The following is a 1,153,433-nucleotide window of genomic DNA, read 5'->3' on the forward strand; positions in this document are numbered from 1 at the left end:
AATAGTTTTTAAACTCTAGTAATGCCAACCTGGCTGCGGTGAGCTCATATGGGAAATTGACCTCTATTGATTTATATTTTCTGCTGAAGAACTAAGCATTATTTGTTTATAATGTTTTCTACCCAAATATGATAACATGCACTACCTGAATGCAAATCAACAATGAGATTGCAAACCATTAGCAAACCATTTAATGCATAGACTTCTTTCGGTGTGGAAGAGGGGAAGGGTGGTCTCTGAAATCACTTTTCTGATACTGGAAGGTATAACAGCTCGTGAGAACAACAGGGCACCAGCTCACACTCCAAGGGGATAGAATAGTCAAGGAAGTACTTCAGTTGGCCAATGGTATTTGACACTCAGCAATGACTATCCTCACTCAGTACAACGCACAAGTACCTGGCTTTGCTTTGGAAGCTACATGTGAACATGAACTTCTCTAGTTCCAACTCGCTGGGGCCAGACCAAGACATCTGATGGCCTTGACCCTCTCAAGTACCATCAGTTAGACTGCCCAGTCAGGACAGGGTCTGTGGTCAGGGGTACTCCCAGAATGGATGGGTTATGGCCTTGCTTATCACCATCACATGGTAACCATGGATTAGGAATACTCCTTGATATCAAGAACTCTTTCAAACACAGAAGAGATAAATTAGAACAGGAGTAGAGCTGGAAGTTGAATCTGAAGGGAAGCCCCAGAGATTTTATATTCTCCCTTATACACACCAACCACCCTGGATCCCTGCAGCAGCATTTGGTAGACTGATGTCTTGAGATTCAAAGGAAGTTCAGACCTGTAGCCTGGGACACAACTCCTCCTGTTGAGATCAGATGCTCAGAAGGTTGCGTCCACAGTCTCCATGATATGACAGCTCATGAACCCTGTCCCTTAAGCAAAATTGGGTTCTTTTTCTCTTGCACTTGTAGAGCTGTAGGTCTCTGTGCTTGGCTGTGATGCTGAGCAGGGAACAGCAATCCAGGACTGGAAAGCTTTGTGGAAGAGGTGGAGAGTGGTGGGACATGGGACATGAACTGGTGCTTTGTATGGATTCCCTCACGATGTATCAGGCAGCCCTTTTGCATGGAATGCTCTCTCCTTTGGCAGGTCGCCAGCTCTTGACCTCCAATACAAATAGCCTCCCTTTCACCTTCTAATTCTGACCAATCCTCCTGCTTTTCCATTCTAAGTGCTTCTCTGACTCACTTCAGCTTCTCAAAGCCCTGAAGGCATCTCTCCCAAAGGGAAATCCCAATGGCAGCCGGCCCATCTCTAGAAGCTGTGACCTCAGCAGAAGAACCAGAATGATTTGGCTCAATACCAGTGCCTTGTGAATGAGGACCTCAAGGAGCTGGCTGGGGAAACGCGGAGGCTCGAGCTTGTGTGCCTTGTACGGCAAACCACAGAGCAGGAGAAAAGGACTTCTTCCGTTTGGATTTCCGAAACAGCGGTAACAGACACTCAGGCCAGCAGGTCATTCAAGGGACGATCCTCGCATCTGGGCTCCTAGGGGTAGAGTCCGGGTCTCAGAAGCCCGAAGTATTTCAGAATGCTACCTGAAGACCTCGGTCACCGGCAGCTACTTGGACCTCCTCCTCGGGGAGGCAGAGGAGGAAGCAGAGGCAACATTCAAAGCTGCAGTATATACACAGGTCTCCAGAAGTTCTGCCAGGTGTGAGAAAATGAGGACAGAAGCCTTGCCAGGCCCTCAGGACTTGGAGGCACAGGGTGTGGGGGACAGTGTTCTGGAGAGGTGGGGCAGCCCTGGCTCCTCCTAATGCAAGGCCTTCCCATGTGCAATTCTGGCGTTTTCCAGCTTCTTCCCCCAAGTTCAGCTTTTGCATGCTTTCAATGAACTGGGCTCCTTCCCCTTGGATCTGTGGGCTCTTCTCTTTGTGAAAACATCCTCTTTAGTGGGTGCATGCTGCTTTCAGGTGGAAAATCTACTTCAAACTGAAAACTGTCGTGCTCAGATTCTGGAAGAACTCCAGAGGCCCATCCTGGGGAAAGGCAGAGACCCCGGGTAGAGGGGTGGGGCTGGGAACTGAATTAAACCTCAAGTTTATTAACTTTTCACATATCTATTATTTAGAGCCAGGCTCTGGCATCTGAAGACTTGGGTTCGCAGAATACCTCCAAAGCTTATTAGTTGTATGACCTCAAGCAAGTTACTTTGGTTCCCTAAGCCTCCCTTTCCCACTCTATAAAATGGGAATAGTAATAACTCAGGACCATTGTGATCAATAAATAAAAAGCTGCCCCTATATTTCATGGTACAGTGCCTCCTAAGCAGTCAACCTGCAACATGTTCATGGTTTGCTTTGCTTAATTGGCATCTTATTTGGGCCAGCACTGAACTGGACATTTGAGATGGTAATGGCAGTCTCTAGTCTGTTTTCTCTACTGATAAAAAATAAAACAAATAGTTTGGGAGGTGGAATGTGGAGTTTCCAGTGTGGGAGATACATCTCCATGAGGGGATGGGAAGGCCACCAGGCAGCATAGAAAGACAATGTAAAAGTTCAAAGAATATGTTTGGGGGCCTCCAAAAGGAGACTTTTTACATTGTGGGCATGAGGACAATGGTGGGGACTTGACATTCGAGACTACCTGAGCGTATCCTGCTTGATGGAGCCACTAACCAAACTTCTAGAGCTGAGCGTCTGAATTGGATCCCTATCGTCCCTCACCCACACAAGCCTGAGAAATGAGAGCAGTGGTTATGAATGCCCTGTGGTAAGGGGCCCAGCTGGGTCAAGGCCCCTTTCTCCTAAGGCCACAAAAGCTGGGCTCAGCAAAGCACTTCTTCCTGAGAGAGAATCACGTGATAGTAAGGTCTCTCTACCTGCAGGGCCAAAGTCCCATTATTTGAGTCCAAGCTCTTCTCATCATTGTGGACCCACTGGAAAAATAATTTTGTGTATAGAATTATGGTATTCATACAGACTCAGACACTATAACAGAGTCTGAAACATAGGAAATACTTGGCCTTAGCTCTTACCATCAAAGCCACAAACCCCTTGAATTCTTTCTTTCTTTTTTCTTTTTGTAGCGGGTGGTTTGCTGAGGATTCAACCCAGAGCCTCACACTTAGGAGGTCAGCTCTCTACCACTGAGCTTTCCCTCTAGCTTCCAGCCTTTTCTTCCCCGTAGCCTGGCATCTCTCACCACATCTACTCCACAGGAGGGAGTTTCTAAGAAGGAAACTGTCTTCTCTTTATCTCCAATTGAAGTCAATGACTTTATCTTTTATTTTTGAACTTTAATTGTGGCCTCCATTCAAATGGAGCATTTAGCCAGAGTAAAACTGAGTCCTCTGAGCTTTGATCCCAGTCCTGATACTACTCACACAGTGGGGATTCACAGAACAGATCCCTAAAACCTTACCCTAAGACACAGATGGGGGATTAAACAATGTGGGTGAGGATCATAACTTAGAGCAGTAGTTAATAGGGGTGGTGATTGTGTGTGTGTGTGTGTGTGTGTGTGTGTGTGAGAGAGAGAGAGAGAGGAGTGGGGAGGGAGAGAGATTTTGCGCCCTTGGGAGCATTTGACAATATTTAGAAACAGTTTTGATTGTCACAATATTGGTGATGGGGAGTGATGGTTTGCTACTGGCACCCAGGGGTGAAGGGCAAGGGTGATGCTCAACATCCTATTATGCACAGGATGGCTTCCCACAACAAACAGTGATCTGGCCCAAATGTCAATCACGCCAAGGTTGAGAAGGCTCAGTTTAGAGGGCCTTGAGCAGAAGTGGCATGTGCCATGCTGTGCTTCAGAGATCATCTGCGAGACCAAGGCAGGAGCCTATTAGAAAGTCATTGCAATTACGATTAACTAGGTGAATTCCAGAATTAGGGCAGCAGAAGTGGGAGTAAAGAGAAAATGTTAATTGAGAATTTCATTTTTATACAACTTCTCTACCACTCATCACCTCCTATTTCCCTAAACACATTATTTGTATTATGATATATAAATACCATTCATTTCTGAATCACATAGCATATTATAAATACACTTCCTTTTATGCACATCTTTTTACTTTTCAAGCTTAATAAACTCCTTGCTTTACATTTATTTAATTGCATTGCACAGGAAATACATAAACCAACTTCAGGTTGGCAATTACTTTAGGGAGGAACAAGGAAATACGATGGTGTAGTGTTGTTAAATAGTAATCATAACATTTTATTTCTTGGTGGAAAATGCCTTTGATTTTAATGCAGCATAAATATTTGTTGTGATATTTCAGATTTTTCTTATATGGTTGAAATTTTCATATTCATCCTTTCTATTAGAAAGGAGTTGTGAGATTAGACTTGAACAAGATGGGATTGGTCAACGTTTTCAATTTACTGTAGAGAGCTAGAAAAGAAGAGAGAAAAATTATATGCTAGTGTTCTGGACTTAATGTAGTAGGAGTATGGGCATGAAGGCAAAGTTAAGAATTGCAGAAAGTAGGAAAGATTGTGTATGCATTTGCTGTTGGGAGGAGGTATGGCCAGTGCATCTTTATGGTACTTTGTCCATGAGCAAGTGAGTGTAGGAATTCAGAATCAAGAGTCAGGACTAGTCTCATACTCTTGGGTAACATCTTCTTGTGGGTGGGAGTGAGTCCCTGGAGCCACAGGGTAGTGGTCTCCAAGGGAGAATGTCCAGTAAGGAGAGGCAAAGTCTGAAGATTGAGCCTTGGAACCTGTCAAATTTTAGGGGCTAAGGAGGAAAGACACACTAAAGGAAGCCCAAGAGAGATTCCAGGAGCTAGAAGAGTATGAGAAGCTTATGTTGCCATGGAAACCAAGGACAGGAAGTCTGAGAAGGAAGGGGTGGACAATGGTGTTAGAGGCTGTAGAAGAGGAAGAGCATCAGCTGAGAGAGAGCCACTGGATATGGTGATGAGCAGTGCAGTGGAGCATCTTATGAAAGCAGCTTCACTGGGCTCCTCTACTCATTCAAAGCTACTTGAGCACATGGCCATGTTATGGTCCAGTGTAAGGATCTGAGCAAATCAGCTCAGCCCTGCCTTCCAGGAGCTCATAGGCTGGCACTTAAAAGTGGGCAAGTCAACAGCTTATAACACAACAATTAAAAATTCTATGATAAAAGTAAGCACAAGGTGTGATGAGATCACACCAGGGAAGGCTTCCCAGTGGAGGTGAATTTATTATGAATTTATTTTCTTTTTTTAAATTGTAAATAGACACAATACCTCTATTTAATTTATTTTTATGTGATGCTGAGGTTCAAACCCAGTGCCTCACATGTGCTAGGCAAGTACTCTGCCACTTAGCTACTACTTTAGCCCACTTAATGAAATTTGAAAGGATGGAAGATGGATACGCATCAGCCATGTGAAGTGGAGTGAGAATTGGTGGAAAAGGAGACTGTTTTCCAGGCAGCAGGATCATCATGATCAAAATCTTAGATCCAGATAAATTGTGATGAGATTTTAAGGAGCTGGATTGTTCAGAAAGGCTGGGTGACATAGGTGACTCTGGGTGAGCTGTGCAGGGACCAGACCCAGAACGTTGTTGTGTTATAGTGTAGCCTCCGACTTTCTTCTGAAATGGACACAGTAGCAACTAAAGAAGCACACTGAAGAACTGGCTCTGGGTTCTCAGTTTACCTTTCTTTTTAAATATTTTTTAGATGTTGATAGACTTTTATTTCATTCACTTATTTTTATGTGGTGCTGAGGATTGAACCCGGTGCCTCACACATGCTAGGCCAACGCTCTACCCCTGAACCACACCCCCCAGCCCCTCAGTTTACTTTTTAATACAGTTGAACAAGCCACCCATATCTTAAAGTCACTCTGTTATTTAGCAAATGCTCAAAAATATTTGTTGAATTAGTGAAAAGATGTAAAATCAATGAATCCTAGCCATTTATTCAAGAAAGTGAACTTACGAAATAGAAGCGTAGAACAGGAAGAGAGGGGAAGTAGGAGAGTTAGGATTTGTGTCTGGTGCCCTTATTACAAAAACTACCCTTATTACAAAAACTACATTTTAGGATTATATAAATATATACTCCTGATAGCACGTGTTAGCTCTAAAAGGATAAGAAAATGCAAGTTAGCTACAACCCTTCCCCACTGGAATAACCACTGTCGCTTCTGGGGCCATTTTCCCACATGCAGAGGCGTTCACATATCTACAATCATGTGGGTGAGGGTCCAGCTCATCTGCTCTATAGTGGATATACTTGTATTGCTTTTGTTGGGGGTGGGATAGGTAAATATTGAACACAAGTATTTACCAAAAAAAGTGTAGGATGGAGGAGGAGAAATGAAAACTTCAGGAGAACAGACATAGAGATGTGATCAGCAGAATCCAGAATATGGAAATCGCTTTAGAATACAGGGCCAGTTTCTTCAATAAACCAAGTGCAAAGGAAACAAAAACTAACAGAAAAGGGGAGTGGGGAATAAAAACCTGTGGATTTTATAAGATTCAAAAGCACATCAGATGCATACATATGCTGACCTTGTTCAGATAGTGATTTGGATAAATAATTAAAAAAAAACTTTTAGAATCACAGGGAACATTTGCTCCTGGCAAGATATTTGATGTTAAAAAAATGTTAATTGTTAATTTTTTATGTGCTAATGATGCTGTAGTGTTTTTAATAGGAGTCCTTTATAAATACCCTGACACATCCATGGATGAAATAACCTCCAAATAACCGGGGGTTGGTGTGAGGATGTGTGAAGAGGGTTTACAGGTGAGAGGAAGTCAGCCAGGAATTGATCGTTGGAACATAGTGACAGGTGCAGGGGCGGTCATTGAACTATTCTCCTTATGTTTGCTTTTGTTAAAGTTTCCATTGTAAAAGTGTTAAAAAGGAAAGAATGAAGAAAGAAGAAAGAGAGAGGGGGAAGAGAGACAGAGAGAGAAAGTGGGAGAAAGAGAGAGAGAGAGAGAGAGAGAGGGAGAGAGAGAGAGAGAGAGAGAGAGAGAGAGGGAGGAAGGAAGGAAGGAAGGGAAAGAAAGAAAAAAGAAAGGAAAGTAAGGAAGGAAGAAAGAAAGAAAGAAGAAAGGAAGGAAGGAAGGAAGGAAAGAAAGACCAAGGAAGGAAGGAACAAAGGAAGAAAATAGGAAAAACAGAGAGAAAGGAACTTCCCAAGCTTAGGGTCAATGAGAAGGTGTTCAGCAGGCTCCACTTCTGAGAATGGGAATGAAACATGCTCCAGACAGGGGAGAAGGTAGACTCTGGGAACCTGAGAGGAGAAGAGGTGAAAGGATTTAGTCCTGCAGGGGTCAGGGTCACGGGCTGAGGTGCAGGGAGCAGTTCTTCCTGGGAGCTTCCTGTGAGGGCTGTGGCAGTTTTCAGTTATGACGAAGAAAAGGATCATGAAACAGCACTGGGGGCCTGGCTGGGGCAAGGGAGTATGGATTGGAGATACATATGAGCAGCACAGTTAGGACATTAGCATCAAGCCCTGGGGTCAGCAAAGGAGGATAGAGAAAATAGCAAGTGTTCCCAATTCTTTTTTTCCTGAAGAGCTTTTTCAGTTTCCCCAATGCCCCTAGTTTTTAGTCTGCACCACAAAATTTCTCACTAACACCTACAATACTATTCAAGAAATGGATGCAGCCCACTGCATCCTCACCATGAGCCAGGCTCTGTACTAAGTGGATTGGGAGCCTTAACTCATTCAATCCTCTCAACCATCTGAGGGAAGTGGTGCTGGCCTCTATTGTCCAGGACAGAGCCAAGACCCACTGTGTGCCGGCCACTGAGCACACTGAGTATGCCCTAGTGAATAAGGTATTTACCAGATTCTTGACCCTGCAGAATTTACCATTTAATGAAAATAACAAAGTAAAGAATTAATCACATGAACATATATATTTAATCATATTAGTGATGATTGTTATAAAAGTATACTAAAAAAGTGTAATGACAGTGCACAAAAAGTAGATAACTTTCTCAGAGTTTTCCTTGGAGAAAATATTAATAAAACACAGACCTGAAGCAGGAACTGCAGCGAATGACTGAAATGGCTTGGGGAAAGAACATTTTGGCAGGGAGAAATGAGACATCAGAGGCCTCAAAATCCTTGAGGTAAGATTGGTGAGGGTAGCAGGCCAGGTCAGGTGCTCTTCATAGTCTTTATTAAAGTTGTGGGATTTTAGCCTAAGAGCAAAAGAAAACTAAAGAAGAAAGTAATGCTATCATATTTATAGTGGACAATAACCCAGCAGCGAGAGGACAGAGTGGGTAGAGTCTAGAGACACTCAGGATGCAAGTACAACCTTCAGGAGTTGATGAGTGACAGGTTCAGGAGGAAAGGAGAGAGAGAAGAGAGAAGAGTGGAAGGGAGAGGTGGAAGGGGAGGAGAGAAGACAGAGGTGTGGGACATCAAGAAAGGCTCTTAAGTATGAAATGAAGTGAGGGGCTCAGAGTGTTCAGTCCCATGCTGAAGGTCATGTTTCTAGCTGGCCAGTGAGAGGCCCAGTCACTCAAGCATTGCTGACCATCAATGAACACTTGGTGAAACGCTTATGAGACCAGCATGCCACAGTGTTTTCAGCAAGCCTCCTTCCCCACCCAAGGGAACAGAGACAGCCAAGGTGTTTTAAGGGGATCAGTTCAGGACTCACAGATGACAGCAGGCAGGGGACAATGGACAGCCCTCACTTGTTCCTCATTGAGTTAGCCTGCAACAAATGAATCACGGTTCATGTTGAAAACGACCACCTCCACCCAGGTTGAACAGGAAGCCTGGTGAGTTTAAGAGGCCTAGTTTGAATCCTGAGTCCTCTTTCCATCAGGGAGACACAAGATGTGTTTCCATGGGAAGACACAAGATGTGGAGTGGAGTCAAAGACCTAGCTACAAAACAAGGCCAGCTCCAGTGAGGGGTGGCCTGAGATTCCTCAGTTGGTCCGTGCCTACAGCCAACCAATGAAACAAACCGGGGTTGACATTCAAATGATTTCTTAGTGTACCTTCTCTAAACCACAGACAGAAAATACTGGAAATTCCTAGAACATACCTCATCTCATTAAATCCATGCAACAAATCACCTTCCTGTGACATCAACCTTCACATCCTGCTACTCTTGAACTGAATGAGGCAGAAAATCATCCAATCTGATCCACTCCCATTACAGATAAGAAAACAGACATCTGCAGAGTTTGATTTGCCCAGAGATAAAAAGCAAGTTAATAAGAGAACAGGGACTATGTTCCCAGACTCCTATGGTACCATAATTTCTATCAGGTTGGCTGTCTGTTCTGTAGATAGTCTGGTGGTACACCCAAAGTGACATTCCTGAAAAGAATTTATTCACACAACAAATATACATTGAGCATCTCATTTATGCTAGACACTGTTTCACTAGTTGGAAAAACCAATTAACAAGAAAGGCACATTTTCCTGCCTTTGTGAAGCTTACATTCTAGTGATAAAGGTAATAAATAAGATAGATGGATATAGTCTAGAGTGTGTTAGATAGTCACAAAATTTAGGGATTAGAATGACCTCAGGGCAAGGGGTTATAAAATATTGGGAGCAGGGTGAATTTAGATAAGGTGCCCAAGAAGGCCTCACTGTGAAGCTGTCTTTGGAATAAAAGCGTAAAGAAGAGAGGGTACTAGGCACGAAGACCTCCAGGAGAGACTGCCCCAGGCAGGAGACAATGAGGGAAGGGCTCAGAGGCAGGAGTACCCCGAGTGTAGGCAATGGCAGGGAAGCTGGTGTGACCTCTAGGAGAAAACGAAGGGACTGAGATATGAGCTCAGGCGGAAGTGGGATCCTTGTATGGCCTCAAGAGTCAGGGTAAAGACTTGGTGTTTACTTAGATTAAAATGTGAAGTCATGGAGGAGGGAGGACCAAGTGGCACTGGTCAGGTTGGTATATTGTAAAATAGGTAAAAGGGGCAAGGACAGAAGCTCAGAGAATAATTAGGAAACTATTGCAATAAATAAAGCAAAAGCTGGTGGTGGGTTGGATCAGAATGGGAGCAGAGGGTTTGGTGAAAAGTAATTGAATTTTAGATTTATTTTGAATGTAGATCAAATAGGATTTTCAAAAAATACTGAAAGTAGGAAATGAGAGAGAGGAGTTACAGATTATATCGAGGCACCTAGAGAGATGGAATTGCCATTAATAAAGCATGTTTTGGGGGGTAGGGAGAATTTCATGAGCTCATTTTTAGACATATGCTTAATTTAAAATGCCTATTAAACATTCAGGTGGAAATGTCAAGTAGGAAGTTAACTATGTGAATCTAGAGTTGAGGAGAGGAAACCAGGCTAGGACTTCGTATTTGGTTACATATGGCTGGTATTTAAAGCAAGGAGACTGACAAAATCGACTAGGAAGTGAGCATAGGTATAACCCAGAAGCAGTTCAGGGACTGAGCCTGGAGCATTTCTACCTTCCGGTGTCAGCTAAAGAGGCCAGGGAAGCATCCAGAAATGTGGGAGAAAACCAGGGAGTGGGGCATCTGGAAGCCAGGGCTTCAGGAAGAGAATGGCGCCCTGTGTCTAATACTGCTGGAAGGACAAAACATTAAGATTGGGAGTGAGGAGTGTCCACTGGACCTAATGTGGAAGTCATTGTTCATTGTGATGAGGACAGTTTTTGCAAAATAAGAAGAAAAATATCCCCAACTGGTATGGGTTGAGGAGCAAGTGAGAGAAGAGACTGACTTAAGCTCACCTCTCAGGCAGGGTTGTTGTAAGAGAAGCAGAGGAAGGAGTCTCCAGTGGAGGGGAAGACGGAGTAAGAACAGTTCTTTGTAAGCTAATGGCAATGATCCAACGGAGGAAAGGGAAAGATGAGACAGGAAAGAGAAAATAAAAAGAGTAGCTGGAATAAAGCCCTGTGTTGGTGCGAAGGTCATGCTGTTCTTTTCCCAATACTTCGTGATCGTTAAATGGGAAGCAAGGTCAGAAGCAGATGTGGGAGAAAGTGTTGGGGATTTGAGAAAAAAATGAGAAACTATGAAATAATTACCTGGGGGAGTGGGAAGAATTGGACCAGAGAAATAGAGTATGATTGCTAGGTAGCACTAGGGACTTACTTATTGATCAGAAGTTTAAAGAGAAATCAGTAATCTGGTTGGGTCTATTTTCCAGGCTGTCTGGTTCAAGTTCTGACACTGAGTGGGTGGAGTTGGATCTGGCCAGGATTATAGTTTAGGCAAACAGATGCAATGCATTTATTTAGGAGTTCAGGATGTGGGGCAGGGAATTAAAGGTGTCAAAGAGAAGGCTTATCGTGGCTGATCATAGGATTTAAGAGGGATAAAGAGGGGACAGGCCACAGGGCAAGGGACAGGGGAGAGCATGTTGAGACAGAGGATCAGTGGTTTGGGAAAACAGAGAACTGCTGGACACATGGTGCCCAGGGAATGAGCTAGAAATACAGGAGGTGGGACATAGCTCAAAATGGGTATTTTTGATAATTTGAAGTTGACATGACCTAATGAAGGGTAGGTATGACGGTGAGAATGGATTCATGAGGAACAGCAGAGTCATTAGAGAAAGGAGTTACAAATCCAGGTGTCCAGGGTGCTGGAAAGACAATTTCCTTCAGTGTCTGGGCATGATTCAGAACCAGGGAGCCTGGAAACCTGGAATTGAAGTGCCATCCCTTACCAGGCAATCTGTACCTGCTGCAGATCCAGGACCATTTCTTGCTCCTCCCTCTTCTATTATTATTCAATTATTTACTCAAAACTGGGGCAGAATTGCTAGTGTTTACTGATAGCCATTTCCCCATTTTCCCTCTATTTCCATTTAAATGAAAAATGTATATATTTCATATGTTAAAATGACTGTCAGTAAACAAGTAAACAGTAGTAATGCTTAACTACATAGTTATATATATGTAATATGTATGCATGCACATATATATGGAGGGGGGAGTACTATATATGGAGAGAAAGAGAGAGACTTAAATTCTCGAAGTTAACGTGGTCTTATGAATTGCTTTGGCAAATGAAGTATGAGGGAGGGTGACAAGCGTCACCAGAAGGGAACGTTTATTTGCCAGGATTCCTCTTCCTCTGTCCCTTTGAGCTTGGAAGCGTGTGTTGACATAGAAGTAGTTGTCATGTATACCTGCCTTGGAGACCCAGCTACATCAGCAGTACCCTCTGTGTGAGCAAGCAGCAAACCAATGTCGAGATTGGGGTGTGATTTTCCAATACAGAGTAGCCTAAACTAATCTGGCTGGAATCTGCCTCACTCTTCGGTTGTCCCTGTGCCATCTGTCTTGAGGGTACAGAGATGAATGAAGTGCTGTATGTGTCCTCAAGGTGGCAGAGGAGAGGTCTGACACCAGGAGCAACGAAAAAGAAAGCAGTCACAAAGGAGGCCCCCGGAAGGCTTCAGGAACAGGAGACGGGCCTCGCGTCTTCTCACCTGTGCTTGGCATTTGAAGTCCTGCATGATTTGGTCTTATTCTCACTTTTACGAATCTCTATTTTAGTTCCCGGGCTCCATTCAACAAATACGTACTGAGTGTCAGGTACCATGCCAGAAGTCAAATGCAGCAGTAAATGAAGCAGACAGTTGCTGTCCTCATGGGACTAATAGTTTAGTGAAAAGGATGTTAAATAATTAATTTGCCATTGGAGTGAGTGCTGAGAAAGAGCAATGTACAACGGCAAACCTAACCTGGATTCACCCAGGAAATTAGCAGTGGAGGAGAAGGGAACTCTGTCGATGAGTGGACATCATATGCTCCGGTGTCCTTGTGTGAGAGACACCTGGTCTGCTCAGGAGTACGAAGGGATCTGTAGTGTGAGCATGGAGAAGGAGGAATTGAGTTGGGGAGGTGAGGCTGAAGAGGTGAGTGCGGGCACGAGTCAATCATCAAGGGCTTTTCAACCAAACCAAGCTACGGGGTTTGGATCTTAATCCCGAAGACAAGGGGAAGCAATTTAAAAGTCACATTCCAAGAAAGCAAATTTTCCAAAATTGCATTTTTAAGATTGCTCTAGCAATAACGTTCAGAACAGATTTCGAAGGGTGACTGTCAGTACAGGTAGCACTGGGAGGAAATCTCCTGCAATCAGCAGATAAGAGGAGGTGGTGGTTTGGAAAATGTGGTTTCTAGGAAGTGCTAAGCACCAAAATATGTTTTTAAAGCAAGATTCAATTTAATATGTGATTATGGTTGATAGAGAAGGCAGTGAAGAGGGGAACATTCCAAGATAATTCCAGTTATCCAAACTACCGAGGGAACAGTAGTCCATTGCCCATAAAGAAGCACATTCCTGGTGATTGTGGAAGAAGGAATTAAATTTAAACCACGAAAATCCTAAAATATTCAAGTGCACCCATTTCTCTTAGGATATAGCCCTCTGCATGTTGTGTTTGCATCTATATATGTTTCTTCCATTCAGTTGCTGAAGGTCTAAGAGCAGAAATCATGTCTGATTCATTCATCTGACTCATCAATCTCCTACTGCCAAGCACCAGGCTAGACTTTGCATCAAGTGAGAATAAGAACATGTTCCCTCGATGAGCAAAATGGGCCAGTCTAGTTCTTTAGGCACAGGCTGGAAGAGGCCACTCACTTGACTGTTCACCTGACCTCCAGTCCAGCGCTGATTCCCTGACTCAAGCCACTGTGGCTTCTTTGCAAGGTGCCTCAGATTTGGCTTACTTGAGGAGGGTGCACCAGTGGTACTTATTTCTTAGTCAAACTGAACTACTTGTGTTGCTCTGACTTGAGGGACTATCCTAAAAAATGCATTAAAATTATTTTTTTTCTGTTTTGTCTCCTTGGGAAATTTCTGATACATCCTGTTTCAATGAGCTGGAAGTATCTGGAGTGAGACCTCTTTCTGACAACTTTACTCAATACACCCTTCACCTCCTTTAGACCTTGGAGGTAAACAGAAAAAAAATATCTAGTGCAAAATAACTGCATTTATCATTACCTGTGCAATGTAGTTTATGGACCGATGTCCACTTTAAAACACATAGGTGCCAAAGGATGACTGAAATATCACCATTAGTACAGTGTTCTTCAGCTGAAGTCTTTGGTTCCTGCTAAAAGATAAATCCATCTCACTTCCCCTCCACTCTCCTCTCTCAAAAGTGCTGGGATCATGTCTCTGGCTATTTGCATTCATTTGTATTTGAGTTCAAATAAGATTTAGGTTCTTTCTTGAAAGCAGGATTGCTTTATGAAAACCATCTGCTGTCCTAGGAAGAACATAAGGTTAGGTCAAAATTTTGGGGGGCTTTGCACTTTATGCTTTTTGGGGAGATAAATGAACCATCAGGTTCAATTTCATGGTAGACTCTGATCAACACTCTCTACCTGATGAATCCCAACAAAGTCTTTAATAGAGAGTTTCAAAGTGTGGGTCCAAATCACCATCTCTTCTTTTCTATAAGGAACATCTTCCCATTTCCTCCAGCCAAGCAGTGAAGTCTCAAGCAGCGTGACTCATCAGTGACTCTCTCCCCCAGCCAAAGCTAAAAAGGTGGGGAAGGACCCCAAACCTCTGCTGGAGTTATCACGTGCTCTTTTCCAGGACACTGGAGTGGTGGTTGGAAGGTGACGGCTCACCTGTGCTTGTGAGTGTGGCTGGCCCTCGCAGCCTGGGAGCCACGGGCACCTTACTCTCTAATTGTGGAGTCCAAAAATATGATCTTTAGAGAGAGAGAGTGAAGCTGAGGCACCAAGAAAGGCATGGAATGGAGCCGTGCTCCCGCCAGCATGCCCACTCTTTATTCCAGGCTTTTCCTGCAATCTAGGAGTGACATTCCTGTCCCTGGGCTTTCTCAGGAAGGAACTCCCATATCATTATAATTTCCCTCTTTTTGTCTCAGCTAGTACAGGGTGATTTCTATTCCTTAAAAGTAAAATGTACTTTTGGATTAAGCACTAAAACAGGGGAACCACTAGGGCTGGGGAAAGAAGCCCCCATCCTCTGGGAGTGATTAGCAGAAACACAGTCCATTGGAAAGGCTGCTCACTGTGATGGATTTCTGTCCACTGATTTATTAGCGAAGTGCCTGTAAACATTCAAAGACAAGGGACATTTTCACACTGACCTCTTTTGAGCTGTCTGCAGTATTCAACATCATAACCAAACCTAACATTTTTTTCCTAGTACACCATTTTTATTTGTCACATTCTTTAATAATTTATACCTATATTAAGCTATAATTAATGTACAATGGACAGCACAGCTTTAAAGTATAAAACTTAATGAGTTAAATACTCACATATACCTGTAAATCATCACCACAGTCAAGATAATGAACATACCCACCACTCCTGATACCTTCCAGTTGCCCCTTGAAACCTATCCCTCTGTTATCCCCCAGCCTTTTCAGGTTCCCTGGAGAGCACAGATGTGCTTTCTTTCGGTCATCATAGACTAGTTTGAATCTTTTAGAATTTTATGTAAATAGAATCATAGAGAATGTACTCTTTTTAGAAACCAGTCCTTCGGTGAACGTTAGAGCACTTACGCTCTGGTGAGACAACCAGGAACTGGGCAGACACAGTTCCTGACATCAGGGAGCTTTACTCCCCCAAGGGGGAGACACTAAAGTAATAAATATAATAAAGCCTGCTGTGTGTATTGATGAGAGAGAAGTATCCATGGAGGTGCACACCAGGAGGGACCAACTCAGGAGCTTAGAAGGGTGCGAAGATCAAATAGGAGAAAGACTAAGAAAAAGTGCAGGGAAGGGGAGTTTCCAGGCAGAAGGCACAGAGTATGAGAAGGTCCAGAGGAGGAAACATGACCCATTTAAGGAAGAGTGAGAAGAACAGTATGGCTGGAGACCTCCAGGGGAGGAGCCAATCACGGCTGCCCTTAGACTCAGGTTCCTTTCTTCTTCACATCTGTGAAATTTCTGTCTCCTGATCCTCATACAATCTTTCCACTAAAGACGGTAGACTTGTCACCTGTCAAGGTCACAGGGCTGAAGGAAGTGCTCAGTGACACATAGATAGCCCCATGCCACTTAGCACTAGATTATCTATTGGCAGTGAAGCCTGTTTATGTCATCCTTACATTTTTCTTCAATTTAATGAAGTAATTAATGCTATAAAAAGCTATGGAAGCATAAATATAAGAAAGCATGTTGCATAATTAATAATATATGCATATGCATGGCAGGGTGTTTCTTTCTGGCATACATATGCATGTCATTAATTGAAACTTAATCACTTTGTTTCACTGCCAAGGTATTGGTACAAGTCACGCTGCCTACATGGCAGCTGCCAGCCTGACTCCAAGGATGTGATCACACAAGTGGACCTGCAGGGACTGGGACAAAGTGTGAGGCCAGAGAATTGCAAACGGACTGGCTTCCAGAGTCACCTCTGCACTAAGTCATTGTGTAACTTCAGTTATTTTCCTCTGTACCTCAGTTTCCTTATTTGCAAAATTGAGGATTGGGCTGCACTGGTAGTTTATTTAAATAAAAATAGCACATCTCTTTATTAAACGAAATTTTAAGTGGAAACTGATCCATAAAATAAAAAAGCAAAAACTCCAGTTGAGTTTTGGGCAAGAACTTCCCTCTAATTTAGTGTTCTAAGATTATTTTCTTTCTTGACAGATGAGAAGTACATGCCATGCAAGTTGAGTGGAGGTGGGTATCAGATCACACCTCCAGGACCCACTTCCTGCAACCACACCCACCTGCCTGCATTGACCACCCAGTGAGTCCCTACCGGGGGACTAATCCACTGATTGGGTTACAACTCTCATCAGGTTAATCATCTCACTGATGAATCTTCTTGCATTTTCTCACACATGAACTTTTGGGGGGACACTATACATTCAAACCATGGCAAGACCCACATCAGAGAATTCTGCAGATCACATGAGAGAAGATATTAATATTGCTACTAAAATGTTTTGAGAAGTGAATACATCTTTACAAATACTAAGCTTAACTGTACCTTCCAAAGACAGCCCTAAATGAAGTAACATGATTGGTTCTGGGGGTTAAATGGAAATTTAACAGGGCCTTCAAGTTTCCCATCTGAGTTTTGGTTGAAGCATGAAAAAAAACCAGATTCCATATTTTCAAGTAAGAATATTGTGCAGGATTTGCAAAAAGAAAATGGCAGAAAAATGGCTTACAATCCTGAGTTACCCACTCAGTTCGGCCTATAAAGTTGTACTGTCTGAGAAAGGGAGAACAGAGAGACTGAGAGAGAATTTGGGGAGAGAAATATCAGTGTGCTTTTAGTTTTCTGCTGTGGGGAGTAATGGACATGAGTCTGCCCCTCACCTAGGTGGAAGGCCCTTAAGACTATGTAGAAAGTGCATCTGTGTTTCTGCTGGGGTCAGAGAAATTGAGGAGTGGGGTAGGGGAGATTGCAGTAGACTGTTATCATTCCTCAGAAAAGTGTTGGTCACCTCCTCAAGGGGCAGAGCGAAGGGAAGGATATGGAGCTGGGGATGACACCATGTTCCCACAGTGATGTCCTCAGGGATTCTTTGTCCTGAGACCAAATTCCTGCGGACCAAATGTGGGCCATGCATGATCAACATGAGGCTGGGGTCACCTTCAGCATTTCCAAAAGGGCGTCCTGAAGAAATGAAGGGGACTTTTCCGAAAGAAGCCAGAGGGACTGATTCCCAGGGATTGAAAATGAGCTGAAGTAATGAGGAAAAACAGGAGTGCATTACCATCTTCCAGGGAATTGTAGATGCCAGATACACATTAATAAAAACTCTGGAATCTCACACACACACACACACACAAATCAAACAAAACAAACAAACAAACAAAACAAAAATACACCAGTCCCTGCAAACTGGTCCCAAGTCATGGGAATGCAGTGTCAGCACAGGATACCTTCCCAAACTCTCCTATTCTGCTCCCCCATCCCCACCCCAGTCTTGTAGAGATGAGGAATCAACTGGACAGAGGGTTTAAGCACAAGGTAGGGCAAGAGACCAGAAGTCATCCATGATCTGTTTTCCTGTTCATCGTTTACAACTTTCCATCTGTAAAGGTCTAGCTTGGGTATAGGGAGAACTTTTTCTTTTAAATTTAGGTTTTCATTATCATGTAAGACTACATATTTCACTCTCTGGGTTGAGAACATGCATAGGACTTCAGGAAAGCCATGAGGCTGCTGTGAGCAGGGAGGAGATAAAACCCCATGAAAAGGATGGAATAACACAAATATGGAGTTGCCTGATGATATCTCACCTCATGCATCACTTTTTTACCAGGTACTCAATGACATGTTGCTGAAGTCAGATCTCCTTTGGTGCACGTGGTTAGGGAAATTTCTTATTTTGTTTTTGATATAATGTGAGAAAGAATTTAAGAAATCAGTTTTGGCCCTTAAGCTGTGTAAATCATAAGGCAGCAGCCAAGATGTCTAAGGCTCAGAATTTGAGTTGTGAACTCTGGGTTATTCTGGGACAAGATGAGGCTTGCATATAGGTTGGAGAGTTCATAATCCACATTATATAATTTTAGAGGCATCTAAGGGTTTCACCATATCCCCTAACTCTGCTGAAAAATACATGTTCTTAATATTCCATTTGCTGACCACAATTATCCTTTTTGTTTAAACCTTTGGTTTCTGATGCAATTAACATCCCTATGACTGTGTCACATGATGTCATCCTCAGTCACATATGCCCCAGGCTAAATGGACAGGAAGGTTTTCTGAATATAGGCTTTGATGGAAGAGAAGAGGTAGATGGCCATGTGCTGGGGTGGCAAGATCTAAAAACCATCCTTAAAGGAGAAAATGCTATGACATCTACATCTGCCACAGACAAGCTCTGCCTCCTTGTCATGGACTCATATGAGCTCTGGTGTCCTGTGTTCCTCTACTATTCTTTGAATTTTTTTTAGCCATGATGAAGTGAAGCTGAATTTAACAATTACATTATAGCATCAGAATACCAGAAATGAACCCAAGGATCATTCCAAATTGGTAAGGTAACAGCATCTCACTTTGCCTGTCAATCCCACAATGGAACTGAGAGCCTGCAGAACAGGGTTGAAGAGGGCTGCAAGGTCCCACCCTTACTGAGGGAATCAGGATGAGATCTGTTGGGGAGAGGACTAAGTGGAACTCATCCCCTTTCCAGCCTGGATTTCCACTATCTGCATGCATCCAGTTCCTTCTGCTCTTGTCTATTTCTCTCCAAAGCTAGGGCTATTTGACTTCCAGTTTCTTCCTCTAAAAAATAGTGAGAATATCACTTGTATTATGGAATAATATGAGGTGCAAGTGAGCCAATATGTATAAAGTATCAACACACAAACCTAGCCTATACTAAATGCCCAGGGAATTGTATTTATTCAGTGTTTTAGTAGTTTTACAAGATGAGTTTTATTCCTACCTCCAGGTAATTTTAAGAGATTAAAAAGGGTTCTAACTGTGAAGCACAGCACCATAAAGCTCCGACTTTCCGAGCTAAAGGTTGAATCTATGTTTTTTCTGGTTCCAAAGCTGCTGCTTTTTTTACAGCAGCCCTTTTCCTCATGGGAGACATGTTCAAAGTTGGCCAAAACTGTGGATTTTACTGAACCATGTATACACTGGTTATTTTCCTATACATATATACTTAGGATAAACTTTCATCTTTCCACATATAGGAAGCACTTTTATGGCTTCTCTTTGCCTTGTCTAAAGTGCTAGTATCACTTCTATTACACTTTGGGGCCATTATCAAGTAAAATAAGGGTTATTTGAACGCTAACACTGTGATAGTGTGATAGTTGAGCAGATAACTGAGGTGGCTAGTAAGTGACTAAATGGCAGGTAGTGTATACAGCATGGAAACACTGGATAAAGGGATGAATCACATTCCTGGCAGGATAGAATGAAACATTTTGAGATTTCATCATGCTATTTAGAATTAGTGTGCAATTTAAAATTTATGATTTGTTTTTATCTGGAATTTTCCATGTAATATTATCAGACCACAGTTGACCACCTGTAACTGAAACCACATATGGCAAAACTCTGAATAAGGGTGTGGGGCACTGTATACCATTTTGCCTTCTAAGACCTGAAGATTACAGCCCTGGGACTGGCTTGCCTTTCATCTCTTGGATGATGGGAATCTACAGAAACTGACCTGTTCTGGAGCTCTCTTTACTATTGATACCCGTCATCCAATAACTAAGCCCTGAAGGTTGACTTCTTGCTTGGACTAGGATCTAGTATCTGTCTCTGTCCCCTCAGGTAGCCTGCAAAGGGAACTGTTCTATCTACTGGCTAGTGAGTTATACAGCTTACTCATTAAGTAGTTACTGATGGAGTCCAACAGTAAGCAAACAGTGACAGCCTGTGTCCAAATGGAGTTTATAATCCATTGGGAAGGCAGGCATTGGACAAGTCACACAAATATCTAAGTATGAGCTTTGATAATTGGTATGAAAGAAAAGCACAGGGCATAACAAGGACTCTGACCTAGTTTGGAGAGTGTTAGTTTTTGAGCCTTTTAAACCATATCTCTTTATTGATATTTTGGGGATGAGAAAAATTGTCACCTCATGCTGGTGTTACAAGTATTAAATGATATGATGGTTACAAAGCACTCAGCACAGTGTCTGGCACAAAGAGCATTCTCAAATGTTAGCAATGGCTGCCATTATCACCATGTTCAATATTCTTATTTTCTGTGGAAAAGGCATTTGTATTGAGACCTGTAGGAGGTGGAAACTTTAGTCAAGAATTTCTCTGTTCTAACCTGCCCCCTTTACTTCTCCTGCAAGAGTTTATGTATGGCTGAGTCTCAGTACACCAGGTATGATATGTTATGGTCCATTTCAAAGAGCCAAGATAGGTAAGATGTTCAAGGTCACTCAGAAGGTAGAGGCTGAGAGCAAACCCTGTCCACTAACTCCCCATCAATTCTATTACATGGCATGTCCTGTTATAATTCTTCATTTCAAGGTGATATCTCAATAAAGAATAAATTTTCAAAAGTTGACAAAATGGCATAACATGTAGCAATCTAAACTCTAGCTATGCAACACAGCTTTAGGAATTTCTGTTTTTGTTGCTTCTTTCTTTCTATTCCATAACCAAAGGTTTAAGCAGACTGGACTCTCATCAGCACCCTGTGATATCTTCGGTTTCATCAGTTGTTTGAACCTGAGGTCCTTTCACCTGAATTTTCTCAGTAGGAATCCTACTGGGAAAGTCAATGACAGATTGAGAAGACTGGGCTGTGCAGATCAAAAATACGATTTGATGCTTGTTTTTAATTCCTAGCTTCAAAACCAAGCAGAGCAGAAAACAAACGTGAAATGAGAAAGATGAAAGGATGCAGATTAAAAGGAGGGGGCAGGACAAGAGGAACTTGGAGTGGTAGCAATCGCCACCATTCGAAACCTTTGGCAGAGATCCCCTCTGTGTGGTGGGAGCAGCATTTCCCAGGTCTCTTGCAAAACTCCCAGATAAACCCACACGTGGGCCTCGCCTGCACTGACTGATCACGGACTGTCTAATAGTTACAGAAATGAAAGCTTTGAGTGAGACTTGTGTATTCAAGAAGAAGCAATAGCAATTTTTATTTCCTGCAGCGGCTTGAGATCCAACTCTCCTTTAGAGTTACTGTGCTTAACGAGGATGAGGAAGTCATGCAGCTGAACTCACACGGCTACACTGCACAGGAAAAAGGCCCCTCTCTGCTCCTAGTCTGTACCAGGGGCGAAAGTCCACAATCTACCTTTTTCCAAGTTTTGCTCCACAGTCCTCAACAGTTTCGTTCCCCAGGCAAAGCAAACGCGACTTCACCAGCAGATTCCATGCTCTTAGTCATGAACACGTTGGCTCATTCACTCATGTGTGTAGTCATTGAGCATCCACCCTTGCCTAGCCTGATTCCAAGGAGAGTGCAGAAGAATACAAGGGACAAAGACACTGCCCCACTATACTCTTTAATATCCTTGGATCACTCACCAGTCTTACATTTATTGAACACCTTTTATCTGTTAGGATTTATTCCACTTCTGGGAAAATAATTATGAGTAAGGACATGGACCCTGTCAAGAAGTCAAGTAGATATTTATATCACTAAGTGACAGGGGCAATACTGGAGACAGGTTTGAGAGAGGGTAAACCAATTTAGAAAACATAGGAAGAAATAGGAAATAAAATGTCTCCAAAGAATTTCATCTTTCTGTTTGGTAGTGATTTATTCATGCAATAAGTAGTTGAAACCATCAAAATGCTTTGAAGAGTACCTGGTACACATAAGCCCTAGATAAATGTTAGCTTTGGTTGTTATCCATATAATTTTCAGCCCATGGTATTGGGCTCATAGTAATGGTCGGAACCTAGAGGCCGCCAGAGTTATGAGAAAAAAGGAGATCAGAGAAATTAAGTGAATTTTCCAAGCTTGGAGTGGAATGCCAATAACCAGACACCTAGTCTGATTTCTCTCCAATACAGTGCTGTTGCACATACTACGAACATAGCGGTGGGACTCATTGCACAGTTCTCTATTTTTAAAAATGAATAATGAGTTTTTAACACGCTCTTTGCAGACAAGCCCAGAGAGCAAACGTATCTGAATTCATCCTTTCTCAGCTGTATCAGACCCAGAAAATTCTCCTGGAGTAATGCTCAGAGAGAGAAGGCTTGGGATTCTGTTACCATCTGTTCTAAGTAAATACCACCACGGGCCTTTATTTAGCATCTCTCTTCCCAGGAGTTCCATGTTGGGTTTAGGGGAGAAGGATATCAAGGCACAGGGCAGTCAGCCAAGGTCAACTGGCAAATAGATAAAGAATAAAACCAAGGCCAAGACCATTCACAGTCTCTGATAATACCACAGAGTCTGCTGAACACACCAGCACATGGGTTTGGAAAAAAACCTGCAGAATGCAATTCCTCAATCCTTACAGCAAAGCACATCCAAATACAGTGTGGGTATTTAAATCCAGGCATATCTTGCCTGTGGGCTATGTTTCCAAAGGCAAATATTGTCAAGCGAGTCATTTCGTCATGCTGTGCCGTGGGTGGCAGCAAGTTGAGGGGACAGGAAACAGAGCCAGGGCTGGGGGATATAGCACCAGGGAGACAGGGGGTGTTGAGGGAGTGAAGGGGTCAGAAGCTGGGAAGTCAGGTCACAAATGTTACTGGGTGGAGCAACGTAGGGGGGGTCAGAACTTCTGAAACTAAGAACCCACCAGAAACGAAGTCTTTAAGTTTGATGACTCAATACTCAGGTAAAACACCCGACATCGATTGAGCCCAGCTAGGCACACTGCCCCACATTGTCATCAGCAAGAAAGGGACCACAACCTGGAGATGGCTTCAGACCAGCCTCACCTCCCTGCCCTTCTGTGTTGTTCCATTGAGAGCCAATCACAGTAAACAAGCTGATCACAAGTCCCGAGGAGGTGACCTTTCATATGTTATTTGGTCAAGTTCTCATGCAAGTGTGAGGACAGATAAAGCTTTGACTGTGGCATTTTTATGGTGCTCAGTCTCAAAGAAAAATCTGCAAAAAGTGAGCTCTTAGTAAGAAGTGGAAAGAGAACATTTATTCATTCATTCAAATATTTATTCAGCACCTTCTATGTGCCAAGCACTGTGCTAAGTTACTGGAAATAGATCTGGCAGACAAAAGCAGCCATAGTCTCTGCCCTCATATAACTTAGAGACTGGTTGGGAAAATATGTAGGTAAAAGCCAAAGAATTACCAATGAAAAGAGGGAGACGGGAGAGAGGGGGAGAGAGAGAGAGAGAGAGAGAGAGAAAGAGAGAGAGAGAGAGAGAGAGAGAGAGAGAGAGAGAGAGAGAGAGAGAGAGAGAGAGAGAGAGAGACATGCCAGGTGTTGTCAAAAGGAGTAGAACTTGTCAAAGTGCTGAAGGAAAGGAAAGTCTTGGGAAGACAATCTGAAGTTTGAGGGAAAAGAAACTAGAATGGGATGAGGGAAAAGAAACTTTGAATTCTTCTGTTTATGGACTTTAGCAGGAGGGATGTAACAAGGATAATACCTAGTTTATTTCAAAGTTTAAGTTTTATGATTAACTAATTGACTCATAGAGCCATTAACACCTGGCAGAAGGACCCACCATTTGCTCATTCTGTGCAGAATCCAAGGTTAAAAGTTGCAAACCTTGTCCTGAAGAAGGTATATGGAAAAGAGCTCTGAATCTACCTAAAGTTTTATGGGATTCCTCCTGTGGTTCACATGCTTTGCATTTGCTTTTTAATACCAAGAGACAGTCACTATTATTTTCATTTACAGGTGGGGAAACTGATGCTCAGCTGGATAACAGGGTCACTGACAGCCTGCTAGGTTCATCTTTGCCTGCCTGCTGAGCCCACCCACTATTCACGTAGTAGTCTCTAATTGGAATTCTATAAGAAAACTTAGCAGAAAGATTTTGGAGCTCAGGCATCAAGACCTGACCTACAGACATGTGCATGTGCAACCATAAATATATATTGTTCAAAATTCCATCTTTTAGTAGTTGTGCTAAGAGTTCTATGTACATACATGGAGGTTACTAATATTTAAAAGACCTGTATATAAAATGCACCCAGATCTAAGACAAAAGAGAACATAAATTTAATCTATCTTTTTCTTTTTTTTTTCTTTTCTTTTTTCATTCAGACTGCTCTTCAGTATCTTAAAACTGTTCAGAATATCATATGGACATCAGTTATCACAGTATGGTAATGGGTTTGATGTGCTATTTAATGGAGTGTGACCAAGTCATAAAATTCCAATATTTAAAAACCACCAGGGTCTTTAATTACCATTTTTTTTCCTGGAGTTTGTCAAACCATGTTCCACAAGAAACTTAATTCTATGAACGTAGAAGATACAACCCAGATAAACCAGATGAATGAAACACACACACACACACACACACACACACACACACACACACACATTTATAAATAAATTCAACATTGCATTTCTTAAAATCATCATGGATCTTCTCAGGACCTACAATACAGCAATGGGAATGCAACCCTACAAAGGACAAAAGAATATACAGGTTTTTGTTAAGTTTATTTATCTATGGAATGGAACATAGAATCCTTTCCTGGAGTAGGTTTTCAAGACAAAAATAGAATTTCATAAGAGTGATTACTCCAAGATACTTGGTTCATACACACACACACACACACACACACACACACACACACACACACATTGATTAGGTTTCCTTTTACTAGAGGTTTCTGCCAGGTTTTGGCAAGAGTAGGCCCAGGATCTGGGATTTAAGTCCTCACTCCCAACATCTGCACACTTCCTACCCTGAACTGACATCCCATACTTTTCAGTGTGTTTGGGGGAGGGAAACATATCGTGTTTAAATCCAGCTTCTCTTTTGTTCTTCCCTTTTTTTTCCCCCTGTCTTTTCTAGGATCAGAAATTCAAATGGCAAGGCTCCATAAATAATAGCTCACTCAGGTTTAAGGAACATAAAGGGAATAAAGAGGTATGATTTTAAGATTATTCAAAGACATAAATAATTTTCTATTATTGCCTGAGTTTTTTGGGACATGAAAGTTCCCTGGGGCTTTTGTCTCCTGGTCTTTAAGGTCCTTGTTACTATCCATGGGCCTCCGAGTGGGCGGTGCATGAAAACTGGGCGGCACCATCAAAACTGCTGGTGATTTATGTGGAAACCCACTGTTCCTCCAGCTTTGCTACTACGGCATTTTTTGCTCCAGTCTCTGTGATTATGAAATGTCACCGTGGAAACAGTTCAATATTCTCTTAAAAATATAAAAGCAAATGAAAAACTACTCGGATTCTCAAGTCCAAGCTCTCAGTAGAAGCAAGAAGATTGATTTTGTTTAGGGCAATGAGCAAGCTTGTCCTCTAAAAATAATTTGCTTCTATGGCTTGATTAGGCCTCTGAAATTCCACCATTAAGAAGGCACGAGGACCCTATTGGAGGCACAAATACCAGCAAATGACTTAGTGGAAACTCTGCCACAGTCAAGGGATAATGCAGAATTAGAGAAACAGAGCAAGGTTCAAGAGCATGTCTAAAACTTTGCTTGGTAACAACCCACATATCTGTCCCTGGCTGGGCAGCATTCTATATGCATGAGAGTATTTTATTAGAGTTAAATTTAGATATCCAGAAGGATGAGCTTGGTGAAACGACACACACAGATCTAACTTACTAAATTGAACTATGCTTATTTGGTGACCCAGAAAGATGGCAAGTCCCAGATCAACTGGAGAATTAAAATGGCTGCCTTTTAACTCGTATTCTGGACTCACCCTCTACATGCCTGGGAGTCAGTAGGAGTCAGGAAATCTATATGATTTCCTAGAGTAGTTCTCAGCCCCCAGTGTTCTCCTGACGAGAACCTACTGATATATTAGACTATCATGGGTTAAAAAACACATATTTTTGTTTAGCATGTGAAAAAGCAGGTGAGAAAAAGCCCATACCCAATGGATAAATTGGAAGATTTTAAGGATAATTTTAACCATCTAACATTTTTGTCTACCACACTGATTTGATGCTTAACAGCACTGAAGATCAGATTCTACCAAACCAGCTTTGGTTTGTATAGCTATAGAACCTGAGGCCCCTAGTGGTTACTTGTAGGAAGACACACAGTTGAGGACAATCAAATTTCAGAGAACCTTCTTCTGAAAGACAATCCTGGTCTTCTGTAAGAGGCTGACATCAAAAGGGCACTCAGAAGGATGGTAGAGTCTTCCTTCACCCCACCTAATATCTATTTTCTTTCTTGGCAAGAGATACTCTCTTAGCTTTCTACTGTTGTGACTAAAACCCAAGAAAAACAACTTCAAGGAGGAAAGGATTCTTTTGTCTCATGGTTTCTAAGGTTTCAGTTCATGGTTAGCAGTCTCCATTGTTTCTGGGCATGCAATGAGGCAGAACATCATGGCCGAAGGGTGTGGCCAAGCAAAACTGTTCACCTAATGGCATCTAGGAAGGAAAGAGAGGAATGGGGATCCCCAAGGGCATGTCCCCAAGGATCCACAACAATTCAACTAAATTTTATCTCCTATGGGCTCCATGACCTCTTGGTATTCCATTCACTTATGAATCCATTTGTGAATTAATCCACTGATGAGGTTAGAGACCTCACAAATCAATCTCTTCCCCAAAGTCCCACCTCTGAACATTGCTGCACTGGGGACAAAACCTTCAACACGTGAGCCTTTGGGGGACACTCCAGATACAAACCAGGACACATACCTGTACAGTTGGGTGTGGCAATTTGCCTAGCTACAAATTTCTATTTCCCAATTTCTTGGCTATTGGTAGGGACTTGAAAAGAAGCAGACACACGAAGGGACTATGCTCTTGTCTGTTGCTTTTGTTGTTTCTTCCTTCCAGCTGCCTGGAACATTTGCTTAATAACTGGAGCTCCTTTCACCATTAATGGCCACAAGAACAACCTAGAGGAGAGTGGTCTTCAGTAAGGATGACAGAAGAGGGAGAAGCAGGGTTCTGAGTCCCTGATGACTGGGAGCCCACCTCTACATGTTTTTGAGAGGAGAAGAAAATGAACTCTTGGCATAAGACACTATTACTTTGAGGGTACCAGACAAAAAGACATTCTAGATGATATGCTATAGTTTCCATAAGCATTTCTATTATAGATCATTTAGTAATCAGAGAATTTTCGACACGTAAGAGACTAGTCTGGTCCAACTACCTTATTCTATAGACTGAATAATGGAAGTCAGATATTCATTCCTTTGAAAAACATGTATCAAGTGGATAGGATACATCAAATTCAGGGAAATTGATATAAAAAGAGACAGTTCTTTCCTACAAAGTACTCACTATATTGCTGAGGAGTTTTATGAAAGAACTTTAAAAAATTCAGTCAGAAGAGAGCTATAATGGAGGAATGTACTTTAGGAATATAGAAGTCAATTATCTAATCTTTAGAAGGGCAGGAGACATCAGGAAACACTTTTAAAAGAAGTGAGCCCAGGGACCAAGTCTCCAAGAAGGAGTAGAAGTGAACTGTGTACTGCCACAAAACAAACTTGTGACAAGGTCATGGCTTCGACCTTGGGCTCTTAAATTCTACTACCTGCTCTTACTGCGACACCAATTACGGAAAATATTTTTGTATAGCAATACTTCGACTTTATCCATTTTACTGAACATGAGATAATTCTTTTTGACAGTAAGCAGCCATACTGGTGAGTACCTGGGGCTTCAGGACAACCTGGGGGAAAATGGATAAGTATTTTAAAATATAAAATTAAATGAAACTTTGATTTTAAAAGGCAAACATGTTCATTATTAAAAATATAATAATTCAGAAAAGCATACAGAAGAATAAAATACCTGAAATACTACCACCACAGCAAAGCCCAGTTTAAAATAGCAAAATCTCCTAACTCATTTAGTAAATAAAGAAAGGAAGGATAGAAAGAAGGAAAGAAGAAAGGGAGGCAAAGAGGGAGGACAGCAGAACATATCTTGACATTAATTACCTCCTCTTGGAAGCAGGTAATAGCTTTCAGACTGTGCTCCAAGGACACCCTCCAACACCAGGGGAAATGTAAGACACAGGTCAGATTTCTCACCACCCCACAGCATAGTGTTCCTGCTTCAAGTTGAGTAATTCAGTGTTTATCTAATTTTATTTATCTACTTATAAATGAAGTCAAAGGCCATATCTTAAAACTGGACAGGCTAAATGCAAATTGAGGAACATGTAGATGAGTAGGCAGGTCAACAAACTGGGATGCCCTCCAAATGCTGACCAGTTGCTTCTGAGGCAGGACATTCTACTTTGCTTACAAATAGCATATGTTACTTAACCATTCTCTTTAGAAAGAAGTTTTTTGTGGCAGGATGCTTTTGGCCACAGGTTACAGAATGTCTACTTTAGGTTGTCTTAAATAATGAGGACGTTCATGTGCCTGAAAATCTAGAGGAAGGTGGGTTTCAGGCTTGGCTGAGTCCATGTGATCTGGCACCCATATTCTTTCTCTTCCTCAGCACTGTCATCCTCATTGTTGTCCCTGTATGGCACCTAAAGTGGGTTTTCATAGCAACTGAGTCACACCCTGCAAAGACCTGAAAAGGGAAAGTCATTCCATGTCAGGGGAGAAAAGTCCTTTCCTTGTGTCTAATTGGGTCAGCTCACCCTTGGTCCAAAAAAACTTCAAAAGAATGTTGAACTCTGATTGATTTAGACCAGGGATCAGCAAGCTTTTTCTATAGAAGGTCAGATGGTAAATAATTCATGCTCTGTAGGACATGTGGTCTCTGTCACAACAATTTAGTTGTGCCACAGAAGTGCAAACACAGTCATAGATAATATTATGTAAGTGAGTTTGCATGTATTCTAATGTACATATGAAATGTCCAGATCAGGCAAATCTATAGAGAGAAAAAAAAATTGAGTGTTGCCTTAAAGCCTGAGGGTGGAGAATTGAGGGGTGATGGCTTACGGGGCACAGGATTTCTTTTGGGGTTGATGAAATTGTTCTAAAATTTATTGTATTAATAGTTATAAAACCTGTGTGTGTAAAAAAATAAAGCCACTTTAAATGGGTGAATATTATTGTATATGAATTATCTCAATAATTTCAAGGTCAAAAAAATTTATGAACAATAAAATTTGAATTCCATACATTTCATCTGTCAAGAAGAATTATTCTTTTATTTTTTCCAGCCATTTAAAAATGTAAAAGCCATCTTTGCCTTCAGGCAGGCAGCAGTGGGTGGCTATATTTGGTCCATAGACTTCAATTTGCTGACCCCTGGCTTAGACTAATCAGAATGTCTCCTTCCTGGAGGAAAGGACATGGTGGGATGGAAGTTATGTGCACATATGTGTGCGTATGCGCGCGCGCACACACACACACACACACACACACACACACACAATCAGGAGTTTCTTAGGGAGGAAGATGGGGTAGTAGATGACTGGAAATCAAAAAGCTGTGCCTTTGAGGCAGTTTGGGAATCATCCCTTGTTGGCCAAGCATGATCCGTATGCATCATCCCTTAATCCTAAACCGCTTGGTCAATACTCTCCCCAATACATCCTACTCTCCTGAGAAGGGATTCTAACAGAGAAAGTTTCATCCACCTCATTACATTTCCAGTTACATGTGAGCTCCCTTGCAGGTGCTCCTTGGAGGCATGAGGGCCAGGGATAGCTTTCCTTCTAGAAGAAGACACAGGAGCTCCATCAGTGCAGACAGATAAGCTTCTCAGAGTGACTCCATGGTCCTCTCTGCCACCTTGGAGCTTCGGGGCTCAGGTCACTGCCTTTTGGCAGCTCCTTTGGTGACTGAGGTAAGGAAGAAAGGCTTTTCTCTTTCTGTTCTGGCTTCAGAATTCGCCCTCAGAGTTTGAGAGGAAATTTGATGCTGCACAAAGATCACAGGGCAGAGAGTTAGGAGACCTGGACTCCAGTTACTCCATGACCTTGGGGCAGTCCCTTAACTCTAACCTCTGAGATAGTGATAACTGCATCAAGAAGAATCCAGATAAATTGCTTTTCTGAGTCTGAAGAATGAGGAGATGATCCCCTTCTGTGTTGAAGGAGAGAAGAGGGTTTTTAAAGCAAGAGCATGTGAGATAAAACCTTAGGGAGAGGTGGTCATTAAGAAGGGGACTGAAGTGGCCAGAGTAGGACACTGACTTAGTTTAGAGACGGTGCTGAATGTGCTGGAATTCTGGAAGGGGAGGGGCGTGGAGACCAGGTTGGAAGGGGAGTTAGGTATGAATTCCAGAAAATTTTAGGGAGGGAGGGGTGATTCATGTGAGGAGCTCCTACCCCAGGTGGGAGGAGGTACTGAGGGTGGGAATGCAGCTGGCTCTTTGCCTGCTGCCCAGCCTGTTATCCCATGCTACTGCTCACCTGAGCACAAACCAGGGGGCGATTCCCAGCCACGAAACTCCCATCCCTGTCTCCTGGTTGCAATTTTGATCATGTTCTCATTTCCTCTAGGATGGACGGATTTGTCTGCTTCAGTGTGTCAAGTCAAATTTATTTCCCTTTAAAGTGAACGAAATCGAGTTCACTGAGTTGACGAGGGGCTCCTGGTGCACACTCTTTCTGCTTTTCATCACTTCCCCAGAAAGACCCTTCCTTTGCCATCTCTGCAACCAAGCTGGCAGCTCCTGGAAGGCTGCTCAGGAGGAGAACTTTCTGGGAGGTAATGAAGAGTTGGGGACGGTGGGTGGGGCAGAGCGTTCCCTTAGGGATAATCAGAGCAGCCTCTTTCTTTCTTTCTTTCTTTCTTTCTTTCTTTCTTTCTTTCTTTCTTTCTTTCTTTCTTTCTTTCTTTCTTTCTTTCTTTCTTTCTTTCAGGCCAGCAGGGAGCTGGGTCCTGAGGAGAGCGTGCTAACAACCTCTGGGAATTGCCTTCGCTTTACAGATTTTGCCTTGAAGTTCCCATTTCTGGTGAAGAAGCATGCCCTCTCTAATTGGAAAGCACTCTGGGCACAGTGGAAGGCCTGGGGAAAGGAGATGTGATCAAATGCTGGCCCACCTCATCACCTCACGTGAGCCAGGAGCGCTGAGAGTGAGCAGGCTGCCCTCCACCTCCAAGAGACTGGGAAGGACATTCTCTCCCTGCTCCTCAAAAGGCTGGAAAGGTCTACCCCACAGGTGACATTGACTGTGAGCTGACCTGGGGCTCAGCATGCTCAACTCCAGTGACCTCTTTCAAGACCCCTGTGCCCTTTGAGAAGCAGGAGAGAGGCCCTGTGAATAAAGGCCATGATTCACAGAGGCTCAGGGGTCATCAAGGTCTGGGCTCTGGGCTCACATTTTTACCTTTGCTCACCAGAGTGAACACTGTTGCAAAAGCTGCTTAATGTTTCTGAGCTCCAGTTTCCTCATCTATGAGAAGGGATATTCATGCTCTACTTCCCAGAACGGCTGTGGTGAAGTGGAGCTGTGGCATGCCTGCCTTACCTAATCCTCCCAACTGCCCACTACTGGTGTTCCCATTTTATAGATGAGGAGACTGAGGCACCCAGATACATGACAAAGTAGAGAGGTGAACCTTGGCTGCCTTTTTTTGTACTTGAGACCTGATGCTGTATACCTTGGTACACCGTCAGAACTCAACAAATGGAATCTAGGTAATATTAATGTGTATAATTTTGTAAGATCCTGTTGTGTTTAGATTGCTAGACTCTGGAAAACCCTGGGGGCAGAGGAAGAGTGAAGGAGAATAAAAGGTAAGAAGCAAGTGCTGCAAGGGCCTGCTGCTTCTCTGGAAATGGGCTGTAGACCAGCCCTAGGTGGTGGTGAGCAGTGCAGTTTAGGACTCACAGGGCTCCTCCTTCTTTATCTAGTTAGGAAATATGCTGTTATGGTTTAGATGTGAGATGTCACCCAAAAGCTCATGTATGACACAAGGCGAGAAAGTTTAGAGGTGCAACTTCTAAACTTAGATTAAATTAACCTAATCAGTGCATTAATACCCTAGTAGAGATTAACTGGCTTGCAACTGTAGGCAGGTAGGTGTGGCTGGAGGAGGTGGGTCCATGGGGGCATGTGTTTGGGGTACATATATTGTCCTTGTTGAGCAGAGCTCTCTCTGCTTCCTGGTGTGAGGACCTGAACTGCTTTCCTCTGTCATACCCTTCCACCATGATGTTCTGCCTTATCTCCAGCCCAGAGCAAAGTTGTTAGTCATCTATGGACTGAAACGTCTGAAAACATGAGCCCTAAATAAACTTTTCCTCCTCTGAAATTGTTCTTCTCAGGTCTTTCCAGAATGGTAGTTAAAAATGGACTAAAACACATGTCTTGTCCATGGGGTCATGATCAAATCCCAGAGGGCATGGACTGGGCAGCCAGCAGGCTTATTTGCCAGGCTCTGCTCTGATCTATCTTGGCATGGGGAATTTAGGAAAGCATGAAGACATTGTGAGCCTTCATTGCTCTGTTTGTGAACAGGGATAATCCTCTCTGCTTCCTCTCACTGTGATGTTCTGAATGTCCCGTGCTGATAAGGAGCTGGGATGCATTGTGTTAGGAAATCACAGCCTTCATTGGAGTAAAAGGACAACCAGGTGAGTTAGGTTCAAAACTCCTTTACCTATTTTTTCATTCATTAAAGAAATATGACCCAGTATCTGCTTTTTTCCAGTGCTTGTGTTAAGACCAGTGGTGACAGGAACAAGATAATATCCCTGTGTTTAGACATTTTATTCCAGAGGTGGCTATGCATACAGTGTGCAGACAGACAATAATGCACACCCAATATAGCCATGCCATAAAATTCTATGAGAAAAAAATACTCTGACAACTGGAGAGGTGCTGATAAGCTTGATTCTTAAAAATTCATCAATTTATTGTGCTGTGCGGAGAATGAACTGGTACTATTAATTAGAAACCATTTCCTCATTCTTTGGGCAAGAAGCAGCAAATTTGAGAAATCAAGAGGACACCGAATTTAGTCCAGTCTTCATGTATCATTTACTGGAAGGCAGCTTACCTCTTCCTACTTTCTCCATTACCACCTCAGTTTCTGGAAAATGAGCCTAGACCTATTAGATATTCAAAGGTGGACTAGTTCTTGGGGCTCCCTAAGATTAGCCTTCCAAATCTTATACCAAGGATGTGTCAGGAAAGAAGATTGTGTTTTATTTATTTTACAGAATGTTTCATCTGAGCAGTTTAGACAGTTTTTTAACAAGCAGAAAGGTTGGAGGGGTTTTGTTTTATTAACAAAAATAGCCAATTTAATCATGATCTCATCCTTCTAGCCATTCTGTCTAGTGAGTGGTTATGATGTGTATAAATTAGACAATAACCCTTGATGGCAGCAGATCTCATGACAAAGCCATCACTCTGAAAGGCCAACTGGGTCAACCTGAGGACGCCAAATTGTTAGAGTTTTCTACTTTCTTTTCAACCAATGATGCAGACTCAAGGGTCAAAATACTTCTACTCTTTACGAGAACAAGACCTAATGATGTGCCTTTCTTCCAAAAAGGCTGCCTGCATTCAGTCCTTCATCATCACCTTTATTGTTGAGTGAAAGGATTTGCAACAGTAAAATCCCAGTTTAAATTACTGCATTCAGCCAGAAGATATAATGAGTGCAACTCACTGGCTTAAACATATTTATTGGATTCCTTTTAGGTGGAGGATGTCTTTGGAGTATTGAGAACGTAGCAATAAACTAAAAAAGTCCTTGACCTAATAGAGCCTATTATGAGAAAGGTAGGTAAATGATAAAAAAAGAAATGTAAACTTTTTTCATTCGATGACAAATATTAACAAAATTAGAGTAGAAATAGACCAAAAGAGGGATGAGAGGCCTCTTCAAATAGGCTTTAGCAACAGCCTCTTTGAGGAATGGTCATTCGAATTGGATCTGAATGAGAGGAGAGGTAAGGAGAGTATTGGGGAAAAAAACATTCTAGGCAGAAGAAGTAGCAGGTGCAAGTCTCTTGAGGTGGTTGCATGCTGGGTTTAGGGTTTTGGCAAAGTAAAAAGTCCCTAGTGGCTGGAATAGAACAAACCGAAGGAAGAGAGGGAGGAAATGAAGTTGGAATGGTGGAAATAATTCAGACCATGCAGGACTTTGAAGATGGGAATAAGGACTTACAGAGGAGTGAGATGGGAAACCAGTAGTGGGCTCGCTCTGGGAAATGACATAATCAGAGATGCTCTTAAAGGATCACTTTAGCCTCTGTGGTGGGAGTAGACTGTACCAGGCTTGATGTGTGAGAGTCACTTTCTGAAGTCAGGGTGCTTGTATGCACAGGTCTTGCCTGCCATGGGTGGATAAATGGCACTGGATACAGGGAGGTAGGTGGCATCCATGCCAGTGCTTCACATTGGGAGGGAGTGCACACCTGGTAGATAGACCACTCCTTCCTAGATGTCCGATCATGTGCAAGTCACTGAACTTGGGTGTTGACTTCCTTGTTTGTCAAGATGAATGCTTCTCTTAAAGACTTTTAAGTGTCATGAAGCACCATGTTGTTGGGCATATAAATGTTCCATAGCTGTTTTATTTATCTCACTCTCACTTACTGAGAAGCAAACTGAGACCCCCAAGTAAGAGCAGGTTTTCCTCAACCACACAGGGCCATGACCAGACTCCATACTTCTGATTCTCTGTGGCAGGATGGAAAAGGTAGAGAGGGCTATGAGGTTAGCAGGTATGAGGAGGGACTCAGAGGCATTAGAAAGTGAATTAGATACTCTTTTCCCAGTCTTACTGTTTGGGAAAACCTGTGGGGATAAGGTAAGAATGGTTTCACCATGAAGCAGCTGCCGATTCCATATGCCTTTTCACTGGTACCCTCTGAAGATAGCACGTAGGCATGAAGCCTCTTTTGCTCAGGAGCTTCTCAGTTGGGCTTTCCCATCCATCTGCTTTCCAATGTTTCTTTCTGCTTATAGTAGGCTTCCATATCTGCCCCAAGTCAAAATGAGAAGGTACATGGCCTCTTCTGTACCAGGGTCTTGCCTCCTCCCAGTCTGTGTGTGTGTGTGAGGAATTGGGTGGTTCTAAATCACCCAGGTGCCTCATTGGTAATACTTTCTTCTGACATGATTGCACAAATACGCATCTTCTAATCCTAGCATACTATCCCAACCTGCTCAACATACAGATGAGGAAACTGAGGTGCAGGGACTCAGACAAGCAAATTGGACTAGATGTGTAGCAAATTGGAAATGACATAGTACCATCTCACAGGGTTTTAGTAAAGCTTCAGTTAGATTGAGAGTTCTAAAACTATTAGTCACAATTATCACTATTATTGTTATTATCCTTCATTCTTACTGTCCACATATATCTCATTCCATCACCTCATTCTGTTGCAGGATGGATGACCCAACCCTCTTTTCATCGTCTTCTGCAAAAACTGAACTGTTGAGATAGAGAAAAGGATTCAAGGAGTGATGATGTGGTAGCAGCAAATGGATAAGATGGGAGAGAAATCATCATAAAACCTGAAAGATGAAATTATTGTTCCACAGTGACCATGAGTCCTGCACTTTCTCTCTACCTCCCCCTTCAGTCACCTCTGTTGTTTTGTACTGAGGACACACAGTCCTGTGTTGCATCATCTTTCCCCAAGAGAGAAAACAGGAGGAAGTTATTGATCCTTCTTTCCACGTGTCACCAGGATCAGGTACAGATAAACAACCAAGAAGCATTACAAAGCAAGTTATCAACAGCCTAGTCAGGAAAAAGGAAGAGTGTAGAGTCTTAAGGGGCAGGACTATAATCTCAAGGGCTCCCCCTTCTACTCTTTGCCAAAGGGCAAGACATGTATACATTGTGAACCTCCAATGACTCCTCATAGGTCAAGCAGGTATAAAAAGTACTCGATGGCCTGAAACTGAATTCCTCCAGGCCCAGAGCTGAACCTGGGTGAACCTGCTGAAACAAAGGCAGTCAAGGAAAAGGGGGAGCATGCACCCTGAAGCCAGAGCATGTCTCCAAACCCAGTCTGCACTTGACCATACAGCGTTCCTGGGCAAGCCACTTAAGCTTTTGTGCTTCAGTTTCATCTGAAAACAGAAATTACATAGTACTACCTCATAGAGCTTTTATAAAGCTTCAGTTAGATTGAAAATTGTAAAACTATTAGTCGCAATTACTACCATTATTGTTATTATCCTTATTTTATTCTTAATACCCACGAACTCTTGGAATCATTCTTTCACATCAGATAAGAATAGTGGAAATCTGCTCATTCATTAGTGCTATCTTTAGGGTCTCCTTTCTGGTGATGTCTTCTTTCATTTTTTTACCTCCTGTAAATCAGAAAGAGAGGCATCCCTTCTGTGAGCTTTCCTAAGGCATTCCCAGTCCCAGATGATTGAACATACTGCATTAAATCATGTCTGAGTTGGCCATCTTTCTTTGTGCTCCTTGAGGACCAGGGCTCAACCTTTACATTTCAGTCCTAGATGATATGACAAGAGGCAACCAAGGCTGTGGACAATGGAGCCAGAATAATCAGGTTGTGCTTCTCTCTAGCTAAATGATCCTGTACAAATTACTGTCAAAGTATACTTTAAAAAAATCTTCCTCACCCCTAATGACCTCCATTCAAATATACAATGAGCACATGTCAGAGATTTATTTCATCAATGAAGAAACAAGAAGTATGATCAAGCTCAAAGAAGGAGCAGAGAGCTGGTGTATGTTCTCACAGGAGAAGGGGGAACTCTGAAATAAAACGGATGAGTTATATATCCTGATGTAAAGGAGTAGACTGTGGAGCTGAAATAGCTATGGGAATTCACAGCTACCAATTCTTGCAACCTGAAGGAAGGGTTTCAAAGGAGTCATACATAGTAGCAGATAAGAGTTTATTAAAAGGGAAAGGGAAAGGAATAAGATGCTCTTAAGGGAGAAATGAGGAGTGTGGGTCCTCTCACAGAGGAGAGGGATGATGGACTTTCCTTGCTCTCCAGTTTTACTGAGAGTCTCAGGGAAGTTTCCAGAGTCCACCCAGGTCTACCTCTCAACCTTGGATTGACAGCAGTATTGCATCAGACATCCAAGTCCTCACTGCTTATGGTCTTACCCACAGGCACCCATGTAATACCCATGGAGGATGGATTTTGCTATCATAATGACATGCTAAAGACCTGGTGGCAACTCTGGGTCACTTTGGCCTGTCCACTGTTGTTACAGATTTTATGATCAGTGGGATTTATTTCTAATTATCCTGTTTTCCTAAGTCCTGGAATCTTCCATCTGTATAAAGGTCACAAAAGTCTTTCTGTAGTCTTTGGACCGGCATTCCTCCCTCCAGAAGAAAATGGCCAAGGACTGCAATGTATTTCCACACAAAATGCTTCTTCAAAAGAAAGCATGGGGGAGTCAGCACAGCCCACCCAGTGGACGAATCCTCCCCAGTTCCTTACTCCTCCTGCTCACATCTGTCTGCTACCTGTCATACCCAGAAACAGTTAATGCAATACCACCAACTTGTGGGGTTATCATTTTTATCAAACAGAAATCATTTACTCTCTGCCAGCAAAGGACATTCACAATGCATTCATTTTCTACAAATTAACAACTTAACATGAAAAAGTCTGGATCTACATTAATCAGAAATTGAATAAAAGTGAATTCTCTTGGAAGGATCAAACCTTGGGTGAAACTGTTAGAATATGCTCCAGTATCAAAAGGATGTGTGGTTATCTTTTCCCTCATTTCCAAGTTTTGGATAATTTTAAATACTTTCTAACCTCTCCAAGCCTCAGTGTCTTTATCTGTAAACAGGGGATGACAATATTTCTGTCCCAGAGTTAGGTTTGTGATTTCATGAGACGAGATAAATGTGAGACGCAGCGCACAGCCTTCTGTGCTGTGCAGGCCCAGGTTAGCAAGGATTAAAGTCCAAGCTCTGTTGGGGAAATGGCAATGAGCATCTGCTATGTGTTAGACACCATGCTAGTGATTTTATACATGCTTATACATACACGTTTACCCTTAGAAAGACCTTCCTGGTGGGTATATCATTTCAATTTATGTGCTAGGAAATTCAGGTTACCAGGGGATAAATGACTTGCCTGAGATCTTCCTCAGAGTTAGGAAGTATAGAGGAGGTCTCTAGGACCAAAACTCTTTCCATAAATGTTGCTGCCTCTTTAAAAGAAAAAGAAAGAAAAAGAGAGAAAAATCACAAGGCAGGGATTTTCAAAAGCATTTGCATTGAACTCGAATTTGATTTAGCAGCATTTATTCATTTTCCTGTTATTCATCCAGATTTTCTTCCTTCCTTTCCACCCCTCTCCACCCTCCCCCACCCCTGGGCAAAAGAAAAAAAAAAAAAAAGCTTTTCTTTTTACCATTCACTTAGCACTTCAAAGCGGGAAGGATGTGCCTCTGAGTGAAACATTGTGCTGGCAAAATGACACTCCATTCTCCAGGAGCCCTAACAAAGCCTTTTGATTTGAATGTCAATGCTGAAAGTGTGATTAAATGTGAGATTCACTTTTACATTCCCCAGCTGCAAAATAAGTTGTACAGTTCCATTAGTTTGACATGTGGTTGAGGATACAGCCCCTCAAAGTTGCTATGGTGACGCAACTAATGAGAATGGCATGGGACCGGGTTGGAGCCCAGTGAATTTCCAGACGTGGAGACTGGAAGGGCTGCAACTAGGGAGGATGATGAGACTGCTCTTACAGTCCTCTGAAGACGGTGCCTCTACCCGGCTTCTCGGACGCCCGGGCTCTCCATGCTGATGCATGAAGATACATCTTTCCTTCTTTGAGGAAAGAATTAGCCATTGGCAGCACTTTTGGTTGGTCTCTTTCTCTCTCCCTCTAAAATCATTTGCTGTCCTGTGGCATGAATTTGGGAACTGGAAAAAATCATTTAGGAAAAATGTCAAGGTCTTGTAATTTATCTGTGATGACTGTACTCCCTTACCCTGTCTCTCCTTCCAGTACCTCTTGCTCCTGCTAAGTGGAATTGCCTTTGGTCTTTGCCAGAGCTCCATTTAGGCTGCATGATCCTCCTGGTTGTGTAGACATTTCGAGCAGACACTTGAGTGAATTCAGGGGCAAGACTTCCGAATATCTGCATCAGAAATATTCTCCCTGTTTGTTTCCTACAGGGCAGTTTTCTGAGTGTCCTAATTTGTTTTATTTATTTATTTATTTTTTTGTACTCTGTCCCCTTCCCTGAGCTCTAAGTCCATGATCGTGGGGACCATACTGTGCAGTTGATTGTTGTCATTCCCTGCATCTGGCAGAGTGTGGCATTACTAAGAATGAATGAACGACTGCATCTAAATAGGAGTCCTGACTCCTGCCAGGTCTTGGGGAGGGCCAGTTCACTTTACTAGGTACAATTTCCTCCTTTATAAACTGGGAGAAACCCCTTCCCTCCTCCTACTTCTAGGGTGTAGCAATAAAGAATTAGTAATGGATATTTAGGAGTTTTTAAATGGTAATATGATGCAGAAATAAAAGGGCTTTGTGGTTGAGATGGATGGGACCCTTTAGATGTGTGGTTACATGGAGTAACTGCAAAACCAAACAGGCTCCCCTCTTACATAAGAACTTGCTTGAAGATGTGCTTAGAAAGAGGTTATCAATATTCTCATTAAAACAGCCCCAGAGAGTCACACCAGTAAGACGTTCCCTTAATCTCTTTTTCAGGAGCCTCGTAAAAATTCATTAAGGTTGGTAGAATGATTTGATAACCCTGAATAATAGGTGTGACAGCACTGTAAACTTTTATTATTAAAACATGAATTGCACTATTTTCTGGATGACTTCAGCAATGGAGTGAAGGCAGTTTCAGAGAGTGCTTTGCAATACCAGTTGAAGGAAGGGTGCTGTATTTGGCTGTTGTTCATCTGCTTTTCTTTAAAGAAGGGTATTGTACCAGCAGTGCAGAGAGGCAGAGAGAAACCAAGTCAGGAAAAGTAGGTTCCTCTCTGACAAGGTATGTGCTGAGGAACTTCCGGCAAGACTCAGACCTCCCTGAGGTTTCATTTCCTCCTTGGACATGTGAAACATTTAAAAGTCTTTTCCACAAAGTCAGATTTACAAGCTATCAATTAGAATGACATGGTGAAGATGAAGGGAATTCTTTAGACCAATAAGATATATTTTGAGTTTAAAATTAAACAAGTTTGCCTTAGGACCATACTTCTGAAAGCTTTTAATAAGTTCCTGTCAATCAAGTGGGGGAAGAGAAGATGGAAGGGAGATATATTGTGTTTCTTTATTATTTTACTATAGATTTTTTTCTTGCAGAAAACATCACAGTGAATAGTATTCTTTGACTACTTTGGGAAATACTGGCCCCTCAAATGATGTCTGAGGTGACTCTCTGTGTTCAAGAATAACTCAGGGCAATGTTCTAAAACACAACTTTAATTCAGTGAGACATTTTTACACTTAGTAGATCAAGTGTTAAAAACAAGAAAGCAAGCAAAGGAACAAGCAAATGCAGAATCTATAGCTCCGAATTTGTGGACATCTCCTTTTCAATTTACCAAGGGCATTTAAAGTCAGCCTGCCCCAAGTCAAATTCAAGATTTCTCCCCTTCCCCCTACAATAAAACCTGTTCCAGACACTCCAGGACATTCACCATTAAAGTCAGCCAGATTTACCCATCAGAAATGGGTGGCCATCTGTAGTACTAATTTTTCCCTTGTTTCTTTCTCCAAATCCTCTTTAGTCTTAATTATCTCCTATGTAACTCTCAAAACCAATCACTTTTCTCCACTTCATGCAAGATGAATATTAGTAGGCGAGTCTGTTTTTTATAGCCTGGCACATAAATCACCTCATTTGATCCCATAGGTGAATATTTATTTCCAGTGAACAGATGAGGAAACTGAGGTTCAGGGGACCTAAGGAACTTGCCCAATTTCCTAACAGTTAAGACAAGAAACAGACCCAACTTTGAAGTCTCCTTCTGAGTATATCATTACTGCTTCCCTGAGACAACTGAAATCCAAGTTTCCCCCTTTTAAAATGTGATTAAAAAAAATCCTGCCTCACTTAGATTGTAGTATTAATATAAGTATAAAATTCAGGACAGACATGGATAGCACTCTAGAAATATAAAAATTGCTGTTCAAATACAAGGCCTTTTTACCCTACTAGGCTGCAAAATTCAAACAGACCAGGAGAATGCATCTCAATTTAGAATAATATCAGTGATAATAGTTGCAGACAGTAGATTAGAAAGAAGGTGCTGTCTGAGAGCTCTGTTCACCTTTTCCAATAAGAACTCTTTCAAAATTCATGAAAGGAAGGCAGCATTAAGCCATTTGAACCACATTTCTAATTTCCTAGTTGGGTCAATCCAGAAACCAAAACCCAATTATAGAGTTTTAATGCTATTATAATCATCCAGTTCACCTACCTCATTTGATGGATGTGGAAACTGAGGTGTGTAGCAACCTCAGTCAAGGTCAAACCCACAAGGCAAGTTCCAATTCTATTGCTCCCTCCTCTTGCCCCAACTGCTAACCTATGCTGCTTTTTGTGGAGGTTTCCTCTACCTATATAATATCTAAATTCCTAAAACTGAGTCTAAAGTCCTCTTTTGGTAAGTAGGAAGCCATTGGGAGTCTATAAGGGGTAGGGCTTATGGGCATTTGCTTGGTCAGAAGTAAACTTCTCATGGGATTGGTGGATACAGTCATAGACTGCAGGTTTTCTATGCAAAATATTTTATATGCACTCCCCAGGGTCCAAGACTAGGTGGCTGGGTTGAGAAGGAAATAGCATGATTCAGAGCTCTTACCAAGAACATCTCCTCTACTTGGGATGTGCCACCTACATCTCTGCCAACAAGTTTGCCTTAGGACCATACTTTTTTCTGAAAGCTTTTCTCCAGGTGTGGACATAATATTGCCTGAAGGTTCTATTTTTTCTTCCCTATTATTTATAATCTTGTGATCTTATAAAGCAATTTGGCCCTTCATGAGAGATGAGTGATTGTAAGCTTACCAAATGAACCATGAAAGCTGCTCACCAGAGTTCCAGTCCCTTCCTGCCACCCTCACAATTCACCTTCCCTCTATGGGGCGGGGGCAGTTCAGCAAGCATACTTCAAGTTCCTCCTGGGTCATTCCCAAGAATAATCAGGGAGGTGCACAACCAATATGCCTAGAAGGGCCAGGCACCAAGATCAAAGTGTGGAGCTGACCATATTTGAAAGCATATGCCTTGCCTGTAGGGGGCAGCCACAACCCTGCTCCAGCTGGTTGCTTCTGTCCTGGAAATACAGACCCAGTATTATCAGATGCTTGCATTTCTTCAGCTTAGCCCCAAATCCAGACTTTTTTTTCTTTTGGTGAAAGCATCTAACTTTAACATATTGGCATCAAGCTCTAAATTGTTAGAAATGCTGCATAGGCTAAATAAGATACCTGCAAGCTGTATACAACCCATCCACAGGTTTACAGTCCCTGAGTTATGAATAGAACTATATAAATGGGCATAGACTTTATGTGTGTTCTGAAAATTGCTTGTTTTTTCCAACTACATACTGTTAGTAGTGATATTTTTGTGTCAGCTCCTATAGATCATGTCATAAATTTTAATGCTTATATAGTGTTTCCTGATATGGATGCAATGTAGTTTGCCTTCAATTCATCCTATTGATAGGCATGTAAGTGTTGACATTTTTTCAATATCATAACAGGTTTCTCCTCTTTTACATGCATCCTGGAGAGTGTGTGTAAGGGTAAATTAGGACCTGATGAATCACTGATTATTTTCTGTCCTCACACTTGCCATTCTATCTTATTTCCCACTGTGGGTGTAGAGATTGTAACCATGTCTTATTTCCTTTATATACTCCTCTCAGAATTTAATCAAGTATGCATGAATGTCTAAATTAATGGGCTAAAAAAAGTCACAAGAATAAAACTTGTAATAGTTGAATTTTACCTCTGAATTTTCTAGAGGACTTTAGGTTAATTTCTTTCCTTGTTTGAGTCTCTTTTTCTCCATCTATAAAATGTGTCTCATTCATTTATTTAACAAATTTCAAATATTCATTGAGTATATTTTATGTGTTGGATATTGTGTTGTGAGGGATACAGCAATATCCAAAATCTGCTTTGTGTTCTCTTTCAGCTCTGGCAGTTTTGGATGCTATGATATTCTGCCATGCCTCTTAACCCTAAGACCTAAGCAGATTTGGAAAAGAAAATAATCTCACCCTGTCCCAGGAAAAAGCACTAAAAGCCTCCACTGAACATCCATACCATGGGGAATATTAAATAGTATGTACTGACAACTGCTAAGGGCAAAATATTCAGAAGCAGGTTTCCCTTCGAACCATGTTATGCTTTGGGTAATTCCCTCTGTCCTGTGGAAACTCATTATAGGCTATTTTTCAAAGAGCATGGCTTCCATTGGTTAAGGTAATGGTAATTGGGAGCCATCTTCTCTTTTTTTCTGTCAACTGGGGAAGGCTGGGTGTCTCAGCTTTGCTAAACTTTATTCCCCGAGGTCAGAAAGGAGTAAAAATAGGAAAAAAAATGAAACAAGTAGGACTTCATACATTAGGGAATAAGGCAATAAACTCATTAACCATCAAGAAAGCACAGAGAAGTCAAAATCTTGCAGCAGGAATAAAATCAAATTGAAACAAGAGGGAGTGTGGTTTCATGGCTTGTTTCTTGCTATGGAACCATGCAAACAGGCTGAATTCTGGCCTAACAATTAATGATTACTAAGCATGCAAATTTTAACCAGTAAAGTATCTCTTTTATATTCTGTAAAATGGTGACAATGCCACCATTAGTTGGACAATAGGGTGCTTTAAATGACAGTAAGTGTGTTGACCTATACCTGCTTGCTGCATATCCATCAGGTTTATATTATTACCACAGAAGATGCAGATGACCTCTCTCTAGTTTTATTTTTAACATGGTCTAGATTCATAACTTTGGGGAAGACATTTATTTTCTTCAAGGGGATTTCTGTTTTATTATCTTTAAAAGGGGGGACAAAACTTGCAATGGCAATTCGGAGGGCTCTAGTGAGGTTAAAAATGGAGAGGAGGGGTGAGTGTGATGGTATTGTATAGCCTCAAATAGGAGTGGACAGGCTAATGACTCAAGTTACACATTAAAGAAAATTACGAATTAGAATATTTCCCTAGGAGTTGATGTTGATGTCGTCCAACAATTTTGTTCAGGGAATGGAAATATAACAACTGGGAATGGAGCACTTGACAAAATTAATTCGATTCAGTATCATTTAAATATTTGAACATCTTCCATGTAGCATTTAGTTGCGTGAAGTAACACCAGTGAGCAACAGGGACTGAGGCTTGACCCTCACGGAGCTTTAAGTTGAATGAAAGATACAGCAACTGAGTCACTGATCACACTGTAATAGTCAGGGACTCAAATAAGTGCCCTGCTTCACAAACAACACAGAAGAGAGGCCTCATTTCAACTGAGAGTTCTGGGCATGTAGAAGGTCAGGGTGTTGAAACAAGGTAACACCAGCCTATAATGTGAGTATTAACTCACTACCAATGCAACCACAATCCTTCCTGATGCCAACTGTATTATGAATGAGATTTCCAGTTACTTGATATATAGAAAAGAGCTTTAATTTGGCATTAGATAATATATCATTTATTTCATCTTTATTATGTGCTGAGAAGTATTCTAAGCACCTTATAATAAGTATTAATCTCTACTTCTCAGAAAAATTCTATGTTTGCAATTTTCATTTGTCAGATAAGGAAATAGAGGTGCAGGAGGCCAGAGACCCAGGTTCGAGTCAACCTGCTAGAGAAGCTGGTTCTTAAGCAGTGACTCAGAGCCTTAGGGCTCTGCTCTGTTAGATAAGGTTAAGAGTCCCAGTCTGTATCTTAGGGCTCCTGCAAAGACCACATAAGAAATAAGGGTGTGTCTGTACACTGAAAATAAAATAAAGATACCAACATCCCATAAGGGATGACTGTTTTGGGTATCCAGGGCATAGTGTCACTGGTTCCCATTAGGTACAGGAAAATCATTGCATATCAGCACCACTCTATTGACTTTGCAGCAATATGTTTTGCTCACACCTTTTAACTGGTCAATTCTCTTCTATTGTGTATACATGTGCCATGGTATCCCTGGATCCCATTCCCCTTCTCTTCTGGGATATCTGAAACCACAGTGAGGGCACTTAGCATCATTGATTTTGTGTATGGGTGGGGGGACTTTATGGAAGGCTGTCTTATCTATACATTTGATGATTCAATTTCTTCTAAAATATCCCCTATATAATTTTGACCCATATAGTGTAATAGGACAAAAATCAAGGTGATGATCATGCACGGCGATGACCATGTGGCAAAACACTGGGACTAGGGCCTACATAACAGTCCCTCTCCTGATGACATAATGACAGCTGAACTCAATTCATCCCTCCTTACAAAAAAGAGCAGAATCAGCATTGATATGGTCACTAGTAATGTAATTCGTGTCATCGCCAGTGACTTTCCAGACACATTTCTTCTAACATGACATAAAGACCCTCAAGTTGACATGCCCCAAATCTCCCTAGTCTGAGCTAGAGGGTAGTATAGGAAAGACAGCATGAGCCAGAGGCTCCCAGCCTTAAATTTCCTGAGAGCGCAGATCGGGTGCTTTCTCTTGAGACATAGTGCTAGTGTCTTGGATTCTTCTAAAACATCAGGTGATATGGCAGAACAATGTTGGTGTTCTAATCCTGAGAATCTGAGAAAATGTAACCTTAGATAATGAAAGGGACTTGCAGACATGATTAAGTTAGGGATCTTGTGGTAGAGCCATTATTCTGGGTTATTTGAGGGAGGCAGGAGAGTCAGAGTGAGATAGGAGATGTGGCAGCATGTGTAGAATTTTGAGTGATGGGAACTTGCACCAAGTACTGTTGGCAGCCTCCAGAATCTGGGAAAAGAAAACAAGGAGTGAATTCTCCCCTAGAGCCTTCAGAGGGAATTGAGCTTTGCCAGCATCTTGATTTGAGCCCGGTGAGACTCATTTCAGACTTCTAACCTCCAGAGCAGTAACATAATTGATCTGTGTTTATTTTTTAAACTGCTAAATTTGTGGTAATTTGTTATAGCAGCAAGAGAAAACCAATGCTGGTGGTCTGCAGGTTCACACTCTGAAGCTCAGAGAATTAGGCAAGTGAGTGGGTGGCAGGCAAAGCTGGAATTCAGAGAGGTTAAAAAGACTGGCTTAACCTGAATGGTATTTACAGACTGCTGTGCTGCTGTCCCTGGGCCAGCAAGATCCAACAAGATGTCTGTGTGCCTCCGTGGCCTGCATTTCTGCAGAAGTGCACACAGCACTCTGCCTTGGATCTGCCAATCAGCTATTCTCTTTCTGTCCTAACTGCTGAACTCAGCAGGTTTTCTCTTATAAATGGCAGCATTTTATAAGCACTCAATTTCTCATTGAGACTGCTCCTTGAGTTTCCAGAAGCTGCAACTTTCTGTCTAAGCAGAAATCTCACTAAATCAGATTTAGGCAAAGGATGGGTATTTTCTTTAACCCTCTTCATCTTTTTTTTTCCTGTTGAAAGTTTTGATTGTTTTATTTACAGAAGGCATTTGTGTTCTTGAAGAAGTTTTAAATAACAGGAATATAAAATCAAACATGAAACACCCATTGTATTTCTTCACCAATTCTACTTTTCACACATATCCTCTCTCTTTTAAGTGTATATCTTCCTGCTTGCCTTTCCCCCTTAACCTTGCTGCAGAAGTAGATGCACCCTAATTTAATTAGTTCTTTATTGTGAACTTGCAAGTTGCTTTTGTTTTTCAACTATTTTTTTGTAGTTTTATTGTGTATTATGATCATCATAGTAGTGGGCTTCATCGCATATTCAGACGTACACATGTTGTGCCGATTTAATTCGGTCAATGTCATTGCCCAGTTTTCCTCTTTCCCTTCCCTCCTCCCACCCCCAGTCCCTCTTACTCTGCTGGTTTCTCTTCCATTTTCGTGAGACACCCCCAACCCGGACTTTCTTTTTTCCTTTTTTTCTTGCAAACTTCCACACATGAGAGAAAACCTGTGACCCTTGACTCTCTGAGTTTGGCTTATTTCATTTAACATAATAGTTTCAAGATCCATCCATTTTTCTGAAAATGATCATTCAATTCTTATGAATGACTGAATGAAACTTCATTGTGTATACATACTACGTTTGCTTTATCCATTTATCCATCGACAGACATTTAGGCTAGTTCCATAATTTGGCTATTGTGAACTGTGATTTTATAAAGATGCATATGCACATATCACTGTAGTATGGTGATGACTTCAATTCTTTAGGCTAAATACCTAAATGGTATTTATGTGAAGAAGTTTTTTAAATTTTTTAATTTGCTCTAATTTGTTGTTTATCACCGTATAATGCATTTATACATTTTGATAAATCATGAGTATAATTTCTCGTTTTTCTGATTATACATATTGTAGGATCACATGGGTCATGCAGTCATATATGTACATGAGGTAATAATGTCTGCTTCACTCTACTATCCTTCCTACCCCCATATTCCTCCCCCTCCCTTCACTCCCCTCTACCTAATATAAAGAAGAAGCTTTTTAATTTGATGAAATCCCATTTGTTGATTCTTGCTATTATTCCATATCTTCAGAAGTCCTGCTGAGGAAATTGTTGCTGGCACATGTATTTTGGAATGTTGACCCCATGTTTTCTTCTAGGAGTTGCAAAATCTCTGGTCTAATTCCTCGGTCTTTGATACAGTCTAAGTTAACCTTGGTGCAGGATGAGAAATAGTGTTCTGTCTCATTGTTCTACATATGGATAACCAGTTTTATCAGCAACATTTGTTAAAAACGTCTTTCTATAATGTATGGTTTTGGCACCTTTGCCAAGGGCCCAATAACTATATGTAAGTGGGTTTGTCTCTGTGTCTTCTATTCTGTTCTCTGGCCTATGTGTCTGTTTTTATATAAGTACCAGGAAGTTTTTGTTATTATAACTCTTCAGTATAATTTGATGTTGAGTATTGTGATGCCTCCAGCATTTTTGGTTTTGTTTGTTTGTTTGTGGTTTTGTTTAGAATTGCTTTGGCCATTCTGGTATTTTATTCTTTCAAGTGAAGTTTAGGACTAGTTCTTTGAATATTTTGGTGGGGATTTGCACACTGAATTTGTATATTACTCTTGGTAATATGACCATTTTAACAATATTAATTCTGCCTATCCATGAATATGGGATGTCTTTCCATCTTCTAATATCTTCTTTAATTTCTTTCTTCAGTGTTATATAGTTCTCATTGAAGAGGCCTCTTACCACTTGGTTGAATTTATTCCTAGGTACTTTATTTTATTTTTTGAAACTATTGTAAATAGGATTGATATGATTGTTTTCCTGATTTCTTTCTCAGTAGATTCATTATTTGTGTATAGAAAACTTACCAATTTTTTTTTTTATTTTTACAGACTGCATTTTGATTCACCATACACAAATGGGGTACAACTTTTCATTTCTATGGTTGTGCATGATAACCATTCGTGTAATCACACATATATATAGGGTAATGATATCTGTCTCATTCCACCATTTTTCATACCCCCTGTCATTTTCCTCTACATAAGCTAAAGTTCCTCCTTCTTCTCTTAGCCCACAATCCCCACCCCAACCCCATTATATATCATCATCCACTTATCAAAGAAAACATTTGGCCTTTGGGTTTTGGGGATTGATTTATTTCACTTAGCATGATATTCTCCAGTTCCATCCATTTATCTGCAAATGCCATAATTTTATTCTTTTTTATGACTGAATAAGATTCCATTGTGTGTGTGTGTGTGTGTGTGTGTGTGTGTGTGTGTGTGTGTGTGTATATCACAGTTTCTTTATCCACTCATCTGTTGAAGGGCATCTAGGTTGGTTCCACAATCTAGTTATTGTGAATTGAGCTGCTATAAACAGTAATGTGGCTGCATTACGTAGTATGGTGATTTCAAAATCTTTTTCATATGCACTTCAGATAGAGCACTAACCTCCAAAATTTATAAAGAACTTACAAAACTTTACACCAAAAATACAAAGAACCCAATCAATAAGTGGGTCAAGGAACTAGATAGACACTTTACAGAATAAGATATACAGGTAATTAAAAAATATATGAAAAAGTGTTCAACCTCTCTAGTAATTAGAGAAATGCAAATTAAAACAATTCTAAGATTTCATCTTACTCCAATTAGAATAGCTATTATCAAGAACACAAACAATAATAGATGTTGGCATGGATGTGGGGAAAAAGGCACACTTTTACATTGCTGGTGGAGTTGCAAATTGGTGCAGCCACTCTGGAAAGCAGTGTGGAGAATCCTCAGAATGCTTGAATGGACACATTTTTGATCCAGTTATCCCACTCCTTGGTTTATATCCTACCAATTTTTGTATGCTGACTTTTTAATCTGATATTTGCCACATTTGTTTATCAGATCTAGAAGTGTTCTAGGGGAGCCTTAAAGTCTTCTAAGAATAGGATCATATCACTTATAAAAAGATATAATTTGAATTCTTTTTTTCTATTTTTTCCCTTTTGTTTCCTTTTCTTGTCTAATTGCACTGACTAGCATTTCTAGAACTATATTGAAAAGGAGTGGTGAAAGTGTTCATCTTTGTCTTGTTCTAGATTTTAAAAAAAGACATTTCAGTGTTTCCCCATTCACTGTGATGTTGACTTTGGGTTTGTCATATACAGACTTCATGATACTGCGTTAAGTTCCTTCTGTTTCTAGTTTCTCCCACATTTTCATCATGGATGGGTTCTGAATTTTGATAAAGGTTTTCTCTGCATCTACAGAGATGACTCTATGATTTTTGTCCTTAATTATGTGTATGTGGTGAATTACATTTATTAATTTATGTATGTTAAGGCTGTCCTTGCAATGGTAGAAGAAAATCAACTTGGTCATGATGTACTATCTTCCTAATATGCCATTGAATACAATCTGCTAATATTTTAGTGAGAGTATTTTTTATATAAGTTCATCAGGGTTATTGGTTATAGTTTTCTTGATGTTTCCTTCTCTGGTTTTGTTATGAGTGTGATATTGGTTTCATAGAATGAGTCTGGAAGTGTTTCATCCCTTTCTAGTTCTTATTTAAAGGTCTAATAGAATTCAACTGACAATCTATCTGGTCCTGGATTTTTCTTTGTTGGAACACTTTCGATTACATCTTCTATTTTATTGCTTGTTATTGGTCTATTTTAGGTTTTCTATGTCCTCTTGATTCCACTTTGGCAGGTCATTTGCTTATAAAAATTTCTTTTAGGTTTTCCAGTTTATTCTAGTATTAGTTTTCAAAATAGTCTCTCCTGTTCCTCTGAATTTCTGTAATGCCTGGTGACTTTTTTCTTTTTCATTTCCAGTTTTATTAATCTGGGGTCTTCTCTCTTTTTTCTTTTGGTTAGTTTGACTAAGGGCCTATCAATCTTGTTTGCCTTTTCAAAAAATTAAATCTTCTTTTAATTGATTTTTGTATTATTCTTTTATTCTCTTTTATTGATTTCTTTTGATCTTTGCTTTGATCTTAATTATTTTATTCTTCGTACTGTTTTATGAATTTGTTTGTTTTTAATTTTCTAGGACCTTGAGATGCATCATTGGATATGTTTCTTTTTATTAGGGATCTTTCTGATTTTCTTCTGTAGGCACTCATACCAATAAATTTTCCTCTAGAACCATCTTTACAGTGTCACAGAAGATCTCGTATATTGTATTACTATTCTTATTTGATTCTAAGAAGTTTTAAATTTCTTCCCTGATTTATTCTATTATCCATTCATCATTCAAAAGTACATTATAAAATACTCATGTGTTTATATAGTTTCTATAGTTTTTTGTGTGTTGATTTCTAATTTTAGTTCATTATGATTTAGATAAAAAGGAATTATATACATTGTGACGTTCCAGTTACACATAATCTGCAATAATTAGCCTTATAAACATCTATGAACCCTGTAATAGGACAAAACCCGACAGTTGGAATTGTTAGGTCAGAGGTTTGCACATTTTAGATGACAGATTTTACTAATATATTTCCTGATTTACCTTCTTATAGACAGTGTAAGATAGCATCATTTCTCTAAACTCTGAAGATTATGCCCTGGGTATTATCCATGTTTTAAATATTTGCCATATGTGAAAAATACACTCTGGCTGTTGCTTTCATTTGCATTTTCCTGATTAGCAATGAGGTGTGCATTTCTATATAGATTCCTTGGCTATTTACTGTGTAACTAGGATCACACACACACACACACATGTGATTTCTATGATGGTTAATGACATATATGTATATTTATGAACACTTCCTGTGTAAATACAATTATTTTTAGTTTGTTTGACAATGAATAAATGGCAGAAAGAATCAACAGGCAGTTGCCGTTGTGGCTCAGTGGTAGAGCACTTGCCTAGCATGTGTGAGGCACTAGGTTCAGTCCTCACCAACACATAAAAATAAATAAATAAAATAAAGGTATTGTGTTCATTTACAACTAAAACAAACAAAAAATTAAGATAAAAAGAATCAACAGGCAGCATCTGAATTGTAAATCAAGGTTCTGCAGCCTAGAGCTCAACTCCCAACACTTTTCCGGGATGTTTGTCTCGCAGTTCAGAGTACTATGCATGCCTGAAAATTGTTGGATTTATTTTAAACCCTCAAGGGAGAGGGCTGTCAATTTCAGTGGCATTTTTATTCTTTTACCACTTTGTTACTTTGTGACCTTTGGCATATGCCTTCTCCTCTTTCATTTTCAGTTTCCTCTTCTAAATAATAAAAATTTTGTAGGAGGTAGCAGGGTTTTTTTTTTTTTTTCACCATAAACATATGAGGGAGAACAAACAATACTTGTCTTAATACAATGTTGTTCAAATTCATATATTTGCTGCAAATGACAGGATTTTGTTATTTTTATGGTTGAATAACCCTCCATTGTGCCTACATGACACATTTTCTTTTTTGGGGAAGGGTACCGGGGATTGAAATCAGGGACACTTGATCACTAAGCCACATCCCCAGTCCTATTTTGCATTTAATTTAGGGACAGGGTCTCACTGAGTTGCTTAATGCCTTGCTTTTGCTGAAGTTGGCTTTGAACTTTGGATCCTCCTACCGCAGCCTCCCAAGCCACTGATATTACAGCACCACTGCACCTGGCCCACAACACATTTTCTTTATCCCTTCATCTGTTGATGAGCACCAAAGTTGATTGCATATCTTAGTTATTGCAAAAAATTCATCAGTTAATGTGGGCATACAACATATTTTGGTGTACCAATTAAATTTCCTTTGGCTATATGTCCATAAGTAGGAATATTAATTATGTAGTAGATGTATTTTGGTTTCTGAGGAACTGCCACAATAATGTCTGTACTGCTTTATAGACATTAAAAAGTGAATAAGAATTCCTTTTCGTCTGCATCCTTACAAGTGAATAAGAAATCCTTTTTGTCTGCACCCTTACTAGCATTTGCTATTTTTTTTTTTTATTAATTAATCATTTTGGTACTGGGAATTGAATCAAAGGATACATCACCACTGATTTACGTCACAGGCCATTTTTATTTTATTTTATTTTCAACTTTGAGACAAGGTCTTATTAAGTTGCTTAGGACCCACTAAGTTGTGGAGGCTGGCCTTGAACATGCAATCCTCCACTCAGTCTCCTGAGTCACTGGGAACCACTATGCCCAGCTCATTTCTAAAGTTTGATGCTATTCCTTCTATATATAAGGGGAAGACATATAGTAACAAATTTGCATTTTTGCGATAGTTAATGATATTGAGCATTTTTAAACATATTTGTTGGCCATTTGCATTTCTTCTTCTGAGAAGTGTCCATGGAGTTAAAATGGGATTACAGGAAATTTTGTTAACTTTTTGAGTTCCTTATATTTTTTGAATATTAACTGTCAGATAAATAGCAGGTGGATGTTTTCTCCTATTCTATAGTTTGTCTCTTCATTCTTTTGAGCATTTCCTTTGCTATAGAGAGCTTTTTAGTTTGATGTAATCACATCTGTCCATTTTGCTTCTGTTTCCTGTGCTCTGGGGGGTTCCTATTCAGAAAATCAAATGACTTGAGGTGTTTTTAAATTTTTCTTCTAATAGTTTCAGAACTTATGTTTAGATCTTTGACCCCTTTTTTAAAAATACAGGTTGAGAAATAGGATTGAGGTTCAATTTGTTGCACGTGGATATTTAGTTTTCCCAACACCATTTACAGAAGAGGCTAGCCTTTCTCCATTACTTGTTTTTGACACCCTTGTCTGGAATCAGTGGGCTGAAGATGTGTGGATTTATTTCTGGAATCTATTCTGTTCATTCATCTATGTGTCTGTTTTTATGATGGTACCACATTGTTTTGTTAACTATGACTCTGTAGCGGCCTACAGAGTCTTGAAATGAGGTATTAAGATGCTTCTAGCTTTGTTCTTTGTGCTCAAGACTGCTTTGGCTTTTTAGGTTCCTTTATCTCTATATAAATTTTTAGGATTCTTTTTCTAGTTCTGTGAAAAGATTCATTGTTATTTTGATGGGGGATGCATAGATTCTATAGCCACTTTGGGTGGTATGGATGTTTTAACAATACTACTCTGAATCCATGAACATAAAAGATATTTTGATCTTTTAATGTCTTCAACTTCTTCCACCAGTGTTCTGTTTTTCTCATTATAAAGGTATTTTACTTCTTGGTTAAGTTTATTTCTAGGTTTTTTTCTTTTTTTGTAACCATTGTGAATGGGATTGTTTTCATGATTCCCTTCTTAGCAGTTTCATTATTAGTCTGTAAAAACGCTATTGACTTTTTGTCCTGCTAATTTATTGAATTTGCTTATTAATTCTAATATTCTTATGGTGGAGTGTCTATATTTTTCTTCATATAGAATTGCATCATCTGCAAACAGGGATAATTTGACTTTCTCCCTTTTTATTCATGTAGATTTTATTTCTATGTCTTACCGAATAGCTTTGGTTAAAATTTCTATTACTATACTGAATAAAAGCAATGAGAGTGAAACCCACTGTCTTGTTCTTGACCTTAGAGGTAAAGATTTTTTTCCTTTTTTCCATTAAGCATGATGTTGGTTTGGGTTTGTCATAGATATCCTTTATTATGTTGAGGTGTGATCTTTCTATACATAATTTGTTGAGGGCTTTTATCATGAAGAGATCTAGAATGTTTTCAAATGACTTTTCTGCATTTATTGAAATAATCAGAATTTTTGTCTTTCATTGTGTTGATGTGATATATTTCAATTATTTGTTTGCACGTATTGAACCATGCTTGCTTGCATCCATAGATGAAACCAGTTTTATCACTGTGAATGATCTTTAAGATGTGCTGCTGAATTGGTAACATTTTGTTGAGTTTTTTAAATCTGTGTTCTTTAGGGATATTGGTCTATATTTTTATTTTCTTTCTTGTGTCCTTGCTGGTTTTGGAATAGAAATGCTCTCCTCATAGAATGGGTTTGGAGGGGTTCTCTTTCAACACTTTGAAATAGTTTGAGAGAAATAGTTAATTCTTTTTTAATAGTTTGAAAAAATTCAGCAGTGAAACCATCTGGTCTTGGGCTTTATATTTTTTGTACTAGGGATCGAACACAGGAACACTTAACCTCTGAGCACATTTCCAGCCCTTTTATTATTTAAAAAATTTTTTTAATTATTATTTTTTTATTTTTACAGACTACATTTTGATTCATTGTACGCAAATGGGGTACATCATTTTGTTTCTATGGTTGTGCACCATGTAGATTCATACCATTCATGTAATCAGGGTGTTGTCTCATTCCACCATCTTTCATACCCTCCCTTTCCTAAATAGGATCTTGCTAAGATGTGTAGGGCCTCACTAAGTTTCTGAGACTGACTTTTAACTCCCTATCCTCCTGTCCCAGGTCACTGGGATTATAGATGTGTGTCACTAAGCCCAGCCTGGGATTTTTGTTGTTGTTTGGAGACATTTTCTTATTAACTCAGTGTTATTATTATTGTTGGTCTATTCAAACTTTTATGTCCATCTTCTAAGGTTTTCTTTAATATCTTTCTTTAGTGTTCTGTAGTTCTCATTGTAGAGGTCTTTCACCTCTTTTGTGAGATTGATTCCCAAGTATTTTATTTTTTTCGATGCTATGGTGAATGGGGTAGTTTTCATAATTTCTCTTTCTGAGGATTCATCACTTATGTATAAAAATGCATTGGATTTATGAGCATTGATCTTGTAACCTGCCACTTTACTGAATTCACTTATGAGTTCTAACAGTTTTCTGGTGGAATTTCCTGGTTCCTCTAAGTATATAATCATATCATCCGTAAATAGGTATAGTTTGAGTTCTTCTTTTCCTATTCATATTCCTTTAATTTCCTTGGTCCGTCTAATTGCTCTGGCTAGAGTCTCAAGAACGATATTGAATAGGAGTGGTGAAAGAGGGCATCCCTGTCTTGTTCCAGTTTTTAGGGGGAATGCTTTCAGTTTTTCACCGTTTAGAATGATATTAGCCATGGGCTTAGCATAGATGGCCTTTACAATGTTAAGGAATGTTCCCACTATCCCTATTTTTTCTAGTGTTTTGAGCATGAAGGGGGTGTTGTATTTTATCAAATGCTTTTTCTGCATCTATTGAAATAATCATGTGATTCTTGACTTTAAGTCTATTGATATGGTGAATTACATTTATTGATTTCCAGATGTTGAACCAACCTTGCATCCCTGGGATAAAACCCACTTGATCGTGGTGCACTATCTTTTTAATATATTTTTGTATGCGATTTGCTAAAATTTTATTGAGAATTTTTGCGTCAATGTTCATTAATGATATCGGTCTGAAATTTTCTTTCCTCGATTTGTCTCTGTCTGGCTTGGGTATCAGGGTAATATTGGTTTCATAGAATGAGTTTGGGAGGGTACCCTCCTCTTCTATTTCATGGAATACTTTGAGAAGTATTGGAATGAGCTCTTCTTTAAAGATTTTGTAGAACTCGGCTGAGAACCCATCTGGTCCTGAACTTTTCTTTGTTGGTAGGCTTTTGATGACCTCTTCTACTTCATTACTTGAAATTGTTCTATTTAAATTGTGTATGTCCTCCTCGTTCAATTTAGACAATTCATATATAGAGGGTAAAGAGGGGTGGGAGGGGTGGGGGGAAGGGAAAAAATAACAGAATGAATCAAACAACATTACTCTATGTAAATTTATGAATACACAAATGGTATGCCTTTACGCCATGTACAAACAGAGAAACAACATGTATTCCATTTGTTTAAAAAAAAAAAAAAAAAAAAACAAAAACTTTTATGTCCTCAGAGTTCCATTTTGGTAGGTCATATATGTTCAGAAATTTGTCTGTTTCTTTAGATTTTTCAACTTACTAACATGTAGTTTTTCATAATAATCCCTAATGACTCTTTGCATATCTGTTGTGTCAGTTGTATTTAGTTATTTCATTTTATCAATTTTATTTATTTGGATCTTCTGTCTTATTTTTCTTTGTTATTTATCTAAAAGTTTGTCAATTTTGTTTATCTTTTCAAAGAACTCTATTTCATTGCTCTTTTTTACTTGTCTCTATTTTATCTATTTTTGCTCTCATCTTTCTTATTTATTTTCTTCTACCTAATTTTGGGTTTTGGTTGTTCTTACTTTTCTAGGTTCTTAGATGCACCATCTTAAAGATATGAAATCTTTTCATTTAAAAAAATCTAGGTGCTTTTTGCTATAAAATTCTCTTTTATTTTGCTGTAACTCATAATAGCAAAAGTTACCATTTTCACATGTTCTGAGTAAATTTTTAAAATTTCCTTTTGATTTGTCTGATGATCCATCATTCTTTCAGAAGATTCCATGTATTTGTATAATTTCTAGACTTGCTTTTGTTGTTGACTTCCAGTTTGATTCCATCATGATCAGAAAAGCTACAAGATATGATTACAATTTTTGGACTTGTTTTGTGTCCTAATATATTCCAGAGAAAGTTACATGTCATGATGAAAAGAATGTGTATTCTGCAGTTGTTGGATGGAATATTTTCTAAATGGCTTTGATCTATAGTGTAGCCTAGCCATAATGCTTCTCCTTTCATTTTTTCTTCTGTATAATCTGTCCATTATTGAACGTAGGATGTTGCAGTCTTCCACACCATTTTATTGGAGTCTGTCTCTTCCTTTATGTCAAATAGTGTTTATTTAATAAAATTGGGTACTTGAATACTGTGTGCATCAGGATTTATAACTTGAATTGATTCCTTGGTCTCTATATAGTAACTTTTTTTTGTCTTTGCTTACAGTTTTTGTCTTAAAGTTTATCAGAAGTTTATTTTATCATGCTAGATTTTGCTTTCCATTGGCTTGGGACATCATTTTCCATCCATTCACTTTCTGCCTGTATGTGTCAATATCAGAGAAGTGAATTTCCTGGATGCAGCCACTTGTTGAGTCTTTTTTTTTTTTTTTTTTTTTAATAATAATTCAGCAAGTCTGTATCTTTTAATTGGAGAATTTAATTTTTTTTCTTCAAGGTTATTATTGACAGTAAGGACTGACTTTTGTTATTTTATTCATTTTCTTCTAGTTATTTTGAATATTCTCTGTTCTGTTCTTCCTCTCTCATTGGCTAGTTAGCTGTGTTGATATTTGATTCTTTTCTATTTTGTGTATTTACTCTTCTAGGGAATTTATACCTTCACATGTTCTCAAGATGGTATTTATCATTTTTTTCATTTTTAGATTTAGGACTCCCTTGAACATTTTTTGTAAGGCTCTCTGGTGGTCATGAATTAACTTAGTTTTTGCTTGTCTTGGAAGGTTTCTTTCCTTTACATATCTGAAGACAGTCTTGCTAAATGTTGTATTCTTGCTTGACAGTTATTTTCTTTCAGGAATTAGAATATGTCATTCCATTCTCTCTTTAAGTCTTCTGCTAGTAAATCTGCTGTTAGTCTAATTGGGAAACTCTTAAATGTGTTTTGGTGTTTTCTCTCATATATTTAAAATTTTTTTTCCTTGTCTTGTACTTTTGACAGTTTGACTATGATGGTTCTTGGAGAAGACTTTTCAAGTCATGTCTATTTGGTGTCCTATAAGCTTTGTGTACATGGATGTCCTTATCTCTTCACAAATTAGGGAAGTTTACTGCTATGATTTCATGGAATATATTTTCTTTGCCCTTGACATTTTCTCTTTACCTTTGGGTATTGTTCTGTGAGAATGTGGATGTGTATTGATTGAATGGTGCCCCAAAGTTCTTAAATGCTATCTTCATTTTTTTCCTTACATTTTCCTTTTTAATTTTCTTTTTTCTTTTTTGTCTGATAGAGATATTTCAAAAGATATTTCTTTGATTTAGATGTTTTTCTTCCATTTACTATAGCTGTTCTTGAGATCCCCACTACAATTTTAAATTTGATATATTGAATTATTCATTTCCAAGATTTCTGTTTGGTTCTTTTGTAAAATTCCTATCTGTTTGGTGAGTTTCTCATTCATATTCTGCATTGTCTTCCTAATTTCTTTTAGTTGTTCATCTGTATTTACTTAGATCTCATTGAACTTTTTGAGTAATTATACTTTTAAATTCTTTATCAAGCATTTAATTCATATTTCCTTTGAGATCTATTGCTAGAGACTCATTGTGTTCTCTTGGATATATAATTTTATGCGGAAAGCCGCACCTGCTTGCCGACAGGGCTGCTTCAAGTGGCTCACTGCGCGGCTTCTTTGTCTTTTTGCTTACCTAAAACCGCTTGCGGAAAACTACTGCTCCTCGCGCTTATGGCCTGACCAGCGGGACAAAAGACACGTACTCTTTAGAAGTTCATGAAGCAGCTTCCCCTTTATTCCAATAACACCCTCAATATATAAGCAGTCTCATGCATAAGCAATTGTAACCAGATATGTCCATCCAATCCTGTTAAAGGTCAAGCAGTCACTCGCTGGAGCATACATGTAAAGTATATCTGTCCACGCGCTAGGCAGCTGAACTGATTATAATACAGCCAATTGTAAAGGCGTTCTGCCTTTCTCCATGCATATTCAGAACGCCGTTTGCTCTCTGCCAGTCGCCATCTTCAGATGCATTTGGCGTAACCCTGGGCCCCGGGTTCCGCCTGCCACAATTTTACCTTATGGTTTTATATATTTTGTGCATCTATGTTGACAATATCACATCTGATGGATCAGTTATCACTAGTACTTTTATGATGGCTTCCTTAATAATCACATTTCTCCTGAAGATGTGTCTTGCATGTTAGTTTGTTATGCACTGTTGACTTTGTTTCCAGCTGGGCACCATAGTTTAGTTTCGCTATAGATTTTTGGCTGTGATTAATAACTTTGAGTACAATGTATATGTGTTAGTTGAATTTTCACCACTATCACCAAAATATCTGACAGGATCGACTTAGAGGAGGAAAAGTTTACTTTGGCTCATACTTTCAGAGGTTTAGTCCATGGCAAGTAGGCTCCATTACTCATCCAAGATGAGGCAGAACATCATGGTGGAAGGTTAGAGGAAGATCACTGCACAACTCATGGTGACCAGGAAGCAGATAGGGAGGAAGTGCCTGCAGGGATGCTAAACCCTTCCTGGGCATTTCCCCTGTGACTTCCTTCAGCTGCCTTCCATTACATTCAAACTAAGTTTATAACTTTTCAAATCTAATAATCTAATCATCTCACCTCAGTTCTTATTCGAGTATTAACACAGGAGTGTTTTGGGGACACTTCATATTAAAACCATAACATTCCATATCTGGCCCCCTAAAGTTCACATCCATCTCACAATAAAAAAAATGAATTTAGTTAATCTCCAATAGTCCTCAGGGTCTCAACAGTTCCAGAATTTCCCAAAAGTCCATATTCAGAGTCTCATCTGAGACTCAAGGCAAACTCTTGGCTGTGAGCCCAATTAAAAATAAAAAGCAAATTCCATATATTCAATATAAAATGGTGCAGAGTACACATTTCTAATCTCAAAGGAAAGAATAGGGGCATAGAAAGAAGGGATGGAACCAAAACAAGACCAAACTCAGCTAGGCAAATATTAGGTCCTATAGCTCCATATTCAGCATCTGGGGCACATGGAAATATGATGTTCCATCCAAAGGGCTTGTGCAGCCTCATCACTTTGACCTTGCCAGTTGCAGCATTTACCTGACTTTCTAAGCAGCCAGGAATTGTCCTTAGCAGATAGCCTATGTTACTAGCATCACTTAACTGAGAGGGAATCTCCACTACAAATTTAGCTTCCTTTACACAGCCTCATGCTTTGCCCTCTTAGAGTATGTTTACAGGGATTCCGAACCTGTCATTCTTTGCCTGGTATCACAGGCCTTCCTTTGACACCTCAGTGGAAGCTTTCATGATCCCATAATTACAGCATCCTGCATTCCTACCAAACCAGCACCATGTGAATGACACCAAAGTTTGCCACCAGCTTATGCAGTGGTTTGGTCCCCTTGCAGCTGACTGAGTGCCTGCGTGGCTGAGTACACCAAAGCAACCTCCTACTCTTCTCCCCGACTTGAGCAAGGTGCCCCCACATCTCTTCTCAAGAGAACTTTTACTTTTGATTTTTTGAGAAAAAGGAAACAGAAGTTTTATTTATTTGCTAGCAAATGAGAAGCATGGGGGATTCCTGTCCCAGAGTCCATGATTCTGCCCATTAGGGCAAAAGAAGAATCTTTAAAGAGGTGATTCAAAGACCACTTTCTAGGTGTGCCCTGACACAGTTTGCAATTTGGGAGATCGTCACAATGAGAAGGTTGGCTCTCATCGGGACATGGGAGCTTTCTCAGACCTTCCTCGGCTATTAGTAAGGGTCTCTGGCACTAGCAGTCCCAGCAGTTTGGAGGGCATGAACCACTTTTTCTCCTACCAATGTGTGGTGCAGATCCAGATATTGCACAGGGGGCAGTGGTAGCTGTAGCTATAGCAAGACCCCATGGTGCTCATATCCCTCTGTGGTGTTCACATCCAGTCCTGAGACTAGCCGATGGTCGAGAAGGCATGGGGTGGGGAGGTGGGGGGAATTGCACAGGTGTGGTGGCAGCAGGACCTTTGGCATTCCTCTTTGCCATTTTGGTGACAGAGCACAGCCAAGGGCAGGGCAGCAGCTAGAGATATGGCTTCTTTCCTGATTCCTCAACTGAGTTCATTCTCAGGAGCAGGACTGGCATGGGAGCTGGGCACATTTGCTCTCACACCCCTTTGGCCACCTGTGTTTGAGGGAAGGGTCAATGTTGGAGCCATGAAGTTGCTGCAGGCCCATTCAGAATGCCTCTGTGGGAAAATCAACAGAGGGGACAATTGTATGTTCCTCCTGCCGTTTCAGTAACAGGCAGTTGAGTGCAGTGCATTGCGATGCAATGGCAGGACCTATGTGTGCACTTTCTTTCAGCCCTTCCTCTCTTTGGTATGACTTTACCTGGTGTGGCCATGCCCTTGGTCTCAGAAGTCCAACAGCCTGATCTTCTTGCAGCTTGCTACATTTCACTCTTTTTTGCAACACCTGCTCCCTACAGCAACCTACCAGCATCAGTAGGTTATAGTCACTCTGCTAGGCTAAGCTGGATTTACAAGGAAGCTACCCACTGAGCCAGTGCAGTAGGTTTTCTGTGGAGTTCCAGAGATGGAAATATGCAGGGGTTTATAACCCTCTATAGTTGGATTATTATTATTTTTTTGCCACAGTCATCAAAATACTGGACAAGAACAATTTTAGAGTTTATTTGTTATTCATGGTTTCAGAGGTCTCAGTCCACAGATGGGTGACTCCATTACTAAGGATGCAAGGTAAGGCAGGACATCATAATGGTGGAAAAAAAAGAGACTCAGGGCATGAAACCAGAATGTGGAGAGGGAGCTCCTCACCAGACTCAAATATATACCCCAAACTCACACGCCCAATGACCCACTTCCTCCATCCACACCCTACCTGTCTTGAATTATCACCCAGTTACCTCCATCAGAGGACCAATGTGCTGATTGGGTTAAGCCTCTCATAACTCGATCATTTCACTTCTAAATTTTCCTGCACTGTCTCACGCATGAGATTTTGGGGGACCCCTCATATCTAAACCATAACAGACCTCTAGGACACCCCGTATTTAGACAACAGCTCACTTCTCAAGATGGTCCTGGATACTATACCCTGGGGGTTCACTAGGAGATTATGTGAAATATTTTTCCAAAATAAGTTGCTATGCAAACTTAGGTTACTCAGCCAAGTGCCTGGAAGTCTTTGAGAACTGTGAAACTTTCCAACAGCTGGGATTGCTAGCACATATACAGATTTTTTCTAGAAATGTCTTTTACCTTGTTCCTGCAAGTGATTTTCTTTTCCTCTCCCAATTGTACCAAAAGGGGGCAGATGCTAGAGAACTATGTTTCTCTTTCTCTGCTGTTATCCCAGGTGTCTGAATCATATAAGGTTCCAGTGTTTCTTATACTGATTTCCTGTGTCCTGCCAAGTTGACTTACCTCAAACATGCAGCTATAGAACTATTACTTTGGTTCTTCTTTGGGATGAGTTGAGTGCTGGGGATATCTATTTAGCCATCATGATTACATACCCAAAGTTATTTATTTATTATTAACCTATGAAGTGAGAGTTGTAACCTTCACCTCTTGGTCTATTAGGCCTTTATTCTCCTGGCATATTTTTGGATTTATATAATCAAAGATCAGAATGAGACTATTTCACCCTAGGGAAATGCTTTTCAAACAATCTCTGGAGAGGAAAAAAGCTCTAGAAGGATATATCTTCACATCTTGGTTTATTATGCTCTTCAAGTTTCCGGCTTCTAATGACCATGTATTAGACTGCATGCCTTGTAGATTACTATTCTTTTAGATATATCTCATAAAACCATGACCTAATTAGATAAGTAGTATTATTAGCCCCACTTTAATTTCTCAAATGGAGACTCAGAAAAGCTAAATGACATTCAAAATCGAACAAGTAATATGAGACGGAGCTATTTTTTGAATCCAGGTCTAACTGCAGAGCCCATTCTTCAAATGGCTGCACCATCTTCCTTCAGAATCAAGGTCAAGAGGATCTAGGAAGATGGAAATTATATGCACTGAGTCTAAGCTCTATATCTACTTATCTATTGTGTTTGGGTACTTTTTATTTCTTATCACAGTGGTAGGACATGTGTGTTTCCCACCAGATTTCAAGAGTCCTCCAAATGCTTCCTTCTCTGTTGAAGTTTACTATTAAGAGACAGCATAACATACTGGTCTATGGGGGAAATCTAATGCTAGTTATGCTATTCCCTGATCTGTGACTTCTTCAGACAAGTTATTTAGTATTTTAGTGTTTGAGTTTCAGTGCTTGCAAATTGGGCATAACAGTGAAACATGGCTCAAAAAATTACTGTGAAGAGGTAGGTCCCTGGAATGGTGTACCTGTTTAGTACATGTTAGATATTCTTAACTTTCCTCAGGCTATCTCAGTGGTTTCTGTCCCAAAAATATTTATTGCACATCTGTATGTTTGACATACAGGATGAGTACGCTAGGTGTTGGACAGAAGGGTGTCTACATTCTGTTACAGCATAAAAACTAGTCCTAAGACTAGTGCTTCAAGAAAACAAAATCTTATTCTATTTTCATGACTTTTTGATCAGAAATTTGGACAGGGCTTGGCTGGACAGTTTCTCTAATATTCAGTTGGTGGAGGGGTTGTTCTGAAAGATCCGAGAGTTGCATTCTCCTGCCTGGAGGCTGGTTAGGGGAGGCAAAGGGCTGGGTTGGGCTCAGTGCCGGCTGTTTTCCCTCTCCATGTGTTCTCAAAGCTCTCTCATGGTCTTTTTGAGAAAAGAATAATATAAGGCCACCTGAAGGTAGACCCAGGAATCAAACCTGACATGACAGTCTAGAAATTTCTGTTCTATGTCTGAAATTTAGTTCCAGCTCTTGTGAAGTAAAGGCACCTCTGGCAGCATTTCATGGGCTTAAATATGATCCTCACCACGGAAGTGTATTGTTGGGGTAGGAAGCCTGAATTCTGGACTCACCTCAGTTGTTTTAAGCTGTGAGTTCTACTTCCCATTGTCTTTATAAAATAAAAGCATCTTCTCCCCTTATGCATTTCTCAGACTCACTTGGAGGAATATATTTGTAGCAAAGAGATCACAATAAATAAGCAAACTCTATTCCTGGTCCTGATTCACCTCACTGACTATGCAATATTGGATAATTCTTTCTGCAACAAGGATTTTTCAGTTTGCAAAAATCCCTACAGATCTTTTCAACTCAGATTTCAAGGAGTATATTGGTAAAAACACCACAAACAAATGAAGTTGAAAGGGAGCACTATCATGAATACTATTACATAGGATGGAATCGTGTCTTTGCAAAGGATAGATTCATCTTCCCTGGTGCTAAGCATTCTATAACTGACCAGGGTCAGCATCTATCAGATTAGATGATAACAAAACCAGATTTCCCAGATGAACTGCACTGTTAACCTTAGCCTTGTAACATGATATGATCAGTCAACCTGTTAATCACTGAGTTTTTTCATGTATGATTGAAATCACAAAACTAAATTTTGAAAATCATTTTCTCAATGATTGGGATAACATACTGCATTAACTTTCTATTACTAAAACAAAAACTTACATAAACTAATTAAAAGAAGGAAACTTTCTTGTTTTTTCATTTACAGTTTCAGAAGTTTCAGGCCATGGTTAGTTGATTGCCCTCCTTTTGGACTTGTGCCAAAGCAACACATTGCAGCAGAGAGCAAAGTCACTCACCCAATGGCAGCTCAGAAGCAAAGTAAGAGAGAGGAGAATCTGGGATCCCAAAAACCTTTAAGGGCTCACCCCCAGTGACCTAATTTCCTTTCACCAGTCTCCAAATCTTCAAACTTCCACCACCTCCCAATAGCACCATGGTCTGAGCATCAGGGTTTCAATGCCTGGGCCTTCAGGGGAAACTTATTCAAACCATGGCACATGCATTTAGAATTAATTAGAGTAGTCTAAACCCAAGGCATAGATGATGAACAATGAAATGCATTTGAATCATTATTATCAATAAGGAATTTTTCTGTTTATGTTCTGTAGTGTTCTTTGTACCTAAAATAGGGTCTATCACGTGTGAACACTAAAGCATTTGTGACTGAATAAAAGGAGTGATGTATGTGTAATGGAAATGTAATTGAGTGCTATCCATTACCCACGTAATGGGCCTCTTTAACCCAGGCTAGTGGTAGCAGCCATCAATTACAAAAAGGCCCACTTCCAAGGGTCTTATTTTCTTAGTTGATTAGACTTAGTTGATCCTTAATTAAAGAGGTATCATATAAGAAAGAATTTGAAGTCTAGTCAAATGAAGGCCGTCCGTCAACAAGGATATGTGGAAGGTTTGTTGCCTGTGAGAGACAGCCCATGGTGATACCCGAGCGTCCTTGGATGAACTTCAACTTTTGAACCCTCAGATGCTGCATCCATAGAATTAGAATACATCTAAAATTTACCACAGCTTTAAAAGTCTATGAATTTGATAAAATTCTTATGTTGTTGACATTCAACATGGTATGACAAAGATTAAATGAGACTCCTCTGCTCAAGCTATAGTTTGACTCAAGAACAATGGAAAAACTTTGGGTTGTTGAACTTGACCATTGAGTCTTAGTTTTGGTGCTTCCACTTGTCTGTAATATCTCAGGCAAGTCACCGTTACCTGTCCAGGCTGTATTTGGCTCACGTGTTAAAGCACACAACTACCTATATGTTTCTGAAGAGAGAAGATTGAACTGACAGAAATGTGAGCCTTTTCTGTCTGGACCAGTTTCTTGCCTGTCTTTGTACGGCTCCTTAGAAACGATTTCGCTGCATCTTTTCAGATTCTGGATGAAGAAACAAAAAAACTACAGAGAAACTAAAACCCATCCAACAGTAAGCAGTTCATGAAGATCCGGGGCAGACTCTTAGCTGTTCATTACATCATGCTTTTGGTTCGACAAACATCTTTGTAGCAACAGCCTCGGAAGACTTGCAATGGTATACCCACTGTACCAAGACCTTCCCATGAACTAATGTGTGTTTTTTTAATGTTTTTTCAATCACGTGTGTCCTATTTTTATTTTTGTTTCATAGATGAAGAAACCTCAGTTTGGTCTCCAAAGCATTAAGATTTCTTCCGGACAACTAAAAATTAATACAGCCAGGAATTAAAAACAGGGAGTTAACTATCTTAATAAATAAGCTAGCCCCATCTCTAGGTGCCAGAGATGCATACCACAGAATTTGGCACATATCATAAGGGATCCTGCACAAGCCTCGGTTACAATACAGAAGTAAGATTGCTACAATAAGAGGGGCCCAGGGTGCCCTGGGATCCCAGCAGAGAGCAGGGTGAGGGAGGGAAGCCTTTGCCCACATCCTCTCCAGTTCTAACTAGATTGTGGCTTAAAAATCAGGGTAAGGGTGGGAGTAAGGGGAAAGGATGCCTTTGGTAGAAAAAACAGCAAAATCTAGAGAGGGAAAAATCAAGGTGTATTTGAGGACCTGCAGAAGTATGGTCAGGACAACAGAGAGGAGGTTGAAGGAGCTGTGCGAAGGCCTATGAGCCCCGACTCGGAATGGAGACCACCATCCTGGGGCAGGAAGAAAGTGTGCGCTGGTTTAGACAGGGCAGTGACACAATGCGACTCGTGCTTCCCAGTGACTCCTGAGACTACTGGGAGGAGAACGGAAGATGGGTGTGAGACTGGAGGATTGCTCAGGAGTGTTGCAACCACCATGTGCCCTTTTCCCAGTTTCCTAGGCAGAAGGGGCTTTAAGAACATAAGCAGCAGGCATGGCCTCAGTAGGTACTGATTCTGCATGAAATCTCTCGCTCGGCTCCGCTGCGATGGTAGATCCCTACCCAAATAGTTTCCACCAACAGAATGAGAGTCCCACTCTTTCCTGTGGCTCCCTCTTGGCTTCAAGATGAAAAACCTACCTGAGCCTATGCAATGATTTGCTGTACCGCCATTGGCAAGCTGGCAGAGCGTTTACCCGACACAGTGGCCTCCTTACTACAGACAAAAGGAAAACGTTAGGAAGAGCTGCTTTGAAAGCTGACAGATAGGAGAGCAGACCCTGTTTGGAGGCATTTAAAGTTATTTCACAGTTAATACAGCATCTGGGGCACATTTTCCTACTTTTATGCCAATTTTTATGTGTTTCTGCCACACAGTCGGAAGCCAGGATCATAAAAAAGAAGGAAAGCGGTACAAAAAATAAAAGTAAATAAGCGCGTTCTGCTTTAACACTCCCAGGAGCACTGAGTCCAGCAAGTTTATGAGTTAGAGAAAAAGAAAAAGAAAACCTATGCCGCTGTATATAAAGGGAAGGAAATGCTCTCCCTTTGTCTTTGAGGGAGACAAGCAAAGACGGAAGAGGAAGCTCCCAGCTGAGAGTAGGCAGACAGCTTTTAGTCCAGAATCCGTCGCTAAGTATTCAAGGAGTTTGGTGTCAATTGAACTTCTTCCCTGGGTCTGTTTCTCACTTACAGCATGCAAAGTTTGAACAAAATTCTCTCCACGAATCTCTACTTCTACGATTATGTTTATCATCCTTTATAATGAGCTAGACACCAGGGGATCCAAGCAGACATACAAGACCTGATTTATGATCTCAGGGAATTGAAGTCTATTGTCAAAGCAAGGCTAATTTCACCTTGTCACCTCCAGAGCATGAATTTCACTTAACTACTCTGAGGCTGTGAAACCAACTGATGCCTTTCTTAAATATGGAACAATGCAGTTTTAATTTGTAGGAAGAAAACAAATTGATGGGTAGCACTTTCAGTGTTGAAGACTCCCAGAATAGAGAGCTTCTGTTTTTATACATCTGCTTTCAATAAATAAACTAAAGTTATTTGCTTTTGCAGAAAGTGAAATATGGCTATTTTGGTTTAATATAATGTTTTTATAGTTTTCTATAAATAAACTTTTAAGTAAGCAAAGTTTAGAAGTTAAAATCATAAACTTTTATGCTATATTTGAATTTGGGTTAGACTTCTGCACACTAGCTTTGAGTCTTTAAGACAAGTTATACTCAGAAAAATATTCCCCTAACTACAAAAGGGTAATAAGAGTACCTTCCTCACCTACTTATGGTGGAGATTCAGTCAAATAAGAACATAAAGCATTTGTCACAGTGTTTAGTAAAATGAGAACTGCATAAATATTAGTGAGTTGAGTAGTGTGAAAAAGTAAGTCATGAGTTTGAACTGGGCCTTTAAGAAACAGGAGGATCTGAACAAAGAAAAATATGGAGCGTCGGCCCGCACTCCGTGGGTAGGTGCCCAGCGCGATCACGATCCAGCGTCTTGTTCTGGCACCGAGGAAGACAGACTGCCATCCTTGACCCGCTTGGCATTGGGTGGTGGCATCTCGGCACCCACATGAGCCAATGGCATCCTCTCCGCAGGGGCTGAGGCCGGGGACGCGACTTTTCTGGATGTCACTCAGCAAAGAGGAAGGGCGGAAACCGCATCCCGGATAGGTGGAAAGTCTATCTCCCAGTTGGACAGGATGGCTGAGACTTGATTGATTGCTTTTAAAGTCCCTTTGCAAAAGTGTCTTGGTGACCATCTCTGCCTGCCCTGTTCCAGAGCCAGCCTACCTCTGCTGAGAGTTTTGAAGTGAAACCTATAGAAGAAAACATTTTTCTCTGAAACTTTTTAAGAAAATTCAAGAACAAAATGAAGAGCTTGGATTGATTATTGATTTATTGAATACTCAGGACTGTTATGAGTCAGAGAGATCTGGAAAGAGAAGTGACAAGGCATATCATCCATGTGGGCCAGGCAGAACAGTACACCTCATCAACTCTGACTGTCCTCCTTGCCTGTAGTACGCCTCCAGTTTCTTCTACACTGGACACATATACAACAGGTGGATCCTTGCTATGTGGATGAAATCCTTTCTGGCGATATGAAGAAATCTCTAGTCCATGACAGGTTCTAAGTTGCTGAGGATCAATTCTCCTGTCATAGCCTCCCAGGTTACTGCGATTACAGGCATGGGCCCTGCACCTGACTCTTCTGGACTTCTCTTAGAAAAGCAACAAAACTATTGCTTATATATCTTTTTAAAAAAGCAACATAGGTTTATCAGAATTTGGGGCTTTCAAGAATCATTTTAGATAACAGCCGGTTAAGTCTACGATCTAGATATTTTCTAAAGAACAAGTCTCAAGTATAAAGACCTTTTGCTCTGAGTCTTTCTTTGTGCCTGCCTTCCTATAACACCCAGAACCAAGTCCTGTGTGCTCACTCCTGAAACTTGGGGGAGCACACAATAGTTATTGACTCTGGTACCATCATCTGATAGGAAAAGTGAGTGTGCACATCAACACTGGAGATAAAAGTGGTCTGTGTGGGATGAGTCTGAGAAGAGAAGAGCAGAGAACTCTTGGTGAGCATGGATAGTCACACCTGGTCCGTGAAGAAAGGTATGGTCATGTTAGGCCTTCTCAACAGCTGGCCCTAAACTCCTTTTCAAGTAAAAGCTGTTTACAACCATGAGGAGCACACTTAAAAGTAAGGATATGTCTTTCCAGCATTATAAACGAGAAATGATATACAAGTTTGTGAAGAGACCCATAATTTCTTTTTTGTTGTTGTTAAAAGATTTCTTATACATCATGATGACTACATAGTTCACTTTCTTTTCTCTTCTCCTCATTTTTGCATTTTTTATTATTTCATTTAAAACACTTTAATTGATATATAATTGTACATATTTATGGTATACAGTGGAATATTTCAATACATAGATGTACACAATGTGAAACAGGGTAATTGGCATATTACATCTCAAATGTATATATTTTTTTCTATTAGACAACATTCTAAATCCTATTTGTTTTTTTCTTTTTAAAGATTTCACTTTTATATATATATATATATATATAAATACATGTATATTTTTTGTTGTAAAAAAAAAAGAAAAATATGGAAACAAAAATTCCATTGGCAGTTATGGAACACTGATTGCAAAATTAACCCAGAGTGTCCCGCCTTTCTTGGGTCTATATTCTTTGCAATATGATTTTACAGTTCCTTGCAAGGGGATCTATAATCTTCTTCCCCACTTCTTGAGTCTAGCTTTGCTTTGGCAAATAGAATGTGGCAGAAATCACGTCATGCCAGTTTCATGAGCAAAATTCTCACAACCCATTCCTCCTCTACCACCCTGCCTCCACCATACAAACAAGTCTGAGCTGACCAGCTGAAGGACAGTAGCCGTGTCCTTCACGGAGCCACATCCCCACGGAGATGTTTCAGCCTAGTGGTCCAAGTTAAGGTCCCAGGCACCTAAGAGTCCCACCTGGAACCACCTTGTTGACCTTATCTGACTAGCTCAGATCTGAACTCAACCACCAGGAAACCCACAGGCTTCAGAGCAACAATAAATGATTGTTTTCTAAAGTCACACAGCATTAGGTTAATTTGTTACGCGGCACTAGCTGAAAGAGACTGTTGATGATGGTAGTGGTGAGGAGAAAAAGGAGTGGGAAAATGGTTTCAACTGTAGGAGAAGGTTAAATTGAAAAGAGTAGATGTCACATATCTGTGAGTTAGAAAATACTAGGCTTTGTATCAAATAAAAACAGGTTAGAGAGTCTATTAAAGTTCTCACGAAAAGAAATAAAGAGCCATTTAGTATAATGTGTATGAAAGCAAAAGACTTTCTGAGTGAAGACACCATAGATTAGAGCTTAAAGGAAAGGACAAATGATGTTTATAACAAATGACATTAAAGATGAATACCCTTGATATAGAGAGTTCTGAGATATCTATTAAGAAAAATGAACCCTAAAAAGCCTTTAAAACCAATAAACAGCCTTTCTCTTATCCTGTGCTGTGGTACATGTCATTACCAGTCTTCTCCTTTATTGAGCTGCATGTTATTCATCTCTTTGATCGCAGTCTCTTCCTCAGGGAAATCTTTCTTGAACGTCCAGATTTCAATAGGTCTCCTTGTCATACGCCACTAAAGCCTCTGCTCCTCTCGTTTCACTCATCGTTATTTGCTCAGGGTCTGTTATCTCCCCTGGATTGTAAATTCCACCAGGCATGATTGAAACTGTTTTGTTCACCAATATGAGCCCAGCACCTGGCAAAATACCTGAGGTAGGATAGACATTCAATAAGTATTTGAAAATAAATGATTCCCTGAGTGGCGGTCAGGAAATAAAAGGGCTTTACCAAAATCCAGATAAAAATAAAATGGGATCTGTGATTACAAAAGGCCAGGACCCATGAATAACAAGTCCAGTGGAGCTGCACACGTAATCAAGAAATGCAAATGAAGACAATTCTGTGGTCGAAAATGGGTGCTGATAACCATAAGGCTCAAGGCTGGGGAGGCTGGGGTAAGCATGGGAGCCTGAACTGATGACCAGTTGATGCATCTGTCACAGAAAGAAATTTACCAACATTAACTAGAACACTCACTCCTTCTATCCCAGAGATTTCACTTCCAAAGGAAAAAAACTAAGCATTCACATAGCTCAAGTTTTATGTGCCAAGATGGAAACAATGCTTATCATCAGTAATTTTGTTTTTAAGATGAGGGCTCTGGAATAACCAAAATAAGTTCTAAGTGATTAGTGATAACCTGATGAGTCCACCTCCCTGCCCCTTGTGGCTTCATCTGTCACAGTGATAGCCCATTAATCAATAAATGGCTGGGTTTTAGGAATTAGTCATTTGTCTCATTTTCCGCAAACACACCGATGGCTCTTTGAGGAACCAATGGGTCCCATTGACCTTTCCAATTCTCAGTTTTCTTTCCTCTGTTTTTGATGGCCCTAAGCAGGTGAGGGAGGTGACTTTGTTCTGTGCATGAATGTGTCTAAATGCAGCTTAGAACTACCACAGGCAGCTGTGAGGAAGGAAGGTGACAATTTCCTGTGATGGTGTGCCTGTGGTCTTTTGCTGCTATAGATCCCTCTGTCCTGAGGTACCTTAAATAAGTCTGCATTTGAGCACAGAGTATTCAGAGTATTCTTCCCTGAAACAAAAAAAAAAAAAAAAAAAAAGGAAAAAGCAAAGAAAAAACAAACAATGTGAGGCCTGTGATGAGGTAAGAAGAGCTAGTAGAATTCATGGGCTGTGTGGTGAGGCCAAGTCCCTGACAAAAGACAAACCCAAGCCACTAAACATGGATCCCCAAATGAGAATTTTCTCTGGATATGAGGAGTATAAGGCTAACAAACTAACTCCATCTTCTAAAAGCTGTATCTGGAACCCAGCTTTGGATAGAAATGAACTTGAGGTTAGAATCTAAGTTATCCAGGTATCACTGCTCCACATTTCTATAACACAGTTTGCAGTTTATTCCAGTGGAACTGCAGCAAGCAAGTGGTATTTAAGTCATGGTCAATAATCCTAAATGGTCTCAGTTTTGGCTTTTTTTTTGTTTGTTTTACCGTTTACTTTTAGCTTATCAGAGGTAAGCTTACAGGGTGAATATTTAGCAATATTATATACCAACTGAGGATTATCTGAACAGTTTAGTCTTTTTAAAATAAACTTTCATTTTGAAATAATTTTTAACTTACTGAAAAACTGCAAAGATAGGACAGAGAATCTCCACATACCCCTCGCTCACTTTCCTTTATTATTTTATGTCACCATGAGACATTTGTCAAAACCAAGAACAGGTCACTAACTATTAACTGCACGTCAGGCGTTGTGTCGAGTGTTCCCCCTGTGTCCCCTCTCTGTTCCAGGACCCATCCAGGGTACCTCAGCGCCCTCAGTGTCCCTGTCTCCCCTTCTCCTTTGGTTCATGATGGTTTCTTTTTTCCCTGGTTTGTGGTGTCTTGACAGTTATGCTGTACTGTCCCTCCATCTGGCTTGTCTCTTGTTTTCCTCAGGATGAGACAGAGGTTGTGGGTTTATGGAAAGAACAGCACAGGAACGCAAAGCCCTCTTTACCACATTTCAGGGGGACACAGCCGCACAGACCCTGACCTATGATGGAAATCTGCGCGACTTGTCTGAGGCAGGGTTTGTCAACTTTCTCCATCATAAAGTGCCTGGCTTCCGAGTCCCTGCTGTGTTCTATGGAAGCAAGTCGCTAGTGAGCGCCCCCCTCCAGGGGGAGCAGGAGTCCATGCTGGCCTCCCAAGGAGGACGTGGCTACCTGTGTTATTTGTAATTACTCCATAGAAGATTTGACCTTTTTCCCTTCATTTATTTATTTCTTTACTAACCTATTCCGTATAGATTCATGAATATTTATTTTATACCTTGGGTTGTAACCCAATCTTACACTATTTATTTCATTTAAGACAGTGTTTGGAGCATGCCTTTACTTTCTAGGACTATGAGCTGTTGGAAGCTCATCTTTTATTTTTGGTGCCCTGATTTTGGAGTCAAAGATTTTGGTTTTTTAAAGAAGTCTTCCTTGGGGCGTCTTGATTGCTGCCATTCATTCAGAGGAGCTGCTTGTTACCAGACTCTATCTTCCTTCCCTCCCTTCCTTCTTTCCTCCCTTCTTGGTGCTGGGGCTTGAGCCCAGGGCTTCATGTATGAAGTTCATGCATCTGTTTTGTTTCCATAACTCTATTCCTTGACGCTTAGGTAAGTCTCTATCCTGTGAATATCACATGCCAATTTAAATATGGGTCAATGACTGCAAAAGAAATAGGAAGTTGTAAGGAATCCAACATCACGTGGAGTATTAGGTGGCCCAATCATACAGCGCCTTCTCTGGAATGGGTCAATGCTGTCCAGTGGAAGGAGATGGAAAGCTGAATAGATGCCTGTTATCTTCCTCTTGGCCCCCTTGGGGCTCCCATTCCCATCTCATACCTTTTGGATTCCCTAAAGATCCAGGACGTTCCAACCCTGTGGCAAGCTAAGGGTGCTGTCATGCAGGCCTCCATCAGTGCCTCATTCTATCACCAAGTGCCATTTGAGGACAGTTTAGAGCCAGCCTGATCCCCGTGCAGTCTGTGATGCGTGCAAAGCTGTGTGTATGTGTGGGTGGTGGAGGGTCCTCAGCCTGTCCCAGGCTCCCCCGGCATAATTCAGAGCAGTCACGTTTAAGGCCTCCCCGTCCCATTTCTGTATATGTTGTCAAATACAAGGCAGTGTTGGAGCATTCTCATTAGAGATCTCACCGCAGCTGCAGTGTACCCTGAGAGACTGGCACCTGCTCTTCATTTTTAATCAAAAAGAAATGGCCTTAGTCCCTTGGTTGCCAGTTTAAAAAGAAAAAAAAAAATCCTGGCCTGGTGTCAAGAGACCTCAGACTATTCCAGAGTCAGCCCTGAGAATATGCGGCTTGCAGTAGTTTCCTCAGCTGTGAAGTAGAGAGAACTATGTTTGTCTTGTCAATCCTACAGCTTATGGGAAGAATAACGGAAAGATGAAAAAGTGCTTTTTTTGGGGAGATGAATGTTATTACATTGAAAAAAAATGTACCACTGGAATCCCAGAGATTCATTGGCTTAGACTGAACAGCTTCTGATCTTGAAGAGCAGTGAGTTTTTAACATACAGTATAGGTTATGGATTATGAGGAGGAGGCATAAGCCAGGGATGACAGTCCAGCTGTCCAGGTCAGGTCATGATCAACCTCGAGGGAAGCATTCTGGAATCCTTACCTTTGAGGACCATCACTGGTACCTCCAGTTCTTCCTCTGTTTCCTCCCATTCCTTGTTCACTCCACCACCAGAAAGATCTTCCTTAATAAATCCCCAAGGTCACTGCAACTTCACGTCTCACTCCTAAATCCTATGACATGTTTCTCATACTTCATGTGAATTTCTGGAATCCAGTGGGATGGAACTATTACTCTAAACAAGAACTGCAGGTGGGGTAGGCCATCTGAAGGCTTAGAACAAAGGAGGCCTGCAGGATGAAGGTCAGATTCCTCACCGGCCATCAAAGCTTCCAAATCTGATCCAGTCCACCTTGTTCGTCATGTTACCCGTTGTCCCAATTCTGTTGGCAGCTAAGGGGAATAAGGAATGCAGAGCTCTCTTAGTAGGAAGCATGCCCATGTCTGAGCATGTTCTTCCTGCCCATCCAGGATGCACTCAGACCTTGCCAGCACCTGGCAATGTGTCCCTCTGCTGAACTGGCATTATATGAGAATTACCAGATTAAAGTTTGGGGAGTGTAAAGGGAATGACAATGACAGAAGTTATTCTAGAAATGTGACAGTTGAGTTGGGATTATAGAGAAGGAAACCAGTTCTGACCAGGTGAGCTCACATGGAAATGAGAAGTATTTTAGATGTAAACCCCGCACAAGCACAGCAAGTTCTGTTTAAAAAACATGTGTATATATCATGCTACCTGAATATGCAAGTTGAAGGTTAAATCAAGGTCAGGCCAGAGAGAGGACTTAATAAAATGCCCTTCAAAACATCTTTGTTCCTGGCAAAGGAAATAGTTACAAATTTAGGGACTGTTCTGAAGCTGGGTTAAAAGCACTCATCTCTGAAAAATCAGGAAAGGCAACAGTACTTGCTTAGATTCTAATGTCAACCAGCCTGTCTCTTAGCTGCATGATATTAGATTAATTATTTCACTTCTTTGAACCTATCTTCTCATCTGGATTATGACAAAAATACTAGCTCTTATGGTACAGAGTTATTACATGTATATGGCAAGGGAAATAGTCCTTGATAATACATAATAAAAATATTTAATATCCAGATAGCCTATAAGAAGAGGGATTATCCTGTGTTAGTCAGCTTTCTGTCACTATAACAAAATCCCTGAGATAACTAATTTATAAAGAGAAAAGTTTTCTTTTAGTTCATGGTTTTAGAGGTTCCAGTACATGACTGCAGACCCATTGCTTTGTGCCTCTGGTGGGTATGCTGGAGGGGTACATGTAGTGAAGAAAATTGCTTACCTCAGGTCCAGGAATCAGAAAAGGGAGTGGGAGGGGCCAGAATCTTCACCATCCCTGTGAGCGTCAGTCCCAATCCCCACAACACAAGGACCTCCCATTAGGCTCTACCTCCTAGAGATTCCACCCTTCCCAATAGCAGGAACCTGGTTCCAAGCCTTTAACAGAGGAGTCTTTGGGAATAGTCAACATCCAAACTATACCATTCCCCTTTCCAAAAAGGAAAATATTCTCAGAACATAATACACCTGTATTAATATAGATAGTAAGAAAGTACTCGGGAAGTGTTTTGTTCTATACAATATGCTGAATGGGACTTTAGGAGCCATTATTTTCAGTGGCTTCATTTTATAGAAGATAAAACTGAGGATCAGAGTGATGAAGCTACTTGGGCAATGTCACACAGCAGGCACTATGAATATATCAGGGTGCTAGGTAGTAGGAGATATATAGATAAGCAAGACAGATCCTGCTTATAAGAACTTTAAGACTAACAGAGATATTAAGTCTGGTAAAAGCAAGTCCACACAGGAAGAATTCATAGGGGCTGGTGGTTAAGGGGAGATAGGTTTCACCTGGGCCTTGAAATTTGGGATCACCGATCCACTGTTTGTCTATTCTGCAGATGAAAGAGGCCTGGAGGTCCCACTCTGGTGTGTATTAGAAATGACTTACAGATCCTTCTCAACAACATGCAGCTTAGTTTCTGGAAGAAGGCAACATTGGAGCAGTCATAGCCCCTTAAAATTATTGTCTGTGATGAGTTTGCTCAGAAAAAAAAAAAAAAAAAAAAACAAAACCTAGAGCAAACTCTGTGATTAGTCCCCAACTTCTCCCCACCCCCACAGCAATGACAGCTGTCACTCCCCAAGCAGCTAAAGTCCTGAAGTGGCCTTGAAGCAGAGACTGCAGCCAGGGAGCTGCCCCCACGCCTGCCACCAGGGTGGGCTCACAGGATGTGCTGGCAGCGGCCTTTGAAGCCTGGCACAGAACCCAGAGGCACCATAGGCCTCAGCCGCTCGGCTCTGCCCCTGACAGGCAACTGCTGTGCTTCTGTTTGGGCCTTCTCCAAACTGACAGACTCTAAGACAAATCAGAGGGCTGGGATCCCTCTCCAGGGCCTTGTAGGGCCACCCACATGGCTAATGACTCCGTGGCTTCTTGGGAGAGCAAGTAGACTCAGGGGGCTGTCATTAAAAGGAGACCTTGCTGAGATCAGCCTTCTTGACTCACCCACCTTTGCTTGGTTCCTGAGAGCTGGTGATCCAATTGTGCTTTCCAAGGAGGACTTAATTTGAAAGAGACCAGCACAAACTTCATGCATAAATCAAAAGAGAAAACCCAAGTAATCCCATGGCAGGTAAGTTTCTGTTGACGAGAGCGATGAGTGAATCCCTTGCCTGAGATTCCACCTCGAGGGGCATAGCTCTCGATCCTTGGGGTCCTGAAAGGGAGGGTAGTCCTCAGGGCAAGCTTTGATTATCAACTAAAACCATAAAAGGGGATTTCCCTCCAATCCTGACCACTAGTGGAGAAAGAACTAGCCATACTGAACATCACTGGGACTTGGAGGTGGCATTAAGATCTGGAGGGGGCGATTGGCAGGTGCTTTGGTTACATTTTCTCATGACCATCAATGGATCCTGTGGTATTCTTACTGGAATTTCTGCCAACTTCCCCCTCTTGGGAGTCAGGAATATTTGACTCTGGCCCAGGCTTTATCTATCTCTTTTCCTGGCACACTTTGTTATTTCAGCAAGGTGGTTAATTATTATTCGCTCGTAACTACGAAGAACGCTCAGTGGCAGAGTGCTTGCCTAGCATGTGCGAGGAACTGGGTTCAATTCTTAGCACCACATAAAAATAAATAAATAAAATAAAGGTATTGTGTCCATTTACAACAACAAGAAATTTAAAAAAAAAAAAAACTACAAATAACAGCAAAATGTTCTAAACAGAACATTGTTCTGTTCAGAGAACTTGGTGACCTTTAATCCTACATGTCCTTTGGAGCCCTGCAGTCACGTCCCCTCTCCCAAAGAGTTTCCCATTTCTTTCAGTAGCTGTTGCAAGCTCTTTCTCTTCCAAAGCAATCTACCATTTTGTATCATTCCTAGAACTCTAATAAAATTTAGATACAAGAGAGAGGGATCCTCATTAGTTGACTATTATCCATATTATTTTTCTACCAATAGGAATTGATATGGAAACACAAATCATGCACTCAGACCTTGACTAACTGACCCCCGTAGAACCAGTGTCTGTGATGCATTTCTATTTGTTCAACTTTAACATCAGTTTAGGTCAGAGGTTGGTAAACAACTTCTGGAAAGAGCCAGACAGTAAACATTCCGGATTTGTTGGGTCTCAGGTCTCTGTCACTATGACTTAACTCTGCTGTTTTGGTACAAATGGAGTCATGGATGATATGTGTAAAAATGGGCATGGATGTGTGCCAATAAAACTTTACTTACACAGCAGACAGAAGAGGGCCAGATTTGCTCCATGGGTTGTAGTTTGCTGACTCTGATGTAGACTGTAATACCACCTCCGTTTGGTGATTTTCAATAGATTGTCAGAGTTTAATAGAGTTATGTCCTAAAACAATGTAAAGACCCTGCAATGTCAGTTTGCAAACTGCGAAAAATTCATGATATCTATGAAAGTATTACTGGAGAATGGCATGAACTATACTTAACCTGGGGACAATGACACACTGGCAGAATTCAACTAGTGAAGGAAGGGAAAATCAGTATTCTAACTCATAGAAGCTTTAATCAAGAAAGACTTGAATACCAAAAGATAAGACCCTTGAAAAAAATAATGTCCTATCAAATGTTTCTACAAAATGCATTTATTTATTTATTATTTTTTATTTGTTGTTTTTAGATATGCATCACAGTGGAGTGTATCTTAACATATTATACATACATGGAGTACAACCCATTCCAATTAGGTTCCCATCTTGTGGGTGTACATGATGTAGAATTTCACTGGTCATGAATTCATATATGAGCAAAGGGAAGATATGTCCAACTCATTCTACTGTCTTTCCTATTCCCATCCCCCCTCCCTTCCCTTCATTCCCCTTTGTCTAATCCAATGAACTTTTATTTATTTTATAACTGTGTTTAAGGATCCAACTCAAAGCAAGGGTAGTATATCTTGCCACTACAAAAACTTAAAGCAAAACCATGCCAACAGAGAATGAATTAGGACATTTTTGCCATTTTAAATTAAATGCTGATTAATGAAAAATAAACATGGTTTTAATTTTTAAATTTCATTTTTGAGATCTGTTTCTGGTCAAGTATTTTTCTTCATAAATTTACTATAAAAATTTTGAGGGCTCACTTGAAAGGGGCATTTATGGGGCTCTGGAGGCTGAGGCAGGAGGATCACAAGTTCAAAGTCAGCCTCAGCAACTTAGCAAGGCTCTAAGCAATTTAGTAAGACCAGTTTCTCAATATTTAAAAAAAAAAAATATTGGCTCAGTGGTTAAGCAGCAAACCCTGGTACAAAAAAAAAAAAAAAAAAAGAATAGGGTGGGTCATTTGTAATGTGAATTTTCCTTCTATACTGAAGACTTCCTTTACATAAAATCCTTATTTTAAAGGAAGCCTTGATATCTTGAGGGTAACAACCACATCTAATTCCCATTTCTTTCTCACTATTTCCCTTTTCCTATTTTATTTGCAGTAGATACAATATGAATATAAACTTCCTTTGTGACAAATGTCACCTTAATGCCGCTCACTGGAAGTGATGCGTTTTGCTATTAGTTATAAATATACAAAAAATTAAACATAATAAAACTAATATTTATTTGGTGTACTACAATTAGAGTTGTAAATATTGAGAATTAAAGTGTTTCTTTTCTTCTTAAAAATTTATCAAGAATAGTTTGAAAACTGCTCTTCTTATGTAATTTATTATATAGAACAAACATGTTTTTTATCTTTTTGTGAATTATTTTCCTTTCTAAGTTTCGATTGCCATTTAACATTTTATCATTTTCTCTTTACTGCCATGAAGTCTCCAAGAGTTCCTGTGTGTTTTTTACTGGAATTACTTTCTTGGAAATATCTCCATCCTTTTTGTCATACTTTTATAAACAATGTCAAAATTTTACTTTCACTTTGTTACTTTTGTAGGATATTTATTATTATTATTATTATTATTATTATTATTATTTTTAACTTTGCAGGATGGGAATTGTACCCTGGGCCAGGTGCTTGCTGAGCAAACTCTCTACCACTGAGCTTCACCCCCAGCCCCTAGATTCTTTTGAATGGTGGTTAGCCAACATTCCAATGGTCACCTATTTCTATTCTTAAATCCCTTACATCTGACACAAATTTCACCTCCATCTCTATTAGTTTTTGATTCTTCATTGTGTTTTCATCTTTGTTGGCCAATTTCCTGTTTTGATGATCCACCTTTACGACATGTCAATTGGGTTTATCACCAGAAGATAAGAAGCCAACACAACTGCATGGTTTGCTGTCTGTAAATGACCAATGCACAGTAAGCTCAATTACAGATATGCAGTGGCCAATTACCTATATCCTTTGGAAGAAGTGACATGATCACTTACTGATCATCATATGCATCTGTTATTGATGCAGTGATTGATAGATTGAAGAGGTAGCAGCAAAGTTTGCACTCTATTTAGTTATCCATAATTAACTGTACTTTGATAAAAGGACTGAAATATATGCTTCTGGCAGTATCTAACTAAACCATGACAACTAAAAAGTGTGTATGTCAGGACTATGCAAATGAGAACTTCCCTTATATAATATAAATTTCACTTTTGAGCCACATAAGCTACACACTCACATGGTTCTAAAGTTCATTAATTAATTAATTTTTTATACAGGGTATTGAACCAAGGGGTATTTTTACTACTGAGCTACATTTCCAACCCTTTTAAATTTTTTATTTTCAGACAGGATCTTACTAAGTTGCTTTGGGCCTCACTGAGTTGCTGAGGCTGGCCTCTCACTTGCAATCCTCCTGCTTCAGCCTCCTGAGTCTCTGAGATTACAGGCTTGTGCTACCATACCTGATTTCAATAAGTTATTAAGCACAATTACTTTCTATAGTGACACCCTAAATAACCTCCTGGTATTGTAAAGTTTCTATGCACTTTTTTCTTTTAATCCAGTGAAGTAAAATTTGCTTTTTTGGCCAATGATTCATTCTATGCCTCACAATGGAAAAAGCTATCCTTGTGCTTGAGCAGATGGCCCTGCCTCACCTTCTCGTGATCCAGAACACAGGGAACCTGCCTGCACCTCCTTCCTGGGCACGCACCCAGGTGAGATGTCAGATGAAGGGGTGCAGGAGATAGAGTGGTACTGCAGTACGGCAGGAGCTAACCCTGGGCTGGGAAGGGGAATAGGCTTAGTGGAAGGTCAGGCAGACTTTCTAGTGGCTCATAGGTTATGATCTGAAGCATGAGGAAGTCCTTTTGACCCCCTGCACCATTTGACTAATGATGGTACAACACAATCTCAAGGATTGTTTTATCTCTAGAAACCCCTGGTGAGGCTCACCCATCTCCTGACCCTGAAGAGTTTTCCAGTGTAAAGTCACCACTCTACCTTTTGCTTATAGAACTATAATGTTTACCACAGTCCAGAAAGAGAAAGCACATTTTGTTTTATCTTTTTCTTTCAGATGAGGGAGCAGAGATGCAGTGCAGAGGTGGGCTGTATGCCCAAAGTCCCTCTGAAGTCTCACAGTGGGCCTATCACAGGCACAGTGACAGATGCCCTGGAGATAAGCTCAAGGTAGGACTCTTGCTGGGATAGAGACTTTCCCATAACTTTATGAAGAGATTCAATGACAGAACTACCTGATAAGCTGGAAGCTACGTGGAAGAACGTGTCTTTGCATTGAATAGGAGTCCCCAAAAACATTCTTTGGGTCCTCAGTTAGTGGGGATGAGAGTTTTGGCAACACCTACAATTTCTATGGCATGATAGTTTGCAGCAATGATAGATGAAAATGAGGATATAGAACAGTAGGGTTGTAATTCCCTACTGTAGAAGGTTACTCATTTACTTACTTATGGATGAATTCTCATGCACAAATGATTCCTTCTTTTGATGAGTTTCTAAGAACAGACACAGCCCTGGGGAAATGCCAGTGCTGAGACCGGAAATTCCGAGGTTGGGGTACCTGCTACAAGATCTGATATAGGCACTGGTGAGAAGGCTAGTGTTCCAGCTTACGCCTGCAGTCAGGGAAAGGGAAAAAATATTGGTTTCATAAAGGGATAGAATCTTTCCAACTCTCAATCGTGTTTCATGGAGTCCTAATGACTTCTGAAGCCCTAGGGACAGCAGTAATTTAGCCACAACTAAATCAACCCATTGTCTTGACTACAGTAACTATTCAGGGACAGGCACACACAGGAAATGAAGTTTCAACTTAGGACATACAGTGGTATAGTGAAATGGGATATTTTCTCTCTCTGGCAGGATTGGACCAGGAAGAATGTATGCCTTTAGCTGCTCATTTCTACCACATAACAGAGCTCATCAGAGTAAAGGTAGAATCATGATGAGGGAATTGACAGAGTTCTAATATTATTATTCAAACCTCTGGATCCAGCTATGCCTGATGCCATTTTGTGAGCTTTTCAGTTAAATGCTCCAATAATATTCCAGTGTGTTTGAGGATGAGAGGATTAAATATAGCAAATGGAAGAAGCTTACTCAAAATCACAAGGCTGTATGACCAATGTGATCCTACAATATATATAATCAGAAAAATGAGAAATTACACTCCATTTATGTATGATCTATTAAAATGTATAAATGCATTCTACTGTCATGTGCAATGAATTAGAACAAATAAAAAAAATTAAAAATGGGAAAAAAAATCACAAGGCTGGTGAGTGGGACTTGAATAACAACCCATATCTTTGGACTCCGTGTGTGGAGTTCACGCTACTCTTCTTACACAGGGATGATGTTCTATAAAGAAAAAGCAGGAAATAAAGTTATCAGAGCCATAGCTTGAGGTGGGAGACATTGCAGTAGCAGGAACACACAGAAACTCAAACCCCTAACAATGTAACCATAGCACAAGCAGAAATCTTGCTCTGTAATTTTGGTCATTCAAACAAGCCCAAACAATGCACTTGATAAAGCATCTATTTCTGGTTTCAGGAAGCTGGAGCAAAGGTTTATGATTTATTCAAAAATCACTATGTATGGTAATGACGGATTTTAATGCAGGCATTTAGATTTTCCATTGTTCAATGCCGATGATAACAGAAGAAAAATATCCAAATTTACTGAATCTTGATTGTGTGGCCAATATTATGATGTTAAACATAGGCCTTGTCTGATGGATTGAAAAGCTGGCTGAAAGGACAAGACTGATTCAAGGAGCTCGCACAGCACCACCTTTCAGATTTGGCAATGACTTTTGATTGGTTCTCAAATCGTGTATGTTGCCTTTGTTCCCCAGTCTGTAAGAAATAGAGGAAAGCTTGTTGTATTTTTCCTTGGGTTATTACCTTGTGAAACTGAGTTCCAGCAAAATGCAAGCCAAGTTCCACAGAAATACAACAGAGTTAGGGACATCTTGAAGATGTCTCCTTGATAACAATATAGGATTCTACTGAGAAAGTCAGTTAAGCGTATCTTACTCTTTATGGACTTGTTGGTCTTCCCTCCAGAAGGAATGCACTTGATTTTGTCCTTATTGTTAGCTTGATTTTGTCCTTGTTATTCTCAGAACCATGTGTGTGTCTCAGCTACCATTTTGTTTTCAATATAATCCCGCATGATTATGATGACATTGAGAGTCAGTAAAACACTGGAATTTTTCTTTACTGGAAAAAATATCTAGGAAATGATTGCATGAGCTTAATGACAAAGAAAGCCAATTCCATCCACATTTTTCCCTTTGGTTTTCTGACAATGCTAATAATTCTTTTAAATCAAATGGTAGAATGGTCTTTGTTAATGGAGAATGGAGACTCAATTTATGAGAAAGGATGGTAAGAATTATTCTCTACTAGTTCAATTTTCCTGGCATGGAAGAAACACACTTAGAAAATTGTTAAATAAGATTCCTTGAATCTCTGACTAGGTTTTGGAGAACACTGCTAAAATAGGAAATGTCAAAGATGATCGAAGATAGGCAAGGGATTCAGTGAACCCCTGACCAATGATTGTAATGTCAATTTTGGAGAAAAATTTAGAATAAAGTATTTGAAAATGTGACTTGTGACTCCTTGAAACACTTGCAATAAACAGAGATAAAATACTTCCTTTTAATAATAAATGTTGTATAGAAAAGTAGAAGTTGATGACATAAGGATACAGGTTAGACACCACTGTTTTATGATATGTCTAGAGTAAATCACTCTCAGCTGGGGATAATCTAGTCTCTCCTGGTCCTGTCCCTCATCAAGGGACATTGAGCATTGTCTGGAGACATTTTTGGTTGTCACAGATTGTGTAAAGGAGAGCTATTTGACTCGAGTGGGTAGAGGCCAGGACGCAGTCCAACATCCTGCAGTGCAAAGGATAGCCTCCAAAACAAAGAATCACTGGCCCAAAATATCAATCAGTACTGCCGAAAGTGGAAGCTCTGGTCTGGAGATTGCATTCTCAACAGGAATAATATTGATTCCAGTGGTGCAAAAATTGGTTTTAAGGGAATGGAAATCTTAACTATTTTTATCTATAAATCACAGATTCACATATATTACATGAACATATATGTGGTTTATCTGTTGTTAGAACTTACCAGGGCAGAACTATTAAGGGGGGTGGAAAACGCTTTGGGAAAATAATGATGGAACAAAGAATTGGGAATACGGTCTAGATCAGGGAGTATCACACTTTTCTGTGCAGGGCCAGAGAGTAGTTTTGTTTCCTCTGTGGCTATGTAGTCTCTGTAGCAACTGCTCAACTCTACAATGTAGCACAAAAGCAGCCATAAACAGATAATATCTACCCAGATGGGGATGACTCTGTTCCAATAAAATTTTATTTAAAAAAAAAAAGTAAAGAAAGAAAATCATGAGAAGGACCCTGTTTGGCTCATGGGCCATAGTTTGAAGACCCTGGTTTGAAGGATTTAGATACAAACTAAATAACAAAACAAATACAAGACACATGCTTTATTTCACATGTAAATATATTAAAATGATGATGATGATGATGATGATGATGATGATGATGTGTATGTGTGTGTGTGTGTGTGTGTGAGAGAGAGAGAAAGAGAGTGTGAATATTCAGATTTATATGAATGAGATATTAAGGAGATTTTCCTCTGGGGTTCAATTGAACATTTGTATGTCAAATGTGTGGAATGGAGGGAGATCAAACTTCAAGGGAATCTCTGATGATACACCACAAGGCCACAAGGTGGTATATCTGACATTTCAGTAAAACACAAGGAGTAAATTCTCGAGGCATGCTGATCACCTAGCAAAAAGCTGAATGCTAAGACAGAGAAAAGCTGCCTGACCTGGCAGATTGAGCATCTCAGCAGAGAGAAATGGGGAACTGGATTTGGATGAAGAAACATGATGACGTTTCAATATCAAAATGTTGTCAACCCAGGAAGTTGATCAGTCTTCCGAAATTATCACCTGTGAAATAAGATGAACGCACAATGTTTTCATTTTCTCCATCTATGTCCTAAATGCTAAGTCAATGACATAAATTTTGAGTACTTTTTTGTATACTAAACTTCATCTTTGGTACCGTCTTTGGCTCTGTTAGAATAATTCTAGATGCATGTAAGTTCTAACTTAATAGTGGTTTATTAAAAAAAAAAACAAAAAAAAACCCACATGTTTCTCTATTAGTTATCTAAATGTGGGCAGCCCAATGCTGATAGGACATCTCTCCTCCTGAAGATATCCGAGGATCCAGAATCCTTAATGTGTTGTCCCATCATCGCTAAGACATGTCTTCTGATTGGCATGGTCTGCCTTATCATCAATACCAGTATTCCAGGCAGCAGACTGATAAGGGCCAGGGAGAACAGCTCCCTTGAGGATCTCGACTTAGAAGCCGTATTTTCATTCACACTTCATTGTCCAAAATGACCACATAGTTACCACTGACCAGAGGATGGCTGGGAAATGTAGTCTTTTGCTGGGGGACATGTCCCTACATTGTATTAGAAAAGGCATGTGGATGTAGAAAGTCACTGGACATTGCCCAGAATTTCCATATAAACAAACAAGCTGTTGAATAGCTCCATCAGGGTAATCAACGTGTTTAGGGGCCTGAAACCATATCACTGAAGGAAGGAAACCATATCGTATTATAAAGAGCAAGATGTAGGGGAATCGTGAGAAGAGCCTTCAAGTTATTGGAAAAGGTATAAAACCCCCCCACCTTCTTTTCTTTCTTTGTACTAGGTATTGAACCCAGGGGCTCTTAATCCCTGAGCCACATCCCCAGCCCCTTTTTATTTTTTATTTTGAGACAGGGTCTTGCTAAGTTGCTGAGTGCCTCACTAAGTTGCTGAGGCTGACCTCCAACTTGCAATTCTTCTGCCTCAGCCTCCAGAGTCACTGGGGTTATGGGTGGGCACCACTGTGCCTGGTAAATCCCCTCTTTTCAGAGCCTAAAAGGCCAGTCCTAGGACCAATGGTAGACATTTCAAGGAGGAGACTAAGGAAACAGAAAGATGGTATCTTGCCAGGCATGGTTCTTTGTGCTACAAAGTTGAAGGAAGCAATCACAACTTTTACCCTGCTAGAGTACAGGTGTATGTGTGTGTGAGTGTGTGTGTGCACGCACACACACAAGTTGGAGTAAACTGACAGAAATATTTGGAAATTTATGTGCAAATTAGGTTTCTCTGGTGCTGACACTTGTCTTCTCTATCAAGCAGATATGATGCTGTTAAGTGTGTTTCATTGTCAGGTCTTACCAGCCAGTTTCAGTAGCATCAAAAGCAAATACTTTAAGGGGCAGTGGCCTTAAGAAAAAACCAGATGTTTAAAATACAGCAATGCTTGTTTGTTTTAAGGACTCTAAATTAAATACAGTGTTGAGGGAGTTTAATTGGCGGTTGCATTTATTCCCAACTCTTGGCCCCTTTCATCTCTGTGGAAAACTATAATCCTCCTGTTGGAGTACTCTGCAATCTGTCACTGGGGGTTTCTGATGCCCAGTGGGGAGTAATTTAAATGCCTGGGTACCCCAGTGGAGCTATTCCATAACCACAAGCACGGTTCAGGTCCCTATATGAATATTTATGAATAATTTATTTTCAGTGCATGAAGAAATCAGAACCTATTTGTAGAAGTAAAAGCAAGTCTTCTGTCCAGTTAAGTAAACTAGATGCTTAAAATTTTGTTAAGTCATTTTTAAAAGATCATCTTGTGTGAAGCATTGCTGTTATCTACCTGCCGTTCAACCTGAGACTAATGAGTCCTCAACAATCAGCTTCCAGTACAGAGAACTGTACCAATCACACAGCACTTTCTAACTGCTCCTGGAGGGAAGAAGTAACCCTGGTGGGGCAGCCTTCTCCAGCTCCCAGGCAGAAATCTGTTATGGTTTTTCTTGTTTTGAGATAGGCTAAATAATGACTAAATCCCTTTTTAACCTATATCCATGTTGCCTATTTTATCATGAGCACTGTACAGTGCACACAGAGAAATTTCAATCCTTGAGAAATTACAACTTCCAAAAACATGCATACATCATCACTTGATTTACTCATCTGTCCTCTATCTTAAGTAGCCAAGCTTCATTATCCAACTCTAGAAAAGCCAGTGTTCTGTTAAGTCTCACTCTCCTACTTCAGGGATAGAAATTATCTTGCTGTCTGATGATTTCTTCTTTAGTGTGTTTTCCTGATTTAAGAGTCCTATAAAGTTTGCAACTCCAAAGTGATCTTTTGAAATAAGAGCCAGAGCTGCTGAAAGCCAGAGAAATATCCTAGTTTACTAGGGTACCCATATAAAGACAACCTCAAATCTCTTTTATCACTTGGTATATTTGATTCACAACTTATTTTATTTAAAATAAAAAATAAAAACCTCAGCAAATTCAATTCCAGTTGCATCTCAGAGCAGTTTAGAATACAATAGCTGTAAGTTGGTTAACCAGATGAAAGATTATATGTTTTATTATAGTGCTATAAACCTCAAAATGTCCCTAGCAAAATACATTAAAGTATCATTATGGGCAAAAAAAAGATCCTGTTAAAGTGGTATCCTGGTGTTTCATATTTATTCTTTTATTGTGTAGTATTTGAAACCAATTTTACTTCCTGAAATTTAAGCAGTTTTCTCCCTAATTGGTAATAGGGTGCATTATAGGACTTCAAGCACAGAGGGTAGAGTCTGGCAGGCACTCTGAGGTCACCCGACTCAACTCTGTGATTGTACAGGTGGGGAAAATGGAGCCTTGGTTTTAAAAGTTTTCTTTTTTTACAGGGCATGGTGAAAATGAGCATGTTCCCCAAGCCCCAGACAAGGAACTTTCCTCCCTCTCAAGTTTTCTCCAGTAGAAAGGGTTCAAGGTGCTGCTCATTCTCTTCTCTGTGTAACTGAATCCTCTTCACGTTTTGGTTGGTTTGTGCTTGGAATTTAACTAAAAGAGCATATTGCCAGTATCCTAAGCTAAAGCATGTTATTGCTGCTGGGCAGATTCTCATCATTCAATTACTATTCACTTAACTACCTACAGTTGTACACTTGCAATGTACGAATAAGCATGCAGGCCAACGGGATAAAGGAAGGCACAGGAACAACCTGGTTCCGATTCTCAGAAGCTCATTTTCTGCTGGAAGGAATAGATGCAATGAATAAAACAAGCATTATAATTCAGTAGTTCAATAATGGCCATGAATGAAATAAATCAGAGGTGATAAAGATGACTTGGAGCTAGGAGGGGGGTGGGGGTAAAAGGCAACAGAGTTCTTCCAGAAAAGGTGATCAGAGACATTCTGCTTGAGAAGATGATATCCGGGGTAAGGCCAGAAGGATATGAAATTTCTTCTGTCTGCAGGGGGTGGGACTTCAGATAGAGAGAATACCAGATGTAAGGGCTGTGATGAAGAGACAATTTTGGATGTTTGAGAAGCAAAAGTGAATCAAAGGAATGGTTTACAGCAAGTGAGGAAAAGCTGGATAAGAGAGGACTTTTAAGAAGAAGGCAGGAGGACAGATCATGCAAGACCCTATAAGCCATGTCAAAGACTTCTGATTCTGTAAACCTACTTATGTCATGAAAACTAAATAGAACAAATACAAAAATAATTTGTGACATCAGAGAAAAGAGTTGAATAAGGACCTCCGAAAGTTCTCTGGTCCATGACAGCAAGAAGAACATAGGAAAGAGCATTAAAATCTACTGTTATAGAACTTTGGAAACTAACCAAAGAGGTGTAGAAATCTAAACAACATTTGCTCAAGAAAAATGGCTGAACATTGGTAAGAATATCAAGCTTTGCAGCATTTTAATTTGTCTTCTTCCCACCCACACCCCCAGTCCTGTGTTGGCCTTGAAAAGAAACAGATTGCAATGGCAATAGAAAGCAGCAGCCTGGCAGTTGCTGAAGGGGGCAGTCAGACTTGAACTTTGTCAAAGCCCCATTCTAAGAGGATTGTGATCACTTTTCTTATCCGGTGGTTGTTTTTTTTTTTTTTTTTTTTAGAAGAATTTAGAAGAACTGACTTATAAGACTGCCTGTGCTAGACCCTGCTTGAAGCTTGCATTAGTCAGCTTTGCATCACTGTGACCAAAATACCTGAGAAGAACGACTTAGAGGAGGGAAAGTTTATTTTGGCTCATGGTTTCAGAGCGTGGTTCCTAGTCTGCCAACTTCATTACTTTGGGATCAGGTGAGACAGACTGTCATGGTGGAAGGGCACAGCAGAGGAAAGCTGCTCAGCTCATGATGGCTGGCCAGCAGAGAGAGAAAGGGGAAGGAACTGTAGGGAAGAAGCACCTTCTAGAGCATGCTCCCAGTGACCTACCTCTTTCAGCCATACCCCTCCTGCCTACAGCTACCACCTAGTCAGTCCATTCAAACTAGAATAGACTTATTTGGTTGCAGCTCTCACAATCCAATCAATTCATCTCTGAACATTCCTGCATTAACACAGGAACTTGAGGGGGAGCCTGTGTACCCAAACCATAACATAGCTGATCCAGTGTAAACAGTCTTTTCCAAGAAACTTTTTGTAAAAAATGATTAGAGGTATTTTTGCATCATAGAAGAAACTTGAGGTGGTGAATAACATTTGAGGCAAATGAAAGGCTAGCAGAAAATTTTGGCATGGTGGCACAGGCCTGTAATCCCAGTGTCTTGGGAGGCTGAGGCAGGAAGATCTCAAGTTCAAAGCCAGCCTCAGCAACTTCATGAGCCCTAAGTAACTTACTGAGACCCTGAATCAAAATAAAAAATAAAAAACAGGCTGGTTCAATGGTTAAATGCCTCTGAGTTTAATCAGTGGTGCAAACAAAAAAGAAAAAATTAAAAATAAAGCTAAATGTTCATAGAGGACTTTGAGTATCTTCAGCCTGTTTCTGAGAATTTGGTCTATGCACATGCCCAGGGCTGTGTACACAACCAGGAAGACTTGAGAAGGCCTCATCTTCATTTCCATTGATCTTGAATCTCTGTGCAAGCAGAAAGTAAAGTCTAAGATAGATTCGAAAGAAGCCTGTCTGGGTATTGAAAACATGTTCCAACTCACACAGAACACCTCCCCCAACCCCCAGAAAAGACTGGGAGGCCTGTGGATTTGATCCATTCAAGGAAATGCTGTCCACTTATCAGCTGACCTCTAAGATGACCTCAGACTTCAGGGTCACACAAACAAAGAACAGGACACAGGCTTTAGAGAAATAAGTTTAGAAAAGTCACTAAACAAACAGCATCAAGAATAGCAATGATAACAAACCCTGGGGAGGGGATTTCCATACTTACCGCTTCATATAATGTACAATGTCTGGATTTTACAAAAATATGAAGTGAATCTAGGAATAAGACTGTGTGCTGCATAAAAATATCAATGGTATGAGAGCCTGGACATTGGCATCATTGGACAAAACTTCATGATGTCTCAAATATATTCAAAGAACCAAGAAATATCAGGTCTAAACAATTAAAGGAAAATATAAGAACAGTGTCTCAGAAAACAGAATATCCACAAAGAAATAAAATGATAAAAAAGAACAAAATAGAAACTCTGAATTTGAAAGTACAATATCTGAAATAAAAATTTAACCAGAGGAGCTCAGTGGTCCAACTGATCAAGCAGGAAAAAATAAAATAAAATAAAAAACCTAGAATGTAGATAAACTGAGATTTTTCTAGTCTATGAAGGAACAAAAAATAAAGAGAGCTTCAGAGAACTGGGGAAACCATTTCATATTCCAAGATAGACAAAATAGGACTCCAAGAAGGAAAGGATGGAGGAAAGATTGTACACTTTTCTCTTTCTGTACAAAGGCTGAGGAAATAGCAACCCAAATTTTGTAAATTCGGTTTTAAAAATCCCATTATTCTTCGCACCCAAGTTGCTCAACCAACTCCAAAGAAGATAAAACCAACAAAATCCACACCTACAAAAATTATAATCAAATTCTTTAAAGTCAAAGATGGAAACTTAAAAGGAGCAAGAGACAAGTGACTTAACCCCTACCAGGTTCCTCAGTAAAATGAACAACGGATTTCTCATGCTAAACCATTGCAACCAAAAGGCAGTTAGGTGACAAATTCTAAATCCTGAAAGCAAAAGTCTGTCAACTAAAATTTTGTATTTACACAAAACTGTTCTTCAAAAATGAAGTTGAAATTAAGTCATTCTTATATAAACCAAAACAGAATCCATCACCAGTAGACCTTCCCCACAATAAATACTAAATGGAGACCTTCAGGCTGACATAAAGGGACACTAGACAGTGACTTAAATCCATATGTAACCTCAGAGAGAATAGATAACAGACCTCATGAGTACATTACGTGTAATGCCAAAATCAGACATAAAAAATAGAGATAACTCTATAAAGTAAAAGCTTTAACTCTATGTTGATGTGCATATAATTTCTATAATGTAATTATAGATGTAATTTCTATAATGACATTGGCATAAAACAGGGAAAAGGAAATGGAACTATACAGAAGCAAAATTTTTGTATACTACTGGATATATATATTTTGTATACTATTGAATACCAGTTGGTATTAAACTGATTGGACCAAAGACCAAAAAAAAAAAAAAAAAAAAAAAAAAAAATAGAAGAGCTAAAACTATAAAACTCTTAGATGAAAATATAGGGATTGATCTAAGTGACCTTGAATTAGACAATAGCTTCAAATGGATCAAAATAAGAAGCACCCAAAGAAAAATACTGACAAGTTGAACATCAAAGTTAAGACATTTTTGTGCATCAAGGACACACACAAAAGTGAAAAGCAAACCCACAAAGTTGAAGAGGGTATTTGTATATCCTATGTCTGAAAAGGGCCAAGTAGTCTTCAATAACATAAATCAATAAGAAAAGACCAATGACCTAATTTTTAAAATGAGCAAAGTATTTGAATACATAGACATACAGATGGCCAATGGACGTGTGAAAAGATGCTCAGCATATTAGTTATTGGATAAATGCAAATCAAAACCATGGTGAAATAACAGTCACACTCACTAAAATGGGCACGACTGTTTTAGTCCGCTTTTCTTCCCTGCTGTGTCTAAAAGGATCTGACCAGCACAACTACAGAGGAGGAAAGGTTTATTTGAGGGCTCACAGTTTCAGAGGTCTTAGTCCATAGAAGGCTGGCTCCATTCCTCAGGGCTCGAGGTGAGGCTGGACATCATGGTGAAAGAGCATGGCACAGGGAAAAAGCTCACATCATGATCAGAAAGCAAAGAGAGAGAGACTCCACTCTCCAGACACAAAATATATACCCCAAAGTCATACCCCAGTTCCAATCTCCTCAGTCACAACTTACCACTTCAGCTAATCCCATCAGGGATTAATTCACTAATTGGGTTAATACTCTAACAACCCAGTCATTTCTCCTCTGAACCTTCCTGCATTGTCTCACATGTGAGCTTTTGGGAGACACCTCACATCCAAACCTTAACAATGACCAAAAAGAGAGACAACCGCAAGTGTTGGTAAGGAGAGGGAAAAAAAAACCTTCATACATTGCTGGTGTGAATGTAAAATTGTACAATCACTTGGTAGAATGGTTTGGACATTTCTCAAGAGTTAAACATAGAGTTACTACATGTCTGAATAATTTCACTTCTAGACACATACCCAAAGGAATTGAAAACACAGGCCACATAAAAAGTTGTATGTGAATGTTTAAAGCAGTATTATCGATAAGACCCAAAACTCAAATGTCCATCAACTGTTGAATACACAGGTGAAATGTGCTATGCCATTACAAAGGAATATTATTCATTCAGAAGAAAGGAGGAAGTATTGATATGTGAAACAACTGGGATGGACTTTGGAAACATTATGAGAAGTGAAAGAAGCTAGACATACGAAGTCACATGTTGTATGATTGTACTTACATGAAATATCCAGAATGAGGAAATGCATGGAGACAGAAAATAGATTAGTGGCTCCAGGGAGCTGAGTGGGTGGGAGAGAGGGAGGAATAGGGGAGTCACTGCTATAGGTATGGGGTTACTTTGGGGGGTGATGAAAGCGTTCTCAAATTAGACAGTGGTCTAATTAGACAACTTTGTGAATAAATTAAAATCCACTGAATCGTATACTTTAAAAGTATGAATTGTATGGCATATGAATTATGCCTCATTATCAAAAGGTAATTTGCACAATGAGAGTCTATCACTGACCTGGTCTAGAAAAACATGTTCTCTAATGTATTCACAGAGATGAACAGATTCTTCATGGCATCATCATCAAAATAATATGGAGATGGACAAATATGGTTCAAATAATTTGTAAACAAGGAATTTGGATGATATGATCAGATGAAGATGGAAATTGGGTGTTCTGGGTTCTGTTTAACTAGCCACCATTAAGGCAGAGTAAACAGATTTCAGTTTTTATGCTAATTCTCATTCATTTGAAGTGCCTGCCTGGATCACTGTGGAAAAATTCTGAATGCTCAGTCTAGGCTTTATAGGGAAGTGATAATGTCTGCTCTGGGATGGTGGTTGAGTGTGTAGCAGTTACTGCTTCTGTAAGTCCTTCTGTGACGCGGGACAGAGATTTTCAAAATATTAAGTAAAAAGATAGCTAGGTGTACTAAGTGATCTTTAAGCATCATTTAGTTTTAAAAGCTCTGTGATTATCTGATGTAACGATCCAATTGCCACATCTTTCAAAAAGTGATTTGTACAGTTTTTTTTAAAGGATTTAAAAAATAAGCAATGTCGGTAGCAGGCATGCACAGTCTGAAATATTTGAGCTGGAGGAGTATATAAATAGCTGTGGTCGATGATCTTGCCTTGTTCTTTTCTAAATGCAGTGCTTCTCTGTGCTAGCATTTAATTATGCTCTGTACTCAGATAAAAATGGGCATTAGGGAAGATTAGCTTTTATGATGGATATGTTGGGACCTAAATATGGTTTATATCTTTGCCACTTCAATTGGAAAACCAACAACCCACAGATGCATGCTCATTTTTTTGTGGAAGTGCATTGGCATATATTTGCTGTGTATCATTTGAAGATAGATCCACATGCATTCAGTACAGACTTGAACACATGACAAGATAGATGTTACAATCTTCAGAGAAGTCTCTATTTTCAGCCAAATTGTCCCCAAATCATTCCAGCTAACTTGTATTGCCACTCTAGAGATTTTAATCAAGTCTACTGACAAATTCAAGACCAATGACAAATTCAAGTTATCTTCTTCCCCAACTTAGAGGGCAGATGATATTAAATCAATGACATTCCCATCAGGGACTATAGGGTGTGAACCCATTTTTCTGGAGATAGATTTAAATACAAACCTTGCATTTGGATTCAAGAAAATGATAGTAATAATAGTAATGATAATTGCTAACATGTATGTAGTACTTCTATGTAGATCCTGTTGGAAGCACTTTGTATATATTAATTCATTAAATTTGTGACATTCCTGTGCGATAGTATTGTCATCACTCACAATTCATGGTGAGGCACAATTGAGGCCTGGAGAGGTTAAACAACTTTCTCCAAATTATACATCTAAGAAGTAGAAAATTGAAGGCTCAAATCCAGGCAGTCTGCTCAGGTGATCATCTTTCCAACCACAAGACTACACTGCCTCTTGAGATGCATGCTGGTGAGGGGTTATTATGACAAGAATGAGTCTATAAATCCAGCTTGGTGCATAAAAAATGAAAATTTTCATAAAACATGGTTTTTTACCTACTGTTAGCAATGAACTGAGACGAACCCCTCAGACTTCCCTGTGCAACACCATGACCCTAGGGTGTCACAGCACTGTGTTTGGAAGCCATGGCCTTGAACCTGAGCTCCTACCTGCCTGTCCTGGAAGTCCAACCACTTACCTAAGCCACCTCTCTTCTCAAACCCCTACTGTCCTTCATATCACAAACCCTCTGACTTAACTCAGAGTGGACTTTCTTACTACCACGCCGTACTCTTGACTGTGACCTTTTGTTCCAGAGACCTTATCTCTTAATGCTTTTTGCATTCATTATATGAGATGCTCTGATCTGACTACCAGAAAGTGATCTCTGTCCATTCTACACTAGTCCAGATACAATGAGGACATCATATCTAACTAACATAGCTAAGGTTACTTGTTGTTTTCTTGGTGCAAAAGCCCATCTTCGTTTTAGAGTCACCTAGTCCCCCACAACTTTTACAAGCTTCCCTTCTGTGCCCCTAGCAGTCCACCTGGGCCTGCAAGAATGTTCTCCTCACAGTGGTCTAGGGATAAGAATGTGATTGGGCCAGACTGGTTGTAATTTTTCCCTGAGATTTTTAAAATTAGAATTGTCTGGAGAAAAGAAATAGCTTAACTTTTCTTTTCTCTCCTCTCCTCTCCTCTCCTCTCCTCTCCTCTCCTCTCCTCTCCTCTCCTCTCCTCTCCCCTCCCCTCTTATTTTCTTTCCCCCATGCAGCTACATAGTAGCTACATATGCATATACACAGTATATTCAGATACATAGTAGTGGGAAAGTTACATAAAACTGATGGTAACTTCCTGATAACAGCAGATTTGTAAAGGAAGTTGAAACCTAAGAGAGAGAGAGAGAGAGAGAGAGAGAGAGAGAGAGAGAGAGAGAGAGAGAGAATATGTCTGGTTTTAGCTATTTCTAAGGTCAGGTCCTCTCTTCCCTTCTGGAAATTCTATTATATGAAACAATGTATTCTCCCCTTTTATGCATAATCTGGCTGAATTTGGGTTCTGTCACTTTGAACAAAGAGATTTAATTAATGCAGACTGACACTAAAAAGGCTCTTGACATACAGTTCCCATGATGGAGCAAAAAGGTAGAAAACCAGGCCACACAAAAGCAGAAAGGAAGTAAAGTGGACTGTTTATTAGAACAGAAAATGGGGAGTAGCTGTATTTTAATACTAAAAAGGCTAAGTATTAGCTCTTTATGCAGTGTACTACATAGATCAGAAAATTTAGTGACTTAAAAGAATCAAGATGTGTTACCTTCTGCAGTTTCTGTGTCAGGAATCTGGAAGCGGCATGGTTGGCTGTTTCTGGCTCCAGGTCTCTCATGAAGTCTCAGTCAAAACGTTGGCTGCTGCTGAAGGCATCAGGAGTCTTGGCTGGCAGTGGAAGATCCACTTCCAACACGACTTACTCATGTGTCCATTAGCAGGAGGACTCAGTTCTTCATCCCATATACTTCTCCACGAGGCTGCTCAAGAGTCCTCATGACATGGCAGTTGATTTTCCCCAGAGTGCATCATCCAAGAAAAGATGGAAACAAAGACTTCTGGGATTCATTCTTTGAAGTCACATTCTGTCATTCCCAAAATATTCTATTGAATACATCATCAGCCTTACTCAGGGAGGGAGACTTCTCAAAGACCTTGAGAGCAGGATTTAGGGGTCATTAGTGGCTACCTAGAAACTGGCTACTACAGGCTATCATTTAGAAGAGACTTGAATATATTTTGAATAGATTCTAAAGAGAAGGTGACCACAAGTGGAAGGTACCAATAGATTCCGAGTTCATATAAATGAAGTTAGTAATGTACAGAGATGACTCTGAAGGAAGAAAAGCTATGTCTACATGTAATGTATCTCCTAACATTGAGGGGACTAGCAGAAATCACCCCTGTGAGTGACATTAAAGAGGGCTGTAAAAGAAGGGGTCGTAGTGTAAATGACTTCTGGAATTTCTTTGATTCATAAAATTTTATAACTCAACAATACTTTGGTCGACCGATATGTCTTCCTTCATTTAACTTCAAAAACACCTCTTAGCAAATGTTGTAAAACCCTGTTCTTACTCTGGAGGTCTTTGATAGACAATTGCCATCTATGATTTCTCTCTCTGTCTACCAGAGTTTCTTTTATGGCCAAGAAAATCCCTTAGTTTATGAGCAGTTAGAGCATAAGTGTCTTGCTCGTTTAGTGGAATATCTCTGAGCGGTAAGGTCCCCAGGATGACTTCCTATTTGCCCACACTACTTTCCCACGCACTAACACATTGATTGCTGACTTTTGCTTCTTTCTTGTCTCGTTCTCTCAGTCCCTCACAGTGACTTCTTGCATCACCAGCAAATTAGACAAATCGTTTCCAAATGCTTGTCTCAGGTCTTCTTTTGGTGAAACTCAACATACTCCTCTATTCCAAATTTTAGATAAAAACACACTCAATATAAAAACCTTTTCCTCTAGAAAAACATATTTTATGTGTCTTGTTTTCTTACACCCCAGTTATAGACTACAATTCAAACATAGCCAGGGAAGTCATTCCACTGTTGTAAATGACTTAGAAGCAGCTTGTTAGCACTGGCCTAGGAATCAGAAGACCTGAGGTGTAGGACTTCTGCTTCTCTCTTGGCCCTGTGATTGTATGGAGTCACATGACCTCCTGGGGTACCCGCACAATCACATATAAATATTGATTCACATCAATGGTTCTAAACATTGTAAGTCCTTTAAAAACATTGACGAATGTTTTCAATGCTCTAGAGAAAAACTAATGCAATCAGTGTTTACCCATGAACATAAATGAAGCTGTGCATAATCTCTGGTTATTAATGAAGCCACTGAGGCCTACCCATGGCCTCTCAGTAGAGCTCAATAGATCCCAGATATCATCTTGTAGTCTAGATGCTCTTTTACTTCCCTGTAAATTTCAACACTTTTTGATTCAGTGAGTAATTGATTAAAGAAATAATGATTTCTTCTAGACAAAGATTCTCAATAAAAAACCTTCCGGCTAAAATTCAGCTGCTTTATTAAACCTGACATTAGCTACAACATCTAATCTCTTGGAAATTCACACTTGTTCTCCCAGATAGTATAGCTTCCCTGGGGGAGAGGGTGGGGGGAACCTGACCACTGAGAGAGAATACAAGCCTGAGTATCTCTCAGGCCAAATTTCTGTCCACAGTTGGTATTTTCCTTAAACTGATGAACTAGTTCCATATATATATATATATATATATATATATATATATATATATGATTGCCTAAAATATACTCTTTCACCTTGCCAAACTGCTCATAATGACAGGAAATTCAATCCTAATTTTCAGGAGTAGGAATATCTATCTCTGGACCACTTTGATATAGTGTTGCACAAAAGAAAAGGATTTTAAATCAGGCCCTAGGATAGTATAGGAGGGAATACTCTTTCCGAGATCCCATTTCAAGCACCACATGGCTCTCTGAATCACTTTTTCCATAATCATTTTGTTGGCCATTGCAAATGAGCACATCTGAGTTGCAGGATTTATTGTAATTGGGTCCCTGGAAGAAGCCATAACAAAATCCACTGGACCACTTGAAATCTCAACTAAGAAAATACAAGTTGTTCTCTTTTTTGTCTTTAAATATTTTTGCAGAAGAACTATTAATCTAGATTCATATGGAACTAACCTATAGAGTTGCAGAAGATGAAAACCTGATTGCAGATGTTTAGAATGATACTTCCCAGCAGGACGACTGGACCTGAATTCTTAGTTTTTATCTGGTTAGAAGGCTACTCCACCTAAGCAGTGTATGTAAATAAATATAATAGTAATCTAGTTTGAAACAAAACAAAATCTGCTTGCACTTAGGCAAACACAGACGTGGTAACAATTATTACTAAACAATTGTTTTTTAGGGTCTGACTTATTTCTCTCAGGGAATGGGGATTTCAACATGCAGTTTTGGTTCAAACCTTCAAAGTAACCAAATACCAACTTGTTTACCCAAGCTGCTTCAATTGGTGACAATAAACATGGCATTAAAATAGAGTTGAGGTACTGAGCACAGCTTTAGCATCAAATAAAACTGAAATCAAGTGCTTCATTTTACATGCAACAGCTATGTGACCTTAAATCAGCTATTTAGCATCTATCTGTCTCTATTTTCTCACGTGGGAACACTTTTTACCTTGAAGTGTTGTGGCAGGATGCAACAAGATTTAAGCAAGTAATGTAAATAATGTCCTTAGCATTGTTCCTGGACAATGCACAATTCCTTAGCATTGTGAATGCACAGGAAGCATTCAAATAGCATATGTCATTATCTTGATTTAAAGCATGCAGTAAGTTTAATGTGTGTATGCATAGATAGATAGATAGATAGATAGATAGATGATAGATAGATAGGTTTCTAAGAAGGAGATGGGAAGTGTAGCAAAGTGCTTATTTTGAGTCTGGCAAAGTTCTGGCCTTGAATGGGTGATCCAGGGGCTCAGCTGCCCTAGACCATGTTTAAGCATGTTGTTTATAGAGCAGGGACAGCAGAAGACAAGAGCAGGTGTTAGCAACCACTCTATTAGAGAAAATAAATACTCAGCAACAGAATGTAAAATCAGAGTAACTTAAAAGGAAACTCTGAACAATAAAGACAGAACAGAACAATACTTGGCACAGACAATTGTGGACTAGAGAGCACTAAGCACAGAGAAACTTAGATTGAAATGTGCTATCAGCAGACACCATCCCCTAGGAGACTCCTGGGTGTGGGCTGGGGCTGGGGGAACCTAGCATATGCTACACCGTAATCATCTGTTTACAAGGTTCCAGAGAAGCTCCTCAGTTGAACCAAATACCCCGGTGTCTGTGAAATCTAAGGTCCTGCACCCCTCCACCCAGAGTTTCTCGCTTATCTGTCTCTACTCATTGTTTTTGACCTCTCCATTTGCCATTCATCCTAATGGATTTAAAAATCCATTTATTTAAAGGGTCAAAACAGTTGAAGTTCCCAACATTTTCTCCTTTATGGTGTGAATGGCAGGATCGGTGACTGGGCTTGTTTTCTTCACCACATTGATGAAGGAAGGGGGCCCACCCTCGGGTTGTGGGGATGGCCATGCACATGACACTGGCACTGGGCAGATGGGATCCCAAGGAGCTTATTAGTCACGAATGTTCTCAGCTCGGGAAGGACATTGCTTGCCTTACAGGGGTTGCACTTAGGAGCATAAGGAGTGACCTGGAACTGCAGGACTTTGGCTTTGTAAAATTAAGTAGTTAGGCTGGTTCCTTGGGAGGCTGTGATTGGCTGGTTTGAATAGTTCTGTGGACTTGCTGCAAACTGAAGCTTGTGCTCAGGGATGCCTTGAGCTATCATACAGGAGGACTGTTTGCCTGGGGGACCTTCTCCCTGGGAGCAGAGGGGGGAGGAAACTTCTGGTTAGGTCTCTTAAGGCTTTCGGATTTTATCAGGTATCAAGACAGCACTAATATTGAGCCTGAGCTTCTGAACTCACACCACACTTGTCCCTTTGGATCTCCAAAAGCTGAAATTCTGGCCAGACACAATAAACAAACATAGATGTATCCAGGTGCTCCTTGAACAATTGGTGATGATGATAATGATGATGATAGCAGCTGTGACATTATATCATTAATCACCGTGACCACTATTTGTAGAGAGAGCACTCTCCATGCACAGCCACTGGGCTTTCCTCTTAGCAGGCACTGTCCCATTTATTCCTTAAAACCCCTTCTCAGTGTAGGTATGGGCATTATTGACCTCTTTTTACAGGAAATTAAACTTGAATCTGGGAGAATAAAGGACTTCCCATGTTATATAGCTATTAAGTGGTAGAACTGGGTTCTGAATCTGGATCTTTGTGCTCCAAAGCCCATATTATTACATGTTTTTGCATAAAAATCATGATTATTCTCATGTAATGAGTAAATACTATGAGGGCAAGAGTTTATGATCACTTCATGAATAATGCACAGAATCATGATTTGAACTCAGGTTCTTAACAAAGAGCCCAGTGGCATCTTCTAAATAGCAGTTCTTCTGCCAACACCTGGGACAATATATAAATAACAATATATCATTACTCATCTGATGGCACTCAGGCATGGATAGTTGCAGGCAAGACTGAATATGGACAGAGAACAAAATAAAATAAAATAAAGCCATAGTTAACAAAAAGCCAGGAATGCAAATCTGGAGACTATTTTAGGAGAGAGGGGTCTCATGGTCAGTGATGAATCCTAGCCTGTGGAATCAGGTAGCAGAAGCCCTGGCTGAGGTAGTGGATAGGATCGTCAACAGGGAGGGGCAGCCCTAGGAGGTCTCTGTTTCATGAAAAACCTCATCCCCAACACCTACCTCAAAATTAACTGTGATACTGTTAGAGATTCAGAATCCTTCCCAGTGCCCCTACACATCCTGCTAAATTAGATTCTTTTGGAAGTAGTGCATGACGGGAATCCAGTTGCAAACATCAATATTTTGTTGAGCTTTCAAGGTTATTCTTTTGCACACTGAATTCTGAAGGTCATTGTCCTAGGCCTATCCTGGAGGCAGAGAATGGAGGTTGGTTGAACAGGTTCTTTTCTGGTTCTTTTCTATCTACTACCTTCTTGAAAAAGTTGAATTGACTTCCATGTCTCAATACTATGCCACCACTCACCAAGGTGGCTTTGCTGACATTTACAACCAGGTTCTCCTTATTCTTTCCTTTAGTCTACTCTTGACCTTCTCTTTTGTTCCTTCCCTCCTTTCTTCCTCTCTTCCTCTTTCTCTTTCTCTGTCATTTTCCTTTTGCGACAATCTCTCACTATATTCCTCCTTTTTTCTTTCCTTCCTTCTCTTTATTTCTCCAGGCATGTGTTTGTTTGTTCATTTATATATTTATTGTTTTGCTTTTGCAGTTCTAGGGCTAGAATTCAGGGTTTTGCACACACAAAGTGCTCTACCACTGAACTACATCTTCAGCCCTCTCTAGATGTGCGTTAACATCTGTGTGCAGGTGCTGTGCTAAGTAATATGGGAGAGGCAAAGATGTCACTTCTTGGTCTCTATATTCTAGGAACTTACAACCTACATTATAAGAGGATACAAAGGCATTAATATCTAGAAGTCAAGGTGAATTATTTCAGAGCCCCCAATGAAAGGCAGATGAAACATTTTGAGCAATTGGAGAGTAAAAGTCCCATCTGACTGGGACAAGATGAGGGTGGGGTCCAGAAAGGTCTTCTGGAAGGGGGCCCCTTGATTGCATCTACAATTACAGTCAGACTTTGGTTATGGGGAATGCAATGAGAGTAGGCAAAGCAACTTTAACAAAGGCAGGAGATTTGGAGAGCAAGGTCCTTGTGGGACCAATTGTGCTTAGTTTTTGTAAGACTAGTGAAGGGCAGTGGCAGGCCTAGGGTGGAGAGCGGAGCAGTTCCAGGTACTTGCTAGAATTCAAGGAGAATCTGTTTCACTTCCTGGCCTGAAATATCCTAAAGCTTTGTTCAATAATATTCTATGAAAAGCATAAAGAAATATGGAAAAGCTGTCCAATACTTATTAATCTGAGGTGGAAAGATTGTGATGTACTAGGTTTTAGCAAATTAAAAAAATGGTTTGAGAAAAGAGTAGCAATGACATTTACATTACTTGTAGCTAATGTACATTGATTGGATTAAAATATGACATTATGAATTAAAAAGGCCTCTGTTGGAAAATGAAATGCCATTGCTTTCAAAGAGGGGGTGGGAAATACACCAAGCAGCCTGGATTCTGTTTTGCCTGAATGCTCTGCGTTTAGTGGGAGTAGGGTCATTGATTTAAGCTCTTTCCTTGCAAATGCATTAATAAAACACAGTTTTAAAGTTAAATAGATCCCATCTGGGACTTTTGTCCCAAGGATGTATTATTTGTACATGCATAATGCATATATCTGCAAATGCCCACCTCAATTAATTTTAAAAGTACCGTTTCCATGCGAAACAATTTATCCATTGCACGGTACAATTGAAAAATGTCTGCTTGTTTGTACAAGGAACGGCATTCTGTGAATCAATGCAGGTAATAAATTATAATCACTGTCACCTTCAAAGCCACAAGCTGGGTCCCAACCTATGCCAGGGATGCAGTTGGACTGTCACCATCTTGGGGATGGTAGGTAGCAAGATAATGAACCCTAGGTTTTCCGGGGAACTGAGGAGGCCTGCTGTTGGACTCACAGTGCTGTGGGGCAGCTGTTAAATTCTGGGCTTAGAGTTTCAGATGAAAAAAGAAATCTTCTGTCATACGAATCCTGCCTTCAGGTGAAAAATACACATGCTTTCTACACTAGGTAAACATTTTCCTGAGCTACAGACTCAGATAAACATAAATGTTACAAAGGAAACCCGCTTGAATGTTTTTTTTACTTCTTCCTAATTATGTAAATATGTATTACTCTCTCTCTTTTTCTTCTTGGCTGCTGGCAGCTCATACACTTGAGAAGGAATGTTTTATTCAGGAGAACAAAACAGGCAGAGACCTGAGACTTTGGTGAATAATAAATTGATTTTGACTTGGCCTTTTAGCTCATTATGAATCTTTAAAATGGCAAAATGTGTCCCCCCGCCCCTGTCAAACTCCCCAGGTATTTGCTGGGATGGAACATTTGGAGCTTTAATAGCACAAGGGAAGGGTGAGATTGAAAGGAGATCTTGAGTTTGGATTCCAAGGATACAGACACTGTGTTTTTGACCACCATTTATTTTATCCATCCTTCTATCTGTCCCTTTGTTTTTCCTTTGCAATGGTTAAGATCCTGGGCTTTGGAGTCAGCTAGCCAGTCAAGTTCAAATCCTGACTCTGCCATTTAAGATTGCTGGGATGTTGGGTAGTCATTCAACCCTTTTTAAACTCAGTGTCTGCATCTGTAAAAGGAGTGAAATTCATATCTACCTTTCCAATTATGAGAAGTAAGCTAGATGTGTATGTAAAGAGCTCAAACTTTGTACAGTGTTTGTGACAGATAAATTTTCCATAAGTAGTAACCATCATTATTAACTCAATGGTGTTTGTAAATAGTCTGTTTTGTGCCACACTCTAGTGTGAATCTAATACATGCTTGAGTTTTCATTCAAGAGCTGTTACAATTTAAAGTGGGGAATGTGATCGGCTTGCATGGAACTTCAGAGTAGGGATGAAAATGAGGAACCATCAGATGCAAGCTCTGTCATTCAGAAGGGATAGATCTTACTTCCAAAAGTCGGGGTAGCTCCACAAATCTGTACTGGAGTTAAACTTAGAGGATATGGGGTCCTGGGTGTGGTGGCACATGCCTGTAATGCCAGACTCCGGAGGCGGAGGCAGGAGGATTGAGAATTCCAGGTTAGCCTCAGCAATTTAGGGACATCCTGTCTCAAAATAAAACAAATAAAGGACTGGGGATGTAGCTCAGCTATAAAGTGCCCCTGGGTTCCATCCCTAGTACCCACCCACACCCACATACCCACATGAAAGATAGAAGAGTTTAGCAGAGGAAGAAATCCAGCATGTACTTCTGACCTATTCGCGATCTGCTGCTCTAGTAGCACTCTCGTGCGTGAATTTCCCTTAATCTTACCATAGTTCGCGCCACAATTGTAAGTGCTGTGCTGATCGGTGGTAGGATGCTACCTTGCTATGGTTTAGGAAGATCGAGCAACACAGCCAAGCAAACACAAACAGGTTCAAACCTGGTTAACTCCTTGGTTATTTATGGCCAGTGAGAACGCCACCCGGAGAGAGGTCTGTGATGATTCAGTCAGGTCCTGCTTCAGAGCACACAGCAGGAAGTGAGCGCAGTGAAGAGCAGCGAGAGTCTCATTCTCCAGGTGGGGATGACAATGACCATCAGGAAACCACTGATGATAGAGTTGAGGTCACAAACCCAGTTCAATTTTGTCTCACTTTAACCCTGTGCTCTTCTGGTGGGCTTGGATAATTGAGAAAATGATGATGTGGTTGGTGGAGGAAATGGTTGCATAAAATGATGGAGGGCATATTTATTTCAGATGTGGCCTCCCATGACCGATGATGGGAAATGAGGTTTAGTCCTAGTCTCAGAAGAGATTTTTCACTGAGTCCCAAAAATCAGCAAGAGGAAATACCTCAGAGATGTCCGACGTTATCATATTCAGATAGAAACTTGACATTCCGAGGGGGCAGGCCACTTTTCTAAGGAGACACAGCTAGTTAGAAGCAGACCTTAATGGAGCACTGTGTCCTTGAAATCTAGACCTACAGAGCAGCTTCTTACAAATTGCAGATTCTCAAGGCAACGTAAAGTCGGAATCCTTCCTCCCAAGGGTTTCTCTAACAGCGGCGTCAGGTAGAAGTGCAGTCCACAAATGTCAGCTGGGTGGGTAATAAAATTTTTTTTTTCAGTAGCACACGTTAAAAAAAAGCAATAAGGAATAGGTGAAGTTAGTGTGAGTAACATGTTTTACTTAGCCCTAGTTGTCAAAAATACTTTCAAAATAAATTATCAATGAGCTGAATTAGATATTTGACAGTTACTTTTTTCTTTTTCATTTCTTTCTTTATTTTTTTTTTTTACATTTCTTACATCCAATTCTGATAGATATTTCATACTATACCTCAACATGGTCTAGCCATATTTCAAGTTCTCAGTGGCCACACGTGGCTGTTCAACTGGACAGAACAGTGCTAACCCAACCACAGGCATCCAGCGATCCCCATGACAGGACTTCCCATCTGAGCCCTGATTCACACATCTGACAAACTATTTCACTTCCCTTAGTTCCTTCAACCACTAATCAAGACAGGTTTTTGGGCCCCTTCTTTCTTCTATACTCTTCTCTGCATGCAGTAAGTTTCTTTTGTTTCCCAAGCACAAATAAACTGACACTCCAAGGAAACCTGGCCATATGGATGGATAGCTCTACCATCTTCTCGAAGTTAAATGTTCCATGACTTCTGAGATAAACAAGAGAATTAACTTTTCTGTTGTCCTCCTCATGTCATTTATATGGTATTCATTCTTATGAAATCTCCCCAAGAACATTCACATGAGCTGTTTCTAAGTTCCATGCTTCTTCACAATGTCTTTATGTCCATGGTGATTAGACCCCAGGGCAAGATTTTAATTTTATTTGCTTCATTTTATCTAACTCTATCTGGCTTACAATTCAGACTTATTAAGAGAAGAGAATGCATCAGGCATGGTGGCACATGCCTATAATCTCCGCGGCTCAGGAGGCTGAGGCAGGAGGATTACCAGTTCAAAGCCAGCCTCAGCAAGTGATGTGCTAAGCAACTCAGCGGGACTCTGTCTCTAAATAAAATACAAAATAGGGCTGGGGATGTGGCTCAGTGATTGAGTGTCCCTGAGTTCCATCCCCAGTACCCGTACCCCAGAAAAGAATGCTGCTTCTATCATTCTCTGAATTTACTGTCGTTTTCTTCTTGGTATTCTTAAGTGTGACAAGCGCGTCTTCTACAGAAAGCATCACCAAAGAATTAGCATGGTTTTTGGGGCAGGAAGAAGTTTCCTTCTGTGACTTACATCTTCATGTTCCTTTCCATTGCACCACTTCCTATCCATGGTTTCTCATCTACCTTCTACTGAGTGTCTCAGTTAAAGACCAAATGAGTTGGACCACAGCCGCGCATCAAAAGGCCACATGAATCATCCTGTTGCTCAGTTCTCAACGACTGAAAATTGAAAACCCTGGCCTCAGTTCCTGTACTCCTCCTACCCACTGAACTCTACCCTCCCTCCAGCTCAGCATGCACATCCTGGAATCTGCTCTTCTTCCATCTTTGATATTCTAAGTGCCAAAGAACTGCTTTCCAACCCAAAACTCTCATTCTTCTAACTCAGTGGGTCTCTCAGCAAATTCTGTCTGGATGTCTGGACTTGAGACAAGCTCTTTACAAAGCATATATGGAATATTATTCAGCCATAAAGAAGAAGAATATTATGATATTTGCAAATAAGTGCATATAAGTGGATGGGATTGGAGACTATCATGCTAAGAGAAATAAGCCAGTCCCAAAAAAAAACAAAGGCTGAATGTTTTCCCTGATAAGTGGAGTATGATATATAATGGAGGTGAGGGGTGGGGAATGAGAGAAGAGTGGAGGAACTTTAGATTATGTAGAAGGAAATGAGAGGGAGGTGGGGTATGAAAAATCATGGAATAAGACAGACATCATTACCCTGTGTACATGTATGATTGAAAGAATGGTGTGGTTCTACATCGTGTAAAACCATGGAAATGAGATGATGTGCCCCACTTGTGTACAATGAATCAAAATGCAGTCTGTAAAAAATTAAAAAAATAAATGAATAATTAAAAAAAAAAAAAACAAAAAAAAAAAAAAAAAAAAAAAAGAAAATCTAAAACACTTGTGAAAGTAGATGATAGTGTCCTGAAGCTTATAGCCCATACATCTACTCACAGGCAATCTTATTTCATGCCAACCCCCTTCCCCTCTTTTATTTTGAAGAAAATCCCAGACACTATATTATTTTATGCTTAACTATTTCTGAATGTATTTGTAAGTAATAAGAATTATGGTTCTATTCCAAGTTTTCTGAGGAATCTCCATACAGCTTTCCATAATGGTTGCACCATATTGCATTCCCACCAGCAATGTATGAGTGAACCTTTTCCCTACATCCTTGCCAACATGTATTGTTCCTTGTATTCTTGATGATTGACATTCTGATTGGAGTGAGATGAAATCTTAGGGTAGTTTTGATTTGTATTTCTCTAATTTCTAGAGATGTTGAACATTTTTTCATTTATTTGTTGATCAATTGTATATTTGTGAAGTGTCTGTTTAGTTCCTTAGTCCATTTATTGATTGGGTTTTTTTGTTTTTTGTTTTTTTTTTTTTTTTGGTGTTAACTTTTTTGAGTTCCTTATACATTCTGGAGATTAATGCTTTATCTCAGGTGCTTGTGGTAAAGATTTTTTCCCACTCAGTAGGCTCCCTTTTCACATTATTGATAGTTTCTTTTGACCCAGCTCCCAGCTATCCCACTCCTTGGTTTATACACAAAGGACTTAAAATCAGCATACATCAATGTTTGTAGCAGCTCAACTCAAAATAGCTAAAATATGGAACCAAACTAGGTGTTCTTCAACAGATGAATGGATAAAGAAAATGTGGTATATATATATATATATATATATATATATATATATATATGAGTAATATTCCATCATGTTTTATATATATATAAAACATGATGGAATATTACTCAGCTTTAAAGAGGCATAAAATGATGGCATTTGCTGGTAAATGGATGGAGTTGGAAAATATCATGCTAAGCGAAATAAGCCAAACCCAAAAAACCAAAGGCTGAATATTTTCTCTGATATGCAGATGCTAATGCCCAATAAGGAGCAGGGAGGCACAAGGGAAGAACAGTTACTCTAGATTAGGTAGAGGAGAGAGAAGGGAGGGAAAGAGATACGGGGGTAGGAAGGATAGCAGAGTGAAACAGACATTACCTCATGTACATATATGACTGCATGACCTATGTGATCCTACAATATGTACAATCATAAAAATGAGAAACTATGTTCTATTTATGTATGATTCATCAAAATGCATAAATGCATTCTACTGTCATGTAACTAGACTAAATTAAAAAATTGAAAAAAATTGGAAAAAAAAAAAAATCATAACCACAACACCACATCTGAAATGTTCCTAATAATTCCTATATTGTCAAACAAACTCCTTGCTTTTCACAGGTCCAGACAGACTTCTGGAAGTAAGATATGCCATGGAGAGTATGCCTCAGACCATGACCTTGCAGGATGAAATAAGGATTTTCAGTGCTTAAGTAAAACGGCATTATTCAAAAAGGTCTAGAAATCTATGTCTGTTTTAAAATGCATTGCCTTGGCCATTTATCGATGTAGCTTGAAAGCAGAAGAAAGAAAAGGGGAGTGGCAAGGGAAGGATATTCTAAAACTTCATTTGTTCCTTTGGGAGCACCCGGTTTGTTCCATTAGCCAAGTGTGTTATAGCCCTGGAAATACACAAGCTCTCCTTGGACCAGCTCCTGGAAGACGTACGTGTGAACTGATAGTTCTTTTTGTGAAATCTTTCCCAAGCATCTCATATTTTCCCAGCAGGAACAGAAATGTGTAGTTACTTACCAAGAAGAGCAGTTTGCCTCAGGCTGTCCAACAGCTGAATTAGTGAATCTGGAAATAAAAGAGTGAGGGGGCAAAGATCCATTTGAAAATAACTTTCTTGGGTAATTATACCCTACGTGACCATGAAGTTGAGTGCATTCACAGATGTTTCTTCAATTTTTTTTTTTTTAGAACTTTTCTCTGCAGTTCCCTTAGCAGGCAGCAAAGCGAATTGAATTTAGCTCCCCAGTACAGCTTTGCTACTATAGCCATTACAGCATTGGTTATGTGAAGTCACTTTTGCCAGGAATGAGATGAGTCAAAATATCCCTGAATTTGTGATGATTTTATGTTACTGAGTTCATAGTCTGTGGTGCCATCTGGAAGGGGCAGGGAGACTGCTTACAGCATCATTGCCACCACACAGGTAGATATGGGACATGCTTTCCAACCTGCTCAAATCTGTCACCTCCCCCATGAAGTCATCTTGTATAACCTCAGTTGTAATTTATTTCTCTTTTCTGCCATCACATGTGGTCCCTCTCTTATAAGAGTTTAAATAATAATCTACTTTGAAGTAAAAGCACTTTTATAATTTGTCTCTTCCACTTATGTCCCTGTAAAACAGAAACTCCGTCTTACTCATTCTTGTATCTGTGCCTGACCCAAAATAAGCATTAACAAGCATTTGTTAAAATAAAATCCTGAAGTGCAGATTTGATGACATTACAAGAAGTAAAATGAGCACAAAAGTCCCAAATACAGAGGTTTTGAAAACTCAGTTCAACAAGCATTTGTGATATCTGCTATAAAATATGAAAAAGTGCAATTTGTTAAGAGTTCACTAGGTGCTCAATAATTGATTAGAACTTGCACATTACATGTTACATGCATGTCTGTGAATGTCACACTTTCTTAAGCCTAGACAATCAACAAAAAAATCAACCAAGTCTGAATCTGCAGAGCTTGCTAGTTTTCAATTAAAAAAATACTCCCAATATGGCCAATTTCAAGCTATCAATGTGGAGTTACTGAATGTGAAGTAGGAAAAGATACGCAGTGCACATCATTACTTAGACCAGTGCACTATGCAAGCCATAACTCGGAGGGTCTGTATTACTCCCTGTCCTTCTCCCTCTCCTCCCTGTCTCTTCCTGGCTCACTCCATACCAGCTGCCTTAGTCCTCTTGAGTTTCTTAGACACGTTCTCTCAGATTCTTGACCTTGGACTTCTTTCTGCTTTCATGCACTTCGCCCCGTACCAGTGTCTGAGTCCTTACTTGTTCCAAGTTTTTCCGGTTTCATTCCTCTGAGTGCAACGTTCTCAACCCAGCACTCTGCTCCCCCTTATCCTACTCCAGTGACTTTTCATTTATTTATTTCCTGGTGTTCATTACCCCCTAACATTTGATATCATTTACTTTGTATCTGTTTTTGTTTTTTGGTGAGGGTTTCTTATGGACAACACATTTATAAGTTCAACAAAGGCAGGGTTTTTGTCAGTTTTTGCCTTTAATATATTTTCAGGTGCTGAGAAGAGTGTCAGGGTATTGAACAATAGCAGATGAATGAGTGGATGACCTCAAGAAGGTTGCAGAGCTAGTCAGAGCCAAGTATGACAGCCAGGTAGGAACGGCAACTGGGTAGGTTAGCCTACTGTCTTCCTCTCCACACTAAAGACTCAGGTGAGAGATGACTCAGCAGAGCACCATTCACAATAAAGCCAAAGGCTGAACTACTGGTAGCAGAAATCACTTAATTCCTCTACTGGTCTTTGAAGAGAAGAAGTTTGAGAACCTCATATATATCAGGGAAGGAGGGATGGAAATCCCAGGACAAAAGGCAACTGAAATTTTGTTGAGAACCAACTGTTAACAAGGGCTACAAAATGCCATTCACATTCGCCATCTTATTTATTCTTTTCCAAATATTTTCAAAGTTTTACAGATGAGAAAACTGAGGTCCAAATAGTTAGGTTCTCTTCTCTGGCCATGGTGCTAATATCCATATACAAATACAAGGATTTCTACTAAGATTCTCAAGCCTCTGACATTTCATTAATAGTGCTGCAGCTTTAACGCTCCAATCGTGGAAGGAGAGTTAAAGAAAATGTTTATCAGTTGAGGTGTAGTAAAAAATATTTACATCAGGTATGTGCAGAGACAGGTACGCATTCATCTTCATTTAACATGCAATAAATTTTCATGTTCACTTAACATGAGATGAATTTTTGAGTTTCTGCCACATTCAAAAAGCTTCCAGGAAGTCACATGTAAGTTTTTCATCAGTTAACTATTTTACTAGTATCTAGCATTAGACATTGATCTAGAAGTTGAAGATGCTAAAATTAAACACAACAGCAAAATCAAATCAAAATACAAAAACAAAAACATAGTGCTTACTTTCAAATAGTTCATAGAGTCAGCTTTTCAATGATAAAGGAAAGAAATGAAACCATTCTAAGGCTCTCTTGAGTTAAGGGAAGAATGGATTATTATTTCTATTCTATAGCTGAAGAAATAGACTTAGGTCAACAACTAGAACATATTTCTTTGTATTTCTGGTCCAGAATTTTTTTTACTATAGAAAACTCAGAAAACAGGTCATTGAGATAGTATAGCTGCAGAAACTGCTTAATTGCCCTTTGCCAAATTAGAGACTACCTACCCCTCCCCACCCCAACGCTGAGTCATTTCACAACATTCGTGATACTAAGGGAGGATCAGAAAAATGTTTAGGGGTTTTACTGAAATATGTATGTACTCTTGGAAAAAAATTCAAATAATCACGATGAGTCAACAAATCATATCTTGCAGTCTGCTCTAATCTACACCCTACCAAGTTTTAGTAAATTGCTTGCTTGCCCGAATCCTATTCAGTATTCAGGATCCAGCTCAAATTGCACCTCCATTTGTAAAACCTTCCCTGGCTCCTCTAAGGGTTGAATGGCTTGCCTTTCCATTTTGAAGGAAGTTGACTCATATATCCTGTAGAGCTTTTGTCACCTTGTTTTGTAATTCCTTGCACTTTCCCAGCCTGCCCATTCCATTTGGGAATGGACCCATACAGTTGCATTAACTGAAAAAAGAAAAAAAAAAAAAAAAAAAAAAAAAAGAATATGAACTCATTCCTCACCCTTGCTACTTTATATCTTTCAGCTCTTACAAAATTCTGCTTAGATCTTGGAGACCACACTGGGATAGTGCAAGTCCCTCGTGCTTGTGAATGAATCCAGGCGCATTTTTTCTGATAGGTGACATCTGATTCCTCTGTGACTCTGTCCCTCTTTGGTCCTCTTTCCTTGTCAGGTTCCCCATTGTCTGTGATACTGCAAGAATGTATTTTTCCCTTCACCTCTAGGGCTTTGCTGCAGGTTCAGTTGTCTGGGAAGCAGACTGATAAGATGATGTTGGAAGTATTAGACTTGTTGGGATTTATATACTATGAAAGGAAAGGACAGACCCAGGGGAGGGCAGAAGATAGATATCAGACTGTAATGCTGACTTGAACATTCTGTCAGTTTGAAGGGGCACTTGGGAGTAAAGATGACCTTTCAGAGTATTCCCGCATTGAGTAGAAATGAGTGACTTATACCATTATTACTCAGTCATTGGCTGGAGGCTACCTAGAGAAGAGAACTGACCTTGGGTTGAAAACTGAGGCAGACCCTCATGACTCTTAACAGACTACATTTTGAACAGAGAGCAGCAAGGCTTTTACTAAGGAGGTTCTGTGTGGCACATCTCCAGGTGTTCCGTATTAGTGGGTGCTGGAGTTGACTTGTGTTGGAGCCAATTGTTAAACTTCCAGGAATTTAGCAAACTGACTGTTAAGTAGAGCATTATTAAAAATAAAACAGTACAAACTCACAAATAGGTACATTACACACAAAGAGTCACATAGTTGAAAATTCATTATTGCCTAGTAGTTTCACTACATCGCCCTGTTCTGCACGCTCTTGGGGTCCTGTCTTCTGCATCAATGTGATGTGCACTGTGCTACATGATGGTGTGCACTGCACATCTGTCTGTTGCACATTCCACTATATCATATCGGCATCTTGAAATTGGCCACAGTGGAAGCATTTACACCATGAGAACTGGCAAGCTCTGTGAATCAGGGCTTGGTTTATTGTTCTGTTGATTATCTAGACTTAAGAAAATTATAGAGAAAATATCAATAATGTGGGTTCTATTTACATTTTTATCACATCTGTGGCCATTACATTGTGAATGGAACACAAACTGAGAAAGAAATATCCAGGACTCCAAAGCTATCATCCAGTTCATCAAAGAAGCCATGATTGACACATGAGTGAAGTTCTCACTCCTAAATAGTATCTTGCTTTCAGCTTACTCATTAAGGGAAATATTATCTAATATTCAGATCAAAACTACATCTATATGTCATAGATTTCTCATGAATACAGAATACAGAATTCCACAAATAAAATGCAAGTGTACTGTGAGGGTTAATTTGCTATATGACTTTTAAAATAAAGAATGTTGTTTATTTTGTTATGAATTGTAAATTGTACATGGTACTTTTAAAATACCAGTATAAGTTATATAAAACACATGTGTATGTAAATACACATACCTACTTTTTTTTTTTTTTTTTTTTTTTTGCCTCAAGAGCAGGAGTTAAATGTATCCCAGCACACCACTGCTTTCTCCTGGGACCAAGACACCAAGTCAGTGCTACAGCCTCTGCTGTGTGTTTTAGCCTAAGCACTCTGACTTTCTGGAGAGGCCAATGAACTATACTCTCTGATGCTCTCAGTGTGCTGAACCAAGCAATGGCCTGGGCAGTGGTGGCTTCATGATACTTTGGAGTCATGGGTAAAAAGATAGTAATGCCTTGTATCTCCATTGCTTGGAGAGTTCTAGCATATACTCTTCTTTCAATTTGCACTCTTAGGATCCTTCCTCCCTCTGTAGGGACTTGAGCTTGGTTCCATGGTAGGCTGGATGAAAAAAGGAAGTTGGAAGAGAACATACATCATGTTAAGAATTGCCCACTGCCCTCTGTAGCTAGCCAAAGTTTGCTGTTTGTTGTCTATCTGAATCTCTCTTTTCCAGGAGACTTTTCAGTATTTTACATTGAACTATACTTGTGATTTTAAAGAATTAATATGCTTGTTTTCTCAAGAGCTTCTTTGAATCCTGCTATGGCCTCATATGATAACCTAGGTGGGCTACCCTTATGTCCAATGTCTGATACTATGACCTTCCGGAAGGAAGTGTCTTCATCTTTCCATCTCTAGCATCCGCAGGTGGCTTAGGGATCAGTACCAAATTATAGTCTGATGAATGAATGGCACGTGGCAGATGAGGGGAAGAGAGTAGACATGAGCTTCCAGTCATGGAATGTCATTAGTCCATACCAAGGGGCATACTCCTTTGTCACCAAGTAGATCTTTTTGTCTGGGCTACATTTTGTTCATAAAGTGTTTGCGATTGAGTTGAAGGTCTAATGGGCTTCATCCTGATTGCAGATCCTGAGAGTAAGAGCAATACTAGCCTCCCATTAGCTCTCTCCTAGGTGATGTGTGGTCCCTGAGTTCCATTGAAAAGCTTTCCCTTCTCACGTTTTAGGCTGCTATGCTCTTTGCCTAGAAACAGTGATGTTCCCTTGATCTGACATTTGAAAATCTGCCTAGCCCTTCCTGTGAGAATAGGCCTTCATGCCTTGGCCTTGTTTTAATTGTTATCTTTTGTAATATCTTGTAAGATCTTGGTTATCAGTGGAGCCCTGTTATATCTCTTCCATTAGCATGGGCCACAGTTTGACCCAGCTGTCCTTAAATGGAGATGCAACATTTTGAAGCCCTTTGTGTCATCTCTGTTTCAGGTGATAGCAAGGGCTGGCCAGGTGGCCTTTAAAATGTCGGTGCTGTGGATACCAAACTCCCTAAAAGGAAATAGTTCTCAGGTCTTTCCTAAAGGTGGAAAAGAACAACACATGCCAGTGAAATCTCAATTCATTTTTTTTTTTCTGGCTTTCATAAAAATTACCATCTTCATCTTGATTTTCTTATAAATAAATGATATATTTAACTTCTATTCAGAGCCAGTGATTCTACAAACATCTTTTGATAAAATGATGAACAAAACAGATGTGATCCTTACCTTCCTGGGATTTATAATCCAAGACTGCATCTGGAGAGGGTCTTCATGTACATCATACCTTGATAGTAGGCAGGAGGCCAAGAAAACAGGCACTCGAGGGAGATAAGGGGGCTGAATTCCTCTTTTATCTGGAGTCCACTCCCAAATAACTAACCAGCTGCTGCGATAACAGTGCTAATCCCTTCAAGAGGGCAGAAGAATGGATTAAAGTCATGTAAGTACAATTAAATGGAAAACAGAGATCACAGAGTGGGGGCCCAGGGCTCAGAGAAGGCTTCTCTGTGGATAAACATCTACCCCCACATCCTGAACCTGGGTAGAAGTCAGCTGCAGTGATTATTACAAACCCCCAAGTGACCCTTTCTAGGCTGGTCTTCGATATTTACCTTCCTAAATGCTCATTCAATATTCAACCACACCAGACAGGTGCAATGACAATAAAATGGACACAAAATTTGAGTACCTTCTGCTCCTGCTTCTGCTCCTCTGCCCTTGTTGTTTCTGGCACCTGCAATGCTGTCTCCTCTTCCTATCTTTTTGAGCCCCTTCTTTTCCAATGATCTCTAAGGACTGCTATGGCAATTACTTCCATTTGTTTACATGAAGCTTATCTTTGCCATTTTAGAAATCTATTTTATCTCCCCAACTACCTGAATTTCTTGAGCATCAGGCAAGCTTCTGAGTCACATGTTTCTAGACAGCTGCACAGCTGCTTTCCCTCTGCTGTGTGTTGGGCAGAGGTGGTGTGGAATGGGGACGTGCTTCTGCCATGACACAGCCCTGGACCATGAGCTGGAAGTCCTACTCTCAGTAGTTGCATAAACAAATAGCACACTATCTTCATGCCTCTGTTTTCCCATTTGTGAAATGGATAAATTCCTCTACATGAAATACTTCCAAGAAGTTGAGGATTGTTCTGAGGTTTCATTAGCATGGGTCACAGGTTTCTTCCATTAGCATGGGTCACAGAATGCAGAAATACTTTAAAAAGGGCTTCACAACTTTGTGGGGTTATGAATTGTATAATTGTATAAATCAGAACCCTTAAGAGAAACCCAACTCAAAAGGGCTTAATAGTAGAGTGAAACAGACATTATTATCTCTTGTACATACATGACTGCATGACCAATGTGAGCCTAAAATATGCACAATCAGAAAAATGAGAAATTGCACTTCATTTATGTATGATGTATCAACATGTATAAATGCATTCTACTGTCATGCACGACTAATCAGAACAAATAAAAATTAATAAAAAAGGGATTAAAGAGAATATGGGCTGTGCAGTGTGGGTAGGATCTTGGTTTACCTCTTACAGTTCAAGGAATCAAGGCAGCTTTGTACCCTGAGAAGCTGGAGCCTGGGGCTTAAATCCTTCAGAATTCTATGTATTCTCTCTTACTCTCTCCTTTCTCTCCTCTCCCCTCTTTTACTCCCTTCCCTATCTCATGCTCTTTCTCTGTCTTCCTCTCTCTTTTTCTGTTTTGGTTGACAATTTCTGTATGATCTTTAGCCTCTCTTCTCTGCCCTTTAGTGTTGGCTATATGCTCAGAACTACAGATAGGTTCTTCTACCTGGAAAGAGATATGTTCACAGAAAATACTGGAGTCATCTCACTTCATTTTAAAGTGGTGAGAGGAGACAAGTCCCAAAATATTGGTCTGTCAGTGCCATAGGCCCATCCCGACTCTAGAATTGTGACCCATGAATTAGGGTTACTGGAGTAGAGTTCTCTTTCTATCTATATGTTCTTTCTTTCTTTTTTTTTCAGTGTAAGTCCAATTCATAATTTACAGTTAGAATCCCCCAAAGAAGAGGATTATTATTAACAGAATAAGAAGAAAGTAATATCAGGTGGACAAGACTGCTCATGCCCTCTATAATTCATAACAAGAAATGAGTAAGAAAAAACTACTTGGCATAATATAAAGGAAGCCAAAAGCTGTGTTCAACATGGGCAGCATACTGAAAAATCAAGTCACCTTGCACAGACGATATGCTCAGAATAAATGAGTGGAGATGACCTACAAATTTCATCTAAAGACACCTGAATTAATAGCAACTCACAACAAAAGATGGGATTTTGTAGAAGGGAATCAAGACAGATTGAACCATGTAAGATGATGAGGGGTGGCATGTTAGAAAATGACAAAAAGGCACAAATATATCAACACATGCAAGGTGCAAGACTATTAATGTCCTTCCCCTGATGGAGATGGATTCTAATTACAAGCAGAAGTCAGTTGAATGTGTGAAGATTTTATTTATGATCAGGTCTGATTAGACAAATGATGACAAATGAGAACTGGTGGTAAATTGCCCAGAGATGAGCTCTGTGTTGCTAGGTAACAAGACAACATGATTCCCAACAGAACCAAAGGAAAGAGAGGCCTTGAGGGAACAGAACATTTCCGGGACATCCTTTTCATTTTTTATCATTTTGAGGGACTTTTACAGTGTGCTAATTATGTAGGATCTCCACCTGGGTTCTCACATCTCATTCGAAGTGTAATATCAATTTAGTTTCTGTTCTACCACTAGAACTTTCTCAAAAGATCCTTGGACCAATAAATGGAAAGTGAACCCGCTTGAAAACAACATATTAGCTATCTTAGATTCACTGATTCCATTCATCAAACATTCCTCTGTGGAGGGCATAATTTTAGATTTTGTGAAGTGTTCCAGTATCCATAACAGTACCATTCTTGAGATACATGGTGGTTGAGACATGGACAAAACTGACGATGTGACAATACAATGCAGACCAGGGGAGAATGGTTATGTGAGAAATGATCGAGGGCCCTGTGAATGTTCAACTCTCAAAAGAGAAGGCTTTAGAGGTCTTGTATGGTCTAAACTTATTTAACATATGGGGACTACCTGTCTATGATGGAGGAAATTTGTTTTGCAAACCTCCACAAGAAACACTGTAATCAACAATTACAAGTTCTAATGAGGCTATCTCAGATTCCGAGAGAGGGGCTGGCAACTAGAAAAGTGTGAGAAGGCTCTCTTTTGAAATTAAATCTCCATCCAGTAGTGTTCACCTCTCCACAGGAACCCTTTCCTGCTATCCCAAATGTTCTCCTTTCCTCGTCCTTGCAATAGCAATAAATGGCATCATCGTCTATCACCAGGACAAGTGTAGTAAGCTCTCCATTCTTCCTCTTTATACCTTTTCCTGTGTAACCATTCTACATACAGAAGCCAAAATAATTTTTAATGTAAATAAGATCTTGGCAGTGTGCTACTTAATAGTCTCAGTGTTTTCCCCTGGCTTCTTATATTAATCAGTTGTTAGGCAATAATGTTGCATAACAAACCACCCCAAAGTTCTGAGAGTTAAAGTGATTCCCATTTCTCTCACACACAATTCTAGGGATTGTATGTTTAGCTCTGCAGATCTTAGTTGGATTTAGCTGAACTTCACACCAGGTTACAGCTTTGGTTCACATCCGCATGCATGACTCATTCTTTGGGGTCCAGCCAGACCAGGAATATATTGTTTTCATGGCAGTAGCAAAAACCCAAGAGCAAAAGCTAACTGCACAAACACATTTTAAACTCTGGCTGTGTCATACCTGCAACAGGCCATTGACCAAAACAAGTCTTTTGGCCAATTCCAAATTCAAGGGACAGGGAAGTATATTTCTCCCATCATAGAAATCTCTCTCAACCTACAGAAGATGATGTAGGGATCTGGGAATGTGGGTCATTGGTACAGAGCGTGCCTAACTTACACTGGCATAGGCTTCAATCCCCAGCACTTCAGGGGGTAGGGGTTGTGATGAGGTAGATCATCTCTATATTTCTCAAGGGTATCGATTTGTGGTATTTGTACATGGAGCAAAGAATCATGAACAATAATTCCATCTACCACACACCTTCAAAAACCTTACCACAGTCTCAAGGCTTAGTGCCACTTCTGTCTGTCTTATTGCATTCTTATCACACTGATCTTTATTTCCATCAAATATGCTAAGCTCATTCCTGCCCTAGGACCTTGAATCTGCTTTCCTTGCATATGGAATGGTCTTCTCTAGTCCAGATTTAAGTCCAGATTTACACAGGCTGTCTCTACTTAAATGTTACCTCCATGAAAGGACTGACCCTCAATTTAGAGAAGTCTCCCTTGCCTCATCTATTTCCTACTGCCTCAACTTGCTTTATTTTATTCAAAGCATCTATCTCTGCCTAATACATTCATGTTTATGCATTGGTTGGTTGGATAATTGTCGGCTTTTTGCTCTGGAAATAGTAAGTTCTGTGAAATAAGGCAACCTCTTTGCCTTGTTCAATTTTGTATCCTAAGCATCTAGAAGAGTGATCAGCACCTAATTATTGATGACTTAGAATATGCATACCCAGAAATTCTTCCCAGGAATGATCTCCCCCAAACAGGGTAAATAAGTACTCAACATGGTGACATTTCTGCTGCTTCTTTTTTTCTCATTTATTTACAATAGATATTATGCTTTCATTGTAGAAGGAAAGCAAGAGAATATGAGTGTACAAAATTGTCATTAAATCACTTAGAACTTACCACTAAAGGAGAGTTAGTGTCTATCTTTCCCAGCTCTTTCATGCAAACACATGCATATGCAATTATTTTTATATGTCCCCTATTGCTTTTATTTTTTGGCTGTTATCTCTTCATGTCAATAATCATGTGTCTGCATCATCTTTTATTGGTTGCATATTACTTCTTGCATAGCTGGGCATAAACATCTTTGTGGTTAGAGCTTGGCACACATCTCACCAGCTCCTTAAGATGTGGCAGAAACAGAACTGCCTCGTCAATTGGCATTTGCAACTTTTCAAGACTTCTGAAACACATAAGCAAATGACCAAGGCCTAACAGTTGATACACCTACTAGCTGTGTATGAGACTGCTATGACTACAACATTGACTATCACTTGCTTCTAGTTCAATTCAATTAGAAATAGTGAGCGTTGTCAATGTTCCTTGCATTTGATGGGCCCCAAAAGTCTGCAGAGCCTTGGGCTACCTTTGGGGAAGTGTTGCTCCAGGTCAAAATGTCTTAACCATGAGCCCCAAATTATTCCTTATATAGAATATAAGGGGCTCATAATGGGAAAACTAATACAGCTTTACTTTCAGTAAGTGAGAACTAAAATTTAGATTTCCTTCCATTGTGGTTATAAGCAAAAAGCCACAGTAGTATTGGCAATGCTTGTGACTTTTTTTTAAAATCACAGATATTTCCATGTAATATTACAGTTGTAGATACCACAAGGTCTTTTTTTATGCTCACTTTTACTTTGAAATCATGGTAGTTAGATCATGTCCCTTAGTGCATTTGTTAAGGAGCATGTTTATGACTATTTTCCAGGTTATTACTTTGAATATTTAAAACCTATATTTTAATAAATTTGTTTTCCTATTTTTTTAGTGTAAGTGTTAAAAACCACTTCATTATCTTGCCCACAGGATCCACAGCACAAAAGTTAAGGACATCGACAGGTAAGTGGGACTGGTGCTGTTTAGATTTCAGACTTGGTCCCTGGCCACACCTAAGGCTGTCTGGATATTGGGACAAGTACATTTCTGGGGGAATGATGGTTTCTGGTTATGGGAACCAGTCACAGAGGACAGCAGAACCAGGAGACCAGGGTCAGGAAAGCACAGCCAAAGTTGTGGCAAGGAGTCAATTTGTGGGCAGGGATTCAAATTGGTGATCCATAAGCAAAATTCAGCAAGTATATCTTCATGCACTTTTAAAGGTATGAATTTAAATACCATCAAATAGGGACAGTACTCTTGATTTCTCTGTAGTACCCAGTACCCTCTTTCATTTTCTGAACCTCCCTTGTTTATCTGTTGTGTCCCGCACCATAGGTGCTTGAACTTGAGCCTCTCAGAGAACTTGGTGCAGTTTGTTGGAGGTTGCAGCGAGAATCACAATGGTGAGAAGCCTGTGTACTTACTGACCGGAGCCCCTGCTAAAGAAAAGGGCTCTGTGAGGATAGTGATTTCATCTGGGTAGCAAACTGTTGTGCTGCCACTGTCTTGTATACCAAAAGTACTCCATAAATGTCAACAGCCTGGAGACAAATCTCCAATCTCCACAATGACAGGAGCACCCAGTAGCTGGGGTACTAAGGTCCCAGACGTAACAGGATCTAGAAAAGGGGTCTACTCTAAGTCTCCACTTCCAAAACTGTGGATCCTGAGCTGGAGGTGGCAGGTACAAGTTTAGCTAAGTAAAGGAACAAGAGCAAAGCAGAATTGGCCAACTACTTGCCTTTTTTTAAAGTTCCCCATTTGAAAAATCTTGATTCCAGAGCTTAGGACAGGACTAAATTTGCAAGTGGGGCCAAAAGCAGTGATAAAAGAGGGAAGCAGAGCTTACAGCCTACTTTAGGAGGGCCTTGCAGGCTTGGGGTGCACCACATTGAAAGCCTGGTTTAACTATCTGTATCTGTTGAATAAATGGATACATTGTGTTAAGTGTCATCCTGCCACTGCTCCTGTGGGTGGGCTTCTGCCATATCCGGAGCCACAAAAATCAAATGCCCACTGAGGCCAGTTAGGATGCATGGAGGAACGAAGGAGTATGTATAGAGGAGGTACTGGCAGTAGCACACACCATTCTCACCCTGTCCAAAAGGAGGGCAGCGGCCACTCAGCTCTAGCCAATTGGCCTATTGAACAAAAAGGAGTCTTCCATTTGTCATGATTATCTGCAACCTTTCAAACTGTTTAACCTCCCTGTCATAAAGTGAATCACGTCTCCAGGTTGTGTATGTCTTCGCTGCCATCCTGTTCAAATATTTGCCCCAGTGTGGCAAGCGGGGTGAGGTCCTTCCCTTGAGTGTAAAAGTGAAGGTACCACAAAAGAAGTCCCCCGTAATCCAGGGAAATAATATTTAAAAGCAGTATTTCAAAAAATCTTGAATCCTTTTCAAGAGAAAAGGAAAGATTAATGATCTTGATCAGTCTTTATTTAAAACTGACATTTTGTTCATCATAGATTTTTTGGCATTAATTTTGATTTATTTTTACTGCATTGAAATATTGTGTGTCCTGATCACTGGGATTTGGTGCACCACTAATTTTTAGTCCAGTGCCAAATGTCTCACTTTCTCTTCACCCCAGACTCTGTCCTGCTTGAGTGATTTCCTGCATTTATGAATTCAGGGGCTTCCTAAACCTAACTACCAGACTGGCCCAGGGAGCTTCATACAATTACAAATTCTTACATCTGACTACTGGAGAGTCTGACTCATTAGATCTGAGTGAGTTTTGGGAGAAAATTGTGTCTAAAGGGATCAGGTAATTTGGATAATTGATTCTGTTTGGGAACAACTAAGTGAGATTTTTTTTTGGCTTCTTGCAGTTTTAATGTCATAGGATTTTACCTTGTGTTCTTTTCCTGTTTTTATCATAAATACCCTGGGATTATAGTCCATTAAGTTGGTTACATCTTCATGTGAATTAATTTAATAGCTTGTTTTTCTCTTGACTGGAAGGATCCTGGACACAGGACCAGCGAAGGGGCTGAGTGGGAGGAGTAAGAACAGCTGGAAAAGAGCTCTCCCCTCAAAGAAGCTTTACTGAATCTGGGGGGCCAGGAATGCCCCTTGGTTCAACTGTGAACAACAGGAAATTGCTTTTAATCAAACCGAAAATAAATGAAAGAGCATGCCAGAGCATCCTCTCTTTGAAGAGATGTCAGGAACACTTTCAATCTTTTATCTTCCCGAAAACAGCGGGAGGAACGCCACTGGAATCAGCCCTGTAATTTCTACTCAGTAATTATACCTGTCACCACTTCCGACAGAGTGGATATAAATAGCCAGTTATCTTACTTTTTCTGCTTTTCTTTGTATTATTCTTTCTCCAACCATAGACTTGGGTGGCTGTTGCTAACACCCATACAGGACACAAAGCATTCACCGAAAGTGCACTGCTAGACATTAGTCTAGTGTTCCAAAAAGCCACATGCCGTAGACCGGGAGAATCTCATTTGCTTACAGAATTCTGGTCTCTAAGATTTATGACAGGTGACAGGGAGAGACAGGCTCCCAGGGAAGGGGTTTGCTTTCCATTTCTATTTTCATTTCGCTCCCGGTAGGGACATGCACGTGCGTTCATGCCTGCTGCTCTGTGTGTGTTATTACACCCACGTACCTGGTCTCCTCTGTGCTGGAGTGACTCACTGGGAGGAATTCAGGGCTTCTAGGAGGTGAATTAACCCTTTCAGATCTTCAAGGAGACTCTTCAGGATCTCTGTCCTCAGGACCAGGAAACATAGAAATATGCCCCAAAGCATTCCTTATGGTGACAGTTATTACTATTGCTATTAATAATATTGTCTCATAATCACACTGTGCTTTGCCTATGTTATAGTTTGGGTCTTAAATATTCCCATGTGTTAAGGGTTGAGTCACTAGCCTGTGGTGCTACTAGGAGGTGGTGGAACTTTCTGGAAGTGGAACCTAATGAAAAGATTTAGGTCACTGGGAGGTGTGGCCTATTGAAGGAGCTATTGGTACCCTGTCCGATTTCTCTCTCTGTTCGCTTCTCATCTGCTATTGAGGGAGCAGCTTCATTTCACTTTGTACTCCTGTTGTGATGTACAGTGCTGCCCCAGGCCCAAAGCAACATAGCCAAGTGACCATTGGCTGAAACTGCTGAAACCTTGCCTCAAAGAAACCTTTCTTCCTTTAAGTTGTTTATCTTACGCATTTTGTCACAGCAATAGAAAGCTGACTAACACAGACTTGCTCTTCAAAGGGATTTGACATTAATTATTTTGGAATCTCCCACCAGAAGAAATATACTATAACATAAAGGAGATGGGTTTTGAAATCAGGCATTTTAGAATTCAAATCCTGGTTTTTCTACTTGCTGACTATATTGACCTTGGGTGAAAGGATGATTCTGAGTCTCAGATTCCAAGTCTGTTAAGTGGGGATGATAATAATGCCGACCTTGAGAATTTCTCCTAGAGAATTATGTAGGATAGCATATATAGAGATCTTCCATCAACTTTTAAGATTGTTCTCATCTCTAGTGTCCAAAAGATCAACCAGAATGCTTATGAAAACCCAAGACCCTGGGTCCCACTCCCAGACTTTCTGATTTGGTAAGTCTAGGGAACAATTTGTGAATTTGTTTTCTTTTTTCAAATTTTTAAAAATCTGTTGTACATGACAGTAGAATACATTTATACATTTTGATAGATCATACATAAATGGAGTGTAATTTCTCATTTTTCTGATTATGCTTATTGTAGGATCACATCAGTCATGCAGTCATGTACATGAGGTACTAATGTAAAAATGTCTGTCTCACTCTACTATCATTCCTACCCCCATACCCCTTCCCTTCCCTTCATTCCCCTCTACCTAATATAAAGTAAATCTGTTCTTCTCTACCCTCTCTTCCCATGAATTAGCATCTGCATATATATTTGGCCTTTGATTTTTTGGGTTTGTCTTATTTCACTCAGCATGATAATCTCTAACTCCATCCATTTACCAGCAAATGATAATTCCATTCTTCTTTAAAGCTGAGTAATAGTCCATCATATATATGTACCACATTTTCCTTATCCATTCATCTGTTGAAGGACATCTAGATTGGTTCCATATTTTATCTATGATGAATTGAGCTGCTATAAACATCGATGTGGCTGTGTCACTTCATATGTTGATTTTAAGTCTTTTGGGTATAAACCGAGGAGTGGGATTCACAGAAGATACATACAATTAATTAATAAATATATAAAAAATGTTCAATATCTCTATCAATTAGAGAAATGCAAATCAAAACTAAGACTTCATCTAATTTTAATCAAAATGGTAATTATCAAGAATACAAGCAACAATAAATGTTGATGAGGATGTGGGGGAAACGGTACACTCATACATTGCTGGTGGGAATGCAAAATGATGCAATCATTATGGAAAGCAGTATGGAGAGTCCTCAGAAAACTTAGAATTTGCTTTCCTATCTAGTTCTGAGATACTGCTGATCTAGAGACCATACTCTGAAAGCCACTGGCTCGTAATCAATACATTTTAGTATTGACATTTAGTATTGATATGTCTTTTCCTTTATTCAACATACTATAGTGGAGAAGACAAATCTTTCCCTCTCCCCTTTCAGCATCACCAGAAGGAACAAACAAACAAAGCAAACAAAAACAACCATATTCCAGGAACTAAGGACAAGTCAGTAGGGCTGAGCAAGGAGCCAGTTGTGAGAAGGAGGCAAATGAAAGGCTGACACACACTACTCTTACAGTCTGTGCTATCGATGGCATGACCTGGTACGTGCGCCCTGAGATGAAGCCAGGTTTTGTGGGACTTACGTTGTATATATTTTGGAGATTCTCTTTAAGAAAATGGCAGTGACATGATGAGTAAAACATTAGGGGTGGCGCTGTGGAAGGGACCCATTCAAGAGAGGACTTGGGATCTTTAACTTCATCAACTTCTTGCAAATCCTCCTCCAGGTGTATCTTAAAATGCATGTATATTCAGGGTCCCTGTTATGGAGGAGTCCGTAGCATACCTGGAAACGCCACTCAAAAGTACCTGACCTATAGCTAAGAGCATCTACAGAGAATGAGAGCAGAGAAGTAGAAGGCAAGACAGGCGCTGGCCAGAGGGATCATGATTATCATGAGTGGATGGGTGCTACTGGAATCTAGTGGGTAGACATTGGAAATGCTGCCAAACATCTCGCAGTGCACACAGTGAGTGCCCACAACAATTATGGGGCTAATCTGCCATTGGTACCAAGATTGAGAAACCCTGTCACAAAGCAGGTTGGAGATCCAGGGAGAAGAGGCTGAAGCCCTACTGTTTGGAGGGTCTCCTCCCTAATTACCTTTGCTGCAGAAACCCAGGGTCCTCCCTGGTCTGTGTGGGAGGACGACTTCCTCACAGACACCTGCAGGGCTGGTTTCCTCATTGTAATCGCTTCTCTTCTCAGAGGTCACCTCTGAGTTTTCTTGCCTGGGTGCCCATCCAGTAAACCAGCCCCTTTCTTCGTCATGCTTCCGAATCAATCACTTTCTCTGCTTTAATTTTCTAAGCACACTATATATACTAGTAAACTCAAGTACATTATTCAATTGTCATTATTGTCTCTCTTATAAACATAAGTCTCACCAAGGCCAGGACTTTGTGTAAATTCTCTAACCTCAGAACCTGTAGCATGCTTGGCACACAAAGGATGCTTAATATGTATCTGTTGAATGGATGCAGAATAAAAGGTTTTATTGACGTGAGGGCTGCTGGATAAGTGCTTGAAGTGTACAGCATGTTGTTATTAACATAGGCATGTAGTCCGGGTCATCCTGGTGGCACGACACCAACCAAAGGATTCCTAGTATCTCAGCCTTGGGGAGGAGGTGGCTCATTCTCCCTGAGCTCTGTGGCCTGGCACCAGCCTCACGTTTTCCAGCATCTGCTTTGAGAATGAAGCTGATGGGCTCTGAAGGGAATGGCATCCATCACTCAGTCCTTCCATCACCCTCTCTGCAAATGACAACCTGCCTGTGACAGAAAAGTAGGGGGGTGATTTGGAATTAATGCCCTGCATCTGAAGGGAGGCAGGTTAAGACAGCAAATATTCAGGGAGCAAATTCAGACTGTCAGATGAACGTCAGAGAGACAAACTCAGATGCTCTGGTTGAGCTTGACTTTGCACCTGGACAACAGCTTTGGGAAAGGCCCTGAGTACGTGTAACTTGGATTTTTTTATTATTATTATTATTTAATTTAGAGGAGGGGACAGTTGATCCGGGAATGGAATATTTCCTCAGTGACCCTTTTAGATGTCTAAATCCTGAGCAATAGATAAAACTGAAGAGAGAATGGAATCAAGGTCATTTGTTCAAAAAACATTTACTGTCTGCTCATCAGATGCCACGGCCCATGAAGACAGGGTTATTGTCATCTCCAGGAGTATGAAAAATAAGGTCCAGAGAAATGAAATAACTTGCCTGAAGCAAAGCAAAGAGTGAGTGACTATTCCTGCCAAGTTCATACTCATCCTTCCTTTAGGGCCTTTGAATGTGCTCTTTCCTTGCTTGGTCCTACTTCTTGGTGATTGACAGCTTCCAGGATTCAGCTTAGCTGGCACCTCCTCACAGAGATCCCAAGCCACCTTTGATCATGTTATCCAAAGCCATGCTCTCTTCCCTCATGTGAAGTAGGCACATGACCTCCCTTAATTTTTTTAAAAAAAATTCTTATTGTACATGAAATGACCAGATCTCATCTAATCTAATCCTGTCTCTCTCTCTCATTTATCTTCTCTCAATAGAATGCCATCTTCAAGACTGCCTCAGTTTCATTCACAATTTCCAGCAACCAAACCAGGACTGTCATGGAGAAACTGCTCAATTAATAGTTACTGAATAAATAAGTTGGTAGAGAGGACACAGGAGAAACCAAAACCCACGTTCCTCATTGCTAAGCATCCTGCCTTCAGAACAGTCACAATGATGCTGTGATCCAGCTGGAAAGAGCCCTGGGAACTTGTGGAGTCTTTACTTCTGTGCACCTGCCTCAGGTCTTCATCTGTGGAACCAGGTCCACGGTTCACAGTCTCCACTATTCCAGACTCTGAACGTTTCTCCACAACATTCACAGGTTAATGCTTCTTTGATTCTTGGACTTTTAGTTAACACTATGCATTGTGAGGCTTCAGAGCATTCTCAGGAAAAGAATACAAGTGGGCTCAGGTAGTTCCAAGTTCAAATGCTGACTTCACCACTGATTTACACAATCTCTGGAAAGTTTCTGAACTGCTCTGATACTATGTTTCTTGTCTGTGAGATGGACATAAGGACGCTTTAAGAAGGTGTCTGTGGAAACAAGGTGATGCATCCTGGCAGAGAGAAATGTCTGCATACAAGAGACATTTGACAAAAGCGAGTTGCTTTTCTGCTTTAATATAATCAAATATCAAAGATGTGGTTGGTGTCAAAGCCCTGGGGACTCACAGATGGATATATAATGCCAGAAGCAAACATTGGGATAAAAGACCTAGGGGGAAGGGCATTTGAAAAGAGTCCAACAATAATCATTATGACACACTTACCTTGTGTGCAGTTTTATGATAAATAAGTCATGATCTCTAGTGAGACACACATGTCTGAGAGTGCCTCTTTTAACTCTTCTATGTTTTGTTATGATTTTCATTTTTCTTACTCTCTCCTCCTTTCATCATTCCTACTCTTTGTGATCTCACTTGGTTCCCATGAGTCTGAGATCAGGCAGATCTCAGATGTGTGGCTCTCATTCAGGTTTATTCAAGAGGCTGCAGTGGAGGTGCTGGTGTGGCTGAAATTGCTTCAGAATTGCTTCAAATCTTGACCTGGGTAAATCTGTTTCCAGGGCTATCCACAGAGTTGCCTAATGACTCGTCCACTGGCTTCTCCCAGAAGAGACAGCAAAAGAGACAACCAGAGAAGAAATCCACAGTGTCTCCGAAGTGACGTTCCATTCCTTCTGTGGTATTCTATCCATTAAAAGGTCAATAAGTTTTGCTCACACTGCAGATTATCAAAGAGCCTTTCACCTCTCATTTATAATTTCATCCAATCAAACAATGCCCCTGCTACAAACAAACATTAATTAAATTAAAATGTTTGAGGATAATTTCAGTACATTATGTCTATGAAAATCTTGCCTGAAATAGTGGTATTCAACCTTGGGAATATATTTTAGTCATTTGGATTCTCTTCTCTCTCTCTCTCTCTCTGACTGATAATGGGTCTTGTGTCTAGAGATTCTTGCTTCATTCCTTTGTGATACAGCTTGGGAATTGGATATTTTTTCAAAAGCCTTCCAGGTAATTCTAAATGTGGCCCAAATTAAAAGTTATTGGCTTAGAATATTTGCCCAGAAACTATCTCCCATCAACCAAAACTATCTAATACATAGCCAACGTCAATCAGAGTGATAAGAAAATGTTAATGATAGTGATTTTTTAAGATAATTATGCTCAAGACTCATTGTAACAAAAGTAATGCCCATGTTGGTTTCATGCATACCCCTTGTTGCCAGGAAAGGTATATAAGAAATAGACATAATCAGAAAGTGAGTGTTGTCTTTTTGGAATTGCTAGTTATTGAATATGGATTGCAAAAAGCACTATGGCAATTACTACCTCTAAACCAATGAGGCATTGTGTTACTATTTTACACCTTCTACAAGCATTCTCTGATTTAAATAGTGCAGAAACTCTTGTTAGTTATTAAGTCTACTATTTTACTCAGGAAAAAATTTAGTCATAGAGAGAAAATAACTTGATCAAAGTCATACAACTATATGTGGTGGGGCCAGGACTTCAGCCCAGGACTCTTGAGTTCCAGACATATGCACTATGGGTTATGTAAGATGTTGTAATGAGGGAAGTAAGCTGTGTTGTACAAGTTCAAGAAAAAATTATTCCTGAAGGTTGGTTTGAAGAAAACATTCTTCCCACTCCTTGAATTCTGAGTCACTGGGTCTATAGGTTCCAAATCTTCTAAAAGTCAAATTCTTCTGGCCTCTCAGTATATCACTTGGCTCTTAAGCACTGAATGAAAAGAAGAAACAAATAATGTATATGCTGTGTCTTATAGATTTCTTCACAAATTAAGGAAAGCAAAGCACATTAAATAATGAAATCATCCCGAATCTAAAACCAAGTTGTTGTGTGTGGAGAGTATTGACCTGAGGAGTCCAAAACACAATGCATTATGGAGGAAACTAAAATGCATTGTAAATGGACTTTGTTGTAGGCTGGCCTGCTTTCCAGGATTTAAGAATGACATGTGTGCTATAAATAGGTACAAGTCATATCCAATAAGAGACCAAAGGAAGGAAGGAGTAATTCTAAATGGGTTTGAGTAGGGATGAAAGGTAGAATCACAGGAGTCTTCTAGAAGATAGAGTCACTGAAACTGACCTTTAAAGCTGAGTAGAATTTCTAGGAGCAAAAAACAGAAGTACTGACATATTAGAGCTGGCTCCTAAGAGCCGAATGTGCACATCTCTTCCCAACTCAGTTCCGTGACATCCAATAGATAGCTTGAAATTGTCCATAGTGAAAATATTCACATCATGGAAAGTGGCAAACATTGCTAATAACTGTCAGTACACCCCTAAAAAGGAAGTTAGGAACCCGTTGCATTTGAAGATGCCCAGAAGATGCCCATTGGGAGAAGACTGTATATCTGCAGATGACTAAGGGTACTGTACCCATGAAAAATGATCTGCCGTGTTTCAGTCTGGTAATTCCAGTGAAAGGGACAAAATTATACTGAGTAAGCGAGGGATTAGAAGAGGGATACCAGTTAGGAGATCTTAGTAATAAATAGTGCAATAGAAAGCTTATAGATACCATAGATACCCAGACAGGACAGTAAGTTGTGCATGAGAAAATGGAATGGACAAAAGTCACATGGAGAAAGAATTTAGAAGCTTGATGTTTGATTGAGAGGGAGCAATTGGGGGGAAATTGGTGGGTGTTCAGTATTTCTAAAGTCACTTGCCTTGGAAACTGAAAGGTGACAATGTTTTTTTTTTTTTTAATAAGATTGGAAAGATGGATTAGAGCATGACTTAGTGGAGGTGATCCTCTGGGAAGCATGGAAAATTTAAAGATATTTTGGGAAATAAGAAATTCTAGTCCAGATTTGCAGAGAGAGGTTAGAGACAGATATGAATAAGTGATATAAGGGTCAAGTGCAAGACACAACACAGGATGAGGGCACAGAATAGGAAGACACAAAGGTAAAAATGGAATAGTTCAGCAAAACTTTCCATCTATTCATTTATTTACTAATTTATGTGATTAATAAACATCCATTTCCTGTTGGATAATTATGTGTTATACTTTGAAATACTACTCATTTTCTTTTCAGGTCTGAGGATTGGCATGCTAGGCAAGTGCTCTACCACTGAGCTACATTCCCAGTTCTGTTAATGCTTTTGATCCAGTCTAATTCTCACTAGTATCCCTTTCTACTCTCAATAGTGTTCCAGTTCAGATGATAAATGGTATCCTGAATTACGTGCCACAGATAATCAAGAATTAAGTAGTTAGCTCATATAGACCCTGGTCTTAAGGAGCTCAGTTGAATATTATGTTGTGGGTCATGGAAGTAAAGTAAAACTCTTCCTTCAAGTAATTTACCATCTGAGGATGTGATTGTCAAGATCCACTACACAATAATTCAGGTGCTAGGGAACAAGTTACAAGTGAGTGACAATACTTACTCTTCTGTAAGTGCTAAAGACTGGAGAACAAGACTGATCAGTTGGATGAATGGCTTCCTTTTGCCTTTCTAGCTCCCTTTTTCTGATGTTTCCACCATGCTTTCTTCTCAGAGAGGTTGAAATGTCTGAATTGCATCAGAAGGCTCTTGTGTTTACTAGCTTCCAGAGGCTTGGATAAATAGAAGTCACCAAGAGAAAATCCTAGGAGACTGAGATTATGGAATTTATTCCTTTGACTCTCTCTATGCTAGATCAGTGCATGCTGGGTTCAACTCTCTGCTAAAGCACATGGGGACACTCTTTAAGTTCAAGTATCCATTCCCTCCTTTTGCCCCTGCATGGGTAGAAATATCTACCTCAGACATGGATTTAGCATTGGACTTTGCTTGCACAGATCCCTTCCAAACTCTGGGAGGAATCCTAGCCAAATGTTCACACCGTAATTTGTTGCTTGGATACGTTATAATAATAACTCTTTATAATAGGATACTTCATAGTAAGATCTCATAGTAATCAGAATTTTTTAAATGGTTCCCAAGATCCCAAGCCCCAATTCCTGAATGTAAAAATGTGATATTATTTAGCATAGTTAGTTGACTTTAAGATAGGGGGATTACCTATGCAGCCCTGTGTCATTGTGCAAGCCCTTAGAAGTGAGAGTTTTCTCCAGCTGGTTGCAAAGGATGACAGAGAGGTTTGAAAAATGAGCAAGATTTGATTTTTTATGTTGACTTGAAGATGGAGGGAGTCACTTGGACAGGCATGCAGGTAATTTAATGAGGTGACTGGGGCTCCCAGTTGACAGCTGTGGAGGAAATGAAGATCTCAGTCCAATGGCTCCAAGGAACTGAATTATGCCAATAAGATTAATCAACTTAAAGCAGATTTCTCCCATAGTCTCCAAGTGAGGACACTGTAATTTCAATTTTGTGACATCCTGAGCAGAGAACAAAGCCACATGGTCGTTGGCTTCTGATTCTTAGAACTGTGAACTTATAAATGGGTGTTATTGCAAGTTTCTAAGTTTGTGGCAATTTTTCTGCAGCAATAGAAAATTAATGTAGACACTGTGTAATTCCTATTAAATAAAACTGCTGTCTCTATCCTGACTTTTCTTTGTGTCCAATGATGTGGCCTAGTCATGGTAACTGAAGAGATATGATTCAGGAGAATTTGAGTTGGATACATATTTTGTTGAGATTTAGTGGGATGCAATTTTCACATTGTTTACAGTGAATCCTTAAGGTATGGGTCTTCTTCCAGAAATGTTCCTGTTATACATGGTCCTGACTTACCTGATCTTACTGTATGGAAATGTATGGCCAAAGGCTGAATTGGGACAGGTCCTGCAGTGTCTGACACAGAAGTAACTGGGTCCTAGAGGAGAAATAATATTTAAAATATACAATGCAGAAGGTAGTATGTAAAACAAATTCTAAATCTTACAGATATAGGTAAAAGCAATATGGTAAAGGTTTTCCTAGATTCCAAAATAATCCTATACCTTTACATGATAGTAACTAAAACAAGTTTGGAACTAAAACCTAGAAGTTTTCTCAATTTGTATATAAATCATAAAGATATACATGGTACTACCAATAATTATTTATGAAGCCAACCATTGTTATTTGCTGAGGTAATCAAAGACTGTATCCAAAAATTTAGGGAAAATATAGTACTTCATCAGGCAATTCATATATTATTTTTCTGAGTTTTGTAGTCATTTTAGTAGTTTTGTTTAAGTTTGTAGATTGTTATAATTTATTTCCTCATTTGAGAACATTCATTTGTGTAAACATTGTATTTGTAAAATTTGTATTCCTTTTCTTAAGGAGAAAGGTAACAAATGAATAGGAGGAAATAAATAAATGTCAGATCCCACAAACCCTGGATTTGGTCCAGAAACCTCCTGCTTCTGGGATACTACATAATTTCTCATTAGTTACCCCAAATCTGGCCTGTAATTTGGTAAGAAGAGCTTTATTAAGTTCTCAAACTGCACAGTGGACGGTGCCAACTCTTTCTGCAGGGGTCTTGTGTGAAACTGAGAAATGGTGAGACATTTGTGTGAAGAAGGGAAATTTTCTGGTCAACAAAAGAGCAAGAGTGAAAAAGACGGGGAGTGAGGGACCGCAGGCTTGATGGAAACAGAAGTGGCTTTCACATTGGTGATTCCTACATACATATCAAAACCAATCATTTTAAAATTTCACACCTATAATCTAATACTTGACAAACTTGGGTATATATATATATATATATTTTTTTTTTTTTCCTGTAGTCTACATTGTCTTATGTTTTATTTCCATCTGTTGCTGTTCTTGGAGATAATAACCTTTAACAAATTTCAAAGCTGCTTTCTGCTAAATTGCTGAAAACCTAGAAGCTCATTAGGAAAATCAAGGTAACATTTTTCATTACATGTGTGTTGTGTATGCTAACACCTGTGTACCTTATACATGTACACATATTTGCACACACATACAAATTCCCAGGTAGAGACACCACACAGGGGCCATTTCACAGAATCCAAACTAGGTCCCTCAGTGGGTCACAGTGAGTGTTGTTTCTCCAAATATGGCTGACACTTCCAGGAACTTTGCAAAGGGCTAAAAAGGATGGCTGAATGTGGGTGGCCCAATTCTTAGAAGCACTCCTTATAGTGTTCCTAATGATGAAATGGTTTCTAATGGTGACATTTAACATTCCCTAGTTTGTTTGATTTTTTTTTAAACTTTAAAGAATTAACTCATAGTCAATACAGAAAACTTAAAAAATGTAAGAAAAAGAAAAATCTAATAAATTTAATTACTTATCAACATTGTATTACATGCTCTTTAAAAACTTTTTGGTTCCTATCTACCTTTTTTTTTCTTTAAATATTGGGTATTAAACACAGGGGTGCTTAATCACTGAGCCACAGCCCTATCCTTTTTTATGTATATTTTTTATTTAGAGACAGAGTCTTGCTAAGTTTCTTAGGGCCTCCCTAAGTTGCTGAGACTGACTTTAAACTCACAATCCTCCTGCCTCCTGAGCCACTGGGATTACAGGCATGTGCCCCCATGCCTGCTCATCTACCTTTTACTTGGCCTTGTCCAGTAAACACTCCTTTGTAGTCTCTTCTTTTATTTAACAATCTAGCATTGTTTTTACCATCACCACAAATTTTCTTCTCCACCTGCCCTTAATGATATTTATTACTTTGCTTGCTACAGAAGTTATGCATTGCCATTTTAGAAAACATAAAAATAGATCACCCAAAAATGAAAAAACAAGAAGAAAATAAACACTATCCAAAATTATCATCATAATAGTGCCTTTCAGCATTTTGGTGAATATAATTTTAGTGTTTACATTCTACTTCATCATATGGATACACTGTAATTCAATGAAAGAATTACACATATTAGGTACTAGGTTATTTTTAGTTTTTATTGTTGTACATAAACTCAAGATCCTGAGATGAATATCCCTGTTTGTTCACTTGCGTGTGTATGTGTGTGTGTGCATGTATACATATATTCATACACAAATTCTTAGGAGCAATTTCACTTTTAATGCTTGATATGTATTAAATGGTAGAAGTCTAAAAAGATAAATAGCAATTAATTAGCCAGATGCCCAGGGCTTTGCAAACTTCCTCAAAGAGAGCTCCCTGGGGCGGGAGTGTCATCTGTTGACTTGCTGGGAATGTGTCGGAACCAAAAGCCAGTGATATTCAAGGAGCATAAGTGAGCAACTCTTAAAGGCTAATTACATCTACTCCATTACCAAATGCATTGCTGATATTCTAAAATGTTTTCCTTTATATATTTAAAATGTGTACTTAGAGAAAATCTTATTTTCACTATAAGTTCCTCTTCTTTCCAGCTTGTCACTTGCTAACAGCTCCTCCTATATTTCAACATCTGGTTGAATGATCCATAATAATTGAAGGTTGGTATGGAGTATGCAGAGGAGACCCTAAGGGTTAGTGCTTCAACCAAAAGCACATGCATATTTATTGTCTCCAAGCTCAGAGTCCTGCAGAGAATCATGTTCCCCTTCACTCCCTTGCTAACATCAGGCGAACCCTATCCTTCATACATGTGAGCGCCTCTCTGGCGCTCTTTCAGAAATTTGACTGTTTGCCCTGGCTGCTGCTCATCTCTTACTTCTCTTGATTTCTCCATTAAAATTTTCTGAATTTCTGCATCAAACTTCTCTCGACTTCTCCATCAATTTCTTCTCATTACTTGAAAACATGTCTTCAGGGCTGGGCATAGTGACACACACCTGTAAATCCAGTGACTCAGGAGACTGAGACAAGAGCATCACAAGTTTGAGGCCAGCCTCAGTAATTTAGCAAGGTACTCAGCAACTCAGTGAGAACATGTCCCAAAATAAAAAAATAAAAAAAAATAAATGAAAAATGCTGGGTATGTAAATCAGTGGTAAAGCACCCCTGGGTTAAATCCCTAATAACAAAATAGATGCTTGACAGAGAGATAGAGAGATAGATAGATGATAGATAGATAGATAGATAGATAGATAGATAGATAAAAAGGACCGAAGAAGTAGCTCAGTGGTAGAGTCCCGGTTTCAATACCCAGCAACAACAGCAACAAAACATTTCTTCTGACTGCTACCACACTGCTCTATGTGGATCTAGGCAAGGACATATGCAAGTGCTAACGTCAGATTATAGTATTAACAAAACCTTTTGCAAAGCAAGGGGCAAGGGAATTATGTAATCCAGAGATGGGGGAGAAATGAAAACTGAATGCCGAAAATAATTGTTGTGAATTCTAATTACTGTAGCTCCCACTGAAGATTCCTGATGGTCACCTCTCTTCTGTGAGCCCCACTCCACAGCCATGCTGCAAGTCCAGTTGGCTGCATAGATGAGAGTCCTTATCCTGGGCTTCTCTGCTTTGGTTGTAGACTGAGTGTCCCTCTCTTTCTTAGGAGGTGGGTGAGGATTCGGGAAGTGAAGAATGTGGGACTCAGTAAAAATATTATACGATTTTCAGTGAAGCAATTTTTCCCCCTATGGATGACCACATTTTTAAATATTCAGAATGCTTTTCCTGAAGCACTTGGAATATATTACATTTCAGAGTTTTCTGAGAATAGTGAGTAGATATTTGCTTTATGTTTCGATAAGTTAATGACTTTCCAAAGTGATCTCTCCAAATGAAGGGGAGACCAGCCTGAAGAACAAATTCGAGATTCACCACAGAATGCAGAAGAGATGTTTGACATCTTTCCTTGTTCCATCATTTCTATAAGATTAGTGATATTTTGAATACCTCACCTACAACAGCTAAAATAAGTCACTGGTTGATTTAAATATCAATTTGTCTCAATCTCATAACCGCACCATTGGGATGAACATTTTAGAATGTTTTTGATTTGCCTCACCCTCAGACCCAGCCTCTGGCTTCATCTCAAGCACTTTTTTCTTTTTTTCTTTAATTTATACTGATATTTTAGGGTTGTGTTTTAGGAATTAGTCTAAAACATTGCTCTAGATATTGGCTTGAATGCAAACTCTCCAAACTCAGACATTTTGTTTGTGCTTTCAATTTTAGCAATGCCAGACATATCCAATAAATGCTGTACTGTGTTTTGTTACATTGAAGATGTTATTGATTGTGAAACTGCACCATTGATTTAATAAAAGCTCTTTAGGAAACAAGCAAAAATTAGCCTCACAGTATTAAATGTACATATTGATTGATAAACTCATCCTGATTTTAGAGACATTAATTGGAGGAAATCAAACGCAGATAGAGGAAATGTGTTATAGTGAGATATGAACTCTCACACCTCTGAAGAACTAAAAGGTCAACGATTTCAACCTTTTACCAAATGCATGAATTTTTCTAGAGCAGGTATGCTTGATCTAGGGTTAATGGGTAGGACTGAGAGGGAATACTCCCTAAAATTGTAAGCAAAATTGTGTTTGTCATATGTATATAGATTTCTTTTTTCTTAGAAAAGGATCAATGGACTTTATTAGTCTCTTAAAGTCATTACTGACATTAATGGTCAGTACCAGTTGTGGGCAATTTTTCCATTCAGGTCAGAATATCAGCAATGAAAGTTTATAAAATAATTCAACTCTTTTGCTTAACAAGTCTGTGCTAGCTTATGCTCCATGATCTTGGTCCACAAAATCCATAATTTTTTTGAGTTTTGTAAATAATAGTGATGACAGACATTGACTAGTATCTTAATTGATGTATGTTTGTTTACTAATATATGACAATGTGAAGACCAATAAATCTGATTAAGGTATTTTCTTTTCCAGTAAATTTAGGTTTTTCTTTCTTTTTCCAGTCTAAATTAGGAATTAAACAATTTAGAAATTAAGGTAATTTGGTGAAGGAATGTCACATAGCTAGAGCTCAATCAATGTTAACTAAGCTAATTTATTAAGTAAGAGAATGGAAGAGAAGATCTTTTGATCAACTGCTTTGACACTATGACCAAAAGACCTGACAAGAACAATTAGAGGAGGAAAAGTTGATTTTGAGACTCATGATTTCAGAGGTCACAGTTCATAGAAAGCTGACTCCATTGCTCTGGCCAGGGATGAGGCTGAACATCATGGTGGAAGAATGTGGTGGAAATAAGTCAATTCCTAAAAAACAAAAGCTGAATGTTTTCTCTGATATGTGAATGCTAATGCACAAGGGGAGTGACTGGGGAAGACTAGAGTTACTCCCAATTAGGTAGAGGGGAGTGAAGGGAGGGGAGGGGATAGGAAGGATTGTAGAATGAATCAGACATTATTAACCTGTGTACACATATGACTATACCACTGTTGGGATTCTGCATCATGTATAACCCAAAGAATGAGAAATTATACTCCATTTTATATGATGTATCAAAGTGCATTCTACTACCATGTATAACTAATGAAAACAAATTAAAATTTTTTTAAAGAAGAGTGTGGTGGAAGAAAGATGTTTAGGACATGGTTATCAGGAAACAGAGAGAGAAAACTCCCCTCACCAAGAGAAAGTATAAGCCTCAAGGGCACATCTTTATCAACCCAGTAGTCCCACCCTGCCTGCCTACAGCTAACACCCAGTTAATCCTTATCAGTCAGTTAATACACTGGTTGTACATTTTATAGCTAAATATTCTTGCACTATCTCACAGGTGATCTTTTAGGGCATCTTTTAGATATTAGATCTAATACATGTGATCTTTTAGATATTAGATCTAATATCTAAACCATAACATCCTGCCTCTGGGCCCCCAAAGCTCATGCTCTTCTTACACTACAAAATACATTTAGTTTATTTCCATGAGTCCTCATAGTCTCAAAAGTTCCAAGAATTCCAAGAAGTCCAAGACCAAAGTTTCCTCTGAGTCTCAAGGCAAATTCTCAATGTGAGATCCTATACAAAATCAAAAGCAAGTTCTATACATTCATTATGTAAAGATACAGAGTATGCATTTATTTCAAAAGGAAGAAATAGGGGCATAGAAAGAAGGTATGGGACTAAAGCAAGACCAAAATCCAGCTAGGAAAACAAGTCCAGTAGCTCCATGTCCAGCATCTGAGCCACATGGCACCATGATGTTCTCTCTAAAAGATTTGTGCATCTTCGCCCCTATGACCTGGTTACAGTTCATGTGGCCTCTATTTGGCTTGTCTCTGATTGATTCCTACAGCTTTCCTCAGCAGACATCCCACATTATTGGCATCTCTTAATCTCAGATGTCTCCAATGCAACTCTGGCTTCCTTTTCAATGTCTGTGCATCACCCTCTCCTGGCTGCCTGCAGGGACTCTGACCCTGCTGCACTTTGCTTGACCTTCCTTTGAAATCTTGGTGGAATCCCCCATGACCCCCTAACTCCTGCATTCATGCAGAACTAGCACGATGTGGTTACTGCCAAGGTCTGCAGTCATCTTGAGCAGTAGTCAAGCTGCCTGGGACCCTGGCTACAGTAGCCTCTGAGTGTTTGGGTGGCTGAGCATGGTGAAATGACTTCCTAGGTCCCCTTGGGCAAGCAGGGTGCTCCATGGTATCTTCTCAAAGAAATGTCTACTTTCGCACTTTTGAGCCTGAGATGGGTGTGGTCTTGACAATTCCAGAGATGCCCTCAGGTCATACTTTCTATCGTTTCTGATTAAAGTATTGAGCATTTCTTTAGTGGCTGTAATGTCTTTAACAACCACAGCTTTCTTAGCCTTAGTTTTACTTTCTGGCTGAACTCCAATTTTTTCAAGTTTTCTGCTTTGCCTTTTGCTCCTAATTATCACAATAAACTTGCCTAAAAGCTGCCAGCATTATCCATATCATCACCTTAATTCTATGCTGCCCAGAAATTTCTTTTACCAGATTAAGAAGTCCATCACCTTTAAATAGAGCCTCACAGAAAATCTCAGGATGTGGACAAAATGTAGAGAACTTCTTAGCCACAACATAACAACAGTGACCTTTGGTGCAGTTTCCAATAGAGTCCTCCTCCTGTGAACCTCCAGGAGCACAGTTTTTACTGTACATATTCCTATTGGCACTCTAGTCTTTTGAGTTCCTACCAGAGTTACCCATTAAGCTCTGCTTACAATATTCTAAAGCTTTTTCAGCTTTCATCTCTAAGCTTTTTGAAATTTCTTCCACAAATTCCAAAAAGTTCCAAAAACTTCTGAACCACACAGTCAGGTTAATTATAGAAAGTGCTCTACTTCTTGGCATCATTTACGATTTTGTAACCAAGACTGACAAGAACACTTACAGGAGGCAAAGCGATTTCAGATGTCTCAGTCCGTAGACAGCCAACTCCATCCCTCTGGGCCCAGAAGAGGCAGAACATCATGGGGGAAGAGTTTGGTGAAGGAGAGCAGCTCCACACATGGTTACCAGGAAACAGAGAGGAAAAAGGAGGTCCCCTCACCATGGACAAAATATAAAGCCTATTATATTTAATATTTGTAAATAATATTTATTATATATATGTATATATATATATATTTTTAAGGGCACACCCCCATCAACCCAACTTCTCCAGTCACACTATACCTGCCTACAGTTACCAGTTTGTTAATCCCAACTAGTGGACCAATGCACTGATTAGATTAAGTGTTCATAACCCAAGAATTTCACCTCTGAGCTTTTTTACATTGTCACACACATGATCTTTTCGGGGAAACTCTTGTGTAAACCATAAGAGAAGATGACTGAAATTTGTGGAATATAAATTAATAAATGAATTATATGCATAGAATATTACCATATAGGTCTAGGATCCTGGTATTTGAATCTATAAATTACTGAGATTTAAAAAAAATATTTTTAAATTTTTTAATACCTTTATTTTATGTTTTTATTTTTATGTGGTGCTGATGATCAAACCCAGTGCTTCACACATACTAGGCAAGCGCTCTACCACTGAGTTACAACCACAGCCCCAAATAACTGAGATTTTTCTGTTGAATATGCCAGTATTATTTGCAATCCCAATTTCAGTATGAGAAGTCAACCCTGTAATTGATTAATTCCATTCTCATTTTCTCATCTGTTTATTTATCCACCCAACAAACATTTACTGATAATTCTGTACATCTTAGATGAAGGAAATACATTGTGATAAAGTATGTTAGATTCTAAAAAACTAAAGTGGACAAAAAATAGTTCATGCCAGTAATTCATTACTATTCAAATTACTAGGACCACAGAATTCTCCATTTAGGACACATTAGTAATTAAATTTGTTCAACTTCCATCCTGATAAAAAAAATGAACCTAAAAAATGCATAACTAGTAGAATATCTACATTCAATAGATTTATGGTTAACTAAAATACAAGGAAATGCATGCTTAAGGTTAGGGAAATGTGCAGTGGATCATTTATGAACACATGTTCTCAAAAAACTTGACATAAATGGACATAGGCCCTGCCTAAGAACATGAATATTCACATCCATGCATATATTTCTTATATAGCTATTTTGCCCTGCCAATAAGAGCTAAGGAAGAAAGATATAAAGAAACATTGGGAAGAATTAGATCAGCATTCTGGTCTCAACTCTCCTCCTGACATGCTGGGTGATCTTGAGCAAGCAGCTATCTCTCTGTCTTTGGTGACTCATGTAAAGCTAAGACCAGGTGCAAGGTCTCTGGATTTCTTAGGTGGAAAACATTTTTTTCTTTTTCTCACAAAACAACATGTAAGCTCTACAGGTTTATGGGAAGGGATTTGTTCATTTACTGGAAACACTGCTTTCAAGACTGAGTAATGGCAGGTGCAAGCTCTGGAGGTAGTAATGTTTTTCAGCAGACCATGGAACTCTTACAATGACTATCATCATGATCTCTTATAGACATCACTGGATAGCCAAGGCATGAAACAGTGCACCAGATTCTACATTTCTTCCAAATACTTGATAGAAATATTTTAACTTTTACCTAAAGAAAATGCTTTCCTTCCTTTCTTCCCCATCCTACCAGCATAGAATGAGCCACCCACTTGACTATACCTCTTGGAGGAGAGAGGAGAATAAAGCTCAGGAATCCATTATAGATTTTTTGTAACACCATGGAAACTCCATAAGGCATTGATTGGCACCAAGGTAACTACTTGCTTCTGTAGCTGCTAATTGATGCTATTACTTTAAAAGGTGAGTGCAGACAGCAAAGCAATTCAAAGCAGGAAAGTGACAGTGATGAGTATTTAAAAAACTTAGAGGTTGGGTTTGTTAGGGAGATGGAGGCAGGACACAGAGCAAGAAATGTCCCCAGGGTCCTGGGACATGTTTAGTTGTTCTGAATATACCAGGAAGTAACTGAGAAGAGAGGGAATAGACAAAAGAGAGTGGCTGGACCCCTGAGATCTGTATAGCATTTGAATTTGTCAAATATCTTGGTGTAAATTCTTCATGAGCATCCGTAACTGAGGTCAAATTCACCTATTCACTGTTCACCAAATATTCACATAAAACCTGCTATGTGCCAGACTCTATGCTGAGTGCTGGATATTAAGTAGTGAACAATGGAGTCCAGGCTCCCCGGAGTCTAGTGGTGGAATACATAGCTTCCCTTTTTAGAATACGAGTTACTTACCTTCCAGCTCCTGACCCCACCTGGCTGAGGCTCCACCTGAGTGGTTCACCCTCTGGCCCTTTCAGCGTGCCCTGCACTCAGGTCAGGTGTGCTGCCTAACGAGGCAACAGTCGCTCGCAGGGAGATACAGGAAAGAGCAGGGGTATCCAGAACTGCCTGGTGAGATCTGAGAACACGTGGGCAGGGCCTCCAGTATTCACTACAGTGATCATGTCCACTTTTAAGGAAAGGAAACCAAGGCTTGAGAGGTGACTCCTTTCAGGTGTTATGCAAACCAGTCTCATTGTATCTCAGCCCTGAATCAGGATCTGACCTCTGAAACATATGTCCCTTCTTCCAGTCCCAGGGGGAAGACTCCAATCTCTCTAGAAGATTGCTTAGGATAGGTTGGATACCTGGACCAGAAAGCAGAGGGACCTCAAGAGAGACCTCACAGAGCTTCCGACCAAGTTCTTTTTCCATGAATTCTGAGCCAGTAGGCTTGGGCTCTGAGTGAGGCTGAGAGAAGAGAATTGGTAAACTTTCACTCTGAAGTCTATGAAGCCTAATTGGAAGCAGAAGTTAAAACATCTTAGAGACCTAGAAATTCACTAAGAACCGAGTGGCCAGGGTTAGCTTTGACTTGTTTGTACAGACCATTTCACTTCTGAGAGCAAGACTGATTTCCTGTTTATAAGAATGAGAGTGCATCTGTCTCATGGGATTCTGTTCAGATTGGTATGCTGATTAAATGGGATACTATGGTGTTTTAGCCTGGGTTCCAGGAACAGTACAGCCAAGGAAGAGTTTATGTGATAACTCAGACTTATCTGTTGGTCTCTTACTGAGGTTGGGGAAAACATGACTTGGAGCCTCAGACAGTCTGAGAAATGGAAAAAAAGTGAGCAAGGCATTTCCTGGCTTCCCATTGGCCTCCTAATTCTCCATGGTGGAAGGTAGAACCTTAGGACATTGCATTAGTCAGCTTTGCATCATTGTAACCAATATACCCAACAAGAGAAAGTTAGAGGAGAAAAAGTTTATTTTGGCTCAGCATTTCAGAGGTTCAGTACACAGTTGGCTGACTCCACAGCTCTGGGTCCAAGATGAGGCAGAACATCATGGCGGAAGGGTATAGTAGAGGAAATCAGCTCAGAACATGGCAACCAAGAAGCAGAGTGCAAAGAGCCAGGGAAAATATACTCCCCAAGGGCACACCCCAGTGACCTACTTCCTTCAGTCACACCCTACCTGTCTACAGTTACCATCCATTAATTTGTTCAAATTATTAATCCACCAAATGGCTGGATCTACTAATTAGGTTAAAACTCCCGTAATCTAGTAATTTTCATCTCTGAACATTCCTGCATTGGCTCACACATGAGGGGACACCTCCTATCCTTATCATAAGAGACAAGAGCTCCCACATACTTTGGGATTGTGTCACCTGCCCTTTTTAGCAGCTCCTGGCAAGGCACAGCCATCGTGTCGGGGTTGGAGAGTAGAAGGTATCACATGAGCCCTGTAGCTATGAGATCTGGTGGTATCAGAAATGAGGCAGTAGTGGAGGTGTCCAGGGATGTATGACTAGGACCATGGCACATGCTACCACTGCCTGCTCCCGGAAAGATCTGAGAGCTGGTAGGGGGGCAAAACTGAGGTGTGGTGAGAGCAGTATGAAACGTACCTGTGAACGTGGGAGGACGAGGCAGGGCTGTGTTATACTTCAGAGCTCTGGACCTCCTTCCTCCTGCCTCATTATGTTCTTCTTTCTTTCCTTTGTGGTCCTTGTGCGTGGGCTCTTTCTGTGTGCTGTCCTTAGAAAATATTTAGTGAATAAACATTGCCTAATTAAGCAGGCAGCTATCTATATAAAGGCATAAAGATGTCTCTCCTCTAAATAAATCAGATCAGATATATTTCAACTGATTCCATGTACTGGGTCAATCTCGTCTCATGGATGATGACCTAATTCTCACATGGCTGTACTATTATCTATAATAGCCCATATTAGAAGTTTAGGGAAGTTAAAGATATTGGTTAAAGTCACACAACTTTCTGGATGCAAGAAATATAAATTGTGTGCCTTCCATGTTTCACTCAATTACTTGGCTTTCTGTTAGGATTTTAGGGTTTTCCGGTTTGTATGACTGAGGTAGTGGGAGGGTGTCATTGGGCATTACCATCATATTTCTGTGATCTTGAAAATGGAGATGATCTTAAGTTCTCCATCACAAGTGACTGATTGCATAGATTTCTATGGGAATTTTGTTCTAGGAATCCATGTCTTTTTGACCTTGGTATTCTCCAGACTGCGAAGGACATTAGCATTATTTTTTCAGTACAGGGCATGGAACCCAGGACTTTGCACATGCTGGACAAGTTCTTTACCACTGTGCTTCATCCCATATGATGGCCCTTTATAGATAAAACTTGTCCACTCCTAAGGTATGCCTAGAGAAGGCCCAGGAGCTTTGATTAAAAAGTTTAAAGGAGCAGAAAAGGATTCAGATGATAAAATGACCCTCTTCCCACTCCTCCCTTCTTTCCAATGATAATAAAATATAGTTATCACCATGTCACATGAAATGTATAAAAATGGAACCAAGTTAAATGCTAACAAATGAGGGGTGATTAAATGCATTGCAGAATGCTGTACTGCCACTAAAAATTTCTGCCACAGATATAAAATTCATAAATAATAGGGAAGAATTAAAATACTAAATTCAGTTTAACTCTTGTGTCAAATGATGTATACATTTATAAAATTTAGACATGTAAAAGGAAACACTCCAATGTTACCAATGGTCAGGTAATAAAATAATGGTTCATTTTGATTTTCTGCTTAATGCTGACCTGCATTTTCTATTTTTCTGCAAGGCACAGAGTTTTTTGTTTAATAAAATGTTTGACTTAAAAAACACTTTTTTTTAAAAAAAGATAGACTGTTACTGGATATGGTAGTGCATGCCTATAATCCCAGCAACTCAGGAGGCTAAGGCAGGAGGATTGTAAATTCAAAACCAGCCTCAGCAACTTAGACAGAATCTATCTCAAAATAAAAGTTCTGGGGATGTGGTTAAGTGCCCCTGGGTTCAATCCCCAGTACTAATATATATATATATATATATTTTTTTTTTTTTTAATTTTTTTTCATAATGTGAGAATATAGTGCAGAGAACAATCTGTGTGAATATTGGTGGCTAGTTAAAGTGTCCAGGTCATTTCCCAAAATTTCTCCTTTTTCTAGAAGTTTCTTTCCTTTAGTTCATTGTGGCTGACACTACACTGAACTCTTAAAACCGGAAGCTCTGTTCTCCCTTAAAATCTGAAAATGCACCAATTGAAACAACTTGTTTCCCTTTGCTCAGCAGAGACAGGTTGACATTTTCAAAAGAACTTTAATAATGGGAGAACAAAAAGGCAATAATTACAGAAAATACAAAAGGCACAACAATTATCATGCGTAAAATACAAATTTCTCCTCCTCCAGAGGATTGACTGCTTCTTCGTGGAATCAGAAGCACATGTGACCCCTCTCCTGAAGCCTTACCTAATTCCCCTTAAGAGGGTATGACTGCATTTCTGCTACCTGGAATTGGTCCTTAGGCCAAACGGGCATCTGTTAGTCAAGGTTAAAATATCACTTGGCAGAATTCTATCCATCTGAATCTTTTCTACCTGGTTCTAGTTCATCCATCTGAATCTTTTCTACCTGGTTCTAGTTCATCCAGAGATGACAGACAAGATGAAAGCCTCACCCTTTGCTAATTTACCAGTGCCTCATACTGTATTCCCCCATGCACATATACAAATATGAATACAAATGTGTACATGTACATACACCTGTGTACATCTATACGTACTGTGTATGTGTGGTGTTCACTTGTAGAAAACATAATTCATTTTTAGGTACCTCTTGCCTTTCATGTGCACAGAAGTGGCCAAGTTAAAGTCCATCCATTGCTGGATCATAATATGAAAGTTCATGGTATGCCCCTATGTCAAAAACTGCAAATATGCAGAAGTGGAATGCTTTCAGAGTTCTCCGTCTTAGTGCATAAGCTGAAAGTTCAGGGACATCTAAATCTGTAGGCTCTTAATTTTGTTTTGGCTTCTTCCTGTACTACCAAATCCCCTGTGGTACTACTTCTTATTCCCTTGTCTTCAAGAAATCTCCCCACATATCCTAAAAAGAAGGAATTGTTCTTTTTTCTTTCTTTTTAAATTATACAAATTATTTTCTTCGGAGAGTTACATCTATTCATATAGAAAAAGATGCTTTTCATCTTTAAGCACATCCATACATTTCTGTCATTTTTCTTCTTAACTCCTAAACCTATTTTGTAGACTGCTATGGAGTGACAATAGCTATAAATTGAGATAATGAAATCTTGTTACGTCTGAGATCCTTGTAGCTTGTATCAAAAAACTGATTCATGTTGAAATTAACTGTATCCTTCTCTTTGGTTTCTGTAGGAAACTTGAGGGCAGGGACTTGTTTGCTTTCTTTGTTATTTCCCCTATACAGGTTTTAAAAGTGTATCTTATATGTGAAAGAAGCTCAATAAGTAGTTGTTGAATAATGGAATAAATGTACCTTAGTAATTACAGAAAAGGTCTGAAAAGATCAATCTAGGATTAACGAATGGAAGTTACAAGGAGATAATTTGATACTGTCTAAAAATTAACTTTCTCAATTCATATTGCATAATGTTGCAATAAACTGACTTGGAAAATACCACTGAGTATACTCTAGTCTAAATGAAAGACTACTTTGGGGGAATATCATAATGGGATCCATGTAAGAGATGAAAGATAGAATTAGGTTTCCTCTAAAATTCTTCCTACTTTATTTTTCTGGTATCTCTAAGTTCAATTGGAGGCAAGAAATCTCCCTGGATTTTCTTTTTCTTTTTGCTTAGTCTATGAACAAACTGGACTGTGTCGATGTTACACACATACTCATTAGCTATTTTTGTTTTTCCTACTTAGTCCTCCTCTTTTGACTATAGTTGTTAAGCTGTATTGTCATCCTGAGTTAAAAAGCATTAGCAGTCACTGAAGAGAAACTGATACCTCTTGAATATCTATGAAGTGCAAGTGTTTCATTGGAGGAAACTTAGGCTTAGAGTTGATACTTCTGCTAGGTCTCTGTCCCCGTTTTTCCCCTAAGAAGCTGGTTTCCTGAAACTTGGGTCTTAGTTTCTGAGAACTGCCTTCTTCTATTGCCTAACCTACCTGTGTTACTAAAATTCCATTTGCAGCATCCAAATTACTGTCTCTGAACCTAATTTATCCAGTGACAGATGGGAGAATCCAAAAGGGAATGTTTCCATTCATATCCAGCAAATCATCTTTATGGGAAGAATGTTAGAAGCAAACTCAGTGACATACACAAAATTTAAGTTCTGGAAACTCTCATCTTCCATATTTTAAATTATTTTTCTGGACCCAGAGTAAAGAGTTTACCAGAGCAAGTTCGTGTCATTCTTTTCAGACATTTGAAGTAACCATTAATGTATGATCATAAATTGACCTTACTAAGTAATATTAAAAAATTGGTTTGTGTTTTCTTCCTATCTCCCTCTTCAATGTTTTTTGTTTTTTTAAAATTCATTTCCTAAGTGTTACTTGATAGGGACACTACTCATTTCAAGTAGATAAAATGACCAAGTTCAGATTTTTTTTTTTCCATTTTCTCTTTCAAGAAAAAAAAAAAAAAAAACTTTACATAATGACATTGTTTCCAAACCATGGCACACATGGACTTTTTTAACCTAAATAATTTTTTATTAATTTAGCTTCCTTGTTTTTCAATACATCTTATTGTGTTTTGTTGTTGTTGTTGTTCTGAAAATCCAGAATGTTGTTTTGGCTCCTGTTTGACATGAACAGGGAAGGAACATCAAAATGCCAGAAGTTCCCTGAACAGTCTGACATAGGATGTGAAAATTCTGTGGGTTATTCACCCCTGGGAACCCAACAGAGTTCTTAAGGCATGGAAACCAAGGTCTACAGATGACACATGCTTTGCATAAAATCACAAAAGGAGCTGGAATTCAGTAATAACAATGATTGCAAACTTAATCATGTAACTATGATTTTCCAGGCATGCTGAGTGATCTACTCATATAATTGAATCACCCTTGTTTATGTGATTGTGGTCATTATCGATAACAGGTGGGAAGAAATAAGACAAAGGAAAGTTCAATATTTTGCATAAGATGACAAAGCTGATAAGCAATGGAGCCAAGATTTGAACTCAGGCAGAATGGTTCCCAAACTTTGCTCTTACACATTATGTTGCTTTTTGGGTCAGAAATATGTAGACACACTTGTTGCATTGTCTATAAATGTCTGCCTATACAAGGAAGGAGAGGAATACACACCCAGAGAGACATACATCCTGTATGGATATTGTTCTCTTTCATTTGTAAAACTCTGCCTCTCAACGGGAAAGATGACTAACAGTTCCTTCTGCTTGGTTGATTACCATAATACGCATTCCTACAAATGGAAAGCCTTGCCCTCGCTAATCTTAACATCCCTACATCAGCAGCTATTTCGAGAAGAAGCAATTCCCATCTGTTATGGAAACATAGTGACGGCATGCATCTCCTTATCCTAGTACCGTCCCATTGTGATGCCTGGTGAAAGCATGATTTTCTTTTTAATTCTGGAAAACTCTCTGTAAACCAGAATGTGTGAGGGGACTCAGGGCCTTGCTGGCTGTAATCTGTAAAGAAATGAGTATAACTTTCACTTCTGAATCCACCTGAATCATCAGAAGTATGGAGCATCAAGCATTTTTATTGTATGTGCTCTTAAGAGATTGTAATGAACATTTTTTTTTTTTTTTCTGTGTTTTGCATATTTTTCCTTTGGGGAAGTGTTCTACTCTCAGCTGCTAGAGCTGTTATTCATATGGTCCTATCTTGTTAGTAAGAGGGATAGACCCACGACTTGGGGTGTCCCATTAGTTGGGTCCCACTGGCTTGGATGTTGAAAGCCTTTCTGGATGAATGTCTGACAGTTTTCCCCTGGACTTTTGCATAAGCCATTGAGTGAGAGGATTTGTGCTCTCTTGAGTATTTTTAAATAGGAGGATAATGCAAGCCTGGGATTTCAGAGAGCCTTTGCTGGCATGTGAAATAAGTGCCTAAAATCTAAATTAAAAAATAATTACATATATATAAAACAAAAAGAAAAAAAAAAAGGGAAGAAAGAAGAAAGAAGGAAAAGATAAAGTTTCAAGATAGGGAGAGAAGAGCTAGAAAATCTTAAACTCTTGAATTGGGCCACATCCATCTAAAGTTAGGATCTAATTTTGGGTTTTCAATTGTGCCATTTTCAACACAAGCTTAAGTTCCTGTCACAACGAAAAGCTTTCCTATAAATGAACTCTTAGAATGTGAAATTGGAATGGATTTTAATGACATATTCTCTTCCCTGATAAGCAATGCCATGTATCACTCAGGTCAGTTAATGTAGGTGCGTTGTTGTATGAATAGACAGTTTGTGGTTGCTTACCTATGCTTTATATTCTTCCAGTGACAGAAAGTTTGTTATTACACTTGGCAATCCATTTCACCCGTGACCAAGTATGATTTCCAGACTATTTTTCCCAATATCAAGTTGTCTGCTTAAACCTTGCCTCCACTAATGTTTCTGATAGTCTCTAGAGCTTCATAGAAAATCAACTTGCTTCTTTAAAATAATTGAAGACAGTTATCTTGTCTCATTCCTTTCAAACATCCCTTCAACTTTATTCAAAAGTTGATAGGCTGCTCTGCTCTCCATCCACCCCCATCACTCACTTGTGGTTTGCAAATACTCTAGTTTCATGGATCCCCTGCAACTTCACTCAGCTCTCCCAGCAGCTGCCTGGGGGCAGGGATGGGGGAGGTCAAGGTGGGTGTTGCTCAGACCCACCACCATCAGCCATTTCTGTTTATTTATGTTTCTGCATGCTACTTTATTTTGAAGGGAGAACAAAAAAGATTGTATAGTCATTGGCTTCTGGTCTTCGTAAACTATTTCCCAATGGTACAAATGATCGGAGTTTGAAAAAACTTCTCTGAATGAGGGTTGATATCCTCAAAGTTCATAGAGTATCTGCGGTCACAGCATAGACTCTGTCTTTATGGGCTGAGCAACTCTGAAATAGCTTCTGGCTCTGGGAAGTTTGATGCTCACTGAAATTTCTAGATCTTTTGTGGTATAAACAGCTCCCAAACCTGAATATTTATGTTTCCCATTAAGCTACCTATAATAATGATAAAAAGAAGAAATGAATTAATCTTTGGATTTTAGGTTTTAGAGTACATTTTCTTGCCAATGTTAATATGCTTCATATAAAATTGAATTATAATGTTTTTCCAAAAAAAAAAAAAAAAAAAAAGTCACAGATGTAAGTCCTTTAAGAAGAATTCAATCAGTTCAGAGATGCTTCAGGAAAAACCTTAATAGCTCCCTCATTGCCTCTAATTCTACTTCCTTGAGGGAACCAATGTGAACAATCTCATTTATATTCTCTCACACTAATCCATGTATTTATAATACACATACCCACATTATCAACTGACTTTTGAGTCTTTAAAATAATACATTTATTCATGGATTCAATGCATACGTAGGGCGTGCTTTTCATGACCGAGGAGATTTTGTAGGCACTGGGAATGCAGAGTGAACAGTGTTCTAATGATGGTATAGGGGCAGAAACGTGTGGTCCCTATCCTCACCCATCATAAGAAGTATGGCCAACACTCTGATAGCAAAGTGTACATTAATAAGAGAAAAACATAACAAATTTGCTCAACATTTTGCATGACATGAGGTCCTTCAAAAATGAAAACTGAAAGACCCAGAGGAAACTATTTTTATGCTTATGTTTGACAAGGAAAGGACAACTGTGTAGAAATGTCACTGCGCCCAGGGCTGTGACCTAACAGTGTCAGATAAGAAGGAAACGCAGCCACGCCTGTCTGTGCAGATCCTTCTCGACATCTCTGTGTTCCATTCCTTCTTCCTGAATATGGGCAGGGCCCTTTCTGGAATGAAGGTCTTATGACCCGCTGTGAGATGAAGTAGAGAATTGCTTTGTGGCCAGTTCTTACACAGGAAGGCTGGCAAAGGTTGAAGTAATATTTCTAGTTTCTATGACCTGCCTCGGAAAGGAGGAATTTTGATTTCTGTGAATTGCTCTGGAGGGTCCGGGAAGATAGGGGAAGACAGGAGAGCAGGAGAAGGTCAGAGAGAGACTTTGCTTCTGAGGCTGCCTCTGAAGGCTTCCAGTCTCCTTTAGTTCAAAGCACTCAGCACACCAAAGTGCTATATTTTAAACTGTCATTTTTCTGAGCCCCGACAAAGGGAAGGGAGGCAATGGATGGTATAATTGAGCCAACTGCACAGTATTAGATAATGACATATAGAGAAGAAAAGTGAAGCAGGGAAGGGGATTAGATACATTAAGAAGTTGCACTTTAATTAATATAGCTGGTGGGATTTTAGTGCAAAGAATTAAACATATTTGGAGAATAGGAGAGTGAGTACCAGGTCGCTGAAGCAGGCGTGTCCTTGTGTGTTGAGGAAGAGCATGTTGACTGAAGGAGAGAGTAGGAACAGGCTAACTTCGGCACAATGACAGGGATCCATTTCCACAGCGTCCTAAAGTTCTTTGGATTTTACTTTAAAAGAGCTGAAGGGTATTGTTCCAAGGAATAATATAAGCTCACTTATATTCAACAGTATCATTCTGGCTGCCATGCAAAGAAAGGACTGAAGGGGGATAAAGGTATAAACAGGGAGTCCGGTTAGGTGACCATTGCATTAATCCAGGTGGAAGGTGATAGAGAAGGAAGGTGGAAGTGGGTGTCATTGGCAAGGATAAAATCCTGGATATATTTTCAAGGTTGAAGTCCTGGATTTGCTAAGGGACCAGATATGAGGTGTAGGACAAAAGGTGGGACCAAGGATGATACAAGGACCTTCCCACAAACTTGGAAGATTAGAGTTACCATAAATTCAGATGAGGCAGACTGAAAAAAGAGCCATGTTTTCAGGATGTGACCAAATGCAATGGTTTTGCCTCCCAGTTAGTGCAAAGCCATTAAGAACCACCAGGAGATAAGGAGTGGAGAAAGGTTTATTATTGGCAGCAAGTAAGGAGAACACCAGAGTTAGTTTGCAGAGCAATGTTTTTCCTAAGCAAAGAAAGCAGGGCCTTCTATTTGGGAAACTTACTATATTTATATAGGTTAAGACTCATCCTTATATGTAGAGGTGGGTGTATCCCTGAGCACACTCAGCTGAGGGCCAAAAATCACATGTTCACAAAGGAAGATGGTAGACATGAACACTTCTGGGCAGAGATTCATGAGTGAGGTTAACTCCACGTCACCTGAAAGACTGAGAGTGACTCAGTATGTTCAACTCTTTCCTTGTAAGTTTCTCTGAAATGTCTTAGCTGAAACAAAAAGCAAAAACAACTTTGAGAGCTCATCTACAGTCTTTTAAAGGGATAGCAGATACCTCCCCCACCGAGATAGGAATAGCCCCTAAAAATTCCTGCCTTCTTTAGCAGTTAACAAGGAGAGACTGAAGTTAAATTTTCTACTTAAGGTTGAGATGCCAATTGGATTCTGCCTCAATGGTCGTGCCATATTTCACAGTGTGAACAAAATGAATTTAAGTATTCCATTGTTGCTGAAATTCAGGCTGTCACTAGAGTTTGCAAGAATAAGCATACCTGCAATGTTTTCAAGGTTGGATTCTCATTGGTCATCTCTCAGGTTGAAAGTCACCCGCTGCCTGTCACCCATTCAAAAGTCACAAGTTACCGCATTGTTCTGGAGTCTCTATATAGCATTTATCTCTGCTTGATATTTATCTTTAAATATTTATTGCCCATCTTTCTCACTTAGAATGTAAATATTGCACGAACAAAGCCCTTATCTGTTTTTCAAGACTGGGACAGAGCAGGTGTTTAATAAATATTGAAACTTAGAACCCTGCATACAGATCTTTATGGACAGTGCTTTTGATTTCAATTTATAGGATAGATTTTCCAGATAGTCTTAAAGTGATATTGGTGTGTCAATTTTTTTTTTTTTTTTTTTTTTTTTTTTTGGTACTGAGGATTGAACCCAGAGGCACTTAACCATTAAGCCACATTCCCAGCCCTTTCTAAAAATTTTATTTAGAGACAGAGTCTTGCTGAATTGCTTAGGCTAAGTTGCTGAGGTTGACTTTGAACTCATGATCCTCCTGCCTCGGCCTCTTGAGCCACTGAGATTACAGGTGTGTGCCACCAGGCCCAGCCAAATTGAATTTTTAATTGTACTGATACTACTAGATTAATTTCCTAAAGGAGTAAAGCAATACGTTCTCCCTTCATAGATTTATAAAAGCAGTCATTTTCCTGTATAAGTTGAAGTATCAAGTGATTTTATCCTTTGATTTTTTTTTTTTTTTGCTTCAAAACTAAAGTTTTTTCTCCAGATAGCTTAAGTAATTCACATACAGTTAAAAAATGAACTCGTAAGTAAGGCAGCAAACAATTTGTTTAGCTCTCTTTGAGGCTGTCTTAAAAACTGTATTCACTTTCAGCTTCTAGGATCTTTTGATGTCGTGAGCATAAGTAGTTTATCAAAGATAGATGTAACTCTTCAGCCCATTTCCCTTTAGCGCCTGGAAACTTGAAACCACTAAGAGCATAACTTTTCCCATTAAAACACCTGATGCTTTTTTTTTTTTTTTTTTTTTTTTTTTCAGAGAGATTTATGAGATGAAGGTCTGTAAATCCATATTTTAAAATGCATGCATGTTGGATCATTCTAGGAAAGGGATGTGAAAAATGGCATAATTAGTGTAATAAATGTTGGATCCATGTGGAAAATAATTTACTTCTGAATAAAATCTATGGGGCTGTGCAGCTTCCTGCTGAAACATTATTTTCATCTCCATTCAGGAGAGGTAGACACTGATTTTTCACTTCTAATGTTCTTTTTAAGACTTTCACCCACATTACTCCCCTGTGAGGAAGCTGTCTTTGGTTCCTTGCCTGCCTTGGGCCTTCATTGTCTTATTTGAATCTCTTCTTGCCATCCAGCCCTGACATTTTCTTCCCACCCTAGGAGTCAGGATGTGTTGAAAGTAAAGCCACCTGGAGTCTAACCTTCAGAGTTCAGAGGCCTCTCTGCTTTGAACTTGTGTGATGTTAACTAAGTTCTGCAAGTCATAGGGTTCCACACCCTCCCTGCTCCCTAACCAGAGTGGCTGCAGGAGTGACTGACAGCTGGGCGGGAAGGCTTGTAGCATTGAAGTCCTGTCTTCCAAAAGTCCAACTCTCTGACTGGAATGGTAAAGTTACGTCAAAATCTCCCTGCTGATAAATCAGATCAGCATTTGCTGAACACCCTCTGAAAACCACTCACTGTGGAAAGTCCGTCCTCAGTTACTCATTCATAATTCCAAATTTTAAAACCTCCCAAACCAGCAAGACCTGATCTGAATGTACTTGGCGGTAAAACTGACCTGAACGGACTTGAGCTATTTAGAGTCCTTATTTATTCCATTTAAAATGAAGAGTCAGACATTTCTCTGCAGAGATATTAATGTCCATGATTACAAAGGGTGCCCAGACCTCACTGGAGGTGACACATTATACATAGTTTAAGGAACACATTACCTTCCAAATTAAAAAATAATTGGAAAGTGAAACCCAGGGGTAAGGGGCAGGAGCTTGCAGAACTGTGAGTAGATTCATATGAATAGCCACCTGCATAAGCAATATCTCATGGGTATGAAAATAGAGAGATGGGATATGTAACAACAATATCATATCAGTGGAAATGAATGGAATTAAAGTAGGCTGGAGTCATTGCATTGACTAGGAGTGAACACACCAGGCACGTCCACCGAAAAGACCCTTGCTATCATTAAGCTTCTCCAAAGACACTTCCCATAATGATGCTTCTGATCGCCAAGATTTTACAGAGCACCACCAAAATATCGGCAGGGTTTCTGCAGAGGGCATTATGGTAGGAAGCTTCCTCTTTCTTATAAGTGCCAGGTTTGCAGACAAAAGTGTGATAAAGTCTCCCTCAAAGAGAGCTTGTTGCTGTGCAAAAGATACTATCTCTGTCTTCTTGGTAAAAACTGGTAAAGCCTCTGTCTAGCCTAAGAATATGGGGCAAAGAGTTACTCTTAGGTACCCCCCCCCACACCCACTGACCACCCCTCTGAGTGTAAAGTTAAAGAATTTCCATATGTGGGGTCCAGAGATTTTTAGGCATTAGACACTCTGGACCACTGCAGCTGAAAATAAACCTGCTTGCTGACAATTCCAGCCTCATCCTTACCACATCAAGAGAAAAATCAAGAGTAGTATTCAGGATGAGGACAAATGAATAGGAAATGAGTGTATGTATAACCAGGCAGGAGCACCACACCTGCAACCCCAGGACGAAGCCTAAGGCAGCGAGTGTGTGCGCTCGAGGCCAGCCTAGGTAACATAGTGAGACCCTGACTCAAAATCTAAGCAAAGATATAAACAGACTGAAAAGAAAAGAAGTGTAAAAGTCTTACACTGAGGGAACGATTAAACATAGAGATCCCTAACAAGTCAAAAACAAGGAAAAAGGGGGAAAAAAAAGAATAAAATGAACATGAAACAAGCAAGGAAAATGTAAAATATAAGGAGTATATAATCATATTAAATTTAGCCAAAGTAAATGTTCCAGGTAGAAGAAAAATTATTAGAATAAATAAGAAAAGAACACAAACCCACCAAGAATTTCTACAACTCCAGAGACACATTATACACATGTAGACATAGTAAGGTTGAAAATAAAAGGTAAGCCAAAAAACGTGCAGTTTCTTTACCCATCAGTGTAATACAAATCAAAACTACAGTGAGATTCCATCTTACCCCCCCGTTAAATTACCAAATTAAAAAAATAATAAGAAATACTGGCAAGGATGCGTAGAAAGAAGAACCATTACGTGCTTTGGTGAGAATGTAATTTAGTACAGCCACTAGAGAAGACATTGTAAAGGCTCTACAGAAGACTAAAAATAGAATCCCCACGTGATCCAGCTATACTGTTTGAGTGCATCTCCAAAGGATATGAAGTTAGCATACAATAGTAAAACTTGCATACCACGTTCTTTGCATCACTTTTACAGTGGCAAAATGTGGACTCAGTCTAGGTGCCATTCAGTAGATGAATGGATAAATAAAATCTGCTATATGTACACAGTGGAATATTATGCAGCCATAAAGAAGAATGAAATCAAATTATCTGTTGGAAAATGGTTGAAACTAGAAGATATCATGGTAAAGAAAATAAGCCAGAAAAAGAAAGAAAAATATTAAGATTTCTTTCATATATACAAACTGAAAGAAAAAGAGAAGTAAGAAGGAAGAATGGAAGGTGAAAAGGAGATAACATGGAAGTAGAAGAGAGATCACTATGGAAGGGGAAGGTGATAATGGGATAAGGGAAACAGAGGTTAGATGGGATGATAAACATGATCAGAGTATGATATATTTATATAATATATACATTTATATATGTATCATAAATATCTGTGTACTTATATATACACATATATAGGAAAATTTTACATTGAAACCCTTCAATCTGTAAAGTAAATATGCAGTAATAATTTTAATACAAATTTTTTTAAATGGATAAGAAAAGATTTTGCATAAGAGCACTCACCAAAGGAATGCTGATATGACTAAATAATGTTATGGGTCAAACTATATGTGCCTTGACCAGACAAACTCCTTTTACCCGGAGATTCCATTTCCCATGAAAATGCATCTCCCATGAGAAAACCCTACCTCAACCACCTCCTGCTAAGCTCACGCTGTCTGGCAACACATGGCAGTTAAAAAATGTTTCTGTTATTCAATGTATTATTAGGAAATACATTTGTAAGATGTTCTCTATTAGTGCCCATTTTTCTTGGGCAGTGTACTGTACCCTGAACTGGGTCGTTCTGACCCACTTCCTTCGTTGCTATGGTTTTGACTTACTGGTAGCTTGCTGTTTTTGACTATAAAAGAGACACTCCACCTTCTTCAAGGGGTCGAGGTGTGCAGAGGTGACTTCGTTGCTGCCCCGTGGTCCACCAGTGAATAAAGTTTCATGTCCTACTTCAAGACTGACCCAGTGATTTATTTCAGTCTTGCCAAAACAATAACAGAAATAATTAAACCGAAGGCATACTTTACTAGAGACAAAGAAGTTCATTTCAGCATCCTGAAAGTTTTAATTCATCGTTTGAGAAATGACAATTCTAAATTTCTAATTTTGTACAAATTATAATTTTCTAGAAAATTTAAACAAAATCACAAAGCAAGTTGACCTAGTGAATATAAATAGAACACTAGGTATAAAAACAGCAGAATACATATTATTTTCAAGCACATGTAGACTATTTATAAAAAATGGCCATTTATTGGGTTATAAAGCAAAATTGAACAAATTCTCAATATTTAAAATTATAGAGTATTTTCATGACCCCTAATGAAATTATTCTAATAACCAATAATTCATATATTCAGACATCAAGAAATACATTTCTAAGTGGTCTTCAGGTTTAAGAAAGTATCATAATGAATATTGGAAGATATTTAACCAAGTAACAAGGAAAACACTAGACATCAAAAATTATGAAACACTGCTAAGTGACCGAGGGAAATTCATGGCTACATATGTGCATCATAGAATATAGAACCTAAAAGTTAATAAGCTAAGTATTCATATACTGAAGTTAAAGAAATAGTGAAAAGAGGTGAAATATTTCTACAATGAAAACTGCAGAATGCTAAAAAAGGAAATTGAAGAAGACCTTAGAAGATGGAAAGATCTCCCATGTTCTTGAATAGGCAGAATAAATATTGTCAAACTAGTCATACTTCCAAAAGCTCTATATAAATTGAATGCAATTCCTGTTAAAATTTCAATGACATTCTTCATAGAAAGAGAAAAGGCGGTCATGGAATTTATTTGGAAAAATAAGAGGAGCAGAATAGCCAAAGCCATCCTCAGAGAGAAAAGTAATGCAGAAGGCATCACAATACTAGACTTTAAATTATACTACAGAGCTATGGTAAACAAAAGCAGCATATTATTGACCCCAAAACAGACATGGAGACCAATGGAACAGAATAGAAGACACAGAGACATACCCATATAAACACAGTTATCTCATCTTAGACAAAAGCACAAGGAACATACATTGGAGAAAAGATAACCTCTTCAACAAATGGTGCTGGTGAAACTGGAAATCTATATATCACACAGTGAATTTGAATCTCTATCTCTCACCCTGCACAAAACTCAACTCAAAGTGGACCTAGTCATTAGACCACAGACCCTGAGCCTACTAGAAGAAAATGTAGACCCAAATCTCTGTCATGTTGGCTTAGGGACAGAATTCCTCAACAGACTCCTAAAGTGCAAGAAGTAAAATCAAGAATCAATAACTGGGATGGTATCAAAATAAAAAGCTTCTTCACAACCATGGAAATAATTGAGAATGTGAAGCGGAGAGCCTACAGAAAGGGAAAAGATCTTTGCCAACTGCACCTCAGATAGAGCATTAACCTCCAGGATATATAAGGAACTCAAAAAACTTAACCCAGTCAATAAAGAGGCAAAGGAACTGAATAGACACTTCACAGAAGTGAACAACAATTATGTGAAAAAATGTCCAACATCACTAGCAATTAGAGAAATGCAAATTAAAACTACAATGAGATTTCACTTCACTCCAGTCAGAATGGCAATTATCAAGAATACAAGTAACGGTAAGTGTTACTAGGGGAAAAAGGTACACTTCTACACTACTGGTGGGACTGCAATTGGTGCAATCACTCTGGAAAGCATAATGGAGAGTCCTCAAAACTTGGAATGGAACCATCATTTGACCCAGTTATATATACCCAAAGGACTTTAAATCAGCATACTGTAGTGATGTGGTTACATCTATGTTTATAGCAGTTCAATTCACAATAGGTATGTTATTGAACTAATAATGTAGGTGCCCTTCAAAAGATGAATGGGTAAAGAAAATATGGTGTATATATATATATATATATATATATAAATGGCATATACATATATAAAGGGTATATATATATATATAAAATGGAATATTATATATTCCATTGTGTATATGTAATGGACTATTATTCAGCCATAAAGAAGAATTAAATTATAACATTTGTTGAGCAAATGGATGGAACTGGAGAATATCCTGCTAACTGAAATAAGCCAGTCTCAAAAAGCAAAGATTGACTCTTCTCTCTGATATGTGGATGCTAACTTATAATAAGGGAGGGGGGCTGGAAGGGAAGAATAGAAGTTCATTGGATTAGACAAAGGGGAATGAAGGGAAGGAAGGAGAGAAGGAAATAGGAAAGATAGTAGAATGAATTGGATATAACTTTCCTATGTTCCTATGTGAATGTGAAACTCCACATCATGTACAACCACAAGAATGGGAAGTTATACTCCGTTTATGTATAATATGTCAAAATGCATTCTCCTGTCACATATATCCAAAAAGAACAAATAAAGAAAAAGAATAGCAAAGTAAACACAAAGAATGCAGGAAGAGAAAAGCAGCTGAATTTAATAAAAGAGATTTCAAATATTCAATAGGGAGAATCAAAGACCAGCACTGACTCTTTGAAGTGCTATTTTGCTGATAAACCCACTGGTGAGACTGATTCAGATAACAAGATTAGTCACAAGTAATACGAATCAAGAAAACGTTACTCTCAATTCTGAAAATATTAAAAAACAATGAGTTACTATAAATGATATAATTCTAATAAATTTAAAGGAAGAAATAAAATTTTAAAAGTTGAAACAAAAGAAAAAATTAAATTGAAAATTTCTGTTCTTAGTAATTAAGTCAATAGTTAAAAACTTTTTACAGATTAAATTTCAAACCTAAATGACTTTGCTGAAGAATTCTTCTTGACATTTCAGATGAAATATAACTTTAATCTTACACAGTGCACTCACCAACACATTCCATTACATTGGCAAGGACTTTATGAAGAATAAAACTTATAGATCGATCTCATTTAACAACATAGACTAAATCATTTTAGATGTTGTTAGCAAATGGGATTTAGTAATCTCATCATGACCAAGTTGCCTTTATTTTAGTGATGCCAGATTATTTGTTCTTAAAAATGAAAAAAAAAAAAAACCCATGTATTTTCATCATGTTAATATATTAGAGAAGAAAACTATGTGATCATTTCAACAGGTCAGAAGAAAATACTTGGTAGAATTTAATAATCAATCATGATAAAATCTCACAGTAAACTAGGAACAGTAAGCAATATTGTTAGTTTAATAAAAGGGATCTACAAAAAGACACTATGTCACTCTTACCGGAGCAATTCTCTACACCTTTCTCTGATTTGGAACAGTATAAGCCTTCCCAGGATGACCTCTCCTCCTTAACACCACACCTGACATCCCTGCCTGGGTATTAGGGCAGGAAAGAACAGTAGAAGACCCTAGGATGAGAAATAGACAATTTAAACAGTCCATATTGATGGATCACTTGATCACATACATTGACAAGCTATAGAAATGATCAGAAATAATAAACATCCCAAATTCAACTTTTCTTAATACAAAAATTAATAAATTAATACAAAAGTTATCATTCTATATACCAGCACTAAGTATTATGAACATAGTTTTAAAAAGACACTGTTTAGAACAACGTAGAGTCAAATTTATGCAGAGATATACGAACTCTCTACTAAATTGTGGAATATAATGAGAAAACTAATGAAGAACTAAATAAATAAAGAGATATACCATAAAAATGGTTTAAGAAATGAACATAGTATTTAAAACAATGTTATCTACAAAATGTTTTATAGATTCAGGAAAATCCTAATAATTTTATGTGTGCATGAATAAATTTGTAAATAGACAAGTTTAATTTAAAATTAAACTTTAAATGATCAAAGATTATCCAAGATAATTTTGGAGAATATTAAGATAGGAAAACTGCTATATCAGACATAGACTTCCTAAAATGTCACATTAACTAAGACAACTTTGAAACAATAATGGACAAAATATTCAGGGTAGACATGAGATACATGTATACATGGCTACTTGATTTATTGTGCAAAATGGGGGGTAAGAGTGGTATTTGCAAAAAACATTGCTAAGACAATTTTAGCCACTTGATTAAAAATGAAAAGCCAACTCAATCTCTATTTTTAACCATACAAAATGTCAATGTCAAATGCATTGCTGATCTCAATTTAAAAGAATTTAAAATGGAGAGGGAAATAGGTTCATGTTTTTATCATTGGTAAATTCTCATTTCTTAAAAGAGCACAGAATAAGTTCTACTCTAAAGAACACTGACATTTGACTATGTTGACCAAGAAATATCTATGTATTAGATGAGACCATTCAGAGAGGGAAAAATCAAATCATAGTTGGAAGACAATATTTTGAACACATTAACTGATAAAACTTTGCAAAGATCTAAAGGTTGCGTCTTACGTATCCTGCACAAAACAGCAGAAAATCCAAGCAGGACTGGCAACAGGCATTTCACAGAGAAGATCACAATGGCAAGAAGGACATAGGTCAAGTGCATAACCTCGTGAGTAATCTGGAAATGAAATTTAAATCATGATAAGATGCAAATGTTTTTGCTGTCTAAATGGAGAGATTCCGATGATAACACGTATTGGTGAGAATGAGAATCAACAATTAACACTTACCGACTGTTGGTCGGAATATTAACTCGAATAAATATCAGGAAATGATTTTGGAATTCTCCAGTAAAGTTGAAAATACACAGATCCCAGGACCCAGCAATCTTGTTAGTCATGAGGTGGAGTATCTTGCTGCAGTAGTAGACCCTTGAGATGTTCTATGCAAAAATTCATGAAACTCAAGGATTCACAGACCAAATTAGAGTGCGCATCATTTATTGACTTAGCTTAAAACAAATAATAAGAGGTAAAGGGAAATACAGAGCACAAGCAGGAAGAGAATACTCAAGTTCTCAATTCTGTGTTGTATAGTATTCCTTTGCTCATGTGTTGCGCTCTCTCTCTGTCCTCTCTCCTACATCAGCCTCCTGATAAGTGCTCAGGAACAGGAACCAGAGTACAGTTTGAACAAGAAGGACCAAGAAAGGAAGAGAGTGAATCCAAAGCACATTTTCTCTTTAAGGGAAATGTTGAGGCAACCACACCTCCAGAGAGCAAGAGATGAATCTCAAGAGCATGAGGGACCTCAGGTGACTCATGAATACGTAGCACCTGCTCAGTCCTCTATTTTTTTTCTAAATGATTAGCACACTTTTCTCTTAAGCTCACAAGCTACTCACTTCTTCACAAGCTACTCATTTCTAAACCTCTTATTTGCTCATCTTTTTTCTTAAAGCATGATTGAATGTTCTTGTTACAAAAATCTTAAAATTTAAGATAAATGAAAAACTAACCCTAACATAATATTGTGTGTTATGTTTCCATTTATAGCAAGTTCAAAAAGAAGTCAAAGTGAAACTCTAGGTAGAATTTGAGGATCCAACTTCGAGAATCTTGGCAGAGGTGCCCCATAGACCTGGTGAAACAACCACAATTGGTGAAGAGTGTGTGTGTGTGTGTGTGTGTGTGTGTGTGTGTGTGTATAAATATAGATAATTTACATTATATATATGATGACATATATAAATACACACATTTATACATACATATATAGATGTACATTTTGTACATACATGCATTTATATAGCAATAAAATGATATGAATGATATATGATGAGAGATACAGGTGTTTATTTATAAAACCATTTATACGCATTTATACAGTAAATGTTAAAAACATCTGTTCAAGAAAATCTGAACTCTAGTCAAAGAGAGTGAAGAGTTTGTGAGCCATGATCTGTTCCTTCCTCTTTCCTTCAATTTGGCAGGATAGAAGTGTCATTGGAGAAGGGGTATCTCCAGCAAAGGGTCCAAGGAGTTTCCAGAGAGAAGGAACTTGATTCAGGATCAGCGGGGTTCTTGGCATACGCGATGAAAAAGAATGTCAGCATGTGTCAGTCAAAAGCATAGACAGAGGTTCATTTAGGAAAGCAGAGACATGATCTAGGGAGACTAAGGGTGATTTGGAGAGAGACGCCTTTGGGGATAAAGCAAGGAATACACCTTCAAGCAAGAATGAAGTCCATCTGGAGGATGGGGCCTCTGCGGGCTCCCAGCTTTTCTTTTTATGTTTTTCTTTGTCTTTAGGCACCAGATATTGAACGCAGGGATGCTTAACCACTGAGCAACATCCCTGTCCTTTTTATTTTTTGAAACAGGGTGTCACTAAGTTGCTTAGGGCCTCACTCAGTTGCTGAGGCTGACTTTGAACTTGTCATCCTCCTGCTTCAGCTTTCGGAGTCACTGGGATTACAGGCATGTGGCCCCCTTGCCTGACCTCCCAGCCTTTCTTTTACAGGAACTTGGTGAGGGGTGGTATGCAAAGGGAAGTAGGAATGATATCGGTCCCCACCATTCTGGTGATCCAGTCTATTTCCAGATCCTAAGACTGACATGGTCTTCATTATCTGACCAATAGATAGTGCTAGCAAGTTCCCTTCATTATAGTACCTCAAAATATTGTTTCTCTATTTGCTTAATCTAATTATTGGTGGGTTAATTAACAGTGCCTAGGTAGCTTTATAGATTTCTCAGGAAGTTGGGAGTAACCAGGCTGAAGGAGAGACTGAATTGGAGAGTGGCAGACCTGGACATGCATGAGAAACTTCTGAATTAAGAACCTAATTGATGAGTGGATAAAGAAACTGTGGTATACATACACAATGGAATGTTACTCAGTCATAAAGAAGAATAAAATTATGGCATTTGCAGGAAAATGGATGAAGTTGGAAAATATCATGCTAAGTGAGATAAACCAATCCCAAACACCAAAGGCTGAATGATCTCTCTGATAAGAGTGGATGATGATACATAATGGAGGTGGGAGGGAGGCAAGAATGGATGAAGGATGGATTTTATAGAGGAAAAGAGGGGTGGGAGGGGTAGGGGAAGGAAAAATAACAGAATGAGACAAACATCATTACCCTATGTACACGTATGATTACACAAATGGTGTGACTCTACTTCATGTACAACCAGAGAAACAAGTTATACCCCATTTGTTTACAATAAATCAAAATAAATAAATTATAAAAAACCCTATTATATTGTCCTTCCTTTATGTCTCCTTTCTACCTATTTATTTTTCTTCCATCTGACTTTAGAAGTTCTACTCCAAGTAGGTTCTCTTTCTCCCCAGTTCCCTGCCAGCACTGCTGACCTGCATCACAACTCCATGCTATGGGGGCTCAATCCCACTTGAGTGTGGTCGAGAGGTCTACCTCTACCTAGCCTCTACAGGAAGGAGGCTCTGTTCCATGTGTGGTAGGGTCAGAACACTGGGTCCCAGTAGCCTTTACTCTAGCCTGCTTGTAGGGCAGAGTTTCATTCCAAGAGAGGCAAGTCTAGAACACCAGAGACTACTATCTCCATGCAATGCCCACCACCCTATTTGCAAAGAGTGAGAGGATCACTCTAAGAGAAGCAAGCCGCTATTCCTTCCCCTTCTGTGGAGCAGGGGTTTGGAGATTTCATCCAGGAGGAATGGAGAACTTTGAAGTTCTTTCCAAGGGAACTGGCTTTGACACAGAGTGTATGGAAGTTTAAGTGCAAGGTTGATGTCGGAAATAATAATCCTCAATTGAGAGGATGCTGGTAGATCTAAGAAAGCAACCAGTTAAACTGTGGACCAGTGAGCTGGCTTGAGAGAATCAGGAAAAGATACATAGACGAGCCCTTTGCAGAAGAAGTCTCAAATTTAATTATACTTGATTGTAGATTAATTTATGCCTCCAAACATTATCTGAAATAATAGAGCAATCAGTTAGAAATTAGTGGAACCTACACCTGGGAGTGAGTGATACAATAAGGACAGAAAACTTAACAGAGAGATCAAGAGGCCTGATAAAGCCACTGTCATGACAGGGTGACTCTGAATGACCAAAGCTGCAGTCTTTTAGGAATATCATCAGAAGCCATATGCTGTAAGAGATTTCACCGAAATATAGCCATCCAAGTCTCTAAAATATGAGCAAGAAAATCCAAGAACAGGAACCAGAGTAGGGGAGAAAAGACCAGGATCTAAGGTTGTTAGCAAATAGAAAAGTATCTAAAATTTCTGCTATTTAATAATAACAAAAATCTACGAAACATAAAACATAGGAACAAAATTACTCAAGAATAAGAATCTATATTGTGCACAACCATAGAAACGAAAAGTTGTACCCCATTTGTGTAGAGTGAATCAAAGCGTAGTCTGTAAAAATTAAAAAAAAAAAAGAATAACAAACAAAAGGCAACAGAAACTGAAAGAATATGCATGTCAGATTTAGCAGACAAATATATGAAGGCAGTTATTTAAAAATGTGTTAAAAGAACTAAGGGAATCATAATCAAAGAAATGAAGTCATGCATAATTATATTGTTCCATCATAGAATATCAGAGATAGAAATTATATATCAAAAAATGAATCAGATTGAAATTTTGGTGCTGTAAGTACAATGGCTGAAAGATTCAATTGAGGTGCTCATCAGTAGCTGTGCAGTGATTAAAAAATTGAAAATTATGGATTATGAACAAAGAATGAATAAAAGTGAAGTGACCTCAGAGAAATGTGGGACTCCCATAAGTGCATCAGCTTGTACACAGTGGGAGTACCTGGAGGAGAGGAGAGAGAAAAAGGAGAACATGTCTTTGAATTAAAAATGAATACAAATTTCCCAAATTTGATAAAAAAAATATTTGCACATCCAAGAAGTTCAACAAATCTCAAGTAGGATAAAGCCAAAGAGACTCAAAACTAGACTCACAGTTGTAAAAATGTTAAAGGTCAAAGATAGGTAAAAATCATGAAAGCAGCAACATTAATTCATCTTCTGCAGAAATAAAACTACAATAAAATGAACAAATTCTCATTTGGAACAATGGAAGTCAAGGGCAATGCATTAACTAAAAAGCAAAAAAAAAAAAAAAAAAAAATCAACTGAAAATCTTGTCTCCTACAAATTTTTCTTTTAGAAATATAGGCAAAATAAATACACTGCAGGATAAGCAAAAACAGAGAATTTATTGATACAAAGTATAGTAATCAACAAAGTGTCTAGCTGGCATAAGAACAGGCACATAGATCAAATTCTAGAAATAAACCCTCACATCTATAGTCAATCAACAAGAGTGCCAATATCATTCAGTGGAGGAAAATAGAATAGAGTTTTTTTTTTTTTTTTTTTTTTTTTTTTTTTGAGAATGATCTTTTCACCAAATGGCATAACGAAGTTTGACCTTTTCTTCAGAACATATACCAAAATTAACCAAAAATATAAAACTCCTTGAAAAGAAAGGGGATCAATTAAACAGTCAGAAATGCAGACAAGAACTCCAGAGGCACCACCAGGAATGCAGGGCTGAGTATTTTTATTTTTTAATTATTTTTTTATTTTTTACAGACTGCATTTTGATTCCTTGTACACAAATGGGGCACATCATTTCATTTCCATGGTTGTACACGATGTAGATTTATACCATTCGTGTAATCATATGTGTACATAGGGTCATGATGTCTGTCTCATTCCATCATTTTTCATACCCTGCTCCCTCTCGTTTCCTTCTACATAAAGTTCCCCCATTCTTCTCTCACTCTCCACACCTCCCAACCCCATTATATATCATTTTCCACTTATCAGGGAAAACATTCCACCTTTGGTTTTTTGATATTGGCTTATTTCACTTAACAAGCTATTCTCCAATTCCGTCCATTTATTTGCAAATGCCATAATAACATTCTTCTTTATGGTTGAATAATATTCCATTGTGTATATATACCAGAGTTTCTTTATCCATTCATCTGTTGAAGAGCATCTAGGTTGGTTCCACAATTTAGCTATTGAGAACTGAGCTGCTATAAACATTGATGTGGCTGTGTTTCTGTAGTATGCTGATTTTAAGTCCTTTGGGTATAAACTGAGGAGTGGGATAACTGTCCAATTAGAATGGTTATTATGAAGAACACAAACAATAATAGATGTTGGTGTGGATGTGGGGGAAAAGGCACACTTGTACATTGCTGGTGGAGTTGCAAATTGGTGAAGCCACTTTGGAAAGCAATGTGGAGAATTCCCAGAAAACTTGAAGGGCTGAGTTTTGACACCATCATCTGCCCTGCGGGCTCTGTGGAATAACACTTTGGCTCCTGGTTTGGGTGTGGCCAAATTCTCTGTCTCCCGAAGAGTTAGAAAAGTATATTATCTGAGATAAGGCATTAAGTACATATTTGTTGTCTTTCATGCTATTTTTTTTTTTTTTTTTTATATATACCCGGGATTGAACTCAGGGATACTCAGTCACTGAGCAATATCCCCAGGCCTCTTTTGTATTTTATTTAGAGTCAGGGTCTCACTGGCTTTCCACTCCCCATCCTCCTTCCTCAACCTCCCGAGCTACTGGGATTATAGGTGTCTTTTCACACTTTTTCTTATGAATTACTTTTTGAATTTTCTTATGTCTAGCAAGATCTAAATTAATAAGGATAAAGGGATGGTGATGATGTGAATAACATGTAGCATTTATTTTCATATACTCTGAAGCAGATGCTATACTTGAACTCATCTCATTTTGTTCTCAAAACAATGGCAAAATAAACCCCCAAATATTCTCTGCTTGATTAAACTTCAGTCAACTTCCTGAGCCACCTTCTAGGCCTGTTTGTGTAGTTTGTGAAGTTTGGGTTTAGCAAGAATCCTGCTAATTTGGTTTAACCAGAAACCCCCACACATCATTATCATATATGGAATTGGGTTTCTCAACCTCTCCCATACCCCGGGTGACATCCGAGCACTTTGACTTGTCTTTAGCAAGAATTCTGATAGGTCAATTTAGCTGACATCCCCTGTTCTTCCTGATGCTTCCCCTTAGTTGTTTTTTTTCCAACACCCTGACTTTTCCTATACTGAGTTCTATATGGTGGTCTCTTTCCCCCCAATTACAACAGTTCTCAATAAAATCAGTTTTTAAAACCATGTTAGGTAGCTAGCAAATTTTCCTTCAATTTTTCAGCTTAGAATACAGTGGGTGTGAAATTTCAAATGACTCCCGTAAGGTCTCCCATTTAGAAAATGGAGGTGCAGTGGTGGGAATCTAGGCCCTGTCCAGAATCTGTCCCTTGGGCAATAATTGAAAGTTTAATGTGACTTCATCATGTCATCTTCTACTGACCTCTGCTCCTTGTGCACCACTTGAGAGAGGTAGGAAAGGTGTTATTTATTTCAGGCTAAGAGAAGGAAAGACAGAAGATGCATTAAGTGACTTATGCTGCTCAGATCTGACAGGTGAAATTCAAGTATCTCTCTCTTGTCTTCAGATGTACACATTTCCCTGACATCTCAGAATGGTCTGTTGGTAATTAGAAGCCCAGGTTACATTTCAACCACTCTTCTGTTTTTGTTTGTTTGTTTGTTTGTTGTTTCTTGGGTTTTATTGTTGTTGTTGTTGGGATTATTGAAGAGAATCCAAACTCACACACGAAATTCTTCTTGACTCGCTTGAGAATGCTTTAATTAGCTTGGATGGCTCAGCCACATCTTATTTTAAACTAAATCTCTTGCACTGAAAACTGAAATGCTACCCTGCTCTTTTGAGGAGTCTGTTTCTCCCTATCTTCTGTAACCTGTTCAGAAAGTGCACAAGGTGGTCTAAATCCTTTGGAGATATTTTTTCCCTTATATCTTCCCTGCCCTCCCACACAAATGCTGGACCCCCATTAACATCCCTGTCAGAGCCCATTCACTTCTTCCCTTCTAACCACAGAGAACTCTGAAATCTTCGAATTCCTTACCCACCAAATAATAGAATACATTGGCAGTTGTTTCTTTGGCAGCTGATATAATTAGAGATATTTGCTTCTCTGATTGTTCACACTGCTCAAGAACAACTTAAGTTAATAACAGCAGAGGGTCCTGGTTTACCTGCTTCCCTTCAAAGAGTGTCAGAACTGAAAGAGGATTTAAAAAAAAAATTACATAGTTTTTAATGTTCTTTTTAGACATACATGACAGTAGAAGGTATTTTGACATATTATATGTATATGGAGTATAACTTATTCTAATTAGGATCCCATACTTGTGGACTTACTTTTAAGATCTCTTCTCTACTTCTACACTTGAGGAAATAGAGACTCAAAGGCAAATGACCTGCCTAGAGGGAGCTAAGGGCTAAAGAAAGGATCAGACCCCAAGTCCTGTGACTGTTAGGTCTGTGCTCGTTCTTCATGTCCATGGTGGATGAGTTTATTTCGTTATAAGATCAACTATACCTTGGTGCCTGTGTTTGCTAGGCAATAGAGGTTGCAGTTTCCAAAGGAGCACAGCGTTAGAGATACCTGCAGAATGAGCCTCTCAACTAAAAAATATCTCAGACTAGTAATTGGAGAAAATTTGAGAAATTCAAAGAAGCAGCCAATGTTAATGCCAGAAATGCCATTCCAAGAAAACAGCAAAGGAACAAGCCTGGGTTGGGAGGGGGGAATTCAGCATTATGACACAAGAGTACCTTAAGGGATAGCTAGTGGGAACAGGAGGTTAAGAGAATCGTTCTATAAAATGGGCTCTCCCTGCTGACCCCTACATGCTTTCTTTGCCAAAAAGCAATTTGACTGCCTGGTCTAAGTGGATAGGATGTGTCACATTCCTCAGCAAACCACCTGTTTTCTGCAAGGAAATGCAGGCAGGAAATAACATTGATAAGAGGAACCCAGGTTACTCTGAAGGGAGAGAATTTTGTGACCCTTTTCACAGACTGGATTCTGGAAGATGAGAGTAATTTCTCCTAGCCATAAAATCTGTAAGAATGTGAGGTTAAGAATCCAATTAGAACTGGTCAACGTGGACCCAGGTGACCTAGAGTTGCCAGGGCAGTGGGGACTTGAAAGTCTGATGTCACCCTGCTATCAGTCAGAAGTCAAGAGGTGGACCTGGACAGGACTTTCTAGAAAATTCTCTGGGATCCCCAATAAAACTGGAGTGCAGGAGAGACACATTGTCCCTCTCCTCTCTAAGAGGGTCCTTGTTTTCAAGAATCAGGGCTTGAAGGCAGGTCTTTTCACTGTCTCAGTTTCTCAGAAGGCCCTAGCCCTGTAACAAGAGTAGGGCTGATGTCTTAAACATACACATTGAATATCAGAGTATTATTAGTCATTAGAACAAACTGTATAAAAATTTGGGAGGTAGGAAGCAAGAGTGATCCTCAAAGCATACTTCCTAACTTAGAAGAGGAAAATGCTGTTTGTAGGGTTTCACCTTTGTAGTCTGATGGGTTGATCGGTTGATGGGAAAATAAAAGGCCTGGGCCTGAAGTGAGAAGCCACAGGTTGTAGGCTTGACTCCAAAAGTAGTTAGTACAGGTGATTCATCTGGATCTTACATACCCACTGATAAAATGAAGAATGCTGGCTAGATCTGTAGTTTCTCAAACGTCAGTGTGCCGAAAATCATTTAGGAATCTTAATAAATAGCAGATTCCACAGGACCATTCCCAGAGGTTCTGAGTCATTGATTTGGAGTAGAGTCCTTGTATCAACATTGTATCAAATTCTAAAGAAAATTCTAGTGGAACTGCTTTAAGTTCCATACCTGAAAAAAAAAAAAAATGAATTTATGCTGTGGAAAAACCCACTGAAGCTCAAATATTTTGTAACTTTTGCTTCTCACCTGCTTCAGCCTATCAGATGCTGAAATTCTTTGCCATTTGGGAGCATTTTCAGAGCATTACCTGTTTGCAGCTGTGGGTCATAATGCCATGCACTCAATCTACATATCAAACCATGGACTTTTGAGGAGGCCACTAAAGTCTAGTAGGAGGGAGCAAGAGGCTGAATTTCAGTGTAAAATGTTCACCTGTTTGTCCATGATTTCATTTCCTTTGAGTCCCCATGTAGGTGTTAAAGGTCTCTAGGTTCTTTCAGTATAGGTGAATAAGGAGAGCCCCTTCCAATTTTTTAATTAAGCAAGTTTTGACCTTCAAGACTTTAATTGCTCTTGACATCTAACTTATTGCTTAATTAAAATAGGATGAGATATGAGACCTCACTTCTGGAAAAGTAGAGTCATAACAATTTCTATTTTATTAAAGTCCCTCTTTTATCTGGAAGAAATGGACTGAGATTGTCATAGAATAATGTCTCATCTCAGGGAGGAAGGATTCAGCAGGCACCAGACCTGAAGTGAGTCATTATCTTTTTGAAAAACTAGAGTTTATGAAATTATCAGGCAGAGGGAGAAAAATAGAAATAAGTCATTTTGCTGAGTTATGTCAAAAGAAGAAACAATAAAAAATTAAGAATGATGGCATTTCAGTGAAGAACTGAATAGGAATAATTATTTTTCCCATTTAAAAACAAATACAAAATGATACCAATTTTCTTTCTTTATGTGCCTTTTTTCACAGCTTATTAAGTGCCTCTGCATCTGTGGGGAGAAATATTTGAAGAGGATTTTTTCTTGACAAAGTCATTGAGGGGTTTTCAATGATAATGTATAAAAAAGAAGACCAACATATTTTCTTTTCTCTAGTCTCTATTCTCTAGTCTTCATAAAAATGAAGGCGATAGAAAAAAGGAAATTGATTGTATGGAAGTAAGGCTAGTTCCTTGGGATCCTCCTGGTAATTTGGAAAGGGTCTAGAAGTCATTAGTATGCTGTGTCCTCTATGGGATCTTTGGTGGCTTAATAACTAGATAACTTCACGAAGCTCTGACAGCCTGAATCCTCTGCCTTCCAGGTCTTGTGGCTGGATGGCTCAGCATGAAGTTTGTGGTGATGAGCTCATGCACCATGACAGGTTAGGACGTCATCTTGGAGACCCCTTGACCGCTAACAGTTCTTTTCACAGATGCAGAAGCTGAGGCAGAGGAAAAGATGCTGCACGAACAGGAGGTAGGAGGCAGAAACAGAAGGTCAACTCAGTACTTCCCTGTTCCCCTGCCCCAGGCGAGGGCCACCCTTCTTCCATTTGAGGAACAAGATACAGTCTAAAAGGTCTCAGTTCTCAACCTCCCAAGATTTCTCTGTTGGAAAAAGAAACAGAGCTCATTTGTTCCTACAGGATTAGTGAACACCTCGAAGAGGGCTTTCTGACTTGATAGGGTCTGCGTGTGTCTGCAGGTGTGCTTACATTGTCATGACACCTTTCACTGTACATCCTACCATAAGAATCTGCCAACACAACTAAACGTTATTTGGAAAAAAAAATGATTTGTCAAAATGGTATCCTACTTCATCACATGAAGAGAGTGTCACTATTTATTGAATATTTAATTTTTTAAAATTTATTTTTATTGTAAACAAATGGAATACATCTTGTTTGAATATTTAATTTTTAATAGCATTTCAAACATCTCAATAGCGACATCTGTTTATAGACATTTTCAACTGCATTGTTGATTGTTTTCTTTGTATAGAATCCTTCCCAATATTTGGACGAAGAGGTAAACTGTTTTTTTTTTCTTTTAGACTTTGGACTATCTAACCTCTGGGGTCTTCAAAGGAAGCTAATAAATGAGATGTCCCTTTCCTGCCAGGATTCTTAACAAACAGAGGATTAAGACAAAGAATGAGGCAGATGGAAGCCAAATGCGACAATTGTTAGATTAGAATGGGGAGCATGTCTGAGCTTAGGGTCTCAATGGGCTTCCTAGTGGAATCCACGGTTATACTTGCAATATTGAGAAGCAGAGGGAACTGGCTGCTTCCTCTGGGAAGTTATACCTGAGAATAAAAAGGGATGGATGGGGAGAGCATGCATAATTTCTCTTTCCCCAAATTACTAATCTGCTAAATTACTCCACTTCCTCTGGGTGCAGTCAATAAATGAGCAGAATACATCATGGTGAGGGTTCCATGTACACTGAAATTCCTCTAAGTGGAAGGGCACATGAAGAGGGGAAGAAGCCTCTCCTTCCCCCAATATTTACTAAATTGCTTGCTCACACATCGTTTCTCAGCTGTAACATATGCCAGGTACTGTACTAAACACAACGGTAATTAGAAGAATTAAGACACAATCTCTGCCATCAGGTGACTTCAGGAGGTATTTCTCAAGGATCTTTCATGTCCTTAGTTGGATGGGTTTATTCTCTACAGCTCCCTGTGAACTATGAGAACATTCTGGTTCAGGGCTAGGCCTGCAGCAAAGTGGGGCAGCAGAGAAGCAGCAGCTGGGCCTATATGGATCACCTGTTCTCTCAAAGCAGGATGGGAACCTGAGAAATTGATCTTACTTCAAGACCAAGTGTGTTGTTCAGAGGATATTATTATTACTTGGTCTGTCCAAGTAGTAATGATAATGATAATAGTCCCAGTTATTAGGGTTGAACATTTACTATGTGTCAGTGTCTCTGCTAAGCATTTTATGAGAATTTCTCCTAGAACACTCTCTATGACTCTAGGAGTCAGGTGATACACTGAGGCTCAGAGAGGTTGTTAATAATGTCTAAAGGTTTCTAGCTACCACGTCGATGAAATGACGCTCAAATTCCAGTGTGTCTAACTATAGGGTTTGAACTTTTTTTGGGGGGTGGCACCCAGGATTGAACTCAGGGGCACTCAACCATGAACCACATCTGAGGCTGGCTTTGAACTCGCAATCCTGCTGCTTCAGCCTTCTCCCGAGCTTCTGGTATTGTCTTGTGCCACTGCACCCAGCCAGGGCTTAATCTTTTAATTACTGTATCAAATTTCAGCATAGAATAAAGGAGAAAGTAATTCTACAGTTAAGTAGAGTACAGTCATAGGAAAGCTTGGGAAAAGAGACAGTTCACATATTCAGGCAGATGGTTAAGTGAACATCCAGGAAATCTCTTAGCAGTTTCCGTGATGCATGTCAACGATCAATAGGATTACAATCCTAAGGCAGAATTTTCAGGAACAGTGACTATAATGAAGACTCTAAATGAAGCAGAGATTGGGATCTTTTTAGCAATTTGTTATAAATTTATTTTTATTTTTAAATTAACATATTAATCACACATATTAATGGAATCCGCTCTGATATTGACATCCATGCATATAACAGTGTTGCTCATATCCACCTACCCTTATTCCACACTTGCCCCCTCCCGAGACCCCAGAATCCTTCCTAATTCCTAGCTACCGCTATTTAATTTAATTTCTGATTTTCGTTTGTTTCCTTTTATGTTTGCATATGTGAGGAGAGCATCATGTTTGGCATCATGGTCCCCAGGTCCATTCACTTTCCTGCAAATGACAGTATTTCCCTAGGCCTGAATAATACTCCACTGTGTATACCTACCATATTTTCTGTATCCATTTATTTGTTGATGAATACTGGCTGGTTCCACATCTTTGCTATTATGAATAATGTTGTATTAACCATGACCATGCAGGTATCTCTTTTGAATACTGACTTCATTTCCTTTGGATACATACCCAAGAGTGGGATAGATGGATTATGTGGTAGTTTTATTTTTTATTTCTTGAGGATCCTCCATACTGTTTTCCATAGAGGCCATACCAGTTTAAAATAGGGGTCTGAGATAGAAAAATGTGCAATACTCCTCTTATGTCTGTATCCTAGTCTACTGAATATTTAAGATTAATACTTTATGATTGACAACTATGAAATGGGGTTATCAGTCAAGTTTTCCAAAGCAGAGGGTGTGTCTTTTGAAATGTTTTCTTAAATGGATAATTGACTGAGACAAGTATGTTAATCTGTACCCTCAATGAGGCAGACACCAAGATGGAATAAAATGTGTAAGGATTTTATTAGTAAAAATGCCTGTGTCAAGGAAAATAAGAAAGAAATCACAGAGATCTCAGAAGTTGTGTTACAATGAATCATTTCTAATTGCTCTCTACAGACTGTTCAGCAAAGTCATCAGATAGTCTCAAGACTTTCTATGTTGTCCATATCTCCCAGGATGGATCTGTCTTCAAACCCAGTTATTGGCTGGCAACTGGAGAAAGGCATGGTCTCAGGGCAAATGTGTGAATAGATTGCCAAGTGCACCAGCTGGGACACGCTCATGAATGAGATCATACTTCCTGTACCAGGAGGTTCGCTAGGTATAATTTCACTATGGCCATCACAAGTACACAACAAATATATATTGACCATGTTTTCAAAGTACAAAGGTGTTTTAGAGCTGAAAAACTGAGATGCAGGTCACATGCTAATTCTTTTACAGAGACTCAGGTTACCTGTGTGTGAATTGCCTATCTGTCAGGATATACTTACTTTTCTGCTAGAGAAGTTTTCTCAAACTTGAGTGTACCCACAGTCCTCTGGATGGCTTGTTAAGACAATGATTGCTGGGTACCACCCCCAGAGTTTCTGAAATTAGAGATGTGCAGTGAGGCCTGAGAATTTACATCAATAGATTCCCATGAGATGCTGATATTGCTGGTTGGGGACCAAACTATGAAATCTGCTGTTTTTTTATTGCTTTTCAATTTCCTATTCCTGTTTTTTTTTTTTTTTTTTTTGTGTGTGTGTGTGTTGTATCATATATATATATGATAGTAAAGGGAGAGAGAGCGGGGGAAATGTCTTATTTATCTGATAAACTCCCTTTCCCTTGCATACTCCCAAAACATTATGTCTGAATTGTAATAGGTACATAGTTTTTAAATTGAATTTCTTATACTTTGAGAAAATTTTATGAAATATTCAATCTATTGAAAATAGGACTGTCTTTTTCAAAAGTAAAACATTGGAACTGACTCATATTTCTGACAGAAAGGATTTTTTTTTTAGGAGAAACAGAAGTTGCCTTTGTCTTCCCCAGTCCTATGACATTTACCATCTCTTCTCTTTCAACCACAGTGGTGAAGCCAGGGAGTGGAAGGGGGTGGCAATTAGATGGGGGACTCAGTGTTTTTTCTAGTTTGTAGGTGCTTATATTATATATTTGTTTTTATTTTTGATGCATGCAACAACAAGCACAAGGGAAAATGTGCCAGCTGCTCGTTTTCACATTTGATGATAACCCCTCAAATCAGACTGTAGCATCTGTCATTTTGTGTAGTTGAATGATAAGCAAAGGGACCTGAAGAGACTTAATCTTTCTTGTAGCTGCTGCATGCTGGGGATAAAACCTGAAAAGTCCAGTCTGCAGTGACCATGAGTAACAATAACAGCATTATGTGCCTGGCATTGAACTAAGAGGTTTTGTGCATATTTTATTTTATCCTCACAAGAACCATTAACAATGTTGATTTATTCTAATTTGCATTTCACCAATTAAGAGAATTAGGAAGAGGGGATAAGTAACGTGGCTGATCTATTTAGGTGGTGAGCATTAGGACCAAGGTTTAAACACTAATCTGTTTGACCACAGTGTCTTTACGTAAAAACAAAACAAAATAAAACAAGAGTTTTGCATAGAGTGCATATAAGTGTATCCCATGGAACAAGATTGCTTAATCCACCTGATACGAACAACAAAAGGCAAGCTAAGAAAGAAGGTGAGTGATTTTCCCAATGTCATATACTGAATTAGCAATTTAACTAGAACTGAAAGGAAGGTTTTCATGTTCCCTATATCAATGTCAATGGCTTTCTTAGTTACCATGTTCTAGTACTTAAGCATTATTATTGCACTCTCTCTTTGTTCTTTTCCATGACAATTGGGTGTCTTTTAGTCATCTCTCATGATTCAATGCTGACATAATTTGTTCCTCCTCTATACCTCCTTATCCTACAAGTCCACTTACATTACCCCCATCTCCATCAGCCTGGTGAGTCCACGTATCTTCACGAGTTATTTTCATTTAATTTCTCTCCAAGCTATTCATCCTGGACATTAGGTCAGATTTTGCAGAGACATTATGGCAGAGGACAACAACTTCATCTTCTCTATCTCATTGCCAATGAAAGTCATGGATTATTGTCTGTTCACTTATCTTCATTGTAAATAACAATCAAGGAACCCAAAAATGAACTTAACAGGATATTTATCATGCCGTCAAATAAATGACAACTTCAGTCAGACAATGATTTCAGTCAGAACACTCACTAGTCTTTTTGTTCATGCCTGGAGCAAACCTGGACAAATTAGCTCCAGTGACTTTACAATTACACCTTCCAAGGCAAAGCAACTATGAAAAATTTTAAAAATTCCTCTCCCATTACTTCCTGGAAACATGATATCATTCCTTTACACTGATGTCCTGTGAAAGTGAGGACACCATTTTGTGTAATGAGAGGATGTGATACATTAATTGTGATGTTGATAAATAATAATACCTTGAATGTTTTAGTAAGTATAAAAAAAGAATATCAAGCAAGAACAATGACTTCATGTTCATTTCACTTCTCACCAAAGTCACATCAAAACAAAATGACTTCCATATTTTTTTAGATTATTTTATCTACACATTGGTTGGTTTGAATTATTCTAACCAATATTGATATTTTTATGTTCAAATTTATTATTTTTGATAGAAATTCCAGATTTTATTAACCATAGACTCTGAGAACTAGTCATGTCTTTTAAATATTGATTGAAGAATGTCTGTTTTTAAGTAACATTTTATTAGTCCATAATGAAATGAATAAATATATCTGAGAAATATATAAATTGCAGAAGTTGTCACTCCCTAATCTTGGTGGAATCTTCATTGAGATTTTTTTGCTTCCTCATAACAACATTATCATGTACAGGCTAAGGATTGTATGTTGGTCATGTAAACTTGCTTTTTATTTTATTTTATTTTTTAATACATTTTACATTTATTATACTACATATTTTTTTTTTATTGTAAACAAATGGGATACATGTTGTTTCTCTGTTTGTACATGGCGTAAAGGCATACCATTTGTGTAATCATAAATTTACATAGAGTAATGTTGTTTGATTCATTGTTATTTTTTCCCTTCCCCCCACCCCTCCCACCCCTCTTTACCCTCTATACAGTAGTTCTGTCCTCCATACTTGTCCCCCTCCCTAACCCTAACTCTAACCCTAACACTAACCCTTGCCTCCCCCCCATTATGTGTCATCCTCCACTTATTAGTGATATCATTCGTCCTTTGGCTTTTTGAGATTGGCTTATCTCACTCAGCATGATATTCTCCAATTTCATCCATTTGCCTGCAAATGCCATAATTTTATCATTCTTTATGGCTGAGTAATATTCCATTGTATATATATACCACAGTTTCTTTATCCACTCATCAATTGAAGGGCATCTAGGTTGGTTCCACAGTCTGGCTATTGTGAATTGAGCAGCTATGAACATTGATGTGGCGGTATCTCTGTAGTATGCAGATTTTAAGTCCTTTGGGTATAGGCCAAGGAGTGGGATAGCTGGGTCAAATGGAGGGTCCATTCCAAGTTTTATAAGGAATCTCCACACTGCTTTCCAGAGTAGCTGAACTAATTTGCAGCCCCACCAGCAGTGTATGAGTGTACCTTTCTCCCCACATCCTCGCCAACACCTGTTGTTGCTCGTATTCTTGATAATCGCCATTCTAATTGGAGTGAGATGGAATCTTAGGGTGGTTTTGATTTGCATTTCTCTTATTACTAGAGATGTTGAACATTTTTCCATATGTTTGTTGATTGCTTGTAGATCTTCTTCTGTGAAGTGTCTATTCATTTCCTTAGCCCATTTGTTGACTGGATTATTTGAATTCTTGGAGTAGAGTTTTTTGAGTTCTTTATAGATTCTGGAGATTAGTGCTCTATCTGAAGTATGATTGGCAAAGATATTCTCCCACTCTGTAGGCTCTTTCTTCGCATTGCTGATAGTTTCCTTTGCTAAGAGAAAGTTTTTTAGTTTGAATCTATCCCAGTGGTTGATTCTAGCTTTTATTTCTTGGGCTATGGGAGTCCTGTTAAGGAAGTCTGGTCCTAGACCAACAAGGTAAAGATTTGGACCTACTTTTTCTTCTATAATCTGCAGGGTCTCTGGTCTGATTCCAAGGTCCTTAATCCATTTTGAGTTTAGTTTCGTGCATGGTGAGAGATATGGGTTTAGTTTCATTCTGTTGCATATGGATTTCCAATTCTCCCAGCACCATTTGTTGAAGAGGCTATCTTTTCTCCATTGCATATTTTTGGCCCCTTTGTCTAGTATGAGAAAATTGTATTTATTTGGGTTTGTGTCCATGTCCTCTATTCTGTACCATTGATCTACCTTTCTATTTTGGTACCAAATACCATGCCGTTTTTGTTACTATTGCTTTGTAGTAGAGTTGAAGATCTGGTATTGCAATACCCCCTGTTTCACTCTTCCTGCTAAGGATTACGTTAGCTATTCTGAGTTTCTTATTCTTCCAGATGAATTTCATAATTGCTTGCTCTATTTCTGTAAGGTACGTCATTGGGATTTTAATTGGAATTGCATTGAATCTGTATAGCACTTTAGGTAGTATGGCCATTTTGACAATATTAATTCTTCCTATCCAAGAACATGGAAGATCTTTCCATCTTCTAAGGTGTTCTTTAATTTCTTTCTTTAGTGTTGTATAGTTCTCATTGTAGAGGTCTTTCACCTCTTTTGTGAGATTGATTCCCAAGTATTTTATTTTTTTCGAGGCTATTGTGTATGGGGTAGTTTTCCTAATTTCTCTTTCTGAAGATTCATCACTTATGTATAAAAATGCGTTGGATTTATGGGCATTGATCTTGTAACCTGCTACTTTACTGAAATCACTTATGAGTTCTAAGAGTTTTCTGGTGGAATTTCCAGGTTCCTCTAAATATATAATCATGTCATCAGCGAACAGGGATAGTTTGAGTTCTTCTTTTCCAATTCGTATCCCTTTAATTTCTTTGGTTTGTCTAATTGCTCTGGCCAGAGTCTCAAGAACGATGTTGAATAGAAGTGGTGAAAGAGGGCATCCCTGCCTTGTTCCAGTTTTTAGGGGGAATGCTTTCAGTTTTTCACCATTTAGAATGATATTAGCCATGGGCTTAGCATAAATGGCCTTTACAATGTTAAGGAATGTTCCCACTATCCCTATTTTTTCTAGTGTTTTGAGCATGAAGGGGTGCTGTATTTTATCAAATGCTTTTTCTGCATCTATTGAAATAATCATGTGATTCTTGACTTTAAGTCTATTAATATGGTGAATTACGTTTATTGATTTCCTGATGTTGAACCAACCTTGCATCCCTGGGATGAAACCCACTTGATCATGGTGCACTATCTTTTTAATATGTTTTTGTATGCGATTTGCTAAAATTTTGTTGAGAATTTTTGCGTCGATGTTCATTAAGGATATTGGTCTGAAATTTTCTTTCCTTGATGAGTCTCTGTCTGGTTTAGGTATCAGTGTGATATTGGCTTCATAGAATGAGTTTGGGAGGGTTCCCTCCTCTTCTATTTTATGGAATACTTTGAGAAGTATTGGAATGAGCTCTTCTTTAAAGGTTTTGTAGAACTCGGCTGAGAACCCATCTGGTCCCGGACTTTTCTTTGTTGGTAGGCTTTTGATGACTTCTTCTATTCCAGTCCTTGAAATTGGTCTATTTAAATTGTTTATGTCCTCCTTGTTCAGTTTAGGCAATTCATATGTCTCTAGAAACCTGTTGATGTCTTCGAAATTTTCTATTTTGTTGGAGTATAGATTTTCAAAATAGCTTCTAATTATGTTTTGTATTTCAATTCTGTCTGTTGTGATATTTCCTTGTTCATTCTGAATTTTAGTGATTTGGGTTTTCTCTCGTCTTCTCTTTGTTAGTGTGGCTAAAGGTTTATCAATTTTGTTTATTTTTTCGAAGAACCAACTATTTATTTTGTCAATTTTTTGTATTGTTTCTTTTGTTTCAATTTCATTGATTTCAGCTCTGAGTTTAACTATTTCCTGTCTTCTACTACTTTTGGTGCTGTTCTGTTCTTCTTTTTCTAGGGCTTTGAGCTGTAGTGTTAGGTTGTTTATTTGTTGAGTTTTACTTCTTTTATTAAATGCGCTCCATGAAATAAATTTCCCTCTAAGTACTGCTTTCATAGTGTCCCAGAGATTTTGATATGATGTTTCTTTGTTCTCATTTACCTCTAAGAATTGCTTCTTAAAATTTTACTTGATTGAGAATATGACAACATGAATTCACTGTGGTATTACAATTTTTAATCTTATAATTGGGTATTTCTTCCTGGAAAAAGGAAATTACTGGCCTAAGACTCCAGTGACTGGTTATTACCTCTTCCCCTATATTCCCTTTTCTTTTATAGAATTGTAATTGTAGGCAAATTGATTGTTTATTTATTGTGTTTTTGTGGGCTATTATGCATTCTGAAAAAATAATATCAGTTGTTTCAATGAATGGATTATGTGTAATGCAAACTATTTGGGATGCTCTTCTTGTTTCATAAAATAAAAGGAGACAGAGTAAGGACATCTGGGGGCTGGTATTATAACTCAGTAGGAGAGTGCTTGCCTAGCATGTCTGATACACTGGGTTTGATTCTCAGCACCACATAAAAATAAGTAAAATAAAGGTCCATGACAACTAAATTTTTTTTTTTTTTAAAGAAAAGACATCTGGGTTTGATAAGTAAACAAAGTAAACATAAGTTGTTTGTTCAGTTGCATGTAGAGAAAGAAATTGATTTATAACCAATCAATCACTTCATAAAGATGGAAAAACAGCAGTTTCACCTTGAATAGCATTTCTGAGACTAGGTTTGAGAAGGTGATTAATATACCCTGTACTCCCTCAAAAAAAAGAAAAAAGATAAGAAAAGACACTTTCTACATGTCAATGAACACATGATACTACAAGGTAGAGACACATTTCTAATATTTAAGTCAAAGAGGAAAGAAGTATATATAAACAATCAAATGAAATAAACTTTGATAATGACTCAACAATATTAGATCTAATAAGAAATATAATTTATTTTTGACTAGGCATTTTCTGTAGAAACCTTATAAGGAATAATAGACCTCTCTGTAAATATTCTATTGTATTTAGGAGCTTTCTACTTTTCTATCATTAGTTAGTTAGAAAAATCTAATTTTTAATTTGTTTGAAAGCTCTTTTCTACACTAATTTTTTCAGTGTACACTCTTACTAAAATTGATCTGATCTACTAAGGACTTTTCTTTTCCTGTCTGAATCTAACTCCAATTATGCTTTATTTTTGCTTCTAACTTCATTTGTCATTTCTTATATAAGTCTGCCTTGCTTCTTACAAGAAAAAGAGCACTTATTGTATCTTAATCAGTAGTGAAGTATGGAAATCTTCCCCTTTTTCCTCCACATTTTGAAATATTTTATGAGTTTATACACTTGCATGCATTAATTTTGCAACTTAAAAAATGCTTGGTAAAAATTAAATCAAATTAAGACATGATGTCATTAAAAAACATCCTTGTACATTTTGCCTGGTACAAAAAGTTTTTCAAGTCAAACAAACCAATTAATATGAATAAAAGTTAGGAAAATTCCTACTGTGATTTCTAGTTATTGATATACTTGGGGTATTTCGGGGAACAATTTTACCCTTAAATATTGTCATAAGGTAGATCATGATGAATGAGCCAAGAGAGCAAGTTAGTTTTGGCTGCAAAACATCCATACGCCAAAAGGGTGGAGGAGTAGGTAATTTGTGCATGGCATCTCTGAGGAGACATATTCAGTATCAATGTTCCAATCAAACACTTGGCTGTGAGCCTTTGGATGTCACTTGTCTTCCTCCTACTGCAGAATGTCAGCTAAGGAGAGCCTGTTCTTAATAAGGAGAAAAAGGAGATAATAGAGAAGGAAGCAATCGTTCTGAAATTGCTTTGATACCACTTGAGTTGCTCTCAGTGTAGTCAGAGCCTCGGGGGTGAATTCACCCCGGCAGGATGGGCCACAGTATCCCTCCCCAGGTCTGCTTACAGGGGATTATTAGCAATTGCTAGGAGAATGACAAAATTCTTGCGTACTCCCTAGCAATGGTCAAATGGGCTTGGCCCAGCCTACTCAGGTGCTTCATTTGCTTGTTCTTTGAGGATTTGTTTGGATTTATGGAAAGATTGTGAAGCAAGTAGCAAGTAGTGTGTGTGTGTGTGTGTGTGTGTGTGTGTGTGCGCGCGCGCGCGCGCGCGCGCGCGCTTGCTGATAAACATGGGGCGGATTTCTCAATGCCAGGACAAAAACAATTCTATCCGGGCTTTTTAAATCTGCTAAAATTTAGGAAAGGTCACATTTCAAGTTCTATCTACTATTGCGTTTATGAAGCACATTTTCATTACAAAGTGCTTTTACGTTACAGTCTCTAGTAGGACCCTAACAAGATGAAATTACTGAAAAAGAAATAATTATCCCTGTGCTTCAGAAGAAGATGCAACCAAGGTTGAGTGAGGTCACACTCTTTCCCTAAAGTCACACAGTTGCTAAGTGGCACAGCCACTCCTCCACCACAGGGCTCTTACCTGTGAGCAGAGTGTTCTCTCCCTGTTCCCAGATTTGGGGGCCAATAACCATATAGTAACTAATCTGTTGCCTTTATGTTTAAATTATTTAAATTTAATTACCTTAAATTCCAAATGCACCAAATAGCTGTGAAATCTGGTTTATCTTTTATATGCTGAGGATATTTTTTTTTCTGGAGTAAAAAGAAAATGTTCTTATAAAGTTGTGATAATAATACTGCTGACATTCAAATTGTCATCACACAGATGATCTCATTTGAATTGCAGAATAGCTCTTCAAGATGAATCGGCATGATAGAGTTCTTGCGACAGTTAGTTTAGTGTCCACAGTAGTTCATTTCTTACATATAAGAAGAGAATCATTAGCCCATCAAATGCAATTGCAGCCTCTGAGAATTTCTTCAGCTAATCTTGGGTCAAATTGTTTATTTTCCTTAATCCTGACTTTCTCCCTAGCTATTTATTTTCTGTTCTCCTTTTTCTCCATGTCTTACAGCCTGTAAATCCTATCCTGTCTGGCAGCCCTTAGCATCTAGTACGCTAAACCTGACAGAGAATTACCCATGCTTGTTTTGTTTGGGCAAGGAGACAGTTAAATCTGATTGGCAGGAAGAGATGCTGGGGCCCACAAGTTAAATGACTTACCCAGAGACTGCCTAGAACTCCTGAATGATGTAGGTATTGAATCAGCTACTCTGAAGTATAATGGTTTAGGTGTCCCTCAAAAGCTCATGTGTGCAACAATGCAAGAAAATTTAGAGGTGAAATGGTTGAGCTGTGAGCGTCTTCATGTAATGAGTGCATTAATCCACTTGAATGGATCAACTGTGTGTTAACTGTCGGCAGGTAGCTGTGGGGTGTGGCTGGAGGAGGTACTTCACTGGGGGATGCCTTTATATTTTGTCTTGGTGAGGAGAGCTCCCTTTTTCTCAGTTTCCTTGTTGCCATGTCCTGAACTGTTTTCCTCCACTACATTGTTCTGCCTCCTCTCAGGACAAGAGCAATGGTGTTGGCCAGTCATGAACTGAGACCTCTAAAACAGAGTCCCAAATATGCTTTCCCTCCTTTATGTTGTTCTTTCCAAGACTTTTGGTTACAGTGGCATAAAAAGCTAACTAAAACATGAGGTCTGTCTAGAGTATCAAACACCAGAGCTGTCCTTTGATGAAGCATATTAATTATACATTGTTGGTTTACTTTTTACATATCCACTCAAGAGGCAATCTCTTTGTTAAAATGATTTCAGGGTTTGTCACATTTCCTTAAATAGCTGCTGAAGTGGTTGAATTCCACCATGGGTAAGCATTCTATTTATTTCTTTCATTGTTTCCAGGTAATAGCATCAGGAGGGGAAGCATATTAAACCTCTTTAATCACCATCCTATTGACACAAACTCATTTTTAGCCACTTCTGCAATAGGAGGGAGAAATGGCTACATTATGCTTGTGTGTGTGAGTGTGTGTGTGTGTGTGTGTGTGTGTGTGTGTGTGTGTCTATGTGTTGGGAGAAGGACGCAATGGTAGTCACAACATTAGCTATTTTATATGTTCCAGGCACTGTTACACAACTTTACATACATTTTACCATCTAGTCTTCAAAACAATATAGCTCCATGATGCATAATGCAATCAGAAGAAGAAATTAACTTGCAGAGTTGGAACAGTTTTTCGAAGACCATGGTGGTTGAAACAGATTTTTGCTTGTTTGTTCTGAAATACCCAAGAACATGCCTTTACTACTATGTTCTTCTGCCTCATGAAAAATATTAGCAAGGAATCTATTTGCCTATTTCTTTTCGTAGGTCCTTCTCTGCTTCACAGCAGAATCCTGGGAACTGGACCTTCACTTACATATTTTCCTTTTCAACCATGCTGCGATGACCACAGACCTGCAGAATATGAAAGCCTACTCAGCCAGAAAGACTAAAAGGTATTGTTTTCCACCAAGTTGAGTTACTGAAGCACTGAATGCTGTCATTGAAGCCCAAAGCAATTAGTGCTGATAGCAATTCAGCTTATATCAGGGCAGGCCTTGGTCAGTGTGGGAAATCAGAAGTGAGTTTTGGACTCCTTGGGATCTCCAGCTTTCTCCTTTGACCATCTTGAACACAAGTTTTTCACTTTTCCTTGGTGACTCAAGGTACATAATTCATTATACTCTGCAGGGCATTTTTCTTCCCTATTCTACTTGTGCAAAAGAAGCTGAGATTTTTTGAGAAATGAATATCAGGCATTGCTCAGCACCTGGGGGAGGAATTTTGGGCTGCATATAAAGTAGAAGGCATTTCCTGCACCTTTGAGAGCTTATCCCAGAGAAGGCAGTGTGATGATGGGAAGAGCCCTGAACTGGGAATCAGGAGCACCTGGGGTCTGGGCTGAGCTCTAACATAGAGCTGCCCTGTGGTCATGAACGACCACATGGAGTCACTTCTCTTTTCGTTTAGCACTTCGGTGTGATGGTGGTTCTAAACACCAGTGCTCACTCCAGCTCCGTAGAAGGACAAGATTCACACAGGCATGCCTTCCCAAGGCCCTTGGCCTTTTAAAATGAGTAGACAAATTTGACACTGTCAAATTTAGAAGGATCATCCCTCAAGCTTCCACCAGGGACTAATTTTCATGGATTGTGAAATGAAGAGTGACTGCTAATGGGTACAGGGTTTCTTCATGGTGTGATGAAAATGTTCTCATATTGATTGTGGAACTGATTGTAAAGCCTTTCAAATATACTAAAAGCCATTGAATTGTACACTTTAAATTGGTGAAGTAAATGACATATGAATTATATAGCAATAAAGCTGTTATTTGTTTTTAGGTAAAAACCCCTAGAGAGTAAAACCTTGCCTTGCTTCAGTATCTCATTCCATCCTCTTGTCAGCCTTTGCCTTGATACATTTGTGTCTTTGGGGCCCAGGAACACTTTTTCCAAAATGAAGGTAGTGTATGTTTCCCACAAGATATTTAGGACTGGGGTAGGTACACCATGGATTTACTCTCAATGAAAATAACAGGTTAGAAAATTATTATTGCCTCTTTAATGTCATTAGTCACATTTTTCTGGATGTAAATTAGATATGAGATGAGGGAAGCTGAGAAGGTCTAGTTACTTCAAGTAGCTACATCTACGAAACAAAAAATGATTCCATCTTTGGAAATAAGCTTTGCTGACTCTGATTTCCTTTGCAAATACTAATCATATTTGGAAAGAATATCTTAGATTTTCACCTAGGATGAACTAGTTGACACCACCTGATCCCTGCGTGATGGGGAATGAGATAAGCTTAACAGTACCTCACTTTTTGCATGTGAAGAGGGTCTTGAAAAATGAGGTAGAGACTAGATGTAGAAGAAGACCTTTGATAAATTTGAGGACACTAAATAGAAGTTTTACTAAATTTAGTCTCTGAATTAAAGCTATGGCAATCACGATGAGAGACAGAAATCAGAGGAGGAATATGGCTTTGTTTCACTCACAAACAAGATGAAGGCTATCCAGAAAGAAAGGGCTTATTTGGCTAGAGTTCTTAGAAATAATTTACTTTTAGCTAAGTGTGCTTAGAAAAATGTGTTTGATTAGGTGAGGCAAAGAAGGGGAAGAAAATGTTCTAAAACAGAAGGTGGTGGTAACAGAGTGAAGAGCAGAACTTTTAAAGACCAAAAATGGGGTGGAAGGGGGTGGAGGACAGAAAGACAGTAGAATGAGACAGACAGCATTACCCTATGTATGATTATATGAATTGTGTGAATCTACATTGTGTACAACCATAGAAATGAAAAGTTGTACCCCTTTTGTGTACAATGAATCAAAATGCAGTCTGTAAAAATAAAAAAGATTTTAGTAATAAAAAAAATGGCCCTTTTTTCCAGGATTCCACCAACTCCAAGATACATAGTTCTCCCCTCTCAGCCAATTGGGTGACTAAGTACAAGATAAAGTGTAGGGGATAATTGAACAGAAGAATTACTATGTCCCAGCCTGCCAGCCCCTTGCAGCATGATTGACTTTGGGGGAATAGCTGCTTCACAAATTCCATTTGTGAGGTTCCTGTAGCAGCAGCCATGTTTTCACAAGATCCTGACTGGCCGAACTTTCTGGCTAGGAGTGAGCCTGTGCCCAGTCTACATAAAGAAGTTCCTGCCTTGGAATTTCTGGCATACATAGACAATTTTCTCAACAAATAATTAAGTCAAGTTCAATATAGGCCAAAAAAAATATTTTAACATCAAAATACCCAAAGAAAGCTTGGGACAGAATAATTTTAGTTGTTTTTTTCTGATAAAGGCCTATGTTATTTTTTCCATAGATTATTAAAACAACTCTAAGGCTAATGAGAAGTTATCGTTACTTGAATTGATTTATAATAGACCAAACCACACACAATAAACCAGTAATTGAATCTAACACATCATAAACATCCATTTTCACTTTACCTCCTGGCTGAGCAGATGATGTTGCCTTAAATTTTTAAATATAATGATAAAATGCTTACATCGGTTTAATATAATAATAGGGTATTAATGTCAGGAATCCCAGATCACTTCTTTGCTAATTGGTACTTTCTGAAAGGGTAGAGCATGTTGCTTTTATTAAAAAAGCATTTCAGGGTCAATATCTCAGCTATTCCCAGGCAAAGATTATTGACATATAAGGTGTTATGTGAAGTAAAGAAAAACCTGGGACCTTCTTTTGTCTGCAACTTTGCCATTCCTTGCTGTATGAACTAAGCTTAAATCTTGCCTTCTCTGAGTCTTGGCTTCCTTATTTATAAGATTAGTGTATATGATTAAATAAAATTTAAGTGTTGAACCTCAATATGATATGTTGCTGCATTAAACGGAATATATCCTGAGTGTCCATTCTGCACTATGAATGACTTCTAAAAATAATTCACAATTTGGGTTCAGAGGATTCAGTGTATAATTGTCAGATCTGCCGCCTTTTGTGTTTGATAACGTCACTTAGATGATCTAAGGCTGTTTCTCTCAAACTGAAACTGAGTATCAGTTGGTAAAAAAAAAGTACCCCATGTTGGAGAGACATTTAAACTTTGATGTTTTTCATGACAGAAAAACGTCAAACCTTAACAATAACTAGCAGAATTCAAGTCATTGTGATACCAGCTAATGTTTATCAAGCACTAACTATATCCCACAGAGTTCCTTGGGCACTGTTCCATTTCACAGTCCTTTGAGAAATGTACTTTAATTTTTTCATTTTACCTTTAAAATAACAGGCACAAAAAGGTCAAACTACTTGATCCACAATATCATTAATAAAAGTGGCACTCAGATTCAAACCTTTGGCAATCTGACTCCAGAGCATGATTTTTACTCCCTGTTATACTTTCTTAGATCTGCAGAATACAATAGGTTCAGATTTACATATGAAAATTTCTCCTTCCTGCAAGCATGTTGTTTGAAACCAAGTCATCTAAGAAATCTGTTTAAAGATATTGGAGTGTTGCTAAGGCAGTGATCATTCAAGGGGCTGAGATCCCAGAGAAAAGAACAACACAGAGATATGAAGATGAAAAGAGAAGCTGAAAAACCAAAACCCGGAGCAGAGCTTTTGGTAGTATCATGAACCGGGGGGACATAACTTGTAGTTCAAAGTCCAAGAAGAATAGGGTCCCTCGTAAATGTTCCAGGTTTTCAATTGTGACCTCACTTTCATAGTAAGGGTGAAATGGAAAGAGATTAGCCCTCAGAAAAGACTAAAGGCTCCAACAAATCAACTCAGTCCCTGATTGTATTAAGATGAACTGGCTCCACTCACACTGTGTGCTAGGAAAAAAGCCAAGTTTCTGAAGGCAGATGATATCATCCAGAGCCTTGAAGAGACTCCGTAATTTTTCACATACAACAAAATTTTTTTTAAAAAAACCATGGGCAAAGAACATTTTTTAAAAAACCAGGTATCTTCCCATGTAATATTTCATTTACACTGGATATAAAGAATTGACCAATGACCTGAGAATAATGGAGCTACAAGATTTCAGATAGTTGTAGATTTAGAGTAACTATTGCAATATGTCCAAGATGTTCAATAAGATGGAGAATTTCCATATAAAATCAATATCTATGGAAAAGAATAAAACAGAAATTGTAGAAGTAAAAACTGCAAAATCGCAAATTAAGTTTAACAGCATATTTGGTAGAGAAGTGGAAGAAGAATCAGGAGAAAACACCATCTCGAAATATAAACAAACGTAACAAAATGTAAGTAACATGGGACACCATGAAAAGATTTAGTAGAGACATGAGTGAAATCTCAGGAGGAGAACACAGAAATAATGGCACAGAAGCAATGGTGTAAGAGACGAGGAATTGGAATTTGCCCAGATAAGGAATTCTGTGTGTGGGTTTTTGTATTTTGATGCTAATTACTAATAAAGTCTGGTCGTTTGGAAGTACTGTCCTCTGCTTTTTTGCTAGGAGAGACCTTTGGGGTAATGGACATTCCAAACCATCCAGAGTTCACAGTTGGAGAAAGATGAATATTTAAGGATGTGGTATTGTGAGAACAGAAGGGACCGTTGGTGGTGAGGGCTTTGTTGATGTGAACAATAAATATGGCAAAATAGTAGTGGAGATGTGGAGACATTTAGGGGTTCAGAACCATTTCTCCTTCACACGAGGAGCAGCAGGAAGGTCGTGTCTCTAAGATCACAAGCATGTGGGCTCAGAACTCAGATCAGCCCTCTTCTTTATTGTGTCATTCAGTTTCATTGAGATTCAGTTTCTGCAACTGAAAATAAAAATGATAATACTTCTTCCTGGAGTTTTTAGAAGTTTTTTACAAACTGCATTTTGATTCATTGTATGCAAATGGGGTACAACTGCTTGTTTCTATGGTTGTACACGATGTAGATTCACACCATTCATGTAATCATACATGCATTGAGGGTAATGAAGTCTGTCTCATTCCACCATCTTTCATACCCCTGCCCCCTCTCCCGTCTCATTTCCCTCTTCGTAATCTAAATTTCCTCTGTTCTTCTCTCACCCTTCCACCCTGGAACCCCCATTATATATCATCATTCACTTACCAGGGAAAACATTCAGCCTTTGTTTTTTTGGGATTGACTTATTTCACTTAGCATGATATTCTCCAATTCCACCCGTTTACCTGCAAATACCATAATTTTATTCTTTATGCCTGAATAATATTCCATTGTGTATATGTACCACAGTTTCTTCATCCATTCATCTCTTGAAGAAAATCTAGGTTGGTTCCACAATCTAGCTATTGTGAATTGAGCTGCTATAAACTTTGATGTAGCTATGTTACTATAGTATGCTAATTTCAAGGCCTTTGGGTATAAACTGAGGAGTGGGATAACTGGGTCAAAAGGTAGGTCCATTACAAGTTTTCTGAGGAATCTCCACACTGCTTTCCAAAGTAGCTGCACAAATTTGCAACTCCACCAGCATTGTACAAGTGTGTCTTTTTCCACACATCCATGCAAACACCTATTATTGCTTGTGTTCTTAATAGAAGTCATTCTAATTGGAGAAAGATGAAATGTTAGAGTTGTTTTACTGGGCATTACTCTAATTACTAGAGATGTCGAACACTTTTTCAGATATTTATTAATTGCCTGTGTGTCTTCTTTTGTAAAGTGTCTGTTCAGTTCCTTGACCCATTTACTGATTGGGTCCTTTTTGGTGTAAAGTTTTGTAAGTTCTTTATAAATTTTGGAAATTAGTGTGCTCTATCTGAAGTGCGTGTGGAAAAGATTTTCTCCCACTCCATAGGCCCTCTTTTCATGTTATTAATTGTATCCTTTGCTGAGAAAAAGTTTTTTAGTTTGATCCCATCCCATTTATTGATTCTTACTTTGATTTCTTGTGCTTTGGGAGTCTTGATAAGGAAGTCTGGTCCTAAGCCTACATGATGAAGATTCAGGCCTACTTTTTCTTCTACTTGGTGCACGGTCTCTGATCTAATTCCTAGGTTCTTTATCCATTTTGAGTTGAGTTTATGGCAAGGCGAGAGACAGGGGTTTAATTTCATTTTACTACATATGGATTTCCAGTTTTCCCAGCACCATTTGTTGAACAGGCTATCTTTTCTCCATTGTATGTTTTTAGCACCTTTATCTAGTATGAGGTAAATGTATTTATGTGGTTTTCTCTTTGTCTTCTATTCTGTACCATTGGTCTGCCTGTCTACTTTGGTGCCAATATCATGCTGTTTTTATTACTATTGTTCTGAAGTATAGTTTAAAATCTGGTATTGTGATACCTCCTGCCTCACTCTTCTTGCTCAGGATTGCTTTGGTTATTTGAGGTCTCTTATTCTTCCAGATGAATTTCATGATTGCTTTTCTATTTCTATGAGGAACATCATTGGAATTTTAATTGGAATTGCATTGAGTCTGTATAGTACCTTTGGTAGTATATCCATTTTGACAATATTAATTCTGTCTATCAAAGAACATGGAAGACCTTTCCATCTTCTAAGGTTTTTGTTAATTTCTTTCTTTAGTGTGCTGTAGTTTTCATTGTAGAGGTTTTTCACCTCTTTTGTTAGGTTAATTCCCATGTATTTTATTTTTATTTTGAGGTTTTTATGAATGGAGTGATTTTCCTAATTTCTCTTTCAGGGAATTTGTCACTTATGAATAAAAATGCATTAGAGTTATGTGTATTGATTTTATATCTTGCTCCTTTGCTGAATTCATTTATTCTGGACGTTTTCTGGCAGAGTTTTTTGGATCCTCTAAATATAGAATCATTTCGTCAGCAAATAGTGATAGCTTGAGTCCTTCTTTTCCTATTAGTATCCCTTTAATTTATTTGGTCTGTCCAATTGCTCTGGCTCGAGTTTCAAGGACAATGTTGAATATAAACGATGAAAGAGGGCATCCTGCCTTGCTCCAGTTTTTAGGGGAATGCTTTCAGTTTATCTCCATTTAGAATGATGTTGGCCATGGCTTAGCATAAATAGTCTTTGCAATGTTGAGGTATGTTCCTGCTATCCCTATTTTTCCTAGTGTTTTGAGCATGAAGTGGTGCTGTATTTTATTAAATGCTTTCTTGGCATCTTTTAAAATAATCATATAACTCTTAACTTTAAGTCTATTGATGTAATGAATTATGTTTATTGATTTCTGGATGTTTAACCAACCTTGCATCCCTGGGATAAACCCACTGAATCATGGTGCACCATCTTTTAATATGATTTTGTATGTGATTTACCAGGAGTTTGTTAAGGACTTTTGCATCTATGTTCATCAGGGATATTGGTCTAAAGTTTTCTTTCCTTGATGTGTCTTTGGTTTTGGTATCAGAGTGATACTAGCTTCATTGAATGAGTTTGGAAGGGTTCCCTCCTTTTGTATTTCATGGAATACTTTGAGGAGTATTGGTATTAGTTGTTCTTTAAAGGTCTCGTAGACCTTGGCTGAGAATTCATCTGGTCCTGGGCTTTTCTTGATGGTTAGGCTTTTGGTGGCTTCTTCTATTTCAGCGCTTGAAATTGATCTGTTTAAATCAGAGTATGTCTTCCTGATTCAATTTGGGAGAACATCTGTCTCTAGAAATCTGTCAATGTCTTTGATACTTTCAATTTTGTTGGAGTATAGATTTTCAAAGTAGCTTCTAATTATGTTATGTATTTCAATGGTGTCTGTATGATCTTCCCTTTTTCATCAAAAATTCTAGTAATTTTTCCCCACATCCATGCCAATATCTATTATTGTTTGTGTTCTTGATAAAAGCCATTCTCAATTACACAAATGGTATGAATCTGCATTGTGTATAACCATAGAAATGAATTATGTACCCCATTTGTGTACAATGAATCAAAATTCAGTCTGTAAAAAATTAAAAGCTAAATAAAAATAATAAAAAATAAAGAAATCACAAAAAAAGAAAAAGAAGACAAATCACACAGCAAAAAAAAAAAAAAAAAAAGGAATGAAAAAGTCAACACATTCTCAGGAGAAGGAAATAAAGAATTTTTCTCTAGCAGATGTGTCTAAAAAAAATAGCTAAGTATATTCTCTACATATAAAGGAAACAACAAAAGAAGACAATTTGTAATATTAGGAAGGAAAAAAGAACACAGTATCCAAAATTATGGGCAAATAAAATAAACTTTCCTTCAAAAAAAAATTCTAGTAATTTGAGTTTTCTCTTTCCTTCTCTTTGTTAGTGTGACTAAGAGTTTATCAATTTTGTTTACTTTTCAACGAACCAACTTTTTGTTTTGTCAATATTTGAATTGTTTCTCATTTCAATTTCATTGATTTCAGCTCTGATTTTAATTCTTTCCTGTATTCTACTGCTTTTGGCATTAATTTGCTCTTCTTTTTCTAGGGCTTTGAGCTGTAATGTTAGGTCATTTAGTTGTTGACCTTTTATTCTTTTAATGTATGAGCTCAGTGCAATGAACATTACTCTCAGTACTGCTTTCAGAGTGTTCCAAGATTTTGATATGTTGTATTGTTGTTCTTGTTTACCTCTAAGAATTTTTTAATTTCCTCCCTGATATTTTCTGTTATCATTGCATCATTCAATAGCATATTATTTAGTCTCCAGGTGTTGGAGTAGTTTGTTTTTCATTTTATCATTGATTTCTAATTGCTTTCCATTATGATCTGATAGAATACAAGGTAGTATCTCAATTTTTTGTATTTACTAATGGCTGCTTTATGGCATAGCATGTGGTCTATTTTGGAGAAGGATCCATGAGCTGCTGAGAAGAAAGTGTATTCATTTGATGATCAATGAAATACTCTTTATATGTCCTTTAAGTCTAAATTATTGATTGTATTATTGATTGTATTATTGAGTTCTGTGGTTTCTTTGTTCAGTTTTTGTTTGGAGGATATTTCCAGTTGTGAGAGTGGTGCGTTAAAGTTACCCAGTATTATTGTGTTGTGGTCTATTTTTTCCCTGGAATTGAGAAGGATTTGTTTGACATACATGGATGTGCCTTTGTTTGGGACATAAATTTCATATATTGACAATTGTTATGTCTTTCTTATTTATGGTTCCCTTAAGCAATATGTCCTTCTTTATCCCTTCTAACTTAGTTTTGAAGTCCCCTTTATCTGATGTGAGGATGGAGACCTCTGCTTTTTTCACTAGGTTCATGTGCATGGTATATTTTTTTCTCATCCTTTCACCTTTATTCTGTGGATGTCTTTTACTATGAGATGAGTCTCTTGAAGGCAACATATTGTTGGGTCTTTGTTTTTAATCCAATCTGCTAATCTACGTCTTTTGAATAATGAGTTTAGGCCATTAAGATTCAGGGTTATTATTGAGATATGATTTGTATTCCTGGCCATTTGGCTTACTTTTGGTTTTTAACTTGACTTGGTTTCTCCTTTGATTGGCTTTTCCTTTAGGGTAGTTCCTCCCTTTGCTGAATTGCATTGTTGTTTTTCACTTTTTACTCACTGAATATTTTAATGAGAATGTCCTGTTGTGCAGACTCTCTATTTGTAAATTCTTTTAACTTTTGTTTATCATGGAAAGATTTTATTTCATCATCAAATTTAAAGGTTAATTTCGCTGGGTAGAAGATTTTTACTTGGCATTCATTTTCTTTCAGAGCTTGAAATATATCGTTCCAAGTCCTTCTAGCTTTTAGGGTCTGAGCTGAAAATTCTACTGACACCTATATTGGTTTTCCCTTATTTGTAATCTGATGCTTTTAAAATCCTACCTTTATTTTGTATGTGAAGTATTTTCCTTGAGATGTGCCTTCCTGTGGATCTGTTGTAATTTTGTGCACCTGGTGTCCTGTAAGCCTCTTGTATTTGATTTTCCATTTCATTCTTCAGGATTGGGAAATTTTCTGATATTATTTTGTTGAACAGTTTGCTCATTCCTTTGGTTTGTAACTCTGTGACTTTCTCAATCTCAATAATTCTTAAATTTGGTCTTTTCATGATATCCCTAGTTATTGGAGTTCTATTCATGATTTCTTACCATCTTTTCAGTTTGGTCAACTTTGTTTTCAAGATTAAATATTTTGTCTTCCTTGTCTGAGATTCTGCCTTCCATGTGTTTCTATTGAGTTTTTTATTTGGTTAATTTTTTTTTCATTTCAAGTATTGTTTGTTTTTTCCACCCAGAATCTCTGTCTCTTTATTGAAATGGTCTTTTGCTTCCTGCATTTGCTTTTTTAAGTTTATTGGAGTGATCATGCATTGCCTACATTTGCTCTCTTATCTCATCTTTTGCTTATGAATCATTTTAATTATGCAGATTCTAAACTCCTTTTCTGTCATTTCTACTGCCATGTTGTCATTGGATTCTTTCAAAGTAGCATCTTGGTTTGTTAGGGATATTTTACTCCTCTTTTTGAATCAAAATGTTTCTGTATCTTCCCCCGCAGCAGTGAAGATCTGAGGTCTGGCAGCTTCCTCCCTGTAGACTTATCGTGACCCTGCAGGTTTCCAATGCCTCTCCTTTGATGGGAAGATCAATATTATCAGCACCCAATACAAACAATATGTAGCTCTAAGCCAGATAGTCCCTAAAAAGACATTAAAAGTACTGTAATAAACAGGATGAGTTCTATTATCTAGTGTATAGCCAAAAGGCTTGCAATGAACTCTACAATTTCTAATGATGGATGAAGAGGATGGGAGGGGTGTCAGATGTAACCATTAATGGGATAAGAAGTGAGTATATAGAGGTACTGGGTCAAGGGAAGAGTGAGAGTGGGACCAAAGGAAGTTGGCCTGTAGCATGAGAAGAGGGAGAAAGAGACTCCAAGGAAACAGGTAAATAAAAGGAAAATAGAGTGAGAAAAAAAAGAAGACATAAAAATAAAAAAAATTAATTTAAAACAACTATGGTACACAGTCATCCACCACTCCAACCTCCCAGTCCTCAGTATCTCAGTGCAAGTGCATACCTGTCAATGGGCCTCCAGTCTCCTGCAGGTGTCTCAGGATGGAAGCAGCCCCATTCAAAGATGGTGGCCACACCCTCAGCGATAATTCAAGATGTCTGCACCAGCCTCCAAACACACTGGGGAGCCACAGTGCAGGCACCAAGTCAGGAAGTAGTAGATGGGAGGTCATAGTCTGGGATCCAGAAGTGATAGGCCTTCCTGGAATTTTAATGGTAGCTAACTTAGAATATTTACGACAATAATGTATGCAAAAAAAAAAGTCCCCTAGTTTTTGGCACATCCAGGATGTTCCATTTTTGTTAGTCTCCCACCCTTTCTCCTCCCCATATCAAATGTGAAATTTGTTTCCAACTTGAATGAGTGGTTTCTTGTTTCCCTGACACAGCAGCAAGTGTTTTCTGTTAAGCAGATCCAGACGACAAGGAATTACAAAGGGCTCAGGTGCAGAACAGGTTTTTTTTTTTTTTTTTTTTCCTTTTTACATCCCTGGGATAATTCAGTGCCCCACATGATTGGAGAAAGAGCTGGACAGATATTTAGAATTTGAAGGTGCTTCTTTAAAAGCTCATGTTCCAATCAATAGGGAAGGAACTGAGTAATAGAGAAATCTCCATCTTTAAGAACACTAAGTATTAGAAGGAATATTTTGGGAAGCCCTCTTGTGTGCCTACTTCTTGTGGGATGGTTTACCACTAGTGACTTATGGTTTCTTTCTGTTTCAGCACTAGAACTCTTCTTTACCTAATAACATAAGCTGATGTGTGTTATGTTCTGGTTTCTCGCTGGTAGAATAATCTCAAAATTAACTCCTTTGAAAGAGAGGGGAAGAAACAGGATTGGACAGAGAATTTGGGCCCTAAAGTGGATTCCGTGACATCTTTGACCAACCCAACAGGGAAGTTCATATTTATGTATCATCAATCTTCCCTAAATATATTTGATAACATGCACTGAGTGGTTTTTACCACACTTTGCAAAAGCAAAGTGTGAGTTGGGTAGACGTTTGCTAACATCTCTCCTGGGTTAGGGTTAGGGTAAAGGGAAGTCTTCCAGTTGCTCAAACCATATTTGTAAAGGCCCCAAACCATTCTAATATATGTTGTATTTCTACTGTATTTATTGCATGTTTATATTGCTCTGAGAACTAGATTAAGTAATACATGTGAAACCTTAGAATATAGACCTTTTTTTGTAACTATTGCTTATTATAATGATGAGGCTGATGGTAATGGTGGTTAATATTTCCAGCAGTAGTTGCAGTGTAATATAAATAAAGGAAGTGAATTACTTTCTATGGGGACATGTATAAAGCATGGTAGATTAAGAGGTACTGGTTGTGGGAAGATAAAACTAATTCACAGATGACTTCTAGATCTCCCATAAATGAGTTAGGGGAAGAGAATGCTCTGACTGTGACCATGGAGATGAGCCCTCCAGAATACCTACATAATTGACAGTCCCTACTCCTTGGGACAAAAACAAAAACAAAAAACAAACAAAGCAAGCAAAAATCACTCATTTTCTTACAAAATATAAACAAAGCAGGAAGCCTTGCCCCATGATAGTTGAAAGAGGGTATTTCTCTGTTTTCTTAAATGAAAGGTTTTCTTTAACTCTGACCACTTCAGGGGCATAGTGTAGAGTGACAGACGAGCCAAAATAATTTCAGTCCACCTTTCCTTGGTTTTCCTCATTACTTTGTGCTCCAGGGGCACACAATCCTACAGACGAGTTCCATGGTATTGGCAAAATGACAGGTCATCTTCGTAAGAAAGTATTAAAGGCCAGAAAAATGTAGATGGAACTAGGTGATCAATGATAAGTTTGAGGATGGAAGGGAAGGGTGATCTAATTTCCCTTCCAAGGGATACATGTGGCCCAGACTGCTGGGAATGTTGTTCGGCAAAGAGCCTCCAGTTGACAGCACCTGTAGGTATTACATCAGCTGGATCACCTCACCCAAAGTCACATGCTTTCCTGGTGGTCTGAATCTAATGACCATCTTGGGATAAAATAAAACCTGTTATTTGGGGGTAACGCAGCCCAATCCTGATGGCCCTCTTTAGTTCCTGTGTTCTACATGACTGGCAACGAGTATCACTGTATTGGCTCACAGTTTGCCCCCCTCGGTTCAAACCTGTTCTCTTCTCCTTCACAAATATGTTAATTCCAAGGGTACTCTCCAACAAATACCCTGCACTCTAAACTGTTCAGTCTGCTCCTCTAAAACCTGTGATGTATTTCTACTACATTGAATAATAGAAAAAACTTTGGATTTGAAGACTGAGAAAAAAAGAAACAGAAAATTCTAAATTCTACTGCTGTCTGTGCCACTTACTTATGCAACCATGGGTCAGTCATTTCACATTTTCAGTGATAGACCTTTGTGTATTTGTGTGTGTGTGTGTGTTTGTGTGTACATATATATATATCTTTAATTTATACATATAATTTATATATATGCATCCATACTTGATATATATTTATGTATATATATAAACTTATGTTTAAAGCATATATAGATATCCAAGCTTTATTTTGTTTATGTATAACATTGTACCATCTTTATAATATAATATAATGTGACACTATGAACCAGGTAATTTTATCCATAAAATATAATATATACATATAAATATATGTCTCCATACTTCATATATATCCATATTTTATATATATACTTTATATCCACATTATATATACTCTGTATCCTTACTTCATGTATAAAAGTATGGATAAAATTGCCTGGTTCATAATGTCATAATATATTAAATTATAAAGATTGTGTAATAATTTATAAATCACAAAGCATTATGATGATGATAATTATTGAAACCTAATTATGTATTTCTTTAATCTCTGAGCAAGACTTCTGCAGATTACTATTCTTATGTTTTGAATGCTTACATACAAATGCTAACACAATTCTCTTTGGTACTCTTGAAAAATATTGGGATGGAGCTCTGAAATACTCACTGAACTTGGAAAATACAGGAGTATGTGGGGTTTTTCCCCAAATGAATGGACACAAGTATAACAGGTAAAAATAATAGATGACTGGGCCTTTATTGTAATTATCCATATTTGTATTCAAGAAGCATGACTTCATACCCTTTCATCTCAAAATTGAAGTTTCTATGGAAAGAGAAAGGAATACAGAGAGTCTCTGTGTAATGTTAATTTTTAATTGTGTGGTGTTTTTTCTATTTTCATTTTCTTCCAGAAAGAAATTTTAATGTTTCATATTTTGAAGATGCCAAAAGGAACAAACCCAGACAAAATCTAAAGAACTGGGCAAACATGCACTTTTTGGTTGTATAAGAGAGTCAAGAATTACAAAGTCCAGTTCTATTGGAGAAAATCTGACATGTGAATCTGATTTAATGGAGCCTATGGCTATGTGCATGGATGATAAATGAAATCCTACCCATTCAGCAGATACCCAAGCATCAAATATTCCTTCACATTCCTTCCTTTGCCACAATAGTTTAATGTGAATGCAGAAAGCACACAGCTCTTAAAAAGCAACATTCACTTCCTTTTTTTTTTTTTTTTTGGTGGATCCTAGAATTTGGCACAATAGTTAGTTCAGAGTCAGAGCTCAAAAGTGTTTGTTAAACTAGTGCATGAATAAATGAACCTCCATATTGCTCCACATTCTCTAGTTGACAGCCAAATAAACCAGGCATACACAGACCTCAGTTTCTTGTCTCCTCCTATGCCAGCACAGAATATCTCTTCTGTTAAGAATGTGCATGATTTTCTGGATTTTCACTGGCTCTATATCCTCTACCTAGACATGTTCATCAAGTTCAATTGTTTTCTTTCTTTTTTATAAGATGGAAATATATATGCAGAACAGCACACAGATTCTTCCTTTCCTTTTGTGAATATGGCATCCTCATTGTTAATGTTACTTTATAATAAATCATGACACATACAGAGTGAATCTTCTGACTTCATGGATTAAATACACAGACCTTGTTCTTGTCCTTCTGAGTTTCCACATTGCATTATAGTCACTTCTCTCATCTCAAAATCATACATACTAAACCACCAACAAAGTGGGTCAACAATTTGAAAATTTATAAATGCATGTCATCACACTACTAGAAAAAGGGAACAATATAAATATTGTAGTCTTCATACATATATTTTGAATTTCATTGTACATTATTAATATTTTATTATTTCATTTAGTGATATTAGTAATATTTTTTTAATTTATTTTTTAATTATTTATTTTTAAATTTTTTACAGACTGCATTTTGATTCATTGATTCATTGTACACAAATGGGGTACCTCATTTATTTCTATGCTTGTGCAATGTAGATTCATACCATTCATGTAATCATACATGTACATAGGATAATGATGTCTGTCTCATTCCACCATTATTTTTAAATTTATTTTTATTGTAAACAAATCGGATACATCTTGTTTCTCTGTTTGTACATGAAGTAGAGGCGTACCATTTGTGTAATCATACATTTACATAGGGTAATGGTACTTGATTCATTGTTATTTTTTCCTTCCCCCCCCCTTCCCACCCCTCTTTTTCCTCTATACAGTCCCTCCTTCCTCCATTCTTGCCTTCCTCCCACCCCAATTATGTGTCATCATCCACTTATCAGCGAGATCATTCGTTCTTTGGTTTTTTGAGATTGGTTTATGTCACTTAGCATGATATTCTCCAATTTCATCCATTTGCCTGAAAATGCCATAATTTTATTTTTCTTTATGGCTGAGTAATATTCCATTGTATATATATACCACAGTTTTTTTATCCATTCATCAATTGAGGGGAATCTAGGTTGGTTCCACAATCTGGCTATTGTGAATTGAGCAGCTATGAACATTGTTGTGGCTGTATCTCTGTAGTATGCTGATTTTAAGAACTTGGGTATAGGCCAAGGAGTGGGATAGCTGGGTCAAATGGTGGTTCCATTCCAAGTTTCCTAAGGAATCTCCATACTGCTTTCCAGAGTGACTGCACTAATTTGCAACCTACCAGCAATGTATGAGTGTACCTTTTCCCCCACATCCTCACCAACACCTACTGTTGCTTATGTTCTTGATAATCGCCATTCTAATTGGGGTGAGATGGAATCTTAGGGTAGTTTTGATTTGCAATTCTCTTATTACTAGAGATGTTGAACATTTTTTCATATATCTGTTGATTGCTTGTAGATCTTCTTCTGTGAAGTGTCTGTTCATTTCCTTAGCCCATTTGTTGATTGGGTTATTTGTATTCTTGGTGTAGAGTTTTTTGAGTTCATTATATATTCTGGAAATTAGTGCTCTATCTGAAGTAAGAGTGGCAAAAATTTTCTCCCACTCTGTAGGCTGTCTCTTCACATTACTGATAGTTTCCTTTGCTGAGAGAAAGCTTTATAGTTTGAATCTACCAGTTGTTGATTCTCGCTTTTATTTCTTGTGCCATGGGAGTCCTGTTGAGGAAGTCTGATCCTAAGCTGACATGTTGAAGATTTGGACCTACTTTTTCTTCTATAAGATGCAGGGTCTCTGGTCTGATTCCAAGGTCCTTGATCCACTGTGAGTTGATTTTTGTGCAGGGTGAGAGATATGGGTTTAGTTTCATTCTGTTGCATATGGATTTCCAGTTTTCCCAGCACCATTTGTTGAAGAGGCTATCTTTTCTCCATTGCATATTTTTGGCACCTTTGTCTAGTATGAGAAAATTATATTTATTTGGGTTTGCGTCCATGTCCTCTATTCTGTACCATTGATCTACCTGTCTATTTTGGTACCAATACCATGCTGTTTTTGTTACTATTGCTTTGTAGTTGCTGGTGGAGTTGCAAATTTGTGCAGCCACTCTGGAAAGCCTGAAGTCTTGGAGGAACTTGATAGTGCGGTGCTCCACAAGGAAGCTGCCCCTCTAGGGGTGGTGGCCTTCAGAGGGGGTATATTTCCTGCTAGTGGGCAGAGTCACCTCCACTTGTTGACCAATGGTCAGTCAAAAGGCGGACTAGACTATGGGCTGGGACATGGCTGGTTTGGGCCTGTGTCTCTGGCTGTACTACCCTGGTGGGAAAGCCTCACCCAGCAGGGAAGACTCACCCTATGAGAAGTCTCGCTGGGCAGCTCTCCTCCAAGAAGTTTCCTTTGGTCCAGAACTACTGCCTGGGCTGGGGAGTCTCGCCCTTTTCCTAAGCCTCTAACTGGGGGGCCCCTCTTCTGAGAATCTGCCTATGCTCTGGTCCTGCTGCTGGTCCTGGGACCCTCTCCACCATTTTTCATACCCCCCTACCTCTCATTTCCTTCTACATAATCTAAAGTTCCCCCATTATTCTCTTACTCCCCACACCCCCACCCCCATTATATATCATTCTCCACTTATCAGGGAAAACATTTGGCCTTTGATTTTTTGGGGTTGGCTTATTTAGCAACCCCAACTTAGCAGGATATTCTCCAATTCCATCCATTTATTTTCAAATGCCATAATATTATTCTTCTTTATGGCTGAATAATATTCCATTGTGTATGTATACCAGAGTTTCTTTATCCATTCATCTGTTGAAGGGCATCTAGATTGGTTCTTATTGATACTGTCTATTTTAATTGATTATTGCTTTCCCATGCTTACATCTGGTATCATATTTTTTCTCCCTGAGGTATTTGTGTGTGTATACATCTATGTCTATCTTTCTCGATTCATATGTGCATACATATCCTTTTTTTCCCTTTGGTAATGGGGAGTGAACCCAGGGGTGCTCCACCACATCCCCAGTCCTTTTCATTTTTTATTTTAAGACAGGGTCTCGCTAAGTTTCCCAGGCTGACCTCAAACGTGTGATCCTCCTACCTCAGCCTCCTGAACCACAGGGATTACAGGTGTGTATCACTGGCACTAGCCATACATACATATTCTTATCAGTCTTGAATACTGGCATTTGTCCCCATTCATTGACCACTTTCATCCTGAATTTCTCCCTGCTTTGGTATCCATGTATCAACTCTTCTGGTTTTCTTCAGTTCTCACTGTCCCCCTTTTCTCTGTTCTTGCTAGGCTCATGTCACTCTGCCTGAACCTTGAACATGATGTTTCATGAGGTTCTGTTCTGCTTTCCTTCACTATGTAGTATCCAGGTCAGGCAGAGGAGCAGACAAGCCCCTTAGGTAAAACAGAGAGAAAAATCCTAGTGGAAGAGGATAGGTCATGGAGGTTATGTCTTTACCAAGAGGAGGACTATGTTGAAGTCAGTAACCCTACTTCATACCTCTTGCTGGTGATTGGGTGAAACTATCCACTCCTGTACTACAAATAATTAAAATGCTGACCCCTAAATCTTTAGATTTTCACAGACCTTTCACCTGAGCTTCAGAACAGCACATCTCAATATCAAATTGATGGTCACACCTAAATGTCCTATAAATACTACTCAAGAGGTCTCCAAACAAAACTATAATCCAGTCCTATCTTATCTTTCTGCATATTGTAGCTTTGAGAATGGTACCATCTCAGACTCAACTGTCCAAGCCAGAAATCAAGGAATTCTGTACATTCCTTCCTGTCAATACTCTGCTCAGATGTCATATTCTCCCAGCTGCCTTTCTGTGGGTTTTTAGCTGGTGTGATATATGGTCCACAACATACCTTATTACCATTTCCTTTTGGGACATCTATCCCTCTACCTGACTGAATTACTCGGTCGCAGACATTGTGTCTTAGTCACCTCCAAATCCCCAGTGTCTAGCCTGACTCACAACTTGTAAGTATTCTTTTTAACAGATTTGCACATTACAAAGTTAAATGGGATGGATCATGGAAGTAGAGAGATGAACTGCTGTGCTGGTCATGAGAAAGAAAGATTCTCAGGTCTGGAGACATCAAGAAAGATAATAGAATGAGACAAACATCATTACCCTATGTACATATAAGAAGATGCACATGTTATGACTCTACTTCATGTTCAATCAGAGAAATGATGGTTATACTCCATTTGTGTACAATGAATAAAAATTAAAAAAGAAAGGCTTCATTGAGCACATGTCAGGAAGTGCTGGACAACTGAACATGTCAGGGAAGGAACTCTAGTCTACTCCATATGACTGGTATTTTTTGGGACAAGCTGTGCACCATGCATAAACCTGAGTTTTCTCAAAGGTAAAGTGGAGATCCTTGCATTTTTTTATGGGCTTTTTGAGAACTAAGTGAGGTACCCAAATAAAGCTCTTAGAAACCTGCCTGGCACACAATAACCACATTGTGAAGGTTCAGTTGTTGCTATGGTTTGCATAGTGCTTTTAAAATCCATGTGTTAAAGGCTTGGACCTCATGTTTGCCCTATTGGGAGGTTGTGGAACCTAGCGGATGGGACCTCGTGGGGAGGTTCTTTGGTCATTGGGGGTGTGCATGGGCAGGGGTTGCAGGACCCTGGCCCTTTCCTTCCTCTCTTTGCTTTTTGGTTGTGAGGCAAACATCAGTTTGCTTTTCCACTGGCTCCACCATGATACGCTGCCTCATCAGAGATCCAGAGCAGTGGGGTCCCCTGATGTTGGAGATTTTTGATTCGGAACTTCCAGATTCATGAGTTAAAATAAATTCTCTCTCTCTCTCTCTCCGTCTCTCTCTCTCTCTCTCTCTTTTTAAACTAAGACATTTTTATATGAAGTTCAAAATATCCAAAATCAAACAAAAATTATGTAGGGACACATAGATACATGATACAAATGTGAAGAAAAAACAGGATTTTCCCAGAGATTAAGGTCATGCTTCCTTTGGAATAGCGAGAAATACTAGTGATTATGAAGGGGCATAGACAACTTCTAAAGGGCAGACAATTTTCGGTTTCTTAGCCTCGGTAGAGATTACATCAGTGTTCACCTAATTATAATTCATTAACGTGTACACAGCCATTGACATCACATTCTGCATTTTCACATATTACAATTTTAAATAATAAAAAAGGCAGGTTGCAGAGCAATATGATCTCATTTAATCTTCATATTTGTATATTTTAAGTGCCTATCAGTGGAAAAATTCTGGAACCTTACATAAACTTTTGTTTATGGTGTGCTACCCACAGGATTTTGAGCTCTTAAGTCTGTAAGCTATTCATGGTCTGTGTTATGAGAGTTTTTACAAAAAACACATTACTTTGTAATTCCTTGAAACAAGTAACACTTTTAAACAACCAGAAAAGTTATGCCAGGAAAAAATGCACTAGGTCTTCAGGTTAGCCAACTTCATCCAAGTGATTCAAATTAAACAACTCCATAAAGTTTCTTGTTCTTTGCTATCTTGCCTGGGTTGCTGAGAATCAGATTCAAAAGTCAGTTAAAGTTCTTAAGGAAAAGCTTCCATATAAGCACAGTCAAAACTTCTCTCTTTATAAAGTGATTTTATTAGGTATTTTGTTATAGCTTTGGAAAGCTGACTAATAAGTTCTTAATGAAAGAAGAACTAGAACCCTGGCACAGGAGAGTACAGGGTGCGTGCGGAAGATGATAGGTCTGTATGGTGAAAAAATGACGTGGAGGATACTGAAAATTTAGGTTGCAAAGTGAAGGGAGGTTTGTTTCATAGAAGACTCTGAATGCCCTCCTACATGGTCTGAGCCCTGAAATACATAAACATCTGCACAACAGGACTTAATTAACACAAGCAGGGCAAAGGGCACATGTATCCAGCATGAAGTCTTTACTGCGTCGATGTTGTGCCTATCACACAGCACTAAGTGGTACCACAACCAGGTGTGGTTCCCAAATTCTCATTAGATTGCTCCTGGCAGGGATTTTAATCAATTACAAACCTATTTACACTCTTTGGTTAGCAAGTATCTCTGGTTCCATTTAATTTTGTTTGTGTGGACATAACCAACTTACGGAAAGAAACTAGAAAATCACTAACCAAATGATATGAGAAAAAATTGAAAGAATAATTATCAACTCTAAAGCACATTTCCAGTCCACACCCTGAAAATCCCAGATTATTCTTTCTTCCCTGGCATTAGCATGAGCCTTCTGAGATTTCGAAATCCATACAAATGATCTTGCTTCACCCTCATAACAAGACTTGAGTCTCGAGTGTTTAGAAGTAAATTCACACTGAGGAAAACTAAGCTTGCACTGTGTGATGCTTTCATAATTTCCAGAGCAAATGACTGTTAGTGCCAAGTTTGAGAACCTGACCTTAGGCACCTATTCACCATTTAGAGAAACTTGGGGGCTGATTTTCCTGAATAGGTGTCGCCCTCTACCTCCATTTTCTAGTGTGGATCCAGTTTTCAATTAACTCACGATCATAAGCTTTATCATAAGCGCATTTTCCTTTCTCTCATTACAATTCCACTTTATTTTGTTCAGATACTGAGCTTCAAAAGTGATCTTTGAAAAGAATAGATGCTTAATTAATTGCAGGTTCCCTTCTATCTCTTGTCTAGGATGCCTGTGAAATATTGAATTAATTGATCTCAGAATCCCAGTAATAGGAGAATAATGACTTTTCGTCAACCACAGGCACACACCGACATCAGTTTGGAAGTTGGCAATTTATATCTTGTACTATCTTGGCTCTCTGTGGCTTGTTTTCTGGACTTTCATCAGGAGGCAGGCATGGAATTATTCTGTTGTTAATTACCATGTGCAGCGCAGCATCACCAGAAAGGCACAATCAAGTTGGAACAAATCATGTTCCAAGGAAAGAAATACAAATGGAAGTCTGTGCTTTCCCACACATGGAGAGCTCTACTTTACCCCTTTCTGCATTGCAGACCCTACAGTACACATTCTTCAGAGTGGAGGTCAGATCTCTTCATTCTCCAGCTAACTTCTTCCTTTCCAGACCTTTAACTTTCAATGGTAAGTTTTATCAGAAGCCATTTTATTTTCCTTTATTAGAATCCACATTTGGTTTATTTAGTTCAGCTACTCAGAATTGATCTTTGCAAAGAATTAAAGCTTAATTACTTGTAGGTTCCCTCCTGTCTTTTTTCAAGTGTGATGGTACCCAAGAAGGGGCTTTGAGGTCCTCATACCAGCTAAATTCAAATACTTGCCAAATACTTGGGGGAAACTCTAATTTGGACAAAGATCCACAGTTCTTCACTGCAGGACTCAGAACCTTTACGTCTCTAGGAGAGTGATACACTGTTCAGTGCCTCTTGTCTTTTCTGTTCCCTTTGATTTCTGCACACTTCACTTTGTACTTTATGTTGAAATTTACCAGATAAATTTTTCTTTATATGTAAAAAGCTTCTCTCTAAAATTAAATTCTAAGCTTCTTGATAGTAGATTTCTTTTGCAGATCATATAGTACTCAACATAGGAATGAGATTAGGTTATTAATTCCATGTTTGAAACATGGAAATTGAGGATAGAAAAAATGAGGTGAGTTTCTTAGGATTTATACCCTTCTGCCCAAGGACTCTTTGCCTATGCAGTATTGTCTCAATTTTCCTGTCTATAAAATGGATAAAATTGAGTTAAAATTGGTTAAGTTGAGGTAATTCATCTGAATTCCTCAGTAGAGTAACTAAGAGTAAATACTCAATAAAGATTATGTATATTATTATACACAGATTCATACTGAAAGAAAGTAGAATAAACTGTGACTACTCAGTAAATAACTATGAAAACTGACATCTCTCAGTAAAAGTTGTCTAAAGTACAGCAATTGCAATTTTGCCCCAAGTTTATTAGGAATAGGAACTTTTAAAAAAAAAAAAATCAATGATTTCCAAATAGTTCAGCCAACTACTAAGAGATAGAACAGCATGACTGTGGAAAACATTCTATTCCAAGGTATTGGGCTATAATGAGATTCAACCCTAGGCTCACTGTGTTCTAGCCTGGCAAGCTCCACTCCTGCTTTTTGGACTTTCCTCCAGAAAGAAAGTTTTCTAATTTAGTACACTGGAGTGGGAGAGGGAGAACCTGATCAATTTTAGTATGTCTCAGCTTTGCTATTTTTGTAGATGGGAATAATGAATAAATAAACAAATTATCAAGCAGAACCTTCAAAGAGGGTAATGGGGAAAATACCAAGTTGACACAAAAGTCATTATCACCATATTTGAATATTTGGGATTTGGCATGGTGAATGGTAATGTGGAATAAGAATAGGATTTGGAATCAGAGAACTAAGATTCCAGCTTTGTCTGCTGTCATGTGCGACAGTGTGAACTTGTTTTCTCATCTGAAAATAGGTGCAATAATAGCATCCATGCCATAGGATGGTGATGATGGTGAAATGAAATACCGTGTGGGGATTCTCCCAGTAAATACGCAGTGTTGTCCTAAGCAAGGAAGGACCAGTGTTATAGTCACTTAACCTCACAGAAAATGTGACACTCTCAGCATTGTTCTGGCTGACTGTATAGGTGAAACATAAAGCAACATGCTTAGTTTATAAAAACATAACTTAATGGCACAAAAAATTTAGGATCAATTGCTTGCACTGTGACCTGCCTCCAGGTCTTTTTTGTTATTGCTCTTTTAATTTTATGTTTCCCTTGAAAATAACTAACATTTCCATAGCACGGATCTTAGTCCTTCTCTTGCTTATAACACAATAGAGCAGCAGAATGGGGGCAGTTACAAAGAAAAGAGGTTTATTCTGACTGATGGTTGTGAAGGTATAAGGTTGAGGGACCGCATCTGGCGATGGCCTTCATACTGGCAGAATCTGGGAGAATACAACAAAAGACAGGGAGCATGTGTACATATGCTTCTCTCTTCTGGTCCCCCTGGGTCTTCTTAAGGCCACCAGGATTCAACCATAGGAGTTCCATCCTAATGACTTTATGTTATCCTAATCACTTCCAAGAGGCCCTAACCCTCCACATCACAGTAGGATTAAATTTCCACCCACTTAATACCTCATAAAGGGGATCAACTTGCAGCACACTTGAGCCATATCCAAGACACAGTAGTACATGAACAATTTTCTTATGTGTGATGAGAACAAATAGTATTGAAGAAATTTGAAACTGAACTTAAGTATTGTTTATTGAGGGTCAATCATAAATAATAATGAAATAACAATAAAGTTCTGATCACGCTTCGGAAAACAGTACTTCCTTTACCAGCATTAATCAGCTTCCTTAACTTTGTGGTACTGAATGGAGTCTGGGTGTAAAGTGATTAAGAACACAGACTTTGGCTGCACATGGGACCTGTCTTAGCCTCAATGTCCCTATCAGCAAAATAGGAATATTAATTTGTGGGTGGTATGATGAGAACTGAATGAGATCATACATCTGTTTTAGTACATTTTTTATTACTATAAAAATATTTGATGCAGATTAGCATTATTAAAAAAGAGGCTTTAATCTCATAGTGCTGGAGATTCAAGGGTTTGACACCAGTATCATTTTTTTTTCTTGTGAGGACCAGATGGTGATTAGAAGGAGGACATACAGGAAGAAGAGATTACATCACTAAATAGGACATTAAAGAAAAACTGGGGTCCTATAATTTCTCTGTACAACTCCAGTGACCTAAAGATAGCCCACTGAGCCTCAGCTCTTAAAGGTATCACTTCCTGACATCACCACATTAAAGATGGAGCTTCCAAAACAGGAACCATTGGGGACACTCTTAGACTATATCCAAGTCCTAGCAGTACATATAGATAATGCCCAGAACTAAAACATTCAACCTATTTTCAATCTTGTTTTTCTTTACTATGAAACCTAGAATATTGTCATATCTCACTGTATGATAACCTGGGAAGGTAGGTGTATAGAATCTTTTCTACATTCATTAAATCTGCTTGAACTCTAAAGATTTACAGAATGTAAGATCTGTCCAAGACATTATGCATCATCTGGTTCCAAACTATATGTCTTAGAACACTTTTTTCTTTGATATAATAGAATACTTGAGCTTGGATAAATTATAAATAAAAGGGGTTTGTTTAACTCACAATCTGGAGACAAGGAAGACTAGGATTAGGCATCCATATCTGGTATGGGACCTATGCTGCTTCTCAGCATGGTAGAAGTCAGAAGGAAATAACAGGCATTCGAATAAGACAGATCAAATTCCAATGCTAGCTAACCACTTCTTGTGAAATAGCATTAATCCACTTGTGGGGTTCTGTGCCCCCATGACCCAAACACCTTCCACTGGGCTCTCCCTTTCAACACTGCCACATGTTTCAACATATGAATTTTGGGGGAACACACTCAAAATACAGTATCATCTAAAAAGGACTCCTGATGCTCTGAACATCCAATCTAAATGTTCTGTCTGGAGTCACCTCACCCAATCAACCAAACTTTTTCATTTCCCGGAGGCATATCTACGAACATGATGGACAGAAATGGACCTAAAGACATGGAGAATTTAAAAGTAGATGAGAGGTTTTTCAAGATGGCGGCCTAGAGGGTGGCTGCATTACGTGTTGCTCCAGAACTCAGGATTCAAGAGAGGAGATATTGAGATGCTTGGGACCAACTCAAAGTAGCCGGGTGACTCTCACCCCCTGGGGGGGCATCCCGGATGGGACGGGGGTCCCGGAACGCAGGAAACTTTGTGAAGTAGAACTGCCGGCGAGACGCCCCTCCCCCCACTGGAGCGCCATAGAGGAGGCCGCTCGGCACAGCGCTGGGACGCGGAGCAGCCACTGGGGCTCCGGCGGCTGCCCGGGGGAGGAGTGGCGGGGAGAACTGTGTGGACTCAGGACACCGGGGCCTGCCCTGAGGAGGAGGAGAGGAGCGTGGCCACTTGGATTCGGAGAGACTGCACCAGAGCTGCAGGCGGTTGCCAGAGGAGAAGCCGCGCGGCGAGCTGTTTGGAATCAGAACGACGCTTCTGAACACCGGGGCCTGCCCTGAGGACAAGGAGGAAGAGGAGCGGCCGCTTGGATTCGGGTGACTACACGGGAACTACAGGCGGTTGCCAGAGAAGGGGCTGCGTGGCGAGCTGTTTGGACTCTGACCACTTCTGAACCCTGGGGCCTGCCCGGAGGAGTAGGAGAAGGAGGAGAAGGAGCGCGGCGGGTCCTTTGGACTCGCAGTGACTGCATTAGCACTCCAGGCGGCTGCTCAGAGGAGAAGGCGAGTGGTGAGTTGTTTGGTCTTAAAGTGACAGCTCCTGAACACAGGGGTGCTGCCTGGAGGAGAAGCGTGGTGGGACGCTTGGTCTTGAGGGGCCACACCAGAGCTCCGGGCGGTGCCCAGAGGACCCGTGCAGCGGGTCACGTGGATTCACAGCCACTCAGAGGGACTGCTCCTGAACACCTGGGGGGTTATCTGGAGAAGGAGGAGGAACGGGGAGGGTCACTTCGACTGGGAGTGATTGATTGCCCCGGGCTACGGGTGGTTGGTGAGAGGAGGAGGCACGAAGTGAGTTTCTTGGACTCCTAGTGACCGCACCGGAATACTGGGCGGCTGTCTGGAGGAAGAGGCCTGTGGCGGGTCTCTGGGACTCAGAGCGATTGTTCGGGGCCACAGGTGGCTGCTCAGAGGAGGGGCCACGCAGCCAGGTGATTAGGTGCAGAACAGGGTCCCAGGATCTAGGAGGCTTCTGGGTGGAAGAGCCGCACAGAGACAGGCTTAGGGCGGAGCGAAGGTTCCAGGCCTATGGGCAAATTCTCTGAGGAGGGGCAGCCTAAGGAGATTCATCTGCGAAGGGTGAGGCTCCCAGGCCCAGGAGGTAGGGCCGGGCCCCTGGAAACTTTGCAGAGGAAGGCAGCCCAGCCCAGGCAGTAGCTGTAAATTGAGGGGAACCTCTAGGAGGAAACTGACCAGCGAGACCTCCCCACTGGGTGAGTCTTCCCTGCCTGGTGAGGTTTCCCCACAAGGACGGTAAAACCAGAGACACAGGCCCAAACAGGCCTTGCCTCAGCCCACAGCCTAGGTCCCCTTTGGATGACCATTGGTCAACAAGTGGAGGCACCTCTGCCCACTAGCAGGGAATATACCTCACCTGAAGGCCACCACTCCTAGAGAGGCAGCTTCCTTGTGGAGCACCGCATTATCAACCTCCTCCAAGACTTCAGCCTACTGAAGGCTAAGAGGGGATATATATAGAAATCTTCAGGGTCATTGTAAATCAACAGAGGAAATCTGCAATATCTCAGCGGTCCACTGATATCTGAACAACATGAGAAAACAAGGAAAGAAAATGCTGCAAACAAATCTAGATGTTACATCAATAAAACCCAATGACAGCATGGCAGAAGAAATGACAGAAAAGGAGTTCAGAATGTACAGAATTAAAATGATCAGAGAAGCAAACGAGGAGATGAAAGAGCAAATGCAAGCATTGAATGATGAGATGAAAGAGCAAATGCAAGCATTGATTGATCGCACCAATCGACAGTTAAAAGAGCAAATACAGGAAGCAAAAGATCATTTCAATAAAGAGTTAGAGATATTGAAAAAAAACCAAACAGAAATCCTTGACATGAAGGAAACAATAAACCAAATTAAGAACTCCATAGAAAGCATATCCAATAGGATAGAACACCTGGAAGACAGAACCTCAGACATTGAAGACAAAATATTTAACCTTGAAAACAAAGCTGAACAAACAGAGAAGATGGTAAGAAATCATGAACAGAATCTACAAGAACTATGGGACATCATGAAAAGGCCAAATTTAAGAATTATTGGGATTGAGGAAGGCCTAGAGAAACAAGCCAAAGGAATGAACAACCTATTCAATGAAATAATATCAGAAAATTTCCCAAATCTGAAGAATGAAATGGAAAATCAAGTTCAAGAGGCTTACAGGACTCCAAATACACAAAATTACAACAGACCCACACCAAGGCACATTATAATGAAAATACCTAACATACAAAATAAAGGCAGAATTTTAAAGGCTGTGAGAGAAAAGAACCAAATTACATTCAGGGGGAAACCAATACGCATATCAGCAGATTTTTCAATCCAGACCCTAAAAGCTAGAAGGTCCTGGAACAACATTTTTCAAGCCCTGAAAGAAAATGGATGCCAACCAAGAATCTTATACCCAGCAAAACTTACCTTCAAATTTGACGATGAAATAAAATCCTTCCATGATAAACAAAAGCTAAAAGAATTTACAAAAAGAAAGCCAGCATTACAGAACATTCTCAACAAAATATTCCATGAGGAAGAGATGAAAAACAAAGAAGCAAATCAGCAAAGGGAGGAATTATCCTAAAGGAATTGTCAAATAAAGGAGAAAACAAGTTGTGTCAAACAAATAAATAAACAAAATTTTAAAAATGAACCAAATGACCGGGAAACCAAATCATTTCTCTATAATAACCCTGAATGTTAATGGCCTGAATACATCAATCAAAAGACATAGACTGGCAGACTGGATTAAAAAGAAAGATCCAACAATATGTTGCCTGCAAGAGACTCACCTCATAGAAAAAGATACCCATAGATTAAAGGTGAAAGGATGGGGAAAAACATACCATGCACATGGACTCAGCAAAAAAGCTGGAGTATCCATCCTCATTTCCGATAATGTGGACTTCAAGCCAAAGTTAGTCAGAAGGGATAAAGAAGGTCATTTCATACTGCTTAAGGGAAGCATAAATCAGCAAGATATAACAATCATAAACATCTATGCCCCAAACAGTGGCTCATCTATGTATGTCAAACAAATCCTTCTCAATTTCAGAAACCAAATAGACCACAACACAATAATACTAGGTGATTTTAACACGCCGCTCTCACCACTGGACAGATCTTCCAGACAAAAATTGAGCAAAGAAACCATAGATCTCAACAACACAATCAATAATTTAGACTTAACGGATATTTATAGAATATTCCATCCAACCAAGAGTGAATACACTTTCTTCTCAGCAGCACATGGATCCTTCTCTAAAATAGACCATATATTATGCCACAAAGCTAATGTTAGCAAATACAAGAAGATAGAGACACTACCATGTATTCTATCAGATCATAATGGATTGAAGTTAGAAATAAATGAAAGAGTAAAACACAGAAACTATTCCAACATCTGGAGATTAAACAATATGCTATTATATGATGAATGGATAACAGAAGATATTAGGAAGGAAATTAAAAAATTCTTAGAGGTAAATGAGAACAAAGAAACATCATATCAAAATCTCTGGGACACTATGAAAGCAGTACTTAGAGGGAAATTTATTTCATGGAGCGCATTTAATAAAAGAAGTAAAACTCAACAAATAAACAACCTAACACTACAGCTCAAAGCCTTAGAAAAAGAAGAACAGAACAGCACCAAAAGTAGTAGAAGACAGGAAATAGTTAAACTCAGAGCTGAAATCAATGAAATTGAAACAAAAGAAACAATACAAAAAATTGACAAAATAAATAGTTGGTTCTTCGAAAAAATAAACAAAATTGATAAACCTTTAGCCACACTAACAAAGAGAAGACGAGAGAAAACCCAAATCACTAAAATTCGGAATGAACAAGGAAATATCACAACAGACAGGATGGAAATACAAAACATAATTAGAAGCTATTTTGAAAATCTATACTCCAACAAAATAGAAAATTTCGAAGACATCAACAGGTTTCTAGAGACATATGAATTGCCTAAACTGAATGAGGAGGACATAAACAATTTAAATAGACCAATTTCAAGTACTGAAATAGAAGTAGTCATCAAAAGCCTACCAACAAAGAAAAGTCCGGGACCAGATGGGTTCTCAGCCGAGTTCTACAAAACCTTTAAGGAAGAGCTCATTCCAATACTTCTCAAAGTATTCCATAAAATAGAAGAGGAGGGAACCCTCCCAAACTCATTCTATGAAGCCAATATCACACTGATACCTAAACCAGACAGAGACTCATCAAGGAAAGAAAATTTCAGACCAATATCCTTAATGAACATCGACGCAAAAATTCTCAACAAAATTTTAGCAAATCGCATACAAAAACATATTAAAAAGATAGTGCACCATGATCAAGTGGGTTTCATCCCAGGGATGCAAGGTTGGTTCAACATCAGGAAATCAATAAACGTAATTCACCATATTAATAGACTTAAAGTCAAGAATCACATGATTATTTCAATAGATGCAGAAAAAGCATTTGATAAAATACAGCACCCCTTCATGCTCAAAACACTAGAAAAAATAGGGATAGTGGGAACATTCCTTAACATTGTAAAGGCCATTTATGCTAAGCCCATGGCTAATATCATTCTAAATGGTGAAAAACTGAAAGCATTCCCCCTAAAAACTGGAACAAGGCAGGGATGCCCTCTTTCACCACTTCTATTCAACATCGTTCTTGAGACTCTGGCCAGAGCAATTAGACAAACCAAAGAAATTAAAGGGATACGAATTGGAAAAGAGGAACTCAAACTATCCCTGTTCGCTGATGACATGATTATATAATTAGAGGAACCTGGAAATTCCACCAGAAAACTCTTAGAACTCATAAGTGATTTCAGTAAAGTAGCAGGTTACAAGATCAATGCCCATAAATCCAACGCATTTTTATACATAAGTGATGAATCTTCAGAAAGAGAAATTAGGAAAACTACCCCATTCACAATAGCCTCGAAAAAAATAAAATACTTGGGAATCAATCTCACAAAAGAGGTGAAAGACCTCTACAATGAGAACTATACAACACTAAAGAAAGAAATTAAAGAACACCTTAGAATATGGAAAGATCTTCCATGTTCTTGGATAGGAAGAATTAATATTGTCAAAATGGCCATACTACCTAAAGTGCTATACAAATTCAATGCAATTCCAATTAAAATCCCAATGACGTACCTTACAGAAATAGAGCAGGCAATTATGAAATTCATCTGGAAGAATAAGAAACCCAGAATAGCTAAAGCAATCCTTAGGAGGAAGAGTGAAACAGGGGGTATTGCAATACCAGATCTTCAACTCTACTACAAAGCAATAGTAACAAAAACGGCATGGTATTGGTACCAAAATAGAAAGGTAGATCAATGGTACAGAATAGAGGACACGGACACAAACCCAAATAAATACAATTTTCTCATACTAGACAAAGGGGCCAAAAATATGCAATGGAGAAAAGATAGCCTCTTCAACAAATGGTGCTGGGAGAATTGGAAATCCATATGCAACAGAATGAAACTAAACCCATATCTCTCACCATGTATGAAACTAAACTCAAAATGGATTAAGGACCTCGGAATCAGACCAGAGACCCTGCAGATTATAGAAGAAAAAGTAGGTCCAAATCTTTACCTTGTTGGTCTAGGACCAGACTTCCTTAACAGGACTCCCATAGCACAAGAAATAAAAGCTAGAATCAACCACTGGGATAGATTCAAACTAAAAAGCTTTCTCTCAGCAAAGGAAACTATCAGCAATGCGAAGAAAGAGCCTACAGAGTGGGAGAATATCTTTGCCAATCATACTTCAGATAGAGCACTAATCTCCAGAATCTATAAAGAACTCAAAAAACTCTACTCCAAGAATTCAAACAGTCCAGTCAACAAATGGGCTAAGGAAATGAATAGACACATCACAGAAGAAGATCTACAAGCAATCAACAAACATATGGAAAAATGTTCAACATCTCTAGTAATAAGAGAAATGCAAATCAAAACCACCCTAAGATTCCATCTCACCCCAATTAGAATGGCGATTATCAAGAATACGAGCAACAACAGGTGTTGGCGAGGATGTGGGGAGAAAGGTACACTCATACACTGCTGGTGGGGCTGCAAATTAGTGCAGCCACTCTGGAAAGCAGTGTGGAGATTCCTTAGAAAACTTGGAATGGAACCACCATTTGACCCAGCTATCCCACTCCTTGGCCTATACCCAAAGGACTTAAAATCTGCATACTACAGAAATACAGCCACATCAATGTTCATAGCTGCTCAATCCACAATAGCCAGACTGTGGAACCAACCTAGATGCCCTTCAATTGATGAGTGGATAAAGAAACTGTGGTATATATATACTATGGAATATTACTCAGCCATAAAGAATGATAGAATTATGACATTTGCAGGCAAATGGATGAAATTGGAGAATATCATGCTAAGTGAGATAAGCCAATCTGAAAAAGCCAAAGGACGAATGATATCGCTAATAAGTGGAGGTTGACACATAATGGGGGGGAGGGAAGGGTTAGAGTTAGGGTTAGGGAGGGGGGCAAGTATGAAGGAAGGAACTACTGTATAGAGGGTAAAGAGGGGTGGGAGGGGTGGGAGGAAGGGGGAAAAATAACAGAATGAATCAAACAACATTGCTCTATGTAAATGTATGATTACACAAATGGTATGCCTTTACGCCATGTACAAACAGAGAAACAACATGTATCCCATTTGTTTACAATAAAAAAAAAAAAATAAAAAAATAAAAGTAGATGAGAGGAAATTTCACCAGTCGGGAAGAAAACTTGGAGTAAGCTTGGACTTAAATCAGGAAGCAACATGCTCCTAAGCCCTTTTCAAATAAGCCCATAGCCAAAGACAATTCCTTGCAGCTCAAGGAAATACTGAGTTAAATGAATTAAAAGTGTGTGCCAAGATGTAGGTACACGGCTGACAGTGAGACACCCACTTAATGAATACACTGGCTAAGGCGTAGATTTATGCACAGTAAAAGTCTCCATTCGACAGATTTTTACTACGTTGCATTTCAGGTTTGTACAAAAAGCTAATATTTTTTCTTGATAGGCTATTCTTTCCAAATGCATTTAATCAGATGTGAGAACAACAAAAAGTCCTCATTTGGTGCCTTAGCTTTTTGGTTCTATGGTTTGCTTTATTTCTGTGTTTAAAATAATTCCAGTTTGGGGAAAGGATTTAACAGACCTGAAGAAATACTTTAAATATGGGTCAGTATTTGGGAACATTTGATCTGCAAGTGTCCTTTGGGATCACAGGACAGGTCATTTCCAACATGGTAAACCAGAGGACTTCAAGGCAATTTATAGCTGGAAATCAGGTTCTCCTCCAGAAATGCTTCGTAAGCTTCACATTTATATAGTCTTATGCTTGGAGGAGTAAAAGTAGATGTTCATCAATTTATTATGATTGAAGGATTTTATCCCTGTTGCCCTGAAACATGTGACTTTAATGTGTGAAACTCTAACAATCTTTGTGTCAGGCTTTACTTTGTCATGCACAGTGGCTTGTGATCATTAGCAACTAACATTATTGGCAGCAAACTTAGAAGTAATAAAGTGAGTACAATCTCTCGAACTCTCATTTCCTGAGACACAGGCCTAGAATAAAATGCCTGTGTTTAGCATTTTAAAAGAGAGAGGACAACACATATACCCTACATATTTATAGGGTAAATGAGGGAAAATGCTATTTTTTTTTTTTTTTTTTTGGTACTGAAAATTGAACCCAGAAGTTTACTGCCACTGAGCCATATCCCAGTCCTTTTTATTTTTTTTTTTTTGTTTTGAGACAGGGTCTCACTAAGTTGTTTTAAGGCCTCACTAAGTTGATGAGTGAGTCTGGCCTCAAACTTGCAGTCCTCCTGTCTCAGACTCCCGAGCCACTTGGTTACACACATGTGCCAACACACCCAATGGTTCATGCTATTTTAAGAGAATGCCAGAGCAGGCTTATACTATGTCATAGAAATGGATGTGCTCATCTCCTAACTATGCCTTCAGTAACTTTACATCATCAATTTGTTATGGATCCTGGTGAAGATTTACACCTCAGAAATTGGAGAATGCTGCAAATTGGGGATTTATTTTGAGGATTGGTTTATTAACACAGAACTGCAACCGTATAACAGTGGACATTTTCTGGTGAAGTTTCTCTGTTAGAAAGGGAAATATGTGGGAGCTAACCCAGAATGCTTGAGCTCAATCCTATAAAGCTACCAAAAGGGAGAAGGAAACAAATCTTACCAGGCCATCAGAATTGTCTCTTGTTAGTTCTTTTGTAAAAGACTCATCCTCCAATGAAGGAAGTGGTAATAACCCTCACAGTAACATTAAATAGCTCTTATTGAAAGGTATGGTGTCAGCAAGATGGCAGAAGAGTTACCAGGGCTCATTCCCTCACAGAAACATCAATTTGAAAAACCAGTCATGTAGAAAATTTCTCCACAAAAGCGAAGGAATGTCAATGAGAGATGATAGCCCCTGGTGGAGCAAAGAAATAAGAATAAAAGCCCTGAAGACAGTAGGAATAACAGTGTCACATTATTCACAAAGGACCCCAGGCTTCAGGTCAGCTCCTGCAAAGACAGGCTTGAGTAATACTCCTAGGGATTAGGGCCCAGCACACCCCCAGTGGACCAGGCATCAGACGCCTTACACAGACCAAAGTTCCATCTTGTCTTGGTGGACCCAAGCAATAGGCCTGCCTGCTGAGGACTTCAGCAGCAAGCCTGCCTGTGAAGCCCACTAGCTGGCCCACTCAGACCTCTGTACTTGCAAAAGCCAATCGGTAAAAACCAAATAAAGTACTTTTGTTTTCAAATCCACAGAAGATAAGGTAGGTCCACAAGGAATATGGATAAGCAGGTAAACATTAGATTACCAAAAAAAACAAAGCATTGATAACCAGCCAGAAAGCCATGACAATCAGGGCCCACCTGGGAACTATTCAAGATAACAATCTTAAAGAGGCTCAGTGAGCTACAAGGGACAGAGTGACGACTCAACTAGATGAGGAAAACGATAGGAGGAAAAAAATGAAAAGATCTGCAAAGGTGTACAAACCACAGAAGAGAGCAAAACAGAAATTCTGGAGGAGAAAATAAAATGACTGAACTGAACATTTCTAAAGAAGTCTTTGGAAGCAAATTTGATCCAGCAGGAAGAAGAATCAGAAAGCTCGAAAACAGGTGATTTGAAATTACTCAGTCAGAGGAATGAAAAGATAAAAGAATGAAAAAAAGTGATGAAAGCCCGTAGCACATCTGAGACACCATCGAACAGAACCCCATATGCATTATAGGTATCTTGGAAACAGGAAAGAGAAAGGCATGTTTATTTAAGGAGATACTGATAGAAAACTTCCTATATCTAGAGGAAAATGCATATCTAGATTCCAAAGAATCCCAGAGGGATGAAACATTAAGAGATCCTTAGTGAGACATATTACAATCAAATTTTTAAAAGTCAAAGACAAAGGGAATTTTGAAAACAGCAAGGTAAAAATTTGTTAAACTTTGCTGGCCAGAAGAGAAATGGACGACATATTCAAAGTGCTGAAAGAAAAATAACAGGAACAAATCTGCAACCAAAATTATTATGCTTGGCAAAGCTGTCTTTCAGAATTGAGGGAGAAATAAAGACATTCCCAGAGAAACCAAAGCTGAAGTCCATCCCTAGTGTGATGAACGCCCTCAGCTTTTAACCAGAAATGCTAGAGGAGATTCTCCTAGATGAAAGGCAATAGCCTTGATTAACCACACGAAAGTGTGTGAAGCATAGAACACTCTGGACAGGCAAGAATGGAGAGAAGCTCAGAACAGTCCAATGCTGTGATGGTAGTGTGTAAGTCAGTTTTGACTCCAGGATAATAAATGACAGAATTAAAAAAAACTAAAATCTCAATGGTTTATTCATGCAAATTGTGACCTCAATAACATAAAATACAAGGGTAGGAAAAGTTAAACTGTAGAGGATTTTTAATGTGGTCAAACTTATCAGCTTAATGGGATATTACAACAATAAAATGTTTCACATAAGCCTGCTACACTAATGCTTTCTTGTACAGAGCAAAAATCTCTAGTACATAAAAATGAAAGATAAAAAGACTCAGAGCATACCACCACTACCACTACTACTTCTACTACAAAGAGCTGCCGATTACAAAGGAAGAGAAAGGGGAAAAGGAAGAGGAAATAGATCTATGAAAAAACAGAGAAGAGTTACTAAGGCCACAAGATTAAGTCCATACCTACAAAGAATGACTTTAAGTTTAAATGGATTATCCAAAATTGAGTGGCTACATAGGGCTTTATAAACATAACAAGATCCAATTGTATGCTGCCACAGAAACTCACTGCAGCTTTAAGGACACAGACACAGTGAAGGTGAAGAGATGGAAAAAAAAAATGCATTCTGGGGGAATGATAACAGAAAGAAAGAATGGCTATACTTACATCAAACTCAACAGACTTTAACTTAAAAAGTCATGAGAAACAAAGAAGGTCACTCACTATATAATGATAAAGGGGTGGATCAGTAAAGAAAGAGGATGTAACAATTTGCACATGCATACACACACACACACACACACACACACACACACACACACACACACACATACACACACAGCACTGGAGCACCAGAGTGTGTAAAGCAAATACTAAGAGAACTGATGCGAGAAACAGGCAGTGAGATGATCATAGTAAAGGCTTCAATAACTCATTTTCAACACTGGATAAATCATTCAGACAGAAAATCCATAAGGATACAATGAATTTACCTGCATTTAAGACTGTATGGTCCTGACGGAGATGTGCAGAACACTCCAACCAACAGCAGCAGATTGCATGCTCTTTTCAAATGTGGATAAAACATTCTCCAGAATGCATCACATCTTAGGCTGTAAAACATCTTAATTTATTTAAGATTGAAATTACTCAAGTATCTTGTGATCACAATTGTATAAAACTAGAAATCAGGAACAGAAGAAAAACTGAAAAAAATCACAAATATGTGAAAATTAAAAACACTTTCCTGAACAACTAAAGAATCCCCCCCCAAAAAAAATTGAAGAATCCAAAAAAAAAAGGGAAATTAAAACTAACTTTTGACAAATCAAAATGGAAACACAAAACTTTTAGATGCAGCCAAAGTTCTAAGAAGGAGGTTTATAGTGATAAGTGCCTATATTAAGAAAAAAAATCTTAAAGAAATAACTTTGTACTTCAGTGAACTAAATAAAGAACAAACCAAATATACAGGAGGAAGAATATAATTCATATCAAAATAGAAATGAATAACACACAGTCCAGAAAAAAATAGAAAGATATCAACAACACTAGTAAATTTTTTTTGATTTTGAAAAGATAAAGTTAATGGACCTTTAAAGAATAAGAAAACAGAGAGAATACTCAAGAAATAAAGATAAAAAGTGAAATGGGAGATGTCACAACTGAGAGGACAGAAAAATAAAAGATCATAAGAGGCTTCTATGAACAACAAATTATGTAACCGCAAAGAAACTGATAAGTTCAAAAACACATACAACCTCTCAAAACTGAATCGTGAGGAAAGAGAATCCGAACAGATCAATGACAAGTAAGGAGATTGAATCAATCATCAAAAACTTCCAGTCAAATAAAAGCTCAGGAGCTGATGGCTTCACTGGAAAATTCTACTAAATATTTAAAGAAGCCTTAGTACCACTCTTGTTCAAGTTCTTCTAAAGAAATTGAAGAGGTGAGCACACATCTAACTCATTTTGTGAAACCAGCATTACCTTCACAACAAATCTAGTCAAGGGCAATAAGAGAAAAGAAAATTATAGTCCAATATCTTGATGAATATTGATAGAAAATCCTCAACAAAATACTAGAAAACCAAATTGAACAGCACATTAAAAAGATCATTCACCATGACCAAGTGGGGTTTGTCCCTGGGATGCAAGGATGGTTCAACATATGCAAATCCAAAAATGTGAATAAATATGAATAAATTACCATAATGAAGAATAAAACTTATAGGATCATTCCAATAGATGTAGCAAAAACATTTGATCAAATTCAACACCCATTCAACTTAAATAATCCCAACAGATTCGGCATGGAAGGAATGTATTTTAACAAAACAAAAGCAGAATCCCACAACTTAACATGGTACTCAATGGCAAAAAGTCAGACTTTTCTCTAAGATCAGGAACAAAAGCAGTGTGCCCACTCTGACCATCTCTATGCAAAGTCCTGTCCAGTGGCTGTAGGCAAGAAAAGGATATAAAAGTCATTCAAACTGGAAAGAAGAAAAGTAAAGTTAACTTCCTTTGAAAATGATAAGGTTTATGCAAGAAAAACCTGGAGACTAAACACACACACACACACACAACTCTTAGAACTAATAAATTCAATAAAGTTGCAGAATACAAAATGAACATAAAGTTAGTTGTGCTTTTATCCAATTGCAACTGACAATTTGGAAAAGATATTAAGAAAACAATCCATTTATAGGAGCATCAAAAGAATACTTGGGGAAAAATATATGACCAAGAAGAGAAATATCTATAAACAGTAAACTATAAAATACTGATGAAAGAAATTGAAGGTACAAATAAATAAAAATATACCCCACACTCATGGATTGGAAGAATTAATATTGTTAAAATGTCCATTTTACCCCAAACAACTGCAGGTTCAATGTAATCCTTCTCAAAATTCCAATGACATTTTTCACAGGAAAAAAAAAAAAAAACTCTAAAATTTGTGTGGAATTATGAATATGTAAATAGTCATGAAAATGTAAAGCAATCCTTAAAGCAAGAAAGTAAAAGTTGGAGACTTCATCCTGATATGTAAACATACTACAAAGTTATAGTAATAAAAGCAGTATACCTTTGGTATGAAGCAAGACATGTAGACCACTCAAAAAAGAATAGAGTCCAGAATTGTTAAATACATTTACAATCAACTGATCTTCAACAAAGGTGAGGAAAGATGGCCTCTTCAATCAATGGGGTAGGGAAAGCTCAATATACACATGTAGAAACATGAATTTGAATCTTCAGATTGGGATTAAAAAATCGATTTAAGATGTATCAGACATAAAGATAATATCTGAAACTGTCCAAGTACTAGAAAAGCATGTAGTCAGGAGACTCTTTGACATTGGCCTAAGCAATGATTGTCTTTGGATATGACTTTGAAAGCATAGGTGATAAAAGAAAAAATAGAAAAATGAGATTGTGCACAACTTAAAAGTTTTGGAGGGCAAAGGAAACAATCAACAGTGTGAGGAGACACTGAGGGGAGAGACATACTTGCAAACCACGCATCTGCTAAGATGTTGGTATTCAGAATATATAAGAAACTCAAACAAACTTAGAATTAAATCAAATAACCTCATCCCCAATTGGGCAAAGGATGCAGAAGCCTCAAGGGAGAACTTATAAATGGCTAACTTGTACATGAAAAAATGCTCAACATCAGTAATTATTAGAAAAATTCTAATCAAAATCATAATGAGATATGGCCTTACACCTTTTAGGAAGGTTATCATTGTAAAGTCAAAAGATAACAAGTGTTAAATCACAAGTGTTGGCAAGAATGTGGAGAAATTGAAATTCTCATACCTTGTTGGGAATGTAAATTAATGGAATTATTGTGGAAAATGATATGGAGATTCCTCAAAAACTTAAAAATCCACAAGATACAGGAATCCACATTTCTGTATATATCCAAAGGAAATAGTCACTGTCTTGAAAAAAAGACAGTCTCATGTTCACTACAGCATTACTCATAATTATTTACAATAGACAAAATAAGGAATCAAGCTAAATATCCATTATGATCCAAATCAATAAGTCATATGTGGCAGATATATACAATGGAAAATTATTTAGTCTTAAAATATAAGAAAAGCCTGTCAACATCTGTCAAATATAAGAAAAGCAACATCATCATGCTACATGGAAAGGCAGATACTTCATGATCTCACTTATATGTGGAATCTGAAAACATTCAACTTATATAAGTGGAGAGTCAAATGGTGGTTTCGGGGGATAGGGAAGAGATGGAAATGGGAAGATAATGGTTTGAAGTGAACAAAGTTACATTTTGTAGGTTGAATAAGTTCTGGAGTTCTAATATACTACATGTTCCCATAGGTAATGGCATTGTACTATACACTTGACATTTGCTAAGTGTGTACAGTTTAAATTTTGTCAGTACACACATACACAGACACACATACACAGTGTGAGGTGATATGTTAATGAGCTTATAATGGTAATCATTTCATAAGGTATATGCACATAAAAATATCATATTACATACCTCAAATAAATATAATTTTGTTAACTATAATTCCATTAAACTGTAAAGAATTAAATGGTAAACAGGCCCTATCATATGCCATCCATCTTGCTAAGTAAGCACTTTACATGAATCACCTTTAAGGCAATAGTTGATTGCCTTAATATTATTTTATAGGTGAGAAAACCAAGGCCTAGATATTTTGAGGAATTAACACTTTAAGAGGCAGATCATATTGAAACACTTGCCAGAGCAATTAGACAGATCAAATAAATTAAAGGGATACAAATAGGAAAAGAACTCAAACGATCGCTATTTTCTGATGACATGATCCTATATTTAGAAGATCCAAAAGACTCCACTTGAAAACTTCTAGAACTAATAAATGAATTCAGCAAAGTAGCAGGATATAAAATCAATATATGTAAATCTAATGCATTTCTACTCATGAGTGATGAATCCTCTGAAAAAGAAATTAGGAAAACCACTCCATACATAATAGCCTCAAAAAAAAAAAAAAAACAAAACAAAAAAAAACTTGGGAATTAATCTAACAAAAGAGGTGAAAGGCCTCTACTATAAAAACTACAGAACATTAAAGAAAGAAATTGAAGAAAACCTTTGAAGATGGAAAGATCTCCCATGTTCTTGGATAGGCAGAATTAACATTGTCAAAATAGTCATTCTACCAAAGGTGCTATACAGATTCAATGCAATTCCAATTAAAATCCCAATGACATGCCTCGTAGAAATAGAGAAAGCAATTATGAACTTCATCTGGAAGAAATAGAGAACTCAAATAGCCAAAACATTCCCAAGTAGAAAAAGTGAAACAGGAGGTATCACAATAAAACAATACTACAGAGAAATAGTAACAAAAACAGCATGGTATTGTCACCAAAATAGACAAGCAGACCAATGGTACAGAATAGAAGACACAGAGACAAAACCACATAAATACAGTTACCTCATACTAGACGAAGGAGCCAAAAACATACAATGGAGAAAAGATAGCCTGTTCAACCAATGGTGCTGGCAAAACTGGAAATCCATATGCAGTAAAATGAAATTAAACCTCTATCTCTCGCCCTGTACAAATTAAACTCAAAATGGATCAAAGACATAGGAATTAGACCAGAGACCCTGCACCTAATAGAAGACAAAGTAGGCCTGAATCTTCATCATGTTGGCTGAGGATCATACTTCCTCAACAAGACTCCCAAAGCACAAGAAATCAAAGCAAGAATCAATAAACGGGATGGACTCAAACTAAAAAGCTTTTTCTCAGCAAAGGATACAATCAAGAATGTGAAGCGAGAGCCTACAGAGTGGGAGAAAATCTTTTCCGCATGCACTTCGGATAGAGCACTTATCTCCAAAATTTATAAAGAACTTACAAAGAACCTAATCAATAAATGGGCCAAGGAACTGGGCAGACACTTCACAGAAGAAGACATACAGTCAGTTCATAAATATATGAAAAAGTGTTCAACATCTCTAGTAATTAGAGAAATGCAAATTAAAACAACTCTAAGATTTCATCTTACTCCAATTAGAACGGCTATTATCAAGAACACAAACAATAATAGAAGTTGGCATCGATGCGGGGGAAAAAGGCACACTCATGCATTGCTGGTGGAATTGCAAATTGGTGCAGCCACTCTGGAAAGCAGTGTGGAGAATCCTCAGAAAACCTGAAATGAACCCACCTTTAGACCCAATTATCTCACTCCTTGGTTTATACCCAAAGGACCTAAAATCAGCAAACTACACTAACACAGCCACATCAATGTTTATAGCAGCTCAGTTCACAATAGCTAGATTGTGGAACCAACCTAGATGCCCTTCAACAGATGAATGAATAAAGAAACTGGTATATATACACAATGGAATATTATTCAGCCATAAAGAAGATTAATATTATGGCATTTGCAAATAAATGGATGGAATTGGAGACTATCATGCTAAGAGAAATAAGCCAATCCCAAAAAACCAAAGGCCAAATGTTTTCCCTGATAAGTGGAGAATGATATATAATGGGGGTGGGGGTAGGGAGTGAGAGAAGAATGGGGGAACTTTAGATTATGCATAAGGAAATGAGAGGGTGGGGATATGAAAAATGGTGAAATGAGACAGACATCATACATGTACCATAAGTACATGTATGATTACACAAATGGTGCGAAACTACATCACGTACAACCGTAGAAACAAAACAATGTACCCCATTTGTGTACCATGAATCAAAATGCAGTCTGTAAAAAATTTTAAAAAGAGGCAGATCATAGACCTGAAATTCTTAAGCATAACTCTATTCTGTAAATTACTGACTTACAATGGTGGTTCCTAACTTGTGAACTGTGGGTCCTAGCGGGAGGAGGATGTCCGGAGGTGCAGCGTAATTTCAAGGGTTGCCTGAAGCCTTCGGCTCAATTGCTTGTAAGCCTAACAAAGATGGCACCTGTGTTCACAGTGATGTTTCCAACCTGCTGTGTTTCAGACGTGTTACCATGTAGTAGATGTGTAACTGTGAAACAGACGTGTATGTTCTTTGACTTTATTTTCTTATTCAGAATGTGATGCTATCACGTGGAGAGAACAAGATTTCTTGTACTGCAAAGAGCAACTTGCTTCAGAAATGCTGGGCAACTCCTGCTTCTGGAAGGGACACAGTGGCCTCCATGAACTTATTCCCAAAGTTCATTGTCAAATACCCTTCCTACCCCTGCCTGTCTTACCTCCTCATTTAGACTACTATTATAGCATCCTATTGTTCTACCATCCTCCATTTCCTTGAACCCTCATCTCCCCTGCATGAATTACCAACTTATTCTAATTCTTAGTTTTGATAAAAATAATTTTCTCCCTCTGAATAATGGTCTATTCTGATGAACAGAACACTGATCTAAGAATTCATTTTTATTCATCTCTCCAAATTCGGTGTGGGTCTGTGTAAGTGAGTCATATTCATGCTACTTTAGTGTTTAGCATTTAGTTGTTCTTCTTTTATCTTCCTCGAGATCAATCACATACACACATCAAAAGAAAACAATTCAACGCAAACTTCCCAGATGCCAAAAAGCATTTTTTTTCCCAAGCATTTTTAATGCTTTGGGTGAGCAAAGATTCCATCTAACCAAAAATTTAGGTGATGATGAAATTTCCAACTTCTTTCCTAGCAAGTTGTAATAATCTCCCACATCAAATCTCAAATCTGCATCATTTCTTAATCTACATGTGATTTTTCTTTTCATTTAAGTTATTTTCAAACATAATTGATAACTGAAAAATACCACAGATTAAGCATCATGCACTAGATCTAGATAAATGACTTGGTTCTCACTCCTCAGTTCATATGCTATTTAAAATCCATTGGTATTTAACCGGAGAAAACCACCGTTTACAATCTTAATCAGGAGCCTGTTCTGAGACTGTTAATTTGAAATGTGTATCTCATTTCCCCCAACAGTGTGAGTGTTGCTTTTTATGTGTATAGTCAGGACCTGCAAGGGGGTTTTCTTTACATTCGAGTTTTTTAGATGACTGTTCTTTGAAAAGAAAGCACACACTTTGGTTTTAGGAAAATGATCAATATACTTCTCCTTAGGGTGTAGAAAATGTCAAAGCAAATCAAGTATAATTTGGGGACTGATTTCTCATTCAGCTGGGCCAGGGTAGAAACTCCTAGGTGGCATGGCGATGATGTCCAAGGAAACCATGGCTGATCCTACAAGGCCCAGCCTCCCATTGTCCTGCTCCTCAGGGCTCCAACACCATCCTGGCTCTGGAAATGCTCCTGGCACTCGGTACATTCTGCGTGGCCTCCTGCTTGCAAACCACATGCTAACCCTCCACAACTTCATTAATGAAAGAAGGATAATTGGGAGAGCTCCAGTAGATTTCAAAGCAAACATCTGGTTTGGAAAATCTGGGGTATTTTTTCCTTATTTTTTTCTGGTTTCCAAGGAGAACCTCGCTTTCAAAATCAAGATGGGGGTATAATTGAGGCCTTTCCTGCTGACAGCCTAACTGCCTTTCATTGCCAAAGCACAAATAATTACTTATAAAACAACGAGGGGTCTGCTTAAAACATACAAATAAATGTCCTAGGTATTTTTAGACATGTTTTGCTGCAGGCCTTTCTCATTCTCTCCTAGATCAAGTGGCCACTGTGAAGACTTTCAGTTTCGTGATGAATATGCTGACAGCTATTTCTATAGATGCCTTCACCTTTGTGTTTCTCCTTTCTTCCTTTTCCTCAATCAGAGATTGATCTTGTTCCTATCCTAAGGCCAGCTACATCTGAAGTGTGTGGAGTTCTGCTTTTATTCATAGTTACTGCATGCAAGGACCCAAATTTGAACTTAGCACCTCATTGTGTTTGCTTGCTTTTTACCAACAAAGAGAGAGCAGAAAAGCTAAGAGATTTTTTTTTTTTTTTTTGGTTGTGAGCAAAGGATGAAGCTGAGAATTCTGCATATCAAGTTGGATTCAAGTGTGGTACCAAATTTCAACCATGTCTCAAATTGAATTTCCATTATATCTAAGTCATTCATTTTTCCATCCTGCCTTATCAAAAAGTTCCCACATTCTTGATTGTGTGGGATGCTACTGTTGTTAGTATGATGTCATAGATTATAAACAAGAGAAATCTAACCTGGAGAATTTTAACATTAAGAAATATTTTTAATGATAAATGGAAACATGGAGAAGCCAAAGGAAAGCTAGAAGACTAGTGATTCACAAGTAGAAGAACAAATTTATAGTCTGTCTTTTTTTCTTCCCAAGATTTAAGAGCCTTGGAGAAAGAAACCATTTGCCAATTGACCATGTGCCCACCACCAAGTTTTAATTTTGTGATAAGCCTGGATTTGGCAAAAATTACCCAAGGAAGTCCTTAACTATACTAATGTTTCTCAAATAAGGTTCAAAGAGCACAGAAAATAATCTACATGACAATTTTCTCGATTATTTTCTAAGAATGGTGCATAACTAGTAACATTCTATATAGAAAGAAGAGAATAAATTCATGCAATCGGATGCTGTAGGTTTTAAGGCTTAATTCTTTACTCCAACCTAGTTGATTCCATCTTGTAAATGAGCATCTTTGTTTGCTAGCCTGCTAAAGCTGCACTCAAGTGAGGACATGCAGTTCTTCAAAAGACAGTCAGAGTGTTACCAGAAAGTACAAGTTGAGTAACCAAAAGCAGCACATTTGTTCTTCACCACTAACACAATAAATTCTTGACATTCACAAAGTTGCATTTTCCAAAGTCTTCTACAGGAAATATTAATATCCCTCAAGCTACTGATAGTTTTTACTACACTTACTGCTATTAAAAAAAATTGGAAAACTGTATGCTATAGTCCTTTTCTAGGAAATTAGCATTTAGAAAGACTCCAAGAAATTCTAAAATAAACAGTGAGGAGATCTATTAATTGTATTTCTCAAACTTACATCCCACAGAATTTTCATAATGTCCGCAGAATGTTCATTGCAAAGAACACAATTTAGAAAATAGTCTTAAAAATATATTCTGATCATTACAGTAATTTGTGAATATGCTAATATCACTCTAGGCATTAACTTCACTAACTGAAGTGATAGTAACCAAAATGGAATACCTCAAAGTGATGACTAAGTTTTATTTTTGTCTTTCTGTAATTTATTTTCCCACATTCTTTCATGTGACCCTGTCCATGAAGATTGGGTGAATGACTTTATGTGTCATTCATTGTTTTCCATCTTGCCGTACAATGGGAATTACTAGGGATCTTTAAAAATGGTTGTCCCCTATGTTAAGCTATTAACTTTGCCTGAGATTTACACACAGAGAATAGCCTGTGATAGTGAGAAGCCAGCACAAATAGCAGAAATTTTAAAATTAAGCACATAGAGCATGAAAACATTCCAAAGCAGTGGTTCTGAAATTTCAGCATACCCAGAATCATCTGGATGTCTTGTTAAGAGACAACTGAATCTTGTCTCCAGAGTCTCTGTTCCAGTAGGTCCAGGGTGCAACCTGAGAATTTGCACTTTTGCCATTTTTCAGATGTTGATGCTGTGGATCCTATGAGAACACTCTTGACAATCACTGAAATAAAGCAGGAGGATACATTTAGAGTGTTTTTATTTATTTTATTGGTTCTATTTACACACAACCGTAGAGTCCATTTTGATGTAATTATGCAAGCATGGAATATTAATCTACTTAGGATCCCAGTCTTATGGATGTGCACCGTGGTGAGATTCACTCTGGTGAGCTCACATAGGATACCCACATATTCCTGTCTGCTTCCCAGGTTGTCAGGATAACTTTGCTTTTTTGAGAAAAAATTGTCTTTTATCAAATGTGGGACACACCTTTACAAACAAATACAAGGAATCTTAGACGGTATTGTGCTGTCCATACTTATGCCCCATACATGGAAGGAAAGTGATATAGTATAATAGTAGCATTAGAAAACATCTAGTTGTGTGTTCACTGGGGTTTGGAGGTTCCAGCACATGAAGAGGAACTGGTTGGTATTGGAAAGCAAGGGTGAATCTTGAAGAGGATTTTCTTGTTGTTGTTGTTCAGCACATTTTTAGTTAATTATTTTTAGTTATGTAAACCATTAGGATACATTTTGACATAATCACAAAAGTATGGAATAGAATTGGCTCTAATTGAGTTCCCAGCACTTCCCGCTTACTCCCTCTTCCCTCCCCGATTCTGCTCCCTCTACTCTACTTATCATTCTGTAATTATTGATAGTATTTTTAAAATCAGTGTCTTGTCGATTTATTTGATGTGGAGATGTATTGTGCTATAATCATGGATGTACATATGAAAGTTCATTCACTGTTCTTCACTTTTTCTCTCTCTCCTTCCTCCCACAAAGTCCCCTTCATCTACTCTACTGATTTATTCTCTATTTTGATGAAATTTTCCAAGAGGTTTTTTTATAATCATGTTTAGAGTTCTCTGTTTCTTGAAAATAAGAAATAAGCACACACTTATTTTAAAGACACCAGTTACACAATGGAATATCATTCAGCCATAAAGAAGAATAAAATTATGGTATTTGCCCGTAAATGGTTAGCATTGGAGAATATCATGCTAAGTGAAATAAGCCAATCCCAGAAAACCAAAGGCCAAATGTTTTCCCCGATAAGTGGATGATGATACATAATAGGGGTGGGGGGTGTGGGGTAAGAGAAGAATGGAGGAACTTTGGATCACGTAGAGAGAAATGAGGGTGGGGATGGGGCAGGGTATGAAAGATGGTGGAATGAGACAGATACCATTACCATATGTACACGTATGATTGCATGAATGGTGTGAATCTACATTGTGTGCAATCATAAAAATGAAAAGTGGCACCCCATTTGTGTACAATGAATCATAATGCAGTCTATAAAAATAAAAAAAAATTTAAAAAAGAAAAAAAATTGACACAAATTACAATAGTCCTTGATTGCACAGATAAACCAAAATAAAATCAAGTGGTATGATTCGAACTGTTTTCTCAATCACGTTAAGGGAGAATCATGTCTTTGTGAGGATCTTTATAGATATTAAATTTCTGTATATATCAAAACAGAAGCATAGAACTAAAATTCAAGATTTCAAAGTGATTGAACACAAATTGTCAGAACAATATTTTAAAGTAAGAACATAGCATTATTCTATCATATTTTATTCTAATAATAAAAAAATGCAAAACTAAATGTTGATCTAATCATTTATAGTCTTTGTTTTAATGCGTATTTTGTTCTTTTAAAACATTTATAAAAATTTTATGATACATTATATATTAAAATAGAAGTTTATATATATAATGCTTTGATAAGAACATTTTCTCCCTGATAATGGTATTCAAAAACATTTTGAAAACACTTTTCTAAGCGGCAGAAATGTCCTAGGGTGCTCTTTGAGACTGAAATTCTTTTGAGTCTATATACCAGTCCATTCAAAGTGTTTAACAGTCAACATGCCAGCCCTAGCATTCATCCATTAATACAACACATTTCTATATGTTGTCAACAAGTTAATCTGCAATTAAATAACTGCAAATCCTAAAATAGTTTACTGTTTTTAGTGAAGAGGACATTTATTTGAACCAGAGCTATTTTCTGGATTTCAACCTATGAAGCCAGAAATTTCATAACAGTTTATTACCACTTGTTAAAATTATAGTATGACATCAATGGCAAAAGATGAGAAGCCATCTCCAGTGCTAGTCACAATCAATGGTTGCTAAGCAAGGGTGTAGACATAGGATTCTGGCCATCACCTTCTGCTATTGCTAACCACCTCAGCATAATTGGCAGTAAAAGCTAAAGGGGAAACGTGGTATTGTTAATTCTATGGGATGAAGAAATCTCCAGAATCTATTTTTGCTGTATTTCCAAATTTTAAGATACCTGAATATTAGCGATGGAAAACTTTGAGATAATAACAATAGATATCTGTAAAGCCATTACTATCATCCAAGCAGCACCATTTTAAATATGTTTTATTTCTTTCATTCTTTAGAAAATATTCCTCCTTTAATTCTTTTTTTAAAAAATCCTGAAAGGTACGTGCCATTCTTATCTTCAGTTTTTATCTATAAGAACCTGAGACACAGAAAACGAAAATGACTTGCTCAAAATTAAACAACTGATAAGTAGCAAAAATAAGGTTCAAAATGACATAATCTGATTTTAGAAGTTGGGCTTTTAAACACTTCACTGTGTTCAGTGGTTCTGGACCAGAGTAAATATCAGAATCAGGGGAGAAAGTTCTTAAAAATTATACTCAAGTTTGACTGTAACTCTAGTGACTTGGATTCCATTGAGAATTCTAATATATAAACTTCTATTCTACCTCCATTCATGCTCATAAACCTTAAGAAGAATCTTCTTCATCCAATATCTTTTTTTATGACTACAGAAATAGAATCTCACCTGTGTAGTAAAGGGTTAACTCAGCAGTCCTATGTTTCCCAAACCCCACACATTCTAAAAATCTTCCAGCCTGGTCCTTGACTGGTTTGTAGAAGATAACCTCTAAGCCATTGGAATATTCTTCCCGATAAGAATTTTCCTATACCTGGGGACTTGGGCTATGCTAGATGTTTATGATAACACTGTGATTTATGGTGAAAGACTCCTTTTATTCATCTGAAAATTGGGGCCATGCTAATATTATTCTGACCTCTTAAGGAATGCTTCTAAAGAAGGAGTAGTTAAGGTCAGTCACTCCAGTGCCCATGCTTTTGTCACCTCCAATAAAAATCCTGGACACCAAGATTCAGGTTCCTGATTGACAATACCTTGTATGTCAATCATCATTTCTTGGAGAGTCGAGTGCCGTCTGTGAACCTCTAGGGAAGGAACAACCTGGAAGCTTGCATCTGGTTTCTTCTGAACTCTGTCCTGTGCACTTTCTATGTTTGCCAATTCTAACCTCTATTTATTTAGAGATAATAAACTATATTCATGAATGTGATAACTATTCTAAGTTCTGTGACCCATCCATTAACCCAAGAGTGATCTTGAGGACCTCTGATTTTACCGCCTAACCTATAATTGAATCTCCATCATTTTAGGAAGCATATATATTTTCTGCTTATTTTCTTTCTAGAGTGTGGTAGGTGCCCTATAAGTATTTAAATAGTTGTTGACAAAATTAATTGCTTCCATAATTAGGGAGGGAACCCTACCTGGCAGGCCATTGAGCCATCATATGGTCCTATCTTATCTCTATCCTTTCATGCTATGCCCTGGATTCATTGTTTTTTTCCACTCAAAAACCTAGAACTTTGCCACAAACATCTGGCCTCTGACCCCTTTCTCAAGGTCTAGGATAAATGTAAGTGGTCTTATATATAAAGTCTGTGACTCATAAAAATAGAATTTCTCCCTGAACCATGTGTCCCAGAAGTATGTAAACAGGAATATCTGAGAAGTCACTTCAGTCGAGATAATCATAAAAACATGAAAAGAAGATAGAATTTTCCCTGGTTCTCAAAGGTTATACTGAAACTCATTCTTTTTAAGTAGATAAAATGGCCTTCATTTCAAATGAAGAATATATGAATAATCATTAAATAGCCAAATAATCAAGGAAAAGGTTGGTTATAAATTAAGAATGCTAGGAATTTATTTGGGGTGAAATCTCAATAGAACTTTTAGTAGTGACCAAAAAAAAAAAAAAAAAAAAAAAAAAACTGAAATTAGGTCATCAATGGCCTTAAATGGCAAACTAAAAATTTGAATTACAGCCTTAAATCACAGATACTTAAGCTTCAGAAGTAGAAAATAAAATGGTAAAACTCTACTTTGAAAAGTTGTGAGCTAGACAGGCAGAAATGAGAATGAAACTACAGAAGGAGAAGTCAGGAGGCTGTGGCAATAGAAGCTGGGGGTGGGGAACAGCAAAATCTGGTTTTAGTCTTTCACTTAACACCAGTTTGCAGCAGAACTACGAGTTCCAGAATAATCAAAAGCCGCAGCATGTTCATTCTTTTGAAGCCTTGGAATTGGCTTCTTCCATCAAAGGAAGCATTTGAGCCCATTATAAAATCATGCTTCAGCTGGGAACCACAGAATTTCCCTGGCAATTTTCCAAGGTCATTAGAGGTAATAAGAGGGACTTAGGGAAAAAAATCAGCATGAAACTCTCAATCTTGATGTGTGACCAAATAAATGAGATTTCCTCTCAACCTTACAATCAATGTTGTTTCACAAAGTTTGTTAGTAGCCTATCTGATTTTTATTGAGTCTAAATTTGCAAAGTAGACAGAGGCCAACACTTATAATTATTAGGGAAATTCAAGCCATAGAACCATTAAAATTTAACAAATTTACTTTGGGATCAGATTTCCTAAGTTCAATTCATAATCCAAAAAACCCGGCAATATTTCTTATTTTCATTTTGTCTACCTTCATTTGATCACCTCCCCTCTTTTTTTTTTTTTTTTTTTTTTTTAGCTCACTGCCTCTTAAACTGACCCCGATGATTATCAAACTCGATCAGGTCCTCCAATCCATGGGTCCTTCCAAACCTGCTCTGTTCTTCCTCTTGTTACCTTCACCACCCTTATTCTTTATCAATTGCTATAGTCAATCCTGTCATTCTCTTCTCTCTTTATATGTCTTGGCAAAATACATCCTGGTTAAGTCCAAGTTTCTACCTCCCCCAGGACACAGCCCCCTCTGAGTTGTTGTAGGTATCTTGTGCTTATTCCTCCTCCTCTTCTAGTGGTAATGACCAGATGCTCATGCTACATACACTCAGCTCTTTATTCTTACACATGCTTCTTTGGTGACATCATTCCATTGGAAGTTTAATATCATCTATATTCTGGTGCATCCCTCATCTGAGACCTCTGTCCTGATTTGCGTATTCAGCAACCTATTTATTCAGCATCTCTACTTGGATATCATCCTGAGTATTTATTGAATGACTCTCTGTTTCAAATTTACTCTTTGCAAAGTTGCTCATTGATACAGGTTCTGAGACTCTGAACGCTATATTTCTCAGACTCCCTTGTCATGAACTTTCTCTGAGCTTCTGTCAGATGAAGTGTGAGAGGGTGAAAGGTGAATGAAGAGATCCTTTGTATGCCCTGCTTCCCCAGCTTTTGATTTATCATTTATTATAGCTATAGCAAGATAAACAGGGTCCTGCATGCTGACTGTGTCCTACTTGAGGAGTTGCCATTGTTTCTCAGCTTTTGAGCCTCCAGGCTGTCTCCCAAGCCACTTTAACTTGGAGAGAAACTTCTTGCATTGTTTCACATAGGAGCTTTTGGAGGACACCTCATGTCTAAACCATAACATTAAGAAAATAGCAGGAGAAAGGTTTTCCCTCCTATTCTCCCTTCCCTGATCCTCTCAGGTCATTCTACAGTGGTAGCAGTTGATTCAGAGTCTGCCTTCTTCCAGCAACCCCAGAAGCCCTTTTACCCGTTCTTTCCCTTTTTTTTTTTTTTTTTTAATAGCACTTACTCCTGTTCAACATGCTCTTTGGTATACTTATTTATTAAATTTGTTGTTTATGGTTTATCTGTTCCCACTCCAAGGTATATTATTTGAGGGTAGGAATCCTTGTTTATTTGCTGATCTATTTCAGGTAATGAAAAGGGTACCCGAGCACATAATGAATACTCAATAATTTTTGTCAAATGAAAGACTGCATGGCCTGACCCTTTAATTATCCAAATAGAGACATTTATTTCATATCCCAAAGTTTCAATTTCCTTGAAAATATAAAAAATATTTCTTCATAGAATTGTGTATAGATTAATCTGTGTCAGTAGAAGGTACCATGCCCAGGACATAGCACACATTTGTATTAATTTTTTTTTAGTATGTAAATACTACCTCCAGGAATAATTAAAATTGCATAATCGGATGCACAGTTCATGTCTTCTCAGACAAAATACAGCCTCTAGAAAGGTAAGTTACTTCATCACAGGCAATCAGCATGACTTAGGCAGATCCTACCCAACTCTGTCGCCTTCTGTTCCTCGAACTTGGCTCTCTCTTACTTAGGGAGACATACTACCGTCCCTTGGACTTCTGTTGAAAATTTATTACTAGGAATACTAAGGATTTTCATGATTAAAATTGAACCTTCGATTTACTTTACCTCCAGGAGAAATTGGTTTATAAAGGCTTTATGCCAAAGCAACCAGATAAGAAGTTAATTAACTGAATGTTCAGGTGTACTCTAGCCAGAAATTCATTGTTTTATAGATTTTTTTCCTCTTAATTCAAAAATTTGTTATGGTTTGGATGTGAGGTATCTCCCAAAAGCTCACATGTGAGACAATGTAGGAAGTTTTGAAGGAGAAATGATTGGATATAACCTTAAACCTATCAGTGGATTGATCCCCTGATGGGGATTAATTGAAGTGGTAGGGTGTGGCTGGAGGAGGTGGAAATTGGGTGTGGTGTTGGGGTATATATTTGTATCTGGGGAGTGGAGTCTTTCCCTGCTTCCTGATCATGAGGTGGGCTGATTCTCTCTGCCACACACTTCCACCATGATGTTAAGCCTCACCTGGATCCCCCAGGAATGGAACCAGCCTTCTATGATTTAAGACCTCTGAAACCATGAGCCCTCAAAATAAGCTTTTCCTCTATAACTGTGCTGGTCAGATACTTTTGTCACAGCAGTGGAATAGCTGACTGAAACAACATTTTTCTCCAAAACAGCCAAAGTCTGTTTCCTTTGTAAACTCATAATCACTGAGTATTCTAGGATGACCTTAGAGATGCTCTTTGTCAGCAATGTTAGGCACTGTGGTGGAGGGCGACATTGATGAATCAGAAATAAATCCAGTTCCCCCCAAAGACAAATGAAGTATAAAATAAGGAAATAAATTGGGAATGGTGGTATTCATGTATAATCCCAACTACTTTGGAGGCTGAGGCAGGAGTTTGAGCCCAGGAGTTTGAGATCAGTCTGGTCAAGAGTGAGACCCTGTCTCAAAAGACAAAATCAGAAACTGAGGCTACCAAAGGTAAATTGATCAAGATGTTACCAAGCAGCTCTGTGACAGCTCCAACTGATACTTGTTTACCTGACCCCTGATTAACAACACCAGTGTGCTTCCTCACTTTATGGAAATATCACAGACCACCCTGGAAAAATCAAAACCTTGCATAGAGGGGGAAAGCTGCTTTATCTTCCTTTAACAAGTCTTCTCAAATATTGCCGCTACTATTCAAGGAAGAAGAATAGGCTTCATCTTCCTCCTCCTTCTGCATTAGATTTGTTCCTTTTTACATTTTTGAAATGCTTCGTACAGAATTATAAATAATCCCCAAACAGACCACATGCTGACAAACTCCTAGTGCTGTCAAATGAAGCTGGAGCATTATGCTTCAAAATTTCCTGGATCAGAACCCTGCTGTTTACAATGATGCTTTCAATTTGGGGTACTAAACACTCCCTGGGGAAGAAGATGGGGTGCTGCACTGTCCAGATGGAATTAACCAAAACTCAAGAGCTCTGTTTTTAGTCAGTGATGCCTTTGCTAACTGGATGCTTAGATATCAGTCTCCAATTTACAAGTATTTTGGAGTATGTCACTCCCCGGCCCATCAAGAACAGAAAGATAAGTTTCCAAGACACATCAACAGATGGAATTAAGCTAGAACTGGCGTAACATTTACTGTTCCCATCTGATGGTGAATCTCTCTAAGCACTTATTACAAAAAGCATATCAAGCCTATAAGCTCTCAATTATGTACCTAAGTTGAATATTAAATTGTTTCATAATTTTCTTTTATTAGGTCCAGTCATGCTGTTTTTCAAATGCCTCCTGTAGACCACGCTCTCTCTTACCTCCATGTCTACATATATGAGGCTCTCTCTAGAGCACTGACCCTTTTCATCTATCCTCCTTCTTTTCTCTTATTATTAAGAGAACCTCTCCTATCTGCTTATCATTACTTCATGTTTGGAGACTTCCTCCCCTCTAGTTACTAAAAAACATGGAATAGATTATTGTGAACTATTATCACATGACTGTGTTATAAATGTGTACAATTATTACTGATGAATCAAAGCAATGTTAAACCAGGAGTAGTGGTATGCACCAGTAATCCCAGCATCTCAGGGACGGAGGCAGGAGGATCACAAATTCAGATGAGACTGGGCAAGCGAGAGAGCCAAAATAAAAAGGGCTGGAGATATTACAGTGCTTGTCTACCACGTACAAGGCCCTGGTACAAAAAAAAAAAAATGTTTAAGGAAATAAAAATGCTAACTACCCTTATTTGATTGTTGCACATTGCATATATGTATCAAATTATCACACCATAGTCCATAAATGTTTAGTTCAATTATAATAATAAAAAATTTTAAGAAAAGCATACCTTTCCTTAGTTCAAATCCTAGGTCTTACACAAAATAGCTATGGAAGACTAGGAGAAATCATTGAACCTCTCTCTGTTTCCTCATCCAGAAAATAGAGATGATAATATAACCTCACAAGATTGTCCTGAGAAATGTGAGGAATCAACCAATGTGGAAACAGGACCACAGCTGGCACAGGGCAAGAACTCCATCAGTATTAACCTTGTTATTATTATTATTACTGTCATAAAAGTCCTTGGATTTTTATGTCAGTTATACTTGAATAAAATTTAATTTGAATACTTAGTTGCCATGCAATCCTGAGCAAGTTAGTTAGGCCTCCTCATTTGTAAAATGAGCAACATCATCATCATTGCTTATCCATAATTATTATAAAAAGTAAATGAGTTAGCAGCATGCCTAGAACATGATACATACTCTATAATTGTTACTGTTATTTTTTCTTTTTCTTTTTGGTACTGGGGATTGAGCCAAGGGGCACTTAACCTCTGAGCCACATCCCCAGTCCATTTTCTTATTTTATTTAGAAACAGAGTCTTTCTGAGTTGCTTAAAGCCTCACCAAGCTGCTGAAGCAGGCTTTGAACTTTGATCCTCTGCCCCAGCCTCCCAAGCTGCTGGAGTTATAGGTATGCTCCACGTTGCCCGGCTAATGACCCTCATTCTTGAGTCTCAGCTGAGATGCTGCATTTTGAATTGACGTTTGTTCATTTTCATGGAGTACGTTATGGTAATTTGATACATGTATACATTGAGTAATAATCAAATTAAGGTAATAAGCATTTTCTTGTCTTTAAACATTGATAATTTTTCAACTTTAATTCCTGTTTTTGATAATTATTACTTTTAATTTTTACCATCTTTTAAAACTATTTGTATTGGTGCATTTTAATTGTGGCCTAATGGTGAGACCCATTATGTCATATCTGTACATAAACATAGCATAGTTTGGTCAGTTTCACTTTTTAGTACCGTCCCTTTCCTTCCATTGCTCTCCTTGGTCCCCTCCCTCTACTCTACTGGTCTGCCTGAGTTTTGCTTAAGATCTGTGCCCTACACATTTTCCCCCTTTTTACTATCTTCCTCATATGAGAGAAAACAAGATCCTTTACTATCTGAGTCTCTATTATTTTGCTAAACATAAAGCTCTCAAGTTCCGTCCATTTTCCACAAATGACATAATTTTGATCTTCTTGATGGCTTAATCCTTTTTAGGTGCTAGGAATTTCATACACTTCTTTTCTAGTTATTTGAAATACATAGTAGATTGTTTTAGCCAGCAGTTACCTTCTGTGCAGGACCAGAAGTGGTTCTTGCACGCTGGTGCTCTTTATTCAACTTCTTTCTTCTCACCTATCCTTCCTTCTCCAGTCTCTAGTCACCATTATTCCATTCTGTTCTTCTCCAGAGTGACACAGCTTCCAGAAATGAGTAAGGACATGTGATGTTAGTCGTTCTGAGTTTGGCTTATTTAACTTAACGTAATGACCTCTGGTTGATCCTTGACAGAATTTCATTCTTTTTATGACTGAATAACATTCCTTGTGTATATATACCACATTTTCTTCATTCATTCATTCACTGATGGGTTGATTCCACATTTTTGCTATTGTGAAAAGAGCTGCAATATACATGGGAGTGCAAATATCTTTTTGGTATAATAATTTAATTTCCTTTGCATATATTCCCAGCAGTGGGATTTTAAGGCATATGGTAGTTCTACTTTCAGTATTTTGTGGAGTCTTCGTATCATTTTCTATAATGGTTGTACTAATTCACATTCCATCAACAGTGTATGAATTTCCCTTTCTCTGCATACTCAGGAGCATGTATTTTTAAATTTTTTTTGTCTTTTATTAAATTCTTTTTAAAAATATTTTATTTAAATTGTAGGTGGACACAATACCTTTATTTTATTTTTATGTGGTTGCTGAGGATTGAACCCAGGGCCTCACACATGCTAGATGAGCACTGTACCACTGAGCCACAACCCCAGCCCTTTTTTTGTCTCTCTGATGATAGCCAGCCTAACACGGGTGAGGTGATATCACATTGTAGTTTTGATTAGCATTTATCTGATGATTAGTGAAACTAAGCATTTTTTTCATAAATTTGTTGGTTATTTCTATGCCTCTTTGAGAAATGTCCATTTGATTCTTACCCTATTTTTAATTGAATGATATATATATGTCATATATATCATATATATATGTATATGTATATATATATATATTTGGTGTTCAACTTTTTGAGTTCCTTATATGTTCTGGATTATAATTCTTTGCTATATGAACACTTTGCAAATATTTTCTCCCATTCTGTAGGTTGTCTTTAATTCTGTTTTTATGTTTGTTTCTTTGCAGAAGCTTTTAGTTTAATACAATTTCATTTTTGTATATTTATTTAGTTGCTTGTACTTTTGGGGTACTATCATCAAAAATACTTCACCTAATGCCAATGACTTGAAGTGATTCCCATGTTTTCTTGTAGTAAGCTCATAGTTCAGTTTAATATTTTAGGTCCTTGATCCATTTTGAATTGATTTTGTGTATGATGAGAGGAAGGAATCTATTTTGATTCATTTGTATGTGTGTGCATATATATATATATATATATATTTGTGTGCGTATGTATATATATATACATATATGTGTGTGTGTGTGTGTATATGTGTGTGTGTGTGTATATATATATATATATATATATATATGTATTCAATTTTGCCAGCACCATTTATTGAGGAGAGGTTTTTCTCCACTGTATGTTCTTGGTTCCTTTGTCAAAATTCAGTTGACTATATGAGTGTGGTTTAGTTTCTGGGTTCTCTATTCTGTTTAATTGGTCTGTGTGTCTGTTTTTGTTGTTTTGGTTACCACACTTTTGCAGTTTGTTTGAAGTCAGGTATTGTGGTACCTCCAGCATTTCTGTTTTGCTCAGAATTGCTTTGGTTTTTTTGAATCGTTTGTGGTTGTGTATGCATGTTCAGGATATTTGTTTTTGTTATGAAAGTCATTGGTATTTTGATGGGAATTATATTAAATCTATGGATTGCTTGGGTTATCAGGTTTTGTTAACAATTCAGATCTATAAACACAGGTTATCTATTTTTTTATTGCTTCTGTGTCCTTTAATTTTTTTTCATCAGTATTTTATAATTTTTATTGAAGGAATCTTTCATTCCTTGTTAAATTGTTTCCTAAATACCTTATTTTTTGTAGATGTGTGAATGGGTTGCATCTTTATTTTTCAGCAAGTTCGCTATCAGTGTACAGTGTATAAAAATGCTATGCCTTTGCATATTGATTTTACATCCTGAAATTTTCCTGAATTTTTTATAAATTTAATAGCTTCATGATGGAGTTACTTAGGTTTCTCTAGATGTAAAATTATGTCATTTGCAAACATGGACAATTTAAATTCTTCCTTTCCTATTTGAATGTGTTGTTTTTTTTTTCTTTCTCTTGCCTAATTACTCTTGCTAAGATTTTCAATGCTACATTAAATATCTTGATGTAACCTGTCACCTTATTTTGTTTAAATCTGAGAGAAAGAACTTTCTGCTTTTTCCCAAATTCAGTATCATATTGACTGTGGGTTTTCCATACCTAACCTTTAGTATTTTGAGGGTATGCTTATTCCATACTTAGTTTATTGAGAGTTTTGTCATGATGGGATGTTGAACATTATTGAATATCTTTTCAGCATCTACTGAACTGACCATGTGGTTTTTATCCTGTCTTCTCTTGATGTGTTGGAACACTCTTACTGATTTGCATAGGTTAAACCATTTTTAATCACTGAGTTGAACCCCACCTGATCATGGTGTAATGATATTTTCAATGTACACTTGAATTCAGTTTGCAACATATTAATTTAGAATTTTCACATCTCTGTTCATCAGGGATATGGTCCTATATTTTCTTTCTTTTACTGTTCTATTTTTGTCTGATTTGGGTGTTGGGGTAATACTGGTCTCATAAAGAGTTTGTTCCATTTCAATTTTTGGACTAGTGCAAGAAAAATTGTAATTAGTTCTCTGAATGTTTATAGAATATAGCAATAAGACTATCAGACTTGAATTTTTTTAGATGGGATATTTTAAAATTATTGCTTTAATCTCATTACTCATCATTTGTCTTTAGATTTTCCTTCTTCTTGATTCAATTTAGATAGATTGTGTGTGTTCTATAATAAATCCATGTCTTCAAGATTTTATAATTCTTAGCATAAAATTCTCCATAATGGTTTCCTTATCTTTTTGGGGGGGGGTGCTGGGGATTGACTCAGGGGCATGCAACCACTGAGCCAAATCCCCAACCCTATTTTGTATTATTTAGAGACAGGATCTCATGGAGTTGCTTAGCACCATCACCATTGCTGAGACTGGCTTTGAACTCAGGATCCTCTTGCCTCAGCTTCCAGAGCCACTGGGATTACAGGCATGCACCACTGCACCCAGCCAGTTTGCTTATCATTTTTTATATCTGTGATATTGATTATACTCTCTCCTTTTCACCTCTGAATTCTGACTTCTTTATTCCACAGTAGTCAGCTAAAGGTTTGCCAATGTTATTTAGCCTTCCAAAAGAACCACTCATTTGCTTCATTGATTTTTTCACTTCAACTTAAATTATTCATGTTCTCATCTTATTCTTACTTTCTATTAATTTTGGGTTGGCTTATTCTTTGACTTTCTAAAACCTTGAGGTACAACGTTAGACTATTTATTTGACATGTGCCTATTTTCGAGGTATGAATTTATTGCTATAAATGTCCCTCTCAGTAACTACTGCTTTCACATTTTCATTTGCTTCTAGAAACTTTTGATTTTCCTATTAATTTCTTTCCCAGTGGTCATTAGGGACATACCATCGACCTCCATGTTTTTGTATGATTTCCATTCTTCCTTTGTTGTTGGTTTGTAGTTTTATTCTCTTGTGGTATGAGAAGATACATGATTTTCAAATTTCTAAACTTCATTGAGATGTGATTTGTGGCCTAATGTCTTAGAGAAAGTTCCATGTTTCTGGTGAGAAGAATATGTATTCTGTTGCTGTTGGACAAATATTCTATTATGTCTGTTAGGGGCAATTTATTTATTGTGTGGTTTAACTGTATGTGTCTTGTTGATTTTCTGTCAAGATGGTTTTTTTTCAATGATGAATGTGAGCTTTTGAAGTCCACAACTATAATTACATTGAAGTCTATCTCTTCCTTTTCAATCTATTTTTTTATATATTTATGTATATTTACAATTGTTTCACCTGTTGCTGAATCAATCATTTTATCAATATTTAATGAAATCTGTATCTTCTTTGGTTTTTAATTGAAGTCTTCTTTTCCACTATGAGTACAACTACTCTGCTTGCTTTTGGTTTCTATTAATATGGTATATCTTTTTCCAATTCTTTTCTTTAAGCCTATTGTATCTTTACTAGTGAAGTGAGTTTCTTGTGTGTAGCACATATATTGAATCTTTTATATTATTAATCATTTGACCAATATATGTCTTTTCATTGATTAGTTGAATATATTTACATTCAGGTTATTATTGATAGGTGTGGACTTCCTTTTGAAATTTCATTCACTGTATTTTACTTGTTTTGCTTATTTTTTCCTTCCCATCTCTCTTATTATTTATTTTTGTAATTTGGTGGTTTTCTGTCATGCTAAGATTTGATTCTCTTCTTGTTCTCTTCAGCATAAATGTTCTTTTAGTGAGATATGTATAATCATGTGTTTTAATGATGTTAGTTATAATTCTTTTATTTCTAGTGTAAGATGCCCTTAATTTATTTCAGGCTAGTCTGATGGTGAAGAATCCCATCAGTTTCTTCATTCTTTGGAAAGACTATTTCTCCTTCATTTTGAAGGATACTTTTGCTGGGTATAGTATATGTGGTTGTTATTTTTATCCTATCAGTAATGTGTATAGATCAATCCATTCTCTTCTTGCCTTAAGATTTCTGCTGAGAAATCTGCTATATGTTTGGTTGTAGGTGAGCTCAAAAGCATAGTCCATGTAATTTCTTTGTCCTTGATTGATGTCAACAGTGCCTAGGTGTACCTTCGTAGCATAAGCAAGTACATGAAAGTTGCTGAATGAAGGCTTCCAATAATGTATGTTCTCAGACTTCACAGAGTTGAGAACTCAGGTCACTGGAGTATGTCCAGTCACTTCAGAGATGATAGTGCAGGATGTGGAGAGGACCTTCTCTAAGTTTCTTAGGGAAAGCATAGGAAATGCCAACTGTTGTGTCACTACAGTCACAGTATATGAAAGAGACCTTGTCTATGTCACTCAGGATGAATACAATACATGCCTAGGCCTGTGGCATACCAGCAGAAACAGTTCTGGGGCCAAAATATGGAAGGGGATCTTTCCAAGTGCCTACAGGCTAAACACAACTGATGCTAGGGTCTGACAACCATGAAATTAAGGTTTTGAAACACAGAGGAGACCTTCTCTAGGTCCTATTTGGAAATTGCAGTTGATGTTAAGAGACATTAATTGCTTTCATGAATCTATGAAATCTAGTTAGCACTTTCTCCAGGTCCCATGGGACAAGCACAAGTGGTACCAGGGTTTGTAACAACAGTAGTTAGGGTTCAAAGCCTGTAGTGTATGGAGAAGAAATTATCTTGTGCATTTTTTGACTTATGGTAATAGTATTCATGTTACTGCAAGTGTAGGACATGTGAAAAATCTAGGTCCTTCAGGTTGAGCGCAGTTGCTAGGGTTTGACTTTGGTATCTGTAGTGTTAGAGTTATAGAACATGCATGGGAATGTCCCTTGGTCACTTACTTTCAGCTCTGGTGGGAGAGGAAGCTTTTGGGATTCATAGACACAGTTCCAAGCTGTAGAGGAATCTTGGGACTTTCCCTATGGTTCCCAGAAGCAAAGTTCGGTGATTTTCATGATTTTTTCAACAAGGAGCTGAGACCCAAGATCACAGACTTTGATGGAGACTTTCTCTATTTCCTGTTTTGTAAATGCAGGTGGTGCAAAGCTTTGGAACTACTGGTAACCACGTTCCTGGAGCTCTGTGAAATGACTGGGATTTTTCCCTTTTCCCAAGGAATAGACAGAGGAGTAGCTAACGAGACTTTCACTAGTTCCTGTGGAGCAAGACCAAGTGGGTCTTGGGCTTGGGGTTCTGGTAGTATCTGCTTCTGAAGGTATAGGATGCTCAGGATGCTCTCCTCCTCCCTGTGAGGCAAGCATTCCAAGTGTTCTGGAAGTGTCAAGGAAAATGAAAATCAAATTGGTATCTAGCAGGGACTCTTAGAACTGTTTGAATTCTGGGAGATGGTGAAACCCGAAGTTGTTCCTTCTTTGGATTACTACAGTCTGTTTTAGAACAACCAGATTCACAAACTGGATTTAAAACTTGTAAGGACTTTGGAACTCTCCTGCAGTTGGGACTGCAGGTCTGCAGCTGTGATTGGATTTCCTGGCACTTTCCTGCATAACTTTTTCCTGGCAGCGTTAGATTCCACCAGTTGAAATTGCAAATTGCTTTGGTCTTTTCTCTAGGTTGCTTTGTGATTCTCAACTGAGTTGGTTTCTGTCACTTTCCAGAGTTCTCTTTCTCACTCCCTTTGAAATATACTTTTTCCTTTATTTCCTTGCTCTTCTTTGTGGGTAGAGTCACATGCATGAGACCCTCATTCAGCTATTTTGTCTCACATTTACAATGGAGTCTTTAAGAGAAAAAAAAATTATAGCCCATTTCTTTTCAGTTTCACAGATGTGGGCATCCAGCTATCAACAAAGTTGGGGGTATCCATTTCCTTTCCTATGAACAACTGGCTTAGGAGTAACACTCTCTTCATTCTCTCACTCCCGTGATGCTAATATTGAAAGCAAAGTTTTCATTGCTCATTAGAGCCATGTTTTATGCCTCTTGACTGGGCTTCTGCAGGCCTTAGCTTCCTCTTGCTGTGATTTTCCTCACCATGTTGTTGAGATGGGGCCAAAGAACAGTCAGTGTAGATAAGGAATGATTGAGTCAGGAAGATGGGGGCTGATTCAAAGGAAATAAGCACTTCTACAACACTCCCCATCTTTCTCACCTGTTGCCAAGGTCATCTGCCTCCAGGGAATTCTTCCTCCCAATAAGGGGTTTTTAATGAGTAACCCATGGGTGACTCCCTTCCTGTTTTCCTGGGCAGATATGGAAAATAATGAGAAGTGTATCCTGGGCAGCTTTTGGCTTTTGGTCACTGGTCAGGTAGGAAAGATAAGAGGAGGGGACATGAGAAGAAAGGAAACCTAAAATTTCTAGAAGGGACAAGATGCCCCCACTCCCTTGGGGACCAGTTCTGGACCCCTGCTCTCCGGAGGAGTCTCTCTTTCTATTCTATCCTTTAAATAAAACTTTTGCCCTTGCCTAGGTGTTTCTCAGGTGTTTAATCTTCAACACTGGGTGTGGGGGTTCAGACAGGGACTTGATCCTGTTCAAGACCATTTCATTGTTATTTCTGTTTACTTGTCTATAAATAAGAATATTGCCTCCCTCCACCCCGGCCGATTTCTATCAGCCAGCACAAAATCAGGTACCTAGTAAGTGCAATAAAGTCATGAAAACCTTTGGTATTACCGCCCTTTTTTCCATCCATGATTTTCTTTTCCCTTCTGTTAACCATAAAGACCTTCATGTATATTTTTTAAGGAACATGGCAAAACCTGTCAGGACAGGGGATTTCAGGGATATTTTATTAGACAACACAGAGATTAAACATTTTTTATTTAGATGTCAATCATCCAAAAGCTTGAGGATTTTATAAGCAATTCAGATCTGGTTTCTCATGAATTAAAAAAAAAAAAGAACTAGAATATTTGACAATATGAGGCACAGTAAGTTTCATTTTGTGACAATGGCTAGAACCAAATAGCAGCTGCTCCTTTGAGATGGTTTGTTAAAGTCCTCACTCAGCAGGTTTTCATTCCTTTGTTTCCATTCCATCCTTTATAAGTATTTGACTTTGAAACCCCCTGCTTTAAAGACTGTGCCTTTTGGCAAAGTTGAATAAACAAACTGACACTGGATAAAGAGAGAGTCAAAAATTGATGTGCTGTAGTAAAGTCTTGATGTGGTTGAGGGTTGTTTTTAATCTAAAAATTGCTTTCATGTTATTTAAATGAAAATTTGTTGAGCTAGTATACTGTAAGGATGGCAATTTTGTGCTAATTCTCTAAAAATCAGAATGCATGCAGTACTCACAGTACTCCATGATTTTGAGTGAATGACATCTACTGGATGGGCCAGAATCATTATCTGAAAGTGTAGCTAATGCCAAGTCATCACAAACATGCTTCTATCATTCAAGGCAAATAGCTTGGTATAATGTAAGCATTAAGAGAAAAAATTGTAGAGCCAGACAGAGTAGGATTCATACCACTATTAAGGAGCATGATCTTGGGAAAATTTGTATTTTTTATATTTTATCTTAATTAAATTAATTAATTAGTTAATTTATTGGTACTTTGGATTTAATCCGGGGCAATGAACCATAGAGTTACATCCCCAGTCCATTTTATCACTAAGTTTCTTCAACCTTTCCTAAGTTGCTGAGGCTGTCTTTGAACTTGAGATCTTCCTGCCTCAGCCTCCTGAGTCACTGGATTACAATAATGTGCCACCATGTCCAGTTTGGGCAAGTTTTTATATTCATTTCATTTCCTCTTTGTTAAATGATAACGTTTCCCTACCTTGATATGTTATTAAGTGGGATAATTTATCTTAGGAACTTAGATGTATGTTCAGAGATATAATGCATTTTCTAATAATAATTGTTAGCAGCAATTGTAACAGTATAAATGGTTTCAGTTCTGAAGAGTTTCTATGAAGTAATAAGCAAGAACTATTGAAAGGTAAGAGGTTTTCTGAAGCCATTTGCTTTGCAGAGGCAATGCTTTTTGAAGTAAGTGTAATGACCATTAGAAGACAAGTAATATTCCAGAAAACATTTCCTCTGTTCCCTGACTGACAGAGCTAAAGGAGAAGTGCTTATTTCATAATCAGAGGGCAAGAAGAGGGAGCATTGTAGCTTTAGTGGTTTATTTATAAATAACTATATGGAATAAAGCACTGAAGGCATTGTTCATACCTTTAAAGAGATACTATTCCAACAAAAATAGTCACATAATATTTAAAATCATGAGCTTTTGAATCTTATTACTTGTATTTACATTCTAGTTCTAGTCTTATCATTTGTGTAATCTTAGAAATGTTATTTAACTATTCTGTACCTCAGTTTCCTCATGTAAAACAGAACTGATTATTAAACTTCTGGAAGGTTACTGTGTGAAATAAATGAGTTAAATGTAGAAAATAATGAAAATGGGTAAAATATTGAAACTGTTTAGTAATTTGGGGTTCATATTATTATTGTTCTATGCTTAAGACAAATTCAATCAGAATTAACATACCTGTATCACTATACAGATTCAATGCAATTCCAATTAAAATCCAATGACATGCCTCGTAGAAATAGAGAAAGCAATTATGAACTTCATCTGGAAGAAATAGAGAACTCAAATAGCCAAAACATTCCCAAGTAGAAAAAGTGAAACAGGAGGTATACAATAAAACAATACTACAGAGAAATAGTAACAAAAACAGCATGGTATTGTCACCAAAATAGACAAGCAGACCAATGGTACAGAATAGAAGACACAGAGACAAAACCACATAAATACAGTTACCTCATACTAGACGAAGGAGCCAAAAACATACAATGGAGAAAAGATAGCCTGTTCAACCAATGGTGCTGGCAAAACTGGAAATCCATATGCAGTAAAATGAAATTAAACCTCTATCTCTCGCCCTGTACAAATTAAACTCAAAATGGTCAAGACATAGGAATTAGACCAGAGACCCTGCACCTAATAGAAAGACAAAGTAGGCCTGAATCTTCATCATGTTGGCTGAGGATCATACTTCCTCAACAAGACTCCCAAAGCACAAGAAATCAAAGCAAGAATCAATAAACGGATGGACTCAAACGAAAAAGCTTTTCTCAGCAAAGGATACAATCAAGAATGTGAAGCGAGAGCCTACAGAGTGGGAGAAAATCTTTTCCGCATGCACTTCGGATAGAGCACTTATCTCCAAAATTTATAAAGAACTTACAAAGAACCTAATCAATAAATGGGCCAAGGAACTGGGCAGAACACTTCACAGAAGAAGACATACCGTCAGTTCATAAATATATGAAAAAGTGTTCAACATCTCTAGTAATTAGAGAAATGCAAATTAAAACAACTCTAAGATTTCATCTTACTGCACAATTAGAACGGCTATTATCAAGAACACAAACAATAATAGAAGTGGCATCGATGCGGGGGAAAAAGGGCACACTCATGCATTGCTGGTGGGAATTGCAAATTGGTGCAGCCACTCTGGAAAGCAGTGTGGAGAATCCTCAGAAACCTGAAAGGAACCCACCTTTAGACCCAATTATCTCACTCCTTGGTTTATACCCAAAGGACCTAAAATCAGCAAACTACACTAACACAGCCACATCAATGTTTATAGCAGCTCAGTTCACAATAGCTAGATTGTGGAACCAACCTAGATGCCCTTCAACAGATGAATGAATAAAGAAACTGTGTATATATACACAATGGAATATTATTCAGCCATAAAGAAGATTAATATTATGGCATTTGCAAATAAATGGATGGAATTGGAGACTATCATGCTAAGAGAAATAAGCCAATCCCAAAAAACCAAAGGCCAAATGTTTTCCCTGATAAGTGGAGAATGATATATAATGGGGGTGGGGGTAGGGAGTGAGAGAAGAATGGGGGAACTTTAGATTATGCATAAGGAAATGAGAGGGTGGGGATATGAAAAATGGTGAAATGAGACAGACATCATACATGTACCATAAGTACATGTATGATTACACAAATGGTGCGAAACTACATCACGTACAACCGTAGAAACAAAACATGTACCCCATTTGTGTACCATGAATCAAAATGCAGTCTGTAAAAAATTTAAAAAGAGGCAGATCATAGACCTGAAATTCTTAAGCATAACTCTATTCTGTAATTACTGACTTAACAATGGTGGTTCCTAACTTGTGAACTGTGGGTCCTAGCGGGAGGAGGATGTCCGGAGGTGCAGCGTAATTTCAAGGGTTGCCTGAAGCCTTCGGCTCAATTGCTTGTAAGCCTAACAAAGATGGCACCTGTGTTCACAGTGATGTTTCCAACCTGCTGTGTTTCAGACGTGTTACCATGTAGTAGATGTGTAACTGTGAAACAGACGTGTATGTTCTTTGACTTTATTTTCTTATTCAGAATGTGATGCTATCACGTGGAGAGAACAAGATTTCTTGTACTGCAAAGAGCAACTTGCTTCAGAAATGTCTGGGCAACTCCTGCTTCTGGAAGGGACACAGTGGCCTCCATGAACTTATTCCCAAAGTTCATTGTCAAATACCCCTTCCTACCCCTGCCTGTCTTACCTCCTCATTTAGACTACTATTATAGCATCCTATTGTTCTACCATCCTCCATTTCCTTGAACCCTCATCTCCCCTGCATGAATTACCAACTTATTCTAATTCTTAGTTTTGATAAAAATAATTTTCTCCCTCTGAATAATGGTCTATTCTGATGAACAGAACACTGATCTAAGAATTCATTTTTATTCATCTCTCCAAATTCGGTGTGGGTCTGTGTAAGTGAGTCATATTCATGCTACTTTAGTGTTTAGCATTAGTTGTTCTTCTTTTATCTTCCTCGAGATCAATCACATACACACATCAAAAGAAAACAATTCAACGCAAACTTCCCAGATGCCAAAAGCATTTTTTTCCCAAGCATTTTAATGCTTTGGGTGAGCAAAGATTCCATCTAACCAAAAATTTAGGTGATGATGAAATTTCCAACTTCTTTCCTAGCAAGTTGTAATAATCTCCCACATCAAATCTCAAATCTGCATCATTTCTTAATCTACATGTGATTTTTCTTTTCATTTAAGTTATTTTCAAACATAATTGATAACTGAAAAATACCACAGATTAAGCATCATGCACTAGATCTAGATAAATGACTTGGTTCTCACTCCTCAGTTCATATGCTATTTAAAAATCCATTGGTATTTAACCGGAGAAACAACCACCGTTTACAATCTTAATCAGGAGCCTGTTCTGAGACTGTTAATTTGAAATGTGTATCTCATTTCCCCCAACAGTGTGAGTGTTGCTTTTTATGTGTATAGTCAGGACCTGCAAGGGGGTTTTCTTACATTCGAGTTTTTTAGATGACTGTTCTTTGAAAGAAAGCACACACTTTGGTTTTAGGAAAATGATCAATATACTTCTCCTTAGGGTGTAGAAAATGTCAAAGCAAATCAAGTATAATTTGGGGACTGATTTCTCATTCAGCTGGGCCAGGTAGAAACTCCTAGGTGGCATGGCGATGATGTCCAAGGAAACCATGGCTGATCCTACAAGGCCCAGCCTCCCATTGTCCTGCTCCTCAGGCTCCAACACCATCCTGGCTCTGGAAATGCTCCTGGCACTCGGTACATTCTGCGTGGCCTCCTGCTTTGCAAACCACATGCTAACCCTCCACAACTTCATTAATGAAAGAAGGATAATTGGGAGAGCTCCAGTAGATTTCAAAGCAAACATCTGGTTTGGAAAATCTGGGGTATTTTTTTCCTTATTTTTTTCTGGTTTCCAAGGAGAACCTCGCTTCAAAATCAGATGGGGGTATAATTGAGGCCTTTCCTGCTGACAGCCTAACTGCCTTTCATTGCCAAAGCACAAATAATTACTTATAAAACAACGAGGGGTCTGCTTAAAACATACAAATAAATGTCCTAGGTATTTTAGACATGTTTTGCTGCAGGCCTTTCTCATTCTCTCCTAGATCAAGTGGCCACTGTGAAGACTTTCAGTTTCGTGATGAATATGCTGACAGCTATTTCTAATAGATGCCTTCACCTTTGTGTTTCTCCTTTCTTCCTTTTCCTCAATCAGAGATTGATCTTGTTCCTATCCTAAGGCCAGCTACATCTGAAGTGTGGTGGAGTTCTGCTTTTATTCATAGTTACTGCATGCAAGGACCCAAATTTGAACTTAGCACCTCATTGTGTTTGCTTGCTTTTTACCAACAAAGAGAGAGCAGAAAAGCTAAGAGATTTTTTTTTTTTTTTTTGGTTGTGAGCAAAGGATGAAGCTGAGAATTCTGCATATCAAGTTGGATTCAAGTGTGGTACCAAATTTCAACCATGTCCTCAATTGAATTTCCATTATATCTAAGTCATTCATTTTCCATCCTGCCTTATCAAAAAGTTCCCACATTCTTGATTGTGTGGGATGCTACTGTTGTTAGTATGATGTCATAGATTATAACCAAGAGAAATCTAACCTGGAGAATTTTAACATTAAGAAATATTTTTAATGATAAATGGAAACATGGAGAAGCCAAAGGAAAGCTAGAAGACTAGTGATTCACAAGTAGAAGAACAAATTTATAGTCTGTCTTTTTTTCTTCCCAAGATTTAAGAGCCTTGGAGAAAGAAACCATTTGCCAATTGACCATGTGCCCACCACCAAGTTTTAATTTTGTGATAAGCCTGGATTTGGCAAAAATTACCCAAGGAAGTCCTTAACTATACTAATGTTTCTCAAATAAGGTTCAAGAGCACAGAAAATAATCTACATGACAATTTTCTCGATTATTTTCTAAGAATGGTGCATAACTAGTAACATTCTATATAGAAAGAAGAGAATAAATTCATGCAATCGGATGCTGTAGGTTTTAAGGCTTAATTCTTTACTCCAACCTAGTTGATTCCATCTTGTAAATGAGCATCTTTGTTTGCTAGCCTGCTAAAGCTGCACTCAAGTGAGGACATGCAGTTCTTCAAAAGACAGTCAGAGTGTTACCAGAAAGTACAAGTTGAGTAACCAAAAGCAGCACATTTGTTCTTCACCACTAACACAATAAATTCTTGACATTCACAAAGTTGCATTTTCCAAAGTCTTCTACAGGAAATATTAATATCCCTCAAGCTACTGATAGTTTTTACTACACTTACTGCTATTAAAAAAAATTGGAAAACTGTATGCTATAGTCCTTTTCTAGGAAATTAGCATTTAGAAGACTCCAAGAAATTCTAAAATAAACAGTGAGGAGATCTATTAATTGTATTTCTCAAACTTACATCCCACAGAATTTTCATAATGTCCGCAGAATGTTCATTGCAAAGAACACAATTTAGAAAATAGTCTTAAAAATATATTCTGATCATTACAGTAATTTGTGAATATGCTAATATCACTCTAGGCATTAACTTCACTAACTGAAGTGATAGTAACCAAAATGGAATACCTCAAAGTGATGACTAAGTTTTATTTTTGTCTTTCTGTAATTTATTTTCCCACATTCTTTCATGTGACCCTGTCCATGAAGATTGGGTGAATGACTTTATGTGTCATTCATTGTTTTCCATCTTGCCGTACAATGGGAATTACTAGGGATCTTTAAAAATGGTTGTCCCCTATGTTAAGCTATTAACTTTGCCTGAGATTTACACACAGAGAATAGCCTGTGATAGTGAGAAGCCAGCACAAATAGCAGAAATTTTAAAATTAAGCACATAGAGCATGAAAACATTCCAAAGCAGTGGTTCTGAAATTTCAGCATACCCAGAATCATCTGGATGTCTTGTTAAGAGACAACTGAATCTTGTCTCCAGAGTCTCTGTTCCAGTAGGTCCAGGGTGCAACCTGAGAATTTGCACTTTTGCCATTTTTCAGATGTTGATGCTGTGGATCCTATGAGAACACTCTTGACAATCACTGAAATAAAGCAGGAGGATACATTTAGAGTGTTTTTATTTATTTTATTGGTTCTATTTACACACAACCGTAGAGTCCATTTTGATGTAATTATGCAAGCATGGAATATTAATCTACTTAGGATCCCAGTCTTATGGATGTGCACCGTGGTGAGATTCACTCTGGTGAGCTCACATAGGATACCCACATATTCCTGTCTGCTTCCCAGGTTGTCAGGATAACTTTGCTTTTTTGAGAAAAAATTGTCTTTTATCAAATGTGGGACACACCTTTACAAACAAATACAAGGAATCTTAGACGGTATTGTGCTGTCCATACTTATGCCCCATACATGGAAGGAAAGTGATATAGTATAATAGTAGCATTAGAAAACATCTAGTTGTGTGTTCACTGGGGTTTGGAGGTTCCAGCACATGAAGAGGAACTGGTTGGTATTGGAAAGCAAGGGTGAATCTTGAAGAGGATTTTCTTGTTGTTGTTGTTCAGCACATTTTTAGTTAATTATTTTTAGTTATGTAAACCATTAGGATACATTTTGACATAATCACAAAAGTATGGAATAGAATTGGCTCTAATTGAGTTCCCAGCACTTCCCGCTTACTCCCTCTTCCCTCCCCGATTCTGCTCCCTCTACTCTACTTATCATTCTGTAATTATTGATAGTATTTTTAAAATCAGTGTCTTGTCGATTTATTTGATGTGGAGATGTATTGTGCTATAATCATGGATGTACATATGAAAGTTCATTCACTGTTCTTCACTTTTTCTCTCTCTCCTTCCTCCCACAAAGTCCCCTTCATCTACTCTACTGATTTATTCTCTATTTTGGATGAAATTTTCCAAGAGGTTTTTTTATAATCATGTTTAGAGTTCTCTGTTTCTTGAAAATAAGAAATAAGCACACACTTATTTTAAAGACACCAGTTTACACAATGGAATATCATTCAGCCATAAAGAAGAATAAAATTATGGTATTTGCCCGTAAATGGTTAGCATTGGAGAATATCATGCTAAGTGAAATAAGCCAATCCCAGAAAACCAAAGGCCAAATGTTTTCCCCGATAAGTGGATGATGATACATAATAGGGGTGGGGGGTGTGGGGTAAGAGAAGAATGGAGGAACTTTGGATCACGTAGAGAGAAATGAGGGTGGGGATGGGGCAGGGTATGAAAGATGGTGGAATGAGACAGATACCATTACCATATGTACACGTATGATTGCATGAATGGTGTGAATCTACATTGTGTGCAATCATAAAAATGAAAAGTGGCACCCCATTTGTGTACAATGAATCATAATGCAGTCTATAAAAATAAAAAAAAATTTAAAAAAGAAAAAAAATTGACACAAATTACAATAGTCCTTGATTGCACAGATAACCAAAATAAAATCAAGTGGTATGATTCGAACTGTTTTCTCAATCACGTTAAGGGAGAATCATGTCTTTGTGAGGATCTTTATAGATATTAAATTTCTGTATATATCAAAACAGAAGCATAGAACTAAAATTCAAGATTTCAAAGTGATTGAACACAAATTGTCAGAACAATATTTTAAAGTAAGAACATAGCATTATTCTATCATATTTTATTCTAATAATAAAAAAATGCAAAACTAAATGTTGATCTAATCATTTATAGTCTTTGTTTTAATGCGTATTTTGTTCTTTTAAAACATTTATAAAAATTTTATGATACATTATATATTAAAAATAGAAGTTTATATATATAATGCTTTGATAAGAACATTTTCTCCCTGATAATGGTATTCAAAACATTTTGAAAACACTTTTCTAAGCGGCAGAAATGTCCTAGGGTGCTCTTTGAGACTGAAATTCTTTTGAGTCTATATACCAGTCCATTCAAAGTGTTTAACAGTCAACATGCCAGCCCTAGCATTCATCCATTAATACAACACATTTCTATATGTTGTCAACAAGTTAATCTGCAATTAAATAACTGCAAATCCTAAAATAGTTTACTGTTTTTAGTGAAGAGGACATTTATTTGAACCAGAGCTATTTTCTGGATTTCACCTATGAAGCCAGAAATTTCATAACAGTTTATTACCACTTGTTAAAATTATAGTATGACATCAATGGCAAAAGATGAGAAGCCATCTCCAGTGCTAGTCACAATCAATGGTTGCTAAGCAAGGGTGTAGACATAGGATTCTGGCCATCACCTTCTGCTATTGCTAACCACCTCAGCATAATTGGCAGTAAAAGCTAAAGGGGAAACGTGGTATTGTTAATTCTATGGGATGAAGAAATCTCCAGAATCTATTTTTGCTGTATTTCCAAATTTTAAGATACCTGAATATTAGCGATGGAAAACTTTGAGATAATAACAATAGATATCTGTAAAGCCATTACTATCATCCAAGCAGCACCATTTAAATATGTTTTATTTCTTTCATTCTTTAGAAAATATTCCTCCTTTAATTCTTTTTTAAAAAATCCTGAAAGGTACGTGCCATTCTTATCTTCAGTTTTTATCTATAAGAACCTGAGACACAGAAAACGAAAATGACTTGCTCAAAATTAAACAACTGATAAGTAGCAAAAATAAGGTTCAAAATGACATAATCTGATTTAGAAGTTGGGCTTTTAAACACTTCACTGTGTTCAGTGGTTCTGGACCAGAGTAAATATCAGAATCAGGGGAGAAAGTTCTTAAAAATTATACTCAAGTTTGACTGTAACTCTAGTGACTTGGATTCCATTGAGAATTCTAATATATAAACTTCTATTCTACCTCCATTCATGCTCATAAACCTTAAGAAGAATCTTCTTCATCCAATATCTTTTTTATGACTACAGAAATAGAATCTCACCTGTGTAGTAAAGGGTTAACTCAGCAGTCCTATGTTTCCCAAACCCCACACATTCTAAAAATCTTCCAGCCTGGTCCTTGACTGGTTTGTAGAAGATAACCTCTAAGCCATTGGAATATTCTTCCCGATAAGAATTTTCCTATACCTGGGGACTTGGGCTATGCTAGATGTTTATGATAACACTGTGATTTATGGTGAAAGACTCCTTTATTCATCTGAAAATTGGGGCCATGCTAATATTATTCTGACCTCTTAAGGAATGCTTCTAAAGAAGGAGTAGTTAAGGTCAGTCACTCCAGTGCCCATGCTTTTGTCACCTCCAATAAAAATCCTGGACACCAAGATTCAGGTTCCTGATTGACAATACCTTGTATGTCAATCATCATTTCTTGGAGAGTCGAGTGCCGTCTGTGAACCTCTAGGGAAGGAACAACCTGGAAGCTTGCATCTGGTTTCTTCTGAACTCTGTCCTGTGCACTTTCTATGTTTGCCAATTCTAACCTCTATTTATTTAGAGATAATAAACTATATTCATGAATGTGATAACTATTCTAAGTTCTGTGACCCATCCATTAACCCAAGAGTGATCTTGAGGACCTCTGATTTTACCGCCTAACCTATAATTGAATCTCCATCATTTTAGGAAGCATATATATTTTCTGCTTATTTTCTTTCTAGAGTGTGGTAGGTGCCCTATAAGTATTTAAATAGTTGTTGACAAAATTAATTGCTTCCATAATTAGGGAGGGAACCCTACCTGGCAGGCCATTGAGCCATCATATGGTCCTATCTTATCTCTATCCTTTCATGCTATGCCCTGGATTCATTGTTTTTTCCACTCAAAAACCTAGAACTTTGCCACAAACATCTGGCCTCTGACCCCTTTCTCAAGGTCTAGGATAAATGTAAGTGGTCTTATATATAAAGTCTGTGACTCATAAAAATAGAATTTCTCCCTGAACCATGTGTCCCAGAAGTATGTAAACAGGAATATCTGAGAAGTCACTTCAGTCGAGATAATCATAAAAACATGAAAAGAAGATAGAATTTTCCCTGGTTCTCAAAGGTTATACTGAAACTCATTCTTTTTAAGTAGATAAAATGGCCTTCATTTCAAATGAAGAATATATGAATAATCATTAAATAGCCAAATAATCAAGGAAAAGGTTGGTTATAAATTAAGAATGCTAGGAATTTATTTGGGGTGAAATCTCAATAGAACTTTTAGTAGTGACCAAAAAAAAAAAAAAAAAAAAAAAAAAACTGAAATTAGGTCATCAATGGCCTTAAATGGCAAACTAAAAATTTGAATTACAGCCTTAAATCACAGATACTTAAGCTTCAGAAGTAGAAAATAAAATGGTAAAACTCTACTTTGAAAAGTTGTGAGCTAGACAGGCAGAAATGAGAATGAAACTACAGAAGGAGAAGTCAGGAGGCTGTGGCAATAGAAGCTGGGGGTGGGGAACAGCAAAATCTGGTTTTTAGTCTTTCACTTAACACCAGTTTGCAGCAGAACTACGAGTTCCAGAATAATCAAAAGCCGCAGCATGTTCATTCTTTTGAAGCCTTGGAATTGGCTTCTTCCATCAAAGGAAGCATTTTGAGCCCATTATAAAATCATGCTTCAGCTGGGAACCACAGAATTTCCCTGGCAATTTTCCAAGGTCATTAGAGGTAATAAGAGGGACTTAGGGAAAAAAATCAGCATGAAACTCTCAATCTTGATGTGTGACCAAATAAATGAGATTTCCTCTCAACCTTACAATCAAATGTTGTTTCACAAAGTTTGTTAGTAGCCTATCTGATTTTTATTGAGTCTAAATTTGCAAAGTAGACAGAGGCCAACACTTATAATTATTAGGGAAATTCAAGCCATAGAACCATTAAAATTTAACAAATTTACTTTGGGATCAGATTTCCTAAGTTCAATTCATAATCCAAAAAACCCGGCAATATTTCTTATTTTCATTTTGTCTACCTTCATTTGATCACCTCCCCTCTTTTTTTTTTTTTTTTTTTTTCTTTTAGCTCACTGCCTCTTAAACTGACCCCGATGATTATCAAACTCGATCAGGTCCTCCAATCCATGGGTCCTTCCAAACCTGCTCTGTTCTTCCTCTTGTTACCTTCACCACCCTTATTCTTTATCAATTGCTATAGTCAATCCTGTCATTCTCTTCTCTCTTTATATGTCTTGGCAAAATACATCCTGGTTAAGTCCAAGTTTCTACCTCCCCCAGGACACAGCCCCCTCTGAGTTGTTGTAGGTATCTTGTGCTTATTCCTCCTCCTCTTCTAGTGGTAATGACCAGATGCTCATGCTACATACACTCAGCTCTTTATTCTTACACATGCTTCTTTGGTGACATCATTCCATTGGAAGTTTAATATCATCTATATTCTGGTGCATCCCTCATCTGAGACCTCTGTCCTGATTTGCGTATTCAGCAACCTATTTATTCAGCATCTCTACTTGGATATCATCCTGAGTATTTATTGAATGACTCTCTGTTTCAAATTTACTCTTTGCAAAGTTGCTCATTGATACAGGTTCTGAGACTCTGAACGCTATATTTCTCAGACTCCCTTGTCATGAACTTTCTCTGAGCTTCTGTCAGATGAAGTGTGAGAGGGTGAAAGGTGAATGAAGAGATCCTTTGTATGCCCTGCTTCCCCAGCTTTTGATTTATCATTTATTATAGCTATAGCAAGATAAACAGGGTCCTGCATGCTGACTGTGTCCTACTTGAGGAGTTGCCATTGTTTCTCAGCTTTTGAGCCTCCAGGCTGTCTCCCAAGCCACTTTAACTTGGAGAGAAACTTCTTGCATTGTTTCACATAGGAGCTTTTGGAGGACACCTCATGTCTAAACCATAACATTAAGAAAATAGCAGGAGAAAGGTTTTCCCTCCTATTCTCCCTTCCCTGATCCTCTCAGGTCATTCTACAGTGGTAGCAGTTGATTCAGAGTCTGCCTTCTTCCAGCAACCCCAGAAGCCCTTTTACCCGTTCTTTCCCTTTTTTTTTTTTTTTTTTTTAATAGCACTTACTCCTGTTCAACATGCTCTTTGGTATACTTATTTATTAAATTTGTTGTTTATGGTTTATCTGTTCCCACTCCAAGGTATATTATTTGAGGGTAGGAATCCTTGTTTATTTGCTGATCTATTTCAGGTAATGAAAAGGGTACCCGAGCACATAATGAATACTCAATAATTTTTGTCAAATGAAAGACTGCATGGCCTGACCCTTTAATTATCCAAATAGAGACATTTATTTCATATCCCAAAGTTTCAATTTCCTTGAAAATATAAAAAATATTTCTTCATAGAATTGTGTATAGATTAATCTGTGTCAGTAGAAGGTACCATGCCCAGGACATAGCACACATTTGTATTAATTTTTTTTTAGTATGTAAATACTACCTCCAGGAATAATTAAAATTGCATAATCGGATGCACAGTTCATGTCTTCTCAGACAAAATACAGCCTCTAGAAAGGTAAGTTACTTCATCACAGGCAATCAGCATGACTTAGGCAGATCCTACCCAACTCTGTCGCCTTCTGTTCCTCGAACTTGGCTCTCTCTTACTTAGGGAGACATACTACCTCCCTTGGACTTCTGTTGAAAATTTATTACTAGGAATACTAAGGATTTTCATGATTAAAATTGAACCTTCGATTTACTTTACCTCCAGGAGAAATTGGTTTATAAAGGCTTTATGCCAAAGCACCAGATAAGAAGTTAATTAACTGAATGTTCAGGTGTACTCTAGCCAGAAATTCATTGTTTTATAGATTTTTTTTCCTCTTAATTCAAAAATTTGTTATGGTTTGGATGTGAGGTATCTCCCAAAAGCTCACATGTGAGACAATGTAGGAAGTTTTGAAGGAGAAATGATTGGATATAACCTTAAACCTATCAGTGGATTGATCCCCTGATGGGGATTAATTGAAGTGGTAGGGTGTGGCTGGAGGAGGTGGAAATTGGGTGTGGTGTTGGGGTATATATTTGTATCTGGGGAGTGGAGTCTTTCCCTGCTTCCTGATCATGAGGTGGGCTGATTCTCTCTGCCACACACTTCCACCATGATGTTAAGCCTCACCTGGATCCCCCAGGAATGGAACCAGCCTTCTATGATTTAAGACCTCTGAAACCATGAGCCCTCAAAATAAGCTTTTCCTCTATAACTGTGCTGGTCAGATACTTTTTGTCACAGCAGTGGAATAGCTGACTGAAACAACATTTTTCTCCAAACAGCCAAAGTCTGTTTCCTTTGTAAACTCATAATCACTGAGTATTCTAGGATGACCTTAGAGATGCTCTTTGTCAGCAATGTTAGGCACTGTGGTGGAGGGCGACATTGATGAATCAGAAATAAATCCAGTTCCCCCCAAAGACAAATGAAGTATAAAATAAGGAAATAAATTGGGAATGGTGGTATTCATGTATAATCCCAACTACTTTGGAGGCTGAGGCAGGAGTTTGAGCCCAGGAGTTTGAGATCAGTCTGGTCAAGAGTGAGACCCTGTCTCAAAAGACAAAATCAGAAAACTGAGGCTACCAAAGGTAAATTGATCAAGATGTTACCAAGCAGCTCTGTGACAGCTCCAACTGGATACTTGTTTACCTGACCCCTGATTAACAACACCAGTGTGCTTCCTCACTTTATGGAAATATCACAGACCACCCTGGAAAAATCAAAACCTTGCATAGAGGGGGAAAGCTGCTTTATCTTCCTTTAACAAGTCTTCTCAAATATTGCCGCTACTATTCAAGGAAGAAGAATAGGCTTCATCTTCCTCCTCCTTCTGCATTAGATTTGTTCCTTTTTACATTTTTGAAATGCTTCGTACAGAATTATAAATAATCCCCAAACAGACCACATGCTGACAAACTCCTAGTGCTGTCAAATGAAGCTGGAGCATTATGCTTCAAAATTTCCTGGATCAGAACCCTGCTGTTTACAATGATGCTTTCAATTTGGGGTACTAAACACTCCCTGGGGAAGAAGATGGGGTGCTGCACTGTCCAGATGGAATTAACCAAAACTCAAGAGCTCTGTTTTTAGTCAGTGATGCCTTTGCTAAACTGGATGCTTAGATATCAGTCTCCAATTTACAAGTATTTTGGAGTATGTCACTCCCCGGCCCATCAAGAACAGAAAGATAAGTTTCCAAGACACATCAACAGATGGAATTAAGCTAGAACTGGCGTAACATTTACTGTTCCCATCTGATGGTGAATCTCTCTAAGCACTTATTACAAAAAGCATATCAAGCCTATAAGCTCTCAATTATGTACCTAAGTTGAATATTAAATTGTTTCATAATTTTCTTTTATTAGGTCCAGTCATGCTGTTTTTCAAATGCCTCCTGTAGACCACGCTCTCTCTTACCTCCATGTCTACATATATGAGGCTCTCTCTAGAGCACTGACCCTTTTCATCTATCCTCCTTCTTTTCTCTTATTATTAAGAGAACCTCTCCTATCTGCTTATCATTACTTCATGTTTGGAGACTTCCTCCCCTCTAGTTACTAAAAAACATGGAATAGATTATTGTGAACTATTATCACATGACTGTGTTATAAATGTGTACAATTATTACTGATGAATCAAAGCAATGTTAAACCAGGAGTAGTGGTATGCACCAGTAATCCCAGCATCTCAGGGACGGAGGCAGGAGGATCACAAATTCAGATGAGACTGGGCAAGCGAGAGAGCCAAAATAAAAAGGGCTGGAGATATTACAGTGCTTGTCTACCACGTACAAGGCCCTGGTACAAAAAAAAAAAAAAATGTTTAAGGAAATAAAAATGCTAACTACCCTTATTTGATTGTTGCACATTGCATATATGTATCAAATTATCACACCATAGTCCATAAATGTTTAGTTCAATTATAATAATAAAAAATTTTAAGAAAAGCATACCTTCCTTAGTTCAAATCCTAGGTCTTACACAAAATAGCTATGGAAGACTAGGAGAAATCATTGAACCTCTCTCTGTTTCCTCATCCAGAAAATAGAGATGATAATATAACCTCACAAGATTGTCCTGAGAAATGTGAGGAATCAACCAATGTGGAAACAGGACCACAGCTGGCACAGGGCAAGAACTCCATCAGTATTAACCTTGTTATTATTATTATTACTGTCATAAAAGTCCTTGGATTTTATGTCAGTTATACTTGAATAAAATTTAATTTGAATACTTAGTTGCCATGCAATCCTGAGCAAGTTAGTTAGGCCTCCTCATTTGTAAAATGAGCAACATCATCATCATTGCTTATCCATAATTATTATAAAAAGTAAATGAGTTAGCAGCATGCCTAGAACATGATACATACTCTATAATTGTTACTGTTATTTTTTCTTTTTCTTTTTGGTACTGGGGATTGAGCCAAGGGGCACTTAACCTCTGAGCCACATCCCCAGTCCATTTCTTATTTTATTTAGAAACAGAGTCTTTCTGAGTTGCTTAAAGCCTCACCAAGCTGCTGAAGCAGGCTTTGAACTTTGATCCTCTGCCCCAGCCTCCCAAGCTGCTGGAGTTATAGGTATGCTCCACGTTGCCCGGCTAATGACCCTCATTCTTGAGTCTCAGCTGAGATGCTGCATTTTGAATTGACGTTTGTTCATTTTCATGGAGTACGTTATGGTAATTTGATACATGTATACATTGAGTAATAATCAAATTAAGGTAATAAGCATTTTCTTGTCTTTAAACATTGATAATTTTTCAACTTTAATTCCTGTTTTTGATAATTATTACTTTAATTTTTACCATCTTTTAAAACTATTTGTATTGGTGCATTTTAATTGTGCCTAATGGTGAGACCCATTATGTCATATCTGTACATAAACATAGCATAGTTTGGTCAGTTTCACTTTTTAGTACCGTCCCTTTCCTTCCATTGCTCTCCTTGGTCCCCTCCCTCTACTCTACTGGTCTGCCTGAGTTTTGCTTAAGATCTGTGCCCTACACATTTTCCCCCTTTTTACTATCTTCCTCATATGAGAGAAAACAAGATCCTTTACTATCTGAGTCTCTATTATTTTGCTAAACATAAAGCTCTCAAGTTCCGTCCATTTTCCACAAATGACATAATTTTGATCTTCTTGATGGCTTAATCCTTTTTAGGTGCTAGGAATTTCATACACTTCTTTTCTAGTTATTTTGAAATACATAGTAGATTGTTTTAGCCAGCAGTTACCTTCTGTGCAGGACCAGAAGTGGTTCTTGCACGCTGGTGCTCTTTATTCAACTTCTTTCTTCTCACCTATCCTTCCTTCTCCAGTCTCTAGTCACCATTATTCCATTCTGTTCTTCTCCAGAGTGACACAGCTTCCAGAAATGAGTAAGGACATGTGATGTTAGTCGTTCTGAGTTTGGCTTATTTAACTTAACGTAATGACCTCTGGTTGATCCTTGACAGAATTTCATTCTTTTTATGACTGAATAACATTCCTTGTGTATATATACCACATTTTCTTCATTCACTCATTCACTGATGGGTTGATTCCACATTTTTGCTATTGTGAAAAGAGCTGCAATATACATGGGAGTGCAAATATCTTTTTGGTATAATAATTTAATTTCCTTTGCATATATTCCCAGCAGTGGGATTTTAAGGCATATGGTAGTTCTACTTTCAGTATTTTGTGGAGTCTTCGTATCATTTTCTATAATGGTTGTACTAATTCACATTCCATCAACAGTGTATGAATTTCCCTTTCTCTGCATACTCAGGAGCATGTATTTTTAAATTTTTTTTGTCTTTTTATTAAATTCTTTTTAAAAATATTTTATTTTAATTGTAGGTGGACACAATACCTTTATTTTATTTTTATGTGGTGCTGAGGATTGAACCCAGGGCCTCACACATGCTAGATGAGCACTGTACCACTGAGCCACAACCCCAGCCCTTTTTTTGTCTCTCTGATGATAGCCAGCCTAACACGGGTGAGGTGATATCACATTGTAGTTTTGATTAGCATTTATCTGATGATTAGTGAAACTAAGCATTTTTTTCATAAATTTGTTGGTTATTTCTATGTCCTCTTTTGAGAAATGTCCATTTGATTCTTTACCCTATTTTTAATTGAATGATATATATATGTCATATATATCATATATATATGTATATGTATATATATATATATTTGGTGTTCAACTTTTTGAGTTCCTTATATGTTCTGGATTATAATTCTTTGCTATATGAACACTTTGCAAATATTTTCTCCCATTCTGTAGGTTGTCTTTAATTCTGTTTTTATGTTTGTTTCTTTTGCAGAAGCTTTTTAGTTTAATACAATTTCATTTTTGTATATTTATTTAGTTGCTTGTACTTTTGGGGTACTATCTCAAAAATACTTCACCTAATGCCAATGACTTGAAGTGATTCCCATGTTTTCTTGTAGTAAGCTCATAGTTCAGTTTAATATTTTAGGTCCTTGATCCATTTTGAATTGATTTTGTGTATGATGAGAGGAAGGAATCTATTTTGATTCATTTGTATGTGTGTGCATATATATATATATATATATATTTGTGTGCGTATGTATATATATATACATATATGTGTGTGTGTGTGTGTATATGTGTGTGTGTGTGTATATATATATATATATATATATATATATGTATTCAATTTTGCCAGCACCATTTATTGAGGAGAGGTTTTTCTCCACTGTATGTTCTTGGTTCCTTTGTCAAAATTCAGTTGACTATATGAGTGTGGTTTAGTTTCTGGGTTCTCTATTCTGTTTAATTGGTCTGTGTGTCTGTTTTTGTTGTTTTGGTTACCACACTTTTGCAGTTTGTTTGAAGTCAGGTATTGTGGTACCTCCAGCATTTCTGTTTTGCTCAGAATTGCTTTGGTTTTTCTGAATCGTTTGTGGTTGTGTATGCATGTTCAGGATATTTGTTTTTGTTATGAAAGTCATTGGTATTTTGATGGGAATTATATTAAATCTATGGATTGCTTGGGTTATCAGGTTTTGTTAACAATTCAGATCTATAAACACAGGTTATCTATTTTTTTATTGCTTCTGTGTCCTTTAATTTTTTTTCATCAGTATTTTATAATTTTTATTGAAGGAATCTTTCATTCCTTGTTAAATTGTTTCCTAAATACCTTATTTTTTTGTAGATGTGTGAATGGGTTGCATCTTTATTTTTCAGCAAGTTCGCTATCAGTGTACAGTGTATAAAAATGCTATGCCTTTGCATATTGATTTTACATCCTGAAATTTTCCTGAATTTTTTATAAATTTAATAGCTTCATGATGGAGTTACTTAGGTTTCTCTAGATGTAAAATTATGTCATTTGCAAACATGGACAATTTAAATTCTTCCTTTCCTATTTGAATGTGTTGTTTTTTTTTTCTTTCTCTTGCCTAATTACTCTTGCTAAGATTTTCAATGCTACATTAAATAATCTTGATGTAACCTGTCAACCTTATTTTGTTTTAAATCTGAGAGAAAGAACTTTCTGCTTTTCCCAAATTCAGTATCATATTGACTGTGGGTTTTCCATACCTAACCTTTAGTATTTTGAGGTATGCTTATTCCATACTTAGTTTATTGAGAGTTTTTGTCATGATGGGATGTTGAACATTATTGAATATCTTTTCAGCATCTACTGAACTGACCATGTGGTTTTTATCCTGTCTTCTCTTGATGTGTTGGAACACTCTTACTGATTTGCATAGGTTAAACCATTTTTAATCACTGAGTTGAACCCCACCTGATCATGGTGTATGATATTTTCAATGTACACTTGAATTCAGTTTGCAACATATTAATTTAGAATTTTCACATCTCTGTTCATCAGGGATATGGTCCTATATTTTCTTTCTTTTACTGTTCTATTTTTGTCTGATTTGGGTGTTGGGGTAATACTGGTCTCATAAAGAGTTTGTTCCATTTCAATTTTTGGACTAGTGCAAGAAAAATTGTAATTAGTTCTCTGAATGTTTATAGAATATAGCAATAAGACTATCAGACTTGAATTTTTTTTAGATGGGATATTTTAAAATTATTGCTTTAATCTCATTACTCATCATTTGTCTTTAGATTTTCCTTCTTCTTGATTCAATTTAGATAGATTGTGTGTGTTCTATAATAAATCCATGTCTTCAAGATTTTATAATTCTTAGCATAAAATTCTCCATAATGGTTTCTTATCTTTTTTGGGGGGGGGTGCTGGGGATTGAACTCAGGGGCATGCAACCACTGAGCCAAATCCCCAACCCTATTTTGTATTATTTAGAGACAGGATCTCATGGAGTTGCTTAGCACCTCACCATTGCTGAGACTGGCTTTGAACTCAGGATCCTCTTGCCTCAGCTTCCAGAGCCACTGGGATTACAGGCATGCACCACTGCACCCAGCCAGTTTCTTATCATTTTTTATATCTGTGATATTGATTATACTCTCTCCTTTTCACCTCTGAATTCTGACTTCTTTATTCCACAGTTAGTCAAGCTAAAGGTTTGCCAATTTTATTTAGCCTTCCAAAAGACCACTCATTTGCTTCATTGATTTTTTCACTTCAACTTAATTAATTCATGTTCTCATCTTTATTCTTTCTTTCTATTAATTTTGGGTTTGGCTTATTCTTTGACTTTCTAAAACCTTGAGGTACAACGTTAGACTATTTATTTGACATGTGCCTATTTTTCGAGGTATGAATTTATTGCTATAAATGTCCCTCTCAGTACTGCTTTCACATTTTCATTTGCTTCTAGAAACTTTTGATTTTCCTATTAATTTCTTTCCCCATTGGTCATTTAGGAACATACCATCGACCTCCATGTTTTTGTATGATTTCCATTCTTCCTTTGTTGTTGGTTTGTAGTTTTATTCTCTTGTGGTATGAGAAGATACATGATTTCAAATTTCTAAACTTCATTGAGATGTGATTTGTGGCCTAATGTCTTAGAGAAAGTTCCATGTTTCTGGTGAGAAGAATATGTATTCTGTTGCTGTTGGACAAATATTCTATTAATGTCTGTTAGGGCAATTTATTTTATTGTGTGGTTTAACTGTATGTGTCTTTGTTGATTTTCTGTCAAGATGGTTTTTTTTCAATGATGAATGTGAGCTTTTGAAGTCCACAACTATAATTACATTGAAGTCTATCTCTTCCTTTCAATCTATTTTTTTTATATATTTATGTATATTTACAATTGTTTCACCTTGTTGCTGAATCAATCATTTTATCAATATTTAATGAAATCTGTATCTTCTTTGGTTTTTAATTGAAGTCTTCTTTTTCCACTATGAGTACAACTACTCTGCTTGCTTTTGGTTTCTATTAATATGGTATATCTTTTTCCAATTCTTTTCTTTAAGCCTATTGTATCTTTACTAGTGAAGTGAGTTTCTTGTGTGTAGCACATATATTGAATCTTTTATATTATTAATCATTTGACCAATATATGTCTTTTCATTGATTAGTTGAATATATTTACATTCAGGTTATTATTGATAGGTGTGGACTTCCTTTTGAAATTTCATTCACTGTATTTTACTTGTTTTGCTTATTTTTTCCTTCCCATCTCTCTTATTATTTATTTTTGTAATTTGGTGGTTTTCTGTCATGCTAAGATTTGATTCTCTTCTTGTTCTCTTCAGCATAAATGTTCTTTTAGTGAGATATGTATAATCATGTGTTTTAATGATGTTAGTTATAATTCTTTTATTTCTAGTGTAAGATGCCCTTAATTTATTTCAGGCTAGTCTGATGGTGAAGAATCCCATCAGTTTCTTCATTCTTTGGAAAGACTATTTCTCCTTCATTTTGAAGGATACTTTTGCTGGGTATAGTATATGTGGTTGTTATTTTTATCCTATCAGTAATGTGTATAGATCAATCCATTCTCTTCTTGCCTTAAGATTTCTGCTGAGAAATCTGCTATATGTTTGGTTGTAGGTGAGCTCAAAAGCATAGTCCATGTAATTTCTTTGTCCTTGATTGATGTCAACAGTGCCTAGGTGTACCTTCGTAGCATAAGCAAGTACATGAAAGTTGCTGAATGAAGGCTTCCAATAATGTATGTTCTCAGACTTCACAGAGTTGAGAACTCAGGTCACTGGAGTATGTCCAGTCACTTCAGAGATGATAGTGCAGGATGTGGAGAGGACCTTCTCTAAGTTTCTTAGGGAAAGCATAGGAAATGCCAACTGTTGTGTCACTACAGTCACAGTATATGAAAGAGACCTTGTCTATGTCACTCAGGATGAATACAATACATGCCTAGGCCTGTGGCATACCAGCAGAAACAGTTCTGGGGCCAAAATATGGAAGGGGATCTTTCCAAGTGCCTACAGGCTAAACACAACTGATGCTAGGGTCTGACAACCATGAAATTAAGGTTTTGAAACACAGAGGAGACCTTCTCTAGGTCCTATTTGGAAATTGCAGTTGATGTTAAGAGACATTAATTGCTTTCATGAATCTATGAAATCTAGTTAGCACTTTCTCCAGGTCCCATGGGACAAGCACAAGTGGTACCAGGGTTTGTAACAACAGTAGTTAGGGTTCAAAGCCTGTAGTGTATGGAGAAGAAATTATCTTGTGCATTTTTTGACTTATGGTAATAGTATTCATGTTACTGCAAGTGTAGGACATGTGAAAAATCTAGGTCCTTCAGGTTGAGCGCAGTTGCTAGGGTTTGACTTTGGTATCTGTAGTGTTAGAGTTATAGAACATGCATGGGAATGTCCCTTGGTCACTTACTTTCAGCTCTGGTGGGAGAGGAAGCTTTTGGGATTCATAGACACAGTTCCAAGCTGTAGAGGAATCTTGGGACTTTCCCTATGGTTCCCAGAAGCAAAGTTCGGTGATTTTCATGATTTTTTCAACAAGGAGCTGAGACCCAAGATCACAGACTTTGATGGAGACTTTCTCTATTTCCTGTTTTGTAAATGCAGGTGGTGCAAAGCTTTGGAACTACTGGTAACCACGTTCCTGGAGCTCTGTGAAATGACTGGGATTTTTCCCTTTTCCCAAGGAATAGACAGAGGAGTAGCTAACGAGACTTTCACTAGTTCCTGTGGAGCAAGACCAAGTGGGTCTTGGGCTTGGGGTTCTGGTAGTATCTGCTTCTGAAGGTATAGGATGCTCAGGATGCTCTCCTCCTCCCTGTGAGGCAAGCATTCCAAGTGTTCTGGAAGTGTCAAGGAAAATGAAAATCAAATTGGTATCTAGCAGGGACTCTTAGAACTGTTTGAATTCTGGGAGATGGTGAAACCCGAAGTTGTTCCTTCTTTGGATTACTACAGTCTGTTTTAGAACAACCAGATTCACAAACTGGATTTAAAACTTGTAAGGACTTTGGAACTCTCCTGCAGTTGGGACTGCAGGTCTGCAGCTGTGATTGGATTTCCTGGCACTTTCCTGCATAACTTTTTCCTGGCAGCGTTAGATTCCACCAGTTGAAATTGCAAATTGCTTTGGTCTTTTCTCTAGGTTGCTTTTGTGATTCTCAACTGAGTTGGTTTCTGTCACTTTCCAGAGTTCTCTTTCTCACTCCCTTTGAAATATACTTTTTCCTTTATTTTCCTTGCTCTTCTTTGTGGTAGAGTCACATGCATGAGACCCTCATTCAGCTATTTTGTCTCACATTTACAATGGAGTCTTTAAGAGAAAAAAAAATTATAGCCCATTTCTTTTCAGTTTCACAGATGTGGGCATCCAGCTATCAACAAAGTTGGGGGTATCCATTTCCTTTCCTATGAACAACTGGCTTAGGAGTAACACTCTCTTCATTCTCTCACTCCCGTGATGCTAATATTGAAAGCAAAGTTTTCATTGCTCATTAGAGCCATGTTTTATGCCTCTTGACTGGGCTTCTGCAGGACCTTAGCTTCCTCTTGCTGTGATTTTCCTCACCATGTTGTTGAGATGGGGCCAAAGAACAGTCAGTGTAGATAAGGAATGATTGAGTCAGGAAGATGGGGGCTGATTCAAAGGAAATAAGCACTTCTACAACACTCCCCCATCTTTCTCACCTGTTGCCAAGGTCATCTGCCTCCAGGGAATTCTTCCTCCCAATAAGGGGTTTTTAATGAGTAACCCCTGGGTGACTCCCTTCCTGTTTTCCTGGGCAGATATGGAAAATAATGAGAAGTGTATCCTGGGCAGCTTTTGGCTTTTGGTCACTGGTCAGGTAGGAAAGATAAGAGGAGGGGACATGAGAAGAAAGGAAACCTAAAATTTCTAGAAGGGACAAGATGCCCCCACTCCCTTGGGGACCAGTTCTGGACCCCTGCTCTCCGGAGGAGTCTCTCTTTCTATTCTATCCTTTAAATAAAACTTTTGCCCTTGCCTAGGTGTTTCTCAGGTGTTTAATCTTCAACACTGGGTGTGGGGGTTCAGACAGGGACTTGATCCTGTTCAAGACCCATTTCATTGTTATTTCTGTTTACTTGTCTATAAATAAGAATATTGCCTCCCTCCACCCCGGCTCGATTTCTATCAGCCAGCACAAAATCAGGTACCTAGTAAGTGCAATAAAGTCATGAAAACCTTTGGTATTACCGCCTTTTTTCCATCCTGATTTTCTTTTCCCTTCTGTTAACCATAAAGACCTTCATGTATATTTGTTTAAGGAACATGGCAAAACCTGTCAGGACAGGGGATTTCAGGGATATTTTATTAGACAACACAGAGATTAAACATTTTTTATTTAGATGTCAATCATCCAAAAGCTTGAGGATTTTATAAGCAATTCAGATCTGGTTTCTCATGAATTAAAAAAAAAAAAAGAACTAGAATATTTGACAATATGAGGCACAGTAAGTTTCATTTTGTGACAATGGCTAGAACCAAATAGCAGCTGCTCCTTTGAGATGGTTTGTTAAAGTCCTCACTCAGCAGGTTTTCATTCCTTTGTTTCCATTCCATCCTTTATAAGTATTTGACTTTGAAACCCCCTGCTTTAAAGACTGTGCCTTTTGGCAAAGTTGAATAAACAAACTGACACTGGATAAAGAGAGAGTCAAAAATTGATGTGCTGTAGTAAAGTCTTGATGTGGTTGAGGGTTGTTTTTTAATCTAAAAATTGCTTTCATGTTATTTAAATGAAAATTTGTTGAGCTAGTATACTGTAAGGATGGCAATTTTGTGCTAATTCTCTAAAAATCAGAATGCATGCAGTACTCACAGTACTCCATGATTTTGAGTGAATGACATCTACTGGATGGGCCAGAATCATTATCTGAAAGTGTAGCTAATGCCAAGTCATCACAAACATGCTTCTATCATTCAAGGCAAATAGCTTGGTATAATGTAAGCATTAAGAGAAAAAATTGTAGAGCCAGACAGAGTAGGATTCATACCACTATTAAGGAGCATGATCTTGGGAAAATTTGTATTTTTTATATTTTATCTTAATTAAATTAATTAATTAGTTAATTTATTGGTACTTTGGATTTAATCCGGGGCAATGAACCATAGAGTTACATCCCCAGTCCATTTTATCACTAAGTTTCTTCAACCTTTCCTAAGTTGCTGAGGCTGTCTTTGAACTTGAGATCTTCCTGCCTCAGCCTCCTGAGTCACTGGATTACAATAATGTGCCACCATGTCCAGTTTGGGCAAGTTTTTATATTCATTTCATTTCCTCTTTGTTAAATGATAACGTTTCCCTACCTTGATATGTTATTAAGTGGGATAATTTATCTTAGGAACTTAGATGTATGTTCAGAGATATAATGCATTTTCTAATAATAATTGTTAGCAGCAATTGTAACAGTATAAATGGTTTCAGTTCTGAAGAGTTTCTATGAAGTAATAAGCAAGAACTATTGAAAGGTAAGAGGTTTTCTGAAGCCATTTGCTTTGCAGAGGCAATGCTTTTTGAAGTAAGTGTAATGACCATTAGAAGACAAGTAATATTCCAGAAAACATTTCCTCTGTTCCCTGACTGACAGAGCTAAAGGAGAAGTGCTTATTTCATAATCAGAGGGCAAGAAGAGGGAGCATTGTAGCTTTAGTGGTTTATTTATAAATAACTATATGGAATAAAGCACTGAAGGCATTGTTCATACCTTTAAAGAGATACTATTCCAACAAAAATAGTCACATAATATTTAAAATCATGAGCTTTTGAATCTTATTACTTGTATTTACATTCTAGTTCTAGTCTTATCATTTGTGTAATCTTAGAAATGTTATTTAACTATTCTGTACCTCAGTTTCCTCATGTAAAACAGAACTGATTATTAAACTTCTGGAAGGTTACTGTGTGAAATAAATGAGTTAAATGTAGAAAATAATGAAAATGGGTAAAATATTGAAACTGTTTAGTAATTTGGGGTTCATATTATTATTGTTCTATGCTTAAGACAAATTCAATCAGAATTAACATACCTGTATCAGCCAGAAAAATGAAATACAAATTAGTGCACATGAGAATTAAATTACTTATTTTGTCTTATACTCTTAATTGTTGCTTTGTTATTTATAATATACTTCCCTCAAGTGAAGGAGCCAGGAAAATATAGCTAGAATTATTCTGGAATACACAATAAGGACTTAAATTTAATTTCAACCTCAGAAGCCCCTTTTAATCAATACAAACCTTTTGCCAATAAAATGAACTTCCCAGAAGGCTGAAAAATCATTACATAGAAGCATTTGTAGGAGAATAAAATGTATAGGGATAACATTGCTCTTAAACTCTCACAACCCTAAGATTCTATATCAAGATTTTCTGCCAAAATTGACAAGAATGATCAGAAAATGTATTGCTAGACAGTTTTAAATGTACTAGAAAATTATATGGATTGCTTCTCCAAAGGACCCTATAACCAGAGCAACAAAGGTAGAAAAACTGAACATTCATCAACAATATCTTCAATAAACAAAAACAGCTATGCATCCCAAATCATTTTAAAATCTGTGTAGAAAGAAGCAGAAATAATGGGGTGTGGATGAAATTGAGAACAGAAAAGTTCAAAATCCCAAAGAGATTGCAAACCATAAAGTACTGCAAATAAATTGAGTTAAAGAAGACACCAGAAGCATATTTCTTGTACATTCTTATTCAGAAGTAAGCACATAGGGTTGTGATAAGGTGTGAGGGGACCAAAACATTATAGGCCCAAGAGTTCCCTAAATGACCAACTGAAGTGTCCTTCCAGAACTGAACATTCTACTACTGGACAGGAATAGAATCCAAATTCAGCCTTACACATATAATAGGAACATAAGCACAGAAGACCCAGAAGAGATCACAGGAGAAAAACAGAAGATCCTGGAAAGGGTAGGATTTTGTGTGTGAATGTATGCACATCCTTGTGTCTCTGTGTGTGTCTGTCTGTTGCAAGAACAGTAGAAAAGAGAACTTTAGATCAATAAAGTTAAAAAAGAAATCCTGATCTACTCTTTCCTTCCAAAACTTTAGGAAAATTATCTCATATAGAAGTTAGTTAGGGTTTTATCATAGTGACAAAAATACCCAGCAAGAACAATTCAGGGAAGAAAAAGTTTATTTTGACTCAGTCCAGGATCAGTCCCTAGTCATCCAACTATATAGCTCTGGACCCAAGGAGAGTCAGAATCCCGTGACAGAAGGGCATGGAGTGGAAATGTTCCTCCATTCATAACAGCCAAGAGGCAGAGAGAGGGCGATAGGACCATAGGGAAAATGAATCCTTTCAGGTCATGCCCCAGTGACCTACCTCCTCCAGCCATGCTTTACCTGCCTACAGTTACCACCTAATAGTGCATTTAAACTAGGATGGACTGGTAGGTTACAGCTCTCATAATATAATCCTTTCACCTCTGAATATTCCCGCATCAACAGGAGCCTTTGGGAGACATCTTATATTCAAACCATAACATTCTCCCTGACCCCCAAAAGCTCATGTCCATCTCATAATGTAAAATGTTCCAATGGTCTCAGCAGTTCCATAATTGCCCCAAAGTCCAAATCTAAAACTTCATCTGAGAGTCAAAGCAAACTCTTGACTGTGATCCCCATAAAAATGAAAAGCAAGCTCCATACATCCAACATTAAATGACATACAGTAAGTATTTTCATTCCAAGATGGAGGAGTATGGTCATAAAGGAAGTGGTGGGGCCAAAACAAGACCAAAACCCACCTAGTCAAACATTAGAAGAAACTAAAAGAAAAAAGAAGCAATTAAAAGCAGATTTTAGTTAGAAAATGGAGAAAGGTCAGAATCAATAAATAAGTCTAAAAGCTGACTTTTAAAAAACAAAATAAATATAGTCAAGCTACTAGATAACATTAAGACAAAAGGAAAACCCACAGACACTTAAAACTAGAAATGACAATGAGGGGATAGTCTTTAAAACAAAGGAGCAGTTAATGTTTTGCACAATTCTATGAAATTAACTTTGAAAATCTACATGAAATTGGTAACTGGAAAAAAATTGGTATTTTGACTTTGGTCAATATGGAATGTCTAAGAGGAACTGACATCCATGGAAGAAGCAGACAATATTGGTAACAAATTCACCCAGAAAGCATCATGCCCAGTTCACTCGACAGGTTAACTCTGCAAAGGACTGAAACCAAATCAAAGAGGCTCTCACTGGCCAAATATGGGACCACTTGAAAATCAACAGATACAATTACCACACAGAGGACAGAAACATATCAAAAATACCTAAATTCATCATGATACCAGAACCACAATCATGATACCAGTATCATGGGAGGATGCTAATCAGCCAACCCATTAGTATGAAAACTGGGACCTGGCAAGGAAGAATCATACAATTACTCTGACTTTCATATATAAAGCATAGTACTTTATAGGCAAATAGATAGGAAGGTAAATTTCTCCTAATGTTGTTATAACAGCTAAGAAATAAACATTGTTCTGCAATTTGTAATACATTAATCGATTGAGATGTGTATCATAAAAAGTCTTCTAGCATCATACAAGGGGCAACCAATCTTATAAGCTTCTTGATATAGGAATGTAATATCGCTAATGATTTTTTTTCCAAAATAAAATATTCCATCCTCCATCATATCAAGTTTTTAGATCTAGATATTTTTCAACTAACCCTGAAATACAAACCACAGAACCAGAATTCAGTATCCTCTGCAGGAGAAATGATCTGGTTTCTTTATTAAATAAAGTGGAAGGAAGAAAGAAAGAGTGATGAATGGAAAGGAACTTGTGTGGAACTTACTTGTATTCTCAAAGAAATGGTAAAAAAGAAAAAAAAAAAAGAAAATACAGAATAATTGGAAATTGGAACTCTGGATATGTGCCAACATTGAAGAATGACTGTTAACTTTTGATTTAGGTGTGATAATGATACAATACTTCTCTTAAAACAAAGACCTTGTCTTAGATAAATAATGAAATATCTACAGACGAAATGATATGATGTCTGGGATTTGCTTTAAATAAGTAAGAAGTAGGAGAAATAAGTTAAACAAGGTTGGCCATGAGTTGGTAATTATTAAAGTTGGCTGATGGAAATGTGGGAGTTCATTATACTATTCTATTTTGGTATATATTTGAAGCTTCTCATAACACAAAATTGATAAAAGTTACATAAGTACAATGAACACACAGCCCTGATAGGTACTGCATGATGGTTGTTAGCTGAATCTGGAGGAAGTGCTTCCCTCCTGTTTTAACATGTCGGGGGTCACCCCAGCTTTTATGGGAAAAAGTGCAATCACAGGGAGGGGCAAGGCCTTCTCTTTCTTTGCTCCTTTGATGTTTTCTGCCTTTCCAGACATTCATTCAGCTTGTAGTCATAGAGCTGCTGATATTGTAAAAATGTTGCTTAGCAACATGTTAATGGGGAAAAACACTCCTTGAAACATTAGGGATTTTGTCTTTTGAAATGTACTAGTTCAGCATATGATACCTCCCACTGCTCAATTTAACAGGAGGAAAAATATCAACTCTCTGAATATAGTTTTTTTTTTTTTTTCCTTCCATCTTCTTAGCTAGGTCTGAATTTAAGTAGAATATCTAAGAAATGAAGTATAGGGAGTACCCTTAACTTTGTGGGTCTCTGTGTGGTTAATTCTCTGCCCCAGCAAGTATCAGGGTACAGTGGGAGTAGGGAGGCAAGGCCAAGAGGGTATGCAAGGAAAGTGCACTGCTTTTTATCATGTATTCAGCATCATCCAAAGAATATGCAACAGATTTTGAGGATCTAGGGGTTGGGCCCAATGGGCCATTCATTAAGCCCTGATTTCTTTCCTAGGAAATTAGGGTATTTGGCCAAACACTCTTGAAAAGCATTTCTAGCTTTAATGATTTAATGTTTCCTTGCAGAAGATTTCATAGACCAATGTATCCCAAACTTAAAATGTGTTGCTTTGCCCTCATATAAAAATGCAGACTGGTTTTGTACACCTGGGATGGATGCTCGAATTTCTGTATTTCTTAACAAAAGCGACACTCATTCTGCTGGTTGGGAGGATCATGCCTTTACAGGAAGGCTCTTGACCAACTCGAATTAGCAGAGATTAGAAAAAGTGACAGGTCAGCCTTGGCACTGTACGTGGTTAAGAGGAAAGCTTGAGACATGAGCCCTGGGTTCTGATTTGGCTCTGTCCTGCACCTGTTGCACACCACTGCACGTGTCAGTGGCCCAGTCTGAGAGTCAGGTTCCTCCTCCCGTGAAACAGAAGCATGGGCACTCTTTGAGAAAATGGAAATAGATTACGGTATCACTGGTAAGGCTCTTAGTCTAGGCCTGGAACATGGTAAGTGCTCAATAAATATTAATTATTGTTGGTATAAAGGGAAACAACAAAAAGCATTTATGAAGGATCATGCTGTAGTAGGAGTCTTTGATTCCTCCCAAGGGTGTCTATTTACTGAATTCCTTCTAGAAGCAGTGTAAAAAATTGAAAAAATAAAAAAAAAAAACAAAACACTGGACCGACTCTGGCAGTAGGTTCTTATCTCTGCTGCAGATCTGGCAGTCGCACTGTTTACTGAGCCTCAGTGTACATTCTGGGCCTCAGTGTACATTCTGGGCCAATGAAAAACTTGGTCCTCTTCCTCCCTGGTCCAAACATCCTGGAGATGTACTTTGGCTCCCTTGGATGACTCAATGCTGTGAGCTGCACCCATGAGCTCTGAAGACTCAGCTCTGTTTTGATGAACAGTGAGAGACCGGGAGCAGTTGGGGGCCGAAAGCTTATCAGAATTGGATGAAAAGTCCAGACCCACAAGAATCTGCTAAGCAGGGGATCTATTTTAAAACTCAGTCCTTTTTAGCAACAGAGAGCCGGGGCAATGATTGAATTACTGATGGCTTACATCAGAGGCAAAATTAGAGCCTGCACACCCAATCAGGGCAGGGAGCTGGTTAGCCAGCAGGCCTGGGAGGTGCAATCTCCAAACCTTCCTGCCACCTCTCCTGTTGTTATATTTTCTTGGGTCGCTAATGTTCAGAGCTTTTGCTTTTTAAACAAACAGGCTTGGGGCTCTTTGTCCATTTTCTGAAGGACTTTTTAAGTATCTGTCAGCTTCTGTCTGAATCAGATAGAAGCGTGTGTGAGTCACTTCCCATTTCCCTCCTGTCCCCGGTTCTCCCTCGCACACACCCATGTCCCCACCACTGTTTGATTATCATAAGGGATCTAGATGTTTTAGATTATCATACTAAAAATGCCCCTATAAGATGCCACAAGTGCTTGGAATTGCTTAGAAAGACCTTCCCATGAGAGGGTTTCTAGGGGATCCCAAAACTGTAGGTCTGAGAATGCAGCTTTATCTGAAGAGGTTTTGACCCCTGATGTGACCACCATTCACTAGAGATGAACTTGAGGATCTGTGAGCTTTGATTCAATGATCAAAAAATCCTGGATTCCTGGGACAGAAGGCATCCTAACGATGAGACCTTACTGCTTTGGTAGAAGGTGCAGGCTTTTGAAGAGGATAACTGAGGCTCAGATTCCCAATTTATCATTAACAAAAGTGAGTCATTAAATGGGAGACCAGTAGTTGGACTGCTTGTCTAACCTCTTTCATGTTCTTTCCCCTATAATATAAAAAGTGTAATTATCTTTGTCTAGGGTTCTTATAAAAATAGAATGAGATCTCATGCTTAAAATACTTGATATGTGGCATGAAGCATCATTTTATCTAGGATAATAATGTTAATAATAACAAAAATAATAAAAAGCATTCTAAATATTCCCAAATGAGTGGCTTTTTCTGGCATTTTTTAAACTCCTTAGTGTTAAGATTTAGAGCAGAGCTGTCAAACACCCTATGGTCTAGATTCTAGCTACAGATTTATTTTGTTTATTCTTTATAGCAGTAGTTACAAATTTTTTAAAAAAAATTGTTTTGTTACTTGCCAGTGTTTTAAAAATGGAGAAATTTTTAACAATTTTGTCTCACAACTTACATTTCTTGAAACTTTTTGAAAAATCAGGTAGGGCAAAGAGCAAGCCCTTATTTTCATATGTCAATCATTGGCTCTAGTTGAGCATGAGCTGCCCTGCTTTTACAAGTTGTGCTTCTTCCTTGGCCACAGTCTCCACCACTATCTGCTCTGTCAATGTTGCTTTGCTACTTCATATGTAAAACGTTCTTATCTGAGTCAGCACTGGGGTCTGGCATCCCTGGAGGTGATGACTAACATATAACACCATACTTTACTGTGGTTGGACTGGCAATAGCAATCATGATTGTGATTTAGACACAGAAGCATCCACTAATGATTTGAGAGAAACCATATGACAGGCTCCAGTCATCCACCTGGGACACCTGCCAAGATCAGGTAAGTGATAGGCTTGGCCTACATCCATACTAAAATGGGATGAGTTTGCCCTGAGAGTGCATTCACCTTGGTCACAGAGGAGTGAACCAGAAGTCAACACCTGGTCTGTGGCAAGTCAATCAGATTGTCTTTCTGTGCTGGAATAAGAAGAAGCTGAGTAGGGGGCTGACAATGACAGGGTGCAACTAAGCACAGGGAACAGGTGGCAGGAAACAGAACCATAGGCCACGTGATTTTGGAGGAGCATGTGGTACACAGAAGAAGCAGAGGAAATCATTCTGCCAAAAGAAATACAGTGTAGACGAGACTTGCCAATGGGCAGTGGAAACAAGATAGACAGACCTTCTAGCCCTTCTAGCCCCTGGAGGTGGCAGACTGGGTGTTCGTGTCTCACTATCCTCCATTAATCATTCCTTGGCCATCTTTTTTATTTCTATGACATTCTCTTCTATTTTTCTCCTACTTCCTAGAATACTCCTCTCAACCTTCTTTCTTGACTTCTACATTTGATCCCAAAATATGGAGATCCTTGAACTCTGTAATAGATTTCCTTCTTTTTCCTAATCATGCTGTTAGGTACCTACTCAGCCATGAATGAGTGAGCAGAGAAAAGACAATGAAAGGTGACTGAATGTCAGAGCCTTATCCGACAGAGAAACCCCTGGAAGATAGAGGTTTAGTATGTTAAAACCTCTTCCATTCTCAAAAAATATCGAACCACCTTGTCGTTTTTCTTTTGTAACCAAGTCTCCAGGACCCTCTCTGATCATCAGAACTATGTCACATCTATCAATCCCCTGATAGTGGAAACATCAAGACCCCCAGGAAGAAAACATGATGGGGTAGGAAAGTGAGGCAAAAACAGAGACTCAATTTCCTTAAAAACTCTAACTCTGAGTATCACACCATCCTCTTCTCATGATGGTCCATGCAATGGCTATGCTGTCAGTCAGAAGTCAGACAGTGGCCTGTCAAGGTGATGCATAACTGTAATCCTAGCAGCTCCAGAGGCCAAGGCAAGAGGATCACTAGTTTAAGGCTAGCCTCAGCAATTTATCAAGGTCCTAAGGAACTTAGTGAGAAACTTTCTTAAGGAAAAAGGACTGGGGATGTAGCTCAGTGGTAAAGTGTCTCTGGATTCAATCACCAGTAACTCCCCTCTCCAAAACAAAGTCAAAAGGTGGACTTGGGCATGGCTCTGGAAGCTTCCCTGGGATTCCCAGTAAAACTAGAGGGCAAGAGGGGTGCACAGTCCCTCTCCTCTCTGAGAAGACCTACCCTCTGCCTCGAGAGTGTCCCCTTTCCTCTTTTCTCTCCCTTCTCATTCATGCCTGGATCTCTGTCTGAAATCTTTCTGGGCTGATCACAAGAATTGGAGTGTGAAGAGCAAATCTCCACACTGCCTCAGTTTCTCGGAAAGCCTCTGATCTGTAATAGCACTTCTTAGATAATCCTACTGTAATGTTAGTTATAGGCTGACAAAAGATGTTAGGTATATATCCATTTTTAAAAACAAAATGATTTCATTCCTTAGTAGAAAGAATCAGTTGTCTTGGGAAAACTTAATATGTCCAGCTTACACTGGTGCCTGACAGAAAGTGAGCACTCGGTAAACATGTGTGAAGGGTTTGAATGAATGAATGAATCACATTTGTGATTCTGGAGTAGTCCTAAGTCACCCCCATGCTCGGCCCCAAATCTGACACACTGCCTGCCCTTCGATTTCTCTGATTTGCAAGCTCTTTCCTGTCATAGAGCTTTGGAAATATAAAACCCCTCTGCTGATAAAGCTTTCCCAGGGCCCTTCCTTTAAGTGATGGGGAAACTTTTCTCCTCTGCATTTTGCTGCTATTTCCCAAGTGCTCTCTATAATTATATCCTATCATCCCAGGCAAAGATTAGAACACATGCTCGTATTTGTGTGCCACACATTAACTGTGCCCCACTCTGATCTTGCATTTTCTTTTCTCAACTATTCTGCTAACTTGACTTAAGCATTTGACTCACCTTGATATCCTCAGCACCCAGCAGTTTCTAGAACAGAATAATTGTTTAATAACTATATTTTCAATGAATGAATGGATACCCATGACAAACTTATTTTTTCTCTCCAAACACCTCATTTTTACATATGCATCTTGATTTGGTTTTGTTTACTTTTGGAATCAAAGGACTTTGATGATGACAATGATAACATCAGGCAGAAATTTACACTTTGTAGATACTTTTACAGTTAACTTATTGGTAGACTTGGAAAAAACAATGACCTTCAGCAATGAGTTTGTCACGACATTAAAATTTGGTACATTTTTGTAGTTTACAAAGTGCATTTATGTCTATCATTGCAGTTACTGCAACAACAATCTTGCAGAGCAAAGAAATGATAATGGAGAATAATAATAATAATAATGATAATGATAATAATAATAATAATAATAATAATAATAATGGATAATGGAGAAAAAGAGTTCTAATTAGATAATAGGAGCTGGGACAACAGGAAAAGTTTCCTGGTCTTACTTGTACCTTGCATTATAATATCCTGTGTAATTTCTACTAATGCTAGTTATGACTGACTGAGCATTTGCTGCAAACCAGGCAGTGAACTGTGTGCCTTCATTAGATAAATTAATCTTTCCAACAACCCTTCGGGTCTAGTACTTTTACTGTTCTCTTATGGCAGATGAAGAAACGGAGGTATAGAGATGTCAGAAAGTTAGTAAGTAGGTAATTTGAAATGTGATCCCAGATTTTTCTGATCCCTGAAATCAAATTATAAAATACTATACTACAGTCCCTCTTGCCAGGGGAAAAAAAAAAAAAAAACCTGAAAGAAGAACATCTGGAATTTTGGAATTCACTTATGTTAGAATAACCCAGGGCCATGTCTTGGGTAATAATCTCAAATCCTTTGAGGTTTGTTCCATGAAGAATTATACAAAACCTAATGTGAACAGGAAACTCAGAAAGATGTGACTGAATGCAACCACTTTACCAACATCCCCTCTGATACGGGACTTAATTAATGCACTTAATTGTTGAGAGAGATGTAATGAGATTATTCAGAGCCTTGGCTACACACTTCTCTCCTATTGTTAACTGTGTTAATTTGTAACAATGCTCAAGATGCCGGCTGAATGAAAACAGGCTAAATGAAAACTCTTTTTTTCCAGAGTGACAAGAAATGTAATCACAGTGGGTAATTTGATTTTGATGCACTGTGGTTTTTTTCTTCTCATTTTCAACACCCATACTCTTTATAAATAGGTGAAGGTGCATGGCCATCTAGTGAGCACAGAAGGACAGATTACCCCTGCACCCTTCCCGGCTCTGGGAATTGCTATTCTCCTCTGTGCTTCCTTGAGACCAGCTGTAACATCCACATTGATGTCTACATGTCTAGCCTTCTGTGCCTGACTCTTCCACTTAGTATAACGTCTTCCAGGTCCCTCCTTGCTGGAGGAAGAAGGGATATAGAGAGGGGAGTATAGGGACACAGTCGGATAGGAGGAATGACTTCTGATGTTCTGTAGCACAATAGGATAACTATGGTTGACAACGAATAATTGAATATTTCAAAATAGCTACTAGAGAGGACTTTGAATATCCCCAACATAAAGAAATGAGAAACATCTGGAGTGATAAATATGCTGGTCACTCAGATAGATCACTTCACATTGTATACATGGATTGAAATGTGACACTGTACCCTATAAAGAAACACAATTACCATGTGTCAAAATATCAAAAAACATAATCACAGAAAACATTTTGTCCTAAATAAATTAAAAGCCTGGTTAAACTACAAATGTGGCAAAGGAAACTTATTTTCTTCAAGCAGCACAATAGTGAATTATCTTCCATTCAGTTTTAAAAAAAGAAAGTGAGGGATAAAGGAATCATCCTCAATGAACATGATTCTCTGTAAGGCATTGTGAGGAAGATATCGCTCCCCTCCTAAGCCTATCCTCTGAAAATTCCTGGGTATTGCTATGTGCAACCCCGTTTTAAGCAAAGGAAAGCCTTGGCTTGGTTGGTTCTTTCTGAGACAAGAAATGAGACAATAGTTGAAATATACAGCTGTCAAATCCAGAGATCTTCCAAGGGTGTAGAAAAGAAGTAGAGGGTGTGGAAATGGGGCTCTGTTATATCAGGATCAAAAAACTCAAGTACCCTTATTGTCAAGCTAGATTGATAATGATGGAACAAGACCATAAGACAAACACATACATGATCTAAAATATACTTAAATGCTTAATTCAAACTTCCAGCAACTGTAGCCATGATGATAATGACAACTTGCATTTTCAAATTCAAACTCAAACTCTCCCTGACTGATCTCATCACATTGGAGAACTTACTTTGCCTTTCTTTCAACCTTCCCAATCTGAGAGTAGGTTTAAAAGTAAATTATAAAGAGCCCCACTTTCCTGTCTCTGGACGTCACAGGAAAGGACTTTTGAAATCATTTTTCACTCAGTTCATACTCTGAAAGATCAAAGAACTGTGCTGTGTGTCCATTCCAGCAGTCCCTCTGGGTTTAGCCCATCATGAATATAAATCATTGTGTTTGTTATGTTTCCAAAATATCCATTCATCATCCATCTTAGCATTGTTCAAAGAGACATGGGGTCAGTTCTGCTCTCACCTTCAGAAGGCTGCCTGCTTCTGTTGGTGGCCAAGTGAGCACGAGAGACAATTAACTGCTCACTGTTGTGGCTGCGGCCAAAGGTCTCCCCCACGGGGATGAGAAGAGGCATCCTCTGGAAGAAGCTCCATTCAGGGATCAAGTGTGACTCTTGCCAAGGAGGCAGCACCTCTTTCTTCCCTCCAACGCTGGTCCAGCTTTTATGTAGCAAGACAAAAGCAAACAATGGCCACCCTTTCTCTCCTGGAGGTGATAAGAAGAAGGAAAGATTACAGCTAGCTTTTGAAAACTGAGCTATTGAACTCTCTGCCACCCCAGGAGCCTGACCTGAATCCACTTTCTGACAATCTCCAGAGGCAATTGTCCTTTTCTTTAAGAAGCTGTCAGCCTGGAAAGAGACCACCAAGAGGGAAAGGAGTTGCCTTCCATACAGGTCTTAAAGAATGTTAAATCTGGAAGGTCCCTTAATGATGACTGACTGCAATCTCCTTAATTCTTAAATGAAATCTCAATGGCAGGAAGGCTTATCAAATCCTAAGACAGAGAGCCTATCGCTGGTTGTCTTAAATACTGTAAGAGCCATCTGTTAATAAGTCAGAGTTGAGTCTCAACATTTACTGTCATAAAACAGAACAAGACCAGACAGTCTCAATTGCAGAGGAGGAAGAGCAAACCCAGAGTATTTACTAAGATCTGACTTAAGGTGCATCTTTCAAGGGGTTAAGGAGGTCTTGATTATGATTGGGTAAGGATCATGATACAATATTTTATGAATATTAGATTCAATAAAATGAGGATTTCTGAAGGCCAGATGCTAAAAGGGCCTTGGGTATAAACAGCTGGTTAATATTTTCTACTGAAGATTTCATGGATCCTTTGGGAAAATTCTTGGAATGAACAAAAAATTATTTCCAACATTTTAATCTTCCTGAGCAAAATTTCCTGGAATAAGGAGATGATGCTTATGAAAACAAAACATTAGCAAAGTCATATCAGGTAGATTGTTAACTGTACAGGAGTAAGTAGTTCTGGTTATCAGTATGCAGTCTCCGAAATTATAAATGAAATCCTGCTCTAAGACACACAGCCCCTTTACTGAAGAAGATGAACTAGAAGCTTGATTTCAAGTTCCTGACCCATTAACATTTCATGGCCCAAGAATGTGTTGCTTAAACAAAATAATAAAAATCATCCTTGAACTTAAACTTTTTTGAAGAATTCATGGGAGTAAATCAGACAAAAGAACGTGTGTGTGGGAGGACCCTGGAGATCTGAGAGAGGAGTTTTGGAAAGGGTAAGGAGGTGACTTTGACATGTGGTGGTAATATGCAAAGAACCTAGGAAGGAGCTTTCTGAACTGAAGGAAAGCAATTACCGAACAAAGAGACAGCTTGGAGTTTGAGGGATAAAAATGTGTGCAGGGCTATGGGACTGAGAAGAGAGGCATGGGATGAGCTAAGGAGGGAAGGCAGGCCTGATTGCCGGGGTCTGTGCCTGCCTGGGGAATGCTGGCCCTGCTGCTGCATGTGCAAAAATGCTGCTGGTCAATCCCACAGAAACTCATAAGTGGAGCCAGCCTCAGTGGGTGGCGAAGAGGACCTGTGTCCAGATTCTCCAAAAGAAGGGGTTAGGAAATACTGAAATAATCAGTGACTCATTTTTCCCTGAGCAAAGTGAAAAATGCATCAACCAAGACAGCTGTGGAACTTCACAGAGCAGTAAATTATCTTTTTTTTTTCCTTTTGATTTGTTTGTAAGAAATGCCTATGATTCCACAATATTCTTCTTTTATTCTTAGCCATTATCACGCTTCAACATCCATTTTCAATTTCCAGTGTTGAGCTGGATGGTTTTTATGGCTTCTCAACTAAAGAAAAATGAAAATGAATGTATAAAATGAAAGATAAGATTTATTTATTTTTCAAGTGTTAAGAGTAGTCCTTGAAGTTCTTCCTTAACTAAAAAGAGAAACTTTTAGAAAAATTTAATTAGGCACATCATTTCTTTTAAAAATATGTACACAGGTACTAATTGAACAATTTCCAACATGCACACTAATATTATCTACAGGATGATGATTAAAATTTAAGAGCACTGTTTGATGCTTATATGAAACTACTCAGTCTGTATATGAGCTGGCTGAGTCTGTGAAACGGATCTGAAAAGTCAAGAATTTGGTGACTAATAGAAAACAGCTAGGTGTTCAATTCATCAACCACAGTGCTCATTCTTATTGTACTTGTGTGCTGATGTTTGGGTGTATGTGAGCTGTTTTAAATCTCATTCTATTTTCATTATTTTAGCTCAAGGAACGTACCACCCTTGCGGGTAAAATCACTGGGCAGAATCTGGGGAGATGAAAATACTGGCTTTTAGGATAGGCTTCCTCCTTTAGGGTAGGACAGGACATCTGATGTGATCCAGTGGTTGTGTTGCCAAACAGTCAAGGGTATGAACTTTCTGTTTGAATCTTATTTCTCTCCTGAATGACTAACTTTATAACCTTTGGAATTATTCAACCTCTTAGACTCAGTTTTCCAGTTTTTAATATAAGGACAATAATAGTTTTTAACCCACAGGGTATCACTCAGGATTAAATCAGACCGTGCAAAGCTTTTAACTTAGGACCTAACAGCTTTAAAATCCTAGTTTTTGTTGGTATGGAGACTGATTAGAGATATATTGCAGTCGATTCCAGAAGCAAAATGTGCTGCCTTTGTGTATGTGTGGTTGTGCATGGATTCATGGATAAAGCAAACAATCAAACAGTAGACAGCAAGTTACACTGAAAAACGACAGTCTCCTGCTTGCTTATTTCTATTTCTTATTGTGCTCCTTAGAGAAAATATCTTTTAACCACTTCTATTTTAATTTTTTCTAACTAACATATTTTAGGGGTTATTTTATTCTAACCCCACATATCTAAATAATACGCTGCACACCCTTTCTTGATTCAAAGTCTTTAGGTCATTTTTTCCCCGTTCTATGAGAATTAAATACTTATTGGTTCCATTATTCTTCTTCTTATTTCCTTTTTCATCAATGTTTGATGATCATATCAATATTTTTAGTTACTGCTGTTGCTTATATTTGCAACTTTTAAACAAGTCCACGTGTACCTTTTCTATTCATTTTAGACACTACCTGGACTTTCCCTGTAACTTGAAGATCTTTGCTTTCCACTACATTCCTCCTTAATTTCTGAATGCCATCTATGTATTTAGACATTATCTTTAGAATAGGGTCTCTAAAAGTAGAGCCTGAGGTGGGGTTCCCGGGCATGTGGTATGAACAGGGTGCCCTCTACGAGGGGATCTGGAAAGACGTGAGGAAGCATGGCAGGAAAAGGGAAGAAACCAAGCAAAGCTGTGGTTTGCAACTGAAGTCTATCTTCATTCTGCTCTCAGGGAACTCTGGAGTTTGAAATGCACCACAGGGGAAGTCAAGGGCTTTTCCTGTCAGGATGTCACTGGCTAAGGGTTTCCTGCAAGAGAAGCATGGGTTGAGTTCGAACCCATCAGCCAAGGACAATGCTCCAGAGAAGGGCACAGCTGTGAACTACTCCCAGCCAGCATCCTCAGCAGCTAGGGAAATGGATGCACAGGCAAGGGGATCTGGGTAGAGCACAACAGGTCCTTCCACGTAAGGTGATGAGGAGCAGGATATGATGGAGATAAGAACTCCCTTTCTATCTCTTCCATCTTCTCTTCTGCTTTCTCAGCATCCACTCTTAAGCATATTTCAGAAGCACTGCTTACAAAGTATTTTCACACTTGGTCCACAGACATACACACATACACACAGGACTAGAGAGATAATAGGTATACAGGTGGATAAGTCACTCAGTTTACTTCCTTTTTGTGTATAACTGGTTCATTTACTCTTAGTGAAAGAACCAGTTAATGAAGTTTTTTTTTTCCTTTTTCTTTTCTTTTTAAAAAATTTTAAAATTTATTTTAATTAGTTATACATGACAGGAGAATGCATTTATGCATTTGGATAAATCATACCTATATGAAGTATACTTTTTCATTTTTCTGATTGTACATATTGTAGGATCACATTGGTCATGAAACCATATAGGTACTTGAGGTAATAATGTCTGTTTCACCTACTGTCCTTCAAATTGTAACAGAGCACAAAGTGATCTGTCAGTAATTTTTTAGTTTTATGCAATGAAGCAGAGTACAAAATGTGATTCTGAAATCTGTCTTACCCTAACACACTGCCCAAATGTGGTTGGTGGGTTGACTTCTGTGGCAGATCTTGGGAAAGACACCATGAGTTACTGAGGTGGCATTGTCTAGATCATTTTTGGGGGGAACTAAGAGATGAACTTGTGTGCATATTTGGAGCAGAGTTATGGAGACACTGGGAATAATGGAAGGTGGACATTTGATTCTGAGAGGGTAAAATCTGGTACACATAATTCTGACACTCCTATGGACAAAAACACAATTCATTGACAGATGGAACAAGGGCTCAGTGTGCATTCCTCAGACATTGGTGGAAATCATTTCTGGTAGAAGAGATATTATTACACTATGTACATGTGTGATTGCACAAATGCTATGAATCTACATCGTGCACAAACATAGAAACAAAATGATGTACCCCATTTGTGTACTATGAATCAAAATGCAATCTGTAAAATTTTTAAAAAAATAAATAAATAATAAAAAAGATAAATTGACTTCTGGAGATCTATAGGTTGATGGCAAGTATGAAACCAGTAGTTGATTTTACCAAAACAACATTTATTGTCTCAGGTAAATAAGAACAGTGAGTATAACAGTATTCTTACAAACACCTTCAGGCTTTAGTATAGTTGATGACCCAAAAACTGTCATCAGACTTGGTAATCCTCCATCCTCCCTATACTGACACTCTTTGGAGATTTGTATTATGGCAGGATGGTGGCAGAATGTCTTTGGTCACATACTTTTATGTTCATTTTGGGTGGGGAGAAGGAACCTTTTTTTTTTTTTCCAACCTTCTTCAAAGGACCTGATATTTCCTCTGTTTGACCTAGAGAAGGAAATACTTTGACTAGCTAAAATCTGAATCACTTTAATATTAGTAATAGCATCTTACCCAAGTACTGTAGAGTGGAAATGATGTTGAGAACTACTTCCAGGAATTAATGTAAGAAGCAGAAAGGAAGAACATTGGACTTTAGAAGAACAGATATCAGCTACGGTGATTTGAAGGAACCAGTGACCAGTTCAGAATACTCAAGATCAGCTAGGTTATACTTCTGAGAGAAGGGATTTCACCAACAGAGGAAAAGGTCTCATGTGCAGGTTTGGCCAGATAGTTTTGTCCCCATGAGTATTGTAGCATGGGAATGCAATTAATTTTCATATTGCAGCTCACAAGACTTGAGAAAATGAATCCAAACTCCCTTAAATACAACCCACTTCTAGAATAAGCCATTAATAAAGTATAAACCACTCTTGTATGTGTTTCAAATTTGGAGTAGATGATAGGCAGTTTGGTGTTTCCCTCTGAAAACAGAACTCCTGGTACAAAGCAATGCCTATTAAATGGGTCAGCTCCCTGCTGACAGAATGGAGGCTGGACACAGGGTGCATTTGTCACCTTCCTGTTAGGGGCAGACATGAGGGATTTTAATCATGCTAAAATAGGGTTACAAGTTGAAAAAATCACATTTGATAAAGAAAAGGATGCCAGCATGATTCCTTTAAATCGGTTACTCTCTCCATGTTAGTAATTTGATGAGAGAAGTTAATATTCTTTGTTTACTTGATCCCTAAATATATCTAAAAATTCTAAATGGCCATCTCTTTTCAATATAACTTTTCATTCCATTCCTATAAATCAGTCCTTCAACATGCAGTTTCAAATGAACTGTCTCTCTTTACATAACTTCAGAGGCTCTTATTGCCCACAGATGAGCTGTGACTCAATTGCTGAGTATTTAAGGCCATGCAAAAGGAGATCTGGAATACTTTTCCAGACTTTGTTTCTACTCTCTTGGTATAAATCTGGAGAGGTTAGTTTATGCTGTGTGACCTAATTTTTTGATGTTATATTACAAATGACCATGAACGTAGCATCTTAAAGAAAAACAAATCTATTTATTATCTCAGTTTCTGTTCATCAAGACTGTGATTGTCTACTTTGCTCTTCTGCTCAAGGTGTCCCATCTATAATCTAGGGGTGGATTATGGCACTATCCTTTCTGGAGTTTTGAGTTATCTTCCAAGCTTGATGGTTGTTGTTGATAAAATTCAATTCCTTATATTTGTAGATGAGGAATGTCATGTCTTTCCTATGGCTATCAGGCTTGAGGTCAATTTTAGTTCCAAAGACTCCTATAATTTCTTGCCAAGTGAGTCTCTCTCAGGTCTTCTCATAACATGGAGGTATACTTCTTCAAAGTCAGCAAGAGAATCACTTACTTTAGTGTATGGATTCTTATATCACATAAGGCCACTGGTTAGCAGTCTAACTGCATTCTGTCAATTAGAAGAGGCAGGTCACTAGATAAGCAAAAGGGATTACACAAGGATGCAGACACCGGGGCAATGGGAATGGTGAGAACCATTTTAGAACTCTGCCTACATGCTGTGCTAAACAACAACTCCTACACTTCATACTTGAAAGCAATGGTGGCTTATATCTATTGTGGGTTGATGGGGCAGGGAACCAGTCTGAAGAAGACTCCAAGTACATACTCCACTATTACTAAGGTAAGGAAAATGAAATATAATAAATTTTACTTCTGCTCCCATTTTCATGATTAAAGCAAGTGACAATGTCTATCTCTAACTTTACGGGTTCAGGGAAGAACCATTCTACCTTATGTCTCAGTGGAGAACTAGGTGTTTCACTTAAAGAACACAAAAGAAGCTATATTCCTCTTCCATGAAATATCTTATCACTATATTCTGATGATAATTAACCTGTATTTATCCTGTATTCTGAACAAAGTTGATCTCTCTATATCATTGGTTCACTGTTTGCTCAATCTCAATGAAATTTGCTCTGTATCCCTGTTTTTAAATTACTCTTGTGCTGAAAGGTCCAACTCGAAAGACCTTTTGGCAGTATTTTCTGATCTTTCCCATCAAAATTAATTTTCTTGATTGAACTTGAGATAATGATGTTAAGTGAAATAAGCCAAACTCAGACAGTGAAGGCTCATATATTTTCTCCCTATGCGGAAGGCAGAAAGGAAAAAAAAAAGTGAAAAAGAAATGGAGTCACATGAAAACAGAAGGAAAATCAGTAAAGTAGAGGAAGAGGACAGGAGGAGGTAAGAGAGAAAGGAAAGGAGAGGTACTGGGGAATTAAGTCAACCAAATCATGCCACATGCATGTACCAATATGTAACAATGAATTCCATTATTACGTAAAATTAAAATATACCAATAAAAATTTTTTACAAACAAAATTAACTTTCCTTCTTATATTTCATATAATGTTCCCCAGTACTTTCTTCATCTATTTTGTATGGAATGTGTACTTTTCTAATTTTATCTTAGTTGACTGAGAAAGCTTATGTTCCACATTATTTTGCAGACATATCAAGGGCAGGAACTATGTCAGAGCCACAAGTTTTTCTCAAAAATATTCAATACTGGACTGTATGTTCAAGGTGGTTCTAATGTTTGTTAGTTGAATGAAATCAATCTTTTTCCCAGTATGTCTGCTTGCAAAGATAGCTTTTGGCAACCTTTGAATTATTTAAGGAGTAAGATGACTTAATTCACATATCCCATGAAAAGTTCTATGTTTTTCCCCCTGTTAAAGTCTTTTCTGAATATAACCTAAGTCCCTCTTGAAGCACTTTTATTTTTGGTCCATTTCCTCTTGTTTACCCATAATGAAGATCATAGAACACATATCACAGCTTGAAGAACTCCCAATTCCTTGCAGATTGTCTAGGTCAGTGATTTGGAAGTTTCCTTTATTTTAAGAAGCTGTCTCCTTTTTTCAAACTGAATCTGAAGCAGAATTCAAAACTGTTAACCATAATGACCCTAAAAAGCTGCTGTTTGCATTGAAGTGAGAATAATAAGTCAAGAATTCTGGTAACTCACATCTCATATCTAGTGTTCATTTCCTAGAATAGACCTCCATGCTCCTCTGTGAAATGCTAGACTTTTAGCTTGGAACTTCTTAATATTGATTTAAATTTTCACATTATTGTTGAGAAACCTAAAACTCAATTTAAAAGCCATGAAGATATACAATTGGGAATATATTTTAATAAATATTTATTTAAATTCTAACATATGGGAGTTTGACCTATAGCAAGACATAGCAAGCCTTTTAACATAGGTAACAATAGAGGTCACATTTAAACTCTCAGACTTGTGGTTTACATGATTACAATGGTAGGGGCTTCCATTTCTTTTGTGTCCATTTCTGTGTCTTAACAAAGTCAAGGTTAAAGAAGAAATGGTTAATTTTAAAGTCTCAATTTCTACAGTGGATCTGAGAGTGGAGTTCACACCGAGATCAAAGCCCAGTGAGGTCCTAGCTCACAGCCAGAGCCTCCTATGAAGGTGTGTGGCAGCCCTATTTGTGCACCTAGAATTCCTGGAACTCTCACTCTTCTCAAATACAGAAGAAAATGTCAGTCTCTTAGATGAGCTGGCTCTCTCACTCATGCTGGGAACTCATTTATATTTCATGCAGATTGGCACCCATGTGCATAAAAATGATCAGAAAGGATAAGTTGATCTTATCATCCAGCTGGCCTTGCACAGGGTGGTTTAGTGGCAATATAGCTAAAATCAAAAGTTCATTTTCCACACACAACCACTGACATCTACTCAGCATCTCTTTTTGCCCACCACAATGTGATACTGCCCCCAAATAATTTTGAAACTTATATACTATGAGGAGTTTAGCATAGAGAAAGCAAGTGAGAAATATACTTGATAAAATCCTAAATTATGTAATATGAGCTCCAAGTGCCACTCAAGTTTGGAAATGGCATTAATCAGCATTTATTAGACTAAATGGCAGAAGTCTTCAATGGGGAGGAAATATCAAAAGTCTTGAAAGAGAAGTAAAATTTGACTTGGACAGGTAGGTGGAGGCCCAAAGAAGTGGGTATCATGTAAGACCATGGTAGGTTATGGAAAACAATAGAAAAAATGGAGTAAATATTTTCATAATAACTAAAATTAAGTGAACACCTAAACATAATAAGTTTTGTGTTTACAACTTGATAGTGATAATATTCAGAATAATTTCATGGGGAGGAACTAATATTTCCCTTGTTTTACAAATGATTACCGTAAGTGATTAAGGACTTGTGTAAGGCCAATTAGTGAAGTATGGCATTAAGATTCAAGCCTACATTTCCATGACAAGAAAGCCAGCCTTGTTAAACAAACCTGTCTTCTGACACATATAAAAAATGATGAGGATATTGTGGTCTGGGTCTGGGAGTAACGTGGGGTAAGTGTGATGTGAGGTTGGAAAAATCAGGTACAGATAGCCTAGGTCCATGGTTGTCACCTGGGGGGATATTTTTTTTTTTTCCTTAGAGGACATTTGGTAGCACTGGGACTTTTGTAATTGTCACCACTTGGTAGGAGGCTGCTTCTGGCATTTACTGGACCCAGACCAAGAATGCTGCTAATAAATCTACAATGCACAGGACATATTCCCCACGGTAAAGAATTATTTGGTCTTAATGCAATGATGCCAAGAAACCTTAATTCAATAATGCTAAGAGACTGAACTTGTGACTTTTTAGACAGTGGGTCTGAAATTACAGGATTGAGAACACAGAGTGGTCTTTAGGTTTGACATCTACCATCATCACCTGGTTCCCCAAAGCAGACTCATCATCCCCTCAAAACTGATCCATTTCCAGTGTTTCCTTAAATATCTCTCCTGTTCCCATGCATCTCTAGACCTACCTACAGCACCCTGCCATGCTGCCTTCTTCTGCTCTGGTTAGGCCTGCCTTCTTCTACATTGAGTCTGCATTGAGAAACTCTCCAGAGAGCAGATGGAATAATTCTGACAGAAGGTAAATCTGATTAAGTTGCTTAAGGCATAAGACCCCTCAAAGGCTTCCCAGTGCCTGAACCAGAGGGCCCTGCACAATCTTTTTGCCTCTGATCTTTTTATCATTTTCTCTTTTCTGCATTTCAGTTTCTTAAAAGTGCCTGCTTTCTTTCCTGCTGGGCCTTAGAACATTTATTCCTTTGCCTGAAATGATAGCCCTTGCACTTACTGCACATTCCTCCTTCTTTTCTTCAGGAAAATGCCTCTCCATCCTTCAGACTTCAACCAGCCATCACTTCCTCAGAAAGGACCAAGTCTAGATGTACCACTCTGAATTTCCCCTTTTATAGTGCTTCTCCTACATTGATTAGTGGATGAATATTTATCTTCCCTGATTGACGGCGGTGAGTAGACTCAGTGTTATATACTCAGCATTTATTCGGGTTGAATATATATTTCTAGAATTAACCAATAAATGAGCACAGTTCTGGGCACTGAGTAGGAAAGAATAGATCTGCTTAATTCCCTACCCATTGCATGGTCCCACATTTCAAAATGTGTGTGGCATTGGCAGGCATGAAATGATTCCAAGGACAAGGATTATACTAGGCAAATGAGACTTCAGGTGAACCAGAATTTAGATAATTAATGACAAAAACCTTTGTAGAACCACCATAAAAGCTATAATTTCCTGAACAAAGCCTTTTATCCCCCTTCAGCCTGGTCACCATGGCTTGTTAAAATAAGGACTATTTGCTGACTAGGAACATTCCAACCATGTAGATTATAGACAGTATTATGCAATTATTTATACCTGAAGTTAAAATCACTGCTTTCCTCTCAACCTGAGGAGATACAGACAAGGAACAGAACATTCTTCTCAGAGCAGCAAGCCATTAAAATACCATTCTTACTAGGAGAACAAGCTCTTCCCACATTTTCTCTATGAGAATGTCAAATCTTATCTCCTTTATTTTTTTAACTGTTATTAATGTCTAACCTTCCTTCTGAAGGAGCTTCCCATTTCAAGACTAAATTTGCCATCACTTAACAAAAATACATCTGCAATGTTTTTACTTGAAACTTACTGACTCTGACATACCATTTCCCTTTTGTGGTATTTGAGAAATTTGTTTATTTATGGATTTATTAGTCTATTTATTATAATTCAAAGAAGTAGTCCACTAACTTTGATTTTCTTCATTGTATAATTGTCAATAATCTTTAATTTCACTGTTATAGTGAAAATTTAAGTCTCATTATGAGGAGCTTGATTAGCTGAACTTTAGCTCTAAATGACAAATTACATCAGGAAAATACCTTGTTTGAAGGCAACTTATGTTCTCTGTTCTATAAAAGATAATAAATAGCTCAATTATCTATTCTCTGTGTTTGAAGGTTGGGTGTACCTTTATGATTATGAATTTGACATTATAGGATTATTGTTCTTGTGGAATCAGGCATGGGGCCAGTTGTAAAGACATTTTACACAGGCAATTTCCTCCTTCCCTCCCTTCTTTTCTTCCTTCCCTCAAATACACATTGAATCTCCACTCTGAATCAATAATTGTTCTGTCTAAAGAATGAGGATTCAAGACAGAATTACATATAAATTCCCAAATCTCATAGAATTTAAATCCTAGAAAGAAAGAGAAAATAAAGATGTAATATAACAAGTAAATGAAATATAAAAACAGTGCAGTTGCAACAAAATAAGGGAAAGTCAGTGTGATTATAAATCACACAGTGTCATGTAAAGAATTGAGAGCATGGTGTTTTAGTCAAAGATCAGCAAAGCAAATATTCTCAGCTAGAACCAGCTTGGTAAGTTCATGGCCCCTGTGGCTGTAGTAGAGTGGACCTTGGTGACGATGGTTGGAATCTGGAAAGGGCAATTGAGGGGGGCCTGGAAGTAGAGAAAAGACCTGATCTTGTAGGGCCTTGAGGGTTATTATTAGGATTTAAAAATATCTAATATTGGAGAACCATTGGGAGGACTTTAAATAGAAACTTGACACAGACATTTTTAGGCAGAAATATAATACAAACATTTTTGCATTTTGAAAATTCATTCTAGATTATATATGGAGGATAAACTTAGAGGGTAGAAATACTGGAGCCAGGATATCTTCAATGGAGTATTGCAAAGTCTCCATCTAGTGATGGTGGTGGCATGGATCAGGTGATTAATAGTGGAGACAGGGAGACAGGGATGAACTTGGCATGCTAACGGGCTGCTCTGCTGCATGAATGGAAGAGTAGAACAGTTTCACCTTCAGTGTCTGTGAATGGTACCTTCTACAATCTAACTCAATTGTGCCTGAGGAGACCCATCCCTTTTAGAGTCAAACAGTAGTCATTCAAAGTTTGAAAGTTACTGAAGTATCAGCTAGTTCCCTATATAGAGAGTCTGTATTTATCCCAAATAAATTTTGACTTTAAAAATTTTCTTCATTTTTCCAACATATTGCAAACTTTTAGAATTCTAAAATGACATACAAAATCTTTATAACTTCTTTTCACAGCATCTGCAAAATTTGATCCTAATGCAATCAATGTTCTTATTTAATTCAGACATAAGGATACTTATTGCAACTCAGTTTAGGATAAATCCATGTGGCAAGACACTGTGAATACCCTCCTGTTTGACATCTGTGCATTACTCCACATGCTAATAAGTGATTTACCTGGTTAAAAAATGCACCTAAATGTATCATTGTTAGTTTTTCCAAATTATGGAAATTCAAAGCATTTCATGCAGTTAATAGGAGAGATATATTTGGTCAAGTAGGCTTTTTGTGCTCTTCATTTTATATCAATAAGGTTTCCCTTTCAATTGTATGCAACAATATCAAAAACTCCTTGCTTAGCTCATAACTTCTAGTCTACAGTCAGAGTGAGTCAAAAGGGAGTAAAAGGTTTGGGAAGGGAAGAGTTAAAACTAAGTAATACAAAAACAATTTTGTTGATCTGGTGGTTTCGTTCTATGGAAATTCTTTGACTACTAGGAAGGCAGAAACTATACTCATTTAGATTTTTTGAACTATAACTTTATGCACATGGCATTTAATAATTTTTCACTTTATGAATGTCTTTTTACTTTTATCTTTAATTGTAACCCATTTGGGAATATTTTAGACATATCTAAGAATTTATTATAATCCATTTGGGAATATTTTAGACATATCTAAGAATTGTAAGTAGGCTTCCAATTTGATAACCCTGATAGTTAAAATACATCTGTGAAAGTTAAACAATGTGCATGCATGATGTAAGTATGCTTTCCTTACCTAGAATTAAAACTGATGAAGCTTCAATCTTACTGTCAGTTTAGAGATGGTATAATCCCAGCATCTCTTTAATATCTTTAAATTTAATAGTCCTAATTCCCAGAAGATACAGGACAAGGTGGCTTCATGAATGACCAATGATAGAGGTGATTTCAAGTGCATATGTGTAAGGATACACCATGTGTTTGTAAGAAGCTTTACAACTATATTTTCTTGAAATGGTATTCACTGTAGAATAACTGCTAACTGGCATATCAAGTCTGGATTTGGCACTTGAAAACTGGCTTAGACCTGTGAATACATAAGTCTTAAAACTAGGAATTGTTGGAATGCTGAATTGATAAAAGACAAGAGCAAACTTGGAGTATGCATTAAAATATAGTCGGGATGGATGACAGTGCTTCAGACATAGAATTTCTCCTCTGAGTCTTCTCTACTCTAAACAGCTCCAGAATAGCAGAGAGGTTAACAGTTCCAGAGAGTCAAGAAGTTATACAACTCCAGGTTTCTCCCTCATATAGACATGATCCATTTAGAGTATTTCTGTGGTTATTCTAGTCTTTGAAAGTCCAGACTCTCTCGTATTGAGAGAATTTGATGAGGGATGCTTATGAGGATCTGGGTGAATGGCACTCACTGTGCTTAGTGTACCCTGGCTACCCGTGTTCTTAAGATACGCTTCTCCATTCTTCCTGTGTTTTCTTTTTGAGCATCTGTTTGACTGTTGGATTGGGTGCCTGCTGTGGACAACTTACATTCCCTGGCTTGCTTCCTATTCTATCCATGACTAACACAAACAATTCTGTGCAAACTTTGATTCACTTTCTGCACAAATAAATAGCAATAAATGGAAATTTTGAAGTTCGTACCCTGTCACCTAGATCCTGCTCTGGGGCTTCACTGAACTGTTGCAACATCAGGGCCCGGCTGGCTACTCACATGCACAATCCAGAGGTGTGGGCTGATAAGCACCTGGGGTCATCAGTGACCAGTGTGAATAGAGGACCAATGGATAAATATACATGCTCTTCATTTTATTTCTCTGTAAATATTCTGAAAACTACTCAGAATGTCTGATCTAATATCCAGTCATTTTACTGGTGGCTTGCTTGATAGAACTTCCTTTTACTGGACTTTCCTCTTTCCCTGGTCACTTCCCCATCTCTCAGTGAACAAACTGTCTCTCCATATCAGATGCTGGTTGCAGAAGAATTGGGGATCTTGTAACTATTTCTTCTTTCCATTCACTGAGTTTCTGGAAAAATATATTACAAATATGAAACAAATGTCAGATTTTACTTTCAGTCGCTTTATAAAATATCAAGTGCCAATGACTTAAGCCAGTGCTTTTTGACCTCTTTCATGCTGTGCCACATAAAATATGAACATATTTGTACACATACTGAGGTAACTGGATGAAGCTAATTGGCCCAGGGTTGAGGGATCAAGTCCCATGTTCAACAGCTGTGTTGAAATATCTGACTTGAGAAACAGATGATGAAAGTTAACACAGCCTGCAGGACATTTTAGGACAAAGTGGCTGTATCACAGTCCACAAATTTGAATGTGTGATCATCCAGTCTTAACCCATTTGACATTTACCTTCATATTAACATGTATCTAGTGATGGCTACATAATTGGAATGGAGAGAGACTAAAGATGGTGAGATCAAATTAGGAGAGTATTACGGGGAATTCAGATAAAGGGAATAAAATGAGATGGAACCTGGATAGCAGAACTGATTCAATATTTCTCTTAACACTTTCCATTTAGTTTCTTGATCAGTGACTGTTCAGAATATGAAGAGCAGAAATACATCAAAAAATGGATTTTCCACTGAAAGATAGATGATGATGATGATGATGATGATGATGATAAAATAGTTATAGTGACAATACTTTTTCACTGACCGATTTTTGATGATGAGCTACACCCTGAGTGCCAGAAGTGAGTCTGAGAGTGTTTGAAAGAATTACAAGTCACAGTGTTTCCACTATGTTAAATTCTAGGTGACTATACTTGTAGGGAAATGAGCAGTGTTGTATACTGTTGATAGGAGTGAAAATTGGCACAATCATCTGAAAACCAATTTGGTGTCTTTTTCCTCCAGGAATTTCATTTCTATATATCTGTATTAAATTTTCTAGGGTTGTCATAGCAAAGTATCATAAACTGAATGGCTTAAACAACATAAACTTATTTTCTCACAGTTCTGGAGTCTTGATGTACAAGATCAAGATGTCAGAGGGATGGCTCCTTCTGAGGTCTCATAGCTTGTATGTGGCTATCTTCTCCATGTCTGTGTAGATTTGCCTTCTAGTTACTCTTCTCATAATAAGAGCATTCATATTGGATTGGGTGTACCCTGATAAACTTTTAATTGCCTCTTTAAAGTCTTATCTCCAAATATAGTCACTTTCTGAGGTACTCAGCATTAGGGGTTCGACATGAATTTTGAGGCGGGAACATGATTTTGTTCATAATAGATTATCTTAAATGTTAAATGCTTAATTAAACTTATTATAGCACTATTTGTAATAGAAAAGGAAACAATCTCAAAATTCGCCAACAGGTGTTTGGTTAAACAGATCATGTTTCATTCATACTGTGGAATAATGAGCAACTATTTGAAAATACAGTCAAAACATTACATGGAAATACATCTAAACATACTACTGAATAGGAAAAGAGTAAGTAAATAATATGTAAAATTGTGTACTGTGTTTATAAGTAAAATTTATGTTTACATATACTTGCACATATGTGATAATGTATGGAAAGAATACTGGAAAGATCTATGTACAAAAAAGAGTTCATGGAGATTATCTGTGGAGAGGGGCATAAAGTGTAGAGGCAGGAGTGTGTCGGGTTATGTCTTTCTTGTTTTGATTTCTAGTATTTGAATACAGGGTGCTAAAAACTGAACTTGGGGTGGGTACTCAGGGGCACTCGACCTCTGAGCCACATCCCCTGCCCTATTTTGTATTTTATTTAGAGACAAGGTCTCACTGAGTTGCTTAGGGCCTCACAATTGCTGAGGCTAGCTTTGAACTCACAATCCTCCTGCCTCAACCTCCCCAACTCCTGGGATTACAGGCATGTGTCACTGTGCTTGACTAAAAATGAACATTTATTCAGAGACTAAAGTCTTTTTTAAACATCTCAGATGTATCAACTTATGAGTCTCACAACAACCGTGAACTTTATTCTATTATTATCCTGAAATTATAGGTGAACAATCCGAGGCGGGGAGGAGGATGATCCATCTCCCAAAGTCAGGCAGATGGTCCATGGCAGAGCTGTGACTAGAGTCCAGGCAGTCTGAATTCCTAGACTGAACCCTTAGCTATCAAATAGAGCATCTGTCAACATGCACTATCTCTTAAAGTACTACTTCAATAATATGTGTGCAAAAATTAATAAAATCATTTATGTAGGTAGTTCTTAATTTGAACTTTTGACTCAATCCACCCTTCTATGCACTTAGTCTGGAAAACAAGAAGGATATATCAGTTTTATTTTCCCCCTACATGTCAGTGTGATTTAATAGAAAGAGCTAGCCTAGGTATTTAGGTAGCAGGAATTCAGCTTCGAGTCTCAATTCTGCCATCATGTAGCATGTACATAGTATAAATATCTCTAGGAAATTATTTAGCTAATGGAACAATGGTGATTGCCTGATGTGTCTCTCCAGTACTACTGTGAGGATCAAATGAAATCTTGCATCTGGAACTCATTCATGGATAGGTGACTATATGTGCTCAGTCATTATCCTGAGGTGAATGCTTCTCAAATTTATTGGAAGAGTTACAGGATCCACTGCAAGAAAAAAAATGTGTGTTTTCATACAATACTAACATGTGGAGACTCATAGGTGAAAAAAATCTTGTGAAGCAACTTGATGAGTGCTGTAGAGCTTTGGACATGGTGGATAAGATCATTATCAAATGAAGTAACCTGCAGGGACTGTTTTGTTACCATATCTATATCACTACCTTATTCATTCCTATTGTTGTGCTTGTAATACAGAAAAGGAGGTTTCAAAAATTTTATCAAGTAAATGTGGAAGATAAAGAAATAAGAGATAATGTTCCTGCTCTGAAAATATTTCTTAATAAATGGGGGATCAATGTAAATAAGAAATGAATAGGTTGGTAAAGTTTTTGCCTCTTGAAAGATTAAGAAGAATGAGAAATGTAGAACAATATAATATTATCATGTAATCAAAATTTTGGAACTGGAAGGGACCCTAGCAATCATAAGGCCATGGGTTTCAATGATATACAAATCTTAGGTGTCTGTTAATCACTGTATAGTCAGGGAAGGGAATCTTGGTGGCATTTCATGTTCAAGCAGACAATCTATATATTCTTTTTTTCAAATACTGAACTTCCTGAAAATATTTTTTGAATAAAACTTCCTTGGATAAACAACACTTTGGAATTCACTTAATGATATTTTAAATATCTTTTCCTAAGAGAGGAGGCATATTAGTATGTTGTCACTGTTACAAAATACTTGACAAAATCAATTGAAAAAAGGAAAGGTTTATTTAACTCATAGTTAAAATAATAAATAAATAAATAAATAGAAAATAAATAAAATAATAGAGGTTTTAGTCCACATCTGTTTGGCCCTGTTGCTTTAGGTCTATGGTCGCAGAGCGTGACATGGTGAGAGCACATGCAAAAGAGACCTATTCAACTAATGATGGCCAGGAAGCAAAGAGAAAGAGGAAGCAGCTGTGGTCTCAATATCCTATTCAAGGACCTGCTCCAGTGTCCTAACTTCTTCCCACTTGGCTCCATCTCTTAGAGCTTCCATCACCTCCCAGTAGTGCCATAACTAGGGATTAAGCCTTTGGGGAATGTTTAAGATCCAACTATAGCAGAGGTTAACTTGGAAGAAAGTTATTGCATCTAAGGTTCTGCAGAGAGTCCATGTTTCCCACTGAAGGGGGCATGAGATGTGACAGGCAACCTGTAATAAAGCAAATAAAAAGAAACCATGAGCTAAATCATAACACATAAAATGCTTTGCATTTGTGTAAAGTAACTGAATGAGATAAGGGTGACCCAAAACACCTTCCCTTTTGTCATTCCTCTTATAATTCAATTCAATTTGGGAATCACTTTTTAACCACAATCCTTAATAGACAAGAGTTCATGGAGAAGGGTTGAGTTAGATCAAAGAGAGAAGGATTTAGATTACCAGAAAGAGGTGAGATGGTCTGCCCAGGAGCAACTCATTTTAATCTGTTTCTTGCCTCCTGATGAAGGGGATGTTATAATTACGGTAAAAGCTTCTTACATAGTTGTACTCTGTCTTGTTCATTTTCAACTTAGAGAGATTTTTTTCTCATTTTCAATACCTGTTAAAGAAATTGTAGAAATTTTTCTCTATGAGAATCTTTACCTAAATTTTCTTGAAACTCTTCCATCCTACTGTACTAAAATCCTTGCATATTTTGGGAAACTTAATAAAGATTAAAATGTTTATCTCGTGTATCTCTCAGCATTTTCCAAGTATCAGTTAGGTAAAATTTTGGACCAAAACAAAATAATCAACAGATTGCTTTTGGAATGGATTTTGCAATTTTACAGCATCACTTGCCAAGGAAAATGGCTGAGTAAATACCATGTCCCAGTGTAAATATAAACAGAGAACTGGTTTATCTCCTTTCAGGTCTTGGTCCATATGGCTGTAAGAGTGCCCAGAGGGCTCTCTAAATATTGAAAATGGAAATTGTCAGAAAGTGCTCATTATGTCCTTCCAAAACAATAAGCCAAAATGTTGAATATTATGTGTTATCTGTTAATTTCTAGTATGTAGAGGATGCTACATTGGGTGTCTATGGTCCCTGTTTCCTAGCCTCCATAAACAACCTTAGATTTATTTGGGAATTGCATCACACAAAGATATATTCATCTGCAAGAAAACAGAAAACCCTAGTCCAATGGATTGAAAAAATAGGAGTTTAATCATTTCATGCAGCAAGAGCTCAGTAGGTAGGCAATCCAGGGTTGCTATGGCAGCCCCATGACTCCTTGTTCTCATGCATGTTGCCACGTGGCTATAACATGGCCACTGTGCCTCCTGATCTCATTTTTATCATTAAGGCAGGAATAAATAATCACAGTGTCTACTTCTAATTAGGTGTATCATTATCACTGACAAAAGAAATGCTGTGTCCAAGGAGATTTTTTTCTAATTTTTGTCAATTCCTTCATAACTTATATGTGCAAGTGACAGTAGGAAATCAAGTATATTGTCTTCCCATGTTTGTAATGAAGAAAGGAAAAAGGAAAGTAGGCTGTAGATAAATGTGGGATAGGACACTCACCGTGCATTCCATAGGAAGCTCAACACGGAAACTAAAATCACAAGAAGCTTTATACACAGAGCCACCGAGGTACATGAATCTTAGCACCTCTCATTTCTGTGTTTAAATGTTAGCCTGGTTTCATCAACTCTTTCCTCAGAATTTACTTGTCTCAATAACTGAAAAATGATTGAATAATTTCTTTTTTTTATTTTATTGTAAACAAATGGGATACATGTTGTTTCTCTGTTTGTATATGGCATAAAGGCATACCATTTGTGTAATCATAAATTTACATAGAGTAATGTTTTTTGATTCATTCTGTTATTTTTTCCCTTCCCCCCACCCCTCCCACCCCTCTTTTCCCTCTATACAGAGCTTCCTTCCTTCATACTTGCCCCCCTCCCTAACCCTAACTCTAACCCTAACACTAACCCTTCCCTCCCCCCATTATGTGTCATCATCCACTTATTAGCGATATCATTCTTCCTTTGGCTTTTTGAGATTGGCTTATCTCACTTAGCATGATATTCTCCAATTTCATCCATTTGCCTGCAAATGCCATAATTTTATCATTCTTTATGGCTGAGTAATATTCCATTGTATATATATATATATATATACCACAGCTTCTTTATCCACTCATCAATTGAAGGGCATCTAGGTTGGTTCTACAGTCTGGCTATTGTGAATTGAGCAGCTATGAACATTGATGTGGCTGTATCTCTGTAGTATGCTGATTTTAAGTCCTTTGGGTATAGGCCAAGGAGTGGGATAGCTGGGTCAAATGGAGGGTCCATTCCAAGTTTTCAAGAAAGAAATTAAAGAACACCTTAGAAGATGGAAAGATCTTCCATGTTCTTGGATAGGAAGAATTAATATTGTCAAAATGGCCATACTACTTAAAGTGCTATACAAATTCAATACAATTCCAATTAAAATTCCAATGACGTACCTTACAGAAATAGAGCAAGCAATTATGAAATTCATCTGGAAGAATAAGAAACCCAGAATAGCTAAAGCAATCCTTAGCAGGAACAGTGAAACAGGGGGTATTGCAATACCAGATCTTCAACTGTACTACAAAGCAATAGTAACAAAAACGGCATGGTATTGGTACCAAAATAGAAAGGTAGATCAATGATACAGAATAGAGGACACGGACCCAAACAAAAATAAATACAATTTTCTCATACTAGACAAAGGGGCCAAAAATATGCAATGGAGAAAAGATAGCCTCTTCAACAAATGGTGCTGGGAGAATTGGAAATCCATATGCAACAGAATGAAACTAAACCCATATCTGTCACCATGCACGAAACTAAACTCAAAATGGATTAAGGACCTCAGAATCAGACCAGAGACCCTGCAGATTACAGAAGAAAAAGTAGGTCCAGATCTTCAACATGTCGGTTTAGGACCAGACTTCCTTAACAGGACTCCCATAGCACAAGAAATAAAAGCAAGAATCAATAACTGGGATAGATTCAAACTAAAAAGCTTTCTCTCAACAAAGGAAACTATCAGCAATGGGAAGAAAGAGCCTACAGAGTGGGAGAATATCTTTGAATAATTTCTTGTGGGATTATTTTATAACAAATAATTATTAACATAGACTTTTTGTTTTGTTTTGTTTTGTCCTTCCATAGTTAATATCTGTACATTTTGCTGCCAGGATCCATTCCTCCTCCCTCTGTCAACAGAAAACCCAGCATTCCATTTGGGTGGGATGGTGCACACCTGTAATCCCAGCAGCTCAGGTGGCTGAAGCAGGAGGATCATGAATTCAAAGACATCCTCAGCTATTTAGTGAGGTCCTACACAACTAAGTGAGACCCTGTCCCTGAGTAAAATATAAAAATGGGCTGTGAATGTGGCTCAGGGGTTAAGTGCTCCTGGGTTCAATCTCAGGAACAACAACAACACCAAACATATGAGAAAACCCTCAGCTCCCCGACTGGGAAGCCAAACTGCTCACACCTTGGTCCACAGGATTGGAGAGGGGCAGAGCTCTTCTCTACTAGGGACAGTGAGTCATGCAGATGGCAATCTGCTCATGACTTGCCTGTAGGTTGATTGAATCTAGGGACAAGTGGGGAGGGGCAGTAGATGAGTTATTCTGAGCTGACAGGAAATTAATCTAAGACTATGGTTGGTACTGTGGAGGAAGGGAGGCTTTTCTTTATGAGCTTATTTCTCTAAGGATCTGAATTTTAAAATATCAGGAGCAATGCATGGGGTACCAACATGGAGGACAGCAGGTCAAAGAGATGTGGAGAGAAAGAGTGCATCTTGGTGGTATAATATTTAATTCTTAGATCCAGCCATGTCTGACTCTAGCCTAACCCTGAACGTCCCAGGTGTGTTAACCAATAATCCTCCAACTTTTTTATTTTTAGGTCAGTTTGAGTGGGTATTCTATCTCCTGATACTAACAACACTCTGAATAATGTACCTTCTAAAGAAAATTTTCTTTTCCAAAATAGACCATATCCTCACTGAGAGAAATAAATTTCTATCAGTAAAAGTCTGAGCACAGGTCATACTGGTGTGGAAGGTATATTTCAGTTCTTTAAATCACATTACATATGTCACAAAATGTTCATGCATTGATAGATAGAAAGATAATAATATATTATGTTGTACTGGCTGGTAGAATAGATGGTCAGGAATCAGATTTCTTGTTCTGACCTTATAAACAGTTTGCTCTGTGACCTTATTCAAGTAGCTTGGGCTTTCTGAACCTTGGCACTTTCATTTGTAAAATTGGGTTCATGACATCTGATATATCTAACTGCCTATTGAGGCTCAAATGAGATGATATATGCCATGACCCAACGTAAAAATATAGCACCATGCAAGCAAATCACATTGTCCAGAACAGGGGTCATCAAACTGTAACCTACAGGACAGATCTTACCCTTCATCTGCTTTTCTACATAAAATTTTCTTGAAATAAAGTCATGTTCAATTGTTTAAATATTGTCTATAGCTGCTTCTGTGCTGAAATGAAGAATTTGAACAGAAATCATATGAAGTACAAAGTCTAAATACTTCCTATATGAACATTTATAATACAAATTTGCTGACCTTCCGTCTGGAATTAGGACACTGCTTTTAATAACACTAAGGAGAAAAACTCTCATACCTAATCAGTATCCCCTGAGAAATTAGTGAATATTCACTATGTTCCTTTCTTCTTCATTTCCACTTCTTTCAACTATGGTTTTAATAGCATCAACACTGAAAATCTGAATAGCATGGAAAAATGGAAATGGGGAATAATTTTTTAAAATGTTCTTTTAAAATATGCATTGCACACAGCTGCAGAACTAAAATTTGATTATTATTCTATTGGAACAAAGGCATTGTGGACATCTAGATTGGTGCTTTAAAATACATGCAAAAAATGTCTCAAGATAGAATCCAAAGAATAACTTCTGCTTCGTCAGCTGGTGTTTGTCATATCAGCTGTTAGAATGTGGCTGGACAAGTCGGATCCATTGCTTAAAGAATTTTGTTCTCAGGACTTTTAAGGAGGAACGGATGGAATTGTATTATCTGCCCTTTATAATGGATCATTTAGTGTAACTCTGAATCAGGTATTCATTTGCTGATGTAAGAGGTACTTTCTGAGGGTCTACTATGGATGTGGCACTGTGCCAGGCAGTGGAATTAAGACTTTTTACCAGACAGAATGATTGCTCAAGATTCATGAACTCATGGCACTTCAATTCCATGGAAGAATGCAGGTTTCACGTAGTCTCCAGTTAATGCTATTTTACCATTGCTCAGTTGGTGTTTAAATACAACAAATTATGGGGAACCTATTTCTTGGTTGGAGAGATATGATTATGAGAGAAGTTGTTGCTGTTGTTATCCCTATTATTGTTACAAGTCTACATAAACTTGCTTCCAATATGCCTCTCCTTGTCCTGGTGATGTAATCAGCCCCACAGTTCATAGCTTCTCCCTTTTCACCTAACAGACTTTCAGATAAGGAGTGTTTTTTTTTTTTTCCCCCTCTATTGCCACCTCCAAGCCCCAGATTCCATAATCATTCTTACTTTAGACTTCAGAAGTCTAGTTGATAATTCATTAAATATTAAACCATGTCATTTGCATTCTAAATTATGCTAAGTGTATGTAAAAGCTGAGACTTGTAGCCAAAGTACTGTGGGGGCTGAGATTACTTTATTGTACCTAAATACAATAGGAATAAAATATAAATATTTTTATTATCACCAATACTGATTCTTAGGAAATCATCTTGATATTCATATCAACTCTGAAAATTGGGGCAAGTTACCACCTTAAAAATTGAGTTGGGAGATAAAAGAAGTTTTGGTTTCCAGAAATTTTGAATTAATAAAATATCAGTTAGCATATTTTTAAAAACACTTTGGAGTTTAGCTTGAAAGTGTTTTCACTTTCTTTGTAAATGACCCTTTGTGACATCACAGGAATTCATTCTAGGTAACATTATCCTACAAGAATAAAAGGTATGAGCTCTCAATATTCCACATATATCTTGAAATTCTTCTAATCTGCTCAGCCTTTTCTTCATTTAAAATGATTTTTTGATTTTTAAAATAGCACACGTCTTTAGAAACTGTACCACTGTATCCAGTAGCAGATTAAATAACTCCTTTATTCTCAGTGTCTGCCAGGATTTCTTCCTCTTTTGTTTAATTTTTGCCTGACATGGTCAGAGGAGAATCATGGGTTTCTGTCATGCTTCGAAAGCACTTATGCTGCAATGATCTGGCCTTGTAACATGGTTAATGGATCATATGAGGTGCCACAATGATCATCCTATCATCCTGAGTATCACCCAAAGATCTTTGAGCTTGGCTTCAGCTGCCTCCCCAACCAAAAGCCTGGTGAGATAGAGTTCTATTTACCTAACACACACGCACACACACACACACACACACACAAAATATATTGGTTAGAAACAATATTCACTTATTCACCAATCAGAATTATGGGCAGGACTTACTGGAATCCACTGGAACAGCTCAGATTCTAGGAGGTGGGAGAAAGAGATCTCTCATTTAGATCTGATGCCTCATGTAAGAGGACACAGATTCCAGGAGCTGAAGGACTGAGGGCTCTTCTTACTGCACAGTCCTGTGTAATCTTTCCACATTACTTCTTGAGCATGGCAGCTTCAGGGTGGCAGACTTCTTCCCTTTTGTCTCATGTACCCAAAGTACATGTCCCAAGAGTATTAGCCAGGTGGAAACTACTATTTCTAGTAGCCTGGCCTCAGTAATCATTTCTGCTGTTATCCCATGCCCACCCAGGTTCAAGTGCAAGGAATAAACTCTGTCTCTTGATGGGGTATGTCAAGGTTTATTGTAAGAAGTGTATGTGCGTTGGTAAATATTAGTGTGGACTCCCTTGGAAATGCAACCTGTTATATTCAAAGACATGGACTCCATCCTAGCTTTTGCTACTGAGAACATTCTGCATTTTGGAAACTTATTTAAACTAAATGTAGAGTTGAAAGTAGTTTTAAGCATCACTTCTCACAATCACTTTCTCTCCCTGCATCTTGTCACTGGGGGGAAGCACATTGGTCTCCACCCCCACTCAGCATTCTGTACCCTTCTTCAGGTCCCTGTGCTTAACCTTCCCAGTGCTGTTCCTGAACTATATCTACTTAGACCAGGGCCCACCTTCATCTCCTGTATTCTTCTAAGTGCCACCTTTCCTGATTCTTCCTATCATCTCTATTCCCCCTTCAGCTTTGGGATCACTCAGCCACTCCACACTGCTCCCAGTAAGGCTCCACCATTACTCTTCCTCTAGCAGAACTTCAGCAATTGACCCACTTCATCCAAGTATCCCAACATTCCCTAGACTACTCACATTGACTAGTTTCTAGTATTGTTTTAATATCATTAGGACCATCAGCAGTAGTCTAGATCCACTCCCTTCCACCTGGCTCTGACATTTCTATTCTGCAACAGGGAGAAGGGTGAAAGGGCACATCTTTCTATGACTACGGTCCTTGCTTACCACATTTTTGCATTGTTTTGTCATTTTTATCAACCATTTTATTTATTTTTTGTATTCTAAAATGTTCCCCATTGCCATTTCCTAATGGGTGCATGAAATTTCACTTAACTAGTGATGGGTATTTAGTTTGCTTTCAGTTCAGTACAGATATAAGAAATGATCCAGTAAACAGTTTTGTATACAGTTCTTTGCATATATGCTTAACTTAGAGTCTGTTCCCGAGAAAAAACTCTAGAGATTTTCATTCAGGTGGCTTTTGGGGAGTGCATTTGGGAATAGCATCTGTCAAGGAGGTGAGGGGCTTCATGCGGTTGATATGGCGACATCAACCAATTTCACAGAATGTGTGAAAATGGGATGCCATAACTTTGTTCCCAGTATCCACTGGTCTCCAGTCATGAGACAGCCTTGAGGGAACAACATAAGCTGAGTGAAGCATCACCCTTAGGCTGAGGACAACTCCAGTGGAAGGCCACAGCATGATTCTCCAACAGACAGTACTACAGGCATCTGGGGAAATAAGGGTCATGAAAGACGGATATGAGTAACATAATATTCATTACCGTGTCATTTTTCTTAAGATAAGTTCAAAGAGATTTACTTTCTGGGTCAATTGACTAATTCATTTTAAAGCATAAGTTGGTCAAAAATATAATTTAAATAACTAATTTTTTGCAATTTATAGAGGCTTGCATTGTGGACAAAAATAGTGTACTTTAGTAAATATAGATGCACACTTGATAAAAATGGTACCTGGCTGATGTTGGGTGGAGCATCCTGGGACTGTTAGATGGAATTGCTTGGAAGTGTTCAGGAAGCTTATACTTTCACTGATGTTCTTTTGTCCTGTTGATCTACTCTGTATTTGGAGAAGAGAATAAAAATCTTCAACTATAAAAGTGAATTGTCTACTTGCCTCATTTCTTCAAGAATATTGAAGCTCTGTTACTGGTATATTGAGTTTCAGGATTGTTGTGACTCATGATGAATTCACCTGTTTATTACCATAAAATAACTTTTTTATCCTTGGAAATATTACATGCTCAGAAATTCACCTTGATATTACTACAGCTACTTCATTTCTCTTTTGATTGGTGTGAGAATGGTATATTTTTTTCATCTGTTTCCTTTTAATTTACTGTGTCTTTAATTTTTGTTATGGGCAACATTTATTTTTATCTTAAACTTTTATTAAATTTTGCAATACCTAATGTTTACTTGGGATGCTTAGAACATTTCTCTTTAATATATTTTTTGGTATGGTTAGTTAGATATTCATTGTCTGATATTTATTTTCTAGTAGTCCCATCTACTCTTTCCTTTTTTCACTCTTTGGACTTTAATTGAATGGGTGTGACTTTATTTCATCTCCCTCATTGATTTATAAACCATTACTCTTTAGTTATTTTCTTTAATTTGTTCCTTTAGGGTTTTAGTCAGCATTTCTAATTAGTCTTGGGGGTGAGGTCAGCAAGATGGTATAGTAGGAAATATAAACCTTCAGCCCACAATAGAAACAAATATTACTCAGCTATCCACCAACAAAGACAGACCAGGGGATTCTCAAGAATTCAGTTCAGAACCTACAGGAAAAATAAAATAAAATAATAAATACTTCACAGAAAGAACTGCTAGGAAGATTGGCATCCCTGAGACATTTGGAGGCAGCTGGGAACAAGGAAGAAGGGGGGGAATTAACCATATCAGCACTGGGTAGGTGTCACTATGGTCCCTGGTATCCTTATCTGCAAGGCTCCTAGCAGCCTTTGCCACTGAGAACCTTAATATTGGCAATACAATAATAGTAGGGGACTTCAGTAACCCACTTTCAACAATGAATACATCATCCAGAAAGAAAATCAATAAGAAAACACTGGACTTGAATTATATTTTAGGTCCAGTGGACCTCACAGACATGCACAGAATACTCCATCCCAAAGCAGCAGAACACATATTTTTCCCAAACACAAAGGGAACATTCACCAGAGTGATCATGTGTTAGACTTCCTCTCCATTTTTTTAAATTAAGGAGACTGAGATCATATTAAATATATTTTCTGGACACAATGGCATGAAATTAGAAGTTAATAAGATGAGAATAGAAAAATTCACAGTATGTAGAAATTAAACATTTATGAGCAACTAGTGAGTCAAGGAAGAAATACAAAAGGAAATTAATTTTTTTCTTAAATTCCTATGTATTTCAGGAACATACAACACTTGGATCTTGAATTTGTCTAGGGAAAAAATTTAAAAGCAAATGTATTTCCATTTTAGAGTTACACATCTGCAAACCTTTTTTTCCTTCAGTAGTACACAACTTATCTATGTTCTATTCTAATGATACTTTTTGTCTACTTATATCAGTGTTTTGGTTTGAAACCTCTGCAGTTTTCTTCAGACTACAATTGAAATTAAGTACTAATACTTACAAAATCTATGAAAGAAAATGTTAGTGAAGTTAAAGAATGAGGAAAAATGCGTGTTGAAGCATTCATTTTTAATTTTAGATTAAATTTATATTTACTTGATACAGAGAAATGAAAAATTTAAATATTATGGGGGTAATGTGATGCTTCAGTACATGTATACATAGAGCATGCTAACTCAGGTTAAATGTATCTATTTCCTCAAATATTTATGTTTTCCTTATGCTATAAACCTTCGAAATCCTTTCTTCTAGTTTTTTTGAAATGTTCAGTACAATATTGTTATTTATAATTGCCCTACTGTGCAAAAGCCTAGCAGAGCTACTACGAATTTACTACCTAATTTAGCACTCGCTAATCAACCTCTCCCCAAACCTCTCTCTTCCCCTGCTCTTCCCAGACTCTGGTAACTGTTCATGTACTTTCAACTTCAGTGAGATTTACTTTTTCAAATTCCATACATGAGTGAGTTCACTTGATACTTATCTTTGTCTGACTTATTTCATGTAACCCAGTGATCTTCTATCCATGTTCTTACAAATAAAGGGTTCTCATTTTTTATGGCTGAATAGGAGTGTTTCATTTCGTGTAGGTACCACATTTTCTTTATCCACATCAGTTGATGGACACTTAGGTGGCTTTCATTTCCTGGCTATTCTAAGTAGTGCTACAATGAATGTGGAAAAGTAGATGTCTCCTTGGCATGTAGATTTCATTTCCTTTGGATTTATGCCCAGGAGTAGGATCGATAGGTTATATAACAGTTCTATTTTTAATTTTTTGAGGAACCTCATTATTGTTTTCCATAATGGCTATCCTAATATACATTCCTACCAGTATCATGCAGATCCACAACTTTGCTATCATTTGCTGTTGTTTTTTTTTTTTTGATAGCCATTCTTATTGGATGAGGTGATATCTCATTGTGGTTTTGATTTGTATCTTATTGATGATTTCTAATATTGAGCTTTTGTTCAAATACTTAGGGGCTATTTGCATAGTATCTTCTCTTATATTTTGATATTGGGGAATCTAAACTAGGGGTGCTTTATCAAGGGGCCACATTCTCAGCACATTTTTTTTCTTCTGAGACAGAGTTTTACTAAGTTGCTGAGGCTGACCTTGAATTTAAATCCTCCTGTCTTAGCCTCCCGAGTTACTGGGATTATAGGCATGAGACACCATGCCTGGCTTTATATCTTCTTTTGAGAAATATCTATTAACATCTATTACCTGTTATTTAATGAATTTTTTTTAACTATTGAGTTTTTGTAGTTCCATATATGTTCTGGGTGTCAACCACTTGTCAGATGTAAAGTGACCACATATTTTTCCCCCACTGAAATTTTCTTTTTACTCTGTTGATGGTTTCCTTTACTGTGCAGAATATTTTTACTTTAGTGTAATTTCTTTTGTCTGTTTTTGCTTTTGTTTCACGTCTTATTATTATTATTATTATTTTTACTTTTGCCCATTCCAGTGTCTGGAAGCATCCCCATTCTGTTTTCTTCTAGTAGTTTCATAGTTTCAGGTCTTACATTTAATGCATTTTTGTAACTGGTGAGAGATAGGAATCTAGTTTTATTCTTTTACATTTGAATATCCCATTTTCCCAGAAGTATTTGTTGAAAAACCTGTTCTTTCTCCAGTGTGTGGTCTTAGCACCCTGTCAGAAGTCCAGTGTCAGTAGATGTATAGGTTTTCTTCTGGGCTCCCTATTCTGTTCTCTTGGTCTATGGATCTGTGATTTAAGGTGATCCCATGTTGTTTTGATCTGTAGAGTATTGTGAAGTCAGATAGTATAATATTTTCTGCTTTCATTCCTTTTGTTCAACACGGCTCTGGATGTTTGGGATTTTTCATGATTCCATATAAATTTTAACATTGATTTTTCTAGTTTTTTGAAAAACGCCATTGGTATTATGATAGTGATTTCACTGAATGCATGAATTTCTTTGTGTAGTATATATGTACGTTTTAACAATTTTAACTTTTCTAATACATCAACACAAACTATATTTCCCTGTTTTTGGATCCTCTTCAGTTTCTTTCATCAATGATTTATAATTTTTGTTATAGAGTTCTTTCATGCTTTCTGTTAAATTTATTTCTAAGTATTTTATTTTCATCTTTTTATAGGTATTATAATGGGATTCCTTCTTGATTTCTGTGCAAGATAATTCACTTAATGATGTTACAGATTTTTGGATGTTAATTTGTATCTACAAGTTTGCTGATTTTGTATCTACAAATTTGTTTATTTATTAATTCTAATAGCTTTTTGGTGGAGTCTTGGTGAGGGGGTTTCTATTTTATAAGATCATGATACTTGCAACCAGTGGAGAAATTGCTTTTCTTTTGTAGTTTGGGTGGTTTTATTTCTTTCACTTGATCGATTGCTATGGTTGGGACCTTGAATGCTCTGTTTAATGAAAATGATGAAGACCTGCATCCTTGTTTTGCTCTAGATCTTAGAAAACTTTCAGCTTCTTCCTCTTCAGTATAATATTTGCTGTTGGCTTACTACACAATGACCTTTATCATGTGGAGGTACATTCCTTCTGGATCTAGTTTGTTCAGCATTTTTATCATGAAGAGATACTGAATTTTGTCACATGCCTTTTCTATATCTATTGAGATGGTCACATGGTCCTTCCTTCTATTGTTATAGTGTATTCCATTTATTTATTTGATTGAATCATTCTTGCATACCTGAGCTTATTCATATTTACTTTATATATTAGGATGCTACAATTTTGAGTACACATATTTATACTATTCATGGTGATAACCTTTTTTGATGTGCAGTGGGTTCAGTTTGCTTGTATTATGAAGATTTTTACAACTATGCTCAGTAAGGATATTAGCCTGCAGTGTTCTGTGTATTTGTTTTGTTTTATTTAGTGTTATCTGGTTTTGGTATCAGAATAATGCTTGTCTCAGAGAATGGAAAAATTCCTTCGCCTTCTATATTTTGGAATAACTTAAAGAGAATTGGTATTAATTGTTTAAATGTTTGGTAGAAGTGGTCAGTGAGCCATCTGGTTGTGAGTTTTTCTTTAAGGGAGACTTTTTATTAGTAATCTTATTGTTCATTGTTCTGTTACCTGTTGTTCTGTTCTTCTATTTCTTCAGTCTTACTAGGGTACATTTAACCAAGAATTTTTATTTAGATTATCAATTTTTGGCATGTAATTGTTCATAACAATCTGAGTATCCTTTGCATTTCTGTAGTGTAGTTATGTCTCTATTTTCATCTCTAGTTTTGTTTATGTATAGAGTTGTTTCTCTTTATCTTAGTTGAACCAAGGTGTGTACTTTGTTTACCTTTGGGAAGACTTGGATCCTTGTTTCACTGATCCTTTGTATTTTTAGGTCTCTATTTAATGTGGTTCTGCTTTTATTTTTATTATTTCTTCTGCTAATTTCAAGTTTGGTTTGTTCTCTTATTGTCTAGTTTTTTGAGAGGCAGCAATAAATAGTTTACTTGTGATTTTTCTGTTGTTTTGATGTAGGCATCAATTAATATAAACTTCTCTTAGTGCTGTTTGGCTATATCTGATAGGTTTTGGTGTGTAGTATCTCCATTATTATTTGTTTCAATTTAAAAAAATATACATTTCTTCCTTAACCATTGGTCGTTCAAAAGTAGATTGTTTACTTTCCATGTATTTATATAGTTTCTGATACTTTTTTACTTATTGATTTCTAGGTTTTTGGTATTGAGGTCAGAAAATGTGCTAGTATGATTTCAATTTCTACAGGTTTGTCCAGACTTTCCTTGTGGTCCGTGCATGTGATCTGTCCTGGATAATGTTCCCTATGGTAAAGAAAATAATGTGAATTCCCTGTTATTGGATGAAATATACTGTAGCTGTCTGTTAAGTTCATTTGCTTTATGGTACATTTGATTCTGCTTATCTTTGTTGATTTTCTGTATGAATCATATGTCCAGTACTGAAAATTGTTTATTAAAGTGTCCAGCTGTTACTGTTTTTATGTATTGGAATTCATATCTTCCTTTAGGTTTTTTAATGTTGCTTTATATATTTGGGTGCTCCAATTTGGGCTCATATATATTTATTATTGTTTTTTTCGTCTTGTTAATTGATGCCTTAGGCATTATATAATGACCTTTCTTATCTATTCTTACTGATATGAGTAGGGCTACTTTTGCTTTCTTTTGAATTCCATTTGCAGGGATGATCTTATTCTGTCCCTTAATTTTCAGTCTATGTTTAGTGAGTTTCTTGTAAACAACATATATTAGTCTCATTGTTTGCATTCATTTAGCCCATCTATATCATTTTTTTGGATAATTTAATCCATTTATATTCAATGTAATTATTGATAGGTTTGGTCTTACTACAACTATTTTGTAGTTTGTTTTCTAATGTAATTGCAGTTACTCCCTCTTTTTTTTTTTAACTCTCTTAAAGTCTTAACTTATGCCTAATAGACTTATTATAGTACTAGGTTTTGATGCCTTGCTTATTACTTTTGGTTTGCCTATTATAGATAATTTTTGGTTTTCTTAGTGGTTATTATTAGGCTTCAATAAAATTTATTTTGGTTATAACAAGCTATTTTGAAATGATATCAACCTAACATGATCATGAAGATTAAAAATGTAACAAAAAGAAATGAATGAATAAGAAAATTCTATGTTTATACTTCATTTCTACTAATATTTTAATTTTTTGATATTTCATTTTACATTTTTGTGTATTTGCTCTCTCTGAACAGATGGATTATTATTTTTTAATGTTTCCATCTTTTAGTCATCATACTAAAGATATGGATTATTTATGATCTCTGTATCTAATATTAGAGAATTTTGTATTTGTCCATATAATTACTTTAACCAGTGAGTTTCATACCTTCCTACATTTTCTACTTAATCATTAATTTATCTTTCTTTCAGTCCAATGAACTTCTGTTAGCATTTCTTCCAGGACAGATCTGGTGGAGATATATTTTATCAGCTTCTTTTGGGGAACATTTGTATCTCTTCTTCATTTCTGAAGAATAGCTTTACTAGATATAATATTCTTTGTTGTCTTTTTTTCCCCATTTAGTATTGTTGAAATCTCAGGCCCTATCTCCTGGCCTATAAGGGTTTCTTCTGAGAAGTCTATTGTCTTGTGAATTGGGAAAGCTTCGTGTGCTATTATTTTTTTTCTCTTGAAGTCTTGAGAATCTTCTCTTTATCTTTCATCTTCGAGAATTTGATTGTAAGATTGTAAATCTGATGAATTACCTTTGACATCCCTGTATCTGCATATTGGTTGTTTCTCTAGTTTTGAGGAGTTTTTTGTTTTTATTTCATTTAATGAACTTTATACCCATTTGATATTCTTAAGTGCTTCCTGAATCCCCATAACCTATACAAGCATATACACTTTTAATACTGTTTCAGGATTTCCATAAACTTTCTTCATTTCTCTTTATTCTTTTTTCTTTCTTCTCCCTGGTGTATTGTTACAGCCAGTCTTCAAGCCCACTAATTCCTTTTTCGTTTGATCTATCCTGCTATTGATGTTATTTATTATATTTTAAATTTCACAGCGTATTTTTCAGTTAAAATATTTGAATTTTTAATTTGCTTCCAGGGTTTTGTTAATCTTCTTAGAATTTGAATCACTTTTCTTTGCTTTCTTCAAGCTTATTGAGTTTCTATGATACAGCTGTTTGTAGTTCTCTGTGAGTTCTCGCAGTAGTGATTACTATCTGCTCAATTTCTGGGGCCATATTTTGACTGTTTGCTGAAGTCATAGTTTTCTGAAAGTTCTTCATATCTGTCAGAATGTGATATCACGTGGACATTGAAGGATTGGGGATTTTTTTTGTTTACTTTTTTTTAAATTTCAATTGAAAATCATAAATTTACATAGGGCAATATTGTTTGATTCATTCTATTATTTTTCCCTTCTCCCCACCCCTCCCACCCCTCTTTTCCCTCTATACAGTCCTTCCTTTCTCCATTCTTAACACCCACCTTATTCCTAACCCTAAACCTAACCCTAAACCTAACGCTAACCCCTCCTACCCCCCCCTTATATGTCCTCATCCGCTTATCAGCGAGATCATTTGTCCTTTAGTTTTTTGAGATTGGCTTATCTCACTTAGCATGATATCCTACAATTTCATCCATTTGCCTGCAAATGCCATAATTTTATCATTCTTCATGGCAGAGTAATATTCCATTGTATATATGCCACAGTTTCTTTATCCATTTATCAACTGAAGGGCATCTAGGTTGGTTCCACAATCTGGCTATAGTGAATTGAGCAGCTATGAACATTGATGTGGCTGTATCTCTGTAGTATGCTGATTTTAAGTCCTTTGGGTATAGGCCAAGGAGTGGGATAGCTGGGTCAAATGGTGGTTCCATTCCAAGCTTTCTGAGGAATCTCCATACTGCTTTCCAGAGTGGCTGCACTAGTTTGCAACCCCACCAGCAATGTATGAGTGTACCTTTTTCCCCACATCCTCGCCAACACCTATTGTTGCTTGTGTTCTTGATAATCACCATTCTAATTGGGGTGAGATGGAATCTTAGGGTGGTTTTGATTTGCATTTCTCTTATTACTAGAGATGTTGAACATTTTTTCATATATCTGTTGATTGCTTGTACATCTTCTTCTGTGAAGTGTCTGTTCATTTTCTTAGCCCATTTGTTGATTGGATTGTTTGTATTCTTGGTGTAGAGTATTTTGAGTTCTTTATAGATTCTGGAAATTAGTGCTCTATTTGAAGTATGAGTGGGAAAGATATTCTCCCACTCTGTAGGCTCTCTGTTCACATTACTGATAGTTTCCCTTGCTGAGAGAAAGCTTTTTAGTTTGAATCTATCCCAGTGGTTGATTCTAGCTTTTATTTCTTGTGCTATGGGAGTCCTGTTAAGGAAGTCTGATCCTAAGCCAACAAGTTGAAGGTTTGAACCTACTTTTTCTTCTTTAAGATGCAGGGTCTCTGGTCTGATTCCGAGGTCCATGATCCATTTTGAGTTGAGTTTTGTGCACGGTGAGAGATAGGGATTTAGTTTCATTCTGTTGCATATGGATTTCCAGTTTTCCCAGCACCATTTGTTGAAGAGGCTATCTTTTCTCCATTGCATATTTTTGGCACCTTTGTCTAGTATGAGAAAATTGTAATTATTTGGGTTTGTGTCCATGTCCTCTATTCTGTGCCATTGATCTACCTGTCTATTTTGGTACCAATACCATGCCGTTTTTGTTACTATTGCTTTGTAATAGAGTTGAAGATCTGGTATTGCAATACCCCCTGCTTTGCTCTTTCTACTGAGGATTGCTTTAGCTATTCTGGGTTTCTTATTCTTCCAGATGAATTTCATGATTGCTTGCTGTATTTCTGTAAGGTACATCATTGGAATTTTAATTGGAATTGCATTGAATCTGTATAGAACTTTAGGTAGTATGGCCATTTTGACAATATTAATTCTTCCTATCCAAGAACATGGAAGATCTTTCCATCTTCTAAGGTGTTCTTTAATTTCTTTCTTTAGTGTTGTATAGTTCTCATTGTAGAGGTCTTTTGCCTCTTTTGTGAGATTGATTCCCAAGTATTTTATTTTTTTCGAGGCTATTGTGAATGGGGTAGTTTTCCTAATTTCTCTTTCTGAAGATTCATCACTTATGTATAAGAAAGCATTGGATTTATGAGCATTGATCTTGCAACCTGCTACTTTACTGAATTCACTTATGAGTTCTAAGAGTTTTCTGGTGGAATTTCCAGGTTCCTGTAAATATATAATCATGTCATCAGCGAACAGGGATAGTTTGAGTTCCTCTTTTCCAATTCGTATCCCTTTAATTTCTTCGGTTTGTCTAATTGCTCTGGCTAGAGTTTCAAGGACGATATTGAATAGAAGTGGGGAAAGAGGGCATCCCTGCCTTGTTCCAGGTTTTAGGGGGAATGCTTTCAGTTTTTCACCATTTAGAATGATATTGGCCATGGGCTTAGCGTAGATGGCCTTTACAATGTTAAGGAATGTTCCCACTACCCCAATTTTCTCTAGTGTTTTGAGCATGAAGGGATGCTGTATTTTATCGAATGCTTTTTCTGCATCTATTGAAATAATCATGTGATTCTTAACTTTTAGTCTGTTGATATGAAGAATGACATTGGTTGATTTCCGGATGTTGAACCAACCTTGCATCCCTGGGATAAAATCCACTTGATCGTGGTGCACTATCTTTTTAATATATTTTTGTATGCGATTTGCTAAAATTTTGTTGAGAATTTTTGCATCGATGTTCATTAAGGATATTGGTCTGAAATTTTCTTTACTTGATGTGTCTCTGTCTGGTTTAGGTATCAGGGTGATATTGGCTTCATAGAATGAGTTTGGGAGGGTTCCCTCCTCTTCTATTTTATGGAATATGAGAAGTATTGGAATGAGCTCTTCTTTAAAAGTTTTGTAGAACTCGGCTGAGAACCCATCTGGTCTCGGACTTTTCTTTGTTGGTAGGCTTTTGATGACCTCTTCTATTTCATTGCTTGAAATTGATTTATTTAAGTTGTGTATGTCCTTCTCCTTCAGTTTAGGTAATTCATATGTCTCTAGAAAGTTGTTGATGTCTTCAAGGTTTTCTGTTTTGTTAGAGTATAGATTTTCAAAATAGCTTCTAATTATGTTTTGTATTTCACTGGTGTCTGTTGTGATATTTCCTTGTTCATTCCGAATTTTAGTAATTTGAGTTTTCTCCCTCTTTCTCTTTGTTAGTGTGGCTAAGGGTTTATCAATTTTGTTTATTTTTTCGAAGAACCAACTATTTATTTTGTTATTTTTTCCGATTGTTTCTTTTGTTTCAATTTCGTTGATTTTGGCTCTAATTTTAACTATTTCCTGTCTTCTACTACTTTTGGTTAGTCTGCACTTCTTTTTCTAGGGCTTTGAGCTGTAGTGTTAAGTCGTTTATTTGTTGATTTCTACTTCTTTTGTTGTATGCGCACCATGAAATAAATCTTCCTCTAAGTACTGCTTTCATAGTGTCCCAGAGATTTTGATATGATGTGTCTTTGTTCTCGTTTACCTCTAAGAATTTTTTTATTTCCCTCCTGATGTCTTCTGTTATCCATTCATCATATAATGGTGTATTATTTAATCTCCAGGTATTGGAGAAGTTTCTGGTTTTTATTCTGTCATTTATTTCTAATTTTAATCTATTATGATATGATAGAGTACAAGGTAGTATCTCTATCTTTTTGTATTTGCTAGCAGTAGCTTTGTGGCATAAGACATGGTCTATTTTAGAGAAAGATCCATGTGCTGCTGAGAAGAAAATGTATTCGTTCTTTGTTGGATGGTATATTCTATATAAGTCGGTTAAGTCTATTTGTTGATTGTGTTATTGAGATCTATGGTTTCTTTATTCAATTTTTGTTTGGATGATCTATCCAGTGGTGAGAGAGGTGTGTTAAAATTGCCTAGTATTATTGTGTTGTGGTCTATTTGATTTCTGGAATTGAGAAGGATTTGTTTGATGTACATGGGTGAGTCAATGTTCGGGGCATAGATATTTATGATTGTTATGTCTTGCTGATTTATGCTTCCCTTAAGCAGTATGTAATGTCCTTCTTTATCCCTTCTGACTAGTTTTGGCTTGAAGTCCACATTATCTGAAATGAGGATGGATACTCCAGCTTTTTTGCTGTGTCCATGGGCATGGTATGTTTTTTCCCATCCTTTTACCTTTGGTCTATGAATACCTCTCTCTATAGGATGAGTCTCTTGCAGGCAGCAAATTGTTAGATTTTTCTTTTTAATCCATTCTGCCAGTCTTTGTCTTTTGATTGATGAGTTCAGGCCATTAACATTCAGGGTTATTATTGTGATATGATTTGTATTCCTAGTCATTGGACTCATTTTTGTTTTTTGACATGATTTGGTTTCCCCTTTATTTGGCTATTCCTTTAGGCTAGTTCCTCCTGTTGCTGATTTGCATTGTTGGTTTTCATCTCTTCCTCATGGAATATTTTGCTGAGAATGTTCTGCAGTGCTGGCTTTCTTTTTGTAAATTCCTTTAGCTTTTGTTTATCATGGAAGGATCTTATTTCATCGTCAAATCTGAAAGTAAGTTTTGCTGGGTATAAGATTCTTGGTTGGCATCCATTTTCTTTCAGGGCTTGGTAAATGTTGTTCCAGGCCCTTCTAGCTTTTACAGTCTGGATTGAAAAATCTGCTGATATTCTTATTGGTTTCCCCCTGAATGCAATTTGATTCTTTTCTCTCGCGGCCTTTAAAATTCTGTCTTTTTTTTGTATGTTAGGTATTTTCATAATAATGTGCCTTGGTGTGGGTCTGTTGTAATTTTGTGTATTTGGAGTCCTATAAGCCTCTTGTACTTGGTCTTCCATTTCATTCTTCAGATTTGGGAAATTTTCTGATATCATTTCATTGAATAGATTGTTCATTCCTTTGGTTTGTTTCTCTAAGCCTTCCTCAATCCCAATAATTCTTAAATTTGGCCTTTTCATGATATCCCATAATTCTTATAGATTCTGTTCATGATTTCTTACCATCTTTTCTGTTTGGTCAATTTTGTTTTCAAGGTTAAATATTTTGTCTTCAATATCTGAGGTTCTGTCTTCCAGGTGTTCTATCCTATTGGTTATGCTTTCTATGGAGTTTTTAACTTGGTTTATTGTTTCTTTCATTTCAAGGATTTCTGTTTGGTTTTTCTTCAATATCTCTAATCTTTATTGAAATGATCTCTTGGTTCCTGTATTTGCTCCTTTAACTGTTGATTGTTGTGATCATTTAATGCCTGCATTTGCTCTTTCATCTCATCGTTTGCTTCCCTGATTGTTTTAATTATGTACATTCTGAACTCCCTTTCTGACATTTCTTCTGCTGTGCTGTCATTGGATTTTATTGATATAGTATCTAGGTTTGTTTGGGACATTTTTTTCCCTTGTTTTCTCATATTGGTCAGATATCAGTGGGACTCTGTGATATTGCAGAATTCTTCTATTGGCTTATAGTGACCCTGTAGATTTCCAGTGTATCACCTTCCTGTCTTCAGTAGCCTGAAGTCTTGGAGTAACTTGATAATGCAGTGCTTCCAAGGAAAGCTGTCCCTAGCCTGCTACTGGTTCCAGGACTTAGAGCTGGCTCTGTGTGGAAAGGCTCTCACTGGGTTGTCTGCTCCGAGAAGCTAGCCTGGAAAGGAGCTTTCCACCGGAGGGGGCCAGGCTGTGGGCTGCTTGGGGAAGTCCCTGGCTGCCCTGTCCTGGTCCCTGAAGCAACCCGTGGGTAGGAACTTGCCGCCCTGGTTCAGGGACTTGAAGCTTAGTTCTGTGCAGAAAGGCTCTCACTGGGGGGCCTGCTCCGAGATGCTGGATAATCTGGCGCCTACCGTTGAAGTGCACAGAGCTGCCTGGGGAAGACTCTAGCTGCCCTGCCCTACTCTAATAAGCCACCCGAATCTGGGCCTGCCACCCGGGCAGCGTTTCACTGGGTAGGGGAGACTCACCCCTTGGCTCTGTTTTAGTCCAAGTCTCTCAGTGCCTCCCCTTCCTGAATCCTGGGTTCTGGAGCAACTGGAGATGCAGTCACCCTCTAGTCCCCATCTTGGATCATCCCGTGGAAAAAGCCTGTGGGGGGGGGGGGCAGGTCCTCCTGGAGAGGTCTCTGGCTGCCTTGCCCTGGTCCCAGGGGCTGCTTGCAGGCCGGAGGTCACCGTTGGCTTGGGGAATTGTGGCTGGCTCTGTGTAGAGAAGCTCTCACTGGGCGATCTGCTTGGGGAAGCTAGCCTGGAAAGGTGCTTCCCGCCGGAGGGGGCCGGGCTGCGGGCTACTTGGGGAGGGCCCTGGCTGCCGTGTCCTGGTCCCTGAGGCAACCCGTGGGCAGGATCTCACCACCCTGGTTCAGGGACTTGAAGCTTGGTTCTGTGCAGAAAGGCTCTCACTGGGGGGCCTGCTCCGAGATGCTGGAAAATCTGGCCCTGTGGGAGGAGCCCACCGCTGGAGTGCGCAGAGCTGCCTGGGGAGGACTCTAGCTGCCCTGCCCTACTCTAATAAGCCACCCGAATCCGGACCTGCCACCCGGGCAGCGCTTCACGGGTTGGGGGAGACTCACCCCGTGGCTCTGTTTTAGTCCAAGTCTCTCAATGCCTCCCCTTCTTGAATCTTGGGTTCTGGAGCGACTGGAGATGCAGTCACCCTCTAGTCTGCCATCTTGGATCGTGAGGATTAGGGATTTTGTTTTTCCAGTTTCCTAATTTGACTTTGTCACTATCCTTCCTGAAATTCTAGGCAGATTGTTTTTTTCTCTGAACCCACTATTGTAGCTCCCAGATAAGAGTTTTCTGAGTCTGCTATTGGTGTGTTATCAGCCCTAGTGGGTGATGTAAGTCCAGGCTTGTCCCACATCTGTAGTTGGTGTATTGTTGAGAATGAACCACAGGAATACCTAAGAGGAGTCCATCACCATAAACCTTTACCCGGGTCATGGTAGGCTTAAAGGCCTTGTCAACAGTTACTGAACTGTAGCAGGTACTGCCCAGAGTCAGGAAGAATCACCATGTATGGACAAGCAACAGGCATCTGTGCCACACCTGTGGCCTCCAGTGCTACCAAGCTGTATCACACCATGAGCTGACAGCCTTCCAAGAGCAGCACAGCATTAGGGAAGGACAAAAGCCCACGCGGCCGCTACAAACTGCCTCCTGCTGAGATGGACTGAGAGACTGAGACTGCTGTCACCAGTCACAGGGATTCTGGCTGGAATACAAGTGTCACAATCTGGGGTTCTGTGTCCTCCCCTGGCACTGGGGCTATTCCAGAAGCTCTGGATACAGGAAAATCTGGGGATGGAAGGTGTTAGGATCTGTCACTAGCCTGGTACTAAGTTCCAAGGCAATCCCTGAATTTACTACATCATGCTACCCACAACGAATGGAGTCCTGCTGGATATCATGCTGCCCAAGGTTAGAGTGGCACTGGTGAAGGAAGTCTCTTGGATACTTAGGCTGATATTAAACTGGGTCATGCCTGAATTTCACAGCCACAAGGAACTGTATAGTCTCAAGGGTACAGGAAGGCCCACAGCAAGGCCAGAAATGGTGCAGGTATAAAACACGAGTCTATCCAGCCAGGGTATAATTCTCAGTCTGGTGCCAGGGAAGTTTACACTCTGGCCTGGTAATAGCTGTGCTGCCCAAGGTGGAAGAATGAGTGGTGTAGACAGTCACTTGACCTTCAAGGCTGATGCTAATTTCAGGTCCACGTAAGTCACATAGCTTCAGGGAATGACACAGTCTTAAGAAGGAGGGCTGCGTACCCCTGGACCATTCCAAGGTTTTGTTTTGATATAGCCAAAACATGGGTGTGATTCACCAGTAGGCAGGTCTGTGACTGATGCTGTAGCAGATCTAGAAGCTCCATCCGTGAACTCTTGCCTATGTATGGAGCCTTTGGTTTCTACCTGGTGCTGGGGCTCATATGGCTTGTCTGGCACCAAACTCCAAGAGAAACCATTATGCTAACTTTTGTGCTCTGTTTCTAAGCAGGTGGAGTCTGGCTTCCTACTGTGCCACTCAAGGTTGGGGAAGGGGTGGTGGAGATAGTCCCTTTGTCATCTGGGTAATGCAGGCCTAGCAGTTCAGTCCTTGGTATTGGGCTGCTGATAGAGAGAGGTAATGGGCTCTGCCTGGCACTACACATGGCGACCCTGATACCAGGTTTCAAGTCTCAGGCCTGGACTTAATTGTTTCTCCTTCCCTCAAACAGCTGGCATCTCTTTCCACACTGCTGCTTGGAGTTGGGGCCAGGGGTCATGTGGGCAACTTCTTACTTTCTTCAGAGTTTATTGTTATACTAAAAGCAGGTATCATCTTCTCACCTCTAGTTTCCTCAGTTCTTGTGAAGGCAAATTGCTGCACACACTGATGCACACATGTGACACACAATGTGGGGAGTCTGTGGGGAGTGGATTACTTCCCAGAGGAGGAGGGATCTAACTCGGTTTTCATCTCACTTCACCTCAAAAAGTACATTTTAGAGTTTAATGAGATGAATGAAAAGAGAGAGACCACATGCTCACATTTGTGAGCAGCAACAAAAACAGTTCTAAGATGGAAGTTTATGCCAATGAACACCTACGGGAAAAACAATAAGAACAAAAGATCTTAATTCCATAATGCAACCTTACATCTGAAGAACCAGAACAAGAAGAACAAACTAAGCACAAAGTTAGTAGGAGGAAAAACTAACAGATCAGAGGAGAAATAAGTTAAACAGACAATAAAAACAATAGAAATGAACAATGGAACTAAGAATCCATTTTTTGAGAACGATAAAATCAACAAAACTTAAACTAGACGAAGACTAAAAGAAAGAATTAAATAAAATCAGAGATGCGTAAGGATATTTAAACTGATATCACAGAAGTATAAAGCATTATAAGGTACAACTCTGAATAACTTTATGCCAAAAAATGGAATAATCTGAATGAAATGGGTCAGTTTCTGGAAACATACAGACTGCCAAGATGAATTATGATGAAATATAAAATATGAACAAACCAATAATGAATAATGTGATAGAACCAGTTATGAGATATCTCCCAGACCACTTCCCTGCCCTCCATCCCAACCAACCCTGGAAAAAAACAAAAAACAAACAAACAAACAAACAAAAATAGAACCTGGTGGCTTTACTGCTGATTTCTACCAAACATTTAAAGAATAATTAGCACTAATTCTTCTTACAATTTTTCAAAAAATTGAAAAGGGAGAATGCTTCCAAACCCATTCTACCAGGCTGGCATTGCCTTGCACGAGAGCCAGACAAGGATACCACACATAAAGAAAATGAAAGGTCAATATCCCTAATGAACTTAGAAGCAAAATTCTCATCAAAACACTCCAAAACTTCATTCAAGAGTACACTAAAAGGGTTACACCTTGTTTTTTTTCCTTCAGTTGATGTATTATAGATATACATAAATTTGAAAATCATTGTGATATATTCATATATGTGCATGGCATTATTTGGTCACTTTCTTTCTGAAGTTTCTCCCTTTACCTTCCTGCTTTCAACCTTTTCTACTCCACTCTTCTCCCTTCTATTTTCATGGAATCCCTCCTTTTACAATTTCTTACTTTTCTCTAGCTTCCACATATGAGAGAAAACACTTGATTCTTGACTTTCTAAGTCAAGAATCTTTTCACTTAGCATGATTCCCTCCAATTCCACCCATTTAACAGCAAATGATATATTTGGAATCTTCATTATGGCTGTGTAAAACTCCATTTTTATATATACCACATTTCCTTTATCCACTAGTCTGTTGAGTGGAACCTGGGCTGTTTTCATGAATTGGCTGCTATAAACATTGGAGTGGCCTCATTGGGTCACAAGGTGTTTCCAGTTCTAGACTTTTGAAGAATACACATAGTGCTTTCCAAGTGGTTGTATTAATTTTCAGTCCCACCAAAAATGTATGAGTGTACATTTCCCCCATATTCTTACAAGCATTTATTGCTATTTGTATTCTTTTTGTTTGTTTGTTCTTATTTTATTTATTTATTTATTTACTTTTATTGTAAACAAATGGATAATTGTTATTGTAACTGGAGAAAGGTGAAATCTCAGTGTGGTTTTGATTTGTTTTCCCTCATTGCTAAGGATGTTGAACATTTTTTCATGCATTTTTGGCAATTTGCAGAAGCTTTGAGAACTGTCTGTTTAATTTGCTGACTCATTTATTGGTGGATTATTTGATTTTTGGTGGGTTCTTTTTACAGCTCTTTATATATTCTGGATGTTATTCTCCTGTCAGTAGAGTAGCTGGAAAAAATTTTCTGCCATTCTGTGGGCTCTCTTTTCATCTCTTAATTTTTTCCTTTGTCATACAGAAGCTTTTTAATTTGATGCTATACCACTTATGAATTTTGTTTTTTGAGCATTAAGGTTTTGTTAGGGAAGTCAGTGCCTGTGCCGATATGTTGAAGTGTTGACCCTGTGTTTTCTTCTACCAGTTTCAAATTTCCTCATCTCATTCCTAGGAAAAATAAATAAGTGGAAGGAAATCCAATGGAGAAAGGAGACCATGGGAGGGAGTTGAGGAGGGGAAGTATTTGGAATTGAAATGGAGAAAATTAAGTTATATGCATTCATAAATATGTCAAAATGAAGCCCATTATTATATACAATTGCAAATATTAATAAAAACATAAAAAGATAAGGACTCAATAAGATCAGATGATTTTTGAGACTGCTTATTCAATTTTGTCCCCCCAAAATTGAATTCTAGCAAGAAAAAAAGCAAAAACCACACATAATAATCAATTGAGATTTATTTCTGGGATATAAAGATTGCTGAGCATAAGAAAATCTATAAATGTGATATACAACATTAACAAGATGAAGAATACAAATCAATCATCTCAATAGATGCTGAAAAAGTACTTGACAAAAATCAGCATTCTTCCATTATAAGAATTCTCAATAAAGCCAGTAGAAGGAATGAACCTCGAGACAGGAAAGGCTAAATATGACAAGCCCAGAGCTAACACCCACCTACGATTGAAAGAATGCATGCTTTTCCTCCAGGATTCCCAATCTTGCTACTTCCCTTCAACATGGTATCATACTGGAAGTACTAGACATAACATTTAGGCATTAAACAACAACAACAACAACAACAAAAATAAAAATCCAAAAGCATGTAAATCAAAAAGAAAGAAGTATAGGCTTTTCTCTTTATAGATGGCATGATATACTTTCTTTTTTCTGGATTGCTTGGAATCAAATCCATGTCTTTGCACATACTAGGTAGTACTCTACCACTGAGCTACACCCAGAGTCCCTGATGACAACATTTTATATGTAGAGTACCATAAAGACTCCACCAAAACAAACAAACAAAAAACTGTTAGAGAGGAATGGAGGAACTTTAGATTATGCAGGTGGAAATGAGAGGGAGGGGGGTATGAGAAATGGTGGAATGAGACAGACATCATTACCCTATGTACATGTATGATTATGTGCATAGTATGAATCTACATCGTGTACAACCATAAAAATGAAATGATGTACCCCACTTGGGTAACATGAATCAAAATGCAGTCTGTAAAAATAAAAAAAGAAAAGAAAAACTCCACAGAGAGTGCTTCTTGAAATGAAAAAAAAAAAAAAAAAAAAAAAGACTGTTAGAACTAATAAATAAGCTGAGTACATTTCCAGTGTAGAAAATCTTTATTCAAATACCAGCTGCATTTCTATAAAATAACAAAGCAAAATTTTCTAAAAGAAACTTAGAAAACAATCAATAAACAATGTTCAAAACCAAAGAAATGTTGGTGAGAGAATATAACCAAGAGGGTGAGAGGTATTTATACCTGAAATAACAAAGCACTGATGACAAAAATTGAAGAAGATACAAATACATCAAAATGTGTGTAGCACCTAGTGTAATTCACAGATTCAATAAAATCCATATCAAAATTTCACTGATGTTTTTCCCTGAAATAGGAAAATTATCCCAAATATATGTTGAACCAGGAAAAAAAAATGCCAAATAGTTAGAGCTATCTTAAGCAAGAAGATCAAAGCTGGAAGCATCACATTTTCTAATTTCAGATTATTTTACGAAGTTCGTAGTTCAAATAGTGTGGTGTTGGCATAAAAACATAGAGCTAGATACCAGTGGAACAGAATAGAAATGCCTGAAATAAATCCACACATATATGGCCCACTAATCTTTAACAAATTTTTCAGTAATACAGAAAAGTAAGACTAATATAGTGTCTTTAATAAATGGTGCTGGGAAAATTGGACATCCTCTAAACAAAGAAGAGAGATAGGAAAAGAGCTGAATTGAATGAATTGGATCCTTATCTTACCCCCAGTACACGTTCAACTCAACATGTATTAACCGTGGAAGTAATGTCTGATAACATAAAACTCCTAAGGAGAAAAGAGAAAAGGAGGGGAGGGAAAAGCTTCCTGGCATTGGTCTTGGTAATGGTATTTTAAATTTGATTCCAACAGCACAGGCAGAAGAACAAAAATAAATAAAGGAGACAGTGTCAAACTAAAAAGCTTTTTTATAGCAAAGAGAATAAACAAAATGGAAAGGTAACCCATAGTGCGGGAGAAAATACTTACAAACCATATGTTTGGAAAAGGTTTAAGATCCAAAATATATAAGAAACTCATACAATTCCATAGTGGAAGGGCACATAATTCAATTTTAAAATGGAACTGAAGGAACTAAATACATATTTTCCCAAGTGAATCATACAATAAAGCAAAGATCTAACAAGTATAGGGAAAGGAGCTTAATGTCACTAACCATCAGGAAATTGAGAAATCAAACCCACAATGACTTGTATCCCCTATTTGTTGACCATTTACAAAAAGTCAAAAAAAAAAAATAAGTGTTGGTAAGAATGTGAAGAGAAGAACACCTGTGCATTATTGATGCGAAGGCAAACACTGAAGATGTTCCTCAAAAATTTAAAACTATCCTATGGTCCAACAATCTCACTTCTTGGTATCTATCTAAAGGAAATTAAATTGGCAATTCTGACTTACATTTTCATTGTGGAATTATTTATGGTAGATATAGGGAAAAAATCATCCATCAATAGATGGATTGATAAAGAAAATGTGGTGTACATATGTATATATATGTGTGTGTAGATATATTGATTACACATGTGCATATACATACACATGAACATTGTAGCAATATGCATATATGTGTTTTTCAACTTTAAGAAGGAAATACTTGCATGTTCAATAATGTAGATGAACATGGAGGACATTATGTCAAGCTGCTCCAGAACAATGTTGCCCTAGTGTATGAGAACCTGCCCCAAGATACTGTGAGACTTTAGAAGGCAAGACAGAGACATCCAGGATGGTACAGCATAAAGTTTACTGGAGGACTTACTGACAGAAGTGTGGTTCCAAGAAGCAGCAAGACCAGCTCGATCCCTGTAATCTGGTCAGAAGCAAGGGCATACATATGGGCTAAGCTGGAATGTACCTGGTTTATCTTAAACTCATATCAAAGAATCAGCACATTCCTAGTACCAGAATCCAGGTGCAAAACTCTATATATATTCTAATAGTTTTGTCTACTTGTACTTTTATGGGACACTGTCCAGGAAAAACCAGCTGGGATTATTCTGGGGCAATCATGGCCAATTATGACTCAAGATGACTACAGTCATGTCAAGATAAATAAATACATAAATGAAATAAGCCAGACTTGGGAATAAAAATTCTTCATCATCTCACTTTTAAATATATAGAATCTTTTAAAGTCTAATTAATAGAAACAAATAGTAAAAGGGTGAAAGGGTGGTTATCAGAGATCAAGCATTCGGGAATTTGGTATATATTGGTCAAAGGACAGAAAATATGAGTTATAAATTCTGGAAACCTACTGTATATCATTGATATGGTTTAGATATTAGGTGTTCCCCAAAAGCACATGCAAGATCATTCAGAGGTGAAATGAATGGGTTATGGGAGCCTTAAAGCTCTAAAGGGGATTAATCGAAGGCATGTAAGGAGTGACTGGAGGGGGGCACTGGGGCATGACTTTAGGGTATATATTTTGTTACCTGGCAAGTGAAGTCTCTCCCTGCTTCCTGGTCAAATGTGAGCTGTTTCTCTCATCCACACTCTTCTTCCATGATGTTTTGCTTCACCTCCAACCCTGAGGAACAAAGTTGGCTGTCTATGGACTGAGATGTCCAAAACCTTAAGCCCCAATAAAAAAATTTACCTCCTCTGAAATTGCTCTTGTTGTCTTTTAGTCACACCAGTGAAAAAGCTGACTAAAATAATCATGGTAACTATAATTAATAATGATGCATTATGTATTTGAAATTTACTAGATCTTAAGTATTCTCTATACACACACAAGGTAATTCTATGGGGTGGTAAATGTTAATTAGCTTGATTATGGTCAACATTTTATACACCTTAAATTTTGCTTGATTCTTATTTGTCAATTATACCTGAATAAAAGTGAAAAATATATCAGTTTGCCTTCAAGTGATATCACTCCACATATTGTATAGAATTTTTATAATAATATATTTCTATTTCATTCCTTGTGGATTTCGTGATCATAAAATTGACCTTTATAAATTTAATCACTTAAATGTATTGTATTATTGATTTATAGCTCTTTATACTTTAAATAGATTTAAGTAATAAGGATAAATCTTGCATATTTGCCCATGCAGTCATTGTATGGTTCTCTCTTTTAGTTTGTGTGAATTCATGTTTATATCTGATATGTTTTTCCTTCTACCTGAAGAACTCGATTAATATTTCTTGCAGTTTTTGAATCTTCTGTTGATGTGTTCTTATTTTTTTTTCTTTCTTTGTTTTTGAAATATATTTTCACATGGAATGGATTTATACACAAATGGATTCTTTTCTGGTACTTTAAATATCTTACTTCATTGTATTTTTATTTGAATTATTTCCAGCAAGAAATATGTTGTTATTCTGGTGCTTGTTTCTTTTAATATAATGTGTTTTGCTTCTTTTTGTAGCTGCCTTTCAGATTCTCTCATTGTCTCTGGTTTTGAGTGACTTAATTGTGATAGGCCTTTGTGTAGTGTTCCTCATGATTCTGGCATTTGATTTTTCTTGACCAATGGGCTAGAGTATTCATCAAATTTGGAAAACTGATCAGCCATTCTTTCTTAAAATATTTGTCCTCATCTTTACTATTTTTGTGGCTATTCCAATCATACATGTATGATATAATCACATAGTTCATTAATGTTCTTTTCTTTTTTGATTCTTTTTTCTTTTTATTTCATTTGGAGAAATTTATTTTTCTATGAACTCAAGTTCACCAGTCCCTTCTTCTGCATCGTATAAACAACCATGAGTCCCATCCAGTGTTTTGTGTTCCATTTTGGTTTTGTTCATTGTACGTTATCTTTTCACTCCCTACGAGTTTGATTTGGTTCTTTTTGCGTTTTGAGTGTTTCCACCTAGCTTTCTGATAATGTTAAATATAACAACTATCTTAATGTCCTTGTTTGCTAAATTTAATATCCATTAATTTTGCATTAATTTTGATCGATTACTCTCCTTGTTAAGAAACATGTTTCTTTACCTGTCTGGTGATCCTTGATTAGACGGTAGGCATTGCCAACTTTCCTTTGTTGAGAGATGGGTATTTCTCTATTTATGTAAATAGTTTTGATCTTTTTTAAGGTATACAGTTGACTTATTTGAAACCACTCTGAACTTTTGGATGAATGATTTGTTAGTGGGTTCAGAGCAATACTCAATCTAGGAGTAATTTTTCTCTACTAGGCAAGACCTTCCTTAATACTCAACCCAATACCCCATGAAAATTTCCTTTTCAGCATAGGACTAGCTCTAGAACCAGCTCAGTATGAGAGTAAGATGAGAGTCAGGTAATATTCTCTCTAATCCCATCAAAGGTATATTCTCTGGCTGCTATAGTTTGGATCTGGAGTGTTCTCAATGTCTCCTGTGTTGAAGGCTTGGTAACAAGCATGTGGTGTATTATTAAAAGTGAGTGGAACTTTTAGGAGATGGGACCTGGTAGAATGAAGTTAGATCATTTGAAACAACCCTTGGAGAAGATTTTGAGTCTCTCTCCCCTCCCTCTCTCCCTTTCCTTTCCACCCTTGCTTCCCAGCCACGATTAAGTGAATCACATTCTATTGCTATGATGTGCTATGCCATCACAGATCCAGAGCAATGGAACCAACTGATCATGAACTGGAACCTCTGAATCCACAAGCCAAAATAAATCTCGCCCCCATGTAAGTTACTTATCTAAGGCATTTTGTCCCAAGTATGGAAAAGTTAGTAATATGCAGGGCTTTGGTAGTTCACACACACACACACACACACACACACACACACATTATTACTAATATTCAAGAAAAACCTTCTATTTAAAATCTTCCTGTGTAGCTCTCCCTTCTCTGATTGTCAGTCCCAAGAACACTAACGTATTTGGTTTCCCCAAATTCTCAGTTATGTCACCTCATCTCAGGGGGTCTGCCAAACTCCACTTCAACTCCCCATTCCTGTGCCAGTGCCTGAAAACTTTCTCAATAAAATAATCTCAGATGATAATATGATTAACCTTGTGTATTGCCTTACTGCCTGATGTCCACAGCCTTAAAACCATTGTTCCATGATATTTTTATTTGCTTGTACTTGATGGTTTCATGCAGGAGGGTACATTTGTTCTCTGTTGAGTCTTGTTTTGGTCAGACATAGACATGTGAAATTCACTTTTAGAAGTCATGTCCATGGAAGTGTCTCTGAGTGGTCCTGCTCTATGCAAGGGAATGGATGAGAGGGACTTGCTCAAGTCTGTCTTCTATCAAGTCTGAGTCCTGCTTTCTACTAACTAGTTGTTTCTTCTGAAGGAGAGATTATTCCATCTGTTAGGTTTCCTCTTGGGGTCTGTCATTTTCTAATTCTGAATCTTATCAAGCCATAACCACAACTCTCTCTTGAGAAAGAATATCTAAAACTTGTCACTCTCTCTTCAGACGGCAGCCCTTCACAAGCCGGCATTGTCATTATTACCTTTATCTGATTCAGTGTCATAGAAACATGCGTCTTAGACAAATCACCAATACAGTGCTTAAAAAGGCTAACATCTGATAAATAATTCCCTTCCTCCCTCACCCACACACATTTTTATGAAGGCAAAATTGTTTCTGCAGTTTCCTGAAAAATGAAGGTAATATCAAGACTATTGTTAAAAAAGTAGTGAATATAGAATCAAAGTTTTACCTTCCTTTGTGTTTCATTTTTAATTTCTTTTCAGTACCAAGCTATGGTGCAGACCTCCACTTGGACAATTATGTCTTGATGGAAATATTGAATGGACTTCTGTGTTGGGGGCACAATTTGATTCTCAGTGCTAGTCTTATCCATGGAAGTCCATGACATTTCTTAACAGTGGTGGTTAACTGTAGTGTGCTCGCTCTCTCCCTCTCTCTCTCTCTCTCTCTCTCTCTCTCTCTCTCTCTCTCTCTCTCTCTCTCTCTCTCTTTCTGTCTCTTGGATCTCCTGGGATAATCAATCTAGGGCTCAGCTCCATGGGAAGGAAACACATTATACCATATCAACTCCCTGATCCAGTAATAGGACTTCTTACTTTTCACTCAGCTTTCAACCGTGAAACCTGGGATTCCAGTGTCAAAACCCTTATCCAGCTCTCTTTTTAAAGGGAAAAGTGGGGACTTAGCAAGAAGATGGGAAATTTCCAGATCCCCAAACAAGTTTATGACTAAACTAGTGATAGAACATAGCATACCCTACATCTAGCAAAGTTAAAGAACATGGTCACTAAGACAGACTCTTCATATAATGTCATAGATGATGGGGATTATCTGGGCCCCTACTTAATCTTCTCATAGGATTATAGTCTGCAAAAACATTTGTCTAATTGTCCTCATTGTAGGGTTAATCAAGACTCCAAGTCAATATCTTTTTAATTCTCACTTCAGACTTCTCTGTCAAAATGCTTGGTTCCAATAATTAAAAATGCCCTCCAATATCAGATGGACAATAATATTCTTTCTTGGTAAAGACAGTAAGAATACCTTCAAAAGCAGTAGTACATTTGGTTTCTTATTTGATTGTGTAATAGAGAATGGTCATTTGGGGGAATACAGCACCAATATCCATTCCTTCTTTCTAAATGCAGGTGTGTATGTGTGTGTGTGGCAGGTGTGTATGCTTGGTGTGAGAAGCAAACTCTCCCCTATAATGTGATGTCTCAGTGAGCCTACAAATCAAATCACTCTACCTTTTAAATACAGATCTTAGAGTGTTACAGACAGATTTCTTCCTTGAGATTCTTCCTTTTGCTGCCTTTGTATAGCCAAAGAAAAGTCATGTGACTCAAGCTTTTGCAATCAGACTCTCTCCCAGGACTATAAATCTTGAACATGTGGAAGATACATTTTGAAGAGGTCATTCATTAGGGTTGTATTAGATATAAAACTGGTATTGTGGCAAAGTGTAACATTGTAATCAGACGTTATTTGCATGTAATTAAAAGCTAACTCTCATCTTACTTTCCTTTGAGAATGTGGGTCCAGAGATGCACCAAGATAGAAGTAAAACATATTTCAATTTCCCCTTGCCTTCTTCAGTTTTCTCCATTAAGTGATCACAAATGTTAGCAGCTTGTTGGCAATGGAATGCCATCATATCTGAGGCCTCTTATATAAGGAATTCATCATAGAAGAGTCCTCTGGGCCTGACTGATGATTGCACTTATTAAATTGGACAGTATCTACTGCGATAGTATATATAGTCAGCAGACTATACCTGGAACATATTCAATCTATTGACATACTTGGATGCTTTCTCTTGTCAGCTTGAGAGCCCTAGTATTGCTTACTCATGATCCTCTGCTACATCAGCAGCATTCCCAGATAAGAAAGTCACATAATATAGGCTTATGTGGAAGATTCTTGTTTCTCTCACTTCCAAGTCTGCACATTTTCTGATAGTCTTTTATTCAGGATTCTTATATTGCTTATTAGCTAAAACAGGTTTCTGTTACTTATGAGCAAGGAATTATGGTGATACAGATCCTCATGCTACTTGGAGAAATTAGTCAAGGTTGAGACTGAGATGTCCATTTAATATATGATGAAATCAAAGCTTGGTAGTTTCAGTCACTCAGCATTCTAAGATTACATGGTAAGTTCACAATAAAGTTAGAGTTTCAATTTATTCCTTGACGTGTAATTCAGTACATTATATAGACTTAAGTATTGTGCACTTTGTAAAGTAAGGACTTAATAGATATGAGCTTACTGTATAAGTTTGGGATGTCACAGAGACTTTCCTTGAGGCAAAGAATTGAACGTATGTAGTTTATTTGAAATGTGATTCTTGGTAATCAGTGGGAAAGTGAAAACTCATTCTGAGAAGGGAAGACATTCAAAAGGTGCCCTCTCAGACTGTACATTATCCATATGCATACTTACAACTTAATTGCCTGGAAAATTACAATAGCCAGTGTTGTGGCTTGACTTGTGTTTCACCAGAATTCACATGTGGAAGATTTAACCCCCATTTGTGATAGGGCGTTTAAAGGGTAATTGACATTCAATGAGATCATAAGAGTAGACTGTAAACCAAAGTGATTCATGACCTTTTGAGAAGACAAAATTTGGACACAGGAGATACACTTGGAATAGCCATACATTAAAAAAGGCCAAGAGAGAACACAGCAAGAAAGGTGGGCTTCTTCAAGTCAACAGGAAAGAGTGGTGGCCAGAGTAACCAAACCTACCAGCACCTTGATCCTAGGCTTCTAGACTCTGGAGCTATAAGAAAATCAGCTTCTGCTATTTAAGCCACCAGTCTCCAGTGTTCTGTTATGGTAGCCCTAGCCACTAATACTGCCAGGGTAGAAGAGTTACCACCCGAGGAGGGAGGATGCAGGGTGCATGTATCCCTGTGGTTCTCAAGACATGTACCTAGACCATCAGCAGCCACTTTGCTTGAGAACTCATTAAGAATGCAAATCTTCAGGCACACCCAGACCTACTGAAATGGAAACTTGGAGTCATGATTTAGCAGGGATTCTCTAGGTGATTTGATGCACTCTAAAATTTAAAAACTGGTGCTGCTCAGTGCTCATCAGTGATTGGTTGAACGCTGTTCCTGTAGGCATGAATCCTTCTGTACTCCCAACATGCCAGGCAGGTGAGCAGAGTGGGCTCCAAAGGCTAGAGAAATCCTCAAAGAGATGCTGCCTTCCATTCAGAAAGCAAGCTGGTCATGCAATGAAATAAGCCCCAGGCAATACAGGTGAGGTAGCACCTGCTAAAGTAACTGACCATGATGAGGATAATCCACAAGAATGCCATCACTTGTAGCTGGCAGCACTGCTTTGCAATACCTTTGTTAAAATTTCCAAGTGACTGAAGTTTGTCCTTCTATGTAGTTGGTAATATCTTTTGAGTGCAGCAGAGCAAGAGAGAAATTTTTGACTATCATGTGTCAGGGTCTAAAAGCAGAACCATGAATGTGCTTAATCTCCACAATAATCCAGAAAAGTAAATACCGACTATCGTAACATTGCAATTTAGAAAGTGGAAATATAAAGGAATTTTCCCAGGAAGAGTAAGTGGTAAAGCTAGGGCCTGAAATGACCCACGTCTGACCAGATATACTTGCCCTATTCACTGCTGAAACCCCACAGGAGTTCATGGTAATTTCTCCACCATAATATATGTAGACATTTTGTTTTGAGAATGTCTGGAAGAATCAAAATGTTAGTCTTCAGTTGAAACTTTCACTTAATCAACATGAGTATTCGGGGAGGAATCTGAGATTAGACAGTAACTATCAGGACCACTGGGATTTTCTCAAAACGAAAAAAAAAGCCTTACTATTACAAATAACTGTTCCTAGGAGATACCTAGTCTTCCCTAATAAACTCTTGCTCAATACAGCTTTCTTAAGAAACCTGGGCACTAGGCCAACATCCTTAGCTGTGGTCTTGCATTGCTTATTTGTTGAGGTTAATTGCATATATAAAGTTTTTTTAAAAAAAGAAAGCAACTCAGTTGCCATTGCCCCAGCAATGTGCGGAGTTCTTAAAAAGATTTTTGTTTTGTCCAAACACATAGAAAAAAAATCAAACAAATACTCACTGATATAATATTTAGACAGGGAAGGAATTATACATTTTTTCAAACGAGGAGAGCTCTTCTAATGTCCACTGGACTCTCACTCAAGGATGAAATGCTGTCCCAGACTAATGGTAGATAATGACCTGCTGGGACACCCAAGCACATGAACTATGCAGTCTGTTGTAATTGGGAATCATGGAAGAAGCAAAAGGAAGATCCATGTTTAAAAGAATTGTGACCAGAATGTGGTCTTCAAAAGGATAAACAGAATGATTTGTTTGTGGTAGAGCATAATGCCATGGAGCTATGGTGCCCATGTTATTTTTACATTGGAAATAGAAGATATTCCAAAGGAGATACAATTATTCTATAGGACCCCATAGCTTCACCCTTTTGCTTTGCTTCCATTGTGGGACTGATCACACAGTCAGAATTCATATACCCCTGCCTTATCAATTGTATAGAACTAGCCACTCTCCAAACAGTAGTCTAGAGTTCTTTATAAATAAAACATTACCTGCCAAACTCTTTTTCTGGGTAGTTGTCCTTGTGAAAAACAGACCAAAGACAAATAAACTTCTGCAATCTGAGGTTTTATTTGAAACCGTGGTCTGTCTGTGGTATCTTAAAAGGGTTGGGAAAACTGGGGGTGGGGGTGGGGAGAGTCAGGACTCTCCTTTCTAGCTCCCCTTGAAGCATTGTCCTTCCTTTCCTGGAGTACTCCTTAGCATTTCACAGAGCCAACATTTTAAACTCAGACCCTCCTTTGTTGGGTACAAAGGTGGTATGCATCTATAGTTCCAGCTACCTGGGAGGCTTAGGAGGGAGGATTACTGGAGTCTGTGAGCTTGAGATCAACCTGCAACATAGCAAGATGCTCATCTCCAGCAAACAATGAGAAAGCTTCCCAAGACTGTCCCAATAAGTAGTGTTCTTTTAAACAGATTCTTAAAAATTAATGCATGTATTTTGAGCCCTATTGCATGATGTTGTACCATCCACAACAAAAATATTTATATAGCTATGAATATGCTTCATACCTATTTTCATCAATGATTGGGCCCTTTTGGCATATAATTCTAAAATCAATAATGTTCCTAGCTGGGGCTTCTTACAACTTTTTCTTCCTAAAGTTATTTTCTGGTACCCAATTTCTTGTCTTATTAAGCCTCAATGCCATCTTAGTGAATTTTGTGAATTATTGGGGGCTCATATCTATTTATTCATCTGACCATCCACCAACTATTAGAAACACAGAGTTAGTAACCCATGTAAACATATACCCATGCTGGTTATTCTCTCACATCTTGATCTTAACTTTGGCATAACACTGAAATATGTGTATATGCCATAATTTATATAGCTTATCTTCTAATTTTGAAGATTTACTTTATTTCCAATTCAATAAATATTATCATTCACAGTTTTCCTCATTCACATCTGTCATGTTTTCTTTGGAATAAACTTCTAGTGGCGGAATGACTGGGTCAAAGATTATCCTCATTTGAAGGCTTCTAATACATACTGCTGATGGCAAGGGACACTAAATTATATTCTCTGTAGCAGTGTATGGGAGGTTTTTTTTATTCCCTCTATCCTTGGTACTATCATTCTTTTTCCTCTTTCACTTCCTAGACAAAATTATACCCTTGTCCTGACTGAGCCTTTGGCACAAAATAGGGAGTCTAGAGAAGAAAAATAACTGAAAGAGAAAGAATAAATAAATGCACACACAGTTGTGTTTTTCTTCATTAGCCTTATAAATTACATTCTTCAGCATTGAAAATATATCCTCTTCTGTCCAACTCAATTTATCCTGTGAACCATTATCTCATTCTTCAGATGACCATTAGTCTCTTCTTGAATGTAAGTTGTAGCTCATATGGCACATGTAACATGCATTCTCAGTGAGATTTAGCAGTCATTCATCAAAACCATGCTGAGCAATGGGCTATGTCTGGCACTGGGCAGTGCTGAAGAAGGAATGGTTATGCGTGGCCCCTGTGCACCAGGGGACACCACTTAGTGAAAGCTTGTGGCTAGGGCCAAAGGCTCACTTGATGTGCCAAGGATATAACAGAAGGACAAAATTCAGTCACAAAACAGAAAATTAGCAGCACTAATAAAGTAACCAAAGTAGCAATATGACTAGGCCAATTTAGTAATAGGACCATGACTACTAAAACTAACCCTTTTAAATGTTCATGATATGCTACCGGGTGTATTCAGTGTTTTACATACCTTGTTTCATTCAATCCTCACTATGAAGGAGACAGTCCTATAGATGTGGGAATTGGGAAACAGATATTAAACAGATTGCCTGAAAATATTGAGGCTGTGTTGCCAGAGATTAATGGAAACACTGGGTAGAGTATTTGGAAAAGGCAGGGAATGCCATTTGGGAGAAGGACTAAGTCTTCAACATTCAGAGCCTGGTGTTAGGGATCATCCAGGCAGGGAGCAAAGCTGGAGCAAAAGTGTTACAGAGCAGAAGAGCAGATCATGTGTGAGGAGACAAGATAAAGGGGCCAAAGCAAGGATGTGGAGGAAGGAAAAGGAGTCTGGGTGTGTAATGGAAGCCTAGAATGCAGACACAGGTGTTTGGTTTTTATTCAGTTGGCACTGAAATGTATGCTTCTACTTATTTATTTATTGTCCTGGGGATTGAACCCAGGAGTGCTCTACCACTGAGCTACAACCCCAGCTCTTTTTATTTTTTATTTTTAAACAGGGTCTCACTAAGCTGCTCAGGCCAGGGCCAGCCTTGAACTTCAATCCTCCTGCCTCAGCCTCCTGAGTCTCTGGGATTTCATGCATGTGCTTGACACCACAACTGGCTTAAAAGGATACATGTTAAAGACCTCTCAGAAGTTGAGGGATATGATCAGATTATTAGAAGGTAAGTCTGGTAACATCCAATGGAAAGAGACTCTTGCAATAGTCAAGGAGATGCTTTTTACAGAAAGAAAGTTTTAAGATATATTTATGTGTCTAAGTTTCATACTTGGCATCATGTGGGTAGAGATGGGACCATAGAAGCAATAACAACTCAGGTTTCACTGGTGCTTGCTCTTGATATTGGATTGTCCCTAGGAAGTCCAAATACTTTTCCTTCTACCTTGTTGATCAAATTCATCGCTCCCCTGTTCTTAGGCCCTAATGTACATACTCATGCCCAATGCAGAAGAAAAATGGTAATTAAATATATACATAACTTTTATTTCCTTCCTCTTCTTGTTTTATTATATTTTATTTGTTCCTTTTAGATATACATGACAATGGAATGTATTTTGGCATATTATACATACATGGAGTATAACTTATTCTAACTAGGATCCTATTCTTGTGGTTGTACATGATGTAGAGTTACCCTGGTGGTGTATTCAAATACAAGGATAAGAAAGTTAAGTCCAATTAATTTCACTGTCCTTCCCCTCTTATCCACATGTATATTTTAATTTCTCACTAAGTAGATTTGCTGCCTTTTGAAGGCAGGATGTACTTTTATTTATGTATTTGTAGTACTAACTGTACAATATTTCACCAGTGCTTTTACATAGTCAGCGCTGCAGATGGAGCCGGGTCAGTGTCACACACGTTGATGCTTATGCCAGGATGCACATTTAGTACAACGTCTGGGTCTCTAGCAAACTTGAGCCAATGTCCATTAACAGGGATAACATTGAGCACATTTAGAAATGAGGAGCCTATTTACATTTATATTGGTGTCTATAATCATCTGTTGGGATTGAGCTCATCTTAATTTATTACGGCCTTTACCGCCTGCCAGGAAGCAATGATGTGCTTGAATTCCACTTGCATTTCTTAGCAGGAACCCAGCCTCAATCAATATTTGGATGGGGGGGGGGTGACAGTTCTTTAGAAAGCTAGAGATCAGATTCTAGCTAATATATTATGATCATTCATAATAGAACTATCATCAGGACTCTGATGAAGGAATAAACCAGCAGCTGTTCTCTGTAGTTAGACTTATTTTTGTGTGTCCTATACAGACAGAAGGCAGATAGCTCTGAGGACAGACCTTGGCCTCCAGAAGTCACTTATGCAAACAGCACTGGAGTGGAATCTGGAGCTCTCTTTTCTCTCCAGGGCGCAGATGCAGGTGAGCTGCACAAGATTCACAGTGTTTCTTTTGAAAGATGGAAATGAGAGTTCAGTATATGAGGACCATGAAATCACCTTAAGACTAGCTTGCTATGGGCAAGGCTAAGAAAGTCATCTCAGTCAACTGAGATACAAGTTAAAAGGACCTCCACCAGAGCAATCTAATTAGGGTTCAGTCTGATCAAGGGCTTTGGGGAGGAATGAACCTTCCAAACCATCACATTGAAATTTACCTATGTACTTTAAACCATCAGACTTTATAGCATTTCTATGAGGTCTTTTCTTTCTCTGTAGTCATTACTTTATAACTTTCTCCCTTGCTCCCCCATTTGTTTGGATTTTTAAAAACCTTTGCACCCCATAGAATAACATTTGGAGGTAAGGAAGTGGGGTTCCATATCAACAAATGGAAAAAGAGGTATGTTAGGCAGCTTTAGATTGCCATAAAGGCATACTTGAGGCAGTTAATTTATGGTGGGAGAGAATGAGGAAGAGCATTCACAGCCAGAGAGCAGAGAAGAAAAGGAAGAGGCCAGATCTCAAAATCACATTTAAGGGCACATCCCAGTGACCCCAATGGCTTCCCACTGGAACCAGTGGCTCAACCCCTAAAGGCTCAACCCCTCCCAAGAGGTCCTCTAGGGGCAAGTATTTATCACATGGACTTTTGGGGACACCCATCTAAACCATAGCAGAGGTTATCATTCTGCACTTGTTCTTTGCTTTTTTGTGTCTTAGCACATTCTCCGAAACCTTGAGTATGAATGGCGGGTAAAAGTGATCTCTGCATTAATAATACCTGGTGGTCATTATCTCTGTTTCATCTGTACATTCAACAAACATGATTTAAGAGTGTTGTCCAAAACCAAGAGAGAGAGAGAGAGAGAGAGAGAGAGAGAGAGAGAGAGAGAGAGAGAGAGAGATTGTCATTCATGCAGACCTCTACTCTAAAAATGTCTGAATAAACTTCAGCTTCCTTTCTCTTAGCTTCTAGTTGTTGTGTTCTCACATGTAAAATGATTCTACATGTAGATAATAGTATCTGTGTCACAGGGCTACTGGAAGATTAAATGAATGAGGCATTTAAAGTGCTCTGTGCAGGTCTGTTGAATAAAACAGAATCTATTATCATTAGAGAGAGTTGCACTACATAATATCGTTGAGCACACAGAAGAGAATTAGATGAGGCCATAGCCTACAGGAGGAGGTTCACGAACTAATTGAAGAAGGTAGAATTATGGAAATTCAGAGAATGCACATATATTCAATTGGAAAACTGAGAATCTGAAAATCATAGTGCTAATGGTAATGGATCTGAGTCTTGAAGAATGGTAAGAACACAAAAAAAGGTAGAGGGTAGGATGGCTGTAAATAAAATACTGTTTGCACGCAATGCAGACACTGCTCTCCTCCATCAGTCATCTACTCAACTTCCCCCCAAACGAATTATGCCATGCGTCTCTGGGACAGTGAATTGTGTTCCGCATTCGTAATATTTCACTCAGATAAACATATTTCAAGGCTCTTCATGTGACACCCTGAGACCTTCATCCCTTGCCACCCCCCACAAGCAGCCTGCTCTGGTTTTCTTTTTCATTCTTTGTCATTCCCTCCTCACCAATTTCTACACTGGATATATCTTTCTAGTAGGATTTATTTTGAGTCAACTAAAGAATGTAAGGGAATTACCTTCCATAGACCCGCATTTTATATCCCTGTCACTGGACCCTCATGCAGAGCCTTCCAGGTAGGTGTCATTGTATGTGTTCTAAAAGGACATGGAGACCAGGAAATGGAAGTGGATAGGATTGCTTTTTCTGTACAATCCAGAATGGATGATGAAAAACCCTGGAACAAAGAGAATCCCAGCAGCACTTATTGAAAATAACCAAGGTGTATTTCTTGCTCATTTTCCTTTGCATCCTGGTCTGTTTGGAAGCTTAATTTTACATTTCCCCCACACCCAGGTCAACAGAGAGGACAACATAAATCATTGTCAGTTGACAGGGTGAGGCAAGAAAAAGGCACCACTGATTGGCACTGACTCTTAAAATATTCACCCAGAACTGATGTGTTATTTCTTTACATCTATCAATAGATAAAGCAAGTCATAGGCCATATCTCCCTCCAAGGGACAGGAAGGCTGTAAACTCATGAAGAACTTAATGAATTTGGTGAACAGACAGTGATGACCATATTGCCCAAGGTCATCTAAAGATGCCTGGTTCTAGACAATTTCTAAGCTTGTATTCTTAGATACAGCACCTGTTGCCTCTTAGCTAGGAATCAGGTAACGTTCACTGAGGTATTAATCGATAATCCTTTCAATCATTTCCTCTATCAAGGGTGTTTACTTTAAAGGGATAAATATTTGATTTCTAATGGTAAAATTTCTGACCCTGCATGATGTGGAGATGAAGGATTTAAGCCAAGGTTGTTTCAGTAGCTCTTGGAATTATAAGAAGAGGGACCATTTGTGGGAGATAATGGATACTGAACTTTGAAATGACAAAGAATTATTCTGTGGCCTTTGAGCACTAATTTTTAAAAGTCTGTTCCAATTCCTGTTGAGTATGAGTCAGACTCTGTATTGGAAAACACGGAGGCAGACTGGCAAGTAACAAAAGCACGAGACATGGATCCAAGAACTAGGTCCTCCCCATAGCATTGCCACCCACAGATTGATTGAACTTGGGTGTGTCCATTTCTTTTTCTGTATCTCACTTTCCCCCTCTACCAGATAGAGCAGTTGTAGATGAAGTGCTTCTCAAACTTTAATGTTCGAAGAATGCCTCCAGGATTTCATTAAAATGCAGGTTCAGAATCGCTATGTGTAGCATAGTGGTTGAGAGTTTACATTTCCACTAAGTTTCTGAATGGTGCTAAAGTTATAGGTCCCCAGACCTTATTCACTGACTCCTAAGGTCAACTCCAAGACATCAACAGACTTTTACTTGGTACCTACTTTGTGGCAGACACTTGGGTAGGGCTTGATACTGAGATAAAGAAGACACAGTCTCTACCCACAATTTTAATAGGGAAGAGATACTAACAGGTCATCTCAAAATAACATAAAAGCACAACTGATGTTTGTGCAAGGAATAGAGATGCCACAGAACATGGGAACAGTGATTTATTTGTACAAGTGTACAGGAGTGCAGATATTAAATTATCACATATCACGTGAACAGCACAAAAACCATCAGATGTTACATGCATAAAGGGGATCTTTTATTCTTTGAAGACATTAGAGGATTCCTTTATCCAAGGGAGGTCAGCTGTAGGTAGGGGAAATAAATTATTTTTATCTGTAATCTTGAATACTTCATCTCACTACATGATTGCTTTCTTCCTGCCTTCCCATCTTGTGGATGCTGTTAGCAGCATGCTGATGAAAGATTTGCTCCCTTGGCTGAAATCAGCATCTATTTGGAAGCTCCAGCAAGCAGGGTGCTGGTGAAAGGAAGCCAAAGGCAGCTCCTTTGTCCCTGCTCAGTCCCCAACAGGCCAAAGGCAGTGAGTCAGGGAAGGAAAAGTAGGTGGGTGGAAAAAGAATACAATCTGCATCTGCAGTGGGCAGTGATTATGTTTTGAAAAGGAACACCTGAACACCGTGGCAGCCACCCTGCAGAAGGCAGGGGATGGTCCTTCATAATAGGAACTTAGGCAATTAAGTGGTCTGACTAAGGGAGGCGGGAGGGAAAGTGAACCAGGGAGCATCCAGGAATGCATTCTTCCAGTGGCTCCTTACAGGTTTTAACTTGAAACATGGTGTTACTGTGATGACTAAAGATGATTATATGAAAGAGTGCGCAGGTGTAAATGAGAGAGCTGGCTTCTGGCACCCCTTCACCCTGTGACGTGGACAAGTCAATCCTTCTCCGAGACTCGGTTTTTCTAGCTATACGGTAACAGGATTGAACACAATGTCTAGGATGATTTCTTAGGGTTCTTGGGGAGATGTCGGTCAAAGGATAAAAACTCATAGTTGTAAAATGAGTAAGTTCTGAAAATCTAATTTATAGCATTCTGACTACAGTTAATGACAATGTATTGAATGCTTGAAATTTGCTAAATTCAGTATTTTCATCACACACACACACACACACACACAAGGGCAGCTATGTGGAGTGATGGACATGTTAATAGGTTAGTTTGAGTGTGGCAATTATTTTGGAATATATATGTATGTCAAATCATCACCTTGTGTACCTTAAATATATGCAAATTTTATTTGTCACTATACCTATATAAAGCTGGGAGGGAAAAAGCATCAGTGATTAAATTTTCATATCCAATTGCAGTAATTTTTCACTTCCATTGTCTAACAAGGAATATACCTTCCATTTTTTGCCAGGTCCACCTGCCAGTTCTTGCATATCATTAGATTCAGGCAGCAAGCCTTCCTGTCCTTTCAGAGAGGAGACTCAGCTATCATTGTCCTCTGCATCAACTAAGCCATCATTGTTCCCTTCTTGGACTTTTTTGACTGTCTTCTGGCCATCTTAGAGTTGCTCTTCTACCTCCACACTTCCTAATTCAATTGCAGTCAGAGAGATCTTCTATGATGAGAATGAGGTAGAATGTTCACAATAGCCTCCTATGCGTACATAAAATCTAACCTCCCCCCCTAACTTACAAGATCCTTCACACTTTGTCCTCTGTTAACCTCTGCAATCCCCATTCCTATCATCATCCCTGTATTACTGTGTCCCAGCTGTACCAGCCAGTTCATGCCTTGAATATTCCAAGCTTGTTCCTGCCTCAGGGTCTTCCATCTTGCTGGTGGCATCTAGAATGTTCTTCTTATGGAACATTTCATTATCATTCAGTTGTTGGTTCAGATTAAACCTCATGAGCCAGAGCACCCTAGACCACACCATCCAAGGAACTTCCCCCACACCACCCCTCATCCTTAAATGTGGTTTGTTTTCTTTACAGCCTGAGTTGTCGTCAGGCATCACCTTAATTACCCTTTGCATTCTCTGTCCTGCCTTCTCCATTCACCACATTCTTGCACATCACTATTACCTATATGAAGTACCCCTTTCTTACTCCTTGTTTCAGTAAGTTTTTTCACCACACTGATCAAAAGACTTTATAAGAACCATTTTAGAGGAAAATTTATTTGGAGGCTCACAGTTTCAGAGATGTAAGTTCATAAATGGCTCTTTCCATTGTTCTGGGTCTGAGATAAACATCATTGTGGAAGACCATGGTGGAGAAAAGTAGCTCAGGAACTGGCCAACAAGGAGAGTGAGTGCTTCTCTCACCAGGGATAAAATATGAACCCCAAAGGCACATCCTCAGTTACCCACCTCCTCCAGCCACACCCTACCTGTCTACAGTTACCTCCAAGGTAATCTATCAAGGATTAATGCACTGATTAGGTTAATATTCTTACAACCCAATCATTCACCTCCAAACTTTCTTGCATTATCTAACACATAAACTTTTGGGAGACACCTCATATGTAAGACATAACACCCCTAATATGAATATCTAAGAGAAGTGCTCAGAGATAAGATGTTGAATAAATAGAATGAACAATGGAAGAAACTGAAGAAGAGAATAAAAGGGTGATGGAGAGGGAGAAAATGAGAGAAATATACATTATCAACAAAGCATAGTCCTAGAGTTATTCATTTTTACCCTTGTGATGTTACTTAATTATCACAACCAAGTAAAAGAAATGGAAAAGTCTCCTGTCTCTGATTTGCATGTGAAGATCTTCAGTCTTCAAAATTCAGGGCCGTTTGGACAGGTCTGAGCACTAGCAAATACAATGTAGTACCGCCCAAGAAGTCAATGTCAACCACCACAGGTGGAAGGAAAATTCCAAGAATGTTCAAGATGGTAGAAAGTGGTCACCTGCTCCACTGTGCCTCTCTTACTCATTGGAGGAGGACTTACTCGTCTCCATCACTGCCTTTAGCCTTAGACTTTGATCCCTATTTTTAAGGCAAGTCCATTTGATAGAAGTAAAGCTTGTAGGTCTTCTGTACCTCTCCTTTCAAATAACATTAGTATCATTCATAGACATAGATAGACTTAAATAACTATTGAAAAATGCTAAGTGTGGACAGAGGGGCAGATCCTGAAAGAGAACATAAGTGGGATTTTTCAACTCTGGCTGCATATTGGAGCCACTAAGATTTTAAAAATTATACATTCATGTCCAAGACCATACTGTGTTTCTGACTCAATTGGTCTCAGGGGAATCTAAATACAGATGTTTGTTATATTGATTAGTAAGAATTGTAGCAACAAAGCTAAAGGACTCCAGAAAGATGCAGCTTGTTCTGAGGATCCTCCCTCATCATATGGCATTTTGCAGTGGGATTGATCTGGCTATTGGCAATCCCTGAAATCCAGCTATACACAAGGTATGGGAATCAGAGCTATGGGAAACAGTGACAAAAATGTTTCTCAGGTCATGACACTAAGGACTTCACAAAACATGCACAGTATGGACTATAGGTTCTGATGAAGTAGCAAATAAATTAAGTCAGCTTATTGCAGAATTGCTCAACTTCAGCATAATTCTTGGTTAGTTAGGTGCTCTGTGGATCCTAAAATATGTAGCAGCATTCCTGTCCTTTACCTACTAGATAACAGTAACCTCCCCTCCAAGTAGTGACAATTGAAAATGTCCCCAGATATTATCTTATATCCTTTATGGGTAGCCCTCCCAATCCCTGCTCAAAAACTCTGTGGTCATAGAGGTCATACAAAGTTCCTGCGGACATCTTAACAAGATCTGGGGTTGATTGTCCCCCTTGGGATTATGTAAGGAGATGTGTTAAGCAGATTTCCATCACTGTATCAAAATACCTGAGATAACCAGATAATCAACTTAAAAGAAGGTAATGTTTATTTTGGCTCATGATTTAGGTCCCATGGTTTGTTGGTATCATTGCTTTTGGGCCTGTAGTGAGGTGGTACATCATGATAGGGAGCATGTGATGGAGCATAGCTGTTCACAGATTGGCAGTTGGGAAGCAGACCTTGGTTCCAGTATCTCCTTCAAGGCTCTACCCCAATGACCTAACTTCTTTTCATAGGCCCACTTTCTAATAGTTCCATGGAATAGGGACCAAGTCCTCATCACATGGGTCTTTAAGGAACATTCCAGATCTAAATCAGAGCAAAGACTTGTGTTTTTGTGGGTTTGTGGGACAGAACCTCACATGTTACAATGCAGAGTCCTTGAGATGGTAGACCTTCCAATGGGGGTAATACCTGAGTGGATTCTTACAGGGGTTGAACACTCATCACCTTGACCTTGGCAGCTAGATTATTTTCCAAGATTAGGGTGACTGAAAGTTCAAACTCAGTTCAAGATTGCCTTCAGTTCAATTTACCACTGAATCGCCTCCAAACATGTTACACAAAAAGCCCACCAGATAAGGATGCAAGTGAGTGCAAGAAGTCTTCAGGGTCATCATAGCCTGTATCTACTTCAAGTTTGAGGAGTTAAGAATCATATACTCCATGTATTTTGCCAATGTTCTGGGAGAAACACCTGATGCAGTAAAGGACCACTGACCACATTATGAATGCATTGTTTTCTGAACCTCAGTTACTCACCTTCTTGTCAACTGGACAAGTAGGACCCAGAAGGCCCCATCATGGATGTGCTTAAAAACACCTTTGCAAGGATGAGTGGAACTAACCACTTATTGTAACACTATACATCAGGAGGAGGGATGGGGGCAATACCAAGGTGCTGAGACCCATACAGGCCTTATCCCCATTTTTTTTCTTTTTGAAATGCATGAGGTCCTAAGCATTATAATTCAAGGGAATAATAAAGCAACATAGAGAATGATTAAATTCAAGCCAGTGGGAACTCGGGGCTTGATTTTATTTGATCTGAGAAATTAAAAATAACAGAAAAATAAATAACAGGATAATATAGAATAATTCATTCTTGTTATAATAATGTTTCTACTTTTAGAAATTTATTCTAATGAAGTAAACACAATTGAACAGGTTAGCTAAAAGGGTGTTCATTTAACCACTTCTATAGTGAAACATTGAAAAAGATGTAGGTATTAATAGAGTACTGGTTAAATACACTTTAGTTTATTTACACAAAGTGGTACATAAATTATACAGATGGTATTGTGAAACATCTTTTGTTTCTAAAGGATGTTACTCTATACTTTAAAAGGAAAAGTGATTTGAATTTAAAAAAAATAAAATGGAACTAGGCAGATATAGACATATTCATTAAGTCTGGAATACACAATCTAAGAGGTAATAGTAGAAATGATTTGGTGGTAGTATAATATGTTATTTCATTTTCATCTTTTCTTATTTGCATGTTTAAATTATGACTTCTCTGCAATAAATCTGTTGCTTGTAAAATGTGGTTTTAAAAATTATTTAAAAAGAGCAAAGTTATTAAACAGAAAATAAGAAATCTCATCCCCCTGTAGTGGACCTTATTGAAGAATTGTGGATTTGAAATGGATTTCATTCATCCTTGACAAATGTCGCCTCTCTCACCCTTGTTTCTTTGATGGAATGGCCATGTTGATAGATCAGTAAAGGGTTCTTAGACCCCTTCTAAAACCAGACTTCCCACCAAGGTCGGTCTTAGCTGACTAAGGCAAACTGTTTTTTTTTTTTTTTTTTTTTTTTTTTTTTTTAAATTGGGAAGGTTACCTCTGTAACTCTTAGAAAAAGAAAAGCAAGAAGCTCACCTCCCAAATTTCCAATCTCCATTGTTCTCTTTGAAACCCCAAGAGCATTTATTTTTGTACTCTGTAATTTAGTGCTGGATTTTAGAGCATTTTATATTATTCATTTATACTCTCTAAGTCTTTCCTCAAGCTAGACGGAACTTCAAATCCAGGATTCCTTTTCTACATCATTTTTGTGTTGTTATTCTTTTTCTTGTGATTATCAGTACTGTCATGAACATTATTGTTGGTGGGTTAAGGGAGAGTTTCCTGTAGATGCAGAGTTTGAATTTTGAGGAGGTTTGGTTTTGAAGAATTCATGATCCAACTGCATTTTATACACCTAAGGACAAACATAAAATATCACTTTCAGTTATTACAATAATACTAAAAGTATTAACATGTATGTGAACTTTATATGATTGTTGTATTTTTCCAAATAATTTTCACAAATATTGTCATATCTGTTCTTTTTTTTTAATAATGTTTTTTTTTATTGTAAACAAATGGGATAAATATTGTTTCTCTGTACATGGCGTAAAGTCATACCATTTGTGTAATCATAAATTTACATACAGTAATGTTGTTTGATTCATTCTGTTATTTTTTCCCTTCCCCCCCCCCTCCCACCCCTCTTTTCCCTCTATAGAGTACTTCCTTCCTCCATACTTGTCCCCCTCCCTAACCCTAACTCTAACCCTAACACTAACCCTACCCTCCCCCCATTATATGTCAGCATCCACTTATTAGCGATATCATTCGTCCTTTGGCTTTTTGAGATTGGCTTATCTCACTTAGCATGATATTCTCCAATTTCATCCATTTGCCTGCAAATGCCATAATTTTATCATTCTTTAGGGCTGAGTAATATTCCATTGTATATATATACCACAGTTTCTTTATCCGTTCATCAATTGAAGGACATCTAGGTTGGTTCCAGAGTCTGGTTATTGTGAATTGAACAGCTATGAACATTGATGTGACTGTATCTCTATAGTATGCTGATTTTAAGTCCTTTGGGTATAGGCCAAGGAGTGGGAGAGCTGGGTCAAATGGTGATTCCATTCCAAGTTTTCTAAGGAATCTCCACACTGCTTTCCAGAGTGGCTGCACTAATTTGCAGCCCCACCAGCAATGTATGAGTGTACCTTTCTCCCCACATCCTCGCCAACACCTGTTGTTGCTCATATTGTTGATAATCGCCATTCTAATTGGGGTGAGATGGAATCTTAGGGTGGTTTTGATTTGCATTTCTCTTATTACTAGAGATGTTGAACATTTTTCCATATGTTTGTTGATTGCTTGTAGATCTTCTTCTGTGAAGTGTCTATTCATTTCCTTAGCCCATTTGTCGGCTGGATTATTTGTATTCATAGAGTTTTTTGAGTTCTTTATAGATTCTGGAGATTAGTGCTCTATCTGAAGTATGATTGGCAAAGATATTCTCCCACTCTGTAGGCTCTTTCTTCGCATTGCTGATAGTTTCCATTGCTGAGAGAAAGCTTTTTAGTTTGAATCTATCCCAGTTATTGATTCTTGCTTTTATTTCTTGTGCTATGGGAGATTGTTAAGGAAGTCTGGTCCTAAGCCGATATGTTGAAGAACTGGACCTACTTTTTCTTCTATAATCTGCAGGGTCTCTGGTCTGATTCCAAGGTCCTTAATCCATTTTGAGTTTAGTTTCATGCATGGTGAGAGATATGGGTTTAGTTTCATTCTGTTGCATATGGATTTCCAATTCTCCCAGCACCATTTGTTGAAGAGGCTATCTTTTCTCCATTGCATATTTTTGGCACCATTGTCTAGTATGAGAAAATTGTATTCATTTGGGTTTGTGTCCGTGTTCTCTATTCTATACCATTGATCTACCTTTCTATTTTGGTACCAATACCATGCCGTTTTTGTTACTATTGCTTTGTAGTAGAGTTGAAGATCTGGTATTGCAATACCCCCTGTTTCACTGTTCCTGCTAAGGATTACGTTAGCTATTCTGGGTTTCTTATTCTTCCAGATGAATTTCATAATTGCTTGCTCTATTTCTGTAAGGTACGTCATTGGGATTTTAATTGGAATTGCATTGAATTTGTATAGCAATTTAGGTAGTATGGCCATTTTGACAATATTAATTCTTCCTATCCAAGAACATGGAAGATGTTTCCATCTTCTAAGGTGTTCTTTAATTTCTTTCTTTAGTGTTGTATAGTTCTCATTGTAGAGGTCTTTCACCTCTTTTGTGAGATTGATTCCCAAGTATTTTATTTTTTTCGAGGCTATTGTGAATGGGGTAGTTTTCCTAATTTCTCTTTCTGAAGATTCATCACTTATGTATAAAAATGTGTTGGATTTATGGGCAATGACCTTGTAACCTGCTACTTTACTGAATTCACTTATGAGTTCTAAGAGTTTTCTGGTGGAATTTCCAGGTTCCTCTAAATATAGAATCATGTCATCAGCGAACAGGGATAGTTTGAGTTCTTCCTTTCCAATTCGTATCTCTTTAATTTCTTTGGTTTGTCTAATTGCTCTGGCCAGAGTCTCAAGAACAATGTTGAATAGAAGTGGTGAAAGAGAGCATCCCTGACTTGTTCCAGTTTTTAGGGGGAATGCTTTCAGTTTTTCACCATTTAGAATGATATTAGCCATGGGCTTAGCCTAAATGGCCTTTAAAATGTTAAGGAATATTCCCACTATCCCTATTTTTTCTAGTGTTTTGAGCATGAAGGGGTGCTGTATTTTATCAAATGCTTTTTCTGCATCTATTGAAATAACCATGTGATTCTTGACTTTAAGTCTATTAATATGGTGAATTACGTTTATTGATTTCCTGATGTTGAACCAACCTTGCATCCCTGGGATGAAACCCAATTGATCATGGTGCACTATCTTTTTAATATGTTTTTGTATGCAATTTGCTAAAATTTTGTTGAGAATTTTTGTGTTGATGTTCATTAAGGATATTGGTCTGAAATTTTCTTTCCTTGATGAGTCTCTGTCTGGTTTAGGTTTCAGTGTGATATTGGCTTCATAGAATGAGTTTGGGAGGGTTCCCTCCTCTTCTATTTTGTGGAATACTTTGAGAAGTATTGGAATGAGCTCTTCTTTAAAGGTTTTGTAGAACTCGGCTGAGAACCCATCTGGTCCTGGACTTTTCTTTGTTGGTAGGCTTTTGATGACTTCTTCTATTCCAGTCCTTGAAATTGGTCTATTTAAATTGTGTATGTCCTCCTCATTCAGTTTAGGCAATTTGTATGTCTCTAGAAACCTGTTGATGTCTTCAAAATTTTCTATTTTGTTGGGAGTATAGATTTTCAAAATAGCTTCTAATTATGTTTTGTATTTCAATCCTGTCTGTTGTGATATTTCCTTGTTCATTCCGAATTTTAGTGATTTGGGTTTTCTCTCGTCTTCTCTTTGTTAGTGTGGCTAAAGGTTTATCAATTTTTTTTATTTTTTTCGAATAACCAACTATTTATTTTGTCAATTTTTTGTATTGTTTCTTTTGTTTCAATTTCATTGATTTCAGCTCTGAGTTTAACTATTTCCTGTCTTCTACTACTTTTGGTGCTGGTCTGTTCTTCTTTTTCTAGGGCTTTGAGCTGTAGTGTTAGGTCATGTATTTGTTGAGTTTTACTTCTTTTATTAAATGCGCTCCATGAAATAAATTTCCCTCTAAATGCTGCTTTCATAGTGTCCCAGAGATTTTGATATGATGTTTCATTGTTCTCATTTACCTCTAAGAATTTTTAAATTTCCTTCCTAATATCTTCTGTTATCCATTCATCATATAATAGCATATTGTTTAATCTCCAGATGTTGGAATAGTTTCTGTGTTTTACTGTTTTATTTATTTCTAACTTCAATCCATTATGATCTGATAGAATACAAGGCAGAGTTTCTATCTTCTTGTATTTGCTAACATTAGCTTTGTGGCATAATATATGGTCTATTTTAGAGAAGAACCCATGTGCTGCTGAGAAGAAAGTGTATTCACACTTGGTTGGGTGGTATATTCTATAAATGTCCGTTAAGTCTAAATTATTGATTGTGTTATTGAGATCTATGGTTTCTTTGTTCAATTTTTGTTTGGAAGATCTGTCGAGTGGTGAGAGAGGCGTGTTAAAATCAACTAGTATTATTGTGTTATGGTCTATTTGGTTTCTGAAATTGAGAAGGATTTGCTTGACATACATGGATGAGCCACTGTTTGGGGCATAGATGTTTATGATTGTTATATCTTGCTGATTTATGCTTCCCTTAAGCAGTATGAAATGACCTTCTTTATCCCTTCTGACTAACTTTGGCTTGAAGTCCATATTATCGGAAATGAGGATGGATACTCCAGCTTTTTTGCTGAGTCCATGTGCATGGTATGTTTTTCCCCATCCTTTCACCTTTAGTGTATGGGTATCTTTTTCTATGAGGTGAGTCTCGTAGGCAACATATTGTTGGATCCTTTTTTAATCCAATCTGCCAGTCTATGTCTTTTGATTGATGAATTCAGGCCATTAACATTCAGGGTTATTATAGAGATATGATTTGGTTTCCCGGTCATATGGTTCATTTTTAAATTTTATTTATTTATTTGTTTGACACAACTTGTTTCCTCCTTTATTTGACAATTCCTTTAGGATAATTCCTCCTTTTGCTGATTTGCTTCTTTGTTTTTCATCTCTTCCTCATGGAATATTTTGCTGAGAATGTTTTGTAATGCTGGCTTTCTTTTTGTAAACTCTTTTAGCTTTTGTTTATCATGGAAGGATTTTATTTCATCGTCAAATTTGAAGGTAAGTTTTGCTGGGTATAAGATTCTTGGTTGGCATCCATTTTCTTTCAGGGCTTGAAAAATGTTGTTCCAGGCCCTTGTAGCTTTTAGGGTCTGAATTGAAAAATCTGCTGATATCCGTATTGGTTTCCCCCTGAATGTAATTTGGTTCTTTTCTCTCACAGCCTTTAAAATTCTGTCTTTATTTTGTATGTTAGGTATTTTCATTATAATGTGCCTTGGTGTGGGTCTGTTGTAATTTTGTGTATTTCGAGTTCTATAAGCCTCTTGAACTTGATTTTCCATTTCATTCTTCAGACTTGGAAAATTTTCTGAAATTATTTCATCCCCTCTTAGCCTTCAGTAGGCTGAAGTCTTGGAGGAAGTTGATAATGTGGTGCACCACAAAGAAGCTGCCTCTCTAGGAGTGGTGGCCTTCAGGTGGGGTATATTCCCTGCTAGTGGGCAGAGGTGCCTCCACTTGTTGACCAATGGTCATCTAAAGGGTAACTAGGCTGCGGGCTGAGGCAAGGCCTGTTTGGGCCTGTGTCTCTGGTTTTACCATCCTTGTGGGGAAACCTCACCCGGCAGGGAAGACTCACCCGGTGGGGAGTTCTCGCTGGTCAGTTCCCTCCTAGAAGTTCCCCTCAATTTACAGCTACCGCCTGGGCTGGGCTGCCTTCCTCTGTAAAGTTCCCAGGGGCCCGGCCCTACCTCCTGGGCCTGGGAGCCTCACCCTTCGCAGATGAATCTCCTTAGGCTGCCCCTCCTCAGAGAATGTGCCCGCAGGCCTGGAACCTTCGCTCCGCCCTAAGTGTGTCTCTGTGCGGCTCTTCCACCAGGAAGCCTCCTAGATCCTGGGACCCTGCTCTGCACCTAATCTCCTGGCTATGCGGCCCCTCCTCTGAGCAGCCACCTGGGGACCCGTACAATCGCTCTGCCTCCCAGAGACCCGCCGCATGCCTCTTCTTCCAGACAGCCGCCCAGTATTCCGGTGCAGTCACTAGGAGTCCAAGCAACTTACTGTGTGCCTCCTCCTCCCACCAATCGCCCATAGCCCTGGGCAATCACTCCGAGTCGAAGTGACCCTCCCCGTTTCTCCTCCTCCTCCAGGTAAGCCCCCGGGTGTTCAGGAGCAGTCGCTCTGAGTGGCTCTGAATCCACGTGACCCTCTGCACGCCTCCTCTGCGCAGCCGCCTGGACCTCTGGTGCGGCCACTCGAGACCAAGCGACCCACCACGCTCCTCCTCCAGGCAGCCCCCCTGTGTTCAGGAGCGGTCGCTTTAAGTCCAAACAACTCACCACTCGCCTTCTCCTCTGAGCAGCTCCCTGGAGCTCTAATGCAGTCACTGCGAGTCCAAATGACCTGCCGCGCTCCTCCTTTTCCTCCTCCTACTCCTCCGGGCAGGCCCCGGTGTTCAGAAGTAGTCTGAGTCCAAACAGCTCACCACGCCGCTTCTCCTCTGGCAACCGCCTGTAGCTCCATTATAGTCACTCTGAATCCAAGCTGCCACACTCCTCCTCCTCCTCCTCAGGGCAGGAGTGTTCAGAAGTGGTCACTCTGAGTCCAAACAGCTCTCCTCGCCGCTCCTCCCCTGGGCAGCCGCCGGAGCCCCAGTGGTTGCTCCGAGTCCCAGCGCTGTGCTGAGCGGCTTCCTCTCCGATGCTCCCAGTTGTCCGAGTTCACTGCTCCAGCAGGGGGAGGAGCGTCTCGCCGGCAGCTCTACTTCACAAAGTTCCCTGCGTTCTGGGACTACCGTCCCATCCGGGACGCCTCCCCAATTGGAGAGACTCACCCGGCTGCTTTGAGTTGGTCCCAAGTCTCTCAATATCTCCTCTTTTGACTCCTGAGTCCTGGAGCAACATGAAATGCAGCCACCCTCTAGGCCGCCATCTTGAAAACTCCATATCTGTTCTTAAGAGGAACAATGAAATGAGTTGGGTAAATAAGCAAGACTTTCCCTATTTTTACAGCGAGGGAAATAAAGTACAGAGAAATTAAGTGATCATCCCAAAGACTGACAAAAATTCACCCTAGACAGTGGCTGGAATGTAGGTTTGCGATTTCATAATTGAAACTGCTTTCATATCATCACAAACCATGCTTGTGGCTCAACTTTGATATGGACTTGTTCATTTAGGTTTTATAAGTCTTACAAACAATATTTCTCTCATAATATTTTCTCTCATGTTTTAAACTGTAGATCTTTTGTAATGCTGACCAGGGAGTTTAAAGCCGGAATAGATATTTGAATTTATTCTTTCCTGTGACTCTAATCAATGAAGCACATACACAAGGGTCATTGCTGGTTCAGTGTAATAAAAAACCACTGCATTTTTAATTTTCACAAAAGTAACCCAATAATCCGTCAAGTGCAAAGCAGTCTAGAAAAATCAGCAGGGATAGTGAACTCCCACTTCATGCTCACGGGGTTCAACTTCATATTCCTCACCCATCCCCTCCACCAAGACTTTGAAAGAACTGGATTTGCAAAGCTGTCTCTGAGGTAAGCTGGGAGGACAGACTACCAGGCAGAAGGACCAGCTGCCACTTCAGGAGGAGACTTGCCAGGTGTGACCAAGTGCATGACCAAAGGAAGGAGCAAGCCAGTTTCAAAACTATTTCAAGTGCAAGAACCATTCCCATTTGTAAAACTACACCCAGGGATGCCAAACATGGGGAAATCAGTCCTACCTTCTTCTCTGTGCAGAGTAGGAGAGAGAGAGTGTGTTCATTCCAGTCTTCTTCAGTTTTAAGAAAACCTCAAAGCAATATAGGAGTTGATAGATGTTACTTCTTAGGGACTTATCGGAGTGTTAAACCCAGATCCTTAAAGGGGATCTGGGTTTAAACCCAGATCCTTAAAGGGGATCTGGGTTTAACTGTTCAGTACTGAGGCTGTTCAGTACTCACTCTCTCTTCTCTCTTTGACTTCATTTCTATTATTTTTTCCTCCCTCTGCTTCAGCCACAGTGATCTTTGGGTTGTTTCCCAAGCAGGCCTGATGTTCTCCTGTCTCCAGGCCTTTGCACTTGTTGTTACCTTTGCTTGAGGTCTCTTCACCCAGACATCCACATGATTCAACTCTCACTAGCTTCAGATTATCATTCAGGTATTATCTCCTCAGTGGAGCTTCCTAGTCCACTATTGCCCCTACCTAAGGCTGCCTTGCTGTATCTTACTGCACAGCGTTTATCACCATCTAATACACTATGGCTTGCATTATTTCGATCACCATCTTCTCCCCTCACTAATGTATACACTTTATGTGAGCAAAGATAATTGTCAGTTTGGGTCACTTCTGTGTTCACATGGCCTCCATGACTGGCATAGAACTGTCATTCAATGTATACTGATGAATGAGTGAAAGAATAAATCATTTATATGATATGTGGGCAGACAGAGGCCCAGAGAAATGAAGTGACATTTTCAAGGTCACTATGGAAGCTTCCTAGTAGAGAAGACTCATTATGCATTGGAACCTTGGTCTCTTGATTCCCGCTTTGGTTCACATCCCATTACCACCACATGCAGCATTTCCGAATAGGAAATCCTGGTGCTATTAAATGGCTGTGCATGCAAAGATTATAGAGGAGCATTTTACTTTAGCAAATTAGCATAGTCAGAGACAGAGGAAGAGGACAAAGTCAGTTCTCTAGCTAGAATAGGCAACCCCTGCTGATTGGAATTTTAAAATTTGAGTTTCTCATTCTACTCCTACAGAAAAACTGCTTTTGAATGAAGAAATCTGAAGTTTGCATGGTAATGAAAGAAATTCCAGGAACTTTCTCTCCTGGTACAGAATCTCAATAACTGTTTCATGAACAAAGTGAAACTCACAAACTAGTGCAGTGTTCTCTATTCTTATGGATGTTTGCTTCTTTTATTGATACTTTTTTCTCCTTGAAACCCTCTGCAATTTTATTAAACAATTAAATTATAGGAGCCTACCTCTTTAGAACTGGAAGGCCCCAGTGAGGTTGTATGCCATGCACAAGTGGTAGTGAGATACCCTTCAAGAAGCTGCTAGAGATCGATACAGACTATTCTAGCACCAAGCACCAATATCCATATATAATGGCTTCAGTTGGAAGTTAGAAAAGCACCCCCCACATAACACTCCCAAAAGGAAATGGACTATTTCTCAAACCAGAACATGATTTGACAATTTGACTGAGATAGGTTTTGGTCTGTGATGTCCATGTTTTTTCATTTCTGAGTCAGTTCTTCCTTATGAGATCTCAAAGCACCAAGTAAAGTCAGTTGTTCACTCTGTAAAACACTCCACTAGTTTTCCCCTGAAATATCTCTTTGACTTCATTTTCTTTCATGTTCTCTTTCTTGCTGGTCTAACCTGAGGACCTTCTTTTAGCTCCTTGGGCAGACCATACTCTCTCCCCCATCAAAGCCTACCCATTGGCTCTTTCCTTTCTGTGGACATCTCATACTAGTCTATCTGAATAAGTCATGCCAAATTTTCACATTCTGGGTGGGTCCCTCATGCAGAATCTCCTCCTCTGACCCTCAAATCAGACATTTAAGAGTTGCTGGGAGGAGCTTCATAGATACCTTCTCTATTTTCCTGGGTATTTTCAATTTGCCTCTGCAGAACAACTTCTACCCTCTCCCTTTTCCTGTGTATGACTGAAGCCTGATCTTTAGGGTCTACTTTAATGAGCATCTTGCACTGCAGATTTTAGTTTCTTTCCATGACAAGAGATGAGTAGGGTCAGGACCAGGTGTGGTGGCACACACCAGGAATCCTAGTGACTGATGAGGCTGAGGTAGGAGGATTGTAAGTTCTAATGCGATCTCTTAAGCAACTTAACCAGACCCTGTTTCAAAATTAAAAAGAGCTGGGAATGTAAACCTGTGGTAAAGTACCCCACTACCATAAGAGAGGGAGAGAGAGGCAGGGAGAGAGAGAAAGAGAGAGAGAGAGATAAATTGGAGTGAGGGAGAGGCTAATGCAGGTTGGCCCTGTCACTCAAGGTTGCAGATTCTGGCAGGCAGCTCTCTCCATACAACTTCCCCCAAGGGCAATCCTTCTTTCCTCTTGCTCTTTCAGACCTAGAGACTGTGAGAACTCTGAGCTCCTCCTAGCAGTAGAGCACTCCACTGTCTTTCACTGGGCTTCCACTATTCAGGCTTTTTGGAATAGTCTCTTTACTACTATTGCATTCTGAATGTTTGTGTCTCTCATAAATTCACATGTGGAACTTCTAACCACAAGGTAAAGAGCTGAGTAGGTAAGGCATCTGGGAAGTGGTCAGGTTGAGGACAGAGACCTCAAGCTGAGGATTAGCATTCTTAGAAAAGAGAACCCAGAGAACTAGCTCTTCACTTCCATCCTGTGAGGACACATGAGGGAGGTACCCTTTTGAATCAGTCAGCTTTCTGTCACTGTGACAAAATACTCCACGTAAACAATTTAAAAGGAAGAGGGATTTATTTGGGTTCATGGGTTGAGAGGTTTCAGTCAATGGCCATGTTGCCTGGTTGTTTGGGGCCTATGACAGTCCAATACATCATGGCAGCTGGAACATGTGGCAGAGAAGACTGCTCACCTCATGGCAGCCTGCAAGCTACGGGGGGGCGTGGGGGGCTGGGTCCCAATATATTCTTCAAGGTACCCCTCCCCATAAATAGTTAACTTCTTCTTCCACCAGGCCATGTTCTTAAGTTTCTATCAGTTCCCAATAGTGCCATCGGCTAGGGACCAAGTCTTCATTCAACTCACGAGCCTTCAGGGGACATTTAAGGTGTAGACCCTAACATTCTATGAGCCAGGAATCAGGCCCTCACCAGATTGCAAATCTGCCAGAGCCTTGACCTTGAACTTCTTCGCAGGTTCCAGCACTATAAGAAAACAATTTGTGTTGCTTATAAGCTGCTCAGTTTGTGGCGTTTACATATTTGTGTTGTAGTAGCCAGAATGGATGAAGAAAACTGCTCAGGAATACACATGCCACTTATTTCTCTTGGAACCCAAATTGATACATTTATGAATTACACTGTGATTCTCTGGTTTCTTGTTTGTATTTTCTCCCTCCTCCATCTCCCTAGTAGATAGTAAGTTTCATGGATAAAGGAACCATTCTTGTTCACTTTAATATCTAAGATGCTACTATAATACCTGACACTATGTATATGTTGGATGAAAAATTCTAAACCAATCTTATTTGAAACCAAGTCTAGTAGATTTATTTATATGCTTATATTTTCCCACAAATTAAAATCTTGGACCATGCCTAAAATCCCAGCTACTTGAGAGGAGGCTGAGGCAGGAGGATTGCGAGTTCAAAGGAAGTCTCAGCAATTTGATGAAACCCTGTTTCAAAGTTAAAAGTAAAAGGACTGGAGATGTGACTTGGTGGTTAAGTCCCATTGGGTTAAATCCCTGGTACCAAAAACTGTTTTTAAAAAAGCTTGAGATTTGAGTTTTGGTTTCATTTGAAGACTGCTTTTATTACAGTAAAGACTATAATAAAATTGTTCTATAAAAAAGAGCAAGAAGTAATGTGAAAGACACAAGCAATATTTTGCATAAGGGAAGAGAGTTTTGTTGTTTAAAGGTCAAATTGAGGAAGAATAGGAGAAATGACACCTGAAACAAAGGTCTTGCATCCCAGGCTACAAACTAGACTATCAGTTAAAGAAAGGTGTTAAAATTATTCCTGGATGCAAGATTATTCCTGGATGCAAGAATTATTCCTGGATGCAGGAAGATGAGCAAGTGAATTTTTTTTTCTTGATTCAATTCTTTCAAAGTCATTATTCAATAATGCATAGTCACACTTATTAACTCTGTCCACATATTTTTCCACAATAAAAGTCTTCAGGAGAGTCAAGTTAATATTTTCTTAAAGACTTCTAGTTGGCTAATAGAAAATATATTTCATTCAGGATTTTGGAAAAACAAGGGCAGTTTTACCTTCTTGTTTCCACCCAATCTTTTGTAAATTAACTTTTTTAATAACATTCACATTCAATAAAATACACTAGTAAGGAAACATATAAGTACTTATTCCTTTAACAAAGGCTATAATCAAGTAGTAATCTACTGCAATTATTCAAACTTTTCCAATTGAATTATTCACTTGTTCAAATAGAAAGTTGGGTGTTATTATGAAGGACAATGACCCATTACTCAGTTTCATAAATGATTGTTCACTCATTCATTCACTTGTTCTTTAAACCCACAAGTATTTATTTAGTGTGGTTTCTTTTCTTTTCTTTTCTTTTTTTGCCAGATGAACTACTAGGCTTTGCATATTCAGTGGTGACTCTTGTCCCCATGAACTCTGCAGTCTGAAGCAGTTTCATGCACACTCCAAGATTCACCTACTGAATCTCTGGATAGAAGCTTTGAAAATATATTTTCCTGAAGTTCCTCAGGATCTTTAATAACTAATAGACCTCTGTTTCTGGCAATTTGGTGGGCTAGAAAGCTGAGATGGGAACTCATACAACAAAACACCAACAACTCTAGATAAAATAAGAGCAGTGTTCCTTAAATATGCAGTTGACCTTGTCAGAACTTGAGGAAAATCTTCACGATCCAAAAACAAAGAGCAAAGCAGTAATCCTGATTATTAAACCTACAAATTCAGTCTGGAACAGGAGTTGTCCTCAGGGATACTCATGCCTCCCCTCTGGGTCCCCCTCCCCACAAGCAAGAGAGCAGACCCTGCATATGCAACTGGTAGCTATTTGGAATGAGATCCCAACCCAGTCGTTACCTGTTTAAATGAAGACCCAATGAGTAGGTGAGCCCTCAGCCTGGCTTGTCCAGGACAGTCCTGGTTTGTACCTATTGTCTCTGCATATTTCCTAATAGCACTTCTCAGAAACCCAGGTTTGACAATGAACCATCACATTATCACTCTCCTTGAGGGTGATTTTGTGAAAGGATGGGTAAAGAAACAAAAATAGCACCCAGCAGCTAAGAGAGGCCAAGGATGATATGGCCATCTTGACCTTGGATAATGGGTGAAAGAGATTTAAAAATGAATAGAAATGTATCCTCTAAAGCTGTGCCAGTATGGGGGTCGAAATGCTGTATAGACACATATAGATTTTATTTAAATTCTGGAAAACTTCAAAGATAAAATGAGTCACAGTTTCTTTAACCAAATAAAAACAGGATTAGTGCTATCTTTTTTTTCTATCCATACTTTTTTAGTCTAGTTTATTTTTTCTTCAGTTTTATATTAGAACATATTTTACAACTAATTTTATGTACTGAATTTCCACTAAACATAATGAAAAGTTTTGTCTCCATGTTGTAAACCTTGCAAATGATATTTACAATGTCTATTTTTATTCTATCTACTGTGTGCAATTAAACAAAATCCTGTGTTGAGCCCTTAAATTGTTACCAATGTTTGCAATTAGAATAAATATTATGATGAACATCTTTGAATATAAATCTTTCTTGACACTTAGGATACATTCTCTAAATTGAAATTACTTGGTCAAAGAATAAGGCCATTATGAAATTTTTTGACACACACGTTGCCAATTGCTTTCTAAAAGAGTGTATCAATTTCCATTCCTCTTCTCTTTGACAGAATTGGGCAGTTATTTATTAAAACAGATTCCTGCACAGGTTATGAATATACAGAGCTCTTTTGAATCATGCACTCTTCCTTCCATGGAAGGCCCTGCCCAGGAGTTACCCATAAATAACCAGCAGGCTTGAGGCCATGAATCTGAAATGGAGACGGGAAGAAGGAAAGAAATTGAATGAGCCACAGCCTGTCACTGTGAATCTTGGCAATAGGAATCTTATAACGTAGAGATCCCAGATATAAAAGAGATATGAAAACTGTAAATAATTTCCAATTAGTGCTATTATCCATCCTGGGCTGATTAACTCCCAGATTTCTCTAGGTAACAGAGGAATAGAGATATTACTTCCCCTTTGTGAAGAAATGGCCCCTGGTCCTCTCTGCCAGAAAAAGGGCTATGGCTTAGCTCAATGATACTCCTTGGGTTTTAAAGAACTATTTCATAAATGAAAAGCCCCCATCTTATGTGGAAGAATCCTGCTGCTTACATGCATTTCTGAAGATGGATTTTTCCATTATAGAAATGGAAAGAGCATTGGACATAATGAATACTAGTTTGGAGTTTAAATTCTGTATTTCTTCCAAAAGTAATCATCTGACCTTGAATGGATATGAAGAGGATGATAATGCTGGTGATGATTTATTCAACATATATTTCTTGTGTGTCTACAATGAATCAGATATTGTTGCTGAGTCTGGAGCTATATTAGTGTACAAAACAGATAACTCTGCCTCAGAAGAACTAGCTTATGTTCTAGAAGTGTGAGACAGTAAACATGATGAATAAGTTGATCACAGAGAGAGTTAGAAGGTGATATGATGGTTTATGCATCTACTTGGTTGGGGCACATGCCCAGGTATTGGGTCAACCATTATTGTGTATGTTTCTGTGAGAGTGTTCCTTGATGAGATTAACATTTAAATAGGTGGATTTGAGTAAAGCAGATTGCCCTCCATGATGTGGGTTGTTCTCATCCAGTAAACTGAAGGTCTTAATAGAATAAAGACTTGCCTCCCTCAAGTAAGAAGGAATTCTGACAGCAGACTGCATTTAGCTCTGAATGACAGCATTTTCTACCCTGGTTTTTGAGTCTATCAACTACTCTGTAAATTTTGGACTTGCTTGTTGCCATAATTGTGTAAACCACTCCCTTAAAACAACCCCTATCCCTTTTTTCTATCTCTATATACATATCCCACTGCCTGTTTCTCTAATGTTGGGGCAGGCCCCAAAATGGCTTCAGTTAGGCTCCCTCGCAGAGACTTCCGGTGGGCTGTGTTGCAAATTTAGTGTGTAACCAGGCCTGGGAACTAGCTATGTTATGATTAGTCAAGGCCAGAAACACTGTGATTCACCATATAGACTCAAGGTCATTAACTTGTGAGCATGCACCCCCAATTATATAACCTGTTAGCATTGTGCCTTCTTTGGTTGGCTTGCATATAATAAGGGCCTAAAGAAATGGGCAGAAGAAAGGACTAACATTGAACTGGAGGAAGCCTGAAGCTGAAGAAGCTGGGGGCTGGCAAATGGCTATGGTCACTGCTGAAGAAAGCATGTGTACTATCCTAACTACATCTGGCATCATCTTCCACCTGCCAAACTCTAAATCTGTTTCCTGAGTCAGAGCTCCCACAGGACATCTAGCAAATCCTGACAAATATGATTAGTAAGTCTTGTGAGAAAGAGGTCCTAGAAAAGGGGATTGAGGGTCTATCGCTTTTCCTCTTGAATTTATTCACCTTTTCCTTTTCCATTCAGATTTGGAGAAATCAGGTTTGACTTGAAAATCTGTTTGTTTGTTTTTTTTTTCATTTATTTATTTTTTATTGTAAACAAATGCGATACATGTTGTTTCTCTGTTTGTACATGGCGTAAAGGCATACCATTTGTGTAATCATAAATTTACATAGAGTAATGTTGTTTGATTCATTCTGTTATTTTTTCCCTTCCCCCCACCCCTCCCACCCCTCTTTTCCCTCTATAGAGTACTTCCTTCCTCCATACTTCCCCCCTCCCTAACCCTAACTCTAACCCTAACACTAACACTTCCCTCCCCCCCATTATGTGTCATCCTCCACTTATTAGCGATATCATTCGTCCTTTGGTTTTTTGAGATTGGCTTATCTCACTTAGCATGGTATTCTCCAATTTCATCCATTTGCCTGCAAATGCCATAATTTTATCATTCTTTATGGCTGAGTAATATTCCATTGTATATATATACCACAGTTTCTTTATCCACTCATCAATTGAGGGGCATCTAGATTGGTTCCACAATCTGGCTATTGTGAATTGAGCAGCTATGAACATTGATGTTGCTGTATCTCTGTAGTATGCTGATTTTAAGTCCTTTGGGTATAGGCCAAGGAGTGGGACAGCTGGGTCAAATGGAGGATCCATTCCAAGTTTTCTAAGGAATCTCCACACTGTTTCCAGAGTGGCTGCACTAATTTGCAGCCCCACCAGCAATGTATGAGTGTACCTTTCTCCCCACATCTTCGCCAACACCTATTGTTGCTCATGTTTTTGATAATCGCCATTCTATTGGGGTGAGATGGAATCTGAGGGTGGTTTTGATTTGCATTTCTCTTATTACTAGAGATGTTGAACATTTTTCCATATGTTTGTTCATTCCTTGTAGATCTTCTTCTGTGAAGTGTCTATTTATTTCTTTAGCCCATTTGTCAACTGGATTATTTGAATTCTTGGAGTAGAGTTTTTTGAGTTCTTTATAGATTCTGGAGATTAGTGCTCTGCCTGAAGTATGATTGGCAAAGATATTCTCCCACTCTGTAGGCTCTTTCTTCTCATTGCTGATAGTTTTCTTTGCTGAGAGAAAGCTTTTTAGTTTGATCTATCCCAGTGGTTGATTTTAGCTTTTATTTCTTGTGCTATGGGAGTCCTGTTAAGGAAGTCTGATCCTAGACCAACAAGGTGAAGATTTGGACCTACTTTTTCTTCTATAATCTGCAGGGTCTCTGGTCTGATTCCAAGGTCCTTAATCCATTTTGAGTTTAGTTTCGTGCATGGTGAGAGATATGGGTTTAGTTTCATTCTGTTGCATATGGATTTCCAATTCTCCCAGCACCATTTGTTGAAGAGGCTATCTTTTCTCCATTGCATATTTTGGAACCTTTGTCTAGTATGAGAAAATTGTATTTATTTGGGTTTGTGTCCGTGTCCTCTATTCTGTACCATTGATCTACCTTTCTATTTTGGTACCAATACCATGCCGTTTTTGTTACTATTGCTTTGTAGTAGAGTTGAAGATCTGGTATTGCAATACCCCCTGTTTCACTGTTCCTGCTAAGGATTGCTTTAGCTATTCTGGGTTTCTTATTCTTCCAGATGAATTTCATAATTGCTTGCTCTATTTCTGTAAGGTACGTCATTGGGATTTTAATTGGAATTGCATTGAATTTGTATAGCACTTTAGGTAGTATGGCCATTTTGACAATATTAATTCTTCCTATCCAAGAACATGGAAGATCTTTCCATCTTCTAAGGTCTTCCTTAATTTCTTTCTTTAGTGTTGTATAGTTCTCATTGTAGAGGTCTTTCACCTATTTTGTGAGATTGATTCCCAAGTATTTTATTTTTTACGAGGCTATTGTGAATGGGGTAGTTTTCCTAATTTCTCTTTCTGAAGATTCATCACTTATGTATAAAAATGCGTTGGATTTATGGGCATTGATCTTGTAACCTGCTACTTTACTGAATTCACTTATGAGTTCTAAGAGTTTTCTGGTGGAATTTCCAGGTTCCTCTAAATATAGAATCATGTCATCAGCGAACAGGGATAGTTTGAGTTCTTCTTTTCCAATTCGTATCCCTTTAATTTCTTTGGTTTGTCTAATTGCTCTGGCCAGAGTCTCAAGAACGATGTTGAATAGAAGTGGTGAAAGAGGGCATCCCTGCCTTGTTCCAGTTTTTAGGGGGAATGCTTTCAGTTTTTCACCATTTAGAATGATATTAGCCATGAGTTTAGCATAAATGGCTTTTACAATGTTAAGGAATGTTCCCACTATCCCTATTTTTTCTAGTGTTTTGAGCATGAAGGGGTGCTATATTTTATCAAATGCTTTTTCTGCATCTGTTGAAATAACCATGTGATTCTTGACTTTAAGTCTATTAATATGGTGAATTACGTTTATTGATTTCCTGATGTTGAACCAACCTTGCATCCCTGGGATGAAACCCACTTGATCATGGTGCACTATCTTTTAGTTTTTGTATGTGATTTGCTAAAATTTTGTTGAGAATTTTTGTGTCGATGTTCATTAAGGATATTGGTCTGAAATTTTCTTTCCTTGATGAGTCTCTGTCTGGTTTAGGTATCAGTGTGATATTGGCTTCATAGAATGAGTTTGGGAGGGTTCCCTCCTCTTCTATTTTATGGAATACTTTGAGAAGTATTGGAATGAGCTCTTCTTTAAAGGTTTGGTAGAACTCGGCTGAGAACCCATCTGGTCCTGGACTTTTCTTTGTTGGTAGGCTTTTGATGACTTCTTCTATTTCAGTACTTGATGTTGGTCTATTTAAATTGTGTATGTCCTCCTCGTTCAGTTTAGGCAATTCATATGTCTTTAGAAACATGTCGATGTCTTCGAAATTTTCTATTTTGTTGGAGTATAGATTTTCAAAATAGCTTCTAATTATGTTTTGTATTTCAATCCTGTCTGTTGTGATATTTCCTTGTTCATTCCGAATTTTAGTGATTTGGGTTTTCTCTCGTCTTCTCTTTGTTAGTGTGGCTAAAGGTTTATCAATTTTGTTTATTTTTTTCAAATAACCAACTATTTATTTTGTCAATTTTTTGTATTGTTTCTTTTGTTTCAATTTCATTGATTTCAGCTCTGAGTTTAACTATTTCCTGTCTTCTACTACTTTTGGTGCTGGTCTGTTCTTCTTTTTCTAGGGCTTTGAGCTGTAGTGTTAGGTCATGTATTTGTTGAGTTTTACTTCTTTTATTAAATGCGCTCCATGAAATAAATTTCCCTCTAAGTACTGCTTTCATAGTGTCCCAGAGATTTTGATATGATGTTTCTTTGTTCTCATTTATCTCTAAGAATTTTTTAAATTTCCTTCCTAATATCTTCTGTTATCCATTCATCATATAATAGCATATTGTTTAATCTCCAGATGTTGGAATAGTTTCAGTGTTTTACTCTTTCATTTATTTCTAACTTCAATCCATTATGATCTGATAGAATACATGGTAGTGTCTCTATCTTCTTGTATTTGCTAACATTAGCTTTGTGGCATAATATATGGTCTATTTTAGAGAAGGATCCATGTGCTGCTGAGAAGAAAGTGTATTCGCTCTTGGTTGGATGGTATATTCTATAAATGTCCATTAAGTCTAAATTATTGATTGTGTAATTGAGATCTATGGTTTCTTTGTTCAATTTTTGTCTGGAAGATCTGTCCAGTGGTGAGAGAGGCGTGTTAAAATCACCTAGTATTATTGTGTTATGGTCTATTTGGTTTCTGAAATTGAAAAGGATTTGTTTGACATACATGGAGGAGCCACTGTTGGGGGCATAGATGTTTATGATTGTTATATCTTGCTGATTTATGCTTCCCTTAAGCAGTATGAAATGACCTTCTTTATCCGTTCTGACTAACTTTGGCTTGAAGTCCACATTATCGGAAATGAGGATGGATACTCCAGCTTTTTTGCTGAGTCCATGTGCATGGTATGGTTTTCCCCATCCTTTCACCTTTAGTCTATAGGTAACTTTTTCTATGAGGTGAGTCTCTTGCAGGCAACATATTGTTGGATCTTTCTTTTTAATCCAATCTGCCAGTCTATGTCTTTTGATTGATGAATTCAGGCCATTAACGTTCAGGGTTATTAGAGAGATATGATTTGGTTTCCCGGTCATTTGGTTCATTTTTTAAATTTTATTTATTTATTTGTTTGACACAACTTGTTTCCTCCTTTATTTGACAATTCCTTTAGGATAATTCCTCCCTTTGCTGATTTGCTTCTTTGTTTTTCATCTCTTCCTCATGGAATATTTTGCTGAGAATGTTCTGTAATGCTGGCTTTCTTTTTGTAAATTCTTTTAGCTTTTTTTTATCATGGAAGGATTTTATTTCATCGTCAAGTTTGAAGGTAAGTTTTGCTGGGTATAAGATTCTTGGTTGGCATCCATTTTCTTTCAGAGCTTGAAAAATGTTGTTCCAGGCCCTTCTAGCTTTTAGGGTCTGGATTGAAAAATCTGCTGATATCCATATTGGTTTCCCCCTGAATGTAATTTGGTTCTTTTCTCTCACAGCCTTTAAAATTCTGTCTTTATTTTGTATGTTCGGTATTTTCATTATAATGTGCCTTGGTGTGGGTCTGTTGTAATTTTGTGTATTTGGAGTCCTGTAAGCCTCTTGAACTTGAGTTTCCATTTCATTCTTCAGATTTGGGAAATTTTCTGATATTATTTCATTGAATCAATTGTTCATTCCTTTGGCTTGTTTCTCTAGGCCTTCCTCAATCCCAATAATTCTTAAATTTGGCCTTTTCATGCTATCCCATAGTTCTTGTAGATTCTGTTCATGATTTCTTACCATCTTCTCTGTTTGTTCAACTTTGTTTTCAAGGTTAAATATTTTGTCTTCAATGTCTGAGGTTCAGTCTTCCAGGTGTTCTATCCTATTGGATATGCTTTCTATGGAGTTCTTAATTTGGTTTATTGTTTCCTTCATGTCAAGGATTTCTGTTTGTTTTTTTTTCAATATCTCTAACTCTTTATTGAAATGATCTTTTGCTTCCTGTATTTGCTCTTTTAATTGTCGATTGGTGTGATCATTCAATGCTTGCATTTGCTCTTTCATCTCATCATTCAGTGCGTGCATTTGCTCTTTCATCTCATCGTTTGCTTCTCTGATCATTTTAATTATGTACATTCTGAACTCCTTTTCTGTCATTTCTTCTGCCATGCTGTCATTGGGTTTTATTGATGTAACATCTAGATTTGTTTGCGGCATTTTCTTTCCTTGTTTTCTCATATTGTTCATTTATCAGTGGACCGCTGAGATGTTGCAGATTTCCTCTATTGACTTACAATGTCCCTGAAGATTTCTATATATATATCCCCCCTTAGCCTTCAGTAGGCTGAAGTCTTGGAGGAAGTTGATAATGCAGTGCTCCACAAGGAAGCTGCCTCTCTAGGAGTGGTGGCCTTCAGGTGGGGTATAATCCCTGCTAGTGGGCAGAGGTGCCTCCACTTGTTGACCAATGGTCATCCAAAGGGGACCTAGGCTGCGGCCTGAGGCAAGGCGTGTTTGGGCCTGTGTCTCTGGTTTTACCATCCTTGTGGGGAAACCTCACCCGGCAGGGAAGACTCACCCGGTGGGGAGGTCTCACTTGTCAGTTCCCTCCTAGAAGTTCCCCTCAATTTACAGCTACCGCCTGGGCTGGGCTGCCTTCCTCTGCAAAGTTCCTAGGGGCCTGGCCCTACCTCCTGGGCCTGGGAGCCTCACCCTTCGAAGATGAATCTCCTTAGGCTGCCCCTCCTCAGAGAATATGCCCGCAGGCCTGGAACCTTCGCTCCGCCCTAAGCCAGTCTCTGTGCGCCTCTTCCACCAAGAAGCCTCCTAGATCCTGGGACCCTGCTCTGCACCTAATCTCCTGGCTATGCGGCCCCTCCTCTGAGCAGCCACCTGGGGCCTGTAGAATCGCTCTGAGTCCCAGAGACCCGCCGCACGCCTCTTCCTCCAGACAGCCGCCCAGTATTCCGGTGCGGTCACTAGGAGTCCAAGAAACTCACTGGATGCCTCCTCCTCCCACCAACCACCCCTAGCCCTGGGCAATCAATCACTCCGAGTCGAAGTGACCCTCCCCGTTCCTCCTCCTTCTCCAGATAACCCCCAGGTTGTTCAGGAGCGGTCGCTCTGAGTGGCTCTGAATCCACGTGACTCGCTGCACGGGTCCTCTGGGCAACCGCCCGGAGCTCTGGTGCGGCCACTCAAGACCAAGTGACCCACCACGCTTCTCCTCCAGGCAGCCCCCCTGTGTTCAGGAGCTGTCACTGTAAGTCCAAACAACTCACCACTCGCCTTCTCCTCTGAGCAGCCGCCTGGAGCACTAATGCAGTCACTGCGAGTCCAAACGACCCACCGCGCTCCTCTTCCTCCTCCTCTTCATCCTCAGGGCAGGCCCCGGTGTTCAGAAGTAGTCGTTCTGAGTCCAAACAGCTCGCCACGCAGCCCCTCCTCTGGCAACCGCCTGTAGCTCTGGTGCAGGCACTCCAAATCCAAGCGGCCACGTTCCTCCTCCTCCTCCTCAGGGCAGGCCCTGGTGTTCTGAGTCCACACAGCTCTCCTCACCACTCCTCCCCTGGGCAGCCCCCGGAGCCCCAGTGGTTGCTCTGAGTCCCAGCGCTGTGCTGAGCGGCCTCCTTTACGGGGCTCCCAGTTGTCCGAGTTCATTGCTCCAGTGGGGGGAGGGGCATCTCGCCGGCAGCTCTACTTCACAAAGTTTCCTGCATTCCGGGACCACCGTCCCATCCGGGTCGCCTTCCCAGTGGGTGAGAGTCACCCGGCTGCTTTGAGTTGGTCCCAAGTGTCTCAATATCTCCTCTTTTGAATCCTGAGTCCTGGAGCATCATGAAATGCAGCCACCCTCTAGGCCGCCATCTTGAAACCTCTTTTTTTTTTTTTTTTTTAACCATGCAGGTGTATTTAATATGCAGTCACTCTCTTGGACTCATACTTTGAAGAGCATGGAGTTCAATCTCTAAGGTTTACTTACACATGGAAATGATGTCTCTTCAGGAGCAGAAACTGACATTTTTTTCTTTTGTTAGAGTTTCCAATGTCTTTGAGTTAATAGGACTACTAGAAATTTTCTAGATTGAAGATCTCCAATTTTAACAATAATGAGGCCCAGCACCAGTGATGGTTAGGGTTCGGATTCCTTGACGGGAGCCCCAGGTTGCTGGTATCTGGGTTTGAGCCCAGCCTTTGGAGTAACTTGCCTTCAAATGATCAAAGAAATGCCTGTGAGACGCACCAAGGGAGTTCAGGTATTTCAGCTGAAGCTCAGAAAGGAAAAGGAACCTATTTAAGTTGACAAAGGGCTCCTATGATACAACCCAAGTCTTGTTTTCTTCCTTTTGAACCTTGGCCTCTTACCCTACACCAGCTTCTTCCCTGAATTAAGCAAAGCAAATTCAGACCCACTGCATCAGAAATCCTAGGTCCAGAAATCTTTCGAATTCTCCAGGTGATTTTGATACAAACTAGAGTGAGCACTGTTGCCCAAACTCACATATCTTCCAGGCCTGCTGTCTTTGGCCTGATTCTGAGAATCAGAATGTGCCCATATATTCCTTGTTAAGGGATCTTGTTGATTAGATGGTGTGGCCTACCCTTCTATAGTCAGCTGCTGCCCCAAGCATTTCAGAGTTTTCAATGTGACTGAAGCTGTGATGGGCTCTGCTCTTCCAGTCATTTCTTTCTGGGGTCTCTAATGCCTGTTTATCGTCTTCACCCTGTGTCCTTTACGTGCTTCCACCTTTGGTGCCAACACCAGGTAAGTATCTTCTGGTTATTAGATGCAAAACTATGTCATTTGAAAAAGAGGATGAAGATTTGAGTTAGTACCGGGTCTAAGAAATTCAAAGCATTCAGAGGGAACAAGGTGTTGTGTCTGTTAATAAACCAGGGTTCAAAAAGTCAACTATCAAAATCTCCTCAACTGAATTTTCTGCTATCAGTGGACAGGGACCAATCTGGTCATTTTCCTTAGCAAGGAAGGAGGGGTTCAGAGACTGAACTTTGCTCATCCTAAACAGTTGCTTAACGATAATGATGGTTACATTTATAGGATGCCTTTCATCCAAATAACTCCACTGGCTGAATTTATACTCACCACTGCTTAAAACATAACTGCAGAATCCCAAGGGTATAGCCCTCAGCACAGTAACCCCTGCATTTGTTAAGTGTTCTGCAGTCTCTCTGCTTACATAGCCTGCAAAGAAAGAAGGATAATGAGCAGTGGTGGTGCTGTAATTAAGACTGCTGACTGACAGAAAGGAGATTTGATCTATTGCTGACTTTCTGGTGTGTCACTGATCCAATTCATTGATGTGTTCTTCCAATTTTACATCTTTGTCAGGGGTTCTGTAGGGAAGGATTGCATTAGAGGGTGGGAGATATGCAGTTGAACTACAAAAGAGGAAATCTGAATGCTTCAGACCGTTTGTAGAAGAGCAGTGCTCCATGAACTAGCCAAGCTCTGATGAGCTTTGTTTCTAGGAATTGACTTCCCAGCATGCAGCACTGGGTGAGAAAACTGAGTTGAAATGTATGAACTCAGAGAATTGGCAAATAGGGAGTCTGTGACTACTAAGTACTTCACTCTTCAAGTTTCTTATAATTGGAGGTCGTGGTGATTTGGGCTGTGATATACCTGGCTTTGTATTGAGTCGTGGGAAAGCTGTGTAGTTGGGAAAGCTATTGTGGTTGGTGGGGAAAACCCACCTTCAGTTAGCATCCTCACAAGAATAAGCTTTTAAATGAAGAACAAGCCAGGGTCAAAGATGAAGGCAAATGAGACTTCAATTTTACTTGTGGGGTTGTAGTTTCTTTTTTAAAAATAACTCCGGGAACCATCATTTAACCCAGCTTTCCAACTCCTCAGTTTATACTGAAAGAACTTAAAATCAGCATTGTATAGTGATGCAGCCACATCATGTCTATAGCAGTTCAACTCACAATACCTAAACTATGGAACCAACCTCATCTGTCCTTCAACAGATGAATGGATAAAGAAAATGTGGGGTGTGTGTGTGTATATATATATTTGTATGTATGATAGAATATTACTCAGCTTTAAAGAGGAATGGAATTATGGCATTTGCTGGTAAATGGATGGAGTTGCAGAATATCATATTAAGCAAAATAAGCCAAACCCAAAATACCAAAGGCCAAATGTTTGTCTGATATGCAGATGCTAATTCACAATAAGGGTGGGGTCACTAGGGAAGAATAGTTACTTTAGGTAGAGGGGACTGAAGGGAGGGGAAGCGGTATGGGCATAGGAAGGATAGTAAGGTGAAACAGACATTTTTACCGCATACATATGATTGATCCTACCATATGTATAATCAGAAAAATGAGACATTATACTTCATTTATGTATGGTTTATCAAAATGTATAAATGCTTTCTACTGTCAAGTTAACTAATTAGGATAAATAAAAAATAATTTTAAAAAATCCTGGAGATAAATATGAAGGTTGTTTCAGAGCTAGATAATAGGTACAGAAATTATTTTTGCAAACTTTGTGCTTATCTCTAACTGCTTAAATGGCTCAAAATTAAATACAGGTATCAGTGACTACACTTAGACCTACCCCTCAAGGTGTCCTTTTTTCTTCTTATATGGGACAGGGAATAATTAATAGCACCTCTGGTGCATCCGAGGGATGTTCCTGGGTAAGTCTGGCCTTCAGTTCATGGGAAATGTGTTTCCGAGCCTGCTACTAATTACAGCTCTGAGGCAGGATTTTTCTAGCAAGTATTCACTCTATATCCATTTTTGATTGGACTGTATCATGCACAATCTCTCAATCACTCACATCTGTTTGATTCCTGACTTAAGCCTATGAAAAGAATGATAAGGATATTGGCTTAATTTCCTGAGCATTTGCTTTGAAGCAGGGTCTAGTATGTGCTCATGTATTTTCACGTTTAATTCTTATAATCATACATGTTACACTTGAGGAAACAGTCTCAGAGCTTAAAATTGTTGCCCAGTTACATAGTTAGAAAGTAATGAAGTCAACAGTTGAACCCAGGTGAATTTGATACTAGAGCCTGCACTATGACATATCAAGATTCATTTACTTGAGATTTATGTTTTATTTTTATTTTTTTTTTTTACTTGAGATTTCTTAATTAACAGATGGAGAAACTAACTCTAGAGGAGCAGAATGAGTGTTCCAAGGTCAGCAATGTTCCTGTCAGTTAAGGAACATCTCTGACTCCTCTTCCTGGTCTGGACTCTTCTTTAGGGTGTTCGGCCTCTGTGCTTTTAAGGTGTTGGCTCACTGTGGTCTCCTCCATTTCCTACTCTTATTTTCTGTGGGAACCTGAGGGCTTCCTGTCCACAGTCTGTTGCCTCCATTCTCCATCCCAGCATGGAAGGGTGGTCTCTCTCTCCATTCCTCACCTCCAGTTCCTTCAGTAAGATGTTGTACTCCAGTTGTCTTGGCACAACCTTCTCTGCAAATAAATGATGAAGCTAGAAATTTGTGCGTTCTCAGACTTCACTATTCACAGCAGACAGTCTGACTGATGTAAGATTGATTGCTGGGTCATCGTTAAATGGAGAGAAGTATGACAAGGTATTCATGAGTCATTAGTAGTTGGTTTCCTGGAAAGTTTTTCTGTAACTGTTTTCCAAAGAGATAATCATGCCTAAGTGATAGCAGATATGTTTGACAAGATTCCAAGGTCTGTTCTATTGTGCTAGTAAGTGGATTTTCTTTAAACCGGGTGAAACCTTTCATTCCTTTGGGATATCCAAACAACAGTGTTATTGAAACCTGAAAACCCTGGGCAGACAGAAGGATAATACTGAGTTCATACAAGAATTAATGAAGGCAGAGTTTCCCAAAAGTGAAATCTATACTACTATTGAGTTGGGATAATTTGTGAATATTTTCCAAACTTTGTTATTCATTTTTACGGGAATCGGGGGGGGGGGAAGGGAATTAGAACATTCAGCTACATTATTGAGGCATAAATTTGAGTAAAAGTGAAATATTTTATAGGAAATGAATGGTAAAATTGAACAAATATAGAAAATTATTCATGGTTTGCAGATGGAACTATAGCTTCAACAACAAATTAAGTTGTAATAGGTGAACTTAAATTGGTAAATTAAGGTGAAAATAGGAAAAGTCTTCTAGGAGAGGGACCTCTGAAATGAACTGCCAGAGCCTCAGTTTGTAGAACAACAACTTTTCCTATTTTGACCGTAGGTCCACACTCTCTTCTCTCTCCCTGGAGTTCTTATCACTCTCTAGTATTACCTCTTAAGGGATTAGAAGAGTGCTTTAGTTGATATTTGCTGATTGAAATACCATCCTAATTGCTTAGGGCCAAAGAAATCTTAATTTTTTTTTCTTCTTGTGGGTGAGAGTTACATGGAGGGGAAGGGATTCCAGGAAATCTGAAGGAGAGTATTTTACTCAGTCATGAAACAGGGTGGGCTGAGAGACAGATATCATATGTGATAATTTCTTAGTTTTAGGCTATAGCAAGAAAGGTCACAGAAATCGTTTTGTGAAGTTCCATTTGACAGAATCTGAGTCTCGGAGATAAGCCGTGACTCTGGGAGGGTGCAGTGATGGGCAGAGTCCCTGCTGTACCAGCTAGGAGATGATGGTGGACTCCACACAGCCTGTCTCAGAGCAGCCCAGTTGCTTACTGAGCAAGGAGGAGGTGGAAAAGAGAGAGAAGTAGAATCTGAATAAATCTCATATTGACAGTTGAGGAAGTTGGACTGTATATTCTCTAAGCACCTTAAAAAATGTATTTTCTTTTTCAGCTCCTTCATTTACTAAAACAGTGATTAATTTTTTTAAATAAAGGATATTTTGGAAATATAATCAAAGCTACAAATCTTCTCCCCAGAAAAACATATTTAGTGTAAAGAGATATTACCTTCTCCTAAAACCCAAGCTAATAACCTTGTGTTCTGAAGGATGGCTCCCTGAAATATATATCCATATCTTAATCCCAGGAACCTGTATATAGGGGTCTGTTCAGTCTTCTATAACTATCATGAACTGGGTAGCTAATAAGCAACAACAATTTCTCACAGTTCTAGAGGTTGTAAAGCCCAAACCCAAGGATCTGACAGAATTGGTGTCTGGAGAAGTCCTTTTTTCTTGTCCATGGATGTTGCCTTCTTGCTGGGTTCTCACATGATGGAAGGGAAGATCTAGCTCTCTGGGGTCTCTCTCTTACAAGATTAATCCTGGACATAAGAATTTTTCCTGCAATATGATCACCTCCTCAAAATCCTATTTCTTAGTGCCACTATCTTTGGGTTCAAGCTTCAACATATGGATTTTGGAGGATCACATACATTCAGTTTATTATACTACATGGTGTACATTCTATGGTAAGAGTGAATACTACCTTATATGGCAATGACTAAAGTAAGGTTTTTAAGAGAAGGATCTGATCCTAGTTATGTTGCAATGAACCTGAAACCCAGTCACCAGCTCCTCATAAGTTAAACAAGGAGATTTGACAGAAGAGGCAGAAGCCATGTGGTGAGTGGACCATGAGTCAAAGAAAGTAAGTACCCACCAGAAGCTGGAAGAGCCGAGGAATGGATTCTCCATAGCCAATGGAGGATGTGTGGTCTACTGCTGCTTCGTTTTCAGACTTTTGACCTCCATTACTATGAAATAAGCAATTTCAATTTTCATATTAACCACAGGAAACAAATATATTTCCTTACCCTAGCAAGTAAACATGAGGCTCAAACATCCTCATTACCATGACTGAGAGACATGGCATTGGAAGGCCACTATAGAGGTCAAACCTACAGAAACTCCCTGGGTCCATGATATTAAATTTAAACTTTTCTACGTATCTAATTTCTCCTTCTCTTACCCAGACTTATTTTTTTCCTGATATTTTCTGACCCACATGAATGGAGGACTTTCTAAAGATTATGTCTTCTTTTCATTTGGAAGGGTAAATATGAGTTGTAAGGAATATGTTCTAGTTTAATGGTTATATGGAGACATTTAAGATTTTATATCATTCAATGAGACTTTGCTATGAAATAATATTCCTATATTAACATTACTTTTGGCATCCCTAACTAAGAGGTGAACTGTAAATTAGATCCTACTTCTATGAGAAAATTTTTAGAATAAAATCTTGCTATGCTTAATGGGGAAAGAAATCAAGAAGTGGAATCTGCTGTTTCTGGACAGAATTTGAGGAGAAACTCTGCACAAGATTGAGCCCCTGTCGGAAGATGAAATCACTTCTGGGTTGTATACTGAAACTTGTCTGATTGTTTAGGTCACTGGTTCCCTCATTCTAGTGTGTTGAGAAACAGCACTGGAGATTTGTTAAAGGACCTATTTCAAGACCTTTCATACCCATCCATTGAGTTGATACTACATGACTGGCCAGGGAATAGGCTTTTAACCAAGCTCTCAGAATATTTTTTGCAGACTGTCCATGTGTCATAATTTTAGACATTTTTTTCTAGAGCATTGTCTTGATGGGCCCCAGATAAGGAATGTTAGGTTTCATATAGAAGGCATTGATATTATACACTCTGCTATCCATGCCAACTAGGGAGAAGGACCACATCATGAGACTATCATGTACTGAGATCAAGGTGGTAGAAGAGCAGTGTAAAGTTGTGGTACCTTCTTTAGACCATCAAACCTCCTGTCTTTTTGGTGTTTAGGGTTCAGTGGTTCCATTAGGGGATATGCCATGTAGACTTAAGTCAAAGATGCTCCTCTTCCATTCTCCTAGCCAGGTATGAGGCCTCCAGGGGCTAATTCTTTTCTCTGTATCTTACCTTTGGTGTCTCTGTATGTGCAACATTCTTACTTCATTCAAGATTGTTAGTGATAGGCAGTAGGAACCATTTCTAGTAAGTTTAAGTAGAATGTTATGTTTATTAAAAGGATGTATGGTAGTTTATGGGGCCATTTAGGAGAGTGAGACAATTTTTGAAGATGGGAACAAGGCCCCAAATCATGTCTCCAATTGTCTCTAGTGAAGATAGTTTGCAGTTTGCCACTTAGCAAGCAGCCCCTCCAACTTCTGATAGTTTAGGTCTAAGCATTTGATGTGGCAAACTCAGGTCATGTGTCCATAATTAAACTCAATGGACAGATTAAAAATAGAGTGTATGACATTTTTAAACTGTATATTGGTAGTCCAATTCTGCCTCACAAGGTAGAGAATTCCTCAAACATTCAGAAGAAGTTCAAACATTAGGTTGTCAAGCTGAGTGTGGTGGTGCACCCCTATTTGCTTGTGACTCAGAAGGCTGAGACAGAAAGATCACATGTTCAAGGCCAGCCTCAGCAACTTAGTGATACCCTATCTCAAAATAAAGAATAAGAAGAGCTTGGGATGTGGTTCAGGGTAAATTGCCTCTGAGTTCAATCCCCAGTATGAAAATAAAATGAATGGTCTGAAAGAAATTAAAAATCCTAACTCCCCCCCATACAGTTATTACTCATTCTTCAAGAGCCAACACAAATTTAGCTGCCTTTGAAACTTTCCTATTGACTCAAATTGCATCGATCTCTCCATTTTCTGATCCATCACACTAATAGACCCAGTCACACAAAGCAAAATCTAATTATAAACCATTTTGGTTTGTTTGCCAATCACCTCATGTGCATACATCTGTTCTCACCAAATCAATGGTAAGCAACTCCAGAATAGACTCTGTATCGACTTAGACAGCTGGGTATCGGGGAGCATGTGCAGCCCCATTGGAGGTCATCAGCTAGTACTTACTGCTTGGCTTCAGTCAGTTCTATTTTTGTGTGTATAACCAACTGCCTGAGGTCTGTGAGATGAATGTAAGTGTAATAAGTACAATGAAAGTAGGAAACTAAGAAACAGAACAAAACCTCAGTCATTAAGGAAATATGGGCTGGAGAGAGACTTAGAAAAATGTCACATATTCTAAGAGATTACTTTCAAAGTGAGTCAAATATTCACATATGAAAAACATGCTTTTGTCCTAGCAATAGACCACTTCCCAAATTCCCCCCTATTAATTTTGTTCTATTCTGAGACAGAATTTAAGTGGATGTGTCATATAAAAGTTGTTTTTCTGATGTGCCCCTTGCATAATGTCAGCATCTGTCAGATTCAGTCATTAGTGAAATATTTAAGTAAATGTAATCCTATCTTCCATAGACTCATCATTATTTTTCCAAATGATTGATATCTCATTTCTCATTTAAATCTATCTTTAGTAAAGGACTTGATAACTCAGTAACTTTAGGTTCCTGGGTCATCTGACTGATAACAAAAATGAGGTCATAAACTCTTTTTTGACAAATTCAAATTTCATCCCAACTACTCTCCCTCTGGAAAAAAAAAATCCACCATCCTCCTCCTCTAATTGCTGTATCTGTTCCTCCTGTTTCACTTATGCAGAAGGTTTTCTCAAATCTCCAGTAATGTGTGCATGCGAACTTCACTGTATATTCAGTCCTGTGAAGCACCAAGCTGCAAGGAGAAAATTAGCCACTGTGCTGCCACATGGCACTGCAATGGTATATGTTGAAGTAGAGGCAAGTCTTCTGCTTTTGGCATTCTCCATTAGATGGTCCTCAAAGTAATGCTGCTTAGCTTCCAGTAAATGTCACATGATTCTTCTACCTTTCAAGGTTAATCTGGAATCTGCTGCTTGCCCTTCTTTTCCCCTCTTTTACTTCCTCCCTTGCCATATATAAAGTCAGGTCAGTTTAGATTGATAGCAGCTGTTATGGTGTATGCAAACTTCAGTCTTCTCCAGGGTTAATTTCCTCACTGAATTCAGATGGTTCTGCTTAGTATCTTTACCCCGTGGAACCTGCTTTACTGTAGTAGGACCTTCCTTCCTTCTCTGTCTCAGTGAAAGGAATTTCAGGCTACAGGAAGTGGATGGAGAAGCCTTGAACTGTAGGGGTGGGAAACAAAGTGGGGATGGGCTGGTGGACCATTCACAGTCAGCCTCTGAGTAAGGATATCCCTTTTCGATGATTTGCTTAGCCACATAGCTAATTTGCTTCAAAATCTGATCAAAGATAACTATAGGCAGAATAACTAGTTAATAAACAGCTGCTTTCATAGCTCTCCAACTTACTTTGCCATCTTGTAGTAATGGCCTAATGCTAAAATCTTTAATCCCAGGAGGCCGCCATGAAGATCTTTAATACCACAGCCACTGAGACAGCAAATCTCATCAGGAGAATGTCAAGTTTATCTGTCTCATTTCTCATGCCTGAGCCACCTGGTCATTTAGTATTGATTCTTTGGACTGAGGGCTTCAGTCATCTCTGGATTCTGGCTTTTTCAGTTATCTTTGCTCCAGGAATTCAATGGATTTAATATCATGGAAAGGCAAGGAAGCAGAAAGACTGACCCCTCAAAACTCAGCATGGCAGAGTGGGCTAAGGAGACAAAAATCTGATAGTTGGCCTTCACCACATTCTCACAGGACTGTAAGCAAAAAATAGAGGTGATCAAAGACAGGCTGGTATGTCACAAACTAAATTCAACAGCACTGGATATATCTAGTTCTCTGTGTGTGTGTGTATGTGTGTGTGTGTGTACATGTTTTAGCTTTTTAAAATAAGGATGGTTATGCTCTGTCCAAGACTATGAAATCAATTTCCCAATTTCTCTGGAGATAGAACTTGCAGATCTATGTGATAAAATAACCATAAAATTTTGTGATTAAAAATAACCACAAAAAATTCTGCACAGTTGATTCTATGCTCAAACCTACTTAACAGTTTTTCTACTATGGAGTTCAAGTGGATAATTCAGTGTCTATTCTTGGGGTGCCAGCAGAAACAACAGGAGAAGGTTAGGAATACTGCTCTGTGTACAGCACCTGCTTAGCATACACAAGGTGCTGGGTTTAATCCCAGCAACATAAAACAAAGGGGAGACCAGTATCTCAACAACTACAGCAGAGTGGTTGTCTTTAGAGGATTAGAAAGCACAAGAATAATGTGCTTATATTTTTTCAACATCTTTCTGCACACTTGTAAATAAGTAAATTCAGTTGTCACTTCTAAAATGTCCTTTTTCTGGTCCGGTATCAAACTAAACCAGCAACATAATTGGAATTTTTTTTCTTTCTGTCCTCTAAGCCTAATAAGATAAAAAAAAGTTATCTGCTCCTTGCTGATTGGTGTCATTTGGGATGAATTCTTTCTACTGAGGTGAAATTGAGTGAAGTATTTTTGAACATTGATCTTAAGTTGTTTTGGCTTTTTCTAATTTCCTACCGTTTAAAGTGATTTTAAAAATTGTTTCTCTATTCCATCGATCATTGTGTTTTCAGATTTCTTTGCCATTCAGAAAACAGACAGAAACTGAAAGGATATATTCCCATCTCCATTTATGTCCCCCTTATTTATTTTTTATTCTTTTTAGTTATACCTGGCAGTAGAATCTATTTTGATATGTTTATACAACCAAGGAATATATTCTCATGAGGATCCCAGTCTTACGGATGTACGTGATAGTGAGATTCATTGTGGTATATTCATCTATGTACCCAGGAAAGTTAAGTCAGATTCATTCCACTGTCCTTCCTGTTCCCCCTCCCTTCCCTTTTGTCTAATCCTCTGAACTTCTATCCTTCCCTTCTCTCCCTCCTTATTGGGGGTTAGCATTCACACAGCAGAGAGACCATTAAACCTTTGGTTTTGGTGATTAGTTTATTTTACTTAGTCCCTTCCCCCTCAACTAGTTTTACTTTCTCATTCCTTTTTCTCCCAATAATTCCTGCTAAAGCTTTGAGTACTTCCTAAAGATAATGCGTTTGGCTTTTCTTATCTTGTCTATCACATCATGTTTTCTGTAAGAATAATTTCTGGTCTTATTTAACATTTTTAAAGATCCTTCATCTCTCTCTCCTCCCTGCCTCAATTTGGCTTACTGTGCACTGCTTCAGTTTTTGAAATTGAATGTTTATCTCATTTCTTTTAAACTTTTCTTTATTAAAAAAAGATCAGTATAGCTATAATTCTGTCACTTTAGCTATTTTCTAGCTGTTGCAATGCATGATATTTTGATTGTCACTCAGTTCTAAGAATATCATTTCCAATTTGATTTATTTTGTATTACATAAATTAAATGCCAAACCATTTAAGAACCTCTTTTTGTTGGCTTCTAATTTAACTGTATTATCAATAATCTTTTGTGACTGAGAGTACCTAGCCATGGTTTAGGTATATTCCATAAATTTTGAAAGCATGTATATTGACTAGTTATTGGCTACAGGGATATGTATATTTAAGTGGGCTACCAAATTTTCTCAATTTTCTTTTAAAACTTATTAAAAGCATCATTTACTTATTAGACTAAAAATCTAGCACTTTTGTGTTTGGCTATATATGTTCAAGAGGATGCAAGTTATAACATTTTAGATGAAAATAAAACTTCCAAAAAATTCTAAGAATAAGAATAGCAAAAAGAATATTAATATGTGGCTTACCCATTTTCACCAATTACCAATATTTATTTATGTGCTTGCTCTATATATGTATGTACATATAAACACAACATTTTTCTAAACCATTTGAGAGTAAATGACTTCCATCATGGCCTCTCATAGCCAAATTTGTAAGTAAATATTCCCTAAGAATAGGAGTATTTTCTTAATAACAGGGTAGTTATCAACCTTCATAAGTACAACATTGATACAGCTCTTTAATACACTGTACATTTTCCATTTTTATCAGTTCATCCAATAACCTTACAGCATTTTTGCCCCTTTAGTACAGAATCCAGTACAAGTTCGTATATTGCATTTAGTTGTCTCCTTTAATTTCGAATATTCCTATAGCTTTTCTTAGTCTTTTATGACATTGACATTTTTGAAAAATAGAATTTGCACCCCCTCCTGTTTTTAATGGGATCTTTCCTCAGTTTGGATTTACCTTTTTTTTTTTCCCCTTGAAATTGGTTTTAAATTATGCATTGTCAATGGGAAAACGACAGAGGTGACATGTCATTCTTAGGATATTACCCTGCAGCTATAATAGTGATGTCAGTTTCCATCAGCCAGCCAAGGTGTTTTATTTCTCTACTGTGTAAGTATTATATTTTCCCATTTACAAAAATGGCTTGAAAAGGGGTAGGGAAAGGAGACTCTTTGGATATTTGATTGTGGTCAGGAGGTGGACAAGCACTTGATTGCTATTTCCTGCCAGAGCCAAAGAAGAGCATTCTGTATTTTATTAGTAGCTTACTTAGATTGGTGGCAGAAAGAAAGGGGCAAGAGGGGTGAGGCTTAAGTTTTGTCAGTAAACATCCAATTATGAAGTTAGGTTCTTTATTACAGAAATCATATGGTCTTGACTCTCAGTATAATGACCCCTATTTGTGATTCTTATGTGAATTAGTCTGAATTATGTTTGGAAAATGCTGGTTTTCCAAAGCTAGCACACTACATTTATCTGTCAGCCTTCTCCATTTCACCATAAGTAAGAGCCCTCTCTCTTGAGCCTGACCTTTCTTACAACTGAATAGTAATATACAACTATTTTAGAAAATAAAAATGTTAATTAAAGTAGACTATACATAGTCATTTATTGTAATTACCTAAAATTTTGCAGTATGTTTAAGTCAAGATTTGTGTTCACTATATTTCTTGGAAATTCTATGCTTTCCTGACTTTTTTTTTTACTTCCTTTAATAGACGTTTGGGTTTGGATAAATTATCTTAGTTTTTGTATGCCCAAGACTCTTTGTTGTGGGTTTTAAATGATTGGTTGGATAACATTTCTGAGTTGACTATTTTTACTCTGCATTACATGATTTGATATCCATTGCAGCTGATTTAAAAAGTCTGCTTTTAATTGAATTGTCATTCGTTTGAAGATAATTGGTCTTTGATCCATAGTAGTTTATGGATTTTGTTGTTACTGTTTTCCTTTTGTCTTTCTGGACAGTGATAATGAAATCTATCTGTGGACTTGATTTATTTGTCCTGTTTGACAGTTAGCTGTTTTCATCTAAAATCTGATTCTTTTCTGGAAAAGTTTTATTCAAATACTGTTTTTTCCTACCTTCCCCCTTTATTCCTTCAAAAGTTATATCCTAATGCATGTTAGGATCCTTAATCTGCCTTCTCTGTCTTTTAATTGTTCTTTAATTCATAATGAGGTGAAATCCTCCTTATCACTTGAGATTGTGTTCTGCATGGACAGTGTTAAGGGTAAAATAATAGAGTACCAAGAGATACATTGCCCTGTTTAACAATGGAAAAGCTTTTTTCTTGTTATTGTTGATGTTGATTTGGTTTTTTTCCTCAGGTAATGATCCGCTAAATATTTCATTTATATATTTTAACTTTTATTTATTTTCTTCATTAACTTCTTTTTGAAAGTGATAAATATTTTTTTAAAAATTTCTTTTCATACATGTATATAGGGTAATAAGGTCTGTCTCAATCTACTGTCCTTCCCATCCCCACCATCCCCACCCCTCCCCTCACTCCCCTCTGTACAATTCAGAGTTCCTTCATTCTTACCTACCCACCCCCGACTATGGATCAGCATCCCCTTATCAGAGAAAACATTCCACCTTTGGTTTTTTGGGATTAGCTTATTTCACTTAGTATGATATTCTCCAGTTCTATCCATCTCCCTGCAAATGTCATAATTATATTTTTAATTCTTAATTTTCATGTGTCTAGAGATTGAACCCAGGTCCTCATATGTTAGGTGAGGGCTGTACCACTGAGCTATATCACCAGCCTTTCATCCAAAGTTTCCAGGTTAGTAGACGACTCTAATAGTAGTTCTTTTAATGATTTTTTTCCCTATTATTTTGCCCTCATTATACTTGCTTCTCAAGCCTTCATATTTGCCTGGATTATTTTTTTAATATATACTTAACATGAATTTTTTTTCAGGGGGAGGGGAACTACATCATTGACACTCACTTTTGCCCTGAATATTTTAATTGTCTGATGTGAAAGCTGTATTCATAAAATTCTCATTGTTTTATGTTCATAAAAATGTCAAGTTCAATGATTTGTATGTCACCCACTTTGAGGTTTAGACTAATTAGAATTTCAAGCCCAGTACAAATAATGAATCCAGTTCTAAATTTAAGCCATTACTGATAACTGGCACTATGAAAGACATTCTTCATTTTAGCGACTACTTAGAAAAGTTACACAAAACCATGAATATGAATAAAGAAGCACAAAGAACTCTTCTACATATAATAAACCTGCATTAGGTGGCAGAAGGTAGTGTAGGTAATACTAATATCTACATATTTAGATTTTCTATAAATGTTGAACTCTTCTGATCTGAATGGCAATTTCAGTGACTGCCCAAACTTTCAAAGTGGTATATAAAGTCTCTCTATTCTTGTTTTCATCATTTTACTTAACTTTCTGTTTGTGTATAGGCCAAGTTAATGGTGTCACATCATGCAGGATCCATCTTTTTATCTCTGGAGTCACAACTCTAAATGACAAATATTTACCCAGTGTTTGTGGAAGGGCCACCAAATCTCCTGTTCCTGTTCTGCCAGGAATTTTTTTGAAGGAAGGAGAAATTTAATGATAGAAATGTAATACTAGCATAAAATAGAAATGCATTCCCTCCCTTTCCTCACCACCCCCTGTGCCCATTTTGAATCCAGCGATGGCTTCTTCTTGATTTGAATTTTAAGCTGCCTCTTATAAAACCACATCTTTAGTCTTTTCCCTTGAAAGGTATTCTTTTTTTAAACCTGCATTCAAGTTGCACCTGGCTTTGTTTACTCAGTTATTCTTGTCACTGTTTGGGCTGGTAGCACTTCTCAAAGTGGTGAAGATGGCTTTTACAGGGGCAGCAGAAGTCACAGTAGGGAAAGGGAGACCACAGAGCACTCTGAAAGCCAGCTCTGTGGCAGGTTGAAAATGCAATTCCGAGAGGTGTGATGGCAATTCTGAAGCATCTCCTACCCCCCAAGTGACCATGTGCACCTGCTCTCTCTCTCTCCAGATATTTACATTTTCTCAGAATATTGCTGTTAAGAAGGGGGGAAAAAAGGCAATACCATGTGTTCTGTCATATTGAATTGAATTTCAGAAGTGACTGGGGCAAGGATAACAATGGTGATAAATGTGCTGGGAAGAAAGCAAGCTGCTTTTTTTCAATATAGTCACAGGATATTCAGTGGGAAGGTGTTAAAGAGGTTCATTGCTTGCCCTAGGGAGCCCTAATATTCAAACAGAATCAGGTTGAATTGTGCAGAATCAGAGGCCTTTAGAATTTGACTTCCCCTGTAATCTTGGCTGACAAATTATCCTTTCTCAAGGGGCTAATAGTCTATATCAGATTCCTTTGTTTTCATTATTGCCCCTTCTAATATCACAGGAGGGGCCTATGGAAGCCTTTGTTTCCTTTATGCTGGAGACCCCTGACATACAGGTAAGGAAAAAAAAAAGTCTCAAGTATCTTTCCATAGTATAGTTACAATTATTAGTGGTCATTATTATAATGGTCTTGATAATAATGATTGTTGGCAATATAGCCAAGCTGTGTCTGATTTACACACACACTCATTTGAATCATCGATAAAAACTCATGAGCTTGTTGTCATTATCACTACTTTTCAACTAGGGGAGAGGACCCACTACCAGGTTAAGGAGCTGCCAAAGGTCATATTATCAGTCAATGGCTGTGCCTCCAAATCAGCCCATTGCCTCTGACTCCGGAGGTGGTCTTATTAGCATTCACTTGACATTCTTCCCATACTAGAGCAAATGTAAGGCTTTTGAAGCAGGGGCATCAAAAATTGTAGAACACACTTTAATTTACCAAAAGTCTGGGAACTGCCCGCAAGGCCTCTGAAATTGGGGGTTATGAGTCATAAGATATCAAGAGAAGCCAAGCTATCTAGCTGTAACACTAGGAGCCTGTTTTGAAGAGACTTGCAGGGGATTGGGGTTGTAGCTCAGTGGTACTGTGCTTACTTAGAACATGTGATGCACTGGGACTGATTCTCAGCACCATATATAAATATATAAATAAATAAAGGTATTGTGTCCAACTATAGCTAATAATATTTTTAAAAGAAACTTGTAGTTTAGTAAAGGGAACAGACACTGACCAAGCAATTCAACTACCATTGCTGGAAGTACACTGAAAGAATAGTCAGTGGTAAATGTTTTCACGAGGGAAATCTCAGTCTTGTATGTTTAACTTTTTGTTCTTAGTGGACTACCTCTAATTTTAGAGACCAAAAACATAATTCATTTCCTTCCTTGAAGTTACGAAAAGGACATGTGACCAATGCCAGTTCCTTAGAACTGAGGAATCGGAGGTTCTTCTAGGAAATGCTTTACATTGTAATAAAGCACGCAGGGGGTGTGTATCCATCTGTGATGCCTACCACTGCTGTAGCTATCTTGTTAACACAAGGGAGAAAAGAAAGATGGGAAGAAACCTGATGAGATTACTGAACACTGGAATTAACCTCAGACTCTATTTCCAGATGGTTGTTTGTGAGGAAATACACTTCTCATTGTTTAAGCTGTACAAAATTGTTTTCTCTTGCTCAGGTTGAAAATATCCTAGATAAGGAGCTTACCCTAAGGAAGAACTTCAGTGCCGTTACATAAAAGGTGGGAAGTAGTTAACTAGGTAAAGAAGGGGTAAAGAATTCTAAGCAGAGGACTTAGGAAAACAGAAGCCTACGATGTTGGATGGGTTTGTCCTGTGTAAGGTGGAAATTAGAACAGTGTGCCATAGGATTTAAATAAAATGAGAGGGAAATGGGTGCAAGTGGAAGCTGGTAAAGCAGATGCCAGACACTGCAAATATTGGAGGCTATTGCAAGGGGTTTTCACTTGATCCCAAGAGTGGGGCATTTTAAAAAATATTTTAAGTCGGGGAGCAATCTATTCAGATCTACACAACGGCTTGCATTAAATTGAATCATTGGTAATGAAGCAGTTGAGGAAGACTGAAGAGCAGAATATACATGGCATGTAGCTGCTGTCAAGAGGGAGATCAAGCAGGGACCTGGGTACCATGTCTAGGTTAAGAGCAGCTCTATCCATACTGAAGGGGCCTGGAGTCTATCATTCTGCAGGTGGACTTTCCCTTTATCCTCAACTTCAGCTCCAGGGCACAGCTCTGTGACTCTGTCATTATTCAGAATACTGATCTAGTCTAACTTTCCTATTCGTCCACTCTCCCAAGTTCTGCTTTGTTTTAGAAAATGAGGTTACTGTGGAAAGGGCACATGGCAAATATATGCCTGAAGACTCAAGTGATTTAGGCACTCATCTAGCCAGGAGCCCTGGTTGCTTGACTCCAGGTAAGTGATCTTTCCAGAAGTTCATATTTCCCAGGTATAGTTTAAGAAGATCCATAAGACTTGAGGGAGATCATCCAGTGTTTCTAGTTCATAAATATGTGGCATTACTATGTGGTTGTCTACTGCACAGTTGTGACCACAATTTTCTCCCTCTTGAGTTTGCTGTAGATGAGTAAGAACAAAATAAAAAGCAGAATCAGGAGCCCAAAAGTGATGAGAGAAGAAGTGTAGCTTTGGAGAAGAGAAGGTAACAATTCTCACCATGGGGTCTAGGCAAGTAGGGAGAATGTGAGCAGGTGGGGGGAAATGGAAAAATGCATATCCCTAATAGGACAGCTAATATTCATCAGCCAAGTGTGTTTAATTGGGAATATGGTACAAATATTGGGATATAAGGCCATGGTAATGTATGTGTTGGGTTTTCAGGCGTTCCCATTTTCTTCAAGAGAAAAAAAATTAGTAATATCATGTAAATCTCAAACCCACATAGCATCTCAAAGATTGACAGGCTATGTTAGTTTCTCGTGGTCGCTCTTACAAATTGCTGCATATTTAGTGGTTTAGAACAACAGAAATTTGTTCTTCCACAGTCCTAGGACCAAATATCAAATTGGTTTCAGAGTGCTAAACCAATGTGTTTTCAGGATCTGCTCCCTCCAGGGACTTGAAGGGAGAGTCTTCTCTTTCTTCCTTCCAGTTTCTCATAATGGTGGGGGTCTTTGGTTTGTGGGTGTCATACCTATCTTTAAAGTCAGCACATTCAATGTTCTTTCTGTTCCTCACCACCTCCTACACCTATCGGATCTCTTCCTTCCTCTTACAAAGATACATGTGATTGAATTTAGAGCCCAGTCTGATAATCCAGGATAATCTCCCCTTCTCAAGATCCTTAATTTAGTCACATTAGTGGAGAGATTCCATATATATGAAGTAATATTTATAGGTTCCATGGATTAGAACATGGATATTTGGGGGGGTCATTTTTCAGTCTATTACAGAGTATTTTGCATTCTTAAGATTTTATAACTTTAGTATATAATGTTTCAAGTCAGAACATACAATCAGCCCTTTGCATCCATAGACACATTCATAGGTTTAATTGCAGATCAAAAATATTCAAGAAAGATTGTGTCTGTATTGAACATGTTCAGTTATTGTCTTCATGTTCCTTAAACAATATATTAGCTATTTATAGAGCATTTCCCCTGTATTAGGTATTATAGGTAATCTAGAGATGATTTAAAGTAGATAGCAGGATTGCATAGGTTATATGCAAGTATTATGGCATTTTATATAAAATTCTTAAGCATCCTTAGATTTTGGCATCCATGAGGGGCCTGGAATCAATCTCCCATGAATATGAAGATATAACTGTATACACTTAGTTTGACATCAATGTTAGCTACTCAATGGGTATTGGTATAACTTCTTCTTTCAAAAAAATCTTTCTTAATTTCATTATTGACCTCTTATTAGATCCAGTTGGATCTTTACTGCTTCTATCTCTGTGGAAAATGAGTAATGCCATAGAAGAGCAGCTTTGTCATTTTCTTAATGTTTTCCTGTGCTTATATCATAAATATATCTTTAATCTGTGATTATTTTTTTTCCCCAGGGATCTCTTAAAGCCACTTGTTCCTTCTTCAAAGTTTAGTTCAGCCAAACCTAGATAAGGTCATCTATAAATCTGCTTAACCAGTTGAAATGTGACATTTTGCAATGCACTGATAGCAAATGCACTGATAGCAAAAAATGAAAGAGTCCACCCCTGTCAGTGCCCCGTCACAGAACCCCAGCTCTTTCTTTGGTTGCATGGATTCCACAGGTGACTCACTGCACCTGACATACAGAGCAGGGTGAGAATGTCAATGTCAATACAAGTATTAACAATCAGTAAACTTCAGTTGAAGTAAAACTAATGCTATATTTAGGTCTGAGATTGGATAACCTGGAAACAGAACCTATGATGGGGATTCTTGGCAAAGAACACACAGAGGGGATATTCTTTAAAAAAACAAAGAGAGAGAGAGAGAGAGAGAGAGAGAGAGAGAGAGAGAGAGAGAGAGAGAGAGAGAGAGAGAGAGAGAGAAAGAATGAAAGAGAGAAAGAAAGAAAGTGAGAAAGAAAGAAAGTGAGAAAGAAAGAGAGAAAGAGAGAAAGAGAAAAAAGCCTGTAAGGGAGTAAAGGGAAGTAGACTTGATTCCAGGGGAAGTCCAGTCTCTACCCAGTTTTATTGGGAGCTCATGATGGCTTCACACTGGTTGTCTACCTCAGAGGTAAGGAAGTGGGGGATGTCATACTCCAGCATCAGGTGTTCATTAGGATAGCCACCCCAAGGAAAAGCATAGCCTCATGGTCATCTTCTTGGCAAGGAAGCTCCTGTTAGGAGAAAAGTGCAGGTAGGAGCCATTGGCATCCATCTGCAGCAGCTGGGGGACAGACGCACCCAGAGATTAGAGAATCTGGATCGGTTACCACTAGTACGCATTTCAATCAATAGAAATATAGGGGTTTATGTGGTTAAGCCTTTTTAAAGACCATTGGCCTTGAACCTGGCTTTTCAACCATGGTACTGTTGACATTTGGGGCCAAACAATTCTTTGGAGATCGGCCTGTGGTCTGCAGGCCCACTAAATGTGCCCATATCCACCCATACCTCCAACTACAACAGAAAAAATGGCTCCTATATGGGGGAAGACAAGTGTCCACAATGACTGGTGGTCATTGTGATATGGAAAAAAAGAAAAATGTTTTGTTATGAGCACACAGTCTACATACATGTAGCTAGTCTTCAAAATACTATGAAGTCAATAAAATATATAGCAAAGCAGGTACAAAATTCTTTTGGGAATTAAGATGTCTGTTTATTGTCCTCCTTTGAAAAGATAATAAAGTGATTTACCTCCCCCAAAGATACCTTGAGTCCCTCTGAAAGACAGTTGCTTCTTGAGATGGGCTCCTATGTTAACTCTATAAATTTATTTATTTTTTTCCATCTTGAGAGGCTGAAGACCTGTGGAGATATTGGCACTGTAAACTGGGCTATTCTAGTCCGTGAAGACATCTATCTTCAGTTCAAGGGTTAGAAAAATCAGATCCTCTATGTCCTCAATGAGTCTTTGAACCAGAGGAGATGAGGCAGCTGCTTCTTTATAAACAAAATTTATGTTAAAAGCTTTCCCTGCATCTGATGTATGGTTGCCAAACAAAGCTAGGAAGGGAATGAGTAGACCCTGGTCAAGGACCACCAGCCTGATGTCAAGAGCACTGTTGAAATGAGGTGATGAGTTTAGCAATCAGGTGGTGACATGAAGTCAAACGAAATTTGGGAGAAAACCCTCGGCAGCAAAATGAGTTACTTATAACACTTTTCCGTTTTCTATTAAAATTGCTCTTGTGATTCTGGACTCATTTAGTTTCTATTACATCCTAATATTATCATAAAGGCCTAATAGTAATAGAACAGGAGTAAATCTCAATAAAAGAATAAAAGTTTTACACATCATCTCCTACATCCTCTTTTTCCAGTTAGGAAACAGACATCAGCGATGATTTCGTCCAGTCTGTTATAGGCTGAATGGTCTTTTATTAGTTATCTTTATTCTCTTTGTTTTCTTAGGAAATTGGTTTTGAAAATACTGCTAACCCTCCATTTTTTTTCTTCCTTCATTAATGCTATTTCACAGCTGCCTGATGGGGTCCTAGTTTGCTCCTTGTGATGTGTAACATATAAGAACACGTTCCCTTTATCTGATGAAGAATATGCACATCTTGGGTTTTTTGGGTTTTGTTTTTACAATAAATTGATTTGCATTTTACTGAAACAAATTTTTCCATTGATTAAGATTCAGTGAATAAAATGAACATTGTACATAGGTTTTGTGAGAACCTCTGTTCAGTTTGAAAGATTCTAGGAAACAATTTATCTGAAACTCAAGTTGTACAACTGTAACACATCTCCAAGAGTATTGGTCAAGAAAGTCAAGCCAAATCAATTCCTTGTTTGATAAATTAATTTTTATAGTATACTTGACTATTAACAATCAGATGATGATGATGATGATGATGATTGATACTGGGATTGAAATTGGGAGTGCTTTACCACTAAGTCACATCCCCAGCCGTGTGTGTGTGTGTGTGTGTGTGTGTGTGTGTGTGTGTGTGTATGTTGCAAGGCTGGCTTTGAACTCTCAATCCTCCGCCTCAGCCTCCTGAGCTGCTGGGAGTACAGGCATACACCACTCTGCCTGGTCATATTTTTACATTTTAAAGCACAACACATGTGCTTAAACATGACAGAATACTGGTAAATCTAGAATGACTTCCATGAATTGGGGGTGCTGTGTGTCGTGGGAGGTCAGATAAAGCCCACAAAGGCCAAACCAACCATTCCTTTACTTGAGCATTAGGGGACATGGATTATTGAGGCGATGGATGTGAAGTCAGGAGGGAGTGAGAAGAGAGTGAGGCTGGATATGAGTCTTATGTAAACTCTTCATGTATGTACCTTGCTAAAGATAGGTTTCATGACAGAATTGTCTCCTCTGATGTGACAATAAAATCTCCTGGGACACAAGTTTTCCTTCTCCACTTTTGTGACATTGAAATGTCATAGCCTTACTCCATGTGCATTTATGCTTCTTCAACTTTTATTTTACATAGCTTATAAAATCTGAACTCATTAATGAATGAGTTATGAAGTCTTTAACACATGCTCTTTTTTGCTTTGGTAGTGAGAATCGTGATGTAACCTTTTTCTTGAACAATGTCTTTTATACAAAAGATTGACCTCATTTGGGCTCTGGAGTGTTATATATAACTGTTCTCTAGTTCATCAAAACCAGGGTTAGGCTAGAGTCTGAATATCTATCATCTGGGAAGATAGAATCAGAAATTAGGTTTTGTTGTCTAAACCCCTCCACACTATTTAGGTATGTTCATTTGCCACAGCTCATGGAAAGCATTCCTCTTTGCTCTATCTACCTGTGTGGGCAGTTTGTTTCTTATGAAACTTTCTATAAACAGACAAATCATGAATTTTGTCCAATTGTTTTTGCATTTCAAGAGAAATTGGGACTTAAGATATTGTTTAGGGAAACTAGGTTTTTGTGAACTGATAACTGTTTCCTGGAATTACTTACCTCAGTTGTTTTCCTTTATATAGCACACATAGAACCAAAAACTAATAAATAATTAATTCATTGGCTTAGGTATTTGGCATAAAGGAAATATATAGGTAGCAATACTGAAATAAACAATTTAAATCTGATATTTCCTTAATTGACAGAGTCATTTATTCAAAATATGTCAGTGTCAATTCAATCTGTGAAAATCAGAAATGTCCTTCTAGTCACACTGCTTCTACCAAGATCTGCTTCACTAAAGAATCAAACCTAAATATATATCTATACACAGATATAGAGACATAGATGTTACATATATAGATATTACATATGGATAAAATCTTCTAGGTAGGGCCATTATCTTTCTTGATTAGATATGAGCATATTAGACTTAAGTCTCATGAAAAGCTAATGGTGATAAATTGAAAGAAAAAAAGATGAATTTACTTCAAAGTAACAAGATATGGCATCAGAGATGTGAAAGATCAATGGATATAATCTTTAGAACTTATTTTTAATATATAAAGATCACAAACACCTGGGAAATGTCTTGTGTTCAGAAGTGCAATATGTTTAGAAATATCTGGGGACCTGATTATATTTATTTTGCAGGGATGAGGACCTGTTAGGACAAACACTGGTGAATCAGGATGGTTTCACATATGAAACTTGTCCCAAATACTCAGATGCTCTTGTCTGGGTAATATTTTGTAATATTTGGTTTGGATTTTGTTTTAGTCAGCTTTTTCGGGGCTGTGACTAAATGATCTGACCAGAACAATTATAGAGGAGGAATAGTTTGAGGGCTCACGGTTTCAGAGGTCTCGGTCCATAGAAGGCCAGCTCCATTCCTTGGGGCTTGAAGTGAGGCTGAACATCATGGTGGAGTGTGTGGCAGAGGGAAGCAGCTCACATGAGATTGGGAAGCAGAAACCGCACTCACCAAAGTCATGCCCCAGTTCCCACCACCTCCTGCCACACCCTGCCTCTTCAGTTACCACTCAGTTAATCCCTAAATCACTGATTGGGTTAATACTCCTGCAACCCAATCATTTCTCCTCTGAAGCTCCTTGGATTGTCTCACATGTGAGCTTTTTGAGGAGACCTCATATCCAAACCATAACAAAATCCATACCTGACCTGGACTCAAAGTAAAATTTGATTCTTTTGGGTCAGAACATGAGTAGAACCTTCAATTATTTGGGGAACTCTTTCTGTTTCCAGCTTTCAAACTCTCATTATGTTTCCTTACCTAGTTATGAGTGTTACTTTGTCTGTTTGTGTAATGAGTTGATCCTGTGTCAAGGCTCTGGAATGATCTTGCTGCGCCACAGTATGCATACTGCTAGTTAAAGAAGGTTGGAAAAAAGCCAAAATGGAAGATGGCTGCTTGTTCATTTCACACCCCTTGAACTAAAAGGAATGACAGTGAGCAGGGAAAAACAGTGCCAGCCAACTCAATTCCCTGTTCCTCTATGACTTTGATGTATTTATTGAGCACCTTATATGAGAAACCCTGATAAAACTAAGGATTCATTGTTGAACCCTGAGTCAGTTCTTGTTTTCACAGAGTCTGAAGGTTAATGGGCAAGTCAAACATCAAGTCAACAGCTTATGCACAAATCACTATGTGTCTGCCTTTCTCCCATCAGTACAAACAGTCACTGAAAACCATCTTCTTAACTGATCATTTCAGGGTCCATCTCAAAAGTTATCTGCAGGAAGCCTGAGGTTATCCTACATGCATTTTGAATTTTCCCTTTCCATGGTTCTTTTCTCATAGAACCCTGGTGATTAGTGATGAAGATAGAAAGGTAGCCATTAGGAAGGGGGAGACGGAATAGTCAAGAGAATTTGGGGAGGGACTAATATCTGGAGGGAAAAGATTATCAGGAGATTGTCAAACTGCAGTGTTGTTTTTCTTGACTTTTGTTAAGAAATAGGATGCAGAGTTCTCAGTGCTGTTGGGATGCTTAGCAATAAAATCAGTAACGATTATACCATTATCTTAAAGTATTACCAATAAAGGGAAGAGAAGCATTTCTATTAAAAGGAATTACCACAGCCTTTAGGCTGTTCTTAGAAACTCAGGAGAATGAGTGAGATTTTTTTTTCTCTGACAACATTTGTGTCCTGTAGCAACAATAGGAGCTTAATTGCAGAAAAGGAACATGCAAGATAAACCTGAATTCTTGTGTGCTCTTTTTCCTTATTTTGCTGACCAATCAACCTGGTGGTACAGTGAAACAGAAGTTTCCTAAATTGGGGACATTGGCATCCATCCTTTTAGAAGGCCTGTTGGCAAGATAATGTTAAGTGCTCTTATATAGGTGTAATTCTAGAATAATTCTTCTCCTTTTAATATGGCCGTATAAATCAGTCTAAATGCCCCATTAAAATAAATGAACATGTGTTAATGACATCGTCTTAGGCCTGTCTCCTGAATGGCAATTGAGACTGGGAATATGGAGCTATTCTGTGTCCAGTGGAATGTGCCCATGGAGACTGGATTGCTCACTGTCATGGGCAAGCTAATCAAACACAGCTCAAACAGAAATCCAAATCAATCTCTTAATCAGTGACTCACTCCAGCAGTTCCCAGCCCCTGCAATCAACTTGGTAATTGCTTCACCTGGAAGTGCCTTGGCATGGAAAGTTAGTCTGGAGCATTTTACAAAACTTGATGAGTTTTAGAGAAAACTATTTTGCATCATTGACAAGAAATTTAACCCTCCGTATTGTTTTTGTGTGTGTATGTACGCGCGCACGCACACAGGTTGATTCAGCCTTGTGAGATGTGTTATTTTCTCAGAGGTTAGAAGTATTTTCTTCCAAATGGAGGAACTTTAGATTATGTAGAAGGAAATGGGGGGGGTATGAAAAATGGTGGAGTGAGACAGACATCATCACCCTATGTACATGTCTGATTACATAAATGGCATGAATCTACATCATGCACAACCATAGAAATGAAATGATGTACCCCATTTGGGTACAATGAATCAAAATGAAGTCTGTAAAAAAATTTTAAAAATTAAAGAAAAAAATGTATTTTCTTCCAGTCACACGGTCATTATGTATCATACCAAGAATTCAGAGCCAACCCTGTTAGCCCATAACCTGTGGTCTGTATTCATCATTCAGAGAGGTTCCTCGAGAATGAAGTTGAGATTGTTGGCATGTGTATAGGTTTGTTAGGCGATACCAACATCTGGGTTGAAAGAATTCCAAAAACTCAGATCTGTAGCTGATCATGATTATTCATTTATGTAATATGTTTGTACAGATTGATAATGAAAATTAATCACTTATTATGAGGCTGTCCTAGCACATTAATCTCCAAGGACTTCCACTTAGTTCTGGTGATTTGTTGTGCTTCCTAATCTTTTATATTTTCTGTGCTTTTCCCATGTTTCCAGAATTGACCTGTTAGGGTTTAGATATGAGGTGTCCCCCAAAAGCTCATGTGTGAGATAATGCAAGAATGTTCAGTGTAAAATGATTAGATTATGATAGGTGTAACCTAATTTTTGGACTAATCCACTGATGAGGGATAATGGGGGGGTAACTGTAGGCAAGTAAGGTAACTGGAGGGGATGAGTCACTGTGGGAGTACCTTTGTCGTTCATATTTTGTCCCAGGTTAGCAGGATCTCTCTCTCTCTCTCTTTGCTAGGTGGTTGCCATATGTTGAGCTGCTTTCCTCCTCCACAACCTTCTGCCATGAAGTTCTACCTTCCTTGTGCCTAAAACAATGGAGTCTGCTGTCTGTGGACTGAGACCTCTGAATCTGTGATCCGAAATAAACTTGCCCTCCTCTGTTATTCTTGTCAGCTTTCTTTGGTCACAGCAACGAACAAGCTGACTAAAACAATCCTGTGATTAGCATTCCTTTTTTGTTGAATTTTATTATTTTTTTTAATGTCTTTCTCACTCCCTGATCTGACAGGATGCTAGATCTCTTTTTTAAGCAAAAACAATTAAAATGATGTTGGTATTTGCAAATTTAATCTTTCCTTTTTCTAATGGAATCCAATCATCTGTTGAACATCACATCTCACCAAGTTTATAAAACCTGATGCCTATCTGGAGACCTAAAGTTTGAAGGGAAACAGCCTCACACAGAATAGTAAGTACATGCTGGACACATTCTTAAAAAGAAATTAGTGGACAATCATAAGCACCTGCTGCGTGTGAGATTATCTGTGGACTCTCAGGAGCTTCAGTGATGCAGAAGCAGTGTATCCTCACCTAGGACATGGTTTACCCTGGTCATATGTGCCTGTTACTGTCCTTACTTTCCCTTCATGATATTTGTCACAGATTACTTATTGGACTTTCCAATCAATTGTACTTCCCTGAGATGAATTGTGGTCAATCTGTTAGCTGCTGGATCCTTAGCACAGTGCCAGGCACAGAACTCTACTTTCTATTATATTTTTTTCCTTTGGATTGAGTTCATATTATCACAGTAGGTTCAAATATTAATTGACTGATCACCTTGTGCAGGATCTGATGCTCAATATTATTGGTTAAAAAGGTGCATTATAAATTCCTTTACTGTGAACTCATAATTTAGTGGGAGGACTGTCAAGACTCCCAGGATACTTAATATTTATTACATATTAAATCTATGATAGTAGCCTGCATGGGGTGATACGTGCTGTTTAGTTAGTGGTTATCATTACTGTACAAACCTAGCAAGTATGTAATGTGAATTAAGTGATGCCAGACATTACATCCTGCCTCAGGCTGTAACCATCTCAGATTTTATAGGTGCCAATTAGAACTCTTATAGACCACATGATCACTAAGTGGCCAATCTGAGGACTGAACCTAAGTTATCTGACTCCAAAACCAGTGCATTGGTTCCAGAAGCATGTGACTCTAGTAATCCCCACTTTAACTCGCTTCTAAGGGCTGGAGTCCAGCAAATTTTTTGGACACAGTAATGCCTCAGAAGTTTTAAAATGGTTAAAATTCAAGCAGGTAAATCTCTTAGGTACTGGGAACTGCTCATGAAAAGAAGAGTAAATACAACATTTCAGGAAGTATGTGGAAGAGGAGGCAAGATCAAATTACAAAAGGACTTGCTAGATGATGAAATTTATTTTCATCTTTCTACTCCAAGAGGAGTTTGGAAGGTTTCATATAGTCAGATTTGACTTGCAGCAAGGGCTTTGGGACTAGCTGAGGTTTGGTAGAGAGGTGTAGCAGAAATTTCATTCACATAGTATTCATTTAATAGGTATTGGTTGAGATTGCGTGTGCTTCCCAAACAAGCAAAGCTCACACTTTATGGGTATAGACAAGAAACAAGTGAAGACATAAGAGACTTGAAGGTCGTGTTACATACTGTGTCGAATGAATAAGAAGATGGAGACCATGATGGATAGCTATGGTGGTGACCTTCATGTAAAGAAAGTTGAGAGGTCTCCTGAGGAAATGCTATCAGAGGTGACATCCAAAGTATGGGAAAGGAGCCAGCACACTGTCTGGCACCAAGAGCAGCAAGAATAAAGAGACATGTTTGAACATGTGCAAGGAACTAAATGGAGGTGCCCAAAGGCATGGTGTGAAGGGAGATTGGGTGGAGATTAGAAAGAGATTCTTTAGAACTACATTAACCAAAGCAACTGGGTGAGAATCTGAAGATTTCCAAAGGTTAGTGAGTTGTTAGTTGGTGGATTTGCCTTTTAAAATCATTCCTTTGCATGCTTGCTCAAGGAATTTTGTTTTGTTTTGTTTTGTTTTTTTGGTATGGGATTATGAAGACAGTGATCCAAGAATATAAGTGTTCTTCCACAGGAAAAAGAAAAGATAAAGGACAGCCTGGGGCCAGCAAGGCAGCTCTACAGAATCATCAGGGACCTATATCTCTGTCTTTATTTGCTGAACCTTTAGCTTTGGCTTATATTCTCAAATGCCTAAGATGGCTGCTGAGACTCCAGCATCCCTCCTGTCATTCAGACAGGCACCAGGGGGGACAGGAGGAAGGCACATATGACAGCTGTCTATTCCTTGGTTTAATTTTGTGACTTCCAAATAATTAGCTACTTCTAACTGCAAAGAATCCTGAGAAACAGGGCCACTGTAGCTGAGCACATTGCTACCCAGAAGAAAATCAGGTTTGTTTCTAAATAAGAATACTTGGTGAGAAGGCAACCAGCAGTTCCTGCCACACATGCTGTGTGGAGAATGGATTGGAGAGGGCAGAGGACTAACAAGAAAGGAGCTCTTGGAAATATCTAGTTGAAATTACTGGCTCAAATTAGAAAGACAGGGTGTGTGGAGGTAAAGGGGTAAAAAGTTGGAGATAATGAATGATCCTGAGTGCTCTTTTGAAGCTAAAACTTGCATAATTCCCTTCTTCCTCAAACATGCAATGGAAGAATTGTGAATTCCTCAGTTTTCAGTTTCTTTCTTACTGGTGTTATAAAGTAAGAAAGAAAAGATGCAGAAAATGACCGGACAGTGTAGGGAGAAATATGAGATTAATTTGTAAATAGCACTTATTTTTCATAAAGGAAGCTAGCAAAGAACCAAGTTACCTGCAGATCTAAGTGCTTCCTCTGTGAAAGGGCTCTCAGGAGAGAAAAGGGACTCTTTTTAATCCTTTCCTCAAAGCCTGAGATTTGCACCATGCTGGGTTTTATGAATTTGACAGCTTCGCACTGGAGATAAACTCTGTAATTGCTTTGATAACAGACTCACCATAGTTAAAAAGGAAAAAGAAGCAGCAGCAGTGCTATGCAAATTTGGGGAGAGGGGGCCGTTTTAGCAGCTTTCAATCTATTTGACTAAATGTAATATAAAATTTCCTTATGTCAAATACAGCTCAGAAAATACTAAACAATATTGTCATGAAGCAGAGAAAATCAGGTTAAGCCAACTTATGAGTCTGGGTAGATTGACAGGCCTCGAAATTGGAATTCAAATATTTAGAAGCAATAAAGCACGTACTTCCAGATCATGATGGCTCTGAAGGGGTTTGCAATGTAGTAAACTGAAATATTAGCCAAGAAATTAATGCACATGCAATACAGCATAATTTGTTTTCAACACAACATTTGTCAAGCTTTCACCTAGGGACCTGCAAGACCAAATAGAGCCTTTTTCAAGAATGAAGATCGCACACAGAACCCTCCTAGATTTATGATCATTTAAGACAGGTAATTTCAGCAATACCCTAGGTATTTCTCGGTCATGAAAGAGCAATGAATAAGCATACAAGAGACTTGAGTTTGAGACCTGACTTGACTACTTCCAATCTTTCTGACGCTGGAAAACTCAGATTGACTCTTTAATCCTCAGTTTTCTCTTGTGAAAATTGAAAATAAGTTTTCCTTGCTTATCTCTAGGTCAGTAAGCTCATCTGGGATGTTTTGATCATGTGAGGCAATATTGAGCTATTGATGTTATTATTGACAAACAACTTAAGGCTAAGTGGAGAAAGGCCCTCTGAAATAACTAGTCTCCCCACCTCCGTTATTTAGTAAATGTTGTTGCTGCTTGTCTAATTGGTTAGAATGAGAATAATAGGCATCGTGATCAATGAAATTATCTACAGACACATGAACACACACACAAGTGTATGCATACATGTATCTTTGCAAATATATGTATAATACATATATACATAATAAATAAAAGCAGTGCATGCTTATAATATGTATACATAGACCAACTGAGCCATGCTTTCACACACATACATGTATGCACATGTATACAAATATATACATTTTCCCCATATGTGCTATTAATTTGTAATTTTTAAAAATTGAATCCATTGCTGATAATTTCATATGAATATTCAGACTCCTGTCTTGATTGGAAAAATCACATCTTCCTGAATGACGTTGGCATGAATAGCTCACTTTTTTTTTGGTGGACCTAAAGTTTGTAGTTTCCCTAGAGTTAGTACAACTCACTGGATTTGACTTTGCCTGCTGGATCCCTGATGATATTTAAGATCTTTGTTCTCCGGCTTGGCCTGGAGTTGTAGCTCAGTGGTAGAGCACTTGCCTAGCATGTATGAGGCACTGGGTTCGATCCTCAGCACCACATAAAAATAAATAAATAAAATAAAGATATTGTGACCATCTACAATAAAAAAAATTTTAAAAAAATCTTTGTTCTTTGGATACGGTATGATTTTTTTTCTTTTTTTAAATTTATTTTTATTGTAAACAAATGGGGTATATCTTGTTTCTCTGTTTGTACATGAAGTAAAGGCATTCCATTTGTGTAATCATACATTTACATAGGGTAATGTTATTTGATTCATTCTGCTATTTTTTCCCTTCTCCCCCACTCCTCCCACCCCTCTTCTCCCTCTGTACAGTCCCTTCTTCCTCCATTCTTGTCCCCTCCCCTCTTATTATGTGTCATCATCTGCTTATCAGCAAGATCATTCTTCCTTTGGTTTTTTGAGATTGGTTTATCTCAATTAGCATGATATCCTCCAATTTCATCCATTTGCCTGCAAATGCTATAATCTTATTATTCTTTATGGCTGAGTAATATTCCATTGTATAAATATACCACAGTTTCTTTATCCATTCATCAACTGAAGGGCATCTAGGTTGGTTCCATAATCTGGCTATGGTGAATTGAGCAGCTATGAACATTGATGTGGCTGTGTCTCTGTAGTATGCTGATTTTAAGTCCTTTGGTTATAGGCCAAGGAGTGGGATAGCTGGATCAAATGGTGGTTCCATTTCAAGCTTTCTGAAGAATATCCACACTGCTTTCCAGAGTGGCTGCACTAATTTGCAACCCCACCAGCAATGTATGAGTGTACCTTTTTCCCTACATCCTCGCCAACACCTATTGTTGCTTGTATTCTTGATAATCGCCATTCTAATTGGGGTGAGATGAAATCTTAGGGTATTTTTAATTTACATTTCTCTTATTACTAGAGAAGTTGAACATTTTTTCATAAGTCTGTTGATTGCTTGTACATCTTCTGTGATGTGTCTGTTCATATCCTTAGCTCATTTGTTGATTGGATTATTTGTATTCTTGGTGTAGAGTTTTTTGAGTTCTTTATAGATTCTGGAAATTAGTGCTCTATCTGAAGTATGAGTGGCAAAGATTTTCTCCCACTCTGTAGGCTCTCTCTTCACATTGCTGATAGTTTCCTTTGCTGAGAGAGAACTTTTTAGTTTGAATCTAACCCAGTTATTGATTCTTGCTTTTATTTCTTATGCTATGGGAGTCCTGTTAAGGAAGTCTGATCCTAAGCCAACAAGTCGAAGATTTGGACCTACTTTTTCTTCTATAAGATGAAGGGTCTCTGGTCTGATTCTGAGGTTCTTGATCCATTTTGCTTTGAGTTTTGTGCAGGGTGAGAGACAGGGGTTTAGTTTCATTCTGCTGTGTATGGATTTCCAGTTTTCCCAGCACCATTTGTTGAAGAGGCTATCTTTTCTCCATTGCATATTTTTGGCACCATTATCTAGTATGAGAAAATTTTATTTATTTGGATTTGTGTCCGTGTCCTCTATTCTGTACCATTGATCTACCTGTCTGTTTTGGTGCCAATACCATGCTGTTTTTGTTACTATTGCTTTGTAGTATAATTGAAGTATAATTGAAGTTCTGGTATTGCGATACCCCCTGCTTCACTCTAAGGATGGCTTTAGCTATTCTGGGTTTCTTATTCTTCCAGATTAATTTCATGATTGCTTGTTCTATTTCTGTAAGGTATGTCATTGGGATTTTAATTGGAATTGCACTGAATCTATATAGAACTTTTGGTAGTATGACCATTCTGACAATATTAATTCTGCCTAGCCAAGAACTGAAGTCAGTAAACATTATTCATCATATCAACAGACTTAAAGTCAAGAATCACATGATTATTTCGATAGTTGCAGAAAAAGCATTTGATAAAATACATCATGCCTTCATGCTCAAAACACTAGAAAAATTAGGGATAGTGGGAACATTCCTTAACATTGTAAAGGCTATCTATGCGAAGCCCATGACCAATATCATTCTAAATGGTGAAAAACTGAAAGCATTCCCCCTAAAACCTGGAACAAGGCAGGGATGCCCTCTTTCACCACTTCTATTCAACATTGTCCTCAAAACTCTAGCCAGAGCAATTAGACAGACCAAAGAAATTGAAGGGATACGAATAGGAAAAGAACTCAAACTATTCCTATTTGCTGATGACATGATTATATATTTAGAGGAACTGGAAGTTCCACCAGAAAACTTTTAGAACTCATAAGTGAATTCAGTAAAGTAGAAGAATATAAGATCAATGCTCATAAATCCAATGCATTTTTATAAATAAGATATGAATCTTCAGAAAGAGAAGTTAGGAAAACTACCCCATTCACAATAGCATCGAAAAAAATAAAATACTTAGGAATCAATCTAACAAAAGAGTTGAAAGACCTCTACAATGAGAACTACAGAACACTAAAGAAAGAAATTAAAGAAAACCTTAGAAGATGGAAAGATCTCCCATGTTCTTGGATAGGATATGGTATGATTTAATGTTGATAAGATGCATTGATTAGATCTGTTCTATTGATAACCAGTCTTGCCTGTCAATTTTGAAATATGTGCATTTATCAAAGGATGGGACATTCAAGACTCTATGGTTGAATAAGACCAATCATTTTACTCTAAAAAGTAATTATTTTTATAGTGTTAAAAAATAATTTGAAATGACCAAAATATATTTTTTCACCACTGTGAACTCATTTGCTCTGTAACCTTTTAGGACTGAACATTAAGGAAAGTAAGTTTCCTAAACTTCCTTGAAATAGGTATGGCTTTGCCTAGGGATGTGTTTTATCCTTATTAGGATAAAAGTTGGAATCTTCTGAAGCTAACATTCATGGTATTTTAATTAGTGACCTTGAGAACTGAGTCCTGTTTTTTAAGCTTTGACTCAAAGTTAAAATGATAGTTTTCTCCAGTGCAGTGAATTAATATTTGTGTAGGACAATATTTGATATAATCAAAGAACATAATCTAGGGATTTAAATGTATAAGCAATAGCATATAATTTCTTTTTCAACCTAAAGTGAGTTTATTCCAAAACAAAGCTAGTGCATACTTAGAATCATTTAAAACAGTGGTTTTCAATTGGAGGTGATTTTTTGCCACCCAGGGTATACATGGCATTATCTGGAGGCATATTTGATTGTCAAGACTTAGAGGTGCCATAGAATCTAGTTAGTAGAGATCAAAGATGCTGCTAAATACCCTACAGTGCAAAGAGCAGTTCTCATAACAAGTAACTGTCCAGTACAAAATGTCAGTAGTGTTGAGGTGGAGAAATTCTGATTTAAAAAAATGTATGCTTTGAAGAATTTTTAAATTTAAAGAGAAGGTTAGACTAGGGATGTTAGCATAAGTTTGCATTTCTGCTTAAGGCTGAAATGTAATTCTGTACTGCATAACATTCCCTATCTGAACTCCAAATTCTTAATTGCGATCTTTGTACTTGAACTATGCTTCCTGGAGTTCTTTCTCTTGCAGACCACAAGATCCATTTTGTGTCTTCTAGATTTAATTTATTTGATATCTCTTCTAGATGTATCTTGGTTCACAATGAAGGATGCACATATTTTCATTTCCTTTGGGTCTACCTGTAGGAACAGAATCAATTTATTCAGTATTCATACAGTACTGTTTAAATTGTTGAGCACTGGCCACACTGCTTTTCAAAAAAGTGGCTGTACATTCTTTATTCTCACTAGCAATGTCAAAGTTAGTCTCCGTAACCTCACCACTTGTTAACTGTCCATTTTTTTGATTATGGTAGTTGTAGTGGGTATAACATGACGCCTTACTGTGAATGCGCTTTACATTTCCCTGATGGCTGATGATGCTAAGCATCTTTTCATGTGCTCATCAACCATTTGTGTGTCATCTTTGGAGACAGATCTTTTCAGATACTTTGCCATTTAATTGAGCATTTATTTTTAAAATTGCGCAGCAATAGTTCTTCATGTATTTTTGGTGTGCTTTATCAGAAATATGATTTGAATTTTTCTCCAATTCAGTAAATTCATTTTCTTGATGAATGTTACAGTATAAAAGCTTTTAATCGGGGCTGGGTTTGTAGCTCAGTGATGGAGCACTTGCCTGGCACATGTGAGGCACTGGGTTTGATCCCCAGCACCATATAAAAATAAATAAACAAAAGTCTAAAAATATTTTTAATTTTGATGTTATTTTGTTGTTGTTGTGTTGTTGTTGCTGCTTATGGTTTTGGTGGCATGCCCAAGAAATTGCTTACTGCAAGGTTGAGAGGATCAACATCTTTCTCCATCTAAGCTTTTTTTAAATTTATTTAAAAAACATAAATTTACATAGGGCAATATTGTTTGATTCATTCTGTTATTTTTTTCCTTTCCCCCCACCCCTCCCACCCTTCTTTTCCCGCTATACAGTCCTTCCTTCCTCCATTCTTACCACCCTCCTTATCCCTAACCCTAAACCTAACCCTAACCCTAACGCTAACCTCTTCTACCCCCCCTTATATGTCCTCATCTGCTTATCAGTGAGATCCTTCGTCCTTTAGTTTTTTGAGATTGGCTTATCTCAATTAGCATGATATCCTACAATTTCATCCATTTGCCTGCATATGCCATAATTTTATCATTCTTCATGGCGGAGTAATATTCCATTATATATATATGCCACAGTTTCTTTATCCATTCATCAACTGAAGGGCATCTAGGTTGGTTCCACAATCTGGTTATGGTGAATTGAGCAGCTATGAACATTGATGTGGCTGTATCTCTGTAGTATGCTGATTTTAAGTCCTTGGGTATAGGCCAAGGAGTGGGATAGCTGGGTCAAATGGTGGTTCCATTCCAAGCTTTCTGAGGAATCTCCATACTGCTTTCCAGAGTGGCTGCACTAATTTGCAACCCCACCAGCAATGTATGAGTATACCTTTTTCCCCACATCCTCGCCAACACCTATTGTTGCTTGTATTCTTGATAATCGCCATTCTAATTGGGGTGAGATGAAATCTTAGGGTAGTTTTGATTTGCATTTCTCTTATTACTAGAGATGTTGAACATTTTTTCATATATCTGTTGATTGCTTGTACATCTTCTTCTGTGAAGTGTTTGTTCATTTCCTTAGCCCATTTGTTGATTGGATTATTTGTATTGTTGGTGTAGAGTTTTTTGAGTTCTTTATAGATTCTGGAAATTAGTGCTCTATCTGAAGTATGAGTGGCAAAGATATTCTCCCACTCTGTAGGCTCTCTCTTCACATTGCTGATAGTTTCCTTTGCTGAGAGAAATCTTTTTAGTTTGAATCTATCCCAGTGGTTGATTCTAGCCACAAGTGCCCAAGCAGTCCATATAAGTTTTATAGTTTCAGTTTTACATTTAGATCTTTGGCACTTTTCAAGTTGTTTTGTATGCACAGTAAGGCAGAGATTCACTGCACCATTTCACATGGAGATAATCCATTTGTCTCAGAAACAATTGTTGGAAAGACTGTTTTCCTTTGAATTGTCATAGTATCCATGTTGAAATTCAACTGTCGATAGACTTGAGGTTTTGTTTCTGTGCTCTATAAATTCTATTCCATTGATCTCTATCTATCCTTAGATTTGTCCTGATTATTATAGTTATGTAATAAGTTTTGAAGTTGGAAATTGTGAGGTATTCAGTTTTACTTTGTATTATTTTGTCTATCTGTATCACTCAAATTTCCATAGAAATTTTAAGATCATTTGTCAATATCTTAAAAAAACTGGTTTATAAGAAAAAGTCCCGGAGGTTTTGGATACTTCACTATGCAGCAATGAATAACTATTGCACAACAAATCCGTGGATCTTCAGGTTTAACCCTCTTTATGTATTTAAAATGAGATATTCAGCTAAACAACCCAATCAATGACATCTGCAAGATGTGAGGGCAAAAATTGTAGGGGTAATAAAAGTGCGAAACAAGGACGTGACCTCTGCCTTCTGTCTCTTGAACATTTCTTTTTTTGAATTTCTGAAACAAAAATGGTAAACATAGGGCTAGGACTGTAGCTCAGTGGTAGAGTCATTACCTAGCATGCATGAGTCACTGGGTTCAATCCTCAGCATCACATGAAAATTTTTAAAAAGGCATAAAAAATAGTAAACATAGAACACATAGCCCATCTACTTATGACTTTCGGACTTTAATTTATTGTGCATTTAGATAATAGATTGGAGGCTCTGGATCACAAGCTCCTGAGTATATCTGGTAATATATGAAAAGTGTCACAGGTCAATAAGAAGTCAGGAACTTGTTCTTCTAATCCCAAAGCCTTATATGTTTTCGGATATCTGATGAAAAATTTTTCTTAATCTTCATGAGGACATAGAATATTCATGTTGAAGTCTCAGGCTCTGAAGCGAGAACTGAAAATTGAATCAGTCCCATTTACCATTGACTAGATTTCTGATTTTATTCAAATCCATAGCTTCTCTAAACCTCAGCTTCTCCCCATGTAAAAGGGGACTCTAACACATATTGACTATCATTTATTTGAATCTTTAGAACCACAATGTTTCAGATTTGGGAGGTTTTAAAATATATATATATATATATATATTATATATAATTTTATATATGTTATTTATAATTTTTTATATATAATTTTTTATAATTATTTATATATATTTTTTTATAATTACATATATATACTTTTTTTGGCATAGATTTAACCCATTGAATATCCCTAGTCTCAAAATTTAAAATCTGAAAACTTTAGAACTGATGCTCAGAATGTTTCAGATTTCAGAACATAACAGGTTTCAAATTTTCAGATTAGGTATGTGCAACTTGAAGTAACAAAGTCAAAGAGATCTTTTTTTTTTAAATAATGAACATTGATGCAGATTATGTTTGTGAAGTACATGGCAGTTGTCTGATAAGTGAGTAATAGTGCCTATTCATAAATATTAGCAACTTATCATCAAACTGAGATAAGACAACTTAAACCAAAATGGAGTGGTCTGATCTTGTGAAAGAATTAGATTTGAAGATGGTAAAGAAACCATTAGGAGCCTTTATTTGGAATACCAATGGTATCTTACATCTTCTTTAATGAACACTAAGCTGTTATCTAGGTTCAATCTCCAAGCACAATGAGAGAGTCATTTAATGTCTTCTGGAACTCCTTTCTGTAATCATACACTGAGGGAGTAGGGTAGCAACCATTTCTTAAGGTCCTTTCAAGTTTTAGGGTGGATAATCTACTTTGGGCATGTAGTAGAAATAGGTGGAGATGCTGCCTAATGAATAGTAATCAAAAGCACAGATAAAGTGTCTTGGGAATTCTAAGGGAAGTCAACTTTTTTACACACATTTGTTTTACAAAATGAATCATACTGTAATGTTATGTAATTGCCTGCCACACACCTCATAGGAAATATGGTAAGTATCATTTTAATGTGATCTGACAACTTGAGTAAATGAAATGTTGATCACGTGGTTTTGCTACAATATGAATGAATGATTGATGGATAGACTTTTTCAGAGAGACAGAGACTGAGAGAATAGGGGCCCTGTCATCCCTGCTTTCTGCTACCTTAGTACATTTGACCTTCTCTGTGTTTGTTTAAAAAAAACAAAAAAACTTCTTGCTTATGAGGCTAGTTGTAGCCATGACAAATCAGAAGAACTTGGTGAGATAAATAACTATTGCACAACAAATTTGTGGATCTTCAGGTATAATCCTCTTTATGTATTGAAAATGAGACATTCAGCTAAACAATAATTTTAGTTGACTGACAATGCATTAGATTAGGGTTCTTGATTGTAAACTCCAACTGGTTTGAGCAATGCAGTAAAAGAAACTCATTCAGGTTTATTAACTTGTTTTTAAAATTCAAGGAACACATTACTTTAATCATAGCTAAACCAGGGTTACAGATGAATTATGTTAGGAGGATGTCTCATTTGCCACCCATAGTGTATTCTAGTTCTTCTTTTTCAGACTTCATTCTCAAGTTGACTCTCTCCACATAAAGCCCTTGTTTGCCTTTACTGAGTATTGTGTGGTCACTAAACCAATTCCTGTGACTGTCTCTCTCTCGGTCTAGCCTCAGCCTTCCCTGAAACTGGAGATACAAGGTTAAATGATCTTTCTTCCTCCAAGAATAGCAGAAATTACTTGAGAGTATATTCCGTTGGCGGGAGATATGAATGCTGAGTGATTAAAAACAAGGTGAAGAGAATGGCATTTGAAGCCCCCTTCCTCCTCCTTTGTTTTTTTAAAGTGTACTCGTGGATTTTCATATGCTTTTGTATGAGTTGAATTTACAAAGCCATGGCTACACTATGTTGGAAGAGATGGAAAGCAAACCACCAGTGACCTCTAATTTAAAGGTTTTTCTACCATACCTCATGTCTCCATCCAGACAACTAGAGAATTTTCTTTGTGTGTGTGTGTGTGTGTGTGTGTTCCTGAGGGCCTACTGAAAATTCAGAGCATGTGAGAGAAGAGTGATAAGGATCATGAGAAACCTGTATAACATCCTATGCAAGGAATAACAAAACCAACCGGAGGCATTTACTTGAAACAATACTAGAAGATGTGGGGCAGGTGTGAGAAGAAATTAGCTAGCTGAAGGTCGCTGTCATAAGGATATGCTAGAATCCAATGATTCCCAATTTATAGAAAGACAGATTGTGGCTGATCAGAATGAATTGCTTCCTTGCAGCCAGGGCTGGTGACAAACAAAATGGAATATTGAATATAGTGAATATTCAGTTGGTAGAGGTAATCAAGAAGAGGTGTGTGAACATTTATCAGGAATTCTATGGAATTGCATCGTCCAAAAGAAATAGAACACAAACCAATTATATAATTTTGAGTTTTCTAGTGGTCACATTAAAAACAAATATCATATTTCTCTAAATAATCATTGCAGACTTTATGCCAATATTTTTGGCAAAAAAAGTTATGTAAAGCTTTTTTAAAAGAAAATTATGCCAGTAGTAAAAATCATCTTTTACCAAACTGTCATTGATGCATGTATATTTATGTATATACTCATGAATATACATAAATATAGTGGTGACAATTATGCAGTGAAATGAATTTTTGGAATAGATTTAACCTACGATACCCAAGATATCATTACATCTTTGTATAATGAATATAAGATGTCCTAAGGATAATTCTACCTTTATTTTATTAGGACTAAATATTCAATATTTATTGTGTCTTTTTTATACTTTCAGGACATTTTAGTTTGAGCTAGTGGCATCTCAACAGTACGTGGTTATTGCATTGACTAGTGTAGCTGTGGAGGGCACTTTGTCATTGAAGCCTGAGGCACAAAAGAGGGAACTTTTCACTCAGCATTTGAATCTGTGGGAGAAACAGCTATGGTCATGTCTTTCACTTATTAAAAATCTGTGGCAATTTTCAACATTTAAAGAAAAAATTAGCAACTGTTTGAACCCTCTTGTTCAACATCTATTAGTCCATAAGACCCTGGGTATGTCTGTTGTTTTTTAAATATTTTTTTTTAGTTTTAGATGGGCACAATACCTTTATGTGGTGCAATTGAACCCAGTGCTAAGCAAGTGCTCTACCATGAGCCACAATCGCGAACACTCTGTCTTTTTTGTTCATCTTTGTTTTCCAGAACTAATCATAACACTTGATTAAACAAAATGATGAATGAATTTTTTTGTTTTTGAAGTCATGACCTGGACTTTGACTTGCTCTCTAGTTTATCTCCTTTTTTATATTTTTCCCATATGGATCCTATGTTATACCCAAAGGCACTTTCCATTATCTTATTCTTTCTAATGAGAAAGGCTCTCTTCAATTTCTTTCTTTAGGTGGAAGAAATAAATCAGTCTCTATATGCCTGCAAACTTTGATACATCAGCAAAAATCCAAATGTATTTAGAAACTCTAGCACAGAGGAGGTGGTAGAGAACTCTGAGCTTCCTGACTCCGAATGTTCTGGTTCTAGCTCTTGCTTGCACTGAAGCATATTGACCAAGCCTAGGTCTGACATGATAAGACCTCTCATTTCACCTAGAAACAGTGTTTTAGACTAGATGGCCTCTCAGAATATCATCTTCTCTCAAGTTGTGCTAAAGTGAGGAGCCTTGGTCAAGTGGAAAAATGAGTTCGATTTCAGACATCTTGGGGATTTTGACACTATTTTAACTTCAACAACACAGCAGACTGCACGACCTTGAAAGTAATCTTAACCTCTATGGATGTTATTTTCTGTCTTCAAATTGATCATAACAACTTTTCATACTTGAATAATAGGACCAGCTTATATTATCTTAACAGTGTGTTGCTGTAGTTGAATGCCAAATCTAGAGTCAAATCTTTCAGATTCAAATCTGTCTTTTTAGCCTAATGATTAATTTACAGTAAGTTACTCCACATTCCAGCCTCAGTTTCACTATTTTTTTAGAACAGGAAATCACAGGTTTGTTGCCAAAATAACTATGGGAATGCATATACACGCTTAGCCAATGTAAATGTCTCTTAAATATGTCCTATGCTTTGTTGTTCTCCTTGTGATTGAAAGAAAATGTCTTATGTGACTTTTAGTCAGTCCTTTTGGACTCTGAGAAACTCACTGCCTTCATTTAAAATGTGTTTCTATTGTTTGGGTCCTTTGCAGTGCTGGATCAAACCCACAGCCTTGCCTGTGCTAGGCAAGTATTCTACTACTGAGCTGTATCCCCAGACCCTCACTTCATTTATTTTTTTAAATCAGAATACCTTCATATTCCTGCTATCCTTAGTGTCATTAGGAGGATGACAAAAAGTGATACATGCAGAAGGACTTTGTAAAACATCAAGTGCCATAATACATACATTTTTAGAGCAAGCCAACATCTTTGGGATGGATAAGCTACACACGTATTCATGCAAGATGGTAGACTCCAGTAAGGTGGGCCCTTTCCACATAGGCTCTGTGCTTTGTCCCTTCAGTGCCCAGCACCGTACCTGCCACACAACCAGTTCTGACTGAATAAGCATGCGGCACAATTGCTCATTTTGCTATTTGGCAGCAAAGGTGGAAATTTCTCCCAATACAAGGAAAACAATCAGAATCTCCTGTTATTCTTTTCTCTGAAAGCACAATCCCATCATGGGAAGAGGTACCAAAATAGAAAATGAAATCATTTGAATAGAACACTTTCTATGTGATTAGAGACCTTTGTTTTCTGGTGAGCTGACACCTATTGAAACTTTAAGAGGGAACTATTTTAGAAACCAGGTGGCATTATGCAGTCTCTTTGCTTATCTTTTCATTTCCTCTCTTTTTTAATGTCTCAAGTTATTTGCATAATAACAGATTCTTTGTTTTCCTGGAGCTCAGGTTTCTGCCTTGGGCCCCCATGAGTTCAAAATTTTGGGATTGCGATATCAAAGTCATTTGTGTGGAAATGTCTTGATGGCTCTGAGCAGATTTGGGCCCAGTCTGACTCAGATACTGTCTTCATGGTAATATGCCTGGTGACTTATCATGCTCTTCAATTTCTTAAATGTAGATGAGGACCTGGCATTGGCCTTTGTAAGGCCGTTTGGAATAAAGGGAGAATGGATATAAGACAAATATATATGAGAATGAAAGACATAAGAAAATCATCAGGCAGAGTAAGACCAGGCTGTTGCAGACAGCAGTGTGTGTGCATGGGAGAATGAGTGGGAGACAGTTTCTACTTTTCTTCTAAATAACCATTATTTATGAATAGTTCTGGTTATGGGAAATATTATAAGCAAAGCTTTTAGTATAGGTCATGGCTGTAATTAAAATACATCCATAGTCATGTTGCTACCCCATCCGTTCTAGACATTTCCTCTATAGCATTTCTGAATGAAGTTTATTATAGTCAAGAAAAATGTTTGAGTCCTTTTTCACAGCATCTTTGACACTGTACTGTGGGGTGAGAAGCACAAGGAACAAAAGAGACACCTTGCTAGAGCTTACCATCTGGTGAGGCAGACAGGCATTAACCAAATCATCCTATGATGACATGCATAGCTACTCTAATGTCCTGGTATAAAACAGTGCAAGATGCAACTGCACAGAGGATTCGGAGCCTGGGGAGCGGAGGGCCAGAGGTAGGCAGGGACCAGCTGAGGCAAACCAAGGTGGAGGCTCCCCAAGCACTACGGGGAATCTCTGCAGGGTGTTAGGCGATAATGTAATCAAATATGGTTTGTAAAGACCTCAGGCTGGGTCCTCTTCAGTGAAATGACGACTCCTTGGAGAATTTCTGAATCTTCTCAGCAGCTTTTCCACTTTTAGAAAACTCAGTAGATGCCACACAGCGTATTCATTTGGCAGGGTCCTCCCTTCGTTGTATAGCAATCGTTCTCATTTCTTATGATTCAGAAAGAGCCCAGTCCTGGGGGCAGACAGACTCCAGATCTTCATTTTAATAAGGTGACTTTAAGTAGGTGCCTTATGCTTCCTGAGCTTCAGCTTCCTCACTGGTTAAACAAGTTGGTATGGATTTAAAACAGCTACGAATCCAAAGAGTTCAGTATATGTAAGAAGGATTCGGTGTCTTCTGACTATTAGGTTTGACCTGAAGGCTTAAAGAAGTCATCTCACGAATCAGCCTCTTGGCTGGTATCCAGTACAGAATACTTAAAACAGAATTCTAGAACGTCAGGGTGTTGTTGTTGAATTTCTTTATTTTGCACATTTGTATTGACTTTCCCTGCTTCCACTTTAGGTCTCCATGTGAAATTCTTTTTTCCTCTTTCCCTCCTTCTTAGGTATGATCATTTCTTCTTTTCATTTCTGTGTCTCTACCTCTTTCTCCCTTTTCTTCCCTTCCGACCCATTGAGAATTCTGGTCCCTGTTACAAGTCTATATCTATCACCCAGCTATATACAGGGGAAGTGGAACAGTACAAGATTCCAACAGAAACGCACTGTATACGCCTCTTGAATCCTTTGCTTTGATCCACACCACATCAAATTATGGCTTCTTTAAAACCAAAACAGATTTGTTTTCTTCCCAGCTTTTTAATAGGTGCCATACATTCTTGGAGAAAATAAACTTCATCAATGAACAAAAGGAAATTATTTTAGTTACTTAATTCCCCTTTCTTGGACTTAATTATAAATATTTCTTAAATAGAACCTTTTTTAGTTTTCAGAAAATACTGCTAGATGCTATAGATACAGAAGTTCATGAGACATATTTCTTGTAGGGATTTTGTATGTGTTTCTTTGTATTTTTGAGAGAGATTCTCACTAAATTGCCCAGGCTGACCTCCAACAAGAAATTCTCCTGCCTCAGCCTCTTGAGGAGCTGGGATTACAGAACCAAGCTAGTTTGCATTTTAATGCAGAGATGATGAAGGATATGCAAGGTAAAGGAATCTATGCCAAGCTTGGGAAGTCAGGAAATATCTACTTTGGGAAGTACCACTGAACATAAATTAAGAATGGGTATATGAGGGCTGGGAATGTAGCTCAGTGGTAGGGGGCTTGTCTAGCATGCCCAAGACCCTGGATTTGATCTCCAGTAACACACACACTCATGAACACACACATACACACTCACAAATACACACACACAGAATGAGTATGATAGGAATCTTAAAGGAACAACGCTAACAATGGCCTGAAGTGAGTAAGTCCTAAGGGAATAAGAAAGTGCAGGAGGTGTTAGATTTGGAGATGTGGAGAACCAGGGGAGGAAGTCATCCTTGGGATGCTGGGGCAGGAGGCAGATGCTGGACAATGGCTTTGTAAGATCTTTATGTATAGTCAGTGATGCATGGTAACCTGGTGATTGAGGACTAACCACCAAAGGGATTCTGAGAGGAGGACTGAATGTGAATCTGATTGATGATAAATTATTACCACAAAGCTTCTGTACTCCTTCCTGTCAGCCATGGAGCACAATTAAGAGACTGCAGAATGGAGAATGAGAGCTTAGTTCCTGGAGATTTTGTACTATTTAACCCAAGGCAGTAGAATTCCAAAAATTGATGGGGAAAAAATAATAATAATGTGTGCATTTAAAAATAAAAGAATAAGCTACATGAGCAGCTGGAGAAAGTTTGAGTTTCTATGGAAACCTCTCCTAAGATGTCTCCCTCAGGCAATGGAGCCAATTTCCCAAATGCCAAGAAGAAGTAAATATGGGCTGAAGAAATTGTTGGACTGTGGTTCTGAGCATGGCACGAGTAGCTGGAGGGAAGAGGGCTTTGAAATGGGCAAGGGTTTCTCACCTGGCATTTCTTTTTATAAATGATTGGGTGAGGGGTGGTGGAAGTGACCAGGTATTTTTCTATAAGGGGCTAAGGCAAGGTTGACTTGGAAGAAATCATGTTGCCAATAGAAAGGGAAACAAAACTATTTTTATAGTTCAGCCACCAGGAAGTGATACATGGTTTGATGATGAAAACAGGTATATAGTTAGAGCTCTTGCCAGCTTGAAGTTCTAGGAGGTATGGTCCCTGCCCACCTCTCCATTATTAACCTGGATCATTCTCCTCTTCACTGAGTGACTTGTTCTCCCTGCTGTTCACCAATGGCACAAAGTAGACTATTCCTTCAGAGTGTTTGAACATGGTTTTCCTGTTTTATTCACTTTGCCTGCATTACTTTCCCCATTCACCTCTGTATATAGCTAGCTGGTCCCTCATCCATCAGTCCTGGGTCATCCAAGAGCCATTCCTTGCCCCTCCATCCAACGCATCTCCTTATATTTCCCACACCAGACTATCTGTATCACATCACTTTGTTATTTCACTTCCACTGCTTCTTATGAGTTGTTATTTTTCGTTTATTTGTATACCTGTTGGTAGGCTGCCTTTTCTCAAAACATACGCTTCATGAGAGCAGGGGGAGCCAGCCTGCTCAAGTCCCCAGGTCCAGGTAAGTGTCCAGCCTAGTGACGGTATTTGGTAAACATTGAGTGATTCTCATTTTCACCCTCAAGAAACAGATAACTTAGGATACACACACTTTACACTAGACATCAACGGTACTGGAAGGTCAAAGGTTAACTGATCCCATGCCACGTGGGAGAGGTCTAGAAATCAACAATGATAGTAACAGAAAAATCATATTAAAACCAACAGTAATGGTTCCATCTTTTAGGCAATCTCTTTAAACAAGTCATTAATGGTATTTTATATTCCTTGTTTCCCTGTGAAACGGCCTCTGGAGTAAGTCATATGGTATCAATTTTCTGGTTAAGGAAATAGTATCAGAGAGAAGCTTAGCTTGTAGGACTGAATTTTAACAGAACAGTCTAATTCTTGACTCTAAGAAAATACAACTTTTTTAATAATAGTCTACAACTTTGGGAGATGAGACAAACCTTTCTGAGGAAAAAGGATTTAGTTAGAGAACAAATTTCAGACTAGATCTCAGAGTTAATGGGTGGCAGCATAGCTTATGTGGAATTTCTACAGGGTTGGAGGCAAAAATTAACATGGATCTGCATGATCAAAGTGCTCAGCTGATGGGCAGAATTCTAAGATCCAGGGTCTCCTGACTCTGGGGTGGATGTGCCAGGTTCCAGGTGTGGTTGGGGAGCAATAAGGTGAGGATCAGGTCACCTGAACATGGTTGGACCATGCAACTGAAGTTCTTTGAACTCCAAGTAAGGAATATTAATACAAAATATTCTGTATATACTTATAGATATGTATCATGTTAACCTACCTTGCCTGATATTCATGTTTGTGAAATGGTTGACAAGTTTTAGAGAGTGAGTTTGTGAGCACTTTTCTCCCTTTCAACACCCAGGTATTATTATATCCATTTTTAAAAAGAGATGAGAGAGGCTCAGAATACTGTTGCCTGGCTAAGCATGCACTGGTAGTCTGGAACCCACCATCCAGACTTTTGTTGTGAGATTCTTTTATTTATGTGAACAGTTGTTGATACTGCAGAATTCTTCATTTGATCTAAAACATTATCCTGTGCCTTTCTTTTTTTTGTTGTAGTTCTATGTTGAGAAAAATCTTGAGTCCTTTTTATGAAATAGATGTAGATGTCAGTATTCATTCTTCAAAGCATAAGCAAATTTCTCCAGAAACAAAAATCTTATTTCCTTCCCTCTAATCTACTGAAATTATTTTGTCAAAGTATTTTTAGAAGATAAAAAATCCATGAGTTTGTTGTTTTCTATAACTGACTTTTTTGTTGCATTAACTGATGAGTCACTGGTCCCTCTACTTCTTTTTATAATGACATTGGCAAGTGTATAACCCCTGAGCCATCATTCATATTTATTCATTCTGGTTCTCTCTCTCTCCCTTCTTCCCAACCCCCAATTCATGGTATTAATAATACTTTTCAGTCTACCTTTGGAATTTAATGTTGGTTTCAGTGACACAGGAGATGCTAAAAATGTCATGAAAACTAGAAGCCATCTTATAATTCTAAACAATAATTATTCTTTTATCACCAGCTCAGACCATAACAGACCAGTAGTTCTTGTCTTCAGACAAATTCCCCCAGTGAATACGATTTCAGGTCCCTTCCCTGTCCTTTCATCTTGCCCGTCAATATCTCCCTTAATTGCCAGCTTTAAAAAGAATTCTTTATCACTGCACCATGCATAGGAGAAGCAAAGGCTCAAATGCTCATCACAGTGGTTTCTAAGTGACTGGTCTCATCATGGTGTGAGTTTCAGAGAGATATAATGCTCAGTCACAAATGGGCAGTCCTTGGGGCTGAGGGGAATACAAGAATGTTTAATGTGGGTAATATATTTAATCTTTAACCTTTAATCAACTTCAAAAGCCTGAAAAATCCACTTAAGCATCCATCATTCTGGATTAACTTAGAAAATCGGAACATCTGACAATGCTGTATTTTTATGCCTATTCTTTATTGATATTCCTTATTGATACCTCCTTTCAGGTGGGGTATGAGTTCTGCCATCTTTCACACATCTCACCATGTCCAGTTGTCTCCTTGAAACCAAGATCCATTGTATCTGTCCTGTAGCAATTTGTCCTACCTGGAAATTCAAAGATAAATGGAAAAGGCTGCCAGAATTCCAAAAAGTGAAATATGGGTTGTGGAAGCAGATTTGTTTAAAATTTCAGCACAGTGTCTCTGCATCTTATATGTATCATAGATGGCTTCTTTGATTCCTTTACTGCAGTTTTTCTGCTTCCTGGAGGTGTTGGATTCCCTCACTCTGCTGTAATGTATATCTGTCTTGCTTGCAATTTTCCCTGGGGGTAGGGGATGCATCTAGTCTGCTATATTTGTTCTCCCACCCCAGAAGGTTACCCTTTTCACTCTGCCATGCCTCATTGCCTCCAGCTTCCCTTCCTGAGGGGCGTGTCTCTTTCCAGTCCACAGCTCTCGAACATTTATTCCACCTCATTTCATCCCGGCTTCCAACACAGAGAACGCAGGACTCTGTTCTCTCTGGATACTGGCAAAGAAACCTTTTCCTTCCCTGTGCTTCATCTTTAATTTTTGGGAATGTTCTCATAGAAAGGGCATCTCCTCTGCCTGGACCCCAGGTCTATAGAAGAATGTTTGCAACAAAATTCCTATATTCACGTTTCTCTATTCGTACATGGAGTAAAGGCATACCATTTGTGTAATCATAAATTTAAATAGGGTAATGTTGTTTGATTCATTCTGTTATTTCTTTTTCCTTCCCCCCAACCCCTCCCACCCCTCTTTTCCCTCTACACAGTCCTTCCTTCCTCCATTCTTGCCACCCTCCTTAACCCTAACCCTAAACCTAACCCTAACCCTAACGCTAACCCCTCCCACCCCCCCATTATATGTCATAATCCGCTTATCAGCGAGATCATTTGTCCTTTGGTTTTGTGAGATTGGCTTATCTAACTTAGCATGATATTCTCCAATTTCATCCATTTGCCTGCAAATGCCATAATTTTATCATTCTTTATGGCAGAGTAATATTCCATTTGTTTACAATAAAAAAAAAAAGAACCAGCCAGAGAAGGATGCATGTTAAAATGCAGATTCTCAGGCCCCACTCGTGACAGCTCAGACTTTCTGGGGTGTGGCCTGTGGATCTGTATTTTTAACACCATTTCTCACCTTTCTCATACAATAGACTATGCTAGTGTATGCCATGATTCTTGGAATTTAATGGCTGCTCCTTTTTGTCCATGGCACTCTCTCTACTCCATGCCTCACAGCCCTGGGTTGCTTCCTGCTTCTTCCTGGGAGATGGTTGTGTGCTGGGTGGCCTCTGGACTCCAATGGATAAGGGAATGGAAGTGCTCTTGGAAAAGCTTTTCCTTTTTTTAAATCTACAAATGTTTGTTATTGGACAAGGATAAATTACCATTATTTATTATGAAAAACACTCAGACAATAGAATTCCTAAAACAAATAATAATCTATTTTCATTATTCTAAAAAAAAAAAATCCTATATTCTTCCCTGGACACACAACCAGGAGAGAGCATTTTTATGTCCAATATGCTAAAATGGTCTGTATCTATGTTTTATAGGAGTTGAATACAGAAATGAAGCATATTACAAAAAAAAGTGCCTTTGTTTAAAACTTTATAATTTAAAATATTTCAAGAGAATCCAAAATACTAGATTTACCCCCAACAGTGATTTCTTTTTGGGCTCACAAATTGAATGGAATATATATTGTTTCTCTTTCTCTTGAACTTGATTTTCCAAATAAACAATAATATTTACATAATATTTTGTAATCAGAAAATAAAACTGATGGGGAAAAATTGAAAGTATTTTGCATATCTCATTTGAGTGCTATTTTTAAAAAGATTCCAGGTTAGCACATCAAGAGTAAAGCAAAAAGCTAAGGCAAGGAATTTTGATGATCTTTCTCCCTGGCCTATACCCTTCTTTTTAAACCCTGACCCATTGGCCAGAATTTTGACTTCTTAAATTTCTGGGTTTTGCTTTGGAATTTTGAAACTGTTAATCCAGAAGACTTTTCCATTGCTAAAACAATACAATATATAAACAGCATAAAATATAATTATTATTACTATTATTATTGATATTGACTTTCTTCATTCCCTGAAGGTCAAATAGTGCAGGTCAATGCCAGGTAGGTAACATGACTGGGTGAAGAGGGCAGAGCATGAGGTGATAGGGGTGCCAAGTGTTGTGGCAAGCTGGGCAAAGTAGCTCTGGCTAAAAATAGTAGTCAGTCTGGCACTAGAAGGTCACAGCAGGAATTCAGGGCTAGGCTAACCTTGACTTTGTGACTTTCCAAGTGCACATTTAGATCAGAAATAAGAGATTCCCTGATTTAATTTACAAGTTGCAATCACAAGCAGCAATGTGTACAGCCCATGGTATATGTGGCAAGGAGATGCTTTCTGGATTTAAGAACATCACTTAAATCCTCCAGGCTTCATTTCCAACCTGCATGAACAAGAAAAAAGTGGATGCTACCTCCCTGGCAAAATCAACATGGAGTAGGATAGGGTGGTATCAAAGAGAAAAATATATTCAAATACAGTCATCCTTCATGAGTTTCAGGGAATTGGATCAAGGACCCCTGTAAATAACAAAATCAAATGCTCAAGTACTTTATATAAAATGGCACAGTAGTTGCATGTAACCTATGCAAACCCTCCCATAGAGGTTAAATCATCTCTTGATTACTAATAATACCTAACGCATTGTAAATGCTGTGTAATTGATAGTTATATTACTTAGGAAATAATAAGAAATTCTCCACATGTTCAATACAGAAGCATTTTTAAAAAATATTTTTGATCTGTGGAACCAAAGAACATGGAGAGATAACTGTAAATATTTCTTGGATGGCTCCTCTGTTGGAGTTTAGATAGATGACTGAGATAAAGAAACTAAGTCTGAGTTCTTAATTGCAAATGGCAGAAAGAAACGATCTCACTGAACTGAAAGGAATTTAACAGTAAGACGTACATATCTAGGAAGGCTAAAGAAGCAGGCTCAGGGTGTGCAGTCAGGAGGACCATCTAAAATTATATGGCAGAATCATTCAGGATGCTACTGTCACTTGGTCCTAGATGCCTCACCTTCTGCTGTTAAAAGCAGTGATCTTGTATCCTGCTCCTTCAACCACAGTGACCATTTTGCCACCCACGGCAAAATGGTCCCATTGGTCACCATCACCAATGTGTACTTCAACATTTGGTGCTTATGAGTCCAAATGTCAGTGCCAGGACCTGCTACCCACACTGTAGCCTAGAAAGAGGCTAGAAGAGATAGCCTTTGTAGCTCCTAAGAAGGGAAGAACTCAAGTTGGGCTTCGTACAGTGCAGGATTCCTGAACGTAAGAATGTAAGAGGGAGGTTTAGACATTGAGTGCCCAAAAAAAAAAAAAAAAAAAAAAAGAACCCAAAATAAATAAACAAACAAAAACAAGGAATCTAAAAAATAATTTTAAAAAAGATGATTGTGTCTTAAATATGCTCTATGATGTAACCCATAACCATTACATATTAACAGACATTTAACTAGTTCACTATTCTCAGTTTGCCCATAAAGATTACCTGGTAGGGATGCTGTCACAAGAGTTTTCTACTTTATTCCTGGTGTCTCTGGATCTATATTCTCTTGTTACCTCTGGTCTTCCCTCACCTGGAAGTACTGAGCTGACCAGGAGGCAGTGATCATCTCTAAAAATAGAAAGATAAAAATACCCTGGGAGAAAGCAGACTCCCTCCTGGCTGTAGATGGATCTACAATCCATCTTCCCTGTCTACCCTGCACACTTTCGTCTTTCCCTGGAGCACCAGGGGTGGTGACACTGTTTTGAAAGTTTGTAAATTAATGGGAGAGTCCTCACATTGCTGTGGTTTATGGATCATACCCTTATTCTATGCTTCTGTGAAAAGTTGAGATTGAACTTTAGGTACTTCCTAAGTTTTTCTCCTACCTGCTGCAGTAATTTCATGACAACATCTGAAACATCCCAAGAGAGTAGGAACTCCCTGAAGTCAGGTACTATGTCTTTCTTATTCTTTTATCTCCAGTGACTTGTACCCTGCATGGCTCATTATTGGCAGTGAAATATTTGTGGGATGAATGATGATGTGTTAGTCAGTTTTTTTAAAACCACTTGCAGATGACTAGTAGGTGAAGTCAAAGGGAGTGGAATCTATAACTGGAATCTGAGTGTTTTCAGGCAATAGGTGGTTCCAGGAAGCTTTTATTCTCTCCCCTATCCCCTGAGTCTTCTCTCCAGAGATGTATTCTTTCTCAGATGTCCTTCCTCTAACTTTCCCAGCATCTCCAGGCTTCGCAACTTCAGGATAAAAGATTTTAATCCAGGTATTTCCTGGGCTGAAGTTAAATTGGATAGTAGGGGATGGAGGCAGACCCTAGTGGTGAGGTTCTTTGAATGGGCTGTTGATTGGTTTGGGCTGCAGGGCAGAGTTGCCCTTGCAGTACAGGATAGACTAACTCACAGTCTATAAATTGGGATTGGAGGAATTGGGATTCCCTAAACCAATATTGAGGTGTTATTACCAAGAGGGAAGAGAATAGATGGTTACTTTGGGCTTAATAGTGTACCCCACAAAAGATGGATCTACATAGAATCTGGGACTGATCTTATTTGGAAGAAGGGTCTTTGCTAATGTAATTCAGGATCTCAAAATGGTATGATTTTGAAGTAGGTGAAGCATGAAATTCAGTGATTTATTGTCCTTAGAATAGGAGAAAGAACACACCAAGAAGGCTGCGTAGAGATGGAGGCAGATTGGAGGGATGTGTCTACCAGCCAAGGGGTAAGGAGGCTTTCTAGCATCCTCCAAGAACCTGGGGCAAGGCAAGGAAGAAATTTTTGTTAGAATCTCCAAATGGAACCCACCTGTTGAAACCTTGAGTTTTAAATCTCTGGCTTCAGAAGTATGAGAGAATAAAAATTTCTATTGTTACCAGTTTGTAGTAACATCTCAAGTCAGCCCTAGAAGCTATGCTGGGTGAATAAAAACGAACTCATGTTCACTGTGGCAACAAAGTGTGGGCTGGCAGTTCTGGTTTTGAACATTAACTCATACATCAAACCACAGCCAAGACACTGGCCTAAGATTCGTATTTATTTTAGCCTGTATCTACTTGGCTTTCAAGCGAGTCCCAGGGGATTCCAGCTGTGCCATGAGCCTCTTTGTATAGACCTCCTTTAACAGACGACATTGAATTCAAGCTACCCATTCACCAATGCAAAACAGACAACAGAAAGGCCCAAAGGACTGTGCCGTTTGTGTGGCAACTGGCACGTGGCTAGGGACTGCTGAACGAGGCTGGTATCTCCTCTTTCCACCATAGCGTTTTTCATCTGTCACCTCACAACTCCAAAGACAGAGAAAGTTCACCTCCAAACAGCATCGACTGCAGATTCTGCAAGGTGGTTAGAGTTGGCAGTTTCTCCAAAGCCATGTGCTATGGTGGCTGGATTTGTGAAAAGAGGGAGAGAAAGGAACCCACATTGCTACTAGCTGTCCAGTGAATGTTTTGTGGGTGATGTAAGTTGCAATCTTTTTTTTTTTTTTCCACCTTGGTGGTGATTTTCTCTAGTTCTTTTTTCTTTCCTTATGAGTAGGAAATAGCTAATCTGAGCTGATTCTTACAAGTGTGTTATTTTTCCAGCTCATTAGCTACATTTGTTTTCCTTTTCTCATGGCCACAAGCAGCACTGCCAGAAGTGAGGATGCTGGCACCTCTTCTCAGAGACTGGCAGCCGCTGTGCAGACCAAAGCCCAGTGAGACCGGGGCTCAGATGGCCAATATGTGGCTGTCAGAGGGAGAAGGACACTAAGGTAACCCTGGTTTTTGTTTTGTCTTCTTTGGGGGAGCAGGGTAGAGGGACATACCAAAACATGAGCTTAAAGATTAAGCCCCTATCCCACCTTCATTATTCAGATGAAATATTTTCAATTTGTTTTATATCCCTCATAAGGTAGGAAAAAAGGGGAGACAGGGAAGGAGGGAGAGAAGGAAAGAATAAAAGGAGTGATCTTTTGTGGGGGTGAGGTGAGCAAAGCATATGCTACCACAAATGAAAATGAACTAACCTGCTTGTCAGTTAAACACAAATCACAACACCCTTTGCCAGTGGTGTGCATATGCACCAAACACAAAATAAGAACTGTCACTGAAAATAACCCCACAAGGAATATGATTAGTTTGTCCTATGATCAGAGCATCAGTTAAAAATTAAAACCAAATTTTAAAAAATTGCCTTTAGGTATGTCAAACAAGAAGCAAAGAGCACTCAATCAAATAACATTTAAGCCGCTGTGGTGGTGCTTACTTGTAATCCCAGCAACTTGGGAGCCTGAGACAGGAGGATGACAAGTTTGTGGCCAGCCTCAGCAATGTAGGGAGGCCCTAAACAACTTAGTGAGATCCTGCCTTAAAATTAAAAATTAACAAAGACTGGGGATGTGGCTTAGCGGTTAAGCACCTTGAGTTTCAACTTTAGTTTCTCCCAAAAAGAACATTTAATTTTTTTATCTTTAAATATAAAGTGATTTGGAGTGTGTATGTTGAGGAGGAGTTCTTATTGTACAAACGATATTCAAGTCAGCTGGTGCTGTCCATAGTATTTGGCCTTCAGCTGCCTGAGGCCCTCAAAATGCTATATTCCTCCTAAAGCCCTCTTGGGTGAATTACTCCTCTTCCTTCCTGACATTTTGTACTTGTTCTCATTTCTTCTATCAGTTACATTTACCTTCTTTAAAAGTATGTGTGTGAGTGTGTGTGAGAGAGAGAGAGGGAGATGGGGCAGGGAGAAAATTATTATACAAGGCAAAAAAGCTGAACAAAAGACCAATTGTACTTTGGGGGACCTGTGGAAGAAGAGATGATTCCAATAGTGTGTCTGAATTTGGTTTCCTTTTTATCTTTCCACATTCTGTCTTAAATCAGGTCTGTTCCTTTTACACGTTGTGCTATCTTAAACTCTTTTGCTTGTCAAGTGCTTCTAAGAAGAACCCTATATGGCTTTGATTTAATGAAGCCATTACGTCCTTTCTAATGATAGCTTCCTTTTGGTCATGAGGTGCTCATACCTGAGTCATGTGTGACATTTTCCAGCTGAATGACCTCAAGGAAATCACGGAACCTGTTGGGGCCCCTTTCATTTTCTGGAAAATGAGGTGTTGCATCTTGCAATTCCTAATGTCTCCGGGAGCTCAGGAATTCTTCTATGACTTGAGTTATTCCAATAGCTATTAATTTTAAAAAGGTTTCAAATTATTGAACATAAACCACTTTCTGGGAATTGTGCTCAGCCTTCACCATTCCCTGTTCAGTCTAATCATCACACTCTGCCTAATTGGGAAAGGATACTTACAATCCCCATTTTACATGTGAGAAGACTGAGTCTTCGGGAAGTTAATTGACAGATCATTCTTCCCAGAATGATCTTCTTCACAGCTGCAATATATTGTAAATTTCATTCCAGCTTATGTTCAACTTATCTAATGGGATTTAAATTAATGAGATTTTACTGAACTGGGGAACATTTCACTCAATGTCTTCCCACCCATCCTGCTAATTGATCTATAATTTTAGGCTCAGAGGGCTTTTATCCTTCTCCACTTAGAGGAATGAGGGGTGGCAAAAAAAAAAAAAAGAAAAAAAAAATAAAAAAAGACATGGTACCTGAAATGCTTATTTTGACCTTTCCCTTCAGGATCTTTATTCATAGTTCAATTTCTCCCTATAGGACAGGAAGGAACAGCAACCCCCTTAGACTCTGACTCACAGGGCTGTTCTCTTCTTCTAAATACTAACATGCCTGCCTCCAATTCCCCCAATACATTTATTAATGACCAAAAAAGCCTGGCATCTATTTTCATATCCTGATCAGAACTTGTAAGTAATGGCACTTCGGGGCATCTACTTAATGTGCTTTTCTTTTCCTGTAAAATAAAGAGGAGGATGCATTATCGGCACAGGTGATCCATTACCCACTTTCTTAGGGAAGAAAAATATCCTGCAGGTTAACCTATTTAGACAGCAGCAGAGGTATTCAACCTTCCATGCTCTCAGTTGCTACTCGCTTTATTTTTCTCACTCTCACATCTCTCCATCTTGGGTTCCCACCCACTCATGTTTTAAATGTTGGCATCCTCTGCTAACATCCTAGAGAGAGCCTTTTCATTTTTCATTCTGGCAGGCTCAAGAAATGTGCCACCTTTGGAGGGGCAAGGTGGTTTCTGCCAGGCTGATGAGGGCAATCAGGAGCTCCCTGGAGGTTTAATGCAAAGCAGTAGGTGTTGCCTTGTGGATTTCTCTGCCACCCTGGGCTCCTTGGGGTATTTTTTTTTTTTCAAAGATCCCCTATGATATGTTCTTTTTTTTATATAAAAAAAAAGGAAGGAAAAAAGAGCCCACACATTGTCCTGGAGCAAGAATGAAGCAGGACTCACTGTAACTCCTGTTAGTGCTGCTCAGACTCTTACCCATATTTTTATTTATTCTTTCCTGAAAACTCATTGCAATGACACTTTGTTGCTAGATTCTCACAACATGTACATTTTTGCACCTCCTGAACTATTGCTAAAGCACCTTGGGTTCTATAGCATGAAGGACAGCAGTTAGACAGGGGAGGGATCCTCACTGAGGGCTCCTTAGATGCTAGACATCCCAACAAACCCTGCATCATTGCCTCCAGTCCTAAAAGCAAGACTAACAGGTGATAGTAGTCGAATTCCCATTTTATATATGGGAGAAAGAAATTGCAGTAAGTATGTGTCCTGAGGTCGCACAGATAGTAAATGCAGGAAATGGCAGCAGACTGTCTCTGTAACTTTACCCCACCATACATGCTCCAGTCTGGAGCACTCCATCTCTTCATTAGACCGTCTAGGTCTAGGGGAAATCGCTGGGCTTTAGGTACAGAGGCAACACTGGTTGGAGCATTAACTCCTCCAATAAGAGGAATGAGCATTTTGGTGCAGCACATGGAAATGAGCATCATTCACTTTGAACAACTTGGCCATATCTAATGAAGATGAAAATGTGCCTGTGCTGTTCCTAGATATTGTACTCCTCAAGTTTGTATCCTAAAATGACTAGCATGCTGTACATGGAGACTTGTCTAAGAATGTCCATTGTAACATTATTGCCATGGTGAATACTGGAAATGAATGTCCATTAATTGGTGAATGGATTAATAAATCATATGACTTCATACAGTGCCATCTTTAATGCATTTATAAGACAACTCTGTCCTCATGCATGGATAAAACTCCAATCTGTTGCATTGAAAAAGCAAGTGGTGATATGTGTCCCATATGAAAAAAAAATCAATATCCCAAATATTCCTTTTAACATCTCTTAATTATTAGTACATATATGTATTTCACATAAGGACATGGGTGACATAAGTTTCAGGATTGTGGTTTCCTCCAGAGACAGAATAGAATGGGGATTGGTGGTGGTGGTAGAAGGCAGAGGGAGCCCCCTGCATTTTTACCATTTTCTTCCCTTGGTAGGAACTCTGGGGGAAAAATATGAGAAAATGTTAGTTTGTTAAATCTAGGTAATAGACAAGTAACTATTTCTCAGTAGTCTGATAGTGTGCACTTTCCTGTGTGCAAAGGTTTTTTTTTTTTTTTTTTTCCCTTTCCAAGTGCAAAGAGAAGAACAGGTGTGGTCAGGGTTTTCAAAGATGTGCTAAGTATGTTAGTAACGTCCCCAGGCCCCAGGGTGTTGCATGCTCCGGCCCGCTTGTGGGGACTCCAGGCAGATGACAAATGTGAAGTGTGGGTCGCTGGAGCGTTTTGGCTTCCCAGGTGATCTTCTAGCCTCGTCCTCTCGGTGCCAGCCAGGATGGCTCCCTACCATTGACCTGCTGATGCTTCCTCATTTAACTTGAAAAGCCAAAGGTTCTCATCACTCCTGTGGGACAGAAAATCAGCCAGGAGTTCATTTCTCTTGATGTCTGGACTAAATGTTGTGGCTCCTCTTCTGCCTGCTCTAATTCTGTCTGAAATGCTTGGGCGAGTCTGAGCTCTCTGGAGTAAGGATTTTCTGAAGCAAAATCAGGCAGGGCCTTTTGTGGTTCTGTCCACTAACCCCTAACATTCCCCTGACCATTAGCTTCTAGAATATGCTGGACCTAGTGGTGCAGCTCCCTTCTCCTAGGGTCTGATGCCTACCAGGCACTTCACTCCATGCTCACCTTCCTCTTCTGCAAATACATCTTCTGTGTATTCCAGGCAAGATTTTGCTTGGTTATTCTCGGCCATCTCTGTGCAACCTACCCTCCTTCCTCTCCTTCCTATCCCTCACCTGTGCCTTTCCCTTTCTCTGTCCCTGCCATTCCCTCCTCTCCCTACCTGTTTCCTTCTCTCCCATTCTTCTCTACCCTACTTAATCCCTCCTCTACTTCCCCCAGAGGCCAGACGAAAGGACTCCAGCAACTTGCCCTAGTTCCAGTCCACTTAGATGAGCTCATAAAATCCTTATCAATTAAACACTGCTATAGTGCTGTTCTTTTCAGTTGAAATAGTTCTAAATGTCACAGAAGCTTTGGCCGAAGTACTAAAAAATGTATATTCAGGGCTCTGCTCAGTCTTGAATTAATTATATGACCTTGGGCAAATCAGATGAGTTGATTAAGTAGGCATAGTACTCCTTGTCTCCTGCCAGGTATTATGAGAACCTGTGGTACTGTTTGTGAAACAACGGAGATTAACAGAGGGAGCTAAAAATGTCAGGTGCAGCTGTAACTTCATTGTCACTTCCTCAGGGCTAATGACCGGGAATCAGAGCTTCCCCTGCAAAGGGGGCTGGAGAAGTTTCAAGTCAGTCCCTTGCTTTTTCATAGCAGGTATCCTTTTCCTGTGAAACTATACTGGTGAAGAATTCCTAAGAGGGAATCTTTTAGTTATATTTATTGGAGCAACATTTCTTTCTCCTTTTTGACGTAAACGAGGGAGAATTTAGTTTATTCATAGGATATGAAGATTTTTAGATCAGTGCAAGAAAAACATGTCTCCCTAATAAGTCTTTAAGTGGTTCCTTTCTGCTCATTTTCAATTCACTAAGACTTATTCAAGTAATAATCTCTGCAACAGGGTGAAAAATGAGGCAATAAATGCATAATGCAATTGATTAAATGGAAAAGCTGAGCCATTTGCGGAGCATGAAGCATGGAGCTACAGAGGATGATTCTTCAAGAAGGTGAAGTATTTTTTCTTTGCTGTTCTCTGAGTCCCACTGGATTCGAGTGGGGAAGGTCAGTGTCTGTAGTCTTCCCTCCTCAGTTCTGCGGCAGTCTCCCAAGAATCCCTAGATAGGGACCCAACAGGCTTTCATCTCATAAATTCTGTCTCTAGTTCACTTGTTCAATGCAGTGTAAGCTTCTAGGCATCCCAAGGGCTGAGATGCAGGACTTAGGGGTTCCAATCACAAGGCTATGTGGTGTTAATCTGCTCTTTACCTTTACAGATCTTGGATTCTCCATTTGAAAAATAGTTACAGTAAAAAATATACTTTAAATTTTTTTTCTCTTAAACCTCAGAAAAATTGTGGACTGTAGCTCAATGACTATCTTGTCTAGTATATGCAAGCCTTGATTGTTAATGGACTGTTGCTGGGACTTCATGCCAGCCTTTACCAAGGGGAATATGGGCTGACTTTGTGAGAAGGGAATTTTAGAAAAGATAGTATGGTGGGTAGATAACAGGTAGATGGAGAATATCTCTAGAGAGATAGGAAATGGGCTGAAAAGAAAGGAGCACAGCTGATAGAAACACCCAGCTGTTTTGAGGATCATTTTCTGAGTGTGAGAGTTAGAGACTGAGTAGAATGTGACAGTTCTCAGAAGCTTTGAGGGTTATGTCATGTCAGAGAACTCCTTCCATAGTCTCTGTGGGACTCAGGCTAATACTGGGTTGCTTGCATGTTCAGCTGCAGGGATATATACCTTTAATTAACATTCTGACTCTCAGAAGGCCATATGCAGCCCTGGGACACACCAAGATTCCCCAGTGAAAACCCACCCTATTGTTGGGTCCTTCTAGATCTATAGGGTTTTGATTGCAAAGTGTGGTTTCCTTCTTTCACCTATTATGTCAGGAGGCAAGAAATTCAACTTTAGCACCTAGAGGGCAATGAAGTTAAAAGAAGGAAGTGTTCTTGATAAGGAATAAATCCAGATTAAAAATTGGGAATTTTGAGCCAATTTCCTCGGGACAGAGTCAAAGAAAGAGCAAGATAGATTTCTTTCAATGTTTCTAGCTGGTTTGGGGAAACTTTGCATTAATGTGATTCTGCATTATATGAATACATCAAATACTACATCCTTTCTTTGTTTTCAGTTGTGGTTCTTTTCATAGAAAGATGGCAAGATGAAATGGCGAAGGGCTCAGGCTTTTAATGGGTTAGGTCTGGGCTTATTTCTCAACTTTGCTAACTCCCTTATATAGCTGCTGGTCTAGGAAAAATTATTTTAATTCTCTGAATCTCAGGCTCCTCAACTCTAAAATGTGGATACTAATTTTATATCCACTACATAAGACACTGTGAAAACAAAGATAACAGAATTTGAGAAAGTGCCAAATTGCAAAGGGAAGTTGGCATATATAAGGATTCAGTATGTATTTGCTGATTTTATAATTTTCTATTCAAATTTAACCTTTAGGTATAGGTGTCTGTCTGTGTTTCACTGAAGTTCTTTTGAAATATGTGGTTCCTGTCTTGATCCAGCTAATGGAAAATATTTGCTAGCACTGCTGAGGTCAGGAGGGTGGCTCAGGTGTGTCAGTCATGGGAGTAACTTGGTAATATTCTTTTAGCCAATATTTATGATGAAGCCATGTTCCAGGTAATGTATTTAGGAGTCAAGAATCAATGATACATGACATACAGTCTATTCTAAAGGACCTTAAAATCTAGTTGATGGGGACCAGAATCAGATCCATGGCTTACTAAAGAGACCACATTTCCTTTGTTCATACTAGCACAGGCCTGGCACATAGTAGGAACACAACAATTATGTTCCAATTTAAAGAATGAGTATCTGGCCCTCAGCATGCACAGTTGATGGCATTGGGCTTTTAGAGTCCCTGATCATAACATTAAATAAAATGCCTCTCAAGTAAAAAATGCAGAGGGCAACAAATCCCAGTTTTACCCCAGATTCTGCTGCAGTTCAGTGCTTTTCTCAAGTGGGGACTTGGACTACATGACTTTTCATAATGATTATCTCTTATGAGGCTGGGGAGTTGGTGAAGCATTTACACAGTTGGTTATCTCAGGTATTGCTGGCTCTAATTTGTGGATAAAGGTTTCGAGACTCATGTAGGTCCAACTTTCCTGGAAAATGCAGCCGTGTGACTTTGATTATAGGATTCCTGTTTCCTAGGAAATGTTTCTACAATGATTTTTCTGGATCTGTATTCACTTTTCTCATCATCTTGAAAATGGCCTTTGTGCCAGGCACTCATTTAGGGAAACAAAAGTGAATGGCAGTTGATGGGGTAACTAGTCTTAGTCTGAAGATGACAATGTGTAATAAATTTTTTCTATACAAAGTGATGCATGTTACAAGGGAGTTAAGGTCAAGGTCTTAGAGACTCCAGAGGCTAAGGGAAGAGGCTTGAGTAGGATCCTGAGGGATTAGTAGGAGTCATCAAGGTAGATAGAATTTACATGAATAAAACTACATAGCATTCCACTGCCTTCGGAAGAACTTTTTGGTTGGATACTCTCATGGTCACTATGACTTTTTTGACAGTACAGACATCGACAGTAGTGGGAATATGGTACATGGAAAGAACTGTCTTCATTTAGTCTTTGATCAATTTCAGTTATTAAACCCTGGATTGACTTACTCCACCAATGTCGAAAGGAGGAAGTTCTTAGTCACTCTTAGGTCCTTGAGTACTTTGCCTGTCACCTGCAACCGGTATCAAAATGGCAGTAAACATGGGTTGTCTGGTCTGTGTCATCTCTAGAGTCTGAAGCAGGCAACAAAATCAACATTTCTATTTATTTATTATATTGTGGAACCAATGTAGATGCCCTTCAACAGATGAATGGATAAAGAAACTATAGTATATATACACAATGGAATATTTTTCAGCCATAAAGAAGAATGAAATTATGGCATTTGCAGATAAATGGATAGAATTGAAGAATATCATGCTAAATGAAATAAGTCATTCCCAAAACACCAAAGGCCAAATGTTTTCCCTGATAAATGAATGATGATATATAATGGGGGAGGGGAGGTGTGGGTGAGAAAAGAATGAAGGAACTTTAGATTACATAGAGGAAAATGAGGAAGTATGAAAAATGATGTGAGACTGATATCATTACCCTCTGTACACATATGATTACACGAATGGTATGAATCTACATCGTGCACAACCATAGAAATGAAAAGATGTACCCCATTTGTGTATAATGAATCAAAATGCAGTCTGTAAAAATAAAAAAAAATTTGAAAAACGAAATGAAAACATAAAATTAGAAAAAAGAAATAGAAAAAAATTAAAGATTGAGAGTTATTTCCAAAATACAGGTTAAATTACCAACTTTGATATAATGAAAATTCAAATTTTATCTTCGTGGTTAGTTTTGTTCAGCATTAACTTTTTCTTGGAAATGAATATGAAGAATACTTGAGGAATTAGAGAAGATTAAGTGTGCCTTTATTTGACCTTGTCACTCAGACAAGCCATGTGCACCCAAACTGGAAACAGTTGGTCACAACATTTTGGATTAAAAGAGAGGTGTTTGTTGGATAAAATTAGCATGGATGCCTTAGAATACTGACCACCTCTTTGTTCCAAATCCTCTCCTGCATAAGATAATTCCAGGTTTTCTGTTTGCCCAATTCTTCAGCCTCAGTTTCTCTCCCTTGAGAGGAATGAGTATCACGGGAACACTGAGTTCTATCACACACTGAGGTCTTGGGAAGCAAAGTACCTGTGAGATCCAGATATTATTAGAAGGTACAGTTTGCACAAGCAGGTACATTCTCACTTGTTTCACATGCACCCTGAGGTGATGAATGGCAGAGAAAGCCTGCTAACCCAGCATGACCCAAAGCAGGACTTTCCCTCCAGCCCTTTCTCCGCCTTCTTCCTCCCTCCTTCTGACCTCTTCCTCCCTATGCCACCCTCTCTTCTCATCAGAATTTCAGAATTTATATTGTCAGTGATTTTCTTGCCATATGCTTTGGATATCTGTCTCAATATCCTCCTTTGCTGGACTTTTCAGATGCATAACCTTAATTCACTCTTGCTCAAGTGGTTTAGAAGACAAACATGGTGGCCTAAGGGACATCTTTTTAACACAGGCTGAAGAAGGCTTCCTTGGGAAGAGGCTAAAGAAAGAGCAGGCAACTTAACATCCTACTTTGAATTGAACATAGTAATTTTTGTCTGCTCAGATTTTTTTTCCTTGGTAAAAACCATTCCTCTTTCCACCCTCAAGTCATATGGATCAGGAAAATTTTCCTTGCATTGCTAGTTCGAGAGATAAAAAGATGTTCTGGCCCATGAGTCTATCTCATTCCCTGGTCATAGTGGTGGCTTTGGAGGAGGTTATATGGTCATAGCAATAAAATGTGATATTGGGACTTGAGTTAAAAATAGAAAAGGTCATTCTGCTCTCGTTGTTAAGTTATGAAGATGTGAACCTGATCTTGAAGATGATCATCTTTTGTCATCATTTGGTGGGACACCTGCCTAACAATAAAGCCTTCATGGAGGAAAAGTTGACTTATTTGCTTCTCTCCTGCCAGAAAGGGGTGACATTTATTCCAACTCTCAAACTTATTTGTGGTTTCTTGGGGCTAGGTTGACTTCTCCCTATGTTCAGATATGTCAAGTTCAGCTTCCCTTGCCAGCTGATTTATTCACTGCCTACTTTATTCCACATAAAAAAGAGAGGAAATCCTATTGATTTTCTTGTCATCTTGAGCCAATCTGGATCATAGATTGCAACACAACAATGGATTAACAACTGTTGGGTCTAGTGTCAGGCTGTGCAGATAAGGTTCAGCAGTGTGTACTTTGCTAAACCCTCTAAATGATTATGATACATGCCAAAATTTTAGAATCACTATTCTAGGATGAAGATCATAAGGCCTGTTTTTCCAGCCCTAACTGATTTTTCAATGTTATTTTCTACAATTTTATATAATGAACCCCTTCTTTCAGAGTTATCAGCTTTTTCATTGTTTTACAAGCATGAATTTTTAAATAATAGTTTTAAGTCACAAAAGCATAAGTAATATGGACTGGAGCAAAAATGGAATTCTTTGTCTAGGGTATAGTCAGGAGTGGAATGGTAAGAGCCACTTCACCTAGTTTTAAGCCTGACTGGTTGTAGGAGTTTTTTTTTTTTTTTTTTTTTTTTTAAATATATATTTTGGTACAAGGGATTAAACCCCGGGACAGTCTACCACAGAGCTATATCTCTAGTCATTTTTTAAAATGTCATACTTTGAAACAAGGTCTCACTAAGTTGCACAGGTGGGCTTTGAACCTGCTAGTATTATAGGCATGAACCACCATATCCAGCTGGTTCTAGAATTCTGATCATCAGAAATCTGATTCTGATTCTCTGCTTGTTTTATCCCTGAGACAGTTCTCTGTAGGATGGCAGCTCTCACTATCTCCAGGTTCATGTTCCAGGTTTATGTTATGCTTTCCTAAACATTTGGAATTTTCTTTTTGGATTGAGTCAAATGGTCACATGAAGGGTATCCAGTATTTTATTTGTGACCAATGCCAGGGTCTAATCCTAGAACCAAGGGCATAATATCACCTGAGCATGAGTAAGAGAATGATTCCAGTACCTGCCACAAAGTAGGTACTATAGAAGTATTTATTAAATATGTGAATGATTCCAAACAAATTTAAATCGAAATGCACAGCACTCCAGGAACACTTAAGTCTGACTTAAGCCATGATGTCAGGTCAAGCAGGTTTCCCTCTGGCAATGTCCTTCGAAACCTCTTTTCTGACTTCTCAATGTCACCTTCCATCTTTTGTCTAGGACAAAAACTTCCTCCTTGGTCAGTGATTCTAGTCCCCATTTAATTTCATGTAAACTTTACACCGGATATCAATAAGTATAAAACTAAGTTAACATTGAAAGGATTTTAAGGTGTGATTTTGTTTTGCAAAAATTAGAAATGATTAAAAAGCTTATTACATCATTCAGTACCTACCACACCCCAGTTGGAAGGTTGAATTACTGATGCTGGAGAATGCTTTCAGTAATCCTTTACTCCTTTACAATTAAGCAGTATTTTGCAAATTACCTGTGGTTTACCTTTATATTTTAATCTCAAGATTCTTGTGAGGTAAATAGTCTTGGACTCATTTGACAGATGAGAAAAGAAATTGTGGGCTATAGGTGACTTATTCCCAGGTGCTACATCTTAGCACTTGTACCTGGTGTTACTGGGGATTTGTACTTCTGACCAGCATGTGAGAAGTCTGAGTCTTTTCATTTCCTGTTCAGAAGTAGACAATCAAGGCTCTTTAATACTGTGTGAAGCACTTTGGTGATCTTGATACTCCCTCTCTGGTGTATTTGGAAGTATGGAATCGAGGAGCTGAATTTTCATCAAATGCATACTTGGATACCATAAGCTTAGTAGAAACTGAGAAATCCTGTTACAACCAAAGGTCTTCAAAAATGTGGTTCTTAAAAATGAATTTCAGAGATACAACTTAAACCGTTGCAGTAACTTTTTTTTTTCTTTTGAGCACATTAATCATAAATATTGTATGTATCCTCACACAGCTCACCTTTTATCTGGACCTAAAATTCCATTATTATGAATCTCTCATTTCCACAATTGCATATTAGTGTTCTGCATGTGATGATCCAACTTCTTCAGAACTAAATGTTAATAAGGACTTTGCCTTCACACAGATGGAATATAAGTAATTTTCACTCTTCCTTCCATTAAGTACAATTGATATTCCTGGACATTATCTATAAAGCAAACAAGATCTTCAAGGTGAAAAGGGGATAGAAGACCTACTGGACAACTTTCTAGACAAATGGTACTGAAGCAAATATGCAGCCACAGGAAAAAAAAAATTGAAACATCAGCTTATGTCACAGTTTAAATATTCAAAATGAATCATGAACTTAATATGTAAAACTACACAGCTGTTTTCTTTAACTGGTCCTTTTTGGGTATATATGACAGTAGAACCCATTTTGATATAATTATGTAAGTATTGAATGTATCTTATTCTAATTAGAATCCCAGTCTTGCGGAGGAGGTACACAATGGTGAGATTCACAGTTGTGTATTCATGTATGTACACAGGAACGCTATGTCAGATTCATTCCACTGTATTTCCTTTTCCTATTCACCCTCCCTTCCCTTTATTCCCCTTTGTCTAGTCCACAGGACTTCCATTTTTCCCCTGGCACCTTATTGTGGGTTAGTTTCCAAATATCAGAAAGAACATTGAACCTATACTGTTTTGGGGATTGGTTTATTTCACTTAGCACAATAGTCTCCAGATCTAAATCTTTATTGTAAAGGGTTAGGTAAACAAACTCTGAGACTTAACCTTAAAAATACCATCTGTAAGGGAAAAAGAAGTTTTGACTTCATTAAAATAAAAAGGTTTTCTCTTTGAAAACTTTGTTAAATAGCTAGGAGTTTAGATTGGAGGAAGGGATAGAGAGGGCAGGAGGAAGGATGGGAAAAAGAAAGGAGGAATCGTGGAATGAAATTGACCAAATTATGTTATATACAGGAATGAATATACCACAGTAAATTTCACTTCCATTTCTATAAGGTACCGATTATACTAAAAATAAATTGAAGGAAGACCAATAGAATAGAGGGAAAAGAAACAAGGAGAGGGGAAGAGGAAGTACTGGGGACTGAAGTGGAACAAATTCTATTCCATGCATACATGATGATGTCAAAATAAGCTCCACTTTTATGTGTAACTATAATGTACTAATGAAAACATTTTTTTAATGGATGAAAGGAAACTATAGACCAGAAGAAAATATTACAAACCACACACCTAACAACTAGTTTCTATAACATATAAAGAGCTCTTGAAACTCAGTAGTACAAAAGCAAACAATTTATTAGAAAATAGAAATATGATATAAACAGATTTTCTCCATAGAGTATGCAGATGGCAAATAAGCCCAGAAATAGGGTATTTAACACTCAATATTAGGAAAGTGAAAATTAAAGCCATACTAATATATTACTGCACATTTTATCAAAGGACTAAATAAAAAAGAGGGCCAACACAAAACAACGAGGAAGATGTAGAGAAATTAAGTTAATGATACATTGCTTGAGGAAATGTCCAGTGGTACAGTGACCCTGGAAAACATTTTGTTGTTAAAAAAAATTGGAAATACCTTATGACTTCTCCTGGGCATTATACCAGAAAAATGAAAACTTATATTCACACAAAAGTCTGTACAAATGATTATGGAAGCTTTATTCATAATAAAGCTCCAAACAGGAAGCAACCCAGGTTCTATGGGTGAATAGCTAAGCAAACTGTAGTCTAGTCGTCTTTTCTAACCCTTGGTTTGCTCTCTGCAGTTTCGGTTAGTACCTGTAATCAACCGGGTCTGATAATATTACATCAAAAATTCCAGAAATATATGTCTTAAATAACTTTAATTATAATATGTTGTTCTAATTGTTTTCTTTTATTATTACTGTTACTCTCTTACTGTGCCTGATTCACAAACCAAATTTTATTATTGATATGTATGTTCAGGGAAAAACAGACTCTTCCTTGCTCAGAACCACCCACCATTTCAGGCTCTGTCGGTGTCTTGTAGTGTATCTTCCATGATTAAGGAGACCATGGTATGAACTAGGTGAATCTAGAGACTTACCTGAGAAACCCAGCTCTAAAAGGCCACATTCTGTGATTCGATTTCTATAGCACTCTTGAAATGAAATCCTGTTAGAAATAGAGAATGGATTCATAGATGCCAGGGGTAGTGAGGGTCTGTGGTCAGGAGGGAATCGGGCAGTGACCATGAAAAGTGTACATGAATGATCATTGTGTTGATGAAACTCTTTTGCATTTTGATTGTATTCATGCCAGTGTTCTGGCTGAGATATTGTATTAAAGTTTTGAAAGATGTTATCATTGGGGAGAACTGTCTGATGAATACATAGGAGCTTTCCATATTTTTAGAATGCATGTGAATTAGCCATTACATGAAAATAGTTTTTATTAAAAAAGGTTTTAATAGGCAGTACCAAATCAGGCTCAAGGACCATCAGTGTTTGATACATACCAGATTAACTAATGAATTTTCTCATCACAGATATTCAAGTGGTTGAGTGGATCCTCTTAGGAGTTAAGGCTGTATGACATGGTGCTTCCAAAACTTTTTGATGATGGAACGCTTTAAAAATACATTGACATCTTGTTTGAACAGTCATGAGAAACATGGCTCTATTTGTTTTTGTAATAGTCACAGCAAAATAACTAATGAATATTCAGTGTTTACCATTTTCTAGGAACCCCAGTGCATTTTATCTGACAACTCATGGAACTCTTTAGGGTGAGGAACTAGGATGCTAATATGCTTGAGTCCTACCTAGAGATTGTGATGTAAGAACTCTGGCATACTGCCAGAACACTGAGGGGTTTCAAAGTTGCCTAGTGATTCTAGTACAAGGCTAAAGTCTAATGAGGCTTTAGTGGCGGTAACTGGCACTCTGCATTCTCGCCTTGCAGAACCAGCATCGCCTGGGTGCTCGTAACCAATATAGAATCAGACCGTGTCCCAGACCTCCTGAGTCATAATTTGTATTTAAGTCACCCAAGTTATTTATAGATACACTAATATTTAAAAAGCGCTGGTTTAAATCATAGCTTGTAAATGTTGGGTAGAAGTCCTGTATGCAGGTAGTCTGACTGTGTAATACTTATGGTCTTCAAACCTCAGTACAGAGTACATTTATATGAAATTCATTGGGACTAAAAGAGTGCAAAGTAAATGTGCTAAACCTTGCACTAAATAAGGATTACAGAGTGTGAGGGTGAGAATGGTGACCTCGGCATTAAAGCCAATGCCCCTATTTTGCTCCCAGGTACTGAGTGCTTATAGAGTTGGTGCTTTCAGTGTGGGCTACATACATTAAGAAGACCCCTGATAGCAATGAGGGGACCTGGGATGGAGAAGGGCCTAGTAAGAATTTCAAAGTAGAATGAATAGAAGATTAGTAGGTAAGGGTTGCCCACAGGAGAGGGTGTGAGCAGAATTCAGCACAGGAAACCGGCAAGCATGCCGTTCAACTACCTGTTCCCTTGGTTGTGGTGACTCACATTGTTGCTGCATGCCCACATGGGTGGGTGGGTCAATTCTGATTACTGGATTATTGAGTTGTGACTTATTGACATTTGCTATAAAGACACTATGGAGAGTGAAAATTCAATGGATACACGGTCCTCCTGAATCTATTTTAATCAAGCTAAATTAGACGTGGCCTCTGTCAATCAGGACTCCATAATGTATGAAACATCTCCACATTCCTCTTTCTCTGTTCTCATCTTACTACATATTTTGTGTAGAATACTAAATTAGATGTTGAGTGTTAAAGGGAATGAATGACATCATTTTTATCCAGCAGGAATGTAAAACCAATGGAGAAGCATGGTATAGAAAACTCACTGGCTATGACCTAAGAATAAATAAGATAACTAGTACCTGTGGGAAATCCTCAATAGTATGGAAAGAGTAGTAATTTCATATCACATTCAGGGGAGGGTTAGGGCAGCCTTCACAGAGTAGGGCAATTCTGCACCTTGTCTTCTACTCAGACAAGGGGGCTGTGAAGGGGTGTTGTCCTGCTGGGGACTGCCCTGTGACTGTGCTGTTATTGAAGACAGTGACACAACACAAGGTGCCTTTAAGGAGATGGAGAACAAAATGAGGTACAGGTGGGAAGGAAGCACACTGTGGAGGTTTCTGAATGCCCATGAAAATGGAATTTTGTTTGTGGGCAATGGAGGGTCATAGAAGGTGCAGAAACCAAAGTTGAGCATCATGGAGAGCGTGGAAGGACAGTGCCTGAGTTGGTGTCCATGAGAACAAAGCCCTTGCCACTAGAAACCTCAGTTTACTCACTTGTGAATTAGTAATAATTTGTATTGTTATTGTAAGGTGCAAACTAATGTGAAGCTCTATGCACAATGCTTGGCATATAGTAAATTTTCTTTAAATGTTTTATTAGTGCATTATAGTTATACATAATAGTTGGGTTCATTTTAACCTCCTCATACATACTTGGAATTTAATTTGTTCCATTTCCCTCCACTCTTCCCTCCCTCACTCCCCCTTCCTCTACTCTACTAGTGTATTTATTTGTTTTGCTGGTTTCATATATATAACATATATATTATTTATAATTATATTATGTATTATATATATTATACAAAATGTGTAAGGGTGGAATTCACTTTGGAATATATGTATACATGTACATAGTGTAATTTTGCCAAACTCATTTTGTATTTATTCCCCTTTCCCATTCCTTCTCCTTTCGCCTAAATCTCCTTCCACTTCATTGACCTGATGGGGACAATGACCTGAGTACAGGAAGATAACCCTGGTTGAGGTGCAATGCAATGGGATTGAAGAGATGGAGTTTCAAGGAAGTACAAAGACTATGAGCATCCTCCTCATGTCTGGGCTCACAGGAACCTCGATACTGCCATTCATGAACCTCAAATTTAATGGTTAGCAGAAATAGTTTTGCATTCTTCTTGTGATATATCTTCCCCAAGGACTCATTAGATGTGGCCACATGATAGAGTTCAGATTTAAGTGATGAAATCTGTTTCATTACATTAAGAAAACAAGCTATACATTTATAACCTCAGGAACTCTGAATTCATGGTAATGATAGCTTACAGAGCACGTGGATTTAGATGTAGAGGGCTAGTTTCCTAAAAATTAAGCAGAAACAGAAGGAAATTTCTGGAGTGAATTGAGACAACCACCCTGAGGATTCTACAGAAATGCTTCTTGGTGTCAAAATCTCAGTGTTTCCTAGCTGAGCTGGGGTTTGGATGGTTTTAGGTTAGTCTTCCACACAAGCAGAACTGCGCTAAGCACTGAGAGTGTTTTGATCCTGTGTATATGCATTGAAAGCTAGTACTTTTGATTCACCCCTATTTTTTTTTTTTTGATACCAGAATTGAACCCAGAGGCACTCAACAATCAAGCCACATCCCTTGCCTTTTTTTTTTAAATCTACATTTAGAGACAGGGTCTCACTAAGTGGTTTAGAGCCTTGCTAAGTTGCTAAGGTCAGCAGTGAACTCAAGATTCTCCTGCCTCAACCTCCCAAGCCACTAGGATTACAGGTGTGCACAACCATTCCTGGAACTTCTGAGCCCTTTTAATGACCAAATGCAAAACCCTGCTGTACACCCACTGCAGCACCAACACAGATCACATTTCCAAATCTTCCTAAAGGGTAGCAGGTAGTCGTACCCCAAATTGAGAACTATAATGAAGATGCCACCTATTAAAGAAGAGGCTAGTTGGGTGTCAGTGCTACTGAGCCAAGGCTCAATAGGTAAAGGATGAAGCTTACCAGTGCAACCTTGAATCAGAAAGTTACACATTCTGCTACTTAGTCTCCTTTTCTACAAAATGAAAAACTATTGAACACAAATGTACTGAGCTATTACCAGGTAGGGGGAAATTACAATGTTACCTGTTTGAGTTTATCTGAGGACTGGCACTGTGGCATCATCTCTGCTGCTATATAAGTACTCAAAAGTAGCACTTTTTTTTCCTACTATAATGTAGTCTGAGATTCGGATATTGCCCAGTGCCCCATTACTTTATATACACTGTGGGAGAACAACAACAACAAAAAAATCATGCTTCTCATTAAATGGTGACCTGCTTGCCATGCAGAATTCCATGTGGAATACCCATATAACTTTTTTGGCTTTTTTGTGGTGCTGGACAACAAACCCAGGGCCTTAAATACTAAGTGCTTGCTCTACCACTGAGCTCTGTCCCCAGAACTATCTTTATATATAATTCGAATTCACTTTAGAGACATTCTTATCCTATATTATTTTTATGCACATATGGACAAGAAATATGAAAAATATAAATTAAACTTTTCCTAAAACTTCCTGTTCCAAAACCAATCCTAATGAGTCACATTTCACTTCGTCATAAACACCCATTTTTACTAAATGTGAATATTCCTCTGCCACCAAGGGCAAATTTTTAAAAATATATACAGGAGTAAGAGCCATAGGTTCTAGACTTTGGTATCAACCTTCTGATCATAGGGAACAAACCTTCACACAAGGATGACTTCAAGGATGCTTCACTCCTCGATCCCTTAGCCAAGTGTTTCTGTGGCTTAAAGAATGTGACCGCTGCCCTGCGGATTTTCTTCTAGGTCACTGATGCTCATTCTGCCATTCTGATGCTCAATTTTGATGTTTCCACATGTCCTGGCAACGAGAACTTCAGTGCAAGTGCGGCCTGGCTTGGCTAAGCACATCTTGTTTTCAGAGATATTAAAAGACACAGAGTTTCACTCCTGAAAAGCCCAAAACCATGGCACTAAAAATGCATTGTTTTAGTCCAAGAAAATTACATTTGTCTGTAATATAATCTCATTGTATATCCTCCTTCAAGTGAGAATTTGCTGTATAATTCCCTGTTCTTCATAGCATCATTCACAACACTGGGAACTTGTTAGAAAGGTAGATTCTGGATCTCTATCACAGATGACTAAATGAGAGTCTACATTTTGAAAAGATTCTCAAATTAATTGTTATATGCATCCAAAAATACTGGTCTTATTATCTGTATCAAATGTAATACTTGACTGCTTAGATTTAAAGGGAGTTTCCCTGAATCAATAGGAAGCAGTCCCCACTCCAGTCCAGCTGTACTTATTCAGGTCACACTGAGAACCATGCTAGAAGGTGTTTTTCTAGTTGCTTCCTGCCTAAAGAGCTGCCCTTATTTATTTATTTATTTACTTATTTCCAGTGATCACAAACCTGTTCCATACTCAAATCCTAAAAATGCTGGAACCTGGAACTATCCCTTCCTGGTCTGACTTTTTAAAATTCAATAGTTGAGTTGGCTTCTGAAACCTGAAGTTTGGGAAAGAGCTCAAAGGATCTGCAGAGCAATGCCTAGAGGCATCGTTCCAGAAAGAACCTGTGTCTCCACCTCATTTAGCACCTTGTGTTGGAGAGTCACTATCTGCCCAGAAAACAGAGCACAGCCTCTGCTTTTGTTCCTATTCCTGCCTCAAGGCCAGACTTTAGCTATATTAATAGAATCAGAAGACTAAAAACTTACATATTGAAAAGACATAGTGTCAGCTAGTGACCCACTATAAAAGGTTCACCACAGATGGGACCATGAAAATGGAAGGCTTTGTTTGAGGGTGGAAGGAGCAGTCTCAGCTTCTGGGTTTCTCTGTGGGTCTATCTGTCTGAGTCTAAAACATTGACCCTGAGATGTTGATCTTATGACAACATTTCTAGCATTACCAACTTTGACTTTGCTAGAAAATCATTCTCTCCTTTTGCTGGTTCCATTGGAACCCCTGCTCCTGTGCCTCTGCCATTTACCACCTTGAGACTTCTTCATCTTATTCTTTCATTCACCTTATTCTTGGCACCCAAGTACCTCTTAGCACCTAGCACTGGGTCTGCAGAGAATGAGGGTGTTGGGACTAATGACAAGTTAACTAACTCAGGCTGACTCCTTACTCCTTGGCGAGTGAGCAAGATCAAGGCTCAAAGGCGGTTTCAAAGATTCATGACGATAAATCGGACCACTGTTAGGGATTGGTTAACAACAGATCCACAAACATGATCAGCCCGTGCTTGCCATATAGTCCTATGGGACTCTGACCTGCGTGAACCTTCCATGACTTGCTGACCTTTAAGCTGATTGGTTCCCGCCTAGCCCCCACCCTACATAAAAGCTGTGTGATGTTGCCACCCGGGGGCGGGTATTTATCGGAGGTGGACTGGGAATAAACTACTTTTCCAATATTCACTAATTTATAGAGGAAGAGAGACTTTGAGAGGAAGGGAGGCCTTGCTTATAGAGAAAGTTTCAGAGAAAGAGAGGCTTGCTATGCTTATCAGAGATCTATTTCTTCTTGGAGTTATGCTGCTTCTTCTTAGAGGTAGGTCCCACATCCTGTGAACTAAAGGTGCATATTAGAGGTGTCTGCTAAAGGTGCTATCTATCTACGGCCTAAAGGTGTGTTTTCAGTTCTCCACTCTATGATCTGCCTTCTGCCGCTGCCTGCTGCTGCTTACTGCTTGCTGCTGCTTCTCTCTGCTAGCTGCTTCTTTTTTCCTTCTACCTGCTGCCCGCTTATATTCCCTCCAGGAGGCAGAGGGCGGAGCCACGCCAGTTGAGATCAGGTGAGGAGCCAGCTGCCCTATCACGGCAAAGGTTAAAACGAGCAGGTCGAGCAGGAGCACTCGGGAACACCGTGCACACATTGTGTGCTAGGACTCATTTGAATACGGCTAATGATAAAGCACCTGAGTATATTTGCTAACTGACTTCCTTACCGCTGATGTGATCAAAACTTCTGGCTGGCTGCCAGACGCCATCTTGACATAGTCCGCATGGCATAGCCCCCAACAGTCTGACTTTCTCAATAAATGAGTTCCTGCTGTGACTGGTCTCCTTGACTCATCTGATTGTCCTCGGCCAGGAGGGCTGGGAGTAGGCAGTCAGTTGGCCCTACCTATTCTGGTCTGACCTTGTTGGAGAGTGTCCCCTTCCCTTGTCGCTGGTTGAGAAGAGCAAGGGGGCTTAAGACCCCACATGAGGGTAACTGAGCTCTGACCCTCAGGGGTTAGTAATCAAAGATGATAATAAAGGAAGCAAACAGAAGAAACTACACACAGAGTTTGATGAACATAGGACTTTCACGATGTCATGAGTGCACCCAATGTAAATATTTAAAAGGGAAGAATAATTGTTCAAAGAGATGGAACAGAATTGAGAAGCATTTAAAAATACAGGAATATTAATGTGAGCTGCCCCTCTCTTCATGTGCAAATGCTACAAGAATTTTCATTTCTGTGGTTCCTGACCCCTACATGCCAGGAGATGAACCCCTTCTTTGTAACCTGCTCCTAGGTGGAAGGGAAGGCTTCTAAGGAAACATGATTCCAGCTGAGAACTGGAGGGTAATGGGCAGCTCCAGAAGAAAGTTGCAAGGAGCAGGAAGAATGACCGGGAACCAATGATTGAAAGGAAGGGAGAAAATTTCACAGCCATTTTCAAAAACTGCCACTAGCGTGATATTCTCCAATTTCATCCATTGGCCTGCAAATGCCATAATTTTATTATTCTTTGTGGCTGAGTAATATTCTGGTAAGCGGATGATGATACATAATGGGGGGTGGGAGGGAGGCAAGAATGGAGGAAGGAGGGACTGAATAGAGGGAAAAGAGGGGTGGGAAGGGTGGAGGGGAAGGAAAAATTACAGAATGAATCAAACACCATTACCCTGTGTAAATGTATGATTACACAAATGGTATGCCTCTACTTCATGTACAACCAGAGAAACAAGTTGTTGTACCCCATTTGTTTGCAATTAAAAAAAAAAAAAAAAAAAAAACTGCCGCTAGCAGCAGTTTAAATTGCAATCGACAGGTACCTTGGTATCTGCAGGAGCCACCACAAACTGAATAACTTATAACAGAAATTTTTACTCATTGTAATGAATGCCTGAAGACACAAATCTGGCTCTCTCTCCCAGCTCCCGGTTTTACTCTCAGCCCTTAGCTTTTCCTGGCTTGCAGCTGTATAACTCCTGTCTCTGCCTCTCATCACCTGCCATCTTCCTTCTGCATGTCCATGTCATCTTGTGACATTCTCCTTTCTGTGTGTGTCTGGCTCAACTCTCATAAAGACACCAACCCTATAGGATTAAGGACTCATCTAACTCCAGGATGACCTCGTCTTTTGTCTGAAAAGACCCTCTTTCAAAACCAGGTCATGTCCACAGGACCAGGGTTTAGAATTTCTTTTTCTGGGGGACACAGTTCTACCACAACCTTAAGCTTCGGCTTAGACCTCATAGGTCAGTAGTTCTGCTAAGGACTCAGGGATGACGTCAGTATTAGGCTCATGACCTGTGCTTAAAAAGAGATAGGAGAAAGTGTAATGAGAGTTCAGATAAATCAATCCAGCACTTGCCAGCTGTATCTCCTCAGGCCTGTCACTTGACTCTGCCCTAATTTCATCGTAAGTAAAATGGAAATAACACCACCTGTCTCCTATCCGAGAGTCTTATAATCCAACACAAAGATAATTACAAATGTTTAGTTCACCATTTGGTGCTCTGTAAACATTCTGATCATTGGTAATTTATTAGTTTTACTATAGACACTCATGCTTTTCCCTGGATCTCAGTTTCCTCATTTGAAGAGAAGTTTATTAAATCTCCTCTAGGTGAGCAAAGTGCTCCAAGATAGATGCTAGAATGCCCAGGAAGAGGAATATCACATGACCCTGGCTTGTGATTTTTGGAGCCAAAAGGAAAATAGGAGAAAGAAGACACTGGACAGAGTGACAACATTCCTATTGCTATTTCCAAGGATTACACCTGCTAGATAGGACTAGAAGAAATCAAGGTGATAGGTGATTTGCTGTTCCCAAACATGGCTGTAGGCAAGGTTAAACTACCCAGTAATGTCAAGGCTGATTATCATTCTGGACACCCCTGGATATATACTGGAAATTGGCAAGAACAGGACACCAATGGTTCAACCTCAAACTGATTTATCAGAAATTCATTTTTCAAAAACGAACTAGTAAATAAAAACTTAAGAAGCAAAGGAGATAGCTTAGAGGGGGTGTGCAGGACAAGTAGTGTGGGATTATTGCAGTTATGGCTTGGGGGACTTTTCAGTTTACTTGTAGGTTCCCTGGGGTTGACTGCCATCCCAGTGATGCTTCAGGATGTTTTCAGTTCCCTTTAATTAGCAGGGGTGTGAGCAGAAGTACTTCCTGCCTTAGTCACACAACTGTGAACATAAAGTGCCTCTGAAATGGTGGTCTTCAAAAGGAAGGGCTCTGAACCCAGAAAGCAAAGGCACAGTCCATGGTAGAGATGGAAGTGAAGCTTAGCTGTCAAAGAAACCTTGGAATCCTAGATTCCTGGAGTTAGGTGCATAGAGACAATATGTACTATATTGTAAAAAACAAAATTTGAGGTGCTCCATTGACAACTTTGAGCCTTAAGGAGCCCTAGAGACCTAACTTTCTGGGTTCCTCTCTTCTCATCAGCTATGTCCCCACCTAGGTATGAGCCATGCTAGCCAGCACCCCACCTGGTCCTCAGCCCCCTGCAAAGTTATCCCAACAAGGCAGTTGGATCCTCCCACAGGAACCAGGGGCCACCTCATCCTGTCACCGTAAGATCCCCTCTAGCTCACCATGCTCCTGAGTACAGTCCCATGTGGCATTGCATGGTGTGTGGTGTCTTCCTCCCCTGGGCTGCGGCATATGCGACTAATAGGCTGCAGTTCATCTCATCTGTCCAGTGACAGGTGTTATCTTCTGCCACTCCCAGAATTCTGGGACAAGACTCTTCAACAGCAAGTTAAAGAAGAGGTGAAAAAACTACCTTCACCTTCCTGCTTTAGAAGTTGAAATTGAGGGGCAGGAGGCATTTGGCCAAGATCTTTATAGTGAGGATGGTGCTAACATAAGAAATTACAACTAACACACCTATTCAGTACTAAGCAGTATTTTAAGCATTTGCAATACATGTATTTAGTTTAATAGGTACAATAAACCTGATAGAACCCACATCGTTATTAATATTGTGATAAAAATCAACAGAGAAGCCCTGTGTGAAGGTCAAACAGCTGGTACTTTAATCAAATTCAAATTTAGTGCCTGGGATGACTTAATATCTTTAGCACTATGATAAATTCCTTATGTGGATCATCACTTGAAAGATCTGTTTATCTCATTCTACAAATCCTGGTCTCACTATCTTGGTCAAGATTACAAAGATAGTAAATGATGAACTTTAGCTTCAATTCAAGCACTCTAATATCTATGTCCATCTTTTTAACTACCCTACTCTAGAATCCAATGCCTCTCACTCTCAATCTGTTCTTTTAAACATGCTGTGGTTAGATGAGTACTGTGTGGATTGAATGGAAAGAGAGAGTGGAATGCATTTGGTTGGACAGTAAAGGAGTTATGATTTTGCTGCCCTTTTCCTTTCCTCCCTTTCATGTGCATGGTTTTCAAGGTTAAAGACTCTATCCACACCTATGCTTATGTTTTACCATACTATTTTATACAATAAGTATTGTATCTATACCAAATGCAGTGCTTCATGTTTTATGGAAGCTCTTATCTCCTTTTCCATATATGGAAATGGGTATCACAAGCTCTTTATCAAATCTGGCAAAAATAATTTGCTATAGTATTTTAAGGCTCCAAATTTTAGTTAAGAAAAACTGTTTTAAATCTGGACTCTGACAGCAAGTTTATGTTTGAACTCCTATTTTTAAACCTTCTGAGGTCATTTCAGACAGATGGTGACAAATAACAATACTAGCCACCTGATAGGATAATTGGGAAGATTGCATGAGAAACTAATTGTAAACATTTCAGTAATGCCTGACGTGCAATATATACTTGAAAATTGATAGCCATAGTTCCTGGCTCTTTGGAGATAAGTGGAACCTTTAAGGACAATTCATTTCAATTTAATTTCTAGATCTCAGTAGAAAAGAAACTGGTCCATAGTCCTGCAGCAACTAGGTATTGCAATCTAGACTGTGCAGAGTTGATCTCAGGTGTGCTAGACATCTTGATTTAGAACAATTAATACTTTTTTTTTTTCATTTTAAATTATGTAGAAGTAGTGAAGTGGAAAAACTGAATCAGAGTCTTAGTTGACAGTCACCTTTAAGTTATGGCCATAAGTTATGGGTTTTCTGTCTCTAGGAAAGAATAATTCAAGTCTTTAAAGAAGGATGATTAACCCAGCAATTCTGGAGGCTGAAGCAGGAGGATCACAAGTTCAAGGCCAGTCTCAGAAACTTGGTGAGGCCCTAAGCAACTTGGTGAGACTCTGTCTAAAAGTGAAAAAGGGGGAGGCCTGGGGGGCTAGGGATGTGGCTCAGTGGTAAAACATCCAGTACTGAAAAACAAAATTAGTGATTAAGAATTACACCAGGAAGAACCAATGAACTTAAGAATAGGAGTCCTAACACTTTTAGGTAAACCTGTTTGACAAACTATATGTCTATTAAGAGCTATTGAGAATATTTCAATAATGTCACTAATACTTATGGAGGAGGTGATAACATATTGAATGGGACTTTGTATTTTATCTGGAGCATTTCTACTCATTATGTTATTTAAGACACTGGTTCTTATATTCGGATTTCAGGAATGAAATTTTAAAAAGAAATCTCTGATGTGCAAAAATCAAATATCATCCACTCAATTAACATTTCAAACAACAGGAGCAAAACATACTAGCATCTGCAATCACTGCGATTTTAGAAGGGAAATGATATTTGAACGCCACGAATGCAGGAAGTACATGAACTCAGAATGGAAGGTATTGATTTAAAGGGAACATTTCGTTTTATGAAAAAGTCTGCCATTATTTTTCTAGCTTTCCTCTTGGTCGTGAAAGTGAGAGAAATAACCAACACTGTCCCAGATTAACCTTTAGGAACCAATAGATTAGAATTTGGAGTCTCAGCAGGCATGGGTGAGGTTTGCATGCCCCATCCCCAGGGGAGTGTTTTACAGTACTCTGGGAGCTTTTCCCTAAGACATATATACCCCTTCTTCCTTGGAAGTCCTACTATGTATGCTTCCTTGCTTTTCTGTCTATCTATATTCTATAAATCTCATGCCTTAGGTGAACTACTGTAACTGATAGGAATGTGTCAAATCTCCAGAGTAACATGTTACAGGGAAAACAAAATCAGAATAAATCTGTTGCCAATTAATCAGGTGTTTCAGATGAAAGTTCATCCCAATGGCATCAATGATTTCTTTTCCCTGGAATTTACCTGGCATATTTGTTTGCTATTCTAATGGGAGCAGAGTGACAGGTAGGGAAGAAAAGCATCAGGATTCCTCTGTGCAGCCTTCCTCCCATGGACTTGCTGCTTCTCCATCTTCAGGAACTAGGCAGAATCACAGATTCTGGCTATTGTGACTTACTGAGTAGATATTTGTGCCAAGTGCTGTGCTAGGCACTTCCTGTGTGCTCTGCTTGAGTGCCTACTGTCCAGCTCCCTCTCCCACATGAGCAACCAAGGCTGTGACAGGCTCAGTGCTGGTGTCAGCCAGCAGCCACAGCATGTTCTTGGCCTGCATTTTTCCTGTGGGGATGTTTTGTGTTCCTGGGACCATCTTAGCATCTCACTGTGTGTCTTTTGTTTGTGCTCGGGTCTGTTCATTCTTTTAAAATGACACCTCCTCCCAATTCTATAATAAATGCACAACACCATGGTGGCAAGCTTAGACCCCTATCACAGTGGTTGATGAGGAAGGTTCTGGAGTGACCTGTCTCTCTGCCCTCATTTCCTGACTGTAAAATGAGCGTGATAATAGCACCTAGCTCACAGTTTTCTTGTGAAGCAAAACAAGGATGAACAATTAGCCCTGTTCATAACTTGAGAGCATCTTTAGAGTTCTTAGGGTTATTCTTATAATACAAACTTACCTAATAATTTATATATTTATAAATTAATTTAATATGCTTATTTGTTACATATCACATATTACTTCTCAAATGCGTACGGCAGCCTGTCATCCAGTCACCTAGGAGATAACGAGGTGTTGACCTGACCTGGGCTTGTGTGCTCATTATCCCACAGGATGGCCCAGCCCCTTTGTTCTTGTCATTCTTTGTCTATAGTAGAAACCTTCAGACACAGTCTTTACCCTAGGACTTAAGGCGAATCAAAAACACACCTTTACTCCATGTACAAACAGAGAAACAACATGTATCCCATTTGTTTACCAAAAAAAAAATACACCATTCCCATTAACCGCAGGTCTTAGGCTGGATGGCAAATATTTGCCATTAATTACCATGTAAATTGTGACCTAAAGAAGAAAGTGAACTGATTTTTCTGGGCCTTAACTTACCTGAAACTTCTGGAAGCATGTACTATTGAGTTTCCCCTTCTACTTTCTGTGTCACATGGAGATTTTGTAGCTGAGAATACAGTTTGTGTGGGACAAGTCTGAGTGATTTCATGGCTTTCCTTAGATGTGGCTCTGGTCCAGTTGCAGAGGACAGAGGCAAAGAAGGGTATGGGGCACATGGCTTCCACACTGGGAATCTGCAGTTCTTCAGTGCCTTGGGAGGGAACAGTCACTTGTCTTTTGTGGAATGAATGGTTGGAAGAAGATGGTCATTCATGAAGATGTCCAGTTCAGTGCATTTTGAGCAAATATGTGCAACACCACATTTTTTACTAGTACATATTATGGTTTGTTGGTTAAACTGTTTAATGAGTGAATTAAGGCAGCCAGGAGCATAGCATGATAGCACTCTCCTTATATTCAGGGTAGCAAAAGGTAGCAGATTCTTGGGATTTCTTTTCACTCTATACATAAATATTGCTTCTTCCACTTAAAGCAATACATGCTTGTGTAAATGAGATATTATAGAAAACGTATTTGTACCTATCAACCACTTTTACTGGCTGATCTTTCGAGATCATGGAAGCTCTTTTGTTTTACTCCACAGCCTCCAAAATAGATCTGGGCTCACCTTAACACATTTGTTCCTTAATGCATTATGTAACTTAACACATAAATACAGGGAATTTTTTAAAAGTGACTGTCCAACTGAGAGACTGCATCAAATTCATGAAAACTGAATAATATTCCATTGTGTATATATACTACAGTTTCTTTATCCATTCATTTATGGAAGGGCATCTAGGTTGGTTCCACAATCTAGCTATTGTGAATTGAGCTGCTATAAACATTGAGGTGACTGTGTTACTGTAGTATGCTAATTTTATGTCCGTTGGGTATAAACTGAGTGTTTTCCCTGCTAAGTGGATGATGATATATAATGGGGGGGGGTGCTGGGGGTGAGAGAAAATTGGAAGAACTTTAGATTGTGTAGAGGGAAATGAGAGGGATGGGGGTATGAAAAATGGTGGAATGAGACAGACATCATTACCCTATGTACACGTATGATTACATGAATGGTATGAATCCACATCATGCACAACCATAGAAACAAAAAGATGTACCCCATTTGTGTACAATGAATCAAAATGCAGACTGTAAAAATTTAAAAAAAATAATTAAAAAAATTTCATGAAAACTGCAGGCTTTGGATGGTAGGGCAGAAGTTCTTGTCTGATGGTGATTGTGATTATGAGCAAATTAACTCTGTAAGGGTATTTGGCCTCATTTATATGGGATATGAAGATTATTTAAAGTACTAGTACAAGGCCAGACACTAGTAAAATCTAACTACTCAAGAGCAGCTAGTTAAAAAGGTATTTGCCCATCTTGTAAAGTCTTGCTCCTCTGAATACATAACCATGAATAGTGACATTTAATGAGTCTTAGCTCATCCTGTCTGAACTAGAGGCTTTAATGCTTAATGGCCCACAAATCTTATAGGAATACTTTAGACAAAATGTCGTATTATGCAGAAGAGAGAAGTTAATTTGGAAATAATTTAGAAGTGTATCCCAAATCACACTTGTATGTGACATTTATTCTGTATCAATGTAAAAATCTCAAAATTCCTTTCTTAGCTGTAAATTCACTTTGACTATATCCTTATTAGATGGAAATTAAGTTAAATGAAAGCACAGAAACTAGGAAAGACAGAAAATAGATTTCTAGAACTGAGGTTCATTGGCAAAAACATTTGGGTTTGGTTTAAAATTGGCAGAAGAGGTTTTTTTTTGGATTGTGTAACATTGCTAATGGCTGTATCATATGAATGGATGAGTAAAAGGAGTTTTGCTGAGCTTGGGCCAGTTGAGGTCTCTTCCAAATATGAGAAGCAAAGAATCTGTAAGTCTCAGTTTTTTCCTTAAAATATTTGTTTAAATAACTGTAAAAAAATGTATGTCAAGAGAAGAAGAAAAAAACATGTGATTTACTTTCCATTCTCTGAAAGGCAGGGGTGATGTTTTTCCCCTTACACCTGAAAGAAGAAAAAAAAAAAAAAAGTACACACACACACAGAAGAGGGAAAAGAAGTATATCTCCGCGGGGCAAATTGGCTGCACTTTTCTCTGCCAATGCACATTAATCCCCCACAGAGGAACTCTCTGATTTTTCCAGTGGTGTACATTTGCACAGTCAGGCTCATGTTTTGCACTCAAGTGCAATGGTGCTCACACCAGCATTCATAAAATAGAGCTGGAAAGGACATGTTGCTTCCTGGAACTTTATTCCTGAATTCTTGGCAGTTACTTTCAGGGCTCTCAACCTGTTGCTAAGGAGACACAGAAGAACCCTGTGTGCATGGCTTACCAAAGGATGCTTATATGTGGAAAAAAAAATGGCCCTTGAGATTGTTTCTTATTTTAAGAGATGATTAAATTCTACCCTGTCTTTTGAGTTTTAAATCCCTGTTTGCTGGAGCAAGTTAGGATTGAGTTTTAGGTTACTTGCAATCAAAGTTTTCTAATGGAAGTGACATCTATGTGTTGGGCCTTGGTTGAGGCTCTAGGTAGTTCACAGAAAGCAACCATGGATGCCTGTTCATATGGAATGGATGATTTAGAGGCACAGCTGCATCAATTTTGAAGTACCTGTTACATATTTCCAAAAGAGATATACTCAGAAAAATGGTGCACAATTTAATGAGAATGTATAATGGTTGGGAAGACAGCAGCTTCCAAAAAGAAGGTTGTCTGAGTTGAAATTTTAAAGATGTCTAAGAATTAAATTGAATATAAAAGGTCAAAAAATTCAAACAAAAGGAACATCTCAGGTGGGAGGAGATGTGATACAAATGTCCTGTGGTAGGAAGAAAATGAGGGAGGCATGCTTGAAAAAGACCTGCACTGTGGTCTATGAGAACAAAAATGAGGTGGGGGATGTAGGGTAAAGAGACAAGTAGGGCAGATAGAACAGGCCTCAAAGGCCATTTTAGGAACACATCTTTAAAAGTAATTAAGTCATGGAATCCATGCCTTCATACTGTAAGTTGCAAATTTTTCTTAGATTTCATATTCTTCTTTGGCAAAGTTGGATCCAGAACCCATGGCTCTGGGTAACCTATAGAGAGAATGTTAGTTACTCAATTTCATTCAGGTCATTCTAACTAGACAGAGACATTAAATGGACGTGGAAAATCACACAGTGGACTGCCATGTACATTCTTAACACAAAGTATATTTGTCAAAATTCTACACATGAACTTGTTAATCATGCATGTAATCTTATGACTCCTAAAAACCTTCCAACGAAGAGTTCAAAAATACTACCCTTACCGCTTCACACACATTAGGATAGTTGTAACAAAAACAAAGTAAGAGAAGAACAAGTGTGGATGAGGATGTGGAGACATTGGAACTGTCTCTGGTTGGGAATGTAAAATGAGTTACTGGAAACCATGACAATTCCCCCCAAACATGGAACCTGAGACTAGCATCAGATTCATAAATGCCATCTATGTAAGTACCACAGGAACTGAAAGTAGAGATTGTATCTCTACATTTGAATCAGAATTACAGCGGCCAAAAGGTGGAACAACCCAAATGTCCAAAAGTGGACAGACAGGCAGAAGTACCATATACATACAGTGAGATAATCAGACATATAAAGAAATGGAACTTTGAGGGATCTTGGGAACATAATACCAAGTGAAGTAAGCCAGACACAGAAGGACAGATATTACATGATTCCACTTATTTGAAGTAAAGTCATCAAATTCATAGAACCAGGAATAGAATAGTGGTTGGCAGGGGTTCAGGGGTTATTTAATGGACACGACATTTCAGTTTGGGATGAAGATTTCTAGACAGAGACTTTGGGTTGCTCAGCAAGGTGAATGGAATCAATGCCGCCAAGCAGTACATGTAAAATTGGTTCAAGTGGTAAATTGTATGTTAGGTATGTTATAACACATAAAAAAATCTTGAAGTAATGTCTTCTGTGAAGTCTCTATTCAGTTCCTTTGCCCATTTACTGATTGGGTTGTTTGTTTTGTGGTGTTAAGTTTTTTGAGTTCTTTATATATCCTGGAGATTAATTCTCTATCTGAGATGTGTGTTGTAAAGATTTTCTCACACTCTGCAGGTTCTCTCTTCACAGTATTGTTTTCTTTGCTGAGAAGAAACCTTTTAGTTTGAATCTATTGCATTTATTGATTCTTGATTTTATTTTTTGGGTTTTAGGGGGCCTGTTAAGGAAGTCAGATCCTAAACCGACATGGGGAAGATTTGGGCCTACTTTTTCTTCTACTAGGTGCAGGGTCTGTTTCTAGTGCCTAAGTCTTTGACCCACTTTGAGTTGAATTTTGTGCAGGGTGAGGGATAGAGTTTGAATTTCATTTTGTTACATATGGATTTCCAGTTTGCCCAGCACACAAACATGAAAAAATGTTCAACATCTCAAGCGATCAGAGAAATGAAAATCAAAACTACACTGAGATTTCATCTCACTCCAGTTGGAATGACAATGATTGAGAACAGAAGCAACAATAAGTGTTGGCGAGGATGTGGGGAATAAAGCACATTCATTCATTGCTGGTGGGACTGCAAATTGGTGCAACCACTCTGGAAAGCAGTGTGGAGATTCCTCAGAAAACTTGAAATGGAACCACCATTTGACCCAGCTATCCCACTCCTTGGCCTATACCCAAAGGACCTAAAATCAGCATACTACAGTGATGCAGCCACATCAATGTTCATAGCAGCTCAATTCACAATAGCTAAACTATGGAACCTAGATGCCCTTCAACAGATGAATGGATAATGAAAATGTGATATATTTACGCAATAGAATATTACTCAATTTTAAAGAATGAAATTATGGCATTTTCAGGTAAATGGATGGAGCTAGAGAATATCATGCTAAGCAAAATAAGTCAGACCCAAGAAACCAAAGGTCAAATGTTTTTTCTGATAAGTGGATCCTGATGCATAATGCGGGGAGGGGCAGGCAGTAGGGAAGAATGAAATAACTTTGGATTGGGCAAGGAGACTGAGGGGAGGGGGTTTGGGGAGGGGGAAGGACAGTGGAATGAGAAGGACATTATTACCAATATTCATATATATATATATGTATGATTACACTACTGATGTGACTTTGCACCATGTACAGCCAGAGGAATGAGAAGTTATGTTCCATTTGTGTACAATGTGTCAAAGTGCATTCTACTGTCATGTATAACTAATTATAACACATTTTGAAAATAATTTAAAATTCACATATAAAAAAGTAATGTCATAATATTATTTTTGTATTTTATATGCTATGTTATAAAGAAAAATGATTTGCTATGTTATAAAGAAAACAATTTATTACTTAATAAAAATATAAAGAACAATTATGTATCATTTTTCTAAAACTTTTCTGTGTGGAATGAGTGTCCTCTTTTGTATGAAAGGCAGTCCTGTTAGAAGATGTTTGTTAATATCACAATGACTTAAGGGAATAAAATCAGTCATGAATTTCCATTTTATATGTTTAATACAAGTTTTATATACTTACCACAAATTTTATTGCTTCCACAAAAAGTATTTCTGCCCAAAGAATGTTTTTTGGTAGTCCTTTTCATTCTTTTCTTTGATCGAGAGTAAGCATAATGGTTTAGGATATCCATACTCTGAAATTACCTCTAGACTTAAAACTCAGTTTTTTGTTTGAACTTTCTTGTTCCTGGATCAAAAATGTGTTTCCAGTTGAAATTATTGAGATAGTCCCATCCATTTCCACCTGAAGTCTTTGCCTGGAGAGTTTTAAACTGGGGTTCTTCAGTCTTGGATTCCTCTGCTTGAGGGTTGGGCTCTGGAGAGGAATCCACCAGTAGAAGCAGTGACTGGCACCCATTTTATTTCTGGTGGAGTATAAGACAGGTCTGCCATGGGAGATGCTCAGCAGCCCAGGCAGTCACTCTGTTCCTGGAACTCCTGATCGTGTGCTTTCTGCTGTGAGTTCAACGGTTTCTGACAGGACCTGGGCTCCAGGCCTCTCACCACATAGGAAGCCCCAGAGACTCACCTGACCACCAAGCAGCTTGGAAGTAAATGCAATGCTCCCATTGTAATTGGGTAAGCCTGGGACACAGGGGGTCTTGCCTCCTGTGTTCTAATCATTGTTCTCAACATCGCTTTCAGCTTTGTTGAACACCCTTGTCAAATCTGCTTAAAATTCTCACTTAAAAATTTTGATCTTCTCACTTTCCTGATGAAATTCTTTTTGTGTATGTGTATTTAGGGGAAAAAATACAAAGATTTTAATGTGGGCTGTAGAGGAAAAGGCTGGGATAATAAAACGATGGTCCCTGGTTTTAAATCCCTTTTGCCCTCCCTCACTGACACAAGGTTTTTGGCTTCTTTCAGCCTTCATTGCTCTTCCTAATACCCAGCCCATTAAGCGACTGAAAATGTACATTTTGAATCAAAATAAAAATACACCTAACGAAGCACTTTTAGAGTTTAATTTTTCCCTTTGGGGGACATTCCACCTCTGTAAGTTAATTCTATGTCTTGAGATTTTTATGTCTGATAACAAATAGGATGTTTGAGCCAAGTACTTTATCCTCCTTCTTCTCTCCCCTCCTTCCCTTAATAATAGTCATACCCATTATTGTCTCTGGGGACATCTCTCTGATAATAAACACCCAGGGTAATGAAAGGATTATGTAACCTCCCAGAGGAAGACATACGATTTTGAAATTTTGAATGCAAGTATTCATTTGTTTTCATGGACATTATTGCTTAGCTCTCTGCTAGATTTAGCAGTGGGACAGAGCTTCCCAAACTATTCTTGCTCCCAAGTAATAAGTGTTGCTGTTGCATAACAGCAGTACTGTCCCCAGTTTGTATATGGTTGAACAAGTTCTCTGATGTGTATGAGCTCACTAATCCCTGCAATGATTCTTTACAAACCTTTAGGAATCTGCACCCCCATTTTGCAGCTGGTGAATCCTTGCTTTAGAGAAATTAAGTGACTCGTTGAAGGTTTCACACTAGTATGAATATGAGTTCTAGATCTTTGGACTTCTGGTCCACTGTGGTTTTGGGAATAGTGTTTAATACTTTATTTAAATTTAATACTTTATTTTCTTGATTATAAAAGTACCATGCTTATTGTACAAAAAAGAGGAAATAGAAATATATAAAAATGAAATTAGAAATGTGTTCATTCTCGCCATTCAGGGAATCCTGCTAATATTTTAGCTTCCAGGTTTGTGTATACATGTATGTGTGGTAATGTGTTTGGCATGTGAATTATCACAAATTTTTTTATTGTGTCACATTACTATTGAAGGAGAACAGGTGGGTGGCAATGATAATGGAACTATTTCAGCATGTGTAGTGTCATCTGGGCCTCATTTTCTTCCCTTATATCTATTAAGAATGAAAGATTCAAATAGGACCAGAAGAAGGGTCAGCTGTGAGTCAACCCCTATTTATTTCCCTTCTATTTGAGAAAATATATTCTGAGAACTGGAAGCTGAACAGAGAGAAATATCTGAACTATCAGGGTCGGGTAGTTATAATGAAAATCAGACAGGTAGACATGGCTTAGGACTGAAATGTCACTGGATGTGCTTTCATATAGTCTGCCAGACATCATGGGGTCTCCTGGTCAGCTCAGGAGAAGATCACACAATGCCAGCTGAACAGTGATAGGGAGGTGCAAACAGGAGTATTGTGTGAAGCTTCAACCATTGGTTTTGGAGACAGACGAGGGTGTGAAGCTCTGGTCTGCAGCTCAACTAGATACGTCATGTTAGGGGAGTCTTTGATCTCAGTTATCTCCTCTGTACAATTGGGAGGAAGGGATAATTCATGAACACCCCTGTTATGGTAGTTGGTATACAGAAAGCAAATGAATGCTTTGCAAAATTCAGGATCATCGAACTGCCTGGTAATGTGCATGTTCTGACTCTCTTTTGTTGCACTTGGCAGAAGCTTTTCTACAGCCTTGGTTTGTTGGTGAAAGCTCTCTATTCTGGCAGTGCTTGCTCTGATGCACACTCTGCTACCTTGCATTGAGCCTCTGCCCCGACCACTCCCATATCCACCTGGCTAGATCTGCTTATTCAACTCAGAGAAGTTTTATGAGGAGCCTGTGGTGTGTCATCTGCTCTGGCAGGCAGTCTGGGTTTAAAAGGACAAATAAGAACTTGGTTCTTCTGCCCCAGAATGCAAGTAGAGAAATAAAAAGACAATATGATCTGGCACCCATGTCTGGTACCATCTCACAAGATCATATGAACACTTAAACCTCATCACACAAGGAGCAGGGGGTGGAGCATCCCTTCATATCTCTTCAGAAAGATTTAGAGAAGAGGAAGCAGGCATGCCATAAGTAGAAACATACCAAATGTCTGAGCATGTTTTTTCTCTCTGATAAGTTTTTTCTTAAATAAAGTTTAGTCTTGAGCACTCGGAATAGTGCCAACTAGGAAGTGGGGCTAGTGGCATCACTTTAGGATGAGGGTGTGTCTGCAGGATGGCTGAGGTAAGATCACTGCCACCTCCTGGCTGCTCCTTTTGTCTGTCTTTGCATTGTTTCTTCCTTCCACATTAGAACTTATATGAACAAGATTCTGGAGCTACAACACTGCAGGTAGCACACTTTCTGGCCTCATGCAGCTTCCGGTCTGATTAGATATAGAAGAATCAGTACAATCTTGTCTTGATGAAAATAAATACCAAGTCCTATGAGAGAGCACAGAAGGGTCACCACACCCAATTGGTGGGGTTTGTTGGGAGATTCCTGGAAATTAGAAGTGTTAGTCCGTGTTTCGCTGCAGTGACTAAAAGTCCTGACAAAAACAATTAGAGGAGTAAAAGTTCATTAGGGGGCTCATGGTTTCAAATGTCACAGTCTGTAGATAGCTGGGGCCATTCCTCAGGGTTGGAGGTGAGGCAGAACAAAATGGAGGAAGGGTGTGGTGGAGGGAATTGCTCACATGATGATCAGAAAGCAGAGAGACAGACTCCACTCACCAGATACAAAATACAGACCCCAAAGGAAAGCACCCAGGGACCAACCTCCTCCAGCCACACCCTACCCTCCTTCAGCTTCCTCTCAGTTAATCCCATGGGGGGGAATTAATTCGCTGATTGGGTTAAAGCTTTCATAACCCAATCATTTCTCCTCTAACCCTTTTTGAGTTGTCTCACATGAACTTTTGGGGAGCACATCACATCTAAAACATTACAACAAGGCATCTAAGCAGAGGCTGAGCAGTGAGTAGGGTTTACCTGCAGTGGGGCAGGAAAGAGGTTATCCCACCCCTAGAGCAGCTTCGTTCATGAACCATCAGGGTGGGTGGAGAATGAGATGCTTTCAGCACAGGGTTTGGAATGGGCGGAACATGCTCAGCTTTGGTTCAATGCTAGGATCCAGGTGAGAACACATTCAGACCGGTTGTTCTTTACACCAAGAGTATGGCTGACCCCTCCAGTTGTATTAACGTTCCGGTAGAAAATGAGCAGCATCAAGAACAGAAAGAAGAGAGTCCACAGAAAGACTTGGGGATAAATCTCTTTTGGTAAATAAGTGTCAGGGGCTTCATTCTTATTCCAATGTGGGCACTTACCTTTCTCTGAAGCTATTAAAAAAAGATATGCCTTGTCTCCATTTCTCTGTGATGGTGCAGAGGAGATTAATTTCTTCATTGGATAGGATTAGTTCCAGATTCAGTGGTGAATTAGCCATTGTGTCTGGAAGCGTGGTTCCAACTTTTGATAGAGTGGGCTATGGAGACTGAATCCAGATTATAAGCCCATCTGAGAGTGTGACTTGAGACAAAGTTATCCAGTTCTCCTGAGCCATTCTGTGAACAGTGACTCCCTCCTTGTCTATAATGCAGGTTTGTTAGGAGGTTTAAGGATGGTGCATATAGGTGCCTAGAACAGTGTGAAGTATGTAAGAAGCCCTAGAAAGAGGTTTTTGTGGTGGAGGTGATTATTCAACTCCATTGGCTAAAAAAATCAAAATAATCAAAATTTCATCAGTGGGAGAAGTTATGGGCACGAGGCTTTAGGCTGTTGTGCAATGGAGCGTTTGAGGGCCTCAGTCTTCTGATTAAGGCTGAGGAAGATTTTCTTCTTTTACATGACATTCATTTTCCTCCGTGATTCAAAAATGAAAAGCACCTCCTTGAAGTTGCACAATAAGTGTATCTTGGTCCTTGGAAATCTGTGAAAATCCGCCCCCCATACTGTTTTTAAATGCAGGGTCTTCCTATCAAGATGTGTAGCCAAGCAGTTTTTAAAGGGTGGTTCCTAATAACACCAAGACTTTGGTCTGTGTGTGTGTGTGTGTGTGTGTGTGTGTGTTTATTTTAACTGTTGACAATTGACTAATAGTGAAAAAACAACAAGAATGGGGAAAAATAATTGTTTGCTCAGAACACAATATGCAGCAGGAGCGATGCTGCCCACTGGTGCACGCCCGCAGTGTATTAACAAGGAAAGGAAGTCAGTTAAATGTAAGAATGTCCCACACGAAGCAGTAAAACTTATTAATGTTATTAAATCTAAACCTTGGAGTACACATCTGCGGAACATCCTGTGTGATGGACTGAGAAGTTATTTAAGGCACTTCCACTGCCTACTAAAATGTGATGGCGGCTTCAGGGAAAAGCGTGCATATCCGTGTTTGAAGTATAGGCTGGGCTAGCAGCTTTTTTAATGGAATTCCATTTTTTAAGGAAAGAAAAAAAAACTGACAGATAAATTATGGTTATATAAATTTGGGTTGTTGGCCAACATTTTCTGAAAGAAACCAAATATCAAAGTGAGCCTGTCTCTTCAAGGAAAACAACTTGATAGTCTTTGTTGCCACTGATAAAATTTTGAGCTTCAGGCAAAAATTAGAATTTCAGTAAACTCATTTGCCTCTGCAGTGTGCTTAACAGCTTCTCCAAACTCAAACTGTTCTGACAAGATTGGAGGTCATATTAACAAATGTGAATTTCAATATTTTATAATGAAGTATGTTGACATTTGGAAGATCTGCTTCTGTCAGATAAATATTATTTCTTAATGAGTAATGCAGTGCTAGAAAACCATTCATAGATAAGACACAAAGTTTCAGATGACCAGTGGATTAATTTTATGTAGTACAAATTTTTTTAATAAACGTTTGGATCCCACATTGCAAATATCTCTTAAAAATCTACCACTGCCTAGGAAAAGATTTTTTCCATTGAATTTTAGTGTAATAGCAAAGAACATCTATCTTGAAAAGACTATTACAATACTTTCCCTTTTACAAGTGTGCATCTTTGTGAGATGAGATTTTCTTTATATATTTCAACCAAAACACATCACAGAAGATATGGGCTTCAGCCCTTTTTATTAAAACAAATATCAAAGAGATTCGTAAAATGTACAATACTGCCACACTGTTACCTTTCTGTCACTGTAACAAAATATGAGGAAAATCAATTTAAAGGAGAAAAGATTTATTTTGATCACAATTTCAGATATTTCAGGTCAATGGTCACTTGGATCCTGTTTTAGGTCCTGGGAAGATGCAGGACATCATGGCAGAGAGCATGTGGTGCAGCTCACTTCATGGCTACTGAGAAGCAGAGAGAGAAGGAAGGTGTTGGAGACAGGATATATTCTTCCTGGGCATAACACCAAGTACCAACTTCTTCCACCCAGGCCCCACCCATTTCTACCACTTCCCTATGGCACATTATATTATGAATACATCAATGAATTAGTGCATTAATGTGTCAGAACCTATCACCTTCCAAAGGCCCCCCCCTCTGAACACTGTTACTTTGGGGACCAAGTCTTCAACACATGAGTTCTTTGGAGACAAAATCATAACATGCCCTCGCTAAACAATTATTTAGAAGGTTTAAAAATTTTAGTTCAGAAGATCCATTTTAACATAATAGATTCAACATAATTTTAAACAAATTAACACAATTTTTTTCTGCTTTAATTTCTAATATGGATATGTTGCTATGGCACACTCCCCTAAACAAAAGACATTTGGAGTCCATAACGATTTTTGAGTGTAAGGTAATTCTGAATAAAAAAGTTTAAAAATTATTTGAGGAGCTGTTATGGTTTAGATATTAGATATATCCAAAAAGTTCATGGGTAAGACAATGCAAGAAGGTTTAGAAGTGAAATGATTGGGTTATAAAAAGGTTTAACCTAATCAGTGTATTAATCCTCTTATATGAGTTAACTTGGTGGTACCTGTAGGCAGGTAGGGTGTGACTGGTGGAGGTGGGTCCCAGGTGAAATGCCTTTGGGAGGAGGGTATCTACTTTGTTGAACATTGCACACACGTTTTCTCCCTCTCCCTCTCCCTCTCCCTCTCCCTCTCCCTCTCCCTCTCCCTCTCCCTCCCTCCCTCCCTCCCTCCCTCCTTCCCTCCCTCTCTCTCTCTCTCTCTCTCTCTCTCTCTCTCCCTCCCTCCCTCCCTCCCTCCCTCTCTCTCTCTCTCTCTCTCTCTCTCTCTCCCTCTCCCTCTCCCTCCCTCTCTCTCTCTCTCTCTCTCTCTCTCTCTCTCTCTCTCTCTCTCCCTCTCTCTCCCTCTCCCTCTCCCTCTCCCTCTCCCTCTCCCTCTCCCTCTCTCTCTCTCTCTCTCTCTCTCTCTCTCTCTCTCTCTCTCTCTCTCTCGGAGCCATGCCTCCCCCTGCTTTCCTCTGATGGACCCTTCTACCATGATGTTCTGTCTCACCTCAGGTCCTAAGGAATGGAACCAGCCATCTATAGATTGAGACCTCTGAAACCATGAGCCCCAAAATAAACTTTTCCCCCTATAATTGTCCTTGTCGGGTCTTTTGGTCACAGCAGCAAAAAAGCTGACTAAAACAAGAGCCAAGCTGACTAAAACAAGAGCCAAGCTGGGTGGCAGAAGAGTAGTTATTTTGGTTAAAAGCAACAAAGAGAGGACAGGAGAGTTCCTGATAAATTTGTCTGTTCCTTCTTTGAACTTTTAAGTACCCTTCCAAATTTGACACTCTTGCAATTCTAAGTATTTTTCTTTTTACTTAAATGCATAAATCTGTGGAAGAAACAAAAATTGACAGACTTGAAGAGAATGAGTGAGCACTCCTGCATGTTTATATAATAGACTGGAGGGTTATTATCTTGGGTAAATCGTGCCATTTCCCTGAACAATTGTTTTATTTTTAATTTTTAAAGTGGTTTCATGTGAATGTTTATTATTCTCTTCCCTTGCTTCTGAAATTCCTTTGGTTAATGGGATTATTAATCTAAGGAGGAAACCCTAAATGGGATGACCTAATAATTACCTTTGGGAAAATTGGAAAAGAAAAATTTAACACCTATGCTAAAGCTTAGAAAAATCCATTTGATGTTTATGAGCTTGGACTTCAGCACTTAGTTCACCAGTTAATTTAAAATTTTGATGAGCTTTCCTATTGAAAAGGATCCTTCTTGATAGAATCCTGTCTGAATGAACCAATTGATGTTTTGAACCTCTTAAGAATCCAAACCTGGACAATGGCTGTTTTTATTCTTACATTTGGGTGGTGTTCTAAACTCTCACATTCAGGGTCCATTCTTGTGCCCATAAAGCCTGTGTTTTGAAGTCCATATGACTGTGTCTTGAAGAGCTTTACCACTCCACGGTACACTTGAAGACCCTGTGGTATAGTGGTGTGAGTGATTTGTTCAAGGTCTCAGTGTGGCCTAATGGCCTCTTGAGTTCTGTGTTCCCAGACGTTGTGAGCCTGTATTTTCATTGCAGAAATGAACATTGCACTTAGGAGCCTATTTGACAATATGTCAGAAAAAAATGGAGCATAAAGGACAAACTGCTTATTACTCTCAAAGCTGTCACGTAATTGGTACACATCACTTAACTGCATGCAGGGTTTTTCTTTTCTTTTCATCATTCAATAATTCTATCCCTCAGGTTGAAAGGTAAGAAAATAAAAGGCAAATAAGGTGCATGCCTGGCTCCTAAAGTTACTTATTGTGCTTTTCTATTGTAACCAGTAAGGGAGTCAGGGGTTGGAAGGATCATTGTGTTCTGATACTGTCCAGTCTTCTACCTGTTCTTAAAGTATGCATAGATTTCAGGTTTGCAAAATGCAGAAATGTTCTGGGTAGGTGCATATTGTAGATATCAGGTCCCAGATGAACAAAGATAAGGTTAGAAAATGTGCACAGCATATACACCAGAGGAGTTTGACCTGCTTTAAGCCCTGACAACTGTTAGGTTGGTATTTCTCAGTAGGCTGGTCTTCTGGTTCTGTCCACCATCTCTACAACAGTTCACATGAACAGTTGACCTAGCCACCTGTGGGCTGCCTCCCAAGTTTATAGCTCCCAGCAGTCCTCTCCCTGAAACTCAAGACCTGTGAATCCATTTGCTTTCTTGGCATTTATTTCCATGTGAAAACCTTGAATTTAATACATGAAAAAGAAGGTTTTTGACCCTGCCTTGCAAGTCTCCTACTCTGTTTCAGTAAATAGCATTCAACGGTCTTCTATCCTGCATCCAGTCATCAAGTTCTCACAGCATAACTTCCAAAATATGTCCACTTTTCTTTCTCTGTAATTGTTATGTCGTTCAGGCTCTGTAGTCCTTACTAGGACTATTTTGTAATAGTCTCCCAAACTTTCCTGTCTCAATGCTCTCTTGCCTTGACCTTGTCTTTTTTCTACTCGTCTGTCAGAACATGCATTTGAAATATAAACCACATCATGTCATCCCCATACTTAGAATTCCAGAGACTTCCCAATGAATTTGAAATAACTCTTCCCTCCTGGATTACCTCCTTTCCTATTCCTGCCTTCCTCTGGATCACATCTCATGATAGAACACAGACCCCCTTACTTTACTGCTCTCCAGCCTCACTGACTTTCTCTCCGTTCCTGAGATATGGCCAAGATTAACCCTGCCTTGTCACCTGTGGGTTGGTGCTACCTCTACCTGAAACTTTCTTCTCACAATTCATCCCATGGATGGTTCCATGAGAAACACGCTCACCTGTCCAAACCCAAACAGTGGACTGAGAGATTAAAGGTACAGAGAAACGAAGGCTTTTAAGGACAGTCTTGCCAGCTCAGGTGTTTGGGTGAGTTTGCACATCCAAAACTCAACATTTTACTCCCTGGTTCCTTATTGGCTAAGCACTATGGGATGCACAGTTCACCCAAACGTTGCCTAGGTTTTATGTCTCCTGTTGGGTTATTTAAATATGTGTACCTCTGGTTGTCCCCACCTCCCTTTGTTCTCCTGTGGTGGGGAGGCCTTCTAGGGCTGAATGCATCTTGCATTTTTCTCTGTTGGTCAGACCAGCCCCTTTCCCCCCAACCACCTGTTTGTCAAGGGGCTGGGAATTTGTCACTTTCTGGTATTAACCACTTTTCACTTTCCACTTTGCGCTCCCTTCCAACTGCTTGTCTTACAACCCAAGTCATTTTATGTTTAAAGCTAAATATTGTGCTTTGAAAATGGAACACTGGACTTCTTATTTCTATCAGTTCCTAATCAATAAGGTCAGTTATAAATGTCCTCCTTCACCTCTGAGAGTCACTTTCTAGACTCTGTGTCTGCTACAATTTTCTTCAGGTATATCGTCTCTCTCCTTACGGACCATATTGTAATAATGATTGGGAAAGCTCTGTTTCACATGGATCCCAGGCAGTCTCCATTGTTGACAACTGCTTCTTTCATCAGCTTCCCCCCAGAGCATCCTAGTTCTGAATCAGTGCATGTACCCATATCTCTCTTGCATTTCCAGGAGGCTAGGACTTGTCGGTTCAGTATCTCATAGCTGTGGGTACCAGCCCTCTTGCAAACTCATAACCTCTCTTCTGAAATCAATCATAGGTTGTGCTAAGAAATTCTTATGTTCTTTGTTTTCATTTTCAACTGTTACACACTCCCACCTCTTAGCCGCAGGTCCCCATTTGGTGCTCACTTTCTTTGCTCTCTTCTGATGATCTTGCTTCATTGGTCATCAAGGAGCTGAGGCCCTCAGAAGCATCTGTCTTCCCTTTCTCCTCCTCACTTCACTACACCCAGATCCTTTGGCACCTCCTTGAAGGAAGCATCCCTTCTGCTGTGGCTATAACTTCTTTCATCCTTTTTATATCACTCTTCTAACTTATCTTTAGGAATTTTGACTCACTAGTTGCCCATATCTAGCAATGAGATTTTTAAATAAGGTGCTAGTAGGTGCTTTACATGCACTGTCTCATTTAATGGCCATGTACCCTAAGGTGTGGGAATTGTGACACTCCTCATTTTCCAAGTGTGCCCAAGTCCACACAACTAATAGAGTAGCAGAGTCATAATTTAAACCCACAGCTCTCTTATTGTGAAGCATATTTTAATACCAGACTTAATATACTTATGAAGTAAAATACTTTCACAGGTAAGATCCCAAATCTATTATTCCTTTTATTAAAGTTTTCCTCCATGTCTATGGCTTAAGTAATCATATTAATTAGATGCAGCATAAAAGATTGTTTTCATAAGGAGGGGCAAAAGACCTACATATTCCACATCTTCCTATTTTGTCCCCCTTTGGGCTGCCTGGTGCTAACTGGTTTTTAAATAGCAATTTTACCACCCACAGAGAGACCTTGGTTTATACATTTTCTTAGCGTACATGAATACTGTTACTCTTTCTCTGGTTTTAGAGGTTTGGTTTAATTCTTGCTTAAAATAATGGATGGGTGCAATTTGGAAGCACAAGACTAGTACTAAATTTGAAAAGGAAAATGTGTTTTTATACATGTTTTCCTTTCAGTCTGTTTTTGGGGAGATTAAAAAATATGTATATCTGGCACCTGAAGCTGCAGTTCTAAGAAAGCAAAGTCTTTTAGAACACATAAAACCTCTGAATTTTACCACTGAAAGGGATACTGTTGGGAGTAGGTGGCAGAGAGTACAGGTCTGATGCTAGTCTTTGATTATGGAGCAGGGGAGTGGTATGGGGCTTGTTGTGAATCACAGACTATTCAGCATGGGGGGCGGTGCTAATTCCAGAACTAATCTACCATCATTTATAAAGTGCTGGCAGTAATAGTGCTGACCTCAGAGAGTAGTGGTCCTGTATCACACATAAACCACCTGTGACTATTGGTCCCTATGTACTGACACATGCTAGCTGCCTTTTCTTTTTTCTTCTGTGTAATTAAACTTTCACTTTTACAAAGCCTTTTGGGTTTGCATGCTACTTTTTCAATGCTAGAGAGTTCCACTTTTTGTTTGGGAAGTAAATGATATGTTTTTCAATTTCCTGGGTTCCAAGAATGTCCCATTTTCTCCCTGGGCTTTCAAATGAGGCTTAGTTCTGATATCTTCGTGAATATTTAGATTTTTCCTCTCCCATCATTCCCTAAGAACACCATGGTGTTTACCAGAGGTTGCTAACTGAGCAAGATGTTTATGTACACATAATTATTTTATTCATCTCACACAGAAAAGGCAAGGTCAATATTTTCTCCATTTTTTTCACTTGAGTAGATTAACCAAGAGAGGTTAACTAACTTATTCCAAGTCCAACAACTTAGGCAGAGCCAGGATTTGAAGTATAGGCCATTTTTATACAAAGCAAAATATGTACCAACAATATACCATAATGCCAAGAGGGACCAACGATACATAGTCTTCTATTATAACTCTACAGAGTTGGTCACTTGTTTTATGACAGATTCAGAATCCATGATTAAGAGTTGAGCATCAGAGCCAATGGAGAAGATGCAAACTCAACAGCTACTGAGCCGTCACCCAGAGATGTCTACTAGAGCTGTGGGAAAGTCCATCATAACCTGAGTTTAAATTTTTGATCAAACCCACATATCATATATTCTTGGATTCTGCCTCATAAGGAAATACTGTTGGGTAGTCAGTCCTTAGTGTCAGTCTCAAATGTAGACATGCCCTATGAGTTGTAGAATACCCAAGGTTTTTCTATCACTTGCAATGAGCAGAAATCCTATGTTATGAAAGGAAAAAAAAAAAAGAATTATTCCCAGTGTGAATACCTCTAGTGTTCTTGCTTGGTTAGGCAGATCATCCCTTTGGGTTATTGTAGTTACTGTTCATTCTTTAAAAAAATCAGTCATCTTCCATAGTATCCCATTATGTCTATGTCATCCATGAACTTATTTCACAGAACTTACATTTTGTTATCTGCATATCTTGTTCTGATGTATCATCTGTCTACAATAAATGCATTATCTTTGTCAACTACAGTTTTACCCATTGTTCAGATTTTATTCTAAAAGCTGTCTTGGACACTTTTAGTCAGCTTTTTCACTGTTGTGGCTAAAATCCCTAACAAGAACAATTTTAGAGGAGGAAATATTTCTTTGGCACTCATTTTCAGGGGTCTCAGGCCATTGATGGTGGACTCCATTGCTCTGGGCCTGAAGTGAGGAGGCAGAGTATCAGGACAGAAGAATGTGGTGTAGAAAAACATAGAAAATCAGGACATAGATTCCAGGAAGCAGAGAGCTCCACTCACTGGGGACAAAATATAAATCCCAAAGGCACATCCCTAGTGACCTACTTCCTCCAGCCACATTCCACCTGCCTCCAGTTACTGTCCAGTTAATCCATATCCGTGGATTAACCTGTTGATTAGGCTAAGGGTCTTGTATCCCAATCATTCCACCTCTGAAAATTCTTGCTTTTCTAATGCATGAACTTTTGGGAGATATATCATATCTAAACCATAATAGACACAGTTTACTAGATGCATTTATTAGAATCTTATTATCTACTCTTCCCCAACCAAAGAAACAAAACAACCTACTCCTGAACTTCCACAGCATTGTAGCTATACCTATCCTGTGATGTTTTTAACTTCTAAAATATTCTCTCTGTACCTGTGTTCTATCCTCTATACTCAGAGCTTTAGCAAGATAGTGGTTATTTTATCAACTAGAAAGTTTTGAGTTTCCAAGGAGCAGAAGAGCCAACTGAAATTAACATTTGCAGGAAAAAATAAATTTTGATCACATTAAATAGACATTTTTGAGCTAATGCAAAATTCCAGGGTTAACTTGTTCATTGGATCAAAAATTATGTTCCTGTGGATATTTTTTTCTGGGAGGCTCTTGGTTTTCACTTCCTGGACCTACGATACCTGCCACAGCCACAGATACCCTCTGCAGAGGCAATAGTAATTTAAGAAAAGAACATTTAGCAATTATAAGTGACCATTTGCGGATGAAAGTACAAAGGAGGAGCAGGCCTACTCCCTCTAAAAGTCTGTGTATTTTCTGGAAAAACTCGCCCAAAAGTTCACCAACAGAGTTCCTCTAAAGTTTCCTTAGCTGGAACTGATTCATATTCCTACCCCAAACCAACCACTGGCAATGAGGAATGGGATTATCACCATTGGCTTGGAGCACTCATAGTTTAAACCAATCTAATGAATCCCTTAAGACTAAGGGAGGGGGCTGTCTTCGCTGAACACACTACCATCTGCATGACTGCAGCACAAAATTGGAGTTCTATTAGCAATCAAGGAGGAAATGACTCTATTAAACCAAGTCAAGAATATTTGAATATATGGAATCTATATTCAGTAGGTGAAATATTTGCAACAGCTTTGACTCTGCTGTCTCTGCATTTCTCACAATGGCCGCTAAGAGCTCAATTGAGGAGAATTGCTTATTGGGCAGAATTAATTTCTTTAGCAAATATTAAATGTCTATTCTGATAGGCATCATTCTAGAGGTTAGCTATGCAATGCAAAGTAAATGCACATGGAGTACCTGCCATTAACTTGATAATAGTTCAGGTTATTATATAGCAGGTGGAACAGTAAAAACATGACAGATATTATCTTAACCTATAAACAACCCTATGGAATAGGTTCTATTAGAATCAACATTTTTCTAATGAGAAAAGTTGTGAACTCACAGTTTAGAATCAAGACAAAGGTAACAAACGTGAAATTCAAGCCAAGTTTTTTTTTAGATTTTTAAATTGTCTTATTCTAATTGGTTATACATGACAGAATACATTAATGCATTTTGATAAGTCCTATATAAATAAAGTATGATTTCTCATTTTTCTGATTGTAAAAATTGTAGGATCACATCGGTTATGCAGTCACATATGTGACATATACACTTGAGGAAATAATGTCTGTTTCACTCTGCTATCATTCCTACCCACAAGTCCCTTCTCCTCCCTTCACTCCCCTCTACCTAATATAAAGTAACTTTATTCTTCCCTAGCCCCCCTTTATTATGAATTAGCATCTGCATATTAAGCCAAGTTTTGAACCCTTTTGAAATGGTGTGTGTGTGCATGTGTGATAGAAATAGACTTCATTCTTGGAGTACTAAATGCTCTGACTACTCTGCTTTGAAAGTCATCTTTTATATTTTATCAGCCTTTCCTAATGCTCCATGAAAGTCCTCTTGGCTCATCTTCAATATAGAGGGGACAAGTCTGTTTATACGCATGACATTTTAGATGACAATTTTCTCCTCTTCTGGCTTTACTACTAAATATGTAAGCCTTTGTAAGAAATGTTCTTTGAGTAACCCATTTGTATACTGGGAAAATACAAGCTAGCAGTCACTTCAATGCCTCCGAGTTCTGAACCATAACTTATAGCCTATGGTTCATAAACCACTTGTGTTTTCAACGAGAAACAATGCCAGAAAACAAATCACATGGTTATTGATAAGCAATAACTAGTCAAAAGAGATATTTTGTTTTCCTTGTGTAACATCCTTTACTCATGTCCCAAAATAGGAATAGTCCACATGAAAATCTGGATTTTTTACTTAGTGTTAAAATAATTAGTAGCACTGATAGTAAACACTGGCCTGTGTTGTGTGTTCATAGGGCCACAGGGGCCAGAAAATGAGTAGCTGCTGCCTGCTCTGGGTGGAGAATGGACTCTCCAGTTCATTGCAATAATACATTCTTATAGCTGATGCTTTACTCATTTTGGGTATCTGTTGTGTTGGTCTGCATCTGCTATAGTGAGGAACTCTAAAATTGTAGTAGTTTACACCAGCAAACATTTCTTCTTCTTCTTCTTCTTCTTTTTTTTTTTTTTTCTTCACAAGAAATCTGCTCAGATTGATCTCAACACAGGGCTGCCCTTATAGGTCTGTGACCTGGACTGACATATGGAACCCTGTGCTAAGAGGAGTCTTGGCATTTGTTATAATGTTCTGTTATCACTATCTTCAGATTCTTAATTTTTGAACAGATTTTCATTTTTTTTCTCCAGATCCTATGCATGATGTAGCCAGTTCTGTGGCCAGGTTCTGTGTGCCTTCTCATTTAGAGCTGCTCAGGCAGAAGTAGCAGTCACAGCCAGGATATGCTGTGCTGGTAAAGGGCAGAAGGTCATGGGGCTGGGCTAAGACCACAGGAGCTGGCACATAGCCACATTCCACAAGTCAGGGTAGTCACAAGGTCTACCCCAAACTCAGACTTGTGGAGAAGTGTGCTTCCTCTCAAGAAAGCATTTATCATGTTGATCTAATCTGGCACTGGAATTTGTCACCCTTGAGGCAATGACAAGTTCCATCTGAATGTATCTGATATCCTATTACAGTAAATGTTATAGTCTCAGTTGGGCAGGTTGGCCCAGTTGGTAATGTCATGGGATGTGTAAGATAACATCAAATGACAAGAAATCGGCTTACCAAGAGTCAAGAATTTAGTTTTTAAAAGGCAAATAAAAAACCCCAAACACACTAGCTATATATATATTTTGTAGCAAATTTTCCCTGTTCAAATTAAAGATCAATTTGAGTCTTTTTCAGAATGTGCCTTGAGTCATTTTACTGTGTTTAAGCATTAATTTGTCTTCATCATGGGTGTGTTTTTTTCTTTTTTTCCCAACTTGGTTTTTCAAGCAAAGATGATAAAATTAAATACATCAACACACTCTTCAGCTTTAATATTAGGGTGGGTATTATTGCTCCCTTATTAATTCTGTATTTAATTCTCTGACTTAGAGAAGTTTTCATCATGACATATAACCCATCTGCAATATCAGTACCTAATTTCAGGCTTCATTATTATGATGAAGATGAGGATTATGGCTTCATGAATCTTTATAAAAGGAACATATACTGTTCTGAAATTCTGTACCTGTTACATAAGGCATCTTTGTATGTACAGAAGTTCCTGTGTTTCTAAGAAATCTAGCGTTCACACAAAAGATACTGCTATGCATCTGAATAGAGGTCACAGATTCTTGATCACCAAGCACACACATGGAAACAGCTATTCTAGGCACGTTTGTAATTATTTGATCACAAGTCAAATGGATACTGATGGGGCTGAGGCCATGAGGAAGATGATACAAGAGCAGGGTTTGGGGTAAAAAAATCCCATTAAGAATTTGTGTTTATAGCAACTCAATTCACCATAGCTATACTATAGAACCCACCTAGATGCCCTACAACAGATGAATGGATAAGGAAAATGTGGTACACATATATGATGGAATATTACTCAGCTTTAAAGAAGACTAAAATTCTGGCATTTGCTGGTAAATGGATGGAGTTGTAGAATATCATGCTAAGTGAAATAAGCCAAACCCAAAAACCTAAAGGCTAAATGTTTACTCTGATATGTGGAGGCTAATTCACAATAAGGGAGGGGATAGGGAAGAATAGAATTACTTTATAATAGGTAGAGGGGAGTGAAGGGAGGGGAAGAGGTATGGGGGAAAGAATGATAGCAGAGTGAAACAGACATTATCACCATATATATATATGTGTGTGTGTGTGTGTGTGTGTGTGTGTGTGTGTATGTGTATATATGTACATATGACTGCATGACTGAAATGATGCTACAATATGTATAATCAGAAAAATGAGAGATTATACTCCATTTAAGTATGATCTATCAAAATGTATAAATGCATTCTACTGTCATGTACAACTAATTAGAACATGTGATCCTTAAAGTCTCAAGGATGTGTTGTGATAGCTCTGATCTAGTCCATCGGTACCACACCAGCAAGTCTTCAGAGCATCTGCACCCCACCTCATGTGCCCAGGTGCTCCAGGCAGCCTCAGTGTTATACAATAAATGAATCATCAGAAGTCATGAAGGCAAAGAACCAACAACAAAAAAGAGATTTCCTCAACACTGGACATCACTTTGGTTCTGTTGGGGTCTAAGTTTTCTCTGATAGGAACTACAGATTTACATTCGTGAGTAATCTTTGTTCAAGTAACTCAGTGAAGTATGAAGTTTTAGACTTTGATCTGGGTTTGACTGCTATATTATCAGTACTGGTTGCGCCAATAAAATACCACAGAGTGTGTGGTTTATAAATAACATTTCTCAGAGTTCTGTAATTCAGGAAGTCCAAGATCAAATCAGTGTCTGATGAGGGCCCTCTTTCTCATTTGTAGATGTTTGCCTTCTTCTTATGTAGCATGGCAAGAGAGAGGGGAATCTGTCTCAAACTAAAAGGGCGTTAATCCTGTCATGGAGATTTTTCATCATGACTTCATCTAAGCTTCTCAAAGGCATCACCTCCAAATACCATCACATTAACGGTGAGATATTTAATATGAATTTTGGGGAGGGGCACAAATAATTCATAACAACTTCTAAATCTGCCACTTACTAGCTGAGAGATTGTAGGTAAATTACAGGAATTACCTCAATTTCCTTAATCATGTGGACCATAGTAATTACATCAAGTAAGATATAAAAGTATTTAACATGGTCCTCAAACCATACTACTCATAAAGACATTTGTAATAGCCATCTTATGTTATTTTGAATTAATTGAGAAATAAATTAAAAGCCAAAGTATCACCTAGTTTGCTTATAGGTGCCAGGTCGGAGAATGTGGCTTTATGTCCGATCACCAAATGAGATTGCTAATAAGCCAAACCAAAACTCCCTTGGAAGGAAGTTCCAGTACTGTGGAGAAGGTGAACTGCAGAGAAGAATTGGTATTCCCCAGGAGGGAAAGGAAGACATGAATGGAATGTTGTTAATCTAGCCAAATCCATCTAGAGGAAAGACTTGTCAACTGTTTAAGGACAAAGTGAACAAAGAGTGGAGGGTTAGTATTCCTGATTTCTCTTAGAGCTGATTCATCATTGGTGAATTATACATGCTAATTTTATATCCTGCTACTGTGAGAAGTCATCCTTATCTGGAAGAATCAGATGAGGTTGAGTCTTCTGATACAGAGGCCTGACTTCTCAGAACTGGCAGATATGGAGGTCTGTCCCAGACTGCCAGGGGTATGTGGCACTGTGGGAGTGGGTCCCTGCTTAATTATATGATAGTTTCCCTGAGCAAATTGGCTCTCCTAACTCCACCCCATTCTGTTCAACACAGAAGAAGACCCTCCCATTCCAGGCCCCTTTACCTGTGCAACTATAAACAAAAAAGAATTGGGTTACTCCATGTTGTTAGAGGCTGGACTTGGTATGGCCAGACTCCTCATAACCCTCTCATTTAAAAAGAGTATTGGCTCTTGTGTGTTTACTGATTAGATAAATTTAGGGGTAACTGATTTATAGCCAATATTGTCCTCTGGCAGTTAATCCTTTTCTCATCCATGCCATATGGACATGGCAGAAACCCCTACACTGCTATTTTGCTGAATTTGTCTGATTTCAAGGAACTTTCTGGTAAAGATTTTTTGGAACTTCTAAATATAGAATTACATCATTGGCAAATAGGTATGATTTGAGTTCTTCTTTTTGTATCTATATCCCTTTCATTTCTTTCTGTTTTCTAATTGCTCTGTCTAGGGTTTCAAGAACTGTGTTAAATAGGAGTGGTAAAAGAAGGAATCCCTGTCTTCTTCCAGATTTGAGAGGGAATGCTTTTAATTTTCCACTGTTTAGAATGATGTTGGACTTGGGGTTAGTTAGCATAGATAGCTTTTAAAATTTTGCAGTATGTTATTACTATCTCTAGCATTTTGAACACAAATGGATGTTGAATTTTGTCTGCATCTATTGAGATAAGAATGTGGCTCTTGTCTTACAGTCTACTGATGTGATGACTTACTTTTATTGATGTTTGTATGTATGTTGAACCAATCTTGCATCCCTGGAATGAATTCCACTTGACCATCTGGAAAACTATCTTATTTACAATAGCCTCAAAAAAAAAAAAAAACAAAAAAAAACCAAACTTTTGAATCAACCTAACAAAAGAGGTGAAATACCTCTACAATTAAAACTATAGAACACTAAAGAAAGAAATTGAAGAAGACCTTAGAAAATAGAAAGATCTCCCATGTATGTGGATAGGCAGAATTAATATTGTCAAAATGGTCATACTAACAAAAGTGCTATACAGATTTAATGCAATTCCCACTAAACGTCCAGTAACATTCTTCATAGAAATAGAAAAAGCAGTCATAAAATTCATTTGGAAAAATAAGAGGCCCAGAATAGATAATCCTTAGTGAGAAAAATAATGCAGGAGGCATCACAATATCAGACCTTACATTATACTACAGGGATTATAGTAACAAGATTGGCACAGTACTGGCACAAAAATAGAATTGAAGCCTAATGTAACAAAAGAGAGATATACCCACATATAGTTATCTCATACTAGACAAAGGCACCATGAACATACATTGGAGAAAAGATAGCCTCTTCAACAAATGGTGCTGGGAAAACTGGAAATCCATATGTAATAGATTGAAATTCAACACATAGATCTCACCCTGCACAAAACTCAAAGTGGATCAAGGACTATAGACCTTGGGAAAAAGGATCACTCTGACATTGTTGGTGGGACTATAAATTGGTGCCACCACTTTGGAAAGCAGTATAGAGATTCCTCAGAAAACTTGTAGTGGAACAACCATTTGACCTAGTTATCCCACTCCTTGACTTTTATCCAAAGGACATAAAATAAGCATACTACAGTGACACAGCCACAGTAATGTTTATAGCAGCTCCATTCACAATATCCAAGCTATGGAACCACCTAAGTGCCCTTCAAGAGATAAACAGATAAAGTAAATATAGTATATATACACAATGGAATATTAGCCATAAAGAAGAATGGAATTTTGGCATTTTCCAGTAAATGGATGGAACCAGAGAATATCATGCTAAGTGAAATAACCCAGTCCCCAAAAACCAAATGCCAAATGTTCTTTCTGAGATGTGGATGCTAACCCATGACATGGGAGGGTAGGGAGGGGAAGTATAGAAGTTCATTGGATTAGACAAAAGGAAATTAAGGGAAGGGAGATAAGATGAGAAGAGCAAAGACAGTAGAATGAATCAACATAACTTTCCTGTGCCCACATATGAATATGTGACCAGGGAAACTCTACATCATGTGCAACCACAAGTAATGGATCCAAACTGGAATGGGTATGTATAATATGTATACGTATCTAAAATATGTCAAAATACACCCTACTGTCATGTATATCTAAAAAAGTGAATGGGTTCTATTAATTGAGTATGCATTACAAGAAATGCATATCAGGAGTGGAGAAATACCATTAGCATAATTTATCCTTACATCTTACTAATCTCAGTAGTGTTTAAGAAATAAATTAAACAGTATGGTCACACATGATTATAATGTTCCTGATGTTACACAAAGCCCCAAATCCTCCCTTAGATAACCAGTACTCTTTGAAAATGCTCATTTTTTAATAGGGTTTTTTAAAAATCTTGCTCTCAGTAAGGGTTACATGAACAAATTTATCCATGTCCATGACTTAATCTTCATTGAGCTGCAGATTGCTTCAGAAACAAAAATACTTTGCCTTATGTGTCTTTGCCCATAATTATTACACTGATTGCTCATCTAGCTACGAATTTTACAGCTTACAAAGCACTGTGGTGTTAGTGATCTCATTTGGTCTTCTCACCAGTCCTGAGAGAAAGGGAGAGAGGAAATGGAGAGGTTCTTCACCTCGTTTCACATCTGAGGATATTGAAGCTCAGACCAGCTGTTTGTGACTTGTCCAGCTAATGAAACAGAATGCCAAAATTTGATTTTAGAACTGGAATGTAGGTCACTGACTCTTAATGCAGTGTTCCTTCCAGTAAAATATTTTATCTGAATGGAACTGATTGCACTAGATCTGGTTGATCTAATATGTACCATTCTGGGAGTCCCAGCAATATTCAGAACAAAGTAAACTCCTCAGACTTGGCTAGTTTTGAGGCTCACTTAGTGTTTCTGCTGATACCTCTGCCACTTGCCATGGGAAGCGGGTTTTCATGATAATGGAAGCAAGTGGACTAAGCTGGAAAGCAATTACAAAAATATCTGAGGGGATAGTACCCATAGTAGAAGTTCATATGAATATATTCTGGTTTCAGTGATGAAAACTAAAATTACTTTTTTTTGATATGGTCATTATTCATTATAACTGTATCACTGTGTCATTAACCCTAATCATGCCCCTTAATGTAGTGGGAAAGATGGTGGGGACAGTAACCATCACCTGAAATAAGTCCAGATCCTCACCTATGGAGAATGCATGTCAACTCCCTACTGCAAGAGAGATTTGTAAATAAAGGATCACTGAGAGAGGGAGATTAGATGAGTCTGATGTAACAACAGGAATCCTTATAAATGAAAGAGGCAGGCAGGAATGCGATGACATCAGAGTGGCATCACTGCTGCCTAGGGGCCATGAGTAAGGAAGGCAGGGAGCTCTAGAGGCTGGAAAAGACCAGGAATCTGATTCTCCCATAGTCTCCAGAAGCAGTGCCCAGTCCTACTATTACCCTGATTTTAGCCCTGAGATGTGCATTTTGGATTCCTAATACCTAGAATGATACTAAATGTCTGTTGTTTTATGACACACAAAGTTTGGTGTTTTGCTTTTTACAGCTGCAACAGGAAAGTGATAGAGTGAAGTTTCCATTTTGATTTCTATGATCTCATCTCTGATTCCCTCCATTGGGTGTGGAATCATGAGGGGCATGAAGGCAGTGAGACACCACCTTCTGGAAGAAGGTGGAATTTGCTCTGTAAGTAATTAGCTTCATCAATTGAGCGTTTGAATATGCAAGTGGATGGTATTCTATGGGGTTGCTTTCATGGAGACTGATTACTAAGGAAACAGGGAAGCCTGGTGTGACTTGAGGCAAAGTATTTCAATTAGATGGTAGAGGGAGGTAATGAGAAATAAGATTGTTGAGTATTTTAGAGCTTCTTCCAGCACCTGCTGAGATGAAGGCTTGATTCTGATGACAGAAAGCCATCAGTTTTGTAAACAGAGTATTTCCATAGCATACAAAAATTAAAAATGGAATAGAGGGTTCTCAAAACTGTTGCTTCCTACCAGGCAGAACCTCAAATTATGATCCTGCCAACATCTTCCTGTCCTTATTAGAGGGTAGAAAAATCTCATGGGTTTTTCTTTTCTTTTTTTCTTTTTTTCTTTTTTTTGGCAAGAATTTTATTTTGTAGAGAAGTTTTAGAGTCACAATAAAATCAAACAGAAGGTACAGCTGATTGCTCTGTGCCTCCTGCTTCCACACCTGTGTAGCCTCTTCCATTTCCAGTGTCCTTCACTAGAGTCATTTGTTAGAATTGACACATCATTTTCACCCAAAGTTCATGCCTTAAGTTAGCATTTTTACCTTTTGTGTGTGTCTGTGGTGCTGGGGATTGAACCCAGGGCCCTGTGCATGCAAGGCAACCACTCTACCAACTGAGCTATATCTCCAGCCTAGGGTGTACATTATGTGGGTTTGGACAAGTATATGATGACATTTTTCCACCTATGTAATATCATACAGAATAATTTTACTGGCCAAAAAAATCCTCTGCTCTGCCTATTCATCCCTCCCCACATGACTACTAAGAACTACTGGATATTTTTTAACTATCTACAAATTTTGGTTATTCCCCAAAAGGAGTGAAGAGAGGGGGCATTCTTGACTTGTCTTTAACCTTAATGGGAAAGATTCGAGTTTCTCACCATTAAGCATGATGCCAAATGTAGATCTTTTGTAGATATTATTTATCAAGTTGAGAAACTTCTCTGTTCATACCTAACTCTACGTTTTTATCATGAATGGGCACTGTAATTTCTCATATGAATATTCTACATCTATGTGTATGATCATATAATCTTATATTGCTCTTCAGCATATCAATATGATGAATTACATTAAGCAATTTTAGAATGTTAAACCAGCTGTGCATACCTGGGATTTGTCCCACTTGATCATGGTGTATAATTATTTTATTCATTGTTTGAAGCAATTTGCCAGTACTTCACTGAAGATTTTTGCATCCATATTCATAGAGTATTTGCCTGTAGTTTTCTTGTAATGTCTTTGCATGGCTTTGGTATTAAGGAGATGTTAGCCTCATAGCATGAGTTAAATATTCCCTCTGCTTCTGACTTCTGGAAGAGACTTAGAGATTTGGTATAATTTCTTTCTTAAATGCTTGGTAGAAGTCACCAGTGAACCTGTTTGGTCCTGGTGCTTTCTATTTTGGAAGATTATTAATTATCGATTGAATTTGATTGAATTTCTTTAATAAAGTCTGATTCAGGTTGACCATTTCTTCTGTAAGCTTTGGCAGATTGTGTCTTTCAAAAAATTAGTTCATTTCATCTTGATTATTTGGAATTTGAGTTGTTAAAAATTCCTTTATTATTATTTTCACATCTATAAGATCTATAGTGATGACCCCTCTTTCATTTCTGATATATTCTTTTAATTGGTTGACTAGAAACTTACATTTTCAAAGAAATAATTGGGTTTCATTGCTTCCCTGTATTCAATGTCTGGCTTCCATTTTTAATCCACATATTGGAATTTGCATTTCTGTGTATACATGTTTCTATTGTTTAGTGATATCTTTGTGGTAGGAAACATAATTGCAATATTTCAACTAAATTCCTATCTATGGTATATCATTATTATAAAGCATAGAGGCATAATATACAAATTTTTCTTTATTGTGTAAGGTATCCATGTTTAAAGTATACAATTGAGTTTTGATCTGTGTATGTACCTGTGAAACTTTTGCCCTCAAAATTTGCCTCCTGCAAATTTATAATCTCTCCCTTCTTTCCCACCCTTTTTCCTAGCTCCAAGCAGTTGCTGCACTGCTTTTTGTCAGTATAATAGATGTTTTCATTTTCTAGACTCTTATGTGAATGGCATCATACACTTTGTATCTTTTTTTTTTTAACCTAGGGTTCTCCGTGGGACTTTTTCTTGAGATTCATTTGGGTTGTTTCATGTATTGATATTCTTCCTTTCTATAGCTCCAGGTACGGATATGCTACAGTTTGTTCATCCATTCACCTTTTGAAGCACATTTGGCTTCTCTCTAGTTTCTTTAAAAAATTACAAATTCATTGGTGCTTTTGAATTTTAGTAGGAACACAATATTAGTAGGAATTTGGATTTTATTAGGAATACTTAATATTAAAAACCTTAAAATTTTAGGTATGCAATGCATACTAGTTACATGTTAAATTGTGTACAGAAGATCACTGCTGGTGGGGCTGCAAATTAGTGCAGCCACTATGGAAAGCAGTGTGGAGATTCCTTAGAAAACTTGGAATGGAACCACCATTTGACCCAGCTATCCCACTCCTTGGCCTATACCCAAAGGACTTAAAATCTGCATACTACAGAAATACAGCCACATCAATGTTCATAGCTGCTCAATTCACAATAGCCAGACTGTGGAACCAACCTAGATGCCCTTCAATTGATGAGTGGATAAAGAAACTGTGGTATATATATACTATGGAATATTACTCAGCCATAAAGAATGATAAAATTATGACATTTGCAGGCAAATGGATGAAATTGGAGAATATCATGCTAAGTGAGATAAGCCAATCTCAAAAAGCCAAAGGACGAATGATATCGCTAATAAGTGGAGGTTGACACATAATGGGGGGGGAGGGAAGGGTTAGAGTTAGGGTTAGGGAGGGGGGCAAGTATGGAGGAAGGAACTACTGTATAGAGGGTAAAGAGGGGTGGGAGGGGTGGGGGGAAGGGAAAAAATAACAGAATGAATCAAACAACATTGCTCTATGTAAATTTATGATTACACAAATGGTATGCCTTTACGCCATGTACAAACAGAGAAACAACATGTATCCCATTTGTTTACAATAAAAAAAAAAAAAGAAGATCTCTAGATCTTATTCATCTTGCTTAACTAAAACTTTATGCTCATTGATTACCAACTGCCCTCCTTTCTCCTTTCACGTAGCTTGACTATTTTAGATCCATCATATAAGTGGAATCATGCAGAATTTGTCATTTCTTGAATGGATTATTTCATTTAGCAAATTGTCTCCAAGATGATCCAAGTATTTCATATTGCAAAGTGTCTTTTTTAAGGCAACATAATATTTCATTGCATATACAGATGGCCTCTAATTTAAAATAATTTAATGTATAATTTGACTCTACAGTTGTGCAAAATACACATTCAGTAGAAAACATACTTTGAAAAATTTTTCAGGGCTAAGTACTGAACTCAGGGGCTTGCATTTGCTAGGCAAGTGCTAAGCAAGTGCTCTGCCACTGAGCTAAGTCCTCAACCTATGAAATTTTAATTTTGATATTGTCCAAGTCTATCGATAGATCATATTACAGTCTCCCATGATTCTAGGCAACCACAGTAGACAAAAAGTCCCAGTCAATTACATGATCACAGGGATAAACACTGATATCTTTAGTGTACTGTGTTAAGCTATACTGTTCAGTAGGTCAGGTGTATTGAAAGTCTTTTTTACTTACAGTATTTTCAACTTATAATGGTTTTATCAGGTGAGAAATGTAGGTGCATATGAATGTATAAAATTTTCTCTATTCATTTACTGTCAATGGAAATTTAGGTTGTTTCTACATTTTGATATACAGTGTTCTATTGAACATACAAGTGCTTTTTGAGATCATGATTTCAATTATTTTGGATAAATACCTAGAAATGGGATTACTAGTTCATGTGTACTTAGATTTTAAAAAAATGTTTGAAGAATTTCCATTCTGATTATCATAGAGGCTGCACTATGTATTTAGTTGACAAAGTTTATACAGATATATATATATATATATATTTGTATATACATTATGTATACATGCATAATTAAATCAAGCTACTTAACATATCTATCACCTCACATCCTTATTGGAGATTTACAATCTTTTCAACTATATTCATGTATTCAACACATTATTAACTATACTCACCAGGATGCTCAAAGGATCTCCAGAACTTATTCTTCCTTTCTGAAATTTCATGCCCTTTGACCAACATCCCAACAGTTGCACCTGCCCATCCCATCCGATCCCTAGTGCTACAAGTCTAATCTGTTTCCATGAATTTTGCTTTTGTAGATTCCTCATATGTGAGATAATGTAGTATTTTCTGTGCCTGATTTACTTCATTTAGCCTAGTGTCTTCCAGTTTCATTCATGTTGTTAAAAATGTCACAATTTGGCCAGAACTACAGGCGGTTGCCAGAGGAGGAGCTGCTCGGCGAGCTGTTTGGAGTCACAGCGACCATTCCTGAACACCAGGGCCTGCCCTGAGGAGGAGGAGGAGAAGCGTGGCTGCTTGGATTCGGAGTGACTATACCAGAGCTACGAGTGGTTGCCGGAGGAGGAACTGTGTGGCGAGCTGTTTGGACTCAAAGCGACCTTTACTGAACACTGGGGCCTGCCCGGTGGAGGAGGAGGAGGAGCGCGGTGGGTCACTTGGACTCGCAGAGACTGTGTTGGAGCTTCAGGCGGCTGCTCATAGGAGGAGGCGAGTGGTGAGTTGTTTGGACTTAAAGTGACAGCTCCTGAACACAGGGGGGCTGCCTGGAGGAGGAGCACGGTGGATCGGTTGGTCTCCAGTGGCCACACCAGAGCTCCGGGCGGCTGCCCAGAGGAGGCGTGCAGCAGGTCACTTGGACTCACAGCGACTCAGAGTGACTCACAGTGATCACTCCTGAACACCCGGGGGGCTACCTGGAGGAGGAGGAGGAACAGGGCAGGTCACTTGGACTTGGAGTGACTGCCCAGGGCTACAGGCGGTTGACGAGAGAAGGAGGCTCGCAGTGAGTTGCTTGGATTCCTAGTGACTGCACCGGAACAACGGGCGGCTGTCTGGAGGAAGAGTCGTGCGGTGGGTCTCTGGGACTCGGAGCGATTGTACAGGGCTCCAGGTGGCTGCTCAGAGGAGGGGCCGCATAGCCAGGCGATTAGGTGCAGAGCAGTGTCCTAGGACCTAGGAGTCTTCTTGGTGGAAGAGCCGCACAGAGACACACTTAGGGGCAGAGCAAAGGTTCCAGGAATGGGGGCAGATTATCTGAGGAGAGGCAGCCTAAGGAGACTCATCTGCGAAGGGTGAGGATCCCAGGCCCTGGAGGTAGGTCCAGGCCCCTGGGAACTTTGCAGAGGAAGGCAGCCCAGCCCAGGCAGTAGTTGTAGATTGAGGGGAGCCTCTAGAGGGGAACCGACCAGCGAGACCTGCCACAAGGTGAGTCTTCCCTGCCGGGTGAGGTTTTCCCACAAAGACGGTAAAACCAGAGACACAGGCCCAAACAGGCCTTGCCTCAGCCCCCAGCCTAGTTCCCCTTTGGATGACCATTGGTCAACAAGTGGAGACACCTCTGCCCACTAGTAGGGAATATACCCCACCTGAAGGCCACCACTCCTAGAGGGGCAACTTCCTTGTGGAGCACCGCACTATCAACTTCCTCCAAGACTTCAGCCTACTGAAGGCTAAGAGGCGATATACTAGAAATCTTCAGGGACATTATAAGTCAATAGAGGAAATCTGCAATATCTCAGCGGTCCACTTATACCTGAACAACATGAGAAAACAAGGGAAGAATATGCCCCAATCAAATCTAGATGTTACATCAATAAAACTCAATGACAGCATGGCAGAAGAAATGACAGAAAAGGAGTTCAGAATGTACATAATTAAAATGATCAGAGAAGCAAATGATGAGATGAAAGAGCAAATGCAGGCATTGAATGATCGCACCAATCAACAGTTAAAAGAGCAAATACAGGAAGCAAAAGATCATTTCAATAAAGAGTTAGAGATATTGAAAAAAAAAAACAGAAATCCTTGATATGAAGGAAACAATAAACCAAATTAAGAACTTCATAGAAAGCATATCCAATAGGATAGAACACCTGGAAGACAGAACCTCAGACATTGAAGACAAAATGTTTAACCTTGAAAACAAAGTTGAACAAACAGAGAAGATGGTAAGAAATCATGAACAGAATCTACAAGAACTATGGGATATCATGAAAAGGCCAAACTTAAGAATTATTGGGATTGAGGAAGGCTTAGAGAAACAAACTAAAGGAATGAACAATCTGTTCAACGAAATAATATCAGAAAACTTCCCAGATCTGAAGAATGAAATAGAAAATCAAGTTCAAGAGGCTTATAGGACTCCAAATACACAAAATTACAACAGACCCACACCAAGGCATATTATAATGAAAATACCTAACATACAAAATAAAGACAGAATTTTAAAGGCTGTGAGAGAAAAGAACCAAATTACATTCAGGGGGAAACCAATACGGATATCAGCAGATTTTTCAATCCAGACCCTAAAAGCTAGAAGGGCCTGGAACAACATTTTTCAAGATCTGAAAGAAAATGGATGCCAACCAAGAATCTTATACCCAGCAAAACTTACCTTCAAATTTGACGATGAAATAAAATCCTTCCATGATAAACAAAAGCGAAAAGAATTTACAAAAAGAAAGCCAGCATTACAGAACATTCTCAGCAAAATATTCCATGAGGAAGAGATGAAAAACAAAGAATCAAATCAGCAAAGGGAGGAATTACCCTAAAGGAATTGTCAAATAAAGGAGGAGCCAAGTTGTGTCAAATAAATAAACAAATAAATAAAATTTAAAAATGAACCAAACGACCAGGAAACCAAATCATATCTCAATAATAACCCTGAATGTTAATGGCCTGAATTCATCAATCAAAAGACATAGACTGGCACATTGGATTAAAAAGAAAGATCCAACAATATGTTGCTTGCAAGAGACTCACCTCATAGAAAAAGATACTCATAGACTAAAGGTGAAAGGATGGGGAAAAACATACTATGCACATGGACTCAGCAAAAAAGCTGGAGTATCCATCCTCATTTCAGATAGTGTGGACTTCAAGCCAAAGTTAGTCAGAAGGGATAAAGAAGGACATTTCATACTGCTTAAGGGAAGCATAAATCAGCAAGATATAACAATCATAAACATCTATGCCCCAAACACTGGCTGATCCATGTATGTCAAACAAATCCTTCTCAATTTCAGAAACCAAATAAACCATAACACAATAATACTAGGTGATTTAAACACACCTCTCTCACCACTGGACAGATCCTCTGAACAAATATTGAACAAAGAAACCATAGATCTCAACAACACAATCAATAATTTAGACTTAACGGACATTTATAGAATATACCATCTAACCAAGAGTGAATACACTTTCTTCTCAGCAGCGCATGGATCCTTCTCTAAAATAGACCATACATTATGCCACAAAGCTAATATTAGCAAATACAAGAGGATAGAGACACTACCTTGTATTCTATCAGATCATAATGGATTGAAGTTAGAAATAAATCAAAGAGTAAAAAACAGAAACTATTCCAACATCTGGAGATTAAACAATATGCTATTATATGATGAATGGATAACAGAAGATATTAGGAAGGAAATTAAAAAATTCTTAGAGGTAAATGAGAACAAAGAAACATCATATCAAAATCTCTGGGACACTATGAAAGCAGTACTTAGAGGGAAATTTATTTCATGGAGCACATTTAATAAAAGAAGTAAAACTCAACAAATAAACAACCTAACACTACGGCTCAAAGCCCTAGAAAAAGAAGAACAGAACAGCACCAAAAGTAGTAGAAGACAGGAAATAGTTAAACTCAGAGCTGAAATCAACGAAATTGAAACAAAGAAACAATACAAAAAATTGACAAAATAAATAGTTGGTTCTTTGAAAAATAAACAAAATTGATAAACCTTTAGCCACACTAACAAAGAGAAGAAGAGAGAAATCCCAAATCACTAAAATTCGGAATGAACAAGGAAATATCATAACAGACACAATTGAAATACAAAACATAATTAGAAGCTATTTTGAAAATCTATACTCCAACAAAATAGAAAATTTCGAAGACATGGACAGGTTTCTAGAGACATATGAATTGCCTAAAGTGAATGAGGAGGACATACACAATTTAAATGGACCAATTTCAAGTAATGAAATAGAAGAAGTCATCAAAAGCCTACCAACAAAGAAAAGTCCGGGACCAGATGGGTTCTCAGCCGAGTTCTACAAAACCTTTAAAGAAGAGCTTATTCCAATTCTTCTCAAAGTATTCCATAAAATAGAAGAGGAGGGAACCCTCCCAAACTCATTCTATGAAGCCAATATAACCCTGATACCTAAACCAGACAGAGACACATCGAGGAAAGAAATTTTCAGACCAATATCCTTAATGAACATCGACGCAACAATTCTCAACAAAATTTTAGCAAATCGCATACAAAAACATATTAAAAAGATAGTGCACCATGATGAAGTGGGTTTCATCCCAGGGATGCAAGGTTGGTTCAACATCAGGAAATCAATAAATGTCATTCACCATATCAATAGACTTAAAGTCAAGAATCACATGATTATTTCAATCGATGCAGAAAAAGCATTTGATAAAATACAGCATCCCTTCATGCTCAAAACACTAGAAAAAATAGGGATAGTGGGATCATTCCTTAACATTGTAAAGGCCATCTAGGCTAAGCCCATGGCTAATATCATTCTAAATGGTGAAAAACTGAAAGCATTCCCGCTAAAAACTGGAACAAGGCAGGGATGCCCTCTTTCACCACTTCTATTCAATATCGTCCTTGAAACTCTAGCCAGAGCAATTAGACAGACCAAAGAAATTAAAGGAATACGAATTGGAAAAGAAGAACTCAAACTATCCCTATTTGCTGATGATATGATTATATACTTAGAGGAACCAGGAAATTCCACCAGAAAACTTTTGGAACTCATAAGTGAATTCAGTAAAGTAGCGGGATATAAGATCAATGCACATAAATCTAATGCATTTTTATATATAAGTGATGAATCTTTGGAAAGAATAATCAGGAAAACTACCCCATTCACAATAGCATCGAAAAAAATAAAATACTTGGGAATCAATCTCACAAAACAGGTGAAAGACCTCTACAATGAGAACTACAGTACACTAAAGAAAGAAATTAAAGAAAACCTTACAAGATGGAAAGATCTCCCATGTTCTTGGATAGGAAGAGTTAATATTGTCAAAATGGCCATACTACCAAAAGTGCTATACAGATTCAATGCAATTCCAATTAAAATCCCAATGACGTACCTTACAGAAATAGAGCAAGCAATTATGAAATTCATCTGGAAGAATAAGAAACCCAGAATAGCTAAAGCAATCCTTAGCAGGAAGAGTGAAACAGGGGGTATCGCAATACCAGATCTTCAACTGTACTACGAAGCAATAGTAACAAAAACAGTATGGTATTGGTACCAAAATAGAAAGGTAGATCAATAGTACAGAATAGAGGACACGGACACAAACCCAAATCAATACAATTTTCTCATACTAGACAAAGGGGCCAAAAATATGCAGTGGAGAAAAGATAGCCTCTTCAACAAATGGTGCTGGGAGAATTAGAAATCCATATGCAATAGAATGAAACTAAACCCATATCTCTCACCATGCACGAAACTAAACTCAAAATGGAGTAAGGACCTCGGAATCAGACCAGAGACCCTGCAAATTATAGAAGGAAAAGTAGGTCCATATCTTCAACACGACGGCTTAGGACAAGACTTCCTCAACAGGACTCCTATAGCACAAGAAATAAAAGCAAGAATCAATAACCGGGATAGATTCAAACTAAAAAACTTTCTCTCAGCAAAGGAAACTATCAGCAATGCGAAGAAAGAGCCTACAGAGTGAGAGAAAATCTTTGCCAATCATACTTCAGATAGAGCACTAATCTCCAGAATCTTTATAAAATAACTTAAAAAACTCTACACCAAGAATGCATATAATCCAATCAACAAATGGGCTAAGGAAATGAATAGACACTTCACAGAAGAAGATCTACAAGCAATCAACAAACATATGGAAAAATGTTCAACATCTCTAGTAATAAGAGAAATGCAAATCAATACCACCCTAAGATTCCATCTCACCCCAATTAGAATGGCGATTATCAAGAATACAAGCAGCAACAGGTGTTGGCGAGGATGTGGGGAAAAAGGTACACTCATACATTGCTGGTAGGGCTGCAAATTAGTGCAGCCACTCTGGAAAGCAGTGTGGAGATTCCTTAGAAAACTTGGAATGGAACCACCATTTGACCCAGCTATCCCACTCCTTGGCCTATACCCAAAGGACTTAAAATCAGCATACTACAGGGATACAGCGACATCAATGTTCATAGCTGCTCAATTCACAATAGCCAGATTGTGGAATCAACCTAGATGTCCTTCAATTGATGAATGGATAAAGAAACTGTCGTATATATATACAATGGAATATTACTCAGCCATGAGGAATGATAAAATTATGGCATTTGCAGGCAAATGGATGAAATTGGAGAATATCATGCTATGTGAGATAAGCCAATCTCAAAAAACCAAAGGTCGAATGATATTGCTAATAAGTGGATGAGGACACATAAAGGGGGGAGGGAAGGGTTAGTGTTAGGGTTAGAGTTAGGGTTAGGTAGGGGGGCAAGAATGGAGGAAGGAAGGACTGTATAGAGGGAAAAGAGGTGTGGGAGGGGAGGGGGGAAGGGAAAACATAACAGAATGAATCAAACAACATTACCCTATGTAAATTTATGATTACACAAATGGTATGCCTTTATGCCATGTACAAACAGATTAACAACATGTATCCCATTTGTTTCCAATTAAAAAAAATTTTAAAAAAAATGTCACAATTTCCTTCCCTTAGTAAGGCTAAATTGTATGCCTTTGTGTATATATACCATATTGTATTTATCCATTTGTTCATTGATGGACACTTAGTAGATCCTATACCTGGGCTTTTTGAATATTGTTGAATGAATGTAGGAGTGCAGATACATCAATATGCTGGTTCCATTTATCCAGGTCATCTGGTGTTGGCTTGTGATTGTTAATCAGAGTCTCTTAGGATCTTGGGTAGTTCTGTGGTGTCATTTGTAATGTTCTTTCATTTCTGATTTTGAGTCTTATAACTTTTTCCCTCGGGCTAGTTAAATTTTGTCAATTTTGCTTTTCTTTTCAAAATATCCAACTCTTAGTTGTTTTTTTTAATTTTTTTTTGTTTTTCTATTTTATTTCTGGTTTTAGCTTTATTTTTTCTCCCTACACTTTGGGTTTAGTTTATTATTTTTTCCTAGTTCCTTAAATTAAATATTGGGTTGTTTATTTGGAACCCACCCTCATTTTTAATGTACAGTCATTTATACCTAGAAGATTTAATTTCAGATCTGATTTTGCTACATCCATTAGTTTTGTTATGCTGGGGTTACAGTTTCGTGTCTTTCATTTCAAGTCTTTAATCCATTTGGAGTTTTTTTGTGTATGATATGAGAAGGGTCAAATGTTGTTCCTTCTGTTGATACATTTTCCTAACATCATTTGTTGAAGATATTAAGTTTTTTCTATTGTGCATTCTTGACACCTTCATTGAAAATCAGTCAGACTAGGCCTGAATTTAATTCTTTACTATCTATTCTTGTTCCATTCATCCAACTATATATATACATGGTATATGTATATATATGATAATTATTATATATGTATATATATATATCATATAGATCATAACTGTTTAATTATATATATATATATATATATATAAAACCTAACAATATGCTTAATATCCTGTTGGTTTCTTATTTGACCCAGTGGTTTATCAGGAACATGTTATTTAACTTACATGTATTTGTAAGTTTTCCATATGTTCTACTACTGTTGATTTCTCATTTCATAGTATTATGATCAGAGAAGATAAGATTTCAGTCTTCTTAAATTTTCTTATCCTGTGGCTTAATATGTAATCAATTCTAGAGAATACTGTGCCTGTCCTTAGAATATGTGTTCTGTTGCTATTGAATGGAATCTTCTGTGTATCTGTGAGGTCTGTTTGGTTCTAGACCAAGTCTAGTGTTGTCTTTGGTTTTCTATTTGGATTATTTATTCATGTTTCAAAGTAAGGTATTGAAGTTCCCTGCTATTGCTATATTACTATCTATTCTGCTTCATTGGTAAACGTTTGATATATGTACTCAAATGCTAGAAGGATATAGATTTTCTAAGGTACTTCTGCTTGATGAACTGACCCCTTTATCGCTATATAACCATCCCTCTTTTAAGCAGCCTGTAGTGGTGTCTTGTAAATCACTTTGTCTTTGGAGAATTTAGTCCATTTATATTTGAGGTAATTATTGATAGGTAAAGATTTAGTACTGCCATTTTATTGGTTTTTGTTATTTTATAGATATTTTGACCATTTTTTCTTGCTGTTTCTTTGGTGATTTGAGGAATTTTTATACTGATATGCCTTGATTCCTCTCCTTTTGTCTATAAACTACAAGCTTTCTTCATTATTACCATGAAAGTAACATAAAACATCTTAGAGTTGTAATAGGCTATATTAACCTGATAACAACTTAACCTCTGCATACAAAAATCTCTACACTTTCACTCTTCCCCCAAATATTATGTATTTGATGTCTCAATTTTTATCTTTTTATACTTTGTATCACTTAAAAGTTATTGTAGCTCCAGTCATTTTAATAGTTTTGCCCTTTACCTTTGTACTAGCCATATAAGTGATTTGTATACTCTCATTACAATGTTTTTACATTTTGAATTTGACCATGTATTTTCTTTTATCAGTGAATTTTATGCTTTTATGTATTACTAAAAAGCATCTTTTCATTCAGCCAAAAAAAAAAAAAAAACAAAAAAGAAATAAACTTCCATTCTAGCATATCATGTAAGTCCAGGGGCACAGAGATGAATATTTTAATCTTTTGTTTATTTGAGAAAGTCTTTATCTTGCATTGATTTTGTAAGGACAGTGTTATATAGTGTTCTTGGCTTTCTCAAAATTTTGGCTTTTCTTCAGCACTTTGTAGATCTACCTTTTTTTTTTTTTTGGAGTTTGCTACTTGATGAAGATTGTGGTATTTGGTATTATGTTTCCTTATTGTTCATAGTTTGTATTGTCTTGCATTTCTCTGCATTTGATGGAGCAGTCACCTCTTTGCAACTTTACACACTGATTTTGGCGTAGGAAGTCCTTTCCCTGTGAGTGAGTGTAAGGTGCAATGAGTGCAGTGCAATGGTTGCTGATTCTGCAGCAGTGTAGTCCACACAGTGCTGGCAGCCGAGAGCTGCACTGGTGAAGATCATGGGGATACTTAGAGGCTAAGACTTGTGGATGCCCTCAGTGGCATCAAGAGTCTTTGGAGTCTTTGGTGGAAAAGGCGGCTAGGATGCTCCCAATCTCTTTTTCTTCCACCACAGAGGCTGAGATCAAGGGCATCCTTCATGGTCCTGGGTCCTGGGCACACTTGTAGTAGCACCAGTTTCTGATGTATGGTACCTGTTGAGATACTGTGTGGGTGAAGCCAGAAGCATGGGCACCCAAGAAGGGTCCGAGGATCTGTGGCCCAGAGTAGAAGTGGTACCAGTTCCTGGGATATAGATGTCCCTGCTGTCACATTCATACTGGTGTGCCAGCTGTATCTACTAATGGATGGAGCAGCTTGCCAATCATATTCTGGAGTGCAAATGTGTGGAACTGCAGTACCTCCAGGGCCCAGGGTGATAACTGGTTTATATCAATGGTTTCTCCAGAGTCTGAGGCACAAATGCACAAAATTGTCACCATTTTGAAATCTGACCAACAGTATGTAGGTTTTTACTTTCTCCAAATCCTTGTCAGTACTTACTACCTTTGGGGTATGAAGTGATAACTCATTGTGAATTTGATTTGCATTTCCTTGATTTGTGAACAGTTTTCACACTACTGTTAGCCATTCATATGTCTAACATATGTCATATGCCATTTGGAAATACCCAAATGAAGGTCTTTGGTTCACTCCAAATTGTTATTAGTTTTTTCTGTAACTATTGAGGTAGAGGAATGTCAAAAATATTTTAAAGATAATGTCTCATCAGTTGTGTGGTTTGCAAATATTTTTCCTACTTCATATGTTGCCCTTTTGCTGTGCAGAAGTTTTTGTTTGATGAAGTCCCACATGTTGATTTTGTTTCTCTGACTTGTGCTTTTAGTACCATATCATTGCCAAGACCAATGCTACAACTGTATTTTTCCCCCCAGGAGTCTTACATTTAAGTCTTTAATCCATTTGAAGGGTTTGTGTGTGTGTGTGTGTGTGTGTGTGTGTGTGTGTGTGACGAATGAGGACAGCAAAATGTTGTCCTTCCTCACATTGATATCATTTTCCTAACATCATTTGTAGAAGAGACTAAACTTCTGCTATAGTGTATACTTGACACCTTCATTGAAAACTGGTCAACCACATATACATAAATTTAATTCCTCAGTTTTCTATTCTTGCTCTTTTAAAGCTTATTGAGTCATGATGAATTCCACTTTGGGTAGGATTTTATGGAATCTGTCTGTTTCTTGTAGTTGAACATTCACTTCTTCGTTCAGATTAGGGAATTGTTTTTATCCATTATTTATTTAAATGAGCCATCTGGTCCCTTTTCTCCTCTTCATTTTAATACCTACTAAGCCTAGGTTAGGTCTCTTGATGGGTCCCAAAGTTCTTGTAAACTTTTTTCATTCTTTTTATTTCCTTTGGTTCTTGGACAATTTCAAATGTTTTTTCTTTAGTCTTATTCCTTTTTCAGTTTGATCAAGCTAAGTATTGAAGCTTACTAAATTGCATTTTTATGTTCTTATATTCTTCATATCTAGGATTTCTACCTATTTATGTACTGTCTCATTTTATTCCTGTGTTGTCCAAATTTTAATTTTCTGTCCATATATTCTTGAACTTCACTGGACATTTGAAAGAATGTGAATCTGCGTTATTTTTCTAAAATTCCATACATATCCCTCTTTGGGGTCCATTTTTGGAGTTTTTTTCATTGCTTTCTCATGTGTCATGATTTCCTGAGCTTTTTTAATCCTTGTGTCCTTGCATTGGTATTTGTGCTTTGGTGGAAACACCCACTTTTTCTTGTGTGTTTTTAGGAAGAGAATTTTACTATGTAGTTTATACTGTGATTTGGATGGACCAGCTGGTAATGATCTGGGCATACAAAGCTTATTTCAGGGTCTTTAAATGATTGGACTACCACCTTGCCACTAAGTTTGCATGGGACATCTGCCTAGGTTCTGTTGTCTGACTAGACCACTAGCTAAGTTCTGCAATTGAGTTAAGATGCTGAATAAGAACAAAAATCATATTTAGGCAGGTTGAGCCGCAGAATGTATTCCTTGGATAGATGGTACCTTATTTGATTTCAGTAGTTGAACAGGTTTACAGGAGGGGCACCAAAGTCAGGTGGGATCAGGATGAACAGACCAAATGCTATGAAGAGTACAGATGCACAGTGAAAATTCCCCTTCCTCCCTGGATGGGATGCAGAGTAGACCTTGAGGCCATGTGTTGCACTTATTAAATTCCCTGCTGTGGAAAAAAAAAAAAAAAAACAGTGCCTTCTTGTCAAAATTCTCTTAGGATCTACTGTGTGATAGAGTGGTGTGCTCATTTTAGAGTCTCTGAATAAATCAGTAGTTCTGTACCTGGACAAGATTACTCCTGGACTGCAGTAGAGAGGGGTTATAGCCAGCAAAGAATGGTTTCAGAATCCACTTCAGAATGGAGACCAACAACTTTGCCTAGTTGCTAACAGAGATGTGACTCCCTACATTTCTCTGTGCCTTTGGGGTAGTTCCTTGACTAAACACAGCAAGAGTGGTTGGTGTTGAGTTGGTGTATTCAGGATATGCTGTGCAAAAGGAGCTGGCACATCTGTCCTGGTGGCTTTTTTGAACACAACTCCCAGACAGTTTCTATACAGTTAGCAGAAAGGGGCTAGAGCTGAGACAGTCCCTTTCAGAATCTGCTTTGGGACAGAGACTGACATTCTTCTCCCACTGGCTAAAATGGGTGTGTCTGCTGGCAATTCCCTGTACAGGTGGGATATCTCAGGCTACAACACAGAAAAACTGAAGTGAAATTGGGCCCCTTTAGAGGTTAGCAAAGTTGTCATGGAGGCGTGGAAGGGCAAGTCTTCTTCTGGGTTCCTGCATAAGCAATAGTAAACTGGGACCATGGATGAGGGGAACTGGAGATTAATCCCATGGTAAATTTGGGGTCCATTGCTGAGATCTCTGTCAGCGAGTGGACAAATCTTTCTGCTGAAGAACTAGTTTTTATGACTCTTCTTGGACCTCTTGGCAGGTGGTTTTGATAACAGGCTCAAGGACAAAGGGCTGAAGCTAAGTGTATTGTGGAATGAGGTCATTATGGGTTTGAATCTAGGAGCATGATTGGCATGTCTGTCAACGGGGTACATGGTCTGCACTTTGTAAATAACCCTGTTAGGACTTAGGCTCTTCTGGGACTTCACAACATCCTACCTGAATTCCATGGCTCCCATGAAGAGTAGTTGAGTGCAGAGTTCTTATTGTTGTGGGGGCATACAAACAGGCAATCTTTTGTTCTACCATATTGCAGATATCACTCTCCCATTCAGCTTTTGGTAAGAATTATATCGATCATTTCCTTAGCCCATTTGTTGATTGGATTATTTGTATTCTTGGTGTAGAGTTTTTTGAGTTCTTTATAGATTCGCGATATTAGCGCTCTATCTGAAGTATGATTGGCAAAGATATTCTCCCACTCTGTAGGCTCTCTCTTCACATTACTGATAGTTTCCTTTGCTGAGAGAAAGCTTTTTAGTTTGAATCTATGCCAGTTGTTGATTCTTGCTTTTATTTCTTGGGCTATGGGAGTCCTGTTAAGGAAGTCTGCTCTTAAGCCAACAAGTTGAAGGTTTGGGCCTACTTTTTCTTCTATAAGAAGTTGGGAAAAAGGTACACTCATACATTGCTGGTGGGGTCGCAAACTAGTGCAGCCACTCTGGAAAGCAGTATGGAGATTCCTCAGAAAGCTTGGAATGGAACCACCATTTGACCCAGCTATCCCACTCCTTGGCCTATACCCAAAGGACTTAAAATCAGCATACTACAGAGATACAGCCACATCAATGTTCATAGCTGCTCAATTCACTATAGCCAGATTGTGGAACCAACCCAGATTTCCTTCAGTTGATGAGTGGATAAAGAAACTGTGGCATATATATACAATGGAATATTACTCCGCCATGAGGAACGACAAAATTATGGCATTCGCAGGCAAATGGATGAAATTGGAGGATATCATGCTAAGTGAGATAAGCCAATCTCAAAAAACTAAAGGACAAATGATCTCGCTGATAAGCGGATGAGGACATACGGGGGGCTGGTAGGAGGGGTTAGTGTTAGGGTTAGGTTTAGGGTTAGGGATAAGGAGGGTGGTAAGAATGAGGAAGAAAGGAATGTATAGAGGGAAAAGAGGGGTGGGAGGGGGAAGGGAAAAAATAACAAAATGAATCAAACAACATTGCCCTATGTAAATTTATGATTTTTAATTAAAATTAAAAAAATATTAAACTAAATAAAAAAAAGAATTATATTGAATCTGTAGATTACTTTGGGTATTACAGACATTTTCACATTATTATGTCTTCCAGACCATGAATACAGATGTTTCTCTCTGCATCTTATTTTAATTTCTTTTACAAATGTTTTGTAGTTTTCATTATACAAATCTTTCATATCTTTAAGCTTATTGCTTGGTGTTTTATTCTTTTTGATGCTACTAAAAATAGGATTATTTCTTGATTTCACTTACAGGTAGTGTATTGCTGGCATACAGAACACAAATGAGTTTCATATGATAATTTTGTTATCTTGCAAGTTTACTGAATTTGTTCAAAAGTTCTCATCGATCTTTTATGGCTATTGCATGTTTATGTTTCTACATGGAAAATTATGTCATCTGGAAACATATTTTTGCTTCTCTGTTTATTGTTTTGGGAGATATTTAATAATTAAATGATTATTTGCTTATTTTTTTTAAGTTAGGGTTTCCAGTTTTATAGGGAAAAAGAATTGACAAGAGCTGTTATTCTTGTCTTGTTGCTGGTATTAGAGGAAAAGCTTTGAACTTGTGTCCATTGAATATGGTATTAGCTGTGGGCTTTTTCATATCTGGCCTTTATTGTATAAAGGCAACATTTTTCAGTTTCTAGTTTCTTGAGATTTTTTGTTTTTATTTTTGTAGCACTAGGAAGTGAACACAGGGGTCCTCTACCACTTGAGTTACGTCCTCAGTCCTCAGTTTTTTGCTTTGAGACATGATCAACTCATAAAATAAGTTTGAACATGTTTGATCCTTTTGGGTGTTCTGAAAGAGTTTATGACAGATTGGCATTATTATTATTTTTTTTAAATGCTTGGTACAGTTGACCAATGCGGTATCTGTACTGAGCTTTTTATTTGGAAGTTGGGAGAAGAGTTCGATTACTAATTCAATCTCCAGACTAGTTTTATATCTGTTCAGGTTCTCCATTTCCTCATATTTTGGTCTTGGAAGGTTACATGTTTGGGGAATTTCTGCATTCATTGTGTCAACATATAATTTCCATAATAGTCTCTTGTGATCCTTGTTATTTCCATGGCATCAGTTGTAATGTCTCCTCTTTCACCTGCAATTTTGAGGCCTTTTATTTTTTTTTTATTTTTATTTTTTTTAGGTTAGCTAAGTAATTGTCAATTTTCCTTTCATAAAGCAAACTTAGATTTACTGATTTTTGGTATAATTTTATATGTTTTATTTTGTCTTTACTGTAATCTTCACAATTTAACATATAGACCATCCTGGACAAGAACAATGTAGGTTTAAGAATAATGTATGCTAGACTGCTGTTGCGTGGAATGTTCCAGATATATCTGTTACGTTCTTTTGGTCTGTAATGTTATTTTAGACCTATGTTTCTTCACTAATCTTCTGTCTAAAGTTTACATTATTGAAAGTGGCTTATTGAACACCCCTAATGCTATTGTACTATTTTTCTGTTCAGTTCTGTTAATGTTTGCTTTATGTATTTAGATCCTCATGTGCGTGTCCAGACTTATCATAGTGTTATCCTCCTGATGGATTGCTCAGTTTATCATTATGCAATGCCTTTCTCTCCTAAGATAACTTTTGAATTAAAATCCATTTCATAATGAAATATATATACTGTAATGTGTATTTTGTAATAAATGTAATGATGATGTAACCATCATCACTTTGATTCTCTCTTTTGATTATTATTTGTGTGGAATATTTGTTCAAGCTGTTCACTTTCACTTTAATGTGAGTTTCTTATAAAAAGCATTTTTGCTTTTTTTCAATTCCATTCAACTACTCAGTGTGTTTTGACTGCAGTTTAATTAATTTGCTTTTAAGTTTTGATAGAGAAGATGTACTGTTGCCACTTTGTTAGTTTTCTGTTAGTATTAGAGTTCTTTTGTATGTCCTTTCTGTTCTTTTTGTATTGTTGATTATTTTATTGATATATTTTGATCCCTTTTGTATAACTTCTGTAGGACATTTTTGGGGGAGAGATACCTTGGGGTTTATAGAAAATATCTTACAATGCAAACAATACTTTAAACTGATAACAGCTTAAATTCAATCACATACAAAAACTGTTAACTTTTGCCTCATACACATTTTTTATTGTCACAAGGTACATATAGTGATTTTTAACATATTTTAGTTGCAATTATTTTAATATTGTGCTTTATTTTTTACACTAAAAAGAAAAATGACTAATGCACTACTGTCTCAGTAATGAAGTCTTTGTGTTCACCTATGTATTTTACCAATGAGTTTCATAATTTCCTGTTATATTTTGTTGCTGTTTAGTGCCCTGTCACTTAAATTTTAAGAACTCTGTTTAATTTTTCTTGAAAGGAAGATCTAGTTTTGATAAAATCCTTCATATTTGTGCAGAAAACCTTTATCTCTTCTTCATTTTTGAAATTCAGTTTTGCTGGATATGATATTCTTGGTTAAGCATGTATTTCTTTCTACATTTGAATTATTTCACCCTACCTCTCTTCTGGCCTGCAGTTTCTGCTAAAAATTCTTCTAATAGTCTTACAGAGTATCCTTTGTATGCAACAAGTTTTTCTCTGCTGCTTTCAAAATTCTTTGAGTTTCATCAATTCGATTATCATGTGCATTGATGTTGATTTCTTTGTGTTCATTTTTTTTTTGCATTTTTGTATTCTTTTTATCTCAGTATCTAATTCTTTTCCCAGATTTATAAAGTTCTCAGCCATTATTTTTTTGAATAGGCTTTCTTATCTTTTATCTCTTCTCCTTCTTTAATCCACATAATTTATACATCAGTCCACTTTATAACGTCATAGATTCTGTGTACTTTCTTCAGTTCCTTTGTTATTTTTCTGTTTACCCCTCAGACTGACTCTTTTCCAGTGATCTATCTTTTAGATCACTAGTATTTTCTGCTTGATTAAGCCTATTGCTGAACACCTAGAGTGAATTTTTCAGTTCGGTTATTGAGTTTGTCAACTCCACAATTTCAGTTCTTTTTATTATCTTCTAGCTCTTAGTTGGACTTATCATTGTGTGTCTGCATTGTCCTCTTGACCTCAATGAGCACCTTTATTAAATTTCTTGTAATTATCTGAAGTGATTCATAGAACTCTATTTCATTAGAATCAGCTCTGGGAGTTATTGCTTTTTGGTTTGAAATATCTTTAGCTGATCCTTCATTTATCTTAACTCTGTGCTTTTCTGTCTGCACAGGACTCAAAGCAGTCACCCCTTGAAGTATTCACAAATTGGCCTCAGACAGGAGAAGACCCCACCTATTCTAGAAACCTCTTCCAACTCTTTTGCTCTCCACGGAGAAGAAAGCAGCTGTACTTTTTGTCTTCTCATTCTGTGATAAGTGGGAGGTGGTGGAAGAAGCTATGATATCTATCTCTACTATCTTTATTTTCTTACTAGTGGGTAGATTATACTAGATCCATCAAAGTCTCCCGATGATGAAATAGATGTTAGTTCTTTGGGTAGTCCTAGATGATTTAGGTCCAGAATATACAACTTAGCTCTTTCCCTCCCCACAGTGAATTTTAAAGTTTGAGTTTTCCATCTGGTTCCTCTGTATTGAAGAGGGAGCAGGATTAATGTCATCTACTAGCTTAAATTGCTGCTTCAATTCTTCCCTTGATTCAGCTAGACTGTGCTAGATGCATCAGAGCTCTAGGATTAGTGAGTTAGATGTTAGTCTTCTCAGAAGCAATTTTAGAAAAATTGGGGCACTGAATATACAAACCAACCTATTCATTTCCCCTGGGCATGGGAACTAGAGGATTCTGATTTTATGATTCTATGCTAAGGAAGGGTCTCTGGTGAAAGTGTCCCAGATGTGGCTTCAGTGTTTCTGGTTTCTGATTCTCTCACTGTACAGGAGATTTTGGGTTAGTTTCTGGTTTCTTTTAAGGGAAAAAATTTAGTAAAATATTGCTTAATTAGTGTATTCATTGAGAAAAGGAAGGTCTGTGGTTTCCTGCTTCATCATTTTGCTGATGTAACATTGTTCCCAGTTTGGGGGCATTTTAAATCAGTTGCTAAGAACATTTTAATGTAAGTTGGTGTGTAGACATAAGCTTTCATTTCTCATGGACCCTTATTTTCACTGCTTTCACTAATTGTCTTTCATTTACACTAGAGTACAACTGTAGTAGATAAGCAAAAAAAGGGCAGGTAGGGTATTGGATTATATGTTTCTGAAAGTTTTTCTTCCTGATCAATTTTAGTTACAGAAAGAGGCCATCAGGAATTTGCTGGAATGTTGTGGAAGTCCAACACCATGAAACAAAGTCATGATACTTATGATATATGAAACTAAATGTGACAGTGAGGAAGAACTAAGTGTTTGAACTATTGAAGAATGGATTGAGATTTCATTAGGAGAAATAAGCTCCAAGTTAGAAAATGGCATGCAACATGAACCTGGAAAGTACTCATAAGGGGTATTTATCTTGAATTCATTTTGGACCATAAATATGTATTGAAAGTGTACTGTGTTCCAAAACTAGGGCTGTGGTGACAGATAAATCATAACAAGCTCACAGCCTAGCAGGGGAGAGTAGCAAGCAAACAGGCAATTACAATACAGTATAATAAGCATTTGTTCTCAGTGCATGCAGAGTGCCCATTGGGGCATGTTCTCAGGGACATCTGGCCCATGTAGGGGGACAGAACACTCAACTGAGGTTTCCAGCAGATTACTCCCACTCTGAATGAGGGAGGGCTAAGAAAGAGAGTGTTGGAGGACCATGGAGACCAGATGGGACAGGCAATTTGAACCTACAAAGGTCTGAATTTCCAAAAAAGCATGAAATTGTGGGGAAATGTATACTCAGAGTGTTGAGAATATGATATGAAATGATATGTGTGTCAGCAGTGAAAATATGAAGAGTCAGTGTGTCATGCTAAGGAATTTGGTAATGAGAATTCATTGAAAAAACTCTAAGGTAGAAACCTACCGAGAGTCACAGGAAAGGAAATCCCTGATGGTGGTGAGCTGTATTGTATAAGTATGAAAGGAACCACGAGAAGAAAGGTGATAAGGGAGAATGAACTAAGCTAAAGTTAACAGGATAGAGGAACATTGCAATTTCAAGACATCTCTAACGTTGTTAGCATATTTGATAAACTCAAGTCTTTCACCCAGAGATTTAAGAAGCTCATAAAAATTGGCCACAAAAATACCCCGAGAACTAATGATGAGTTAGTTCACTCCACATAAATACAGGGGGACCTTAGCCATCAAGGCATTTGCAGACTAAAATAAGCTGTACTTGGAACTTCCAGGTGAGCCTCAAGGAGTCTGGGAGATAGCTTCCTCTCAAGAAATTCTTGGTGAATATCAATCCCCATGGTTTACTTTCCATTTTTCTATCTTTGATGTAGCATACATAGATTTTTATGTGCCCCTATTTCATCCACATAACTCTTTTGTTGCCATGGAAATCAGTTTCAATTTTCTTCCATTCTGGCAATTGTGTTTTTATAGTCTCCTCCTTTCAGGAAGATAAGTTGCCTTATATTTATTTCACATGGATGCCAAAAGTTGACCTCGTTGGAGACACAGCCAACCTTTACTTCAAGACAATGCTGCAGTTATTTATTATAGCTGATGTCATTTTGATTTCTGCTTGTGAAATCAGTTTTCAATAAAATTCCTTTTGGCTTTTACATACTGCTGATATCTGGGGGCTACAGCTTGGCAAGCTTGCAAGATTAAATTGTAGGTGGGCTCAGGGGCTAAGTACACTGAGATGGAACTGGAAAATGTCTATTAAAGATGAAGGAAATCGGTTTTGATCAAAGAAGAAAGTGGAAAGCAGTGTGTTCTAATCACAACTCAGCTTCTAATTGACATTCTGATCTTGATCAAATTACTTCTAACACACATTGTATATAATATTGAATTACCATAATGTAATTCCAAGATATGCAAAATATATAAGTAAATAAATACCAGCTATCAAAATACACTAATATGCATTATCTTCTCTAAAACCAGGAGAGAGATGGTCTTTATTAGAAAATCTTTTGGAGGCAGAATGTGAAAAAGATAAAAGTAAAATTTGGTTCAAGTAGGGAGGAGAGAATTATTTTTATTGCTGATATTATTTTTTATCTTTTGCATTCATAACTATAAAAAGCCTGCAATTATGAAAGTTGTTTTTATTATCTGATATCTGGTTGTCACACTAACAATTAAAATATATAAAATCATCTCAACTTTACAGGCTTTCTCTGATTTGTCACATGCACATGTCTGTTTTTTATCATGTGTGTACATGTGGTCTCTACCTACCAATTCTGTCTGTATTTTTTGAGTTTAGGACCTCAGGGCATATAAATATATCAGGTTGGTAAAGATTTTATTGTTCTGGCATTTTCTTGGGTATTTCAAGCAATGAAATGCAATCTAAGACTGAATAGAGCCTGAATATGACTACGGTAATTCATTAGTAAGTAATGAACAGCCATTACGTTAGAACTGCTAACCATGTTAGGCACTGATTGTAAAACCACAAATAGGAAAGGATTCCATTAACAAGAATTCTGCAGCTTAGCAGGAGAGTCAAATGTGGAAGACCAGTGTGTTATGGTGTGGTAAGTGCCCTATGTGCAGAGAGGCACAGACTGGGGCCTTCACCCAGGCACCATTCTGGTGGTAGCTGCAATGGCTATGCAGAGATTTTCCAAAGAAATTAATGCTGAACAAATCAATGTTAACTCAATGAAGAGGGATGCAATTAGGCCCAGGTTAAGAGGGAGCATGCAATGGTGGGGGAGGGGAGATGATGCAGAGGCAGATGAGTGCCGGTTTTGAAAGGTCTTTAGAACTTGGTATATGGACAGTAATGTTTAGCCTGTATTACTGAGGCAATATGGAGATACATTATTCAGAGTTCTAAATGGCAGGTAGCAGAAACCAATTTGAAGTTCCTTATGCTAAATAGTTAGTTCATTGTAAGTATAAAAGCTTATTTCCTTGTTTCCAGGAATGCAACTGACTCTCAATAAGTAAACAGAAATCAGAAAATGCAGAAGCTCTAGATTGTTCCTCCTCTGTGCCTCTTAGGGCACCCTGTCTTCTTTCTGCCTCATCTTTCTTTCGAGTCATTAGCTTGTTTTGCTATTCAGGGTCCATAATGGATATCCATAATTCACAAATGCAACTCAGATTTGTGGGCTCTTCTGATGCAAGAGGGTTCTTCCTGGTTTCATGAAGTCTCTCTTGGGTGAGCTTCATTCATTTGGTTGGATGCTTGGTATCTCACTTGTTTCTTGGGATGGCTTCTGGTGCATCAGAAGACTCAGGATTTCCAGGTGGTAGGGAGGCATCTTTATGATACCTGTAAGTTTTCATGAGCCTCTGCTTTGAGGGATTAGGTTAGTCTACACTCAGTATTGGGAACTATATGCTAGTGTTCAGTTTGGTTCATCTGACTGAGCTAGAACTTGGTATTTAAGGCCTTCTATACATTAGCCACTGCTGTAGAGCTTAAATATGGCCATATTCTCCTTGTAGCCCTTAAATTAGGTTGCCTGTCTACCGTCACCTACTTGGCTTCTGTAATCAGGTTCTTCTCTACTCTTCTTTAAAAGGCCCTGTGGGAGAGATTGGCTATCTCTAAGATTAGATTATTAGATTAGATAATTAGATTATTCCTATGAGCTATGTGGAAATGTGTTGCTTTTTCTGTTCTGCAATTGATTCTCCTTATTTACTGTAGTTATGTTCCATAAAGTCACTGCAAATGATGACTTAGAAAATGCAGAACCACTGCACATTGGGAGAATAGTCAGGTTTGTGCGAGCCTCTGATCATAACCTTTTTGTCAATTGATCAATACGCACTGGGTATTTCTGTTCAAGGACTCTGTATTTAACATACCTGGTTAATTCCTGAACATTGAATTTACAGCTTATATTACTATAACTCATGTCTAAATGAAGTTCATCTAATGAATCTAGCACATGTATTTTTCTTGCTAAAGTATATAGTATAGCCTCCTAGTGTCTAGGAACACTGGACAGCACTCCAGCATTATACTAAGGGCCCATTTAAACAGTGAATTTGCCAAAAAAAACCATAAAAATGTAGAAAATTTGGCACCAAATAGACTGTGGAAGACAGACTTGTTTACAGTATAAGAGCAGAAACAAGGCAGAGCATCACCTGTTTCACCTCATTTGAAAACCTGCATGTTGGGTGGCTTAATTTTTTTTGTTTTACCACTGTGGACTTGTCATCGAATTACTACAAACACATAATAAGTATTAATTTAGGAATTACAGATACAGTTTATTAATTAGGCACCATCCTTTTTATTTTCATTAAGACATTCCCATTTCTATGGTCCTGATCAAAATGAAAATCTATCTGGATTCCAAATGGAGAGCTGGTCACAAGATACCTCAGTTGGTTTTTCCACATTTAGTTAGTTAGTTACCAGAGATTGAACCCAGGGGCGCTTAAACACTGAGACACATACCCAGTCTTTTTTTATTTTGGAAACGGGGTCTCACACAGTTACTTGGGCTCTTGATAAATTGCTGAGGCTGTCTTTGAACTCGGCGATCCTCCTGCCTCAGCTTCTGGAGCGGCTGGAATTACAGACATGTGCCACCATGCCTGACATCTTACCCATTTCTAATGCCCTCTTCTTTGGAATTTCTACCCAACATAGGAGAAAAATAGTCCACTTGTCTGCTTGCTCTCCAAACCTCCACTTTTCAACCCATCTACTCTTAGGCCTAGAAGATTCTGGTCCTTCTTTCATTTTGGAAGGGTTTTTTCCTCTCTTTTCCCTCTTTTAGTACATTTATTCTTTCCCTTTTCAGAAATAAGACAATTTCTAGAAAACACACTGTATGAGGTGTGTGTGTGTGTGTGTGTGTGTGTGTGTGTGTGTGTGTGTGTGTGTGTGTGTTTTCACTGCTTTAACGTTTTCACAGCTTAAAGATCAGGGATTGGAAAACTATGGACTTTGAGCCAAATCTGCCCTCCCACCTGTTTTTGTTGGAACACAATTGAGTCCGTTGTACTTATATAATGTTTATGACTCCTTTTGTGTACAATTGAGTGATTGTGACAGATTGGGCTTGAAAGTTTCCTTACTCTTTGGCAATTTGTGGTAAATGTCTACCAACCCTTGAACTAGATGCACTATAGTATTTTTGGTTATGTGTAGCTAGATTTATAGATTTATTTAGATTATTTCCAATTTTAAGTCATTCAAACAATTTTTAAGCACACATTCTTTCATATTGAGCACCTCTGTGTTAGGAGATCCATAGGAGAACTGCTAGGGCTGTAACTACTGAATTAAATAATGTCTCCATTTAAAATTTTGATGAATATTGTAGCATTGTCTTCCAAAATATCATATTAATGTTTTATATTAGGCTGAATATACAAAATGCAAAAATACAGTCTTATAAACTATGATTTATACTAACATATATACTGAGGAGTAAGTATACCAGTGATATCACAGTTTTGCTAACAGTAGTTATTACAAAATTCTGAAGTATTTAACAATTGGGTGGAAAATGTCAAGCTATTGTTAAATTTACTTTTATTCAGATAAAGTTGAGACTCAGTGTCTCTTCATGTTATTTGACATTTTTAAAAATACTTTTTTAGTTGTTAATGGATATTTATTTTATTTATTTATATGTGGTGCTGAGTGTTGAACCTAGGGCCTCACACATACCAGGCAAGTGATCTACCACTGAGCCACAACTCCAGCCCCTATTTGACATTTCAAATGACCTTTGCCCATTTTCTTATTTGATCAATTGTTTCATTGATATGAGACAAAAAAAAAAATTTCTTTTTATCTGACATCTCTACTGCACATTTGATTAGCATGCCCCTTTCTTTAAGACATCTTCCCCTGCCAACAGGAAATTTTAGATACATAGTTGAACTTATTGAGATGTTCTTGATGGTTTCTGGACTACTTATATTTTAATTCATTCCTGTGGTATGTGGAGAATGGATGGAAACCTAATGTTATAATAAATTCAGAGTTGAGTTTAGAGACTGCTGCATTTATATAAGTCAAAAAATTGAAATCTTAATTTCTGCTGTCAGGGAATTTCCAATTTAAGAACTGAATTTTTAAAATGAACACATGGGAAAAATTCCAAAAACATAAGATAATGAATACAAATGCTAATGAGTGGTAGAGACAAAAATAATTCTAGAAATTCTAGGGAAGCTTTGTCATTGGGGCAGAATCTGAAACCATAACTCATGCCACTTTGTATGGCTGAAATTTGTGTACACCATATTCTTAGATTAACAGACTTATTGCTATATTATTCTAACACTGAATAACTACCTCACTCATGTACATCTCAAGTTTTGCCATCTGGAGTGTGCAGAAGCAGGAAACACAGTATAGTCAAACCAAATTAAACGTCACACCACGACTGCTGCTTTTCATGGATATAATTCAGACCACTGAGAGTGTACTCTTATCCTCACCATGTAGCCACAGATCAGGGAGATGACCTTATTATTATTACTATTGAAATGCCCAATGAACTGAAGAGAAATGAGTTAAAGTGGAATAGACTGAGTGGTAGAGGAGGTGATTTAAGTGATGAAAAGGGGGCAGGATTTCCTGAAGCTGAGTAATGGCTAATGTATATGGAATGTAAAGTGAACAGAGGCAGTATGAGAGTAATAATCTGGATTGTGGCAGGTTATGGTGAGATTGTAGAGCATTTGCTTCTCAGTCTACATATATGGGAATCCATATAGGAGCTCTTGAGGTTTTTGCAAGGTAGTGGAAGCCATTACTGTAGGGCGCAGTACAAAGTGGTCATCAGCATCCAGGTACTGGAGTACTTCGAAAGATGCAACTCATAGACTTGGTTGCTGTATGCGATTTCTTTAATCTCTCAGAGTTGATTTCCTTGTCTATAAAACTGGAACAACAAGGGTACTAGCATCAGATTATTTGAGAATTATGGAAAATATTGTATATGAAGCCCTTATTTAATTCTTAACAAGCCCTCAGTAAATGTTAGTTGTTATTGATGATAACAATTATCAGTACCCTTTTTTAGAAAGAAAACTATATTGAGAACCTATATTTTACCATATTATTCTTTTACCACATGGTATTGTTTTTTTCAGATAGCTAAAATTGTATCACTTGCTAACATAGCCTGAAGCCTCAAATATAATAAATGAATGCTACTTAAAATATGTAAAAACTAAACAACAGACCCCACATGTACAACAAGAAACATCTTTTCCATAACAATGAGGAATGAAAATAGCCTCTCTGGACAGTCTCATAGAGAGAGGTTGGTTTTTGCGTTCGTTGCTAAAGTTTAGAAAAGTGGTAAATTTAATCCACTGTGGCTGTGGAAATAGACAGAAATAGTCCTTCTGTAAAGTACTGTGCTGGCTCCACCATCAAGAGGTGATCTCATAATGTTGACTCAAATGTTGAGACAATGAAAACTATATAAAGTGTAAGCTCTACCTTCAGAGAATTTATAAATGTGGTTATGTAGATCAGATGCTATTCACATAACGTGAGTCTCAACTGCTTCCAAATGAGACTTTATACACTCTCCTCCCTCTTCGCATTTTTTCATCTATTATAGAGATAAAAACCCTTCATGGAAGAGTGGTGATAATTAAATAATGCATAGCATGCAGTCAGCTCCCCATAGCCATAGGTTCTATATCAGTGAGTTTAAACAACTTCAGATGACAATGGCATTTTAAAAAATGAGCATCCAGGCTGAAGTCATCCAGACTTTTTTCTCTTGTTATTCCCTAAACAATACAGTATAATTATTTATGTGTACTGTTGGTGTATCAGGTATCATAAGTAATCTAGAGATGATTGAAACTACATGGGAGGATGTGTGGAGGTTTTGTGTACATTCTTTCACATGCCTTTTATTATATGTAAATACTAAGCTATTTTATAAATGAGACTTGAACATCTTCAAGTTATGTTATCTGTAAGGGGTCCTGGATCCAACACCAGGTGGATACCAAGGTAGGAGTGTATTGTAGAGTTCGTATTCTATAAAGACAGATGCAATAACACTTGAAGTCAGGACTTCATTCTTAGCTCTTCTTGCCACTCAATAACAGCACATTTTCTTCCCCAGGTCTTAGCTTCTTTGTTAGTAAAACAAGATGGGACTGCATGAATGGTTCTCACACTGTAGCATGCATCAAAATCACCTGGGAAGTTAATTAAAACATTTATGAACTCTACTAGAGTTTCTGACACAGTAACCTGAGAATTTGCATTTCTAACAAGTTTCAGCAAACTTTGATGTTCTGAGAACCACTGGACTAAAACATTTGTTGCTAATCTTTTCAAGAAGGATCTTTTTCACACATTAACAATAATAATAATAATAATAATAATGTACTTTTATTATTTTATTCTTTGGTCAAGTAAACCTATAATTAAACCAATAGTAAACCTATATTTAAAAATTAAATTATTTCAATTTTTTATTAATTTCAATACAATGCACATTCATGTTAAAGAGTTGCCATGTCTTTGCCTTTGTAATAGCCTCTTGCTGATTATTGCATGTTTTAAATGTCAGACAATACAGTGGAGGCTCATTAAAAATTAATTTCAAAACAAAATTACAAGTCTGGCAAAAGAGGCAGAATTTTATAAAGTCAAAGTTTTGCTAGAATGTTTTGTAAAATCATTGACAAGTGAGGCTCTGTCAGGGTGAGGCCAGTCTTTTGAGAATGATTGAATGACCAAGTACAATGGAACAATATAGATTTCAATAAATGATGATTTGAATATTGAGGTAAAATGTGGCCTTGAATTAGTTGACCAGGCTCACAAATACTGTTACAAAGCCTTGCTTCACTACAGTATTGCAAATATGAAGTAAAGGTGGTATTTTCATGCTTATTTTTTTCCAGAAAAAAAATGTATAACATTTTTATTTCTAAACTTTGGTTCATTCCTTGGTCATTCTAAATATTAATTCATAGCTACAATGACCTAAATCTTGTTAAATACATAAAATAGTAATTTTCAAAATAAAATCACAGTTAAATATATTTTCATGTATATGTAACTCTGAAACTTTAATCCTCATTTTAAGTGGAGCCACATTAACCTTTTTTATTAATTTTTAAATTTATTCTAATTGGTTATACATGATAATAGAATACATTTATGCATTTTGATAACTCATGCATAAATGGGGTATAATTTCTCATTTTTATGATTGTACATGTTGTAGGATCACATAGGTCATGCAGTCACACATATAATAATGTCTGTTTTACTCTACTATCATTCCTACCCCCATCTCCTCCCCTGCCCTTCACTCCCCTCTACCTAATATAAAGTAACTCTATTCTTCCATATTCCCTATTTCCCTATTGTGAATTAGCATCTGCATATCAGAGAAAACATTCAGCCTTTGGTTTGTTTGGGTAAAGAACTTAAAATCAGCATACTACAGTGAAGTAGCCACATCAATGTTTATAGCAGCTCAACTCTAAATGGCTAAACTGTGGAAACAACCTATGTGTCCTTCAACAGATGAATGCATAAAGAAAATGTGATACAAATACACACACATTTGCTCAATATTACTCAACTTTAAAGAAGAGTGAAATTATGGCATTTGCTGCTAAATGGATGGAGCTGGAAAATACTCTAAGCAAAACTATGCTTTTTTTCTAATAAATTTTGTCAATGACAAAGATTTTCAATGCATGATTAATTAATCCTCAAACAATTTAGAGGCATGAAGATAGAATCGGCTATTAAGCTAGGTAGTCAGGAAAAAGAAATGTATCAGTAGAATGTGGAGTGGACCTTGAAGGATGAAATTCAAGGGAAGAGAATAAGGCACATGGTGGGTGGTTCATTAGGAGTGGTAGCTGGGAGGTGTCCTGTGACTAAAATGGAATATTGTTCCAGCATCACTGACTCCAGTGGGAATGTGTTAAGACAGAACAAAATGAATTGCACGTTTAGTGATAGATATCCAAAGACCAGTCAAACTGTCCGAATTGCCCAGTTTACTTAGACAGCAGGTAATTCACACCAGTTCATTTATTGTATCAAAATATCATACTTCATTCTGTAAATATCTACAATTATGGCAACTAAAAATAAAAAAATATATATATGTTAACAGTGTAATAGAATTACTATGAGTGTCTATGACTCGATGAAAAGCAAATGCCTGAACTTTATCTTCTGATGGTTAGAATGTCAGGGAAAGACCTCTGGAAATATTCTTCAGAAATGCCACTTGGTAACATTTCCTGTAAACTTGTTTACAACAGATCTGTCACTGACTTCCTTGGTAACAAAGTGTCTCCTCAGTAGGGGACCTCTGAAAGACAGGTCACATGTTATTTCTTTTACTGAGTAGGCAGAGCCAGTAGTATCTGCTCTGAGTAAGTGTTTCCTCTGAATTAATAAATGAAACCAATAAAACATGCTAATACTAATTAAAGATACTAGGTAAAAATCACCAAGAAGCTTTAATCAGGAAATGTGAGTTACTGTAGGTTTGTTGTTATTCTGGATGTTGTAGAAAAATTTAACATACACCAAATACATATAATAGTATTTTGTGAACATATAAATTGTGCTGGTAGAGGGGGTGTTTAGCTCATTTTACTTACAAATGAGTCCAGGTAAATGAACTCCCAGATGTACTGAGATCACAGAAGGAACATAGACTTAATGTTCCACACATAGACCTGATAAGGACTGGAGTACTAAGTGTCCTGGAGTCACCAGGACCTTCCACACTGAGCAGCCACTACAGAACTTAGTTTATTATATGAGATTATAATTCAGAGCACCAGATCTTCCAGTTTTTAGGGGTGTGAGTGTGGACATGCCCTTCACATAAAAATCATTCATTTAAACATTTGGTTAATAATAATAATAGAAAAAAAACAGAATATCCATCATGCAAAATATTGTTTTTATTGACAATAATCCTGAGACATGAAGGGGAGGAGGGACTTGTCCAGGATCAACTAAAGTTGGCATATCCAGAATTATAATGTGAAGTTCTAGGGTTCACTATTGTCTGTCAAGAGAGCAAGAGTGTGTTCCATTCTTTCCACTTCCCTATCCATAAGGGTGGGTAGTATCTAGGTTCCAGACAGGACCATTTAGAAAAACATCTGTGGTTCTAAAGTAACTGGTAGCAAGCTGGTATTATAGTCACACACCTTTAAGCCTAAGAAATAGTTAACATTATTCCTAAAAGTCTCTTTCAAGAAAGGGACCTACTACCAGTGCATAAATTTTTCAAGACACAGAATGTTCTGGAAGTTTGCTTATTAAAGTGAAGATTCTCATTCTCTGGATTGTCAGAGAGCACAGAGAGGTTCAGGAAAAATGCTTGTCCGTCCTCCTGTTCAGGACAGTTATTTTCTGAGGCACTGGCTGAGTTCCACAGTGCATTTCACTGGGAGAAACCAGCACCAAAAACGAAACACTTAAAGGCTTCAGCATCCTAAATCCCAGGCACTGTCAGAGACTACTCTGCTCACACTACTGGTTAGCAGTCAGGTGTTGATACCAGACAAGAGACTTTGAAAGTTTGATCTGAACCTGCTAGATGAGGCCAACACCAGGGGAAACTGCTACTTATTCTGAGTGCCTCATTCACACTTCTTTCTTTCTTTTCTCACAACTACCACTTCTGAATTAACAGCACAAAAATTCCCTATTGTCCAGTGGTGGAGAAGTAACTTGGGAAAACAAAATTATTTAGAAAACACAAATTTGGACACAGAAGGTCTAGGAGAAGAAATTCTGATTCTGGTCTTAGATCTGTTACTGCCAGGGCATGTGACCAGGGACATGTCAGTTCTCTGCAGGTCTCAAGTGCTTCATTGAAAGAAAAGGAGATTGGAATAGGACATTCAAAGTTTTTTCTAACTCAAAATAAAGAAAATAATGTTTCTCTGCCAATATGAATGTGGAATGTCTAATGTGTATTGCCAGATTGTTTTAAGAAAATGCCTCCACCTGAACCAAAGAACCAGGAGCATTTGGGGGCATGAGTAGAGGTATTGGTCTTAGCCAGAGAAGACCTTTCCCCCAAAAATCCCTGTATCTCTGGGAAAGGACACTTCTTCACTTGCCTCTGAAATTCATTGATTGGTCTCCTCCACATCACTGATCCTAATTAGGTCACTGGTTTTGGGGGAACTGTGTCAGCTGTTGTCATATGGGAGACTGGATATCTTTTGCATCACAACTCCGCGAAGTCATCACTACATCCCTCCATGAGTGGAACACACAGGACCTTGGAAAACAAACCCCTTTGTCATCGTTACATCTTGAAGAAAGGATGAGAGCTGTGGATTTCACAAGCCTGTTGCCAAAACTCTCCTGTACGGTGGGATCAAATCCAAGGGAATTCTGAATAAAATCCGGTTCTTAAACTTTAATAATTAACCCCAGAACTTTTCCTTAAATAAGACAGACATTTATAGGAGTTTTTTTCTTCTTCCTTTAAGCAGCAAAACAAGATGTTGTAATGCTTTGCTTTGAATGGACAGAGCTGTTTTACCCTAGAGGCATATGCTACTACTATTACAATTATTATAGCTGCTACAGTGATCTTTATATTTATTGGTGACGTATGAAGTGTTTTCTTTGTGCTAAGTGATTTAAATGCATTATCTTCCTTGTTCTTGGTCTAACGTAAGCCACACAGTCAGGGACTGTCTGTTGTCGCCACTCTAGGAGGTGACAGACACAGACCCTGGAGGAGAGTTGTTCCCATTCACTGTTCATCTTGAATGAGACCCCATCAGGTCCCTGATACATTTGTTCTCTGACATTCTTCATGTCATTCTTTGCTACTCTTATTTTTAAGACCTGAGCTTTAATGTCATTTCTTTTGAAAGCCACTCCCTGATTTACCATTCCAAAGTAAGTTCTCCCTTTATAGTCTCTGGTCATTCCCTTATAGTCCTTATTGTAACTAGTCATATTTATCCTTGGTTAATGTTTCTTTTTCCTTTAGCACCATTAAGTAAAGAGCTGCCCTATCATGATTTTTCATTGTATTCCTCATAATTAATTCAGTCCCTGGAACATAGAAGGGGCTCAGTAAATATTTGTTGAATAAATTCATGGGGTAGATCACATAAACCCTGTTTTTTTTTATATGATGAATCGAAGACTCAACTAAATGACTCAGGAACATGTAAAAATTAGCTGGGTTCATTTAAAACCTCAGGGTACTAACCCAGTTATAACCTTATATTGATTACTAATTAAGGCTAGTTGTTGATATTTTTCATCTCTGAGCCTTGCTGCAACCCTCCCAGGTAGGTTTTATTATCCCCATTTAAGACATATTGGGGCCCAGTGACCATCATAGGCTCTGGGGAGTAGGGAACGGTGGACCTGGGATACATTTGACCTCACAGCCCATGTTAAATCTAGTGTAATAGGGGCCTGTCATACTGTGCGAGTTTGTGCATACATGTGATGTATGCACCTGTGTGCACATATATATATATATATTTAAGTTTCAGTCTGGAAGTTTGTCAGACCTCAGCTCTGCATGTCTTCTTTCTCCATACACCTGATCGGGGCAGTAGATGAACACAGGAGAGTAATTCTGCCGTATGTTTCACTCCCAATTGCTTTTTCTAGACCATATGGCTATTTAAAGAGTCACTTGAAAATATTACAGGAGACTTGAGAACAATAATTAAAACACATAGATCACAGGATAATTAATCCCTAGCTTCACTTCACTTGGCCACGGAAGCTTTCAACTCCCATGAATGACCTGCAAATCACAGGCCAAGTAAACAGACACTAGACAGGCTTGCTTAGTTGAGTAGTAATTCTGCTTATCTGTACTACATGCAGAACAGTTTAGGTGATGGAAGTCACTTTGATATCCGTAATTTAAAAAGAAATTTGAACAGTTATATAGGGTGACCAAGTAGGTATTAATATCTTTGGTTTGATTTGATTTAATTTGGTGACATTTTAATATATGCTAGAGTTTTTTGCTGAGAACTTTATTTTTTCAATGTCATTTGGTTCTCATAGCTCTGAAAACTAGAAAACAGTATTGTTCTTGTTTAATAGAAGAAACAGTTGAGCTTAGGAAATGTCAATACCTTGCACAGAGTCATCTGACTGAGAATATCCATTGCTAGAACTACTGCTACAGCACCCTCACAATATCGTTTTCTTTTATGGACAAATGCCATCTAGTAGCACAGAGCCTCATGAATACTTGCACAGATTGCTCTAGTTCATTTAGTTCTCCCTAATTGGAATAAGATATATTCCATGCTTGTATAATTATATCAGAATGGATTCTCATGTTGTGCATAACTAAGAAGAACCAATAAAATTTAAAAATGTATATAAATATAAGTAAAAAAAGTGGTTAGGATATTATTATGAAATACTCAAACCTCCAAAAGTACATTTCATATTTTCAAATTCATAAATACATGAAAAAGAATAAAACAAGTTAGAAACAATGAAACTAGTAAGAACCCTACGAGATAAGTAATATCATTGTCCCCACTTCATGGATGAAAAATTATAACTCAGACAGGTCAGGTAACTGGTCCAAGTTTGTTTCAGTCAGCTTTTTTGTCAGTGTGATCAAAAGACCTGACAAAACAGAGGAGGAGAAGTTTATTTGGAGCTCATAGTTTCAGAAGTTTTAGTCCATCAATGGCCAATTAATTCCATGGCTGTGGGCCCAAGTGAAGCAAAACATGGCAAAAGAGTGTGGCAGAGCAAAGCAGCTCAGGATATGACGATCAGGAAGCAGTGAACTCTGCTCACTAAGGATGAAATATAAACCTGAAAGGCATGTCCCCAGGGACCTACCTCCTCCAGCCATCCCTTATCTGCTACACTTGCCATGCAGTTAATCCATGTCAGTGGATTAATGCACCAATTATGTTAAAGCTCTCATAACACAATCATTTTACCTTTGATAATTCTTGCACTAACAAACAGATGAGCTTTTGGGGACCACCTCATATCAAAATCATAACAATTAAGTTTATACAGCTAAAAAGGGGCAGACATAGGACTTAAACTTGAACATCACAGTCCTTGAAACCTAGTCTCTTGACTACTTGTCCATTATATCCATAGGCTAATTCTGACCCTTGTTTTACTGTTTATGGTGATTTATCATCATTCTGTCTCTAATATAGGCAAAATTTAAAGTGCTTTCCCTTGTTAAAGTTACTAATATGAATGAAGAAGCAATATATCCTGAGTGGTAAGAGATTTCCCTTTCCTAAGAAGTAGACTGGGTAGAATAGACAAACATTTAGAAAGTTTTCAGGGGGCATGACTTTGCATCTAACCAAAGGGTTTCCAGTGATTTCTGGGTGGGAATGATCATCAGGAAATACTGTGGACCATCTCACCTGTTCTTCCAGTACTGAACATAATTTGGGGTGAGGGAAAACTGGGGTCAAACAGAAACACTGTCTTATGGTGGCTAATGAGAAAAAAACATCAATAACTGAAGACCAGATACTTGGCTAAGACTTTGCTGATGGCAAAGAAGAAAGGCATCCTTCCTATTTTCAGATTTGCTATGGTTGGCAGACAAAATATTAGATTTTAGTATTTATATAACATCTTGATGAAAAAGAACATCATGCTAAGGATTGTAAGAGACCTGGTTCCAGACTTAGTTTTCACTTTACATTTTAGCTCCTTAATTTCCTTACCTGTAAGAAAGACCTTCTTAATCAGGAAAAAAGTAATTTTTCTGATCATTATTCAGATGCAACTAGGGTTGAGTAAGAACCAACTTGGGGTCTTGAGCCACATGTCCAATTCTGGAGATAGACCATGGTGGAAATCTGTAGACTTGTGTAGACTAAGTAGGCTTTCCACTAGAGCTCACCCCAAATAAGTTTCAGTACTCCAATAGTGCTATCTATTTGTGTACTTTGCAATCTTAAAGTGGGAAACATTTTCTTTAAACGGTCAGATAGTATATATTTTAGGTATTGTGGATGAACGGTCTCTGCCTCATCCATTTACCTTTGCTGTTTTAGTTCAAAAGGAGTCTAATCATATGTAAATGAGCAAAATGACTTTAAATCCTAATGAGCCCTTATGTAAAGTGCTGTATAAAGATATGATACCAGGGCTGGGGAGATAACTCAGCTGGTAGAGTGCTTGCCTTGCAAGCACAAGGCCCTGGGTTAGATCCCCAGCACTGAAAAAAAAAAAAAAAAAAAAAGATGATACCAGTGTTTTATTGTATCTTCTTTGCTAAATAACTCTTCTTCTTAGTTAAGAACCTCCATTACTTAGAATATTCTTTCCTTCTTGGCCCACTCTGGTTATGGCTTCCCTGAAATCTTCTGCCTTCCTGTCCCATGAAACTGAGAGTCTCATATTCATATTCATAGCATTTATTGAGCTGACTTGGTTCGGAAGACTCCACTTTCAGATAATTGCATGGCAGGCTTCTTCAGGCTCTGCACACTGTAGCTCATATGACACCTTCCCAAATAGTCAATTGAGTCCTAAACACTGCATCTCTTTTAATTGATTTACAAATCCTACTGATTGAAAAATATTGATCTTACCTGATTGCTCGCTTCATCGTTGTACCTGGTACGTAGCAATGATCCAGCTGATGTCAGGGTTTCTCAACCTTCTACTAAAATGAAAGCAGCAGCTTTCTCTGTGGGCTCCAATATTGAACAGTGTGTAAAATAAACATTTGCTGACAATGCACTGAGTGAGAGGTCTGTACCAACCATGCATCATGTATATTTTCCTCTCATTGCATCCTCATAATACCTCTCTGAGGTGCACCCTGCTCTAACAAATGGGAAAACTGAGGATTGGGTAGGGAAATACATAATCTCAGCAGCAGAGCCAAGATCCAAACCTTGACCTCTCAGGATCTAAAGCCTTGATTCTTCACTCCTTTGTTGTCTTGCTGCAGACGTATATGGTCCTTTCTTGGTTGGAATCACCTAATTTCTTATTTCTTTCTGAACACATTTTGTTTGCTCTAATGGAGGATATGATTCCTGAAGGTGGAGGCCATGTCTCATTTCTTTTTATGGCTCACAGGCTGCCCGGCATTATGATTACCACAAAGTGGAAGATTAATATCATTATTTCATTCATTGATTGATTGGCACGAAGAAGTTTTTTCCTGTGTGGTTTGGTGCCATACAGAGTTTATATCTTTCTCCAAATGGAGAAACCTAGATTGCCTATAGTTGTATTATAATACCATTTCCCTGTCCTTGGGAACTTTATGCACTTTGAGTACCTAAAATAAAAAGACTCGACATCTCTAAATAGAGTAGTTATGGGTGATACCTGAAAAGTTCAATGGGAGTAAGGTCTCACATTTAATTAACCCAATGGTTGTATCTTGGGACAGGCTGGTGGAAAGATGAGAAGCAGCTTATACTGTTTAATACTGGGGTAAAGGAAGATGTATTTTTATGCCATAGTTCTGACCAAGACAGAAAATGGACATCTGGTGTTTATCCCTGAGGGTCCCTGGATCGGTTCCCACTGTCCAAGGAGCTGGCAGAGTGAAGGCTGTCAGGCAGCAGGGGCCTCTCTGTGCAGATTCTTACAATGCTCTGTGGAATTCATGATGAAGTAGGAGGATGATACAGGTGCAGGAGATGAAGCCCTGCCCCTCAGTTGTCATTAAGTGTCCATCCCAATGTGCTGATGACAGTTCACCCTTTTAGTCTTAGGCTTTCTTCCCCTTCAGATGTGAACTTATGCCTCCAAAAAACCCCTCAGAGTGCTGCTCCATCTTTTGCTAAGGCTCCATTAAACAAAGCATTCACTCATGGTTTTTTAGTGCATTCCTACAAACAAGTGTTCCTGTAGCGCAGAGACTTGCTCACTGGTTTTATTCTCAGGAACAGCTTTTATTGTTTTTGTTAAATAGGTGTCCTAGTTATGTACTGTAGGTGAGGCTTAGTGTTTGTTGATAAGAGTTAATATATATTATATATAATTTTTATACATAATTGTTGCAATGGTAACCAAAGCAAGGAACCTATTTGAGCACACTTTGTGGACTAGGTACTGTGAGTGATTAGAATGTATTGTCTCCTGTAATTCCCATATGAGGTATGAATAAGATAACATTATCAAGTCTCTATTTCACAGATGGAGAAAATGAGGCACAGACACATGATGGATAGATAGTGCAAGGGCACCCATGTTCATATACAAACTTGAGGTGATAAAGGCCATTTCCAAACCTTTGCACAGTTGCAACATTCATAGCAGGTTTGGCACCATTGTCCCCTCCCAAGTACTGTTTAAGCATAGATTTCTACATAACTTTCCTTATAAACACAATTTCTGATCTATTTCCATGTGATGTTACTGCTTACCATCTATGACCAAAAAAAAAAAAAAAAAAAAAAAAAAAAAAAAAAGCATGACAGGTGGAAAAGAACCTTTCTAAAGGGCACATAAAAACAACTCAGTTTTTGACATTCTTGCAAAAAATATTAATTTAGAAAATGTGCTGCCTCAGGATTGTAGTAATGCCTAAAACACAAGCCTTTTCTTGAAAAGGGGGTGTAGATAAGATTCTTAAAAAAACATATGAATATACCCTGACATCAGATAAGCTGTGCTGCATAAATAATGTAGAATAAGGGACAGAAGAGTGGGGAATGAAGCTCCCATTTTTAGCAGAGTAGCCAGGGAGGTCTGTTTGATAAGATTTGGATAAAGCCCTAGTAGAAGTGAGAAGGAAGATGTGAAAACCAGAGATAGCATCTCAGACAAAGCAACAGAGTAATTCTTTCAATGGAAGTTAGATTATGTCTTCCCTATGCATAAAATGCTCTCCTATCTTTCATTGTGTACCTAAAATCCTAATCTCTGTTAAAGAACCTGGAAATCTGGCCTCGGGTATCTCTCTGAATTCCTCCATTCTCCTTTCTCTGCATTTCAGGTACTAGTGTTGCTGTTTACAAACATTCCTGCTCCAAGAACTTTGTCCTTTTCTGATATTGTTAGATACCTTTATTTTTTAGATATTTTAGGTGGAGGTCATAACTCACCTTCTGACTCTAAGCATTAAATGAGACTTTGAGAAGATATGGACAAATTTGCCACCAGGTGTTCCAAGCTAAGCAGCAGCAGCCTCAAATTATGGTAAGTGGCACACATTCTCCTTGGCCATGTGTGCTGTACACCTGCTGGCCAGTGAATATAGGAAGAATGAACGAGTGGATTGGCATTATATTGTTGCCTAGTGCTATAAATGGAAGTCTGATAATTTTCGGAAGTAGTATTTACTTAAGAACATAAATTTTAGCATCATGATGCTCTCTAGTACCTGTGAAAACATAATCAATAGATGATAGCTTATGAATGTGCCTTCTGATATTGTAGTTGTTAGTAGAAATTGACTTGAAACAGCACAATGAATCAATTATGTGTTTACGTTTCTGATCAAGAATGTTGTTTACTGAGTTAGTAAAAACAGAATTTGAGAGACATCTGTGAAAGCCAGTCTTCCAAAATGGCACCCACTGATCCTCGCTTACTGGTATCACTTCTCTTGTTTAGTTCTATCACACAGTAAATCCAAACTGTGAACAAAGGAATGTTATTGTATTACTGTGGTTAGTGTAGGATGGTGTGTTACTTCTGAGCTTATCAAAAGAAGGCATTGAACTTCTACATTGACCTCTTGGATCACTTGCTCTGGAGGAAGCCAGAAGCCATTGTAAGGACATTTGGGTAGCCCTATGGAGATGCTTACATGGAAGGGAACTGAGGTTTTCCAATAGCCAGCACAATCTGAAGCCATTTGAGTGAGCTACTTTGGAAACAGATCATTCCGCTCTGTGAAACCTGCAAAACTTGGCTGACATTTGACTTTAGCCCTATGAGATACTCAAGCCTGAGCTGTTCAATGAAATCATACTTGAATTCATGTCCCACAAAACCTCTGAGAGAAAGTGAAGAACTAAGTTTTGAGGGAATTTGCCATGTAGCAGTAGATAGCTCAGTATCACTTAATGCTTTAGAGTCAGACCCCTCTGTTTTTTGAATAAAACCCAAACTCTTTGCCATGGTCACAAGACCTTCTCATCTAAATGCTGACCACCTCTCAAACCCATGTCTTGGTACAATTGATGGAGGAAATAGTTTCGGCGTCTCTGATATCTTATGTCCGGCGTGATGAGGGTAGGATTCCTCCACAGGGCAACCAACTGTTCTTGTTAGTCTAGGTTAGGAAAGGTTCCTGAGCTGTGGGGCTTTACCTGTTAAAACCTCAAATGCCCTAGGAAAATGAGGATGAGTGGTTCATCCCATTCCTGAAGAAAATTGGAAAGAACCTGGGTGCTGAGGATAAATCAAGAAAAAAGCAGGGACTTTGCATTAAGAAAAGTCAGAGTGAAGGGGCAGAGTAGGAGTATGTGAAGAGGAAAGTTTCCCTTGAGTGCAATTTCTGCAGCACTAATGAACTCCTATCCAACCTCCTCTCTGACCCTTGCTCAGTACACTGATAAGCCACACCCATACTGGGTCTTTGCCTTAATGTGCCAGGTTCTCTTTTAACTCAGGACCTTTGCCCTTGCTGTCCCCTTTGCCAAGAACACCCTTTTCCCAGAAACTTAAATGTGTCTCTTTTCTTAAGAGAGGGTTTTTGTCCTGATTTTGTCAGAAAGAGTCCCACATGCTCTGCCTCTGTCATTTTTTTGTCCTTACAATATACCACCATCAGCAATTCTCATGTGTGCATTTGTGTATGTGTCTCCTGCTTCATGAGACACTGTTCTGTTGGGTCATCACTGTAACGCTCTTCTTAAAGCAGTGCTATGAAATACAAAATAGGCTGCTAACGTGAGTGAATGATGAAAGGATGTATTCAGGGTCAGAAGGCTGATGGGTCTCATTACTCCAAGATGAAATGCCAGATCCTTAGCCTGGCAAGAGCAACCCTTCCTAGGCACCTGCAGAGCACCTGACATCCCTTCATAGTGCTTAGAACATAACCAAAGTCCTGGTTCAACCATTTTCCTTGCTACACTACAAGCTTCCTGAGAAGAGAGAACCTTGGACCTCAGATGTGGCTGTAGAGGACTCAACAGAAAGTAATCTCTCAGTTCACCTTAAGCTCAAAGTGCATCCAAAAGCTTGGGGGGAAATTGTAAAGGCTGAAAGAAAGAAAAGATGTAAGATAGATCTCTGAACTTTCACCATCAGAGGATTGCATTAGTATGGTGCCTAAAAATCAGGTCCAAGCCCACAGGTAGCTTATCAAGCCCCCGTCACTATAGACATCCTTCATCAGTGTAATCCCATAGCCATGACATTGGAGCCCCACCCTCCCCACAGCCACGACATTGGAGCCCCACCCTCTGCTCTGCTGTGATAGTTACCTCTTTCTGCTTGCTGCCTTGGGGAAATAGGCTGTGTTTACCTATTGCCAATGCAAAGCTGAGCAGATGGTAAATGTCCTGTGTTCTGCCAACAAGAGTTAAGAGGAATAACTAGAATTCATTTGCTTGAGACAAACTCCAGCCAGGGATTTAACTAAGAGTTGGCAAAGGTAAGCTGTTAGCTTATGATTGATTTCTCGGTTCCAAGGAGAGGATGGAGTCTGTCTAGTGGTCCTTGCTATTATCCCAGATCATGAGAAGATTCTCAATTAGAATTCTCATCACATTGCCCCATTAATCAATAACCGCCTTTTCTCTCCATGACTTGTCTTTTGATTCTCTTTCCTACCTGAACCTGTGTTTTTCTGCTATGGTTATTTCAAGTGATCTTTCAGGGGCTGTTTTTGGTTTTTTTTTGGTTTTATTAAGTAGGAATCATAGAGACAGAATCACACAAGAAATCTTATGGGCCATCATGCTCTGTGATTTCCACAGGCCAGCTGGCTCATGAATTAGTGTCTGTCTGGCTTTTTGAGAAATACAGATGCTGAGGTCTGGTCCTTGGAGATTCTGATTTAGGAATTTGGGGCCCAACTGTCATCTGTTTTTAAAATCTCTTCAGGTCATTAATTCCAGCCCAGGTAGACTCAGGAAACATTGGATTTGCATCTGTTCCCTAATTCACCCTTGCATCTAACTCCAAAGTATCCCGAGAGTACGCCATCAGCCACTGTTCAAACACCAAATTATTTTAAAAAGTGCTATTATTATTAGTGCTATTATTAAATAGTGCTCTTGCAAACTTGCTGCAGCTAATTTAGTCACTCTTGATTATCAGGTGCTTTTTGTTAATATTCACTGGCTTTATGATTCAGAGGTGGGTGAGGGTTTATACATTTATTCCTCCGTGATGTTACAACCATATTTTATGCAATCCGCATGCAATTCACATGTCACAAATACAAGCAAGTGGACATAGAGTCACAAAGCATTTTTTTAAATGATATTCAGACATGAGAAAGGTTCACTAGAGAAAGACAAGACTGAGTCATGGGAATCTCTGACCTAGTTGGAGTCAAGTGAAGCAGGTCCTTTGCATCCATAGCTAAAGTGAGAAACTTCTGATCCTAGCCCTAGGCAGCACACTGATGGGCATCTATTGCCAGCCTGGCTATATTCTTACCGTATCTCTTCATACAGGGTGAATACGCTCTTAAAGTAATTAAACATCTCATTTTGATTAGAGATGCAGGTAACTAAACCCCATGTGAGCTTTTGATTAGTCTTTCAAGCCTGTATCCTTAAGCATGTGCTCTCAATTAAAATACCAAAAATGTTAACAAGCTGGTCTCAGGTTATAAAACTAAACCACACAGACATGTATAAATCACAGTCTACACTGAAGTATTTTAAGGTAAATTGTAGATACGGAAACAAGTGGAGACTTGGGAAGATAATACATTAGGTCTTTGTTGACAAAAATGTTGAAGAACATTTAATAAGAACGTGCCAAACATTTGTACTTGAAGTAGAATAGTGGTAAAAAATCAGAGCAATTACTTCTGCATAATATTGCCAAAACGCGCAGTTCTTCTAAAGTTAGGTAAATCTAGTTTTTTTCTACACTGTCTTTTAAATTTGTTCTAACTGGTTATATATGACAGTAGGATGCATTTGACACCTTGTATGCAAACAGAGCATAACTTCTCATTCCACCATGGAATATTACTCAGTCTTAAAGAAGAATGAAAATATGGCATTTGCAGGTAAATTGATGAAACTAGAGAATATCATGCTAAAGTGAAATAAGCCAATCCCCAAAAACTAAAGACTGAATGTTTTCTCTACTTTTTTTTTTAAAGTAGTAGCGTGAAGAAGATCTTTGTCTCTCTGGCCCTCCTTTTACTCACCAGGAAAATAAGAGATTATACTGGATCATTTATGTTTCCTCATTTAGGTTTAATACTTAGAGACGAGGAGCAGTCCCCCATTCTTTATAAACTCAAAAGAACACACAGACACAAATCAATTAGTTACCACAAAGGTCCAAATCAATTGAATAAATGTGCCTAAACTTGGAGAGTAGCTAAATGGGATATATAAAATATAATCTGTTGAATAAAACAGTTTGATTAAATCCAAAAGAATTTTAAATTTATGTTCATTTGGTTAAGGTAGTAAATCAAGTTAAATAAAAAATCTTATGTACACTTGCACACAATTCATTCTTGAGTTAAGAAACAGAATGTGTACATATGAAAGCAGGATATATATACACACACATACATGTGTACACACATATGTTTCCGTGTTTGGTATCTTCCCAACAGAAAACCAGTGTGTTTTCTAGTTCCAACTCAAGCTGTTGTCATCCTGGGATTCTGACTGACACCAATTATAGATAGTTTCTTCATACATATGAACCAGACAAAGGTATGAACTTTATATGTGGGAATGTTATCTAGTTAGTGGTAAAGAAAACAGGTTGGAAGATCAAAGTAACTGTTGATTTGAGTCCCAGTTCTGTAGTTCATACCCTGTGACATTGGACAAGTCCCTCAACCACTCTGAGCTTTGGTTTCTTTTTCTGACAAATGGAAATGAAAATAATGCTTTCTGACATGTTGTGATAATGAAATGAGATGCTAAAATGCTTTTCACATGCCTGAGCACAGTAAATAATCAGTTCATGTTGGTGTTGTCTCTTTGTTTCCCACTCCCTCCATGATTGTACAATACTATATAGATGTGGCCAAAAGAACTCCAGATAATTCTGCTTGCTTTTATTTTTAACAACTTTGTTAAGATAATTCATATATGATATAGTTCACCCATTTAAAGTATAAAACCCAGCGGTGCTTAACAGCTCAACAGATGTGTATAACAATGACTAGAGTTAGTTTTAGAATATTTTCATTACCCAAGGAATAAACCCCACACTGCCAACCTATTTCTTTTTGGCAATGCACATGAATTTGAGATTTATGATTTACCATTGATAAGTTACATCCAGTGCTGTTCAATGAGTCTATTTTCAATGAAAGTCTATTTTCCCAGTAGGTGTGGTTGATCAATCATGTATGGATTGATTCTCATATATCCAGAAACATCTGAATATGTTGGAAATGATCCTTATATTTAACTATATTTTTTAAAAATACCTATTGTATGTGGTCATCTGTCTGGTAGTTTGAAAAGTCTTGGGATAAAAACTCCACAGAAATGGCTCTTTAGCACCTGGTTGCATAGGTAAAAATATCTCCATGTGGAAGATATTTCTCTCTCCTATCAAGGCACCACATGTTCTAATCTTCCAAAGAATTTCTCAAGATGGTGAAGGTTACAGCCTCACGCCCCTCTAACTACAAATCCAAACCACAAAGGCAGAGTGGGCAGATCTGGCTTAAGCAATTTAGTGAAAAGAAACAAAATTTAAGAGAGAACAAAAAAAATCACATTAATTAAATTCAAGAGGTTTTTTTTTGGGGGGGAGGGACATATTTAGATTCAAACCTTAAACTTTATTTATTGGTATGATATTAGTAATAAAGATTCTAAATTCTTTATATATGGTATTTCATTTAATCCTCCCAGCAATCTGTGATTTGTAACAATTGTTAATTTACAACTGAGGAAACTGAAGTATAAAGGAATTAAAATATTAAGAGTCTGCAACTAATAAGTGGCAGAACCCAGATTTGAAACCGGCTCTGTCTGATTTTAGGGCTTATGTCCTTAAACTATATTTAGTGCTTCTTTATTCTTTATGTATATAGAGTTTCTTGGGCGATTTTTTTTTTCTTTGTAAAAGTCACCATTTCTCTATTATAAAGAGATATAATATCTACAGTGTCTACCTTACTAGAAAAAAAACTTGATGACAGTAAATATTTGTCTAAATAAAATAGATTATCCTTTAGTCCTATCTCCTTTAAGGAATATTCTTTCAAGCTGGGTTTAATAAAAACTGTCTTTATTATCTAGGTCAAGGTCAATTGCTGAACAAGTTGTCTGTCAGAAGCAGAGATTTTCAGAAATCCCTAAGACATCATTGCCAAGAGACATTTTCCTAGTGAATGAATTCAGTTCAATTATGCTATCTTGCCCACAGCTTTCATGCCCACTGAGTCAGTCAGGACTCTTGCTTGATAATGGCAGAATCACAACTAAAAATTACTTATAAAAATGAAAAGGAAATTTACTGTCTCATATAAATGAAATATCCCAAAAGTAGCTTCAGGTGCAAGGGGCTTCAGGGTTAAACACTATGGTTAACCATCTTTCTCTGTCCTTTTATTATTTGTCTTTCCTTTGTGTCGAATAAAATATTACAGTACAAAAATCATGTCTTGCATGCTACCCCACTGGGGAAGAATAACATCTCTTTCTGGGCACATCTAGAAAAGTCCCACAGTTATTGCTGATATGATTGAATTATGTCTGTGCCTGAACTAGTCAATGAATTCAGATGATTCAGTGCTTGGATTGATAGGCCTGTGACTCTCGTGTATTCACGTTATATGTCCACTCCTAGAACTAATGCATGAACTCAGTCCTACTCAAACTACATAGACTGATGTCCAGGGAAAAAAATATTTTTCCAAAGGAGAACTAATGAATTAAGGCCAATGGAAGGGTACTAGATGTTATAAAGTGTCCGGGATGGAAAGTTCCCTCCACGTATTTATGTCTATGTTTGGGGGTCTGTGAATTAAACTGAAAACAAACAAACAAACCGATTAATGAAAGAAAAAGAAGGGTATCTATATACTTATAGGAGTTAACAAAAGAAGTATCTCATAAAGGGTTAGGGTTGAAGGCTTAGTACCTAACTTAGTAAAGAAAACAGTGAGAGAGACCTCTATGGAAAGAAGAGATGGTCTGTGGAAGAAGGAACAGAGATGAATCTGCGATAATGCTTCCTGATACTTTGTGAGTGGTGTTTAAATGAGAGTGACCTCCATCTTCTCTGTGGTCATAAAACCCTTCTAAAGGGGGGATTTGGGGTAGACTTGCTCTTGATGTTCTTTCTTGGAGAAAAAGCCAACATGAAATGGGTATTCGATAGTCTACTTTCCAAAATTTTCTGCTTTTGATCAGATAAGAGAAGCTCCAAGAAGGCTTATTTTTGCATCTGTTGTGAAAAGTCTTCATCTTAAAATAATTTTCATACCAACTGTGGGGTTGTATGGGGGTTCTTACAGCAGAAAAGTGCAAAACATTTCCTTGCTTGAGTTGTGTTATCCCTTCTTCAGGGTGAGGGAATCTGGTTTTTCAAGTGTTCGTTAAGTGGCAGGATTCAGAGTCCTCTTAGAAACTTGGGTATTGTCTGATTGGCTAAGATGTTGAATATACTGTAGACCAAGCAAGAAAGAGGCTGAGAGAAATTCCTAAGCACATGTCTATGTGTGTAGGTTTGCGGGAAACTGTAATGCTCTTGCAGGGAAGGACACGATACGGGAAGGCGAGTCCTCCTTTGGTTTTTGGGAATTAGTGGGTATGGAAAAGTAGGAAGACAGAGTCAGAACCGACATAAAGTACAACTCTTCATTTCATGTTATTCACCCATGTTGAGGGCAGCTGGGACTGGAGAGGCCCATAATTATTTAAATTAAAATTATGGAGCATTTACTCTGTGTCAGGCAGTCTTCTAAATTTCAAATTCTAACTCATTTACTTCTCACAAGAACCCTGAGAGTTAGATAATATTATTATCCCCTTTTTCCATGAAAGGAAACTGAGTTTAAACAAGTTAAATGACTTGTCAAAAGTCACTGAAATACTAAAAGTGGTAGAGTCAGAAATAGGACCCAGGCAGTCTGTGCTTTTCATCCTTACGCTAGTGTTGAGGGAGGGAGGTGGAATTCAGTTGTCAATTGAAATATAAAGTTAAATAAATCTATAAAGTAGAAGAGAAGGCAAAGGATTGAATATAAGAGATCAAATAAAATGAGAAAAATTATGGCAGGGCCGGGTGATGCACACCTGTAATCCCAGCTACTTGGGAGACTGAGGCCTGAGAATTGCAAGTTGAAGGTCAATCTTAAGCAACTCAGCTAGACCCAGACCATGCCTCAAAATTAAAAAAAAAATAAAATTAGAGTGTGCGTGTAGCTCAACGTAAAAGCAACCCTGGGGTCAATCCTTAGTACTAAAATAACAACCACTACTACTACTACTACTACTACTACTACTACTACTACTACTACTCATTCCTGATGACCACAATCCCAAATATGAAGGGAAAGATTCCTAGACCTGGATGCTGGATGAGAAGCTTCTAGAGTGAAAGATCTGACCAAACAACCTACATCATTGTCATGAAGTTTCAAAACAACGTAACCAGAGCTGGATGTGCATGGAAGGAAGCAGGGGGCAGATCACAAACAGAAACAGTAAAACCAGGTGTCAGATAAAATTAGAGTGTGATTTTTTAAAAAATTGAGGGGAAATTAATTTCAACTAGATTTCTAAACTGGACTAAATGATTAACGAAGCATGAAAGCACAGATGCAAAGCTGCACCAGGAATTGAACCTGACACCCTTTCTCAGAAAAGGTGGAGGAAGTCTTCTGTGCAACATGGTAGCAAACCAGAAGAAGGAGCTTAGGTGTAGGAAACAGGAGATCCAGTCCAGAAGTGAAATAAAGAATCTTTCAGAAAGGACTATCCTACCACAAAAACTACTTAGCATTCCTGGAGAGAAGCAATTTATATGGAAGCAGCTATATGAACAGGTGTAGGTGGTAAGCCTTCCAGAAAATGATGACACAGATAATTACCTATGCAGTTGACTGCACCAAAAGTGTGCTAATACAGAGTCAGAGTTTGAAAGATTTGATAATGTTAGGTGCACAGAGAGACAGCAAGAGAAAAAATAAGGCAATTATTAACACTATGCAATATATAAAAGGAAATGTCATTTTATAATTTCTTAGGAAAAAAAGATCTATACTTGTTCAGATGAATATAGACTCTTACTAACCAGGATAGTTATATAACTAAGTAGAAGAAGGCTGTGGGGACGGATGGTAGACTAGTGTCAGAGGGATGCCACATCCGTGCTTTCCATCTCAGGAAGACCTGAGATTTTTGTCTAATCTTGGTAAATCAAGAATTTGCAGAAAAAGTATATTGTATGGAAATGGGATACCAAAAGAAGGAGAGAGGAGTGGATGTTTCTGGGTAAAAAGGGGGTTGGGAAGATATTATTTTCAAAAGCTGTATTTATAAGTTTGTAGAGTTTTTTTTTTTATATTTCATACTATTAGCATATATTATTTGACAAAATATTACAGATTGGTATAGTTGTATTTTGCAAATCACAAAAATATACTCCCATAATGCATGGGGGGAGTCCAGATATTGTTGAAATAATTTCTTAGGGTTTTGGTAGCATTTCTAGTAACATTTCTAAATCTGAATAACCCACACATAGATCAGGAAGATACTGCTTCTCAAACAACTCAGGCAGGAATGAGACCTGGGATATTATGTTAGATGATTCAAAGGTAGCTCCAGGGCTGGCGATGTCACTCAGCGTTAGAGCACTTGCTTCACAGGTATGAGGCCCTGGGTTCCTTTTTCAGAACTGCAAGAGAAAAAAAAATTAAAATGGGCTCTAGGTATGTCTATAGAACTGATGTTTTCACAGGGAATTAATTTGTTTCTTGAAGCATATGAATATAAAAAGCAATATTTCTAAGTTAAGATAGTATACACTACCTGATGGTAGGTTTCCATATGAAAAAAAAAATTGTGAAGATTAAAGAAGTCAATAACATGAAGTAGAATATATAGTAAGTGTTCAGTAAATATTAAATAAATTTCACAATATTTAAAGTGGGAAGCAGCTGGGGACCTGTACGCACAGCTACTCAGGAAGCTGAGAGAGAGGTTTCACAAGTTGAAGCCAGGCTCAGCTATTTAGCAAGACCCTGTATCATAGGGGTATATCATAATATACGATATAATAATAAATATGTTTCAACTGCATTTGAGAAATCATCCTCCAGGCCACTTAAAACAAAAATACAATGTAAAAAGACTACTAGTGATAGAATTATTTTTAAAAAAGTAGAAAAAAAAAGTAGGTTGACATAGTAGCAACGAAACATACTTTTACAACACTGAATAAAAGATTCTAAACACAACTGAAATTGAAGTCTCTAATCCTCCGGTTATCTTTGGTAATTAAAAAATATCATTTACTTTCATCTAAAAATACAAATAAATAAAATTTATACAGTAAGAAAAAAAAAGGCTGTGGGTGTAGCTCAGTGGCAGAGCACTTGCCTCGACAGCATGAGTGAAGCCCCAGGTAAGATCAGCAGAGGAGGGAGAAGAGAGGGAGGAATGACAGGAGGAAAAGAGGTGGGATGAGAATTGAAATCCAATTCCTGAAGGTGTGTGATTTTGTCAAAATGAACCCAAATACTATGTATAATTATAATACTATGTATAATTAAAATAAAATAAATAATACAGAACAACATTATCTTGGGGGAAAAAAAAAAAAAAAAGATCCCCCGTACTCAATCAATCAATCAATCAATCAATCAATCAGGGTGGGGGTTAGATAGGCAGATTGACCTCAGCATTTCTGAGCGGCCTCCTAGGAACTCAGAGCAGCCAGAGTGCTTTCACTCTCCAGGCAGAGGTGTCTAGGCAGGCAGCACGTCAGGACTTGGAGACTTCTAGCAGCTCAGGGGCAGATTTAGGAGGTTCCACAGTTTTCTCCTTCCAGTTTCCAAGGTTTCTTCTCCATAATAGGCTTTGCTCATTAATCTACCCGGAAGGCCCTATTTCTTCTGATTCCCAGAATCCACTGTGATTGGCAGCAGGTGGTGTTAATCCAAGGCAAGTAGCAGGCCAGAATCCCCTGGGGAGGTGTGCAAGGAAGGTTGACAGAATAAATGGCTTCTGCAACTAGTGACTGTGAACTGAAGGACTGAAGCAACTAGAAACAAGGCACTGAGGGGTGTTGAACAGAAAGAAGGCTGGGGTAATGCCAGAGTAAGCACCCAGGGAGGCCTGGGCAGAAATGCTGGAAGGGAAACTAGAGGTGATTCAAAAGAGCCCCTGGAACGGAGTAATTACACAAACTACTCAAATAACCATGATATAATATTAAACGTGGTTACCCCTAATGAAGTAGTCACTGTGTCTCAGGCATTTGGCTGATGAAATATCCTGTCTCGGCCAAAATCCTAGAGTATAGCTTATTGAGTTTGTCACTGATATTTAGCAGATGAGAAAACTGAGACCTGCCTGTTAGCATGTCTTAGGGTATATGGTCATTAATAGATAGGATCCAACTCTTGTTTTGTACCTGAAATTTTTGTTTACATGTTTATGTGCTCTCTCTCTCTAGTGATAGTGATAATGATAATAATAATAATTAATAATTGTCTTGAGTCTATTATGTGTCAGACATTATACTAAAAACTCCCTTTTTAAAATTTGTTCTAATTAATTATCCATGATGGCAGAATGGGTTTTGACACACCACTCATAAATGGAGTATCATTTCTTTCATTTTTGTGGGGAACCGGGGATTGAATTCAGGGGCACTCAGCCACTGGGCTACATCTCCAGCCCTTTTTTGTATTTTTATTTAGAGACAGGGTCTCACTGAGTTGGTTAGCACCTCACTAAATTGGTGAGTCTAGTTTTGAATTCAAGATCCTGCCTCAGTCTCCCAAGCCACTGGGAGTATAATTTCTTATTCTTCTGGTTGTACGTGATTAGAATCATATCAGTCATGTTGTCGTATTATGTATAGAATAATAATGTCAGATTCTTTCTACTATCCTTCCTACCACCATACCCCTCAACTTCCTTCACTCCCCTCTACCTAATCCAAAGTAACTTTCCAGCCACCCAACTTATTGTGAATTAGCATCTGTACATCAGAGAAAACATTCAGCCTTTGGATTTCTGGGATTGGCTTATTTCACTTAGCATGATATTCTCCAGGTTCATCCATTTTTCTACTCTAAGATTTCATTTCACTCTACTCATAATGACAATTATCAAGAACACAAACAATAATAAATGTTGGCAGCATGTGGCGAAAATGGTACACTCATACATTGCTGGTGGGACTGTAAATTGGTGCAACCATTATGGAAAGCAGTATGGAGATTCCTAAAAGGAACCACCATTTGACCCAGCTATCCCACTGCTCAGTTTATACATAAAGGACTTGCAAAAATCAGTATACTACAGTGACACAGTTACATTAATGCTTATAGCAGCTCAATTCACAGTACCTACAGTATGGAACAAAACTAGATGCCCATCAACAGATGAATGGATGAAGAAAATGTGGTATATATTCACAATGGAATATTACTCAGCCTTAAAGAAGAAGGAACTCCCTTTTACATGTGCATGTGTATGTTTAACAACTAGTTAACATTTGTTTATGATAAGGAAATGAATATGAGTCAAAACAATAGCAGACCCCCCCAAAAAAATGACCAGTGTTCCCATAATCTTACTTGTGAAGACAATTGGTTATCGTTTTAATATACTGTTCACTTTTGACTCTCCTCTGGTCTATCACCACTACCTCAACTCTGTCACTGTATGTGTGTGTCTTTCTTAGCATCCATTCATTTATAAAATATGCATAGGTAGGCATTCATATGCTGTCATATGTTATATGTATGCATATGTATATGCATACAGACAATGGGTAATGTTTATTAAATACTAAATTCTTGACATGAAACCACTCATTCTTCAAAACAACTCATTAAGGTAAATTCTGTTGTTATTTGCTTTTAATTAGCAGGAAACCTGAGGTAGTCACTTGTGGAAGACCTTAGTAATTGAGTGGCAAATTGGAAAGAACTGAGAGCACAATTCCAAAGTTGTAGCTCTTAAGAATTACACTGCTCCTCTCTGGATTTGGTGTCATTTCACTGTCCCTCACACAGACATTCCTGTGCATGGTCATCAATATAAGGTCCCCTCAAGGGCACCCATGCCTTAATCCCTGGAATCTGTGACTGTGTTAGACAGGACAAGGGGGATTAAAATTATAGATAAAATTGAGGTTGTTAAGCAGCTGGCTTATTGCTAAACAGATCATCATGGATTATCAGGATAGGCCCAATAAAATCACAGAAGTTCTTCTATGAAAGGGCAGAATCAGAGAATGGATGTGATAATTAGTTTGATGTGCTTATGTACTGTAGCACACAGGTATTCAATCACATGCTAGTCTAAGTGTTGCTGTGAAGGTATTTTGTAAATGTGGGTAACATCTGCAATCAGTTGAGTTTAATTAGAGGAGATTATTCTCCATGGTCTGTATGAGCCTCATACAGTCAGCTGAATAAGCCTTGAGAACATAACTGAAATTCCCCCTAAAAGGAGAATTCTGCCTGTGGACTGCAGATTGAGCTCCTGCCTGTTTACAGCCTGCTGCCCTGTCCTATAGGTTTTGCCCAGTCCAGCCCCACAAATGCACAAACTAAGCGTTTGGGGTACATCTTCATATATCTATATAGAGAGTATATACCTACATATACTATATATGTGTATGTGAATATATGTGTATGAATGTGTGTGTGTATATATATATATATATATATATATATATATATATATATATATATATGAAGATGCTAATTTGCTGCATTGAAGATAGAGAGAGGAATCAAGGAATGCTGGTGAACTCCAAGGCTCCAGAGGCTGGAAAATTCAAGGAAATAAATTCTTCCCTTGGGCCTCTAAAATAAATGCAGTCCTTGACTATCCTAGTGTGGTTGCTTTTGGCCTTCTGACCTCTATAAGATAGTACAGTTATAAGATAATCACTATAATTATAAGATAATCTGTGTTATTCTAATACACTGCATTTGTGAGTGCCTGTTCGGCAATAGTAATCTAATAAACTATGAAGCATGCCAGGTAAGACTCACTGCTTCTCAGGTTGTCAACTCTGCTTTGCAAACTAAGGATGGGAAACTTGGAGGCATGATGTGACCTGGCACAGACCAGAGGATAACTGCCTTAGCAAGGACTTGGCCCTAGCTTTGAGGCTTACAAGCCTGGGTGTTGTCTTTCTCTACCAGACCTCACAGCTTTTTGAAAACACACTCTGTGTCCTCAAAGACAGCTCAATTTTTATGAGTTAATAACAAAAATAATAGAAAGAGGGATTCAAGAAAATAAAACTCCTTGGTTTCCTAGTTGGATATATTCTTTGTTAGCAAGTAAACAATGAAACCTGATTTCTCTGATGGAAGAATGGGTTCTTGGCTTAAGTAGCTCCTCACTGTGAGTGACCATGGCAGTCTCTCCAAGACTCTCCACTGGTGACATCAACAACTAAATGAATCTTTGAAGCAGTAACGAAACTCTGATGAAGACTCAGTATGTTTGAGGATTCTTCCTAACACAGCAGACCTATGATTACAGGAGACATTTTAAATCCCTAGGCTGGTGAGAGTTCTAGAAACTTCTCCTGTTCTACCCGCTGAAGAACATCTTCTGAAGGTAGTAATTGTTTTTATTTTTGAAAGACTGATGTGTTTACATTTTTTCATGAAAATTACTTGAAATCACAATTGATTCTATTTATAATTTATACAGTTATGACTACTGCTGTATAACCGTTTCAGAAATTATAATTAACCAGGCAAAGGCTGGCATGTAATTTTAAGTAGTAGTTTGAAGTCATGTCTTAAATTGATTCCCAATTTGAGTCTATATCTTTAAAGATACAAAGTAATTGTCCCTGTGTGGTTCTGTCTGAAGTGGGCTGTGTTGTAAAACTTTGGATTTTTGTAGTTGTAAGTAGAAAGCTTGTAGTTGTACTTATTTATGGAGAGCAAAGTGATGCTATGACTTAAGAATACAAAGTAAAATAATCAACCTAATTAGCATACTCATCACTTCAAATACCATTTTTGTGGTGAGAACATTTGAAATTCATTCTTAGCATTATTGAAATGTATAATACATTATAATTTACTATATTCACCAGACTGTGCAACATATCAAAAAATCAAAAACCAAAAAACCCACTTATCCTCCTAAGCAAGGCCTCATATCCATTGATCATCTCCCCATGTTCTCCAGTCCTCAAGCTCTATAGCCACCATCTCCTCTCTGCTTCTGTGAGTTTCTTTCGCCTTCTCTAAATACACAAGAACGTGGGGCCCTTTTCTGTGCCTGGCTTATTTCAGTTATTATTTCAGTTATTGTGAAAACAATCCATGTTGTCACAATGACAGGATTGCTTACATTTTGAAGGTGGAAGAGTGTGTAGTGTGTACACACACACACACATGCATGCACACATGTGTGCACACACACACACACACACACACACATACACTTTGCATTTTCTTTACTTATTCTTGTGTCGATGGACATTTACCTTGATGCTAAGATATTGCTATTGTGAATAATGCTGTAGCAGACACAGGCGTACGAATTCCTCCCCACATGCTCATTTAAAATGTTTTGGGTAAAGACCTAGAAGTGGGATTGCTGGACCACATGGAAATTCAATTTTTAGCTTTTTTAGTTTTTTTTTTTTGAGGAACTTCCATGAAGTCACTCATAAAGGGGAACTAAGGTACATTCCCATCTCCAGTGTGTAAGTGTTCCATTTTTTCCAAATCCTTGCCCACACTTGTTTGGGTCTGTCTTTTTGATATTAGTCATTTTAACAGATGGGAGATGCTGATCTCATTTTAGTTTTGATTCTCATTCCCCTAATGATTAGTGTGTTGAACATATTTTTGTGTATCTGCTATTGTTTCTGTGTCTTCTTTGAGAAATATCTATTTGGATCCTTTACTCATGTTTAAATTGAGTCATTTATGTTCTTTCTAAAGAGTTGGTTGAGTTTCTTATATATTTTGGATATCTTTTACTTTTCAGATGTATGACCCTTAAAATATTGTCCATAGGTTCTTTTTAAGCATCAAAGGGATAGTTTATATCAAAATGAAATTTTTGATGACTTTTTGGTATTTTAATTTCTCAATATTTTTTCAAAGCATTTCTAAATATACTATCTTATTCATTAACTAATTTAGCAAATTAGTTCTTATTATGTGTCAAAGAGAATACTGAATTTTGATGAAATCATGAAGACTACAAAAAATTTCTAGTGTTCACAAAAGTCAGTATCTAGCAGGATGAACCAAAAGTATACTTATATGTGATGGGAATAATCATAGAGAATGAGTTATATGGGATTATAAAGAAAGAACATCAGATTCAGTTTCAGGAGGCCAAGAAAGGTGTTATGGAGGAGAAATGTCTAAATAGAGACTAGAAAGAGACATGGAAGTTGGAGGCATTGGAGGGCAGGGGTGGAATGGAGATGGTGAGTTGTCAACAGTTGCGTTGAGATCCAAGGGAAAGTAAGTATTGAAGACCTCATAGCTTCAGGGAGGATTATAAAGGGTAAAGTGATTTGAAAAAGTAAGACCAGAGAGGTGAGCAAAGAGAATGGGTGTTATCTAAAGCCTAAGGAGAGTATTTATTCAAGAAAATGAAAAAATGTGTTAAGGTGTTGCCCCTGTGAGAAAAAAATTACTGTAAGGCACTTAATTCCAAAGCTAAGCATATTAAACAACTGTGAGTATAGCTGAGTGGTGTGGAGTGCTTGCCTGGCATGCACAACATCCTGTGTTGGATCCTCAGCATAGTAAAACCAGCCAACCATCAAAAACCAGACAATTAATCGCACTCATGCCTGGGACTCTGACCTTCTGACTCCTAGTGGAAGATATTACATTCTCCTTTCTTCTGGGTTTGTTTCATGTTTTCTATTTAAAATTTTAATCAATAAAGACTGCTGGAAATTCCCTCAGTGGCAATCATCTTGTCTTTGGTCATTAACCTCTAGTCTAATGGGACCTGAAGGAGAAAGACTCTTGAGTACAATTTCCTTAATAGTAATCATGGTAGAACTCTGCACACCATAGATAACCTGCTGGTTAATCTGTGGCATTCTTTCCCTCTGTACCATCATGCCTGCTGTCTGATTCCTGATAGAACCCTGAGTGAATAAGGCTCCAGAATGTGGCCGTGACACAGTTTTACTGAGGACTAGGCTAAGGAGTGATCTGGGAGAGGAAAGGACTCATGACCATTGGGCGATGAATCCAGTCTCTGAGTCTGAAGCTGCAGAGATCTCTCCTGATGGCGTACTGTACTAGGGTTAAGCAAATATGAAGAAGGGAGGTGTCGACTGTCTGTTTTATTTTAGAGAAGGGGTGGTTAGCTACAGCCCAAAGGTCAGGTTGAGCTCACTGCCTATCTTTGTAAATGACAGAATATTGGAAGACAGCCACAGTCACTCATGGATATATTGTCCATGGTTGCTTTATGCTACCTCAGCATGGGTGACTAGTTATGACACAGAAAACATGGCCCATGAAGCTTTATTTTTTGTCCCTTTGCAGAAAAGATCTACCAACCCCTGCTATAGTAGGTGAATCATTGGGAATGGATCTTGGAATCAATCTTGCTCTGTAGAGTCTATTCACAAGGATGGGGTCTGAAGGGGCTCGCATATGTGTATCCGAAATCTTAGTTACTATGGGCCTGAGAGACTCCTTGGCTCTCTAAGGCTTTGCTTCAAATCATCATGTTTTAGGGGATGGCTTTTTCATTCATTGAGCCCCAAAGAGGTTTTCATCCATAGTACCAAATCCATGTTTGGCGATGGTGCAAAGGTACTTCTTATCCTCTGGGGATTGGTGAATTTCCACTCCTGTGTGTCATTTGCATTATGGCATTCCAGCAATGAGCAATGCTTTTGCTTCCAACTGTGAAGCATCTGGCTTGGATTCTTCCTCTCCTCTCTGCTGCAGTATTCCTGATGTTCCTGCTGTGTCTTCTGAAATGAATGGGCATCTATTTTCCCCTCTATGGTGCCCTTGCAGCTGGCTTTGCCAGGCTCACAAAATCTTGATCCACCTTCCTGTTGACTCAGTGGGAAGGCCTTCTGGGTGCCTTTCTACCCTTGGGGAAGCAGCAGAATTGGGGTTTTGACTGAGTAGTATCACAGAACCTTACATGAATAAGTTTCCAGAATGTGGCCTTGATACAGTTTTACTGAGGACTAGGCTAAGGAGTGACCTGGGAGAGGAAAGTACTTATCACCATTGGGAAATTATGGACCTATTTTCAGTCCTATATTCAGGGCTGTATGAAATGGTACTTGAGTCACCAAAACGTTCCCTTGCCCAAAAAGTTTTTCTCTACTGACCCGTTGTGTTGCTTGAATTGTCCCATTATGGATTAAGAAACTGAAAGCTTTTATTAAAATGGTGACGCTTCCCCATACAGAGCAACTCACCAACCATGAGCTGTCACTTAAGCTAAATATACGCGGAGTCACCATAAAAGAAATCAGGATCGCCGAGTAAATGGGACAAGTCAGTTAAAGTAAAGGAAAAAGTGTACCAAAGTATCATAACCTAGAAATAAAGGGGTCTCAAAGTTGAAAGAGGCCAATTTGTGATCAGATGAGACCACTCAGGAGCAGGAAAGGGCTATGACTTCCCTGAGGTATGGAAAGTGGTTAATAGAGTTTGGACTGGAATCCAGGTCTGCTGACATCTTGCACTTTCCACTTTCAGTCTTTCCCAAAGTATGTTCTGGAGACATCTGCAAATCTTGATAGAATTTTACAGGGGAAGAAAGTATGGCATCACAGTGTGACATCAGAAGAAATCATACCAGGGCAAACTACTTATCTAGAAGTCTTGGGATATGAACTCTGGTCATTTAGCCAATAAATATTGAGAACCTACTATAAACTCTGTGCTGATGGCTGGGAGCATAATATGAGCAAAAGACTTGCACTCTTTTCTGGATCTGGCTGCTTACTGTCTCACCAGAAGGTAACACACGTGTGTTTTCAATCTAATGCTCTACAGAAAGGCAATTCTCTTCTCTCCCAGCATAAAATTAAATGGTCTTTGTTTTATTAAGCCTTCCATCATTGTGACATAATATCTGAGAAAAGAAGCTTAAAAGGGGAAATGTTTGTCATCATATTTATTAGGGAAAATTATTAGGGAAACATTCGGCCTTTGGTTTTTTGGGATTGGCTTATTTCACTTAGCATGATAGTCTCCATTTCCATTCATTTGTCTGCAAATGCCACAATATTATTATCCTTTATGGTTAAATAATATGCCATTGTGTATATGTACCACAGTTTCTTTATCCATTCATCTGTTGAAGGGCATCAAGGTTGGTTCTACAATCTAGCTATTGTGAATTGAAAGATTTGTTTTGACTGGGAGTTTTAGTGCAGTAGGCTCCATTGCTTTTAGGCCAGTGGTGAGGCAGAACATCAGGATGGGGTGCAAAAAGTGGAGCACAACTGATCAGTCCATGGTAGCCAGGGAGCAGAAAGAGGAAGAAAGACCCTTCCTTCACACTCATTAAGCTCTTAATCCATAAATGGATCAATCCATCGATGAGGTCAAGTCCTCATGATCTAATCCCCTTTCAAGGTCCCACCTCTCAGCACTACTACATTTGGACAAAACCTTCAACACATGGGATTTTGGAGGATATTTTAAGATTTTTGGAGGATAATAGCCCTAGTGGTAAAGTAGTCGAGTCATAACTTCTTAGATGAAAAAGTTCTTGAGCTGGTAACTGAAGGATGGGTGCATACTAGCTAGGTAAAAAACATTCCAGGCAGTGTGGACAGCATGTGCATGCAGTGAGGGAAGCTGATACATTGGATCAAAATATTCTGGGTTCCAGTATCCAGGAAGCAAAGGGAGTGAGCTGGGACCCCAGTGCACGCTACCTCTGGACACAAGAGTTTTTGATGTTTCCCAGGTAAGTCTTACAAATATTATCACCCTCTCTGCTATACAAAAAAATGCTGGGAAATTCTGCATCAAGAGAGTGAAAAGATAAAATTTACTGGGTTAATGTTGGGTTGAAAAGAGAGACTAGAAGTTTTGGACCTTAAGACTTGGGTCTTACTCTTCGAAGTCATTGTTTTGCAACTAACGTCCTGTGTAACCTTCCCTGAGTCTTAGCCTCTTTATGAACTTCAGTTTCCTCTTGAGGGAATGGACTGAATAACCTGCTTATTTTCTGCTCCTATCAGTTGTGATTGCACATCCCTGTGATTTATTTCTTATAACTCAAACAAAGATCTTTGACTTATAGAAGCTGCACCTTTGGGTGGCCTTCCAGCCTAGGTTGGTCCTGAAGGATTGCTGACTCTCTTGCCACCATGGCCCAAAGTAAGCTGTGTGTGAACTATCAACATGGGGTTGAGCTGTCCGACCTGCCAATTATGAGTTGTGACTTCACACAACTTTTTATTTCAGTTCTCCATCTGCTCCTGCCCTGGACTTGGGAGCCTAAGTAGCCATCCATTTTCACTCCAAATACAGAAATGTCCTATTCACAGAGTTGATTTGCTATTGGAGAAAGAAAAGTGGCCAAAACCCAGGCCCATCTGGAGGGTAGAGATCCTGGAGCTCTGTTTTCCACTGCCAACCCTTCTAAGGAAATAACCCCTTTTTCTAATAGGCATTTCTCCTCAGATGTCCAAGAATGTGTAATGGCTATTCAGGCGATTTTTCTATCTCCCATCTACCATCTCCAACTGTGATACCTGCACATTTCACACTTCATGCACAGGTAATGGGAATTGTGGTCTTGGATATATGGTACTGGAGATTTTGGCAATGCTTGTTGGGTTTCTAGATGGCTTCTGGGCAGCACATGTGGATACTTTACCCTCTAAGATCTTTGCTGTTTAATGAACAAAGAGAGAGGTTACCACTGGACTTGCCTATGCAGATGAAGAGTGACCTATACAATCTTCCAGCTGAAGAAGGAGGTATGGGTCTGAGAGGAGGAAGAGCACTGAGCTCTGTTAGACTGACTCTAAACTCCAATTCTGTTACTTGGTTCTTGTGACTTGAGCCAGTTCAACTTCTCAACCCCAGTTTTCTCATCTTTAAATGCAGATTTTACTACAGTTAAAATACAAATGAAATGAGAAAAAGTATGGACACACTTAGGAACAAAATAAATATTCAAATAATCATGATTTTAAAATTAGTTCACATTCAGAGTTTGAAGTGGTGGCACAGGCCTATAATCCCAGTGACTTGGGAGTGTGAGGCAGGAGTATTGCAAGTGCAAGACTAGCCTTGGCAACTTAGTAAGATCTTGTCTCAAAAAATAATAAAAATAAGGATGGAGATGTGACTCAGTGGTTAAACATCCCTGAGTTCAATCCCTAGTATTAGATAGATAGATTGATAGATAAATAATTTTACATTCAGTGTCTCATGCTCTTAGAGCTTTCTACATATTTTTTGAAGCACCATCTTCTTTTCCATTTGTGAAAGTTCCAGCTGTGTTTTTTTAATGTACCACTGACACCATGGTCTGTGGTTCAATTTCCACCATCAGAGTACAGTGGCAATGTTAAGATACCTCCATGGTCTGAGGTAGTCCAGGTATTCCTTGTGAGTTCTCGAACTTTTGTGTCTGTGCTGACAAGGTGCTTGTGAAGGATAATAGTGGTCCTTGAGATTATCTTGATAGAAAGTACATTCAAAGTAGCCTAGTCCAGTGGCTAGGTTATGTAGAAAGGGTTCAGGCAGTCTCTCTTAGAGAATATTGGAAGCCCTCAGGTAGCAATTGCTGGCACAGACTTTTCAGGGCTGTTCCATCCACTGTTTTAGTGAGTTTTATACTAATTACACTCTAGCCCCATGGTGCTATTGTTCCTGCCCTCAGACTGCCCATCTTACATGCCTGCCTTGTCTCTCACTTCTCTAAGCCCTAGGGTTCCATTGGCAGCCTTGACTCTTTGTACCCTTCAGGCACAGCTGCTGATGGTGATTAGACAGACACCAGCTATTCCCTGGTGGACACTTGTGTGCCTGATTCCTTCCTGTCTCATCAGTCACAGCATTAATTCTTGTCTGTCTCTCTTCTCTCTTCCTGTGGTCCATGTGGCCCAGCATTAGGGATTAGTTGAAGAGGATCAATGCCTCTTCCTTTATTTTTATTAAAAGGGAAGTAGATAAGTCATTCTGACTTGGTATGTGTTTTGGTCAGCTATTTCGCTGCTGTGACTAAATGGTGTGACCAGCACAATTATAGAGGAGGAAAGATTTATTTGAGCACTCATGGTTTCAGAAGTCTTAGTCCATAGAAGGCCAGTTCCATTCCTGGAGGCTTAAGGTGAGGCAGAACATCATGGCAGAAGAGTGTGACAGAGGGAAGCACCTTGGATCATCAGGAAGCAGAGAGAGAGAGAGAGAGAGAGAGAGAGAGAGAGAGAGAGAGAGAGCCTCCACTCTCCAGATACAAAATACATACCCCAAAGCCACACCCCAATTCCAATCTCCTCCTTTCATACCCTACCTCTTCAATTAATCCCATCAGGGATTAATTCAGTGATTGGGTTAAGACTCTTACAACCCAGTCATTTCTCCTCTGAAACTTTCTGCATTGTCTCACATGTGAGCTTCTGGGGGACACCTCACATCCATAACAATATGAGTTGGTCCTTAGAGGAGTTCCTACTTGTCTCTAAAGAGTCTTTAACCCTCCCATCCCCAACAGCTTTGTGTGGAAGGCCCTTAGCATTATTTAGTGTTACTGTATTCTTTTTATTATTTGCTTCCTTCCTCCTTGCTCTCTCCTTTCTTCTCCTCCTCTTTCTTTCCCTCTTCCTTTATTTCTCCTGTGCTTTCTTCCTTCTCCCTTTCTTGTATACCTCCTTCCACCCATCATCCATCCAATAACTCTTTTTTCTATTTTTTTGTCCTTACTCTCTGAGTTGATCACTGGGTACCAGAGCCATATATAAACACGTGGTCCTATCCATATGTCACGGCCTGAGAAGAGAGACAAAGCAAATCACAAATGTTGATAACACTACATAGGGGGAGATATTGAAGATGTTAGGGGGGCACAGAGGAGGCACATACAGAGGAGCCCCAGGACTTGGTGGTTGATGGAATGTGAAGGTGGAGTGGGGATGGTCAGGTAGGGACAGGGAGAATGGGGAATCCAAATGAGCTCCAGGTTTCTGGCCTGAACTACTGTGTGGGAGATGGTGCCTTTTGGTGAGGCATATTCTGGAGGAGGAACAACTTTAAGGAGGGTGCCATGAAGATTTCAGCATGGCTTATGTTGTGACTGAAGTGCCTGCCCTGCAGATATGTGCCATGGGGAAATGGATGTTGGGGACAGCATTCAGGAGGCTGAGCTAAAAACAAGAGTTGTGGAATCAGCAGAGAGCAGATGATATTTCAAGTCATGGATATGAGTGAGAGAGATCATGTACACAGAATGTGGAGGGGAGAAAAGGGCTAAGGATGAGACTCTAAATGTTATCACCTGAGGAGAAGACAAGATGGCAGACTAGTGGGCAGTAACTTTTCTCACAGCTCCATGACCCAGTATTCAAACAGGGAGAAAACTGTTTCTCTGGGAGGTATATGAAGAAAACAAACCAAAAACTACTCCACTGATACTCAGTATTGGAAGAGCTTTGAAGTCTGGGAAATTTTGGGTCCATCAGAGAAGGCTAAGGAATAGAATTGGAGCTGGGGTTGGGGGAGGAGCAGAGGGGACAATTAATACACAAGATCTGAAAAGATCAAAAAGTTCTGAGAAAATCCTGGCTTGGGGAAACCCAGGATCCGAGGGGCAGCCTGAGCTAGGCTGACCCAGAGGCTATCAGTCTCAATAAAATAAAATAGTGCACAAAAGTCACAGTCTGTCAGCTCTGGATGGGGATCCCAAGTCAGAAACATTTTAATACCTCCATGAGACTGCTGTGCAAACTCTTGATGGGAAACTTACAGGGTGAGTTCAGGGATGAAACCATGACATTAATCTGGCAGACGCCAACTGTGAGATCTAAAGTGAGCCTAGCAAATCAGGAGAATCTCTGGCATGGAGGATTTCTGGCATGAAGACCATTTTGCCTGGGAGAAACACATCAGAGAGGTCTAAGAAAGCCTCCCCCAGCCTTGAACATGGCAGCACGCAGGACCAGTGGAAGACACAAACTGAACCAGTCCAAGTGACTGAGCTCAGTGCTTGGAAACAGTCCTTAAGAAGCCAAAAAAGTACAGTATCCACAAACAATAGAACCAGTGAAAGACCAACTCCCTCTTCACACAAGTGGTGCCCTGGGGAAAGTAGTGGGGTACACTCCGAGAAGGGGGTTAATTAATGCCTGAAAACTCCCCATTTAATAAAACACCTTGGGCAATACCAGAACAAATTCCCACCCCAAGGAGCTTCACTTGCAGAAATTCATCTCACAGAACCCAAAGGCAACAGTACCCAGGAAGTGAAGCCAAAAGCTCTTCCAGAGCTCTGCACATCACACCACTGAGAAATGGAAGGGTAGGTTGGCTTGGGCAGCCAGAAAATACTCCCATTGACTCTTCTGCAATTTTGTTTCTGTTCTTGTTCTGTTTTGTTTTGTGTTTGAATGTGTACTGATTGATAGAGGGAATGCTTTCGATTTTTCACCATTTAGAATGATGTTGGCCTTAGGTTTAGTATAGATAGCTTTTACAATGTTGAGGTATGTTCCTACTATCCGTGGTTTGAATAGTCTTTTGAACATGAATGGATGCTAAATTTTGTCTGCATCCATTGAGATAATCATGTGGCTCTTGTCTTTAAGTCTCTTGATGTGATGAATTACATTTATTGATTCTTGTAAGTTGAACCAACCTTGCATCCCTGGAATGAATCCCACTTGACCATCAGGAAAACATCTTATTTACATTAGCCTCAAAAAAGAAAAAAGAACTAGGGAATCAGTCTAACAAAAGGAGTGAAAGACCTCTAGAGCAAAAATGATGGAACACTAAAGAAAAAAATTGAAGAAGATTTTAGAAAATGCAAATATCTCCTGTGTTCTTGGATAGGCAGAATTATTATTGTCAAAATGGCCATACTGCCAAAAGTACCATACAGATTTAATGCAATTCTTATTAAAGTTCTGATGACATTCTTCAAAGAAGTAGAAAAGACAGTCATGAAATTCATTTGGAAAATTAAGAAGCCCAGAATAGCCAAAGTAACCCTCAGTGAGAAAAGTAATACAGGAAGCATCACAATACCAGACCTTAAATTATACTACGGAGCTATAGTAACAATGATGGTATAGTATTTGCGCAAAAACAGACATGAAGACCAATGGAACAGAATAGAAGATACAGAGACAAACCCACATATTTGCACTTATTTCTTTCTAGATAAAATACTATAAATGTACATTGGAGAAAAAATGGCCTCTTCAACAAATAGTGCTGGGAAAACTGGCAATCCATATGTAGCAGAATGAATTTGAACCCCTCTCACCCTGTGCAAAACTCAATTCAAAGTGCATGAAGGACCTAGGCAATAGACTGGAGACCTGACTCTTTACCATGCTACCTTAGGAACTGACTTCCTCAATAAGATTACTATAGTGCAAGAACTAAAATCAAGAACCAATAAATGGGATTGTATCAAACTAAAACTCTTCCCCATTGCAAAGGAAACAATCAAGAACACGAAGAGAGAACCTACATGGGAGAAAATCTTTGACACCTGTACCTTAGAGCATTAATCTCCAGGCTATACAAAGAACTCAAAAAACTTAACACTAAAAAAAAAAAAAAAAAAACCCAATCAATAAATGGACAAAGGAACTCAACAAGCAAGCACTTCACATAATAATAAATAAAAATGGTCAAAAATTGTTCAAACTCTCTGGCAAATAGAGAGATGCCAATTAAAACTGCCCTTTAGTCACAAAGGCAATATAAAGAATACAAGTAACAATAAATGTTGGCAAGGATGTGGGGGAAAAAGTATACTCCTACATTGCTGGAAAGCAGTGTGGAGATTCCTAAGAAAACTTGTAATGTAAACACTATTTGACTCAGTAATCCTACTCCCTGGTATATACCCAAAGGACTGAAAATCAGCATACTATAGTGGTACCTCCGCATCAATGTTTACAGCTGCTCAATTAACAGTAGCAAAACTATAAAACCAAAATATGTGTCCTTCAACAGAAGAATGGATAAAGAAATTTGGTATATAAACATACTGGAATAATTACTCATTCATAAAGAAGAATGAAATTATGGCATTTGGCAGTAAATGGTTAGAATCGGAAAACATCATGCAAAGTTAAATAAGTCAGTCCCAATAAATCAAAGGCCAAATGTTCTCTCTGATATGTGGATGCTAACCCACAACAAGGGAGGATGGGGTGGAAACCATAGGAATTCAGTGGATTAGACAAAGAGAAATGAAATGAAGGGAGGTGGAGGAGAATAGGAAAGACAGTAGAATAAATTGGACATATTTGTCCTATCCTTATATATGAGTACACAACCAGGGTAACCACATCATGTACAAATACAAGAATAGGATCCTCATTAGAAAAGTTATACTCCATGTATGTATAACATGTTAAAATACAACCATAGAAATAAAATGATGTGCCCCATTTGTGTACAATGAATAAAAATGCAGTCTGTAAAAAATAAAATTAAAAAATAATTCATTCTACTGTCATGTATATCTAAAAAGAACAAAAACTGAAAAAAAAAAATGTTATTATCTGGCATCCCAAAAGGAAGAGTTAGAACGATCTAGGCAGGAAAGAGGAAAATTAAAGAACTGCTGGTACAGAGGCTTAGGGAATAGACTGTGTTTTAGAATGAAGAGTCAAACACAGATACTCCAATAGTCATTGATCTAAATGAAAAGAGTGTACTATCTGTCAGCAGCAGGTCTTGCATTTGGGATAGAGCTGGTAAGAAGTTCAACTCAAAGTCCCTTTTGTCTTTCATGAATTAGGCAAGAGCATATGTGAATACCATGGACTTGAAAGTCAATTAACTGGCAGGCTTGGGCTCTGTTTATATTTAATGACTTTGATGGAGTTAAATTTCTTTAGAGCTCAGGATCTTTCTGGAACAATATTCCAATTTTCCTTGTTGGCATGTTGATGCTCTGACAAGCAACTCCATATTGTGATTTCAGGTCATTGGTGGGTTTTGGAAATAAAATATTATAATCTAGTGACAGAGAAATCAACTGTAAGAATTCTGGAGGATGTATAAACTACAATGGTACAGGAATCATGGCATATTCATTTATTCATTCACTAATGCATACACTCACCCATGCACTCCACAGATATTTGGATGTCTATTTATTGTACCAGGTCTTCCCCTAGGTAGTAAAATAGATGAGTCATGTCCTAACAGTTTATATTTTAGTAGAGGAAAAGACAAAAGCTTGTAGGAACTGATAGGTACCTCACGGAGAAATGGAGAGAAGGGAGTAGAGAATGGGGCTGAGGATTGTTATTTTCTATGGGTGGGCCAGAAAAGAAGTCATGTTGACAAGAAAATATTTGAGAAGGAGTATTATGAAGTCTAGAGAAAAAAAATTTATTCCAACTATGAAGAAGAGTGGTACAGATTTGTATGCTGTGATAACCTGCAGTCTGCCAGCATATTGACCCCTTTTTTGAGAGCAGATTGCTCACTGTCAGGCGTCTATCATCCACCATTTGCCTGCCTCTCGCCTGTCCATCGCCTGCCTTACTCCTATCCATCACCAAATGCTCGAGGTTCACCTCCCGATCGTCCGACAACAGTCAGCAAACTGATCACCAACCACCAGTGGAGCACCAGCTGCCTGCTGCTGCCTGGAAGTTCACTGTTACAGTGCCTGCAGGGTTGATTACACGTGGCTGCCGCCATTTTGAGACAACAGCCAGGCCCCATAGGACCCCTGGCCAGACTGACTGAGCCCCGTCTCTAGGATCCCTCAGCCTGACTAATCACTCCCTGCCTCTGGGGCCCTCACATCGACTGACTGCTCCCTGCCGCCAGGACCCCCAGACCAACTGACTGCACCCTTTCACCAGGACTGCAGACCGACTGATTGCACCCGGCCTCCAGGATCCCACAACTACACCAAACACACCGGACCTCCAGGACCCCTGCCGGACCAACTGCATCCCATCTCCAGGACCTCCAGCTGACCACATCCACCCCTGAGCTGCAGCTCCCCATTTGCCAACACATTTGGAAGCCAGAGCAGCCATCTTGGATAATCCTGGAAGCGGTAGCTCTGATCTTTGGGTGGGGCAAATCCCATCCTGCGATGCCTGCTGGAGGCTTGAAGCTCATTGTCAGGTACCCCTCATTCATAAGGCTACTGAACACTGGGAGGTTTCATTAGTATATGACTGTTATACAGTAGATTTTCTTTTTTCTCCTTTTTAAAAAAATTTAAGTTTCTATTTCTTTACTTTTCTTGCTCTCTTTTCCTTTTGTTTACCTGTTCCCTCAGAGTCTCTTTCTCCCTTTTTTGCATGCTAACATCCAATTTCTTTTGATTACACTCTCACCCTTTCTATTTTCTAGAAGTTATGTATATTCTTTTCTTATCCCATTAACAGCCACATTCTACATCCCTCTGCATCCTCTTTGTCCTCCATTAGAAACTGCAGACCTTATTGCAAACCTGTTTGTTTTACCGAAGATAATATTTGAACTCATTTTGTTTATTATGACAATTTTGTTATTGTCCCCATGGGGCTATTTGGTCTAGGATTGCATAGTGTCTGATTTGGGCACTGCTAATATTGATCTCCCCTTAAAGAAAGGGTTTTGGAAACCTATAGGGCCACTATAAGCCTATAGGAGGAAATCTGCAATACCCCAGATCTGCACTGCTAGAGGGGAAGATACATGAACAACGTGAAAAAACAAGGGAAGAAAATGATCTAAACAAATCTAGATTCTATAGTAATAGAATCCAATGACAGTAAGTTAGAAGAAATGTCAGAAAAGGACTTCAGATTATACATGATTAAGATGATTCACGAAGCAAAGGACGAGATAATAGAGCAAATGCAGGCAATGAATGATAATACCAATAAACTGAAAGAGCAACTGCAGGAAGCAAAAGATCATTTAAACAAAGAGATAGAGATTCTCAAAAAAAACCCAAATGGAAATCCTTGAAATGAAGGAGACAATAAATCAAATAAAAAACTCAATGGAAAGCATCATCAACAGACTAGAACACTTGGAAGACAGAACCTCAGACAATGAAGACAAAATATTTAATCTTGAAAATAGAGTCACCCAAACAGAGAAGATGGTAAGAAATCATGAACAGAATTTCCAAGAACTATGGGACTTCATGTAAAGACCAAATTTAAGAATTATTGGGATTGAGGAAGGCACAGAGATACAAACCAAAGGAATGAACAACCTATTCAATGAAATAATATCAGAAAATTTCCCAAACCTGAAGAATGAAATGGAAAATCAAATACAAGAGGCTTACAGAACACCAAATGCACAGAATCACAACAGATCCACACCAAGGCACATTATAATGAAAATGCCTAACATTCAAAATAAACATAGGATTTTGAAGGCAGCGAGAGAAAAGCATCAGATTACATATAGGGAGAGACCAATACAGATGGCAGCCGACTTCTCAACCCAGACTCTAAAAGCTAGAAGGGCCTGGAACAACATATTTCAAGCTCTGAAAGAACATTGTTGCCAACCAAGAATCCTATACCCAGCAAAATTAACCTTCAGATTTGAAGATGAAATAAAATCCTTCCATGATAAACAAAAGTTAAAAGAATTTACAAATAGAAAGCCTGTGCTACAGAATGTTCTCAACAAAATATTGCATGAGGAGGAAATGAAAAACAACAATGTAGGTCGGCAAAGGGAGGAATTACTGTAGAGAAAAACCACTCAAAGGAGAAAGCAAGCCAACTTAAAAACCAAAAATAAGCCAAATGACTGGGAATACAAATCATATCTCAATAATAACCCTGAATGTTAATGGACTAAACTCATCAATCAGAAGACATAGACTGGCAGAATGGATTAGAAAGAAAGACCCAACAATATGCTGCCTGCAAGAGACTCATCTCATAGAAAAAGACATCCACAGACTAAAGGTGAAAGGATGAGAATAAACCTACCATGCACATGGACTCAGTAAAAAAGCGGGGGTTTCCATTCTTATATCAGATAAAGTGGACTTCAAGCCAAAGTTAGTCAGAAGGGATAAAGAAGGACATTTCATACTGCTTAAGGGAACCATAAATCAGTAAGACATAACGATAGTAAATATTTATGCCCCAAACAATGGTGCATCCCTGTACATCAAACAAATCCTTCTCCCAATTTCAAGAATCACATAGACCCCAACACAATAATTCTGGGTGATTTTAATGCACCACAGTCACCACTAGATAGATCTTCCAAACAAACACCAACCAAGGAAACCATAGAACTCAATAACACAATCAATAACCTAGACTTAGTAGACATATGTAGAATATTCCATCCATCAATGAGCAGATACACTTTCTTCTCAGCAGCACATGGAACTTTCTTGAAAATATACCATGTGTTATGCCACAATGCAACCCTTAGGAAATGCAAAAAAGTAGAGATACTGCCTTGTGTTCTATCAGATCATAATGGACTGAGAGTAGAAATCAATGACAAAATAAAAAAGGGAAATTACTCCAACACTTGGAGACTAAATAATATGCTATTGAATGAAACATGGATAACAACAAACATCAGGGAGGAGATTAAAAAATTCTTAGAGGTCAATGAGAACAATGATACAACATATCAAAATCTCTGGGACACTATGAAAGTGGTGCTAAGAGGAAAATTCGTTGCATGGAGCGTATTCCAGAAAAGAATGAAAAGTCACCAACTAAATGATCTAACATTACAGCTCTAAGTCCTAGAGAAAGAAGAACAGAATAACAGCAAAAGTAGTAGAAGACAGGAAATAATTAAAATCAGAGCTGAAATCAATGAAATTGAAACAAAAGAAACTATTCAAAAAATTGACAAAACAAAAAGTTGGTTCTTTGAGAAAGTAAACAAAATAGACAAACCCTTAGCCAAACTAACAAAGAGGACAGAGAAGATTCAAATTACTAAAATACATGATGCAAAAGGAAATATCACAACAAACACCACTGAGATACAGAACAGAATGAGAAGCTACTTTGAAAATCTGTATTCCAACAAAATAGAAACTACCGAAGACACTGATAAATTTCTAGAGACATATGCTCCTCCCATACTGAACCAGGAGGACATACACAATTTAAACAGATCAATATCAAGCAATGAAATAGACAAAGCCATTAAAAATCTACCATCCAAGGAAAGCCCAGGACCAGACAGATTCTCAGCCAAGTACTACAAGACCTTCAAAGAAGAACTCATTCCAATACTTCTCAAAGTATTCCAGGAAATAGAAACGGAGGGTACCCTACCGAACTCATTCTATGAAGCTAATATCACCCTCATACCCAAACCAGGAAAAGACACATCAAGGAAAGAAAATTTTAGACCAGTATCTTTGATGAATATAGATGCAAATATCCTTAACAAAATATTGGCAAACCGTATCCAAAAAAATATTAAGAAAATTGTGCACTACGATCAAGTGGGTTCATCCCTGGAATGCAAGGATGGTTTAACATCCATAAATCAATAAACGTAATCCATCATGTCAATAGACTTAAGGATAAGAATCATATGGTTATTTCAATTGATGCAGAAAAAGCTTTTGACAAAATACAACACCCCTTCATGCTCAAAACACTAGAAAACATAGGGATAGTTGGAACATACCTGAACATTGTAAAGTCTATTTATGGTAAGCCCATGGCCAATATCATTCTTAATGGAGAAAAACTGAAGTCTTTCCCTTTAAAAATGGGAAGAAGACAGGGATGTCCTCTTTCATCACTTCTACTCAACATTGTTATCAAAACTCTACCCAGAGCAATTAGGCAGACTAAAGAAATTAAAGGGATATGAATAGGAAAAGAGGAACTTAAGCTGTCACTATTTGCAATGACATGATGCTTTATATTTAGAGGATCCAAAAACCTCCTCCAGAAAACTTCTAGACCTCATCAATTAATTCAGCAAAATAGCAGGCTATAAAATCAACACGCATAAATCTAAAGCATTTTTATATGCAAGCAACAAAACAGCTGAAAGAGAAATGAGGAAAACAACTCCATTTGCAATAGCCTCAAAAAAATAAAATACTTGAGCATCAATCTAACCAAAGAGGTAAAAGACTCTACAATGAAAACTACAAAACATTGATGAAAGAAATTAAGGAAGACCTTAGAAGATGGAAAGATCTCCTATGTTCTTGGATAGGCAGAATGAATATTGTCAAAATGGCCATAATACCAAAAGTCCTATACAGATACAATGCAATTCCAATTAAAATCCCAATGACTTAGCTTACAGAAATAGAGCAAGCAATCATGAAATTCATCTGGAAGAATAAGAAACCCAAAATAGCTAAAGCAATACTTACAGGAAGAATGAAACAGGGGGTATCGCAATACCAGAACTTCAGCTATACTACAAAGCAATAGTAACAAAAACATCATGGTATTGGCACCAAAATGGACAGGTAGATCAACAGTACAGAATAGAGGACACGGACACAAACCCAAATAAATACAACTTTCTAATACTAGACAAAGGTACAAAAAATATGCAATGGAGAAAAGATAGCCTCTTCAACAAATGGTGCTGGGAAAACTGGAAATCCATATGCAACAGAATGAAACTAAACCCATATCTCTCACCCTGCACAAAACTCAACTCACAATGGATCAAGGACCTTGAAATCAGACCAGAGACCCTGCATCTTATAGAAGAAAAAGTAGGTCCAAATTTTCACCTTGTTGGCTTAGGATCAGACTTCCTTAACAGGACTCCCATAGCACAAGAAATAAAAGCAAGAATCAATAACTGGGATAGATTCAAACTAAATAGCTTTCTCTCAGCAAAGGAAACTATCAGCAATACGAAGAGAGAGCCTACAGAGTGGGAGAATATCTTTGCCACTCATACTTCAGATAGAGCACTAATTTCCAGAATATATAAAGAACTCAAAAAACTCTACACCAAGAATACAAATAACCCAATTGTCAAATGGGCTAAGGATATGAACAGATACTTCACAGAAGATCTACAAGCAATCAACAAACATATGAAAACATGTTCACCATCTTTAGTAATAAGAGAAATGCAAATCAAAACTACACTAAGATTCCATCTCACCCCAATTAGAATGGCGATTATCAATAATACAAGCAACAATAGATGTTGGAGAGGGTATGGGGAAGAAGGTACACTCATACATTGCTGGTGGGGTTGCAAATTAGTGCAGCCACTATGGAAAGCAGTGTGGAGATTCCTTACAAAACTTGGAATGGACCTACCATTTGACCCAGCTATTCCACTCCTTGGCCTATACCCAAAGGACTTAAAATCAGCATACTGCAGACATACAGCCACATCAATGTTCATAGCTGCTCCATTCACAATAGCCAGACTATGGAACCAACCTAGATGCCCTTCAATTGATGAATGGATAAAGAAACTGTGGTATATATATACAATGGAATATTACTCAGCTATAAAGAATAATAAAATTATGGCATTTTCAGGCAAATGGATGAAATTGGAGAATATCATGTTAAGTGAGATAAGCCAATCTCAAAAAACTAAAGGACGAATGATCTCACTGATAAGGGGATGATGACATGTAATGGGGGGGTGGGAGTGGGGCAAGAATTGAGGAAGGAGGAACTGTATAGAGGGAAAAGAGAGGTGGGAGGGGTGAGGGGAAGGAGAAAAATAATGGAATGAATCAAACATCATTACTCTATGTAAATGTATGAATATGCAAATGGTATGCTGTTACTCCATGTGCAAACAGAAGCAACATGTATCCCATTTGTTTCAATAAAAATAAATTAAAAAAAAAGAGCGGTACCAAGACTCTAAGGCAGCAGTATATGTGGTCTACTTAAGGAGTAGCAGGAGGGTGATTTGGATGGGACAATGTCTGAAGGACTCTGGGGATGACATTTCCAGTGACTCAGGTAGAAGGGTTGTAAAACAGCAGTTTTGTCAAGCAGAGGGAATGAGGAATTTTGGGGACATTAAGTTTGTAAGGTATAAAGCTACCTTTCTCTCCCGTTACAGGAATTTCCCGTGTCCCAACCACTTATCAATCTGCACTCCGCCTGTCTCTTCCGTTACAGGAATTTCTGGCTTACGCTGCTGCCATCTTGCTGCCTCCCACGTTATGTCCTAACATGTTATTGGTCCATCAGTCAGCCTGCAAGAATTCTCCTCCACGATTGGTTCTTCCCAGCCCGTGAAATTCCAATATCTGGGAGATATTGTTTATTAAACCATCTCAAACACCTTCACCTATTCCCTGAATTAGAGCTAAATTGTCCTTTAGATAGGAAGTCAGAATGGCCTATTTATGACACCCTAAATTCTAGCTTTATACTAGGTATAATTATATGCCTAATTGTACTAGTTGTAATTAAGTACATATGTGGGCGACCTGGTGAGTGGAAAGAGACTTTTCCCTTTCTTGTTTTTCCTTTCTTTCAGGTTAAACCTAATTGCTGCTCTCCTCAAAAACCTGAACATGTTCTCTTGGCTTCTCCCCCACCTTTTAACCCTTCTTTCTCTTCTGAGTTCAATCCAGCTGATGAATCATCTCCTTACAGGCCTCCTACTGCAGAAGCCCCTGTCCATTCCTCTTCTTTGCCTCAGTCTGTTTCTCCTTCCGCTCCTCCATTCAGCCCACCAAGTCTCCCCACCATGCAGTCTCATGCACATGTCTTAGCCCCTTTATAGGAGGTGGCTGGCGCAAAGGGAGTAGTCAGAGTCCATGTCCCCTTTTCACTGTCCGATCTGTCTCGAACAGAGAAGCGGCTAGGCTCCTTCACCTCCAACCCTGCAACCTTCATTAAGGAATTTCAGTACCTTACCCAGTCTTATAACCTTACCTGGCATGATATTTACATGATCATGTCCAACACCCTAACCCCTGAGGAGCGCAGGAGAGTCTGGGAACAGGTGCATAATTATGCAGATGAGATTCATCAATCAACTCAACCCACCCCATTGGGGCTGAAGCGGTACCGGATAGGGAGCCCCTATGGAACTATAATATCGAGTCTGGGTGTCTACAGCAGGATAGGTTTCAAACCTGCATCCTTGCAGGTCTACGAAAGGCTACTATTAAACCCATTAACTATGATAAACTTCAGGAAATAACACAGGACAGAGATGAAAACCCGTCAGCATTTCTAAGCCGCCTTACAAAGGCCATGCTCAGGTACACTAACCAGGATCCCGAAACCCCAGAGGGACGGCAGCTACTTATGACTTATTACTTTTCCCAAAGTTACCCTGACATAAAGGTCAAATTGAGGCAGTTGGATAGGGGGCCCCTTACCCCATAGCCACAGGTTCTCGCAGTGGCATTCAAGGTTTATAATGGAAGGGAAGAGAAAAAACAAAAATTAAAATACCAAATGCTGGCCAAAGCCTTTCAGCCAGCTGGACCTTCCCAACTGTCCACCGCTAGGGGCGCCCAAGCTCCCAGAAGACCTCCAAGCTAGTGCCTCAAATGTGGGCAAGAGGGCCACTGGGCACGAGCCTGCCCCAACCCCCGGCAGCCTCCAAGTCCTTGCCCAAGATGCCACCAACCAGGACATTGGGCAATGGATTGCCCTGGTGCTCAGAGAAGTGCCAGGTCATCCTTGGCCCCTCCCTCCGGTGACTTGCTGGGATTGGCAATGGATGAATGAAGGGCCCAGGACTTCTGCACCCGACGACCATCACTACTCAGGAGCCCTGGGTGACCCTTACGGTGGCAGGCAGGCAGATCCCTTTCCTTATAGACACTGGAGCCACCTTCTCAGTGCTGCGGGAATTTTGGGGACCCACTTCCCCTGCCAAATCCTCTATTGTTGGGGTAGAGGGAAAACCATGTAACCCCTTACAAACCCCTCCAGTAAGCTGCCATATTGGACAAATTGGCTTTACTCATTCCTTTTTAATAATTCCTTCCTGTCCCATTCCCCTTCTGGGACCAAATTGGGTGCCTCTATTTCCTTCTCACCCACCATGCACCTTAGCCAAGACTCCTCTGCTATTCCTCTCCTTATGACTCTACAGGAATATACAGCTCAAACAGAGTCCTCATATCCCCTTCCTCCCTCCCTGGTTGACCCCAGGGCCGGGGACACTCATACACCCTCTGTAGCTAAATGCTCACCTGTACTCATTTATCTAAAGGACCCAACAGCCTACCCAGCCCAGGCCCAATATCCCTTTCCCCAAAGGAGCCTTATAGGACTTCAACCAATCATCCAGGATTTAAGGCAGAAAGGCTTCCTGCGCCCTGCCAACTCACCTTATAACACTCCCATCCTGGCTGTTAGGAAACCTAATGGATCTTACCATCTAGAGCAAGACCTCTGCATCATTAACTCAGCAGTGGTCCCCATCTTTCCTATTGTATCCAATCCTTACACCCTGCTTTCTTCTATCCCTTCTTCCACCACATACTTTTCAGTGCTAGATTTAAAGGATGCATTTTTTTACTGTCCCACTTCACCCTGATTCACAGGATCTCTTTGCTTTTACTTGGACTGACCCTTTCACTCAAGTTTCTTCTCAGCTGACCTGGACAGTTCTCCCACAGGGTTTCTGAAACAGTCCCCATCTCTTTGGCCAAAGATTATCTCAGGATCTTGCCTCTCTCACATTCATTTCCTCCTTTTTCTTACAGTATGTTGATGATCTTCTACGTAGTCCATCTCTTGAGGACTCCCAAAGGGACACAATTAAGCTTTTAAACTATCTGGCTGACAGGGGTTATAGGGTTTCTCCAGCAACTCTCCCAGCCTCAGGTTGTTTACTTAGGTGTCAGCCTCTCACCTGGATTTAAAGCCATCACTGTAGAGAGAAAAGCATTAATACAGGACATGACCACTCCATCCACCAAGGAAGAAATCCTTTCCTTTTTGGGATTAGCAGGATATTTACGATCCTGGGTCCCCAATTTTTCCATCCTGGCAGCTCCCCTATATGAGGCTTCAAAGGGTACTCCCACTGAACCTCTCCTCAACACAGTGAAAGCCCCTTTCCAGATCTTAAGGAAAGCCCTTCTTCAAGCCCCAGCCCTACACCTCCCTGACTTAACCAAACTATTCTACCTGTTTGTCTCCTAGAAAAGTGTGTTCACCCTGGGGGTCTTAGGACACATGTTTGGTCCCACTTTTGGACCAATAGCATACCTGTCAAAGAGGTTAGCCCCCACTATAAGGGGCTGGGCACCATGTCTTAGAGTATTAGTAGCAGCATTTGTCTTAATTCAGGAAACAAAGAAACTTTTGGGGTTCCCACTGAAGTGCTCTCACCTCATCATCTGTCTAAGCTTCTTACTTATAAAGGTCTGCAAATGCTACCACCCTGTCGGGTGTTAGCCTTACAAACCGCTCTTATCAAGGACTCTTCCATTTCCTTTAAAACACACTGTCCTTTAAATCCAGCCACCCTCTTACCCCTACCTTCCAACATACATGCTTCTGCAACCCACAGCTGCCTTGAGACCCTGGAGGAGTTACTTCCCTACCCCTCTAATGTCCAGGAAGGAGCTCTATGCAACCCTACTTTCATATGGTTCACTGATGGAAGCTCATTTCTCCATAAAGGGATCTGATGAGCTGGATATGCCATTTTCTCTCTTAAAAAGGTAATAGAGTCAGGACCGCTACCCAAAACACCACCAATCAACAGGCAGAACTAATTGCCCTTCCCCGCGCATTCACCCTCGCAAAGGGACAATCCCTCACAGTCTACACTGTGACTGTGTATGCTTTTCACATTATCCTCTCTCATGCTGCTATCTGGAAAGAGAGAGGCCTTCTTACTACTAAGGGGAACTCCATCACCAACTCTAGTTACATTCTAAAACTCCTTGAGGCTGTTCACCTCCCAGCAACTATAGGCCTTGTACATGGCAGAGCCCATCAAACACATCAATCATTCATCTCTTCAGGTAATAACAAGGCAGAAGAGGAGGCTGAAAGGGCTGCCCTCTCGTCCAGGCCAGCCCCTATTATGGCTCTCCATGATCCTTTGCCTCCACCACCCCCGAATAGGGAAATACTTTCCTACCTCCATCGTCTGTTTCACCCCAACCTTTCTTCACTCTTACAATTTGCTAAAACTCATCTGCAGCTGTCCTCCTCTGACATCTCATTTCTGAAGGAACTCTCTTCCTCATGTGAAGTCTGCCTGTGAACAAATCCTACAGCTGTCAGGCCCCCCACTTTTCCAACTCACCAAGCCCGTGGCACCATTCCAGGGGTAGACTGGCAACTTGATTTCACTCACATGCCCACAGTAAGAAAATCTAAATACCTATTGGTTACAATAGACACCTTCTCAGGATGGATCGAGGCCATCCCCACCTCCAACAAAAGGGCAATAACTGTCTCTACCTTCATCCTTCATGAAATCATTTCTCGCTTTGGAGTACCTACTTCCTTCCAGTCAGATAATGGACCTGAATTCATTTCCCAAGTCACCCAACAACTTGCCCCAAGGCTCTCAGGGTCCCTTGGCATTTCCACATTCCTTTTAACCCAAAGTCATCAGGCAAAGTAGAAAGAGCAAACCAAACTCTTAAACATCTTTTAACCAAGCTCTCTTTAGAACTTCACCTCTACTGGGTTAAACTCCTGCCCCTTGCTCTTCTGCGTCTTCGCTCACTTCCAAAGAAACCAACTAATATTTCCCTTTTTGGATTAATGTTACGGTCCTCCCATCCTGCCCCCTGGGATAGTGCCCCTTCCTTCCCTTCTTCCTTCACAAATATCCATTCCTCTCCTAAATCACATTCAAGCATTTCTATGGGGTTATGCTGACTCCACCCTACCCAAACCTTTATCTGGCCTCCTTACCCAACCTCTTCAAATAGGAGACCAAGTTCTTATTTCTCCTCCTCAGTAAGCTACAATCCCTCTATCTCCAAGTGGCAGGGACCCCATACAGTAATCCTGGCCACGCCAACAGCTGTCAATGTACAAAATCTACCAGGATGGCTACACATTTCTCGGGTTAAGCTCTATTCTCAGTCCACTAACCCTTCTCCAGCTCCTAATCCACAGGCTTCTTCCAACCGATACTCAGCCACTCCTGTGGGACCCCTTTGTCTCAGACTGAAGATCATGGAGCCCTCCACCCTTTCTCCCATTCCAGAAATTGGGAGCCAGACGATTGAAATACCAGACAAGCATGCCCAGCCATGAGGACTGAATTCCTGTTTGTAATTTTCCTAACCACTGAATTTTTTCTTCCAATAGAATGCCAGCTGAAAAAGGGAGCCCCCTGTCTTTTACTTCCATGTCAACTAGTCAGCTTGTATTGCAGAAAATATCAGAATCTCACAAAAATTCGGAGCCTGGCTGCAGATATGCCTCCAGAGAAACTATCAAGTCCCCAACTCTTCCTGCCACAATGATACCAGCTCTACGTCCACACTCAGCCGGAAGTAATTACAGAAGACTGACCTTCATCCATGTACCCCCCAAAAAAATTTTTTTTATAAAAAAGGAAATGGGGGAATGTAAGGTATAAAGCCACCTTTCTCTCCTGTTACAGGAATTTCCTGCCTCCCAACCACTTGTCAATTTGCACTCCGCCCGTCTCTTCCATTACAGAAATTTCCGGCCTCCCCATCACCTGTCAGTCTGCGTTCTGCCCGCCTCTTACATTACAGGAATTTCCGGCTTATGCTGCCGCCATCTTGCTGCCTCCCACGTTACATCCTAACATGTTATTGGTCCATCAGTCAGCCTGGAAGAATTCTCCTCCACTTGATTGGTTCCTCCCAGCCTGCAAAATTCCAATATCTGGGAAAAGCCATACGCCATCTTCTTTTTTTTTCTTCTCTTCTTTTCCCCCCGAGCAGATGTGAATCGTCCACATAAAATAAAGTCCCTTGTGTGAGATCTCGTGTCTGGGGAGCGATTTTCTGGGAGCTATGGACAAGCCACAACTGCCCCTAACAAAGTTCACCATGACGGGGCAGTCAGACATAGGATTCTGGGTTCTGGTACTAGGTCTAGCTGAAGATGGAGATGTGAATGTATGTGCATCTATGTGTATCTAACACTAAAAATATGACTGGAAGAGATCTCTCCAGGGGATGACTATCAATAGACAGCAAGGGAAGTAAAAAGACCCCCACGAAGGAATGGAGACAGTTCAGTCAGGAACATAAGAAACCCAAGAGTGGTGACCTAGAAGCCTAGTGGAGAAAGCATTTCGGGAAGGAGGGAGGGATCAGCTGTGCAAGTGTTTCTGATTCTTTGCAAATTGATGCGTGGATCAGGGGAGAATTGGTAAAGAGTTGTTGAGGTTGGATTGGAAGATCTGGAGGTCAGGAGAGCCTCGGTCAGGAGGCTACACAGCTGCGATAGAAAGGTGGTCTGAGACAATGCACGGTATGAGGAGGGATGGAAGAGGCCTGAATGAGCAGATGAGGTGGAATAGTCTGAATAGCTGGAATCCAAAGAAGTGGTTTAAGGAAGAGCCAAGGAGTATGAACTGGTCACCAAGATTCAGGTCTGAGTTCTCTGGAAGAAATGTGGTGCCACTTATTAGAATAGGGATGCTGAAGGAGGAGCAGCCTCAGAGTGGGGAGGATGTTAGTTTTAAGGACAATTTGATTTTGAAACTGATATGGGATTTCCAAGTGAATATGCCCGATGGAGGTTGCATCTGAGGTTGAATGGAGCTCAACAGGTAGCTCTGAGATATTTCATCTGAATATAGGCAGAGTGCATGTTTGGGGGAAGGTAGCCAAGGGTCAAGTGATCTGGAGTCCCTGTAAGATGAGGACAATGTGGAGAAGCTAGGAGACACTCACCCTGAATTCTAAGAAGGGCGCACTATGGACAACTCGTGTGAGTTCTCACAGCAATATGCCGATAGATTTTTCTCTTAAGATGTGAAAAAGAACAATCCCCAGGTCCCTTGAAAATTTAAGATGCTACTAAGTGGAGAAAGTGTTTTTGTTTATATCATTGCAGCTGCTCAACTGTTATTGAATTAATTTTATTACCAATAACAAACCCCTGAAGTATGTCTCAGATGAGAGGACTCGGATCTTCTAAGTTTAGGTTTGCCAAAAGTACCCTTTCCACTTCTTGCCATTCAAAGATACCCCGTTTGCCTCTCTTGGACTTCCCAACGCTCATCAGTCTTTCTCTCATTAGTCTTTCTCTCATTCAACTCAAGGCAGACGGAACATAATTTTAGTGTATCCAATAAAATAAGTTCATATCCACTAACTCAACTGCAACATTTTTTAGAGGTAAAGAAGACAAATTACAAGATTATTTTATTAAGAACCCACCAGGCTGAGCCGGGTGCAGTAGTGCATGCCTGTAATCCCAGTGACTCAGAAGCTGAGGTGGGAGGATCTCAAGTTCAAAGCCAGCCTCAGCAAAAGGAAGGCACTAAGCAACTCAGTGAGACCCAGTCTCTAATAAAAAATATAAAAAAGGGCTGGGGATGTGGCTCAGTGGTCAAGTGCCCCTGAGTTCAAACCCGGTACCAGGAAAAAAAAAAAAAAAAGAAAGAAAGAAAAAGAAAAAGAAACCCACCAGGCTGAATTTTCATTTTCTGGTATGACTCTTTGCCATATGTATCACTTTTGGTAAATGTTTTATTTTAGTTTTCTTAACCTAACCACTTTGCCTCCTGGATGGTACACTATCTTACAGTGACCACAAGAGCAGAGACAGGGGATGATATGTTGCTCTTCCAAGCTCCTGAGCCTGTGCTTCCTCAGTCCATTTCATTACCCCACCTCAGGCAGCCCAGCCTGAGCCCGCCTGGCAGCCATTCAGAGGACTGAGTGGGGTTTCAGTGATGGAGAACTGCATACTGGGTCAGTTCCTGTCCTGGCTCATTGATTCACTAATTCCTTCAGTGGACAAATGTAATTGAACACCAATAATCAGTAATGATGATCATCACTAGCACTTTAGTGCCAGTGTAAAGCAATGTGCTAAGTAGTTCAAATACATTTTACCCGTGAAACTTCATAAGAATCATATAGGATTGGACTCATGATTATCTCAGCAGAAAAACAATGAGAATTGAGAAAACTAAATTTTCTCATGTTCATCCCATAGAGGGGAATCACAAATCCAGGTTCTCTGTTTCTTTTTCCTTCCTGTCTACATGCTTACCTGCCTGCCTTCATTCTTCCATTTGTTCGTTCATTGATTTTTCATTTTATCTACTCATTTATTTATTCATTTTCACTTTTACAGAAATAAAAAAAATGTGAAGAGTGGAAAATGATCAACTAATAAAATATGGAAAGTACATACCTCTGCCATGAACACCTCACCACGTATTCCTCAGACTTGGTCTTTCATTTTATACAGTCCTGCACGCGTGCACGCGCACACACACACGCACACACACATGCACAAAGACACACAGACACCATTTCCACCTCCTTGGGGAACACACACTCTGATCAGGGTTGACTTGGAGTTCTGTGGCTCACTGCTTTGTTCTACCAGTTCCTACCACAACCTGTGGGAGCACCCCTTAAAGTCAGATGCTGTGAATACAGATCTTACCAAATACCCGTCCCTTTGAAGCCAGAATTAAGGACAGGCAGTTAGTGTAGAAATAGGGAATCAGGTCAAATCGAGGAAATGAAGCCATGAAGCCATCTGCCTCTGGAAGTTGGAGACGGCCCCTGGAAGAATGGAATGCCAAGGATCTCCAGAGTCCATTGATTACCAAATTTACCTGCCCTTATCAAGGACTGTAAGCATGGAGCTGCTAATTAATGCCCCCTGGGCCCTTGCCTGCCTGAATCACCTTGGCCCTCCCCCTGCCCATCCCCTTCTCACTTTATGCAAATCTGGGCCTAGTCACATACGCTGGAAGGAGAGATAAGTGGGGAGAGAACAGGAGAACAAAAGAGACCCTAACCTATAAAAAGACCGTAGGGTGGGCTCACTTCTTGGGACTTCAGAGCATCAGCCGTGGCCCCCTCCTCCCTCCTGGAAGAAGTCTGTATTATTACTACTTTTAAATAAACCTGCTTAATCTGCTTGCTTTGGCTTGCTTCTCTAGTGTTCAAACTTCAACATTAGAGGGAGCAGAACTCCTCACCAGTAAACGTGGTATCACCTTCATTCAGGGCTGGGTCCCCTTAGGCTCCGGCCTGCTCTGGTTTGAACCTGTGCCTTCCCACAGGCCTTCTCTATTTTGCCCAATGTTTATAACTCTTACTTGGAAGAGTGCTGATCAAGCCACATCCTCTGCTCCTCCGCCACCAAAGCTGCTCCTTCCTCATTTTTCCTATTGTGTTCTTTGTCTTTCTAATTTTGTTTTCTAATGGCCTTTTTTTTTTTAAAATTAACTGATTGCCTTTTGATTTGCTTTTCGTATTGTTTCTCCCTTTTCCTGTTCCTCCTCCCACCCCCTCTACCAGTTTCTTCTACTCCATTGATAAAAATCCACTACAGCTTAAAAGACTTTTGTGGATAGATTCTGCACTTGGAGTCTTCATTATGAAGTGTTTCTATACTGTCTGGTTTTAAAGTATACTACCTGTTGTTTTATAATATTTATGATAGATTGTTTCGCACATACCCCTTACATTGTGATTTTTAGTCCGTCTTGAGTTTTACGTGGTGTATGGTATGAAATAAGGCATTTTTTTTTACCAAGATTTATTTGTTTTCCTCAATATCATTTAAGAATGCATAACTTGAGACTCTCATTACAAATGAGAACTTTATCCTAAACTTCCCATGTTTGGGGGTTACTGTGGTAGTTTTTAATCTATTCATGTGTCAGTATAACTTAATTCTTGAGACTTTATAATGAGTTTTAAGCTCTTATTTAACCAGTCCCATATTATTGTTTTTTTCCAGATGTTTCCTGGCCCGTGTTGCATGTTATAACAAATCTCCCTGTATCCAAATTCTAGTTTTTATCTACTATGTGATACTGACAAGTATTGTGTACCCTCAGTATTATATTATCACAGAGCTCTTTGCTGCAGATGTTTGTATGCTGATCTCTAAAGTATAAGAAGAACTTTAAGTAGTGGATAACCCTTGTAGTTTGCAAACTGTGGAAATCATGGGGAATAAATACATTGTGACCTCCAACACATACGTAAGTATCATTGGAAATTTCATGGGTGATTCTGAAGTGTTAACAGGTTTGAGAATCATCCAGCTCTGAGTAAAACCGATGAACCAGGATGTTTTTCTATCTGGCCAGGAAATTATTGGTCATTTCCCTTCAGTTCCTATAATGTCAAAAATTGAATATTGTCAGAAGTGGAAGTGGCCTTTGAGATCCTAATGCAGCCTGTTGACTTAAACAGTGTGATAGAATCTGCTCAAAACTGAGTCAGTGGCTGATTTGTCAAGAATTTAGCCCTTATTTTCAGCTGCATTCTTTTTTCTAATGCATGATGAAAATAAAACCTCAGAACAAACTAGTAAAAGTGAAGGATATAAAATTAATTTTGTTCTCATTTATTAATTTATTGATTTGACAACTGACTATTGTTTTCTAGTTTGTGTAATGAAATACCAAACATCAAATCCACATTGAAATGATCTTTAATTTAGTTGGCTATGTCAGATACATGCACATGAGCTATTAAAAAGCAGTCTGCAGTTAGAATACAGTGCCAGACAGGCAATGTAGGGAGTCCTGAAAAGCAGGTTCAGCCTGGCACAGTGGTGTGTGCTTGCAATCCCAGCAACCCTGGAGTCTGAGGAACAAAGATCACTAGTTCAAGGAGAGCCTTAGGAACTTAGTGAGACCCTGTCTCAAAATAAAAAAAAAAAATTAAAAAATAAAAAGGTGGAGATGCTACTCCATAGTAAATCACCCATGAGTTCAATCTCCAGTACAAAAATAAAAGGAAAATTATTTTTCTACATTTGCTACACCAGTAGAATAGATGAACAGACAAGTCAGTGTGAGTGAGATAAGCTGGAAAGTATCCGTGGAGGAAGTGTTTAGCTAGTTATTGAAAGACAGTGAAGGACATTTGATACGAGCACATAAAACAGATATGTCAAAACCCAGCATTTGTGAGAAACAATGAGAGACTTTTCTCATCTTTATTCTTTTTCCTCCATAGTCCTTAAACATGGCTTTTCTTTGTCTTTCCACTAGGTACATATGCTCTGCAGTTTGCACTCTTCTGGTACAATGGGGATTATTTGATGGAAAACGACAGATAAATGTGCTCCCACAAATAGAAAAAAAACTCATCGATGAATTAACACCACTGAGGTATGTCACGTTTGATACAAAGTGAATTTCTCTAATTATTTAAGCTCATCCTGTAATGTCCAATTGTTCCATTTTAGCCATTTTGGATATATGTCCTTGTACAAAATATTTTAGATTCCCCTGGTTACTTCCATGGGAGTCGCACAATGTTTGAATTTCTCTTTGAGATTCATTTTTTTGTACTTTACACAATTGAGTAGTTGTTTTGCCTTGAAGCTAAACTTCTCCCCATGGCAATATAGATTAAGGCTCTATTGTTGTTGTTTTCGTTTTTTGTCTTTTTAATTTCCTCCTCAAGTTTCACTAGGTATTGCCAGGTATTCCTATGTTCCGAGTATATACTGCCAACTTTCTAATTTCCCTTCTAATCCATTACTTCTGTGTCACTGATAACTTACAATAAATGGGAAGTGGGTTGAGAAGCTTGGTTGTGTAGGGAGTTATGAGGAGGGAGGTGTACTAATGACTGTGGCAATGAACAGGGTGTGTAGCTTTGGGGACGCTGCTCTCTTCCTCTCATTCCGGAGCCTCTTGGTAGGAAGAGGAGAGGAAGCTAGAGGTGAGGATGTGTGGTTTCTACAGTCCTCGGGAGCCACATTGAACAGGGTCGTTGGGGCTCCAGGCAGGGTCTCTGGGCCATTCAGATTCTCTCCCACTGTCTCTTAACTGGTCTAAACTACATTATCTTTTCCATCTTGGGCATTTTCATTCAAAAAGTTCAACTATCTATTTTTTTAAGTATGAATATCATTGGATTAGTAAGAAAATGACCGTGGTTTATTTGCATATGAAATATTTATATGTTCTTGAACCTCTTCTAGGCTTTTATATGTAGTATCTCTAATTTTCACAAATTGAAAAAGTGAATTCCTGTTATGCCTGCTTTATATTTGAGAAAACTGAGCTTCAGAGAGTTTTGTAAAGTGTCTGAAAGATCACACAGCTAATAAGTAATACAAATATGACTTTCTAGTTCCAATCTATAAGACTCAAGAGCTGACCAAGTCCCACAGTGTCTTTTGGTCTGGCCCTTTTCACTTCGACTTGAGGACCATCACCCGGCCCATCCTGTAATAACTGAATCTAAACCAAGTGTGAGAAGCAGCCTCACAGTGAGAAAACCGTGTTAACTTTCATGCTCCCTTGGATCTTTTCCCATCTTTTCTTCTGTGGTCTGGGGAGAGACCACGTTCAGTGTGTAGTTCTACCCACAGAACATCTGAAACTGGCATCACATTTATGTTAAAAACACTCCTAAACATCAATTTTCTGGGTGGGAGAACATAGAGAATAGAAGAAGGATATGGACTTGAGGCAGGAGAAATAAAGTATATGCTCCTCAATACAATATCTATTCCTTTGGGAGGAAATAAGTCTTTTTTTTTTTAACTTTGGAAACTAAATCTACGCAGTTGGTAAATTTCCACCCCACAGTGCACTTTGATGTCTTTTCTGTTTCACAACTTTTCTTTGCCAGGGTCACAGGAGAAAGCTGCCTCTGTTGGCAGGAAGAAAGAAATTAAATCATGAACTGAAAACTGGAGAATGGAGCACCCAGAAGCCTGTGCGCACACACTCATGCCTTTATCTCCGGATAGCAGTAATTACCAGCTCCCTGCCCCTTCTATTCTTTCTACCCTGAGCTGTCAAACTTCTCACCTGCCTTTAAAAAAATCAACAATGGCTAATGTTCTTACTTTTTTTTTTTTTAATTAAAAAGCTGCAATTTAAGAGAGCAACCAAGAAACACAGGTATTGTGCCCCTAGTCACCTGGCTTTCAGCCTAAAGCTACATTTTTCCCCTCTCCTGTCATCAGGCAGTGTGAAAGCATGACTTGACCTGAAGTGCTTGAATGAGAGCATTTCCTTGCTCTCTTCTGATTTTCTCCATTTTAATTTTCAAAACCAAACTTGATGGTGGCCTCTGTTCCCAGGTTTCTTGACCTTTCAGAGGTAGGGTCCCCTTGAGTAAGCCATTTCCTCCCCCGGTCTCCCCTGCAGCCACCTGCCTTCCTTTCCAGCCATGGCCTGGACTGTCTGAACATCTTTTATAATCTCCCAGGCTCCTGTCTTCCATGAAGCACCATTGTCTTCAGAGGCACAATGGCAGGAAGCAGAGGGTAGGGCAACCACACCCTAAGTCCTTGATCTCACCTAAAATCCCACAGGCGTCATTAAATCCAGGCAGAATGGTAACATAAAAATCACGGGACAGAGAGTCACATAGCATATCTCAAATTCAAAGTTAAAATTTTCACTCTCAGTTCTGTGTACTTGAAAAAGTCTAAATTTCTTTTAAAAACAGCTTAATTGAAATAGAATTTGAGTACTGTAGAGTTTACTTTTATAAAATCACAATCTGGCAGTCTTCAAAGTACTTAAAGAATGTGTATCAATCACCAACATCTATGTACAGAGGATTTTCATCATCTCAAAAATGGTACCCACAGTCACTCATGATACTTCTGTACTTCCCCTCCACCATTCCTGCCCCTGGAAACTGGGGCAGATTGGTTTATTCTGAACACTTTGGGTATATGAAATCACAAACCATGTGGCTTTTTACATCTGGATTCTTTCAAATATTTGATTGTGTTGGTACCAGTTTTGTTTATTCATCAATCTATGGACATTTGTTTATTCATCAATTGATGGGTTGTTTCTACTTTTGACTATTAAGTACAAGTTTTCACATGGATATATTTTCAATCCTCTTGGTCATACCTAGGAATGGAATTGCTGGGTCATATGGTAACTCCATGATTAATTTTTTGAATCATAGCAAACTGTTACACATGGTGGCTGCACCATTTTTAATGTCCACCAGCAATGTATGAGCACTCCAACTTTTTAAATCTTCACACTCATTTGCTCTTATTTTAATGCATTCTTTTTATTCTATACTTACCAACATTTGTGAATTGGTATTTCATTGTGGCTTTGATTGGATTTCCCCAGTAACTAATAGCATTAAGCATTCCATTTGGTGCTTTCTGGCCATTGTATAACTTCTTGGAGAAATGTCTATTGAAATCCTTTACCCATCTTTTAATTTATATTTTAATTTGTTTTAATTAGTTGTATATGACAGTAGAATGCATCTATGTATTTTGATAACTCATACATAAATGGAGTATAATTTCTCATTTTTCTGATTGTATGTATTGTAGGATCACATCTGTCATTCAGTCATACATGTACATGAGGTAATAATGTCTGTATCACTCTACTATTCTTCCTACCCCCATGCCCCTCTACCTAAGGAGATTCCTCAGAACACTTGGAATGGAACCACCATTTCACCCAGCTTTCCTGTCCTCAAAGGACTTAAAATCAGCATACTACAGTGACACAGTCACATCAATGTTTATAGCAGTTCAATTCACAATAGCTAAAATATGGAACCAACCTAGGTGGCCTTCAACATATAAATAAAATATGGATAAAAAAATGTGATATGTATATATGATGGGATATTACCCAGATTTAAAGAAGAATGAAATTATGGCGTTTGCTGGTAAGTGAATGGAGTTGGAGAATATCATGTTAAGCGAAATAAGACAAACCCCAAACACCAAAGACAGGTGTTTTCTCTGAAATGCAGATGTTAATTCACAGTAGGGGTGGGGGGCACTAAGGAAGAAATTCTTTACCCGTTTTTAAATGGAGTTGTCTTTTTGAGGTTAGGTCATAAGAGTTTGTTACATGTATTAGATAAAAGTCACTCTCAGATACATGGTGCATTATCTTTTCACTTTCTTAATGGTATCCTTTGAAGCAAAAGGTCATTTTTTTTTTTTTTCTATTTTTGGTAAAGTTTAAATTAACTATCATTAATTTTTTTTGCTCATGCTGTTGGAATTTTGTCTAAAAATCATTTCCTAAATGAATGTAATCTGATATATGAATATTTATTCCTGCATTTTCACTTAGCAGTTTCATAATTTTTATGCTTACATTTAGGTCTTTGACTTATTTTTGTTTAATTTTTTGTGAATGGGATAAAGTTATCATTTGCCTGTGGTTATCTAGTTGTGCAAGCATCATTGGTAAAAGTCTTTTTTTTTAAATTTTTTACCATTGAGTTGTCTTGGTGCTTTTGTCAAAAATCAACCAATCATGTGTCAGGGTTTATTTCTGAAACCCTAATTCTATTCTTTGGACTTTTGTGTCACTTCTTATGCCAATACCATACCCTCTTGATTACTGCTCATTTATGCTAAGTTTCAGCATGGGAGGTATTCATCATCTCTATCTTGGCCCCCTTTTTTAAAAATTATTTTTATTTAGCTTTTAATTTTTTACAGACTGCAATTTGTTTCATTGTATACAAATGAGGTACAAAATTTCATTTCTATAATTGTACACAATGCAGATTCATACCATTTGTGTAATCATACAAGTACACAGGGCAATAATGTCTGTCTCATTCCACTATTTTTCATACCCCCCTCCCTCTCATTTTCTTCTATGTATTGTAAAGTACCCCCATTATTCTCTCATTCCCCACCCCCAATCCCATTATATATCATCCTCCACTTATCGGAGAAACATTAGGCCATTGGTTTTTTGGGCTTGGCTTATTTTACTTAGCATGATATTCTCCAATTCCATCCATTTATTTGCCAATGCCTTAATATTATTCTTCTTTATGGCTGAATAGTATTCCATTGTGTATATATACCACAGTTTCTTTATCCATTTATCTGTTGAAGGGCATCTAGGTTGGTTCCACAATCTAGCTATTGAAAACTGGGCTTCTATAAACATTGATGTGGCTGTGTTACTGTAGTTCGCTGATTTTAGGTCCTTTGGGTATAAACTAAGGAGTGGGATAACTGGGTCTAAAGGTGGGTTCATTTCAAGTTTTCTGAGGATTCTCCACACTGCTTACCAGAGTGGGTGCACCAATTTGCAACACTACCAGCAATGCAAAAGTGTGCCTTTTTTCCCACATCCATGCCAGCATCTATTATTGTTTGTGTTCTTGATAATAACCAAAATCCTAGAGTTGTTTTAATTTGCATTTCTCTAATTACTAGAGGTGTTGAATACTTTTTCATATACTTATTAATTGACTGTATGTCTTCTTCTGTAAAGTGTCTGTTCAGCTCCTTGGCCCATTTATTGATTGGGTTCTTTGTATTTTTGGTGTAAAGTTTTGTAAGTTCTTTATAAATTTTGGAGATAAGTGCTCTATCTGAAGTGCGTGTGGAAAAGATTTTCTCCCACTCTGTAGGCTCTCGCTTCACATTCTTGATTGTATCCTTTGCTGAGAAAAAGTTTTTTAGTTTGAGTCCATCTCATTTATTGATTCTTGCTTTGATTTCTTGTGCTTTGGGAGTCTCCTTTTGGAAGTCCGATCCTAAGCCAACATGATGAAGATTCAGGCCTACTTTGTCTTCTATTTGGTGCAGGGTCTCTGGTCTAATTCCTATGTCTTTGATCCATTTTGAGTTTTATTTGTACAGGGCGAGAGATAGAGGTTTAATTTCATTTTACTGCATATGGATTTCCAGTTTTGCCAGCACCATTTTTTGAACAGGCTATCTTTTCTCCACTGTATGTTTTTGGCTCCTTCATCTAGTATGAGGTAACTGTATTTATGTGGTTTTGTCTCTGTGTCTTCTATTCTGTACCATTGGTCTGCCTATTTTGGTGCCAATACCATGCTGTTTTTGTTACTATTACTCTGTAGTATAGTTTTATTGTGATACCTCCTGTTTCACTTTTTCTACTTAGGATTGTTTTGGCTATTTGAGGTCTCTTGTTCTTCCAGATGAAGTTCATGATTGCTTCCTCTATTTCTATGAGGAATGTCATTGGGATTTTAATTGGAATTGCATTGAATCTGTATAGTGCCTTTGATAGAATGGCCATTTTGACAATGTTAATTCTGCCTATCCAAGAACACGGGAGGTCTTTCTATCTTCTAAAGTTTTCTTCAATTTCTTTCTTTAGTGTTCTGTAGTTTTCATTGTAGAGGTCTTTCACCTCTTTTGTTAGATTAATTCTCTTGGCCCCCTTTTTAAGGTTGCTTTAGCTTCTGGAGAGTCATTTCCATACATATTTTACAGTCAGATTTTAAATTATGTCTCCCATCCCCCAACAAAAAGTATATAATTTTATAAAAATTAAGTTTAACCTGTAGGTCCATTTGGGCAGCATTGCTGTGTGAACCACATTCAGTTTCATAGTCCATGAACATGAGATGTCTTCAAATTTATTCAGGTCATCTGCAATTCTATTTAGTAATGTTTCATAGTTTTTTTTTTTTTTCATTTTTTTTATTGTAAACAAATGGGCTACATGTTGTTTCTCTGTTTGTACATGGAGTAAAGGCATACCATTTATGTAATCATAAATTTACATAGAGTAATGTTGTTTGATTCATTCTGTTATTTTTTCCCTTCCCCCCATCCCTCCCACCCCTCTTTACCCTCTATACAGTACTTCCTTCCTCCATACTTGCCCCCCTCCCTAACCCTAACTCTAACCCTAACACTAACCCTTCCCTCCCCCCCAATATGTGTCATCCTCCACTTATTAGTGATATCATTCGTCCTTTGGCTTTTTGAGATTGGCTTATCTCACTTAGCATGATATTCTCCAATTTCATCCATTTGCCTGAAAATGCCATAATTTTATCATTCTTTATGGCTGAGTAATATTCCATTGTATATATATACCACAGTTTCTTTATCCACTCATCAATTGAAGGGCATCTAGGTTGGTTCCATAGTCTGGCTATTGTGAATTGAGCAGCTATGAACATTGATGTGGCTGTGTCTCTGTAGTATGCTGATTTTAAGTCCTTTGGGTATAGGCCAAGGAGTGGGATAGCTGGGTCAAATGGAGGGTCCATTCCAAGTTTTCTAAGGAATCTCCACACTGCTTTCCAGAGTGGCTGCACTAATTTGCAGCCCCACCAGCAATGTATGAGTGTACCTTTCTCCCCACATCCTCGCCAACACCTGTTGTTGCTCGTATTCTTGATAATCGCCATTCTAATTGGGGTGAGATGGAATCTTAGGGTGGTTTTGATTTGCATTTCTCTTATTACTAGAGATATTGAACATTTTTTCATATGTTTGTTGATTCCTTGTAGATCTTCTTCTGTGAAGTGTCTATTCATTTCCTTAGCCCATTTGTCGACTGGATTATTTGACTTCTTAGAGTAGAGTTTTTTGAGTTCTTTGTAGATTCTGGAGATTAGTGCTCTATCTGAAGTATGATTGGCAAAGATATTCTCCCATTCTGTAGGCTCTTTCTTCGCATTGCTGATAGTTTCCTTTGCTGAGAGAAAGCTTTTTAGTTTGAATCTATCCCAGTGGTTGATTCTAGCTTTTATTTCTTCTGCTATGGGAGTCCTGTTAAGGAAGTCTGATCCTAGACCAACAAGGTGAAGATTTGGACCTACGTTTTCTTCTATAATCTGCAGGGTCTCTGGTCTGATTCCGAGGTCCTTAATCCATTTTGAGTTTAGTTTCGTGCATGGTGAGAGATATGGGTTTAGTTTCATTCTGTTGCATATGGATTTCCAATTCTCCCAGCACCATTTGTTGAAGAGGCTATCTTTTCTCCATTGCATATTTTTGGCCCCTTTGTCTAGTATGAGAAAATTGTATTTATTTGGGTTTGTGTCCTTGTCCTCTATTCTATACCATTGATCTACCTTTCTATTTTGGTACCAATACCATGCCGTTTTTGTTACTATTGCTTTGTAGTAGAGTTGAAGATCTGGTTTTGCAATACCCCCTGTTTCACTCTTCCTGCTAAGGATTGCTTTAGCTATTCTGGGTTTCTTATTCTTCCAGATGAATTTCATAATTGCTTGCTCTATTTCTGTAAGGTACATCATTGGGATTTTAATTGGAATTGCATTGAATTTGTATAGCACTTTAGGTAGTATGGCCATTTTGACAATATTAATTCTTCCTATCCAAGACCATGGAAGATCTTTTCATCTTCTAAGGTGTTCTTTAATTTCTTTCTTTAGTGTTGTATAGTTCTCATTGTAGAGGTCTTTCACCTCTTTTGTGAGATTGATTCCCAAGTATTTTATTTTTTTCGAGGCTATTGTGAATGGGGTAGTTTTCCTAATTTCTCTTTCTGAAGATTCATCACTTATGTATAAAAATGCGTTGGATTTATGGGCATTGATCTTGTAACCTGCTACTTTACTGAATTCACTTATGAGTTCTAAGACTTTTCTGGTGGAATTTCCAGGTTCCTCTAAATATATAATCATGTCATCAGCGAACAGGGATAGTTTGAGTTCTTCTTTCCCAATTCGTATCCCTTTAATCTCTTTGGTTTGTCTAATTGCTCTGGCCAGAGTCTCAAGAACGATGTTGAATAGAAGTGGTGAAAGAGGGCATCCCTGCCTTGTTCCAGTTTTTAGGGGGAATGCTTTCAGTTTTTCACCATTTAGAATGATATTAGCCATGGGCTTAGCATAAATGGCCTTTACAATGTTAAGGAATGTTCCCACTATCCCTATTTTTTCTAGTGTTTTGAGCATGAAGGGGTGCTGTATTTTATCAAAAGCTTTTTCTGCATCTATTGAAATAATCATGTGATTCTTGACTTTAAGTCTATTAATGTGGTGAATTATGTTTATTGATTTCCTGATGTTGAACCAACCTTGCATCCCTGGGATGAAACCAACTTGATCATGGTGCACTATCTTTTTAATATGTTTTTGTATGCGATTTGCTAAAATTTTGTTGAGAATTTTTGCATCGATGTTCATTAAGGATATTGGTCTGAAATTTTCTTTCCTTGATGAGTCTCTGTCTGGTTTAGGTATCAGTGTGATATTGGCTTCATAGAATGAGTTTGGGAGGGTTCCCTCCTCTTCTATTTTATGGAATACTTTGAGAAGTATTGGAATGAGCTCTTCTTTAAAGGTTTTGTAGAACTCGGCTGAGAACCCATCTGGTCCCGGACTTTTCTTTGTTGGTAGACTTTTGATGACTTCTTCTATTTCAGTACTTGAAATTGGTCTATTTAAATTGTTTATGTCCTCCTCGTTCAGTTTAGGCAATTCATATGTCTCTAGAAACCTGTTGATGCCTTCGAAATTTTCTATTTTGTTGGAGTATAGATTTTCAAAATAGCTTCTAATTATGTTTTGTATTTCAATCCTGTCTGTTGTGATATTTCCTTGTTCATTCCGAATTTTAGTGATTTGGGTTTTCTCTCGTCTTCTCTTTGTTAGTGTGGCTAAAGGTTTATCAATTTTGTTTATTTTTTCGAAGAACCAACTATTTATTTTGTCAATTTTTTGTATTGTTTCTTTTGTTTCAATTTCATTGATTTCAGCTCTGAGTTTAACTATTTCCTGTCTTCTACTACTTTTGGTGCTGTTCTGTTCTTCTTTTTCTAGGGCTTTGAGCTGTAGTGTTAGGTCGTTTATTTGTTGAGTTTTACTTCTTTTATTAAATGCGCTCCATGTTTCATAGTTTTAATGTAAAACTCTTAAACTTCTTTTGTTAAATATATTCCTAAATTCTGTATATTTGAATGCCATTGTAAATAGAATTGAATTCTGAGTTTCATTTCAGAAAATTTATCAATATTACATAGAAATACAATTTTTTTTGTAAACTGTTCTTGTATTCTGAAACCTTTCTGAACATAATTACTAAAACTAACCAAAGTAGATCAAAGACTCAGGCACTAGAACATACACACTGTGCCTAATAGAAGAAAAAGTAGACCCAAATCTTCATCATGTTGGCTTAAGACCTGACTTCCTTAACAAGACTCCTAAAGCACAAGAAGTAAAATTAAGAACCAATAAATGGGATGGATTCGAGCTAAAAGCTTTTTCTGAGCAAAGAATACAATCAATAATGTGAAGAGATAGCTTACACAATGGGAAAAAATCTTTAACACACACACCTCAGAGACAGAATTCATCTGCAGGACATATAAAGAACTCAAAAAACTTAACACCAAAAAACCCAAATAACCCAATCAATAAATGGGCTAAGGAACTGAACAGACAATTCACAGAAGGAGAAATATGATCAATCAACAAACAAAATGTTCACCATCTTTTGCAATTTGATAAATGCATGCAAATCAAAACTACTCTAAGATTTCATCTCTCTCCAGTCAGAATGACAATTATCAAGAATACAAGGATTAATAAGTGTTGGTGAGGATGTGGGGAAAAAGGTACGCTCATTCATTGTTGGTACAACTGCAGATTGGTGAAATCACTTTGGAAAGCAGTGTAGAGATTCCTCAGAAAACTTGGAATGGAACCACCATTTGACCCAGCTATCCCAGTCCTTGGTTTACACCCAAAGGACTTAAAATCAGCATACTACAGTGACACAGCCACCTCAATGTTTATAGCAGCTCAATTCACAATAGTTAGAGTATGGAACCAATCTAGGTGTCCTTCAACAGATGAATGGATAAAGAAAAAGTCGAACATATACACAATGTAATGTTACTCAGCCTTAACGAAGAATGACATGGCAAATAAATGGATGTAACTAGAGAATATCATGCTAAGTGAAATAAGCCAATCCTAAAAAAACAAAGGCTGAATGTTTTCTCTGATAAGCCGATGCTGATCCATCGTGGGGGGTCAGTAGGAAGAATGAAGGAAATTTGGATTATGTGGAGGGGAGGGGTGGGGTGGTGGGGATGGGCAGGATGGTAGAACGAGATAGATCTTTTTACCCTATAAATATGTGTATAGATTTTTTAAATATATTGTTTGTAAAGATTACATAGTACCCCATTAATATGTACAGTTTTTATGCTTTTTTACAATAAAAAGAACTAATATTTTTGTTGATTCCTTAAAATTTCCTGTATACAAACTCACTGATTCTTTTTTCTACCACATTATTTCTCAGGTTGAGCACCTCCAGTGAATTTTTTATGGTTTAAAATTTTTCTCTTTCTTTTGGCATTGAAGATTGAACACAGAGGAATTTTACTGCTGAGTCCTCAGTTCTTTTCTTCAGTCTGCTTTGGTCCTTATGTTTTTTTTTTGTTTGTTTTTTTTGGTTTTTTTTTTTTTTTTTTGAGACAGGGTCTTGCTAAATTGCTGAGGCTGGCCTTGAACTTCTGATCCTCATGCCTAAGGTGAAAGTCACTGAGATTATAGGAGTGTGTCACTGTGCCTGGTTTACTTCTCTTTTCAATTCCAGAAGTTTTGTTTATACTAATCTCTTTATTGACATTCTTTTCTTAGTGAGATATCATTCTCATACCTTTCTTTTGATCTTTACACATTATTTAATTTTGCCCTGTGAAAATACTTTAAAAAGCTGACTGAAGTCTTTGTCTAGGAATTCTGGGTCGCCTGAGGGACCATTTTTTTATTGACTGATATTTAAATTTCTGTGTATAGGCTTTATTTTCTTGAGTCTTCACTTGTCTCTTTAGTGTTGAAAACTAAATATTGTAAATAATGTGTCAACTCTGAAAAACAGAAAGTGTTGCTTCCTAGGGTTTGTTACTGTGACTGCTTACTCAATGACTCTCCTGGGTTGATTTCTTAATGTCAAGTGCTCTTTATTATGTGTGGTTGCTGAAATTTCTGCTTGGTTAATTTAGTGACCAGTTATTTCTGTAAACGTCTTGAACCAGTTCATCTCAGTGACTGTCTATGGGAGACTATGTTCAATTCTCAAACAGGTGATCTACAACTGTGTCTTAGAATTCACTTCCTGCTTGGAGAGAATCTTCAAATCAGGCAGAGACCTTTCTCAGGTCTGCCCCTGCCGTGCTAACATTCTTGTGCTTGTGAACGATCAAATTGTTTTAGTCAGGTTTTTCACTGCTCTGACTAGAAGACTGACCAGAACAATTGTAGAGGAGGCAAAGTTTATTTGGGGACTCACAGTTTCAGAAGTCTCAATTCCATAGACGGCAGACTCCATTCCTGAGGGCTCAAGGTGAGGCCGAACATCATGGCAGAAGAATGTGGCAGAGGGAATCTGCTCACATGATGATCAGTCAGCAGAGAAAGAGAGACTCCAATTCACCAGATACAAAATATACACACCAAAGGCACGCCCCCAATGACCCACCTCCTCCAGTCACACCCTACCCACCTTCAGTTGCCACTCGGTTAATCCCATCAGGGAATGAATACACTGGTCCTGTTAAGGCTTTCCTAACTTCATCATTTCTCTTCTAAACCTTCTTGCCTTGTCTCACACATGAGCTTTTGGGGAATAGTACATATCTAAACCATAGCATCATAGATTCCCAGGATAAGTCAGAACATCTTCTTACCCAGTTTTACTTTTTTTGGTTTGTCTTTTATAAGTCACACTGGTGAGGTGACCCCTGACATTAACAATAGTAAACATTGTCACTGATCGTTATAAACAAGTCCCTGTATGTGGTTCTTAATACAAAGAGAGCTGATGATCAGAGCAAATAAATATAAGCCCCAAGAACAGAGCTTTTCTGTATTATAATTACAGTGGTTTTTTAGGGATGAAACTTTAGGGAATCTCAGGTCTGTTTTGGTCCTTACAGTCTCTATTCTGCCACCATTTTTCACAGATGCTATAGTTCTAAGTTGGTTTTCCAGGTGAGCATGGTACTAAGGAGATGAGACTGGGATCAACATATGTTGAAATGCCACAGAGCCTCTGTTCTTACCAGGTCAGCCATTTACTTGAATAAACATTCCCCAGATTGCAAGCCATTAGCTAATTTTCAGAGTTCTGAAATTATAGTTTTGACAGTTTTGTCAACTTCCTGTTGCTTTTATAGAGAAGCAGATTTTAAGTTATCTCCTTAGGAAAGCCTTCTGAATGTTCTGAGTCATAGTTTTTTTTCTTCTATGAAAAGCAAATGATAATGCTGTGATCTATACTAGAGTTATTGCTAGTGTTTATGAGATAATATGAGTAAAGGATTCACCTAAGCCCTGGCACAGCATAGGAATACAGCAAAGGTTACTGCCTTTCTTATTTTCTTTATTGGGACATAAGAGGGGTGAGGACAAACTTAGATTATGATGATCTAACATCCAACTTTTTGTCTAGAGACTTGTCTCCACCTCTGTTAGTGAGAAAATCACCTGTGGCAAAGGGGAGGGTTTGTTACTTTCATATTTGACAAATTCACTAGTGTACTAACTTGAGGTACAAATGAATCCATGTATTCCATCTTGTTGCAAATTATACCTCAAGGCAGTCATACTTTCTTGTCTGATGACCTTATTGTTAGTGAAACCCTTGTCTAATGACAGTCTGCTGACCAGCAACTACAGTCCTACATCCTATCACATTGGGATCTCCAGTAGAAATGGGCCTCTTCTTTTTCATTTCTTGCATAAGTTTTGGAATTATTCTGGGTATATTTAGGACATATGCCTATTCCACCCACATCATTGTTGCAGGGGAATGATGTATGCTAATTAGCCCAGCCTGGGGTTCATCCTATCCCTGGAGCTAGCACTTAAGTCAGGAAAATATGGCTAGGTAGTCTGAGGTTGGAGGAAGGCTGTTTTCTATAATTTGAGGCCAGGAAGGAAGATGCAGTGGCTGTTTTGAGCAAAGCAGGTCATCTCGTTATATCCAGCTGTCTTCCTTCTCTTCTTCCTTTCTCTCCTCTCTCATCAAGTTAGAGTTGTCAGATGCATATCCACTGTGCAGACCTGAAACACTGCCCAGAAGGAAACATGAAACTTCATGTTGAAAGCCCACTGCACAGTGTTGCCATTGATACCACAGGTCAAAGGTGGGAGAGTTGATTGAGTAATGGAGCCACCTGGGGTGTTTCGTGAGCGAGATGGGGCTTTACCTTATACCTTAAGTGGCCATCTAAAAGTGTATAGGAGGAGAAAGTCTGGTTTACCTAGGAATATGAGTGACAATGATGTTGAGTTGTTTGCCATGTGCTTACCTTGTGCCAGACACTGTCATTGTGAAGATTTCATGACCTTCGTTTTCCTATACTGTCAAAGCATCTGCTATTATTATCCCTCTTAATAGATGATTAAAATATGAGACATGGATAATATTTTTAAACTTTCCTACTGTTAAATTGGAAGCCTGCATCAAAACCAGATAATTTGGATTGAGAGCCTTGAATTTTTATTTGAAAAACAAATCTAAAAATTAACAGATAATAATTATATATATTCATGAAATAGAGTATGATACTTCAACACACATATGCAATCTGTAATGATCACCTCAGAGTGGTTGGTATGTCCATCGCTTCATACATATATCATTTCGTCTCCTAGCTATTTGGAAACACATAACCCGTTTTTGTCAGTCGTAGTTACTCTACTGTGCAATAGAACATGAGAAGTTATTTCTCCAGCCCAGATGCATCCCTTTACCCATTAACAATCCTCTCTCCCCTTCTGTCTTCTCAGCCTCTGGTAACCACTGTTCTCTTCTCCGTCTCTATCAGATCAACTCTTTTAGCTTCCACAGAGGAGTGTGCAGTATTTGTCTTTCTTTGCCTGATTTATTTATTCACTTAGCCTAACGTCCTTCAGTTCCATCCATATTGCCACCATGACAGGATTTTATTCTGTTCTTGTTGTTGAGTAATTGTTCATTGTGTATATATATCACAGAGTCTCATTTTTTATCCACTATACAACTCTAGCACACAGAAAACACACACACACACACTTCTTGCTGGTTCTCAGCTCTGCTCCATTTTAACTACAGAACCAGTGTTGTTCTAGGGTTAAATGAAATCTTAACCACTGACATTTCAGTTTTCTCTACCCTCACTGTGAACTCATCCCTGCTAACAAATCCAAAAATTAGAATTTTTAAAAGCTGAATGTATCTTCAAAGACCCTCTAGTCAAATATTTCAGGATCTTTTGTGCATAACCCACCCCCCCTCACCCTGCCATGGAACATATTTAAGACGTAAGTTCTTTGCTGTTACTTCAGTTCTTAAAATGGTCTGGGATTTTAGCACATGCACCTTTCATCAAGCTCCTCAACTGACTGTCAAATATTTCAAGTTTCGAAGACATGATCTACCCAAGTGGTTCTCAAGCTTCTCTAGATCTGTGAAGCCTTTAAAAATGCTGATGTTTCAACTTTACCTCCAGGATTCGAATTTAATGGATCTGATGTGTGTGGTTGTTCACTGGTATTTAAAAAAATAATTTCCAGGTGATTTTAATGTCCATCAAGAACCATTATTCTAATCCAAATGCCTTAAGGCATGTCATCCATTAGTGGCAGAACCAGAAGATGAATCTAAATTTTCCTGTCTCCTAGTTGAGGATTCCTTAGTAAAACTGCCTCACAGAATACCACTTCCCTCAAAAGAACTTCCCTCAGCCTTGTCCCCACATTCATGCAGACAAGTGTGACATGACTGGTATCCCCAGGCCTTCAGCAGAACCCAATCTAGAAAGGAGGATAAGAGAGGAAATGAGAAGCCCCTGGAAGTTCTTTCTAGGTTATCCAAGGCCGTCAAACCCGAGTCTCCTGCAGACTGAGGATCAACTGACTCAGCTCTAACCTTGCCCCTAGAGCCTTCCCTAAGTTCTCCTAACTTCCCTAGGAAATGGTTGGAAACACATCATCTTTTTATATAGTCCCATTTTTTCTCCCAGTCACTATCCTGTCCTTGGCAAGTTCTTTCTGGTTATGCAGGGAATGGGTGACTTTTTAAAAAATCTTCATGTTAGTCTATAGACTCCTGAACCAGTCCTTGGCACTGACCAACTGCTGAAGTGGCTTGCATTCTGAAATTTGTCAATCCATGTGATTCTCAGTTACAGAGGGAGGAAGTGATTCTCTCTAACTTGAAATGCCTCCTTCTCCCAAGGAAAAATGTAATAGTAACCTTAGGAAATAGAAGCCAGTACTGTTTTACTAGTAGGTTGGTAAAATTTCTTTTTGCCTCCTGCTAGAGGAATTAGAAAGAAACACCTTATTACCTCCTTCCACTTCCTAGGCTTGTTTTAAACATTTCCCGCTTATACAATTTGTCTCTATCTTGGGGACAGAACTTCCAGAGAGCACAGCGGGAATAACAGACTGGCAGTGAATGATGAAGGAACAATGATGTCCATGGTTGCATCAAGCATCTATTCATTTTCTCAAACTAAATATTCATAAAATGACAGATATGGGTCAGAGAGAGACACTCAGATCAAGAGACAGTGTCAGATGACAGGAAGTTGGAGCATGAAGCTGGCATGGTTGGGTAAAATAAGTGCAAGCAGCTGGTATCCAGGGCTGGATTCATGGAGTGTGTGGACTCCAGTTACAGAGAGGGAAGGTCTCCCCAGCCTTGACGCTCATCCTTAAGGCACAGTGTCCACCATCAAAACCACTTCTGAAGGAATCCATGTCCCCAGTGACAGCCAGTCAGTGACTGCCCTAGGTAGGCATGCAGGGAAGACGATTGAATTTTTGTAATCTACACATTTTGCCAAAAAATCTTCACATCCTTGTAACATAGTGGTATTGTCTCAGATCCTCTGTGAAGGAACCAAGTTTTAGAAGTACCCGTCCAGGTACCAATCATCTTGAGAATACTGTGTGTGTGTGTACATGTGCGTGCAGACGTGTATAAAATCAGAATAAGATTATTCACTGAAAGTCCAGAATGAAACAAATACAAAGTGAAAGATCATTTTGGAAAGAAAGCAATCATAGGTAAAAGGGTAAATGATCATTTGGCCTTGATATTAAGTAGTATTGACTGACAGGTGGAACATTTTCCTATACACATTGACAGGGGATTGAAAGTCTATGAGGAAATCTTTGGCATGTTGTAATCTGTTCAGAGAAAACTGACTCTAAGATAATAACTTCCAGTCCTATTTGACTTTCTGGGTAATGCCAGTGATCTCCATGTGAGAAATCCAAACACTGGCGATGTTTGCCAGTTTGGACATCTGAGGTTTAAACTTCGAACTGCTCTCTGGAGCAGGTTGCATGAAAGTTCTCTGCTCCATCCTGTGATGACTGATTCAATCATAGATTCATTCACCTGTTAATTTACTGACTTGTTCCTTTATACCATCATTCATTCACCAACATATGTTGGGCAACTATTCTATGTAACATATTGGGAATTCAAATTTAACGAAGTGCAGCTGTTGCTCCCTGGTGCCCCATTGTGTTATGGCACAGGCAAACCTGCCAGCCAACAATTGCAATTTAATGTGATAGGTGCAACTGGATATATACATAAAGAGTACACTAGGAGAGAACAGCAAACTTCGCTTCAGTCACACAAGGAATATTGCATGTCTGTGAAGTTTCTTTTAAATAGCTAATAAGGAATGGGCATTCTTAGAACTCTTGAACTGGGACTTGAATAATTTGGACTAAGCAAAGGAATAAAGAGAAAGGAAATCATCTCAAGCAAGAAAATTAACATTCTTGGCCATAGAGCCTTGACACCCTGCTGTATTTTGTTTTTAATTTAATGTAGGTTTCTTTTGTTGTCAGTGCTAAAATGAAATCTAGGACCTGGAGCCTCCTAGGAAAGCACTGTACCACTTGAGTTGTACCCACAGCCACTGCCTGATGTGTTGTTATTCCTTTATATAACAAAAAGTTGAAATGTTTAAGACCAGATCCTGTGTCGGACACTGGGCTTAAGTGAACGTGGCCCTGTTCTAACTCTCATGAGGCTTACAGTGTAGTGTAGAGACTAGCCCTCGCTAAATCATCCTGTGAAAGTATAACTGCACACTGGTGAATGGAGAGGACAGGAACATTGAACCATGAGCGCGATGCTTGGGACTCTGCCATTCACTTTGCCTGGATGGAGCAGAGGATCAAAGGATGCAATTACTGAACAAGTAGAATCAAAATGCAAAACAGGGATAAGTTCATGAAGGGTCTTGGATACCAAGGATAGAAATATGGCCTTTACCCTAAAGAGATGGGGAATCATAGACGGAATGTAAGCAAGAAAGAGGTATGCTTGCTTGTGTGTATTTGAGACCCTTCGGTTTCATAACAGTTTAAAGAACCTGGTTGTGTCACATAAGACTGGAGACATGGAAACAAATTAGCAGGCTCTTTCTGAAATTCTAGTGGGAGATACAGGGAGCCTAATACAGTGATTGTAAGGAGAGAAAACAGATGAGAGAATTAGAGATGTTAAGTGTAGAGCGATATGCATGCTCAGGAATTGTATATATGGCAGTATTTTTCAAGGGGTGTTTGAAAAACTGGACTTGGGTTGAAAACTCCTCCCTAGAGTTGCAGAATCCAGTCTGAGAAGCAAGACCCAGGAGTCTGCATTTTATCACCCTACTCCTCATCAGCTGACTCTGAAATACTTGATAAATATGTCCAAGGATAACACACAGCTTTGCATATAGGAGTGAGAGGACAGGATCTCCCGTGGAGTGTGTTCAAATGCAGATTCCCAGGCTATGTCAACAGGGAATCTGTTCTTCTCTGGCCTAAATATGAGCCTGGAGAATCGTAATCCAAATGATTATTTCAGGAAATTCTAAAGCAAGAAGAATAATTTGAAGAGAAATCATCCTAGAACATTGACCTAGGTTGGTTTGCCATCTTGATGGCTGCCTCTATTTCCAGCCCATGTTAATGCAAATATTAAGAGTAGAGATTAAAAAAAAAAAAAAAAACTGAAAAAATAAAATAAATAAAAAATTGAGTTCAAGGTGGGAGGGTCTTTCCTTTTTTACCTCTCTGACTGGACTCTGAGACCTTTTAGTGTAGAGATCAGGCCTTTCTCAGTTCTACCTTAATTATCAGACAATGCTCTGCACATAACCAGATTTTGACACATTTGTTATACAAAATTCTACTGTGGAAAAGCAACACTTTTGTGACTCATCAATTCCTCAGACAGGTGTATGGGGTTTATAGGGAACCAGACATGGGTAGATAAAATTGGCTACCTCACATTTAGTCTCAAAAGGAGCAACTAACTATTCGAGAAAAATTATTTAAAACACGCATTGATAGTAGTGTTGGAAAGAGCTTTAGAAAATGTCACCAGAGAATACAATATTTCCTCTGTAAACAGTCATGTTCAGGCCCCCGCCCCACCCCTATGCAATACAAAATTAATAATAGCTAAATCTGAGATCAAATTCCGCTATGGTGGTTGCTTAGCTTGATAGCATCTTTTCGACATCTTCAAAACTGTCATTATAATTCTTCATATGAAATACCTGCTTGGCATGAGGTACCACACTAATTTAAATTTACACGATAATATAGCGAGACTTCCAAAGTAGACATTCTGCCTGCCTGTCAGATCTCAAAGCCCTGATTTTGTCTTGTGCCTCACTGAGATTAGTAAATTTTAAAGTGGTTTTCATTGAAAGTTGACTGTATCTTTTCCTTTCATCTCCCCCGCCCCTGCAAGTGTCTCCTAATCACACACATAACTAACTTGATGGTAAAATCAGAAAATGTTTATTGGTGTGATACGGCACTTCCATTTCCTTTCCCTGCTGCTTCGGAAAGCTGCAGAAATCTGTTGTTCAATTAACTAAAGGTCAGATGACTGTCAGCCTTTGCTCACTGCATCCTCACTGTCAGTTCAATGAGTGTGAGAGAAATAGAAGCTTCAAAGTGTCTGCAGTGAATTATGGGTGGCCGTGACTCTGGCTCTACACAGGCATCAAATTCATGTGACTCAATTCCTCAGACAGGTGTGTGGGGTTTATGCGGAACCAAATGCAGGTAGATAAAATATGTTGCTTCACATTTAGTCACAAAAGGAGCAACTCGCCAAGGTTAGCCTAGAGGGTAGGAAACCCCACTAAGAAAATCCAAGTTCTTGTCTTTAGTTTCCAGGACTCTTAACCTTGGGAAGTCCAGACTCGCCTACAGGAGACCTGAGGATTCCAAGTTCACAAGATCAAAGGAGCTCATTCATTGTTCACTTATTTTTCTGTTTATCTTCATCAGCTGGGTCTTGTTGTTCTGTAAAGGATACAGTCTGTGTTTGGTATCATATGTGATTCATTCATGTTAGCCAAGAATGCAGGCATACCGAATTTTCTTTAAAAAGCCACATAGTATTGTAGGCTTGGCAGCCATGTGATCTCTTTCACAACTGCTCAAGCACTTTCCCACGGTAAAGCAACTGTAGACCATACATAAACAGGTGGCTATGGCTGAGCATCAACAAAACTTCATTTATAAACACAGGTGGCAGACCACCTTTGACCCACCCACATGCTATATTTTGCTAACTCTAGAATAGAGCCATCCTCGATCCTGTGTAAATGTGACAATTCTTAAAATCCCTTGTTGAAATTGGTGTGAGTGGTATAATATCCTCCAGGGTCCAAAGTGAAGATTATTGTCCTTGTGGCACTGCAGTGGAGTATACTGAATAAACTTAGGGTGAATTTCAGTCCCCAGGTTGTTGTTGCATGATTATGACCAATTATAGGTCGCTTCTTTTTGCTTCTGTCATAAACTTAGGTTTTATTTGACCAGCACTCAGACTAGCAGAAGATGTATTCTTTATTTTTAAACTACTGTTGTGAAGTGCATTAACTGAGTATAAGTTTAGTGAAAACCATTGGAAAACAAGATCATTGAGATACAATCAGGACTGCTAAGGGCTTCACTGACAACTCATGTACAAAATAAGAATGATGTCTGCTTCTCAAGGGCTTTTTTCTGTTGAAAGAACAAATCATGAGAAATGCTCTTTTAACAAATGAGTGTGCTCGAAAACACCAGATTACAAATTGACTAGGAATTAAGCTCTCTTTTACAGGTTCATTGGGAATGTGAATAATCAAAGCCCTTTTGTAAGAATCATAGCAACTAATTTATTTGAAAAGGGCCATGCCAATTAACAAAGCAATTCTTCCTGCCCTATGAAAAAGCTGTTCAGTGGATGTCATAGAGTGACATCCTAGAAATCACCTGTCCATCACCAAGATCTTGCTTTCCAGATCTAACTGCTCTCTTATTCATGCATGATGTGTGTCTGAATCTAGTTTAGGTGAGAAAAGTAGACTTGTATTGCCCAGATTGCATATGGATCAATTGACAAAAACTGTTAAGTTTTATATTCCATTCTCTGAGGAAACACAATAATTGGGAAAAGCTCTTACCAAGTGGAGGAACACATGCAGGGTGCTTCCTAGATGCCAGATGAACTATACCTCTGCTAATATCTAACTGAATCTAGAAGAGGAAGACTTCATGTTTGTCAGATGATCAAGAAAATTCAAATGCAGCAGCTTCATAGATAATATTTGAGGGTTGCCTTCAAGATATGGGATGTAGAAAACAAAAAAGGCACATTGAGGTACACAGAGAATAGGCCCAAACATGAAGGAGTCAAATAGGAAATATTTCTGGAAAGGTAGGTTTGGTGACATTGGGGAGGGCCCCAAGTGACACCATGAAGGACTTGCAGATTCTGTCTCTGCAGTGACAAAGCACATGGTCAAAAAGTGAAACAAATTGAGAGAGAGGGAGTACAAGGAGAAGGGAAGGGAAGTGAGGTGTGCATCTAGGACCCGGGCCTTGCCAAAAAGAGGCAGCTGGCATTCAGTTCAAGCATATTTTGTCTTGTGAATATGAGTTCGATGATGTTCAACTTCTGATTTTCCATACGTGTGATATCTGAAACTTAATGTTAGTCTCTGTTTCAAACGTGGCCAACTAAATTATTTTCAAATCACCATTAAAAAAGCAAAATAATAGGTAACAACAAAATTCCAGACATACAGAGCCTGTTTTGCTGACTGTACATTTGTAGTCTCTGGGGAAACCCAGAAAGTACTAATGAGTACTTGACTGGAGTCAGGGAATGAGAGTAGGGAGGATGGATGGAGGAGAGATCAAGAGTTGTGTGTCGCTATGGCTGAAGTTCAGGTATGCCAGATTTAATGCTGGCTCCTGGAAGGGAGAAGGGAAAGAAAGGGCAAGAGGGGAAACAGTCCGTATTACCAAGGAAGATTCAGCATCTCAGTGTGTAAGAGCTGCTGTGACAAAACTGTTGTAAATTGGGTGGCTTATGAGAAGACTTTATTTCTCAGAGATCTGGAAGTTTGGCAGTCTGAGATTAAGGCACCAGCAGATTTTGTACCTTGTGAGGGGGTGGTCTTGCTGGGGACTCGTGTGGCATATGGGATAAACAAGTGCCCTGCCCCGCCCCCACTAATCCCTAATCACCTTTGCTATGACTTTGCTAAGTATGTCCCAAAGGCCCATATGTTGAAGTCTTGATACCCAGGGTATTGCAATTGGGAGATGGGTCTTGTAGAAGGTTCTTGGGTTATTGGGAATGTGCCCTTGAAGGAGATTATGTGACTTCAGTCCAGTCTCTTCTTGTCTTTTACTCTTTGCTTCCTGGATAAAGAGGCAAGCAGTTTTGATGTCATCACTTGCTCCCATCAAGATGTGCCACCCCTTGCTAGAAGCCCAGAGCAGTGGGTTGCCTGATCTTCGACGGGAACCTCCAGCAACATTATGGTTTAGAAGTGAGGTTTCCCTCAATATCTCATGCATGAGGCCATGCAAGAATTTTCAGAAGTGAAGTGATTAGGTCATGAGAAGTATAACCTAATCAGGAATTGACACACTGTAGGGATTAACTGGGTGGTAACTGGAGGCAGGTGAGGTGTGGTTGGAAGACTTGTGTCACTGGGGCATGCCTTTGGAGTTTTGTTTTGTCCTTGGTGAACAGAGATCTCTTTGCTTCCTGGTCGCCAAGTCCTTAGTTGCTTTCATCTGCCAAACCCTTCCACCGTGACGTTCTGTTTCACTCTGTCTATGGAGTCAACCGACTATGGACCGAACCTTGGAAATCATGAGCCAAAATAAAATTCTCCTCTTCTAAATTTTTCTTGTCAGGTATTTTGTTCACAGTGATGAAAACAAAAATGACTAAGCACCAGGAGCCAAAATAAATCTTGAATTTTTCCATGTTAACTATCTTAGTATTTTGTTATCGCATTGAAAAGCTGACTAATCCAACCTCTTAAAGGCCCCATCTCTTAATTGCATAGCATTGGGGATGAGGTTCCAATATATGAAATTTTAGGAACATAAACATTCAGACCAGAGCATGCATTAAGACTGGATCTTTCCCAGAGAGCCAAGGGATAACTTGTTCTCTTTTTCCCTTTTGAAAGTCCTTGCCTGTGTTGTGCTCTTTGTGTGACACATCTTCAGTTGACCTTTTGCTGAGCTGATTTGATGTATTAATGGCTTTGCTATTACTTTATTTCCCAGTTTAACATTTCAGTTCTGGCCCCTGAGTTTCCCATGGTTCATTCTTGGCAGGTAAACTTGCATACACATATCAGTGAGGGCTGTAATCTATAAACCTGTCAAACAGGAAATCATTTTATAGCCCTATTTTTATGTAGGCTTTTCCTCCTAAATTCCAAGTTAGAGAAGATCAAGATCTTAGAACTAAATCACTTTCAAGATAAATGAATCATAGAAAAGTGTGTTATTTTTGAGTCAGAATAATTTTATATTTTCTTCTAAGTTAATAGTCCTCTTTTTGAAGAAAATATTTGTAGCCACTATGGCCCATGACCCTTTCCTTCAGTTTCTATTTTTGCCGTTTTGCAATTTTTCAGGGTATAGATAGTCCTTTTCTAAAATACAGATAAATTCACTTCTTGTTCTAATTAAAACATATGCTTATTAAAGTTGTATTATTTCCAAAAGGTACAAAGCAGAATATAAATATCCCTACTGCTTTGTGCTTGCTTTAAATGGTATCATGTTTGTACTGTTCCATAACCTTAATCTTTTTCATTTAATAAATGACACATATGCCAATGCATAGAAAATTACATTAGAATTTCAATGACTGCATAATATTCTACTAGACATATCTGTGTATATTTGGAAATATATCTACGGTATATTTAATCTTTGCCTTAGTAGATATTTGACATGTTTCTAAATTTTCAGTAGTCTCAAATCAGTAATGCAAACATCCTTTTATGTTCATTGTTATGTCCTTATCTGATAATTTTCTCAAGATATGGAATTCTAATGACTGGGTTCAAAGATAAAGCTTTTAAGGATGCTATTGAAAAAAAATTTCTCATAAATATTTCCATTTCTGTGTCAGATAGTGCATTGAAATGTAAGCTCTTCTACCATTCCCTTCTATCATGCACATTATCCATCTTTACAAATACAATGGAGAGAGAGAATTTTGTCCCATGAATGTCTATTGTTTCATGCTGGTTGTTTCATCTCATTTTGGTATTTAGGTGTATGCTTATTTTATTGATATTTAAAGATCTTTGAAAACATTTGTTCTATCTTTGCTATTATATTATAAATTACTTACGATATTATTTTCATTTGTAATATTCATCCCTAGCATGCACTCTTATCTTCAATACCTTGTAGGACAGTGTCTTTCATGTTGTATATCACTTTTAACCCCCACAAAACACATAAGAAGGCATAAAAAATCTTTATATATAGAATGCTTTTTCATCTCCAAAGCAGCAGCAAAGATTGATTGACACACAACTCTCTGCTAATTTTTCATTCCTGCCACAAAAAGCCTTTCTCAAGCCTACTAATCAAATATGTTTATTTTTCTTTTTTTAATTTTTATTTTTACAGACTGCATTTTGATTCATTGTGGTACAACTTTTTGATTCATAGATGTGGTACAACTTTTTGTTCCTATGGTTGTACATGATGTAGATTCATACCATTCATGTAATCACACACGTACATAGGGTAGTAAGGTTTGTTGCATTTTACCATTTTTCATATTCTCGCCCCCTCCTCCCTCTCATTTCCCTCTAAAAAAGTTCATTTCGCTCTAATAAAGTTCCTCCATTCTTCTTTGAACAAATAGGTGCATCCAAGATCCAGAGTAGTTTTGTCCCATGTGGTGGCCACCAGTTACATGGGTCTATTGAGCCTTGGAATGGTGACTAATCTGAATCAAGATGTGCCACAAGTGCAAAATATAAATTAATATTGTGGCCTTAGGAAAAAATAATATGAAATATCTCAGAAAAATTTTTTTGGTTGTATTTTCAAATGGTAATACCATGGATATGTTGGACAGCATGAAGTATGATAATTAGCTTTAAGTTTTTTTACCTTTTTTTTTTTTTTTGGTACTAGGGATTGAACTCAGGGGCACTTAACTACTGAGCCACATCCCTAGTGCTATTTTGTATTTCATTTAGAGTCAGGGTCTCGGTGAGTTGCTTAGCACTTTGCTTTTGCTGGAGCTGGCTTTGAACTCGCCAACCTCCTGCCTCAGCCTCCCAAGCCACTGGGATTACAGGTGTGAGCCACTGCACCCAGCCCTATTTTTACATTTTCAATGTGGGTACTAGCAAATTTAAAGTTACATATGTGGCTTGCATGTGTGACTTCCATCATATTTCTGTTGCACAGCTCTGCTTCAGAAAATCCAACATTTTAAACATTGGATGCTAGGAGACCAGTCTGGAGTGTCCTCTTGGATGGTCTTTAGGTAAGATTTACATTATTGTTTTGCAGCAAAAAAGAAAGGAAAGCACCCAAATACTATTGTCTGATGCTTGCCTTGCTTTTCATCTGCAGAATTCTTGATAAAAGGAAACAGCTTCAACCAGAATAGTTTATAGCCCCTTTGGAAAGAAACTTAAATTGAAAAGGAACAGAAAAATTGAAATAGTTCTGACTTTGAACAACTGCTCGTGTCACCACAAAGCCATGGTCACCGTGTGATCTGTCAGCAGGCTGCAGAAAGAGTGTGAATCACTAGTTTCCTCCAAACTTTAGGTATTGCAAAATTCCAAAGAGATCAGAGAATTGTAGAGAAAAGAAAATCTTGGTCTAAGCTACAACGAGGGAGTTTCAGCTGTTCCTAGTCCCTCCCTCTGTGGGGTCAGAGGAACGAGAAAGACATTCTGATCTTCTTGGCTACTAATGACATTTCTTAGTAAGAATTTGGCCTCTTTCCCCTTAAAGTGAACAATCAGAACACATTGCAGGTGACTTCCTCCTCTGTAGATGAAGTAAGTGATTTAGAGTAATGAAACAAATGGCCCCAGACCCTGGAAGGAAATTATCTGTAGAACCCAAAATCAGATTCACGTCTTCATATTCATAATATTCTTCATATTCCTTTCTTTCAGTCTTCAGTTTCTCATCACAGTATTTTTAAGATTGTATTTCTTAGCTCTTTTTCCCCCACAGATTTTTTCTTAAACAGCTTATTAGTGCATTATAGTTATACATAATAGCGGGGCTCATTTTGCATAATCATACATACACAGAATATAATTTGCTGCACTTCAAAGCCCAGTATTTTTTCTTTCCCTCTCCTCTCCCATTCTTCTCCTTCTTTCTATTTATTGCTTTTTAAATTGATGCTTTTTAGATATACGTAAAGGTGAAATTTACTGTGGTATATTCATATATATATATATATATATACATAGCATAATTTCATCAATTTCATTTCCTCCCTTTACCTGACCCTGACCCTCTTCCCTGCCCCTCTCTCACCACCTTCTTCTAAATTTGTCTCCATTCTATTTTCATGAATGCCCTCTGTTTTAATTTCTGTCTAGTCTCTGCATATGAGGGAGAACCTTTGACCCTCTATTTTCTGACTCCATCTCATTTCATTTAGCATGGTGTTCTTCAGTTCCATCCATTTACCATCAAATGCCATAATCTCATTCTCCTTATGGCTGAGTAAAACTCCCTTGGGTATATATACCACATTTTCTTTCAATTCTAATTTCTCCCCACTTAATCTGGACAAAGCCTATTTTGTATTAGATATTTTGAACTCAAGTTCTCAAGTTCTCATATCTATTTCCTCTATCCCTAACATTTAGATTTCTTGCTGTTGTTGTTTTTCTGTGTTAATGGATCCATTGAGGTTGGTAAAGAGATAGCTTAAACTCATCAGCCAGAGTGAGACTCAATACTGGATCTCTCCCTTACTTTGAGAAGACAGAGGGATACTAACAGATCACACATTCAGTTTCCCCAGAGATGTTGAATACAAACTGTCTACATGTTGCTAAAACATAGGAAAAAAAGCATTTTGCCCATGTATTTCTAGAAATAATTGTATTGGGGGGGAAAAAAGTATCCTATTGAAATGATAGGCTCAATGCAAGACCTATTGTATAGGCTACCTCATAAGCTATTTGTACCAATTCTTCCTTTCTCATATTTAATGAATTTCCATTGTCTATCGACACATCTACCAAATATGTACTGATCTTCTCTGCATAATCTTGTCACTACTCTTTGAGAGACAGAAATGCATAAGTAAAGGCTGCTATCTAGAGGTTCTCACTAGGGTTATGGTTCCCACAGTAGGAGAATTTGAATTTTAGGAGAAGAATATGAATTTGGTGCTCTTAACCAGGGTGGGGTGTTTTCCAGTCAAGTTTTGGGGGGGGGGGGGAGGATGAATGAAGCCCTGACATGGAAGAAAAGCAGAAAGAGTGCACAGACACAAAATGATGACCTTCACTTCCTTCTTGCATCTGTAATGGTAATCCATGAAAGCAGAGTCATGAACCTGGGTCATATGACAACTGGCAGATTCCACAGACCGTGCGTCTTTGGTCTTTCAAGATAAAACTGCTCAACCTGGCTTTAAGTCTGGGGAAAGATTTCTTGGGTTAGATAAGAGACATTTTGGCAAACAGGAATGATTTTGTTCTTTTCTCGATTTGCATTTTCTGTGAATCTTAGAAACATAAGGCTGAGCAGGCTCAGGATTAGGGAAACAAAGCCCCTTCATCTCTCAGTAAATAGCTGTTTCCTGTAACAAGCCTGATTCCTTCCCCAGATGCTTAGAATTTGCAAGCCTGGTGATTCTGTTTCTAAATTCTCTTTCCTCATTTCCTTATTCTTTCTTCCTCCTTGATGAATATGCTGCTCATACTGTCTAGCCCTGTTCTCAGTTTCAAACAAAGCCAACTCCATGGTATATAGAAAGATGCTACTTTATGTGAAGACTCACCTACATAATGTCCTTTGAGAAATTCTGTCATCTATTAGTTGGCAAAATTTTAATAAATACCTCATTAGGAATGATGGAGAATATGAAAGATTAAGTGTCTATACCTTGAAGGTTCACACACCAGTAGACATAAAAAGCTACATAAATATTGTTTGAGAGTTATGGTGACTGTGGTGTGATTCTCAGTTGTGTAATATAACTTTGTACCTTTCTCTTTACTGACCTTTATCCCAATTTGTAAACTCAAGGACTTAGTCACTTTTAGTATTAATAATTTCTTACCTAATTAGATAATAACATGAAATAACATATTTTGAACCCTTATTAGGAAGCAGGAGCTGGGTTAATAAAGTCTCTGCTTTTTTTTTTAAACTTTGTTGTTTTAGTTGTAGATCAACACAATAATTTTATTTATTTTTTTAATGTGGTGCTGAGCTTCCAACCCCGTGCCTCACATGTGCTAGGCAAGTGCTCCACCACTGAGCCACAACCCCAGCCCCTTTGCTTTATTTCTTGTAGCTAAATCTATGAGGCCAGATAGTACTGGCATTCTTATTTTATAGATAAGGAAATCAAAGCTAAAGTACTGGACCTGGTAATAGAACTCAGGCAGTCAGAATACAGAGCTGTGCCCCAGACAACAGATCTCTCAGAGTTAATGAACTTCTTGATTGTACATTAGTGATTTATCAAGAATCATCCTAGAGAAAATTAAGTTAGGAAAGTTGACTGTTGTTTTACAATCTGAGATTTTAAACTATGGACCTGGGAGTTTTGGAGATATTTACATAGGCCAGAAAAAAGAATGCTAACCTTCTGTGTTGGATGAACTAAAACAGCAATGGATGGGATAATTTTGAAGAATAAAAAAAAAAAAAGGTTAGCTTGACTTGCAGTCTTCAGATAGCTGTGATTGAAAAGGTGATACTATTGGTTTATGGACAACCTCAGATATCACCCTGAGTAAATAGAAATAAATTTATTAATTCAGTACACATTGACAGAAAATACAGACATTTTCATGGGTACATGAGCCTAATAAAACATGAGCATTCTAATTGTGGCTTTGGTAATTTCTGGTTCTTTGCTTTGAGTAAGTCCATTTAGTCTCTTTGAAATTGAGTTTTTCAGCTCAGGAATGGGAACCATAATAATATAGCAATTATATAAGTATGACAGTTTTGTGAGAATTCAGTGATAAGTTCCAGTAAGTTGTCTCAAATGTAGTATGTGCTTTGTACCCTCATATTGTTTTACTTGAGTTAAAAAAGATAATATAGTTATATATAGTATTTGAAGCAATGTCCACTGTACTCTGAATTCTAAGTCAATGTCAACTATATCTGCTACCACCTCTACCATAAGACAGACACTGTGACTCAATTGCTGATAACCTAGCAGAGGAAAAATCCACCAAGTAGTTATTAAAGTACAATGGAAGTATTAGAGAGGTGTATAATATTCAAATACTAGACATCTGCAAGCATGAATAAAAAGATAGCAAAGTCAGCCAAGAGGATGTGGCTGATCAGGGAAAGTATTACCAAGAAAGACACATTCAGGAAAAAGTCTCAAATATCTAATGGAATTAATTATACCAAATGAAGAAGTGATTGGAGGGTATTTTGCCAGAAAACCAAAGCAGGATGTTGCTAGACCTCAAGGAATGCTCACAGAAAACACAATTGACATGGTTTATTGTGACATGGTGTGGGAAGGAGCAGTAGAAGGAGGTGAGGTGGAGAAGTGGGAAGGAGCCAGGTCACACTGGGCCTTGTTACCATGTGAAGTAACTTAAGATCCCATCCAGGGCAAAACAAAATAGCGTCCAGTGATGCAATCCTTCAGTGAAGACTTTGGAGCCATCTCTGCCGAAAGTGTGGGAGCTGCTTTTTCGCATTTAAAAGAAGTTCCATTGAAGGCACTGAGTCCTCTCCAAGTACCACTGATAGACCCCTGAGTGCAGTAGAGAATTAATGGTACCCATCGTCACCCTGAATTCTGTTCTCTCTCAAATGGAAGATCACAGTCTTAGCTTGGATCACAGGAAGCAGTGTTGCATGGAAACAGTATGTCAGTTCAGACCAATTCACAAAAGTATTGATTCCAACTGTAAGCAGGATACTTTCAAAAGGTCAGATTCAGAGGGATACAATATACTGCTCACCTTGTCAAGAAGAAGTTGATGTCCATGAAAAGTGTATGATGAAATGAAGCAAATGCAGATTTGGGAATTGAATTGACTTGGTGGATCAAAAATGAATTCTGACGTGATCCTACAATATGTACAATCAGAAAAATGAGAAATTGTACTCCATTTATGTATGATTTACTGAAATACATAAATGCATTCTACTGTCATGTATAACTAATTAGAACAAATTTAAAAATTGTTTAAGAAATGAATTCTACCACATTCCAGCTACCTGCTTGCCTGACTAAATTTCTTACGCAAATATTTGGTAAGGACTTGCTCTGTCGTCTTTGGCAAGTTACTCAAACTCTCTGAGACATTTTCCTCTCTTGCAAAATGAGGATTATAGTACTTCCCTTAGAACATAGGGTCTAGCCAGGTGTGGTGGTATATATTTGTAATCCCAGCTACTCCAGAGGCTGAGGCAGGAGGATGGCAATTGTAAGGCCAGCCTGGGCAACTTAGTGAGATTCTGTCTCAAAATAAAATAGGGCTGGGCATGGAGCTCAGAGGTAGAGCACTTTCTTCCATGTGTGAGACCTCGGGGTTAATGTTCAGCACAGCAAACAAAACAAAACAAAAAAAAAAATGTACAGTTCAAAGGACATGTTCTGTAAACTTTCTCTCCCTTTCCATTTTACCCTTCCCACTTCTTATTTCATAAATATTTATTGAGTATTTTCTGTGTTCCAGTCACTAATATGGGCCCTAACAAGAAACAATGCAAGCAGGTTTTCTTGGAGCTTATATTCAATGGGATCAACGGAAAATTCCCAAGTAAACAAGGTAATTCCCAACAGTGACTAGTGCCACACAGACAGAAACAGCAATGTGAAGCAGGACAACTAGGTGAGAGTGCTCATTTTGTAGTGTGATGAGAGTTGGCCTCTTGAGGAAGTGACATTGGAAATGAAAGAAGAATAAGAAATACCACCTATGCTGCGTGTGGTGCAGCACACCTGTCCTCCCAGCTACTTGGGAGGCTAAGGCAGGAGAATCGCTTGAGCCCAGGAGTTCAGGGACAGCCAGGGTAACATAGTCTGAGATTCCTTCTCTTTAAAAACAACACAAGTGAAGCCTAAAATGCAGAGACATGATTTTGTGCTTTCTTGGTAGAGAGCACAGAAATTCAAAATGTGCTGAGGTGGAAATAACTGGGGAGTGTAGGAGTAGCAGGATGAAGGCCAGGCTCCAAATGCCGGAGGGGCAAGTGCTGAGTGACAAGGCTGGGCACTAAGTAGCCCACTGTAAACAAGCATCCTGCTGGCAGAGCACGATGCAGCTGTCAGAGATGATGCACAGCCACGGTGAGGTCCCCAGCAGCTCTCTTCCTGTGCCTCGTCCCCTACCTGAGCTACCCTGCCACTGGAGCATTTGAGAACTGCTGGGACATCTGGACTAGATAGATAATTTGGCTATTTCCTTCAACTCTGCAGTTCCCCCAAGAACAGATTTACATCTTTAATCTTTCTTTAATCTCTTAGATTGTAGCATATGACATTTTGGAAGATTCATGTTTTACAATAGAATCATGGAGATCACATGCTAGCAGCAAAGACAGATAAGGGAATTTAATAGAGATACTGTAACAGAGGCATAAAGTGCTCTGGCAGTCAAGGTCTAAGTGAGTGGTCTGGGAAGAATGGGAGTCTCAAGTCTAATATTTCTGAGCTTCAAGGGTGGCGATGTGATATTCTCCCTTGTTGTTTTTCCCTATACATTTTTACTAATCTTGGTAAATCCAGATTCATTTGTATTCATTTCTTTTTTCCTTCCTTGTTTTACATAATTATTTTTGGAGAAATGAAATTTCTTAATTTACTCCCCTTTAGGGTTAGAAATGCCCACATCTTACCGTTGACCATTTTGACTTTTACTGTCATTTCTAACATCCCGCAGGTGACATGATTTTACCTGATTTGCATCAGAGAAGTTCTGCTCCAGACATTTCTCATAATTAAACTTTGTCTAAGATTTGTGGTTTTTATAGAGCAAAAAACCTAGTCTTTTTTCTAGGGTTTTTTGGGGGGCTTGTCACCCCCAAAATTAAATGATCTCTTTCATTAGAGGAAAAGATGTAGAAGTCTTCTTTCTAGCAAAGTACAATTAACATTTTCCCATGCTTCTCCTTCACATGTGTATTTTATTACATACGTAACAGGTGTAAGTCTGGACACTAAGGAAACAGACTTGGAATATATAGCATGCCTCAGGGAGAGATTTGGGAAGAGGGTGGAGTCAAGGATATAGGACTAGAAGAAACAATTTGGCCATTTTTGTGTTGCTTGAGAAATTCCAATAATGGGACCTACAAGGTTATTTTCTATAAATGAAACGGGTAGGAAAACCAATTCTCAGGAAGCAGATCTGATAATAGTTACTCAGTTCCAAATGATAAAAGAGAGATCTCTTTATTCAGTTGTAGACAAGGGGTCACAATTACCTGTGCTGCGGAAAGAGACCAGTGGCATTAGGTGCTTAAAGGTAAATGGACTTCTTTTCCCTAGCAAATCTTTAGGTAGTCATTGCCATATTTCTGGGTCTTAGGCCTGATAAAGTCTTGCCTGCAGTTCACCTTCTTCCAACTCATTTGCTACCAAGGAGGAAGAAAATAGAATCCTGGGACCTGAACAGGTTTTGTAGAGGCCTGTGAGTGGTACCTTCATTCCACGTGTTAGTCTCCAGCATGCTCAGGATGGAGATGCACACAGAAATTAATGTTATGAGACAGAGCAGCAACAATATTTTCATGAATGTAACTTCTTATTTTGTCTGATGATAACAGTAAAACTTTATTATACAAAATTTGGGCAATTGAAAATAAATAGGATACAAATGAGCTATGACTTTAGCACTCAGGAAAAATGTTCTTCATTACTGTCTCCTTCTTCTTCTGTACCCATATTTAGGCTAAGGGCATTATTTTTCCCTATAAACTTTTTTCATAATGTATGGGTACCTAAACGTTCCATCATGAGAATGAGCCGTACCGATTTCTAATGGCAGAATCTATCTGAAATGCATTATGGTGGTTTCTCCTCATTTCCATTGGGCGGATATGAGGGAAGTAGTATGTTAGAGAGTGCCTAGCTAGATTCTGAGGCCAGAATACTAGATTTGAGCTCAGGCTCAGCATAGCTCTGTGACCTTGGTGAAGCAATGCAATGTCACAGTGCCTTGGTTTCTCCCTGTGTAAGTGGATATAATGAAAATGCTCTATAGTAGTGAGGTTCTTTGTGAGTAGAAGGCCTGGCACATACTGAGTATTTAATAATGTAAGCTATTCCTATTGGAAGATATAGCTTCAATGCCTACAGGGGCCAGTTAGATCATGTAAATGAGCTAGGTCTAAAAACTGAGGCCCTTTTGGTCTATCTTTTTATTTCCCCATATTTTATTAAAGATAAGAGGATAGAGAAAAATTCTTAAACTGCGAGAAAAAAAAAAAAAAAAAAAAAAAAGCCCAGCACAAGCATGATAAATCAAAATGACCTTTGTATTGTTGGAGAACAATGCAAAGTGGTGAGGACCATGGAAACAGGATTTGGAGGATTGTACTCAGCTCCAGACAATTGCTAAGAAAAGCTGGAAAACTAGATTAGTATGTGAAACTTCTCAGTCTTTAAATGTTGGCACCTCAGGAAAAAAAAAAATAAAGTTCTATGTGATTTAAGCAATATATAACTTCAGGCTGTTTGGGGGCCATAAATTACCATTTTGAGAATGCTGAGTTTCTGCTAAATAGGGAATTCTGCATTCTAGTCCAGGCGGCCTGCCTGGTGCCCTCTGGTTCCCTGGCTGCTGCTGTGACACCTGACTCTAACATCACACATTTATTTATTTACCTCTCTCTCTCAGGCTGAAAGGACCAAAGCACGTGTCTCTCATCACTATCTGTCCATTGCAGTCTCTTGTATATGTAGATCATCCAGAGACTGAGATAAGGAGTCTCAGTCAGAGAAAATGTCACATGTACCTTGTTCCAGTCCCTTGTCAAAATAGTAAGTGCTTTGCCTTATTTGGGTATCCCAACCTCTCCCTAAATTGCTAACTACTGACTGTTAATGGAGACCCTCTGAATCTTCCATTTGACTTTTGAAATATCATCTTGCCAGTAAACGTGTTTAATCACTCCCTCCTCTGGAAACTCTGAACCATGCCTGCTGCTTATCAGCATGGAGAATAGCAAGTCATTGGGTTTTACTCTGGTTCATTCACACTTGCTGAGGATGTTAAATGTTTGGTGCTTTAGGGACTGCTTTTAAACCTTCCTGAGGCACCCATTGCTTATTCAGGCCTAAGGGAAAAATCACTTGGGGGAATAGCTTCCTAACACACCAGCTAATGATCAGGGAAGGCAAAGGAGGGGAGAGGACTCTACTTGAACTCTTGGGAATGTCCTCTCATCATAACGAAGAACAGCGTGGAAGGGAGATACCACAGCTCCAAACACAGCTTTTAGGATCAGTCACAGGATGGCTCAAAGCAGTCAGGTTGATTCTTGTCTTGCAACCTACAATAGCCTTGCTCTGCGAGGAAAGGCTCTTTTTGACACAAACTTCCAATTGGGTTTGTAGAGATAAGTCATGCATGGTCATTTTCTCATCCGATCCTTTCTAACAGTGTCCATTGTTTTGCTTCCTGTCTTGTCTTCTAACAGGACTGTATATATACTCTCTATTCTACTCATTTGTTTTAGGGTTTCTCTTTGTACATTGTCTTTTCTATGTAGAAGATCATCCTCTAATTTCCAACCACAGAAATCCTGGGTTGACATCAAAGCTTGTCTCCATCAAGAAACCTTTCTGGATTTTCTTAATGCACTGGCATCTCAGATCTTTAGGAACAGAACAAATTCATTGTTTTTCCCTTACCTCCATTTTTCCTTCCTGTACCCTATCCCCAGGATAATATGTAAATCTGATTAACCAGAGTCTAAACTGATTGGACAACTTTGGCCAAGGGTAGTATGATTTTACTTCTAAAAGAATATGTTTAGATTATTACCCTCTCTAGTTTTTACTCTTAAGACAAGATAGGGTCTTGGAAATCACCCAACCTGACTTCCACAATACACATTTTTTTTTGTCCTGAACCTCCGTTTGTATACTTCGAGATTATGGATCTTGTTAGATTAGGAGTCCAGGGACACCAAGATGGTGGAATCAGGGTACAAGGAAAAGTCAGCTGAAGGTCAAGACAGGGAGATGAGTCATCAAGTCCTGTTAATAATAAGTCCCATTATCATGCCACTGAGGACACCATGACCACTCCAACCATGGGTTTGGTATTCAAAACGACCCATGGGGGTAAGGTGGACAGTATTCTAATTAGGTTTTCTAAAGTCAACAATAAGAGAAAATTGAACATCAATCAAATCACATATCATAAGGTAACCAATGGGAGCAATAAGTTAAGGTGTTCCATCTGGTCTGCTTGCATCCCATCTCAGCACATAAGACACAAATTTCTAGACATCGGGGCCTTGAGGCTCTCTCTCCCTCTTGCTCTACCTACTCTGCTCTACCTCTGGAGTGTTACTTTTGCCTATTCCTTGCATAAAACTTAATTTTGCCTATGACTTCTGCATGCCTTGCTCAACTCTTTGTTTAGAACATAAAGGTTTAGAACCCCAGTTGGACCCAGCCTCACGGCCCAGTCTTGCAACCCAGTCCAGCACCTGCCATCTCCAGCACCGGCACCCCGATGGTCTAGTGCCTGCATTGTGGCTGACCATCTATCAACATATGTGGTCGCCTCTGCCCACTAAATGGGTTATTCCCAATAGGGAGGTCACCATACCTAGTGGGGCAGCACCCTTCTTGGGACATCACATTATCAAGTTCCTCTCAGGCAGCAGGCTACTGAAGGCTAGGAGGTTAGAACAGTACAGCATAGTTTTATTGTACAATAATTTTATTAGTAGTGTTATGATTATTCCTATTATACTTACTATTATTCCTACATTTATGTTTTTTTATTAATATTTTTATCACTCTATTTTCCTCTTATCTGTTTCCTTGAAGACTTTTTCTCCCTTTTCTCTAGCTAACAACCAATTTCTTTTAGTTTCACTTTCATTATTCTTATGATATAGTACCTCTATAGACTTACTTCTTTTCTCATTAACATTATATTCTACACTCCTCCCCATCCTCTTTGTCCACCATTAGAAATTGTGTTCCTTATTGCAAACCTATTGGTTATGCTGTAGATAATAATCAAACTCATCATCTGTGTTTATTAAAACAATATGGTTAACATCTTAATAGGGATTATTTGGTTTAAGGATGAATATTGTGTATTGTATGTTGCTAATACTGATCTCTTACTTCAAGGTGAGGTATTGGAAACCTGCAGGAACACTATAAGTCTATAGGGGGCAAAATGCAATAACTCGGATTCATGCTGCTAGAGGGGAAGATACATGAACAACATGAGAAAACAAGGAAAGAAAGTGTCCCAAGCAAATCTAGATGCTATATTAATAGAATCCAATGACAGCATGGCAGAAGAAATGTCATAAAAGGAGTTCAGAATGTACATAAAATTAAAATGATCAGAGAAGCAAAGAATGAGATAAGAGCAAATGTAGGCAATGAACGATCACACCAATTTACAGTTAAAAGAGTAAATGCAGGAAGCAAAAGATCATTTCAATAAAGAAATAAAGATTCTGAAAAGAAACCAAACAGAAATCCTTGATATGAAACAATAAACCAATAGAAAGCATAACTGACAGACTAGATCACCTGGAAGACAGAACCTTAGAGAATGAAAACGAAATACTTAATCTTGAAAACAAAGTTGATCAAACAGAGAAGATGGTAAGAAATGAACAAAACCTCCAAGAATTATAGGATATCATGAAAAAACCAAATTTAAGCATTACTGAGATTGAGGAAGTCACAGAGTTACAAACCAAAGAAATTAATAAACTATTCAATGAAATAATATCAGAAAATTCCCCAAATCTAAAGAATGAAATGGAAAATCAAATACAAGAGACTTACAGGACACAAAATGTACTAAATTACAACAGATCCACACTAAGGCCCATTATAATGAAAATACCTAACATACAAAATAAAGATAGAATTTTAAAGACTGTGAGAGAAAAGCATCAGATTACCTATTGGGTGAAAACAATACAGATATCAGTAGATTTCTCAGCACAGATGCTAAAAGCTAGAAGGGACTAGAACAACACATTTCAGGCTCTGAAAGAAAATGCATGCCAACCAAGAATCTTATACCCAACAAAACTTACCTTCAGATTTGACAACAAAATTAAAATCCTTCCATAATAAAAAAAAAAAGCTAAAAGAAGCTACAAATAGAAAGTCTGCACTACAGAATATTCTCAGCAAAATTTCCATGATGAAGAAATGAAAAACAACAACATAAGTCAGCAAAGGGAGGAACTACCCTAAAAGAATAGCCAATGAAAAGAGAAACAAAGGGATTAGGGAGATAGCTCAGCTGGTAGAGTGCTTGCCTTGCAATCATAAGGCCCTGAGTTTGATCCCCAGTACCAAAAAAATAAAAAAAAAAAAAAAGAAAGAGAAACAAAGTCAAGTTAAAAACCAAAAATAAGCCAAAATGACCAGGAATACAAATCATAACTCAGTAATAACCCTGAATGTTAATGGCCTAAACTCATCAATCAAAAGACATGGACTGGCAGATTAGATTAAAAAGAAAGACCTGACAATATGTTGCCTTCCTGAGACTCATCTCATAGAAAAAGATAGCCACAAACCAAAGGTGAAAGAATGGGAAAAACATACCAAGCATGCAGACTCAATAAAAAAGCAGGAATTTTTATCCTTATATAAGATAAAGTGGACTTCAAGCCTAAATTAGTAAGAAGGACATTTCATACTGTTTAATGGACACAAAAATCAGAAAGAAATAATGATCATAAATATTATTGCCCCAAACAATGGTGCATCCATGTACATAAAACAAATCCTTCTTAATTTCAGGAACCAAAGAGACCGCAAAACAATAATACTAGGTGACTTTAACACACGTCTCTTACCACTGGATAGATCTTCAAAACAAAAACTGAACAAAGAAACCACAGAACTCAATAACACAATCCATAATTTAGACTTAATTGGCATACATAGAATATTCCACCCATCAACAAGCAAATACACTTTCTTCTCAGCAGTGCATGGATCCTTCTCTAAAATAGTAATGCCACAAAGCTACTCTTAGCAAATACAAGAAAGTAGAGATTCTACCTTGTATTCTATCAGATGATAATGGAATAAAAATAGAAATCAATGGTCAAATAAAAAACAGAAACTATTCCAACACCTGGAGACTAAATAATATGCTATGAATGATGTGTGGATAACAGACGACATCAGAGGGAGATAAAAAAGTTCTTAGAGGTACAAGAGAACAACAAAACAACATATCAAAATCTCTGGGATACTATGAAGGCAGTATTAAGAGGAAAATTCATTGCATGGAGTTCATTCAATAAAAGAAGAAAAAGTCAACAAATAAATAACCTACTATAACAGCTCAAGTCCTAGAAAAAGTAGAACAGATAATACCAGAAGTAGTAGAAGAAAGGAAATAATTAATATCAGAGCTGAAATTAATTAAATTGAAACAAACAATTCAAAAAATTGACACAACAAAAAGTTGGTTCTTTGAAAAAATAAACAAAATTGATAAAACCTTAGCCACAATAACAAAGAGAAGGAGAGAGAAAACTCAAATTACTAAAATTCATGATGAGAAAGAAATATCATGACAGTCACTATTGAAACACAAAACATAATTAGAAGCTATATTGAAAATCTATACTGCAACAAAATAGAAAATCTCGAAGACACTGACAGGTTTCTAGAGACATATGATATGCCCAAACTGAATCTAGAGAGCATACACAATTTATTTATTTATTTTTTTGTCATAAATGAATGATTTTTTTAATTAAAAATCACAAATTTACATAGGGCAATGTTGTTTGATTCACTCTGTTATTTTTTTCCCTTCCCCCACCCCTCCCACCCCTCTTTTCCCTCTATACAGTCCTTCCTTCCTCCATTCTTACCACCCTCCTTATCCCTAACCCTAAACCTAACCCTAACCCTAACGCTAACCCCTCCTCCCCCGCCTTATATGTCCTCATCCGCTTATCAGCGAGATCATTCGTCCTTTAGTTTTTTGAGATTGGCTTATCTCACTTAGCATGATATCCTCCAATTTCATCCATTTGCCTGCAAATGCCATAATTTTATCATTCTTCACGGTGGAGTAATATTCCATTGTATATATATATATATATATATATATATATATGCCACAGTTTCTTTATCCGTTCATCAACTGAAGGGCATCTAGGTTGGTTCCACAATCTGGCTACAGTGAATTGAGCAATTGAACATTGATGTGGCTGTATCTCTGTAGTATGCTGATTTTAAGTCCTTTCGGTATAGGCCAAGGAGTGGGATAGCTGGGTCAAATGGTGGTTCCATTCCAAGCTTTCTGAGGAATCTCCATACTGCTTTCCAGAATGGCTGCACTAATTTGCCCCACCAGCAATGTATGAGTGTACCTTATCCCCCACATCCTCGCCAACACCTATTGTTGCTTGTGTTCTTGATAATTGCCATTCTAATTGGGGTGAGATGGAATCTTAGGGTGGTTTTGATTTGCAATTCTCTTATTACTAGAGATGTTGAACATTTTTTCATATGTCTGTTGATTGCTTGTACATCTTCTTCTGTGAAGTGTCTGTTCATTTCCTTAGCCCATTTATTGATTGGATTATTTGTTCTTGGTGTAGAATCTATAAAGAACTCAAAAAACTCTACACCAAGAATACAAATAATCCAATCAACAAATGGGCTAAGCATGCACGATTTAAATAGATCAATTTTCAAGCAATGAAATAGAAGAAGCCATCAAAAGACTACCAACAAAGAGAAGTCCGGGACCAGATGGATTCTCAGCCAAGTTCTACAAGACCATCAAAGACGATCTCATTCCAATACTCCTCAAAATAGTCCATGAAATAGAAAATGAAGGAACCCTTCCAAACTCATTCTACAAAGCTAATATTACCCTCATACCAAAACCAGACAAAGACACATTGAGGAAAGAAAACTTCAGACCAATATCCCTAATGAACATAGATGCAAAAATTCTTCACAAAATATTAGGAAATCACATACAAAAACATATTAGAAAGGTAGTGTACCATGATCAAGTGGGTTTCATCCCAGGGATGCAAGGTTATTTCAAAATCCAGAAAATAATAAATATAATTCACCACTTCAACAGACTTAAATTTAAGTATCATATGATTATTTCAATAGGTACAGAAAAAGTATTGGATAAAATACAGCACTCTTTCGTGCTCAAAACACTAGAAAAAATAGGGATAGTAGAAACATACTTCAACATTGTAAAGGCCATCTCTGCGAAGCCCATGGTCGCCATCTTTCTAAATGGGGAAAAACTGAAGGCATTCCCTCTAAAACTGGAACAAGGCAGGGAAGCCCTCTTTCACCATTTCTATTCAACTTTGTCCTTGAAATTCTAGCCAGAGCAATTAGACAGACCAAAGAAATTAAAGGGATACAATAAGAACTCCAAATATCCCTACTTGCGATGACATGATTCTCTATTTAGAGGAGCTGAAAAATTCCACCAGAGAACTTTGAGAATTCATGAATGAACTCAGAAAAGTAGCAGGATATAAAATCAACACTCATAAATCGAATGCATTTTTATTCATAAGTGATAAATCCTCTGAAAGAGAAGTTACAAAAACTACCCCATTCACAATAGCCTCAAAAAAAAAAAAAATACTTGGAAATCAAAAGAGGTGAAACAGAAGAGGTGAAAGACCTCTATAATGATAACTACAGAACACTAAAGAACTATTTTAAAGAAAACCTTAGAAGATGGAAAGATCTCCCATGTTGTTGGATAGGCAGAATTAATATTATCAAAATGGTCATATTACCAAAAGCTCTATACTGATTCAATGCAATTCCAATTAAAATCCCAATGATGTACCTCATAGAAATAGAGAAAGCAATCATGAAATTCATTTGGAAGAATGAGACCCAGAATAGTTAAAGTAATCTTTAGCAGGAAGAGCAAAGTAGTGGGTATCACAAAACCAGACCGTCAACTACATGACAGAGCAATAATAACAAAAATGGTGGTATTGGCACCAATAGACAGGTAGATCAACGGTATAGAATAGAGGACACAGAGACAAACCCAAATAAATACAGTTATCTCATAATAGACAAAGGTGTCAAAAACATACAGTGGAGAAAAGGCAGCCTCTTCAATAAACCATGCTGGGAAACTGGAAATTTATATGCAGAAAATGAAACTAAACTTCTATCTCTCACCCTGCACAAAACTCAACTCAAAATGGATAAGGGACCTTGGAATTAGATCAGAGACCCTTTCACCTAATAGAAGAAAAAGTAGATCCAAATCTTCATCATGTTGGCTTAGGACCAGACTTCCTTAACAGGACTCCCATAGCACAAGAAATAAAAGCAGGAAACAATAATTGGGATAGATTCAAACTTAAAAGTTTTTTCTCAGCAAAGGAAACAACAATGTGAAGAGAGAGCCTACAGAGTGGGAAAAAAATCTTTGCCACACATACTTCATGTAGAGCACTAATCTCCAGAATCTATAAAGAACTCAAAAAATTTTACACTAAGAATACAAATAACCCAATCGATAAATGGGCTAAGGAAGTGAGCAGACACTTCACCAAAGAAGATCTACAAGCAATCAACAGATGTATAAAACAATGTTCAACATCTCTAGTCATAAGAGAAATGCAAATCAAAACTACCCTAGGATTCCATCTCACCCCAATTAGAACGTCTATAAAGCAACAATAGGTGTTGGAGAGGATGTGGGGAAAAAGGTACACTCATACATTGCCGGTGGGGTTGCAAATTAGTGCAGCCACTCTGGAAAGCAGTGTGGAGATTCCTTAGAAAACTTGGAATGGAACCACCATTTGACCCAGCTATCCCACTCCTTGGTCTATACCCAAAGGACTTAAAATCGGCATACTACAGAGATACAGTCACAACAATGTTCATAGCTGCTCAATTCACAATATCCAGATTGTGGAACCAAACTTGATGCCCTTCAGTAGATGAATGGATAAAGAAACTGTGGAATATTATTCCACACAATGGAATATTATTCAGCCACAAAGAAGAATAAAATTATGGCATTTGCAGGCAAATGAAAGGAGTTGGAGAATATCATGCTAAAATGAAATAAGCCAATCCCCAAAACCAAAGGCAAATGACTTATCTGTTAAGTGGATGATGATACATAATGGGGTGTCCAGGGGAGGCAAGAATGGAGGAAGGATGGATTGTATAGAGGAAAATGAGGGGTGGGGAAGGGGTGGGGGGAAGGAAAGGCAATAGAATGAGACTGTTACCTTATATACATGTGTGATTACACAAATGGTGTGACTCTATTTCGTGTGTAATAGAAGAAATGTAAGTTGTACCCCATTTGTATACAATGAATCAAAGTAAAAAAAAGAACCCCAATTGGACTCCCCAATGATAACAGTCTGAACTGGTAGTTCTGCAGGAGCAGTTTAGGAGAACACTAAACAACAGAGGGATATTTGCTTATATTTGCTCTTGCCTCTGTGTCTGTCTGTCCCTTGAGAACCCTGTAAACACATTGACTGAACTTCATATATATTTTTTTAACCCAGGGTTGCTTAATCACTGGGTCACATCCCCAGCCCTTTTTAATTTTTATTTTGAGACTGGGTCTCAGTAAGTTTCTGAGGCTGGCTTTGAACTTGCATTCTCCTTCCTCAGCCTCCCAAGCTGCTGGGATTACAGGTGAGCACCTCTGCTCCTGGCTTCACACTATCTTACTAATGCCATGAAACCCCTACATTGTTTCAGAAAACATTTTTTTAAATTATTTTTATTGTAAACAAATGGGATACATGTTGTTTCTCTATTTGTACATGAGGTAAGGGCATACCATTTGTGTAATCATACATTTACATAGGGTAATGGTGTTTGATTCATTCTGTTATTTTTTCCTTCTCCCCACCCCTACCACCCCTCTTTTCCCTCTACACAGTCCCTCCTTCCTTCATTCTTGCCACCCTCCCACCCCCCATTATGTGTCATCATCCGCTTCTCAGGGAGATCATTTGTCCTTTGGTTTCTTGAGATTGGCTTATCTCACTTAGCATGATGTTTCCAATTTCATCCATTTGCCTACAAATGCCATAATTTTATTATTCTTTATGGCTGAGTAATATTCCATTGTATATATATATACCACAGTTTCTTTATCTATTCATCAATTGAAGGACATCTAGATTGATTCCACAATCTGAATATTGTGAATTGAGCAGCTATGAACATTGATGTGGCTGCATCTCTATAGTATGCTAAAAAGCTTTCTCTCAGCAAAGGAAACTATCAGCAATTTGAAGAGAGAGCCTACAGAGTAGGAAAAAATCTTTGCCACTCATACTTCAGATAGAGCATTAATTTCCAGAATATATAAAGAACTCCAAAAACTCTACACCAAGAATACAAATAACCCAATCAATAAATGGGCTAAGGAAATGAACAGACACTTCACAGAAGAAGATGTACAAGCAATCAACAGATATATGAAAAAATGTTCAACATCTCTAGTAATAAGAGAATTGCAAATCAAAACCACCCTAAGATTCCATCTCACCCCAATTAGAATGGCAATTATCAAGAATACGAGCAACAACAGGTGTTGGCGAGGATGTGGGGAGAAAGGTACACTCATACACTGCTGGTGGGGCTGCAAATTAGTGCAGCCACTCTGGAAAGCAGTGTGGAGATTCCTTAGAAAACTTGGAATGGACCCTCCATTTGACCCAGCTATCCCACTCCTTGGCCTATACCCAAAGGACTTAAAATCAGCATACTACAGAAAACACTTACTTCTGAAGAGGAAGAAAATTGGTGTGATGAAAAGAGCAGCATTTGAAGTTAGACTCTGGATTCAAATTCAGTTTCTACCCCTATAGGGGTTTTAAGGCGATCCCTTCCTTTCTGTGGGCTTCGTTTTCCTCATTTGAATTCTGAGGATGCCACAGTGCTAGTGTTTCAGGATTGATTGGAAACTAACTGAAATCGTGTTTCCAATGCTGAGAGCAGTTCCTGGAATACAGTAACTATTTAGCTCAGCGGCCCTCATCCTCACAGTCCTTAACCATGTCACTCAGACTTCCATCACAGTCCTCAGCACACCACTCCAGGTCACTCCACAGTCTGCTTGCATGCATTATTCTCTACATTTTCAGGTCTACTGCAAGTCCATTTCTGATTGTCTGAACCAACATAAGGAAGAACAAAAGAGGGGTGTAGGGGAAATCCCCATGAAAATAGAAGAGATCAGTGGAGTAGAGGAAGGGGTTTGGTACAGAGGGAAGGGAAAAGGGAGGAAGGGTGGAAGGAATCTGACCAAACTTTTCTATGGACATATGTGAATATACCAGAGTGAATTGCACTTTTATGTATATCCATAATGCATTAATTGAAAAAAAACTATAAATAGAAGAAAGATGATTACAGTAGAGGAAGGGGAACAGGTGGAGGAAGGAAGGGAGGGAAGGGAAATGACTGGAGGCTGAATTGGAGCAAGTTACAGTGTCTGTATAATTATGTCAAAATGAGCTAATAAAAACTATATTATATATAGCTAATAAAAACTAAAGTTTATCATTTGAAGAATAAAGGAAGAATTGACTGCAGATGAGATGTGCCATGAAAAATCGCTTCACAAATTTTAGAATGGGAGTCAGAAATCATCATGTACCAAATTCCTCTTTTTATTGATGAGGAAACTAAGGTTCAGGATGGAGAAGAAACCCCAAGCCCTCCATTCTGCAGAAGACTGAGTGAAGCGGTTCAGTTATTGGGGCCAACCCTCAGGGAGCCTTTACTTTGGGAGTGCAGCTATACAAACCCTTGAATCCTCCTATCTCACTGGAAGGTTTAAAAATGAAAGGGGTGGCTACCTTCACATCCAAGATAAGAAGCGACATGCTAAACTGAATGTCCTGCCAAATGGCTGCATATCCAATTTAACAGACATAAGGTTCTTGTGTGCTAATTAGAGACCAAGATCCCCTTTCAAGGATACCTCATAAGGTTTTATGAATAAGGTTAGGGTCCAGTGCTTTGTCCCCCCACTGAGTAATTAGTTTCACCTGTTCAGGATGAGAACAACCAGCAGAATTAACAAAATGATGCACACAATATAACAACTAGGCAACACATCATGGTGGTCCACATTTTTGCAATTCTCCCAGTCTTTACCCTAGCCTGAGTTTTTTCTCAACTTGCCAATTAGCAATGTCACTGTTGGCACCATTGTTTTTCCATCACACGATGAAGTGATTTTCCCAGAGACTAAATATTTTTAAAGACTTTTTAAAAATTACTACTAATTGACATCCGAGACAATGACCTTTTAACTGTTTTTCCAGTATTCATTAAACACCAGCAGTTTTCTTATGAATTCCCTGGATTCCTTTCAAGAGCCCAGCAACCAGTGGCATTGTGATTGTGATCTTTGGATCATTATTGTGTGAATCAGAGTTTATCACAGGGTCAGTAATTAAGATACAACTAAAAGTTCTTTCAGAAATCCATTAAACTCAGCTACTGCAGAGTATCTCACCAAGAATAAATAAAGTACATATAAGGAATTATGCACAGTGATATTAAAATTGGATGACTATAAAAAAAAAGTCAAATTTAAACCCTGGGGAAGATTATTCTCCTTATATTTAACAATCAGTCTTGTCCAGACATCTAACAGCAGTTACTTCCCAGAAACATACGCTAGTTTATAATCCTGTGTCTCAAGGGGTTTCCGTAGGGTATGGGGAAGGTGAGACATTTTCTAAGACAATGGTCTTACAGTGCAAAGTGAAACCAACCTTAGTAACTGATACAAAGTGCACAAAAATTCAGAGAAAGGAGATGCATACAGGAGAGTTAGGAACAGAGACTTTGGGGGTAAAAGATTAGCAGTCAAATCCCACTTGAACCAGATACTGATTTTGGGATAACCAAATTGTTTAATGCCTCAGAACCCAGGTCTCCTCACTGTAAAATAATTCTCCTGACAGGATGGATGGGATTAGCTATGTCTGGTGCCTCACATGCTTATGGGCTCACAAAGGTTGCATTTACAATGGTACTTGAAGGATGAGAAAATGTGGATATGTCAAAATGAGTGAGGCGTTTAAGTATCAGTGGCAGAAACCCAGGGAGATATAGGTTCAAAAATGACCATGGCAGTGTGTAGGGAAGAAGATATTTGTGTAGGGAAGAATTTGTCAAGGGAATAAATATAAGACTGAAAAGATAAGTCAGGAGCAAATATTAGAAAGATATATTGAGATATTCTGTGCAATGAAGCAATTTCCATTGTCGCCTGAATTGAGCCAATGTATATCATGGTTTTTGTCTTGGTGAAGAACGTGGGTTCAGGAGATTGTCTTCTTGGTTTTCATTCTGGCTTAACTTTTCACTTCCTTTGTGATCTCAGGAACTTAGCTGAACATCTCTGTTCCTCAAGGGCCTCATCCATAAAATGGAGTGGATACTAGAAAAGGTACTATGATATTCAACTTTCCATCACTATGACAAAATAACTGAGAAAAACAAAGGAGGAAAAACTCATTTTATCTCACAGTTTCAGAGGTTTCAGTCCATGTTGACTGGTCCCACTGCTCTGGACCTAGTGAGGCAGAAGATCATGGAAGAAGGAAATGGTGGAGGGATGGAGGAAGGTTACTCAGCTTATGACAGCCAAGAAAGAGGGATAGAGAAAAATCTGCTCTCAACAATCATCTACTTTCAGGGAAAATAGGCTAGATTTCTCAACTCATGTCTCCTACTGGGGACAATCAAAATTACTTTGTAAAGTATATTTAAATTCTTTCCTTAAATCATTGTAGAAGTAAAAGATTATGAAGGGTTACCTGTCCAAGATTAATGAGGTAGCAGGATCACAAAAAAAGCAAGAAAGCCCTGTAAGCTCATTTTACACTGATAGCATTTGCCCTTCCAGAAGAAACAGAACTACAGGAACAGAGCTTGTGTTTGACACCTCTGGGGACAAGAAGGTAGAAACTCAAGACCAGCTTAAGGTGGGAAGTCTGATAAACATTCCTTGCTCATGAATCTAGAGGAAGGCAAACCAGAATAAATCATTCCCTTCTACCTCTCCCTCCGCCCCCACACAGTGGTGGGGTGATTGTTGTTTTAGATCAGCAGTTTGCCATGGAGGAAGGTGACCAGGAACTTAAAACATCTCTGGACATGACATGTTTGTCCCCTGGTGAAATTTCAGTCTAATTTTACATTGTAAATCTCTTAGCTTTCAAACTAAGTTTAAAATAGTTTCAGATTGTCAGTCTCTAGGTGTAAGACAAAAAGAAAGTCTCTCTGGAGGGATGTATTTTTTACTTTGGGTCCTAGGAAATACCTGCAAATAATATTTCAAAGCCAATAACCATCCCATAAGCCCAGGTAAATGAACACCCCCATCTCACCAAAAAAAAAAAAAAAAGCAGGATTCACAGAGTAAGAGTCAGAGGAGACAATAGACTGGTCACCAAGTCCTCTTGACCTTAGATAGGACAATTATCAGACCAAGATTATAACTGGGACATGAGAAAATTTAAATATTAAAAAAATGCTAAAATAGAAGTTACACCTGAAATTAAAAATCTAATGGATAGGACTAGAAGCAGATTATATACCGTTAAGGAGAATTAATGAGAGATGCATGAGAAAAAATTATACAGGACCCAGCAGCGTAAGACATATTGTCAATAATAATAATAATAATAATAATAATAATAATAATAATAAAGATTGTTAAGAACTAGTTAGCACAAAGGGAAAGTCTAACAAGCTTAACTGAAGCATGAAGTGGGGTGGTGGGTAGAGAAGAAGAGGAATTGATAAAGAACCATATTTGAAAAGCTAATGACTGGGAATTTTTTTGTAGGTCACGCGAAACAGCACATCACAGGCACAAGAACACCAGTAAATCTAAAGCTGAATTAAATACAAAAAAAAGCTTGATCTCTAGTATCCTGCCATCAAACCTCTGTGGCTTATTCTTCCACTTTCTACTCTTTCTCAGAGCTTCTCTTACTGCTTCTCACTAAACTTTGAATCATCCAGAAAGAAAAGTCCTCTGCTCATCTCATGTGCAAGCTACTCTCAAGTGCTCACCGCCACACCTTGTGGCCTTCCAGAGTTCCTGGCTGGATTGCTTGTGAACACCGCTTCCTGTTTCAAAATCCCCTCGCTATCCTAACAAAACAAACTGTAGAATCAATATCGTAGATACCAAGAGATCTCTGCAATAAAAGGATCTATTGAGTCATAATAAATGCTAACCAGAAAGGAAAAAAAAAAAAATCCATAATCTACTAGTAGCTGGCTAGGTAGCAGTTGGAAAAATCTCTTCCAGATTCAAGAAAAGAGAATTTTACAATAAGGTTTGGGAAAAGAAAGCATTCATTGCTTATGCTGAACCTACATTGGCTATTTCTTTTCTTTTTTTTTTTTTTTTTTTTTTTCCTTTGGTACCAGAGATGAAACTCAGGGGCACTTAACCACTGAGTCACATCCCCAACCCTTTATTGTATTTTATTTAGAGACAGGGTCTCACTGAGTTGCTTATGACCTTGCTAAGTTGCTGAGGCTGGGTTTGAACTTGCAATGTTCCCATCTCAGCTTCCCCAGTCACTGGGATTACAGATGTGCTCCACTGTGCCCAGCTATACTGGCTATTGATAAGGGAGGTAGGTCAGTGTGAAAGAGACATTTGGGGACAGGAGGATAAACTGTACTAAGTACTTGTCACCTTTCCCTGGTTTGGGGTTATAAGCAGGATATGAGGGAGAGTCCTGAAGGTCTTCCTCCTGAGGTTAGAGTCAGGGGTTCCAATGAAGCTTAGGAATGTGGAACTGCATTTGTTCTGGGCGTGGCCCAAAGCTGTGAGCTGCATTCTCTCCTTCTCTCCTCCATCCTTTGGTCAATAACTAAATTTGGAATATTTCAGAATTTTTTCTTCTCAAACAACATATTTGACTTCAAAGGAAGAACCCAGAAGCTTTGAAATTCATGAAGAGGGGCTTTTACATGTAATGCAAGGAAATTTTTCAAAAAGTCAATTGGTATGCTAGAAGAACCTGTGCTTTGCGTTCAAATTCCTGATATGCCCCCGGCTAGTTGGACAAACATGGGCCAGATCTTGAGCCCCCATGTGTCTTGTTTCCTCACAAATGAAGTGGAGGTACCAATAGTACCTACAAAGCAGCATTCCTAGGGATATCAGAAAGATAAGTGAAATTCCTCTCCGAGGGCTCAGCTCAGTCCACATTCTGCATGTGTTCTCTGAGTAACTAGGAATGGGCTCCAGCTGTAACCCTGATTTGTGAAGTCAGTTGAGGTATGTGCAGAATTAGTACACAAAGCAATTGAAGTCAACTGTAGCCTTTCTCGCTTAGATAATTTTCATATTTAAAAATAGTTCCCTATATTGATGAGTTAGGGCTTACAGAGATTGAGGGGGAAGAGTTGGTGACGTAAGTGGGCTCCCCCCACCAATGTGTTTCTAGCACTCTTTGACAGGCTCCCTTATGCCATTGTGCCTGTTGTTATTCCCCAGGCCCTGGGCATGGGGAGTAGAAGCTCAGTGACAATCATATCCCCTGAGGAACAGTCGTATCTTTTTTTTTTTTCCTTATTTGCTGAGAGACATGATTTATGCAGGTTTCTCTTTAAATTTACTTACCTGATGTCCTCAATCTAACTTGGATTTGAACAAAAGGCTAGTGGATGGAGTTAGTAATTCACTGATTAAGAGGGCTGAATTAAGTGAACGGAAAAAGTGGAGAGATCATAACAAATGAGGTGACACTCCAAATTCTTCAAAAACTTTCACAAATGGAAAACCCAAACACATGGAATCACTGGCACTCAAAGAGGTCTAAAAGCACTCCAGACATCTGGCCTAGGCCCCTCATTGTCAAAGTCTGGTGCTGTGGGCAGGGAGTGACATTTCCTTCCATGAAAGAGCAAGCGGGATCAGATTCCCTGCAACACGGGTGGACAGACCACAGACAGAAGTTTGTAACAAAGGCTCCTTTGGGAGCAGGCATGATTTGATGCTTTTGCTTTCATTTAAAAGCCTGAGTAGATTTTATTTGCTAATGTTCTAAGTGGGTTAGAAACAAATTCTGGAATTCCAATTTCGGAACTAAGAATAAACTCTCTTCCTGTAATTGGATTAGTCCTTACGTGGAATATAAGATTCTCCAAAATAGAATTTGAAAAATGAAACTTAATGATACTTCCTACCAATTCCCAGGCCAGTGAAGTGAAGGAAAGACCTCTTACCTTGAAAGAGTAGGGTCACATGACTGCACCAAGCAGGTAGCGCATACAGCAGTGCAGGAGATGGAGAGACTAGGCAATGTCCCACAAAACTCATGTCACTACAGTACCAGACCTCCTTGTCCAATTGTAACAAAGGTGGCAGTTGTGTCTATTTGTTCCATTTGAAACTGTAGCACAGACTGAATCTTGTGAATCTTGCTCTCTTGGGATGCTGGGGGGCCAACAGTATACTCATGACTCATCCAGAGGAGACAGACACTTCAATCCACAGAGGTACAATTCTCTCTAAGGATTAAAGGCAAGCACACTGAAATTGAAACAATCGAACCCAAATTTAAACACTTATACCAGGAAACAACTGTAATGTTTTGACCATCACTTCTGGACTAGGAGAGGGCCTCTCTGGTACAGGAAGCCTCTGTCCAAGGAATCAGTAATTTGAGGATCCAGGTTCCACACTTGAGAGACCACCTCCAGCTCTCCACCCAATACAGATGAAAAGGGGGAATGAGAAAAAAAATGTTTGTTGAATGGTTATGAGGAGCCAAGTACTGTGTCAGATATTTTATATAAAATTTTCTTGAAATTTTGTCTGAGAAAGTTAAGGGACTTGTCCAGATGGTTTCAAGGTGATGGAACTGAGATGGACTTTTTGAAATGCTCGTATTCTTTCTGCTACACATGTCTTCAATAAGAAGTTAGTCGCAGTGATATTATTGTTCTTAAACCATTGAAACAACAAAAAATAGATAACATTTATCCAGGAAGATACAGCCTTCCTTTGAGAAGAAAATGAAATGAGTCATAGGTGGTTATCATTTAGAAGTTAGATCATTGTTCAACTTTTAAATATCTTAGGTATTAACGTGTTCCTTCTTCATTCAAAAAGTACTTCAGCATAGTGCTACAAATTGATCTGTGTGCTTAAAGAGTCAACTCTAAGTTCATATGAATTTTCTTTCTTCTTAAGTGCATTTAGAAGCATCTCAACAGTTAGACAGAATTCAAAGACTAGCTATCTTTCCCTGTATATCCTGGTATAATTACTGGCTAATGAGCTATATGAGAATAAAGAAAACTAACAAAATGAAAAAAAAACTCTGTCTCCTTTTGGATAGTTGATGCATTGAGAATGCATTTTTCTCAGAGAAATTGTTAGGCTCTTCACATTTGTTTTTATTTTTATTTTCGTTGCCATTATTATTCAAATTGCCTCTTCCTTCTCTAAAGGAAGATTAAAGTGTTTCATGTTCTTAAAGTGCCTCATAATATCTCTAGGGAATAGCGAAGTATGATTACTCCCATTATTTTAGATAAAGAAGCACAGAGCTATTGACTCGGCCTGGCTAAGATGATCAATTTCAGAAAAAAAAAAAATCTAGAATCTGGGGTCCTTTCGATTTCATTCCTCTATTTGGGGTTTACAGGAAATTCACAGCTCATCCTTGGATACAGCTTTTCCTGTTAAGAACAGCCAGGGCTGGATATGGGAAGATTTAGTAACTATGTAATGCATCCTGTTTGTGTTCCACATGTGTGTTAAATTAAGTTGGGGTTAGCACAGATTATTCCAAATAGTGAGGGACCTTTCAAAATATGCATATTTTTAATTCTCCTTCCCTACCCTGGGCTAACTATACCAGAGTTTTCAAGAATGAGGATTAGAACAAGGTTTTCATAAACACTTAGGATGGCTTTGATATTCAGCAAGGAAAGTTTGGGAAGCACTGCACTGTCCATTTATTTGATGCGTGAAGACCTTGTTTAGTAGTCTAGTTTCGGGATCATTTTTAAGTAGCATGGGTTAGATTTGAATGGTCATTCTATCACTTGTTAACTGTGTGTCCTTAGAGGATCTTGAATTTCACATGAGTTAATAATGCAGAGTCCAAATGAGTGCCAGTGTAGGCTGTGGTGACACACAGCTATAATCCCAGCTACTCTGGAGACTGAGGCCAGAGGAATACAAATCAGAGGCCAGCCTTGGCAACTAATCAAGACTCTGTCTCACAATAAAAAATAAAAAGGGCTGGAGATGTAGCTCAGTGGTAGAACACTTGCCTCACACAAGAGGCCCTGGGTCATACGCACTCATGTGCACACAAAAAAAACACCACACACAAATGTGTGAAGAGTTACTTCCTGATGGTGGAGGAGGTAGTAGAAGTTATCCTAACCCATGGATGGTCCATGCCATCTGTACTTGTTTCATTAGAAAGTTCGAATGTTGAGCAAACCTCTTCAATTTTCTTCATCATCTTTAAATTTCTTTCATCATTTCCTAATGAGAGACCACTTTCATTTCTTTTTCTTCCATAAGGGAGGCCTGCTCAAGTACTTGCTGAAGACTCCACCCCCATTGGATTCTTTTTCTGGAGTGGTTTGCTAGTTGTTTTCTCTAGTCTGCCTCCTCAACAGTTGCCAATAAGAGATGGCCTCTGTCCTGATATGTAATATCAGAGATGTAGAAGAATATCCTTTACCAAAGCATTCCCTGTTTTCTGTTAAGGAAGCACTTTCTGACTCACAGTTGAACTGTGTTCACATAGTATTATAGAACCATAGTGGAAGCTGTTAAATTCTCTACATCAGTGCGTCTCAAACTTGAATATGCATATGAATCACCTAGGGATCTCATTAAACGAAGATTCTGATTCAGGAGGTCTGGAATCAAGCCCAATATTCCACATTTCTAACAAGGTGGACCCCAGGTGATGCTGCTGCTGCTGCTGGTTCATGGAATAAACCTTGAGGAACCAGGCTCTATATAACTTAATCCCCCTTGTGTCTGTATATAAGTGTTAACGTCTTGCTTTAGTTTAGTTGTACAAAAAAATGAAACAGTCTCTGCAGATTTATGTAATTTCCACTGTCAGAAAATGACAATTCTACAACTCAGTCTACTTTCCTTTTGGCCTCAGCTGTCAAACAAAATACCGTCCAGCTATTGCTGTCTCCTGACTCCTGGTTCCTGCAAACATCTGTAGTGCCAGATTGTTTTCGGTATGTATTTTCTTCTGAAAGTTATTGTATTAGGTTATGTCTGAATCTCTGCAGCAACAAGATTTCAGTCATTAAGGATTCGTGGCAAACGTTTTGTGATTGATGAAGGAGTGGGGTGGGAGCTAATTCTGGCACTCATGATTTTCTCTTTTCTTAGTCACTTATGTTCTATTTCTGTGACTAGATAAGCTAAACAGATTGGACCCAGTGTCAGAGTTGGAAAAAACAACACCCCTTCAATTTCCTATGGTGTATGTTATTTGGGCTAGATGTCACTCTAATTCAGACAGTGTGTAGGAACTTCAGTTTAGTTCAGAGACATGAATAGCAAAGTCCAATTTGAGGGTATTTATATATTTCTAGTCTTTCTTTCCTTGTTTTTAAAAATATTTTAATGGGACTAAAGCTTATAGAAAAGGTATAACATTTACGTAGAAAAATTCAGGATGCCAACCAGTTGGATGTATTCACTATTGAGTATTTGATATTTTTTTCTTTCCAGAAAGTTATTTCTGTGTATATGTGTATAATTATTTTTAAAACACAATAACTTATTACTGAGCTAAAGCAAATTAAATTGCCATTTTGTACGTCAAATAGTTGAATGCTACCAGTTTCAAGATTTCAACCATGTTATATTTTCACTTTTAGCATAAATTTAAGTCCTTTGCAAAATTAGCCTACTTGATATTCAGCAATGTGTTTAAAATTTTAATATGAATGTGTCAGTATATACTATATATGTAACCTTTATAGAAATTATGTATATATATGTGTGTGTGTGTGTGTGTGTGTATATATATATCCCTAATGTGTATATATATATATATCCATAATTTTTATATATATATATGTGTGTGTGTGTGTGTATACATACATATATATATATATATATATATATATATATATATATATATAATCTCCCTAATGCTGTTCACTTAATTTGTTTCCAATTTTCTTCATTATTTTAGTCAGTATTCAGTAAATACCCTTATGAAGAATGGCTTGTATGCATCCATAATAATTTCCTTTGGCGAATCCTCCACAATTAGATCACTGAGTTAAATGCATTTTATGAGATTTAAAATACCAACAGCTGTAGATGAGCATGTCTTTCACTGTACCTATGCTAGTACATGATATTGACGTATTCTGTTTTCTTTTAGTATGACAGGTGAAAAATGATATTTTATTTTTTGCTTTATATTATTATGGTGTTTACTTTTTTCTGTTTATTAGTATATTTATTTTATCTTCTGTAGATTGCCTAGAATGTAATCCCTGTTTCTATGTCTTGCTGGTTTTGTTCTTTACATTTTCAAGTTATAAAAATTCTTTTTATTTATGATATTGACATTTTCCTATTATCAATGCTACCAAATCCCACTTTTTCAATTACCTTCAGACTTTACTCAAGGCAGGTATTTTTCTTTTTAATTCTGTGATTTAAAATTCCTATGGAGCCTAGTTCTTATTCCTTTCAATTATGATTGATGCATCTAATACCTATAAATTTCACCTAACTCTAATTTAAGCATGTTTTTCTGGTTTTTAAAAAACTAGTCCCTAGTCATCTTTCAACTATATAATTAGTTCAAAATTATTTCAGGATATTAGTCAAGACAGAGACCCATTTTCCCTTTTCTGAAATAGTTATCTACTTTTCTGAGCCCCCTTGACTGCATAACCTGTCCTGTAATTGCTGATGTAAACTGTCACATTTATCATGCTTGGGTAAGCTTCTGGGACTTCACTTCTGCTTCTCTCATCCACCTGCCTCTTACGGTACGATCAGCACAATTTTAATAAGTAAACTATAATGTGAATTTTCAGTGGCTAGCTGTGTGTGTCGTCCACCATTGTTCCTCTGAACATTTTCTTGACTCTTCTTTCTCATTTGTTGTTTATTATAATTGCTTTATTTAAGTACTCAGAAAGCATAGTTCCGATTGAGATTCAATGGGCATAGTGTCAAATTTAAAAATTAACTTCGAGGAAATGAAAGTATTTAAAATTTTGAGATTTTCCTTTTAATAGTTAACATTTTTACTTCCTCAATCTTCTTTTATGAATCTAGTTACTATTTAGTTACTGTTTATTAAGTAACTCCTACACATTTCTAGTTATGTTTTAGTTCAATACATTTTGTTTTTTATTATTTTGTGAGTGGGATTTTTAAGAACCTCACTTCAAACTTGTTTTTATAGAATCCTAGCTAGTTTTTTTTTTTTTTTTTTTTATGGCAAGATACCTTGCCAAATGGTGGTAAGTTTTAATAATTATTTCATTTTCACTAGGGATCATCATTCAAGTAATCTTATTTGTAATATCCTTTTTGCTAATGAAATTTGATCTTGTCTTTCCTAATAATTTTTATTTTTGTATTCCATTCATCTCATATGATTCTATCATATCTTATGTCTAGAATATTCAGAATTTTGTAATGATAATGCTGTATTTTCTCTTCAGATTCCAGTTGAGAATGATGTTATAGTTTTGCCTTGAGTACAATGTTGGCATTAGATTTTTTTTAAGGTTAAGGTAATGGCATTTTTTTCCATAAATTTTTCATATTACCGATAATATGTGTTGAATTCTATCAATTGAATTTTGAACTTTGTGAAGGTGATACAATTTCTTCTTTAGTATATTTATAGAAAAATTATAATCAGTAGGTTTCTTAATATTGTAGCATTGTTACAAGTCTGAATAATTCCTGTTAGTTCATGAAATATTATTCTTTAAAATGGCAATTTTCATTTATTTTCATTTTCATTCATTCATATTCATTCATTTTCATTTTTCATTTATTTTGTGTTTCTATGCTTTATTGAGAATTGGATTATATTTCTCTGCTTTGGGTTTCATTATGTTTTTTTTTTTTTTTCCTAGCTTTGGTGACCAGAGTCATGTTAGCTTGCTCATAATTCTTGGCAATATGTCTCCATAATGAATGCATTTGAGCAGGGTATGGGGAGCGAAAGGTCTTGTGTCCGGTCCTCAGGGTCACATGTAACCAACTGATTCCTTCCTCAGAGATCCATGTATTCTGAGGTGGACTTCTGCAACCACACTCAAGAAATAGAAGGCACAGTCTCTCTGATGCTCTTTTTTTATTTGATCCTTGGGAGCTGTGCAGAAAATTTTCTCTTTTCTCTCCAAAGAGAGTCTTATGCTTAGTTCCTTGATAATAGTTTCCTTAGGGTTTTTGTGGTTCTGCATTTAAATCTTTTAAATTCAGATTGAAAAAAAGAAAACAAAAAAACCCAAACATTTAACTGCAATTTTACTGTACAATTGGAAAATCCACCATCCTATACAGGGAAAGTGTGTGGCGGGGGAGGGGACAGTCAGAGAGCTTTGCCATCATCAGATTTTCCTTCTTTCTGTCACAATAGCCCAGGATTAAATGGGGGCAATATGCCTGTAACAGAAGAGCAATCTTTTGGGGGAGATTGCAAATACCATATATATATATATATTTTTTTTTTTTAAATAAATTCAGAACATAGAAAAGCAGAAAATAATGATGCCATATGGGGTGCTGTTATGATAAAAAATTTATCATTTGTTAATTACTCTTTTCCTCTAGTCCCTTTGTGAATTAGAGAATATAAGTAAGTAGATATTCACTTGGGATTCACATATTTATTTCCTAAACTAAAGAGTTACTTTGCACATGATAAATTCTGGGTCAGTCTGTCCTTCTGTCATTCTGGTGTTCTTTGAACTTTTACTTTTCAAAAAAATATTTTTTTAGTTGTTGATGGACCTTTATTTTATTTATTTATATGGGGTGCTGAGGATCAAACCCAGTACCTCACACAGTGCCAGGCAAGTGCTCTGCCACTGAACCACAACCCCAGTCCCTCTGTGAACTTTTTCTTTTCCCACTTTTTCATAATAGTTGCAGTGTTTTCCCTGCCTGCATGACTGGAAGCAAATTTGCCAATTGCTGAATTCTTTTGACCATTTGAATAGGAAGATAGAAGGAAGGGAAGAAAGGATGGGATGCTAAAAGCTCTGTCCCTGGTCCTTAAAAGCATGTGCCTTGTCCTAGTTGTGCTCATAAGCACACTTTGCCCTTTGACCTCATCTTGATAGAACTTGTCCCAGTGAGTCAAGCAAAAATATTTTCACACACAGATTTCATATGAATCTAAGACTGGGCATTTCCTGTTTGGGGGAAGGAAAAGACGTTTCTTAGAGGAGTTTTGGAGACGTGTGTCAGAGAGTTGTCAGCACTAGTGACCTCCTGGCATATGAAGGGAGGTGATTATCATTAATGAAGAAATGAGGACCCTAAAGTTGAAGGTCCAAGAATCATTTTCTCCTTGTGGATGATTATAGTAAAGCCACTTTTGCTGCTTTCATGGACTTCATGTAGGATTTGATTCAGTTCTTCCATAATATGAGCCTGAGGATGGAGGGTATCATTTTATGTAGACAAGACTTCAAAAATGCCCATCAATTTATATAAGAGAGAACTGAAGCTCAGGAAGGTATGTGATGTCCTCTAAGTCATTCACTTGATATAAAATAGGACCGGAAATTCAAGACTTTAGCTGGAGGGGCACTATTCTCTCCATTCCACCAGCTTAAAAGAGTTTACTTCAGGAATTTGGTATTGAATCTTTGTATGGAAGCTTCCTAGATCCGAAAACCAAACCCCAAATAATCTGTCCTGTTCTAGCTGAAGAGTTTTCCCCTTAGATTTGCCGGAAGGATTAATCAAAGGAAAATCTGATAATGCATCTAGAAAATTGGATGCTACTGTACAATTCTATATAGTCAGTCCATTCTCTGACCCCAGTTTAAGCTCAGTACATATCCTGACACCAGGAGACTAATTGGCGACGTAATTGTTATCCTTGCTAGTAACTGCACAAGCTGTTCTTATTCATATGAGCACCTAATCCTTCTCTAAATTCTTTTTGCTTCAATTTGCCTCAATAATATCTTGCAGGAGTGGATAATTGCACATTGTGTGGAGAAGGATTTCCTTTGATCTTCTCTAAATTTAGACTCTGCTAATTTCTTTCACTTCCCTTCAGGATAGACAGGGGACCAGGTACAAGGAGGGACACCCAAGCGGATGCCCTGCAGCATTTCATTTAGATTCCTTTGTCATAACACAAAACTCAGAGCTCTGCTCCATTTCTATCCTGAAGAGACTGACTCTTTGTCCTTGCCTAGAATCCTCCCTGGGACACTGGCCCAGTCATTCTAATTATTTCTACAGCAATCTGATAGACCTGACAGCATTGCTCAGGTTCAAAAGAAGAATAAATGGAGAAAGATCATTGACTTCGAATGTCTGGAGGGATGTCAGGGGGATGAAGGATGAGAGTTACCCTGAATAGCTTAAGAATTCACACCAACAACTGTACACATTGTTGAAACGGTGAACTTGAACTCAAAAAAATGTGTAAGGCCATGTATTAACAGAGTTATCTATCTAGGAAATGGTTACCCTGGAACAGAACAAACTCCTCTTTATGGATTTGGAGCTGTTAAACCATGAGCAAACATCCTTTCATTCTAGGCTTATATCTGGGTGACCCTGGGAATGCAACTTCTTTGAGTGCCTTTAATGTCTTCTGTGTAAAAAAATAAGATCACTTGTTGAGAAAACCTTACATAACTATAGATTAGCTGTATTTAACAATTTGTCATACTGGTGGAAGTTGAGAGCTAAGAGGTTAGGACTTGAGATGTATTTAGGAGTAAAAATCAAAAGTACATGATGATCAATTGTTTTAGGGAGTAAGGGAAAGGGGTTGTATGATAGAAGTAATGCTTTCATATTCGTGGGGAAAATACATATTAAATGGCACTTTAGAGTATGTTAAATGGTCTAATCGCCTCAATATGTAAGGAAGCTTGGGAGGTCAGGGAAGGCTCCCTGGAAATGGCAGGGACTGAGCTGGTATGAGAAGCAAAGCAAGGGCAGGATGAGCTAAGGATGATGATGATGACAGTGACAACATGTATTAAGTGGTCATTATATCCAAGCAGGTGTACTCTTCCTTAAATGCAACATTTTCAATACCAAAGAATGCTGAAGTTCATGAAGAGCCATTAACTTTTTTTTTTTTTTTTTCTGGTTCTCTTAGTTCATTTTTTTTTCTTTTTCCACTATTTTTATTGGTGCTTTATATTTGTACATAATGATGGGATTTGTTCTGACATATTGATTGTAAAGGCACACAATATAACAATAAAATTTGGCCACTACCCCTCCCTCCCCATCTCCCATCCTCTGGACACTTTCCTCTATAGATCTCCCTTTGATTTTCATGAGGTTGCTCCCTAAATCTCTTTTCCTCTTTCCTCTCCAGATTCCACATATGGATTTTTTTAGTTTTAATGCTAAAGGTCAAAGAAACAATAAATGAAGGGGGAAATGAGAGGGGTGAGGGCGGGGGTATGAAAGATGGTGGAATGAGACCAACATCACTACCTTAAGTACACGTATGATTACATGAATGGTGTGAATCTACATCATGTACAACCATAGAAACGAAAAATTGTACCGCATTTGTGTACAATGAATCAAAATGCATTCTGTAAGAATAAATAATAAAATAAAATAAAATAAAATAAAATAATGGAGGAGCCATATCATGAACTCAGGAAAATCACTGGATTTGGTTTTTACGTTTATGCAAGAAAGCCAATTTTTTTAAACTCCCTAATTCTCTTCTACTGAGGCCAGTTTGTCTTAATTTTCTCTTCCAGCTTGCTGTAGAAACTGCAGAAAATGCCATATCCCACTACATGACTCTCAAGGATTCAGGAACTTTTATTTTCCGTTTTTTGTTTTTCGTTTTTTGTTTTTTTTTTAAACAGAGATTGAACCCAGGGGCACTTTACCACTGAGCCACATCCCCAGCCCTATTTATTTATTTATTTATTTATTTATTTATTTTGAGACAAGATCTCACTAAGTTTCTTAGGGTCTTGCTAAATTGCTGAGATTAGCCTTGAACTTGCTATCCTCTTGTCTCAAGTTTCTGAGTCTCTGGGATTGCAGGTATGCACCACCATGCCTGGCTTGAATAACTTTTCCATGGTTACATGTGCAGTATTTGGTGGAGCTGGGATTCAAACTCAAGTCTGTCTGACTACAGAAGACTGTGTCTTAGTCCTTTTGGGAAACCACCTGGGACAGCTACACCTGAACCAACTGTAAGAAATGGTCAGTCTTTAGAAGTCGTCTTGAGTGCATGCTGGGTTAAATTTTATTGATTAATTTGTTGGAGAGACAATTTTAGGGGAGGGTTGCAGAGAGATAAAAGGGACACAGAAAAGGGCAGACATACTGAGAAAATTGGGATCAAGGAAACTTTGTCATGGAAGAAGAGGAGAAGATTCAGATAGCATTCCATTATAGGATCTTGAAAAATAAATGATTGAGAAGGTCTAAGCCCCAGGCAAGGGAAATTCCCACAAGAAACTGGTTGATTCACACCAATGAGCTTTAGGGTAGAGACAAGTTTCATCATGAATGAAAAAGTGAAGGTAGATTCATGAGAGTGACTTCAGAGATTTCTCAGTTGAAGCCAATCCTTCATCATTCCTTTCCACTTAACAGAATGGGTTTGACTGCAAGAAGCAGAAACCTGTTCCTGGTAGCCAAAACAAGGGGCAACTCGTGGTATGATTGCAGACACTCAGGTAGTAAAGCACCTCAGACCATCAAATGAAATAGAAATGAAAACTTTGCACTTAAAACTGGAAGAAATAATTCCATCTCTAAAAGTCCTTTGCTTTTCCTTTTTAAAAGTTTTATTTTAAATTGGCATTTCATAATTGTACATATTTGTGGGGTACAGCATGGTATTTCTATACATGCATAAATTGTTTAATCATCAAATCAGGCAGTTAGCATATTTACCACCTTAAATGTTTATCATTTATTTGTGATAAGAATATTCAAAATCTTCTAGCTAATTTGAAACATGCAATACTTATGATTAACTATAATCACTCTTCTCTGCAACAGAAAATTAGAACATATTCCTCCTATCAAACTGTGAATTTGTACCCATTGACCCACTTCACTCCATCTTCCCACGTCCCTTCACCCACCCCAGCTTCGGATAATTTTTACTCTTAATTAATATGAGATCAACTTATTTAGATTCCACAAATGAGTGAAAGCATGAGGTGTTTGTTTCTCTGTGCCTGGCTTGTTTCACTTAAGATGCTATTTTACAAGTTCATAGTTGGAAATAAGTTTCCATTTTTTTATGGATGAACAGTATTCCATCGTGTATATAGAATGCATTCCTCTTATCTATTCATTTATAGGTGTATATTTTGCTTAATTCCATGAGCTTGGATATTGGGAACAGTACTACAATAAACTCAGGAATGCCAATATCCCTTGCACTTACTGATTTTAATTTCAAATACACTTCTGAAAAAGTGTATGCCTTAAAATGTACCCCTGAGTATACTTTGGATACATGCCTCATCCTGGGATTGCTGGATCCTATGGTAGTTCTATTTTTACTGTTTTGAGAAAACTCTAAACTGTTCTCCATCATGGCTGTACTTATTTACCAACCTCCCAGCAGTGTGTAATAGTCCCCCTTTTTTCCATGTCTTTACCAATATTTGTTATTTTTGAGTTTCTGATATCTTCCATTCTTGCCAGATTGTGATGAGAGCTCAAGTGCTTTTCATTTGCCTTTTCCTGATGATTAGTGATGCTGAGCATTTTTTTTCATATACCTGTTGGACATTTGTGTGTCTTTTGAGACTGTCTATCCAAGTCTTTTTGCTCATTTTTAATAGTTATTATTTTTACTATAGAGTTATTTACATATTTTGAATAATATATGTATAGTTGGAAAATATAGACTCCCATTTAGTAGGCTGTCTCCTCATTCTCTATTTCCTTTACCGAGTAGAAGATTTTTAGTTTAATAGTATCCCATTGCTCTATTTTTGCTTTTGTTGCCCCAGCTTTTCAGGTTTTATTGGAAACATTCTTGCCTAATCCAAGGTCATAGAGCTTATCCCTTATGTTCTCTTGCAGGGTTGTCCTGGTTCCAGATCTTATATTTAAGTCTTAATCCACTTCAAATTGACTTTATATATGGTGGGAGATAAGGGCTCTAACTTCATTCTTCCACATCTGAATATGAAGTTTTCCTAGCACCATTTATTAAAAAGAGTATCCTTTCCCCATTGTGTATTCTCATCACCTTTGCTTAAAGTCAATTGGTGATAAATGTGTGGATTTATTTCTGAACTCTGTTCTGTTCCATTGGTTCATGTATGTTTTTGATGTCACTACCATGCTGCTTTAGTTACTATAACTTCACAGTGTAGTTTGAATTCAGGTGGTATGATGCCTCCAGCATTGTTCTTTTTATTAAGACCGTTTTGACCCTTTCAGGTGTTTGTTGTCCCATATTGATTATTGGATTGTTTCTTCTCTTTCTGTGGAAGATGTACTTGGCATTTCAATGGGTAATGCATTGATTCTGTAGACCACTTTTGGGCAGTACTGTGGTTTGGATGAATGGCACCTACAGGTCGATGTGTTAAAGACATTGTCCCAAGGTTTTCCCTATTGTGAGGTGGTGGAGATTTTGAAAGAAAAAGTCCTAGCGAGAATTAGGCCATTGGATGAGCCCCCTGGAAGCAGATTGTGGGACATTCAGTCTCTGTTCCCTGGCTCAGGATGCAAGCCGTCTATCCCATCATGTAATTCTGCCAGAATGTGCCATCTTTGCTAGTGGCCCAATGAAATGGGACTGTTCATTGTTAGAACTTCTAGTACCGTGAGCCAAAATAAGACTTTTTCTTTTACAAATTAATTATGTCAAGTATTTCATCATAGTAATGTAAAGTTAACTAATATAGCTATTATGGATATTTTAATAGTATTTATTCTTCCAAATCATGGACACATGCTATCTTTCCATTTATTTATGCCTTTTTAAATTTCTTTCATTAATATTGCATAGTTTTCATTATAGAGAACTTTTATCTTCTTGGTTAAATTTATTTCTAAATATTTTTGTAGCTATTGTCAATGAGATTGCTTTCTTGATTTCTTCTTCATATAGCTTGTTATTTGTATATAAAAATACTACAACTTTTTTGTGTGTCAATTCTGTATCCTGCTACTCGATCTAATAATTTGGGGGGAGTTATTATGGTTTTATGTGTATAAGATCATACTATTTGCAAACAGGGACAATTTGACTTCTTCCTTTCCAGTCTGGATGCCTTTTCTTTCTCTTGCTTTATTGCTCTGGCTAGGACTTCTAGTACCACGTTGGATAAAAGTGGCAAGAATGGCATTCTTGTCTCATTCTGGATCCTAGGGGAAAGTTTTCAGCTTTCTCCATTGAGTGTGATGTGAGCTGTGGGTTTGTCCTATGTGGCCTTTATTGTGTTGGTTTACACATCTTGCATTGTAGTCTCTTGATCACTTACCTCTGCTGACTCATGATACAGTGTAGATGTCTGAATCCTGTTTCTTTGAAACTTTTCTATTCAACAGCTTTTTTGGATTGGCTCTCATTTCTGTGGTTTATAATTTATATTCATCAGAGAGAGAGAATCTGGTTGCTCATTTATTTGGTGGCAAAATAGTACCTATTTAGGAGCTGAAAGTGTGGAACTTAGAAGTGTAAGGCACAGGTAATGTCCTGGAGGAGAAATTATTTTAGCAAAGTCAGAGAGCTAATGAACAAAGTTCAGGAGTCCGGACATGGTCAAGGTCTTGCATCCCTGTGAGATTCTCCTAAGGAGTGCTAGTGATAAAATGGAATGGGGTTAAAGCAGGATAGTGGGGTACAGGGTTCAGGCCTGTAATCCCAGCAGCTCTGGAAGCTGAGGCAGCAGGATTAAAAATTTGAGGGCAGCCTCAGCAAGTTGGTAAGGCCCTAAGTAACTTAGTGAGACCCTACCTCAAAATTTTAAAAAAGTAATGAAGGCTGGGGTTGTGGCTCAGTGTTTAAGCACTCCAGAATTCAATCCAGGTGTAAAATAATAATAATAATAACAAAAACAATAAAACAAGCAAAAAAACCACAAGAACAGGATAAGTAAAAAAGAAATTGATAGTAATTTATATAATATTATACTGCTTCTTTTTGACTATAGGAATTTAAAATAATCTTACAAGTAGTATGAAGTACTCTTTCACCCATATTACCCTTACTCTTAAACTGAGTCAACTTGGCAATTTTCCTGATCTTAATGAGTCCTTCCAGAGAAAATAAATGTGTGTTCATTCTAACATAGGCAATATTGAGATTTTTGTCTTTAATTTACTGATAAGGCAACTAGAACCTGCAGAAGGAAAGAAAACTGTCCAATATACAGAGTCAGCCAATGGCCATGGTGGGACTAGAGAACAGTTATCTTCCTTCCTAATCTGTGATTATTACCTAATTTTCTGTACTTGGGTCTCATCTCATATGTTGAGTGTAATTTAGTCATGGGAGTAGCTAAGACCACTTTATCAAGATGGATTCTGAGGCCACATCAGTTTTTAACAGAAAAAGGTATCATGGTTAATTTGTAAAGCCTGTATGGTGAGGGATGGGGTGGGGGCAGGTAGGATGTCATCAAACATTTGCCTCATCCTCCTCTTCTTCTCATTCAGGCTGGGCTATTTCTCTGAAAACAGATGATATTCCACATTTGTATATTTATATAACAGTTGTCTTCCTTTGACTTGTTTACTGACTTGTAATTTCATCCTCTCAGAATGGTGGAAGACTGAATAAAGTTAAATTCATTTTTATTAAATTGATCATTTGAAATAGACCTTTATTAGAGAGAATTCCTGGTGTGGAGGGGATTGCACTATGATGCCAGGAGGTATGGAAGCCTGGGTTTTGTGTCTAATTGTATATTTTAAAGACAGTACACATATCTCCTCTGATACTTCTTATTCCAGACTTATCGATCCTTGTGTCTTTTAGAGGAGGTGAAGAAACATGGAATAGAAGATACCACATGCTGTTCAGAATCATTTGCTTCTGCTAGTGAGGACCTCTAAGTACAGAGATAGCAAATATCTTTGATCTCATATTATAGTTCTTATGTTTTGGTATGGCTGTTATGATACTGTGCTGAGAAAGATTCTGAGGTTCCATCTGTACTTAGTAGAAGAAGGAATAGTAATCTATAAACAATGTCTAACATAGCCATTGGCAGATCTGTCCACTGACTCTTTTTGATGAGATTTTTGGAAGATGTCCTCTCAATCCCTTTTGCCAGACTGTGCTTCTGCCATGTTCAGGGGTATCTGAAACATCGCAGCCAGCATGTCTGCAGCCTAACACCACCAACCAACCTACTCTACTCATGATGAGAACAATCTCTTCCAGGAGTTATTTGCTAGTGTCCCACCCCATTACAATCCAGACATCAATGCTAGTGCATGATCTCCGATGCTAAAGATGGTAAAAAGTGTGTTTCCATCCCTCATACCTGGCCATACATTGGTATCATTTTTTGGAACTTGATGCCCATTCTGGGTGGCACCTGAGGGGGTGGGGTTGGGATCATGGTGTAGTGAGATGGCACTGGATCACAAGTCAGGAGACCCATCTTCTTGTCCCCATTCCACATGACTTCTTGGAAGGCACACTCATTTCCTAATGAAGGAGGTAGAGAGGGATATTATCACACTTTTACATTTTGGAAAGTCAGCGTGGTGACTGGCACAGGCCTTCCACCTTTAGGATCAGCCTACAGACCTAGCAGTCTTCTTCTGACCTTTCTGCCACTGCCAGACTCCTGTCTATCCTCTGGATTCTGGAGTTGGTACTGTAGAAAGAAGCATTTCAGCATCTCAGGAAAAAGAAAGAAAGAAGATGGTTCAATTATAAAAATAGATACTTTCAGAAACCATTTTCAGGTTCTCCCTCCTGCTCCTAATAACTCCATCCGTCTGTTAAGCTCCTCTAACCTACATGGTCTGTAGGGTGATTTGCAAATGTCTCAAAGGCAGGGACATGTGTTCTCATCCAGTCCTCTCCTTGTCCTCACCCTGCCCAGTAAACTGACTTTCATGTCCAGTAAACTGACTTTCATGTCCCAGGTAAGGAGGTCTCCTTCCTGATGGTTGCTTACTTTTTTCCCTGTTGCATGGACCTTTAGTTCTTATTCTTAAACTAGGAATTAAATGGAGGGGGCCTAAGAGCTTGGCTAGTTCTGTCACTTCAATGCATACAAGAAAACTGAGACTTATAGATGGAAAGTTTTCTCCAAAGGTCAAATAATGCTTTAAAAAAAATTGGACTAGAGACCAGATCTCTGGATAAAGTTCCCCATGAGATAGGTGGTCAGTGTCTTTCGGTAAACAGTTTTGAACAAGTGCTTGGGGCCAGTGTTCTAGATACTTGTTATATCAAAAGACAATCTAAAATTTACTGGCATAAAATAATTATCTCACTGCATTCATCAATTCTTTGGGTCAGGAATTCAGAAGGGGCACAACTAGTGTTTCCTTTCTCTCCTGCATATCTTTTTAATTTGGGGGGTATCACTTAGGATTGCTTGTATGACATCTCGAGAAGTTGGACTCACTTGTGAAACGGATTTGGTCCTCCCATATCTTGATGGCTGGCCTGGGATGGCTGAAGAATGACATCAGCTTAGATTGTTTACCAAAGCACCTGTGTGTGGCCTTTCAGCAAGAGAGTGTCAGAGTGATTGGACTTCTTAAGTGGTGTCTCAGGGCTCCCTGAGTGAGCATTCCAGCAAGCAGGCAGAGGTGCATGGCTTTTATGACTTACTCTTGAAAGTCACAAAGCATCACCTTCACTATGCTACATTTGTCAAAGCTCCAACAGATTTAAGACCCATTCGGAAGCACAGATTCCATCTTTCAGTGGGAGGAGAACCAAAAGTCTTTCAGCCAGGTTTCAAACCTGCCATTGAAAGTTGTGATCTAAGTCAATGCATTTGCTAGATGAAACCAGTGAGATTCTTTCCTCCATAGAGGTAATTTTTCTCAAGAGGAAGACAGCCCTAAATAAATAAATAAACAAAAAACACCCACGCAACAGGTTATAATCAGATTTTGATAAGAGCAATTCAGGAGACATATAAGCTGATGTGATCATGTTTACCAGGATGGGGTAGAATTGTTGTTTGAAAGATGTTATGGTTTAACAATTCTTCTCTGAGGAGGTAACATTTTTGCTGAACTTTCATGGATAAGAGAAAGTAAAGCATACAAAGCAGGGAAAAATCAAGAATAGGTAGAGAGGAAGATGCAAAGGCTCTGGGGCAGACATAAAGCTCACAAATGAAGAAGCCAGTGTGACTAGGAAAGAAAAAGTGTTGAGAGGAGGAGATATGAGATGATGTGGCAAAGAGGGGTAGCAGGTCATGCAGGACTAAGTGTGTTCTGCTAAGAAAATTGAGCTTCTGACCCAAGTCTGTTGGGAAGTCATTAAAAGCTTTTGAAGATATCTGTGTCATGGATGTGCATAACTGGAGTGGGATTATAGTACTAGAGAATAATCATTTGGGCTGTTATAGTCCTGTCCAGGCAAAAAATGCAGGGTACTTGAGCTAGGATGGTGTTTAAGAAAAGTAGATGGAATCAGAATGTCTTGGAAAAAAAATATGTTTCTAAGTATTTGAAATGAGAAATGAAAAGAAGCCAAAAGTATCTTGTAGAATTTCGTTATGACTGATTGGTTTGGATCAAGATTGCTGCCATTTCTAAAGTAGTTTCATTTTATTTTGGGTGCTGGAAATTAAACTCAGGGGCCCTTTACCACTGTACTGCATCCCCAGTCCTTTTTATTTTTTATTTTGAACAGGGTCTTGCTAAATTGCTGAGGGTCTCACTAAGTTGCTGAGGCTGACCTCGTGCCTTAGCCTCCTGAATTGCTGGGATTACAGGTACATGAGGCCATGCCCAGCTCTAAGGTAGTTTAACACTCCATGTCAAACTAGCTCTAGTCAATCATTTATGTCTCCCCAAACTGAATTTATGTAACTGCTTTTGGATTCAAAAAACAAAATCCTGGGCTCAAACCTGCTTGAACCACATGACATTTTATTATGTCTAACTGTGCAGAAGTGAGTTAGACTTGGTGATTTTACCAGGAACCCTCAAGCTGTCTTTATACCGTCATTCTGTCTTTCTTTGTATTAATTTCATCCCTGTACTAATTACCTTTTGGTAGCCATATAACAACTGATGATTCTTAGGGCTCTGTAGCTGGTTGTTGACTCCCTGAAGAAAAGAGATGAACAGACACACAGCCTGAAATAGAAGCCGGTTGTCCAAGCATAGACCAGGGTCTTTCACTTACACTAAATGAGGTCACCTCTGAGCCTCAGTCACCCAAAATGACTGTGCCGACTTGGACCAATCAGAATCTTCACCTGAAGCAGGTACTAAATTCATCTTACATTAAGTCATATGGGAAAGGCTGACAATCTGAATATATTTAGAGTTCTACCTAGATCCAATGAAGGAGAAATGGATTCTGAGTGCTTAATAAAAAAGAAAGAGACCTATCAAAATGTCTAACCTAACTATATCAGTACCTAGATGGGGAAAAAGTGTCTTTTTCCAAAGAAATGACTGTTGTAAGAATTTCAAATCTTGCAGCAGGACAGCCATGATTGGGATGACAGACAGTTTGCCAATAGTTAATTTATGGGCAGCATCTCTCCTTATAAGCAGTAGCTCACCTCAGTTCCTCCCTAGAATCCCAATGTAGTGGAAAGCAGTGTGTTCAAGTAGAAAATGTATGATCTTCCAACAACCTCTTCTGCCACACTCTGACCTTACAGGCGTTGGAAGGTAAAGCTGGAGGGTGAGAGCAGCAGTGGGTTCCTGGATACCCCAAAGAAGATGGCATGTTTTCTTCATTTTACCTTCATTACCTTCATTTTATCGCATGGAATAGCTGAGAACCACTGTGATCTTACTTCTTTTTATAGTTGCCCTCCTGGTTAACAAAAAGAACTTTTGATGTGTATATTTGAAGTCACATGTTGATAGAATTTGATAAGAATTGAATATATGATTACATTACCCTAAATAACTTGATGAGAACCCTACATTCACTATCTCATTAAATTTGGGTACCAATGCTATGAGAAATGATGACTAATATCATTATTGACAGTGACTGAGTTGAGGAGTATTTGAGAATTAAAATATTCTTGTTTCAAGAAGGAAACTCTACCAGTATTCTAAAGTACCAGGAGCATTCCTTCTAATGCACTGAGACTATCCACCCGTACCTCATCCTCATTAGAGAATAAATTAGTTCATTTTTGCAGGTCATACAAGCAAGTGCTCCCAGGAGGAGATGCTCTGGTAGGAGGAGGTAGGCATTGTTTTGCACTTATGTTCTAGGCTTTGGTGGCTCCCTGGGGCCCCTTTAACATCCCCAGCCTCTTGTTTCCACCATGCAGTGAGGGGACAGTATTATTATTATATGGATAGTATTATTTCTTTGCTTATTAAAGATGTTTCTTTATAATTTAGGCTTTTTTCCAGGGATTAAGAATCATAGCCTTGGAGTCAGATCTGAACTGTATCAGTGCTACTGGGGAGACGGTCACCACTGGGGCCAGCTCTAGATCCTAACCAGACCAGAGACACCACCAGAAGAGTCTATAGAACAAACTTAACTAGGTAGACTTTATCTTCCACCATTGCCCCTTATGCTTACCTTCCCAAGTTGGCTACTCTAGAAATTCAGAAGTCCTTTTCCCTTGTCTTTTCATCTCCCTAACACTTCACTGATTTTTTGGTAAATGCTATTTGGGCCACATTCTAACCACCCCTTAGCTTTGTTCATTACTGTGTCCCCAGGTTCTGTATGGTCAGCATGTTAATGCATCTGTTTGCTTTCTTAAATTATTAAATGATAAATGCTTCAGGAGATGGATGTTTACCCTGCGTTGAACATTGTACAATGTATGTATGTATCTAAGCATAACATGACATCCCATAAATATGTACTTATATTAGTTGAAAATAGCTAAAAATCAATTTAGAAAGCTATATGAAGGGCCAAGTTACTTCAGCTCCCAAATCTGTTTCTTCATTAGAGCCTTGAAATTCTCATCTTTAATTTTGTCTACCTCAAGGTCTATGTACACTCACGTAAATTGTTTCATCAGGCATTGGGTAAGATAGTTGAAACACAGTAAATGATAAGAAAATAGAAGATAAAAGTGGCAGTGAAAAGTCAAGGTGAAAAATCCATGAATAAGTTAAAAAAAATCAAAGTAAAAGTTTGGTAACTGCTTGAGTAGTCAACTAGGCAACTGCTGAGAGCATAGTTCAGTTTGCTTCTTAAAAAGACAAGTTATTTTTAATAATACTTTTACTTTAATATGCAAATTAAATAAGATGCTCTATAGATTTCCATACAACTTTAAAAGAGAAAATATTTGCAGTATCATGTTAAATGTATTCATCAATTTTAAGACTCATCATAATTTCAGAAATAGTAAAAATTTTAAAAAACTAATACCTTAGAATTGAGAAAATAGGTTGAGTGTGAGGTATATTACCTTCATTTTATCGCATGGAATAGCTGAGAACTTCTGTGATCCTACTTCTTTTTACTATTGCTTTGGCCCTCCTGGTTAACAAAAAGATCTTTTGATGTGTATATTTGAAGTTGCATGTTGATAGAATTTGATAAGAATTGAATACATGATTACATTACACTAAATAATTTGATGAGAACCCTACATTCACTATCTCATTAAATTTGGGCACCAATGCTATAAGAAATGCTTACTAATATCATTTTTTTTCTGGGTACATTGAACTTTTTTGATGGTGTGTGACAGTAGGGCTCCCTAAGCACCTCCCCTTCTTCAGGGGGTCTGGGATGGAAATCGGGAGAAGGGGAGATTCTCAGTGTGTTGAGGGGCTGAGTTAGGGGCAGGGACTCCCCAGCTGAGGACCCCTCTCTTCCTCTGTGTTCTTGCTGGTGAAGGTGGTCCAGGGGTCTTACTGCTTGGAGGTCATGTGGACCATAAGGTCCACCACCCTGTTGCTGTAGCCAAATTCATTGTCATACCAGGAAATGAGTTTGACAAAGTGGTCAGTGAGGTCAATGCTGATGCCAGCATTGAAGGTGGAGGGGTGGGTATTACTGTTGGAGTCGCAGGAGACAACCTGGTCCTCCATGTAGCCTAGAATGCCCTTGAGGGACCCTCTGTGAGTGCTTCACCACATTCTTGATGTCATGGTATTTGACAGCTTTCTCCAGGTGACAGGTCAGATCCACAACTGACACACTGGGGGTGGACATACGGAAAGCCATGCCAGTGAGCTCCCCATTTAGTTCAGGGGTGCCTCTGCCCACAGCCTTGGCAGCACCAGTAGATGCAGGGATAATATTCTGGGCAGCCCTATGGCCATCAAACCACAGTTTCCCCAGAGGGGCCATCCACAGTCTTCTGAGTAGCAGTGAAAGCACGGACTGTGGTCATGAGTCCTTCAACAATGCCACAGTTGTCATGGATGGCCCTGGCCAGGGGAGCAAGCAATTGATGGTACAGGAGGCATTGCTGATGATCTTGAAGGAGCTGTCATACTTCTCCTGGTTCACACCCATCACCAACAGGAGGTCATCAGCAGAAGAGGCGGAGATGATGACCCTTTTGGCACTGGCCTTCAAATGAGCCCCAGCCTTCTCCACGGTAGTGAGGACACCAGGGGACCCCATAGCATACTCAGCACCAGCATCGCCCCCTTTGCTGTTGGTGGGTTCTCACTCCTGGAAGATGGAGATGGACTTTCCATTGATGACAAGCTTCCCATTCTCAGCCTTGACTGTGCCATGGAATTTACCATGGGCAGAATCACACTGGAACATGTAAACCACATAGTTGAGGTCAGTGAAGGGGCCATTGGTGGCAACAATATCCACTTTGCCAGAGTTGAAAGCAGCCTTGGTGACCCAGCACCCAATATGGTCAAATCCGTTCACTCCAACCTTCACCATCGTGTCTGAGGGACAACGGCTGACACTGCACGAGTTGAGAAGGAGTGGTTCTCTGTCGAAAGGGAAGGAGCAGAGAGCCACTAATATCATTTTGAGGAAGTAGAATTGAACTGACCAATGTCCCTAGACAGGTTTGTGTCAGAGGTTTACCTGAGTGAGAAGTCCACACCCCTAACCATTTTCCAAACCATCTCTCTGCATAGCTTGCCTTGCCTTAGATTCAATAAAATCCCTTACCTCTGTCAGCATGGGAACTATTAAAAAAACAAAACACAACACAACAAACAGACAAACAAAAGAACAGCCAGTCACACAATCCCAGGGCTCCATACCTCAGCTATATTACTAGCTAGCAGTTCCTTCTGATAGCAGTAATTAACATCTACCCTGAGGCAGGGTTGGGGGAGTGCAGGTTGTACAGGACTTCACTCTGGATAAAGTAATTGCCCACATTTAAGTTTTCAGAAGAAAGGCATTATCCCTGGAGAAATGAGAGAGTGTGTGTGTGATAGGAGGGAAATTGGAGTGGTGAAATAAAAGGAACGGTTTAATTATAGTACGTGCTGCTGGTTGGGAGCTGTGACAGCTCTTTTCTTCTTGCTTCTAACTAGATTTGGGTTAAGCATCAACAACAATCTAACCATCTCTAGATTCAGTTGAGAGAGAGAAAAGAGTACAGGAAGAGTCCAGATGTGGCATTCAAAGCAGGAATTAAGTATATTTTTTGGTAAAAGTTGTCAACTTCAGTGTTTCAAGTGAGTCTTAAAAAGGAAGATCAATGGACCCCAGGTTCTGAAACTGAGATGCATTGGAAACAGTGTAGTAATTGACTGTTAATGTCTGTTATGGCAAGGAATGAAAGAGCGGAGCTTCCATTTGTCATAGTTATTTACCAGACTGGACCTTTAAATAGCAACCAGTGGAACTAACATAGAATAAAATAACCAAAACTGATAAGGGAGAATATCTGAGCTAAGGAAATAGATGTCTACAGAGAAACATGAGATAGATGCCTGGAAATGGGAAGAGTTGTTCTGGACACTGTAGAAGCCAGCTGGTGGCCGGAATCTCTTAGGAAAAGTTCAACATTTACAAACTATTTGACAGAGAATAATCATGTTGTTTTAAGAGTTTTTTTCTCCCCTTGTAATTTTAGGTCCCAAAAGATACAAAACATGTTGATGTTGTAAATCTGACTTCCCCAAAGTATTCAAGTCACTCAGCCAGTGTTGGGTACAGTGATGGTGATTTGCCTAATGTTCTAATCAAATTAATAGTATTAAACATATTAATTGGATTCTGCTTGCTGTTAATTGGTTGAAACTTTGTAAAAGAGCAATAGGCATTCTTAATCCTATCAGAGAAAACCAAAACAAATGAGAACACTTTGGGAATATTTTGGAAACACATAGGACTGCTTTGACAGTGACTGAGTTGAGGAGTAAGGGCCAGAGCCCAGCACAGTAGATTTCTTCTTACCTTTTAGGATCTTTTTGCAGAATATTTGGAAACTGATCTTACTTATCTCATTCATTATGTAAAACACTGGGCTTAGTGACTTATACAAGTCCATATGTTTAGAGAGGGAATAAATTGAATGCTCTGCCTTGGAATTCTGACTCCAAATTATGACTCTACATTGAACTCTTGGCCATAATGTTGTATCTTAATATTTCTATACTTTACATCATCTCTATCTTCATTCAGATCTGTGTTCTGTTCACTTTAGTTTTGTTTCCTTGACTCAGTTTATTTTAGAATCAAATATTAAATAATTTAAGACTCCAAAGCATTCCTAATATTGTCTTAGAAACATAATTTATATTTGAGTATGTGCTCTATATTAATTTACGCTTCCAGTCTACAGTCTCCTTGAGGGTAGAACCTCAGTGCCCATCACACCAAAGCTCCTTAATGAGCATGTCATTAGCATAGCTGCACGTGTAATAATAACCTGGAGCATATGCTCCTAGAAACTGTTAAAAAAACAACAATGAGAAAACAAGCTCATGAGATGGGCTTGCCTAGCTCCCCTGGTTCTACTATTTCATGAACCATTTGAACACAAGGAGCACATGTTGACTGCAGTCCTAAGACCTTCACAGATAACTTTTTTTTTAATAAATGAATATGTCTCTTTCCCATTAGCGTGTATTATTCTATTATATTGCACTATCATATGCGTTCTATCATATTATCAGATACATTCAAAACATTTACCAACTGATAAACAGTACAAGCTGCGACCAGTCAGAATGGATACCAGTCACAAGAAAATGGCCATATCTGCCCCGGCTGGATGACTGTGCACATCTTGTACCAAATGGAGCAGGGAATACACTCCCACACATGGCCTCTTTCATCCCCTGCCAGCTTCCCCCGTTGCTTAGCCAGTCTCTTCATCTTCCCTCCTCCGTCTGGTCTGCCAGCCATTAATGAAAACAGTTATCTTACTGAAGATCGTGTGGAAAGATGAATGAGGAGTTTATGGTACACGGAGTTTTGCTTTTCAAATACGCATCACACTCCCAATTTTTCAGTGAATGCTTAGTGAACATCCACAGTGAGTCAAAATGTCTTCTCTCCAAATATTCAATTGTTTTTTTTTTCTTCTTTTTTTTCTTTTGTGCTAAGGACTGAACCCAGGGTCACTTTACCACTGTGCTATATCCCCAGCATTTTTTATTTTTCCCTTTGAGACATAGTCTTGCTAAGTTGCAAAGGGCCTCATTAAGTTGCTGAGGCTGTCCTTGAACTTGAAATCCTTCTGCCTCATCCTCCCAAGTTTCTGGGATTACAGGATGGCAGCACTGCACCTGGTTCCAGTAACTGTATTTTTCTTTTCTCTGTCTTGGTATCTCTCACTCTGCCTCCCACCTTTCTTTACAAGCAATCACCAACACCAACCTCCTGTTAGGAACCTCCTCCCAGAATCTTTATGTTCTTGTTTCCTTCACAGAATAAATTAATTCTGCCACAGCTCAACTGTATCCATCACTTAACACATACTTCAAAGATGAGGACATTTTCAGATAGATGATTCATGCTTACCAAACAAATATTTTCCTCCAGTTTTTAAGAGTCAGTCTCCTTAGATACTAAAAAAGGAAAAAAAATAATTATTTTTTCTGCCAGAGCATAGCAATTTTAAGGGGTCTATTAGCATCTGTCTGGTGAAGTAGGCATAAATTATACTCTAATAATAAGTACTGAATAAAAAATCATGAAAATAATAAAATTCAACAGTCTTCCCTTCCTAATTTCAAAAGATATACTAAGATATGTACAATGTTTGCTGTTGATATTTTACTTGATGGAGGGCATCATTTAACTGATGAAATTTAATCATTTCATAGCACATTTCTGCAAGGGTGTGGGGATATGAGGGTGATTACATGAAGCACTTGCTATCCATTTGGGAGATGATCAATGGGACAGCATGACCAGGACTATGAACAAGGAGTGTGAAGTTGTGCTATGGGAACTTTGGGGAGGGGTACACCAGGCAAGGGTGGGTGGGCTGAAGTCAGTAGGAAGAGCTTCAAGGAGAAGAAATGCTAGCAATAAGTTTGAACGAATAGGAACAAATCACCCAAGTGACATGAAGGGTCATGTATTCCAGACACACAGTAATCAATTCAGCAATGGAAACTAACTGGTAGTTATAAAGGATGTGTATAAAGAAAGAGTAGCTGAACCCAGTGTCACACACCTGTAATCACCAACTACCCTGGAGGCTAAGGCAGAAGGATTGCAAGCTCAAGGCCAGCCTCATCAAATTAGAGAGGTCCCGTTTAATCCCTAGTACTGCAAAAAGTTGTGTGTGATGGGGAGCCTATGACTTCGGGACCAGGAAAATCTCAATAGAATGAGGTCACAAGTTTGACCAGGGGCCTCTGGAAAAGCAGTAGATACAGAAGTAAGCAAAGGCCAGCTCAGAGCAAGCTGTTTTCTTTGTATTTTATTGCTAAAATTTCAAACTTAAAGTTTTTGAGGGTAACACAAATATAATTCTCATTTTGTCCCCTAGTCTCAATCTGTCTCTTTCTTTCTATAATTTTGTTTTTGGATCATTTGCAAATATGTTGCTGATCTATTGCTCCTTTTAATACTTCACATTCTTACACATGCATGCTTTCTGAGAGTAAGAGCATTTTTTTTAAAGATACGGTCTCAGTACAGTGCCTGAAATTGGGGACTTTACATTGGTGCCGTGCTATTATTTACACCACTCTTTGTGCCTGGTCAGTGACTTCATAGCATTTGTTATAAATGGTGTCCTCACTTCAGTATCCAATTCAGGAACATCTATAACATAGTTATCAGGAACCTTTTGTTTTCTTTAGTTCTAAAGTAGTTTCTCTGCTTTCCTTTATCTGTCATTTCTTGACATTTTTGGAGAGTACAGGTTATTTTGTAGAATGTCTCTCGCTTCGGGTTTGTCTGATGTTTTCTGATTGAATTCGGAATTTGCTTTGTTTATTCCTCCACAGGACTATTACATAAGTCATCACTATGGTTGGGGTAGGGTTTGTTCCCAAAAGTTCATGCACTGAAAGCCTGTTCCCCAACATAATGGTATTATTAGGTGGTAGAAGCTTTAGGAAGGAGGACCTGGTGGGAGGTGATTAGATCATCTCTGCCCTCATGAAGGGCTTAAGGATTTTTAGGAATAGGTTAAGTCTCATAGGGGTAGATTCCAAGATCAGGTTCATATAAAAGAGCATGTCTGGTCCCTCCAGTCTTCCACTTCCTTTCTCAGTCTGTGATATATTCACTCTTCCCTAATGCCTCAGAGGTCCTCACTAGATACAGTTGCCTGATCTGACCTCCAGAACTGGGAACCAAAATAAACCTCTTTTTTTTTTAAATAAAGTATCTAGTCTCAGATATTTTGTTACAAGTCAAAACAGACTACTATAATGACATTGTGTCCCTTTCAGAGCATTCAGAAGAAAAGGATGATTTTTTATTAATAATCTTGATCCCAATCACTTGGTTAAACTGGTGTCAGCCAGGTCTGTCCACTGTTAACGTTTCTGTTTACCTTTGTGATTAATAATCTATTTGGGGGGAGAGACTTTGAGACTATGGCATTACCTGGTTTCACTCAGTTTTAGTATCTCTTGATGTTTTTTGCTTGAATGACTTATTAGTACGATAGTAAATAATGCTATTATTTTCTTCTCAATTCATTAATTGGTATTCTGTTGTGAAGAAGGACTCCCCTCTCCTCTTTTACTTACTTATTGATTCATTTGTTAACAGTTTGGAATAATGGGCTCTTATTTTAATCACTGGTTATAATCTGTTACTGTCATTATTTATTATAAATTTTATTTTGGGTACTGAGAATTGAACCCAGGAATCGAATTTACCAGTGAGCTACATCCACAGCTTTTTGTATTTTCTTTTTGATTTTGAGACAGGATCTTACTGAGTTGCTTAATGCCTTGCTAAGTTGATGAGGCTAGCCTCCAACTTGCAATCCTTCTGCCTCAACCTCCTGAGTCACTGGGATAACAATCATGTACCACCATGCCCAGCTGTTCTTTATTTTGAGGCTCATTGACCAGTGTGAATCCCTCCCAGATGTATCCAGTGAGCTTTTGACATATACTTCACATTTCCTTTGACCTATTTCTAATTTTCTAGCATTGATACTTAGGGATGATCTTTTCCTTTCTCCAAACATGGAATGCAATCATTTCTGATTCTTTTAATCGGCCAGAACTCTTTTCAGAGTTTGGACTGTGAAGCACCTTGAGTATTGTGTGGCAATATTGAAGGCTTTCACGGGGCAAATAACACATCCATATTTGTGTTGGAAATCAGTGATGTTTGCTTCAGAGTGAGAATGATTTAGAGGTAGTCCAATGCCTTAGACTGAAGCAGATAAAACTGTAGATTTCAAAATGTGCTTCACATTAGAATCACTGGGGAGTTTTGAAAATTCCTCCTGTACAGCCCACATTCCAGACTTATTAAATCAGAATTTCTAAGGGTTGGACAGAGGCATCAGTATTAAACAAACAGGCAAACAATAAACCATTCAGAAAATTCCCCTGTGCCTCCAAGGTTGAGGATCAGTGCATTAGAACTTGCTTGCAATATAGAAATGAGATGATGAAGTCCCATAAAATAATAGCTGTAGCTTAGTACAAAATACATCAGCCTTGATGGCAAGTCTGGGTTCAGGACCTGTTTCCACTGCCTGATTGTTCATACGATCTCTGGAATTCCAGGGAGGATCCTTCATGTAAGGAGATATTTTTATTTGTTTTGCAGACTTCACATGATTCTTACAAAGATCAAATAGACCATCAAATAGGAGAGTGTTCTTCATAAGCAAATGATGTAAATATGAGATGTTATTATTTTATTGATTGCCTAAGAAGAGAACAATATTTTCTTTTTCTTCACCAGATAATTTTGCTGCCATATTTATTCATGATTTCAACTAATTCTAATTAGACACCAATGCCAGACATCAAGAATACAATAGTGAGAAAAAAAATTTCCAGAATTCAAGTGCCCTTGGTACACTCCTGGTTTATACTGCATGCTGTATCATTTAAGAAGACCACATTCCACCCCCCCCCCAGCTTAGTAGGCTAAAAATAAACTACACATAATAAAACTATGTCATGAAGAGTTTTAATATGTGCAAACCCACTGAACTACAGTACCACCAAGGCAGCGAAATATCCATTCCTTCAGAAACTTTCTTCTCCACCTCGCTCTTGCCATTCTGACACTCATGCTCACCCCATCCATGGCAACCTGGATCGGCTTCCTTTCACCATACATTGGTTTAAATATTTTTCATCAATTTTTATAAATAGAAGCATACAGTATCTACTTTTGAGACAGGATTATACTTTGGGGGGGAGCTCTTCTTTCACTCACCATAACAATTTGAGATTCATCCCTGTGCATATCAGTAGTTAAATCTTGCTTTGTTCTGAGTGTTAATCTGTGGTATAGACGTACTGCAAGTTCTCTCTCCATTTTTTGTAGAGGAAAATTGACAGTTTGGGGCTATAACAGAAAAAAAAAATGTGGTTATGAATATCTGGTACAAATCTATAGATACACACATTTTCATTTCTCACCAGTCAATATGTAGAAATTGAATGATTGTATTATAGGGTAGTGTACAGTTAAAGAAAATAACTGTGTCACATTCTGTATGTTTGGACCATTTTACATCCAACCAAAAATGTATGAAACTTTCCATTCCTTCACTGTCTTTTGACAGATGTTTTGCAGAATTTTTGCCCTGTGTCTACATTCTTCTTTTTTGGTCTTAAGAGTGTCATTTGAGAAGCAAAAGCTTTCAGTTTCATGAAGTTTAATTTATTGATTTATTTTACAGTTTGCTACTCATGTCTTGAAACCCAATGTTACAAAGAGTATTTTTTCTTCTACATGTTTTACATTATTAGCACTTAGTTTTAGGTCTATGATTGATTTTGTTGTTAGTTTTATTATATAGTTTGAGGAAGGGGTTGAAGTTTATGGTTATATTGTTTTTTTGTTCTTTGCTCATGGCCATCAAATTTTATGACATTGTTTGTTGACACACTTATCTTTTCCCTGGTGACTTTCCTTAGACTCTTTGTTAAATCAATTGAGAGTATGTGAGTAGTTCCACTTCTGGATACAGTAGTCAGTAGTCATTTTATAAAGACCATTCCCTTGATTATGATATACATGTATCTGTAGAATGTGGATTTACAGAATACTCTGAAGAAATGACTTCTTATTTCATTAAATGGTCCCCAGACTTGCATGTAGATCAGGATATTTTGGAGGTCTTGGTGAAACAAAGACCTCTGGACTTCATTTCCAGAGTTTCTGCTTCAGTGGCTCTGGGCCAAGGCAGGAGTATTTACATGTCTAATGAGTTTCTGATCAAAAATCAAATGAATGTTCTTCTCAATTTAATTTTGCTCATACTCATTTCTAAGATTTTCCAGTGGATATATTGTAAATGAAACAATAGCTGATAATGTTTGGTTTCCATTAACAGAAGAACTTCACAAGCAGCTAATGATGCCTGAGTTACATCATTATGCTCAGATGTTTCTCATATAAAAGGGTTCATTCCAATCATGATTCAATTTGTTATCCTGCCAATGGAATCAAAGTAAAACTTTTCACACTTCGTCTGTCAGTGATGAGATGTGACATTATTGTGATTGTCATTGTAAATTCAGTTTTAAAATTTATTATTGAAAATAATTTTTTCTGGTGATAATTAGAATACACATTTTGGTCAGACACAGTATTGTAATCTCACTAAATTAAATGATTTTATGAAACTATGTCTATGGAAATGAAGTGTAGTTGATATTATCTTTGAAACTCCCTCACTTATAATTGCCTCCAAATAATCTACATTTTCCCACCAGTCAAAATAAATGGTATAGTTGTCAAAATATACAAATATTTTATACATATAGACTTAGAGAAAGTGGACCACATTTATTTGACAAATCTTATATTGAACATATCATAAAAATTCTTCAATCTGGCCTTGCTCATCTTTTCTCTGTGCTGCTCAAATTCAGCTGGAATTGGGCTTTTCTTAGCTTTTATTTCAGTGCTACTGAATTCTCTAAATCTTTATTTTGTTTTCTTCAAAATCTGTGGGAAATAATTATTCAAATATTCAAAAAGTCAAGCACAAAGCACATTCACTTTTATAAAGTCCTTCATAAACTGTAATTATGGAAACAAAAAATTGTAAATTGAAAGGCAGTGAAACTTTCCATATCAGACAAGTGGGAATTCAGACAAATCAAATGGAGAGACCTCAAATGTTATTCCAGATATACACTTGAAACTCTGTAGTTGAGATTTGATGGTAAGTTGTTAGGAGACTCTTGGAAAGAAGCTCTTATTTTTAATTGAATATATTTTAACTTCATACTGGTATAAAATTAAATTCAGAAGATGTACAATTTTGCTTTATTATTTTATCAAAATAATCAAATCAGTTATAAATGCAGATAAGTTATTTGGATAACTTTAGCTCACAAAAAGATTTGTGGAGGAAATTAACCAAGTCAAAACTGAAAATTAATGGAAAAATATTTCAGTGTAAAAGACTTTTTTTTACAAAATGGACACACAACAAGCTTATGATATATTTTAGAAGGCAAGTTTTTTTTTTGATGAAAAAGACTTTATAATGCTTTTATATTTGCTCAAATTTTCAGGTTAATTAATCAAAAATTGCAACTTTGAAGATGCTTACGATTTTAGGGAAGCATTAATAACAGAATCATGGTATTAGAACAAAACACATTCCTCAGAAAAGATACCATATTTTCTGAGATAATTAGAACTAAAAAACTGAACTACTTGATTCAGGCTTATTAATCGTATTTGATTTGTAACTTTTAAACTGTTAATATAAGGTTTTTTAAAAAAATTTGTCTTAATTTATGGGGTATAGTTAGTGATTTTATATCTTTTTAAAATATTTTTTGTCAATGGACTTCTATTTTATTTAGTTATAGGCAGTGCTGAGAATTGAACCTAGTACCTCACACATGGTGGGCAAGCCCTCTACCACTGAGTTACAATTCCAGTCCTTGATTTTATATTTTAAGAAATACTTTTATTTTTCACAGTAAATAGGACCATAAATACAGTAAAACCAAACTAAGGTCAATAAGCATTTCGATCTTATATGAACTGTAATTTTTAGAACCATTTCTCACTATCAAACTTGTTATCGTATAAATCAGGAATTCATGTTTTTAACTAACATTGACAGGAAAGCAATTTTGAACTACCATGTATGAGAAGACAAAGGGGCAAAGGACATCTGTGGAATGAAAGAAGACTGGGGAGGGTTATAGTTGCTACAAGTTTTCAGGTAAAATATGTTGTCTCAGTTATCATTTTCCTGAGAGATGGAAAGATGCCCTGCCTAATAGTGAGGAATGTTATTTTTAGCAGGTGAGAGGCTGCAAAGACCTGCCACTTGCAGAGAATCAAGCTGTTCATTTAGAACACATGTTACCATTTAATAATTAAATTAGTATTCCCCTGGATAGACAGGGGAATCATTTCTGAGCTGGGTCTAAGTGGACCCCATTGTATTGTTCACTCTCTCTTACTCCATTTCAGCTAACATATGCTAATTCTGTCAGAGACTAAGTAGAACAAAAATAAATTAAAATTCTCCCTTAAGGTTGTTCCTGAGGGCAGTCCTGGGCATTAATCTGGGCTGATGCCATTTTTAAAAATTACTTCTTCCTGAGGGAAAATTCCCCAGGTAGGTCCTTCATCTGTTAAGAGGGTATTTCTGATAGGAAGTATGTAACCCAACATGTTAAATCCTTTCCCTGGTTTTGATGGTTGAAAATCATGTAATATCATGAAAAAATAAGGATAAACACATATATTTGACAAACAGATCTACACACACACACACACACACACACACACACACACACACACATCCCAATCTTGCCTACTAAGGTTCTGGTGAGGATCATTGCAGCTTAGTTCTCCTCGACTGCTTAACCCATCATGTTTGAAGTTGCCTGAGCTCTCTAAATAAATATTCTTTAAAGCACAGAACTCTGCACATTCATCGATGACCTGAAAATCTCTCATGCTCCCTACATGGGCCAGATCATTGGAATTCCTTGCATTTGTAAGTATGATAAGTGATGAAATGATTGTCATTTTCAGTGGCTCTTTTATTAGACTAAATACTTCTCTGGATCATATTGTGTTTCATTGATAAATAATCTCACACATTTTTGACTAATTTTATTCTAAGTTTTTATCACCAAAGGCCATCTCTTCAAAAATATTCCATAGACTATCAAGAATAAGGCAGGTAAACTATGGAAGTTGCTCCAACAAGGGTAACTGGGGTAAAATTTAAATAAAATTAATTTCTCTCCTTAAAGTACATTTTCTAGTAACTCAATCGTGACTGGGTTAAATTGTCTACACTAAAAACAAAAAAGTCTCAAGTAGTTTGGTAGTTTGGTTGACCACAGAGAATTAGAGGAAAGTGACATTTATTCACATCTTCATTTGAAGTTCATGGATCTCTTAAATTGTGGTGTTCTAGGAACTGAAGAAAATGTAAGATGTTTATTTTCCAGGGGCTCAATCTAGCTGGGAGAAGGAGCCCTAACAGAGAAAGCAGTTGAGTAATTGTATTAGATAGCATATGCTTAAGCATGCAAAAAAAATATGATAATAATGCATTACAAGGGCTGCACAGAGAGGTGAACGTTCATGGAGGAGACTTCAAAGAAGATTTGTAGATAAACAGAGGATCGAGATAAATTTTGAATAATGGGTAGTACTTGAAACAATAAAGGAGGTTAGGTGTTTGAGTTCACAACTTAAGATTCTCAACTTTTCATTCAGAGATAATATCTACCAAACACATGAGGCAAGTGTCATCTACCATGTTCTAGGGACAAAGAGAGTTTCCCACAACTTTAGTAGAGGTGGTAAATTAGCATTGCATTTATTGCCGGTTAACATTGAAAACATGTCTCGGGAACTTCCTCAATGTGTAAACTTCTGGAGAACAGGCACCATCTACTTTCCACCTCACCCCCACACCTTCTGCCTTCCCAACACGTGCACCATGCTGCTTTGTCTATGGTATTCAAAAATGTTTGGTAAATATATGTCTGCATGAATACTGGAGCAACTTGAGTCTTACAGAATTTCCATTGGTTCAAAAAATCTCATCTTATTTGGATTACTGTTTACATTAGGAATAGAGGCAGAATGCTTGCTTACTTCCTTTATTTATTTATTTTGGAGTGCATGACTGGTTATTTTCCTTCTCCAGATCCAGTATATTGATAGCTGCACCATTTATTTGATCATTCATCCTATGTTGCCTGTGGATGTGGCGTCAAAGTAAAATGAATGCAAAGGTCAGAAGGTGTCCAAGGTATATTCTCATCTTTTTGTGATACTCCCTATTCTCTTCTCTGGAACTAATATTGTAACTCTAACGATCTGGCTAGTTTTATTCCCCTCTAACATTATTTTTAAACATTTGGGAACACATACTTCCTGCTTTAAAAGAGTTCCCTTTGTAATACTTTCATGCCTTGCCCTAGACATTTATGAGACACTCAGCAGCTGTTCCCATTCTATGAAAAATGAAGTGAGTAGGTTTGGCAGCTGTTTCCATGTTGCTTTGGGGTCCGTGGGCTTGCTCTACTCTGTATAAATGGAATGCATTAATCGTTCCCATTCAATTGTTTTCATTTTGCAATGTGCTTCCCAGGTATTAAAAAAAGGGGGAATAAAAGAGAAAAAGTTTGACTTGTATGTAGATACAAAAAGACGATTAAATTTTAATTTTAACAATTATGCATAATAACAAAAATAATCATTTTGATATGTCCATTTGAAAAAGTTGCTTTGTGGATAACCTTAGCTTAATTTTTACCTTGGAGTTCTCAGTGTATAAGTAACTCTGGACAGGGGTTGGGCAAAGTAGACAAGAGGGAATAGTATAATATTCTAATATCTGTCAGCTAGGTGAAGAACCAGACGTATTCCACCTGGTTCCAATAGAATGGGAGCAGAACGGGAGTATGTGAAGTAAATAAAATATAGGAGTGGGATATAAAAGGAGGAGTAAGATAACTGGGTCAAATGGTTGTCCCATTCCAAGTTTTCTGAGGAATCTCCATACTGATTTCCAGAATGGTTGCACCAAGTTGCAGTCCCACCAGGAAGGTATGAGTGCACCCCCTTTTCCCTACATCCTCACCAACATTTACTGTTACTTGTGTTCTTGATTATTGCCCTTTTGACTGGAGTGAGATGAAATCTCAGTGTAGTTTTAATGTGCATTTGTCTAATAGCTAGAGATGTTGAACAATTTTTTATGTTTGTTGATTGATTGTATTTCTTCTTCTGTGAAGTATCTGTTCAGTTGCTTGTCCATTTATAAATTGGGTTAATTTGGGGTTCTGGTGGGTTTTTTTGTAAAACAAGGTGGGAGGGAAAGACTGGATATTCAGTAGATTAGACAAAAGGGAATGCAGGGAAGGTGGGAGGGACAGGAAATAGGAAAGACAGTGGAATGAATCTGACTTAACTTTCCTATGTACATATATAAATACACCATACTGAATCTCCCCATGTGTACATCCAAGGACTGGGATCCTAATTAGAATAAGATGTACTCCATGTTTGTATAAATATACCAAAATATACTCTACAGTCATGTATAACTAAAAAGAACAAATAAAGAACAAAGAAAACATAAAAGAAAATGTAAAGAAACACAAATGACTTTCAAAGACAGTCCAAAGATGAATTTTCACAAGTGACGACAAGTTTCCCATCCATTAGCATAAATGAGAGTGTGGTAGCATTGAGAGATACTTGATTTGGGTATCTCAGTTGAAAGTGAAAACAAAATCAAGACCATTCAGTGTACTTAAAGCAAAGAGAGAGTCACTGTTTCATAGTAAATTCACAGCTGGAACCAGGGGCTCCATTGAAATCATCAAGAACCCTGTGCCCTTCCATCCCTTGAGTCAGCTGTTATCTATGGTAGCTTCACTGTTTCTATTTCTCAGTCCACAGTCTCAGAAACACCCTGGTTCCTCACATGGACAAGATGGCATTTTTAACTTTCAGATCTGCATGCTGTGTGATCAGACCTGAATTTAATGGGAATATGAACTTCTCTCAGGTTCTCTTGTCACAGTCTCAGGAATGACTCAGATTTTATTTTTGAACTTTTATCATTTGTTCTTTTTAGGTATATGTGACAATAATGTGTATTTTGAAATATTATACAAAAATGGAGCATAGCTATTTCTGTAGGATTCCATTCTTGTGGTTGTACATGGTGGGCAGTTTCACTGTGGTAAATTCACATCTGAACATAGGAAAGTTATGACAGATTCATTCCACTGCCTTTCCTATTCACGTCTCCCTCCTTTCCCTTATTTTCCCTTTGTCTAATCCACTCAACTATTATTCTTCCCTTTTATTCCACCTTCTTGTGTGTCAGCATCCCCATGTCAAAGAGAACATTCAACCTATGGTATTTTGGGATTGGCTTATTTTACTTAGCATGATAACGGATTTGAAGTTTGGGTTGCATAACATAACCTTTAATTCCCAGGTCTGGATAGGTTCCCTTACCCCAGCTTCATGCAAAAGTTGTCTTCAGGGGTAAATCAGCTGACATTATTCATTGTGTGAAGTGTTCCCTAACATGAGATCAGGACTCTGGTAACACAAGAAGAAATGAAAGGTCACTGCAAAAGCAACAAGTGTCCTTCATTGAATTCTGGAGAAGTAAATCTGGAGCTCAACAGTTTTCAATAAATTTTTACTAGTGAATCAAATTTGCTAACAAAATTTTTGACAAAACAAATATGGCCGAAAGGATGTTTTTCTGGTTGAAGTAAGAGACTCTAAGATATGACAAATTAAGCATTTCCTTCATCCTGACATGAATCTCTCAAGGTACTTACGTGAAAATGTAGGAGTCTGAGTAGAACAGCTTGGACTCTGTTGAGCAAGATGAACAGAAAGACTTCAAGTAAAATAAGGTTTGTGACCACTATCTTGCATTCACTTGGTCCTTGGCTCTAAAAGGATGTTAGCATTTCCTAATAAGTATTAGTTGGGTTGAATTGAAATGAGATTAATTGCATTTAAGTGAGAGAAATACCTATGCAAACTGGCATTTGTGCCTTCTGAAGTTCTTCTACTATATCTCCACTTCCTTTTCATGACATCACTGTGAGTTAGGTAGTGTGTTATTTTCATATTTTATTTTGATGTGCCTATGGGCAAGGAGGGAGGATAGCATAAGAAATTATTTTGCACATACCTGCTTAGATGAGAAACTCTTAATACTATATTATGTCTGCTCCAGTACCCTTTAGCTTTTTTATACACAAAATATTATAGTTAAAATCCCCTATATTTTGCCCCTGTTCTCTACATCCCTTTCTAGAGGTAAATGTGAGTAAAAAGTGAGTAAGTGTAATTTCTGTGAATGTCTTATTTTTTGGTCACATATTTATATATCCATAAAATGTTTTTTACAATTTTATAAATGACATCAAGTAATATACATCCATAGATCATAAATCATATGCTTTTTGATCTGCATGTTTTTGAAACTTATATTGATTCATAGATATAATTCTTTTGTTGCAAGAAATGACTAGTTTTTATCCAGTTGATATAATCATACACTCAGCAAGATGCTGAGTAATTTTTCCTGTGTGTGTATATTTTATCATTGTTTTCAATGAATATTGACAATTATTGACTACCGTTGTTTTAGTAAACATAAACAGTACTATGAGAAGGTAGATTTAATTAATAACACACACACACACACACGCACATAGCTCCACAGCAATTATTCAAACCCTACAATCTCTGAATAAGTTAAGAGGACTCCTTAGACATCCCCAAATTGTGGAAACTTGCCATTCACATATTCAATTTTTTTTTTTTCTGAGAAAGGTGTGCATTTATCTTTGGAATCCCAAAGACAACTATCTCCTCAAAAATTTAAGAACTATTGCCTTGGATATTTTATAAAAAACTTGTACATTATTTCTTACTTGCCAAATTAAAAAAATATATATATGTATGTATATATATGTTTATTAACCTTTTAACAGATGGGATGGGAATCTTTTTTACTTTCTCAGCGGTCTCAGAAAATCACATTTATAATTTGTATTTCCTCTGTTCCTCCAAGTAGATATAAACTTTGGTAAATAACAGTCATTATAAAACTGTGAATATTGATCCATTTATTTCATACATACTTTAAAGACTTTTGAAATAAAAAGTCTAGCTTTGTGTTCCTTCATGATCAGAATTTCCTTATGAGATGTCATTGAGTCTTCATTAACTGAGCTCAACGCTTCATAGTCAAGTCCATGAACTTGCTGAGAGCTTGGAAGGAACTACCCATCCTGGCACAAAGACACTACAAGGGAACTTGCAATCCTTTCCTTTCCCAGTCCCATTGTTCCTAAACTCCTGATCAGGGAAGCCTGGATCTTGAGAAGAACAAGCACCATACATATAATACCTGTATCAGGAATAAGTGACCTTCCAAACTGCAGTTATCAGTGAGCCTCAGAACTGAACTGCAGGATTTCTCCTCTAACCACCCATAAACAAGGTGTTTTGTACTGAGTTTGAGAAGTGTTTTCAATCTTTTCACTCACAGCTTATACCCTCCTTTTAAACCCTGTTATTTTTTTTGGCCTATCCATATCATCTACTGCAAGAGTCTAATACAATAAAGCCATAGCAGAGACAATAGTAATAACCAGCATTTATTAACTGCTGACTCTGAGTCAGGCACTGTGCTTAATACTGTATTTATTTGCCTATTCATCCTTTCATTTATGTATTTAAAAAATACCTGTTGAATATGCACCTCATGCCAAGAAAGTTTTCAGATGCTAGGGAGAATTATAAACGGAATACAGACACCCTCTTGACTCCATGGAGCTTAGAGTTAAAGGAAAATGGGTGTGAATCAAATATTAATTAGCAAATGTGAACTTGCAGAGTGATCAGAGTGACCAAGGACAGGTATATGGTTTTACAGAAACATGGCCACTAAACCTGGCTAGGAAGGAAAAGGAGTGAGAGTCCTCAAGAAAAGATGATGTATTGACATATGAAGGATCACTAGGAATTAAGTAGGCAAAGAGGAGGGGCAGGATAAATCTAGACAGAAGAAACGCCATGTGCAGATGTCTAATAAGGATGAGAAGAAGCACTGCAGTTACAGGAACTGAATGGCACCGTCTCTCTCATTAGATCCTGACAACCATACTGGGGGGTAGGCTTCATCCTCATTATGCAGCTGTACTGAGTCTTGGTGGGTCTAACGTACTTGCCAAAGGTCTTACAGTCAGGAAATAGCAGCATCAAAACACAAATCTGGGGATGCACCAAGATGGCGGATTAGAGGGTAACTGCATCTCATGTCGCTCCAGAACTCAGGATTCAAGAAGAGGAGGTATTGAGAGACTTGGGACCAACTCAGAGAGGCCAGGTGAGTCTCTCCCACTGGGCGAGGCTCCCCGGCCAGGGTGGTTGTCCCAGAATGCAGGGAACTTCGTGGAGAAGAGTTGCCCAGTGAGATTCCCCCGCTGGAGCAGTGAACCCAGACAGCTGAGAGAGTCGCAGAGGAGGGCTGTCCAGTGAGAGGCTTCCACACAGAGCTAGTCTTTCCTGACCCCGGCGGCAGGCCCGGACTGCAGGCAGCTTCTCAGAGGAGACTTACTCGCAGGGTGAATCTCTCTGGCCCAGGAGGTAGTTCTGGACTGAAGGGAACTTTGCAGAGGAGAGCTGCCCTGGGAGATTTCTCTGCCAGGTAAGTCTTCTCTGCTGGGCGAAACTTTCCCACCAGGGTGGTAGAACCAGAGACCCAGGGCCAGACCAGCCATGCCCAAGCCCACAGTCTAGTCCCTGTTTGCCTGACCATCAGTCAACAAGTGGAGGCGCCTCTGCACACTAATAAGGAATATACCCCACCTGAAGGCCACCACCCCTAGAGGGGCAGCTTCCTTGTGGATCACTGCAGTATCAAGTTCCTCTAAGACTTCAGGCTACTGAAGGCTAAGAGGTGAGTTATTGGAAAGCTACAGGGACACTATAAGTCAATAGGGGAAATCTGCAATATCTCAGAGTTTCACTACTAGAGGGGTTGATACCTGAGCAATATGAGAAAACAAGGAAAGAAAGTATCCAAAACAAACCTAGATGCTACATCAATAAAATCCAATGACAGCATGGCAGAAAAAATGTCACAAAGGGATTTCAGAATGTACATAATTAAACTGATCAGAGAAGCAAACAATGAGATGAAAAAGAAAATGCAGGCTTTGAATGATCACAGCAAATAACAGTTAAAAGAGCAAATGGAGGAAGCAAAAGATCATTTTAATAAAGAGTTAGAGAAACTGAAAAAAACAAACAAACAGAAATTCTTGAAATGAAGGAAATAATATACCAAATTAAAAACTCCTTAGAAAGCATAACCAATAGGATAGGACACCTGGGAGACTGAACGTCAGACATTGAAGACAAAATATTTAAACTTGAAAACAAAGTTGACCAAACAGAGAAGATGGTAAGAAATAATGAACAGAATCTACAAGAATTACGGGATATCATGAAAAGGCCAAATTTAAGAATTATTGAGATTGAGGAAGGCACAGAGAAACAAGCCAAAGGAATGAACAAACTATTCAATGAAATAATATCAGAAAATTTCCCAAATCTGAATAATGAAATAGAAAATCAAGTATAAGAGGCTTATAGGACTCCAAATATACAAAATTACAACAGACACACACCAAGGCACAGAATAATGAAAATACCTAACATACAAAATAAAGACAGAAATTTAAAAGCTGCGAGAGAAAATAATCAAATTACATTCAAGGGGAATGTAATTACATTCAATTACACTCATTGAATGTAATTACATTCAATACAGACATTCATTGAATGTAATTACATTCAATACAGATATCAACAGATTTTTCAACACAGACCCTAAAAGCTAGAAGAACCTGGAACAACATTTTTAAGCTCTGAAAGAAAATATATGTCAACCAAGAATCTTATACCCAGCAAAACTTACCTTCTGATTTGATGACGAAATAAAATCCTTCCATGATAAACAAAAGTGAAAAGAATTTACAAAAAGAAAGCTGGTACTACAGAACATTCTCAGCAAAATATTCCATGAGGAAGTAATGGAAAACAACGATGTAAATCACCAAAGGGAGGAACTACACTAAAGGAATAGCCAAATAAAGGAGAAACCAGGTCATGTTAAAAAACAAAAATGAGCCAAATGACTGGGAATACAAATCATATCTCAATAATAACCCTGAATGTTAATTGCCTGAATTCATCAATCAAAAGAAATGGACTGGAAAATTGGATTAAAAAGAAAAATCCAACAATATGCTGCCTGCAAGAGACTCATCTCATAGAAAGAGATACCCACAGTCTAAAGGTGAAAGGATGGGAAAATACATACCATGCACATGGACTCAGCAAAAAAGTCAGAGTATCCATCCTTATATCAGATAATGTGGACCTCATGACAAAGTTAGTCAGAAGGGATAAAGAAGGACATTTCATACTGCTTAAGGAAAGCATAAACCAGCAAGACGTAACAATCATAAATATCTATACCCCAAACAGTGGCTCACCCATGTATGTCAAACAAATCCTTCTCAATTCAAGAAATTAAATAGACTATAACACAATAATACTAGGTGACTTTAATATACCTCTTCCACCACTAAACAGATCTTCCAAACAAAAATTGAACAAAGAAACCATAGATCTCAAGAACACAATCAATAATGTAGACTTAATAGACATTTATAGAATATACCATCCAACATAGAACGAATACACTTTCTTCTCAGCAGCACATGGATCCTTCTAAAATAGACCATATATTATGCGACAAAGCTACTGTTAGCAAATACAAAATGATAGAGATACTACCTTGTATTCTATCGGATTATAATGGATTGAAACCAGAAATAAATGACAGAGTAAAAAACAGAAATTACTCCAACACCTGGAGATTAAATAATAAGCTATTGAATGATGAATGGATAACAGCAGATATCAGAGTGGAAATAAAAAAATTCTTAGAGGTAAACGAGAACAAAAATGCATCATATCAAAATCTCTGGAACACTATGAAAGCAGTACTAAAAGGAAAATTCATTGCATGGAGCTCATTCAATAAAAGAAGAAAAAAATCAACAAATAAATGACCTTATACTACAGCTCAAAGCCCTGGAAAAAGAAGAACAGAGCAACACCAAAAGTAGTAGAAGAAAGGAAATAGTTAAAATCAGAACTGAAATCAATGAAATTGAAACAAAAGAAACAATTGAAAGAATTGACAAAATAAAAAGTTGGTTCTTTGAAAAAAATAACAAAATTGAAAAACCCATAGGCACACTAACAAAGAGAAGAAGAGAGAAAACTCAAATTACTAAAATTCAGGATGAAAAGGAAATATCATAACTGACAATATTGAAATATAAAACATAATTACATGCTGTTTTGAAAATCTGTTCTCCAATAAAATAGAAATTCTCGAAGACATTGACAGGTTTCTAGAGATATATGATCCACCCAAACTGCATCAGGAGGACATACAGAATTTAAATAGATCAATTTCAAACAGTGAAATAGTAGTCATCAAAAATGTGACCAAAGAAAATTTTGGGACCAGATGGGTTCTCAGTCAAGTAGTACAAGACCTTCAAAGAAGAGCTCATTCCAATACTCCTCAAAGTATTCCATGAAATAGAAGAGAAGGGAAACCTCCCAAACTCATTCTATGAAGCCAATATCACCCTGATACCTAAACCAGACAGATACACATAGAGGAAAGAAAATTTCAGACCAATATCTTTAATGAACATTGATGCAAAAATTCTCAACAAAATTTTAGCAAAAATACAAAAATATATTAAAAAGATAGTGCACCATGATCAAGTGGATTTTACCCCAGGGATGCAAGGTTGGTTCAACATTTGGAAATCAATAAATGTAATTCACCATATCAACAGATTTAAAGTCAAGAATCACATGATTATATCGATAGATGCAGAAAAAGCTTTTGATAAAAATACAGCACCCCTTCATGCTCAAAACACTAGAAAAAATAGGGATAGTGGGAACATTCCTTAACATTGTTAAGGATATCTATGCTAAGCCCAAGGCCAGTATCATTCTAAATGGTGGAAAACTGAAAACATTCCCCCTAAAAACTGGAACAAGGCAGGGATGCCCTCTTTCACCACTTCTATTCAACATTGTCCTCGAAACTCTAGCCAGAGCAATTAGAACAAAGAAATTAAAGGGATACAAATAGGAAAAGAAGAACTCAAACTATCCCTGTTCGCTGATGACATGATTATATATTTAGAGGAACCAGGAAATTCCACCAGAAAACTCTTAGAACTCGTAAGTGAATTCAGTAAAGTGCAGGTTACAAGATCAATGCTCATAAATCCAACACATTTTTAGACATAAGTGATGAATCTTCAGAAAGAGAAGTTAGGAAAACTACCCCATTCACAATAGCCTCCAAAAAATTAAATACTTGGGAATAAATCTAACAATAAAGGTAAAAGACCTCTGCAATGAGAACTACAGAACACAAAAGAAAGAAATTAAAGAAAACCTTAGAAGATGGAAAGATCTCCCATGTTCTTGGATAGGCAGACTTAATATTGTCAAAATGGCCCTAATACCAAAAGTGCTATACAGATTCAGTGCAATTCCAGTTAAAATCCCAATGATGTACCTCACAGAAATAGAGCAAGCAATCATGAAATTCATCTGAAGAATAAGAAACCCAGAATAGCTAAAGCAATCCTTAGCAGGAAGAATGAAACAGGGGGTATCGCAATACCAGAACTTCAAGTATACTACAAAGCAACAGTAACAAAAACGACATGGTATTGGTGCCAAAATAGACAGGAAGATCAATGGTACAGATTAGAGGACAGTACACAAACCCAAATAAATACAATTTTCTCATACTAGACAAAGGTGCCAAAAACATGCAATGGAGAAAAGACAGCCTGTTTAACAAATGTTGCTGGGAAAACTGGAAAACCATATGCAGCAGAATGAAACTAAACCCTTATCTCTCACCCTGCACAAAACTCAACTCAAAATGGATCAAGGACTTTGGAATCAGACAAGAGACCCTGCACCTTATAGAATAAAAAGTAGGTCCAAATCTTCAACATGTTAGCTTAGGATCAGACTTCCTTAACAGGACTCCCATAGCACAAGAAATAAAAGCAAGAATCAATAACTGGGATAGATTCAAACTAAAAAGCTTTCTCTCAGCAAAGGAAACTATCAGCAATGTGAAGAGAGAGCCTACAGAGTGGGAGAATATCTTTGCCACTCATACTTCAGATAGAGCACTAATTTCCAGAATCTGTAAAGAACTCAAAAAACTTTACACCAAGAATACAAATAATCCAATCAACAAATGGGCTAAGGAAATGAACAGACACTTCACAGAATATCTACAATCAACAGCTATATGAAAAAATATTCAACATCTCTAGTAACAAGGGAAATGCAAATCAAAACTACCCTAAGATTCCATCTCACCCCAATTAGAATGGTGATTATCAAGAATACAAGCAACGATACGTGTTGGTGAGGATGTGGGGAAAAAGGTACACTCATACATTGCTGGTGGGGTTGTAAGTTAGTAGCTACTCTGGAAAGCGATGTGGAGATTCCTTAGAAAACTTGGAATGGAACCATCATTTGACCCAGCTATTCCACTCCTAGGCCTATACCCAAAGGACTTAAAATCAGCATACTACAGTGATGCAGCCACATTAATGTTCATAGCTGCTCAATTCACAATAGCCAGATTGTGGAACCAACATAGATGTCCTTCAATTGATGAATATATAAAGAAACTGTGGTATATATATATAATGGAATATTACTCATCCATAAAGAATAATAAAATTATGGCTTTTGCAGGCAAATGGATGAAATTCGAGAATATCATGCTAAGTGAGATAAGCCAATATCAAAAAAACCAAAGGGCGAATGATCTTGCTGATAAGTGGATGATGATGCATAATGGGGGGTAGGTGGGTGCTAGAATGGAGGAAGGAGGGACTATATAGAGGGAAAAGAGAGGTGGGGGGAAGGAAAAACAATAACAGAGTGAATCAAACACCATTACCCCATGTAAACATATGATTACACAAATGGTATGCCTCTACTTCATGTATAACCAGAGAAACAAGTTGTACCCTATTTGTTTACAATAAGAAAATAATCACAAATCTGTCTAACCTGAAAGTGTGGACTCCGTAAGTCATGTATTCCTACTTCACACCAAAAAGTACCAGACCCAAGCGATTTCATAGGGAAATTCTACCAGATCTTGAAAGAATGCATAATCTCAGTGCATACTTCAGATAATGGAAAAACCAAAGACAAAAATTAAAAATTAATTTAAGTAACCTATGACCCATCCTGTGTCACACATATAACCCTTGACTGGGTAATTTTAAGTCAACTCCAATCATGCTGTTGGCATCCACAAGCATACCAATATATATATCTGAAATAGATTCCATTAAAAATATAACCATAACATCATCACATCTTAGCAGATATAAACAATAATTACTAAAGTATTTGATTTTTCTCAGTTGTTTTTCCTTCACAAATTGATCATGGATATAAAATTAGTTGATTTTTTTAAATTATTATTTTTACTTTTACAGACTGCATTTTGATTCATTGTACACAAATGGGATACAAATTTTCATTTCTATGGCAGTGCACAATGTAGATTCATACCATTCATGTAATCATACATGTACGTAGGGTAATGATGTTGTCTCATTCCACCATTTTTCATACCCCCCCGTTTCCTTTTACATAATCTAATATTTCTCCATTCTTCCCACACCCCCTACCTCCATTATATATCATTCTTCACTTATCAGGGAAAACATTTGACCTTTGGTTTTTGGGATTGGCTTATTTCACTTAGCATGATATTCTCCAATGCCATCCATTTGTTTGCAAATGCCATAATATTATTCTTCTTTATGGCTGAATAATATTCCATCATGTATATATACCACAGTGTCTTTATCCATTCTTCTGTTGAAGGGCATCTAGGTTGGTTCCACAAGAGTCTTAATAATGGTATTGGATACATTCATCAGAAGATGTGACAATCATTTTGTTTTTTTGTCTTTCCATTCGTTTATTTTCTGAATAAGATTGAAAAATGATTGTCAAGAAGGCTTAACTCATCACCTATCTTGAATTACTATTTATGTAAGAAAAAATGTGAATACTTGATTCTGTTATTTTCTGGTTTTCAAACTTGTAAACTTTGTTTTCTATCATCCTCTTGCACTGATCAACACCTTTCATCATGTTATTTGGTTTTATTATGAACTTATAAATCTGTGCCCATGAGGTTTGTTTCAGTTCACTGACGTCATTTTATTATTGATTAATGTCCAATATACTCCCAGTCTCAGTATTTTTATATGACAGTAGGAATGGATAACTTTTTTGATGTTTGATATGGCACAAAACTGTAGGGTCCTTTTATACATTTCCTTTCCCACCTCTAAAATCAACCATTTATTCCAACAACTCTGGCTTCTTTAAATTAGGAAATTGGATTGAAAGGCCACAATGGAAACATTATGGGTATTATTGCTATTAGACATTAATATATTTTTTCTAAGTCTTTTCAGTAGACAGAGTTTAGAAATAGCATAAAAACAAACAAATAATTTTAAAAGTATATCTTGAATATAAACTGTTCCTTCCAGTTCAAATTTAGGATTATATGAATTTTACATCTCTTCTTTGATTTTATATTCATACCTAATCTCTCTCATGATGAAATTCTTGATTCCTAATGATGTTCTTTGGTCTGCCTTGTAATTTATTTATAATTGCATCATAAGTGCAGAAGGTCATTGCCAACAGCATTTTCATTAGCAGTTCAATAACTGAAACATGTTCAAACTTCTTGGCAGCGTCCCTTGTCCTTAGAATATAGTCCCCAAAAATGTACTGCCAAATTACTCTGTTTCAAAATCACTTCAAATAATTTTTCTCTATGTGGTTATGATACTGATGTGATATGCACTTTCATTCACCTATCTTCTCTTGTGTTTGATTTTGTGAATCTAAAAAATGTACTTTCTATCATTTAATGAAACATATATATGGTATACAAACAGGCACAGCAGAAACAGAAAAGAGGTGCTATCTCCCTCTGATAGATAAAAAAAAAATGCTTGAGGGCAATGAAATCAATAAAACATTCAGGACAGAAGGTCCTGGGTTAGGAACCACCCATGTACTCCTGAGCAAGCAGAGACCCTGCTGTTCTCCATCTATGGCCTGTGCCACAGAATTGATTCCCCTAAAGTGTGAGGTGTTTCCCATATTGATTATTCTTTGGATTACTCAAAAGAGAAACTTAGTTTCTATGTTATGAAAAAGCAAAATAAATGAACAAATAAACAAATAAGTAAATGCAAAAGTTTTTTTTTTTTTTTAAAGTCTAAACAAAGCCAGAACAAAACAAAAAGTTTACTGAATCATTAACTTACATCTGTTCTATTCCCATTTGTGGAACTGAATTAGAAGATATCCTTAAGGTTTCTTAGGATTTCTTTCTTATTTTCTTCCTGTCACTCCCCAGTCCACCCAATCTCACCCTTCACAGATATAACATAAGTAATTTGTCTCTCCCCTTAATTAGATATTTCTAATGCTATGGTAAAGCCCAAAAAGTGAAAATTCCACTGTAAGATTTTGTTCAAACCCTGGCTCAAGAGTTGTTTACTCTAGAAAATGTCTATAATTGAGCTTCAGTTTCCTTGTCTGCACAATGAAGGTAATAATGTACCTACTTTACCAGGTTCTTACAAGGATTAAATGGGATGATGTTTGTGAAGTGCCTGTCAGAAAGCCTGTCATGTAATCAATGTTGGATTTGTTTCTGATATTGTTTCTGTTTCTTTGTTAAAAGGGTTAAAATTGGCACTAACCCATATTTTTGTTTTTATTTCTTTGTCTTATTCTTCCTTGGGAATTGCTGAGTCTTGGTGTCCTGTGATTTTTCATTCAGTTCTAGTAATCAACCAAGCCCTACCTAAAGACAGATCTCTAAATTTAGACTTCTTCAAAGAGAAGGAAGGAGGATGTTTGATCCTTTCTTTAATCTGATGTAGTTTAGCTCTGTATTTTTGAGTGCTCTGTACAGGAACAGGAATCAGGACTGTGAGATTCCTTCTTCCTGCTCCAGGAAGGAGCTGAATGGATTGCAGCATATATGAGATGATAGTCTGAAAACTGTGGTAGACTCAGAGCCCTAGGCTTAGAACTCAGCATTATCCACTTCATGTCTTGAGTGATCTTATGGACCCTTCTCTGTGCTCAAAAGTATTTGTAAAGGCAGGTCTTTCAAAAAAATCTGAGTTTCCTTCTAGCTTTGGAAGGATGTGGTTCTAATTTTATTTATTTTATTTTACCTCCTTGATAGACTTCAGGTAATCAATTCTGAGACTTCTAGAGCTACCTTCCTCTCCACCCAATGAGATTAACTCCTTCCTCTCCACCCAATGAGATTAACTCCTTCCTCTCCACCCAATGAGATTAACTCCTTCCTCTCCATCCAATGAGATTAACTCCTTCCTTTTTAAGTGACATAATTCATGAGTTCCTGGTTTTCCTTCTTTCCTTTAGGTTGTCAAAAGCTTAGAGTTAATTTTCATGGAAATTAGTGGTAATGCTCATTAGTGAGTTTTCTGATTTAGGGAGACCCTTTTCCAATCCTATTTTTATAGCTTTTTTCTTTTGCATTGCTCAAAGTTCAGATAATTCTCTTTCTCTCTCTCTCTCTCTCTCTCTCTCTCTCTCTCTCTCTCTCTCTCTTTGTTTAAACCACCTTAATCTTGTTATTGTCATTACTGTGAGTCTCTTTATAAGTTCTAAATTTAATTGCTGTGTTTCAATGGCTTCATAACCATTTGAGGGGAAATAATTCCTCTCCTAGACATTTCATTATGAGTAAAAAGGGAGCAAAAGCCATAAAAATTTAAGGGATATTATGCACTTAGGTACAGCTTTTATCAAAAGAGCTAAATATAACTTGGGGGAATTATTAAATAATTATCTGACACTGAGATAAAAAAATAATCTAAATTCTAATATTTTAGTATTGTCTATAGATTCTGGTTTTGCTACTGCCCTCTTCTGAGGGGTAATCCACATGTTTTACACTGAAAGTAATGATTCCTTTCACTCTATCAGATGGATTTGAGGATTCCATTATGATAGCTATTTTGATAACTGGGAAGTGGGATCTGCCAGGTATGGAAAGGTTTTAGCTGAGTTTTCGAATGGATTTAGGAGCTCTAAGTGGGCAAAGAGAGTGAGAGACGTATGAGAGGCTAACCCTGGTCAAATCAAGAAAGTTCATGAAGATTCTTTAACAGTGACATTTTCTCAGCTTGACAGAATAATGCTGAGATCAATTCTGTCAGTGATCTGGGCAGAACATAACCCATGTTTTCATGTCACTGGATGTAGTATAAAAAAGAAGCTAAGACTATGGGCTTTGAGGTAACATGGACCTGGGTTAACTTCTAGCTCTTCCATTCACTAACTATGGGATAGAAGACTGAAAGCTCTGGGAAGATAGGCTTATACTCATGGAAAGGAGGTACTCTCTAGCAGGGAAACAAAATTGTGTTCTTCAACTACATATTGCAGGAGTTTGAGAACAAGGATGTTGAATTCTTGAGACTGGAGAAACAATTCAAAGTGGGAGGAAACATTCAGAAATCATATCTTATGATGACAGAATGAAGGATATGGACTAGTAGTCAGAAAAATCTAAGGTATTTTTATGGCTTTTGAGAACTTTAAGAAACCACTGGAGTTTCAAGAATATATACCATTTTTTCAGGTACATGAGCAGTAGACATTCTGTGCAGATCAAGAATATAATCAGAACCATGGTTCAAAGATCCACAAAAATCAACATTAGTCCAATATTTTAAAAGTCACAGAGCAAGGACATAGGCAGTGGATTGTTATGGGTTTAAGTACTGACTTAGCCACTTACTGTATTACTGTTTTCCGGTTTCTTCTCTGACCTGAACTTCAGTGGTACCATCTGTGAAGTGCAAACAATATTAGACTCTCTTTCAAGGATACTTTTAAGGATTAAAATGAGATACTACATGGAGATAACACAGTGTCTCTTAGATGATACATGCTTAATAATTGCTTGTTATGGCTATTGTTCACGTTAGTAGTTATGACTAGCAATATAATTTAAGTTGTGCGATTTCAAAGTCAGTCTAGGTCATTGTCATTGAGAAAAATGGGGACCAAGAAAAGGTTTTAGAGGAGATTTGAACAGAGGGTAGGGATGATTGTTAGGAATCATGATCTTATGATTCTAGAAGTGTTTTTCTGAATTATTTTTGAGGTTAACTAGTGTATTTCCATGAGTGTCCAGTTCTTTTCTGGCCTCTTCTACTCTAGGACCCTGTTTTAGTCAGCTTTTTTGTTACTGTGACCAAATAACCTGAAAATTAAAACATAGAGGAAAAAAAGTTTGTTTGGTGGTTAAGGATTCAGAGATCTCAGCTCACAGACAGTTGTCTCCATTGCTCCGGGCCTGAGGTGTGGCAGAGCATCATGGCTGAAGGCTGTGGTAGAGAGAAGCAGCTCAGGGCATAGGAAACAAAGAACAGTGAGTGCTCCTGTTTATCGAGAACAGAATATATACCCCAAAAGTTCCTCCCCAATGACCCACCTCCTCCAGTCACACCCCACCTGTCTACAATTGGCACCCAGTTAATTAAAACCAGTGGATTAATTCACCAATTAAGTTAAGGTTCTCATAACCCAATCGTTTCACCTCTGAAAATTTTTGCATTGTCTAATACATAAGTTTTGGGGGACACCCCTATAATCTAAACTATAACAGACCCTACCCCATGCTTTTCATAGGCATCATCATTTAGCAGTCTTCCTTCCACATAATTATCTAAAATTACTCAGGCAGTAGTATGTCTAACTTTTTAATAAACTACTTCATGCTATATTATCAATGACTAATCACAGGGTCTTCAATTATAATCACCTTGGCATCATGGTATCTGACACTTGTTGGGTGGATGGATGGATGTATAAAAAAGTTAAAAAAATTAAGAGGATGATATAATGTTATATATGGAAAGACCTCAGTAATCTTCATATTTATAATTCACTTGGTGCCTAAACATTTGCCTTCACAATGTTTGCCAGGTGGGTTTTTAACCTCAGCTTGATTACCTCCTATGGCTGAGAGTTCATTACTTTTTCATGCCTAACATTTTCCCGTAAACAAGTCTACTAGCTTTGACTTGCTAATTTTCACCATAGGTGAACTAAATTATATTTCTTATTGTCCCGTCTAGTTGTATTTGAGTTTTAACATGTTACTTCTTCCTCTTTAAATAAAAGGAATTGTACTTTGAGGGCAGAATTTCAGGCACCAAGGCTGGCAGAGAGAAAATATGCTAATTTCCTGCTTCACAAATTCAAGATTCTATTGTTCTGTAATTGTGGGGTATATAGGATGACAGATGTTTGCAGGATTTCCAAGTTTCATCAAGAAATAGATTTTTCAGATCAGTAGGTATGTGCAAGATGAGGTATAAACTATGTTAGAACTAAATATGTAGCAGTCATATTTCTTGAATATAAAAAAGGTTGTAAAAAACTGCACTTCTTTTAGTTTTAAGAAGGCTATAGAAGTGAATTATTGTGTTTTTTTTTTTTTTTTTTTTTTTTCCTACTCAACAGCTCTTTTAAGTTAAACTTAGGGAACCATGAGAGTCAATTTATTTGAAACAAACATTAAAAAAGATATTATTCTAAGCAGCAATTAAGACTTAAATGTCATCATTTGATTTCTCCCTGGAAAGCATTTGTTTGCCATCCTATGACTGAGCTCTTAAATCGGCCACATCTGGAGATAAACCAAAAACAATGCTATATCAAACCTCATTTTCAGAGGGCACATCTGCTTCTGGGGAAAAAAAAGCAAAACAACAAAACAACAATAACAAAAAAAAAAAAAAAAAAAAAAAAAAAAAAAAAACAGCCAAAGAGAAATCAAAGAACCAAAGGAATATGTGCAAGAGTATGATACACTGGTTACCATGGAGAGCTGTTGGGTTCATTTGCATCTCATGTACCAGCGTGTCTCTGTAGTATTTTGATGTTAACTGACTGGGTAGGGAGTTCTATAGAGAGAAACACCACTGGTGAACAGGTCACAGCCTGTACACATCCTGTTCCTCAGAGAGCTGGTACTGCCGAGCCTAGGGTAAACCAGGGAGGATATGAGTTGCCCTATCCTCCTGTCCTGGGTGTAACCAATTGGACCAGATGGACCCCTGACTTAGAGTAAAACAGTTAGATTTTCTTACTCAGATATTTGGCATTTGGATTGAGATAAGCCTCAGTCTGACCCATTTGCTTAAACAGAGGAGATTTAAACTTCAGAGTCGTGGAGAAGCTTTGTTTGGCTAAGAGCTCCGGGAGGTAAGAATGGGTAGAAGATGGGAAAAGATTATTACTTCAATTCCAGAGGGATTTCCAGCCCCCAGTTCTACATCTTGGGCTGTTGACTGCCAGGAGATGATCCAGACTGTTTATTTCCTTCACTTAGTTTGAAATATTCCTATAATTTGGAAGTAAAGGCTGGCAACTTAAAAAAAAAAAAAAAAGTTTAAAAATTGATGGCATTATCTTGTTTTCTCTGCTGTTTATGATAAAGTGTTTCAAAAAAGGCAAACCAGGAAGTCTTTCTTCAGTATTTCCATACTGGATGGTAAGGAGGACACAGAGAAAATAGTTTACAACGGTGTTATCCTCTTGTTCTTCCATCAGTGCTTTCTAGCTCAATACCTCACCCAGGCCCGACTTTTCTAGAGAAAGTGAAATGCAGCAGAACTTTATGGTCCTATCGCTTTAAAATAAAACTGATTCTGGAATAACATTGCTTTTCTAGTGATTTCATTTCAGTCTTCCCTAAAATGGTAATATTCATCTTAATAAATGGTTACTTCCATTTTTTAAAAAATGGTAGTGGCAATTGCTCTCTTAATTACATGGCAGTTTCTCCTTAGCTTAGGATGGGTGAGTTATATTAATTTCATGTTATTAGTGAAATTAATAATTCATTGATTAATTTTCTATCCCTCTATGATATAAGAAGAGTCAAAAATGAGATTCCCTGAGTCAGGAGAGTTGGGAAGATTGGATTTATCATAAAGTTTCTGCCACAGGGTTATAGAAACTGAAATGAATCAATAGACTAGGGGAAAAAGTGTAGATTTCATAGACTACTCACATTACTTTATAATGGACTATTGTTTCATTGCCACATTCTCTGTTTTGCCAGCCTAAGCTTGAGTTGAGGTCATATTTCTGAGAGTGAAGTTTCATATAGAAAGTATTCACTAAAAGTTCCCCAAACTTAACTCTGGCATACATGTTCACGTGTGCCTGCATGCACACTCACATACACATCTGTAAATATTCCCAGTTTGTATCAGATTAAAATTTCATGTTATTCTAAATGTAGAATCAACTCTTGATTTTGGAAAGTGAAATCTATACCACTATGTTTATTTTCATCTTCGTTAAAGGATTGGCATTTATTTCAAGGTGGTTTGGCATTAGAAAATGTCCTTAGGTTTAGCAAGCAGTAGAAAACTGCTTGGTGGGAGAAGGACTTCAGGTTTCTGGTCCCACATGTAAGACTCTTAATAGTATTCACTGCATCCTACAACAAGAAAAAGAAACTGAAAAATCAATAACTGTTCTTAGTTCCATCAGAGAAATTAGGTCACAAGACAAAATGCTGTCCCCAGAATTAGGAAGATAGACAATCAATATTTACCAGGGCACACATCTCCATAGGAACCAGGTAAACCTGTGCTCTAATAGATAAATGGTTAAAGATTCAGTGTGGACACATCTGAGAGTTAAAAACTCCAGGAACACCCAGTCATGGGGCTGGAGCATACTTTTCTGTTTTACCTTCAGAGTTCTAGCAAGTTCCCAGTGAATATTGAAGAAAAATTACGTGGAGTCTCAAGGTAGCAGAAAGAGAGAAGAAAGTAACCGTTCTGAAATAAAACAGGCCATCCTGTTCTTCCTAGCAAGGACTGCCCTCTGGAGAGGCTGTCTGGCCAGAGCTGAGCCTTCTGGAGTTTTCCCAGAGCCTAACCTACCTGGGGAAAGGGAAGAACAACTGCAGTCAGAAATAGCCATCCTGTTCCACCACAAAGCTAAGAAACACAGGCAACACAGGTAACATTCACTGCCCAGGGGCACAGGCTTTCCAAAGGACCGAAATCTACCTGTGTGACTACAGACTACTTCCACTCCTGCATCAGATTACCACCACACCTCTAAAGGTCTACGTACTATAACTCCTTTTATCTTGTACATCGTACATAGACTTTGATAAAAAACCATAAGTAAAACTCAAAGAAAAAAAAAAACACTTTGGAGAGACTGGATAAGCTTTAGAACCAGACTCAGATATGACAGAGATATTATTTTACAGAATATGAATTTAAAACAACTGCCAGATACAATGGCACACGCCTGTAATCCCAGTGGCTCTGGAGGCTGAGGCAGGAGGATTGAGAGTTCAAAGTCAGCCTCAGCAAAGCAAGGTGCTAAGCGACTTAGTGAGACCCTGTCTCTAAGTAAAACACAAAATAGGGCTGGGGATGTTGCTCAGTGGTTGAATGCCCCTGAGTTCAATCCCCGGTACCCTCCCCACAAAAAACCCATTGTGATTAATATGCTAAGGACATTAATGGAAATAGTTGAAAACTTAGAAGAATGGATGGATATTAGGTAGATAAATGGAGATCAGATAGGGAAATTCTAGTAAGGAATCAAAAACAAATGTTAGCATTCATGGTGGGAAATGGGGAAGAATGGAGTATCCAACAAGTATGAGATAGCTATTAAAGATATGATACTCAAGTAGTAAGAATTCAAGATGGGAGAAAGGAACAGAAGCAAAAGTTTAAGAAATTATGGCTGATAATTTCCCAAAAATTAATATCAAACAGTGCACCAGAAATCCAGGAAGCACAGAGAATACCCAGTAGAATGCTTGACCCCAAACTAAACTACATATGAACCAATCACAGTCCGACTTGACCATGCTTGTATCGTTACATCAAATGGACTCACCTGTCGTAGGGAACTAAAAGGAACACATAAAAAAAGAAAATATTTTGAAAGAATATAAGAAAAATAAACACTATTGAGGGTGAAAGATAAGAATGGCATCTAACTTCTCAGAAACCATTCAAGCAAGAAAAGAGTACAGTGAAATATTTAAGACTTTTGAGAAAAAAAAAAAAAACTTAGATTTTCGTACTCTGCAAAACTGTCCTTCAAAATTGAATAGAAAAAGTGATTTTCTTAGACAAAGGAAAATTGAGGGACACTGTGCCAGTATCCCTGTCTTATAAGAAATGATAAAATAAGGTCTTCAGAGAGAAGAAAAATGATCTAGCTCAGCATCTCTTATCTACATAAAAAAGGAAGAGTACTGAACAATGAGTAAGTAAATGTAAAATAAAAACCTTTAGTTTTCTTTCCCCTGTTTATCTCATATGCTAGAGATCAAACCCAGGGCCTCATACATGCTAGGAAACCACTCTCCCATAGCACACCTCCAGCCCTCTTATATTTATTGATATAACAGATAATAGTTTCTCAAATAATAACAGCAAAAATTAATTATGGATTCTTATATAGATATGTTTCTTTATGACTGTAAATAAAATCAATCCTTCAATGATACAGGGATGGGAATAAGGAATTAGCAATATTTTGGTATTAGGTATTTGAATTATGAATTAAATTGTATAGTGTTATTTGAAAGTGTATTTGAATTTACCAAAAGAAGTTAAAATTAAGTGTTTGAAAAGGTGAGAAAATGGAACTTTGTAAAATGTTCATTTAAAACCACAAAAGGCAGAAAAAAAATGTAGAAGGCAAAAATAGGAACAAAGAACAAGAATTAGAACACATTAACACCTATGGTAAATATTAATCCAAATATACCAATAATCACTTTAAACACCAATTAAAGAGATTGCCAAGGTAGATAAGAAATAAGATACCAACTATATGTTGCCTATAAGAATACAAGTTGGTTAAAAATAAAAGGATGGAGATTTACATACAATACTAATAAACATTATTCAAAAGAAAGTGGGAGTACTATCGGTTTTACACAAGGCATACTTCAGAGCATGGAAAATTGTCTTGAAGGGTAATATATAATAATAAAGTGGTTGATACTCAACAAAGACATAAAATTCTCAATATGTGTAAACATAACAGTAGAATATAAAGATATATGAGGCAAAACCTGATAGAACGGCAAAAGGAAATACACAAATCAACTATTACAATTGGAGAAATCTATCAGAAATATCCAAATCCAACAGGCAGAAAGACAGTATGGACAAATTGGACTCATTAGCATCATTAATGAACTGGCTCTGACTCTGATTGACAACAACAACAATAGATTGCACATTCATCTCAAGCTCATTTGCAGAAATGCCAAGGTCGTTCACATTTGGGGCCATACGACACCATAACATGTTTAAAATTACAGAAATCATACAGTATCTTCTCTCAGACCATCATGGAAATAAACTAGAAATCAATAACATAAAGTTGTAAAATCCCCAAAGACTTGGAGATTTAACAATCACTTATAACACATGAGTCAAAAAATATGAAGGGGAATTTAAACTATTTTGAACTGAAATAAAAAAGTAGCCTCTCGCAATGTATGGAATACTAGTAAAGGGAAATTCATAGTATTGAATGTATAAATTAGGAAAGAAGAAAACTAAATAATCTAAAACTCTGACTTAGAAACTAGAAAAAGATGACAAAAATAAATCTAAGGTAAACAGAAGAAAATAGGAAAAAAAAAAAACCTGAAAACATTGAAAATAGGAAGTCAAAAAAGATGTTAACAAAACCAAAAGTCGATTCTTGAAAAGATTAATGCAACTGAGAATTCTCTAGCCAGGCTGAGAAAAAGAGGATGCAGATTCCCAATATGAAAAATGAAGGAGGAACATCACTCCAGAACCTAGGAACATGAAGATTATAAAGAAATATTATGAACAGCTCAATGCCCACATATTTGATAACCTAGATGAAATGTACCAGTTTATTAAAAGAAAAATCTGCCCAAACTCATAGACAACCTGAATAGGCCTATATGTATTAAAAATGAATTAATAACCTTCCGAAATAGCACCAGGCCCAAGAGGGTTCACTGATAAATTCTACCAAGAATTTAAGGAGGAAATTATACCAGTTTTCTGCAATCTCTCCTATGGATCAAGGATCTTTGAGTGCCTCCGATCTTCTTCTACAGGAGTTCAGGATCAGGAAGGAGGGCCATTGAGGATAGTATTGGCAGTTATGCATCAGGATATTCATCCACTTCCTGTGAACAAAAGGAAAGGAGACTTCAAGGAAAATATTATTTTCTGTTTATTTTTTATTTTCAGCTGATGCACAAAACTTAAATGTTGTACATATTAATGGGGCACCATATATTGCTTGATACATATATACACTGTGTAAAGTTGAAACCAGTTTAAACATTCATCTCCTCAAATACTTATCATTTCTTGGGACTGAAAACTTTCAAAATGTTTTTTCTACCTCTTTGAAATATACAGTACATAATTGTTATTGAGAGTCACTCTACTGGGCAGAATGGTACCCCAGAGCTGTTTCTTGATTATATCTATTAGTATATCTATACTAATAGATTGATACTATATCTTGATTATATATATTAGTATCCATTGATAGTCTACTACTGTCCCTCACCTCTGATAATCCCTATTGTACTCCCAACTTCTATGAGATCAACTTTTACAGATTTCACATATGAGTGAGACTAAGTGGCACTTGTCCTTCTGTGCCTGACTTATTTCACTTGGTATAAGGATTGCCAAGTTGCTGTGAATGATGGGATGTCATTCTTTGTATGGTTGAATAGTATTCCTTTATGCATATATGAGCCACATTTCCTTTTGCCATTCTTCAGTTGTTGGACACATAATTTATTTCCATTTCTTGGTTCTTGTGAGTAATGCTGCAATGAACATGAGGTGCAGGTGTCTCTTTGACATAGTGACTTCATTTCCTTTGGATATGTACCCAGCAATTAGATTGCTAGATCATACGGTAATTCTATATCTTATGGTAGTTTGGTAGTTTTAATTTTGGGGGGAATCTTCATACTGTTTTCTGTAACAGCTATATTAATTTATCAAAGGAAGTATTCCAAAGAGACAAAGAAGAGAGAAAATGCTGTCTTCAAACCCCAAAATGGCAGGATGAAAATCCTGCATTGAGGTCCTAGAAAAAGTCCAGTGTGTTTGGAGCCTAGGGTTTCAACCCAGAGCAATGTCATGAAGGTTGGGGAAGGCACACAAGGGTCATGATGATCTTGTCTTATAAGCAACATTAAGGAATTCAGACTTGAAAATCTATGCATTCAATGACAATTTGTGGCCCACATGTTATCCACTTTGATGAATTTCACAAATTAATCCTGTCCACAATTACAGTTAATATGCCACTAAGCTGCTGGTAGTCTGCTAAAATGTGGTGGGAGGCAGTTACTTTCTCTTCCTGATCCCCCAGTTTGTCAAACGCACATATACAATCTGGTGTCAACATCTGTTATAATGATCCCGAAGGAAAGCTTCCTTGTGTTCCCACATTTCAGAATAATTTGCATGTGAGAGATTTTTTTTTTGTCATTTTCTTTTGAAGACCCACCCACCCCCACAGCTATGCTTATATCTCATGGTGTTCGTATTGTCTGTGCTTCTTATTTTCTTCCATTACCTGTCCACTATACCCTATCTGCCTTTCTTACCCAAACTGTCCTCCCTGAGTCTCTCTCACCTTCTAACTATCCTTCTGTTGTCCCTAAAGCAGTACTTTTGGGGGGTTTGGAGAGCTTTGTTATAAAAGCTGTTAAGAAATCAGTTGTTTTTCCTTTTCTATATTTCAGTCATGTTCATACCATCCTGTGAATAGACACATGTAGCTGGCAAAATCCAAAGAAGAGATGGAGTACAGGAAGTGGGGACGCAGAGATGAGGCATTTTATAGTTTGAAAAAAATGTAAGTGCTAAAAGCCTCATTTAAAAAAAAAAAAAAAAAAAAAAAAAAAAACCCTAAATGGCATTCTCATATATTGTCTCTTTTAGAAAACTTTGCAAGAACTTTCTTTCAAAACAGGAAAAAGGCAATGGTTATAAGTGAAGAAAGCCAAAGGATGCATGCTAGATGGATTGCTGAGTACTGGGGGCGATGGATGGGAAACAACCCTTTACAAGCTAGTGTGCTTCTGGGGCTCATGAGGAAGGTCTGAGGGGAAATGGAGGTAGCAGCTGACTGCTTTGTTCAGAGGACCAGGAATAAAATGAAAAGTTCACATTTGATCCCACTGGCAGCATAAATGTGTTTTGACTAGGAAGGTATTCTCTCCAAGCATGGCAGGGATATTTAAATATGCTCAGAAATAGTGCCACTCTCCTTATTCACATTTCTAGTGAATTATTTGCATTATGATTCAGGAAACATTTATTATGGGCACACTGTGTGTAAAGAGCCATAGAAAACATTTTTTTAAATGTTTTATTTTCTAACAATGCTGTGAGGTAGTCATTTGGTCAGCTAATCTTCCCATGTTTCTCCTACAGTTCTTGCTAACATCTGTGGAGCTCTTGGGTGGGAGCTCTGGATGACTGTTATAAAGGATCTGAAGGCATCGCCATGCCCTCTGGGACTGAAATCTATCAGGATGGACCAGTCTTGGGGGTCCTGATTACTTCTAGGTCAGGGATCTCTTTCTTCTTTGCACTTTCCTGGTAGTAGTATTGTTGAGCCCTTCCTATATGCTTGGAATAATAAACCCTCATATTTGAGGGAGCCTGTGGCAGAATAGAATGCACATTTAATCAGTTCTCTGCTCATGTCTTAAATTTCTATTGATTTTATCCTACTTGCACTAATTTCAACTCTCATGCCTACATTTTCCTAATGACCTCCACAAAGCTTCTTTAAAAATCCCAACGTGCTCTGTCTTCTTTTGTGTGTGTATGTCTTCCCTATTTGCTACTCCTAAAGTACTGATGAGGTGTAGGGGTAATGACTCTTCTTAAAGAAATAGATAGGTTTCACAAATTCCAAAACTGTTGTCCCCCAGCTTTCTGATGGCTCACATACCCAGGAAGTGGGTATAGTCCTGACATTATGATTATGGTTTTCTTTTTTTTTTTTTTTTTCTTTTCTTTCTTTTTTTAATTTTTGTGGAAGCTGTCTGGGAAAATAGAGACAATTGGAAAAATGCAGGTGTGTGGTTCAGGTATGGTATGTATACCTCAAAGGTCCATTCTAATTGTTAGTTTGGTCCCCAGGGAGGTGGCTATCCTTAGGGAAATGGGTCCTAGTGGGGTCCCTTAAGACATTGGGCTCATGAGGTGCTTGGTGTGTGACCTTTTCGTAATCCTTATGTGTTACACCTTGAATTCTTATAAGAGGATCCTTTTAAAGGAAGCAAGTCTTGCACTACCCATTCTTTTTCTCTGCTTCTGATTTGAGATGTGACTGCTTGTTGTGACACATGCTGCTGCCATTTCTGTCCATGCCAGAAGGTGATGCAGCCAAACTATGGCCCTTGCCAAACCCATGCTACATGCTAGGCCGTTTGGACTTCTGGCCTCTAAAAGTATGAGCTACAAACTATTCTCTTTATTAGTTAGCTACCTCAGGTATTTTGTTGCAGTATCACACAAAGCTGACTAATACAGCAGGCTTCCCTGATTACTTCTTGACCAGGGATCTCCATCTCCTGTGCATCCTCCTACTATTATTAGCATTACTTCCTAGTACTTGTCATTACTTTCTACATTTTTATCATTTCTTTTGAATTGACTCAGAGAGCTTACTCTTCTGAACTTTGAATATCAAAATGAACAACTCATGCTAAACTAAGCTGAATAATGATGAGTCTCATATAGGCACAGTCTTATAAAAAAAAAAAAAAAAAAAAAAAAAAAAAAAAAAAAACCTTTAATAAGCTCCAAAGACAGCAGCAATCACAGTAGTAATGAAAACCACATCCCCATCCCAGAGTATCAGCCAAAAGGGGTCAGGAGAGGAGGGGTCAGGAGAGGAGGAACAACCTGAGGATAAGGGGTCGGAGAGAGAAGAGAGAAACATCAATAGGAAAAGTAAGTGAGTAGGAGACCTGCTTCTATAGTAGGAGCTTCAGCCTGTATGTTGGTCTCCTGGGCTCCAGGAAGCAGAAGCAGCTTTCTCTGATACTGGTTATTGTTTCCGAGGATAAAAAATACAAGAATGACAATTTTAAAAACTACCTTGCCCGTGAACATTTCCCGGTTCTTCTTTCTATTGCTGTGTGACCTCACTCTTAACCTGAATGATGAACTTTCTGTCCCCTAAACCTGCCTCCATGACTTTCAGAAGAAAAATAAAGCAGGTTTTGGGAAGAGGTGGGGGCTCCCTTCTGGCACGCCACTGAATTCCACTCTTACTGCTGATGAATCTCAACTCCCCAAATAGCTGAGTTCATGAAAGGCCCCAGGTCTTCTGTTCTCCTGTACATTTTTAAATTTATTCTTTGAAATAGATTTAAGAAGTCTACACCCTAGGATCCCACTGCTCATTATTTGCCTTCTATAGTGAAGTTATAGCATTTATCTCATGGGAAAACTTGATCCTGGTTTCTCTTCAGTGAGGCGTGGGACTTCTTTCACCTTCTAACCTTGTCTTAGCAAACAAATGTGTAATATATAATATAAACTCTTAAGTCCTGTAAGCAAGTAAGAGTGCTTCGGAATTTGCACTTCCCTAGAGATGTGAGGCTTACCTTGTAGGCAGGCTGAGTCAAATGCCCAGCAGGCATTATACTTCCCTTGTTGAATTCTTTATATTTGCTCAAGGGTTTCCTCTTTCAAATGTACATAAGAATTTTTGTAAGAGTTTGATTGTAGTAGCTATATGCTTTATTCTATGGGCAATTATAATTTTTTCAGAATTATTTTTCAGATTTTTAACATTATCCCTGATTGAGAGTCAAACTTTCTGTAAAATACAGTTCCTCTATGTACCCTGGTCCATTTCCACCCCTATTCCTTGACTCTCACTACCATAGTTGGGGTATATCCTCCATCTACTCAATTCTAATGCAAAGTCAGTCTTTAAGACCCAAATCAAAGCCCCCTTATTCCATAAAACATTATTGGAAACCAATATCCAAGAATCATTACTTCTCTGTTGGTCCCTCAGCATCTGTGTTGACATCTGGATTGTAGGCTTCTTGTTCTCCCTTGCTTCAACTCAAAAAAAGTAGTAGGCATGTATGGCTTTTTCCCTGGGCTGGGAGGTTTCAAGAAGACACTGGGAAATCTTGATTCCGTTTCCTTTCTTTGAGATGTCTAGCACTGGACTGTGCCTGAATGCCTATTTTTCTTTTTGTTGTTGTTTGTTTGTTTGTTTGTTTGTTTGTTTTGTTTGTTTTGAGCTAAATAAAATCGATATATACTTAGAAATGAGGAAATATCCATTTCTAAACTCAGGTTATTTCCACTTGAATGTTGTATTGGAATCAGCCTCAGATACTTTGATTTTTTGTTTTTTATTTTAAAATGTAGGAACATACTTTGGTGGGTTAGGCTTGAGGTTCTTTTTCCAAATAGCTTCATGCATCTGATGCCTGTGAAATTGACACCAGTCAATTAGCAATGTAATGATGGTGGACGTGATGGTGATAAAAGCAGTTGGTGCACATCGGATCTGAAACTCCCCTCTCAGCTCTGACAGTAATTTGCTATGGGACTTGTGTGACTTCCTTCTATTTTTGAGCTTTGTTTGCCTTTGGTATAATATAAAAAGAACATGCCAGTACTTTATTTCAGCTTCCACTCAAGTACCTCCTAAATCAGTGATTATCAATGTGACTTCACATTAGAATGGTCGGGGAGTTTTCATTTAAAAAACAAAACAAGTGAAAACAAAAATAAAGAGCAGATGTTCATGCTCTCTGTCTAGAGAATTTGATTCTGATATGTTTGAAGTGGGGGCTGGGATTCAATGCATGGGGACACTATAATTCAAATAGCATCCCAGGTCATTATAACCTGCATCCAGATGTGGAAGCCACTGTCCTAAAGGAAGGAGTGGTAAAAATGCATTCTGGTAGTTTGTGGGACCCACAGTCTGAGGTGCAAGGCAAAAAAATCTCAATTTCTTTGAAATGTCAGAATAAATCTTCAAAGTAGCCGCCAATATTTACTTTATTGAAAAACATATGTATGATTGCTTTACTCTAAAACTAATATTGTTGATTATTCATGACTGAATACAATTGCTTTTCCAGAATGATGTGCATCATTTGTCAATTTTTTGTATTCTCTGGGGCATTGCTGGATTCATACACTCCAGACTGGGAAATGTGAGACTTGGTAATCCCTGAAATAATTTCCTACTCCAACACCTATTTGGCAATGTTTGGAGCTAGATATATATTGCCCAACTTTAAATGTGTGTTTTCCACCCTCTGAATCTCACATACAAAATAACACTCACATTGCCCATGCCTACACAGTGAAATGAGGCGTTGAGAAATTCTTTTAATTAGTGTCTAATTACTTCTGAGCTGCTGGCAGATAAAATAGTGTTGATTTTTACTGCATTAGGTATCATATGAAAAAGCTAACTCTGTAGAAGGAGGAAATTCTGTAAAAGCACTGACAGCTCTGATGGAATCCAAAAGTATGTTCAAGTCTCTCCCCAACTCCTAGCACCCGCTCTCTCTTGAAGAGTAGCCTGCCTTTCCAGACTGAATCTGGAAGTCACAAATAAAGAAGCAAGTGAATAGGATAAGAAGACTAAAAACAGAGAGGAAATATGTAATAAATTATGACAGGGACATGATATACAGGATTAAAAAACAATACAAGGCACACAGACTCTAAAGCGCCAGTGCAGCGTTGCATACAAGAGGCCTGAAAAGGAGAAAAAGTGAGGTGAATTAGACATTCTTTAAAGTCTCTTTAGAAGTCTAAAGTAAAATTTTAGTATTTTGTTATAATTAACATACATTGCACAGATTGGATATACTGCAAGATCTCCATACATGCATATATCATGGATTAATGTGTCCAGCTGCCCTTCTTCCACTCTCAGTGCCCTCCCCACCCTTCTACCCCAGCATCCTTTTCACTCCCTGAAAGTCCTCCCTAATTTCTTTCCCCTTCCCCCTTTCCTTCCCTGTCACTAGTGATCACCATTCTATTTCTTAACATCTGCAAGGTTGACTTACTGCTTTTCTTAAACAAGTGAGAATGTGTGTGGTTTTTCTCCATCAAAAAATCCTAACATGTTGAAGCTGATTTTGACTCTATAGACTGTGCTTCCACGAAAGTCACTTAGGAGCATAGAATAAATCATGTGAGCAATGCATCATAAGGATTTCATAGCCTTTCGACCTTCATTGCATCAAACTGAAAGTCATGTAATTCAAACTAGCTGGTACAGATTCTGAGGGAGCAGGGTATGTGATAGTATTTCCAGGGAATGTACAATGCTGAACATAAGCTCTAGTTCTTGTGGAAGAGGACATTTGCTCTCTGCCCTACTAGGATTAGGGACCCTGGATACACAGTAAGATCAGGAGCTTACATGAGGCAAATAGAGAAGACAGAAAAAAAGTTAGTGATCCTGATGTTGAAACAAAGGAAATACCATCGTGTGAACTTCAGAGAGGAAACAGGCTGGAAAAAAACCGGGGACAGAGCATCAGTGACATACGGAGCTATAAGAAAACACCTAACTTCATATGACTAAAGTCCTGGAAGGAGAGGAAAAAGAGAACTTAGCTGATAAAAACACTAGAAACCTCCTAAATTTGGCAAAAGAAACAAACATACAAATTCAAGAAACCAAGTTAGCCCCACACCGGAAAATTCCAAAGAAATGCACACCAAGACACTCTGGAGTCCAACTTCTGAAAACTACAAAGAAGAAAACATGAAAGCAGGGAGAGAGAAAACAACAGCTGACTTGTGGAGGAGAAAGAATCCAAATGAAAACTTATTTCTCACCAGAAGCTATAGAGGCTGGAAAAAATTGGCACAACATTTTTCAAGTACTGAAAGAAAAAAAAATGTCAACCCAAAATTATGTGTCTAACAGAAATATTCTTCAGGGAAAGAAGGGGAGAAATAAAGACATTTTTAAATGAAATACAACTAATTGAATTTGTTGCCAGCAAACTTATTCTAAAATAATGGCCAAATAGAGTTCTTTAAGCATAAAGGAAATGATAAAAGAAGGATTCTTGGAATTTTGGAAAGAAAGGAAGAACAATCTGGATAAGAACAATAGAGTTCCGTTCCCCAGCTCTCTCCATTATATTTCAGTGAAAGTGAAAATTATGACATTTTAAAAATATTCAAGACAATTATATTACAAATTACTGTGGACTTGTGCTCTCTTCTTCTCTACCCAAATTCATGTGTTGAAGCCTAACCCACAGAGTGATGGTAGCTGGACAAGCTGCCTTTGGAAATAGTTAGATTTAGGCCATGCCTTTAGGGTGAGGACCTCATAATGGGGTTAGTGTCACCATGAGCATAGGCATTGAAGATCTTGCTCTCCATTCTTTCTCAACCATGTGAGGACATTGGGAATGGTGGCCATTTGCAAGCCAGGAGGATAGCCCTCACCAGAGTCATACCATGATTTCAAGTCTACTCTCAGACTTCTGGTCTGCAAAATTGTGAGAATTAAGTTGCTATTGTTTAAGCCATTCAGTCATTGGTGTTTTGTATGATGGCAGCTCAAGTCGAGTAAGATAAAAATGAAAATAACATAAAAGGAGGCAAAGTTTGTACACTTACATGAGTAAAATTATGACCCTAGTAGATTATATTAAGCTATACCTACATAATATACCCAAAGGAAACACTAAAAAGTTATACAAAAATTACAATAAAAACTAGAGGCCCGGGGGTCCAGCTCAGTGTAGATAGAAGGCATACACAGAGGCTGTGGGTTCAATCCCCAGCTCACATAAACAACATGAAAACTTTGAGAAAATCAAAATGAAATTCAAAAGTATTTTCAAAGAATTCACATGAAGATCGAAAAACTGACATCAAAGAAATAAAATAGAGACCAAACAAAAACCAAAAATTATATGACAAACTTAAGCCTAATTATTAAGCAATAAATACATTAAATGAAATTAATATGTTAATCAAGAAGATTGACAAAATAGATTTAAAAATGTAACTCATCAATGTTGGCTACAAGAAATTTATAGCAAATATAAGAAAATAATGAAAAGGCAGAAAAATATATCATTCAAATAATCAATAAAATGCAAGATTGACTGCATTAACATTAAAGTTTATTTTATTACATAGAAAATTACCAGAGATAGGAATAAACACGATTTGCTGATGAAAGTATCAATCAACCAAGAATACATAAAAATCCAATTATATATGAACCAAAACAGCAAAACTGCAAAATACATAAAGCAAAAATAGAAATGGGAGAAAAAATAGAAAAATCTAAAATTATGGTTGAATAACACTCTCAACAATTGCTAAACCAATTGCACAGAAAATAAGGATACACGATAACCCAATTATTCAATCTACAGAATCTACCCAGTATTTTTTATTTTTATTTTTATTAGTCCATTATGGTTATACATAATAGTGTGGTTCATTTTCACATAATTATGCAAACATGGAATAGAACTTACTCCAATTCATTCCCCAGTATTTCTCTTTTCTCTTCCCTCCTCCCTCCTCCACTATGTTCCCCTCTTCTCAGTATTTTTAAAACACTCCATCCAACAACAGAAGAATAGAATACATATTTGTTTTCATGTGCCCTAAGCACATGCACCAAGATAGACCATATCCTAGACCCATAAATCAAATTTTAACAAGTACAGATGAATTGAAACAGCTGCAGTAGAATCAAACTGGAATTTATTAACAGAAAAAATAACCACAACGTCTTCAAACATTTGAAACCAAAACAGTACATCTAAATAACTCCTAAGTCAAAGAAGTCATCTTAAGTAAACTCAAAAAGTACCTCAAAATAAATGAAAACCTCAAAATTTGTGAGATATAGCTAAAGTATAGATGGTAGGTATGTTTATAGTACTAAATATAGATTTTGGAAAGAGGACAATGTCTTACAACAGTAATCTAAGTTTCCACCTTAAAAACCTGATAAAAGTAAAGCAAAATAAAACCAGAGGATACAGAAAGATGGAAATAAGAAAGAGCAGCCATGAATGAAATTGAAAACATGTAAAGTGCTACCTTTTAGTAACCATTTGAAAATTATAATTATCATCATCATTATCTATCCAGTGGTTTTCAAATTCAATTTCACATTGTATTAGAAAATGTTCTTGAGAATGTACTCAAATACATGTGTATTTATTACTTATAAATTATATGTAGGTATTATTCTACAAATATGTTCTGTACATGCTAAGCATAAATTTTTAAATGAAATGAAGTTAACATGGATACAATTTCTCATTCTTTTCTAGTGAATTTTCTTGGGCACTTCAGGGTGGAGACTGCTTAGTAAACATCATCATCACTAATGGCTACTCATTTTTTTAAGTTCACCTGAAGGATCATTATTTCTAGGAAGCTTCTATGACTCATCTCAGTTTTTCAGAAAAACTCCCTCCTCTGAATCCAGTAGTAAATTTGACTGGAACTCTTATTTAATACTTCTATACTCTTAATAATCATAGTGACCATATGCCTAACATAGTCCCTGTTATAGAAGTGAATTTCACACACTACACACATCACTAAAAAAGCAGGGGTTTCCATCCTCATATCAGATAAAGTGGATTTCAAGTCAAAGTTCTTCAGAGGGAATAAGGAAGGACATTTCATACTGCTTAAGGGAATCATAAATCAACAAGACATAACAATAGTAAGTATTTATGCCCCAAACAATGTCACATTCATGTACATCAAACAGATCTTTCTCAATTCCAGGAACCAGATAGACCACAATAATAGTGGGTGACATTAATATACCTCTCTTACCACTGGATAGATCTTCCTAACAAAAACAGAACAAAGAAACCATAAAACTCAATAATATAATCAATTATTTAGACTTAACAGACATATATAGAATATTCCATCATCAACAATCAAATAAATTTTTTTCTTGCAACACATGCATCCTTCTCTAAAATAAACCATATGTTATGTCACAAAGCAATTCTTAGTAAATACAAAAAAATAGAGATACTACTTTGTATTCTATCAGATCACAATGAAATGAAAATAGAAATCAATGATAAAACAGAAACTATTCCAACACCTGGAGACTAAATACCTATTGAATGATGCAAGGATAATAGAAGACATCAGGGAGGAGATAAAAAATTTCTTAGAGGTAAACAAGAATAATAATACAACATATCAAAATCTCTGGGACACTACAAAAGCAGTACTAAAAGGAAAATGCATTGCATGGAGTGCATTCAAGAAAAGAATAAAAAGTCAACAACTACATGACCTAACATGGGATCAAAGCCCTAGAAAAAGAAAAACAAATCAATACCAAAAACAGAAGACAGGAAATAATTAAAATCAGAGCTGAAATCAATGAAATTGAAACAAAAGAAACATTAAAAAAATTAACAAAAGTTGGTTCCTTGAAAAGTAAACACAATTGATGAGCCCTAAGCCACACTTACAAAGATGTGAGAGAAAACTCAAATTACTAAAATTTGTGATGAAAAAGGAAATATCACTCCACACACCATTGAAATAAAAAATATAATTAGAAACTATTTTGAAAATCTATAATTCAATAAAAGAGAAAAATCTCAAAGACATCAGTACCTTTCTAGAGACATATGATACTCACAAACTGAATCAAGAGGACATATACAATTTAAACATATCAATTTCAAGCAATAAAATAGAAGAAGCCATCAAAATCCTACCAACCAAGAAGCCCAGAACTGGACAGATTCTCAACCAAATTCTACAAGACTGTAATGATTAATTTGAATTAACTTGATTGGATTAAGAGATGCCAATGATTAAGAGGCTTCTGGGTGTGTCAATGAGTATGTGGCTAAGAATGCTCAGAATGTGGGACAGGAACTGAAGTGGACATCCTCCCTTCACATGGGCAGCACTGCCCAATAGGATGGAATAAAAGCTGAAAGAACAAGGAAACAAATGGAGATGGAAGCTCAACTCTTCTTGAACAGGTTCATGATCACTGCTTCAATAATCTGAGGATATTGGATTGTCACTTCTTCACTCTTCCAGAGCAGACTTTGCCACTGATTCTCCAGGTAGTTTCCATAAGCCTTGGTCTTGGACTAGGGTAGCACTGTTGATATTCTGGGACTTGTGCATCTTTGACTGCACAGCTACTGGTTTTTCCAGCTCTCCAGCTGCAGATGACCTTTTGGATTATCCAGCTTCTGGTCGTGTAAGCCAATCTAATAAATCCCCTTTTATAATCACACTTCCTGTTGATTCTTATCCTCTAGAGAACCCTGACTAATACAAAGGACTTTCAAAAAAGAACAAATACAAATACTCCTCAAAGTATTCCATGAAATAGATGAGGAAACCCTTACAAATTCATTCTATGTAGCCAGTATCATCCTAATACCAAAAGCAGACAAAGACACATCAAGGAAATAGAACCTCAGACCAATATCCCTGATGAACATACATGCAAAAATCTCTAACAGTATTCTGACAAACTGCATTCAAAAACATATTAAAAAGATAGTGCACCATGATCAAGTAGGGTTTATCCCAGGGATGCAAGGTTGGTTCAATATCTGGAAATCAATAAATGTAATTTATCACATCCATAGACTTATAATTAAGATTCATATGATTATTTCAGTAGATGCATAAAAAGCATTTGATAAAACACAACACCCCTTCATGCTTAAAATGCTAGAAAAAAATAGAAATGTTAGGAACATACCTCAACATTGTAAAGGTTATCTATGCTAAACCAATGGCCAACATTATTCTAAATGGAGAAAAACTGAAAGCATTCCCTGTAAACACTGGAACAAGACAGGGATGCTCTGTTTCACCACTTCTATTCAACATCATCTTCGAAACACTAACCAGAGCAGTTAGACAGAAAAAAGAAATTAAAGGGATATGAATAGGAAAAGAAGAACTCAAACTATCAATATTTGCCGATGACATGATTCTACATTTAGAGAATCCAAAAAACTCCAACAGAAAACTTCTAGAACTAATAAATGAATTCAGCAAAGTAATAGGATATAAAACCAATGCTCATAAATCTAATGCATTTCTATTCATAAGTGATGAATCCTCTAAAATAGAAATTAGGAAAACTACTCAATTCACATTAGCCTCAAAAAAAAAAAAATACTTGGGAATCAATCTAACAAAAGAGGTGAAGGACCTCTACAGTGAAAACTACAGAACACTAAATAAAGAAATTGAGGAAAACCTTAGAACATGGAAAGATTTTCCATGTTCTTGGATAGGCAGAATTAATATTGTCCAAATGGCCATTGTACCAAAGGAGCTATGCAGATTCAATGCAATTCCAATTAAAATCCCAATGACATTCATCATAGAAATAGAGAAAGCAATCATGAATTTCAACTAGAAGAATAAGAGACCTTGAATAGCTAAAACAATCCTGAGCAGAAAAAGTGAAGCAGGAGGTATCACAATGCCAGACCTTAAACTATACTACTGAGCAATAGTAACAAAAATGGCATGGTATTGATACCAAAATAGACAGGCAGACCAATGGTACAGAATAGAAGACACAGAGACAAACACACATAAATACAGTTGTTTCGTGCTACACAAAGGTGCCAAAAATATAATGGAGAAAAGATAGCCTCTTCAACAAATGGTACTGGGAAAACTGGAAATCCATATGCAGTAAGATGAAATTAAATACCTTTCTCTCACCCTGCACAAACTCAACTCAAAATTGATCAAGGATCTAGGAATTAGAACAGAGACCCTGCACCAAATAGATGAAAATGTAGGCCTGAATCTTCATCATGTTGGCTTAGGACCAGATTTCCTTAACAAACTTCTAAAGCACAAGAAATGAAAGCAAGAATTAATAAATGGAATGAATTCAAACTAAAAAGCTTTTTTTTAGCAAAGAAAACCATCAATAATGTGAAAAGAAAGCCTACCTAGTGTAAGAAAATCTTTTCCACATGTACTTCAGATAGAGCACTAATCTCCAAAATTTATAAAGAACTTAAAAAAACTTTACACCAAAAATACAAAGAACCCAATTAATAAATGGGATAAGGAACTGGTCAGACATTTCACAGAAGAAGATATACAAATGAATAAGAAATATATGAAAAAGTGTTCAGCATCTCTAGTCATTAGAGATGCAAATTGAAACCACCCTAAGATTTCATCTCACTCTAATTGGAATGGTTATTATCAAGAATATAAGCAATGATAGGTGTTGGTGAGGATGTGGGGGTAAAGACACAGTCAAGCATTGCTGATGGAGTTGCAGATTGGTGTAGCCACTCTGGAAATATAGTAAACTGGTAATTCATAGACAAAATTCAACCTGAACAGTATGTTTTGCCAGTCCAATTGTTTGGGCTATTTTCTGTTAATGCCTGTAGATTGGGTACAGGCCTTCCTCTTTTCCATAATTTCATCATTCACAAATTTGGTCATCACATATTGATGTCTTCACATATTGATGTCTTCCTGTCTTGTGATGTCACATAGCTTTGACAACCCTCCTTGAGGAGTCCTATTGTCTACTAACACACTAAAGAACCAAGAGAAATATTCTAAGAAATCAGGACCTTTGGCTTCCAGGGTCACATGCCCCTTGCCAGCTATGTTGTCTCAAGCAGGTCCTGTTACCTCTCTCTAGTACAGTCCCGTCTAGGCAACTCCTTTGGCAATTCCTTTCCAGTGTGTCTCAGGAGGCAAATGAGAAGAAAGGATACAGACTCTAAAACTATTGGAAAGATTTGAAAGGTTTTACAAGATAGCCTTTTAGTCCCCTTTTCCTGTTGTGAAATATCTTGTTTCTATGATTCTAGAAAAACTGTTGGTAATCGCAACATATTTCCTAATAAAGCCATCTATCCCATGGTTATAAATATAAATGGATATGCTATTTAGAGTTATGAGAATAAGAACATTAGAAATCCTTGACTGGATTTCTGATAGAATTGTAATTATGATACATGAAAGAAATAAATGCATTGTGTGTTGTATGTTGGCATCTCAGGAAATAGAGTGATAGTTTGATGGGAGTCTGCCTGCGAGATTAACTGTAAATTGGCTTGGATATGAGCACTGTCACCAGATTGAAAACTGTCAATGAATTTAATGGATAAACTGACAGAGAGTAGGAGTGAAGAATGGTGTCACAGACCACAATGAGGCTAAGGTGTCTACCGGGGGTTCCCCAGGACCAGAGTTCAGCCGAATCTCATTACCATCTTAATTAACTACTCCCAAAAGGGTTCCAGGTCTCCTTAGAGCAATTTCAGAAGATGCTTAGATGTGACAGCTGAAAACAAAGAAAGGAAAAATCATACCAAGGAATCAGACATGTTGCACTGAAATCTTGGGCAAAGATCAAAGTCAGATTCTTCTGGAGTTGCAGAAATTTGAGTTTGTGACCTCTGAAAATGCTTTCTCCCTTCTCCATCTACTGAACGAAAACCACATTCTAAATTCTTCAGTACTCTCTATGAGGTCCTTCTTTGATCCCTTCAAAGAGAACCATTTCTCTTTCTTTTGAATTCTATTGCTTTTCCCTATCTTGTATTATTCATATCAACTTAAACATGAAATGAAATTTTATTCCTTCCTAAATTGTAAATCGTCAGAGGCAGAGGACCACTGTTTAATTCTTCACAAACTTTATAATATTCAGTCTGCTGGCACATGACACTACTTGAGTTTTTGGACCTAAGGTAACCTCCATACTGATTCAACCCCTTTCTATCTTGCTGTGGACACGTGGCATTGGCCTCCTAACTGGCCCTTCTCCCTCCAATCTCACCTGTGTCCCTTTGCTATGTTCTCAATTCTTTTTTATTTAATTATTATTTTTTATTTAGCTTTTAATTTTTTACAGACTGCATTTTGATTCATTGTGCACAAACGGGGTACATCATTTCGTTTCTATGGTTGTACACGATGTAGATTCATACCATTGGTGCAATCATACATGTACATAGGGTAACGATGTCTGTCTCATTCCACCATTTTTCATACCCCCCCCATTTCCTTCTACACATTCAAAAGTTCCCCCATTCTTCTCTCATTCCCCACACCCCCAACCCCATTATATGTCATTCTCCACTTTTCAGGGAAAATATTCAGCCTTTGGTGTTTTGGGCTTGGCTTATTTCACTTAGCATGATATATTCTCCAGTTCCACCCATTTATTAATCAGCTGCTTTACCAGAGAATCATCCTGAAATGGTCATCTGGTCATGCCCTTTCTCACTGAAATGTTTAATAATTCTCCCTGACTCCTGGATTATTGTAGAAAGATGTTAGCGTAGCTTCTGTTACCTTTCTAAACCTGTTTCCATCCTACATTTCCATGTCTCTTCCACTGTAAACCCTTGCCAGATGGGTCCTGCTAATTTTCTGTTCGTCAAAGCCACGACATGTGAGTTTAACCCTCCTTTTGATTACACCCTGGCCTCTTTACCAGTTCGACCTGCGTTCCTCTAATCCTCCTTCTGTTCACCTTAGTGCTCCTTCCTATTACAGCCTTCATTATTTCTGTCAAAGTCTCCATGCTTCTGTCCCAGTCTCCATCTCACCTGCCAAGTGAATTTCTAAGCACATGGAAGATACAGTTTTGTAAGTACATCTAGGGTTTAAACACAGGTAGTTCTATTGAAATGAAGGTGAATTCGAGAAACAGGATGACTAGGTGACTAGGATGGCTTGATGATGGTCCTGCACTCTCTGAATATAGGAACAGACCCCAGGATGGTCATGAGAGGCACTGCAGGCCAATGAAAAAGAGAGAAACCCTTGAGAGTTTTAGTCTTTCCCCTGAAGATGTGAAACCAGAAGTTTACAAGGACTGGAGTTTATGCAAAAGATGAACCAAAATATGCAAATCGAACAAAAATAACATCAATAACAAAAACTACCCTGATTCTTGGAGATATTGATTTGTTCTTAAGGAAGGTATGCTTGAAGCCAGCTAGTCCCAAGACTGTTCAGCTACATGAGACAGTAAATTCCCTTTTAAATATAAGCTACTTAAATTTGGATTTTTCTGTCATTTACAATCAAAATAATCCTGACGGATTTATGACTTCAAAAACCTGGCAAAATTTAAGCAAATCTTAAAGACAGTCAGGTATGTGAAGGGAGAAAAAATTCTAGACAGAGAGAATGATAGATCTAACACTTGAAAGCCTGGAACAATAGTGTGTGTTTGGGGACTGTGAAGAGAGAGTGATTCTTGTTTTCCCAGGAAGGGAAATGATGCTCCCAGTCTCTGTATGTCCAGTGCTTGCAGCAAGAATTCCCTATAGTTGCTGCCACGCAGCTTCCCGATAGTGGACTCAGTAAGTATTAAATTAATAATCAAGAAAATGAATGGAAATGTTAAAAACACCTAGCAATTGTCCTTTCAGAGGAAGAAGAAATTCTAAGGGGAGAGAAAAACCCTAATTTCTTCCCACATGTCATTAAATGGATGAAGAAAAAGATTGACTTAAAAAAAAAAAAACTATCTACCGCCTACTGTACAAATTTTAGGGTCATAAACACACAAATTAGAATTCTGTGTTAGACAGATCAAATTGCATCAGCCATTCAGTATTTATTCTGGAAATTATAAAGCTTCTAGCACAAAGAATGGTAATTAATGGCTCCTAGGAGACCTTCTTTTCCTCATATGCCCAAGAGCCCTGGTAAGAAGGTGGAATCCCAGGGGCACTGAAACTGCCTGGGGACCCACAGCCCTTTCAGAAACATAACCACATATGTGGCACTAGACTGCCCCAAATGCTGTTCCCCCTTCTAAAATACTTTTGCCTCTCATCGCATAGATTCATCATACCTGCCTTCAGGTCTTCAGCTCAGATGTCATTTTCCATGAGATCTTCTCTGATAACGGCAAACCTTTCCATTATTTGTCCTCATAGCACTTTATACTTATTCTTGATTTGGGTTGCAATTTTATGAATGTCTAGGCAATGATTTGGAAGCCCTTAACTCTGCCTCTGGACAATAAACTCTTTGAGGACAGGCTACCTCTGCTGGTTGCTCATTCTTGTCCCTTGTCATTATTGACTGGCACAGAGCTATACACACAGCTGCTTGGAACTGTTGACTCAACCAGTGAAGGTGAAGCTGGATTAACTTCCTATTCAATGTTCTCTGTCTCCACTGGTTTTTCTCCTAACCTTATGGCCCATCTTTCTTCATTTAGTTTTTTTTTTTTTTTTTTTCTCTCCTTAGGATATTGCTGTTTTTTCCTGGGATTGGAATGTTGCTGGTATTGTTTCTGCTTCTGAATGAAGTAGAAAGAATGGAGTTTGTCTTCTAAAGGGGAAGATAGAACAAAGGAAAAGATAAATGAACAATGTCATTTGAAAGAGTCATGCACTGGAAATCTTGTTTAGAAAGTTTGATCCTAAGTCAACATGATGAAGATTCGGGCCTACATTGTCTTCTAATTGGAGCAGGGTCTTTGGTCTAATTCATAAGTCCTTGATCCATTTTGAGTAGAGTTTTGTGCAGGGTGAGAGATAGAGGTTTAATTTCATTTTACTGCATATGGATTTCCAGTTTCCCAACACCATTTATTAAACAGGCTATCTTTTCTCCATTGTATGTTTTTGGATCCTTTGTCTAGTATGAGGTAATTGCATTTATGTGGGATTGTCTCTGTGTCTTCTATTCTTTACCATTGGTCTACCTGTCTATTTTGGCACCATTACCATGCCATTTTTGTTACTATTGCTCAGTAGTATAGTTTAAGGTCTGGTATTGTGATACCTCCTGCTTTACTTTTTCTGCTCAGGATTGTTTGGACAATTTGAGGTCTCTTACTATTCTAGATGAAGTTCATGATTGCTGTCTCTATTTCGATGAGGAATGTCATTGGGATTAATTGGAATTGCATTGAATCTGTATAGCACCTTTGGTAGAACAGCCATTTTGACAATATTAATTCTGCCTACCCAAGAACATGGGAGATCTTTCCATGTTCTAAGGTTTTCTTCAATTTCTTTCTGTAGTGTTCTGTAGTTTTCATTGTAGAGGTCTTTCACTCTTTTGTTAGATTGATTCTCAAGTATTTTATTTATTTATTTATTTTGTCTATTTTGAATGAAGTAGTTTTTCTAATTTCTCTTTTAGAGGATTCATCATTTATGAATAGTAATGCATTAGATTGATGCATATATTGATTTATATCCATGCTGAATTCATTTATTAGTTCTAGAAGTTTTCTGTTGGAGTTTTTTGGATCCTCTAAATGTAGAATGATGTCATTGGCAAATATTGATAGTTTGAGATCTTCTTTTCCTGTTTGTATCCTTTAATTTCTTTGTTGTGCCTAATTGCTCTGGCTAGTGTTTCAAGGACAATGTTGAATAGAAGTGGTGAAAAAGGGCATCCCTGTCTTGTTCCAGTTTTTAGAGGAAATGCTTTCAGTTTTTCTCCATTTAGGATGATGTTGGCTGTGGGCTTAGTATAAATAGCTTTTACAATGTTGAGGTATGTTCCTACTATCCCTATTTTTTCTAGTGTTTTAAGCATGAAGGGGTGCTTTATTTTATCAAACACTTTCTCAGCATCTACTGAAATAATCATATGATTCTTTTATTTAATTTATTTTTATGGTAAACAAATGGGATACATGTTGTTTCTCTGTTTGTACATGGAGTAAAGGCATACCATTTGTGTAATCATACATTTACATAGGGTAATGATGTTTGATTCATTCTGTTATTTTTTCCTTCCCCCCTCCCCTCCCACCCCTCTTTTCCCTCTGTACAGTCCCTCCTTCCTCCAGTCTTGCCCTCTCCCATCCCTCATTATGTGTCATCATCCACTTATCAGCGAGATCATTCATCCTTTGGTTTTTTGAGATTGGCTTATCTCACTTAGTATGATATTCTCCAATTTCATCCATTTGCCTGCAAATGCCATGACTTTATTATTCTTCATAGCTGAGTAATATTCCATTGTATATATATATATATATATATATATATATATATATATATATATATATATACCACAGTTTCTTTATCCATTCATAAATTGAAGGACATCTAGATCGAGGTTGGTAGCACAATCTGGCTATTGTGAATTGAGCAGCTATGAACATTAATGTGGCTGTATCTCTGTAGTATTCTGCTTTTAAGTCCTTTGGGTATATGCTGAGGAGTGGGATAGCTGGGTCAAATGGCGGGTCCATTCCAAGTTTTCTATGGAATCTCCACACTGCTTTCCAGAGTGGCTGCACTAATTTGTAGCCCCACCAGCAATGTATGAGTGTACCTTTTTCCCCACATCCTCTCCAACACCAATTGTTGCTTGTATTATTGAAAATTGCCATTCTAATTGGGGTGAGATGGAATCTTAGGGTTTTGATTTGCATTTTCTTATTACTAAAGATGGTGAACATTTTTCATATGTTTGTTGATTCCTTGTAGATCTTCTTCTGTGAAGTGTCTATTCATTTCCTTAGCCCACTTGTTGACTGGGTTATTTGTATTCTTCGTGTAGTTTTTTGAGTTCTTTATATATTCTGGAAATTAGTGCTCTATCTGAAGTATGAGTAGCAAAGATATTCTCCCACTCTGTAGGCTCTCTCTTCGCATTACTGATACTTTCCTTTGCTGAGAGAAAGCTATTTAGTTTGAATCTATCCCAGTTATTGATTCTTGCTTTTATTTCTTGTGCTATGGGAGTCCTGTTAAGGAAGTCTGATCCTAAGCCAACATGGTGAAGATTTGGACCTACTTTTTCTTCTATAAGATGCTATAAGATGCAGGGTCTCTGGTCTGATTTCAAGGTCCTTGATCCATTGTGAGTTGATTTTTGTGCAGGGTGAGAGATAGGGGGGTTTAATTTCATTCTGTTGCATATGGATTTCCAGTTTTTCCCAACATTTGTTGAAGAGGCTATCTTTTCTCCATTGCACATTTTTGGCACCTTTGTCTAGTATGAGAAAATTGTATTTATTTGGGTTTGTGTCCATGTCCTTTATTCTGTACCATTGATCTACCCGTCTATTTTGGTGCTGATACCATGCCGTTTTTGTTACTATTGCTTTGTAGTATAGTTGAAGTTCTGGTACTGCAATACCCCATGCTTCATTCTTCCTGCTAAGGATTGCTTTAGCTATTCTGGGTTTCTTATTCTTCCAGATGAATTTCATAATTGCTTGCTCTATTTCTGTAAGGTACATCATTGGGATTTTAATTGGAATTGCATTGAATCTGTATAGCACTTTTGGTAGTATGGCCATTTTGACAATATTCATTCTGCCTATCCAAGAACATGGGAGATCTTTCCATCTACTAAGGTCTTCCTCAATTTCTTTCTTCAAAGTTTTGTAGTTTTCATTGTAGAGATCTTTTACCTCTTTGGTTAGATTGATTCCCCCAATTTTATTTTTTTTTTGAGGCTATTGCAAATGGAGTTGTTTTCCTCATTTCCCTTTCAGATGTTTTGTCGCTTGCATATAAAAGTGCTTTAGATTTATGTGTGTTGATTTTATAGCCTGCTATTTTGCTGAATTCATTGATGAGGTCTAGAAGTTTTCTGCAGGAGGTTTTTGGATCCTCTAAACATAGAATCAATGTCATCTGCAAATAGTGACAGCTTAAGTTCCTCTTTTCCTATTCATATCCCTTTAATTTCTTTAGTCTGCCTAATTGCTCTGGCTAGAGTTTCGAGGACAGTGTTGAATAGAAGTGGTGAAAGAGGACATCCCTGTCTTGTTCCCATTTTTAAAGGGGATGGTTTCAGTTTTTCTCCATTAAGAATGATGTTGTCCATGGGCTTAGAATAAATAGACTTTACAATGTTCAGGTATGTTCCTAATATCCCTATTTTTTCTAGTGTTTTGATCATGAAGGGGTGTTGTATTTTGTTGAACGCTTTTTCTGAGTCAATTGAAATAACCATATGATTCTTATCCTTAAGTCTATTGACATGATGGATTACATTTATTGATTTACGGATGTTAAACCATCCTTGCATTCCAGGCATGAACCCCACTTGATTGTGGTGCACAATTTTCTTAATATATTTTTGGATATGGTTTGCCAATATTTTGTTAAGGATCTTTGTATCTATATTCATCAAACATATTGGTCTAAAATTTTCTTTCCTTGATGTGTCTTTTCCTGGTTTGGGTATGAGGGTGATATTAGCCTCATAGAATGAGTTTGGTTAGGTACCCTCCTTTTCTATTTCCTGGAATACTTTGAGAAGTATTGGAATGAGTTCTTCTTTGAAGGTCTTGTAGAACTCGGCTGAGAATCCATCTGGTCCTGGGCTTTTCTTGGATGGTAGGTTTTTTATGGCTTCTTGTATTTCATTGCTTGATATTGATCTGTATAAATCATGTACGTCCTCCTGGTTCAGTTTGGGAGGAGCATATGTCTCTAGAAATTTTTCAATGTCATCAGTAGTATCTATTTTGTTGCAATACACATTTTTGAAGTAGGTTCTCATTATGTTATGTATCTCAGTGTGGTCTGTGGTGATATTTCCTTTTTCATCACGAATTTTAGTAATTTGAGTCTTCTCTCTCCTCTTTGTTATTGTGGCCAAGGGTTTGTCTTTTTGTTTACTTTTTCAAAGAACCAACTTTTTGTTTTGTCAATTTTTTGAACTGTTTCTTTTGTTTCAATTTCATTGATTTCATCTCTGATTATAATTATTTCCTGTCTTCTACTACTTTTGGTGTTATTCTGTTCTTCTTTTTCTAGGGCTTTGAGCTGTAATGTTAGTTCATTTAGTTGTTGACTTTTCATTCTTTTCTGGAATGTGTTCCATGAAATGAATTTTCTTCTTAGTACCGCTTTCGTAGTGTCCTGGAGATTTTTATATGTTGTATCATCGTTCTCATTGACCTCTAAGAATTTTTTGTATCTCCTCCCTGATGTTTTTTGTTATCCATGTTTCATTCAATAGCGTATTATTTAGTCTCCAGGTGTTGGAGTAATTTCTGTTTTTCATTTTGTCATTGATTTCTACTCAGTCCATTATGATCTGATAGAACACAAGGCAGTATCTCTAATTTTTGCATTTCCTAATAGCTGCTTTGTGGCATAACATTTGGTCTATTTTTGAGAACATTCCATGTGCTGCTGAGAAGAAAGTGAATCCGCTCGTTGATGGATGGAATATTCTATATATGTCTATTAATTCTAGGTTATTGATTGTGTTATTGAGTTCTATGTTTTCTTTGGTTGGTTTTTGTTTGGAACATCTATCTAGTGATGACAGCGGTGTGTTAAAGTCACCCAGAATTATTGTGTTGTGGTCTATTTGATTCGTGAAATTTAGAAGGATTTGTTTGATGTACAGGGATGCACCATTGTTTGGGGCATAAATATTTACTATTGTTATGTCTTCCTGATTTATGGTTCCCTTAAGTAGTATGAAATGTCCTTCTTTATCCCTTTTGATTAACTTTGGCTTGAAGTCCACTTTATCTGATATAAGGAGGGAAACCCCTGCTTTTTTACTGAGTCCATGTGCATGGTAGGTTTTTTCTCATCCTTTCACCTTTAGTCTGTGGATGTCTTTTTCTATGAGATGAGTCTCTCACAGGCAGCATATTGTTGGGTCTTTCTTTTTAATCCATTCTGCCAGTCTATGTCTTTTGATTGATGAGTTTAGGCCATTAACGTTCAGGGTTATTATTGAGATATGATTTGTATTCCCAGTCATTTGGCTTATTTTTGGTTTTTTGTTGGCTTGGTTTCTCCTTTGAGTGGTTTTTCTCTACGGTAATTCCTCCCTTTGCTGACCTACACTGTTGTTTTTCATTTCCTCCTCATGGAATATTTTGTTGAGAAATTTCTGTAGCACAGGCTTTCTATTTGTAAATTCTTTTAACTTTTGTTTATCATGGAAAGATTTTATTTCATCTTCAAATCTGAAGGTTAGTTTTGCTGGGTATAGGATTCTTGGTTGGCAACGATGTTCTTTCAGAGCTTGAAATATGTTGTTCCAGGCCCTTGTAGCTTTTAGAGTCTGGGTTGAGAAGTCAGCTGCTATCCATATTGGTTTCCCCCATATGTAATCTGATGCTTTTGTCTCGCGACCTTCAAAATCCTATGTTTATTTTGAATATTAGGCATTTTCATTATAATGTGCCTTGGTGTCGATTTGTTGTGATTTAGTGCATTTGGTGTTCTGTAAGCCTCTTGTATTTGATTTTCCATTTCATTCTTCAGGTTTGGGAAATTTTCTGATATTATTTCATTGAATAGTTTGTTCATTCCTTTGGTTTGTATCTGTGTGCCTTCCTCAATCCCAATAATTCTTAAGTTTGGTCTTTGCATGATGTCTCATCGTTCTTGGAGATTCTGTTCCTGATTTCTTACCATCTTCTCTGTTTGGGCAACTTTATTTTCAATATTAAATATTTTGTCTTCATTGTCTGAGGTTCTGTCTTTCAAGTGTTCTAGTCTTTTGGTGATGCTTTCCATTGAGTTTTTTATTTGGTTTATTGTTTCCCTCATTTTAAGGATTTCCGTTTGGTTTTTTTTGAGAATCTCTATCTCTTTGTTGAAATGATCTTTTGCTTCCTGCAGTTGCTCTTTCAGCTTATTGTTATTATCATTCGTTGCCTGCATTTGCTCTCTTTTCTTGTCCCTTGCTTCACGAATCATCTTAATCATGTATAATCTGAAGTCCTTTTCTGACATTTCTTCTACCATACTGTCATTGGATTCTATTACTATAGAATCTAGATTTGTTTGGATCATTTTCTTCCCTTGTTTTTTAATGTTTTTCATGTATCTTCCCCTCTAGCAGTGCAGATCTGGGATATTGCAGATTTCCCCCTATAGGCTTATAGTGGCCCTATAGGTTTCCAAAACCTTTTCTGACAATGGGCTTCAAGTCTCCAGCAGGCGTCTCAGAATGGGATTTGCCCCACCCAAAGATCGGAGCTACAACTTCCAGGATTATCCAAGATGGCTGCTCTGGCTTCCAAATGTGTTGGCAAATGCTAAGCTGCAGCTCACGGTGTGGACATGGTCAGCTGGAGGTCCTGAAGGCGGGGTGCGGTTGGTCAGGCAGAGGTCCTGGATGTCGGTTGTGTTTGGTGTGGTTCCAGGATTCTGGAGGCCAGGTGCAATCAGTCGGTCTGGGGTCCCGGTGATAGGGTACAGTCGGTTGATCTGGGGGTCCTGGCAGCAGGGAGCAGTCAGTCAGTGTGAGGGCCCCAGAGACAGGGAATGATTGGTTGGGCTGAGGGATCCTGGAGATGGGGCTCAGTCAGTTTGGCCAGGGGTCCTATGGGGCCTGGCTGTTGTCTCAAAATGGCGGCAGCCATGTGTAATCAAACCCTCAGGTACTGTAACAGTGAATTTACAGGCAACAGTAGGCAGCTGGTGCTCCACTGGTGGTTGGCAATCAGTTTGCTGACTGTTGTTGGACATTCGGAAGGTGAACCTCATGAGGTGGGTGATGGATAGGTGTAAGGCAAGTGATGGACAGGCAAGAGGCAGGCAAATGTCGGATGATAGGTGCCTGACAGTGAGCAATCTGCACTCAAAAAATGTGTCGATATGCTGGCAGACTGCAGGTGATCACAGCCTACAAACGGGGTAAACAGCAGGGGATCAATAAGCAGCAAAAACTGCCTCACCAAGAAACAGATATCCTCTGCTTGAAACCGGAGTTACAGAGAGACAAGGAACACAGCCTCCCTCTGGTCTGCCATCTTGGATCTCAATCATATGATTCTTAACTTTAAGTCTATTGATATGACACATTACATTTATTGATTACCAAATGTTTAACCAACCTTATATCCCGAGAATAAAACCCACTTGATCATGGTGCACTATCTTTTTAAATATGTTTTTATATGCAATTTGCCAGAATTTTGCTAGGGATTTTTGCATCTGTGTTCATCAGTGATATTGAGATGTCAAAGCAAGAATCAATAAATGGGATGGACTCAAACTAAAAAGCTTTTTCTCAGCAAAGGATACAATCAATAATGTGAAGAGAGAGCCTACGGAGTGGGAGAAAATCTTTTCCACATGCACTTCAGATAGAGCACTAATCTCTAAATGTATAAAGAACTTATAAAACTTTACACCAAAAATACAAAGAACCCAATCAATAGTGGGCAAAGGAACTGGACAGACACTTTGCAGAAGAAGATACACAAGCAATTAATAAATATATGGAAAAGTGTTCAACATCTCTAGTAATTAGAGAAATGCAACTTAAAACCACCCTAAGATTTCATCTTACTTTAATTAGAATGGCTATTGTGAAGAACACAAACAATAATAGATGTTGGCGTGGATGTGGGGGAAAAGGCACACTTTTACATTGCTGGCAGAGTTGTAAATTGGTGCAGCCACTCTGGAAAGCAGTGTGGAGAATCCTCAGAAAAGTTGAAATGGACCCACCTTTTGACCCAGTTATCCCACTCCTCGGTTTACACCCAAGGGACTTAAAATCAGCATATAACAGTGATACAGCCACATCATTGTTTATAGCAGCTCAAATCACAATATCTAGATTGCGGAACCAACCTAGATGCCCTTCAACAGATGAATGGATAAAGAAACTATGGTATATATACACAATGGAATATTATTCAACTATAAAGAAAAATAAAATTATGGCATTTACAGATAAATGGATGGAACTGGAGAATATCATGGTAAGTGAGATAAGCCAAGCCCAAAAATATTTTCCCTGATAAATGGATGATGATATATATATGGGGGTGGGGTGTGGGGCCTGAGAGAAGAATGGAGGAACTTCAGATTACATAGAAGGAAATGAGAGAAAGGAGGGGCAGTGGTATGAAAAATGGTGGCGTGAGACAGACTTCATTACCCTATGTACATGTGTGATTACATGAATGTATGAATCTATATCATGTACAACCATAGAAACAAAAAGATATACCCCATTTGTGTACAATGAATCAAAATGCAGTATGTAAAAATAAAAACAAATAAAAAATATACATGAAAAAATTCAAGCAGTGAAGAAAGTCATCATGATGGGAGGGAATGTGAAAATGGGGCTACTTCAGAGGAGATGGCTAGAGAAGGATTTCCAAAGAAGGTGACTCTCAGCTAAGACCAGAGAGTTGAGGGAAAGGACTGTACCAGAAAATCTGGGAAGTATGATCCAAGTGCGTGCCCAGAGATAGTATTTATCATCACCTACCATGCCTCAGTACAGATGACTAGGTGTAGGGAAGAACGTGCTGCTCAGTAAGTGGCAGGACCCCTCATTGCCTGGCTCTTGGACCTGACTCAGGCACATAGCCTTTTTTTGGTTCTCAGTTTCCTTATCTGTAAAATGAAACAAGAGCAGTTTTCTCTGTACAGAAAGTAAAAATGGATGATTTCTTTGACACCTCTTCTGGTTTTAAAAATGGTGTCTATGAGACTTTCCCATCTGTTTGACTGGGTGTGTTGGGAAGCACAGGTTTTTTGACTTCTTTTGACAAGAAGTTCTCCAAGATCGAACTCCTGTGTTTCTACTCAGTTTCTTCTCCTTTTACCTCTGTACCAAACAGAAACCTCTATTGTTCCTATACACACCTTGAGCATCCCTACACTTCTTGCCTTTGCTTTCCAAATGGAGTGCTTTTCCTCTGATGTCTAGAAATCTGGGTCCTCTCTACCCTATAGATTCAGCAGGACCTTTTGCCACATTACCATGAGTACATCATGGAGCCTAACACTTAATGTAACCTCCTGCCTTTTAAACTCTTTTGATGCTTCTGCCTTCAGGAATGGCCATGTTGCCCACGTTTTCTCTTCTAGTTGAGTCCAAACCCTTTAGAACCTGCTGTTATCTACCTTACTGCCTTTTATATTATAGTCACTAGAATCACACTATACAAATGGAGTTGTTTCTTGATTTGTGGGCAAATAACAATCTAACAAGAATTGCCCAACATTTTCTTCTTCAGTGACATCAGTGATTTATTGGTAGCAAAGAATCATAGGTAATTAGCATTGACTTCCCTGTATGTGGGAGAAGCAAACAGTGAGCAACAGAGGTATACATTGAATTCACCATCTCTGGTTTAGGTTATAGAGTTTGACCAGATGAGAGATGAAGTATAAACATCTTGAGCATGAAGTAGAGGTTACTTAATACCTGGATAAACTACATCTTAGGAATAAATATATTGCTTCATATTTCTGCATGACACACAGAGTTGTGTATTTATGGTTTCAATCCCCAACCAAAATTGCATTGATATTATTAATGTCAGCATGATCAGCTAGCCCTTGTGTGAAATATTCTATGAAAATTAACATGTTTTAATGTCTTCATGTGCAGGAACTGTGATATTTACTAGGGATGATGGTACTCTCTTATTTCAAATTGCCATTTCTAATTCAACCCATGCCTGTAATGGCAATTAAATGGCGCTAGGAATGTACTAAAGAACAGTCTTAAAAATAGACAAATTAGGTAGCTCTTACACAAAAATCACCCGCTTTATCTTGATAGCTCTTTCCTGAAAATTAGAGATTGATTCATACCTTTGCAACCCAACCCCCATGGAAGCAGATCCTCTCAACTTGGAAAAATAACCATGTCACCATATGTGCTGTGCCCTGTCCTTTATACAGTTCTTTGACTTCCATTATTCATTTTAATAGTCAATGCATTATTGAGTAGAAAAGATGGAGTCTAATCATGCCACACAGGGGGGAGCTGAGATGTGTTGCTGTCAAAGCATTCTCCCAAATGACTCCCCAAGGAAGTATCACAGGTCTTCTATTTCTGGTGATATATTCTTATATATATACTTCAAGGATGTGCTCAGATTAATTCTAGAAGGTATCTTGATGAGGAAAGGGATATTGAGGGCCTTGGAGATGTGGGGAAGGAGGGGGATGATAAAGGGACAGGGGAGAGGCACTGAAGAGGGTCAGAGAATTAGGGGAAGTCAACCATAGGAAGACGTGCTGCCAGTTCAAGAGCCAGGTAACTGCTAACATTTTATAACAGTAGGTCAGGAGCTGTGCGGTAGGTTCCTTCCAGCACGCCAGCAGTCCATCGTTTGATGTGGACTCATTTTCTTCTGTTTAGAAACACACCTCCTTCTCACTCTATGCTACTAATTATTTCAATTTGAATTTTGTGATGATCATGGATCCATAAGAAGTTTTAGGAAATAATACAAGAAGACCTCATGTGCCATGTACTCAGTTTATCCCAGTAGTAACATCTTGCAGAACTATACATTGTCATAACCTGGATATTGACATCCGTAGAGAACATTTCCATCACCCGGGGGGTTACTCTGCCCTTTTACAGTTCTTTTATAGGATTATGTTGCTCTTTCCAATTTCTTCTGAACTTTCCCTCCTGGGAACCACTAATCTGTTCTCCATTTCTATAATTTTGTCATTATAAGAATCTTATATAAATTGCATCATACAGAGCCCCTGTCAGACGGTTTCCTTTTATTTTTTAAGCTCAGAATAAATCTCTGAAGATTCATTCAGACTTTCACATAGATCACTAGTTCCATTTATCTGTCTATCTATATACCTACCTGCCTACCTCTGTATCTACCTGTCTCTGTCTTTCTGTCTGCATAGCATTCCACAGTATAGCTATGCTGCATTTTGTTGAACCATTAACCATTTAAGTCTGGATTTTTTTTTTTTTTTTTTTTTTTTTTACAGTTTGGGATAATTATGAATAGAACTGCTGCAAACATTTGTGTGTAAGTTTTTTGAGAATTTATATTTTTTATTGCTCAGGATTGCAATCACTGGGTCATGCAATAATTACATATTTTTTAACTACTAAGCTGTTTTCCCAAGTAGCTGTGCTGTTTTACATTTCCATCAATAATGATCAAATGATCGAGATTTTACAACTCCTCCCAAGTATTTTGTAGTTTTGCTGCATTTTTAGGTTTTAATCATTCTGCTGGGTGTATAGTGACATCTTATTGTGGCTTTAATTTGCATTTCTTTAATGGCTAATGATAGTGAACATTTTTTTTTTCATGTGCCTATCTCCTGTTTATCCTTTACTGTGAGATGTTTATTCATGTATTTTGCCCATTTTCTAGTATTTGTTTTCTTTTAGAATTATGTTTTGAGAGGTCTTCATCTTTTATAGATATGAGTCATTTGTCAGATATGTTTTGTAAATATTTTCTTCACTCTGTAGCTTGTCTTTCATTTATTAAGACTTCCCCAGAGGAAAAGTTTTTAATATTAATGAAATTCAATTTTCAGTCTTCTCTTTTATGTATCATATTTTTGGTGTCAAATCTAAGAACTCCTTGCCTCACACTAGATCTTTACAATTTTATGTCTTTGTTTTCTAAAAGTTTTATAGCATTGCATTTTATATTAAAGTTTATGATGCATTTTGGAATACATTTTTTAAGGTATGAAGTTTTAGATTGATACTCCTTTTTTCATTCTTTCTTGCCCGAAGATGTACATTTGCTTCAGAATTATTTTTTGATAGGGCTGTCTGACTTCTGCCATATTGCTTTGCTATCTTTGTTAATCAGTTGGGTATATTTGTTTGCATCTCAGAGTTTATATTCCATTCCCTTGTTCTGTGTGTCTAAACCTTCACCAGTACTACACAGTCTTGATTACTGAGGCTAAATATCAAGTCTTTAAATCAGGCAAAGTTATTCTTCATACTTCATTTTTCTTTTAAGAAGAGTGTTACCTCTTTTAGTTCCTTCAAATTTCATCTACATTTTTTTTTAAACGAAGTTACCCATAGCTACAGAAAACCTTGGTGAGACTTTGACAGGAACAATATTAAATCTATGCATCAATTTTAGGGAAAATCGACCTCTTCACTATATTGTATCTTCTAATCCATGAACACAACATGTCTACTTATACTTTGATTTATTTCACTAACAGTGTTTAACTTTCAACACACAAGTTCTGTACATGTTGCATTAAATTTACACCAAAGAATTTTATTTGCTCTGAGCTATTATGAATTTTTATATGCTTAAATTTCAGTGTTCACTCATTCATTGCTAGTATAACATTGCTAGGTAACCAATTGATTTTTGTCTTTTTTATTCCTTGACATTGCTGAATCCACTTATATTTTTGGTGCTATTTTGTAGATTCTTAAAACTTCCCTTGATGAAACCATGACACCTGCAAATAGTTTTATTTCTTCCTTTCTGATATTCATGGCCTTTATTTTCTCTTCTTGCCTATTGCCTTGAAAGAACTTCTAGCACTCAACTGAATTAGAATGCTGAGACCAGGCATTTTTGCTTGTTCCAGACTTTAGAATGTATTCACTTTTTTATTACTAAGTATAGTATTACCTGGAGGATTTTTGTTGTTTTGTTTTGCTTTGCTTTTTTTGATGCTGTTTATCAGGTTGAGTAAATTTCCCTCTTTTCCCACATTTCTAAGAGTTGCTTTATAAAATCACGTATGGGTGTTTTTTGTCAGATGCCTTTCTCTGCATCAATTGATATGTCATCTATTCTTCATCTACAAGCTGTTACTAAAGTAGATTACATTAGTAGATTTTTGAATACTGAACCAGTCTTGCATCCAAGGAATAAACCATTCAGTCATGGTTTGCAATTCGTTTTATGTATTGCTGAATTCTTTTGCTAACATTTTGGTAATGATTTTGTGTCCATACTCCTGTCAGTTCAAAGCTTTCTTCGTCTGTACTGTCTTTATCTGATTTGAAGTGACAGGTATACTAGCTTCATAAAGGAATTGTAAAATATTTCTTCTCCTTTTTTATGGAACAGATTGCATAGAATTGGAGTGATTTCTTTTTTAGTCATTTGGTGAAATTCTTTAGTGAAAGCATCTAGGAGTGGAGATTCCCTTACAGAAAGTTTTAAAACTACAAATTCAATATCATTAATCATCATTTAGCTACCAAAATTCTCTACAGTATTTCATATTGAGTATGTTCGATAGTTTTCAGGAACTGATCCATTTCATGTAAGTTGTCAAATTTACAGTGTAGAGTTGTTCATAGTATTCCCTTTCCATCTTTTTCATGCCTGTAGGTTCTATAATGAGGCTCACTGTGAGATTTCTAATATTAGTAAATTTTTTCCTCCCTTGATTTTGTCAGTCTTGCTAGGTTGTTAATTTTATTGATTTTTTCAAAGATCCACCTCTTTATTTCATTAATTTTCTCTATTTTTGTTTTAGAGTTCATCGATTCCATTGTTTCCTTCTTTCTGCTTACTTTGTTTTTATTTTTTAAAAATTTTATTTGTTCTTTTTAAATATGCATGATAGTAGAGTATATATTGACATACTTATCATGAAGTATATCTTCTTATTCTAATTGGGGTCCCAGGTCTGTGGTTGTACATGACGTGGAGGTTCATTGGGATGCATTTATATATGAATATAGGAATGTTGTGTCAGATTCCTTTCCTCTGTCTTTCCTATTCCTAATCCTCCCTTCCCTTCATTCTCCTTTTTATTCCGTTTCTTCAAGATGCTTGAGGTTAGAATTTAGATATTTGGTATAAGAGTGTTCTTTTTTTTCTTATGTGTACACTTACTGTATACATTTCCATGCCCGTGCTACATTGGCTATGTCAGATGACTTTGGATATGCTGTATTTTTATTTCAGTCGTCAGTAATTTTTTAAAAAATTATCTTGAAATTTCCTGTGTCTATGTCCTATGGATTATTTAGAAATGTGTTGTCTAGTTTACAGTACGTCTAGAGATGTTGCTGTCATTATTTTGTTAATGATTTGTAGTTTTATTACATTGTGATTAGAGAAATAACTATATAATTTTAATTTTTTCTGTGACTCTGAATATATGAATGGTAGATCATCTGTTATAGATCTTCATATCCTTAAGGGTCTTTTTATTTTTTTAGTCATTTTTAATTTCTATTGTTGAGATTAAGTCATTTTACTAAGTTGTTTTTCTTTCTTCCCATTCATTTGATTCTTTTTCATCTCTTTTATATTTTCTTTTAAGTCTATCCACTGGCTTTTTCCTTTGGTTCCTGTAATTGAAGTTCTATACTTTTCCCTTGGTTCATTTGATATTTGTTTCTTTATTGAGTCTTTATTTTTTTCATTTGTTTCAAGTGTGTTTTAATGATTTCATGAAGCATTTTTATGGTGGCTGTTGTATAGGTTTTATCACATAACTTCAGTAGGTTTGTGTTCTTGACATTGACATCTGTCAAATGTTTCATTCATGTTTGAAATGTTCCTGTTTTTCTTGATATGATGAGAAATTTTCAACTGAGATTTGGATATTTGGAGTGTTATGTTTTGAGTCTCTGGATCTCATTTAAACTTTCTGTTTTAGCTGGATTTTTCTGACGCCAGTTTGGCAGGGGAAGTGTGTTTGTGTAGAGGGGGTAATACATTTTGTTACTACTAAGAAAGAAGATTTCAGATTTTCCAGTAAGTCTTCATTTACACTTGTAATGGGGAGCTCCTCTTTTTCCTTTTTTTTTTTTTGTGTGTGTGTGTGTGTATGTGTGTGTGTTGGAGGGCATAATTGTATTTTCTAGCTTCATGTTAAGCTTCTAGTGAGACCTCTCTGGCTGTGAGACACCAACGTACCTTCTTACAGCAACCTAAGGCCCCTTGCTAACACCAAGAAGAGGAAGTGGCCTCATTACTAGTAGAAGGTCTGAACATCCTGCTTCTCCTTTAGGGCTCCAGTTAGACCACCCAGAGAGAGGTGAAGTGTGCCCACCTACTGTGTTTCAATGGAAATCTGAGTTCCCCACATCATTTTCTCTGACACTGACTAGGAGTGGGAGCATACCTATACAAGAAGGATGGAAGTCCCCCTTCCTCCCTTGGCTTGGTGGGGTGGAAGGAGATTGTTGCACCTTGTTGTAGGATGGTGAGAGTAGAGGCAGGGCTTATCCACTTAGTCTTTGTTGTGAAGGGATGGGTGAGGATCTGTGGTTTTGGCTGTGGTGGAGTGATCATTGACTGAGCGTTTTCTGCTTTGTCAGGTTGCCCCTTTCCTTTTCCTTTAGGTAGAGATAGCAGGCTAATATTATGGATTTGTCTGTGACCATTTGCAATTCTGGTGTGCTGGAATCTCCATTACCCAGTCTGGGATATGTGATGCTAAAAGAATACCCAGGATATTCACTGACATGGCATTGTTCAGGACAAGGTTTCACATTCAGTCTGCTACCTTCTCCCCAACCTCTGGAGTTGTCTTAGGTGTGTTATATATAATACCCAAGGGGTTTTATTTGTACTTAATAGGAGAAATGGGAACAAGTATATCTATTCCTTTTCTGCAAAAGCAGAGCCCACTGCTCTACTTATAAAGACAGGCATGAATGCAGAAGCATGCCTGATGTCAAAATGGTTTATGTGTGTAGACATTTTAATTCATTTCCAAAACCTGAAAATTCAGAGAAATGAACAAGAGATCAGAGAATAAAAAAAGAAAATTGAGTTTTCAGTGATGGGCAAGTATTCTAATATAGCTGTGATGTGATGAGTGCATAGTAAGGCCTAAAAACTAACCACTGGACACTGGCTTTCTCTTGTTAATGAGAAACCATTGAATGCTATTGAACAGAGCAGGGCATGGTCCAACAACATTGTCAAGACAGGCCCCTCCATGCACCACCAACTTCTCCCATGAATTGAAGAGACATTGAGCCAGTGATACGTAGAGATTTCCAAGAGATGGAGGGGGGAGAACAGTATCACACTTAATGGATTTCATAGGTCGCTGAAATGCTTAAGGTGGCAGTTCAAATAGAGTTGCGTTCAAAACTGAGGCTAACCTAGATTGCTTTTTGTACTGAATCAAAAAAATGACAGTGATTTACATGAAAGCTAGTAACACCATCCTGCTGATTACCATGTAGACCTGTGATCTCTGCAGTTTATTTCATAATGATAAATTATGCAATTAGACTTCCGTTACTATAGATATAAACACTACAGAAAAACTGATTACGGTTTTGTATTCCCTTGGTGCAGTTGCAGAGTCAATTATGCTGTATTTTCAATATGACAAACTGCTGGGAAGATTGTGCATGATTCACCCCCCACCTCATTTTCATATTGTTAATTTGCCAAGTAATTATCACTGCAGGAGAGACTTGCTGTTACTAAGACAGACCATTTGGGGAACTGGAGCCCAGCACTGGCAAATCGTTTTTCAGTTTCACTATCCTTTCCTTCAGACTACATTTTTGTCCCCACCTGCCTGCTTTGAGTGAACATTTAAGATCATTTTGTTTTGTAAACGAGGCTAAAAGTGGAATCAAAGAACTTAGAACCACACTGCAATATTTCTTCAAAACCTTAAATATATTTTTGTATTTAACTTTTGCAAAGGAAATATTTTTCAATGAAATCTCATTTGAACCGCAGTGCATAATAGAGATAAGTAAGGAGGTGATCTGGCTGTAGTAGGTGAGGAATGCCTGCATTTCTGCCTGCCTCTGATACCTTCTTCTTCTATTCAAAGTAACCCCAGAGATAAATGTGCATAAATCTAGGCCTGGTTCAAAACAGTGATATTGTTTGGGTATAATTTGAGTGTCCATTCCCCACAAGGTCCATATATAAAGATTTTTGTCCCTAGTGTGGCACTCTTGGTAAGTGATGACACCTTTGGGAGGCAGGGACTCATAGGAAACATGTAAGTCCTTGGTAGCATGCCATCTAAGCAGTGTGTGGGACCTCCGTCTCTAATGGCCCTGTCCTTTTGCTCATGTGCTCTTTTACTTCTATTCATATCACTGCCGTGAAGGACCCACTTCTGCTGCCCTCGCTGGAACTGAGCCAATGCAGGTGTCAGGTCTTTGAACCTCCAAAACTATAAGGCAAATCATTTCTCTTTGTAAGTTAGTTGCCTCAGGTATTTCGTGGTAATAATGTGAAGTTGACTAATAGAGCTCGATTCCATTCTTTGATGTTTACAAATGGGAAAAATCTACCCTGTCATTGATTTTGCAAGTAGTTATTGAATACCTACACTGTCAGGCACTATTCTAGGAAATGAGAACATAAGAGTAAGCAAAACAGAAGGTAAGAGACTCACAAAGACTACCGACCTTCTGAGCACCATGCTCCTCTGCAGTACCCCAGTCCACCTCGGGGGCTTCTTTCCCTCCACCTCCCCAACTCGGGTGGGCAGTGACCTCATTCTCTCGCCTTCCCTAATAAGGCCTTCCAAAAAAAAAAAAAAAAATGTGCCATGCTCCTTTTGAGCATGCTCATTGTCCCACAATTAAGATATCATTGAGATAGGAATTGACTTTAAGGCGGCCAGCTGTTGAGTAACGTTTAAAAGCCATAGTTATGTCCTTGCATAAATTTTAGTGAAACACCCATACTTTTCAAGCCCAATAGTTAGTTGGTAAAGAATTTCTGCTATCTTCAGTTCTTTCTTAAGCCAGATGTTAACTTATTTAAAGGAAGATACTTTTCTAATCTACAAACTACATTTCTTGACTCCTTTACCTAGTTATTTACCTAGTTAGAGTAGCATGTCCAGATTTATCAAGTAAAAATGCAGAATATTCAGTTAAGTCTTAATTATAGGCAATCTATGAATGTCTATAAATATTCCTGAATACTACATGGCACATACTATACTGAAAATATTTAAATTACCATTTTAATATAAATGCAACCCCAAATATTGCACTGGATTTACTTACACTAAAATGTTGTTTATCTATTATTCAAGCTTAACTTAATGTCACTTGCTCTGTCTGGTGATGCTGTATAGAGCACCGTGATTGGAATTACTAGCTATGGAATAAGTCAGACTTGAATTCTGCCACTTTCTTATTCACCAAGTTACTTAGGAGCCTCAATTTCTACATCTTTAAAAGGATATTGACAATGCCAACTATTTTCTCTATTTATTGAGAGTATTATATTCATGAATGCATTCACAGTACCTAGCACTGCATATGTTCACAAAAAGCCTCTGATTGGTGCTGGCTTTTTCTTCTTTTATGTTCCTGAAAACACTCTCATGCACAAACATATCTGGTAAATAAATTAATTCATATGAAATACATAATACATATAATATGCATGCTTCACATGTAAAACACACATACTTACTAGTTTATTCTACCCAACAAAATATCCTGTTGTAAGTGTGGAGAGGAAAACTGGATGCCTGGTTTGCGGTATTTTGGGATTGTTGAGGTGGAAAACACAGCAATAGAAATGCAAGCTGTTATTATGCACTGAGGTTTCATGGCCCATTGGAAAAACTCTGGGCTTAATTCAAGAGTTATTTGCCTTGCTCATAGGACAGCGCAGATATATTTTCAGTCTGTCAAGCTCTTTTTGAAGTGCTACGGGTTTTGCACAGCTTAAATGAATTTTGCCAGCCATATTGTCACACAAAGAAACCCAAGGCAGATGTTTCTAATTTGTTTTTACTGAACCAATCACATTTTTCCTATCTCGTTTTTCTTTCTAAACTCACTTGCAGACACTTGTAAGGTTTTAGGGGATATTTTACCATCCCTGAATTAATTGTTACTAGCAAAGATACAGGTGATAAAGTGATAAGGAATTCACTGAGCTGGATTATTTCCATGTCGAAAATTTAATGGACATTAACAATGTTGATCTCTGGAAAATAAGAATTTGAAAGAACACTACTAAGCAAGTTCATGTCCAAAATTGCTATGAGTAAGATACCCAACAAGTTCAACCCTATAACAATGAACACTGATTTATTACAATGAAAGTTAAAGTTTTCAGTATTCAGTTTTCTGTCTACAGAAAAAAAAGTGAAATTCTTTTATAGATCAGAGCGCTAAGGAGGACCTCATTTGTCCCTTTGTGGATTTAATTTTTTATTATAAACATCAAAAAGAAAACTTCTTTCACTTGTACAATTATAGCATGGTATAAATGTTGCTTAAGAATGACTAATTTGTTAAGCTTGATAATGACCTCAGAGACTAACATCAGAATCACTATTTTTTCAAACAGATCATAAATACATTGCACTAAATGATATTTTATTTTATTTATTTATTTTTTTATTTTATTGTAAACAAATGGGATACATGTTGCCTCTCTCTTTGTACATGGCGCAAAGGCATACCATTTGTGTAATCATAAATCCACATACAATAATGTTGTTTGATTCATTCTGTTATTTTTTCCCCTTCCCCCCACCCCTCCCACCCCTCTTTACCCTCTATACAGTACTTTCTTCCTCCATACTTGCCCCCCTCCCTAACCCTAACTCTAACCCTAACACTAACCCTTCCCTCCCCCCCATTATGTGTCATCCTTCACTTATTAGCGATATCATTCGTCCCTTGTCTTTTTGAGATTGGCTTATCTCACTTAGCATGATATTCTCCAATTTCATCCATTTGCCTGCAAATGCCATAATTTTGTCATTCTTTATGGCTGAGTAATATTCCATTGTGTATATATACCACAGTTTCTTTATCCACTCGTCAATTGAAGGGCATCTAGGTTGGTTCCATAGTCTGGCTATTGTGAATTGAGCAGTTATGAACATTGATGTGGCTGTATCTCTGTAGTATGCTGATTTTAGATCCTTTGGGTATAGGCCAAGGAGTGGGATAGCTGGGTCAAATGGAGGGTCCATTCCAAGTTTTCTAAGGAATCTCCACACTGCTTTCCAGAGTGGCTGCACTAATTTGCAGCCCCACCAGCAATGTATGAGTGTACCTTTCTCCCCACATCCTCGCCAACACCTGTTGCTTGTATTTTTGATAATCGCCATTCTAATTGGGGTGAGATGGAATCTTAGGGTGGTTTTGATTTGCATTTCTCTTATTACTAGAGATGTTGAACATTTTTTCATATGTTTATTGATTGCTTGTACATCTTCTTCTGTGAAGTGTCTGTTCATTTCCTTAGCCCATTTGTCGATTGGATTATTTGTATTCTTGGTGTAGAGTTTTTTGAGTTCTTTATAGATTCTGGAGATTAGTGCTCTATCTGAAGTATGATTGGCAAAGATATTCTCCCACTCTGTAGGCTCTTTCTTCACATTACTGATAGTTTCCTTTGCTGAGAGAAAGCTTTTTAGTTTGAATCTATCCCAGTTATTGATTCTTGCTTTTATTTCTTGTGCTATGGGAGTCCTGTTGAGGAAGTCTGGTCCTAGGCCGACATGTTGAAGATCGGGACCTACTTTTTCTTCTATCATCTGCAGAGTCTCTGGTCTGATTCCAAGGTCCTTAATCCATTTTGAGTTGAGTTTTGTGCAGGGTGAGAGATATGGGTTTAGTTTCATTCTGTTGCATATGGATTTCCAATTCTCCCAGCACCATTTGTTGAAGAGGCTATCTTTTCTCCATTGCATATTTTTGGCACCTTTGTCTAGTATTAGAAAGTTGTATTTATTTGGGTTTGTGTCCGTGTCCTCTATTCTGTACCATTGATCTACCTGTCTATTTTGGTACCAGTACCATGCCGTCTTTGTTACTATTGCTTTGTAATAAAGTTGAAGTTTGGGTATTGCGATACCCCCTGCTTCATTTTTCCTGCGAAGGATTGCTTTAGCTATTCTGGGTTTCTTATTCTTCCAGATGAATTTCATGATTGCTTGCTCTATTTCTGTAAGGTACGTCATTGGGATTTTAATTGGGATTGCATTGAATCTGTATAGCACTTTTGGAAGTATGGCCATTTTGACAATATTAATTCGGCCTATCCAAGAACATGGGAGATCTTTCCATCTTCTGAGGTTTTCTTCGATTTCTTTCTTTAGTGTTCTGTAGTTCTCATTGTAGAGGTCTTTTACCTCTTTTGTGAGATTGATTCCCAAGTATTTTATTTTTTTCGATGCTATGGTGAATGGGGTGGTTTTCATAATTCCTCTTTCTGAGGATTCCTCACTTATGTATAAAAATGCATTGGATTTATGAGCATTGATCTTGTAACCTGCCACTTTACTGAATTCACTTATGAGTTCTAACAGTTTTCTGGTGGAATTTCCTGGTTCCTCTAAGTATATAATCATATCATCCGCAAATAGGGATAATTTGAGTTCTTCTTTTCCTATTCGTATTCCTTTAATTTCCTTGGTCTGTCTAATTGCTCTGGCTAGAGTCTCAAGAACGATATTGAATAGGAGTGGTGAAAGAGGGCATCCCTGTCTTGTTCCAGTTTTTAGGGGGAATGCTTTCAGTTTTTCACCGTTTAGAATGATATTAGCCATGGGCTTAGCATAGATGGCCTTTACAATGTTAAGGAATGTTCCCACTATCCCTATTTTTTCTAGTGTTTTGAGCATGAAGGGGTGTTGTATTTTATCAAATGCTTTTTCTGCATCTATTGAAATAATCATGTGGTTCTTGACTTTAAGTCTGTTGATATGGTGAATTACATTTATTGATTTCCGGATGTTGAACCAACCTTGCATCCCTGGGATAAAACCCACTTGATCGTGGTGCACTATCTTTTTAATATATTTTTGTATGCGATTTGCTAAAATTTTATTGAGAATTTTTGCGTCAATGTTCATTAATGATATTGGTCTGAAATTTTCTTTCCTCGATTTATCTCTGTCTGGCTTGGGTATCAAGGTAATATTGGTTTCATAGAATGAGTTTGGGAGGGTACCCTCCTCTTCTATTTCATGGAATACTTTGAGAAGTATTGGAATGAGCTCTTCTTTAAAGATTTTGTAGAACTCAGCTGAGAACCCGTCTGGTCCTGGACTTTTCTTTGTTGGTAGGCTTTTGATGACCTCTTCTACTTCATTACTTGAAATTGATCTATTTAAATTTTGTATGTCCTCCTCGCTCAATTTAGGCAATTCATATGTCTCTAGAAACCTGTTGATGTCTTCGAAATTTTCTATTTGGTTAGAATATAGATTTTCAAAATAGCTTCTAATTATGTTTTGTATTTCAATCGTGTCTGTTGTGATATTTCCTTGTTCATTCCGAATTTGGTGATTTGGGTTTTCTCTCGTCTTCTCTTTGTTAGAGTGGCTAAGGGTTTATCAATTTTGTTTATTTTTTCGAAGAACCAACTATTTATTTTGTCAATTTTTTGTATAGTTTCTTTTGTTTCAATTTTGTTGATTTCAGCTCTGAGTTTAACTATTTCCTGTCTTCTACTACTTTTGGTGTTGGTCTGTTCTTTTTCTAGGGCTTTGAGCTGAAGTGTTAGGTTGTTTATTTGTTGATTTTTACTTCTTTTATTGAATGCGCTCCATGAAATAAATTTTCCTCTAAGTACTGCTTTCATAGTGTCCCAAAGATTTTGATATGATGTTTCTTTGTTCTCATTTACCTCTAGGAATTTTTTAATTTCCTTCCTAATATCTTCTGTTATCCATTCATCATGTAATAGCATATTGTTTAATCTCCAGGTGTTGGAGTAGCTTCTGTTTTTTACTCTTTCATTTATTTCTAACTTCAAACCATTATGATCTGATAGAATACAAGGTAGTGTCTCTATCTTCTTGTATTTGTGGCATAATATATGGTCTATTTTAGAGAAGGATCCATGTGCTGCTAAGAAGAAAGTGTATTCGCTCTTGGTTGGATGGTATATTCTATAAATGTCCATTAAGTCTAAATTATTGATTGTGTTATTGAGATCTATGGTTTCTTTGTTCAATTTTTGTTTGGAAGATCTGTCCAGTGGTGAGAGAGGTGTGTTAAAATCACCTAGTATTATTGTGTTATGGTCTATTTGGTTTCTGAAATTGAGAAGGATTTGTTTGACATACATGGATGAGCCACTGTTTGGGGCATAGATGTTTATGATTGTTATGTCTTGCTGATTTATGGTTCCCTTAAGCAGTATGTAATGTCCTTCTTTATCCCTTTTGACTAGTTTTGACTTGAAGTCCACCTTATCTGTAATGAGGATGAATACCCCAGCTTTTTTGCTGAGTCCATGTGCATGATATGTTTTCCCCCATCCTTTCACCTTTAGTCTATGTGTATCTCTTTCTACGAGGTGAGTCTCTTGCAGGCAACATATTGTTGGATCTTTCTTTTTGATCCAATCTGCCAGTCTATGTCTTTTGATTGATGAGTTCAGGCCATTAATATTCAGGGTTATTATTGAGATATGATTAGTATTCCCGGTCATTTGGTTCATTTTTTTAATTAATTAATTAATTAATTTATTTATTTATTTATTTTGAGACGACTTGGTTCTTCCTTTATTTGACAATTCCTTTAGGATGGTTCCTCCCATTGCTGATTTGTTTCTTTGTTTTTCATCTCTTCCTCATGGAATATTTTGCTGAGAATGTTCTGTAATGCTGGCTTTCTTTTTGTAAATTCTTTTAGCTTTTGTTTATCATGGAAGGATTTTATTTCATCATCAAATTTGAAGGTAAGTTTTGCTGGGTATAAGATTCTTGGTTGGCATCCATTTTCTTTCAGGGCTTGAAAAATGTTGTTCCAGGCCCTTCTAGCTTTTAGGGTCTGGATTGAAAAATCTGCTGATATCCGTATTGGTTTCCCCCTGAATGTCATTTGATTCCTCTCTCTTGCGGCCTTTAAAATTCTGTCTTTATTTTGTATGTTGGGCATTTTCATTATAATGTGCCTTGGTGTGGGTCTGTTGTAATTTTGTATATTTGGAGTCCTATAAGCCTCTTGTACTTGATCTTCCATTTCATTCTTCAGATTTGGGAAATTTTCTGATAGTATTTCATTGAATAGATTGTTCATTCCTTTGGTCTGTTTCTCTAAGCCTTCCTCAATTCCAATAATTCTCAAATTTGGTCTCTTCATGATATCCCATAGTTCTTGTAGATTCTGTTCATGATTTCTTACCATCTTCTCTGTTTGTTCAACTTTGTTTTCAAGGTTAAATATTTTATCTTCAATGTCTGATGTTCTGTCTTCCAGGTGTTCTATTCTATTGGTTATGCTTTCTATGGAGTTCTTAATTTGGTTCATTGTTTCCTTCATTTCAAGGATTTCTGTTTGGTTTTTTTTCAATATCTCTAACTCTTTATTGAAGTGATCTTTTGCTTCCTGTATTTGCTCTTTTAACTGTCGATTGGTGCGATCATTCAGTGCCTGCATTTGCTCTTGCATCTCGTCATTTGCTTCCCTGAGCATTTTAATTATGTACATTCTGAACTCCCTTTCTGTCATTTCTTCTGCCATGCTGTCGTTGGGTTTCATTGATGTAACATCTAGATTTGTTTGCAGCATTTTCTTTCCTTGTTTTCTCATATTGTTCAGGTATCAGTTGACCGCTGTGATATTGCAGATTTCCTCTATTGTCTTATAATATCCCTGAAGATTTCTATTATATCCCCTCTTAGTCTTCAGTAGCCTGAAATCTTGGAGGAAGTTGATAATACAGTGCTCCACAAGGGAGCTGACTCCCTAGGGGTGGTGGTCTTCTGGTGGGGTATATTCCCTGCCAGTGGGCAGAGGTACCTTCACTTGCTGATGAATCGTCATCCAGAAGGGAAGTAGGTTGTGGGCTGATGCAAGACCAGTTTGGGCCTGTGTCTCTGATTTTACGGTCCTTTTGGGAGAACCTCACCCAACAGGGAGGAGTCACCCGGTGGGGAGGTCTCGCTGGTCGGTTTTCCTCCCAGAGGTTCCGTTCAATTCACAACTACCGCCTGGGCTGGGCAGCCTTCTTCTGCAATGATCCCAGGGACCCGGACCTACCTCCTGGGCCTGGAAGCCTCACCCTTCACAAACGAATCTCCTTCGGCTGCCTCTCCTCAGAGAAGCTGCCTGCAGTCCTGGAGCCTTCGCTCCGCCCCTCAGTTTGTCTGTGGGGCCCTTCCACCAAGAAGCCGTCTAGGACCCTGCTCTGCACTTTTCACCTGGCTATGCGGCCCCTCCTCTGAACAGCCACCTGGAGCCCCTTACAATCGCTCCGAGTCCCAGTGACCCGCCACACGCCTTTTCCTCCGGCAGCCACCTGTTGTTCCGTGCGGTCGCTCTAAGACCAAGTGACCCACCACGCACCACTTTCTCCACCAGGCAGTTACCCAGAGATCTGGTGCGTCACGAGTCCCAAGAACTCACTGTGCACCTTCTTGTCCCAACTGCCTCCCGTAGCCCTGGTGCAGTCACTTCGAGCCCAAGCACCCCGCCACGCTCCTCCTCCTTCTCCAGACAACCCCCCTATGTTCAGGAGCGGATGCTCTGGGACCAAACCACTCACCACGCTGTTCCACCGGATAGCCGCCCAGAGCCCTGGCGCAGCTGTTCCAATTCCAAGCGACGTGCCGAGCTCGTATATCTCCTTCTCCTCTGGGCAGCCCCCTGTGTTCAGGGGTGGTCACGTTCAGTCCAAACAGCTCACCAAGCACCTTCTCCTTTGGGCAGCCTCCCAGAGCGGGGGTGGGTTGCGCCGAGTCTAAGCGCTGTGGTGAACAGCCACCTCTTCAATGCTCCCAGCTGTCTGCGATCACTGCTCCGGCGGGGGGAGGGGCGCCTCGCCGGCAGTTCTACTTTGCAAAGATCCCTGCTTTCGGGGCTACCGCCCTGTCCGGGGGCTACCGCCCCGTCCGCCTGCCCAGTGGGAAACACTCACCCGGCTACTTTGAGTTGGTCCCAAGTCTCTCAATATCTCCTTTTCTTGAGTCCTGGGTCCACACTGCTCCTCCGGATAGCCGCCCGGAGCCCTGGCGCAGCTGATCCAATTCCAAGCGACGTGCCGAGCCCGTATTTCTCCTTCTCCTCTGGGCAGCCCCCTCTTCAATGCTCCCAGCTGTCTGTGATCACTGCTCTGGCGGGGGGAGGGGCGCCTCGCGGCCGTTCTACTTTGCAAAGATCCCTGCTTTTGGGGCTACCGCCCTGTCCAGGTCTCCTGCCCCGTCCGGGATGTCTGCCCAGTGGGAGAGTCTCGCCCGGCTGCTTTGAGTTGGTCCCAAGGCTCTCTATATCTCCTCTTCTTGAGTCCTGAGTCCTGGAGCAACACGAAACGCAGCCACCCTCTAGTCCGCCATCTTGAATCCTATCGATATTTGAAATATAATTCACCTGAATAAAGATCCCTGCAATGTGCTAGGAAGTTGAAAAAAATCAACTTTAAGGATAGAAGATTTCATCTAACTACTTAATCTCAGCATGGTTTATATTTGGTAAACTTTATTCAGAAATTGAACGACAAAACTAAGAACTTGTGATTGGAGTGTAAAAGTGCTGTCTATTCATGGGTAAATGATCATTCTGTGGGTGGATTTTGGGGCTGAAATAAATGCCTACAGGATTAATGATATATGTAATTCACTTTACAGACATGGCACTGGAAAAATCTCAAGGGCATAAGAGTAAAAAGGTTTTAATAGAAATCTATTTTTCTTTTTTGGGGGGGTAGTTGGTGTTCCAGGGGTTCTTTACCACTGGACTACAAGCCCAGTCCTTCTTATTTGGAGACAGGGTCTTGCTAAATTGACTGAGGTCCCTTCCTAAGTTGTTGAGGCTGACCTCAAATTTGCAATCATCCTGCCTCAAACTCCTGAGTCTCTGGGATTACAGGCATACACCATCATACCAGGCTAGATATGTTTTTCTAAAACCCTCAAAGTGACATTTGTCATTTTTCTTGAGTAACTATTCTAACTTGTATTGTAATTATTTTATTATTATTGCATACATTTCTTATCTATCGCAGGATGGTGAGCTGAGTGAGGCGAGATCGCTCTACAATTCCTGATGCAAGTTGGTTGGCTTTTCATCCTCTCTGCAGTAGCTTTACCATATTGAGTTCTCAGTAACACTATCCAAAACCCATGTTTAAGGTTGAGGAATATTTTCATGGCACAGATAAACAGCACAATTGGTCAGTTATGTGTGGTCAGCTTATAGTTAGTGCTAACAGGCCCGTCTGCAGGTGGAATTAACGAATCTATCAAACTTTTCAACATGAAAGACTTCCCATGCTAGCAGAGTTGGCAGACACACTGAGCACATCTTTATTCAACTTTCTCATACCAGAGACAGAGCAATGGTTTTAGACTTGCGAGACTCATGTATCTACCTCCTCTTCACTGTGCACTGTGGGTTCTGTCTCTGAGCATGTAGAGAAATTCTGTCAAACCTTGGAATCCACCACCTCTGTGGATAGTCACACTCATCAGTTTCCTCTTAAGAGTTTTGTGATGACACAAAGATGAGGCACTCCTCAGAATCTATCCAGTACAGAATGCTCACAAGTGTGGAAAGATGCTCTGACGATGACATTTTCTACAACACTGTATGTAGCAGCAAGAAGTTAGAGGCAGACTAAATGTGTGTTGATTTAAAAATAGTTAAATGCTAACCCATCCATCAAGTTAAATACTCTGCAACTTTTAAGCATGAAGATATATTTGTTGACAAAGAAAAAAAAACTTCATGTCATTTACTTAATTAATTAATTAATTTGGCACCCAGGATTGAACCTAGGGGCACTAAACTAGTGAACAACATCCCCAGCCCTTTTGGTATTTTTATTTAGAGACAGGGTCTCCCTGAGTTGCTTGAGTTTCTGAGGCTGACTTTGAACTCGTGATCCTCCTGCCTCTCAGCCTCCTGAACCACTAGGATTACAGGTGTGTGTCACTATGACCAGCTGTTATTTTTTTGAATGGAAACATAATTAAAACCTGATATACCTGTGGTCCCATTTTAATAAAAGAAAATACCATTAAGAGGTACACTGGGAGATGAATGGATAGATTGAGAGCTATAGGATATTTATGAATGATAATAGGATTTGGAGGGAAGGAATAATACAACAGATAAAAGGAGAATACATTAATATTTTTTGAGCTCTTCCTAAACATTATTCTAAATATTCCACAGTTGTTAATTAATCTTCACAACAGCTTTGTTATAAAGGTGTTGTCATTGTTTCCACTTTACAGATGAGAAAAGTGAGGTACCTGAGTTTAGAACAGAAAATCACCTCACAGTTAGAGACAGGAACTGAATCCATATAGCCTAACCACAGAGTCTGCTTTTAGCTACTGAGTCATCTTGTGGGTGAGAGAGGGATAGACTTTAGGAAAACTTTCTTTCAATATCAAGTGCTTCCTTTTGGTTTATGTATCTTTACCAAATGCATATTACTGTAGAACTCTAATACAATGAATTTGCAAAATGAGATCATATACAAGATAGCATTTTGTTTTATAGCCCGTCGCTTGCTGTACTTAGATAAATGCAAAAGCACTAAGAGATGCTCATTATATTAAAAAAAAAAATACCAAGTTGCTTTGCATATCAAGAACTCTTTACACAATCTTTGCTAGAGTAAGGGAAGTTGAAAATAAGACAGTTAGATCTCTGGCATTCACTTACATTTTCTCCATAATGTAACTCGTGATTACTCTGCAGATGGGGTCTGATTATCAAATTGTGCATCCTCCTAAACCCTCTCATATCAATAGCATGTCAGACAATAACTAGAGAGTGGTGTCAACGCCCCATCGTCAGAGCTGCTGGCAAGAAGCATTTGGGCCAAGAATAAGAATGACAAGTGTATACATTTTCAGCTTTGCAATCAACATGGAAATTAGTCAACTTATAGATGCTGAGTGATCTTATAGAAAGGGCTCCAGCTGCAGATGAAATGCCAAACCAAGGATGTAAACAGAGCAGAAGCATTCAGCATCTTCTTTTCAGCTGCTCTCAGCCTGAGAGCCTTGGCAGTGGGGTGGGGTTGGCAGGAGTTATTGAATTATTTCCAGAGCTGAAGTGTTCTTCAAGGGCTCATAGTCCTCCTGTGAGGAAGAGGCTCAGGAAGGGACTGATATACAGTCACAAAACAGGGCACAAGAGGGATGTGGCAGGAAGCCAGAGCAGAACTATATCCCTCACCTTTGTCTCCACCATTGAATTCATAGATTTATTCATTCACAAGTCTAACTGTGTATTTAGGAAAATATATATATTGAGCAAATATTCATTGAACACTAATAGTACATTCTCTTCAGGGTGACCCAGTAGACACGCAGTGCACTTGGAATGAAATTCCAACACTTTTACCAAGACCCATGAGACCGGTAGGATCTGACCTTTTCCTCTCTCTGTCAGTTCACCTGATGTGGTGACCCCACTTCATTTCTGTTACCACCTTACAGCCCAACATCTGACTTTCTGTCCTGAGATTCAACTCACCCCACTTGCCTGAGTTTTTTTCTTTTTTTATATTTGCTGTTGCCTCTACAGAGAATGTCCTTGTCTGACTCTCACATGACTGGCTTTTTTCATGGTTTAGCCTAAGCACAGGAACTTCTCAGAGAGGCCTGCTGTACCATGCTCTCCACATGAGCTCTACCCCAATTGCTCTGCTATGCTCTGAATTTCCCCCCAGCACTACCTGTGCTCACCAGTACTGTGTCATTCATAGCTATATTCCCTCCATGCCAGTGAATGATCCCACCAGAGGGATGCTCTACTTTAAGCCTTCAGACCACAGCAGTGACTATAACAGGGGACCAGTAATTTTCACAATCTAGGAAGATTGGTAGAGAAAAAGTAAACAAGCATCAAAACATCACCATTTATTTATCTATATTTCAACCTTAATAGACCTGAGTCTACATTTATAGGGAATACATTGTATTGCCTTTTGTATCCTGATACGAACTTTATGGTTATCTATATCATAACTGTAATGCATACTTCTATAAAATTCAAATATAATCAAATGTATATGTAATCCAAATATAAAAGCAGAAGAAATGCATTCATAATTATAATATTTATACTTCAATACATTTATGCTAGGATACATCTATTTATAACAAACATGTTTGGATTTGAGAGAAGCAAGACACTAACAATACATCAGCTTTTATTCTATGGTTATTGTTTTGAAATTGAGCCAGCACACATACTCATAGATTTGGTTTCCCAATGAGTATTGCAGCTACAAATGTAGACGGATATGGGTATATTCTATTAGCAAGATAAAAACTATGAACAATCATATTTTTGAACACAGCTTACTGAAGTGGTAAAAAACTCTCAGTAAATTTTGAATAAAATATAATATGACCTTCCCTTGACTAACGTTATAGTTATATTCTTAGGAAATTCACAATATAAGCATACAAAAAAAAATGCTATGTGTAAAGTGGATTTATGTTCTAGGCCCATGTGTTAGTCAGCTTTTCTTCCCTGTGACCCAAATATCTGCCAAGAACAATTTAGAGAAGGAAAGATTTATTTTGGTCCTTTGTTTCGGAGGTTTCAGTTTCTGGCCACCTGGCTCCATTGTTCTGGAACTGAATTGGGCAGAACATCATGGTGGAAGGGTGTGGTAGAGTAAAGCTGCTCAACATGCTGGGAGAAGCAGAGAAAGAGAAAGGAAGAAACCAGGGACAAGATATAGTCCCCACGGGCATACACCAGTGACCTACTTCCTCCAACCAGTGACATACTTCCTCCAATCATGCTCCTCTCTCTAGAGTTTTTATGACCTCTCAGTAGTCAGTCCAGCTACCAATGGAGTAATCCATTGATGAGGTCAGAGCTCTCATGATCCAATTGCCTCCCAAAAGCCCCACTACTGAAACTTGCTGTGCTGAGGACCAAGCCTTTTATTGGGAAATCCCATGAAGTCATTCTTCTTTATGGCTTATTAATACTCCATTATGTATATATGGTACATTTTCTCCATCCATTCATCCTTTGCACAGCACCTAGGATAGCTCCATAGCTTAGCTATTATGAATTATTCTGTTATAAATATTGATGTGGCCATGTCACTGTAGTATATGACCATGCCTTTAGAAAAATAAAACCCATTATTTCTAAGATGATGATGGCAGAACATTTGGGAAACATAATCAACATCACCCTCAGGAGTTTGTATAGTGTAGATGTGTAGGAACATGAGCCCAAATGCAACCTCTGGGCATACTTCTCCTTCCCTGCCTCCAGCCACCATGCCACAGAGCCTGTGAGACTCATAGATGGCAGATCCGCAGCTCACCTCTTGTGATTAGCTCATTTGAACAAGTGTCCTCCTTTACTTGGAAAGTCTTCTAAAAACCAAAATAAAAACTGGACACTAAGACATACTCATATCACCCAAATGTTAGAAATGCATGGAAAACAGAAATACATACATAGAGTCATATGAAGATGAAGTATTTTTGTAAACTTTATTGATTTACAATAAAGTAAAATTTGATTTATCCTTTTTTTGTGAGCATGAGCAGATATGCTGGAGCAGGTGAAGGAGTACGTGGAAATTTTAATTCTACAAAAATCACTCAGCCTATTCAAACCTACTTTAATGAAAAATATTTGCCACATACTTAGTATGTGTGTTCCCTATGCCATTCTTTCATTTTCATCTTCTTCTTTACTAAATTATAAATTATTCTATCTAGAAATCAAACTTTCTCACTCTTTTGTAATTCACATAGCACCTACTATAGTACTTAAATCATTAGATATGTACTATTTGCTTAGAACAGTGGTTCTCAGAGTATATTCTAGTCAGGGGATTGAGTTTCTTCTTCAGAAAGTTGGAATGGGACCTGAGAAATTTGATGTTCTAAAATATTTTGTTAGTGCTTTATAGCTAACATGGTGCATAATACCAGGAGTCATATTTTCACAACAGAAATAATTTTAATCAGATATCTGAGCATACCATGCCCTGACAAATATGACACATTACATAAACCACCTGAACACACAAGGAAAATAGCATCTGAGATAATGATAAATGTCACGGAAAGAAAATAAGTCAGAAAAGAGGGGTGGGAGATGCCAAGGAGAGCAGATGCCATCTTTAAGTAGGGTGGTCTGGGGAGGTCCCACTGAGTTGTGCAGGTTTGACCATTTGTTGACGGGGATCCAGTGAAGAATTGTAACTAGAGAGCATTTGCCTTTTTGACTTTAGAGTGGAAAGCTGATTGGAGGATAAAAAGTATACAGCCTGGGAGACCAGCCAAAAGACTATTCCAGTGGTCCAGGTAAATAGCACAGTGGACATGGAAAGAGACCATTTCAAGAGCAATTAAGGAATATGTACAATGGAAAGAGTTAGTGACAGATCGAAGTGGGGATGGGGAGAGGGAGGATTCTGGATGGAAATACCTGGTTTTGGCACTGGGCAGACAATGCCCGAGGTAGTGCATTCACAGGGTTGAGGAGTAAAGGAGTTTGAGCCACCAGATAAGATAGACAGATTTTCTTGGGCCAGTGCCCGGATTCGACATGTTTGGGCACTTTAACAATTTAAAGACCAACCCAGCGGTTGCAGCAGCATCAGTGTTTTCATGAGTACTTTCTCTCTGTTGTCTTTGGAGGTGATGAGCTTTGGCATCATCCTCATTTGGATCTTGGTTGACATCTCATCTCCACCCATTTGTGTGCACTTCCAGTAATGTGGCTGTGAGAGCCTTCCCCTGCTCACGTGCAGAATGGGTAGTGGGGTTCATTTTGACATTATCTCATGCGTAGGATATAACTTGCTACATTTCAGACCTCAGAGCAACTTCTTTCCCTGTCTTCAGTTCTCTCCTTCCTCTCCTCTATTGCTCTTCCTTCTATTTAGAGAATTTGCAATTTTAACAAGACCTTCCGGAATTGCTGCTGTTTCAGAGATCATATTTTGGAAATCATTAACATAAAGCATAATCTGACTTTGTAGACTCTAGAATCATACACAAGGGTTTGAGTTCTACCTCTGCTACCTATTAACTGGATCTTTTTGGGCCACTTACCTAACTTCAGAGTCTTAATCTCTCCTCATTTAATTAATGAGAATATGTATATATAATATGTATTTTATCAGTTGTTGTGAAGATAAAATAGAATAATGAATACAAAGCGTTACAGAACACTGCATAAGTAGCACACATTAGTTATTTTTATGGAGATTTCTCCACCAAGAAAAGTCCTGGGGTTACTTGGAAACTATTAATATGGCAAGTATGTGGCAAATAGGAATTACAACAGAGGAATTCTAGGAAACTTTTTATTTTGGGGAATGAATGTTTTTCTTTTAGGTTTCTCTGAATTAAGGTCATTCAGAGGATTTTTCTGTAGGGAAAAAAAATCATGTACCTATCGGAGTTGGTAATTAAAATATTGCTGAAGCACTGGCTGTATTTATATGAAAACAGTTCAATGTACCCACAGCAGAAAGTTGCTGTCTGAGGGAAAAAAATGTAAAATTCAAATAGCCTGTAATCAGAACTGCTACCGCACACCTGGGAAAAGCAGCTTGGTAATTTTTTGAGTAGGACAAGGGTGGAAATTAACGACAATTTTTCTTTGCAGCAGCAACAATAACAGTAATTTTAAAATGCTATTTGTTTCCCGTTTTTCTCCACTGTGATGATTCCTTTGTTTGATTGTCACTGAGCACAGGAAGTTGCAAGATTTGAGAGTGTAGCTCATGTCCTCCTGAAGATGAGGGAGTCAGGCCCTTTCCCTTAGTCCTGTGATGAGCCATCAGGATTTTAATCTCACATGGTCAAAAAGAGCTTTGTGTAAATCCGGTCCCCACCTGCCCCTCTTCAGTGATAGCATTCCTTCTGATGATCCTTATCAAGCTATTCAAAATACTCTTCAACACATCTAGAGACAGGAAACTCCTCTACAAAGGAAGTGTGCTTTGATCTTGCCCCAAATTTACTCTAAGGATTTTTTTCTTTAATCAATAATCTTTTCACACATATGAAAATAGCTACTGGGGTCCATCCGAGTCTTCTGTTCCCCTGACAAACATTTTCATTTCTTTGGGACCTTTACAATAACTAGTCTGAGAATATAGATACAGGAGGACTTAAGGCTTTACTCCTAGAACAAGTCACTTAGTCTTTAAAGAAATCAAAATCCAAAGAAATGAAGAACTCAGGCATTCATCATCCAGATTATTTCTCATTCCCATTTTGTTCCGTTATTTCCAATGTTTCCAGTTAGGGTTCCACTGTCCCTGGGACGTGGCCTGTGCCATTTAGAGGCCACCAGAGTAGGATATGCATTCATTTATGAAAGCAGTGGTTACTCATGAATTCAGTCATGTGCACATGACCAGGTTAGGGTGTGAGTGGCGTTTGTGGGGACAAGTTGTAGGTCTGTAAAGATAATGAAGACAATTAGCTTTTGTTTGCATATCACCTTGACTTTACCACAAGCATCACTCTGGAGCTTCCTTGTTCAGGAGGAATGAAAGTGTTGACAGTGGTTGTCTGGCATGAGGAAAACAGTGGAAAGACCCCCATTCTCCCTTTGATGCTGTGGTGAGAGGGCCCTATTCTAGGAACGAGGTGGGGCTGGAAGAGGCATAAATAATCACTTACCTAGTGAGGAGCAGCAGAGAAGGTGCTGTTGGAGGAGAGGAGGAGGAAGTCACAGTGGACTGGGAATACTTCAGGAATGAAATGTGCTGTGAATTTGCATGAATATAAAGGAAATTGGCATATCAGAGAAGAGGGGGAGCAAAGGAACAGAGAAAGGAATGTCTACACTGACTTTGAGGACAAGGTTGAAATCAGTCTACTCTGGCTTTAGAAAATGGACAAGCCAAGGTTTAGTAACTAACTCTAAATAGTATCAAAGTAGAATCAAGAGGCTCAGAAAGATGTGCATTTAGTTCTAGTAGCTGTGAGCATGAGATAGCATAGCTCCTTCTCCTTCTGCCAATGATGTTCAGCCAGAGAGAAAGGGATGAACATAAGCTCTACTGATGTGACAAAATTACAAACAAAGGCACAGGTCTTATTTTAAGTATAAAGTATGAAAATGAAAGGTCCTGGTTGTTTTTAGAGCATCACTCTGAGTATCCCCTAAAATCATTGTGTATATGAATGAAAGTATGCCTGTGTGGTTAAAAGGTCTGTTACATGATGTTGAGGTTTTATTTTAAGATGCAAGGAAAGTTTGGAGTGTCCTTGGAGCACGTAGTCTCAATGGAGGCAATATTGACAACAAGGGGCAAAATTGGATTTTGGGGAGATAGATGTACAGACAAATAAACAGCACATAAACAGTCATATAATATATTGATGAAATTAAAATTTCATGGGGGCAGTAATTAGGAAAAAAATGTCCAAAGGGCTACTGGAGTGCAGGTGGAAATGAGGAAAAAGTTGAGGAACTGTGCCCTAGACGAAAGCCAGCTGGTCTGATCCACAGGAGGAATTTCTCCAGGGATGGGGAGCTTCCAAGAGTGAGCCAAAAAAACAACTTTCCCGATTGGAGTTGCTCCTCTTTGCTTCTGGGGTAGCATTTTCTATGCTTTTATGGCTGACCTTTTTTCTTCTGGATTACACATTACTTCTCTGTTAATCTTGGTGTTGTTTCTAGTTGGTTGAAAGGATTTTTTAAGGTGACCTTACATATTTCTGCTCTAATCCATGTGCTTTACTTTTAGCAGACAGTGCTATTTATATCTGGGTGGGAAGAGCTCTCTACAGTGTCCCTGTAAGAATCACTACATTGACATAACTTCAGAGTCTGCTTGGAAAACACGGTTGGAGAGCCGTTGAGTTTTCAGAGTGTGGCTTTTGTAACTGCATAGCAATTATAGGTCTCCACCCATATCCACTGAGTCAGAATTTCTGACGGTAGGCCCTGAGAGTCTGCATTTTTAATATGAACGCTATATGATTCTGGTGACTTCTTAAATTTTCACATCACTATTTTAAAAACAAATTCTGAGGCAGCTCTAAGAAAGAATTGAGATTCATATATTGCAAGGAAGGTGCTTTCTTAGTTCATGATCAAACTAGTGACCCTTGTCTCTAGAAGAGCTGTCTTTCTATATTCAATATAAACACTTCATTATGTCAATCTCCTGTCTCAAGAATCATCAGCAAAGTTACAGGACAAAAGGTTCATTGTCACAAAATCCACCATCACATTTTGTCCTAAAACATATAAATGTCCCTAAGTCAATTTATGTTCCAGCTAAATGAAGCAGTCCTCTATAATTCTTATAAAAATGCCATAATGTCTTAGGAAAATTATGTTGGAATGATGAAAAGACTTTGTGGTAGAAGTCTGACGTTCAAATCCTGGCTATGTAACCAGGGAGCAACAATTAAGCATCTTTGGTTTGTAGTCACATAGTTGGTTAAAGAAAGATTGTTAAAAAAAAACAAAAACAAAAAAAAAAAAAAAACGAGTTACTTGACATACATTTGAATAATCAAAGTAGAGAATTATTGTTAAGTCACCAAGAAAACTAAGAAGAAGAATTCATAAAAATATAAGATTACAAGCAAGAGGCATAGCTCAGTAGTACAGCACTTGCCTAGCATGCTCAAGACCCTGGAATCTATAACCAGCACCAAGAAATAAAAGGAAAAGAAAGGAAAAGTAAGTACTATTCATAACTGAATCCAAACACAGCTGTGGTTATGGTAGGTAAACTATCTCCCTCTCCACCATTTTCATCTAAACTAATGGTGATGGGCTTGAGAAATTTTGATTTTAAGAGTATTTCAAGGAGAAAAATTGGATGTTATAAATAATCACTATAAGTAAGTGTATGTGCAGGGATGTGTAATGACATCCCAGAATTCCCAGAAATCAAGAGTGGCATTGAAGCAATTGAAGGCATCACAGAACAAATCAACTTACAGACCACAGATTTATGTCAAGAAGGAAATAGAAGTATGTTCCTCCTTCTGATAAAGAAAAAGGAAAAAAAGGACTTTACACAAACTTCAGTAACATGGCTGCCTCGCAGCCTTCTCTACCAAAGAGCAGAAATGATTTCTACAAAGCCACTTGGTATACTTTTGCCTGCTTCCTCTTCCTAAAACATGATTCTGCTTATTTCAACAATTCTTTAAAATCTTGGGTGTCTCCTATTTCCTCTTCAAGTTCAGATCTTTTGTTGTGAGGTTGAGGACTTTCCAAAATCTAATCCCATCCTACAAAATTTAATCCCATCCTACTCCTTTCTCTCTGTCTCTTTAATCATTCTAAGTGCAACTAAATAGTATTTTTTTAATTTTCCAGGTAATTCTATCCTTTCCTAATTCCACCCTCTCTTGAAATCCTCTCTTTCTCATGCACACAAAAATCTAATGTCTACCAGCCCATTAAAGCAAAGTTAAAATATCACGGCTCTTCATTGTAAATGAAAATCCCAGTTTAACCTGAATTAATTTATATAGTTATGGAACTGAAAAGACCAGAAGTAGCATTAATTTAAGATTCATCTAGATACAGATGCTCAAATGATGTCATTAGGAACCTGTACTTTTATGATTCTTGGCTCCAATTTCTTCTGTATTGAATAGTTTTTAATCATGATCTCTTTTTCAGATGGCAAAAATTGCTGCCAATAGGTCCAAGAATATGTTTAACTAACTGATAAACCCCATTAAAATGAGAAAAATTATTTGTCAATATAACCAGCAAAGGTCCTGGGGAGGGCTCTTATGACTTATACTGGGTGGTGTACCCATCTCTGAGGTAATTTCCATGGCTGAACAATGTGGTACTCCAACCAACTGGCCAAGGTCCTACGTTAACCCTGGTCTTGGCAGTGGGGTTAGTTCCCCTTCTACCATACAGACTGCAAGTGATGGAGAGTGATGATAAAAAGGAAAGAAAGATTTTCTTAAGAGAAGAAAGGGAAATAGATGCTGGGCTGAGAGTACAGGCATGAGATACTACTTTGACCATTTTCTTTTGCTGGAAGTAACATCCTATTAAAATTCCTTGAGCAGTCGACAGCTTCCTATCTCACATTACAGTGGTCTGTGCACATGTCTCCTTTTCCTCCGAGCCTTTAAGATCCTGGAGACTCAGTGCAAGTGCCTATTCATCTTTCCATTTCCCACACTGCCTTGCAGACGGCTTTGTTCTGTTCTGTTTATTTTCTGCTCACTGTGGAAATAAAAACATGGCACTTAACCTCCTTGTACCTGTTTCTTGAAAAAAAGACATCGTAATAGATCATTTTTAAGCTCCCTTCTGGAATCAAAGTTTTTTGATTCTACTATATAATCAAATGGCTATTGAGTGGATGAGTGACTACAATAAGAGGGAAATGCAACATCTGTCATACTTTGGATTTGCTTGGATATGCTTCAGGAATACCAATTACTGACTGAATTAAATGCCCCAATCCAATAACCCAGAATGTTCCCTTTAAAAATGATCTGATAGAGTTGTGTTTCCTCAGTCTGCTTTTCTACACCTGGTATGCATCTTATTCAAATTGTTTTCCAGTTTTGCGACTTTCATGTGGGAGGATGCAGAACCTCAGTGTTCCATGGAAAGGAAGTGAATCAGAGCTGGCTTTGTTAGCTCATGTGAGATGAAGAGGCTTAACACAATTGGGCTATTAAACTCAGAAAACCTGAGTAAAAATAAAGAGGGGGAGATGTCAATAATTAGAAATGAATAAATTACATAATAAACCTGCTAAACTTACTTGAGTACTTACTAAATGTAAGATACTATTCTAGACGATGCTGTGCTTTAACTTAGTTTTATAATGATTCTATGAAGTAGGTTTGTTATCCCCATTTTATAAAAGGGAAAAAAAAATTCTGGCTCGGAGAGATAGTTTGCCAGAGGTGACTCAGCCACAAAGCAAAGATTCTAATCCTACATAGTTCTACTCTGAATCCAAAGCCCAAACACTCAAACCATCACTGCTCCAGTGCTCAGAGATCACCTGCATCAGTCTGTTTTATTTCTTTCTGTAGATTCCCACAATTAAGCTGTTTCCCTTTCTGCTCAAGCCATAGAAGTATTTTCTTATTTAAGTATTGCATAGAGATGAAGGTTCAGATTGATCCAGATAATTCATATGACTTCTGGAGAGGTACACAGTGACCAAACTGGCAAGTGGGCCTGCCCTCTGCACGAGGTTAGGGGATTTTTCAAAATCCTACAGTATCATGGCTGCATGATGTTTCATCAGTCACTGGATACTAACCTCTTTCAACCCAAGGCTCTGCCTGCTATGGTTTTTAACATAAAATTATGAAAATGAAGAGCATTACAGATACAACCTTGTCTTGGCACCCTGTAATACACAGCATTTTTGCCACTGTGACCAAAAGACCTAACAGGAACAATCAGAGGAGGAACAGTTTATATAGGGTTACAAAGTGTTAGAGCTCTCAGTCCCTAGACAGTTGGCTCCATTCTTTGGGATCTGAGGTGAATTAAGAACATCATAACAGAAGGGTGAGGCAAAGGAAAGGAGCTTGGAACATGGCACCAGAAAGCAGAGAGAGAGAGAGAGAGAGAGAATCTGCTCAACAATGACAAAATATATGCCCCACAGGAATACCTCCGGGGACTCACATCCTCCAGCCACAGGCTACCTGCTGACAGTTACCACCCAGTTAATCCCTATCAAGGGATCAATGCACTGATTAGTCAAGTTTCTGCTCTAAACTTTCTTGTATTGTCTCACACAGGAGATTTTGGGGGGACACCTTGACATAACATTCTGCCCATAGCCCCCAAAACTACACACTTACCTAATGGTGCAAAAATACATTTTGTCCATTATCAAGAGTCCCATAATCTGAACATTTCCAGGATTGCCCAAAAGTTCTACTCCAAAGTCTCCTCCTAGACTGAAGGCAAACTCTCCTGTGAGCCTCTGTAAAAACCAAACGCAAGTTACAATATATAAAGGGAGAGAGTAAATATTTCCATTCAAAAAGCTAGAAATAGGGGCAGAGAAAGAAGAGTTGGGACCAAAGCAAGTCCAAAACCCAACTAGGCAAATGAGTCTGATAGTTCCATATCCGGCATCTTAGCACATGGCATCGCGATGTTCTCACCAAAAGACTGGTGCAGCTCTGCTCCTGTGGCTTTGCTGGTTGCAGCCCACATGATCTCTCTGGTTTGTCTCTGATTCATTCCTGCAGCATTCCTCAGCAGACTTTCCATGTTACTGGTATCTCTTAATCTCGGGTGTCCACCGTGCTTTTTCACTTCTAGGCACCCCCATGGCTTCATATTTCTCAGGGGATTAATGCACTAAATTAGGTTAAAACTCTCATAACTCAATCATTTGTCCCCTAGACTTTCATGCATTGTCTCACATATGAGGCTTTGAGGGACACCTCACATCTAACCCAAAATATACCTTAAAGGCAATGAGATGATCTGCTCAGAGGTATCCAAATATGCTTTTGAATTGTGTACTGGAGAAGAAACGGGATCCATTTTTGAAAACCAGGCTATCATGATTTGCAAAAGCTCTTCCACAGAGCAAATGATCAGGACAGGGCCCCATCCAACTACTGGGTACCATCTATCTCTTTGATCAGGTCATTCTGCTGATTATTACAAAACCAAACCAGAGGACTAAGTACATTATGTATCATGTGTGAGCGTGTGTGTGTGTGTGTGTGTGTGTGTGTTGGGTGCATACTTTGAAATATCAATCAGACCAATTTGCCAAATCATGGGGGAGATTGAAATTGCACATAGAAATGATAGAAAAGGTGCTCAAAACATACTCAGAGCAAATTCTGATAAATAATGAATTGACTATAGTAGATGGATTCAAATGGTTTCTTCACAAATCTCCCTACAGTACTCATAAATCAAATCAACAAGGTTTTGATATGAGGTATCCCCTTAACGTTTATGTGTGAGACAATGCAAAAATGTTCAGGAGCAAAACAATTGAGTTATAGAGATTTAACCTGATTATTGCATTAATCCACCTGAATATATTAACTGGCTGGTAACTGTAGGTAGGAAGGCAGAGTGTGGCTGAAGGAGGTAGGCCACTGGGGGTGACTTTAGGGTTTATATTTTGTCCTTGGTGACCAGAGTGCTCTGCTTTCTGGTGCCCATGTCCTGAGCTGCTTTGCTCACCATATTCTTCTGCCATGATGTTCTTCCTCATCTTGGGCCCAAAGCAATGGGTCAGCCAACCATGGACTGAACCTCTGAAATTATGAACCCCAAATAAAATTTTCCTGCTCTTAAATTGTTCTTGTCTATTATTTTGTTCATGATGAGAAAATTGACTAAAAACAATGTTTCTAAGTATGACATCAAATTGTACCTGACATGGCATGAATAATTACGCACTAACCTAAAAAGAGAGCTCGCCTCCCTGTGTCCTATTTTCTGGTCCTCTCTCTCTAACTTATAGAAGTTTTCCAATATTTTCTACTTCAGTTTCTGAGTATGTATAAGATGAAAAACAAAAGTCCACTTTTTCTTATGACCCTGGTTGTCAGATATTGTAGTGGAGTGGAACCTGTGCATTCCTGGACATCTAAGACTAGCCATATCTGACCTCTCAGCTTCCTGTTGGCTGCTCTTTGAGGCCCTGTATGATGATCATTGTTTCTTCAAGTCAGGGAAAGCAGAAGAAAGTCTTCGACCTTTTCTATTTATAATTCCATAAAGAGTGGAGGAAGGTATAAACATAATGAAACACAGCATCTTATTTTGTAGATTGCCCTTATGTTTGCCCCCAACTCATTGTTGTTGGATTTTATTAAAGAGGATAGGAGTAAATTCTGAAGATTCAGTTTCTGTGATGCAGCCAGTCTCCTCGGCAGGCCTTGACAAGTCAGTAGTCATTTCATTAGCCAGAAATTGGACAGCCTTCATGAAGTGGTTTTTAATTCATTAGTCCTAAGTGGCATGATTGATTTACAAGTATTAATGACTTGTACTTTTATCAAAGGGTCCTGTAGAGTGCCATCCTTTTGAGAATATCTAACTTCTACAGATTCTGGGGGCTGGTTTATTTAATGAACATCTAATGCTAGCTTAGTGACCTATTTCCTTGATTTTAGGCACTATTATTTTAATAATAGCTTTCAGGAAAAATTATTTTGCTTGAAAAGGGAATGATATATGCAATATATTAGTAATATGATCTGTATTATGTGTATGTATATATAATAGACAACATAATAGATTCACTATATATTATATTACATTTTATGTTACATATTATTTTTCTAGATAAAAATATTCTTTATTGTCTAGAGGTACACAAGTGGCAATATACATTCTAGTTCAAAAAACAACAGAAGTTTACATATAATGCATTTCTAGATCATTCTATGTATGCTTATACACACATACCCATATACAGGATATGTATATTTCTTTTATTCTCACATTAGGGTGTCCTCCCTCTACTGAGCTAAAAGAAAGGCACACTCTAAAGAAACCTCAGTGGGCAGAAAATTATGTCTGAGCACCTCTGATCCATCCAAGGGCCTGGGTTTAACTTCAGTGAGACATTATGGTGTGATGACTTTATGACAGCAATAAAGAGAAATTATATCCTAATAATGATGCCATACTCAGACCCACAAACAAACCACCTGTCCCAAGCAAGATGAACCAACATTTCATTAAAAAGGGAGAATAGAGAAGTTAATTTTGATACAGTCTTTCAAAATATCCAAGAAAGAAGATGGAGTCCCTGGGGAATATCTAGTAGCTATGTCAAAGCATTTGTTCACTTATTTGCTCATTCACTTAACAAATATTGATAAAGCAAAATGTTTTATGCTATATTCACTGTGTTGAGCTCTTGAAATATGCCAGTGAAAAAGAAAAATGCTTCCTACCTTTACCAATCTGCCTACTTAATGCACATAATTAATGAATACAAAGCTAAGTCATTAATTAGACTGTGACAAGCACGAAGAGGGAAAATAACAGGCAAAAAGGTGGTATATTTACACTAGGATGAAATCCTAGTTGTGAATAGAGCCAGGGGAAAATATTGTAGAAAACAGGTGTGGAAATAGTTTAATGACACTAAATAAAAATTTGTCAATAAGCAAATGTGGAGGACAGAGTAGGAGGCAGACTTAGAGGAGATGAACTTGGAGTGTTGGGGTCGGGATTGGTCACACAGGGCCTGGTGGACCACTATGTGAAGTTCACAGATCATTGTAACCTGAAGTCAAAGAGCACATCAGGAACCCCTAAGCAATTTTCTCTTGCTTGTGCTTTGTCCCACATTACAAAGCTAAACAATGTTAAATAATAAATTGACTCTGGTAGATGGATTCAAATGGCAGTATCAATAGGGGCCATCCTTGTCTTTTTATTAATGTTTAGGGGATGCTTCAAAAATCCACTTATTAAATAAATGAGGTCCAATTCTTCCCTAAATATCTAGTCAATTTAAGAAAATCAACTTCTATTTTAAATGTTAGTAATTTTCTTCATAAAATTGTGGACTTCACTGAATGCTGATTTGCATCTGTTGAAGTGATCACATGTATTTCTCTTGTTTAAACAATATATCATGCCACTGGAAGCGCTATTTCTCATAATGGGCTTTCTGGTTTTAAATAATCTTTTTACTACTGATGTAACCCCTACTTACTCGTGACATGACTGTTTTGATATGCTGCTAAATTATGTGTGTGATTATTTTCTTCAAATTTTATTGTCGGCCTCCTAAGAGAGATTGATTTGTGATTGTCTTACTCTACATTTTTCTTGTTTTAGGATCAATATAAGCCTCATGTAACAATTTGTGTAACTTGCCTTCTTTTAAATATTCTGAATCATGGACAGAAGATGACAGAATCCATTTAGATTTGAGATCTGCTATTTGAGATCACTTATACATCATCATTTTTTAAAATCCTTGTTCATGTGGGTTTTGGCTATTTGTGGATTTCTATAAAATAATTGGTTTTGTTTTCAAAATTATGGACAGTTACTCATTAATAATTTTTGTGGCTACAAATTACATAATTTTATTGAAAAGATAATTTTTTTGTTAGTAGAGCTTTATAGTTATGCACAGTAGTTGGGTTCATTTTGACAAAATCATACATGCATGGAATTTGATTGGCTCCTTTTCAGTACTGGTTCCCTACCCTTTTCTTTTCCTTCTCCCACCCCTATTCTACCTCATTTATCCCATAGTTCGTCCTTTTGCTTGCTCATTTCTTTCTTTCTCCTTGGCGCTTTCTCATATACATAAAGTTGGAATTTGCTGGTATATTTGTAATGCATATAGTGTGATTTTGTTAAATTCATTCCACATTTCTTCTCCTTTCATGTCCCTCCGCCCACCCTCACAAGCTTCTTTGACTCCACTGATCTTCCCTATATCTTTATTTTACTCATGCTCCTCATTCCACCCTTTAAACTTTTAGTTTGCTCTAGCCTTCATATATGAGAAAAAAATATTCCACCCTTGATTTTCGGAATCTGACTTATTTTACTTAGCATGATATTCTCCAGTTCCATCCATTTATTGGCAAAAGTCATAATTTTATTCTTCTTTTTGACTGACTATAACTTCATTGTGTATATGCACCATATTTTCTTAGTGCATTCATTTATTGATGAGCTTCTGGTCTGCTTCCATAATTTGGCTATTGTGAATTGTACTGCTATAAACTTTGAGGTGGCTGTAGCACTGTGGTATACTGATTTTAGTTCTTTAGTTAAATATCAAGGAGAAGAAGAAGAATAGCTGGTTTTTAAGATGGTGTTATTCCTAGTTTTTTTTTTTTTTTTTTGTTTTTTTTTTTTTTGAGGAATCTCCATTCTGCTTTTCAGAGTAATCATTTGCAGTCCCCACCAACAATGTATGAGGATGTGAACCTTTCCCCCTACATCCTCACCAGAATTTTTTTTTTTTTTTTTTTATTGTAAACAAATGGGATACATGTTGTTTCTCTGTTTGTACATGGCGTAAAGGCATACCATTTGTGTAATCATAAATTTACATAGAGCAATGTTGTTTGATTCATTCTGTTATCAGAATTTATTTTTGATAGTCACTGCAAAGTTTATTTGTAATGATAAACATGCATTTGATAGATTATCATTATAATTAGTGAATGAAAATGTTATTTGAAAAATAAATATAAAATATATTAAGATTATAACCATGTGAGAAAATATGCATAATCTAAAACTAAAGTTGCATGAATAAAAGTAACAAAAAGTAATATAATTTTTCCTCTAAAAATTTTTATTGCAATAAACACTTTAAGAAGAAATCTTTGGGGGTAAAAATTATTGCTAAGTGAAGATTATGGCATTAGTCATTCCAGTAACACGTCAACATTTTTGTTAAGGAATATCTAAAGATTGAAGGTCTTTATGACTGAGTAATATTCCATTGTATATATATATCACAGTTTCTTTATCCATTCGTCAATTGAAGGACATCTAGGTTGGTTCCACAATCTGGCTATTGTGAATTGAACAGCTATGAATATTGATGTGGTTGTATCTCTGTAGTATGCTGATTTTAAGTCCTTTAAGTGAGATAAGCCAATTTCAAAAAACCAAAGGACGAATGATCTCGCTGATAAGCGGATGATGACACATAATGGGGGGTGGGAGGGGTTAGTGTTAGGGTTAGGGTTAGGGTTAGGGTTAGGGAGGAGGGCAAGAATGGAGGAAGGAAGGACTGTATAGAGGGAAAAGAGGGATGCAAGGTTCATTCAAAATATGCAAACTAATAAATGTAATTCACCACAAAAATAGAATTAAGGGCAAGAATCATATCATGGAATTTGCCCTATGTAAATTTATGATTACACAAATGGTATGCCTTTACTCCACGTACAAACAGAGAAACAACATGTATCCCATCTGTTTACAATAAAAAAAAAAAAAAAGACTGAAGGTCTTAATCCAAAGGAGACACTTTCAGATAATCCTTACCAGAATTTTTCACTCATTTATGAATGTTGATTGTGAATCATGGTAGTTTGTTTAATTAATTTATAAACCCTAGAAGTCCTCTGGTAGAGTTTTCTTGCATCTTCTAGATAATGCACTGTCATTATCAATGAGAGATATTTTGTCTTATTTGTATTCCTTTCATTTCCTACTCTTGTCTTATCCCTCTGGTTACAGTTTCAAAAACTACAGAAGTGGCAAAAGTAGACTGATTTTAGAAGAACTGCTTTCAGTTTTTCTCCATTTGATATGGGTTTGTCATATAGCCTTTATAATGTTCAGGTAAGTTCCTTCTATCCCTAGTTTCTCCAGAATTTTTAACATGAATGGGTGTTTGATTTTACCAATGGCCTTTTCAGCATCTATTGAGATGATGATATGATTCTTGCCCTTAATTCTATTTATGTGGTGAATTACATTTATTAGTTTGCATATTTTGAATGAACCTTGCATCCCTGGGATGACACTCATTTGATCATGGTATATTATCTTCTTGATATGTTTTGAATTCCATTTGGTAATATGTTATTAAAGATGTTTGCATCTATGTTCAATAGGGATATTGGTCTATAGTTTTCTTTCTTTGATATATATTGTCTGGTTTTGGTATCAGGTTTATACTGGCTTCATTGAATGTATTCTTTCTTTTAATTTCATGAAGGAATTTGAAAAGGACTATTGTTAGTTCTTCTTCAAAGGTCTGGTAGAACTGATCTCAGGATCCATCTGGTCCTTGGCTTTTACTTGTTGAAAGGCTTTTAATTGCTATTTCAATTACATTTCTTGATATTTGTTTGTTTATGTTTTCTGTATATTTATAGATCACTTTGGGCACATTGTATTATTTAAAAATTTGTCACTGTTTTTAATTTTCTAGTTTATTGGAGTATAAACATTCAAAATAGTTTCTTATGATCTTCTGGACTTCAATATTATCTGGTAATACCCTTTTTCACCTGTTGATTTGGGTCTCTCTCTCTTTCTCTCTCTCTCTTTCTGTTAGTTTGGTAAAGATATATCAATCTTATTGATCCTTTGAAACAAACAGCTCTTTGGTACATTGACCCTGTGTATTGTTTTATATTCTCAATTTCATTAATTTCAGATCTGATCTAAAATATCTCCTGTCTTCTGATTTTGGAATTGGTTTGTTCTTTTGCTCAGGCCTTGAGGGGAAGCATAAACTTATTTGTTTGGGAACTTTTGATGTTTCTTTTTTCTTTCTTTCTTTATTTTCTTTTGTTACAGGGGTACTTAGCCTCTAAACCACATCTCTAGTCGTCCTTATTTTCATTTTGAGACAGGTTCATGCTAACTTACTAGGGCATTTCTAAGTTGCAGAGGCTAGCTTTGAACTCATAATCATCCTGCCTTAGCTTCAGCTTCAGGAGTCACTGGAATTACTGAGTGTATATCACTGGGCCTGACTTCTAATTTTTTTTTTTTAACTCTAGGCATTCAATGCTATAAATTTTTCTTTTAGAACTGTTTTCTGACTGTCCCAGAAATATTGATATGTTGTATCTCTGTTCTCATTTGTTTCCAAGAATTTCTTGACATGTTCTTTCATTTCTTCTATGATCCATTCTTGATTTAAAAGCATATATTTCAATCCTTATGTGCTAAAGTGGTTTTCATTATTTTTCTTGCTGTTGATTTCTGGGCTTATTCAATTTTGATCTGAGAGGTTGTATGGGATTCTTTTATTTAGTTACTTTTGTATTTGCTAAGATTTACAATGTGACCTAGAATATGGTCCATTTTGGAAAAGTTTCCAAGAGTAGCTGAGAAGAAAGTAAATTCAATTGTTTGGGGGTCAAATATTATGTAGGTGCCTACTAGGTCCATTTGATTTTTAGTACTATTTAGAATAGAAATATCTTAATTGATTTTTATATTTGGATACATATTGGTGATTAGGCAATAAGAGTGTATTGAAATCACCCAGTATGATTATATTTCGGTCTATCTGATAGTTAATGTTAAATATTCTTTTTAATAAAAACAGGTACACAGGCATTTGGTGCATGTACATTTACTGTCATCTTTTCTTGTTGAATTGTTCCTTTGCCTTCTTTGTCTCTTCTGATCATTTTTTTTCTGGAAATATGCTTAATCAGATATGGGAATAGCTACTTCTGCTTATTCTTGGATTCTGTTTGCATGGAATAATTTTTTCCATCCTTTTACTTTTAGCCTAGGATGTCTTTGCCTATGACATGAGTGCCTCACAAATAGCATGTTGTTGGATCTTGTTTTTAATTCATTTCTGTGATCTATGAGACTATTTCCATTCAGTGCTGTTATGCATATTGCTTGTTGTTTATTGACATTTTAGTTCATTTAATATATTTAATTCTGCCTTGATTTTCATTTAGTTGTTTACTCTTCTAATGATCTTCTTCATTTATTTGGGAGCTCTGGGGAGTTTGGGGATTCTTCTCTATGTAGTTCATCTTTGAGTATTTGTAGTGCTAGTTAAGTGATCATGAATTTATTTAGTTTATCCTTGTCATGAAAAGTATTTATCTGTTCACTGATTTTGAAAGACAGTTTTGCCAAATTTAGCAATATTGACTGGCAATTGTTTTCTTTTAAAACTTGGTGTATAAAAATTCAGCCCCTCCTTGATTTTAGGGTCAGAGTTGACCTTCAGAAAAGAGCCTTATTGATTTGCCTCTAAATGCGACCTGACATTTTTTTTTTTCTTGCAGCTTTTAATATTCTTTCCTTATTTTCTCTGTTAGGCATTTTGAATATGATGTGTCTTGGAGGGGTTATAGTTTGATCTTGCCATATTGAAGACATTCCTACATGTCTCCTGTAAATGTGAATGTCTATCTCATTTTTGATATGGGGAATATTTTTCTGTTACTATCTCATTAAAGATAATCTAAATGCCTTTAGCATGTTTCTCTATGTTCTACTCCATCCCGGTGAGTTTCAGGTTTGTTCACTTGATGCTGTCCCAGAGTCCTTGTATGTTCTGCTCAGGGCATTTTATTTTTTTCCCTTTATTGCATACTGAGTATTCAAGTTCATTTTCCCTGTCTTCAAGGCCTAAAGTTATATTTTCTATGCAATCTAATCTATTGATGATGCTGTCAAGTGAGTTTTTGATTCATTGTGTCTTTCATTTCTAGGGATTCTGGTTGGTTTCTTTTCATTACCTCTATTTCTTTATTGAAATGGTCTTTTATCTCCCTTATTTGCTCTCTTAATTTGTTCCTTAAATTTTCTTTTAGGATTTTTTTTAACATTTTACTAACCAGTTTTTTTATATTATTTGGAATTTAATTTTATTTATAAATCCATGAGATTCTTTTGGGGGTGTTATGAATTTTGAGGGAAGGATTTATTTGCCTGTTTCTTCATGTTTGCAGAAGTCTTAAACTTGTACTTCAATTGAGATTGGTTCCCCTTCCTCTTTTATATGTGTGTCCTTTTGTGTGTACTTATCTTTTTTGTATTAGGACTTCTCTGTTTTTGATGTATGCACGTAAGTCATGTGCAGGAGAGAAACCTGCAATCCCCCTATGGTTGTTCCTCCTTCTGGTCTGTTCGTTGGTTTGAAATTTTTATCTCCCATGTTCCATGTGCTGAAGTGTTGTTGAGGCTCAGGTGGGGTTAGATGGTGTTCAAGGTGAGATTCAAATTATTTGGCTGAGTTATGAATATTGCTTGGCAATAGGATCTCTACTCTGTGAACTTGAAGTGCCTCAATCACTTTCCAGTTCCTCTTAGAGTAAGGTGGAACCAGGAATAGCACCAATGTTAACAACAGTTATACAACCTTAAGATGAATGTCCACTGTCTACTTTAACATGTATAATAGTAATTGCTACCTCTATAGGAATGGTAGAGTTAAAATTTAACATCAACACCAATAAAAAAAATCCACGAACTAGATCAGGTATCTTCTATGTCATCTGCTGTATTAATAATCACAACAGCAGAAGTGGAGAATGAATTATGCAAATTATATAGTCTATCAAATAATGGGATTATAGTTTTTAAGAGAAAATAGGGTAGAAAGGCAAGAGAAAGTTTGAAATATTTCAAAAGTGAACAGAGACAGGAGAAAGCAGATGATGGTTATAAAATACGAAGGGTAAGAAAATAATTAGAAATAAAAAAAGGAAAAGGGAACCAGAAAATTTGGCTATTAATGGAAGAAGAGATTGAAGAAGGGGCAATAAGAAAAGAAAAAAAAAAAACTGAGGTAATAAAAAATGAATTTAAAATCAAAATAACTCAAAACTGCATATAATTTCACCCACCTCAATCAAATCAAGGCTAAATAATAAATAGGTAAAGAAGAAAGCAATTAAAATGAAAGTCATGTCTATCTATATCTATCTATATCAAACCTGTATGTATAGGGAGAACAGATAACCCATACCCCACACACACATACAGTCTCACAGAATGGAAAAAGTAAGAAATGATAATATACAATGAAATGAAATTTGACAAAAGTTTTAAAAATTAAAATTTAAAAAATTTAGTAATAAATGGGGAAATAAGGAAAAAAGATAAAATTCTTAATGAGAAATAATGAATTTGTTTCCATTGAAGGGGTCAAAATTGTTGACAAGGATGAATTTTTATTCTTTGTATTTATTTTTGGCTCTGTAACCCTGGGGTCAAGGGCTGAGGGTTGTTAAGTCTAGCTTATCTGTGTTTCTCACCTAGCTGTCCGCTGCTGTGGCTAGGCGCCATAGTTAGTTGTAGTGGCCCTCATTGTCCCACCTCCCTGTATAGGGTGGGACAGACAGGGGAGTGCTGACAATTGGTATACTCGTGGCCAGGGTGCTGCTGAGTTCTAAACTGGAAGTTCCCACAGTTGTGACTGAGTCTTTGTTGTCCTTTGGATCTCTGTCAGTGGGTATCTGATATTTAATCCATACCCCTGTTGCTGGGGAGATACGGATCTCTGCTGGACATCTAGGTCTCAAGGAACTTCCTTGAATTCCACTTTTAGGGTACAGAGCCTAAACCTCCACAGGTTTTCACATTTCACCACGATGTATATGAATTATGTCTGGTGCTGAGGAACTGCTGGGATGTGCACGCCCTCTCAAGTTCACCATCTTCTCTCTCCCCTCATCAATGACTTATAACATCAGTAAAGACTTAAAAGGTGTTATTCTTTCTCCAAGATTACTGATTTGCAGTGATAGTCAATTTCCATGGTATAAACACTTCACCCAGGCTAATCTCAAGCTGTCTACATTGCTAAGCATCACAATTGGCTCTCTAGTCCCTGCCCATTCCAACACATCAAAGAATTCTAATTTTTCTTTTTTTCACCTTGATTTTATTTTTCCTGCCTTTGTCTTTGTTTTCTCTCTTTTATTTGTAAAGCAGTCTCATTAGAGGCCTTACTATATTGTTAGACTATTTTTTATTTTTTAAAAAATTATTTTTAGTTTAGATGGACACAATACCTTATTCTATTCATTTATTTTTAATGTGATGCTGAGGATCAAACCCAGTACCTCACACATGCTAGGCAAGTGCTCTACTATTGGGCTACAACCACAGTCCTTATTGTTAGACTATTTTTAAAGACTGTCCAGTTTTTTTTAAGTCCTCTTTTGTTCCTTTGTTTTCACTCTTTTTAAAAAATTAATTTCAGCTCTCTTTAATAGAGAAAAACATTTATCCTGTGTTTATTTTTTCTACATTTTTGGAGGGTCAAAGCGTTCAATTTGAACCTTGTTTTGGTAACAAATGAATGTAAGGTTTTTAACTTTTTAGTAATGTTTTACTTGCATGCCACAGGTTTTCATTTGGTAATCTCATTTCAGTGCTGAAGATTTAATAATTTATAGCATGTCATTTGAAGAGTTTTAAAATGTACGTTTGCTTTTGGAGGGGGAGACAGTTTCTCTTTTGTGAATGACTCCTAACTCATTTGCATGTAGGTCAGAGAAGATTTTGTGATAGCCCTTGTTTGAAATTTGAAAGCGACTTTATATTCAAAGTATCATGCATACCTATACAAATGAACATTCTTTAAAATTATGTGACCTTACAAAATATTAATTTTTGGTCTTTGTAGATTAAAAGTGTGCCTACCCACAGTCAATAGTAGGCACATTTCTTATTTACTTTGGGTGAAAACACTTGAAAACATCCTTAATAACCTTCTTTTCTCAACCATCTGTGTATATATGCATAAACTCAATTCTTTAAGCATAGGAAACACAACCAAAACTAAACAAGTGGGACTGTATCAAATGTAAAAGCTTCTGCAGAGCAAAGGAAACAATCAGCAGAGAAAATGATAACCTAAGGAATGGAAGAGAATATTTGCCAGTACTATATCTGATGAGGGGTTAATCTCTAAAATATATAAGGGACTCCCACAACTCATTCCTAAACAGTTAACAACCCGATTAAAAGATGGGCTCAGTTAAATCAGTCTCCAGAAATCTGTAAAGAAGTTATACAAATAGCCACCTTATTTAGGAAAAATGATCCTTGCCACTTAGGAAAATGCCAATCAAAACCTTGGTGAGATATCACTTTACACCTATCAGGATAACTATTATTAATTTTCTTTAGAAAGAGGCAAGTGTTATCAAGGATGTGGAAACAATTGGAACTGGTAGGTACTGTTGGTGGGAATGCAAATGATGCAGTTACTGTGGGAAACAGCACGACCATTCCTCAAAGTTAGAAAAAGAACTACCATAAGATCCAGCAATCTACTTCTGAATATTTACCCAAAAGAACGCAGATCAGGATCTCGAAGAGGTATCAGCTCTCCTGTGCTCATTGTAGAACTATTCTTAACAGTCAAGGTGTGAAAATAACCTGAATGTCCATCAACAAATGAAGAGATAAAGGAAATTGATATATCCTTATGTCGGGATCTTAAGCCCCCTTGCTCTTCTCGACCAGCGACAAGGTAAGGGGACACTCCCCAACAAGGTCAGACCAGGATAGGTAGGGCTGACTGACTACGCGCTCCCAGCCCTCGGGGCAGGCGTCAGGCGTCAGGGAGACCAGTCACAGCAGGAACTCGTTTACTGAGGAAGTCACACAGCTTTTATGTAGGGTGGAGGCTAGGCGGGAACCAATCAGCTTAAAGGTCAGCAAGGCATGGGAGGTTCACGCAGGTGAGAATCCCATAGGACTACATGGCAAAGCATGAGCTGATCACGTTTGCGGGACTATTGTTAACCAATCCCTGAAGGTGGTCTGATTTGTCCTCATTAACTATTGAAACCGCCTTTGAGGTCCTGATCCTGCTCACCCACCAGGAAGTAAGGAGTCAGCCTGAGTTAGTTAACATGCCATTAGTCCCAACATCCTTACAAGAGAATATTCTCCTACCTTTAAAAAGAAGGAAATTTTGTAATATGTAACATCATGGCCAAACCTGGAGAACATTTATGTTAGTGAAATAAATCAGTCACAGACAAATACTGAACCAGATGTAATGGCACATATTTGTAATTTCAGTGGCTAGGGAGAATGAGGCAGGAGGATCACAAGTTCAAAGCCACTCTCAACAACTTAGCAAGGTACCAAGAAAATTAGTGAGACCTTGTCTCAAATTTTAAAAAATAAAAAGGACTGGGTATGTTGCTCAGTGGTTAAGCACCCCTGGGTTAATCTCTGGTACCAAAAAAAAAAAAAAAAGAAAAGAAAAGAAATACTGATGATGATGATTCCATGTAGATAAGATACCTAAAATAGTGAAATTCATAGAATCAGAGTTGGATGGTGGTTGCCAGGGGCCAGAAGAGAAGTTAATGAAGAGTTATTAATCTATGGCATAAAATTCTAGTCAAACAAACTAGATAACTTCTAAGCGGTTGCTGGACAGCTTTGTACCTGTAGTCAACAGGCAACCATAACTTATTACACACTTAAAATTTCATTAAGAGAACAATCTCATGTTCGGTGATCTCAATATAGTAAAAAATAAAGTTGTAGAATAATGTCTTGAAATTAATCATTCCATAATGTCTGTCTCCCAGAATAACATGAAGCATTCTTTTAACTTTTGAACACTGCTCACTCAAGACTTGGCAAACAATGCACACTATTCAAAGTTCATGCATTTGAAACTTTAATGCCAAAAGAACTCCACCGAACACAATGACAGCCGTGTGCATGATGTGTTATGTTATCACTACCATCAACTAGCAAGGCAGGGATGCAAATGCCAAGCAGAGCGTATGGTCACGCCCACATCTCCCTGCTCAGAAGATATTTAAAATTCTAATTCATCTCAGTAAGAACTAATAGGACATTAAATAGCTCCTTTTAAAAGCTGAATCCTGCCATCCTAAGAGAATTTCTTATAGTACTACTTTATTACTCAAACGTGGAGATAAATATGTCAAACCACAGCCATAGTGTGATCATTGTTTAAGATTCTTATGATCTTGGTAATGTTTTCTGCTTCATCTCTGTCTTATATGGGTCTTTTAAATCTTCCAGTATGATTATAGATTTGTCAATTTCTTTTGTGCTTGTAGTTTTTACTTTACATACTTTAATGCTCCGATGGTGTAAAGATCCACAGTTCATAGATTTTATATCTTCAAGGTGAATTATTCTTTTTGTTACACTGTAGCATTCCTCTTTTATCTGTTAATGAGATTTGCTTTATAGTGTAAGTTATTTCCATTTTTAATATTGCCACTCAGCTCATTTTAATTTTGCCTTCATTTTAGGAGTATTCTAGGAGTGTTTCTTATATGCAGGTTAAAACTACATTTTGCTGGTTTTATCCAACCTGCTAATAATTACCTTTTAATCAATGAGTTAGTTTGATTACCTTCATTATTATTCATATTTTCAGACTTAGTTCTATCATTTAGCTATCTTTCCTCTGTGCTTTTGTCTTTTGTTCTCCTCTGCCTTTTGTTACTTTAAAAAATATAATAGCTAACTGTACAAACATTATATAGCTGTTCATTTCTAGATGAAGAAAGAACCTCTGACATATTTCATAAGTCATTGCACAACATTATGTCTTGTTACTTTTATTTGACTAAATAAAGGAAAATAGTTATATTAATTAACACTACCTCTCCAAAGAGAACGACAACTCCTAAAATGAAGGTGACATAACAAAATATTTAGATTTTTTTTTTCTTATGCATAATATGATGCAGGTCAGGCAGCGCCCTTGCTAACAATAACTCAGAGACCTGTTTTCATCTCCCAAGATGTCAGAACTCTTGGGCTTCACAATTGCAGTGTAGAACTGCCTCCTCCACAATGTCAGGTCTACTTCAGGTTAAAGCAAAGCCAGTGGACAGCTTGGCACCCTGCTGAGAAGGAGTCTACATTTTCTGCTGCTTCCCTAGGCTCATGGCCCTGAAGAAACCCGTATTGGGACATATTGACTCTGATTGGCTTTAAGCCATGTGCTTTCTTCAGGTCACAACATGAAAAAAGGTGAGCTCCCTTTCCCCATTACTTTACTACATTACCCCAGACTGAAGGCAGGTTCCCAGGTGCTCTGAAGTTGGTCCCCATAGCAAAGAGAGAATTTGGTCAGAATCTCAGCATGGTAGAGATTGCTAATGCTTCAAAATATACTCACCTTTTCTTATTTCATTCTTTCAAGTTTAAGGTCCATGACATTTTAATATGCTAATGAAATTTGCACATTTATATAGAGTTTTAGCATCCTGAATATATTCTGATGCACATTTTAGAGTCTTTTTCTTAAGAATAATTTCACATGTACCTTCCTTCCTGGAGACGTTATAGTCCCTGTTCCTTTCACACAGCAGCTGAACTCACTCCCAATGTCTATGGTGCTCCAATAGCAGCCCCTGGCTCTGATGCTTCTCTAATTTGTATTTCTAATCCATTTCTGTTCATTTGATTTTGAAGCTCTGCTGTATTTTTTTTCCCCAAATGTACTTTTTTGTATCATTGTTCTGTATTTGGAGGAAAGTGAAGCCAATGAAAGCATGAAGTTACAGTACTTCTTAGATCAGAAGTATGAGTTCAAAATGTGACTATCATTCTGAGGAAATGAGAGACTTTAAAACAGTTAATATTCCTACTTTGTTTGATTTTAGACATGTCATTTTCAATTTAAAATAAAATTAAAGGTGTTTTTAAATGTTTAACATATGGCAACATGGTTTAAAATAAATCATGATATATTTTTCTCAACCTTATTGCTCCTATGTGCTCCATCACAGAACTGTATTTCACACCACAGTCCACACCATAAAAAGTTCCTGAATCCCTAGGAACAACATGTACTACTGTAGTCTACTGTGGCTCAGGGATCAGGCATGTTATGAAAACTTTTGACTTCACAGAGGAGAGCAGAGAGAACTTTGGGCTAAGAGCTCCTTGATGACCTTTCCCATTATTAAAGAATTTTCTTGGAGAGTAGATGTGCCTAATTCTGATATATTTTTTCTTTCCTCTCTGTCATAAATGGTCCATTCCCTGATCACCAGAGATTTAATGATGAAATGATTAAATCACGCTTCATATGAACTAAGCAACACACATGAGCATGCACATACATGCTACCAAAAATTGTAAGGACTTCAGTTGTCCATTGAGCATTTCATCATCAAATACTTACGGAGCTTCTGTTACGTGCCACACACTGCTTTAGGTACCAAGAACCTAACAGTGAACAAGAGTAAAACATTGCTTCCTGCCTGTTGTAAGAAGCAAATACATAAATAATGCATATACTGTATGGGATACCCGATAAAGACTATGATAAAATGGCATAGGAAGGAATGCTTAAGATTGACATTTTAAACAGAATGGTAACTGAGAAGATGAGATCTGCATATGAAACGTCAAAAACCTGCAGCACAAGTTATGTGGATGACTTTAAGGACAGCACTGAGGGTGGTAACAACTGAGGAAGGAGGGTAGTACTCACAGCAGGAATGCTCAGAGAAGAGCCTAGAAAGCAAGGAGTGCAGGCGGTGTAGGACCTCACTGGCCATTGTAATGATGGCAGCGTTTGCTCTGAGGGATGTGGGAGCCAATGGAGAATTTGGGGCAGAGTTATATGATTTGCCTTATACTAAAAAAAAAAAAAAAAAAAAAATTATATATCACTCTGTCCATTGTTTTTGGAATAGACAATTAAGAATGAGGAATAGACTGCTCATTTATTACCCTGAATGCATTTCAAAGTGGAGACCACAGAATTTGCTAAGGAAATGGATTTGTGGTATGAGAGAAAGAAAACAGCACCAAGGGTCATGACCTGAACAACCGGAAAGAAGGAGCCATCCATTAATGAAACAAATACGTGTATAGGAGAAACATTTGGCACAAGGGTGAGAGAGGTCAGGAGTTTTGTTTTTGAATTAGTAAAATCTAAGAATTATTATTAAATATCTAAGTGGAGACAAAAGGATAGTAATTTGGAGTTCAGTTTATAGGTCCAGGCTTAAGATATAAATGCAAAGCCTCTGGTATCTAGGTGGCAATTAAAGTCCCCAGGTGTCCTGGAAGAAAATAAATATATTCTTTTTAGAAAAAGGACAAGAGAGCCATTCTGTGAAAAGCTGCTGATGGTTAAGTAAGATAATGACTGGAGACTGACAGCTGGGGTGAGAAATGCAGATGTTACTGGTAATTCTAATCAGAGGTGTTTGGCATAGAGGTGTGGATGGAAGTCTCCCTGAAGAGCTTTCAAGAAATAATGGTGGAGAAGTAGATAGGGTGAATTTTGCTGTAAGTTGATCAGAGGAATGAGGTAATATCAATAAAGAATATGGAGTGTAAATGAATTAATCTTTTTACTAAAGTTTATTTATTAAATGTATTATATTTCCATGTTTCAAAATCAAAATGACATGAAAGGTATAAAAGAAAAAGGTTTTCCACCACAATTTTCTCATCTTGTTTGAATGCAAGTTTTATTCAAATACAAATATAAATTCTTAAGTTCTCTTCCTCCCTTTTCATGTCCTTCCCATAAGTTAGGGAAGTTAAATACTTTTGTTCATTTAGGAGTCTGTCCTGGAAATAGTTCCATTCCAGCATGTGTGTGAAGGAGATTTTTTTCTTTTTCATTTTTTAAAAGTAGATAGCAGTGTTCTATTCTGCATGTGTGTGCATGTGTTTGTGTGTGTGTGTACATATGTATGTATTTATTTATTTATTGTGGTTAATTTAGCGAATCCCCTTGGAAGGACATGTAACATGCATACTGTACCCTTTTGCTACCCCAGACAGGAAGTGATACATTTTGCAAAAAGTATGTGTGTCTCTACACTTGCAAGTGTAGGGATGCTGATGCAAAGAACAACACGTGTGATTCTGATAGATGTTGGCAAATTGCCCACTATTATAATTGTACCATTTTTTGTTCCATATAGCAATGTACAAAAGTGCATCCCCAGAATCTGACAAGAATGAACTTTCAAACTTCTGGAACTGTCTCCTCCTCCTCCTTCTCCTTCTTCTTCTTCTTCTTTTTTAATGTGGCTTGGCTGGTCATGTGCTATGTCTGTTATTTCTGTGGATTTTTGGTCCTTTTACTATAAATGTGTAATAGCCCTTTAAGACTGTAGAGACAAGTCCCTTGCCCAAGAAGAAAGTGTAAATATTGTTTTCCTGGTTATCTTTGGTCTTTTATAGTTGATAACCCTTTGGGTATAAAACAAAACAGAACCCCCCCCAAAAAAAATGCTCTTTAACAAATGACCACATAACGCAGATCATGAAATAGACATTTCTAGGGCTGGAGATATGGCTCAGTGGTAGTGTCTGCCTAGCATGCATGAGGCCTTGGGTTTGATTGTCAGTAGCACACACACACACACAAAGTCATTTATAGCCCTCTAGAAGCCATGTCCATGTGCTCTGTGTAGTCATCACCCTTTGTCCCCAAATGTGTCCACTATCCTAAGCTTGATAGTAGACACTCTTCAAAATTTTATTACCTGAGTATATTTTTTAGAGACCTCAGTCTTGCTCATTTTTAACCTGATAGGTCTTTTAAGTGTTTTAAGCCGCAGCATCTGACTCCTTCAGGGTTTTCTATCATCAGGATGTTATTCTTGTCACATTCCTGACATAGTTAGTCTGCTCCCCAGTCCTTCCATTTCATACAGTTTGACAGGTGAATCCAGATACTTGGTTGGATTCTGGTTTGATCCAACCAGAATATGGGGCTAGGTCCTTGTATCAGGGGATACATATTATTCCCTTTTTTTTCTGTTTGTAACAATTGTGGCCTAATCTCTGAGCACATTCATTCATTAAATATTGCAAAATGATGGGATTTTGATTGTTTCCTGATATTTGAGAAGAATTTCATGATGATATGTTTCCCCTATTACTAAAACTGTGAATTAAACATATTTGAACACCTACATAAAATATCTAATTTTGTAGGAAACATAATTTACAGATCATTCTGAAGATAAAAGGGTTAAACAGATAAATCTCCACTGAAGGAGAGAAATACGACAATAGTATCAGGTTGGGTAACTCTTTGTTTCCAGGGGTGGAGATGGGTGGTGTATCTTTTATGCATCACAGGATATTTAGCAGTATCCCTGGCCTCTACTCTCTAGATGCTTCCCCAGTAGTGAAAACAAAAAGCTGTCCCCAGACACTTGCAAATGTCTCCTGGGGAGAAAAATCACCTCAGCTGAGAGCCACTTATCTATAGATCAGTTCAATTTTAATTATAATCACAGCAGGGCTTTTTTTTTTTTAAATTAGCTTGATTCTAAAATTTAATATGGATAAAAAAGGACCTATTTGATCTAAATCACCATTGAACAACAAAGATAAACTGGAGAACTTAAAACAACTATAATGCTTGCTAAGATGGTAATAGATAGGAATGAATGGATCATTGGGACAAAATATCCTGGAAATCAAGATAGGCTCACATAATCATTTGAATTATGACAAAAGTGCCAAAGAATTTCAATGAGGGTAGAAATGTCATTTCAACAAATTTCTAGTCCAGGTAGATAGACATAATAAAAAGTTGAAGTTTGATACCAACTCATAACATACATAGAATTTAATGTGAGGTATATCATAAACCTACGAGTAAGAATGAAATATCCTCTATTCTTGTCCCCCTCCCTAACTCTAACCCTAACCCTAACCCTAAAGGAAGAAAGGACTGTTTAGATGGAAAAGAAGGGTGGGAGGGGTGGGGGGGGAAGGGAAAAAATAATAGAATGAATCAAACAACATTACCATATGTAAATTTATGATTATACAAATGGTATGCCTTTAACCCATGTACAAACAGACAAACAACATGTATCCCATTTGTTTACAATAAAAAAAAGAAAAAAAAAAAGAATGAAATATCTTACTGATTTTAGGAAAAACAAGAAAATATTTTCATTTTTTTGTAATAGGTTAAAGTTCCTTAGGACATAGACTCTAATAAATAATTTCAAAAATTAATACAGAAGACAACTTAAATATTTAATACAGTTTGATATAGTATTCTCAAAAGATACTAGTACAAAATCAAATAGGTATACCCCAGATTTAGCAAACATATTTATAAAACATATATCTCAACAAGAAGTAGTATTCAGAAAATGAACAGAAGTTGTAAAAATGTATAATACAATCCATTTTAAAAGAAGCATAAAAGCTAGGTGCTGTGTAATCTCAGTGACCCAGGAGGTTGAGGCAGGAAGATCACAAATTGGAGACCAGCTTTAGCAATTTAGCAAGGTCCTAAGCAACTTAGATCCTGTCTCAAAAATATAAAGGGTTGGGGATGTCGCTCAGTGATTAAGCACCTCTGGGTTCAATCCCTAATACCAATAAATAAAAGGGGCAAAAAAATGGTGGGGGGAATCACAAAGGATATTGAGCAAGTGCAAAATTGTATAACAGCTTTGATAGGCACTCTGGTTCTTGTTTGATGTAACTAACTCTTGACCTGTGCTAAGATCACACGATTCTACTCCCAAATATTTACTCATAAAACTATATGAACAAGAGTACCCTATGCAGGTGTTTAAAGCAACTTTATTCATCAAAAGCAAAAGCAGCATGCAACCCATTTGTCCATGAGTAGAATCATGGCATATTCATATAACGAAATATTGCTAAGCAACAAGAAGGATCAAAAACGCTACATGAAACAGTGTGAGTGAATCTTAACAGCACTATTGTGATTGAAAGAAGCCTCCTGTTAAAGAATGCATACAGTATATTTCTATATGAATTCTGTAAAATAGTGAAAAATAATCCAGGGAGAGTTGATGGAGCCTGACTAGCAATAGGTCTGAGGTAATGTTCTGGGTGATAACCACATTCCATAGTTGTGGGACTCCATGATGTATGCACTTGCAGAAATTCAACAAATGTGCACTTAGAGTCTGTTCATTTCATTGTTTATAAATTGTACATAAATTAAAAACCAATGAATTCCAGTAAATGATATACCCCCTAAGGAGAAAGTGTGGCATTGCTTGTTTTTTAATTAGAAAGGCATGAAAAATAAAATGGCATAAAGGATGGAGATGTGGATGTGAAAAAAAACAGGTGTAGAAAATTATAAAGATGAAGTCTGGGTGGCAGGTGTACTAGGGTTCATTATAAAGTTATTTCAACTTTTCCATATATCTGAATTTTTACTTGGTAGCATATATAAATATAAATATACAAGGAAAAAAAAAATAGGAACCTCAGGTTTTATTTTCAGTCCATCTGAGTTTCAAGTATAAAGGTCAGTACAAATCATTACAAATATATAAGAACACATGAAATATTTTTCCCATGAGTACTTCACATGAGACTAGAATAAGCTTCACACATCCAGTATAACTTGGCAAGTGAAAACACAGGGATTAGTTTAGAATTACAGAGATCAACTTGAAGAGAAATGATCACTACATCATACTCATTTTGCCATCTATAATAAATTAATTGACCTAAGTTGGCTATTCTCAAATTTAGTGAAATTTGCTGGACATCTTGGCCCCCACCTCCAGAGATTCTGACCTACAAGTGTGGGGTAAAAACCATCAATTTCCATTTTGAGTTAGCTCCTACAATGATGTTGCTGGTCCAGAGAATACATATTGAATACTGCTGGTGTAGGCACTCATCTAAATCACAGGAGAGATCACCAGACATCTGTTTTGCAATTGGAATACACTATTCCTCCTATGAGGAAGTCTTACTGCTTCTGCCGGAAGTACAGGAACTAGAGAAACATATCAGTCAATGCTGTGGAAATAAAATCAGTGAAGTCCAAAGAATTAGAAACTGCAGGAGTTAGGATTCATTTTCCTTAACAAAAAAGCTGCAAAAACAGTAAAGGAGATGAGGAGAAAAATTATCATGAAAAAACTCTCAAATTTCATATCAACCTATCACAATGTGTAACCTTATTTTGACCCTAATTAAAAAACAAATGGTAAGGAAAATGTATAACACAAGTGAGAAAATTTCAACACTGATTGCATGTGATGGTATTAAGAATTCAATGCTATTTTTAAAGCATAACATAGATTCATTATAATGCTAAAAATAAAATCTCTCATCTTTTCTAGATACATTCTCAGATATACATGTATGAAATTATACATTGTCTATGAACTGCTTTGAAATTATCTTGTTGGGGTGGTGTGAAATCAATTAACATAAGCTATGAATTGATGATTGTTGAAGTTGGGTGATGAATACCTGAGGTTTCAAAATATTTTTCTCTCTACTGTGGTATACTTCTAATCTTTTCCATAATAAAAAAAAAATGCATTTCATTGTAATGGTTGAAGAAGAATTTATGAAGTTGCATATAATTGGACAATGTTGTCTCAAGGCTGAATCACTAAATGATATACATAGGGTGATTTATGGCATAATGGGCAGATTGAAAATAAATGTCAGAGTCAATTTTATGTTGTAAAAAATCCTCATAAACTTCTTACAACGGAGGTGATTTACCAATCAGCAGGAGATATTCCAGAAGCAATAAATTGAAAGAAGTCTGAAAAGTAAAATTAGACTAGGATCAAGAAGAACGTTATTGGAATATCATTATAAACACAAAAAGGAGTAACCAGAAACTGCTACTCCCTTTCATCCTCCTCTTCTGTTTTTGCAAATATATCATGTGAAATACACTATCTCTGATAATATATTGTATTTACTTTTATTTTCATTTTTATTGATATATTGTGATTATACATAACAGTGGGATGCATTGTTACATTTTCCAATTTGCACACAATAGACCATGCATTGTATTTATTTTTAACACATTACCTTTCTGCTATTTTTTCACCCTTCAGGAAAAGTAGTATGCATTGCAGATTTTTAGTTTTTTAGGGTAGGTTTGCTAAGCCAAATAATTGTCTTTCCAATTAAATAATTTGGATTTCACATAATTTTTGTTTTTTCCACATTTTGGATAAACCCAGAGATTGTTCTAATGTCAGATACCTATACATATTTAAATTGCTTTATTATTTTAAAACATAAGCTAAACAAAATTTTTGATACAAAAGAATTATTTGACACATCAGTCATTCTCCAAAGAGATCAAAATTTACATCACATAAGCCATCAGGAATAACTAATGTTATCAAAATATTTTATTGTTGTCAATTTTATAGGCAAACATGTTATGCAATTGCATTTATTTCCCACGTTGAGAATTATTTAGTGTGTATGTTTGCATTAAGTTTTCTTTCTGTAACTTGCAGGTTAGCAGCCTTTATTTTTTTTCTATTGGTTATTTGCCTTTTTTCATGAATTTGCAGGACTTATTGATGTGTTCCAAATACAAATGTTTAATTTGTTAGAGAGGGGACAAACATTTTCTTCTACTTGATTGCACTCCTTTGAACTGTCTTCTTTGTTGTGTCTAAAATTTTAATTTGACATACTCTCTTATTGATGGGAATTTAAATTACCAGATGTCTATTAGCATTATTTCTGAATTATAAAACATAGCAAATTAAATTATTTTAGCTTTAATTTCAATAATTTTAACTGAATTATTTATATGGTGTCTGTTCTCTGTCAGGTAAAGTGCTAAGTACTTTAAATATTTTATTTCAATACAATCTTAAAGCAATTGCATGTTACATAATAATTCTTAATTAGCAAAGAAAGGAATATAAGTGTCAAAAGCAGGTTATCTAAATGCAAACCATATTAATAAATGAACTTAGAATTTTAGTCAAAGCATATTTTATTCCCTCATGACTTTTGTACTATTGTTCATGTCTTTGGAGTTATAACTCCTAGTACAAGGTTGAAGTCCTAAAAATCCAGGAAGTGGGTGGTCTGTGTTATAAATCCCAGTGTCAGAATGTTCTACCTCTATCTGGCAATTCCTTAGTCTAATCAAAATGACATATAGAATTAACCATCACAAGGTCCTTTGCTTATTAAATCAGGTTATTTGCTGTTGTATTACTGGTTTGCATGAGATCTTTATTTTTGATGTTGACCCCTCATTATTTGCTTAGTGTGCAAGTATTTCCTCCCATTCTCTGGGTTTTATCTTCATTTTGTTGGTTTCCTTTACTGTACAGAAACCTTTTTGGTTTGATGGAATAATACTTGTTTATATTTGCTTTTGCTGCCTGTACTTTTGGAGCCATATTCCAAAACTATTGCCAAGAACCATGCCCTAGAGATTTTGCCTTAAAATTCCTTCTACAGAGTTTTTGGTTACATGTCGTATATAGGGTGCATGCAGAAGGACAGGGGTTCAAATCCCCAACACCGTGGGATGGGGGAAAAGAAAGACAAATACTTGTCATATATATATTTTTGTGTCCAATGGTCCACTTCCATCCTTTTTTGGCAAATAACCAACTTTCCTAACAACATATACTTAAGAGGCTACCCTTACCCCCATATGTAATCATTATACCCCTGCCAAGCTTAGGGGTGTGTGTATTTCTAAGTAGGCTATTCTGATCCACTGGTTTATATGTCTATTTTTATGCTAGTATCTTTCTGTTTTGATTATTGTATTGTTGCATTTGTAGTTTTAAATTCAGTCTCTACTTCTTATTGAAGTTTGCTTTGACTACTTTGGGTCTTTATAGTTTTAAATTAATTTTAGAAATTTTCTCTATTTATATGAAAAATACCACTGAAATATCCAGATTGTCCATATTGAGTATTGCATTGAATGTATAGGTCACTCTGAATAGCATGGATATTTTAACAGGATTAATTCTTTTATTCCATGAAGATCCTGACTCAAAATAATAAGGGCTGGGAATGTAGCTCAGAGATATAAAGCATCTCTGAGTTATATCCCTTAGTGCCACCTATAAAAGTCCAACAAAATTTCATAATAAATACAACAAACTAGGTATCCAAGGAATGCATCTTACTATAATGAAGGCCAGATGTTGACAAGCCCACAACTCTCATCATGCTTTAGAGTGAAAAGCTAGAAAATTTCTTTTAAGATTAGTAATAAAACAAGTGTATCCAATATCACCACTTATATTATATTATATTAAATACATGATGTAATTTGCTCAGACTGGCCTCAAACTTATAATCCTCTTACCTCATTCTTCCAAGTAGCCAGAATTACAGGCATAGACCACCATTTTTTACTAGAATATTGAAAATTGATAAGTGCTTTTTCTACATCTAATTAGATGATTGTGATTTTTTAAATTATTGATTTGGTTAGGTTGAGATATTATTTATATAACTAAAATATCTTACATAATATGAATCAATTCTATCTGATTATAGATCATCCCATATATGATATTTTAATGTGCTTTTTAATCCAATTTGCTAGTATTTTCTTGAGGAGTTTTGCATGTATATTAATAAAGAATATTGGTCTTTTATTTTAAATTCTTGCCATTTTTTTATCTGAATTTAGTATAAAAGTAATGCTGGTCTTGGAAAATTACTTTGGATATGTTCCCTCTTAAAATTTTTAAAGCATTTGGGAATAATTAGCACTAATTTCTAAATAGTAGAATTCACCTGTGGAGTCATCTGATCCAAGACTTTCTTTGCTAAGTAGTTTTTATTAGTGATTCAATCTTTTATTCATTCTTCATTCATTATTGCTGTTCATATTTTTTATTTCTGCATCATTCAGTCTTGGTAGGTTTTCTGCATCTAGAAATATATGCATTTGTTCTAGCTTGTACAATTTCTTGGCATATAATTTCATGCAGGTGTCTCTTGGGAGTCTTTGTGTTTCTGTAGTATCAGTGGTAATGTCTCTGCTTTCATTCACAATTTTCCTCTGTCCTCTCTCTTTTGTCAGATTTAATCTAAGAGTTTTCCAATTTTGTAATATTTTTGAAAAAAACCAACTGTTAGATTTTCAGTCTTTTCAATTGTCCTTCTAGTCTGTATTTCAGTGATCTCTCTTATTATTTCCTTCCTTCTACTAATATAGACATAGTTGTTTCTTCTTTTTATTTACTTCCTTGAGATGTAACACTAGGTTGTTTACTTGACATATTTTTCTTATCTTAATGTATTATTGCTGTAAACTTCCTTCTTAAAACTGATTTTGCCATATCCCATAGGTTTTGCTACATTGTATATGTCTCAAGATACTTCTGTATTTTGCTTTTTTATTTTTTAATTTGTTCTAATTAGTTACATATGACAATAGAATGCATTTATACATTTTGATAAATCATACATAAATGGAGTATAATTTCTCATTTTTTTGATTATACATTTTGTAGGATCATATCAGGTCATGCAGTCATATATGTAATGAGATAATATATGTTTCTCTTTACTATCCTTCCTACTCTCATGCCCCTTCCCCTCCCTTCACTCTCCTCTCCCTAATAAAAAGTAACTCTGTTCTTCCCTATGCCCCACCCCCACTGACTTATTGCAAATTAGCATCTGCATATCAGAGAAAGCATTTGACCTTTGGTTTTTTGGGTTTGGCTTATTTCACTTAGCATATTTCTCTTTCAATTTTTTTGACCCACTGGTTACTAAGTATTATATGGTGTAATTTCCACATATCTGTGATGTTTCCAAAATTCTTTCAATTATTGATATCTAGTTTTGTTCCATTGTGATTTGAAAAGCTACTTGATATCATTTAGATCTTCTAAGTATGTGAAGATTTGGTTTGTGGTACAACATATGATGTATCCTGAAGAATGTTCATGGGTACTTCAAAGTCAAATGCCTATTATGCTGATGTTGGATGGAATATTCTGAAGATATCTATTACATTCATGTAGTTTTTAGGCTATTTTAGCTCACTGTTTCCTTAATGATTTTCTTGCGGGATGGAAATTTGGGTATTGAAATCCTCTGCTATCATGGCATTGCTGTATATTGCTGTCTATTTTCCCCTTCAGTTCTGTTAATATATGCTTCACATATTTATTTATTTATTTATTTTAAGGTTACACAGTTTTTAGTTTATTTATATTTTATTTTAGTTTTACATTCCGTTATATTTATATTTAGTTTATGTTTGAAAACTAGGAGATATCACGCATGCTGTAGTTTAGTCTTTGAGCATCCTCTGCCTTTTCCAGGGCAGCATCTTTGTATCAGGGCCACAAATGAGGCTCTGTCCCTGTCTTTGTGTGATGGAGGTTCAGGCTTCTCTGACACTCTCTATAAGCTTGACTTTTGTTTTGGTGATCAGTCCTATGAGTTTTTTTTTTTTTTTTTTTTATTGTAAACAAATGGGATACATGTTGCCTCTCTGTTTGTACATGGCGCAAAGGCATACCATTTGTGTAATCATAAATCCACATACAATAGTGTTGTTTGATTCATTCTGTTATTTTTTCCCCTTCCCCCCACCCCTCCCACCCCTCTTTACCCTCTATACAGTACTTTCTTCCTCCATACTTGCCCCCCTCCCTAACCCTAACTCTAACCCTAACACTAACCCTTCCCTCCCCTCCATTATGTGTCATCCTTCACTTATTAGCGATATCATTCGTCCCTTGTCTTTTTGAGATTGGCTTATCTCACTTAGCATGATATTCTCCAATTTCATCCATTTGCCTGCAAATGCCATAATTTTGTCATTCTTTATGGCTGAGTAATATTCCATTGTGTATATATACCACAGTTTCTTTATCCACTCGTCAATTGAAGGGCATCTAGGTTGGTTCCATAGTCTGGCTATTGTGAATTGAGCAGCTATGAACATTGATGTGGCTGTATCTCTGTAGTATGCTGATTTTAGATCCTTTGGGTATAGGCCAAGGAGTGGGATAGCTGGGTCAAATGGAGGGTCTATTCCAAGTTTTCTAAGGAATCTCCACACTGCTTTCCAGAGTGGCTGCACTAATTTGCAGCCCCACCAGCAATGTATGAGTGTACCTTTCTCCCCACATCCTCGCCAACACCTGTTGCTTGTATTTTTGATAATCGCCATTCTAATTGGGGTGAGATGGAATCTTAGGGTGGTTTTGATTTGCATTTCTCTTATTACTAGAGATGTTGAACATTTTTTCATATGTTTATTGATTGCTTGTACATCTTCTTCTGTGAAGTGTCTGTTCATTTCCTTAGCCCATTTGTCGATTGGATTATTTGTATTCTTGGTGTAGAGTTTTTTGAGTTCTTTATAGATTCTGGAGATTAGTGCTCTATCTGAAGTATGATTGGCAAAGATATTCTCCCACTCTGTAGGCTCTTTCTTCACATTACTGATAGTTTCCTTTGCTGAGAGAAAGCTTTTTAGTTTGAATCTATCCCAGTTATTGATTCTTGCTTTTATTTCTTGTGCTATGGGAGTCCTGTTGAGGAAGTCTGGTCCTAGGCCGACATGTTGAAGATCGGGACCTACTTTTTCTTCTATAATCTGCAGAGTCTCTGGTCTGATTCCAAGGTCCTTAATCCATTTTGAGTTGAGTTTTGTGCAGGGTGAGAGATAGGGATTTAGTTTCATTATGTTGCATATGGATTTCCAATTCTCCCAGCACCATTTGTTGAAGAGGCTATCTTTTCTCCATTGCATATTTTTGGCGCCTTTGTCTAGTATTAGAAAGTTGTATTTACTTGGGTTTGTGTCCGTGTCCTCTATTCTGTACCATTGATCTACCTGTCTATTTTGGTACCAGTACCATGCCGTCTTTGTTACTATTGCTTTGTAATAAAGTTGAAGTTCGGGTATTGCGATACCCCCTGCTTCATTTTTCCTGCGAAGGATTGCTTTAGCTATTCTGGGTTTCTTATTCTTCCAGATGAATTTCATGATTGCTTGCTCTATTTCTGTAAGGTACGTCATTGGGATTTTAATTGGGATTGCATTGAATCTGTATAGCACTTTTGGTAGTATGGCCATTTTGACAATATTAATTCGGCCTATCCAAGAACATGGGAGATCTTTCCATCTTCTAAGGTTTTCTTCGATTTCTTTCTTTAGTGTTCTGTAGTTCTCATTGTAGAGGTCTTTTACCTCTTTTGTGAGATTGATTCCCAAGTATTTTATTTTTTTCGATGCTATGGTGAATGGGGTAGTTTTCATAATTTCTCTTTCTGAGGATTCTTCACTTATGTATAAAAATGCATTGGATTTATGAGCATTGATCTTGTAACCTGCCACTTTACTGAATTCACTTATGAGTTCTAATAGTTTTCTGGTGGAATTTCCTGGTTCCTCTAAGTATATAATCATATCATCCGCAAATAGGGATAGTTTGAGTTCTTCTTTTCCTATTCGTATTCCTTTAATTTCCTTGGTCTGTCTAATTGCTCTGGCTAGAGTCTCAAGAACGATATTGAATAGGAGTGGTGAAAGAGGGCATCCCTGCCTTGTTCCAGTTTTTAGGGGGAATGCTTTCAGTTTTTCACCGTTTAGAATGATATTAGCCATGAGCTTAGCATAGATGGCCTTTACAATGTTAAGGAATGTTCCCACTATCCCTATTTTTTCTAGTGTTTTGAGCATGAAGGGGTGTTGTATTTTATCAAATGCTTTTTCTGCATCTATTGAAATAATCATGTGGTTCTTGACTTTAAGTCTATTGATATGGTGAATTACATTTATTGATTTCCGGATGTTGAACCAACCTTGCATCCCTGGGATAAAACCCACTTGATCGTGGTGCACTATCTTTTTAATATATTTTTGTATGCGATTTGCTAAAATTTTATTGAGAATTTTTGCGTCAAAGTTCATTAATGATATCAGTCTGAAATTTTCTTTCCTCGATTTATCTCTGTCTGGCTTGGGTATCAGGGTAATATTGGTTTCATAGAATGAGTTTGGGAGAGTACCCTCCTCTTCTATTTCATGGAACACTTTGAGAAGTATTGGAACGAGCTCTTCTTTAAAGATTTTGTAGAACTGGGCTGAGAACCCGTCTGGTCCTGGACTTTTCTTTGTTGGTAGGCTTTTGATGACCTCTTCTACTTCATTACTTGAAATTGATCTATTTAAATTTTGTATGTCCTCCTCGTTCAATTTAGGCAATTCATATGTCTCTAGAAACCTGTTGATGTCTTCGAAATTTTCTATTTGGTTAGAATATAGATTTTCAAAATAGCTTCTAATTATGTTTTGTATTTCAATCCTGTCTGTTGTGATATTTCCTTGTTCATTCCGAATTTTGGTGATTTGGGTTTTCTCTTGTCTTCTCTTTGTTAGAGTGGCTAAGGGTTTATCAATTTTGTTTATTTTTTCAAAGAACCAACTATTTATTTTGTCAATTTTTTGTATAGTTTCTTTTGTTTCAATTTCGTTGATTTCAACTCTGAGTTTAACTATTTTCTATCTTCTACTACTTTTGGTGTTGGTCTGTTCTTCTTTTTCTAGGGCTTTGAGCTGAAGTGTTAGGTTGTTTATTTGTTGATTTTTACTTCTTTTATTGAATGCGCTCCATGAAATAAATTTTCCTCTAAGTACTGCTTTCATAGTGTCCCAAAGATTTTGATATGATGTTTCTTTGTTCTCATTTACCTCTAGGAATTTTTTAATTTCCTTCCTAATATCTTCTGTTATCCATTCATCATGTAATAGCATATTGTTTAATCTCCAGGTGTTGGAGTAGCTTCTGTTTTTACTCTTTCATTTATTTCTAACTTCAAACCATTATGATCTGATAGAATACAAGGTAGTGTCTCTATCTTCTTGTATTTGCTTACATTAGCTTTGTGGCATAATATATGGTCTATTTTAGAGAAGGATCCATGCGCTGCTGAGAAGAAAGTGTATTCGCTCTTGGTTGGATGGTATATTCTATAAATGTCCGTTAAGTCTAAATTATTGATTGTGTTATTGAGATCTATGGTTTCTTTGTTCAATTTTTGTTTGGAAGATCTGTCCAGTGGTGAGAGAGGCGTGTTAAAATCACCTAGTATTATTGTGTTATGGTCTATTTGGTTTCTGAAATTGAGAAGGATTTGTTTGACATACATGGATGAGCCACTGTTTGGGGCATAGATGGTTATGATTGTTATGTCTTGCTGATTTATGGTTCCCTTAAGCAGTATGTAATGTCCTTCTTTATCCCTTTTGACTAGTTTTGACTTGAAGTCCACCTTATCTGAAATGAGGATGGATACCCCAGCTTTTTTGCTGAGTCCATGTGCATGATATGTTTTCCCCCATCCTTTCACCTTTAGTCTATGTGTATCTCTTTCTACGAGGTGAGTCTCTTGCAGGCAACATATTGTTGGATCTTTCTTTTTGATCCAATCTGCCAGTCTATGTCTTTTGATTGATGAGTTCAGGCCTTTAATATTCAGGGTTATTATTGAGATATGATTAGTATTCCCGGTCATTTGGTTCATTTTATTTATTTATTTATTTATTTATTTTGAAACGACTTGTTTCTTCCTTTATTTGACAATTCCTTTAGGATGGTTCCTCCCATTGCTGATTTGTTTCTTTCTTTTTCATCTCATCCTCATGGAATATTTTGCTGAGAATGTTCTGTAATGCTGGCTTTCTTTTTGTAAATTCTTTTAGCTTTTGTTTATCATGGAAGGATTTTATTTCATCATCAAATTTGAAGGTAAGTTTTGCTGGGTATAAGATTCTTGGTGGCATCCGTTTTCTTTCAGGGCTTGGTAAATGTTGTTCCAGGCCCTTCTAGCTTTTAGGGTCTGGATTGAAAAATCTGCTGATATCCGTATTGGTTTCCCCCTGAATGTAATTTGATTCCTCTCTCTTGCGGCCTTTAAAATTCTGTCTTTATTTTGTATGTTGGGCATTTTCATTATAATGTGCCTTGGTGTGGGTCTGTTGTAATTTTGTATATTTGGAGTCCTATAAGCCTCTTGTACTTGATCTTCCATTTCATTCTTCAGATTTGGGAAATTTTCTGATAGTATTTCATTGAATAGATTGTTCATTCCTTTGGTCTGTTTCTCTAAGCCTTCCTCAATTCCAATAATTCTCAAATTTGGCCTCTTCATGATATCCCATAGTTCTTGTAGATTCTGTTCATGATTTCTTACCATCTTCTCTGTTTGTTCAACTTTGTTTTCAAGGTTAAATATTTTATCTTCAATGTCTGATGTTCTGTCTTCCAGGTGTTCTATTCTATTGGTTATGCTTTCTATGGAGTTCTTAATTTGGTTCATTGTTTCCTTCATTTCAAGGATTTCTGTTTGGTTTTTTTTCAATATCTCTAACTCTTTATTGAAGTGATCTTTTGCTTCCTGTATTTGCTCTTTTAACTGTCGATTGGTGCGATCATTCAGTGCCTGCATTTGCTCTTGCATCTCGTCATTTGCTTCCCTGAGCATTTTAATTATGTACATTCTGAACTCCCTTTCTGTCATTTCTTCTGCCATGCTGTTGTTGGGTTTCATTGATGTAACATCTAGATTTGTTTGCAGCATTTTCTTTCCTTGTTTTCTCATATTGTTCAGGTATCAGTTGACTGCTGTGATATTGCAGATTTCCTCTATTGTCTTATAATATCCCTGAAGATTTCTATTATATCCCCTCTTAGTCTTCAGTAGCCTGAAGTCTTGGAGGAAGTTGATAATGCAGTGCTCCATAAGGGAGCTGACTCCCTAGGGGTGGTGGCCTTCTGGTGGGGTATATTCCCTGCTAGTGGGCAGAGGTACCTTCACTTGCTGATGAATGGTCATCCAGAAGGGAAGTAGGTTGTGGGCTGATGCAAGACCAGTTTGGGCCTGTGTCTCTGATTTTACGGTCCTTTTGGGAGAACCTCACCCAACAGGGAGGAGTCACCCGGTGGGGAGGTCTCGCTGGTCGGTTTTCCTCCCAGAGGTTCCGTTCAATTCACAACTACCGCCTGGGCTGGGCAGCCTTCTTCTGCAATGTTCCCAGGGACCCGGACCTACCTCCTGGGCCTGGAAGCCTCACCCTTCACAAACGAATCTCCTTCGGCTGCCTCTCCTCAGAGAAGCTGCCTGCAGTCCTGGAGCCTTCGCTCCGCCCCTCAGTTTGTCTGTGGGGCCCTTCCACCAAGAAGCCGTCTAGGACCCTGCTCTGCACTTTTTGCCTGGCTATGCGGCCCCTCCTCTGAGCAGCCACCTGGAGCCCCTTACAATCGCTCCGAGTCCCAGTGACCCGCCACACGCCTTTTCCTCCGGCAGCCACCTGTTGTTCCGTGCGGTCGCTCTAAGACCAAGTGACCCACCACGCACCACTTTCTCCACCAGGCAGTTACCCAGAGATCTGGTGCGTCACGAGTCCCAAGAACTCACTGTGCACCTTCTTGTCCCAACTGCCTCCTGTAACCCTGGTGCAGTCACTTCGAGCCCAAGCACCCCGCCGCGCTCCTCCTCCTTCTCCAGACAACCCCCCTATGTTCAGGAGCGGATGCTCTGGGACCAAACCACTCACCACGCTGTTCCACCGGATAGCCGCCCAGAGCCCTGGCGCAGCTGTTCCAATTCCAAGCGACGTGCTGAGCCCGTATTTCTCCTTCTCCTCTGGGCAGCCCCCTGTGTTCAGGGGTGGTCACGTTCAGTCCATACAGCTCACCAAGCACCTTCTCCTTTGGGCAGCCTCCCAGAGCACGGGTGGGTTGCGCCGAGTCCAAGCGCTGTGGTGAACAGCCACCTCTTCAATGCTCCCAGCTGTCTGCGATCACTGCTCCGGCGGGGGGAGGGGTGCCTCGCCGGCAGTTCTACTTTGCAAAGATCCCTGCTTTCGGGGCTACCGCCCTGTCCGGGGGCTACCGCCCCGTCCGGGATGCCTGCCCAGTGGGAAACACTCACCCGGCTGCTTTGAGTTGGTCCCAAGTCTCTCAATATCTCCTTTTCTTGAGTCCTGAGTCCACGCTGCTCCTCTGGATAGCCGCCTGGAGCCCTGGCGCAGCTGATCCAATTCCAAGCGACGTGCCGAGCCCGTATTTCTCCTTCTCCTCTGGGCAGCCCCCTCTTCAATGCTCCCAGCTGTCTGCGATCACTGCTCTGGCGGGGGGAGGGGCGCCTCGCCGGCAGTTCTACTTTGCAAAGATCCCTGCTTTTGGGGCTACCGCCCCTTCCAGGACTCCTGCCCCGTCCGGGATGCCTGCCCAGTGGGAGATTCTCGCCCGGCTGCTTTGAGTTGGTCCCAAGGCTCTCTCTATCTCCTCTTCTTGAGTCCTGAGTCCTGGAGCAACACGAAACGCAGCCACCCTCTAGTCCGCCATCTTGAATCCCCCTGCTTCACATATTTAGATTCTACATTGTTAGGTGCAATTATATTTATGATTGTTATATCCTCTTTTACATTTCATAATTATTACTTAACATTAATTATACAAATTATTGGGTTTAACTATGATAGTTCCACATGTAACTCTTGATAAATTGAACTTTTCATCATTAATAGTAATCTCTCTCTCTCTTCTTTCACTAATAGGGATTTAACCCATGGCCTTGTACATTCTTGGCAAGTGCTCTACCTCTGAGCTACATATCCAGCCCATTCTATTGAAACAGATGTTGTCCATTTTGTCTGCTATAAATATAATCATGTCTGCTCCCTTCTCATTTCTATTTGTTTGGAACATCTTTCCATCATTTCACTTTCAGCCTGTGTATCTCCTTCAGGCTCACAGAAGTCTCTTATAAGCAGCATATTGTTAGAATTTTTGTTTTTCCTTTTCTGTTTATTGTTGTTGCTATTTAAAATTTTTCTGTCTATTGATTGGAAAATTTAATGTTTACATTTAAAGTAATTATTGTTAATAACTCACTGTTGCAATTTTATTATTTTACAAATTTTGTAGTTTTTTGTCTTTTCCTTTTTTGTGAGTTAGCCTTTATGAATTGTGAATTATTTGTGTGATTTGATTTCTTTCTCTTTGTGTGTATCTACTGTTTTTTTCTTTTTTCCTTCGTGGTTAGCACAAGCTACTTACATAAAATATATTTTAGTTAAAAGAGTCTTATCTTAAACTGACCAACTTAATTGTAATTGCATTGTACCACCTTCTCTATGTCATATTATTTATGTTATACTTTGCATCATTTTATTATTGCACATTTATCAAAATTATTGTACTTATTCAAAATTTTTTCTTTTAACTTTTACACTAGAGTTAAAATTGGATTACATACCAACATTACAATATTATAGCATTTTGAATTTGGTACTATATTTACTTTATCAATGAGTTTTATAACTTTTTATATATATTCTTCTAATATAGATCTAGATCTAATGTAGATCTAATTATTTTTCCTCAGCTTTCATCTGTATGGAAATAATTTTATCTGCCCATTTCTAAAGGATAGTTTTGCTTGGTATAGTATTCCTGGCTTACAGGTCTATTTCTTTAGGACTTTGAAGATATCATTCCCTCCTAACTTAAAAGATTTTTTGCAGAGTTTTCCTCATAGACTTTTTGGTATTTCCTGATATGTGATGGGTCATATTTTCTTACATCTCTCAAAATTCTTTGTTCTAACTTTTGAAAATTTCATTGTAAAGTGTCAGGGTATTCTTCTTTGGATTGATCTTACATAGGGATCTATGAATTCATGAATCTAGATAACAATATCCTTCTCAAGATTTTGTAATTTTCTAGCCATTTTTTTTCTTTAAATAAGCTTTCAGTCTTCTCTGTCATTCCCTTCTCTAAACTCTCATATTGTGTATATTCAGTCTTTGGATGTTTTCTATAGGTTCTATATGTGTTTTCTACATACTTATTCATTCTCTTTTCTTTTAGTTCTTCAACTGAATACTTTCTAATGACCTTTTGTAATGTTCACCATTTATTTCTTCTTTATAATCCAGTTTGTTTTATAGGCTCTTTATTGAAATTTTCATTTCTTACAATGCATTCTTCAGTTCTAGAATTTGGTAAATTTTTAGTTTTATTAAAGTTTAGTCTTTATTAAACTTCTCATTTTTATGCATTGTTTTTCTGATTTTTTTATTGCCCACTTGGGTTTACTTGCAACTCTTTGAACTTTTTTAAGATGAATATTTTAAATTATTTGTCACATAATTGATATTCAGGTCTTTGAGGTTGGTTACTAGAACATTATTAGTTTCTTTTGGTAGTATCATAGTTACCTGATTCTTCATGATTGGTATGGCTTTGTGTTGGTATTTTTACATTTGAAGGTATAAACATCTCTTCCACTCATTACAGATTATCTTATGTTGGTAACAACCTTCTTCTGTTAGGTTTGTGGACTGTTGAAATGGCCTCTGGGATTGAATATGAATGAATCTAGGTTATGTGGTTTCTTCTGAGTCTGCAGTACAATCCATGGTTGGTGGGTCTATCACCAAGTATTGGGCAGGTGCAGATCCTAACTAGTTTCTGGGTGTCTGGAACTGCGTGCAGGACCTTGGTTAGTAGGGTTGGCACTGAGACAAGAGTCTGATTGAGGGTCTACAGTTGGGTGAACTGAGAGTGTATCTATTCCTAGGTGTGCTGATGAATGTGATTCCTGCTGGGTCACTAGACAGGCAGAACTGGTGTTGAACAATGGCTTACATGAGCGGAAACTCACTCATGGAGTCCTTTTGGGTCCACATCTAGGACTAACACCTGCAGGCCTGCCTCTGGGGTTATGGATATGTATACCTCATCCAGATTTCTTGGCAGGAATTTCTGACTCCATACTACAAGTGAGTGTTGGAAGAGCTAAGTCATAGACCTTTCCTGGGTACACATGAATATCTTGATCATCCTGCCATTCTCTGAGGGCATGGAAAAGTGCGTCTCTGGCCAGATCCTGGAGCAAGTGGTTGTATTTTCAGACATAATGAGAGGGTATAATGACAAGTCACATGACTGTTTCTGGACCCACAGTCAGGATGATATTGGAAAACCTGCCTATGGGGCATGAATAGATGAATCTCTTTTCTGCTGGATATTAGGAAGACAGAACTATTCCAAAACCACAGCTAAAAAAGCCTGGCCTTGGGTAGGCCAAGGATAGCACTGTCGATCCTTCTTGTTCTGGGGTTTCTGCCCCTTGGACTGCGCAGCTGCTGGTTCTTCCAGCTCTCTAGCCTGTAGATGGCCATTGTGGACTATCCAGTTTCTGGTCCTGTGAACCAATATAATAAATCCCCTTTTTATAATCATACTTCCTGTTGATTCTGTTCCTCTAGAGAATCCTAATAGACTCTGTCAAAATTAGTTTTGTAGTACACACTAAAAATGAACAATTGGAAAAGCAAATTGAGAAAATAACTGTTTATAATAATATTGTGAAGAAATAAAACACATTTTAAAAACAAGTGTAAAAAAAAAAAAAACAAGTGTAATACTTATGAACTATAACCTACAAAAATTGTTGAAGGAAATGGAGGCAGATTTAAGTAAATGGATATTCCATGTTCATGGATAGGAAGAATTAATATTGTTGAAATAGCATTAAACCCTAACCTGATATGCAGATGCAAATTCAATGCAACCATGATCATATCTCTAACTGTACTTTTTCAGAAGTAAATAAGCTCCTCATAGAATTAATATGCAAGGGGCCTTGAAGAGTAAAAAATAAGATTGAGAAGGAGCAAAGTTAGAGAACTCATCTATCCTGAATTTAAAACTTCTTCAAGGCTGTAGTAATCAAAATAGTGTATGACTGACATAAGGATAGATTTATAGACCAATCTAATAAAATAAATCCAGTGATCCATGGTCAACTGAATTTTGAGAAGGTTATCAAATCATTCACTGGGGGACCTTTCCAGCAAATGGTCCTTGAAAGTTTTATATCCGCACACAAAAGAATTTGGACCCTTGCCTCATGTTACCTCAAAATACAACTCAAAATGGTTTGAAGACTTAAAATATAAGAGAGATCACTATAAAATTCTTTATAAGAAACATAGATGTAAGTCTGTTTGATTGTGGAGTAGGCAACTGTAAGTATTACAGTAAAAGCAAAAGAAAATCACAGAAAATTTAAATACATTCAACTTCATCAAAATGTAAAACTTTCAAGCTTCGAAGGTTACTAGCAAGAAAAAAAGTTAGCACATTGAATGGGAGAAATCATGTGCAAATCACATATTCTATTAGAGACTTGTACTTAGATCTCATATAGAATGCTTCCAAATCAATAGTAAAAGACAGATCATTCAGTTAAAACACAAGCAAATGATTTGAGTACATTTTTCTTCTGAGCAGTCATGTGAATCACCAATGAGCAAATGGAAAATATCTTCAATAGCATTAATCATTAGGGAAATGCAAATGAGAAGCCAATTCTCATCCACTAGAATGGTTTTAATCAGGAAGTCAGACATTAACAATTGTTGGTGAGAACATAGAGAAATTGGCTTGCTCAGACATGGTTGGTGGAAATATGCAATGATGCTACCATGGTGTAAATTGTTTGGAAGTTCCTCAAAAAGGATTTCACTGCTTAGACACATACCCAAGAAAACATGCACATGCAAGCATTATGTATGACTATATAGCAGACTTATATGTAATGGTTCGACAGTGAAATAACTCATTTTTCTATCAACTTATGAGTGGATAAACAAATGTGGTATATCTATTTGGAAGAACATTATCCAAGCTTAAAATGGGAACTAAAACACTGTTATATGATACAACATGAATAAGCCTTGAAAATATTACAGCTAAGTGATTGAAGCTGGGCACCAAAGGCCACGTGCGAACCTCCATTTATTTGAATGTTCACAATAGACAAGTCCATGGAAAGCAAATTTGTGTTTGCCAGGTGAGCAGAGAAGGGGAAAATGAGAAGTGACTTCTGGTAAATAGTGAATAGAAAATTTCTGGAATCAGATACAAATGATGATTAAAAACCAGAGAAGAAAAACCTCTGAATTATACATTAAAATTGGTGAACTTTATAGAAATCAAATCTTAATAAATTAGAAGATAAAAAGAGAATCGAAAGTTGATAATATATATTTTGCAGTAAGTTTAGCAATTATTCACAAAGAAAGTAGGAAGAATAGAATAATAAGAGTGAGATCAGAAAGAACTGAAATAGAATATAAATGTACATGAGGGAAAAAAATCACAAAGAAAAAGTCATTTCATGGGAAAAATAATAAAATTAATAACAACTTTGTCCAAGGGGAAAAAGCAAAAAAATACAAATTACCAGTCAGAAATGAATAAAGGAATATTTCTATCATTCCTATAGAAATTTAAAACATAATATTTTATGAATACAAATTAGAATATTTAAGTGAAATATAAAAATTCCAAGAACACACAATTTATCAAAACTGGCATAAATAGAATTGAAACAGCATAGCTGGATAGTTCTGATGCTATTAAATATACTGAAACTGTTAGTAAAATCCTTCCCCAAAGAAAGCTGCTGTCTTAATCTCACTGATGAGCACTTCCAAACAACATGGAAAATGTACTACATAAATATCTAGGTAAAGAATAGGAAAAGAATAACACTGTCTACTCATTTAAAAGGCCAGAACAATTTTAATATGAATCAATCATCTGTTATTCAAAATGCATAGGACCAGAAGTGTTTAGATTTCAGAGATTTTCAGATTTTGGACTATTTGTGTAGCTTTTACCTTTTGAGTATCCCTAACCTAAAAATTCAAAAATTGCAGTGTTCCAAAATCAGAACATTTTTTTTGTTGTTGTCGCGGGGATACCAGGGATTAAATTCAGAGGCACTCAACCACTGAGCCACATCCCCAGCCCAATTTTGTATTTTATTTAGAGACAGGGTCTTACTGAATTGCTTAGTACCTCACTGTTACTGAGGCTGGCTTTGAATTTGGATCCTCCTGCCTCAGTCACCCAAGCTGGGGCAAAATCTAAATTTTTTAGATTGTTAGGTCATCATGCAAAAGCTGACATTTTGAAGCATTTCAGATTTCAGATTCAACCTGTACCAATATTGGAGAAAAGTCATTGTAAAAATGGAAAATTATAGACCAGTTTCTCTCATGAATATGAATAATATATGTTAAAATCTGAATCTCATAATATAGAAATAGAATACAGAGAATGCAGTTGCTATATCCAAGAATATAAAATTTAACCTTTGAAAATCAGTGTGAATCACCCCACCCAAAGAATAAAGAAAAAAAATATTCTGTCACAATATATATAGAGAACCTGTCTGATAAAATTCAATGCTTATTCATTTCTGTGTTTCTCATCCTCTGTCTCTCAAAATATACACAATATTTACCTTTCCAGAGTAAGTACCACTACAAAATTAATCACACAATTTAGTCTACTTCATGGTGAAATAATTAAAGCTGTCTTTCTGGGGGTCAAAAATGAAACAGAAAGATCTATCATCATCACGTCTGTTCAACATTTTTGCTGGAAGTTCAGGCAGTATAATATGGGAAAAAAGTAAAAGATTTGGATGGGAAAAAATAAATCTATATTTACCCAGGCAGCATAACAATAAATATAAAAAGTGTGTAAGCATTTAGAGTTATCTAATATATCTGTCAATGACCTCTGTACAGAAAATAAAAAGCATTATTGAAGAGAAATGGAAAAATGTTACCCTGGCTCCCTCATTTTAGGATGATACCATGCGGCATATGCAATGGGAAAAATGATATCATAAAAGTCAGTTCCCCAATGAACTTCCAGTTTCATTGCAATCTGAAATAATACCAATCTGTCAATACAGACAAACTGATCTGAAATGTTATGTAGGTGAATAACCAAAAAAAAAAAAAAAAAAAAGAATAACAAATCCAAGGCAATCTTAAAATATGAAGTTGGAGGACCTAACTACTAAATAAATTTGTTTTTTGTAAATTAACATAATATGTGCAAAGAGACCACTGGAAGAAAATGTAAAATTGGATGACCTTAAATTTGTGACAAAATGATGCTTTACAGTGCAAAGGGACTGTAAACGAGTGATATCAGGGTAGGTGGCCCCTAAAATGTTTCTGCCCTAAGCCTCAGAATCTGCAAATATCTCACTACACAGCAAAGAGGGATTCACATTACAGATTAAATTGAGTTGTCAATGAACTTAAAGGAGGAGAATATCCTGAATTCTCTAGGTGGACCTAATGTAATCACAGCAGTCCTGATAGGTAGAGGGGGAAGAAGAAGAGATCAGGGTCAGGAGATACAATAAAGGAAGAGTGACCAGATTAACGAGCCTCAACCACAGTTGCTGGTCTGGAAAAAGCAACAGCACCTCTATGGCAGGACATCTGTTCCTGGGAAAGGTAAGGAAAGAGATAATCCCCAAGGGTCCTCTGGAGGACAACACAGCCCAGTCAACAGACTCACCTTAGCTAGGTACACTAACCAAGACAATTAAATGATAATCAGCGTTTGTTGTTTTAAGCCATCAAATATGGGGTAATGTATTAAATCATCTACATAAACAAGTACCAGTAGGGAAAAATATGAAACTTATCTCCTGAATTGGTTACATGCACACACAAAAATCAATTCTAGATTGATGGTAAAAGGTAAGTACATGAATAAATAAGCAAGCAATCCTCTATGGGAAATGTAGCAGAAATCTTTGTGGCTTTGAGGTAGACAAAACTTCTTAAATAGTAAAGTAAAACCCACAAATCAGATAAAAGTGAAATATAAAAATTCTAAATTTTAATTAAGTAGTACCTACAATGAAATATAATGAAACAAAACTTTAAAAGTAATATAAAATTTCTGTTTTCTGACAGATACTAGTAGCAAAGTGAAAGTATAAGCCATGGCATGGAAAAAAATAATCATTTATATGTGATTTATATAAATACAGAATATGTACTCATATACAGGAATATATATTCACACCCAGATTATATAAAATCTATAAATTAATAAGTAAATTTGAAAAATAAGAATAAAAAGATGGTATGACTTCATGACTGATGTTATCCTACAATATGTGTAATCAGAAAAATGAGAAATTATAATCCATTGATGTATGATCTATCAAAATGTATAAATGCATTCTGCCATGTACAACTACTTAGAACAAATAAAAAAATTAATAAAAAAAGATTTGACTAGCACTTCATCAAAAGGTAGATTTCTGTAGCAGTAAGAATAAACAAACTACAATGTCATGAAATATATGGATATGACTAGCAGATACATCTGGCAAAAGAAACCACACCCAAGGTCATATGTCATATATATATATATATATATATATATATATATATACACACAGTATGCTTATGTAATATTTAAAACCAAGCCAGAATACACTAGATTAGAAGATTAGAAGTGAGAACAGTGATTTTTCTGTTGAAGGAGGTTCTGGCTGAGAAGGGGACACATAGGAAGATTCTCCTGGTGATTTTCTGTGTGTTGATCAGGATGTCAATCACACATTAGGCATATATGTTCAAATTATAAAATTTTATCAGGGTAAATAGAGCAATCTCCCCTTTTCTATGGTTTCACTCTTCCTTGTGTCAGTTACCATAGTCAGTGTGATTTGAAAATATTAAAAATAAATAATTTGGGACATAAATGAGTGGTGAGAAGATCTCTTGCTGTTCTGCCAGGAATGCAAATCATCTTTTCCCAGTATATCCACCCTGTATATGCTACCCATTCATTAAGTGGTTCACTTGCTTATCAGGTCAACTGTTGTGGAATAGTAGTGCTAGTGTTCAGGTAACCCTTGTTTTATTGAGTCATGGTCCCAACACAGAAGAGTATCAGTGTTGCCAATTTTATTACAGCAGGTTATTAAAATTGTTCTATTTTATTATTGCTATCAATCTCATACTTATAAATTAAACTTTATTATATATATATATATAAAATACATATATATATATATGGGAAAAAACAATATATAGAGAGTTTAGTAATATCCAGTTTTAGACATACACTGGGGATTCTGGAATGTATCCCCCACAATACATTCTTAAGAAAAGACTAATGTATTAATGATTGATGACTTAAGGAAAAGACTAATTAATGTCTTAAGACTATTAATGTCTTAAGGAAAGACTAATGTATTCATGATTTATGCATTTAAAATAAATATATATTATTCTTTTGTGATAAAGTCTACCGGAAAAAAATAAGCAAATAGAAATATTAGTATTTAGTTTAAGCAACCACTTACCTGGTTTATATTAATCCCTCGATAAGCGGTAGCTATTAGATTAGCGTTTTAAGTCTTGATTGCTTCTTCCACTTCTCCTCAATGTGTTAGGAAACAAGCCCCCTCTCTCATCATTGCTATTTCATCATTCTTTAACACAACATTAAAAAGACTAGTGCTAATGGTTATTGGCATGTATCAACAAAGTTGTGAAATCACATAAATGCATAATTATAAATGTGGGCTCCAAATTTCTGAAATGCTTTTAAGTGTTCATTAATCTCCTTCAGCATCTCTGTGAAAGGTATCTACATCTTATACTTCCTCTAATTAAATCCACTTTTCTTCAAGTGCCTGTAATCAGGATTTTAAAAGAGTAGATCATTTTGAATAAAATTTATTTATCCACTTTCATGTCTAGCACCTACTAGTGCAGCATTGTTTTCTATATATTTCCTTATGTATCTAAACATGTGTGCCCATGCACACACATGTGTACATGTGCAGGCTGCATATGCAGCTAGATGTGATATTTCTAGTACAGTTCCTATTAGATGGGCTTTTAGCAGAGCCTAAGTTTCAAAATCATGTTCATTGGAGAACACATTTTATGTTCTAAGGTGTTAACTAAAAATGATCTATGTGAATTTCAGAATACACCATATGCATTAAAAAGCTTAATAGGTATACAGTGATTTACTCAGATGATTTATTACTTATACCATTTTAAGTGTATGTCCACTCATTTTCCACTCATTTTTCACTTCCATGAAAGACAAGCAATTATTACTGTTGAGCAGAGAGGAGAGCCAGGTAAGTGGACAAAGATGCCACCCATCAAATGGGGCACAGGCACAGGGGATGGGCAAACTCACCTGCTGAGAGCAGAACTGATAGTGTCAGTATGGGAAGAGAAGGGACCTGAAGTTGGAAATTTTTGCAAGAAATTCAATCCTCACTGTAGTATGTCTACCAAGAGAATTGGTATTAATTGATGAAAGTCTCCAGCAGTATATTTGGACCTTTTTAAAAAAAATTTTCCATTCAGTGCTAGGAATAAACCCCAGGGCTTTGTGTATGCCAGACAAGCACTCTCTCATTGAGCTAAGCCCTCAGTTCAGTCTGTGTGAACTTTATGAGCTTGCTTTTGTCTCCACTTCAGCTCAGTTAGGATTCGGGAGGAGATAGGACTCCCGTATGAGAAGCTAAGGCATTTGCCTTCTACAGGCAAAAATCACAAGCACATTTCAATTGCCAGATGTTCATTGTGTCCCATTCAAATCTCTTTAGCACAATTAGCTTTAGTAAGTATATTTTCATGTATTCCAAAAATTTCACTCAAAATTGTTTCACAATCAAAAAATTAAAAAGTGCTCCACATATAATGAGAAATATAAAGGTTTATTTTTAAGGGAGGGAGAAGAAACTACAAGCAGAAAAAAAAAATTGAAAATTATCAATTCTGCTTTTGTCCTTCTTTGAAGTCATTCTGGTTAGCATTCCCTTTCTTCTGTCTCTATGATCCTTCACCATGACCCATTAGTGTTCTTTCCTGAGTATAGCATGACTCCAGTTTTATTCTGTTGGTGACCTGGACCATGCCTACATTTTTCAGTAGGTCCACCTTTCTACCTTGCCTCACTCTATTTTGTTGAGATACCATTACTTACCTTTTACATTGACCAAGATCCAAAAGTTAGACAGAAAACTCTCTTGGTGTGGTATGTGACACAAAGTCACCCTCATATACTGTTAGAATGCAAATTGTTACAAATATTACAGAGGTACTATTGGCAACACCTATGAAAATGTCATCCATGAACATTTCAAACATATAGGAATCCATTCCAAAAGTTATTCTAGTCAAAAATATGAAAAGATATATGTGACACACTAAGAATCAAAGCACTTTGCAGTCACAAGACTGGAAATCACCTGTATGTCGATCAGTAAAGGACTGATGGAATAAACTGTCATAATTGCTCTTTAGAGTACTATAAGAGGAAATGAAGTTTATATCTGTAAACTACCATGATCTCTAGGGTCTATTAGGCATAAAAGACAAGGGAGAAAATTTATGCAAAGTACACTATCCTTTTAGTCAAGGGAAAGATATGAATGTGTAGGTACTAATATATCTTTAAAATAGAAAATTATCATCAAATAAAAAGAAGTCATTTCATGGGAAGGGAAATCGTGTGGAGTTTTTATATTTACTTCAGATAACATAGTTGCCTCATAATGAAACAAAAGTAAACAAAAAGTAGTTCTAAAAATCTAAAGCAAGATGAAACAAGTCAGTCTGTGTATCAAATTGGAGGCATAACTAATTCAGTTAATCAAGACATATCAAAACAAAGTGATTTGACCTTATATGCCTTAGGAGGTACACCCTATGAACAGAATTAGTACTAACTAAGACTTAAAATGCATTTTGTTTGGTGATTATGCTAGTAGTTTTATTCTGAGACTATTAGGTGTGCATCTTCAAAAGCAAGGAATAATTACTTATGTTAATGCCCAGCATTTTCATTATGGGAGGAGTAAGATAGAGATGAAAGATTAAGGAAAAACTCTCTGATCTTAAATTTAACATGAAAGCACAAACTCAAGATATAGTCCATCCTTAAAACAAAGTTTCATCTGTGAAAAGACCTAGGAACAATGACTCATCAGCACTATTTTTACCTATATCGTAATATGCTAATATTATTTCCCACACAAGAGCTAGAGTTTCTTAGAGAAATGGCCAACCCCATATCTGACACAGTAGATGTATATACTGAGCCAGAAACACTTCTTCATCCCTGAAAGCACAGGAATTATTACAGATTACTACTTAAAGAACCTCTCACTGCTCAAAGGTGGAAAAATTTGAGTATTGATCATTAATTGCAATGAGTTGAAACAAAAACTTACTTAAATCTATGATTCATAATGATACTTTAAAAGCCCTCATTTATCACTTTGACAACTTGAAAATTAAAGGGACTTAAGAGTTAATGATGGAAAATTTTTCTTTACACAAGTATTTCAGCTAGTAAAAGAACGGAGAATGATTGAACTTGGTCACCATTTTGTAGCTCCTAAGGAAACAGTGTTTAAGGCCAGGGTTATCAGTGGCTTTGCCTTCAGAGTACCAGGCACCAGCCAGGGGTTTTGCACAAGAATCCATACAGAATCTGATCATGTACAACTCAGTCTACTAATTTACAGGAAAAGAAGGAGGAAGGAACAAACTCAACAATAATAGTCAGTGAACAATTCCAATTATGGGAAAGTTTATGGAACAAAATGCCAGCTTCTCCAGCAGATGAATTTCAAAGAATAAAAAAAAAAAAAAACAAAAAAAAAAAACAGGGAAATCTATGAAGAAAAAGAGTTTTTGTTTATTTCAAATTGATTTTCAGTTTTTATTTTTTTCCACATTTTATTGGTACATTATAATTATACATAATGTTGGATTCATTATTACATTTTTGAATATTCACAGAATCTAATGGACTTGTAAGAGGCATAACAATTGTAGTGGTGAATTTAATTTGAATTGTAATGCAAATCAAACATCTACCAATCTATAAATAGAAGTGTGTGTGTTTGTTTGTAGACATGTCAAAAACATCTAAACATGGACAAGAGTGGATAATATTAAGAATTTTTTTTTTTTTTTTGGTGGGTATCTGGGATTGAACTCAAGGGACCTAAACCAATGAGCCACATCCCCTGTCTTTTTTTGTATTTTATTTAGAGACCAGGGTCTCACTGAATTGCTTAGCGCCTCATGTTTGTTTGCTGAGGCTGGCTTTGAACTCGCAATCCTTCTGCCTCAGCCCCCCAAGCTGCTGGGAATACAAGAGTGGGTCACCATGCCAGGCTAGATCTTGGTGTTTTTTCAAGTGTAAAAATGGTTTTGCAATTCAATTTTTTTTTTTTGGAAAAGTCTTTGTATTTGAGTAATAAAAACCGAAATATTTACAAGTATAAGGATATAACATCTTGAATTTGCTTAAAAACAAGGCAGACTGGAGGTAGGGTTAGGTGAGGGCATGAATGAAGAAAGATTAGACCTGAGTTAATAATTGCTGAAGCTGGGTGATAGACACCTGGATGTGTATTATATGTTCTCTATTGTATTAATTTTCAGTTAAAAATAAAGAAGGAAAAACAAGCCCTGAGTAGTTTGACTGTACTTCTTGCATGTTACTCCTTCCTAGTTCTGTGTGGTAATATCTCTACCCTGTCCACCTTTGCCTTGGGCGTCCTTTCTGGTGTCTTTCTGTAGGGTTTTTCTGTGTGGTTCCCTCCTCAGGGACACTGCTCCTAACTCCTGCCTGGTTTCCTAACTCCCAACGCGATCTTCAGACATGGATTCCATTTTTATTTCTTCGAGGACATCTCTGACTTTCCTGCTTTGGTGCAATCCACCTGCTTTAGGTTTCTGTGGTGTCATCTGCTCATACTTTCTAGCACTTACCACACCTACAGCTTTACTCTCCTGGGTGATCATTGGTTTTCTTCATCAGGAGACTAAGGACCTTCAAGGTCGGAGCCATGCCCATCATTCAGTGTGGATCCCTGCCACACAGACCTGTGGTACAGTGCTCTATAAATAGTGGCTGAACATTTTACCAGGCCTGCAGGAAAGTAAAGCAGGCAACAAGAAGCACAAGGTTTTCACACTGGAGATAAAAAGAGCTCAACTGTCAATAATATAGAAGAGGAGAAGTGGTTTTTGTAGGCAGAAAACGCTGGAACAAGTTTCTCTGATTTTTATCCTTTACTATATAAAAACAAAATAAATTAATAAAAAGCTACCTACTGTTATTAGATATGTCTCTTTCCAGTCCTAAGGATGGATATGATTCTAAGTGGAAAAGGGCAAGTGAGAGATAGTCCTCTGTCACAGACTCTGCTGCAGGTTTTAAAACAGCATTTTGATTACAGTACAACTCTGAACTTCTGGAGATGGCTACAATTCCCTGTAGGGTGAGGTGACCTCAAGAGAGAAAGTGCTGGTTGCGTTGTGAAGTGCTTTGTGATTAAGGCAGGAAAAAGAAGCTGGGAGATCATCCAGCTCTGAATTGTGGACCCCACTGGTAATTTCTGGTCTCATTTCTAGAACACTCTGCAATGTGTTTTTATTCACTACAACATAAGGAAGGCAGCCATCTCAGAATTTCAGAATTCAGAGCACAGAATCTTCCTAATTACAGAAATAATGGATTCATATAGCTTTCTATCTCCTTAATTATTGTATGTTTTCTCCTTTTGCACAACACAATCCCGTTACCTACAGAGATGTGATTCCTAATTCACAGAGAAAACCAAATTGTCAGCTATGATGAGTTGGGATCAGTAAGTCTTCTCAGGTTAATACTTGAAAAAGAAACATGCCATAAACAATATAAGGCAGATTTGCTTTTATAAGAACCAAGTGGACTTGGTTCTACATGGCTATAGGTTGGTGTAGATCAAGTTGGAAAACCATAAAGTACACAAACAAACCTAATCTCTTTTAAAAACAGATCGAATGATATCGCTAATAAGTGGAGGATGACACATAATGGGGGGGAGGGAAGGGTTAGTGTTAGGGTTAGAGTTAGGGTTAGGGAGGGGGGCAAGTATGGAGGAAGGAAGGACTGTATAGAGGGTAAAGAGGGGTGGGAGGGGTAGGGGGAAGGGAAAAAATAACAGAATGAATCAAACAACATTGCTCTATGTAAATTTATGATTACACAAATGGTATGCCTTTACGCCATGTACAAACAGAGAAACAACATGTATCCCATTTGTTTACAATTAAAAAAAAAAAAATCAATCCAGAGTGCAACCAGAGGGAAGAAATGGAATTTAGCCTACTCAGAAAGAAATCAGAAAAAAAAAATAGTGACCTTATGATAATGAGGGAGAAAGCCTTAATAGTTTAGAGGGAAAATGTTATTTAAAAAAAAAACACTTGATGTGTGGAAGAGCCACTAAGATTTTGTCAGTCTTCCAGACCATTTTTTTCCCTTAAAACAACAACAAAAACTCCAGAAGTTCCTCCAAATGGTTTATCTTCTATTAACTATCATATATTCCAGTGATTCTCAAACTTGAGTAAAGGCAAGATTTATCCAGGAAGCTTCTTAAAACTGCAGATACCTAGCCAGTATGATGGTGCACACCTGCAGTTTCAGCAACTCAGGAGACAGAGGCAGGAGGACTCCTAGTTCAAGAATGGTCTGGGCCACTTACTGGGACTCAGCAATACCAAGTAAATAAATAAATAAAAACTTTCTGGACCTCTTCCTAGTAAATATGATTTAGGAAGTCAGAATGGTGTCCTGGAATCAGCCATGAGCATCCCGAGAGTTCTGTGGCCACAATTTGAAAACCACAGTTAAAATAGAACCTGAATTAAAATATAGGGCTAGAAACTCTTGAGCTGTAATAGTAATAAAATCACTATAAAAATAAAACTGAATAATGTCAGGTACAAACCTAATAATCAATACATATTAGTTGACAGTAGCTCTCGAGTGGACTTGAATGTTGTATACACTGGTGTTATTTTCACTTGATTCTGGTCCTGTGAGTGCCACCAAACTGGTGTGGTCTACTCTCTCAAACAGGGAGAACCCTGGTGTCCTGCATACTGCTGTAGGACTTAATACTGAACAAGTTGGTGTGGCTTAGAATGATAGAACCTTCTAGCATGGGCTTCACAGTCAGGCATTCACAATCCCGACTGTAACACTAAGGCCTGTGTACCTTTGGGAAATGCCTTGATTTGTCCTGAGCTCCTCATTCTCAGAACATGAATGCCAATAGCAATGCTCAGTTTATAGGACTGCAAAATGCTCAGATGAGAAAATATTTAAAAAATAATGCAGTTCCCAGAATTCCAGAAGCTAATGAGGGAAAAAGGACAGGTTTTTGATCTCCCAAATAGATTGATTTTATTGTCATTGAAAACCTGGGCAGTAGGGTTCTTAAATAAAAAATGGCCCAGTCGAGAAGAGATGAAGATTACAAGTCTGATTCTTTGTGCACTTAAAACATTTTGCCTCAAAAACCATGAGAAACAGTGATTGTCTCACCTAGTGACCACAACTACACATCCATTCCTAAAGAGATTTGAAGACATATTTTCAATAAATTGAGTAGGAGTAAGAAACAGCAAAACAAAAACAAAAACGAAAAGGTGAGGTGTGTTTAGTCCCTTCCTTAATCCTGCATCCCAAGGGAGACTTCCTCCATTATCTTCTCCTTCCAATCATTCTCTAAGTCCCATTTCAAGGTCCATAATAAAACAGTAGTAGTTGGGTATAAATTCCCCCTGTGTCTGCATTTCCAGGGGTTTCTAAATTCATGATAGTCTCCTTGGCCTTAGAAATTTGTTAGAAAGGATACCTAAAATCTTCACGCTCTCTTGTATGTTGGTTGTGACTTCCTGGGCTCAGTCTCAGGAAGCCAGTGTCCATATTTCTTTTGAAGTTCATGCTTTAAATTTCAGACTCATTGTCTTCTCCATGACCTCATCTCTCAGATGGGTTCACAAAAGAGTTATACTTTCATAAATTATGCCATTTGGTCTGATTGTTAAGTGTGAACAACAGTCTAACTTGTGACATCCGAATGAAATCCAGAAGTCCATGCTAACCTCTTGAATATATGCTCAGGGTTCTTGTGAGTGATAAAATCTTAACCTGAAATAGAATTTTACAGCCAATTATATCTGATTAAAACTGCTCTGTGGCAACTGGGTCCAATTTTACAAATGAAATGAATAAGTTTTTTTTTTTTAATATTTTTATATTTCTAATTAGAGAAGCCGCTAAAAGCAATTGATCTCATTTTAATCTTCACTGAACTTCATGGTTTTTTAATTATTAAACTTCTAACTCTTCTGTCATGTAAGGGTTTTTGACAAATAACAGTTTTAAATTTCCTGGAGAAGACTGTTTTCAGTTATGTTTTTTCCTTTCTTCTGATTGAACATTTAAGATATCCCAGCTTAATTCCCATTTCAAAAATTCTCACTGATCTCTAGTTTCTTCATGATCCCTCCAAAACTGACAATTATGAGATTTAATTTGTAATGCCAGAGCTGCTTCATGCAAACTGGAAATTTATAGTAATTAATTAAAATAATTAACGCTCCCATGATAAACTTGCACTATCTCAAGATCCTACTAATTGTACGAGCTATTTTCCTGCCTGGTTCACTTAGGGAAATGCTCTGGGAAAGGTTTTTTGAGTTGTGTGCATTGCTTAGTAGCTTGGCATCTAATTTTGGCTTTGACAACCACACCTAGAGAAAGGATTGATTAATACTCAAGAAGGCCATTAGAAAGTAGTTTGACAAAACTACCTTCTCCATCCAAGATCGTAGTCTCCCTGTATTGGAGTAAACCATTTCCCAAATAGAAATCATTTAATTTTGAAGTATGAAATTTTTAAAACTTAACAATTTATGGACTATTTACTGGGTATCAGGTACTCTGCTAAGTTCGTTAAGTGTATAATTCAATTTAATCTTTATAATGACAGAGTAAGATAGATAACATTGATTCATGTATTTATGTTCAGAATAATAAACTAAAGCTTAGAGAAGATACAAATCATTCCCAGGTTCCCAAATCTGGTAAGCGGAGGAGCCCCTTCTGCCTCTGTCCTGCTCTTAACGGTAATGTACCTTCTTAAGCTGTACCTGACACATCATTTCATAATACAATCATCACGTGTTTTAACATCCGGGGTAACGTGAGGCTGACAAAAAGTGTTGTGCTGACAGTCCTCATACGTGGTCCTAAGACTGATCATGAAATACATTGTGGATTACCAATTAATCCACGCTCCTCTCCTCCCTGCAGCAATGTAACTCTACAGTGAGAAATTGGATCGTTTGATTTTTTTTTTTTTTCATACTCATCTAATTCAGGAACATGTCTAAAAATTAGGGAGCAAACTGCATCAGCTAATTCATACTAAATCATGAATGGCCAGTTTTTGACTTTCATGGTCATTTGTATTTTTAAAGAGGAAGCACTCAAGGGACCCAATGACTCACTAATTGAGGCAATTAAAGCTCTATAATCAAAAGAAGAGTTCAGGCCACCAGGAATGAAGTCATCACAGATTTCTCCAGACGGCAGTCCTGGCGGACTTCCTTTTCCTAGCACTTTCTATTTGTTCATCATGTTTATTGTTTACTCAAGATTTCACTAGACAGATACTAAAATCAAAGGAATGTGTAAGAACATTTTAAAATGTAAGGATCCAAAATGCCAAAGCTAGGAACAGAGCCCATATAAAGAAAAGCACTTGTATTATTTATTTCCTAGCACTTGCTTTTAGTCCAGTGTCCAGGTGACAGCAGAATGGTCAGGTTCTTACTTCTCCCTAATACACAGTTATTATAGTGGAACCTTCTGCAACATGTTTCAGCATGATCAGGGCAAACTGGAGGACTTGGAACAGCACAGGAAGTGTGAATAACCCCATCCTCTTCACTAAGCAAGAGCTGCTTTAATTGTTGTGTGCATCTTAGTCTCCAGTCTTTCACAGTTTGCCCAGGTATATTTACCTCTTCAAGCCATCTCTTGATCAAACCTCAATTTTAGCAGGGTCATTTTGATAATAAATCAAAGAAATAATACATAGTGATTCAGAGCTTAAGCTTGGGCAGGAGACAAACCCAGATTTGAAACTTCAGTAGTTGTGTATGTCCTTGAGAAGTTTATTGAATTTATTCAAGGCTGAGTTCCTTCTTCTGTAAAGTGATAGAGGCTGGGATGGATAATTAATGATAGTACTACCTTATGGACTTGGAATGAGGGTCATGAAACATTATAATTAAAGCAGTCTTTTTAATAACTGATCACTTGGTTTGTTAAAGCTGGTTTTGGTGACTTGCGGAAAGAGTTTATCTTTTTCCCCCTCCTCTCTCAAATAAAATTTCTTCAAAAATCATAAAAGTCCAAGAGCTTGCTATCCTATCTAATCTAAACACTCATACTCAATATGAGGAGGAATGAGTGACTGTTACCTAACATCCACATATTTAATGGCAATTTGTGGAATAAAATTCACTTTTTCTTCTTTGCAGCCCAATGAATACCCACCCTTCCTTTTTAATCCTTCTAAAATTCAGATTTGCCTCTAAAAAGATGACACTGCGTAACGTAAATATACATGGCAAATTAAGTGAGGAGTCCTTGAAATAGAGTTCAATTTGAAGACCAGTTCAGCCAGTCCCTAATTAAGTGGCTATATGGAAATTATTCTATGGCTCTGTGCCTCAGTGTCCTTACCTGTAACACAAAGAATAAAAGACCAATAGAGCAAAGGCTATTGCTCAAGACATCCTCAACCATCGGAGTGAAACAGGTGGTGAACAGATGGAGAGCTGATGGCATACCGCCCGCTGCTATGGCAATGGCCATGGCAGGCAGAAGAACTTCCTTTGAGGTGGTGGGTCCAGCCTGTCAGGGTAGGAGCACTGTCTCCAACATTTTCTCCCTGTGTCACCTTGGACAAGGTGTTCAAATGTTCTTTGCCTCAGTGAAACTGGAATAATTGTGTGTACTACGTAGAACTAGTATAAGGATGAAGTAAGTCAAAGCACTTGGGACGAGACTACGGACTTCACTGTAAATAACAGCTGTTGGCAGCTGAATTTTATTTATATGCCATCTTATTTATTAAAAACAACAACAACAACAACAAAAAAAAGCTCTACAGCAGTTTTCCAAATAACATATAGCCCCTCTGATTTGGACATCTTACCTAAACTCCAAAATGCCCCAGCCCACCAGGTATTGCCATTTATGTGTCTTGCAGTATAGTTTAGATGCCTCAAATTGAACACATCTTACTGTTAAGAACAGTTTTTCTCCTATATATTTCTCTACTTCAGTTAGTAGTAACTCAATCCGCCCAGGTACTTAAACTAGCTCATGGGAACCCTTCTAGAGTCTTCCTTCCTCCCATCCTCATGCTCCACATATAAACAGTCACTGGATTCTTCCATGTTTTAACTCCTACATGTGCATCACATTCATCTATTCAAATTCCAAAGACCAAATCCTACAAGGGTGGAAATCAAGACTCTCTATATACTCAGCAGCCACCAGAACCACAGGTGACAATAAGCCATGCTCCTGGTCACCAGCTCTTACAGTGCAATGGAAGAAGCAGGTATCTAACCAATAGTCAGGGGCATTTCTCACCCAAGTGTAAGTTGTTATAAGCGCCATGGAAGAAAAGCTCAGGATGCAAGGAGGATAGGTCAGAAAGGGTGTGAGGTCCTTGTGGGAAACTCAAAGCCGTGTGTAGGTCAGAGACTTGATTGGAAGAGCTGGAACACACTGAAGTTCTTCTAACCCCTTGAATGAACCAGGCCAAAGTCAGGGGACTATCAGCAGGATGTCCCTTGAAAGAGCATCTTCCCTCACTACAGCAGTGTCTTGATTCACTTGTCATCAAACAAGGATGAGTCAGCGCAGGTCGCGGCAGCCCTGTGTGTCTAGAGGGTGAGTAAATTTTTCTGATTTTACCTCCTGCCTACATCCTGAGTTCATTCCTTTCCCCCATCTTCATTGCTTCTGACCTTATGCAGGGTACCATCACGGAATGACCTCTTCTTTGTAGCCCAACAGGACATCAGGGCCTTAAGACTAGGAGGTGTATCCCACAGCACTTAGACAGTGTGCATGAAATCTTGGGGGGTCCCTTGCTTTTGCAGGAAGGCTAATCTGCTTGTTGAAGCTCATTTATTTCAGTTACCTCTGTGCAGGTCTCTTCTTTCTCCTCCTCTGCATGCTCTGGTGACACGTAAGCCTTAATTGAACAGTGAGGTTCTTGTCACCTTTCAGTGGCTCTGCTGATGAGTTGTCAAACGAGAAAGCATCAGGGACAAAGCACTACCACCAGCAAAAAGGTAGGAGTCTCTTGGTGATCCAAACTCATCACAGCAGGTCGGTGTTGTGAAAGGCTGACTTTTGGAGGAGGAGAAAGGTTGGTAAGGAAATTCAGAAAACCTTTGGAAGGTCTCCTTTCCACAGGAGGATTTACCAGGAAAACTCTGAGAAGGACCTGTCTAGTCTCAAACCTGCAGTTTACCAAGAAGCAGCAGTTCTCCCAGATCAGGTTCTGCTCATGATTGTGGGACAAAGTGTCTAGTGCTCAGAGAACCTGAGTTAAAATCCTGAATGAACCAATGCATCTGGCATGGGCTAAATATAATGGAGAATTAAAACCACTGGAAAATGGAAATTATTGGGTCCACCACCATAGATTTGCAATCTAGCAGGTCTTGAGTGGTTCCCCCAAATTCCATTTTTTCCAGGGGTAAGGATTAGGGATTGAACCAAGCAGTGCTTTACCACTGAGCCACATCCCCAACCTTTTTAAAAACATTGTTTTTTAAAAATTTTGAATCAGTTCTGAGGGCCTCACTAAATTGCTGAAGCTAGTCTCAAACTTGCAATCCTCCTGCCTCAGTCTCCTGAGTCGAAGGGATTAAAGGCATTTGCTACCACTCCTGACTCCAGATTCTATTTTCAACAAGCACCTCTCCAGATAGTTCTAATGCAAGTGTTCTTCAGACCAAGCCCAGAAAGATGTGTTTAGACTTGGGCAAGTCAGACATGCTCTCTGAGCCTCAGATTCTCAGCTGCAAATGGAACTCATTTAACTACAGTCTGATCTGGTCTACTTCACTGGATTGTTTTAGGAACTCATGAATTTTTTGACAACACTCAAGTGCTACAATCATGTAGATATTTGGTTACTAAAATTGTTGAAAGTTAATAATGATTTCCAGGAAATGTGTGAATTGTGATGTCTTCTAATTATAATGCCTTCTATTACAACCAAAATACATAGCTAACTATTGGAGTACAGAGATCTACCTGATTTCTGGGAGATGAGAGGAGATGAGACATATGTGTCCTGATTTCTGTTGTATCCCTGGTACTCATCCTGTAGTAGATGCTCAAAAATAATGCTGAACACGGTAGGAAGATGCTCTGTGATAGCAAGAACGTGACTTTCACACCTCATAGTTGCCTGTCACTGACTAAACTGACTCAAGTCCCCCTTTACTGAGTTCCAAGCTCCTTTCTGTCCGGTCCTAGACTGAAGGGTCACCTGTGGTTTTCATTTCTCTTCTGGAGACATTCAGAATAAAGTCATTTGGGGACTTGGAAGGATTTCCTTGGGAAATGTCTCCTTGTACATTTGTCTTTAAGAAAGAAGAAATGTGATCTTAGAGATGGCCTTCCAAATTTTCTGAGGTTATCAGCCTTGCTTCCTCAGGCATTCCTTTACACTCACCTGTACTCCAGCACCAAATGAATCCGCAGCAAAGACACCATTTCCCAACCTGTGTTCAGCAGAAAACACAGAGAAAGGACCAGTGGGTGGCTCTGGATTGCAGGGGCACAGCTGAGTTCCTGCCAATGGCCACAGGGGTGGCTCCATTGCCATGGCAGTGAGCAAGCTCATCACTTCTGCCCTGTCACCCGCTCCATAGACACAGCCTACATGGAGACAAAGGGACATGTGTTCCTCCCAAGGGCTTTGGTATCAATGTAGGGACTGCCTTCTCTACAAGGTCCCTGTTTGGGGTCTATTTTGGAGTTCATTATTCTCTTTCAGGTTTCTTCTCAAGGAATCCTCAAGGAATCCATTAAGCTGTGGATAATTCTACTGTAAGAAAAAGTACTCTTTTCTTTTCAATGCTCTGCAGCACAACTCCTTATGTTTATTTATTTGCTAAATGTGCAGTGCATCAAACATTAGAGAAAAGTTCTAGCCTCAACTCCTCGCACTTTGAAAGGGAAATAAGACATGAGCAGAAATCACCATAATTCTTTGAAAAAAGTGTTTTCAAGGAAATGTGTAGACTCTTTGCATTCACAGATTTGATATTAATGATTTCAACAATTTCAAAGTTACCGTCACGGTTCATGGCAGAACAGGATTGAGAGGATGAGTGACAGCCCTGTGGGGCAGGACTGGTATGTGGGAATGACTTCCATGGTTGCTAAAGGAACTAGGCTGCCTTCCCAATACCTCCGTCTCCAGGGGACTTTGCTTCTATGCTCTGGCCCTTCATAACAACTGTCAGAAAGCATCTCAAGGGCTGACAAACATTATAATTTTGTTATTCTGATTTGAATACTGAAAAAGATATGGCAGTATTATAAATATCATGCTAACTTTCAAATATTAAGGGTTTATTTTGGTGATGAAGGATATGAGAAATTTAAGAAGGAAAATGCTCATCAGGTTAGGAAGGGGCATGTTTTGAGAGTTACTTCATGAAGGAAATGGTATTTGAAACTGGATTTGAAGGATGTGGACACATGACATGGTAAGGCAAAATCTTCCTGTTGTGAGGAAGGGCAGAGAAATTTGAAGAAATTAAAACAACAATGAAATACGAATATTTTTCTATTACAGTGGCTACATGTGTTTAAATGACAATATCACATGCTGGTGAGGATAATGAACAACAACTCTTACTCGTTATTAGTAGAAATGCAAAATGGTTCACTCACTTTGGAAGATAATTTGTCATTTTTCTTCCCAAGCTAAATACAGTCACAATTCTGAAATTTTTCCAGCTGCCAAATTTTCTTCTATGTGCACATATTTCCACAAATACCTGCTTGTAAATTTTAAAGTAGTTTTATTCATCATTGCTAATAAATGGAATCAAGATGTCTTTCAAAAAGGGAATGAAAAAACATACTGTGATACCCATACAATGGAATATTATTCCATCATAAAAAGAAGTGAGCTATTAAACCATGAGTACACCAGGAGGTGTAAAGACTAGTTCACATCTTTGTACCATAGTGGCAAAAAGATGAGTAGTTTCCAGTGATTCAGGGTGGGAGGGAGGGTTGAAGAAGACTTTTCAGGACATTAAAACTCTTGATAATGACATTCCACATCCGTCAAAACCCACAAAGCTTTACCACATAAAAGAATGAATCTCAATGTATGCAAATTTTTAAAAAGTCATTTAGTAGGTGGAGAGATCACAGGAAAGAAAGTCATACTGCTTGACAAGACTCTGTTGATGCCTGTATTACCAGTGCATGGCACAACAATACTGAAGGGAGTGGTAGAGAAGGGACCTAAGGGATTCAGGAGATGTGTGGGACCTGTATGTCTGAAGACAAGGGAACCACACACAGTTGCTATGCTAAAGTGTGACTCACAGTACAGGCTGGTGCCGATTTCCTTCTGTATGCAAACTGGAACTGAGCCATGAAGTGCGTGGATGGCAGATGGTGGGACCCAGTTTTCCATTGTTAGAGAATTTACAGATAAGCAAGGGGAGGAGACTAGAATATCCAATTACTGACATCAGTTTGAACTAGTATTTAGTTTAATACACTCACAAATATTTATATTTAGAAATACTTGTAGATCCATGTATATCCACAGGTTTCTACATACACACGTTTTGTCCCCTGAAAGGAACTGTAAGTGTTGACACCCCCGTAGTAATGAGCACTTCTGGTACCTAGATCTTGTTCTCTAATACCATTCTTCACTAAAATAAACTCAGGCTCTTTGAAGAAATGATTGCTCTTAGGACTACAGCAGAAAATAGGAAGAGGAACCAACAGCACTTCATAATGCCAAACAGTAAGGAAGTCCTCAAATAATAACTACCAGGTTGATAGGGACAGCTCAACCAGGTTCAGAAGCCACCTGAAAGACCTCCCAAAGGACAAAGCTAAATTAACTTAACCAAAATAAATAAAGTACTGGATCATGATCCAAAATATATAATAGATATTGATGAGTACATGGTTATATAAATAAATGATGAAATAAATAAATGAAGAAGGAACAGATCCCCCACCCAGAATTCCAAACAATCTGTTTAGATGGTCTACCCTCAAGGAGGAGAAATGAAGTCCCTACTCCCCAAGGCTGAGCTGCACATGACGTTCTTCCCAAAAGTACCATATGGAAAAGACAGAAGGGAATCACCTTACAGTGGAGGGATCTAACAGAGACTCCAGCTTGATATGACCTTTGACCTGGTATGATACCAATGATGCCAGATCTCTGTGATCTTCCTCCCCAGGAGCACATAGCCCTAGTCTAACTATGGGAAAAATACTAAACCAATTTCAGCACAGGGATATTCTATAGGACCTGGCAAGTACCCCTCAAAACCATCAAGTATGGAAAGTCCAGGAAACAATCATAATTGAGGGGAAGCTAAGGAGACAGACTCCTAAAAGTAAGGTGGTATACTGGAAGGGATTCTGGTTAGAAAACGGACACTAGATAAATCTCAAAGACATGTGAGGAAAGCATGGACTTTAAGAATCATAATGTGGGCAATATTGTTTCATTAGTTGTAAAAATATACCATACTGATGTAAGGTATTCACAGGGAAATTGTATGATGGATATATGAAAACTTCTTGTACTACTTTCTCAATTTTTCTATAAATCTAAAATCATTGCAACAATTTTATTTTGAAAAGTTTGGGGGTTTTTTGTTTGTTTTTTTGTTTTTAAAGGAGGGGCATCAGTGTCTGAGGAAAAGAGAGAGCTGGGAAAAGGACTGTTTGTTGTAGAATGGTGGGAAATTGGGTAGGGAATCGTATCATGGAAGCCATTAGGTATAGACAGTGGAGGTTGGCTGCAACCAAACCTACTCACAACCACTTCCCCTTTGCCCATCTTTACTGTAGAGGCTGTAACAATGGAAAACTCCCTTGCTTAGAGTTTGGGCCATTTTGGTTTTCTAGTACAACCAATGCATTGGCAGTGTACTATGTGCCAGTTACAGAATATAATGAAACAACTTCTAGGAAAAGTAATACAGGAAAGCTCTTTTCCTGAAAAATTAAACACCCCTCTTCCTACCACTTCTGTTTTCCATGCATTAAATGTTTGCCTGCTCATACATCCACTGTCTTATGAGCATGAGGCTGTAAGTCAACATACTAAGGACAGAGAGAGGAAAGATAGAGGTTCTATCTTAGACTTTTCTTCTAACACCTCCTGGATCAAGATGCTTCCCTCCAGGCATCTTGTTTATGACCTAATTGAGTCCCTTTTTTGCTTAAACCACCATTATTATGTATTTTGTTAAATATTATAGTATCCCTAATGGAACACTTTGGAGACCAGAAGAAAGAGGCAGGGCTCCATTTAGTAGGCACCCTGCAGGTATCTTGGCACTGTATTCATTTGTGTTTTATCTTTGTGGCATTTGGATTTTCTAGTTCAGCGGCTAAGTTGACAGGCTACTATGTGCCAGTCACAGTTCTGGGCTTCATGGATGTCCTTGAGAGCTTTGCTGAGTCCCTGCTCCCATCTAGCTTACATAGTTGGGGGAAAAGGACAAATCTTTTCATTGGGTGCTTTTCAATGCTAAGTAGAGAATTCAGGCAGGGTGAGAAGACAGTGATGAGAGTGTTTTAGGTAAGTTGGTCAGGAAGCCCTCATTGCTAAGTCCACATTTGGCAACAAACCTAAATGAAATGAGGGAGACCACTGTGTCTATGCCTGAGAGAAACATTCTGGGCAGAGGAAAGAGCAAGGCCAAAGCCACAAGGTGCTAGAGGATCAGAGGGGTGTTGGGACCACAGTGGAATGAAAGCACATGTGTCAGGAAATAATGTCACACAGAAGATGTGTGATTGGTGCACACCTGCAATCCCAGTGTCTGGGGAGGCTGAGGCAGGAAGGGCACAAGTTCAAAGCCAGCCTCAGCAACTCAGTGAGACCCTGTCTCTAATGAAAATATAAACAAGGGCTGGGGATGTGGCTCACTGGTGAAGCGCCCCAGGTTGGTACCAGTGTTCAATTCTTGGTACCAAAAAAGATGGGTCATAGAGGGTCTTGTGGGTTACGGTGAAAACTTGGGCTTTTACTCTGAATGAGATACAAAAACCACTGGGCGATTTCTGGAAAGAATTTGTATGATCAATATTTTAACAAAGCAGACAAAGGAACCAGTTAGAACACCCAGTGCAACAGCCCAGGCACAATGTAATGAGAAAGGTACAGTAGAGGTAGTAAGGGGTAGTTATAGTCTAGAAAAATTGCTTGTATATATAATTCATCTTATAAATTAAATTGTACGAGTAGAGCAAGGAACATAGTTTAAACCTCCTTGACATCTTCTTCAGTCCAGGTACATCATACATTAAATACAAGTTGCATAAAGGAAGTGTCTTAAAAAGAAAGCATTTTCTTTGGGGGAAAAGTCCAGGAGGAGGAGGAAGTGGACTTGGCTTGAAGGATGATCAGGATACCAGCTGGAGGCCTTGCTGGGCCTCATGCTTTCTGTGAGCCCATGTGGCCAAGAATCCAGAAAAACCCTGCACTCTGAGTGTAGTTCATCCGGAACCAACTGTGTGTCCCACAAAGCTGTGCCTACAGGGGCAGGTAGCATCTCTAAAGTTAAATGGAAGCAGCTTGAAAAAAATCTTATTTGAGAAATGCCAGTGGATACAATCCCCAGCACTTAGTGACTCAATTGCTTAAAAATTTGGCTGGGAAAACGTATGATCAATTTCTCGTAAGTGTGATTTGTGAGGGTTATTTGGGGCAATCAACATGCTATTCTGCAAGGCTTCCTTCTCAGACACAACTCCAATTTGGTTTGGTGAGAGTTTTTCTGAAGGCCCTTGGAACATGATCTCTTATTATGTGGATAATCAGCAGAACCTGCGCATCCCTTAATGCGAGCAACTGAGACCAAGAGCCATAACAGCTGAGCTAAAATCATAGCTTTACTGTGGAGCCCATTAACTGGGTAGAAACTGCATCCTGAGGTCATAAATAGTTATTAGCCAGTTAATGACAGCTATAGTCAAATCATTACATTTACATCTGATGAATAGGGATGAGGACTTCCGTGGCTTTTCAGTGTTTCAGCATTTGGCTATAGTGTTTCAATATTCTGAGCAGAATTTCCAAAATTAGACAAATCCTTGCCCCCACCTTAAAGAAAACACAACAAATGAGTGCGAGGAAACAATCATGTCAGGCTTTCTAGACTATTCTGCCTCACCCTGACATCCATCATCTTTATATGCCTAAGTGCTGGCATCTCATTGGAGGTGATTTCAGAGTAGAACCAAATGTCCTGACCACTCATTTATGCGACTCAGAATGCATCAGTGAACACTTCTGGCTCCTGTTTTCCCACCAGGATGCTCTCTAGTGACCCTTGAAGGCTATGCCATCAAGTCTATTCTAAATGACAACAGTGAATTAAAGTTTAGCCTTTCTATGGTCTCACTTGTGTCATTTTTTTATAAACCAATATTTCACATATTTTCCTAGTCCCGTTAATGCTCTCCGCAGTTGAGAAATATAAAATACTTGTTAAATCTAGCAATAACCCTTCTCCTCCAGTGGTAGGCACAAATTAATCCATAATATATTGCTTTTGGTTGATTTAACACCCAAGGATATGTACTTTGAGCTTGTTTTCCAGGTTGTTTAACTAAGGGCTTCTGATTTAATTGGAGCTATTTGAACCAGGACATAATATTTGCTCAGGCAGGCTCTCTAATAAGTGTAGAAAACAAAATGCAATCCACAAATATTATTGAAAGGCACAAGTATTGAAAAATCTTACAGAAATTATTTCTGAAAACACTAGTTTCAAATATAAACACTATTTATTCTTTTATTAATAATGAACTTGCAGATTTTCTTCACTATTAGTTATTAGCCCAAATCTGAACTTAGGTACACAGGCTATGTGCTCAGGTACTGTGAGAGAAGAGTGACCATGGAAAAAACTTTCACATGTGCATCACAATTAACAGGCACTCGGGTCTAGTTATCATTCACCATGCACGTGGTCCCCAGCGCATTACAGAAGCCATCAGAGACTTTAGAAAAAGGACGCCAATATCTTGATGGCACTTGGTGAAGTATAGTTGAGACTATAAGACTAAATAAATAATCACAAAAAAACGGAAGAGTAAGAACCAATCCTTGTCTATTGAGTCCTGCCCATAAATGCTGCTGGTGTTTTCTGCAGGGATGGGGAGATAAAGATGGCTTTTTAAATAAAATTTTTTTTGGCATTAAAGAAAATTGAAGGATGCACGAGAAAACAAAAGCAAAGAAACACCATCTTTAAATTTATACGTGGACTTCTTTAAGGACTGTTTCATTACCAAAGAGTCATGAGCAATGGCAATCATCATCCCAATGAACTTCCAGTGGCCCTTTCTAGAATGAAAAGAAACAGGATTACAATGGTGGCACCACTTCCCAGCGCTCCCTCAGTTCAAGCCACCACAGTTGTCAGGTGCCTTTTCCTCCAACATTCCTTCAACCAGCACCTCACTCAAAACACCGGAAGAGACAGCCCCAGGATGGCTGAACGTCCGTCCTCCTTGCTTATCTTCTTCCCAAATTGCTTCTCTTTCTACTTCATCTTCATCCCTTGCCTAAAGAAGGGGCCACACTGGGCCCTTCGAGGAACAGGATTCAACTGTGCGCCACCCAACTCAAAAGGACACAGGAAACACAGCAACCCCTGCTCTCCCTTTCGTAGACTAGCCACATCCGTCAGAGTGTGTGAGGTGGTCACTTAGATATGGTGGGGGAGGGAGACAGAAGAAGGGGTGAGAGGGTAAGAATAGAACCCTCTCAGCACTGTGTAAAGACCCTTATGACTGACATTTTACTGAGGGGATTGCAAACATATTTCCAGGATACAGGTGACTTTCTCATCTCCCCAGCCTCCTGATGAGGTTTCCCTTTAGGAGCTTCTGAATGTGGGACATGAGATCCTCCCAATGTTATGTGACATTGAGGGACGGAAGTGAGAACTTCACGTGGGGATTAAACCAGTTTCTTTGCAGTTGAGATTTCCTTGCACAGTGAAGCAGGTGAGTGTGGTTCTCAGGGTGTTGCCTCCCGAGGCAGGTGACCTTCGATATCTTTCTGAGCTTCATGGGGCTTCCCAGGCCCGTGTCCGCACCCCTCTCTCTCACAGGGTGTCTGTGATGGGAATGCTGGAGAAGCAGGGTGCAGGGTGCCTGGCACACAACTCTTCATGAAATGTTAGCTGTAGCTCTTCTCGTCCGTGGTTGTGGGTGTCTGGCACTGTGTGAAAAAATGCCACCAATGTGAGACTTGGAATCACACAGCTCTGCTCTGAGTCTTGGTGTTGCCAATTACTGCATGGAATTGGGTTAACAGCGATCTATGTGAACTCGTTAAAAAAAAAAAAAAAAAAAAAAAAAACTGGACGATGGATATCAAGAGAATACCTCTTGCAGTCTCTTCTCATAGATTTGTTTAGAATCTCAAACAGAATAAGGGACTAAGGGACTCCAATGTGCTCTGGAAACTGTGAAATCTCTGAAATTGCACTTGCTCTGTCCTCAACCACACATCTGGCCCACACTGCCTTGGCTGCTTCTCCAAAAGCATTTTTCTATGCCTCCTTCCTGGAAAGCTGCCAGTGCCTGGGGCCCCAGGAAGTTTTCTGTGAAATGACTGATTAAAAATGCCCAGTGACTTGCTTGGCAGACTGCATGTACTATTGTATTTGGAAGGCATGGAAATCTAGTCAGATTTTCTGACTCAGGAGACTGAGGATCTCCAAATATGATTTTCCTGGGTATCTCTGTGGAGCAGATGATGGGAATGGGGATGGGTCAGCCTGGTGTCCAGAGCTGGTGGGAGTGGTCAAGTGGAATTGGAAGGGAGCAACCACTGGGCAGCCCAGAGGAAGAGCATCATAGACCACTTTCTTCTTAAGACAGAGGAATTTCACTTCTCAAAAATGCAATATACATTTCATCAAATAATTTATTCCAAAATGTGGCACTTCATGCCACCTTAGTGAGCAAAGAGCCTACTACCTGCTCTAAGAAGGAAGGAGTTCAACAGATGTAACTTGCTTTTCCAGTTGACTGATCTGTAGCATCTACTTCTCCAGGGATAGCAGGTTTCTGTCTGTACGAGTTTACTAGTGAAAATAAAGTTTCTGCCTTTGGCATAAACACCATGGATACTTACAAATCAGTGGCTAATGTCAGATTCAAACTTACAGCACAGGAGAGAATAACTTCCAAGCCCAAAGCATTCTGATTCTAAACTTTCTGGGTGCCAAGGACAGGAGTTGTCCTTCAAAGGTAACGTCTTGTCCTGGGCTGGAATGATGACTCTCATGGTGTGACTAAATCACCGATAATGCTGAAAGTGGCCAGGCTGTTTTGAGTCTTGCCACACTGCTCTTTGTTAAATCTTGGCATTTGGAAGCTCAGAGATTACTGAAGTGCTCAGGAGTGACCACAGAGTGAATTTAAAACTGAGCTAATGGCCAAATAGGGTAGGGAGCCTCTGACTCTCACAGCACCCACCCCTGATTGTAATCAGAGCAACTCCATCAGTCAATAAGAGGATTTCCCTCCAGGACATCAGATGGGGAGAACTTTTGTGGATGCTAGCAGTCTTTGATAGTTCTTCTCCCCCAATAGCATTTACTGTACTTCTGTGTTTGATCTGGGAGCAACCCAACCATAGAAGCATCTTGGCAGAGTGAAGGAAGCACAGAAGAGGGAGTCAGGAGAGCAGGCTGCTGCCGTTGCTGCCCCTGCCACTGGCTCTCCTTCCCCCACCCAGCCTGATTCCCCCCTTGACCTCTGGTTGTCACCCTGTTACGGCTACTTCCAGGTACGGGGTCCTGCATGACAAGGCGAGCTTTGGGTTGTGTGTAATTCCTAGCACCTACTGTAAAATTATATAGCCCCAGAAAGTTATAAACTGCTGGTATTTCCTCCCACTCAAGATGTGAGAGGCTGGATAATATCAATGGTTTTTGAAATTGGTTTTCATTTCTTAGCAGCAGACTTCTAAATGGCAGTTTCTTTAGAAGTACACATGTCTAGCACAAGAAGGTGAAGTCACTGTTTGGAAAGAGAGTTACAGGAGTCCTGGCTACACTCTGTTCCCTTCTGATTCCCATAGTGATCCACAAGACATCTGTGTAGGAAAACTCAGTGCTATGGTTTGGGTGTAAATTGAATGTTCTCTGAAGGAATATATATATATATATATATATGCTTTGTCCCCAGGGTGGTGATATCAGGAGGTTTTGTGAATCTTGGAGAGGCTGGGATCTGTCTAGTGGGATGTCCTTAGGTCATTGTGGGCATGTCCTCTAAGGGATTATTAAGTCCCCACCAATCTCACTCTCACTCTCTCTCTGCTCTGGCTCAAAATGTGGCCATTCACTCTGACACATACTTCCACCATTCCTAGCCTATGCCTTCATCAGAACCAAGGTGATACACGTACCATGCCTTTGAATCTTCAAACTGTGAGTTAAATAAAACTTTTGTCTTCATAATTTAGATGTATCAAGTATTTCACTATAATGGCTCAAAGTGGATCAATATGCTGGGGCCAACTAGAACATTGTTTAGGAAATGACTAGACTGGATGGTTTACAGAGAAGCTTCTAGATATTATGTTTTGTAAGTCCATGAAACAGTACACCCAGATTAGCCATGCATGATTCCATGAGAATGCCTACATCTACATGAACTAATGTTTCATGTAGAATACGATGGCCAGGGATATGTGCCACTTGGGTCACTCTTAGAGAACTTGTTCAACTCCAAGGAATGTAGTTAGCTAATAGCCTCCATTTATTTGTGACTTCAGGTTTGGCCTCACCTTTCCAGCTGAGAACACATTCCTCCCCAGCATCCCCAGGAAATGATTAAGCATGATGGGCTGTCACACTGTCACCATTTCTTCTCCTGTTGTGGATCACATCTTCTGGGTTAGTCTGTAAGTCTTGTCTAATCTGCCCAATCTCTTCTCTTACCCTTTTATTCCTCTCAGGTACTAAACCTATCACTTCTTAAGCCTCTCGCATTACTGATACACTTTATATTTGCAAAGATATCAGATCATGAGTAGAACTATTCTAAAAGAATGTCCATGCTGATTTATTAGAATAGGAACAAAACTCTCTGTCCACTGGAAACAGCGGAAGAGATGAGGTTGAGTGGAAGAGGATGAGAAAGAGGACAGACTGAGATGTAATCACAGACCATTGGTGCAGCCTTCGGAATGCTTGAGTTATTTCTGCAAATCTGTCATGTACTTGTTTCCTTTCCATGTTATGGTGTCAAGGGGGAGAATGAGGGAAAGAGTCAAAGAAATGAATGAGTAAGTGTAAGTAGTAATGAGTCCAGAGAGTGAGGCATCTTGGAAGAGATACAAAGGTGAAATTTAAAACTTAAAGACTTAATTTTCAAAGTTATACTTTCACCATGACGTCAGAAGCTTAGTGGATAAATGGGAAGCATAGGTACATTTTCCTGGGATTTCCCACTTAACCCAAGCACAGATAAGAAGAGGAGAAGATGCCATCTGCACTGTAAGATCTGAAAGTTGGAGTTGGGATAGAATGTGAGAGATGAAGGAAGAAGAGACTCCTAATCCCTTCCTCAGTCCCCATGAAGCAATCAGACAGGAATGTGATTCAGTTAGGCCTCATATTCTTGCCTATAGAGAGGAGCTTGATGGATTTAAATCATCTTCCAGAGGTCATATTTGACTCTTGCTTTACAGTTGAGAGGACCAACATAATTTTTAATCCAATTACAAGCATTTGATTCTATGTTGGTCATGATTGCCTAGAAGCATAGGGCTTCCCTCCACCCAGAAGACGGGGATAATGCTAAAGGAAGCCAAGATACCAGTGTATGTATTTTGACATTTTAGGGATTTTTTTTAAGCTTTTATATATTTGGGCATCTACAAATGAAAATGTGGATTTGAGGTAGACCTTTATGTTCAGATCTCAAGCTGACAAGCATGCCTGCAAAATAACTTTTACTCAGAAAGAGTCTGCCATTTAGTCTACTCTTGTGCTTTGAGGCAAAATGATTCTTATACAAACTGGTCTGTCTGAATTTCACCATCCCTTTTAACCCACTCTGCATCACACTTCCCACCACCCCTCCATCAGGAAGCAGCTCCAGACCCTTTCAACAACTCATCCTACAATTAAAATAAAAAAACTTCATTTATCCTAATGTACATGAAGCAGCATCTCATTTTGCTTTTGATTTGCATTTACCTAATGCCTGATGATGATGAACATCTTTAATTGCTCCTTGGCATTCATATATCTTCTTTAGAGAAAGGTCTTTCTTCTTTTCTATTTGAGCCACTGATAGCTGTAAATTTCCCTGTAAGCACTACTTAAGCTGCATCACGTAAATTTTGGTATATTGTTTACATTCATCTTGACATGTTTTCTAACTCTCCTTGTGGTTTCTTCCTCTACTCTTGGCTATGGAGAGATATGTTAGGAATTTTTCAAATTTCCTTCTGTTACTCATTCCATTGTACTTGGAGAGCATACGTTTTGAGATTCCAACAATTTCAAATTTATTTAAACTTGTTTTGTGTTCTAACATATGATTTATCCTGGAGAATGTTCCAAGAGCATTGGAAAAGAATATTGATTGTACCCTTAGAATATTCGATAGAAGTTGCTAGGTGTCATTGGTTTATATTATTGTGCAAGTCTTCTGTTTCCTTGTAGATCATCTGTCTAGTACCATCCATTACTTAAATTGGAATACTTATGTCTTTAATTGCAATTGTCAGAGCTGAATTTGCTATTACTCCTTTGATTCTGGAACTTCATATTTCATGCATTATCGGACTCTCTTAATAGGTGCCTGTGTGTTCATAATTGTGGTTAGTTCTTTTATAAGTGATTTTCAACATTTTAAAATATTGCACTTTATCTCTCATAACACTTTTTTGTCTTAAAGTCTCTTGCCTGCTATTCGCATAGTTACTTCAGTTTTCTTTTGGTTACTGTTTACATGGTGTTTCTTTATACAAATTTTACTTTTAACCTACCCATGTGTTTGATCTAATCTCTGCTTTTTTGAAAATTTAACGCATTTATATTTACTGTGATTACTAAGTGGTGGGATTTACACCTACTGTTTAGGTTCTTATATTCCATTTTTCTTTTCTACTCCTACATTTTCTGTGTTCAATATATTCTAGTGTACCATTTTGATTCCTTTATTTTTCCATATGTTATAATTATTTTCCATGTGCTTGCTCTGAGAATTGCAGCCATCATCTGAATTTTAAATAATATAGTAATATGAACTGAATTTAGTTTTAATAGTATACAAAAATTTTGCTCCTATCTAAGTCCATTTCATTTCTCCTCCTTTGTACTCTTACAGTCACAGGAATGACTTCTTTACATGTTGTGTGTCAAACATCAACACAAATTTATATTCACTGCTTTATGCAATATTCTTTTGAATCAGATGAGAAATACGAGTTACAAAAATAGCTTTATTTTATCTTTTATACTTACCTATGCAGTTAATTTACCAACTGTCTTTATTTACCTATGTGGCTTAGAGTTACTCTCTAGTGTTCTTTAACTTCAGCCTGAAGGACTCCTTGGGCATTTCTTATTATCAGTAATTCATTCTCTCTGTTTTTGTTCACCTTGGGATGTCTGTACATTTTTCTTATTTTTGAAGGATAATTTAGTTGAGAATAGAATTCTTGGTTGACAGTCTTTTTCTTCTAGCACTTTGAATGTTATACTGTGGTCTTCTTATCACCATGTTTTCTGATGGCAAATGAGCAGTTATGAAGCAATCCTTCTGTGTGGTCAGTTTCTTCTCCTTTTGAAGATTCTGAAATTTCATTTGTCTTTGGTGTTCAACAGTTTCATTATGTGTCTGAGAATGTATCTTTGAATTTATTCTATTTGGAGTTCACTAAATGCCTCAGATGTGTTTTTAATCACTATTTCTTCACATACTGTCTCTATCCCCCACACTGTCTCTCCTCTCTGTACTTTTGGTATTTTAATATATTTGATGTATCTCAGGTCTCTGATATTCTGTTTATTTTTTTATTTTTTCAGTCTTTCTTTCTCACTCAAGATAGTTTCTTGGTTGGTGGTGCTGGTATCTGGTGAGACATGGTCTCACCATGTTGCTCAGGCTGGTCTCACATTCCTGAGCTCAAGCAATCCCCTGGCTCTGGCTCTCGAGTAGCTAGGACTGCAGGTGCACACCACTGGGCCCAGCAGAGAGGATAATCTTGATCTGTCCAACTTCACATTCACTAATTCCAACCTTGCTTAGCAAATTTGAGGCCCTCTAGTGATATTTTCCTGCTATTGTACTAATTCTAGAATTCTGTGTGTGCATGTATGTATATGAAATCTCCTTTTATTTTATTTCTTATTTTTACAGACTGAATTTTGATTCATTGTACACAAATGGGGTACATCTTTTCTTTCTATGGTTGTGCACAATGTAGATTCATACCATTCGTGTAATCATACATGTACACAGGGTAATGATGTCTTTCTTTTTTATTATTTATTTATTTTAATTAAAAATCATAAATTTACATAGGGCAATATTGTTTGATTCATTCTGTTATTTTTCCCTTCCCCGAACCCCTCCCACCACTCTTTTCCCTCTATACAGTTCTTCCTTCCTCCATTCTTACCACCCTCTTTATCCCTAACCCTAAACCTAACCCTAAACCTAACCCTAACCCTAACACTAACCCCTCCTACCCCCCCTTATATGTCCTCATCCGTTTATCAGTGAGATTATTCGTCTTTTAGTTTTTTGAGACAGGCTTATCTCACTTAGCATGATATCCTCCAATTTCATCCACTTGCCTGCAAATGCCATAATTTTATCATTCTTCATGGTGGAGTAATATTCCATTGTATATATATGCCACAGTTTCTTTATCCATTCATCAACTGAAGGGCATCTAGGTTGGTTCCACAATCTGGCTATGGTGAATTGAGCAGCTATGAACATTGATGTGGCTGTATCTCTGTAGTATGCTGATTTTAAGTCCTTTGGGTATAGGCCAAGGAGTGGGATAGCTGGGTCAAATGGTGGTTCCATTCCAAGCTTTCTGAGGAATCTCCATACTGCTTTCCAGAGTGGCTGCACTAATTTGCAACCACACCAGCAAAGTATGAGTGTAACTTTTTCCCCACATCCTCGCCAACACCTATTGTTGCTTGTGTTCTTTTTTTTTTTTTTTTAATTTATTTTTATTGTAAACAAATGGGATAAATGTAGTTTCTGTTTGTACATGCAGTAACAGCATACCATTTGCATATTCATAAATTTACATAGAGTAATAATGTTTGATTCATTCCATTATTTTTTCCTTCCCCCCACCCTTCCCACCTCCCTTTTCCCTCTATACAGTTTTTCCTTCCTCAATTCTTGTCCCACTCCCACCCCCCATTAAGAGTCATCATCCGCTTATCAGTGAGATCATACGTCTTTTGGATTTTTGAGATTGGCTTATCTCACTTAACATGATATTCTTCAATTTCATCCATTTGCCTTCAAATGCCATAATTTTATTATTCTTTATAGCTGAGTAATATTCCATTGTATAAATATACCACAGTTTCTTTATCCATTCAGCAATTGAAGGGCATTTAGGTTGGTTCCACAGTCTGGCTATTGTGAATTGAGAAGCTATGAACATTAATGTGGCTGTATCTCTGTAGTGTGCTGATTTTAACTCCTTTGGTCATAGGCCGAGGAGTGGGATAGGTGGGTCAAATGGTAGGTCCATTCCAAGTTTTCTAAGGAATCTCCACACTGCTTTCCAGAGTGGCTGCACTAATTTGCAGTCCCGCCAGCAATGTATGAGTGTACCTTTTTCCCCACATCCTCATCAACACCTATTGTTGCTTGTGTTCTTGATAATCACCATTCTAATTGGGGTGAGATGAAATCTTAGGGTAGTTTTGATTTGCATTTCTCTTATTACTAGAGACGTTGAACATTTTTTTATATATCTGTTGATTGCTTGTACATCTTCTTCTGTGAAATGTCTGTTCATTTCCTTAGCCCATTTGTTGATTGGATTATTTGTATTCTTGGTGTAGAGTATTTTGAGTTCTTTATAGATTCTGGAAATTAGCGCTCTATCTGAAGGATGAGTGGCAAAGATTTTCTCCCACTCTGTAGGCTCTCTCTTCACATTACTGATAGTTTCCTTTGCTGAGAGAAAGATTTTAGTTTGAATCTATCCCAGTGGTTGATTCTAGCTTTTATTTCATGTGCTATGGGAGTCCTGTTAAGGAAGTCTGATCCTAAGCCAAGAAGTTGAAGATTTGGACCTACTTTTTCTTCTATAATCTGCAGGGTCTCTGATCTGATTCCAAGGTCCTTAATCCATTTTGAGTTGAGTTTTGTGCAGGGTGAGAGATAGGGATTTAGTTTCATTCTGTTGCATATGGATTTCCAATTCTCCCAGCACCATTTGTTGAAGAGGCTATCTTTTCTCCATTGCATATTTTTGGCACCTTTGTCTAGTATGAGAAAATTGTATTTATTTGGGTTTTTTCCATGTCCTCTATTCTGTACCATTGATCTAACTGTCTATTTTGGTACCAATACCATGCCATTTTTGTTACTATTGCTTTGTAATAGAGTTGAAGATCTGGTATTGCGATACCCCCTGCTTCGCTCTTTCTACTGAGGATTGCTTTAGCTATTCTGGGTTTCTTATTCTTCCAGATGAATTTCATAATTGCTTGCTCTATTTCTGTAAGGTACATCATTGGGATTTTAATTGGAATTGCATTGAATCTGTATAGCACTTTTGGTAGTATGGCCATTTTGACAATATTAATTCTGCCTATCCAAAAGCATGGGAGATCTTTCCATCTTCTAAGATTTTCTTTAATTTCTTTCTTTAGTGTTCTGTAGTTCTCATTGTAGAGGTCTTTCACCTCTTTTGTGAGATTGATTCTCAAGTATTTTATTTTTTTCGATGCTATTGTGAATGGGGTAGTTTTCCTAATTTCTTTTTCTGAAGATTCATCACTTATGTATAAAAATGCATTGGATTTATGAGCATTGATCTTGTAACCTGCTACTTTACTGAATTCACTTATGAGTTCTAAGAGTTTTCTGGTGGAATTTCCAGGTTCCTCTAAATATATAATCATGTCATCAGTGAACAGGGATAGTTTGAGTTCCTCTTTTCCAATTCGTATCCCTTTAATTTCTTTGGTTTGTCTAATTGCTCTGGCTAGAGTCTCAAGAACAATATTGAATAGAAGTGGTGAAAGAGGGCATCCCTGTCTTGTACCAGTTTTTAGGGGGAATACTTTGAGTTTTTCACCATTTAGAATGATATTGGCCATGGGCTTAGCATAGATGGCCTTTACAATGTTAAGAAATGTTCCCACTACCCCAATTTTCTCTAGTGTTTTGAGCATGAAGGGATGCTGTATTTTATCGAATGCTTTTTCTGCATCTATTGAAATAATCATGTGATTCTTAACTTTTAGTCTGTTGATATGGTGAATGACATTTATTGATTTCTGGATGTTGAACCAACCTTGCATCCCTGGGATAAAACCCACTTGATTGTGGTGCACTATCTTTTTAATATATTTTTGTATGGGATTTGCTAAAATTTTGTTGAGAATTTTTGCGTCAATGTTCATTAAGGATATTGGTCTGAAATTTTCTTTCCTTGATGTGTCTCTGTCTGGTTTAGGTATCAGGGTGATATTGGCTTCATAGAATGAGTTTGGGAGGGTTCCCTCCTCTTCTATTTTATGGAATACTTTGAGAAGTATTAAATTGATCTCTTCTTTACAGGTTTTGTAGAAGTCGGCTGAGAACCAATCTGGTCCTGGACTTTTCTTTGTTGGTAGGCTTTTGATGACCTCTTCTATTTCATTGCTTGAAATTGATTTATTTAAGTTGTGTATTTACTCCTCATTCAGTTTAGGTAATTCATATGTCTCTAGAAACTTGCTGATGTCTTCGAGGTTTTCTGTTTTGTTGGATTATAGATTTTCAAAATAGCTTCTAATTATGTTTTGTATTTCACTCGTGTCTGCTGTGATATTTCCTTGTTCATCCGAATTTTAGTAATTTGAGTTTTCTCCCTCTTTCTCTTTGTTAATGTGGCTAAAGGATTATCAATTTTGTTTATTTTTTCAAAGAACCAACTATTTATTTTGTAATTTTTCCGATTGATTCTTTTGTTTCAATTTCGTTGATTTCGGCTTTGATTTTAACTATTTCCTGTCTTCTAGTACTTTTGGTATTGGTCTGCTCTTCTTTTTCTAGGGCTTTGAGCTGTAGTGTTAAGTCATTCATTTGTTGATTTTACTTCTTTTGTTCAATGCACCCCATGAGATAAATCTTCCTCTATGTACTGCTTTCATAGTGTCCCAGAGATTTTGATATGATGTGTCTTTGTTCTTGTTTACTTATTTAAAAGTAAATAAGTAAACGAGTACTTATTTACTCGTTTAAAAATTTTTTATTTCTCTCCTGATGTCTTCTGTTATCCATTCATCATATAATAGTGTATTATTTAATCTCCAATATTGGAGAAGTTTCTGTTTCTTATTCTGTCATTTATTTCTAATTTCAATCCATTATGATCTGATTGAGTACAAGGTAGTATCTCTATCTTCTTGTATTTGCTAACAGTAGCTTTGTGGCATAAGTCATGGTCTATTTTAAAGAAGGATCCATGTGCTGCTGAGAAGAAAATGTATTCGTTCTTTGTTGGATAGTAAATTCTATATAAGTTGGTTAAGTCTAAATTGTTGATTGTGTTATTGAGATCTATGGTTTGTTTATTCAATTTTTGTTTGGACGATCTATCCAGCGGTGAGAGAGGTGTGTTAAAATCACCTAGTATTATTGTGTTGTGGTCTATTTGATTTCTGGAATTGGCAGGTATTTGTTTGACATACATGGATGAGCCAATATTTGGTGCATAGATATTTATGATTGTTATGTCATGCTGATTTATGCTTCCCTTAAGCAGTATGTAATGTCCTTCTTTATCCCTTCTGACTAGTTTTGGCTTGAAGTCCACATTATCTGAAATGAGGATGGATACTCCAACTTTTTGGCTGTGTCCGTGTGCATGGTATGTTTTTTCCCATCCTTTCACCTTTAGTCTATGGGTATCTCTTTCTATGAGATGAGTCTCTTGCAGGCAGCAAATTGTTGGATTTTTCTTTTTAATTCATTCTGCCAGTCTATGTCTTTTGATTGATGAGTTCAGGCCATTAACATTCAGGGTTATTATTGTGATATGATTTATATTCCCAGTCATTTGACTCATTTTTGTTTTTTGACATGATTTGGTTTCTCCTTTATTTGGCTATTCCTTTAGGCTAGTTCCTCCCATTGCTGATTTGCATCATTGTTTTTCATCTCTTCCTCATGGAATATTTTCCTGAGAATGTTCTGTAATGCTGGCTTTCTTTTTGTAAATTCCTTTAGCTTTTGTTTATCATGGAAGAATCTTATTTCATCATCAAATCTGAAAGTAAGTTTTGCTGTGTATAAGATTCTTGGTTGGCATCCGTTTTCTTTCAGGGCTTGGTAAATGTTGTTCCAGGTCCTTCTAGCTTTTAGGGTCTGGATTGAAAAATCTGCTGATATTCTTATTAGTTTCCCCCTGAATGTAATTTGATTCTTTTCTCTCACGGCCTTTAAAATTCTGTCTTTATTTCGTATGTTAGGTATTTTCATAATAATGTGCCTTGGTGTGGGTCTGTTGTAATTTTGTATATTTGGAGTCCTATAAGCCTCTTGTACTTGGTTTTCCATTTCATTCTTCAGATTTGGGAAATTTTCTGATATTATTTTATTGAATAGATTGTTCATTCCTTTGGTTTGTTTCTCTAAGCCTTCCTCAATCCCAATAATTCTTAAATTTGGCCTTTTCATGATATCCCATAATTCTTGTAGATTCTGTTCATGATTTCTTACCATCTTTTCTGTTTGGTCAACTTTGTTTTCAAGATTAAATATTTTGTCTTCAATATCTGAGGTTCTGTCTTCCAGGTGTTCTATCCTATTGGTTATGCTTTCTATGGAGTTTTTAACTTGGTTTATTGTTTCCTTCATTTCAAGGATTTCTGTTTGGTTTTTTTTTCAATATCTCTAACTCTTTATTGAAATGATCTCTTGCTTCCCGTATTTGCTCCTTTAACTGTTGTTTGGTGCGATCATTTAATGCCTGCATTTGCTCTTTCATCTCCTCGTTTGCTTCCCTGATTGTTTTAATTATGTACATTCTGAACTCCCTTTCTGACATTTCTTCTGCTGTGCTGTCATTGGGTTTTATTGATATAGTATCTAGGTTTGTTTGGTACATTTTCTTCCCTTGTTTTCTCATATTGGTCAGATGTCAGTGGGACTTTGTGATATTGCAGAATTCTTCTATTGGCTTATAGTGTCCCTGTAGATTTCCAGTGTATCACCTTCCTGCCTTCAGTAGCCTGAAGTCTGGAGTAACTTGATAATGCAGTACTTCCAAGGACAGCTGCTCCTAGCCCGCTACTGGTTCCAGGAATTGAAGCTGGCTCTGGGTAGAAAGGCTCTCACTGGGGGACCTGCTCAGAGATGCTGGAGAATCTGGCCCTGTGGGAGGAGCCCACCGCTGGAGTGCGCAGGGCTGCCTGGGGAAGATTCTAGCTGCCCTACCCTACTCTAATAAGTCACCCAAATCCGGGCCTGCTGCCCGGGCAGCGCTTCACCAGGTGGGGGAGACTCACCCCGTGGCTCTATTTTAGTCCGAGTCTCTCAATACCTCCCCTTCTTGAATCCTGGGTTCTGGAGCAACTGGAGTTGCAGTCACCCTCTAGTCCGCCATCTTGGATCACCCCGTGGAAAAAGCCTGCGGCCGGGGAGTCCGGGGGGCAGGTCCGCCTGGAGAGGTCTCTGGCTGCCTTGCCCTGGTCCCAGATGCTGCTTGCGGGCTGGAGGTCTCCGCTGGCTTGGGGACTTGTGGCTTGGTCTGTGTGGAAAGGCTTTCACTGGGGGGCCTGCTCTGAGAAGCTAGCCTGGAAAGGCGCTTCCCACCAGAGGGGCCCGGGCTGCAGGCTGCTTGGTGAAGTCCCTGACTGCCCTGTCCTGGTCCCTGAAGCAACCTGTGGGCAGGAACTCGCTGCCCTGGTTCAGGGACTTGAAGCTTGGATCTGTGCAAAAAGGCTCTCACTGGGGGGCCTGCTCAGAGATGCTGGAGAATCTGGCCCTGTGGGAGGATCCCTCCACTGGAGTGGGCAGGGCCACCTGGGGAAGACTCTAGCTGCCCTACCCTACTCTCATAAGTCACCCAAATCCGGGCCTGCTGCCTGGGCAGCGCTTCACCAGGTGGGGGAGACTCACTCCGTTGCTCTATTTTAGTCCGAGTCTCTCAATGCCTCCCCTTCTTGAATCCTGGGTTCTGGAGCGACTGGAGATGCAGTCACCCTCTAGTCCACCATCCTGGATCGCCTCATGATGTCTTTCTTATTCCACCATTTTTTCATACCTTCCCCTCTCATTTCCCTCTATGTAACCTAAAGTTCCTCCATTCTTCTCTCACCCCTCATCCCTCTACCCCCATTATATATCATCATCTACTTATCAGGGAAAACTTTTAGCCTTTGGTTTTTTGGGATTGACTTATTTCACTTGGAATAATATTCTCCAATTTCATCCATTTATCTGCAATGCCATAATATTATTCTTCTTTATGGTTGAATAATATTCCATTGTGTATATTCTTTATGGAGTAGAACGTTGTTCTCATTCCCTTTATTTCTTTATTCATGCTTTACTTTTTAAACATAAATAGCAACTTCAGTTTTTGCCTAATAATGCCCAAATTTCCTCAAGGATAGATTTTGTTGGATACCTTTCCCTGTGTATGGGCCATAGTTTCTTACACCTTTATAAGCTTCAAGCCTCATAGGTTTGTTGTTGTTGTTGTTAAAAAAAGGCTATTTAAAATAATATGACAACTCTGAAAATTGGTTCTCTCCCCAACCAGGGTTTGTTAGTGTTTGTTCGGTGACTCTTCCGGGCTGATTCTTTATTCTGTAGCCACTGAAGTCCCTTTTCAGAGTAGTTGCCAACTAATGAATGGAAAGAGGATTCCTTAAATACCTGGGACCACTGAGCCTCCCAGTCACTGCCAAGGGCTCTGTGTGCATACTGGACACACTCTACTAGGCAGTTCACATTACTGACTTGACCTCACTTCCTAATCCCCCAGAGACTCAAAGTGAGCCAGAGGTGAGTATGTGGGGCCTTCTGGGGTGTTTCTAGCATGTTTTCGCATCCTGGAGAATGTGCATAGCTCTCCATGCATGTGTGTTACAGTCTACATTCCCTAGAATGTATCAGAGTGTCCCAAGGCCCTTTTACATTACATTTCCAAGCATGCATTACCATTTGTTTGGTTAGTTTTTCTTTGCTCTAGCTGCTATCCATTGGGTCAGCCATTGAGCGCTATAGGGTCAAATGTAGACAGCCTTGCTAACAGGGTCATCCAGGAAAACACCAGGCAGGTCAAATGATGATAATTCTCTACTAATCAGGCTTCCAAGTAGATCCATCCCATTCTGCTCTCTCCAGTGGTTGCTGATCTACTGGATTTTACCACGATGGCAGGCAACTGGATTTTATGGCTACCGTGGTCCAGGGTAGGGGAGGGCATGTGGAGAAGAGATGTTGAAATGCCACAGTGTGGCTATTTATATCCAGACTCAGTTATTAAATAATAATTCCCAGGATTTCTATAAGCTGTCAGTTAATTTCCAGATTCTAATAATCGATGCCAGCATCTTATTGCTTTGATGGAGGAGAGACTTTCTAGACAATCATACTATGCCCTGTTGTTAGTGTCCTTTGACTTTCATTTTCAGTGTTCTGCCATGGTAGCAGTGAAGCTGGTTAGGCACAGAGTGATAATAAGGACTAAAATCTCCATTAGGAGCAGCAAGTTACTGTGTTGCCACCAGAATAATAGAGTCAGATTAGTAAATGGAATAAGTTGGAGGAAGAGGAAAACATGGGTTGTAAATGGACTGTTTGAAGATCAGACTGCCGAGTGGTTGTGTTCATGGCTAAGAATGAGATCTAGGGAATGAGTTCAAAGATATATTGGAGAAGGCAAAGTTTGAGAATTAAAAGACAAGTGTGTTGAAAAATCCCCTGTGGTGAATTTTGACATCACTAGCAAGGATTCCAGAGATGGGGTTAAATAAGGAAAGACAGGGAACCAAAATCTTTGAGGAATGAAGAGTGGTGATGCAGATGTCCTCTGACGATTGGACTAAGGAGGTGGGTGACATCAATAATAAATGATTCAAGTGAAGTTTTAGGGAGTTAACAAAGAAAAGTCAAAGTGGCAACGAAAAACAAAGAGAACACTTACTACCTGGTGGGAGAAATGTGGGGCAAAGAAGATCTGTAGAGAAAGGGCTTCAGTGGCAGCAATGTCCTTTAGGAGAGGTCCAGATTTCTAGTAAAGGAGGAAGGTGATGAGCATTTCTTGAAAGCATTCAAGGTATGGAAAATCTGTGGGAGGACCTTACAGGACACACAGTGGGTTGGTTGCAGGCTGTGGGAGGAGACAGAGCTGAGGTCTGCAACAGTGACACAGAGTCATGCCACATCTTAGTGTCTGGAGAATGATGGGTTCCCTGGGACTCCTGATGGGGTTCCTGTAGGGAATGCATGTGTTGGAGTGCTGGTGGAAGTGATGGGAACAATAGTGGTTTCTCAGGAGCATGAAGGGCTCTTCAGCTCAGACTTCACTCTAGCTGAGGTTCCTTTCATGAGAGAATAATCTAACCTTGTGTTGATGACCACACTTGGCCTCACTGTGCCCATCACTTCCTGTTCCTGTGACCTGGTTCTGTCCTAACGACAAACTTCCAGCACCCGATTCTTGGCTCTGTTTTCTTACCGTCAGTCCTTCTTTTGGTTCATCCTCTACATATAAGACCAGATCGCTTCAATTAAATATCAGACTTCTATACAGCAGAAGAAAACCTTAATTAAGGCAGTTATTATACATATTTACACTTCACTGTCTGGTCTCTCAGGTATCAACCCTCTTCTTTTGCTATAACATACACAACACATGATGCTCTAATGAGGAAGTTTCCCCTGGATAGAACCAGATCTTGATGAAACATCAAAAATGAATGTAACTATATGCTTATGCCTTGTGAGTGCCACAGGAATTAACACAACTGTTAATTGAAGACCAGTAATTATTCTTGTTGAGGGATTTTGCATCATAAATGCTATCTCTTCAGTGTGACTCTCAACCTCCTAGTTGTAATAGCAACCCTTTCTGTCCCTGCTTTAAAAGCACATGATGGGGAAAGTGGTATAATTTCAGTGCTAACCTTCCATCCATCCACTCTAATATTTAAATCACTTTCAAATTTCACTATTCTACTAAGAGGGAAATTATATAAGACCCATCTTACAATGGAGAACATCAGTGTTATAATAACCACACTCTGACAATGACTGCACTTGAAAGTTTTGAGCATATATCTGATTGCCTGCAGTTAATGTGTTGCATTTGCAACCTGTCCTGCTTATTTTTAGCAAAGTAAATTCTTTAGGCAGTAAATGAAGACATGTCTTTATGCTGTAGGAATCTCTGATGAAAGAATTTTTCTTCTACTACAGTAGTTATTCAAATTCATCCAACTTTTATTATGGCTTCACTACTTAATTGTTTTATGATGTTGGTCAAATTGATCAATTTCCCAGTTCTCAGCTTATGGATCTTTAAATACATGTAAAATACCTAGAACAGTGGTTAACACTTAGTAAAATGCTTGGTAAATGCTAGTTGCTGGGTATAAACTGTTAAACTTAAGCTTACAGGTCGTTTTGTGGTATAGATGTTATCTCTTTCATATAATGCCACTGATATGCATTTCATAGGTTATACTTAACATAGAAGTTGGTTTATTTTTAAAATGTTAGAGTTATCACAGAGTCTTTCATCTGTCTCTTTGAACTGTCTTGTTAAGCAGAAATGTGTTATCTTCATCATTATCCTTGTTGTTATTGATACTATGTCTATGGTGCAGGTCTAAACCCCATGACAGGCACTGATCTAAAAACTCTGTGTATATCAACTTATTGAATCCTTACACTCTTAGTTCAGTAATAGCATTACTGCCATTTGGCAGATAAAAGTGAGGCACAGTTTTAGAAACATATTCACAGTACTTGGAAGTTCCAGAGGTAGAATCCATATCCAAGTCATTTGGTTTCAGGAGTGTACACAGAGTCCCTATCTACCACTGCATCTCACAAGGAAATGTCACCATCATAACTGGCTGGGTTATAGCAGCAGTTCCTAATATGCATCCAGGGTAGTGCACCAACCCATTTGAATGACGAATCTTTGACTGTGATGTGACTTCCATAACTCTCTACACAATGACAAATTCATTTATTATTTTATTCATTTATTCAGCAACTAGTCTCTTACCAATGTTTCTAGTATAGTTCTAAACTATAGGATAGAGAAATGGAAAAAACAGAGAAAAACTGCTGCTTTCAAGGAATTTGTATACTAATGGGGCAAGCAGGTCTTGAACAAAATACATAAATTACATAATATGTTGAAGGGCAATAAAATGTACAGAGTAAATAATATATGCAAATGAAGAGATGATGCATATATGTATGTGAGGAGTGACTTAATTTTAAAAAAAGTATTTGAGAAAGGAGCCAGATGAGGAAAATTATGAAGTAGAAAATGGAAGCGAACTCTATGGATTTCTGAACAATGAGCATCCAAGCAGAAAGAACAGCTAAGAGGCCCAGGAAGGAGACCATTATGTCTAAATAAAATGATTTGGAGGGGGATGAAGCATATTACACAGGGTTTCATAGACTGTCATGAGGCCTTTGTGTTTCCCAAGTTAGTGGAGAGCCACAAAAGTCTTTTAAACAGGTGGCGACATCATCCGACTGGTCAATTTGAGGTATCATCCTTTCTGGCATATTGAGACAAGAGGTAAGGGTAATACAAGAGGTAAGGGTAATACAAGAGGTAAGGGTAATACAAGAGGTAAGGGTAGAAGCACACAGGCATTGAGGGGCGACTTGCATAATTCAGGTGTAATGGGTAATGTGAATCGTCAACTTGATTGGATTAAGAGATACCTATGATTAAGAGGTCTCTGGGTGTGTCAGTGAGGAAGTGTCTAGGAATGATTGGAATGTGGGATAAGAATTGAAGTGGAGCCCCTCCCTGACCATGGGTAGGACCACCTAATAGAATGGAATAAAAGCCAGAAGAACAAGGAAGCAGATGCAGAAAAACCACCAAAGGATGATGCGACAAAATCAACAGTGAGGAAGGAAGAAAACCACAAGAATACATATGGTCAGCAGCCAGAGGTAGAAGATGTTTCAAGAGAAAGGTGAGTAAGCAGCACCATATGCTGCAATATATAAGTGATTATGAGAAGAATGGCATTCCCAGTAGTGAGGTGAAAGTTTAAGTGGGGTGTGTTACAGAGTTAAAGGAGAGGGACTGGAGACAATAAGAGGCTCCTGAAGATAGAAGTAGCTGTATTATCAGTCCATGCTGATGGGAAAGACATTTTTCAGGAGAGAGAGGGGATTGTGCACATGTTAGGCAAGAGACCCTGGGTCTCATGCACTGGATAAGGTGTTGGGTCATGTCAGGAAGAGAGATCCAGCCCAGGGGTTGAATCTCAGCCCTCCTGTGCTCTCACTGCATATCTTTGGGTAAGTTATTGAACCTCTCTGAACTTCTGGGGTGCCTGAAAAATACTTAAAACAGTACTTAACACATGGTAAGGGCTCAATTAGCTGCTGCTGCTGTTCTAAGACAGAATAGAGCTTAACAGTTTTGCTACTAACAAAAGAGAAACTTTCAGCCCACTTCTTGCATTCATTGTCTGCAGCATGTTTCTCTAAAATTTGAGTTAATCCTCTATCCTCTGCCATGTTTTCCAACAGAGCACACAGATTTGTTTATATTGCACACACTTTGCTTAGTACATGACATGGACTGCTCAGGAAGGTAATTATCCCAGCAAACTAAGCTGCATGAAAAGATAAACTGCTTAGTGGATTAAAATTGCATATTTTATATAACCCAGTGGCATAAACATCCTCATTCTGCTTGTTGTGTGTCTCATAAATCTCTCTAGGACATCGACTGCCACCACTTTTGAGCTTTTCCATCTTCACCTTCTTTTCTCTAGTGGTAGCAAAACAGACTCAGGGAACATCTCCTCTGGCACCACTGTTCTTCAGTCTCTGGGAGATGAGCTACAATGTCACCCGCCTCTCATGGAGACACAGGGGTTGTGACAATTTAATAGACTGGAAAAATAATTGAAAGAGAAAACCAACAATTCTTCTCTCCCTCTGGGGAAGAGAATGGGGTTTCATTAAGGGCTCAGATGCTTAGGAGCAGTTGGCTGTTATTACAGGGGCTTTCTCCTGGGCAACTCTCATGTACCACTGTTAATAACTGAGCCAAATAATGTAGTAAACTAAGACGTGGCCATTTGTTCCAGAGCAGTCTTTCTAACTTAGCTAGGACTGTAGGGTTGTGACCTCTGTGCTGGCCCTGGCAATTTTGCAATAAGCATGGGAAAATCATTTGGGAAGCAGCATGTTGACCACATTCTCTACCTAATTCTTGGACAAAATAGGAGAAAATGAACTGATGTGAAGCAAGAAAGACTGCATTAGAAAGAAGAATGGACTGACTTGCTAAGTCAGGCACGGAAAGCATAAATGTCCCCAGAGATCTCTATTAAGATTCTGTGTACTCCTCAGTTCCTGAGCGAGCAGCCAGGCCCATGGCTCAGCCTTGGCCCATCCTAGTGAAGTCTGGTCCTCCCAACTGCATATTATACTCTTTTCTTCCCCCTTTTTAGTAACTTGAGTTTGTTATATTGCCTTGTCTTCTTTCCTATTTCATTGAAGTGGCTACAGCGACGAGAAGGTAAGTATCCAATAAATGCTGACTGAATAGCTAAAATCTTGACACAAGCTTCACAGTTTTGTTATAAAAACCACAACCCATAAAAGCTCAACACTCAATTTTGAGCCCACATATCAATTCTCTGCTGTCAAGACTGGAAGATTCATAATTCTAGTCACCACAGGTATAAGAATGTGGATGTCCCCTGTACTCAGAATAGAGCCTGGCGTGTCACCAGCATGAGTAAGTACCAAGTGGCCGACTGGCTTCTATAAATGTTGGGGAATGATGAGGGTGTTTCAGTCAGCTTTTGTGTTGCTGTAACCAAAAGATCCATCAGGAACAATAGAGAGGAGGAAATGTTTATTTTGACTCATGGTATCAGACGTCTCAGTTCATACACAGCTGGCTCTACTGCTCTGGGCCCAAGGTGAAGCAGAACATTATGGTGGAAGGGCATAGCAGAAGAAAGCAAATCAAAACATGATAATCAGGAAGCACAGAGAGCTCTGCTCACGAGGGACAAAATATAAACCCCAAAAGCAAGCCCCCAGTGAACCTCCTCTAGCCACATCCTACCTGCCTATGGTTACCACCCAGTTAATTTACATCGGTGGATTAATCCACTACTTAGGTTACATCTTTTATAATCAAAGAATTTCATGTGTGAAAGCAAATCCTTACATTTTCTTACATTTCACATGAGCTTTTGGGGGTCAACTCACATCTAAACCATAAAGAAGGGGTATACAGACAAGGATGAGGACTCCAGAAGGGTCTGGTGAGATGACAGCATGTCTTCAAACCATAATACCAGCATCAACTTCACTTTTCCACTGTGGCCCTCATCATCCCACTTATAATGAACTCTGAAGCACACATCCAACATGTCCATGGATGCAGCACTAAGCTCCATAGGACAAGCTCTGTCAAACTCATGAAGGACTGAATATGTGTTATGGCTTAGGTAAGAGGTATCTCTCAAAAACTCATATTTGAGATAATTCAAGAAAATTCAGAGGTGAAATGACTGGGTTAGGAGAGCCTTACCTCATTGGTATACCAATCCACCGATGGATTTAACTGGGTGGTAATGGTAGACAGGTAGGGTATGGCTGGAGGAGGTAGGTCTTTGGGGTTGTTTCTGTGGGGTTTATACTTTGTCCTTGATGAGCAGAGATCTCTCTGCACTTACTGTTGACAATGTCCCGAGCATGTTTCCTCCTCCAGAACCTTTCTGCCCTGATGTTCTTCCTCACCTCAGGCCCAGAGCTACATTGTCAGCTATCAATGGACTGAGCCCTTTGAAACTATGAGCCACAAATAAATTTTTCCTTCTCTAGTTGATCTTGTCAGGTTTTTTGGCCACAGTGATGAAAAAGCTGACTAAAACAATATGTGAGGCTCTATGTGAAGCCCTTTACATTAATTAACATTATCTTTATAACTGCTTTGTGAAGGAGGTGCTCTTCTTACACTTATTTTAAAGGTAAGGAAAATAAATTCAGGTAGCTCCCCCAAGGCATCTACTTAGGAGGTCTCAGCTGGAATTCAAACCTGGCAGTCTGACTCTAGGCCTTGCACTGTTAACCACTAAGCTTACTGCCTCCTCCTATGAAAGAAAATAATTAGTTCCTAAGAGGAGCAGAGCTCTTACTTTTAAATTGGAAAACTCAACAGGCTGCTCTCGGGAGAGGATAATTTGGATAGGACCTGGAGAAAAGCAAGTAGATTGTTGCGGAGTGGGGGTGAAAGTCTTCCAGGAGCGTGGAGCATCACAGGACACTAAGGGTAGTTTCTTATAAAGAACCAGAAGGAGTAGTGGAAGCAAATCAAAGGGGAAAGAACATGATTGATACCAAGGCCAGAGTTCTGGAGTAGGATCAGACTGTGCAGGCTAAGCTTAAGGAGTTTGTATTACCATCTGAGCACAGTGGGAAAGTCTATGAGATAAGGAGGATAGCTAGCATTAACTCATTTAATATATAAAAGGAAAAATCAAATGAAAAGAATAAATTTGGGAGGGTAGTTAGAAGGATGTTGTGAGAGCCAACCTGAGATTGAGAAATCAACCATTGTCCATAGTTTACCATTGTCACCTATGGAGATTTGTGGGTGGGTTGTTACTGTGACATAACCAAGCAGAAACTGACTAGTACTATATGCAAGAGTTTGTTACAAAAGGACTGTGAAGATGCATGTTTGAGAAGAGTGGTGGAGGCTAAACATTTGCAGACACTGAGGAGCTGAGAGGAGAGTAAATATGTTGAACATCTCAAAAGGTTAATATTTCCTGATCGAAGGAAAGTGTAGCACCACAGGAAATTAAAGAATTAATCTGGGAAATATGCTAGGTCCAGATCACTTAGGGCCTTGTAAGCATTTTAAAAATTTTAGACCTTATTCTAAATGCATTGTGAAAGCCAAGGATCAACAGGTAATCTTTGTGAAAGTGATAGTTTTTCTTGAAAAGCTATAAAGCCATCAGAAGTATAATATATTTTGCATTAAAAATAAAAGAAAGTCTTACAGCCTGGAGCACTGAAAGCTGCAGTCATCTAACTCTTTACTTCTACCTTCTCTAGCACATCTGTCTTCAAAAATACTTTCCTAAGTAACCAGAACATCATTATAAGAGCTAACAAATGAAAAAATCATGAGATAATGTTTGACAATTTTTATAAGAAAGTTACATGGAAATGAAATTTTTTATAAACTGAGCCTCATGGAAAAGGCAGTCCCAAAAAGAAAGAGAGAAAAAAAAAAAAAAAGATTCTTTTAGAAACCTGTGTATTTGATAAGAAACACTTTCATTTAACCAAGCTCATTAGAACCAAATTTCTACAGAGATTATGTAATTTTAGGACTCTCATTCTTGGTGGAAAGACAAATATGTGTCCCAACCTATTGATTTACAGAACCTAGCCCAGAAATGATGGGTTTGACCTCTAACATCATCTTCTTTGGGTGCTGATGGGAAAGTTCGAGAATTCTCTTTTGTTCTCAAGGGCAACAAGGAAATCAAGGCCAAATCCTACCAAGAATTGCTGCTTCTCCAGCTAATCCATTTTTAATATGTCAGCTGAAGCCTAGCATTCCATCTACAAGTTTCATCTCTGTCAACTTTGCAGAGGTCTCCAGTTGGCATGGTTGATGCCCAGGCATCCATCTTACCTCTGTAAGAATTAGCAAAGCCCAGACATAATTTAGAGTTCTGGGCCTAGTCATGAGACTGCTTTAAAACTGGTGTTTTATTCTGAGCTCAGTGGGAATATTGCTTATGACAGTTTAATACAGCTGCAGTATTAGAGCAATTTATTTTTGGACATCTGAGAAAATCCCCTGGTATATGACAAAGAAGAATAAAACAATCAAACATAACTCTATTACCCACACATTTTAATAAATGTCACTTAAAAATAATAAATAAATGAGTAAATGGATATGCATTTAAAATATGCATTGACTTATATTGGTATCACTGTATTATCACAGACCAGAGAATATATTCCAAACAACATCATCAGGAATTCTGGACCCCGGTCATCTCTCCCTGTTCTGTCCACACACATATTTCTTGGCCTCCAGACCTGTATTTCTAAATCCTCATAGACCAATGCCTGACACTTATATTGAAACAATGTTAACCGGGTTGCCCCTCTGTGTGATTGTCCCCTAAAAGCATCAAATTCTGTATGCCACTGTTGGATATCATAATTAACCCTCCAACTTCTCCTCATCAATTCAGAATTGGGGGAAGATACAGGAGGAAGATGAGACCCAATATATTAGCATATTTCTGGTAAAATTTGAGTGGGAAAAGGCCTGGGGCCAATTCCAAATTGGGATTTCTAGCCTCCTTGTATGTCCCAAGTTACATGTAACTGCCATGCATATTTCTTTTCCCTGTCTCAACAAGAGATAAGTTGATTTTCTTCATATAGTGAGAAAATACTGAGAGGAGAAAGAATGGGAACTTCCTGTCACACACATTGCTAAGATCCTATTTTGCAAGCCAGCAGCAATGCAGGGATATAGAGAAAATGGTCCTTTAACAGTCCAAAATTGAACTCCTGAACCTGCCTCAAATTGGTCCCAAGTGACACATTTTTCCTCTTGGCTATTGTCATTACGTTCATCCAGCCACCAAGACTGGAAAAAGTTCAACTTCAACCCTTTCCTCTCCCTCAGTCCACATGTCCAGTGAATTACTAAGCCTCAGAGATTTTCACTTCTGAATTTTTCTTGATGTCCTTTTCCTCTTTGTAACTCCAATGTTGCAAAGTTGCTTCCAGTTCTCATCCCCTCCTATGTAGCCAGCTGAATCTGTTTCCTCTGGTGTTTAAAACATGAGTCCCAAATCCAATGGCATAGATTGCTAGCTGGACTTCATCTGGGGCAATGTGACCTTAGGAATATCATTTGACCTCTCTGATATCTAGTTTCTTTTTCTGTAAAATATTCATATTTATTGTATAAGACTGCAGTGAGGATTAAATGAGATAATGCAAACCAAGCCCTCACAATAGTATCAGGAATACAGTAAAAGGCTGAAATGTCCAATGCTGTTAGTAGTATTTATAATCAATATTTTTGAATTTGAAAACCAAGTTTTTGGACAATACCTGTAGTATGATCCAGTTTTTAAAAATTATTTGTGTATACATTTTGATGTCTTGATTGTACATAAAGCATGAAAGAAAAGACACCAGTCTGTGGATGGTGGTTGTCTAAGCTGGAATGCAACGGTAGATATCCATTTTCCTTTATGCATTAACATTTGTTTGATTTTTACAATGAGCATTTTTTTTTTTTTTTTTTTTTTGTTTTTTGGTAAAGTAAGGTCTCCACAGCAATCTCTTGGCATCCATCTCTTTCGTTTTTAGAGTCATCAAATGGTGTGATTTGGAAATACTAATTCCCAACTCAAAACCTCTGCCTACAGAATGAAATCCAAATGTGTTACTAGGTATACTAGTCAGGGTTCTTTAAAGGAACACAATCAACAGAAAGTATAATATAAAAAGGGGATTTATTAGATTGGCTCACACGATCAAAATCTGAGATCAAGACTTCTGGAAACTACTTGGAGAATCACTGGCAAAATCTGCTTTGAAAGAGTGAAGAAGCGAGAGTCTGACACCCTCAGATGATAGAAGCAGGAATCAAGAACCATTCAGGTGTAGTGGAGCATTATCTGCATCTGCTTCCTTGTTCTTCCAACTTTTATTCCATCCAAGCCACCATCCTATTGGGCTGTGCTTCCTGTGCTTAGGGAGGGTCTCCACATCAGTTCACTATGGTCTCCCCATCAGGTCATTATCCCACATTTCAATCAATCCTAGACGCACCCTCATCTACACAACCAGAAGCCTCTTAATCATCAGCATCTCTTAATCCAATTAAGTAGACAATTCAGATTAACCATTATAGCAGGTATTCAAAGCCCTCCCTAATCCATTATCTCAATCTGCCCCTCTAATCTCTACCATCACCAAGTTCTTCAACTCTTTGCCCATACTGCATTGTCCCTCAATGGCAGAACACCACTCATGGGCATTCCATGACCTTTCCTGATACAACAAGTCATTTTTCCTGCACCAAATCTCCAAGTAAGTAACTATGGGTCATCCTACACTCCCCACCCCCACAATGAGATCATGGGATTTTCTGCTGGTCTTACAGGCTTCCTTCTGTTCTGTCGGGTTGCATTCCCATTCTAATTCATAGTCTTCAATCACACTCAGTGTTTGGGTGCTCCATTTAGACTTCAGACCTAAATAAACTTATATGTCCTTACTTCTCATAAGAACCTTCCCACTTTGGCTTCATTTCCTATTTGGAGTTCAGTGGATTAAGGGTGTTACAAAACTTACTGATGGTCAAGTCAGATTGGTTACCTAGATATATTGAGATAATCTATGAATTTGAGCAAATTGCAATCCACTTATGTTTTAAAATTTTGTTTTGTTCACATTGATATATATTAATAATGGTGTTCAGTGTGATATTTCCACATATGCACACAGTGGGCACTGACCACCTCCAACTTCCCTTGGCCCACCCTTCCCCCACACTTCCTTCCCAATCTCTAGCAATCATTAGTCTACCTTAAGGTCGATGGTTATTAGCTTCTACATATGAGAAAGAACATATGGAACTTGTCTTTTTGCATTTAACATAATGTCTTCTAGTTCATCCATTTTTCTGCAAAGAACTGGATTTTGTTCTTTATGGTCAAGTATTATTCTTTCTTGTGTATGTACCACATTTTCCCCATCCAGTTGTCTGGAGACAGGCTCCTAGACTGATTCTGTGTCTTAGCTACTGTGAATAGTGCCACAAAGAACATGAGCATATGGGTATCTCTTTAGTACGCTGATTTCATTTCCTTTGAACATATATCCAGAAGTGGGATCACTGGATTTTTTTCTTTTTTAACACAACATAACCAGGTCACCTATAGTCAAGGACCAGCATGTGTGGTAAATGAACAGTTTGTTGCTGTTGTTTGTTTTCCTGGGAAACCCACAGGAGAGGAGGAAGGGGAGTGTGTGTGTGTGTTGTAATAGAAAAGACAAATTTTCTACCTTATTTCCATTGTCTGCTTTCAAGTTCCAATTTTCTTCATATGAAAATAGACAAGTTTTAAAATTCTATAGCTACAAATTAACTAAGTCTGCTTTATCAGGTTTTTTTTCCTTTGGTTTAGTACTTTTTGTGTCTTGTTTAAGAATTCTTCATCTATAGAGTCCAAAGTTCTTTGTATATCATTTTCTAGAGACTTGGTTGTACTGTTTTTCTATTGAGGTCTATAATTAATCAGAAATAGAATTTTATTTGTGGTTTAAGGGACAGAATAAACTTTATTTCTAAGACTTTTTTTGTTAATGTAAGTGTACCTTTTTAATAAATCAAGAGTCTAAATATATATACATTTGGGTATTTGATAGGCAGATTCATTTATAAATTTATACACTGACAATACTACTCTTTTAATATTTTTAACTAAATAATTTGTCTTGATATATGATAGTACACACTTTCTATGTCCTTTAAAATAAACTTGCTAGATTTTTATTGAGATTATATTGAAGCTCTATGTCATGAAAATGAATATCTGTAAAATATTACATAATTTTCCATATTTTTAGGTGTTCTTTAATTTATTTCATACTATTTTATAGTTTTCTGACTAGGAGCTTTGTGCATCTCTCACTAGACTTATTCATGGATATTCAATGTTGTTAAAATTGTAATTTAAATGATTTCAGAAAATTAATTTTCTAATTGATGCTCATTTGTGAAAATGTAATTGAATTTTATATCCAGCAACTTTTACATCCACTTAATAATTTGAAAAATTTGCCTAAGATTCTTTTTAAGAAGAATTTTCATTTTAAGTCAGCATGGTGGTTTATGCCTGTAATCCCAGTGGCTGGGGAGACTGAGGCAGGAGGATCAAAAGTTCAGAGCCAAATTCAACAACTTATCAAGATCCTGTCTCAAAAGAAAAAATAAAAATGACTGGGGATATGACTCAGTAGTTAAGCATCCTTGAGTTTAATCCCTAGTGCCAAACAACAACAACAATAACAACAACAAACAAATTCAAAATTTTTATTTTTAAGTGACAAATTAAGTTCATGTATATTTATCATGTGCAATATGATGTTTTGAAGTATGTATACATTGTGAAATACCTAAACAGAGCTATTAATATATGTATGCATTCAAATTTATCATTTTGAGGTCATAACAGTCAAAATGTGCTCTCTTGAGAATGTGTAAGAATACAGTTCTGTGTTGCTAACTACTGTCATCTGTACTACAGAACTCTTAAGGTCATCTGCATCTACCAGTTCAACATTTTTAGATTCCACACATAAGCAACATGATGTATTTGTCATTCTGTCCCTGACTTACCTCACTTAACATAACATACTCCAAGTCTGTCCATGTTGTGAAAAATGACACTTTCCCAATTTTTTAAGGCTAAGTGATATGGCAGTATGGGTATATGCCACATGTTTTTCCTTTTTAAGTAATTTTCTCTTTTATATTGATACAAAGTATCTGTTCATTTTCATGTTTCACATTATGGTAATTCAACATATGAATAGAGTGTGTAATAATGAAATCAGTTTAATGAGCATTTCTGTCCCTTTAAGCACTGATTCTTATCCTGGGAATTTCATACTTATCTAGATATTTGGAAATATATCACAGATTGCTTTAACTAATAATTATGTACTGTTGTGCTATAGAAAAACCACAAGGAAATCGTTCACTCTGTTTCTCAATGTCCCTAATTTACTTTCTGACCCCTTTCCTCTCTCATCTTTCCAGTCTTTAGGGATCACTATTCCATTTGGTTCTTCTATAAGATTGATATTTTAGTTTGTCCCACTGAATGTAAACAGGTGTTATTTGTCTTTCTGTGTCCAGTTTATTTTGCTTAACACAATGACTTCAAGTTCCTTCCATGTTGATGCAAATGGCAGGATTCCATTCTTTTAGGGCTGAATATTTTGCTATGTGGAATACACACAACATTTTCTTTATTAATTCACCTACTGATGGGATATCTAGGTGTTTACATATTTTAGCTATTGCGAACCGTGCTTCAATGACTAAGGGATTCCAAATATCTTTTTGATAAAATGATTTAATCTCCTCTGGATATATATCCAGTAGTAGGACCATTGGATCCTATGGTAGTTCTGTTTTTAGAATTTGGAGATTTTCATGTGTTTTCTATAATGGCTATTCTAATTTATATTCCTACTGTTTTCATTTGGATGTAAGGTGTCCCCCAAAAGTTCATGTGTGGGAAAATATGAGAAGGCTTAGAGGTGTAATGATTGGGTTATAAGAGTCTTAACCCAATCATTGAATAATCCCCTTATGGGGATTAACTGATTGGTAACTGAAGGCCGGTAGGGCGTGGCTGGAAGAGGTGGATCACTGGGGAGTGTCTTTCGGGTATGTATTTTGTATCTGGTGAATGAATCTCTCTCTGCTTCCTGGCCATGTCCTGAGCTGCTTCCCTCCACCACACTCTCATCATGAGGAATGAAGCCAGCTGACTCTGAATTGAGACTTCTGAAACTGTGAGCCCCCAAATAAACTTTTACTCTTTAAAATCATTCTTGTCAGAGCCCAGTGTGGTGGCGCACACCTGGAATCACAGTAGCTTGGGAGGTGGAGGCAGGAAAATTGTGAGTTCAAAGCCAGCCTTGGAAAAACTGAGGCAGTAAGCAGCTCACTGAGATCCTGTCTTTAAATAAAACAAATACAAAATAGGGTTGGGGATGTGGTTCAGTGGTCCTGTGCCCCAAAGTTCAATCCCCAGGACCCCACACCCCCAAAACTTGTTCTTGTCAGAACTTTTAGTCACAGTGGCAAACAGAACACCTACCAATGGTGTATAAGAGTATCCCTTTATCTACATCCTTCCCAGAATTTGTTATTTATTTATTTTTCTATTATTTATTTATTGGTCTTTTGATGATTACCATTCTAATTGGGATAAGATGGTATTTCATTATGGTTTTGATGTACATTTTCCTGATGATTAGTGAAATTGAGCATCTTTACATATTTATTGTCCATTTGCACATCTTGTTTAGAAGTGTTGGTTTAGATCTTCAACCCATTTTTATGTTGGATGATATATGATTTTGCTTGTGTTCAGCCCTTGAGTTCCTTGTATATTCTGAACATGAACTTCTTTTCAAAAGTATAACTTGCAAATATCTGGTCCCATTCTGTAAGTATCTCTTAATTCTGTTGACTCATTCCTTTGCTGCTCAAAAGTTTCATAGTTTGACATAGTCCTATTTGTCAATTTTTGGTTTTATTGCCTCTGGAGTCTTAATCTGAAAATCTTTGCCTATAACAATGTCTTGAAAGGTCTCCCCAATATTTTATTATAGTATTTCATAGTGACAGGCTTTATACTTATGTCTAATTCCTTTGAGTTGATCTTACATGCAGAGTGAGAGAAAGGAATCCAGTTTCATTCTTCTGCACACACATATCCAATTTTCTTAGCAAAGTGTAGAGAAGATGAAGTCCCCTGTCTTTACTATATGTTCTTGGTGCCATTGTCAAAAAGCATTTGGCTGTATGAATGTGGATGGACTTCAGGATTCTCCTTTCTGTTCCATTAATCAATCCATCTCTTTTTATGCCAGTACCATACTGTTTTGGTTACCATGTAGTTTTGTTATTATGTCTCCCTGCCGCTGTTCATTACTGCTGTTTTTCCTTTATTTATATTGGTACATATTAATTATGTGGAATACTTGGTTTCATTGTGACATATTCACACATGCACATAATGTAGTTTGGTCAACAGCACTTGCCAGTGTCTCCATTGCTCTCCATTCATTCTCCCTCTCATCCTCTTCCTTTATCTGAATGTTCTCTACATTTTCCCTAACTACCACATATGAGAGAAAATATGCAATGCTTATTTTTCTGAATCTGGCTTAGTTCACTTAACATGACGCTATCTAATTCTATCCCTTTTTCTGCACATGACATATTTTTTCTTTATGCCTAAATGAAACTTCATTTTGTATATATGTCAGTTTTTCTTTATCCATTCATCTGTTGATGGACACCTAACCTGGTTCCATCAGTTGCCTTTTGTGAACATGGGAATGCATGCCTCTCTTAGTGTGATGATTTTAAATATTTTGAATAAATACCCAGGAGTGATATACTTCAATTGGATGAGTAGTTTGATTTTTAGTTTTTGGCGGAAACTTCATGCTGAATTCCACAGTTGTTGAACTAAATTATGCTCCCAACAACCATGAATAGGAGTTCCTTTCTCTCTTCATTCTGACCAGGTTTTATTGTTATTTGTATTCAGGATAACTGCCATTCTGAATGGAGGAATGGACTCACTGTCCTTTTCCTTTGCATTTCCCTGATGGCTAGAGATATTGAACAATTTTTCATATACTCATCAACCATTTGTACTTCTTCTCTGAGAAATACCTGTTTAGTTTATTTGCCCAATTCCTGATGGGTTGTGTTTTTTTTGTTTTTTTTTTTTTGTCAGCCTTTTTGAATTCTTTATATATTCTAAATATTAAATCTATGTTGGAAGTAGTAGCTGGAAATTAGTTACTCCATTTTGTAGGCTGCCTTTTTTATAATTTTTATTTTATCGGTTCTTTCTAATTATACATGGCAGTAGAATCCATTTTGATAAAATTACGTAAGCATAGGATATATCTTATTCTAATTATGACTTCATTCTTGTGGGTGGGACTCATGGTAGAGTTCACTTAGGTAATTTCATAGGTGTCCATAGGAATATTATGTTAGATTTATTCTACTTTCTTTCCTATTCCTAACCCCTCCCCTTCCTGTCATTCTCTTTTTTCTAATCTGTTGGACTTCTCTTCTTCCCTTCCCCTACTTTATTATGGTCTAGCTTCTACATATCAGGGAGAACATTCCACTGTTGGTGTTTTGGGACTGGGTTATTTCACATAGCATGGTAGTTTCCAAATCCATCCATATATTGCAAATGTCATAAAGTTATTCTTCTTAATGGCTGAGTAATATTCCATTGTGTATACATAACACAATTTTTTTTTTTTTATCCACTCATTTGTTGATGGGTGTCTAGTTTGGTTCCATAGCTTAGCTATTGTGAATTGTGCTGCTATAAATATTGATGTGGTTGTATAACTGTACTATGCTGATTTTAAATCTTTTGGATATATGCCAAGGGGTAGGATAACTGGGTCAAATGATGGTTCCAAAATTCCAATTATATTCTTCATATAAATAGAAAACATAGTCATAAATTCATTTGGAAAAATAATAGGACCACAATAACTAAAGCAATCCTTAGTGAGAAATATAAAATAGGGGGCATCACAATACCAGACCCTAAATTACACTACAAAACTATAGTAATAAAAATAGCATGGCATTGGCACCAAAATAGGGAAGACCAATGGACAGAAAGAAGATGCAGAGGCAAACCTACATAAATACAGTTACCTCATATTAGAAAAAGGTGCCAAAAACACACACTGGAGATTAAAATAGCCTTTTCAACAAATGGTGCTAGGTAAACTAGAAATCCATATGTAACAAAACGAAATTAAACTCCTATCTCTCACATCGCAAAAAATTCAACTCAAGGTGGAGCAAAAACTTAGGCACTAAAACAGAGACCCTGCACCTAATAGAAGAAAAAGTATGTCTACATCTTCACCATGTGGGCTTAGGAACTGACTTCCCTAAAAAAGTCTCCTAAAGCACAAGAAGTAAAATCAATAATCAATAAATGGGATGAATTCAAACTTTACTCTTGATTTCACAAAAGAGCACTGTCTAATATGTGCTGTTGAATAGCATTTTACTCAAGTAGAACTTCCTTCGAAATTGGAGTCAGTCCTCTCAAACACTGCTGCTGCTCAGTTTATGCAGTATCGAACAGTCTTCGCTATCATTTCAACAGTGTTCACAACATCTTCACCAGAAGTAAATTACGTATCAGGAAACCACTTTTTTGCTCATTCATAAAAAGCACCTCCTTCTTCATTACAGTTTTATCATGAGATGGTAGCAATTCAAACACATCTTCAGGATCTTCTTCTTTTTTAGTTCTCTTGCTGTTTCCACCACATTTGCAGTTATTTCCTCCAGTGTCATCTTGAATGACTCAATGTCAACCTTAAGGGTTGGAATCAAACTTCTATAAATGTTTTTGTTTTAATCCCTGACATGAATTACCAATGTCCTTAGTGGTATTGAAGCCAGAATTGGGGACAGGCAGTTAGTGTAGAAATAGGGGATAGGGTCAAATATAGGAAATGGAGGCCATGAAAGCCATCTGCCTCTGGAAGTTGGAGACTGCCCCTGGGACAGTGTAATGTCAAGGATCTCCAGAGCCCATTGATTACCAGATTTACCTGCCCTTGTCAGGGACTACAGGCAAGGAGCTGCTAATTAATGTCCCCTGGGCCCTTGCCTGCCCAATCACTTTGACCCTCCCCCTGCCATCTGCTACTCACCTTTTCTGCTGTCACCAGCAATCCCTGGGCCTAGTCACTGTAGGCAGGAAGGAGAGATAAAGGGGGAGAGAACAGAACAAAGGACACTCTAATCTATAAGAGTTGCAGGGCGTGCTCACTTCTTGAGACTCTAGAACATCAGCCATGATCCCTTTCTCCCTCCTGGGAGAAGTCTGTATTATTACCTTTAAATAAAAGCTGCTTCAAATGCTTACCTTGGCGTGCTTCTCTAAAGTTCAGACATCAACATTTGAGGAAGCAGAACTCATCACTGGTAAATGGCAGTATCAGTATGGAGAATGACAATCCCTTTCCAGAAGATTTTCAGTTTATACTGTCCGGATCCATCAGAGAAATTACTGCCTATGGCAGTTATATACACTTATGTATGTGTTTTGACTAAATTTAAAATTATTCCTTGATCCATCAGTTGTACAAAGATAATTTGCAAGGATACATGAAAACAATCTTATTATCATTGTACAACTTCATCATAGCTCAAGTGACCAGGTGCATTGTCAATTAGCAATAATATTTTGAGAGAAAGCTTTTCTTCTGAGCAGTAGGTATTGACAGTAGGCCTAAAATATTCAGTAAGCCATGTTGTAAACAGATGTGCTGTCAAACTACTCTGTAGTTTCATTCATAGAACACAGAGTAGTTAGTGTGATTCTTAAGGATCCTAGTTTAAAATGCTGAATGAACACAGGATTCTACTTACAGACACCAGCTGTGTTGCCTCATAACAATAGGAGTGCAAATTAAAACTACACTGAGATTTCATCTTACTTCAGTCAGAATGACAATTATCAAGAATACAAGTAACAATAAGTGTTGGCAAGGACGTGTAAAGTACTCTCCTACAATCCTGGTGGAACTGCAAATTGGTGTACCCCTCTGGAAAGCAGTAAGAAGATTCCTAAAAAAAATAAACAAGAACAACAACAACTAGGCTCTCTCTTTATGTTGTTAATCATTTCCTTTGCTGAGCAAAAGCTTTTTAATTCAATGTCGTCATCCCACTTTTGATTTTTACTATTACTTCTTCAGCTATGAGGATCCTGTTGAGGAATTCTTTGCCTGTACTTATGTGTGAGAATATATACCTATGTTTTGTTCTATCAGTTGTAAAATTTCTGGTATTATTCCTATTTCTTGGATCCATTTCAAGTTGACTTTTTTTCATGGAGAAAGAGATTTAGCTTCAATCTTCTACACATGATATCTAGTTTTCTCAGCACCATTTGTTAAAGAGGCTGTTGTTTGTACAATGTATGCTTTTGGTACCTTTCTCAAGAATCAAATGGTTCCAGCTGCCTGTGTTTGCCTCTGTCTCTTCTACTCTGTTTCATTGGTCTGTGTGTCGTTTCAAATTTTAGGATCAAGCTGTTTTGTTACTAGAAATCTATGGTATAATTTGAAGTTTTGCTATTTTTTTTTGCTCAGGATTGCTTTGGTTATTTTTGGTCTTTTTTTTTCTTCAATATGAATGTTAGAGTTTTTTCCTAGTTTTGAGAATATCACTGATATTTTTGTGGGAATTGCACTGTATATATAGATGACTTTTGGTATTATGGACATTATAATAACATGAAATCTGCATAGCTGTGAACGTGGAAGGTCTTTCCATCTTCTGGTATCTTCTTTTCACCATTCTGAAGTTTTACTTCGAGACGTCCTTTACCTCTTAGTTTAGATTTACTCCTAAATATTTTATATATTGTGAATGGAATTGTTCTCTTTTTCAGTGTATTCATTGGTATATAGAAAAGCTATTGATTATTATTTTTTTTTTCTTTTGGTACTGGGGATTGAACCCAAGGGCAGTTCACCACTGAACTACATTCCAAACCTTTTTTTTTTTTTTTAATTTTGAGACAGGGTCTTGCAAATTTGCTTAGGACATTGCTAAATTGCTGAGGCAGGCTTCAAAGTTGCCATATTCCTGCCTCAGCCTCTTGATTCACTGGGAATCAAGCATGCACCACTGTTCCTGGTAAGCTATTGATTTTTGTACTATGCTACTTTGTTAAATTATTTTTATCAGTTCCAGAAATATTATGATGAAAGTTTTAAGATCATATAATCTGAAAACAGTGATAATTTGACTTTCTTTCCTATTTGTATGCTTTTTATTTCCTTCTCTTGCAATTTTGCTGTCTAAAATATCAAATACTTTATTGAATGGAATGGTAAAAGTGACCACCTTTAACTTATTCCTGATTTTGGAGAAAATACTTTCAATTTTTCTACATTCATATCAAGTGAGTTTTGAGTTTGTTCTATATAGACTTCATGATGTTGAGGTAAGTTACTTCAATGCCCAGAGACTTCAGGTTTTTTTTCCATGAAGGGAAATCAGATTTTATTGATGGTTTTTTGTGCATATATTGAGTTGATCATGTGATTTTTGGCTTTTTTTCTATTTAGTATGTATATTCATTGATTTGTATACATTGAACCATCCTTGCATTCCTGGAATGAAACCAATTTGATTATGGCATATGATCTTTTAAATGTGTTAATCAATTTGATTTGCTAATATTTCATTAAGAAATTTTACATCTATGTTTATCAAAGAAATTGATCTGTAAGTTTCTTTCTGTAAATATCTTTATTTGGTTTTGATATCACTGTCATACTGGTTTCAAAGACAGCTTGAAAGTGTTCTCTCCCTTTTATTTCATGAAATGATTTGAGGAGCATTGATCTTAATTCTTTCCTAAAACATCTGGTAGAATTTAGCTATGAATTCCTCTGATCCTGGGTTCAACTTAGTTGAAAAGTCCCTTATTACTGCTTAATTTCCATCCTTTGTTAATGGTATGTTCAAGATTTATATATCGTTTTGGTTCAATTTTGATAGGTCATATATATCTACAAATGTACTCATTTCTTATAGATTTCCCAAATTATTAGAAAACATGTTTTCTAAATGCATAATGATCTCTAAGATTTCAGTGGTGTCTGTTTTAAATACTATTTTGTTGTATCTAAGTTTGGTCTTCTCTTTCTTTAGGTTAGTTTGATTAAGGCTTTATCTATTATGTTTATCTTCACAAAGTACCAATTCTATGTTTCATTGATCATTTGTATTCTTCTTTTAGTCTCATTCATTTGTACTCTGGTCTTCATTATTTCTTTCCTTCCACTAGTTTTGGGAATGACTCGTTCTTCTAAGACATTGTGATGCATCATTAGGAGAATTGCCTCTGCTTTGCCCCAGAAATTCTGTATTTTGTGTTTCTATTCTCATTTTATTATAAGGATTTTTAATGTATCTCCTGAATATTTCAATGACCCACTCATCATTTAAATGCATATTTTTCAATCTCCATGTGTTTGTATAATTTCATTAGTTTTCTTTGTTTTTGAATTCTAACTTCATTCTCTTATGATCTGAAAAGATGCAAGAAAAGTTTTTACATTTTGTTTTGGGGGGCACTGGAGTTTAAACTCCAGAGGACTGAATCACTAAGTCACATGCCCAGCCCTTTTTTTATTTTGAGACAGGATTTTGCTAATTGTTTTGAACTTGTGATCATCCTGTCTTCATCTCCTGGGTAGCTTGAATAATAGGCATGCATCACTGAGCTGGTGCAAGGAATTATTTTAACAATTTTTGTTTGCTGAGACTTGTTCAGAGTGGTCTAAAATATGATCTATTTAGAGAAATTCTCTGTGTGTCTGAAAAGAAAGGGTATTTAGCTGTCATTGGGTGAAATAGTCTATAGATATATGTTAAGTTCATTTGATCTCTAGTATTAATTAATTATTTATTAATTTTTTGTAGACTGCATTTTGATTCATTGTACACAAATGGAGTACATCATTTCATTTCTATGGTTGTACACAATGTAGACTCATACCATTCATGTAATCTTGCATGTACATAGGATAATGATGTCTCATTCCACCATTTTTCATACCCCCACCCTCTCATTTCCTTTTACGTAATCCAAAGTTCCTCCATTCTTCTCTCACTCCTCCCACCCTCACCCCCATTATATATCATTCCCTACTTATCAGGAAAAACATTTGGCCTTTGGTTTTTTGGGATTGGCTTATTTCACTTAGCATGATATTCTCCAATTCCATTCATTTACTTGCAAATGCCATAATATTATTTTTTAACTCTGTAGTAACATTGCTAATTTTATGACTGAATGAGCATCATTTATTGAGAAAGGTGTACTGAAACCACCCACTATTACTGTATAGGGGCTTATTTGAGTTCTTATTTTGAATGTGGTTTAAGAAATTAGTTGCACCAACATTTAGAGCATAAATATTTACAATCATATTTTCTTGTTCGATTGTTCTCTTGACCAATATGTAGTAACCTTCTTCATCTCTCCTAATTTTTTCTAAGTCAGCTTTGCTCTGTAGAAGAAAATTACTTTTGCTTACTTTCATGTTCCATGTATATGGAATATTATTTTCCATCCTTTCAATTTCAGAATATGAATGTGAATGTTTTTGTCAATGAGGTATATTTCATGCAGACAACATATTATTGGGCTTTGTTTTTAATTCAACCTGCCAGTGTATTGATTTAATTGGACTACTGAGACCATTTAAATTCATTGTTGTTATAGAGAAGTATTACATTCTCTCATTTCTAATTTGTTTGAGTTTATCAAAATTCTCATTTGCTTATTCTTTTAATGAGATTTGTACTTTTCTGATCATTCTGTTGTTTTTATATTTTGTGTGGTTTCTTTATGCATCTACTGCTGCTGCACTGGCTTAATGGCCACAGATTCCTTGGAAGGTTTTTATTTCCTTCAAATTCTGAATGATAACTCTGCAGGATATAGCAATTTAACTTGGCAGTTGTTTTCTTCTAGGTGTGAAATATATCTTTCCAGGACTTACTGGACTTTGGGATTCTACATAAAAATCTGCAGTTATTTTTTATTAGCAGTGCTTTATCAGGCTGACCTGGTGTTTCCATTTTGTAGTTTTTAAAATTTTTTCTTTGTTCTGGATTTTTGGCATTTTATTTATCACACAGTATTTAGAAGTTTCTCTTTGATCTTGTCTATTTGGGGTTCTAAATGCCTCCAGTATCCAAATGTCCATCTCATTCACAAGATTTGGAAAATTTTCTACTATTATTTCACTGAGCAGGTTCTCAATGCTATTAACCTATATCTCTGCTCCTTCTCCAAAACCAGTGAGCCTCAATTTACGTCTCTTAATGTTTCCCATAGTCTTAAATAATTTTCTTTGATATGGTCTGAACATTCAAAACTTCTCACCTGTCTTTAAGTCCTGGAATTCTGTCAACTTGTTTATCTAATGTATTCAAAGACATATGGATTTTTAAAAATTTATTTTGACTAACATTTCTAAGATTTTTTTTTCAGAATTTCTCTTTATTGAAGGTTGTTTTCTCTTTCTTCCTATCCTGTGTTGTATTCCTTCATACATTCCCTAGTTTTTTTTTTAATTCATCATTCATCTTAATGATTAACTTTTTGAATTATTTGCCTAGCATTCTATCCCTTCATTACTTGTAGATTCAGTTGTTGGGAGTTTTGAACTTATAGAGATGCCTTGTGGACTTGTTTCTTCATAATTCCTGTGGTGCTATGCTGCTTGTGCACCTGTTGTAACTTATCCTTCTTTTATATATTTTTGTCAGCAGTTTTCCATTTACAATTTGCTGGGGGTATTTTACTGCATCATAACATCCAATTTATGTCATCAAACTACTAGGTACATCCACTGTCACTACTATGGAAGGAGAGAGTAACTCCCAGTAACAGAGGTGACTTATGGGCAAGGTGCATATCAGCAAGTATAAAATTCACTAATAATGATCTTTACAACTTTACTAACAAGGAAGAAAGGCAGGAGAGACATAGTATAGAATAGGCTGAAAATTGAGAAATAGTGATAGTATAGTTGATACTAGATTATGTTTGAAGAAGATATAAAATGCAAGTGGGAGAGGGAATGAAGAAAAAAATGAGAGAAAGAAGTTAAAGGGGTAGGGAACAGAAATGAGAAAAAATAAAAGACGTTTCAAAAACTTTAATTGAAAAATACATAATGTTAGAATTATGAAATAGCAAATAATGAGGGAAGATACACAGTTCAATAATTTATCAAAAAAAAAATGATCATAGACAGAAAATGTTAAGACTTCTCCTTGCCCAGGTAAGAGAAATAAAAAGGTGTGAGCACAGAGACAGGAGAGAACGTAGGAAAAAATAGTAGGAAGGGGAGTGAAAATTAGAAAAAGATGTATTGAAAAACTCCAACTAGTTGAAAAACTACATAAAATTAAAATCATGAAAAAAAAAAACTTTGAGGGAAAACACAAAAGACACTGTATAAGAAAAAAAAAAGGAAAGGCCACAATTATAAAAAGCCAGCTTTCTCCTTGCTGGGGTATTTAAAATGAAGACAGTTCTTTCTGGGGCTTTCATTTTAGAATCCCCCAACTGAGAGGATGTTTGTGGGGCACAGTTATCACATCGTTCATCCTCAGAACTGACCCCGATTGGGCAAACCCTTTAGCGGGATATAGATGCTGAGTCTCTCTTTGACTCTGGGGGCTTATTTCCCCCTCACAGCAGGGGGCTTATTTCCCCCTCACAGCAGGGGGCTTATTTCCCCTTCACACACTGTTTCCTTCAACCCAGGGAAGGTGTGTGTCTCTTTTAGGAACTGCTGACCAGACCTCTCACTTGCCTGTGAACTGATCAGAATTGCATCCAACCCCTTGTTCTCAGTCCATGTGCTGGGGGTGTGAGGAAATTTTCCTGGTTACAACCTCTGGTCCTCCAATAGCTTCTGGTCACTGGTGAAGTGGACAGGCCCATGCAGACTGAACTGGGTAACAACTTTTCACCTGATGTAGACCGGCCCAAAATCACTCCCTGCCAGCCTTGCTCCTTGTCAGAGTTTAGACCTTCAGTTTCATAAGAAAGCACCCTCCACCTTTCTCTGCTTTGTAGACCCTCAAACCAGTTGCCTTACTCTCATCGCCACCTGGAGCTTCCCACAGGTAAGCACCACAGTCTCTCTCCTGAGCCCAGATTAGACTCATGGCTCTAGCACCTTTCAATCTAGTGAGAAATAAAATATAGCTGGCCATTTGATCTTGGGTACACACACTGAAAAAAAGCAAACATAAGCAAAAAAAAGAGGGGTGACTTCACACATTTCTTATCTTCTGTGCAGAAAGCTGAAGAAAATGAGTTAATTTTAAAGCTGATTCCCCCTCCCCAATTTCACTGAATCTACTAGGAAGTGCCCCCTCCCCTCTGACTTTCTCCTACTATGCTGACTAGCTTTGCAGGATTGGAGAATATTTTCTGCTTACATTGTGGTTTTGCTGAACAATAGAAACTGCATTTCTTAAACACACTGGGAAACTTTTTCAGGTCAAGGGAGGGGAGTCCCCCAGTCCTTACTGATTCTCTGCATGCATCAGTACAGTCTACTTCTGGTATTAAATCTCTTTAATATTCTCAAAAACCCTATTTCACGTTTTCACCTCGTTGCTGACTCTGGGTTCCACTCCAGGGCTTTCCTCCCTCATCTTGCAGCTGGAGGACTGCTGTTTTGATTCCATCTCTGGAAGCAGCAACTATGCCTACCTTTTCCCATCTTCCTATAGTACGTTTTGAAGTCAGGTCTTGAGAGGGCTTACCCCTGCCCAAGATTGGTTCAACTAATCTGTGTCCTTGTGGTTCAACCTGAATTTTAGGAGTTTCCCCCCCTATTTTGGAGAAGATTGCCATTAGGGTTTTGATGGAAACTACATTGAACATGTATATAACTTGCGTAGTATGGTCATGCTAATAATATTAATCGTTTAGATTCAGGAACACAGATGTCTTTCCAGTTTTCTGTGTCCTCTATAATTTCCTTCATCAGTGTTTTATAATTTTTATTATAGAGTTGTTTCACTTCCTTGGTTAAATTTATTTCTAAATTTTTTTGTAAAATTTGTGAATGGTATTGTTTTCTTAATTGCTTTCTCAACAAGTGCATTGTTGGTGTATAAAATTGCTATGTTTTTTAATGTTGACTTTGAATTCTACAACTTTACTGAATATTTTATAAGTTCTAACAGCATGTTGATGGAGTAGATTTTTCTATGTATAAAATCATATCATTGGTAAATGTAAATAATTTACCTTTTTCCTTTCCAATTTTAATGCCCTTATCTTGCTTAATTGCTCTGGCTGTGACTTCAAGTACTATAAGAAATAAGATTGGTGACAATGGATATCCTTGGCTTGTTTCCCATCTTAAAGGAAACACTTTTCAGCTCTTCCCTGATCTGTAAAATATTAGCTATGGGTTTTTCATATATAGCCTTTAGAGTTTTATGTTTCTTATGTACCTAATGTGTTGAGAGTTTTTACAATGAAAGCACATCAAATCAAATTCTCTGCATCTAGTTAAATGATCATATAGTTTTTGTCTTTTATCAGTTTCTTTGTTATATGTTTACTAGGTAAGTTAACCATCTTGATCCCTGTGAGGAATCCCATTTTATCATGTTGAATGATCTTTTTAATGTCCCATTGAATTTTGTTTGTTGATATTTTACTGAAAATTGTTGCATCTGTGTTCATCAAAGACATTAACCTATAGTGTTCTTTCTTATTTTAGAATGAGGATACTGCTGGACTAGAAAAAAGCATTTGAGGTTCAACATCATTAGCAATAAAGGAAATGCAAATCACAGATTTCACACAATCACAAAGTACACAGATTTCATCTTATACCAATCAAAATGGCAGTCATCAAGGGTACAAATAATAATAAATGCTGACGAGGATGTAAAGAAAAATGAACACTTTTACACTGTTGGTGCAACTACAGATTGATACAGACACTGTGGTAATCTGTATGGAGGTTCCTCAAAAGACTGGGCATGGGATCACCATGTGACCCAGCTATTCCACCCTTGGTGTTTATCTTAAAGAATTAAAGTCACCAACTACAGTGATATACACATACCCACGTTCATCGCAACACAATTCACAATAGCCAAACTATAGAACCAGCCTACGTATCCATCAATGGATGAATGGATAAAAATAAAATGTGCTATATATACACAGTGGAGTTTTATTCAACCATAAAGAAAAAGGAAATTATGTCCTTTAAAGGAAAATGGACAGAACTAGATACCATTATGTTAGGCAAAATAAGTCTATGAGATCTCTGATGAGAACTCTGCTGTAAGTCCAATAGGCTTTCTCTTATATGTGGATTGACATTTATTTTAAGAATTCTGTCTTGCACTTTTGACATTTTGTGTATAATACATGATAGTGAAAATAATTTTTATGACATTATATTTAGGGCCCTCTGATTTTCTTAAATCTTGAATTTTTCTAAAACTTGAAATCAATATATCTTTAAATATTTGGTGAATATTCAGCTATTATATCAAGAAATAGGTTTTCAGTGCCTTTTCCCTTTTCTTAATCTCCAGGAATGACCAAAATATTTGTTAAATTAATGGTGTCCTGTAAATTTCAAGAGGGTTTTTCTGAATTGCAAATATTGGTTTTATTTTTTGTCTGACTCATTTAATTCAAAGAACCTCCCCGAGCTTCAGAAATTCCTTCATGTTCATTTTAATCTGTTGTGAAACTCACCCTATTGCATTTCTTATTTCATTGAAATTTTTAGCTCTGATATTTCTGATTGGTTCTTTTTTTGTGATTTCTAACTCTAAAGTGAATTCCTCACTCATATTCTGAATTGTTTCTCTCATTCCATTTTATTTCTATCTATGTTCTTTTGTATCTCTCTGCGTTTCCTTAGGATCATTATTTTATCGATTTTCTTCAAACTGGGATCTGTTTCTGGAGGATTGTTTTCTTTTGGAGGTGCTGTTCCCTTTCATGTTTCTTTCATCCCTATGTTGATGTTATGTAGCATTCACCTCTTCAATGTTAGGAAGTTTTTATAGAAAAATATTTTAATATGTAGAGAGAATATAAGGTGTCGGTTTGGTAGGTGCTTTGGTGGGTTACAGATGAGTTCAAAGTGTAGTCTTCATGTGATTTGTTTGACTTTGATGTCTATGTTACAATAGCAGCAGTTCATGAAGGTGGTTGTATAACTTAGTAGTGGACATAGGCTTCCAAAAGTCTGTGTCCTCAGACTCCACAGCATCAAACATTTATGGCACTGGAACTTGTGGCAGCAGCTGGCATAATGTTGATGGGATAGAATCTGAATAGTACTATCCTCAGGTCCCTTGGGGCACATACCCATAACTTCAAATATTGCAATGCCAGCATCCACCTTCCCCAAGATGCAGGATAAAAAAGAGACCTTCCTCAGGCCCTGCATGGAGAAGGCATGAGATGTCAGGGATGATATATGGAAACACCACAGTTCCAGAGTTATAAGATGGGATGGAGCCTTCCTTAGATCCCATTGGGTGAAGAGAGGTGATGCAGGGGTCTATGGCACCAGTAATGTCACTTGAAGTTATGAAACACAGAAGGGACTTTCTTATCTCCTTTGTGGGTGGTTATGAGTGATACTGAAACTTTTAATACTGGCAGCCACTTTTCTGGAGTCTTGCAACCCAGACAAATCCTTTTCCATGTCCCAAGGCATCATTCCAAGTGATACTAGAATTTTTGTCAGTAAGCAGTTTTGGACCCCAGTCTATGAGCAATGGAGACATTTCTTCCTAGCTCTAGTACAGATGGGGTATGTGCAGGTAATATAAAAGGTGTGTGGAACTGTTATACATGCTTTGGAAGTGTAGGATGTGGGGAAAACCTTCCCTAGGTCAGGCTTTTGGCACCAGAAACCACAGTCCCAAGGCTCTGGGTTCTATAGGGACCTTCTGTTATTCCTACAGGGTGAGTGTGAACAGTGCTGGTAACAACATTCCTGGATCCGAAGGATATGGATGGGACTTTTTCCTGTTCCTAATGGACAGACATGGGTGAAGCCAGGATTTTCCATCTGCAACTGCAATTCCAAGGCTATGGACTGGAGGGAAGATGTTCCCTAGTCTTCAATGAGCAAGTTCAAGTTCAGGTGGGATTCAGGCTTGTAAGTGTTACAGCTGCTGGTCTAAAGCTGCAGGATGCTAAGAGGGGTATCTTCTGCCCTATGAGTGTACATTACTGCAAGTCTTTGGCAGTGTCAGAGGGTCAGCTTCCAGTCCAAAGGGCTATATTTCATGTATCAGTGTCTTTTGTAGCATTTGGGGTACTGGGGATTGGGGCAAATGCAATGTGAGTTCCTTCTTTAGACAGAGTAGTCATGCAGACCAGTCAGTTTCCCAAACTTGAATTAAACTCTATGAGAACAGTGGAATTTACCTGAAGGATCTTCTGTGGAGTTAGGAATGTAGTCTGCTCCTATGATTGCAGTTTCTTGCACTTAATCACATTTTCCCAACAAAGTAAAGTTCCTCCTGCCAGGGAGCTATTATTTGAAGTTGCAATTTCCTTTGCTCTCTTCTCAATGTTTCATGTCCAGTTCTCCATGGTGTTTAGGATTCACATCATTTCCTTGCCTGTTCTCAATATTCTCTTTCAATTAGTGTCCTCAAAATATTTTTTTTTTTTCTTTCCTGTCCTGGGTTTTCTCTTTGGCAGTGCCAAGCTAAGGACACTTTATTCAGCCATCTTCTGTATACCATATTTTCTTTATGTATTCATCTTTGGAAGATTAGTTTAGGTTGATTGCATATCTTAGCTATCACAAACAACAACGCAAAAAATGTAGGAGCACAAATTTCTCTTTAAGATACTGATTTTATTTCCTCTGATTATATACCCAGTAGTGGGACTGCTGGATCTTCTTTTGTTGTTGTTAATATCTTAGTGTGTTTCTCTTTTTAAAATTTGTTCTAATTAGTTATACATGACAGTAGAATATATTTTGACACATCATAGATAAATAGAGTATAACGTCTTTTTCTTCGGGTTGTACATGAGGTAGAATTTAACTGGTCATGTAATCATATATATGTAGGGTAATAAGGTCTGATTCATTCTACTATCCCTTTTACTCCCATACCCCCTCCCCTTCTTTCACAGCCCTCTGCCTAATGCAAAGTACCTGTATTTTTCCCTACCCCCACTTATTGTGTTTTAGATTCAGCATGTCAGAGAAAACATTCATTCAGCCTTTGGTTTTTTGGGGTTAGCTTATTTCACTTAGCATAATTGTCTACAGTTCCATCCATTTACCTGTGAATGCCATAATTTCATTCTTCTTTAAGACTGAGCCATATTCAATTGTGTATGTATACCACATTTTCTTTATCCATTCATCTGGTATTCATAGTGTGGTATTGTGTCGCCTCCTGCTTCACTTTTCTTGCTAAGGATTGATTTGACTATTCTGGGTCTCTTATTTTTCCAAGTGAATTTCATGATTACTTTTTCTATTTCTATGAAAAATGCCATTTATATTTTAATAGGAATTGCATTAAATCTGTATCATGCTTTTGGTAGTATGGTCATTTTGACAATATTAATTCTGCCTATCTAAGAGCATGGGAGAGCTTTCCATTTTCTAAGGTCATCTTCAGTTTCTTACTTTAGTGTTCTGTAGTTTTCAATGGTAGAAGTCTTTGACATCTTTTGTTAGATTCCAAAGTATTTATGGTAGTTCTATTTTTCATTTTTGGGGAGAACCTCCACACTGTTTTCCATAATGGTTGTACTTAATTACATTCCTATCAAAAGGGTAAGTGTTCCCTTTCTCCACATCCTTATGCAAATACTTGTTATTTCTTGTCTTTTTTATAATAGCCATTCCAACAGTATGCTAGCACATTGTAATTTTTAAAATTACTATATAATAATTATGCATATTAATGTAATTTATTGTGATATTGCTAAATATACTTATGGCATACATTAATCAGATCCAACTATTAACCCTCTGTGAGGTGACTAGTTGGCAAATATTTTCTCCCATTCTGTTGTCTCTTTACTACATTTTTTCTTTGTTATAAAAGTTTTTTTTTTAGTTCAAAGGAGTTTCATTTGTCAATTTATAATTTTTTTAACCCCTGTGTTCTTAGCGATCTATCCAGAAAATTGTTCCTGTACCAATATCTTGAAGTGTTGACACTTGGTTTGATTTTTTGATCTTATATTTAGGTTTTTGATCTATATTGCATTGATTTTTGTACAGTGAGAGATGTGGTCAAGTTTTAATCCTCTATTTGTAGCTTACAGTTCTCCCAACACCATTTATTTAAGCTGCTGTCCTTTCTCTGATGCTTGGCTTTGACTCATTTGTTGGGAATTGGTTGTAGTAGTATGAGTTTATTTCTGGGTTCCCTATTAGGTTCCATTGATTTATGTTTCTGTTTATGCCAACATCATATGCTGTTTTCACTACTGTAGCTTCATAGTATGTTTTGAAATCAGGAATTATGATGCCTACAGCTTTATTATTGGTGTGAAGACTTGTATAGCTATTCTAGATCTTTTTTCTTCCATATTAATTTTAAGATATTTTTCTAGTTCTGTGAAGATCATCATTGGTATTCTGATGGAGATTGTACTGAATTGGTAAATAACTCTGGGTAGTATGAACATTTAAATAATATTGAATCTTCCAATCCATGAACATGGAGCATCTGTGCCTTCTTCAATTAATTCCATCAGTGTTTTATAATATTCAATCTTTCACCTCTATGGTTAAATTTATTCCCATGTATTTTGTTTTTGTAGCTATTGTAAATGAACTCCTTTCTTGATGTCTAGTGGCACATAATAATGCTACTGATTGTCACATGTTGATTTTATATCCTGTAACCCTGCTGAATTCTTTTATTAGTCCAGTAGTTTTCAGTAGAATTCTGTGGGATACTGATAATCTGAAAATTTTTCATTTGGATGCACACACCCCCTACCCTTCTTTTTCTGTCTCTTTTCTGATTGCTCTGGTTAGGACTTTTAGAACTACATTGGATAAAAAGGGTGAAAGTTAGCTTCCTGGTCTTGTTCCACATCTTAGCAAGATTCCAACATGTCTCCATTCAGTATAATGCTAGCTGTGGGATTATTACCAATGGTGTTTATTGCAGTGTTTATGTTCCTTATTCACCTAATTTCTTCAACATTTTTTAATCATAAAGGGATACTGAATTTTATACAGATCCTTTCTGCATATATTGAGATGATCATATGGATTTTCCCTTCACTCTGTTGAACATGTGGTTTATCACATTTATTGATCTGAATATTTGAACGATCCTTGCATCCCTGTGATGAATCCAAAGGAATAAAATGCTCAGAAATTTAAGAAAAGCTTAATATCTGTAGTGGGAAATTAGAAAACTTTGTCAAGGAAAATAAAATACCAAAATAAACAGGCACACAGAGTCATGGTTAGAATACTGAATATTGAGAAGGTTATTCTACCCAAATTGATCTGAAGCTTCAGTGTAATTCATATCAAAATCCCAGGAGACTTTTATTAAAAAAATAATAAATTTGACATGTTAAATAATAAACTGACATGTTACTAATAAGTACATGGAAAGGCAAAGGAAATAGAATTGTCAAAAATAATTGCAAAAATAAATAAACTTTAGGACTAATACTACTTGATTTCAAAACTTAATATAAAGCTACAGTAATGGAGACAGTATAATACTGACATATGATAAACAAATAGATCAAAAGAACAGAAACAAATGTCAGGAAACATACTCATGTGCATGCAATTCAAGTAGAAAAACGTCCTTTCAGCAAGTGGTGTTATAACAGTTGGGTATCTACATACAAATAATAAACATAGACCCTTAATGCATAATATATACTAAAGTCAACTCAAAATGCATTGAATGCCTACATGGAAGAGCTACAACTATGAAACTTCTAAAATATAACAGGAGAAAAAATTGTGAACTTCAATTAAGCAAAGATTTATAAGATACAACTCTTTAAAATTAAAACTATGAAAGAAAAATATAAATTGGATTTTGAAAAAATTAAAATATTTGACTCTTCAAAATTTGTCATTAAATAAACAAGAGCAAAGGCCACAGAACAGAATAACCATAGACTACTTGTAAATCACATAGCTGATGAATAGCTTGTATCCAGAATGTACATACACATACATAGATTTTTCTGTATATATCTCCTACAACTAAATAAGACAAAATTTTTAAATGGACAAAAGTTTACAGTAAAGAGTTTATTAAAGAATATATGCAAATTGCTAATAGACAGAAGGGAAATGTTCAATATTATAAGAGAACCACAAATTAAACCATAGCAAGATAGAACTTCTTAGTATGACTATAATCAAAGACACTGATATCCAATGACAAATATTGGCAATGATGTGGAGAAACTAGAATCCTCATACATTACTGTTATAAATGTAAAATGATATAATGGCTGTTGTAAACAAACTGAAAGTTCCAAAATATTAAATATAAGCTTATCATAGGACTCAGAAATCATACTCCTAGGAATCTTACCTGAGGTCAAGGAAACTTAACAACTCAACAAAGAACATTCTCAAAAGGAATGTTCACACAGCACTATTATGATAGCCGGAAAGTAGAAATAACCAAATGTGCATCAACTGATGGATAAATAAAATTTGCAAAATGGCATCTTATTTATCCATGATAAGAAACTACTAATTCATGTTAAACAGGTATGAATTTGAAACACATTATGCTAAGTAAGAAAAGCCAGACACAAGAGAATAAATATAGTATACTTGAATTTTATAAAATTTCATAGTAGATAAACCTTATATTAAAAAACACAGATTAGTGGTTGCCTATGATTGGAGATGGGGCTATGAGTAGGGATTAACTACAAATAAGGAAAGAGAACTTTTTAGGAGGCAGATATGTTCTGAAACTGGTATGGTAATGGTTGCACAACTTTGTAAGTTTACTATAATTCATTCAGTGCATACTTCTAATGGATAATTTCTGTGCTATGTAAATTAGAACTTGAGAAAGCTGTTTAAAAAGAAACCAGCAAATGAGATAGCAAATTATATCCACCAATTCAAAATAATGAAAATTTATGATAAGAGAATCAAAATAGGGTTTGCTGATGGAGGTGGTTTTGATTGGGACAGAGGAAGGCTCCTGGGATTTTGGTAATACTTCATTTTTTTGACCTGGGTGGCAACTCAATAGGCATATTCACTTGGTAAACATTAGTCGGACGGTTGAATTAAAATGTGTGCACTGCCCCCTAAGTATGCTATACTTTATTAAACGCTTCACAAACACAAAAAAGAAACTGACTCCTTTTAGAAGCAGGAATCCTATTGTGATTTATTCCTGGAATTGCCCCAAACTATTAGCTTTGGTTTTATTTAAGAAGGTTGATGACAAGAGATTAAAAAAAAAAAAAAAAAAAAAAGAGCAAACAAAACTGACCAACTCATTCTCTGACCTCAAGTGCATTTATAAGAGAAATACAATTGATTCTGAACAGAACTGGTTTCTAAGTAAAACCTAAGCTCCTCCTACATTACAAAGGCTACATTTTGTTTTCTTAAGAGAACCCCTCAGAAATATCCCTGTTTGGGAATACTGTTAAATTAATCATGACGTGGATTCACAGTATCCCACATATTCCATGACACTGTGGGGTGACATAGGACAAGTAATGGTAGCAGATTTGGGAATAACAAGAGCACCCACTTTGGTTCACAACTTGGGTCACATTTTAGAGTTGTCTGTGTGCTTAGTAATGCCCCATAACTCACATTCTCCTATGCTTTTCCCAAAACTAGGAGTTTTCATAACAACTGTACCTAAATCACAGGGCTGTTCGAATGAGATGAAGTGCCTTTCCCAAGCATCCAGTGTCATCCAAGGCCAATTCTTGGTATTATTAACAGCAGCAAATATTCAAGTTGGAAAAATTAACTTGCTTTCAGTGGTGCAGCTTTTAAAATTGAGGTTATAATGAGTTCCTTGAAGAGCACCTTATCTGCAAATGTGATGTTTCTTCATTTGGGATAGAAATGTGTTCTCTAATAATCTGCATATCAAGCTTGAATTTGGTATAATTTCAGGGGCAATAGAATTCTGCAGAGGGGGATGTGGGGATCAGGTATACATGTGGACATTCTCAACACGAGTCCCACCCTTAACACAGCTGGGATGGATAATGCACATCATGCCATTGACCATACAACACAGTCCAAGGGGCAGTTGAAAGGCGGTGGTAAGAGCACATTCCCTTAGCTGGGCACTAGAGGTTTTGCGGGATAAAGGGTTGGTGATTTGAGGTTCAATCGCCTCCCATGAAAGATATTTTTTTTGTTTAGTTTAGCTTTTATTATAAAATATTGCAAACTTCAGCAAAAACAGAATCTAGTATTACACACCCCCAGCCCCCATGCTCACTAACTAGCTTCAACAATTATCATGGGATCTGTAAATACTTGAGTATCTCTAAAAATTAAGATTTCCCCATCTTGGAAAAAATATAATATACAAGTAATTAACACTAAGTACTTAATAGCATCATCTATTGAGTCACTATTTATATTTCCCTGATTATATTATGCATTCATTTTCATGCCACAAAAAAGCATATGCCTTTTTATTAAAAAAAAAAATAAAAGTTTAATCTGCAGTTTGGGCTGTGGTTGTAGCTCAGTGACAGAGCCCTTACCTAGCATGCGTAAGGCATTGGATTCAATCCTTAGCACTACATAAAAATAAATAAATGAATAGATAAAGGAATTGTGTCCATCTACAACTAAAAAAAATGTTTAAAGAGGTTTGCAAAAACACATAGAAGTATGATGGTAGATTGAAGTGTTTTTGTTTTATTGCATTAACATAGTGCCTGGGTGTTCCTTCAATTAATATTGATTGAACAAGGGAGAAAGTTAGGATGTTCAGAAAGAGGGATGCATGAACCCCTGATCTTACTGCTTGCATGAGTTTTTAAAAAACCTTTTATTTATTCTTTTTAGTTATACATGACAGTAGACTGCATTTTGACATATTATACATACATGGAGTATAATTTCCCATTCTTGTTATTGTAGGAGATGTGGAGTTACACTGGTCATGTACTCATATATGAACATAGGAAATTAATGTCTGATTCATCTACAGTCTTCTCCCCCTCTCGGCTTATTGTGTGTTAGTGTCTGCATATCAGAGAGAATGTTTGACCTTTATTTTATTTCACTTAGCATGGTACTTTCAAGTTCTATCCATTTTCTGGCAAATATCACAATTTTATTTTTCTTTATGGCTGAGTAATAGTCCATTGTGTATATCTACCCCATTTTCTTTATCCATTCATCAGTTGAAAGGCACCTAGGTATGTTCCATAGCTAAGCTATTGTGAATTTAGCTGCTATAAACATCGATGTGTCTGCAGCATTATTGTTTTTCAGTCTTTGGGGTACTCTCCATCCCTGGGCAGTGTGGCCCTCCCTGAGAATAATTATGACAATAGCTATCATTTCTCAAATGCTAACCTCAGACATAGTAAGCACTCTATTTCAATTTTCTTCTAATGGGTCTCTGACACAGAAAGTGAAAACACTATTTTTGTGTGTAAAGTAAAGAAGAAAATGTCATTCCAATGTTTACCCCCTCCCCTCTTGAGGTAGTAGGAAGTTTCTCCTATACCTCACTGTGTGTCCAGGTCCTGTCTTGTAGGCACTTAGAAACAGCTATTTCTTATTGAAATTTCCCAGGGGCAAAGGGTCATCCCACAGAGATAATTGCTAATTCAGACTGGACAGCCCAGGCCTAAACCAACACCAGTACCCTAAATATTACCATTGATTAGATTTCTGGCTCTTGATTAAGTGTCACCAAACAATTAACTGATTATTCAGTCTCTGACCTTGGCAAGGACCACACTTCCTGTGGCTCATGTCCCTAGAACCACAAATGGACTGCAAATTTTTTTTCTCTATATATATTTCTTTTTACAGGAATATCCTCTCTCCTCCTTATGGAGTGGACTCCTTTTTGCTCCTAAGTCACAATACATCCCTATAGAGAGATACCTTCTGACTACCCTTCCTACAATAAACTCCAAACAGTTAAACCACTTGCCCAAGATACATATAGGCAAAGCAATAAATTGAATCTAAGACCTTCCAAAATGGGGGACGATGAAAGGAAATTATCAACAGACTCAGGGTAGGGCTTTATCCTAAGAAAACAACTTAAATTGAAAACTTAGTTTTGAGTTAGAACAAAAATCCTCCTCGACTGAGTTAGTTGAGTCTAGAGAGAACTAAAATTCCTATAATTAAATAAGGCTATATTTTAAAGTGACATAAAGAGAAAGAGTTATAAAAAAGAGATGAAAGTGAAGGAAATTTTAGATCTTACACCTACCTTTAGGACAGCTTCCTTACTTCTTTTCATTAAAGTAATTGTTGGTCTAATGCCAGATCCTGCCATCAAACCAGCCTGTGGAGACCCTGGAAACTGAATCAACACGCTGCCTAATTACAAGTGATGGAGGCAAAAGGTGAGATTTCCACTTAGAAACAGCCATTTCTTGCTGAAATTTCCCAGGGGCAGAGGGTCACCCAGCTGAGATAATTGCTAATTAAGAATGGACAGTCCAGGCAAGAAGCCAGCCCAGTACCCCAATGTTACCATGGGTTGGCCATGAATTAGATTTCTGGCTCTTGATTAAATGTCACCAGATGATTAACTGATTACTCCTCAGACCTTTCTAGACGCGATCCCAGTTCAGCATACCAAGTTGAAGCCCAGTAATTTAGCAGTTCTTTTTAGCACAGAATCTTTCCTTCTGGAGAGAGTTTCATGTGTCACTATTTTATTTCCAGCTGTGCCCTTCCGCTTCTGCTTCCCTAGGTATTGACTAACCCGTGTCCTCCTATCTTTACTAAAGACACAATGCTGTTAATTTAATATTTCCCTTAGCAAATAATTTCATAGGATCCTTTGTGGGAAGACTGGGAAGCAATACTTGGGAGCAGCAAAATACAATACAGATTATCAGTCATATTGGAAACCGAAAAGTTAGGCTGCAAAGATTCACTGTCCAGCTCTCACACAGCCATGTGACCTTGGGCAAGGCACTTAAACTCTTTAACTTTCAAATCCTTTATCTATAAAAGGAGAACAGTACTAGCATCTATTTTAAAGGGTTATTGAAAATTAAATGAGACCACAAAGTTAGTGAATCTCAGATGTTTCTAGAATGAGCCCAATAAAGACAGCTTTATCTTCCTTGCCACGTTTGACTTCTCCCAGGGGAGAGCCTAGAAATATGTCCAGTCTTCTCAGAAAAAGTTCAAAAAAGCAGAGAGAGATCCTGCTGGAACAAGGTAAATCTTCTATCCCAAGTTACTCTTGGAAAATGTGACATATGTAGGAACTACTAATTACTGAGATTTTACTACATGTCTGGCACGCTTGTATATAATTTATATATGCAAACACATTTATTCCCCCTGAGCCCATAAAGGGTTAAGGGTGGCAGAGACTCAGCAAACTCTGGCCACCACTGTCATCTGACTCCAGAGGCAGGCATGAGCTTTCCCTTGCTTTCTCTAAGTCCCCATCCAGTCAGTCCCTGTTCTTGTGCACCAGATGCCATCTTCTCTCACATTCTCAAGGTCATTACTCCAGCATTTTCATGAATTCTCTAAAAAAAACCAGTTATTCGGGGATGTTTACCTTCAGATCATTAACATAACATTATGTTTTCCAAGACACTTCACAGAAGATATACAGGTGATCAACAAATATATGAAAAAGTGCTCATCATCCCTAGTAATTAGAGAAATGCAAATTAAAACCACCCTAAGATTTCATCTAACTCCAATTAGAATGGTTACTATCAAGATCACAAGCAATAATAAGTGTTGGTGTGCATGTGGGGGAAAAGGAACCCTCATACATTGCTGGTGGAGTTGCAAATTGGTGCAACCACTCTGGAAAGCAGTATGGAGGTTCCTCAGAAAACTTGGAATGGACCCACCATTTGACCCAGCTATCCCACTCCTCGGTTTATACCCAAAGGACTTAAAATCAGCATACTACAGTGATGCAGCCCCATCAATGTTCATAGCAGCTCAATTCACAATAGCTAGATTGTGGAACCAACCTAGATGCCCTTCAATTGATGAATGGATAAAGAAACTGTGGTATATATACACAGTGGAATATTACTCAGTCATAAAGAATAAAATTATGGCATTTGCGGGTAAATGAATGGAGTTGGAGAATATCATGCTAAGTGAAATAAGTCAAGCCCAAAAAACCAAAGGTTGAATGTTTTCTCTGACAAGTGAATGACAATATATAATGAGGGAGGGTGGTGGGGGGTCGAGAAGAATGAAGGAGCTTTGGATGGTGTAGAGAAAAATGAGGTGGGAGGTGGTAGGGGACAGAATGATAGTAGAATGAAACAGAGAGTATTACCCTATGTATATGTATGATTACATGAATGGTGTGAATTTACATTGTGTACAACTATGGAAATGAAAAGTGGTACCCCATTTGTGTACAATGAATCAAAATGAAGTCTGTAAAAATTTTTAAAAATTTTTATAAAAAAATAAAAAAACAAAAACATAACAAACAGCTCACTTCACCCTACTTTCTTCTCCAACTCCCACTCCATACCTCCTTTCCCCTTAACCACTGGAAGGGCTTTCTATGATACTCCATGTCACCAGAGACTCTCTTGCAGTTTTGTCTTCAGCCCACACCAGTGCTTGACTCCCAGTCCTTGCACAAAGCTCTTCTTTCTAATTGGTGCACATCGATCGTACAAAGTCGTGCACTTCTGGCAGATTCACACATGCATAGAAACATGATTTGATCAATTTCACACCCCAGTTCCTCCCCCTCACTCCTACTTGTCTCCTTTCAACGGAAAGGGTGTCCCTTGTTTTTCCCTCTAGCTTCCACATATTAGAGAACACATGATACTGTGCTCTCAGAATCTGAAAAGGATGGTCTCTGGTTTCATGCATTCTCTTGAGAATGACGTAATTCCATTCTGTATGGCTAATAAGACTCCATTCTGTATCTATGCCACACTTTCTTTATCCATTCACCTGTTGAAGGACATCAAGTCTGGCTCCATGATTTGGCTATTGTGAAGATACAATAAACACAGAGATGCACGTATCTCTTCAGTATGATGACTTTAGAACTTTTGGATAAATACTGAGAGCTAGTATAGCTGGATCATATGGTACTTCTATTTTTAGCTTTTTGAGAAACTTCATACACTGATTTCCATAGTGGTTGGAAAAATTTACACTCCTACCAACAGTGTATATGGTTTCCCCTTCTTTATCTCCTCCCTTCTAGCTTCTTATTAGTCTCTACACTTTTATGAGGTCAATCTTGGTGATTTTGTAATTTGATCTTCCCTAGTCCTAACATATACCTTCAACAAAGCCTGAACTTTGGAGTCAATTCTTAGTTAAAATTCCTGACCATTCTTATGGAAATGGCCCATATTCTTTGTGCCTTAATTTCCTACACTCTGAAATGGACATAATAAAAACAGTACCTATCTGATAGGATTATTGTTAATAACAAATTAGATATTTATAAAGTTCTTAAAGCAGTACCTGGAGTTTAGTAAGCACTGCATGGGTGCTTAATAAAATAAATATTTGTTACAAATGTGTTTTACCTGGCCAGTTGAAGTCAGCATCATGTCAAACTATCTTTACTACTTGTTTCATGAATGTTTGTTTTTTCATATGGGATCAAGAAAAGTTGTTCTGATCATGTTGTCAAGCTTTCTAAAAGGCAAATGGTTAAAAGAAAATTTAAAAATTAAAAAAAGGAGATCCTTTTCCCCCTGATCCTAACCAGCATTTATTGTTTTTAGTACTTTTGTCATTGCCACTCCTACTGGTGTGAGAGAGAATCTCAGTGTAGTTTGGATTTGCATATCCCTGATGATTGGAGATGCTGAACATTTTTTTTTTTCATGTAATTGTTTGACATTTGTGCTGCTTCTTTTGAGAACTGTTTTCTTCATTTTCCCATTTACTGAATAGGTTATTTTAATTGTTTAGTGTTGAGTTTTTTTGAGTTCTTTATATATTTTGAACATTAATCCTCTGTCAAAGTGTATTTTCAAAGAATTTTCCCTAATTCTGTAGGTTGTCTCTTCACATTGTCATGTCCATTGTGTAAGGAATCCCATGAAAACCATGCCAGACACAGGAAATCACATAAGGGAGTTTATTAATCAAACAGAGTGTCTCCCTGCAGGGTAAGAGAGAAAATGAGAGGAAAAGAAAGGGAAAGAGAAAGGGTGCGCACTAGAGAGAGTGGAAAGCGAGGAGGATAGAGAAAGTGAGTACGAGAGAGAGAAGCCTGAGAAAAGATGGCGGGCTAGCTACCATGAAGCAGTTGAATTCCGCTGGGCTAACAGGGGACCAATAACGGAGAAGGATACTTGCAAGCTGACTGATGAACCAACAGCTAGCTAGAATGTTCACAGACTGACAGTAGTTGGGAGGCGGGGAAATGGCTGCAATGGAAAGGGCGGGGAGAGCAGCTTTGTACATTACACATTGCTGTGCAGAAGATTTTTAATTAGATGGCATTCCATTTATTGATTCTCCCTCCTTTCCTAAGCTATAGGAATCTATTCAGGAAATCTTTGTGCTTATATGTTAAAATGTTGACCCTAATTGTTTAAACAGTTGTAAAGTTTCTGGCCTCTTTGTTTTATTTCAAGTTGACTTTTGCACAGAGTTAAAAGATAAGGATCTAGTTTCATTCTTCTATTTATGGATATACAGTTTTTCCCAATACCTCATGTTAAAAGGCTGTCTTTTCTCCAGGGTATGTTTTTGGTGCCTTAGTCCAGGATCAGATAGTGGTGTGGCTTTGTCTCTTTGTTGTCTATGTGGTCCACGGGTCTGCTTGTCTATTGTTGGGCCTGGGCCATGCTGTTTTGTTACTATGGCTCTGCAGTATAATCGAAGTTGAATATTACAATGCTTCCAGTTTTGCTCAGACTTGTGCTGGCTATTCTCAGTCCTTTTTCTTCCATAGGAATTTTGTTCTTCTTTCTCATCTGACTTAACCTCTCCATAGCCTTTGATACAATCAATCGGATCCTCCTTGACACACGTTCTTCACTTGACTTCCAGGACAACACACTCTCCTGGTTTTGCCTCTACCTTTTCCAGATTAATTGCCATGCTGCTGTTGCTGCTTTGCCCCTCCAAGTGTGGTTGTAATCAAAGGTCAGTCCTCAGTCCTTGTCCCTTCCTTCTCTAGACTCTTCCCTGCAGCTCTCAGGTGTGTTAGTGTTTGCATAACTGAGGACGGTCCAGAACCACTCCCAGTTTCAATAATCTCAGCTCTTAAAATGTTGGCTCAAGAGATACTAGCCTAGAAAAGGAACTCTTATGAACGACTGAGAATGTAAATTTGAATAGCCATTATGGAAAAGAGGATGTAAATTTCTCAAGAAACTAAAAATAGAACTCCCCCACCATGACCACTATGCCATTACTGAGCACATATCCAAAGGAAATGCCATCAGTTTATTAAAGAGATACCTGCACTCCCGAGTCTACTGCAGCACTCTTCACAACAGCCAAGATACGGAGTCCACTGAGATGTCCATCGATGGACGAATGGGTTGTTAAACTATGACACACAGACAGACACACAACGGGATAATGTTCAGCCATAAAATTTTAAATCCTGTCTTTGGAAGAAACATGGATAAAACTAGAGGACCCTACATTACCTGAAGTGAGTCAGCTACAGAAAGATAAATACTGTATCTTCTCACTTGTGTGGAAGTGTAAAAGGTTGATTTCATAGAGAAAGTAGAGAGCAGAATAATGGTAATGGGAGGCTGAGAAGAGGCCGGAGAACAGAGGGAGGATAGATAATGAAAGACGGGGGAGTAATATGGTCCAATGTTCTACAACACGATGGAGAACTACACTTCACAATCTGTAATCTATTTCATAGAGAACTAGAGAGGTTTGAACATTCCCCCCCACACACAATGATAAATGTTTAGGAGAGAGAAATGCCAATTACCCTAATGACTTGATCATTATACTTTGCATATATGTATTGAATAATCACACTGTATCCTGTACATATGTATAATTGTGTGTCAATTAACAAAAAGGATAATAGCTTAGTGAAGAGGGTTTGTTCATGATACTGAGCAAATCTACATGTCAGTTAGCACATTTCCATATCACAAATGACCTTTTTATTCCACCTCAGTTATATACTAGCACTGTTAGATCTATTGAATGGTTCAGAGCAAACAACCTTCCTACCCACACCAAATATCCTATTAGCATTGGAACATTTGTATCATCCCTGCATTATAAAAAGGTCATAGTGAATTGATAACTATTTTCCTCACTTAGTAGTCATTATTTTTATTTTTCCTGTATATGAAGAAATAATAACTTATCTAAAAACTTTGGTTTATAAAATTAGTATAGCCTCAGTTTGCTCATGTACAAGTGGGAAAATAAATCCCCACTTTTAAAGGATAAGGCAAACACTGTATTAAAATAGGTAGTATTGGAGTGTGGAGATCACACTGAGGTTTATTGAAGGATACAAAATTCTACTTAAATTGGAAAAATAAGTTCAAGATCTCTATTGTACATCATGATGACTATAGTTAACAATGTTATAGTCGAAGCTGGGAGCGGTGGCACATGCCTATAATTCCAGTGACTCAGGAGGCTGAGACAGGAGGATCTGAAGTTCAAAGTCAGCCTCATTAACAGTGAGGTTCTAAGGAACTCAGTAAGACACTGTCTCTAAATAAAATACAAGATAAGACTTGCAATGTGACTCACTGATTGAGTGTCTCTGAGTTCAATCCCTGATACCCCTGCCAAAAAAATAATGGTATACTTGAAAATTGCTAAAAGAATAGATTATAAGTGTTATCACAAAAATGTTATGTGAGGTAATGACTTTATTCATTACTTTGATTTAGCCATTGTACAAAGTATACCTATACAAAACATCATATCATATACCACATAAATACATGCAACTTTTATTTGCCAATAAAAAAATATTTAAAAAGATGTTATTGATTATTGAAGTGTATATGCATATGAAAACCCTAATTTGTAATTATACGGTATATGAAATCACATTTTTCACAAGGAATCATGAAAACAGTCTGGCCTGTATTCAGAAGCAAAACAACATTCATAGGATTTTAACCACAAGTACACAATTTGGGCTGCCTGATTCCATAGCAAAGCTAAAATACAAGCTATTAAATCTTAATCTATATCTAGAATTCTTTTCTAGAAAGCAATCTCTTCACTTAAAATAGGATTTATACAGATGAGTTAGAATCTTCAGCCATTAAAAATTTATTTTTCTTTCTGATAAATTTTTAAAAATTCCCCCTAAAGTTTAAAGAAACAGAAAATGAAAATTGCCTTGCCTATAAAGGCTGAAGACAAATTTCCCATGGCTCCTACAACACGTTCCCTGTTTTCCCTTGAAAATGTTAGGTCAAAGAATGAATGTCGAGTCAAGTTCTACCACTATCTTAACCTCCGTAGGACGATGAAGACTTGAAGAGCTATTAGACTATGAAGATTTTGCAGAGATGGGGAACGAATTTTCTCCTAGGAATGAAATAAAAAGAATTGAGACCAAATGACTAGACACAAAGCACTTCTGGGGTATGTACTTTATGATAAAAGAAAAGTGATTTATTTTGCCTCTCTGGGAATTACCACATATTATCATTATTGTATAACTCTTTAAATTTTCTCAGCAATTATATTTACTTGTTTGGTAGGTCTTAGCATTATGCCTATTTTACATAATAGCTAAGGGAGTTTAAGTAGCTTGCCCAGTAGAATAGAATCTAAACTCTTCACAGTCTGAAAACATTCTCTATCAAGATAAGAGAGTATTTTGGTGGGGAGGGGGTCCTGGGACCACACTCTCAAGAAAAGTTTCTCCAGATAAACTCATAAAAAATACCTATCTCATGATTTAAACAAATGTACAACTAGGATATGAGTGATCTAGAAAATGTGACTTAGCAAAAGGAGTTGTGCAGAATGAAGGTTGAAACCATTTGTCATGCAATTGAGATTATGGGGAATGTAAATTATAGAAAGCAGATTATAAATTTGTGTGACTTCTCTGGGTAGCAGTCTTTAAGAACATAACATCACATAGTCAACATTTCAAGAGCAAAAATGATCTTAAAAATATAACCCATGGAGTAGAGTTGAAGGACCTCAGGTTATTTAACTGGGGAAAAAAAGATTTCAAGACCTGCGATACCCTCTTTGCGTCAAATGAGAGGACAGCCTTTCTGCCTTTCTTGGGAAAGATTTGTTATATACCTTCTGCCAACAAAATTGAATTTCTGGGAGTTGCAGGGAGTCAGAAATGTCTTTCTTGTATTGAATTTAAACAGAACAGTTCAAGCCATTCGAATCCAGATGAAAATAAACAACCCTGAAAGATAACAAGTACCCCATCAACCGAGGAGTATGAGCAGAGAGAAAAAGAGGGATAGGTTAGGGGAAATTGGAGTCCAGGGTTTGGAGACTAAATTGCTCCTAAAACATATTCAGGATCTTTGATGAAATGTCCTCTGATTCTGAGATTTTTTAAATAAGTTAGCGATGACACAGCTTTTAAGAATCATCTAGACTTTGTTTTCCAACTGCAAAAGTTGAAAACAAAATGCCTACTAGCCCTTGGGATGCATTTACTATCCTCATTTTAAGGTCAAGAAGTTCATTACTTTTCTTGTTCACATTACATCAGGTTCTAAGTTGTTTTACAAACTTGATTTAATAAGCTTTCCCTTCCAAAATGGAATAATATGACTCAAGGTTTGCAGTCAACTTCTGTAAGACTTGTCATGACTAGGTTTGAAGTAAATTGACAACAAGTTCAACATTCAAAGCATGATGACCAGCGCCAAGTAATTCACAAGCGTAAACTTTTCTAACCTTTGGAATTTACTCTTACTCCCAGTAAAGACCTAGGTCATAAAACCCAGGCTTAGAGAAGTTAAATTTCTATTTTACCAAATATCTTGCAGATAGTAAAGTGGGACAATTTCATGTTAATCTCACATCTGGTTGACTAGGACTTCCTAACTAGTGATAGGAGGAAGGGGTCAATCAACCTGGTAACCCATTTGTCCTGCCAGGTGATAACTACCAAATCATTGGTAGGAGCCATACAACTTCATTTTTATCAACTTGACAAAACCTCAAGAACTGGAAAGCAAATCAACAAAAGCCCTTGAAAAATAAGCATCTGAGAAGGAATGGCCAGATGGTCTTGTTGCCTCAGAGTCTGTTTTGAAGGAAAGCAGTAGTGTGATGGAGATCCCCTTTGGAAAGCATTTTGAGCACACCTGTGTCCTATTCTTTGAAGTCTAAGAAGGGTTTTGCAGGATGATGGTGCTGTAAAGCAGAAGCATCCTCCGGAATCTGTAAGGAGTGGATCAGCCTGCTGCATTCCACGGTGAGTGTAAAAGAGTGGAAATAAGGACCTTGACCATGACTACCCAGTGAGCCTCTATCCTCCTGCTGGAGTTGTGCTCTTGCACTTATTTGTTAACTATTTAATATACTCCTTTCCTACTGGAGGAAATCTCAGACCAACGTACCATTATCTGGGTAATTTCTTATTCTCAATACATCATCTTATTTCTTTCCTTATTATTATTCTGTCCCAAATTGATTTCACTTGGATCGATACTCTTCCCCGACTTTCCTTTCTCTTCTCAGTGGTGCTCTTCACAATGCTGGCTTACATTTTCTCTAAGGTTTCTTTCAACTGTACAGTTCAATCACACTCATTGTTTCCTTTGAAATTTTGGGAGATCTGTGTTCACAGACTGCTTTCTCACTACAAACCAGAGGACACCTTGTGCTGTCCAGAACAAGTTTGAACAAGACAAAGGGTTAAGCAGAAAAGACTATTATTTATCTTGAGAAGAAAAAGAAAATCACACCAATTAAAAGTGAGTGTGCGTATTTAGTTTTACAACCTTTGAGACCCTGGAGTGAGAGCAAAATATCATGTGCAAAAGTAATCTCCTCTTTCTTATTGTACATTTCCCATTGGGCATCCATGTAATCTGGAGTCAAATTTATATTATTGGTGTCAAGAAAACACACAGGGGATGAGTATAGATAGAAGAGGACTTTCATTCCTAATTTTCTCAGAATTGGCTTAAGGGAAGCAATGAAAGAAAAGAAAAATGGCAGGTTCTTCAGTCACACCTGGTCTTGAAGGTCTCCCTCTGCCATATGCTCCCTTGGATATGTTACCAACATCTAAAGACTTCCTTGCATCAGCTACCATAACTGCATCATTCCATTTCCTCCTTAGGACCATAAATTAGCTACTATTACTATCCATTTTATTGATGAAGAAGCTGGGTTGTGAGCAGTTGAAAGGACTTGTTCCAAAGTCTCAACTTAAATTTTGTGTCCTATAGTTGGATCTCCCAAATCTGCTGGTCCATGTAGTTTGTCCTCTGGACCTAACAGTTTCTAATTTTTCTGTGGAATTAGGCTTACATTATTTTTTATTATTGTCAGATAACATATATACATTACTCATCATTTACTCAGAAAATACTAATTCCTACTATTCCTTTAAAATTTTCCAGACAAAAAGACAATTGACAAAGGATCTCCAGAAATACGATGCCTGAAACTCCTAATATTGCTGATCGCTAGGGTTGAGCCACTCACTGGTGGACAAACACATTAACATGCCTTACACACAGTCACAGAAGGGATAAAATGTTGAAGGGGAAGAAGAAGACTGCTGGGACCCCAGAAAGGTACCGCTGAGACTTGGGATCATTTTGGAATTCCTTTATGATTGGGGAAGGATGAGACCAGGTTACCCAAGCAAATTTAGTTAGGAAGAAGTAGAAATTTGAGGTATAAAGATAGATGCCCTTCAATTGATGAATGGATAAAGAAACTGTGGTATGTATACACAATGGAATATTACTCAGCCACAAAGAAGAATAAAATTATGGCATTTGCAAGTAAATGGATGCAGTTGGAGAATATCTTGCTAAGTGAGATAAGCCAATCCCAAAAAAAAACAAAGGCCAAATGATCTCTCTGATAAGCAGATGATGATACATAATGGTGGGTGGGAGGGAGGCAAGAATGGAGGAAGGATGGATTGTATAGAGGAAAAAGAGGGGTGGGGAGGATAGAGGGGGAAGGAAAAATAACAGAATGAGACAAACATCATTACTCTATTGTACATGTATATATACATGTACATGATTATACAAATGGTGTGACTCTACTTTGTGTACAACCAGAGAAACAACAGTTGTACCCCATTTATGTACAATGAATCAAAATCAAAATAAATAAATGAATAAATAAATAAATAAATAAATAAATTTTATTTATTTAGTGAAGAGAACTCTGGAGTTGCAGATGAAAGGCCCAGGCCTGGGCACTCTTCCCGGGCTTCCGTTAAGTCTCTAAGCTGGGTTCTATCTTTTGAACAAGGAAACTAATCGTCACTATCTCTCTGTGAACTGTGCTTGGGATCATATGCATCTAAACATGAGAATAGTTCACAAATTTCAAACCACTAAATAAAAAGTTACAAATGGGAGTTCCAGAGCCAATCTGGCCCACAGATGTTTTATGTTTGGGCTGAAAAACTGTCCTTCAAAACAAAACAAAAATAACAACAAATAACCATCAATGACAGAGAAGTAGGCCGGGCATGGCATGCATCCTCCTGCCGAGCTCTGGCTCCTCATCCAGATGCTACATTTTGCTGCTCCTCACTCCTAGCAGTCATCTGTAGGGTCCCAGATGGTGTAAGATGAACGTCACTTGTGTGGCCAGGAAGCCTCAACCTTCTGTACAACAGTGCCACATAGAAGGTCTGCACCCAAGGGTGAAGAGGTGGGGCCTGGAGAAACCAAGCCCCCCAGACACATTTTTGACTCAGCAGCAAAGAGCATGCTTTCATGAGAACCTGCCTGGGAGACCAGTGCCTCCACCACTCTCCTGGCTCTTCAAATGATGCTGTTGAGACTGGGAAGGAAGAAGGGACAAGATTCTGCCATTAGTCAGCTCTACATCACTGTCACCAAAATATCCAACAAGACTGACTTCAAAGAGGAAAAGTTAAATATGACTCCTGGTTTCAGAGGTTCAGTCCATGGTGGGCCAACTCCATCACTCTGGACCCAAGGTGAGGCAGAATATCTCGGAAGGGCCTGGTGGAGAAGTGTTGCTCTTCTCCAGGTAGCCAGGAAGCAGAGAGGGAAGGGGTCACAGGGAAGATCTGCATTTCCAGGGCATACACCCAGTGACCTACCTCCCCCAGCCAAACCCCACCTGCCCACAGTTACCACCCAGTCAGTCCATTCGGGCTAGAATGGATCAGTTAGGCTACAACTCTCCCAATCCAATCATTCCTTTCACTTCCAAACATTCCTTTATTAACACAGGAAGGGTTTTGTGTGTGTGTGTGGGAGGGGACATCATATCCATACTATAATACCAACAATCAACGAATCTCCCTTTTCCACGTATTCTCAGCAACCAGGAATTTTTCAAGGAACAAATATATACCAGCAATGAAAACGAAAACCAAATAAAGTCAAGGAGGAAAGATGCGAGAGAGGGAAATGAATCTTGGTGTTCAAAAGGACTGATCGTTCAGCAGCAGTAAGAATTTAAAAGCCAGTCACTGTGAGGACTCAAAAGGGCACCTCTGGAGTGTTCTGGTGGCTGATGAAGAGGACAAATGCAGGAATTGCAATTCATCCAGCGACTGCCCATTCATCCTGAAAACAAATCTACTCTGGTCGTTATTTATCTAGCAGTTATCTGTGATTGCTCAACGAAGCTGTGGCACATCATGCGTGTTCTCTAATTCTTTGATGTCTAGTGTCAACCAGGTGTTTAATAACTGTCAACAAATATATTATATTCGAGGGAATATATTCAGTGAAAGAATTAAATTAGGCGCTGCGGCAAGACACCCACAGTGCAGGAAACCATTTTCTGTGCTAGAAAATAACATTATTATGATAAGGATGAAAAGATGTCAAGTGAAAGACTAAGGATTTTCCTCCCCCAAAGTGTAAGGTCTGAGTATCTATCCTGAATATAGGGTAGGTGTCACTTGGTCTAAGTTGAAAATGCCCTCTTTTCAAACTCTGGGCTTCATATCCTGTGTGTATCACTGGCGGCTTTGAGACTCACTGGTACACAGCTTTTCCTGATCTTTCCCCTCTCTCTCTTTCTATTGTGTCCCAATCATCAGGTCAAAACACTTACATGGATGCGGAATAGAATAACACTGAACTTATTGAATGGTCAGAACATTAGAGCCTGAAAAATAATTCCCTATCTCTCCCCCTTGTGTTTTCCAGACCTGGGATCCTGTCTCAGTCAATGGGGCATTATCTAAATTATATATGTATGTGCTGTCAGAACTTATTAAGTTGCCTTGTAAGAGGCAATTGTTTTCAGTGTGGTGATTTGTTAAAATCTGACCTAGCAGAGAATAGAGTTATGATAAAGAGTTATTACAAGCAATGGAGTTATGATAAAATAATGAATTAGCAATCAGGTTGCATGTGTTCATATCCATATAAGACAACGACAGATTGCAGACATCTGAAAGAATATGCAAAATTAGCATCAGGGCAGTTTCCGGTTACAGAAAAGCAGTTCTAGTTGACTGTATTGAACTCTGCCCCAAGGGAAGGAGCTGTTTCTAGCTCTACTGTCTTTTTACTACCCGTCTGAAGTTGGTGTTTCTCAACCAAAAGTTGTTACATTCACAAAGTCACAGAGCTAAGGATGAATCCACAATGTGATTTAGTGATCATACCCCTGAGGGCCCGATGAAAATCTAAGATAATGGTTTATTATCAAATTTGGTCCAGTGATTAATCAAGAACTACTCAAAGTTGTTGCAGTGTGTATTTAGAGAGCCACATACTTGCTAATACTGAACAGCTTTCAATACAATGTGACGCTATACCCTACCTGAAGGAAATACAGTATTCTCAGAATCACGGTTATAATGAAAATTGAGGAAAAATTGGTGATATTAGTCGCCTTTGATTCTTTTTCTTTTTAGTACATGTATTCTGTTCATTTTCACTCTGTGTGCTAACATTAATGAGATTTATTGAGTAGCAAACATTGTACAAGTACTTGATATAGCAGTAGCTTATTTAATCCTCTTAACCAACTCTTTCAGAGATGAGAAAATGACAACAGGGAAGTGAAGTACCTTGTCCAAAGTCATAAGGTTAACCATTGAGAGAGTCAGGATATGATCTCTAGGATTCTCCCAGGAGTTTTAATGATCCAGTTACTTTGTCTCTAGCATTACTTTCCATTCCAATAGGAACAGCTTCTCTACCAAAGAGGACAGATCAAGTAGAACAGCAGGGGTGTACCTCTGGGCTCCTTTACTTGGCATTTGGATTACTTACAAATACTAGTCTATTCTGGCATATTTATTGATCCTTCTTTCACCATGAAAACCAGAAAAAAAACCTCTTGAGCCCGAAAGTTACCTGCTGGTCAGCCTTTTTTTTTTCCCCCCCCATTTCTTAGACCTCTAATGCAACTGAGATCTCATCAGCAGTAGACTATCTATGTTAATCTGAAACATGAGAAAAACATGCATGAACATGAATTCTAACAAATGCTGACCTCAAGCCTCTTTCTTTCCAAGCTATGGAATGGTATGTCTTCTATCAGATTTGGATAAGCATTTCATAAGGAAATGTTTTGTAAAAGTATTATTATATGTGGGTACCTTTTTGAGAGGAGATGTTTAAAACAGTTTTAATTTAGCTTTAATAATCTAGTCATGCTAAGGAAACCAAACCTTTAGACTCTACGCTCAAATAGTTCTTCCAGAATGTTAAGACAACCAAGTGTTTTATGTTTTTCTTCTTTCCAGTGGAAAATTGCTTTTTAAGAACACTGAATGCATGTATTTTTGAGAGATTTTTTGTTGTTGTTGTTCAGTGTAAATCTCCCCCTCCCACAAAAAGTTCTACAAATTAGATAAACATTAATGAACAAACTGCATTGAGTTCCTGAATTCAGTAGAAAGCTAGGGAATTACGTTTCCATTAGAATCCACACCTGCTCACCACTTGAATTTGACCCCCCCCCACCATCTTAATTCTTGTAGTCCCTGGGTTCTGTAATTGGCATCTCCAATTTCCTATTTAGTAAAGAATCTGAGATCTCCAGTATCCAAATCTGTAGTGCATCTGAAACGCTCCGTTTGGCTGTTTTACAGAACCATCTGGAATGAGTCAGCTGTGAAGCATCTGGGTAGATTGGTTATGGGCCAGGCCTAAAAAAAAAAAAAATACACTGCATGGATTTGCCTTTCAAGAGTATGGTTATTTTGCTGTACAAATTTGGTCATGAAATCATAAATTAGGAAATTGTCTCAAAGGGTGAAACTCCTTCCTGAAAGTCATCTATTCAACCATTGACTTATTAAGCAGGAAATTCTTCTTACGTCTAACCAAAAAATTTAAATTGTTGACCTTAACAAAAAAGGCAAGTTGCTTTTATTTCAGCAGGGAAGTCTTCCAAGTAATATACAAAATTATGCTTTATCATGTTAACCATCCTCCCATAGATAATGCAAATTCGTGTGAACTGGTGATTTAACATAACTGAGAGCTGATTAAAAATCCACCTTCCTGTTAATAATTATTTATGTTGACCATCTTTCCCTGAAATAGATGATTCACTCTCTGTCCACGGTAACTCTTACTCTTCTTCAATGGCCTTATTTTTATCTATGACAAGTAGCTGGATTATTTTTCTCTGCACCATGACAAGGGCTGGCACTGACTTCTGAAAATGTAGAGACTTGCAAAGGCAACCATTATTCCAGAGATCATTCTGTGCTACATTTTTTATGTTCTGCATAGCATCCTAGGAGAACTTTCCAAGATGTGTCTTCATTCATCTAGCCTTTACTAAGCCGATTTTTTAACATCTGCTTGAGAAGAGTTGGCCTGAATAGAACACAAGAGATCAATGAAAACTCACTCAAGAAGATCAGGTACTTCAAATCATACATCTCCTTGTAAGTCACCCAACCACAGGATCTCTAGTCACCTTAGAACCTCTCTCTGAGAAGGGTATCCAAACCACACGTGCCCAGTCTTCCCCATCTTGAAGTATGTCCCAGGTTCACCTCTCAAAAGCAAGGAAGTTATTCCAATTACATTGTACCTCTTCTAGAACAGTTAGTTCATTAGTATATGTCCTAAGAGCTCTACTTCCAAAATATTCCCCAATATGAGCTTCTCACCAAGTCCAGTGTAAGCGTTGAAAGTGACTGTTCCCTCTCACCTCCCTAAGCTAACTGCCTGTTCTCCTAGGTTTTACCCTTGTCTCCTTCCTACCCATTATTTCTAAGCAAATAGAAACATTATATTATAGTCAGAAATTAACAGTAAGGTTAATACTTCAATGTACATCTTTTTCAAAATTTTTATATGCATGCATTTTTTTGTTTGATTCATTCTGTTATTTTTCCCTTCCCCCCACCCCTCCCACCCCTTGTTTCCCTCTATACAGTCCTTCTGCCCACCTCCCTAACCCTAACTCTAACCCTAACACTAATCCCTCCCACCCCCAATTACATGTCATTATCCACTTATAAGCAAGATCATTCGTCCTTTGGTTTTTTTGAGATTGGCTTATCTCACTTAGCATGATATTCTCCAATTTCATCCATTTGCTGCAAATGACATAATTTTATCATTTTTTATGGCTGAGTAATATTCCACTGTATGTATATGTGTGTGTGTGTGTGTGTGTGTGTATATATATATATATATATATATATATATATATATATATATATACACCACAGTTTTTTTATCCATTCATAAATTGAGGGCATCTAGGTTGGTTCCACAATCTGGCTATTGTGAATTGAGCAGCTATGAACATTGATGTGGCTGTATCTCTGTAGTATGCTGATTTTAACTCCTTTGGGTATAGGCCAAGGAGTGGGATAGCTGGGTCAAATGGTGGTTCCATTCCAAGTTTTCTAAGGAATCTCCACACTGCTTTCCAGAGTGGCTGCACTAATTTGCAGCCCCACCAGCAATGTATGAGTGTACCTTTCTCCCCACATCCTTGCCAACACCTGTTGTTGCTTGTATTCTTGATAATCACCATTCTAATTGGGGTGATATGGAATCTTAGGGTAGTTCTGATTTGCGTTTCTCTTATTACTAGAGATGTTGAACATTTTTTCATATATCTGTTGATTGCTTGTACATCTTCTTCTGTGAAGTGTCTGTTCATTTCCTTAGCCCATTTGTCGATTGGGTTATTTGTATTCTTGGTGTAGAGTTTTTTGAGTTCTTTATGGATTCTGGAGATTAGTGCTCTATCTGAAGTATGAGTGGCAAAGATTTTTCTCCCACTCTGTAGGCTCTCTCTTCGCATTGCTGATAGTTTCCTTTGCTGAGAGAAAGCTTTTTAGTTTGAATCTATCCCAGTTATTGATTCTTGCTTTTATTTCTTGTGCTATGGGAGTCCTGTTGAGGAAGTCTGGTCCTAAGCCGACATGTTGAAGATCTGGACATACTTTTTCTTCTATAATCTGCAGGGTCTCTGGTCTGATTCCCAGGTCCTTAATCCATTTTGAGTTTAGTTTCATGCACGGTGAGAGATATGGGTTTAGTTTCATTCTGTTGCATATGGATTTCCAATTCTCCCAGCACCATTTGTTAAAGAGGCTATCTTTTCTCCATTGCATATTTTTGGCACCTTTGTCTAGTATGAGAAAATTGTATTTATTTGGGTTTGTGTCCGTGTCCTTTATTCTGTACCATTGATCTACCTGTCTATTTTGGTGCCGATACCATGCCATTTTTGTTACTATTGCTTTGTAGTATAGTTGAAGTTCTGGTACTGCGATACCCCATGCTTCATTCTTCCTGCTAAGGATTGCTTTAGCTATTCTGGGTTTCTTATTCTTCCAGATGAATTTCATGATTGCTTGCTCTATTTCTGTAAGGTACATCATTGGGATTTTAATTGGAGTTGCATTGAATCTGTATAGCACTTTTGGTAGTATGGCCATTTGACAATATTAATTCTGCCTATCCAAGAACATGGGAGATCTTTCCATCTTCTAAGGTTTTCTTTAATTTCTTTCTTTAGTGTTCTGTAGTTCTCATTGCAGAGGTCTTTCACCTCTTTTGTGAGATTGATTCCCAAGTATTTTATTTTTTTGAGGCTATTGTGAATGGGGTAGTTTTTTATTCTTTCCAAAGATTCATCACTTATATATAAAAATGCATTAGATTTATGAGCATTGATCTTGTAACCTGCTACTTTACTGAATTCACTTATGAGTTCTAAAAGTTTTCTGGTGGAATTTCCTGGTTCCTCTAAGTATATAATCATATCATCAGCAAATAGGGATAGTTTGAGTTCTTCTTTTCCTATTTGTATCCCTTTAATTTCTTTGGTCTGTCTAATTGCTCTGGCTAGAGTTTCAAGGATGATATTGAATAGAAGTGGTGAAAGAGGGCATCCCTGCCTTGTTCCAGTTTTTAGGGGGAATGTTTTCAGTTTTTCACCATTTAGAATGATATTAGCCATGGGCTTAGCATAGATAGCCTTAACAATGTTAAGGAATGTTCCCACTATCCCTATTTTTTCTAGTGTTTTGAGCATGAAGGGGTGCTGTATTTTATCAAATGCTTTTTCTGCATCTATTTATATGCATGCATTTTATACATTATATTTTTTTAAAAACCACATAAATGTATACATAGCATCCCTCCTGCATTGTAACTTGTTTCCTGTGAATAATCATACCTCTCAACTTTAGTGTGTTAATTCTGTAATTATTCTCCAATGTCTTTACAGCTTTCCTCCATTCCAAGATAACACATCACATCTGATTGTTGCCATTAAAACCTCTCTGTCTAGCACAATCCATTTTTTATGTGTTTGACTTACTGAAAAAGACTGGGACAATTTTCTTAACATCTTTCTCTACAAAGAAGTCCAACTTTTGTTTCTGTCACATAAATCACATTGGTTAAGTCTCTTTTTTAAATATTATGTCTCAGTGCCTGTGAAATAAAACCCCCAAGTCCTACTCTAGCCTACAGGACCTTATGCATGAGGGGGCCTCTGCTCAACCTTCCTGAACTTATCCTCTAGCCCTTCCTTCCCCTCGCTCACAAAACTTCAGTCATGGAGGACTAACCTCAGATCCTCAAACACTCCACATTTTCTAGCCTCAGAACATTCAGATTTGTTCTTTTCTCTGCCTGAAACCACCCTATTAAGTCTCAGTTCAACTAGCACTATTTCTGAAAGACTCTAGTATTAAATAGTCACCATCTCCAAACTTTGGTGACTCCCCCAGTCCTGCATTCATATCTTCATAGAACCCTCCCACACTGACTCAGACTTGTCCATGACTGAGTTTGATCAAGGGGACATCAAAAGGGCCATGATGTCCACATGTGCTTGAGGAGCTTGGACACATGGAAGCTCATGTTCTTGGTACCCACTGGATGCAGTTACATGAAAATCTTAAACTGCACTGTCTAGCACAATCCATTTTTTATGTGTTTGACTTAATGAGATTAATGGATTGTTGTGTTAAGGTGGTGTGTTTTAGGTGCTTATTGTACTTCATACCATTTATTACTGTTATGGTTGGAATATCTCCTCCAGAATTTCATATGTAGGAAACAATCCCCAAATCAATAGGAGGTGGGAGCCAAGGAGAGGTCAAGAGGCCATGTCATCCTCCCTCATATACAGATCAATGTTATTATCATGTAAGTTTGTCATCATGGGATTGGATTCTTTTCAGAGGGATGAATTTGAGTCCCCTTCCCCCTCTTGTATGTGCTCATGCTCCCTTTTGTGCTCTGACTTTCCACCGTGAGATAACACAGCAGAAGGCCCTCACCAAACATCAGGCTCTTAACCTTGGATTACCCAGTGCCTGAAAATGTAAGGACATAAATTTATTTATTTATAAATTACTAGGCCTGTGGCATTCTGTCATAGCAGCAAAAAATAGAATAAGACCCCCTGAAATTATTAGACATACCTGTGTACCAGTTCTTGTTTATTTCTTGCTAATGCAAACCTCAAGTTTTGCCACCTTATTTACAAAGACATGTGTCTTCAGTGCACTGAAGATACATGGCACTGAATAAAACTGGTTTGATGGATTGATGGAAATTTCTAAGACTCAAGAAATGTATCAGAAAAATGTAAAAATGACCAGAGCTGGAGCAGATTCAGAGACCATCTAGACACAAATTTCTCATTACTAGTGAGGAAAAGCATTGTTTAGAGCAAGGTCTACCCAACAAGAAACTACAAAGCAGAACCCTCCCTCCCAGAGTAAGACACCCAGATCCAAGACTGAGAGGAATATCTATAGGTTCAAGCTTTCATATTGGGGTAGATTTCTGTGTACTTGAAAGGTTTTAACCTGTGTCTGCACTTTTTGTGAAACTTCTGATGTATGACAAATGATTCAGACCCCATCTGGTCTGGGGTGATGACCCAGGCCTTCACAGAATCTTGGTCTCCCAAATTCTGCTACAGTATTTGCCCACTAATAACACACTCAACTGTTTATCTGTTGTTCTTATTTGGTTGCTGTGGTGTGCTTTGCCACATCATCCAGTTTTACTCTGTGACACTGACCCACATATATACACTGACTGACTCACTAGTAGCCTTCAATGTTTACAAATATGGCAGCCTCCGTGCTAAGTGGTCTTTATGCATTATTTCATTTTGAACTCACAGCATCTGTTACATACAAAATAATTATTGTTCTCATTCACTAATGAAAAAATTGTATTAAAGAATTAGGTAACATGTCCAAGGTTAACAACTAAAACCAGCAAAGAAACCATGCTCCAAATCTATCTGCAAAGCCTACTGTCTATTGCTGCTCCCTGTAATGCTTCAGTCCTCATGGACCTGCCTGTGCTAGCATCAGCCCAATATTCAACCCTGGATATCTGTCCACAGCAAATTTTACCAAGAGGTGTCTTATTCCTTTGAGTTAAAATTCACTGTCAAGCGTGAGTTGAGAATCAGTGAATATTTATGTGATATATCAGCCCTTCCAGATGATTTTAACTCCAAAAGTGTATCTAACCGTTGTTTTTCAGATCTGCTGTCAGGCTTGTATGGAGCAAATTTTGGGACAGAGGAATTGTAGGAAGCTTGGTCCTACAAAAGACAATTTTCTCCACATTCCATACTTGTATAAATATCTAAATCTTCTTAGGGGTGGTAAATGATCCTTCTGTTTAGGAAATTAGATATAAGGTACTCCAGTGTCTGAGTGGTACATCCTTTCTTCCACCCCTTCATAAAATACAGTGATATAAAAATCAGGCTCTGTTCCTCTCTGATTCAAGGTGATATGTGTGTGGTGGGTGCAGGGCAGGTGTGGGAGAGATTGCTGACACTGCCTCCTTGTCTTTTTGATACTGTCAGAGAAACTGAGGCATGAGAATCCACCCTGCTGAAGGTCACATCATTCTCCAGATGACAGTACAGCTATCTAAGAGTCCTGGCACTTAGCACTTTGATGCTAAAATGCACAGCTAAATTCCATACATGCGCCACTTCTTTACCTGGGTGGTAGACAGCACAACTGGCTTCTTTTTCTTTCTCCTGCCTCAGCTGATTCTGAGAGAATTGCTTCTCCCTATTTTCCAGGCCCACCCCCTGGATTCCCTCCTGGTATACACTGGTTGCTGCCTTCAGACTGTGTTGCCTAGCAACCCAGCTCTGCAGGCTTCCTAATAGACAAAGGTTTTCCTTCCAGTCCAACTGCTGTACTAATGCTCATTGTTGACAAGGGAACAATTCCCTGCTGAGCATATGCTGTAATCTGAAGGCTGGTTTGGGACTTGGTGCCAAGAGCTGCATCTCTCTCTACTGAAACAGCAGGGAGGGATGAGTTTGAGCACCAACTCATTTTATTGCATGGATTACACCCACATTGACCAATGTCTATGCATGCATTTCTACTTGGTCACTCATCAGAAATTATATTAGAAAATGCATTCTGTTTGAGTGGAATCTGAAATCAGAGAATAATTCACATCACCAGCGTCTTGCCTCATATAACACTAAAAACATCCTCTTCTATTCCAAGGCATACAACCACACGGTCTGAAATAATTTCAAATCTATCAGGTAAGAAGCTCAGATATACTGTATTCAATGAGAAACACTTCAATGCATACATATCTTTTCCATCCATCTCACTGGATGCTGACATTGAGTCATCATCAAGGTAATCAGAATATAGAGTGACATTCCCACTTAACAGAAAATTAGGTGACTCACCCTAAAGGTAGCCAGGGAAAAGGAGACTGTATTCTTTAAATTCAGCTATTTAAAGACTCTGACTCCAGGTGCCGTTTAACTCTGAGACAAATGCATCTTCATGGGGAAAATGACTTGATATTTGTGGCTTGCCTAAAAAGATAGGAGGGCAGAGGGTCGTTTTCTAAATTAGTAAATAAGCTTGGAGAAATATATCAACTTACTCTGGGTCACTAGTAAAGCTGTGACCCTCTTTCAGAATCAAGTCAATAAGCCATTAAACACCACATTACTGATGTCTCTGGGGCTTTATGATAAGACAGCATATAAATATATTTAAAAATATATGCAAATAACTACATTTTCAATAAAGATGAGTGTTAAAATTCAATTGATACACCCCAATAATGAACATGGAAAGATCCTTTTAATCCAAGAACAACATGTTAATCTTAATGGGGATAAACATTGTGTCTATTTTCCCCATTATTTTTGTCCATAGGTATGTACAGAGCCTATCATATAAAAGTCATACCATAATTACCGAAATGAAAGAATAAAGAAGAAACAGAATTATCTAATATAACCAAAATTTACTTATGCCCAAATTTCTACTTCCTTTCTTCCAGTTAGAGTAATATAATACCACCTTGGGTTCAAAATCAGGAAGACTTTCTAGTGCTTTAACATTGCTAAAATCTTGTATAATATATTTCACAAGAAAATAAAATGTTTTCCAAAATAAAAAAGTCTAGACTCCTAACTAGAAGGCCCCTGTTGTTCAGAGTGGGAACACAGATTATCCAGCCATTCCCAAAATATCTTTCTAGCCCTTGGTATTTTATTTATTCTTCTACTCATTTTTTTCCCTCACTGAACAATGATCATCAAAGATGTTTTGTTTACCTGGTTCTATGATTGATTACTTTTATGGTAAGTCAGTCAGCACACACAGCATAATGGAAAAGACCATAAAATTTAGACTCAGAACTTCCTAATTGACAGTTTGACCCTTTTAGTGGTGGTGTGACCCTTAGGCCTATTTGAACCAGTTTCCTGATGGAAAAATGGGAATCAACATAACATCTACGCCAGTCTGTGGTTGCAGATAACACATTGATACTTTTAAGTCTTATACCACTGATCTGGCATATAGGCCAAAATAACATGTTAGTTTTAATTATATTGATAGATAATAGTAATTTTAATAAGTCAATATTTGACTTTATATGGTCTCTTTTGTTGGTGGGGGGAGTCCCAAACATGTTTCAAACTTTTTAATCAACTCATGAAATGAATTCCTAGTAAACTGTCAATAAACATGTATTTAAATAGAATTTAACAAAACTTACCACCTTTCTAGGTCCAGGGGACAAATCTAGAGAAGCCTCTGTCTAGACCTGTCCATAAAGGAGTTTGCTGTTAGTACCCCTCCACCTCCTTTCTCTCCCCATCCCCACCACAGGAAGGAGAGGCTCGGTCTTTAGCACACGCTGTTCCTGAGTCTCCCTATCTGGATGGGAACACACCATGTTTTTGCATCACATGCTAGATTTTTCTGACACCATCTGTTCTTCTAAGCCCACGGCACACAGTTTGCCTTGCTGTCACAACTCTATTCGAAAATGTCAAGAAATGTGATGAATGATTCTGAGCAATGGTGTTTACCTCCTAACCATCTACCACAGACTGGCAGGGAATTGGGACCGGGTAGAGTATAGGCCCTTCCAATACCAGGATTCAATCATTAGCCTTAACTAATATTTCACAGAGTTTGAATGACAGACATAAGGGTTGAATCCAAAGACTTTCAATCCAGTAAGAACCTGTTGCTACTAGTAAGTCCTCAGCTCTCATTTACTGAGTCTCAGCTTCCACTAGGCACTGTGTGAATCACCACTGTTCACACAATATTACACAATCCTCACACCACCACCCCAACAAGAAGAGAGATACAATTATGCAAGTTTATAGCCAAGAAACTAGTGGCTTGGGAAGAGGAGTTAACCTTCTCACAGTGCTAGCACATGGTAGTGTTGGAATATGAACCTCAGTATCTATCTCCACAAGCTCTATCCTTGACCAGTTCATACACTGCTTGTCACAGGGAGAGTAAACAGTCACCAAGTGACATATACATCCCTTCCCACGGTGAAGATGCCTACTTCTCCTGGAGTTACAGTTCTGTTTGGCTGTTATTTTAAGAGTAGAAGTTCATTAATGGAAGAAACCATGAAACACACAGACACACACACACACACAGACATACACACACACACACACAGACACACACACACACTCCCTCATTCTCATCTTTGGTCAGGCACTGCAGATACTCAGTAAACATTCCTGATGGAGCATTTATCAAATGGGAACTCTCACCAGCATGAGCAAACTATTCATTTATCAAGTCAGGATATATTAGAAAGGAAAATATATTTCACTAAAACCATTCTAGGATGACAGTTATACACTGGACTCATCTTAAGCCATTTGGACCACCTGGTTGCCCTAGTTATAGCTCCTGTTCTACTATCTCAGGGTTGTGATTTTCCTCTGCAATACAGGTTGGGAGCATCTATGAAACGGGTACATTGGAACATTAAAAAATAGATCCATCTGTACTAAACACAAACCAGAAACAGAGACTATCAAAAAGACAAGCTGGATGTCACCCTGATGTTGTTTTCCCTTTTATAAATGTGTTTGTGATTTCTTTTTCCCACTCCACAGCATACGGTACCTGATTTGTGCTCTGGCTAATGTCACTCACGTCAAGAGCAGTGCCAAATGCAATGAGGTGCGACTGACATAGGAAAGACGATGAGCAAGGAGAGTGGCAGCTGGCTGTGTTTCCTTCTTGCAGAATTTTAATGAATTAAGGATCATCCTGATAGAGTACATCTGTACATGCCAGAAGCCAAGCAGGATGCTTTCATCACAAATTCTGAGATCTGAAAACCCTGGAGTGGGTCCCACCCCCATGACAGGATGGATAGGTCCTGAATTGTGGATGAACCCTGGGAAACATTAGAGACAGCTTGCAGAGCTTCAGAAAGAACTACAGAGAAATAGGAAACCTGAGTTCTCTTTAATTTTCTGCTATGCACTAGTTATGTGACTTAATTTACCCTCTCTACCCTAAGCAAAACCAGATTTTAGAAGGCACTCATTTCAAGATATTTCATGGCATAGGTCCAACCACAAGGGAAGGCTGACTCTCAATTCTCATTTCTAAATTTAATTCCCAGCTGAATATCTGAAGGCCCTGGCTCATATCAAGTATCTGTCTTCTACCTGAAAAGTAGAGATGAGTATATTTGAATTTTAATATCATGTCTGAAGCCCACTCCTTTGACCCAGCAGCTGTATATCAGTTCCCAATGGAAGGAATTGTTTGTGAACTGGGGCAACATTTTTAAAGCTGTCCGTTTTCTTGTGTAACTTTGTTCCCTCAACAATAAAATCTGACCTCCTTTCCCTCATGTGCTTATGAGACTTCAAGGAAACCATGTACCAGAAAACATTTGTGAAACACAAAGGATGTTAACATGTATCAGCACCAGCTTTGTGCTTAAGTTCCCCTGTGAGTCAGATGTGAAGCAATCATATTTAACCCAGATCTTCTAGATCCCCAAAGTGTAGTCCTCCTTCCAGGGCACCTGGTAGGTCAATGTCATTGTTAGAAGAAAGCAAAGCTCTCCCGCTGCTGATGTGTGGGCTCAGAGTTAACTGACAGGCCCAAACCCTCTCTCCAGGTTTGTAATTAATTACCCTATTTGCATAATGTAAATGGTATCTTATAAAATTTCATATCCATAATTGTTATCATTAATAAGCTCAGTTGTTATTTTTCTAACTGAGCTCTGAGGTACTTAATTACTAGAACTGTAAACAGAACATAAGGGGTGCAGAAAGCATGAATATTTAGTGGTAATGAAAATTTAGTTCATGACCTGACATGATTAATATTACTATTAATTTTGCCAGGCAAGTTGTCAACATGGGTACTAAAATTATAGCAAGGAAGACCCCTTTATCCAGAACTTAATTCACTTAGGAATCCTGGTGCAAAAGGAAATGATACCCATCTTACTCAAGCCCTGTAACAACTGTCAACCAGCCATCAGATCTGTACTGAAGCCTACAGTGGGTGAGGATTCAACAGTCATGGGGGTTAGGAGAAGGCTAGAAAGTGAAAGAATATTCCAGAAGTATTTCACTGATAGACCCTTTCACATATGTCTAATAACATACTCCCTCCTCTCCAACCCTCTATAAAAATGACTTAGTGAACACTATGTTTCTTTCTGATTCTGTAACCCACAGTCCTCAACGTCTTCACTGTCTCTTAGAGTTTTTAATTCTAATCTCTCTGCTGCCTTGGCAGAACTTGTGAAGAGTGAAGACTCTACAAAGAAACAGAGGAGTTCAAAGTCGACGTTCCAGGCATGTTGTAGCCAAGAAAGCCTGAAGTGAGACACGTTGAGAATCATCAGGCGACCCTGAGGAGATAAGTGTAGGAAACTCCAGCTCTAAGAGAAAGCTGGTAAGGTGTAGTCTGTTGAATCTTGCTAAATATGAAAGAGAATCAGGTGGAAATAAGGAAGGAAAAGTAAGAAAGACTGGGAATGGAAAGAGAATAAAACTAAGGTCCATTTCTAACAAGCTAAGATTAAAGAAGTTATCAGCTTGAGTGGCGGTTCTTCAAACTCTCAAGGTAAACATGAGCAAGCACATTGATGAAGACACACAGAGTCATCCATTTCTTCCACTTAAAATCCCAACTTCACACATTCTCCTCAGCTTCCTCAGGGCCTTGTGTACAACTGAGGTGATCACACACACGTAAGTACTTCCCAATCACACTCACACTCTTTCTCCTCTGCGTATTTCCTGCCACGCAAAGGAATATTAGCAGCACCCCAGAAAAGCTGTCTGAAACAAGATCACACAAATAATCTAATGACAGACAAAGGGACAGAGGCTCTACGGCCAAGAGAATGAATCAGAGAGACAGAAAGAGCTAACCAAATGCCAACAGAAAGGTCAGTGTGACCAACTCTGCCTTCCTAAAGCAATGGGCAATTTTTCTGTACTTCTGTAAATAGAACTGAAGATGGAAGAAATTCAGGTTAATGGCTGAGTACTCTCATTATCCAGATTGGTGCCCATTTTGGAAAGCATATTTTAGTGACGTGTTTACCAAATGGTCCTATTCAAATGCTAACTGAAGTAGAAAGATAGAAGAAAAAAAAATAAATGGACAATCCTTCTAAATCTATTTCCCCAAAAGGCACCTATGAATCAACCAGGACACATACATACAAAGACACGCTTGAACATCTGTATCAACTACATCACTCCTAAGATTCAGCACCGGCTTTGAGTATAATCAGATAGGCATATCATTGCTTCTGAAAGGGATGTGACATAAAGGAAAGGGAGATGGAAATGGCTGAAGAACTTTGAGTAAGAACTAGTCAGATGTGGAAACTGTTCCAACATCTTCATCTCATTGAATCCTGGCAATACCAGAGTAGGCATTACTAGTATTCTCATTTTATAAATGCGCAAGCTAAGACATGGTGAAGTCAGTTGTATGCCGAGGAAGTAGGATTGCTGCGATTTGAATCCAGATGATCTATATCTAAAGTCTTATGCTAAAATTGATGATTTCACTCCTCGGGCAAACATCAACTAGCAGTAACTCTGGTATTGCATGGAGAAAGTCTTTTGACTGTGTCTGGACTTGAGGAGGAAACCTATAGTCCATGGTTGTCATAGGGGAATGGAAACTTGTACAGGGTGTATTTGGAACACTGACCAGTTACTAGAGAATGTGCAACCACAAACCATATTTGTGCAACTTTGCCCAAATATGTCTGTTAAGAACCAAAGGAATCAAAAACAATTTAATTCACTTGGTAATTTTGTTATGTGTATGGGACACACATGGGGACCTCTAAGTACAAGGGATGGCAACTTGATATTGTGATTTCTCATTACTGTCTTCCATGTTAGAATGTGATTTCACAATTGTAATCTTTACTTTTCAAAGTCGGCCCATTTCTCATATCTATTACTAAAAATAAGAGAATACAGTCATCAATAAAGCTTACAACAGGGTAGGGGCTTAAGTGAATTACCCAAAGTTGTATAACAGCAAGGAAGTGATTTTTCCATGCTCACAAAAAAATCAATAGAGAAGAAAAGGGCAAATGAAATTCCAACACTGAACAAAGCTCAGTAGATCTGTCAGCTCTACCGGATTGATCAAATAATGTGCTCACCTTCCTAAAATAATATGGTGCTTAATACTGGACATACATATGGGTGAGGAGAGGATTCTCTGTGAATTTAATCTTTATAACTTCCAGCAGAGAGCTTATCCAAGGTCACCTAGACATTCTGAGAAGGTCCAGGACTATTACCCCAAGCTGCTAATGCAGCTTGTTTTTCCTATGGTCTCAAATCTGCCCTTTGGGAAATGGGATGAACAAAATATTTCTCACTCCCTCTCATGATTAAAGATCTATGAGTGGGTGACTGGCAGGGAAAATGGCCATGGACTGTGACCATGAACTGTCTTGGCATTCAGCCTAGCTTCATTTGAATCACACACTCAAGTGACAGAAGCAACCAGCCATGGAGATTGGGCTCACTGAACAGGAAGAATGAGATTGCCAAAAAAAAAAAAAAAAAGAAAGAAAGAAAAGAAGTCTAATGAAATTGAAGGCTGTGTTAAATAGAACAACAGGAATTTACTTATTCTCTGTCCTACTTCAAGAAGGATTTAGGGGGTACAATAAAATTGATGTCCAGAAAGAAGGAGATGAAAATGCTTCTCCAGGTTTGGCTATCAGACCACACACTGAAGAATCCTAAATTCATAGAAATAGTCCAAGAGATCTTTGGAGACAGGAGAGCTCATTCAGTGAGGGCAACTAACATGGCGATGTGGCACAAAATTAGAACATGTGGTAGATGGATGAAGGCCCTGGGACTATTTTACTCTGACAGAAAGACCTTGGAGATCATTATCATTCTTTCTTTCTTTTTTTTTTTTTTATTTTTACAGACTGCATTTGATTCATTGGACACAAATGGGATACATCTTTTCATCTCCATGGTTGTGCATGATGTAGATTCCTACCATTCGTGTAATCATACATGTACGTGAGGTCATGATGTCTGTCTCATTCCACCATCTTTCATACCCCACACCCTCCTCCCTCTCATTTCCCTCTACGTAATCTAAAGTCCCCCCATTCTTCTTTCATGTCCCATCCCCACCCCCATTATATATCATCATCCACTTCTCAGGGAAAACATTTGGCCTTTGGATTTTGGGGATTGGCTTATTTCACTTAGCATGATATTCTCAAATTATCCTACTCCTCGGTTTATACCCAAAGGACTTAAAATTAGCATATTATGGTAACACAGCCACATCAATGTTTATAGCAACTCAATTCACAATAGCTAGATTATGAAAGCAACCTAGATGCCCTTTGACAGATGAATGGATAAAGAAACCATGGTATATATACACAATGGAATATTATTCAGCCATAAAGAAGAATAATATTATGGCATTTGCAGATAAATGGATGGAATTGGAGATATATTATCATCTTTAACAATGGTTAACATTTTGTGATATTGAAAGAGGATTAGAATTTTTTGCTTTTAGGTTGAAGACATGAATACAACTGATTTGAGAGTTCTAAAGCCTGTCCCACAATTTCAAACGATGCCTATGAAATAGTGAGGGTCACCAGGTTCAGAGTTATTCAAAAAGGAGCAGCACATAATAAATCTTTCTGCAACATGCCTGATATCAGGTGACTTAGAGGGACTTAAGACATTATACACTTAACCTACTCACTGTTATATTTTCCAAATGATATTTTCTCTTCATTAGGCACTGATGTGAATGATTCTATATGCTTATTTCCTAGGAAGAAGCATTATGTTTTCTAACCAGCTAGGGAAGTTTTTATCAAAATAAGGAGGGAGGAATGTCAAATGACTGAAGCGAGGTAGCTGGTCTGAGATATCATCTCCTTCCATCATCATAGAATTTAATAATTCTATTTTTCCCCATGTAGGAACAAAAAAAAAGTCTCTTCCTTACAGCCTTCTCAGGGTTTGAGCTATAGATTATACTGCCAGCTATTCAGAAGATTGGACAATAGCAAACCATTTATCACTGGTGGGGACTAGGAGCCGGGCTCCTTTGGACTGAAAGGGGCTTTAGGCGCACCCCTGCTACACCCCCATTTTTTCCTCTTTATGAATTCTATTAAATCATTATCATTATAAGGATCAGTCCACCTGATCAAGCTATTTGTAATACAGTGAGTGACCTTGCTGCCCCCAGCCCAGCAGAATACCTTATAATATATGAAAGAAAAGAATGAAGCCACGTTTTCATCTGTTTTGCAATTTCCAGATTAAAAAAAGAAAGGCAAGTCTCTGCATTTTCAGAAGGTTTTAAATCAGATTCCCTTTGCTTTGCTGATGCAGCTGGAGATACAATAGCTGTGTGGAGCGATTTTCTAGCTAAGTTGCTGCAACGGCATAAGACAGGATAAGGGATTGTTTTCAAAATGTAGTTTTACAGTTCTGTTTGTCTTTCCAGATGAGTAAGATCATAGTTTCCATTCATAGGAGAAGACAATAAAATCACAACAGTTAGAAGCAAGAAAGTTTTTCTTCATATGTGCTGAAGTGAGCATATTTAGAACCAAAGACCACAAAATAAGGAAGTATAATGTCTCACAAGCCCACGCAGATGAGGTTAAAAAAAAAAAAAAAAAAAGTCAAAGGTTAGGTACAAAGCAACAAAAAGTGCATTGTTTGGTACACAGTGCATTGCCTAAGCACCATATAAATCAACAATATCATCAATAAGAGTGTTCTAAAAAATGAGGCTTAACTAAATACTTCAGTTGAGTCTCTTCAACCTGTAGACTGCTATTTGCGCTGAGTTAAGTTTTTTAACCACTGTGGTGATTTTCAACTCTGACTTCCTATTTAAATGCTTGTTGGACAGCTTTGAAAAAAAAAATAGCAATGTCTGGGCCTCCTGCCAGATCAATTTGTATCTTTTAAGTATCCCTAGAATGGGAAGCAAACATCAGTGTGGTTTTAAAATCTTGCCCCATGATTCTAATGTACAGGCAGGTTTGAGAATCAATATGAAGAAATACTGAAAGAAGGGGCTTGTTCAAAATCTGTCAGAACTTGGAAGCCAAGCAGTACACCCAATGCATAAGGCTATGGGTGAATAACTTCATAGGTTCAAGCTAGATCTCCCGAAGCAAATGTAGAGGTGGTGATAGATGGAGAATGTGCAAAAGCCCTCAAGATTCTTATTTGATTATTGCTGAGTTGGAAACTTTTTCATTAATGATAGGATATTGTAAGAAGATTTTTAGTGGCTCTCATGTGCCAAAAATAACTAGAGAGTTAACAGAGGCTTCTATTTAAATGCTGTAACAATCCATTAAGAGAAAAAATGCCAGTGCACAAGGAGGTAAATTATATTGTCAAGTACATAAGCTAATAAATTTAAGAATGAATTTAAATTTGAGGTAAAATCTGCATGAAATTAAGCACACCTTTAGTGCAGAATTTCATGAGCTTGGCAAATATATATACCTCTCTTACACTATAAATAACATGTATCAAGAATACCCCATCACCCTAATAAATTTCCCCAGGTACCCCTTCCAGTCAATCCACTTATCAAGGGCAAATATAACTCTGATTTCTATCAGTACAAATCACATCATGTTTTTTTGTTTGTATGGTTGTTTGTTTGTTTGTTTTTGTTGTTCTTTTAGTTAAGGTGTTTTCTTTGCTGATTTTCTGAACATATATTTTTTTTTAAAGATCCAGCCATATTGTTGCATGTTCTCAGTTATCTGTTACCTTCACATAGTAAAGGAATATTCCATTGTATGAACATACCACAGTTGACTTACCTCTCGTTCTGTTAATAAGCAAGTGGCTATGTTTGGTAAAGTCTTTTAGCTACTAGTTAAGTTGCTACAGTGTAAATACTCTTGTCAAATCTTTCTGTGAAAGTCTGCTTTTATTTCTCTTGGTAAATAGTAAAGGGTGGCAATTCTGGGCCCCAACACAGGTGTAGGCCTAACTTTTTGGAAGTGTTTTCCAAAGGATACATTCCACTTTACACTTTCCTGAGTATGAGGGTTCTCTTTACTTTCCACATTTGCCAACGTATGCTGTCAAGTGAACTGGGTACTGCATTTTAGTTTTAATTTCAATTTCCTTCTGATGACAAATGATGTCAACCTTTTTTCGAGTATATTCAACAGTTATATGTACTTTCTTCTCAATTGTCCAAAATTTTGGCTCTGTTGCAAGAACAAAACTATACTCTTTTCGTTATTTGTTCTTTATAAATTCTGTATCAAGATCATCAATCAATTATCTATTGCAAATGTGTCCTTCTAGATTGTAGTTAAACATTTATTTTTTTGATGAGCAGAGGGTAATTTGTGTGTGTGTGTTTTTTAGGTTTGTTTTTGTGTGTGTGTGTGTGTGTGTGTGTGTGTGTGTGTGAAATCTAACGAGTCACTTTTTGTGGTTAGTGCTTTTTCTTGTCCAAAAAAATAGTTACCTACCCGGTGGTTACAATATATTCTATTGTTTCAAAATTCTGGAGTTATAGATTTCATGGTTAGGTTTATAATTTATTTAAATGAATTTTGTTTAAAAGGTTTTCTTTTTTCTATGTTTAATTATTCCAGCAACATTAGTTTAAAAGACTCCTTTTCCCATTGAATTAGCTTTGAGATTCTATTAGGGAAAGTGACTTTGTAGGTCAATTCTGTTATAGTGACTATAGGTGTGCTGATCTGTTTTGAAACTCCACCTTGTCTCACTGATTGACTTGTGTATCTTGTGCTAACACAGCAGTGTTCTGATTACTGTGACTCTCCAGTGAAACCACCTTGTGAAGCAATGTAACTAATCTGACTTTGTTATTTTCAAGATAGTTTTGGAGGCTCTATATTTCTTGCATTTTCATATAAATTTTATAATAAATTTGTCTATATTCCAAAAGTTTGAAACTTTGCAATTGTGTCTTCTAATTTGTTCTTTTTAGATATACCTGACAGCAGAATGTATTTTGACATATTATATATACATGTAGTATAACTTATTCTAATTAGGATCCCATTCTTGTTCTTGCACATGCTGTGGAGTTACAATGGTTGTGTAATCATACATGAACCCTGGAAAGTTATGTCCAAGTCATTCTGCTGTCTTTGCTATGACCATCCTCCTTTCCTTTCATTCCTTTTTGTCTAATCCAACAAACTTCTATTCTTCCCTCCCTGCCACCATTGTGTGTTAGCATCCACACACCAGAGAAAACATTCTATCTTTAGATTTTGGGGATTGGTTTATTTCACTTAGCATGATAGTCTCCAGCTCCATCCTTTTACCAGCAAACACAATGATTCCATTCTTCTTTATGGCTGAGTAATGTTCCACTATGTATACATACATTTTCTTTATACACTCATATGTTGAAGGGCACCTAAGTTGGTTTTATAGCTTAGTTATTGTGAATTAAGCTGCTATAAACATTGATGTGGCTGCATTACTGTAGAGTGCTAATTTTAAGTCCTTTGGGTATATAAAAGAAGTGAAATAATTGGGCCAAAAACAATAGTTCCATTCCAAGTTTTCCATACTGTTTTTTAAAGGGCTCGCACCAATTTGTAGTCCCACCAACAACGTATGAGCATTTCCTTTCCCCACATCCTCACCAACATTTGTTGTTACTTGAATCCTTGAAAGTTGCCATTCTGACTAGAGTGAGATGGCAATTGTGCTTAAATTGAAAAATACTAAACCTTCTAGTTAATTAAGTTGTTATCTCTCTGTCAATTTAGGTCTTCTTTAAATCTCTTAGGAATATTTTTGAATGTTATATTTTAGATATTTTTATAAATGGCTTATTTAAATTTTACTTTCAAAATGTTTTCAGTTAGTATACAGGAACACAACTTATCATTTTATATTGATGTGATAGCATTCAATAACCACTGAGTAATGTGCCTGAAACTATACTAAATATTCCTAAATATTTACAGAAATCTTTTTTAAGAAAGAAGGAAACTGAGGCAGAGATAAATCAGTTATATATCCAAGGACATAAAACTAATAAAATACTAAAGTCAAATTAATACTCAAGTATTTTTATGATAAATTCTATATTTAAATCACTCTGCTTTGCTTTTACAATATGGGGAACATGAGGATCATCCTCAGGAGTATGAGTCAATTAGTCAGTGGGTTCCCATAGTCAGAAAAAAACGATAAACAAATGTTTGAAGAAGCTTCTAGAGGGAGATGTAAAGAATGCAGTGAAGCAGTGACTACAAAATGCTCAATGTCCTGCACACTCCTACCTCCAATCTGACTTTGGGTCTTTAAGTGAATTAAAAATGGAGTTCCACTTAACTCTTTTTGAAAATAGTCTTGTAGTTCTTCAATGATTAAACCTCAAGTTACAAATATGATCTAGCAATTCCACTCCTAGATATATATCCAGGGAAAATGAGAATATATGTCCACACAAAAACTTATATGGGGATAGTTATTGCACCACTATTTATCATGGCCAAAAGGTGAAAATAACGCCCATGTCTACCACCTGATGAATGGATAAGTAAATGTGGTATATCCACACAATGGAGTATTTTTCAACCACAAGAGGGATGGAGCATGACAGAACATGAACTCTGAAAGTATTATGCCACCAAAGAATACAAATATAAAAGACCACATATTGTATGATTCTACTCATCTGAAATATCCAGAGAAGCTCCTGTGGACAGAAAGCTGTTCGGTGATTGCTCAGGACTGAAAGGGAGGGAGGGAGGTGGGTTGATGGCTCTTCGTATGGAATTTTTCTGAGGTGATGAAAATCTCAAATTGATTCTGATAATGTTTCCTATAATGGTGAAAATGCTCAAAACCACTGAATTCACACACTTTAAATGCGTGAATTGCATAATATGTGAATTATATTTTAATGAAGCTATTGAAAATGAAAGAATAAATTTATTATCCTTTCTACCACAAAAAGCCTACCAGCTAATTGATGTCTAATGAAACTTTTGAAATATTAAACAATGAAAAAACCTCAATAGTAATAAGCCCCTATTGTGTCTAGGTACTGGGTACAATGAGGTGAGGGAGAAAAGTTTTTAGAAGAGAAATAAAGTAGCTCCTATTTCCTTATGTCTGGCCATGTGCTAATCCTCCTTAAGCACCCATTACTGAACAAGGCTCTATTTAATGGTACCTTCACCTATGGCAGGCTTTTGCTGTAATACTGCTATCACCCATTATGACTAACGTGTTCAGCACTAACTGGTAGCATGGCCTTTGGCAAGTCACTTTCCTTTACTAGCTTGTTTCTAACAACTCTTCTGAAAACTCTCTTATGAAGCTGATCAATAAAAGTTGGGGAAGCAGAATAGAATGTAGCTGGGAACAGCAATAAGGCTACAAGATCACTAAACACAACAGGCAACCAGGCGTTCCTTGGCATTGTTGCTTTCCCGATTTTTAGCAAGCAAAAGAGGAAATCTTTCTACGTTTTGGTAAGGACCATTGCAATCTAGGGCCCAAGTATGGGTTGTGCTTCTTTTGCTCAGAGCTAATAAAATATGTACATATTTTTTGACGTCCTAATGTATAGTTTTGTACACTGTGTTCACATATATGATTTCATGCTGTGTAAATTATTTTACATATTTTGTTAATAAGTGGAATGTTTCTGAGCTTCCATTTGAGATATGTAATATACACACATATACATACAATATATAGTGTGTATGTATACATATATATATGACACACACATACACACACACACACATATACATATATATGACTTATTCTTTTGACAGGATTCAATCCTATGATACTCTACATTGTTATTGATTCTTTTTAGTTATACCTAATAAGATTCTGCTATTGCTGGCTTATCTTATTTTCCTCCTTTAAGTCATTTTACTTCTAAAAGTTAGACTATATAGGAGCCTTTGAAATTTTTTTAAGTCCTCTGTTTTGCAAACTTCAGTGTGACCAGCTGAGAATTTGGTTAAACCACAGACTCCGATGTAGTAGGAGTGGAGAAAGATCCCAGATTCTAGCAGACTACCACATGATGTGGGCAATGCTGTTTCCTGGACCACACTTTGTACGCATTTAAATTCAGTATCCTTATTGTATAAATGAAGAAACTAAGGGATGAAAGAGAAGAGACTTGCTCAATGTCATACAGCTTCCCAGTAGGAAGACTAAGACCAAATAAGAAGTGTCTAAAATCCCAACTCAGGCTCTTTTCCATTATGTAGCGTCTATGAGAAACTCAAACCCCTCCCCATTTCATGCTATGATCATTATGTTCTGGGCTATCCTAGGAATATTTGTTTAACAAGCAAAAATCTCTGTATTATTTTTCTCTGCCCTATTAAATTCTCAGGGGTATGAAAAATAAAAGAACAAAACAAAGCCCACTTTTGACCATCAAGGGCCAAATGTTCTGCTAAATGACCACTCTGCCAGCCCAGGACAAGGTCAGCCTCTGTACTGCCTCATGTCACCATCAGCATGTACTTGGAAATACATATACTGAAATTGAACTCCAGGGACTAGTGAGCCACCTCCCCAGCCCTATTTTGTATTTTATTAGAGACAGGGGTCTCACTGAGTTGCTTAGCAACTCACTTTTGCTGAGTCTGGCTTTGAACTCACGATCCTCCTGCCTCAGCCTCCAGAGCTGCTGGGATTACAGGCATGTGCCACTGCACCTAGCTAGATATATTTTAGTTTAAACAAACTATACTTATAGCAAAGCGGTGTGTTTTGAAGAAAAAAAAAAAAACAAATGCCTTCGAGTTTTAGTACACTGTGATTTCTAAACTTAACAGTATGGAAAAATGAGAAAAGGCTTTGTAAATTAAAATCTTATATATATAATATATATATATACACACACATATAGTCAATAGAATATAATAGTACTATATGCTTGTGTTGATAAATGCATAGAACATTTTTGAAAGAGTATACAATAGTTAATAAAGATAAAATTTAGTCACTTTAATAAGCAGGGATGCATACTTGTGATTAGGAGGAAGCTGTGGGTTCTTAATTTCCACTCTATATCTTTTTCATTTTATTTTTATTCCTGCCATATGCATGTATTCACTTTAATGCTTAAAAATCAGGAGTGTTTAAAGAATGTTAATAAAAAGTAGAGTGGCAGATTGTAACTTCTAAAAATGGCCAGAGCAATGCTTTTTAGTTCTAATTCATCTTTTAAGCCCTGCAATGCTCCTTTAAGAACTGTGGTCTCTTGTCCTTCAACCTGGAAAGATTGTGAGTTTTCTAAGAGACTAGAATGAGTTGATGTTGCATGACTTCTGAGGATGGGCCTTTGAAGAGTTCATTGGTTAGACAAAGGGAAAGAAAGGGAATGGAGAGTGATGGGAATATGAAAGAGAGTGGAATGAATTGAATGTAACTTCCTATGTTCACGTATGCATACATAACCAGTGAAACTCCACATCATGTACAACCACAAAAATGGGATCCTAATTAGAATAAGATATACTCCAGGTATGTATAATATGTCAAAATACACTCTACGGTCATGTTTATCTAAAAAGAACAAATAAAAAAATACATGACCAAAAGGAAAAAAAAAAAAAAACATGTAGGGCCTTTTCTTGCTTCCTCTTTTTAGCTCGCTTGCTTGGAGACCCCAGCCACCATGCTGTAAGGAAGCACACACTCACCCACAAGAAGAGCAGTTGAGGGTCCCAGCCAGCCTCCATCTACAACCACACATGCAAGCCAATTAGTCTTCAGATGACTCCAACCTTCAGAATGCATGTTCCATCTGGTGTCCAGATAACACAGAGGGAAGCGAGATACTCATTCTATGCTCCTTGGAAATTCCTGACTCAGAGGTTCCAGGAACATAATGAATAGTTGTTTTACATCCTAAATCCCAGAGTAATATGTCATGCAGCATTAAACAAGTAGAACAGACTTCATAAGTGTAAGTAGGCACTGCCACAGCAAAACTAACTAAAAAACCAGAGGGAGGGCTTCGGGATGTAAAGGTGGACAGAGAATGGAACGACATAAAGCAGAGTGTTAACGAAAACCCTGAACGTCTTAAATAGTTTGTCAGTAGAAACTTGATGGCCCTCAAGAAAGTTGCAAGGGATTAAAGGAAGGAAAGAAAGGAGTCAATGGAAGCTGGAAAAAAAGACCCTTGCTACATATCGCCAGTTTAGACACACTGATCCCTGTGATAACATGGAACCAGAGATAACGTTGATTGGCCTGGATGATGGCGCCATGGAGATTTCCAGGCACAGTATTGAAAGTGCCGCTTGGTTCTACAGACTTCTAAAGTGGTCTAAAACAAATATAAGGAAACAGAAATGCTAAAGAAAGGACTACCAAATTTAAACGAGCCAAGGCTTTCTGAGTTGGAAAATAACACTGTTCTTCATTCCCAGCCTCTCCAGATGGTAAATGATGCTAAAATTAATAAATGACTTGGGTGCAGAGATCAAATCTGGGGTGCTGTCAGGAAAACATAATCTACTGATAAAATAACGGGCATGATTTTTAAACCCATTGTTAAGATCTCAAAAATTAAAGTGGTATCTCATACAAAAATCCACTTACATGTCTTGAGGATATGACTCACCAATCTTCTCTGTATACACACGGAATTTCTAAGAACCCTAAGTGTATTATCTCCTTGTAGTCTAACAAAAAGTTTGAGGTAGAGAAGGGATTTTCTCAATAATATTTTTGGTCGCTGCCTTTGTCTAACAGAGTTAACCCCAATGAATTGGTAGGAAATTTGCAATAGTTGTAAGAGAATATCTGTATTATTTTACATGTTTTCTTATGCAGAGGGGAAAAATTCTTGTGGAAATGGAGAGATGACTCAGGAAGATAGGTAACAGCCACTGAGAATTATTCTGAGGCAGTAGTCTGAGAAGCAATCCAAGAACTGGTAAGATAAGCCTGGTTGAGTTTTGAATTCCTAAGGACCAGAGACTGTGTATCTCATGTCTTCTAATTTTTTAAATGATAGCACTTTGTTTTAGTTATCCTGTGCTTGTTCCACCGTGGTATCTTAAGTACATGTGAGAAAGAATACTTGATTCTAAAAGAAACTGTAGAAACAAGACAAGGAGACCTAAGAAAATGTATTGAAAACTATTTGCAAGGAATTCCATTCATTCCTGTGACGCTTTGGGTGATAAGATCCTGCACCTCAAACCCAAGCCTGCTGTTGTAATGGGATGGTACCTAATAGGAGAATATTGATGAAAGGTTAGCATATTTTGCTTGCATAATGTGAATTATTTTGGTCAAAGTGTTGATTATGGCAGATTGTACTTTTCAAAAACAGTCATGCAATATCTCAAGTCCTACATATTCTTCTATAACTTTGCCTTCCTCCATCAAATTAGTGTGTCTTTATCTCCTCTTCAGGAACCTCGACTCCCTTATGACTGCTCTGAACCAACATCACATATTGACAGTGATGTTTATAACTTATGAGGCTAGACCTTCAAAATGATACCGACTGCATGAAATGTTGCCCCAGAGGAGCTACAGACCTTCATGAAGAAGTCCAAATTAACCTATGCCAAGAGGCCCACATAGAGAAGAACCAAGACTGAGAGCTAGCGTCAACCACCAGACATGTGAGTGAATAAACCTGCAGATGCTTTCAGCTTCCAGCCTTCAAGTCTTCATTTGAATCCCTAGATATCAAGGGAGCAGAGACTAATGATCCCTGAAGTCCCTTGCGTGCATTCCTCAACCTACAAGAATTTATGAAGCAAAACAAGTGATTGTTTCAAAAAACTATGTTTGCAGTAATTTGTTACACAGCGTTAGATAAGCTTATAGAGAATGACATGGTATTTGTATATAATCTGTGCACATCCCTCCTATTTACTTTAATCATCTCTACATGACTTACAATACTGACACCCAGCAGTTGCTTACTGTGTTTTTAAAGAAAGTCTGATGAGGAAAAAGTCATGATCTATGCAGTACAGTGCAGATACAACCACAGTAGTCCTAAATACATAGTACATATCAGTAACAACATAAATTTTACTTAAATATTTTTGATCCACAGTTGGTTATATCCATGGATGCATGGAGATACAGAGATTCAGCTATATTTGATTTTCATATAAAGACATGATAGATATTTCCATATCTGCATTTCCTTTATTATGTAAGTGACAGGATTATGATCTTAAAGTACAGCTAGAGGGCATACAAGTGACTTGACCAAGATTCACAGTAAACAACATAGACTCAATCCAAATTTTCTGACTGCAAAAATCTATGCTCACATGAAATACTACTTCATGGACACTCATGAAACCCAGGTGTAAATTAGGTAGAATAGTTTCTTCAGAGGGAAACCACCTTAGAACCCATAGAAATTGAAACCCTTGCTCGTTAGTGAAGTGTGAAGAAATAATTGGTTTACCACCATGCTTCCTAGAAAGTCTCAATGGTTTGACTTCCATTCAAACTAAATGTGATGGTCAATTCCAAGGGGTCATGAATTTTCTTTTCAATTTAATATTGTATTCCCAGTGACTGACATGACATTTGGAATTTGGTAAATGCTCAGTAACTGTGTTATATGAGGAACCCTAAGAACACTTTGAAAGTGATCTTTCCCATATTCATTATAAAGCGCTAATCAGGTAAGTTCAAAATAAATAGTAAGAAATAGAATTTAGAATCCTTTACTCAAGTATCCTGAGACTTTCCAATTTATCTAATTAAGGTGCCTTGTTTTATGAGTGGAAAAGATGAACTCCTAAGATATGCATCCACTGTCTCTGGTCACAGGCTACTTGACATCACAGGACCATAGAGGCACCTCTGATTTTAGAGTTCCTTTCGTAATCTGGCAAGTTCATGATTCTCAAAGAGCTATACAGAATTAAAAGACAGATTTAGGAACCCTAACATATTATAAAGGAGAACAGCATGTCTTCAGCATGTCCCTAACCTTTGAAAACCAGGTCACGGAGAACAGTCAGGTCCTTCATCCCTATCCTCTGGGTTATTACTGAAAGCCTTTAAGGACACTGCTGATTCATGTCTGGGTTTCCTGTTAACATACTAAGATTCAGGAAGGATAAAAGGGACTTCTTAGCTTTCCAGATGCAATGAGACAGGATTTCCCCCTAATCTTATCTTTATTACTGGCTACCATTTACTGAGTGATTACCAAGTATTATACATTAGGCTAAGTGCTGCACCATTCTTATTTAATTTCCTCACCACAATAAGGTAGAAGCAAACCAAATGCATGTTAATTTATAGATAATGAAAGTAATTCATGGAAAATGGAAAACATTTGCCCCCCAATCAGATAGCCTATTGCTAATACAGCTAGGATTTGATCCCAGTATTCTGACTTAAAATCTGTTGCATACTTGTAAAGAAAGTGCTTCTAGCTCACTACTAGTCATAAGAGCTGGAATCTTTTAAGATACCCCTAGACTCTCCTTTAAACATAGGGTTCTGTGATGAGACCTGCATCTAATCTGAGGTCCCTTTAAATTAACAGGAAGTAGTTTTGCCAAGAACATCATTACTATTGGTCATTACTTCATGGTCTCCCTTATTCACTCCAGAATATCTTCTCAATGGTACACTTCCATATTGACTACAGTCTCAGGTTACATCACATCTCCCCAGAATACTCTCTTGTGTGTTGCCCTGTTTGCTATTGTGAGGAACAGGGTGGAAAGGAAGTGAGCTGGACGTCATTTGGCCAGCTGGTCTGTGGAAATCTGAACATCAGAGCCAAGATGCAAGTCCTAGGGAAGGAAGCCAAGAGCTTGCCACTTTCCATGTATTCCCTTTCAAAGGTCACTGCAATGACTCTAGACAGATGTCTGGCAGGCGACATCTGAGGGTATTTACTCCACGCCTACCCGCAGATGACTCTACCAAGTTCCAAGCACACGTTAAATTCTTTGCAGAGTTTTAAGTTATAACTAGAGGACCATGTAGGTTAGGGCTGCATAGTGGCAGTTATTATTGAACGTATCAGCTAATATGTGAATATTCACCTAGTGAGCACATGTACAAAACTCCTCCAAGCAGCAATAACTCCATCCTCACACCAACCTGATGAAATAGGTATTGCTGCAACCCTTTCTACAAAATAAGTAAGCTAAGACTCAGAAGGGCAAATATAAGCTGCCCAAGGTCACAAAGCTAGTGAAAATAGGGGTTGGTTTTAATATCAAGGTAGTCTCATCCCCACAACCTATTTATTTTTCCCATTGTGTGTAAAAGGTAATAGAGATGATGATAATCTTGATGGTGGTGGTAGTAGAGATAATAATGGATAATATTATTGATATTAAGGATAACAAGCAGCACAATCAGGGTCCTCACAGTATGCCAAGTATTTTACATACACTGTTTCATTCAACCCTTCAAATTCTTCATTGGATGCATTAATATTTTCATCTTGCCTGAAGAAACCGAGCTTTAGGGAGCTTAAATCACTTAGTGCTGTAGATCTGGTAACAGCACCAGGATAACCCAACTCTCTGTAGCCCCAGCACCCAAACTCTTTATCAATCACCACCAATACCATCTTATGTTAAAGTTGGGGAAATTGAGACTCAGAGGGAAATCTCCAAGTTCATACTTCCAGAGCAAGTGAGGCTGGCAGCCTAGTGATGACAACCGTCAAGCCTGGATCACCAGCTCCTTGAGGCTCTCTTCTTAGTCTCACCTCTGGGACGACTCAAGCAGACTTTGTTCTAGGGAACCCAGGAGTGTTCTGAAAAATGACAGGAAGCAGTAATGACCTGGGAACCAAGAAATAAGAAATGAACCAGTTTTAGCTGCTTATTGTTGACCAAGACATTTCATTTGTCTCAGGCCCCTCCTCTTTCACAAGGGAGCTTGTTATATGCTTGGGAAGTTTTGCCGTTAGGGACTGTTGCAAGACAGTGTGTGGGCAAGAGCTAAATGAGGCTATAAAATCTTAAGTGCTATCTTTGAGACTGAATAGATCTCTGCAGGTCAAAGTAATAAAAAGTGCTTTAATTGAGAAGGTGGCACCTAAGGTTGACCCCTAAATAAATGAGAATAACAGCTTTATATTTGTTATTATATTCTTGTCATGTAACAGGAGATAGGTAGTTTATATGTATTATTTCAGCTTAGTTTTATGAAACCTTATAAATTCACTATTGTTGTTTTTCCTATTCTAGAAGAACAGAAACTGAGGTCCAGAGAAATGTAATAACTGTTCCAAGATTAAAGAGCTGGAAGGCGACATAGTCCAGATTCAAACTCAGGTAGTTGGACAAGAGCCCCACATCCTACCACCCCTCTGGCTGAGAAGACAATTGTGGGAATGACCTCAGTGAAAGCAAAAAAGCACCCAAACTTCAATTCTGCACCCAAACTAACAAACATCCATCATATAGTATGTGGGACCCTAAAATGGTTTGATCTGTGTTTTCAGATAGGAGAAGAATGACCACAACTTTGCAATTCCGAGGAGTTGAAGGGCACTCCACATGCTCAGACATTCTCTCATTAATCATCTCCTTCTCTTAAGGCAACACCTTTGCTTCTTGCCTTGAAGCACTGTTTACATTCATGGGCATCCAGGTCGCAAACACACTGACCTTACATGTATCTCTTTTATAGGCCACAGATTCTAATTATGGTGCTGAGACAAAGTTCTTTCAAAGCAAACTTTGTGTATATAATAGATATTATATAGAAACCTAGAATATAAGAAATTGGACAATACTAGTCACAGCCAAATTGAAATTGAAATGCTGGGTTTTTCTACTCAGCAGAGTGTTTCAAGTTAGAAGATTTAGAAGCCAACTAATTCAAACCACCCATCTTACAGACAGGAAGCTCAAGGAACAAAGGTAAGAATGATTGGCAGAGGATTCCATGGTGGCCGGTGGCACTACCGAGGCTGGCTCCCAGTTTGTTGATCTGTAATCTGCTACTCTCTCTTCTTCACTATGTGGTCCCTGCTTCACGTTTCTATCACAGTTAGGTCCCCACATTGCTTCCCCTGTGTATTATTTCCCTGTTTCTCTGAAGCCACGGCCCGAGAATTTGTGGCTTTTAAGCTATCTATCCTTTACTGAAGCATTCCATGGCTGACCTTCACTCTCTGCCCTTCAGGGGTCCTCAAATAGAGATTCTGGGAGACTCTGACCAACCACAGAAAGGCAGACATGACTGTCAAAGGTGAGGATATACCTACGGACCGAGCTAACCATGGTTGCACTATGCACAACAGGCCTCTTTTCTGACTTCATGGATAAGGAATAGCCCATTGTGAGTGGAACAGTTTCTCCTTAGAAAAACCCATTTGATTTAACATGATGCAAACAGAAAGGACTCAGAGCAAATGACAGTGGAAGTTTATTTGCATCTTAAATGAACATAATGTTTATAATGTTTGCCTAGGATGAGCTTCATCCCCAGTAAAACACACCATCTACTCTGTAAAACACACCATCCCTTTTTTTGTCTTAAAAAAAAAAATCTTTCCTTAAAGTCAATAAATTATATTTCTGCTGCCCCAAATTGCTAATATTTGTATATCTTTTAAGCAGAAATTCAAGTCTATGTATCAGTAGGAGGCTGATGTAGGCCATATAGCCACGAGTCAACAGACTGAGTTACTCGTGGGATTCTACTTATTTAAAATGCAAGGAACTCTCACTGGGTACAGATTCTCCACCGGGAACTCCAGCCTCCCCTCCCCTTGCAAGGGGAGAAACATTGCTTGGCAAGAAAGTCCTCACAGATGCTTCAGTGATTCCCAAGGTAATTCCACAGAGAAAAACCCATTCCTTTCCAGCAGCCAGGACCACATGAACTGAATGTGTTCCATGACAAAGAGCATTTGTCACTCAACGAAATTATATTTTCAAAGCAGAATCAATCAAGGATTTCAAAAGAGTCATGAGAGAACCCTGGTAGGGAAGAGGAGGTAGATATTCTTGGCACCTGCTTCTCCAACCTGTGTTCAGAGAATCTTAGGGTAATTGAGGTTTGTTCGGGTCATTTAACAGAAAAAGACTAAAAGATATGTTATAACCCCACCAACTTCCATGATCACACCAAGGCACATACACTCACCCCAAGCCCCAAGAAAAGCAGAACTCCCAGTTATATTCATTCCTTTCTTTGATGAACATGAGCAGGTCATTCTGTTTTTTAAGGTCTTTATTTCCTATCTATAAGACAGGAGAGAGGATAAGGCTGGTTTGCTTTCCCTTCCTTCTCAAACAATATGGCACTTTCTCTATCAGTATTACTGTTTTAGAAGCAGGAATAAGAATTACCAGGAACTCTACCAGACTGATGTCGAGATCAGCAGATCCACAGTTTGATTTTGTACTTCCCTCAGAAAGGTATTTTGATTGTGCACCCTCAATATATTTACTTGTAAATCCAAACATGTGTTTTCAATACATACAAAATTAAAAATGCAAATATATTAAGATGCATGTAAGACTAATATTTTCCTCTTAACCCCTAGCGTCACCTCCTATTATACAAGCCTTCCCCTTTGAAGATTCCTGATCCAATCAGATCAGTGACCCTGGCCTCCATGCTTTCTCTCACTCTTCCTCAGCCTGGAATCAACCTGAAACAGACAACAATCAGTGACAACACAGCCCTTCTCTCCCGTGATGCTGGAGTGTAACTCATTAGAAGTAGCCAACTACTTGTGAAAACTCAAATGTTCAATGTAACAAGGGTTACGCAAATTCTCTCATCTCCATTACACTTTCCTGGCTCTTTGGATCAATATCCACTCTTTCTCCAAATCCTTGTCAAGAACTGACCAGGCATTATGCTAAGTGCTTTTAGATGTTCTCAAAACCAGTCTGTGAGAGAAACAACTTAACTTACCTTCCCCAGGATATTAAAAAAAAAAAAAAAAAACCAGTCTGTGAGTGAAACAACTTAACTTACCTTCCCCCAGATATTAAAAAAAAAAAAAAAAAAAAAAAAAAAAAAGAATTGGTCAAGATCCCACAGTAAGGGATGAGGTTGTAGCTTCAGTGGTAGAGTGCTTGCCTAGCATGTGTGAGGCACTGGGGTTGATTCTCAGCACCATATATAAATAAGTAAAATAAAGGCCCATTGAAAACTATAAAAATATTTAAAAAAAAAAAAAAAAAAAGATCCCACAGTAAGTTGACATAGATCATTCAAACCCTGTTCTCACTTTAAATTGTATCAACACCATCACCATAACAATAATACATGTCTTCTATGTCATTCATCTGACATTTTAAATATATCCTGACATTTACAATTGTAATAATTATCTAGACCTTAGGCTCTCTTAGCAACCATTTCTGAGAGTACTTACTCTAAAGCTATCCCTCCACATTAACTTTCTAATATGAACTTGCACTGAGAACCTGATATATGCCAGGAATTATATATGAGTTATCACACTCAATATTGTTGGTCATTTTTCAATATTGTAATTATATTATCTTTTAAAAAAACTGGGCAAGGAATGTAACTCAGAGGTAGAGCATTTTCCTAGCATGGGAAACGTCTCTGTGTTTGATCCCCAACACTACAAAATATGTCATTCTGCATATCATCAGTAAGTTCCTCACCAGGAAATTCCTTAGTGGTCTCCCTAATTGTGAATTTCACATGTTATTGTTTCATGTGACGGCTCTCACAGTGCCAGTCACATGGTAAGAACTAGGTACATGATAGTGCCTTTTCTCCTCTGAGGAGCTCCTGTAGAACAAGAATACTAGCTAATGGATGATAAAGAATATAAGGAGCTTCATTTCCTGTCGAGAGCATCATATAAATATGTGGCATTTGAGTCTGCTTTCTTTTACAGAGCATAACCTTCTCAGGGTTCATCCATGTGGTAGCAAGCATTAGTACTACATGCTTTTCTGTAACAGAAATGTATTTCATTGTACAGATATACTTCATTTATCAGTTGATGAATATTCATATCATTTTTTGTCTATCATAACTAGTGGTACTATAAACATTTGTGGGAATGGTTTTACATTTCTCTGTTTCACATACATAGGGAGGAACGGGCAGGAAGAATATTTGATGAAATAATGGCCAAATTTTATGAAAGACATTAATCTACTCATCCACAAACATCAATGAACTTCAAGTAGGATAACCTCAAAGAGTTCTATGTCTAGACACATCATACTTAACCTATTTAAAGTCAAAAATGAAAAGAAAAATTGGAAAACTACAAAAGAAAAAATATTCTTACTATAGAAGGCACCAAGTCATTCCTAATAAGGGGATGGTCATACTTCTCATCGGGAACCAGAGAGGGTAGAAGTGGTGTGACATTTTCTAAGTACAAAAAAGAGATAGAGAATGAAAAAGGGAAAAAAAAGAAAAGAGGGTATCAGTTAAGAATTCTATACCTGGAAACATCCAAGGAAATTTGCAAAGACAGGAAAAAAGAGCAGTCATTGCCAGGGACTGAGGATAGCAAATAGGAGAGGGAGTTGTTAATGGGTACGGGTTTTATATATGGATGAGCATACTCTAAAACTCTAAAACTAACCCTAACCCTAACCCTTTACCCCATGTACAAACAGAGAAACAACATGTATCCCATTTGTTTACAATAAAAGAAAAGATTTAAAAAAAAAACCTCTAAAACTAGGTAGTCATGCTACTTACACAACTCTGTTAAGAAATTAGAATCCACCAAATTATACACTTTAAAACAGTGAGTTTTATAGGTAATGTGAACCTCAATAAATGTGTTTTGAGGAAAACAAAACAGATCCTAGCACAGAGTTAATGCTGTATATAGGATAGCCATCATTATGACTGTTTTCAACATTTTTATCATGGATTATCCTGGCTGCTCGCTGAATATGGATTATTTGGAAAGGTAAGAGAACCACTGCAGTACCTAGAAGCAAGAAAGCTGGGGAACTGGAAAAGGTGGCCGAAGATGGAGAGAAGGGGTGGGATCCAGGCTGAATGTGACGGGGAACCCCTGTCTTGCAAAAGCACTATGCTCTCCTTCGTGAGAATCCCTGTGTAGCTGGGTGCTGCAATAACACTTAGTGAACAAATAACCAGTCACCCCCTGCAAACACAGCTGCTCTCAGAGCAACCCCTTGAGTACAGAGACTATTTTCTCTACCTTTCCTGTCCAGCTGTAGACTCAAGAGCCATTTCAATCAAATACCTCTGGTTCTTGAAAAAGAAGATAAAAGACAACATTTTTCCAAGTTCACAAATCTACAGATTTTCACATGGTAGGTACTGGGGATTCCAACACTGATGAGGAACAACTTGAAAGAAAGAAACCAATTTAGGTTCATGATCTGAGGAATTGTGGATGACTGACTTCCTGGTTAAGCAAAGATTGATTAGACTTAGGAATTCAAGAGAAGATTCAGCAAGTTCTTGGCTCACCCTGCAATAAACAAGCAAACACTGAGTCTTAACTGGAAAGGAGACAACTGCCCTTGGCCAGTTCCTGTAACATGTGAATGTCAAGCATGGTATTGAAAGCCTGCTGTGATTTTCACTCAATGCCCTCCTTTACCTGTAATGGGCTGGTCTGGTGGTCTTTAGGACCACAGAGGTTTTATCTTCCATTGTAATGTTCCTCAGGGGAAAAATGCTTGATTTGAACCATTACAGATTTCTTCTAATAGGCCGAAACAAAATTCCACCAATTAGGTATTGGAAAAAAGCATGCTATATAAAACATTGTAGAAGATAATAAGAGTTGACCTCAATGAGTGCTAATACTCTTCTAAAACTGTGTAGATTATAAGCATTGTTTCACCTAATCCTCATATCTCCACGAAGTGGATATCATTGCTGCCCCCATGTTGAGATACTTGAACTAAGGATCCAAAACCAGATTGTCTCATTCCAGAGCAGATAAAAGGTACATTGCCAAAGATAAACACTTTTTCCTTGACCCAATACACAAAATATACAAGATCATGACATTCTGAGTCCCAATCTCAACAATTCCTTCAGCTACTTTTTATTTAAAGTTTAGTATTTGTCAGGCATCTCATCAATTAAGAAGCATAAACACAATGTCCATCAGAATGTCAAACAATGAAAACATATTTAAGTTTTATGTCTAGCCATCTGTTAGGTATTTTGAGTGTTGTAACAAAGACTACATGAGTTAGTTCTGAAATATCATTTAACTAGGGGTGGGGGGAGACAAGCAGTATTTTCCAGGATGCAAAGCAGTAGCATACAATTACATGCTCTACTCTCTGGCCCAGAAAAAAATTGTACTATGGAAACTAAGAAAATAATAGTTAAGACTGAATCATGACATTGTCACAGATATGTGTGGTTACAAAGTTCCATTTCATGGATAAAGAAATTGTGGTATATATACACAAAGGAATATTATTCAGTCATAAAGAATAGTATTATGGCATCTGCAGATCAATGGATGGAATTGGAGAATATCATGCTAAGTGAAATAAGCCAATCACGAAAAACAAAAGGTGGAATGTTTTCCCTAATAAGTGGATGATGATATATAATGGGGGTGGGAGGCAGTGGATGAGAGAAGAATGGAGGAACTTTAGGTTACATAGAGGGAAATGGGAGGGAGGGGGTATTAAAAATGGTAGAATGACAGACATCCTTGCTTTATTTACGTGTATGATTATACAAATGTCATGAATCTACATCATGCACAACCATACAAATGAAAAGATGCACCCCTTTTGTGTACAACGAATCAAAATGTAGTCTGTACAAATACAAAAAAATTTAAAAAACAATAAAAAATAAAGCTCCATTTCAGTAACCATCCAACTTCTACCTTAACTGGCAGTGAAGATGTTTTGTGGTCAGAAATGAGGAATATTTTCACCTTAAGAATAATTAATTACATAGTCTATAGAACTAATAAAAGAATCTTGAAAACTGTTTCCACCTGATTTTATAATAGCAGGATTATGGAAAACTGAGGTAATTAAGAAGACGGCAAACAACTTTTAAACATGAGAAGGAAAGGGCACATGGAAGCTACCTTCAAATGTACCTCAAAGAAGCTGCATTTTGTGCGTGGTGTGTGTGTGTGTGTGTGTGTGTGTGTGTGTGTGTGTGTGTGTCTACAGAACTAAAAATGGGATGTCAGAAGAGAGACCATTCCTGGGTATATTTACCAGAGGACATAATATTGATACAACAGTTTTTTGTGATTTGTAATTAGATGTCGAACATTTTGTTTGAAATTTGTGGAGAAAAAATATCAATTAGATAAAACCCAGATGCTCTAGCCCCAGAGTGGCTTTAAGTCCCAGCTACCTTTGAGGCCCTCTCTATCATACCCATAAAAGGAGCATCTAGTGTGGGGTAACCTCATATCGATACACATCGCGTTTCATGACCCTTCCTGGAACATCCAAGCAATTCATTCTCCCACCAGACAAATCAAGAAAATTCAGTCAACTATTTGAAGATGGCCCTGTGTCACCCACTCATACTGACAGATCTCTCCCTTCTTTGAACTCATTTTCCGCGTATGGCTTGAGTCCCACAAAGCCATCTCTCCATTATTCTCCTGAACTAATCTGATTTCCCAGATTAAATGCAGGTGTGTACCTTCTACTTCTCTTCTGTTTCCAGTAAAAGCAAGCACAAATGTGGGCACAAGATGGATGGTCAACAAGAGCACAAATAATCATATTTTGATTAATAGGTTACTTCCATATAACCTGCTTAGTTGGATTTTCAAAACAACCCACAAACACAATCATTGAAAAAAATTGAAGTTGTATCATTTAAGTGAGGCAATTACAGTCTCACGGTTGATAAGTACATGAGTTCTGCTTCTCTGAAACTGGCTTAATGTGGTTGGTTTGTGCAGTTATATGACCTCACAGTATAGGGGACTTCTGGTTACATTTTACTGTAATAAATAAATTAGCAAAATGTGTTCTTCCTTCCCCCACTCCTGTGTTAAGTCTGTAAACTCCAAGTGGTTAGGACTCTGCTCTGGTTCACTCCAGTATTTTCCATAGTCTCTGGCACCTATAGGTGCAAACTAACCACGTGCATCAGAAAGAAAAGAATAAAAGGGTGGGCGAGCAAGAAGTATGGCAGGTATCAGAGTCGGAGGCCTGGATTTTAAGTTTTTCTCCCATTCTATCACTTACATGCATCTAGGCAAGTTCTATGACACCCATCCTTGAGGAAGGGTGTTGGGGGAGAATGTTAAGTGAGAAGTTAGAGGAGGAGGAGGAGACATTGGTTTAAGGAGGGTTAGCATCATGCCCCTTAGTGAGCTTGGTGTCTAGGCACAAGCATGAGACAGAAGACTGCACAATTTACAAAGCCATGTGTGAATTTGTATTTAAAGATATACTACACATTTTTCTAAATAACACAATCCAGAAAATGCCTTCTCTGTATTTATCTATTTCTCTGCATTCCTCTGTTGGAGAAAAACTGGCCCTGTTGAGCTTCTGAGGCATTCTGTCTCCTACCTAGGGTATCTTCAAGGGTAGTTTTCACTGAACTTGAAATTGGCCTCACATGCTCACTTGAAAGTCTGTCTTTCCTGAGATGAGGCCTGACTGCCTTATCAGTCTTCACAGATACACTGGTTCACTAAACTTTCCTTTCATAGAACACATTCAAATTCTGTAATTTTAGAATAGAATTTTTCTTCATCTGCCTTTTTCTTCCAACTCACAAAATACTTGTGAATCTAACAGAAGCCACATTTTCCTTCAGAACACCTGGAAAATACTGTTGGTTAGGCACTTCAAATCAAACACTTGAAAACCTCTCACATACCTTGGAGAACTAAGAGCAAAGGCTGTCTTGTAAAATCAAGGTGACTGTCATGCCCTGGGTATTGAGCTGGCCTTGTGTTATGGTTTAGGTATTAGATGTTCCCAAAATGCTCATGTTTAAAACAAAATGAGAAAGCTTAGAAGTGAAATGATTGGGTTATAAGAGTCTTAACCTAATCAGTGCATTAATCTCCTGATGGGGACTAATTGGGTCATATCTGTAGGCAGTACAGTATGGCTGGAAGAGGTGGTTCATTGACGAGATGAGTTTGGGATATATATTTTGACTTTGAGAATGAAGTGGTAGAGCCACTTTCCTCTACCACACTTTTCTGTCTTTCTTTTGTTCCTGAAGAATGGATTCAGCCATTTGTGCACTGAGACCTCTGAACTCATGAGCAGTAAATAAATATTTCTTCCTCTTCTAATATTATTCTTTTCAGATCTTTTGAACACAGAAGCAAAAAAAGCTAACTAAAACAGCAATTGGTACTGAGAAATAAGGTTCTTGTTGTGACTAACCTGACCATGTTGTCAGGTTTAGAAGCTTTTGGAACTTTTTGGAATTTGTGAGAGGAATCTTGGAAAGTTTAGTGATGCAAGCTGGCAAAGCTTTAGAAAGTTGTAAAGTGGACTTAAATGGACAATTCCGGTGGGAGCATCCAAGACCAGAATCTTGAGAGGGCAATTAACAATTTATACTAGGTTCATGAAGTTTCAGAGAAAAAGGAGAACTCTATTGTAAACTGGACTAGAGGACATTTGTGTTATTTCTAGTAAAGTAGTTGTCTATATTTTCCCCATGTCTTCAGACCTTCTGTGAGGCTGAATTTAAGGTGATGGGCTTTTTAATCTGGTGGAAGAAATATTAGACTTCATGCATTCACGTGGTAGCAGGGATGTTGCATTCAGGTGCTAGCATAGATGTTGCATTCAGTTGGTAGCATGGATGTTGCTGATGGCTTTTAGTCACGTTTATTGTCATGATCAGGTGCAGAAAGCAAAGCAGAAAGATCTGAAAAACTGGCAGATCAGTCAGAAAACTACAAATAAAACTGAGACTAAGTGATGTAGTTGTTAAAAGCATTATAACCACTAAAGAAATGCTAAATACTTTACCCAGGGACAATAAGAAAGATGGCGTGAGGTCATCTCAGGAATTGTCCCATCTCAGATTCAAGGGTGTAAACCAAATATTCCTTTAATAAAAGACCATGAGGGACCCAACACAGGGTGCCTAGCAAGTTGTTTCACTCTGCTCATCCACCCAGAAACTCAGAAGCTGCTGCAGCCATAGTCCCTGGACGCTTGGCTACTGTTTAAGATGGTGGGAGACCTTGGCAGACATCATGTCATGCTGGTTCCGCAGGACTGCAGGAAGCTGGACTTAGGGGGTCATTAAAGCTTCCAGCAAGATTTCAAAAAAGGCCTGGAGGCCAGGAAAAGTGCAGTAGCATCAGAGTCCCTACAGAATGCAACTAAGAGGGCAATGCATGAAGCTGTGAGGAGGAAACCAAAGCTGCAGTAGAAACACTGGAGATTAAGAGATGCTAGTACAGTGGAATATCTGTTGAGGAAAGCTGTAGGAATCAAGCAGAAACAAACCAAGATAGAAGTCATTTAAAGTACAACCAGCAAGGTCATAGGATTGGAGCTACATAGTCCTTTGGAAAGAATATCACCATGCCATGTGCCCCAAATGCTGGATATAGAGCTATAGGACTTGATTGCCCTGCTGGATTTTGGTCTTGTTTTGGTCCCATCCTTTTTTCCTAGGCCCCTGTTTCTCCATTTGGGAATGGAAATGTTTACTATGTGCTTTTATATATTGGAAAAATGTAACTCGCTTTTAATTTTTCCAGGAGCTCACACTGAGTGTTAGTTAGCCCTGAGTCTTAGAGGAGATTTTAGACTTGGACTTTTGGGCAACATTGGAACTGTTAAGACTGAGGACTCATGGACAAGAACTAAGTACTTTGCATTGTGAGATGGGCATGAGCTTTTAGAAGCCAGATTCAGAATGTTATGGTTTAGGTATGAGGTGCTCTCCTAAAACTTTCGTGTGTGAGATAGGGACACTAAATAATGTGACTAGGGTATGGAAACACTAAGGTAAATGCCAAACACTAGAACTATAGTTCTGTATTCCACAGTTTCCAAGGGTTACTCCAATACTGAGGCCTCCAGAGGTGATAACTAACTCTTTTACATGGCTCTGGCCAATAGGCTACCCACTCTTCAGTTTACTTCCTAAAGGACATTTCAGTTCTGGAAACTGTAGCAATATAGGCATTCAGAACAGGAAACCAATCAGAGACACAGCTGAAAGGGGGACAAGAGGGACTTCCTATACTAGCTATGCCTTAAAAGCTATAAATAAAGTCAGGCACAGGCATGGCTTTTGCTAAAACTCTGAAGAAAAGACATCCCAAGTTAATGGTGTTAATACAAAACCTTGGGAATCACAGACAATTTAGGGAGAAGGTGGCACCTGCTCATGAGAACTCTCCCCGTCAATTGCGAGCAGAGGTGTTGCTGAGCATACTATCCCCTCTCTTGGTCATCCTCCCTAGTGGAACGCCCACACCATAGCTTTGCCCAAGAAATTACCAATTCTAATTTTCCTATTTTCTATTTTGTGTGACTAAGGCACAGCCATCAAGTAAAAGCAATGTGTTTAGAGGTATCTGAGTGTTAGTGGTAAAATATGGACTCAAATTCTACCTTTTCTGCATAAAACTTTGCTGGTAAAGGTCTATATTATTGTGTTAAATTGAACTTATTCTCTCAGAAACACACCAAATTACTAGCAATAGCAAAATTCATAGGAGTATCCCACTTCATTCTCAGAACAAATAAGGACTGAGGTGCTTAAAGGGGAAAAAGAAAAATAAAACAAAACTTGGGTTTATCTACTTCTTTCTTCCAAGTGCAGAATTTCACACTGATTCATGTCAGTTCTCTTCCCACAGTCACATCTTCCATTTATAATTGCTAAATATGCCAGGTTCACAATGTTTCCCCGTTTGGGTGCCCTATTTGAATTTATGTATAAATACTCCTCCAAATGTTCTATTTGAATACACAAAATATCCACTTCAGCACAGAGCACATAAATTCAGGGCTGGAGGCGTGTGGGATACAGCAAAATAGTAAAATAAGAGTGACTCAGGAATCAGGTTATGGAGGTGTGATGTGGCTGGACGGTCCACTGGCCGAGAGATTTTAGATAAGTCAGTCTCCTTTCCCGGACCTGATTCTTGATCCCCCTGTTGGAGGAAACTGAGACTTTTCTTTTTCCTCTCACTGGATAGATGAAAAGGGATCATGTGAGATAGATTTTTTTAACCCTTTCTGGTTTTTGTTTAGAGCAAAAGGAAAGAATGTAACCAGAGGAAAGCACTTAAAGAAGTTACAAGGAAGGGTGGAGCCAAATGATATGGACCAAGTTCCAATCTTTCTACCAACTTGCTCATGTTTCTTCTCTGGGCTGTAGTATCTGCATCAGTAAAATGAGAGTTTGAGACTAAATCATCTTTTATGTCTCCTCCACTTCTGTTTCTGGCTGATTCAGTCTTTGAAGCATTAAAAGTCCTGTCACTGTGCCCTGGGTTTAAGTAGAATTCTATGATTTTCTGAATTAATTCTTTGGTACTGGGGATTGAACCCAGAGACGCTTAACCACTGAACCACATCCCCAGCCATTTTCTATTTTTTATTTTGAGACAGGGTCTTGCTACGTTGCTGAGGCTGGCCCGGAACTTGAGATCTTCCTGCCTCAGCCTCCCAAGTCGCTGGGATTAGAGTCACACATGGCTTGTGCCTGGCCTGAATTAACTCTTTGACTCCCCTCACAACCAGCATTCAATCACAACTGTGTGAAACATGCTACTATTATGTAGAGCAATATGATTTGGTGTATATAACAACTAGAGACTTATAGCATACCAATGTGAGCTTCTTGGATTTGCTGTTTGAGTAGGTTAAAGTGTTCACATTAAGAGAAACTGCGACAGGTTCTCTGTAATTCTCTATCTTGGAACTTCTTGAAGTGTAAGATTATTTCAAACCAAGTATTAAAATGTGAGCTGTTTTTCATAGATATCTCCAAAAGTATGTGTTGAAAGTGTTAATTTCTCCAATTTGAGAGACAAAAAAAAAAAAAAAAATTACTTCTGGAACAGAACCCAGAAATCTGTATCTCATCAGGTATAGCAGGAGACTCTGATGCAGATTTTTTAGGGATCATACTTGGAAAAACCCCGATCCATAAAAAGATAAGCTATTAGAGATAAGTAAATAAAAATTACAACCTCAGGTTGTGACAAAGCTCCAGGGTCGATCTAGGTTTTGATTCTCTCTCCTCTAGTTTCTATTCACTAATTGGCAGAACCTCACAGTCCTCATTTATAACAACGATCTGTGGATCACTAAGGCCATTCCTATAGATGACATAAAAAATGTCCACATGGGTGAACAGGAGCAGCATCCAGAACCTCATGTTGGCAGCGAGTCTCTCCCAGCACGCCTGCAGAGCCCTCTACCCTTGTGTCACTCAACAGGACCAGGCTGTGGCATCTTTCCCATGCAGACAAGTGCCTGGTCCTGCAGTGAGTTAAACACAGCCACAAACAGGACACAACCACGTTGAAAAAACAGCCACTGTAACAAGGTCAGCAACAGGGGACATTAGATTTTGAATTTGCTTTATTGAGTGGAGAAGCAGAGACTATAGTTCCAATAGCATGCCCTTTTGCTTTGAGAAATAGAAATCGTAACTTCCATCTGTGAAGACTCTGGGGAAAGGAAATGAGGTCTTTGGCTCTAGGCCTTTCATTACAGAGCAGTTTTGTACCAGATGAGGCCAGAGACTCACAGTTACTCTGTCTCTACAGAGATCCCGTCTAGAAGGAGGAGAAAGATGGACTTAAGTCAGCTCAGAGCAACTGGATTTAGAAGTGTCACTGACTAAAGTCTTTGGATGGCCCCTGGCTTCTTGCTTGATCAGTCATCTCTGCTATGTGTGCCTGCATGCATATGCATACACTAGAATGAGTACCAACTTCCCAAATCAGAGGAGGATAGCACATGCAAAGAAAAATCCCCATAATACAGTCAATGTGCCAATCTCACCCCATTCCAATTCTGTTGACCTGACTCAAGAGTTTAAATATTTTACACTTTTTAAATAGTAACTATGAGAGAATATATGATAAGAACATATGACAAGAACATTTTCTAAGCCCAAAAAATTCCTTGTCATAAGGATTGATTATACAACATTTTTAACTTCTGTAAATCTTAGTTTCCTAACGTTTCAAAAGGAACAAAAAAATCTGCATCATTTAACTTTAATCATAATTGTAATCCTCCAAGTTTGAGTTTATGTGCAATTCTTACACATGGAACAGGACAGTGAACTTAGACATCTAATTTGGAATTCAGGTAATTAATTACAGGATCTAGAATTGAGCCCAGATCCAACAAACTAAGGCCTACATGTCTATGAGGATGACTTCAGGCAAATAATGGTTGATACAAGCACTTTTCCTGAAAGTCAAAATGAATATTTTTAGCTCTAAAGTATAAAAAGGGAAAATTGGGAGTGAAGAGATTTATCTGATTTGTGAGTTTGATAGTTTGCTATTGTAGTTTCTTTAGCATGAAACGTATTAGCTGTGTAGAAATAGCTCCTATGAGATCTGGAACCAAGATCTATCCTAAGGTGTAGTAAATTGACAGAAATAAATCCATCTATCTATTTCATGCAGTAACAACTAGAGATGTGGCAGTGGGAAGAATTAAACAGTCCATGAGCATGAAGATCGTTTTTAGTTTAGCCTTCTCTTATATTTCGCTATGTTTATCAGAGGAAAGGCCATGTTATTTGTTTTGCCAAGACCATTGCTTGCCTGGAAGTTTTCTGCTTCCAATTTCCAGGAGTCACTACTCACACTCAAATCGCCCTGTGTTTGTTAGGATACCATGGCAATTATCAGGTGGATGTGATGATAACATGACTTAAGGATATCAAATTGTAAAAAAAAAAAAAAAAAAATCATCAGGTGACTTTGGGGCTGTGCTTTGCCTCAGAACCATAAAGGAAGAAAATAAAAGAAAGATCTGGAGGCTTCCTTAAACCACAGGATAAAATCCCTTGTCACTAGGGATGAAATAAGAGGAAACCCAGCAATTAACCTTTCTGGTTTCTTCCCTGGGTCTTCTACCTCACTTGAACTTCATGCCCATTTAGAAAACCCATGATCTTACTTCATCCTCTCTCTGCTCTTCTGACCAAATGGCCCTGCATCTTTGGAAAAATTTATTTCACTGTGAAATTTTTTTTAATTATTTAATTTTTTAAAATTTTTACAGACTGCATTTTGATTCATTGTACACAAATGAGGTACAACTGTTTTTTAATCGGTTCACTTTCCATCCTCCTTGAAGAGTTTGCAAACCTTTACATCTCTGCAAGCCCAGGACCCAGCCTTCATCTCCCTCCTTTAGTATATGGCCATGTGGTCATGTCTCCCAATTCATCAAAACACTGTAGGATCACCAAGTAGGACTTACATCAACTTCCTTTCCTATCTCCACACTTGAATTCACCTACAACACCACCAATCCCCTCCTCACCCCTTCAGTGGTTAGAAACAGCACAGTGCCCACATTTGCATATATTCATGTTTCTTTACCGACATTTTGGTTATAGATATTCAACTGTAGCCTGAAGAACTTTGTCTGGATATTCTTTAACTGCCTGAAATGCACCTTTTCTAAACTCATATATTCTCTGAATTGATTTTTTCTTACAATATTTTTATTTGGTAATATTACCAAACTGCAAATATTGGAGTGATGCCTGCCTGTCATCTTTCTCTCACTTAACATTCACCCAATTGGGTTCATGCATCCAATCAGATTCATCCATCTGATCAAGCACTCTGTCCCTCTGATTCTGGCTTTAAAATATTTCTTGAATCTTAACCCTCCACTTTCTCTGCCTTCCACTGCTACCCAATACATGGATATTACTCTTCTGGATAGTCTGCTGATGACAAAGGACCTCTAGTGTTACCTTCTTAGAATCCTTCTTCTACATAGTCACCCAAGTCATATATATAGAATGAAAACTGAATGTATTGATGCTCTGCCTAAGACCCTTCACTGGATCTCTACTGATCTGATTTTTCAACCTCATCTCTCACTTGAGCATCACACCTTCTTCAAACTGGCCTTCTCCTTGAACTTGCAGAAATTAAATTCTATGTGTAATTCTCTACACACACCTCAACAAGTCTGCTCATTCCTTTAACTCCAACCTTTTCTCTAATATTCCTTCACCTAACTTCAAAGCCCATCTGGCACCATCTCCTCCAGGAAGGTTTTCCTAAGCATCTTTGTTGCTTGACCACATAAGATAACTCATCTTCTCTATTTTCATAGTACCCACTAAGGACTGCATCACTGTTCTTGGAGATTTTATTGTAACTTGTCATTCTGTCTCTTTTCTCCCCACTACAATCTAGATTTTAGAGAAAGGATTGGCAAACTATACCCAGCAAGCCAAAAATCCATCTGCCACCTCTTAATAAATAAAGTTCACTGGAAGACAGCTATACCCATTCACATACATCTTGTCTGTGTGTCTTCACACCATGATAGCAAAGCTTAGTGGCTGTGACAGGGACCAACTTATCTAAAAAGCCTGAACTACTTCATATCTTACCCTTTGCAGAAAGTTTGTGGACTCTGTCTTAAAGGACATTAGTTGTTTCATTTGCTTTTGCATTCATATCCCCTTATCTGGAGCTTGTGTGGTGTAGGAGTTTGTTGAAAAAATTCAATAATGTTGCTGAATTAATAAAAGTAATTCTGAAGTTTCCAGGCCTGGCTTATTGAACAGTGATCAAAAATAGGAATTTTTCTAGATTAAATCCTTAGATTAAAAGAGTTAATGAAACTCTCAGACCAATTCTATAGACATTTAAGCAGTTTTTCCTTAGGAAATCAATTTTGAACATTATTCTTAGTGACAGTAAGCACAGTTTAACAAGGAGTTCCTCTCTGCTAGAACAGGAACTGACTAAGGTATGGATCCTTTCCTTGATTTCATGATAAAAGAATGAATGTGTAATGATTATTCTATTTTATTCTTCATTGTGTTCAAAACATCTAAATTTCCCAAAGACTGATTTAATTTGGAGGTCCAGAGGTGAGTTTAATGAATTTAATACAACCACTGATACAAAAAATAATTCCGAGTGCCAGTGGATAACGTACACAGCATGCTCCTAAGGCTGTGGTAAAGCACCGTCTCCTCCATCCTCATGGTTCTCCATCAGTGATGATAGCAATTTGTACATTAATTGTCATAAGGTGTTAGAAGATGGTACATGTGCCTCAAGAAAGGAAAGATCATCGTGGGAGATTTAGGTTGAGGTAGAAATCACATGCTTGCGTGTGGGCTCTCTCCCCCGGTCTTTCTCTCCCACTAAATGCAGCTACGGGACCTGGACAAAATAGATGCAGTATCTATCAAAAACTCTGAGAAGTAAACAGCAGCAGACCCAGGACAAAGACCTCAGAATGTCAAAGACCACTCAACTGGCAGTGAAATTGCCTCACCCACACTCCCTGTGCAATATCACCACGCCACAGCCTAAAACCTGGAGGTGTGTGCAGAGAGTTCAAGACCCACAAGGAGACCTCTAGGTACAACTTGAGTGAAAGAGGTCTGCAGGAATATATGCAGTCCTTCAACCTCTCATTCTGTGTTCTGTTATGCCCTTGTCCAAGCAATCTCATAGCCTTGGCACCAGCGGCAGTAACAGTAGCCACAGGATCCAAAACTCCAAGGAAGGGGAATGCTCCTCTATGATTAGATCGGCTATGTTCCCAAGATTGATTGATTGATGCTTTCTAGTCTCTTCTGCTTCACTCTGGACTCTCCCACACTTTTAGGAAATGCATTGCAAAAAACGATAATAAAGCACCAGATTTTTGGCCAGATAATTGTAAAGAACCCCCTAGGAAATAGAAAATTATGGGGACATGATAGACATCAGGAAGAGATCTTGTAAAGTTGTTTATGAACCCCTGAGCTCAACCCAGTGCTACAAATGTATGAATTTGACTGTAAATAGCATGGATAAAGAACAGATTCAAATATCTACCAAAGTTTTTGACAGCAGAACTGAAAATGGGACCACAACCCATATATAACTGCTCAAAAGTTATAAACAAGCATGTTGAATAGATACTAAAATGTATCAATCTAAATGAGAACTGGGATCATAGCATAGTACTCAAAAGGACCAAGACAAAAATTAAAAATTGCACAACATTTGAACAATCAGGAAAATCTTACTTTACATAGAAAAACTCACTTCATGTAGATATATTATTTGAGAAACTAATTACAAGATGGCATAGATATTGAAATTATCTGACACAGACATTTAAAAAGTTATTTTAATTCTCCATTTGTGGACACTTAATGAAAAGTCTTGGAATAGAAATAAAAGACATGAAGAAGAACTAAATGAAAAGTTAGAACTGAAAAATACAATAATGGAAATATTTTTAAATGGGAAGTAGCATAAGGGAGATGACAGAAGAAACATTCAGCAAATGAAAAGACAGATCATTAGATGCTATTTAATCTAAAAAATAATATAGAAAAATTATTGGAAAAAAATCAACAAAGCCTCAGGTACCTGTGAAACAATTCCATAATGTCAAATATTTGAGTTATCAAAGGTTCAAGAGAAGAGGGGGAAAATGAAATGAAGGAAAAAAATTTGAAAAAATAATTGTTGAAAATTCTCAATTTGGAGAAAATCATACATCCACAATTTTTAATATTCTCAAGCAACCCAAACATGATGAACACAATGAAATCCATATCAACACACAGGAAAACCACAGAACACTAAAAGACACCAAAAGCAACCAAAGCAAAATGGTGCATACATATGTATATAGAAATTCAAATGGCTTTCTATTTCTCATCAGAATCCAAAGAGCCAAGAAGGAACTAGAACAGCATTTTTAAAGTGTTAAAAGAAAAAAAAAAAAAAAACTGTGAAACCAGAATTCTATATCCAGAAAAAAAAGATGCTTCAGGAAAAAAGACAAAGACATTTTCAGATAAAAGAAAAATAAGAAATTCTGTGGCTCTGAAAGAATTGTTAAAGATCTTCAGAAAAAGGCAAAATCATATTATAAGTAAACTTAGAATATTAGGAATGAGTAAAGAATGGAAATGGTAAATATCTGGGTGAATACACCATTCCCTCTCTATTGCCTTTTTAAAAATATATTTTACATTTAAAATAAAAATCCTTTACTTTGTCTAATGAGGCTTTCAATGGATATGCATGCAATATATAAGAAAACCACAACATGAAAGAAACTTACATGGGGAGAAAGGTTTGAGCATTATTTTTGATATTAGAAAATACTGATTCTAAATAATAGAAGAATTTCTATCAAAATCCTTAGAGAAATCAATAACAAAATCATAGGATAAGAAAGTTTAAACAGCAAAGTAAAATAACATCTTTTAAAATGTTCTAAGTAACATCAAAAAGAGAAGGGAAGGGATCAGAGACAAACAGAATATAAAGGAAACAAAAATTGTAATAATAAAATGGCATGCCTAAATTCAGACATGTTAATAATTATATTCTTTAAATGGACTATTTATAGCAACTGAAAATCAGAGATTTTCAGAATGCACATAGAAGACTAACTAGAACTAAAACAAAGTTACTTCAAATATAAGGATACAAGGAGTTTAAAATCAAAATGATAAAAAAAAAAAAATACTCAGCGTGCCTTACAGATAATGCAGGTTTGGTTCTAAACAACCACAAAAATGCAAATATCTCAATAAACTGAGTCACACAAACGTTTTATTTTTCCAGTGCATGTGAAAGGTAGATTTATATTATATTACAGATTATTAAGTGTAGAGTACCTTAACATCTAAAATGATGTGTATCCCTTGACTCAAAATACTTTATTGCTAAAAATGATAAGGATCATCTGAGCTTTAGGAAGTCCTAGTCTTTTTGCTGTGAGAGGGTCATCTGTCCATGTTGATGGCTACTGACTGATCAGAGTGGAGGTTACTGAAGGTTAGGGTGATTGTGTCAACCTTTTAAAATAAGGCAACAGTGGAGTTTTCCAGATCACTTTACCCTTGGTTTTCACAAAATAATGCTAATACGTGCTGTTGATTAGCATTTTACTCACGTAGAACTTCCTTCGAAATTGGAGTCAGTCCTCTCAGACCCTGCCCCTGCTTTATCAGCTCAGTTTATGCAGTATTCAACAGCCTTTGCTAGCATTTCAACAATGTTCACAGCATCTTCACCAGAAGTAGATTACATCTCCAGAAACCACTTTTTTGCTCATTCATAAAAAGCATCTCCTTCTTCATTACAGTTTTATCATAAGATGATAGCAATTCAGATACATCTTCAGGATCTGCTTCTATTTTTAGTTCTCTTGCTATTTCCACCACATCTGCAGTTATTTCCTCCAGTGTCATCTTGAATGACTCAATGTCAACCTTAAGGGTTGGAATCAAATGTCTATAAATGTTTTTGTTTTAATTCCTGACATGAATTGCAAATGTCCTTAGTGGTATAGGGAATGGCAATCCCTTTCCAGAAGATTTTCAGTTTATACTGTCTAGATCCATCAGAAAAATTACTGTCTAGGGCAGTTATATATACTTATGAATGTGTTTATGACTAAATTAAAAATTTTTCCTTGATGGATCAGCTGTACAAAGGATGTTTTGCAAGCATACACGAAAACAATTTTATTATCATTGTACATCTTCATCAGAGCCTAAGTGACCAGGTGCGCTGTCAATTAGCATTAATATTTGGAGAGAAAGATTTTCTTTTGAGCAGTAGGTATTTAGTAGGCCTAACATACTCAGTAAACCATGTTGTAAACAGATGTGCTCTCATCCAGGCTCCGTTGTTCCATTCATAGAACACAGAGGAGATTTAGTGTGATTCGTAAGGGCCCTAGGCTTTTTAGAATACTGATGAGGACGGGATTCAACTTAAAGTCACCAGCTGTCCTGTTCATAACAAGGGAGTCAGCCTGTCCTTGCAAACTGTTAAGACAAGAATTGACTTCTCTCCAGCCCCGAAAGCCTTAAATGACATTTTCTTAAGTCTTTTTCATAGACATTGAAAAAACATTGTCTGACATGCACCACCATCTTTGCTAATTATCTTAGCTGGCTTTTCTAGATAATTTGCTGCAGCTTCACCTGGCATTTACCTTTACAACATGTACCTTTATGCTAAAGAAACATCTTCCTTTCTTCAAACTCTGCTAACTTCAAACTTTTCTTCTGTAGCTTTCCTACCTCTTTGAGCCTTCATGAAGTTGAAGGGAGTCAGTGCCTTGTCTGGATTAGGCTTTGTCTTAAGGTAATGTTATATCTGGCTTGATCTTCTATAAGACCACTGAGATTTTCTCTGTTTAAGTAAAAGGGTTCTTTTGCTTTCTTACCATTTATGTGTTCACTGAAGTAGCTCCTTTAATTTCCTTCAAGAACTTGTCCTTTGCACCCACAACTTGACTGATTATATGACCTAAGGGGCCAAGCCATCAACATATCTGGGCTTTTACATGTTTTCCTCACTACACTAATCTTTTCCAATTTCTGATTTAAAGTGATGGATCTGTGATTCCTTCTTTCTTGTGAACACTTTTAGGAACCAGTGTAGGGGAATTAATTAGCCTGATTTCAATATTTTTGTGTCTCAGAGAAGCCCAAGAAGTTGGAGAGAGATGGAAGAATGGGTGGTTGATTGTGTAATCAGAACACATACTACATCTATCAGTTAAGTTTTCTATTTTATATAGGCACAATTTGTGTACCATAAAGGAATTATGAGACTATCGACAAAGACCACAGATCACTGATCACCATGACAGATGTAATGGTAATGAAGAAGTTCAAAATATCCTGAGAATTTATAAAATGTGACACAGAGACATTATGCAGTCACGTGCTGTTAGAAAAATGGGTTCAATGTGGTTGCTCAGTGCAAGGTTGACATGAAACTTTAATTTGTAAAATACTCGATATCACAAAGCACAATAAAGGGAAGCACAATAAAACAAGCTATGACTATATACCTTACAAATATTAATCCAAAATCTAGAGTGACTATAGTACTGTCAGACAAATTAGACATTACAGAGAAAAGAAGGACATTACATAATGACAGCAGAGTCAGCTCTTGAAGGAGACATAACAATCCTAATTATACATGCACCGAATAGCACAATTGTGGTTGTTGTTATTAGTAGTATTTTAGTGCTTGGGAGTTAACTCAGGGGTGCTCTACCACTGAGCTATACACCCAGCCCTTTGTGTTGTTTTATTTTGAGACAGGGTCTCACTAAGTTGTAAAGCTGGTTGAGAACTTGGAATTCTGCCTTGACCTCAGAGTCACTGGCTTTACAGGCGTGAGACACCCTGCCCTCTAATAGAAGAATTCTAAAACACATGAAGCAAATTCTGACAGACACGTAAAACAAATTCACAGTTACAGTTAGAGATACTAACACTTTTCCTTCAGTAATAGTTGGCACTAACAACAAATTGTTAGAATATGGAACTTAAGAGCACTGTCAACAATATCTGACATTTCAGGATCTGAAGGAGTTTTATAACTATTAAAGAAATTGAATTCATAGTTAAAAACATTCAGAAAAAAATAAATTTCCAGGCCCAAACAGTTATAGTGGTGGATTTTAGCAAATATTAAAAGAATAAACAATATTAATTTTAAGAAAAATTCAGAAAATCAAAGATAAAACAGTGATTTGCCATTCATTGTAAATTCCATTACCTTGCCTCAATATCTAAAGCAGATAATGATGGTCCAAATTAACAAAAAAAAAAAGATGGGGGAAGGAATGATAGTAGAGTGAAACTGACTTTATTACCTCATGTACATGTATGACTGCATGACCAATGTGATCCTGCAATATGTATAATCAGAAAAATTATAGATTATACTGTTTATGTATGATCTATCAAAATGTATAAATGCATTCTATTGTCATGTACAACTAATTAGAACAAATAAAATTTTAAAAATTTAACAAAAAGAAAGAAAACCAATAATCCAAATTCCTCATAAACATAACAATCCTGGACCAAATATTAACAAATCTAGTTCAACAAAAAATGAAAACTATAACTAATTGTGGCATATCACAACAATGAACAGTGTATTCAGTATTTGAAAAACAATTGATATCATCTTCCATATTAAAGTTTCAAAGAATAGAAGTTACAGGATTATTTAAATTGACATAGAAAAAAATTTTCTAAAAAGAATCAACATCCATTCATGATAACACCCTAGGAAGTGTGTGAATTAGAGGGGAAACTTTCTAAACCTAATAGAAGTTGTGTTTGTAAAATGTCTACAGCTAACATAATATTTAACAGTGAAACTTAGAATGATTTCCCCATAAGATTAAAAATAGGCCAAGTATACCCACTCTTATACTTCTGTTCAATGTCATACTAGAAGTTCTAAACAGTGAAATAAGCTAAGAACAGAAACTAATTTATGTAGATTGATAAGGAAGATGATTGAGAAAATTCCAAGAATCAACATAAATTTATTTAAACAAAAAACTTTTTTGTTTCTATGATTGGACACGATGTAGATTCACATCATTCATGTAATCATACATGTACATAAGGTCTCATTCCATCATCCTTCATACCCCACCCCTCCACCATCTCATTTCTCTCTACATAATCTAAAGTTCCTCCATTCTTCTCTCACCCCCCACCCCCCACCCCCATTATATATCATCATCCACTTATCAGGGAAAAGATTCAGCCTTTGGTATTTTGGGATTGGCTTATTTCACTTAGCATGTTATTCTCCAATTCCATCCATTGATCTGTAAATGCCATGATTTTATTCTTCTTTATAACTGAATAATATTCCATTGTGTATATATACCACACTTTCTTTATCCATTCGTCTGTTGAAGGGTATCTAGGTTGTTTCCACAATCTAGCTATTGTAAAGAGAACTGCTATAAACATTGATGTGGCTGTGTTATAGTAGTATGCTAATTTTAAGTCCTTTGGGTATAAACAGAGGAGTAGGATAGTTGGGTCAAAAGGTGGGTCCATTCCAAGTTTTCTGAGGGATCTCCATACTGCTTTCCAGAGTGACTACACCATTTGGAACTCCACCAGCAATGTACAAATATGCCTTTGTCCCCACATCCATGCCAACACCCATTATTGCTTGTGTTCTTGATAATAGCTATTCTAGTTGGAGTTAGATGAAAGTTTTAGAGTTGTTTTAATTTGCATTTCTCTAAATACTAGAAATGATGAGCAGTTTTTCATTTAGTTATTAATCGCCTGTATATCTTCTTCTGTATTCCATTTATGTACAGTGAATCAAAATGCAGTCTCTAAAAATAAAAAATAAAATGAAAAAAAAGATGACTGTGAACCAAAAATGTTAGGGAACCTCTGGTTTAGATCAAAATGGTTCTTGTGAGGCAATACATTTAACATTTCTCATTGGGCTGGGAGTGTAGCTCAGTGGTAGATCTCTTGCTAGCATGGCAAGGCCCTGGGTTCTAATCTCTAATCCTAGGACCAGGGATCCACTGAACCACCCCAACCCCTTTTTCATTTTTTCTTTTTTAAGAGAGGGTCTCACTGAGTTGCTTAGGGCCTTATAAAGTTGCCGAAACTGGCTTTGAACTTATGGTCCTTCTGCCTTAGTCTCTTGAGCTGCCATTTATTTTAAAAATTTATTAGTGCATTATAGATATACATAATAGTGGTGTTCATTTTCACATTCATAAGTGTAGTAACATAATTTGTTCAATTTCAATCCCCAGTACTATTTCTTTTACTCCCTCCTCCCTCTCTGAATCCTCTACTTCTCTTATTTTTCCTTCTATTAGTGTTTAATTGGTACACTATAGTTACATGTAAAAGTGGGATTCATTATAATATATTCATAAATGCACACAGCATACTTTGGTCAATTTTATTCCACAATTCTTCCCCTTTCCCATTCTTCCTCCCTCCCCATTGATCCCATTATTCTATTTCACTGATTCTATTATTCTATTATTCTATTCATTATTCTATTTCCCTTCTATTTTTATGACACACACACCTACCATCTTTTTATTTCCTTATTTCTTTCTTCTGTATATGAGAGAAAATTTCAAGCCTTAGTTTTCTGAGTCTGGCTTATTTCACTTAACATGATGTTTTCCATGATGCTATCCATTTGCTAGCAAATGTCATAATTTCATTCTTTTTATGTCCCAGTAAAATTCCATTGTATATATAAGGTGCATTTTCTTTATCTAATTGTCATGGAGGAACACTTAGGCTGGTTTCATCACTTGGCTATTGTGAAATGTGCTGCTATAAACATTGGCATGCATGAATAACTATAGCACGCTGATTTTAGTTCTTTTGCATAAATTCCAAGGAGTGGGTCCAGTTCTAGTCTTTTGAAAAATCTCCATACTACTTTCCAAAGTGGTTGAACTAGTTTGCAGTTCCACCAACAATTCATAAGCATACCTTTTCCCTCACATCCTTACCAGCATTTACTGTTATTTGTGCTCTTGATAACTGCCATTCTAGCTGGTGTGAGATACAATCTCAGTATAGTTTTAATTTGTATTATTGTGATTGCTAAAGATGCTGAACATTTTTTCACATATTTGTCGGCCATTTGTATCTCTTGAATGTTTAGTTCATTTTCCCATTTATTGATTGAGTTATTTGGGTATTTTTGGGAGGGGTCAGGAGATTATAATATCCAGAATATAATAGAAGCCAGCATAAATTTCTCAGACATAATAATTGATTTCATTTAGGCCACAGAATACAAGGATAACACACAAAAACTATTTTGTATTTCTACAAAGAAACAAAGATTGCAAACAGAATGTTTTATAAAAGCTTAAAAGTGCCAAATAATGAAATACTTCAGTATAAATTTAACAAAACATTTATAGTGCCTGAATACTGAAAACTATAAAATGTCAGTGAAATTTAAAAAAAAATGAAAACCCAGATAAATAATAAGATACAGTGTGTCTATGGATTCAAAGACTTACCATACAATGTTCCTCAAACTGAAAGGTAGGCTTAACACAATTCCAAACAAATCCAAGCAGATATAGATAAGTTTATTCCATAACTTATGTGAAAATGTAAGGGAATAAGAATAACCAAAACTTATTTTAAAAAGAAAAGTAAAGTTGGAGAAATCACACTGCCAGATTTTAAGCTTAACACATAGCTACAGTAATCAAGACAGCATGGTTTTGGCAAAAGTATAGACCAATGAAACAGATACAGATTCCAGAAATATGCCGGCACAAATATGGCTAATTGATTTTCAACAAAGGTGTAGAGACAAATCAATGAAGGGGTAGATTTTTCAACAAGTAGTGTTGGAATCAACTTGGCAGCTAGTCCAAAAGAATGAATGAAAAGAATCTGAACTTAAATTTCACATCTTATACAAAAATTACTCAAAAACAATTATAAATGTAAATGTGTAAGACCATATATCTTTCAGAAGAAAAAAAAATAAAATCTCCATGACCTTGAGTTAGACAAATAACACTTTTTAAAAATCATTATTTATTCAACTGAATTTTCAAAACTGAATGTTATTGAAATATTAATTATTGATTAAAACTAACTTTATTTTTTAAATAGCTTTATGGAGACATAATAAGATACAATTTTTATAAAATATAATTTACATAACATAAAATTCAACCAAAGTACAGAATGCAGTGACTTCTACAATACAGAGTTTTGAAACTATCACCATAATCTAATTTTAAGGCATTTTGACCATCTGGAAAGGAAACTCTGTATTTAATTGCTACCCTTTTCCATTCCTCCTCATCCCTTAATCCTAAGCATCAACTAATCTAAAAATTGTTCTCTTACAACTCTAAATGCCTGATTCATAAGAGCAAATGAGGAAAAGTTGAATTTCATCAAAATTTTAAAACTTTGGGTCTGTATAAAACACTAAGAGGAGAATGAAAAGACTGGAGTAAATGGTTGAAAATTACATATTTAAAAAGTAAGTTGAATGCAATGCATATAGAAAGCTTTCTAAATTCAACACTTTATTTAAAAAAAAGCTCAAAATATGTTCTAAAGGTTTGAACAGATATTTCTCCAAAAAAGAATATATAAATGGCAAGTATTCCCATGAAATGATTGTTATCCATTAGAGTAATTCAAATTAAATTCACAGTAAGGTAAGATTTTATTTAATATTTCACAGAATTGTTAAAAGTACTGACAATGCAAATTGCTGAGATGGATGGGTTAAAACTGAACTCAACATTAAAAATAAATCCATTCAATATATGTTTGTGGGAATAAAAAAATGTCAAAGTAACACTGAAGTAAATTCTGTGGTCACTTATTAAGTTAAACGTATGCTTACTATATGCCCCTGAAATCCTATTCTTGGGTATTTACCCTATGAAATGAAAACTTACATTTACACCAAGGTCTGTCTTCCAATGTTTTTTTTTTTTTTCCCTTTTTTTTCCCTTTTTTTTTAATTGTAAACAAATGGGATACATGTTGTTTCTCTGTTTGTACATGGCATAAAGGCATACCATTTGTGCAATCATAAATTTACATAGAGTACTGTTGTTTGATTCATTCTGTTATTTTTCCCTTCCCCCCACACCTCCCACCCCTCCTTACCCTCTATACAGTCCTTCCTTCCTCCATACTTGCCCCCCTCCCTAACCCTAACTGTAACCCTAACACTACCCTTCCCTCACCCCCATTATGTGTCATCCTCCACTTATTAGCGATATCATTCGTCCTTTGGTTTTTTGAGATTGACTTATCTCACTTAGCATGATATTCTCCAATTTCATCCATTTGCCTGCAAATGCCATAATTTTATCATTCTTTATGGCTGAGTAATATTCCATTGTATATATATACCACAGTTTCTTTATCCATTCATCAATTGAAGGGCATCTAGGTTGGTTCCACAGTCTGGCTATTGTGAATTGAGCAGCTATGAACATTGATGTTGCTGTATCTCCGTAGTATGCTGATTTTAAATCCTTTGGGTATAGGCCAAGGAGTGGGATAGTGGGTCAAATGGAGGGTCCATTCCAAGTTTTCTAAGGAATCTCCACACTGCTTTCCAGAGTGGCTGCACTAATTTGGAGCCCCACCAGCAATGTATGAGTGTACCTTTCTCCCCACATCCTCGCCAACACCTGTTGTTGCTCGTATTCTTGATACTCGCCATTCTAATTGGGGTGAGATGGAATCTTAGGGTGGTTTTGATTTGCATTTCTCTTATTACTAGAGATGTTGAACATTTTTCCATATGTTTGTTGATTGCTTGTAGATCTTCTTCTGTGAAGTGTCTGTTCATTTCCTTAGCCCATTTGTTGACTGGATTATTTGAATTCTTGGAGTAGAGTTTTTTGAGTACTTTGTAGATTCTGGAGATTAGTGCTCTATCTGAAGTATGATTGGCAAATATATTCTCCCACTCTGTAGGCTCTTTCTTCACATTGCTGATAGTTTCCTTTGCTGAGAGAAAGCTTTTTAGTTTGAATCTATCCCAGTGGTTGATTCTAGCTTTTATTTCTTGTGCTATGGGAGTCCTGTTAAGGAAGTCTGATCCTAGACCAACAAGGTGAAGATTTGGACCTACTTTTTCTTCTATAATCTGCAGGGTCTCTGGTCTGATTCCGAGGTACTTAATCCATTTTGAGTTTATTTTCCTGCATGGTGAGAGATATGGGTTTAGTATCATTCTGTTGCATATGGATTTCCAATTCTCCCAGCACCATTTGTTCAAGAGGTTATCTTTTCTCCATTGCATATTTTTGGCACCTTTGTCTAGTATGAGAAAATTGTATTTATTTGGGTTTGTGTCCGTGTCCTCTATTTTGTACCATTGATCTACCTTTCTATTTTGGTACCAATACCATGCTGTTTTTGTTACTATTGCTTTGTAGTAGAGTTGAAGATCTGGTATTGCAATACCCCCTGTTTCACTCTTCCTGCTAAGGATCGCTTTAGCTATTCTGGGTTTCTTATTCTTCCAGATGAATTTCATAATTGCTTGCTCTATTTCTGTAAGGTACATCATTGGGATTTTAATTGGAATTGCATTGAATTTGTATAGCACTTTAGGTAGTATGGCCATTTTGACAATATTAATTCTTCCTATCCAAGAACATGGAAGATCTTTCCATCTTCTAAGGTGTTCTTTAATTTCTTTCTTTAGTGTTGTATAGTTCTCATTGTAGAGGTCTTTCACCTCTTTTGTGAGATTGATTCCCAAGTATTTTATTTTTTTCGAGGCTATTGTGAATGGGATAGTTTTCCTAATTTCTCTTTCTGAAGATTCATCACTTATGTATAAAAATGCGTTGGATTTATGGGCATTGATCTTGTAACCTGCTACTTTACTAAATTCACTTATGAGTTCTAAGAGTTTTCTGGTGGAATTTCCAGGTTCCTCTAAATATATAATCATGTCATCAGCGAACAGGGATAGTTTGAGTTCTTCTTTTCCTATTCGTATCCCTTTAATTTCTTTGGTTTGTCTAATTGCTCTGGCCAGAGTCTCAAGAACGATGTTGAATAGAAGTGGTGAAAGAGGGCATCCCTGCCTTGTTCCAGTTTTTAGGGGGAATGCTTTCAGTTTTTCACCATTTAGAATGATATTAGCCATGGGCTTAGCCCATAGATGGCCTTTACAATGTTAAGGAATGTTCCCATTATCCCTATTTTTTCTAGTGTTTTGAGCATGAAGGGGTGCTGTATTTTATCAAATGCTTTTTCTGCATCTATTGAAATAATCATGTGATTCTTGACTTTAAGTCTATTAATATGGTGATATACGTTTATTGATTTCCTGATGTTGAACCAACCTTGCATCCCTGGGATGAAACCCATTTGATCATGGTGCACTATCTTTTTAATATGTTTTTGTATGCGATTTGCTAAAATTTTGTTGAGAATTTTTGCGTCGATGTTCATTAAGGATATTGGTCTGAAATTTTCTTTCCTTGATGAGTCTCTGTCTGGTTTAGGTATCAGTGTGATATTGGCTTCATAGAATGAGTTTCAGAGGGTTCCCTCCTCTTCTATTTTATGGAATACTTTGAGAAGTATTGGAATGATCTCTTCTTTACAGGTTTTGTAGTACTCGGCTGAGAACCAATCTGGTCCCGGACTTTTCTTTGTTGGTAGGCTTTTGATGACTTTTCTATTTCAGTACTTGAAATTGTTCTATTTAAATTGTGTATGTCCTCCTCATTCAGTTTAGGCAATTCATATGTCTCTAGAAACCTGTTGATGTCGTCGAAATTTTCTATTTTGTTGGAGTATAGATTTTCAAAATAGTTTCTAATTATGTTTTGTATTTCAATCCTGTCTGTTGTGATATTTCCTTGTTCATTCCGGATTTTAGTGATTTGGGTTTTCTCTCGTGTTCTCTTTGTTAGTGTGGCTAAAGGTTTATCAATTTTGTTTATTTTTTCGAAGAACCAACTATTTATTTTGTCAATTTTTTCTATTGTTTCTTTTGTTTCAATTTCATTGATTTCAGCTCTGAGTTTAACTATTTCCTGTCTTCTACTACTTTTGGTGCTGTTCTGTTCTTCTTTTTCTAGGGCTTTGAGCTGTAGTGTTAGGTCGTTTATTTGTTGAGTTTTACTTCTTTTATTAAATGCGCTCCATGAAATAAATTTCCCTCTAAGTACTGCTTTCATAGTGTCCCAGAGATTTTGATATGATGTTTCTTTGTTCTCATTTACCTCTAAGTATTTTTTAATTTCCTTCCTAATATCTTCTGTTATCCATTCATCATATAATAGCATATTGTTTAATCTCCAGATGTTGGAATAGTTTCTGTGTTTTACTCTTTCATTTATTTCTAACTTCAATCCATTATGATCTGATAGAATACATGGTAGTGTCTCTATCTTCTTGTATTTGCTAACATTAGCTTTGTGGCATAATATATGGTCTATTTTAGAGAGGGATTCATGTGCTGCTGAGAAGAAAGTGTATTCGCTCTTGGTTGGATGGTATATTCTATAAATGTCCGTTAAGTCTAAATTATTGATTGTGTTATTGAGATCTATGGTTTCTTTGTTCAATTTTTGTCTGGAAGATCTGTCCAGTGGTGAGAGAGGCGTGTTAAAATCACCTAGTATTATTCTGTTATGGTCTATTTGGTTTCTGAAATTGAGAAGGATTTGTTTGACACATAGATGAGCCACTGTTTGGGGCAAAGACATTTATGATTGTTATATCTTGCTGATTTATGCTTCCCTTAAGCAGTATGAAATGACCTTCTTTATCCCTTCTGACTAACTTTGGCTTGAAGTCCACATTATCGGAAATGAGGATGGATACTCCAGCTTTTTTGCTGAGTCCATGTGCATGGTATGGTTTTCCCCATCCTTTCACCTTTAGTCTATGGGTATCTTTTTCTATGAGGTGAGTCTCTTGCAGGCAACATATTGTTGGATCTTTCTTTTTAATCCAATCTGCCAGTCTATGTCTTTTGATTGATGAATTCAGGCCATTAACATTCAGGGTTATTATTGAGATATGATTTGGTTTCCCAGTCATTTGGTTCATTTTTTAAATTTTATTTATTTATTTGTTTGACACAACTTGTTTCCTCCTTTATTTGACAATTCCTTTAGGATAATTCCTCCCTTTGCTGATTTGCTTCTTTGTTTTTCATCTCTTCCTCATGGAATATTTTGCTGAGAATGTTCTGTAATGCTGGCTTTCTTTTCGTAAATTCTTTTAGCTTTTGTTTATCATGGAAGGATTTTATTTCATCGTCAAATTTGAAGGTAAGTTTTGCTGGGTATAAGATTCTTGGTTGGCATCCATTTTCTTTCAGGGCTTGAAAAATGTTGTTCCAGGCCCTTCTAGCTTTTAGGGTCTGGATTGAAAAATCTGCTGATATCCGTATTGGTTTCCCCCTGAATGTAGTTTGGTTCTTTTCTCTCACAGCCTTTAAAATTCTGTCTTTATTTTGTATGTTAGGTATTTTCATTATAATGTGCCTTGGTGTGGGTCTGTTGTAATTTTGTGTATTTGGAGTTCTATAAGCCTCTTGAACTTGATTTTCCATTTCATTCTTCAGATTTGGGAAATTTTCTGATAGTATTTCATTGAATAAATTGTTCATTCCTTTGGCTTGTTTCTCTAGGCCTTCCTCAATCCCAATAATTCTTAAATTTGGCCTTTTCATGATATCCCATAGATCTTGTAGATTCTGTTCATGATTTCTTACCATCTTCTCTGTTTGTTCAACTTTGTTTTCAAGGTTAAATATTTGGCTTCAATGTCTGAGGTTCTGTCTTCCAGGTGTTCTATCCTATTGGATATGCTTTCTATGGAGTTCTTAATTTGGTTTATTGTTTCCTTCATGTCAAGGATTTCTGTTTGGTTTTTTTTCAATATCTCTCTTTATTGAAATGATCTTTTGCTTCCTGTATTTGCTCTTTTAACTGTCGATTGGTGCGATCATTCAATGCTTGCATTTGCTCTTTCATCTCATCGTTTGCTTCTCTGATCATTTTAATTATGTACATTCTGAACTCCTTTTCTGTCATTTCTTCTGCCATGCTGTCATTGGGTTTTATTGATGTAACATCTAGATTTGTTTGCAGCATTTTCTTTCCTTGTTTTCTCATATTGTTCAGGTATCAGTGGACCGCTGAGATATTGCAGATTTCCTCTATTGACTTACAATGTCCCTGAAGATTTCTATATATATCCCCCCTTAGCCTTCAGTAGGCTGAAGTCTTGGAGGAAGTTGATAATGCAGTGCTCCACAAGGAAGCTGCCTCTCTAGGAGTGGTGGCCTTCAGGTGGGGTATAATCCCTGCTAGTGGGCAGAGGTGCCTCCACTTGTTGACCAATGGTCATCCAAAGGGGACCTAGGCTGCGGGCTGAGGCAAGGCGTGTTTGGGCCTGAGTCTCTGGTTTTACCGTCCTTGTGGGGAAACCTCACCCGGCAGGGAAGACTCACCCGGTGGGGAGGTCTCGCTGGTCAGTTCCCTCCTAGAGGTTCCCCTCAATTTACAGCTACCGCCTTGGCTGGGCTGCCTTCCTCTGCAAAGTTCCCAGGGGCCCGGCCCTACCTCCTGGGCCTGGGAGCCTCACCCTTCGCAGATGAATCTCCTTAGGCTGCCCCTCCTCAGAGAATCTGCCCGCAGGCCTGGAACCTTCGCTCCGCCCTAATTCCAATGTTTATAAGAGCTTTATTCACAATCATCATGGAATGCTAACAACCCAAATGTCCTTAAAGAAATGAATAAACTGTGGTTCACCTATACAATGAACTACTATGCACCCAAATAATAATAATTAGCATTAAACATTTTAAAATACAAAACTAAAACTACCAATAGTCTCAACAAGTTATATAAATTTCATAAGTATTATGCTGAAAGAGTCCAATCTCTAACTTTTAGACTTCATATGGAAGCTTTTGCATATCCTTCTTAAAAAGACAAAATGATAATGGCAGAGAATGATCAGTGGTGGCCAGGAATTAGGTCTCTAGGAAGGATCTGAGTAGAAAGAGTTAAAATGAGGGAGTTGTATAAGGTAATAGGACTATTCTATATCCTGACTTTGGTAATAATTAGATAAAGCTATACATTGATTAATAGGACATATACATAGAAAAAGTAAATTTTATTGCAAGTTCATTTAAAAATTAAACATGAAAGTAGAAAGTGGAGTGATATCAGCAACATGGTAGAATAAAAGACTCCTGACTCTCCCTCTACTCATTAATGCATCAGTTCCCTCAGAGATAAAATTACAGGCCCGTTGAGAGAGTCCTGCAACATGGGCATTGAGAAAACATTCGCATCAAATAAGCAGGAAAATTTGAGGTACTACGCCCCAGAAACTGGAAAGGGCTCCTCAGTGTCTAACTTCTGTCTGTGAGGAGAAGGGTTAGGGCCCTACACACAAAGCCTTAGCTCTAAGGTTCCCCACAGTTTGACTCTTACTTTGCCAAATGTGGGAGTGTAGCTGGAGGAGATTAGACCATGCAAGTCTTTCCATATACCACAGGAAAAAGCAATTGTTTTGAACCTGCCCACCAGCATTTCTAGGAGCCTCATACCCACAGCAGCACAGAAAAGGGGCTTAAAAGTACAGCTTCTTGTTTTTCTCCAGAAAGAGCATACGGCATACACTTTCTGGGGCTATGTAGTGGTCTCGTTTCTAACTAACTTGGCACTGGGGAGTTAAAAGAAGAGACAACTACTAATACATTGGCAGCCTGAGAAACAGTTTGATATTGTCTGAGACTTTTCCCCTGGGTCACCCCAGCAATAAACACAAGTCTATTAATCCCTTCTGGGAAAAGTTTGTTCACATATCAAACACTAACTTTTAAAACTTCTATCCAAGGGATTGCATCCTAAACCTCCTAACTCTGAAAGCAGAGAGTCTGAGTCTATCCAAATCCAAACAGATCACAGAAAAAAGTTTTATATAAGTGTACAAACATGTCCCAGGGTTTCATTTTTCCAGAAGCAGTACAGAGAAAAAGCTTTAAAATCACTGCTCAGTCCAGCATGGTGTCGCACACCTGTAATTCCAGTGACTTCGGAGGCTGAGGAAGGAGGATCACAAGTTGCAGGCCAGCCTCACAACTCAGTAAGGATTTAGGTGATCCTGTCTCTAATAAAAATATTAAAAAGCAACTCATGGTGATCCTGTCTCTAAATAAAAATATTAGAAAGAGTTGGGAATGTGACTCAGTTGTTAAGTGTCCTTTGGCTCAATTCCCTGGTACCCAAAAAACAAACAAACAAACAACAACAACAACAACAAATACAGCTCATTGTTTCTCCCAAGAATGGATTTATACTACACTACACAATAAGCACCCTAACTTTTACAGTTAATTTCTCAGTGACTATCTTCTAAACTTTTAAACTCTGGGAGCAGAAGAAATTGGACATATGTGAGTCTCCCCAGATGATTTTAAATAGCTCTGTGAACACTTCCAGGTTTCACAACAACTTGGAATAGTGTGAAAAAGGAGAAGGAATACATGACTACCATTTTCTTTCCAGATGGGGCTTAGAAGACATTCCCCCACTATCTACTTGACAGCCTGTCATCTGAAATATTTCATTTGAAATAACACTAACAGGACAAACAATAGCACTTTGATAGTCTGAACCAGAGTTTGGCACTTTATGAGCTTTTCCTCTGTCTCTATCCAGTAATAAATCTAAGTCTACCCATTTTTCCTGAAAGAAACTTGAGCATGAACTGAGGGCTACAACTACGATAACTCTCATATAAGGGACTGACTTCTCTGGGAATGATGGTTGTTTTTCATTTACGAATGGCCCTATATCACAGGGGTCAAAAGAGGAGGATGAACAATAAACCATTTCCAGCAGCTCTCTCCCCAGAGTGCTGACTGAATGTGAATGCAGGGATTTGCCACAGATCCTTCTCCAGATTAATGCAGAAATGTTGGAAGATAAAAACCTACTCTCAGCTTCACTGTGAAGATAGAAGGGACAGAAATACACCCTAACCATTCTAGGTACATATAGAAAGCCTGAATCCTAATGTACCAGTCTTGAGATACTAGAAAAATATAGCACATCCTAACTCCAGGGAGCCACCAAAATATAATATATCAGTTTGTCAAACATGAGATTTGAGAGGGTCCTTAAAACCTCTGTTCAGATTGATTGATGATATCATTCACCCTTTCATGAGACCAGGCAAGGTTAGGAGGTGAGATTTTTCATATAACATGCAGAAAACAACAGAGAGTCAAGCGGGGGAGAAATAGAAAAAGAAACAGGGAAATATATTCCAAATAAGAAAAGAAGAAGAGTCTCCAGAAACTAACCTAAGTGAAATGGAGACATGTGATTAACCTCATGCACAATTCAAATCAGTGGTGATTGACTTCAGGAAAGCAATTCAAATACAAACAATTTCTACAAAGAGTTAGAAAGTATAAAAAAATATGCCAAGCAGAAATCATAGAGCTGAATAATGCTGTAACTGAAATGAAAAATTCAATTGATTCAAGAGCAGATGAGATCAAGTAGAAGGAAGAATCAGTGAAATTGAAAACAGTTCAATATATATGATCATGAAATCTAAGGAACAAAATAAAGAAGGAGGATACTTTAAGAGACAAGTCATCAAGTTTGAACAACCGACAGTAGTTGGTTGAATATATCATTCCACTTTCTTTAGACCTTCATGGTTTCTTCTTAAAAGTTTATGATAATTTTATGGGGATTTCTTGTATGTGACAATTTGCTTTTTTCTTGCTGCTTTTAAAGCATTGTCTTTAACCTTTGACAATCTGATTATGATGTGTCTGTCAGTGTGAGTTTAGGATAGAGAAATTCAGGAATTAGTTGTCCAAGTTGTGGAGTACAATGTGGCATGTAAATCTTTTTTGAGAAGAAACAGCTAATTTTTAAAACCCTTTCTCTGCACTTCTGATATCAAGCTAGTCATCATGAAGCTTAAGAACCAATAAATAAAGTATCATTACAACAGTATTCATGTACAGTGTTTCAAAGCAGTTGAAATTTTAAATATTCTTAACAAGGAAATAATAAATATTTGAGGTGATGAATATGCTAAGTAAACAAATTTGATTATTCCACAATACATACATGAATCAAGACCACATATATTTAGACAAGGGACAGTTCATGAAAATCTTGGATGCTAGGCAAATGAATTTATCTTTAATTTACATCCTATCTTCTAATCAATGAAAATTACCCAATATTCCCTTTCTTAGTCTTATCACATAGGCCTTATTTAAGTTCAAATCTGAAGGTTAAATGAAGGAATCCAGTGTTGAAGAACACTTATTCATCATATGAACTTCGGTGAATTAACCTCAGCATCTTCTTTTACCATGCATAACATATAAGAAATTTTGCCAGCCTTTCTAGTTTATGAAGGTTATCTGATAAATAAATCTCATGATTGATATGAAAGGCATGTTTTTAAACTTTAGTTTGTTTTACTTTACTTTAGTGTTAATTCCATGCTATGTATGAAATAGGTATTTTGAACGTATAGTGAAAAGTATTTTCTCAAAATGTGATCTTTGGATAAAAAGTATTGGCACAACCTGAAATGAAAATTCTCATGCCCCACCCCAGACTTCCTGAGCCAGAAATACTGAGGTAGAGGCTAACAATATGCATTTAACAAATCCTTTTGGTTCTTCTGATGCATGCTGCTATTTGAGAACCACTGACATAAAATATTACACAAATATATGCTCACATGCCATGAAACAAAATGGTCATGGTCTCACACAGAAACAGTGTCTCATTCATAGAGAGAAAATCAGATATTCTTCATTGTCATTTTACTGTCCACAACTCATGAAACTTCAGATCTTATTTTCCTAGAGGAACAATTATTTTCAGAAATATTGGCACTCTATATCAGAAAGTTCAGGAATCATTTCTTTGAAAGAAATAGGAAATTTCATTTCCTGTTAGTTGGAATTTTGATAAAGCAATTTTGCTTGAGAGAATTGATGTCAGTGCACTGACCTGCACATCACCATAAATTTGTGTCAATTTACTCAATGAATCATCTCCAATGTCAGCATTCTCCCCTATACCCAAATGCTTTTAAGCATCATATATTCCTGATCCAAAAAGGATAAACAATAAAGATGATGTGAGTCTGAGGACAGAACATAAATGACAGAGAGGTAAGGACATGTTTCTTTCTCAGTCGATATAAAATACACAAAACTACTTTCCTGTGTAATTTATTTCAACGTACAATATCATCAAGAGATAATAGAAATAGATTACCTAGTGCCTTGTTCAACTGAAAAATCAGAACACTGTGGCCTTGTTAATCATTTTATCTGTTTCCCTTTTCACTAGATCACACCATAGATTCCTATTCCTTTCTTGGTTCAAGTTGTCAACATCAGCAACAGTAGCAGTATTGATTTTGTCCTTTGGACTGAAATTTCCCCATAGGTTAGTCCTATCAGGATAAACTAAAGAGGCGAACATTAAATTGAGGAAGCATTGCTCTTTCAAACCAGTTTCTATCCGGGTATAAAAAAGCAAGCGTATAATGACCAAGTTCCAAGTTTGGCCATTGGCTGACCTCGTACTTCTAATTACCTTCCTGGGATTTGGTTTCTTCCACTATAAAAGAGGAGCTAATACTGACTTCTCTAGAAAGGGGACTTTTGCTTTGCTTTTTATAACCATTCACTTTCTGTTCATCCCCTTAACCGTTTTCCACAAAGCTTCTCCCACATTCTGCCCACAGTCATCCTAGGTCCAGAAAACTTAAATGTGATAAACTCTTTACTATTTAGGCCAGAGGTCATAAAATTAAATGCCTAAAGGTTGATAAAGTTAACACAATGCTTGCTGGGTATACAAAAATAATGTGTACTGTGTGCTTGATCTGCCACAAAGCAAAACACAACCTAGTTACATTGACTTTAACAAAATACTCAGACAAAACATCAGTACTTGTGAAACTTTGAAGCCACCAGTTTACTTTCCTTGATTTAATCCTCAAGCACCACACAGTCCCTGGGGAAAATTTTACTGAAAAAGAAAGATCACAACCAATGTTGCTTGACTTTTTTTTCCTACCAAATATATATATCTATCGTACCATATCTATCTCTATCTCTATTTCTCCTTCTCTCCCTCCCTCCCTCTGTTTCCCATCCCTAATATGCTATCTGTACCTCCAGGTCAAGAGACTATCTTACTCTATCTTGTAGTGAAGTTGTATTTGGTTAAAGGTCACTTGCTACTCCTTATATTACTTTGTAATCTCCTGAGACTTGTTTAAGACAGGTTGTTAGGTTGCCCAGGCTGATCTCTAGACCCTGGGTTTAAGCGGTCCACTTGTTTCAGCCTCCTGAATAGTGGGAACTACAGGTGTGTACCACCAAGCCAGATTTATTCTGTGATCTGACATAGGGAATTGGGTGCTATTGCTCTTTACCTCTGTCATAATGTAGAACTATGCTTGGAATATTTCCAAATTAGCATGAAAGAATAAACATACTTTCGTTCTTTGAATTACAACCACCATGTATCAGCCATGTCCACCTTCGTAGATGACCATTCACATCACCATAGCCAACATCTCTGGGCTCTACAGATAGCAGCAGCCTTTTGAAAACAGGATCCAGTAAAACAGGATTTTTCCATGGACAGAAAGGCAGATATCAGATAGGAAAAGAAGAAAGATGCTTGTTGGGAGATTAGGAAGGAAAAAGCAGCCTCAAAACTTTTCAAACAATGTAGAACACTGATTCCTGTCTAAAGCATCTTTCTTTCCTTATGTCCTTAAGTATTTTCTCAAAATGTGATCTTTGGATAAAAAGTATTGGCACAACCTGAAATGAAAATTCTCATGCCCCACCCCAGACTTCCTGAGCCAGAAATGCTGAGGTAGTGGCTAGCAATATGTATGTAACAAATCCTTTTGGTTCTTCTGATGAAGAACCAAATCAGGCTATGATTAACCACAATGATCACTAACTCCTCCCTTGTAACAAGACCAGCAATCAGTCCTCTTAGAGGAAGTCTGATTGCCCCCATTGTGAAGGCCTAAATATTCCAGATGGCTTTGCTGAGATTCTTGGGTTTGGTCCAGTTCTGTGGACAGCTCCACTTATTCATCCACAATGGCCTGTGTACAAGTCCTCCCCACAAGGGTTATTATGCATCCTTTGTCTAACAGTTGCCACCATCCTGAGTGTATATTTTCCTCTTCCACTGAGAGCCACAGGGGCAATTTCAGAGGCAGCATCCACATTTCCTGTGCATTCGACTTTTCTCTCAGTCAGCACCAGGCTATACAAACTCTGAGGAAGCACAGAATTCAATAACAAAAATAATAATAATTTCTGCTTGATCTCAAGAGAGCCTCCAACTTCTCATCTTTTCTTCTTGTCTGGTGACTGAGAGCTTTTTATGAGTCATCATTACGACTTTTTTTTTTTTTTTAAGTACCATAATCATTTATTAGGATTCACTGCAGAGAGAAAAGAAAGAAGAAGAAGGAAAAAAAAAAACCAGACATCTAAAAACTATCATTGGGAAGGCATATATTTTCAGATGAGGGAAGAATGATGGTGAAGATCACGGTGAAATCAAGTGATATTCTGTTGGCTGGTGTGCTTCAATAGGACCAAAAATATTCCCAGAAGCCACACGTCTGTGCTACAGAGGGTGCCTTGGTACCCCTTCACCAGAGCACACAGGCTTAGCACTCCCAGTCACTCCGAAAACTTCAGACACAATAAGGTCAGCACAACTGTGTCTCCTCCAGTGTCTCTGACTTTAGTGAGGCTTTTTATAAATTGTCTTTTTCAAGTGTCTTTGCCAAAGGGCCTGCTGCTCTATACTTCTCATTTGCGGTATTGAGAATGAACTTGGTAAATCCTCAAATATCTTCTTTTAGTCCCATCTAAAGTTACCCACAGGGGAAATATTGGCATGGATTTACTCCAGTAATTGGCCTACCACCATATTCACATACAATCAAGGAATTAAAATAGATTTAGTCCCTCCAAATTCGTATAAATCAGTTAATGTGATTTGACAGGAGACTATCGATAATGCTTCCATGCCTAGCTGATTCATTCATGAATGCAGTTTAGTGATTGTTTGAGCCCTCGTATTTTTACCAGGTCAACATAAAACACTGAATAAATGAAGCCTTCTTCCTCCACATTCTCCTCTCTAAAAATGACAATTCTAAACAATATGAGCTCTAAGAAGCCTAGAATTCTGGGAAACCAAATTCTAGAACTCCTTGATCAAGTTACTTTAGATCTTAAACCCTCAGCTTTCTCATTTATGCAAAAAAAAATGTATCTTCTCTACCTCTCAAATGAAAAGTCAAGTTGTTAGTATACACTTTCTTTTCTATTTTAATTTTTAATGTTAAATTTCAGAATACTTCAACTAGACAACCCCATTATACTTTCATTTGGCAGCATCCTATGACATCAATTGCCAGTATTTCATAGGTAAAAAGAATGAAAGGCTCTGGACTTAGAGTATCTGAGTTCAAATCTCAGCTTCTGTCCTTTTAAACTGTTATCTTAAGAAAGGTACTTATAACCTGTCTCAGCATAAATTCCTTCATTTATACAAGAGGAGGAGGGAGGGAGGGGAAATGTGTTCCAAGCACTAAATGAGAAAATCTATCCAAAGCACTTATAATAGAATCTAGCATTTAGCAACCACTTAAAAAGGATAATAATTATTAACTTTATAGATGATATAATCAGCAGGGTAGAGAGGAAGTCAAGAAAGCAGGGAACAACAATAGTAGTGACAGGGACAACAATTTCAGCTCTGTTGAGCATGGCACGCATGGGACCATGCTCAGTATTTTGTTCATATTTGTTCTCTGTCCCCTTACTTGCATCCTCTCCTTCACTTCACTATATTAATGACCATCAAGCAAAAAGACTGTTTTAGTATTATTTTGTGAATAAAATTATAATCAGACAACACTGTTTTGTGCCTTCTCTCATTGGAGTCTAGAAATGACCTGAGGGGTATTTATCAAAATTCTTTTTATTCCCATTTTGCAGAAATGAACATATTCTAAGGGATGGAAAATTATTAAATAGTATAGCATATCTCCTGATTTCAGGTCCAGTATTTGTTATTCTTTTGTGCTCTCTTGCAAAGACTTGCCAGGTGAGCCAATGGCATAGGGCTAATTACTGATGGGCACTGAAATGGAATAGTACCCTACTGAGGAAAAAAGAGTGTGCGGACAGCTGAGTATCTTTTGCATCTTCCCTCAGTGCAAATATATTCTGGCCAAGGAGTTATGTTATTCATCAGATGCCACAGGGTTGAATTTTTATGTAAGCTCAATACTGAGTTGACTGGACAAAGGAAGGCAAATAAAAATTGCATGAAGCTTGGAGTGGGCTGGGGGTGGGTGGCAGGAGCATCCCTGCTGACTTGGCCTTTGCGGCATGAAAGAGAAAGCTGAACCTCAGCGAGCTTTGTGTGCATCCTTGAGAAACTCATTTGACAAAAATATAAATCTTTTGTACGAAGGGAACTTCATGAGCCTACAAAAGCTAGAGAAGCTGACCATCCTTCTTGTTGTTATTGTTGTTGTTCCTTTAGAAGAAAATGTGAGAAATAGAAACTTTCTCTTTCCCTTTGTTCATTCAAAATATTCTTAATGCCCACTTCATCTTCCTATGGCACTAGGAAGCACATAGAAGAAACATATTCGTAAACTCAAAGAATTAAATACATATTAATGCCAGGCTATGAAAAAGACCCAGGGATAGCCCCAGTCCTGAGGAGCTCATACCTAAAAGAAGAGCAGACACTAATGACAAACTATAGTACTATAGTTCTAGTGCTTGGCTAAGAAATATAATAGAAGTGCTTAGTTACTGAGAGGAGGAAGAAAGCAAGGGAAGATGTGATGGGGAAGATCAGGGAAGACTTCACAAAGAAGGGACATTTGAGAGCACCGTGAGAATATTTGAATATCAACATATTTTAGGAAGAAATGAGACTTTAAGAAATGCTTAAGTACTCAAGAAAGGTTTGATAGTGGAGGAAGGACCTGTACCATAGCACCTTTGCTATGATCCCATGAAGTGTGCCCACAAAGAGTGTTGGAAGGAAGAAAGGAAGGAAAGAGAGAAAGAGAGAGAGAGAGAGAGAGAGAGAGAGAGAGAGAGAGAGAGAGAGAGAAAGAAAGGAAGAAAGAAAGAAAGGAAGAAAGGAAGAAAGAAAGAAAGAAAGAAAGAAAGAAAGAAAGAAAGAAAGAAAGGAAGAAAGAAAGAGAGAAAGAAAGAAAGGAAGGAAGAAAGGAAGAAAGAAAGAAAAGAAAGAGCCAGTGCCTTATGAGCCCCCTGCCCACCCCTGTCCTTCTTGACTTTTCTGCATCACGGATACCCAGCAACCTCCTCATGACCTTAACACCCGATCTTTCTTCTCCCAGACCAGGTGACATCTGGTCTACTTTTTCACCTTGTTCATGTTCTAAAAAAAGTAGTGATTTTTATGACCCCAGTGGTCATCTTTGAAAGAGTAACCAAGTCTCACTATCACCTGTCTCTCCCCACTATTGTTTCATTTCATTGCTTATCATCAATAGATAGAGTAAAAATATTATTTGTCAATTACATATTTTTTTCCTACAAGGAAGAAGCTTCAGAAGAATTAACACTTTGTTCTCTGCTGTATTTTCAGTATCCAGTACATATCCCCAACGTGTTTTGGTTGAATAAATAACCACGCAGGCAGCTTTGGGAATTGAATGTGGTAACTCATCTCTCTAACCGTCTAACTTCAGGCTCAGAATATTAAAGACCCACCAACCATGTAATACAAAAATCTATTTTAAGACATTGCTGTTCATTGACTTAATACTAAAATCAGATGCTAAGAAACTGAAATGTGTATTAATGAACAAATCAATATTGAATGAAAGACACAATATTAGATATGTCCCAGAAGATTGGGTTTTACAGTGTGCTGCTTTGTAATAAAAAAGATAGAAGAAAAATTTCCAGTGCCAATTTAAAGATTTTGAAAAGGAAACCAAGAGCTCCTAATTTCAGTGGCCACTTCAGAAATACAAAAATCTATTTTTATCTCATTAAAAATGAGGGTCAACATTGACTGTAAAATTACTGCCAAAGCTGTTAAATACACTCATCTGCTATCTTAATTTATTTAAACTTACAAGTATGTTAATCTTATGAAAACATTGAAGACTGTGGAAGTATAAAGTGGCATGTAGCCAAACTATTTTGAAGTTGTTTTTTATTTGATTTATCATATGAATGGGAGAGAATAAGTAACTACCTTAAAGCTATCTTTTTACAGATATGATTTCTTTGAGAATAAGGTAGATGTTTCAAACTTTTTAAGAAGTGAATACAAAGAAGTATACTAGGTAAATAACAGTGGAGGTGTGCTGTAGTTAGGATATGAGCTGTCCCCTAAAATATACTGTTAATGCAGGACTATTCAGAGGTGAAATGATCAAATCATAAGAGCTGAATCCTAGCTTGAATGAACTGACTGGGTGGTAACTGTAGGCAGGTGTGGTATGGCTAAACGAGTGGATCTCTGGGGGTGTGACCTGGGAGGGTACATCTTCCCTGTGGACCCTTCTCCCTCTCTGCTTCCTTGCTACCATGAGCCAATCAACTTCCTCCACTGGGTCCTTCTCCCAGGATGTTCTGCCTCACCTCTGACTGGAGCAATGGAGTCCACCATCTGTGGACTGAGACTTCTGAAACTGTGAGCCTCAAATGAACCAGGTCATGGAAAAAAATGTAAGGGTCGTTTGTAAATGTAAGGGTTGTAGTATGAAAAATACTAACATACATTTATTTTTTAAATTTTAGCCTTGTAGTAACTCTGTGAAGAAGGCAATCTTAATCCCATTTCTTTACAGATAAAATGTTGATACTCAGGTGAGGTTATGTATTCCTGATCTCATAGCTAGTGTATTACACAATTAAAACTAAAATCAAGGCTCCCGACTACATTTTTTGCATTCTTTCTTCCACTTCACTATGTTGAAAGGTCTCTTCCACCTCTAAACCAACAATGGTCATCTAGGATTAGATAAGGATTGCAAATTGACAATGTGTGATCTGAATCTGGCTCAGACTAAATTTTACCAATTTGTACATATGACTAGCATTTTATACAAAGAAATTCCACAGCAAAACTAATTTTTTTGGCTTCACTTGAAAATTCCAAAATGTCAGACAACAAAAGAAGGTGGAATTAAGTCCCAAAGATGCTCTGAAGACTGATACTATCCCTGGCCAGTCAGTTCCATTTTTGATAACTGACTGGCAATTTTTATAGGCATTTTAAACTTTCAGATCACTGAATTATAGGAGCGTTATTTCATATTCATTGGGGTCCTGTTTCTTTTCCTAAAAATTTAATAGAGACACTGGATGAAATCTGATCAAGTTAAATTAACAAGACTACACATGTCCAAATCAGTGTCTGAGGCAGATTTAGTACTAAATAATCACCAGTGCACTTCTCTTTAGTCTGATACTTATATTCCCCTATCTTCTTGGTAGAAATATGCTGAGAAAGGCAACATTTCCCAAAGAGTGTTGCACTGCAAAGGCATCTAGAAAGATTGTTAAAAGGAATATTTTTCTGAGTTCCAGTTTGAGATGCATTTGGTTAAATCTAGCAAACCAATCTCCATTCTAGGATCTCAATCTTAGACCATGTCTGAGCCCACTTACTTCCAGTTGGAGCTATGCTTTAAGAGATGGCATTTACACAGCTGGTAGGAAGAAAGGGGTCTTGGAAACACAATATGGCAGCCCTGATTCACTTCCAGATAACCAGGTTTTCAGGAGACCAGAAAGGGCAAAAATATAAAAATAAAGACATTTTGCAAGAAAAAAGGAAAACTGAGAAACACACATAGAACTGTATGTATACATGGCAACAACCTTAGACAGCAATTTTTGACATGCACTATCAACCATAAATGAGATCTTGATCGATCATGCCTAATGATCTCATTCCAAGGTCAATATGTTAGCAGCATCTCTTAAAATCCCAGAAAACTTTGGTCACACAAATGAAATTATTCTTTTTATTTGTTTTGGAAGGAATGGAAATAATTTTAAGTTATTAAACATTAATCCCAAAGCTGATTTCCAACCCTTCATCAGCAAGGAGTAAGCTCCTCCCTCACCAAGCCACAAAAGACATTGGAAAGGGCCAAAGCAGGGAATGGCAGCCACGGGTAAGTAATTTGATATCTGCTGTTAGAAGAATTGTCATAGGACCTGGAAGTAAGATATACATTAAGGTGCTTTCATATCCCTGAGATTCTAGTCTTTTATTTTCTATTTGAAAAGTAATAGAAATCGTTAACTCCTGAAGTTGGATGCTTGCTTATAAGCTATCCATGGAATAAAGCCAGAGCTGGCCTTTCATGCATGGATGGATTCCATTCCCACAAGACTTAAAGAAAAATTTGTCAGATAGGTAAGGTATGCCCTTAACGACGTTCCTACCACATGGTGTGATGTTGGTGTCAGCTCTACTAAAGTACTGAACTTGATTCTTACTTCACTATTTAAATATTCAACAAGAACAAGAACACAATTTGTTTGCCATGCAGGTAGTTAGAAAGCAATCTTGTTCCACACTCCTAAGCACGGTGAAGACATCTCCAAGGAATAAGACCACACAAAGGCTGTCTCAACGATTCAGCTCCCACGTTGAGTAAGTATGCATTGCCCCCTGGTGGTCATAAAAAGAACACAGGAACGTGTCCACAATAGGAGCGACTTCAGGGCAGCCTGGGAAACATGGCAGCATAGGCATGATTGACGGTACTGACTTTCACAGCTATTTTTGTTCCCTGCTCACCTGAAAATTGCAGTAATTTTCAGGAGTAAGCTTGTTTGGCAAAGTGGAAAATCTCAAAACATACACTCTTCCTTTTAGACATGGACAATCTTCCATGTATCTATTGTAGGAACATTCATTTATTTGACAAATATTTGCTGATTGTCTACCAAGTTTGAAGATTTTTTTTTCTGATAATTGGGGATGTAAATGGTAAAATATAGACCTAATCACTCTCACTTTTTTGTTGCTTTATGATCATGGAGAATTTGTATGTTAAAAATGATTATGGTCTAAGTTTATTACAAACAGTCTCAGGTCCTATAAATGTGGAAAATAAGGCAAGAAAGCATGGTATCATTACCATGAGCCTGACTCACCACCCTAAATCATAAACTACCTTTGTTGGAAGGGATCCAGAAGAACAGGACATCAAACCCTTCATTCCTGTGTTAGCAGAATGGGTGTGTGATCAAGAATATGAGCTCTAGCTTCCAAGGTCATGATGATGATCCACATTCTAGTTCCATGACCTGTGCCAGTCACTTCATTTTTGAATCTTCGGGTCCTGCTCTTAATGGGTATTATAACATTAATTTGTAGATTTGAAGTGAGATTAAAGGAGTCAAAAACCAAAATAACCAACAGGAGAGCAACTGGCAGGACAGCTTCAGGTAGGCAAGAGGAGCCATGAAATCAGGTGGCAATGGAGAATCGCTCCACAAATCACTGCTCCTTGTACCTGAACTTCTCAATTTTATGTGGAGGGGGAAACAGGTGATTTTTTACAATGTTCCAGAACAAACAGAACTGTGACTTTCAGTTCACATTGTACGTCTGCATTTTTCAAAAGGTTTGGCACATTCCAGACCATCACATTTCCTCCTTCTTTAGCTCATCATGTGGGCAAGCTTGGGTGTTATGCTCTGTCATTTGGGAGGAGTACAGGAGGACACGTGCCCTCCCAATACTGTTACCATAGTTAAGTTAGTGACTGACCCACGTTTGGGCTCAAAAAATGTTAGTAGTTAATCTTGGAACACATTGTTATTTATCATTCACAAAAATAATACAGGCAATAGTTATTGCTTTTTATTATTAATAACATAATTATTACTATGGTGCTATTAATACTACTCCAAGTGCATTTGTTTAAAATGGCCCTCCAGCAGCACATAGTATCTCAAAAATCTATGAGCTTAGTTCAGAGTGTATCATGTCCGGATCATTTTAGACACTGCCTTTGAGAAGCTGATCCCAGATGGAATCAAGACACATAATAAAAGTTAAGCTGCCCAGGTTATATAAGGAGTGGCGGAGGTAGGGCCATCACAGATGTTCAGTCAGCCTCACACTCCATCTTAGCCTTCGAAGGCGGAGAGACAAGTCATCAAGTCAGTCGTGGAAGTAAAGTTGAAAGAGGGGTAAGGATGATTTCTTCAGGTGTCGCTCATTCATGAGCCAGGCAGAGATGCACCCATGAACAAATCGTTTGTCAGGGAGGACCTTAATGTACCAAGGAATAAATAAAGCCCGGCCTCTAGAGGGCAGCCGCAACTCAGAACTGTCCAACTGTTTTCATGCAACATTGTGGACATGCTCTTATCAGATCTAAGATATTCCAAGAGAAGCTGAAACTCTGGAATTTATGCAACATTTCCCATTTTTCAAAATATACTTTCTTTGTATGCAGGACAAACAAAGCAGATAGAATAAGTATGTTCAGCCTACAGACCTCCCATTTGCCATTCCAATCTGGTGAGGTCCACGCAATTCAAAGAGTGGAACCCAATGTTTAGAGAGGAAAAGGGACTAGTGAGGTCACATGCTTAGTCCACAGTAAGGATGGAGCAGACAATAGAACAATATGCACCTCAAAATATAGAGGTGCTGGTGATTTATTCCTCCTATAATATCTTTGTTCTCTCATACATCTTGCTGTACCAGTATTTATGAAAAATCTCAAGCAAAATGAGACAGAGATGTGTCGTGTGTGGTTGGCCTCTGTAGATTTCCAGAAAGCAAGTTGTAATTTCAGAAACAAAAAACAAGCAACAACAACAACAACAAAAATCCAGCATGCTGGTTTAAGTAAGAATACAGCCCAGATGGATCCAAAGCACTTGGAGAAAAGAAGGATGTATTTAAGCTGAATGATGATGATTATTATTTGTGCTTCTACAAGAAGTTTACATATGGAAAGAGTTATTCAGTTAATGTAATGAGATTTGGGGCCATAATCATCTTTAAATAGGAGAAAGGAATTATGGAGGAACTTAATTACCAATCTAAAATTCCTACTGGGATTTAGGAACTGTGCATGATAGCCCCACTTTAAGAAATAACTAGCCAATGACTTGGAAAAATCACTTTGCCTGTACAGTCCGCTGGGGTTGATTCATTTCTCCTGCCCTGAACTTCAAAATTATTTGACTCTGTTTCCCTGATGATCAAAATGTATCTAGCAAATCTGGCACCTGGGATAAACAACAAAAACTCAGTGTAGCACTGAAGAAATCCATGAAGGACAATCGGCAGGATTCCTGCCCTGGAACTTGGATTGGACTCTGGGGAGGTGTCATAAAGGGGACAGTTTGCCAAGAGAGAACAGCACATCAAACCTTAGCATGTTCAACATATTTTTCTTAAGAAGTCTGTATCCTTCCAATTTCTGGCTTCTGGGTCTCCAAGCCAGTTGATGGTTGTGTTTGATGGAAGTTAGTTTTTAGGCCCCTATCTCAAACACTAACATGAAATTTTTACTATTCTAAGAACAACTGTTTTATTTTAATCCCTCATACAACTTGGCAAGAGGGGACTTTGGAGTCCTTGACTCCCAAACGTGAAAATAAGTACAGAAATGTCGAGTGACTTGCCCAAGTCATGTAGCAGGTGGGTGGCTCATAACCCAGTGTGGAGACTGGCCCCACTCCACGCTCTTCCCTGCACCAGCAGCAAATGCCCCTGTGTTGGAAATCAGCTTCCTCTGATTGCAAGCTTTCTCTGCTATCAAAGGGACTCTGGTGACACTGTTCTAACTCCACACTGGTCACCTTTCACCCTACTGCATGTTTCTAATTAGTGCAAGAAGGAGAGAAAGAAGAGAATGGCTGTTTAAAGCTGGGGCAGAGGAAGGAGGAGTGAGAGAAGGATTAATTGCCTCCCAGCTGTCAGAACAGTAATTAAATCCATGTTGTTGACTCCAGGCTCGCTTCGATTATGTGAAATGAATCTCCAAATACATCCACATCACCACTGCATTTTGCTTTCATGCTGAAAGCAGGATGACCTGAACGACATGCGGAACGTGTGGCACGCGGGTCCTTGGCCAGCGTCCAACCTGAATCGGCCTCTCGTTGCTGAGCAGGGTCAGGGACTCTCTTTCATTGCTCCTCTTAAATCAAAAACACTAGACTTCTGTGTTCATACAGGACCATCTTTGAAGGTAATGACGTGAAAGCCTTAGGAAGAATTTTCAAAAAGAACACACAGGCATATTCTTCCCAGGCCCAGTAAGCATAAATGATCGTATGGGCGAAAATAGTGTTTTTAACTGATGATGCTGACTTGCAGATCTGGAATCCCTAGGACCCAGGCCTGGGGTCCTGGACTCTAGCACAGATTCTGATGTTCACAGTTTTTACTTTAAAGACAGACAGTAATTTGCCTCTGGACCTCAGATTAAACTCCACCTCTACGCTTTATGGGAGAATATGATCAGACTACAGTGATTGCAGATTCAGTCCTAACTGTCCTTGATTCTAATACTTACTCACTTGCCATTAAAATCCATGCATGTCTAAATATCCAGGCTACTTCTCTAATAATGTTTGTAACTACAGAAACACTTGAATTTGCCCTTGGCCTCCAGATACTTAGGAGAATTGATATGAGCCTGTGGTAGTGGAAAATAATAGCCACGCACACATCATGAACTTTAATGATCATAGGCTTTACTTGCATCTTCTTCCTATGCCCTAGAATTCATTTTGGTGGGAAAACTCCTGCTATCAGAGTCAATCTTAAAGTGTAAAATCTGCAGGAGAAAGAACTCAAAGGTCAAATTCCCAAGAGGAAGATGATGTCTTGATATCAAGGAGTGGAGGTTCCATGAAGAAGGGTAAGAGGGCAAGAGGAAAAGCAATGTGTGCAATATGTTGCCCCAGACAACCTTTGCTTAGAAAATCTTGTTGAGCAGAAGAAATTTCATTTGTTTTCTGCAAGAAAGAATACACAGAGAGACACTAGCCAGGCTACTCATCAAAAGAGTAAGAACAATGATTTCTACACAGAACTATTGCAAACATCAAAGAAGGATGCAAAATACTTTCAAGTGTACTATTTCACTGGCAAGGTGATGCTGAATATTTGTGGGATTGAATTAAAAGATTAATAACTTGTCCAGAAGAATGCATATAAACCTGGCACTCTAATAAGTGCTTTATATGCATCACCTCATTCCACCCCTTATCAGACTTGTGATATAAATACTCTGCCCACTCTCCATCCCCACTTCACCATTTTGCGGACTAAAGGGTTGAGAGGATGTCACTAAAGCAAGAGAAAGCACTTGGAAAATTATGAATCCTATATCCAGGTAAGATTTCATGACCTAAGAAATGACATTCTCTAAAGGAAAGGGAAAGGGAAGGGTAAGATCATATAAGGGACCAATCAAATACAAATTAATAGACAAGCAAAAGGACGTTTACTAGACTAAAGGAAAGAGAAGAGGTGGGGGAGGATGGGAGCAGAAAAGGGGAGAAAATAAGGGGGAATCCTGAGCTGAAATTGTTTTCCATGCATGTAGAAGCTTATTGGGATGAACCCAGCTACTATATACAACATAAAGCTCTAGTATTTTTTTTTTTAAACTACATTCTCAACTAACCAAAACCCTGCAATGCTAGTGAACTCCCTGTCAGTGGACTTATCCAAGCAGAGGGTAGAGAACCAAGAATCATCAAGATAGAGCATGAAGTTTTCGTGTGAAGTAGGAGCCCTATTAGGGAGATGCCTATGGCTCCTTCTGAGAGAATACAGATTCTACATACCTGGATGAGACAGTGGTTTAAATGCCAAAGGAATTGGTGACATTCCTTAATGGCTGAGCAGAGTAGTAGTTGGAGGCTGAGCCACATTTTCGACAAGATTATTGTCTTTCAAGATACTTTTCCATTTTTTCTTTTGTTAAACCTCTTCACTGAAGTATAGTAGAAATATAAAAAACTGTATATATTTAAGGTACACTACTTGAGTTTATAGATCAATATACACCTGAAGCCATCACAATCTGTGCTATAAAGATTTGTATCAACTTCAAAAGTTTCCTCCTGTACACACTTTTTTTGTATGATAAGAACACTTAACCTCTGATCTGTTCTCTTAGCACATTTTAAGCTATGTATTCTAGTATTGTTAACGATAGGCACATTGCTTCAAAGTAGATCTCTGAGACTAATTAATTTTGCATAACTAGAACCTTGCACCCTTCGATTCATACCTCTCTACTTCTCTAACACCTACACTCCTGGCACACCATTGTACTATGCTTCTGTGTTTGAAGACTTTTGATTTTTTTTTTCACATAAAGAACATAATAGTTGTCCTGTGTCTGCTATTGCACTTACCATAGCATCCTCTAGTTCTAACCATGTTGTTAAAAATGGCAAGATTTCCTCTTAAAGGTGGAATAAAACCCATGGTGTATATGAAATACATTTTCTTTGCCAGTTCATCCTCTGACAGCCACATCTTGGTTATTGTGGGAATGCAGCAATGAACACAGGAGTACTGGTATCTTTTCATGACTCTGATTTCAACTTCCTGGAATACATACACAGAAATGAGATTACTAGGTCATTTATGGCAGTAAGTTCTGTTCTAACTCTTTGGGAGAACTCCATACTGTTTTCCACAGTGGAGTCACTGATTTGCATTCACCAAACATGTTCAGGATTGTTTTCTCCATGTCCTCACCAACATTTGTATTTTGCTCATTTTTGATAATTGTCGTTCTAACAGGTGTGAGGTGTAACCTCTTTGCGGTTTTGGTTTTCACTTTCTTCATGATTAGAGATGTCAGATAACTTTCCAAATAACCATGACCATTTAAACATCTTCTTTGCAAAAATGTCTATTAAGTTCCTTGGCCCATTTTTAAACTGCATTGTTTTTATGCTATTGAGTTCCTGATATATTTTGAATATTAACTCTTTATCAAATACACATTTGTAAATATTTTCTCCCATTCTGTAGGTGGCCTTTATTATTTCGTTGATTACTTTTGCAGAAACGTTTAGTTTTACCTTCTATATATTCATAAGTTGCTCAATTACTACTTGATACTCCATAACATGCATTGCCCCCTCCCCACGTTATTATAAACTGCTCCACCATGGGTCATAGTGATCAATCCCCGTGCCCTTTCATTAAACCCAATTTTCTTTCCTTTGATCTGCAACAAGATCATGACTAACATCACTTTCCTGGCTCTGTATTGGGGGCCCTGCATGCCCAAATAAGAATAAAAAGGTAATTAATCCACTCAAGGTACCACTACTGCTACAAGAAGGAAAATCTATTGTTCATATTTTTAGAAGCTCTAAGTTTAACTTTTATGAGAAAGTAAATTTGTCTTTGAATGGGAAGTTAACATCGACCCCTCTCATTTTCAATTCATGGCCTAATTTTAATCAGCAGGCATTCTTTATGTGTGTAGGTACCAAAAAATAATGAACTTTGAAGAATTATGGCAAAGTCTCATTTTTTGTGATGTGGATGGGAAATTCTGTTAAGCAATTTTATATCATTAAAACATATCCTTTTAATCTAAAACTTTTAAAAAATAAAGTAGACTTTCTTTCCTGGAAAATTTTTACATAGCAGTAACATATTCTCTTCAGCCTAAGTAGAAATCAGTTACTTAAGTAAATTCCTTCCGGGTAACTCAGTCCTTTCTTGACTGTGCATCAATTCCCATACTGTGCCATGACACCTGTCTCTCCAGGGAGCTTCAAGCCTTTTGCCTTCACATTGCATGTCCCACAAGACACAGATGCATGTGGAAATCCTGAGCCTCTTCACATCTACACATTTTGCACCATTCTCACCACACACTCACCTACATGTACACTCACGGTGACACAGGATTCAGTCATAGTCTCTGCAAATGTCTTTACCCCATGCTTTGAATTTCTGCTCCTTATCTTCTAAATTCTTTTTATCAGTCCAAACACAGATTATTTATCTAGTCACTCTCTCATTCTTTATTAATCACACATTCTTTGTAGGGATCATGGGGATGGGTGACCAGGCAGCCCAAGGGGCCAGTGGTCAATGACCACAGACTCATCCATGCCTTGACTGGCCTTGGTGATGTGGCTCTAAACCTATCGTTACTGAGCATAACTGGAGCTCACCCAGGGCTTCCTGACCTTGTTCCAACTATAGGAAATAACAAAGGTTCCTTATCTTCTAAATTCTGATGAAAAAGTTGGGTAGGTTACCCATAAATTTGGTTACCAACAATTCTTCTCAGCAAAGAGTAAATCTATTTGAACCCTGACCAACCCAGTGACTGGCTTTGACCAACAGAACACTCTAGAAGAGATGATTTGCCAGTTCTGTGGTGAACCCATAGAAAGTCTGAGAGTTTCACTTCCACTTTATGATCCTCCATGCTGCACAGAAGCCTGGAAGATGAGAGGTCCTCTTACTGATGTAACCCCACGTAGGACCCCCGGTGAACATAAATGCTTGAGTGATATCTGCATATACCACATGCAACAGGACCAGCTCTGTCCAATACACCTGCTATTCATGAAAAATAGTTGCTGTAAGCCACTAAGCTTTGAGTGGTTAGACATTATTTAAAATCATATATAATGAGAATAAAGGAGATCTCGACATGCATTATTCATACATTGACCTCCTGTGAATTAAATACATCTCCCATAGTGAAAAATCTGATATCTACTTTAAGTGGTCCAAAAACTTATTTTCTCACCTTATTTACAGTCATCTTTTATTTTGTTGCTCACCTTAAACCTATTGTCCATCACAGATGAAGGACCTTTAATTAGTCCTTTGAAAAAAAATGCTCTCTTATTTCACCTTGAGACCCTTGCTTGGAATATTATATTCCTTCTCCTCTCTCTCCCTTTAATTTAGTAATGTCTACTCCTTTAGCTCTCAGCTTTGGGGTTTCATATTACTTAGTCTAACATAGGTGTCTGCTATTTCCTCCCCAGCATCCCATACTACTCCATCCTTATTCACTGTGCCGTTCCATTTATCAGCATCTTTGCATACTTGTCAAGCTCTCTGCATACACAGGACACAACACACAAACTCCCCTCGCTATAAGTATGTTGTGAGTTTAGCAGCATTTATGGCTGACCTAGCAATTCTGGAAAAGGGGCTCCCTGCAGAATGGGCAACCTCACCTCTCACAAGCCCTGCTCTTCATCTCCTCACATCACTCTTGGCCAGAATGAAGAGCCTCCTCCATAAAGACCTTTGATTCCACCAAAGTCTACTGTATCATCAGTCACACTGGGTTTATGTTAATAATCAATTTTCCCTTGGCTTCTACAGAAAAGGAAGTGTTTCTCTTGGGCATATGAAGAGCAATCTCTTTACATACACCAACCCCTCTGTTTTGTTTCCTCACTCAAATGGATATGTTGGTGATAATTATTTGTAGAGCTCAAATCCCAGGGGTGACTCATATTTAAATAGGAACTGATTTATTTTTAAAAAATGATATCTAAACTCTGGTGACAGAACTTTAAAAGACATCCTGACCCTGGCCGGGATGTGAGGTTGGCAGAGTTATGGAATCCCCTAGAATCTTAAATGGTCAGTGTCTGTCCAGCATCCTGGAGCCTCAGGGTTAGAAAAAAAGTGTCAATCCTATATTTATGATTCTGTGACTCCTTTTCTTAGAAAGTATTTTTAAATCTCCATCACTCCAGCACGTCTCAGTGTGTACCTCTGTATGGAAGTTGGTATCAGTTCTTAAGTAGGTCAAATAGCCTGTTAAATGGGTTCACTATTGTCACCCAAGTTCTTTTATAGTTGATTCCCCACATAGAGTAGCTAGAGTAATATTTTTTTTTAATTGGTCATGCCACTCTTCTACCCAACTCTCCAATAGCTTATTTCATTGTCAGTAAAAGCAAGGTATTGAGGATAGTGAAAGGCCTCCAGGGTCTCCCCAATTACCATGCTGACCTGACCTCATCTGTCCCTTTCCAGCTATGTTGCCCCCTCTCATCCTCACATCATATGTAAACTCTGTCCCACCTCCTGGATTTTCCAAAGGTTGTATCCTTGGCCAGTATAGAGATGGCCAGGCACATCTCAACTCCTCTACCCACTTGCACATGATTTAATTTCCACTCTCCTTCATGTCTCCTCTCAAAAAGCCCCTTTCTCAATGAGGTCAGCCTTGAACACCCTATTTAAAATAATGCCTTTGCAGCATTTTTGGTATCTTATTATTGTTCTTCCTATTTTCTTTAACTCTACATTAACCTACAACATAATTTATGTGCTTTTTAGGTTTATTATCTCACTCTCCCAGATATAACATAGTCTTATTAAAGACACATTGAGCATTTGACTATGTTTTTACTATTATGTTTCTATCATCTAGAACAAGTTGCTCAATAAATAATGATTGAATAAATGAAATATGTATTTTCATTTAGCTTTGAGAGTTAATGAAACTCTTAAGATGAAATTGCAAACTTCTACTTAGTCCTAGCTAATGACAGAACAATCATTCTTGCATTATCCAATTCTTGTCTATAGTTGTTTGTTATTTCAAAATCCCATGACAAAGTTTTGGGTTACCTTATAAATCCTCTGAAAATCCTTTGATAATTTCTGTCCTACCACCCATCCTTTCTAACTCTTTAACCTTGGTTCCTAACATGACCTTTCTGACAGTCTCATTTTGGTATCTACGATTTGAGTCTCCTTTCTCTACTGAATCCACTTCAGATATTAAATATTAAATAGCAGCCAAGGATAAAGATCATGGTGGCCTAGATAATGTAGATTTTTTTAAAGCAGAGGTATTATAATAATTAAGAGTTACAATAGGCAGAGGGTACTGATGAAGTAGATAAAGCAGAGAGACGTGAAGGATGTCAAGATGGTGGCCAAGGATCTTTACCTAACAAATGCTTATCCTTCATCAAATCAGTCCATATTTTCAAATGAATATTTAAGTTTAAAGATCAAGAACTCTATGGTGGAAATAACACCACACTGCTGGTCAAGAAGTCTGCATTCTGGTCTCTTTTCTGTTCCTGGGGCCAGGCAGCCTTCACCTGTTCAAGTGGTCATGTGCCTTCTTCCCAGGAGAGGCACACAGTCTACCTGTCACCAAAAAGCAGGAGACTTTAGCTTGAATGTGGGAGCCAGGCTGGTGCTGCAAACAGAAGGAAGATCTCTGACATTCTGGCAGGAGGCCCCCTATATACTGATTCCATTTGGCAGAAGCCAAGTAGTTGATGAAAACTCTTCTTTCAAGATGTGACACATTCCATGTGAGCTGTCAGAAGGGAAGTTTGTGGAAGGACAAGTACTGTCATGGATCTAAGCCATCTGGAATGACCCAATTCCCCAAGGGCACCATGGGACTCGGGAATCTTTATGAGAGGAAGGAAGAAAGATTAACCCAGGTTCCATGATTAGTTAGCTGAGGGAATTAAACCATGGTGCTAAATATATTTAGATGAGAAATTTGATTTTTACAGCATTGTTGGGTGTAATGTTGTACTCTGCACATTTCTTGAATAGAAGACCATGTAAAATCTGTTCACTCTGCTTCCACCAATAAACCACCTCTGATTTCAAGCTACCCTCTTGACCATGGGGTTCACTGTTCAGGATGCACAACCACAGGTACTCCATTGCTCAAACCCATGGGTGGTTCTTCAGCAGGTATGTGACGTGTGACCCCAACCAGAAAAAATCTTTTCTGGGAATGTTGGGATCAAGGTGAACGCTCTCCCTACCCCCCACATTCTAGATTTAAATGTCGAAGATGTAATTCCAGGAAGTAATCTACTTCTTTGACACCTCTGCCACAGTGAAAGTCACATAGTCAGTGGTGAACTGAGAAGAGAATTCAGCTTTCCTGACTGCCACCCCTGTGCCCTATCCACCACGTGCTACCGAATCTTTACAACATGGGATGCTCTTTTTAAAATATCAGCTGAATAAATAAGGGAATAAATGGATAATGTGATTACAGAACTAACCCAGAAGAAAAGAATAAAGGTGATGGTTTATTATTTCATTATTGGAAACCTGAAGCCAGCCCTGTCTCTGGACTTTTTAGTTAAAGGAGTCAATAAATTCTGTTGGCTTTAGATCCCTATGACTTACATTCTGAGCACTTATAACGCAATGGTTCTTAATTGATGCATGGGTTTCTCTGAATGCAGAGCATTCTCGTAAAGCTTGTCCATGGTTTTGTGAGCACACAATGCTGAATATTAAAGGAGCAGAGGAGAATCTGCACTCCACTTTCCTCCATCAGGGATAAGGAGGCAAAGGGACGAAGATCCTGTGTCCATGCTTTCCCAAGCTCCAGAGGATTGTAGGTGGCTGCAGATTCCCTGTGGCAGACAATGAGGCATGCCGTTCCCTCTCAGGTTGTGAGAATGGCATGAGACGCTCATGAATGAGTGTTTCCAAGTCTGAAGCCTGTGGTGCTATCTGGCAGTATGACTGCTCACGGTCCATGCTCCGGTGACAGCAATTGAGAATCACACTGAGCAGTGAGCAATTAATTGCCAACATTGTAAAAATGTGCAGGTTTGGTGCTAGAGCAGGCAGGATGGAAAGGTCAAGCACTGATTCAAGTCAGCAGTGGCCATTAGAGATCAATAATTGCCACATCTGTAATACATGCTGCTATTTTACTAAAAGTTCTACAGGAAAAAAAAAAAAAAAAAACACATGAACTTTTACATTGATTTTTCTTCTTCATTTAAAGAAGCTGCCCTTGACTGTAAACACAAACTACTATACCATGATTCTACAAACAAAAGCATATAAACAGATATATACAATCTAAGTGCAAGTTCTGAAATTATTTAAAATCAATTTTTAAAGTCAATGCAGCTGAACAAAGAGGCAGGTGGAAAACACAGCTATGTGCCAGCACACCAACCGTGGGAACCTCATCTACACAGTCTCTTTTATCTCCCCATGAAAGTCACTAATCTCATGGTATAAATGCCAATATTTTAGAGGAGAAACTCTAAATCAGAGATTGATGGCTTTAAAGAATAGTCAAGATATTTTGAGTCAATTTCCTATTTAGTTCTGAACTTCCAGGGTTTTCTCTCAAAAGATTTCAAGAAATAAACTTGTAAGTTAGCTACCTTATTGCAGTGTGTAATAAAGAGAGAAGGGGAGAGGGAGAAGGAGAAGGGGGCGGGTGGAGACAAAACATACTTTTATTCTACTTTCAATCTCTCATAATCACTGTTGCATGAACATTTCTTTTTTTTTTTTTTTTTTTTTTGTTTTGAGGGGGGCAGTTTCCGGGGATTGAACTCAGTGTCCCGCTGAGTTCAATCCCTAGCCCTATTTTGTATTTTATTTAGAGATAGGGTCTCACTGAGTTGCTCAGTGCCTTGCTTTTGCTGAGACTGGCCTCAGCCTCCAGAGCTGCTGGGATTATAGGTGAGTGCCACCATGTCCAGCGCATAAACATTTCTTAACTGTCAGTTTTTTTTTTTTTTAACTTATTGCAAGTTTGGGTTTTGTCTACCTGAACCTTTGGCATAGTAGAAACTGATGCTTTCATGTGGAATCACATAGGAGTTAACAGATGATCACATGTGATGGGTAGATGCTGTACTATTGGACTAACTGTAAGGAAGATGAAGAAATGGCCACTGTAATGAAACACAGAGATGAGGACATGCCTCAGAAGATGGTACCATGTTCCCACTGGGACAGGTCACACTGCCTGATTGGTATAAAATGGCTCTTGTTTCCCCTTTGATTTCCCCTACACATACCTACTGATTATCAAGTTTTGGGCAGTTTCTTGCAGTTCTTACGCATGCCAATATATTGCCTTTTCTCTAATCCACAAAACTCTTTCTGTATCACTGTTCTTTCTCATTTCTCAGATCTCAAACTGAATGACAAGTATAACTTCACCACCACCAAAATCTCACCTTCTCCCATTTTTCTCTAACTTGGGGATTCATTTATTCTCTCCACTTAATTATTTCTTCAAAATATTATTTTGTCTATCAATCCTCCTAGCACTAGACTGCACAATTCAGTAGCCAATAACTACTATGGGCTCTTTATATTTAGACATACTTAACTGAATCACTAGCCATACTCTTTGAAATGCTCCATAGCCGAACTTTAGAAATGTAACACACTTCTATTATTCTAGAAAGTTCTGTTGGATGATTCTGTTCTAAAGCTCCTTAAAGCAGGACTCATTCTCTATCTTGTTCACTGTGATACTCTCATGCCCATCACTAAGTCATAAGTATAGCAGGTACTCAAATGTTTGTGGAGTAGGTAGATAAATGAGTGAAATAGAAAAAATAAAAGAAAAACTGAAAGAAGAACAGTAAGCAAAATTTTAAGAAGCTGATCATATGCTAAAGAGGAAAAAGGAAAAGAAAGGTGGGAGGGGTCATGAAAATCAAAGGGAGATCAGTAGAGGAAAGGGACCAAGGGGTGACAAGGGGGAGGGGAGGGGAAAGCGCTGGGGAGTGGTATTGGCCAATTATATTTTTATATTGTATACAGGTGCAAACACATGTAACAATAAATCTCATCATTATGTACAACTAAATGCACCAACAAAAAACGAGGGAAGAAAAGCAGGAGATGCAGCTCAGTGGCAGAGCATGCACAAGGTTTAAAGTTTGATCCCAGCACTGCAAAAAAATTTTTTGAAGTCTCAATATAAGGCTAAGAACTACAATCAGTGGTTGGCAGAGATTAGTTAGAGTCAAGTCTTAGCACTCAAGCAAAAGTGCCATAAAAGGTATTGCATATACTTGTTGTCTGGTGCTCTTTTTACTCTACTCCGAAAACCCCCTGACAGTTCTTGCTCATTGTCATATCCCCAACACTGAGAACAGGGCCTAAGCCAACTCATTTCTTTTTACTTATTTATTCTAATATGTAAAAATGAGATGACTTCATTTCTAGAGAAGGTTGCACCCATTTCTGAAATACCCCATCTATCTCTTTGCCCCTTTATATGACCTCTTCCCAATCTTATAGGTCAATTCTCATTATTATACACCATAGAGCTCCCCCTGACCTGGAGCAGTCACCTGATACCCACCTGGAAGCAGAAGATGGATTGCTGCAGGCCAAGGTCTGTCCCAACAGACCTCCTCTGGATATGGGCTCTGCTCAGCATCTTCTCTTTCCAGTTCTATCCATACTGAGGTGCCTGCTCTTAATTCTGACAGACAGGTGGGACCCACAAATTAAGCATCTCACAGATATAAATGGATGAGACTGTTCCTTCTCTCCAGGTGATATGAATCTAGAACAAGACTTCTAGTTTTCTTTCTTTTTATTCAAGAAATATAGTTATACATAGTAGTCTGGTTCGTTTTGACAGAATCATACATGAATGGAATTTGAATCTACATTATCCATCCCCTTTACCTACTTTCTCCCCTATTTTCCTTTCTCTACTGATCTTCCTTTGGTTTCTCTAAATATATATATATATATATGTTGTGGATGGACACAATACCTCCATCTCATTTGTTTATTTTTCTGTGGTGCTCATGATTGAACCCTGTGACTCACATGTGCTAGGCGAGTGTTCTACCACTGAGCTACAACTCCAGCCCCTTAAAATGTAATTTTAATTGGTACTTTCTACCTATGCCTAAAGGAAGAATTCCCCATGGTAGATGTATATAAGCACATAGCATGATTTTGTTAAATTCATCCTGCATTTTCTCACCTTTTCTATTCCTCTTCCCTCCTTCTACTTCACTGATCTTCCCTATTTCTTTATGATATCTGATATCCCTCCTCAATGTTTTCACTTATTTTGCTCTAGTTTCCTCATATGAGGGAAAAGATTCAATCCTTGATTTTCTCAGTCTGGCTTATTTCACTTAGTATGATGTTTTCCAATTGCACTAATTTGCTGGCAAATGCCATAATTTCATTCTTCTTTATGGCTGAGCAAAACTCCATTGTGTGTGTGTGTGTGTGTGTACATTCAAACACGTATCACATTTCTTACTCCATTCATCTATCGGGCATCTGGGCTGGTTCCATAATTTGGCTATTGTGAATTGTGCTACTATAAACACTGATGTGGATATTGCTGTAGGAAGCTGATTTACTGTCTTTTGATAAGCATTTTGGAATTTTCTTATTTCCCAGTATCACTCATCCCTCAAGGTTTAACTTAAACCCTTTCTTTTTCTTCAGGAAGTGTTCCCTGACTCCTAGGATTACATTTAAACACAATTTTGACTTTAGCAGAAAGTCAAAAGTCAAAGTGTTTGAAGTTCATCATTTTCTTGTAGTCAAAAGAGGGAAAAGCTCAGCTCTCCTTAGTTCCTGAACACAAAGTCATTTCTTTGTCCTCTGACCTCTCATAGCAAGCACCTGCCCCCGTCCTGTGACACACATTACTATCTACCTTGTATTGTTATGATTCACACCCAGGTCTATCTCTACAGGGAAGGGATTGACCTTCATGCACCACACAGACTCACAAAGAATGGGATTCCATACATGATTTTCACATGAATGAATCAAAGTCTTGTGCTGGCTCATCTATTGTGGTTCTCATTCGTACTTAAGAGTGTCCCTGAGAAATTTTAGAAATGGAGAAGGGGAGTCATTTGACCCCAGGAGTGGAAACAGTGATGACAAATGAAACATACATGGAGTCAAGAGGACTCAACAGAGTGGGATCTAAAAATTATCACAAGCTTCACCACAGTTGGCTTTTGCCTTGAATGACACATCATGAGAAGAACAATAGCAAGGGAGGAAAGGCCAGGTTTTAGAACAGTTGTATCTATGAATTGTTTGATTAGACAGTGGGTTAGAATGGAGTTACTGTCCAAACCATGATGGATGCAGGCCACACGCATGCTACCCTGGAGGACAAGCCCATGGGGAGAAGGTAGAAGAGCAGGCAGAAGAGAGGGAGAAGCTTTTAAGAGCAAGTGGTACCTCGCTAAATAAAGGCACAGACTCTTTGTTCTGAGGTTCCTTCTCCTCCAAGTAATGACACACCTGTACCTTTCTGGTAATGCTACAACACATTACAACATGTGACATGTATATTTGGAGTTAATTATTTTTTATCTTAAAGAGACTGTGAAATCTTAAAATGTTAAAATTCAAGGCCAGGACATAAACATCTGAAATGATCTAGTGGCAGAAGAAAAGTTTTCTGCTTGGAAATATTATTGCAGAACTGACCCTATCACTATTTGCCAGTGAGACCCTGATGACATCTCTGTGTCTTAGTGTCCTTATATTTAAACTGAACAATGTGTGTACATGGACACATGTGAAAATATGTGCATAAGTGCATGCAAATCAATGTATATCTGCATCTTCTTATATATAAATGTTTAAAATAGCATGTAACAGGTAATATAAAGATCTACAAAGCACTAAAAAAGTGCTCTTTCTTTTCATAGAAAATTAGAATGAGCAGGCAATTCATTAGAGCAGCAGATTTATGATTTCTATTTAGCACAGAGAACCATGGTCCCAAGTGGTGATGTCATTTCCTAGGAAATGGATATTTGCTTCCTTTCTTCTGGTATAATTTTTCTAGGGTTAGTCCATTACATTCCCAATCTTATGTCATGAGGTTCAGGAGGGATCACCCACATACTCAACTCAAAGGGTGAGTCTGTAATGCAGGAATAGGTCCATACACAAATATGCAACATCTGGAACAACAGAGAAAAGACTTCAGCCACAGACAACCATAACAACTACAGAGGTAAATACCAAGTCATAACTACCCTGCCTAGGAGGAAGAAAATTAGTGAATCCATCCCACTGACTGCTGTGCATGAATGGTAACAAAAGACAAACCAAGGCAATGAGCAGGTTCTTGGAGAAAAGATACTTTCTCCTTCTTTCCTTGTCTATGAGATAGGGGGATGCTAACATGATTAGAATTGTCACCATGTAGATTCTGAGAACAACCCCAACACAGAGGAAGGAAAAGTTAACAGAGAAGCAGAAACGTTAAGTTCTTTCTAATGTTGCTTGGGCCCTCGTGATTCAGCTGCACCTGAAGTCTGAAATGTGAACCAATAATTCACCTCTTTTGCTAAATCCAGTTTAACTTCTGTTTCAGTTACTTGCAACCAAGTAGGTCCTAAGGAATAAGCAAGTTTATTTAGGAAAACTAGCAGCCAACACTCAAAACTAGCTGTGGCTCCTTTTGTAAAATTGAAGTTTTATTTCCACTGTGTCAGTTGTTCTCATTAGGTAGAATGCAGAAGACATAAGTAAAGGAATAGCCTGCAGGACATATTAAAACCTACACATTAATACATGTGAAAGTCCCTATCCCCAGGGAAACCAAAAGGAAGGGAAACTGGGTGCTGAAGGTAAGAAGGTTAAAGAGAGAATAGAAGCAAATTTATATTGAGAAAGCTCCCTTAAGTGATTGATATCTCTAGCTCGACATCAACTTTAAATCATGTGCTGTCTTGCTACATTAAGTGCCAAGGGCTCAATTATGATACAGAAGTGAGGCATAGTTGAAAGCTCTGCCTTCCACTTTACAAAGCAAATAGCTGATTTCTCAGCTGCTAACAGTGAGCAAGACAGTGGAGAAACTTCCTTCCTCAAGGAAATGATTGACTTCTCTGAGTCCCTGGAATGAAATTAATTTTTAGAATTGCAGGAAGTGCACAACAATCATGATTTTGAAGAGGGAAATGCACCAATGACTGTTGGAGGGCCACTTTGTCTTCTTACCAGCAGAAATGACAACATCTCTACAGACGTAGAACAAGCAAAGTGCTGAGTCTGTCAGCTCTGCACAAATTGCATGTTCCTTGGATGTTTACATAATTTTGCATGCATTGTAATGCTGCAGCTATCTTGTTTATAGGTTTTGACATGAAAGAGGAAGCAAAAAAGCTGATTTAAATATTACCTACTGAAGGAAGTATGGTTTCAAATATGGCTTGAGATTGAGGGTCCAAGACAAACCTCCATGCAGGTCTGTGCCTAAAGCAAGGTGGCAAACAGGGTGATCCTGAGGACTTAATAGGGCTTGTGAAGAACACCAAACCAAGCTAGGAAGCCTCATCTGGATCCAATGGGAAAGGATGCCATGATTATTGATGTCTGTCATGGTCATGGAAGTGGACAGTTGAGGGCAACTTCCTTATCCCCTCTGTCCTAAACCAACCACATCTAATGAAGGCATGCTGTTCTATATTTCAACTTATATACTCCCTATAAGCATTCTCAAATAATTATTTTGGAGTTTAGCCATATTTTAAGCAACTAGCTTAACTAGCTTATCTTATTTTGGGATATAACACTGTAATGATCATATCTGTCAATAACTCTCTCTACTGACTTTCTCTGTTAACTTCTCTCCCCATTTTTCATCTTAAAATAAGTGAATGGGATTGATGGTGAGTTATGACTTTTACCTTTAGGGAGAAGCACTATTTTATTCTGAGAAAAGCCCCTTTATACAGACTAACAATTCTTGAGACCAATCCTGCTTCTTCCAATTGTGATCCTGCATCTACTGATCACTTGGCCTTCTGAACTTCAGGTTCATCATCTGTACCCTGGAGAGAGACTACGTAGTGATGGTCTGTTCAAATGAGATATATAAAAATAATTGGAAAAGCACTATAAAAGTATAAATTCTGGTGAGCTTGCAAAATAAAGTCGAGAGATAATTTCCAATTACAGAATCCCAAAGCTCTATGTATTTCTTGTACAATTAAGTGACCTAAATTCTACCATGTGGGATGAGGACAATTCAGGTCAGTAGTGTTCCGTGACTTATTGGATCCTTCAGTCTGTTACCCTGTTGGGCATTGCTGTAACCACTTTAGGGACCTGTTAGGACTCTCTTCATAAGCTCCCCTCTCATCTGTATATCTGATCTGTGTATCATTCTCTTATTTGAGATTTGACTAAATTAGCAACTGCTCCAATGCTCCATCAAGCAGTCTTCTCATAAGGTGTTAGCTAATAGGCATGACGCATTTCTAAAAACTTTCAAAATTACCATTCAAACATATTTCCTTCCTTGGATATACTAATTTCTCAGTGCTTTTATGATGTTAATGTGCTCTACAACACTCAAAATGGAATAACCTTCATTCTGCTTCCCAAATTTTATGACACAGTTATTAACATAATTGATCAAATTGACCCACAGACTATAATTTTGGCAGACTGTCTTATAATACAGAATACTCTGCAAGCAAACACTGTAATGAGTTCAGGTTAAATCACAAATTTATTTTCCCCTTACATTTAGACCAGGTCAATCTGGTGCCTTTCTGATATGTTACACAATATAGTGCCATATTGAGAAAATTGACAATCAGTTTCCCAAAATCTAATTAAGGAATCTTTTAAGTCTATATTGGAATATCTTTGAATAAAATCCCAGAAGGTACATGCAACCTGGTAATTTTTTTTTAATTCCTCTCTAACCATCGATTGAATCTGAAGCCCCTTATCTCAGTTAAAGCATCTGACCACAATCTGAAATCGCAAAACTGTCCTCAGCCAACCTCAAGCTGGTGCTTATCCTTTTCATCCCACTCGCCTTATCCCCACCTTTAAGACAAGGCTGTGCTCACTGCAAACTAAATCCATGCAGCCCATCTGCACTCACTCCATCAACTCTCCCTCCCATGACCCTATTTCTGGTGCCCTGGAGCAGCAGAAGTCCCCTTGGAGGGCCAGGAAGGCAGAAGAGCTGTGCTCCCTCATCCTCTAGCCACTGTGTCCTGAAACAGTTTCATTAATTTCAAGCAAGTTTAATCTGGTCTCTTTCTTATTTACAGTTCAACTCTTATTTTCAACCTGTTGTCAGGGACTACATTACAAACACTTGCTGGAGAGTCACCTGAAATAACTCAGTCCATTCTCTTATATTAGATGGAGGGGAATAGGGAGAGTTTACCTGGAAAGCAGTAGAGATATAGTTATTGACAGAGTCATCACAGTGCAAGGGTTACTTCCCAAAATAAGTCAGTTAATTGCCCAAAGTACTGGGCAAACACCAATATAATTATTTACTTGAGAGTACTAACGAGTATTTTCAAAGAGTTCACATTGCTAGTTCAGGTAAGCAATGTACCTATCACCCTTAGATTACCATGACCTCATGGGGGGATATGGACTTGCAGGAACCGTCTAGGCCCCAAACCTGCCCTGGCATGGAACCCCTGATCACAAGGAAGCTGACGTTCCTGGGTCTAATGTTCACTACCAACATGGAAGTTTGGGTTAAGCATCACAATTCCCAGGGTGGTTTCCACCCTACCTTTAGCTTTCATTATCAAAAATGTTCCTAAAAAGCAGGGACGTCTGTAACACATCAGAGTGCACACAAGCCCAGAGGAAGTTAAAAATATCAGCAACAAAGGAAACCAGCACCATCAGCTCTGTGTGGACCACCTTCTCCCCTCATGTGGGCAAGGGCTCACTTCCTGTTGAGTAAATCAAGTGTCTGTACAATGATGGGCACCTTGGTAGAAAACACACACAATTCAAAACACCCTGCCATGGGCCTTGAGGACACCAATCAAAGGTAGGTACAGAATTTCTATACTAGGGGCACTTTAGTTTGACAATGAAGGTAAATGGAGATAATCTAGAGAAAGGTGGGTAGTTAAAATGATTATCCTGAATTTAAGTCAGCAGAAGAAAATCATTGCTAGATTAAATAATTTGTTAAAGGGCAAAATTTGGTGCAATTGAAAGAAATTATGGAAAGATGACATTTCCTGAGCCTGTCCCTTATTCTGTCCTTAGAAACAGGCCTCCTAGCTGGGGAGACAGAGGACTGCTGTTAGATGTATTATAAAATGAAAACACAGTATTCTCCCTGTTGCCCTAGTGAAAGAGACATTTCATACAACATAGGAAAGCACAGTGTCTTTAAATAATAATGGACTGGATTGATAGGTTCCTTGTTTGTGTTCAGATCTCTTTTATAGAACTGAACTGGAAACAAAAGTATAAGTGCTTCCACTGACACCCATCAACCAGTGACAAGTCTTTTAATCTCTCTTAATATCTGTGATTCTTAGTTTCCTTATCCATAAAAAGGGAGAGTCGGTCAAGCTGAAATACAGGTGTCCACTGCAAAATGATGGTTTGGTCAATGATGTTCAACTTATAAAACAGCAGTCCAATAGGATTTCAGCATCTAGTGACATTGTAACTGTCTTGGTTTGCATAAATACACTCCCTGATGCTTATGCAAAGATGAAGCCGTCTCACTCTCCCTTTCTCAGAACATAGCCCTGTTGTTAAGAGTTGCATGACTGTATAACTCAGGTCCCCGGTCGCTCTAAAATAACATGATTTCATAATGTCAATCAGTGCTCTTAGTATTTTGAGTCATGGTTAAATGGTCAACCTCTGAGTTTGGGTCTCATCTTTGTTAATACAGAGGTATAAATAATTAATTACTTTCTCTAGGTCTCACCTCCTTAATCTATAAAACAGATAATCATAACACACCCTTCAAATCTGGGGACAGATTGAATGATACAATGTACTTAAAGTACTTAGTTTCCAGCACCTACTTCCAGCTCAGTACATAGAAGGTGTTATTAATGTCGTATTTTTTAAGGTTTATGCAGCATCTATCATAACTTCTGGTGCATAGCACTCAGGGAACAGATGCTAAGCTATGTACGACCCAAGCCAATGCTCCCTTCACTTCCAGATAAATACTCCTTGAATATTAAAATCATTGCCTTTTGATCATTAACCTTCATTTAAATTCTTAGGACTGGTTCTGCGGAGGTCGTTCATTCAGCCCTTGATGTAGCACCCAGTAAGTGATGGACACTTCTCTACACACTTTAAAATACAAACACAACATTCCTACAACCCTACAAATTAGATTATCTTCTGGTTTGTGAGAATGAGATGGGGAGACTGAGTAATGGCCAGGTTAGGTGACATGCCCCAGAATATGTTCCAGCAGGTGGCACGTGCCAGGCTTGGATGCAGACACAGGCCACCTGGCAGAGAACCTGCATTCTCACCAAGCCTCGCTGCCAGCCACTCCCTGCCCTTCCTGAGGGCTTCGTAGATCCCCTGACCAGCCCCCAGCAGTTCAAGTGGATTTCCTCATTCACACTGTGATGATGCTGACCCTGCCGCCCTCCCAGCACTTCCAGTCCATCACATAGTCCCTCCTGGGTCCTATGTGGACCTGAATCTGAGACACCTGTCAAAGCTTCTTGCACTTTCTCCTCATATTTAGTTTTTCCTTCCAGTGAGTATTTTGACTTCTCCTATCTCTTCTCCTACACTTGCAAGCAAAGTGGATCTGTGGGCATGTCCTCACATCTTGCATGAGGACTCCCCCTCCCCCACACCCCCAGGAAACTGCAGTTACCAGGAGAGCAGGATTTATAGCTTTCTGATGCACTTTTTTCTCGTGGTCACCTAAGACAGAGACTTCCTGTGAGTCCAAACAGTAGAATGGGAGGAATCTATCTGATCACATCCTCTACCCAACCTGGCCAGCAAATGTGGAAACATCCAGCACTCTTATTTGGCATAAGTTAGTGTAGAGCGACACCTGGTGGCTTTATCCTTAAGAGCGTCACAAATCCTGCACTTCCAGGGAAATTGTGCTCCTTAAGGAAAAGGTGTGTTGACCTTCCAAACATAGCTCGGAATTGAGCCGCCCACCAAGACATCAGGAAGGACCAGCTGAGATCAGACAAGCAGAAACCCCTAGACACTCAACAGGCTGTACAGTTTGGAGTACTTGCCTAAGGAGGGAAGATCATGGGTACCAAGGACTGAGTCAGAGTCCGGGTCCCATGCTCTGGTCCCAGCTGTTAGTCTCTGGCAAACAGGAGGCCCTATTTTCTCTCTGGTTATCATTTCCCTAACACATTTTTAATGATGGGGTCAACTTTACCTTGAGGTTCTTTATTCTCCTATCAAATAGTGTGTCATTGCAAATAAACACAAAATTAACACCAAAATTCCAGTGCAAAGATGTTCCAATATCCCACTTAAACACCATCTCTCTTTCACAAACACATAATGACATGGATCACCATAAAGATGCCAAAAGCTCTCTCATTATAGCAGTAACAACAGGATCACTCAAAGAACTGACAGCAGCCAACTTATTTCTCTAAGTATCACCTCATGCTGTCACATGCAGAATTTGCACCTTCTGAGGAGGAATTTGCACCTTCTTCCAGGTCAGCAGCTGCACTTCCTGTCCCGGGATGCCTCTGAGAGAGGACGAGATGGCACAAAGATCCCACAGGGACAGCCACTATAGCTGGAGGGCATTGACATGGGCTCACAAACCTGCCCATCCTGTAAGGCTTTAATGACCTTCCGTCTTCTCACTACCCTACCTGCCTACCTGCCCCACCTGCTGAAGCACTCTTGTGACAAGAGGAGCCCAAGGACAATGGCTCAAGGGCAAGGCTGACCCTACCCCATGTCTCCACTTCTTCACTGGCTTTTAAACTTGAACTAGGCTCAAATCTGGGAGGGGTAGAGCCAAAGACAGAGAAATATGGGAGCTCTGATGTTAGACTGGATGAATGTGTTCCATTCCTAGAAGATGAGACTGTTTACTGTCACTGAAAGTGACATCAGAAGCTATGGGATATAACTAAGGCATGTTCAGGGCTCAGAAAGGAGGGGTGGGATGGTGATGGAGGACAGAATGAAGTCACTTTCTGTTGAAGGATTCCCAATCCAGTTCATGCAGAAAATCATGCTTACTGTTTTCTACCACATAGAAAGCCTATTTGGAAAGATGAGTTAAGCAAAGAAAATCACCAGGCACAGAAAAACTGGAAGAATAAAGGAGACATGGAATACAAGACATGATGAAGAAAAATCACACCCTGCAACCAGTTTCCCCTATTAGGAAAATTGCAGAAAATATCAATAATCTGAAACAGGAAATAAATTACATGAACCAATGAAAAGAAAACTAAAAGAGGAAAGGGACAGCGCTATGGCACACACCCTACAAAAGGTGAGGATCTGCACCAAGCAGAACTGGGATTCATGAAAAAGAAGCAGTCAGTGACATGGCGGGCAGGCTTTAAACACCACAAGAACTCACAGGTCCTTGGATGCCTCTTGTCCCAAGTCTGCTTCTGCAGCTGGGCCAGGTAGGCAGGTGGGGCAATGAAAACTTAAAAAAAAAAAAGAAAATCAAAATACAATTCAGTAAAGAAAGTGCAGAGGTTCCTTTGGGAGGAGGTGAGAAAAGACAATCATGTGAATAATTAATTACTCTTCCTGGAAAAAAAAATGAAAAAAGAAAAATGTATTCACATTTATATTGAAAGAGAATCATTCCAAAATAAAGGTAAGAAGCTACCTGAACTTCCAGCAGGTTTCTTAGATTCCAGAAAAATAGAATAGTGATTGCCACAAACATTCTGATTCAGTTGCTACACCTTAGCATTCAAAGCTTCTTGCAGTCATAGGGTGTAGAAAGAAATGGTTACTTAAACAGAAAGACAGGATGCATTAGACCTTGATTTCTCAGGCAGTTTAGTTGCGAGATGATAACAGAACTATATGCCTAGTTTGGACAGAGAATTATATAGTTTTTAAATATTGAATATTTTTATTTTTTATTATTTTTCTATTTTTACACACTGCATTTTGTTTCATTATACACAAATGAGGTACATCATTTCCTTTCTATGGTTGCGCATGATGTAGATTCATACCATTGGTGTAATCATACATGTACATAGGGTAATGACCTCTGTCTCATTTCACCACTTTTCATACCCCCTCCCTCTCATTTAAATGTCAAATTTGACAAATGGAAAATACATATTTATTTTCTCTGCACTTCTTCCCGGAACTCCCTTCTCCTACTAGTGCTTACTCTGTATTTCCATACAATTATCCAATCAACATAGTAAAACTTACAAAACCAAAATCCCAATGTTACCCCTGGAATTTAGGTCTTAGTTTCTCAATTTAAGTTATTAAAAATGCGTTTCAGGTTACTCAGGGGAAGGAAAATGAAGGTGGTTTGGGTGGGCAGAGAAACAAAAGAAATACCGGAAGGAGAGCCAGTGACCTTGGACATCTCTCTCTCTTTCTTGCTACTAATCCCGACATCAGGACTATTTGCAAACCTCCCTGGCTGTACTGGGGAAGTGTCCTTGGGAATCCCACGGGATTCATCACCAACTCCGGGCTAACATCCTTGTCACCTCGCTGCCATTTCTTAGCAGGAGTGTGAAAACAACTTCCTAATTGTCTCTCCACTTTCCTCTCTGCCCCTCATTGCCTGTTTTCAGGGGATTCTCTGTTTCATCATCTAACTCAGGATGTTTGTTAGTGCAAGTGGTCAACAGTGAAGGCTGGCAGCAGGAGGTCGCAGGCAGGATGACCAGGATCAGGGTGTCCAATGTGACTGCTTAGGGTGCATATCTGGAGTCTCTGCTTGATCTTAATAGGGAATACGGCACACAAATGCAAACAGCCGCCAATTATTAATAAAGTCCTGGCCTTTTGGGGCTAGTGTTATGGAAGCTTCCATCTGGCTGCCTGGACTGCTGAAGGGACAGCTGTCTACTTCCTGTAAGGCTGACTTACAGCCACTGCCTCCCTGGTTGTTACAGGAGTTCAGGAGACCGGCTCCCTGAGCAGGGCGCTGCATGTGTAGGTCAGACTCTTGCTATCACACCTCTGGCCTCATCCACTCTCAAGTACCTGACATAGAGCAGGTGCTAAGTAATATTGTTCAATGAGTGAGTATCATTGCATTTCCATGAAGTCCCCAAATTCATGAAACTAAACAATATTGTGTAGAAATAGGAATGTACAATATGGAAATATGGAGATAAGGATGAGGATTACACACTACTACATTTAAGTAAAATGAAGAAAATTTGAAATAAAAATTAACTATAACCAAAGTTAGGTATGCAAGTGATCAGCATGCTAAAAGGAGCTTGCTAAATAACAATAAAGTTTACAATTTATGCCAAACATACCATCATCATTGATCTATCTTTGTCACTAGAGGATAAAGCACTGACACTCATAAATTCACATCTGTAGACAGTGGTGGTGACAAAACAGGAGGAAACTAATTTATCTCTTATAAAACTTGACATTTCCAGTGGGCAAAAATGCATTACAATAATTAAGAGGACCTTTAACCACAGAGTAGAGACACCACAAAGAGAATACACTCTTTCGCGCCAAAATAACATTTTTTAAATTATGAACTCATATAGCACCAAGGAAAATTTCATTAAAAACAAAATTATAAAGTAGGAAAAATGCTGACTTGGTTTTCTAATCTCCACAATGAAATAAAAACAAGTCAAAAGAGAAACAGTGAAAATAGTCACAGCAGTTTTATCAGCAACTCATCATTCGTAACAGAACGAACTGAGGAAACGTCAGCCTCACTCCTAGGAGCTCTCATGTCACAGAGGAAATCAAAATCTCAAGTACAGACTTTGCTTCTAGCAATGCAGTGGACTAGATTCTTTAATGAGACCTGGATAAATTACAGCACATACTTGTTACTTCATTTCTAAGCGCTCAAGAAAACAAGAGCATATAAACAGCAATGGTGAACTGACTCAGAGCACTAACCAAAGGCCAGGCTGCCCTCCAGGCAATGCAGACAAAGGAGGGCGGATGGAAGTCTCAGGCTCCTGTGAAGGAAGGAGGCTGGACTGGCCTCCCACATCAAGCCAGGAACCTCTAGGGGCTACACCCTGGCAGCGTCTACAAAGGGAACCTCAGGGAATCCTGGCTCCAAGCTTCTCCATGTGCAGTTTCCCTTGAGAACTGTAACTCTCCTGGGCTTGGGGTGGAGTGGATAACAACTGCCTGGTCAGAGAAAGCTCAAGCCAAAAAAAAATCAATGTGGTAGCGCCCCCTGGGGTCAGCAGAAGGAATTGCAAGAACATTAGGAAGCTATGCACCCCTAACTTAGATTCTGTGCTGTTACTTAAGTTCGACCTCAAATGAGCTCATGAAAAATAAGTCAAAACGAAACCAAGGAAATGAACAGGAGGAAACAGCAAATCACAAAATAAGTCTGAAAATCTAAATCCCAGGGAGACTTCAAATACTGGAATTATCAGGCAGGAAAGATTAATCTTTAAACACTAATGTTTCAAAACTAAGAGACGAAATCAAAATGCAGAGGAAACCCCCAATTTAGGGGGAAGATTCTCTGAATAGGGTGAGAATGGAGGACAAAGGAATGAGACAGAGGCATCTTGACTTATGGGTGTTTTTCCCTCTGCTGGGTTGAGGGAAAACCCAACGTTTGCTCATTATTATGCACCATGGCACACATTAAATATCACAAGTAAGCTTTTTTCCAAATAGTACATGAAATATAATTTAAATATTTTAAAACCATTTAAGAATTTTTGTGAACATTGATATAATTAGTTTTGTTTCCACCTAAGGCCTCCGAGAAATGGTCCTTAAAATATTTTTAAAGGTGTGAAGAAATGCACTTGAACAAAGAATATAAGTGAGATGACCAGACAAAATTGATAAGCAGGGAGGAAGCTGCTGGAAACACCCCTTTAAAAGGACCCAACTGCCTGCTTCCCCTTCAGTTCCTCCTCCACCACACCTTCTCACTCAGGTGAGAGACAAGCCTCAGCACATCTTCCCTCCAGTAGCTATATCCTCTTTATTTTCTTACAAATTCAAGCAAGTATCCATCCCTCCTCCCATCTGGCAAAGGATTAGAGTTTTATTCTCTGGAAGGATAAACAGAAGTTCCCTAAACACCAGTAATGGTTAAAAGCAGCAGTTTCATAATGCCAACACAAGAATAAAATACTATGCACATCAAGTGGGATAAATTACAAGAAATCTACAGCTGTACACATTGGAGTATAAGTGCATTCTAATCAAAGGAAAAGACTTAAAATCAGTCTAAGAGAAGAGATGGATTTCCTGCAAAGAGTAACAACTGGACTGTCGACCTTTTCATACCAAAAAAAGAAAACTAGAGAGTAAATATCAGTCTACAAATATGTGCCCAATACAACTACACACAAACAATGTTTTCAGACAAAATTCTTAAGAGCTTACCACCTCTTGTTATGGTTTGAATATGAGATGTGCCCCCAAAGGTTCTATGTTAATGCAGAAATATTAGGAGATGAAATGATTAGATTCTGAGAGCTATAACCTAATCTGTCCATCCTAATTTGAGTGGACTGGGTGGTAACTGTAGGTAGGTGGGGTATGACTCGAGCAGGGGGGTCACATAGGGTCCCTGGAAGGACTCATCTTCCCTGTGCATTCTCCTTCCAATCCCCATTTTCTGGCTACCCATGAAAGGAGCAGCTTTCCTCCACCATGACCTTCCACCATGTTGTGCTGCCTTACCTTGGGCCCAGAGCAATGGAATCAGCCATCTATGGACTGAGACCTCTGAAACTCTCAGCCCCAAATAAGCTTTTCCTCCTCTAAGTTGTTCTTGTTGAGTATTTTGGTCACAGAGACGCAAAAACTTACACACCAGTAGAACCTTAAAGAATTTTAAAAGGTTATATTTTGTGATTATAAAAAACTGAAAAATGGCCTAGAAAAAAGTAGTAAAATTTTAAAAAGGGACCACAAGTTTGATGAATATAAAAATGAATATAAATATTGTATAAAATAATCATGCCAATTTGTGGGCTTCAAAAAGTTAAAAACACTGCCAAAATTTATCTGGCGCTTGAAAGGAGAGTGGTTGGAAATAAAGTGATCCAGGGCCCTGAAAATTCATGAAAGAGGGTAACAAGCTGGTTCACTCTGAACTTTTCTTCATGGATTCTCGGCCCTCTATGCACTTCTGTCTTCTGTGTGTCACTTCTGTCTCCATTTACCCTCTTTTGTTCTGCTCAGTTGGCATTGCTCTTTCTCTGCCCTTGCATGAAAATCCTTGTACTCTCCAGACTCCTCTTGTTACTGGTTACTTATAACAAGAAGTCAGGCAATTTAAGACAAGCAACGATCAGTTGCCAATCCCCTGTATTTATAAACACTTTCATCTACACTGCAAGTGAACTTTCTTTCCCTTTACCTACACTGGATCCAGCTGTAGTCAGACTTGACTTTGGGCTGTGAATGAAAGTCACCAGCTGGTTCCTTTCCCCCTTACTCCCGTTTCTTGTTTTCCAGGTTGTCAATAGTGACTGCTGAGTATCAAGTCCCAAAAGAGCTCAGCTTCGTCTTGGCTCTCAGAAAACTTATAGCCAGGCCCTTCAGGAAGGAGAGTAGAAGAATTTCCTCTGGTGGTTTGGAGAGGAAAGACCTAAAGATACTGACATTTGCGGGAATCCAAAGAAAACTGTACACCAGATCACGTCTGTAAAGTTCACTGTTGATGAGCCCCGGACTCAAGCTCAGAACTTCCTCGGATTTCACATGTTCCATAATCAGAAAACCAACTAAGGGGCCCAAACAGGATTCTCTTTAGAAAGATCAAGCCCTAAATATGAAATATGACTGACAAGAAGCCATGACTGTGAGTTAGAAGCTCATACAAAGTCCCACTGAAATCCTTAAATATGTCAGAACATTAACAAATTTTTCATCCATAAAACAAGCAGAAAATCCCAAGGGGGAGGGCTATGTTTCTGAAAATCGAACAGAGCTCACACATATGAGAAGTTTTAGCAGGAATTTAAGTCTCTCCAAATGATTTGAAAACAAAATTCAGAAAACTGGAAAAAAAAGGAATATAAAATAGAAAAAATTATTTTTGAAAGGTATTGCCATCATTACAATATCTAAAAAGAAAGTGACAAACAACCACAGAAACAAATTTAGAAATGAAGACCATTAACTTTAGTAAAAAAAAAAAAAAAAATCTTAGACATTAAGTGCATATAGTTTCAGATCAAGAGGGACTATCTCCAAGATGATGGAGGAATTACAAGGTTTTTAAACTTAATATGCCAAACGCTGAGCTTTTTACTCAGTCCCCTTAAACCCACAAATCTGTCCCTTTCCAAATTGTACATATTTGCAAATGTCCCTAACATACCAGTAGTGACTCAAATATTGCCTCCTTTGACTAACTCTACTTCATCAGGAAGTCCTGTTGACTCAACCCCCAAAATGTCTCCCTTTTACTCCTTCTCTGTCCCCCACATCTTCTCCTGAGTGGTCTCAGTTCATCTCCACTCACCAGGTTACAACAGCAGCTTTCTCATTGCTTCCTGATCCCCCTGCTGGTCCCCTCCAACTGAGGATTTTTTTGAATATATATTAATTCATGTCACTCCTGTGCCCACAGTCCTTTAATTACTTCCTTATTCTCAAAATAAAAACCTACCTTCACTAAAAAGACTATATGGGTTCAAAAGATTTTTTAGTTGATCAAGGGAAAGGATGACCAGGAGGGAGCCGGAGCACACAGCAGAGTTATTCTTGTGCTTTTTGACAGCTTTCTTTATAGGGAAGGGGGAGGGATGGAAAGCAGAAGACCTTCCAGAGACTACTAAGCCACCTGAAGAGGCAGAAGCAAGGAAACTTCCAGAAGATTGATGATCCAAAGGGGACTTGGGTGTCCAGGTGATATTCTCTAGAGCACAATGAAGCATCTGAGTCAGAGAGCTCCAGCAAGCAGAGGCCTGAGGTCCTTTATAGAGCTTGGTGGCACATGTTGTCTGTGTATGGCAGATACTAGGTGCTTTATTACAGGGTGTGCCAAGCAGGCAGGCTTTAAGTGGGGATTAAGCCATGTGATCTCTAGGCCCTTTTAAGTTCTGACTTTTTACAAATCTTCTAGATATTTAATGCTATCAGTTGTTTCATTTGTGTGTGAGAGAGTGTGTGTGTATATGCATGTATGTTTTCATTAAGAATTTAAGGAAACTGGAAATACAAGAGTACATAAGGCAGACACAATCCTGACCTTCATAAATCTTAGTCTAATCCAGCAGACAATGCAGGTAATTGCATCCCACTGTGGAGACTGCCAAGATGGTCACTGCCTGCAAGGAGGACAGTAGGAGACACTCTTCAGATCCAACACCTAGCCTGAACCCTAATGCCAGTTGGTCCAGGGTGGTACTGAGCAGGGGTTTGCACTAGGCCACTTTCCAGAGCAGCTTCTGTAGAAGACTGGAGGTGGGAGAATGTGCAATATGAAATGGTTGAAAGGAAAAAGTCAAGGTAGTGATAAATGAGTCCAGGATTCAAAGAGAAGCAGAGGCATGAACGGGGATATTTCCTAAAGCATGTTTAAGAAGTGGGATATCAGACAACTCATTCCAATTGCACCTAGACAGTACTGGGGCAGCGTAAGCAGAAGAATGCATGGTGTGGTTTGCAACTGAGAAGGTGACTCAGCTCACAATGTGGAAAACGGATCAGAGGGAGTCTATTCTGGACACAAGAACACCTATGGAGAAGCTACTGCAGAAACTCTGAAGAAGAATGATGATGTTCTGGATCAGGTTGAAGGTAGCAAGGAGGAGTGTTCAGACTAGACCAAGGCTAGATCAGTGCAGCTCTGAGTGGATGAAGATGCTTTATCAGCTGCAGCAACAGCACTTCATAGATACCAGCAGTGAGCAGGATGTGAGTCCAGGGTGGAGAGCCAGTCTCTGCTTTCTTCCCACTGACCTGACTTTCCTATCATGTTTCAATCTGAAGTAGGATTTTCCACACTCACCCAAACACAGCAACATCGTCCACATGGGACCATCTAATCACCTCCCTAATAGGCGGGGGCATTAAGATGAGGAAAGGAGTGTGAGCTCCCAGGAGCACTTTCTATCACCCCATGTTATAATATAGATTTGGATGTTAAGGGATTCTGTAACTTCAGATACTTTAGTGCCAGTCAACTTCAGAACAAAACACTGAAAATCCTAAGCGCAAGCAGCACGATGAGGTATCTCAAAGGTGATGTGGTTTAATAGTCTCAGTGAGTCGATGAGGACACTGACACCCAGATGGGGCATTTTCCAGGTGTATGAATGACAGATCAAGATCAAAACCTTATTCTCCTAAATCTATGCATTCCAATTCTTTAACTTTCTGTAGCAGAAATCAAGAAATAACAGCTTCTGACATCTGACTTCAGAATCAGAATTCAGACTTACCTACTACCTTTGTGATTTGGCAGAAGTTATTAAAAAAAAAATTGGATGTCTCAGTTTCTTCAAAGTAAAATGTCAAATTTTCATTCTTAATTCATGGCACATTATGAATTTAAATTAGAAAATAAGTGAAAGGGTTTAGGTACTAACCATACATAGAACATACCAGTTACTGTTTTATCACCAATGTTTGTTAGTTACCTTTTCATATCATTATCTTAATTACCTGTTAGAATCTCCTATATAAAGTCTCTCACTCACCCCTACCGTGTCTTAAAGTCCCAAAGAATTAGCATCAGTGTAGATGCAGATGTTCTGGATGGACCTTAGTAATTCAAGTTTTTCTATTTACTGCTTTGAATTTATCCCTCTTCATGATGCCCTTGCCATTTCCCTTTTGTATCCTCTGCATATTTTAAGACTAACCTCGGTTTATAGCTTTTGTAATGATTTTGTCCATGAGTACTTTGTCTTCTGGAATCTCTTTCTTCCCATCTCAAATTAATAGTTTCATACTGAATTGTTATGTCATACACGTTTGCATAATTGGTCTCCTATCACAACTAGATGACAGACCATCGCTATGTTGTATCCTCTAAATTCTCTCTTCCCCTCCTGTCCTAAGCATGCACACACACACACACACACACACACACACACCCCTACCTATAAAACATCTGCTCTTGCATGAACATTTCAAATCACTCTTGTAAGTAGAATGATTTAGTACATTAATTTATTTTTTAAAATTTTTTTCTACCCTGTTTCTCCAAATTTTGGTCTCCATTGTAGTATATGAGTTGAACATAAAAATAATAGTATTCTAGTAAAATAGAAGGAGTTTCAACTTATTTATCATTTTTTTTTCTAGCCAGGTCATTAAGAGTACTAATTATTTCCCTGATGTTCTAACCTGTACTGAGGATGGTCTGCATGAGAAGGCAGTGGAGGCCTGACGGAGCTCAGCTCTGGATGTGGCTGGTTCAACGACTCACACCAATGACATGGATGCACAGGGCTCCTGGAATTGCATTTCTCTCCCATGTGCCCTGCGAGGCCAGCTGAGGCATCTGAATTTCTTCAGTTCTCTGTGACTGAGAATCCTTCAGATCCAGGGTGTATAATACTCATGCTCCCTGGATGGCTGCCCTGGGTCCCAGCCAATTCTCAGAGTGCATTAATCCAGGTTGGGGAGAGAGTATATCCTGGAAGTTCATGAGCAAGCAGTGGTGCCAGCTTCAGGGGAGGCTTCAGGAAAGAGCAGAGGCTGGAGGGAGTGGATGCACTTGTGAGAGGACCACGGGAGATGTCACGGGGCAAGAGAGGAGGCGGGAGCTCTTAGTTTTAATAAGCTATGTTTATTATGGCTGCTTTTCTTTTTCCCACAACATGAGAGCTAATTTTATTTAGGAATTTGTCATTTCCCCTTATTCCAAATTTAGAGTGATGACTAACGAAAGAGGCAGAGAGAACAAAATCTCTAGCCATGGGAGCCAACTCACCAGCCTCCCTTCCGGGTACTAAGGCATCAAGGCAGGGAGGGAGGATGAGCTGGTTTTACTGTGGCTCAGGAATGGCGAGGCCAAGAGATCTGAAGACAATGGCCATTGGAACAGCCTGTTGTTCACAGACCCCAAGAGCAGGGAGCACAGGACACCACAGAGGGCCACCTGGGGAGCATCAGGGTTGGTCAGGAGATAGATGGAGAGAGCAGAAAGCTAAGTCAAGAGTCTTGATTGTGGTTTTCACAGGAGGAGAATGGGTGAGTCAGGGTGAGCAGGTGGAATGTGTTTTGGATTGGTCACTTTGAACAGTTTCCAAGTGCCAAGGGGTCCAGGTCCCGTCCCCATCACCTAGCTCTGGGTGGTCAGGGCAGGTGGATTGTGGCCCAGAACTTGAGGGCATGATAAGGATTGTTCTTTGACAACATGTTCTCTTTCTAACCAGTAGATGGCATCCAGAGGAGGACACTGATCTCAGGAAAAACTAGTGGAAATATCTGTAAGGCAAAGGAGAGGTCTTGATACAGAAGTGGTGGCAGCTCACGACCGATTAACCATGGCTGAGTGTACAGGATATAGAAAGGGGGTAGTCAGTTATGAGGATGTACACATAGAATTTCATGCAATCAGAAGTTCCAAGTTTCTCACAAAACTAAATATCCCCTTACCATATAATACAGTCATCAAACTCCTTGGTATTTACTGGAATGATGTGAAAATTTGTGAACACACAAAAACCTGTACATGGATGTTTTTAACAGCTTTATTCAAGTTTGGCAGCAACCCAGATGTTTTTTCAGTAAGTGAGTGGATAAATTAACTTGATACTTCCATGCAGAGGAATAGCATTCTGTGCTAAAAAAAAAATGAGCTGATTAGCCATTAAAAGACATGGAGAGGTGACATCAGCAGGCTGGCTTACTACAGGTCCCTAGAAGACTTCCCTTCAGAACACAAAACAAACCTAAACTAAAAACAGAAAAAAAAAAAAACTGCCATGCCACTGGAATGTTGGAGGCAGAGCACCAGAGTGCAATGGGGACCTGGAAGAGATGTCACCACACAGAGACCCACAATGGCCGGAAAAGAAGGGAACTAAGGACACAGCACCTATAATCCTGCCTGTCCAAATCAGATCAACCCTAAACCAAGGGGAATCAGGAGATCCCCACAGACACCTACAGTATTTACAGGAGCCTGCAGCCCCACAGACCCCAAGGTAAATTCAGGAAGCTGTCAGGGAATCCATCTGACTTCATTGCCCAAGAGAAAGAGTCCAGTCCATGTTGTTCCCTCCCCACCCAGGTCCTGGAATCTTGAGATTCCACACATGCTGTGTTCTATGAGCCACATAGGAGATTCCCTTGGCAAGTTTGGTCAATGCAGCCCTGAGCACCAGCTGGGAGGCCCACCCCACTCCTGTGGTGCTGTGAAGTCAATAAGTAGACATAATACATAATACTAGCAGAATGAAGAATGAGAACCATATGGTGAACTTAAGGTGTAGATAAGCATTTGATAAAATTTAATATTCCTTCATGATAAAAACTTGTTAAAAATGAAGTCAAAGGAAATGTACCTCAAAACAGTAAAGACTGAATATCAAAACCCACAGCCAATACCACACTGCACAGGGAAAAGCTGAAATTTTATCCTTTAACATGAAGAATGGCACACATTTTAGCACTTTTCTTGAATACAATGGGAGAGGTCTGAGCCAAAACAATAAGACAAGAAATAAAGGACTTGCAAATTAGAAAAGAAGAAGCCAAATTTTCCCTGTCTGTATATGAGATGATATCATATGTGTAAACACCTAGAGTCCACATTAGAACTGAAAACAAAAATGCAATAAGATTTTAAGATACTAAAGCAACATGTAAAAATCAGGAGTATTGTTACTGTCGATTTTCTGAAGTAGAAAACAAAACAGCAATCCCATGTATAATACCTACGCACACACACAAAGCAGGAATGAATTTGACCAATGAGGTGACAGATCTCTAAAATTAAATTCATAAAACATTGGTGAAAAGAAAAATCAAAGAGGACACAAAAGATGTAGAAAAACGTTGTATGCTCAGATTTGGAAGAATCAATATTGTTAACATATCCACACACCTCAGAGTAATCTACAGATTAAAAGCAATTCCTGTCATTATTATCTATGAAATTGTTCACAGAATTAGAGAAATTAATCCCCAAATATCTATGGGCTCACACAAAATTAAAAAACAACTAAAATTATCAAAGTCATGTTTTCAAAAGTGTTCACTAGTGAATTATAGTGATTCATGACAGTGGGGCTCATTTTGACATAATCATGCATGCATGGAATACAACTCATTCCACTTTAGTCCCCAGACCTATTCTCTCCCCAACTTCTCCCTCTCTCTATATTCCACTAGTCTTTTCCTGTCAATTTATTGTTTTTATCAATTTGTATTTCATAAGTATATAAAGTCTAAAACTCACATACTTTATCAGTTTTTATAAATATGTACTGTATAGATATGCACAATGGTAGAATTCACCATGGTATAGTCACACATGCACACAGCATAAATTGGTCCATGTCATTCCATGATTCCTTCCCTTCTCAATCCCTCTTCCTTCACCCTTTTTTTTTTTTTTTTTTTTTTTTTTATACTTAACATAAACTTCTTTTTTTTTTTTTTCTTTTTATTTTATTTTATTTATTTTTTTTTTTTATTGTAAACAAATGGGATACATGTTGTTTCTCTGTTTGTACATGGCGTAAAGGCATACCATTTGTGTAATCATAAATTTACATAGAGCAATGTTGTTTGATTCATTCTGTTATTTTTTTCCCTTCCCCCCACCCCTCCCACCCCTCTTTACCCTCTATACAGTAGTTCCTTCCTCTATACTTGCCCCCCTCCCTAACCCTAACTCTAACCCTTCCCTCCCCCCCATTATGTGTCAACCTCCACTTATTAGCGATATCATTCGTCCTTTGGCTTTTTGAGATTGGCTTATCTCACTTAGCATGATATTCTCCAATTTCATCCATTTGCCTGCAAATGTCATAATTTTATCATTCTTTATGGCTGAGTAATATTCCATAGTATATATATACCACAGTTTCTTTATCCACTCATCAATTGAAGGGCATCTAGGTTGGTTCCACAGTCTGGCTATTGTGAATTGAGCAGCTATGAACATTGATGTGGCTGTATTTCTGTAGTATGCAGATTTTAAGTCCTTGGGTATAGGCCAAGGAGTGGGATAGCTGGGTCAAATGGTGGTTCCATTCCAAGTTTTCTAAGGAATCTCCACACTGCTTTCCATAGCGGCTGCACTAATTTGCAGCCCCACCAGCAGTGTATGAGTGTACCTTTCTCCCACATCCTCGCCAACACCTGTTGTTGCTCGTATTCTTGATAATCGCCATTCTAATTGGGGTGAGATGGAACCTTAGGGTGGTTTTGATTTGCATTTCTCTTATTACTAGAGATGTTGAACATTTTTCCATATGTTTGTTGATTGCTTGTAGATCTTCTTCTGTGAAGTGTCTATTCATTTCCTTAGCCCATTTGTTGACTGGACTGTTTGAATTCTTGGAGTAGAGTTTTTTGAGTTCTTTATAGATTCTGGAGATTAGTGCTCTATCTGAAGTATGATTGGCAAAGATATTCTCCCACTCTGTAGGCTCTTTCTTCGCATTGCTGATAGTTTCCTTTGCTGAGAGAAAGCTTTTTAGTTTGAATCTATCCCAGTGGTTAATTCTAGCTTTTATTTCTTGTGCTATGGGAGTCCTGTTAAGGAAGTCTGGTCCTAGACCAACAAGATGAAGATTTGGACCTACTTTTTCTTCTATAATCTGCAGGGTCTCTGGTCTGATTCCGAGGTCCTTAATCCATTTTGAGTTTAGTTTCGTGCATGGTGAGAGATATGGGTTTAGTTTCATTCTGTTGCATATGGATTTCCAATTCTCCCAGCACCATTTGTTGAAGAGGCTATCTTTTCTCCATTGCATATTTTTGGCCCCTTTGTCTAGTATGAGAAAATTGTATTTATTTGGGTTTGTGTCCGTGTCCTCTATTCTGTACCATTGATCTACCTTTCTATTTTGGTACCAATACCATGCCGTTTTTGTTACTATTGCTTTGTAGTAGAGTTGAAGATCTGGTATTGCAATACCCCCTGTTTCACTCTTCCTGCTAAGGATTGCTTTAGCTATTCTGGGTTTCTTATTCTTCCAGATGAATTTCATAATTGCCTGCTCTATTTCTGTAAGGTACGTCATTGGGATTTTAATTGGAATTGCATTGAATTTGTATAGCACTTTAGGTAGTATGGCCATTTTGACAATATTAATTCTTCCTATCCAAGAACATGGAAGATCTTTCCATCTTCTAAGGTGTTCTTTAATTTCTTTCTTTAGTGTTGTATAGTTCTCATTGTAGAGGTCTTTCACCTCTTTTGTGAGATTGATTCCCAAGTATTTTATTTTTTTCGAGGCTATTGTGAATGGGGTAGTTTTCCTAATTTCTCTTTCTGAAGATTCATCACTTATGTATAAAAATGCGTTGGATTTATGGGCATTGATCTTGTAACCTGCTACTTTACTGAAATCACTTATGAGTTCTAAGAGTTTTCTGGTGGAATTTCCAGGTTCCTCTAAATATATAATCATGTCATCAGCGAACAGGGATAGTTTGAGTTCTTCTTTTCCAATTCGTATCCCTTTAATTTCTTTGGTTTGTCTAATTGCTCTGGCCAGAGTCTCAAGAACGATGTTGAATAGAAGTGGTGAAAGAGGGCATCCCTGCCTTGTTCCAGTTTTTAGGGGGAATGCTTTCAGCTTTTCACCATTTAGAATGATATTAGCCATGGGCTTAGCATAAATGGCCTTTACAATATTAAGGAATGTTCCCACTATCCCTATTTGTTCTAGTGTTTTGAGCATGAAGGGGTGCTGAATTTTATCAATGCTTTTTCTGCGTCTATTGAAATAATCATGTGATTCTTGACTTTAAGTCTATTAATATGGTGAATTACGTTTATTGATTTCCTGATGTTGAACCAACCTTGCATCCCTGGGATGAAACCCACTTGATCATGGTGCACTATCTTTTTAATATGTTTTTGTATGCGATTTGCTAAAATTTTGTTGAGAATTTTTGCGTCGATGTTCATTAAGGATATTGGTCTGAAATTTTCTTTCCTTGATGAGTCTCTGTCTGGTTTAGGTATCAGTGTGATATTGGCTTCATAGAATGAGTTTGGGAGGGTTCCCTCCTCTTCCATTTTATGGAATACTTTGAGAAGTATTGGAATGAGCTCTTCCTTAAAGGTTTGTAGAACTCGGCTGAGAACCCATCTGGTCCCGGACTTTTCTTTGTTGGTAGGCTTTTGATGACTTCTTCTATTTCAGTACTTGAAATTGGTCTATTTAAATTGTTTATGTCCTCCTCATTCAGTTTAGGCAATTCATATGTCTCTAGAAACCTGTTGATGTCTTCGAAATTTTCTATTTTGTTGGAGTATAGATTTTCAAAATAGCTTCTAATTATGTTTTGTATTTCCATCCTGTCTGTAGTGATATTTCCTTGTTCATTCCGAATTTTAGTGATTTGGGTTTTCTCTCGTCTTCTCTTTGTTAGTGTGGCTAAAGGTTTATCAATTTTGTTTATTTTTTCGAAGAACCAACTATTTATTTTGTCAATTTTTTGTATTGTTTCTTTTGTTTCAATTTCATTGATTTCAGCTCTGAGTTTAACAATTTCCTGTCTTCTACTACTTTTGGTGCTGTTCTGTTCTTCTTTTTCTAAGGCTTTGAGCTGTAGTGTTAGGTTGTTTATTTGTTGAGTTTTACTTCTTTTATTAAATGCGCTCCATGAAATAAATTTCCCTCTAAGTACTGCTTTCATAGTGTCCCAGAGGTTTTGATATGATGTTTCTTTGTTCTCATTTACCTCTAAGAATTTTTTAATTTCCTTCTTAATATCTTCTGTTATCCATTCATCATATAATAGCATATTGTTTAACCTCCAGATGTTGGAATAGTTTCTGTGTTTTACTCTTTCATTTATTTCTAACTTCAATCCATTATGATCTGATAGAATACATGCTAGTGTCTCTATCTTCTTGTATTTGCTAACATTAGCTTTGTGGCATAATATATGGTCTATTTTAGAGAAGGATCCATGTGCTGCTGAGAAGAAAGTGTATTCACTCTTGGTTGGATGGAATATTCTATAAATGTCCGTTAAGTCTAAATTATTGATTGTGTTGTTGAGATCTATGGTTTCTTTGCTCAATTTTTGTCTGGAAGATCTGTCCAGTGGTGAGAGCGGCGTGTTAAAATCACCTAGTATTATTGTGTTGTGGTCTATTTGGTTTCTGAAATTGAGAAGGATTTGTTTGACATACATAGATGAGCCACTGTTTGGGGCATAGATGTTTATGATTGTTATATCTTGCTGATTTATGCTTCCCTTAAGCAGTATGAAATAACCTTCTTTATCCCTTCTGACTAACTTTGGCTTGAAGTCCACATTATCGGAAATGAGGATGGATACTCCAGCTTTTTTGCTGAGTCCATGTGCATGGTATGTTTTTCCCCATCCTTTCACCTTTAATCTATGGGTATCTTTTTCTATGAGGTGAGTCTCTTGCAGGCAACATATTGTTGGATCTTTCTTTTTAATCCAGTCTGCCAGTCTATGTCTTTTGATTGATGAATTCAGGCCATTAACGTTCAGGGTTATTATAGAGAAATGATTTGGTTTCCCGGTCATTTGGTTCATTTTTAAAATTTTGTTTATTTATTTGTTTGACACAACTTGTTTCCTCCTTTATTTGACAATTCCTTTAGGATAATTCCTCCCTTTGCTGATTTGCTTCTTTGTTTTTCATCTCTTCCTCATGGAATATTTTGTTGAGAATGTTCTGTAATGCTGGCTTTCTTTTTGTAAATTCTTTTAGCTTTTGTTTATCATGGAAGGATTTTATTTCATCGTCAAATTTGAAGGTAAGTTTTGCTGGGTATAAGATTCTTGGTTGGCATCCATTTTCTTTCAGGGCTTGAAAAATGTTGTTCCAGGACCTTCTAGCTTTTAGGGTCTGGATTGAAAAATCTGCTGATATGCGTATTGGTTTCCCCCTGAATGTAATTTGGTTCTTTTCTCTCACAGCCTTTAAAATTCTGTCTTTATTTTGTATGTTAGGTATTTTCATTATAATGTGCCTTGGTGTGGGTCTGTTGTAATTTTGTGTATTTGGAGTCCTGTAAGCCTCTTGAACTTGATTTTCCATTTCATTCTTCAGATTTGGGAAATTTCTGATATTATTTCATTGAATAGGTTGTTCATTCCTTTGGCTTGTTTCTCTAGGCCTTCCTCAATCCCAATAATTCTTAAATTTGGCCTTTTCATGATATCCCATAGTTCTTGTAGATTCTGTTCATGATTTCTTACCATCTTCTCTGTTTGTTCAGCTTTGTTTTCAAGGTTAAATATTTTGTCTTCAATGTCTGAGGTTCTGTCTTCCAGGTGTTCTATCCTATTGGATATGCTTTCTATGGAGTTCTTAATTTGGTTTATTGTTTCCTTCATGTCAAGGATTTCTGTTTGGTTTTTTTTCAATATCTCTAACTCTTTATTGAAGTGATCTTTTGCTTCCTGTATTTGCTCTTTTAACTGTCGATTGGTGCGATCAATCAATGCTTGCATTTGCTCTTTCATCTCATCATTCAATGCTTGCATTTGCTCTTTCATCTCCTCGTTTGCTTCTCTGATCATTTTAATTATGTACATTCTGAACTCCTTTTCTGTCATTTCTTCTGCCATGCTGTCATTGGGTTTTATTGATGTAACATCTAGATTTGTTTGCAGCATTTTCTTTCCTTGTTTTCTCATGTTGTTCAGATATCAGTGGACCGCTGAGATATTGCAGATTTCCTCTGTTGATTTACAATGACCCTGAAGATTTCTATATATATATCCCCTCTTAGCCTTCAGTAGGCTGAAGTCTTGGAGGAGGTTGATAATGCGGTGCTCCACAAGGAAGCTGCCTCTCTAGGAGTAGTGGCCTTCAGGTGGGGTATATTCCCTGCTAGTGGGCAGAGGTGCCTCCACTTGTTGACCAATGGTCATCCAAAGGGGACCTAGGCTGTGGGCTGAGGCAAGGCCTGTTTGGGCCTGAGCCTCTGGTTTTACTGTCCTTGTGGGAAACCTCACCCAGCAGGGAAGACTCACCCGGTGGGGAGGTCTCGCTGGTCAGTTTCCTCCTAGAGGTTCCCCTCAATTTACATCTACTGCCTGGGCTGGGCTGCCTTCCTCTGCAAAGTTTCCAGGGGCCCGGCCCTACCTCCTGGGCCTGGGAGCCTCACCCTTCGCAGATGAATCTCCTTAGGCTGCCCCTCCTCAGAGAATTTGCCCATAGGCCTGGAACCTTCGCTCCGCCCTAAGCCTGTCTCTGTGCGGCTCTTCCACCCAGAAGCCTCCTAGATCCTGGGACCCTGTTCTGCACCTAATCGCCTGGCTGCGTGGCCCCTCCTCTGAGCAGCCACCTGTGGCCCCGAACAATCGCTCTGAGTCCCAGAGACCCGCCACAGGCCTCTTCCTCCAGACAGCTGCCCAGTATGCCGGTGCGGTCACTAGGAGTCCAAGAAACTCACTTCGTGCCTCCTCCTCCCACCAACCACCCGTAGCCCGGGGCAATCAATCACTCCGAGTCGAAGTGACCCTGCCCGTTCCTCCTCCTTCTCCAGATAACCCCCCGGGTGTTCAGGAGCAGTCCCTCTGAGTGGCTCTGAATCCACGTGACCCGCTGCACGGGTCCTCTGGGCCACCGCCCGGAGCTCTGGTGTGGTCCTTCAAGACCAAGCGTCCCACCACGCTTCTCCTCCAGGCAGCCCCCCTGTGTTCAGGAGCTGTCACTTTAAGACCAAATAACTCACCACTCGCCTTCTCCTCTGAGCAGCCGCCTGGAGCGCTAATGCAGTCACTGCGAGTCCAAAGGACCCGCCGCGCTCCTTCTCCTCCTTCTCCTACTCCTCCGGGCAGGCCCCGGGGTTCAGAAGTGGTCAGGGTCCAAACAGCTCGCCACGCAGCCCCTTCTCTGGCAACCGCCTGTAGTTCCCGTATAGTCGCCCGAATCCAAGCGGCTGCTCCTCTTCCTCCTCGTCCTCAGGGCAGGCCCCGGGGTTCAGAAGCGTCGTTCTGATTCCAAACAGCTCGCCGCGCGGCTTCTCCTCTGGCAACCGCCTGCAGCTCTGGCGCAGTCTCTCCGAATCCAAGTGGCCACGCTCCTCTCCTCCTCCTCAGGGCAGGCCCCGGTGTCCTGAGTCCACACAGTTCTCCCCGCCTCTCCTCCCCCGGGCAGCCGCCGGAGCCCCAGTGGCTGCTCCGAGTCCCAGCGCTGTGCCGACCGGCCTCCTCTATGGCGCTCCAGCGGGGGGAGGGGCGTCTCGCCGGCAGTTCTACTTCACAAAGTTTCCTGCGTTCCGGGACCCCCGTCCCATCCGGGATGCCCCCCCAGGGGGTGAGAGTCACCCGGCTACTTTGAGTTGGTCCCAAGCGTCTCAATATCTCCTCTCTTGAATCCTGAGTTCTGGAGCAACACGTAATGCAGCCACCCTCTAGGCCGCCATCTTGAAAAACCTCTTCCTTCACCCTTAACCCGCTTCTCCATTGCACTGATCTCCCTTCCATTGTATTCATCTCCCCTTTCCCTTATTTTGCTCTAGTTTCTGTATATGAATGAGTGAACACGTTCAACCCTTGACTTTGGGTAAAGACATCTTAAATAAGCAGAACAAAGCTAGAGGAATTACACTACCTGACTTCAAAATGCACTGCAAAGTTGTAGCAATCAAAATAGCATGGCATTGAGTTAGAAACAGACACACAGAGCAGTGGAACACAAGAGAGAGCCTGGAAGTAAAACCATGTATCTGTGCACAACTGAGGTTTGATAATGGTGATAAAAAATGCAGTGGAGAAAGGACAATCTTTTCAATAAATGGTGCTGTGGAAATTGGATATATGCATGGAGGATAATGAAATCTGATTCCTATTTCAACCCAGTTATAAGCATTGACTCAAAATTGGCTGAAGATTTAAACATAAAGCCTGAAACTATGAAATTACTATAAGGAAACAGAGAAAATGCTTCAGGGTACAGGAATGGACAAGAATAATTTGGACCAGGCTCAGTGGCCCAGGAATAAAATAGACAAATGGGATCCCATCAAACTAGAAAGCCTCTGCTTTTAAGAAAAGGAAAGGGCACCCAGGACAGCGCCATTACTGGTCAGTTGCAGTCGCGGAGTGAGCTGGCAGTTGAGTAAGGCCGCCTGCATCACGGAAGTAACAGGTGGGCACCCAACCCGCCTTCCTTGCGGAGCGAGACGGCAGGCAGACAACCTACCCAACCACCAGGTCAAAGACAGACGCCATTACTGAACGACCCAATCTGACCCCTGCACCCAGGACGGTACCATCACTGGTTGGTCACAGGTGCGGAGTGAGCTGGCAGGTGAGTCAGGTCGCCAGCATCACAGAGGTAGCAGGCAAGCACAAAACCCACCTGCACTGCGGAGCTAGACAGCGGGCAGACAAACCACCCAACCACCAGGCCAAAGACAGACACCGTCACTGAGTGACCCTGCCACTCAGTGGCAGATAACTACCACATCGAGGTCCATTGCCATCACGGAGCAAGCTGGCAGACGAGCCAGCCTGTCTGCATTGCGGAGCTGGCCAGAGCCTTCTTTATAGGCTGGTGCAGGCATTTTGAATTATTGCTGAGGGTGTGGCATCATCATTGGAAGGGCAGCTCCCTTTCTCAGACACCTACAGGAGACTAGAGGACCTTTGACAAGACCCAGGAGTCAAGAAGAGGAGGTATTGAGAGACTCGGGACCAAATCAGAGCCACTGGGTGAGCCTGTCCCACTGGGCGGGCTCCCCGGATGGCGCAGTAGTCCCGAAATGCAGGGAACTTCGTGGAGTAGAGTGGCCCAGTGAGACTCCCCTACGGAGCTGAGAAGCCAGTCAACCAGGAGCATTGCAGAGGAGGGCCGCACAGCAAGAGGCTTCGATGCAGAGTGAGGGTCTGAGGTCCAGGCAGTACCTCAGGTCCTCAGGGAAAGAAACAGAGGAGAGCCGCTCAGCGAAGGAGTCCCTCACAGGGCCAGGCTCCCCAACCCAGGAGGTAGGACAGGACCCCTGGGAACATTGCAGTGGAGGGCTTCCCAGTCCAGGCGGCAGTTCTAAACCAAAGGGAACTTCTCAGAGGAGAGTTGCCCAGTGAAACTTCCCCACCGGGTAAGTCTTTCCCGTGGGAAAAGGATTTCCCACCAGGGAAGTAGAACCAGAGACACAGACCCAGATTAGACATGCCCCAGTCTGCAATGTAGTCCCCCTTTGACCCACCATCAATCAACAAGTGGAAGCACCTGTGCCCACTGACAGGGAATATACCCCACCCAAAGGCCACCACCCCTAGAGAGGCAGCTTCCTAGTGGAGCACCACATTATCAAGTTCCTCCAAGACTTCAGGCTACTGAAGGCTAAGAGGTGAGTTATTGGAAATCTACAGAGACAATATTAGTCAACAGAGGAAATCTGCAATATCCCAGAGTTTCACTATTAGAGGGGTAGATGCCTGAGCAATATGAGAAAACAAGGGAAGAAAATGTCCCAAACAAATCTAGATGCTACAGCAATAAAATCCAATGACAGCATGGCAGAAGAAATGTCAGAAAGGGAGTTCAGAATGTACATAATTAAAGTGATCAGGGAAGCAAACAAGGAGATGAAACACCAAATGCAGGTATTGAATGATAGGATGAAAAAGCAAATGCAGGCATTGAACGACCACACCAAATGACAGTTAAAAGAGCAAATGCGGGAAGCAAAAGATCATTTCAATAAAGAGTTAGAGATATTGAAAAAAAAAAAAAAAAACAAACAAACAGAAATCCTTGAAATGACAGAAACAGTAAACCAAATTAAACTCCATAGAAAGCATAACCAATAGGATAGATCACCTGGAAGACAGAACCTCAGATATTGAAGACAAAATATTTAATCTTGAAAACAAAGTTGACCAAACAGAGAAGGTGGTAAAAAATCATGAACAGAATCTACAAGAATTATGGGATATCATGAAAAGGCAAATTTAAGAATTATTGGGATTGAGGAAGGCTTACAGAAACAAACCAAAGGAATGAATGATGTATTCACTGAAATAACATCAGAAAATTTCCCAAATCTGAAGAATGAAATGGAAAATCAAGTACAAGAGGCTTATAGGACTCCAAATACACATAATTACAACAGACCCACACCAAGGAACATTACATTCTAAAAGCTAGAAGGGCCTGGAACAACATTTTAAGCTCTGAAAGAAAACAGATGCCAACCAAGAATCCTATACCCAGCAAAACTTACCTTCAGATTTGGCGACAAAATAAAATCCTTCCATGATAAAAAAAAGCTAAAAGAATTTACAAAAAGAAAGTCAGCATTACAGAACATTCTCAGCAAATTACTCCATGAGGAAGAGATGAAAAATAATGATGTAAATCAGCAAAGGGAAGAACCACTCTAAAGGAACAGTCAAATAAGGGAGAAACCAAGTAGTCTCAAAAAAAAAAAAAAAAAAAAAAGAGACAAATGACTGGGAATACAAATCGTATCTCAATAATAACCCTGAATGTTAATGGCCTGAACTCATCATTCAAAAGATATAGACTAGCAGATTGGATTAAAAAGAAAGATCCAACAATATGCTGCCTGAAAGAGACTCACCTCATAAAAGGAGATACACACAGACTAAAGGTGAAAGGGTGGAAAAAAACATACCATGCACATGGACACAAAACAAAATGAGGATGTATCCATACTCATATCAGATAATGTGGACTTCAAGCCAACGTTAGTCCAAAGGGATAAAGAAGGACATTACATACTGCTAAGGGAAGCATCAATCAGCAAGACATAACAATCATAAATATTTATGCCCCAAACAGTGGCTCATTCATGTATGTCAAACAAATCCTTCTCAATTCTAGAAACCAAATAGACCATAACACAATAATACTAGGTGATTTTAACACACCTCTCTCACCAATGGACAGAACTTCCAGACAAAAATTGAACAAAGAAACCATAGATCTCAATAACATAATCAATAATTAAGACTTAATGGACATATATAGAATATACCATCCAACAAAGAGCAAATACACTTTCTTCTCAGCAGCACATGATCCTTCTCTAAAATAGAGCAAATTTTATGCCACAAAACTAATGTTAGCAAATACAAGAAGATAGAGACACTACCTTGTATTCTATCAGATCATAATAAATTGAAGTTAGAAATAAATGACAGAGTAGAAAACAGAAACTACTCCAACACCTGGAGATTAAATAATATGCTATTGTATGATGAATGGATAACAGAAGACATCGGGAAGGAAATTAAAAAATTCTTAGAGATAAACGAGAACAAAGATAGAACATATCAAAATCTCTGGGACACTGTGAAAGCAGTACTTACAGGAAAATTTACTCATGGAATGCATTCAATAAAAGAAGAAAAAAAATCAACAAATAAATGACCTAATATTACAGCTCAGAGCCCTAGAAAAAGAAGAACAGAGCAACACCAAAAGTAGTAGAACACAGGAAATAGTTAAAATCAGAGCTGAAATCAACAAAATTGAAGCAAAAGAAACAACCAAAAAATTGACAAAATATGTAGTTGGTTCTTTGAAAAAATAAACAAAATTGATAAACCCTTAGTCACACTAACAAACAGAAGGAGAGAGAAAACCCAAATTACTAAAATTCAGAATGAACAAGGAAATATCACAACAGACACTATTGAAATACAAAACATAATTAGAAGCTATTTTGAAAATCTATACTCCAACAAAATAGAAAATTTTGAAGACATCAACAGGTTTCTAGAGATATGAATTACCTAAACTGAACCAGGAGGACATACACAATTTAAATAGATCAATTTCAAGTAATGAAATAGAAGAAGTCAACAAAAGCCTACCAACAAAGAAAAGTCTGGGATCAGATGGGTTCTCAGCCAAGTTCTACCAAACGTTTAAAGAAGAGCTCATTCCAATACTCCTCAAAGTATTCCATGAAATAGAAAAGGAAGGAACCCTCCCAAACTCATTCTATGAAGGCATTATCACCCTGATACCCAACCAGACAGAGACACATCAATGGAAAGAAAATTTAATTAATTAAATACTTAATGAATATTGATGCAAAAATTCTTAACAAAATCTTAGCAAATTGCATACAAAGATATATTAAAAAGATAGTGCACCATGATCAACTGGGTTTTATCCCAGGGACTCAAGGTTGGTTCAACATTCAGAAAACAATAAATGTAATTCACCATATCAACAGAATTAAAGTCAAGAATCACATGATTATTTCAATAGATGCAGAAAAAGCATTTGATAAAATAGAGCATCCTTTCATGTTCAAAACACTAGAAAAAATAGGGATAGTGGGAACATTCCTTAACATTGTAAAGGACAACTATGCAAAGCCCATGGCTAATATCATTCTAAATGGTGAAAAACTAAAAACATTCCCCCTAAAAGCTGGAACAAGGCAAGGATGCCCTCTTTCACCACTTCTATTCAACATTGTCCCCAAAACTCTAGCCAGAGCAATTAGACAGACCAAGGAAATTAAAGGGATATGAATAGGAAAAGAAGAACTCAAACTATCCCTATTTGCAGATGCATAGTTACATATTTAGAGGAACCAGGAAATTCCACTGGAGAACTTCTAGAACTCATAAGTGAAGTAAAGTAGCAGGTTATAAGATCAATGCTCATAATTCCAATGCATTTTTATACATAAGTGATGAATTCTCAGAAATAGAAGTTAGGAAAAATACCCCATTCATAATAGCTTAAAAAAAAAATAAAATGCTTGGGAATCAGTCTAACAAAAGAAGTGAAAGACCTCTACAATGAGAACTACAGAAAACTAAAGAAAGAAATTAAAGAAAACCTTAGAAGATGGAAAGATCTCCCATGTTCTTGGATAGGCAGAACTAATATTGTCAAAATGGCCATAATACCAAAAATGCTATACAGATTCAATGCAATTCCAATTAAAATCACAATAATGTACATAACAGAAATAGAGCAAGCAATCATGAAAATCATCTGGAAGAGTAAGAAACCCAGAATAGCTAAAGCAAATCCTTAGCAGGAAGAGTGAAGCAGGTGGTATCGCAATACCAGAACTTCAACTATATTCCAAAGCAATAGTAACAAAAATGGCATGGTATTGGCACCAAAATAGACAGGTGGATCAATGGTACAGAATAGAGGACCTGGACACAAATCCAAATAAATACAATTTTCTCATACTAGACAAAGGGGCAAAAAATATGCAATGGAGAAAAGATAGCCTCTTCAACAAATGGTGCTGGGAAAACTGGAAATCCATATGCAGCAGAATGAAACTAAACCCCTGTCTCTCACCCTGCACAAAAATCAACTCAAAATGGATCAAGGACCTTGGAATCACACCTGAGACTGCTTCTTATAGAAGTAAAAGTAGGTCCAAATCCTCAACATGTCGGCTTAGAATCAGACTTCCTTAACAGGACTCCCATAGCACAAGAAATAAAAGCAAGAATCAATAACTGGGATAGATTCAAACTAAAAAGCTTTCTCTCAGCAAAGAAAACTATCAGCAATGTGAAGAAAGCGCCTACAGAGTGGGAGAAAATCTTTACCACTCATACTTCAGATAGAGCACTAATTTCCAGAATATATAAAGAACTCAAAAAACTCTACACCAAGAATACAAATAACCCAATCAACAAATGGGCTAAGGAAATGAACAGACACTTCACAGATGATCTACAAGCAATCAACAGACATATGAAAACATGTTCAACATCTCTAGTAATAAGATAAATGCAAATCAAAACCACCCTAAAATTCCATCTCACCCCAATTAGAATGGCCATTATCAAGAATACTAGCAACAACAGGTGTCGGCAAGGATATGGTGAAAAAGGTACACTCATACATTGCTGTGGGGCTACAAATTAGTGTAGACACTCTGGAAAGGAGTATGGAGATTCCTTAGAAAACTTGGAATGGAACCACCATTTGACCCAGCTTTCCCACTCCTTGGCCTATACCCAAAGGACTTAAAATCAGCATAGTACAGAGATGCAGCCACAACAATGTTTGCAGTTGCTCAATTCACAATAGCCAGATTGTGGAACCATCCTAGATGCCCTTCAATGATGAATGGATAAAGAAACTGTAGTATGTATGTATGTACATATATGTATATATATATATATATATATATAATTTATATATATAATGGAATATTACTCACCATAAAGCATAATAAAATTATGGCATTTGCAGGCAAATGGGTGAAACTGGAGAATATCTTGCTAAGTGAGATAAGCCAATCTCAAAAATCCAAAAACGAATGATCTCGCTGATAAGCGGATAATGACACATAATGGGGGGTGGGAGGGGGGGCAAGAATGGAGGAAGGAGGGAATGTATACAGGGATAAGAGGGGTGAGAGGGGTGAAGGGGAAGAAAAAATAACAGAATGAATCAAAACTATTATCCTAGGTAAATATATGATTACAAAAATGGTACGCCTCTATCCTATATACTAACAGAGAAACAAGATGTGTCCCATTTGTTTACAATAAATATGAATAAAAAATATATAATTAAAAAAATGTAACCCCTCCCCCCCCCAAAAAAAAAGAAAAGGAAACAATCAGCAAAGTGAAGAGATAACCTACAAACTGGGTGAAAATATTTACAAATGATACATCTGACAAGGGGTTGATATCCAGAGGAAATAAGGAACTTAAAAAACTCAATGGCAAAAAACAAAACAAACAAACAAAAAATAAGCCAATTTAAAAATGGGCAACAGATCTAAATAGACATTTCTCAAAAAAAGACTTACAGATGGCCATCAAGTATATGAAACAACACTCATTATTGCTAATTATCAGGGGGATGCAAATCAAAATCACAATGATATATCACCTCAACCAGAAATAATGGCTACTATCAAAATGACTAAAGGTGTGCTGGTGAAGGTCGGTAAAACACCCCTGCACACTGCTGGTGGATAGAGAGATTAATACAACCATTATAGCTACCAGCATTGAAGCTCCTCAGAAAATTTAAAATAGGTCTACCATATGACCCAACAACCCCAATACTGGGTATATATCAAAAGGAAATAAAATCAGCCTGTCAAAGAGACAACTGTACTCCACATACCTTTAGTACTGTTCACAGTGGCCAGGAAATGGAAGCAACCTAAGTGTTCATCAGCTGACTAGTAGATGAAGAAAATGAAGTACATACACTCATAGGAATACCAGTAAGCCATAAGAAGCCTTTTTTATGTGACCATTTCTGACATTTTTATTATTTCTGATAAGATGGATAGAATCAAGGATAATTACATCAAGTGAAATAAGCCAGACACAGAAAGAAAAGTGCTGCCTGATCTTACTCCTATGGGGAATATTTTTAAAAACTATATCACACAGAAGTTCAAAGCAGAATGATGGTTAACCAGAGGCTGGGTGAGTGGGAGTCGGGGGTACAGAAGGTTGAGGAGAGGTTGGTCAATGGTTACTAAGTCATAGATGGGCATAAGAGGTTCTGGTGTGCCATTCCACAAAGGATGGATATAGGTGACAATAATTAACACCTCAAAAATTAGGAAACAAATAGATTTTGGAGCCATACTAGATGCCCTTTAATAGATGAATACGTAAAGAAACTGTGGTATATTTACACAATGGAATATTATTCAGTCATAAAGAAGAATAAAATTATGGCATTTGCAGGTAAATTGATGGAGTCGGAGAATATCATGCTAAGTGAAATAAACCAATCCCAATAAACCAAAGCTCGAATGATTTCTCTGATAAATGGATGATGATGTGTAACAGGGGTTGGGTAGGGAAGGCAAGAATGGAGGAAGGATGGATTGCAGAGAGGAAAATGAGGGGTGGGAAGGGGGTGGGGGAAGAAAAGATAATAGAATGAGACAAACATCATTACCCTATGTACATGTATGATTTACCCAAACAGTGTGACTCTATTTTGTGTACAACCAGAGAAACAAAAGTTGTACCTCATTTATGTACAATGAATCAAAATTAACAAAGATAAGTTTTACATCTTAAATTCAATGCAAAAAACTTATTTAAATGGGAAAATAATTTCTCAAAGGAAGATATATGACCAAGTACATAAAAAATGATCAACATCACTCATCATCAGTAGAATACAAATCAATATGATAATATCATCTCACCCTGATTACAATGGACATAATCAAAAGGATTAAAAAAATAATAATGGAAATCATGCCTCACATGGGCAAATCTTATAAACTGGAGGCCAGAATTTCAATTCATACAGACACTGTGAAAAAATAATAGGAAGATAACACAAAACCTATAAATAGAACTTCCATGTGATCTGGCTATCCCACTACTGCATGTATAACCAAAGGAAAGAAAATCTGTAGCATAGAGATCCCTGCTCTCCTGTGTCTACTGCAGCACTATTCACAACAGCCAAGGCATGGAATCAACTGAGGTTTCTGCTGACAGGTAAATGGATAAAGAAAATGCTGTGTGTGTATGTGTGTGTGTGTGTGTGTGTGTGTGTGCATGCATGTGCGATTTAACTATAAAAATAATTAACTCCAGTAAACATGGATGAACTGAGGCATAATTTTAATATAAGTCAGAACTGAAGGATTAATGTTTCACATTCTCATTCATATAAAGAAGATAAAAGTGTTGATGTTTTCAAAGTACAGAATAGAGTAATAGTCACAGAAGTGTAGAAGGGTCGGGGAAAGAGGAAAAGAAGGAACTTGGATAATAGGTACTAAAACACAATTATGTAGGTTGAATAAGTTCTAATGGTCTACATCACAGTAGGGTGCCTGTATTTCACAACAATTTGAGCTGTACTACATAAACAAAGAGAAGAATTTGAAGTTTCTCAACATAAAGAAGGGAAATATGTGTAAGGCATGGGAAAGGATAATTATAATGATTTGATCATTACATATCGTATACATATAAAAAACCATCACTCTGAGCCCTGTAGATATGTATGATTATAAGTCAACTTAAAGACAAGGAGAAAAGTTAAATGCATATTATTCCATGAAGAAGTCAAGCTGAAAAGATTACATGGTGAATGTAAAACATGGAGACATTAAGAAGGTCAGTGGTTGCCAATGGTTAGGGGGAAGGAAGTCTGAACAGTTGAGGTACAGAAGATTCTTAGGGGAGTGAAATTACCTCTGTATTGCATTATAATGTTGGATACAAATCTTTATGCATCGACCAAATTTCATAGAAGGTACATGTTATGGTTTAGATATTAGGTGTCCTACAAAAGCTCATGTGTGAGCCAATGATTTGGTTATGAGAACTTTAATCCAATTAGTGAATTAATTCTGGTAGGAATTAAGAGTGGCAACTTAAGAGAGGTGGACAGTGACTGGGGGGGTGGATCATTGAGGGCGTGTCTTTAGGGTAATATTTTGTAAATGGAGCTTAGTCTCTCTCTCTCTCTGTGCTTCATGATCATGTGAGCCACTTCCCTCCACCACACCTTTCCACTATGATGTTCAGCCTCACCTTGACCTCCAAGGAATGGAGCAGACTGTCTATGGACTGAGACTGCCAAATCTGTGAGCCCCAAATAAATCTTTCCTCCTCTAAAATTATTCTTCTCAGGTCTTTGGGTTACAGCAATGAAAAAGCTGACTAAAACAGTATACCATCATGAGCTAACCTGAAAGTGACTGGGTTCTGAGTGACAATGATGTGTAAATGGATTCATTACATATCATAGTGGTGAAGGAGGTAAGTAGAAGAGTAGAGGAAGAGAGGACATCTTTGAGAATGAATTCTACTTTCCCCTCAATTTTGCAATGAACCTAAGACTACTCTAAAATTTAAGTTTATTTAAAAATATTACAGGACATTAATTCTTGTGTCCATCCTCCACCCAGTACCATCCACCCACTCAGGCCCAATAGACCCACCAGTTATAAAACTCTCTTAGTCACTTACTTCATCATTCAGAAATTCCTTTGAAACTGCCCTTAAAATATACTCAAATCTGACCTCTTCTCACCACTTTCCCAGCTACCTCCCTAGCCTACCTGTCACCATCTCTCCACTGAATTGCTGCATGAGCCTCCAATATGGTCCCCTGCTTCTGCTCCCCCTTCATTGTTAGAATGGCTCTTCTTAGAGCAGAGGTGAGGTCATATCCCTCTCCATAATAACCTTCCTGAACAGGCTTCCAGTTGTAATTTAAAAAGTCCAAATTCTTTAGCATGCGGCCTATAAATCCCAAGTGGTCTCTGCCAGGATCCCTGGCCTTCTCCACAACCAGTATATTTTCATTCACTCATGATTCTGTTTATGAACCTGTTCTACATCCTGAATGAATTCTGAATTTTTCCTGGATTCAGGCCTCAGCAATTCTACCTTCCTACAGAGATGTCACCTTAGCAATCTAGCTAAGGTGTCCTTACCAGTGACTGCCTTTTTTCTGTTCAGTCTTTATTAGATTTGTAATCATCTGACATGTACTTTATAGCTGTAGCATCTGGATCCTTACATTAGTGTGACCCAATGGATACACTCTAAGGTGCTGCCTAATTTTCTACCTCTAGTTTTCACACCCTTTGTGATCTCCTCCCGTTTAAATGTAGGTTTGACCAATGACTTGCTTTTAACAAAAAAATAGAAGTGATAAGAAGTCCCTTTCTTACTATATATCATAATAATGGAATGTCTCTCTTGCTAGATCTCTCTCTCTCTTTCTCTTGTGCCTTGAAGAAACAAGCTGCCTTGTTATAAGATACCATATGCATAATACCATGTGACAAGGAACTGAAGGTGGCCTCAGCCCAATAGCCAGGAAGGTGGCCTCAGTCCAATAGCCTGGTCAACAAATCATGAGCTTGGAAGCAGATTCTTTCCAAGTAGAGCTTTCAAGTCCGCCCACCTGAAGATTGAAGTAGGATGAGTAGAGTGCCCAGCACTATTCTCTCCAGAGTAAATACCACCCAACAAAATCCCTAAGGCTTGACTGCAGCTAAGACCCAGCCACTGGATCTCCCCACTTAGAACTCTGCAGCAGCTCCACCCTGGGTGTGCATCAATCCGGTCTGTCCTGAGAAACCTCCAATCAACAGCACTTTCCATTCTGTCCTACTTTACACTGGTGAGAGGGAAGTTGAAAGCTTCTCAACCAGCTTCAGTTTTAGGTCACTCCAGCAGGCAGCAAAACACAGAGAGAGTTAAAAAAAAAAAAAAAAAAGCCTCTCCTCTCCTCTCCTCCTCTCCTCTCCCTCCCTCCTCCTTCCTCCCTCTCAGTAAGCAGTCCAAGAAGAAATGGAAAAAAGACAGTCAGGCATAGACAGTGACAACCCATCAACAGGACTGACCACCTCAGTGCAAACAATGATTCCATTGCATCTCCCTTCCCCCTTTTCATGGGTTCATGCTGCACTAATTGGGGGATATGTACGTGTATGTGCATGTGTACGTGTGTGTGTTTGTGTGTGTGTGTCTCCATACACAAATTTGTTTCTTTTATTTCTAATATTTGGCATCTTTTATAATTGCTATTTTTCCTTGTCTTTTGAGGGTTAGGATATTTTGTTTGTTAATTTTGGTTTTGTTTTTCGTTTTTCTCCTTTCCTTTCCCTGTAACAACTAAATTTTCTTGTTCTTTCTCTGCCCATTTTTAAAATTTTTTTTCTTCTCTTTAGTTATAGCAATCACTTTTTACACCTCTTCTTTCTTTTCTGTTCACATCCCATCACATTTTCTCTTAATGAATTGCCTTTTCATCATATTTCAGGGCTATTTGGTTGCTATAACAACTGCCTCCACCCCCTTCATGCTGTTGTATTTCTTGGTACTGTGGATGGCAGAGTTGCCATCTGCTGGTTGCTTTAATACTAGATCTCATTCATGGTTATTTATTTATTTATTGAGGCTGGAAATTGCTGGTCCCACCATTCCTATTTTTTGTGGTTATTATCAATGCAGATGTAATACTGGCACTAAGTATTTATTTTAATACTGTATATTCTTTGCTTCTGTTGTTGCTATTGCTAGTTTACCTCTTTTCTGTGAGGTTCTGGGACACAACTGGGATACTATAAGTTCATGGGGTAGAGACTCTGCTGCTGAACTAATCCCAATCAAGAGGCAGCACCCGTGTTCCACACACAAAATAACCACATTCAATCTTCAGTGATACTTTAATACAAAGAGAAGAGACAAAAGCCTTTAAGTAACAAGTAGTCCCCAAAAAGGAATAGCTGGTGGGGGCCTCATGTCCCACTCATGAACAGCTATTGCCACAGCAATGAGAATTAATAGAAAGGCTATGGATACCACACCCACAAAGGGTTCAACCTAGGTCACTCTAGAACACTGTGGAAAGAGAAGACTGTGCCTGAAAAGGCCCACACATAATGGAGTAAACGTCCTTCCCAATAGATACATAAAAATCAACACAGGAGTGCAAGAAATAGGAAAAAAGTATCACAATGCCTCATAAAGTCCATAATTCACCAATAACTGACTCCAAAGTGATTGAATTGGATGAAATATCAAATAAAGAGCTGAAAAAGAATGAATACAAAAATGATCAATGAATTACAAGGGAATACAGAAAGTCAACAGAATGAATTCAGGAAGTCACTATAGCATGTAAATGAGAAATTCAGTGAGGAGATAGAGATAATGAAGAAGAAACAAACAGAAATCTCAGAAATGAAAGACACAATAAATCAAATCAACCTTTCAGTTGAAAGTCTAATAGATTGAACTGAAGACAGAACCTCAGAGCTGAAAGACAAAGTGACCAGTCTTGAACAAACAGGCAGCATTAAGGAAAACAACCAAGAACAAAATATCATGAACGCTGAGATAACACTAAGAGACCAAATTTATGACACACTGGAATCAAAGAGGGTGTGAAATGCAGTTTAATTTTATGGAAAACCTCTTCAGGGAAACAATACAAGAAAATTTTCCAAACCTTAAGAATGAGATGGGCGGAGCAACCTGGCAGGTGAGATAGCCCGCCTGCATTGCAGAGCTAGCCAGTGGACAGCCAAACCCCAACGCTGAGGTTGGACGCCATCACTGAGTGACCCTGCTGTGACTCCTGCACTAAGGTCGAACACCATCACTGAGAGACCCTGTGCGACCACCACGCCAAGGTTGGTCGCAATCGGGCAGCGAGCCAGTCCGCCTGAACCCAACATCTGGTCAGTCACCAATGTGGAGAGAGCCAACTGGTGAGCCAGCCCGCCCAATCCCCACACCGAGGTTGGACACCTTCACTGAGCGACACCGCCTGACCCCCACACCAAGGTCAGAGGTCAGATGCCATTGCTGAGCCTGCCTACCTGCCCCTCCTACTGTTGAGGGACACTGCAATTGCCTCTGTGCTGACTCAGTGCACCCTCACTGGGGCTCCCCAGCTTCTTTATAGGCTGGTCCACACATTTCAAATTATTCCTGAGGGCGTGGCCATCATCATTGGAAGGGCAGCACCCTTCCTGAGATAACTAAAGGAGAGTGGAGGACCGTTGACAGGAACTAGGAGTCAAGAAGAGGAGGTATTGAGAGACTCAGGACCAACTCAGAGCCGCCGGGTGAGTCTCTCCCACTGGGTGGGCTCCCCAGATAGGGCACTAGTCCCAGAACTCAGGGAACTTCATGGAGTAGAGTGGCCCAGTGAGACTCCTCCACTGGAGCTGTGAACCTGGTCAACTGGGAACATTGTAGAGGAGGGCTGCACAGCGAGATGCTTCGACACAGAGTGAGGGTCCAAGGCCCGGGTGGTAGCTCCAGTCCCCAAGGAACCTAGCAGAGGAGGGTGGCTCAGTGAGGGAGTCCCTTGCAAGGCCAGGATCCTCATCCCAGGCGGTAAATCCAGACCCCTGGGAATGTCACAGAGGAGGGCTGCCCAGTCCAGGCGGCAGTTCAGGACCAAAGGGAACTTCTTGGAGGAGATATGCCCAGTGAAACTTCCACACCGGGTGAGTCTTCCCCGCTGGGCAAGGCTTTCCCACCAGGGCAGTAGAACCAGAGACACAGGCCCAGACAGGACCTGCCGCAGTCTGTAGTCTAGTCCCCCTTTGGCTGACCATCAGTCAACAAGTGGGAGCGCCTGTGCCCACTGACAGGGAATATACCCCACCTGAAGGCCACCACCCCTAGAGGGGCAGCTTCCTTGTGGAACACCACGTTATCAAGTTCCTCCAAGACTTCAGGCTACTGAAGGCTAAGAGGCGAGTTATTGAAAATCTACAGGGACAATAGTAGTCAATAGAGGAAATCTGCAATACCTCAGAGTTTCACTACTAGAAGGATAGATACCTCAGTAATATGAGAAAACAAGGGAAGAAAATGTCCTAAACAAACCTAGATGCTACAGCAATAAAATCCAATGACACCATGGCAGAAGAAATGTCAGAAAGGGAGTTCAGAATGTACATAATTAAAATGATCAGAGAAGCAAACGATGAGATGAAAGAGCAAATGCAGGCTTTGAATGATTGCACTATTCAACAGTTAAAAGAGCAAATGCAGGAAGCAAAAGATCATTTCAATAAAGAGTTAGAGATATTGAAACAAAAAAACAAACAGAAATCCTTGAAATGAAGGAAACAATGAACCAAATTAAAAACTCCATAGAAAGCATAACCAATACAATAGAACACAAGAAACACAGAACCTCAGACATTGAAAATAAAATATTTAACCTTGAAAACAAAGTTCACCAGAGAGGATGGTAAGAAATCATGAACAGAATCTACAAGAATTAAGGGATATCATGAAAAGGCCAAATTAAAGATTTATATTGGGATTGAGGAAGGCACAGAGAAACAAACCAAAGGAATGAAGAAACAATTCAATGAAATAATATCAGAAAATTTCTCAAATCAGAAGAATGGAATGGAAAATCAAGTACAAGAGGCTTATAGGACTCCAAAAATACAAAATTAAAATAGACCCACACCAAGGCACATTATGATGCAAATATCTAACATACAAAATAAAGACAGAATTTTAAAGTCTGCAAGAAAAAAAATCAAATTACATTCAGGGGGAAACTAATAAGGATATCAGCAGATTTTTTAACCCAGACACTAAAAGCTAGAAGGGCCTGGAACAACATTTTCAAGCTCTGAAAGAAAACGGATGCCAACCAAGGATCTTATACCCAGCAAAACTTACCTTCAGATTTGACAATGAAATAAAATCCGTCCATGATAAACAAAAGCTAAAAGAATTTACAAAAAGAAAGCCAGTGCTATAGAACATTCTCAGCAAAATATTCCATGAGGTAGAGATGAATAACAACGATGTAAATCAGCAAAGGGAAGAATGGTAGTACCCTAAAGGAACAGCCAAATAAAGGAGAAACCAAATCGTTAAAAAAAAAAAAAAAAAAAAAAATGAGCCAAATGACGGGAAATACAAATCATATCTCAATAATAACCCTGAATGTTAATGACCTGAACTCATCAATCAAAAGATATAGACTAGCAGATTGGATTAAAAAGAAAGATCCAACAATATGCTGCCTGAAAGAGACTTACCTCATAGAAAGAGATACACACAGTCTAAAGGTGAAAGGATGGAAAAAAATATACCATGCACATGGACACAGCACAAAATGAGGATGTATCTATAGTCATATCAGATAATGTGGACTTCAAGCCAAAGTTAGTCAGAAGGGATAAAGAAGGACATTTCATACTGCTTAAGGGAAGCATCAATCAGCAAGACATAACAATCATAAATATCTATGCCCCAAACAGTGGCTCATCCATGTATGTCAAACAAATCCTTCTCAATTCCAGAAATCAAATAGACCACAACACTATAATACCAGGTGATTTTAACACACATCTCTTGCCATTGGACAGATCAGCCAAACAAAAATTGAACAAAGAAAACATAGATCTCAATAACACAATCAATAATTTAGACTTAACTGACATATATAGAATACACCATCCAACAAAGAGTGAATACACTTTCTTCTCAGCAGCACATGGATCCTTCTCTAAAATAGAGCAAATTTTATGCCACAAAGCTAATGTTAGCAAATACAAGATTACAGATACTACTTTGTATTCTATCAGATCATAATAAATTGAAGTTAGAAATAAACGACAGAGTAAAAAACAGAAACTACTCCAACACCTGGAGATTAAATAATATGCTAATATATGATGAATGGATAACAGAAGACATTAGGAAGGAAATTTAAAAATTCTTAGAAGTAAACGAGAACAAAGACACATCATATCAAAATCTATGGGACACTATGAAAGCAGTACTTAGAGGAAAATTTATTTCATGGAGCACATTCAATTAAAGAAGAAAACATCAATAAAGAAACAACCTAATACTACAGCTCAAAGCCCTAGAAAAAGAAGAACGGAGCAACACCAAAAGTAGTAGAACACAGGAAATAGTTAAAATCAGAGCTGAAATCAATGAAATTGAAACAAAAGAAACAATACAAAAAATTGACAAAATAAATAGTTGGTTCCTTGAAAAAAATAAACAAAATTGATGAACTCTTAGCCACACTAACAAACAGAAGGAGAGAGAAAACTCAAATTACTAAAATTCAGAATGAACAAGGAAATACCACAACAGACATTATTGAAATACAAAACATAATTAGAAGCTATTTTGAAAATCTGTACTCCAACAAAATAGAAAATCTTGAAGACATCAACAGGTTTCTAGAGACATATGAATTACCTAAACTGAACCAGGAAGACATACACAATTTAAAAAGGTCAATTTCAAGTAATGAAATAGAAGTAGTCAACAAAAGCCTACCAACAAAGAAAAGTCTGGAATCAGACGGGTTCTCAGCCGAGTTCTACAAAACCTTTAAAGAAGAGCTCATTCCAATACTCCTCAAAGTATTCCATGAAGTAGAAGAGGAGGGAACCCTCCCAAACTCATTGTATGAAACCAATATCATCCTGATACCTAAGCCAGACAGAGACACATAGAGGAAAGAAAATTTCAGACCAATATCCTTAATGAACATTGATGCAAAAATTCTCAACAAAATCTTAACAAATTGTATACGAAAATATATTAAAAAGATAGTGCACCACGATCAAGTATGTTTCATCCCAGGGATGCAAGGTTGGTTCAACATCAGGAAATCAATAAATGTCATTCACCATATCAACAGAATTAAAGTCAAGAATCACATGATTATTTCAATAGATGCAGAAAAAGCATTTGATAAAATACAGCACCCCTTCATGCTCAAAACACTAGAAAAAATAGGGAGAGTGGGAACATTCCTTAATATTGTAAAGGCCATCTACACTAAGCCCATGGCTAATATCATTCTAAATGGTGAAAAACTGAAAGCATTCCCCCTAAAAACTGGAACAAGGCAGGGATGCCCTCTTTCACCACTCTGTTCAACATTGTCCTCGAATCTCTAGCCAGAGCAATTAGACAGACCAATGAAATTAAAGGGATACGAATAGGAAAAGAAGAACTCAAACTATTCCTATTTGCTGATGACATGGTTATATACTTAGAGGAACCTGGAAATTCCACCAGAAAACTCTTAGAACTCATAAGTGAATATAGTAAAGTAGCGGGATATAAGATCAATGCTCATAAGTCTAATGCATTTTTATACATAAGTGATGAATCTTTGGAAAGAATAATCAGGAAAACTACCCCATTCACAATAGCCTCGAAAAAAATAAAATGCTTGGGAATCAATCTAACAAAGGAGGTGAAAGACCTCTACAATGAGAAGTACAGAACACTAAAGAAAGAAATTAAAGTAAACCTTAGAAGATGGAAAGATTTCCCATGTTTTTGGATAGGCAGAATTAATATTGTCAAAATGGCCATACTACCAAAAGTACTATACAGATTCTATGAAATTCCAATTAAAATCCCAATGATGTACCTCACAGAAATAGAACAAGCAATTATGAAATTTATCTGGAAGAATAAGAAACCCAGAATAGCTAAAGCAATCCTTAGCAGGAAGAATGAAACGGGGTATCGCAATACCAGAACACCAACTATACTACAAAGCAATAGTAACAAAGATGGCATGGTATTGGCACCAAATTAGACAGGTAGATCAATGGTACAAAATAGAGGACACAGACACAAACCAAAAAAAAACACCATTTTCTCATTGTAGACAAAGGCGCCAAAAATATGCAATGGAGAAATGATAGCCTCTTCAACAAATGGTGCTGGGAAAACTGGAAATCCATATGTAACAGAATGAAATTAAACCCCTATCTCTGACACTGCACAAAACTCAACTCAAAATGGATCAAAGACCTTGGAATCAGAGCAGAGACCCTTCATCTTATGGAAGAAAAAGTAGGTCTAAATCTTCAACATGTACTTCCTTAACAGGACTCCTGTAGCACAAGAAATAAAAGCAAGAATCAATAACTGGGATAGATTCAAACTAAAAGGCTTTTTCTCAGCAAAGGTAACTATCAGCAATGTGAAGAGAGAGCCTACAGAATGGGAGAAAATCTTTGCTACTCATACTTCAGATAGAGCACTAATTTCCAGAATCTGTAAAGAATTCAAAAAACTTTACACCCAAGAATACAAATCACCCAATCAACAAATGGCTAAGGAAATGAATAGACACTTCGCAGAAGATCTACAAGCAATCAACAGATATATGAAAAAATGTTCAACATCTCTAGTTATAAGAGAAATAAAAATCAAAACTACCCTAAGATTCCATCTCACCCCAATTTGAATGGCGATCATCAAGAATACAAGCAACAATAGGTGTTGGCGAGGATGTGGGGAAAAAGGTACCCTCATACATTGCTGTGGGTCTGCAAATTAGTGTAGTCACTCTGGAAAGCAGTGTGGAGATTCCTTAGAAAACTTGGAATGGAACCACCATTTGATCCAGCTATCCCACTCCTCAGCCTATACCCAAAGGACTTAAAATCAGCATACTGTAGAGATACATCCATATCAATGTTCATAGCTGCTCAATTCACAATAGCCAGATTGTGGAACCAACCTAGATGCCTTTCAATTGATGAATGGATAAAAAAAACTGTGGTATATATATATATATATATATATATATATACACAATGGAATATTACTCAGTCATAAAGAATAATAAAATTATGGCATTTGCAGGCAAATGGATGAAATTGGAGAATATCATGCTAAGTGAGAAAAACCAATTCTAAAAAACCAAAGGACGAATGATCTCACTGATAAGCGGATGATAACACATAGTCGGAGGTGGGAGGAGGGCAAGAATGGAGGAAGGAGGGACTGTATAGAGGGAAAATAGGGGTGGGAGGGATGGGGGAGAAGGAAAATAATAACAGAATGAGTCAAAAACTATTACCCTAGGTAAATATATGATTACACAAATGGTATGCCTCTATCTTATGTACTAAGAGAGAATCAAGATGCATCCCACTTGTTTACAATAAAAATAAATTTAAAAAAATAGTGAGATGAACATCTAGATAAATAAAACATTCATAACCCCAAATAGACAAGATCAAAAAAGAATGTGTCCCTCACACATTATAATTAAAATGACCAACATACATACAGGACTTTAAAATCCTCAAGAGAACGATATCAGATAATATTTAGAGGCAAGCCAATCAGAATTACTTCATTTCAAGCCCTGAAAGAAAATAATTGTCAACCAATATTGCACTATGCAGAAAAATTATCCTGAGAATCAAAGAAGGAAAAATACCTTTTAAGGTAAGCAGAGAGAAAAAGAATCAGTGAGTACTAAGCTGACTCTAAATACATGAAGAAATTCTACACACAGAAGAAATCAACACCAAACCCCAGGACTCACAAATGGACCAATCTCATTTGAAATGTACCTATGAAAATGAGAAAAAGGATCAATTTAAATTTTAAAAATAAATCAAAGTGGCAGGAGTTAATCAACATATCTCCATAACATTGACTGTAAATAACCTCAACTCTTCAATAAAAGACATAGGCTGGCAGAATATATTAAAATACAAGATCCAAGTCTTTATTTATTTTTTGTTTTGTTTTTATTTTTGCAAGAGTCTTACCTTATAGGCAAAGACACAGGTTAAGTGAAAGAATAAAAATAGATACACCATGCAAATATAGCTCTAAAACAAGAGGAGTAGCTAATCTCATATCTCACAAAGCAGACTTTAAACAAAAATTAATCAGAAAAGACAAAGGAAGTCACCATATACTTATAAAGAAAACAATCCAACAAGACTATATAACAATAGCAAATATTTATGCCCCAAACTTTGGGCATCTAACTATATAAAACACACACGAGTTGAATTAAAGACTCAGACATCAGAACAATAATACTGGGTGATATGAACACACATCTTTCACCAATAGGTAGGTCATCCAGGCTTAAACTCAGTAAAGACTCTTCTGATATAAAAAAGGTAACGTATCAAAGGTACTTAATGGACATTAATAGAATTTCTCATTGAACCTTGCCTCAAATCAACAACATCTGATATCACAAAGAAATTCTTAAAAAATACAAAAAAAAATGGATATAATTCATTGCATCTTATCTGAACATAGTAGAATGAAATTTTAATTCAACACCCAAAATAGCTACAGAACTATATTATGTATCAAATATTAAACAATGTACTTTTAAATGATGAATTGTAGAAGAAATCAGAGGAGAAAATTTAAAAATCTGAAAATCAAACAAGAATAGTTATACAACATATCAGAAACTCTGGGACTCCATGAAGGTGTTCTAAAAGGACAATTTATAGCTATGCGTGCCTACATAGTAAAATCACAGATACTAAATAGGAAACCTGATGATTCATTTCAAGACCCTTGATAAAACAACAACAACAACAAAAAAAAACCAGTTCTAAAAGCAGTAGAAAGAAGAATATAATTAAAATCTGAGCCCGCATCAAAGAAATAGACAATAAAAGACAATACAAAGGATCAATGAAAGAGTTTGTTCCTTGAAAACAAAGATGAAAAATCCCCATAGGAAAATTAACCAAAAGGGAAAGATTAATAAAAATAGAGATTAAAAAGGAGATCACCAAAGACATCACAGGAATTCATGGCAAACTCAGTCAACAGCATAGTGAATGGGGGGAAACTGAATTCTTTCTTTTAAAATCTGGAACAAGACAACGGTGTCGTCTCTCAACACTATTCAGTACAGTTCTTTTTAAATTAGTGCATTTACATTATGCACATCATTAGGATTCTTTTTTTTTTATGATCTTAAAATGTTTTTTTTTTAACAGATATGGGTTTATTATTCATCCTTTGAGTATATGACTAAGCAAATCAACTTTTTTTTTTTAACAGATTTAATTTGGTCCTGAAAATGTTTGAGTCAAACTCTTCTGCATTAATTCACTCTTCACTAACCACTTAAGATTTGATTTTTAAAAACACTACTGTACATCAACAAAATCAGTTAACTGTTATTTAATTCTAAAGCATTGGACACGTCTTGCCTTAACAATTTTAAAAACCACACACAAAACTCCATAATAAATACAGTAGGCCAAAAGTTTCATCCTATCTTGCAGTTTACCCATCTGATCTCTGTAATTATATAGTTCTGTCATTTAAAAATATTACTTAAATCTAATTTTTATATTTCAAAAATGATCAGTAGTAACCAAGTGTATTTTCTGTGGAGTTATTTCTGAGAATGTTATTTTTCAGAATGTGGGAATATATATTTATAATCTTGTGTTTGGAAGTTTGTTTTCTCTGACCCTTATGTATATACTTGTAAAAATTTTTGTATAATTTTGTGACAATGTAGTTCCCCAAAAAGTTTATTCAAAAAGTATGTTAATAGTAAATGAAAGCATTTCAAGGACTTACTCATATTTTTTGCAATTGTCATTCCCTTTGCTTTCACGTTTATGCACATCTCACTCCTTTCACAGAAGGCAAGGGACCTAGGGACCATTGTACTAAAGTGGCACTCAGAGGCCTATACCATGCTTTCCAAACTAAATTCTTTAAAAAAAAAAAAAAAAAAAAAAAAAAGCAGACTTGAATGACTATTTAAGCTGCCTCAATACTTCTGGCCACTCCTGTTTTCATGGTGGATTATAAACATCTTTGGGGAAAGTGAAAGCAATTCAGCTTTCAAAATAACAGTATTCCTCGCTACAGCCAAGTGGTCCTAAACCACAGCACCACCACCAACAGTGATGTATGTGCTGAAACTGAAGCAGCAGTGTACAAACATGCCTCAAATGTTTTAATAGAATTTAGCTTTTCCTTAAACTGTCTTTTCATTGTCAAAACAACAAAACACCCAATGTTAAAACTACTTAATAAACTTACAAACTTGAAAAATTAGACACTTCAGATAGACAATAAACTGCATGATCTTCCACCAGTAGGACTGGGTGTCATTCACTGGTCTGAGGTCGAATCCATTTCAAGGCGTGTCTCGGTGGTACAGTAATGGTGGGATGATAGAATGTACAGTCAGGTCTTGTACACTGAGTGTTAAATCTACAGTGTTTTGGATGGTAGGAGGGACATTCCATTTTCTTACAAGCTGGGAAGTAACGGCAGAGCTGACTACTAGAAGATGGTGTTGGTGTTGTAGCTGCTGGTTTTGGAGGCAGTACTGGAATTCTTCTACTCATATGATTAAAGGGACAATCTGGTTTAGTACACTTTGCATCAAATTTACAATTTGGATGAACAAACAAACATTTTTCGGCAAATTTACAATTGGGGAAGGTTTTGCAAGGTGAAATGGGATGATGGTATGCACACTCGTCCCCATTTTTACAAGCAGGCCAGTACTTGCAGCGCTTCAAAAGCTTTTCTGGTTTTTGTACCACACTAAGTTCACTCATCTCAGCTTGACTGATCTGCAGTGTTTCTGCCATTACAGGGTCAATTTGCAGTCGGGATGATAATTGCCTCTGTGGAGTTCCTTGATTTTTTTCTGTGTTATCTCCTTTTGTTTCCTCTTCTTTAATGGGGGAACTTATTTTGGAGGTCCTGCTTTGCCCCTGGACTACTTCTGCTAACAATTCGTCCTGAGAAGTTCGAGTTCTCATCGCAACTGGAAGTGTCTGTTTTTGTGGGACTGCGGAATAGTTAGTTGTTTTTGTTACAGATTCTTGAGCTTCAGATATAGCCTTCAAAATTAGATTCTTGTTGGCTTGTTTAGAAGGTGAAAGAGAAGGTCTCCTTTCAGGCTTTGCTGGCACAGATACACTGCTGGACACACTTCCTGTTCGGGAGCCATAATCATCATCTTCCTCCTCCTCTTCTCCATCGTGATTGAACTTTTTTACTTTAACAACTGAACTCACCACAGGCAACTTTCTCTTCCGGAAGTTTTCATCCTCAATACTCATTTTTTCTGAGTTGTTTCTGAAGAAAGGACCATAAGTCTCTTCTAAACTGTTAAGCACTTCTGGTTCACACAAATGTCCTGTTTCATACACCCGGTTGTTCTGTTCATCAAGTTGCTTGGCAGCATGAATACTGTTCTGCTGCTGTTGAAATGGCAGCCTGTTTAAATGAGCACCACTATCTGCATTTCGACTTGCAGGTGGTCGATAAATTTCAATAGAAGGGCGAGAAGAACCATATGTAAGTGTCACTGTAGGTTTTTTCTGAGATAAGGGATTCTCCTGCACAAAACTGAGGTCTTCATCAATGAGATCATCTGGTTCCGGCTTCATATCAATTACATCTTCAGAGGGTGCTGGCTCCCTCAGAGGTTTCACTGTTGACATTAGTCGGGTCGCAGCTCAGTCATCATAAGTCTGTCTGGCATTAGTGGTTTTCTGCTCCTGTGAGCTTGAAGAAATTCTGGAATCTCTTTTTTCAGGTCTAGTGCTAGAAATGGCAAGGGGAGACACTGCAGCTTCGTGCCTTCTCTCATCTCCCCGACTGAAACTGCTCTTGTTTGAAGGCACGTTATTATCAAAGATGTTGGTATCAGAAGACTTTAGACTAGAGGGTTCCGTTGTAACAGAGCGAAGTTTATCTAATACACCATGAAGCCAACGTAAGCTCCTAATTCTTGCAATTTCCCCTTAATGGCACTCCGGATCTTGCGGCTGATCTCCGTGCCGATCTCCCTGGCTCCGCGGCGGGCGGCGGGGTCAGGACTGCGCAGCACTTCGTTTCCCTGGGGCCCGCTAAGGCTTCCCACCCAGCAGGCCCGCCACCGCCGCCTCCACCGCTGCTCCGCCCCCGGCCGCGCGCTCTGCGTGTGCCCGCCCCAGCGGCCCGGCGACCCCCTGCAGGCTCTAGGATTCATTTTGATCTGATTATAAAAGCTTAGAATATAATTTACTCTAATTCGGTCCCCAGTAATTCCCTTTACTCCCCCCAACTCACTTTCCTCTATTCTTCTGATCTTTCTGCTATTAACTTACAGATTTTTTTTTTAATTAGTACCTTGGGGAGGTAATAGTGAGATTCACTACGGTATATTCATGTATGTACATAGAAAAGTGAGGTCAGATGTATTCCACTGTTCTTTCCTTAACCCATTCCTGCATGCTCCCCTATCAATACCTTTTTTCTACTCCACTGACATTTCTATTTTGATGGAATTCCCCCTTTCTTTATCTTTTTTCTTCTAGTTGGAGCAATCAGGTTTGAGAAGGAAATAAAAGAAATATAAATAGGAGAAGAAGTCAAAGGATCTCTGCTTATGATGTGATCCTGTATCTAGCAGACCAAATAGAACACTCCACCAGAAGACTTCTAGAGCTGATAAATAAATTCAGTAAGGAAGTATGTCATAAAATCAACATACAAAAATCAATAGTTTTCCCTTTTGCCAATAATGAATCTGCTGAGAAACAAAGCAAGAAAACTTATCTACACTAGCCCCTCAAAGAAAGGGAATAAATCTAACAAAGGAGATTAAAGACTAGGAAAAACTTGTATAAGACCAAAGATAGAAATTGAAGAAGATCTTAGAAGATGGAAACCCCCATGTTTGTGGAATAGGCAGATTAATATTGTTAAAATGGCCATACTGCCAAGAGCAATATACAGATTCAATGAAATCCCTATCAAATTTCCAATGACATTCTTCACAAAGATAGTGGTAAAATTCATTTGGAAGAATAAAAGACCCAGAATATACAAAGAAATCCTCAGTAAGAAGATCAGTGCTAAAACCAACACAATTATCTACTTCAAATTCTACTATAGTTCTAGTAACAAAATCAGCATGATGCTTACATGAAAACAGACACATAGAACAACAGTATAAAAGAGATGACACAGAGGAAAACCACAAAGATAAATTCATCTGATTCTTGACAAGGATGCAAAGATCATTCATTGGAAAAAAGATAGTCTTTTTTAACAAATGATGCTGGAAAAAAGTTACCCATAAGTAGCAGAATGAGATTAGATCCTTATCTCTCACCCTGCACAAAAGTTAACTCAAAATGCATCAGACCTAGGAATTACACCAGAAAGTGTGCAACTCCTAGAAGAAAGCATAGGGTCAAACATTCCAACACATACAGGTGCAGGCAATGACTTTCTCTGTAAAACTCAGCAAAGAATACCAAGAATTAGCAAATGAAATGATATCAAACTAAAAACCTTCTCCAAAGCCAGGAAACAGTGATTGTGAAACGAGAGAACATACCGGGAGAAAATATTTGCTAGCTACTCTTTGACAGATGATTATTATCCAGATATAAAATACTCAAATAATAAGACCGCAAATAACCCAATCAGTAAATGGGAAAATGAACTAAGCAAACACTTCTCAAAAGATGAAATGCAAATGGTCAATGAAAATATGAAAATGTTTGAAATCTTTAGCAATTAGGAAAATGCAAATGAAAACTACACTGTGATTTGATCTAACTCCAGTCAGAATGGCAGTCATCAAGAATGCAAACAACAATAACTGCTGGGGAGGATGTGAAGAATAAAAACTAATGTCAATTAGTTCTACCACCATAGAAACCATATTGAGGTTCCCCAAAAGATTACAAATGGAACCACTATCTGACCAAGTTGTACCTCCCCTTGGTATTTATCCTAAAGAAACAAAGTCAGCATGCTAGAGCAATACCTGCATATCCATGTTTTCAGCAGCACACTTCACAAAGTCAACTATGAAATCAGCCTGGGTGTCCATGACAAATGGATTAAGAAACAATTTATCCATAAAGAAATATTAAGTTATATCATTTGCAGGAAAATGGGTGGAAAAGGAGGACTTCATTGTTGAGTGAAATGAGTTACTCAGAAAATTAAGATCTTGTATGTGGGTGCTATAGAAGTTAAAGGAAAAGAAATGTGGCAGGTGATCTCAATGAAAATTGAGGAAAGAGAGTATAAAAAAAGACTAGTGGGAGGAAGGAAAGGAGGTAAAGGGGAAATACAGAGAAATGATGTTAGCCAAATTGTATTGTTATACCATGTTCATGTACAAATATGCAACAATTCCCACCATTGTGTACAACAAAAATACATGAATAAAAATGGGAAAAAATGTTTTCATCTCAGAGAGATGGGAGGAAAGAAGGATAAAGAAGAGGAAAATCAAGGGCAAAAGAAGAGGAAAAAGGATATTCCTACATTATCTTTTGTGATGTTTCGAGTCTTTTAAACCTCACAGGAAAGACCCTTGAGCTCAAACACACTCACCATCTTTTCTGGAAATGGAAAAACAAAGACAAATCTACAGGTAACTGAAAGGAACAGGGTCATGACTTAAAACAGGAGTTATACTATTATTTGTATTTAATAACCAACCTAACATTGACAAGTGTAAATTTCTTCATTCCTCCCTCCTCTTAGTACTTCAACTTAGGGAAAGAAGTCAGAAGTTAGTGTCTGAATGGGAATAGAACAGAAGTCAGTGAAATCAGAACAGACAGCCATGAGGGGCTCTTCAGATGTGGAGTTTACAAGTCCCTGCACAGCATACACACAGGTGGTTTGAAATCAGGTAAGATACTGGTGTGTGAGATATCCTGAGTTAGGGGGTCTCCGTGGTGGGCACAGCCTCAGAGGTAATTCAAGGAAGAACTAAAGAGAATGCTACCGAGAAATCCATCTTCTTTTCTGTGAATCTAGAATGGATAAATTGGGGAAATGAGAATAACTTGGAATGGATTTATTTTTCTGCTTTGTGTTATGAAAGCTAATGGCAGGAGTGTGTTGGAGGAAGGCTCACATTACAGACGAGGGCCCCACAGTCCCAGTCAGGGTCATGCCTCAGTGACCTGAGAATCTTTTTTGTTTTGTGCTTAAATCAACTATCAATTAATGTCCCGGATTATTGTTTCACTAAGTCACCCTGATCTTTTTCAGATGAAGTTAATTCAAAATCCACTAGATGGCAACCATTCCCATTTTTTCCAACACCTACAAGGCTTCAAATATTGGTTGCAACATTTCTATATAGGAATTACATGATCAGTACATAGGACCTTAGTCCCTGACTCTGTGGACTTCATGATGCATAATCCCTCTGAAAACTCAATGTCATCCACTCAGTTTTTTAAAAAATAGTGAAAACAAAAATGAAAAATCCCCATAGCAAAACTAACCAAAAGGGAAAATACCAAGATTAATAAAATTAGAGATTAAAAAAGAGAGATCACTAAAGACAACACAGAAATCCAGTACCCAGGGATGCTTTACCACTGAGCTACATCACAGCCTCTTGTACAAATTCTCTTTATAGTTACGGTTCGGATGTGAGGTGTCCCCCCAAAAGCATTAAGAAACTTAGGAATGTTCAGAGGTGAAATAATGAAACCTGTAACCTCATCAGTGCGTTAACACATCTGATGGATCTGAATGAACTACTGGGTGGTAACTGCAGGGTGGGGCATGCCTGGACGAAGGTTGGGAGGAGCCATGTCCTCAGGAACTGCATCCTGCTCCTGCCTCTTCATGCTCTCTTCCTTGCTGCCATGAGCTGAGCAGTTTTCCTCAGGCATTCCTTTCCACCATGATGTTCTGCCTCCCATCTTGTCCAGAACAATGGAGACAGCCAGTTTCCAAAACTATGAGCCCCCAAGTAAACTTTTTGTCTTCTAAGTTATTTTTTTCCAGTATTCTGTTCACAGCAACAAAAAGCTGACTAACATGATAGTCAAGATACGGCATTGTTGTGATTATAATTAAACATTGAAATAAAACTTTCTATCGAGGAAAATAAACCAATAGGGAAATAAAAGTGCTTCTAGTACTTCTTAGCATCCCTGTAATTCTCCAATTTCTATTTTTAATGACTTTCTGGTGAACCATAAAGCTTCATGTTTTCTCTCCTTAAAGCCTTTACATAGCTGGAGGAAAGAGAGGATCACAGTGCCAAAGGGCAGGTGACAAGAATCCCCTAAACCTGGGCAGAGAAGGTGGTTTAAAGCCTGTGAAACTAAAAAGAAGGGGGACTTCTCTACTACTGTGTGAATCAGTGTTGACTTCCAAGAACGAAATAACTGAGGCAATGAAATGATGAAGGTTCATTTAGCTCACAGCCTAAAAGGTTAGGTCCAAGGTCAGATGCACCATTGATGTGCACATCTGGCGAGATGGAACATCTGGCAGGAGTGTGGGTCACAGGAATGTTTACATCACAAGCAGGTTGCAGAGGTAAAGGATGGAGAAAGAGAGACAGGGTTCCTACCACCTCCTTCAAGGACACGCCCCCAAGGCCTGGGGACCTCCTTAAAGGCCCATCTCTTAAAGACCACAGCAATATGTAGTTGTGCCACCCTGAGACCAAGCCTTTAATAAGATGGGCCGTTGAAGGACATTCAGCATCAAACTGCATTAGCTCTTAGTGACTGTGAGACCCTGAGCAAGTTTAACCTCTTTGAACCAAAGCATCCTCCTAGATCAAATGGGGATAACAGACCAACATATAGGAATTATGTGAATCAAATAAGATAGCATAAGATGAGTTTTTAAAATAGTGGCTGGAAAATAAATGCTCAATAAACCGTATCTATTTCCACTGTCACTGCTACTATTACTAGTGTGTTGAACATGATAATTATCATCATTCTCTCTGTCGATTATATTATTATCATTAATGACTGGTCAAATAACTATTGAAATAGTATTGTGATAATTGAGTCTTTTACATCAACTAATCTCATTTAATTCTCAGCATCTTATAAGATAAATGTAATAGATCTACATGAGAATAAACTGAAGCTCAGGGAGGTTCAGTAACTTGACATAGCTTTTGAGGGTAGACTGGGAATTCTAATGAAGGATCTCTGACCACAGAGCCAGCATTTTAACCTATAGAACATAAATGAACTATAGGCAAGAATTCTGTAATGTAAAGAGAATAAACAGTGAGACCTCTGTTTCATATACCCAGAGTTTCAGTGACTTGCTAAGGTAACACAGATGATTACCACTAGAAATCAAGTCCCTTTTATCTTAGCACAATGTCTTCAATTTCTTGGTACTGGGGATTGCACCCAGGGATGCTTTACCACTGAGCTACATCACAGCCTATTTTTTAAAATATTTTATTTAGAGACAGAGTCTTGATAAGTTGCTTAGATTCTCATGAAATTGCTGAGGCTGGCTTTGAACTGGAAATCCTTCTGTCTCAGTCTCCCAAGCTGCTGGGATTATAGGCATGAACCACCATGTCTGGCAGTGTCTTCTACCTTAAGCTAGCATTGCTCAAAGTGTGCATCCAACTGATGGACTTCAGAAACCTTATTATGCTAAATGCTATTCTGCAGGGTCAGCTTGCTGAAGAGTACATATATGAAGCAATTCTACATGCTGGTACTTTTCTTAATAACCAGCAACTGTAAAGAGTCCACTGGACAAACTCAGTTCCAGGATGGTTACTGCTGGCACTGCAAGGCCCTGGTTGACATTTGCGTCAATAGAAATCAATGGGTTCATTGTGTCCAGCCTCTTTAGGTGCAACTGGAAAGTAGCACAGGAAAAAAATGTAAGAATATCAATGGCAAGTAAATCCCAGGAAGGCAAAAATGGTGTCATGGGATGAGGGTGAACCAGTATGGACTTTTAAAAATTGGTTTCAGAGGTTCAGAATCATTTAATCATGGGTACCAGGACCAGGAATTCTGCTTCATGTTTTCTTGTCTTAGATGTGTTCTCACAGAAGACCAGAAGAAAGTCATAGTCAACATTTCAAGCTAGGTGAGCAGAAACGAATCTTCATAGAACTTCTACAATCAGGAAGTGCACTTAGAGGTAATTTCTTGCTTAGAATTTTAAGACTTTGGTGGAAATAGAATATATTTCATAGTTGCTTCCTGGACTCTTATTTCTACACATATACGCTCTTCATTCACCCCTGAACTACCCCACTCCTCTCCATCCTTTCTGAAATCTTACCATAAACTATAGCCACAACTCATCTGGAGCTTGTTCTCTCTCAAACATAAGCAATTACAAGTGAATTCACTCTTTGCTGGTGAACCTCAGCAGTAACTTAGGGAACACTGATTCTGATTATTCCTCAGAAATCTGGTCCTTATCTTCAAACTCATCATTTCTCTTATAAACCACACCTGCTCAAATACACTTTTCTGGCCCATTCATCTCAATTTCATTCATTCTCTACCCATTCATTCTCAAACTCTTCAAAATTAAGCTCTAACATCTTTCTTCTTTGCCCCCTATCCTTGTGTTCCAAGCATATGAATTTCTCCTTTCCCTAGTTGTCTTTTTTTTTTTCATTCAAATTTGCTCTTCATCCTCTCCTGATTCTCAAGCCATATTCGTGTCTTTCCCCAAACCTGATTAAGGGTGTCTGAGGGAAAGCTCATTTGAGAATCAATCTAACAAAAGAGGTGAAAGATTTCTACAATGAGAACTACAGAACACTAAAGAAAGAAATTAAAGAAAATCTTAGAAGATGGAAAGATCTCCCATGTTCTTGGATAGGCAGAATTAATATTGTCAAAATGGCCATACTACCAAAAGTGCTATACAGATTCAATGCAATTCCAATTAAAATCCCAATGATGTACCTCACAGAAATAGAGCAAGCAATCATGAAATTCATCTGGAAGAATAAGAAACCCAGAATAGCTAAAGCAATCCTTAGCAGGAAGAATGAAACCGGGGGTATCGCAATACCAGAACTTCAACTATACTACAAAGCAATAGTAATAAAAACAGCATGGTATTGGCACCAAAATAGACAGGTAGATCAATGGTACAGAATAGAGGACATGGACACAAACCCTAATAAATAGTTTTCTCATACTAGACAAAGGTGCCAAAAATATGCAATGGAGAAAAGATAGCCCCTTCAACATATGGTGCTAGGAAAACTGGAAATCCATATGCAGCAAAATGAAACTAAACCCCTATCTCTCACCCTGCACAAAAATCAACTTAAAATGGATCAAGGACCTTCAAATCAGACCAGAGACCCTGTATCTTATAGAAGAAAAAGTAGGTCCAAATCTTCAACATGTTGGCTTAGGATCAGACTTCCTTAACATGACTCCCAAGGCACAAGAAATAAAAGCAAGAATCAATAACTGGGATGGATTCAAACTAAAAAAACTTTCTCTAAACAAAGGATACTATCAGCAATGTGAAAAGAGCCTGCAGAGTGGGAGAAAATCTTTGCCACTTATACTTCAGATAGAGCACTAATTTCCAGAATATATAAAGAACTCAAAAAACTCTACACGAAGAATACAAATAACCCAATCAACAAATGGGCTAAGGAAATGAACAGACACTTCACAGAAGAAGATCTACAAACAATCAACAGATATATCCAAGACAGACTTTCTACTATCATTTCTTCTATTGCCACCATATTAGGTTACAATGTAAAGGATAAAGACTCCAGTGCACACAACTTTGCACCTCTTATAACTCTTCAGACCATAAAAGTTAATGTCAGTCAACAATGGCTTCTCCTTCTACCTTTCCATCTCCAAATTCAATGTGTTTCTCCATCAGTCTTGCTCTCTCATTCTCATCCTCTCTCTCTCCTCTTTCCTTCCATGACTTTTTAACACCCATTTCCTTTTCCAGGTTCTTGCTCTTCTTCCTTTGTTCTACCCATTTTTCAGGCTTGATAGTGATTACCAAAAGGGGGAGTATGGAAATGTTGAAGGCCATGAGAATTAAACAGACTTGTGGACTATCTCTAGAATTTTTAAAAAATGGAAAGAAGGAATTGAGAAGGAGGGAATTTCTTTTGGTAAATGAAGTTAATGCAGCATTTAACATACAGAATTGGGCTTATGTTTTCACTGTTTACAGGATTTTTGTGAACAAAAGGAGGATATTTTCTTAATACTCCATCCTTTGTTGCTAATATATGAACATTTGAAACTTAGAACTAATGGTTTATAGGGCATGATATGGCTATCAATATCCCTCCCATTACATGCCAGGCAGTTGCCTAGTAACACCTAGGGAGTGTCTGAGATCTACTGAACATCCAGTCAGGCTCTGACCCAGCTTCACAGTATCATAGCTCTTCTCCTGGAGCACCAGACCTTGGGTCAGCTGCAGTTCTGTTCCAGTTATTAACTGCCTTCTTTGCAAGTAAGGATGATAAAAAAAAAAAGCTCACAGATGTAAAAGTGCAAGTCATGATCCATTCAGGGAGATAAAGGTGGGCTGAAACTGAAGTGTGTAGAGCTGTTTCTTAAACTAAGTTATCAGTTTCATCCACAGCAAACCGTCCTCTGAGAATATATATAAACAGAGCTTCACATAAACAAAGTGATAAAAGAAGGAGAAGACAATGACTAATTATTCTCAACTTGATTTTTACTGATGAGGAAGCTGAGATTCCAACAGGAAGAGGGATATGCCAGATATTGCACAAAATACAGGAATCGATGCCTGCAAAGCCTAAGGGTCTCTAATGGTGCTGAGTTTTCCACTGTTTCATTGTGTTCAAAATCATGTACCTTGGGTAACTGGTGATTTTTCTCTGAGGGAAGCAAGATGGAAAACAGGGTTCTTGATCAAAGGTTAGGGAAAGGGCTGGGTAAGAGCTAATGTCTTTATTGCTGGCCTTCTCATTATTCTTAATGTTACTGTTCATTGTCAATCTCTAAATGGGAATATATTTGCTCTATATTTTTCATAACTATTCAGCCAGAGAACAATCTTCCCCTTGCATATTTTAAATAACATCTGATTGGACTGGTAATCAATGATATTTTTACTTTAAAATTAGATACAGAATATGTGTATCCCATGTTGATGGAACCCACAAAATATATCAGCCATTTCGTATTTTGTCATATCAGAAGCATTTGTAAGAATCCAAAGAGATCATGAGATCAGCTCGCTGGAGCAATGGCAGGTGTGGACCTACGCAGAGGTGATGTGACCTCTCCATCTCCACTGTAACTGCTTTTCTCCAAGTCACCATCTTTTCTTGATTTTTAATATTTATAATTCAGATTGTTCTCCTGATTCTGATTATGCACCTCTGATAAAAGGTTCTGTACTCATTAACCATATTAAGAAAATGTCAAGCAGAGCAGTTAATGCCCCTTGAGGCTACTCCTTAGGATCCTCCCCAGGACTAGGATGCTCAGTGCAGGAGCCCTTGCCTGACTTCATGACCTCTTCTTTCATTAGCTTTCCCTGGACAAGGCCACAATCAATTCATCCTTGCTTTCTTTCCCTGAACTGGATTAGCCTATTCTACCACAGAAATTCTGTACTCAGCACCTCCGTCTTCACCACTCAGTGCCCATAGCAAGTGGCGGACTTGCAGTTTGCCTTCCTGTTGTATTTCAGATGTCACCTTCTTAGATTTTTTTCTACCCAGAGTGGGGTGGGGGAGGCTACAGCTAAAGGGAATCCACCCATAAAGTTATGGTGATAATTTGGGAAGGATGTGAGGAAACACTGATCAAAGCAGTTTCAGAAAAAGGTGGAAAGGAGACATTCCCAGATGCCAATGTCAGAATGCATCCAGAAACCTTATGTGAGGTAGAAAGGGTCAAAAATTTTATCTTTAGCAGGCCCTCACTGTCATTCAGCCTCGGTGAGGATGTTAATCTGCAGTATTTCCTTCTATCCTAAGTAGTCACATTACTTAGCCAAAGTTGTAAGATTTAGAAACCAGAAGAAAAAAAAAAAAACCAAAGAATGGAGGTGAACACTTTCTGGGAAACCTCATGACTCCTCTGCACCCAGGATGCTATGAACTGCTGGTCCAATCACCTTTGCAAGTCAGTCTTACCTGTCTTAAGGTTATGATCATTCATTCAACAAACTCATGTATTACAGGTGCAGGTTCCTGAGTGGAAAACCAGTGCTCCTCTGATTCAGAAAGTAGATATACATATCCACTGAACACCCACAAAATTGAAGTGTGGCTGTGTTGTGTTTCCTATCAAGGGACCACAGAATTAAAAATATATAAATAGATAGATATTACTCCCAATGCTTATTGACCTAATACCACAACTGTGTTTCTAGAAAAAAAAAAATTACATGAGGAAGGAAATGTAGATACCACCCATAATATAGTTACCTGGTCTTGTGATAAAAATTAACACAGATTTTGTTAAAAAGGCAAATCTCTATATCATATCAGTTAGAATCTCTGGCAACAGGGCCCAGGTACATGCATTTCTGGTAAGTTTTTTTGGTGAGCCTGATGCTTCTCAGGCTATGCAGTCACCAACTGAGCAACTATCTGTGGATCACTGTTGATAGTGCTGGTTCAGTGATACCAATGATCTGTTTATTCTTACATTACTCATTTGTTGGTGCTTTGGCCACTTATGGTTTGAGATGAGGTGTTCCGCCAAAGCTCATGTGTGAGACAATGAAAAAATATTAAGAGGTAAAATAATCAGATTATGAGAGTCTTAACTTAATTAAGGGATTAATCCACTGATATGCGTTAACTAGGTGGAAATGGCAGGAAAGTAGACTATGGCAAAGAGGTGGGTCACTGGGAGTGTGACTTAGGGGTATATATTTTATCCTTGGTAAGAGGAGCTCTCTCTGCTTCCTAATTACCGTGTCCTGAGCCACTTTCCTCTGCCATGCTCTTCTGCATGATGTTTTCAGTCACCTTCAGCCCAGAGCTATGGAGTGGGCCACCTATGGCCAGAGACCTCTGAATCCATAAGCCAAATCAACACTTCCTCCTCTACATTGTTCTTGTGAGGGCTTTTGGTAACAGTGATGGAAAAGCTGACTAAAACAGAGATTGGTACTGAAAAGTAGGGTCATTGTTGTGACTCACCTGACCATGTGGTTCAGAAGCTTTTCTGCAGGGAGAAATTTTGAAAAATTCAGAGACTCAAGCTGGAAAAGCTTTAGAATGTTGTAAGTTGAGCTTAATGGGTGACTCTGTTAAAGGGCTGGAGACTTCTGAGAAAATGAAGCAGCACAAAGCCACAGGTATTATGATCAATTCAGGATGATTTCAGACACATCACTAAAAGTAACAAGTATGAGTCTATTAGGGAATGCAAAAGGAGACTCTCTCAAGGCAGAGAGTGGGTCTTTAGAGGAGAGGAACAAGTGCCTTCTAGTTTTATTGGGATTCATATATCTGTTGATTGCTTCTACATCTTCTTCTGTGAAGTTTCTGCTCATTTCCTTAGCCCATTTGTTGCCTGGGTTTATTTGTATTCTTGGTGTAAAGTTTTTTTTGAATTCTTTATAGATTCTGGAAATGAGTGCTCTATCTGAAGTATGTGTGGCAAAGATTTTCTCCCACTCTGTAGGCTTTCTCTTCATATTGCTGATAGTTTCCTTTGCTGAGAAAAAGCTTTTTAGTTTGAATCTCTCCCAATTATTGATGCCTGCTTTTATTTCTTGCGCTTTGGGAATCATGTTAAGGAATTCTGATCCTAAGCCTACATGTTGAAGATTTGGACCTCCTTTATCTTCTATAAGGTCCAGGGTCTCTGGTCTGATTCCAAGGCCCTTGATAGATTTTGAGTTGAGTTTTGTGCAGTGTGAGAGATAGGGGTTTAGTTTCATTTTGCTGCATATGGATTTCCAGTTTTCCCAGCACCATTTATTGAAGAGGTTATTATTTCTCCATTGCATATTTTTGGCACCTTCGCCTAGTATGAGAAAATTGTGTTTATTTGGGTTTGTGTCTGTGTCCTGTATTCTGTACCATTGATCTACCTGTCTATTTTGGTACCAATACCAGACCGTATTTCTTACTATTGCTCTGTAGAATGGTTGAAGATCTGGCATAGTGATGGCCCCTGCTTCACTCTTCCTGCTAAGGATTGCTTTAGCTATTCTGGGCTTCTTATTCTTCCAAATGAATTTCATGATTTCTTGTTCTGTTTCTATGAGGTACATCATTGAGATTTTAATTTGAATTGCATTGAATCTGTATAGCACTTTTGGTAATATGGCCATTTTGATAATATTAATTCTGCCTATCCAAGAACATGGGAGACCTTCCCATCTTTTAAGATTTTCTTTAATTTCTTTCTTTAGTGTTCTATAGTTCTCATTATAGAAGTCTTTCACCTCTTTTGTGAGATTGATTCCCTAGTATTTTATTTTTTTCGCAGCTATTGTGAACAGGGTATTTTTCCTAATTTCTCTTTCTGAGAATTTATCGCTTATGTATAAAAATGCATTAGATTTATGAGCATTGATCTTATATCCTGCTACTTTACTGAATTCACTTATGAGTTCTAGATGTTTTCTGGTGGAATTTCCTGGTTCCTCTAAATATAGAGTCATTCATCAACAAATAGGGATAGTTTGAGTTCTTCTTTTCCTATTCGTATCCCTTTAATTTCATTGGTCTGTCTAATTGCTCTGGCTAGAGATTCGAGGACAATGTTGAACAGAAGTGGTGAAAGAGGGCATCCCTGCCTTGTTCCAGTTTTTAGGGGGACTGCTTTCAGTTTTTCACCATTTAGAATGATATTAGCCATGGGCTTAGCATAGAAGGACTTTACAATGTTAAGGAATGTTCCCACTATCCCTATTTTTTCTGGTGTTTTGAGCATGAAGGGTGCTATATTTTATCAAATGATTTTTCTGCATCTATTGAAATAATCATGTGAATCTTAACTTTAAGTCTGTTTATGTGGTGAATTACATTTATTGATTTCCAGATGTTGAACCAGCCTTACATCCCTGGGATAAAATCCAGTTGATCATGGAACACTATCTTTTTAATATGCTTTTGTATGTGATTTGCTAATATTTTGTTAAGAATTTTTGCATCTATTTTCATTGAGGATATTGGTCTGAAATTTTCTTTCCTCGATGTGTCTTTATCTGGTTTTGGTATCGGGGTGATATTAGCTTCATAGAATGAGTTTGGAAGGGTCTGCTCCTCTTCTATTTCATGGAATACTTTGAGGAGTATTGGAATGAGCTCTTCTTTGAAAGTCTTGTAGAACTCGGTTGGGAATCCATCTGGTCCCGAAATTTTCTTTGGTGGTAGACTTTTGATGACTTCTTCTCTTTCTTTGTTCAAAATTGATATATTTAAATTGTGTATGTTCTCCTGATTCAGTTTGAGTGGATCATATGTCTCTAAAACCTGTTGATGTCTTCGAGATTTTCTATTTTGTTGGAGTATAGATTTTCAAAACACCATCTAATTATGTTTTATATTTCAATAGTATGTGTTGTGGTATTTCCTTTTTCATCCCGAATTTTAGTAATTTGAGTTTTCTCCCTCCTTCTCCTTGTTAGTGTGGCTAAGGGTTTATCAATTTTGTTTATTTTTTCAAAGAACCACCTTTTTATTTTGTCAATTTTTTTGTTTGCTTCTTTTGTTTCAATTTCATTGATTTTGACTCTGATTTTAACTATTTCATGTCTTCTACTACTTTTGGTGTTGATCTGTTCTTTTTTTCCTAGGCCTTGAGCTGTAATGTTAAGTTGTTTGTTTGTTGACTTTTTCTTCTTTTATTGAATGCGCTTCATGAAATGAATTTTCCTCTTAGTACTGCTTTTGTAGTGTCCCAAAGATTTTGATATGTTGTATCTTTGTTCTCATTTACCTCTAAGAAACTTTTTTATTTTCCCCCTGACATCTTCTTTTATCCATGCATCATTCGATTGCATATTATTTAATCTCCAGGTGTTGGAATAGTTTCTGTTCTTTATTTTGTCGTTTATTTCTAATTTCATTCCATTTGATCTGATCGAACACAAGGTAGTATCTCTATCTTTCTGTATTTGCTAAGAGTAGCTTTGTGGCATAACATTTGGTCTATTTTAGAGAAGGATCCATGTGCTGCTGAGAAGAGAGTGTATTTGCTCATTGATGAATTGAATATCCTATATATATGTATTAAGTTTAAATTATCAATTGTGTTATTGAGGTCTATTTTTCCTTGTTCAATTTTTGTTTGGAAGATCTGTCCAGTGGTGAGAGAGGTGTGTTAAAGTCACCTAGTATTATTGTGTTATGGTCTCTTTGGTTCCTGAAATTGAGAAGGATTTGTTTGACATACATGGATGAACCATTGTTTGGGACTTAAATATTTATGATTGTTATGTCTTGCTGATTTATGCTTCCCTCATGCAGTATGAAATATCCTTCTTTATTACTTTCTAAGTAATTTTGGCTTGAAGTCTGCTTTATCTGATATGAGGATGGATACCTACACTTTTTTACTGAGTCCATGTGCATGGTATGTATTTTCCCATCCTTTCACCTTTCTGTGGATATCTTTTTCTATGAGATGAATCTCTTGAAGGCAGCATATTGTTGTGTCTTTCTTTTTAATCTAAGCAACCAGTCTGTGTCTTTTGGTTGGTGAGTTCAGGCCATTAATATTCAGGGTTATTATTGAGATATGATTTATATTCCCAGTCATTTTGACTTATTTTTTGTTTTTAACTTGACTTGGTTTCTCCTTTATTTGGCTATTCCTTTCGGGTAGTTCTTCCCTTTGCTGACTTACATCATTGTTTTTTATTTCTTCTTCATGGAATATTTTGCTGAGAATGTTCTGTAGTGCTGGCTTTCTATTGTAAATTCTTTTACCTTTTGTTTATCATGGAAGGATTTTATTTCATTTGCAAATCTGAAGGTAAGTTTTGCTGGGTATAAGTTTCTTGGTTGGCATCCATTTTCTTTCAGAGCTTGACAAATGCTGTTCCAGGCCCTTCTAGCTTTTAGGGTCTGGGTTGAGAAATCTGCTGATATCTGTATTGGTTTCCCCATGAATGTAATTTGATTTTTTTTTCTCTGGAAGTCTTTAAAATTCTAGCTTTATTTTGTATGTTAGGTATTTTCATTACAATGTGACTTGGTGTGTCCTGTAAGTCTCTTGTATTTGATTTCCATTTTGTTCTTCAGATTTGGGAAATTTTCTCATATTATTTCATTGAATAGATTGCTCATTCCTTTGGTTTGTTTCTCTGTGCATTCCCCAATCCAAATAATTCTTAAATTTGGCCTTTTTATGATATCCCATATTTCTTGGAGGTTCTGTTCATGATTTCTTACCATCTTCTCTGTTTGGTCAACTTTGTTTTCAAGATTAAATGTTTTGTCTTCAATGCCTGAGGTTCTGTCTTCCAGGTGCTCTAGCCTTTTGATTATGCTTTCTATGGAGTTTTTAATTTGGTTTATTCTTTCCTTCATTTCAAGAATTTTTGTTTGGTTTTTCTTCAGAATCTCTATCACTTTACTGATATGATTCTTTACTTCCTGTATTTGCTCTTTTAACTGTTGATTGATGTGATCATTTAATGCCTGCATTTTCTCTCTTATCTCATTTTTTTTTCTTTGATCATTTAGTTCTGTACATTCTGAAGTCCCTTTCAGACATTTCGTCTGCCATGGTGTCATTGGATTTTATTGTGGTAGCATCTAGGTTTGTTTGGGACACTTTCTTCCCTTTTTTTCTCATATTTTTCATGTATCTTCCCCTCTACGCATGAAATCTGAGGTATTTCAGTTTCCCCTCTGTAGACTTATAGGGTCCCGGAAGGTTTGCAATACCTCACCTTGAAGTGAGAGATCAATATTAGCAGCACACCACACAAACACTATGCATCTTTAACTCAAGTAGTACCTTTTTAAGGTATTAACCATATTTTCTTAATAAACAGAGATTATGAGTTCAATTATTATCTACAGCTTAGCCAATATATTTGGAATAAGAACCACAATTTCCAAAGGTAGACAAAGAGGATGGGGAGGGGTGTTGGACACAACATTAATGAGATAAGAAGTGTGTCTATAGAGGTACTATGTCATAGGAGTAGTGAAAATGGAATTAAAAGAAATTGGTTGTTAGCATGTGAAAAGGGAGAAAAAGTCTCCAAGGAGACAGATAGATAAGAGAAAAATAGAGAAGATGAGAAAAATATTAATAAAAGAATAGAAAAGTAGGAATAATAGTAGGTATAATAGGAATAATTATAATATTACTACTACTAAATTAAATCTACAATAAAACTATATGGTACCATTCAATCCTCCTAGTTTTCAGTAGCCTGATATCTTGGAGGAACTTGATAATGCAGTGACCCAAAAAGGATTTGCCCCTTTTGGGATGGTGGCCTCTAGGTGGCGCCTCCATGTGTTGACAGATGGTCAACCCCAACATGGGCCCTAGACTGCAGGCTGGGGCTGGGCTGGTCCGGGCTTGGTTCTATGGGCCTGCCTCCCTGAAGTGGAAGTCTTGCCCGCGGCACTGAGCTGGGCCTGGTTCCCACATCTCATTCTTTAGAAAACCCTAATGGCAGGGAATACTAAGCAAACTTTTCCTAGAAGACACACGTTATCACTCTTGTCATATGCTTTGGTTTACAGCTAGAGTTCACAGCAGAGTATTAACAAAAATGCCCAGCACTCAGTTGAGGTTAGGTTCTATTTACTGTGCAATGTCTAAATGTTTTAAATTGATTTAAAGTGTAGACAATAATCTTATCAATGAAACCTCAGTTGAAGAATTACCATAATCAGACCGTACCTTCCCAAATCATTCAGTGTGGAAAATAATCATAGCAACTTCCACTAAACAATAAGAGTTAACCCCAACCTGTATTTCTCCCCCAAAATGTACGTTAAACATTGAGGCAAAAATTCTAAAGTATTTTAAAATTCAGAAAATTGTTTTCAGAATAATTTCATCATCATTTCTTGAAGTAGCAAATCTTTTATCACCTTTCTATGACCTGAAAATGGAGTCATTTCAGACAAATCATTTCTAGACTAACACACTGGCTATAATTACATTATAAAGTCATTCAGGTGAACAAGCAAAATCACTTTTATAACAGTACTCACACTATCTGTATGAAGATGAGAAAAAATTCTGTTTAGAACAGATGGCAACATTAATAGGTTAACTGACTTGCTAGAGATCAAATTATTCAGAGAACCTACACTTCCTCTCTTCCTGTCTTAGCCAACAAGACATCTCTTTTTGACTTCTGTGGTACTGAGGATCTAACCCAGGGCCTTCTGCCTGCAAGCCATGTGTTAACCATTCAGTTACATCCTAAACCCTGTTTTCAAATTCTTATTTCAAGACAGGGTCCAAGTTGCCCAGATTGGTCTCCAACTCAAAATCCTCCAGCCTCAGCTTCCCTTGCAGCTGGGATTACAGGTGTGCCCCACCACTCCTGGCTGTCATTTGCTTTTTATTTACATTGTATGTGGCAGAATCTGCAATGATCCATAGTCGCCATCTTTCCTTCCTTTCTTTCAGTAGTCAAATCTCCTGAGTTTTCACTGGGAACATGACTGCCTAGGGTGAGATGACATCTGCCATTTGCCTTACAGCCAGTGTAGGCACCTGAACAAGTTTGAAAGTGACATGCCAAACTTCCAATCATGGCCTTAACATGGATTTGCACTCAGAGTTGCTCTTCATTTTCCACCTGTGTACTGGAAATGAGGATTTTACCAACTCTGGGAGTTCATGCTAATGATGATGGAATAACAGCACTAGATTCAACCACTGACCTCTGAGATTTCCTGTGCAACAGGAAGAAGCCAAACGTTATCTAACCCACTAGAGTGGAGAGTCTCTTTTTCCTTAAATAATACATTCTGTCCAACAAGATTTCACCCAAACAAGATTCTCACATTAAGGCTCATTCAAAACAAGAAGACTGGGAGGCAAGGTAGCTAGAAATTACCTCCCAGGAAGGACCACATGAAAGGAAATGGGAATATATAACCTATGAAAAAACAGAAACGGAGAAATGGAGATAGCAGGGGAGCTCTCTTAATATTCTTCAAGAATCACCATGTGTGAAAAGAACCACACTTGCATCCATATATCACAAGGAAACTGGGATTCATTTGCACAAGACCAATGGGAACAAATTTTAGCTCCATTAAAGGAAAATATTTCTCATAAGTACAACAGCCCACAGAGATTTAAGAGGCCCTGGAGAGTGAGTGTCCTGACACTGGAGGGAAGTAGTGCTTCCTGACTTTGGAGGGATACAATCAAAACTTTATGAGAGTTATAGTGCAGGATTCAGACAGAACTAGGTCCTAATATGTTATACTAATTGCCATTCCCTGTTTAACATTTATGATCCATTCTCTCTTGGTAAATCGAGATACATTTGATGTTTATTTAATAGAGTTAAAAACAACAATAGAGAAAAAGCATATGAAAAACCTCCAAAGGAGATGCTAGATTATGCTACTAACTGCAGATATTGAAAGGTGGTTTACTTAGTAGCTAGGGAAAGAGGACAGGCATGATGAATGGCCCTGTAAGTCTCTGACTCTGAAAAACTAATTTCCCTTTTGATAATATGTAAGCATTATACTTAATAAAAATAAAAGCACAGGTTAAAGTTAGCAAAGCATCCTCCCTCTGAGCTTACCAGATGTTTTGGGTATAATTAAATTGAGAGGAACTTGGCTCACTCCCAACCCACAATCCCACATTCATAGGAAAGTTCATAATACATAAGCAACCTTGCTTGACTAGAGACCCAGAAGTCATCAAACCAGTTTTCCTGTTTGGACTCACGTTTGGCCCAAACCCTGAAGAAGTGAGGGGTTCTAAAAGACCAGTGCTCTGGTCTGAAGACTGACACACACTCCCATATCTTGAGTAAGTTTCTGCTTCTGTAGAAGTAGATCCAAGCTTAAACATAATGGAACTGAAAAAGAGAATGGAAGGGATCTTGAAAGTTCAGATCCTATCATTTAAATTAATAAAAAGTAAGATAATTCACTCCTTGGAAGTCTAGATTCCTCCTCCAAGTGCACAGGTTTACTGAAGCCCCGGGGTACAGAACCCAGGGAAATACCTGAAAATCCAGAACACACAGCATTGCAGAGATAGTAAAGTTCTGCAAACCGATAGAAGTGATCTCTTTTCATTTGGGAACAGACCCCATTTGCAAGGATATGAATGCCTTTAAATCTTCAAAAGAGTTGCATTTGGAGTGTGGGCAGGAGAATGCTCATACAGAACCAGGAGGTGACTGTTAGGTGCTGAGAGTGGAGTTTAAAGCTGTGCCACCTGGAGCGAGTCACACTGGGTGGAAACCAAAGTCCTGCCACATGCATTTTAGGTGACCTTGGAGAATTCACACTCCAGGCCTCACGATTCTTCCCTGAAAAATGGACATCTTGTTGTTTTTGGCTTTGGCTTTAGAGAAATTAAAAGGGGGTAGCAAGTGTAAAATTCTCACCACTTATGCCTAGATATTTACTGCTTGGCTTCTTAGGTATTTGAGGGTAAAGGCTGTGATGATCTTATTTAATAGTACTCTCAGGACACAATCCTCATCTGGTGCACAGTAAGCACTCACAAAGTTGTCAATTAAATAATGTCCTAAGGTCTGCTGTGTAACCCCAAAGTAAAAAATTCTGACCTTCATCCCTAGTCACCTGATTCTTCTTCTGACCCACGGAGGGAGATAGTAACATGGCTCTTATTATGTCATTTTCTTCTATGTCTGCCAGTATGTCACTACACACATCTACTGTGTGCATGGCACTTGGCTCCATTGAGATGGTGCATACTGACATTGCTGTCCTTGGTCATACTCCAGAGTCCTGGCCTTAGATTCTGGAATTATAGAACTTTGTTTTCATCGTTAGGTGAATTCTATAATTTGGTTGGACACTGATGGAATTCAGCACAGGCAGAATCAATCAGATTTGGCAGCAAAGCCTAAATGCAACTATATGAGTCCTGAGAATCGTCACCCCCAAATAGGTGCCTAACGCAACTCTGAGTGTATGGACATACTTTCTACCTGGTCAATCGCCATTCATGAACTGTGCTATTTCACAGAGCTGGAATTGAACACAAATCAATACAGTCACACTCCTGTCTTGGGACTGGAGGCAATTATAACCATAATTACCAAAGACCACTTTTTCAACAATCAATATCACCATTATAATTATAAAGTCAACAAAATGGAACACTTTCAAAGTAGTAGGCTTTTATAGCCAGGATATTATTAAATATGAATTCCAAAGGGACGAATTCATAGAAGAAGGAACAATGTTTCATTAAGAATAGCAATTTGTTGACAAATTCTGCACTTAAATAATGTGAATTATGCAAACCAATCTGGTTTGCTTGTAATAAAGTCCTTTTGTTAAAAAATTGGAAATAGTTTTTCATAACTTCACAAGTATTAAAATGGGAGTCTTTTATTTTTACAAGATAAAGATGATTATATATGTTACTTTTAACGCCTATAAAATTTTACTTGTACTGAATTTTCATAGAAAAGCTCCTTTCCTCTCAGCAATCTTTAGTAGAAACCCGGTCTTATCTAAATCTACACTATTCAATATGGTAGCCATTAGCCACATAAACTGTAGACACTTGACATGTAACTAGTAAAGCGAGAAATTGAATTTATTTTTATTTATTTTGACTTAAAATAAAAAATTTGAAACCAAAGAATAAAATATTACACATGACTTTGTGGTTTCAGTCATACTTTCTCTTTAGCAGTTGAAAATGTAGGATCTAAATTGAGCTATGCTGAAAGTACAATACTACACTCCAGATTTCAAAGACTGTGTATTTCTACTATTTGAAAAGACCCAAGTTTTATATTGGTTATCTGCTGAAAAGGTAATGTTAAAACATAAGTTGATTTAAATGAAATATATGATTAAAGTCCCTTTTTGTGTCTTTATTATTTAAAATTGAGGATACTAGAAAGTTTTAATTTGTGTAGGCAGCTCATATTATAGTTCTATTCAGCAGCACTCATCTTGGAATCTAGAAGTATCTACTTATTCAAATTTTGCATGTAATAAAGTTTATATCAGAGCTAATACAAGCATCATATTTTATCAAGAATCAATAAAATCTTGACATGTGTGCTTGTGTGTGTGTGTGTGTGTGTGTGTGTGTGTATGAGAGAGAAAGAGAGAGAGAGATTGACACAACAGAGTAGGGAAGGGATAAAATTGTACAGGAAAGAACTGAATAAAAAGAGGCCAAATATTCCTCAAACTTGAGGGAAACAAACAAAAATCCTTGCTGATCTGAGAATTTGGGAAAGCTCAATCAGGATAATTAGAAAGAAAACCAAGCCCAGGGCATCACCCTGCAGCTTCTGATGACCAAAGATAGACAGGCTATCCTGAAAGCAGCCAGAGAAGACAGACAAATGATGTTTCATCAGCAATAGGACAAAGGTCAATGTCTCATCCAAAACAGGAGGGTAGAAAAGATCAATTTTTAAATAGTTAAAATGTTTTTAATCAGAGTCCTATGTCCAGTGAAAATAACCTTCAGGTTGAGGAGAAGAGAAAGATCTGTTCAGATAGATAGAAACTGCAAGAACTTAATGCCAGCAGCTCCGCACTGAAAGAAACACTAAAGCATGCTGTTCAGACGAGAAAGATTGTAACAGATTCAAAGTCAGGACCATGGAACCAAATGCAGAGCACCAAAGATTATAAAAATGTGGTAAACAATAAAAGCCTTTTACAAAAAGACACATAGAAACACAAGGGAAAAGATTAAGATTTTAACCCTATAAAATAGTGGTACATACCATTGATGTAGTACACATGTTGACAACCCCAAGAAAAAAGAGTTAATGAACTCATGATGTTTCATAGTTCAAGAGAATTAAGAACATTTCCTGTTATGGGGAATCTAAAAAGTTCCAGAAGTTGAAGGAATACTGGGTGCAAGAGGGTGCAGAGACCAGGAGCAGAGAGGGATGAAGAAAGGTTGACCAGTGGTTACTGAGTTATAAATAGGAGAAAGAAGCTCTGATGTGTTACTGCACAGTAGGTGACTACAGATAATAATGAACTATGTATTTCAAAAGAGCTAAAAGAAAGGATTTTGAAAGTTTCCATCACAAAGAAAAGATAAAATTTGAATGGATTTTACTCTGACCATTATACATCGTATACATGTAGCAAAACATCACATGGGACTCCATAAATATGTAAATTTTGTTAAATAAAAAGAATATTTCTTGTCTATCACAAGGAGAGTAGCAAGTAGCACCACCAGCCCACTCCCCTATAGGTGGGGATTTCCAGGAATTAGGTCAAGTTTCCTGGAAAAACACCAGTCTCTCGATAGCAATCAGGGGCTGAAGGCAGTGGTATGGACGCTTTTCTGGGGACAACCACAGATGTCCCGTGTCAGCTAGATTCTTGGTGAATTTCTCCCAATAAAAGAAAAGAGTTTTGAATGTTCTTGGGAGGGTGCAGTTCTGTAATAGTGCAAAGTGCACCAGTGGATCTGGTGGAGAGCAAGACCTGGCTTTAGGGACATGTATACATGGTGAGAAGATCAGAGTAAACATCTGCTCCAAGTGGAATATTAAGCTTGAACAGTGAGCCCATGATTACTGGACACTCTGGATGATATTTACTCACGTCCTCAGCCACACAGGATACCCTGATCCTAGAGAGGAGGGAGATGGAGGGTACCCCAAAACTTGGCAGTTGGAAAAATGAGACTCAGTTGATTCAATTTGATATAGAGAAATGGACTGTGAAATTTCTTACACTTCAATATATGGAACTGAATGCATATTCACTGTACACAAACTTCAACTCTGTATTATAGCAAAATTCACCCAGTAACAAAACTCTGAGTTCCCAAATTTCTCCAGGTCTCTTCCTTAAGAGTTTTATTTGAAGAGATACAGAATATATTCAATTTCAACTAAAAGGTTTTAAGCTCATATTGGAAAAAGGACATATCTTATATATGATGACAATTACATTTCTGATCAGGTCAAGAAACTGCTCTACTCAGAACCCTGGAGGGACTAAATGATCTTTAAAGGTCCCTGAAATAGAAATACTGAGGCCTTCATGAATACATTTCAGTTCTTCTGAACATGGCAAGGTTTTATGTCAGATGCTGAGAGTGGACTGAATGGATGCAATGCTTTTCGGTACATGGTCCATGAGAGATCATGAAAGTTACACCAGTTTAAAGTAACCTGAAAATAGAGAGAAATCCAATAACACGACTGCCAGGAAAAATTACTCTAAATGTTAATATTTCCATATCCCAGACTCCTCCAGTTCTGGTCTTGAAAAATCTGTGGCAGAGCAGAATGTTATCAAGACAATTGCTAAACCAATGGCACCCAGAGGAGACACTATCCTTCATTATAGGTTGGAGCCCAGTGAGAACCTGGACACAGGGTGATGGCCTTAAAATCTATACACAACATTTCCTGTGCCTAAGCTCCTGGGGAGCGGTCTAGAGGCTTAAAGAAATGGCCATTTCTAACAGTGTGTCTCCCCATGAGTACATCTGCCAACCCACAAGCATTGCCTGGAAACCATTGACCTGCTTAGCCTTGCAAGTCATCAGAAAGTCATTATGAAACTAACATGGCACTAGGAGGATTCAGCCATTTACAAACAAGTTTCACACAAAACATTCCATTTCCTTACTTCAGAAAATTTGTCTGTAAAGTCGGGGTGGGAGAATGAGAACAGATGATGAATATCCCTGAAACAATTAGCTGAAAATGTTTAACTATAAATTTATATTTTGAACAGCATGAATTGGAACTATTTTAATTGATTTGCACATTAAATCTTCTCTATTTAAAATGTATGGAAAACAGATGACAGTACACTGCTGGGAGCTACTGAAGACACCATGATTATTAATAAAAACAAGAGGCTAAACTCTGCTCTCATGAAAACCATGCTGTGTTTGGGAAAGACAGATATTAATCAAATTGCCCTACTAATGAATGCACATAAAACTGGATTGAGTGTCCTTAAAAGAGTATTTTGTTTGTTTGTTCATTTAAAGGATGAATATAACCTGGTAGTGGATGGTGGGAAGGCTCCCCAGGGCAAGTGACATTGTGCTAGATAGAAGGGGCAGGTACATCTGTTCTCAGGAAATACCCATTATCCAGATTGCCCCTCAATATCACAGAAACAGTTTCAAGATTAAGGAATCTTTCCTGAACTTCAGGACTGCTAATCACCTGGACTCAAATCCAGGACCCTTCCACCCCAGAGCCCTCATCCTCAACCATTCTATGATGCAATACACCCCTGCACTGCTCCAGAGGTGCTCAAAGGGCACCCCAGGATGTACCCATCGGCTTCACCTGGAAGCTTGATGGAAATGCTTGGTCTTCTTTCCCACCACAGCCCTGCTGGATTGGAAACTGGTTGAGGGCAGTGGAGGGACAGTGACCTGTGCTTATCCTTCCAGAGGACTGTGGTGCAGTAGGAAGGAGAGCAACTGCACCATGGCGTTTCAAGGGCTACAAGAGTCAGGGGGATCACACAAGCTTCTTTCCTGCTCTGACTGCCTTCTCTGAATCTCCTTTCATCACATGACTGAGTGCATCTTTTCTTCCTGGACAATTCTTGCCTAGCATCTCACTGTGTTCTATCTGACAGCCAACCTGGCTCTTTTCTGAAAGTGTTGCTTCCTTGCAAAGTAGAATTTTTTTCTGGTAGAAACTAGCTATAAAAATAGGTGGCCATGACATGATGAAGCTTCAGGATGAACAATCAAAAAATTAGAATATAAAGGAGCTTCCAGATACCATCCAGTCCATGGAAAATGGCAAATAAATTGTATAGATATCCACCACGAGAGCTGTACTTCACTATGGAGCATGTTTATCAATCCGTTTGTTTTTTGTAAACTACATTTTGTTCTTTAAGTGCCAAGAGCTTTGCACACATTATTACACGTGTTCTCCATTCTATTTACACAAATTACCAAAGAAAAGCATTTTTAAAAACTCAGGAAAATGACATTGAGCTCTTTGGGGAAGCAGAACACACACTGGTAATTGTCAAAGGTCTTAAGTGATTCCAAGGTGCAGTGAGGATTAAAAATCACATATCATCTTGATTATCCTCAGGACGGCACTAAGTACTTTTTATGTCACCGCCTTGTATAGATGAGCACACAGCAGTCAGGTTCACCCAGTTGTCTCCTGTAACATAGGAGAGACTTTACCCTACCTAGGACTTCTGCCCTAAAAAATCATCATGCTGACAGTAACATCATTTGTCCTATGGGTCAACGTGTAAAGAACTGGGAGGAAAAGAAAAGCAAGAAAAAAACCAGAAGACATGGGGGCTGAGGTTGTGGCTCAGTGGCAGAGCACTTGCCTAGCATGTGTGAGGAACTGGGTTTGATTCCCAGCACCACATATAAAAAAGTAAAATAAAGGTCCATTGACAACTAAAAAAATGTTAAAAGAAGACATATAAAAGCATAGTTATGTCTCTGGATGGATGGTTTACAAATAATGCAGTTTTCATTTCTTACAAATTCAAAAAAATGTTACTTTAATAAACACGCCCCCCATTTCTTCCTGTTCTGCTGAGGAAATATAAAATGTGCTTTCTCAAGAAGACACTAAGCTATTAAAACAGAGCTCCACAACCATCAATTACCTCATAATATAGTTTTCAGAATGATGGTTTTCATTGATTATCCATATGGCATGTTCTCCTTAAAATTCTTCCCATATGTATTGTCCAAGAAGCCTGATGTTCACTTACAGAGCTGGAGCTGATGAGGAGACAGCAGCTCACACAGCACACCTGTTCCCAGATGAAAGTGCCCAGGAGCACTAGGGAGGTCCTCCACCCTCCTCCAGGAAAGCAGGTGTGGTGGGTTCCCACATGCTGGGACCTTAAACTTGATGGCTCAAAGGACACATACCAATCTTGTACTTCTGAAGCTCTGACAACTGACTTGAGTTCTCCAGGCTGCTCCCTCCTGGAGGATCTTGGGAAGAAGCTGTGGCCCTGCCTTTCCCCTGCCCTTCTCTGGGCATGGCCCCTCTTCATCTTCATTCAGCACCAATAACCTTAGACAGCCCTTTCCAAACTGCTGTGTCTCTGGTTCTCTCTTCCATAGGCACAGCTCCCACTGACCACCACCAGAAAAGCTTGACCCCTTTCAAGAACTTGGGAAGAGCTTAGGCTGATCCAGATAAGCCGTAGCGGTCTTCCCTTCTCAAGGTCCTTAATTTAATCATCTGAGAAATTCTTTTACTATGTAAGTAAATTCACAAAGTCTGAGAATTAGGACATGGGTCCATGTAGGGGGACAGGGCACTGATTATTCTGTCCCCTAGAATTTGTGTCAATACTTTCTCTTGTCCTTGTCCCTGCACAGCTGAGAGACACTTCACACTCATTCACACCAACGTGCCAAAGGATGACGGACAAGCAGAAATGCTCACCCTGCAGAGGCCCGTGAAGTTGGATGGTGGTCACGGTGAGAAACCAGCTTTCAAAGTGGTTCCTTTATCAGGAGCTGACTCTATTTTAAAGACGCCAGAAGCCTTGACAAGGGTTTTACCAACATTCATTTTTGGCATATTTGGCTATAAAATACATACAAAGGAAACATTTTATAGGTGTAGATACATATAAAGCAAAAAGCAGAGGTTGGGATATTTCTATTAAACGATCATGGATTTTGATGTGGGGCTTAACAGATTAAAATGCTCATGCTGCACACTATCACATGTGATTTATTTCAAGTAGATCTTGAGGGACAATGTGAACTTCATTATCAAGAAGACACATCATCTTAAATGACTATGGAACATGCCATCACTTTTTTGAAAACAAAATGGTAAGTCAAATTCCTGAGGGCAGAAATGTCAAGTCTCAAGTGAAATAGCCCTTTGCATTAATAAGGTATTCTGGCAATGTCACAGTCCTAAATGAAAGACTGTGGTGATGTCCAAGGAGAGATAGAAATGCTTTACTCATTCCAGTATCTTCTCTGCACAGCCACAGCCCCTCAAAACAGTCTTGGTCAGTGCTGGACACAAGACAGAGGTGACAACCACATCCATGGCCCCTGCTGGGCTTCATTTGAAATATCCAGATCTTTGAGCCTCTCTCCATCCTTCATTCACTCTCATAAAACACAGCTGGGCACAGTGGAACAGGCCTGAAATTACAGCCACTTGGGACACTGAAGCAGGAGGATTGAAAGTTCAATGACAGCCTGCACCATTTATTAGGACCCTGTCTTTAAAAAAAAAAAATTAAAATGCTCAGTGGGGTAGAGCACTAGCCTAGCATGTGTGAGGTGCTGTGTTCCATGCCCAGGACCATTAAAAAACAAACAATACCACTCATAGAATATCTAAATATGCTTCCATCAGAAAATTTGTTCAGACCTGTTCTTTTCTACCAAACACAAGATTCAGAGAAGGTGGGATTATGCTTCAAATTTTATTCATCTACACTCAAGATACTTCTGCAAAACCACTGAGGACGATTATTTGGTAAACAAACCCTGAGGCTCTCCTGTTTATTTAACCCCGCAGCAGCCAGCTCAACCTTGGTCACTTAAATGTCTCTCCACATACATGTATGTTCAGATGGAGGGGGGGAGCACATGCCAACAGGGGGAACCCGCGACTCCAAACCTAGAGACTCAGATGTCAGTGAAAATGTCCCGGGATGCAGACTGGGGTGAGATTCCCCTGGTTTCCACACACTACTCCCTCCCTGGTAGAATCTGTCTTGTGGAGGAGAGGGGATACAGGAATAAGCACACTGCTAACTCCTCAGGTGGGCTGGGTGGTCCTGCTCTCACTACAGAGTGAGAATCCAAGTGGAGATGATGAAGTATTTGGGGGCAGCAGCCACAGGATGAACAGGAAGGCATCCTAATATGGGACTAAGGAGTCTTAGAACCACAGCACAAGGTGAGAACAAAAGCACAGACCTCAGGCCCTATATTCTAGCAGGAAATGGAGCGATTTCCTCAGGGGCAAGGGAGGGTACACCTGGAATCAGACCCAGGGGTCCTAACTCCTGTCCTCGCTGTCTCCATAGTGCCTCTCATTTCCTTCATTATAACTACCCCATGGAATCTTCGGAACAGGAGCTATTCCACTGAACTGAGAGCAAACTTACAAGTTGACCATGGGCTTTCTTTCCCGCTGAGAAGATAGTGATTCCAAAAGGTGAGCAAGACCTGCACTCCTGCCCGTCATTTAACAGAGAGGTTTTCACAGAAAGGTCCTTGCAGGGCTGGTTGCCTCCTCGCAGACCCTGGAGTGGAACTCTAGGCCATTCTCATTAGGAGTCAAGAATACGGCAGCCACGGCCAATCTACTCCTCTTGCAGATGAAGGGGAAAAAGCTACAAAGTTACCAAGTTGGGCCTCACTATTGGAGGGTTGATGAAAGTGTGCATAAGTTATCTTGAAGCATTTAAATCAAACTGCCATGTACCTGCCTGGAGCATAACAGAAATTGTTACTTGAAGTCAGTTTTGAAGAACAAAAAAGTCAAAGAAAAGTTGATGAAAATCTTCTCTACTCAATCTCTATTTAATCTTTGCCATTTTAACTCAAGTTAAATAGTCCCCACTGCTGGATTATGCCCTACAGTGAACACCTACTCTCCAAAACAGCGATTGCTTCAAGGACTTGATTCTCCAGGTTAATGAACTCTTGCCCCCTCACCAAAAGATATAAGGAAAAGGCATTTTAATGTGCTCCATCGAGTCAGAGTGGGATCCACAAGACTTAGGAATACAGTTTTGAGAAGACTTTTGGCTAAGAAGCATTTGATTCCCACAGAAGAAACCCTTTTGCTGATAACTTTGTTAGTACTGTTATGGGGTGCACGAGAATTACAAACCATCCTGCATATTGAGCCAAATTGCAAGGGAAAATGGTTTTTTAAATGAGCATGCCAGGCAAGCAGTGGCTGGGAGAAGACTAATGTCTCAAAGCACTCCCAAACCCTGAATTTTGGAAGTACAGAGTTTATAAAGACAAAATTCACAAAAACCACAAGGACAATTGAGGCACTGACAATGTCTTTCTGACAATGTAGGTCAGAAAGACCCTGTAGAGACAGTTATTTTGATTACATGAGAGAATAGTTTTGATTCCACATTTCAGAGTCATTTTTGTTATACATCAGGCCCAGAGTCAGGGAGCTGGGAAGGTCCCACTGTACTGTCAACATAGATACAGCTTCAGGAGGCTGAAAAGAAAACACTACAAGCAAGCATAGAATGGAGTCAGGTCAGAATAAAATGGCTTTACTTTGGTTATTTTTCCATTTCAGGAGCTGCTTCTAAATTTACTCATGCCTGCCCACATTTCTAGACACCTCCTGTTGAATATCCCCATGTGGATGTCTCCTGGGGAGGAGGGTCACAGGGCTGAAGTTTACAGCAGTAAATTCAATGTCGTACTTATTAACAAGAAATCTCTCAATAGACAGATGGGAAAAAAAGAATCTCCTCCCATCTCTCCTCACCAAGGATGGGGAGAAGGGCCTTCCACCTCCTCCCTTCCCCTCCTAGGGACAGGAGAGTGAGCCAGGTGACATCCATTTCTCTCAGTCATTGTGCCTCTCAGTGCCGCCCTGCTTGGAATGCAGCCATGCCCCGCCCCCCGCCCCGCCCCCAGCTCTTCACTCCATGGCATGGCACCTGCGAGGACTCTCAGCGTTCCTCACACCTGCACAGCCAGCCCCCTTCCACATCTCACTTCACAGTTCCTAATAATCTTCTCTCCAGTGTGAGAATTATCACTTCCTGAGACTCCCCACTAGGCTGCTCCCCTCTTGCGCTCCTCTCCACACTGTTGGACTCTGGCCTCCTTCCTTCCCACCAGCCTCAGCTCCTCTGTCTTTGGAGACTCCTGGCTCCAGTGCCAGCTGCTCTCTGCTCCTCCCCACCCAGGTCTCTCTCCAGCATTTTGGAAGCTTTGCTCCCCGCCCACCTCAGGTCAAGCTGCAGAAGTGACCAGGCCTTCTGCCACCCAGCAGAGAATCCCATGGGCCTCCACTGCTCATGATGGAGAAATGACAGCGATTCCCCACCAGTCAGCAAGAATCTGCAGACAGGGAAGCTGGACCCTGAACTCAGGGGCTTTTCACTCAAATCTCACATCAGGCTTCTTGGCACAGTTTTCCTCTATCACAGTCAAAACAAATAGGCATTTTATACATTCTAGGGTTTCTAATTAATAGTTGAATTAGGTAAAAATAATCTAAATTAAGGATACCATCTAAGCAGTCACCCTTGGACCCAATGCAAGTCTTTTTGTTTTCTCTTCCCATTAGTTTGCACTGACGGTAGAAAAGCAGCCACTTGATCTTACAGCATCCATGATGCTCTCAGATAATCTCCTGCCACTCCCTCTGTGGACCATAAGCCCTTAGCCTGCTTCAAAGCTATGATGACACATACAATTCTGTGACCAGGGAGAACTGGAAGTAATGTACCATGTGCTGGTTGAATGACCTCAAGAAAAAGCCTAGTCTTCAACATTCAGTTCCAGAACTTTCAGGCATCTGCCTCAAGGGATGGAGGGCTCCATGGAAGACAAACTCAAGTGCTTAACCATCCAGTCTTGCCACCCTCTTCCCAACCAGCCCCCTCCAAGGACAAGAGCTGTTCACACTCAATCAATAAATGGGCTAAGGAACGGGACAAATGCTTCACAGAAGATATACAGGTGATTAACAAATATATGAAAAAGTGTCCAACATCTCTAGTAATAAGAGAAATGTAAATTTAAAACACCCTAAGCTTTAATCTTTCTCCAATTAGAATGGCTATTATCCAGAACACAAGAAATAATAGGTGTTGACAAGAATGTGGGGGAAAAGACACACTTGTACATTGTTGGTGGAGTTGCAAATTGGTGCAGCTACTCTGGAAAGCAGTGTGGAGATTCCTCAAAAATTTGGAATGAACCCACCATTTGACTCAGCTATCCCACTCCTCGGTTTATATCCAAAGGACTTAAAATCAGCATACTACAGTGATGCAGCCACATCAATGTTTATAGCAGCTCAATTCACAATAGCTAGATTGTGGAATCAACCTAGATGCCCTTCAACAGGTGAATGGATAAAGAAACTGTGGTATAGATACACAATGTAATATTATTCAGCCATACAGAAGAATAAAATTATGGCATTTGCAGGTAAATTGATGGAGTCGGATAATATCATGCTAAATGAAATAAGCCAATCCCAAAAATCCAAACACTAAATGTTTTTTCTCATAAGTGGATGATGATACAAAATGGGATGGGAGTTAAGGGGGTAAGAGAAGAATGGAGAAACTTTGGTTTATTTAGAGGAAAATGAGAGGGGGAGGTGGGGTTAAGAAAGTGGAATGAGACAGACATCATTATCTTATGTACATGTATGATTATATAAATGGTGTGAATCTACCTTGTGTACGACCATAAAAACAAAAAGTTGTACCCCAATTGTGTACAATGAATCAAAGTGCAGCCTGTAAAAGTAAAAAAAATAAAAAATTGAAAATTAAAAAAATACCTGCACAATGTACCACGATGAGAAAATTCCACTTCCCCAAGACTCCTACCTTTTCAAACAGCCCTGAAACAAAACATCCCTGATTACAGATGACTCACTGACTTTATTGACTCACTGAAGAGATAGCCATGGTTGTGAGTCATTGCTGACTCACTAGCTATCCATATCAGAAGCATGCACAGATGACTACAATTCCAGTAGTGCCGCTCACTTACCGAGGTTCCCTGCTGCAGATTTAGTCTGTGCCCACAGACCATAGGCATGTGTGCCCATAGGTGGGTGGGTTATCTTAGCAAGACTTCTGTATCTCAGCAAGGAACATGACAATCCACTGCTTACCCCAGATTAAGGGAGAAAACTCCAGTCCAAACCCTAGTGTAAAAGCATCACCTGAGTTAATCACCTGTGAATTCCTAAGATTCCCTCACAAAATTCTACTCAATGACAAACACCTGGGTGACCCCGGGGCACGTGATGGGAACTGTTCAGCACTAAGGAGCCGACCTTGAATGACAAGGAACCCCGGAGGGCAGCCCTGCCACCTCCATGGAGGATTCTGTTCCCACCTCTAGAGCATCCTCCTCTCCTGGCTGCCTCAGTGACGATAGCGATGAAGAGCAGATGTTTTCAGAGTCCTTGCTCTGTCAGGTGTCCTGTCAGAGCTTGACAGGAAGTATCTGGCTTAACTTCAGCGTTGATGCAGCTGTCCTCCCTGTTTTATAAAAGAGGGCTGTGGTGATATTTATATGCTTGAGGTCACACAGCTATAAGTAACTAAAACCAAAGACCTCTGACTCATGTCCTTGGTGGGGCTACAGGGGTCACTGCCCATGAGAGTGAGCTAGGGGAAGCTGTGGAAGGTGACAGTGTGAAAAGGTCTTGATCGAACTCCCTACAGATGAGATTCTGAGATGCTGAGTTCTCCATGAGGTCACTCACTTCCTATTGACTCCTGTCCTGGTGTTACATCTTTGTTATGGATGAGGAGACACTGAGGTCCAAAGAAATTTAGTCACATGACACTGAACAGAAGAAGGAACGAACAGAAGATGATATGACCTTGACCTTCACCTGCAGCAAACTGCCCTGGGAAACTACTCCATCTTTTCGAGATTCACCACCCAGGGAGTCAGCCTGCCACCAGATAGACCTATTGGAACTTTTCTGCTTTTAGTAACAATCTAGAAAGCTAAACATCAAGTTATGCATCATCCCAAGACAACCAGGATTCAATAGCTGAGACCTTCCAAGCCTCTTCCCCATTTCCAATTTAGGATGCAAATCAAATATGCACCCTAACTAGTTCCCTGCACCAGGAGGCCCCTTTTGTAGTCAGCCTGAGCCAGCATTCTATGTTAGCATCTCTATCCAGCCTTCTCTGTCCTTCACTGCAAGACACTCCTATACCTGTCTGCCTTTGAGTCTGCCAAACAGAAGAAATGGTGGTTAAATCTTGTACAGCGAGCTCTCAGTATAAAGCCTGTACTTGTTCTCACTGGCAGGTCTCTATCGCCTCAGTGGCCTAAGACAGTGTATGAGGGAAGATCTGAGACTCAGTTCCAAGATCTGGGGCTCCAGAGTTCATTTTCTTAGCTCTGGCTGAGACTGCAGAGCTTGCTCTTGATCCTTCAACTCTGCTCTCAGATAACCAGCTGCTTCTGCCAAGCCTTTGTTAGGTGGCTGGCTCCCAGAACAATCTACCAATTTTGTTACAATAATCTAGCCCAAGTGTTCTCAGCATGAACACTGTTCACATTATTGTCCCTTCAGTCTTTTGTCCTGGACTAGAAGTGTGTCCTGTACATTGTAGGACGGTAGCACACACCTGGCTTCTGGTTACCCAGGTGCCATTACCATCTCTACAGTTATGACAAGCAAAGCTGTTTCTAAACAGTGGTGTGGAGCAAAAGCTACCCTGAGAATCACAGATCTAGAATTGTGCTTCAAAAACCTGTAATGTCTAACTTATCACATGGAAATCATTTTAAAAATGTGGAGCGATTCCATAGGCCTGGGTGGTGGTAGCATAAAAAGAGTGGGCTGCATGCCAACTTCACAGAACATTTCAGCTGTTTATTCAGGAACAAAGCTTTGTGCAGGATACAGGTGATGCCAGTGGATTTGCTGTCCTGGTGGAAAATGAGCCACTGAACAAAGGAGGGGACTGGGCTCATGTAAGACATACTGAGAATTTCCTTAATTCATGAGTGTGTCAGTTTGGGCACTCAAGATTTTGGTGTCTGTTTTTTTTTTTTTTTTAATTTTAATTTTTATTTTTATTGTAAACAAAGGGGATACATGTAGTTTCTGTTTGTACATGGAGTATGGTGTCTGTTTACCTGGGCAAGATGGGAGGGAGTCTGGGGTCAGCAGTCAGGCTCTGGGATTTATCTTACTGGTCCTAATGAAGGGCCTGGGGTAGTGGTTGGTATCTGGAAAAGGATTTATTTAGGGAAGGATCAATGCTTTGACCTCTTTTCAGAGTCTGTCATTTCTGACTTAATGGATATCTCCTCCCCAGGGCCTGTCTTGTCACCAGGAAAGGATCAATGTATTGCCTTCTCCCTACTCCCTTTCCCTGGGCCACACTATTTTGAGGTTTGTGATTTTCCATATCCAATGGGTGGGGCCCAAGGGTCTGCATTTTCAACAGCTCCCAGGTGATGACCATGTTTTTTCTGGTATGAGGACAGCACTTTAGAGGCAAAAGTCTACATTAGAAGAGCTTGATTCAGAGGGCCTCGACTGGGGCTTAGGCAATTGTATTTTAACAAGGACAGTCAATGTGATAACCCTTGTCATGTTCTAGTAACTGTGGGGCCAGTGCTCAGGGTTCAGGTATTCAGAGCAGAGCCTGCAATCCTGTGAAAATGCCATTGTAAAATGGTGCACAGCTGTGACAGGTGACATTGTCCCTAAGACATTGTCCTAAGTATGTTTGGCTTTCTGCCTCAAGGCACCATTGGAGAGAGGCCCTACAGGAGATGGTGTCTCAGGGCTCTGACTGCAGACAGGAGGAACAGATTCTGGCTTCCTGGGGCAGACATGGGCTATGTTCAAGGTAAAGGGAATTTCACAGAGGTTCAAGAAGGAGGTAGGTCAGGGGATGCCACAGCAAGGCCAGTCAGCAAGACTCCTTTAATTAAAACATTTCCAGTTTTTCTTCTCCAGAAGTGTTAACTCAGCTTAAGACTGAGTAAGAGACAGAGAAGAGGAGGGACCAGTACACACATACCCCAGAGAAAAATATTAACCTATCTTGGTATTGAATATAGATTTACCATCATCTATTCTGCATCTTTCTCTCTAAGGGCTTGGATTTCCCATCAGGAGAATTAATATAATGATTCACTGTATTAAGGTCCTTGAGTTACAATTTAGTTTGTTCATATTCCATGTAATAATCTAACAGATGGGAGCAGGAAAACAGGATGCAGCATAGACAGAGAAAACCTAATTTTCTCTATTGTTACTCTGATTCTCCAGTAGGAGCACACCTTAAATCCTCTTGTATGTAGAAGTCCAGAAGGAATTACCATTGAAAGCTATCCCTGTGCTAGATACATTATTTACTTTGTCTAATTTAACTTTGAACCACCCTTATGTGGTAGATTTATTTTTTTTTAACCTTCATTTTTCAGACCAGGAGACCAAAGCCTGAAGAATCTGAGCAATCCTTCCCTATCCCCTGGCCAAAGAGACTGAACCTAGGGGGCCTCCTTAATTTCTCTCTCTACTTTGTTCACTCATTAGCAATCTGCCATTTGCTCTCCTAATCATGGCTCAGACATCCACACGTGGAGCTGCAGTCCAGGCACCACTGCTGGGAGAGCCTTCTAGTTTGTCTTCAGTCTTCCAGTTCTGCTCTCAACCAGTCTGCACTCCCCAGAGCCACCAGAGTGGAATTTCTAAACTGCAAAGGTGATCATGTGACCCAGCTCCATTCTTCCCCACCCCCACTTCATGCTCAAATGCTTCCTACTTGACTTGATAAAAACCTAAGCTGCTTATTTGTTTGCTAGACTAGGATTTGCCTGCTACCTTATGTCTTCTCCCAAATCCCCGCTCCTTCCTCCCTGTTCCCTGTTCTCACATGCTGTCTTCAGACTGCTTTCCTTTCCTTCCTTTCAGCATCTCTAGGCTCTGTCTCTTAAATGACATTGTATAGGACTGAAATGCTCTTTCTCCTTGGTTCATCTCCTCTCCTGGGTAAGTTTGACTTATCGCCCCACACATCCCTTCCTCAGGGACACCTGTGGCCAGCGCTCTATGTTCCCCTAGAATCCTGTGCTTTCCAGTCATGACACACAACACGCTTTGTCATGGTGACCAAGCAAAGTCACCTCTGGGATCCCCGAATGAGGAGTGTGAAATTAGGTGACTGAGCAAGCAAAACACCCGCCCACCAGCCACTCCCAGCTCAGGACAGAGCCTGAGCCATACAAAGCAGGCACTTCCTGCAGGCTGCAGGACTTAGCCATTTTACTAACACATCTTGAGAACCCCACGGAAATTTTTCTACACGTGTTCCTGACCTCCTCGCCTCCTCAAGCAGTGGGTGTATTTTGTGGCTGATGACTCTCCATGATCTCTCAGCTGCCTCCACTCCCTTTTCCTTCACAAGCACATTCTCCAATAAATCTCCTGATGCCTGTTTGTCAGAGGACCTCATTAAATTCTCTCCTTCCTAGAATATGCATCATGTGAAAGAAGGAGCTAAGCCTGCCTATTCACCACTGTAACTTCTGTGCCTAGCACATAGTTGCCTCTCAAATACTTGTCAAATACCTGACAAGTGTATACCATTAAATGAAGGTTACATTGAATGTTGCTTTCTGACTCCAAAGCCGTTTCCTTTTTTAAAATCCCCAAGCTTCTTACCCACGGCCTCTGATCTACACACACATACACACACACCACACACACACTCACAGCTAGGTATGATAAGATAATCAGATACAGAAAGCAATGATCTTTACTCTCCAAAATGGTACTTGGAAAGTGGCACTAAGTATGATCAGCAGAGTCCCTTTTTGAGGTAACACTTAGGGAGGAGGGGAAAAAAGATACATTTCTAGGCCTTTTGTAATAACACACAAAACCACCAAGACTAGTGCTGTATTTCTAATGCCTATAATGATACTTGATACATTTTTAGTCATTGAATAAATTTTTGCAAAAATGGATGAGTGAGTTCATTGAACAATCCACATTTTTGTAGTTTCCATTTTGTTGATGATGTTTCTCCACATTTTGTTCTGGAGGAATAACAATACTCAACAAATATCTCTAAAGCCCTTAGGGTGTTTCTCCTGACAGATTAGAATCTTCTTGAATGTCTAGGAGATATGCTTCAGACATTTCCAAGTAATAGATTAGAAAGTAAACTATTACCAGTTTGTCCTCAAGAAAGTAATGAATCTTGCTGAATCACAGCATCCCCATCAAAATCATCCAACCAAAGCACCATCAGCACAACCATGCCCAAGGCCTGTGCTGAGAACACGTGAAAAGAGAAAAATGTGGCTTCTGTCACTGATGCCTCTGGTATAGCTGGAGATGAGAACCTGCACACAGATACCTGATACTGAGAGGACCTCACAGATGTGTAAAGTTCCAGTCATCTTTGAAGATGTGTTGTCTTCACCTCCATTATAATTTGGGTAGGAAGTGTCACCTAAAAGCTCCTGTGTTAATGAAGGACTATTCAGAGTTGCAATGATAAGATTATGAGAGCTGTCACTCATCAGAGGATTAATCCATGTGATGCATTAATAATTTGGATGGAACACTGGGTGGCAACGGTATACAGGCAGAATGTGGTTGGAGGAAGTAGATCAGAGGGGACATGGCCTTGGGGAGTATATCTTGTCTCCCTGGCACCACTCTGATTCCTGGGTGCTATGGGCTGACGGCTTTCCTCCACCCCGTCTTCCCATCTGATGTTATCTTTCACCTCAGACCCAGAAAAATGGAGTCAGCAGACCACAGACTGACACCTCTGAAACCATGGCCTCAAAATAAGGTTCTCCTCCTCCAAATTGTTCTTACCAGGCATTTTGGTTGCAGTTATGCAAAGGTGACTTACACAACCTCTGTTAAGTCTTTTCAAAAACCTAACTTTGGAATCTTTTTCTCTTTGCACTTTGTTTCACTTATCAGTCTATTTTGATAGTTTATTGGTCATGTACTTATTATTTATCCATTGTTTATATAAATTCATCTTTGATATGTTTCATGTGCCAGGCATACAAATAACACATAATATCTAGAGCACTGTATGGTTAAAATAATTACTACCAATTCCAAATTTCATATTTTTCTCCACTCGGACCAAAACATGGTGAGACTGAGAAAACTAATGCATCAGTAAACACTTTATAGATTATGGTGTTGAAACTGGAAAAGGTTGGATTTTGTCAGCCTTTGATTTGAATTATAGCTCTGCCATTTACTAGCTGTGTAAATGTTCATTAGATTGCTGTGACCCTAAGTTTCTTGCAAAATGTGAAATTATTTCTTAATATAGTTATAAAAACCAGGTGTATTTGTTTATGTAATGGTCTCATCATAGAGTGCCTGGTACATATGAAATAATTATTTAATAAACAGCAGCAATCAATGCATAAAGGTTTATCACACATGACTAATTAAAAGATGTGCTAAACCCAGATCTAGCTCCAAGTCCAAAGTCCTCTTGAGGATATACCACATTGTCTAGAATCAGCTTCTTTATAGAAGGAAGTAATTTTAGGTCATTTTCAAACCTTCAGAAAAGTCTGGCAGAGTATTTTTTAGTTTAAAAGAACTAAACATAATTGATTTCCATTGAAATAGCTATTTCACTGAATTGTGAGTCATCATTAGGCACTTCTTGAACATCCCAGAGACCCCTGTATCCAGCACCACTGCGGGGTGCCTCAGTTAGCTTTGTGTTTGGCAACCAAGCAACAACAAACATGACCACAGCAGCTGAGATGCTTACGGGATTATCTCATTCATACAAAGTTGGGGCAGGTCCAGGGCTTGTGCCACAGCACAACAGAGCCACAGGGAACCAGGCTCCTTCTTCTTGCTCCACCTTTTATATTCACTGTCTCCAAAAGGATCCTGAACCTTGATTAACTTCAACATCATCATGTTCTATGTTCCAGACAGAAGGAAGGCGTATGGGAGATGTGTGAAGTAGTTGCAGGCAAGAACAGTGCTACTGGCCATGGCTAGCTGCGAGGAAGGGAGTTGTGAGTTATCATGGTAACCACGTGCAGCCTCCACTACTATGAGGAAGACAAAGAACAGGTCTGAGATGGGGAGACATCAGATAAGTTCTGTGAGCCAGCAGACGGTATCTGCCTCAGGAAATCTGAGACATTTGTTCTGTATTAAATTGTATAACATGTTAAGTTATTTTATTATTCTTTAATCTAGAAAATTATACATATGTTTTAAAACCCTCACCTTCTAGAGTGGTTGTTTTAGTCAGCTTTTTCATCACTGTGACCAAAAGATCTGACAAGACCAATATTAAGGAGTAAAAGGTTATTTGGGGAGATCTCAGTTTCAGAGGCCTCAGTCCATAGACAGCCGCTCCATTCCCCTGTGAGGCAGAACATCGTGGAAGAAGCATGTTGTGGAGAAAAGTGGTTCAGAACATGATCAGGAAGCACAGATCTCTTCACTTGCCAGATATAACATATACACCCCAAAGGTATGCCCCTAGGGACCCACCTCTGTCAGCCACAGACTACCAGCCTATAGTTTCTGCTCTGTTAATCCTGCTCAGAGAATTAATTCACTGATTGGGTTAAGACTTCCATAACCCAATTATTTCACCTCTAAACTTTCTTACATTGTCTTACATGTGAGCTTTTGGGGGACACCTCATATCTAAACCATAATAGTGTCGATAGATGAAAAATAAGTCTCATTATGGATTACCTCTCTAAATTCATACATGTAATGAAGTCCTGGGTGGGGAAGAGAGTAAACATACCTTTTATCATTAAAAAAAAAAGTGTCCAGGGCTGGGGAGATAGCTCGGTTGGTAGAGTACTTGCCTTGTAAGCACAAGGCCCTGGGTTCGATCCCCAGCATAAAAAAAAAAAAAAAAAAAGTGTCCAATTTTCCATCCTTCGTGTCTGTCATTAAATTTCTCATTGGTTCATTCAATACCAAGACAAACCTTAAAAAGCATTTTGCTAAGTAAAGGGTTCTAGAACCAAATGTCTACATATTGTATAACTACATTCACTTATCAGTCTGAAAACTTGCATAACCATAGGGATAGAAAATAGATCAATATTTCCCAACAGAGGGTAGATATAGGAGCAGTTGGGTGCAAAAATGGATTGGAATAGGGATGAACCATGTAGAAAGAGAGTTAGCCAATATATATATTGTTTCAGACTTAGAAAGAAATTTTGCAAATTTGTTCTATGTTAAGTTGTATCAAATATTAAATTATGATTGGGGGTGGGATTGTAGATCAGTGGTGTGCACTCGCCTAACATGTGAGGTACTGGGTTCAATCCTCAGCACCACATAAAAATAAATAAATAGAAGTATTGTGTCCATTTACAACTAAATTTTTAAAACTTTTTAAAAAATATCAAATGATTGTATTCTTTAAAGAAAATTGTAGACTGATAGAACTGTTTGATATGGTATTTGAGTGGTGAACATAGGATTTTATGCATTTGTCAATATCCAGAGACTTCATATCATTAAGAATGTTAATGTGTGTAAGCTACAAAATAAAGCAATAACCAGAAAATTGGGGGATTCTAAGATGAAATATAGATGGTGAAAAGTGAATCTAACCATATGATAAATACATGACATAACTACGCTTTTGGGAGTAGGGAAAGAAAGCTATAACCCAAGAAACTTTGGGAAATTATGATTATACTAAAAGTTGATAAGAGAAAGGAAAGAAACTGTACAATAAACCCTATGGTTTTATTTGGTAAAGCTGTTTATCATGAAGGTACAGGTCAACAATTCTGAAACTAATTAATGTGTATACTGGGGTTGAAGAAATAGGTAAATAGTTGATATTTACCAACTATTAGATAGTAGATGTCATGTTTTCCACCTCTGGAGAGGAAAATTATGGATAAGCAAAAACAGAAGACTACAACAAGCTTGTGCTAACTGAATTAGTGACCTTAATATGAATCCATATTTATCTTAATGTGTATGTAGAGATGGTTAGATACAGAAAAAATAACAGTAAACAGTGAATGCCTGGCTTAGCATTACATATCTGTGTTCCCTAGTTCTGTCTCCTGAAAGAACTTGTCGCCATGGTATTCCAGCAGCAAGGATCACTCACAGTTTTTGAAACCAGACCTTGGTTTCAAAATACCACCCTCCATTCACAGGAATCTGGGCCCCTAAGAGAAATGGCTCACTCAGGGCTATGTCAGGGGAAATGCAAGTTGAATCTGGAACACTAGGTATTATCAATGAGCTGGGAAGTAATCAAAACATAAAGTGATGGAGCATCTCAAAGGGACACAAGAGATGAACTAAATGGGATCCCAACACCCAAAGTGGGGGGAATTAATACATCAAAATAAACAATAGTATATGGGATCATAACAAAGTATAAACTAAATATAAATGAGCATATACTGACATAAATGACTGAATACATCAATAAATGGGGAGATCAGACATATCTCCCATATAAAACATTCCAAATATATGTAGAACACCCTCCCATGCAGAAGGCAGAGCTTAATCTCCCCACCTTTTGAGTGTGGGTTTTCTCAGTGAAACAATTCCAAATGTAGAGTATAAGAAGGAAAAACAGGATTTTACAGTGTGTGAAACAGCCCAGCCCTACTCCAGCAAGTGCTCGAGGGTATTGTCAGCGGTGTCCTGTGAAATTACAATGTTTTAGGGAGGGAACTTCATCCCTGTGGTATTTTGTATTTCTAAAGGCCTATATCCCTCATCCAATCATGGGAGAGATCAGACCAACCCCATTGAAGGTCATTTCATGAAACCTGTCTATATTCCTCAAAAGTGGCAGCATATTGAAAAATAATGAAAGACTGGGAAATGGCCACAAATCTACAAACTCTAAGGAAACATGACAACTTGAAAGTGGTATCTGGACTTGCTACATAATCATAAAAAGTACACTAATGACAACATTGGAGAAACACAAAGAAAGTTTAGAGCTTTGCTATTAGTATGTACCTCTGTTGTTTTCTTAGTGTTGACCAATGCACCACAATATGCAAGGTGACCCCAGGACCTAGTACAAGATCTGACACATGGGAGGTCTTTACCAAACATTTGCCATATGTATAAAGGTGACCTTAATATCAAGTTCCAAGACCTTAGTCTTTCCAGTTTGGCTTTATAATCAGAGCCACGTTTGGAGACACCTGGTGAATTCTGAACTCACTCATCACCACTGAAGTGAAAGACCCCTGAGTTCAGTTGGTAGTCGGGTACCAAAGTGCTGATGTCCCCCTTCAGCCCTCCTGCACAACACTGGCTCTGCAATGCCTATGATGGTGACTATGTCAGGATCCAGCAAGTGTGACCTTGTGTACACTCAACCTCACCCGCATGCTCAGCACTCTGCCCAGAGCAGGGGAGCAGAAAGGGGGCAGGGACAGGAGTCATAAACCCTTTTCCTGCATTCTTCACGCTTATGCTCCCCTCCCTCAGCAATGAACTGGCAGTGCACTATTCATTAAGATGTGTTCGATGTTTCTGTCTGTCTTTCTGTGTCTCCAGGATTACTATAACTTCAATGATGTGATGCTGGAGCTAATGAAGATGAGCCTTGAGCAGCAATTGGGATGAATATAGATCCTCGTTTGCCATCTTAATTTCTTAAAATTAGCCTGTTTATTCATGAGCACATTTATGAAGATCCCAGGTTAGCAAGTCCATGGCCCGCTTCTTTGAAGAGCTGACAGTCTGGTTGGCTGTCTTCTGTTGACCTCATAGGCTGCACTCTGAGCATCACAAACATGCACACAGAACAGAGATGGGCACCCATGGCTTCCTATAGTCCCCTTACCCCTCTAGAAAGACTCAGGTGCGTGACCTTCTGAGAGTGGAGTGTTTGTATACAGAATCACAAGCTGCTAGAGCAGAAGAATGCTTAGGAAACATCTAAGCTGACTTTTTCCCTGCAAGATGAGGGACCAAGACCCAAAGATTGTAGGAGCTGAACAAGAGGCAGGTTGGTTAAGGCAGTTTGGCAAAGGCAGGTTGGCTGAGCTGGAATGAGAAGCCATTTTCCCATCTCCTTCTTTATTTGACACATTCTCCCCAAAAAGTCTGCATCTTTTCTTTTTCCTTTTCTTTTTGAGATTGAATCCAGAGGCACTTAACTACTGAGCCACAACCCTACCCCTTTTTATTTTTTATTTTGACACAGGGTCTTGCTACATTGATGAGTCTGGCTTTGAACTCATGATCCTCCTCCCTCAGCATCTCAAGCTTCTGGGATTGCATGCATGAAGCAACATGCCCAGCAACATTCTGCTTCTTTAATCAGTCTTGCAAAGAACCAGGTTTGTTATCTTCATTGAGAAGGAAGTTGATGGAAATGCTAAGAAGTCTGGAGATCACTTCCATTGAAAACATTAAATTTGTTTCAGTCATTTAAAGCCACTAGTCTGAGCCTCCTAATGAAGCCTGGGTCATATTGAATGTGCTACTGATAGACCTGAATCCCCAAAGAGATGGGGAACATCAGTGCTGGGAGTAGATTCCTCAGCAGGACCTGTTACCTTCCTTCTGTTTCTCAGTCCCCCAAACTCACTGGCATGAGGTGCCCTTTGTTATATTTCCCTCCTTTCCTTCTAGAGCTCAAGTGCTGTTTACAATGAGTTTTGGTGGCTTCACATCCATAGGATGATGTAGAGTGTTATTGTGTTACTGCATTAGTTATAATTAAACAGAAATAGTGAAACTGGGAAGAAATGTGTATCTGTTTTGTGAGTGCAGATGATTATTTGGGTTTTGTACTGCTTTTTACACTATCAAAGGCTGAAAATTCTAAGGGGTTCCTGCATGGGAAGAGATATAAAATTAAAACTGAGATTTTAGATGCTCCAAGAGGTTCAGAAAAAATTATTGATTCCCTATTCACAACAAAGTCTTTTAAACCTCTTTCAGCATTTGTTTCCTGATACCTACATCAGGCTCAGAATCATGTATCTTGTTGGGATTGCTATCGGGAAGAGAACTGGGCTGTCACCTTCCCAGTCTTCATTGAGTACCATGTGTGTGTTGTGGGAACAGGTCAACTGACTGCTTCTTCAGAAAGATTTTGTATTTGACATTCCCACCAAGGATGGCAGACGGACATGGAAGAAAACCGATTTGTTCAAGATCAGCATGCGCATAACTGGGAAACCTGAGCTTTGGTCTTAGCTGGGTTTCAATCTAGCCTCATCTGATTTTGAAGAGGAGAGTTTTTTTGTTTTGTTTTGTTACCAAAGATACCAAAAGATTCATGTCATTCCCCAATTTAAAATGCTTCTTTAGTCCCTCTTTGCTGTTAGAATAAGTTCCAATATCTTCAATATGTTCTGCAAGATCCCACAGTTTGCCCCCGACCCTGTCAATTCAACCTACTCATTTTTCTCTTTTTCCCTCCTACCCAAAGCATTTCAGCAGCAAACTTCATTCAGTGCCAACCTGCCCTTTTGTGCTGACTGAGGATCTTTGCACATGCAGCTCCTTCACCCTCTACCCTGGGTCCTTGAAAACCTGCCAACTTTTCATAGTTCAGTTCTCATTTTAAATGTCACTTGTTAGAGACTTTCCCTCAGACCTCCCAAAAAGCAAGGGTCTGGTAGTATTTTCTCTCCTGCTTTTGGTTAATTTCCTTGACAGAAATCTCAACTTGCAATTTTTGAATAAATATTTTCTTTTATTGTGTTTACTTGATTTATTTTATTGGGTCTGTCTATGCTTTTGAAATATAAACTCCATGAAAGTAGAGACTGTACCTATTTTATTTACTGCTGTATCTCCATCATCTATCACACTGACTGGCATCTGGTAAGCACTTAAAAACATTTGTTAAATGAATGAATGAATGAATAGAGAAGTCATTCTCTATCCACGTCTTAGTTCATCTTAGATGAAAATATGCTCTGACACTATCTACCCTACTTACTCTCCTGACTCCAAAGTGAGAGATGATTCTTCCCTTCTGTGGTCATCCCTTCCCAGCACACTGCTTCTCCTTCGTATTTTTTTTTTTCACATTTTTTCTCTCTCTGCTCAAGTTAAATGTTCAATTTGCTATATAGATCTTTTTTTAAAAAAAATGATTCGATTCATTGTACACAAATGGGGTACAACTTTTCATTTCTCTGGTTGTACACAAAGTAGAGTCACACCATTTGTGTAATCATACATCTACACAAGGTAATGATATTTGTGTCATTCCATTTTCTTTCCTTCCCCCCTCTCCCTCCCCACCCCTCATTTCCCTCTACACAATCCATTCTTCCTCCATTCTTCCCTTACTCCCTTCCCCCATTATGTATCATCATCCACTTATCAGAGAAATCATTTGGCCTTTGGTTTTTTGGGATTGGCTTATTTCACTTAGCATGATATTCTCCAACTTCATCCATTTACCTGAAAATGACATAATTTTATTCTTCTTTGTGGCTGAATAATAATCCATTGTATATATATGTCACAGTTTCTTTATTCATTCATCTTTTGACGGGGCATCTAGGTTGGTTCCACAATCTAGCTGTTGTGAATTGAGCTGCTATGGACATTGATGTGGCTATGTTACTGTAGTATGCTGATTTTAAGTCCTTTGGGTATTAACCAAAGAGTGGGATACCTGGTTCAAAAGGATACCTTGGTCCATTCCAAGTTTTCTAAGGAATCTCCATACTGATTTCCAGAGTGGCTGCACCAATTTGTAACCCCACCAGCAATGTATGAGTGTACCTTTACCACCACATCCTCGCCAACACCTATTGCTGCTATATAGAACTTACTACGCTAAAAATTGTAGAGATGAAAAAGTAAATTGCAAGTCAACAGATCTGAGTTCTGGACTTAGACATGCCTATCTAGCTCACAATGTGAACCAAGAAATTCAAAGTCTAGAGGATCTTGTTTCTTTACTTTTTATATTGAAAATATTTGAAGAGATGAGCCCAAAATGCTTTTTTGTGCTTGGAATATCATCTAACATTTATTGTTTGTTTACCTTTCAGCCATTAACCTTGGCAGCTTCATAAACTGGCTGCTTGATACAAAAAGTAATGGCCACCCAAATACATGTTTGGATATATTAATCAAAAATAGAAATCCTATTAATTAATTTATATTCATGTTGCAAAATTTATCTCAGAGCAAAAACTAAGCTTCCAAATGGCCTGCCCCTGAGCTAACATTCTCTGCCCTTGCTGTGTATCAGGTGCTTTCTAGAGTGGCCTGGGAGCTGTGAAAGCTGGAGAAACAGAAGGTGAACCGCATTATGTCCTCATGTGGTTCTCCATCTGCTCATTTATAGGTCTGCCAGAAATTTCCTAGCATGACTTCGCCAAAAACTTCGCCTGTTTGTCCCAGATTACACACAACTCCACCCTGGCAGGAAGGTCTGCATTGGGAGCCAGTTTTGGAGAGAGTGGAAGTATGAGACATGCACTGTGTTCTTAGCATCCATTACCAAAGTCAGAACAGAGGGTGAATGGACAGTTGGATAAGAGATTACACAGTGGAATTTGAAGCCTGGATTTGACTCTCATGTGACTTAGGGTAATAGTTTAACCATTTTAAAATGAGTTTCCTCATCTTTGACAGAAGCATAATAATAGTTAAAGTCATACAAGTTGTTGAATGGGTTAAAAAATAGTATCTACATACCCCTGGCCCATGGTCATCATTCAATAAGAATTGTTTTTGTTTGTATTTTTCTATAATTTGATTAAAAACGAAAGAATTCTGATATAGACAAAGAAGTTCTATTTTGTATTAGCTCTATCTGACATACTGATTTTCTGTGTCAATATTGTACAGTTGATTTGAATGTGATCTTTAAAGTGCTCTGAAAGTTAAAGTGAACAGGCTAAATTATAATTAACATTAGAAGAGGATAACCATAGACATCATAGTTTTTCTAACTTACCTAAAATCCCTTGAGTGCTGATCATAGTATATTATATTTAAAAGCTTTGATCTTCTCGGTGTTATGCTTTGGGTATGAGATATCCCCCAGGGCTCATGTGTTAATGCAGGAGGTGAAATGATTAAATTAGGAGCTATAACCCAATCTGTTCATCCTAATTTAAATGATGTTCAAATGGGTGTTCACTACAGGGAGTTGGGGTGTAGCTAGAGGAAGTTAGGTCACTGGACACTTGCCCTTGGGGATTATGTCTTTATGTCCTGTCCCAGGTTCCTCTCCCTCTCTGCTTCTCAGCATTAATGAGCTGAGGTGCTAACCTTATCTCAGGCCCAGTGCAGTGGCACTGGTGGACCATGGATTGAGGCCTCTGAAATTGTGAACCCAAAATGAACTTTTCTTCTTATAAGTTATTCCTGGCAGGGATTTTGGTCACAGCAATGAAAAGCTCACTAAAGCACTCAGTTATATCACAGAAGCCAGAAAGCAAGTGTGCAACAGCACTCTGAGGCAGGTGACACTTTTAGTAACTCCAGGACTCCTGGGGGTCCCCACCCCTGAGGTGTTCCCTGAGCATCCAAACTTTTTCTCTTATTTTTCTTCATTATCCTCCCTCTGCTTACCTGAATTACTGAATTATATGTCTTATGTCTACCTATAAAATGCAAGCTCATGTTTCCTCTTCAATAAATTTTATGCTCTGAGAAGCAGGCAAGAGGCACATTTCACCTGAGATCTGTGATAGTGCCATGCTGTTTAGGGCCCTTGTATGTTGAAATACTGGGAGCTACCAACATCTCTCACACTTGGCAGATCAGAGAATCATGATGCCTCCTTCATACCAGTGAGGTGGCCAGTTATTTAATCTTCACACACTTGTCCTTCTGGCCTCAGCCACTGACTAATAATCCCTTCATTCTCGAGGATCCTAGTCTCTTCTGGACTCTACAGTAAATGATCTTAGACTTCCAATGCAACCCCCCTCCATTATACTGATGGAGAAATAGAAATCCTGAGAGATTATTTAACTCAGTTTATACCTTTCAGCTAAAAATGACAGCTTTCTGTCACAATGTGTCAATTATTATTACAAGATATACTCCTTGGAGTCTCACTGTTTTGTATTGATTCATTTTGATTTACTAGGAGCCTGCTATTAAATTGCATTTCCCTAGGATAGAGAGCTTGCCAAATTGGTAGTCATTAATACTTTATTCAGGTTAGCTGAGAATCAGTTGGTAGAGCAGAACAAGACCAAACAAAATTCCCTGGGCAGAGGAGGGACCTGACAGGACTTGAAGAAGTGAAGAGTAAAGGTTGTGTTGCAGAACTGACACTGGATCAGGCAAGGTGGGTGCTGGTGACCTGATATAGTGGCTTCCATACAGTGGTGATGAGGAAACCTGTCCAAAGTGGGTGAAATTGTAAATTGGATACAAAGAAGGAAAACGATGCCGATATTTTCTGGAGTTTTTCTCAGAGAGGAAGTTTACAAATGAAAGAGCCAGAGAGAAATGTAAGGTCAAATGGGTGAATTGTAGTATATTTGCATGCTGTTGGAAATGATTCAGTATCTAGAAGGAAACTGATAACAATGAGAAAGAAATATTGATCATAGGAGCAATGTCTTGGGTTGCAAATAGGTTTTGTGACCCAATGAATGTAATGAGAACTTAGCTTCATGGAGTTGAAATAACAGAGCTGTTTGGAAGAGAGTTGAGCTATTCAGTGGAAGAAAGATACAATGGTTCTGCTTTCTTTGCTTTGATTTTTTTTAATGAGATAAAAAGTGAGACAGGGACTGAGAGTAAGGAGAGAGAGTGGGTTGGAGATTTCAGAGATGAGAAAGTGTGGACATCCATCTCAGAATTGAAAAGAAAATGATTGGGGAAATACGGTAAAATTGCTCTATAGAACTGAAGGTCCACTTGAGTTCCATAATCAGAAATTTCAAGAGACAAGATAGACCTGCAATCATTTATTTTTCTCTAGCCTAGTTCAGCTGCTTCAGTTTAGAAGCAAAATGAATGGAAGATTTGGGTAAAATTGGGTCTTTGCAAAGTAGGCTAAATGAGGAGAGAGAAGCAAGGGGTTGGTAGCTTATAAAAGGCCTGGTTATGGAGAGTGAGCATGGAATCTAGGAGGAATGAAGGAACTGGAGACCTGAGGCAGGTAACAGACCATGCAAAGCAGTGGAACCTATGGATGGAGGTCTCGATGAGTACATAGAGATGGTGCAATTGATAGAATTGTGAAAATGAGAGCCTGTATTTTGTAAAGGATTCAGAAGGTTTGAGTCATTAATAACCAAGTGTAGTGGTTGGCCATGATGGAGTGTGACTGAGGAGGGGGAAAGGAGACCACTAGAGGTGAGTGAGTTATAGGATGAGAATCTGATGTAGACCATGTCATTGTTAAGCAACATCTAGAATGCTGACAGAGTACAGGGTAGAGGAGGTGGAGACCAGTGAGAGAGGAGAGGTGAGCAGTGAAAGAGAGGTGAGAAATCAGGCAGTGACTTCCAGACTTCATCTTCAGTGAGTAAGGAAGCCCATGAGGGAGGCTGGTGATTGACACAAGGTGGAATAATAGGTGGCAGAAACTGAAAGCACATGCTTCACAAGAGGTAGGGATGTTGAAAGAAAGAGGAAACGATGATGCTATGTGATTGTGAGGAGATTGGAGTCCACCTAAATGGGGAAGAAGAGACAGCTCTCACTTGAGAGGCCTGTGAGCAGCTTCTCCATGGAAGGAATCAGGTTTCACAGTGACACACCACTGCTTGAGAACTTACAAGGATGTTGAAAGAAATAGGTTTCTCTGTCTTTTCTTTCTTGTACTAGACCATAAGTTATAGAGCACCCACTGGACAATTTGGGATAGAGAATGTTTAATAATAACTTTGTCATCATAGCAGAGAAGGTGCAGATCTATCTGGGTAATAATAGGTCATCTAGAACCCTGCTTCTTAATCTTCAATGAGTATGCAAATCCCTTTGGGATTTTGTGAACATTCAGATTCAATAGGTCTTGTAGGTCGGGTACGGGAGGCTGAGAGTCTTCCCAAGGAAACCAACTCCCATCTGATGCTATCACTGCTGATATCTGCATGTTCTCTAAGGAGCAAGGTTTTGTAGACTTGGACCAGAAAGAGTAGTGTCGGGGTTGGGACCTGGGGATGGTGCCACAGACACATTTAGTTCTTTAAGCCAATATTTTTGGAACCTCAATTTCACTCCTCTATTCTTCATCTTTCCATCTCTGAGCCTGAAGCATCATATTTAGCATATGTTTCCTCTAGTAAATACATCATTTTTGTTCCATTGGTGTCTGCAAATTATTCCAACAGGATCATTTGGTGCTTACAGCCAGAGATGGGGCCAAGAGTGGAACATTTTTGTATCATGTGTCATAAGACCTAATTTAATTCCCATTCTACCACTAACCAGCTACACAAAGCAGTGGAAAAAATAATTTCCTTTCTGATCATTTTTATGTATAATATGGGGATAATCATGTCTAGATGCCAGTGTGATGAGATTCAAATGAGATACTTGATATAAAGGTGTCTTGAAAACTGAAAAACAATGTAATAACAAGGTCATAGGTATTATAGGTAGAACATTTCTCCAGAATACAGTAGCATGGAATACTGACTGGTGCTTGGTTGATTGATCAGTGAATATGCCTTATCAGAGGTTAAATACTTTTAATGTGAAACCCATGGGTATGAGGTTTCACAAGTGTTGTTATTTATTCTGTGTCTTCATAAAGTGCTACTAGAAAATGGCATAATGTAAGTATCAATTAAAGAGTTGGCTTAACAAGATAAGAAGAATGTAATACTTCTGAGACATGGTGAGTGAAAGGTGAAAATAATTTTAAAGTCTGTTTATGCATTCTTTCATAATGTTGATATTATCTGAAAGCAATAAATTGTTAATTTTGTTCCCCACAAAAACTTTAAAAGTGACCTCACTCATTTCTTGCACTTGTTCCCTCTTGAGGTCCCACCTCTCTCTGCAGTTGTTTGGAGGCTGAGTCATGCAGGTGCACTTAGTCCAGGGAAGAATATTAGGCACAGACCAGCTGTGATTGCCTTCCACACTATTCTGCTCTGGAACAGAACACTCTGTTCCAAAATGTGCTGTGGGGATTCAGGTCAAAACTTCTTCAAAGACTTCTTGGGTGGGTTGCTATATGTGGAAATGTATTTGTGAAGAATCTGGTTTCTGACAGTGAAACATATTTCTTTTTTCTTGGAGATCTTGCATTAGGGAGGATTGATTTTTCCCAGGACTCTGGAATTGCTATTGAAAAGCAGGGATTTTGGAGTTATAGTTCTGTGTTCACTTCTTTTTATCTGTGAGATCTTTGCCAACTTACTCAATCTCTGTCATCCTAAAGCATTCCATCTGTAGGATAGGAATAATGATAGGACCTTTCTCACAGGACTGAGAGTAAGAGACCCTGTGTATGAAGCAGGTGTGTAGCATTAGCCCAAAGTAAGTGCTTAGTTATTAGTAGGAATGCATTGAAATCTGGGTAAAAGACTTGTGTCCATGATTTATAAAGAAGCATCTAAATTCAACAGCAAAAAGCAGAAACGGGCTAAAGATTAGAAGAGTTGCTTAATAAGCAAACTCTACAGATGGAAAGTAAGCACGTAAAAAGATGTTCAGCACCAGCATTGGTTAGGGAAATGTGAGCCATCAACAGTGACATGCTAGGTCACACCCTCAGGAGGGATGATTGGACCGGCCATCCCATAGCAAGTATTGATGAGGATGTGGAGCAGGTGGAGCTATAGCTCGCTGAGGGCAGGGACCAGGTTGTAGAAATACATCAGAGAAAGACTGTCACTCTCTTTAAATGCTGCACCAACTACTTCCACATGCCCCACCTGTTCCTCTCCTAGGCTCTTACCCAAGAGAAATAGTGTCCAGCCCTCTGGTGCTTTATATACACAGTTCATGTCTTGTCTAACAGCCCCAAACTGGAAACAACACAACTTTCCACAGCACCGAATGGATAAACATATTGTGTCTTAGCCACATATAAATTCTACTCAGCAATAAAATAAATTATTTATACACACACTAGTACCAGTGAATCTGCAAAGTATTGGATTGAGTGAGAAAATCCAGGTAGAAACAGTGTACTTGTGTTGCGGGAAACAGACGGGTCGAGAAGCAGCAAGCAGTGCTCAGAGAGGAGGAGAAGATTATTTTACACCGGCAGGCACAGAGGAAAATAAAAACTCCAAATTCTGAGCCCTGATCCCTGTGATAGGCTCACATATTTGACTCCGTGGAAATATTATAGGACAGGATATATGGGCAATGGCTAAATAGACTCCATTTTACTCTGAGACTCCATGTTATGAAGGAAATGCTTCTCCCATGGGAATATCCTGCCTCTGAACCCATCATCAGTTGCTTAGCAAGACATGTTTGGCAACACAAAATGGCAATTCTTATATAATGAAAAATTGCTCTCTTTTTGATTCTTGTTTTTCCTAAACAATGTACCATGTCAACACTGATGTCACCTGTGATTGTCTAGATGTTAGTGACCATTCTTTAATTTGTAACTAAGTCAGATCATTTTGACCCACTTCCCCTTCTGCTTATCATTTTAGATCTCTTGATGTTAGTTTATAGTTTTGAATCATAGCAACGGAAACTTATGATTGATGTACTGACTTACAGTATAAAAACCCCTGCAACCCTATGGTCGGGGCTCTTCTCCCAGTAGCCGTTTTGGGGCATTGTGTAAGACAGTCATCCAACTAGCTAATAAAAACTCTCAAATTTGGACCTCTCAGTGGTGATCAGTCTGTTCTTAAGTTGGGTCCCACAACAATCCACAGTTTCTCACAATATTTACAGGTTATTTGATGTCATCTTAGACCCATCCTAACATTCCTCTTTTTAAAAAAAAATTTCTAATCTATGCGGTTGAAGGTCTTGTGCAAGGTCTCTTACTAACATAAATCATGTTCACAGAACAGATAAGAAGAAACAGCTCTTTTTACAGACATCTATTACATTTCAGGAGTGAGATTCTTAGAGCAGTAGTTGACAATGCAAAAGGCAGAGGCCCATGGTTAATTAGGCTTCCTGGAGAAAGGCTGAGGGAAGGGGAACTGACCCCTTCCGCAGGCATTGATCTCTTACCATAAGGTTTTTGTAATTTCACTTCACAACCAGGTCTGGTTTTGCCATCACACTGGTATGATTCCATCTATCCATAATCATAGAAAATGCAAACTAGAGTGACAGAAAGCAGATCAGGGGCTAGGTGGGAAAGGAGTGTGAAAAGGCAGAAAACAATATTACCAGGAGACGGAGAAGTTTTCAGAGGAAAGGATGTGTCCATTAGCTTGATTGTTCTGAACGTAGGGTGGCTTCACAGGTATATACTGTGTCCAAACTTATCAAAGTGTTAAACAAACATGTGGCGTTTACTATTTAAATTTCACTTCAATGAAACTTTTTTTTTCTTACCAGTAATAGAACCCAGGTGCACTTAACTAGTGAGTCACATCTCCAGCCCCACCCATTTTTTTTAGGTTTAAAGATGGGGGTCTTGCTAAGTTGCTGAGGCTGGCTTTGAACTTGTGATCCTCCTGCCTCAGCCTCCCAAGCAGCTGGGATTACAGGTATGTGCCACTACGCCCAGTTCAATGAAACTCTTTAGACACAGAGAGCATAAAGTGGTTCGCATCTCTTTTTGCCTTCCCTGTGCTTCTCAACCTGAAAAGTGCTCTGTGATTTGACCCCATCTTAGTGTGAATCTTGCTGATTATTGAACCTTCTACTTACTCCAGATGGTTTTCTTCAATCCTCCTCCTAGGCCAGATGGTTTCTGCCTTCTGCCTCTCTGTTCATGTCATTTCCCCTGTGTGAAAGGTCCATCCTTTGTTTATCCTAATAACCCACTTTTTGGCCAAGACATTTCTGCACTTGTCCATTAAACACACATCCACTGGGAGCCAGTTAAGAAACAGAGCTGAGGATGGGGCTAGGCATCCATCAGGTTGAAGGCAGCTCTGGCCCCTGTTTTCCTGAGGCTCACAATCTGGTCAAAGACATAAACAAGTCAATTTCTGTATAGTTAAGCACACTTTTTTTTTTATTTTTACCTACTCCTCCTTAATTTAATCAGTACATAAACTTCTGATTCGGATTAACTGGGTGCTAGCTATAGGCAGGTACAGTAGGACAGGATGAGGTGGGTCATTGGGGTTGTGCCTCGGGGTATATATTTTCTCACTGGTGATAGGAGAAATCTCTCTTGCTTCCTGGTACCATGTCCTGAGCTGCTTTCTCTGTCATACATTTCCACCTTGATGTTCTGCCTCATCTCCAGCACAGAACAATAGGGACCTCTAAAACCATGAGCCACAAAATAAACTTTTCCTCCACTACATGTTCTTGTCAGGTCTTTTGGTCACAGAGGTGAAAGAACTTACTAAAACAGTCATCATGCTAATTATCTCCTTGCATGGGGACTGATGGACAGTGCTTTCCCCACAAGCCTAATGGAACACCAGGTGTCCCTTCAACACTGAAACCAGGCAGGGGAAGTGAAGGGAGGCAAGTGGAGTGCTTTATGCAGCAATTGTTTTACAATGATGGACTTCAGTGTGTGCCACATCCCTGCTACTATCCCTACATCAGAATATCCTTATGTCCAGGCTTCTGCCAGCAGAACGGAGAGCAGCAGATAGGAAGAAGAAGGGAACTGGACATGGACTGGAGGAGAGAACTGTCAGAGAGGCTCAATACAGAGGCTGCAAGTCCAACACCACCCTAGATCCTCAAAGTAGACCACTGAATCTTCTGGGCTCCTCTGTTAGTCTCTTGTCCTGTCCTTAGTTTCATCTATTTTACTCTTTACATTCATCTCTTGTTCTCTCTTCTGTGTTTCCCAGGACCCTTACAGCATCAGGTGCTTGAGATACAAGATGATGAACAGGAGTCAGTCCTGGCACCGAGGAGCATGGCACCAGGTCTTAGAACAGCAACATCCAATGGTCTTAGATAACTTTGAGCACATCTCTATATTTCTTGAGCCTCTATATTTATCTTATTAAAAAGCAAGGGACTAGAGTTTTTTTTTTTTTTTAATGTTTTCTTAGCTCTAAAGTTTACTGGCCTTTAAATACTATGGTGGTCTAGACATTCAGAGAAGAATGGTGTTTAATTTTCATGAACTTGAGACAGGTAAGTTCTACTAGGCTCTCTTCCATTGTGCAGGTAAGGGAACCAAGACTTAAGGTTAAATAAACTGCAGAAGGCAGCTCACACAGCTAGTAAGTGGAAGAAGGAGAATTTGATACCAGGTAGTCTGATTTCATACGGGGTCAATACATCATTTGGCCTGACTTGAAGTTACTGGGTTTATATTATAGCAGGCATAGCTGACACCATGAGAAGTGGCCTAGGTGCATGGGCCCAGGTGTCAGAATTCCCTGTTCAAACTATGGTTCCTCCTCTTTCTAATGCAGCATCTTAGGCAAGTTGCTGAACCCTGTTGTGCCTTTGTATCAGGCTATCAGTAGGCAACTAACAAATTTTGGACTAGGAATCATTGCCATGCTAAGCTGTGCTTTATGATTCAAGAGCCATCCATTCCCTGACCCCTAGAATTTTGCCATCGTCTCTTTCAGTGCCATATTGCCTGAAATTTCACTGGTATGATGACAATTCTTCAAGCAAAACATTATCCTTCTAGTATGGACTTCTTTGTTGATAAGAAAAATGTTGCTGAGATTCACGTAGTATCATTTGTGATAGTAGTGTGATTTTTAAAAATTTATGTCCATCATTTGACTGTTGATTCACAACAAGTAATTGACATTAAGAGAGATTTGTGGCATGATTTCTCTGTGTGGCACTTCTCTAACTATACTTTGATTCATAGTGGTAGCTCAGATATGTGTTCATTACCTTTATGTATGAACAGCTCTTGTCCTCATTTTACAGATTAAAAGTCTTAGTGCAGGTGATTGGACTCATGGTTGTCCCAGTGGATGACATCAGTGACGGTACCAGACAGGATTGGAAACAATTTCTTCATTCATCGTTCATTCACTCATTTTTTTCAGCTTCTGATTCTCTTTGCAATTCTGGTTCCACTCATTTTAGCATGTGGGATCATTAAATATTTAGCCATCATGGAGGTGTGGAATTTGAGCTCAAATTGTCTGAATTCAGTAGGACCCAAGTCACGTTCTTAGCTGTGTGACCTTGGGCAAATCTGTTCAACTATATAATTCTTAATTTTCTGAGAAATATCAATTCCAGGGTTAAATGGGAAGTGGTGGTAGGAGTACCAGTAGCGGTGCCACCACCACAGGAACACCAGCAGCATCTAACATAACGTGACTCTTAACATGAACCAAGAACTGTTCTGAGCTCTCACGTGTATTACCTCCTTTAATCTGGTCTGTGAGAGAGTCACTAGTATCATTCCTATATTACAGATGTGGTAAAGGAGGTCCACCCAAGTTATTTGCAAGTCCAGTGTCCCTGAGCTGGTCAGTGTAGAGCCAGGAGGGGTGCCCCAGTCTCTAAATCTGCATCCTGTGCCTCCAGCCACCACGGGGCCATCACTGGCTCTGGATAACGCATTCAGCAAACTCACGAGGGCCCTCCGTAAGAGGAGGCTTTATCTGGATAATTCAGGTTGTGAGGAGTCTGAAGGGGTTTGTCCACCTTTCCTAGGGGGTCTCAGTAGAGAAACTTGAAACACTACTCTCCATTCTTTTGTTCCTTTGAGCCCTAAACCTGGCTTATACCTGCTCTAAGTGGTCAGGTTGACAAACTAAAAGGCGTGGCTGGGTAAAGAGTCAGGCATGGGGTCTAACAGGGACAATGAGCTTCAGACGTGGAAAGTGTATGTAAGGCATAGAGTTGGCCCCTAGTCTTCCACATGAGTGCTTGGCTCTGAATGCAGCAGGATGGTTTATCAGTGTTGGTCACTTCACTGTCCCACGCCATGTCCATCACATCTCAAGCTCTCAGACTTAAAGTTCTTTTGAGAGAAGTGTGATCCTATCACGTGTTTTCACACTCCTGCTCTGCATCATGGTTGTTCCCTGAGAGTGGATTGGTGTGTGTCCGGGGCCAGGGGTTTCTGCACATTCACACCTGCTCTGCTGGTTCTCTGTCTTGCAGAGGGAATGAGCGCCTGCCCTGCTCCCTGTGTCATCTGACCACCCCTTCTAGGCTGCATCCTAGTCTTCTCTCTGATCCTTAAAGGAATGGTCCAGGTGCCAAGTCATATTTTTCACACTTTCATTCATTTATTCACTCACCTCTTTGTTATTTCAGCCATTATTTACTCATATTCCTATGATGTGTTTGGTCAGGTCATGATGAGGCTGGAAGTACAGTCAGCAGAGAGTGCATGACCCCACGGGAAGTCTGAGGAGAGATGACCACACATGACAGTGAGAAGGAGAAAGTCCCCTTTCTCTTTCTTCTTATTTCAGACCATTCAGACACATGGTTACTTTAATACGATAGTGTTTTCCTTCATGTTCATGTTGTAATTAGTGTTCAATTCACCAGACTTTGTAATGCAATTGGATTTGACATGAGACATTTGGTTTTGAGGCCTGGCTCTCTGTGATATGTAAGATCTTGGGCAAATATCTAAGACTCTCTGAGGATGAATTTATTCATTTCTGAAACCTCTAAAGTCAAAAGGTGACAATCAGCTGGAACAGCCATTTCCAGGCTTGTGTACCACCAGTCAGGGCTTTTCCAAGCAGGATCACCTACACAAGACTGCAGGTACCTGACAGAAATGCAGATTCCGGGTCCCTGCTCTGGACTTCCGGTTTCAGAATCTCTGACAGTGGGCTCTCACAGTTTCCATTTCTCCAGGTGATTCTCTCCTGCACTGAAGAACCACTAAATATTTTGGAATAGTGTTTTATCTGTTTAAGGCATTGACTTTATAAACATGGTTTTAGAAATTTTTATTCCATCCCCTTCCCAAGCTGTCCTGTTCTTTACCTATCTTTGCTCAAACATCTCCCTCACAAGCTACCTGTATAGGGTCCTTGATAGAATGTGGCTAGGCTTAGGACACATGGATGGAGTGAAATAGCCTCGGAACTAGGAGATTGTTGTGTGTTTTGATTCACCAGCTTTTTCAGAAAATTCTATGATGCTTTGAGTGTGTGTAATAGCCAGATGGGGATTTAGGAGGAAAGATGGAGACACATGGTTGAACAAGAGAAAAGTCCCTGCAGCTTGAGAAAGGCAGAGTAAAGTTGAGGCCAGGGTCTCGGGGAGACGTGGGAGCTGTGCTGTTGTGTTTAATCTGTCTGGTTTGCTCACACGGGAGTAAATAGTATGTTTCTGCCTCATCATCTCCTGACTAGGCTTCTTCATCCCTCAGTGGTCCTCCAGTTGGATGACCTCCCTTGTATCTGTTTGTGGCTCTAGTCGGGTGGGGAGCCAGGTTAACTTATTTCTGGGACTCTGGCAAGAGGCTGCTGGCTTGGTTGAGGTGAGATACGCCTCCCGTGATGGCAGTCAGCAGGTTGAGGCCCCAGGGCCCTGGACCAGCCCTGCCTGCCCCTTAGGAAAGAAGTGACCTCAAGACTTGTCTGAGCTTGTGTTGCATGAGGACCTGGTGCACTGTCAGGGCCTCAGACCCTGAGAGCCCAAGAGAGACCTAAGTGGGTTTTGACAGCCAATGGGGGGGGAGGTCCTGAGAGAGGCTCTGTCTTTGAGGTCTATTTCAGCATTCTCCATTTTTTTCTGCTAAAAAAAAAAAATTAGATTTCTCTTTGAATGAGTACCAGAATTGAACAGGGAAAGGTATAAAATAGCTGGACTTACAGCCTACCTCAGAGGTGATTGCTTTTCAACTCATCCAGGCTAAAATTACTACAATCTTCTTAGAGGTCCTTTGGAATTTACTTTCAATTTAGTCGCTGTACTTGTCAAAATAAGATGCAGAATGATATGGCAGTTTTGAAGAATAGTCTGTAAACCTAGACGGTGCTGTGCTGATAAACAAATTCAAAACTGTTTGTTACAAAGCCTGACTTAGATTGAAACTCCAATTTCCTAACCACTTTACCCAAGAGCTCTGTTGACTCTTTGCTCAGTGAGTCCCACTTCAGGTGTCTTTATAGACCTCAATCCTGCTTTTTAAGACTTTCAGGAAATCGAAAGCTTCACACAAATAACAGTTGTTATGAGGAACCTGAATTTTAGTTCTGATTCTGCTTATGTGATTTTCTCATCATGGTCAAAGGTTAGTCTCTTGGACCTCACTTTTCTCATCCAAAAAATGGGAGGGCGTTGACCTATATCAGCTTTTCTGATGCAGTGTTTTCTAGGATGCAAGTAAAATCCCTAAAATGAATTGTATGCCTCAATCAACAACTAGGGTTTTATTTTTTGGTCCCGGGATGCTTTACCACTGAGACACAACCCCAGCACTTTTTAGTTTTTATTTTGAAACAGGGTCTCACTAAGTCATTTAGGACCTCACTAAGTTGCTGAGGCTGACTTTGAACTCACTATCCTGCTTCAATGTCCAGAGTTGCTGTGATTACAGGCCTGAACCACCATGCCAGATCTAAGATATTTTTAATGTATCAGATTCTTTAATCCTAACTCCAGGATTAAGTATTTAAGAAATCCATAATATCCCAAATCAAAAAGAGAATACATTCAAATGTCTGTGATTTGATTGCAAATAAGGGACAAAGGGGTAAAGGAGACCTAGGTTTGCTCAGAATCACTGTGAACTTGGGCAAGTCATTTAGCTAATTTCCCCTCTGCTTTCTCTCATCTGCTATCTCATCAGAGTTCTTTGGTTCCCATGAAATTCCAATTATCTGTGTATACAAATAAGCTCTCTTAGTCACATCATTTTGATAACCATGCAAAGTAGATTTAAAATAAATGAAACTTAAGTACTTTAAATTTTTATTATGAAATATTATCAGGGATGGTAAGGGTAAAGTAACATAAGATCAAAAAACTGACAAGATTTTTCTTGATTATGTGTGTTCTTGTCCTAAGCAGAGCCAGGTCTTAAGTGGAAGATTCTTTTAATCAGAAGAGCAAATTTCAATTAAGAGCAGTGGCTGTTGAATGTGGTGTTGACAAGAACCATTAGCCATACCTGGCATGCAGTTGGGAATCTGGAGTGGCAGTGTGAGCCCCACTTGTAGTCTGATGAGAGTCTGACAAGGCCACCTGTTTGGGAGGACACGTGCAAAGATGGAGTTTGAATAGAGTTCAGATACTCTGCCTGTCATTGGAGTCTTTGAGCATTTGGAGCATTCTCAATCTAAATCAATGAAAAGCATGAGCCAAGTGCAAAATTTGCGCCTGTGAGAAACACATATACCATGATGGAATTATGTGCATTTCAAATCATCTGCATTTTCTCAGCCTAGAATTTCTTACCTCCTATTTCTTATAATGAAAGCCTTTTTCTTATGTTTCCCTGTCATGGTCCAGTTCATAACCCAGCCTTTCCATGAAGCTCTCAGAGTGGATCTTCCTAACCTGTATTCTGTAGGTGTCATGGTAACTTGCAAAGGATTGTACAATACAGTAGGCCATCAGTAAAGGTTGGTTTCATTCATAGTAGATGATTCACTAGCTGTATATAGGAAAGGAATAGAATATGCAGCTATAATATAGAGAATACAAATGAATATTAGAAGCAGATCATGATAAACGTATAAGGAATTTATTATTCTTATTTTTAAGTTTTGGCAGTGCAATGGATTAAACCCAGAGATGCTCTCCCACTGAGCTAAACCCCAGCCAGGTTTATTTTTTTATTTTGAAACAGGTTCTCACTAAAGTTAAGAGGGTTTTGCTAAGTTGCTGAGGTTGGCCTTGAGATTACTATGCTTCTGCCTCAGGAAATCCATACCCACAGAGTGAAAGATTCAGAATAATTGATGACCGATCTATAATCAATATCAAGCCCGGCAAATATTTTTCTCTGGGGTATGTATGCATTGGTCTCTTTGCTTCTCTTTCTCTTACTGAGTCTTAAGCTAAGTAATGCTTCTGGAGAAGAAAACGGAAATGGATTCATTCAAGGAGACTTCCTGAATGGCTTTGCAGCTGCATCTCCTCCTTGAGCCACTGTGAAGTCCCCTTTACCCTGAAGACAGTCCATGTCTGCCCATGGAAAACAGAATCAGTTCCTCCTGCCTGCAGTCAGAGACCCTGAGACACCACCTCCTGCAGGGCCTGTCCAGTGGTGTGAACCAAGAGCCTCCCCTTGAGATAGAAAGCCAAGCACTCTTACCACAGCTAGGACAATGTCTCCTGTCACAGTTGTTCACTGTGTTTAGGATGTCATTTCCATGGTATCCCAGTCTCTGCTCTGAATATTTAAATCCTGAGCACTGGCCGAGTGTTTATTAGAACGTAACAAGGGTTATCACACTTGACTGTTCCTGTTAAAATAGGGGTCCCTAACCCACAGCTCGGGTCCTCTGTATCAGCATCTTCTGGGCTGTCTGGAGGAATCTACATGTTAATGAAAACGCTCTAATGTAGATTTTTGCTTCTAAAGTTCTGTGCTCAGACCAGAAACATGGGCATCACCTGGGAGCTGTTGAAAATGCAGACTCTCAGGCCCCACCCAGACCTGCTGAATCACTCTGCATTTTTAATAAGGTTCTCACATGTTTAGTTACATTTAAAAGTTTTTGAAGCATAATTCTAGATCTGTGGTCCTCAGGGTAGCTTTTGCTCCACCCACCCCCAACCATGCCACTGTTTGGGGACAGCTTTACTTGTTATAACTAGGAAGATGGTAAAGGCACCTGGGTAGCCAGAAGCCAGGGACATGCTAGTATCTTACAATGTGCAGGACTCACCCCCAGTCCAGGAATAAAGACTAGCAAGTCAGTAACGTGAACAGTGCTCATGCTGAGAACTCTTAGGCTAGACTATTGTAACCAAGTTGGTAAATTAGTCTGGGAGTCAGCCACCTGCAAAGGTTGGCAGAAGCAGCTGGTTATCTGAGAGTCCAGCTGAAGGTCCCAAAGTAGGCTCTGCATTCTCAGCCAAAGCTAAGAGAATGGACTCTGGCGCCCCAGAGCTTGAGGCTGGTCCCAGGCTTCCCCTCATATGCTGTCATAGGCCACTGAGGAGATAGAGACTAATCGGTGAGAATAAGAACAGGTTTTTACTGAGAGCTCGCTGTGCAAGATTTAACCACCATCACTTCTGTTTGGCAGACTCAAAGGCAGACAGATGTAGGAGTGTTTTATAACGGAGGACAGAGAAAGCTTGATGGAGATATTGGTGTAGAAGGCTGGGTCAGGCTAACTAGAAAAGGGTCCTTCCGGGGAACTGGTAAAGGTACATGTTTGATTTGCATCCTAAATTAAAAATTGGGGGGAAAATCTTGGGAGATCTCAGCTATTAAATCCTGTTGTCTGGGAATGACTTTTGCATTTATGTTTAGCTTTCTAGGTTGTTACTAACAATAGCAAACTCCTTACAAGTCTATATGCTAGCAGGCTGGCTTCCTGGGTTGTGGTTTTCCAGGGCTGGTTGCTGCAGGTAGTGATCAAGGACATGTTAATATCTGCACCTGCCTTCCTATAGTCAGTCTCACATGACTGTAAATTTCTTTGGACCTCAGTGTCTCCTCATCCATATCAAAGAGGTAATAGCAGGACAGAAGTCAATATGAAATGAGGGACCTCATGTAGAACTCAGTATCTCATGGGTAGGGAGTTTGACCAAGACCATGTTCACACTGTCACCTTCCACAGCTTCCCCTGAGTTCACTCTCCTGGGCTGTGACCCCTTGCAGTCCCACCAAGAACTTGAGTCAGAGGTCTTTTGGTTTTAGTTACTTATAGCTGTGTTACCTCAAGTATAGAAAAATCCCTGTAGACCTCTTTTATAAAACAGGGAAGATAAACCAAGTATTTCCTGTTAACCCCCCGACAGAGTAAGGACTCTGAAAATGTCTGCTCTTTACTGCTGTCATTACTGAGGCAGCCAGGAGATGAGGATGCTCTCAAGATGGGAACAAAGCCTCCCATGAGGTGGCAGGGCCTGCCCTCTGGAGTTCCTTGTCATTCAAGGTCTGCTCCTTAGTGCTGGACAGTTCCCTCACAAGCCCCAGGGTCACCCAGCTGTTCATCATTGAGTAGAATCCTGTGAGGGAAGTTACTAATCTACAGATGATTAACCCAGGCGATGCCATCCACTGGGGTTTTGAAACACACCGTGCAATCTCATGTTGCTCACTGTGGAGGCACGGGGATTGGCTGAGGCGAACCCAGCCTCCTCACACCTACTGCAAGTCACAGGAAGTTCACAGCTCTCCTTCTTCCCTTATAGTCAGGATGGGGATGACTTCTGAGACCAAGATCTTCTGGGCCAGTGATTGCAGTTTTCTCCCTTAGTCTAGGGTAAGCAATGATTTGTCACATTCCTTGCTGAGATACAGAAGTTGTGCTAAGATAACTCACCTGCCTTATGGGCACAGGGGTGCAGGACATATAGATGGTCTGTGGTCACAGACTGATTATACAGAGGGAAGTCTTGCTAAGTGAACAGAATTACAGGGATTTTCCTCATTGTGGGCCTGATTCTGATTTGGATAGCTAGTCAGTCAGCAAAGACTGCAACCAGGGCCATCCCTTTGAATTCTGAGACAGTGAAGTACTCATATGTTTGGAATCAGGGATTTTTACTGTTTTAGAGCCTCGTGCTGGTACGTGTTAAAATTTTGATGGGTTGGGGACAGCTGTTGTCAGTGTGGGGGTTGGGAAGGGGGTGGCAAGCCTGGATGGCTAAGTGTTTGACTGTGTCCCCCATGGTGGCCTCCTTCCCTTGAGGCAGATGCCTGACAGCTTGAGAGCTGAGTATTGGAACCCAGCTTTATCTCCAGGTCATTCACCCAGCACACGGTACATTGCTGCCAGGTCCCACTGGCAAGAGAACTGTATGTCATCGTAGCTTTGAAACAGACTAAGGGCTTGTGGTCCACACAGGAGGAAAAAGGGATTAGCTGGGAGCTTTGTGGATACTGTAGGATCAGGTGCTGCCTTTCCACTGTCAGTGCAAAATAATGGGGAAGAGAAAACAAAGAGCTGCATTGGGTCTAGTGGTGACTGTTTTGGCGTATTCTTAATGGAGATAATTATTTAATTCCCCTATAAATTACAGGCCTTAGAATGTATAAAATGGCTATTTATTTTGACCACAATAAAGGAAAATATTGCCCAGAAGCTTGATATGAGATTTGAGTGAAAATCCCCTGAGTTCAGGATTAGAGCAGGGGTCTTGTCCAGCTTCCCTGTCTGCAGATTCTTGCTGACTGGTGGGGAATCGCTGTCATTTCTCCATCATGAGCAGTGGAGGCCCATGGGATTCTCTGCTGGGTGGCAGAAGGCCTGGTCACTTCTGCAGCTTGACCTGAGGTGGGCGGGAAGCAAAGCTTCCAAAATGCTGGAGAGAGACCTGGGTGGGGAGGAGCAGAGAGCAGCTGGCACTGGAGCCAGGAGTCTCCAAAGACAGAGGAGCCGAGGCTGGTGGGAAGGAAGGAGGCCAGAGTCCAACAGTGTGGAGAGGAGCACAAGAGGGGAGCAGCCTAGTGGGGAGTCTCAGGAAGTGATAATTCTCATACTGGAGAGAAGATTATTAGGAACTTTGAAGTGAGATGTGGAAGGGGGCTGGCTCTGCAGGTGTGAGGAGCGCTGAGAGTCCTGGCAGGTGCCATGGTCCTGGGAGAGAAGAGCTGGGGCCACCATGGCTGCATTCCAAGCAGGGTCAAGTATTCATATATGAGCATCTATGAATATAGGAAGTAATGTCTGATTCATTCTACTAATTTTCCTACTCCCAATATCCCTCCCTTCATTCCCTTTTGTCTAGTTCAGAGTATTTCTGCTTTTCTCTATTCCCCCTTATTGTGAGTTAGCACCCATGTATCAGAGAGAGCATTCAGTCTTTGGTTTTTTTGGATTGACTTACAAATGCCAAAATTTCCATTTCTCTTTATAGCTGAGTAATATTCCATTGTGTATATGTACCACTTTTTTATTTTTATCCATTCATCTGTTGAAGGGCACCTAGGTTGGTTCCATAGTTTGGTTATTGTGAAATGAGCTGCTATACACATGGATGTGGCTGCATCACTATAGTATGCTGATTTTTAAGACCTTTGGTTGTATACTAAGCAGGGGGATAAAGGGGTCAAATAATAGTTCCATTCCAAGTTTTCTGAGGAATCTCCATACTACTTTCCATGATGGTTGCACCAATTTACAGTTCCACCAGCAATGTATAAGTAAACTTTTCTCCTCACATCCTCACCAACATTTATTGTTACTTGTATTCTTGATAATTGCCATTCTGACTGAAGTGAGAAAATCTCCATATAATTTTAATTTGCATTTCTATAATTGCTAAAGATGATGAACATTTTTTCACATATTTGTTGTCCTATTTCTTCTGTGAAGTGTCTGTTCAGTTCCTTTTCCCATTTATTGACTGTTATTTGATTTTTTTATGCTTTTTGAGTTCCTTATATATCCTAGAGATTGATTCTCTATCTGAGGTGCAGGTGGAAATGATTTTCTCCCATTCTGCAGGCTCTCTCTTCACATTCTTCATTGTTTCCTTTGCTGAGAAGCAGTTTTTTAGTTTGGTTCCATCCCATTTTTTGATTTTTGATTTTATTTCTTCTGCTTAAGGAGTCTTATTGAGAAAATCAGTTCCTAAGCCGATGTGATAAGGATTTGAATCTACTTTTTCTTCCATTAGGCACAGGATCTCTAGTCTAATGCCTAGGTCCTTGATTCTTGAGTTGACTTTTGTACAGAGTGACAATAGGGATTTAATTTCATTTTGTTGCCTATGGATTTCCAGTTTTCCTAGCACCATTTGTTGAAGAGGCTATCTTATTGTACATATTTGGCACCTTTGAGATAACTGTATTTCTGTGGGTTTGTCTCCATGTCTTCTATTCTGTACCATTGGCCAACATGTCTGTTCAGGTGCCAATACCACGCCGCTTTGTTACTATAGCTCGGTAGTATAATTTAAGGTCTGGTATTGTGATGCTTCCTGCTTCACTTTTCTTGCTAATGGTTGCTTTGGCTTTTCTGGGTCTATTCTTTTTCCAAATGAATTCCATTACTGCCTTTTCTATTTCTATGAAGAACATCATTGAAATTTTAATAGAAATTGCATTAAATCTGTATAGTGCTTTTGGTAGTATGGCCATTTTGACAATATTAATTCTACCTATCCAAGAGCATGGAAGATCGTTCCATTGATTGAGGCCTTCCTCAACTTATTTCTTTAGTGTTCTGTAGTTGTCATTGTAGAGTTCTTTCATCTCATTTATTACATTGAGTCCCAAATATATATTTTTTGAGGTTATTGGTAATGTGGCAGATTTCCTGATTTCTCCTTCAGTTGATTAATCACTGATGTATTGAAATGTAATTGATTTATGGCTATTAAATTTATATCCTGCACATGGCAATTTGATTTAAATGGCTGAAAGTAACATGTATATTTTAATCAACCCTCTTATAGTGAGGCCTACCCTGGTATCTTTGTAAATTTTTCTTTATCTGTATGAGGAGGAGAGTGGGCAGGGGCTCTACATTCTTGACTCCTAATAAGAGTGGCCCGGAGGTCTACTCCAGGGTCTATGAGGAGGGACCTAGCCTAGCAAGGGCCTTTCTGTCAGAACCCTCTTTATTAAATTATGGGCAGTAGTAAAGGTCTATCTTTACTTTTGGAATCACTGATTTCTCAGCAGGACAAAAAGCCTGTGATCAGCTTGTAAGTCTGCTTTCAGTTGAATGCAATAACTTCTGTTCCAAGGATTCTATGGCATAGTTATAATAAAGGAAATGAGAGGCCCTATGGAGACAGGGAGGATAGGAGTTAGAACCCCTGGGTCTGGATTCCAGGTCTGCCATTTACCCACTCCTGCCCCTGGGGAAATCACTCCATTTCTGGCTAGAGTATGGGAACTGGGGTCTGTGCTTTTTTTCTCACCTTGTGCTGTCGTTCTAAGATTCTTTAGTCCCATATTAGGATGCCTTCCTCTTCATCCTGTGGCTGCTGCCCCAAATACTTCATCATCTCCACTTGGATTCTCCCAGTGTGTTCTGAGAGCAGTACCACCCAACCCACCTGAGGAGTTAGCAGTGTGCTTATTCTTGTATCCCCTCTCTCTACAAGACAGACTCTACCAGGGAGGGAGTGGTATGTGGAAACCATGGGAATCTCACCCCAGTCTGCATCCCAGCACATTTTCACTGATATCTGAGTCTCTAGGTTTGGGGTTGCAGGTTCCCCCTGTTGACATGTGCTCCCTCCCCTCCATCTGAACATGCATGTATGAGGAGAGACATTAAAGTAGCCAAGGTTGAGCTGGCTGCTACGGGGTTAGATAAACAAGAGAACCTCAGGGTTTGTTTGCCAAAAAAATCTTCCTCAGTGGTTTTGCAGAAATATCCTGAGTGTAGATGAATAAAATTTGAAGTATAATCCCACCTTCTCTGAATCTTGTGTTTGGTAGAAAAGAACAGGTTTGAACAAATTTTCTGATGGAAGCATATTTAGATAGTCTATGAATGTTTTTGTTGTATTTTTCTTTCTTTGTATTTTATGGTCCTGGAGATGGAACCCAGCACCTCACATATGCTAGGATAGTGCTCAACCACTTTTTATTTAAGACAGAGTCCTGCTAAATTGCCAGGCTATCATTAAATTTTTGATCTTCCTGCCTCAGTCTCCTGGGTAGCCGGGGTTCCAGGCCTGCACCACCGTGCCCAGCTGTGTTCTGTGAGAGTGAATGAAGTATGGAGAGAGGCTCAAAGACCTGGATAATTCAAATGAAGCTGGGCAGGGGCCATGGATGTGGCTGCCACTTCTGTCTTGTGTCCAGAATTGGCCAAAACTGTCTTGAGGAGCTGCAGCTGTGCAGAGAAGATGCTGGAGTGAGTGGAGCATTTCCACATGTCCTTGGGTATTACCACAGCCTTTTATTTAGGGCTGTGACATTGCTGGAACATCTCATTAATGGAAAAGACTATTTAACTTGGAAACTTGACAATTTTGCCCTCAGGAATTTGACTTTTTAAATTTTTTTTTTTTAAAAGCAATGATAGGTTCCACAACCATTTAAGAAGATGTGGAAAGACGTGAGCTTCATTACCAAGAAAACACAAGATCTATTTGAAATAAATTATATGTAATAAGGTATAACATGAACATTTTAATCTGCTGAGCCCCCACATCGGAATCCAATAGTCTAATTCCCGTTTTTTGCATTAAATAAGTATCTATACCTGTAAAATGTTTCCTTTGCATGTATTTTATAGCAGTAGCATGTGAGAATATGCCAACAAAACGAATATTGGTAAAACCCTTGTGTCAAGGGGATAGGCCTCCCTAAAATCAGTCAGCTTGTGATAAAGGAACCGCTTTGGGAGCTGGTTTCTCACCATTACCTCCTCCCAGCTTCATGCAGGGGGAGAATTTCTATGCTTGGCTGTCATCCTTTGGCATGTTGGTGTGAATGAGTGTGAGATGTCTCCCTGTGTGTGCAGGGACAAGGACACGAACTCTAGGGGACAGAATAATCAATGCCCTGTCCCTCCACATGGGTCCATGTTCTAATTCCCAGAATTTGTGAGTTTACTTACATAGCAAAAGGATTTTTCAGATGATTACTAAGGGCCTTGAGAAGAGAAGATTGTTGTGGCTTATCTGGGTGAGCCCAAGATTGTCACCGAAGCCCTTAAAGGGGAAAAGGTTTCCTGCCCTGGTCAAAGGGTTCCATGACTATGGGAGAGAAAATTAGAGAGACAGCAGTTTTGGAAGGAAGCTCTAAGGTCGCTGGTGCTGAATGAAGATGAAGGAGAAGGCCATGCCCACAGAAGGGCAGGCAGTCCCGAGATGCTGGGAAAGGCAGGGTCACAGTTTCTTCCCAAGAGCCTCCAGGATGGAGCAGCCTGGAGAACTCAAGTCAGTCTTTACCTTTCAGGAATATAAGACTGATATTGAATTCTTTAAACCATCAGGTTTGAGGTCCTTACTGCAGCACATGGAAACCCACTGTGTCTGCTCTCCTGGAGGAGGGTCCAGGGCCTCCCTGATGTTCCTGAGGGTGTTTTCCTGTGTGAGCTGCTGTCTTCTCACCAGACCTGCAGGGCTTACTTCAGTTCAGTGGATTTCAAGCTTTTTTACCCTGGGCCTTACCTAAAAGACAGGTCCTGATCAAGACGGAGCTGCCATGCAAACCCAGGCAGGAGATGGGGGTCTGGGGCAGGGGTGGGGTCTTCCATGAGGATGGTCAGCGCAGCAGTTACAAATGAGGGGAGGCTGCAGGCCCCACCAGCTCCAGCTCTGTGTGTGAGCATCTGTCTTCTTGGACAATATGCATGGGAGAAATTTTAAGGACAGCATATTGTGGATCATCAATGAAAACCATAATTCCTAAAACTATATTATGAGGTAATTGACAGTTGTGGAGCTCTGTTTTAATAGATTAGTGTCTTCTTAAGAAAGCACATTTTATATTTCCTCAGCAGACCAGGAAGAAACAGGGGAGCATGTTTATTAAAGTAACATTTTTAAATGTGTCAGAAATAAACACTAAATTATTTTTAAGCCCTCCATCCAGAAACATAAATATGTTTTTATGTCTTCTGATTTTTCTTGTTTTTCTTTTCACCTCAGTTCCTTCCATGTTGACCCTAAAAGACAACCCTACATGTTGCTTTCAACATGATGTTTTTTTAATCAGAAGCCCGAGGTAGGGTGAAGGCTCTTCTGTGTTATAGGAAGCTACTCAGTGAACCAGTCTGTGGTGTGCTTATCTATACAAGGTGGTGACACAAATATTACTTAGTGTTGTCCTGAGGATAAAGAAAATGATAATGTAATTTTTAATCCTCACTGTGCATTGGAATCACTCAAAATCATTGACATTTACCAATGTGTGTGTTCTACTTCCCCAGAGAGATCAATGTTATTTTCCTGTGTTTTTGAAAATGCTTCTCCTAGGTTATTTGTGTAACCGGGACTAAGAATATGCATAATAATGTGTGCAAAGCTCTTGATACTTAAATAACATAATGTACAGTTTTTTAAAAAACTTTAATAAATAAATAAATAAATTTTAATTAAAATTTATTTAATTAATAAATAAATAAAATAAGATTAATAAAATATGCTTCATAGCAAGGTATAGCTCTCATGGTGGATATTTGTACAGACTTTTTTTGGCATTTTCCATGGACTGGATGGTATGTGGTTGCTCCTTCGTATTCTAATTTTTCAGTTATTCACAAATTAGAAATTTAGATTACTTTGATTATTTCACTCCTCTAAGGATTATTGGAGAATTGACTTGAGCATATAAATATCTTTCTCTCTGTTCAAATATTCAAGATAAATTTGTAGAAGTGTCACTTCTAGGAGTGCTGGCTTCATTGTCTCTAGTCAGCAAAGAAGTGAAGAATAGGACATAGTGATAGCAAGCAAGATGTAGGTTTATTGCAAAGGCAGCAGATATACAGAGACAGACTTCTTGGAAGAGAAGGGGCCCCAGAGCTGGGGAATCCAATGGGGGGTTGGGCCTGTGTGTGTGTGTGTGTTTTTTTTTTTAATGGTCTCTGGAATGTCTTCCTTTCCTCATCTCCTCCCTGGTCCACGTGCTCCTCACTATTATTGATTGATGTCCCTCTGTCCATGCATCTGTTTTTGTTTTTCTGTTGAATCCCACACTTAGGAGCACCAAGACACAAGTGTCTGTCTGATTGGGTTGCCTGCCTGTGTACATCAGCACTTTGGTCAGGTAGGATGTTGGCCTCATCAGAAGACCCTCTCCATGCTCCTTTGTTCTGGTCCTGCCCCCGACCACCTCACTGGCCATCTTGCCCTGACTGCCTAAGCCCTTCTACACCTCCCTCAAAAGAAGAACTGCTGGTTCATAGGGTACAAACATTTCTGAAGCTTATGTAAAACTGCCTTCCTTAATGGAATGATCTATAGCATTTTCAATGTATTAGGGCTAAAATAAGAAAAAAAAAAAAAAAAACTTCGTTCACATTGACTTCAACCATAAAGAAGATTTATTGGGTCTTGTAACAAGCAAGTCTAGCAATTATGTGAATTTTAAGCATTTCAGTAATATCACGTGGGACCTGTCCATGTCACTTCACCTCTCCCTTGGCCCACTACAATTGGTACATTTTCTGTAGTAAAATAGAATTGCCAGCTTTTCCTGGGGCAGCCTGCTTCCTGATACAAATAGGGAGAAGTAGGACTTTTTAAGAAGCTCCCCATAAGAGCAAGGAAGGTTCTTTCCTCAAAATTCCAGCAAACAATGCCCTGCCCTTTCCTGGTCTCCTTTGGATCAGTCAGGGATGACAAGATGCTGATGAAATTAGCCAGAGGGGTTGGCCTTGCCCTTAGAGGAGAAGCCAGCCAGGTGGGCTTCGTGCAAGGCTCGTGGACTGTAGGAGAGACTGACATGGTCTGCCTGAAGGAAGGAGCATGAGGGGGACACTGTGGACAGAGGAGACACCTACAGTGCCCCAGGCTAGCAGTGTTTGAGAGAATGTAAGCACAGTGGCACTACAGGGTTGAAAAGAAGGGAAGAAAGTGAACTTGAGAGAAGTGGGGTTTAGCAATAATCAGAGAGAGTCTACCATGGGCAGCTGGTAGAAGATTCCACTGCTGCAGGGGCAAACCAGTTGGAGTGTCCTGTGCTGAGAACATGCCCTGGGTGTGGGGAGCATGTCCTATTATATCCACACAAGTGAGAAGCAGCTTCACTACCCCAGGATCCTTGGTTCAACTAAAGCCAATGTGAGTTAATCCAATTTTGTATAATATGATTCAAATAAAAACACAGCCAATTTCTTCCAGCTGATGTAGATAGTAATCTTAAGTAAAACATTGCACTTATAAGTATTGTTTCTTACTAAGTGCAAGTAAACCTGGGGAGAAGGACTTGGATCCAAGATCATGCTCTAGTTTAATTTTCAGAGAACGGTGTTCCACCTAGTTCTTCTTTGTTCTTCTTTTATAATTCCTGAGGCTTCATCATGTCATGGCCACCTATTTTTATAGCTAGTTTCTACCAGAAAAAAATATTATACATTACAAGGAGCAGTGTTTTTAGGAAAGAGCCAGGTTTGCTGTCAGACAGAACACAGTGAGATGCTGAGGGAAGCGTCGTCCAGGAAGAAGAGATGCACTCAGTCCTGTGATGAAAGGAGGTTCAGAGACAGAAGTCAGAGCAGAGAGAAGCCTGTGTGATCCCCCTGACTCTTGTGGCCCTTGAAACGCCATGGTGCAGTTGCTCTCCTTCCTATTGCACCACAGTCCTCTGGAAGGATAAGCAGAGGGGTCACTGCCCAACCCCCGCCCCCCACCCACCGTTTCCAATCCAGCAGGGCTGTGGTGGGAAGGAAGACCATGCATTTCCTTCAAGCTTCCAGGTGTAGCTGACGGGTGCATCCTGGGGTGCCCTTTGAGCCCCTCTGCAGCAGTGCAGGGGCGTATTGCCTCATGGAATGGTTGAGGGTGAGGACTCTGGGGTGGGAGGGTCCTGGATTTGAGTCCAGGGGCTTCTCAGCCCTGAGATTCAGGAAAGATTCCTTAAACTTGAAACCTGTTTCTGTGATATTGAGGGGCAATCTGGATAATAGGTGTTGCCTGAGGACAGATGTACCTGCCCTTCCTATCCCACACAGTCTCTTTGCCTTGGGGAACCTTGTTACCATCCACTACTAGGTCACTTTTGTCTCTCAAACACAACAGAAGTCTTATTTTAAACTCATTCCTTGTCTTTGTGTGTTCATTAGTCCCGTAGTTCTATTAACATCTTTTTCTCCCAAAGTATGTTTTACATGAGAACAGAAGTTAGACTCACTTTTATGATGTCTTCAGTAGGTCTCAGCAGTGTAATGACATCTGCTTCACGTATACTTTAAATAAGTAAAACTTAGTGTGCACGTCAGCCTGCTTCAAATTAATCCTTTTCAAAATTTAAACTTACAGTTCAGTATTTTCAACTAATTATTTCAGGAGTCTTCATCATCTTGTCCTCACTCTCCCACCCCCACTCTATATACAAATGTCTTAAAGGAATTGGAGTGTTTTGTGTGCAACTTGCTTGTAAATGGTAGAATCCTATCAATGCCCCATGAGTTTAATGATGACGACCTTCTGGTGACTTTCAAGGTTAAGCAGGTCAGTGGTTCCCAGTCAATGCTTGTGACTTGACAGATGTGCTCATGAGGAGACACCCAAAGGAGGAATGGCTGCTTCTCTAAGCCTCTAGACTGCCACCCCCTCCCCTGCTGGAGTCTGGGCACAAGTGTCAGGAAAGATGGTGTGTTGGTTTACTTTAAAGTCACTGTGTCTGTGGCCAGACACAGTCACTGTGTCTGTTAGTTTCCCTCTAGGCACAAAAAAAGATCTTCTGGTATCTCCTCAGCAGGCTGTTGCTCTAGCAATTCTCTTAGTAACATTCTGCTCTGCTACAGTTTCTTCGAGTCCAGACCTGGAGGAGTCTGGGATGTGGAAATATTAACATTTAGATTAATTTCTCCTGACAGTTGGGTTATTGGATTACTCTCTTGCCAGCTTGCTTTAAATTGATGTAACTCTCATAATCTCCCATGGACCTCTTAAACAGGAAGCACTGGTGGACTGATATCTAATAAAAAGGATTACATCATTCAATCCACCCTCAGCATCTGACACAAAACCTTGTCATGTTTAGCAGAACTTAAATACATTTGTAAAGGTCTCAGTATGTCTGTTTCAGGGAAATTAAAAAATCATCTAGTCCCTCCAGGACTCTGAGAAGAGCAATTGCTTGACCAGGTCAGAGACAACATTTTTTTTTTTTTTTTTTTTTTACTATTTTGGCTTAAAATCCTTTAATTAAAATTAAATGTGTTCTGTATCTGTTCAAGTAAAACTTTTAAGGAAGAGACATGGAGAAATTTGAGAACTTGGAGTTTTATTACTGGATGAATTGATTCTGTAATATAGAGTTGAAGCTTATTTGTGTAGAGGGAATATGTGTTAGTTCCACATACTGAAGTGTAATAACACAGTTCTCTGTATCAAACAAACTAAATCAACTCTGAGTCCCATTTTTCCAGGTCTCAAGGTTTGGGGTACCCACCAGCTCCCTTCTCTTCAGAATCAGGGTATCCTATGTGACTCAGGGCTTGGTAAATATTGTCCACAGTGTTCAGGTAATCATGAGCTCACTGTTCAAGTTTAATAGCCCACTTGGAGCAGGTGAGTTTGTGTCTGTCAAGTGAGGTTCTGGCCACTCTATGACAGCTTCTTAGTCTTGATGAAGAGTCATAAAATTGCTAACAAAAGAACACATTTTAATTTCAAGACCATCTGGTGGTGTTGATTCTCAGGTCAAGATACATGCATGGAGCCTAGAGCATGGATTGACAGATGTCAGCACAGGGACAGTGAAAGTCCTGAGGAAGAACCGAAGATAATCCCTGAGGCCAGGTCTTTGCTTCTCTACCAGATCCACTGGTATAGTAGGTGCCACTTCAGAACTGCATCTTCCCAAGAACATCTATAACCCTTTTCTTCTTCCACTGGGAGAAATTCACCAAGACTCTAACTGACACAGGACATCTGTGGTTGTCCTCAAGAAAACAGTCACACTACCACTTCAGCCCCCATTGCCATTTGGAGACTGGTGTTATTCCAGGAAACCTGACCAGACCCCTGAAAATCCTCACCTATGAGGGAGCTGGCTGCTGGTGTTACTTGCTACTCTCCTTGTGATAGACAGGAAGTATTCTTTTTGTTTACTTGTCTTAATCAACATAAAGTTTACACATTTATGGAGTTCCACATGATGTTTTGATACATGTATACAATGTGCGATGATCAGATTAAATATATCTATCTCTTCATGCATTCTTTGTGACGAAACTTTCAAAGTCCTTTCTTTGTTTGAAGTACACCATTTATTATTGTAATCTGCATCCACCACCTGTGCAATAGCACACTGGAGCTTCTTGCTTCTACCTATGTCCCTTGGTCAACACTTCCCATCCCTCTCTTTCCCTGGTCTTGGCACCCTCTGACACACACTGTTTTTTTTTTGTTTGTTTGTTTGTTTGTTTGTTTTTTAACTTCTATTAATTTTGTTGGACTCCATATAAGAGGAGGTTTTCTTCTTCTCTTGATACACTCTGTGTCTTGGACTCTGTGTACTAAACCTTAGGAATGAGCTTTTTCAGAGTTTCCGTTCACTGGCACAGTGAGAAAATTCTGCCTAGTGCATTGCTCCTTTGTTTACAGAGGTTCCACCTTCCCGAGCTCAACCAACTGCAGATTGAAAATATTTGAAAAGATGTCTATAATGAACATGTGCAAATTTTCTTCTTTACAATTCCTTAAAATAAAGTATCCCAGCTATTTACAGAGTATTGGCTATGTATTGGGTATTATAAGTAATCTAAATATGATTTAAAGTATATTGAAAAACACATGTAAGTTATGTGCAAATTCTATGCCTTTTTATGTAAGGGATTTGCGCATCTGTGAATTTTGGTATTGGCAGGAGGTCCTGGACCAAGTCTTAGCTGCTAGACAGGGAGGACTGTGTCCAATTCTCCTGTAAGAGTGTTTCTTACCCCTAGTCCTAGGGCATTATTCATGGCCTGGACCTGAGGTAGTGTCCTGGATGTCCTTGATCAGAAGGTAACTTTGGTCTGAGTTTGGGAGATAGAAAACTTCCCTATACCTCCTAGCAACAGGAAGCTTTCCTTGTTCCCCCAAGAGTCGTCCTCTTCTCTCTTTATCTATCAAATTACAAGAAAATATAAACACTTAATTTCACATATGTTTGCATGTAAGTATAAATTTATTGTGATCTTATGTCCAAACAGTCCCTCTTACACATTGCTGGATGGGATGCTAAATGATGAAACTGCCATGGAAATGAAATTTGATATCAGAGAAAGCTATGGATTGCTTTTCTTGATAATCTCAATCCTAGCAATCCATCCCCTAAACACTGGGATAAGTATTAAACAACATTTGTACAAGATTTTTTTTTGCAACATATCAATAAATCAAGATCATGGAAATATCAAAACAGAAATATGATTGAATAAATGGTATAGCTATTCAATGGAGTGCTGGGCCATCATTAAGTATGTCGTTGAGGGAAGGGGGCGTGTTTACAGATAAATAGAATTATCTCCAGGTATTTTGTCACAGGGAAACCCAGGTGCAGAATGCTGGATAGATGGGAAGGCAAAGGCTGTGGTTAATATCACAGGTCCACTCTGCCAGAGTGTGCTTCCCAGGACCTTGTTCTAACACTAGTCTAGATGGTGCTGTGAAGGCATTCTGTAGATGTGGTCAATGTTTATAATCAGTTGGCTTTGACTGCAGCATCTTACCCAGTATAACATAGATGAGCCTCATCCAATCAGTTGAAAGATCCAGGAGTGAATATATGTTTACTAGAGAAGGAGAAATTCTGTCTGCAGTTGGCAGCATAGAAATCCTGCCTGCCTCTTAGGTCTGCTGGGCTACCCTTCATGCTATGAACTTACTAGTGTACACATTCTTGTGAGGAAATTTCTGAAAAGTCTCAAAATCAGTCTGTATCTACATATCTATATATCTACTTCTCTCCTATTGATTTGGCCTCCTGGGAGAGTACCGACAGTTCTAGCAAATAGATTGACTGATAGATATGCCGTCCTTTGCATATAGTGGATAAACTAGAAACTACCAAAAATATGAGCTAGAAGAGGCAAGGGGAATAAATGGGGGGAAAATTAAAATGGAATTTATTTAAATAATAGAGGTATATTATTTGTCTTTATAAGAAAATGCAAGTTTTTGCTGATCTTTGATTTTGGAACCAGGAATATTTTTATCTCTTCAGGAACTAAGATTTCTTTCCCTTTAAAAAATAATTGCTATTAAATAATTATGAATGTTAGAGAAACATGTTGATTCACTTATAATTTTTAAATTTTTATAAAAAAGGCATCATAATTTAGAGAGGAAAAAAGGCAGATCCCAAACAAGGTGTTATTCCTGAGACCCATATATGTTAATATTTGTTAATAATTTCTGATACCTAGCATAGAATTATATGACTCTACCACAGGTGCTTAATTTTCCTATTGATTGCATTTCAATAAAATTTCTTATGCAATGTAGTACATAAGTGCAAGGTCCCTAATAGGGATAAGAAGGTGTGAGCACCTTGAATTGACTATTTAAGTTCAATCTGGTTTTCCAGGCAGTTTTACCAATTTGCAATCCCAACAGGAATGTGAGTCCCCATTGCTCTATGTCCTTGCTTATATTCATGACTGACATTTTCTTGAATATTTGACAAACTGATACGTATAAAACTTTCTGTTGGATTTTAAAGTTCAGGAATGTTATTTGTATGTAGGCAGCATTTTAATGACTCTTTTTCTAATTTTTTTTCTATATTTTAAAGTGTTTTTTTTCTTTTTTAATCATCTCGGGAATTTTATTCATATATGTATATAAATAATATGTGTGTGTATATGTGTGTGTGTGTGTATATATATATATTTATATACACACACATACACATACACTTGGATTTCCTATTATCTAAAATTCTTTCATTTTCTAACCATTTTGGTGTTTATTAGCTCTCACTCAGAGTGGAGGATTTCCTGGTCTGCTTTATATCTTTTATTATCTGCTTATTCCAGTGGTACTTTATAATTTGTACTCTTGGCTATGTGGGATTCTATTTTTCTCCAGGGTGATTTTTGGTTGGACTATGATAGACACTGCAAGAATCCCAGCAGTTGGGGACCAGGTTTGCATGAGGTACTTGAGTTGGGGGGGTCTAGGAACCACTTGCAGAGTGTATCAACCTCACAACCATATGGGGCATCTGCTATGGTGACAGTTTCTCAGTGGAGAATAACTTTGCCTGAATCAATGTCCCAGACCAAGAGAGACTTTCCTATTGCTTCCTTGTGCTCATCTTTGCATCTCTTTGTTTGTTTCATTTTGTTTTGTTTTCCTTAATCCCCTTTTGATGAGAAACCTAAGCATCCTAGTTTTACATAGTTATCTTAGTTCCAACTTCTTGCCTTGCTTAGGTTCAGGACCTAAACTTCTGTCTCTGGGCACTAAAATTCACACCTTAATTACTGGATTGACAGTGACCTATCTTCCCTGAGAGCAATCACCACTTCTGCACACACAGCTGTTTCCTCTTGGTGTCCGGCATGGTGGCAGGCATTACCGCAGGCATGCATACGGACATAGAAGGATCATCACATTTTCCGAGCATTTCTGGGTGCTTCTATTAAGGAGAGTCAGTGGATCTAGACTGATAACTGAAACTTGAAGCCTCTTTATTGTGTGTGCCAGGCTACTGACTTCTTTGTTTTTAATTTTATCCTTTCTTGTTTCCTTGCAACTGGAATGTCCTCTCTCATGCTTAGCTACATCAGCTCACCCAAACTCCAGGCTCTGATATCTTCCCTCCTCTGGGCCCACCGAGCTTGTATAAGTAACAGGAAGAGCTAGAGTTTTAGAAACAAAAATCCTGCTAGCTCTGACCTGAAGGAGCCAGAGATTCTGGATTTAATGCATTGCTTGGAAAGATAATGGGAAAGGAGGAGGAACAGGTTTCCTTCTTTCTCGTTCTTTGTAGCAGTGAGATTATGATGAATTTATACATGATTAAATTATTCACTAAAAATCTGTTTATGCATGAGGCAAATTCATTTCGAACAATTCTACACACACACACACTTTAAGAAGCATGTATAGACAAAGTAACCTGCCTCTGGAAAACAAGGCTTTGTTGCCAAAAGTTTAAACTCTAGGGAATGATGTTTGTCTGGGGATGGAGTATCTGTCTTGAATCTGTCTTGTTGAGTCTATCTTGAGATTCAACCTGGGAAAGCTCTTGATCCAAATTAAATTAAAAAAAAAAAAAAGAGTAGATAATGGATCTTGAAATCTGTTCCCTTTAAAAATTATATTCTAAAAGTAAAATTATATGAAACATCAATACTAAATTTATGCTATTTTAAAAATTTAGTGCTTTTTTTCTATTTTCTAAACATTGTAGATATATGTAGTTAAAGTGCTTATTAGTATACTAATTATCTATTATTATAGTTGTTTTTTTAAAAAATCATGCATTTATTTAAGTATCAGGAACTAAAGAACTGCTAATTATTTAAAAATTATAACTTGTGATTAATTTAGTGGAGAATACTAGAAATTTTATAGATTTCTATTAACTAAATTGAAAACAAATCAACAATGAAATATCCTCAGGATATCCCAAGTCTGAGTGCAGGATGTGAACTTCATAGTCAAGAGACTTTTTTTTTTTTTTTCCTTAACGTTCCCTTTGGCTGCATATATATCCTTTTTTTACCTTCTTCTTAGAGAAAATTATAACAGGCTACACAGATATTTTGTAAAATTCTGCCTTCAGCAATAGAATTCTCATGCATGTTTTTCTTATTTGTATTAATTTAGACTTTGACAAGTTTATAATTTTTGTGCTAGGCAGTGTTACAGGACATTACACCAGGACCAGTATATAAGGAGTTTTTCGTTTTGGTTTATTTTGTTTTCTTCCCAAAAGTATACCTCTTAAATTTCCAATTGTTATGTAAAATATCCTTTCAAGAATTGTTTTTCTGGTTTCCATCATTCTAAAAAAGCAAAAAGGAGAAAATATAAACTTTTACTTTAAACTCACTTTAAAAATATAAATCAAATAATTTGAAGATTAGTAACAAAGCAAACATATTTAAAAAGCAAAATAAAAGTTGTTAAGTAGCCAAAAACTGTCTACTCCTTAGAGCCCTTTCTTTAGAAAACTATACAATTTTAAGAACATTGTCTATTTGAGTTCATTGCCTAGAGCAAATGAAATGCAACTAGTTGTAATTGTAATCAGACACTCAGACTCACAGACATGACTGGCAAGTAAAAATCAAGGGTGGGGAAGCTGACCCAAGAACAGGACCATAGGTCATTAAAATTAAAATAAGACTAAGAGCAAGCAGGTGTCCACATTGTGTTACCCCTAGGTTTTGAGGGACCCCCATGTGTCAGTTGGTTCTCACTAGGATATTACTTGTGTCTAAAGACCACCTGTCCGTCACTCTGCCCCACTATCTTGAAGTGCCCTTGTTACACCATTATCACGCCCTTTCAACGCTTCTTGGTTATTTGCAGTTGCTACTCCTAAGTTATAAGCTGTTAATGGAAAAATATTAAAACCATACCGAATGCTAGTTCTTACTGGGGATTATGTGTTATGACGTCACTATAATCCTGACATCAGTTCATAAGCTAAATATTACAGTTATCTTCATTTACCATCTAAGAAATTATAGACTCAGTAATAGGCATGAGAATTCATAGCTGATAATTTTTTCTGTAGAATCTGGATAGTAGCTGTTATCTATTTTTAAGTGGTTCAGATAGTTCCGTTTTGCATCAGGCAAAGTGGGCATCTTCAGCTGACAGGCAGAACAGTGATCCAGGAGAAATGATTTGGAGGGAAAGAAGTGGGTTCACTCTGTGACAATGTGTGTGCATGTTACCTTTAAAATAATAGCCAGGTGAGTGAGGCAATATCCTTTAGTGTTGAAGAACTCTGTCATTGAAGATTGACAAGGAAGATGTATCTTCTTTGGATCTCCCCAGATATTCTATAAGTTCTCTTGATATTTACTGTACTCAAATCAACTGGGCACTCAGGAGACTCAACTACTAAAAAGCTCTACCACCAGCTCTTTGTGCAAATTACACACAAAGACAACAGGAGAGAAAAATATTTAACTCAGGCTCTCATGAAAAGTTCAAATCTGTTCCTGAGATGATGATTCAAAATGGTGATGGTGTCATCCATCCTCACTGACCCCTGATGAGCTATATTCAACAAATTTCATTATCACTCAGTTTAAAATACTCTTAAATTTCATTGTGACTTCTTTGACTCCTGGGTTATTTCTATGTTTGCTATTTAATTCCCAGGAATATATGGCTTACACAGATATCTTACATTTATTTATTTCCAATTTAATTTCATTGTGGTCAGAGAACATTTCCTAGTAGAGCAATTCTTTGAAATTTCTGAGAACTTGAAAAAGAAAAAAAGTTTACTGTCCAGGATTTGGTCTTTTTTTTTTTTTTTTTTTTTTGAACATTTTTATTTGTACAGTAAGAAAAATGTGTCTTCTATAGTTGTTTAGTGTAGGGCACCTTAATTGGTTTTGGGTCAAGATGATAAATGTTCATTTTTTTATTTGTTCTTACTCATTTTCTTTGGTTTGTTTGCTTTTTAACTTAAACAGAGAGGAATATTAAAGTAGCTAAAGAGTATTGTGGATTTATCTGTTTCTCCCTAGGCCTTTTGATTTTGCTAGATGACTTTTGAAGTTCTCTTAACATGTTCATAATTTTGTAATTGTCATCTTGAAAAACTAAATTTTGACATTACAAAATATTTCTCATCTATTGTAGTACTCTTTGCCTTAAATTCTACCTCATCTGGTATTAATATATTAATTCAAATTTATTGTGTTTAGTATTGTGTGGTGAATTAGGGTTCTCAGCTTTCTTCCTATTATTCACATAGAAAGCATATAATTCATTCTTTATTGATTTTATTGGTGCATTATAGTTATACATAATAGTTGGGTTCATTATGATATGATCATTTTTATATACTGTCTCCAAAAGATATATATCTCACCTCATAGGCAAACACTGAAGGTAAAAGGATGGGAAAAAAAAAAAAAAAACATAGCATTCATATGAATCCCCTAAACAAGCAGGAGAGCAGGAGTTCCTATCCTCATATCAGATAAAGTGGTCTTCAAGTCAAAGTTAATCAGAAGGGACAGAGAAGGACATTTCATTCTTCTTAAGGAAATTATACATCAACAAGACATAACAATATTAAATATACCCCAAATAATAGAGCATCCATGCACATCAAACAAACCCTTCCCAATTTCAAGAATCAAAGAGACCACAACACAATAATACTGGATGATTTTAACATGCCTCTCTTTACTGGATAGATTCTTCAAACAAAAACTAAATAAAGAAGCTATAGAACTAAAAATTACAATTGATAATTTAGATTTAACAGACATATAAAATATGTCATCCATCAATGACTAAATACACTTTGCTCTCAGCAACATGTGTCCTCTAAAATAGACCATATCTTAGCCCACAAAGCAACTGTTATCAAATACAAAAAAAAAAAAAAAAAAAAAAAAAAAAAAAAAAAAAAAAAACAGAGGTGCTACCCTGCATTCTATCAGATCCTAATGGAATAAAATTAGGAATTAATGATAAAATAAAAAAAGAAGCTACTATAACACCTGTAGACTAAATAATATATTATTGAATTACCAATGGCTAGATGAAGAAATCAGGGAGGAAATTTAAAAAGAAAATATTTAGAAGTAAATGAGAAGAATGATATAACATTCTCTGGGATGAAAATCTCTAACAGGAAATTTCATTGTATTGAACTCATTCATTAAAAAAATAGGAAGTCACCAAATAAAATGAGCAAACAAACATTGTATATCAAAGCCCTAGAAAAAGAACAAATCAACACCAAAAGCAGTAGAAGACAGAAAATAATTAAAAATCAGAACTGAGGTCAGTGAAATTGAAACAAAAGAAACAATTCAAAAAACTGACAAAACAAAAAGTTGGTTCTTGGACAAACTAAATCAAATTGATAAACTATTAACCATGCTGATGAAGAGAAAGAGAAAACCCAAATTACTAAAATTTGTGATGAAAAAGGAAGTATCATAACAGGTACTACCGAAGTACAGAAAATAATCAAAAACTATTTTGAAAATTATACTCAAATAAAATAGAAAATCTTAAAGACTTTGACAAATTTCTACAGACACATGACCTATCCAAACTGAATCAGGAGGACATAGAAAATTTAAACAGATCAATTACAAGCAATGAAATTAAAGACACCATCAAAAGCCTACCAACAATGAAAAGCCCAGGACCAGACCATCAAAGAAATTATACCAATCCTCCTCAAATTATTCCATGAAATATAAAAGGCGGGAACTCTTCCAAACTCATTCTATGAAACTGGTATCACCGTGAAACCAAAACCAGACAAAGATACATCAAGGAAAGAAAACATCAGGCCAATATCCCTGATGAACATTGATACAAAAATTCTTAATAAAATTCTGGCAAATCACATAGAAAAAATATTTATTTTTTTAATTATTGTTTTATTATTTCTTACTGCACTTTTTTTACAATTCCTTTTTTAAATTTATTTTGATCATATACAAATGGCATAAAATTTATTTCTCTGGTTGTACATGAAGTAGAGTCATGCCATTTGTGTAATTATACATGTATAAAGGGAAATTATGTTTGTCTCAATCTGTTATTTTTCCTTTCCCAACCCCTTCCACCCCTTTTTCCTCTATACAATCCATCCTTCCTCCATTCTTTCCTCCCTCCCACCCCCCCATTATGTATCATCATTCGCTTATCAGAGAGATCATTCATCCTTTAGTTTTTTGGGATTGGCTTATCTCATTTAGCATGTATTCTCCAATTTCATCCATTTGCCTGCAAATGCCATAGTTTTATTCTTCTTTATGACTGAATAATATTTCATTGTATATATATGTATATATATATATATATATATATATATATATATATATATATATCACCGTTTCTTTATCCATTTATCTATTGTAGGACATCTAGATTGGTTCCACAATGCAGCTATTGTGAATTGAGCAGCTGTGAACATTGATGTGACTGCATCACTGTACTATGCTGATTTTAAGTCCTTTGGGTATAGGTCAAGCAGTGGGAAAGCTGGGTCAAATGGTGGTTCCATTCCAGGTTTTCTAAGGACTCTCCACACTGTTTTCCAGAGTGACTGCACTCCCCACATCCTCTCCAACACTTATTGTTGCTTGTATTCTTAATAATCAGCATTCAAATTGGGGTGAGGTGAAATCTTAGGGTGGTTTTGATTTGCATTTCTCTTATTACTAGAGATGGTGAACATTTTTTCATATGTTTGTTGATTGCTTGTAGAGCTTCTTCTGTGAAGTGTCTGTTCATATCCTTAGCCCATTTGTTGATTGGGTTATTTGTATTCTTGGTGTAAAGTGTTTTGAGTTCTTTATAGATTCTGGAGATTAGTACTTTATCTGAAGTAGGTGTGGCAAAGATTTTCTCCCACTCTGTAGGTTCTCTCTTCACATTGCTGTTAATTTCCTCTGTTTTTCTGATAATTTCTTATATTGCTGATAATTTTTCTCTGTTGAGAAAAAGCTTTTTAGTTTGAATCTTTCCCAGTTATTGATTCCTGCTTTTATTTCTTATGCCTTAGAAGACACATTAAGGAAGTCTGGTCCTAAGCTGACATGATGAAGATTTGAACCTACATTTCTTCTATAAGGTGCAGGGTCTCTTGTCTGATTCCAAGATCCTTGATCCATTTTGAGTTGAGTTTTGCACAGGGTGAGAGATAAGGGTATGGTTTCATTCTGCTGCATACGGATTTCCAATTTTCCCAGTACCATTTCTTGAAGAGGCTGTCTTTTCTCCATTGTATGTTTTTGGCCCCTTTGTCTAGTATGAGAAAACTGTATTTATTTGGGTTTGTGTCTGTGTCCTCTATTCTGTACCATTGATCTACCTGTCTATTTTGGTGCCAATACCATGCCGTTTTTGTTACTACTGCTCTGTAGTATAGTTGGAGTTCTGGTATTGTGATACCCACTGCTTCACTCTTCCTGCTAAGGATTGTTTTAGGTATTCTGGGTCTCTTATTCTTCCAGATGAATTTCATGATTGCTTGCTCTATTTCTATAACATACGTCATTGGAATTTTAATTGGAATTGCATTGAATCTGTATAGCACTTTTGGTAGTATGGCCATTTTGATAATATTAATTCTGCCTATCCAAGAACATGGGAGATCTTTCCATCTTCTAAGGTTTTCTTTAATTTCTTTCTTTAGTGTTCTGTAGTTCTCATTGAAGAGGTCTTTCACCTCTTTTGTGAGATTGATTCCCAAATATTTTATTTTTGTGGGGGTATGGTGAATGGGGTAGACTTTCTAAATTTTATTTAGAGGATTCATCACTTATGAATAAAAATGTGTTAGATTTATGAACATCGATCTTATATCCTGCTACTTTACTGAATTCATTTCTGAGTTCTGGAAGTTTTCTGGTGGAATTTTTCAGCTCCTTTAAATATAGAATCATATCTTTGGCAAATAGGGATCGTTGGAGTTCTTTTTTTCCTATTCATATCCCTTTAATTTCTTTGGTCTCTCTAATTGCTCTGGCTAGAATTTCAAGGACAATATTGAATAGAAGTGGTGAAAGAGGGCATTCCTGCCTCGTTCCAGTTTATATGGGGAATACTTTCAGTTTTTCTCCATTTAAAATGATATCAGCCATAGTCTTAGCATAGATAGCCTTTACAGTGTTGAGGAATGTTCCCACTATCCCTATTTTTTCTAGTGTTTTGAGCATGAAGGGGTGCTGTATTTTATCAAATGCCTTTTCTACTTCTATTGAAAAAATCACCTGATTCTTAACTTTAAGTCTGTTTATATGGTGAATTACATTTATTGATTTCTGGATGTTGAACCAACCTTGCATCACTGGGATAAAACCCACTTTATAGAGGTGCACTATATTTTAATGTTTTTGTATGTGATTTGCTAAAATTTTGTTAAGAATTTTTGCATCTATGTTCATTAAGGATATTGGTCTGAAATTATCTTTCCTTGATGTGTCTCTGTCTGATTTAGGTATCAGGGTGATATTGGCTTCATATAATGAGTTTGGAAGGGTTCCCCCCTCTTCTATTTCATGGAATACTTTGAGGAGTATTGTAATGAGCTCTTCTTTGAAGGTCTTGTACAACTCAGCTGAGAATCCATTTGGTCCCGGACTTTTCTTTGTTGGTAGACTTTTCATGACTTCTTCTATTTCATTTCATGAAACTGATCTATTTAAATTGTGTATGTCCTCCTGATTCAGTTTGGGTGGATCATAAGTCTCTAGAAACCTGTTGATGTCTTTGAGATTTATCTATTTTCTTGGAGTATACATTTTCAAAATAGCTTCTTATTATTTTTTGTATTTCACTTGTGTCTGTTGTGGTATTTCCTTTTTCATACCGAATTTTAGTAATTTGAGTTTTCTCTCTCCTTCTCTTTGTTCGTGTTACTAAGGGTTTATCAATTTTGTTTATTTTTTCAAAGAACCAACTATTTATTTTGTCAATTTTTTCAATTGTTTCTTTTGTTTCAATTTCATTGATTTCAGCTCTGATTTTAACTATTTCCTGTCTTCTACTACTTTTGGTGTTGATCTGTTCTTTTTTTTTTTTTTCAGGGCTTCGAGCTGTAGTGTTAGATCATTTATTTGTTGACTTTTTCTTCTTTTGTTGAATGCGCCACATGGAATGAATTTTCCTCTTAGTACTGCTTTCATAGTGTCCCAGAGATTTTGATATATTGTATCTTTGTTCTCATTTACCTCTAAGATTTTTTTTTAATTTCCCCTCTGATGTCTGCTGTTATCCATGCATCATTCAGTAGCATATTATTTAATCTCCAGGTGTTGTAGTAGTTTCTATTTTTCATTGTGTCATTGATTTCTAATTTCATTCTATTATGATCCGATAGACTACAAGGTAGTATCGCTATCTTTTTGTATTTACTAAGTGTAGCTTTGTGACATAACATATGATCTATTTTAGAGAACGATCCATGTGCTGCTGAGAAGAAAGTGTATTCACTCATTGATGGATGGAATATTCTATATATGTCTGTTAAGTCTAAATTTTCAAATGTGTTATTGAGATCTAAGTTTTCTTTGCTCAATTTTTGTTTGGAAGATCTGTCCAGTGGTGAGAAAATTGTGTAAAAGTCATCTACTATTATTGTGTTATGGTCTCTTTGGTTCCTGGAATTGAGAAGGATGTGTTTGATGTACATCAATGAGCCATTGTTTGGGGCATAAATATTTATGATGATTATGTCTTGCTGATTTATGCTTCCCTTAAGCAGCATGAAATATCCTTCTTTATCCCTTCTAACTTTGGCTTGAAGTCCACTTTATCTGATATGAGGATAGATACCCCCGTTTTTTTTTTAACTGAGTCCATGTGCATGGTATGATTTTTTTCATTCTTTTCACCTTTAGTCTGTGGGTATCTCATTCTATGAGATGAGTCTCTTGCAGGCAGCATATTGTTGGATGTTTCTTCTTAATCCAATCTGCCAGTCTATGTCTTTTGATTGATGAGTTCAGGTCATTAACAGTCAGGATTGTTATTAAGATATGATTTGTATTTCCAGTCATTTTGGCTTATTTTTGGTTTTTAACGTGACTTGGTTTCTCCTGTGGCTATTACTTTAGGGTAGTTTCACCTTTTGCTGACTTTACATTGTTGTTTTTATTTCTTCTTCATGGAATATTTTGCTGAGAATGTTCTTTAGTGCTGGCTTTCTATTTGTAAATTCTTTTACCTTTTGTTTATCATGGAAGGATTTTATTTTGTAATCAAATCTGAAGGTAAGTTTTGCTGGATATAAGATTCTTGGTTGGCATCCATTTTCTTTCATAGCTTGAAAAATGCTTTTCCAGACCCTTCTAGCTTTTAGTGTCTAGGTTGAGAAATCTGCTGATATCTGTATTGGTTTCCACATGAATGTAATTTGATTTTTTTCTCTCGTAGCCTTTAAAATTCTAATTTTATTTTGTATGTTAGGTATTTTCATTATATTGTGCTTTGGTTTGGGTCTATTGTAATTTTGTACATTTGGTCTCCTATAAGCCTCTTGTATTTGATTTTCCATTTCATTCCTCAGATTTGGGAAATTTTCTGATATTATTTCCTTGAATAGATTGTTCATTCCTTTGGTTTGTTTCTCTGTGCCTTCCCCAGTCCTAATAATTCTTAAATTTGTTCTTTTCATGATATCCCACATTTCTTGGAGATTCTGTTCATGATTTCTTACCATCTTCTTTGCTTGGTCAACTTTGTTTTCAAGATTAAATGTTTTGTCTTCAATGTCTGAGGTTCTGTCTTCCAGGTGTTCTATCCTATTACTTATGCTTTCTATGCAGTTTTTAATTTGGTTTATTCTTTCCTTCATTTCAAGAATTTCTGTTTGTTTCTTTTTAGAATCTCTCTTTCTTTATTGACATGATCCTTTGCTTCCTGCATTTGGTCTTTTAACTGTTGATTGGTGTGATCATTCAATGCCTGCATTTGCTCTCTTATCTCATCATTTGCTTCTCTGATCATTTTCATTACGTACATTCTGAACTCCCTTTCAGACATTTCTTCTGCCATGGTGTCATTGAATTTTATTGATGTAGCATCTAAGTTTGTTTGGGACACTTTCTTCCCTTGTTTTCTCAGATTGTTCATGTATCTTCCCATGTGGCAGTACAAATCTGAGGTATTGCAGTTTCCCCCCTATAGACTTATAGTGTCCCTGCAGGTTTCCAATAACTTGCTTCCCAGTCTTCAGTAGCCTGAAGTCTGGGAGGAACTTGATAATGCTGTGCTCCACAAAGGATGCTACCCCTCTAGGGATGGTGGCCTCCAGGTGGGGTATATTCCCTGCTAGTGGGGAGAGGCACCTCCACGTGTGACACATTGTCAACTGCAGGGGCACTGGACTGTGGGCTGGGGTCCAGCTGGTCTAGCCTGGCTCTCTGGTCCTGTCTCCTGGCATGGAATTCTTGCCTGGCGGCTCTATGCTGGGCCTGGCCCACTGGGCCTATTGCCCCAGCTGGGAGGTCTCACCTGGCAGCTCTGCACCTACCTCCCTGGCAGGGAAGTCTCACCCAGCAGATCTGCACTGGCCCCAGCTCTCTGGTCCTGCCTCCCAGCATAGAATTCTCACCTGGCAGCTGTGTGCTTTTCCTGGTTTTCTCAATAGTTCTTCTTGAATCCTGAGCCGTGGAGTGACATGGAATGCAGTCATCCTCTAGTTCGCCATCTACAGACTGCATTTTGATTCATTGTACACAAATGGGGCACATCATTTCATTTCCATGGTTGTGCACGATGAAGATGCGTACAATTCATGTAATCATACATGTACATAGGGTAATGATGTCTGTCTCATTCCACCATTTTTCATACTCCCCTCCCATTTCCACTTACATAATCTAAAGTTCCTCCATTCTTCATTCACTCCTCACCCTCCCACCCCCCTTATATATCATCATCCACTTATCAGGGAAAATATTTGTCCTTTAGTTTTTGGGATTGACTTATTTCACTTAGCATGATATTTTCCAATTCCATCCATTTATCTACAAATGGCATAATATTATTTTTCTTAATGGCTGAGTAATATTCCATTGTATGTGTGTACCATGGTTTCTTTATCTGTTCATCTGTCGAAGGGCATCTAGGTTGGTTCCATAATCTAGCTATTGCAAATTGAGCTGCTGTGAACATTGATGTGGCTGTGTTATTGCATTAAAAAGATAGTGCACCATGATCAAGTGGGGTTCATGATGCAAGATTCAACATACAGAAATCAATAAACATAATTCATCACATCAATAGACTTAAAAATCACATGATTTTCTCAGTAGATATAATAAAAAGCATTTGGCAAAGTACATTATCCTCACAAGCTCAAAACTAGAAAAAACTAGGAATAGTAGGCACATACCTCAACATTGTAAAAGCTAAATATGTTAAACCCAAGGCCAACATCTTTTACATACTTTTCATTGGTCTTAAGATGTACATAATGGTGGAATTTACTCTGCTACATTTATACATGCACATAACGTAATTTTGTCAAATTCATTCTGCATTTCCTCCTCTTTCCTGTCCCTCTGTCCCCCTCCGTCTCTTCCTTCTACTTTGCTGATCCTCCTCCTCTGTATGTCTGATTTCCTCCCACTTTTTTCCCCTTACTTTATATATGAGATAGAACATTCAATCCTTGATTTTTCTGAGTCTGGAATATTTAACTTAGCATGATATTTTCCAGTTCAATCCATTTACCAAAAAAATGCTATAATTCTTCTTCATGACTGAGTAAAACTCCATTGTGTGTATATACCATATTTTCTTAACCCATTCATCTGTTGATGGGCATCTGGACTGGTTCCATAAATTGGCTTTTGAGTAGTGTTGCTATAAACATTGAAGTGTCAGTATTGCTGTTGTATTCTGACTTTAGTTCTTCAGATAAGTACCAAGGAGTAGGATATCTGGGTCTTATGGTTCCATTTCTAGTTTTCTGAGGATACTCCATATTGCTTTCCAGACTAATTGCATAAATTTGCAGTTCTATTAACAAAGTATAAGGGCACCCTTTTTTCCCCAATCAATAAATGAACAAAAAAATTAAATAGACCTGTCTCAAAAGAAGCACAAATATATCAAAAAAATAAACATTCCTAACATCAGGAAAATGCAAATCCAAATTGTACTGAGATTTGTTTTCATTCCAGTTATCAAGAATATAAATAATAATAAATTCTGGAGAAGATGTTGGGGGCACGTACATCTCAAAAAGATTTTTAACCATTCTCTTCATTGTCTTTTTCACTTTCTTTGCTATACAGAAATTTTTAAATTTGATGTCCTTCCACTTGTTAATTCTTGGTTTTATATTTGGGGCTTTAGAGGTTTTGTCAAGGAAGTATGTTGCTGTTTGGCCTTATCTTTTCTTCTAGCAGATTCAAACTTTCTGCTCCTCTACCTAAATGATCTACTTTGAGCTGACTTTTTTGCATGGTGAGAGAAAGGATTCTGATTTCATTCTTCTACATATGAATATCCAGTTTTATAGCAACATTTATTGAAAAAGCTATCCTTTCTCCAACATATTTTGGCACCTTTGCCAAGTATCAGATGGCCGTAAGCCTGTGGGCTTGTCTCTGAGTCTTCTATGCTGTTCCATTGGTCTGCATGTCTATTTTGATACCAATGCCATGCTGTTTTTGCTACTATCACTCTGTAGTATAATTTGAGAACAGATATTGTGAAGCTTCCAGCATCACTCTTCTTGCTAAGGATTGCTTTGGCTATTCCATGTATTTTATTCTTCCAAATGAATTTTAGGACTATTTTTTTCTGTGAAGAATGTCATTGATCTTTGATGGCAGAATTCCAGCTTACTGATAGGTAGTAGTGTGGTAATCAGCTGACTCTGGGGAGTAAAAAACCCTGATCTAGAAATTTTGTTAATTCCTTTGATATAAATATTTCCACTGTGACTGATTTCAACCTATTACCCAATTGACAATAGACTTGAAAATTTCCTAAATATTTTAATAAGATTAGCCAGCCAATCTGACCAGTCACCAGCACACCACTGAATAGCTAATGCTTAAACATGCTGGATTTGTATGTTAGAATAATGATGTTAATATCCTGCAATGCCTTCATTCAATTAAAACTCATTTATTAAGATAGCATGTCTGTAAAGAATTAAAGGTGAGTCTGCCAGCATAGTGACACCTTTTTTGAGAGCAGATTGCTCACTGTCAGGTGTCTATCATCCACCATTTGCCTGCCTCTTGCCTGTCCATCGCCTGCCTTACCCCTATCCATCATCCAACGCTCAAGGTTCACCTCCCGATCATACAACAGCTGCCAGCAGACTGACCACAGACTGCCAGTGGAGAACCAGCTGCCTGCTGCTGCCTGTAAGTTCACTGCAGTACCTACAGGTTAGATGACATGTGGCTGCTGCCATTTTGAGACAACAGCCCGGCCCCGTAGGACCACTGGCTGGACTGACTGAGCCCCGCCTCCAGGATCCCTCAACCCGACCAATCACTCCCTGCCTCTGGGGCACTCACATCAACTGACTGCTCCCTGCCGCCAGGACCCCCAGACCAATTGACTGTGCCCTATCACCAGGAACCCAGACCGACTGATTGCACCCGGCCTCCAGGATCCCACAACCACACCAAACACACCCGACCTCCAGGACCCCTGCCAGACCAACTGCATCCTGTCTCCAGGACCTCCAGCTGACCACGTCCACCCCTGAGCTGCAGTTCCAAATTTGCCAACACATTTGGAAGCCAGAGCAGCCATCTTGGATAATCCTGGAAGCCGTAGCTCTGATCTTCGGGTGGGGCAAATCCCATCCTGAGACGCCTGCTGGAGGCTTGAAGCTCATTGTCAGGTACCTCGCATACATCAGGCTACTGAACACTGGGAGGTTTCATTAGTATACGACTGTTATACAGTAGATTTTCTTTTTTCTCCATTTTTAAAAAAAATATTTAACTTTTTATTCCTTTACGTTTCTTGCTTTCTTTTCCTTTTGTTTACCTGTTCCCTCAGAGTCACTTTCTCCCTTATTTACATGCTAACATCCGATTTCTTTTGATTACACTCTCACCCTTTCTATTTTCTAGAACTTCTGTATATTCTTTTATTATCACATTAAAAGCCATATTCTTCATCCCTCTGCATCCTCTTTGTCCTCCATTAGAAACTGCAGACCTTATTGCCAACCTGTTTGTTTTACCGAAGATAACATTTGAACTCATTTTGTTTATTATGACAATTTTGTTATTGTCCCCATGGGGGCTATTTGGTCTAGGATCGCATAGTGTCTGATTTGGGCACTGCTAATATCGATCTGCCCTTAAAGAAAGGGTTTTGGAAACCTGTAGGGCCACTAAAAGCCTATGGGGGAAATCTGCAATACCCTAGATCTGCACTGCTAGAGGGGAAGATACATGAACAACATGAAAAAACAAGGGAAGAAAATGATCCAAACAAATCTAGATTCTACAGTAATAGAATCCAATGACAGTATGTTAGAAGAAATGTCAGAAAAGGACTTCAGATTATACATGATTAAGATGATTCGAGAAGCAAAGGATAAAATAAGAGAGCAAATGCAGGCAATGAATGATAATAACAATAAGCTGAAAGAGCACCTGCAGGAAGCAAAAGATCATTTCAAAAAAGAGATAGAGATTCTAAAAAAAAAAACAAACGGAAATCCTTGAAATGAAGGAGACAATAAACCAAATAAAAAACTCAATGGAAAGCATCACCAACAGACTAGACCACTTGGAAGACAGAACCTCAGACAATGAAGACAAAATATTAAATCTTGAAAATAAAGTCACAAAAACAGAGAAGATGGTAAGAAATCATGAACAAAATCTCCAAGAACTATGGGACATCATGAAAAGACCAAATTTAAGAATTATTGGGATTGACGAAGGCACAGAGATACAAACCAAGGGATGAACAACGTATTCAATGAAATAATATCAGAAAATTTCCCAAACCTGAAGAATGAAATGGAAAATCAAATACAAGAGGCTTACAAAACACCAGATGCACAGAATCACAACAGATCCACACCAAAGCACATTATAATGAAAATGCCTAACATTCAAAATAAAGATAGGATTTTGGAGGCCACAAGAGAAGAGCATCAGATTACATATAGGGGGAGACCAATACAGATAGCAGCCGACTTCTCAACCCAGACTCGAAAAGCTAGAAGGGCCTGGACCAACGAATTTCAAGCTCTGAAAGAACATGGTTGCCAACCAAGAATCCTATAGCCAGCAAAACTAACCTTCAGATTTGAAGATGAAAGAAAATCCTTCCACGATAAACAAAAGTTAAAAGAATTTACAAACAGAAAGCCTGCACTACAGAATGTTCTCAACAAAATATTCCCTGAGGAGTAAATCAAAAACAACAATGTAGGTCAGCAAAGGGAGGAACAACCTTAGAGAAAAAGCACTCAAAGGAGAAACAAACCAACTTAGAAACCAAAAATAAGTCAAATGACTTGGAATACAAATCATTTGTCAATAATAACCCTGAATGTTAATTGCCTAAACTCCTCAATCAAAAGACATAGACTGGCAAAATGCATTAAAAAGAAAGACCCAACAATATGCTGCCTGCAACAGACTCATCTCATAGAAAAAGACATCCACAGACTAAAGGTGAAAGGATGGGAAAAAAACCTACCATGCACATGGACTCAGTAAAAAAGTGGGGGTTTCCATCTTTATATCAGATAAAGTGGACTCCAAGCCAAAGTTAGTCAGAAGGGATAAAGAAGGACATTTCATACTGCTTAAGGAACCATAAATCAGGAAGACATAATGATAGTAAATATTTATGCCCCAAACAATGGTACATCCCTGTACATCAAACAAATCCTTCTCAATTTCAAGAATCACAGACCACAACACAATAATTCTGGGCAACTTTAATACACCGCTGTCACCACTAGATAGATCTTCCAAACAAAATCCAACCAAAGAAACCATAGAACTCAATAACACAATCAATAACCTAGAATTAATAGACATATATAGAATATTCCATCCATCAACGAGCGGATACACTTTCTTCTCAGCAGCACATGGAACCTTCTCAAAAATAGACCATGTGTTATGACACAAAACAGCCCTTAGGAAATGCAAAAAAATAGATACTGCCTTGTGTTCTATAAGATCATAATGGACTGAGAGTAGAAATCAATGAGAAAGTAAAAAAAGGAAATTACTCCAACACTTGGAGACTAAATAATATGCTATTGAATGAAACATGGATAACAAAAATCAGAGAGGAGATTAAAAAATTCTTAGAGGTCAATGAGAATGATGATACAACATATCAAAATCTCTGGGACACTATGAAAGCAGTACTAAGAGGAAAATTCATTGCATGGAGCGCATTCAAGAAAAGAATGAAAAGTCAACAATTAAATGACCTAATATTACAGCTCAAAGCCCTAGAAATAGAAGAACAGAATAACAGCAAAAGTAGTAGAAGACAGGAAATAATTAAAATCAGAGCTGAAATCAATGAAATTGAAACAAAAGAAAGTATTCAAAAAATTGACATAATAAAAAGTTGATTCTTTGAGAACGTAAACAAAATAGATAAACCCTTAGCCACACTAACAAAGAGAAGGAGAGAGAAGACTCAAATTACTAAAATACATGATGCAAAAGGAAATATCACGACAGACACCACTGAGATACAGAACATAATGAGAAGCTACTTTGAAAATCTGTATTCCAACAAAATAGAAAGTACCAAAGACATTGACAAATTTCTAGAGACATATGCTCCTCCCAAACTGAACCAGGAGGACATACACGATTTAAACAGATCAATATCAAGCAATGAAATAGAAGAAGCCATTAAAAATCTACCATCCAAGAAAAGCCCAGGACCAGACAGATTCTCAGCCGAGTTCTACAAGACCTTCAAAGAAGAACTCATTCCAATACTTCTCAATGTTTTCCAGGAAATAGAAAAGGAGGGTACCCTACCGAACTCATTCTATGAAGCTAATGTCACCCTCATACCCAAACCAGGAAAAGACACATCAAGGAAAGAAAATTTTAGACCAATATCCTTGATGAATACAGATGCAAAGATCCTTAACAAAATATTGGCAAACCGTATCCAAAAACATATTAAGAAATTGTGCACCACGATCAAGTGGGGTTCATTCCTGGAATGCAAGGATGGTTCAACATTTGTAAATCAATAAACGTAATCCATCATATCAATAGACTTAAGCATAAGAATCATATGGTTATTTCAATTGATGCAGAAAAAAGCATTTGACAAAATACAACACCCCTTCATGCTCAAAACACTAGAAAAAATAGGGATACTAGGAACATATCTGAACATTGTAAAGTCCATTTATGCTAAGCCCATGGCCAACATCATTCTTAATGGAGAAAAACTGAAACCATTCCCTTTAAAAAAGGGAAGACAGGGATGTCCTCTTTCACCACTTCTATTCGACATTGTCCTCCAAACTCTAGCCAGAGCAATTAGGCAGACTAAAGAAATTAAAGGGATACCAATAGGAAAAGAGGAACTTAAGCTGTCATTATTTGCAGATGACATGATTCTATATTTAGAGGATCCAAAAACCTCCTCCAGAAAACTTCTACACCTCATCAATGAATTCAGCAACATAGCAGGCTATAAAATCAACACATAAATCTACAGTATTTTTATACGCAAGCGACGAAACAGCTGAAAGGGAAATGAGGAAAACAACTCCATTTGCAATAGCCTCAAAAAAATAAAATAAAATACTTGGGTATCAATCTAACCAAAGAGGTAAAAGATCTCTACAATGAAAACTACAAAACACTGAAGAAAGAAATTAAGGAAGACCTTAGAAGATGGAAAGATCTCCCATGTTCTTGGATAGGCAGAATTAATATTGTCAAAATGGCCATACTACCAAAAGTACTATACAGATTCAATGCAATTCCAATTAAAATCCCAATGATGTACCTCACAGAAATAGAGCAAGCAATCATGAAATTCATCTGGAAGAATAAGAAACCCAGAATAGCTAAAGCAATCCTTAGCAGGAAGAATGAAACAGGGGGTATCACAATACCAGAATTTCAACTATACTCCAAAGCAATAGTAACAAAAACAGCATGGTATTGGCACCAAAAGAGACAGGTAGATCAATGGTACAGAATAGAAGACACGGACACAAACCCAAATAAATACAATTTTCTCATACTAGACGAAGGTGCCAAAAATATGCAATGGAGAAAAGATAGCCTCTTCAACAAATGATGCTGGGAAAACTGGAAATCCATATGTAACAGAATGAAACTAAACCCCTATCTCTCACCCTACACAAACTCAACTCACAATGGATCAAGGACCTTGAAATCAGACCAGAGACCCTGCATCTTATAGAAGAAAAAGTAGGTCCACATCTTCACCTGTTGGCTTAGGATCAGACTTCCTTAACAGGACTCCCATAGCACAAGAAATAAAAGCAAGAATCAATAACTGGGATAGATTCAAACTAAAAAGCTTTCTCTCAGCAAAGGAAAATATCAGCAATGCAAAGAGAGAGCCTACAGAGTGGGAGAATATCTTTGCCACTCATACTTCAGAGAGAGCACTAATTTCCAGAATATATAAAGAACTCAAAAAACTCTACACCAAGAATACAAATAACCCAATCAACAAATGGGCTCAGGAAATGAACAGACACTTCACAGAAGAAGCTCTACAAGCAATCAACAAACATATGAAAAAATGTTCAACATCTCTAGTTATAAGAGAAATAAAAATCAAAACTACAATAAGATTCCATCTCACCCCAATTAGAATGCCGATTATCAAGAATACAAGCAACAATAGGTGTTGGAGAGGATATGGGGAAAAAGGTACACTCATACATTGCTGGTGGGACTGCAAATTAGTGCAGCAACTCTGGAAAGCAGTGTGGCGATTCCTTAGACAACTTGGAATGGACCTACCATTTGACCCAGCTATCCCACTCCTCGGCCTATACCCAAAGGACTTAAAATCAGCACACTACAGAGATACAGCCACATCAATGTTCACAGCTGCTCAATTCACAATAGCCAGACTATGGAACCAACCTGGATGCCCTTCAATTGATGAATGGATAAAGAAACTGTGGTATATATATATATGTGTGTATATATATATATATATATATATATATATACACACACAATGGAATATTACTCAACTATAAAGAATAATAAAATTATGGCATTTGCAGGCAAATGGATGAAATTGGAGAATATCATGTTAAATGAGATAAGCCAATCTCAAAAATCTAAAAGAGGAATGATCTCACTGATAAGCAGATGATGACACTTGATGAGGGGTGGGAGGGGGACAAGAATGGAGGAATTAGGGACTGTATAGAGGGAAAAGAGAGGTGGGAGGGGTGGGGGGAGGAAAAAAATAACAGAATAAATCAAACATCATTACTCTATGTAAATATATGAATATGTAAATGGTATGCTGTTACTCCATGTACAAACTGAAACAACATGTATCTCATTTGTTTACAATAAAAATAAATTTAAAAAAATTAAAGATACTCTAAAATAGTGGTTGTAATGTTGAGTCACAATTTTGGAAAGCTTATCAAAGCTGTGAGCATTCTCTTGTAGAAGGAAAAGTACACATTAAAAAATTTTAATATAATTTAATATAATTGGGCTTCTGACATTTGTTCATAGGTCTCAGCTTTAGAATCTCTGTTGTTTCTTCAACTTGGATAAACAAGTATGGCAAGCAGCTTAATTATTTCTACCTGTAATAATTATTGGTACCTTATAATAACACATAATAGGATTATTTATTATATATTCATACATGTACAATGCATTATTTGGTCTTTTATTTCCCTATAACTACATTTCCTTTCCTTCATCCCCATCCTCTAGTCTATTGGTCATTCTTGTATGTACATGAAGTTCCTTTTCTTTCTTTTCTTTTTCCCCCTCTAACCTCCAAATGAGGGAAAACATAGGAACCTTGGCTTCTGTATCTGGCTAATCTCATTTAGCATAATGTTCTCTAATTCTATCCATTTTTCTGCAAAGGACATAATTTTATTATGGCTAAAAAAACTTCTATTGTGTATATAAACCATATTTTCTGCATGCATTTTTCTGTGGATGGACATGGAGGCTGGTTCCATACCTTGGTTGTTGTGAATTGTGGTGCTATAAACATGACTTTGCATGTGTGACTGTACTTGTGCTATCTTTAAATCTTTGGGATAAACACCTGAAATGGTACAGTTGGGTCATATGGTGGTTCCATTTTAAGTCTTTCGAGGAGCCCACTCAGATGTTCATAGTAGTTATAGTCATTTAAAATCCCACCAACATTGTTAGTGTTCCCATTATCCCTTATTCTTGCTAGCATTTTTTATTTTTGTTATTGATGATTGCTATTCTGATTGGAGAGAGAATCCCAATGAATTTTTTAAAATGTTTTTATTAGTGTATCACAGTTATATATGTAACACAGCAATGTCGTTTTTCCTTTTCCTGATGGACATTTGTGTTCATGCTTTTGAGAAAAGTCTCTTTAGTTCCTTTGCCCATTTATGGAATGGGTTGTTTTTCAGTTTTTTCTTAGAGTTTCTAAGTGTTTTATATAGTCTGAATATTCATCCTGTGTTGGAAGAGTACCTGGCAAACAACTTTTCCCATTCTGTAGGCTCTCTCTTCACCAGTTAATGGTTTTCTTTGTAGCAGTTTTTAGTTCGAATGCCATTCAATTTATTAATTCTTGGTTTTCCTCCCTGAGCTCTAGAGATCTTTTTGAGGACATTGAATCCTGCTCCTGTATGACAGAGTGTTGATCCTAAGTTGCCTTCTAGCTGCTGCAAAATCTGTGCTCTAAGTCGTAGGTCTGATCCACTTTGACTTGTACACAGGGTGGGAGATGTGGATGCAGTTTTAGTCTTCTATATTGATATTCAATTTTCCCAGGATCCATTTATTTAAAAGGCTATCTTTTATTCAACATGTGCTTTGGTGCCTTTTTCAAGGATTGGATAACTTAAACTTTAGTTTGCCTGTTTTCTAGTCTATTCCATTTTTTTACGTGCCTGTGTCAGTGACTCACAGTTTTTGTTGCTATAGCTCTGAAGTATAATTCAAAGTTGGAAATTGTGATGTCACCAGCATTTTTCTTATTGCTCAACTTTGCACTGGGTGTGTATATCACTTTTGATGAGTTGGATGTTTTACCAATATTAATTCTGCCTGCCCAAGAATATGGGAGTTCTTCTTATTATTTAGTGTCACCTTCAATTTCTTTCATTAGTGTTCTGTAATTTTCCCTGGAGAGGTCTTTCACCTCCTTGGTTAGATTTGCTCCTTGGTATTTATTTTTTTAAAGCTATTGTGAATGGAAATTTTTTTTCTTTCTCTTTATCAGCAGATTCATTATTGTTATGTGTATAAAAGCTATTGAATTTTGTGTGTTGATTTTGCATTCTACTACTTTGTTTTACTTTTAATCAGCTCTAGAAGTCCTGGAATCATTAGGATTCCTTAAGTCTAGAATCATATCATCTACGAATGGGCATGTATTTGACTTCTTTCTTACTTATATCCAAGTTATTTCTCTTGCCTAATTTCTCCAACTAAAATTTCAAGTACTATATGGAAGACAAGTAGTGAGCATGTGCCACCTTTTCTCTTTCCCAATTTTGGAAGAAGTGCTTTGTTTTTTTCTTTCCCATATAGTATGATACTGCTTTGGGTTTCTCCTGTATAGCTTTTGTGTTGTTTAGGTGTGCTCCTTCTTGCCCTCGTTTCTTTTTAACATGAATTGGTGCTAGATTTTGTCAAAGATTTTTTTTTCTGCATCTAATGCAATGGTATGATTTTTGTCCCTAATTATGTAGCTCTGAAATCCAGAGGTTTTTAGGGACCTCTTGTATGCCAATAAATCTAAAACTCTAGAAGAAATGGGTAAACTTTTAGATACACATGACCTACCTAAGCAAAACCAAAAGAATGGTAGAAAGCCTAGAGACCAATATTAAGGTGTAAGAATGAAACAGTAACAAACCATCCAAGAAAACCTGACATCAGATGGATTTCCAGCTGAATTCTACTAGACCCTTAAAGAATTAATGCCAATGCTTCTCAAATTACTTCAAGGAACAGGTGGGGTGGGGGTGACATTCCCATATTCATTATGTGAAACCCAGATCACCCTTATACCAAAATCAGATAAGCACAAGTCAAGGACAGAAAACCACAGAAGGATGTCCCTTATGACTATAGATGCAAAAGCACTTGATACAATATTAACAATATTGTGTACACATTTAAGAGTGCACTTCATGATTAAGTCAGTTTCATTCAAGGGATTCAGGGATGGTTCACTGTATGTAAATTTATAAACATAATTGATCACAAATATAGAATCCTGGCCTGCAACTATCTGCCATTGCTTCAGCTGACTCAATCTGTGCATAACTGGAGAACTCAAAAGTCACTATCTTATTGCAGAAGTGTTAGATTGACAATGCTTTATTTATGTTAGTTATCTGCCCTCTTCAATCGTTAGTCTAAAATTCAGAGATCATAAAGAGTTCATGGAAGGATTACAAGGTCAATCATTAATAGCTCTGATCAATTTTTTTTACTTTTCTCTAATTTTATATGACACTATGTAACTGAAGGATTTGTGATATTTTGATTTCCAGTATGTGTACATATGTATGTCTGTATATGGACAACTTCCGCCCCCCATTTCAACCTTATTTCCTTCTGAGTAAGTCAACGAGGTGCTGAGCATAATTAGTTAAATGTTCCGTTCCTGATCATGTCAGACCCTTTATGTGTACTCCCATGGTAATAGTGTTTCCATTGGGTAGCAGACTTTAAAATTAATGAATTTGGTAATAATTTTAAAGATAATACTCTCATCTACTAGATGTGATCTTTCAAAGCTAGGAAATTCATAACCTGGCATGATGCATATCACCTAATGGTCATTAAGTGAAGACTTGTGAAATGAAGAAGTTAAGGACCTATGGAAATTTTCTAATACAAATGATGGAGAAAAAGTTAAGTGAAGAAAAAAAGTTTCAGTTAAGCAACTAAATTACTGGTTTTAGCTTCTGTGTAGTTTCTTTTTCTGTTCATGCACAATAGCAGCAATGCTTTTAGTTCTGCTCATTGGAGGTTGATATTAAAGATATTGACCTTAGTAGATTCCCTGTCAGAATGGTTCCATTAGAAAAATCACAAGGAAAATTTACTTGTTGTCCATGTATGAGATTTGGTTTTGCTGAGTGTTTTCAGTTCTTGAGCACTATGTGCACCATTATAAACCATCACTGGGGAATTCTGATTCATAAAGATTGGGTTATAATTAGCAAGGAGGCTTTTTAAAAACAATTGAATCACTTTGAATATGATTATTAAGTCTGTAAATGATGTCAGAGACAATACTCTCATTTATCAATGGGATTGTTCATGTGATTTACAGGACATTCATAGACTAAATGTTAGAACTGGCATGTACCACAAAAATGGCAGACATACCACTATAACCACAGCAGACCAAATGACCAGTTGAAGGCCAGGTATCACTAGCAGAAACACAATGTCTTAATCTTTTAGCTCTTAACCTGGTTCCATCTGGAATTTTCACGGGGCTCAATACATTGAAATGTGAAACAAACTCACTTTATCACACATTTATTAAACACCTACCATTGTGATAGATACATTGCCATGGTTCCGGTAAACAGAGAACAATGAACTCAAGTTATCTCATGCTTTTTAGGAACTAACATTCTTGCCAAGCAATAATATATATCATTGAAATTCAAAGTCAAGTGAAGACAAAGCTTGAGAAATGAATTGCCAGAAGTTACACACCATGTTTACTTGAAAAAAATCAAGCAAGGCCCATGAAGTAGGTACCATACTGAGATGAATAATGAGTGACAGGAGACAAACAGATGGAAATTGGAGATAAAGAAAGTATTCTAAGTGGAAGGTATTCTATGTGCAAAGATGAACACGTAGGGAAGTCTGTGGCTCACATCCTTATAAGAGTAGCAAGTCATCTACTTTGAATGGAATATATATTACTTGTGGTAGTATAATGGAAGGTGAGTCCAGGAAGCAGATTTTTGCCTATATTATGTGTGTACAGAGCATTATTTAGGTGATGCAGGACTGAGTGTGTTAAAGTCATGAGTTTGGGACCAGTTGATGCCATTTAATTTGTCCATGTTCCAAAACAATAGAACATACCTCTATCTGGTATGAAACAAGATGTTAGAAACCCAAGTTTGGACCAAATTATAAAATAACTTAGATTTTGTTTGGTGTAGTTTATATCTTTTTCAACCTACCTCTTCACCTTCCTCTCTCTTCCTATCCCATCTTCTCTAAGTTGAACTTGTGTCTGACCCCATTCTCAATGATGAGTGATAATGACTTGCAGACTGGGGTGCCAGGGCTAATAGTTCTCAGGGCATTCCCATGTCATCCAGGGAGCTCTTAATCTGAAAGCTTCAGGACTCTAAGGAGTCAAATGATAATAGTGGTATGTGGGGCAAGGAAATCATGGATATGGTCTTCTCACCTCATGAGGAGTGAAACAACACCTAAGTGTCTTCCTTTCAGGACTCTCAGCAGACATGGGTTATAAGAGTACAGCCTGACTCAGTGTAGGTGACTCAGGACAAACCATTCCTCACAGTGGAAATTGTTCACAAGACAGCCATCCGTGCTTTGCCAATCATGTCTTCATGAACTGAGAAGGAACATGAGGCAGTCGGGATGGTGCAGAGATGACTACAAATCAGGAAGTTCTGCAGTTTAGTCTCAGAGCCAGGTCTGAGTTTCATATGTAGTAACAAAGAACTAGATACAGATTCATGTATTCTAAGAACTGTTTTATCTTCCTCTCAGCCCATGAGAAGGCACAGATTATAGCATGTCCCTTCCTGCACAGCTGAGGCATGGAGGACTGCACCTCCAAGAACCTAGGCCTTGTAGATGGGGCGCCTCTGAGACTCCCTTTCATGGTGGAAGTTCAGAGGTAAGAGTTGCAAGTGGATGACTGACATGAGTGGGGACCTGTGTCTTCAGTCAGCTTCACAAGGTGGCAATCTGTCAGCAAGATGTCCTGCTGGATGGGTGGCTTCCGTGAGTGATGCTGGGAGTGCCACCTTTTGAAGAAAGGAGAGATGACTTTCTGAAATGATTCCTGAAAGCGGCTAGACAGCAGGCTATAGATAATGGGCTTGATAGCTGAGCTCAGGTAGAAGAAGACACCTGGAATAAGGGAGAGAAAAGTTGAGAAACTAAGTGAGAGGCACAAGAGGGTAAAGCACAACTATTTAACAATGACCTGGTATCCCTGGTATGGCTCTTTTGGAAGTGGTGATACACACAAGACATTCACTGAGATTACAAAATGCTCTGAGCTGATCTAACACCTGTGCAATTAGGAATCAAACATAGAGACTATAGTCTTGGAAAAATTTAGGCTGGCACAGGGTCTCTCTGAGATAATAACTTCCTTTGATCTCTACATAAAGAAAATGTTCCCATAACATTAATAAAAGATGTTTAAGAATAAGAGGGAAGAAATTTTTCTCATTGTAATTTTACTTAAATCCGTAATTGGAAGCTGCAAGTGATGGAGGAATGGTAAATCTGCCAAGGTTTGGTCCCTGCTGAGCTTCTTTATAATGTTGTAAAGCTCTTTAAAGAAGAATGTCCCCACATCTTTCCCTCCCTACCTTTCCTTTCCCCTTGATGGCTCTTATATCTTATTGAATAATTGTGCTTATAGTTTATTTTGTCCACTAGCATCTTGCACACAATCATTTTCCTGTTTGTCCTATACTCTTCCTGATTACTATGTCCTATGTTATTTCTCCTAGATTCAATATGAGTGTAAGAATGGGAACCTTAGGATATCATATATGACCCTGGTCTTGCCTTGTTCTACGACCTTAAATGAACACTGGTATTTCAATTTCTTCCAAACTGTAAAACGAAGAATAAAAATTTAGGTAAGTACTGGCACTTCAATTTCTTCCTAGTTATCAAATGAAGAAAAATTCCAGCCTAGCTCATTGTCCCTGACTGGAAGATGAGAGCATCATGTCGAGATATGATTCATGGTGGGCTGAGAATACAAAGCAATTCATGGGTACTGTGGTCAGCAAGCTTCCTATTACCTTCATTAACATGATCCATGGCAGTCGGTGCTCCCTATGCCATATGTATAGGATGGGGAGGGAGGAATATAAAAGGAGACATTACTATTGACTGTTAATTCATTCAAGAAATAAGTACTGACTGACTCCTTACTGAGTGCCAAGAACTTCAAGGCACAAGTAAATTGTCTAACGACATGGGATAGTACTGTGAAGGCCAAATGCATAGCTCAGTTCAATAATTTATGGTACAATATTTGTTAAGAGCAAACTATGAGCTATTGAGTCCTGGTATGACAATTTCCATAATGGCTTGAACAAAAAGAGAGTGGTCATGACCATTTAGCGGGTATGGCTGGAATCCAGCCTGATCTTGAGATGAATGGGAGGTGGCTGAGGAGGAGGGGAGAAGGTGCTGCAATTAGAAGGCACAGCATATACAAAGAATCAGGAATGGCTGTGTTGTGTAGGAATCATGTGCTCTATAGCTAGTTTGCTTGATAAGTGTATATTCTACTAATGGAAATCCTATACTTTGAAATATGGAAAGGCAAGCTGGGCATTTCTGCAGTGCTTAATAGTTTGAGACTTCATATCACTTGCAAAGGAAGGGAGGAGAGATGGTATCTTAACTGGATGGTGTCATTATTGAAGATTAATTTGAAAATCTTGACCAGGTTGCCTCCATGCATCTGGAGAGGTTGTGGCCAACTACTCAAGTCCTATGTGGACTTCTAGTGTTTTCCATCTTATTTGGAAACTCCTGTAAATAACTAAGAGCCATAAATATTTTTGTGATTTGAGCCTGAACAGTAAATGAGAAAACACAAATGTACTAATGTCTAGGTAAAAGCTTGCCACACAGCCTGCTGAGTACAAAATGATAGTGACAGAAAGGAAACAACACATATTCTATGCTATTGTCTTAGTTCTGCGTACATCTCGAGCTCATCTCACGTATACTGGCCTTCTCTCCCTGGCTCCCTGAAGAGCCCAGTTCTTCTTCTAGCAGAACTGGACTTTTGACTATAAAATGGTTTATAATAATATCTTTTTAACAACTTGTGTTGATCACAGAAAAACAGCTGCCATTTGTAGCCTAAAATCTCTTTTATACTCACTGATTCGCTGCCTACCTTCAGCCTCTGGTATCTAGAGCAGGGGCTATTGCCATTTTACAGCCAAGAGACTCTGGAATGAAGGCAGCCAGGGACTCCAGCTCTCTCAGCATTAAAAGTGGATTTGGGGTGCCAAGTCAGGTGCTCTTACAGACTTTCTACCACGATTTCCACCATATTCTGAAGTATCCCTGACAAGGAGAGTTACAATAGCCTAACAGCATATCTTGATACCCAAGAACCCACTTTGACGACTTTCATGAGCCCACAGGAGATTAAGGGACAGGGCATTTACTAAATAAGAACAAATTTAATCCCATGGCCCTTGGGGGAAACTAAAGAAAGCACCCTTAATTATGTTCCTGCTGTAGTCCTCACACTTAGAGTCCAGGTATTCTATAAGGCAGCCTTGGAAACAGACTGCTGCTTCTTTTGGACCAACAATATGTCTAATCAATCTTTGCATAAAATTCAAACCAAGTGTCTTCACTCCAGGAGGGCAGATCCCCCTGATATTTAACTTTATTCTGGCAGCTAAGCAAGATGTAGGAAAATCTGCAGTTGCCCAGGCTCTGGTCACACAGGCAAAACAGCTAAGCCTTACCTGACACAACATGGATGAGGTTGAACACGGCAGCCAGGGACTCGGTCCACTCCTCCACAAAGCTGAAGAAGAGGCGATGAACATGGATTGGGGCCCAACAGATGGCAAATGCTAAGAACAGGACAACTGAAAGAAAATAAATGCTAGAGCAAAAGGCAGAATAGACAAGGATAGTATAGGTTTCTCACCAAGTCATGCATTCCTTCTAGCAGTTTTTCTCTCCACTTTGGTTAACCTACAGTCCTTACAAGCAGACAGATCCCAAGGAGCCCCTGCATAGAAAATTCAAAGCTAGCTCAGCAAAAGTAAGGCACTAAGCAACTCAGTGAGACTCTATCTCTAAATAAAATAAAAATAGGGCTGGGGATGTAGCTCAGTGGTCCAGTGTCCCTGAGTTCAATACCTGGTACTCTCCAAGGGCCAGGACCAAAACAACCAACCAACCAACCAAACAAACAACAACAAAAAAACCAACATCAGTGACTTCATGGGGCTTTTTTAGTCCTAAATGCCACATAGTTACCACATATGTTCTGTATGCAATTTGCCTTGAGGATTCACTTCTTTTGAACCTTCACTTTTGATGTGGAAAGTATATGATAAATCTCTCTCTTGTCAGTAACTCTCATGAACTAGTACAAAACAAAGTGAGAACTTACAGAGCATCCTGGATCTTTTTCTGGAGGGTCTTTGGATAATTCTTGTCATGTTTTCTGCCTTAAGGAATTTGGTTTTCTTCAGCTGAAAAGGAAATGGAGAGAGATGGTAAGAACAGGAAACATTTTTTTTTTTCTTTAAGATCTAAAAAGTACCATTCTAATGCTCATTTTGAAAAATCAAATAAATCCTTTGGGGAAATGTAAGAACATGTTATAGGTTTAACAGTAAGTTAGAAGCAGAATTTGATCCAGGTCATTGAACTTGACCGGATAGATGCTCCTTTGTGTTTTGCCGCACAGTGTAGAGGGTTCCCCTGTGGCAATACAACCATTTTTTATATGCAATTCTGTAGAACACTAGTTCTGTGGTCTATTAATAGGTGTTTCCTAAAAAATGTTAAGTTCTGAAGTTAAAAAGTGTTATCTAGGCTTTTCCATTTCATTCATTTATTCATCTATTAGATGTATATTAGAGTGAAGTCCCTCTGCATGTGGGAGCCAGGCAGTAGAAACCACATGCAGGCACTCTTCCTGCCTCCTGAAGGTTATAGGTTCCATTGTGGGTCTCTCAGAGTCTTTGAAATGCTAATGGCAATTAGGATTCTTCGAGGGGTATGGGGTACTATCCCTCCCCACTGTCTATACCCACATCTTCCACCCCATCCCAGCCAAGGGAGAATGGTGTTTCATTAAATGCCTTCCCCAAACCCTCATCAGTGAATTGTCTGGTACAATATTGACAAAATAATTTGTTGTTGCTGTTGTCTCTTTCAATTTTTAAAATTTTATTTGTTCTAATTAGTTGTACATGACAGTAAAAAAAATGCATGTTTTTCTGAGTTTAGGTGATAAAATGTATTCATCCTAATTGGATTCAACCTCTGAAAATTTCAGATATCACCACTGCCTATACATCAAACTTTCTTGCCCAGTTCACGTTCCACCTCTTCCTGGAAGACTTTGGCGTCTACTTTAGCCCATTGGGTCCTCCTTCCTCCTGATTCCTGTAGCATGGAAAATCTTTATTATTGTTCTAGTTGTGATTTTTTTTTCTTTCTCATTTGTGTTAATTTTGATTTCTGAGGATGTTCAGCAAGAAAATGGAAATGTTAAGGATTCATGATAAAATACAATCAAATGTATGGAAGTTAATAAAGTATCTACTTACCTACCAATTCCGTAGAATTTATTTCCTTCTTTTACCAGTAGCACCCTATGGTACTTTACTGGTACTTCTTCCCCATACTCAGTCATTAGTTTGGTTGGGAATGAACCCAACTCAGGCTCCAGGAATTGTCCTTAAGTAACCAAGGCTCTCAGATTGTCTTAGTCTCTAGTTATAGTGACTTGATAATTGGGTCCAGCAACATTTCACCTATTTGCTTATACTTCTGGAAATGGAAATTTGATTTCTCTTTCTATCAGGACTGCAGGAGAGAGCACTTTTTCTCTGCATGCCAGGTGTGAAATTACAATGGCTACCTTTTATTTGTCATGAGAAGAGAGCTTGGAGCTACCAGTGGGCTACTGTGTAGAGTCAAAGGTTAAAAGCAACATCACAGAAAGAAGAGTGAAGAAAGAGAAACAAACTAGGTCTTAGATGTTCTCTGTTTTACTGGATTAATTTTTGCCAAAGGCCAGATCCACATATGGACTTTTCAGGTCTCTGGCTCCTTTGTGTTTTGCCAGACTGTGTAGATGGTTCCTGTGTAGCAATACAATCATCCTGACTGATTAAATAAGGCCATCCAGTGGAAGAAAATACCCAATTATCCTATGTCATCTCATGACTAAATTAGGATTAGTCTGACTTATAACTAGATAGATTCGTACTCAAGGCAAATAAGAAGTTGGTACCATTATGTGCACTAAAGGAACATGGCTGTAAGAAGCTATGAGCTTCCTGGGCTAGATGACATTTAAAGAGAATATTTTAGCAGAAGTGTTTAAAATAGGACAAGACCTGGAACAGTGGGTCATTAAAAATTGCCTCTAAGGTTCAACAAATCCATATTCTGTCTCCCTAACAAAGGTATCAGCTGCTGAAGTCAGATAGCTCTCAAGACACCACAGGCCTAAGTGTCCACCTGGATAGCTAACAAGCCTGTCATCTGTCTTGTGACTGTGCCGAGGTTCTATGCATGTGCCTAAGTTTTCATCAAGTGAGGGATTAAAAGTCCTATGAGATGGGACCCTTCAAAGTTCCCTAGAACTTAAAAAGAAACAAGGGAATTGCTGTGCAGCAATTGAGGAATAGAAGAGGAAACTGAAGGTAGTAGGATGCTCTTAATACACTAGTAAAATAATACTTGTAGAGTGCATATCTCAGTGCCTGGCACGTGACACTCAGCAAGTGACATCTAACGGCTATTATTGTGATTCTGGTGGTTGTTCCAAGCTCACTCAAAATACATAATGAAAACTGAATTTCTTTTAAATAAAATTATTTATTTGCAGAGGTGAGCCATTCATGTGTATTAGTGGGTTCTTTCTAGAAATTCTTTCTCCTGCTATCACTCACTGAAAAGCAGTGCTATCATGATGCAAAGTAGCAGCCAGATGCACTGAGAAGAAAAATAATTTTAAGGCTAACATAGCACATCAGACTACAACCTTCAGCAGTGTGCAGTCAATTAATCTTTTTATTATTTCTTGATCTTAAAAGTTATAGTTGTTATAAGATAGTTATTCCATTATTAATAATGAAAAAATAATGAGATCTATTATTCACTTCTTGGCTGGGATTAACAGTTCTCAGGGGAAATATCTCCAGCCCAAGGGATAAATTTCTTAAACATCAAGCAAACAGTTCACACAGCTTTTTATGAACATGCCCCTGTGCTAGTGTACATTGCACTGAAAGATAATCACCTGTTGTTACTTTGCATCTTCCTTAGATGACAGTGACATAAGTTGTTAACTGGAGGAAGAGTGAAAATTAAATTTTACGTATGTTATAAATGTTTCCAGATTATTTGAGTGGTTTAGATAATAGAATGAAATTTGCCTAACCAATGTTAAATGCTCTTTTATCATTGAGTAATTACATTTTTTTGTCAGATGTAGAACAAAGCAGGTATTCAACCATTAATTGCTTCTATATTCCCCCAAAGTTTTATTTCAAAACTCAGCAAAAACAGGAGTGAAAACTATGGTCACTATCAGGGAAGTTCAGGAGCCTTCTGGCCCCACCCCCAGCTACAGAGCATCCAAGTAGAGGGGGCCTCACGAACTCAATTATCATTCCCTCTACGGAATGTAAAGGAAAAGAAGAGGTGCACAACTTTGAGCATGCTTTACTCCAAGCTGTGTGCAAAGTGCCTTGGAAGGACAGGTAGAGACTGTATTTACAAGAAGCTCTGGGTCCTTGAAATGGGAAACCTCTTCCACCATGAGATCAGCCTGTCTCTGGAGGCAGGAATGGAAAGAAGAAAATTGGATTTTCCACCAGTCCTCAAAGGGCATGAACTCAATTTGTATAGTTCATAGGACAATTCACATTTTGATTTGGGGCAGAATGTCCCCATGCAGAGAGAACCAGCTGGCTTTCAGCTTTGTTTCTATGTGGTAGATCTGGGGAGTCAGTCTTAGTGTTTTGTTTTATGTAGAACTTATTGATATTAAATTGCTTGGTGTCTGAAATTTTTTTTTAAAATCTCATAGATCCAAAAGGTACTTCCAATGTTTCCAGTGCTTTGAAAGGACAGAATTTGAAGCCCAGAAAACAAGAAGTCCCTTAGACTCATTTACTCATTGAGGTTATGGTTCAGTTTGGGAGAAATAAATTAAGAAATCCACAAAACAGAATTACAAATTGTAATAAAGAAAAGTTACTAGGAGCCATTAGTACCTACGACAGGGTCTAGGAGATCTGGAGAGCTTCCTAGAGGAAGTGTGATGACTGAGTATGACTTAGAGGATAACTGAGAGTTAAAAGGACAAAGTGGTAGACAGCAGGGACGTCCAAAAAGGTACAAAGTGCCAGCACAGCACAGAGTTGACTTTCCTGGTTTCCAAGGCACAGATGACACTTCTTTCAGGAGTGACTTCCTGAGCAGGTGGCTCCTTTCCTGGTATCCTCTGGTACCTGGGTAACCTCTCATCCATCCTTCCCAAGAACAGGATGTCTTGAGTTGTATTACTCACAGAAAGCAAACTGGGTGGTTTACAACCTGTTCTCTGTCACTCAGTTCCTGATTTAAAACAAAAACAGTTGAAGAGGTCTTGGCCTGAGCTCACAGGCTTGTTCACTGTTGTCCTGCCAGTCGGTGACTCTGGGCATGGGACCTGGCATCCACACACACCCATGGAAATTTAGTTATCTAAATTTAATCCAGAAGACAGAACCTAACCAGTAATAATGGAAGCAACTGGGAAAATGCCCAAAAGCTGGTATCCCCCACAACACCAGTTCCAACTGGTGTCACTGATACAAAGCAAAGGCCAGGCAATCTTGAGGGTTGAAATAAAGATCTTAAGTAACATGATGGTGACAGAAGTTCATGAAAAGAGACCATCAATCTTCAAAACAAGATATTGCACCTCTCTTACAAAGGTTGGTGACATGAAGCATTGCTTGTTTGTAGCAGCACAATGTAACAATGTTGCAATCAACAATGTAACAATGTGACAATCACATTTCCCATTGGAAGATTCTTTATCCTCCCCAGTTGTATGGAATCAAAACCCACCATGACACCAGCTTCCAAGCCTGAGGCAGGAAGATCACAAGTTCAAAGCCAGCCTGAGCCTCAGCAACTTGCAAGACCCTGTCTTGAAACAAAAACAAAAACAAAAAGGCTAGAGATGTGGCTCAGTGTTTGAATGCTCCTGGGTTCAACCCTGGTGCTAAAAAAATAAATAAATAATTTAAAAAATTTTTAAAAAAACCTTGATACCATGCTTCACTTGAGGAGGGATGGATTTAGAAACTTGTATCATGGGATCTGTTCCCCCCATTAGTGCAGAAAACAATTGTAGTGGCACTTGTTTGATATGGATGAAGACTCATCTTGTTTTCTCCCAAAGCACCTCACTGTCCCAGAGTTTACAACCCAGGAATTGGCAGTGACAGGGACAACAGAGTCCTTTTCACTCCACTGGAAAGAGTTGAAACATTATTTCAAGACAAGCATCATGACAAATTCATAAACACTTAGCTTTCGGGCATTGAATGCCATGGAATTGGAATGTATTATTAAGGTTTGGTGCCGATTCTTTTCTGTAATGGAGTCAAGAAATGCCCTTTGTTTTGACTTTCAAGGTCCCATGAAGGATCATCTTCCTACACAGTGCTCATGTGGTCAATGACTACCTGTGGATGTCGATCGGGTGCCATGTTGGGATTCTCGATTTTTCAATTAATGTGAAAACTCACAGTCTTAAACTGATGAATTTTAGTTTTTCCCCAAGGTTTTTAAACCAATCTGACCAGAATAGGATAGGAAACTGACAAATCTTTTCAGAGGTGCTCATCGGAATTACCATGAGTTCCTCATCTCTTAGGGCATAATCAGTGCTACTAATGCATTCTCGTTAAAAGTCATATGAAAATCTTCATTAGAGAAGTGCCACTTGTCAATTAAATAAACCTAAGAATGAAGTTTGGTCTTGTTCCTAATTGGCTCAAATACAAGTTGATGTCATTAAGTCTGGGCTGTAAATAATGGGCAAAGCTATTTTCTCTAGGCCTCAGCAACAACAAACAATAAGTTTTCAGTAGGAAAATGTAGATTTTTTTTGTTTCGTTCTGTTGTTTTTATCATGACCCAATTGCCTAGTAGAAGCTGTCTATATGATGTTTTTTCAGAGGGTAACCTAATAGCAAAATTATGATTCTTTTTTCTAAGAACATCCTGTAATTTTCTGCATTGAGACATAAATGACTGTGACCAGCTAAAGAAAATGTTCTAGGGCCCTGGAACTTTTTGAGTTTATTTTGTTATTCCATCTCTTATATCTCTGCTCTCAGGAGCAAAAGGGTAGACTTCAATGAACTCAGACATACAAAGTAGCAGAACAAAGAAAACCAGCTTATTAGGTATAGGCATTTCATGGTGAATTGTGGATGTTAGATTGGAAAATAAGTGCCTCTTGGGATATTTACCATCCAAACTTTCTGATAGAGATGGTAGACTCAAGTAGCTAATGAAAGTTCCCATTTTGCTTTCTAGTTTAGAAAAAAAAAATTATTTAATTCTTAATGTGATCTTGAGCCCTGGGAAGACTTATATTTTCTTGTATTTCATCCTGTTAAATTATAACTGCATATAGATCATACTCTTTATCTAGGTTTCTTTGAATTATTGGTGCCAACTCAGCAGAGAGTTTCAGAATTTTCCCCCTTAAGTAGTAATACATCATATTCAAGCAGCCCGTTCTTTTGAAACTATTAAAAAAAAAAAAAAAAACAATTCTATAAAGTTAAGAAAAAACAGCTGTGATTTTATGACAATGAAACAAAATGAAGCAAAGGTGATAGTTGGGTAAATTTTATCATGTTCAAATTTAAATATTTCCCCCAAATTGACCCCAGATAAGTGCTCGGTGTTGGAGAAAATGATAAGTTCTAGGTGGGGGTTTCTCTTATGACTGAAGATATTTGAAAATTTGTAGGTGTCTCTTCCTCTTAGTGAGATGTACAAGTCGTTCTAAGATGACGGCTAGGAGCTGCTTTGGGGTGACATATCACCTTGAGAATGAAAGGCCACCCTCCAGGAAGAAACTGACATAGCACTCTGCCTGATTAGGTAAACTCCAGTGCTCAGAGGTCATGACACTCAAAATCTGTTCTTCTTACATAGACCTTGACGTTCATCTTCGGGACAACATGTATTCAAAAGGTTCACCTGTGGAATTCTCTGTTTTGACAATTCCCTTTCACAAAGATGGACTGAGATGGGAGTACATTAGTTGTCACATAGATTCAGCGCTATCTTAAAGCACAGGATGTGACTATTTTGTTCTCCTTTCATTCATAATCCCCTCCTTCCCTAGAGGAATCATACTCCCTACAGTTAGAAGGGGTCTTAGATATGACCTGATGTGACCTTTTGTTTTATGCATGGAAAAGTCATTCCAGGAGAACTATGTGGCTTCCCTAAAAGCATATTCTGTCAGCTGAGGACCTGAGAGTCTAAATGGTCTTAGAACTGTTACACAAGCTACCTTCTTACACAAGTATAACACTATCACAGTCAAAACTTGTACCTCCATGCTTCTGAGCACAGAATATACCAGGAATTATATGCTCTCAGTTCTACCCTTGTCAAACAGAGCTTCTCTCAGCTAATATAGTCCTAGAAATGGAAATAAAGAAATGAAGGCAGGAATGAATGAGTTGTTGCATGATATGAGCATAGGAAAGAAGCAACTAATTATAATAGATTTTTCAAAGTAATTAGTACTTGTCTTAGTTCCAGATGTCTCTTATTCACATTTTCTTTTTATTGTATCTCATGTGGTCTGTTTACCTCCCCATCTCTCAAACTCCACCTGCTTAAGAGGAGAACAAGTTGAACTAATTAAGGATATATATACATACACATACACATACACACATTTTTAAAATTTTGTTATTTTAATCAACCAGTCAAAGCAACCATAAGGAAGTATTCGACTTTATGTGTCTGTCGTAGACTAATAGGTAACTATAGTTCATGTTATACTCAGACCAAGTTAGTACAGAGGAAAATGTCAACACAGGCAGTAGATGGGGGACAGGAATGAGACAGTAGGCTGTGAAAGAGTCCCTCAGAGTGTCCACCACGCCCAGATAGCCTGATGTGCTTATTCAAAGTGAGGCTCCACCTCAGACCTCCTGAAGCAGATTTACCTTTGGGTAAGATATGAGAACAAGTATAGAGAGAAGAATAATGGAAAATTATTATTTACTGGCAATGGTATGTGGTTGTGGATTTACGATTTAATTTTAGGCAAGTCCTTTAATTTTCTAATTCTCTATCTGAACTCATCCTATTTTTCTCTTTGCTCCCTTCCAGTTCTGTTTCCAATTCTGTTTTTCTCTGAACCTTAAGCCACTGAAAATGAAGGAATGCTGCCGAGTCGGTTAGCCTGGATACTCACCCTAAGCCCCATGAGGTAGTAGAGGACACTGATGAGCGTTATGGGGAGGATGTAGAAGAGGAAGGAGGTGAACTGGATGAAGAAATTGTAGTTCCACATGGGCTTGATGACTGCACAGGTGGCAGAGCCAGGAACCCAGGTCTCATTGAGGGTGTGCGGGACCCTAATGCCATAGATGATGGTACTGAGCACGGAGAAGATGAGGGAGAAGGCCCAGATAAGGCCAAGGATCCTGCGAGCCCTCCGTGGGGTGCTCTTCCGCTGGGCGCGGAAGGGGTAGAAGATGCCCACGTAGCGCTCCACGCTGACGGCAGTGATGCTGAGGACTGAGGCGAAACACACCGTCTCAAAGAGAGCGGTCTTGAAATAGCAGCCCGGGTGCTGGAGTAGGAAAGGGGAGTAGCTCCACATCTCGTAGGCTTCCATTGGCATTCCCAGGAGTAGGACCAGGAGGTCACAGACGGCCAAGCTGAACAGGTAGTAGTTTTGGGGTGTCTTCATTGTCTGGTCCCGCAGAATCAGCAGGCACACCAAAAGATTGCCCACCACTCCCACCACAAAAATCAGTGCATACACCACAGACAGGGGAAGGAAGAGGTGGCTGTGCCAAGGACCACAGAGGCAGCCCTCGGAACCGTTGAAGTTCTTCTTGAATGAATCTTCCAGAATCCAAGAAGCATTTTCAAGTATTTCCATCACTGGCAGTAAAATCCAAGATCTGAGCGTTCCTTGGTGTGAGGTTCGGTCCAAAGCACAGCCAGGTATGAAAGAGAAAGCAAGCCAGAGCGCACAGGCTCCGTAAAGGAGACTCGGGGAGAGAGGGCTGCAGCCTCCAGCCAGGACTGCTCAGGCTGCTGAGCTCTGAGGAAGGACCCTGGAGACACAAGCCCCACCCCTCCACCGGCGGCTGGCTGAGCTCCTGGAAAACACTGTACCAGAGGATGTGCCGGCTTCCTGTGCTGGAAGGAGGGAGGAGGGAGAGATCCTTTCGTGAACTGGAAGCAGCTGGGAGTATAGCGCACACAGTCTATGACTCTGGAACAAATAAAGAATGGGCAAGCAGTCCCCACCTGGCACGTTGCCAAGTTTCAGGAATCTGGGTGGAGATAAAAATGCAAATTGTGCCGTGATAAGTCGCAGAATACAAATCATCAATGATCCTTGTCACCTGTGAAACATGACAAAATGGAGAATCAACAGATTTTTCCATTCAAAAGATTTCTCAAGTTATCTTTTTCCATTGCAGATTCAGGGCTCTCTGGAAAGCATGGTCAATGTGACTTACAGTCATAGAAATAGAGAAAAATAGGAAATATGTTCAAATTCCCAGTCTCATGTCCTCATTTGCATCACTAATTTTACTTTGTTCAACAAATAACTAGAGATTTCGCTGTGCCCCAGGCAATGTTTTGAGCTTCATGGAAACATGGGTCAACAGGAAATGCAAGGTCTCTACCCTTGCTCATCTGCTCTTACAATAGTGAATTTTAAAAATACAAGCGAATGAATTAACAAGTGAATATGATTTTAGAAAACAAATGACAAATAGTTATTTATCAAGGATAGAAGAATAGAGTTACTTTGTCCTAGGTAAAGGGGAGTGAGGGAAGGGGAAGGGGTATGAGGGAAGGAATGATAGTAGAGTGAAACAGACATTATCTCATGTACATATATGACTGCATGACAGATGTGATCCTGCAGTATGTACAATCAGAAAAAATGAAAAATTACACTCCATATATGTATGAGCTATCAAAATGTATAAATGCATTCTACTGTCATGTACGACTAATTAGAACAAATACAATAAAAAATTTAAAACAATCAAGGATAAACAAATTTGTTGCAATATTACACTTTGGGCTGAGGTCAAAAGGATGAAAAATAAATCAATTTGAAATTGAGTATTAGGATACCTCCAACATTGCTCTTTATGCTCAATATTGCCTTGTCTATTGTGGGTCTTTCCATACAAAATTTAAGATTTTTTTTCTAGTTCTCTGAAGAATGTCATTGGTGGTTTGATCCAGATCACATTGAATCTATAGATCCCTTCTTAATATGGACATTTTAATATTAATTCTGCATGCCCATGAACATGGAAGTTGTTTCCATAGTGTCTACTTCTGTTTCTTTTTTCAGCATTCTGTAATTTCCTTGTAAAGATTTTTTTACTTTGGATAGACACATTCCTAGGTGGTTTTTTTTTTAAGCTATTGTGAATGGAATTATTTCCCTAATTTTTTTTCTTAGTGGATTCATTGTTGGTATACAGAAGTGATTGATTATTGTATGTTAAGTTTGTATTCTACCACTTTGATTAATTCATTTATCAGATCTATGTTCTTCTAGGGGAGCCTCTAGGATCTTCTAAGTATAGGATCATATCACCTACAAATAGGCTTTGACTTCTTTCTTTCCTATTCATATCCCTTTTATTTTAATTTCCCAACTAAATGCTTTTGCTAAAATTTTATGTACTATGCCAGGTTTGGTGACTCATGCGTGTAATCCCAGCAGCCAGGGAGGCAGGAGGTCGCAAGTTGGAGACCAGGCTCAGCAAATTAGTGAGGCCCTGAGTAATTTAGCAAGACCATGTCTCAAAATAAAAATTAAAAAGTGTTGACTATGTGGCTCAGTGATTAAGACTCCTGGGTTAAATACCCATTACAAAAAAATTCAAGTACTATATTGGAGTGGTGAAATTGAACATCCTTCTCCTGTTTCTGACTTTGGAGGAAATGGTTTTAGTTTTTCCCAAATTACACCACAGAGCCATAGTAACAAAGACAGCATGATGCTGGCATAAAAACAGGCACAAATATCAAAGGATTAGAATAGAAGTTTCAAAGATGAACTCTCACAGTCACCTGATTCTCAGTGAATGTGCCAAAAACATACATTGGAGAAAAGACATTCTCTTTAAAAATGGTAGTGGGAAAACTGGACCACCATATGTAGAGGGCTGAAACTAGACTCCCATCTTTCTCTCTGTATATAAGTCAACTCTAAATGAATCAAAGACCCAGATATAAGACCAGAAAATATGTAACTCATAGAAGACATAGGGGAAACACTCCAACATACAGGTCCAGGCAACAGCTTCCTGAATAGGAATCCTATATCTTGGGAAGTAAAAATAAAAATTAATAAATGAATTCTATCAAATTAAAAATCCTTTCCATAACAAAGAAAATAACAGTGTGAAGAGACAGGTTACAAAACAAGAGAAAATCTTTCCAGCTACTCTACTGAGGGGGAAGTTGTATTCCAACTGCATGAAGAACTGAAAAACTCAACACCAAATAAACAAATAACCCATTCAGAAAAAGAGCACATGAACTAAACAGATGCTGCTCCACAGAAGAAATTCAAATGGCCAACAATTATATATAAAAAAAAAAAAAAGTTCAGGATCTTTAGCCATCAGGGAACACAAATCAAAAACTACCATGAAATCCCATCTCTCTCTAGTCCAAATGATAATTATCAAGAATACAGCAATAAATATTGGCCAGAATGTGGGAGGGGAGCTCTAACACACTGTTAGTGGGAATGTATACTAGTTAGTGCGACCACTATGGAAATCATTTTGGATATTCCTTAAAAAACAAAACAAAAATGACCATATCATGTAATCCAGTTATATCACTCCCTGATATTTATCCAAAAGAATAAAAGTCAGCATGTTTGGAAATACATGCATACCCATGTTTATAGCAACACAATTTACAAAAACCAAGTTAAGCAATCAGCCTAAGTGTTCATCAGCAGATGAATGGATAATGTTTGGTTTATATACATAAGAGACTTTCATTCAGTCATGAAGAAAGAAATTTTGTCATTTGCATAAAAATATGTAACCAGAGATCATGTTAAACAAAATAAGCTGGACTCAAATATAAGTGTGGCATGTTTTTTCTCATACATGGAAGGTAGGGACTGAAACTCATTAAATTATGAATATGCCACAATGATACTATTTTGTGTGATTAATATGCACCAATTAAAAAGTCAACAGTAAAAGTTAAGAAAGTACATTCCCAATGAAAGGAATATCAACTGCAAATGTCCTGAGGCAGAAAGAAGCCATGATTTAGAAACACCAAGAAGACCTGGATAACTGGAACTTCATAAGTGGTGAGAAGATTATGAATAATTAGATTGAAAGAATTGGCAGGGACCAGCTCATATCCACTCTTACACCATATAATTTAAACTGGAGGGGATTTAGATTGGATTCAAGCTGCAGGTGGTGCATGCCTGTAATCCTAGCAATTCAGGAGGCTGGGGCAGGAGGATAAGAAGTCTGAGACCAGCCTCAGCAACTTAGGGAGAGCTACTCTCAAAATAATAAAAAAGGCTGAGGACGTGGCTCAGTGGTTAAGCACCCCTAAATTCAATCCGTGGTTTAAAAAGGAAAAAAAGTAAAAAAAAAATCAGAGATAGGAAAATCTGTTGAATAGCATTAAGTGACTGCAAACATAGAACAGCCATTGAAGATCCAGAACTGGAGCCCTCACACTAAGTTTGATGCTGAAATCACTATAACAACCTTTAATGCATTTTGCAGATTAAGCAGGAGAGCAGTTCAATTTTATAGATGCTTATATCTCAATGAGATTTTGCATCTCAAATTTAAAGGGTGGAGAGGCAGATTCTAAAATTAGGATAACAAAAGGTACTTCCTATGTAATAGAGCAACAAATGGAAGATTAAAAGGCACCACCTGTGTTATGACAGGGAGGACCTAATAACTAGAAGTTTGTTTAATACTGGGTGCCATGAGAGTTTCAGTGCGTGGAGATGGTGTGGGAGAGAAGTCATGGACTGTGGTAATTTTGGGCTTCCTGGTTCTACCTCCTACTAGTTATGTGACCATAACAAATGTTTTACTTGTTTATGAGTTTGTTACCATCAGAAAAATGAGTTTAATAGCAGTATTGCTATGTAGAATTGCTAGGAGGGTTTTAAAAAGTTTCTCCTCAAATGTTCAATATAAATAATTTATAATAATATAATATTTAAGTATTTAATAATAAAATATATAATGGAATAAAGAGAATGCATTTATTTATGTTGACATTGAAAATCCTGATTACATGGTTATGAAACAATGTGGAGCAGTTAATGTGAAGACCTCTCAGTTCTAATTAACTTTTGAGCAAGAACGCCAGTCAGAGTAGCTGCTAAGGAAATATAAGGACTTCCACCCCTAGCCCCTGATACTGGACCCGCACCCTCTAGCTATGTGAAGCTGGTGAGGACAGGGAGAGCTCACACCCTCTAGGGAATGTGGGGTACAGATGGAATTGTTTTCCCTGAAGAATTCTTAAGGAAGTGGAGTATGAGGGTCACTTCCAACACTTGACAGTAAATTTGCATTAACACCAATGGTGGAGGGGACTCCTGTGTGACGAGTCTCAGGGAGCAGCACCAGGGAATCAGTTCTACTGGGATTTCCTGATCATTAAGCAGAGAACCTCTCAAAATTGTTCATATCAACAAGAAGCTGACATATTGACCCATCAGTTTCTGTCCCCTGTTGATCGAAGATTGCTCCTTGGGGCACTAACTCTGCAAAGCCCCTGAACTGTTTTTGATCATTCAGAAGTAGAAATGCAGCATGAAGTGATGTGCAATCCTATCAGCACTAGTAAGTCTAAGCTTGCACAGGGCTGTCCTTTGTAGCTGTGGTTGAAATCAGGGGATGAGAGGATATGATGTGGGAGTTTCAGTAGCATTTAATAAATCTGTAAAATAAAGAAAGACATTAGTAGTATCGGTTGAGCTCTTATTTGCTCAGGAACCACTGAGCATCTCAAGTGCCTTAGCACATGTGATCTTTAGAGTATCACCCCAGCAGTAGGCTTTTCTTTATTCCTGCCACTGTAAGTGAAGAGATCAAAGCACACAAAGCTATGGGACTTGTTGATGCTCAGGTGGGGTATCAGTTATTTGGGTCAGGTTAGGTTTAAGAAATCATGCACAAGTTGCAGTGAATTAAAATAAGCAGAGATGTGTTTCTTGTTCTTTCTATGTGTCCATTAAGGATTGCCTGGCAGCTTCTCTTCTCCATCACTCACACATTGCAATGCAGGCTCCAACACGTGTTTTCACAGTTCCTAATACAGGATTCCCTAAATGGACATTTCTGCCTGGAACTGACAGGCATCTTGTCCATTCACATGTCATGGGCTAAATCAAGTTACATGGCTATTTCTAATCCCAAGCAGAGTCCAAGGAACTATATCTCATCTCATCTTATCTCATGCTTGGCAGGAGAACGCCAAAACTATTTGCTCAACAGAATTCATGAATTACACATTCTGTCCCTCTTGAGGCAAAATATAACAAATTTTACTTTATATTCTTCCTTGAAGGCCAAATAACTTTTTCTCTGATGCACTAGAGTTCTACAAAAATCTGTCCAGTCACTGCTTCAGGTTAAAAAATCCAGGATCTCTAGCTGGCTCAGTGCTTTCCCTACAACAGATAAACGCATATTCTTCATAGATTCACAAGTAGGTCCTCTTGGTGTAGAGGTATAAACTCAAAGGACAAGTGATGAGCCACCCACATGGATGTTCCTAGTCTGTAATAATTGTTTTCCCATCGCTCAGTTTTTGGCCCCTAAATTAATGCCATAGAGTTTTAGAACATTTGTTAGAAACCATGTCCCATTTCCACATGCAGATTTCAGTTGGCAACTTCAGACTTGTGGTGATTTTATCATTTATTCCTTCAGTACTGGCACTTTGCCCTTGAGCTACATCACTAGTCCTTTTATTTTTCAGACTGGGTATTGCTAAGGTGCCCAAGCTGGCCTTGAACTTGCAATCCTCCCGACTTGCTAACGTGTGTACCACCATACCTGAATCCAAATCTCTGACTTCAAATATAAAAGCTTATTTTGTCTGTGTTTGTGTGTGCTCTGTTGGTTGTAGCCAGAAAGGGAAAACTTTGCAGTATACTGTCTTCATCCAAGAAAATATGGGAAGGCCAAACACCTGAAAACCAGTAATAGCACTTCTGGGTAGATGTAAAGGTGGGCATATTATCCTCTCACTCCCATCTTTCTGAGGGATTTCTCCCTATTTTTAGCATTTACTACTGGTCTAGACAATGAGCTTTTACTCAATATGTGGCTCATAAGAGTCATTGTACCAACTACATTGTCTAGAAAGCAATGATATTTGAAGAGATAAGTAAAACCAGTAGCAAGTTTCAGAAAAGTATTTATTTTTTAAATACTAATGATTTGAACACACAAGAGAATCCCATGAATAGAACTTTGGTTCAAAGGCCTAGTGTTCTTAGTTCTTAATCTGGCATTCTGGAGGTGGGAATGACTCTTGACCTTTGATAACATCATGACAAGAGAGTGTCCAGAGCAAAGAAGGTTCTTTTAAGTTTTTACGTGGTACTAGGGATTGAACCCAGGGCCACATGTACACTAGGCAAATATTCTTCCACTGAACTGTATGTATTGTGAATCTTTCCTCAACTGGTTTCCCAGCGATTTTCTGCCTCAAATTCGTAAGTAAATTTTCCTTAAGAGAGTAGCAAGTACCAGCATCTTCAAATGCTGGTAAGCAGTTACCTAAGTCCCCCTGATTCACAATTTATTTTCATACATACTACATACTCAAATTGTAATCCTTCATAGCTTAGAGACAAAATTAGGAAATAACTTCCAGGACCAGATATTACAGAGTGAACATAATTATCACAAAGCAATGATCATGCATGGTTTCCTTTAGGAAATAATTCTATTAAAAACATGGGAATCAAGTTTAAAATGTTGAAGATATATGAAGTTCATAGTTGTGACTCCCATTTGCCAATTAGTATACTTTAGTATGCTTTATTGTACAGTAGCTCTAGAAATATTTTTAAGCAGGAGAAAAATCTCAATCTATCCCATTTTTATACATAAATGATTTTTGAAGATATGAAATAATTTGCTGTTTATTTTTGGTGGAAAAAAAAATGTGGGTATTGAATTGCAGGAGTTTCTGACTGTCTTGGATGTCAGTTTCACATTCTGAGGTGTGCATTTATGGTATAGTTTCTGTGTCCTCAGAAGTATACATATTTAATGGAGGAAACTTCCCATTTATTCTAATGCACTTTCTAGGGCAGATGCAAGACCAGGAGGATAGATAGACATAAGGAGGATGGAGCATTTGGAGCCTCTAACTAGAAATGAATCTCATGTCACTGGAGGCACTCAGCCAAGGCTGAGAGACCACCTACTGAAAGCTCAGCGGGTCTTGGCGGTGGGACCAAATGTAAGCTTAGGCGGGCTCAGTGGCGGCCAAATAAAATGGGACAGAAAGTGGCCGAAGCAAGCTTTATTGGAATTTGGATCTCAGGTGAAATTCCCAGACCCCTGGGGTATAGGGACCTGGAGAAAATCGCACGTGGCCCTGCTGCCCAGGGTTTTTATAGACTGGGATGAGAGGGGGTCCTGTTGAGTGACAGGTGGGTGTGAAGGGTCAGTGGAACTTTCCATCCACCTTGCTGCGAACTTTCTGGTCACCTTTGGTGGGTTGGTCTTTGTTCTGACTGCTTAGCTTTGCCCCCTACAGTCACCTAATTTCCGACCTAACATCCTGACCTTTTTGGTGATATAGGGTGCCAGAGTCTGTCTGGCTACTTCCTACATATTAGGGGGCGTCATGGGGAGAAAAAGGTTCGGGTTCTAGGTCGGTGGGGAGGCGACTATAAGAGTGTAGGAGCATCTGGTTGTAGGTCACCCTGGCAACCTCACTTACATGGTTCCAGGCAAACCTGAGAAGACAGGGAGCAATCATTAGCAGAAATTCTATCACAAATAGGGGAGTAAGGGTAGGGGTCAGCCAGGTGACAAGAGTGGAGTTCAGCCATCCTGGTCAGGGGTCATTTGATTCTTCTTGCTTCAGCCTTTTATTTAGACATCTGAGAGTTTCGACGTTGCTTTCAATAGACAGGTTTCATTGATGCAGCAACAACATTCTTTTAGGAAGAGGCGTATTCCCCCTTTGTCTGCTGTCAGATCTAGTGCTCGACGGTTCTGCAAGGAAACTTGAGCAATAAGTGTTATTCATCTTTGCAGGAATGTCAGGGGGGCAGCAGATGCCTCTATTGCCTTTTGGAGTTGCTGTTCTAGCTTTTGGTTGGCAGTGACTGCATAATCAAGTCCTCTTGTTGGTATAACCTGTGTTTAGTAGAGATCTCTATATTCCTGTGACTTAGGGCTAGATAATCATACTAGCAAGCATAGATTAAGCCTACCTATGTAGTTTAGGAGGATCTGTAAGCCTTAAAATGACTAAAAACTCCTGATTCTGGCAGTTTCTCTTGATAGTTAGCAGGTACATCTGCCTAAGAATCTCTCTCTTGTAGCTTCCAGTCTTTATTTATTTTAGGGAGGTTAACACACGTCTACATCTTAGGTTGCATTTAACTATTGTTTCTCTTAAATGCCAAAGAATGGCTATATTTAGGTTTTAACTCTTTTGTTAGGTGTCTAAGATTAAGCTGGTCAAATTGGCCTGTTACTGACTTTTCTTGGCCTCTGTATTTAATCTCAATTTCTAAATTTGATCTTAACCATAGAGCAAGTTAGTTTCACCAGTCATAAAGAGTGCTGGGCTTTAACTTCAATGTCTATGACTTTACAGCTATTTACCCCCTTTTATCTAATTGGGGTTTACATTATCTGTTCTATCGGTGATGCCTTACTATTTCAAGTTAATTTACAGTGTTTGCTCTTGAAGCAATACTTCTGCAAAAATTAATCAGGCAACAGAGTTTACAAGGAAAATACAAAATGGAATCACCAACAGTAAAACATTCAGTTTGTGCAATAGGTATCCTGAATTATTCATTATATCCCATTTGAGATCACAGTAATCTTTACAACAAACATCAAACTTTTGAACACAACTTTAAATGAATTAAAGTCTGGCTTATTTTGGAGCCATTCTAACATGCAGCCAGGTGAAGCAGAGCCTTATTTCAGATAAGGCAGGACTTTTCACAAAACACAGATTTTGAGGATTAAGCAGAGATCAGATGGAACTCTGTTCTCTGATGGAAATACAGTTCTAAAGAGTTACATCAGCAATCTTTATATATGTCTTATTATCAGGTTATAGAGTATGTAAGCATTATTCTTTCTTTTCAGGAAAGTTACAGAGACTAGGACATCTACTTAACTTTTCACAGCTGCAGAGTGCAATGTTAGCAGCTCTGTGTTGCTTTCATGGAAATCCACTGTCCAAAGTTACTGTAAAGGCAGGCAGGAACCAACACTGGTTATCTGGCAAAGGAATTCCTTCCTGCCTGAGAGCTGCGTGCCTGAGATCAATGTCAGAGCTGATAGGATTCCTGCACAGAGCTTCCCCAGTGAGGGTACTGCCACAGCAACCAGGCATCTTGTGTACATTCCTAGGTACTAGGCCGCAGCCTGTCTCATGTACATATAACCAACTTAGTTATATGCAAACTCGTTGAAATTTGCCCTTTACTTACACAGACTTAGTTAGCACTTGACTTTGACCCTCATATATTCCGTCACACAAGAACTTTTTGCCTTAGAAACATTCTTTTACTTTTTACTGAATACATTCCCATACTTAGAACCTTCTGTTTTTCTTTCCTATCTGGTGAGCACTTTCTGGTGAAAAATTCACACTTCTTCTGTATAGCTCAATGTGAGTGAGCAATCAGGAAGGCATACTTGGAATCTGTGTAGATCTTGACCTGTTTACCTATGGATAAAATTAGAGCCCTGATCAGAGCAAAAAGTTCAGCCTTTTGGGAAGTGGTCCCTTCTGGAAGGCAATTGGCTTCCAGAACTGAGGCGGTGGTGACAACTGCATAGGCAGCTTTACAGCTTCCGTCAGGACCCAGCCCAGAACTGCCATCTACAAAAATGATTAAGTGAGGGGAGTGGGTAATTGAAGGGGTCTTCAGGAGGTGAATGTAGTGCTGTAGAAGTGGAAGGGATTTATGATTTAAGAGGTCCTGCAGGCGATGGGTGGAAAACACAGTTACTGGTTGAAGTAGGGTGAGTTTTAGAGCTTCCTCAGTTAATTCAGCTGCTGTCACCAGTGCTCGGAGACGTGGTAGCCAGCCACGAACCTTGGAATCAAGCTGCTTGGAGAGATATGCCACCGGTCTGTGTGAAGGTCCAGTTGGTTGTGCGAGGACGCCAGTGGCAACACCCTGCTTTTCATCTGTGAAGAGGTGGAAAGGACGGTTAGGGTTGGGGAGGATATAAGAGCATCCCTGAGCTTGAAAAAGAGTTAGCTATTATTTTGGGGGAGGTAAGGGAGTCTCCTTTGCTGCCTGATATAGGGGTTTGGTAAGGAGTGCAAAATTAGGGACCCAGTGTCTTAGAAAAACAGTTAAACCCAGGAAGGAGAGAATGTAATCTGCCATTTCTGGTGGCTGTAAGTCACACAGGGCTTGGATTTTGTCTGTTGCAAGCCTCTTAGAGGTAGAAGTGAGGAGTATGCCCAAATATGTGACTGAAGGGGTGGTGAGCTGGGCTTTGGCTGGAGAGACTCAATAACCTCGAGACCCCAGGAAGTTAAGGAGCTGGGCAGTGTGAGTCTGGGAGGCCTCGAGGGATGGGCTGCATAGGAGGAGGGCATCCACATATTGTAGGAGTGTGCTACTTCCCAAATCACAAGTAGCCAAATCCTGAGCTAAGACTTGCCCAAAAAGGTGAGGACTGTCCTGGGTAAAACTATGTCAGCTGTTGAGACCTAAAGGATGTAGGATCCTCCCATGTGAAGGCAAGGAGGTAATAGGAGTTAGGGTGGAGGGGAAGTGTAAAGAACACATCTTTGAGATCCAGGACTGTGAAGTGGGGTAGAAAGGGAAATGTGGAAAGAAGGGTGTAACAGGAACCACTGGGTGGATGGGAATAACTGCCTCATTAATTAGACGGAGATCCTGGACCAAGTGATAAGTTCCTGAGGGTTTACGTATTGGCAGTATGGGGGTGTTATAAGGGGAGTCAGTAGGGGTAAGGAGTCCTTGAGTAAGCAACCAGTCTATAATGGGTTTAAGTCCTTCCCTGTGAGTATGGAAAATTGGAAACTGGGGACATGAGGGAAACTTAGCTTGAGGTTTCAGTTGGATAAGGACTGGCTTGTGGTGGGAGGCTATGACTGGCTTGGAAGTGTCCCAGACTTGGGGGTTGACCAGGTCTGGGGCAGTGGTAGGGTAGGTGGTGTGGGGGTGCTAGAAAATGCATGAAACAGAGGTAGAAGAAAGTGAGCACTAGCAGTGTGCCTGGGAAGAAGCTGTAGGGTGGATCCTAGGGGTTGGAGAACATCTTTTCCTAGTAGGGGGACTGGACAGGAGGGAATAACTAGGAGCGAGTGTGTACAAGGATGTCTCTCTAGGGCACAGGCTAATTATTCTGCTTGGGAAGGAGGGTTTTCTGTCAATTTCCATAACCGAAACCTGGGAAGGAAATAAAGACTTAGAGTGGGCAGGCAAGACAGAATAGGTGGCCCCTGTGTCCACAAGGAAAATTATGGACTTACCTGTTACCTGGAGCTTTTACCCTGAGTCTGGCTAGGGTTATAGGGATCCTCAAGTCTGGGCTCCTTCAGTCTTCTGCGAATCCCAAAAGCTCATGGGAAGGGATTGCCTGGCTGGCCACACCTCTGGGTAGAGATGCTGGGGAGGGACCGGCCATAGGGAGGTCACTCTTCCAGTGTCCTGCTTGTTTGCAGGTGGGACATGGCCTGGTGGGGGGCCGTGGGTTTGGACATTGAGCCCAGTGACCTTCACGTTCGCACTTGAAGCAAGACCCTGGCGGAGAGGATTGCTGGTCCCCCTTTGGAGCTCTTGCTGGAGCCACAGGCCTCAGGGCAGTTACCAAGGCTTGGGATTGGAGTGTCACCTTTTTCTGTAAATAAGCTTGCCTGGCCAATTCAGCTGATTTTTTGGACATTACAGACTTTAAAGGCCATTTTTTTACCAGATCTCGGATAGGGGTTTGAGGGCCCTCCTCAGCTCATTTGAGCTTTTTTCTTATATCAGGGGCTGATTGAAAAATGAAGTAGGTTGCTTGCACTGTAGCCCCAGAGGGAGATTCAGTGTCCAGTTTAGTATATCTAGTAAGGGCCTCTGTAAGGCGGTTAAGAAACAGAGCTAGATTCTCATCTGGATTCTGGGTAATTTCCCTCAGTTTATCAAAGTTTACCACCTTATTGGAGATTGCTTGCATGCCTGCTATGAGGTATTGGATCATGAGAGCACAGTGACGGTGGCTTTGCTGGCCTTTCTGATAGTTCCAGCTTGGTTCGGTTATTGGAACCTGCCCCCCTGGGTGAAGTTATGTCCATTAAATGGGCTTGGTTAGTGTGGTCCTGTGTTGCCTGTTGGATACCGGGGGTGGAAGAAAGGATATTAAGACTGTAAGTTTGAGAAAGATACTTAAATTCCTTAATATAAGTAAAGGAACAGCAGAGAAAGACCCTAAATGAGAATGGAACTTAGATTTGCATAACCCCTTTGCACCAGTTACCTCCTGGAGAGGATAAAGAAGCTCTGGGTTAGGCAGTGGGAGAGTCTGATAAAGTTGCATGTTAGTGCTGTCGGGGAGGAGGGAGTAGACTAGGGGGAAAGGTGTTCTGAAGGAGTAGGAGGGAGGGGCAGTGGGAGGGCTCCAGAAGGAAGGGGGAAGGAGTTGCATCTGAGGGAGGAGGGGGCGGGTTTTTGGCCAGAGGAGGACAGAAAGAGGAGGTGGAATTCTGGTCAGAGCATGGAGGCAGGTGGGGTTTGGGACCCCTCAGGGGAGGAGAACATAAGTGGTGGAGCAGGTAGAAGAGGAGCGGGTTGAGCGCCAAGTTCCAAAAAGGAAGCTTGCAAATGGTTGTGAGTGCCTTTTGGTGACCATCTTGAGATCGAAAACATACTGAGGCTTGGCCAGGGTCGAATAAAAATTAGCCACTTATGGCTTAAGTCTTGGGTAAGTCCAAGTTTAGTTAAAATTATGGTGGAGATAGCTGTAATTTGGAGTTTTAGGGTCCAATGAGCTCCCGGTATTTCCCATTAGTCGTCCAATTTCACCCGGACAGGTATGCCAGAATCAGAAGAGGCGTCCCAATTCTGATTCCTACACGCCGGAGAGCGGTGGACGGGCTGAAAGCCAAGACACATCTCGACTTTCGGGGGTCCAAAAACGGAATAAAAGGGAGGCTAACTGGAGGCTGGAACGTCTTCACAACACCCAGAGCCCAAACTTTGGAGCCGTGGCAAGGTCTGAGGGGCGCCCACGGACAGACCTCCTGTGGTGGAACAGCGTATGGGGAAAAACCCAGGGAACTTACTGCACTTTGAAGCAGGATGGAGCAAAATGGAGTAGAGCTGAGCAGGATGGAATGGAATTTCCTGGTTCTTCTGAGGAGGGGGTGGGTCTCAACCCCAAGGTTGAAAAACCCCTCCAGGGTTTCGGCACCAAATGTAAGCTCAGGTGGGCTCGGTGGCAGCCAAATAAAATGGGACAGAAAGTGGCCGAAACAAGCTTTATTGGAATTTGGATCTCAGGCGAAATTCCCAGACCCCTATAGGGACCCAGAGAAAATCGCATGTGGCCCTGGCTGCCCCGGGTTTTTATAGACTAGGATGGGATGGGATCCTGTTGAGTGACAGGTGGGTGTGAAGGGTCAGTGGAACTTTCCATCCACCTTGCTGGGAACTTTCTGATCACCTTTGGTGGGCTGGTCTTTGTTCTGGCTGCTCAGCTTTTCTCCCTATAGTCACCTAATTTCTGACCTAACACCTAATATGATAGCTCATCGGATTATCGTGACCTGGATTAGCTGACCTTGGAGATTCCAGCTAGCAACAACATTTTTGTTGCATGTACCCTGCTCCTACTAAGCATCTTCCTGTGTTTTCCCATTTTGGCATGTCTGCGGTGCAACCCACGCATCCTCTCTTTCGAAACTGTCCTCCTGCTGTGTTCCTTGGTTTGATTCACTGCGCTGCATCCTGAGCTGTGGTGGTCAATCCCCATGCCCTCTCATTAATGCAATTTTCTTTCCTATGTTTGGCAACAAAACCGTAATTAACACCATTTCCGTGGCTCTGTGTTGTAGGCCCTACATGTCTGCCTCCAGTTTATAGGAACAAAACAGTAATTAATCCACTCCAGTATGCTGCTATGAAAAGTCTACTGTCCATATTTTTAGAAACTATAATATTAACCTTTATGGAAAACTAAATCTGCCTTCACAAAGAAAGATAACATCCACCATGCTTGCTTTCAATCTGTGGCCTGGTTTTGATCAAGCATTTGCTAAGCATTTATTATATTTGCGGACATGAAATTGAAAAGAATAGATGGAAAAAAATCACAGAGGTAACACATTTTTTGTGTGAAGTGAAAGGTAAACAAGTTATTGCACATCATTAAAAGACATTCTTGTGTCCCAAAGCTTAAATAAAATGATTTTTTTCCTGGAAAATTTCTATATGGCAATAAACATTTTGTCATCTTCCTGAACAGAAATCATTTACCTAAGTAAACCCACTTCTTGGCAGCTTATCCCTTTCTTGACTGTGCATCAATTCTCACACTATGCTGTCTTGCTCATGCAACCCTACCTCGGTCCCCAGGTGAACATAAACACCTGAGTGAAGTCGGCCTATACCACATGAAACAGGACCAGCTTAGTCCAATAAAACTGCTTTACATTAAAAATAATTGTTATAGTTTTAAGGCACTAAGTTTTGAGGTGGTAAGATATATTTTAGAATGATACATACTGAGGATAAAGGAGCTCTGATCAGAAGTACACTGTTTATATGGTGACCTTCTATGGATTAAATACATCAGATTAAGTAACAGACTCTGGTATCAATTTTGAACAGCCCCAAAACTCATTTTCTCATGCTTTTATGGCCATTTTCTATTTTCTGGGCCTACCCTAGACCTAGTCTCCATCACAGAACAGGGACCTTAACTTTGTTCTTTGAAAGAGCTCATATTTCACCTCAAGACATTTTCATATATGATACTGCCCTTGCTTGGAATATTACGTTCCTTCTCATGTTGCTCTCATGCTTCAAATTTATTCTTCTGCTACCTCTCAGTTGAGAGGTTTCTTATTCTGGTGAATATTACCTGATTCCTCAGTCTAATCTAGTTAGTTGTCTGCTATTTCTTTCCCACCATCCTATACTACTCCATCCTTATTCACTGTGCTATCCCTTTTATCCACCTCTTTGCACACTCACCAAGCTCTTTGCACACACAGGCCCACACCACATAAATCCCCTGTGAGCATGTTCTCAGTTTAGCAGCACTTTTGGCTGACTTGGCAATCCTAGAAATGGGGCTCCCTGAAAAATGGGCAGGCTCACCTCTCACAGGCCCTGCTTTTCCTCTGCTCACATGACTGTTGGCCAGAATGAAGAACCTTCTCCACAAAGACCTTCAGTTCCTTCAAAGGCTACTGTGACATTGTATTAGTCAGGGTTCTCTAGAGGAATAGGAAGTGTGATTATAAAAAGGGGATTTATTAGATTGGCTTACATGACCAGAAACTGGATAGTCCACGATGGCAGTCTGCAGGTTAGAGAGCTGGAAGAACCAGCAGCTGTCCAGTCCAAAAGGCAGAAGTCCCAGAACAAGAGGGATCTACCCTAGTCCAGACCAGAGCTTTTGGAAACTCCCTGGAGAATCACTGGTCTGCTTTGGAAGAGTGAAGAAGTGATGTCCTCAGACAAGAAGAGTGGAGCTTGCATCTGCTGTTGCTTCTTTGTTCTTCCAACTTTTAGTCCATCCAAGTCACCATCCTATTGGATGTTTCTACACACACTTAGAGAGAATCTCCACTTAAGTTGGCATTCCAATCATTCCTAGACATACCGTCATCAACACACCCAGAAGCCTCTTAATCATAGGCATCTCTTAATCTAATCAAGTTGACAATTCAAATTAGCCATTATAGTCATCAATCACACTGGGTTTATGTTAATAATCAATTTTCCATTTGCTTGCATATCAGAAAACAGTTTCTCTTGGGCTTGTATAGTTCAATCTCTCTCTGTCTACACCAACCCTTAGTTTTCTGTTTCCTCACTGAAATGGATATGTTAGTGATAATTATCTGTACAGTGCAAATCCCAGGAGTGACTCACAATTAAATAGGAACTGACTTCTTTTACAAAATGATATCTAAACTCTGGTGATAGAATTCCAGGAGACATCCTGATGCTGGCCAGGATATGGAGTCAGCAGTTAATTGAATCACATAGAATCTTACAAGTGTCTACACAGCATGCTGGAACTTCAGGGTTGGAAAGAAACTTCAGTGTCATAATTCCAAGAGTATTTTTTTTTTCATTGGCATTTTTAAACCTCGGTCACATATCTGTTTGTGTGTGTATCTGCTTGCGCACATACCACTGTGATGTAAGTCAGTATTATTGCTCCAGGTCAAATAACCTCTTAAAGGGGTATACTATGTTTGCCCCTGTTTTTCTATAGTTGATTTCCTACAAATAATAGATGCAATGATATTTTTAATTGGTCATGCTCAAGACTCCAACAGCATCTTATTTGAGAGTAAAAGCCAAAGCACTGAGGATAGTGAAAGGCCTCCAGGGTCTTCCTCACTACCATGCTGACCTGACTTACCACTCCCACCTTCTCATCCACCCATTTCCTGCCAGGTTGCCCTCCCTCATCCTTACCTATGCAGACTTCCTCTCACCTCCTGGATTTTCCAATGGTTCTATTCTTGGCCAGGCACATCTCAACTCCTTACCTATTTCCATGTGGTTCAATTCCCTCTCTCCTTCAAGTCTCCTCTCACAATACCTCTTTCTCAATGAGGTCTGCTTGAACATTCTATCTAAAATCACACCCTCACAGCATTTCTGATATCCTATTACCATTCTTCCTATTTTCCTTAGCTCTTCTCTAATCCACAACATAAATTATATGCTTATTAAGTTAATCATCTCTCTCCCCCAGAGAGAATATAGCCTTAATGATACAGAGCTATTTCTATCATCTAGAATAGGTTGCTCCATAAGTAATGACTGAATGAATAAATTGAACATTCTCATTTATACTTCCACCAACTTATTTCTTAGATTTCTGAGAGTTTATGAAACTGTTAAGATCAAATTATTCACTTCCAATTAGTTCCAGATAACAACAAAACACTATTCATGTATTATCCAACTTACTTTTACAATTGACGTTCTATGATTTCAAAACCCTCACAAAGTTTTGGGCTACTTTGTAATTCCTCTTAAAATCCTTTGATATTTGCCATTCTACCACCCATTCTTCCCTTATCCCTGGATTCTTAACATGACCTTTGTTGATAGTCTCATTTTCCCATCTAGGAATTAGACAGTCTCTTCTCTCTGAATATGAATCTACTTAAGATAGTAAATAGCCAAGGAGAACATGGATGGTGGCCTACATAGTTTAAATTTTTAAAAGCAATGACACTGTAATAATTGAGAGTTAAAATAGGCAGGGTGTATTGATGGAGTAGATAAAGTAGAGAGATGTGATGAATGTCAGGATGAATGTTCAAGGTTCTTCGCCTAACAAATGCACATCCTTCATCAAATCAATCCATATTTTTACAAATGTCCTGAGATCAAGTCCCAGTACCAAAAAAAAAAAAAAAAGATTAAGAACTGTGCAGTAAAAAGAGCACAACACTGTTGGCCAGGAAGCCTGCATTCTGTTCTCCTTTCTTCTCTTGGAGCCATGCAGCCTTCCCCTGTTCAAGTGGTCAAGAGGCTTCTTCCACCAGAAGTACAATCTACTGGTCTCTGTAAAATAGGAGACTTCATTCAGCTTGAAAGTGGGAGCCAAACTGGGGCTGCAGACAGAAGGGAGATCTCTGACATTCTGGCAGGAGGTTCACTATACAGTGATTCCATTTGGCTAAAGCCAAATTAATGGAAACTCCTCTTTCAAGATGTAGAATGTTCCATGTTGGAAGCAAAGTTTATGTAAGGAAAAGTACTGTCATGAACCTAAGCCATCTCAAATGGCCCAATTTCTCATGGGTACCTTGTAAATTGGGAGTCTTTATGAGAGGGAAGAGAGATGAATCCAGATTCCACAAGTGGTTAGCCCAGGGAATTAAATCATGGTGCTAAAAAGCTTAGATGAAAAGTTTGATTTTTACAGCATCAACGGGAGTAATGTTGTACACCACATGTTTCGTGGATAGAGGATCATGCAAAATCTATTCACTCTGCTTCCACCAATAAACTGCACCTGATTTCACACTAGCCTCTTCACCCCGGGGTTAACTGTTCAGGGTGTAGACCACAGGTACTACATTGCTCAAATCCATGGGTGATTCCTGAGCAGGCATGTGAAATATGACCCCAAACAGAAAAAAAAAACTTTTGTGGGAATGTTGGGGCCAAGGAACCCTCTTCCCACTCCTTACCTCCCATACTCTAGATTTAAATGTCAAAGATGTAATTGCAAGAGGTAACTCATTTCTCTGGCACCTCTGCCACAGAAAATTCACTTAGTGGTGAACTGAGAAGAGAATACAGCTTTTCTGACTGCCACCCCTGTGCCCTATCCACCACATGCTACTGAATCTTTAAAATAGGAATTGTTCTTTTTAAAATATCAGCTGAAAAAAATAAATGAGTAAAAGGATAACTTGATAACAGAACCAATCCATAAGAAAAGAATATGAGTGATGGTTTATTATTTCATTATTGGAAACCTGAAGCCAACCCTGTCTCTGGACTTTTTAGTTAAAGGAGTCAATAAATTCTGTTGGTTTTAGATCCCTATGACTTACATTTTGAGCCCTTGCAATGTAATGGTTCTTAGTTGATGCATGGACGTTTCTGAATGCAGAGCATTCTCATAAAGCTTGTCCATGGTTTTGTGAGCACACAACACTGAATATTAAAGGAGCAGAGGAGAATCTGCACTCCACTTTCCTCCATCAGGGATAAGTAGGCAAAGGGACCAAGGCCCTGTTTCCATGCTTCCCCAAGCTCCAAAGGATCAGAGGTGGCTGCAGACTCCCTGTGAGCAAGAGGCAGACAAAGAGGCACACTATTCCCTCTCAGGTTGTGAGAATGGCATGAGATGCTCATGAATAAGTGTTGCCAAGTCTGAAGCCTGTGGTGCTATCTGGCAGTATGACTGCTCACGGTCCATGCTCCGGTGACAGCAATTGAGAATCACATAGAGCAGTGAGCAACTAATCACCAACCTTAAAAAAAATACAGGTTTGGTGCTAGAGCAGGCAGAATGGAAAGGTCAAGCACCAATTCAAGTCAGCAGTGGTCATTAGAGATCAATAATTGGCACATCTGTAATACACGCTGCTGTTTTACTATAAAGTTCTATAGAAAAAAAATGACCTTTTACATCGATTTTTCTTCTTCATTTAAAGAAGTTTCCCTTGACTGTAAACACAAACTACTATACCATGATCTACAAACAAAAGCATATAAACAGATATATAAAATCTAAGTGCAAGTTCTGAAATTTTTTAAAATCAATATTTAAAATTAATGAAACTGACCAAAGTTACAGTTCTAACACAGCCATTTGCCAGCATCCCAACCATGAGTACTTCTTCTATACAGTCACATGTCTCCCTGTGTAAGTCACTAATCTCATGATCTGAATGTTGATATGTTTAAGGAATAAACAGCAAATCAATGATTGACAGTTTTAAAAATAGTCAAGATATTTTAGGTCATTTTCCTATTTGGTTCTCTACTACCCCAAGGTCCACACCCCACCCTAGCCCCTGAAAACAAAAGCTGTCAAAAAATAAGTGCTTTGGACTTTATAAGTTAGCTTCCTTTTAGCAGTGTACATTAGAGAAACAGTTTTATCCCATTTTAATCACTCATAATGGGTCACTGTTGCATAAATATTTTTTTTCACTTAAGGGAGTTTATTAAGCACACAGACAGAGTGTCTCCCTGCAAGGTAAGAGAGAAAATGAGAGGAAAAGAGAAAGGGCGCACACACAGGAGTGAAATGGAGGAGATAGCATGAAAGTGAGGAGGAGAGAGAGAGGCATGAAAGTGAGGAGAAGAAGAGAAGAGAAAATAGCAGGGAGCTATCCTTAAGCAGTCAAATTCCGAGAGTTAATGGGACCAATGATGGAGAAGGATACTTACAAGCTGACTGATGAACCAATAGCTAGCTAGGATGTTCACAGACTGACAAGTAGTTGGGAGGTGGGGAAATGACTGCAGCAGAAAGGGCGGAGGAGCAGCTTTATATTATATTACATTCCCCCATTTCTGTATTTATAAGATCTTTTGTTCTCCAGTTTTTTCCCCCTTATGTCTCCTTTCTGCCTACATGACTAGGCCTGGGACTTGCGGGTGAGATGTAAAAAGTCCATTCTCCCAGGGGCAGTCTTCAACTTCCAGACTTCCAGAGGCAGATGGCTTTCATGGACTTCATTTCCTCGATTTGACTGGTCCCCTATTTCTACACTAACTGCCTGTCTCCAATTCTGGCTTCATTCCCCCTTCTAGTTTTAGGTGTTGGGGGCACCCCCCCAACATTGCTTTCTTCAAGATGGCACCTGGCACGGTGCCTCTATGAGTCTGCAATACAAGCTCAATAACAGGAAGCACGTCTGATTGACGGGTAATTCCTTTCCGGGTCGTGCTACGCTCGTGATCAATACATGCACCCATGTCTTTAACCTAAAGCCCATGCATCTTACACATGAACATTCACGTGTTCTCATTTATGATTGGCTGATATCCTGCTTATGCTACTTTCACCTTATATATAAATATGAGCACAACAAACAATAAACAGAGATCTCTTCTTGCACCTACAAGAGACGTCTTGTCGTTCTTTTCACCGCCAGCGGTGGGAGTCAACAAGTGGTGCCGAAACCCGGGAACACATTCAGTAAGTATTAATAAAATAGTTAAGAAAAATATTTGCTGGTCAGGGAAAGTTCTCTGGAATTAGCGACCTGAACAAAGTTCGCAGGAACGTGCGACATAATCAAAGTTCACTGGGGTTAGCGACTAGAATAAAGTTCGCGGATAGCGACTAGATTTTATTTTCATTTTTGTCAGTGTTGCTAGGGTGGTTCATTTTGTGTGTTAGTAACCTTATTTGATTGTATTCAGTGGGTACCAAATTATCACGAGTGAGGATGGAGAAACCCTTAAGGGACCTTCTCAAGGCTAATGGGACACCTTTAAAAACTAAAACAGCAAGACTTTTCTTAAAAACGGTAGAAGAAATAGCACCTTGGTTCTTGGATGAAGGGCTGCTAAATATTCCACAATGGGATCATTTGGGGGAGGATTTAAAGGCAGCTGATAAAATAAGTCCGTTACCATCAGGAACATTGGCAACTTGGACTTTGATAACTCCTTTACTGCTGTAGGGAAAGGGGGACAATGACCACTCTGGCTTCTTCGAGCTGGAAGGGGGTAGCGTGGGGCAAGCAGTTTGGAGTTCCCTTTTTAGAAATCGGGCCAATCAAGGGATCCATGGTAGAAGTCTGGTTGGGGAAAATCAGGTTGTAAAGGCATCTCGGGGTGGGTGCTTATATGAAAGAAGAACAAAAAGATATGAGAACTAAAATGAGATTGGTACAAGATAAATGTTGCAGAATCTGGAACATCCTAATGAATATCGTGAAGATGACAGAAGTCAATAATCCCTCACTAGTGGGTGGAAGAACTGAGAAGTTTTTCCCATAACAAAGCCTAACAAAGGTTGGAGAGGACAAGGCCTTTATTTGGGAATTTTAGCATTGTAAGAGTTATCAGGAATGTAAACACAACATTCAGTAGAGATCTCTATATTTCTGTTACTAACAAACAAAGTTTAGGCCTACCTGTGTTTGTAGATCTTAAACTGACTAAAAACTTCTGACTCTGGCAGTTTCTCTTGATAGTTATCAGGCACATTTCCCTAAGAATCTCTCTTTTGTAGCTTTTAGTCTTTATTCTAGTTGACTAACACAAGTGTACATCTTAAGTTACATTTAACTATTATTTCTTTTAAATGTCCAAGAATGGCTATATTTTGGTTTTAACTGTTTTGCTAGGTGTCTAAGATCAAGCTTGTCAAAGTGACTTGTTCCTGTCTGTTAAAGAGTCAGCTGAGTTCCCACAGGGGTCACTCGTAGAGAACATGAGAGCAACTTCTTAGCTTTTGTGCCATCCGTTAGGCAGGGTTTCCTTGATGAGGTGGCTTCCCTTGGAAGCACCAGGGATGTCTCCCCTTTTCCATGACCCTCTTCTGCAGCAGGTGCACTGATTGGCTTTTTATCCTCTAGTGACATCATTAATCTCTCTGATCGGGAGGTCATGTGACCCAGAGTTTCAAAGCTCCTTAAAGAAGTCCTCTTGTTCCCTGGGTTCAGGCTGACTTGGAGGGCAAGATACTGTTTTTTTCCTTGGCTTCTGTATTTAATTTCAGTCTCTAAGTTTGATCTTAACCATCCAGCAAGCCAGTATCACCAGTCATAAAGTAAGATTGCTGGGCTTTAATTTCAATGTCTATGACTTTACAGTTATTTACCCCCTTTTATCTAATTGGGTTCTACATTATCTGTCCTATAGGTGGTGGCTTACTATTTCAAGTTAATTTATTGTGTTTGCTCTTGAAGCAGTACTTCTGTACAAGGAAAATACAAAATGGAATCGCCAACAGTAAAACATTGTTTGTGCAATAGCTATCTTGAATTTTGGCTGAGTTATTCATTATATCCCCTGTTTGAGATCACAGTAATCTTTACAACAAACATCAAACTTTTGAACAAAACATTAAATGAGTTAAAGTCTGGCTTACTTTGGAGCCATTCTAACATTTGCAGCAGGGTGAGGCAGAGCCTTATCTCAGGTAAGGGCTCTTCACAAATCTTAGGTCCTGGAGCTAATTTTTTCCTCTTTTGCCATGACCAGCATGACCAAATTCTCAAGTTCAGTGAGGGGGAAGGGAGAATTAGAAAATAAAAGTTTATAAACACAGATTTTGAAAATTAAGCTGAAATCAGATGGAGCTCTGTTCTCTGATGGAAATGCAGATCTAAAGAGTTATATCAGTGATCTTTATAATGTTTTATTATTAAAGATTATGTAAGCATTATTCTTTGTTTTCAGGAAATTTAAGAGACTAGGACATCTACATAACTTTTTTCACAGCTGCAAAGTGCAATGTTAGGAGCTCTGTGTAACTCTCAAGGAAGTCCACTGTCCTAAGTTACTGTGGGGTGGGCAGGGACCAGAGAAGGGAGCTGATGAAAAACTCTGGTTATCTGGCAAAATAATTCCTTCCTGCCCAAGTGCTGTGTGCCTGAGATCAATGTCAGAGCTGATAGGACTCCTGTATAGAGCCTCCCCAGGGAGGGTACTGCCACAGCAGTTAGACATCCTGTGCCCCTGCACAGGAACACTCACAGGCACCAGGCATGCCACAGTCATGAGGTCAAAGACTCCAATCTCAGTCACTGATGTCCCATTTTTGTTACTGTGCATTACACTCTTTCTTAAATGTCATTTTAAGAAGTTTACATATATTGACTCCTTAGTCTATATGAACATTAGCTAACACAATTTAACATTATATCTAAAACATGAATTAAAGAAAGGATGAGAGCTTTTAACTTTCCTTTTGTGTGGCAAAGTGGCAAAATGCTTCCGTATTTCATGATATTAACCTTTAAATAAATCAGGTTCTCACTAACTTTTAGAAATATATTTACACTTAAATTTTTTTATCTCAGTGTAAAAAGTACCAAATTTTACATATACCCTATTAATGACAGGTCCTATAATAGAACATTAAATGATAAGTTTAAAATTACCATTACAGACAAGTTTAATTTGGAGAATAGTAGCTTGATAAATTTTCTGCTTTAAAGGCTTGTATACCTGGAAAATATGAACACATTTAATATATAAAGAATAATGTTTAAGTATGTAACTCCATGGAAAAATTTGGAAATTAATCAGATGTCTCTAACAAACACATTTGAGTAATCCCGTACATGTCAACTCTAATTCACTCATCTTATTGTAAAAAAAAAAAAAAAAAAAAAGATATCAGAGATATCAGACAAGTGTATCAACAGTATTTGCTGTCTCTTTCCTGTTGAAGAAAAGTCCTAGAAAAATTGATGCTAGACATTTTATAAACATTAACATTTTATTAGTTTGACCACCTAGAGACTTGTGAGTTAATTTTAAAGACACTTACTTCTATTAGTTTACCCAATTTAAATTGAACCTTTTTAAATCACGTGAATTAAAAATATTTGGATCCATTTCTTAAATTTTTAATTTTATACGCACTTATATTTAACACAAAAGCAAAGTCCTTGCAACGTTTATCTCCATTGCAATGTAACAAATGTTCAAAAATAGCTCTAGAGTTGGATAAAAAGCACTGATCAAAAATCATTAACCTAGGTATGTAGGATCAAAATTGTGAGCTCAAAAAATATAGCACTTAAGAAAAACAAGAGTCCTAGAAGAAAAATGATAATGGCCATTAATTATAGCATGAGAGAATGAGAAGGAGAAGGGCAGAGAGAAGAGGTAAGAAGGAGAGATAAAGTGTTCTGTGTTGCAGCCCAGGAGA

General features: G+C 38.2%; 2 protein-coding genes and 1 pseudogene across 3 annotated transcripts; all 3 read right to left on the minus strand.

The window, feature by feature from the left end:
* Positions 1-643,681: 643,681 nt before the first annotated feature.
* LOC306664614 (glyceraldehyde-3-phosphate dehydrogenase-like) lies at positions 643,682-644,836 on the minus strand (annotated as a pseudogene). The gene has a single exon. The product of its transcript is annotated as a glyceraldehyde-3-phosphate dehydrogenase-like (transcript).
* A 365,423-nt stretch (positions 644,837-1,010,259) lies between these two features.
* LOC306663784 (zinc finger CCCH domain-containing protein 14-like) lies at positions 1,010,260-1,013,073 on the minus strand. The gene has a single exon (XM_079144342.1). It carries the CDS (start codon positions 1,012,573-1,012,575, stop codon positions 1,011,223-1,011,225), a length of 1,353 nt encoding a protein of 450 aa, XP_079000468.1. The 5' UTR covers positions 1,012,576-1,013,073; the 3' UTR covers positions 1,010,260-1,011,222.
* Positions 1,013,074-1,114,914: 101,841 nt separating this feature from the next.
* LOC306663402 (neuromedin-U receptor 2-like) lies at positions 1,114,915-1,128,508 on the minus strand (the record flags this gene model as incomplete). Its single annotated transcript, XM_079143774.1, has 4 exons — positions 1,114,915-1,116,453; positions 1,119,069-1,119,194; positions 1,119,728-1,119,809; positions 1,127,813-1,128,508. The coding sequence occupies 4 exons, from the start codon at positions 1,128,506-1,128,508 to the stop codon at positions 1,116,212-1,116,214; spliced, it is 1,146 nt and encodes a 381-aa protein (XP_078999900.1). The 3' UTR covers positions 1,114,915-1,116,211.
* Positions 1,128,509-1,153,433: the final 24,925 nt, after the last annotated feature.

Source organism: Sciurus vulgaris (assembly GCF_902686455.1).
Source record: "Sciurus vulgaris genome assembly, chromosome: 6".
NCBI lineage: Eukaryota > Metazoa > Chordata > Mammalia > Rodentia > Sciuridae > Sciurus > Sciurus vulgaris.

What these genes read in the sequence shown, in the direction of transcription:
- LOC306663784 (XM_079144342.1), bottom strand. Translation starts at nt 1,012,575, where the DNA reads ATGTCAACAGTGAAACCTCTGAGGGAGCCAGCACCCTCTGAAGATGTA.